The sequence below is a fragment of the Mirounga angustirostris genome, unplaced genomic scaffold, assembly GCF_029215605.1.
Source record: "Mirounga angustirostris isolate CCGP_5_RB_7025 unplaced genomic scaffold, mMirAng1.0.hap1 SCAF_1, whole genome shotgun sequence".
Classification (NCBI taxonomy): Eukaryota; Metazoa; Chordata; class Mammalia; order Carnivora; family Phocidae; genus Mirounga; species Mirounga angustirostris.
Genome location: NW_026991709.1, coordinates 67,870,397 through 69,015,154, shown reverse-complemented (window position 1 = coordinate 69,015,154; position 1,144,758 = coordinate 67,870,397). Strand labels below are relative to the sequence as shown.

Below are 1,144,758 nucleotides of genomic sequence, written 5' to 3'. Positions count from 1 at the left end.
TGGGCAGGGAGCAGGAGAAGCAGACTCCCCGCTGAGCAGGGAGCCTGATGCCAGACTCAATCCCAGGACCCTGGGATCATGACCTGAGCTGAAGGCAGACGCTTAACTGACTGAGTCACCGCAGGCGCCCCTGGACTTGACATTTTTAATGAGTGCTTCAGCAATTCCACGCAGGCCATCCTTGGGCCCCATGTTGAGGAGTGCTGGCCTGCTGAATGGAACAGGCTTAAAGCCAGTGGGAGGGGAAGGTCATGATGAGGGGCTAGTTGGATCTCGTTCTCTCCTAGAAAATGAGGTAAAGTTTATGATGACTGCTCATGCACCATTTGAGTTAAACACCAGACTTACAGACATTATTAGAAGCAACTTAAACCAACTCAATAGGCATGTGGGAAATAGTAACAACATAAAATGACTGTATTCATGAAGGCTAAGGTTGGTGATCTCTGAGGTCCCTTTTCAAGAAGAAACTGCTCTAAGTTTCTGAAATGTACCCTCAGAGTTCTGGAGGCCAGACATCCAAAATCAGTATCACTGAAATCAAGGTGTTAGCAGGCCTCTGCTCCCTCCAGGGGCTTTGATTACTGGGGAGAATTCTATCCTTGCCTTCTCCAGCTTCTGGTGGCTGTGGGCATTCTTTGCCCTGTGGCCACATCACTCACATCTTCGTGGCCAACACCGTCAAATCTCTTTGCTCCATGGTCACACCCCCTCTCCTCTGTGTGTGTGATGTCAGCCTCTGCCTCACTCCTAAGGATACGTGTGAGTGCATTTAGGTTCCACACACACAATCCAGGATACCTCATCTCAAGAGCCTGAAGGATTGGCATGTGGCTATCTTTTTTTTTTTTTTTAAAGATTTTATTTATTTATTTATTTGAGACAGAGAGAATGAGAGAGAGAGAGAGCACATGAGAGGGGGGAGGGTCAGAGGGAGAAGCAGGCACCCCGCCAAGCAGGGAGCCTGATGCGGGACTCGATCCAGGGACTCCAGGATCATGACCTGAGCCGAAGGCAGTCGCTTAACCAACTGAGCCACCCAGGCGCCCCTGGCATGTGGCTATCTTTTGGGGTACCACTTTTCAGCCTACCACAGAAGCCTTTAATGATTCTATGTTTTGTTCTTTTGAATTCTGCATAACAAGCTAAAGAAAAGTAACCCCTCTGAAAATGATGGCATTGACTTTGAAAACCTTACGCAGCAAAAGATTCAAGTATCCAGGATAAGAACTTCCCTGACATTATTAATGTTACAGAAAAGAGTAAGAGGAGAATGGGGTAAAGATTTCCAGCATTCCACTCACTGTTGGGGATACCTCAGTGAATGGCTCACAGCCTAGTGTGGGAGGCAGATACTAAACACACTGAATAATCTAAGTCCAAAAAATTCTTGTGTTTCACCCAATCATAACGTAGAAATAGGAACAGTAACCAGTACAGCAGTCATCAGATCTTAGCCTGGGATCCCCAGAAAGCAGAAGTTTATGTGCTACTGCTTTCCTGAGGGTGCACCCAGGGAAGCAGGAGCGAGAGAAAATGGGAGTGAGGCAGGGAGAGAGACTCGGCATCGACTTAGCAACCGCTTAGCATCAGGGGCAGCTGAACGCTTCATCTCCAAGGCCCCTTTCTGAGAGTCCATAGAGACACCTGCATCTCAAGACCTTCTTGCAGAGGGAGGAAAGGATGAGAATTTTCCACTGGTTTTTGTTTCCCACAGTCAAAGGTTAGCCAGGAGACATAAAGCATCTCCCAACCTCACTCCTGCCCACACTTGTGATTTGCACTATGTGAGTACCAACAAGCTCTGCAGCAAGCAGCAAACTGTGTGCGTGAAACTGGCTGGAGCCCAGCAGAACTGGTCCCTGCGGGGGTGGCTGAGATGAAACAGGTGGCCTTGGCCCCAGAGACAGGGGCGACAGAGAGGATCTGAGATGGCACGTAGGAGATGTTGTATACAACTTGCATAAGGACAAAGGTCAGTAGCAAGTACAGCTGTCAGAAAAATGAGACAAAGATGTCACTGGATCATTCAGACAGAGTTTCAAAACTGTCAGTACAGTCAGGATATATGGCAGTGAGACTCGGAGCATTTTCTAAAATAGACAGAGGGGAAGATTCTGGCATAAAGATTTTACCAAGGAGTCCACAGTTGTAGATGAGAATGTGTGAATGAGTGAGGGTCATATCAGACCTTCTAGAACCATGAATGTCTCCCTTCAGGCCACACAGTCTATTGATTAATCTATCCAATGATCTATCATTCCCCCAACCATCTATCCACCTACCCCCTTACCTATCGATCTAGTCATTTATCCACCCATCCACCCACCCATTGATCTACCCATCTACCTGCCCATCCATGCCTGGAGCAACTGTATACATGCCCAAGACCACCTCACCTGCGTCAGGTACACCTCACCAATCTCAGAGTTTTACAGTGTAAAAATATGATCACAGGCCATTCCAACAGAAATGAACTCAGCCACCACCCTCAGACTTTCAGGGTGAGTACAGACCAATTCTAGAGCACTCTTGAGTTCAGGGCTGGGAACCAGAATAGGGGTCATTTCTCAGATGTCTCTGGGAGTCATGCTAACAAGTCCTCTGACCTACACAGTAGAGTATATCCTGCACAATTTTAAATCAGTGTGGAAGTTTGAGGTTCAAGATCCCATCTTCCTTCCTCTCCTCCAGGTTTCTGACGGAGGGAGTATATTTAAGGATGGGAAACGATGTGCCAGTTTGTGTATTAATACCTGGACAAGGGTGTAGGAGCTGTAGTGGGGAAGGCAGCTGAGGTCAGAGGTTGAAGTAAGGCCCATAGTGTCTGACTTCTGAATCTAAGAGTTCACTTCTCCCGAAGACCCTTGGATGAGGAGCTGGAATCAAGAGAGACAATGACGAGCTGGCCTTGTCACCCAGTTACAGACAAGTTGCCTTTCAAATCTGGGCCCTGTTCACCAATGAAATGTGGCCCCAGATTTGACCAATCAGACTGGCCTCCCGCTCCCATGGGGAGGAGCAGATATAGGATGCCAGTGAGGTGGGGACCGAAGTGTTCCCTCACCTCTGCAGTGGTGCGGCGGGGGGAACTTGGGCGGTGGCTCTCTCCTCTCCATGGGCAGAGGGGAAAATGAGGAGAATGGAAGGGACCCCAGCAGCAGTAAGAGCACTGACAGAGGCAGACACAGGGGCTGTGAATGGGCACAGAAGCCCTAAGCCACTCTGATAGCAGTCGTGGAGGGCTCCCTGGAAGGGGAGATATCTGACCTGCATCCAAGCACTTGCCAGAAGGGAAGAGAAGCAAGGCGTTCCCAACAGAGGGGACAGCATGATGAAAGGCGTTTGGGGTAATTCAAGGTTTCAGAGGCATCGGAGTGAGGCGGTTTGAGGCAAGAGAATTACGAGGCAAGGGCCAGGTCCTGAAGGGGCTTGTAGCCCACTCTGTATGCTGTGAGAACGGAAGGCTGAGAAATGTTAATAAAAATCCATCTTCAACATTTTATGGGGCTTAATCAGAAGACCCTTGTAAGAATTAAGCGCGCATGATCCGGGAACCACGCAGCTTCAGCTCTACGCCTCCCCTGACACATCTTGCTGTTCCTGCCCTTCCACACTGGAGAGGGGGTGCGTGGGGGGCTTCCAGCCCTGAGGGCAGAGCCGGTGGGGGGAGGGGCCGCGGAAGCAGCCCTGAAGTCCGCAGGGGCAGGGACCAGCCACTTGAGGTGCAGGGAGCCCCCACTGCGTGCGGTGCCAAGCCGCAGCCACACGGGTAGCGGGTGAGCGTGGGCGGCCAGGGCGGGAGGAAGGCGGGGTTAAGAACAGAAGGAACAGCGTGCTCCTCGTAGCGCGGCGGTAACAACGACCACGCATTTGGTGGCTGAGAACAACACAGATGTGTTCTCTTACGTAAAGTCGGGAGGCTGGCGGTCTGCAATGGCTCTCCTGGGCTGAACTCAAGGCATCGGCAGGGCTGTGTTCCTTCGGGGGATCAAGAGGAGAGTATTTATCCTTGCTTCTTCCCGCTGCTAGAGGCTGCCTGCAGGCCTGGGTGGTGGGCTGGTCCATCTTCAGCCATCACCTGTACTCTGGCCTCTGCTTCTGTCACTGCGCCTTCTCCAACTCCGCTGTCTGCTTCTTCCACCTCTAAAGACCTGTGGGATGACATTGGGCCCCCTGGATAATCCTGCACGTTCTCCCCATCTCTCTCCATCCGCAAAGCTCCTTTGGCCATATAAGAAACCAGTCATAGGTTCGGGGCCATCCGTGGGGGCCGGGGAGCTGGGGCGATGGGGGAGGTGCGCAGGGGACCAGCCGAGGCACGGCGACAGAGCGCGCGGATACCGCCCCACGACAGGCTGCTGAGTTCAACTCACACGTGCTGAGGAGACGTGGAGGGAGGAAGACGTCCAGGGGACTTCTTGGGGAAGCGGGTTTTGAACCCGGTTGGGCAGAGGATATGGAAAGCTTGTGAACCAACAGAAAGAGGTTCGAAGACAAATGAGACAGAAGGAGCAAAGCAAGAGGACGCAGGTCTCGCCTTCAGCCCGACGACTCTTCTTCCTTCCTTTGCCTTTTAAGCGGACTCATTTGGAGGGAGTTTGGTGTAGTTGCAAATTCATGGGGATTCAGAGAAGCGCGCCTCGGTTTGAATCCTGGCTCTACCACCTGCTAGCTCTGTGACCTCAGGCAGGCTTCTTAACCTCTCCGATCTTTGACTTCCTTCTCTGTGGAATGGGAATTCTAATTCCTGCCTGCCTCCAAGTGGCATTGTGGGTACAACTAAGATGAGATGCGCACTGTTTTGGAGGAAGTGAGGGTGGAGGAGGTGTCCTAGAAATGTTCTACCACCCCTGCTGGTGCCCCGTCACTCGCCGTGGGGGACACAGAAAGGAAGCAAAAACCTACCAGTCATTGCAGTGATTCTTGGCACCGGCGAGCCCCACATTTCGGAGCAGAGTGGAGTCCTACTGCTTCGGCGGGCCACACTGGATCTTGTCAGCCACAGACAGAGTGGGACACTGTCACCGGCCAGCCAGGAAACCTGCTCATGTGCAAGAGCGAGGAGAACCAGCAGAGTCGCCTCCCGCCATTTCAATTCTGCCTCTTCCCCAACAGCCCCTCAGTTTATCAGATTCTTTGGCCACATTCCTACACCACTTCTCCTCTCAGGCTTCTCCCTTCCCTTCCCAGAGCGTTGGGAATTTTTCTTAAACATCAAAACCCATCAAAAACTCACTCTCCAGTTCTTTTGAACCAGGGCTTATGCTAGAGCAAATAACCCACTTTCTTGCTAGGTCTTATCCCCTCAGTGTCCACATAGAGCCCAAGAAGAGAGGCTCAGATATGGTGGTTACATGGGTGCGTGTATGTGGGGGTTCTGTACTGTTTGCCCTTCTCCGCAGATAGGGGAATGCAGAAGTCTGTACTCACCACACATTGCTCAGCATCCCTGCATCTGCGAGATGTGCCTGGGCTCCTTGGAGGGAGCTCATAAGCAGAAATAGAGACCAGTTGGTCAGTTTGAGGCAGTGAGTGGAGGCGTAAGCCCCAGGCTCTTGTCAAGGTACTCTTCTTGGGGAGAAGGTCCCATTCAAGTAAAAGGCAAAGCAGATGGCAAGAAAGGCCCACCAGCATCAGGGGGTCCCCTGTTGGCTGTGCTCCTGGGCAGGGAGCCCACCTTGCAGCATCAAGGCTGGTGCCCTTTCTCTGTTCCCTCGTCTGATGGACTGGGAGTGAGTGGAGGATGGATAGCAGTCGACTCCTCCCTACCATTCACTGAGGTGAGGGTGGCCACAGCCTCCTTCTAAAAGAGGCCGAAGCAGTTCTATACATGGGAGTCTGTAATGGAGAGCCTGGGCTTTTTTCCCGATTTTGTTGTTTGTTTAAAAAGGCAAGTGTGTGTGTGTGTGTGTGTGTCTGTCTGTCTGTCTGTCTGTTGGTCCGCCTGTGTCTGTGTGTACGTGCACTTTCCTGACTATCTGTTAGAGAAGGCACTATGTAAAAGAAGCTGGACTCACCAAATGTGAAGCCTGGCTTAAAATAGGGACCATGTGGCCCACATCAGATTCACTTTGGGAAGCCTTGAGGGTGAGTAGCATTTCAAAGCATTAGCAGCCCCCTCCCAGCAGCCAGCAAGAGGGCTTGATGAACACTGATCTTTGTGATGTGACATGCAGCATATGCGATAAGAGGCTGAAGATGGAGAGAACAGCCCTGCTTTCAAATATGAACCCCAACTTGACAGTCACAAGGGCAGATGCTCCAAATGGCAGTGTCAGTTTCTTTTTTTTTTATTCTTATGTTAATCACCACACATTACACCATTAGTTTTTGATGTAGTGCTCCATGATTCATTGTTTGTGCATAACACCCAGTGCTCCATACAGAACGTGCCCTCCTCAATACCCATCACCAGGCTACCCCATCCTCCCACCCCGGCAGTGTCAGTTTCTAACTGAGCTGCTTGTCAGGTGGGTTATTCTGTGTAACTGTGTGTGTACTAGTCAGGCTAGATTTGCTGCTGCAACAAGCAGCCCCCAGATCTCATTGACTTGGCACTGTAGACATTTATTTCTGGCTCATGTTCCAGAGTCTGATGCAAATCAGAAGGGGGTGGGAGTCCTCCTCCTCACTGTCATTCAGGGACTGAGGCTCCTTCTGTTTAGTAGCTGAACATTATCTAGGCAGGCAGAGTCTTCCCCTTGAATTCTCAACATCCAGCTGGCAGGTGGAAAAAAGGGACATGTGGACGGGGCCCTAGAAGTTTTAGGGCCCAGGGCTAAACGGGCTCATATCACTTCCTCCTGTGTTCCATTGGCCAGAACTAGACATATAGACTGTCTAAATGAAAGACTGGCTGGGAAATACAGAGCAGCTGTGGGTTCAGGAAGAAGAGGAACCAGGTTTGGTGGGCCTCTGGTCACTCTCTACCACTCTCCGCCACCGTGCTCAGGATGAGAACAGCTGTGATGAGCAACTTAGTGACGGCAAATTTGAGTGCATCTCCTAATCTGTTCTGTGTCGGTTCGCCACACTTAATCCAATGATTCTGCCATTCCTTAATTGTGTGTAGAATTCCATTTTCCATATTCTCTTCAGAGCCTTTGAATACGCTAATGAAAGGCAAATTTGTATCCCTTGAAAGTTCATTTGATTTCTGGAAGCATCCAAAATAACTAGGAACCCAATCTGGGGATAAGGGGGACAATTCAGCTACGTTTTCTTCTTTGGGTCAAAAATGAAGTGTGACCACAAAGTCAGCTGACTCTTGAGGCCATTTCCAAAGTTGGGATCCCAACATAACACATTTTGAGGACTGACAAGGACTAACAAGACCTCTCAAAGTTCTGACTTGATAGCATTTATTTAGATACATTGTGTGAGTGTGCATGTGTGTGTGTGGGGGGGGGTGAGTGATGGCGGTTATGGTTCATACGCTGTCTTTTATTCACAATCTGTGTTGGTCTTTTTTGCCTTCCCAGATGGAAAGACCTTCCGTACGTAGTATACGCATATCTTCAGTTATAAAGCATCCCAATTCGTGGTTTTAAATATTTTTTTATGTGCTCTGTCAACCCATCCAACCTATCATGGATTCGTTCAGTCACTCACTCAGTATTTATTGAATGTCTATGTGTGCAAAGCCCTTAAAAAAAATCAGAAACTGTGAAACCAGATGACAGCCATTCCTTCTGCGGCTCAGTCCGTAGGTGCTGGAAGCAGAGTGTTCAAGGATGAGGAAGCAGGAATTGGGTGCAGACTTCCTGGATGGCCAGGAAGAGAGGAACTGGGCTTGGAACAGACTGCACTTGGATGTTTCAACCAAAGCGCTCTGGGAAGAGTAATTACCTGCAAGATTTTTTAAAAGACCAAAGAGAATAGATCAGCTCTTCTCTGGACTGATGTTTTACTTTTGGGGGTAAACCCAGTGCCCTGGAAAATCTTCGTGTCTGTTTTAGAATTAGTCATGTTACCCCAAGACACCAGACCTGAGCTTATCTTTTCCTCATGAGCAGTAGGAAGAAGCATAAGAGATGGGGGTGGACCATGCTCTATGGTAGCAGTTCCAGGAATGGGTTCGGGGATCCCACTGTTCCATCATACAGCTGCATTCAGGGGTGAAGGGGTAAAGCCTTATTTCTGAAAGTGTAGTTCTCAGCGCACTAATATAAGAAATCACCTGGGATTTTTTTCTGCTAAATGGAGATTCCTGGGCCCTTCCCAGACGTCCTAAATCAGACCTCCTAAATCAGCCAAGGAACATGCATTTTTAAGCAACCTCTCCCCCAGGTGATTCTTGAAAGTTTGAGCAGCCTAGGTGGAAAGGCTGTGGGCTAACGTGAATCTGAGACTAGCTGTCTTTATGAGCTCCAGGCTCGTGGCGTGCAGTTGCACTCTGAGTCCAGAGCTTCAGGTGATGTCTGCTGGTGAGGCGTGCTGGTCCGTGCTGGGCTCCAATAAACTCACTGTGGGAGCCACTTCCCCATGGGCCACACTGACTGACCAGAGACAAAGCACCTCAGAACCTCGTTCCACTAAGAACACTAAGAATAGTGGAGTCGGGCTACATCACCTTTGTGTGCGTGTGTTTGCGGCTGTGGGTCTATTTATCTCTAGACCTGGATACACACGTATTGTTGTCTCTACCATTGACAGGTACAGCCCTCCCCTGACCTTCCGCCCCCACCCCCAAATCCTCCCTTCCTTCCAGTCCCACCTCTCAGGAGGCTAGGGCTCTGCGGTCTTGGCACTCATCTGCAGCTGGGGTCCTGCAAGTCATGGTCAACCCTTAAAAATTAAATAAGAAAATCTTCACTGAGCCGGGCATTATGCTAGACACCCATATGCATTGTCTCATTTGATCCTCAGAACGGCTCAGTGAGGTAGGTACTATTTCCCCCATCTTACAAAGGAGGAAACTAAGGCTCAGCAAAGTGAATTTACTCAAGTTCCCATAGCTAGTCAGCGGCAGGTCTGGATTTGACCTCCGATCGTTCCTCGGTCACTGTCCACAGTCCCCGTGGAGGACAGTCCAGACCTGATCTGCTCTCTGCAAGTCACCCGCAGCTCATCCTTTACTTCTAGAGCAGGCACTGGCAAGCCACAGCCCCGTGGGTCAAATCAAGGTCAAATCAATCAGAGCTTGTCGTTATTTTAATTGAGGTGAAATTCACATAAAATAAAATGGACCATTTTAAGCACCACCTGTTTTTCAAAATACAGTTTTGCTGGAACGCAGCCATGCCCACTGGGTCACGTACTGTCTATGGCCACCTTCTCACCACAGTAGCGCGGGTGAGCAGTTGTGGCAGATGCCATACGGCCCACAAAGCCTCAAATACTGGCCCTCTGGCCCTTTATGGGAAAAGTTTCCTGGTCCCTGCTTTTGAGAGTTTTGGCCTGGATCCACGCCCTTGGGAATGAGTTTTCTCAGACATCTGCGATGCCCTTCCTTCCTAAAGGTAAACTCTCCTGCTCTGTTGGAAGCCATGCTTTTGTGTCTCGTGGACCTAGCTCCTCAGCTACCCCCTTTCCTCCTTATTCCTCCTGTTTCCACCACCCACAGGTCAGTCCTGGCAAACACATGCCTGTGCCTGATCTGCTCAGTGCCATCCCTTTTTCCTTCTTTTGTGCCAAATAACTAGTATATAAGGTTTACCCCTGGATATCTCACCTTCTCTCCTTATACTTTCCCTCCTCACCTTCCACCATCCAGCTTCCAGCTTCTGCCCTTCTGTTAGCCTTTTGAATACATCTCCATGTGGAGGTCTTGGAGTCCCATGAAATTCATATAGTCTACCTGGCATCCCATCCTTGCTAAGACCGTGTCATCCTGCTGTCTCAAATTAGTTTGTCTTTCTCTCTCTCTCCCTCTCCTTACATCTGTTCTGTTAACAAATTCTGCTGCCTTTTTTGGAAATGTCTCTTGGGTTTCTCTCTTCCTCATCCCCACCAATTCCTTGGTCCAGCCCTTCGTCACTTCACATCTGGATCACTACAGAGGCTCCTGACTGGTGTCCCTACCTCCCCCTTCTCTAGCTCGTCTTTCAAATTCCAGGAGCTCAAGTAGAGTCAGGTGCTTGGGGTTTGCCTTTGCCATTCTTTCCAGAGTCCTCTCCCACACTCCCTGTGTCATACTGAACACGGCGTCTCCATGGCACTCGGCATCTGTGTCACACTTTCTTCCTCAATGTTCTTAGAGGACTTGCTTCATGCTTTTGTAAAATAACTTGTTATACTTATTTGTGGATCTGCATTTTCTCCTAATCCGCTGGCTAGGCAAGGGCAGGGACTATGTATCTTCCTCATCTCTGTGTACCCAGAGTCTAGCATGGGTACAGAGCAAGTGCTCAATAAATGCTTCTTGAGCCACCATTTTGATCACATCCCTCTACTGCTGAAAGTTCACACTCAGTCTCTGTTTCCGCCACATGAAGTTTACGGCAGTGGTTTTTTTTTTTTTATTCTTATGTTAATCCCCATACATTACATCATTAGTTTTAGATGAAGTGTTCCATGATTCATTGTTTGTGCATAACACCCAGTGCTCCATGCAGAATGTGCCCTCCTCAATACCCACCACCAGGCTAACCCATCTTCCCACCCCCCTCCCCTCTAGAACCCTCAGTTTGTTTTTCAGAGTCCATCGTCTCCCATGGTTCGTCTACCCCTCCGATTTCCCCTGCTTCATTCTTCCCCTCCTGCTACCTTCTTCTTCTTTTTTTTTTTCTTAACATATATTGCATTATTTGTTTCAGAGGTACAGATCTGAGATTCAACAGTCTTGCACAATTCACAGCGCTTACCAGAGCACATACCCTCCCCAGTGTCTTATCACCCAGTCACCCCATCCCTCCCACCCCACCCCCAACTCCAGCAACCCTCAGTTTGTTTCCTGCGATTAAGAATTCCTCATATCAGTGAGATCACGGCAGTGGTTTTCTACCCCGGATGTGCATTAGAATCACTTGGGAGCTTTTGAAGACTACCGATGCCCGGCCCTACAGAGAAATCCTGATTAGGTACATAGGTTCTAGGCACTGACATTTTGTAAAAACTTCCCTGGCAATTCTCCTATCTGGCCAGGATTGAGAACCACCGGTCTGAGGCCTAGTTTTCAAGATTCCCATCCATTTCTCCATCCACACAGGAGTTCCCGCTCAGAACCTTCTCACACCTTTGGCCTCTTCCCAAATCGCCCTCTCTCTCATGCAGACCACCCGTCTGTCCTCACCCAGGGCAGGGACCCTGTGGGCGTGCATCCCAGAGCACCGAGCAGAGCCAGGAGTGTGGGGGAGCCCCCTCAGGGAGCGAGCCTCAGAGCACAGGCTCTGTCTGGGTTGGGTGGGGAGGAAGAACTGGGTGGGACTTACAGCAGGTGCCTCGGCCACCTCCCACCGCTGTGTGGACCGCACCAGCTTCCCCACGCCAACAATGACCCCATGGCATGGTGGCCGAGAGCACAGGGCTTTAGATAGGCTCTGCTCGTCAGCAGACTTGTAGCCCTATTTCCTGTCCCACATTCTTTTCCAATTCTCTTCTTACAAAGTGGGGACAAGACAGGGGAGCGGACGGGGCACCGGGCTGGTGTGTGCAGATGAGTTCCGTGAGGCCTTCTGCGTGTCTTCCATGGGCCTGTGGCTCAGGCCCCTGCGGCTCAGTCAGAGAGGTTTTTATTTCTCCTCAAGACGAGGAGCCCTCAGCTGCCAGGGCTACTTAGAACGAGCAAACGATGTCACAGGCCACGTGTTTCCACTTGCTCCGGTGAAGCAAAGACCTTTGGAAACAGGACATCTTGAGACATTTATTATCTTCTACCTACTACTTACTATCTTTGAGACATTTACTTATCTCTTATTGTCCACAGTGGGTCAGAGATTAGAGAGATCTTTTATCTCGTGAAAGTCACGGGTTCAAATGTTCCTTTTTTCCCAAATTTTAGAAACAGATAAATCAAGAGACTCATAAGGTAACTGTTATTTGGTTTAACCCATCCCAAAAGAAGTCAGGATGGCAGTGACCCACGGGGGCAGAGAGTGGAAGGGAATGCGGGTGTCTTTCCCTCTGAGTGCTGAGTACACAGACGTCCAATGAGTGAAGTTCCTGGAGCTCTGCAGGACACGTTTATGGCATGCCGCAGGTGCACTTTTTTCTATGTACGTCACATTTTAATAAAAAGTTTCAAATAGTTGCTCATGCTCTTGGGAGGAATTCAGACAACACCGGGAAGCACACATATTCTTCAACCAATTTTAAAAATAAAACCCAGGGAATGTAAAAGTTGATTCCACAAATATTTTTTTAAATGCCTTTAGTTCTATGTAACAGTTTGTTAAAGAGAAGAAACAGAAAAGAGAAGGAGAGAAACATTGGGCATGAGTTGATTGGAAGAAAGCCATACAAAGAGAAAAAAAAAACCGAAAGCCTGATGGAGAAGTAGAGAAATGGATGGGCTGGGAGGCACTCAGGGATGTCAAGTGAGACGTGAAGAAAAGTAGAGAAGGAAAGAAGCAGAAACAGCCCCATGGAGGAGACATCTGTGAACAGAAAGCAACAGAGAAAGACCCCCCAAAATGGGGGGAGGGTACCAGGGGTTAGAGAGGAAGGTGAAAACCCCCAGCCTCACAGAGCGAGGCAAAGAGGAGCAGAAAGAGGGAAGGGGGGAGTCCAGCCAAGAGGGGGAGGTAAAGGTGTGGATGTTGAACCTGGTCGCCAGCCAGACCATGGACTGTGGCAGCTTGTTAAAAAGCAAGGAGCTTGGCAATCACATGAAGAAGGACATTGCCTCCCCAGTGCCTCTGGCTCAGGGCCCAGCACATGGGACGTGCTCATCCAATAGGTGTCAACTTCTTGACTGAATGAAACGATGCCTGAAAACCCAGGCCCCTCTGCCCCCAGTGGGAAGTTCACCTCTGAGTTTTCTGCTCTTCCCCTAGGGCCTCGGCCACTTTGCCCAGGGTCCTGGCATCCTAGGAATTTCCCCGCCTGCTCCGGGGAGGATTTTTCATGCTGGAAGGTTTTGCAAAATAAGACCGCTTTTATCAGAATTCTGTTGCGTCGGAGAATGTTCCTGGCTCATTGACGTTTATAGTGTGTAACCGATTTTATCGGAGGAATGTTGTTTGGAATGGAATGGTCCTTTCAGATGGGCAGACAAGAAACGGAAGGTCATTCGAGGACCCACCCCAAGCTGTCTCAGTGGTTACTCAGGGTTGCCGTACATGATGCTTGGGAGCCTGGCCAAGCTGTGAGCAAGCCTTCCTCCCTAGAGGAGGTCCCAGCGGTCTGCTGCGGGATTGTGGTGTTTACGGCTCACCTTGGCCCTCAAAGCAAATCCACCAGCGGGTAGAGGCGCAGCAAGGGCTCCCGAGGCCTGGGGTCCAGCGAGCAGCCTGGCTCACCTGGACAAAATGAAACCATTCCTGACATTTCAGAAAGGGGACAGTAAGGCTTCTCCTGAGAGGTCACAAATAGGGAGATGGGTTTATCCTTTTGGTTCTTTTGTCAAAATCCCAAGGCACTCTGTTTCCAGGACTCTGAACAAAATGGTGCTGGTGTAGTAAGTGTCCAGGGGGCGGGGGGGGGGGGGGGCTTGAATTCTCTCTCCTCTGTTGTAACCCCTAGTGTTGCCAGGGTCAGCAGTTTCTCTCTGAAAGGGTTCTTTTTTTTTTTTTTTTTTAAAGATTTTATTTATTTATTTGACAGAGAGAGACACAGCGAGAGAGGGAACACAAGCAGGGGGAGTGGGAGAGGGAGAAGCAGGCTTCCCACCGAGCAAGGAGCCCGATGTGGGACTCAATCCCAGGACCCTGGGATCATGACCTGAGCTGAAGGCAGTCGCTTAACCGACTGAGCCACCCAGGCGCCCTCTGAAAGGGTTCTTGTACTGAGTGGGATGCAGAGACTGAGACAGGAAGGGGAGGTCATGTGAGGTCAGAAGTCTTTGTTCCTGGTGGGAGGGAATCTACCCTGAAGTGGGAGAGGACTGAGGTGCCCCGGCTCAGGCCAGGGATGCTGGACACAGGTCAGCAAAGAGAAGCAAGTTGGGAACAGCTCGTGCTGCTGGACACTCTCCAGTAATTTCTGTGAGCCCTTACAGGGCTGGGCATTCTAGCACATTTCTCGCACCCTCTATGATTTCTAAACTTCTTCATTGTAGTGGATGGAACTGTGTCCCCAAAAAGATATGTTCAAGTCGTAACCCCTGGTACCTGTGAATGTGACTTTACTTGAAAAGGTCTTTGCAGACATAATCAAGTTAAAAGGAGATTATCCCGAATTAGGCTGGGCCCTAAATCCAAAGACTGTTGCCCTGGTAAGAAGGCCATGTGAAGACACAGACACACGTGGAAGGGAGAAGGCCATGTGACTAGAGTGATGTGTGCACATGCCAAGGAACACCAAGGTGGCCAGCAACCAGCAGAAATTAGGACAACACAGGGAAGAATTCTCTCCTAGAGCCTTCGGGGGGCGCTCGGCCCTGCTGACACCTTGGTTTTGAACTTCCAGCCTCCAGATCTGAGAGAGGATAAATTCAGTTGTTTTACACCACCATGTTTGTGGTACTTTGTTACAGCAGCCCTGGGAAATAAATTATATTCATGTTCCTCCAGATTTCCCACCCCTCAGCTCCCCTGCCCCCACTCCAGTCCCTCCACCCTCAGCAGATAGCCTTGTATTTGCTATTTTACAAAGAAAATGGAAGTCCTCAGCCAGAAACCCAGAGCCCTTTGCTGGGCCACCTTCTCGTCTTTCCCTCCTTCCAAGGCCAGGCCCTTGGCCTGCACTCCCACGTCTCAGAAGCCTTATCCTGCCAACCACATTTTCTCTTTCCTAAAGCTTTGATTTTTCTTTCTCCCGTGTACACCCTTTCCATGTTCAAATTCTTCCCCTAAAAGCAAAAAAACCCTCCCCTACTCCTTCATTCCCCTGTGGTTGCTGTCCTAATCCTAACTCATTCTTCCCCTTCAAAGCCAGGCTCTCTTGAGACTTCATTTCTGCATTTGCCACTCCTCCCTACTTGCTCTTTTGCTGCATCTGCTCCAATTGCTACGTGGACACCTTCCTTATCATGGTCAAAGGGGACTTCCATGTTGCTAAAGCCAATGGGTATTTTCGGTCATCTCCTTACTTGACCTTTTGTCAGGGTCACCCACTATGAACCACCATCTCCTTCCCTTCACTCCAGTGATGTGACTTCTTCTGGGCTTCCTCCCTCATCTGTGGCTCCCGCCCAGCCCCTCCTGGCTCAGTCTCCTCACCCCAGCCATCTCATGTTGCGGCCCCACGGCTCAGTTTTAGGCTCTCTTCACTTACCAGAGTGCTCTCTTTTCTCAGTGATCTCATTCCCTTGTATGCAGATCTGGACCTCTCCTCTCAGCTCCACATCTGCGCATCTAAATGCACACTTGACATTGCCACTTGAATGTCTCAAAGTCACCCAGACCCAAGTCTAAAACAAAGTTCATGATCTTAACCTCAAAGATTGGGTTCTCCTCCACCATTCCCTCTCCTTGTGAATGGTACTACCATCCCTCCAAACATAAAGGACCGAAACTCAGGAAATCTTTGACCTCTTCTCCCTCATCCTCTACATCCATCAACATACCTTGTGGATTGTGCCTCCTGCAATCTCGAGTCCATATTCTTCTGTGAACTGATCTCTATCATCATTGTCCAAGAATTATCATTTCTCACTAGGACTTCAAGAGTTCAGGCATCAGCTCTATGTCTTTCTAAGTCACTCCCATTATCATAGCCAGAATAATGATTTCCAGTTGCAAGTCATGTCACTCCTCACCCCTTTCTCTTTTCCACTTCCACCTCCCCAACATGGAACCTTAAAATGACTTCCCTAAATTCTTTTTTTTTTTTTTAAGATTTTATTTATTTATTTGACAGAGAGAGACACAGCAAGAGAGGGAACACAAGCAGGGGGAGTGGGAGAAGGAGAAGCAGGCTTCCCACTGAGCAGGGAGCCCAATGTGGGGCTCGATCCCAGGATCCTGGGATCATGACCTGAGCCGAAGGCAGATGCTTAATAACTGAGCCACCCAGGCGCCCCATGACTTCCCAAAATTCTTAAGGTAAAGCAAAAACCTTTAAAATGGGCAGTGAGTGTCTGCATGACCTGGTTGCTATCAGGATCTCCAACCTCACTTCCCTCCACGCTCTTCATCATTCTGTGCTCCAGCCACATCGGTTTTGTTTTGGTCTTTTATAGGTACTCCAATTCTTCCTGCCTCAGGACCTTTGCACACACTGTCCCTGCTCTCCCTTGCTGATTTTCAGCCTACAGAGCTTTCAGATGGTGGCTCAATCTCATGTTTATAGGGAAATTGAGAACCCCTCCCAAGTGTTCTCCTTCAGGGCACTTTCCACAGTGACAAGCTTACATTTATGTTCTTTTGATAACCGTCTGTCTCCTCCAAACCTTTTAGGGCTATGAGGTCTTAGACTGACCCAACAACCAGCACGATGCTAGGCACAGAATTGTCACTTAGTAAATATTTGTTGAATGACTAAATAAAAGAAAGCAGGTACTGTGTTGGAGTCTGGGGATGCAAAAATAAATGAGGCATGGAACTTCCCAGAAAGAAGCTCACAAATTGGGGGTGGGAGGGTGCAAGCAGAGGAGAGGCTGACTAAACAGAGTCAGGGTGTAACAGGGTGATGAGCACATAGCAGAGGAGCAGGCCAGAGGAGATGGTGCTGCCTGGGCCCAGCTCACCACCCCCGGGTGAAGCTCAATCCAGGTGTCTGTTGGCTGATCTTGGCCCTCAAGGATCCTATTCCTGTGATGTTACTGCTCTGCAGCCACCACTGTATCCCAGCCATGGCCGTGCCACCCCACACTGCCACGAATCCTACAGGGCACTCTTCTCAGGAGCTGGGCACTGTTCAGGGTGCAGCGTGGTTAAAGGCTCTGGTTACAATTAGAGCATCATGTGGAGCACTTCAGTGGGAAGAGTTCTGTGCCTTCTGGACAATGACCTCATCATATCCTCAGGCCAACCCGGGGAGGTGGCAAAGGGTAATGATTTCTCTCCCCACTCTACAGGTGGGGAGACTGAGGTCAATAGAGATCACTGGACTTGGCCAGGGAGTGAGAACAGTCTGGGAACAGAGCTTGGCGGGAACCCAAGGCCCTCTCTCCAGGATCTGCCAGCCACACCAGTTGGCAGAGGAGAACTCCTCGGGCTGAGGACGAGAGCTGCAGCAGGAATCTGCAAAAGCTTGTTTACTTTGGTGCAGAAGGACATTTCATCACCTCTTGGAACCACAGAATGCTAACGCAGATGGGCCCTCAGAGATCATCTGATTCAACACCCTTGTTTTAGGAAGGAGGAAACTGAGGCCAGAGCAATGAATCTCCTTTGCCCTCCCTTTCCTTTCCCCACCCTACTGATAGTGAGTGGTAGGGCAGAGACTGCTAGCTGTCTCCCCAGACCCCTTTTCCCCTTCTTTGCCTCTATGGCTAGACTGTATTTCCTAGACTCCCTTGCAGTTTGGGGAGCCACGTGACAAATGTTCTCTCCAGTGGGATGTGAGAGGAAGGGCGGCATGCCACGTTGAGGCTGGGCTCTTTCAAACCTCCTATGCTCACAACTCCATGTTCTTTTCACTTCTGGCTGATTGGGATGTCAATTCCAAGGGCAACTTCGGGACCATACATTAGAGAAAGGCAGAGCTGCCATAGTGTGGGTCCCGGGAACACTGTGTGGAGAAGAGCCACGCGCTGACATGAATGCCTACGGCTGCTAAGAGAACCAGAAGAATAAAACGTCGATCACGTGAAGCTGCAGCTTTTGGGGGGGTGCTGATTTAGTTCCGCAATCTGGCCTAAACCTAATCTAGCTCACACGGCAGCCAGGAGAGCCCCTGCAAAAGCTCTGACTACAGGCAGTATCAGGTGGGGGAGACAGCAGGCTGACTGTGGAGTTCACTGTCAACCACTTTGGAAGGCCCCCACTCCCACTGCTGGAGAGGTTAGGAATGCCTGACTCCTGCCTCACTCGGTCTGGGAACTTGGTCCAAGCTGGCTCCCCAACTGTTTCATTTTCAGTCAGTAGATTGTCGGGGCTGGAATGGATCTGAGATGTCATCTGATTTATCCCCTGGCTCCAGTCAGGGCCTCTTCCAAGCCATCCACAGTGACCAAAAATCATGTTTCGATTTTTATATCCCTGGGCAGGAAACACCACAGATGTCCTTAAACACCTGTTTCATACCTCCTTGCTACGGTGTCAGAAGGTCCTTACTGAACCCTAAAACACCAGAGCTGGAGCACCCCTTAGCAATCATGTTGAACAATCTTTGTTTCACAGATGAGGAGACTGAGGCCGGAACCACACAGTTAAACAGTGGTCAAGTCAGGACAAGCCAGGACTCGAAGGCCCAGCTGACTACTCTTTCTAAGGTTCTATTTGCCTCCAACTCTCTCTTGCTGTTTTCTCTTCTTCTGTCCTAGAAGGTGATGAAAAAGTGCCCAGGTCCGTTTCACTGTGATCAATCCTTCCACCTTCTCCTGTGTCTCCCCCTCCTCACCCCCCAGGGGAAGCCCTTCCCAGCTGACGTGAGCTTGGCTATTTCTCTTAGAAGGCAAAGAGAAGATTAGGGAGAGAGAAATCTGTGTTGCCTACAAGGGAGGGATGTGTCCCAGGTGCACATTTGCTCCTTGGGCCTTGGTAGTGATGGCAGACTCTCTAGTGGGATCTCTGAATCCCTGTGAGAAGCCTGTAAGGGCCATTAAACCCTTGAATGTCACTGGTTGCCTGGGAGGGCAACCCGTGCTCTGGGAAAAGTACTCGGAGGAAGGGAGGGAGTGGCGGTGACCAGAACCTCTGAGCACAGCGTCTTGGCCTGTTGGGGCTTGTCTGGCTGCGTCTGGGCAGCTGGGCAGTTCTGCCTGTTAATATGAGAGCAGGATCCTGAGAGGTTGAGCTGGGGCCACGAAAGCAAACCTAGTTACTTACAGGGGGATCATTGTATGGTACTTTCTTGGAAAGACCTGGAAATTCCACATGAGAGCCCTGGCAAGTTGGGTTTGTTTTGTGGTTCTTAACAAACATAATAAAATAAACCCAAATGGTTACTCCCCACTCCCCTGTTTAAGGTGAGGTTGTTTATACACAGCATCCTTCATGTTTTCTGCCAAGTGACTCACTTGGACTGAATCACTAGAAAGTGGGCCTAGGTCCATCTGCAGCTGCCCTGGACACCACGAGCTGCTCATTGCCCTGGAGGTGGGGGTCATGGAGCTCTGGAGACAGCAGAGAGGAGTGGAGGAATGGGGTGGGGTGGAGAGTCAGGCCTGAAAGGGAAGTCCATACTCATAGTTTCCTGAGCATCTGGTGGTCAGACAGGACTCCCCGATGGAACTGACAAGATTCCCCAAGGAACTCCAGTCTTCATTTCAGTTGAGACATCGTCTAGATTATTGCAAATTCTGAACTGTGGGACCAGAATTAATAATGCCACACAGTCCTTCACAGGTAAAACTCTTAATCTTTGGGTCTAGCTTCAGAATTTTGAGCAAATTATTTTCCCATTTTGAGCCCCTCTTTCTTCAACCTAGAAATAAAAAGGCTTGCAGTCCCTAAAATACAGACATTTTATCCTTTATTTACCGGGAAGGAAAGGGATATGGACACAAATGGAAGTTTATTTGCCAGGAAATTTTGTTTTCACTAAATCTTTGAATCTCTCCCCTGAAAGTTTTCATTTAAAATTCAGTGATCTCTGTGTGTCCTTTTGTTTAATTTTTGATCTGCAGCCCTTTTTCTAAGTATGAGTTTGCCTAGCCATGCCCCAATTCACAGTTTTCTTTTCCCTGTGGCCTGTTTGGGTGTCCTGGAGGTGACATTTCTGCAGAACTCTTTGTGTGAGCCAAAGGCAGTGGTCCTATGGGGATGGGAGTCCAGGCTTGAGAAGGCTCTGGAGAACAGGGTGACTCCCGCGCTGGCCACAGGGTGAGGTGTTAGGCTTGGCAGCAGCGACCCCCGACACCAACCCTGGGGCCTGGAGGAGGTGTGGTGGTGGTGGGAGGGGAGGGGGGCAGTTCACATTAGCAAGGGGCAGTGACCACGCGAGGTGGGAAGAGGGGGACAGGTTCCACTTCTCTCCCATATGAAAGCACTTTGTACAATCTAGTTAGTGCTAACCACATCACCCGGTACCCGCTTTTCACCCACTTACTGCGCATTTAAGGAGTTGGGAAATTCTGGTCCCCGATTGGGAGGACTCGGTTTTTCTGATTTTTCTCCCAACGGCAAAGCAACCTCAATGGGGGTGGAGAGGGCGTGTGTGTGTGTGTGTGTGTGTGTGTGTGTGTGTGTGTGTGTGTGTGTGTGTGTGAGACCAAAGTTGGCCGGCTGTGTGGACCTCACCCCGCGGTCCCCGGCCGGCCCCCGCCCCCTTCCTGCCCTCTCCCCGCCCCCGGGCCCGGCCGCGCTCGGCCGGTGATGTCAACCCGAGGAGGAGCCGCCCGCCGCCCGCCGCCCGCCGCCCGCCCGGGCTAATTAGCATGTAGCGGCGCCGGGGCCGCCTCCGCCTCCGCCGCGCCCGCCCGCCCGCCCGCCCGGCCCCGGCCGCCCTCCCGCGGCTCCCCACAACTTTTGAGGCGGGGACTGCGCTGGCAGCCCCACTTCGCTCACTTCCCCGGCCCCGCGCGGCGCCCGCCGCCCGCCGCCCGCGTCCCTCGCACCCGCGGCCGCCCCGCGCCCGCCCCGCGCGCCGGGCATGTGAGCGCGGGCGGGCGCCGCCACCATGGCCTCGCCGCCGCTCCCGCGCCCGCTGCTGCTGCTCCTGCTGCCGCCGCTGCTGCTGCTCCTGCTGCCGCCGCCGCCGGCCGCCCCCGGGACGCGCGGCCGGCCGCCCTCCCCGGCCCGCCGCGCGCCGAGAGGGGCGCCCCTCGCAGGAGCGGGGCCGGCGCGGCCGCCCGAGCCCGGCCCCGGCCCCGAGCGCGAGCCGCCGCCGCCGCCGCCGCCGCCCACGCCGCCCCGGGAGCGCCGCCGGCCCGCGCCCCCCGGCCCCAGCCGCACGGCCCCCCGGCCGGCCGCCGTCACACGCCGGGGACCCTCGCGCCGGGCGCCCCGAGGCGGGAGCGCGGGTGAGTGAGAGCCGCGGCCGGGCGCCGAGGAGCCTCGGGCTGGGGGCGTGGGCGCGCTTCGGGGCCGCATCCCCTGCCCTGGGCCCCTCTGCGAGCTCGGTCCCGGCCGGGGGTCCCCCGCTGACCCAGGTCGCGGCGGGGGGGGGGGGGCGCGTGGGAGGGCGGCGAGCGGGAGAGTGGCTTTCCTGGACGTTTTTGCTGGTGGCGGGACTGGGGGTGTGACCGTCCTGTTCTCCCCCCCCTTGGAAGAAAACTTGTTTTCCGTGGTACACCCTGGACGTCTCCCCTCATACCTCCCTTAGAAAAAAAGAAAAGAACCCCCACGCGCCCCCGCAAACCTTCCGAAAGCGCTTCTCCCACCTTGGAGGTGATAACATCTTCCCGTCAATTCCCCAATTCCATTCTTTTCCTGTAGATACAGAAATGGCCTCTCCAGGTACAGAGCCTAACTTTCGAATATAAATAACTGATTTTTTAAGGGTTCTAGCGCTGAGGATATTGTAAAGGACAAAGGATGTAGTTGGAAACACAACACTCTACGGGCTCACTCTAAAAGCAGAGGAGGAACTGGGGCGACGGTATGGCAGTGGGGGGTTGCAAGGGCAAACCCCTGCAAGGCAGACGGGGACACTGGACTGTCCCTGAGCCTTTCTTCCGCCCACCCCTTTCCTTTCCCGACGGGCCGCTGCTTCATACATAGCCACTGCCTATCCTGCTCAGAAAGGGACCTGCCCCCTCTCCTCTGGACCTTTTTATGCAGTTCCTTCTTTAGATCTGGAAGAAATGCTTAGGACCCAGTGGAATTCCAAACACAATACCATTGTGACCTTGGGGGTGTCACCTCTTTTGATCTCAGTTTCTCCATCTGTGAAATGGAAGTAATGATCCCGGTTCCCCTTAGCCTCCTAGCGATGGCATGACAAAATGAAAGTAAAAATAAATGAAAAGTGCTTTGAACAGGCAGCAATGTGGTGGTGTTAGCCACTGCCTTCCTGTGGGTGACTCAAGGCATATGCTCTCCTCTCAGGGTTATTCTGGAACAGCAAGGTTGCTGGCAACACTAGGTATTGATTCGAAGTTTAGGTGAAGGTTGAGAAGGTTTCGTCTTCCTAATTGGCACTTCATTTAAGTTTCTCGTATTAGACACACTATCCGGTATAGGAATTAGCTGGCTTCGTTGAACCTAGGGATGCTTCCTCTAATTAAATAAGAAAAAAGTTTTTTTAAAAAATGGTCAGGTCCTCAGTAAAAACTCAACTCCATCTTCAGTAGTTCTCCCATCATTGGAGAATGCCTTGTCCTTGTGAATTTCTAAGCCACTGGCCCGAGACTGAGAAACTGAGGAACAGTAAGGGAAGGGAGGGGAGAAAGAAGCTTTAAAAGACCTACCAGAGACATACCCATTGTGACTCTGACTTCAGATGACTTACAACATACATTGTTTTAAGTTCCATGGGAAGGAATCAACAGAAAAGAGAATGTTCCCTGGCTTTCTCACACTAGAAAAGTAACTAAGGAACACTGTGTAGTATTCTGTGGGTTTTCTAAGTGGAGAGGGAGTGCAGGGGATTGAGGTCCTTTCAGAGGAGACACCCAAGAACTGGAGGCAGGTTTCTCTGGTTGGTGGCCAGGCATTCTTACCTGTGGGGCCCCATCTTATTAGGGATGGGTGGGAGGGATGCTGATCTGTGGGGACACTGGTTGGATAAGGCTTGCACACGAGTCTCCTTCCTTTTCACAGCTGGGCATCCCCACACATCACAGAAAGCTGGGCTTTACAGGGAGAGGGACAGTGGAGGGAACTGGCTTAGGGGACTCAGCAGGTAAGAATTGGGGCTGATCTCCTTTGCTAGTCAGGGACACCCTGCTACCCTAAGTGACCCACACTTCTTCATAGGTGTGGCAGTAACGCTGCTAATCTTGGCTTTGCAACCTTCCCAGTTTGATGTATTTGGGGTGCTGAGAGCAATGGAGGCTTCGGGTGCATGAGGCTTTGGAGGAATGCACGTAGAGATCCCAAAAGCAGGTAGCAGGAGGCAGAGTAGTCCAAAACTTCTCCTGCCTGAGCAGGTCTCTCCTGGCACCCCCACACAGCCCACCCAAGTCATGCCTGCTCTTAAGGCTGGATCTCAGGTGGGATGTTAGAAAGGTGAGATTAAGAGAGGAAATTGATTACCTGTTGAAAACTGTTAGAAGCTTCTAATATGGCTGAGGATCTGGTGGTGGTTCACACAATGTCACTTAGAGGGAAAAGACAATGAACAAGAAAGCCAGCAGTGATTTCTGTGAGTCTGAGTTTCCTAATAAACTCTCAGGCTTTTCTTTGGACCCTTTTTGATTGGTCACCATGTCTCACAGAGTAAAATCAGTTATTTCCCAAGGCAACCAATTCTCAACACTGAAAGAGCTTCCAGAGGCCCTCTGGTCCACATTGAGTCCCACGAGGATATCTGCCCTTCCAGCACCCCTGACAGATGGCCATCCAGGCTCTGTCGTAATGTTTTTGTGTTTGGGAGGTGCTCGCTCCTGCAGGTAATGAGCCCTAAGTCTTAGAAATAATGTGCTTCATTTGACTGTTGGGGAAACTGCCTGTAGCCCCTTCTGCTGTTGGCATACTGGTGGTCAGTGCCTGGCACACATGGCTTGGGCTTCTGGATACATGGGTGTCCACAACAGGGACCAGAGATGTCCTTTTCTTCCTTGGGGCCATTTCTAGCCCTTTCCTCTTGGCAGAGTTCAGGACTCTCGCTACTGAGTAAGCACACTTGTGTTCCCTCTGTGGGGTGTTTGCCTGCATTAGGCTGCAAGTCCCCCACTTGTGTACCCACCTATCACCCTGCCAGCTGTTCAGATGAAGTTCGTTGCTGGTGTTTGAGCTGGTGGAGATTGAGAAGATGCTAAGTCCTAGAGATTTTCTTTTTCTCGGTGTGTGTGTGTGTTTTGGAACAACTTCGGGCTTCTGAGCCGCAGTTCTGAGTGCTTAAGTTTATATGCCTTGATTTTTTTGTGCTCCATGGACCATGCTTTAATTGTGAGATCTGCAGATGAAAAGGGGAAGAAAAAGGCTTAAGTCTTAATGAGAATCAATGCAGAAGGAAAGAACTTTCCCACCCAAAGGGGAAATGACGTTGAGTAGCTGAGCAGCTAGCCCAAGGAATAATAATCTTAGAAAAATGCAGCTCCCTCGAGCAAAGGAAGCGCTGTGAGCCCAGCCCCTCCTGGGCTGCTACATAGCTGTCCCCTGAAGTGCTGTAACTTTTCAGGCCAACTAGCTGGAGCTGCCGGGGGAGAAGCATTACACCATGCAGCAAAGCCCCAGGCTGGGCAGGAGGCGGCCCCATAGGGAAGAGTGGGTGGCTACCTCTCCCCTGGCTGAGGCTGGGAGGGGTCGTGGTGGGGGTTCCTGAGAAGCCTACTTGCTTTGATGGAGGCTGCTCAAAATAGAAGGAAGGGTGTGGGGAAAGGGATTCTCTGTGGCGTGTGTGTGTTTAAAAGCCACATCCTTTTAACCTTGCAGGAGCCCTTTTATTGCTTCCCTCGATGGGTGTGCAAATGCCGAACTGGTGTTTTCTGCCCAAGACCTGAACTGGTGTGGGTAGAGGAAGAACAAAAGAGGTTCGGTGCCCAGCTGGGCAGTGACCACGTACTTAGTCCTGGGGGGCTGGGGAAGGAGTCTGTGCCTCCTGGTGGTCCCCTGTGACTTCAGGGGCCCTGCCGAGCTGGCTGGGAATGGTGTTCTGCCGTCTCAGAGAGTCTCACAAAGCAAGCAGAGAACAGATGACAGTCTGTACCCCGATTCAGAGGCTATAAAATTGTTTTCTTTCTAACGGCTGTGCATGCTCTCTTCGACCCATTGCCTGTTCATCTTGCACAGACGGAACAAAGATGTTTCTATCCTGGCTTTCCCCTCTTGTTGGCGTGTGGCAGATGTGTCAGGCTGTGTCAGTTTGGCTAATCTGTAAGCCAGAAAACACTGACAGAGCTCTTTCTGTGCCTGGGGAGCTCTGCCAGGGGATGGGGTGCCCCCAGAGGACAGGAGCCTTGTTGGAGCACCGGCATCCACACGGTAGCCAGTAAAATGATGGTGTGTTAGTGATCCGGAACTGAAGAAAGGCCACAAGGAGATCATACTGACCCAAGGAATGGTGTAGAGAGAGGTGACTGGAGAGGTGGAGAGGTTGCTGGGGGCCGCTAATCCAGGCCGGAGGAGGGTGTGGACTGGGATGTGGATAGCACAGAGTGGGTAGGGTATTGGCATCAGCAAAATCCCACAGACTGAAAAGCTCAAGACTGACACCTACCTCTTTTCCTTTTCTTTTTACAAAATTTATTTATTTATTTTAGGGGCACCTGGGTAGCTCAGTCGGTTAAGCGTCTGCCTTTGGTTCAGGTCTTGATCCCGGGGTCCTGGGATCGAGCCCTGCATCGGGCTCCCTGTGCAGCAGGGAGTCTGCTTCTCCCTCTCCCTCTGTCCATCCCCACCGCTTGTGCGCTCACTCTCTCTGTCAAATAAATAAATGAAATCTTTTTTTAAAAATTAGAGAGAGAGAGAGCGGGGGTGGGGAGGGGTGGGGGGAGAAGGAAGGGGCAGAGAGAGGGGGAGGGAGAAAATCTCCAGCAGACTCCCTACTGAGTGAGGAACCCAACTAGGGGCTCAGTCCCATGACCTGAGCCGAAATCAAGAGTCTGGTGCTTAACCGACTGAGCCACTCAGGTGCCCCTGAAAAGCTTGACTTTTCAATTGGAAGTGGTCAGTGGCCAGGAAGTCCGGGGAAGAGGAGACCTGTTAGGGTCCAGAGTCAGTGGAGTGGAGACTGGACTGGAAAGGAGGATTCGGGCCGATCTTGGAGGGCTTTAGAGGCCGGCTTGAGGCGTTTGTTTCTGTCAGTCTGCACTGAGGAGCCTCTGAAAGCTCTTGAGGAAGGAGTAGTACGTTTGCTTGGTCAGTGTTCCTTTGTGTTTGGTGCTGGGGCTCACGGATGAACCACATGTGGGTCTGCCCTTCCTACAGTCCAGGACTCACGTCAGAAATCGGGGAATGCGGGCACGCAGTTTATCAACATGTTGGGAGGAAAACACTGAAGGCACAGACTGGAATGGGGGCAGTGGACATTGAAAGGGAGCACTGCAGGGACCATTTACAGGAGGAAGGCGGGAGAGCCTGGTCACTGCCTGGCCGAGGGGATGACGGGGACAAGGGTAGGAACTGGCTTGCCTGTCGAGAGGCTGCCTCGGTTGGAGGTGCTTTCACCGTAAAACCTGCAGCCTGTCCCGGCGGAAGTGTCATGCAGACAGTCGTGGACGTGGACCTGAACGAGGGGGAAGCCGGGCCCAGCGTCAGCCTGGAGGGGTGACCCTCAACGGCAGCGGGAGCCACTGGAGAGGAGGAGGCAGGCTCTGACCCGGCCAGTGTAGATGGTGAGAGAGGAAGCGGCACCAGCCCAGGGCCAGCCCGGCCTGCAGGTGCAGCTGCGAGCGGGCAGTTTGGAGGCCGGCCGTGCCTGGGCAGCGGATTCGAACGTAGTGCCTGGGTTATGCGTAAAAGGCGGCTGTGGAGGTGCATGTAGGTTAACACAAACCTGCCTGGACTTGCTGGCTCATCCTGGTATTATCCAGGTTAAAGGGAAATAGGAGCCGGGGAAAGACCACGGGATTGATCCTGACAAGTTCGGGGGAGCCTGTGAGAGCGCAAGAAGTTTGCTCACCTTGGGGGCGACAGCAGATGCCAGCCGCGTGAGGCGAAGTTTAACAGAGACAGCAACTCTTGATTTCCACCCCCTAAATCTGGTGTGGACTCCCTACTCTGCCATCAGGAATTGGCAACATGATCCACTCATTACTTAAATGAGAAGCTGAGAAGCACTCAACATGCATCTCCTTCCCCCACCCTCTGCATCTCTGTTCTAGTTGGGGAAGGGGACTCCAGTTGCTTCTGCTTCTCCCTAGATCGCAGATCTGCCCTCACAATCTGCACAGCTCTGTTTTGCTCTCCCTGCCTCCACTCACGTGCTCCCTCGGATCCACCTTCACAGAGCCCAGAGCGATCTTAAATGTAATTCAGGTCACCTCACTCTCAGGCTAAAAACCCTCCAAGGGCTTTGCATTGTACTTAGGGTAAAATAAAATAAAATAAAAAATCCAGACTCCCTGCTGGAATACCAGGTCTGCAGGACCCGCCCTGCGGACTCCCTGGCCTCTTCTTGCCCGGCTCCCTTTCTGACCATGCCGGGCAGTTGCATGTCCGTGCCAGACCCCGTCCTGTCCTGCAGACTTGGCGTGCGGTGTCCACTGCCCATAGTGGAACCGGCCCTCCAGGCGGGGGAAACAGCCAGTGCAAAGGCCAGAACCAGCTTGCATGTCTTGGGTTTGGAAAGAAGGAAGAGCACTGTGGCTAGATCACCGAGGGCCCCGCGAACCGTGGCAGGAAGGTCAGATTTTCTGCTTGGCACCATGAGGGGGTTGAGCAGAGGAGTGATGTGGAGAGTACGCTGGGAAGACAAGACAGGAAGTGAAGGTGGAAGGCAGGGCCTAGTTCGGTGCCTGACACGTGGTAAGCACTCACGGTATTTGTTGAATAAACGGTTGCTCAAAGGGAAAATAGGTCCAAATACAAAAATTGGAGGTAGAAAGAAGAATGCATGCTTGCAGTAATATTTCTCTGACTGAGCAGCCCTCGTGTTCTTGGATCATCAAACATGGGACGGGCAACACCTTCCTCAGGCTTTACCTCTCAGTGCAGTGGGACAGTGGACTGGACAGTTGTGTTCTCCAGCCGAGGGAGAGCACGGAGACGCAGTCTGGGGTGCCTGGGCTGCTCCCTTGTTGGCCCAGGAGCTGTCGGAGGGCAAGGCTGCATGTCCCTGTCAGGCAGGCGGCCCTCCCTGACATTTGTTTCTTCTGGAAGCCCACCTTGCTGTCAGTCAACAGTGAGGCCATGAGGTGACATTGTTGACTTAGGCTCCAGACAAAGTGCAGGCATTGAGGTCTTTCCAAGCTGCATCGTCATCTTTGCCTTCTAAAAATCATAACATTTCTTTTTTTCCGATTTTATAAGTTTTATGTGTGTAGCATATACGATTTGGAAGTTAGAGAAAAATGAAAGCAACAAATAAAATATCACCTATATTCCAATTACTAGAAGTATATTAAAACATTAGCAATTGTTACATTTTTCATTTATAAGGAATATAAAATTATGTATTTCAAAATAGGATACACAAGGGTACCTGGCTGGCTCAGTCAGTAAAGCATGTGACTCTTGATCTCGGGGTTGTGAGTTTGGGCCCCACATTGGGCATAGAGCTTACTTAAAAAAATAGGACACACCCCCACACACACCCCACATATATATGATACATGTGTATTTCCATATGATATCCAGAAAGGATACCATTCCATTATAACTTTTAGCTATGTCTTTATTGGATATATAACTGTTTCCAGTTTTTCACTGTCATAAATAACGCTGTGATGAACATAGTTGTGCATCAGTTTTTATATTTGTCTCTGATTATTTGCTTAGTGTTAATTCCTGGATGTGGAAAATTTTAAGATTCCTGACACTGCTCTACCAAATGGTACCCAATTATTTCAACAGCATGGTATGATTGTGTAGATCTCACTACACCCTGTGTATTAGCAGGCAGATTGATTAAAATACAGTAGCTTTCTCTTGCCTTTCTTTTTCATCCGGATGTCTTCTGAGAGTGGTGTGTGTATGTGTGTGTGTGTGTGTTGGGTGTGGCCAATCACAGCATCTCTCTACTAACCACATTTCTGGAAGCTTCTGGGGCTCCACCTCATCCTGTGGTGGGAATCAAGTTGAAGAGAGGATGTTTTGGTGGGTGACAGACTTTGCAGGGCGTCTGACTAGCAGGAACGTGGCGGACACCGCTGATGGAGGTGGATTCCTCCAGAGCCGGCAGGAAGCTCTCCAGCATGTTGTGTCAGCGGGGCTACATCTGGGCAGGGAGGCAGCCTAGTCGAATGCTGTGGGCAAAGTGGCCAGGCAGAAGGGAAACACAAGTATTTTAGAAAGAACTGGAATGCAAAATTTGGGATGGGGCAAGAGAATGCCACAGGGACCTTGGGATCCTGGACACAGGGATCTTTCTAAATGAGAGTCATTTCATTGGCAATAACTGATCCTTTAAATTGCGGCATACTGGGCGAAATTAGATGTCTGTTTTGGGTCTGTAAGAACATTTTGAGAATCCTCTTCACATTCAGAGAATCCTAGACTCTCTGGGTTTAAAGGGACCTTTATAAAGCTTTCTTGGAATGCCTGGGTGGCTCAGTCGGTTAAGCCCCAGACTCTTGACTTCAGCTCAGGTCATGATCTCAGGGTCATGAGATCGAGCCCCGAGCTCTGTGCTGAGCGTGGAACATGCTTAGGATTCTCTTTCTCCCTCTCCCTCTGCCCCACCCCCAAAAGGCTTTCTTTATTCATTAAATGATAGACTTATTTCCAAAGTAAGTAGGGAAGGGAAGGGGGCTCTCACTCTTTTGGCTCATCTCCCCTGGTTGATTTCCAGCCAGGGTGAGTAAATTTTACTTTGTGCTCAAACTTTTGGTCTCTTTGTTCAGGACATGATACAAGATGAGAGGTCACCTTAGATTGGGAGATATCTGACAAATCCAGACACTTCCAACTGAGTGATGTGACTGGCTGCATTTCACAGACAGTTATTCCCAGAAAGGTTCTGGAAACCAGTGAAGCAATTTCACAGCCAGGATAGTGACAGAGCTATAGCTGGGTGTGGAAATGGCATTCCAATAATGTGGAGTGGCCAGACGTAGAGGCTCCGACCACTCCAGAGGCACCAGAAGGCTCAGGGTCAAGGTCTGGCTCTGCCTCTTAGACATGGGGTGACTTTGGGCATATTGCTTCCTGCCCTGGGCCTCCATTTCTTTACTTAAGAAATAAGGGGTTGGTCCATCCCGTGCTAAAAGCTTCATTTCTAAGGGTGTCGGGTTTATCCTGTGAATACCTCCTGACTTCCCTGATGCCGGCCTGAAGTGTGAGGAGACTCAACACCTGGCTTCTTAGCTCAGGGTCCAGGAGCTGTGGGGCCTGTGTGAGGGACATCTGTGAGCCTGCTGGACCTCTAGCTCCTTGAGAGGAGGCATGGGTTACATCTGTCTTCGGCCCTGGCCCAGGGAACATCTGCCCAGGTGGTACTGTGGCAGCTCCTGCTCCCACGTGACCGAGGGCTCCTGTCATAAGATCTCCTAAGGAGCTACAAAGCCCATCTCTAATTCCACAGAGCCTGTTAAAAATGGACACATTCCTTTTGCTCTATACTTTGGTTCTGGGGTACTTGAGCTTCACTGTACTCTCGTGGCTTTCCCGCCACGTAAAAGTGTTCGAGGAAAGCTACCAGGGCAGGTGGTGTGGTGGGCAGTCTCTGTGCTCTTCATTCCTGTGGTTGTGGGGGCCTCACGGGGAGGCTTCGATCTCGCTGGAGACCCTGAATAACAGCAGCCCCTATGTCTCTGCTGGGAAGGAACTGGGCTACTGGAAGCAAGGAGACGGATTTGACATGTGTGACAGATTTCTGCTCAATGTCTTTGATAAGTCGGGAGATGAAGACCAAGGAGGAAGACGGGTGACGAGAAGTGGGGGAGGCCAAGGTCAAGCTCGCTAGCTGACCCTGGGCCATCCTGGTCCATGTGCACTGAAGCAGTCCCTTTGGAGGACAGTGGGAATACAGGAGAGAGATGCCAGGTTGGAATCTGGTCATTGTTCTTTGTGCAGGGTCGTGACTAGTGATCGTCATGAGTTAGGCTGGTATTGAAAAACCACTCCATTTTTCCTTCCCGTAGTGGTAGGGGGAGATGGAAACAGCTTCAACATGGGGATGAATGTCACACCTGTAGCCTCTGGGCCACCTGGATGTTTTCTGGAATCATCTCTTGCCAGGGTGTGGAGAAGAACCCTGTGGCTTTGCAGTCACGGACCTGGGGCGGTCCGGGCTTGGGGGTCAGGCAGCCTCAGTTCAAACTCCAGTGGTACCATTTGCAGGCTATGGGACCTTGGTAGGTTACTCAGCCTCTCAGTGCCTTCAGTTTCTCATCTGTCAAATGGGCTAGTAATGGGTCCTACTTAGGGAACGTAAGTGTCCTCTATCTCTGTAAAACAGATTGCTTGTGGCCGGGGCAGGAGAGCTCTGTAAATTCTGGCCATGATGATGCTCCTGAAGCCAATGCCTGTGTATCCTGACCTTTGTATTGATGACAATACCCCCTTCACCTCCAGGTTCTTTGGATGGGGGACAAGTTCTGAATGCAAGGGGCTCAAGCCCACCTTCCAAGGACATTTGTTACTTTATCCCCCTGCCCACACATGGGCCCTGCCAGCCTCACTTCTTGGTATTCCTAGAACTTTCTCTCCATCCTTAGCTTCAAATGCAGGGAGGAAAGAGCAAGATTTGAAGACTTGAAGTCAGAAAAACTAAGTGCCACCCACACAGCCCTCACCCATAATCATCAGAGGAGACTAGATTAATGCACACGGAGCAGTAAGGATTCGATAAAAGCAGTATGTGAGGTGTGACTCCAAAATAATAGGCCTTTAAGATCATAGTAGGACCTCTGTGGCCAAAAGGTATTCTCCTTCAGGTCATACTCTTTTGAGGTTATTGACACACCCCTCGAAAAGCATTTGAAACAGTCTGGAGCCACCTGTCGAGCCAGTGCCTGGGTCACAAGACAACTCACTGGGATTTTCTTTGCACTTAAACATCATCCTGGACCCAGAATGGGGCTACGTATCTCAGTCTCCTGCCTCAGTCACTAGATTGGGCTTTGGCTTTTTGTCTGTCTCCAGAATAACCCAAAGCCATTACCAAGGGATGGAAATGTGTCATTTTTCAGGAAACTCGAGACTATTCCTTAGGCTCTGTTGAAGATGAGAGGATTTTAGGAAACAGCTTGAGGAATAACAGCGTTATTGGAGTAAGTATGGTCTAAATGGGGTCTCTTTGAAGAGGACCATGTTCGTTGGCAGGTGGATTGCTGTGGTCGATTAGGAATTATTTATAGTATAGCCATGCCTGGTGGTAACGCAGTGTACTACTGTGTCTAGCCACGGGCAGAGTTGGGGCAGAGAGATGCCAGTGACAGCACAAGAGCTCTGAGGGTCTCAACCCCTTCGCTTTCTAGCTACGTGGCCTGGGGCAGCTGTCTCACGTCCCTGGGTCTTAATTTCCCTGTGTCAGAAATGGGGCTAATGATACCTGTCCTGCTTCCTTGACAAGGCTTTCAAGGAGGACGAGGAGCAAATATAATTATGACTGTGAATGCACTTTAAATGCAGACACAGCGAGTAATTTGAGTCAGAATACAGTGAACTGACTAAGAGCTGGGCCAGTCATCCCATCTCTGAGCCTGTTTTCCTATCTGCAAAATGGAGACCATACCACCAGTTCCGTCCACCTCGCAGTGCTGTTGTAGGGGTGAAATGAAAATCCATCCACGTGGACAGGCGTTGTAAGCATGGGTGTGCTGTGAACGCGGGACCGCATCGGGCCTTATTATTATTCCAAGTGAGGAGGGGCTTCACCGAGCAGGCAGATGCAGGCGGATGAGTAGAAAGTAGGGGAGGAGGTAGAGAGAGGGAGAACATTCTAGGAAATCTCACTGGCCGCTTTTCAGTCCCCTATCTCTGTCCTGCCAGCGGCCTCTGGTCTGAGTGACTAGCTCTTTCATCTGCTCTCCCTCCCACCAAGTGGGATGTTCTTCACAGGCCCGCCCTTGACCTTCCACCTGCAACTCGGTTTAGCACCTCCCAGGAGCCAGTCTCTCCTAAGGGACATAGAAATATGACCACATAAATTAAAAGTTGTATAACACGATAACACAGTAGTCAAGAGGGAGCGAGTTCTTGGGGGAAGGCTTCTTGGAAGTGGTGTTCTCTGAGCTGGTTGTGAGAAATGAGTCAGATTTTGCCAGAAACCCAAGGAACAGGGAGGGCATTTAGGTAGGGAAGACATAGTGTGGCTTCACCTGTTTTCTCTGAGGGGGTGATTCCCACAACTACCTTTCTTCTCTTCAGATATCCAGGCCGATGCCTTCAGCCGCCTGCCAAACATGTACACATTTATCATGCTTCACTTTCAACACAACAGATAACAGTTATAAATGCACACATGTCACCCCTTCCTCCCCAAGAACCTGTCCTCCCTTTGCTTGTTTATGGTCCCATTGATTTCCCCGTCACACATTCAGAATCTCGACTGGCAGCCTTGTCTTACGGCTTTTCCTTACTCACGTGATCACCACCGACTCTTCGCTCCCTCCCTTGCTTTCTTCTGTTGAATCCTGTCCGTACACGTAATTCCTTTTGGACAGTGCGCCCCATAGGCTGCCAAGATGTAATATCCCCATTTGGGTCCTGAAACTGCAGTTTGGATCCCGGTGTCCTTAGGGAGATGCCCCAGAAGCCCACCTGAGGAGCCCTGCCTATGTCTCTCTGGCTTTCCCTTTCAGAACACATTGCCATTTCTCTGTAGCTCTTTATCTTCGTCTTGCGCTTTCCTTTCTTATCCTTCATTCTTTTTTTATTTCTGAGTTTTGGGTTTTTTGTTGTTGTTGTTTTTAGGTTTTTTAGATTGGCCTTTGGAGTCAGACCTGGGCTGGGGTCCCAGTGTATTATTTGCTCTGGAACCTTGGGCCATCTACTTGATCTCTCTACACCTCAGTTTCCTTATCAACAAAATGGGGTAGTAATGGCGCTTACCTGCCAGGGTTGGGGTGAGGATCGACTGGGACAGTCTATGTGAAATGCCTGGCAGTGCTAGCTTGGGCTGCCGTGGCCATCGTCATTGTCATCATCGTCGTCATCGTCATCATTGTCATCGTCATCATCGTCATCATCATCATCGTCGTCATCATCATCATCATCATCGTCATCATCATTGTAATGACCCTGTTTTGGTCATTAATCTCCCTAACTTTAATCTCTTTCCCTCTCTAAGTTTCTCCTTTCCGTTTTGTTTTATTTCTCTCTTCTTCCTTCTTCCTTCCTTCTCCCTCTATTTTCTCTCTTTCCTAACTAGCTGTGGCATACAACTGATTTAAAAGATATTGGTTATATTTGAATTGAGTGTCAAGTTTCCCAATCTTAGCTGTAAAAGCCCATTAATAAACTTTTAATTTATGTCTTCAAATAGGTTTTATTTATGCACCCCCACGGGCTCCCATGGGGCCAGGGGCGAGAGCACCCCGCTCTGGGACAGGCGGTGACAGCCCTGTCCTGCTCTCTCTCCCTGCCCAGCTCAGCAGGCCCTTTGTGCCGTGGCATCATCCCACTGTGTACATCTTCTAACACTGTAAACTTTCCAAACAAATGATGTTCTCTGATTGCCTTAGAGTCCCGGGCCCCATCACACAGGGCTGCGGAACAAATTAAGGGCAGAATTTAGCAAAAGTCAGGTGGCCACACACAGCGTGTGTGAAGGCCCAGGGCCGCATCTCATTTTGTCCTCCTGCCCGCCTCCTGCCCGCCTCCCTCTTCCTCCTCGGAACCAGGATGTTTTTCCTTGCCTTTTTATTGTTTCGCCAAGCTGGCAGCCCTCCTTTGGTGGAGCTCTGCCACCGGGCTTCCTCTCTGGGTGTGAGTGAATGTTAGGGTGACAACACGGGAGGGAGACAGGCCTGCTTCCCTGCCCACCCCCCCAGCTTCGCCTCCAGGCACCACAGGCCCCCTTCTCAAAACTGCCCCTGCCGAAGAGCCTCCTCTTCAGCCCCTCTGCTGGGTGTTTCTTTTTCAAAAGATGAGAGGGGCAGAGAAAACAGGCACCAGATAGATAGCTGTGCCCAGGAACAAGATAGCGCCCCCCCCCCCCCACCCCGCAGAGAGACAGAGAGCCTTTTTGTTTACTTATTTAATTGAATGGGAATCTTCTGACCTGACCCCAGGGCTTTTTCTCAAGGCCTTTTTTTTTTTTTTAAGCCTATAGAATTATTTTTAAAGCAAGGAACACAAGGTCACATCAGAGTCCTTCATCTTCCTCTCCTGCCTGCGTTGGCCTGCTTCCCTCCTTAGCACCCCCAGGCTACCTCAGAGGAGATTCTGTTCCTGGAAGCCTGACCCCAAACTCAGGGGCTCCAGGCCAGCCCCACTCTGGGTCACAGCTCAGTCCCACAAGCCTGCCTTGCTCCCCCAAGGAGGATGCTCAGCTAGACAAAAGCCCACTCTCACAGGGAGGGGAGGATAAAGCGCCTTGTACGTTTTATACTTTTCATTACTAGAGGCTGTTCCAGGGGGATCTGTTTTTAAAAATCAGATAGATCATTGGGTCTCAGGTCTAAACACTTCTTAATGTGTATAGTTTTTCTTAGGGTTGCTCCTTTCAGGGCAAGAGCAAGGAAGGAAATGAAACTCCCCGAGAGCCCTGCACAGTCCCCAATCGAGGGCTGCCTTTTGTTCACACAAACTCATTTGGCTCCTAAACGTCCTCCACCCAGAATCATTACATCCGCAGCAGTGTTTCAAAACATAGCCCAGGGCAGCTGAGCTGAGTAGGCGGCTGCCCTCTGGTGAGATCGAGCCGCCTTCCCTCCATGCCCCCAAGGTTCCTGCCTGCCCCCAAATCTCCCACCTGCTGGCCATCCGGCAGGAAATCCCCCTCAGTTGTTGGATTCCTGGGGTGAAGGCAGTGATATGGAGAGAGTGCAGCCGTGGAAAGGAGGATGGGGATCTGGCCCCAGCCCTGCACCTTCCAAACTCCCAGAGCACCTTCTCTGCCCAGCTGGGCCACTTCTCACAACCCAGGGCCATTGGCAGCATCACTGAGCTCTCTTGGAAGCGATAGGCCCCTTGAGGCAGATTCCACAGCATCCTGTGTGTGGTTGATGCTCAGTAAATACATTTTTTCTTATTGTGGCAAAATATGCATAACATAGAAGTTGCCATTTTTCACCGTTTTGAAGTGTACACGTTCTTGGCATTGGGTACATTCACAGTGTTGTACTTCTACCACCACCACCACTTTCTGTTTCATTATCCCAAATAGGAGCTCATTAGGTCAGGACTCCCCGTGCTTCCCTCCCCCCGAGCCTATGCAAACCTCTATTCTGCCTTCTGTCTCTGTGACTTTGCCTCTTGCAGGCACCTCATATAAGTGGACCATATAATATTCTCTTGTGACTGGCTTATCTCACCCAGCATGATGTCTTCCAGGTTCATTCATGTAGCAGGTGTCAGAATTTCCCCCCTTTTTAAGGCCGAGTAACATCCTGTTGTATGTATTAGCCCATTTTGCTTATCCATTCCTCCATCAGTGGATACTTGGGTAGCTTCCACCTTTTGGCTCTTGTGAATAATGCTGCAGTGAACATGGGTGTCCAAAACATCTGTTTGGTTCCTTGCTTTCAGTTCTTTTGTGTGGTCCCTAGCAGTGGAATTGCTGGATTGTATGGTAATCCTATGTGTAAGTTTTTAAGGAGTGGCCAAACCGTTTTCTGCAGTGGCTGAACCGTTTTCTATTCCCAGCAGCAATGCACGAAGGTTCCAATTTCTCTAAGTTCTCACCAACACTTACTTCCCTTTTTCTTTTTCTTTTTTTTTCCTTGATAATAGCCATCCCCATGAGTTTGAAAGTAAACATTTTTTTTTAATTTATAAATTAATACTGGCTGTATTATGGACTTGGAACTGTTCCTGCCCCTATTGGGCCCTGTTCCTGTTATCTGAGGTCAGACTAGTTGGTTGCTATGATCCCTAAGGGCAGGGGTCACTTTCGGAGAGGGATGGGGGCACCAAAGTCAACCCCGGCAATTTCCCAACTTTGGCCAGAATGAATGATGCAAAGCACTGCGGATTCTAGCTAGCGAAGCAGGCTGCATGCCACAAATTAGTTTGGGAAGAGTTGGCTGAGCTTCTCTCTTCTCTGTCCTCATTGGTTTAGTTTGGGTGTGGTTAATTAGCAAAGACCCCAGAAAGAAAGCGCAGGGCTCTTGTCTCCAGCCTGCCACTTAGTTCTGGGTTACTCTGGGCAGGTGACCTCAGTACTGGGTCTTAGCCTTTTCTTCCTAAAATGGGGCAGGAATTCCTATCTTGCCAGCCACTCAGAATGTCAGGATCTAACAGGATAATTTAGCCCGCCTGAAATTATCCTGTAAAAAAAAGTGCTTCCCAGATTGTAAACATGTGGTCTGCCAGGCGACTCTCAGGAAAGTCCTGGGGGCTTTGGTTGACTAATCCCTGGCCTTTCACCCTTTCTACAGGCCTGCTCGAGCCTCTCTGCTGTGTCCCGGCATTCATCGCCTTCCTGGCTGCTACTTCTAACTCATCCTAGCCTTCCCTGGTCCTCTGTCTCCTTCACAGACTCTTCTTCTCCCTCTGATCCAAGGTTCCCCTTAATTCTGTCCTTCATACCCCATCTTCTCATCCTTCCCTCTGACAGTCCCAAATTTTTAACCGCCCGTCAGACATTTCCACTTGGAAGTGATAACATCACCCCTAACTTCATATTTTGAAAGCAGGCTTTTCTTGTCCCTCAAACTCATTCTCCATTCTGCTTCCACTCTTTCTTTATTATTCTTTTCATGACCCATGAAAATCATCTCTGAGAAGCTGATGTAGAGGTCTTCTTGCTCAGTCTTCCTGCTGGTAAGTGCAGTTGTAATCAAACCAAGTCCGGCAGATTCCACAGCCCATGTGACGCACACTGTGTCACTCCTCTTAGGGAGGAGCAGGGCAGTGCCGATGGGCTTGCGGCAGGAGTTTGAAGACCAAGGGACATTGTACTGACCGGCCCCATGTCACAGAATAAGCTGGGATGTGATGGAATGAAACCTGGGTTCAGATTGTGTCTCTCTGCCATTGAGCGCATGACCTTGAACACCCACTTAACCTTTTTGCCCCTCAGTGTCCCCGGGTGCCGTGATACCCACTTGACCAGTTGTCATTCTTATTAAATGAGATAAATGCCTGTAAAACTACTTAGCATGTGTTAAGCACTGAATAGATGTTTGTGAAATCTGAATCTAAATGGAGGGAGATGAAAATAAAGGGAGGCTGCTTTCACTCTGTGACATAGGGCCCGCAGGAGCGGGGGATGGTGCCGTGCGGGAGCGGGCTGGGCCCTCTGGGAGGAAATCGCCTCTTTGGATGACACAACATACACCCGGTACACACCCACTCCACAGCGCAGAAACAATGCAAGTTGAAAACCCCCAAATCATGGGGTGGGTGGTGAGGAGTTGACTCTGTAGCAGCTGCTAATTAGGAAATCCGACTCCTGGGCTGTGCTGCATCCCTGATGTTGGTTCACAAACAGATGTTTTGGAACAGGAAGACACTACAGTAGGGGAAGTTGTCAACAACTTGGGGGAAAAAAACAGTCAAAGCAATGGAAGTCTCTTGTTAATTGAATAGCCATTCATGGTACAAGGGAAAGGGATGGCCTGACCCAGGGGGCTGAGTGCAGAGGGAAGGATGGTGCCTCCAGCTCAAAAAACACCCAGGGAATCGGGGTATCTCAACTCCAGTGTAAGTCTGGTTGCTGTGGCATGTGAGTGGGCTGGGAGCAATCGCCTCTGGCCATCTGGGGAGAGGGATGAGTGAGGTGAGAGGTGCCAGCCTCTGTTGAGCCTCAGGGTGTCCCCTCCCACTTCAGAGGCTGCCCCTGAGCATCGGGTAGGGCACAGTCTCTTCTCCTCACTCCCCATCTGGCCCAGACTCCGAAGCCTGAGCCATCCCTTCTTTCCATTTCTCCAGGGCCATTTCTCTTCTGCACTAAGCGTCAGAGCAGGTTCCTGGATCGCTTCCCCTGTGTGTGGTAGGTCCCTGCTGACTCCTGTCCACTTTACTCTGAATTTCTCTCCCACTCGGGGTTTACACCTGTGCTGAATAGGGAGCCACACCGAAAACAAAATTCAACCACAGTAGCCCTCAACAACTCAGGGCTTCTGAAAGGATTCATCCTTGGGCCTCGATAAATATTTGAGCATTTGACCCATTGTTGTCCCCAAGCTACCACGTGGAATCACATAAAGCACTTGTACGTCCACAATCAAAAGAGACCTCGGTGTGGCAGAGCTGGGGGCGGGGGGGCCCTGGCGGGCTGCGTGGTTGGTAAACCCCTTTCTGAAGAATAATTCATAGGCAATAAGAGAAGTGGAGGGACATCCAGAGCTAAACAGGGGGCAGTGGGATACTGTTCTTCTGGAACCCTGGGCCAGTGACATCGGGGGCTTGTCATGCCAGAGGTGGGCCCGGCTCTCACCCTGGGCGCCCCCAGCCTCTTCCTGCACTTGCTAGGAGAGCATCAGAGAGCAAAGCCGGAGCGAGGCCCCAGGCTGTGGAGAGTGGCCCGACAGCCACTCAGCCCACCTCTGTCCTTTCACTGGAGGGTTTTGACCTCTGCTGCCACCTCAGCTGCCCAGAGAAGGATTGGGGGACTGAGACATACCTGCCAAGGTCATCTCCAAATCTATTTGTTCAAACTTGACCGAGATCCCCCGAGCAGCTGTCATGGATGCGGCGCGCACGGCGTACCAGGTCCTCTTGGAAGCTCTCCCCTGTGTGTACTGTGTCACAGCCCAGGGTGGCAGGTGCTGTCAGTACCCCCGTTATAGATGAAGATGCCGAGGCCCAGAGGAATTCTGTGTCCTGCCTAAGGTCGCCGAGCATGTACGCGGTAGAACCAGAAGTCTAACGCCGGCAGCCTGACTTCAGCCACGTCTGCGCCTTACCCACAGCTTCTCTTTTGAAGCACCGAATTTCTAGATCCCGGCAGGGAGCTGGAGGCAGGCTCGTTTCCTTTTAGACGACAGGACCCTCCCGTAGAGAACACAGATTCACAAGGTATGGGGAAAGCGAGCAACTTTTTCGTGTTGCCTCCTGTGTTCCTTCAGGAAGAAAGGGAGAGATCCCCAGGTGAAGAGGGACCCTACAGGTAGGCGTTTCTCATCAATCCAGGTGGCCGTGGCACCTGCAACCGAGGGGAGGAGGGGAGAGGTGGCATCCCAAGCCCACAAGTCTCTAAGGTCAACAGGGCCAGCAACTGTGGTGCTGGGTGGCTAGTCCTTCAGCGGGGTAGTCCAGGCCACTCACGTGCGGATGTTTCAGAAATGGCTGGATTCTGAGCAAGTTGCAGGAGCCACCTTTATATTGAAAGTCCACAGGCTTTACCTGCCTCTGGGAGCAGGTTGAGGGACCAAGGAAAGCCCGTTATAACAGACCTGGAGTCCTTTTACCAAGATACCAACCTTTTTGTGGTGGTGGTGGTGGTTCTTTTTCCTGGGAGATGCATTTTTTAAACATATATTTTTAATAACATAAGATCATATGGTATAAGCCATTTTTAAATTTATGTTTTCACTTAACAGTACAGGGCGAGCATAGTACATATCTGTAACTGTATCAGTAATATATTTTGGTCATCCCTTTAAATTTTTGTTGTCTCGTAATTAAGTTAACCAACTTCCTATTGCAAAAATTTAGGTTGTTTCCAATTTTCATTATTATAAACAGTGCTGTGGTAAACTTCCCTGTGCCTGAAACTTTGCGCACATCCTTAATAATTTCCTTGGGATTAATTTCCAGAAATGGAATTCCTGGGTAGAAATATATGCCTATTTTTAAGGCTTTTGCAGTGGATTGCTAAGTGTCTCACCAGAGAGAATGTGCCAGTTACATTCTTACCAGGGCTGTGTGGGAGTGCCTGTCTTGTATGCCTGCGATGACGCAGCATCTTATCATTTTTTGAGTCTTTGCCGATTCGATAGGCAAAAATAAATATGCAAAAAGTTTAAAAAGTCTTTTCTAGTTTGGATTTGGATTTTCTTTCTTCCCAACAATACTGTCATGTATTTACTCTCCAATTATACATTTTCTTTTGTGAATCACATATTCTTGTTCTTTGTCTGTGAGATGTCCATCTTAGGAATTTGAAAAACTTCTTTGTGTATTAAGAATGCCAAACTTTTATCATGCACTGCAGACATTTACCCTGGCTTGTTATCCAACGTCTTTAAATGTAAATTTTTATTTTTTATCAAACTTATACATAGTTTAAAGATCAAATGTGTTTTATAAGGCTATTATAAAAACTCTGACCACTCCTTCCATTATCATTTTCTGCTTCCCAGAATCAACCACTTTCAACCCCTATAACAGCTTCTTTTAGTAATCATGTCCATACCTCTAAATAACATGCTTATGTTGCTATTTACTGAGTTGTCGTTTTGTTTTTTGGCGTTATTTATTGGTTTCTCTCAATGGAAATCTCATATTGAAAGCTCTAGAAGTTGGAAGTGATACACCCTCTTTCTATTCTTTCGGGTCAGTTTGAGGAACATGAAAAGGCGTTTCTGATGCAATTTAAAGTCACTCTTCAACACAACATGATTCTGATTATCCCCTCCTGACTTATGTGCTATTATTCTCCAGGATTTGCTCTACCTTGTTTTATTAATCCCACAAATGAGAAATCATTTTATACATTCAGTGTTGCTTTGGGTTTATGTACATATTTACCATTTCCTTTGCTCATTATACCTTCTTGCCTCTTCTGGCTTTCATCTAGGATTGTTTTTCTTCTGCTTGAAATAAATTCTCCATAATTTCCTTTAGTGGAGGTGGTTGTTAAACTGAAATTTGACTGAAAATGTTTCTGTTTTGAAAGCTAGTCTGAAGATATTTTTCAAAGATAGTTTCACTGAGTGTACAATTCTAGTTTTTCCTCTCAGCACATTGAAAATATTTATCCAGGGCGCCTGGGTGGCTCAGTTGGTTAAGCAACTGCCTTCGGCTCAGGTCATGATCCTGGAGTCCCTGGATCGAGTCCCACATCGGGCTTCCTGCTCGGCGGGGAGTCTGCTTCGTCCTCTGACCCTATCCCCTCTCAGGTGTTCTCTCTCTCTCATTCTCTCTCAAATAAATAAATAAAATCTTTAAAAAAAAAAAAAAAGAAAAGAAAGAAAATATTTATCCACTGTCTTTTGGCTTCCATTGTTGCTGTTGAAAAATCAGCTGTTAGTCTAATTATTGTCTTCTGTAGATGATTTGTCATTTTTTCCCCCCTCTGTTTTGTGTTTTTGTTTTTGTTTTTTAAGTAGGCTCCATACCTAGCATGGAGCCCAACACGGGGCTTGAACTCACAACCCTGAGATGAAGATCTGAGCTGAGATCGAGAGTTGGACACTGAACCGACTGAGCCACCCAGATGCCCCTCCCCTCTGGTTGTTTTTAAGACATACTTTTGTTTGTAGTTTTCTGCAGTTTGACTATGATGTGGGTTTATATTTTTGTTTTATTTAGTCTCCTAAGGATTTGTTGGGCTTCCTTAGTTTACTTGGTTCATTTTTATCCATTCTGGAAAATTCTTAGCCATTACCTCTTTGAATATTGCTATTTCTCTCTTCTCCACCAGGAACTCCAGTTATATATATGTTAGACTTTCTCACTCTATCTTCATTGTCTCTTCATCTCTTTTTCATATTTTCTATCTTTTTATATCATCCGGGCATTCTCTCATGATCTGTCTTGTAATTATTAGTTCTTTTTCAGTCATATCTAATCTGTTGAGTTTCCTAATTTCAGTTATTATAATTTATTCATTTCTAGAATTTCCATTTAGAGTTCTTTCATATCTTTTGGCCATTATTCATAGTCTCTCTCTCATTTTCAGTTTCTTATTCCTTTTCATGTACTTTTATATACTTACATTCTTTTACTGATAATTCCAGTATTTGAAGTCTTTGCTTATCTAGGTTGCTGGCTTTTGCCCATTGATGCCTTTTTTTCCTTATATATTTTGTGCCTTTTGATGGTGATTGATCTCTTATTCCTTAGAATTGTATCAATAAATGATAAAATTGGATTGAAGGTATGTTCATTTAGAGAGCATTCACATTTATTTCTGCCAAGCAGGAAGCACTGTATATCAGAACACTTTTCCTTCCCATTAATGAGGTATATGTGTGTATGTGTGTGCACATACGTGATGTGTATTTGAGATATAATTTACATACCATAAAATTCACCCTTTTAAAGTATAATTTAGTGGTTTTAGTATATTCACAAAATTCAGGACCAATTTTAAAATATCCTTGGCTTGAGGTTTAGACCACACAGGCATTGTGAATTCATGCTGTACACCCACGTGAGGGCTACCTTTATGGTTACAAATTCTTGAGTGAGATTTACTTTCCTTTACCTAAAACCAAGATCAAAAGACCACTTTTCTCTGCTGTCCCATTCGGCAGGGCATATTTTTTTTTCTATGTGCCTTATAGATATGGTATAGCCCTGGTCCCAGCTTTATACAAGAGTTTCCTTGGGGTGCCTGGGTGGCTCAGTTGCTTAGGCATTTACCTTTGCTTCAGGTCATGATCCCAGGGTTCTGGGATCAAGCCCCACGTTGGGCTCTCTGCTAAGTGGAAAGCCTTCTTCTCCCTCTGCTGCTCCCCCTGCTTGTGTTCTCCCTCCCTGTCAAATAAATAAATCTTTAAAGAAAAAAATAAAATAGTCTTAAAAATTCAAAGAAATTAAAAAAAAAAAGTTTCCTCTCAGACTCTCTCTTTAAGAGTTTTGTCTCCTATCTCCTATATCCTCATGGTAATCAGAACAGAAGTTCAGGGTCACAAAAGTTAAGCAGGTGCCCCAGGGCAGCTGCTGGTTCTGGAATTAGCTCACTTCTCTGAATTCCAGCTCTTGGCTCATGTTTGGTCTTAGAAGATTTGATTCTTTACTTGCCAACTCAGCAATGCATTTAGAAATATTTTTTTAAAAATACATTATTTAGCATATTTAGTTTGTAGTGGCAGCGTTGTTTGGGACAGTGCAAGACTACTGTCTGCCTTTCTCTTTTGTTTATAGTGCACATTTTTTTCTTTCTTCCATCTTTAGCCAACCCTCCAGGGAGACCGCGTGGTTCAGTTCTAACCACGTCTTGTTTTATGTGGCCCTTCTGTTCCTTCTGCGGGCTGTAGTGGAATTCCTTGAGCTGACTAAGGACGTTTCCAGTTCCTTGAAGAAGGGCATGTTGCTGCTTCCTCAGAGACACAGCCATATGAGCCTGAGAGGCTCAACAACAGCCAAATCTCACACTCATCTTAAGCCTATAATAGAGTGAAATTCATTTTCTTCCTCTGCTTGTGTTTTACCAGCTTCAGGGTATGGGTTTTGAGTCCTTTCTACCTCCCCACAATCACTTTTATTCTGACTTCTTTTAAGAGACTAATTTCTCTCATTGTGCCCGAGGAGAGAGAAAGCATCCTCAAACCTTTGCACCTCTCTGGAGGCCAGCTTGACTTGCAGCTCAAATAGGAAGAACAAAGGGAACAAGCTGTATGGGTGGGTCTCTGATCTCCATAACCCGGGAGTCTCAAGTTGAACTTACAGACTTGGCGGCTGCCCCTGGAAACACCCCTCCATATCCCATTGCCAGCTGAATGTGGGCCTGGCCTGTCTGGGGCTGGGCTCCAGAGGAGCCCAAATGCCTGGGCAACTTCCCTCCCCCTTCAGGAAGTTTCTGTTAATTATCAGTTACAGGAAACAGAATAGGAAGCATGAAAACAGCAATTCTCAAGGGATTTGGGGAGAAAAGGGTTCCCTTAGGAAAGTTTGTCAGAATCTCTTATGGAAGATTTTAAAATCATCCCCCCCAGACCCCAATAAGTGAGCCACACTTCTGGTAGGAGGGGACCAGAGTGCGGAAATGCGAGAACCACTGATCTAGAACTGCATTGTCCAGTATTGTAGCCATTAGCCACGGGTGGTTATTGTGCTCTTGAAGTACAGCTAGAATAATACTCTGGATTTTACAGGTGTAATACCAGAAAAAGAAGGCAAAGTATCTCAATAATTTTTATATCAATTACATATTGAAATGCTATTTTAAATATATCAGGGTATGTAAAATATTTATTAAAATTAATTTCACCTGTAACTTTTTAAAATAAAGTTACATATGTGGCTGGCATTTGTGTCTTACTCTATACATCTCTTAGACAGTGCTGATCTAGAAGATAACTTGTTCCTTTTGGGAAAGTGTGTGTGTATGTGTCTGTGTGATATTTTGAGCCCAAAACGTTGGTTCAGCCTATAGCCTCTACTGGTCAGATGGTTGGCCAACTTTGCCTGACTCATACAGATAGAGGTGACTTCATTCATTCCCACAGAGGTTTCTCAACAGTGCCCACAGCCCCTGATCCTAGGCAGAAAGGAAAATATCATTCCCAGGTGAGGAAAATAAAAATAGGTTTTTAAAGGAACCATGTAATCAGCAATAACTTTAAATGGTCCTTGTCCTCATTGCATTCTCTAGAAACTCGTTATACTCCGTGCCCTCCAATTAGCACATGTATTTCATATTCACTTCCATATTAGTTTAGATATCCAGGCTCTTAGAAGGTTCTTTTGATCTTCAGGAGCTGGCATCCCGGCAGTGGCGGGCTCTGGCTTCCAAGGTGTTTCTGGGTCATGTGCACACGTTGTCAGAGTAGCAAGACAGCCTTCTTGGGTTGGACTCAGGCGTCCCACCTACCTGCTCTGACTCTGAACCCCCTGCCTTGACAAATGGCACTTGACACCACCAATGATTACCTCTGTGCCCAGTTTTCCCACAACTTTTACAGGATCCTGACATTTTTAACCACTGTTCTCTTTGCCACCATCTTGGGCAATATGGCAGAAAATGATCACTTCAAGATATTTTCTGACTAACCTGCATCCATCCCTAATTTATAAATGTCAAACAACAGTCCATACAAGTAAGCACCCTTTCCTTGGCACCCCTGCATGGGACATGACCCCTCCAAACCCAGAGGATTTGCTACAATGCACTTTGTCCTTTCCTCTGGGTGCCGTGAGAGCTCAGGGACCTGGGCAGGGAGCAGGCTGCCTGGTGACTTGGGCAGGGAGCATGACCCCCTGTACCTCCTCTGCCTCCCGTGCAAAGTGGGGAGAATGAGAGCACCTACCTCAACGTTGTGCAAGATTGAACAAATGAGGGCACGCCGAGAGCTTACATCGATCAGTGTTTGGCACACACACACATATATGATGGCCCTTCTTTTTTTTTTTTTTTTTAAAACAAAATGACATCATAGTCAATTCTATTTTGAAACCTGTTGTTTTAATTCGATAATACCTGTAGAATATCTTTATTTTATGTTACAACATTATTTTAATACCTCAGAGTGTCCTTTCATATAGATATACTGCAACTCGTTTAATTGATCGCCTACTATAGATTTTCAGTTTTGTTTGTTCCTTCCTTCCTTTTTTGCTATTATAAACAATGACATCATGAATATCAGTGCAGCTAAATTGTCCACATTCTTGAGTATTTCCTTAGCATGAATATTCAAAGAAAACAGAATCACTGCCTCAAACCTGTTTATATTATAAGGTTTTGATAATATGGCCAAATCCTTCATAGGTGTTCCAGAATTATGCATGTCCCCGCCCCCACCCGCTGCTGGCAAGAGTAGGTGTCAGGGTGGAGAGCTGCTGGCTTTTACCCTCCTACCACACAGAAAACACAGTTCACAACCTTGACGCTTGGAAGTGCTTCCTTCCCTGCGCTCACACCTGACCTGCACCCCCCACACCCCTCCCTGAGCCTGCCCAGACGCCTGAGCTTCAGATGCTTGCCCCTGAGCCCCACACTGGTCTCCTTCTAGTGGTTTTCATCATTTATTCCACTTCCTGTAAAATGCAGTCCTACCTGGTATTTTTGCTTCATAATTTCTCCCACTGCATTGTCAGAATAATTCCCGTGGGAGAAAAAAAGGAAGATGAAATTATTCGACCTGAATCCACTTCTTTACTGATACATCCGCTCCTGGCTTTTCTGAAGGTTTCCTTCTCTTTCAGAAGCCAGCAAGTTCTCACTGATCCATTTTCTTGTGTTTCAGCTGCTGAAACGAACAGTTGGCCAGAAAGTAACACTGAATCCCACACAGAAAACGTCACCTTTGATCAGAACCAAATGGACTTTTCCACAGTGGTCTCCAAGGAGGGTGTGAGGACTCAGACCCCCAGAAAGAACCACACTTCTTCAGATGCTCCAGAAAACTTCACTCCACAAACTGAAGCAGCAGATGCTGGAGGAAGAAACGACTCTTCCGGGAAGACAAATTTCACCATTTCCCCCGTCGGGGCTGAGACAGCAACAGCTCTGACTTCCCAGAGCGTCACCACAGGTGAGTTTGTGCCAGTGATGGCCCGTTTCATGCATGTATGTCCCCTCCTGGAAAACGAAGTTTCTGCATCTCTCTCTTCCCCCAGCCTGAGCCCCGGTGCCCATCCAAGGGTCCTGGGCTGTGGGTCAGACCTGTGGCTTCGACTCCCTCTGTGGCATGCTGTGATTAACTGAGTTAGCCGTGTAGACCAGGTGAGGGTGCAGATTTGCCTGGAGGCCTGAGCAGCCCCATGGAATTGACACTCCGTGGCCAGACTGAATCCCAGCAACACCGGTGACCGTCCCACACACCACAGTCTCAGAGGTACCGGGTCTGGTCCAGCGGGCCGTACAGCTGCGTCTGTGTGCACGTCGGTCCAGTGGTTTCTCCGTCAGTCTACAGAGCTCAGTGGCTTGGCACTTTGTGCAAAAAGGTTTCAAGAAGGGGCTGGGGCTAGATGGGTAAGATTTGACTGAGGAAGGGAAGACAAAGAAAATTGGCACCAATTAGGTACCTACTGCATACCGACACGTCTGTTCCCTCAATTCTCACAGCAAGCCAATGAGGTCACATTATCCTCATTTTAGGAATTTGGAAACTGGAGGTAGGGAAGTTAATTAATCTGAGGTGTCTAGGTCAAACAGCTAATAAGTTTTAGAGTTGGGATTTGAGCCTCTCTGTGCATCTGAGCAAGGTGGGAAGAGTAGCTGAGGAGCGGGATGCACAGACCATGTGAGGAAAGAAGAGAAGCTTGGTCTCTTTGTGGGGTGGGAAGGCCAGCAGCATCCCATGGGGAGGGCATCGGTCACACGTGGAGGAGAGTTGTGTGGATGGGGTTAGGGGCAGACATTGAGGACTTTGAAAACCAGGCAGTTTAGATTTGGTGTGGTAGGAAGAGTCACCGAAGGTTTTTGAACAAGACGGTGACATGATCAAAGCGAATTTGGGGAAGATTCAGCTGGCAGGCAGGTAGAAGACGTCTGGGGTGGGAGATGGGGCAGAGTCAGGGGGACCACCCAGGCAGATGCCAGGTGCTAAGACCCATGACCTGGTGGCCTCAGGGGCAGAGAGGAAGGGATTGGTAAAGACTCTTCACAAAGGAAAATGGATACGACTTGGTAACAGCCTAAAAGTAGAGAATGAAGCCATCAAAGATGATCCCCTGGTCTCATGAGCTAGTTCCAGGAGGTCGGGCTGAGGGACTCAATTCTATAAAGAGTACAAGTGACAGTATTTTATGTTCCATTCATGAGTGATGGACAGAGAGCTTAGAACCGCACAGGATGCCGCCTGGGTGTGTTGGTCATGCAGATATTGGAATTTTGTTTATGTTGACTTCAGGTCAGTTCTGAGACCAGCTTTGTGGAATGTGAGTGACAAGTCATGGTGATTGGAATCGGATCTTTGGTTCCATATCGTCTGATACTTAGCTTCATTATGCCCCTTTTATAATAACTTGACCACTATAAATGCTATCTTTGTTGGGGAGATCTGAACACAGGCTTTGTCTTGGTTTGCGGTCTCTCATTCAGGAGTGAATTTTTCACAGAATGAATAATTGCTCCTCATTTCTCCTCAGAGAGGTCAGAGGTGAGCCCACTACCCATTACTCAGACATTTGGAAGTCTGCTGGTGGAATTGTAATTGTTGCCGTCTGCTTTCAGCTTTGGGAACTCCTCACTTGCCATCCAGCTCAGGGTCTGAAGGAAGAACTGCCCCTTCGCACACGGAGAGCGCAACATCCCGGGGTTCCCTGGCGAGAGGAAAGGGGCTCCCAGAAGAAGTGACCGTGCACAGCCAAGTGGCTGCCACTTGGGTTTTAGGCCAGTCCCCTCTTCCTGCTCTGGAGGTGGGAGAAGGGAAGAGAAACATCTCAAGACCGGCGTTCTCCTGGCTGCCTTTCTCCAGGACACCGTCTTACTCCCCTCCCTCAGAGCCCGCCTCGGGTGAGTGCTCCTATCCAGCCTCCCTCGCGGAAGTCATCCAGAATAGAAGTAGGAGATGCGCACAGCTTGCTAGTAACATCCCTGTCACGGGGGCTGAGGGGAAAAGACATTAAGGACAAATGTGAAGTATATGGGGGCAGAAGTACCATCTGTACAATGTATTTTCATCCTGAAGTCCATCTTTATAATGTGTTTTCTTTAACTGCGTAAAGAGGAACATAAGAGTTGGTCTGGTGGCTGCTCTAGGCCCTTTGTGTCCACCATCCTCTGCTTGTCCCCCCTCGCCCCACGTGCACAAAGTGTTGTTGGTGTGTCTCCTTGCACAAGAGGCCATGCTCTGGGGTGAGTGAAGTGGTGAGTGTTGTGTCATTTGATTAGGAGTTAGATTTGTGTTTCTTCATCATTGCAAAATCGTTTCTTGCGATGGCAAAGATAGCATAGATAGGCATTTTTCTAGGTATCATTAAAAAAAACAACAAACCCACAGTGCCAGTGTTTGCAAGGCTGCAGCGGTGGGGGACTCGCCTCTCTGCCTCTTCAGCATCTAGTCATCAGCTAAGGCCCCACACAGGCATTCCGTTCCAGCAAGCCCGTTCTCAGCCCTCCAAGCCTCCGTGCCATCCACCCCATCACCCTAGGGTATCCAGCACCTGCCTACCCAGAGGGACTGTGATCCTCTCGAGGACACAGGCTGTGTCTATCACTTCTCTCAGGTTCCCTGCCATCCCAGAACAAGGTACAGTTGGTAGGTAATGGGGATTAGCATGTGCCCCAATATCACAAGGCTCCTCCAGCCGCAGGCCAAAGAGAATGCTGGAAATTCTGCCGACCTTTTCTCTTCTCTGAGGTTTTATTCAGAGTCTGTGCATGCTGTGTGTGTTTTCATCCACATGCCTGAGGAAGCAGGACAGAGAAGGCTGGAAATAGAGGTTAGGTTGCTTCCGAAATTGTCATTTCCAAATTTTCATAGGTCAGGGGATTTAGGGATACTTTGAATGACCAGAGGTTTGGGTTTATGTCACCAAAGTATGAACCTGGATGTCCTTTTTGGAATGCCTATTTAAAGCAGCCAATTCCTCCTTTATGTACTCTGTATACAGTTTCTGCTGACTAGGTATGTATATAATTTATGATTCATGTTTTTGGAGATTCCTTTTAAGATTATTCTTAAACATTGGTTAGATTGGATAAAAGCTATGAGCCTATTTCTAGCTTCAAAGTTCTGTGGTTCAGTGATTTACAACCAACTTTACTAAATGGTAGAAAGGAAGCATTTTCTAGGAAGCTACACTTTGATTCTGGTCAAGGTCATTTAATATTTATAATTTAAACTCAACCCACTACTGTGGTTTGTATTTTGAAAATCAGCCTATGTTTCTAACTTTACTGGACTTGGCTCTGTTGTCACGTAGATTTTTCAACATTAAAAAAATTAGTTGGCCCTCAAGTTCCTTGAGCATTTGTCCTTTTAGAACCTTATACTTATACTTTTAGTTTTTGAAGAGTTCTGCCATATCTTTCCTACTCCTTGAATCTTTCACTGAGCATTTCTCTTCCTTTTTACTGACCTGGGTATTCTGTGCTAGGTCGAGGCCCACCTCCCTCATGTGAGGCCTGGCTAGCCAGGAGTTAGGCGCTTCCAAAAACTAGATGCTAGGGCTCAAGGTGCTGCTAAATGAGGGAATGTTAAATGACCCATCTGGGTCTAGCCTGCCAGCCTGCCCCCTCCCTGCAGAGACCTGAAGTCACATGGGAAACACAGTTCTGCTTTTACTTTTAAAGCTGGGCTAGTAACTGCTCACCTGCTATAACCAGAGCTCTGGTATACCTCCTACCTGCCCTTTTTTTTTTTTTTTTAAGATTTTATTTATTTATTTGAGAGAGAGAGAGCACAAGAGGGGGGAGCGGGAGAGGGAGAAGCAGACTCCCTGCTGAGCAGGGAGCCCGATGCGGGACTCGATCCCGGGACTCCAGGATCATGACCTGAGCCGAAGGCAGTCGCTTAACGGACTGAGCCACCCAGGCGCCCCCTACCCACCCTTCAAATCTAGATCCCGAGACCTTACTATCTCTGCCTGAGCCTGACAGCGAGCACTGAGAGCCGGCAGCCCTTGCCCCAGGCAGACCTGGAGGCGCCTTGCCCAGCTCGCACTCCATAGAAGGGAAGCAAAGAGGGGGGTGTGGGGGGGCGCCTATTGACACTTGGCTACTCCATCCACCAGTAAATGTGACCCAGCGCAAGTGCTGCCACTTAGACCAGTCAGATGAGCTGTTCTCCTCTCAAAGTGAGCTTTTGCATGGCCCCCCGGGAGCCTGGCCCGGGAAGGATGGGGCTCCCTAGGAAAAACATGAAAGGATTAGACCAGATGATCCTAAAGATCCTTTCTAGCTCCAGCCTCTGTTACTCTAAACACATCCAGCCTTGGTATTCTGTGCTCCTGTCCCTCCTCACTGTACTACAAAGAAACAGGCATGCAGCACAACCTCATCTGAGGCCTGGCTAGCCAGGCTTTCCCTGCTCCCCAAAATAAATTATATGCCAGGAACGTATGCCTTAAAGCAGGTATAGGGCCAGCCTGCTAAATCAGATTTTTAAAAAAGAGATCAGAAGCCATTTGAAATGATTTTTCTTGCTGCTTTATGTCTTTCTGTCCTTTCCATGTGTTCTGTTAGGACCATGTCCTATTTGATCATTGGGGGAAAAATAAAGCAACTAACAGGGAAAAAGTTCTCTTTTGAAGGCAGAAAGAGATATGTATATGTTGAATTGTGTGAGAATGGCTTCAGTTGAGCACTAAATTTAGTCCTGAGCTTCCTGGAAACCAGGGCACAAAGGGAAACTGGGTGGGGCGTGAGACCATTGTCAGATAAAGTAAGCATACGATTTCATCCATAGGCATGAGTGTGTTGTGGGCCTTGAATTCTAAGATGACTGTTTACGTAAGGAATGTTGAGAATCGTAGTAGAAAATGCCGCCAAATGCTCTTTTGAGGATATTGTGCTAATGTTCTTTAAAAGGCGATATTTTATATAGACTCTCAGTAGGAGCTCAGGGTGTAATAATGGATCTCAACTCATGAAAGTATTTCTACGGATAGCGGAGCCAATGTGGTCCAGGTAAATTGCTTTGTGGTGATTTCACTTTGTAAAGGAAGAGAGGATAAATAACTGGGGAGATTGTAGATTTAGCATATTCTTTCTCAACTATCAGCTGTTTCAAGTAGATTTTTGGCAGGTTCTGGACAGCATTCAAGCCAAGGTTGAGCATTTGCTGCATGCCTGAGGTTCCAGCATTTTGTGTTGAGATTGGAGAGTGACCCATATACTTTTACCAGATGGGTGGGCATTCTTCCTACCTCCTGTTACAAAGATTAGGGAACTTGGCTTGTTTCTGCTCCCAAATGGATGGTCTTCCCATTTTTGAATGGGGACTTCAAGGGTAGAAATGAGCAAGGGATGGCAGTTATTAAACAACCAGTATTGCTGGCCTGTTGATTAGAAACATGGTAAATTTCCCCCTAGATATTCAGCAGGGAGAATAGTGTAAGTGGTGACTGCAGATGAGTTTGACCAACCATTCTCTCCTTTTGTTAAGAGGTACGACTTGGATAGAAGTATTCACTACTTCATAGCTTTACTGTGAGGATTCAGTGAGATTATGTATATCAAGTACTTACTTAGCACAACATATAAGGTTGTATGTAAGATACTGGCACATCGTACTTGGTCGGTAAATGGCAGCTTTTAATAATGACTGTGAGATGATGAAGCAGTGTTCCACAGAGCCTTGGTCAGGGACAACATAGCTGTTGTCCTTTTGTGGTTTTCAGTGTTTGTGACTTCTGTAATTGTATTTCTGTGGCCATTGATTTGCTATACAGGTATTCGGGCTGAGTCTGCCTGAATAACTGCCACTGTACGTGAATCGATGAAGTAATGCAGTTGGCTAGGAATAAAAATGCTTTGAAAGAGCACCCAGCAACTGATGCGGTTGTTAAGTTGGCAGATTTAGATGATGATTCTAGTGACATCAGGCCTGAGAAGCTAGGTGGTTAGTGAGGACTTGGGGCACATCTATATTCTGCATTCCTTTTTTTATACTACTGGATTTTTATTTGTTTGGTTTTTAAGTAAGGGTGTGTTTAAATAGGCTAGGACTCTATTTTGGAGTCCAGTCTATTTTTTTTGTTTCAATTACTAGTTGTGTGGATTGCTTGCATCTTCATTTTGCTTTCCTAAAGCCCAGTGAGCAGAACTGCAGGGTATTCTAGGTATAGCTGGTTCCATGGTTTGTACAAGAGTAGGAGGAACCTTTGTGTTTCCTGTGCTCACTCTCTCTCTAATTATATTTGATATTTATTTGCGCTTTTGGTCACAACTGCACATAGGACTGGTCTTCAAGAGACCTTTTGTTTTTTTTTTAAAGATTTTATTTATTTATTTGACAGAGAGACAGATAGTGAGAGCAGGAACACAAGCAGGGGGGAGTGGGAGAGGGAGAAGCAGGCTTCCCACTGAGCAGGGAGCCCGATGTGGGGCTCGATCCCAGGACCCTGGGATCATGACCTGAGCCGAAGGCAGACGCTTAACGACTGAGCCACCCAGGCACCTCAAGGGACCTATTTTTTTTAAGATTTTATTTATCCATTTTAGAGAGAGAGTGCAAGCAGGGGGAGGAGCAGAGGGAGAGGGAGAAGGAAGGGGGAAAGAATCTCAAGCAAACTCTTCACTGAGCATGGAGCCTGATGCGGGGCTCAGTCTTGTGACCCTGAGATCAGGTCCCGAACCAAAACCGAGAGTCGGGCCCTCAACCGACTAAGCCACCCAGGTGCCCCTTTAAGGGACCATTTATAATGAGAACTTAATTCTTCCCTTTCTAGGTCATAAATAACAGCTTGAAACCTTTCATTATAAAGGTGTAGAGTACTTTTTATTATTTTTGGCTTAAAAAGAAAAATGTTTTTTCTTGCCCTTGGATCTTGCCGGCCATGTTTCTTCCCACTCACCACACTTTCCTGCGGTTTATTCCTGTTTGGAATGAGGACGTCAGTGTGCCCTTCCGGAGGCCAGTTCTCAGGGTGTCCTTTGGAAAGTTCTTCGTGGAAGAGAGCCATCAGCAAGCCACCTTACTTCTGTGGAACAGACTGCATATTTTTACCAAAATGGCCTATAATTCAATTTTTGAGGTTCTTGACAATTAATCCAGTGTCTGCCATCCTTTTCATCAGAAAAAGTGTTCCCTACCTGGAGTCCTTGATCTCCCAGGGGTCCACTGGGGTCGTACGTAAGCTTGAGAGCCGGTCTCCAAAGCCTAATGAGGCTGACTATAATAACGGAGCCTGTTTGCTTTTGGATGGAATTAAATAAATCAGTGGGGTAACATTGCGCTGACTAGAAGCTCTGTTACTTCTTAAATGCGGTCCGGTTAATAGTCTTTCAAAACATCAGGTTTACGTGGCCATGAGGTGGGAATAATAAAGAATATAGAACCCTTGATGGGGACAAGGCCCGGAATGATTGCTCTAGGCTAGTATTATTCTCACTGTGGTCTGCAGAGCCCTGGCCTCCCCAGGGGTGACCTGGGGGCTGGGCTCCTGGAACCGCCTTACTTTTATTCATTTATATATATGGGTTTTAATCTATAATAGCATTTGAACAAAAGGGTTACATTGCTAAAATAAAACAAAACAAGAGCGTGTACCTTATCACAATGGCCTATCCCTGTATAATCTCTAAGCTGGAATTCCAGAGTAGAAGTTTTTTCCTTCCTCTATAAAAACCAAGGCAAAGAATGTCTAGAGGCTTTCTTCCATCTTCCTTTCAGCTAGAGCCAAAGCTTTCCATTGTGCTGGGTGCAGGACCTCACCGCTTCTCTGCTTAGCTCTATGAGAATGAGCCCGGGGAGAGAGAATGTCGGATGTGTTTATCTGTATTTAGGTCCACATCATCTAGATTTATGCAACAAAATGTAATAAGCATTATTTGTATCTAGATACATCCCTGATTTTCTTAAACCCTTGAGTAGCCTTAAAGCATGTTTTCTTCCATTTTAGCTTCTGGAAGCACAGAGGTGCTAAACAACTCCACTGTTCTCCCAAGCGCCTTGGCGAGTCGGACAGAGAGTATGCATGTTGCCACCACGCTCCCCAGTGGTGTCCCAGGGTTGCTCCAGTCCTTAACCATCAGTCTGTGGCCTCTAAATGAGACAGAGAGTTTCCTCAAGGACTCCGAGATTGCCCGGACTTCAGTATCAGCCCATTCTTCACACTTTGAGGCAGGGTTGCAAAGAAACAGTGAAGTAATCAGGAATCCGGGGGATGGGGGATTCATTGAGCCGTCCACAGAAAATGGATTTGGCCTCGCATCTTCCAGGGTCTCCGTGGGATTCTGGCAAAATGATTCCCCAAGTAAGTATTTCATCTTTACTTGATCTATTATGGACATTTAAAAACTGTTGGATTGTCTTGAAAGATGGCTTCAGGACCATTTTCCATCTCAAAAAAAAAGAAAGGAAAAGATGTGTTCTTAGCTAGCACCATCTCCTTTATCTGGTATCCCACGTTTTGATTTTCATCCTTATGAGAACACTGTGAAGTTCGTCAGAAGGCATCACGCCTCCTGCTTTTTTATGGGCGAGGAAACTAAGGCTCGGAGGGTTGAAGAAGTGAGGGCGCAGTCCTGTCTCCTGTTCCCAGCAGAGTTGAGCGCTTGGCCTCGGAGCCGGTGCTGTGGGTGGCCTCTTAGCACCTGCGGGATTGTGCTGAGTGAGAGCTGGCCTGCTCTTTCAGACGGCCCGGGGTTCGTTTGCGTACAGATCATTCTCCCAAATAAAACATGCAGATAGAAATATATTCCCCCAAAGTCATCATTTCAGTATACGCCCTCCAGTTTATTTTTGGTTTGCTATACTTGAAAATTTGAATTACCTTTATTAATAATGGAATTGCTTGAGAAGAATGCTTCTGAGCAAGCACTGTATGTAGGCACAGCATATTTGTTGGACGTAACACACTCCGTCCTTTGACCACTCTGGGGGAAAGAGAATAAAACACCCAAGCATGTAAGCTACTCATTCTCTTTAAAAGCTCCCTCCTTGGGAGACGAACCATGAGAGACGATGGACTCTGAAAAACAAACTGAGGGTTCTAGAGGGGAGGATGGGTTAGCCTGGTGGTGGGTATTGAGGAGGGCACATTCTGCATGGAGCACTGAGTGTTATGCACAAACAATGAATCATGGAACACTTCATCTAAAACTAATGATGTAATGTATGGGGATTAACATAAGAATAAAAAATTTTAAAAAAAACTAATGATGTAATGTATGGTGATTAATATAACAATAAAAATTTTTTTTAAAAATTGAACTTAAAATAAATAAATAAATAAATAAATAAATAAATAAATAAATAAAAGCTCCCTCCTTCACCACCGCTGCTTTTTAGTATTGCTATCCTATTGACCCTGAAGAGATTCGAAATAATTATTCAAACTACGAAAGTACCTGTCAGGTTACACATGTAATAAATACTGTACAAAGTTCTCACGAAGGGACTCACATCTCGGTTGTTGGGGAATCTTTCACATTCGGGTCATGACCTTTGTTTCCCTGACCCCCTCCAGCCTTGGGAGGAGACGAGCTTGCCAGCAGCTTGGAGGCAGAGCATGGAAGCCCCGTGTCTCGGACCGAGGCTGTGTCCGGGTCCGTCCCGTCGGGCAGGAGTGGAGACAGCACGGCGCGCTCCTTCTTGACCAAGAGCAAGGCGTTTGCAGATGTGACAGGAAGCTCTACTTCCTATCCTGAAGTTGTGCACGCTTCAGTTTTGACCCACTTCTCAGCCTCTGCCCCCCAGTCTAGAGGAAGTGACGGAGCGCTGGGCGATAGGAGCTCCGCTGAGCCGGCCACCGAGTCCTTGTCCTCATCCTCCTCCGAGAGCCTGGATTCCTCGGCACCACGTGGTGAACGCTTGAGTGAGTCTCCCCTTCACAGGACCGCCTCCCCTCGGAGGGTGGAGGGGCCTGCGAGGCTTGGGCTTTTCTGTGGCACGGTAACGGAGCCACTGGGGGCCCCTCTGCTTTCGTCATTCCCAGGCCATTCTTCCAGTGTATAGCCCCACTTTTTTTCTGGGACCTCTCCCCGGAGCTGCTCTTGCCACCGGCCCCCCTCCCACATGCAGCTCGGAGACTTCTCTGTCCATGTCCGTCCATCCCCTGCAGCCCACCCCACGCCCCGCATACCTGCCTCAATCACACAGCTTCTGGAAGGTGGAAGTATCACCTTCTCAGGGGTGGTTGCTCACCCCAGGTCTAGACATTCCTCAAGAGCAACTCTCCCTCCCCCTTGTTTAAGCAGCTTTATGGAGATTTAATTCACATTCTATGCAATTTGCCCATTCAAAATGTACAATTCAGTGGCTTTTAGTATACTTACAGAATTGTGCAGCCAGCGCCGCTGATTCCAGAACGCTTCCACCACCCCAGAAAGAAACCCAGTGCTCATCAGCACTCGCTCCCCAATGCTCTCCTCCTCCCAGCCTCTGACAACCACTAACTTACTTTCTGTCTCTGCGGATTTGCCTATTCTAGATAGTTTGTGAACGAAATCCCACGACCTGTGGCCTTCTGTATTTTTCGCTCTGCATACCGTTTTCAGGGTTCATCCCTGTTGTAGTCTCTGTCAGTGCTTCATTCCTTTATATGGCTGATACTCCATTGTGGCATATGTCACATTGAGTTCATCCTTTTATCAGTTATTGCACATGTGGGGCTTTCCCACCTTTTGTCTATTATGAGCAGTACTACTGTGAACGTTCCAGTATGAGTTTTCGTGTGGACATGTGTTTTACATTCTCTTGGAAATGCCGGGTTATAGGGTAGCTCTGTTTGTTTGTTTTTTAAAAAAAAGTTTATTTATGGGCGCCTGGGTGGCTCAGTTGGTTAAGCGACTGCCTTCGGCTCAGGTCATGATCCTGGAGTCCCGGGATCGAGTCCCACATCGGGCTCCCTGCTCGGCGGGGAGTCTGCTTCTCCCTCTGACCCTCCCCCCCTCATGCTCTCTCTCTCATTCTCTCTCTCGCTCTCTCAAATAAATAAAATCTTTTAAAAATAAATAAATAATAATAAATATTTTATTTATTTATTTGACAGAGAAAGACACAGCGAGAGAGGGAACACAAGCAGGGGGAGTGGGAGAGGGAGAAGCAGGCTTCCCGCAGAGCAGGGAGCCCGATGCAGGGCTCGATCCCAGGACCCTAGGATCATGACCTGAGCCGAAGGCAGACGCTTAACGACTGAGCCACCCAGGCACCCCGGTAGCTCTGTTTTTAACCATTGAGGAATCATCAAACTGTTTTCCGTTCCAGTTCCTCGGGGCTCCCCCAGCACTCACTGTGGATCATCTGTTTTGATGATGGCCATCCTCATGGATGTAAAGTGGCATCCCACGTGGTTTTGATTTCCATCTTCCAGCTAATGATGTTGGGTATCTTTTCACTTTGGGAGAAGTCTATTCAGATCTTTTGACCATTTTAAAATCGGTTAGGAGTTTCTTCCTGTAGTGTCTGGACCCTAGTTCCCTATCAGATATTCCATTTGCAGACATTTTCTCCCATTCTGTGGGTTTTCTTTTCACTTTTCTGACAATATCATCTTTTGAAGCATAGAGGTTTTTTAATTTTGATGAAGACCAATTTTATAAATTTGAGAACACTTTTTCTTTGATGGTCCTTTTTAATAATGTTTTTGGGTAATTTTGTCAACAATTCTCGGCCACCTTGTCAATGTAAAGTGTGTGCTGACTAAAGCAAAAATGCAGTAATTTACCATTTAAGCTTATAATGGGCTTAAATCCTTACCTCTCCACCACTGATAATAGCAGCTCCATTTCCCCCATATGAACATCCTAACTGATGAGGAAAATTAGCATTTATTACTACTGATGTGATGTGGAAAAACATATGCTTATCATGAAAGAGTACCACATGTATGGGTGGAGAATATTTGTGCTTTTTCATGTGTGTGCATGGAAAGTGCATGATCTGTCTCCTAGACAAAAGGATTCATTTTCTACCCTCACAATGTGGGGCTCAGCGTTTTCTCCTTCTCAAACTGGGAGCTTAGATGCTGTTGCCTTTCCTGTGTGCATCGCCTCCATACGAGTACCCTTCGCTCCATTGTGCATGCTCAGTTGGTTTGTGTGGGAAATGTGTGAGCAGGTCTTAGGGTTCAGTTATGAAGAGCCAGATAAGGAATAGCCTCATTTCCGAAACCAACTCACTGTCAGTTAACCTAATGCTTTATCTCGTTTGCTCTGAATCACTCAAAGTGGACTCATTCTGCCATCCAGCCTTTCAGAGTTCTTGGTTTGTTCCTTTTTCTGGGTTTGGATGCAGCCCCTCTGTTTCAGGCCATGACTCTCCACTTTCTTAACTCTATAAGCCTGATGGGGTTGTTTGCCTAAATTCCATTTAAGAGTTTTATGATCTCCCCAGCCCAGGCCTTGTCCCCTCTGCCCAAGGGGACTTGTGCTCAGATACACTCAGCCCTCAAGCCTCTCCTAGTGGACCCATGGGTCTCTTAAGCCCTTCAGCCCGGTCAGGTCACATCTCTCCCTGCTTCCTGGCTGTCTCAGCACTGCTCCAGGTCACTATGTATCCCTGTCCCCACACTCATTCCTTTCACTTAATGAAAACCTATCATGAAGTGAGCTTACCTAACATGCAGCTTTACCTCTGTTTTCCATGGGGTATCAAGAGCTAGTCTGGGGGCACCGGGCTGGCTCAGTCAGTAGAGCATGTGACTCTTGATCTTGGGGTCATGAGTTCAAGCCCCACGTTGGATGTAGGGATTACTTAAATAAATAAACTAAAAAAAAAAAAAAAAAAGAGCTAGTCTGGTCTGGAAATAGGAATAAGAACCAGGGAAAGAACTTGTTTTCTCATAGAACCAGATTATGAGTATTTAGGCCAGGAAGAGTTGGACCTCATTTCCATAATTTCTGAGAAGGATTTATTTGATAATCTAATATAAGAAGAGTCTTTGAGCTTATAGCATAAAACATACACCCAAGAAAGGAGGGAAAGGATATTTATTCATGTGTCACCTGTCCCATTCCCACCAAGAAAATAAATGCATTAAGAAAACAAAAATTGGGGCACCTGGGTGGCTCAGTCGGTTAAGCGTCCGACTCTTGATTTTGGCTCAGGTCGTGATGTTAGGGTCATGAGATCGAGCACCGCGTGGGGCTCCAGTCTCAGCGGGAAGTCTGCTAGAGATTCTCTCTCTCCCTCTCCCTCCTCTCTGCCTTTCCCTGCCCCCAACCTGCTTGTACATGAGCACTTGTGTGTGCACTCTCCCTCTCTCTCTCTCTCAAATAAATAAATAAATAAAATCTTTTTTAAAAAATTAAAAAAGAAGAAGAAAAATAACATAGAACAGAAAATAAGCCCATCTTTAACTTCCAACCACCATGCATTTCTCATTGATGCGTTAAGGGAAAGAACTAACTCTAAAAGAATGATAAGCCCCATGTCAGTTCAGGCCTGACCAGGAGGAAAAAGCCTTACAAGCAATGGGGGTTCTCCCTCCTGGGCCTCATCAGAAAGTCTAAAGCCCCCGTGGGGTGGTTAGGCTTTTGCTGAGCATTCACCTCCCCCCCCCCCACCAGTTTCCCTGACATAAACTCTGTTATGTATCACCGAGCAGAAATACAGTATGATCCTGTTCACTGAAGTAGTAAACCATCCCATCAGTCCAGGTCACCTGAACGGATGTGCTGATCTGCAGGGCCTCCTGAGGTTTTGGTCACGATACGGGTTTGCAGGAAGCAACACATCGTGGTTTCCCGAGTGCGAGTTTCAGATCAAGACCCGGGAAAAGCCAGGGAAGCCCTTTGACTACCTTAGCGCGGGAAGTGAGGCTCATTGCTGGGACTCCTGCGTGGTGCTGTCGCTCCAGCCCCGTACTGACCGGCCATCCCCTTTCAATCCCCTTTGCAGCCACTGAAGATGGTCCGGAGCCCGGAGGCAGTTCTGATGGGGAAGAGAGGACTTCCCAGGCTCACCACCCGCACACTTCAGCTACTTTCACCGGAACTGGAGAGCGCACGCTGCGGTCTCTCACCAACGCGAGCACAACTTCTGGGGAAGTGAGGCATTCTGTGGTAGTGCCCAGAGAAACCGAGAGCGCCACCCAACGCGGGAACGTGACCGTGACTGGTGACGCCCACCTGGTCTCGGGCTCACTGGCGGCCTCACCGTCCCTGGGAGGTGAGGAGCAGGATCTCTGCCCACAGTCCTTCAGCTCACCTGTCGGTGTACTCCCAGTCCTAGAATGATTAAGTTTGCTGTCAACCCAGAAAGTACCTTATAAGCTCTGTCTGAAGAGAACTTTCTGGCTTCCCCCACTTCCCCCCACTTGCCTCAGCCATGTGTGATGTTGTCTGCCAGGATGCTTGGACTAAAGGAGACCAGCCAGTTGTGGCCAAAGCCAATCTCCTGGGAAAGAAATATCTCATTATCATTATACAGAATGGAAAATTGGGAGGGTTTTCCTTTTTCCATTTAGACATAACAATTGTTCTGTTGGGGTCTTAAGAGCTTTTCAGATACCAATTTGCTTTTATCAAAAAAGGCATGTGGAAGGAATTTGGACCTATTCCCTATTCTTCAGCCGCTGGCCCCACTTCTCTTTTATTACCATTTCTATTGCCGCCGCCCGAGGTCCTCCCAGGAGGGTAAATAGACTCCACACAGACTCTGCCCGTTCCTGCCTGCCCACACTGCTCATCCAGAGTGCTCGCCATCGAAAACCGCCTCTCCAAAGAAAGCATTAATATGTGTTGGGGAGATTTCTTGTTTGTTGAGTTGACCTAACTTTGGTTTTTTCCATTTGCAGTCACTGGAATTAGCTACAATCAAGTGCGTGGCACGGATATGGAACAGGGGACTTCCAGTGACTACACAGACCACACCTATGTCTCATCTACTTTCACCAAAGGAGAACGGGCGTTACTTTCCATTATAGACAACAGTTCTTCCCCGGACTTAAGGGAGAGTTCTACCTCTTCTACTAAGATCTCGAACTCTTCACATTCAGACTATTCTTCCTCTTCTCAGGCTCAGACTGAAAGAAGTAATGTGTCGTCCTATGAAAGGGAGTATGCCCAGCCTTCCACTGAGTCGCTGGGTCTGCGCACAGCCAACGTTCCCTCCTACGCACCCACCATTAACATGTCCAACACTTTGGTTCTTCTGGACACTGATGCTGCATCGATTGGTGACTCTTCTTCTTCTTCAGGGCCCCCTTTGCCCCTGCCCTCAGTGTCCCAGTCCCACCAGTTGTTCTCATCAATCTCACCATCAACCGGGGCCTCTACTCTTCCACTGCAGTCCACTCCCGATGCGCCCACACCAGTGTCTTCCTCACCACCACCCTTACCAGGGTCCCTGACAGCATCTGCCCCTGCCTCACCATCTGCCTCCCAAACAACCCTACCACCTTCACTTTCTACCCTGGTCCTGCCCAGGGCAAGAGACACCCCTGTGACTTCAGTTCAGACGGGGACAATGGCATTATCTGTGGCAATGCTCCCCAGCGGTCAAACAGCAGATCCTAAGAACCAGAGTCACCCACACCATGAGAAAGTCATTACAGAATCAAAGCCACCAGGCCCGGAGTCTCTGCCCACAGAGGCCCCTGAAGCTATAACAGTGAGATCTACGTCAGGGATCCCTAAGCCCTCGACCTTAACAGAGTCCTCCACTCAGCAAACCCTCCCAGCCACGAGCACCAGCGTACCCCAAACGTCTCCAGCTTTGACAACCACCGTCCTTGAGACCTCTCATCCCTTCAGCCCTGCGTCAACCACAGCAGCTCCCATGGCTGACCCCACAACAGTACAGACTACGGCTGAAAAACAGCTCTTGCCAACCAGCCCCGAAATCCCAGCACCACGGATCTCCACAGAAAGCTCTGTCACCACAGAAAGGAGCCAAGTCCATGGAGATGCTACCAGCCAGTTGATCCCCCTCACCAGTGTACCCACATCAGCAAAAGGATTGACCCTAAGACCTGGCATGACAGAATACAGCCCGGCTTCACATTTCCTCAGAACATCTCCCCCAACCACAGGCGTTTCCACGGCCGAAGTATTGACTCCTAAATCTACCACTGTCGCTGCCCAGAGCAGCACACAGTCGCCAAAAGCATTGTCATCTCCAGCCTCAGGTAAAGGGCGGTCACACCAGCACACGGTGGGCTGCACAGGCTCGGGATTTGTGGGAACGCGTGGCAAGGGCTGCTGGCTGCAGTAGGTCCGTGTCTGTGAGGTCACCTCATCAAATAATGTCATGGTGGGCCTCGTGTTCTCACCTGTGAGTTACAGAAGTCTGCCTAAAGAAAGAGGGGAAGATGCCATCGGCTGCGTGTGACATCCGTAGATAGCGCCCTTGTAGTTGCAGTGCCCCAGATTGCAAGAGCCTTTTAAGGTGCCTCAAAGTCTCCCAAGGCCAGAGCAGGGCAGTGATGTGGGATCGGACGGTGGGAACACTGCAGTCGAGAAGCTTCAGGTGGTCTTTCTGAGACACGGAGTGAGTATGCTCTGCTCCCAGGTCAGAGCCCTGAGCTTCTCAGTCGCAGGGAAGGCTTCTCTGGATCCAAGGGAAGCCCAGGCTCCTTGGTCTTCCGGAGAGTGTGGTGCAAGTTGGCAAATGCAGGTTAAAGGGACACGTTCCGTAAGAGGATGATGAACTAACAGTTTCCCGTAGTGACAGGGTGACCCAAGCTTCTTTACAGTGCCCTTGAGCTTATCTTTATATTTGTGTGGGAGTGGCTGGTACGGGGAAAATAAAGCCATTCACGTGACTCTTCGTAATTTAAGGAAAGGTAGAAGGAATTAGAGTGATCCATCTTTCGATGTCATGTTCGGAATTGTACCTTTGGCTTGTCCAGACCCAGGAAAGGAAAACTGCTTTGGTGCAGGGGGGGATAGGGAGACTGACACGTTAAGGAAGGAGGAAAGAAGAGAACGCTGTGTAGTGACTAGAGCACGGAGCTCAGTTAGTGTCCGAGTTCCAACCAGTCAGCCACGGCCAGCCGGAGGGCGGGAGGGCCATCACCACTCCTGCCCTCTTTGTGCAGCGACCCGAGCACCTCTGAGAGATGGAAGGTGGATTCTTCTCCAGGGTGGCTGGAACCCTGCTTCAGGGTTCCAGGAGGAGCTTCATTTCCAGCCAAATATATTCCAGTACCAGATGGAACATAATTCACAAATCCCCCTTAAAGCCGATTATGGTCATTACAACGATAACTGTAGGGGAGAATTAGTAGCATCATGACTGGCTGTTAATATGGTTTTTCTGACAGTATCTGTGGGACGGTGTTTGGTTATGGAGGTGCTGTGCTCTGGTAGGTGATTTTAGGGATATGTAAAGTAGCCTTGTGGAATAGGAACACCATCTTTAGGGTTAGCTCATTTGTTTTCGGGGTGATTTTTTTGGCGTTACAACTCTTGACTTCTGCCTTCTCTTTCTCCTCCTACCAGCGATTTTTCTGCTTGGAAACGATGCAGTTATGTTGTGGGTTTCAGCTCTCCTGAACATGTGGCCGAAGTCTTCAGTAGGCAGTTATTACATAGCTGGAGCATGACAATGCTGGTTCTAGATACCGAAACCCAGAGTGTGGTCTCTGCTCGTTGTCACACTATGGAAAGAGAGGGCACCGGAGTGCACCACTTCGATTGTTTGTCCAAATGATTGCACCATATGTGGAGGCCCGGTTATATTTTGAGATTTTTTTTTGGAAAGGGGGGAATCCTGGAGCAGGGAGGATGGTTAATCAGGGACCTCTTCCCCCCTGACATGTGTTTTAAATTGGCAAGGCTTCAAGTAGCATTTTCTAAGTGTCAAAGACAATCTAATCATCAGTCCTGAACCGAGCGACCTGTAAGCACGTAAGCAGCATTTAGATTTGAACCCGTTCTTGCATTCGGGGATCCAGTTGTTGAACACCTGTGTTTGCTCACGGACTAGTGCCGGGGTCTAGTCCCCACTGCATCTCTTCTGCACCTCCCGGGAACCTGCTCTATTTTAGTAGTGTGACCTTTCAGGGCAAGTCAACAGAAATAAGCAAAAATCAAATATTGGCTGGGAGAATTAAATATTTACCTAGAGCCACTTTACATTTCCTATGTGATTAACTGCTTTATTCCCGGAATGTGTTCTTAGTTAACAGCTGTGCCACTAACCCTTGTCTTCACGACGGGAAATGCGTTGTGGACCCTACTGGCCACGGGTATCGCTGCGTGTGCTCACCCTCCTGGCAAGGGGATGACTGCAGTGTGGGTAAGAGGAAAAGTCATCTCCAGTAGTCTGTACCGCAGTATCTCATTGAGATAGGCAATAACACTATTTCCCTTCAAAATGTAGGAGAGTAAGATTTTTTTAAATTAATGCCCTGCTGATTGGAGAGTTAGCATGCTTCTGTGTTGTCTGCAGAATAACGTCAGGTAATAACAATGACAAGCCTCCGTGATCTGGCTCCATTCTGTGGGCTCCCTGCCCCCTGCCACACTGGACCCTCTATAGCTCCCGAAAGACCCCTATGCTTTCCTGCCTCTGGCCTTCACTGCGCTGGTGCCTCAGGCTACCCCCCACCCCGCATCTGCTTGGTAGAGTCTTTCCTGTCTTAGTTCAGATGTTATTTGCAGCAGTCCTTAATTCTCCCTTCCGTCGAAATCTTCCACTCTCTCTGTACTTTCAAATCCTGATTCATATTTAGTGTCAGTTGTACACCTGGCTGCCTCCACCCTCAATAGACTGATAGCCCCTCGAGGACAAGGGTAGCATCCTCCTTATCTCTGGGCCCCACTGTGCCTCGTGCCCTTTGGCTCTTAGTAAGTGCTTACTGGACTAGATAGTGATTTTGCTATCTGCCGCGGATTCAGTATGGCCCGGTTTTCTGTCCTCTGCAGATGTGAATGAATGCCTCTTGAACCCCTGCCCACCCCTGGCCACATGCAACAATACTCAGGGATCCTTCACCTGCAAATGCCCGGTTGGCTACCAGATGGAAAAAGGAATATGCAATTTGGGTAAGAGAATGAATCTATCTTGGAATGATTCCTGCACCACAATATATTTTTTAAAATAACGTTTATTGTTTTCCTCCCTAAACAAAATGGGTATTTGTCCAAGGTATGAACTTAAGGAATATAGAAAGAAGTGAAATTGCTGCCTATTTTCAATCACTCAGAGATATAGCACCTTATTTGCAATCTTTTTTAGTGTGCATTATATTTTTATGTAGTTGAAACCATGTGGTATTTGTACAAACTTTATATCTTAAACATTTTTCCATGTTTTTTTTAAAGATTTTTATTTATTTCTTTGACAGAGAGAGAGACAGCGATAGAGGGAACACAAGCAGGGGGAGGAGCAGAGGGAGAGGGAGAAGCAGGCTCCCCACTGAACAGGGAGCCCAGTGTGGGGCTCGATGTGGGGCTCAATCCCAGGACCCTGGGATCATGACCTGAGCCCACCGAAGACAGACATTTAACAGCTGAGCCACCCAGGCGCCCCACATTTTTCCATGTTATTAAAAATATTATACAAACTTCCTAAGGACCACACGGACATGCCATTATTTGTGCACAACGCCATTTGCCTAACCATTCCACCCTGCAGTTAGAAAAATATATATATCAAAGGGATCTTCTAAGTACATAGCAAAAAAAAAAAAAAAATTTTTTTTTTTAGGGAGAAAAAAGAGAGAATAAAACCCTGATTATCCTACCACATTCACACATTCTTTTCATTTGTAAAAATGATCTTCACAGTCCTGTTCATAGGCAGATACATTTTTCTAAAGCTGCTGTAATTGGACCATGCAATTTGTCCTATTTCATTATCTAATTTAATAGTCTTGAAGCTGGTTGATTTTTAGATATAATCTCCAATTTGCAGGTTAAAAAGCAAACACAAATGAAAACTAAGGTCCTGGTGAGGTGCTAAGTGGCCAAGTTTATGCACCTGTTTGCTGAGAGGCTGCATTCCAGCCCACAGCTCTCATCACGTAATAATGTGTTCGTCATAAGAGCTTCCTTGCACACAGGGTCAAACCCTGCTTTAGAGTGCTGAGTTCAAGACATAACTTGTTGAAGAAATGAGAAGTGCAGAACATAGAGTTAGCTAAGCTCATAAGGAAACTGGCAGGTAAAATGACTCGTCTTTGAATCATCTTCAATTGAACAGTGTGATAGTTAACATACAAAAAGTGCTCAGGAAATATCTTTTTGAGAAAACAAATATCTGTGACCTTTGAAAAGTGTTATTTGCATGAATTCCTATTGCCCACAGGGAGGGGAATCATCAGATATTTTAGGAAGGTTGTGTCAGATGACAAAACCAAAACGGTTAGGTAATGAGTTTGATGTGCTTTTTAAGGGAGAACCACTGTGGCCTGGGGGAGTCTGGGGCCTCCTGGGCAGTGGAGCTCTCTGCCTGAGGGGTTTGGGTTAGGATGAGTTTGGTAGAGCGTTAGAAGCCGCATCACTTCTGAAACAGGGCCTTATTGGCTAGGGTTGCATATCTGACCTTATTTAGAAGGACCAAGGACAAGGGAGTAAGTACGGAGCCCAGAGGTGACTTGGTGTTGGGGGCTTGGCTGACTGAATCCATTATGTTTCTGGTCCTGGGGACCGTTTACAGAACTTCAAAGTTCACTTTGCCGACGTGGCGCCCTGGGCAGGAGCAGCTCCATCCTGGGCCTAAAAATTTATTTCAAACACTTGGTACCCTACTAAAATAATGGTAGAATTTTGGAAATTGCTTAAAATACAAGGATCAAGTCAAAGCATTATTAAAGAAAAAGAAAATCTAGGAATCTAGACATCTGTTAAAATCAATAATTCCTCTTTCTCTAATAATTTATTTGCTTTTGGGTAACCTATTCCATTTAGCTACACCCTGGAAGAAATAAGCTAGGAGTCTTTGGTTTAAGAATGGAGAAGCGCCTGGGTGGCTCAGTCGTTAAGCGTCAGCCGTCTGCCTTCCGAGCCCCCGCATCGGGCTCCCTGCTCAGCGGGAAGCCTGTTTCTCCCTCTCTCACTCCCCCTGCTTGTATTTCCTCTCTTGCTGTGTCTCTCTCTGTCAAATAAATAAATAAATCTTTGGGGGGAAAAAAAAATGGAGGAGCTGGGATGATTTTGTTTTGAAGCAGTGGGGGAAATGCCCCTGCCAGGAACCCCACTGCCTGGCTTCCAGCTCCAGAGCCACCAGCTACGGCACATGACTCCTCAGCCTCAATGTTCTCATCTGTAAAATCAGATTACCACCTGCTCTGCTTCCCACTCAAGGTTATTGTGAAGATCAAATAAAATAAAGTATCTGAGCAAGCTTTGAAAATGGTAGAGTTCTCCAGATGGGAGGTATCATTTAACATTTGGTCCCCAACCTCTTGGACCAGAATTGAAAGCAATGAAAACACTAGGTACCCTGAATACAAAGTAATAATCATGGATCTTTAAAAAAAATCACTTATATAAAAAAGAGAGAGAGACAAACCAAGAAACAGACTCTTAACTACAGAGAACAAGCTGGTGATTACCAGAGGGGAGAGGGTGAGAGGGAGGAGGGAGATGGGATGGGGATGAAGGAGCACGCTTGTCCTGATGAGCACTGAGTAATGTACAGAATTGTTCGATCACTGTAGCGTACATCTGAAACTCATATAAGTATGTTCCTTATTCTGGAATTGGAATTTAAAGCTTAATGAAACAAAAAATAAGTAAATAATTTAAAAAATCATATCTATAGCCTATGTAAATCCACAGTTGAATGTGAAGTAGAAGATTGCCATAAAGCCAGGTGAGGTAAGATAGGCACGAAGATGTCTGTGTGCTGGGCAGGGTGCAGTGGCTGGGGGACGCGATGTGATGCCATCTTCACAGCTGCCTAAAAGCAGAGACCACATTTACTGTCCTGATTTGGAAGAGGTCTGTGTACTTAACATTTACGAGATGTGTATTTCCATCCAGAGAGTCTGGGTATCAGCCTGGACCGGGGAGAAGGGAAGATGAAGGAGCGGGGTGGTGGTTCTGGAAGCCTGTGTGCTGAGGGTCCCCCAGGCATCGTGGATCAGGGGGAGAGCCGTTCTTTTGTGTTAACAATCATCTTTCCCTTTTCAAGTCATTTAGCTTCATTGTTCATAAACATCAGAGGAACATGCAAATTAGAGCATGCTGAAATGCTTTCATTTGGCCAAGAATGTTTTCAAAGAGCTCCCTGCTGCTCAGCAAGAGACCTGAGCAGCTGGCTTCACTGAACTGTAGAACGAGCAAAAAGATGTTAAATAAGGATTAAGGGCTTTAGACAGTAAGTATAAGATGTTAAATGTGTTCCCTGGCTCATTTGTGGGCCTTTTTCTTAATTCAGCAGGCAAGCATTCTGTGAAAGAGCAGCTTCGTGGTTCCTGTGTTTGGGGTCTTGTTTTTTTCCCCTGTCCAGAGGGAAAGATAAGAATTTAACATAAAGGAAGATAAGAGGCAGATATAAAGCAGGCTATACTAATTTTTGGTCGTCTGCCCATTTGTAAGTTCCATTCCCCCTCAGGCCCCATCAGCACAAATTGATGTTAAATACAAGTTTATTTTATGAGCGAAATGGGCCTTGAAAGCCAGGCTGCTTTCTTTCAGGCCTGCACTCAACAATATCTTGACTATGGGGCATTTGCATTGCCTGTCTTGTGACCGTGGGGCCTGGCAGCCTCCAGAGTGTCGGCCCAACACAGATGTTTGGCACCTTCCTCCATAGCCCCTCGGTTGTCCTGAATCAGTGAGCTGATTTCTGGAAGTCTCTTTCATCAGTGATAAAATGGGCATTTCCTCTGAGCGAGAGGGGCGGGGGCTGGTGGGGTGACGCCGACCAGAAGAGGAAACCAAAGCACGCCCTTGAAGCTGAGGGCTTCACAGTGTGGGCCTAGAGGACAAGAGTTGTTGCTTTGTCGAGAGCTTTCTCAGGCCTGACCCCACATCCCCTCCCCTCCTCCTGGGGTTATGTCATTTAAGCCAGCTGGTCTTTCTTCTTTGTCACAGCTTTACTTTAGCATTGATTATGTAGGAGGCCATTAGAGAGGGGTCAGGGTGGCTTCTCACAGCAGCCCACACACACTTGCAGAAGGCTCCTTGGAGTTTCTCACTCAAACTTTTACTCGGTCCGAGCCTCCTGCCCAGCTCAGTGGATGCCCACCTTCCTAGAGGGGAGCTAGAAGAGGGAGAGGTGTTCTCTACCCTCAAGGAGAAAGACATGCACCAAGACTGTCCTGCGAGGTGCAGTAAAGAGTGATACACCAGAGGGCGCCTGGGTGGCTCAGTTGGTTAAGCGACTGCCTTTGGCTCAGGTCATGATCCTGGAGTCTCAGGATCGAGTCCTGCATCGGGCTTCCTGCTCAGCAGGGAGTCTGCTTCTCCTTCTGACCCTTCCCCCTCTCATGTGCTCTTTCTCATTCTCTCTCTCAAATAAATAAATAAAATCTTTAAAAAAAAAAAAAAAAAAGAGTGATACACCAGAGACTCACAAACACACAGCCATACGTGGGTCGGCCTGTTGCGTGTCCAACAGGTTATGTTTTCATTTTCAGTTAGAACCTTCGTGACAGAGTTCAAATTAAAGAAAACATTTCTCAATACCACCGTGGAGAAACAGGCAGACCTACATGAAGTTGAAAATGAGATCACCAAAACAGTAAGTTTCCTGAAAGGCATCTTTCTTCAAGTCCTTCGTTTTCTAGAACAGATTTCATTCAGAATTGGGAACCTCATGGGAATCAGCTGTATTTCCTAGGATGTTCATTTCCATTATATTTGGAAGGTAAACTTCATGGTAAAATTAAAAGCTTCTTGGACATAGAAGGAAGGTGCTGAGAACAACTGGTGCCCAATAGAGGCGTTTCTTCCATGTGCCCTCACATGCAGCCCTTACCTTTTTCATGTGCAGACTCATAGTCACAGATGGTTAGATGCTGTGCACCAATAAGAACTATTGGTGATGAGGAAAGATCCAGAAAATCCTCCTATCCCATCTGCAGTTGACATGCTGTGTGACTTTCTCTCTGTGTTTCCAAACTTGGGGAGAAGGATGCTCTTTTTCCTCAGGGCAATGCCAAAGGCATAACAGTTAATCCTGATTTTCCAGGGTTGAGAATTCACTGCATAGATTATCTAGAGGCCTTGATTCCTCTTCTTTCCCTCTTTTCTTCTTTTTGTCAGGGGAAGAAAAAAAAAAAAGAAAGGAGACGAAAATGAAGCTCGATAGTAAATTTTACCTCTCATCTGCTACCTGAGACTAAGATTTGGTGTTCAGAACATCAAAAATTGCCATTAAAATAAGTTGTAGAGATTAATTGATTTCCAATTTCAATTTTACTTGCTCTTTATGAGTAAGAGTATATTAGCCAAAACCTGTAGGGTTTTATAGGACTGTAGATTTTATTTGTGTAAAATTTAGATTCTAATTCCATTTCTGTATCAGCTGAGCATCTACTCTATGACAGGCGCTTTGCCAGATGCCTCACTCCTGTAAGAGGTATTGTCAGTGCCTTTACAGCTAGAAGAGTAGGAGGCCCTGAAAGTTAATGACATTGCCTGAGTTCACACAGAGCAGGTGCAAAGTTAGGGAACAGTCCACTAGACCAGCCTCGCTTCTGACACCATTTGCAAGTTTGGGGATCCCCAAGACCACCCTCAGATTTGATAATTCACTGTAAGGACTTAGATCTCATGGAAAGCTGTTAAACTCATCGTTGTGGTTTATTACAGTGAAAAGGTCCAGGTTACAATCAGCCATGGGAGACACACATAGGGCAGAGTGAAGGAGGATTCCAAATTTGATGCTTCTAGTTGTCCTTTCCCCATGGAGTCCCGTACCGTGTTAACTCCTCTTGTCAATGATGTATACAATATTCATGGAGTATTGCTGAACAGTGAAGCTCCCCTGAGCCTTGGCGTTGAGAGCCAATATGTGAACATAGTCAACTGCTCATATGGCTGACTTCAGTCTCCAGTCCCTCTGGAGGTCAGGCTGATACCATGTAACCCAAAGCCCCCACATAAGTTACGTTGTTAGATATTTGGAGTAGCCCAGGGTCTCCAGGTAGACAAAGGCAGGACATTCCAAAAGCTTATTAATTACCTCCTGGAAGCCAAGGGCCGGACTTCTCTTTGGGCAAGGTTAAATTCTTTACCATACAGCAGGATATTATGTCTACTAACGCTATACCTGGCATTGTCACTGCAGTCCATCTGCCTCTTGGTTGTGCTGTATGTCAGTATTTCCTTCTGGGGTCATGCAGGGGCTTCATGCAGGGGCTTCGAACCCTGCACAGAGGTGCAGTCCTTCCTTGTTCATTTTCACCTAGTATGAATGTATAATTTATTAGTGATGTGACATCCCCACTCCCAAGAATAGTGAAGATTTAAGCAGTGACTAGAGAAGCCATTTAAGTAGTCTTCCCTAAGGTGACATTCTGTTCTGAAATGTGACTTTTCTCTTTTTCCCTGGGGAAAAAAAAAGTTTAAATCATTATACTACGAATACATCACTGCCCATTGGAATGTAGAGCAATGTCACACAAAGCCGAAAAGGGTTTAATAACATCCCATGTTTGAATCCATCTTGTGAAGAATCAAGTGTGCCTGACATACAGGCTTTGAAGACAGGCACATCTGCATAGGTCAAGGTGTTGTGACCTTCTGCTGCCCAGAAAGGGTCCCCAGCCCCTACTGTTGGGGGAACAGAAAAGCAGGCATGGAACTTTATGCCCTAGAGGGGTTTTCTGCTTTCTCTGAGGGCACAAGGCAAACACAGGGAGAGTCACCCTTAATTTGCTCTCAACAAAGGGGCTCTTGACCCACGTAATATGATTTCCCATGGAGAGCCTTTTTGAAGAGGACCTATCTTTGAGCTAGGTCAACCCGCTGTAGATTGTGAGGGGTCTGCGTCGGGCCTGCCAGACCTGGGGTAGCTGAAGCCTTTTCAGTGAGGCTTGTTCACTCTGCAAAGTCCAAATAAACAGTTGCCTCTCAGTTTTTTGAAACCCTGGGTCTTAGGAGAGATCTGTTCCTTTGAAGATGTTTTGCATCCAAGGGTGCTGTTCTGAACATCATTTCCTGCCAAGATTTTCCCCACTGATTTACTATCTGCCTCTCTCCCTTTGTACTCGGGAAACAACAGAACAAGAGCAGGGAGGCATTTAAGAAGGGAACAAAAAAAGGACACCACTGCTCTGTAAAGCTGCCTGCTGATAACCTGGTGGCTGGAAAATGCCTGTTTTATCCTGAAAATAGGAAATCGGTTCTAGGTCTGAGGCTTTTATCTAACTCACAATTACCAACAAACCTGTTTTTCCTTTCAGTTAAATATGTGTTTTTCGACATTACCTGGTTATACCCGATCCACAGTTTATGCTTCTAGGTAAGTAACGGAATTACACTCATGAACCAATCTATACAAAGGGGAGACTGTTATAACATAGGCAACAGCAACAAAACTGGGCCCTGTTCTGACCAAGCCACAGAGTGACCCTGGGGCCAAGGTCACTGGACCTCCATGCTCTCCCATTCCCTTCCTGGAGAATGGAGATGCATTCATTTTCCAAAAGCCCTGGGCCCACATGTCATTTTAGGACAATTAAAAACCTACACACTTCGCCAACAGGGAGCCCAGTGCAGTGGTCATGTCACTGCAAACCACCTTCTCCTTGGCCTCCAACGTGACGCTGTTTGACCTGGCTGACGGGATGCAGAAATGTGTCAACTCCTGTAGGTCCTCTGCTGAGGTCTGCCAGCTCTTGGGATCTCAGAGGCGGATCTTTAAAGGTAAAGAACGGCCCTCTGGGAGGACCCTAACCATATGGTTAGGTACAGAGGCACTCGGGGCTCAGGCTCAACACGTTCATCACAGAGCCAGTCTGTGTTTGACATGGGTGTTAAGCGAGGGGCACTTGGGTGGCTCAGTCGGTTGAACATCCAACTCTTGATCTCGGCTCAGGTCTCGATCTCAGGGGCATGAGTTCAAGCCCTGTGTTGGGCTCCATGCTGGGTGTGGAGCCTACCTTAAAAAAAAAAAGAAAAAGATGGGGCGCCTGGGTGGCTCAGTCGTTAAGCGTCTGCCTTCGGCTCAGGTCATGATCCCAGAGTCCTGGGATCGAGCCCCACATCGGGCTCCCTGCTCAGCGGGAAGCCTGCTTCTCCCTCTCCCACTCCCTCTGCTTGTGTTCCCTCTCTCGCTGTGTCTCTCTGTCAAATAAATAAAATCTTTAAAAAAAAGAAAAAGAAAAGAAATGTGTGTCAAGCGAAAGGCCTTCATGTGTCCCTACCTTTGTACCCATGTACATGCACCCCCCCACACACAGCCTTGAAGTCCCCTGGTCTTTGGCACACTGCCTCTCCTTTTCTCCCGGACTTCATTGGTGTGGGAAGGGATACAGGAGCTGATAAAATGAAATCATTCTTCTTGACCTTGAAGAGTTCCAGCTCTCTCTGGGGAGACAAAGTCACACACAGAATATACATGCTTATCAATACCCCAAATCTCCATCATATAAAAAACAAAACAAAACAAAAAACCATGGGCAGTGTTACTCATCTTGTGTGTTTGTTTGCAAATTATCAATGCACAGAAATAAGACCAGAATGATGTAGGCCAGACTCTACTCATGGTGCCATTCGTGATGATTTCTCTTTTCTTGTTCATGCTTTATCTGTTTTGTCAAAGCTTCTGCAGTACATCTATGTATGAAGCAGATAAAAAGGGGATTAGAGACAACAACTTCATAAGGCAAATTTGGGTCTTGGAGAGGAAGTGTTGCCTCTGGGATGGGAAAACTTAGCTAGAATTAAAAAGGGGCTTATTCCTGCTGCTGTCTCGTCAATAATCAAAGTGAGCTCCGGTTAGCAAATTGTGCTACACAGTCAGGACTAGCGAAGGATGCGGAATCTGTGAGCCTCCCCATCAGGTGTCCAGACGCTGATGGAAGTTGCAGGGAGCAGGTTTGGTGCTGTATCTGCTGGAAGATCCAGGACATTCCCAGTGGCTCAGGGCTTTCTGAGTGCTGATCCAGAGGGCTCTCTTCGTGGCCCTATGCACCGCAGAGCCTGGGAGCTGGGGTTAACCCTGTACCCTATCGTAGACGCTGTAGCCTTAGCTCATTGTAAGGCTGTTATTCATCTGGGGGAAAAGCTAAGCCTTCTGGAACTGAAGTGGATGCCATTTAGCATCACTGGGGAATTAACTAAGTTTATGCCCCATTATACCGTGCTCTCAACTTCGAGGCAAGAGCTCTTTGATTTTCCTTTGTTTCTCTTGCCAGTGATTCCAAGGTCCCAGTTTTTCCTCCCCAGTGAGTAAGAAGGGGACCTTCCAATTCACTAAATACTTCGAGTACCTCCTTTGCGGTCAACATTGTACCAGGTTATTTTTATGTCCCTAGTAAATGCATTTCATGTCTTGCAAATCAAGTGGCCACATACTTGGATTGGTAAGATCCTGCTCAGAAGTAGCCGTGCCCACTCTCCGACCCCATTCTTTCTACTGCTTTGATGTGGCCTATGGGGAAGCCCCTAGCTTCCTTGCTTCCTTGCCGAGGTCCCATTCTTTGTTTTGTTTTGTTTTTTAAAGATTTTTTATTTAGTTAGTTGACAGAGAGAGACACAGCAAGAGAGGGAACACAAGCAGGGGGAGTGGGAGAGGGAGAAGCAGGCTCCCCGCTGAGCAGGGAGCCTGATGCAGGATTCGATCCCAGGACCCTGGGATCATGACCCGAGCCGAAGGCAGACACTTAACCGACTGAGCCACCCAGGCGCCCCATTTGTTTTGTTTTTTAAGATTTTCTTTATTTATTTTCTCAAAGCAGTGTTAGGTTCAGAGCAAAACTGAGAGGAAGGGCCAGAGATTTCTCATCTGCTCCCCTGCCCCGACATGTGCTAGTCCCCATTCTGTACCTCCCTTTTCAGAGCCCTTGAAAACAAAGGCAGCCATGCACCTTGGCTGAAAACAGGCTCACTTTTCTGGTTTTGCTCCCGGTTCTTCAGGTTCTTGTCCATACCCAGCTCTGTCTTGCCTCCCTTTCTGAGTGAGAGAGAGGTGGCTCTGATAAGCAGGGGCTGTCATGTTCCAACACCTGGGTGTTCCCACTGGGCTACTGGACCCTCCACTTCCTCACCTTCCAAGGAACTACAGTTCTCATGCCTCCGGAGGCTTAGAGTCTTTGGCAATCCCCCAGGGAGTGTCTCAGCCTTGGGTTTGCATAAGTTCTCATTGTCTGTCTGGCGGATGTTATGCCCAGGAACGACCATGGGAATTGTAGATGTAGAACAATCACATTGCCAGGCTTAAAATGAAAATGGGATTATACATGGTTGCATTTGGTGGATTTGTGACGGAATGTTCTCTAAGGATTTTTAGGATAGCGACTCCTCTGTTGCAGAGGCAAGGCCAACTTTCCTTGCTTCTGTGCAGGGAAGGGTTGCTTTAGCAGGCAAGTAGTATTTGCCAGCAGGCTGGATTAATGGGCAGGATGGAAGGAAAATGTGACATTGGCTTCCAGAAAATATCTAATCAGGCCAGGCAACTCAGGCCGGCTGCTGGACAAGGCCAGCACCAGCCTTTTGCCCCAGAAGTGTTTCTTTATATTAAAGCTTGAGGATTGGCAAAGCCTTCAAAAAGTTTAGAGGAGGGGCAGAGGGGGTTGGTCCCTCTGCAGTGCCAGCTTTGCAGCAAGCCTGGTGAGGTTTTCCATTTTCTTAATTTTTCTCGCTTAAATACCAACTTTTCACAATAAACAAAGGAAATTCTATCACACGCACAAATAGAGTTCTGCTTTAGCACGCCAGCTTCCAATGATAAAGACAGGAAATGCAGTGTTGAAAACCAAAGCTGTGTCCTAAACTTACCTCCCTGTGACCAGGCCGTACAGCAGGTGCCAAGCCCTCGGGACTCAGAAAAGGAGGTGGAGGCGGGGGCCCCGAGTGGGTGTCAGCTCACATCACTACGGTGGGGGCCGCTGTGCTGTGATAAGAGCTGACTCCTGGTTTTTGCACGCATTGGTGTCTTCCTTAAGGTGGGAGAGGGGAAACATGCCTCCCTGCACTATATACACGCACTGCCCTTTGGTGGCCTCTCCTGGTTGTGAACTTGCTCTTAACCTCCCGGCAGCAAGAGCAAATCTCAGCGTTGCCTTCCCCTTCCCCCTCCTGTAAAGACATTAGTGTTCGCTATCCAGTTAGTTGCCTATTTTTGTTCTACTGTGTACCCCACTTACATGTGTCTTTTTGTCGGGCCTGTCTTAGATAGTAAGCGTACCCTCGTCAGGTCTCGTGTATACATACAGAGAGGGTCTACTGTATGCAGCCTCAGGGAGGGCCACATGCCCAACAATGAATGCTTTTTGATAAAAAGGAAATACTTCTTTGTCACCCGTGACAGGAGCACGGCCCACGTGCCCAGAGCTGGACAAGCCAAGTAGATTAACATGTAGAAAGTCAGGCCCTAAAGAGAAGGAGGTAGCAAGCCTGAAAGAGACACTCCTCTGCCCACACCTGCCTTCCGTGGTGACAGCCTGGTAGACTGACAGCCCGACAGCACCTTCAGAGCATGTACTGAGCGCCGTGTGTCACCATCTCTGGGCAAGGTGATGGAGCCCCCGAGATGAAGAAGGCCCCCAAAACCCGCCAGTGCGGCGGGGAGACAGCCAGGGAACATAATTAAAGAACATCATGCTGGGGCAGCAGATGATCTGCCGTGCCGACCCTGGGAATCCATCCGTGGGCGGCAGGCTACCCTGTCTCGGGAGTGCATGGCCTCCCTTCAGGCCGCAGACTCAGAGCAGACCCAGACACAGCCTCCACTGGAGACAGGTCTGAGCCTCACCGAGTCCTAAGCAGGGCATGGTGACGTTTCCCGGCTCTGTGCTGGCTCCCGCTGCGGCGCTTTAGCAGGCAGCCACGGCAGAGAGCACGGCATCCGGGGCCGGGGTTGCGGTGGATGCTGGAGTCGGGGACAGCACGCCCTTTCTTCTGTCTGGGTTCTCTGTCCCACGGCATGCTTGGGGCCCCGGGGGCCTGGGGGCTGAGCCAGGGAAGGAATGGCGGAGGGGTCTCCAAAGGGGCTTCTAAAAGGAGTCTTGTACCAGGCAGGCTTTTTGGAAACTGTTCTCAGAGCCTCTTTAAATAGAAAGTTCATGCATCTTCGGGTTTGAAGTGGAGAAGCGTTTGTTTTATGTCACCGTCTTGCTTTTCCATTCTAGCGGGCAGCCTGTGCAAGCGGAAGACTCCGGAATGTGACAAGGAGACCTCCATCTGCACCGACCTGGACGGGGTCGCCCTGTGTCAGTGCAAGTCGGGCTACTTCCAGTTCAACAAGATGGACCACTCCTGCCGAGGTACTAGCAGGTTCTCGGGGCTCCTGCGGCCTGTCCCGGCACGGGGAAGATGCTTTTCTCTGCCCCAAGCCCTCTGCTCTAGGTGTGACGGTTCCAAACTGGGAGTAATTTGTTCTTGTCCTGTTGGCCACAGCAGGACTGGGTATGTTATCTCCGTAGAACAATAGCATTATCTCTGACTAGTGCACACTGGTCTGGCCCTTCATGTTCGGAGGAAAAGAAGACAGAATGGGAAAGCCCATGCCTAACTTCACTTAGAGAAGTTAGGAAAATTATTGTTTTAATTCCCAAAGCTTGATTCTGTTGTCTGCTAATCTTTGAAAATGGAAACCCAAGCACGGAGTCAGGCCTGTCCCTTTTATTTATTTATTTATTTTATTATATTTTTTTAGAGATTTTATTTATTTGACAGAGAGAGACACAGCGAGAGAGGGAACACAAGCAGGGGGAGTGGGACACCTCAAATCTGAGGTCAGTGCTCAGTCAGCGGGAGAGGGAGAAGCAGGCTTCCTGCCGAGCAGGGAGCCCGATGTGGGGCTCGATCCCAGGACCCTGGGATCATGACCCGAGCCAAAGGCAGACACCCAACCACCTGAGCCACCCAGGCGCACCAAGCCTGTCCCTTTTAGAGGCAGCTGTGGCCTCATGGACAAAGTCCTGCTGAGGCTTAGGAGAGTCAGAGTCCGACTCCACCTCACGGATCATGTATCTTCCTGGGCCAGACACTTTGCTTTGCTTGAGCCTGTTTTTCCTCTTCTGCAAAATGGGTACAGCGGTGCTCCCTTGGACATTCTAGAAATTGAGGAAGGCCGTGTATAGGGAGGTGCTTTGTAAGCCATCAGCATCAACCCTTGCTTTTCACCAGGACAGGGCTGAATTAGTGAGTTCTAGGTTTAAAGGTTTCATGAGGGGTGTAAGGGTGTAATTCTGCTAACCGTTTAGGTGAGACTCAAATTCGTTCAGTTTGAAATAAAGGGTGCTGCGGGAGTGCACGGCCAGAATGCTGCTGTAAAGTAAAATTCATTCAAGTCCAGCACACTGTGTCTCTGCCTCATAAAAGACTGCTGGAATTTATAATCCCCAGAAAAACGAGCAATCCCAAGGCCCTCGTGTAGCTGGCAGCATATTGCACCACATGGGAGTGTCTGCATCACAGGCTTCCTGCTTGGCCAGCACCTGCTGGGGACAGATGTACTGGACCCTGAGTGGAAGTCACATACTAGGGAAAGGTGACATGCCACTTCTTGCTATCAGGACCTCCCAGTGGAGACTGGCTCCATCAGGAGAGGATAAAAATACATCTCAGGGCCGTCGTCCTGAGCTTCAGACCTCCTGACTCAGGTTTGTACACAATGGCTTTGGAAGTGCGGACCTCTGCTCTGCACGCCGGCCCTGCCCTGGGCTCTGACCCCGTGTGCGGGCCAGCAGTCCTGAGGCATGGTGACCTCACAGCGTTGATCAGCGCATGTCAGTGTGCCCCTTTGATGCACAGAAGATTCCTAGTTCCATCTTAACTGGTTTAATGCAAAGTATTCCTTGCTCTTCTTGGAGACTGGGGCGTTGAGCCCCGCTTCATGTGGGAAGGTGACGTGACCTCTGCTAATTCCATGTGCTGGGGTGCTGGAGAGCTGGCAGGAGGGAAGGCGGGGTGGGTAGAAGTGGGGCCCATGGGAGTGGTGGCCCCAGTACACTGAGTCCCTGGAGTCTCTGACAGCCTCGAGAACGGCCCTGCCACCTCTGCTCTGGCGGCCCCAGCCACTTGCCTCTGTTTCCAAGTCAGCGATTTCTTACTTGTCTCGCTTGCAGACTAGCATTAGCGATAGCAGGACCGGCCGAGACTTTTCAATGCAATGACAGCCTCCGGCAACCATATGTTGATCAAGTAAGGACCCAAGATGCAGCATGAGGATACCTTGGTTGGCTCTCGGGCTTGTTGCCAAGGCCCTGCTAAGCCTCATTTCTGTAGTATCCTCGCTGGTTAGACTTTCATCCGTGGCCATCAGGCCTCTGATGAACGGAATTGGCAGGTCCTCAGGCCACAGCCCCGTTGGCTGGGTTCTGATGGGTTGCAGTGACATCTTCTGGCCATTGATGCTGGAGCACAGGGGTACTTAAAATAAGTCCCCTTTTGGACACCTCAAATCTGAGGTCAGTGCTCAGTCTAAATGGGGGCTAGGGGTATGTGGGTATGTTTTCTAAAGCTGTACATCAGCGAGCCTGTATTGTTCTTGTACACATATACGCACTCATTAGTGTTTCACATAAAAGAGCTTCACGGTGTCTTTACCAGACTTGCAAAGCGTCATATGAAATTAAAGTAGGTGTCCTTCCCACAGGTGTCTTAGCTTCCTTCCATCATGCAGGCCTCTTTCTCTCACCAGGCTGCAAATGCCTTGAAAGCCAGACCTGTGTCGAGAATATGCTTAGCACATTGTGGCCTTTGACAAATGTCTGTCGAATTAACAAATGGATGGCAGGGCAGCAAATATGATAGGACAAGAGTGGCAGGTCTTGGGAACAAAATGAGCCTTGAAGACTCCACCACTTATTTTACCAAAAAGGCCAGAAGACTTGCATTGGCTTGTGTCGCATGTCAGGAGGGGAAGCCCAGTCTGGGCACAAAGACTGGCCGTTGCTACACTCCTCTTGTCTTCAGTGCCCCACGGGTCACTGTCCTGCCAGTGTGTGGAGAAGAGGAGCTGGAACCTAAGATACACTGGAGCCTTCTGATGAGCTTTCCCTCCAAGAACCCCGAGGACAGCACCGGGCCCATGGCGGCACGCTGTCTTTGACGAATGACGGAACGAGCCCATTTGAAGTAAAGAAGTATTGTTACACCAGGAAGTCAGGCCCCTTCTGAAGCCAAGTGAAAACAGCCCAGCCCGTCAGCTCGTGGGCAGGACAACAGATGGACGTTCCGTCTGGCAGGATGACAGCCACGGGGTGGAAAGCTCCCACCCAGCAGATGAGGGTTGGGTGGGTCGATCTGATGTAAAAACATTTCCAGGAAGAAGTGTTCAGAATAGAACAGACTGGTGTGACATCAGCCTGCCTCGGTGCCGAGATGGATGGGGATGAGTCACGGGGATGCCAACCGTCCCTAGCAAGCTGCCTGCAGACAGAGCCGTGGGGCACCCAGGGCTGGCTCCCCGGCTCCCACAAACCACTGTAGCATGAGGACAGCCTGGGCCCAGTGCTTTCCACACCCAGGGAAGCAGGAGTTCTCAGCTTGTTCCTCAGAGGAGCCTCACCTGAGTAAGGCCAGCAGCAGTCTCAAACATGTCAAAGGTGTGGGAGGGCGCCTCGTTCCTCCTTCCCTAAATGGGATATGATTTTGCCCTACTTTGTTGCAAAAAATGCAGAAAGGTAGGCTAAAAGGTCCCACGTGTTTGCTAAAGGCAGGCCACTCACTCCAGCTCTGAGCTTCTTGGATACTGAGACAAAGAAAGAAATATGGTTTTAAAAAGAGCCAGGGTCCATAAAATAAAATACAGTTGTTCAGAGCATCCCCATCTTTTTAGGACCCAAGGCCCAAGAGGAATTTCTGTGGGGCGTCCTCCCTGAGAGGTTACTGAGTGGTATTGTGGCAGTGGGGTCCATGGCGGCCTGCGCTAAGTCCCAGGGACTTGCCCAGCACTGCTGCTTAGAATGGCCCTTCACGCAAGAGACTGTGGCTCAAGAAAGGCGCTTCTGCGGAGCCACAACGGTGCGGGCCAGGTTTTCAGCTCTCAGTGATCTGCTGGAAGGGTTTGCAGACTATCAAGAGCAGTGTTTTCTGAACTGTTCCAGTCAGCTCTAGTGATTCGTCAATAACCTCTGACAACAAAAGAGATGCTAGAAAAATGTAGCATCCAACATTAAACATAGAAGGAAGAACAGCAATGAGCACATCTACATCAGTTAATATTATCATGCACTAATCCGTAGCAGAGGATGCGGGACGTGGACGAGAGAGCTCCTGTCCCAGCCCCCAGGGTGTGCGCCCCCCCCCCCCGCCCCCGCCCCGAGCCGAGCATGCTGCCGACACTCACATCCCACTGTCAGCATGTGTGCTGTCTGTCTGGGGATCGCTGCTCTACGCTGTGTACCTTTTCTTATCTGTGATCTTTTATGCAGTGTGCATTGTACATTATTCATGAATCAAATTTCTATCACTTCTTGCAGCAATGAATTTGACGATGAGGCCATTTTTTATTGTCTGCTTTCATCCAAGCATGCATTATAGCTCATGCTGTTCTGTCAGCTTATTGTAGTGTTGAAAGTGTTCCGTGATCAAATAAATTCAGGAACTGCTGACCCACAGGAATGGCTGGACCACAGCCCTCCAGTCCATCAGCAGCACCACCAGAGGGTTCCAAGTTCCGTTCTTGGGTGCTGTGCTGATTAGCACTCACCTAGATATGTCCAGAATCCCCTGCACAGACTATAGATAGGGCGAGCATTCTATGAAAACTGAGGCATCCACCAGGACCATGTCCCAGAGGATATCACAGCTCTACTTCCTCTTGGAAGGGGCTGTTGGGGCCAACAGCAGGTTAAAGGTTTGACCTACGTTAAAGAAGGTAAAGCATTTGTCTTTGTGTATATGGAAGGATGTTATACAGGGGCCACAGAGAACTTCCAAAGAGAATTGCATGTGTTGGATAATAATTACAACTATAATCATTTATTTGGTGCTAACTATGTGCCAGGCACTGTGCTAAGCCGTTTACATGTCTTATTTTACATAATTGTCTCCAAGAAATGATAAGGTAGATATTACTATTGCTATCATGATCCTTTTTTTTAAATATAGATGGGAAACTGAGAGCCACTAAAAGGTTAAGAAAATTTTGTGATATAAATAAAATCTTTAAAAAAAAAAAAACTTAAAAGGGGCGCCTGGGTGGCTCAGTTGGTTGAGCGTCTGCCTTCGGGTCAGGTCATGATCCCAGGGTCCTGGGATCGAGCTCCACATAGGGCTCCCTGCTCAGCAGAAGTCTGCTTCTCCCTCCCCCTCTCCCCCTGCTCATGCACTCTCCCTCTTTTTCAAATAAATAAATAAAATCTTTTAAAAAAATTAACAGTTGAGCTCGCAAGTTATGGATAATTCTAAAGCTGTTTGTAGGCTTCTGGCTCTAGAATATTCTTGTGGACTTGAAGATGGCTGGTGTCTAATAACTGTCAGTTTGGGACAAGGGAGGTCAAGGGACATATTCATGGATATTCCTTTTTCTCTTTCAGCATGTGAAGATGGATATAGACTCGAAAATGAAACCTGTATGAGGTAGGCTCCATGCTCATTTATTCTGATGAATTTGTTACAAACTTTACCTAGAAGTTACTTGGATAGATTGCCTCAGTTATTTCTTTTGATTGTTGAAACTAATTCTCATTCTTTTTCTCTGTTGACTTGCAGTTGCCCATTTGGGCTTGGTGGTCTCAACTGTGGAAACCGTGAGTATGCAAAGATCTCGAGATTCGTGGCGCGGGGTGGGGGGGGAGGGCTGGCATGGTTTCCATGCACAAGGCTTGCGTCTCTTCCCCGTTCCATCACATCTCAGCTGCTGTGCTGGGAGGTATGGGGAAGGCAGAGCGCCCTCAAGGGCCTCCAGGTCTGACAGAGGAAATGATTCCTGAACAGCCCTGACTGTGGAGTGTTAATACAAGAAATTAGGTGGGAGGGGGACGTGGGAGGCAGGGAGGGAAGGAGCAGGAGGGGATGGAATTGGAGGTTTTGGAAGACTTCCAGTGGCAGGTGTGGAGAAGAAGGAATCCGGGCAGAGGAAACAACTTCAAGGTCTCAGGGCAGCCCGGGCTGGTGGTGTTCCGGGGACGGTGTGTGTGGTGGGGCTGAGGACAGAAGGAGAGGAAGGCCAAGTGGAGGGTTAGTTTGGCAGAGAACATGTGGACCGAGCTGTTGGGGTGTTTGCCAGCCAGCCCAAGACTTTAGACTCTAATCAGTACCCATTGTGGAAGCAGCGGGAGTCCCAGAGCAGGGCAGCAGCTGATGGAGAAAATCAGGTCAGGCTGCAGGATGGAGGGTGGATTCAGTGCCTTGAGAAAAAGAGTTGTGACTCGTTTCAGATCACTTTCACTGACATTTTCGGATATCCAGAGCTGAGAAATTAATGAAAGAAATTCTGGGATATAGGATATAATAGGAATAACAACATTCAGTACTTTATTTTAGGAAAGCTTTGACCCTCATTCTATAGATGAGTGTGCCTTAGACGTGACCTTATTTAACACGCGTCAAAGTGCCCGGTTCCTATTCCCCAATGGTATCCCTAACAGTATATGTCTTCACTGGTAGTTTCTTTGCTCATAAAACTTTCTTGTTAGTAAGTGTCATTATTGCATTTTCTTTGAGCATAAATGAAAAGTAAATAAAATGAAATAAGAAAGTAAAAAAATTCCGTACTTAGCTGACGTAAAGCTATGTCAGTGTGCCCAGCATGGAGCCACTTTGAGGCCAGAGTCCAGAGACTTGGAATTACATATCCATCTAGGATTACTGGTCATTTGGGGTATCGGCTTTATCCTTACTGCAAACTAGCAAGTGGACAGCCTAAGGGAAAGACTGGGGAAGCACTTCTGAAAACAAATACATTCAGAGTCCTATAGAACAGAGGGAGGAGCTCACAGAATTAATGTGTTTTTTTAAGTAATAGGCTGAGGCCCCGGCGTGGTAGACAGCCCTATCTTATTTAGGAATCCCCGGGGACACCTTGGTGTCATAAAAGCACTTACGCATCATTCATCATGATGGACCTGAGTCATCACACACCAAATGGTGTTCCATGCTACCATGAACTGGTTTTTACTCACAAAGCTTCTAACACTAAATGTGGGGGTGGGGAGGTTTCCCTCACGGCAGGCGATTCTGACATTTTCCAGAGTGCCAGACACCAGACATTAAGGTCTCAGTGTCCCAGGACTGCCCCTACTTCAGACAGTCCCAAGTCTAGGCCTCTGGTACTTCTGACCAGCCCGCTATAAATCTGAGGTTCCCATGATCCCCTCCTCACGTTCAGTAATTTGCTAGAGCAACTTACAGAACTTGAAGCTACAGTAGAGTTGACTCCCATGTGCAAGAAACTTAATGTTACCAGTTGATTATAAAGGAACAACTCAGAAACAGCCAAATGGAAGAGATGCATGGGCAGGGATAGGGGCATCTGCTCAGAACTTCCATGCTTTCCCAGGTGCATCACCTTCCCCGCACCTTTGTGTCTTCACCAGCCCAGAATTTCTCTGAACTTCACTGTTTAGGATTTTTAGGGGGGTTCCATTGTACAGGATCAATTGATGAAATCAATGGTCATTGGCCATTGGAGGTTGGAGGTGGGGCTGAAAGTTCCAACCCTCTGGTTGGTTCCCCTGGCAACCAGCCCCATCCTTGGAGAGGATGCTTCATTAGCATAAACTGAGGTGTGGATGAAAGAGGCTCCTTATGAATAACAAAAGATGTAACTCTCACCCCTTTCACTCAGAAATTCCAAGGATTTTAGGAGCTCATGCTAAGAAGGAGGAGTGAATACCAAATAGATACTTCTTATTATATCACAGTATCACAGGTGTACTCGGTTTAATAAGAAGAGGAAGTTACCATACATTAGGCTTTTTAAAAATTAAAAAGTAGTCAAAATTATTTTTTAATATCAGTGCTTGGAAAGGTAGGCTTCAGGAGCTCCTCTCTACTTGCTAGATGGAACTCTGCCTGACTAATGAAACACTTAATAAAGCCAATTAGATCTTCAGAAAAAAAAAAGTAGGCTTTAGTTGTTTGTTTTTTAATTGAAGTACAGTCGACACACAATGTCTCAGGTGTATGACATGATTGGACAAGTCTGTACATTTTGCTATGCTCACCACCTGTGTAGCTCCCATCTGTCACCCTACAGCACTGTTACAATACCATTCCCTATTCCCTGTGTTGGACCTTTTATTCCTGTGACTTATTCATCCCATAACTGGAGGCTTCAGGATTTTTTTTTTTTTTTTTTTGAGAGTTGGCTTATGTAAAACAGTATGGATAACAGTGTATGTCCTTTTCTAAAAATCACTAGACAAGCTTTCTCAACTGGGTTCAGGATGTTTAAATGCTTCTGTTCAGGAAGGATTTAAAGATCCTGTGCTTTACAAGGGCTGCCTGGGATATGGAATTACCTTGTTCACTTTCTAATGTGAATCTCACACCTCACTTAAAACCAGAACTGAGATGGGCGCCTGGGTGGCTCAGTTGGTTAAGCGACTGCCTTCAGTTCAGGTCATGATCCTGGAGCCCCGGGATCGAGTCCCACATCGGGCTCCCTGCTCAGCAGGGGGTCTGCTTCTCCCTCTGCCCTCTTCCCTCTCGTGCTCTCTCTCTCTCATTCTCTCTCTCTCAAATAAATAAAATCTTAAAAAAAAAAAACCAGAACTGAGCCATAGAGCACTCTTAAACTGATCACAGAATGGAGTAGCCTGCACACAAAATTAGGCAGAAGAAAACCTAGAACTTTCAATGTAGAAAGAGGAGGCTGAATAGTCAGGCACAACGTTTAAGCTATTTGAGACCTGTTCACTAAATGCTAGAATACTACAACTAAATGGTCTAGTTCTATAGAAGAGGTGGTTTTAGAGCTAACAGGCCCCACAAGCCTGCAAACCTGATTCTGAGACATTGTAAGTATTAGAAACAGAGAGGCTTAGATAATGTCATAGAGGATGGCTCAAGAATAATTTGAGGAGGGGCGCCTGGGTGGCTCAGTTGGTTAAGCATCTGCCTTCGGCTCGGGTCATGATCTCAGGGTCCTGGGATCGAGTCCCGCATCGGTCCTGCCTCTCCCTCTCCTGTTCCCCCTGCTTGTGCTTGCTCTCACGCTCTCTCTCAAATAAATAAATAAAATCTTTGGAAAAAAAAGAATAATTTTTTTTTCTTTTTTTTAAAGATTTTATTTATTTATTCATGAGAGACAGAGCGAGAGAGGCAGAGGGAGAAGCAGGCTCCCAAGGAGCAGAGAGCCCGACGCGGGACTCGATCCCAGGACCCTGGGATCATGACCTGAGCCGAAGGCAGACGCTTAACCATCTGAGCCACCCAGGCACCCAAAAAAAGAATAATTTGAGGGAGGGACGGAGGAAGGTTCAAGGTACAGTAGAGTTGTATCGCATGTGCAAGAAATAGAATAGAACACCCCTTCTGATGGCAGAGAGAGAGTGGGGGAAACAGGTGAGGAGTGTGGAGATGTGGCCGCCTCTGGGGTTGAACCAGCCATCTGCCAAGTCCTCCTGGTGCCTCCTGGTCCTGACAGGCCTCTCATGAACTGGTATTTCAAACCTCCTTTGGTCAAACAACTCTCTAAATAGGCTTTGCCAGAAAAGGCTTCAATTTCTCAGTGAATGGAAGAGTGATCCAAGGAGGGAGAACGGATCTAGGGGAAAGCCGCACAAAGGGTTGAGGGAAAGGGGAGAGAGCTGCAGGGCATTGTTCTAAGTGGCATTTAGTGATTTTTTTTTTCAGAGTTCATTAAATACTATCGACGTCTGGAGATGATATACCCCTACATCCATTGACCCTTCTGTAAGTTCCTGTGTCCCCCCATTATGTTTGTGGGGTCTTGGCGGTAGCCAGGATTTCTCTCTGATCTGAGACTTCTTCGCCTTCCCCTTTCATCCAAGTTGTCATCAGTATGTCCAGCAGGGGGCAGGCTTCTGTCTGGATGGCTCTCTCCCAGCCACCTTGTGTTGGTGACTTAGGTTAACTCCTGGATGGTGTGTGGATGTCACTGTGTGATTCTGATCATCTGTTTTAGTGTTGCCAAGCAATGAATAGTGACTGATAATAAATAGCACCTGCCACCCTAGCCCTTGTCTGAGCTCTCTGATCAGTCCTCAGTGTTGGTTAAGGAATGGGAAACACCTGAATTTCACCCCCTCTGTGGTGATGGCACCTTGTGGAATCTGTGGCTCATCACTCATTGTTTTGTGTCCAATAATAGGGCCCTGACCACTCGCCATTGTCACTTCTGTTGTCGCCACCAAAGAGAGTGAGTGCCTTCTTGGGGCTACGGCTTAGGCTAGATTCTTTGCAAGCAAGAAATTCTTCTTCTCTGTGCAGATGACTTGGGGCACAGGCCCTACCCAAGCCCAGTGAGATGGAGAGCCCAGCTTTGTTTAGTCACAGTCTTCAGAGTCCCTCATCCCTACATTCCTGGGAGTGATGCAGCTCACTGTATTCTGGGTTTAGGCATAACCTATGGCCTGCCTTTCTACAAGTTTCTGTTAGCTTTCTAGTTGTGTGCAGATTCCCTCCTTGTTCCGTCAAGCTGGAGGGGTCAGGACAAGGCTTCTCCCAAGCCCTTTAGTCTCGGAGGTAGCACGGGCCAGCTGGACTCCTGTGGGCTCCTGGCAGGGCCGGCCACCTGCGCCCTGACAGCCATCCTCCAGCTCATGTCTGCACCTGTCCCTGCACTCCTTTTTATTTTCTTTCCATGTCACCTATGTCTGTTTATACGGCAGATCCAAGCAAGTCTGCCTTCTACCACTTGTCCTGGCCTTAGGATTCTCTTACAGACCATCAGCAGAGGTGCCCCAGGCTCCCCGTGCCCCGCCTTCTCTCTTCTCTCGGGCGCACATTCCCTCCTCTGCCTGGGTTTACACTGGCTCCCCTCGAGTCTCCTGCCGCGTCTCAGTCTGCTTCCCCTCTTTTCACTCTTTAAAATAAATTAATGTGGTTGTCTCATCATAAAAATAACACATGCCCATTAATTTTCATTTTTAAACTCAAGTTAATTAGAAATAGAAGTTGAGGGAAGAAGGAAAGTGCAGTCACCCATTAAACACCACTGTTCATACCCTGGCCTCTCCCCTGGCCCACACACCAGCAGCGCCGGCTTCATCCCCACTCCAAACCAACAGAATCAGAATCTGAGCTTTAACCAGACCCCTCGATTTGATCAATATGCAGATTTGTATGCATATTAAAGAATAAGAAGCACTGGTATTATATATCTTTCTAGAAGTATATATGTGTGTATCTCCTAACAGAACATAGTGTTTTGTAACCTTTTAAGCCTAGTAAGCTGTGCAATATTTTCATTTACGTAATTTTATAAGGTCACTTTCAAAAACTATGGAATTCTACTCTGCAGATATACCATTCCCCTCTTGCTACCTTTTTAACGTCTTTTTTTTTTTTTTTAAGATTTTATTTATTTATTTGAGACAGAGAGAGCGCACAAGGAAAGGCAGAGGGAGAAGCAGACTCCCTGCGGAGCAAGGAGCCCCATGTGGGGCTGGATCCCAGGACCCTGAGATCATGACCTGAGCCGAAGGCAGACGCTTAACTGACTGAGCCACCCAGGCATCCCTTAATGTCTTTTTTTAAATATTCTCATCCTCCAAGCCATTTTTCTGTTTTGTGGTTCTTTTCACTTTGTGATTACAGAACTCACATAATTTTCCCAGATTATCTTTGGCTGCAGACATTTTTACCCATCCCTCTTTTATGTTCACAACATGCCTTTTGGTAGGGCATTCTTTCCATTCAAAGGTCCTGTGCTCCCCTCAGCAGAGACTTCTTCCCCACCAGCCTCCTAGCATGGCCTGAAAGGATTTAGAGCCTGTTTTCCCCATGTACAGTCCTCTTCCTCGGCTTCCAATGAAACTAGGATGTTCAACTTAAAGATCTACATTGTCTTCCCGCCCATCCCACCGTCTGGTGGCAGGTGTATAAAGTATCTTTGAAGTGTGTTCAGTCTGTTGTTACACTAGGCTTCAAAAAGATTCACACCAGTGGAAATGCTGTGTGTTGGCAGGAGTCAGTCACTCATCACAGACATCCAGGATGACAGCACTAAACTGCTTAGGAGGGAAAAAAAAGATAATTGTCCAGAAGTCAGCTGGAAATCTCATTCACCTTGAAGCCAGCATCTCACGCAGTCTTCACTGGACCTCAGTGTCAGAATGGAAAGGAAGCAGGCCTTGGGAGAGGGGAGTCCTGCTCTGTGTCTGCTCTTGGGCATGGCCACATATGGCCTATAGATGTGAGAAAGACACATTTCAAAAGGCACAGAGAAGGAAAATATGCTGTGAACAGAAATTCTAAAGGAAAGCTGATGCAAAAGGAATGGAAAGATTTAAAAGGCAAAATTTTAACTGTGCATTACTGATGAGCTCAGTGAGGGGGGCTATGGGGAGAAATGAATGAATTTTAAAATAAAACTAATGAGGGGTGCCTGGCTTAGTAAGTTAAGCATCCAACTCTTGATCTCAGTTCAGGGTGGTGAGTTCGAGCCCCAAGTTGGGCTCCACACTGGGCACGGAGCCTACTTAAAAAAGTGATAATGAAATAAGGTAAAACTGGGGCTCCTGGGTGGCTCAGTCGTTAAGCGCCTGCCTTCGGCTCGGGTCATGATCCCAGGGTCCTGGGATCGAGCCCCGCATCGGGCTCCCTGCTCCTCGGGAAGCCTGCTTCTCCCTCTCCCACTCCCCCTGCTTGTGTTCCCTCTCTCGCTGTGTCTCTCTCTGTCAAATAAATAAAATCTTTTAAAAAAATTTAAAAAAAAAGAAATAAGGTAAAACTAATGTGGCCACCTAGAAAGGTCTAATGGGCTCAAGGGTTTTAAAACAAGGTGTATTGGTTGGTTCAATCTGACACCATTTCTGATGTGTGTTTTTTCCACGCCACCAAGCAATTAACTCACTTCTGACATTTCTGATCTACCTGGACATAGCGTCAGATCCCACAAGTTGAGGGCTCAGTCCCATAAGACCGTCCCCCTTCTTCATCAGATGCCAACTGCAAACCCAGGTGCCTGTTACCTGTACTTCTGACCAACCGGCTATAGACCAGTGGTTCCCACGATACCCAGCTTGGGTTGGATTAATCTGCTACAGTGGCTCACAGAACTGAAAGTAAATAGTTTGCTCAGTAGATCACTGGTTTATTATAAAAGGATGTAACTCATGATGGACAGCCAGATGGAAGAGGTGCATAGGGCAAGGCCTGGGGAAAGGGTGCGGAGCTTCTCCCAGCGAGCCACTCTCTCCAGCTCTCTGCATGTTCACCCACCCGGAAGCTCTTCCAACTCTGTCCTTTTGGGTTTTTATGGAGGCTTCATTATATAGGCACGATTGATTGACTAGGTCACTGGCCGTTGGTGAACTCAACCTTCAGCCCCTCTCCCCTCTCCAGAGGTCAGGAGGTAGGAACTGAAAATTCCAACCCTCCAATCACAGGGTTGTTCTCTAGGCAGCCTGCCCCCCTCCCCTTCCACCCCACGCCTCAAGTGTTTTCCAAAGGTCACATCGTTAATATAACAAAAGACATACCTTTCTGTTCTCTTCACTTAGGAAATTCCGAGGGTTTTAAGAGCTCTTTGCCTGGAAGGGGAACAAGACCACATATATATTTCTCATTATAAATCACAGTATCACAGTTGGCTAAGGTTCTTCTGGAGTAAATAAGCCTCGCTAGCTTAAGCAACAAAAGACCGTTTATGGGAAGGATCCTGGGGTGTGTCATGGAATTCCAGCATCAGGAGGAATAAGAATCAGGGAATTGTGGGGAACCACAGCAGCTGGAGGTTGGGGGCCTACTTTTCAGGGTACACATTAACATGACTCCACCTTCATCTCTCATCTTCGCTCTTTGCTGTGTGTGTCTATGTACAGGCTTTCCCTCCTTCCCAGAGAACGTGACTGAAAATAGACTCCCCCGAGAGCTTCAAGTGCATGTCACTGATTCCACCATTTTGAAAGAGAAGGCCCTTGTGCTCGTGCGCTCTCTCTCTCTCTCTCTCACCCTCTCTTTCTCTTTACCAAATTGAGATTCCCGGGAAGGAACTGACTGATCCAGTTTGGATCCCGTGTTTACTTCCAGACCAGTTAGCTGTAGCCAAGGTTGGTGCTACACATTCAAGCATGACCCCCTGTAACCGCCTTGGCCATAAACCGCACACGACGGGGTGAACGTTCCCAGGGAGGGGCTGGCTACGTAGACAGTCCAGTAGTAGTTTCCAGCCCAAATGAGCATAGAAGCAAGGACAGATGTCGCCTGCAGGAAAGACCAAGGCCCGCAGCGGGCTCCCAGCAGCAATGTCAGCAGTAGCAAACTATGACCAGACCAAACCACAAAAAGAATCAAGAGAAGATAAAGACCATGAAATATCAACAAATGTTAGAGAGGAAGACTAAGAATTCCAAGTTCATCATTCTGGAGAATCTCTTCAAACTAGACAGGATAGGACAGATAAGCCTAAGATGACATTCCCTGCCTTCTGTCTCACCGTAATAAATAAACATTCAGAGCTCCACAAAACTATAAACGTTATAGTTGATGTTGATTGAAATCCCATGCACTTGTTTGTTTGTTAAAGATTTTATTTATTTATTTGACACAGAGATAGAGCACAAGCAGGGAAAAAAGCAGAGGGAGAGGGATAAGCAGGTTCCCCACTGAGCAGGAGCCCCATGCACGGCTCCATCCCAGGACCCCAGGACCATGACCTGAGCTGAAGGCAGATGCTTAACCAACTGAGCCACCCAGGCGTCCCTAAATCCCATGCACTTGTGATCATTATATGGCCTCATAATAAATTCAAAGTCAGTCTTAGGTTCAAAGGATCAGTTGTGGTTCATGAAGTGACTTGATAGCAGATATGAGAAAAAAAAATCTGGGTTGTCTTGTCCATAAGCTGATTACAAGTTCCCAGTAATAAGAGCTAACTGCCAAAGAGCACCAAACATACTCTAAAAAAGCATACGTATAAGGGTGCCTGGGTGGCTCAGTCGTTAAGCGTCTGCCTTCGGCTCAGGTCATGATCCCAGGGTCCTGGGATCGAGTCCCACATCGGGCTCCCTGCTCGGCGGGGAGCCTGCTTCTCCCTCTCCCACTCCCCCTGCTTGTGTTCCTGCTCTCGCTGTCTCTCTCTCTGTCAAATAAATAAATAAAATCTTAAAAAAAAAAAGTATACGTATATATATAAAATAAATTATATGTATATGTTGTATGTATGTGTATACACACACAATTTCTAGGTTGCGAGGAGGTTGTGAGTGTGTGTGTGTGTGTGTGTGTGTGTGTGGTCATATGAATAACAGTTGGGAAGTATAGGAAAGCACAAAGAAGAAAGTAGAAGTTAGCCATGATTTCTCGAGGCAGTGCCAACCTCTGAATGTTTCGGTAGGATCCCCTCCTGGACATTTATGCTCATGTGCATGAGGTCTTTTGGCTTTCAGGACTGGTTCTTGGCCACACATAGTTTGAGAAGCACTGGCCTACTCCATCTGTGCCTTTCTTTAGACAAAACTGCGTGTTCCAGGGGTGCCTGGGGTGGCTCAGTTGGTTAAGCATCCAACTCTTGATTTCAGCTCAGGTCCTGATCTCAGGGTCCTGGGATCCAGCCCCCGATCTGGCTCCCCACCCAGGGAGGAGTCTGCTTCCTTCCTTCTCTCTCTCTCTCTCTCTGCCTGCCCGCCCCCCGCTTGCACAAACTGTCTCTCTCTCTCAAATAAAAAAAAAAATCTTAAAAAACAAAACAAAACTGCTTGTTCCAAAGAGGACTCTGCCACAACTGTGGCCACTTGCAAGGGTCACTTCTAAAATAAGCACCTGCTTGTTTTGCTAAAAGTGGGAAAATTTGAACTTGGTGTGGAGGGATAAGCAGGAGTAGACTTCCGTCTTTCGTTAGGAACAAAGGAAGTCAGTGTAGGATTTTAAAGCAGAGAAATGGCATGATCAGACTTATTTTTTTAAAGGAATGGGCAAGACAGGGCACAGAAAGGTGAGTTGGGAGGTGGTTGCAGTTGCCGGGTCAGGAATTGATGGTGTTTTAGGGTGGTGTTGGTGGGGATAAAGAAACGTCAACAGATTCAAGAGATTTTGTTAAAAGTGAAGCTTGAATACATGTGTCAGGAGGTGAAGGAGAGAATTACCTTATTCCATGGTTTGGCTTTGTTTCCTGTATGTCTTCATACCGATGGTTTTTCAAGATAATCAGGTTTCTGTGCTATTTACTTAAATAAATGATAGGTAAACGGTTGAACGGCTTCTATTTGCTTTTATTACACAGTCTGCTTACTGTCAGCTCTGACTTTACCTGAATACCCTGCGCCTTTTAATTATATTTCCACAACAACAAAAAATCAATCTAAATACTTAGCAGGCTTTATTGAAAATATCAGTTTGCCAGAAATACACAGGTATAAAACCATTGTTCATTACATATGTGGGAGCTTACTAATATGACTGCTAATATTTTATATCTACTATATCACCATCAATTCAAAAAATGTAGAAACAACACCAAAGGGTGGTAAGTAGCCAAGAAATGATTCTTGTTTTCTCCATTACTTAAAAACAAAACAAAACAAAACAAAACACACTTTACTGGAGGCGTAATGTACACATAATAAAATGTACCCATCTTCAGTGAGGGGAAAAAAAAGTAGGAAGGATAGAATCTTAGAAGATAGAACTGTTATTAAAACCAAACAGATTTAGTTTTTGAAAACTTCATGCATGTCCTTTAGTTTTCTCTTTTTACCATGCATTGGTGAACGTGATCTCGGGGCTGGTCTACAGGTAGAATTTGCATTCCACCCACCGTTCTAGGAGTGGCTGAGAAAGGAGAAGTCTTCTCCAAACAGAGCAGGCAGGGGAGGAAAAACAATTTTCCCTCTACCCTTCTAGAACTCTACCTCCCCCCATCAATAAAAGACAGATTAACAGGAGAAAAAGAAAACAATTTTAATTACATAGCACACACAGGAGCCCCACAAAGATGAGACACGAAGGCAGCCAGATGTTTGAGGCTTCTGCACCCTTCTGAGTTAAGGAAAGGGCTCGGTGTCCGCGGCTGCCAAGGGCGGGGGTGGGAAGCCACCAGGCAAGTGAGAGGAGGAACTGTTTGGTAAACAAAGGCTGCCCTGCCCAAACCTCAGGCTCTCTCTCTGGTGAAAAGGTGATCTCTGGTCAGAGCTGCCTTCCTGGTAGGGGCCCCTTTTCTAATGTAAATCTCCCTTACAAAAGGGTGACTCCCGCTGTTTTCAGAGCTTCTCCCGAGCGGTAGTTTCCTGAAAATAATCGGTTCAAAATAATAAGGGTGCCAAAGAGGACTATTTTGGGTGGTGTATCCTGCCACCCTCCAACAGAGCCAATGCCAGAGCTAGCCCGTCACCAGCTGAGGCGCACGGTCATAGCTGTGGGGTGAGGAGGGGAACTCTTCTTTTGTGTTCATTTATTTCTCCATTATTACCTCTCACCTGTCCACTTTTCTCCTTTTTGACCCTGTTTAGCTTATCAGCTGATCACTGTGGTGATCGCAGCAGCAGGAGGTGGGCTGCTTCTTATTCTAGGCATCGCGCTGATTGTTACCTGCTGCCGGTGAGTGAGTGACTGGGGGGTTCACATTCTAATTCTCTTTGCCTCTGCTAAGCAAGGGTCAGTGTTTATTTTAAAGAAGGTTTGGGCTGCTTTACAGTACTAAATCATCCTGTGTGACTGAACCATTAAAAAAAGGAGAAAAGGAAATTCTTGATAGATAGTGCCATTGAGAAAAGACAACAAACGGGACTCTTATTTCCTTTACTAAAAAAGAATATCCCCAAGCACAAGCAACAAAAAAGTGATAGATTGGATGTCATCAAAATTAAAAACTCCTGTGCTTCAAAGAACCCGATCAAGAAAGTGAAAATACAACCTAGGGAACAGGAGAAAGTATTTGAAAATCATATTTCTACTAAGGAACTTGTGTCTAGAATATATAAAGAATTCTTACAACTCAATAATAAAAAGGCAACCGCATTTAAAAATGGGCAAAGAACTTGAATAGGCATTTCACCAAAGGAGATGAACAAATGGCCAGGAGACACATGAAAGGATGCTCCACATCATTAGCCATCAGGGAAATACAAGCAAAATTGGGAAACCCACTAAGATGCCTATTTAAAAAACAAGAGGGGAGTGGGGGGATGGGGTAACTGGGTGATGGACGTTAAGGAGGGCATGTGATGTAATGAGCACTGGGTGTTACATATATGACTGATGACTCACTCACTGACCTCCAGCTCTGAAACCAGTAATATATTATATGTTGATTAATTGAATTTAAATAAAAAATAAAAATAAATAAAAATAAAAAACAAGGAAACAGTAAACATTGGTGAGGCTGTGGAAGAATTAGAATGCTCCTACTCTGCTGGCAGAAACATAAAATGGTGCAGCCCCTCTGAAAAAGTCTGTCAGTTCCTCAGGAAGTTAAACACAGCGTCGCCATATGACCCAGCACCTCCACTCTGACGTACATACCACGAGAAGTGAGTATGTGTGTTCACACAGAAACATGTACAAAAGATCACCTATTGTATGATTCCGTTTATATGAAATGTCCAAAATAGGCAAATCTAATAGGGCCAGAAGGTAGATTAGTGATTGCCTAGGGCTGGCAGGTGGGGGGTGGGAATTGGGGAGTAAGGGGTAAGGGGTTTCTGTTTGGGTGATGAAACTGTTGTAAAAATTGATTGTGATGATGGCTGCACAGTTCTGAATATACTAAAACCATCGGCTTACATACTTCAAATGAGCAAATTTAGAAGCAAACAAAGGTGAAGGGGTTAGCTGAGCTATTTTGGCAGTAAGCAAGCTATAGCAGGCACATGGGGTGAGCAGATGCTCAGCAGCATGCTTGGCTTTGGGCCGCTTGGAAGCCAGTGCATTGGGAAAAGGAAGAGTAAGGAAGAAGTTGGTCCCCTTTCTCGGTAATTATCTAGTCAGATAAGGGAAAACTATGACCTTTGATTTAGATGATTATAAACGGCAGGAATTTTTCTGACGTAACAGATGGAGGAAACCTACCGAAAGAGCAAGTTATCTTTTCGACCGTTGATACGAAGGTATCAATGGGAAGATACCTTTCACCTCCAGTAAGGCTGCAGAGAGCAGTTTGCCCCAACTGCCCATCCGGGAATACAGGCCTCGTGGTACTGCATTTACCTGTCATTTGCAGAGTTGCCACCAGATCATCAAACCATGAGTGGAAATAAAATCCTGGGTAGGAGACTAGAAGCTAGAGGGATTAAACCTCAAGGGGATGTAAGCCTCATATTTGCTAAGTGTCCGAGAACCAGGTAGTGTGACCGCCTGGAGAAGGAGCTGGTGACTATGGGCTTTGGCAAAAGGGAAGGTGGTCGTGAATTAGTTAAGTCATTGTTTGAAAAACGGATGCCCCACCCTCCAGGGAGCAACACAGTGGCAGGTCTGTTCTTGAACTTACAAGAAGGGACAACGCCTAGGCCACATGCTGGACATTTGGTTTTATGACCATGAGTCATTTTGTGCCTTCCCAGAAGGTTTATTTATAGGAAAGTGAGGTAAGAAGGAAGAAACTTCAGATTAACTTACCTAGGGCAAATATAACTAAAAATGTCTGATCCTAGGCCCATTCCATAGGTAAATCACACATATTTCCACCATTTCCAGCCAGGGAACCCTGACAAGTAGGGGCTTGTCCTGGGCTTTCCCTGACCTGTGGAAATGAGAATATGTATGGGTAAAATAAACAGGTGGGCATTTTTGCAAAGGAGACAACCTGGTTTTATAGTCAGTGGAGTAGCTTCATGTGGTTAAAGGGCCCTGGCTGGCGAGGTAGGAGGCCTGCACTCTCGTCCTAGCTTTGCTAGTAGCAAAGTGTGACCTGGGGAACAAGTCTCATCTTTTTGCAAAGCCAGAGCCATCCCATCCCCAGAGCTCCTCTCTTAGTAAATCTTGGTGGGACCTACAAGCTTCCGTGTGCATTCTGATGCTCAAGCAGGTTTAGAACCATTGGATTATAGAATCCTAAAGGCCTTTGGCTCCAGCATTCTGGGAATTTATGACTCTGATTTCCCTGGCTGCCCCCAAGATGCAGCGACCTCTGTCCCCTGCAAAACACTGCTTCACTATAGATAGCTGTGTTGGTCCTCTCTGTCCGTGGTAACCTGTCCCTTCCAGTTGGAAGATTTTTTTTTTGCATTTTTTTTTTGCATCTAATTGCATTTTTACTTGTTTCAGGCAAAATATAACAATAATGCCATTTTTCAGTGGGCATTTACAAAAGAATGTAACGGTTAGCTTTCCATCTAATTTACCTTCTAAAATAATAAAACGTGCTTTCATACATATCATTTCTTTACAACTTGTTCATTTAAGTTGTGAACTATTTTCCATTCCACAGAAAGAGTAAAAATGACATAAGCAAACTCATCTTCAAAAGTGGAGATTTCCAAATGTCCCCATATGCCGAGTACCCCAAAAACCCTCGCTCACAAGAATGGGGCCGAGAAGCTATTGAAATGCATGAGAACGGAAGTACCAAAAACCTCCTCCAGATGACGGATGTATATTACTCGGTGCGTATCGCTGTGCCCAGGGCAACTCAGGCTCTGATTCCCTCTGAGAAGTACAGGGATTGTGTTTTGTAGCAAAATTAAGATACTTCAGCTGCTTAAGGGTTAAAGAGAATGGTGGCCTGAGCCTCTTATTTACATAATTTAATATTCAATTTACTTACAATCTATTTGCATGGTAGTTGTTAGTTTTGACATCAAGATCATGAAGGCTATTTCCACCAAGCACCTTACTTTTATGGGGTTGTAGCAATAACCCTTCCTGTGACCAAATTTGCTTCTAAGTTATAAGATTGGAAACTGAAAGATAACAGAAAGAATTTAGTGATACTTAGCCTGTGGCCCTTGCATTTTCATCTCATCTCTTATATGCCATGCTTTACCTCTTGTGGTTGGGAGATTGGAAACTGGTATAAAGAGAACAACTCAGTGTCGTCGTCAGCAAGCACTTCTCAGAGGTTTAGGAGAATGTTCATTCAGTATAGGTCTTCCACAGCTGGCTCCATCCAGCCCCGGACTGCATCATTTGGAAAGATGGTAGACCACCTTGAACCCTGGCTCCTTCTGTCCCACATCGAATAACCCGTGAGCTGCCCGGTTCATTTGACATCACGTGGCAAACACAAACGGGGCTATCTGACCTGAAAAGTAAACAGACGTAGGTGACTTCTCATCCCACGTGGACTTCTTTGAGGTAGCAAAACATGAAACCTTGCCCCGTGGGGACTTAATAGCCCTGTGACAGAAGTCACAACCCTGCTAGTTGCTATGGGGATGAACCCTGAGGGTTCAGACTTTGGATGGGAGAGGTTCATGCTAAGGAAGCTGTTGTTTCCGTTGATGGACCCTTTGAAAACTTGAAACTGGAGGAAGAGCAAGAAGAAATAAGGGGAAAGATAAACGTAGACACAAACCTAGCGCTGGGCTTAAGTGTTGATGTTTCCACCCAAGTGCTTTGCTGTATTCTCCGTCCGGGAAGCCCTGTTACTCACACGGCCGCCCGGTATCTGCAGGGCCTGCTGCGTGAGCAGGTGTGCTCACACCCCCACACCGTTCGCTAGGGACCCCTCCCCCGCACTGGCGGGGTCACATAGGGACAGACAGACCCGTGGCATCGGAGGACCAACCGCACCGTGTTTCCATGGAGTTAGCCCAAGAGTTGCCTTAAGTAGAAATAATCAAGAACTGGGCGCCTGGGTGGCTCAGCTGGTTAAGCGACTGCCTTCGGCTCAGGTCATGATCCTGGAGTCCCTGGATCGAGTCCCGCATCGGGCTCCCTGCTCAGCGGGGAGTCTGCTTCTCCCTCTGACCCTCCTCCCTCTCATGCTCTCTCTCTCTCTTTCTCTCTCTCTCAAATAAATAAATAAAATCTTTAAAAAAATAAATAAATAATCAAGAACTTAAACCAGCCCCATCTTCCTTTCAGAAATGGGCTGAGCAGTCCATAGAAGCAGAGCCTATGCTTAGGATATGAAGCTGCCCCCCTGTGAGAAGGCTGTCCCTCACAGTGGCCTCAGGTGTACCTTGGGCACTCCTGGGATCCACGTTCATTATATGCTGTCTCCAGTGTTTTATTTCTGCCAGGCAAGCATTTTCTCCTGGTGGGCCTCATTGAGGGCCTCCTCAAGGTAGCCGTGTCATTCCCTGCGAGCTGCTTTTGCGCATCAGCTAGGTAGTCATGATGGGCTAGGCCGGGATCTGGTCAGAGACGGCTGCCAATCGCTGGTGGCCTCTCGCTCTGGGGTCCTAACTCCACCTTTGACACGTGGTCCTATGTCCTTGTAAAAGTCAGTTCCCCGTTCGTGGCAGGGACATTGGTGTTCTGCTAAATGCCAGAGAGGATTTAAAGCCATAGTGCTCCACAGGGAAAGACACTTTTTTTTTTTTACAGTCAAGATAATCAGGTAACAATCTTGATGGTAATTAGGATAATTAGCCCAGGTCTGTTCCTATGTTGGTGGGCTGCCCTTGATCGTTTTTTTTTTTTTTAGATCTCCTTTGAAAATATGAGCAAAGGTATCCCAGGTTCCACGGAGAGAGGGCCTGGGAGATCCCGACTTCTAGGTTAGACCCTGCTCCGCTCTGGTTAGCTGTCTCTGTCTTAGGTTTATTAAAACATAGCATTCTTTTTTCTTTTTTTTTTCAAAGAAAAAAACCATTAAATTTAAATCCACAAACAAGGGCGCCTGGGTGGCTCAGATGGTTGAGCGTCTGCCTTCGGCTCAGGTCATGATCTCAGGGTCCTGGGATCGAGTCCCGCATCGGGCTCCCTGCTCCTTGGGAGCCTGCTTCTCCCTCTGCCTTTCTCTCTCGCTCTGTCTCTCATGAATAAAAAAATAATAATAATAAATCCACAAGTAATAAATGGACTTTTCTTCTTTTCTCTCTGGCCGCCAGCCCACAAGTGTAAGGAATCCTGAACTTGAACGCAATGGACTCTACCCGGCCTACACTGGACTGCCGGGGTCACGGCACTCGTGCATTTTCCCTGGACAGTATAACCCATCTTTCATCAGTGATGAGAGCAGGCGAAGAGACTACTTCTAAGTGCGCAAGACAGAGGGGGCGCCCAGCACTCTGAGCAAGTTTTGGGCCCTCAGCTGCTCGGAGGACTGCAGCAGGGGGGAGCGTGCTCACCGGCTGCCCCCAGGACTCTTGGACGCACACTGCAGTGGCGAGCGGGAAGCGGGACAGGCGTGAGGGGCGTGACCGCAGGGGAAGGGCACGGATGGATCCGGGACGTGGGACTGGGGGCCGCTCCTTGGGCACCTTCGCCCTTACTGTGAACGTGAACGTGGGCCAGTCCCGGGAGTCTCTGAGTGCCGTCGCCGCCCCCGGGCTGACCCGCAGCCAGGGCACGTCGTCAGGCGCCTTCGCCAGGACCCAGTCTTTCCGTAGTTTGCACTTTAGTAAATTGGATAGGGAGGTCTCCTTTCGGATTTTTTCCAAGACTGTTCCAAAAAGAAGGCCTCTTTTCCTCAGACACTCCCGTAGGCCTCGACCTGTGATTGATTTACCGCAAAATACAGGCTCTTTCGTTGTTTTCCTGCCCGGTATCTCCGTGCTAAACAACAGATGATGATGATGAACATACCACTAAGGTTTGGAGATGCTGCAGGTGAGCATACAGCATTTTAGCAGGTTCTAGGTCTTATGCAGTTTCCAAGCCCACCCTCAAAATGAGGAACTGAAATGTGGGAGGCATAGCACACACTCCATTTTTTAGTCAAGGTGACATTTCTTTAAGATTATATTTTCCCTCTGCAGTTAAGGGCAAAACAAGTTGCATTTGCTTTTAATTAGAGGCCTCCCGCCGCCGGTAGTGAGGCCGGGCAGGCCGCGCCGGGCTCGGGGCCCTGGGGGGAGGAGGCCCGGAGGGTCACAGAGCCGCAGGCCGTGGGGCGCTTCTCATCCCGGAGGGCATCGCCCAGTGCTGGTCCCGGGGAGTGTGACCCCCCCCGAGGCCGAAGCTGCCGTGTCTGTGCAGTAGAAATGGGAAGCTGAATGCAGCCTGGGCCCGAGTGGGTATTCCACCGCTGAAGGAGAAGCGGTGGGATGTGGCTAGAGGACTGGGCTGACCGGGCACGTTCCGCTTCCTGAAACCCCCGCGCTTTGGGAAGCCGTGCGGGTTCCTGAGGAAGACCCGAGAGCTGGGACAGAGCCACACGTCCGTGAGTCTGCTTCCCTCCTGGGGCCGCTTCTGTGATCCTATCCCGCATCTTGTCCACAAACTCAGTGTCCACTTTCAACCAACGGCCCAGAGCTGTTTATTCACTGAAGAGATAACTTATTTTCTCTCATGCAGTAATTTGTCCCCCTTTATACTACTGCCGAGTTCCCTCCAGAAACATAATTTAAGTCCGCATTGGAGAACGAAAGACTTCCGGCCAGTTAAGGAGTTGAGAGTTTGCCTTTGGGAAGGAAATGCCACATGTCTTATTTATTATGCCTGTGACATGGGTCCTGTGGGGTAGGGGGGGCATCCCCAGGGCACGGTGTCTTTACCTGCTATTTGTGGAACTGCGATTATTCCCGCCATGTGCTTTTGACACATCCTGGTTTGGGATGAAGTAGAACACAGTGGTAAAGAATCGTTCCCACCCTGAAGCTTGGAGCTCAGGGGCACCCACATTTCTGGAAGCCGTCTAGCCTTTGGGGACAGTTCTGTCCTGGGCATGGTTGTTTCTTCAGAGTTCTCTTTTTATCTCTTCAGAGTGTATCTCACCCTTACTGTTCTGTAACCCTTGTCCTTAGAGTTTTAAGTGTCAACTCCTGTGTCCCATGGTCTCCACGAGCCACCATCACCCTGCTGCTGCAGGAACACAAGTCGGGTGTGATGCTTTTTAGTCATTACATTGGACTCATCTCCTGAGATACAAATTCAGCGGATGGCACCTTCAAATTTCAGAGCATCACCTTTCTGAAACCTTTGGGTCTTGCAGCTCTCTGGGGAAGCCTCTGGTCTCACATCTACCTGGAGAGCTCCGAGCTCCTGCCCTCCGCTCACCCTAGCCAACAGGCTTGGCTCCCTCATGAGGTGGCCTCGCTTCCTGGCTCTTGATGCAGATCCTTGCTCATCCCCAGAACCCAGAGCCACGGGGGGGGGGGGGGGGGGGCTGTTCCCAAGCATACTCAGCTAAAGGTGTCAGATGCTATCTCAGCTGACAGACCATCTCCTGTGTCAGGACCAGAAGCTATAAGCTACACAGAATGAAGCGTGCTGTCTCAGAAGCATTCTTGAGAAGACTCGCAAAGTCCAGAAAAGAGTGTCTTGTGAGTTCCGAGAATGCTTCGCTTTGAGTAGGTTTTGTGCATGTGAAGTGGATTAAGAATGTCGTTTTTCTTTTACTGTGAAAAAAGGAGGCCCCCGACAGTGTTAGGTTCAAATGTATCTCACTTCTAGGAGGCTGTGGGGTTGGGAAACGGTATCTCAAGAGCAGGAGGGTCTAAGAAGGCATGAAAACAGCGTGACGGTTACCCAGTTACACGTTAGCTGCCCACCCTGAGTGAGGAGAGGGGAGGCTGGCTGCACCCCTGTCTGGGCTTAATACCTCCCAAAGGGCCCTGTCTGGGCCGAGGGCAAACATCCAGGACAGCAGCAGCCTCTGGACTGGAGGGACAGGCCTGGGGGCACCCCTGGGAAGCAGAAGCTCTCACTTCCGGCACAGGTGCTCCGTGTCAGCCCCTGCACCTGGAATGTGTGCCTCGTGGCCACAGGAATACCACAGTCCTGCCTCGCTGGGGCCCCACAGCTAGGGGAAGGTGGAAGGGAAAAGGGACACTTAACTGCTCATGAGAGGCTTCACCTTCTGGAGGGCCTGGCGGGGCCGAACGGAAGCCATGTGTCCTGTAGCATGCGGTGGCACCACACCGTGACTCAGAGCAGAACGGGGTTCCCTGCCAGCTTCCCAGCCACTGTGGGTTTTGTTGAAGCTCCAGGGAGTCTTCTTTCTCCTGTCTTTTCCTCTTGGCCCCATGAGCCAGCCCAGGGCCCTAAAGACCATTGATGAAGTCTACCTGTCGTGACCAGAATCTCTGGTGTTCCCCCCCCATGACCAGGCTCTGTGCAGGGTCCTTGGCCTCACCACACCCTGGTGAAGTGTGCATGAGAGTGTCTGTTTCTTGCACACGTGAACTTTCAGAGAGGATGAATATCTTGCCTTAGAGAGCCAGGATTCAAATCCTTCTCCCTTTCTTGCCTTCCTGGTGAATGCTTCACCATCCAAATGGACCTGACATGTCAAAGACGGCAGGAGAGAGTGGGCTTACAAAATACTTTTTTTTTTAAGAACCTTAACATTATTAAGCATCAACTGAACTAATGATATGAAATGCAAAAAAAAATGAATCCTTTTTGAAAAGGTCCTTTTGGGTTCATCGCATATAATTGCATCTATTTTTTGGACACGTGAGGTCATCATTAAGAGAAGAGTGGCTTGTGTTTAGCGAGAAGTGTACTGGTACGTGGCTTTGGGTGTAGGAAGGGTGAGGTGATGACCCGGGTTTTTGACAAACGCAGCCAGACTTAGATGCCCATCTGAGGGCTGCTTCGCCTTGTATTAGAAGCATATTTTTGTGAACGTGATCAGAGTCGTGAACATATTCAGTTGAATGTTTTAAATGCTGACAAATCTTCCTCCTTTGATGAAAATTTATTTTCAGAAGCAGCTAAGTCATTTAGAGCCAAATTTGTTGAATGGATAGTGTAATCAAGCTGGCTGCTAGCATTTGGAATTATAAACAAAGATGTGACTATTAAGTTCTCGAAGAGGTAATTCTTAAAGTTGGTCCCAACAGAAGGCAGCATCTTTGCAGTACAAGGCTGGATGGCTGCCCAAGAAAAGGTTTTTGAGGGATGATATTTATTCAGATGTGGAAGCTCCCAGAGCAGGCACATTAGGGTCATTCCTCACATGTGGCTTTGTGGGGTCTCCATGAAGCCATCTTGCCCACTGGCCAAGTGCCCAGGTACCTGGTAGGCTGGGGAACTTTGCCTGAAGAAGCTAAAGCCGAGCATTCTAGTTGCTCCTGACTTAGTTTAGCCTAGCATGCCCCAAAGTCGGGTTCTGACCCATCGTTCTAAGATACTTACCCTGATTTCAAAACTAGGCACTTCTTTGGAGGCAGGAAGAATGCAAGGTTCAGTATTTCAGTATTTTCTGTCTTCTTTAAAACTGCCCTTAATGTCAGAGATATTTTTTTTATGTGAAGACTTTTTCGGGATTAGGAGGGACATGTCATTTCCTCCTTGACAAAACATCATTCTGAGGTTCTTGTGTGCATTTTTGGAAACAGATAGGGTTTTGTAGAGTTGTCTTTTGAGTATGTGTTCTTTTTTTCTTTTCTGAAATCCCCAGAGAAGGAGACTGGTTAAAAGACTAGAAATATTAAAGTATTAAATGCCAGTTAATTTGTTGTGCTAAAGTATCTTTTCAATAGTGTTATAATCCATCCTGTTTGGTATCAACTGCTCACAAAAAAGCCTGTGAAACCCAAGGGGACAATTTAGGTCTATAAAGAGAGATCTTAACCAGCTTTGTCCCCTCCGCATTTTTTAAGAGGACATTTCAAAGGATTTGCCTACTAGATTCTGGTTTTATCTTTTTTTTTTTGGACATGGAATGCAGATGCAGAGTTCTTTCCTAGGAAGGATGGGACTGGACAGGGATGGGATGGAACCAGTCTATGCGAAACTAACCCAGATTTCTGTATTACCTTGGCCTGTTTCTTCAAAAAAAGAAGGTCTTTCATTATGGGTTGCTGTGAGTTTTGTTAATGTTTGTGTTGCTGGACTTATGGTTAAGTGAAGCATGTAGCTGGAATATGAGCTTCTTGAGTTTTCACATTGTCCCGAATTTCTTTTTGCAAACCTTTAAACCTTAGCCCCTGGTTGATTGTGTTAAAACCATTATGAGAATGTTATTTAAAGTTGTATTATAATTGCCACCTCCACTAATTATTCAGTACTGTAGCAGCAAAATATTATTTGTAAGAATTTGGTTATTTTTATACTTATATCTACTTTAAGTCTGGCGTTCTAGTCAGTAAATGATGCAATAAAATGAATATCATTTTCATTGTGTGTTTTTCTCATAATAACAAGCAAACAGAGTGCAGCAAGTTACCTTTCATGAGTTAACAATGGAACTGTACAGGGAACTCTTGTGTGGCAAATGTAGGGATTGAGTCATTTCTGGATCCTCAGTGCCCAGCACAGTGAAGAAATATACTTTTGATGATGGATGGATGGACAGACAAACTGACCTAAATGATAAAAAGCCTAATTCAGGTCTAACAACTGCTTTTGTTTACTTTCCTTTCTATGGATTAGAGAATATAGATAACCAGTTCAGATGGTCAGCATTTCCTCCTGAATGCCGCCCCCCAACCACTTTGGAAGGGAGGGCGGGAAGCATGTCTGTGCTCCATGGCAGGGAGAATCCATGGAACTTTAAGACAGTGGGCCATGAGCCTTACACTTGCGCTGGCCAGTGAATGTGGCTGTCTGGCTAGATGGATGTTCATTAATTATTTGCTTCCTTCAGTGCCTTTCATGGCAGGGATGGGTGAGCCTCTCAGACGCTTTATGACAGAAATCTTGGTCACTTGGAGAGGCTAATCATGTCAACTTGGCGCCTGAAGGTGAACTTTAGGCACATTAGATCAGGGTTGCAGCCCATCAGACAGCTTGGAATGGAGATGACCAGCAACACTCTCCTCTCCTGACCCGGCTCCCCAACGGAAATCTCAGCAGGACCCCAGGACTGAGCCCTCTCTTTTTCCTACCCACCTCAGCTAGCCATCACAGCATTTCCAGACCCACTCACCCCTGGAATCTGTTTAGGGCCTAAAAGCGGGTCTATTGCTATCCACTGACAAGCTGGCCAGAGTGCTTGTCCTACTTGTGCATCTGACCGGATTTGATTCGCCAGTAAGTAAAGATCTAAAAAATATTTTTAGACCCTTGGGCTTAAAGGACATCATCAATGCACACTGAGTTGTTCCAGTTGCTTGGGAAGTGACAAAAGATAAGGGGCATAGACCAGAGTCCTTCTGTATTGGATACTGGATGGCCAAGACAGCTCTGAATCCCCATACCTGGGTTGTGGAATCATGCAACCATCTGACACAGCGAGCATGAACTTCAGAAAGAAAGAAGACAGATGCCAGGGACGCCTGGGTGGCTCAGTCAGTTAAGCGTCCCAACTCTTGATTTTGACTCAGGTCATGATCTCAGGGTTGCAACATCGAGTTCTGTGTTGGGCTCACACTCAGCATGGAGTCAGCTTAAGATTCTCTCTCCTTTCTCCTCTGCCCCTCCTCCCACTCGCACATGCGAGCTCTCTCTCATAAATAAATAAATAAATAAATAAATAAATAAATAAATAAATAAATAAAATCTTTGAAAAGAGAGAGAGATGCCAAGAATAAAGATATTTATTGATTTTTACTGACCTCATAAAAACTTACAGCACCACTGGAAGCCCTGGGCTCTGACCGCTGGTACAACACATTCTGTAAATTTCATGGCTGTTCTTCCCAGATCATGATGTCAGGCCAAAGTGGCTGCTCAGCTCTCTGAGCCTCGGAGTCCTGATCCCTGAGGCAGGGATAATAATTATTGCCTTGCAGAGTTGCTGTGAGGATTCAAAGGGAGAATCACGTGAGAACACTCTGTGAACTACAAAGAAACGCAACCCAAAGAGAACATACCGGTTCTCTTCAGGAGGGTACTCTGGTCACCAAAAGAAAGACAATTGCAGAATTAATATGTTATCTCAATGCTGATTCACTAGTAACTGGTCCCAAAGACCTTGGACTTGCTGTCAAAGTGTTCCTGTCATTTCCCCTCCCCTCCCCTCTTCTTGCTCCCCATATTGCAAAGGATTTAATGAGCACAAAACTGTAAATCTGTAAGGGTGGGAATTAAGACTGTCCTGTTGAACAAAATAGAATGAGTGAGTAAGTGAGAAGACGAACCTTGCAACAGAAGAAATACACTGAAGTTGAAGGTCCTAGGGACTTTGTCGCTCTAGGAGCTGCAGGCTGGTGACTCCCTGAGAGCAAGCATGTGCACGGCTGTGACGCGGAACTGAACAGGAACCCTTAGCAAAGATCTCTTGTAGCAAAGCCCAAGCAGGCACGTGTAGAGGAAACACTTTAAAGATGAGCTAGGAAGCCCTTCACCTGATGAGCTGGGGAACAACGGTACAATGGACTAGTACTCAGCAAAGAAAAGGAACAAACCACCGCAGTAGGTAGGTAGCCCCATGCTGGAGTCTCAGAACCATGTGCAAAGTGAAAAGAGCCAGAGAGAAAAGCTTCACACCGTGTAATTCCATCTATATTACATTCTGGAAGAGAAAAACTGTGGGGACAGAAACCAGAGGAGTGGTTACCTAGAGGTGGGGAGGAGGATTTCTGTGGTTCACTAAAAAAATTTCCAGCTTTCCTCCTTCCAGGCACAAGGTAGGATGCACTTCCCCACCTCTTGTGAAATATGGCCACGGGACTTGCTTTGGCCAAAGAAATGTGAATGAAAGTGAAATGTGTCCCTTCCGGATGACACTTTAAGAGCCAGTGTGTGAGGTTCACTTCTCTTGCCTCTGCAACCATGGACATACACATTGAGACTGAGCCGCTACTGTTGGCCTGGGACCCTGGCTCTCTGGGCTTGGAAATGTCCTGTTGTTTTGTGAAGGCACTGAGATTCAGGAGTCACCTGCTGTGGCATTACTTGGTCCATCCTGACTAGTGCAGCACTCTTTAATTAACACTAGTTTAACTGTAGCTTGTATGAATTGCTTGGTTCCTAGTTCAATGCCATGGAATATTTACGATTATCATTGAAATTCTTTCAATTTGTTTGGTTGGGTTGTTGTTGTTGTTGTTGTTGTTTTTAACAAGAAGTCACATTGGGAACATTCAATAGTGGCTAATGTTTTCTGAGCCTGCTGCTGAGGCTTTGTGATATGAGTGAGTTTTGAGCCAGAATGACCTAGGTTTGAAAGAGCTTATTACCTATGAGATCTTTTTTTTTTTTTAAGATTTTATTTATGTATTTGAGAGAGAGAGGGAGCACAAATGGGGGGAAGGACAGAGGGAGAAGCAGATCCCACCGCCTCCCCCCGCTCCCCACCCCCTGCCAGCTGAGCAGGGAGCCCAGCCCAGGACTCCATCCCAGGACCCCGGGATCATGACCTGAGCTGAAGGCAGACGCTTAACGACTGAGCCACCCAGGCATCCCTAGCTGTGTGATCCTGATGAATTTCTTTATTATTCTGATCATTAATTTCCTCCCCTATAAAATAGAAATAATGAGATCCTAATTCAGAGGTATGTGGAGAGATTAAATGATAGGATGTCTCTAACTGTATCTAAACAATAGGATGCATCATTTAGCTCTAGCCTGGGATGAAGCCAACATTGAACAGATGTGTGTTCCAGGCTCCCTGGTAGGCATGCTTGTTTGTATAAAACTAGAATATTGGTTCCTCTGTCTTTCCCTCCTGCTTACTTCACGGTTGCCAAGTCCCATTGTAAGGCATTATCACTATGAAATCAAGAAGACAAAAGTTATTTTGAGCAATATGCTATAATGTTATACTCCATGGGGAACTTGATCTATATTTAGCCCAGTGATGACTAGGGAAATTGAGGAACAAGATCTGTCTTTCTTGTCTCTCCACACCATCACCCCAACCATAGAATATCTTCTTCCTTACTTTGTTATTGGTTGGTTCACATTTCACATTGAGACTGATTCCTTTGTAAAGACCAAGGGACCAAGGGACTGGGATCATAACCTGGGAAAGCAAGAACAGGTGCACCTTTGCTCACAGAATCCTAGAATATGCGACCTGGAGAGCAAGGCAGTGAGGTCATCCTGGCCCGTGGTTTACAAAACCTTCCCTTGGAGAGGGGCTGGGCCAGGGAGAAGTCATGGCTGGGCTGAGGCCAAATGCATGAAATAAGTGGTCAGTTTCTCAAAAAGTTAAATTTATTCAATTTAAATGCAATATCTTTAAGAGATACTGTCTTTTCTACTTTTTTTTAGTTATAAAAATGTCCTTTATTTTATGAAACAATGGTAATAGCAGATGGTAGTTCTTTCTTCCTTCTTCCTCCCCTCCCTCCCTTCCTTCCTTCTTTCCTTCCTTCCTTTGTGTGTGTATGCGCCCACATCACTAGTTTGGGACATATCACTAGTTGTTGTTGTTGTTGTTGTTGTTGTTTAACACCTTTGAAGCTGAGAACCACTGACATGGTCCATCTGGGCCATTTTATGAAAGAGGACATTGAGGCCCTATGAGGCCAAGTTACTCTTCCCAAAGTTTCCTGTTGCCCCTGGTAGTTGTGCAAGACAGAGGCAAAGTCATGCAGTGCTTAGAAGAGCACAGGCCTCGGAGACAGATGTGGATACAACTCCTGGGCTCAGATGAGCTACTCAATAGGATAGGCCCTTGACAAAGCATCGCATCCCTCACATAGTAGTTGTCATTGGTTTTTTCCCTTTTTTAAAACTAAATTAGTGTCGGGGCGCCTGGGTGGCTCAGTTGTTAAGCCTCTGCCTTCGGCTCAGGTCATGATCCCGGGGTCCTGGGATCGAGCCCCGCATCGGGCTCCCTGCTCCACGGGAAGCCTGCTTCTCCCCCTCCTTCCTGCTCGAGCTCTCTCTCACTATCTCTGTCTCTTTCAAATAAATAAATAAAATATTAAAAAAAAAAAACCTAAGTTAGTGTCAAGTATGAAAAGGAAGTCCCCTTCAAAAGGACAGAGTCAAGGTGGTCTCAGACTTTACAGCAACATGTAAAGCTTGAGGGCAATGAAGCAATATCTAGGAGTTATTCATTTCATCATGAAAGCAATAGGCAGAGATTGTCTAAAAGAAAATATTTTAGGGAACCCAGCACCCAAGAAAAATTACTCCATAGTGAAGTCCTGCCAGCCAAGAGAAAAATCAAAATATTGAATACAGGAGTGGAGAAGCCACGAGGTTAAGTATTGAAACTGTTTAGCTTAAAACTAAGACTGAAGAAAAAGAATTAAAATTTAGGAATAGAATAGAAATGTTACAAAACCCTAACAAAGTAAAAATAATGTAAGTAACCAAAACAGGAAGTGTGGGAGAATGGGATGCTCTCTCCCTTAGTTTTCGTAGCAGGTAGATTAATCCATACTGTTTGAAGTTAAATAATAAGTTTTTAAAAATACTATATTTTATGGGTTTTCACAATACAGGCATACCTCATTTTATTGCACTTTGCTTTATTGTACATTTCAGATACTGCATTTTTGTTGAGAGAGAGAGAGCACAAGTGGGGAGCAGGGGAGAAAGGGAGGGTGCAGGGGCGCCTGGGTGGCTCAGTCCTTCAGTGTCTGCCTTCAGCTCAGGTCATGATCCTGGGGTCCTGGGTTCGAGCCCCACATCAGGCTCCCTGCTCAGGGGGAGGCCTGCTTCTCCCTCTCCCTCTTCCACTCCCTCTGCTTGTGTTCCTGCTCTTGCTATCTCTCTGTCAAATAAATAAATAAAATTTTTTTTAAAAAAGGAGAAAGAAAGAGAGGGGCAGAGGGAGAAAGAGAATCTTTAGCAGGCTCCTCGCCCCTGTGCCAAGCCTGACATGGGGCTTGATCTCACCACCACCACCCACCCCTGCCCCACCCCAGATCATGACCTGAGCTGAAAACCTTCCTGAGTTGGAAGCTCAACTGACTAAGCCACCCAGGTGCCCCACAGATACTGTGTTTTTTTACAAACTGAAGGTTTGTGACAGTCCTGCATCGAACAAGTCTATAGGCAACATTTTCCCAACAGCATTTGCTCACTTCGTGTCTCTGTCACATTTTGGTAATTTTCGCATTATAAAGATTTTATTTTTACTTATTTGAATGAGAGAGAGAACAAGTGGGGGCGAGTTGGGGAGGGACAGAGGGAGAGGGAGAAGCAGACTCTCCACCAAGCAGGGAGCCCCATATGGGGCACAATCCCAGAACTCTGGGACCGGGGGGCACCTGGGTGGCTCAGTCAATTACGCGTCTGCCTTCAGCTCAGGTCATGATCTCAGGGTCCTAGGATCGAGTCCCGTGTCAGGCTCCCTGCTTGGCAGGGAGTCTGCTTCTCCCTCTCCATCTTGCTCTCCCTCTGTGTGGTTGCTCTCTTTCTCTCTCAAAAAAATAAATAAAACCTTAAAAAAAAAAAAACTCTGGGACCACAACCCAAACCAAAGACAGATACTTAACAGACTGAGCCACCCAGGTGCCCCAATTTTCACAATATTTTAAACTTTTTCATTATTATATTAGTTATGGTGATCTGTGATCAGTGATCTTTGATGTTACTATTGTAATTGTTTTGGGGCACTGTGAACTGGGCCCATGTGACAGCCAACTTGATTGATAAATGTGCGTGTTCTGAATGCTCTGCTGACCAACCATCCCCCCATCTCTCTCCCTCTCCTTGGGCCTCCCTAATCCCTGAGACACAACGGTATTGAAATTAGGCCAACTAATAACCCTACAATGGCCTCTAAGTTTTCAAGTGAGAAGAAGAGTTACATGTCTCTCTTTAAATCAAAAGCTAGAAATGATTAAGCTTCATGAGGAAGGCATGTCAAAAGCTAAGACAAGCCAAAAGCTAGGCCTCTTGTACCAAACAGTTAGCCAAGTTGTGAATGCAAAGGAAGAGTTCTTGAAGGAAATAAAAAGCGCTACTCCAGTGAACACATGAATGATAAGACAGTGAAGCAGCCTTACCACTGATACCGAGTAAGTGTTAGTGCTCAGGATAGAAGGTCAAACCAGACACAATACTCCCTCAAACCAAAGCCTAATCCAGAGCAGGGCCCTAACTCTCTTCAATTCTAGGAAGGCTGAGAGAGGTGAGGAACCTGCAGAAGAAGAGTTGGAAGTTAGCTAGAGGTGGGTTCATGAGGTTTAAGGAAAGAAGCCATCTCCGTAACATGAAAGTGTAAGGGGAAGCAGCAGGTGCTGATGGAGAAGCTGCAGCAAGTTCTCCAGAAGACCCAGCCCACATAATCCATGACGGTGGCTACACTACACAGCCTTCTATTCAAAGAAGATGCCATCGAGGACCTTCATAGCTAGGGAAGAGAAGTCAATGCCTGGCTTCGAAGCTTCAAGGGACAGACTGAGTCTCTTGTTAGGGGCTAATGTGGCTGATGACTTGAAGTTGAAGCCAGTGCTCATTTCCCATTCTGAAAATCCCAGAATTATGCTAAATCTACTCTCCCTGTGCTCTATGAACGGAACAACAAAGCCTGGCTGACAACACATCTGTTTACTATGTGGTTTAGTGCATATTTTAAGCCTACCACTGAGACCTGCTGCTCAGAAAAAAAGATTCCTTTCAAAATATGACTGCCATTGTCAATGCACGTGGCCACCCAAGAGCTCTGATAGAGATCCCCAAGGAGATTCATGTCATTTTCTTGTCTGCTCACACAATATCCATTCTGAGCGCATAGATCAAGGAGTAATTTCAATTTTCAAGTCTTATTATTTAAAAAATACATTTTGTGGGCACATGGGTGGCTCAGTTGATTAAGCATCTGCCTTCAGCTCAGGTCATGATCTCAGGGTCCTGGGATCGAGCCCCGCATCGGGCTCTTGCTCAGCAGGGAATCTCTTTCTCCCTCTCCCTCTCCCTCTCCCGCTCCCTTTGTGCTCTCCCCCTTCTCTCTCAAATCAATAAATAAAATCTTTTAAAAAAAGAAAAAGAAGTACATTCTGTAAGGCCACAGCTGCCAGAGATATATCAGCCACCACTCTGATCAGTCAGCAACCATCAACATCAAAGCAGGACCCTCTGCTAACAGAAATATGTCTCCCCGAAAGCTCAGATGATGGTTAGCATTTGTTAGCCATGCCATATTTTTAAATTAAGGTACGTACATTTTTTAGGTATAATGTTATTGCACACTTTACAGATTATAGTGTAAACATAACTTTTGTATGCACTGGGATACCAAAACATCCATTTGAATCACTTTATTTATTTTTTAAGATTTTATTTATTTGGGAGAGAGAGAGAGCATGAGAGGGGAGAGGGTGAGAGGGAGAAGCAGACTCCCCACTGAGCAGGGAGCCCAACGCAGGGCTTGATCCCAGGACTCCAGGATCATGACCTGAGCCGAAGGCAGTTGCCCAACCAACTGAGCCACCCAAGCGCCCCTATTTGAATCACTTTATTGTGATATTCACTTTATTACAGTGGTCTGGAACTGAACCTGCAATACCTTCAAGGTATGCCTGTACTTTCTTCCTTTCTCTTGAAGGAGTGTTTTGGGAAATAATATCTCTTGTAGTAAAGAAACTATTTTTTTAAGTTTAGAAATCATTTCATTTTTTACCTCAGTTGACTTTTCTTCTGTTAATTCAAATTAAAAACTAAATGTCTTGTTCCATTTGAAAAAAAGGAATCTATATTATCTCATGCTTATACAATTATACCTATCCACCTATCTACCTCCACCCACTCTCTCTCCCTCTATCAGTCTACCTGTGTAGACAGAGATGTCTCCCATGGCATCCTCCACATGTTGACACTGGTCACTGGATTGTGGGTGGCTTTTCCCTTCTTCTTCATGCTTTTCCATGTTGCTTGAATTTATTTTAACAAGGATGAGTCCTTTTAATAAAAACAATAAAATTAATAATTAAAAAAATAAGATGATGGGGCGCCTGGGTGGTTCAGTTAAGCATCCCAACTCTTGGCTTCGGCTCAGGTCATGATCTTAGGATCATGGGATTGGGCCCCTCATTGCGCTCCGTGCTGGGTTGTGGAGGCTGCTTGAGATTCTCTGCCTCTCCCTCTGCCCCTCCCCCTGCTCACGCGCTCACTCTCTCTCAAATAAATAAAATAAATAAAATCTTTTTTAAAATAAATAAAAAATGGGGCGCCTGGGTGGCTCAGATGGTTAAGCATCTGCCTTCGGCTCAGGTCATGATCTCAGGGTCCTGGGATCGAGTCCCGCATCGGGCTCCCTGCTCCTTGGGAGCCTGTTTCTCCCTCTGCCTTTCTCTCTCGCTCTGTCTCTCATGAATAAAAAAAAAAAAAATCTTTAAAATAAATAAAAAATGAAAAATAAGATGAGGACAATAATATATAATTTTCAGAACTGTTGAAAGAATATATGTGTGTATACCATATATAGTGATGTGTGGGTGTATATGTACACACACAACACACAAACACACACGCGTGTGCACATATGGCCTAGCACACTTCCTGACATACTGTAGGTACTCAGTGGATGGTAGGTGCTATTATTATCATTATTATTATCATTATTATTATTTTCTTTTTTTTTTTTTTAAAGATTTTTTGTTTATTTATTTGACAGAGAGAGACAGAGTGAGAAAGGGAACACAAGCAGGAGGAGCGGGAGAGGGAGAAGCAGGCTCTCCGCCGAGCAGGGAGCCCGATGTGGGACTCGATCCCAGGACCCTGGGATCATGACCTGAGCCGAAGGCAGACGCTTAACGACTGAGCCACCCAGGCGCCCCTATTATTATTTTCCTAGAGAGAAGAAGAGCCTTAAATCCTGACTGTAACAATCTCCGGTATTAGTTGGGGTTCTTAGTTGCAGAGCTTTGCATCCCCTCCGTTTGGCTTTTTGAAGGCTATCGGGTGGCTCACAGAACTCCAGCAGGGACTCAGAAGATCCCCAGACAGGAACAATGGCCACATCACCCTGTAGGAGCGCTCCAACAGAGACAACTCTTCCGCCACCACTGCTCTGCACAGACTCCACAGCTCCCAACATGGACCCCAGGCAGGATGCTGACACCTCAGCTTCTGCTGCCCCTCAAAGCCAGAGAGTGGACTCCACCTGGTGCTGCTTCCTTTTGCTTCTGTCTTCTAAGTACAAGTCCTGTGCACATGCCTCCAATTTATGGCACCAAGTCACAGGCCTGCATCCCAGAGACAAGAGAGGCTGCAAAAGCAAGGTCTTGACTTCTACCTCAGAGACACAGGACTCATGATGGAGGAGACCCCCCCACATACGGAAAGGTGGTCAAAGATGCTGGACAGCCTCAAACAGGGCAATCACTGTCAGCAACACTTCCTAAGTATCCCTTACAAAGCTTGACCATCCAAAGACCAAAAGGATCCCAAGAACACTTGAATATGTTGGTAAACTGTTTCCTTATTTATCCACAGGTTCCTGCTAATTCACGGAAATATATTTACATAAAATTCTAAGATCTCAGAGAAGGGACCCCTTATTTGATGTAAACAGTGTTATCAGAGATCTCTCAATTCTTAGCTAAAAGAGGGACAGAGTTGTTACAAAAACTATAAACTGCCTATAAAGAAAAATATTTAAAAAGCAAATAAGAACTACGGATTTACAGCAGATATGATGGAAGGAGGTTAATATATGTTGATGCTCCAAACCTCATACAAATTACTTAAAAAAAAAAACTGGGGTGCCTGGCTGGTGTAGTCAGTAGAGCATGTGACTCTTGATCTCAGAGTCATGAGTTCAAGCCCCATATTATGTGTAGAGCTTACTTAGAACACAAAAAACAAACAAACAAAAAAATCTCACTAAAAACCCAATAGATACATGGGCTAAGGACATGCACAGATGACTGACAGAGGAGAAAGTGCAAGAAGACCCATGATATAGAAAATATTAATTCTCACACTGCTGAAGACGAAGGGAGACTACCTCTGTCTGGGGATCAAGCATCTTGTATGTGTTCTTATTTCATCCTCACGCCCATAAGCATATTAGATTATCATAATTGCCATGTTTAAGTAAGGAAACTTACTTAAGTTGACGCTTGGAAGGGTTGTGTCACTTGTTGACCAATACCACTTGGTGTGCTCGCTTCAGCAGCAGATATACTCAAATTGGAATGATACGGGGAAGATTAGCATGGCCCCTGCTCAAGGATGACCAATATCACTTGGCAAGCTGGAACTGAAAGACCAGAGTCCTTTCATTCACCAAACTATGTCTCTAGTGATTGGTATGATTCAAATCAAACTCTCTTCACCTCTGAAATTAACAAAACCTAATGCTAATGAGAACATGGTGGAAAGGTCCTTCTCATGAGGGACTGTGGGTGGGTGAGTAAATTAAAAAATCCTCTGAAATCTGTCAGTACCTATTAAGAGCCATAAGAATTTGATTTCCATTGACCCAGTCATTCCACTTTGACAGAATCTTGTCTTAGGGAATAATTCAACATATGGAAAGTGTTATGGGCAAAAAGGTGTTCTTCAAGGATTTAAAAGAGTGAGCAATTGGAAACAACCTAAATGTCTAGAATTATCTAACTCAATTGGTACATGTTCACTTTCCTCCTAAAAGATTATATAGCCATTATAAACATGCTATAAATATTATAAAGGGAAATATTATTCATATAGTTTTTAAAATCTTTTTTTAAAAATTATAGTTGACAGGGGCACCTGGGTGGCTCAGTCGTTAAGCGTCTGCCTTCAGCTCAGGTCATGATCCCAGGGTACTGGGATCGAGCCCCGCATCCGGCTCCCTGCTCCTCCAGGAGCCTGCTTCTCCCTCTCCCTCTCCCACTCCCCCTGCTTGTGTTCCCTCTCTTGCTGTGTCTCTCTCTGTCAAATAAATAAAATCTTTAAAAAAAAATTATAGTTGACATACAATAAATACTGTATTAGTTTCAGGTGTATAACCTAGTGATTCAACATTTATATACATTATGAAATGCTCACCATGATAAGTACAGTTACCATCTATCACCATACAAAGTTATTACAATACCATTGACTATTTCCCTATGCTGTACTTTTCATCCCCATGACTTATTTATTTTATAACTGGAAGTTTGTACCTCTTAATCCCCTTCACCTATTTTGCCCATCCCTCACCCTCTCTCCCATCTGGCAACCAACCACCAGTTCTCTGTATTTATGAGTCTACTTATTTTTTCTTGGTTTACTCATTTGTTTTTTAGATTCTACATATAAGTGAAATTGTATGGTATTTGTCTTTCTCTGTCTTAGTTCACTTAGCATAATACCCTCTAGGTCCATTCATGTGGTCACAAATGGCAAGATCTCATTATTTTTTATGACTAATATTCTTTATTTTCTTTATCCATTCATCTATTGATAGATACATCACTTCCATATCTTGACTTGTAAATAATGCTACAATAAACATAAGGGTGCATGTATCTTTTTGAATTAGTGTTTTCATTTTCTTCACGTAAATACCTAGAAGTGGATTTACTGGATCATAGGGTAGTTCTATTTGTAATTTTTTGAGGAACCGCCATACTGTTTTCCATAGTGCCCGCACCAATTCACATTCCCACCAACAGTGCACAAGGGTTCCCTTTTCTTTATGAGCCTCACCAACATTAGTTATTTCTTATCTTCTGGATACTAGTCATTCTGGCTGGTGTGAGGTGATATCTTACTGTATTTTTGATTTGCCGCTCCATGATGATGAATGATGTTGAACATTCTCCATGTGTCTCTTGGCCATCTGTATGTCTTCTGTGGCAAAATATCTCTTCAGACAGGTCCTCTGCCGAATTTTTAATCAGATTGGTTGTTTTCTTTTTCGTGGTGAGTTGCATGACTTCTTTATATATTTTGGATATTAACCCCTTATCAGATAATATCATTTGCAAATATCTTCTCTTATCCAGTAGGTTACCTTTCCATTTTGTTAATGGTTTCCTTCATTATGCAAAAGTTTTTAATCTGATGTACTCTCAATTGTTTATTTTTGCTTTTGTTGCCCTTGCATGAGGAGACAGATCCAAAAAAATATTGCTAAGGCTGATGTCCAAGAGTTTACTGCCAATGTTTTCTTTTAGAAATTCTGTGGTTTCAGGCCTCACATTTAGGTCTTTAATCCATTTTGAGTTGGTTTGTATATGGTGTAAAAAAGTGGTCCAGTTTCATTCTTTTGCATGTAGCTGTCCAGTTTTCCCAGCACCATTTATTGAGGAGACTGTCCTTTCCCTATGGTATATTCTTGCCTCCTTTGTCATAGGTTAAATGCCTATATAAGCATGGGTTGATTTCTAGACTCTGTATTCTGTTCCACTGATCTGTCTCTGTTTTTGTGCCAGTACCATACTGTTTGGATCACTATAGTTTTATAGAGTAATTTGAAATCTGGGATTGTGATACTCTGGCTTTGTTCTTCTTTCTCACGTTTGCTTTAGCTCTTCAGGGTCTTTTGTGGTTCCATACAAATTTTAGAATGATTTGTTTGTTTTATTTGTGTTGAAAAACACTACTGGTATTTTGATAGGGATTGCATTGTAGATTGCTTTGGGTAGTATGGACATTTACTAAAATTAATTCCTCCAGTTCATAAGCACGGTTTATCTTTCCATTTATTTGTGTCATCTTTAATTTCTTTCCTCAATGACTTATAGTTTCAGAGTGTAGGTCTTTCACTTCCTTGGTTAAATTTATTCCTTTATTCACATCCTTGGTTAAATTTTATTCTTTTTAATGCAGTTAGAAATGGAATTGTTTTCTTAATTCCTTTTCTATTTCATTATTAGTGTGTAGAAACACAACAGATTTCTGTATATTAATTTTGCATCCTGCAACTTTACTAAATTCATATTAGTTATCGTATTCCTACAACCTCCTAAACTATGAAAGAAGTTGAGAATCAGCTTAAAACAAGAGAGGCATTGTCACGAACATTGCTAAGGGAGTAGATCTTAAAAGTTCTCATCACGGGGCGCCTGGGTGGCTCAGTCGTTAAGCGTCTGCCTTCGGCTCAGGTCATGATCCCAGGGTCCTGGGATCTAGTCCCACATCGGGCCCCCTGCTCGGCGGGAGGCCTGCTTCTCCCTCTCCCACTCCCCCTGCTTGTGTTCCTGCTCTCTCTATCTCTCTCTCTCTGTCAAATAAATACATAAAATCTTAAAAAAAAAAAAAAAAAGTTCTCATCACAAGAAAAAAGTATTTTTGTAACTATGTGTGGGGATGGATGTGAATTACACTTATTGTAGTAGTCATTTCACAATAGAAACCTATATCGAATCATTATATTATACACCTAAAACAAGTACAATGTTATATGTCACTTACACTTTGATTGAAAAAAAAGAAGACAAGGTCTCCTCCTGAAAGTGAAGGCAATTGTGTGGAGGGACTGAAAGGAGGGGGGGAGAGAACATCTGGAGTAGTGGTTGAGGAATGGGGGGTGAAACTGACTGGGGACATGGGGTGGTATTGGACAGAGGTTGAGAACAGTGGGATTATGGTGGCAGCAATCTTCACATAAAATAATTTCCCTGTAGGAGAACTCAGCAGTGGGTAATAGAGCAAGAAGGGGGCCAGGGTTGACCTGGAATCAAGGTTTGGTTTGGCAGGTGGCACCAGGATGGGAGGGTACCGCCTGGAGGACTTTTCTATGAGTTATAGCCTGTGGGTCTGGACTTAGAAGCAGGAAAGGCTGGATGACAATGAAGGGCCGACCAAGGCTAATAGCTTTAATCCATAAAATATATAAAAAGCTCATATACTTTAATCAGAACACTATTAATAGCCCTTCCCTTAAAACAAGAGAAAAAAATCATGAACAGGAATTACAAATAACCTAACAAATATATGGAGTCTGTTCACCCTCATAGTGGTCAAATGAGAATTTAAACACTGAGGTATCATTTTTCACCTACCATGGTAGGAAAGAAAGCCTAATTTTTTTTTTTCTTTTTAGAGAGGGAGAGGAGGGGGTGGGGGGCAGAAGAAGAGAAAGAGAATCTCAAGCAGGCTCCACACCCAGCATGGAGCTCAATCTCATGGCTCTGAGATCATGACCTGAGCCGAAATTGGGAGTTAGACGCTCGACCCACTGAGCCACCCAGGGCCCCAAGCCCAACTTTTTAAAAAATGAAAGTGCTTCGGGGCTCCTGGGTGGCTCAGTCATTAGGTGTCTGCCTTCGGCTCAGGTCATGATCCCAGGGTCCTGGGATCAAGCCCCGCATTGGGCTCCCTGCTCAGCAGGAAGCCTGCTTCTCCCTCTCCTTCTACCCCTCCCCCCTGCTTGTGTTCCCTCTCTCGCTGTCTCTCTCTGTCAAATAAATAAATAAAATCTTAAAAAATAAATTAAAAAATAAAAATGAAAGTGCTTCATGCTGTTGAATGAGAGGAAAACTTCAGGGGTATAAGTTAATGTAAATCTTTAAGAAAATAACTTGGCAACAATTTCTCAAAGCCTTAAAATTTTTACCCCTTGAAGTAGTAATTTTACTCCTGGGAATTTATACTGAGGAAATAATACAAAAGAAAAACAAAAAATTGGTAGAGGGACATCCTTTGCACTCCCTTGCCAGTCAACACTACACTTGCACCCAAAGAACTAAGTCAGGTTAACTTCAGCAATAATGAAACCTTAGGGCTATTAATGTCCCATGAGGCTCTCCGTTCCCCAACTGATAGACATCACAATAAAATAAGCTTTCTCAGCCTACTTCTCCACAGAGGCAGGTCATAAAGTCCCTTAACTTGATTGCAATTACTCCTGCATTTCTATTCCTCCTCAATTTCTATTTTTAGCTCTTTGGTTACCACCACTAGACTGTGAACTCCTCAATGGCAGCGACATCAGTCTTATCTGTCTCCTATCCACCTCTACACCCTTTTGCTATCACTCACGTGGTAGGTGCTTCATAGACTTGGGTAGTATTGGCTTTCATTTCAGCTGCCCCTTACTCCATCATCTCCCATCCTCTACCCTCTTCAGTTTGTGCATTTGGCTGAAGATCAAGTTGGTCTCTGTTCAGTTAATTTGTTCTTAAGTGTCCTTGTGTATGTGCCAACCAGTTGGCGTTTCAGAGGTGCCATGTTAATAGACTCTTGTGTCACATATCTTAAAGTAAGTTTCAGGGTCAGTAAGACTCTGGATTTATCAGCATAATAACTTTGTATAACTCTTAATAATAAAGGGATGTGGCAACACATGGGTAATAAAACATGATAGGGAATCCGCTGACTCATGAAAAGTTAAAACTGGAGAGAAGCTCAGGAAATGATGGTATTGCTCACCCCGCCACCACTCTCGTTTTGCAGATAAGGAAACCGAAGATCAGAGAGGGACAGATTTCCCAAGTTTACGTAACTGGTTCATGGGATGGCTAAGAGTTCAGGGTCTAGGCATCTGGTATATTCTGATTAACAGGGCACATGTCATCAAAAATATGTGTCATGGCATGCCTGGGTGGCTCAGTCAGTTAAGCGGCTGCCTTCGGCTCAGGTCATGGTCCCAGGTCCTGGGATCGAGTCCCACATCGGGCTCCTTGCTCAGCGGGGAGCCTGCTTCTCCCTCTGCCTCTGCCTCCCTCCCTGCTTGTGCTCTGTCTCTCTCTCTCTGACAAATAAATAAAATCTTTAAAAAAAAAAAATGTGTCATAAGAACATGTGAGCTACCGAAGCGTATGAGAGAGGGCAAAGCCAGCAAGCCCAGCTATGTTGAGTGACCACGGCAGAACTCCATAGTGGAGGCAGAAGTTGCCAGTGATTCTGTGAGAGGGCCTGGTTGGAGAACAGGGGTAGGGATGTGGGGCAGATGTAGACAGGTGTCTGGATGACATAGAACAGTGTGGTATGGTGAGTAGAGCATGGCCTTTGAAAGCTGGAATGTAGTCCCAGGGTTGTCACATAACCCCTTGCTACTTAATTTCTCTAAGACCCAAGTCATTAGTCTGTAAAACTTGCCCATAGAACTGGCTTCTCAGGATTGAGTTAAAGGAGACAATGGATGTGTTGTATTATTCAACTCAGTCCCTGGAGAGAGCTCTGGAAGATGGTGGTTTGTGACATTCTCATGGAGGGCACGTCTTGTGGTCCTTCTAGGTGGTTAAAAGTGAGCACCGATCCCTACATCAATCCTCAGAATGCTTTCGGACAGGGATGAGTTCCTTCCCTGAAGAGGGAGGACCTAACCCTATTGGGCTGATGGCACTCTAGAGCAGATTCAACAAACTACATCCCGTGGGTCAAATCAGCCAGCTGCCTGTTTTTCCGGGACCTACAAGCTAAGAGTGATTTTTACATTTTTTAATCACTAAAAAAAAAAATCACATTTTATGAAATGTGAAAATTATAGGGGGGACGCCTGGGTGGCTCAGCTGGTTAAGCGACTGCCCTCGGCTCAGGTCATGATCCTGGAGTTCTGGGATCAAGTCCCGCATCGGGCTCCCTGCTGGGCGGGGAGTCTGCTTCTCCCTCTGACCCTCCTCCCTCTCATGCTCTCTGTCTCTCATTCTCTCTCTCTCAAATAAATAAATACATCTTTAAAAAAAAAAAAAAAAGACTGTGTCAGCAAGAACAGACAGTTGCTCAGAGAGTTGAGAACACTGGGAAGAGTATCAATAGTCAATTAACAAATACCTTTGAGTGGCTTTCCCTGGCTCTTGATGATTGATAAATGTTACTGGGACTACCCAGTTGTTGTTTATTCAAGGAGTCAGTAACAAGTTTGAAGTGACTGAAGAATTAGCCTCTGTGGAACTATAGGAAAGAATATTTTCAAAATGGAGGGGCGCCTGGTGGCTCAGTTGGTTACACGTGTGCCTTCGGCTCAGGTCATGATCCTGGGATCGAGCCCCACGTTGGGCTCCCTGCTCAGTGGGGACTCTGCTTGTCCCTCTGCCCCTGCCCCTCCCCCCTCTTGCACGCGTGCATGTGCGTGCTCTCTCTCTCTCTCAAATAAATAAAATATTTTAAAAAATGGAATTATACACTTTAGGTGCACTGTATGATGGCTGAATTAAATCTTGATAAAGCTTTTTTTTTTTTAAAGAATATTTTCAAAGAAATTGAGAAAACACTATTTCAGTATAAACTGAAGTACAACCTACTAAGGTATGTTACAACTGAAGGTGGTAAAATAAATATGGAGCAGAAAAAGCTATAATTGGATTCATTTACAAAGCGTGAAAACACTAGAGATAGCAAGAGATAGAGCATGAGCAGGTGAGGGAGGGAGAAGCAGGCTCCCCGCTGAGCAGGGATCCTGCCCGATGCCGGGCTCGATTCCAGGACCCCGGGTTAATGGGGACCGGAGCTGAAGGCAGACGCTTAACCAACTGAGCCACCCAGGCGCCCCTGCATTTCTCTTTTTAAAGACTTTTTTTTTTTTAATTTTAAAGAAATCTCTACAGCCAGCGTGGGGCTGGAATTCACAAGCCTGATCAAGAGCCGCATGCTCTTCCGACTGAGCCAGCCAGGCTCCCTGCTCGTATCAGATACAGAAGCTAGTATCCTGACTTACCCTACCATAAAGCAGTTTGGCTTAGCAGCTGTGAAGTTTTATTGGACGTTTTTGAGCGCAGGGCTGAGATTAAAATCTTTCTGAGTGAGAAGAACCACTCTCAACCACTATTATCAAACAAGAATGGCTTTTGAAGGTATCTTTTGCTGAAAACATAACAATGGCTCCTAATAAACTCAACTTATAATCACAAGGCAAAACAGCACTCACATGCAGATTTTATACTGTGGTAAAGTCATTTTAACAACTAAAGTTGTATAATTCACAAGTAATGTATAGCTGTTTTGACCGCGAGGTCGAAAGTTAAAATGAGAAGCCAGATCTTCCTTCCCATACAAATTTGTAGCCAACATATTTTTTGAACTTGAACTACAATTCCAGTGGTGTTTTTCAGACTTCATCACAAGAAGAAAATTTCCATATTCCAAAATCTGTTTTATTACGTAATTGAGAAGAGCATCTTCCTAAATTTCAATTGGAAGTGATTAATTTACAATATAAGGACATGCTAAAAGGCAACCACCAATAGAAGAATTTAACAGAATTCTATAACTGCCTTCCAAGCAATGAATATACTTAATTAAAATTCCATGTTCACGGGCTGATGTCAGCATTTGGCAGTACCTATCTGTGTGGACAGACATTCTCAAAATGAAATACATAAAATTTCATTATAAATCAGCATTAACAATTGAACATTTGTGATCAATTTTGATGATTGGGAACCTGATTTTGAACCTCAATTAAGCAAAATATTTATCCCCGCCAAAGAATTCCACTCTTCTATTAGTAAACCAGTATTATCAAAAATTGTGCTCGATTATTATTATATTTTAAATTTCATCAATAAAATTTATTTTGGAAATTTATTTTCTTTCCTCTGTAAATGTCTACATAATATCGTCAATTTTGCTTCTTGGCCCACAAAGCCTAAAATCTAGCTCTTTTTAGAAAGTGTTTGCTAAGCCTGATCTAAGTCACAGTCCCACCTGGGCTATTAAGGTAGTAAATCTACTTAATGGTTTTGAGTTAATAAGTTTAAAGTGTATAGAATGGTGGCATGTGCTAGGTGTTTTTTCAAAGGAATTTATTAACACTAGTAGCTATATTTCTTTTTTTTTTTTTTAAGATTTTATTTATTTATTTGACAGAGAGCGAGAGAGGGAACACAAGCAGGGGGAGGGGGAGAGGGAGAAGCAGGCTTCCCTCTGATCAGGGAGCCCGATGTGGGGCTCTATCCCAGGACGCTGAGATGATGATCTGAGCCAAAGGCAGACGCTTAACGACTGAGCCACCCAGGCGCCCCATATATAAAATATATTCAATATAATTTTAATGGATTTCAGTAGAAAGTGAAATTAAGATGTATGTGTTCATTTCACCATGAAATGAACCTGAAACATTGGTATCTTTTGTATTAGTTGTATCTTTTTTTTTTTTTAAGATTTATTTATTTGACAGAGAGAGACACAGCGAGAGAGGGAACACAAGCAGGAGGAGGGTCAGAGGGAGAAGCAGGCTTCCCGCCTAGCAGGGAGCCCAATGCGGGGCTCGATCCCAGGACCCTGGGATCATGACCTGAGCCGAAGGCAGACGCTTAACGACTGAGCCACCCAGGCGCCTCTAGTAGCTATATTTCTATAGCTCTTCTGAACTATACAGAATTGAGAATTGTGGTCCTTACAAAAGGTTATCTGTGGGTGAATAAAACGTCCTTTCAGACAGCCCTCTTTAAAAGTGCACTGGGGCAGTTTCTACCTAATCCACCCCTGCTCAATTTATTTATTTGTTTGTTTCTCAAATTTTTTTATTTTTTTTTTTTTAAGATTTTGTTTATTTATTTGAGAGAGAGAGAGAGAGAGAGCATGAGCAGGGGTGGAGGGAGAGGGAGAAACTGACTCCCCACTGAGTGCAGAGCCCAATGTGGGGCTCGATCCCAGGACCCTGAAATCATGACCTGAGTCGAAGGCAGATGCTTAACCGACTAAGCCACCCAGGCACCCCTGGGCTCACTTTTTAAAGTGTTCTTCTTCTTCTTTTTCTCCTTTTCCTCCTCTTCTTCCTCCTCCTTCTTCTTCTTTGCTTTCTTCCTTCCTTTCTTTTTTTTTGGGGGGGGTAGCAGCTTTATTGAGATATAATTTACATACCATACAATTCACCCATTGAATTCAATGCATCACCACAACCAATTTTAGAACATTTCCATCACCCCAGAAAGAAACCTGTACTTCCTCATCATCCTCCTCCAATCCTCCCACCTCCCCCACAGCCCTAGGCCGGAACTAATCCACTTTCCGTCTCCACAGATTGGCCCTCTCTGGACATTTAATATAAATGGAATCATCTGATGTGTGGTCTTTTGTGACTGGCTTGTTTTACTCAGCATAATATTTTCTTTTTTTTTTTTTTAAAGATTTTATTTATTTGAGAGAGAGAGAGCATGAGAGGGAGGAGGGTCAGAGGGAGAAGCAGACCCCCTGCTGAGCAAGGAGCCCGATATGGGACTCGATCCCGGGACTCCAGGATCATGACCTGAGCCGAAGGCAGTCGCTTAACCAACTGAGCATAATATTTTCAAGCTTTATCCACATGGTAGCATGTATCAGTACCTCTTTTTTATGACAGAACAATATTCCATTGTATGGATATACCAATTTTGTTTATTCATCAGCTGATGGACATTGAGCTCTTTCTGCCTTTTGGCTGTTATGAATAATGAGCATTCATGTGTACGTTTTTGTGTGGACATTGTCATTTCTCTTAGGAATACACCGAGAAGGAGAATTGCTGGGTCACATGGTAACTTACGTCTAACTCTGAGGAATCATCAGACTGTTTTCCAAAGTGGCTGCACCAATTTTGCATTTCTTTTTTTTTTTTTTTTTTAAGATTTTATTTATTTATTTGACAGAGAGAGACACAGCGAGAGAGGGAACACAAGCAGGGGGAGTGGGAGAGGGAGAAGCAGGCTTCCCGCTGAGCAGGGAGCCCGATGCGGGGCTCGATCCCTGGACCCTGGGACCATGACCTGAGCCGAAGGCAGACGCTTAACGACTGAGCCACCCAGGCACCCCCAATTTTGCATTTCTACCAGCGGTATACGAGGGTTTGGATTTCACATCTTCACCAACACTTGCAATTATTGTTTGTTTTTTTGTTATTATTATTGCATCCTACTGACTGTAAAGTGTATCTAGCTCGTTTTAATTCTCTGAGATGAGGTGCTGGGCAAAACCACCTTCCTCACCACTCCATGCTGGGTCCATGTGGAGACACCACCCTGGGAACCCAGCTCTGAGAGCCTACCAGGGTGTTGCCACTAAAACTTAGTTTTCCTCAGAGGAGAAAAGGCTCCCAGAGATTGTGCCCCACTGGTAGTTTTTCAGTTCACAAACCCACACATTTACTTGACCCTCTGAGAAGGCATTATTGGGAACCGTGGAAATATTTTTCAAAGGACTGCAAATACTTACAGGCAGATGATTACTAGGGAGCTTGACCCAGCAGGATGAGATGGCTTCTGGAGAGAAGTTCTGCAGAGACCACTGCCCACCTCCCTCCATTCCAGTGATTTACAGAGACGCTAGCAGCCTTCTGGGGAGAGCAACCAGGGCCACCGGGGCAGGAGGTCAGAAGGGACAGTAGTTTCTGGTTCTGCCCTGGGAGGCAGCTGCTTCCCTGAGTGGGGCAGAAATGGGGATTTTTGTCCCTGTCAACCTTAAAAATAAAATAGCCAGTTATTTTACCAGCAAAATGAGTGTATGTAAGAATGACAGAAGAATTGGAAACTATGGCAGACCGCAGGCAAGTCCAGAGACAAAGAGAAGGGAGGGTCAGCTTCCGTTAGCTTTTGGGAGGAAATCAGGGAGAGTTCTTTTGAACACAAGTTACTGGAGAAGAACAAGAGTTGGAGGTTGTGGCCGTTTCTCATTGGCTGCGTGGTTAGTGTTGTAGCTGGGGCAGGGATCTTCCTTCTTTTCCTTAAAAGCAGGTGATAAAATTCCTATGTGAAAAGCTGTCCTCCCTTTTCAAGATAAGAATGATCTTCCTTCTTCCTGCTGGTTATATAGCCTGCTAGGAATGGTACATGCGTGAGAGCACCCCTTCAGGGCTTCCCAGCTCGGTTTTAAATGAGGCCTCTTTCATTTTCACACCCTGGAAGAAAGTCGGCCAGGGGAGGGCTATTGCGTGCCCGCTGGGTGTTGGCTTCTGCCAGGTGTCGCACTTACTGGGTTTCGAGGTGAGCTCTTCCATTATACACGCTCCCACCACATCCTGAATATGTCCATCAGAGCACTTTGCACAGTTATCTCAGAAATGCTCATTTCAGTTCATCACTATAACCTCGGAGCCTGGGACAGTGTCTGGCACGTAAAGATACACTTAAAGTGGGGGCACCTGGGTGGCTCAGTCGGTTAAGCATCTGCCTTCGGCTCAGGTCATGATCCCAGGGTCCTGGGATCGAGCCCCACATCGGGCTCCCTGCTCCGCGGGAAGCCTGCTTCTCCCTGTCCCACTTCCCCTGCTTGTGTTCCCTCTCTCGCTGTGCATCTCTCTGTCAAATAAATAAATAAAATCTTAAAAAAAAAAAAAGATACTCTTAAAGTATTTGGTGAATGAAGGAAATAATGTAAACTCAATACTGCCTGGCGGAACCTAAGTCCAATACTTCCCCGTATATGTTATTTTGTAGTTTATTCACACTGAGTAAAAATAACAGTATTGTTGAAATTTTCCTTTGTGTTGATGACTACACAATATTTTTCTCAAGAATTTACCAAACTTTTTTTTTTTTTAAGATTGATTTATTTATTTGACAGAGACAGCGAGAGAGGGAACACAAGCAGGGGGAGTGGGAGAGGGAGAAGCAGGCTTCCTGCTGAGCAGGGAGCCTGATGTGGGGCTCGATCCCAGTACCCTGGGATCATGACCCCAGTCGAAGGCAGACGCTTAACGACTGAGCCACCCAGGTGCCCCCCCAAACTTGTTTAAACCAAATTCAGCTTTTGGACATTTATATAGTTTTGCCTTTTTTTTTAAGATTTTATTTACTTATTTGAGAGAGGAGAACATGAGTGGGGGCCGGGGGTAGAGGGAGAAGGAGAAGCAGACTCCCCGCTGAGCAGGGAGCCTGACAGGGGGCTCAATCCCAGGACGCTGAGATCAAGACCTGAGGCAAAGGCAGACACTTAACTGAGCCACCCAGGTGCCCCGTTTTACATTTTTTCTTTGAAAAATAATGGTGATACATCCTTGTGCAAATGTCTTTGAGCACATGTGTAACTATTTCCTTAGGACAAATTCGTAGAATGGAATTGCTGGTCAAGGGATATGTCCATTTTCTTTTCTTTCTTTTTTTATTGAAGTATAATTAACATACAGTGTTATATTAGTTTCAGGTGTACAATATAGATTCAACAATTCTATACATCACCCAGTGCTCATCAAGGTAAATGTTCTCTTTAATCCCCATCACCTCCTTCACCCATCCCCCCACCAGCCTCCCCGCTGATAACCATCAGTTTGTTTGCTGTAGTTACAAGTCTGTTTCCTGGTTTGTCTCTTTTTTTTTTTCTTTGTTTGTTCTTTGTTTTGTTTCTTTTTTTTTTTTTTTTGAAGATTTTATTTATTTATTTATTAGAGAGCGAGCGAGAGAGAAACAGCATGAGAGGGGGAAGATCAGAGGGAGAAACAGGCTCCCCGCCGAGCCGGGAGCCCAACGCGGGGCTCGATCCTAGGACTCCGGGATCATGACCTGAGCCGAAGGCAGTCGCTCAACCGACTGAGCCACCCAGGCGCCCCTCTTTGTTTTGTTTCTTAAATTCCACATATGAGTGAAGTCATATAGTATTTGTCTATGACTGACTTATTTTACTTAGCACAATACCCTCTAGGTCCATCCATGTTGTTGCAAATGGCAAGATCTCACCCTTTTTTTATGGCCAAATAATATTCCATTGCGTATATATCATATATATACCATATCTTCTTTCTCCATTCATCTATGGATGGACACTAGAGTTGCTTCCATATCTTGGCTATTGTAAATAATGCTGCAATAAACATAGGGGAGCATGTATCTTTTCAAATTAGTGTTTTCATTTCTTTAGGTAAATACCCAGTAGTGGAATTACTGAATCATACGGTAATTCTATTTTTAATTCTTGATTTCCTCTTTGATTTCTTGGTTGACCCATTCATTGTTTAGTAGCATGTTATTTACCCTCCAGGTATTTGTGGTCTTTCCACGTTTTTTCTTGTGATTGATTTCTAGCTTCCTACTGCTGTGGTCAGAAAGATGCATGATAGGATCTCAATCTTTAATTTATTGAGACTTGTTTTGTGGCCTAACACGTGAGTTTGGCTGCTGGGACTGCAGGCACACTGGTGTGTGTCGTTATCTTCCCCACTCCAGGGCAGGAGCTGCTTTGGAGGGACTTCTGCTGAGTGGAGCAAGTTGGGTGGGGCGGCTCTGCAGGAGACCCTGGGGGTGGGGCGCACGGTGCTAGCCAGGTGGTGGAGAGTGTTCCTGCTGGTTCGGCAAGTGTCCTCCTGTCCAGGCTGGAGGTTGGAGAGGGGAAAGGTGCCTTCAGCTGTTTAGGTCTTGGAGAAAGCTCCTCAAGAACCCTGCCCCTCCAGCAGCCGTTCTGAGGTTAGTAAATAAATCTCCTTCACATATACCCTGGGCACTGTTCAGACTGCTGCTTCTCTGCTATATCTCGGTGGGGTTGTTATGCTGGCTCTTAAAGGGCAGGGACTCCGTTTCCTCTCGCCCTCAGCTCTCCCAGAGCTAAGCCCACTGAGTTTTAAAGTACCCAGAGTTAAGCCCTGATTATTATAATACTTGAAAAGTTAAGCCCCACTGGTTTTAAAGTCAAATGTTATGGGAACCCGTCTTCCCAGTGTAGGTCTCCCATGCCCGGGGTGGTGTCTGATCGTCTCGCGTTGCCGTGCTTGTATCCCTCCAGCTTGTGGTTAGTCCTGCTGGGGTTTGGTTCCCGACCTGTCTCTGCCCCTCCTACCCTTCTTGATGTGGCCTCTCTACAGCTCACTGCGGAAAGTCTGTTCTGCCGGTCTTTGGGTTGTTTTCAGAGTTAGTTGCACTAATCTGGCTGTAATCTCAGCGTGTCTATGGGACGAGATGGGCTCAGGATCCTCCTACTCTGCCATCTTTTCCAGAAGTTGGGGTATGTCCTTTTTTTTTTTTTTAAAGATTTTATTTATTTATTCATGAGAGACAGAGAGAGGCAGAGGGAAAAGCAGGCTCCCAAGGAGCAGAGAGCCCAATGCGGGACTCGATCCCAGGGTCCTGGGATCATGACCTGAGCCGAAGGCAGACGCTTAACCATCTGAGCCACCCAGGCGCCCAAGGGGGTATGTCCATTTTTAAAGGTCTGTAAAACGTACTGCCAACTTTCTCTTCCCTCAAAGGCTGTGTATAAGGTCTGTTTGTTGCACACCATTGCCAACAGCAATTTTTATCATTCTTTAAATCTTTGCCCTAAAACAGGCCTATGGTCATAGGATCTAATTGGTTCCTAGTGCTGAGTAACCTCTCAGGGAATTGCTTGTGAGTACATGCTGAGGTTTTATTTCAAATCTGTCATAGAGAAAACCATTCCTTAGAAAGCCAAGTCAAAAATTCCTTCTTAGAAGGGACATTTTTTTTTAAGATTTTATTTATTTATTAGAGAAAGAGAGCAAGCACAGAAGTGGGGGAGAGGCAGAGGGAGACAGAGAAACAGACTCCCCATTGAGGGCTGAGCCCAACATGGGGTTCTATCCCAGGACCCCAGGATCATGACCTGAGCCAAAGGCAGATGCTTGACCAGCTTAACCAACTGAGCCACGCAGGCACCCCAGAAGAGACATTTCATATGTAACTTGACCAACAATCAAAAAGAATGTCTGGTTAAAGATTATTGGGATAGTTGCCAGTTGAGTTTAAGCCTTGAATGTCAAGTTAAACGTCATTGACCTCCCCCATGACTGACAGCTGGGGGGTGTAGGAGCCAAATTCCCAAGAATAGGCACTTACCTGATTAAATTCCATTAGAAAACAACAGAGTTCAGCTCCATTGAGGCTTGGTTTAGTTTTCTCTTTGCCTGGTGTAATGTGACATTTTTCATGGTATTGATATTTTGTATTTCTTTTTTAGTTAACTTTCTTGTTTGCTTCCCCACCCCCATAAGTCTGAAGGACCTTTTCTTCAACTCACCCAAGGATGTGTCCTAGCTTGGTGCCTTCTGAATGTCAGACAATTTTGTAGCACTTTCAAGATTCTTGGCAAACTACATACTGTCTTTACTCCTTCTTCTAGAATATTGTTCTTGAAATCGGCTTATTTAAGACCTAAATGAATTTGCTGATTTTTATTTTTATTTTTTTATTTTATTATTTTTTTTTAAGATTTTATTTATTTATTCATGAGAGAGAGAGAGAGAGGCAGAGGGAGAAGCACGCTTCCCGCGGAGCAGGGAGCCCGACGCAGGACTCGATCCCAGGACCCTGGGATCATGACCTGAGCTGAAGGCAGACGCTTAACTGACTGAGCCACCCAGGCATCCCTGATTTTTATTTTTAAGATTTTATTTATTTATTTGGGAGAGAGAGAGCATGGGGGGTGGTGTGCAGAGGGAGAGGGACAAGCAGACGCCCTGCTGAGCAGGGGACTGATGCAGGGTTCGATCCCAGAGTTGGACCCCGGGATCACGACCTAGCCTGAAGTCAGATGCTCAACTGACTGAGCTACTCAGGCACTCCATGTACCTAAATGAGTTTACTTTTATTTTTTTTAAGATTTTATTTATTTATTTGAGAGAGAGAGCGCGCATGAGCAGGAGGGAGGGGCAGAGGGAAAGGGAGAAGCAGACTCCCTCCTGAGCGGGGAGCCTGATGTGGGACTCCACCCCAGGACCCCAGGATCATGACCTGAGCCCGACTGAGCCACCCAGGCGCCCAAATGAATTTACTTTTAAACTGAACTTTACACTATCACCTCAGATAAAAAACTAGTTTCCTTTACCATAAATATTAAGTCACCATAAAATAAATACAATAAAAATAAAGTGTTAGTGAGTTCTGGGTGGCTCTCTCTGCCAAAGACTCAGCGCCTGGGGTTGCTCTGTCTTCCTTGTAAAGAGAAATACGCAAGCATCAGAGCACAGTTAGATACAGTGGCAGTAAATGTGATCTTCTCCTGGTGTAATCACAATGACCAAACCACATTTGAAAAGGCAAGTACTTTCCCCCTCCAAGGGAATCAGTGTTTTCTTTTTTAAAGATTTTATTTATTTATTTGACAGAGAGAGACACAGCGAGAGCAGGAACACAAGCAGGGGGAATGGGAGAGGGAGAAGCAGGCTTCTTGCCAAGCAGGGAGCCTGATGTGGGACTCGATCCCAGGACCCTGGGATCATGACCTGAGTCGAAGGCAGACGCTTAACGACTGAGCCCCCCAGGCGCCCGGGAATCAGTGTTTTCTAATGGTGACCACAGACCACTTAAAATCATCTTGTGTGCCACGGGCAGACTGGCTGTCACACCTGAGCACACACACATCAGAGTTACCTGGGGTCTTGTTAAAACACAGACGGCCAATGCAGTAAGTCCGGGCTGCGGCTAGAAATGTCCATTTCTAACAAGTTCCCAAGTCATGGTCCGGGGAACACTTTGGGGGGCCCTGCTCTCACCCAGTCGTCTCTCATCTTAGGAGTCAATGGGCTGGGGAGGCTGACAGGTACAAACCAGAAACCACCGCAACCCCCACACAGGTGCTCACATACTTCCTTCTGTTGATGGCAGGTTTTCCCTGGAAGAGCAACAAGGCGGGGCCCGGTGCTAGCACCCCTAAGAGCAGTGTTATAATCTCTAGAAGTGCTCACTCCTCTCTGACGACAGCTGGATTACAGTGTCTTTGGGCGGAGAGGGAGTTTCCGCACCTGCCTGGAACCTCGCCCTTGCACCTTTCTGCCAGCAGGTGAGAGGTCAAGCTACTTCCTGGAGAAAGGCCCTCCACCTAGCTCCTCCAAGAGCTTAATTCCAGAAGATAGATAATGGAGTGGTGATGTCAGAGAGGCAGACCGGGGCCTGATCCCCCAGGGAATGTGGATTTTATTCCAAGCATGACAGCAGAAGTCGGGGGAGCACTGAAGCAGGATAAGGCAAGGAGGGTTCTTGGTGGTCTCCGCTAAAGGAGCTGCTCTCCCCGCCTGACCACAGGCCTCCTGTTTGTTCATTTCCTCCAGGACCTTCCTCACACTGTTGGTTTGGTTGCCTGTTGCCCATCGTCCACGAGAGCTTTCTTGCTTTGTTCACTCCTCTGTGCCCAGCAGAGCAGCTGGTACCTGGCAGGTGCTTGGTAAACATTTATGGAATAAAGGAAAGAATGGGCAAATGCCATTCAGTTTGCTCAAGGTGCAGGGGCCAGGGAATGCAAAGTAAATGAGGTATAGTCCTGGGTCTTCAGATTCACAGTGTGTTTGGATAACTTATTTTCCAAAAGTTGGTTGTCATAATCGAATGGATTTATAAAAGAGAAAATAAAATTCATAAAGCAATGTGGGGGAAATACTCTTCACTCATTTCAAAGACATGCTACTAGGAAAACAAAATGAAATAACACTCTACATCTTTAAAAATGCTTGCATGGATAATATCCAGTTCGGTGAGGGTGCAGATAATTTCATAAACTTACAGAGGCTATATTCCCTTCAAACGGAAATTCAGCAACAGATATTAAGAGCTATAAAAAATGGTTTTTGGGGGCACCTGGGTGGCTCAGTCGGTTAAGTGTCTGCCTTCAGCTCAGGTCATGATCCCAGAGTCCTGGGATGGAGCCCTGCATCAGGCTCCCTGCTCAGTGGGGAGCCTGCTTCTCCCTCCGACCCTTCCCCCCCATACTTTCTCTCTCTCTCCTTCACTCTTTCTCAAATAAATAAATAAAATCTTTTTTTTTTTAAAGATTATTTATTTATTTATTTGACAGAGAGATAGAGAGCGCAGTAGGCAGAGAGGCAGGCAGAGGGAGAGGGAGAAGCAGACCTCCCGCAGAGCAGGGAGCCCAATGCAGGGCTCGATCCCAGGACCCTGGGATCATGACCTGAGCCGAAGGCAGCGGTTTAACCGACTGAGCCACCCAGGTGCCCCTAAATAAAATCTTTTAAAATGGGTTTTTTCACTGAGAAATAACATAAAAAATGACCCTCTGCCTGAGAAATTTACTTCTGGGACTTTATCCTAAGGAAATACTTTCAAATGAATGAAGAATTATATGTACAAACTATTGAAACAACAACATGGATGAATCTCAAAATAATTATGCTGAGTGAAAGAAGCCAGACCAAAAAATAAAAATTCCCAAACCCAGTACATCTGTATGATTACATTTATATAAAATTCTAGAAAATGCAAACTAATCTATAGTGACAGAAAGCAGATGTGTGGTTACCTCAGACTGGGGATGTGTGGATAGATAGGCACAAAACTTTTGGGGATTATGAGAATGTTTGATATCTTGATTATGATCATCATTTCATAGGTGTATGCCCATATCATGACTTTAAATATGTGTGGTTTACTTCACATAAATTATACCTCAATAAAGTTGTAAAAGAAAGGACTGATATACACAGCAGTATGGATGAATTTTGAAATCATTGTACTAAGGGTGAGATTCAGACATAGAATAGTACATATCCTATGACTCCATTTATATACAGTTCTAGAAAAAGCAAACTAATCTCTAGTGACAAAAAGCAGGTCCGTCGTTGCCTGGGGTTGTGGGTGGAGGGAGGAATGGGCTGCAAAGGGGCAAGAGGAAATTTTTGGGTGTGATAGAAATGTTCTGTATCGTGATTATAATGGTGGTTTCACATGTATATACATCTATCAAAACTCAGTTTTACATTTTAAATGGATTCGTTTATTGATGTAAATTAGACCTAACTCAATAAAGCAAATTTAAAAAGAAAAAAGGTGTAAAAGAGGCTTTGATTTAACTTCTGGTGCCAGGAATCCTTCCAGCTGAGAGTAACAGCATGGGCCTTCTTTGTTTGGGAAAAATATTTAAATGGGCCTCTTGGCTATATAAGAGCAAACCCAAAATCCTATTCCTGAGTGGAGACTTTTGAGACAGCAAAGAAGTAACCTTCTGTGTAATAACATAAAAAAATTTGTCTTCACTGAGGTCAGAGGTAAAACTCTGGCTAGGGCCCCTGGGTGGCTCAGTCGGTTAAGCGGCTGCCTTCGGCTCAGGTCATGGTCCCAGGGTCCTGGGATCGAGTCCCGCATCGGGCTCCCTGCTCAGCGGGAAGCCTGCTTCTCCCTCTCCCACTCCCCCTACTTGTGTTCCCTCTCTCGCTGTCTCTCTCTGTCAAATAAATAAATAAAATCTTTAAAAAAATAAAACTCTGGCTAATATTCACGAGGAGTGACTGGACTCATCCCTCTGGCTGGGGCCAGACCCTGGGGGAGCTGGTGTTCTCAGTTGTAGGGAGGGAGGCCTGGGTTAAGAAGCCTCTACTTCAGGGGCCCTGGGGTAGCTCAGTCACTAAGCGTCTGCCTTCGGCTCAGGTCATGATCCCAGGGTCCTGGGATCAAGCCCCGCATCGGGCTCCCTGCTCCGTAGCAGCCTGCTTCTGCTTCTGCTTGTGTTCCCTCTCTCGCTGTGTCTCTCTCTGTCAAATTAATAAATAAAATCTTTGAAAGAAAAAAAAGAGTGACGGGGCTGGTTCCTGAAATGTGGCGAGAAGTCAGGGGTTCTCAGGGGTTTGGGGACAAGAGGTGAGTAGAGGAGTGGGGAGCAGGCAGCCAGGCCAGCGAACAACCAGGAGTGAAGACAAATAGTCAACTGTTTTTAAGTTTTTCCTTTTTCTGCACTGCATTTCCCACTCCCTGAGCTGTCAACCACAAGCCTTTGGTAAAGTTAGGCTAAATGCTACAGTTGGAGATTGACTATGTTTGAGGGCATGAATGGGGGGGGGGGGGGGCCATGTCCAGGTGAAGTGCTATGTGGAGAGCCATGGAAGCCTGGAGACAGCATTACAAAGTTGCTCGAAGTGACCATCAGGGAGGCTGCCCAAAAGCTAGGCCACAGTGTGGGGAACCACAGTAGAGTTCCCCTGGGATTCTTGGAGCTTTAGCAGGAGGAAACGGCATCTCCACACTCAAATGGCCGGGAGTGGAGCACAGAGTTCTCATTGGGTGTTCAAAGGAATGGTAACCTCCTAACAGATGGTGGCCCAGGGACATTTGGGATATAAAGAGATTAACTACTCCCCCACCCCCACCCCACACAACCTCCCAAGGATGTTTAGGCTGTTTTGAGCTATTTTGGACTGTAATAATTTGGATAGAATATTTTGAACAGAAAAATACTCTCTAAGGCCAGGCCCACTTCTTTTATCTCAAAAGCTCAGAAGAGAACCATGGTATAGGACCAAACCCTAACAAATAATTGCCTCTGGCTGGCTGACATCGGTTAATGACTGGACTTTGTACCCAAAAGCGAGTTAAAACTAAAGACGGTTGAGGGGAAGTCATTTCCTCCTTGGATTGCCCAGTAAGAACATCTAAAATGAAAGACCTTGCTCACCTCACTCTTCTCAGCCTCATTTTTGTGACCTCAGGTAAGAAAACATTTTACAATTTTTCTTAAATGATTGCTATTTTTACATTTTATTTTATTTAAGATTTTATTTGAGAGAGAGAGTGTGTGCAGGCACAACAAGGGGGGAGGGGCAGAGGGAAGGGAGAAGCCGACTCCCTGCTGAGCAGAGAGCCCGATGCCGGACCCTGGGATCATGACCTGAGCCAAAGGCAGACACTTAACCGACTGAGCCACCCAGGTGCCCAACATTTTACAATTTTTAATTATTTTAATCATGTTTGCTGTCTTGGAGATAGAACCAGCAGGCTTAAGGTACCAGTTCCATGGCCCAGCAGGCTATTTTCTGACTCTGTTCAGAGACGTATGGCATTTCAGTCTGTGGTGAAGGAAGACAGAGCAGAAGTCAAGGGGCCTCTGGACTATGGGATGTGGGGTTCAGCAAGTCAGAGATTTGTCCTCCAGAGTTCCTCAGGCCATACAAGAACAGATCAGTAGGTTTCAAGGGCCTGGTGCCCAGTAGCCTTTCCTTTGGCCCCCAAAGGGCCTGGTTTAATCTCTGGTTCTAGCATCAAGAGTCTTTTGTCCCCTTCCACATGGGAATTAAGGCTTACCTCTGGGCAAATCCCTAAACCCCTCTGGGTATTGGTGGGCTCTTCTGTCAAATGTGGATGCTCGTATCAATTTCACGGTTACTATCTGGCACAGGGTAAGCCCTTGTTAGATGAAAGAGAAGCGGAACTAGGTCAAGATGATGCGCTGGTGAACTGTTTTCTTGCTCCTGGAAGAGCAATTGTTTATCTCTTCAACCTTTAATGATTATTTGAGCCAGGCCCTGTTGAAGGTGAAGAGCCAGATTCTGCCAGCCTGGGGCTCACAGACCCAGGGGCCATCAGCGGGTTTTTGTTTGTTTGTTTGTTTTGTTTTTTAAATATCTGAGGGTTTAGGAATTGCTTCCTCACTAAAACTTTTTTTTTTCCCTCACTAAAGCATTTAATATTTTTTTAAACTGGTTGTCAGTGTCAGAGTTCTTTGAGACAATGAAGGGTTCTAGAAGACTAATCACTGGACCACTAAGTGTTTACTACGCCATGTGTCCAAGGGTTCCTAAGAGTTGAAAAAAGGCAACTCTGATGATCACCGTAGCCCTTAGGGCAAAGATCATCTCTCTTCATTTTACTCTTTAAAAAAATAATGTGTCTAAAATTATTAATGGGTAAATAACACTAGAAAAAAAATGGGGAAGTTTAATACACACTTACCTAAGTATTTTTATTTCATCATTCTTTTAAACACACCCCTTTCCCAACCCTCCCTAAAATGCCATATAAATGGGAAATGAGGACAATTGCCTTAAACTGTAAAGACAAAAGGAGGCCACTTTCAGGTCATAACAGCGCCCCCTGCTGGCGCTTTCAGTTGTCCTCACAGAGGACTACTCACGAGTATTAAACCCAGATTCATATAGTTCTGCAACTGCAGGCAGAAGCAATGTTACTTCTTGGTAGTCATCTTCATACATATTAGCTTTTTGTAACAGATTTCAGTAACACTTTTCCGGTTTTGTCTGTTTAATTTTTAATTTTATTTATTTGTCAGAGAGAGAGAGAGAGAGTACAAGCAGGGGGAGGGGCAGGCTGAGGGAGAAGCAGACTCCCCACTGAGCAGGGAGCCGGATGCGGGGCTCCGTCCCAGGACCCTGGGATCATGACCTGAGCTGAAGGCAGATGCTTAACCGACAGAGCCACCCAGGTGACGTAGGCACTTTCATTTTTAATGTAGTCAACTGTATTTGTTTTTCAGAAAAGAATGATTGGGTACTAACTAGTTTTAAATAATAGCAATTGCCATTATGTGTTGAAAATGTTCTGTCTTCTGAAACTTGATATCTCTGTTCCCCAGCAACCCAGTCAAGCACACCTGCCCTCAATTCAATCAAGACTGACAGTAGTCTTGCCACAAACAGTAAAGCTGCTACCCCCACACCAACTCCATCTACTTCCACCCTACTAGCTTCATCTACTTCCGCTACCACCCCACCAACTCCGTCTGCCACTCCCACCCTACCCGCTTCATCCACCTCCGCTACCCCCACACCAACTCCGTCTGCCACTCCCACCCTACCCGCTTCATCCACCTCCGCTACCACCCCACCAACTCCGTCTGCCACTCCCACCCTACCCGCTTCATCCACCTCCGCTACCCCCACACCAACTCCGTCTGCCACTCCCACCCTACCAGCTTCATCCACCTCCGCTACCACCCCACCAACTCCGTCTGCCACTCCCACCCTACCAGCTTCATCCACCTCCGCTACCACCCCACCAACTCCGTCTGCCACTCCCACCCTACCAGCTTCATCCACCTCCGCTACCACCACACCAACTCCGTCTGCCACTCCCACCCTACCAGCTTCATCCACCTCCGCTACCACCACACCAACTCCGTCTGCCACTCCCACCCTACCCGCTTCATCCACCTCCGCTACCACCCCACCAACTCCGTCTGCCACTCCCACCCTACCAGCTTCATCCACCTCCGCTACCACCCCACCAACTCCGTCTGCCACTCCCACCCTACCAGCTTCATCCACCTCCGCTACCACCCCACCAACTCCGTCTGCCACTCCCACCCTACCAGCTTCATCCACCTCCGCTACCACCCCACCAACTCCGTCTGCCACTCCCACCCTACCAGCTTCATCCACCTCCGCTACCACCCCACCAACTCCGTCTGCCACTCCCACCCTACCAGCTTCATCCACCTCCGCTACCACCACACCAACTCCGTCTGCCACTCCCACCCTACCAGCTTCATCCACCTCCGCTACCCCCACACCAACTCCGTCTGCCACTCCCACCCTACCAGCTTCATCCACCTCCGCTACCACCCCACCAACTCCGTCTGCCACTCCCACCCTACCAGCTTCATCCACCTCCGCTACCCCCACACCAACTCCGTCTGCCACTCCCACCCTACCAGCTTCATCCACCTCCGTTACCACCCCACCAACTCCGTCTGCCACTCCCACCCTACCAGCTTCATCCACCTCCGCTACCACCCCACCAACTCCGTCTGCCACTCCCACCCTACCAGCTTCATCCACCTCCGCTACCACCCCACCAACTCCGTCTGCCACTCCCACCCTACCAGCTTCATCTACCTCCGCTACCCCCACACCAACTCCGTCTGCCACTCCCACCCTACCAGCTTCATCTACCTCCGCGACCACCACACCAACTCCATCTACTTCAGTTTCTGTATCAAGTACAGTTCCAGCCTCCACTGTCACGTCTACAGAAAGTAAATCAAGCACAGTTGCAAAAACATCACCTATAGGTAACACCACCGCTAGGACCACCTCACCTGTAAGTGGTAACTCAAGCTCAACTGCTCCTTCTCCAACAACACAAATGAGCAATAATGGATCGACCGTCACCTCAATCACGCAAACTAATTCCTCAGAGGCTGTTACTCCAGTGACTTCTGGCAAGGTCACTTCGTCCAAGTTCAGCACCACAAACTCCCGTCCCACAGGTAAGAGCGATTCCTTCCCTCAAAGAGTCAGGGCGTTGTGGAGGATGGTAGGTAAGTGTGTTCTGCTGGCGGAGGGAAGTGGGTATCAAAACACCCAAGGTTTCTTTGACTATGAACCCCTGGAATTAAAAAACTGAGTCACAAAGGCTAGTAGTGATGGCAGAGACCCTAAAAGATAACCCATGGTTTCATTCTGTTCTCCTTTCCTTCCCACCTGTGCCACTTCAAGCTAGATGTGGAATGTTTTTATGAATGTGGACATCATGCAGGCTACCTCTCCAGGGGATTTTTAGAAATCGTTTCAGCTTCTCTGAGGTCCAAACAAGCGCTGTCTCGCCAGCCCCACTGGTCTAGCTCACTGATCTACCTAAGGAAGGAGTCAGTTCTGCCCTGACTCCTTAACAATGTTAGTGAAAAATGGAACATTACGATGCTGGCCGATCACAGTTTGGAGTTGGAGTTAATTCATGGAATTTGAGCCTGAGGGATAAAGAGCCAAACAGCAGCAGTGCTCAAACAGTCCTAGACATGGAGGGGGGCCGTTGTCCAAAGGACATGTTTCGGGAATACTAAGAGATGGCAATTGACCTCAAGCCAAAATTATTGAAACCACTTGCCTCATTTCCCAAAGTTTGGTCTAGAATAGGGGTCAGCCAACTTTATCGGTAAAGGCAAACTAATAAATATTTTAGGTTTTGCGGGCCACAATAGGGGTTCTGTTGTGATTACTCCCCTCTGCCATTTTGACATGAAAGCAGTCATGGTCAATATACACAGGAATGAGCCTGGCGGTATACCAGTAAAACGCTATTTACAAAAACTGAAGACTAGCCAGATTTGAGTCATAGTTTCCCAACCCCTGGTCTAAAATAATCCTCAGATCTAGGCTTGAAGGGTCTACATAAACCCTGTCATTTTCAGGGAAACTGAGGCCCAGCAAGGGTAGCAACTTGCCCAAGGTCAAAGAGCAAGCTGATGTCCCCCTACACTGACTTCTTCTGGTTTCCCCCCATGTTCTTTGACAGATCTAAGAGATGGATGATTAAGCAAGTGGAGCCAGAGCCTGTACAGAACACCTGGGTCCCAGTCTGCTTTCATGTTTGAAGGGCCCACTCTGAAGGCTAGGCCACCTGGGGCCCAGCTGCACAGCCAGCTCTACTGGAGTCAGGAAAGAGAGCTTTTCTAAGCCATTCCTGCTTCCCCAGACATTCTCCCAGAGTAAGGCAGGCAGCCGCCTTGTGTTCTGGCCCGACCACTAGCTCACTGTGGGGAGGGGGCAAGTCACTTCTCTCTTGGCTTCAACTTCCCCGGCTGTAATAATGTGACTGAACTAAATAGGCACCAAAATCCCTTCCAGCTGTACTATCTTGTGCCTTTATTCCTGGCACACAGAACCAGCGGGCAGGTCTGTCCTTCACTGCGGGAGAGAAAGCCTACCAGGAGTTACTTGTGTGGTGTATCCTGAGTAGAGTTGACTCAGTGTCTTCCCTGGGATTTTCCAAACCATCCTTGCTTACTTACAGCTGCGGCTAGCCTCCCAATTATCAACATCCCTCACCAGAGGGTACATTGTGACAACTGATGAACCTTCACTGACACAGCATCATCACCCAAGGTCCACAGGCTACGCTAAGGCTCCCCATTGCTGCTGCACATTCTGTGGGTTTGGACAAATGTATAATGACATGCATCCATTATACGGTATCATAGAATACTTTCACTGCTCTACCAATTGACTGTGCTCTGCTTATTCATCCCCTACCCACCCCCCACTCCTGGCAACCAGTGATTTTTCACTATTGCCATGGTTTTGTCTTTCCAGAATGTCATGTAGTTGGATTCATATGTTAGTCTTTCCAGGTTGGCTCCTTTCACTCAGTATATACATTTAAGATTCCTCCATACCTCTTCATGGCTTGATGGCTCATTTCTTTTTAATTCTGAATAATAATCCACTGTCTGAATGTACCATGGTTTTATCCATATCACCTACTGAAGAACATCTTGGTTGCTTCTAAGTTTTGGCAATTATGAATAAAGCTGCCATAAATATTCCTGTGCAGGTTTTGAATGCACATGTTTTCAGCTCCTTTGGGTAAATACCAAGGAGTGCGCTTGCTGGATCCTATGGTAAGAGTGTGTGTGGTTTTGTAAGAAACTGCCAGACTGTCTTCTAACGTGGCTGTACCATTTGGTTTTCCCACCAGTATGAGCATTCCTGTTACTCCGTATCCTCATCAGCCCTATTTTATTTTTGAATTTTTTTTTTAAATAAAAGTACATTAGACCCACAGTTATGGAAGGAAAGAAGCTTAAACAGGGCAAAAGTATATGCAGTAAGCACTAAATCTCCCTCCTATCCTACACCCCTAGGACCCAGACTCCTGTTCCCTTCCCCAGAGGCAACTTTTATAGCCAGTTTCTCATATCTATCTCCAGAGGAATGTGTGCAAATACAAGCATACATATTTGTATGTTTGTGCATATTCTCCTCATTTAATCACAAAAGGGAGGATGCTTGACACATTGTACCTTATATATAGCTTTTAAAAAAATCAACAGTTCCTACCTATAGGTTCATAAGAACATTAACACCTCTTGATCAGTCACTCCATCTTTTCTGAAATCAAAGCCCAGAATCATTTCATTTGACAGAGATGGAGAAAATGGCCAGCCAAGACAACCATTTTCCTTTGACCTAACTCCACTCCCCAGTCCTACCACTTCTCCAGAGAGAGGAAAGATGCCTGGTCTGAGAGCACCAACCAGTGATGGAGAAACCATTGCAATATAATTCTCACCATCCATTCAAGTCATCCATTCAGAAAGCCAGGGGGTGGAGTGTGCCCTCATCACTTCCTCTGCAAACTTTCTATCTGCAGGGTCCCTTACCATCCCTTTCCTTCTTGTATCTGTATGCCTTGTATGCTAACCCCCCAAAAATACCTCCTTTCTATTGGGGGCTTCCTGCCTGTCCCTGTAAGACAGTTACTCATAATTCCCTAGAAAAATAGGACGCTCTCTTTCAAATGGTACTAGGAAGCCCTACCTGGTGTTAGAGGACCAGAGATCAAGGTTCTCAAGGATCCTTGTGATCCAAAGATGCTGAAGATGGAATTAGGAGACGGCTATCTCTCTGAGCAGACTCTTACCCACCAACCTCTGCCTTTACTGTTGATAAGCACCTGGCTCCAGAATTTCCACAACAGACTCTGTAGAGGCATATGCTCTTCAACCAAAGACTAGAACGTGCCCAGGAGGGAGGCATGAAGATTTTAAAGTATGTTTCTCAGTGTCATCTGTTGTCATTCTGTGGATTTTTAATATCTTTTTCCTCTCTCTCAGTTCCCAGCAATCCTTGCCAAGGAGCTCCCTGTGAAGGTGGTTCTTCATGTGTTATCCTGAATGATATCCATTTTTGCCTGTGTACATTAGGATATTACTATAACTCTTCCACATGCAAAAAAGGTGAGTTACAAGGGATGAACCCTGCAGAGCTGCATTTCAGACCTAAAGTAGAACAGAAAATGCAAAGTAATGTCAAAAAAGAGCCTCCAGAATGGTAGAGGTAGAGGATTTGGGGCACCTGGGTGACTCCGTTGGTTTAGTAGAGGTAGAAGATAATTTATAGGCAACAAAGGCTCCTGCTTTATCTCAGTGGAAACTAGAGGGACCACAGGGGTATTCCAAAAGCCTAACAGGTGTTCATATTTCAGCACTAATAATCTCATTTCTGGGGATCTAAGTAAATGACCCCAAATAATAGAAAGGTTTGTGCATAAAGATGTTTGCTGCAAACTTTTTTACTTTTAAATAATCAAGAGCGTGAAAACCAAAAAATGACTATCAATGAAGATAACACATTTTTCATAGAGTATTATGCAGCCTCTAAAAGTAATAGTTATTTAAAGAAAAAATAATAGTTATGGGGAGGACACCCGGCTCAGTCGGTAGAGATGCAATTCTTGATCTCAGGGTCATGAATTCAAGCCCCACATTGGGCGTGGAGCCTACTCAAATAGATAGATAGATAGATAGATAGATAGATAGATAGATAGATAGATAGAAATGAAGACTAGGTAATTACTTGGAAAAATGCTTATTATGTAACAGATAAAAAAGACTCATGGCATTATGACAATGTAAACTATGCATGGAAGAGAAGAACTAGGAGAAATACACCAAAACAAAAATGGTTGTGTTGGGTTGGATGGAATTTTGGGTCACATTTTTCATCTTTCCAGACTTCCTATAATATCATAATGTTTAGAATTTTTAAGAATAATCTATATTTTAAACAAAATGGAAATTAACCCTCTTTACATTAAATATTATAAAAAGATTCTGCTTGAATTTCAGGAAAGTTATTCCCTGGAAATATTACAGTAAAACTATCAGAAGTATCTGGTTTGGGAGATGAAAATTCTGTGGCCTATCAAAAATTACATATTCAAATTACTGATTTTGTAAGTATTTTCCAACCTTTCTTCCTATATAAGTGTTCTTCATTCTAACACTTTCTTGCAGCATGGAGGACTGGTGTTCAGGTAGTACACACTGGTTCAGCTATTCCAGTTGCTAAAATAGTGAAAGGCATCCTTACTGGTTGGTAAATTGCAGCTGTCCTAACCCCCTTGGTGCTTGGTTGCCCAGGCCCCTCCTCTGGGACCCTTGGGCCTCCCCATGATCCTGCACCTTGATGGGTAACACCCAGCATGGCAGAGGGCCTTTAGAAGCTTGCTCCAGCCATGCCATACCCACTGATACAGAAGCTATTAGAATTTTTTTTTTAAGTAGCCATGCCCAGCGTGGAGCCCAACGTGGGGCTTGAACTCATGACCCGGAGGTCAAGACCTGAGCTGAAATCAAGAGTCGGAAGTTTAACCGACTGAACCACCCAGGTGTCCCTACAATATTTTTAAATGGACACATAAATATATGATGTTTTAAAATAAAATTATTTTCATAGAATTGAAAAGATTTTTTTTTCCTTTTTATGATCAAATTTGCATACATTTCTATACCAGTCTGGCTTTTTTTTTTTTTTTTGAATATCTGTTACTTTTCTCCACTATTAAAAATGTCAAAATGAACAATAGCTTCATTTCATTTTGATTATTGTGAGTGAATGTGTCAACATGAAAAGGGATGGAAATCTCCATTCTGGAACCACAGATGTTAGATCTGAAAGAGCATATAGAGGACATAGAGCCAATGTTTCTGAAAGTTTAATTTTAAAGGGAAAAAACAGTAGACTGTAAATATGTCTTAGAACCATAAGTGTAGAAACACTTTTAAGAACTAAAGAAGACATTGAAGACTGTATCTTTCAATTCAGAATTATTTTATTACAAAAGAGTTTTGCTAGCAGAATTAGTAGAACATAAAACATCATTGTCTGAATGATTTACAGATAGCACAGAGAGCGCTGGTGCTCATGACCAAACAGCCCGTGCCTGGTGCTGCTAGGATAAAAACCGTGGCTTTAGTAACCCGGCCTTGGCCTTGGCCCCTTGTCATAACATCTAAGCATGATGGACCAGCTGGCCATGACTTACCTCTTATCCTGGACCTACATTCCAATTGGCCCACTTGGATGATATTCAGTACGTTGAGGATAGCAACATCAATGTGTTCCTATTTCCAGGGAACCCCTCCGTTGTCTCGTGGCTTTACTGAGCAGTGACCACTACATCCCCCCAAGCTTGCTGTGGGTATGGGTGTCCAAAAGACCCCTCCTGCTACACGCCTATGCCTTTCAGATACCAATTTTAAGACTTGATCTCAGTTAGGTCTTGATAATTTCAGAGGGACCAGGGAGGGGATGGAGCATTCTTCTAATTTCCGGGAAGCTTTTCTTCTGAAGAGGATATGCCAGAACTCTTTTGCGACTCCCCAGAGACAAAAAAAAAAAAAAAGACAGTTGACTTTCTTCAAGGTCCCCTTAGCAGACTTTGTAGCCGGGGTAGTTCTAGCTCAGGCCCTGCGACGTCTCGCAGGGTCCATTTTCTACCCAGCTGGATCCAAATGGACAGTCTGCAGAGGGATTTGGAGTTTCCCTGTTGCGTATGTGCCTGGCATTTTATGTGTAATATTTCAAATTCTGAAAACAGCCCAGTGGGGAAGATGGTACTACGGTGCTGTTTTGCTGATGAGGCTACCAAGGATCAGGAAGGTTAAGTAACTGACCGCAGGTCACCCAGCTGATGAGTGAGGAGGTGGGCATTTGAACTCAGACCTGCCTGACCACAAAGCTGCTTCTCAAACGCCTCCTCACCTGCTGGCTGTGTTGTGCATAGAGTCCTGGCAGGCCTGTTTGGATGGCTCCTGCCTTCTTGTCCGGACTTAACAGCCCTTCAATTTGAGACATGTATATCCCAACATCCTCAAGGGTGACCTGGAAGATTAAAAAAAAAAAAAAAAAAAAATCTCCTATGCCAGATGCCAATTTTGTAATCTCTCTTCTTTGGGAATAAGAAAATTAAATGGGCAATGGTCAGTAGGTAAATGAGAGGGACCTTGGAGGTCATCCAGTGAACTTGTCCTAAGTAAACTGCCAGGCCTCTGATGGTTTACAGAAATACCAGCTATTCCTAGCATTTAAAAGAATTAAAAGGCATGTAGATGTATTATGGATATAAGGCTACCCAGATGAATTAGAGCATCAAATTTATTTGAATTTGACTAGAATAAAAGAGAAATAACATCTTTTCTAAAATGACATTGGTTGCCATGATCTTTAAAGCATTGAATCGCCATGAGGAGAAAAATAATAAAAAGTCATGGATTATGAAAAGGTTGCACCAACTCAGTTCAATGCTCATATAATAAAATACGGAAGTTGGGGCCCACAGAGGGGAAGACATGTCCAAGGTCATGTCTTTCACATTTAATTTGTTCAGTCATCAGTCAGCCAGTGTCTGTAGGACATTTCCTGGGGATTGCCCTGTACTGAGTGCTGTGGGGTGGGGGTGGGGGGATGTTATGTCATCAGAAAGAGAAAACAAACCCCCATTCTTGGCATCAATGAACTTATATCCTCATTGGGACCCTCACCCCACCTCCACCTCACCCGTGCCAGAAGTTCCAGCTTTATCTCTGGCCCCTTCTCTGCGAGTATCTAGAGTTGTCTGCTCTCAACACAATTCTGCCTAGTAAGATGTACCCGTTCTTAGAGCCCCGTCCAGCTCCCAAAGCCATGTGTCATATATTCCATCTCGTTTGACAACATTATAGCCCTATGCGGTAGGAATTTATTGCTTTCTCCAGGTTTCTGAGGAGAAAGGCGAAGTTCAAAGCCACTATGCAAAAGCTGACATGGAGAAATTTGACTTCAGGTATTCTTCCCAGTTCAGCCTTCTCCCTTCTGAGGCACGCTGCTTCTGAACATTTGTGTATAGGCTCCTTCCTCCTCTCCCCATCCTGGCACCGATTCCAAAAATGCTTTAAGGGTGGTCTCCTTTATGAAGCCCTCCCTCGTTCTCGGCAACTGGAAGAGAGTGTCTTTGAATTTCTGTGGTAGATTGTGTTGCCCTATGGCGCTCACCTCTCCCCACTTCATGGTGTAGTCCCCTGACTCATCACAGGGCAGGACCCGCCTGTCTCCACCGTTTGTTTCTGGCATGATGCTTGGCAAGGTGGGCAAGTAAGTAAGTGTTCCCTGGGAGAATTGATGAGTGCACGAAGCATGCTTATAGAGAAGTCTAACAAACGTGCAAACCAAATATGCAAAACTTCACGGGGACTTTGAAAACACGAACTGAGTAAGTTAGTCACCTTATTTTTAAAAGTATGATCGTTAATTTGGCTGGGTGCCTTAGGTATTTTTCCTGGATAACTCTGACATAGCAGAATCGTATTATTTTATTTATTTATTTATTTATTTATTTTTTAAGATTTTATTTATTTATTTGAGAGAGAGAGAATGAGAGAGAGCACATGAGAGGGGGGAGGGTCAGAGGGAGAAGCAGACCCCCCGTTGAGCAGGGAGCCCGATGCGGGACTCGATCCAGGGACTCCAGGATCATGACCTGAGCCGAAGGCAGTCGCTTAACCAACTGAGCCACCCAGGTGCCCCAGAATCGTATTATTTTAGAACAAAAATCAAATGGGGACAAATTGCTGTGATGAGCCACGTGTATTTATACAAATGAGGTTAGAAATGTGTTTGTGTGAAAACTCAGATACAGTATCACATTTTCCCCCTCTTTGTGGTAGTTATTAAATCTGTTCTCCTCCTCCACAGTTTAAGGACGCATTTGGCAATTCTGATTACGGACAGACTGTAATTGATAAAGTAAGGTAAGTTTGCTATGGACCGATGGGATACTTCGGAGGCAGGTGTGTGTCTGCCTAACTTCTGGTCTTCTCTTGAGTTATCTAAGGCCCTCCAGTGGCAAGTCACAAGCAGAGGTGGTCAGTCTGAGTGCTAGAGAGGGCTCTGCTTTCCATGTCACACTGACCCTGGCCTGGATGGGCAGGCGGGCGCTTGGGGCAGCAAGATGCTGTCTGTGATTGGCTCCTCAGCAACTTGTACATGTGGCCCAGGGTATCGCCCTGATCAGTTTGTTTGGTTTCATTCCTTGGCTAAAACCACACCTGGTCAAGCCCTAGAATGTGCACTCCAGAGGGCAGGGAGAGAATGAATGGCTCACGGTCATCTCTTTTCTCAAGGCAGGGGAGGGAGTGAGGGAGACAGGAATATCCCAATCACATACCTGGCTACTGAAGGGCCAGCAGTGAGCTCTTTTCTGCAGGAAGAACAAGCAGTTATTGAATGTATCAATATGCAATGACTGGTGTTGGATGCTTATTTGGGGACCCAAAGAGGCAGAGGAGTCTCAAGAAATTGCTGATTCCATGGTGGCCTTCTCTGAAGCATATTAATACACATGCGCTGCAGGCCAGGGAAAGAATGTTCTAGGATGAATGGAGTTGTACAGAGAAAGCAGCCCTAATGTGGTTATGTTTTATGGTTTTACTGTTGCATCTGTCTTTATGAGCTTTGTCAAATCCTTTGTGAAATAAGACACAGTATACATATTTGATACATACAAATTCAGAGGAGACCTATAAAAGTGGGGAGTTTTGAGCTTGGCGGTGAACAAGGGGCCTCTGTGGTTGGTAGCCAGGAGGCCAGCAGGCAGCCTAATGGGAGGCATGGGGCTCACATGGCAAGGGCAAGCAGCAGGCAGAGGCCCTGAAGCTGGACGTAGGTACACAGCAGACTGCTGCTAAGTGCTCTGCATTGTTTCAGGGCATGTTTTAGGTTTGGTTTAGTGGACAGCAGGGAGTTCGTGCATCAGGGATGACTGGATAAAGACAGGATTCGTGAGCTGTGGTGGCGTCAGCCACATCTGTACTTCATTCCTGGCCTTGGCACTTTTCCTGCTGTGTGACTGGGCAGGTGTTTCAACCTCTCATGTCATCTGCATTGCTGGGATGATCTGATTGACTTCCTGGAACCTCAGGAGGAGTAAGTGGGATACCATGTGAAAGATGACCCACACAGAGTGACTGGCGCATAGTCGATTTCAACACGTAGCAGTTCCTGTCTGTGTCCCTTCCCCAACAGGGAACCTTGCAAGTGTGATGGAGAGCTGGTCCCGGGGAGGGGGGGCGTGTTCCCCGATACTGTGGCATATGTTTGCTTTTTAAGGACTTACTGAAAGGGAGCCAGGAGCGTTCTTCTACTTGTGAGCTCAGTGTTAGAGACGAACCAGCTCGGGCACCTCAGGGGGTGTGCAGGGCCCTCTCTCACCTAGAAAGCCATTTCTTCGGCTCCAGTCTGGTGCTCTCTCCTCTGCTCCCTGAGCTCTTTCTCTACAGCATCCACGTTGGAATTGGAAGGATCTTCAGAATTTCTCTTGCAAATCTCTCTTAGGAAAGAGGAGGAGACTCAGGCTCAGGGAAGCTGTGACTAGTCTTGGTCCACAAAAGGTGGTGGCCATCTTGGGTCTAGATCTCAGGCCTCTTAGCACCAAGGCTACTGCTCTGACCATTTATGCTATGCCGTTCTGTTATTAAATATGCAGTGGTTCCATTGTTCCTTTCATTGTAAGATTTTGCCCCCTAAATTAGAGTGTGCGCTAGTAGGTTCTTTGAATGAATGAATTGTGATGGCTTTTCTTTCCTAGACCCTGCTGCAAAATGATACCAGAGATTTCTGGTCATTTTTCAACTGATCTCTTTATCAAATGACTTGTATCAAATATCCTTTGCTCACTGCCCTGTACATTCTATGGCCACCTCTAAATCCTATCGTGAATGAATCATTTTCAGCTAGAATCTGAAGCCCATTTTGTTTTTTGCACTCCTTTGTGGTGACCGTTCCTAAAAAACAGAATTTGGTTCTGATTTTGGATTTTGGATTTTCTCGATAGTTCTGAAGAACTAACATGGCTGTAAACATTTCCTAAGCGGGTTGGGCTATGTTTCCAAGCTTCTGATGTTTCTTCAAAAGTCATGAGTCTTGAAGACACACAGCCATAGGTTGGAGAGGGAAGGAGTTTTTGAAAGTCCTTTTTCCCCCCCCGTCTCTTTTAGTGGTTGTATCACTTGATTCCTCTCGGACAGTGGAAGAATTAGAACTTGGCACAGCGGTTCTTGGGGCGCAGGCACTCAGTATCTGGGGCTCTGAGGTAGTGGTCTTCGCTCATGCTCCCTACACCCCACTCTCCTTATTTCAGTGTATCACGTGTACAAGCTCAGCAAGAGACCTACTCTTGATTTTCTACAGAAAGGGACAACTTAGTTTCAGATGTTACCTGTTCTACTTCTGGTTAGCTCCAGGCTTCTAGCTCCTAAAAAGGATTGTCCACAATTTTTCTCAATATTCTCCAACAGGGGGGCGCCTGGGTGGCTCAGTTGATTGAGCTTCGGCTCAGGTCATGACCCCAGGGTCCTGGGATCGAGCCCCGCATCGGGCTCCTTGCTCTGCGGGAAGCCTGCTTCTCCCACTCCCACTCCCCCTGCTTGTGTTCCCTCTCTCGCGCGCTCTCTCTCTCTGTCAATTAAATAAATAAATAAAATCTTAAAAAAAAAATATCCTCCAACAGGGCATTGTTTAGCTAGAGATGGCCTCTGAGCACACATCGAAGAGAGCTAGATCTCTGGGCCTATAAACCGCCATCTTACTGCACCTCCAGGCCCCCCGTATTTGGGCCCCAGTTGTGGATGTAGGACAGTGGGTCAGGACTAGAGGAGACAGGAGTGTGGGAGGTTCTGAAGACCAGTCTGTGGATCCTTCGGTTCAGTTCATCAAGCGATGGATTCCTTTCATTTTCAGCACCTCTCCTTCGGCGAGATCAGCAGTGCGTGCTGGGGACAATGCTGCTGTGGTGGACGTCCTAAACATCTTCGCAGAAACTACAAAAGAAAGTGAGAAGACTGTGTCTGCGTCAATTTCCAAAGCAATTCAAAGCAGCAAGGGTGACTTTACAGGATATAATTGTAAGCATTCAATACTTTTCTTCGAAGTTCCCTTGAAGACCTACCTTTTTTTTTTATTATTGCTTAAAGATTTTATTTATTTATTTGAGAGAGAGAATGAGAGAGAGAGAGAGAGAGCATGAGAGGGGGAGGGTCAGAGGGAGAAGCAGACTCCCTGCCGAGCAGGGAGCCTGATGCGGGACTCCAGGATCGTGACCTGAGCCGAAGGCAGTCGCTTAACCAACTGAGCCACCCAGGCACCCGAAGACCTACCTTTTTGTAAACATTTCCGTTCTCTGTGAGAAGGGGGCAAGAAGAGCAGGAGACTTGAATCCACAGATGGGCCCAGTTCCAGTGAACCAGGCATTCTTCCTCCCTCTCCTCCCTTGCTTGGTTCTACTCCTTTCCAGCCATCCCCGCCCTCCCCCCCCCCCCCCCATGTCATCACACTGACCAGTTTGCTCCTCTCTTTGGAAGGTGGGAAGGTAGGAAGAAAGGAGAAACAAGAAGGCTTTATACCAAGCTGTAGCTTCCAGATGATCCCAGAAAGCCTTCCTTGCCCTGTTTCCCCTTTAGGCTGACCCGCCAGCCCCCCGGCACAGCTGGAACGATTCACTCTTGCTGTGTTACAAACCACCCCCAAGCTTAGTGGCCTAAAACAACAACCATTTATTTATCGCACTGACCTAATTCCTCTCCCTATTGTCTCACTGACCGTATTTCTGAATTGTCTGTGCCTCTCAGCTCAAACTCTGTGTGATTATTATGGTTGTGAAAAGGAAAATGAGCAAGACAACTGTAGCGATGGTTTGCTGTGTAAATGCAAGCAGGGGATGGAAAGACCTAACCCCCAGGTCCCTTTGTGTGTTGGTGAGTGTTCACTTGCTTGTTAAGCGTTCTTCTCAATGCCTACCTTCTCTCCTTTTTCATTTGCAAAATACAAGCTTTACTGCTCACGGTTCCATGTGCATTCCAGAGTCTGAGGGGGGTGGATTTGGGCTTTAGACACGCGAACCTGGCGAGGCAGCCCGTGCGCATCTTCGCAGAAAGCGTGCCGTGCGCGCAGCCAGGCAGCCCCCCACTTGACCCAGAGAAAGCAGTATTAAAAAATGGTGTTCTGTGACATATCACTTTGGGGTTGAAGGGGTTGTTTTTGCAAATAACTCAGAAATGTTCTTTTGAAGTTCCTGCTGTAAAGTGTCCTGACACCTGCAATGCAGACAACAATGAGCAGTGCTTAGTGAATAAGAGCGGCGGGAACCCTGAATGTGTGTGCCTGTCGGGCTACAAGAAAGATGATCGTGGGGTCTGTCAAGAGTAAGAAGTCGTTCCTTTTTCATCTTACCACAACGGGAGCTAGCCAAAGGATAGAACGTATAGATACACGCATGGGTTTAGGGTCAGGATGTTGGAATGCTGCCATACATTGGTAGGTATAAGAGCACCATCAGACCATCGTCATCAGCACTGATGGTTCTTGAACATTCTCTGTGTGCTAGGAACCGTGCTAGGTAATACATGTCTCACAGCAACACTGTCAGGAACGAATTAGTTCCCCGTTTGCCAGGGAGCAATGTGAAGCTCAGAGAACGTAAGTAACAAGCCCCAACTTACAGGGCAGCAGTTAGGTGGCAGAGCCGTGGGGCCTTGCAGCCGAGGCCCCCTCCCCCACACCGCAATGCTCCATGCCTCTGGGCTTCAGCTGAGTTTGAATTGCTGGATCTTCCTGAAGCTCAGAGGATGGGGGGTTCAGTCAGTAGGAAATGGGACCAATTGGAATTGTGTCCCCTCTTCAGCCTTCCAGAGCTCCATGGAAGTTGCTCACCTGGAAGAATAGGAGCATAAGGAAGAAAAGAGAAAGAGGAGAAGGAGAAGGGGGGGCAGGTAGAATGAAGGCAGATGGAAAGGAAGACATGGCGGTTGGGTGGGAACTCTGACATGTTCCCCGCAGAGACTGTACCATGGTTTCCATTATTGTATTTTAGGTGTGCATTTGGCTACAGCGGAGTCAACTGTGAAGACAGTGAGTATAAAAGTTCTGCTTTGTTATTAAGCTTCTGAGAAATAGGGAACGCATTCAAAATTCTGCCCAGGACTCCAAAGTCTCTGGCTCCCTTCATAAAGAGTGAGACAGTCTGCCTGCAGTTTGCATTCTGGGTCATGCCGTCCCATGCCTGCCTTCAGATCCTGGGCAGCCGCACCCCGTTATAGAAAATAACAGGACCCAGCCCAAGAGGTGGGCTCTGGGCGTCCTAACATTCTGTTCATTTTCCATCACTAGCAAAGATAAAAGACCAGTATATTCCAAAAATGTCTGTGGTCATGGGAGAGCAGAACTAAAAACCGTTGAAATATTCAAGTCTTCGGGTCCCCGAGCCATTTACTAGCTTGTGATGTGTTGTTGCAAGTTCAGGTGCTTTCGTTCTCTCCCACCCCCCACCCCCACCAGATTGGGACAATACTAACTTTATATTTTTAATTATATTACATTTTAAATTTTACATAATGAACTAAAGACTGATGATCCGAGATGAAGGAAACATTACTGTTGGCCTCTCAGGCAGCCACAAAGTTAGTGATGAAAAATGCTCTCACTTTCTGTTGTATTTCGTTGCAAGGCTGGATTTGCTAAGTCTTTCCTTCCTTCTGGGCTTTCAGCATGCACACCTACAGAGTGAGAGGTTTGGACCAAATCCCTTTGCAGACATGGTCTACACCCCTATGAATCCAGGTTGGAGGTGGCCTCTATGGCAGTCATGGAGCAGAAATCTGAGACAGAGGGTTCTAGAACAGCACTGTCCAATAGAAATGTAATGGAGCTTCATATTTAATTTCAAATTTTAAAAATCCTAACTACATTTATTAAAGAGAAATAAGTGAACTTGATTTTAATAACATTTTATTTCACTTCATGTATCAAAAATATTTTTCAGCATGTCATCAGTAAGTGTTTCTCCATGAGAAATTTTAGGTTTGTTTTTTCTCATACTGTGTGTTTGAAATCTGCCGTGGGTGCCGTCCGCACAGGCCAGCTCGTAGCCACATTGGCCAGGCTCGGTAGCGCCAGCCAGAGCAGACTAGAGGAAGAGAATGGTCGCCACGAGCTCTCCCCTCACTGATTCCATGAAGCCTCTGTTAGTGACAAATTTAACTCCAGCCTCGCTCCCCCTGCTTATCTGCAAGGTCAGACGTGGTGGGCAGGAGAGGCAGCAGAGGTTAGGATGGGATGCTCCCCTCCGTTGATGTCTCATCGTCCGCAGAGCCCAGGAAGGCCCTGCCCACCCCCCCATCACGGCCGCCTCTGTTGTTTATGGTCTTTTATCTGGCAAGGCAGCCTCTTCCGGTTGGGTTCTGAAGACACAGTACCCCCCCAGCCTGGCACCCAAGCTGGCCCTGGTGGGGGCGGGGACCACAACCTGATTGTCTTCACAGCCAGGAACCTCTGGGAACACACGTACCTGTGCAGTAGGCAATGGGGGCTGCTTGTGGGAGGCTGTGCCTACTCTCTGCTTTTCCTTTTCAGAATTTCAGCTGATCCTCACTGTCGTGGGCAGCATTGGCGGTGCCCTCATTCTTTGCCTGGTGATTGCACTGATCTTCTTAGCAAGGTATGGAGTGGACGTATCCCTTTCCCTAGGGCTTAGCACCACCGGCATCACGCTCCAGGTTCAAAACATACCTAGCCTTGCTGGGGCAAGAGAAGGGAGATGAGGCGAGACCCCTCTAACACTGTTGGCTTTTTCTCTTACCTTAATTTGCTTTGGCTTATATAAGCCATTCGTGATTATGAAGAAAACAGAAAAATGTGTAAAGGAGCACAAGTAAAAAACCACTCACAAAACTTACCACCCTGAGGCAACTAGCATTTTGGCATATATCTTTCCAGATTTTTTTCTTTTTAAATGATGGTATAGACATAATTTTGTGTCCTTCATGTGAGTTTGTTTTGTTGTTGTTGTTGTTGTTTTTGGTTTTTGCTTGTTTTAGAGAGAGCACATGCGGGGGGGTGGGAGGGGAGACAGAGGGAAGAATCCCAAGAGCATGGAGCCCGACTTGGGGCTCGATCTCACAACCCTGAGATCATGACCTAAACTGAAACCAAGAGTCAGACACTTAACCAACTAAGCCACTCAGGTGCCCTTTGTGTTAAAAAATATATATATTGTTAAGGTTTATGATAAAGTTCCCGCCATTAACAGGGAGAGAGAACACTGTTATCTCTATTCCATTTGAAATGTGCCAAGTGGGGATGCACTTTGGTAAAAACAAGCTGCTTGTTTGTAACATTTCACTCATATCTTATATTTTGGCAGAATAGGTATTTTCGCACTATAATGTGAGAGGATAAATAGATTTTGTTTCTTCTTTCTTTTTTATTATTCCAGTTTGATATTAACTCTTCCCCAAAGCCTTTATTATAAGGATGCAAAGCTGAGAACCAGAAGTATGACCTTCCCTTTTCTAGGAAGATGGCCAGAACATTCTGTTCTGGAGCAAGGCTGTCTCCTCCTTCCTTAGGAGGATTGCCTAACTGTCTTGGGTCTCCAGCATCCTCAGCGGCTGCGTGTGGAACCTTGTGACCTCACGACAGCTATGTTTCTCAGCTCCTGCTTCCTGCTGCAGAGCTGGGTTTGCTCCTAGTTCAGCCTCAGATTCTGATTCTTGGGAACACATCAAGAATTACAATTTCTTGACCATTTCAAAGGGAATGAAGCTTCTCCTCTGCTCCTCTCCTCCTCTCCTTAGACAGGAGTGCTCCCGAAAGGCGAGAACTCTGTTGTAGGCTAGGCTGGCTACTGGGGTCACAGGGTGAGTGGGTCTTCCCTTATGACATTTCCGGTGGGAGACAGTCATCCTGGGAGTGCATTGTAGACAGCACAGATGCAGCCGGTCCAGTCTGCACTCCAGCGGTCCAGGGCACTGCAGGGGCAGGTCTGTGGGCCAGAAGGCAGGAAGGGTCACTGTCAGGATTCATCGGAGGTGGGTACCTCCCTCACCTCCAAGTGCTTCTACTGGGCCTTGAATACTTACACTTGAGGTCCTTGAGGGGCTACAGCAGACCCTGGGAAATGCCTTTTTCTCCTTGTAAGATCTTTATACCTTGAACTTGTTTTATTGGCTGAGGTACTTCTGTAGACATTGACTTTGCTTGAATGAAAAATTATATCACAGATCGTCTTTTCTCTTTGACTTCTATGATTATTTTCATATATAACTCAAAAGCACACTTAAGAATAGTAACATTATTAGCAAAATTTGCATAGACCAACAGAACTGGATGGCAGTGTTGGATCAGTGTTTATGTTCTGGTGTTGATGGTTACGGAGAGCTTATGAGGAGACTGTCCTAAAACTTAGGGAATGTACACTGAACGGAGTAGTGAAGTATTATGGGTAGTGGGGCATCAGGGCTAAGCACTTACTCTTAATGGTGCAGAAATGTTAACAGTTGGGGCATCTCGGTGAGGGACGCATGGAAGCTCTGTGTAATTTTTTGGTTTGTACCTTATATGTAAATTTGAAATTATTTCAGAATTTGAAAACATTTTTTTAAAAGAATACTAACATTTGCGTCAAGGAACTTTCTGCCATTGTCAGATCCTAATTCTTGTTACCATTTATAGCCCAAGGAACAAAAACAAGAATACTGAAGAACAGAACTTGATTGAGAATGACTTTCAAAACCTGAGACTGCAGCAGACGACAGGCTTCAGCAATCTCGGAGCAGATGGGAGCATCTTCCCTAAAATCAGGGCAAATGTCTCCAGTCAGCCACCGAATCCCTATGCACACCAGAGAAGCATGCCCCGCCCTGACTACTAGGTGAGTCAGTGGGCTTGGGAGGGAGTGGAATGCCCAGGGCAGAGCAGGGACCCGGCCATTGGATCTTCAAGTTCTGGCTGCAGGCTTCTTTGTTTTTGTTTTCCAATCAAAAGAGAAAGATTAAAGGATGCCCCTTCTATTGTTTTTTTGGTTTTTTGCTCCCTCCTATTGTTAAATGGCCACCACTTGGGTCCCTAACACTGACCATCTATGTGACTTTAGACACATCACTTAATTTCCCTGGCCTTCTATTTCCTCAGCTATAAAAAAGAAAAACAATTTAGATGCCCTTAAGGTCCCTTTACATTATAAACTTCCATGGATATGACTCCAGTCGTTGTAATGACAATTCCCAGGCTGTTTGAGGATCTAGGACCCAGGTCAGGCCTGGGGAGAACTGTTGGATGTAAGCATGGTTCTGTCCGATCCTTCTAGCCTTACCATATCAAGGCAAATCTCTCCTTTCCTCCCCCCAGGCCTCAAGGCATAACCCAATCAGTTTTCTACAGAGATAAGGCAAGTGAGGCTGGTGCTATTTTATTTCCCTTGGTAGGACTATTCATTAGATTTGTATTGGATAATCATGCCGGCATTGCTTAGTGTGGTCTTGAATGTATCTTTAAGAAGCAACTTTGATGGGGAAGGGCGCCAAGGGGACTGAGCTAGAAGGAAGGAAGGTGATGAGGGAAGAGAAAAGGGGGCCAGAGAAGAGAGAGGTTAAAAGAGCAGCAAGGAGAGAAATGACTTCCTAAGGAAGTGAGAACGGGAGGAAGGGAAAGGGGGAGAGGTGGGGGGAAGCGTAACCAGAAGAGTGGAAAAATAAAGAGGATGAAGAAGGCAAAGGATGCCGGAGGGCGGCAGAGAGGGCTGAGGATAGGGGCAGAGACTCCGCGTTCTCTGTGCCCATTTCACTTCTGCAGACTTCCCCCGGCGAGCACACCGCCCGCTGAGGATCTTAACACACTATGATGACCATTCTGGGAAAACGTGGCTTATTTCTATTTTGAAATCCCATGATTTATTTTGCACATAAAGTTTTCTTTAGTCGTGGAAGTCTAAATAATGTTTCGTGTGTGTACAAGGGGTTGACTCGCACCATGTTGTCTGACCATGTTGGGTCAGACACATGGTCTAGTCAGCAGCAGCCAAGAATGGGCGTCCTATGGGAGTGCCTGCTGGCCCCACCCAAGGTGAACCTTAACCAGCAGACTCATTACAAACCTCCTTTCCTCCTTAGGGGGAGAGCTTTACATCAAGCATAATCTCTAAAGAGAACCAACCCCTTAGAGGTAGAATAAGCATGGGATTTAGAGCCCGGGTTAGAAGCCTCGCCCTTCTGTTACTCGTATCAGCTGTGTGATCTTTGACAAGTTATTCGACTTCTCTGGGTTTGTTTTCTCATCTGTGAAATGGACGTACGGATTTTTCTCTCATAGGATAAAAATCAAATAAGCTAATACGGACAGGGAACCTAGAACAGTGACTGTTCTAATTTGAAAAGTAGTATTCAAATACTGTTAATTGAAGTAATGTTAATAATTTGTTAATCTAATTTTTCTCAGAGGTTTCGGTTGCAATACTTCTAAGAGTTTCTTCCCCCCTTCTCTCTTTTTGTGTAGAATGGTAAAAATTGGGGACCATCCATGGCCCTTGGCCCAATGTAGGAGCTTTTCTTTTGAGTGTTTAAAAGACCAATGGGGAAGTGAGCAGCCAGGAGGATCTGGCCTTTGGAATTCCTCTGCCACCCAGGACCCAGCCTCTCTGGATAAAGTTGTGACTGCTTTCAAGGAATGCTGCCTGTTTGCTAAGTACCTAGGAAATTAAATGCATATAGATGCTATTAGCATTGCTAAGATAGTTGATTTTGTCCAATCAGTACAGTGGTTAGGTTTCTGGTTTTGTTTTTTTTTCCTGGTGGGGCAACAGTAACCATTTCCAATCTAGAGGAAAGCCCCCCAGGATTGTTGACTCCTGGGAGAATGTTGCTTTGAGTTGATAGCCTACAGATATGTAACCTAATTCTGAGAGACTCTTACGCACCAGCTATGGCGGTCCCAGGGCATGGGAAGAAATACCATCTTCTAAGGTTCTCGGGCTCATTCTCTAATAAGTTAAAATAGGATGCTACTTTAGTCCCTCCAGTGTAGGCATTTCATCACCCTTGCCCTGCCAGGAGCTTGTGACCTGGCCTCACACCAAGGAGACAGAAAAAAGACCTGCCTCTCAGCTTTTGGGGGAGAAGTGACTGGGAATGCAGGATCTTTTTGATGTTAATTAGAAGGCCCAGACTAGAACTGCCCACCATGGAGTACATCCTAGAGTTTTTTGTTTTGTTTTGTTTTGTTTTGTTTAAGATTTCATTTATTTGACAGAGAGAGACAGTGAGAGCAGGAACACAAGCAGGGGGAGTGGGAGAGGGAGAAGCAGGCTTCCCGCCAAGCAGGGAGCCCGATGTGGGACTCGATCCCAGGACCCTCGGATCATGACCTGAGCTGAAGGCAGACGCTTAACGACTGAGCCACCCAGGCGCCCCACCCTAGAGTTTTTGAAATGCCAGTAGGTGGTAGAGGCGGGGAGGGAAAAAAACCCAAAAACCATAACCAGGAGTGAGAGGAACAGAGGCAGAAGGGAGCTGGGCTGGGAGGATGAGTGTGGGAGAACGCTCGCTGGACCCGCCTTCATCCTCAGATTCTTCTCAATGAGCAAACGGACATTTCCTCCAGTTCACGTCCTACCCATGACTTGGAGCCTAAGGAAGTGTGAAGACAACACCCCAGGGGCAAGAGCTGGAGGTCACTTTGAGAAACTGCAGATTCTGTTTGGCTGATGGTGAAAGAGGGAGCTCGTGGCTCCTCGGCTCCGGATGTCCGGGCTCAGGACGCAGAGTGCAGAGGTCCTTCGTGGAGGCCCCGGCCTTCGCTGTGGCCGCCCGCGCGCACGCAGACACACCCAGCACGCATTAATGTTAATAGTGTCCTTGTTTATGCCTAATGTCTGGTCTCCTTGCAAGTTATTTTTATTTGTTGTTACTGTTACTTGTTCTTGACTATTAACTGTAAGAGGTAACAAATAAAGTGTCTTTGGTAGGTGGCATCCTTCCTTGTGTTTGGGCCCTTCGGTGATGCACATAGCAGCGAGTCTCCCTTTCTCTTTCTTTTTTTTCTTTTTCTTTCTCTTTCTTTCTTTCTCTTTCTTCTTTCTTTCTTTCTTTCTTTCTTTCTTTCTTCTTTCTTTCTTTCTTTCTTTCTTTCTTTCTTTCTTTCTTTCTTTCTTTCTTTCTCTTTCTTTAACTTAAAAAAAAAGATTTATTCATTTATTTTTAAAGCGGTGGGGAGGTGCAGAGGGAGAGGGAGAGAGAATCTCAAGCAGACTCCCCGCTCAGCATGGAGCTGACACGGGGCTTGATCTCATCACCCTGAGATCATGACCTGAGCTGAAATCAAGAGTCTGACACTTAATCAAATGAGCCACCCAGGTGCCCCTAGTCTCACTTTCAATAGCAAACATGACACATGGCAAACTAGATTGATATCTGCAGTCCTCATTAGGGGCTGTTAGATCACCCAGGGTAATTGTTTAATCGTGTAGTAGATGTTTCTGGCTGCTTCCCCATGCACATCCTACTTCTCTCCCATTATGAAGCAGCCAAGCATTTTGGGTGGGACCAATCTGACCCCCAGCTCCAACGGCGGGTCTTGGTTGGCCCAAGCCAATCAGTGGAACCCCATTCCCCCTGCCAGTGATAGGTTTAGTGAGCACACGGCGTAAGTGGATACAATTAGAATAAAGCCTTAATTTTAGTAGAAGGCTTGGAGAAAGAAACGCTTTGTTCTCTTAACAAAGTGGGCTTAAGGATGTGAGGCCTCACTGCTTCAGTTTTGCTGAGCTGACACACAGAACCACGGAAAAATGGAGCGGGATCTCTGATCAGACCATGCCTGAAGCATCTGGACTTTACTGTTGGTCCACTGTGAGTACTATTTTTGGAGCTGAAAGCATCCTCACTGACACCACTCATGTTTACTCTCGTGTTCACAAGGCTAGGTGGTAAATGGGATAAAAGAAACACTCTTAGGAGCTATTAATACCTGTAAAAACATTAGCCATTAATCAGTTCACAGCAGCAGAAGTAATGTAGATGTAACTTAAAATTGGTTGGCTTTTGGGTGCCTGGGTGGCTCAGTTGGTTAAGCGTCTGCCTTCAGCTCAGGTCATGATCCCAGGGTCCTGGGATCGAGTCCCGCATCGGGCTCTCTGCTCGGCGGAGAACCTGCTTCTCCCTCTCCCTCTGCCTGCCTCTCTGCCTACTTGTGCTCTCTCTCTCTATCTCTTTCAAATAAATAAATAAAATCTTAAAAAAAAATTGGTTGGCTTTTTAAATATTTTTTTTTTATGTGAGAGAGAGAAAGCAGGAGCTGGGAGGAGAGGGAGAAGCAGGCTCCCTGCAGGGAGCCTGACACGCAGCAGGGAGCCTGACGTGGGGCTTGATCCCAGGACCCTGGGATCATGATCTGAGCTACCCACGCACCCCTACATTTGAAGATGATTCTGGATTCAGTGTTAGAAGCAGGCTGTTGGAACCTCTTTTCTAAAGAGTCCCACCTTCCTTGTGGCCCACTGCACCTCAGCATGCCAGTTTCCATCACTTCGTGAATGTCCTGGGCCATACAAACTCTGGGCTTCATGACCAGAGTATCATCCGTTTTTCACAGGCTTTCATTGCTATTGTTTAAATAAAAGGAATGCTCTAAATAGGCATATGTGTAATGTTTATGAAAAGGACTTTCACATTCAAAGTTGCTTTTGATTCTTACATAATATGACCTACAATTCATTTGTTTCTGCTCACTGGGAACTTTGCAAAGGTTTTCCAAACTGATTGTCCCACAGCCTTGGAGGGCTGTCAGAATGAACTTTCTAGGGGCACCTGGGTGGCTCAGTCGTTAGGCGTCTGCCTTTGGCTCAGGTCATGATCCCAGGGTCCTGGGATTGAGCCCCGCATCGGGCTTTCTGCTCTGCGGGAAGCCTGCTTCTCCCTCCCTCTCCCACTCCCCCTGCTTCTGTTCCCTCTCTCGCTGTGTCTGTCTCTGTCAAATAAATAAAATCTTTTAAAATAAAAAATAAAAAAGAATGAACTTTCTAAGATGCGAATCTGGTCACGATGCTCCCTTGCTTAAGGCTTTCAGGGGTTCTCCACTGAGAGGCGAAAGCTCACAGAACTGAGGCTGACTCCCCTGGCTCATCACTGGTCACCGGGCAGGTACCACCAACCACTCCAGCTTTGCCTGATGCCCCCACCCCACCTGAACCTGCTGCTCCACAACCAACCTCTTCATACCTCCATTTCTCCACTCATGCTGTTTCCTGCACTGGGAAAGCCCTTTTCTTAAAATCTTACTTTAAAAAACTGGGGGAGGGGGCCCTGGGTGACTCAGTCAGTTCAGCATCTGCCTTCAACTCAGGTCATCATCTCAGGGTGCTGGGATCGCGTCCCCCATCGGGCTCCCTGCTCAGCGGGGAACCTGCTTCTCCCTCTGCCTGCCACTCCCCCTGCTTGTGCTCTGCCTCTTCCTCTCTCTCAAATAAATAAATAAAATCTTTTTTAAAAAAGCCCTTTCCTTCAACTGTCTAATAATCACCTCCATCTGTCTTGATCAGCTAAACCATCATCCCCTCTGACCAGCTTTTTCCAGTCCTCTCCTTCCCCCCGTAGTCCTCTCAAGTAGAGGTATGCCTCCTTCACATCCCAACAGCGTCCTGAAGCCACTTCCCCCAGGAAAGGGGGGTGCATGGTGAGTCTGGGTTTCCTTCTCCCCCGCACAATGCCTGGCATGGAATATTAAATGATTGTGAAACAGCAATGTAAAGTGGGCTCTCCCAGCTCGGGCTTGAAGAGTGTGTTCATTACATGGTGATGGTTCATTGTAGTGATGGTTTCACAGGTAACTCAAAACTTGTCCAGTTGTGCACTTCATATACGTCTGTACATATGTACACATGCTTATTGTATGTCAGTTATACCTCAACAAAGCTATTTTTGTAAGTGGGGGGTGGACTCTTACACAGGGGCCTCTCCGACCTTGAGGGAGGCATCCTCTGATCATAGCCCTAGGACAGCACAGGAACATGTACGTGTTATTCTGCTGGTCTCTACATTGGACTGAAGGTCCTCTAAGGTCAGCACTGGGGGAAATGAGCTGGAGACAGGACGCTGCCCTGCTGAGAGGTTTTAAATCTTCTCAGCTGTATGTTGAAGTCACCTGAGAAGATTTAAAACTCGCAGATGCCTGGATCTCAGAGCACTCCATCGGTCTAGGGCAGCCTGAGCATCGGGATTGCTTAAGCCCCCGGGGTGACTAGAATGTGCAGCAGATTTTGAGAATCACTGTTTTAGATCAGTGAGTGGTTTGGCTCCTCACAGCCAACACCCAGATCACATCATTTCCCACTCCTTCCCCTGAGAGTCTAGAAACCAGGAGTCTGTTGTGCACAAGAAGCTTCAGTGGGTTCTGAGGCTCCTCTGGAGAAGGAGGACAGACACCAAAACAATTTGAGACTCAAATCTCTGGGCCAGTTTTGCCCCCGAACCAAAGTCCCCCCAAACCCTTCCTAGCGGCTGGGCAAATTCCATGGCCAGTAGGTGGCACTGTATCCTTTGACTTGCAGAAAACCCAACATCTGGTGGGGCAGCTCTTTCAAAAGGCTCCTTTGACATCGTTAATTTTGAATGCACTAATTCTGAATAATTTCCCCTTGACTTCTTCCTGGTCTCTTCAGTGCTTGCTCTTGTGCCAGGGGAACATGAATGTTAGCTCACTCTTGTAATATTTGCTCCATTTTTACTGGGTCATTAGAAATCATACATGCTTCCCTTTATTGGCTCTTAAATAACTGAGTATTGAAGTAACGTTAATATCACATTATGGTACATAAAATTTGATACAACTATTCAGATAATCAATGTTTTCTTTTTTTTTTGAGGCGGGGGACAGGGAGAGGGAGAAAGAGAATCTTTTTTTTTTTTTTTAAAGATTTTATTTATTTATTTGAGAGAGAGAATGAGAGAGAGAGAGCATGAGAGGGGGGAGGGTCAGAGGGAGAAGCAGACTCCCCGCTGAGCAGGGAGCCCGATGCGGGACTCGATGCGGGACTCGAACCCGGGACTCCAGGATCATGACCTGAGCCGAAGACAGTCGCTCAACCAACTGAGCCAACCAGGCGCCCGAGAAAGAGAATCTTAAGCAGGCCCCGGGCCCTTCTCTGAGCCTGACGCTGGGCTCTGTCTCAGAACACTGAGATCATGACCTGGGCCGAAATCAAAGAGTTGAACACTTAACTGACTGAGCCACTCAGGTGCCCCATCAATGTTTTACTTCATGGTGATTTTCCAAAATAAAAAAAGGAATCCATATTCATTGAAAAATTCTTTAGTTAAGATAAACAAAATGCCACCAGTGGAAGGTTTCTTTCATCAGCTTTCATGAGGTGAGGAGGTCTGGCTGGGTTTTTTATTTTCATTTTTTATTTTTTCCATTTTTTAAATTTAAATTCAATTAGTTAACATATAATGTATTATTGGTTTCAGAGGTAGAGGTCAGTGATTCATCAGTCTTATAGAACAACCCAGTGCTCATTACATCATGTGCCCTCCATCCTCCTAACCCCCCCTCCCCTCCGCAACCCTCAGTTTGTTTCCAGTGATTAAGAGATCTTGTTTTTCTCCCTCTCTGGTTTTGTCTTACTTTTTCCTCTCTTCCCCTATGATCTTCTGTTTTGTTTCTTTAATTCCACATATCCGTGAGATCATATGAGAATTGTTTTTCTCAGATTAACTTATTTCGCTTAGCATAATACCCTCTAGTTCCATCCACATCATTGCAAATGGCAAGATTTCATTTTTTGATGGCTGAGTAATAATCCATTGTGTATATATACCACATCTTCTTTATCCATTCATCTGTTGATGGACATCTGGGCTCTTTCCAGTTTGGCTATTGTGGACATTGCTGCTATAAACATTGGGGTGCAGGTGCCCCTTCGGATCACTACATTTGTTGTCTTGGGGGTAAATACCCAGTAATGCAATTGCTGGGTCATAGGGTAGCTCTATTTTTAACTTTTTGAGGAATCTCCATACTGTTTTCCATAGTGGCTGCACCAGCTTGCATTCCCACCAACAGTGTAGGAGGGTTCCCTTTTCTCTGCATCCTCACCAACATCTGTCATTTCCTGACATTAATTTTCTGGCTGGGTTTTTTAGAGAATGAGGTTGGGAGAGGCCTGGGGCACAATATGGGGATCTTCCCCTCAACCTCCAGGCTATGAAATATGGGTTCTTTTATTCAAAAAACCTTGGGACAAAATCATCAAAGTCTTAATTCCTGCAAGCCTGATTTTCTGAGCCCACAGTCATGACCTATGGTCCAACAGGAGAATTTTCAGCTGCTACCAGGTGAGACGAGGAAAACATTCTGCAAAAGTCAGTTCTGAAAGGTTTGGACTAGGTATCAAAGGATGAGTCAGAGTTTACTCGTTGGAAAAGATCAGGGATAAAGCCTTCTGTGAAGAGGAAACACCAACATGCAAAGGTGAGAATGTGTTTATGAGGCTTAAATACCGGGTCTGGTGCAAAGGGCCTTGTGTGTTTTATCACCAATAGATTCCTGGTCTTCCAGTTACACCGAGTATGTACCCTGCCTTCTTTTTCTGAAGAGCAGGCTAAACAACTGTAATTAATGAGGCATTTACTCAAGTCCTGTCTTCTGATGTAGAGTAACTTGCAAGCCCTCAGTGGTCTCTTTGGAAGGAGGGAGACCAGCTTGCTCAAGTTATGGCTTGTGCACCTTCCGCCTCGGGTCTGGCTTGGCTCTGGCGTGCACACCACTCAGAAAACAGTGATTTGGTGACCTCGACGAAGAGCCACAAACCCCACAGCTAATTACATTTTGGCCTATTGATCTGAGGGTGAAAGGCCCTGTGTTTGCTGTCAGTGAAGATTTAATTGTGGCTAGGGACAAATGCTGGAAGGGCAGCTATAAAGCACGGTTCTCCGTGTAATGAAAGGCCTACTGTAACCCTGGAAGGGCCACCTGTTGAACATGACTTCGACGACTAGTAGGTCAGAGCTTATGCCCTTAGAAGTCATTTAGGTCTGCCTCTCAAATTTAGGAAGTGCAAGGCAGACTCAATTAATAATTATTGAATGCCTACTATGTACCAGGAATTTTAATTTTATTTTTTTAAGATTTTATTTATTTATTTAAGAGAGAGAGAGAGCGAGCGCACAAGCAGGGGGGAGGAGCAGAGGCAGGGGGAGAAGTAGGCTCCCCACTGAGCAGAGAGCCAACAACTCGAGACTCAATCCCAAGACCCTGGGATCATGAACCGAGCCAAAGGCAGATGCTTTTTTTTTTTTTTTTTAAAGATTTTATTTATTTATTTGACAGAGAGAGACACAGCGAGAGAGGGAACACAAGCAGGGGGAGTGGGAGAGGGAGAAGCAGGCTTCCCGTGGAGCAGGGAGCCCGATGCGGGACTCGATCCCAGGACCCTGGGATCATGACCTGAGCTGAAGGCAGTCGCTTAACCAACTGAGCCACCCAGGCGCCCCAAAGGCAGATGCTTAACCGACCAAGCCACCCAGGTGCTTCAGTGTACTAGGAATTTTTAGATGCATTTACTAACCTGCACAAAATATTTTCTAAAATAATCACAAGACCACCTATTTGATGACATTGCACTTTAGAAAATATTAAGATATTACTGTATATTTCTTTAAAATACACAAATTAGGGGCGCCTGGGTGGCTCAGTTGGTTAAGCGACTGCCTTCGGCTCAGGTCATGACCCTGGAGTCCCAGGATCGGGTCCCACATCGGGCTCCCTGCTCAGCGGGGAGTCTGCTTCTCCCTCTGAGCCTCCCCCCCTCATGCTCTCTCTCTATCTCATTCTCTCTCTGAAATAAATAAATAAAATCTTTAAAAAAAAATTAAAATACACTCAAATTATATTAAAACCATGTAGTCACACTGAAGATCAGAAATTCCAAATGAGGGACGTCTGGGTGGCTCATCGTTAAGCGTCTGCCTTCGGCTCAGGTCATGATCCCAGGGTCCTGGGATCGAGTACCACATCGGGCTTCTTGCTCGTTGGGGAGCCTGCTTCTACCTCTGCCTGCTGCTCACCCTGCTTGTTCTCTTTTTTTTTCTCTCTCTCTCTGGCAAATAAATAAATAAAAATCTTAAAAAAAAAAAAAAATTCCAGGGGCGCCTGGGTGGCTCAGTTGGTTAAGCGACTGCCTTCGGCTCAGGTCATGATCCTGGAGTCCCGGGATCGAGTCCCGCATCGGGCTCTCTGCTCGGCAGGGAGTCTGCTTCTCCCTCTGACCTTCCTCCCTCTCATGCTCTCTGTCTCTCATTCTCTCTCTCAAATAAATAAATAAAATCTTTAAAAAAAAAAAAATTCCAAATGAGGCAGCTGTGATACCATAGAAAGAAGCATGGTCCCTGGAGTCAGGAGATCTCAGCTCTATCACCTATCACTTCTCTAAAGCCCCAGTGTCCAAGTGGGGGAGAATAAGGTATTTTTACAGTGGTTATTTGTATGAACGATACATACCTGGCTGGGCACCATCCTTTGGGCCTCTCTGAGTGTGGAGACCCTTAGAATTGTGTTTGTTTTTGTGAGGAAGCTGGAAACCCATGGAACTATTTGAAAATAGAATGGCTTGTAAGCCAGGGAGTCTCCTACACCTGTGCCAACAGGGCTCCTACCTCCTTGCACTTGAGCTTGACTGCTAGGCTCAGCTGACCCCGGAGCTCTGCGGGATGAACTGCTGATGCTGCCACGCTGGTCAGCTATGATTCTTAGCCACATTTTTTAAAAGATTTATTTTATATTTTATATATTTACACACACACACACACACACATATATATGGAGAGAGAGAGAGAAGGAGTGCATGCATGCACATGTGGGTGGCAGGAGGGGCAGAAGGGGGAGGGAGAGGGAGAGTGGAGGCCAAAGCAGGGCCCAAGCCCATGATCCTGAGATCATGTCCCGAGCTGAAATCGAGTCAGTTGTTTAACCAACTGAGTCACCCAGATGCCCCAAGATTTATTTATTTATTGGGGGGAGGGGTAGAAGGAGAGACTCTCAAGCAGACTCCCTACTGAGTACAGAGCCTATGTGGGGCTTGATCTCATGACCCTGAGATCATGACCTGAGCTGAAACCAAGAGTTGGATGCCTAACTGACTGAGCCACCCAGGCAACCCCCCTCCCAGCCACATTTTTTGAGTAAAGTCAAGTATGGCCTCTGCAAGGCTTGTGGTCTAAATGTTTAGTTGAACCTAGGAGGAACCTGCAGTAGGCACAGCAGGCATCATGTTTTATGATCTCTGAAATGTTAGAGCAGAGGGTGACCTATCTCTACTGAAGCCAGGGAAGAGGAAACTATCAAAGAAGGAGCTTACAGTCAGAATAACTTAGCGAGGGAGCTGATGGAGGCTCCTGAGACATCATTTAAAGAGCTGGGGCGACCATTTGCAGAGTCAACTGTCAAGACAGGTCCTCACAGTCTTCCCACGGGCCTTGCATCCTCTGTTAAAGGGCAGTGGTTTTTTGAAGGACAATTTTTAGTTGGTACAACAGGTTATGTAAACCAGAGCCTGCTGCCAAGTGCCAAACACATCTGACTTCACAAGTAGTAATTATAAAGCCAGGTCTGGCATGGACTAGAGTCTTCTCTTTCCACATGAGCAAACTGAGGTCCAAGGAGGGGCAGGCGGTTACATGGTTGTTCAGCTAGGTTATGGCGTTGAGACTGGAACTCAATCCTTCCGATTTGGAGCCCAGATCTCTAGTTTTCCTCTACTAGCAATTAAATACGAAGAGCTATATTCTACAAAAGGGCAGCAGCCCCTGCACACAGGCCAAAGTTGGGTCCCAGGCTGGTGGCTTGATGTTACTTTGCAGGGCTGTTGGCCCTTGGCTTTTTGCAGACCCAGTCCTGGAGCAGCTACTCAGTCTCCACCCCCAAACTAGGCCCCTCAAAAGAGGTAGGGCGTCAGAAGCTTGTCCTACCTTTTGAAAAGCTGCAGAATTCCTCGGAGCTAAGGCAAGGCAGAAGAGAGAGGCAGGAAAGAAGTCAGAAGTGGCAGGTAAAGGAATGGAGTGTAGGCGAAAGGGAGGACAAAAACAAGTGGTACTCAAGTGGCCAGGGCAAAATGCTGGCTCAGCTTCCGGGAGGATGTCCGAGTTACTGGCTTCTTCCTCTGGTCTGCAGATGTCTCTGTCCTTGCCTGTGTCCCTGGTGTTCACTGCTCTCTGTTCCGTCCTCCTACTCTATGGCTTTTCCCCAGGCCATATCTGCATGGACCACACCTGTGCTGTGTCCCTTCCCCATGCCCTACTCACTCCTTTGTTCCTGCCATTTACTCTTGAAGTCCCTAGACATAATTAATTTAAAAGGGGTGTGTGTATGCTTGTATTCATTCATTTTACTTTTAATTGAAATAACTGGAAAAGAATCTATGCCTTTAGGTGGTGTGAGGTAGCTTCTAGAAAGAAAGAAACAAATTTCAATGGCTCTGTTAGAGTGGAAAAGGGGCATTTTGGGAAGGACACCAGTGGTCTCCTCTGTGTAAAATTGCCCTATGGACAATTTTAAAGAAAAGTTTTCTAAAAAAAAAAACCACTCCTGCCAAAATTAGTTGAAAAACATAACAACTTTTACTGTAATTTTATTTATGGATATTATTTTTAAATGTTTTAGTTCATGAAAGCCAGAAAACATACATTCCCCCTGGAATATATAATCTTAAAAGAATTTTCAAAACAAGCCTTTGAAAAATTGCTCTCAGAAAGATTTAGTAATGAGTGTTTTCAGAATTGATAATTATATGAACAGAGAGGGTGAAAACACACAACTTATTTACTAAGGCTGTGCTGGCTACTTCATAAATAAGTTTAATGCTCACATATGTTTCTTAGCTTCAGAGAAATACATTTGTACATTAAGAGCAACAACAACAAACAGAAACCCCTTTCCTTATTGTTGAAAATCTCTGTCAAGACCTGTTTTGTATTCCATTTCTCAGTGTGAAATTCTACCCACCTCAGGCTTGGCATAACCCCAGTGTGCATGCTTAACCCCAAAACAAACAAAAATCTCTAAAGAACCTACTAAAGGCCAGTTAACATTGTAGGCTATTTTCACCAAAATGGGACCTGGTGTGCTCACCATGACTTATCATTTGCTCACCTCCTGTGTTTATCCAAGCTGGAGTTTGCCTTTAGGTCTGTCCTTGTCAGTCCTTTAGTGGCTGTAAACTTTGAGAGTCAGCATAGAGATTGTTTTTTCCTAACCAGGACCATGTCATACAGGAGGAGAAAAACCTATAAGGAACAGGTCACGATCCCAGGGTCCTGGGATGGAGTCCCCACATGAGGCTCCTTGCTCAGTCGGGAGTCTGCTTCTCCCTCTGCCTGCCACTCCCCCTGCTTGTGTGCACGCTCTCTCTCTGTCAAATAAATAAATAAAACCTTTTTAAAAAAAGGAACATTTTCCTATAAAAAGAAATAGAATTTGGTATTTTTAAAATAAAAAGTTAATATTAACATTAAAGAACATTTAATATATGTTTCATAGCCCTATTAATTGCTGCAAAAGAATTTTGTAGTGTCTGTCACCAGGGTCATTCATTTCTGGCACTGTGACAAATCCTAGGCATGACTATTAAGGCAGAGTAAATGAAGCATATTACCTAAACTAAGGTGAATATGGTAGGGTTGTCTTCCACTCCCACCTTGAACTTTTTTCCCTACATATTAAATTATGACTATGTATTGGTAAAAGATTTTTGACCTGGGTTGTAAATTGAATTTCAGAATATGACAACTCACTCTGGGAGTCAGTTAGCATGTAAATCTGAATTGTGAAATAGAGAAGTTTTAATTAATCTGATTTTTAAGTATTAAGTATTTAAGTATTTTAATTAATCTGATTTTTAAGTATTTAAGTATAGATTTTTATTTTTTTAATTAATTAATTAATTTATTTTTTAAAGATTTTATTTATTTATTTGAGAAAGGGAGAGAGAGAGCACATGAGAGGGGGGAGGGGCAGAGGGAGAAGCAGACTCCCCGCTGAGCAGGGAGACCAATGCGGGATTCGATCCTGAGACTCCAGGATCATGACCTGAACCGAAGGCAGTCGCTTAACCAACTGAGCCACCCAGGCGCCCTAAGTATGTATTTTTAAGTATTAAGTATTTAAGTATGCTCCTTACATAAAATTTACCATCTTAGCCATTTTAAAGTGTACAGTTCACTGGCATTAAGTGCACTCACAATATTGGCCACAATCACTACAATCCATTCATTTCCAGAACTTTTCCATTACCCCAAACCGGAAATTCTGTACCCATTAATTAATGACTCCCCATTCCCCCCCTCTCTCCAGGCCCTGGTAACCTCTATTACACTTTCTGACTCTATGAATTGGTCTATTCTAGAGACCTTAAATAAGTAGAATCGTACAATATTTGTCCTTTGTGTCTTGTTTATTTCACTCAGCACGTTTTCAGGGTTCATTTGTGTTGTAGCATGTGTCAGAATTTCATTCCTTTCTAAGGCTAAATAATGGTCCATTGTATGTAGATACTACATTTTGTTTATCCATTCATCTGTTGATGGACATCTGAGTTGTTTCTACTTTTTGGCTATTGTAAATAATGCTGCTTTGAACAAGAGTGTACAGCTAGCTATTTGAGTCCTTTTTTTTTTTTTTTTAATTATTTTGGGTATATCCCCAGAACAGGTGTTGCTGGATCATATGGTAATTTTATGTTCAACTTTTTGAGGAACTGACCTTGTTTAATTTTTATTTTTTTTAAAGATTGTTATTTTATTTTATTTTATTTTAAAGATTTTATTTATTTATTCATGAGAGACAGAGAGAGAGGCAGAGGGAGAAGCAGGCTCCCAAGGAGCAGAGAGCCCGATGCGGGACTCGATCCCAGGACCCCGGGATCATGACCTGAGCCGAAGGCAGACGCTTAACCATCTGAGCCACCCAGGCGCCCCTAAACATTGTTATTTATTTTAGAGAGGGAGAGTCCACACGCACAAGCATGACTGGGGGAGGGGCAGAGGGAGAGAGAATCCTCAAGCGGACTCCTGGCTGAGCGTGGAGCCCATCCCCCAACCCATGAGATCATAACTTGGTCAGAGATCACTAGTTGGAGGCTTTACCTACTGAGCCACTCAGGCGCACCCCCTCCCCCGTTTTAAAACTAATAAGAAACAGTGGTGCGTGGGTGGCTCAGTCTGTTAAGGGGCTGACTCTTTCTTGATTTAGGCTCAGGTCATGATCTCTGGGGTCACACCCCTCCTTAGGCTCTGGGCTCCTGGCTCCTTACTTAGCGGGAAGTCTGCTTGAGGATTCTCTCTCTCCTTCTCCCTCTGCCCCTTGCTCCCCACATCCCCTCATGCTCGTGCGTGCACACATACTCTCTCTCAAATAAATAAATAAATCTTTAAAAGAAATAAATAAAATAAAACTAATAAGAAACATAAAATTTCTCTGGGTTATCCTTGCTCAAACTTTGAGAGTCAAACCCAATCCAACCAGCAGTCTCCTTCAAGTCCAGAAACTCAGCAATGATCAGCAGTGGGATGCGCCCGGGGCAGCTACAAGGGAAGCTGTTCCAGGAACTGTGAGAAATGCTGACTGTCTCCCCTTCCTGAGGGGGTTCATCAGTGCACCCTGACTTTGCTGATTAGAGGAAGTCAAAGTATTTGAAGGGCATTTCTACCCTCCAGCTTAATAAAAAGAATGAAGAGTTCTAGAACAAGATAAAAGCCACAAGCCAGAAGCCAAAAACTTCAGAGGGATTAGAAGAGGCATTTTCAAAGTAGTTCTAAGATAATGGAGCATGGAAGAATGTTGCCATCATTTGGGATTCAGCAGCTTAGGGCAGGTCTGGGCAGGTTGGGAACCACCAGGTGGCACAGGATGGGGGCAGATTTGATTGCAGCACTTTCCAGGTGCAGTCTAGGTAAATATGGGTCTGTAACTCCCCATTCCCCTGTCTCTCCAGCCCCTGGTAACCTCTATTATATTTCCTGACTCTATGAATTTGCCTATTTTAGGTATGTCATATAGGTAGAGTCATACAATATTTGTCTTTTTGTGTCTCGTTTATTGCACTTAAGCAAATAAGGGTCCGAACTGTGAAACACTGTGTTGTGGGCGGGAAGGGGAGGCACAGATCAGACATCAAAAGGCTTAAATTAGAGGATGCTAGATAAATGCCAATTAGTATGCTTATCAATGCAACATTTACTCAGTTTTTGAGACTTAACTTTCTTTCCATCTGTGCCAGACAAATCTTCTAAAATCACCACTTGGCGCACGTGAGCTCCCAGTTCAAACTCTCTCTCTAGCTTCCCATTATTTATGATCATTGCCTCCCAACGCCACTCTCTTGAGAGGCAGAAAGACCTAAGATAGACCCAGGGTAGACTCTGTAGCACCAATTCTACTGGAAAGTATTTGGGGATGAGTGTGACTGTTACATCAGAACAAACATGGGGATGTTACAGAGTACAATGTTTGCATGCAGTTCACGGACGAAATGCTGGCCCTCAGTGAAATTTGGAGCTTTGCCCTTAGGCACAATATACTATAAGAATAAGTTTACTTCCCTAGGCATCAGGGCACCACCTTGGCAGAGTTTGGGAGTGGAAAGGGGCACAAATGAAGATGCATGGATAACAGCAGGGTTGTGGGGAGGATTAAGTGAGTTAAGGTGGTAATTTAGCGCAGTGCCTGGCTAGCAGAGTGTTTTCTGTCCGTGCTAGGCGTCCCGTTACTATTGCCTTCCACAGGAAGGCCACCTCTTCCCTCCTGCCTATGAACCATTCCAGTCTTAATCCACTCATCGTGGCCCAGCCCAAGCCTACCTGTCCCTTCGCGCGCGCTGTCAGGGGCAACTCCTCACTCTCAGCTCTTGGTGGCCATTTCAGAACCAGCTCAGACGTACAGGGTAAGCTGAAAGCCCGAACATCTGTTTATGAGTTTAGCTCCACGAAAATCGCCAGTGTGTCGAGATAAGGAAAAGGAAGGCTAGCGGCATATCGTCCAGTCTCGAATCCTCGGAAAAGGCAAAGCGTTAATGAGGGAAAAGTGGTCTTTACCCGTGCCTCCAAGCCCCACATGCCCTCCCTTCCCGATCAAGCGCCTCTCCCCGTATCACACCGGCAGGCGCTTCCGTAGCTCCTCGGGCGAGCGCGCGGCCGGCCGTGCGACCTCGAGACAACCAGACGGCCACGGCGGGATCTCACGGACCTGCTCTCCCTCCCGATGTCAACCCAAAGTAATGGGGGGGCGTGGCCCGCCCCCTCCCCGCGGCGCCCGGCTGCTAAGAAAGCACCGCGAGACCCTCCCTCGCGACTCCCCCCGCCTCACCCCCAGCAAGGGCTCCAGAAGGGACTTCCACCTGGGAGTCAGGGGCTCCGAGTCCCGGGCAGGTCCCCGCGCGGGGCGGAGCTGGCCCTGCCCGGAGCTCGCCCCGCCCCGCCCCGCCCCGCCGTAAACTGACCGAGTGGCAGCCGGGCGGGGGCTTGGAAAGGGGGAGAAGGGGAGGAGAGAGGGAGGGAGGAAAGTGGAGCCTGGCGGGCCGGAGGGAGGGAGGGAAGGGGCGGAGGCGGAGGGCAGAGTGTGGCGGCGCGTCCCGGAGCACAAGTCGGGGCCCCAGCGCGGAGTCCAGCCCCTCCCGGGCCCAGAGTCGCCCGCCCGGGCCGTCCCGAGCAGCGACTCCCCCCCCCGCCCTCCCGCCCCCCGGGCAGCCCCGGGACTCGGCTGCGAGCGCTGCGGGAGGGATGGTGGCGGCGGGGCGCGGGCCAGCGCAGCCGCCAGCGTCTCCCGCCCGGCCGCGGGCGCTGTGAGCCGGGCATGCGGCTGCGGCCCCCGGCCCTCGGCCCCCGCGCTCCGGCCCCGGCCCTGGGCCCCTGCGGAGCCCGCCGCCGCTGAGGCCGGGCGTCCCCACCATGCCGCGGGCCCCGGCGCCCCTGTACGCCTGCCTGCTCGGGCTCTGCGCGCTCGTGCCCAGCCTCCCAGGTAAGCCGGGCCGCCCGCGGCGCCCAGAAACTTTGTCGGGCGACGAGCCGCCCGCAGGCGGCGTGGAGGGCCGGGCGGGGGGCGCCGGCTGAAGGGGAGAGCTTCTTCTGGGCCCCCCAGGTGGGCGAGTCGCGCGGTACGGCCGGTGGGGGGCTCGCGAGGTGCGTGCGCCACCCCGCGCGCAGCCCGCGGCCGCCCCGGCGCGCTGTCGTCGGTCGTCGGTCGGTCCCGGGCCGAGGAGGAGCCTTCCCTTCCTGTGTAAACAGCCTTGCCGGGCTGCTGAGGGCCCGCGTGCGCCCGCGCCCAGTGCCCGGGGAGGGCCGCCGCCAGCCCTGCGAGGGGGCCGGGGCGCCGCACTCCCCGGCACAAAGCGGCCCTTGTGGCCGGCCGGGGGCGGGCGGGCTGCGGGGAGACGCCGACGGATGCCACCGGTGCCCCGGTCCTCAGGCGAAGGGCAGCAAGCGGGGCGGGGGAGAGACCCGGAGTCCTTGCTGGAGCCACGGCTTCTCGGGCGAGGGCTCGTCTCTTGGAACTGCGGGTGCTCGGGGCCCCTTAGCGTATCCTAGGGTTTCACTGCACCCAGGCCCACCGCCTTCCTTTAAAGTTGTAATCCCCTCGCTTCCTCCCCCAAGCCCCCGCAAAACCCGAGGGAGACCGGCGTCCCGAGCCACAGCCCCACCTGGACTTCCAACCTGATTCCTTCTGCATGGCTTTATCCCGAGGTTTACAAACTCTCGCCCCCGAACATTCCCCTAACTCTGGAGGGTTCTGGGGCGGAGGGCAGGGCGTGTGCGATTGCTTTGGCGCGACCCTGCCAAGGGCCGGCGGCTGTGTGAGGACCCCTCAGTTACCTGCTGTAAGTTTTCGGAGTTGGGAGACGGCTGGATGTGGCAGTTAGGAGGCCCTAGAGGGAGGATGCTCTGTTTTGCGCCTGGCGGCCAGGCGGATAAGCCACCCCCAAGCCCTCCAAAAAAAGCAGGAAGCTCCAGTCTTTCTCCTTTCCCGGAGGAAATAATTGTGTGCTGGGGTGCTTCATTGCTCCACTGGCTTGCAAGCCCAAGATACTTGATTGCTCTTGCTGCCAAGGGCTGCCAAGCGAGAGGGGACTATTCCCCTGTGGTGCCTCATTTGGGAAGCCAGATGAAGGTTTACCCCTGAGAGGAGGAGGGTTCTAGGCAAACGAAAACTTCCTTCAGGCCCGAATTCAGACTTAATACTGTAGCAAGATTTCTTTAACGGGAAAATAGTCACTGTAGAGCTTGGAGCAGATCAGTGGTTTCCAAACACCCATCTGGCAGCCAGCACCTATTGATGTTTTCCTGCATCCTCCGGGAAATGCAAAGAGAAAGATGAAGCTTGTGTCACACACAGGAGTTTGTCTTTGCCAGTGGTCCCCGGCCTCACAAGGACTGTCCTTTAATTTGAAATTACGTCTTTTTTATTTTTGGTGGGAAAACTTTTCATAATTTATAGTGATGATAGAGGCAAAATAAAAGATCTGGCAATCCTGTATAAACTTCCCCTCCTCTTTTTCTCTTTGTTTTGTTCTGTTCTTCATGTTCTGTGAAATCCCAAAGTTTGGAACTGCTAAAGGAGAGGATTTCTAAGTACCCCTACAGCTTGACATTCTCCTACTCTAATAAAAACTCAAATTTTGTTTCTAGTTGTGAAGACTTCTTTTCATATATTGTTTTCCATTTGCGTTGTGATTTCTCTTTTTCACAGTTCACGTGTATCTTCACAATGATCTCCGCTTATTCACTTGGGCCCCAAAGGGCGAAGTGACTTGCCCACTCTCCTTGTCTGCTGATCTCAAAGCTTCTCAGTCCAGGGCCCTTTGTCCCCCATGATGCAGCTTAGGTAGGGAGAAAAGCATCGGGCCATGGTGGTTTCTCTCCAGCTCCTTCAGAGCTCCCTTTTCTTGCACTGTTGCCCCGTGAGAGCTCAGCCAGCCCGCTGTGGGTCAGCAGAGCCAAGGTACGGCAAGCCCATCGCTGGCTTCCAGACCTGTCATCTCCCTCTTAGCCCTGGAGCGTCTCAAGGTTAGAAGGGGCTGACTCATATCTGTGATTTCTCCTAGTGCCCCAGTGTTGCTGAGCCAGCCTCAGACAGAGTTCCAAACAGTTTTTCTTTTCTCTTCCTTCCCTTTTCTTCTCTTTTGAAGCAGTGCAGGTATTTTTCCCAGAGCACGTTTCCTGTCTTGCTGCTAGGAACATGATTGGAAAGAAAAACCTTCATGCCCAGTGAAATAAAGAGGTGACCTGCAGGGCCATGCCTGCCTGGGTGTCCCGAGACCAGGGGCCAAGTTGCCCATCTGTTGCTTTCTCTACACTTCCATCTCTGTGCCTAAACCAGGAAACAGACTTTTAATTTAAGAGGGCTCATTTCAAACAAGTCTCTGGCAGGCTGACAACCGCCCCCCCCTCATCCCAGAGTTATCTCCTGCTCTTCTCATCCCGTGGCCAAGAGCCTCCAGACAGGACTTTTGGACCTGGTCTTCCCACAGAACCAGCGAAGGGTTTCTGTGGGGTGAGGCCTTTGCTCCCCGACAAGGAAGGGGAGGAGCGTGGTATTGATCTTGCTGCAGGACTGGAGTCATGTTTGCTATCATCGTTCATTAAAAAAAAAAAACCAACAAATGTTCTTTCAGGAAATGCCCTGCAAATGAGAATGCTCTGAATCCTAAGAGAGCCCTTTATTCTGTTTTGTGGGCTCCTGTTGGCAGCACTCTGCCCTGCACCACAGGTTCCATGGCCTGTGAGGGGGCCGCTGGAATTCGGCCTTGGCTTTGCAGCTCTCTTCAGGTAACCAGGCCTAGGTTTAGAAAGAACAGGGCAGCAGGATGCAAACAGTGGGCTTGGTTTGGAGACTGCTCTTTAGCCCAGGTATTTACATTTTAGCCCCACCATCCTTGAATGAGGGGGGCTTTTTATAAAGGGGATTGAGGCAGAAGAGGGCAGGGTCTAATTAGCTCTAATTAGTATTCTCCTCCTGCTTGTTCTTCGTGCTTATTTAGCTACTGAGGCAACGGAGAATTAAAATATCTTAAGTAGTTGGCAAAAGGCTTTTTGTCCTGGTTACTAGCTCCGCTTCTTTAGCCGGCGCCTGAAACTTCTGAAAAGTTTCGAGGATATCAGTAATGTGGAACAGTTACACGCTGCTTAAATAATAGCGTCCTCTGCATGTGGCAGTGTGCAGCTGGGTTGGAGTGGGGGGGAGTCTCTTTTCACAGGTATTTTCTCTTGGCTGGGGTGGGGGGAAGGCTTCAGAAAGCCCACTGCTATAGTTTGTTTGCTTTCTTTCCAGTTGCATGGGATTAATGGGCTTCGTAAATATAAAGGAACACTTTATGTATAGGCACCCACTGTTTGTGAGGCTTCTTCTTGCTTCTGTTGAAGGCAGGGTTTGATTCCTGGGCCACCTGGTGAAAAGTGTGCTCCCGGGCAGGCCTTGACACGTCCCCTATGCTGGATGCTTGGAGGGGGAGGTGGTGTGGCCTGCTTTCCTTACTAGATCCCCTCCCCCCCACCCTCCTCCTCCAACACCACCTAGGATTTTCTCCCCTCCCCCGCAGATGGGGACTTTTCCTGCCCTTGTCCCTTTTACCTGTTTGTAGCTCTCACTCAGAGTGATTCTGTTAAAACTCAAGTCAGATCATGCCACTCTGCTTAAAACCCTCCAGTGGCTTCCAGGAGTCCTGACAGTGTCCCGCCCGGCCTCTCCATGCACTCTGACTTCCCTGACTTTATGTTTCTTTCTGGCCACTGCTGCTGGTGCCCTTCACTCTCCATTCTTGCCGCGCAGCAGGGCCCTCCCCGGGGCCTGGGATACGCTCCCCCAGATAGCTGCAGAGTCAGTTGCCTCCATCCTGCAGCCTTTTCTTGGTGGTCTCCTGCTCAGCCAAGTTGTCCCTGGCCACTGTTAACTAAACCTCCTGCCCCATATTCCTCCTGTCACTTTTCTTTCCTTGATTTTTCTCCACAGCCCTCATCATCTCATGTGCTCTCTGATCTTGTTTATTGCCAGTACCCCCCAAGAGGATTCTCCTCCAACCAGAATATAAGCACTGTGAGGGCCGGGAGTTCCGTCGATTTTCTTTATCAGTGTGTCCTCCATGCCTAGGATAGTGCCCAAAGCATATTGGTTCAATGGATGGATGAGCTTGAGTCTTGGAGAGGTGTGTACACGCAGGGCGGGTGGGGCTTGTTCAATCCTCTGCTCCCTGCTGCCTTCTGTCACTGGTTTTGAGGTCAGGGACTGTGCACGTAGCTTACTAGTGGGAAACATTTGGGGGGAGGGAGACCCTTTTGAATGTGTCAAGGTTTTTTGAGCGGGAATAGATGATAGAGGCCATATATTGCACCCCCTGAATTGCTTGCATGAGGATACTGAGGCCTGGAAAGGGTAGTGACTTGCCAAAGGTCATGGAGCCAGGAAGTGGCAGAACCAGTGCTTGGATCTCTCCTGCCTAGGATAGCCTCTCCTCGTCCCCTAATTGCAGCCCAAATGTCCCCTCCTCTGTGAAGTCTTCTCTGCATCCTTTGGGTAGGTGGAATTGGCCTCTGCTTCCCTTGCTCCCATAAGACATTCTTTTAGAGGGACTAGGGGCTGGGGGGGAGTGTCCTCCCTCACGTGCTACATGGCAAATTGCCCAGGTCTCATTTACCTTTAGGTTCCTGATAACAACCACAATGGATCCCCCTGCCCCCATCCCACTACCTCATGGTTTCAGTGTCTTTAGAAAACCCCTCAACTTTCTAAAAATGTAAAACAGTTTTAGATTTACAGAGAAATTGAGAGGATAGTACAGAGAGTTCCTATATACCCCACACCCGGTTTTGCCTATTATTAACATCTTACCTTAGTATGGTACATTTTCTACAATTAATGAACCACATTGATACATTATTATTAACTAAAGTTCATACTTTATTTTATTTAAAAAATGTTTTTTTTAAATAGGCTTCATGCCCAACATGGGGCTTAAACTCATGACCCTGAGATCAAGAGTCCCATACTCTACTGACTGAGCCCGTCGGGTGCCCCTAATGGTCATACTTTAGTCAGATTTCTTTAGTTTTTACCCAATGTCCCTTTTCTGTTCTGGGATCCATTCAGGATGCTACCTAAATTGAGTTACCATGTGTGCTTAGGCTCATCTTGGCTCTAACTGTTTTTCAGTGTTTTCTTGTTTTTGATGACCTTGATAGTTTTGAGGACATATTTTGTCGATTGTCCCTCTATTGGGATTTGTCTGATGTTTTTCCTCATGATTAGACTGGAATTATGGGTTTTTGGAGGAGGCCATAGAGGTAATTGATTGCCATTTTAAAAATTATTTTTTGAATAGGTAATATAGTCACATGATATTTTTATGGTGTAACAGTTGTACAGTGAGAAATTTGTTTTCCATTCTTCTTGCCCATCAGTCTAGCATATTGCCCTGACCCCTTCCTGGCACAGACTATCCCTGTTAGGTTTCTTAACGTATCCAGAGTGTTTTCTATGCGTATGTTACAAATATCCCTCCCCTTATGTTTATTGAAAGACAGCACTATCCACACTGTTATATGTCTTGCCTTTTATTTCTAACTTAGTGATATATCAAGGTTAGCTTCCTATCAGTATATAGGGAGCATGCACATTCTTCTTTAAAGCTGCATATTACAAGCAATCATATAAATTGGTGTTTTATTTAATTTATTTATTTATTTGACAGAGAAATAGCAAGAGCAGGAACACAAGCAGGGGGAGTGGGAGAGGGAGAAGTAGGCTTCCCACCGAGCAGGGAGCCCAACGTGGGGCTTGATCCCAGAACCCTGGGATCATGCCCCAACCAAAGGCAGATGCTTAATGACTGAGCCACCCAGGTGTCCCTAAATTGGTGTTTTAAAAATACAAGTGCTATCTGTCAAGCTGGATGTTCTGCAGATGTGTAATATTCAGAAAAGCAGTCTAAGATGGGAACTGACCAAGATCAAGCCTTCCCAGGGCATATTTACAGTTTATGGTAACATCTTTGGATCAATGACTACTTAGTTGCTAGATTCTGAACCAGAAACATTTTGTTTACTGTGTAAGAAATGTGAGGGACATGGTTCAGGGTCTGGGAAGAGGCTTTCCAGTGGCTTGTCACTTTTTAAAAAAAAACAATAATGAAATGTTTTTATTTTCTGTTGTCTTGACAACAGTGACTAAAATGTAATTTAGGACCATGAGAAGCCCACTTCTCAGTTGAATCATGAAGGTGACACACATACAAACTGTTCCGAATATCATGATCTGTTATTGTTCATGTGTTTTCTAGGGTGAGTATACACCCTATATCCTCATGATGCTTTTCCCACTGTCCCTGCTGAATAGCGTCATGTCCCCTCTCCCCCTGCCAGTATTGGGTCATTCCAGCTTGGTACTGGTTTCTGTTATCCCGCTGAATGTCTCGGATCAGGAAATTCCACCTGCTGGATATGTGCTTTAATAGGTGTTGTGTGACCTTGGACATGTGGGGTGGACAGAAATGGGGAGAAGCTGCAGGGAGGGATGCTGGCAGGAGGCCCTTGCAGGAATCTAGACTGAGTGCAGAGGGCTGGCTCGGGCACTGTGGGGCAGGAGGGGGCAGGCAGGAAGGGTTGGATTAGGAGAAACATTTCATAATCTTGAAGGAATGATCGACCGGACATGGTGGCTGCCTGGATATGACTGATGAAAGAGAGGAGTGAGTGAATGAGTTTCGGAAGGAAAGCATATTTTTAGATTATGGTTTGCAGTAAACCCTGGCTGCAGAGATACTAAGGGCTGCAGGCAGTTGCAGTTGAGCTGGAAATAGTCACAGTGCAAACCAAGAAAAGCTGTGGCCATCGTCTGGGCCACTAGCGCCTATTTCCATGACCTAGACACAACACTTTGACATTTGTGAACTCTAGCTGTTTGACTTTTTATTCATTGCTTCCGTCCTTTCAAAATGCTGTTGGTGCCGAGTGAGTGATTCATCCAGCCAAATCCAAACTCTGAAATATTAATAGGTGGAGAGAGGAGAGATGCCAAAGGGAGGAGCCCTGGCACTGTGGCATGTGTCAGCACCCAGCCTAGGCTCTGGGTTCCGGGAGTGCCCGTCTGCTACCTGCTGCCTGGCACCTGGAGCTCCCCGGGAGCAAGGCCTGGCTCATTCATCTCTGTATTTCTAGCATCCCCTAGTCCAGAGCTTAGCGTTTAGTACGTGCTTAGTGCAGGCTTTCTTGAATTTGAATGTGTCCCAATAGCAACCTCATTTTAGAGGAATCCTTTTGAGTGCAATAAAACGACTTTACTATTGCATGTGAATATGCGATAGTAATAGAAACAATTAGTGAAGCAGAACAATAAATATTTTACGATTGTTCAGTATGTTTTCATACCAGATGTCTGTCATATCCTTTGAGCCACATCAGTTTTACGTCCAAGAACTTTTAGGCTGGCAAAGCAGAAGACCAGAGCCCAGTCTGTCTGGGTCAGAACTGAGGAGCCCTTATTGCCCTGAGCTCAAGACCCATGATCCAAATTCCTAAAGCTCACTGATGAGGCCCTGGTCATTAGAAAGTGGTCTTTGTGAATTTATGTGGGTTGAAGCAGAGACATAAATGAGATGTCTGACCTCAAATTCCTCTCTGATTGAGGGCCTGTTATAGATCTCCTTGAGAGGACCCCAGAGCTCACTGGTCATGTGTCCCTGAGCCTGGGATGGCTTAGGGATTGCCAGGCATCCCCCATATGGGCACTTGCTAGGCAGCACCCCTTCTGACCCCTTTTTGGAGACTGAGCTCCTTGTTTCAAGTCACTTACTCTTTTCGCATGTTTTCATCTCGAGGATGAGCTGACTTGACTAGCTCATTTTAAGACATTTCTAGCTCTGAGGGTCTGCAATTCCATGATTTTATGGAAATGATTTTATGCATCAAGGGAAATGATATGCCACAAGGACCCGAGTTTGTATTTGGTAAGGAGAGCAGGGGGAAAGTCACTTTCTTTTTTTTTTTTTTTTTTTTTAAGATTTTTTATTTATTTGACAGAGAGGAGACACAGCGAGAGAGGGAATACAAGCAGGGGGAGTGGGAGAGAGAGAAGCAGGCTCCCCACTAAGCAGGGAACCCAATGCGGGGCTCCATCCCAGGACCCTGGGATCATGACCTGAGCCGAAGGCAGCCGCCCAACCGACTGAGCCACCCAGGTGCCCTGAAAGTCACTTTCATTTACAATTTGATCCCCCCTCACCCCACATTTGGGTTTCTGACACATAAGGGGATTTGACCACAAAGTAGAACTGTTATTTTGAAACTCTTTCTGCACACTTTTTTTTTTTTAAGCATAAGTGAGTCATCAAGTGAGTGGATTCACTTTAAAATGAGAAAGGAGGGACACCTGGGTGGCTCAGTTGGTTAAGTGGCTGCCTTTGGCTCAGGTCATGATCCCTGGGTCCTGGGATTGAGCCCCACGTCGGGCTCCCTGCTCAGCAGGGAGCCTGCTTCTCCCTCTCCCTCTGCCTGCCTCTCTGCCTACTTGTGCTCTCTCTCTGTCAAAAAAATAAAATCTTAAAAAAATAAAATAAAATGAGAAAGGAATTTGTCAATGCAAGCAGGAGGCAGGCCAGCCCAAATTCCCAGTGGGTTGGATTCAGAGACCTTCTTGGTTAGTGTTTGGACCTGGGAAGGGCTCTTGCTGAAATGAGGTTATGCATGGTGGTTGGTCCCAGCTTGTTTCTCCAAAGAAATGTGTTCCAAGGCCAGGGCTTGCACCTAGGGGGTCCTGGCGGTGAGATTGGGGTCCCCCAGCTCTGGGGGTATGGTAGCTGATGGGGACCAGGGGTCCAGAGTTCAGGGTTGGGGTCTCTGCCTGGAGGAAAGCATCTGACTTTACCCTCTCTGAGCCTCCAAAGCCACCCCTCCTTTCTTCCCAGCATCTCTGGTCCTGCCAGTTTCTCCTTTCTATCCTGGTAGCCATTCTTACCCCAAACAGTATTTGTTCCCTCTAGTGTTCCTCGGGAATGACACTCCCTGTCACTCGGTTTCTGTTTTTTTTTTTTAAGATTTTATTTATTTATTTGACGGGGGGGGGGGGGGGAACACAAGCAGGGGGAGTGGGAGAGGGAGAAGCAGGCTACCCGCGGACCCTGGGATCATGACCTGAGCCGAAGGCAGACGCTTAACGACTGAGCCACCCAGGTGCCCCTCGGTTTCTGTTTTTTACTGCTAGTGGCAGGGAAGAAGCAGGGAGTTAAAATTAGCAAATTGGGAAAATGCTGCAGTTCCAAGATGTCTTACAATAACTGTTCTCCCCCCACCCCAGGATCTTTTAAATTTTTTTTATGTTTATTTTTTTAATTTAAATTCAGTTAGCCAGCGTATAGTACATCATTAGTTTCAGATGTAGAGGTCAAGGATTCATCAGTTCTGTGTAAACCCAGTGCTCATCACATCACGTGCCCTCCTTAATGCCTGCCCATCACCCAGTTACCCCATCCCTCCACCTCCCCTCCCTTCCACAACTCTCAGTTGTTGTTTCCTATGATTAAGAGTCTCTTATGGTTTGTTTCCCTCTCTGGTTTCTTCCCATTCAGTTTTCCCTCCCTTCCCTTATGATCCTCTGCACTGTTTCTTATACTCCACATATGAGTGAAACCATATAATAATTGTCTTTCTCTGCTTGACTTATTTCACTTAGCATAATACCCTCCAGTTCCATCCATGTCGATGCAAATGGTGGGTATTCATCCCTTCTGATGGCTGAGTAATACTCCATTGTCTATATGAACCACATCTTCTTTATCCGTTCATCTGTTGAAGGGCATCTCGGCTCCTTCCACAGTTTGGCTATTGTGGACATTGCTGCTATAAAATCGGGGTGCACATACCCATTCGGATCCCTACATTTCTATCTTTGGGGTAAATACCCAGTAGCCCAATTGCTGGGTCGTAGGGGAGCTCTGTTTTTTAACTTCTTGAGGAACCTCCATACTGTTTTCCAGAGTGGCTGCACCAGCTTGCATTCCCACCAACAGTGTAGGAGGGTTCCCCTTTCTCCGCATCCTTGCCAACATCTGTCGTTTCCTGACTTGTTAATTTTAGCCAGTCTGACTGGTGTGAGATGGTATCTCATTGGGGTTTTGATTTGTATTTCCCTGATGACAAGTGATGTGGAGCATTTTTTCATGTTTCTGTTGGCCATTTCTATATCTTCTTTGGAGAAGTGACTGTTTATGTCTTCTGCCCATTTCTTGACTGGATTATTTGTTTTTTGGGTACAATAATTGCTTTTATGGTGCTTTGTGGCGTTCACTATATTTTCTCCTCCACTCTCCCTTTTTGGCTCTGTTTTTCCTGTTCTACTTTGGGCTCTTCTTTGTAGGGCTGGTGGCCCTGGATTTCTTTTTTCCAACAATTCAATGGGCCTCTCTCCTTTTGACATTCAATGCAATGACTAGGAGAGACCAGTGGGTCTAGTAGAGCTATGAGGGCTGAATAGAGCCATTTTCATTCATGTTCTGCTCTTTGTCAAAAGGAATGTATCCTTGATGTTTCTGAGAGGAAGGGGAAAAAGGGTTAAGTTTCACCAAGGATACCTGTGCTCCTGGCAAGGTTGAGAAAGGGTGGGGACTGGGTGTGGGGTGGGGAGTTGAGGGGGCGGTGGGTTTAACTTCACCACCAAAGGGGATTGGCCTTGGTTGAAATAAATAGCTTTTACAATGATAAAGAAGTTTCCTTCTAATCTTAGTTTCTGATGTTTTATTAGGGATGGGTTTTGAATTTGATCAAGTGCCTTTTCATTATCCAGTGAGGTGATGATATGGTTTTTCTTATTTGACCTACTAGTAGGTATACTGAGTTAAGGAATTTTCTTTATCTTTTTTTTTTTTTAAAGATTTTATTTATTTATTTGAGAGAGAGAATGAGAGACAGAGAGCATGAGAGGGAGGAGGGTTAAAGGGAGAAGCAGACTCCCTGCTGAGCAGGGAGCCCGATGCGGGACTCGATCCAGGGACTCCAGGATCATGACCTGAGCCAAAGGCAGTCGCTTAACCAACTGAGCCACCCAGGCGCCCGGAATTTTCTTTATCTTAACCCAGCATTGTATTCCTTGGGCACATTCTTTAAGGATTCTGCTGGCTTCCTTTGGTGCACTTGGATTTGGTGTGATAGTACTTGATTTAGGATTTTCTTTTCTTATGCCAGAAGGAGAGCAATCTGTTCTTCATTTTTCTCTCTCTCTTTCTCTTTCTCTCTCTCCCTTCCTTTTTTTTTTTTTTTTAATTTTATTTATTTGAGAGAGAGTGCACAGAGGGAAAGTGAGAGGGAGAAGCAGACTCCCTGAGGAGCAGAGAGCCCGACGTGGGGCTTGATCCCAGAACCCTAAGATCATGACCTGAGCTGAAGGCAGACCCTTAACCAACTGAGCCACCGAGACGCCCCTCTTTCTTTTCTTTTTTTTGGTACTATTTCTTTTTGTCATTTTGGGTGGACTAAGTGTAATGAGGCCTTCAGTGAGGGAGGACCTACTGTGTTATGGGGGTGGAAATCCAAGTGGGTCCAGGAAAAGAAGTGGGAGTTGCTAACCCAAGTGTGCATGCTTGGTGGGTACTTCAAACGCTGCCAGTGCTTAGCCTCAGCCCATGTGCCTTACCCCGCAGTCAGCCCACGGCCCTGTACCCTTCAGCCTTACCCAGACTCCCTGCTAAAAAAGGAAGTGACTCATCCTGCCACCCCATTCAGAGGCCTCATCAATAAGGTTTATGGCCAGGAACTAATTGGTGCATCTCTTTCTTTCTTTGAAGGTCTCAACATATGCACTAGTGGAAGTGCCACCTCATGTGAAGAATGTCTTTTAATTCATCCAAAATGTGCCTGGTGCTTCAAAGAGGTATGTGATGGTGTGTGTGTCGGGGGCGGGGGGGGGGGGAGTGGAGGGGAGGGGGCGGGCTACACCCGGCACCCAAGTTGACTATACAGAGAAAGGGGGCAAGGATTCTGCAGGCTGCCTCTTCTTTTTCCCAGGGCAATGACAAAGCTACATTTTTATAACGTGATAACTTCAGTCGGGGCTTTAGATAGTGTTGAGTGTTTTAATCCTATTTTAGGAAAACAAGACCTTCCTTCCCTTTTGTGGGGGAGCCAGTATGACTCTTGTATAGTTTCCTGCTATTTGGTAAAAGATCTGAGCATGTGAAGTGAGTTTGTTGTATAATAGTTCAAAACACGCGTGAGTGGGTGGCATGTGGATGGAGGCCAGGCGTCTTCATGCGGCTTATCTGAGGATATGAGTATTATGAATCGGCCTTTATGGTATAATTAAAAATAATGGTTGCTGTTTCTTCAAGCCCTGTAAGAAGGGCTACAAGTTCAGGGAGATGTTAGGAATATTGTTGTCATAAAGCAGGACAAATATCAGAACTTGGTGGGCTCATCAGCAAATGATCAATTTCTAAAATTCCTGTCTTGACGGAAAGTTCTGGGTCACTTTTTGAAATTGTTGTTAGAACCGTAGGGCGCAAACCCTCCTTGCACAAATGTACTGTTAAGGTTGTTATTTTTTCTTTTTAAGTTTTATTTATTTATTTTAGAGATAGAGCATGCAAGTGGGGGGAGGAGCAGAGGGAGAAGGACAAGCGGACTCTGTGCTGAGGGCAGAGCCCAACATGGGGCTCAATCCCATGACCTGAGATCATGACATGAGCTGAAATTAAGAGCCGGACACTTAACCCACCGAGCCACCCAGGTGCCCCTGTTAAGGTTATTTTTTAGAGAAGCTAAGACTTGTCATCTTGGACTGGCTCAGTCTCTGCAGTTGAGGACCTATCAGGATAAGAGATGGCTCCTGGGAAGCTGAGCGTCTTTGTCACGATGCAGCCTCAGAGGTCTGGGGATGGGTTCAACCCAATAAGTTTATTCCAATAAATCTTCCCAAGATAGGAACTTCATTGTATTTGTGCTTAATTGTGGTGTGTTTGTTGTGAACTTTCTTTAAAACCTTTCACTGGTATCCTGTGCCCAAGTTCCATGGCCCCTTCCTGCCTCCCCACCATTGTCCCTTGCCTGCCCATAGCACTTTAGTCAGAGGGAACTACCTGAAGATCCCCAGAGAGCCCTGCCTGATGGACGCCCTCATGGTTTTCCCTATGCTGCTCCTTCTCTGGAAGGCCTTCCTGGCTTCCCCTCCTTTCCCTGACCAACGTTCTGTCGTGTTTTCAAGAATCAGCTCAGGACTCATCTACTCTATGAAGACTTCCATGGTTTTTCCCAGACACATCCATCCACCTCTTCATCCATCAGTCCACCCAGACCCTTTGATAGGAGAATGTTCTCTCTCTCTTCCAGAATGTGAAGGCAGGGGTTTTATCTGTTTTCTTCATTGCTATATCCCCAGTACCCAGAGTGTTGTCTGGCACACAGTAGTTGCTCAATAAATATTGACTGAAGGATTTCACTGATTGCTATTTATTGCATGTCTGCATGTGCAGGGCATGATCCCCTCCTCGTCTCCCCATATTCCCTACTTCTTTGATAGCACTTATAGCCTCGTATTGTGTTGAGTTGTTTTCATGCCTGTGACTGACTAAATCATCATCTTCTTGGAAACCTGAACTATGTTTTATTCATCTTGGACTCCTCAGATCCAGCCAAGAGTCTGGCAGAAATTCATAGTTGATAAAAGCGATGGGCTTAAACAACATGTAGTTAGAAAACCAAAGTTTATTTTTAATTTTAATTTTTAAAAATATTTATTTGAGAGAGAGTGAGCATGAGCAGGGGGTGAGAGGGAGAGGGACAAGCAGACTCCCCACTGAGCAGGGAGCTCGATATGGGACTTGATCCCAGGACCCTGAGATCACAACCTGAGCTGAAGTCAGATACTTAACTGACTGAGCCATCCAGCGCCCCTGGAAAACCAAAGTTTAAATCTCACTTTTGCCATGCTTTACTCCCAGTTTCTTGATGTGTCAAATGATGGTGACAATTGCCACCCTCCAGTGTTCCTGGGAGTATAAAACGAGATGAGTGCGTGAGAGGGCTTTGGGATGGGACTGCTAGTGAACAGAATGAGTGTTATCCAGCACACTGCAGCTGTCATCCATGGTATCTTCTAGTAAATGGAAGCAGTGGGATCTGGAAGCCAGGGTCAGTTGCCTACTTTAGGTTTCTTCCTCTTTTGTGCTAGTGCTTCCAAGAGTCTGATGTGCTAATATTGATAGTGAATGACATTGTCTCGAGGAGCCTTGCATTGCCCCAGCCCAGCGGGTTCCCTGGGCTTACACGGAGCCTCAGTCTTGGCTGCAGAACTTCCTGGGACGCCTGCACGGGAATGCAGCTTCCCATTTTCTCTGGGGGTGAACTCTACCCCCTGGGGCCTGAGTGTGTTTCAGGGAGCTGGGTTTGGATAGTTTGGGAATGGTTTTTGATCAACCTCTGCCCTTTAGCAAGACAGAGTAAGTGTGGCTGAGTGCCTTCCCAACCATGCATCCTAGGATGGCATCAGAGAGGTCAGGTATCTGCCAAGAGTATATGATATGTGTTTACACTGAGGGCTGGTGCCTCGTGGACGGTCAAGGAGGGCCAGGTTCCTAACCAGTGTGTTCGTGTGGATTTGGGCCCGCCCACCTGTTGTTACCGGATACCAGCACGGAGTAATCGCAGAACATATTCCATTGGGACTCCCCTGCTCTTGATCTCGCAGTGCTTTCTTATTTTACTTGAGGTGGGGTGGGGATCCTTACTCTGCATTTAACATTCCTTGTAACCTCATTCCATCTCCTCTACCCAGTCTGCCCTCCCATTCTTGTGTTCTCCCACAGGTACTGAATTTGATTCTGCCCATGTCCAGCTCCCACTCAGCACTTCTTGCTGGTTTTCTACTCCGTTCTGCTGCATGGCCTTTGTTTGTTTAAAGATTTTATTTTTGGGGCACCTGGGTGGTGCAGTCGTTTGAGCATCCAACTCTTTTTTTTTTTTTTTTTAAAGATATTTATTTATTTGAGAGAGAGAGCACGAGTGAAGCACAAGTAGGGGGAGCAGCAGAGGAAGAGGGAGAAGCAGACTCCCTGCTGAGCAAGGAGCCCGATGCGGGGCTCAGTCTCAGGACCCTGAGATCATGACCTGAGCCAAAGGCAGCCGCTTAACCGACTGAGCCACCCAGGTGACCCTAGCATCCTATTCTTGATTTCATTTTGGGTCGTGACCTCAGGGTCGTGGGATTGAGCCCTGTGTTGGGCTGCACACAGCACAGAGCCTGCTTGGTTTCTCTCTCCCTCTCCCTCCGCCTCTCACTCTGTGCTTGCTTGCTGTCTCTCTCTCTAATAAATAAATACATCTTTTTTTTTTTTAAAGAAATCTTTAAAAAAAATTTTAAAAAGATTTTAGAATTGCCAGACTCTCTGGTACTCTGAGACCAGGAGTGGGGGAGGCTGCCTGTCCTTGCCTGTCCTCGCCTGCTCCCACTGCACACCTCAGCCCCTGTCCCTAATTCATTCTTCGTGACACTCCTTTGGCCCCTGCTTCTCAGCCAGCGTGAGCATTGTGGGTGCTGTTTGTACTGCACAGGATAAAACACACAACAAATCTGGCAGTGTATTATCCATTTTGTCTGTCATTTTTTTTCAAGTGGAAATCTGCGCCTCATCTAAGATTGTAAGCCTCACAGCCCAGATAGCTGTGAGAGGAATTTGCAGGGCAGAGTGTGTGTATGCTTTCCCGGCAAGGCCTGGGGCAGCCCACCTTGTTTCCACTCACACTTTCTTGCCGACCACCCAGTCACGTCACTATTCCTACTTGCAAGGAGAACCAGGAGACCGGACGTAGCTGTGTGCCCAGGAAGACAGGGAGCATAGGGTTCGTGCTGGAAGCAGGGAGGCCAGTGTGGCTTGCAAGAGGACGGTGGTTTAGGAGAAGTGGGCAGGGCTGAAGGACCCAGACTCCCTGTGAGGATAGAAAGCAGAGTTGGTGGGAGTGGGAGAGGAGACAAAGACAGGCTAGGAGATTGCACGCAGGGCTGGGGAAGTGGGGAGGCTGTTGGGCATGACAGCGAGACACCTTGAGGTGATGTGGCCACGACCAGCACATGCTGCTGAGAAACCAGAGGGAGAAGGACCAGGGAGGCAAGGCCACTGGCCTGCGGCGTATAGATGGAAATGGGGTTGGAATGGAAGAAGACTGGGGAAATGTAGGCGGGGGTGAAGGGTCTTTGCCTTGGAAGTAGACATGGAGAAGCAGAAATGAAGGGATCAGTAGGGCTGGAGGCAGGAAGGGAGACCGTTTGGAGGCAGGGAAGCAAGACAGTGTTAGAAGTTAATTGGACACTTAGGTAGTCAGGACCAGGGTCCCTGACAAGAAAACAAAAAAGCCGGGGCAGCGAAGACGAAACCACACTAGCATCCTATTTTACAGCTTAGACAAGACCACAGTAGCATCCTGTAATGGGCTGAGTGGACTTTCGGGGGAAATTATGGTGTCCAGGGTATCGAGGAGACTTTGCCTGTATGCTCCTTTGAGTTGGAGGAAATGAAGAAAAAAATGAGCATTCACTCCAGCTCACAATAAAATATAGATTCTTTGAGAGAAAATCTCTTTGTGGTCATGAAAGGAATAATTGTGGCCTATTGTGGATGCTTCATAAATATTTGTTCAGTGAATTAAATGAGGTAACTGAAAGCTGACAGAGGGATTTCTCCATCCCCCAGGCAGAGGGTAGTGTGTTGCTCGTGCAGATTTCGGTTTGCGAGGCTTACCTTATGCCCGCCACCCCCACCCCCCCATCAACGAGGGCTCTGTGGAACTGGTGTGGCCCTGCTGTATCCCCGGGGGAAAGCCCCGCCTCAGAGGGCAGTCAGCTCCCCCACCTGTGCCCACCTCTCTGCCAGGCTCCCTGCCTGTTCACCAGTTTGTTTCTTCCATTTTCATCCCAGAAATTGGGCCTGTCTGCCTCCTTTCCTGCTGGGGTTCCTCTTCTCCCACCCCTGCTGTTTCAGAAACAAACAAGAATCCGTCCTTCCCCCCCCAAACCAACACCCACATCTTTTTAGAGTTCCAGCCTTCAGCAAAAGTAGGCAGGGTGGTGTGCGGATTCCCTCACGATAGTGTGGCCACTCAGACAAACCTGAATGAACCCCACCACACTGGCCAGGATGCGGGCGCTGGCTTTCATGGCAGGGAGACAGATTTTGGTGAACAAAATGTCCAGGGAGTTAGGTGTTACAATGTTACAGCCAACGGTGGAGCTCATCCTATCCTCCACTTCATAGGCCGCATAGGAGCAAGGAGAGGGGAGCAAGTTAGCACAACTTGCAAAGGCCAATGTTGTAACAAATAAAAAGAGATCGACATTTGGAACACTTCCCTTGTCTTTTTTATGTTACCACAGAGTGACTGAAAGCCATAAAAGATGTTTCAAGTTCCTGTTCCCAATCTGTTGCTTCTCTTGGAAGTTTGCCTGTAATGCCGTTTCCTTTTATGAGTCCTTGGAGGGTTGATGGATGCAGTTCTGGAGACCACGGACAGATGCTTCCTCCATGAGCTGAAACTCCTTCCAGCTCAGAGCATCAGGAGCATCTGCACGCAGTTGCACTCTGCCCCAGTAGAAGCCCTTCCTGAAACTAGTTTCCATTTTTCCATGTTGAGATGAAGTCCCCCCTCTCCTTCCATACCTGTTTTTCTGAATAAGAGAGAATATTTATCCTCCAGGTCTGATAGATGGCAGGAAGATCTCTGCCTTCGGGGCAGCAAGGAAATACTAAAATCAGAGGGATGGGATCTGTGGAGCCAGAGTTTCCTACTGCAACATTCAGCCGTGGCCTTTGTTGAGATGGAAGGGAGGCGATGCAAAGAGCACTGGGGTCCAGGCAGCTGAAGCCCAATGAACTTGAGTTTCTTGGATGAACTGAGGCATGAGCTTTGACATGTGGGCCTCTGATGCCTCACCCATAGAGAGCAGGGCTGGCACCAGGCGATGCATTCAAAGTCCCTTCCTCTTGCAACTTGCTGTCTTCTGGCACCTGGACGAGGGCCCAAGTGTCAGGTCTCTGGCATCTGAAGGACGATCTAGCGAAGAGCTCAGGAGTAGAGGAGGAGAAACACCTGGGCTTGGGGGGTCAGCATTCCCAGCTGGGCCTGCAGCACTCTCTGTCCTTTTCTTGGGCAGCAAGCAATTAGTTGTGGCTCTTTTCAGATTCTGAGCCAGATGGCCCCTCAGCTATGTGGGAATCCCACTGCTGAGGCAGCTGCCTTACTCTCAAAATGTGCTTCACACCTGCCACGCCCAGAGGTGCCTCAGGGGGTGTCTTTGAGGCCTCAGAGCCCTGCGACAATGACAAGATTCAATATACAGGTAAAGGTGTCTCAAAGGCTGTTGAACACATCACTGAAGTCATTGGGCCTGCCCCAAGTAACAGGACACTCAACTCTGTGAAATAGGAGAAGGTTGACAAACTGATGATAGAGATGGGTGGCACTGAGACTAAATCTGAATTTGGTACAGGTGCCTCAGTAGGGTGTCCCTTGCTGTGTGTCCTGCTGGGAAGGGCTCCCTGTGTTGTCCCGTTGCTGACTTGACTGGCACTTCTGAGGGCACCTTATGAGTTGCAGTTTGTTTGTTTGTTTAATAGTAGTCTCTATGCCCAACACGGGGCTTGAACTCACCACCCCTAGGTCAAGAGTCTCATGCTCTGCCGACTCAGCCAGCCAGCCACCCCGCAAGTTGCAGTTTTCACGTGGTCGTTGGTAGTTCTCATACTGGCAACCAGTGACAATACAAAGGCTGACGGCCCTGCCGTGCCTGTGCAGCGAACTTCCGGGAAGCCATGTGCGTTGCAGTGGAGGTGTGCCACAACCTCGAAGAATATTATTAGGGAGAAAGAAGCTGTTACCAATGAGGGGAATGAGGAGAGCCTTATTCCTAATATCCTAGAGATTAAAGAAGCCTCAGAGCCTCTAGAGTAGAGTTGGGAAAGCCAGACACACAGATCCGGTTGTAATTGGCATGGGTGTGGCTGTCTCTGAGTTCTTCAGGTCAGGGAAGGATGACCTGGACCTTAAGTCTCCTGATGATCTTAGCAGGTACATCTTCCCTGGCCAGCAGGTGGCCCTGTACAAGTTCTCCATCAAGGACTGGTAGGGTCTGTCAAAAACCCCTTTGAGCAGGATGACTGGGAAGCTTGGGTGAAGTTCACTGCTGGTGCAGGTGTCTGGGCAGTAGGGCATGATCTCGATGACCAAGCTGAAATGAATTGCCAAGGCTGTGGATTTAGGAATCCTGCAACTACCTCCTGCTTAGAGTGAAGCAGGTTGGCTCTGTGACCTAGTCTATTCCAGAATGCAAGCTGCTTCAGACCAATGGGCGGGGTGTCGGGGGTTGCCATCACTCCGGGGCGACCAAAGATGCTTTCATTGCCAACCTGGTGGCAGAGTATTGCCCTGGACTGCTCAAGACAGTGTACCTTGAGAGTCAGAACTGGGCCGAGCACAAGCAGCTCGTCAGAACTAGAGTAGCTGGCAGCAAGGCCCAGGACGCCCGGTGCCAGCAGGAAGCTCAGAAGTTTTCACTGAGGAGGCTCTGAGCGGGTGAGCCCCTGAGCCCTTCCAGCTCTGGACAGCCAGTTAGACTTCCACTGCAGACAGCTCCAGACAGCAGACCACTACTGCAGGGCTCTCAGGAGGTTACCTCTCCTTTCCCCCATCCCTGGGCTTTGTCACTGCTTTATTAGAATTTCTACATCAGAGCCAAGCTCGGCCACTTGGAACCCAGTTTGGAAAGCCTAGCTTTGAAATCTTGTATCATTTCAAGGATACTTATGTTAAGCTAGAATATTTATTTTCTCACCTGTTCCACGAGTGTCTGGAGCCACTTAGACTTAGGGCACCGTCCCTGAGGTCAACGGGCAAGATCTCCAGGGGTGGAAAAAAAAATTCAATTATAAAATAAACAACAACAACAGTCACAGAGGCCCGGAACAACACATCTGGTTTCACTTACATAAAAACACTGCAAATTCTTCTTGACTTCTTAGTGTTGAATCTTGTGAAGGCTCGGACAGGCATTGGCTAGCCCTGGGGCATCCTAGACCATGGCGGAGGGCGAGTTCTCCAAGTCTCTGGCTCCTAACACAGCAGGGAGGACACTTGACTCAGCTGAGGCTTTCTGGCAAAGTGTTACAGAGGGGCGAGGAAGAGGTCAGCATTGTAACTTCTCCAGCGATCAGGAAGATGATCTGGGCTAGCACTGGCATCCAGCCAGCTGGTGGAGGCGATCTTATTTTCTACATGCATCAGTGAGAGGGTGCGCAGAGAGCATCCTGGGTTTGCTTTGCTGTTAAAAATTCCCTTACTGGAAAACAATCAATACTTCCAAAGTACCATATTTTATAATAGAGTATGTTATTTCATCTTAAAGCGAATGGCCTAAACTCTTGGTGCCCCAGATAAAGTTGGGTCATCCTGATATCTAGCCTTCTCCTAAATCCAGCTTAAGAAAAGAAAGATTTGTCTTATCAATGTGGCTTTATTGTTCAAACAACAGTAAAGATGATAAAAGAAAAAATGTAATTTTAGTCCTTCTACACTAATGCCTCAATTATCTTTATTTTTAAAGTTTTCCTTTCGAATCCTAATGCAGATACAATTTTATTTTCTGATTTTTTTTCTTAGTATGTTTTGAACTTTCTTTTCAGTCTTCATCATTTTGAATGACTGTGTCATCTATGGGGGTGGTATACCATGTTTTTCTTATGGTTGAGGGATTTAGGTTTCTAAGATCATGCTATTCTAAATGTCACTGCAGTATGTATCTTAAAGAGTTTCCACTTTCTTTTGATTGACTTCTTGTGATAAATTCCTGGGACTGGGTCAAAGGGTACAATGTTTATCGCCATGTTGTCTTGCAGAACGGTTGTGTAATGTGCAGTGCCTGCAAGTTAACTTTTTAAATTTTTTTTAAAGATTTTATTTATTTATTTGACAGAGAGAGACAGCGAGAGAGGGAACACAAGCAGGGGGAGTGGGAGAGGGAGAAGCAGGCTTCCCGCGGAGCAGGGAGCCCAACGCAGGGCTCGATCCCAGGACCCTGGGATCATGACCTGAGCCAAAGGCAGACGCCCAATGACTGAGCCACCCAGGCGCCCCCTGCAAGTTAACTCTTGATTGCTGAATGATGACTACTTGTCTACTTATATAGTATCTTTAAAACATACTAAATTGTGCAACAGACCATTTCAGGTACTTTCCTCCAGCTAATTATGCAGACAGACCCATTTTTTTTTCTTTTACGAATTTTGATCATTAAAGTAACAACAAAACCGAGCATTTTTACTACGCATTTACAGTTTTACAAAGTGCTTTTGTATCCAGCACCTTCATTGACCCTTGTAATCCTCAGTGAGGCATTTGGGGTACGTGTTATCATTTTCACCCCTTTCGGACAATGAAAATGGAGTGCGGAGCGTTTCAGGTGCATGCACCAGATGCTGATGGGTCCACACCCCGAGGTGCTCTGGAAAGACAGCCTGACCACTCTCTGCCCTCTTCCTTTGTTGCTGCACTTAGGACTTCGGGAGCCTGCGCTCCATCACCTCCCGGTGTGACTTGAAGGCAAACCTGGCCAGAAACGGCTGCGGGGGTGAGTTTGAGAGCCCAGCCAGCAGCACCCAGGTCCTGCGGAGCCTGCCTCTCAGCAGCAAGGGCTCCAGTCCCGCCAGCTCAGATGTCATTCAGATGACACCGCAGAAGATTGCCCTGAACCTGCGGCCAGGTGAGTGCCCTGGGGAGGGAATGGGTTAGTAATGGGAAGGTGAGCTGGGGCAGGCGGAGAGCAGAGCCAGCAGACAGAAAGTCTTGGTTCCCAGACCCCAGGAAGCAGAGTATAAGGCTCCTGTGGACAGATCGGCATCTTTGCTATTTGTTTATTGAGGTAAAATATATGTAACATAAAATTGAGCATTTTAACCATTTTAAGGTATATAGTTCAATGGCATTAAATATATTCACCATGTCTAACTATCACCACCATCCATCTCCAAAACTTTTTCATTATCCCAACCTGAAACTCTGCCCATTAAACGCTTGTTCTTTTTTTTAAAGATTTATTTATTTATTTTAGAGAGAGAGCGAGAAAGAGCGCGCGTGAGAGAGTGCGCACATGTGTTCTTTAGAACACGGGGAAGGGCAGAGGGAGAGGGAGAGAAGCAGACTCCCTGCTGAGCGGGAGCCCCTTGACCCTGAGATCATGACCTGGGCCGAAGTCAAGGAAATCAAGAGGTGTAGACTTAATGGACTGAGCCAGCCAGGTGTCCCTTAACATTAGTTCTTGATTCTACCCCCACCTTCACTCTTGGCAGCCACCATTTTACTTTCTGTTTTGATGAGTTTGACTACTTGAGGTGCCCCATATAAGGGGACTCATACAATGCTTTTACTTTTATGTCAGGCTTATTTTACTCAGAACATGTTTTCAAGGTTCATCCGTGTTGTAGTGTGTGTCCGAATTTGCTTCCTTTTTAAGGCTGAATAAAACTCCATTGTTTGTGTATACTGCATTTTGTTGGTCCATTCATCCATCAGTGGACACTTGAGTTGCTGCCACTTTTTGGCTATTATGAATAATGTTATTGCATTTCATGGGAGGATACTGCTAGGTTTACTCCCTAGTTAATGCAAGTCTCAGGAAAGTGCTGCTTCCAGGAAAATGTATTTTTTCTTGTCAGCAAATTCCATTTGAGTCCATGGCATTCTGAAGGGACAAACTTATAGTGTTATTTTATAATCCTAGAGTTCCTGCAAGCCCTAGAATTGACTGTGATATGAGGAAACTAACGGATTTTATGTACCTACTATGTGCTAAATACCTGGCCTAGTCTAAGGTAGCCAAGACCATTTTATACATGAAGAGCGACCTACTCAAGGTCTGCCAGTTAGAAATGGTCTTGTGACTACAAAACTCCTGGCTTTTTTTAGTTTACCACTTTTTAAATATAATATTCTACACATTAGAATTGTGATGTCAAAAAGTGGATATGCATGTGTTTAAATTTGTCACATTTTGAGAGAAGGTAGCTTATTTCCAAATTCCTTTGATTTTTAGCCTTTTCTTCTATCTCATTGCCTAAGAAACCATTGGCAATAACTACTTCCAGATGATTGATTTAGACTTCAGGGCCACTTGGAGCTGGTGGCAAGATTGTGGATGTGATTGGCCATCCTGGGTTCTAGCGCTGGCTATGTCCCTAGCTTGGAGGTCCTGGGCAGGTTACCCCACCCCTTCACATCTCAAGGTCTTTATCACCTTCATTCCTCACAGCCACGTTCAGAGGCTTAAATGAGACTTTTTGCATACATACACTTTAAAAAGTTAAAATTACCATTATTTTCAGAGAGTAGTGGCCAAAGATGCAGATTCTGGAGTCAGCGAGGTCTAGGTTTGAATAGCGATTCTCAGTGTCTCAGAGATGGATTTAGCCCAGCGCTGCCATCGTAAGTGCTTAGACATGCTTGTTGTTGCTGTCATCATATATTTAAAAATGTTTTATTCTGCCTATTGAATTGTCTTGGAAATAAGAAACAAAAGGTGTACGTGGTCCTGCTAGATAGAGAGGCACAAGCTACTAGATCGCCAGGGATTAGTGCGGGAATTAGTTGAGGCTGCTATTTTTACAAGTCATCCACTGGAAGTGACACTTAGCCTTTTTGTTTGGTGAGCTACCACGCTGAGAGAGAGAAGGAAGGGAGCCCTGGCAAAGCTGTGTGACTGGGTAGAGAAGGGAGGAGTCAGCTGAGCCTTTATGTGGGCAGCTATTTGGCGATGTCCTCTGGGTTAAGATAACTCATCTCCGTACATGAAGACAGGCTCAGGGTCAGGGGCTGTGACCTAGAGGGGATGTGGGGGTTGTGGCAGACGATTAAGATCCTGGAACATCGTGTGGAATAAAAGTAGCTATCAGTTAAGGTGAATGAGTATCTTCTTTTGTATTTGATTACAGTATAGCAGTAACTTAAAGGAAATTCTTGAGAAATCATCCACTTTCATGCGATGTTGTTTTTCATTTTTACTGGACCCTGTCTCTATTCACATGTTCATAATTTTCATAACACTTAAAATGTATTTATACATTTTACTTATATTCACTTATAAGTGAATATAATAATTAACTTAATAATTAACAAAGACCAAAATTCACATCGCCAACCAAGTTTATAGTTTCAGGTCATCATCAGGGGAGGTTCTTAACTTATATTTTTGGAACTCCTCATTTAGAATTGCTCTCAGAGCCCCTGGTTTTCTAAGAAATATATTCCTTCATGGTGGCAAATCCTTATTCTTTAGGGTAGATTTAGTTTAGGAAGGAGCTGGAGGGACACAAAGTCAGAGATGCCACAGTTTCAATCCTACTTAAAATCAGAATGAAGGTGTGACTCTGAGGCGGAGAGACTGTTGTTTGATTTGGTTTACCAACCAGCTTTTTAAACAGCCCCCAACGAGCAGTTAAAGAAGTGATTGGAGTGAAGGCAGCCTTCTTGGGCAGAGTCCTCTTGGTATCACATGTATGCACGATACTGATTTATGCATAAAGCTCAACGTATGTTCACTTAAGGAAGAAGGAAATCAGTCTTATTTTGATATGCGTGTGGTTGTTGTTAGAAAGAGCTCCAAGTCATCATATATATATAAGAAATGTTTTCTTTTGCCTATTGAATTGTCTTGGAAATAAGAAACAAAAAAAGGGTGTAAGTGGCTCTGCTGGACAGAGAGGCACAAATTACTGGATTGCCAGGGATTAGTGTGGGGATTAGCTGAAGTTGCTAATTTTATAAGTCATGGTGTAGTCACATCTCCTGCTAAGCATTATGATACAGTTTCTGGTATTGGAAATAAAATAGAAAGCGTGATCCTGTTTTTATACAAAATCATGACATGGGTGCTGTGTGTGAGCTCTCCGGTTGTGTGGAGGTCAAGGTAATGGAGGGGTTGGCTGCCCAGTTAAAATACACCCAAACTGTGAGGTTGTTTATAGAGCTGAACACTTGGAGGAGATCTGATGAAAACAAGAATTCCTAAAGGTCTAGAATCTTGTGAATCTGTTTGTCAAATATAGAAACCCTGAAGCCAATGAAGCCTCTTAAAATGTTGAAAATTTTAATATTTTTATTTTTATTTTTTAATTTTTATTTATTTATTTTTTTTAAGATTTTATTTATTTATTTGACAGAGAGAGACACAGCGAGAGAGGGAACACAAGCGGGGGAGTGGGAGAGGGAGAAGCAGGCTCCCAAGGAGCAGGGAGTCCGATGCGGGGCTCGATCCCAGGAGCCTGGGATCATGACCTGAGCCGAAGGCAGTCGCTTAACCAACTGAGCCACCCAGGCGCCCCAAAAATGTTAATATTTTTAAAGAGACAAATCCCAGATATTTATTTGGGGGAAGAAGAGAATGTTATGTTGCAGTTAGCAACATTCAGTTTACCAAGTGCATAGTTAACCTCAAGGTAGTCATCCCCTGACTCTGCTGAAGGCTTTCAGATCTAGTGGTTGGTTTTTCCATTATTTAATTTTAGAAATCCTTTTTTGTCTCCTCCCTTGCCCTGCTTCCCCCATACCTCATAATAGATATTTGTTGAGTGAAATGTTAACACTTTGCCAACCTTATACTAGACTAGTCAAAGACAAGCCTCAGAATAATATGAGTGATGCTTCAGGAAAGCAAAGTTATTGTTCTAGGATAAGCCTGGGGGGAAAAAAAGGAAAAATTTCCTCTATGTGGAACTTTCTGTTTTGGTTTTCTTTTCTTTCTTTCTTTCTTTCTTTCTTTCTTCTTTCTTTTTTAAATTAAGATGTGAGTCACATACCATAAAAGTTACCATTTTATTTTTATTTTTTTATTTTTAAAAATAATTTTATTTTTAAATTTTTTTAAAGTTTATTTATTTAGTGATCTCTGCTCCCAGTGTGGGGCTCAAACTCATGACCCCGAATTCAAGAGTTACATGCTCTTTTGACTGAGCCAGCCAGATGCCCCAAATCACCGTTTTAAAGTTATATAATTCAGTGGTTTGTAGTATATTTGCAACATTGTACAACCATCACCATTGTCTTATTCCAGAACATTTTCCTCACCTCAAAAAGAAACCCTGTATACATTAACAGTCACTCCTTGTCTTTTCCCTCCCGGCCACAGTCAGCCCTAGGCAACCACTAATCTTTCTATTTCTATGGTTGTGCTTATTCTCAACGTTTTATATAAATCATATGATGTATGGCTTTTTATGTCTGGCTTCTTTCACTATGCAAAATGTCTTCAGGATTCGTTGATGTTGTAGCATTTATCAAGATTTCATTCCTTTTTATGGCCAAATAATATTCCTTTGTGTATGTATAGATGTGCCACATTTTTGCTGATGAATATTGCGACTGTTTTCACTTCGGGGCAGTCATGACTAATGCTATTGTGAACATTCATGCGCAAGTTTTTGTGTGGACATGTGTTTTCAATAATCTTGAGTATATAACTAGGAGTAGAATTGCTGGGTCATATGGTAATTCTATGTTTAACTTTTTGAGGAACTGCCAAACTTTAAGCAGGATTTTGTATAAACACAGGATCATGTTTTCCATTTTGTTTCCAGTCCTGGAAACCGTATGTCAGGAAAACAATCTTAAAAAATTCTTTTAACAAAGGATATAAACTTTAGAATAAACCTTATTGAAATGATAAATAAAAGGCTAGTGGTGATTTTGAGGCACTAGGGCAGTTAGAAAGGGTTTACTTAAGTCATTAATTTTCCTCTATCCTTTAGCTCATTGACTAGTAGTTTTGTTTTTTCATATTAAGTGTTTTATTTTGAAATAACTGTAGGCTCACAAGAAGTTGCAAAAGTAATAGTGCTCTTATATACCCTTCCCAGCTTTCCCTGGTAATGTTACTTAACCAAAGTGCATTACTAAAACCAGGAAATTGATACTGATACAGCACTAGTAACTAACCTAGGGGATTGGTTGCTTTTGAGATGGGTTTCCTGCCAGCCCTTGTCTGTGCTGCTTTTTTCCCCTCTCCTCCCGGGTTCTACTTCGGAGGTGCCAGTTAGTTACCTGACTACGGTATATTGCTTCTGCCACCCAGACTGACAGAGTACATACTTTATTAAAAAGTCTAAGAAAGACTTGATGGTGGATGGATAAGAGGTTGGCTAATATAGAATGTTTGTGCCTTCCCCCCAACATTTATAAATTGAAATCCTAACCCCCAGTGTGACGGTATCAGGAGGTGTAGGGTCTTTGGGAGGTGCTTAGGTCATGAGGGTGGAGCCCTCATGAATGGGATTAGTGCTATGAATTTAAAAAGACCCCAGAGGGCTCTCTCCTCCCTTCTGCCATGTGAGGTCACTGCAAGAAGTCAGCAGTCTACAACCCAGAAGAAGGTTCTTACCAGAACCCAACCATGCTTGCCCCCTGATTTTGGACTTACTTAGAGGCTTCAGGACCACGAGAGAGAAATTTCTATTGCTTATAAGCCCCCAGTCTATGGGTACTTGTTAGAGTAGCCCAAATGGACCAAGACTGGGTTATTTTCAAGGAAACTAGGAATGCCAGGCTCTAATACTTGGGGCAGACACTGGTAGAAGCCAATCCTGTCTTCACATGGTTCCTTCCTTGGTTCCATCTGTCAAGAGTCAGAATTCTGCAGTGAGGAGTGGGGTGCAATATGGCACACCAGCCTTGTCCTAGACCAGGGTGGTAATTCTTTGGTTCTAGGTCTGGATTTAATTCTGGGATAGTAATTACCTTCTGCTCCAGTAAACAGAAGAGCTAGACGATCGTCCTAAGGTGTGCACCTGGGCCCTAATTCCCTGTTCAGCTGAGGTCCTGTTTGTAATATAGCTGATTTTAATGTGTCCCTTCTTTTCTTTCAATTTTTGGCACAGAAGGGTAATTCTGAGGAATCAAAAACTACTTATATTTATTTGGGGATGGCAAGAGTCTTTATTGGTTGGAATACTACTTTGTCTGAACATTTGAACAAAAATCAGTCTTAAAAATACCAGAAGTTCATGGTGGAATTCGCTCCTTCACTCTCTCTTCACTTTTTTTTTTTAAGATGTATTTATTTGTTTATTTGAGGGTGGAGGGGCAGAGGGAGAAGGAGAGAATCCTCAAGTGGACTTTTCCACTGAGCGCAGAGCTCCACGTGGGGCTTGATGTCACAACCCTGAGATCACGACCCCAGCCAAAATCAAGAGTTGGCCGCCCAACCCACTGAGCTATCCAGGCACCCTGACTCTCTCTCTCTTCACTTTTGATGGAAGGGAGGGCAGAGAGAAAACAAACTTTAAAAGTACATTTCAAGTGGTTGGTTGATATTTGATTACAGTAGGAGAACCTACACTTATGAACTGAGCAAGCGGTAGGAATTCTGCACAAAGCACTGTTGGAGCTGGGGGCTTTGGAAGTGGGAAAAACCAGGACACGAGAGGGACTGCTTGCTGCATCCTCACAGGTGCGAGGCGGTCAGCTTTTTTGGGGTGTGTGCTTTGTCTCCTGTGTTTGATCCTGCCACTGGTCCCAAGTGGTGGGTATGTGGAATGGCCCCAGCCGCAGGGGAGGACGAGCCCATCATGGTCTGATGTGGAGAGGGAGGAGGGAGGACTGTGAGCTGGGATGGCATCACCGGAAGCAGGTGCTGACCGAGCCCTGACGGTGAAGGTGAGAAGGGCTCTGCTCTTTGCTAGACACATGGAGGTGACATATCTTGAGTGGCGGGCGCAGAACTGCATAGCTGGATATAATGCCGGAGTGTGTCTAAGTGTGCGTGGTTCTGGAAGTGTGTCCAAAGGTGGAAAGTGGGCCCCAGACCTTGTGCCTGCACGCAGCGATGGCCTCTTCTTCAGTCTGCTGACCTTGCTCATAGAGGGGCTGGTACACCGCTGCTTAACTCCCACACTTAGCACTAACACTGAGAATTGGTCCAGGAATGTCGGTCCTTCCAAAATCTGCTGACACAACATTCCGTTATTGCCAGGGCCCCCTGAGGAGTTTGTGGCATTTAAACTCAGGTGTAGCTGAGGCAGCAGTAAACCCTCATTCTGAACGCTGATGATATTACCCTCTTTCTTATGCCCTTCCCTTTTTGGAAAATGGGGAGAAATACTTCTGTTTAACATTGGCAACCCCTGAAAGGGGAGGGGTATGTATACTTACTCAGGAATCAGTTTCTCTTAGAAGTTGATGCTAAGAGCTTTCTCACTTCAGAGTAGATACCTGCTTGGCACACACAGACTTGTGTGTCACACGTTGTTTCCCTTTCTGGAAAATGTGGAGTTAAATTTAATGCCCATGGCTATAGCCATTTACACACAAGTTTCTGGCAGAATTTTCTGTCTCCCTTTTGATCCCTACAGGAAATTGCTTTAATAACTGACTTCGGGGGCACCCCAGGTGGAAGTTTTCCTCCTGTAGAGGCATTTGTGTGGTGTTAGGATACATTGTTTCCTTTGATCCCCACAGTAATTAACATCCTCCCATTTTATGGATCTAGAAATTGAGCAGCAAATTTAGAGGAGCCTGAAGTCTCCCGAGTTCTTGGTGACAAGGTCTGGATTCCAACCCAGCTTTCGTTCTCCAAGCCCAGTACCCTCTTCCCTCCCACAGGTACCTCCTCAAGTCCAAGCTGTTCCCGACTTCCTGGTCCTAAAGTGCTCATTAGTGCATTACTCATAGTCCACAAAAGTGGATTCTGGTTAAAAGAAGATGTAGTTGGGAACTTTGGGGGAAGGGCACAGGCGAGAGAAAATGCAGAAGCCTCTTCGAAGAGGTGATGGGGTCGGACAGAGCAGACATGACCGCAGGCTCTGCCCATTGGGGGTCTGTCCACACAAAGACTAAGGAGGCACTCCCCTACCCCAAGTTCTCTCTCCTGCCCCTTCCCCACCGTGATGTGTCATCCAGGGCTGGGAGGGGCTCAGTGCTGGGACCTGCTCTGTCTGCCCGATGGGAACCAGAGGCCGACTTTGCAGCCATCCAGAATTCATTCTGGAAGAAATCTTAAGCATTCCTCTGCTTGAGTCAATTCTGATGGTTTTTAAAAATAGGCTCGTATCAACAGGCAACCCAAACTACGCCAGTCTCGAGGAAGCTGGAGCAATACACGCAAAGACTAGTCCAGGGAAGCGGGTTTGGTGCTGTCACTCAGGCAACAGATAGTAATTATAATAATTATACTTCATTTATGCAGGCCTTTGCTGCTGGCAAAACACGGCTCTCCACAGGAGTGCTTCATAGCCTTAATCAGTTTTTCCATTGTATCGCCGAGGGCACTGCCGCTCAGGTTGCACCCCAGCCAAGGGACAGAGCTGGAACTTGGACTGAAATCTTTTGGCCATTTGAATCTCCATGGTCTAGAAAATGCAACATGGCCTTGTCTGGGGTGGGAGGAGGAGAGGGGACACACGGGATTCGGTCCTTATCCTGCAAGTTCTAGAAGGCTTCTGCTTGCTGCTGGTCAGCTTGAGGTGAGAGATGAGCTTCCCTGGGAGGTGACTGCCCCAGACCAGGCGTGGACCCTCTGGGTAGGAGAGGCCGGCTTCGCTGTTGCACATCTAAACACAGAGCGCGTCTGTCCAGATTTCAAATGTGCGTACAGCTCTTCTACCCAGAGAGTTCAAGGACATCTTGGTGCTTCTGAAAAACGAATAAGCTCAAGGGCAAATAGAATTACCTGGTATGATTGCTTCTTAAAGTTGGCTCTAAATGATGTGTTTTTAGAGCCTATGAAATGATTTAGGATCATTATCCTGGCATGAGTCCTCCGGTTGTGGTGCTGACTTGGGCCTTTCTGTAAGCCCTGGTAGGTGACACTGGTTTTTCTCTTCGTTTTTTCCCCTCTGAATTAATTCCTCCTTCTCCTCTGTCTCTGACTCTTACTATGGAACTAAAAATTATTTTCTCTTTCTTATAGCTGGTAGACAAATCTAGTAGTGTTTTTTTTTTTTTTTTTTCTTTTTCTCTCTCTTTTCCCCCTTCATTTTGATTGGTGCTAAAATTTGGAATCTGTCTTCCTGTATTTATACATACAATTTCCGATGATAATGATTTGTGTCTGTGATATCCCAAAATGTCAAATATGCCCAAGAACTAAATACTATTGTCTATAAGTGGCTAGGGAAATAGAAAAAGGTGACATGTGGCAGAAGCATAAATATTTTTGCCCTTTGGGGGTATGTTAAGTAACCGTGTGTTCCCACTCCCCCTTGCCTTGTACCTCTCTCTTCCTGCCTTAGTTCTTAATCACTCATGTGCGTACCTCCTTTGGTTTATTCCCTCTTTTCTATTTCATTCGCACCTTTACAGTCTCCTGGCCACATTCCCAACTTGGCCACTCCTTTCTCTGAAGTTGGTGTGTGGTTGGTGGGCGACTGTCACCTAATCTATGTCCATGGAATTGTCTGGTTCATTGTCCACCAACTGCCCTTTTTGCTGACAAAACAGAACACCACTGAGGAGACTAGTTGTTAAAGAGTTTCCTTAAAAATCCTGAGCCAAGGGGCGCCTGGGTGGCTCAGTCGGTTAGGCGTCTGCCTTCGGCTCAGGTCATGATCCCAGGGTCCTGGGATCGAGCCCCGCATTGGGTTCCCTGCTCAGTGGGAAGCCTGCTTCTCCCTCTCCCACTCCCCCTGCTTGTGTTCCCTCTCTCGCTGTGTCTCTCTCTGTCAAATAAATAAAAATCTAAAAAAAAAAAAAATCCTGAGCCAAGTATTTGGAAGAAGAACCTAGACCTTCCCCCTCAGCACCGTGTTCCCTTCAGTTACTCCACTTCCAAGAAAAATATTTCTTCTGAGAGGTATGCAGTCACTAAAGAAAAGTAAGAGGGGGACGAACTTTGAAAGCGAAATCCATCCCTTCAGCCCCCAGCAAGTTGGATGACCTCCAATGTGCATGGCCTCTCTGTTGGCACAGGTGACAAGACTACTTTCCAGCTGCAGGTTCGACAGGTGGAGGATTATCCTGTGGACCTGTACTACCTGATGGACCTCTCCCTGTCCATGAAGGATGACTTGGACAGCATCCGGAACCTGGGCACCAAGCTCGCCGAGGAGATGAGGAAGCTCACCAGCAACTTCCGGTTGGGGTTCGGGTCTTTTGTAGACAAGAATATCTCCCCTTTCTCCTACACAGCGCCGAGGTACCAGACCAATCCATGCATTGGGTGAGTGACCAGTAATCCTTCTGTTGGGTATTTAAGGGTGGGAGAAGGGAGTAGCAGGAACACTTAGCCCAAAGAAAGGACTAGGGAAGGCGTATTTGGGGGCAGTGGGAGAGCAGACTTAAGCGTTTAAACTGATCAGCCATGACCCAGTTCTGTCCCCCCCACTATGTGTGGAGACATGAACTGTTGCAAGGCTGTAGGAAGGTATAATGATCATAGCTCATTTGTTTTCCTGCCTGTCTGACACAGCACTGTTTTCTTTCATGACCTGAGCCGAAGGCAGACGCTTAACCATCTGAGCCACCCAGGTGCCCGGTGCAGCAGCATCTTAACCAAAACTTTTTGGGGGGCACCTGGGTGGTGCATTCTTTTTTTTTTATTATGTTATGTTAATCACCATACATTACATTGTTAGTTTTTGATGTAGTGTTCCATGATTCATTGTTTGCATATAACACCCAGTGCTCCATGAAGTACGTGCCCTCTTTAATACCCATTACCAGGCTAACCCATCCTCCCACCCCCTCCCCTCTAGAACCCTCAGTTTGTTTTTCAGAGTCCATAGTCTCTCATGGTTCGTCTCCCCCTCCAATTTTCCCCCTTCATCCTTCCCCTCCTGCTATCTTCTTCTAATTTTTTTTTTTTAACATATAATGTATTATTTGTTTCAGAGGTACAGGTTTGTGATTCAACAGTCTTGCACAATTCACAGCGCTCACCATAGCACATACCCTCCCCAATGTCCATCACCCAGCCACCCCATCCCTCCCACCCCCTACCACTCCAGCAACCCTCAGTTTGTTTCCTGAGATTAAGAATTCCTCATATCAGTGAGATCATATGATATATGTCTTTCTCTGATTGACTTATTTCACTCAGCATAACACCCTCCAGTTCTATCCACGTCGTTGCAAATGGCAAGATTTCATTCTTTTTGATGGCTGCATAATATTCCATTGTATATATATACCACATCTTCTTTATCCATTCATCTGTTGATGGACATCTTGGCTCTTTCTGTAGTTTGGCTATTGTGGACATTGCTGCTATAAACATCGGGGTGCACGTACCCCTTCGGATCCCTGCATTTTTATCTTTGGGGTAAATACCCAGTAGCATAGCACTGTTTTCTAGATTAAGACAATGCTCTCAGGAAGTGAATACCCAGGCATTCAGGGAAGGAACGGGCAGAACAATGGAGACTTTCCTCTTGCTTGGGGTGATTGAGGTGCTTGAGGATAAGGGAATTATTTGTTGTTTATGTAAATATAACTTACCTTGACAAAATGAAATGGAAATCGTGTGTTTTAAAGGTATGACTTTTTTCCCAACGTAAGTCAAGTACTTCAACTAGAAAATATTTGACAGATTATCAGCAGGAATTTCTAACTGCCACAACAAACAAATCCAAACGTATGTCATGATAGAAGTTTATTTCCTGGGCGCCTGGCTGGCTCAGTCGGTTAAGTGTCTGCCTTTGGCTCAGGTCAAGATCTCAGGATGAGCCCCACATCGGGCTCCCTGCTCAGTGGGGAGCCTGCTTCTCCTTCTTCTTCTGCAGCTCCCCCTGCTTGTGTGCACTCATGCACTCTCTCTCTCTGTCAAATAAATAAAATCTTAAAAAAAAAAAAAAAGTTTATTTCCTGCTCACCTAAATCCAGATGGGTCTCCTGATCAGTGGACACCTCTCTTCCAAGCAGGGACTCAGGGACCTAGGCTCTGTCCACCCTGTACTTCTTCATCTTCCCCACGTGATTTTTAAAGTCATTGTGTCTGGACGATTGCTTCTAGGTAGAGCTTATGGGCCAGGGCTGAGTGGCTTTTGCCACTTCTGCTCCTGTATTTTATCAGATAGAATGGAGTTCTAACAAGGAGGCTGGAAACTAGGTTGGCTGTGCCCAGAAGAAGAGGAAGCAGGATTGGTGAACAGGACTCTGCCATCGTGTACTTGTGTGGGGGGTGGAGGGTCACGGCTGCCAACTCCCTAAGGCAACCCTTGTAAGGTTGGTTTGTTTCTAGTCTTGCAAATGTTCCCATAAATGTCAGGAGGATGTGGTCTGACAGTGAGTGGTAACTTCCAACTCTTTTTTCTCATCCCTACATCCAACTTTAGTCAGGCTTTGGGACATAAGGTCCCAGAGTAGTTACTAGACAAGAAACAGCTAAGACTTAGGTTCTTACCAAGTGTCAGGCACCACACGACATGCCTTGTACCATATGGATTATCTCATTTAAATCTCATGACAGTCTTTTGAGGTCTCTACAGTAGATGTGAGCCGTACTCCGCAGATGAGGAAACCAACACTTTGAATAAACAGTGAAGCCGAGATTACACAACTAGTAAGGGATGAACTTGGGGCAAAAGTGAAGATAAACTGCTTTCAGAGTCTGCATTCCCAGTAATACAGTGCTTACTTTTCCCCATCCAAGTCACACAACAACACGGATGCTTTACCTGGGTCCAGTCAGAAGGCTAATTAATACCCGACCCTCAAGGTGCTTGCCTGAGGGCAGTGTTAGGTGATGCTACTCCAACAGTTCCCAAATCTCAGTGGCGCAGCACCATCCGGTTTATTTCTTGCTTGTATAAAATCTGATGAGGGTTGAGCTGTTTCCCGTAGCAGCTCTCCTTCAAGTGGTGACTTGGATCCAGGCTCTTCTACCTTATGGGGGCATTTTCGATCCTTGGGTTACTTGGCTGCCGTACGGAGGAAGAGAGCTGTTCCTAAGCCCCGAACCTGCCCAACACCCCGGCTCATCTTCAGCAGCCTCAACAGCTCCCAGCCCTGCGTGGGGCTTGGTGGTCAGGATGCGGTTGTGTTTATGCTGGTAATGTATGTTCCCTTTAATCTTTCTGGACCCTCTCTGCACTCTCCTTGAAGCTCCCTTAGGTCTTCCCTTAGGGCTTAGGAACTGACACAGTGGTGGGAAAAATCAATAAATAAGAAAAAGGTTTAAATACAAAAGCAAGTCTAAGTTTCTTAACTTCGAAGAGGCCTAGGTGTCATCATTTGCTGGATTTAGCTTCCTCCCGGCCACAGGTGGCTGCTGGCATTATTAGTCTGGTCCCGTCTCCAAGGCACCTTCAGCCAAGGCTCAGTGCCAAATGTCCTCTTGCTGGAGTTTTACTTCTGAGCAGGTGCAGCAGCATCTTTTTTTTTTTAAGATTTTATTTATTTATTCATGAGAGAGAGAGAGAGAGAGAGGCAGAGGGAGAAGCAGGCTCCCAAGGAGCAGAGAGCCCGATGCGGGACTCGATCCTGGGACCCTGGGATCATGACCTGAGTCGAAGGCAGACGCTTAACCATCTGAGCCACCCAGGTGCCCGGTGCAGCAGCATCTTAACCAAAACTTTTTGGGGGGCACCTGGGTGGCTGAGTTGGTTAAGCGTCTGCCTTCGGCTCAGGTCATGATTCCAGGCTCCTGGGATCCAGCCCCGCGTGGGGCCTTTTGCTCAGCGGGGAGCCTGTTTCTCCCTCTCGCTCTGCCTGCCGCTCCCCCTGCTTGTGCTCTCTCTCTGACAAATAAATAAATAAAATCTTCAAAAACAAACAAAAAAACCCAAATCTTTTTTTAATTCATCAAGAGTAGTGATTCTGTCTGCTTTTTCACCTCTGCCCTCTGATTGGGCCCTGTCTGCTGATGGAAGGGTGTGTCTCCATAGTCATTTTCCAAGGACCCTCCATTCACTGGGAGATATGCTAGATTGGAAGCCCAGAGAGGATGAAGGACTGGCTCTGGGAACTCAGCATTCGAGTATTCAAGGTTATTACACACCGCTTTTCCAGAGTCCCTCTCTAAGCCCTAGAAGGCAGAACCAACTGTAGACAGTGAAAGTCTTCACAGTGAGCACAGGCACACCGAAGAAGAATGGGAGTTTTGAAGGAAATATCAGGGATAAGTTAGGCAAATCTCTCTTCTCCAAGCTGGGCACCACATCAGGGAGTCGCTCTTTGGGTCGATGAGACAGGCTGAGATTGATCTCCCCACAGTCAGGCACTGGAACGTGTGCGGTGTCCCAGGTCTCAGAGATCCCCACTGCTCGTGGGGAGAACATCGCGAGGTGGCTCTTCCTGTGTCTGGTCCAGCCTGTGTGTGCTTTGTTTGCCTTTCTAAGTTTTAATGGTCTGGTAGCACTGGGCTTGAACCACATGCTTGGCCACTGCTGTCCCTACCACTCTCTCATGTCACAGCTGATCTGCCTCACTTGTTTGCCTTTCATCCCTGGCTCAGTGCACATTGTCTGTGATCCTTGCCTATTCTTTTCCTTCAGCTGGTGTGCAGGGGAAGGTCACAGGGTTCTTCTCGAGCTCCAATGGCATCTTCACTTGGGTTTTGCTCCCCTTTGGGAGTGGAAACAGCAGAAGCCCCCAGGAAGGGTAAGATAGGAGGGAGGGACTTAGCCATCTATGCAGGACACCTCAGAGAAAAGAGAGCCAGTTTTTCATGGGGGCTTCCCTGAGGTTTGTCCCTCCTCTTGCTCCAGACATTCCTGCTGAAGGATCAAAGTCCTAGACTCATCCCTTCCTATCTTAGAATGTGCTAGAAATGCCAGAACTGAAGTAAATAGTACCAGGTCTGCCATAATAAGAAAAAAGACATAGTATAATTTAATCATCACATTAAAGAACTGTTTAATTGCTATTCTGATTAACAGGAAGAGTGTCACTGGGAAAAATCATGTGGTGTTCACATACAGGATTTGAAAGACTAATGCAGCATGTTATCTCTGGTCTTGAACGCATTTTCTTTTGCTAGAGGTATCAGGCTGTTGTTGAAATACATGTCATGTCTCGGGGCACCTGGGTGGTGCAGTGGGTTGAGCGTCTGATTCTTGCTTTTGGCTCAGGTAGTGATTTTGGGGTTGTGGGATCGAGTCCTGCGTTGGGCTCAGTGCGCGTAGTCTGCTTAAGACTCTCTCCCTCCTTCCCTCTCCCCGCCACCCCGCACTTGTTTGCATGCTCTCTCTCTCTTTCTCTAAAAATAAATCTTTAAAAAAAGAAAAGAAATACATGTTATGTCACATTTATATGTGGAATCTAGAAAAGTCAAATTCATAGAAACTGAGTAGACTGGTGGCTGCTGGGGGCTGGGAGGTGGGGGGAAAGAGGGAGACATTGGTCAAAAGGTACAAACTTCCAGGTACAAGATGAAGATGTTCTGGGGATGTAATGTACAGCATGGTGATGGTCATTAACGCTACTATACTTGGAGCATATACTTGTATAGTTGGAAGTTGTTAAGAGAGTAGATCTTAAATGTTCTTACCACACACACACAAATGGAAATATATATGCGAAAATCTGCACAAGTGAGATAACACATTTCATCCTTCATCGTTTGTGTTTTTTCTTACCTTTCCTGTATTTCTTCCAAGGGGTCATATTATTTCTTCTCCGCCTTGATGGTATGATTTCGTTGTCTTCTGGCATATCTTGCGGCTGACGAGAAGTCTGCTCTCCGTCTCATGGTTTGCCTTCTCTCTGGTGGCTTTTAATATTTTCCTGTGCTTTTCATATTCTGTAATGATATGCATTTCAATGTGTCAAGATTGAATTTACTTTTATTTACATTGCTTAGAATCTGGTCTGCTTGTTTAGCCTGAGAATACATCTTTTCATTCTTGAATATTCTCTTTCTCTTTGATCCCTCTCTCCTCTTTATTTTCTAACGCTAATTTCCATAACTGGAAATTTCTTCTAGTTTACCATTTTGTTCTTTAGTTGCTTCATCCATACACTGATGTTTCATTTTTGAATTTCACTGACTATATTTTTTATTTGGTTCTTTTCCAAACTTCTGTTTTTGATTCTGTTGTTTTTTTTTTTTTCCAGAGCCTTCTGACTTTTTTTCCTTCTAATAATATCCTGTTCTGGCTTTTAGTATCTATTCTTTCCTCTTCTTTAATGTCTTAAATATCCCAGTCTTATAGTACTTCAGATCATTCTGTTACCTCTGTTTCTTGAACTGCAGATCGTCCCGTTTGTTGCATTTGTGGACATTCCTTCATGGTGGCTTGTTTCTTGTGGGGTCCAGAACTTTGTCATTTAGCTCTTCTTCTCCCACGGTGGTCTTCCGCGTGAGCATCTCAGCCCCAGGCCTGCTGGCCTGTCTGCATCCTTGCAGGGTGGGTGTATGCTTGCTGCCGCCAGGACCCTCTGGGTCTCGATGGGACTAGTTTTCCTGTTCATCTCTCAGTTGGGGCTTCCTTCAGCATAAAAAATATACTGAGTTCTGACTTGCTCGGGCCTGGAGTTAACAATTTTTATGGGTGATTCATCTTGCCCTTGGCCCGGAGTGGATCTTCCTTGCTTCTTTCCCAGGCTAATGGTTGGAGTTTTTATCTTTGATGTTGGTGACAGGGCAACTCTTTGTAGTGCTCAGCTTTTTGCAGAGAGCCCCATTCCAGGGCTTCATCCGTCCCTGTTCAACTCCCGCCCCCAGCCTTTAGGACCTCCACCTGATCGTGGCACCTCCGGGAGCTCTTCGGCCTGAACTCTCGCTCCAGGCCCACCTTGTCTCTTAAGTGCGCTCATTTGCCGAACGATTTTTGTTCTTCATTTCTGGCACCTGAGATTTCCCTGCTAAACTTCCATATTAACATTTTGAAACATTTTATGTTATCTAGCAGCTCTAAATACTTAGAGTAGGAGGGGAGCTCTTTCCACGTCAGCTCATCCCATAATATTGTCCTGAAGCCTTGGATTGTTTCTGGATTTGCCTGGATCTAGTGTCTTCAAATTGCAATCACTTTTCATATGTACATGCTCCCCACCCAGGCAACTTAAGCCTATATACTTCTGAGTTCAGAATTCATAATTTAGTAACTCCCTATACATGGCCCTAAACAGGGCTCTCTGGGCAGACGCAGGGTGGGTGTTGGAGCGTTTCCCGGCATTAGACCACCAAACACCCAGACCTTAAGTTCAGTCAGGTCTTCCAGGGGTTAAATTAAATAACTAGTTGCAGAGGACATCGTATTTTAGTGACTGTGAGACATTCAGCGGCATCTGTGTGTGACAAAGCCATTCTCCTCTCACTAAGAGGTGACTGATCTGATTATAGTAATTTCCCTGCCATGAAGACTTCTCTCTGGCAAACACATTATCTAGTTCCCGATGATTTAATAGTAATTCTCCAGGTAAAAACATATCTACTTAATGTTGCTGGCAGGAATGAAAGGGAAAAGGGGAAAAATGCCGCGCTCATGTTGGTGAGCTTTTCACAGCTTCTCTGGCTTTCTCACTGAATGACAGTTACTGTTCTGCTCCTCTCCTCCCTTTCCTCGACCCACATGATCAACGCCTGAAGTCCTAAACTGTGGACCAGAGCCACACAGAAAGGGGTAGCGGCTTGGAGGAAGGGAGTTGGTGTATATTAACTCCCTCCTGCATCTGTCCGTTTGTCCAGTTATAATAACTACTGATGGGACCTCAGCTCCTTCTTCCAGCCAGGAACAGTTTCCATGGCCTTTTCTTCATGGCAGAATGAGATGGGAATAAAATGTTTGGGTGGCCTGGGTTCTAGAAAGCACAAGGTGCAGGGGAAGATTTGGGGAAGAAAGAAGGAGTGAAACGAAGGGAAGGCAGATGGAGGGGAGCGTGTAGCGGAGGAAAGGAGCCTGTCCATACCTGCCCTGGCTGCTGCCTGGCAAGTTAGGCAGGATCCCCTAGTAGTTCCTAAGCCTGTTTCCCTTCCCATGCACATGGCTTAAATTGGATTATAAAGCCTCCCCCCATGCCTCTCCATGAGTGGGGTTTTTTTTTTTCCATCTTTTATTCTGAAAGAGGGACTTACTTAACATGGCCACAAACCTGCGTGGTCTCTTTCTGTCTGCCTTCCCAGCCTCCCCTTGGCCCAGCCTCACCCTCGCTCCCCGCCCTGCAGGGTCACTGGCCTTCCTGTGCTCGGGCTCCCCGTGTTCTCTCCTGCCACAGGGCTCTGGCATGGGTGCTGCTCTGTGGCCAGGACCCGCTCCCCTTCCCCCTAGAGAATCCACTTGTGAAACAGTGTAAGGCCTTTCTTCCTATGTCAGTGGCTGTATGTGAAGTTGAGACTCCTAGATCCATAATTGGGATATAACTTCCTCCAGGCATGGAGCCACTTGGTGTTACAGGATTTTGTGTCCCCTTAGTGCCTGCGGTTCTTGGTCATGCTACTTCGAAGAATGGTGAGGTAGACCAGACGAAGAGTGGTGGGCAGCAAAGCAGAGTTTATTGAGCAAAAGTACAAAGCTCCCAGAGAGGGAGGGGGGACCCGAGTGGGTTGCCCTCAGAGTTTCTAAGTTTGAGGGTCTTTATGAGGTCTTTTGTGGAACTTTCTTAAGCCATCAGAGTGTGCTGAGTCATGCCAGTTAGGGCTTTGGTCACGTTTCTGTCTACCCATTAGGTTAATGTCCATGTGCTGATGGTCTTTTTTTTTGCTGACATCTGGGGGCTTTGTCTTAACTGCCCCTTGCCTGTGATATTGACAAATGCTTTTGTGGTTAATTGTCTTATTTTAGGACGTTTTGCAGAAGTCATTTCTGCAAAGGCTGCAAAGCAGAATGTCAGTGCAGTCATGTCTAAGCTGTAAAACAGGATGTCGGTGCTGTTTTATTGTAGCTGTCCTAACTCCATATTTTCTTGTTGGGGCCCTGGCCCTGGCCACTTAACTGTCTAACTAACTCCTAACATTGGGATCTCTACCTCAGACTGCAGATGAGATGGTCCAGTATTGTAGGAGAAAGATGCAGCATTCACCTGCTAATGAGATGCCATACTTGCCTCCTCCCAAATTGCCAGATCTAATTTTCTATTTGAAGATGGTTAGTTTCTGAATGATTTCTGTTGCATTTAGGAGAGCTGATCGTTTATCACTGCAGTGTTTACAAATGAACGAAGTAGCAGAAAGAATGTTTTCGTTCCTATTCCATTAACATTTGCTCATGCGCCAGGATGTCGCGGGTGTCTCTGAGGGGGTTGGCACAAAGGGGTTATGTGATCTTTTGGCACATGGCGGCAGCAGAGGTGATGTGGGAGGCTGGTTTCAACGAGCACCTCTGTTCAGGCTGCTCTCACTCGACATGGCGCACCTTCCTCAGCCCAAAAGAGCCTTCCCTGCTGTGCTGCCTAGGCCACGGTGCGCATGTCACTGGTCCCCCGCATCTTTCAAGGCCCTCGGCAGGGCTCCTCCGTGACGTCTTCCTCTGACCACAGTAGCCCACTCTTATCCCTACTTTTTCGAATCATTTGTCCATTCCATTCACTGAACAACCTGGATATGCTGCCTTGCCTGTAGCGTAGGCCTTGGTGTTTGTAGAGTAAGAACCGTGTTGTTTCTCTTTGTGCGCTCCACTCTGCCTGTCCCCGGGGCACACGGTAGGTGCTGGGTAAATGCTGCTCGAGGCACTCTGTGAACACCCTCCGTGAACACACTGAGTGCTTGGTTGTTTAAGATTTACCTACGGTGCTGGAAAGTGACTCTTCTCTTCTTTCTTTCCAGTTATAAGTTATTCCCAAACTGCGTTCCATCCTTTGGGTTCCGCCATCTTCTGCCTCTTACAGACAGAGTTGACAGCTTCAACGAGGAGGTTCGCAAACAGAGGGTGTCCCGGAACCGTGATGCACCCGAGGGGGGCTTTGACGCAGTTCTCCAGGCGGCTGTCTGCAAGGTAACTCTTCTTTCTGGTTTCATCTCTACGTGTGGGTGGGCGTTGGCACTACCTATAGGAGATGGCAGATTTTGAGCCATCCAGCCTGTGGTTCCTGTCCATTCTTACATCCGAGGGTGAGCTCGGGGACGCGTGGGGAGATCTACAGCAGTCCAATCAGCTGGGGCTCAGTGATGGGTCGGGGTTGGTGCATGTCTGTGTGTCAGGGTGTGGCTGTGTGCAATGGGATACTGTCTTTGCCAGAAGACAGCTGTTCTATGTTTATACTTCAGGCTGTTTTGCTTCTTTTCAGGAGAGAAAGGTAAAGTTCAAGCCCTGTGCATAGAAACTTGTTGAGCTTTCTGGCCCGGTTTTGGTAAATCTTAAAGATTGCTGTATTAGGGAATCCAGCTGAAGAAGAGAATTGCATGTCATCTTAGGTTGCATTTCTATTTGTTTGTTTTTCTCCAGCTTTTTCTGTGATACGTGAATCCAGAGGGAGGACATAGACTTAGGTCAGACATGAACTCATGCTTTGAGAGGTTGCAATCTCAGTGGAGATATATAAATCTCAGTGAAATATATAAATGGAATGTTGGTAATGACTTTTTTTTTTTAATTGAAGAAGAGTTGACACATGATGTTACATTAGTTTCGGGTATATAATATAGTGATTCGTTAAGTGTATGTATTATACTGTGCCCATCACAAGCGCAGCTTCCCTCCACCACCGTACAACACTTTTATAATACCATTGACTATATGATGTAATGTATGGGGATTAACATAAGAATAAAAAAATTAAAATTAAAAAAAATAATAATAATACCATTGACTATATTCCCTACGCCGGACCTTTTATCCCCAGAAGTTATTCTTTCCAGAACTGGAAGCCTGTATCTCCCTCTCCCCTGCACCCATTTTGCCCACACCCCCCAATGCCCTCCCTCCCCCCCACTACCCTCCCCTCTGGCAATCATTAGTTTGTTCTCTGTATTTATGGGTCTGTTTCTGCTTTTTGTTTGTTTGTGTGTTCATTTGTTTTGTTTTTTTAGGTTCTATATAAGTGAAATCATATGGTATCTGTCTTTCTCTGTCTGACATATTTCATTTGGCATAATACCCTCTAGGTCCATCCATGTTGTCACAGATGGCAAGATCTCATTCTAATAGCTGAGTAATACTCCATTGTGTGTGTGTGTGTGTGTGTGTATCTATATCCATTCATCTGTGGATGGACACTTGAGTTGCCATTATCTTGGCTATTGTAAATAATGCTGCAGTAAACATAGGGGTACATAGATATTTTCAAGTGTTTTCATTTTCTTTGGGTAAATACCCAGGAGTGGACTTACTGGATTGTATGGTATTTATGTTTTTAATTTTTTGAAGAACCTCCCTATGATTTTCCAGTGACTGCACCAATTTCTATTCCCACCAGCAGTGCGTGAGAGTTCCTTTTTCTCCATATCCTTCCCAAGCCTTGTTAGGTAATAACTTAAACTAATTTTCTACTGTCAAAGTAACTCAGTAACAATAACCAAAGATTTTTTTAAGAATCACTCGTGAATTTGCTATCCCAGCACATACTTTTATAATTTTTCCATAGTGGTCATCATAGAGCATGTGTAAATGGTAACGCTCTCTCGAGAATTTTGGTGGCTCAGCAATAGGGCAATCGTTGGGGCTCCCATGGTTGGGGGAGGGCTGGGAAAGGGGACTGGAACTCAGTTTGGAGAGGCTGCTGTTCATGTACTAAGTGGTAAGCACTTAGTTGTCCACTTACATAGTTTCTGACCTCAGAGAGCATGTGTTCAGTGTGTGACAGACTGACTTTCTCTACTCAATCCTTGAGTGAGGGATAAGAGAGCCCCAGTTGTCCTTTCTGATATAAAAAACTGAAGTGGTAGACAGGGAGGGATAAAGGGAAGGAAACATGGGAAGAAAGCGCAGTCTCCTGCGGTCCTCTTCTTGGTCCCACTGCAGCTCTGTTGTCATTCGCTCTGTCCTTGGGACCACCCCTAAGGAAGGTCTCACAGTGGCTCCCTATCCAGGATGGCTGCAGCGTGACCCTTCCCAGCCGCTGGCCAGAGCCACATAGTCTGATTCAGAGGTTCCCTGGGCTTTGTAGGAGTCCAGGAAGGCCAGATGGAACATAGCTAGAATGTGTTCAGCTCTCAGTCGTTACAGTGTGTCACAAAATGGGCCACTTACGGATTTGCTTCGGAAAGAAAAATTACATTGTTGGCTGGCATTCAGACATCGATCGTATGAGACATTGTCTTCACAGATATTCTGCCAAATCTAGTTCTTGGCAGGGTTAAATAGTGCAGGGAAAACAAGATCCCTCTCATCTCCCTATCTTGAGAATTTTGTGGGTTTTTTTTTTTTGCGGGGAGGAAATCATCTTTAAGGCTTGGGGCAAAGAACTCAGTGATAAGATAAGCAGTGTCCAGTTCTATTAATTCTGTTCGCGTAATCAGCATGGCGTGACTGAATGCTAGAGGCACAGGGGTCTCTGAGAAGCCGTTGGGTCCACTCTTGTGCCTACAGAGCCTTCTTATACCACCCCAGGCCCATGCAACTCTTCTTGCCTTTGGAAACTTAGTATTTCAAGACTCGAGCATTTCAGAGATGCTAGCAGATTTGAACTCATTGCTTGGATCTGGTGTGTGAATTATTGTTGCCTAAGAGGCACTTTCTGAGTATGTTTCAGTTTTTTTTTTTTTTTTTTTAAAGATTTTATTTATTTATTTGAGACAGAGAATGAGAGAGACAGAGAGCACATGAGAGGGGGGAGGGTCAGATGGAGAAGCGGGACTCGATCCCGGGACTACAGGATCATGACCTGAGCCGAAGGCAGTCGCTTAACCAACTGAGCCACCCAGGCGCCCGAGTATGTTTCAGTTTTATGTCTGTTGACATTTCCTCCCACCATGGCCTTTGCAATAGCAAGTGCCTGGAAAGTTAGTAAGTGCTTGGAATGATCTAGTCTGGGAGCCAGCAGCTTCTCCCTTACTATTTCTCCTTTTTTGTGTGTGTTGTTCGTTTATGTTTGGGGACATATCCAGAAATTTCTTTCTTACTTGGAATCACCTATATAAGAAATGTCATCCTTTCTGGTTCACCACACCTTTACTTACAGAAGCCAAATATTGGAAATAGATTTTGACTTACCTTTTGATGAAAGACTATGTAACAATCATACCCTTAAAGGACATTTAAAGACTTGAATAATTCTCAAGATAAAGTAAGAGAGGAATGGAGAGCAAGTGACAAAACAGTATAGACATATGATGTTATTTTGCAAACAAAAGAAAGAAGAATATGGAAAAGATTGGAAGCAAATAGAAAGAAGAGTTAACAGTAGTTGTCTCTGGTTATAGGACTATGTGTGGTTTTTGTTTTTTTCGCTGTTTTTGAATTTTATATTTACCTACATTTTCACATTGCTTTTGTATGATTTTTTTTTTTTACTTAGAATGAAACATCTCAAACATACAAAAGTAGAGAGAACAGTGAAATGAAACCCATGTACCTGTTGTCCATCTTTGACAGTGACCAACTACTAGCCAATCTTGTTTCATTTGTGTTCCTCACCATTCTCTCTCCCGTTATTTGAAGCGAAGCCCAGATATCATTTGTTTCAATGATGTTTAGATTTTTAAAGATAATTAGATTTTGAGAGGTTTTTTTTAAGAGCTAAGCATTTCTGACTGTGTGTGCCGAGTTTTCTGCTGCCTCCTGATTGGCGCAGATTAAAGGCCCTTCCACTTAATCCTGCAAACTGAGCATGAGAGAAGCTGCAGGCCCTTGAGCTGTGCCTGGAGAGCAGGGTCATGGAGGCTGGAGCTGGCTGGGCCGCATGCCATGCCCCCACCCCACCCCCCAGCAGAGAGTGACCCTGAGCCCTTGGAGATGAGCTGATAGCAGGCTTAAGCAGCTCACAGGGAGCTCTTTGTTCTGGTTTCATTCTCGCTCTGGTTTTCCTGGGATAGACTGTTATCAACTTGTGGGATTTAGGGCTATGGAATGTTCACATGCCTGACCTTAAATCCCACCTCTGTGGCCCACTTCATATTTCTTGGAAAGCTGTTCTTTGCAAAAAGAAGGAAACTTTCTGTTTAGTATTCCATTTAGGATAAGGATCCTGATTCTACGAGTACAAGTTTTTTCCTCCAGCAGGTCACATTGCTGTGAGAGGCCATTTAAAGGCGTCCACAGCCCAGGGACGCCTCCATCATTAATGCAGACATTTTTTCCAATGCCTTCTACCTGGCTAGGTTGGATAAGGGAATAATGCTACTGCCCTTAATTTCTTATCTTTACCTAGAAATCTATGCTCGAACCTTTCTTGATCAGAATAGTAATTTCCCCATTACCACTTTTATTGCTTGCCCAGGACTTTCTAGAAGTTGACTCTAGGTTGTTTGTTCTGAAACTGTGTAGATGGAAGTGTGATGAGTGGTTCATACTGGAACTAGGGCTGCTTTCCTGTTCTCCCTGAGCTAGGCCTGCCCTTGGCCTGGGGAGACAGGGGAGGGGTGGCCCAGGGGCTCTGCCTTCCAAGTTGCCAGTCACCACTTTGTGGTTGTTCATGGTTAAAGCAGTGACCTGAGAATTTCAGCTTGACCAGGTGTATCCTGGCTGCACGGGTTCCTAGGGGCTGCTTTCTCCAGTCAGACAGAAAGTAAGATGTGTGTGACCCAGCACATTCTCCTTTTGTCTTCAGCTTCTAGCCATCCCTCTTAGCACTTATTCTCCACAGCCTTCAGGCAGACTTTGTTTGAATATTGATTCTCTAATTCTGCACTGTGTGTTAAATTTTTAAAGCATTTTATGTCCTCCCAGAAATAGGTGGATGAGTCAGTCTCAAAGCAAACAAAGTAAGTTTACATGCTGAGTAAAAAGTCTATGGCATGGGTTGGGTCCCTTTATGCCTTTGCTGGTGAGAACATTCTAATAAAAAATGGAGACCACAGCCCCAGAATTGCTGGGGGTGGGGGGCAGCTTCACTCTGGCAAGACTTTCTGCAGGAATGCAAATTCTGGGGACCTCTAGAAACAGAATCATTGCTGCCCTTGCTCAGCCCTCATCCACACTCCAGGCGTTTTGCATGTGTTCTCTCTGATGCTCACAGCAGTCCGGCAGGTTATTTGTGGTGGTGGCTGTCCCCAGCTTACAGAGGAGGAAACTGAGTAACACAAGGATTCGTGAAACTTACTGTTAGTAAGGGGTAGAGCCAGACTTTGAACCAGATCTGGTTGATTCCAAAGCCCATGCCCTAACTGTTAGCTGGTGCCTGGTGCTTTGGGAAATAGTGACAGTGCCGTGCAGAGCAGGGAGGACTCAACTTTGAGTTGTTGTCCTATTCAAGCTAGGCCTCTTCTGCTGCTAACTGGTTCCGTGGAGGCCAGCTGACCTCTCTGGGCCTCAGCGCGTTTTTTGGGAAAATGCAGGGAGGTGGGATTGGAGGGAGAATCTCCAGAAAATGCAGGCAGTTGGGATTGGAGGGAGGGTCTCTAGGATATCTTCCACTTGTGCTGATTGGTGCTACTTTTCATGAGGGACTCGTCGTGGCCCCTCCCCCTTTGCTCAGAGCCTTCAATTTTGCTTTTGTGTTGCTCCCTGTTCAGTCTTGAGCCTCCGGCCAGGGACGCACTAAAGGTAGCCATCCCTGACACTTACTCTTACCTGAAAGAACTCCCTGTCCTGTTCCATTTTCTCACGGTCTGGGTTATCCATCAGCACACATGAGCTGCTTCTGCTAGCAGATTGTACCACAGTTTGGGGGGCTTGTTCCAACCCCAGCGTGCGTGCTCTTTCTCTGGGTCAGTGTCTCATTGAAACGCCATGAAAGCTGGAACCTCTCCATGGCCCGGGGAAGTGTTAGGGGCCACATTTGCAGGTGTGTAGGCCCTCTGCGCGAGCCCGTGCAGCTTTTTTGCCTGAAGTGGTGAAGATTCTCCTTGGCTTTCTATTTTGCAGATCCTTGTAGTCTCATGTGCATTTTTGAATCACAGGACTGTTTTAGTCCCTGAGACGATGTTTCCTCGTTCTGCCTGGTGCCTGTGAACTGTGCTTTGGGTATCGGCTGCCCTGCCAACAGCTGCTTGTTGACACGGGGTGGGAATGGACTGAGTTACAACTCAGAACTGTCACCAGGGCGGGATGAGAGCTTTGGTCTCTTTCGGTCCTCCAGCAGAAGCCTGTAGTGCCTGTTTTGAGCTTGTCTGCACCCCTGAGCTTGCTTGGCTAATGACGGCAGGGAAGAATCATCCTGGGGAGAGGGTAGGAGGCCCACTCCACGACTGAGGCTGTATTTCCATACCTGGTTAGGATGTCACTTTTTCTTTTTAAGTTATGGGCTCCTCTGTGCTGTAAATGTCCATTGGCAAAGAGGAAAAGAGACAAGGATCGATTCTTGGGCTCTTTTGGCCCCACTTGCTCCCTAAACCTCCATCCCTGCCCTCTGCATTCCAGCCACAATGACCTTGACAGTGACCATGACTCTGTTACTCTGATTTACCTAGGGCCCTTTGCACACGCTGTTTCTTCCTCTGTTTGCAATACTCTTCCCCTGTATTCCTGCTTTTCTTTCTTTCTTTAACTTTTTTATTAATAAACTTTGTTTTATTTAAGAGCAGATTTAGGTTCATAGTAAAATAGAGCAGAAAAGGCAGCGTTTCCATATACTTCCTGTTTCTCCTGTCCCCCCCCCCACCTGTTCTAGCGCCCCCCCCCCCCATCAGCATCCATCACCAGAGTGGTATATTTGTTACAATCCATGAACGAGCATTGACACATCGTTATCAACCGAAGTCCATAGTTGACTTCTGGGTCCACTCTTGGTATTGTACGTTCTATGGGTTTGGACAAATGTACAATGACATGTATCTACCATTGTTATAACACACAGAACTGCTTCACTGCCCTGAAAGTCTTTGCTTCGCCTCTTCTTCATCCCTCTCTTTTTCCCCCGAAACCTGCTTTTCTTTGAATGTCTAATCTCTGCCTACTGATGTTTCGGACCTCCACTTGTCTGTGTATCCGGGAAGCCTGATGGAGTGTCCTGATGAGGTCAGAGCACCAGGCCCTTGGTCACATCTACTTTAGTCACCATTTTATTTGTATTTGGGCCACTCCCTGAATGATGTCTGCCTCCCCTGTGAGCCAGGAAGCCTCCTGAAGGCAGGGACCCCATCTCTTTTCTCACTACCGCATTTCCCTAGCACCCTGCGCGTTGCCTGGCACATAACAAGCCCTCCTTAAACATTTGGTGAGCAAACAGATGCTTTGTTCTCACAGATTCCTTTATGCTTCTAAGTTCAGCAACGTGCAGGTCCACCTGGCTCCAAGCCCCTCCGCCCTCCTGTCGGACCAGGCTGCCTGAGTCATTTACAGTGCTTCATATGCGTCATTGAAGAAAACCCGGAGTATCATTAGTTGGCAGTACTTTCCAACTCAGCAAGTGAGTTCAGTGGCAGGTGTGGTGGGAAAAACTAAAGAAAGATGGGGAAGAAGTCCCTATCCTCGGGGGTTTGATCTGAGCTTGCAGATCCACCAGAAGGTAAGAAATAACCTATTTGTAAACATTAGCAGGAACCATATGAAGTTACTGATATTTGATGATCAATGATATCTAATACTTGACTACTAATAGTTTCTGCTAAAAAAATAGGAACTTCATGTGGTTCAGCCTCACACATTCCAAATGTTTCTCTTCTTCCATTTGGATTGGACTCTCCATAGAGTCCACATCAGACAAGATCTGTTGCATGTTGTTGGGCTTGGGCTCGAAGGGAATGTCTGAATCCTGACTCACAGGCCAAGATTTCTTTTCCCCAAGGAAAGAAATATACTTTTGCCCTCCTTAGGTTTAGCCACAGAACAGATTTATTTTATTTTTATTTTATTTATTTATTTTTAAAGATTTTATTTATTTATTTGAGAGAGAGAGTGAGAGAGAGAGCGCAAGAGGGGGTAGGGTTAGAGGGAGAAGCAGACTCCCCGCCGAGCAGGGAGCCCGATGTGGGACTCGATCCCGGGACTCCGGGATCATGACCTGAGCCGAAGGCAGTCGCTTAACCAACTGAGCCACCCAGGCGCCCTATTTTTTATTTTTTAAAGATTTTATTTATTTATTTTGACAGAGAGAGCGAGACAGCAAGAGAGGGAACACAAGTGGGGGGTGGGGGAGGAAGGGAGAAGCAGGCTTCCCGCGAGCAGGGAGCCCGATGTGGGGCTCCATCCCAGGACCCTGGGATCATGACCTGAGCCAAAGGCAGACACTTAACGACTGAGCCACCCAGGCGCCCCCACAGAACAGGTTTAAAAAAAAAATGTTCATTGCAAAGTATGGGTGGAAGCAGGAAAAACAACTAATGGGAACATGATTATTGTCATAAAGTGACAGAAATAGACTTGAATGTCAGCGTGGTTGGGGAAGCCAATCACAGAACTAACCTCCGTTTTCCTGATGTGTTGTGTTTGTATTCAGACTCTGTGGTCCCCAAGCTCAGATCCGCTGTGGGGTCTGCCTGCTGGCTGGTCAGGTCAGCCCCCTTTCCATCCTTATTTCCTTCCTCGAACTTGTTCTCTCTCCTAGGGTAGGGTACCCAAAAGGGTAGTGTATAGTGTTTTATTATTACTTCTGAAAACTCGTGGAGTACTTACTGTGTGCAGGACACCGTGTTAGGTGCTACGAGGATGCCCAGATGAATGAATCACAGCACCTGTCCCTATGAGCATCACTCATAGGGCTGGAAGACAGGTGCTTGTCCGACAACCTGCGGGACCCAGCAGAGCACACAGCAGTGCGCCCAGAGCCGGCCCGTAGGACCTACTGACTGAGTCACAGCATTCTTCTCCTTCAGGGTGTCCCCTTGTTCTCTCTGCCTCTTGGTCTCCCCTGCTGATGATGTTATTGATTACCATTGGTTCCCTGCTCTGTGAGAGCCAGGCTTCATGCCAAGTACTTCAAAGGGCTTATTTTACTTCATCCTTTGAATGTGGTTTTACTCTCCCCTTTTGACGAAGAAACAAGCCTAGAAAGGTTGAGCAGTTTCACAAGGTTCTTCCAGCTGGAGATGACAGAGCCAGAGATGGGACTGTACCCACTCACCTGGCTCCAAGGCTGGAGTTCTTCACCTTGACGTTAGAGTGCCTGCTGACTCTTGTGTCCCACAAGAGCACAGGGGTGGGAGGCGTGTGCTTCCAAAGACAGCAAGTCCTCATCTAGGGAACCATTGCAATTTCCCACACGAGGAGGACTGAAACGGTCTGCTGTTTCTCTGGAACTAAGAGTTTCTTGTTTATCAGGAAGCAGTTATAACGTGGCTCTGTCAGCCCTCAGGACTTCTGAGGGAGACCTCTAGTGCCGTCCCACGGTCAGAGTGCCGATGGAGCCCCGGCCCTTTGAGTGAGCATGCTAATCTTTGTCCTTGGCTTTACTATCTGTAAAATGGGAACTCTGCTGTCTGCCTTCTCATTCATAATCCGGCGGTTCTGCTCATAGGCAGCGCTGTGGCGAGACACATTTTCAGACGGTGGGTCTTTTCCAGCAACAAGGGAGTGGGTGGCTGGAGATAGAGGCCCATGGGCTGTATTAATACCTTCATGTTGCATGAGCATTCACTTTAATTAGATTGACCTTGAGGTCCAAAAACCCACTCATTTAAAGCTAGTGTTTCCATCCTCACGGAAAATGCCCCTGGGATAGCATATTGATTCCAACCTGCCCTTGTGTGTGAACACCGCGTACTGGAGGGTGTTGTGCGTCGTCTCCAACAAGCAGGCCAGCCCACATTCGGGCAGGCTTCCATCCCTGTTTCCCTAGGCAGCCGAGTGGGACATCAGCTTTTCTCAGGTTCCCAGAAACCAGCATTTCAGGCCCTCTCAGCACTGTCCCATTGGGACATTCTTTTTTTTTTTTTTTAAGATTTTATTTATTTACTTGAGAGAGAGAGAGAGAGCATGAGCGGGGGTGGGGGGGGAGGGAGAAGCAGGCTCCCTGCCGAGCAGGACTCGACCCCAGGACCATGATCCCAGGATCATGACGCAAGCCAAAGGCAGACACTTAACCGACTGAGCCACCAGGCACCCCCTGTTGGGGCATTCTTGAGGCTCCCCTTCTTGCTGGTCATGCCCAGCCGTGGTCCCTGTGTATAAGCAAGTCACTATGGAATGGATCTGGGGACTGGCAGGCATGTAAGAGGCAAGTCCCAGCCCTGCTTTCCTCTGTGAGGTCAGGTCAGACCACATCCCCAGAATTGCATATGCCCCCGGGGGCTGTGTTTAAGATGCACGGTGAGAGAATAGAAGACGGTGAGGAGGTGGATGGTGCTGGGCTTGGAAACCACATCTTAGGAGGAGTCGGTTAAAGGTCAACCAGGAGGAGAGACACCAGGGAAAAAGCATGCCTGACCTCAGACATCACCACAGAGGTGGGAGTAGACTCCTCTGGCTGCTCCAGGGAGGCGGGGGGCAGGGGGGGTGTGTGTGCTAGGAAGCAGGTTTGAGTTCAAGGTAAGGAAGAATTTTCTAACAAAGATCTCTGCTCAGCACTGGAATAGGCTGCCAGATGGGACAGTGAATGTGTGTGGGGGTTCCCTGCACACGTGGTGGGGACACCAGAGGAAAGCTCCCTGCGCTGGGCGGGAGCGAGGACAAGACCACTTCTGGGATTCCTTCCAAATTTCAGGTGCTACATATTTTCTCTGAGTCAGTTTCTGGGCCCAGTAAGCACTAGTGCGTTTGTTCTTGGAGTAGCCCGTTCTAGCCTGTCTTCTCTCGTTCCCAGCACGAACACCCTCTAGGCTGCATTTGTATCTGGCTACCATGACCATGAACTCCACCGTGCACACTCATTCATGTGCCAAGCACAGCTTCCTTTGAGCTGGTGCCTAGAAAAGCTTTCCCCGCTCCCAACGGCTTTTCCATGGAGCCACCTTACCGTGGGGTAAAAGTCTGGATACAGTGCGAGAGATGTTGGGAGGGGACCCAGGGACAGACCGGAGGTCGGCAGGGGAGATGGAAGCCTATTCTTTTTCTTTTTTTAAAGATTTACTTACTTATTTGAGAGAGAGAGAGGAGTTCAGAGCCCGACACAGGGCTCGATCTCACAACCCTGAGATCGCAACCTGAGTCGAAACCAGAGTTGGAGGCCTAACCAACTGTGCCACCCAGGTACCCCTGGCAGCCTATTCTTGATCTCTTCAGTGACATTCCTCCTTTGTCACACTTTGCAGTCCCTGATTGTGACAGAGAAACCACATCCTCTGCTGCCTGGTCCCCATGCTGTCCTGGGCCAGATGTTAGAAGTAAACAAAGCAGCAAGTTTGTCTTCACTCTTGAGAGGAGCCAGTTTTTGTTTATTTTCTCCAAGTCAGGAAGGCCTGGTCTACCATCTCTGTTCCCGCTTCCCCATTTCGTGGACTACTGCCTCCTCTTCACCATCTCACAGAGCCCCAGGTCCCCCAGACTGACTCGCAGGCCTGGCCGCACGGGTCCTCCCAGTAACCATCCCCGCTGTGTGCCTGGCCTCTCCCCGTTCCCGCTCCCGCAGCTTGATGCAGACAACAAGCCAGTCCGTAGCCCTTAGTGCTTCCCGTATTTAGGTGTTTCAACTGAGATGTTTGTGAGGATGGAAAGCGTACTAGATAGCTGTTGGAATTGCGAGTGTTGTGATGGAAGACTTCTAACCCCGCCGGGTCGGGTTGTGGTGCCCAGCTCTGATTGTGTGTGTGTGTGTTCACCTGCTTGTCCTTCACTGAGTGCTGAGCATGTGCTGCCTCCAGTGCTCTTGCTTTTCTGGGGCATGGGCCCTGCACCCCTTTCTCTCTTCCCGTAGCTCCAGATCCTCGCTGCTGAGGACAAATTCCCTACTGAGTTTTCCACCCTGGGAAAATCCTCTCTGGCCCCAGCCCTGGTTCGACGGGTTGGTCCCCACAGAACTAGATAAAGGGTTTGCCTCCAGGGACCTGGATGGAATCAGAGATTCGGGCTTGGTGACGGTCCCCCTAGCCACTCACATCCATAGTCCACGGAGGGCTGCTTTCCACATAGTGTGGCCGCCTGCCCATGTGGGTGGCCAGCCTGGAAGAGCTGGAATACACTGAGTCATGGTCACACCTCCCCGGCAGAGTGCAGGTAGGTGGCCAGGAGGAAGGTGAGCCTCGGGCTCTGCCTGCTCACCTACAGTGTTTAGGAAGTGAAGGGAAAACTTGGGAAATCGTGTGTAGCATTGCCCAAGGGCTCTGGCTCCACACGGAAATGAGAGAATTGGGAGTTTGGGACTGGCCGGTGCTGTTGGGGAACCAGAGAAGATGAAAAAGGTAATTCCAAGGTTTCGGGAGAAGGCATGTGATAGTCCCATTGTCAGAAATGAGGAAGCCTGGAGGGGCGGTTCATCTGGGCGTAAAGATGGTGCTGCATCTTCAGATGAGCTGAATTCCAGGTGATCGCAGACACTTTTGGGTTTTGGCTCAGACCTGGGAGGAAAGCTCAGGAGAGAGGGCAAGTGCAGGGTGTGATTGCCAGTCAGCCAAGTAAATCTCCACAGTGTTGTCTTTACCTCATCCACCTGCTGGGAGAGCCACAAGAGGGGCAGGGGTAGGACGGTGTAGTGTGCCAGACGTGCAGGGGGGCTCAGAGGGGCTCCGGGTTGGCACAGAGGCCCCAAGAGCGAGGCCTACTGCCCAACTGGGATTGGTTCTTATCTCTTCTAGCCTGTCTTCTTTAGCTTTAGAAACCCTGATGGCTGGGTGGCAGATCAGCCCAGTTAGATCAGGAGCCCTGGGCATTCGTATTGGTGAATCTCCCTCGAGGACCCTAAAGTGCAGCCGGGGCAGAGAACCATGTGCACATGAGGGAGGGAGACACGATGTGAAAATTGCTGTCTGGGGGTCATGTGGAGACGTCTGATGATAAGGAATTGAGGAGAGGAAATACAGGCCATAAATCTGCCAGTCTTAGAAAAGAGGCAGAAACAAGTGAGATTGGCAGCGTAGCAGGGTCACAAGAAGAGTTATGCAAAGTGGGTCATGAGCATGTTTTTAGGCACATGGAAAGGAACCAGAAAAGAGAATGACCGATGGAATAAACTCTCCAAAGAGGGCAGGATGCAGGGGCTGCGCTTCCTTTGGGCAGGAGGAATACTTCTTCTTTGGGGACAGAGAGATCAGAGAGGCCAGGAGGCTGCCCCTGGGACTGAAAGGCACTGCGAGCCGCTAGGAGTTGGCGGGGCGGCGAGTCCCCGTATCTGTCTCTCTCGGTGATGAAAAAGCTGAGGTCATCTCCTGAGCGAGTGCGGGAATGGGGGGTTGAAGGCTGAAACAGACGTGGTGAATTTGATGCAGATCTGAGCCACTAACCAAGAGAAGTTAAGTGAATTGCGACCTTGGCCGGATGCCAGATTTCTTGCTTCTGAGTCGGGTACATTTCCGTCCCGCCCAGCTGCTGACATTTTCATCTCGTAGCTGACCGCTCTGGCATTTAATGAAACTGGCTTTTAAATATTTTGGTTTTACTCTGAGACATGGAGAAAAATGTAGCTAAATAAATAGGTTTAGGTTTTTTTTTCTCTTAAAATTTTTTTTTTTCTGAAAAGTGAATATAATCAATCTAAAAGTATAGAAAATGCAGATAAGCAGGAAGGAGAATAAACATCACCCGTGACCCTACAGTGCGAAGATAAGATTGTGTGCTTCTGAATTACATACTTAGGTCGCAGATTTGCAACTCCGTGGAACTACCGATGACAGTCATTGTCAGATTTTAACTGTTTACTACATACACGTACAGAGCTGGGTGTCCCTCCTCTGTGTCATCCTCTCAACAGCCCTTTTTATCAGTATTCTGTTATCTCCTTTTTATAGAAGAGAAGCAGCAGGGAAGGATTGAGTAACTTGCCCGAGGTCAGAAAGACAGGTTGAGGCAGGTGTGGGGCTGACCGAGGACCGGCCAGACAAGCCCCTCTCCGCTGTGCGACGCTGCCATGGAACAAGAGAATGTGTCCCAGCAGTATTCCCCTGCACGTTACTGACGTTCGTCTATTCATGTCATTTCTTGTAATTAGGAGAGACTTTATGAGCAAACCAAGTCTTCCTTAAATGAAACAGCTTTATTGAGGTATAACTGATGTATAATAAACTATACATATTGAAAGTGTACAATTTAAGAAATTTTGACGTTTACACACCACCTGGGAGACACGCGCGCGCACACACGATCAAGATAATGAACATATCCTTCTCTCCCCAGGGAGTATTTATGCTCCTTTGTCATTTCTCCCTCCTGTGTCTCCTGCTTCTCACCCCACGTAGCCCCTAATTAGCTTTCTGTCACCTCACATGAGCTTGCATTTGCTAAAATTGTATATATTCAGTATATATACTTTTTGAGCCTGGTTTATTTCACTGGGCACAATGATTTTGAGACTTATCTGTGCTGTCAAGGGTCTCCATCCTTTCCTTTTGTTACTGAGTAGAATTCCATTGCATGGATGGACCACAGCTTGTTTATCCGTCTACCTGTGGATGGATATTTGGGTTGTTTTGGATATCTGGTCGTTTTGGCCTGTTACAAATAGAGCTGCTATAAATGTTTGTGTTCAAGTGTTTGTATGGATGTTTGCCTTTATTTCTTTTATTTCTGTAGCTGGGAGTGGATTTGCTGGGTCATCTGGTGGGTGTTTAACTTTTTAAGAAACTGCCAGACTGTTTTCCAAAGTACATGTATCATTTTACATTGCTCGCGGCAGCGTGTGACTCCGCATCTCCATCAGCATTGGATGTGGTCGTTCTTTTTCGTTTCAGCTATTCGGTTAGGTGTGTGGTAGAATCTCATTGTGGTTTTAATTCAAGGCCTTTTTAAACTTTTCAGTATGCAGTACTTCATAGGCCCTGTGATGATGGCGGAGGCTCCCACATCAGGCAGTGAAGGCCAAGGGAAGAAATGGAGAAATTAGTACCAGTCTCAGAGTAATAATGATAGACCCTTTTTGTAGCCCCTCTTTTATGTGCTAAGGGCTTTTTTTTCCCCCTAAAGATTTTATTTATTTATTTGACAGAAAGAGACACAGCGAGAGAGGGAACACAAGCAGGGGGAGTGGGAGAGGGAGAAGCAGGCTTCCCGCCGAGCAGGGAGCCCGATGTGGGGCTCAATCCCAGGACTCTGGGATCATGACCTGAGCTGAAGGCAGACGCTTAACGACTGAGCCACCCAGGCTCCCCGCTAAGGGCTTTTTAATACATTACATCTACACCTAGCATCAACCTTGCAAAATAGGGTTTCCTCCATTTTACTGATGAAGAAACAAAGACTGAGAGAGGTGTCTCAGAGCAAAGCAGATTTGAACTCAGCCTCATCTGTTCAAAAGCTCATGTACTCTGGCTCCCACACCATACTCCATCTTGTAGCTCTTCTTTCTTTAAAAAAGCAGTCCGCTTTCCCACTATTGCTCTCTGCCCCAAACATGGCATACAGAACTTAAGCCTTCAAAATAATCCAGGCGGACAGTAGGAAAATTATTTCTAATGTAAATCCTCTGTGGAGTCACTGCTTATGAAATCTGAGCCCAAAAGCCTGGGTGAATGAATAAGCATGTCCTGACTCATTCTCTGCAGCCCAACCTCTGGGCCAAGTTTGTTAACATCACTTACATAACAAGAGTCCAATTCAGAGAAAACAGAATTATTATTATTATGCTGCGCCATTCTTTGTTTGTAGAGCTATTTCTGTTTCAGATGCAACCTTTCAATTTAACAAACATTTATCTTGGACCCAGCAGTCATTAGTTGAGAGACTACTAAGTATTTTTTTTTTTTTAAGATTTTTATTTATTTATTTGACAGAGAGAGAGAGACAGCAAGAGAGGGAACACAAGCAGGGGGAGTGGGAGAGGGAGAAGCAGGCTTCCTGCTGAGCAGGGAGCCTGATGCGGGGCTCGATCCCAGGACCCTGGGATCATGACCTGAGCCGAAGGCAGCCGCTCAACTGACTGAGCCACCCAGGCGTCTCGACTACTAAGTATTTTAATGAATTCTTTCATTTCTCTCTCTCTCTCTCTCTCTCTCTCTCTCTCTCTCACACACACACACACACACACACACACACACACACACACCCCACACACACCCTTATGTCATCCTCTCTCCCTAGATCATTGGCTAGTTCAGCTTTGGTTTTAATTCAAGGCCTTTTTAAACTTTTCAGTATGCAGTACTTCATAGGCCCTGTGACGATGGCAGAGGCTCCCACATCAGGCAGTGAAGGCCAAGGGAAGAAATGGAGAAATTAGTACCAGTCTCAGAGTAATAATGATAGACCCTTTTTGTAGCCCCTCTTTTATGTGCTAAGGGCTTTTTTTTCCCCCTAAAGATTTTATTTATTTATTTGACAGAAAGAGACACAGCGAGAGAGGGAACACAAGCAGGGGGAGTGGGAGAGGGAGAAGCAGGCTTCCCGCCGAGCAGGGAGCCCGATGTGGGGCTCAATCCCAGGACTCTGGGATCATGACCTGAGCCGAAGGCAGACGCTTAACGACTGAGCCACCCAGGTCCCCGCTAAGGGCTAAGAAACAGATCACCTGGGCGCCTGGGTGGCCCAGTTGGTTAAGCGACTGCCTTCGGCTCAGGTCATGATCCTGGAGTCCCGGGATCCAGTCCCGCATCGGGCTCCCTGCTCGGCAGGGAGTCTGCTTCTCCCTCTGACCCTCCTCCCTCTCATGCTCTCTGTCTCAAATAAATAAATAAAATCTTTAAAAAAAAAAAAAAAAAAGGAAACAGATCACCTGACTCTGGCTTTCCTGGTCCTTTTCTGGCTTTCCTGGTCTTACTCTTTCAGTGACCTTGGGCTACTTACTTAATGTCTCTGAACACCAGTGTCCCCATCTACATGATGGCGGTATATTCCCCACATTACCAGGGTTGTGGTAAAGATTAAATGGAATAGTAGAGGTGATCAGTAAATGTTAAGTAGTATTATTCCTGTTTTTACTAACAAGAAAAAAGCTTTTGAGGTGTTAAATAATTTGGTCAAAGCTGCATGGGTAATTAGGGGTGGCAACAAAATGAAAATGCCTATCTGGGGGCACCCAGGTTCCACATTGTTCTGTGTCCTTGTTGCCAGCCTCCTTTAGGTTCCTACAAGCCCCCCGGGAAGCTGGCGTGGAAGAGAAGACAGAAACAGTTGAACAACAGACCCGCGTTCAAAACCCAGTCTTGTGAAAGTAGTACTTGCTTCTGAAAGACAGTTGGGGGCACAATGGAAAAAAGAAAAAGATACTGCCTGTCATCTCGCCCCCAGCCACATTATGGTGTACGTTTTTGGAATTGCTCTTACTCTGTTTTTCCTCAGAAGTCATGCTCGTTTCTCACGTGGTTTGTAATCACACCGCCATTATAGTATCGTATACTTTGTTTTCCACTTAATATTACACACGTTTACACATAATTTCATACTTTTTTTTTTTTAAGATTTTTTATTTATTTATTTGAGACAGAGAGAATGAGAGACAGAGAGCATGAGAGGGAGGAGGGTCAGAGGGAGAAGCAGACTCCCTGCCGAGCAGGGAGCCCGATGCGGGACTAATTTCATACTTTTAATGAACATCATTTCTAATGGCCAGAGAGGAGCTATCTCTGTTTATTTAACCATTCCTGAATCAGGGTATTCACGTTTTTCCGTGTGTGTCACTGCTGGTGAAAATACTGTGTGCATACTTCAGAAAACTTCTTGCAGATAGAGTCCCTTGAAGTCAGATCATTGAGTCAAAAGATGTATACTTCTTGAAGGGTTTTTTGTTTTGTTTTAAGTCACATTATTGGGGGATAAGTTACGCAGAGCAAAAGTCACCCATTTAGGCTAACGTCTTCCAGCCACGCCCACAGTGAAGATAGAGATTATTTCCCTCCCCCAGAAATGGCCCCTCCCTTTACCCTCAGCCTTTGGCAACTACCAGTTTGTTTCTGTCCCTATGTTTTGTCTTCCCGAGTATCATATGAATGGAGTTAGACTGTACATTGCCTTTCGAGTCAGGCGTTTTTCACTTAACGTAATGCTTTGGAGATTGGTCCAAGTTACATGTGTATTAGTAGTTGGTTCCTTTTTGTGCAGAACAGTATTCCATTCTATAGATGTACAACATTGTGTCTCTGTTCACCACTTGATGCACATTGTTTCTACTTTTTGATGATTATGAATAGCTGCTATAAATATTTACGTAGATGGGCACCTGGCTGGCTCTTTCCAACTCTTGATCTTGGGGTTGTGAGTTCAAGCCCCATGTTGGATGTAGAGATTCCTTAAAAATAAAATCTCAAAAAATATATATCTACATAGAAATCTTCATGTGAGCATAAGTTTTCATATCCTTTGTGTGAATACCAAAGAGGGGGATTGCTGGGTTGATGGTAAGTGTATGTATAACTATAAAAATCTGCCAAGCTGTTTCCAAAGTTGCCGGAACATTTGTATTTTCACTAACAATTATGAGAGTTCCAATTACACCACATCCTTGCCAGCACTTGGTATTATCAGGGGTAGTGTGTTTGTGATTGGAATAGCCATCTAATGGCATTCTTATTGTGGTTTTAATGTGCAGTTCTAGTGATGTTGAGGACCCTTTCTTGTGCTTATTTTCATCCCTTTCTCTTCTTTGGTGAAATGTCTGTCCAAGTCTCTATCTTTTTAATTCATTTGTCTGTTTTCTTACTGACCTATGAGAGTGCTTTATGTGTTCTGCATACAAGTTCTTTATCAGTTTTTATTTCTTTGCAAATGTTTTCTCCCAGTCCATGCCTTGTCATTTCATTTTCTTAATGTTGTCTTTCAAAGAGCAGATGTTTTTAATTTTGATGAAGTCCAGTTCATCTGTGAATCATCTAAGAAATCTCTGCCTATATGAAGGTCACAAAGGTTTTCTCCTGTTCCTTCAGAAGCTTTATTAGTCTTAGGTCTGTTAATTTTTTAATCTCTTTAGTAAGAGGTATGGGTTGAGCTTCATTTTTTTCCATATGGATGTCTAATTGTTCCAGTACCTTCTATTGAATTGACCATGTATGTGTGGGTCTATTTATCTCTCATGCTCCACCATCTATGTTTATTGGTTGTCTCCATTACTGTTGCTTTATAATAAGCCTTGACCTTAGATAATGAGTCCCTCAACTTGTTGTTTTTAGAAAATTATTTGACTAATCTCCATTATTTGCCTTTCCATATGAATTTTAGATTAAACTTACTATTTTTTCAAAAAGCCCTTCTTGGCTTTTGATTGGGATTGTCAAGTCTATAGATCTATCTGGGAAGAAATGACATCTCAGTAACATTAATACTTCTGACGCATGGAAACTAACTCTCTGTACATTTTTTTAGGTCTCTGATTTTAAGTTTCTTAATACACATTGTCAGATTAAAGGTTGTTCTACTTTCCTGTCAGGGTGTTTAGCACATTGTTGTGTCCTCGTGGATAGCAGATCCACATTTTTCCTGCAAAAAGTGCTGTTGGTTTACATTCCTCCCCCCCACTTTTTTATTTTTAGAGAGGGAGGAGGGGGGCAGAGGGAGAGTGAGAATCTTAAGCAGGCTCCACGCCCAGCCCAGAGCCCAACACAGGGCTCTATCTCACAACCCTGAGATCATGACCTGAGCTCAAACCAAGAGTCAGATGTTTAACTGACTGAGCCACCCAGGCACCCCTACACTCTCTTGATTATGCTCTGTCTCCTAGGCATCCTGCCCTCCCACACTCCATGGCTTATAATATACTGCTTTATTTATTTCACAGTTTTAAACTTTTTTTTTTAAAGATTTTATTTATTTATTTGAGAGAGAGAGAGCACAAGCAGGGGAGGGGACAGAGGGAGAGGGAGAAACAGGCTCCCCACTGAGCAGGGAGCCTGACATGGGGCTCAGTCCCAGGACCCTGGGATCATGACCTGAGCTGAAAGCAGATGCTTAACCGACTGAACCACCCATACGCCCTGCACAGTTTTAAACTCTTTATCGAAGTCTAGTGTATGTGCAGAAAACAACATAAGAGTGCATCTCCGTAAATTTTCACAAGGTGGAAATACCAGGTCAATAAACAGAACATCACCAGCAACCCAGAAGCCTCCTTGTGACCTTTGTCAGTTATTAACTCCCTCTAGTTGTGCCTCTAAGGGGAACTATTGTCTTGACTTCTAACACCACAAATTAGTTTTGTCATGGCTTAGATTTCATTGCTGTCAGAGACCTTCTAGGTTTCTTATTCTAGGTCCCCAAAATGTGCTTGGCCTCCTCTTTGTGCCTTTGCTAGTGCCAAGAACACCCACCCCACTCTTTTGCCTTCTCCTTCATTTCTTCTTCCAGCTTCCTTGAAGAGTCCTCCCTATCTTTCCAGCTCAGCTTAAGTTTCACATACTCTGGGAGGGCTTTCCCTTCTTTTCCCCTCCCGTTTCCATTGACATTGTATGTACCTTCATTAGCACCCTCATCATGAGGTGATGGGAGTTGTGTTTCCATTTGCCTGTAAGCTCTTTGGGATCTGGAATAAGCTGTTTTGTGGACCCAGTGCCTTCCATAGGGCCTGGCACACAGTAGAGATCAGCAATTATATGTTGGATGAATGTTGAGTATCGAGGAGACTGATTCCCCAAAAGGTTAAGTTCCTTCTCACAGGAGGCATCCTGCTCTCAGTCCTCATTGGCTTCTCTTCAACCCCTTTTTCTCCCTCTCATTAGTCTGCATTTTTGTGATTTATTTTTTTATTTCCATGCTGCTTTTGGAGCAAGTGAGGAAATATTACAGTTCTTTAAGGCTGTTAAATTCATCAGTATGGTGATAAAAAAGACGCTGTTGCCTTCAGCCCCTCATCTGTCTGAAGAACGACAACTCTTGTAAAGTCTGTGAATCCAGTCCCCGGCTTTCACGTTGAGTATGCACGTGTGGATAACTCTCGACGTGTTTAATACTTCATGTATTCACTGTGCTACCAACATATTCGGGGACGCCCTTTCGCTATGTGTAAGAAAGTGGCCATGTCTCAGTTTCTGTTGCTCTGGATCAGGGTCCAGCTGCTAATAACGGCTGGGAGTGTTTTTGTGTAGCATCGGGGCCACAGTGGCTCAATATGAGAAACGGTCTTTCCCTCGCAATACAGACCATGTTTAGCTGTGCCTCTGACTGGAGTGGATGTATGAAGCTGGGAAGGGAGAACAGAGCAATCTGATCGACCTTAAACACTGAAGTAGCTCAGTTAATGGCTGAAGTGGTTTACACCTACCAGACTAGATGGCAGATTTTTACCAGGTCCTCCAAAGACAGATCCATTAATCACTGGAACACTCCATTCTGAGCGATTTGTGTCTCTCTCGGGGACTGAAGTGTTCCCTTACTGGTCATCTTAGATAAGGCCAGCCAGCCCGAGTACGTTGGGGGGGGTTGGGTTGAGGTGGGTTAAAGGCTTTTGTGGTGAAGGAATAATACATGCAGCTAGAAGGGGTAGCCCTCAGGTATAACTGAAAGGAGCAGGGAAGCGTATGACGGTCAGGAGGGAGGTTGCAGCCACTTGGGCCAGTATAGGCCTAGCTGTGGAGATTTGTCTCTGTGCACTTAGGCTTCCTCAGTCCAGGCTGTGTCTCTCCGGAGCTCTGTGGAATCCTTCCTGAGTGGTTTCTACGAGTGCTCCCCAGCTATGCACGTAGGGGAATGCCTCTGATTCAGACCGTGACCCGGGGAGATGGGCCAGTTCCCTGTCCAGTGTCCTGGGGTAGGCTTGGGCAGCAGTCAGAAATGCTTGGCACCCATCAAACTTCTGTCCTCAGGAGAAGATCGGCTGGCGAAAGGATGCACTGCATTTGCTAGTGTTCACTACGGACGACGTGCCCCACATCGCGCTGGATGGAAAACTGGGGGGCCTAGTACAGCCACATGATGGCCAATGCCACCTGAACGAGGCCAATGAGTACACTGTGTCCAATCAGATGGTGAGAGCCTGGGACCCCCGCCCAGCTCCCATGATCCTGCCTGTGGTCCAAGTGTTCACCTGGCCCTCTACTCGTGGACTTTCCAGTCTGTTCTGGGAATCAGGTTTCTATTCCATCTCCCCCAGCTGGGCTTCCAGAACTCCTCATTAACTTAGAACATTTCTCACAAATTTCTGTAGCTGGTTCATCTTTCTGCCATTGTGCACTTAAATGCAAGCTAGTTAAGGAAGGAGGTGACCAGGGCAGACAGGATACATCTCAGAGGGTGGAGGTGATCTTACAGGAGGGCAGGGACTGTGCTCCTGCAGAGATCAAAACTGGGACAGAAGTTATAGGGAAAAACAAGGTGAAGATAAAACTTTGTGACTTCTAGAAATGAGCTCCCGGAGGCACTGAGTTCTGTTGGTGTCAGGATTATGGCTGCAGGTGTCCTGCCCAGAATGAGAGGCCCCAAGGACCTTCCACTGTCAATAGTCTATGACCATGACCATGTCATTTAAAACAATTTATGTAAAATTTCAAACATGTATAATAATAGACCAGTGAAATGAACTCCTATATATCTGTCGCCTAGAGGCAACAATTATCAAGATCTTGTCACACTTACTGTGCAATAAAAAAAAAAAAACAAAAAAAAAACTATACCCTTTTCCTTCCCAAATCCATTCTGGTGTCTGGCTAGAGAGAAGTATTTTATCTTTTTTTTTTTTTTTTTTTTTTTTTTTTGCTGGGCAAGCCCATTTTCTCCAGTTTCAAGCCTTACATACTATCCAAGAATAATGGAGTCTGGAAAATGGACTCATAACTATGAAACTTGATAACTGTAGAGCTGATGAGGACCTCTGTACCCATCATTAGCCCTAAAAATCCTTCAGGACATTATTAGACTGCCTCTCAGCCTTCACCCTCCCCTCCTGCTTGGCCCCCCTCCCCCCACCACATCCCAGCTTTTAATCCAGAGGTCAGCAGCCTCTTCTGCCCATTCTGAGTTGTGAGCAAGACCTGTGAGGGACATCGACAGGCCCAGTTGTTGGGCTTAGGAGCAGGTAAATAGGGCAAGGAGATAGGGAGGAGAGGTCTTAGGGAAGAGAGGAAAGATAACAAACAGGTGCTGATCGTAGATGGTAGGGTATGGTGGCTGGACTCTGGGGGGCCTCTCCTCTCTGCCCCATCCCTACTGGAAGGATAGAGGAGGCACACAGTTCAGGTGTGGGAATCTCCTACTCATCATATCTCCATTCTGGCTTGGGAGGGGGTGGAGGGAATGCATCTAGTTTGGGAGGTGCCAAAGGGTCCTTTCCTGGAGATCTCTGCATATTTCTCCAGTTTGAAGCTGCAGATGGGGCTTGGTTATTAAGGGTGGCCAGGGGAAGATGTTTTTCCCAGCAAGTGATGAGTTCCTGAGTGCATGTTGGAGCTGGGGGCTGCTATCTCAGCCTATTAGAAATGTTACAGCCTTGACCTTTTTTTGCCTTGGCCCTAGGACTATCCATCCCTTGCCTTGCTTGGAGAGAAATTGGCAGAGAACAACATCAACCTCATCTTTGCAGTGACAAAAAGCCATTATATGCTCTACAAGGTATGCCTGGAGGGAATGAGGGAGGCTGGTGGCCTGATTCTGGGGCCCATGATGACCCCAAGGTGAATAGGAGATTAGAATGTGGGGAGGTGGGGTGAGGAATGTTAACAGCCTTGCTCTATGTGGGAGGAGATCCAAAGCAGGGGTGGAATATAGCCCTGTCTTGATCCAATGGGAAATAATAGTATTGAAGAAGCTATTAGCCTTCCCCTAGCAGTGCATGCCTTTATAAGCAATGTAAACATATGGTGTCTAGTCTGATCCTGAGAAAAACTTTGGAAATAGTATGAGGTCCCATTTTTCAGGTGATGAAATGGATATCCAATGTAATAGGGAAGAACAATATAAAATAAAAGCATACAGGAAGAAAATTCAGGCATCGAAGCAGGCTACATTACTCACTCCAGTATTCGGAGTTTTATGCCTTCCTCAAAGAGTAGAGCAGACCAGGGGCTTAGTCTGAGACAGGAATTCCCAAAGAAAGCAACAGATGTCTTGAATGAATAGAGCAGTCTGTGTATGAATCTATTCTGTCTAAGAGACTTTTCCCGGGTCAGCCTCTGGACCGTCATTATAAGCTCCCCTCGTGAATGTGTTCTTTCTCACAACCACAGGCAAGTCACATTTTGAACCAGAAGTCTCCTAGTTGCTCAGGGAGTGTTCATGTAAGCTAGATGTAAAACCCAGCTCCCCTCTGACTTCCTTTGCCTTGAGAAGTTATGAGAACTGAATCAGCAATACCTCCCCAGCCCTGCCCACCCCTCAGACTGCCAGCCCCTGTCCCCTCTCCAGACTGTTCTTAAATATCCACAGAAGAACCTCTGACTGTGGTTTTCTCTTGCTTCTGCCTGAGATGATCACTGATAAAATGCCACTTCCATCTACTTGAGCTCTTTCTCTTCTTCTAGTCCGAATCAATTTTAGAAGATGAAAACAAGGGAAGAGGATGGTTTTTCTTGTTTTGTGCAGTGGAAGATAGCAGGACAAAACCTGTCCGTTTACAAGGAACATTTCTAGAAGGATCGATTGCACAGACTAGACTGGGCATGCTTCCAGACACTTCAAGACAGAAGCGATCCACTGTGGCCTAAGCCGTGCTTGCTCAGAACCAAGGACACCTTGCTCAGGGAGTCGGCCCATGCGGTCCAGGACAGGCTGAGGGCAGTGGGAGTTTCTAGAGGTCTCTGGCACTTTAATACGTGACCTACTCAGGCGTTAGGACAAATGAAAGAGGAAAGGCAACAACTTCAAGGCTGCCTGCTGTGCCACGGGATTTCACCCCGAGATACCCAGCTGTCCCTGGGAAACCACCATTCACATCTCAGTTCCCTATTCAGGGAAGAGGCCATAGCTGAGACTCTTGGAAAAGCTTCCCCTTTTGCTCCTGCTGAAGATATTGAGGGTGTCCTTGAGCTGAACTTGGGAATACAGATCTATGTAGACTTGAGAAAAGATGGCAGGAATATCGAGACTATGTTGCCCGTAGAGGAGGATGGAATTTCAGAGAGTTGTCTGTTGCATGTCAGAGGGGAGAAGTCTCCTGGAAGGAGCAGGACATTCTACTTCAGGAGCAGGTCTTGCCAGGCGCTGTGCACTCAGACCTTCAGAGGTCGGTATCTCACAGCCTGCTGTAGCAGCTCCGTTCCCCAGAGCCGGTTCTTCTCGCTTCGCCTGGTGGTGTCTCCTCCAGTTTATGGTGTGAGAGAATGTGGTGCTGCAGGGTCCTTACTGGTCTAGCTCAGGAGAGCAGTCAGTATAGAAGGGCAAAAGTGGCTTACATTTCTTCTTCCTTTCTTTTTCTTTTCAAGAATTTCACAGCCCTGATACCCGGAACAACAGTGGAGATTTTACATGGAGACTCCAAAAATATCATTCAGCTGATAATCAATGCGTACAATGTAAGTCAGCAGTTTCTTCCCCACTGCCACCTCCACCCCACCCTCTCCCGCCAAGGCCCCAGGAGCTGATGTGCGTGCAGGTGGGCCGTGAATTATGCTGGTGTGTGTGGCTCTGCTTTCTTTGCCTGTCTCTCTCTCTCTTTTTTTTAAAGATCTTATTTATTTATTTGAGAGAGAGAGAGAGAGAGCAGGAGCTGGGGGAGGGGCAGAGGGAGAAGCAGACTCCCCGCCGAGCAGGGAGCCCGATGCGGGGCTGGATCCCAGGACCCTGGGATCATGACCTGAGCCAAAGGCAAACACTTAATCAACTGAGCCACCCAGGCACCCCTTTGTTGCCTGTCTCTTGAGTTTGATGCCTTCCTCCTTCACTCAGGTTTGGGGTGGAGAAGGCCATCCGACTTGATGCATCCTCTCCCCTTGCCTCTGCCCTCTTGACTCTCATCAAGAGTTGAACCCAGTGATCAGCAAATGGCTCAGTCAGACTCAGGCCAGTGGCCCCTGGACATGCTTGGGTTCTGACTTAATGATAGCCTGGGCCCATTGGAGCACCATGCTTGGGTGGGCACGGGTTCTCTGCACCTGCCCTGTTGCCAAGGTGATCCTGCCTGTGTGTTGGCAGGAAGTGAGAAGCATGCACGCTGACCTCGCCTCCCAGTGGGCAAGACAGTCAACATGCCCCAGGCCTTAGAGCTCCACATCAAGCTGCAGACTAAAATGGAATATAAGGATCCGAGAAGAAGCAAAAGGTCTTTTGCCTGCCCACTTAGGTCTGATTGTAATCAGGGCCTTTCAGAGGGAGGCTGTGAGGGCCTGGTGAGTTCTCTGCTCTGTAACTTGTCACACTGACTGGGCTCTCTGTGAGTAGTAAGTGGGGCACTCCCAGACGTGCTTTAGCTGTCCCTTCCTCAGGCCGAGCCCAGCTCCATGATTCCCAAACCTCTCTCCTTCCTATCCTCCTTTCCCTCAGTTCTGTGGACCCGTGAAGTACTTGATTCAGACCTACTTTTCTTAGGAGAATGGCAAGCCCAGTGTCTTGTGCTGGCAAGTTCGTACCCTCAGCCCTCCCCTCCCTGCTAAGCCCCACTAGGGTTGCAGCTTTCAGTGTCCACCCAGCCCCTCGTGGGGCCAGGTAATTCCCAAATTGGAATTCAGAGTGCATCTTCCTGTTAAAACAAAGTTATGCATAAAGTAAATATACTTTAAGTAGCACTGTTAGTCCTAAACTTACGTAGAAAGACATTTGTGGGCTAACCTCTGGGAACCTCATTATCCACTGTTGGCACCACACGTGTGGTAGAAAAACCATCTTACTTTCCCAACCATGACTGATACACAAATGAGTATTTGGAGCTCTGCCTCTCCAGTGTTGACTTTGTCAACCTACTGATGCAGTCCTGTTTTGAGTTATAAAATACTGCTCAGCTGACCAGGAACCAGAGGTAATGTCCTTGCCACTGGGGGACCCCAGAGCCCTCACTTGGTCTCCTGGAGGTTGAGCGTCCAGGCAGTGAGGATTTGTGGATAGTTTTCTGTCCTCTAACCGCCCCCACCTTCTAGTGCAGTTAAAGGTCCTCTTCTTCTCACAAATGCTCCAATCCCTCCTCCTCACTCCTGGAACTTCCTATTGAGAGAAACCAAAGACTTCCTTCCCCATCTCTTACCCCATTCCCCACATACTGACATCCTCTTTTCTGTTCTCTGATTTTTAAGCCTTCACTGGACCCAGCAGGCCAGGGTTTCCGGGTTCACCTTACCTTTGGTGGTTTTCACATTTCCACGTTGGGTGGAAACATAACCTACCGAGAGAGTGTCTTAGAAGAGTGTGTGTGTGAGGGAGGGGGCCCAGGCCTGCTAATGTCGCCCCCTTTCTGAGGGCCACTCCTTACTGTGAACCTCTTTGACCTCAAGCTCTGGACACTGGACTAGAGGGGTCAGAGTAAGAGAACCCCCTGGTGCTGCACTTCCCATCCCTCTGGGGGTGCAGGGGCTGAGAGACCCCTGGGTAAGGAAAGGAGAGGGGCTGCTGTTGGACCTTTTGTCACTGTGGGGGGTGTGTGCATGCATGGGTGCGTGTGTGTGTATGTGTGTGTGTGTGACCATAGTTTGCCTTTTGCCAGGCCAGGGCCTTTGGAAAAGAAATGGCTGAAGAATAAGCCCATCTTGGGCTCTAGGGTGGGGTGAGGATCTCTCCTAGGTTTCTGGGGAGGAGCCCCTTCCCCAGCATTTCTATCCTTAGGTAGCTCCTGAGTTCAGATCCTGTTGGGAGGCTGGCTGACCTACCTTGGGGGCTCCCCCGAGAGCACTTCCTGCTGAAGGCCTAGGCTCTCTGCTCCCATGGCTTTAATCAAGGAGGGCATAATGACCGGCTGGGTGGGAAAATGGTGCTTTGTGGGGCTGAGTGGTTCTACACTCTGACATTTATGTGTGGGACCGCTGAAAACCAGGGAGCACAAGGCATTATTGTTGGTTCCCTGTGTGGGAGCTCGTAAATGCCTTTCTCTGAGATATGTTGCAGTGGCCCTGAGCAGGTTTAATACATCTAAATTCATTTTCTTAATGAAAATCCGGGGACCTGGGGAACATGCTCTGTGTGGACGGCGGAGGTTAGGAGAGGAACGGAGAGCCCTGTTGGCTGCTGAGGAGTTGGGGTCTGGATGAGTAGAGAAAATGATCTTCTCCAGGCAGGAGCTGCATTTCACCTGTGATGAACTCTAAGAGTCCAGGACCATAGCTTAACTCTGAGCTCAGCTGGCTCCTATGAAAGAACGTGTTAGGAAATGAGACATACAACTTATGAATGAACATTTGAAACTCAACTCTTAACATGGCTGATTCTGGAATGCTATCCACAGTGACTATTCAAATTCAGTGGAACTATTTTAAAGGAGTATTATTGAGATCGTGAACAAAATAAACTGCACAGATATAAAGTGTAAAATCTGACAAGTTTTGACACGGGTGCACATTTTTGAAACCATCACCGCCACCAAGATACTGAACATGTGTATCCGCTCAAAGAGTTGGGATCATTGGGAATTCCCTACTCCCGCCCCCTCCCTTCAGTGGGGATTTTATTTTATTTTATTTATTTATTTATTTATTTTTTAAAGATTTTTATTTATTTATTTGAGAGAGAGAATGAGAGAGAGAGAGCATGAGAGGGGTGAGGGTCAGAGGGAGAAGCAGACTCCCCGCTGAGCAGGGAGCCTGATGCGGGACTCGATCCAGGGACTCCAGGATCATGACCTGAGCTGAAGGCAGTTGCTTAACCAACTGAGCCACCCAGGCGCCCAAAGTTATTGTCCTGTTTTTTTTTTTTTTTTTAAAGATTTTATTTATTTATTTGAGACAGAGAGAATGAGAGAGACAGAGAGCACATGAGAGGGGGGAGGGTCAGAGGGAGAAGCAGACTCCCTGCCGAGCAGGGAGCCCGATGCGGGACTCCAGGATCATGACCTGAGCCGAAGGCAGTCGCTCAACCAACCCAGGCGCCCCAGTGGGGATTTTAAAGATACTAACTACACAAATGTGAGACAGCTAGGTATCTGGAGACCAGTCTAGTTGGTGGAAGCCGCGTTGGTGCCTGTTGGTGCTCAGCATTGACTAGTTCCTGTTTCACAGGTCCCGGTCATTTCTGACAGACTCCAAGGCCGGGGCTGGGCCTCGAGGGCGTGTGTGTGTCCCTTAAGTGCACTTAGCTCTGGTTTTCCTTTCACCTGCTCCTCTCCCTGGCCTGGGTCTGAGCCCAGCTGTGACCGGACTGTTTGCTTTTCTCTGTGTTACCTTACCGTCTCGGTGTTTAGTGGTGGATTCCATGTGAGTCATGCAGCAGATGACTAAGTTTGGGTGTTGACTCTGACCTCCCCTAGAGAGCTGGCCAACCATCTGCGGGGACATTCTGAGGAGATTTTGGTTGAAGCACATGTAACAGATGAAACAGCTGTGGGATTTAGCCAGGCTGAGGAGGGAGCAAGATGGGAAGGGTATGTTTAAATCCATGTCTTACAGACTCGAGTCTGTTGTAGACAGCTTTCATAGTGTGAAATCTTCAACTCTGGGCTTTGATTTACGTATTTTTGCTTGCTGTGCCAAATTCTTCGTTGTGAGAGATCACCAAGTCCTCCCAAGAGGGTTTAGCAATGTGGAGTTTGGCTGTGCTGTCGGTGCTGGGGAGAGGTTCTCTTCCAGAGCCCAGAGGGAGGCTCTGGGTGCACACACACAACACCAGCATTACGGCACATTGAGAAAGGGGAACAGGGCTCAGAATCACGGGGGCGCTCTTTTCAAATTGGGGAAGAACAGAAGGAGCTGGAAACTGCTAGCCTGGCATGTGGAGGGTAGTAGGAGAGGCTTTGGTAGATGTGTCTCCTAGCGGAGCACGTGTTCCTCTTTTCATTGTTGCCATCCAGTCTGCGCCCACCCACTCCACAGCTGGCCTGACTTAAAGCAACTGTAGATGTGACCTAGCCTGCTTGAGGATGTTAATAGCCTTTAAACTTCTGACATCCTTGACATTGTCTCCTTGTCCTAGGATGAGGAGTAAGAAACATCTTCAGGGGCAGATCTGGTAGGAGTTAAGTGAATTTCAGGAGTCATATGTAAGTCTTCATGCATAAGAACTGCATTGCCTGTAGCTTTGATCCTCTACTATATTTTATGTTCCATTCCATGTATTCATTCATTTGTTCAGCAAATATATACCAATGGCCTAATGTATGGCAGACATCATCTGTATCTTGGGGAAAAAAAAAAACAAACAGTAAACAGAACACAGTCCTGCCCTCTGGGATCCCGTAGTCTTTTACAGGAGATAGACCCTTATGACCAGAATGCAACCTGACCATCGGTACGTTCTAAGGTCGGAACACTGCAGGGAGAAGGCCTGGTTCTGTCCTGCCTGCTTTCAGCAGCTGAATGACCCTGGATGATACCTTTTCTTTGGCCTCAGTTCCCACTTCCATAAACTGACAGGTTTGAACTGAATAATCTCCACAATTCCTATCCCCTGCCCCCAACATCTTAAAGAGTTTCTGATTCCTATGGGGAGTAGGAATAACACAAACTTCAGATCACAACACAAGGCTTTGGGGTCTTACAGCCAGAATGAAACACAGATTTGATTTCTACCCATTACAGTTACCAGTTCATTCAATAGGAGTCCCAGTCCCCAGTGCTCTTTCTCCCCCATTAATGCTTCCAGGTGGAAGCTCCAGCAGATCTTCATGGGGAGGGAGCACTAGTGTTTCCTCCCAATGTCTTGTTGCCAAGCCACAGGACCCTCATGTTTTATGTGACTGATCCTAAGTAATTTTTTACATAGCTCCAATCTACCTAGCCGTTTTTTGATATACTGATTTACCTCATTCTCATAGTTATTCACAATTAGAAAATATGTATATTTTAAATTGACTTTGTCTTAGAGTATAAATCGGTAGTAATCAAAATAGTATGGTACTGGCACAAAAATAGACACATAGATCAGTGGAACAGAAAAGAGACTCCAGAAATAAAGCCACAATTATATGGTCAATTATCTATGATAAAGTAGGCAAGAACATACAATGGAGAAAATAAAGTCTGTCTTCAATAAACGGTGCTGGGGAGACTGGACTGCTACGTGCATAAGAATGAAGTTGGAACACTTTCTAACATATGCACAAAAATAAATAAACAAACTCAAAATGGATTAAAGACCTGAATGTGAGACCTGAAACCATACAAATTCTAGAAGAGAGCACAGGCGATAAATTCCCTGACATCAGCCATAGCAACATTTTTCTAGATGTGTCTCCTAAAGCAAGGGAAAGAAAAGCAAACATAAACTATTGGGGCTATATCAAAATAAAAAGCTTCTGCACAACAAAGGAAACCATCAACAAAACAAAAAGACAACCCACTGAATGGGAGAAGATATTTGCAAATGTATGTATCCAAATACAGGGTTAATATTCAAAATATAGAAAGAATTTATATAACTCAGGGTGCCTGGCTGGTTCAGTTGGTGGAGCATGTGACTGTTAATCTTAGGGTCATGAGTTTGAGCCCCACATTAGGTGTAGAGATTACTTAAAAAGAAAATCTTAAAAAAAAAAAATTATATAACTCAATACCAAAAAACAATCTGATTAAAAAATGGGCAGAGGACTTAAATAGACATTTTTTTAAAAAGATTTTATTTATTTTGACAGAGAGAGAGAGTACAGGCAGGGGGAGTGGCAGGCAGAGGGAGAGGGAGAAGCAGGCTTCCTGATGAGCAGGGAGCTTGATCCCAGGACCCTGGGATCATGACCCAAGCCGAAGGCAGAGGCTTAACCGTCTGAGCCACCCAGGCGCCCCAATAGACATTTTTCTGAAGAAGACATACAAATAGCCAATAGACATATGAAAAGATGCCTGACGTAACTAATCTTCAGGGAAATGCAAATCAAAGCCACAATGAGATATCACCTCACACCCGTCAGAATGGCTAAAATCAAAGTGACAAGGAATGGCAAGTGTTGGTGAGGTTGTGGAGAAAGGGGAACCCCCATGCACTGTTGGTGGGAATGCAAGCTGGTGCAGTCACTGTGGAACACAGTACAGAAGTTCCTCAAAAAAATTAAAAATAGAAATACCATATGATCCAGGTATTCCACTATTGGGTATTTACCCAAAGAAAATGAAAACACTGATTCAAAAAGATACAGGCACCCCTATGTTTATTGCAGCATTATTTACAAAAGCCAAGATATGGAAATACCCTAAGTAGACAGTGGATAAGGTAGATGTGGTGTGTATACACGATGGACTATTACGCAGTCATAAAAAAGATATTGTGCCATTTGTGACAACATGGATGAACCTAGAGGGTATTGTGCTAAGTCAAATAAGTTAGACTGAGAAACACAAATACCATATGATTCTACTCATAAGTGGTATCTTAAAAAAAGAAAAAAAGAAACAAAAAGCAGAATCAGACTTATAAATGAAGAGAACAAACTGATGGTTGCCAGGGGGGAGGAGAAAGGGGGATTGGGCAAAAAGGGTGAAAGGGAGAGAGAGATACAGCTTTTATTTTTTTTTATTTTTATTTTTTTTTTAAGATTTTATTTATTTATTTGACAGAGAGAGAGATAGCGAGAGCAGGAACACAAGCAGGGGGAGTGGGAGAGCCGAGAAGCAGGCTTCCTGCCGAGCAGGGAGCCCGATGTGGGACTCGATCCCAGGACCCTGGGATCATGACCTGAGCCGAAGGCAGACGCTTAACGACTGAGCCACCCAGGCGCCCAAGAGATACAGCTTTTAGTTATGGAATGAATAAGTCACAGGAATAAAAGGCACAATATAAGGAGTAAAAAAAAATGATGACCTGTCTTTCAAAAATAATTTTAAGTTTCTTCCACTAGGTCTGAACCCCTGAGCATAGCTGCCATTAAAACATCCATCCATTCATTCAACAGAGGTTTGTTTTCAATCCTAGGGAGAAATATGATAGGGCTCTGGGAACTCACAGCTCAGTGGGGAAAGGAGCTCGGTAAAGAACTGTGTTCAGCAGGAGAGTGCTGTGTATGTTGAAAGATGCTCACACAACTCTCTGCCAGTTGAGGCTGACACGAGGAAGTGGATTTAAGAGAGAGAGTATTTTTAGAGTTGCAGAAGCACTTGGACAATTTGTTGCAAAGGGGGAGACTATTTTTTGCAGGGAGTATTTTCAACAAGCTATTAATTTGTTAGGAAAACTGCATATTTAACTTATTCAAGTTTAGCACTACAGGCTCAGCAAAAAAGGGAAAAAACAAAACAAAACAAAAACAAAGAAAAGAACCCCAGAAGAGCAAGAGGCAGTCCTGCCAGCCATCTGTTCATGTTCCCTGAAGTACACCTGAGAAAGGAGGGTGCGGGCCTCAAGGGTCATCCTTTGATCTTGGGGTCCATGTATCCGTGTGTCTCTTAGGGTGTGTACATCCTGCCATACTGAATGTACTTAGTGTATAAACATTTATTTTTTGTAAGATGTGGCCCCTAGACACAAGCCAGTTCATTGGGCCTGAGCCACCAAAGTACGTCCTCCTTAGAGATTTTTAGTGGCAAGTTTTTCAACTTCCAGGCGTGCTTCTGCGAAATTTGCACAAACTCCTCACAAACTAAATAGTATCCAGCACCCAGATCCAAAAACAATATTACTAACACCCAGAACCACCTATTGTGCCCTCTTCCATTGTTTATCCCTCCAAGGGTAACCATTAATTTTGCCTCCTTTTAAATTTCATATGAATAGAATCATACAGTATGTATGCTATTTGTGTCTGGCTTCTTTCAGGCAGTGTCATAAGATTCATCTATGTCATGGAATGTCATATTTCATTAATTGTTTCTGTATGGTATTCTATGTGAACACACCGTAATTGTTTTGTTAAAAGTCTGCTCTACCGTTGACAGGCATTTGGGTGGTTTTGGTTTCTAGCTACTGTGGACAGTGTTGCTGTAAACGTTCTCATACATGTCTCTGGTCAGTATGCATCTCTGTTGGGTATAATCCTACAGTGAATTACTAGGTCCAAGGTTGGTCCAGGCATTAGTAGATGTTGCCTAATGGTTTTGTCAAAGCTTGTACCAATTCACACAGCAGGATGAGGGCCCCATTTGCTCCACCCATCCTTTCCAACACTTGATATTTTTGGTCTTTTATTTTTTCTATTCTGATGGGTAACTTTGGCTTGATTTTTATTTCATTCACCATCTTGAGAACATAATTCCCATGTAAGATATTATTCTTTCAGAATGTGGTTCAAAACTCAGCGAATGTGGTCCTCATCTGATGGAGGGTGGGTGTGAGTGTGAGGATTGGCAGGGTGCATTCCAGGAGAAATGGTTTTGCTGAACTGGTTTTGAAGGTTGACAAGATGCTGGCCAGGGGAAGAGAAGAGAGAAGAGCCATTGACTAAGGGAACACTGTCCCGGGCCCATGTAAGGGGGCACGTGGCAAAATTTGAGGAACTGCATGTCCAAAGCTGAGTGGGATGAGAGGTGACACTGGAATGGCGAGCAGGGACAGAGCGTCACCCCCTGGAAGCAGATAGTTACCATATGGCAGGTGGACCCTTGTCAACCTCACTGACGGTGAACATCTCCGCTGCAACCCGTACTAAACGGTTCTGGCTTCGTCTTCTCTGTCTGCTCAGAGCATCCGGTCTAAAGTGGAGGTGTCCGTCTGGGATCAGCCTGAGGATCTTAATCTCTTCTTCACTGCTACCTGCCAGGATGGTGTGTCCTACCCTGGCCAGAGGAAGTGTGAAGGCCTGAAGATTGGGGACACGGTAAGTTCTCATCCCCAATTATACCTGTTAGCGTTGGTCATCATTCTTTGGCTTCTGGGTTTTAGGGGTTTATATTCTGTCCTCCAGCTCCACATCATGGGGGGACGCCTGCTCTGTACTGTGTCTTTGGGGTGCCAGATGGACTTGGTAGAAAGCTTCAGTCAGGAGACAGCACTCAGTGCATTGCCACGTGAGGCTTCCTCAAGTTGACATTGTGCCCTTGGCGTTTTAAAACATTATTTTCTTCATTTGACAGGCATGAAATTAGGTGGGAGAGTATGGTAGGAATCTAAGAAAACTGGCCTTCATTCCTAGTCTTCGACAGCTTGCTCTGTGCCTTGGATAATCTGACCCTCGCTTTTCCCTTCTGCAAAAGATGAAGAAAGCCATCCACTTCTGATTTGCTCTGATGGGGTGGGTAACTCCACAGCAGTGGAGGGCACTGAAGCTTTGTGTGGATTAAGTGGCTATAAATAACGATGGGGAAGAAACATTGTACGTAAAGGTGTGTGTACTGGTGTGCCAAGCCAGGGCCTTACATGGGTGATGGAAACAGAAGACACACGGGCACAGAGGCAGGCAGAGCGGGGATGGAGAGCTGTGCACACGTCTTCCAGAGCTTCCTGCTGCTAGACACAGGCCACGGATCCTTTCCGTGTTGCGTTGACCGTTCCACTGCTCAGAATATAGAAAGGCAGTGAGAGAAAGTTCCCTTCCACACATGAAAGAATCTGACTGAAGCCAAAAAATTTATAGGGACCTTGGAAATAGATGACTGTATCTTTGGGGCATTAGACACTAATGATGGCCAAGTGGGTATCAGCAGACTTGTACCCTGGACTCTAGGGAAACCGCTCAGAGAGACGTAGGTAGAGCTGCATGGCCGGTTGTCCCTCAGCATGGCCTTTTGGGGCTTTCCCACGTGCCATGCTCGATCCTCTCCCTCCTTCCCTGTCACGGCTGCCCTTCACCCATTTGCAACACACAGGCGTACATCCCCCCCCCCCCCGTTCTAAATCTTACAGTGGCGCCTTGCCCTGACAAAGGGACAATTCAAAATATGGTATCAATGTAGAGAAGGTGAGGGACTCTAATGACTAAGTAATAAATCTTCATCTGAGACCTGTTTCTTCCAAGTTGCTTTTGTTTAAAAAAAGGGAAGGAGGGCCTAATCAAGTTGTCAGATGATACATCATTAAAAGTGAAAAATGATTATTTGTGGCATTTAACTCAGAAGGCGCCCCTAGGGTAAGGTAACATTGCCGTAACAAAAATCCTTCTATTCCCATCTTCCTAATTATATGAATCAGGTTTTTTGGAGGGTGTGCTTTAATCTAGACAAATACAAAATAGGAATAGAATCAATCCCTGTCTTATTTAGCAATAAGTAATATTTTATGTATACATGAACTCTTTGGGTGGGGAAAGCTTCATCTCCTTAAAGAGGCACTTCTGATAAAATTTTATATTTAATACTCGTCAGATTTTGCAATATGTTTATGTTATCTGGATCTGTTGTAATGATTCATCAGTCCAGATGATTTTTTGAAAACCACAAAAGCCCAGTGGTCACAGGGTTGAAAGAGACAGTTATGAAAAAATGGAAGGAGGCAGAGATCACCAGAGAAAGGGACACACAAGTGAATTCCATAGATCTGTGGGTGGAATGTCTGGTGCAGTGTGTCAGGAAAGCGAAAAGCATAAAAAGCACCCAAAAGAGGAGCTCTTTACCTGAAGAAATAGGTGCAGTGGGACAGAGGTGAGAAAGAGGATCCAGCGTACACGAGATGCCTGGGTTTCAGGAAGGTTCTTGACAATGTCTAATGGCATCCTCATGAGTAAGATAAATAGTGGGAGTCGATGATAGCACAGTTAGGCTGATTCGTAGCTAAGTAAACTTGCTTCTTAAAAGTGTTAATAATGTCAGCTGGAGGAAGACTTGAGTGAGGTTCCAAATGTTTCTCATCTGTCCATGTTCACTACTGGCTGCAATTGAACTCACAGAAGACCTGCTTATCAAATGTGAGAAGGTCACAGAACTGGAGAACACAGTTTATCTCATAATACAGGAAAACCAAGATATAAAATAACTTTCAAAATTCAGCTGGGTTGAAATCACAGGACTGATATCCCGCATTTAGCTCAGAATATTTACAGGGTAGAGGAAATTTGGTTTGATAGTGGTTTTTAAGAAAAGGATCTGGCAGATACTGATACTCAAAAGGCTTAATGTGAATAAACAGTGTTGCTTAAAAAAAGAAAAGAAGCCAACTGAGGTTGCATTAACAGAAGTGTTTTGAAACCCCAGAGAGAATGGTCCCACTCTTCTTTGTGTGGGTCACGCTGCATCTGGAGTTCTGTGTTCAGTTCTCTCTCCTATTTTTTTTTTTTTTTCAAAGCACAGGAGACAAGCAAGTGTCATGATGAATTGTCTGGAAACCAGGAAGGTCAAAGGAACTGGTGTTTGTTGATAATAATGACATAAAGTTGGATTTCTTTTTGGATGCAAGAAACTCAGGCAATTGATGCTGCCTTAAGCAAAATTGAGAAAATCCTTTTAAGAATATTGGGGTTCCTCACAGACCTAAGAGGCAGGTGCAGTTAGCCTTAGGAAAGATAGTGAGTTAGCTCTGTGTTCCTCACCACTTCCCTATGAGCAAGGTAGTGTTATTCATGTTGACAGGTGAGAAAAGTGGAGCCAGGGCTTTCTGGCTGTGTTGCTGGTACCCTAGACCACCTTTCCCTGGCCTCTTGCTGCCTATGATTCTGTTCTCTCATGTCTGTTTCACAGGGTTCGTTTTGGAGCAAAGTATGATATCAAAGAAGGCCCCCCCCCTCCCCCAGGGAACGTAGTTTATTGAGTGCCTTTATGCGCCTTACCTCATTCAGTGTGCACACCCCGTGGCTCAGGTGGGGAACGGGATGCTGCACTCATTGCTGCTGGGCATCCTGAGATTTGGGAGTGTCACAACCTGCCCAAGATCCCCAACTAAGTGGTGGACTTGCAACTCACACCTCGGTCACTTGACTAGTCGTCCTTATCATGGAGGGAATAACCCGTGTACCATTTCATGGGGATTTATGATGGGCTGTACTGCATGCAGGAGGGACTTCCTCTGCTTCCTGCAGCACCTGTAAGGTAGATGTTACTTCCCCACTTGAGGTGAGAAAGACTGGGGCTCCCAGGGGGACCTGAGAAACTTGCTGGAAGTCCTGCTGCTGTTGAGCCACAAGCACCTGGAGTCCAATCTGAAACTACTGATGCCAGAGTCTGTTCTACCTCATGCACTTGGGAAGTAAAGCTTTCTAGGAAGCCCAGGTGGCATCATTATCACCTATGTACAGACACCCCTGTGTACAGATTTTTGTTTTTGCTAGAATAGCTCAGGAAAGTAGGGACATTGTCCTGAAGACAAAAAAAGATTTTATTATTTAAACAAAAAAAATTTTTTTTAAGATTTTATTTATTTATTTGAGAGGGAGTGAGAGAGATCACAGAAGGAAAGGGAGAAGCAGACTTGCTGCGGAGCAGGGAGCCTGACATGGGAATCGATCCCAGGACTCCGAGATCATGACCTAAGCTGAAGGCAGATGCTTAACTGACTGAGCCACCCAGGTGCACCCTCCCCCCCGAAAGATTTTAAATGGCATTTTTTCACAAAAACAAAAAATCTCTGATGTGTTGGGATGATTTAATAGAGAAGCTGAAATAGAAACAGAAGAAAGGTGCTTCGTCCACACTGATTGCCCTGGACAGCTCTTCTGTACGGGTGGGCCAGCGGCCTCCCTTCAGCTCAGAGGGAAGTCTCCCGTGGTGGCTCGTTGTTCCACTGTTGTCTTGCTGTCCCATGGCCCCTGGCTCTACTGCACAGGGGGTGGAGTTCTCGTTTTCTTGGATGGAAATAGACTGGCACAGGGCAGCAACCACTTGTCACAGTGGATAAGCTGCTGCCCGCCAGGGCCATGCCAGCCACGAGAGGCATGCTCTTGGAGGGCCCTGGAAGCACGGGGGCAGAATCAGCTGCATAATTTGCAGGACCCAGTGGAAAATCAAAATATCCCTGGGGTCCTTGTTCAAAAATACAGAATTTGAAGATGACAACAGCAGAGGATTAAACTGAGCACTGGGCCCTTCTGAATGTGGGGCCCTGGGACTACAAAGGCCCAGGCCCACGGAGCCAGCCCTGGCAGGGGAATGAGGGGGGCTCTCACTCAGCCCCCTTTTTGCTGAAGGGGAGATGCACTTATGCTTTCCCAGCTGGGGCCGGGAAGGCAAACTTCTGTCCCTTGTCCCAGACTGAGCTTTCTCTAGAGGGCTCACAGTTGGGCTTCAGCAGCCAGGCCTGCTCCTGAGTATGTGGGCTCTTCCCCCCTAACACTGGTCTCAAGGACAAATCTGGCAGAGGAAATACGCATGCGATGAGTCAGCCCCATAGAGGGTGAGGGGTACAGCTATAAAAGTTGGGCATGGTGTCCCAGCAGCCCCAAGGACAAAGGACCTGCCTCACAGAGGGGTGCTGTTTGAGCTGAGGAGCATGAGTAGAGGTTTTCCAGGCATGGAGAGGGAGGATGGGGAGGTCTCATCAGTGGGCATAGCATGTGCAGAGCAGTAGGTGAGTCTGAGCGTGTGAACAAGCTTTGCCCTTTTGCAGGTGGGAAGCAGCTGAGGAGAGTGGGTTGGGGCCTGAGGCAGGCGTGGGCCATATGGGTAGGACATAGGTGCCAAGCTAAGGTATCTGGCTGTTATTTGGCAGGTGGGTGTTCTTCTTCAGTGCCATGACTTGGGATGTCTGTGGACAATTCAGGGAATGGCAGGAGGTAGGCAGAAGGGCTCAGGGACTTACCTAGGGAAGAGGGATTAGGAAGAACAGTCAGGGTGTAACTGTCATCGGGTATCTCTGGGTCTGTCCTGTAGATGAGGACATGGCCCATGGCGGGGGTGGGGGTAGGTGGGTGCAGCCTTGGGACAGCTGGGTTCAAGTGGCAGCCAGGTGAGTCTCACACCCTTGTAACTAAAGCTTCCTGCAGGAGCAGTAGGGGGAGAGGGGGGCAGGCAGAGGCTTTATGGTCACTTTCAACCAGAGGCCATGGTTTTGTGACTCTTCTGTGTTCTCTGGGTTAAGAGATCTCTCCAGGCAGGAAGCAGGAGAGGTGGCAGGGGGTGAAGGACAAAAGAAATACTCCTTGAATAAAACCTTCTAAGTGTCAAATCCAATGAGGTTCTCTTCTCCAGTGATTTCAGTGTTTCCCTAATTTTCCTCCTCTGGTCCCAACACCAGCCAGTGCTGACTGAGTGGGCCCGGCCACTGGGCGTTGGTTTTCTCATGAACTGACTTTGACAAATCAGTATGCAAGTGGCCAGCCGTGCAGCAAGCACTAACGCCCAGTACAAAGGACTTAGTGAGTCCCATCACGGGCTTCCCACAGCGTCCCCCTCTCTTGTCCCCTGCTTTGGGGCCCTGTAGCCTGTGCCCATGCCCAGCACTTTGTTTCAATGAGCGCCTGGTGGACTTGGCATCTGTACAGCCCCGGGTTTGGTGGGTTTGGGGTGGGGGCTGGGCAGCCCTTTTGAAAGCATGGATCAGGCCAACAGCCCTGCGGGGAAACCAGGAGCATCCCAGTGAGGCTCAAATAACAAGACTAGATGGGAGGGAGGGCTGCTATGTCCATGACCTTCCTCTGGAATCTCGGAGTGGGAGATGGAAAGTTTCCAGGAACTGGGGAGCCTTGAGTATCAGTTGAAGTCCACAGTAATCAGGAAAAAGTCTCTTTCCAGGGGCCTGACAGACTCTGGATTCTTTCCTGATCCCCCAGGGAAATGGACTCTGAAAGGAAGGTAGCAGAACAGATTTACTTGTTGTTCCTGAAGTGCTTTTTATAGCATTCCTGTGCCCAGCAGGACCTGGGAGACCAGTGGCTGAGTTAGAGCTGCTCTCTGCTTATCAGATGGCTGGCCACACGCCAGGCTGCATGGGCCTGACAGCGAGGACCTGGGTTAGACCAAAGCTTTGGCTGAGGAAAGCCACCAGAACTGCCTAAAGGCCAGTCTTCCTCATTCCCCCGGCCAGCCAGCCAGTGTATGAGCCTTTCTAAATCCTGGGTCACTGGCTGCTCCCACTGATCCGGGGACTCCCCTGGCTTCTCCACTTACTCTCCAGCAAACACAGACACATTGGGAAGACTCGGGAGATTGACTTCTCTTGTTACTTTGTCCCTTGATGCAGGCAAGTTTCCCTGGGGGCAGGTTATGCTCCCAGATGGACACTCCTCAGTCTTTCAGTAACTAAATCCCTTTGGCTCTTGGCTGTTTCTTTGCCACTTATTCCGTTTCTGAGCCCCAGATGCCTTTGGGAGGCAAGGACTTTTCTTTCTTTTTTTTTTATTCTTATGTTAATCCCCTACATTACATCATTAGTTTTAGATGTAGTGTTCCATGATTCATTGTTTGTGCATAACACCCAGTGCTCCATGCAGAATGTGCCCTCCTCAATACCCACCACCAGGCTAACCCATCCCCCCACCCCCTCCCCTCTAGAACCCTCAGTTTGTTTCTCAGAGTCCATCGTCTCTCATGGTTCATCTACCCCTCCGATTTCCCCCACTTCATTCTTCCCCTCCTGTTACCTTCTTCTTCTTTTTTTTTTTCTTAACATATATTGCATTATTTGTTTCAGAGGTACGGATCTGTGATTCAACAGTCTTGCACAATTCCCAGCGCTCACCATAGCACATACCCTCCCCAGTGTCTGTCACCCAGCCACCCCATCCTTCCCACCCCTCCCCCCACTCCAGCAACCCTCAGTTTGTTTCCTGAGATTAAGAATTCCTCCTATCAGTGAGGTCATATGATACATGTCTTTCTCTCTTTGACTTATTTCGCTCAACATAATACCTTCCAGTTCCATCCACGTCGTTGCAAATGGCAAGATCTCATTCCTTTTGATGGCTGGGAGGCGAGGACTTTTCATTGAACAAGTCCTACACCATTGTAACCCCGGGAAGTGGTGGCCTTGAGCAAGTCATGGCTTCTCTCCAAAGGGAGGGATGTTCACCTCTGCATTCTTGACAACCCCACGGGTAGCTTCGGTCAGGCACCCCACCCCCTTCCCGTCTGTAGGCTTCGGTCATCTCTAGCCCAAGGCAGGTGGTTTCTAACCCATTCTGAGCCTCAGAACGGCCTGAGGAGTCTCTTGAAAAATAAAGCCATTCGGCGCGCCGCAGTGAGTCAGTGGGGGGAATGGGCGCAGGCCCGGGTCCGCGTCGGGAGCGCCCCCCGTCCGGGGAGACGCGTCTCAGGGGGGCCTTTGGTCAGGGCGGGCGGCTACCTGGCTGTGGAGCTCCACGCGCCGGGCCCGGCGTAGCCTGGCTGACCAGCCACACTCGGCTCCTGTCCCGTGGGAGGCCGGGAGGTGGCGGGACGGCGCTCCGCTTCCGGGGAGAACGCCGCCGAGCCGCGCCGGCCTCCGCTCGCCTCGCAGCCGTGCGGGCGGCTGACGCGTCTCTCCCGCCCTGCCGTCTGCAGCGGGCGACCCGGGAGCAGCGCAGGAGTTAGCGACACTTCTTCACGGGCTTTGTTGAAAAAGCCTGTCCGTGTGCGGGCGCGTTTGGTCTGTGATGACGCTTGTTTACGACCACGGGCCGTGACTGGGGAAGGTGGCTGCGGCCGTGAGGGCCGGTCCGGGGAGACACGGGGGCAGAGCGAGGCTTCAGGCGTGTCTGTGGGGAGACAGACACTCCGGAAGGGGCCCGGGGCCCCTCGTCCCCTGGCCAGCAGGAGAGGAAGCCCTTCTGCAGAGGGGCCGGCAGTTGCCAGGGTGTGTGGAGCCCCGTGCTCCGTGACGTCGGGGGCACGTGTAGCTCAGCGCCCGGCTCAGAGGAGGTGCCCAGTAAGCATTCACGGAATGAGTGACTTTGAAAATGGAGAGGGGAGCGGGTCGGATAAAAGTGAACCGCAGGGGAGCTAGAACCGCGTGCCCTTGAGCGCGTCCTCGTTCCGTCGGGGCCGTGAGGAGGAAGAGGTCACGTGCCTGTGGAATGTCGGCGCGCCTGAGTGCCGCGGACCTGCGCCTGCGCCGCCTCCGCCGAGAGCGCGCCCGCGCGTCTGGGCCCCCTCCTCCTCCGGCCTTCAGCCGCAGCTCTCGGTCCAGGGCCTGGGGGGCGGGGCGTGCGGTGGGGGCGGTTCCCCGGGCCGGGCCCCGGGGTGGCCGGGAGGCCCTGGCCGGCCACGCCGCAACGGCCCCTCTCTTCTTCCCGCCCAGGCGTCCTTCGAAGTGTCGGCGGAGGCCCGGAGCTGCCCGGGCAGGCCCGCGGAGCACACGTTCACGCTGCGGCCCGTGGGCTTCCGGGACAGCCTGGAGGTGGGGGTCACCTACAGCTGCCAGTGCAGCTGCAGCGCGGGGCTGGAGCCCGACAGCGCCAGGTGCAGCGGGAACGGGACTTACGTGTGCGGCCTGTGCGAGTGCAACCCCGGCCACCTGGGCACCAGGTGTGAGTGCCAGGAAGGGGAGAGCCAGAGCGGGTACCAGAACCTGTGCCGGGAAGCCGAGGGCAAGCCCCTGTGCAGCGGGCGCGGGGAGTGCAGCTGCAACCAGTGCTCCTGCTTCGAGAGCGAGTTCGGGAAGATCTACGGCGCTTTCTGCCAGTGTGACAACTTCTCCTGTGCCAGGAACAAAGGAGTCCTCTGCTCAGGTAGGCACCCCGCAAGCACGTTAGCGCTGAGCCAGGCCCGGGCACCACTAGGGCATCTGCCACCCAAAGGGTGACTTGTACTGACTAACCGCTGTTCTCCGGGGAGAAGGCGAGGGCAAGCCCTTGCGGGCCACCGGGCCTGGGGGTGGGGACCAGCGTGTTGAATACAACGGCAGAAGGACCTGCCGTGGGTCTGTGGACTCCCAGAGTCACAGGGGTGTGTGGGGGTCATCCAGGACTTCCTCGCACAGCATTCCATTCAGGTAGATGTTTAGTCTCTTCTTGATTGCCTCCTGTGGTCATCTTTGGGGGCGGTCATTCTGCCTCCCACAGACATGGTTTGGAAGTTTCTTTTGATTGAACAGAAAATTGTTTCTCAGTAATTGCCACCCACTGATTCATATTCTAGACACCCTCTTCCATGTGACAGCCTGTCAAACATCTGAAAATTTCTTTAAGTTTCTCTGTTCTCTTTTCTTTCTACACTAGCCACCACGTCTCCTCCTCCTCTGAGGACTCCATCAGTTTGTTAAGGGTGCTTCTCAGCACTGAGCGTGTTATTTGTCATTCTGGAGGGCGAGGGCCCAGCCCAGAGTTCAGCTGAACATTTCTGTGATCTGGACATTCTGCTTCCATTAGCACATCCTAACAAGATACCCGCTTTCTCTTTTCTTTTCTGTTAAATGATCACATTATACTGTTGAGTCGTTCTGGAACTTCACTACCAAAAGCTGAAGTGTCTTAATTTTTCAAGTTAACTCTAGTCAAGCCAAGCTTTTGTTGTGTCCTGTTTGAGCACTTAAGTTTTCTAATCTATGCGTAAGACTTTCCATGGATTCCAGTTAAATTACAGTTGGGCACTTCCAATTCTGGGAGTTGCATTCCAATGAGATACTGTAAAATCATGTCTCAGAGGGGGCATTCCGTCTGACACCAGTGCTGCCTGCAAATACAGTAAGTGGAACCATTTTAGGTAGGACTGTAGTTTCTTCTGCTGCGTATTCTGCTGTTGCTGGGATTCCTCCCTTGAGAGCGGTCTTCCAGTTGGGAAGTATTGATTTGAAAGGAAATTTGAGTATTATAAGGAAGATAAAGCAGAAACATGGGAGGCAAATCAGAGCATATAAATGACCTGTCACTGTGGGAGGAATGACCATCCCTCTTTGGAAGGAGCAAGTGCTGAGGGTGGCCCCATTGTGGGTGAGGCTTCCTGGGGCAGACCGCACAGTGAGACAAGTATGAGTGCACCCACGGGAGCAGTGGGACCAGCATGTTCACAACTGGGACTGCCCCAGAAGGTACAGGGCATGTGAATGTCATAGAGGAATGTCACGGAGTGCAGAATTAGGATTTGATATGTTGACCATGCATCAGGGGATCTGCTCTTCCTCTGGCAAAGAGATGATAGACTGGGACTCACTGGATGGTTCTTTCTGAGTTAGCAGAAAAAGTACTTAGGATCAGGCAGTCCTGGGTCTAAATCCAGTAACACCACCTGATGCTTGTGTCACTTTGGGCTTAGAGCTCTTGTGAAAAATAGAGCATGTGTATACAGTACCTAGGGCACAGCCTGGCACAGAAGGAGGACTTGCCAAGCACTGGGTCCTTTCTAAGTCAATGCCACCACCTCTGATCAGTGCAGGAGGGGCTGCCACTGTAAACCACCAGGCTGTGCCTCAGAAGTTCCAGCAGGGGGGTGGGGGGTGGACTTCCCAGTCCCTTCACCAGCACTAAAAAGCTCCAAGGAGGCTGGCAGTGTCTGTAACCGGCTTTTAGCAGTGTTTTTTTCTTCTTCCAAACATATTAGCAAATAGTGTCATGAAACTGTTCCTCCCTTCCCCTCAGGAGCCAGAAACAATCCTCTGATACATCTTCATCCAGAAGACTGCTTGTGCCATATTGTGTCCATATTGCCTGGGAGCAGGGGCTTCTAAGTCCGCTGACGTGTGCAGATTCCATCCCCATAATTCATCAGCCTACTGCCTGGGTTCTCTCTCGTACGTTTGGTTTTCCTGTCTCAAAATGGCTCGCCACCCTTCGTTTCTGCATTATTTTGAAAATTGAAGAAGACATAGACGAAGGACCTGGCATCGTGCTTGGTAGGAGATAGGGCCCAGTGCGTGGTAGATGCTTCCTCTCCCTTCCTCAGATGTTAGGTTTCTCTGAATACAGCAAAGAGCCTGGCGGTGCAGGGCAGGTGGTAGATGAGGTGTGAGTGGTCTCAGTAGGGAAAACTTGTCATTTTGGAGGCAGGAATATTCTGTAATTGAGAGAATACATAGCTTTTTTGTTCAGCCACCAGAACTCACAGTTTTGAGTTAATCTTGCATTTCAGAATTCTCCCTGGCTGCTGTTTCTCTCCCTTCACTCCATACAATCCTGCAGTATTGAGAGACTCTCACATGTCCCTGGGTAGAGAGAAGGAAGATTACTGAAGCCCTGGAGACTTCCACATACACGGTACTTCAAGTCACTAACATCTCAGGATGGCTGGGGTGGGATGTCTTTTTTTTTCCCCATTTGAAAAGCCATACACATTCATTAAAGAAAATTTGAAACATTATTCCATTGAGAGATATGTGGTCAGTCCTTGCTGTCTGCCTCCTTCTTGGTGACCAGGATTAATTTGGACCATCTGGTCCATCTGGAGGAACTCCTTCCTCCCACACTGGTTCACATATCTCCCTTCCAAAACTGTGCTCGGTCAGATAGCTGGAGGATTATTCTGTTTTAGAAGAGTAGAACGAAATGAAATAAATTGTTTAATTGTGTATAATTCCGTCAGTCATACTTTAAGAGGTTACTATCTTTCCTTCCAAACTTTTTTTTCTAAGTTAGTGTGTGTGTGTGTGTGTGTGTGTGTGTGTACGATTTTGTGTCTTGGTTTTATCAGGTAATATTATATCCTAAGCAGCCCTTAAAGTTGAATGACTTTAATACCTCATTGATTGGAACACGTCTGCACACGTCAGCGGACTTAGAAGCCCCTGCTCCCAGGCAATATGGACACAATATGGCACAAGCAGTCTTCTGGATGAAGATGTATCAGAGGATTGTTTTCTGGCTCCTGAGGGGAAGGGAGGAACAGTTTCATGACACTATTTGCTAATATGTTTGGAAGAAGAAAAAAACACTGCTAAAAGCCAATTACCCTCCCCACCCCTTCACTTGAAAGCAACAGCTAGTTGAAACGTGAAGCTATCCAAGTCTTCGTGGGGAAAACAATTTCTGGAATGACGTCATTGTTGTGTTTGCTTATTTAGTAAGGACTTTAAACTGAGCCTGGCTCCAGGGAGGACTTGTTCCTGCGTATCGATGTAGCACCTCGCTCCTCCTTCCTAGTCTCTCCACTACAGCCAGCTCAGGGGGCAGCAGTGCCTGGGTGGGTGATGGGTTCCAGCGCCCGGTTCCTTGGCACGTGTGGTCAGCTTGGGGCTCCCGCTCCGGAACCGTGCCCATGGGTTTCAAGCTCTTGGATTGCTGTTATATTTGGGGTTTTGTGGGAGAGAAGTCTGTTTCCCGACAGCCACTCTGGTGTGGAAGGTGCTGACTCAGAGCCTCAGGAGCAGCTGACCTCAGCACTCTCTCACGGTCCTTCCTGCCCCTCTCCTTGCAACCTGGCCCACAAAGGGCCATGTGCTCGTGGTCTGTCTTCAGGCGGGGGCTCTGGCAGAGCCAGAGCCAGGTTTGGTGGTGGGGACGTCCTGGAAAAGCTCCTTCCACTTCTCTCTGGTCTCTTTGTCTATCCCAGACGCTTATAGTCTCTTGTCCCATTGCCCTCCCCCCGCCCCCAGAGAGGACTGAGGGGGAATGTGAGAGAGTCCAGGTTTGTGACATGTAATGTGGCATAAAAGTTAGTAGTGGAGCAATCAGACTAAGGTCCAGAAGCTGTTGAACAGCTTTTGTTACTACTTTTGGGGCACATTGTCATGGGAATGTTTCAGGGCTATTGTGTTTCCCTCTGGTTTCTAGAGGCAACAGAACCTAGACAATGGTTCTGTCCACAGACTGTCCCTGTGTGTGCAAAGGGAGCTTTTGGGAGCCATTGTGAGGGTTTCTGTTCTTCTGAGTCTCATGAAGTGTTGACCCTTCGGAGTCCCCCTATCACTGAAACATGAGAAGTAGGACATGTTCTGTTTAGTTGTTCTTAATATAATAAAAGATTATTGCTCAAACTTTGTTCTTTGTTGGTTACCATATCTAAATAGTGCATTTCCTGGGATTTGAGTTACTCCATTGTGGTAAACTGTTGAAATCTGTCTCAGCCCTGAAGTTTTCAGCACTCTCTGTACTTCCAATGACTGCACTGGGGTACAGGGAATAACTTGCTAATGGTTGGCCTACTTCTTGGGTTTCACATATTGGGAAAACTTAAATAGGATATGGAATTTTGAACTTTTGACTTTTGAACAGCCCTTTTTAAAAGATTTTATTTATTTATTTATTTGAGAGCGAGAGAATGAGAGAGAGAGCACATGAGAGGGGGGAGGGTCAGAGGGAGGAGCAGACTCCCTGCAGAGCATGGAGCCCCATGCGGGACTCGATCCAGGACTCCAGGATCATGACCTGAGCCGAAGGCAGTCGCTTAACCAACTGAGCCACCCAGGCGCCCTGTACAGCCCTTTTGAACAGAGTCTTGTGACTGCAAGATCCTAAAAGTACATCTAAGTAAGGTCTCAAATATTTTACTTCCTCTAATAGGCTCTTTGGCCAGTTTTTACTTTATATATATATTTTTTCTTTTTAATATAGATTTTTGTATAGATACATAAATCCTTTAATATGTGGTAGGCAGGCAGAGGTGAAGGGGCATCTGGAGTTCCCTCCCAAACATAAAAAAATGGGGAGCGACAGTAATGGCATCATCGGCAGAGGCCAGAGCCAGCCTCCAAGCATACGCTCTGGGTCTGGGCTGATGGCTTCCAGAAGGCTTCACGAGGCTCTGTGACACCTCTCCAGTTACAAGCTCCTCTGACATTAAGGCCTGGTTTTAGACTTCTTGATTCTTGCCAAATGAAACACCTCCTTTGGCAGTAGTTATCCAGCTATGTTTATAAAAGTTCTTCTCACCATATTTATCCTGTTTTTCTTCAGAAATTTAATTTTCACACTCAGGGTAAGTATCCCAGTGGCTGTTCCCGGGTCTGTGGTCACAGTTGTACCTTCTGCCACTGCATCGAAATTTGCATATTTCATAAATGGGTTGTTAGAGGATCATCTTGAATGCAACTCCATAACAAAGGCCTCGCAAAGTACCTTTTGAATGAACCAAGATTTGACATATTTAATGTTCTAATAAAGGGGCCTCTTGGCAGGATTGCTACTACTGTGTGCCTCAGGTGGGAGAGCCTAGAAAATTCTTCAAGTTTTTGCATGTATATCAATCTCTGCTCAGTTTATTGATGGTTACCCAAGTGCTAATGGCAAATATAAAAATACGAAATATATGTATTTTCTAGAGAAAGGGGCTCTTTTCCCCAAAGGAATATCCACATTGCAGTTCCCCTTATCTGCTATTATATAAATCCGAATTATGCAGTTGACAGCAAAAGTTGAGAGAGTCATGTTCCATTGTAGAATGCTCAGGATATGGAGGCTCTAAGAACAGAATTTATTACAGGATTCTTCAGTAATTATGATTGTAAGGAATGCTATACCCCTAATTACTAAAAACACTTCCACAGAGACCATTTACCAGTGCATGTTCAAATCTGGATTCTAAACCTGGCACTGCCCCTTTCTACCTCTGTGACCTTGGACTCGACTTACTACCTCCCTGACATATATTCTTTTAAGTTTTGATTTAAATTCCAGTTAGTTAACATAGAGTGTAATATTCATTTCAGGTGTACAGTGTAGTAATTCAGCAGTTCCATACAACACCCAGTGCTCATGACAAGTGCCCTCCTTAATACCATCACCTATTTCACCCATCCCCCATTTCACCCATCCCCCACCCACCTCCTTTCTGGTAACCCTCAATTTCTGGCAGATCTTTTTATCTGTCAAATACGCCAGAGAGTTGTTGTGAGCATCAAATAGAACAATGTCTGGCAGTGCCTGGGTGGCTCAGTCGGTTGAGTGTTCGACTCTTGGTTTTGGCTCGGGTCATGGTCTCAGGGACATGGGATCAAGCCCTGTGTTGGGCTCCGTGCTCGGCACAGTCTTCTTGAGATTTTCTCTCTCTCCCTCCGCCCTTCCCCTTCACTCTTTCTCTCTCTCAAATAAATAAATAAATAAATAAATAAATAAATAAATAAATAAATAAAATATTTGAGAAAGAAAGAAAAAGAACAATGTCCAAAAAGCTCCTTGCACAGCTGCCACTCCATCAGGGATGTTGAGTAAGTGTCATGACCTGGTCTCCCCATCCCACCCCTTCTTGGAGAAACATTTTCTTCCACAGAGATAAGTATCAGAGACATTCATGGCATCAAAACAGGTTGGTTTCAGAAGTTCTCAACAGGCACCCCATGATCAAGAATTCCCTAAGAATTCCACCTGTATCCAGACATTGCCCAAGTTCACTTGAGAGACAAAAAGGTACCAACAGTTAGGGCCCAGCCCTGCAATGAAACAATGCATCTTTCAGACTAGCCACATGAACCAGGTACGCTAGACTGCTTATCTCTGGGGTCAGCCAGCTTCTTGCAGCTTGCGATTAGAGAAAGTTCTTTGGGAAAACCAGAGCGTAGCAAGTATCCGATGTTAGTGCGGCTACAGATACGGAAACCGTGATCTCTGATTGCAGGTCATTTTGTTTTAGGTAGGTTGCTGATTTCCTCTCATTCAGTAAGAGCTCACTGAGCATTGTTCACATGCCAAGTGTTGTGCTTGATTACAGAGCTAGAGTTGCTTGAATTAATTTCTAAATGTTTGTTACCCCTAGAATTTTCCACTTCTCAGAAACTTGCTGGGATTGAGGAATGAGGATATGAATCATTCATGTTTCTACCTTTACCATCCAGACTTTTATGAGATCTTGAAAGACAAGGGAGAGAATATTGGGAAACCATGTTGAGAACCTGCCTTGTTCCATGCTCTGAGCTTAGCTCTGGGAATGGAGTTTTCTTTTTCTTTTTTTTTTTAAAGATTTTATTTGACAGAGAGAGAGAGAACACAAGCAGGGGGAGTGGGAGAGTGAGAAGTAGGCTTCCTGCAGAGTAGGGAGCCCGATGTGGGGCTCGATCCCAGGACCCCGGGATCATGACCCGAGCCGAAGGCAGACGCTCAACGACTGAGCCACCCAGGTGCCCCTGGGAATGGAGTTTTCTTACTGCCCTTGCTCACTGCCCAGATCTTGTTTCTGCAAAGGTCTTCAGCAACAATTCACCAGTGATTCTGAAAAATGGACTATTCTAAGCATTGGATCTCACCTCATTGCCTTTCTCTCTCTACTTAGAAGGGAAATGTGCAAGAGCAGCCTTGTGATGAGGACCCTGTACGTGCCTTTGAACATCAGAACTGATCCTTAAGGGCATGACACTTGGCTTGTGAAAGAAATAATGAAACTTAAAAAGCAAAGGAAAATCCTAGGAAGACCATGAGAATGCCAAAAATAAGATCTTGGTCATGTATAGGTTTGGGTGGTATTAGTTTTTTGATGTTATAGAATAACACATCAGACAGTTTTCCATTCTGAATTAAATTGAGCACTTAAAGTACTGGTTTCATTTTTTGGTCATTGAGCCATAACTTTGAGTTTGGTCTTGATTTGGAAACTGTGACATAATTGGTTATAGGCCTCTGTTGCTCAGTGCCTCTGGTGGGGTGGGGCGGAATTGGATGGGGGAACCCTGTTTTTCTTAGGGGGAGTGTTCATGACTCTAAGAACACTGACCTGAGAACCCACCCATATGCAAATGCTCCCTGGTGTCTGGAAGTTGCTCTGAGTGAGTTTGACCTGCTGCAGTTTTGGCTTTCTCTGTCTGGGACCTTCCTAAACCCTGCCTGTTGCCCTCTGACCCAGAGAATGGGCTCACTCCAATTACCCCAGCTCACAACCACCACTCTTAAAAGTTTTGATCAAGTGACCCCACCATCCCTAAGCTAAAGGAATATACTTCCCAAGTTAATATGTTATTTTAGCATTTTGCTCTCATCATGAGCAAGCACGAAATAGTGGGATTATTTGTGTCTTGTGCCTTTCCTAATAGCACCCCTAGTCACACACAGTGGGCCAACATTGTTTTACCTGTTTAACGGTTTACACTTAGGGAAACTGAGACCCAGAACTTGGACTAAAGCTCACTGTGATTCTTTTAAGTAGGCTCTATTCCCAGCATGGAATCCATCGTGGGGCTTGAACTCACGACGCTGAGATCAAGACCTGAGCTGAGATCAAGAGTTGGACGCTTGACCAATTGTGCCACTCAGGTGCCCCATATGATTCTTGATTATAGATTCAGACCAGGAGAACCTTGCAAATAAATAGTTACCTCATTTCTACCTAATTTTACTTATTTTGATTAGCTTGAGGCCCTTCTCAAATCTCTGAATTACCAATCCAGCCTTCTCTGCTGTCACCACCCAAGCATTGAGCCCACATTTTCCAAGTCTTACCTAGTAAGTGCTCTTTATTTCAGTCAAAATTTTAGGAAACATTTAGTGTCTGTTTTCCTAAGTGAGTGTTTGTCTGGGTTACATAAGGATGTATCAGACACAGCAGACCAGGCTGAAGGTCACACATGAACCAAGAGACTGGCTGAGGTACCTGTCCTTTTATGATTACTATTTGATGGAAGGCAGAGTGTTCCTCTTTGTATTCAGTGGGTGTCTATCTGTTGTTATTGATTATGCTGAACCCACTTTCCTGAAATGAACTTTTGTTAGCCTGTTCTAATTTATAAACCACTTTTGACATGAATGATGTCACTTAGTTGTTGTTACTCTACCAGGCGATTGATGTGGCTGTTACTGATCCAACCCAAGTGGAGGAGGCTGTGGCTGAGAAGAATGGCCTGTTGGCCACACTCCCCACCAGTGGTTGGCCCAAAGCCTTGACCCAGTAAAAGCCCACCTCCCCTAACTCTCAGGGGGTATTCTTGGGCAGCTGCTTCCTGCCATCTTGTGGCTTGGCTGGGCTCCTAGCAGCCGAGCTTCAGTGTGGCCCACTCATGTGACATTCCAAACTAGCTCTCACCATTAAGAGTGCTGCACCTGGCTCTGAACAGTGGCCAACTGAGGGTGGAACATGGCAACTGTTAACCAACCACAACACGACAGATTTCCAGATTGAAAATAGTAACCCTCTCATCCTGTTGCAGTGATCAAGAGGGTAGCGAATTCATGTCTCTCCAGATGTGGTTGGCATTCCCCCAGAAGTGCCTGCCAGGTGGATTGGGCAAGTTAAGCCAAATTCAAGATGTTGATCTGAGAAACCTCTGTTTCTTTTGGCCACAGGCCCTCTGTTTTTCTTTGAGTCAGCATTCCTTAGGGTCCTATGATGACTATGGTTCATCTCACTCAGCTGTTTACAGACTTCTTTGAAACTGGAAAGATGAGTTCATTAAAGAACACAGATTTTTCCATCTTCCATCCATTGCTTTAATCTCCTGATTGATAGAGTTGGGCCAGAGACCAAGTCCTTTCCTTGCCACCCTCATAAGAAATGCAGTAGTAATTCGAGGGACTTGGCACCCAGGCGTCAGCATTGAGAAATCAGGTGCTAAGACAGGAAGGGCAAAGGTACCCTTTGGAAGGGCTGTTGCCTTTGACAATGGAGTCTTAACCTTTCCAGCCAATGCTGTCATCTCAGAAAGTAATGTTGAGGTTTGAAGAAGCTTTGCTTAAAAGCAACATCACCTTATTTGTTTAGTGGTGGTCATATTTTGCTGCTCAGATACAACATGAATGCAACATATGGTCCAGCAGATGAAGGCAAAGGGTGAGGGGCTTGTCAGGACATTGCCCCTTGGGAAACGCCATCAATTGACCTTGTTACAACGGCCCGTTCGTTGACACTAAGCCAAGGACGGAGGAGCAGCTGGCCCTGAAATCGAGGATGCATCATTGTTCACATGTCTGAAGAGCCTTTTGCTGGAGAAATCTGAACAATATGCAAGAGCAAGAGTGGGGTATAAAGCTTGTGACTTCTGCTTGACCATGACCGTGACCTGCCAAAGGAAAGAGAATTCTTAACCATTTTTTCCTCATGGTATTCTAAATCTTTGGATTTCTTTGGACATGTGTTAAGAAATCACATTTAAATTCATAAGCCTCAATAATACTTCTCTGTTCCCTTTCTAATTTACAGCTTTGGATGTCTTCCCTCAGGGCTTCAGGCTCATCCTAATGATGTTCCCAGCCTCTAGCAACATGTTCTGAGCATCTACTGTATGCCTGACAATTCTAGGCATTGGGCAAACAAAAAGAAAACGCCATCTTTGATTAGTATGGGTTTGCAAACTAACAGGTTGAGGCAAATGAATAAATAAATATATCCATGTAGTAAGTGATTTTATATTTGCACTTTCCTCTTAATGAAGTCTCCCATCAGCCTTTGAACATGCTCAGGTCTCTTCATTCTAAAAAAAAAAAAAGAGAGAGAAAGAAAAACCTTCAACCTCCCACTCCTCACTTGCCCTTCTTTCCTCCATATTCACAGCTGTATTTCTGAAAACATTTGTCCCTGCCCAGTCAGCCCTCACCTCAGTCTTCCCAGATTGCTAATGGCCTTGTGCTACTACAGCTCATAGACTTTTTCAGCCCTCATCTGGCTGGTTCTGAAGAGAACCAGCACATGGTTCTCTTCTGATTCTCCTTACCTCCCCTTTGATTGGTTTGTGTAAGCCAGAAACCCAGGAATCCTCTGCTCCCTACCTTCTCCTACCTCCCACATTCCATCTGCTACCAAGTTGTCCACTGACTGCGTATATTTCTTCGTAATTCATCTTCTTTCCATCTCCTTGACCACCCCCGTGGTCTGTCTGCAAGGTGATTGCTGCAAAACCAAAACATGCCAGTGTTCAGCACCTCTTTACGTGTTTTGCAATGGCCAGAAGCTAGGGTGACTCAAGGGGTAGCCTAGATGTTGGACCACAAAATAGAAATGCAGAAGCTGTGCTGCAGGTGATGAGGAGCCAGGGAAGGGCTCTACGCAAGAGTGTCATCACAGTTTACATTTTAGAAAAACGCTGTGGTGGCCACATGGAACCTGACTTGGGGAAGGGGCGGATGCATCGTGAGAAGGCAGCCAGGTGGAGGCTGCCTCCAGGCGAGGTTCTCTGCTTACCTCAAGCCATAGGAGTTTATTGTCGGGCCATCTGGGGGCTAAAGGATAAACTTAAACTCCTTAGTCTAACACTCAGGCCTCCTTCCTCCATCCTCCTCCTTCCTCCATCCTCAGACACCCTCCCCTCCCTCCTATCTATTTGTCCATCCATCCGTATATACATACATTCAATAGGCCTGTATCTATTTCTCCACCCTTGCTTCCCATTCTAGTATATTTCTCCTTTTCAGATATTTCCCTTCCTGGCTGCTCCCTGTATTCATCTTCACAAATGAACTCACGCAACTTTGGTTTTTTACACCCAAAATGCCTTCTCTCTTCTACTATTCCAGAACCTATAGCTGAACCTGGAGCCTATGACAATCTCTCCGGATTTCTCCCTGCTCTGACCTTAAGCAGTATTATGACGGTGGTGGAGAAACTGTAGAGCCTGCCTAGTCTACTGCCTTTACTTTACACAAGAGGCCAAGTGATTTAATGATCAGTGATTAAAATAGCCATTCTTGGGGCGCCTGGGTGGCACAGTCTGTTGAAAGTCCGACTCTTGGTTTCAGCTCAGGTCATGATCTCAGGGTCATGAGATCGGGCCCCGTGCCAGGCTCCGTCCTCAGCGCGGTCTGCTCAAGATTCTCTCTCCCTCTCCCTCTGCACCTCCTGCGTGTGCTTTCTCTCTCTTTCTAAAATATATAAATAAATCTTTAAAAAAAAATAAAAATAAAAGAGCCAGTCCTGTGGAGGGGTCTGTTGCACATTTTTAACTATACCACATCCTGGGCCCCTTGAACATTTATTCTGTGTACTGTTTTAACTTTTCTCACTTACTCATGACTGGATTATGCTACAGAAGCAGCATATGTAGTGGTTAGGAATATGGGCTCCAGAGTCAAACAAATGTGGGTTAGATCCCTGCCCTGACACCTACTTGCCGTGTAGCTTTGGATAAGTTACTTGGCCTCATGTGGCCTCTCTGTGCCTCATTTCCCATCTCTGAAAATTAGGGTGGTACCGTACTGTGGCACAGGGTTATTGCGAGGGCTAAGGAGATAATCCACGTAAAGTGCTTCAGATAATGCCTGGCCCCTTGTGAATATCCCATGAAGTTTCTCTAGGTTAGGAGATTTTAAACACGGCTTGATGTCTCAGTGAAATGAAAAATCTCTTGAAGGCAGTAAACCGCACGTTCTGTATTGCACATTACAAAGAATCTCCCCAATCCCATACCGTAGACAAGGTGCGATCCCTCTTTCATTGATGAGGAAACTGGACCGTCGCCCAGAGACCGCAGGTAGGTAGCTGAGACTGCACGGCAGCATCAATGAGAAAAGACGTCCCCAAACCGAGCGGTTCCAAGGCATTTCAAGTAGAGTGACAAGGATAGGACCGAGCTGGTTAGAGGAGACAGACGGAGAGAGCTGAGCTCCAGGCTTGGTGAGGAGGGAGGAGGCGCCGTGCTGTCTTTGTCGGGGAGCAGCCCTTCCAGGGCACGTTCTCCAGGCGGTGACCGCCCTTGGCAGGAGAGTGCCGTGTTGACGGACTCAGAAAGCCCGTGGCGCGAAGCGTACACTTGTCGAAAGCGACATCTCCCTTGCCCCTGGAGGTTTATTCAGTTGTTGCTGAGGTGCGCCAGCCAGGCTAAGATCCTTTCGGAGGGAACGGAGAACATGGCCTGTGCATTTCAAAACTCTCTATTCTTTACTTTTCCTGGAACCAAAGTCAGTGTGCGGAAGGGAAAGTTAAAGTAGTGGGAGGGGCACATTCCCTTGGGACCAGACTCCGAGACACCCTGAGTCTAGCCGGCAGCACGGGCAGAGCAGGGACATGAGAGGGCCTGTTATGTAACACCAACCTGCTTGTCAACAGGGAACCAGGAAGCGTACTTCCTAGGAGGGATTTCCCCTTCCTGTTCGAAAAAGACCTGGACAGAGAGGCCGTGCCCTTTCGAAGTCTGTATATGTGTTTGGCCACAGAGAGGTCAGCCCACGTCTGGCATTGGTTCTCCACGATTTGTGTTTGTGCCAGGATGTCTCTTACAACGAGGGCCCTCTCTGCTGTGTGTCTACAGTCTCAGAGCTGGGACTCCGGACACCCCCCCGAGGTTACAGGAGGCAGGACAGTGGGCTCTACTCCTCGTTGCCGTGGCGCCCCGGCTTGGCAGCTCTCAGGGCCCTGTGCCTCACAGACACGGGTGACTGGAAGCACATAAAGCTTGCAGTTGGTTTCCTGCTCTTTTTAAGCCAATTGTTGGAGATTTTAAGACCCGACTTTGGTGACAGAAACCACCCAAATGCGCAGAAATTTTTCAGAACCCATCCCTTTTTCTTTCCTCTCACCACTTCCTGTTTACAGGCTGCCTCTTCTGAGAGGACAGGAGACTGGGGGGCAAACAGCTCTGAGAGAGGGGCTACTGGGTCTGTGAGGAGAGGAAGCAAGGAAAGAGAGAGGAAGTGAGCGAGCAGTCTGCTTGTGTGTGTGAGGGGACACTGGTGAGAGGGAGGGAGGGAGGGAAGCAGGATCAGGAGAAAGAGAAAGGTAACTGGGCTTAGTCCTCCCTCCCCTCCCCAGCCTTCTGAGAGCCAGAATGGACTCCCAGAGGGGACTGGAGCTACTGCGGAGGGAAGCCACAGTGTGTTCCAGAGCCGGATGGAAACTATTTTGGGACAGCTGTGGAGAGAGATGGTTTGTGCCCTGAGGGTCTGACGTCTGCTGTCTGCCTGGTTGTGACCCCTTACTCCTGTGCTGGGTGAGAATGGGGAGAAGAGAATCACTTCTTGGTTCTGCCTGTCTCAGGCTGGCTCCCTCCTTTTCAGGCCCCCGGCCCTCAGGCATCTCCTCTGAGGTCACCCCATGGCCGCCTGGGTCCTCTGCAGGTGGGAGTCCAAGTCCAGCTTGGGGGTGAGGGGGAGCGGTGGCTTCCCTCCTGGGCCACTTCCGTGCTGCCTCAGACATACCTCTGGGAGCTCCCCCAGCAGGGCCTTAGGCCCCTTTATGATCGGGTCCCCCACCAAGGCTCTGGAGGCTGCAGAGCAGCTGCACCAGGTCCAGGGTGTTCTCGCTTTGGGTTGGACGTGGATAGGTAACCTCAGGGGAGCTTTTAACCCTGGGTGGTTTTGGACCCAACCTCCCAGAAAGTACTTCCCCCGCTATCCTCCGAGATCTACTCTGAGCTTCCCCTTCTCCTGTACTCCCATCATAGCATCGATGATGAGGAAGCTGGCTGGCATTTAGTGAGCACTTACTATATGCCAAACACTGACTGAGGGCTTTATACAGGTTAAGCGATTTAACGCATACAACAACCCAGTGAGGGAGGTATTTTTATGAGCCCCACTTTAAAATGAAGAAACCAAGATACGGAGGGGTTAAACATCAGCAACTGCTGGTAAATGCCAGATTCAGGAGGCCAGCTCAGGTGTTCTGATTCTGGAAGCCACGTGTTCACCACACTCCCCTGCCCCATTTTCCCAACGTTCCCTTGTGTCCCCATTCTCCACCACCCATGTTCCATGGGAAACAGGCTCCTCTTCATCCTGAGCCTCTGCAAAAATCCCTACTCCCCCCTCTTTCCTGGGACTGGTGGGCCTTGAGAACAGTTGGCAGGGACTGAGGAGCTGGCCCCTCCTGGTCGGCACTGTCCCAGCCCCTCAGGGTCCCCCCTTTAGATACTTGCTTTCCACCTCCACCTCCCTCCCCTCCTTTGAAGTTGTGCCATCCCAATTACACCAGCCTCGACTTTACCCCTTCCCTGTCACTTACTGATATCCTGACCATTCCTACATTCCCCAAAGACCCTGGGCACTGCCTCGCGCTTGCCCCTCTCCCCAAGCCCCACCATCCCTGCATCTCCCCGTGACGTTGTCCAACGCTTTGATGTCCATGTGCCTTGCTTGCTCAGATCCAGTGGCAGTTCACAGCAATTCTAGCCCATTTCCTGGGCACCCCTATGTGCCAGATACTGAGTTAGGGCTTTACCTGCAGTAGCACCATATTTCTTGGCAACATTTTCATGAGGAAGGCATTGTCCTCATTGACAGATGAGGAAATGGATCTTCAGATGGGTTTAGGGACTTGGCCAAGGTGATGTAGTGAATGGTGGAGGACAGACTTGAACTTGGCTCCATGCAGCCCCTCAGCCTCTCTCAACACAGCTGGAAGCTTGAGCATCCCACTCTGGCCACAGCCCTCCCCACTCAGCTCGCCTCCCTTTCTCCCTGCATCTTTCTCTGCTGTGACCTCTTCTCTTAAGAGCTTACCATTCCCTCGATCCCTCTGTTTCCCCCAAAACCTTCTCTCTTCTGAATCTTTGTCTTCAGTTAGAAGAGTGCACAAATAGATCCCATCTTCAGAATATCCTGTCTGCCTTCCTCCCCGTCTCTTCCTTACCCTACGCAACCAGATCACGTGTGGAGCTGCCTGCTTGCAGTCGCCTCTCTACTGGCTGGATTCTGCCCTCAGCCCTCCGGACTGTGCCGAAACCCGGCAGCCACCTAGGATTTGCCCTTCTTGATCTCTTCTTGCCCTTGCCGGGCCTTCCCCTCATGTCCCTTTGGCTTCCAGGCCACTGGTGCTCCTCTCTCCTCTCTAGCAGCTGCTCCACAGCCTGCTTCAAGGGTGCCCCTTCCTCTAAGTAGTCAGGATTCTATTTTATAAAGGGAGGGAAGGGGCCACGTCTTGGCCCACAGCCCACACAAGCACCGTTGTGCTGATGGAAAGCTGTTGAATTCTGTAGAGCTGAAATTCTGTATGAATAGACACATTTACAACTTCCTGTCCATTTAGCTATCAATCATTGTAACAAAGGTAGTACTAATAATAACTCGCACGTGGAGCGAGCCACAGCTTACAAAGTGCTTTCACATGCCCTTCAATATCCCTACCTTGTGCAGTGGAAATATTTTTATGTCTGCACAGTATTAAACGGGCATCATTAAATTCAGCTCACTCTGCCAAGGCGTTGGGGGTTAGCATTATAAATGAGCTGTGTTTTGCTGAGGAGTCCTTGCTTAGGCCCTCTGGGTGTTGTTAGCCAAGATCAAGTCCCCAGTCCCCCATTTAGTTTTACTGGTGATTGGTAGGTTATCGATCCTGGGGATGGGGCCAGATGACCCTTGTTATTTTAATAACGTGTTCCTTTCCTCCTAGGGCATTAGGAGAGTCTAAGGGCTGACCAGATGATGTGGGGAATCTCCATGCATGCAGGTTGAGGGAAAGGTGTGTTGAGGCCCAACTGCAGGATCTAAGACATTTTAGGGCTAGGATAAAGTGTAACCAGATGGACCTAGTTTTTGAAGACCTATATGGGTCACACTTTTTTTTTTTTTAAGATTTTATTTATTTATTTGAGAGAGAGAATGAGATAGAGCATGAGAGGGGGGGAGGGTCAGAGGGAGAAGCAGACTCCCCGCCGAGCAGGGAGCCCGATGCGGGACTCGATCCCAGGACTCCGGGATCATGACCTGAGCCGAAGGCAGTCGCTTAACCGACTGAGCCACCCAGGCGCCCTGGGTCACACTTTTTAAAGGAGACTTGGAAGCTTTAAACCATGATGGCCAGTGGTTGTATGTTGTGTGCTGGCTCCCCACGGTGGTGGAACCTGCCTGGAGTACTGTGTTGGTCAGACGGAGTGGTCTGCCACAGGTGGGAAGGAGGACGTGGCAGTACGTGCCACATCTTTGCTCTGGCTGCTTCAAGCTGTCTTCAAGAATCGAACTGCTTGGGGCGCCTGGGTGGCTCAGATGGTTGAGCGTCTGCCTTCGGCTCAGGTCATGATCCCAGGGTCCTGGGATCGAGTCCCGCATCGGGCTCCCTGCGAGGTGGGGAGCCTGCTTCTCCCTCTGCCTCTGCCTCTCTCTCTCTCTCTGACTCTCATGAATAAATAAATAAAAACAAAACAAAACAAAACAAAAAAAAGAATCGAACTGCTTCACAAACTGAATTGGGGCGATCAGGGGAGCCAGCGAGCTACTGACGACAAGCATTCACGAGATTTCAGCCGTGACGCCAGGCCAGGAGCCAGCAGCTGCTTCCCTAGTTTGGCTTGTTGGGACTTGGCTTTGGAGTTGTCAAACATTTGAGGCCAAGAGCCACATAGATAAGGAGTTTCTGTTGTCCCACAGGCCCTCAGTAGCTCCCCAGGTGCTTGCTCACCACACTGGACAGGGCTGGGGCTCTTTGTGCTTTGCCCACTTTATAGCAGTCTTGCACACCTTTTCTTGTCATGTCCTTGCTGCTCAGGTGTTGTGGGAGGCTTTCGGGAGGGGCTCATGTCTCTGGGGGTGAGTCCTGTCCCTCTCTTGCCCTTGACCCCCAACTCGCCCTGCTTGAGCCCTAGGTCTGACCCTAGCCCTAAAATCACTGACCTCTGGCTGGGCCTGCATGGTATCGGACGTGCCCAACGCAGCCAGGCTTATGGCTGGTCTGGTGGAGAGTACAGCGCAGCAGGCACCGTTGCCGACCTTCTCAGCAAGCAGATCCTATCACTTCCGTGTCTAGTCGCCATGGGGAGCAAGTTCCCCCTTCAGCGCACACACACGCTTCACCTGAAACCCAGCTCTTCAACAGAATAGTAGCCTACCTCTTCTCTAAAATGTTGGCCCTTTGGAAGACGATGTCCGGTTGTGTTTGGCTAATGTTGTATTGCTGCCGCACAGCATTGGAGCAGGGAGGGAAACAGCCCTTACTTCCTGAAGCAAAGCAGCCCCTCAGGCCCGGGCACCATTTTGCTGCTTGTAAATACAGCACTGACTGCCTTTCACTCTCTGTGTGTTTGCTTTATGGGAAGGTGTGATGTACAGCTGCTGGAGAGTGCCAGAGCTGTGTTAGAAACTTAGCCCAGAAGCACGCTCATCTCTGTAGCTCACTTTGAAATGCATTTTGGAAACTGTACTGATGCGTAGACAGAGGGAGGGGTGGATATGTGGTAAAGCAGCAGGTAACGTGCAGGTGACGTGTTAACGGTGGAATGTAGGTGGCAAGTATATGGACGTTCACCGTGCAATCCTCTCAACTCGGCTGCAGGTTTGGAAATTTTCGTAATAAAATTGTGTGTGGGGGGGAATTACCCCCAAGGATGACCCATTTTTAATTGAAAACAGGCCCTTGACCAGGGTGACCCCTGAGGCTGGAGAGTGAAGGGGTTGTGCAGATTGGATCCATTTCATTCGGGAAGACTTCCCGTGGGGGGTGGTTTCCTGCCTGCCAAGGCTCGGAACCCATGCTGTTCATCAACTGGGTGACAGGAGAGGTGTGCAGCCTCCCCATGCATGAGCTGTGCGCCCCGCAGCCAGCCCCCCCCCCGGCCCCCCGCCCCCACCTGGTGTAACCCCCCTGGGCCTCACCTCCACATGCCAGCGTCTGGGGGTTCAGCTGCACTCACAGCCTCCTGCTGACCTGGGCCTGGCTTTTCTCACCTTTCCCAGAGGGCTGCCGTATGCCTCGGCACTGCCTGGGAAATGGGAGTGCTCAGGATCGGCTGTGGCTCTGAGCCCCAGTGCAAGCAGAGGCTGTCTGGCGCGGGAGGGTTGGGAGACTCGGTCTCTCCAGATGGCCTCCCTCCCACCTGCAGATTCTAGGCTCTACGGAGCTGACAGAGCAGAAGGGGTGGGAAGCAAGTGGCAGGTGAAGAAGCTCTTTAGAATTAGGCCCTGACCTAAATTGTGGGTCACACTCATTGGTGGTCTCACAGAAGGTGCTGGGATCCAACTCCTGGGATAACTGGTTCAGGTGTGGGAGTAATGCAAGGCCTCCACCTGTGTGATACCCATCGCCTGCCGCTCCAGTCTCCTGCTGGTATGTAAGTGGGGGCTCAGTCAAGCAAATTAGTGCTCCTTTTAATCTTAGCCTTAGCAAAACAGCATCAGGAAGGAAAACATGCTGCAATAATAGCATAAGGGAGATTTTGTAAAGTGAAGTGTCACGTATAGCACTGCTTTCTGCCTCTGTTAGTGCAGAGGATCGAGAATCTGCGGTCAGGCCCTTGGTCCCCTTGACAGTTGGCGCGCTCCGTGCTTTTCACCGAGCCACACGTTCACTCGCTCACACTCAAATATGCTTGTCCTCTGAGCGGAGTGAGCCTCTGCCCTTGGCTCCTGCAGAACCTCAGGGGAGGCACACCCCCCCGCCCTTGCAGGCTGGGGAAAGGGTCCCTCCTGGAAAGGAGAGAAGGGTGCCCCTCAGCTGGTTGTCCTCTCGGCTCGGGCCTGCTCTGCTCTCTTTCCTCCCGAGAGGCAGTGGGTGCTGGAGGTCAGACTCCCTAGTGGGAGTCCTGGCCCCACGGCCGCTGCCTCATGGCCTTCCGCAGGACATCATCTCTGTGTCTCGGCTACATCAGCTGTGGAGCGAGGGTGCTAAAGGTCCCTGCGCGTGGCACGGTCGTCGGAACTGCTCACGTTCGTGCCATGAAGCCTGATGGATATATAGCGAGTGCTGTTCAGTTAGCCTGCGCCACCCTCAGCCCCGGCTCCTGAATCCTCCCGCTCTGGGCTACAGCTCTGGGGCCAGAGCGAGAATTTAGCAGCACTGCACACTGTGGCTGTAACAAACTATCACGGAGCGAGAGGCCTTTAACAACACAGATTTAAACAACAACAACACAGATTTAGTCTCTTGAATTCTGGAGGTCGGAGTCTGAAATAGCTTCCACAGGGCTAAGGTCATGGTGTTGGCAGGGCCATACTCCCTCCCGGGCTCTGGGGACGATCCATTTCCTTGCCTTCTCCAGCTTCTAGAGCTGCATTCCTCACATTCCTTGGCTCTCTGGCCTCTTCCTCCATCTTCAAAGGCAGCAGCTAGCATCTTGCTTCTGTTGTCCCATTACCACTGGCTGCTGTGGTCAGATCTCCCTTTGTCTTTGTCTTCTGTGGACCCTTGTGATGGCATCGGGGCCACCTGGAGAGTCCAGGAGACGCTTTCATCCCAGAGTCCTACACAGAGTCACAACTGCAGTCTCTTTTGCCGTAGGAGGTGACAGTCACAGGTTCTGGGGATTAGGATGTGGACATATTTGGTGGCCATTCTTCACATGACAACTGAGACAGGAAGAAGCTCTCTGGGGTCCTGGTCCTGTGGTGTCCCTTGGGCAAATTCTGAACCAATGTGGAGCACTGCCCCAGATCTAGCTGGGCCGCACAGGCCTGTGGGCCAGGCCCTGTCTGCCCAAACAGCGCCGGAGGGCACCATCTGTGTCCTGTCCTGTGGGCTCCTCAGTGCCTGGCCCATGGCAGGGCCTGGGGGGTGGGTTATATGTTTGTGCAGGCAGGCACTCACGTGCTACGCATGTCCCTTTAGGCCATGGCGAGTGCCACTGTGGAGAATGCAAGTGCCACGCAGGTTACATTGGGGACAACTGTAACTGCTCTACAGACCTCAGCACATGCCTGGCCAAAGACGGCCAGATCTGCAGCGACCGCGGGCACTGCGTGTGTGGACAGTGCCGGTGCACGGAGCCGGGAGCCTTTGGAGAGACGTGTGAGAGGTGCCCGACCTGCCCGGACGCTTGCAGCACCAAGAGGTAATGGAACCCTCACTCCCGCTTCTCACCCCGGACCAGGCCTGTATTCTGGCCCATCGGGCCCTGGGGCTGGCCGGCCTCCGCTGCCTGGTCTTGCTGGGGAGCGAGACTCTTGCTAACAGTAACTCAGTGTTAACTACACGACATATTAAAATAGTGTTTTTGAAACGCTGGTTCCATGGGGATTTTGTAAAAAAATAAAAACAGAACCAAAAAAACAAGATTGCTATTCTGTTCCCAAATTTAGAAGTTACCAGATTACTGAGTTAAATTAAACTGGTTTTGGTACCAAAATAGTGGCTTTTCAGAGCCTTTCGAGTGCTATTGAGTTTTTCAAAAGGGGATTTAGCATGCATCTGTTTTTTTCCAATGAGTTGGAGCTCCTCCCCAACATTAACATTTCCCAAATAACGGTTTACAGGACGCCCGCAGGGCACATGCGGCTTTGAACAACCCAGAATCAGAAGGTTGATTGGATGGGAGGGCTCCGACCTAGATAAGGCCTGCCAGACACAAACCACAGAGGCTTGTGAATTTTCTGCTCCACTTAGAGAGATCACGGAGCACTGGCTGCGTGCTGCGGCTGAACGCAGATACCGGACGGCGGGCACCGGGCCTCCGCTGCCTCAGCCACAGGGTCACGTTCCCCAGGCTGGCCTCCCGGCGGCCCTGCCCTTCGCCCTCTGCCAGAGTGCGCGTGCGCGGGAATTAAAGGGCTTCAAGGAGCTATGCCAGCAGGAAGGCAAGAGTGACCGTTTCTCGGGAATTTTGCTAGAGAAACTGCTGTGCCAGCATCATCCACGCTAAGGGGCCTGAGTGAGGGAAACGGGCACAGATAATCAGAAACAAACAATAATACAGACGTCTCTCCGGCTGGGGAATGCAACTGTGCGATTTTCTTTTGGCAGATTTCCCCTCTAAATGTCTGGCTCAGGCTGATAATGGAAGGAGTTCATGCTCTGTGAGCCCGCCGTGGCTGCTGGTCAGTCCTTGCTCAGAAATGTTCTGGGTGGCAGAACTCCTGCTTGGACGTTTGCCTCAAATAATCCAGGCGTGGGTAATTGAAAGCTGGCTGTAGATCGAGAGACAAGATAGACAGGGCCAGCTTTTATTTTGTGTAATTGGAGAAGAGCAGGGGAGAGTAAGGGAGAAGAAAAACAGATCCACTTTAGACCCGCTAAGAGTGGAGAAATAACAGAAACCCAAATAGAAACATCCCAGGGAAGGAGGGTAGGATCCTGGATCTGGAGCCCAAATAGCTGTGGCCATCTGAGCATGGAGTCACAGCATTATCCACATTTGATGGTGGCAAGGGCCCTCCCCCGGCTGCCTGAAGCAGAACTCTTTCAGGTGTGTGCTCCTTGTCCTTGGGGCACATGAGGTGAAGGGGGGGAGGGGGCAAACGAGGACAACACACATGGTATCAATAAAAGTAGATAAAGCTCGTTTTCTTCCTTTCCTCTGGAGCCACAAGGCAGTGTAGGTTTGGCATAGGTCAATTAAAAGACCCAACAACCTTTGCTTTAGTCAAAATGGCACAACCCTAGCTGTAAATATTTCAGACCTAGAAAACATAGCACTTCTTATCCATTAAGCAATACCAAAGAAACAAGGAGAGCAAGGAGATGCCATAAGGAAACCACTCTTCCTTTTTCTTTATCTCTGGGCCACAATGACCCTCTGTCTCTTTCTCTGCCCAGTTGCAATTGTTGTTTTAAACAAATTCCCTTTGATAGTGACTGATAGCAGGCTGTTTTTCTACACTGTTTTGCCAAGAACCACCAGGTTTTGAATGCCTTATGTCGTTTTTTTTTTTTTTCCTGGAGTTTCAGAACAGCCAATCTCTACTTTCTAGCACTAACCAAACATACCCTTCACCTCGGGTGAGGTCACACTCAGCCTCAGCTGATTTTAATTAACAGCCTCTCTGAGTAAAGTCTCTCAGCAACTTGTTTGTTTAAAAGGCCAGACTTATTTTAACACATGACTACAGTATATCACAAGTTTCAACCCAGTGCGTGGAGCATACAAGTTAGACTGATATGTCCACATGGATAATTAGGGAATGTTTCCTGGACATGGTCCTGTGGTTTAATGACAAGCGGGGTTGCAGCTGGAAGGCTCGGGGAACCCTCCCTGAGACGGAAGGTCGGCTGGGGGGCCACTTGCAGTGTGTTCATCCAGGAGGCCCGAGGAAGGGCCTGAGCTAAACCGCCCCTTCCTGGCCCCCAGCCCAGTCTCAGTGGCCTGCCCTCTGGGACTCCAGCCTCAGGGGAAGGGCAAACATTACCAACTTGTTTGTAACTCCACACTGTTTCCATGAAGTCCTTCCCAGGAAAGTGGGATTTTATGGCCAGTTCTGGGGTAGCTGAATTCTTAAGTCTTACCCGCTTTCTTCCTTAGCGTTCAGAAGGGGGAGTGAGGACTTGGGAGGGGCTTCCTGAGAGGCTGGGCACCTGGGTGCTGGACCCTCTGCCACCACTTCTCCCAGGCCCCATCACCTCCCCATACACAAAGGGGGTCCTCGTGAAGTACTCTCTGACTCCCTTCCCATGCTCCCTCCATAGTTTCTCTCCTGGAAATGTAGTAACCGGCCTCAGTCTCAAGGAATTAAAAAAACGGATGATGGTAATGAAGGCCGTGCATTGTGGTTGTACATCCCTCTATATTTTTGCCAGAGAGCTTTCCAGACACACAGCCTCGTTGGTTCCCACGGGCCTGTGGGGTGAGCAAGGCGGCATGTCCCCCAGGTCGCTGTGGCTCTGTGGGGTCACCGCCTGCACTCTGAACACTAGGCTCTTGGGCCCTCACTCAGGCTCCTGAGGAAGCCCCTGTTTCTGGGGTGCTCACCTCCCCTGCAGGCCACCGGGAACCATGGGTTCCCCACTAAGTCCCTGAGAATTCACCGACAGCTGGTTGTTTTGCCCCAACCCACTCCTCCCTGGGGTTCTGTGCTCCCCCCCATCCCACCGTCCCCCAGAGGGGTCGGGGCCCTTCTCCACCACAGCAAGCTTTACAGACCCTTCGTCAAAGCTTCGCTACTCTGGCCCCACCTCCTCAGGAGTCATCTTCTCCCTGATGTAAACTGAAGATAGATGGGGAATATCTGGAGCTGGGTTTGACTCTGGAAAGTATAAGTACTGATCCTTAATTGAGCATCTTTGTTAAGCATTTTCACACAACGACAATATCTGACGTAAACTGTGCACCTGAGGTGGGAGGAGCGGGGCTCAAAGTGTCTCTCTTTGGCCCCTAACCCGATTTCTCCAGAAGGCACCTGTTGAAATGTAGGTTTCCTGGGAGGAGGCTATCACCCTATATCCTCTACCAGAGTCTAGTGTAGACCAAGTCACGGGGGGTAGCCCAACTCACAGGCAGGCTCCTCTGGGAGGGAGAAGGGGCTAGTGCCTGAGGGTCTCCTGGACAGTGGTTTACCGTGCTCACTGTGAAGCCGAACCCAGAGCCCAGGCTGTGCCCTGGAGATGTGGATCTCATGGGGGTAGTCAAGCCCTAGAAGCAGTGTTTTCTGGAAAGGCCCCTGGAGAGTCTAATATGTAGGAGAGTTGAGGGCCCTGCCCTGGCAGGAATCTCCCAGTGGCATCCAGGGAATTGGGGTAACTTGAGGGCATCAGGCACTGGCCGAGGGGGTGTGAGGACCCCTCCGCAAGGCCCAAAACACCATTTCTTAATCACTCTGAAGTTCCTGCTTGGGGCAGACTCCTCTCCGGCATCGGATGCAACAGAGTACAGATGGGTTTGGCTCCTGGTGTCTGAAATTGAAAGGTCTCCAACCTGCAACTTGACATGGAGACCAGACATGCCTTTAAACTCACATACATTCCTCCGAGGACCCTCCGGCTTCCCGTATAACAGCAGTCAGAGGCCAGCAGAAACACGGACTGAGGCCGAAAATGTGAAGACAGGACGAAGTTAGAGCCTTCAGGGGCCCAGGCCTGGCGGGAGGGCGGGCCACGCGCCCGTGGGAGCTCAGCTGCTGGCGGGGAGCTACCGCACAACCTCTAACACCCGCATTTATCCCCTCTTCTCCAAAGAGACTGCGTTGAGTGCTTGTTGCTTCACTCGGGGGGCCCGGTGGAGAACCAGACCTGCCACAGCCTGTGCAAGGATGAAGTGGTCACGTGGGTGGACACCATCGGTGAGTGTGCCCCAGTGGCCCTGGCAGCCAGCCCCTTCTGTATCTTGGCAGACACCTCAAGGCTTCCTCCCCGGGGGGACGATTCACCGGCAGGGCCGCCTGGCGGGGAGCAGGGCAGTTCTAGCCTTGCGTTAGGAACCACAGCGTCAGGGTCCTGGGCACTACGGGGGGCTCCCCAAGAGGACTTGGAGTGCCTGTGCTAGGGCATAAGTTCCAGGCCCTCTGCATGTACAACCTTGTTCATAACTCTCTGTGCCATCCCTGGAGTCCGGCCCCCCTTTTTTTTTTTTTAAGGATTTATTTATTTGACAGAGAGAGACACAGCGAGAGAGGGAACACAAGCAGGGGGAATGGGAGAGGGAGAAAAGCAGGCTTCCCGCAGAGCAGGGAGCCCAAGGCGGGGCTTGATCCCAGGACCCTGGGATCATGACCTGAGCCGAAGGCAGACGCTTAACGACTGAGCCACCCAGGCGCCCCGAGTCCGGCCCCTTCTTAGCCACATCTCTCAGGCTCTCTGAATGCGGGTATATTAGGACAAGTCGTGTTAGCTGCTATAACAAACAAACCCCAGACCTCAGTGACTTAACAGAATGTAAGTCATTCACTGCAAGTCCACTAAAGACATTCCTGGTTGGCAGGACCTTCCATGAGGTCGTTCCGGAATGTAGACCGTCTCTATATGAAGGTTGCACTCTCCTCAGGGTCCTTAGAATCCTCTCCACTCATCAGCACATGGGGGAAGACAGTGAGGGATCGCGTGAGACGCTTCTGTGGGCCAGGCCTGGGAGTGGTGCCTCTGAGTTCCACCTGCGTTTCACTAGCCAGAACTCAGCTGTCTGGCCTCATTGAGCTGCAAGGGTCACTGGGAAATGTAGTCAAGCTCTGTGCCCAGGAGGCAGGGAAACCATGTTTGATGAACGACTGCTGGGTCTCTGCCACGTTTGGCCTCGGCCTGGTGCAGCTCTCACGATGCCGCAAGGCAGCAGAAGGGGCCAAGCTCTCGTGTGGCCCGGATCGCGCCTGGGCTCGCGTGCCACCCTGGCTCTTGTCCCCGCTGCAGACATCTGTCCCTGCAGCTCTCACCCGCACTTTGTTCTGTTCTCCGGTGCAGCAGCTCGCATCTGAGGCTTCTTCTCATTCGAACCACTCCAGTTTGACTCCATCCACCCATCCCTGCGCCTTTGCCTCTGGACAAATGGCTACGAGTCCCTTTCTGGGTGGGAGCCCACAAGGAGGCTCAGACGGAGGTGCACAGACCTCTGCTTTCCACTGTCCCTGGGCTGCCTCCATCCCTTTTCTAGCACAGCCGTTGCTGTCCCGGCTGAGGAGTTTCTAAGGATAAGAGATGCAGATCACATACCTTAGCCCCGTGTGCACATGGCTGGCTTTGGAACTGGTTTGGAGCACCGTAATTACACCAAATCGAAGTGGCCCTGTGTTGGAACCCTCCCACGTTCTGGCAGCAATGCAAAATGGTGCACGGCTTTGGAGAATGGTCTGGCAGCTCCCCCAGATTAAACGGAGTTACCACATAGTTCAGTAATATCACTCCTGAGTATATACACACGAGAACTGAAAACACGTTAACCAAAACTTATGCGTGAATGTTCATAGCAGCATTATTCATAATAGTAAAAAATTCGAAACAACCCAAATGTCCATGAAATGACGGAAAACTAAAATGTGGTACAAGACATGGTGTCCCGATACGTGCTACAAAAGGGACGAGTCTTCCAAGTATTATGCTATGTGTGAGAAGCCAGACAGAAAAGGACATACATCGTATGATTCCATTTACATGAAATGTCCAAAACCGGCAAAACACAGAGACAGAAAGTAGATTGGTGGTTGCCAGGGGATTGAGACTGACTGCTAACAGGAAGGGTTTCTTTTGGGGGTGATAGAAATGTTCTGGAATTAGATGGTAAGAATGGTTACACAACATTGTAAACATACTAAAACACCTGCATTGTATCTAAAACAACGGGGCAAGGGGACAAGACTATGTACCATGAAAGGGGTTCTGCCTCTGAGGCTCCCTTGCTGGTAGCCTTGCCCTCGACCTTGACCTCGGCTGCGGCGGGCTCTTGGCCCCAGCCTCCCATCTTGGCCCTGACTTGCCTCCTCTGTAGCCTTCCTTGCTCCTGCCCCCCTGGTTTTGACTGGCCACTGTGGCCACATCCTGGCTCCTGAGTACGTTGAGTCATGCACTCAGCCAGCCCTTGCTCATTGAGCACCTACTGTATGCTGGGGCTTGTGCTAGACCGGGGGCCCAGCGGGAGGCCCACGGAGTCCAGGCTCACACCATTTTCCTGCCGCTGCTTCTGCTTGCTACGTGAGGCCTGGCTCACAGTAGGTCTGCCCGCTGACCTGGGGCAGTGGCCCCCACCTAGGCAACACACAGAAGGGACAAGATGCTGCCTTCCTGGGGCCCCCAACTGACGCACCTGCCCTGGAGCAGTTTCAGCCGTCATGTGTAGCTGCTTCTCGTAAAATCGTTCATGAGAAGGTGTCTGCTCAGACTCACTGTTTATCCTTTTCCCTCTCCTGGCTTTTTTCATGCACACATACACTTACACTCACCCAGACCAGGCTTACGGGTGGGGGCTGAGAGAGACAGTCCAGGCCTTCACATTTGATGACCACAGTAATTGGCCTGGTTCCAGGTAAAGACTCCTTTGAGCAGTAGGGTTGCAAAGGCGAGAGCTGAAAGGCATCTCACGCCGTAACCTCAGCCCGCCGCAGTGACTCGGGACCAACTGGCCATTGCTGCCGAATGTCCCCTTCCCCTTCCTTACTCCCTTTCCCTCCTAGAAATCAGTCTAACCCTTTCCCAAAGAAGCCTTGGAGTGCAGGTGATGCCTGGACGGGGGCTGGTGGAACAGCAGTGTGGGGCCAGGCAGAGGCTGCTGGCTGCGGAGGAGCGGGGCTGTGGCAGGTGGTGGCCACGCCCCGCCCTGGCCTCCAGCGCTGGCCCTCAGCACCCTTGTCCGAACGTCCTCGTCACCCTTGGTCGTTGTAGTTTTACATCCTAGCACATAGCGGCTGATGCTTGGCCACCGCGGCGGGCCTCAGCCAAGTGGACTCAACCGTGAGCTCTTGCCCGGGCCCCCCAGGGCATCGGGATGGCTCTTTCCTTTCTGTGTCCCTTTGACGTCCAGGGCAATTCCACGTACCAGCCTCAGCCCCAAGCATAATGCCGGAGCCTCCTTCCGCTTCCCATCACTCCCAGCCGACACTTGGGAGGTGTGAAGAGCCGCTCTCTTGCATTCCCCAGGGATTGCTCGCACCTCAGGGGATTCATGTCGCTGGGGCTGCATCCTTGATGTGAGAAACCCAAGCTCACTCGTAAGGGCCCAGCCTCCCCCTTATGCCTCTCTGCACCCCCTTTCTTAACTGAGGTGCTCGGCTCCCCGCTGGCCATCAGCGCACTGGGTTGCTCGGAGCAGACATTTCTGCTTGGTTTTCTTCCAGTGAAAGATGACCAAGAGGCTGTGCTTTGTTTCTACAAAACCGCCAAGGACTGTGTCATGATGTTCACCTACGCGGAGCTCCCCAGCGGGAAGTCCAACCTGACGGTCCTCAGGGAGCCAGGTGGGTCGGGGCCAGCTCTGTCTGCTGCCCCGGGGAGCTCGGCTTCTGACACCTTCCCCTGCCCTGGGCTTGTGGCCCTGTGTCCTCACTGCCTTTCCAAGCCGCAGAGTGAGGAGGGTCTAAGGCCGCCCCTGCCCAGCTCCTGGAGTTTGGCAGAAAGGTGGGCGAACGCCTGAGGACCCGCTGCGGGTGGGGCTCTGGAGGTCACGGCCTGGAGGCTTGGGAGCTAGAGGGTCTCGTCTCGGAGCAGCCGGAGCTCGGGGGGACGAGAGGCCACAGCACACACTTCACCTGCGTCGCTGACGGCGGTGAGCAGCTGCAGCTTCCGCAGGGGGCGGCCGGGCGGGTCGGGGGGCGGCCGCCGCACTGCCCCGCCGGGAAGGGCCGGGGCAGCCCTGGGTTACACGGCCGCGCTCAGCTCCCGGGCCCCTGCGGAGGTCAAGCCTTCGTGCGGATATCCCTAATTCTGCCTCCTGCTTTGGACCCAGGGCCCAGTGGCCTTTGGCTTTGGAGTATTCAGGGTTTCCAGCATGACCCTTTTTCTTCTTCTCTGGAAGGGGGGCAGGGGTGAGGAGAAAAAGGGTTGCTCCCTTCAATTTACAGCATTGCAGACTGCTTTTCCAAATTGAGCCAGACCACATAATGGGCCTTCTCGGGGCCAGCGGCAGAGGAAATGCTGTGGTACCAGCCCAGGAGGCAGGCCTGCAAGAATGAGGCTTTGTTTCCAGGTGCTGTCTTTGCGGTTCTTTGAAAATAAGCACATCTGCTGCAAAGGGCCGCACTAAGGGCTTACAGATGTTGGCTGGCCCCCAGCCCAGCCCTCGTGGGCTTCATGAAACCTCCTCCCTGCCCAGTCTGCTCCTGAAACCATTCACATGAAGGCCGAGGCAGGTCCAGTCTGGAGAATGGAGACTGGGCCAGGCTGGGGCCTGGGCTCTCACATGAGGGGGGAGGCTGCTGAGCACACAGTGCACACGGCGTGTGGGAGTGAGGGGGGCGGCCGCCAGGGCTCTCGTCTGCGTGTTGCCCCAGGTCGACTTGCTGTGGTTTGGAACAGGAGCCATCCCTCTTGGACTCTTCCCCTTGATGTGCCCTGGAGAAAACCTCCGCCCCCCCAGGTCACCCAGAAGCACTGTGGGACCTAAGAGAAGAGAGGGAAGGCATTTTTAGAGAGGCACACGTGTCGCTCCAGATAGACCTGAGGTGGGGGTGGGGATGGGGCAGTGTGCAGGGCCATGCTCTCCGGGTGGTTCCGCTCACCCTGCCTCCTGGTCTCCTCCAGAGTGTGGAACTGCCCCGGACGCCACAACCATCCTCCTGGCCGTGGTGGGCAGTATCCTCCTGATTGGGATTGCGCTCCTGGCCATCTGGAAGCTGCTTGTCACCATCCATGACCGGAGAGAGTTCGCAAAGTTCCAGAGCGAGCGGTCCAGGGCCCGCTATGAGATGGTAAGCCAAGGGGATGCTAGAAGTAGAGAAAAAGTCAAGCTTAGAGGTCTGGTTGAGGTCCCACAAGCTTTAAGGCCCGCTAACATCTTTGGCATTCAAATCAAGGAAACAAAACCTGAGAGGCGGTGTGTGTGGCCAGTTCTGGATGGTGAGAACGCACGGCCCAGGAGCACGGGGGGCCCCGTGCAGAGCCCCACGGCAGGCCCAGCTCAGGACCCTCATAGGGCAGAGGCGCGTGGTGCAGCCTCGGCAGGAAGAATCTGGACAGTCCTAGAGAGACTGCAGACTCAGTAAAGGACCTCAAGTTGTTACTGTCCATTACAGCATCTATTTGTGAGAGTCTTGTCTCCCCTGGCAAACTGCACTTGCCCAAAGGACTGAGCACAGTGAGCACCCCTGAATCTCCAGTTAGTTTCTGTTAAAGTTGGAAGGGACTTCAGAGATCGTCTGGTCCAGCCCCTCGTTTCAGAGATAAAGAGTAGAAGCTCCGCGACCTGGGAAAGACGGTCTTTCCCAGGCGTGACACCGGCTGCGTGCTCAGGCGGCTGCCTTCCGGGCTGACGGACCGAGGAAGGGCCTCGAACCCTGAGTATGTGTGTTCAAGTGAACGGACACACACGTTCTCTTGCCTTTTGTGTTCTGTAGGCTTCCAACCCTCTGTACAGAAAGCCCATCTCCACACACACCGTGGATTTCACCTTCAACAAGTTCAACAAATCCTACAATGGCACAGTGGACTGACAGCTCCTTTTCCTTGGAGGACCAGAGGGGGCTGACGAGAAGTCAGAGACTGGTATGCGTTGGACAGCCGCTCAGCTGGATCACGGCCCCCTAGAGGGACGAGCACAGACAGCTTCCCGTGAGCCTGGGCCAGGAGCCCACTCCCTGCACCGGAAGGCGGCCAGTGTGTCACCTGGCTGCCCGGCCACATCCACGCCAGACAGCCACCCCTCCAAGCCCAGGAAAAGGCCCGGGACCTTGGCGCTCTCAGCTTTCCGCACCACATCCAGCTTGACATCTCCGGGCACGGCTGGGGGCCTAGGCCGCCTCTCCCTTCCAGGAGGGCTGAGCCTCTAGCCTGGCCAGAGGAGAAGGCTCTTGGGAGCATCAGAGTGTGCAAAACCAACACACGCTCTGGCTTCTGTCGTGTTGATCCTTTTTATATGAAATAAAAAGATCATGCATTTATGGTATAGTTCTGATTACTGCAAACTGTCTGCCTGATATCTATCCTTGCACAGGGGTGTGTCGGTGGTGGGATTGTTGAGATGCCTGCTGAAGGCGCATAGTTGCAAATGTCAGTTTTCCAATTCTGTCCGTGTTCATTTAGTACTTTTGTAACGAAAGGGGAAAAGTTTGGGATTGAAAGTAAAGACTAAACCAAAAGACTTTGTGTTTGCCTGACGCTCTCTGTGACACGCGTATTCCTATCCGAAGTGGTCTTAAGTGGTGCCCTAGTGGGGGTTGAAAAGGCTGTGTCCTTCCTCGGGGGACCCAGCACAAGCCAATCCACTAGTCCAGACCAGGGCTCTTCAAACAGGGCTCTGCTGGGATGCTCGAGGGCGAGCTAAGCCTGTGCCTTTGGACCCTCCCAGTTTTGGTGTAAAGAAAGAGCTTCATGCTAGAAACTGTGAAAACCACCCTACCGGCCTGCCTGCCCTGTTCCAAGGCTGGAAATGGATTGTGCACATGGAGAAAGGTCCAGATGTGACTTCCAGCCACAGTCTCTTTCCACGTGGAGAATTAGTTCCCTTCTAGTGCCTTCCCCAGTCAACTCCTACCTCCCAACCAGGCCCAGAGCACAAAACCCATTTCAGTGTGTTTTCCTGCAGGTAGGTCCCTGAAGTGCCCTTAGGTTCCCCTGTCTGAGATGGAAGGGACCGGACAAATTCTCTGATCCTGTCCCCTGTCCACGTGAGAGGAAAGGGTGAGACGGGCCGTCACCTGTCCAGGGGTCAGGACGTTAGCTAATGGCCTCCCAGTACCTGCTGGCTCTTGTAAAATCTCTTTCACTAATCAGTTTTTCTGCTCTTGGCATCACGTCAAGGCTGTTAGGCTTTCATTCCAAATTTATCTGTCCTCAGCCTTGGACCAATTTCCCTGCCTTCATTTTGGCAAACACGGAGGGAGACAAGTGCCTGTCGGTAAACAAGGCCTCTTACCTGGGGCAAATACAAACGGATTCTGAGTTTCCTTTGTTCTGTGTAATTAGGGTGAAACAGACCTCGTGACTTGGTGAAGCTGCCTTAAAACCTATATTGTAATAAAGCAAATGTAAGTAAATATATAAAAGAGATAAATAAAATAGTGGCTTTGAGACTAAATTAAGAAAAATACAGTTTGGGAAGAAACTGGGTTTCTCTTCTGTTTAATTGTGGGTTTACCTGCAGACAAATCGTTAACTTGTTCAAAGGCTTGTTTTCTATCAGGCAGCTCTGTAAGGGCGTGCAGTTCCTGAGCCACAGACTCTAAAGGACTCTCTGCTCCTGGCGTCCACCTGACTGAAGTTAGGAGATTTCATCTGTGACCCCCACCCTCCCGCCCCGCGCCAACTGCTCACAGTGCCCTGCTGCCCTCTGCTGGGGGCTCCTGGGACTAGCAGTTGGGAGACCGGCCCCCTGAGATTCTGCCCCAACGTGTGATTCTCTTACTCCTTTCACCGCCGCCCCATCACCACCAGCACTCCTCCATGGACACAAATAATGGAGCAGGGGCTCTCAAACCGTGGGCAGACTGACACTACCCTTCCTGCCGCTTTGGAAGCGCGCGATGCGAGTTCTAATGATGGCAGAGGGACTAGTAAGGGGCACCTGGCAGTCTCTGGAAAAGCCTTTCCTTGTATCTGGAAGGATGGTCAGGGATGCACTTGTTGGAAAGAGGGAGGGGTGGGGCTATTTGCCTTGTAATTCATCTATAGTGATTTAATACACCGGTTTCCAAATGGTACTTGTTTTGATTAACTGATTTTGAACAACTTTTTCAAATTGCAAAAGTAATATATGGGAAAAGTGGAAAATAAAGATATCATAAGGAGAGAATCTTTTAGAATCATAGCAAGCAGGGTAACTACTCCAGCTTTTTGTGTGTGACTTCAGTCTGTTTTTTCTATGCATATATATATATAATTTTAACCAAATTAGGATGTGACTATCGCTCTCTTTAAAAGGACCGGGGACCCTCATTCCACTTGGTTGACTAGTTCTTAGTCAAACTAAAGTAACAGCCACCTCTTTGTGGGGGAAGAGATGTGTTTTTTAACTTTGTTTAATTGGGATCATAGCTTGAGGTTGATTATCATGAAACTCGGGATGGATTTCAGGTGCCAGCAAACAGATGGGGGAAATGGGAGGGGAAGAGGGGCCTTTCTCTCTGTTCAAGGATCACCTGTTAACTGGTGAGCTCCTCCCTCTCTCCAGAGCGTCTCCCCGCGTGTAGGCTCCCGCTTGCTTCTGAGAAGGGCAGCTGGGGTGCTGTGACTTGCTTGGCGACTGGCTGCGAGGGGGCAGTGAGGAGAGGAGGAAGCTGACAGTGCTCGGCTGACACTCAGGAGGAGGTAAGGGTTGGCCCCGTGTGTCTGAGGCACTGAGGGACCCTGGGAGGGGTGTGCTGAGCCAGCGCCGGAGATGCGGGCAGGGACGGGGCGCACTTGAGGCTGGCGGAGTAGCAGGCGCTCGGCTGTGGCTTTCAGCGTGGCTGTGAAGCGGGCCCTCTGGTCCCTCTCACTGGGGCCAGTGGCTGAGGAGGGCTCCTTCGGTTTGTCTCACCTAGCTTCTGTCCTCCCCCAGCTCAGGGCTCCCAATGTTCAGGCCTCAGACCCTGGGGGGCAAGATGCGAAGTCCAGGGAGGCCAGAGGGTGAGAGGTGGTGGTGCTGGTGGAGAGAGCCCTGTTTGTAGAACCCTCCTTCTAGGGGAGCCTGGGTGGCTCAGTCGTTAAACGTCTGCCTTCGGCGCAGGTCATGATCCCAGAATCCTGGGATCAAGCCCCGCATCGGGCTCCCTGCTCAGCGGGACGCCTGCTTCTCCCTCTCCCACTGCCCCCTGCTTGTGTTCCCTCTCTCGCTGTGTCTCTGTCAAAAAAAAAAAGAACCCTCCTTCTCAGCTACCAGCACCCCTCCAGCTGAGCTCGCAGCTTTGGGAGGAACTCTTGGACAGAGTTCCAAATTTAAGTATGTATATGATATCTATACGTATACGTATAGGTATACGTACTCGTATAAGTACTCTTCGTATCTGGTTTCTTTCTCTTAAGAGTTCAATGCCAGGAAGTTCTAATGCTTCCTTTTGTCATATGATGGGATCTGCAGGGTCGGGCCTGTTTGGTATCTTGATTGTCAGGAAGCTGGGAACTAAATGCAACAAAATATAACTACCTTTAATTCTTACTGAGATCTTGATCTCTCCCCTGAACTGTCCCCTCCACCGCCCCCTGCTCAGCCCTCACCCCGTTCCCCCTCTCCACACATGCTTTTAGATCCTTCTGACCATGTCCTGCTGTATCATTCCTTCATCTTAAGGGCCTCCAGTTCTTGTTGCATAAAGGCAAGATCTAAACTGTAAGTAACCATAAGCCCCAACCTTCTAGGGTAGGAGGATACTTAACCTTTTTGTGTCGTGGACCCTTTCAGCGTTCTGGCAAATGCTACCGACTCCTTGTCAGAATAATGCATGTAAATGTGTAAATAGGTAACGTACCAAAAAGCCTGACCTACTTATCAGAGCAACTGGTTACCATTTACCATCTTAGTTTTACTCCAGAAACACCCTAGAAGGCTCACCAATTAAAGCTTTGTTGGTCTTAACCTGCTTAGAATAGCAGACCCCTGAGACTAAAAGCAGCCTCTCCTCCTCACTTGGCCCTCACAGTAGGCCCACAGGGTGTTCAGGGAAGGCAGTTCTGCGTTTTACAAAGGATGAAATTGAGGTCAGTCACCCCCAGGGTGAGAGGGTTGGCAAGGGAGACCCCAGCTCAGGGACCCCTTCTCTATTTTGATGCTCTTTCCTCCACACGGCACCTTCTGGAAAACGTGTGACTGACTTCTTATCCTAGAGCTCACATATAAGTGAAATCATGTGGTACTTGCCTTTCTCTGTCTGACTTATTTCACTTAGCACAATACCCTCTAGGTCCATCCATGTTGTCATAAATGGCAAGAGCTCATTCTTTCTTATGGCTGTGTAATATTGTATATGTGTGTGCGTGTATGCACGCACGCCATGTCTTCTTTCTCCGTTCATCTTTCAATGGGCCCTTGGGTTGCTTCCATAACTTGGCTAGTGTAAATAATGCTGCAGTAAACATAGGGGTGCATGGATCTTTTTAAATTAGTTTTTAAATTAGTGTTGTCATTTCTTCAGATAGACACCCAGAAGTGGAATGACTGGATCATATATTTCTACTTTTAGGTTTTGTTTTGTTTTTTTGTTTTTTTGAGGAAACGCCATACTATTTTTCACAGTGGCTGCACCAATTTATATTCCTACCACTGTAGGTAGGGTTCACTTTTCTTCACATAATCACCAACACTTGTTATTTCTTGTCTTTTTGATACTAGTCAGTCTGATAGGTGTGAGGTAGTATCTCACTGTGGTTTGGATTTGCATTTCCCTGATGGTTAGTGATGTTGAGCATCTTCTCATGTGTCTGTTGGCCATCTGTAGGTCTTCGGAAAAATGTCTATTCAGGGCTTCTGCCCACTTTTTAATCAGGATGGTTTGTTTTTCTTGGTTTTGAGCTGCATGAGTTTTGGATATTAACCCCTTATCAGATATATCATTTGCAAATATCTTCTCTCATTCTGTAGGTTGCCTTTTCATTTTGTTGATGGTTTCCTTTGCCGTGCAAAAGCTTTTTATTTTGGTGTAGTCTCTATAGTTCACATTTGCTTTTATTTCCCTTGCCCAAGGAGACATCCATAAATAGGTCGCTAAGGACAATGTCCAAGAGATTACTGCCTATGTTTTCTTTTATGAGTTTTATGGTTTCAGACCTCACATTTGGGTTTTTAATCCATCTTGAGTTTATTTTTGTATATGGTAGAAGAACGTGGTCCAGTTTTCCCAACACCACCTATTGAAAAGACTCTTCTCTCTATCATATATTCTTGCCTCCTTTGTTGTAGATTGATAATATAGGCATGAGTTTATTTCTGGGCTCTCTATCCTGTTGCATTGATCTGTGTGTCTGTTTTTGTGGCAGAACCATACTGTTTTGATTACTACAGCTTTGTAGTATATCTTGAAATCTGGGATTGTGATACCTCTAGCTTTGTTCTTTCTCAGGATTGCTTTGGCTATTCAGGGTCTTCTGTGATTTCACACAAATTTTAGGATTTTGATAAAATTTTGGTATTTTGATAGGGATTGCTTTGAATCCGTAGATTGCTTTGGGTGGTAGGAACTTTATAATGATATTAATTCTTCCAAACCACAAGCATGCAATATCTTTTCATTTGTTGGTATCATCTTAACTTCTTTCACCAGTGTCCTAGTTTTCAGAGTATAGGTCTTTCACTTCTTTGGTTAAATTTATTCCTAGGTATTTAATTTGGGGGGGGGCGCAATTGGGATTGTTTTCCTAATTTCTCATTGTACTACTTCATTATTAGTGTATAGAAATGCAACAGATTTCTGTATATTAATTTTGTATCCTTCGACCTTACTGAATTCATTTATAGGTTCTAATAGTTTTTCTGGTGGAGTTTTTAGGTTTTCTACACATATGGTGTCATCATCTGCAGAGTGACAGTTTTATTTCTTCCTTACCATTTTGGATGCCTTTTATTTCGTGTCTGATTGCTGCAGCTAGGTCTTCCAGTACTATGTTGAATAAAAGTGATGAAAGTGGACATCCTTGTCTTATTCCTGATCTTAGAGGAAAAGCTTTCCATTTTTCAACATTGAGTATGATGTTAGCTGTTTGTTTTCCATATATAGCCTTTGTTTTGTTGAAGTACGTTTCCACTAAACCCATTTTGTTGAGAATTTTATCATGAATGTATTTTGTCAAACGCTTTTCCTGCATCTACTGAGATGATCATGTTTTCTTATCCTTCCTCTTGCTAATGTGATATATCATGTTGATTGATTTGTGAATATTGAACCACTCCTGCATTGGGTAAATCCCACTTGATCATGGTGAATGGTATTTTAAAGTATTGTTGAATTCATTTTGCTGATATTTTGTTGAGAATTTTGTATCTTTTTTCATTGGTTTTTGGTTTTGTTGTTGTTTTTGGCTGTTTTGGCAATTTCTACCTTATGTCATGGCTGACCTCACAGAATGAATATGGAATTTTTCCTTCTCCTGTTTTTTGAAATACATTGAGAAGAATAGATATTAACTCTTCCTTAAATGTTTGGTAGAATTCACCTGTGAAGCCATCTGGTCCTGAGCTTTTGTTTGTTGGAACTTTTTTGATTACAGATTCAATTTCATTACTAGTAATAAGTCTATTTAAATTTTTTAGGAGCACCTGGGTGGCTCAGGTCATGATCTCAGGGTCCTGGGATTGAGCCCCTCTCAGGGTTCCCTGTTCAGCGGGGAGTCTGCTGCTCCTGCTGCTCCCCCTGCCTATGTTTGCTCACACACTCTCTCTCTCAAATAAATAAAATCTTTTTTAAAAAATAAATTTATTTCCTCCTGATTCAGTTTTGGAAGGCTGTATGTTTCTAGGAACTTTATCCATTTCTTCTAGGTGGTCCAATTTGTGGCATATAATTTTTTTGTTGTAGTCTCTTATAGTCCTTTGTATTTCTGTGGTGTCACAGTTATTTCTTCTCCTTCATTTCTGATATTGAGTCCTCTCTTGTTTTTCCTTGATGAGTCTGGATGAAGGTTTATTGATTTTTGCTTATCTTTTTGAAGAATCAGCCCTTGATTTCATTATTTTGTTTTGTTTGGTCTCTATTTATTTTTGCTCTAATCTTTATTGTTTCCTTCCTTTTCTACTAGCTGTGGGCTTTGTTATTATTTTTCTTGTTCTTTTATGTATAAGGTTAGGTTGTTTGAGATTTTTCTTGTTTCTTGAGATAGGCCTATCACTATAAACTCCTCTCTTAGAACTGCTTTTGCTGTGTCCCAAAGATTTTGGATTACTGTGTTTTGTCTCCATGTATTTTTTATATCCTTTTTGATTTCTTCTTTGACATACATATTGTTTAGTAGCATGTTGTTTACCCTCCATGTGTTTTTTCCAGATTTTTCTTGTAATTGATTTCTAGTTTCATACTGTTGTGGTTAGAGAAGATGCTTGGTATGACCTAAACCTTAAATTTATTGAGACTTGTCTTATGGCCTAACATGTGATCTATCCTGGAGAATGTCCCATGTGCACTTGAAAAGAATGCATACTCTTGCTTTTTTTTGGATAGAATGTTCTTTAGGTCCATCTAGTCTAATGTGTTGTTCAAAGACGTTGTTGCCTTGCTGATTTTCTGTCTGGATGATGTATCCATGATGTAAGTGGGGTGTTAAAGTCCCCTATTATTACTACACTATTATCAATTTCTACCTTATGTTTGTTCATTGTTCGCTTCAAGTATTTAGGTGCTTCCAGGTTGGATGCATAGATATTTATAATTGTTATGTCCGCTTGTTAGATTGATCCCTTTATCATTATATAATGCCCTTCTTTGTCTCTTGTTACAGTCTGTTTTAAAGTCTATTTTGTCTGATCTAAGTATTGCTACCCTGGCTCTCTGCTTATGTTTTTTCCATCTCTTCACTTTCGGTCTGTATGTGTCTTTAGGTCTGAAGTAAGTCTCTTGTAGGCAACATGTAGATGGGTCTTATTGTCTTATTATTATTTTTTAATCCAGTCATTCTTTGTCTTTTGACTGGAGCATTTAGCCTATTTACATTTAAAGTAATTATTGATAGGTATGTACTTTTTGCTGTTTTGTTAACTGTATTCTCTTCAGGTTGTTTTTGTAGCTCTTCTCTGTTCCTTTATCTCTGCTCTCTTCCCTTGAGGTTGATGGCTTATGTGAGTATTTTGCCTGTATTCCTTTCTCTTTAGTGTGTCTATTACAGGGTGTTTTGTTTAAGTAGGCTCCACACTCAGTGTGGAGCCCAATGTGGGGCTTGAACTCACGACCCCAAAATCAAGACCTGGGCTAAGACCAAGAGTTGGACACTTAACCAACTGAGCCACCCACGCACCCAATTACAGGTTTTTGATTTGTGGTTTCCATTGGGTTCACATACAGCATCTTATGCAAATAGCAGTCTGTGTTAAGTTGATGGTCACTTAAGTTCTAACACATTCGAAAAGCACCAAACTTCTACTCCCCCCTCCATGTTCTATGTATGTCACCTTTTACATTTTATTTTGTGTATCTCTTGACTAGTTTTTGTGGGTATAAATGATTTTACTACTTTGATGTTTTAACCTCCACACTGGCTTTATAAGTGGTTAATCTACCTTTACTATAAGCTTGCTTTCACCTGTGAAGTTTTTTCTTTCATGATTTTCCTCTAGTTATGGCCTTTTCTTTCCACTTAAAGAATCTCCTTTAATGTTTGTTTTAAGACTGGCTTAGTGGTGATGAATGCCTTTAGCTTTTGTTAGTCTGGGAAAATCTTTACCTCTCCTGGGTGTAGAGTATTGGTTATTGGGTTTTTTCCTTTCAATACTTTGAATATATCATCCCACTTCCTTCTGGCCTGCAAAGTTTCTGTTAAGAAATCAACTGATAGGGCGCCTGGGTGGCTCAGTTGGTTAAGCGACTGCCTTCGGCTCAGGTCATCATCCTGGAGTCCCAGGATCGAGTCCTGCATCGGGTTCCCTGCTCGGCAGGGAGTCTGCTTCTCCCTCTGACCCTCCCCCCTCTCATGTGCTCTCTCTCATTCTCTCTCTCTCAAATAAATAAATAAAATCTTAAAAAAAAAAAAATCAACTGATAGCCTTATGGGGTTTCCCTTGTATGTAACCGTTTATCTTGTTGCTTTAAAAAATCTCTATCACTATTTTTTGCCATTTTAATTATTATGTGTCTTGGGGTGGACCTCCTTGGGTTAACTTCTGTGCTTCCTTGATCTAGATGTCTGTTTCCTTTCCCAGATTAGACAAGTTTTCAGTTATTATTTCTTCAAATTTTCTGCCCTCTTGTCTCTCTTCTCCTTCCAGGATCCCTATAATGTGAATGTTATTACACTTGATGGTGTCACTGAGTTCCCTTAACCTATTCTCATTTTTTTATTACCTTTTTATTTTTGCTATTGAGCTTAGCTGCTTTCCTATTTTCCAGATCCCTGACCTGTTTTTCTGCATCATCTAATCTGCTGTTGATTCACTTTAGGGTATTTTAAATTTCAGTTATTGAATTCTTCAGCTTTTTTTATATGTTCTATTTCTTTGTTGAAGTATTGAGTTCATATACTCTTCTCAAGTCCAGTGAGTATCTTTATGACCATTACTTTATCAGGCATATTGTTTATCTCCATTTCATTTAGCTCTTTTACTATGATTTTTGTCTTGTTCTCTCATTTGGGACATATTCCCATATCTTACCATTTTGTCTAATTCTCAGGATTAATGGTTATGACTGCCCTCTCCTCTCAGGGGCTGTATGTGTCACTACCTGTGTCCAGGCTTCTGGTGTTACAGATGACAGTCTGCTACTAGTCTGATTCATTTTTTTGGTTAAATCTTTATCCTTGAAGTTCAATAATTTTTATAGGATATGCCTAAGCCTATGTCTTTGTCCCTAGCTCCTGCCTAGAATTTAGTGGGCTCTTTTAATCTGCAAACTCAAGTATTTTTTTCAAACTAGAAATTGTCAGTTATTCCTAAAATGATTTCGTCTCCTCCCAGAATGTTGTCTTTTATTCATGCATCTGTCCTCTATGGCTCTCATCTACTCCCTTACTATTTCCATTTCTTTGTGTCTGTTCTGAATTTTTATGATTTCTTCCACTTGATCTTCCAGCCCATGAATGTAGTTCTCAGTATTATATACCATCTTTAAACTTCCCATCGCACGTTCAAATTCAAAACTAAAATTATTTAAGTCCTCCCAAAACTTGGGTCTTGTTTTTGTTATTTTGGTCTCTGAAGTGTGATGTTTCCTGTGGCAACTATTTCTCACCAGAAGCCCTGTGCTCACGAAGACTCAGAAACATTTTGCTGGGCCCCATTCCAGGTACAGAAAATTATGCAGTGAACAGAAGAGTGAATCCCTGCTCTCTTGGAGCTTGCACCTGTTACGGGTGCTTTTCTTTGCTTTCCTCCCCTGGTTGCTGGATTTCCTCAGGCACTTTCTTTTGTCTACCCTTGGCTCTGTACATCTCGAGAGGTGGGGCAGACCCACCTAGAGCAGCAAACCTATGGTTGGGAGGAGGCCTAAAACTTCTAAGGGCCAGCATTACAGTAACTAGGACAGTCTCTGTCAGAAACCTCACTTCCTCCCAAGCAAGGAAAATCCAGTTGACCCTCTGGTGTATGTGCACGCATGCACGTAGACACACACACCACTTCTCCACAAGTCCTGAGCCTCCTCACTATTGTTCCATCTTCCTGCCTACCTTAATGGAGGCAATATCCGGCACCTGTCCTCTTCTTCAGAGATCCCGGCAGAGCCTGTGGTCGTGTTCCAGGTTTTACCTGAACAAACCCATCAGCCATTTTGTCCAGTAGAGATAAGGGAATGGGAGTTGAGAGGAAATAACATTAAAGGTGACTTCAGGGGGCGCCTGGGTGGCTCAGTTGTGAAGCGTCTGCCTTCGGCTCAGGTCATGATCCCAGGGTCCTGGGATCAAGCCCCGCATTGGGCTCCCTGCTCCTCGGGAAGCCTGCTTCTCTCTCTCTCCCACTCCCCCTGCTTGTGTTCCCTCTCTTGCTGTGTCTCTGTCAAATAAATAAAATCTTTAAAAAAAAAATTTAAAAAGTAAAAAGGTGACTTCAGGCTGCCATCTTCACCCTCCAGTGCCTTTTTTCAGACATTCAGACAGTCCCTGGGGGCTTTTCCTAGGGATGACTCCCATCAACATGATTAAGGTTGAATTGGGACCGGGACTCCTGTTAGCCACAGGCTAATCCCAGGACCCAGACTCCTGTTAGCCACAGGCTGCCGTGATGGAGAGCCTCCAACTGCAACTGCCACATGGCCCTGCTCAAACAAGATCTTGAACAGGCAGAGGAGGGGCCATTTCAAAATGCTCACCTAAGCTCACACCCCATTCCCCTCCCTCCAAGATGCTTCCTGAAAAGACAAAAGAAATATATAGAATTGGGGAAAATCTCTATCAGTACTGGAGAAGAGGGATCATCCAGAAACTCAGAAGAACTGGTGGGAGAAATCGTGTATTTGGGAGCAGAGGAGAAGGGCCGCTCCACTGGTTAGGGTACGTGCATGAAGGTGGGGCCTGGGAAGGTGGATGTCCCTGCCCTCCCCTCAGCAGAAACCCAGACCTGCTGATAACAATGTCAACTCTGTGGCTGGGCTTTCTCTGTCTTTCTAGTGAAGGCAGACTTCCCTGTCCATGACCGTTGGGATAATTAGGCAGGATCCTGGGCAAACCTTCAAATGGAACCTTAGAGGTCTTGGAACTTCTGTCTTTTTTTTTTTTTAAGATTTTATTTATTTGAGATAGAGAGCATGAGAGGAAGGAGGGTCAGAGGGAGAAGCAGACTCCCTGCCGAGCAGGGAACCCGATGCGGGACTCGATCCTGGGACTCCAGGATCATGACCTGAGCCGAAGGCAGTCGCTTAACCAACTGAGCCACCCAGGCGCCCCGGAACTGCTGTCTTTTTAAGGAAATGAAAAAGCAGCCTGTCTACTTGTAATCCAAGGCGGGCAAGAAGAAGGCGTGAAGGGTGCAGCAGAGGTCCACAGGTGCTGCCTCGGTGGGGAAGTGAGTGAGGGCGCCTCACGCTTGGGTGAGATGAAAACCAGACACTGGCTCCAGGCTTACAGCTACTATCCTCTTCCCCTCCTCCTCCCTCTGGATACCTGTACTATCACTTTTAAGTAGGGAAGGAGAATAGCTAATATTTAAATATTATGTGGGCATCACATAAGACACAGAATAAAGGACACATGAAATACTGTCCTGGTTTGAGCCTTTTGAGGTCTTAAAATTTTTGTGTTACAGCAATTAATCAAAATCAAAAAAGTCTGATCTAGGGATGGGGGGAAATGCTTAAATATGAAAGACCCCAACACATGCAGAACTGTGATTGCCTAATCAGTATCAGTCTGATTTAAAAAAAAAAGCTTGAACATGAATTTATTATAGTAACAATGCAGTGATTATTCATTATTCAGTATTTCCTGAAGACGGTGAGAAACCCAGAAGTCATTCCAACACAGAACCCATGAAAGAATCCAACCCATTAAGTGTTGCTTGTTATTTCAAGCCACTGCATCTCAGGAGACCATGTATTTTCAAGGTCTTCACAAAAATGTATCGAGACACTCAAATACCAAGTCTACTCAGATACCAAGTCTACTCAAATAAGCTTCCCAAGCAGCTTTTCGGTACAACTCCGTTGCTTCCAGATGATTAGATGATGATGTTATGCCCCGGCCTACAATGATGATATCAGACCCTCGTTTGCCAATAACTTCTTGTGGGCTATTGTACTGTTGGCCAAGATTATCCCCTGCAAAAACAGAAAAGTCACTGTTTAACACAATACAAAAAATAAAATAAAAATCAAGAAACCAATCAAATGAGTTTTCTGAGTAAGAATCTAACCAGCTTTAAATAAATATGTATCATATGTGTTCTCCATGCCCCTCCTGGACAGCAAGTGATTAAAAGCAGGTGAAGGGACTCCTTAGGCCAGAGATCCCATGGCAGAAAAAGATGCTAAGCAGCTCCTCTTCAGTGTTGAATTTTAGAGCATTTATCACTAACAGTATCAAAAACCAGTAAATCTCCTATGTTGCCAAGAACGATTCATTACCAAAAAACAATAAAAAGTGACCTCACAATCAAAGACGATTATATTATACATCTCAGGATCACTGTGACACTGTTGGAAAATTCCTCACAAACCTCTAACCTGACCACACCAAAATGAGTCTTCTGTCACAACCCTATCCAGTGCTCAGACTATATACAAACCCTAATCCTTAATTTTGACTTTTTACTTCCTTTACTCTATCACATTTGTTTTAACTTAAATAATTTGTGTTTTTTAATCAAAGTATAATTGACATACAATATCCTATTATTCAGGTGTATGTCATAATGATTTGATATTTTTATACATTAGGAACTGATCTCCAAGAGAATTCATTGCTGTCAGCACACAAAGTTATTACCATATTCACTATATTCCCTATGCTGTACATTACATCCCCCATGGCTTATTTATAACTAGAAGTCTGTATCTCTTAACCCCCTTCACCTGTTTCACCCATTCCCCAACTAGTAACCAACACTTTGGTTTCCTGTACCTATGAGTCTGTTTCTGCTTTGTTTGGTTTGGTTTTTTTTAGATTCCAGTATAAGTGAAATCATAAGGTATTGGTCTGTGACTTGTTTTCCTTGGCATAATACCCTCTAGTTCATCCATGTTGTCACAAATGACAAGATTTCACTTTTTTTTTTTAATGGCTGAGTAACATGCTATTGTGTAACCTATACCGCATCTCTCTCCATTCCTCTGTTAATGGACACTTGGGCTGCTTCCATATCCTGGATATAATAATGCTGCAATGAACATATGGGCGCATATCCTCTTCAAATTGATGGTTTTGTTTTCTTCTGACAAAATACCCAGAACTGGAATTGCTGATGGCATGACAGTTTTTTTTGAGAGACCAGTACTGTTTTCCACAGTGGCTGTCCCAATTTACTTTCCTACCCAACACTAGTAGACTAGGGTTCCCTCTTCTTCACATCCCTGTTCTCTGATGATTAGTGATGCTGAGTGTCTTCTCATGTACCTGTTGACCATCTGCACGTCTCCTTTGGAAATATGTCTATTCAAGTCCTCTGCTCATTTTTAAATCAAGGGTTTTTTGTTGTTTTTTTTTAAATAAAATGTGTAAGTTCTTTATATATTTTGGATATTACCCTTTTATCCTTATTTGATGTATTATTTGCAAATTCCTTCTCCCATTTGATGGGAGCCTTTTCCTTTATTTGATGGTTTCCTTTGCTGTGCAAAAACTTTTTAGTTGGATGTAATCCCAGTATTTCAGTTTTTGTTGCCCTTGCCTATGAAGACTGATCCAAAAAAAATATTGCTAAAACTAATATAAAAGAGCTTGCTGCCTATGTTTTCTTCTAGGAGTTTACAACTTCAGGTCTCACATTCAAGTTTGAAGACATTTTGAATTTATTTTTGCATACGATATAAGTGGTCCAGTTTAATTCTTCTGTGTGCAGCTGTCCAGTTTGCCCAACATCATTTATTAAAGAGACTGTCTTTTCCCCATTGTACATTTTTTTTAAAGATTTTATTTATTTATTTGAGAGAGAGAATGAGAGAGAGAGAGAGAGCATGAGAGGGGGAGGGTCAGAGGGAGAAGCAGACTCCCTGCCGAGCAGGGAGCCCGATGCGGGACTCGATCCCGGGACTCCAGGATCATGACCTGAGCCGAAGGCAGTCGCTTAACCAACTGAGCCACCTAGGCGCCCCTCCCCATTGTACATTCTTATCTCCTTTGTCAAAGATTAACTGACCATATCATAGTGTTTATCTTTGGTCTCTCCATTCCATTGATCTATGTGTCCGTTTCCATGCCAATACTGTATTACTTCAGTTACTATAGCTTTGTAAGTATAGTCTGAAGTCAGGGAGCTCGATACTTCCACCTTTGCTCCTCTTTCTCAAGACTGCTTTGACTATTTGAGGTCTTCTGTGGTTCTATACAAATTTTGGGATTCTTTGTTTTAGTTCTGTAAAAAATGTCAATGTTATTTTAATGGAGATTGTACTGAATCTGTAGACTGCTTTGGGCAGTATGGACATTTTGTAATTCTTTCAATCCATGAGCACAGAATACTTTTCTATATATTTGTATAATCTTCAATTTCTTTCATCAAGGTCTTAACAGTTTTCAGAGTACAGGGCTTTCACATCCTTGGTTACATTTATTCCTAGGTATTTTATTCCTCTGGATGCAATCGTAAATGGGTTTTCTTCTCTCCGTGATAGCTTATTATTAGTGCACAGAAACAACTAATTTCTGTATGTTAATTTTGTAACCTAAGAAGTCTACTGAATTCACTTAAGTTTTTTGGTGGACTCTTTAGGGTTTTCTGTAGACATACCTCATTTTACTGCACTTCACTTTACTTTGCAGATACTGCATTTTTTACAAAGTGAAGGTTTGTGGCAACCTTGCATTCAGTAAGTCTCTTGCCCCCATTTCTCCAACAGCCTTTGCTTACCTTGTATCTCTATCACATGTTGGTACTTTTCATGATATTTCAAACTTTTTCGTTATTGTTATATTTTTTACAGTTATCTGCAATCATAGATCTTTGATATTACTAATATAATTGTTTCGGGGCACAACAAACCGTGCCCATATAAGATGGTGAACTTGATGAATGTATGTGTTCTGACTGCTCCACCACCAGCCATCTCTCTCCCTCTTCTTGTCCCTCCCTATTCCCTGAGACACAGCAATATTGAAATTAGGCCACTTAACCGTACAAAGCTCTAAGTGTTCGAGGGAAAGGAGGAGTCACATGTCTCTCACTTTGAATCGAAAGGTAGCAATGATTAAGCTTAGTGAGAATGGCATGTTGAAAGCCAAGATGGGCTGAAAACTAGTCTTCTTGCCCCAAACAGCAAAGCTGTGAATGCAAAGAAAAAGTTCTTGAAGGAAATTAAAAGTGCTACTCTACTGAACACATGAATGATAAGCAACACCACCTTATTGCTGATATGGAGAAAGTTTCAGTGGTCTGGATAGAAGAGCAAATTAGGCACAACACTCCCTTAACCCAAAGCCTAATCCAGAGCGAGGCCCTAACTCTCTTTAACTCTATGAAGGCTGACAGAGGTGAGAAAGCTGCACAAGAAAAGCTGGAAGCCAGCAGAGGTTGGCTCATGAGGTTTAAGGAAAGAAACCCTCTCTATAACATAAAAGTGTAAGGTAGGGGCGCCTGGGTGGCACAGTTGGTTGAATGTCCCAACTCTTGGTTTCAGCTCAGGTCATGATCTCAGGGTCTTGACATCAAGCCCCGCTCCAGCTCTGAGCTCAGTGAGGAGTCTGCTAGAGTTTCTCTTTCCCTCTCCCTCAGCCCCTCCCCCAAGCTTGCTCTCTCTCTCTCTCTCCCTCTCCCTCCCCCTCCCCCCCTGTCTGGAAGATTTAGCTCAGGTAATTAATGGAAGTGGCTACACTAAACAGATTTTCCATGTAGGTTAAACAGACTTCTATTAGGGTGCCTGGGTGGCTCAGTTGGTTAAGCAACTGCCTTCGGCTCAGGTCATGATCCTGGAGTCCTGGGATCGAGTCCCGCATCGGGCTCCCTGCTCGGCAGGGAGTCTGCTTCTCCCTCACCCACACTCCCTGCTTGTGTTCCCTCTCTCACTGTGTCTCTCTCTGTCAAATAAATAAATAAAATCTTTAAAAAAAAAAAAACAAAAAAAACAGACTTCTATTAAAAGAAGATGCCATCTAGGACTTTCATAGCTAGAGAGGAGAAGTCAATACCTGGCTTCAAAGTTTCAAAGGACAGACTGACCCTCTTTTGTTGGGTGCTGATGCAGTTTGTGACTTTAAGCTGAAGCCAATACTTACTGTTCCAAAAATTCTAGGGTCCTTAAGAATTATGCTAAATCTACTCTGCCTATGCTCCATAAATGGAACAACAAACCCTGGATGACAGCGTATTTGTTTACAACATGGTTCACTGAATATTTTAAGTCCACTGTGGAGACCTACTGCTCAGAAAGATTCCTTTCCAAATATTACTGCTTCCTGAGAGTGTACTTGCTTACTAAGAGTTTTGCTGGAGATGTACAATGAGATTAATGTTGTCATGCCTGCTAATACAACATCCATTCTGCAGCCCACAGATCAAGGGGTAATTTCGAGTTTCAAGCCTTATTAAGAAATACATCTCATGGGGCACCTGGGTGGCTCAGTCAGTTAAGCATCAACTCTTGGTGTCAGCTCAGGTCATGGTCTCATGACTCCTAAGATTGGGTCCCACACCAGGCTCCAAGCTCAGAAGGGAGTCTGCTTGAAGATTCTCTCCCTCTGTTGCTCCCCCCACTCATTCTCTCTCAGGTACGCACATGCTCTCTCTAAAATAAATACATAAATCTTTTTTTTTTTTTTTAAGATTTATTTATTTGACAGAGAGAGACACAGCAAGAGAGGAAACACAAGCAGGGGGGAGTGGGAGAGGGAGAAGCAGGCTTCCCACTGAGCAGGGAGCCCGATGCGGGGCTCGATCCCAGGACCCTGGGATCATGACCTGAGCCAAAGGCAGATGCTTAACGACTGAGCCACCCAGGCGCCCCAATACATAAATCTTTAAAAAAAAAATACATCTCGTAAAGCTATAGCTGCCATAGACCGTGATTCCTCTGATGGATCTGAGCAAAGTAAAGTGAAAACCTTCTGGAAAGGATTCACCATTCCAGCTGCCATTAAGAACATATGTGATTCATGGGAAGAGGTCAAAATAACAGCATTAACAGGAAGAGTTTGGAAGTTGCTTCTAGCCCTCATGGATGACTTTGTGGGGTTCAAGACTTTAGTGGAAGAAGTAACTGCAGATGTGGGGGAAACCGCAAGAGAACTAGAATTAGAAATGAGGCCTGAAGATGTGACTGAATTGCTGCCATCTCATGAAAAAACTTGAACAGATGAGGAGTTGCTTCTTACGGATGAGCAAAGACCCAAGAAAATGGTTTCTTGAGATGGAATCCTCTCCTGCTCAAAATGCCGTTAAGACTGTTGAAAGGACAACAAAGGATTCAGAATACTACCTAAACTTAGTTGATAAAGCAGTGGCAGGATTTGAGAGGACTGACTCCACTTCTGAAAGACGTTCTACTATGGTTAAAAATGCTATCAAACAGGGGTGCCTGGGTGGCTCAGTGGGTTGAATATCTGACTCTCAATCTCAGCTCAGGTCTTGATCTCAGGGTCGTGAGCCCTGCACTGGGCTCCACACTGGACGCGGGGCCTACTTAAAAAAAAAAAAAAAAAAAAAAGCTTTCAAACAGCACTGCATGCTATAGAGAAACCCTTCATGAAAGAGTCCATCAGTACTACACACTTTGTTGTCTTATTTTAAAAAATTGCCAGAGTTGCCCCAACCTTCAGCAATCACCACCACAATCAGTCAGCAGCCATCAAAATCAAGGCAAGACCTTCCACCAGCAAAAAGATTACAACTTGCTGAAAGCTCAGATGATGGTTAGCATTTTTTAGCAATAAAGTATTTTTTAATTAAGTAAGGTAGGTACTTTGTTGTTTTAGACATAAAGCTACTGAACACTTAATGCCCCACAGTAGTAGAGTACTACACCAGTAATCCCATTACACCATCTGCATTTCCGTTATATGCACTGTGAAAGCGAGAGGTTTCCTTGACTTGCTTTACTGCAGTATTTACAACAGTGGTCTGGTACCAAGGCTGCCGCATCTCTGAGGTATTCCTGTGTATAGTATGATAGCATCTGCAACTACGGAGTTTTACTTTCTCCTTTCTAATTTGGATGCTTTTTATTTTGCTTGCCTGAATGCTGTCGGTTGGACTTCCAATGCTGTGATGAATATTTCTTTACTGAGGTACAATTGAGATATAACATTAGTTTCAGGTGTACAACCATAATGATCTGAAATTGGTATACATTGCCAACTCATCACAGTAAGTCTTGTTGACAATTAGGACCTTGAGTAATTACAAAAAAATCTTTGTGGGAGAACTTTTAAGACTTACCCTCTTAGCAACTTTCCAAAATGCAATACAGTGTTATTAATTACAGTCACCATGCTGTACATTACATCCCTCTTATTTTATAATGAAGTATGTAATTTTTGACACCCTTTACTTTGGCCCACTCCCCACCCTCAGCCTCTAGCAACCACTAATCTGTTCTCTAGATCTATGAACTTGTTTTGTTTTAGATTCCACATACAAGTGAGATTATATGGTATTCGTCATTCTCTGGTTTATTTCACTCAGCATAATGCCCTCAAAGTCCATCTATATTGTCGCAAATGGCAAGATTCCATTATTTTTAGGTCATTATATTCCATTGTGTGTGTATATATTCTATTGCAAACATCCACTGACGGACTCTGAGGTTGTTTCCATATCTTGGCTATTACAAATACTTCTGTAATGAATACGGGGGTGCATGTATCATTTTGAGTTAGTGTTTTTGTTTTTCTTGGATTAATACTCAGAAGTGAAATTACTAGGTCATACAATTTTAATTTTTTGAGGAACCTCCACACTGTTTTCCATGTTAGCTGTACCAATTTACATTCCCAGCAACAGAGCACAAGGGTTCCCTTTTCTCCACAGTCTTGCCAACACTTCTTGACTTTTGGATAATAGCCAATCTGACAGGTGTGAGGTGTTATCTCACTATGGTTTTGATTTGCATTTCCCTGATGATTAGTAATGGTGAGCATCTTCATGTGCCTGTTGGCCATCTGTATGTCTTCTTTGTAAAATGTCTTTTCAGATCTTCTGCCTATTTAATTGGATTGTTCTTTTTTTCTGGCTACAGAGGAATACGAGTTTAGCATATACTCTGGGTATTAACCCCTTATCAAATACATGATTAGCAAATATTTCCTCCCATTTAGATGGTTTCCTTTGCTGTGCAGAATCTTTTTAGTTTGATATAATTCTACTTACTTATTTTTCTTTTGTTTCTTTTAGTTTTGGTCAGATTAAAAAAAAATCACTGCCAAAACTGATGTTAAGGAGCTTGCCACCTATGTTTTCTTCTAGAAGTTTTATGATTTCAAGCCTTACTTCAAGTCTTTACACCATTTTATTGAAGAGAATGTCCTTTCCCCATTGTATATTCTTAGCTCCTTTGTCAGAAATTGACCATATATGCATGGGTTTATTTCTGGGCTCTCTACTGTATTCCACTGATCTATGTGTCTGTTTTTATATCAATATTGTTTTACCTACTATAGCTTTGTAATTATAGTTTGAAATCGGGGAGTGTGATGCCTCTAATTTTGTTCTTAAGACTGCTTTAGCTATTTGGGGTCTTTTTTGGTTTCATACAAATATTAGTATAGTTCTGTTTCAGTGAAAATTCCCACTGGAATTTTTATAGGGAATGCATCAAATCTATTGATTATTTTGAGTAGTATGGGCATTTTAACAATATTAAGTCTTTCAATCCAAGAGCATGAGTATATTCCCATTTGTGTCATCTTCAATTCTTTCATCAATGTCTTCCAGTTTTCAGTCTTTAACCTCTTTGGTTAAATTTATTCCTAAGTAATTTATTCTTTTTAATGCCATTGTAAATGTGATTGTCTAAATTTCTCTTTCAGATACTATGATATTAAGTGTACAGAAATGCAACAGATTTTTATATCCTGCAACTTGACTGAATTCGTGTGTTAGTTCTAACAGTTTTTTGGTGGAGTCTTTAGGGTTTGCTATATAATATATAATCTGCAAATAGTGACAGTTTTATGTCTTCATTTCCAATCTGGATGACTTTTGTTTCTTTTTTTTGACTAATATCTGTGGCTAGGATTTCCAGTACTATGAAATAAAAGTGGTGAGAGTGGGCATCCTGGTCTTGTTCCTGATCTCAGAGGAAAAGCTTTTATCTTTTCACTGCTGAGTATTAGGTTAACTGTGGGCTTTTCATACATGGCCTTTATTATTATTGAGGTATGTTCTCTCTATATCCACTTTAAGTCTTTATCATAAATGGATACTGAATTTTGTCAAATGCTCTTTCTGCATGTGTTGAGATGATCATATGATTTTTATCCTTCATTTTGTTAATGTGGTATATCACATTGAACCACCCCTGCATCCCTGGAATTAATTCCAGCAGATCATGGTGTTGAATCTCCTTGTTTTGTTTTGTTTAAGATTTTATTTATTTTAGAGAGAAAGAGAGCATGCACTTGCGGGGCAGAGGGAGAGAATCCTCAAGCAGACTTCCTGCTGAGCACAGAGGTTCACGCAGGGCTTGATCCAAGAACCATAAGATCACAACCTGAGCTGAAACCAAGAGTTGGACGCCCAACTGTGACTGAGCCATCCAGGTGCCCTGGTGCATGATCCTTTTAAGGTATCAATGAATTCAGTTTGCTATTTTGTTGAGGATTTTTACATCTATGTTCATCAAAAATATATATAATTTTCTATTCTTGTGGCATTCTTGTCTGGTTTTAGTATTAGATTTATTTTGGGGCCTAACATACTATCTACCCTGAAGAATGTTCCATGTGCACTTGAGAAGAAAGAGTATTCTATTGCTTTTGGATGGAATGTTCTGTATATATCTGTTAAGTCCATCTGGTCTAATGGGTTAAGGCTGATGTTCATTTACTGGTTTTCTGTTTGGATATCTATTGATGTAAGTGAGATATTACAATCCCCTACACTATTCTTGTATTGCTGTGTATTTCTCCCTTTAGGACTGTTGATATTTGCTTTATACATTTAGGTGCTCTTATGCTGGATGCCAAAAGATTTATAGATGTTACATTCTCTTGTTGGACTGACTCCTTCATCATTATGTAATGATGCCCTTGTCTGTCTTTGTTTGAAAGTCTATTTGGTCTGATAAGTCTATTTCTTCTGATTTCCATTTTCATGGAATATCTTTCCCATCTCTTCACTTTTAGTCTATGTATGAAGTATACTTTGCTTACATCTGAAGTGAGTCTCTTATAGGCAGCATATGGATAGGTCTGGTTTTTAAAATCCATTCAGCCACTCTTTTGACTGGAGAATTTAGTCCATTTAAAGTAATTATTGTTAGGTATGTACTTACTGCCATTTTGTTAAATTGTTTTCTGGCTGTTTTCTGGTTGCTCTGTTCTTCTCTTGCTCTCTTTGTGATTTGATGACTTTAAGTGGTATGCTTGGATTTCTTTATCTTGTGCACCTACTAAAGGATTTTGCTTTATTGTTTATGTAAGGCTTATATTTAACAACTTACGTCTATCTTTAAGTTGATAAAAATTATGTTTGACAACATTCTAAAGTTCTACATTTTTTCTCCCTTTCCATCTTTTACATTTTCGATATCACACTTTATACCTTTCTATCCTACATATCCTTTAGTTATTGTACTTACAATTATTATTACTTTTGTCTTTTAACTTAGGACTAATCTACTACCTTTACTATATATTTACTTTTCCAGTGAGATTTATTCTTTTATACGTTTTCTTGTTACTAATTAGCATCCTTTTGTTTCAGCTTAAAGAAGTCCCTTTAATATTTCTTGTAAGGCTGGTTTAGTGATGATGAACTCCTTTAGCCGTTGCTGTTGCAGAAAACTCTTTTATCTTTCAATTCTAAACTCCGCGAGTAGAGTTCTTTGTTGGAAGACTTTTCTTTGAGCACTCTGAATGTATCTCACCACTCCCTTCTGTCATGCAGGGTCTGCTGCAAAAATCTGAGTCTTATGGGAGTTCCCTTGTATACATACAAGGGAATTGTTTTGCTCTTGCTGCTTTTAAGAGTCTCTCCTTGTCTTTAACTTCTGCCATTTTAATTTTTTTCCTCCAAATTTTTAAATTTCAGCTAGCTAACATACAGTACAACTGACATTTTGTATCTTGCTGTGGACTCTTTGGATTCATCTTATTTGGAACTTTCTGGGCTGCCTGGGATCTGGATGTGTTTCCTTCTCCAGGTTAGGGAAGTTTTCAGTCACTACTTCCAATAATTTTTCTGTCCCTTTCTCTTTCCTCATTTTGGGACCCCTATAATGCGAATGTCAGTCCACTTAATGTTGTCCCATAAGCTATCTTCACTTTTTTTTTTTTTTACTTTTTTTCATTTTGCTGCTCTGATTGGGTGAGTTCTCCTACCTTGTCATCAAGTTCATTGATCCTTCTGTTTCCTCTAGTTTGCTAGTGAACCCTGCCTGTGTATTTTTCAGTTTAGTTATTGTATTCCTTAGCCCTGGGACTTCTATTTAGTATTTGCTTATATTTTCTTTTTGTTGAAATTCTCACTGTATTCATCCATTTTTCTTCTGAGTATGGTGAGCATCTTTATGACTATTTTTTTTTTGCATCTTTATGACTATTACTTTGAACTCTTTATCAGGTATTTCATTAGTTTTTCTGAGGTTGTGTGTGTCTTAAATTTGGAACATAAAACGCTTTGTTAATTTTGCTTGCCAACTCTGTTGGTTTCTATGCATTAGATGAAACAACCCCCTCTCCCAGTCTTGAAAAAAATGGCTGTGCATAGCAGATAAGCTTGGTCATTCAAACCTGCCCTCTCAGTCATCTCACAAACCATTGTGATTGTTCAAGAAGTCTATTATATTTTCAATGGCTCCAGCAGTTGGAAGTATGCCAAGACTTGTCAGCATCCCAAAGGGAAGGATCTTAGCACCTAGATTCAGGCTGATTGGAAGCCAGGCCCTCAGACAACAGCTTTTAACATCAAATATAGATAGTTCTGTGAGACCTCAATTATAAGCCCCACTGGCCACCAGAGCCAGGTTATTTGGAAGGGTCTCCCCGGTGGCAATAGCAAAAAATCAGGGCTCCAGATAAGCATCTACCCTCTTCTCTGGGAGATACTGGCAAGCCGTAACGAGGGAGAGTGTAAAGATGGTGTCTACCAGCTTTGTGCCCTGAAAACAGCTCTGCAGGTCCCAGGTATGTGCCAAACCTGAAGCCTGCCCTTCAGTCTGAAGCTCCAAAGCAAGCAAATCATAGAAAGACTGGTAGTGGTAGCCTGCCAAGATCTCTCTGATATGTTCCAGGTCTCATGGAACTGTTAACAAAGCTCCTCTGGCCTCCAAAGCCAAGTGAATAAGGGATGTCCCCTGGGCACCAGGTATGTGTAAAAACTCCCTTTTGGAGATACTGGTACTGTGCTATGGCAGGGGTAGAGCACAAAGATGGCGCCCACCAGTCTCTGTCCCTGAAGAATGCTGCAGTAGGCTCTTAAATGTGTGTGTGAAATTAGGTGCCTGCCCCCTACGCCAGCACTTTATTATTAATAAATGAGCCTTTTTACTTAAAAAGTCCGGGCAATATCAGCTACCTCTGAGCTGGGACTTAGGGTGGGTGAGTCCATGTGGGAGAGCCCTTAAGAGCCATTTCTCAGATCACTAGTCTTGTGGATACAAGCCCTGTTGGTTTTCAGAAGTTGAGAGTACCTGATGTGCAGCTCAATCCCTTCACTCCTTAGGGAGATGCTCCAAGTTTTGACTTCCCTTCTAAGTCAGCTTTATGGTGAGACTGTGTCCCAGCCTCTCCTACCCACTCTGATGTGGTTTTCTTCTCATTTGCCGAACATAAAGTCCTTGTTCAGCCAGACTTTAGGTTTTTTCAGAGAAAATATCCCATACGTAGCTGCAGACTCAGGAGGAGAGTTCAGGATCTTCCTTCTTAAACCAGAGCCCCACATTTCCCTTTTTAAAATTCTGTTGCTCTTGAATCCTTCTGCTAAATGGCTTATGATGCTTTAAATATTCCTAAAAGCCTAGATCCTATCTAGTCAAATTATGGGGTCTTATAATGAACATTAGCAGTTGATAAGCAGAGTGCTTACTTACACACCTCACTAAGCTTCTCAACAACCCTATGAGGTCAACACTGTTAACATCCCCATTTTATACTTGAAAATGACACCAAAATAAATGACCTGTCCAAAGATACATGGTTACTAAATGGAAGGAAGGGCCAGGGATCCAAACCTGACTCAAAACATTTAGTGCAAATTAAAATGTCAAAACCCCCAATACCCTTTAACCTGGGGGTTCAGCCACCATTCATTAACTTTTCTTCCTGATTAACTTTGGTTTTTTTTGAAGATTTTATTTATTGGGACACCTGCGTGACTCAGTCAGTTAAGCATTTGGCTCAGGTCATGATCTCGGGGTCATGGGATCGAGCCCTGGGTCAGGCTCTGTGCTCAGCACAAAGTCTGCTTGTCCCTCTGCCCATTGCTCTCTCTAAAATAAAAAATATTTTTAGAGAGCGAGCAGGGGGAGGGGCAGAGAGAGAGAATCCCAAGCAGACTCCCACTGAGCGCAACACAGGACTTGATCCCATGACCTCAAGATCACAGCCTGCGTGGAAATCAAGAGTCAGATGCTTAAGCGACTGAGCCACCCGGGCGCCCCTTTCCTGATTAACTTCCTGTAATGTTTTCTCCTTATCCAGTTAAACCACCAAATCCCAAACAGGCGGTACCTTCCCAAATGTGGTTATATTGTTTATATACAATAATTAACTTTGAAGGAGCTAATGGGAATCTGCTATTTCTAGTATTCCAGGGTATAAAAAGAAAACCAAGTTTACCAAACTCATACCTTCAATCATTATGTTCTCAGTATTACTGTCCCAGTCAGAACACCAACCCTTTCAACTGTTCTTATACAGCATATTTTTCATTCCTCCAACATTTGTAGGAGTATTTATAGGCCATTTATGAAGCACAGGAACACTGTACTGGAGGATATGCATTCTTCAGAAAGCTCTCATTCTCAACAAGTTTTTAGCCTAGAAGAATATTCCAGAAATACTCTACATGTGCAAAAATGTATACAAGGATGTTCACTGCTTATAAAACCATCCAAATGTATCAACAGGGGAAATGGTTAAACATATTACAGCCCAATTATAACTAGGAAACACTATGTAGTTGTTAAAAGGTAACTCTGGGGCGCCTAGGTGGCTCAGTTGGTTAAGCAATTGCCTTTGGCTCAGGTCATGATCCTGGAGTCCCTGGATCGATCCCACATTGGGCTCCCTGCTCAGCAGGGAGTCTGCTTCTCCCTCTGACCCTAACCCCTCTCATGTGCTCTCTCTCATTCTCTTTCAAATAAATAAATAAAATCTTTAAAAAAAAAGGTAACTCTGGATGTGGCTCCCACTCTATGTGCATTTGTGAGTATATGCAAAGCCAAAGGTCTGGAAGGATACATAACACACCAATTATGTATCTCTGGAGGGGAAAGCTAGACTGGGGAATGAATGGTGCAATGGAGAGATGGGTATGACTTACATAAGAATGACTAGTATAAAATCTACAGGTAACTTCTGAACACCTGACAAATTCCACTGAGGGGTGACAAGCTAGTTGTTTTCCTTTGAACAGTAGGGTTCTCAACAAAACTTTAAAAGTTCCAATTTCCAACTTCTTAGAAAGAGATGGAAAATGGGATAGAATAAACTACCATAAGTGTGATAAGCAACCAATCCAGGAAAAATGTTTCTAAGTCATGGTTTCTTCCACTTTACTGAGTCCCATAGGACATATAAAAATGCTTATTTTTATTTTTTTTATTCTTATGTTAATCCCCATACATTACATCTAGTTTTAGATGTAGTGTTCCCTGATTCATTGTTTGTGCATAACACCCAGTGCTCCATGCAGAACGTGCCCTCTTTAATACCCACCACCAGGCTAACCCATCCTCCCACCCCCCTCCCCTCTAGAACCCTGTTTGTTTTTCAGAGTCCATCGTCTCTCATGGTTCATCTACCCCTCCGATTTCCCCCGCTTCATTCTTCCCCTCCCGCTACCTTCTTCTTCTTTTTTCTTAACATATATTGCATTATTTGTTTCAGAGGTACAGATCTGAGATTCAACAGTCTTGCACAATTCACAGCGCTTACCAGATAAAAATGCTTATTTTTATAACCCAGTTTACTCCTTTTACTACAGACTGTATTTGTCCTGTTTCATAGCCACTCTACTTTTATCAGACTGGTGAAAGTGTTAAGTTTGAGAGACATGAAAGAACCATATATCCCCACACTCAAGAGCTACAACAGACATCAGCACATCAACAGTTCTGCAGCGTCCTCTAACAAAGAAACAAATGTTGGATTTTGTTTAGCCTAGAGCATTCTTCCTTAATCACAGAATACCTTTTCTGGCAGCATATTTGGAATATTAGTTGGGAAAGACTAAACTAAAATAATCAGTTTCTAGGCATATTTCAACAAAAAGCAGTCTTTAAAATTTTCACCCAAATAAGACTGCAAGCTATTTTGCATATCTAGGTCAGTATCAGCAGGCCAAAGGGCTCATTCATTACAGTTTTTCTCTTTAGCAACTTCGTAATAACACAAAATTTTATTGTGGGTAAAGAAGCATTTTGGAAAAACCATCACCAATAAATAGATTTACCTCCTGCTTCTAACTGAACTCCTGGAGTCAAGTGAAGAAATTCTGGATTCATGCTTACTCGGGAGCCAGAAATAAAACCAAGCACAAATTCAGGATGCTCCTCTGCCATTCTAACCTAAAAGGAATGTAAAAGGACAGATTACAAGAACGTAATTACACAGAATAACAGTTCTACAAGTAAAAAAAATCAACTCTATTAATTAAAAACTTTTGCTATTTTATAAATGCCTTCTGTTATTTGATATGAAACACATCTAAAACAGGTAATCTTAGATATGAATCTACATACTTGATCCATGAAGACCCTGAGATAACCCCTTCTCCCAATTAATCATACCTTAAAGAATCCTATACTATGTGCATCTAAAATTGAGACGCTAAATAATAATGCTTGGGAACCCACCTACTTCAAAAGAGGGTATGTGGAGAGTATCCTAGAATACATTAATAATGGTAGGAAACCAAACTGACTGCTTCCTGCCTACCTACACAGAGTACTGCTCTATATCCAGACACCCACCATATAAAATAGCTATGTTGTCAAGGGCTAAAGAAATCTCACCTTTTACTGCATTCCTTTAACATCTACCAATAACCAATCTCCACCATTTCCTCACATTTATAGAAGTTTCTCTAGATGGTCTTTCTAATCTGGCTCTTCCACGAGGCTCCTACTGTCTATTTGTGTCACCAGATATTACCACCTACCAACAAGCCATGTCTTGTCCTTGAGCCGAGCCAGACCCAGCCTCCCAGAATGCCAAATATTAGCACTGACTCATGGACTCTCTGCTAGGAGATGTGGGAAATCACATTTACGGTCAATTCAGAGGTGGGCTTAAAACCTGGCCCCAGGGCCATATGATTTCTTCACAGCTCCAGACAGTATTTGAAGTTATATAAAAATGAATTCCCATATAAAAAATAACATTTTATTAAAATTTCTATTACTTTTAAAAGTAATAGTCTTTAAAATATCCGTAAAGAAACTTTTTAACTAGATAATTATCCATCTCATTTTATTCTGGTGTGCAGGGGTGGGTGTTGGGTACTAACAATATGGTGTTATAAGAACTTTCAATAACGGAGGGTTAATGGAGAAAACCCTAAGTCAGAACTCTAGAGCTTTCCCACAGTTACAATCAATAGCAGAGACTGAAGAAGATAAAACTTAATCTGGGCTGCTGTGATAAGAATGTGCATCTCTGGGAGACTTGGGAGATTCTGAGAAACTGCACGTCTGGGAAGAGGCTCTTCAATTTCAATACATGGCAAAATGAAAACAAAACAAACCCAAAAAACCCCCAGCTATCTAAAGACTAGGTAAGGCTAGGCAGATATTTGACCAAATACCTGTATCTCAATGTTTCTATCTCTTGGGTGCCTGGGTGGCTCAGTTGGTTAAGCGACTGCCTTCGGCTCAGGTCATGATCCCAGAGTCCTGAGATCGAGTCCCACGTCGGGCTCCCTGCTCAGCAGGGAGTCTGCTTCTCCCTCTGACCCTACCCCCTCTTGGGCTCTCTCTCTCACTCTCTCTCTAATAAATAAATAAAAAAAAAATCTTTAAAAAAAAAAAATGTTTGTATCTCTTAAGTGCCCACTACAAGATATAAAAATGCTATTATCTGGAAACTCTAGCCCCCTAGCATTACTGCCACCCTAACAGCTGATTTTTTGGGGGGAGGGGTTCCATAAATCTCAAATTTAAGATGGTTTTCTTGCCCTGTAACTTGTCACGCCAGCCCCCCCGTCACCTACCGCCGCATCAGTGTAGCTGCCTGTAGCCAAGGAGCCGGCAGAACTCATCTCCGCGACGAGCAGGCACCCACGCTGCAAAGGCAGGCCGACTTCGCTCAGGCCCCGCACTACCCCCGAGCCCGGCACCACGTGAGCATTGACCAGATCTGCCCAAGAAGCTATTTTGAAGACACCACCTAGGAAGTTGAAAAGAAGACAGTCAGTTTTCAAACAAAAACCACTAACTTTTTGCCCAACCGACTATAGTCTGAAGTAATCTTACAGTAACATGCTAATGAAACAGTGAGGCACTCTGAGAACTGCAGTGATTACCAGGGGACCTATGGGTCCATCTGTGAAAAACTATCTGTTCACCTGGTGGCCAGCTGAAAGAGCACAATGAGCAAAGTCTTACAATGTCTGCACTTAGTTATCAGCAACACTGAGAAGACTGGTTTTCCTTGCAGGCTGAAGGTTCTGACACCAATAAAACATGCAAAGAGAAATGGGATTCCAGTGAAGAAGGGCATTTGAGGCTGAAGATACCAGCATTCTGAAATTCCTCTGAAGATGACCAATGTTCATTCTGCAGGAATCTCTCAGCAACTTTACCATCTCTCAAAGGTTCTACTTGCTCCTGAGGTCTCTTAATTTCAACAGGCAACTATATTCACTTTAAAAGCTGACAGCAATACACTTAATCAATTTCTGAGAAAACTATATACAAACCTGTAGAGTTTGTGTAACTCTTACCTCAGTTGATAAACTAAAGTAAGCAATGTGATGATGGCAGAACATCTTAAGCACAGGAAGAAAGTCACAGGCAAATCTATCCTAAAGAAATAGCTCAAGCATAAGCATGAAATTAAGAAAAATTGCCATCTATAAGATGTCTTTAAGAGTTAACCTTTCGGGCGCCTGGGTGGCTCAGTTGGTTAAGCGACTGCTTTCGGCTCAGGTCATGATCCTGGAGTCCCTGGATCGAGTCCTGCATCAGGCTCCCTGCTAGGCAAGGAGCCTGCTTCTCCCTCTGACCCTCCCCCCTCTCATGTGCTCTCTCTCTCTCATTCTCTGTCTCAAATAAATAAAATCTTAAAAAAAAAAAAAAAGTTAACCTTTCAATAAACGTTTTATCCTGTTATTTAAGCAAAAAAAGCTGCCCTATACAATATGACAGAAACTTCCATAGAATGGGTAGAAAATTAAGCAGCTTTTCTTTAAACCAATATATGCTCTATTTTAAGTTCCTATTTAACAACAAAAAAAGTATACCAATAGATCTTTTTTTGCCCAAAACAAATGTTACAACTTTATACTTCTATTTCATTGTTTCCTATATCTGCAACTTTCATTTTTCAAATATTCAGAATTCATTGTGTTCTGCCAAGGCCAACGCCTGTCATTTTTGTCTGCCTAGCACGTGCATCCCTTTCTTCTGGCATCAGCACACCCATTTTCTTTGGGGAAACTACCTTCGACCAGAGCTCAGTTCAAAAAATTTATAGTTAACAACCTCACATCACCAGAGGCAGGGCATATATTACTAAGCTAATAAAGCTATTCTATAACCCAGGCCTGAGTGACTAGTTTGGGGTAGGCATGAGGAGTGTGCCCACCTGAGAAAGAAGTCAAGAGAGAAGAAAGCAGAGCTGACAGATGACAAGAAGGCAAGTCCAAAAGACTTGTGCTTGAGCTCCTAGATCCAACCATGCTTGACAGATTCTTCTATGGCTGGACTTTCAGTGATGGGAGTCAAAACATTTCCTTTTGTTCTTCAGGCAGTTTAAGCTAAATTTCTATTTTTGCAGATTCCTAAATAGTGCTTACCTTCATACTGTTTTTTTACTGTGTTTCCTATATCTGCAAATTTCCGGTCTTCAAATATTAAGAACTCATGGCGTTTTGCCAGAGCTGTTAACTCCTTCATCACATCCAGAGTAAAATCATTCAAAATATCTACATGAGTCTTAAGGACGCAGATGAGGGGTCCTAAAGCATCTGCTAGCTGCAACAGCTCTCTGGACTCTGAAATATCAGCAGACAGACAAAGATTGGTCTCTTTCTTCTGCATAAGCCTGAGAAGCTTCGATGCAACTGGGTGGATCCTGGGCAGCTCTGCACGTGCACCAAAGCTGAGTTCTCCGGGAGCTTTGTTTATAGGAAGGAATAAATCGTTATGATTAGCTGCCACAAAAACATTCTCCTGAACAAATCTCTTCACTCTCTCAACCATCTCAGCATCAATTTTTTTCTGCTGCTCAAGAATCTCCAGCATTTTGGACAATGTACACACTGAGTGAAGATGGATCCCATGGGCCTGCAACTTGTCTTTGCCTCCTTGCTCTCTGTCCAGGAGCACTATGGCATCAGTGACCTTCAATCCCTCCTTCCGAAGAACCTCAACAGTTTCCAAAACACTAGACCCACTGGTAACGACATCTTCAATGATCAAACAGGTTTCTCCCGGATTAATAGCTCCTTCTACAAGACGCTTAGTACCTAGAAAACATTATGTTGATTTCAATTTAAAAGTGTATTATTTCAGCCAACTCAAGATGTATCTGGCATTATAAATTTGGCATGTATTTATGAAGAGGTGGATGATTGAATCTTATTTTCTGATAATCTACTTTAGAGCTACTTTATCTTTATTCCTGATAAATCTTCAATGAGCCATGATTACCATTTTGTTCAGTGTTCCCCTACTGAAAATTGTCAAAGTTACATATATAGAATATTTACAGCAAAACTAGCAAATTACTTTATAGGGTAAATAAGCACCACTTAATGGGTTCACGATCATAATTTCAAATAGGAGTTTCTTAAAGCAAGATAACCTAGATCAAGAAAAGTTATGAAACAATAACCCAGTACCATCAATGAAATCATTCTTTTTTCCATCAATAAACAAGTTCATTACTCAAGATCAACCAAACAACTGGCCTTTTGAAGAAATAAATTCAGGAGAAAAAATATTCAACAACCATTTAGATCTATCACTACAACTTTATGGATTATATAATGCAATGAGTAAATGTACTTCCCCACTCCAACCCCCACCATAGACTACTTGCAGATAATCTACAAAACATAAATAAGTAAGGCTATAGACTTTATAGACTCATTTTCTAGAGATTTGTTTTCTAGTTTCCACTATCAAATTTATCTTATGTTGAAACCTAAGAATTGGTGAGCAATTTGCCCACTGTTTGAGCTTTACCACAGGTACCATTCCTGCCCTTCCCCATTCTTTTCCTCCCCTTGAACTGGCAAATTGAACTGAACCAGCTTAGACTAGAACACAAGACTATGATACTTATATATATATTTACAATTACTGATCTTATTCTAAGAAATATTTTTAAAAACATAAGAGAAACAATAGTTTCCTTATGGGCAGGGTCCATACTGAAAACACTGTACCATCAAGCAGCAAAAATATTTTAAATGTAGAATTTCAAACAAAACTAGGCAAAGAAGTATAACAAACCCCCTAAATACCTCACCACTTAACTCATGGTCAATCTTGTTTCAGCTGCATCCCCACCTCTTCCCTCCCTCCATAATTTTTAGAAGCAAACTCCAGATGTCATGATTTTCATCATAAAAAATTTTTAGAATGCACCTTGTAAAAGGTAAGGACTCTATTAAAAAAATTAACAGAAATATTATCACACCAACATAAAACAAAAAACCCCATTAATTCCTTAATGTCATCAAATATGAAGTCCGTTCCAATATTTTTAGATTGATTTTTTTTTTAAGTTTATTTTTTTTTTTAGTAATCTCTACACCTAAGATGGGGCTTGAACTCATGACCCCAAGGTCAAGAGTCCCATGCTCCTCTGACTAAGCCAGCCAGGAGCCCTGAGACTGATTTGTTTTTAAAGCAAGCTCACATGTAGGGGCGCCTGGGTGGCTCAGTTGGTTAAGTGACTGCCTTTGGCTCAGGTCATGATCCTGGAGTCCCTGGATCAAGTCCCGCATCGGGCTCCCTGCTCAGCAGAGAGTCTGCTTCTCCCTCTGACCCTCCCCCCTCTCATGTGCTTGCTCTCTCTCATTCTCTCTCTCTCAAATAAATAAATAAAATCTTAAAAAAAAAAAAAAAGCTAATTATTAAAAAAAAAAAAGCAAGCTCACATGTATAAAACACACCCTTATAATTTACTGCGAAGGACCCATGAAAATATATCTTCATTTAGAGAATTTTATGTGGCATTTCTCTTTATGCAGTTTAAATTATAAACATACCAGGCAAGTATGTGCTCTTCGAACATTCTGCTGCTGAGAGAAGGACTGGTTAAAAATGTTAGGTTTCACAGATATAGTACCAAAAAAAGTGCACTTTTTTACATTGTTTAATCAATACAAAATGTTGTACCCCTAGAATCTAAAGGAAAGGAAGGTGATTTACAGTAACAGTTAACCAATTCTAAAGGACCTATGAAGAATATCCAAGGTGACTTTGACAAACATCAGTGCCTAGAAGAAAAAATTCTAACATTATCAGGTTATGTATAACTTAAAGCTTATAATACTTTTATTTTACCATAATCCTTTGTTTCTTTCCTTCTAATAAGCATTGGAATTTGGTTGGTTGAACAGATAACTGTAGCCAACGGTAAAGCTGTATAAGGTACTCCACACACACTGTCAAAATGGATTCCTGCATTTTGGGCAGTTTGGAATAAAATATCTGCAACCTGTAAGAAAATGAACACAAAAACTATATATTATTCTCTTAAATGGTGTGTATAAATCATGTTAACATAACATTAAAGACAGTAATAACCGAACAGGAGGTAGCCTCAGACTTGATCAGAAAATATGTATGCCTTTTTTTGTTAAATGATCCTCTCTATAAATCCCAGTTTACAAATATAAAAACCTAAGAATGACCCCACTTGTCTAGATGACTCAGGGTCTGCTCTGAGGGCAAACACAGGATGTGCCGGAGAAGGCTCTGATGTTGACTCCAAAGACTAAGAATGGCTCCCAGTCCTCCCAGCTTCCCTTAGTAATCCATTATGATTTGACCATCTTAAACCTTTCTTTATACCTAACTATATTTTGACTGAAAGAAGTCCTTATTAAAAAGTTTCGGGGCACCTGGGTAGCTCAGTCAGCTAAGTCTGCCTTGGGCTCAGGTCATGATCTCAGGGTCCTGGGATGGAGCCCTGGGTCGGGCTCCCTGCTCGGTGGGGAGTCTGCTTCTCCTTCCTTCCCCTGCTCATGCTCTGTCTCTCTCTCAAAGTATTTTTTAAAAAGTTTCATAAGAGAAATTAAGAGAACAATACTACTTAATCTGCATCAAAAAGAATAAAATACCTAGGAATAAATTTTACCAAAGTGAAAGGCCTACACTGAAACTTTTAAGACACTGGTAAAAGAAAGTGAAGACAGAAATAAATGCACTGGTATTCCTTGCTTACGAATTATAAATGTCCATACTACCCAAAGCAGATACAATGCAATCCCTATTAAAATTCCAATGGCATTTTCTTTTTTTTTTACAGAAACAGAACAATCCTAAAATTTGTATGGAACCCCAAAAGACCCCGAACAGCCAAAGCAACCTTAATGATAAGGCTGAAGTCATCATACTCCCTGATTTCAGACTACTACAAAGCTAGAGTAATCAGAAGAGTATGGAATTGGCATAAAAACAGATACATAGATCAAAGGAAGAGAACAGAGCCCAGAAATAAACCTATGTGGTCAATTAATTTATGGCAAAGGAGCCAAGAACATACAATGAATGGGAAAAGGACAATCTCTTCAAGAAACGATGCTGGAAAAACTGGACAGTCTCATGCAAAAGAATGAAACTGGACTGCTATCTTATACCATACACAAAAATTAACACAAAATAGATTAGACTTGAATGTAAGACCTGAAACCATGAAACTCCTAGAAGAAAACATAGGTGGTAAGCTCCTTGACATACGTCTTGGCAGTGATTTTTTGGATTTGACACCAAACCCAAAGGCAACAAAAAAAATAAATAAGTGGGACTACATCAAACTAAAAAGCTTCTGCACAGTAAAAGAAACCATCAACAAAATGAATAAACAGAGAAAATATTTGCAGATCATATATCTCATATGGGGCTAATATATAAAGAACTCATATACCTCAGTAACAAAAAACAATCAACCCAATTAAAACATGGGCAGAGGACCCAAATAGACATTTTCCCAGAGAAGACAAATTGCCAACACCTATATGAAAAGGTGCTCAGCATCACTAATCATCAGGGAAATGCAAATCAAAACCACAATGAAGTATCATTTCACCCTTGTTAGAATGGCTATCATCAAAAAGACAAGAATAGGGGCACATGGGTGGCTCAGTCAGCTAAGAGTCTGCCTTCGGCTCAGGTCACGATCCCAGGATCCTGGGATGGAGCCCCGCGGTGGGCTCCCTGCTCAGTGGGGAGTCTGCTTCTCCCTCTGCCTCTCCCCCAACTTGTGCTGTCCCTCTCACTCTCTCTCTCAAATAAATAATAAAATCTTAAAAAAAAAAAAAAAAAAAAAAGACAAGTATAACAAGTGTCAACAAGAATGTGTAGAAAAGGGAACCCTTGTGTCCTGGTGGTAAGAATGTTAATTGGTGTAGCCACTATGAAAAACAGTATGGATGTTCCTCAAAAAATTAAAAATAGAACTACCATATGATCTGGCAATTTCATTTCTGGGTATTTATCCAAAAAACCAAAAACACTAATTTGAAAAGATATGTGCACCCCTATGTTTACAACAGCATTATTTACAATAGCCAAGATATGGAAGCAAGCTCTGTATCCATCAACAGATGAATGGATAAAGAGGATGTAGTATATATACACAATGGACTATTACACAGCCATAAAAAAATGAGATCTTACCGTTTGTGACAACATGGATGGACCCTGAGGGTACCAAGTGAAATGAGAGAGAGAAAGACAAATACTATATGATTTCACTTGTATGTGGAATCTAAAAAAACCAAAAGAACAAACAAAAAAAGCAGAAATAGACCCACAAATACAGAGAATGACCTGGTGGTTGCCAGAGGGGAGGAGGCAAGGAGATGGGCAAAATGGATGAAGGGGGGTGGGAAGTACAGGTTTCCAGTTATGGAATGAGTAAGTCATGGGAATTAAAGGTACTGAAAGGGAATAGTGACAGGTGGTAGCTACACTTGTGATGAGCATAGCAGGAAGTAGAGTTGTCCAATCACTATGTTATACACTTGAAACTGAAACTAATATAACACTATGTGCCAACTATACTTCAATTTAAAAACAAACCACCAAAAAAAAAAAAGAAAAAGGAAAAAAGAAAACAGACTCAAAAATATAGAGAACTGGTGGTTACCAGAGCAGAGTGGGGTGGGGAATAGGAGAAATAGCTGAAGGGGATTGAGGGTTTAAAATAAATGTCACTGGGAAGAAAAGTACAGCATAGAGAATATAGTCAATAATATTGTAATAACTTTGTATGGTGACAGATGGTAACTACACTTACTGTGGTGAGCCTTTCAAAATGCATATGATTGTCAAATCACTACGTTGTACACGTGGAACTAATATATGTCAATTATATTTCAATTAAACATTTTTTAAAAAAGGAAAAAACCCTAAGGACTCCACCAAAAAACTATTAGAACTAATAAGTGAATTCAGTAAAGCTGAAGGATATAAAATCAGTATACAGGTATCTGCGGTGTTTTTTTGTGTTTTTTTTTTTAAGATTTTATTTATTTGAGAGAGTGAGAGTGCACGAGCAGAGGGAGAGGGAGAAGCAGATTCCCCTGCTGAACAGGGAGCCTGATGAGGGTCCTGGGATCATGACCTGAGCCACCAAAGGCAGATGCTTAACTGATTGAGCCACCCAGGTGCCCCCGTGGTGTTCCTATACACAGATAAAGTAGCAGAAAGAGAAATAAAAAAAAAAATCCCATTTACAAGAGCATCAAAAGGAATTAAATAGCTAGGAATAAATTTAACCAAGAAGGTAAAACATCTGTGTACTGGAAACTGTAAGACTGATGAAAGACGCTGAAGATGACCCAAGTAAATGAAAAGATACATTATGCTCATGGATTAGCAATATTAAATCTTGCTAAAATGTCCATATTACTCAAAGGGAACTACAGATCCAATACAATCCTTATCAAAATCCCAATAGCATTTTTTTTTAAAGATTTTATTTATTTATTTATTTGAGACAGAGAGAATGAGAGAGACAGAGAGCACATGAGAGGGGGGAGGGTCAGAGGGAGAAGCAGGCTCCCCGCCGAGCAGGGAGCCCGATGTGGGATTCGATCCCGGGACTCCAGGATCATGACCTGAGCCGAAGGCAGTCGCTTAACCAACTGAGCCACCCAGGCGCCCCCCAATAGCATTTTTCACAGCGCTAGACCACATAATCTAAAATTTGTATGGAACCACAAAAGACCCCAAATAGCCAGAGAAATCTTAAAAACAAAGCTAGAAGTAATCACAATCCCAGACTTCAAACTATTATACAGAGCTAAAGTAACCAAAACAGTATAGTACCAGCACAAAAACAGACACACAGATCAATGGAACTGAGAGCCTGGAAATAAACCCACTCGTATATGATCAATTAATCTACAACAAAGGAGGCAAGAATACACAATGGGGAAAGACAGTCTCTTCAATATATGGTGCTGGGAAGATCAGACAGCTACAGGCAAAAGAACTAAACTAGGCCGTTTTACACCATAAACTCAAAATGGATTAAAGACCTCAACCTAAGAAATGAAATCATAAAACTCCTAAAAGAAAACATTGGCAGTAAACTCTTGGACAGGGGTTTTAGCAGTGTTTCTTTGATCTCTCTCTTCTGGCGAGAGCAACAGAAGAAAAACAATACATCAAAATAAAAAGCTTTTGCATAGGGAATAAAACAATCAACAGAACAAAAATGGATGGAAGAAGATATCTGCAAATGATATATCCAATAAAGGGTTAAATTGAAAATACATAAAGAACTTGTACAACACAATACTGACAAAACAAACAATCCAATTAAAAAATGGGCAAAGGACCCAAATACACATTTTCCAAAGGAAGACATACTGATCATACAGGCAGCCCAGAGGCACATGAAAAGATGCTCAACATCACTAATCATCAGGGAAATGCAAATCAAATCACAATGAGTTATCACCTCACACCTGTCAGAATGGCTACGATCAGAGAGATAAGAAATAGATGTTGAAGGGGAGCCTGGGTGGCTCAGTCGGTTAAGCGTCTGCCTTCAGCTCAGGTCATGATCTCAGGGTCCTGGGATAGAGCCCTGTGTTGGGCTCCCTGCTTGGCGGGGAGTCTCCTTCTCCCTCTCTCTCTGCCTGCAGCTCCCCCTGCTTGTGTTCTCTCTCTCTGTCAAATAAATAAATAAAATCTGAAAAAAAGAAAAGAAAGAGATAGATGTAGAGTTTAAAAAGGGAGCCCCTGTGCAATGTTGGTAGGAATGTGAATTGGGGCAGCCACTTTGAAAAACAGTATGGAAGATCCTCAAAAAATTAAAAATAGAAATGCTATACAATCCAGTAACTCCACTTCTGGGTATTTACCTGAAATGAATGACCAATTTGAAAAGAAAATGTACCCCAACATTATTTACAAAAGACAAGATATGGAAGCAACCTATGGACAGATGCATAAAGATGTGGTACATATACACAATCGAGTATTACTCAGCCATAAAAAAAGAATGAAATCTTGCCAATTGCGACAACATGGAAGGACCTAGAGGGTATTTATTATGCTAACTGAAATGTCAGACAAAGAAAGAAAAATACCATATGATTTCACCTACATGTGGAATGTAAAAAACAAAATGAACAAACAAAACAGAAACACTCATTGACACAGAAAACAAATTACTGGTTATGAGCAGGGAGGGGTTGGGGGGATGGGTGAAATATATGAAGGGGTTTAAGTGATACAAACTTCCAGTTATAAAGAAGTCATGGAGATGTAATATACAGCATAGGGATTATAGTCAATAATATTAAAAAAAAAATCAATGGAAGCATACCAAAATGTAAAAAAAAGTTTCATAAGTACAGAGCCTATTGTGTGAAGAACTATTTTATAATATCCTTTTCCATATAAACCATCACATTTTAATGCTAGAATGCATACTCTTATCCAACACCACCTTACTTAAAAAAAAAAAAGGCAAACTTACTTAAGAATTGCTTAGTGAAGGGGTGCTTGGGTGCTTGGGTGGCTCAGTCGGTTAAGCGTCTGCCTTCGGCTCAGGTCATGATCACAGGGTCCTGGGATCAAGCCCTGCAGTGGGCTCTCTGCTCAGTGGGGAATTTGCTTCTCCCTCTCCCTCTGGCCCCCCTCCCACCCCCACCTCCACTTGTGTGCACTTGCTCTCTCTCAAATAATTTTAAAAATCTTAAAAAAAAAAAAAAAATTGCTTAGTCAACCAGATCAGATCTTCAAAATTTTTTGCACCTATACGTCTAAAGACTTGAAAATTCTGTAAATATTTTTTAAGTTGCAAAAGATGTAATTTCTAGAGTGCTAAAAAATTATATTTCCTAGAACTGTTGTCACTGTTTTGAGTGAATACGATGGGATTCAAGTGCTACAGTGATTTGATACTGACCACCTCCATTTTATTTATTTTTTTTAAGATTTTATTTATTTAACAGAGAGAGAGGGAGAGTGTGTGCGCAAGAGAGCACAAGTTGGGGGACCATCAGAGGGAGAGGGAGAAGCAGGCTCCCTGCTGAGCAAGGAGCTCAATCCAGGACCCCTTCATCACGACCTGAGCCCAAGGCAGATGCCTAACCAACTGAGCCACCCAGGTGCCCCAACCATCTCCATTTAAGAAAATATGAACATGCTGGACTATGAAAGTTGTAAAAATTTTACATTTTTGGAACTCATATTTCATCCCATTGCACAGAATTTTATTCTAATGCAATTAAGTTTATACTTAGAAAACTTTTAGTGATCACTCTATAATACTTCTCCCCAATAAAATATATATAAATTCAAATTTAAAACTGTAAATTTTCTATTTCTATTAATTACCATGACCATAAATCTCTAAGTATTAAAAACTTTTGTGTTATCATTACAACTGTTACAAGCATGAAATTAATTAAAACAATCTGCAAATATTGATAGAAGTATAAGAATGGATTATTTTGGAAAATACTTTTCTTAGTGAGATGAAGTTCCCCTCATTTGTTTATGTGTCTACTTAAACTGAGTATTCCTTACAACTAGGAAGTTAGAGTTTAGTGTAAATTCTACTGGGTTTTTTTGGGGTGCAAATACTGACAAATCCTGTTTGCATAAATAAGCAGATACAAAAGGAGTTCCGTTCAGCTAGGTCTCTCAATGTTTTCAACTTTTTTTTTTTAATACTTTATTTATTTGACAGAGAGAGACACAGCGAGAAAGGGAACACAAGCAGGGGGAGTGGGACACCTCAAATCTGAGGTCAGTGCTCAGTCAGCGGAAGAGGGAGAAGCAGGCTTCCTGCCGAGCAGGGAGCCGATGTGGGACTCGATCCCAGGACACTGGGATCATGACCGGAGCCGAAGGCAGACGCTTAACGACTGAGCCACCCAGGCGCCCCATGTTTTCCACTCTTAACTACCAAAAATCATATACACACCAAGACCTAGTATCAAAATAGTCATCTATCAACTGACTTGTCAAAAAAAAAAAAAAAAAAAGGCCTATTTTTCTCTCTGTAGTCATTCACCTTCTCACTACTGAAGAGATGCATCATAGCATGATCCTGGATGGTGAGAATAGTCCAACCCACTTCAAGTAGTGCTTCAATCCTTTTTATAATAACCTCACAAAGTAAGGTTCCCAAAGGGTGAGAATAAACCCTTAGGTGGTGGAGGAAATTCATGTCTTCTTGATAAATCTTCCTCTGAGGACGGAAATGTTCTCTATCTGCACTGTCCAATGTCCCACCAGCCACATGTGATTATTTCACTTTTATTTACTTTTTAAAAAGATTTTATTTGAGAGAGAACATGAGCGATGGGGGGGGAGGGGGGAGAGGGAGAAGCAGACTCCCAGCTGAACAGGGAGCATGACAGTGCTTGATCCCAGAACCCCAAAGGCCGAAGGCAGAGGCCTAACCAACTGAGCCACCCAGGTGCCCGGATTATTTCAATTTTAAAATTCATAATGCTCAGTATTCATATGCGGCTAGTAGCAACTCTACTGGACAGCACATTCAGACCCTTCTATTCAGTAGGGTCAGCAGCTCCAGCTGGCAGCTTGTTAGAAAGGCATAACCTCAGGCCCTGCCTTGGATCTACTGAATCAGATTACGCAGTTTAACAAAACTAGCAGGTGATTCATATTTACTCAGATTGAAACACACGTACTAGAAACCTCTAATTTGTACAAAGTTTTTTCCTTATTTTGACCAAAAAAGTGCCTCCATGAAATGTTTGTCCTCTGGCCTTCATTCTTGCTCCTGGCCACAAAGTGCACTATCAAATCCCCTTTCTAAGCAATAGCCCTCCCAAACACTTAAGCAGCTACTAAATTCTTCCCCCATCCACCTTTTCCTTTGTCCCCCACATCTTATTTTCTCAGAGTTAAACACACAGAACTCATTGGACTATTTCTGTGCTGTCAAGTGCGCTCCAAACTGGGCTTCCTGCCTCTAGCAAAGCACATGTCAAAGTCTCAAGTCAATGAGCAGGCTGCTCTCTAGGTCCTGATAAAACAAAGGAAACTTTTCATGTTTGTGCATCCCTGGCTCCCATTAAGATTAAAGTCATACAGGGCGCCTGGGTGGCTCAGATGGTTGAGCGTCTGCCTTCGGCTCAGGTCATGATCCCAGGGTCCCGGGATCGAGTCCCGCATGGGGCTCCCTGCTCTGCGGGGAGCCTGCTTCTCCCTCTGCCTCTCTCTCTCTCTGTCATGAATAAATAAATAAAATCTTTAAAAAAAAAAAAAAGATTAAAGTCATACAGCCTTCTACATACATAAGATAAAATGTGTAACTTTCTAAAATGCCTTTCATCATGGTGATTTCTAACTCTACGTAAAAATACCGTATATAACCGTGCACCAAATGTTCCTTCCCTAGAGCGCTCTCTGTGAAGATTATGTGTACCGAGCAGCTGTCCTAACTCGGGCCCGAATAAAACTCTTTTCCTTTTTTTCTTAAGAAAGGTCTGTTCATTTTACATGAACGGTCCTCAAGAGCCTAACAGTTCCTGGCGTCTGGGCTTCTTACATCGACTCCCTAGGACTACAGCTTGTTAGTACGGCTGCCTGCTTGGCTCTTTGGCTCTCACCCACAGCCCAACTCCTTCACCTTCTCAACCTCCTGGTCCCCATTCCGGCCACCCAGCCCCGTCCTCCCCTTTCCCGGGCTGGCACCTGACTTAGCAGACGCGGTCGAGACACGATGCCACGCAGATCGATATAAACAGGGGAAGAGAGCCCGCTCTTCAGTACGAAGTTCCCAAACTTGAACGCCTGCACGTCGTACAGACCCGCTACCAAGGACCCCAAAGCTGCTTCTGCGGCTGCCATCTCCACGCGCTCCCGGTCGCGTTCTAAACTCCAAAAAGCGCCAGGCCGGCGGCGCCCCGATGTCGTCACCCGAGGAAGCCCCGCCTCTTCCGCCGTCTCTTCCGGCGGCCTCGGGGCTCGCCGGGCACCACTCTGGTGCTTCAAGTAGCGGGGAGGGTCTGGTGGCGGAAGCGCTCCGGACGCAGCGTTTTATGTTTCAGCCTGCTGCCTGTAGATCGGGTCGCAGGAGGTCAAAGCTCCGAATACCTAGATTGACCTCCGAGTCATAAAGCCGAGCATCTCTAGAGAGATTGTTTAAATCCTGCCCGTTTTATAGCTGAGTGTCCCCGTAATTATCGCCTGTAGTTATTTGCCAGTATTAGTCACGACTCCTCCTCTCTCATACCCCTTCCTCCCCCGACCCGGTTTCACCAAATAGACAGGTCTCGAAGACGGATCTTTACTCAATTCTTTTTTTTTTTTTTAAGATTTTATTTATTTATTTTGACAGAGAGAGACAGAGCGAGAGAGGGAACACAAGCAGGGGGAGCGGGAGAGGGAGAAGCAGGCTTCCCGCGGAGCAGGGAGCCCGATGCGGGGCTCGATCCGAGGACCCCGGGATCATGACCCGAGCCGAAGGCAGACGCCTAACGACTGAGCCACCCAGGCGCCCCTCTTTACTCAATTCTTAACTAGCTTCATGGCATCTAGCACATGACAATGTCAGAGCAACTTGCACAGGGGACCATAAAGCGCTTAGCAGGTAATTGTTCATTGCCTCTTCTGTCGGAACTGTCTGTCCTGGAGGAGGACGTGTGTTTATTCCCGTCAGCTCAGCTGCTTGGTAGGTAGTAGTTCAGTGTACAGCAGAGGAGGAAGGGAGGGAGGAGAGTAGAGGAGGATGAATTGCTCCGTATCAAGGTTATCCAGGAGGATAATTTTGCCAGCCAATCTGAAAATCCAAGCGTATTTGGTCTTTACAAATGAATCCCTTAAAGTGGGGGAAATCCCCATTAAGTGTAGAAGGCAATACTTTAAGGGAAATAACCCTTAAAACCTTAGGGCTTGTGATGGTTACTCATTAAACCGATTGTGATTTCTGTATTTCTATATATTTTTTTAAGATTTTTTTTTTTTTTTTTTTTACTTATTCATTCGAGACACATAGAGAGAGAGCATGAGCAGGGGGAGAAGCAGAGGGAGGGGGAGAAGCAGACTCCCCGCTGAGCAGGGAGCCCGATGCCATGCGGGGCTCGATCCCAGGATCCTGACCTGAGCCGAAGGCAGACGCTTAACGACGGAGCCACCCAGGCACCCCTGTATTTCTATATTTTTAATGTATTTTCTTTGATGAGATTGTGCTGACCAGCCAGTGTGAAGAACCCATGTTTTTGAGACTTGTTTCTTATTTCAAATAAATGCAGTAAAATTTTGATGAAATAGAAGCCAAATGTTAAAACATTTTTGTTCTTATTGGCAAAGTAAACTAGTCAAAACACTTCAATCTCTAACACTCTAGCTAATCGACATTGTACTCTGAATTAGTCTCATTTACACTTGAGGGGCACCCGCAGACCTTATCATGTGTGCATAGGCTAATTCAGACGGAAGAGTCCACACCACGATGCATAAATTTGTGAGATCCAGCTCAAATGGCCTGACAATTTTCCAACAAAGCTGGCACCTGGAACACCAGAATGAAGTTAACAACACACACCTGAGACTTACTTGACTTTTTTTTCTTTTTGGATAGAGAAATGCCTTAGGCTACTTCTCCAGGCTACAAAATTGTTGCTTTCTTTCCAAAATGCGGGCCAAAAAGTGTTGTAATAATAACGAGCCATTTTCACCTTGTCAAAGGCCTTCGTATATTTAGGGAAGAGAAAAAAATTACTCTTTCCTTTGAACAATGGTTTTAATTAGAAAGAAAAGAAAAAGACAACCAGAAAGAGTATCTTTAGTGTTGTATATTTATAGGAATGCATAACTTGTGAGATGTACATTTTGAAGTTTCATCCATAACTTATAACATTTACTGTAGTAATAATAACAAGACAGCAGGTCATCACTTTACAACATTACACATGAGTGATTTTGACTTACAGATAAAATATTTACAAACTACCTTTACAAAACGACATTGTGTGCATACAAAATGAACTGCAGAAAAATTTAAAAATAATAAGACAACCAAAAACCCAGAAGATACACTTAAGGCAGACCAGCAAGACACTGAAATAATTAAGGCTGTGGAATTCTTCTGCACCTTGAAAATATAGAGCTATTTATCAATACTGTGGAGTGATTTTAAATCAATTGTTACAAGCCCGATGGAAGTATGTACTTATATGTATATGTGTAATGGTCCCTATGGGGAAACCTATCCACTTATGGATAAGGCCCTTTATCTGAATGGCCAGAGAATCCCACTCCAACTTGGTGGGGAGGGGGTCACTCAAAACCAAGAGGTGCTAATGCAGCTTGCAAACCAACTATTAATAATTCAAACATAAAGACACTCCTGACCCTAGGTAAACAGCCTCAGCTATGGCCTTATTGTGTTTCAGGCTTTGTTCATTTGGCTTTGTGGACTTCAAAGGACAGCAAACAATTCCCAAATGAGTAGACTCGAACTCCACCCAGCAGCCCTAATGGTTTTGAATGGCCCTAAATGGTTTTCCAGTAGAAAAATTGACCAACCTGGGCTGTCTTCAACTGGATAGATTTCTGCATATGAGCAATAACATATACATACATATTATACACTATATACATGTACAGATGTACATATATCCATATTCTCCAACAGTTTGCACTTTGATCACTACCGTTCTCTGACTAGGATCTCATTCTGACGGGTATGTTTAGTTTTTCACAGTCTTCACATTTGTCCTAACTACTGGTGTTACTCACCTTCCCCATAGAGCAGGCTGGAGTTAGGCAGAAACAGAAGTAAAAGCACCAGGGTCAAAAAAATCAGACACAGAAATGACAGATATGGCTTAAGTTAGTAAGAGAAGATGTATGTTTTATTAACTTCAAATTCATAACCACAGTCTCTGAGATCATGGTAACAACTGTCCCCATAATACTCCAGGATGTGGATTCATTTCTTGATAGACTCAGGCATTGATGCAACTCTTAATGCTAGCTCTCCTGGGCTAGCAAATTGGCTTGCTTAAGTTGGGACACCAGGAATTTTATTTGCACTTTCCCCCCACCACTCTCCCTTTTTTCAACTATCCTCAGCAATCTGAAGAAACAGTTGATCTTGACCGTTTGAATAAAACTAAATCTGACCACATTTTAGAATCTCCCAGCAAACAGGCTGACAAGAAAACACAATAGCCTATGAGTATTTCAGGCTTTCACGAGTATTAATTTCAAGCTTTCCATAAATGTCCCTTAAAGATGAAAATTTGTCTTAGAGTAATTGCTTTGTCTTCTCCTCTAACTTCTACACATATGGAAAAATGCAGAAATGCCTTTCATTGACAATATGGCCTATGATATTTCTGTGTTCTATTTCTATATAGATTTCTCACATGAATAATATTATCTATTAAAAATGTCTAGTGCTATGGACAAATTTCAGCTCTTTTTAACCCTTTAGAATTAACGAAACAACTGAAATCCTTACAGTTTTTAGAAAATAAATATTAACAGAGTAGCTTCCCTTTTCTTAGTGGAGTATATATAAACCTTGTCTTTTCTAAACCCACCCCAGATTTAATTATTAATTTCCAAATGATCCCTAGACTTTAAATAGTAAATAGAAAAGCCATAATGTAAATAAATCCATTGGAAGCCCACATACTATGTTAGCCTAACCCAGACTCCACAGAGATGCTACACAGGAGAAAAAGGAATAAAGCCCACATTCCTCAAAACTGAAGAAGGGAGTGGTGAGTTTGCACTTTGCCTTACTACAGAGACCCCTAATGTTTGTAATATTTCCTCCTCTATCAAATTTGTGGGACAACGTTTTAGTTAATACACAGATATAACCACCATCTAGTTTATAATACCTTTGTTCCCTCATGTTCTCACAAATCTAAATTCCCACGCTCTTTCACATAGGCAAGCAAACAAGGAATGACTAACTCTTGGGCATTAAATCATGGAGAGTACGGGAAAGCAAATATGTTACTCCTGAAACACCTAATTATCTTAAAAAGAAAAAAAAAATCCAAGGTTTTCCCTCCCAAATCCAACAGTTCAATTCATTTCTACACCTGTGCATGCAATTTGCCTCTTATAATGGATGCCGGTGAGATTCTGAAGAAGTGAGTTGAGATATCAAACAATACTTTATTCTCACTTCTGCCCTTTCAGTGAGGAAAGTGGTTGTTTGAGTTCTTCTCTGTCAATTTTTCCAGAGCATAAAACTTGAGAAGAGAGAGCAGCATTGCCCTGGAGGGCATCCTACTCTGGCTCTGCCATCAGAAATACCGGAGAAAACAGTGTATTCACATAAGATCATCAGCTCTCCTAACCTTTTTCTGTAGACAAGCTTTTAAATGATTGAAATTACAGGCTAAGACCAAATAACATTTAGACAAAGAGCACCTGGTACTTCCAATTAAAACCAATTTACAGAACTTAATCTCATGAGTTTGCAAATGGTATCCTAAAATATGAGTATTGAAAACGCGGAATGTTCAAAGTTACTGTCAGTAAAATTCTTAGCACTGGCAGGGTGTAGCACTTCAAGAAAATCAAAGTATCCTTTAGACATCCCAACTATGCTATTTTTGCAACATTCCTATGAGATTAAAGTCCCTCCTCCTACCCCCCCCCCCATTCCCATTTTAACAATGGGGACGTTTGGGACAGAAAAAAACAAAGACTTTCTGTAAGAAAGGACGAATCAGGAATAACTGAGGTTGAAACTCAAGAATTCCTGGCCTCACCCTACATTCAGATGTTTTCATTTAAAAGATCTTTTAACATAAAGAAAAAAAATGCTGCAGTATCAGTCAATCTAAATACAACGAACTTCTTTATCTCCCATCCTCCCCTCTGAAAGGCACTACTATTTATAAAGGCTTTGTGAACGACAAAGCGGTGAAGCCAGCTTTTCCTCTGCTTCCTCTACTCCCCCAAGGGTGTTTATGGCTGTGAGTGTCCTGAAGGACACCTCCAACATTACAACAAATTTTCCCAACATTCAACTATAAGTGCATATAAATCTATTTAATTTGAAACAAATGTAAAAGATGCAGTAAATCATTATACCTTTAAAAAATTAGTATGAGTTGTCCCTGATCTTTTCCTTCTTTCTGCATCCCACCCTTACAAAAGAAACCCCAAAACTCTATGCAAGAATATAAGCCAAGCAAGAAACTTACGAGTTTAACCAACATTAATTTTTCCCATTTCAACTGGAAGTTCACTCTCACTAATTCCTAGTTAAGTTTTGATTTCAAGAACTATGACGGTTATGGTGGAAGTGGAACATTTTCTCTTCTCCCCCTCTCTCTACCACAAAGTAGTAAATATCTGCCAAAACAGGTACAAGAAACTGGTTTCTAATCCTTCTTCCCTCACCACCCTTGCCCACAGAGCAACTTCATGTACATTTCCCAGCCCCACCTCCGGGGATTCCTTGTTATTTCCAGCTGGCTAAAGAGAATTCTCCAAGCAGGACTGCTATCTTATTCCTGTTGGGAGGGAGCAGGGGCTTTGCAGACAGGACACCGCTCTGTTAGTTCTCTTCAGTGACCAAGCTATATAAAATACACACCCTTTCTCCTGGAGCCTCTATTAAATTAATCCTACTCTAATGATTGTTCTTTGGCTCTAGTTAACAGAATCATACCACTTTGCATTTCTATGTCCCGCCTCTCCTGTCTCCTCACTTCCCCAACATGTGTACCTGGAGGGGAGGGGAGATTCCGCACAACCCCACACCTGGGCCGTCCCTACTCTGATGGCAACGCTGTATATAAAAGCTTTGGCTCTAACATTCTGTCAGCTGCCCTCCCACAACACGATGTCGTGAACGCTCTCCTGTGCCCTCCATGCACCACCGTCCAAGGCCCTAATCTTCTCCAGCAGAAACTCAGCCCATCTCTTCCATGGTCATAACTCAAAAGGACTCAGCAGGGAGTTCTTCAGTCATGGCACACAGTGGACGAAACAGACCTTGCCAAGCCACGCTTGATGGCTATTTGGAATCCTCAGCACCTGCCCTCCGTCCTGTGACGAGCCCTAGGGACCAGGCCTTCTTCTTTTAGGCTCGATCTCACAATGAAGACATGTTTACTAAAAGGTTTTTTTTTTAGTAAATGTTTTAAATTTTAAAATATCATATCAGATAGTATTTGTATATACATGTAGATTATTATTTTTTTTTTAAAGATTTTATTTATTTATTTGAGAGAGAGAGAATGAGAGACAGAGAGCACGAGAGGGAAGGGGATCAGAGGGAGAAGCAGACCCCCCGCTGAGCAGGGAGCCCGATGCGGGACTCGATCCCGGGACTCCAGGATCATGACCTGAGCCGAAGGCAGTCGCTTAACCAACTGAGCTACCCAGGCGCCCTATACATGTAGATTTAAATGGAGACTAGGGGGGTTAGTCAGGGGTGGGCTCTGAGGGAGGGCGCCTTGGTGACTCAGGGCCATGTGAAACTAGGAACCAAATATAGGTGGAATCAGTTTCCATGTATTTGGTTAATCCTAAAAATATGAAGTGCTATCTAGTCTTATTGCTTGTACTTCCTACTAATTGATTAATCTATAATCTTGGATGGGATGAGGTGGAGGGTGCATGAGGAAGGTGACTCTGAAAGCAATGGAAATGAAAGATGAGTATTTTTAATTTTACATTTCCACTGTGGGAATAAGTGTTTTTATATATTAAAGTTCAGGCTTAGTGTCCACCATCTTTTTTCATTTAGATCGATTTGTAATTCTATTGATTCCTCATAAACCCTCTGCTTGCACTTCTGTGCCGCACGCTTTTAATTTTCTCAATCCTATTATAGGAGAGAAGCAATGCCATTAAACCTAATTTGAGGACAAACACTTGAGTTATATTTTTAAAATAATATTTGCATAATAGCAATTTTCAAAACCCATCCTAGAAAACAAAGGGTGGATCATGTACCAACACACACACACACACAAAACAAAAAATCTTCCCCAAAAACAAAGAAAGAAAAACAACCATGAAATGTCCAGACTGAATTTTTTTTTTCCACTGGGGGGTGGGGGGAAAGGGCAGTTCATAATCACCTTGTGTGGAGAATACGCGCCAAAAAGCAGTGTTGGCCTCAAAGTGCAATTAGTCCTTTTGGTCCAGGGAAATATCAGCGGCTAAGTGGAGATAGGTACGGCAATCACAGTTAAAACTCAATGCTCTGTCAGAGTGACGTATCAGATTTTATTCCATGGCTTCAGAAAGGACTTGGGACCAGGCCTTTAAAGGCCTATATGGCTGCCTCCTTTTGGTAAGCACCCCTTAGCTTCCAGAAGGGGTTAGAAATAAAGCAAGCCGACTTTCTGAGGACTACATTCTACGTCTGTAGAAGTCAGAAAGTGTTGTTAACGTTGTTCATAGGAACCGTAGGAAAGGTTTCTATTTGCCCTTTTGTGTGAACCTGTTATATTCATTACCTAGTTCAAACCGAGTGTAGACATAAAAATAGCCCCACAACTCTTAACCATATTTGGACTTATTTCCTGGCAGGCTTTCCTGCCGGATTAACTCTGAGCTGCCAGTGAATTTGGGGGTAGTGTTTCATATACAGAACCTATGCTAATCAAATACTTGTGACTGAGAGAAAAATCTTCTCATTCACAGATTGCAAAAGGGTCACATTGCTTTCTCTTAATGCACGGGTTCTGGTAAAAGATTTCTATACAAGATTTATAAAATGCTCTAAAAAACTTGTCATCTAATTGTGCTTAGTCAAAACAATGTAATGCTTCGGTAAATAAATTACTGTCTTAACTGGAGCACTCAAAATTACTTATGATTGATTTCATATATACCTCTATATTATAAAACTCTGAAACCTGAATGGGATATACTTTACTGTATGTGTATACGTATCCTATTAAGAAACTATATCTAAGTAATCTAAACCAGAATAGTTGACATACGTGACATCTCTGTTAAATAGAACTTTTCTGCTTAAAATTTCAGCAGGGTTAGAAACCTTTTACACTCACTACCGTGAGCTTTAGCTTTGCCCATTTCACCACTCGTTTTGGAACACACGGTTAAAATTTTGTAACGGCTCGTATTCTTGGTATCCTTGCCCCCTCTCTTTAATGCTCTGGGTGACTCTTTGCATCTTTCTCTCTTCTATGACCTTCTGGAAAGCCCCTGGGTTGAGGGTAATTTCACTGCTGCCCAGACCCTGAATAGCCATGGACGCGGTTTAAGAGGTCCGTCTCTCAAGCCAGAGAACTGCGTGGAGCAAATGAACAGAATTATTTACAGACATTCAGTCTTGCTTTGGTTCACACTGCACTTCCATGTGGAACCCCACGGGCGAGGAGACGGCTACGTCCCTTGGTTTACCCGGTTGACAATGTAGCTCTTGACATTGGGGACAGGCCGCACGTCGTTCTGGTGCTTGCGGCGCTCTATGAAGCACGCCAGGCGGGAGGTGTCCAGGGGGATCTTGGAGTAGCTGCCGTTATGGGGCTGTAGCCAGGGATGCTGCAGGCATGTGGCTGCCGTGGGCCTCCTGCGGAAGTCTTCCTGTAGGATCACATTGATGAAGTCTCTGGCGGCGTTGCTCACGCCACAGAAGTATTCGTGCGGGAAGCTGAAGTCCACCCTGCACACATTGATACAGGTCTCCTCCTTACTCTCGTCCAAGAAGGGGGACACCCCACTCAGCATGACGTATGTCAGAACCCCGATGCTCCAGATGTCTGTGCCCAGGGAGACGGGGATTCCTTGGATCACTTCTGGGGCAGCGAACTCGGGGTTGCCCAGCAGGTGGTGGATGTGGAAGTGACCCGAGATCTGGACGGCATCCTCCAGGTCGATGAGCTTCACCCGAGGCACTGGGATGCGTAGGTCAATGAGCAGGTTTTCGGGCTGAGGAGACCCAGGCGTGAGGGAGAAGAGAAGGCAAGTTCAGCTGTCTGTCTTGACTACCAGTAGGACTCTGGTGGTTCAGACATGGTTCTGCTAGCCTTTGAAAAAGCCTATGGAGCATGAGAAATTGCCTATGCAAAGTGGCCCGGGGGCCTCCAAACTAGACCAGATTCTGAGGTGGGGTAGTGTTTCAGAGAAGCTGTTTGACACTGAAAATCATGTCTTCCCAACTACCCCTTGCTTCTGCACGGACTCAAAAAAAAAAAAGAATGGATTACTCATTTTGGAAAACAGGGGCTTCTCTGAGAACACCATAAAAAACTGACATTTATTGGCTTCCTTCTAAAATGTTAGACGAGGCGGGAAAAGCTTCCCTACCTTCCCTCGCCCCAGATGTCGCGGTGACTCTTGGTGTGTTCTCGTTAATTCACGAATAACACACTCGAATTGTGTGACGACCTAGTTCCTGTTTAATATTTGTTAGGATTCTAACCTAAGTCAATAAAATGAATCAGAATGGACCTCCCTCAAGGGTAATGACTGACAGGTTGGACGCGGCCATTTCCCTGCAAGGGCAGCTCTTTCTTATTACCTTTATGTCCAAATGGGCCACCCTACAGTTGTGAAGGTACTGCAGCGCCTCCATGATGTCTCGGATGTAGAAAGCAACTTTCTCCTCCATCAGCTCATCGTGATTCATAAGGTAGTCTAAGAGCCGGCCGTCATCCATCCTGAAAGCAGGGAGGAGAGGGCCAAGGAAATACATTTGTAAAGAAATGGAAAAATAAAACACATACACATCGGTCCGAGCTCTAAAATCTCTCCTGCTCCCCCTTATAAAGCAAGATGGATGCTGCCACACATGTGTATTTTAGTTAGAGCCCAAAATCAATGTTCAGAACTAAAATTAATTAACTAACTTAAAAGTTACACGTGTGATGTGCTCCACGGAAGAAACCTGTGTAAACTTAAGACACATTCTATGTTGTTAAAGTTAAAAACTGCTCATGAGGAAAAAGGTCTGACACCCCCCCTTTAAGAGGTTAGACTGCAAAAGAGAGAAAGTCTTAGGAGAGAGGGAAAGAGAGAGAGAGAACGCTCTCTCTCAATATTCTGATGAACTGGAACCCGTGGCTGCGAGCCACTGCAAATATGTTTTGCAAATTGCTTTTTTTTTTTTTTTAAAGATTTTATTTATTTATTTGAGAGAGAGAGAGAATGAGAGACAGAGAGCATGAGAGGGAGGAGGGTCAGAGGGAGAAGCAGACTCCCCGCTGAGCAGGGAGCCCGATGCAGGACTCGATCCCAGGACTCCAGGATCATGACCTGAGCCGAAGGCAGTTGCTTAACCGACTGAGCCACCCAGGCGCCCTGCAAATTGCTTTTATTTGTCAGTTTTTAGTTGGGGAAAATGGAAAGTGGGCAAAGTTTGTCCTTGGCAGTCTTGACCCTTTTTGGGATCCTTTGCCTTTTGAGCAATTTTCCAATCTTAAAAACCGTGACTGAGAACATGGTAGGGGGAGCCAGCCAGATCCAGATTTGAGTCCTGATTCTGCCACCTACAGGCTGGGGGTTTGGGACAAGTCACTTAAACCCTGTGTTGGGTTCTTCCTCTTTAAACTGGGAGTAACAGCAACAGCAATACCACCTCCTTCATTATGAGGGCTGCGCAAGAATCAAGTGAGACGATGAGGCATTTAAGCATGATTGGTAGCAGTCACAAGTGCTCAGTAAGTAGTAAGGCTTTTCAGGCGCCCTGTGCCCTCTCTAGCACCTGGAGTGCCCAGATGTCAGACTGCTATTCCAACGTGTGCTGAGCTGTCAAAGGCACATCCCTGCGAAATGCTCAGGCAGAGCAGCTTGAACCAGAGGCAGAAACCATCTTTGAGCACAGCTGAACTCCCCCCACCCCAGCCAAGTTTCCATTCTCTTCTCTAGCGTGTTCCTTCCCCCTGGTCTCTTCTCCGAAGCCTAGGACCCGGCCGGGGGGGGGTGGGGGGGGCGTGATGAGCGTGGAGTGGAGGGGGACTGGGTTTGTGAGATGCAACCCCCCACACTTCTTGCAGCATTGCTCCAAGACCTGCAAGCCTTCGCACCAAGTTCACCCTCAGAGCTTTTGGGGAATGCAGATGCCTAGGCCCCATCCTAGCCTAGGCAATCAGAACCTCAGTTGCCTGGCAGAGAAAAGCTCTACCAGTGATTTGGGGGGCCACCAAAAGGGGTACCCCTGGTCACAGCATAACCAAGATTTAGCACAGGGTTTACCTCGGGCACTGCCTACCCACTCACCTTTCCTGAATCTCGAGTCCAACAAACACCTTCCTATGTTCTCACAGCAACCCTCTCCAAAACACGTGTTTCCTTCTCAGCATTTACCATGTTCAACTGAAATCATTCACTTAGCGATCGGTCCTCCTCATCAGACTTTGGACTCCTCAAGGGCAAGAAGCACCCCTTCTCATCTTTGTTCCTTCCAGCCTGGCCCAGGTCCACACAGCGGCTGGCACACAGGGAGTGCTCAGTAAATGTTTGCCGAACTAGCTCAATCCACTGTTCATCTCATTTAATCCCTGGAACATCTCTGAGAAGTGGAAATAATTCTTCAGACTTCACAGATGAGGACCCGAGGCCCAGGAATCTAAAGACCCTGCCCCAAATCCCAGAGCTGGGATGAGAGCCCAGGCTCTTCATTCCAAGAATGGTTTCCTTCCCTTGCACTGTGGCAGTCTGGAAATCAGCACCTTCCCCTGGAATGATGCAAGCTGGCAAATCCGAAGGGGCCAAGGTTCTGGGTCCGCCATATCACCTTGATATACAAGTGATAATACTTGTCTAATCACCTGGTATTAGGTCCTAGAAGGCTGTTTGTAAGTGTATTTGTTAAATCCCAAGTGACAATCGACCTACTACTACACAGCTATATAAGAGATCACAAAAGAATTATAAATATTAATAGAGTTGGTTCTGTCTTCTCTTGTTTCTTTTCAACCAATTCAAAAATGTAGCCAAAGATGTTTGCCCTTTGGCTGTCTTTTTTTCAACATAAATAAATGTATAGGTGACTGCCTCAAAGGCCCTCATCCACAAACACCTAGACAAAAAAGCACCCAAGAGCCACAGTAAAATGACAGCTGAAAAGCTGTACATGGAGGCGCCTCTCTTGTGAACAGAGGCTCCTGTGGAGACGTACACAGCACCAGTCTTGGGCGCAGGGTCATCAGCACACGTCGGATGACATCTCTATGAGGGCTCAATACTCCTGAGAGGACTTTGTTCTCTTTAGCCTCTGTTAGATCTCTGTGAACCACAGGACACGATCTCTGTTCTTAGCTTGGGGGAGGTGGGGGGAGAACGTGCTTTACTTGATGTGTTCTGGGGCCAAGTATATGGTTGCCCGAGTTCCTAGAAAATCTGGAATGAGTGGAATATTTTGAAGGTCAAGGTTCCACTTTAAAAGGAATTTCCTGGGTGGGAGACCATGGATGCCATGGCAGTGGATTGATGCTCAAACCCCTCTTGCATGTCAGGTCTACCCCTGTCAACAAGCCTATGGTCAATAAGCTCTTCCTACACCCCTGCCCAGCCCAAGAGTCCATAAGAGAAAGAACATGAGAATCCGAGGGAGAGAAATATGGGTTCAAGTCCCAGCTTCTCCATTTCTTAGTGGTAAGGACCTTCCTTATCCTTGATTTTTCTAATCTATAAATGGGAACCACATTTTTATAAAATGGACGGGAGGACGCACGTGATGTACAACACTTCGTACACCCTAAGACATTGTATAAAATGTAACTGCCATTGCCAGGGGACAATAAGTAACCCAAACAGCTGGAGACCCCCTGAGACGCCTGTACTTACAGTTCTAGAATCAGGATGTAGGACGTGGGGGACTCATAGGTGTCGTGGAGAGTGATGTACTGGGGGTGTTGCAGGTGCTGAAGCAGGGCAGCCTCGTGGGCAGCCTGCTCTTTTTTCTTCATTTTTTTGCTAACAAATTTCACGGCAACATCCTTGCGGGTGGCTTTGTGAATGCATTTCTTCACTATGGAGAAACGGCCTCTGGAAAGAGAAAGGGAGAAAGCATTTTGCTAAGCTTCCTCCATCAACGAGGTATTATTTTATTCAAGGATGTGTAAAGTTTTATCTGAAGTGGTTAGACAGTAACACTTATTAGGAATCCCACTTTCCTATTTTTAAATTATAATGTTATCATTCGGAAAAGCCATGTTTCCTTCCTTAGCATTTCAGGGTTCTCTGAGATGCGAAAAACGAGTATCATTTTTAGTCAATAGATTTCTCTGTCACTTTGAACAGCACAGGTTCAGTTTTCTAAGCGGAGTATCTTTTTGTAAAATACAACAACAATAATAATGTTCATGAAGGAAGAATTGTAATCTATGATAATTTCAAAAACATTTTTCTAAGAGGCAATTTTTTCCTTTATTTTATATTTATTATCTTGGTATTACGGAAACTCTCTAATATACACAAAAGTAGAGAGAATAGTATAATAGATCTGTGCACCCAGCAGCCCGCTTCAGTAATTATCAGCATTTTGCCAACCTTATTCCACTATTCCTTTCCTACCTCTTGCCTTTTTTTCTGCAGTATTTTTAGCAAAATCCAGATATCATATTATTTCACTCATAAATACTTCAGTCATTTCTAATTGACAAGGACATTTAAAAATGTATAACCACCATGCCATCTTCACATCTGACAATATTAGCCACACCTAAAATAGAATGGTTCCCAGACTCAGCTGTAGCCCAGTAGGAGGTAGAAAGAAAGTGAAGTAGAAGGGGGAACTGGTCAGCAATGGGAGCAGAGAAAGGGAGTCAAAGAGGTGACAAGCAATGCCATCCCAGGCCCATCCCTGAGGCGCTCTAACCTATGAGTAGAGGACTCAACCATCCAAAGAGCAGTCCATTCCTCCAGCGGAAATGGAGACATCCAACACCATTGGCACCACAAAGATTGTCCAATTGACTCCTTGACCTGGCTCTGTGCTCACCAAGCGACTTTCAGACAATAATAGTCAGATAGTGTTTCTCCACTATAGATTTTTTTTTTAAGATTTTATTTATTTATTTTATTAGAGAGCGAGCGAGAAACAGCATGAGAGAGGAGAGGGTCAGAGGGAGAAGCAGGCTCCCCGCTGAGCCGGGAGCCCGATGCGGGACTCGATCCCAGGACCCTGGGATCATGACCTGAGCCGAAGGCAGTCGCTTAACCAACTGAGCCACCCAGGCGCCCCTCCACTATAGATTTTTGACAAAAGAAGAGAATATGTTGGGATGCCTGGGTGGCTCAGTCAGTTAAGCCTCTGCCTTTGGCTCAGGTCATGATCCTGGAGTCCTGGGATGGAGCCCTGCTCAGCGGGGAGTCTGCTTCTCCCTCTCCTTCTGCCCCTCCTCCTGCTCATGCTCTCTCTCTCTCTCTCTCTGTGTGTGCCAAATAAAATAATAATAATAAAAAATCTTTAAGAAGAGAATATGCTGATCAATAAAACAACTATTTGACAAATACTAATTGAATGTTATGTAGCAGACATTCTTTTTGCATAGTAAACAAATATTTGGTAGAACTGATAGTTCTATTCTATATCATAAATTAATAAATTACCATCTTTTTTTTTTTTTTTTTTTTTTAGTAATCTCTATGCCTAATGTGGGGCTCAAGCTCACAATCCTGGGATCAAGAGTTGCGTGCTCCACCGACTGAGCTAGCCAGACACACTTTCATTATGTTTTTCTTTCTTTAACAGATTTTATTTGTTTGAAAGAGAGAGGAGGAGAGAGCACAAGTCGGGGGAGGAACAGAGGGAGAGGGACAAACAGACTCCATGCTGACCATAGAGCCTGAGGCAGGGCTCCATCTCACTACCCTTAGATCATGACCTGAGCTGAAGACAAGAGTCTGGGGCTCAACCACCTGAGCCACCCAGGTGCCCCCATTCTGGTTTTTAACAGCACTCTCTTGTTTGATTATTAGAGGTCACCCCTTCCAGAAGACTTTGGATGCATGAAAACAATTGAATGCTAGGGAGAGCTCGCCTGAACTAAGTGGCCATGTTGAGGTGCTGCTATACCTTACTTTTTGTTTTAAAATTTTTATTTATTTATTTGAGAGACAGGCCATGAGGTGGGGGTGGGAAGGGGCAGAGGGAAAAGCAGACTCCCCGCTGAGCAGGGAGCCTGACGTGGGGCTCCATCCCAGGACCCTGGGATCATGACCTGAGCCCAAGATGGACACTTTACCCACTGAGCCACCCAGGCGCCTCTATTCCTTAATTCTTTTTTAATTGTGTGTATCCAAGTTATGCATCCCCATGATTTAAAAAGTCAACTAGCTTTAAGGTTTCTTATTAAAACTAATAGTATCCCATCCTCTCACTCCCAACCCCATTTTCCTTACCTGAGAGGAAGTTTAACGTATCAGGTAATTATATTTTAGCTTAGTACGGGGGTAAGTCTATGTTTGTGTGGCTACTTCTTGATGTTTCAGTTTTCATTATAATCTGTTGACACCCACTCCAGAAAGGGAGATGTTAGTCTCTCTCCCCTCCCTGTCACCACCACATGACCATTTTCCCCATCCCCTGTCCTCCCAGCAGAATGATATTTTAATCAATATTCAGTGTTTCCACTACTGCAACTAGGTCAGGGCTACTCACAGTTGCAGCTCCAGTAAACTATGAATATTTTCCTTTTTGTGATAGAATTCGGCCTCATTTCTAACAAAGACTGCCCCTTATGAGAACCACTCAAAGATTAGTCTGGGACTAAGTCACTGCAGGGTGACCAAGTGGTTTATAGCATAGTTCCACTCTCAAAGCCTTGCTATGCTTCTGTGGGTGTGTTCTATCTGTGCACAGCTTGAACGTAGCCCAGGATTTGTGTTATTCCAGGCACAGAATTAGGGGATCTCCTTCTTTAGCTCTCTTCTCACTGAGATTTCCCACACATTTTTTGGCTCCCATGGGTCCGTTTTTATAGATGGGAATCCTTCAGAGTTTTAGCTTCTTGCTTGGGTTAAAGCAATGAGAGAAAGAAGGGAGAGAGGGAAAGGCATTTTACTGCTCTCTTCAGCTCAAAGGGACCCCCTTTCCTGTCTTTTGGCTAGAAAGATGGGTTTCCTTTGGAGTTGCCCCCTGTGCATGCTGCCCAGCTCCCTGGTTTGGCCGGCCCTTGGGTTAAAGCCCAACAAACAAACCAGAGACCTCACTGCTGCTGTCCTTGACTTTCAAGTTTTAACTGGGCTCCCCATTCTCCAGTTCTTTACTTCTCAGAATCCTGAGGTAGTTGTTTTTTTGTATTTTGTCCAGGGATTCTGGTTCTCATCAGTGGGAGAGATAGGCCACAGTGGGCTTACTCTGTCTTGGTGGGCACTGGAAGTTGGCTCATTCTAAAACTTGGGGACTAAACAGTGTTTGGAAGCTCTGAGGGGGGGGGGGGAGAGAGCCTGTCAATTCGACCTTCACTGTAGGGTGATCTGAGTGAACAGTTTAGTGGGGAAAGCTCTAAAGTCCGTATCTTTAAGACTTTCTTCTTGGGCTGGTCAGATTTCCCAGAGAAAGACCCTCCTACTTCCTGCCTAGACCGTGAAGCTGCGGTTGTCCACTTTTGGAGGCCGGGGGGTTGAGAGAGCTGGGGTCCTGAGTATCCAGCATGGATATAGTCTCCTAAGGGGCCTGTTTGCCGGAAGGTTCTGCTGCCCCCAACTGTGCCAGTGTCTCTGAGAACAGAGGCACCTGTCTAGAGGATGGACCTGCCCCCGCTTCCTGCATGGGGAAGGACGATCGTACCGCTGCCTGTGGCCAGGGACGAGGCCCAGAGCCACACCCTCTCACACAGAGTTTCAGCCACTCCTCCCCACTTCAGCAGCCTCTTGTCACCGGTTTGCAGAGGTACTTGATGCGGCCAGTACCCCGGCCTTTGGGGAATTCTGCTGCAAAAGTTGCACAGGCTCTCACTTGACCCCATGGCTGACTTGGACCGAGTTCCTAAGGTCTCCTAGGTCATCTGTCACTCTTTCACTTGTTTTCTGCTTCGAATATATTACTAGTTGTCTCTTCTTCCTGGTTCCTCATCCTTATGTGCCTGATCAGAAAAATTCCTTTAGTGGAGGTTCAGTGAAGTCTCAGGAAGGAGTGAAAACAGATGGCTGTGTTCAACCTGCCATCCTTGCCTAGAGGCCTGGCCCTGCTACATTTTTGGATCCCGTACAGGTCACCGGTCAGCATTCCTAGGGGACAACTCTCTGGCTTCTTTACATTGCCGTGGTGCCCATTTAGTTTATTTTCAGCTAACCGTGCCATGCTCAAGTGCTCTTTCCTTCGGTAGGTGGACTTTAGGAGCAAAGAGATTTCTTTTGGCACCATGGTTTTTATACTATTTAATTACCAGAGAGCTATTTTTAACAAGATGGTCATATAGGCCTAGAATTCTAGGTTTCAGTGCAATGGAGAAAGTTGACTCATGTCTATGGCCCACAGAAACCTTCCGTGTGTCTCACATCAGTATCTACATGTTTTGTTTCCCTTCTGTTCACATACAGCGTTCTTAAAGGATCTCCTGAAAATAGGAGGACTGTACTTGGAGGAGAGGAAAAGCTTCAGATGGTTGGGGATGAGATTTTTTTTTAAAAAACATCGACTGCCTTGAACAGATCAGAAACTTGATCTCCCCTTTGGGAAATACTAAAACATCGTCTCTTCTAGGTAAAACACGCCTTCGCCTGTGGCGCTCAACAGCAAATGCTTGTCTTGGGAAAGATATTCCGGGTGCATCTAGGCGATACAACCAGTTTCATTTAGAACCAGGTGGGGATTCGATTCATTACAGGAGTTGTACCTAGCTTCACAAAACCTCAGTATAATGGGGCAAACTAGATTTCAACAGCTAGAGCTTATTTTTGACAAAAATTGCTACAGCGAGAAACCACATATGTTTGTTTTACTAAAACAAACACAGGCTTAAGAATTGGGTAGGTCAGGGTTAGAATCCTGGCTCTACATTTGCTAGTTTCAAGACATCGAAAAAGTGACTTAACTCCCCAAGCCTGGGTTCCTTTCCTGGAAATCTACTCAAACACCACCTCACGATGTGGTAAGGATTACGTTAAATATCTCTCATATAATATCTGCATAGTATCTGCCACATTATAGATACTCAATAAGCATCATCATCAACACCATGTAAATTTCCATTGGCCTTTTTTGCCCCCTCCGGCCACACAAAGAAGAGTGAAAGGAGAGCGAAAGTTGGTTTTTGATGAAAGGTATTATGATGAAAGGTTGTGAATTACATTGTGACTCCTGCCTAAGAAATGGGAATAGCAAACATTTGGGCTCTTTCCACAACCTCTGTCACAACGACCCCACTCAGGAAATGTTATGCTTCATTGAGAGACGTCAATCAGAGATAGAGATGATGGTAATGGCCCACTGTTAGTGGATGCTCTTTTATTTACACATCCAGGTGGGGGTGGAGGACTTGTAAAAGCTCCCCACCCTCTCACCTAGACCACACGCAAACCAATGCCCACATAGAGATGATCCTCCATTTTGTTTCTTTCCATCAACTATTTTTGGGGACAGGTGATAGATTTTTTTTCATTGTTTTGTTAAAAGTCATATTTTTATCTTTTTATTTTTGAGGACATGCTTTTCTAACTAAAATAGAGACAAAGAGACAGAGAGATTGTGTGTGTGTGTGGGTATGTGTGGGTGTGTAGGGGGGGGACTGGACTGGAAATATCCATAAAACAATGTGATTGGGCTTGACATATGGACATATATAGAGACCTGAACCAAAAATTAGTGATTATACCTTCTTCTCAGGAACACATGGAACTTCTAACAAAAATTGACCCTGTACTGCAAATAAAGCCAGTCCCAACAAAAGTCAGAGTCAGTATCACATAGATCAAGTTCTTCAACTACAGTGTAATTAAGTTAGACATCAGTAACAAGAAGATAATTTGTAAAAATCTCATACAGCTGGAAATTTTAAAGTATTTCTATTACAGTTAGGTCAAAGAAAAGAATCATAGTTGAACCGAATGATAACGAAAGTGCCACATATCAGAACTCAGGAGATGTAGCTAAAATTGTATTTTGAAGAAAAGGCTGAGCCTTAAATTCTTATATCAGAACAAAAGAAAGGCTGACAGTTGACAAGTGAAGCCTCCCCTCCAACTTAAAAAGTTAAAAAAAAGAGCGATAAAAATACACATAAATATTCTAGTTTTTTTCTTACTATAGAGAGAATACACTTAGGAGAAACAAACAACACTAAAAGCAAGTCGTTATTCTGATGTGATGATGTTAAGTGCCCATAAATGAAGGAATAGAAAAACGGGATCATTACCTTCCAATTTCATTCAGCTCAGTATAAGCTGAATCAAAATTTTCCTTCCAAGAAATGGTGGCACCATCAGCAGCAGCATCTTTGGAAGAGAGAGAATCCATTTATGATACTGAGGAAGTCATATAAGAATAAAGAAAAGATTAACAGAAAATCTCCTCCATTGCCCCAAACCAATTCTTGTGACCAAATATGGAGTCTAACTCAGTGGGAAAATGCCAGGATTCTCTGAAATGTTATTTTTAAAAATATCATCCAACGGCAAGCTGACATGAAAGAGTCGGACCCCCTCCCCCCGCCCCCCCGCCCCCACTGTGCCATCTACATAAACAAGAGAAAACTTGGGACAATCAGAGATGTAACCTCTGGGTATTTTAAAATAGAAATTTGGTAGAAAAAAATTAGAAGGAGAAAAACACATGGAAGGCCTAGAAAAGCCAGTGAGAATCAGAGCTGAGGGGGGGTGCAGTGGAGGTTAGGGGAAGAGTTACAAGGGCCCAGAGAAGGAAAGGAGAGGAATATGCTCAAAACATCCTAACCACTGCTCTGTCAGCCTGCTGCCTCAGACAGCGATGAGCTTAGCTGGTATACTCTTTGGCAGCATTACCTTATATGATGTGTTAATTCCCTGGCAATGATTTATACACACACGTGTGCAAGCATGCACACCAATACATATTTGTGCTGTCTCTTGGGACCAAGGCTCACGAGAAGGAAGACATGAGGCAGAATTTAGTTAGTGGCTTGGGAGGAGAGTACTGAGCTGACAGCGAGGCTCTTCTGACCCAGGCCGCCTCAGGCCACCCAGAGCACAGCTGGGCTGAGGCTCAGGTGTCTTATCTATATGGAATTCTGACAAAACGGAGACCCAGGGCCAAGGTTTCCTGGTGAGTCATGGGTCCAAGGGAGCAAGGCCACTGGGAGGGAGCTGAGCCCCTGGGGACAGGCTGGGGAGCACTTCCAGAGTCAGTGGGTGGTGGGGGGGCTGGGCTGTAGCGGAAGGCCCTAGAAGGCTTCTGAAGCCCCTCTGGAGACTCTGGGATCCCCTTAACCCAGAGACATACAGGTCTGTTGTCTTTCTAGGGCAGGGACCTCCTCCTCCACCCCAACACACACAACCCACTCCTTGTACCACGGAATACCTCATGACTTGGAGATTTCTTCAGGCTAACAAGTGTCCTCTTCCAAAATGTTCTTGGGACCAAGGGGGTGAGACAGCGAATAGGTGGTATTTGTAAAATACTCACGTGTAGCCAGTTATAGGTGTATCTTAATTATCCAACACATCCACATAAAAATGTATCCACCTTGAGGGGCGCCTGGGTGGCTCAGTTGGTTAAGGGCTTGCCTTTGGCTCAGGTCATGATCTCAGGGTCCTGGGATTGGGCTCCCTGCTCAGCTAGGAGTCTGCTTCTCCTTATCCCTCTGCCCCTCTTCCCATTCATGTGCATGCTCTCTCTCACAAGTATATAAATAAAAATCTTAAAAAAAAAAAATGTATCTACCTTAAAAAAAAGACATTCTGGGAAGGCTGGGGGTGGTGAAACTATCAAATACTCATTTTGATGCAAATCCTTCAAGCAGCTTGCTTTCCTCTCCCCAGCTTAAACTGGTAAACGGGGCTGTCTCTAATGCTGTGAGGTACACTTACGCCTTGCAGGGGGTCCCAGGGGAGAGGAGGTTTGGTGCCCCCATCTAGGAAAAGGGGCAGACAGCATCCAGGTGACTCACGACTCCTGCCCGCCCCTCTCTGTTCCCGGGGACCCACGTGGGTGCCCAGGGACCCTGGCAGGCCCGGGGTAGATATGGGTGGCAGACCTCACTTTTGCCCCAAGATGGTTGAAATCACACTTTTCATCAGGTCTCTGAAATGTTACTTGACGGAAGCCACTGGCAAATGCAGGTCACCTCCTGCGTGGTGGCCTGCCATGCCAACGGCCAGCCGGCACCAGCGAGTGTGTGAGCTGCCAGGCACCTTGCCGCCCCTGCCTGGGGTGCTGGGCACGGCCGGGACTCACCGTACTCAGGGAGTCGCACAAACTCCGAGGGCTCGCTGGGAAGGCTGATCCCCCAGGGGTTACTGGCGCTGACTCGGAACTGATAAGGACTCCCAGGACTGAGGTCCTCGACGACAAGGTAAGTGTCCAAGGTCGAAGCCACTGACTGCTGCCAGGCCTGGGAACCTAGTGCACGATTTCCGAGGACAGGGAAAGAGAAAAAGCCAGAGGGACATTGTTTCAAAGACCTTCAGCAAACAAAGAAAAGGAAGTTGACACATTTCCATTCAAGGAACCGTTGTGGTTGCTGATTGGGCTCGGCAAGGCTGTGGGCCAACTGTGGCAGGCTTGGGCTCCATTTTCTGAATGACTGAATGGATCATGAGGGGCGGGACAGCAGCTGACCCAGGGACGCCGCTCATTCCCAGACGGGCATGTGTGAGGGTGAGAAGGCGGAGCTCATGCAGAATTTACAGAGGAACGTGCGGCCACTCGTTAACAAGGCACAAAAATATACCAGAAATCACAAGATGCGAGACTATATGCGTTTGGAAGTGGAAACAAACTAGAAGTGAACAAGCACTGAGCACTCCATGTACATGAAGTGCTGTGCCAGGCGTCCAAGTGATTCTCCCATTTCACTTCCACACTGAAATCCCCAGAAACCCTGCGGGGTTGGGAACAGGAGGAACTGAAGCTCAGAAAGATGAAACGATCACTGTGTGAACATGATGAGCTAAGAACTGCACAGTGCAGAGGAAAGCACTAGCTTTGAGAGACGTGTCCCCCGGCTCAGCTCGGACACCTGTGTGCTGAGCGGGGACGCCCAAGAGCGAACAGCTTCACAAAGACGCAGAAGTAAACAGCTTTGTAACTGCACAGGGCCTGCTCGGCAGAAGAAAGAAGAGTTGAGATGCTATGAGCAACGGCAAGTACAACAAATGATTTTGGTTCTGGGCACGAACAGTGGCTGGAAATTCAGCTGTGTAATTCATTACGCGGTTCAGAGATGTGTTATTAACAACTAGAGCTAGCTGGCAGCTTCTTATGTAACTAGTTCTTGATAATAGGCGACAGGTTCAGGTGTTTCTGACTGCTGAACTATGTATGCACTCTCAGCATGTAAACGTAACAAATTTAAACAATGAACAGCTTTTTAAAATCATCATACACATGTATGTATGTAAAATTGAGAGGTCACACAAAATATATATGCAATCTCTATTTATATATGTGATCTCTAACTTTTATCTGGGGGTGGGGGTAAAGCTCTGCTCCTGCTACCCTCGTTTTCACTCTGGGAGAAAGATCACGAATTCACAAACTTGACACCTGGGTTTAATGCCAGCCATGATTCTTACTAATGCCTGCCTCGGGTTCCTTAACTTTCTTTAGGCCTTAGCCTCCTCATCTGTAAAATGGGCCTGATTGCCCCTGTCTGGGGAATAGGGCTTATTAAGGGCAGAAGCGCACACGAAGGCACTTTGAAATCTGCCAGGAGTCATCAGTTTGGGGAAAACCACTGCTTGAAGTTAGAGATCAGAAGGCGGCTGTAGTCCGGCACTGAGGTCTTTATGCTGAGTGGGAAGACACAAGAAGGAACAGCTGATGAAAGGCATGCAGGTAGTTTATGACTCTGAAGGACCTCCCCTTTTGAGGAAGGGAAGAAAGAAACCGAAAAGGAGGGGGTAGTAGGGGGAGCCGGCGCACCTTCTTCTCTGTACTCCACGGTGTAACCAGAAATTGTACAGTTTCCCGTGCTGGAGGGAGGCAGCCAGCGGAGGATCACGGAGGTGCAGCTTCTCTCCTGGGCGATGGGGCGGTTAGGGGCCGCTGGAACACCTTCGCAGACAGAAGTTATGGTCAAGCGCTATTTCTGCAGAACTTGGCATTTTGCACCAACGTTGAACGCTTCCTAGGAAACATGACCTTCCCCATGTCTCACATTTTTCCTACGGCCCTTTCCACCAAGTGGCACACCTTTCTCCAGGCTCTGGAGAGGCCTGGCAGATACACTGTGGGGTTAGAAGTTCTTCCTTGGGCTAAAGACTGCACGCTGGAGATAAAGCTTGACCCGGAAACTATGCAGATAAGTTATGGCGGGCCACGGAGTGCTCTTAGCGAAGACTCCTTCTCTCCCCTTTGCTGGACTTTGGGATTTCACAATGGACATTTTCTTCCCCAGGTCTCAGGGAATCCTTGTAATGTCTACTTAAAATATTTGATGAACATAAATTCATAGAGATAGGAAGTAGAATGGTGGCTGCCAGGGGCAGTGGGGAGGGGGATGGGGAGCTGTTGTTTAATGGATATAGGATTTAGTTTTGAAAGATGAAAAGAGTTCTGGAGATTGGTTGCACAATAGTATGAATGTACTCAACACTACAGAATGTACACTTAACATTGGTTAAGATGTTCAATTTTATGTTACGTATATTTTACCATAATAAAAATATTTTAAAATTATAAAAGGTGTTTGACGAACAAAGAGCCTGTACCTTGCACTTTAACTGTAGCAGACGTAGACGCGGTGCCGTGGTCATTTGTTGCTATGCAGGTATAAATCCCACTGTCCTGGGGCATCAGATTGCAAATCTTCAGGGTGATTTCCCCCGAATCACTAGAAACACCAAAAGGATGCTCCTCAGACTCTAGTAATGTCACAATTGACTGATGGGTAAAATCCCATAGGGTGGGCACATGGTGTGCTGAGCTGAATCCTCAGGCCCAAGGTCTCGTCCTAGCGCTGGGACTTTCCTGTACACCTTGGGTGATCACCTTGTCTTTCTATATTCCCATTTCTTTATGGGGGAAATTCTTGCCTCTCCTATGTCGCATGTTTGTTGTATATAGGGTATAGGGATAGAAAAGGAGTAAAACGAGATAAGAATTAGAACATGGTTTGAAATATATAAAGCCCTATGCAATATTACTGGTATTATTACCACTAGCAACTTTGTCCTAAAATATTCTCAGTCTCATAAAACAATAACAAATGGTATAAGAAATTGGAGGGGCAACTGGGTGGCACAGTCGGTTAAGCGTCTGACTCTTGGTTTCAGCTCAGGTAGTGATCTTGGGATCCTGCGACTGAGCCCCATGTGGGACTTCATGCTCTGCATGGAGTCTCCTTGGGATTCTCTCTCTCTCTCTCCCTCTGCTCTCCCCTCCAACCCTCGCACACGCTTGCTCGCTCTCTCTCTCTCTTAATAGGGTGAATAAATCTTAAAAAAAAAAAAAAAGAAGGGGCACCTGGGTGGCTCAGTCAGTTAAGCGTCTGCCTTCTCTTTGGCTCAGGTTGTAATCCCAGGGCCCTGAGATCGAGCCTCACTGCTCTGAGGGGAGCCTGCTTCTCCCTCTCCCTCTGCCCCTCCCCCCCACTCCTGCTCTCTCTCTCTCTCACTTGCTTTCTCTCTCTCAAGGAAATAAATATTTTTAAAAAGATTTAATAAAAAACAAAAGAAAATGGAACAACTGAGAATGAAAATGTTTAAGTATTTCAAATTCTACTAGGGGACCCTCAGAACAATTAAGTGAATTAAGTAAAGGGCAAATTCCACCACTAAATGCTAACTTCCCTAATAGTCCTAGTCTGGGGGCCAGGATGTCACAAGGGAAGCACTGCTCAGAAAGGGTGAAATGCAGCAGTCACCGTCAACCCCACTCCCTCCCCGATGTGGAGACATATACAGCCTATGGCCCTTCGGGATCCTCACCAAGCACTGGCTCTCACGCTAAGTTCCATGGGCCCACTGATCTTAGGACCTGGCTACTCCTGGCCATCTCTGCTGGGAATACCGTTTCATATGCATAAAAATTAAGTTAATGGATGGGAGTTTGATTCTAGGTGATTCTTTGATAAATGCTTAAGCACTTAGGGCTCGTTACTGCTTGTCCACTATAAACAGTAGTTAGGGGGCACCTGGGTAGCTCAGTCGTTAAGCGTCTGCCTTCGGCTCAGGTCATGATCCCAGGGTCCTGGGATCGAGCCCCGCATCAGGCTCCCTGCTCCACGGGAAGCCTGCTTCTCCCTCTCTCACTGCCCCTGCTTGTGTTCCCTCTCTCGCTGTGTCTCTCTCTGTCAAATAAATAAAATCTTAAAAAAAAAAAAATAAACAGTAGTTAGTACACAATGAATACTAACAGAATGATTGGGAGGCAGTCAACCAAGTTTTTTTTAAATACCCTTTCTTTATGGAAGCATGTGTATGGCTGGATTTTCTGTTTAACATTGCGTATTTTGGAGCGAGTCTTTTTCTTTTCTTCTAGGAAAATTGTTCTTAGGTTAATGGAAGAATTCAATAGATCACTGTTTCACAGGCTCCTGACAGGCACAAAGAAACCCCAGGATGTTGGGATGTGAGACTCACATTCCTCCCACAGGTCTGGAGCCTTTGCCCCTACTAAGGACATAGAGAGTCCCTTGGGGAGCCTTCGGGAAAAATCAGCCAGTCGGGGGGATGTACGTCAGTGACTGTCAAAGCTCTTCAAAAGCATGGTTCAGGCTTGACCTGAGATATAGAGGTTTATGGTTTTTTTTTTCTCCAAAGATTTTATTTGTTTGACAGAGAGAGAGCGAGAGAGGGAACACAAGCAGGGGGAGTGGGAGAGGGAGAAGCAGGCTTCTGGCCAAGCAGGGAGCCCGATGTGGGACTCGATCCCAGGACCCAGGGATCATGACCTGAGCCGAAGGCAGACGCTTAGCGACTGAGCCACCCAGGTGCCCCTAGAGGTTTATACTTTTATTTATTGAGTGTGGGTGCAGAATGCAGTCTTGCCAACTGTCCTTGTAGGTTCAGGTACGTCTCTGTGATGCCAAGCAGCACGAGAGCACGCTTTCCCGAGCCGCCCGCAGGGGTTGACTCCGTTTCTCTCCTCATCAAGGCCAAGTATTTGCGCTAGAATAGGCCCCAGGGCAGCTGTCCCCCGGAGAGGCTAAGTGCCCGGCACGGAGGCTGCACCAGGGTGCGGGCGGTGTCCACGTGGGGCGCTCAGCTTACCAGGAGTAGACGGTGGATGTGGCTGAGCTGTTGTCCGTGTCAAGGACGTTCTGGTCTGGCCCCTTCCAGGTGATGGTGGGCTTCGGCCGCCCACAGACTTTGCATTGCAGTGTCACCGTGTCCCCAAGCAAGCAGGTCACATCCACTAAGGGCACAAGGAATTCTGGGGCCACTGTGGTCAGATTGACATAAATCATCATTTAGAACAAACAGAATAAACAGCCATTTCCCAACACCACCCTCTCCTGCCCCCCACGTGTCATGATTCAAATAACCTTCAGCTTAATGCTGTTGAGTCATCCGTGTCCCAAGAAGAAGTATTTTAAAAATAATAAATGTTTACTTCAGAAAATCAGGAAACACAGATAAGTAAAAAGAAGAAAAGACTCCATGATGTCCTGATACAGAGGTAACTACTGCGAACATTTTGGTCTATGTCCTTTGGGCTTTCATCAATACCCTTTTCCTTACACAAATTACACCTATTGCAAGTTGTGGTCTTTCCCACCCCAGCAGTTTATCATGAACGCCCTTCCTTGTCCATCGCTCGGAACCACATCACCATTATTTACAGCCTCTTCCTCACTGCTGGGTTTGCCACAATTTATTTAGCCAATCCCCACGTTCTTGATTCTACTTTTTAACTCACCTTCTTGGATGAAATTTGGATTTAAGATCTGAAAAACACAAAGAAACAGAAAATTGCTTAAATCCTAAATTACTGAGAAACAACAGGAGACTTCTACCCTCTTGAGTAAAAAGGAAGTACAGTTTCAGGAGACGAAGCCTGGAGGCCAGGCTCTCTTGCTTGCGACTGTGTCAGCATCTCAGTAACAACTCCGAGCACCTGCTGTGCTTCCCTCTCTACTCTGGTTCTTCACGCTCCTCTGGGTGGCCCAGGGTCCCAGGCAGGTGTGTCATGACTGCGAGCTCTGCTGGCTGCAGCTGGCCTTTCTCTCCCGCGTTTCACTTCCTCGGTGGCTCTTCCTCCCTGTCAAATGCATAAAAGCCCTGCTCCCTGCCCCGCTTCAATCTGAGCTCGAGCAATGTGTTGGCACCGGGTCTTCCCGGTGTCACGGATTTTCAAAAACAGAGCACCTGACCTGGATCAAACTGCAATGGTCATTGACATTAAGCACTAACCATTAACCCAATGGTTTCCTTCCAGATGTAGCCCTCCCCCACCAAACGGGGGAACGTTCTCTTCAAGCAGCTACATGCAGAGCTTGTGTGGTTGCAGGGGAAAGGGAAGGTCATACCCGTCCATCCTGTCCCCAGCATAGAGCAACTTGAAAAGCACTGACCTAGGGGTTCTAGCCCTTCGTGCTGCCTAGGTGAAAACACGGACTTAGGCCAACAAAGTGACCTGACATTTGCATGGCGGGTTGGCAGAGACACTGTGGGGGCTCTTGACACACATCGTAAAGGCTGCCTCGTGACCCCGTGGATCTTCACAGAAGATGGACTTCTGGCCGACTAGCCATGCTGAAAAGTCACCCCTTCTTGTTTTTCTCTCATCTTTTGTTTTACCTCTCATCATGGAGTGCAGGTTATAAAGCTTGGCGGGGTGAACGAAACATGGGTTTCGGAGTCAGAAGGGCTGGGGCTCACCTCCTTTGTTTTGTGTGATAATCACTTAAGATTTATTACATCAATTTCCTTCCCTATAAAATGGGGATAACTAATACCTATTGCGAAATGTTATCACAAAGATCAAATGAGTAATATATGTCAAGTGCTTGACACAATGCTTGACAAGTAAGTATTCAATGACTACTTAAGTAAAGAAAGATGATCTAATTCTAGTCATCTTCCTTCTGCTAAGCAGCCTATTGTTACAGTGCCTTTTCTCTAAGAGTTTATGTTGCAAAATTCTTCTCTCCTTCGTAAATGAAGCCAGACAGCTCACGTGCCTCACAAATGGCCCATTGGGGCCTTCATACTTATCTCCCCATACTTAACTCCTGTCGTATGTGAACCCGGTTTCTGTCTGTTCTTCCCTTAATCAGGATCCATGTGAGCCCTTTGGAACAAAGATGCTATTTTCCCCTTTGGATTCCCCTTTGCAAACCAATTGCCCACATATAGCACCCAGCTTTTTCATAAAGTGAGCTGTGGAAAACCCTTGTAATGCCAAATCCTGGGGCTGTCAAGTCTTGAGACTGACCTCAGCAGTGCCCTCTGCTAGTCTCAAAGGCCACATACACCGCTGCCCGGCCTTCCTTTAAATCAGTGGTTCTCAATCCTTAACCCTGGCAGCTTTAAAAACACGACAAGACCAATGCCTGGACCTCAGGCCTAGAGATTCTTTTAGCTGGTGGGAAGTGGGGCCAGACATCGGGATTTTTGAAAAGCTGCCTCAGGGGAATCAACGTGCACCCTGGTTTGAGGAAAGCCGCTGAAAGCCCCCTCTTTCCAAGGGAACTGGTCTCAGGTAAACCAACTCCCTGCCCCTGAGGCTTTTCTGGGGTGGGGCGGTGAGATGTGGGGGCATTTGGTAGAAGCTGCCTTTCGCACACCCAAGAGACCCCCTCTTCATGAGGAGACATGGGGCTGTGGCAGGGGGACAGCCCGGGAACACGGTGGGCAGCACCCCATCACTTGTAGTGATGTTGAGGAGGCCACAAAGGTCCCCCCTGGCTTAGCCAAGGCAGAGACAATGACATCGGCACCAGTCATTTCACAGTCCAAGGAAAGGAGATGAAGAATATGTTCTAAACGTTATCAGGGCTTATCACAGAGTGGCGAGATCGAGGGTGGCTTTTCCCCCATTCAAAAAACATTGTCTCCTCCTCCAGGCTGGTGCAAGTTTTTATGGATTTAGAGACGTTAGGATGGAGGCTCTACCCTCAGGATTTATAAAATGTCTGAATTTCGGGTGATTTTTTTCTTTCTCTTCTTACCTGGGCTTTTCAAATATCCTGTAGTCCTTATGTTTCACTTTTATAATCTTTTTCAAAGGAAAAGAGGGCACAGTCAGAACTACTAGACTGTAGGTTCCTCAAGGACTGGAGCATGTTATTTTTCTTGTATCTCAGGCCCCTAGCCTGGCTTCTGCTGCAAAATGGGCATTTAATACATGTTGGTTGAATGAATATTTGACCTTTGTCCTCATTCCAGTTCTTCTAAGAATTGGGGATGGCTCATAAATAGAACCTGGAACTAGGTCCATACGATCTATAAAATAATTATTTCAGGGTGTATTACTAGTAATATTTGATCAGAGCCTGTTTTCAAACATAGATGGAAAGCGAACTTTTGGGAAAATGATGAAAAAAACAATAAAGTCCATTGCCTCTGAGAGAGGAGGTTCTCAGCGGCGTTCCACTTGCGAGGGAATATAAACTCCAGGAGTGGACAAAGCATATCGTATCCAGACCCCAAGCCAGACACACTCTCTTGCCTTGGACATTCTTAAGCAGCTTAGGCCTCAGTTGTAGCTGTAAATTGGGGATAATGTTGCCCACCGGAAAGCTTGTTTGATGCAAGGGCTCATTTGTTCCGATAAAGATGTACTGAGCTGCCCCTTGGTTGTGGCCTGCAGTGAGCAAGGCAGACATGCTCTTGGGCCAAAAGTCTGGTGGGGAAGACAGAATTCAGTGACCTCTGCACAGCGGCCAGTATGGTGCCTGGCTGATGTTAACAACCAGCCTGAAACAGACACAGAGCACTGTCTTCTCCCTCGCCCCACCTCCCCCATCAGGACTTTAGGGTAGAAACGATTTGGGAATCCTGCCAGCTCTGTCCAGTGGCCTGTATTTCCCATCCTGATGGGAATCCACAAGGGAGTAAGATAGTGATCACATGCCAGGAGTGACAGGGAGGAGACAAATGGCCCGTTTCTCCATTATAACATTTTAAGTGGGGTTTCATAACTCTGCACTGTGGTAGTACTTCTATAAAACAGCACCCCAAACTGCTGTGTAGGGAATTTCTTGCCTTATTCCTCTTTCCCATCACTCCCAACTGCGTGAGGAATAAGGCAAGAAGGTAGCTCCTTACTTTCCACGGTTCTTATTAAACACATAGTTTAAAAAGCAAACCTTCCTAATTTGGAGGTAGACTTAGCGGGAAGTTGGAGAGAAAGGTTGCCAACAAGGCTTACTTGCAGGTTCTCTATCTGGAAGGGGCTTGTGGAAGGCATCAGTCTTCATTCTTCTGCCTCCTGGCCTACCCAAGCGTTGCCGATAATGGTAATAACACCAGTGATTTGTGTCACATCATGTAGTTGGCATAGACCACTCAAACTCCTTCATTTGCTCATCCCAAACTCTGGGAGGGTGTGCCAGGCAGATGCTATTGTTCCTATTTCCAGATGACACAGGGAAGTCCATGTGAGGTCACATGTGCTCCTTCCACCATAGCATTCCGTGCACAGGCAAGGTCTTGGAAAAATCGTTGTGACACGTTGTCCTTGCTGTCGAAAGCCTACCTACCTTTGCTCCCTAACCTCGATCTCCGTCCCATTTCTACCTAGTCCTCCCCTTTAAACTCCTCTAGCAAGGACCAAGAGCCTGGCTGAAATTCATGCTAATGCTTTTCTAACTTTGACTCTGGATTATGTCCATGGAAGAGTCCTCCCTCATTTTACTCTTTCTACTTTGAAGCAAGTTGGAATATGGACTGGAGGAGGGTCACGACAGCCTCCTCACACTGCAGTGGAACAGCCTAGGTATTTGTCTATGGCTCCCTGTGACTACAAGGCCCATGTGGGCAAGAACCTTGCTTACTGTTATTGCCTTGGAGCCTAACACAATACCTGGCACATAAGGGCTCCACAGGTATTTGCCAAATCCATCCATCCATCAGTCAGTCAGTCAGTCAAGGGGTGGGATCCTAATTTGGTGCGAGTTGAGAAAATGTCTTGCCATGAACTTGGAGTGTTTTCCTATTTCCATCAATTGGAATGTGACTTGCTCTGGAATCTCATCAGTCAGTCCATAACTAAGAGTTAGCTGACAGTGATCTTTTCCTCCTCCCTGCTCTTCCGGAGGTTGGTATCTATGGCTCTGCTCGTGCTTCTATTATGTCATCTTCCCTGCATGCTATTACCCTACCAGACTCATGAATCCTTTGAAGATAGTAACCCTTGAACATGTTTTATGCACCATTAAGTCATGCTGCCTACCATAGCATCTTTACACATAGCAGAAGCCCACGTATTTGTTGAATCAAATTAACTCACCCAATTAGTAGACTAGAATCTAGGCCTCCTGACCACCTTGTCTAATGATCATTGTTGGTGTGTGCCGAGACCTGAGATATCAGCCCCGGGGCTGGGAGGGGTAATCATAAGCTACACACATTTCTTGAAACCTAATGTTTTCCTTCCTTAGAAACAGTTTGAGAGTCCGTGGAGAGCGGTAGATGGGAAAGAGGAGGGAACTGGAATCGAAATGGATGTGGTAATGGAGGCAAAATGACACTGTTGTATAAAATGCTCATGTTCTCTCTCTGGGAGACGCAAACCCAAGCGGTCGAGGCTGGTAGAGCAGGGCTTGGGAATCTGCTTTTATTTGAACAGCAGAGGGCGGCAGGTGGTCACGTTTCCTCCTTGAGAGAGCGAAAGGAACCACCACAACGTGGTCCACCAGCTACTTAGTTTCTTCCTTCTGGAGAGAATTCCAATTGTTTTCTTCAAAATGGGAGGGCAGTGAGGTAACGGGAAAGAGTTAGAGGTAAAATCAACCAGCACTTAATAACAAGCTGAGCTTTGAAGAAATCTTGAGTCTCTTTTTCTTGCCAGTCAATGTCCAAGATTCTGGCCCCATGTCCTGAGAGTGATGGCAAAATCCTTGTCTAGAAAACCAGGTGTCAACTGACTCCAGAAGGAAAACACCCCACCCCATTTTTTTCCCAATCCCTCATTACCGGTCACAAAACACATTTCAAAACTACAGATCTAGAATGCTGAAGGAGTCAAAATGGCCAAAAGAAACTCAAACCAAATGTTCTAAACTCATCTCAGAACTAGCCTGAACAAACCCAGAATTTGTGTAGTTGGCCTTGTTTTTTTTTTTTATTGCCTTTGTGTTCTTTTAATGGGAATCTCTGTTCAGAAGAGGAAGGGAAGGCATTTTAGATGATTTTAGGTGAGGAAATTTGGCAATAAAATGAACAGATATAAGAAAACCAATTTCTAAAATTTAGGTATGATTTCTGGTTTGGAGGTTTAACCCTTCCTGTTTTTAATCTGGCCAAACAAGACATGATTTTCTAAATGTTTAGAAAATATCCCTACCTCTGCTTATCTCTAAATGGACATAAAGCAAGCTGCAAGACACAAAGTATGTGAATGCAACACAATCCCAAACAACAATGGGATTGTCTTTGAAGTAGCTCCGTACTTTCCAGAGTATTTTCATGACTGTCTAGTTCTAAGTCTTTTTTCTTCAACTTTGCCTTTTTTCCCCTTTGACCTGGTTGTGATAGAAATATTTTTAAATTTCCTAATGTATACATTTTAAAAATTATTTTTGTGACTGGTTTCTAACTCAATTGCATGGTGGTTGGAGACCTTGATCTATAGGATACTCATTCCTTGATTTTTTTTTTTTTTAAGATTTTATTTATTTGACAGAGAGAGAGACACAGCGAGAGCAGGAACACAAGCAGGGTTGGGGGGAGAGGGAGAAGCAGGCTCCCCGCGGAGCGGGGAGCCCGATGCGGGGCTCGATCCCAGGACCCTGGGATCATGACCTGAGCCGAAGGCAGACGTTTAACGGCTGAGCCACCCAGGTGCCCCATTCCTTGATTTTTTGATGAGACTTGCGTTATTAGCACATGGTCCATTTTTGTAAAAAGATGTGTGTGTTCTTGAGAAGAATGTTTAAGCGCTGGCTGTTGGGTACAGATCTCTGAATGTTCATGTGTCAAACACATTAGCTGTTTTATGGGGATTTCTAGCCCGACTCCTCTTCCCACCCCTCCTCAGTATTTTGGTTAGAGACCATTTGGTGTGTCCTTGAAAATAAAAAGGATAAAAATATGACTTTTAACATAATAATGAAAAAAAATCCACCACTCATCCCACAAAATAGTCAAAGCAGAAGGTGGTTTATTATTGTGCATGCATGGGTCTCCTGTGCTCCCAGCAGCCTGGAGTTCTGTTCAGAAGGGACTGGGGTGAGGGGTGCTGTTACGACTTCCTTTTTATACATCACATGTCCAACGTGGAAGTCAAGATCTTGACCTTGGATAAAGGCTTTATGGATGAACGCTTTGAGGTCTCATCCCTTAATGATTCGACCCTCCTCATATTCCTACCCCCAAAGCTTTTTTACTTTTTTACTCTTGTTCACCTACCTCTAGGTCTACGGCAGCAGCCCTCCAATAGACCTGCCTGACCCACTGTTGCTTACTCAGGTGTCAGCTATCTTCCTAAAGTGCAGAATGAGGGGCACCTGGGTGGCTCAGTCGGTTAAGTATCCAAGTCTTGGTTTAGGCTCAGGTCATGATCTCAGGGTTGTGAGATAGAGCGCTGCATTGGGCTACCCGCTGGGCATGGACCCTGCTTAAGATTCTCTTTCTCCCTAATGAAACACATGGACTCTGCTTAAAAACCTACTTTTGTTCTCGTTGTCCACTGGGTCAAGTTGAGGCTTCCTAGCAAGTTTCTCGAGGCCCTCATTGTTTGGTCCCAAGTCATCTGCTAGGCTTTGTCTCCGACAGCTCTTCTCACATACCTAAACCCCAGCTACCCAGACCATATACTCTTCTCAGAATGTGCCAGGCACTTTCATACTTCAGGCCCCTTGCTCATGCTCTCTTCCCCTTTACCCTTCTGCAAGACTGTTTAGTAGTCCACCCAACCCATACACTGCCATCACGTGAAGCCAATGATCATACTTCCTAGGAGACACAGGCTGTGAGAATACACAACCTTGGGAAAGTTACTTAACCTCTCTCTCTGAGCTCTAGTTTTCTCATCTGTAAAACAGGAACAATGATAAGAGTACCTATGTATTGACACTGTTGGGAGGAAAGGACTCAGCAGAGCCAGGTACATAAAGAAGACTGATAAGTAGTAGCTGCTATTATTAGCCCAGTGCCTGATTAGGTGTGTAAATACTCACTGAATGAATAAATGCATGGCCCTGTGCCTTTTAATAGAGCACACTGTAAAGTTTGCTATGTGATATGAATTTAATCAAACCTGCCTCTCCCTACGTGACTGCATGCTTCTTAAGCATGGGACCTGATCTTATGTAATATGTTGGCCCTCCATTGTACTCACTGCAATGCTTTGTGTTATTCACTTTCGATAAATTGAATTGACTAGGATATCATGTTGAGTGAGCTTGTAGGTGAATCTTGACAGCACAGGGTTGGGGAGGGAGGTGGTGGTCTTTGCTTCTCTAATAGCTGCTCTTAGAGCAACTTCTCCTGGGTCAATGGCACCTCATAATCTCATTCATGGACAACATAAATGAGATGGGCGAGGCCTCCAGACTACGGTGAGAGTGCCACAGGACACACATGACTGGGGGGAGGGGTGCTAAGTGACTGTATTGGCCTGAGAAATCGATTCAGACATTTCTCCCATGTGATCGGATCTCCTTTCTTGGCTTCTGTGGCTGGACTCCTGAGTCACTGGGGAAGGGTGTGGGTGAGGCCAAGTCATCACCCCCACTGTCAAGGGATTTAAAAAGTTGTTGAGGAAGAAATTCTCCTCCGATAAGCAGATGTGCAACAAGGGAGGGCCTGAACCTTCTTAAAAAAGTACCTGAGCCTCACTGAGCAGACCTCCACATCACATGCCAAGTTTGGCCTCTCAAAGCACCACAATCAAGACCGGCTCTCTCTCTCCCTTTTTAAAGTAATCTCTACATCCAACGCGGGGCTTGAACTCATGAGCCTGAGATCAAGAGTTGCATGCTCTACGGACTGAGCCAGCCAGGTGCCCCAGACCTGCTCTTTTTGTTGGTTGTGTGACCGTGACCTCTCTGACCCTGTTTCCTCTGGGAGGGTAAGAAAACCCCATCTTCACAGGGTTGCTGGAAGGAATAGAAAACCTAACAGATGTGAATATGCAGTGGAAGATTTTCTTGCAATTCCCCCAGGAGAGAGATATGCCAGCTCTGGCAAGCTAAGTGCCCTTCCCTTAGTGGCAGTATATAAAGCAATCTGCATGTTGAGTCAGAACAAAGCCAGGCAACAAGAGTGAGTCTCCAGGCCAAACCCACCAGATATATTACAAAGAAAATATTTTGTAAAAATAAAAAGACAGGAATGTGATGCTTCACTTTCTTTTCTCCAAAGAGCTCTTTTCATAAAAAAAAAATTTCTTTTTATATAATGCAGTAACAGGCATCAGTGGAAATACACTGGCGATGCCAGGATGTCAGTCACCTGACTAGGGGTGTAAGAAGTTTCCTTCAGTCTGTCTGGCCAGGTTATTTTGAAGCTCTGAATCTGGGACAGGGAGCCAAAGCAGCTGAGGTGGGAGCAGCAGGCTAGCTCTTTCAAGATGCAGAAGCTGGGGCTGGGCAACTGTGGGTATGGGGAAGGAAAGAAGGGTCAGCTCTGGCCACTCAAACCCTTCCAGGGCCAGGAGTGGACGTTCCAGTCTGATCTCAGGAGTAAATGTACCCGGGCCATTCCTGGCACACCTCCTTCGAAGCAAATTTCAGGGTCAAGCCACAGAATCTCTGACTTCTTCTGTTGGAGGGTCTCAGTGTTTTCAGTTAGAAGTTCAGGAGAGCAAAGGGTCTCAAAGTCCACTGACATCACACCTTGGATCTGTGTGGAGCTCAAAGGATTCCACGCCACATGGAGCATGGAATCCCATGGAGTCCTTGAGCTGTGTGACCTCTCAGAGAAACCCAAGGCTCGGCAAGGCTAAGTGGCCCGAGGCCGCACAGTTGACAGTACCCAGACTGTAACTCAGGTGTTCTGACTCCCATTCCAGCGCTCTTTCCATGGGTACTTTCCATGTGCCTTTGTGTGATTTTTAGAAAAGTAATCTCTACCCCCAACGTGGGGCTTGAACTCACGGCCCCAACATCAAGAGTCAGATGCTCTACCGACTGAGTCAGCCAGGTGCCCTATCTTTGTGTCATTTTTATTTAAGTCATACTTTAGCCCTGGAAAGCTGGGATGGGCAGATATGATATTCCTCTTTGTTGAGCTGCAAAGCTGAACAACAAATCCACACAGAAAAATTGGCACTGGGAGGCAGGTCTTCTTGTCTTCCAGGATCTGTGTTTTAGATGAAAAACAACCTGGAGATGAGGGAGCAGCGCCCTGCCCATGAGGGGAGCAGGTTGGTGGAGGTCAGGGAGTGATGGCCAGGGAAAGACACATTCTGCCTTCAGGGCATCTTCTCATTTTCAAACTAAAAGATACAACTTTTCTGCCTGTTTCCTCCTCTAAAAGTCTTTGAAGGGGCTGGGGTGATGGAGAGGAATGCGGAGTTATTGTTCAGTGGGTACAGTTCCAATTCGGGATGAAGAGAAAGTTCTGGAAATGAATAGCAGTCACAGCTGCACAAATTGGGAAGGTATTTAATGCCACTTAAAGATGGTTAAAATAGTAAATTTTATGTTATGTAGGTTTTACCACAATAAAAAGTAAATAAATGAAGGGGATGGAGTTAACTGAAGGTTTCTAAGTTTCTGTCAACTCTGAAAGTCTAGGATTCTTACCCTGACTGGAAATTTCCTTATGATGTAGCTTTGCCTTTCCAAGTGCTTTCTCTCCCTCGTCTCTCAGAACGCTCTCCCACAAGACCCCTACCCTGTTCTTAGGCAGAAAGGAACCACCTGAGCTGTCTCTCAGCTGGCATAATGACCGAGGGTAAGGTCTGCATTTAGTCTGCGTCGTGGATGAGGCTGGCTCCTTGTTAAATGGGGCAGAGATGGAGCCTTTTTGGAATTGTGACAACTTCTTGCTTTGATGGATTGATGTTCTCTGCTAAAAGTGGCATTGGGCTTTGTTTTAAAATTACGATGCATTTATTTAATTGGGCTTGACATAAAAGCTGGACTGAGAAACCTTATCCCCGAAGATGAAGGCCCAAGTCTGGGAGGCTGGTTGAGGTCTTCCTCCTGAGCACATGATGTTGGCACACAGCAGTTCTGGGGCTGGAGGGCAGGTACAAAACCCCGAGTCTCAACAGAGTCCTCAGACAACTTTCTGAGATGGCAGGGGTGTGGGAACCTGCCTAGCTGGGTCCTACGAGAAATCCAGGATAGCTCAGGGAGGATCCAGACTTTTCAGAGGTGGGCACTGGCTCAGAGCGTGGACGGCGAGCCTGAACCCTTGAGCCCTGGCCCCGGCCTGGGTGTCCGCACAGACACAGGAGCAGGGGCTGGATGTGGGAAGCTAGCAGGTGGGCATGTGATGCTCAGCAGACCATCTCACCTGCAGTCATCAACAAGGAAAGGCACTCAGCAGTCTAAGCTGTACTGGAAAAAATGCATTAACTGGTTCCCCAAACAGCCTAGTTTGATTTTCAGCCTGATTGGATTCTTCTTCCATGTAGAAACGTTTCTCTTATATACCATATCCTCTTCTCCACCAGCCTCCAACGCGTAATCAGCGCAAGATAAAGTAAGGTGAACTATGGACAGACCTTTGCCATTTCCAGAATAGTTCTCTCTGAGGTGCGGTCACAGATCAGTAGGAGCAAGGGGGAGCCAGACCATGAGAGGATCTGTAGACGGAGCCAACCTTGCAGCGGCTTGTGTGCTGGGAGTGGGGCGTGGGGGCTGTACCTGAGGCTCTACACAAGCGTTTCTCCATAGGGGAAGACAAAGGGTGGATACATTAGAGCAGAATTGCCTCCTTCTACATAGCTGGGTGTTCTTGGAAAGCTTTGGAAATCAGATTCCTAGGATTCAGGGTGCTTCATTTTCCTCTTAATTAGCTTTCAAGGAGGTGTTTATAAACCTCCATGAAAAGGTATGGTGGGGACGTATGCCAGCCCTGATGGTAAGCAAAGATGCAAGGAAACTGCTCCTTAAAGGGACCCTTCACTCCACCAATTGAGAAAAAGTAAAGAAAAGTAGCGAATTTGGCAGTGATGGACGTGTGGAGGCAGGAGAAAGAGCCTAAATACAGCTGGGATGGGAATCAACACGCGGGCAGCAGGTCAAGGGCTGATAGTGGAGAGGGCCGGACTTAGCACCCAGAGACCTGGCATGGAACAGTGAGTGCACTGGGTGTGCGGGCCGGCGTGGCGGCTGGGGTCGAGCACAGGGGGTTCATGGCACCAGCCACGGGGGTGGCAGCACAGCTCACCAGGGCACAGGGACACGCTGTCAACAACCAGACAACGCACATCACAGTGCTCACAGTGCTCAGGTTCAGAAGATAAGAGTGAGGCTGGGGGCCAGGCTGGACCTGGTAATGGTGCCCCAAATGACCAGCGAGCAGCCAGAGGCCTTCAGGAGGCCACCTGCTTCTCAAGCTGGGTCTTCAAGGAGTCGCTCTCTTTACCATGCACCCCTGGCCATTTTCCTCCTCTGCAATGAACACTGCAGTGAAGTTCTGCTTACCTATCCTGTGGGAAAATTCTCAACTCATGTTGAACAGGCTGACTCTCTCTGTCTCATTTGTTATTTGTGTCTGAAAATTCTAAGCTAGCAGCACCAAGATGCCTGTGTCCCCTCAGCACCTGCTTATGTGCTGAGTTAACTTTAACACAGCCACTGCCCAAGACCTCACTGGCACCTAAAAGGATCCGTATGGAATATTCCAGGGCTGCATGCACACCTCCTACAGAAACCTTGGACTAATCAGAATATTTGGCTGGCTTCTAACCACATGCCCCCTCAACAGTGCCAGTTAACTGAAATGACTGCCTCAAGTATTGTGTTTGAAAACTTTCCAGACATGCATCAACACAATTCATGGCTTTCCTCCATTCAGCATGAACATCCTAATGCTTTTGCTTATGTATCCCAAATCACCTCCCTGGGACCCATCTCATTCAGTCTGTGTGAAGGGCTGTAAGCCTTGGATGAATAAGAACCTTAGAAATGTGTTCAATTCACAAAGCAGGGCTAACGCATGTGTACGTGTGTGTGTGTGTTTATGTCCTTTTGCTTATCTAACCATAGAATGGAGCATCTGATTACATCAGTTAACTTTCTCTGTTTGCGTTGCTCATTTGGCCCCACATGGCTCTGTGCCCACTTCTTGCATTAAAGAGCAGGGTGGGAAAGCCACTTTTCTCTCCCCATTTCACCTGAGCTGAAAAAGATCCCAAGTTGCTTTCTAGATCACCAATACCTGGCTTGTCCCTCCCTCTGCCTGGACTTCCTCTACTTGCAGATGGTATCTCTGATATGGGCCAGCAAAACTTGGACCTGGAAATACAGGTGTCAGCACGGGTCTACAAGCTGATAGGTGTGGCTCCATGGGAGCTAGTGCCTATCCTATGAAACACAGGGAAAGCAGAGCCAGAAATTTCCCCTGGCTTCCTCATTCTCTAAGATACATTTAGGCTACGAGTGCCATACCCACTTCCTCCCACGCTGCCGCACTGCATTGCCCCACACCTGCTGGATTTAGCTCTGTGGCAATACCCACGCCCACAGGCAACCATGGTATCCTGGCAGAACTCCTACTTTTAACCACTGTCTCTGACCTGATTCAACACAACTGGCATCTTCCACAGCTGACTTACTCCTTCTTGCGCAGAATGGTCTTTCTTGGGTTTTCTGGTCATTGACTTAATATGGTGTTGGGTTTCTTTGGGATTAGGTCAAATTAGAATAAGAATAATAAAAGTCCATCTAGTTAAGTAGAAAGCTTAGGTCTATAAAAAGGAAAAGATTTAAAAAAAAATACTATTTTGTACTTAGGGGAAATCTCTAAACTTTTATCCATTACTGGTAATGGGAACACAGATTTGGAGAAAAACATTTCCATTTACTCTGAAAGACAAAATGGCAGGGAAAGCCAGGCCTACATGTGCTCTAATTGTCTAGGGCTTATAACTTTATGAGGGTTGTCACTCCGTGGCAAGCCATGCTGAAGGTCCTATTTCTCTAACCCAAGATAGTTTCTGGCCAAGAAGGAGTTGGAATTGATTCAATGTTCTCGGTGGAGGTGTTGGTTCTACTCCCATACCCCTGGAGCCCTACAGTGGAAGAAAGGCCCCTGACAATGTTTTAGTCTCCCTGTCTCTAGAGAGACTGCTGCTAAGGTTACAGGGCTGCTTTTACTTCCGGATGGGACAGCCACCGCCCAGGAGCCCTGGGGCCAGGCAGAGGTGGGTCCTGGAGTTGTTACCATCACTCATTTGCTCTAAGCCAGCCATATACAGTGACTGGGGAGCAGGTCACCCACCAGACCACACCTAGTCCATGATTTTGCTGAAGCATCAAGGGAAGAACAGGTTCTAGTAGAAGAACCAGATGAAGAGAATAAAGGGAAAAGAAAAAGAGGGAAGAGGGAGGAAGGAGAAACAAAAGAGGGAGAAACTAAAACTAAAAGGGTTCTTGTCTTTCAGCTAGGAATCGGCCACTCTTCATAACGCCATTTTCCATGAGGAAAAAAAAGTTGTTGTTGGTTTTTTAAAAATATCTAGGTCAAGTTTTCTATAAAAATTGAGCTGAATAAATGTTCTTTTTGTCTTTAAGTTGGGAGGGGACACCCAGAGATGCTCTCACATCACCATTTATCCTTGACTGACCAGTCACTTTAGCAAGGTCACTGTTATAGAACACATTTAAAAAGACAATCATTATAGCAAATAGGACAACAATAGCTGCTTCTACCTCCATGCTAGTATTAGGGTCAAGATCATCACACTCTGACTCCTCGGAACTGTTCGTCTCCTTGAAGGGCAGCATGAGGAGGGGGAAGAAAGAGAACACAGTTAGAACACAGGCAGCTTTTGCTGGAGAGGGAGGAGAACTTCTTCAGAAGGGCATGAGCAATGGGAAAGTGGGCAGAGAAAAAAAACCAAGTGCTTCTAAGGTGGGGGTGCTGATCACCCAGGGTGGCAGCATGCTCTTTTCGGGCCGGGGGGGTGGGGGTGGGTAGCTGGGATCATGTGCTGCCACACATCTCATGGGAAACAGCAGTGGAAGAAGCAACCACATGAAGCATGAGTGCTGTAGAATTTGAATTCTTGTCTTCTGTGAGGCTGGGACTTCCCTGAGGAAAGTGAAGAAGGGAATACAATTTCTTTTCCCCAAGAAGGACGTTAGCATGGGTTTCAGTTGTTCTTATTTTGCTCAGGAAGGGGAAAAAGTGCCAAGTGGATAATCACACATTATAACGATGTTCAGCATTCTCATCGTCCAGAGTCAGATCCTTTTCAGAGGGCCCAATGTAAAGAAAACAGATCACATCGTTTCAAGATGGGGGGGTGGGCAATATGAGTCTGCCGAAGCTTAGAATCAATGGGTTCATAGTAAGAGGTGGATTATTACAAAACAGTAACTTGGGCTTGCCAATGTGCCTCCCCTTCCCTGCCCATGTGTAGGCCTGAAAATGATGTCGTCTGAATTCTGGGGAAAAGAAATGAAACTTTAGCAAGGCCATAGTGGCCCTTAAATTCCAAACCTCGGACTTCACAGGGTTGGAAGTTTGGCAAGCACCCCTAATCTTCTTTCCCTGCATGTATTTTCAAACCTAGGATACTGAATGGGCAGCTTTGAGAACTTCAGTATGAATCAAGCACCTTGCATTTTTATGAGAATAATGCTACAGAAAATTTTGTTATAAAACATGTGCACAGTATAAAGAGAAAGGTATAAAAGAAAAAAAAGATACTTACTTATTTGAATCGAAGTTGCCAGGAGAAATAAAAAATAAAAAATAAATTGATCTTGCATGCAAAATCCTGCTAGACTACTTCCCCTCTGGTCCCCACACTGGGAAAAAAAAATCCCCATCCACCCAAATTGACTTGTGAGATGCTGCAGGGTGGGAGTAGATGAGAGGTGGGACACAGCTCTGGAAGACCTTACTCACTTTAACAGAGACTTTGTTGCCCAGAATATCCTTGGGTTTACGAGGCCCTGTGGCTTCATTTTTACCCGTGTTCTCCACTTCCGCCCGCTTTCTCATTCGTAGAGTATGCCATGAACATGACTTCCTGTTGTATCAAAAAATGCACCAATCAAAATGGCAGGTCAGGGCAGAGTGAGGCAGTGGGTGGGCCCGCCACCCTTGGGTGAGTCAGTAGGTGAGGTGCTCCAGTTAAGCCCCAGCTTCAGAGGCCCCAAACCTGCACGCCAGCTCCTGTGGTGGCTGGTGGCCGATCTCGCCTCCAATAGGGAGTGAGTGAGGATGTGCTTTGACCCCTCCTGAGAGATGTGCAAGTTGGCTGCAGCACTTGAGGAAAATATGAGTACTGGGTTATTAAACTCTACCAAGGAAAGTTTTTATATCATACTGATGAAGCCTTAGAGGACTGAGGAATTCCCTTCTGAGGAATATGGTGGATGGTGGAAGAATGAGGTGCGGAGGGGGTGGGTAAAACAGGAAAGATAAGAGAAGTAGATTTTATAATGCATAAGCTACTGGTATTTTCCCAGGACCAGACATAAAGACCCAAAAGGATGATTTTGAGGTTTTCATCTCATTATTTACATTTGGGCTGTGGCTACTCCCAAACACTGTAGTACCGATAGGACTTTTTTCTAGGGCATTTGACTTAATGCACAGTTGAACACCACTCATTTATCATTATTTTAGGATGAAGGTTTCTTGTTCTGTGTCCTCCACATCACTCAGTGTTTGTGAATAAAGAGCTCTGTCGAGCACTAAGAGGTCCTAGAGTTTTCCTGTTGGGAGAAGACCCATTACATGCTCTCAGGGTGGTGGGGGCAGCAATATCCTAACTCCTTCCTTTCCACAAGGGGGTTGGAAGCTACTTCACAGACCTGTAAAGACAAGCTCAGAGCAGAGCTCTTGAGTTCCACATGTCAGGACTCAAAAACAAAGACACCAAAAGCCAAGTCACAAACAGCATTAGTGACCCTGGGCAGGCATCATCAGTTTCAGGTGTGGTCACAGAATTTGGATGAAGTTCTATCATTGTCTGGAATAGGTGAGGTTGGCCTCCCTTCCGTGTCTCCTTGTCAAATTTAGGCCTTTGCAGACAGAGCTTGATGAAAAGAGCCTTCATTAAGGGAAAGAGGAGAGGGAGAGAGAGAGAGAGAGAGAGAGAGAGACATAAGATTTAGGAGGAAGGAGAATGTTCTAATATGTCAGGAGTTTTAGGATGTCTTGAAGGTGTTTCCAAAATATTTATCACTAATACACAGGTTCAATGGTCACCCTTCTGAGTAGGAAAGAGTAATAATAGTCATGTTCTCAGATTTCAGGGGGAAGCGGGCTCCATCAGAATCTCTTGGCCAGACCTTCTCTTGTACCTCCTGAACAGGCAGGCTCCCTAGCATACCAGCAACTTCCTTCGGTTGTACCTGTGTGAGAACCAGTCGTGGAAACTAACTTTAGACAGTATCACTGTTAACTTCAGACATTCACCTCATATCTTTACCCCCAGAATCCACATCCCTGACTCAGTCTGAGAACACCTTGAGTCAGGGAAGTCCATGCTACAAAGACTCCTAGGGTGGACAGCAGAGTGAGCGTGTGTGTGAGCGTGGGGTGTGTTCCTACGTTTATTACAACCCTCTGGGGGTCATTCAGTATGCTTGCTGAGAAACTAGAAACGTTACAAATAATGTTCAGAAGGAAGACTCGGAGTCGTATCAGCGGCAGGACAGGCTCAATTTCACATTCTTCTTCCCAGAAGAAGTTGTCATCATGGTTTGGGGAGCTTCCATCTCTTGGCCACAGGCCCGGGAACTGATGTGGAGACAGGGTTTCAGTGACATTTATGCTGGAGGCATCCCAACCAACTCTGACTCCTGTAGTCATAGTAGGCCCTGGGGAGGGTGTGGTAAGTGTCCTTCACTGATAAATACTGACAACCATTTCAAGTCCATGCCTCTGCCCCACACCTGCCAACCCTTGTGCATGAAGGGCTGACAAGGAACCAGAATGACCCATTCGTATTTGGATCTCTTCTCTTTTGCCCAGCCTGACATCCCTCCCACCTTCCCTCCCACGGAAGGTATGAAAAAGTGATCAAAAGACGCAAAAGTGAGGAAGAAGTCCTGGGTGCCTGAACAATTAGGTCACAAATCATGACAAGTTAGCTCTGTTAGTTAACTGACTAATAAGAACTTCAATGCTTTGAGGGCCTTTATTTCCAAAGCTTCTTAAAAGGTATCCAAAACAAATGTCTTTTGAATAAAATGACTTGGGCCTATTGTGCCTTAGAGGCCACCACTGATTTCCAGCTGGGCCTGTGGTTACCTAGAAAGGCCAGGGTGAGATCAGTCCCCTCTATTCCCTGAGTTAGAGAAAGGGCCAAAGAAGCGCTGTTCTGTTGGTGCCCCTGTTCAGCTATCTCGTGGGGAGTTCCTTCCACCTCTGCCATGGATGGCCACACAGCATGGAAAACGGGGGGTGCAAGCCAAACATTGCCTCGTACATCAGTCATTACTTTACGACAGCACCTCAAGGGCACCCAGCTGGACAGCATCCAATCTGTACCATTCCACATCTCAGGGGTTAGAGACAGAGATATTACAGGGGCCGCTGAAGGGAAGGCTAGTATTGGAGCTTTAGTGACTAAAGCACTTTTTGTGTAGGAAAACACTGCCAATGCATTCAACCGATTCCTAAAATATAGAAAAGAAAAAAAAAAAAAAAGAAGAAGAATAGTTTGCACATTTAAAATTCCCAGAATAGTGAAATAGGGGAAAAAGGGTCAACTAGTCTTTAGCCTCATTAAAACATGCTCATGGTGAAAATTTATTTTACATATTTAAAATAGTACATTTAAAATTATTAGTTACATTACAGGTACAATGATGAACATTGTGACTCTCCATTTATATTGCACAACCTGACTTCATCCATATGGGGTTCTTTAAATAGTGCAAAATACTTTATACAGGAATGTGTTCGGAAGGGTCTTCGCAACCAAAATAAGGAAAAGAAGTATCTTACAAATTACCATGAACATATATTAAAGTGACAGGGGAGGGGAGAAATTAAAAAAAAAAAAAAGTTACAATCTGTACAGAGGAATTGCCACAGACAACCAAAAAGTTCCCCCCTCTCTCCTGGGAGAAGCAGCAGGCCTCTGACCTATATAGGTCTGGCATTCGTGCTAAGGTACTTTTTGGTGTCAATCAAAAAGAAAAAAAAAAAAAAAAATATATATATATATATATCAGTAACTTAATACAATATAAATAAAGTCCAGTCCAGTGAATCCTGTGGTGGGTCAAATGGAGCAACGGAAGGCAAGCCTTTGTCATCTAGGGTTTCAGTAGGGTTCTTTTCTTAATGGGGGAGGGGAGGAAAAAAAAAACGAACAGAAAATTATAAACGAAAAGGGAAAAAAAAACCCAAAACCAAAAACCCACAGCCACTACTGTCAACAACAACAAAAGCCTGGAACAATCCAGCCTGGCTGCCCCATGCTGCGTGTGGCTCCAGCGCTCGAACATTGGTTCCGGTGGCACTGTCGAGAATAAGCAGCAGGAATTCCCTAGCGTGTGTTTGCATTTTTTGTGTTCTTTGTTTGGTTTTGATTTTTTAATCCACACAATCCTCTCCCAGGGAAGCCAACGAGGCACTTACTTGATGCTTCCGTCACTATTTTCTGCGGCCGCCGTGGCTTTGGGTAGGGGCGCCAGGACGCTGCCTGGGACCCAGCCCTCGGCCGCCGGGGAGCGGTCGCTGGCAGGCTGGTACACCAGGCACATGTTCTGCTGGTTGACGGCGAGGACCTGGACCACCTCACCTTGGCTCACACAGATTTCGTTCTCCTTCAGTGCATAGTAATCTTTGATCACGGCCATGGATGAGGTCCCATTGCAGCCTCCCAGGTCGCCCTGCTAAGAGACAAAGGCAAGAGTGACACGGACACAAGGAGGCCGTTCACATCCCTCTGCGTGGTTAAAGGCCAACCCTCTACTAGCAGGGTAAACAGCAGGCAGAACATTACCTTGAGCAATAAAATGATATCTATAAACATGCTTTGAAAATCTACTTTTTATAATGATGTTGCATATAATATTATAATCAAGGGTGAATAGGTAGAGAACTGTCTAGACAAGGGAACATAAACACCTTCCACCTGGAAGCCTCCCTAGCATGCAACCTTCCCACCGGCATCCTCTAATGTATAGAAGAGGGTGGCACAGGTACACAGAGACATAAGCCCCTGGGCAGAGTGACGTCGGGGCAAAGGTCAGGTCAGGGTCACAACCCCCTAGCAGAAAGCAGACACTTCGAAACATTTTTTTCTTCCTTTTGCGTTGGTCTTATGCTACATTCTGATCTTTGAAGCAGGAGTAACAATGAGACATTTGCCCAATTCAACTGGCAAGACCATGACCTACCCTGACCCAACCCCACTGGGAACAAAACTTCTCTGGCTCCGCCCATATTCATTAATACAAGAGGTCCGGCCTCTGGGGCCTTTTCATATGACTACACCAGGAAAGCTGCTTCTAGACCTGTATCTCCTAGTGAGGCCTGGCTACCTCATACACCATGATCAGAGCCAGAAATTCTTCAGTAAGTTTGACAAAAGGCCAATATGACTTCAACTAACTCACAAGGGTAATTTTTAATGTAGAAAATCATTTTTAGGTAATGTGATGAAATAGGTCAGTATAGTTATTCTAATACAGAATTGAACTTAGACATTAACAGTTGATTTTTAAAAAATTTATCTTAGTTTTTATTAATAGATCATTAAAAAATTAATATCATCTAATAATTTGGATAAAACTACAAGATCAGAACACGTAAGGAAAAATGTAAGTAAAAAAAAAATCTATTCAAAGATCCATTAAGTTCTAGAGGCAACCGGGGCCTAATGAGATTAATGAACTTGCTAAGGTTCTAGAACAAGTGGGTTGCAGAATTTGGAATGGGAACCAGATTGCCTGAATTCCTAATCTAGCACTTTTCCCATTTATTCTCACACCTACCACTTGGTAGGGTCAAAACAGCTGTGTAGACTGGATATACAGTTAATTCTAAGCTGCTCTCGTGGTGCTGTTTGAATTGTGGATTATCTGTGAAAAATGTCTCATCCAAGGTTGCTACTCCCATTCACACTCACAATGAGCAATTTCCCCTTGCTGTATCAGCCAGTGGATGGCGAAGGACTATGAGCTCACTTCAGCAGCTCATCATTAGAAAGGGTGACCTCTTTAAGCTGTCAAACAGTAGAGTTGTGACTTTTAGTGATCCAAACTACAACTACTCTAATTTGGTATAGGTCACCGTTGCCACCACAATATTTCCTTATATTTGCAGAGTTTCTGCAGATGACAACAGCCCTTTGACACAGAGTGTCTGAGCAGAGGGAACTGGTCTAACTCACTCAATTTGCAGGGGAAGAAAGAGAAATAATTGAGACTCAGCTGTATTTAGTGGGTTGCTTCTGGTCAAATGAGAGGCATAAAAAGAAGCTACTTCCTCAAGTGAGCCCAGAGGCTGCGCCCTCAGGGTGTTGAGGGTGGGGATAAGGTGCTGTCACTTACCTTGCTGGCCTCAAACTTGTCCCCAGGTTGGTGGTAGTCAAACCCTGGACTGCCATTGGAGGTAGATATCTTCAGGGGTGGCAGAGGTGGGTTATAGCTGGAGCCCTTTGGGGGCTTCTCAGAGCCCGTGGGGACAGAGGAGTAGGGCCTGGGGCTGGCTTGGGGAACCCTGGATGGCTGGGACCTCATCACGGCCGTGTTCCGTTCTTTCCGTTGATACTCAATGGGCGACTGTAGGGCTGTAGGGTAAGAGTGGATGGTTACTCTGAGCTCCAGGAATCCCACAAGGATTTGGAAGCTTATTACACAGAGGCTTTGTGCCAGGCATTGAGGTGTTACATGAGGAAGACACTACCCTTGTTTTTAAGGAATTTATAATCTCCTGTGAGAACTAAGAAAGCTACCTTAATGAGGAAAATGCAAACACGAAGTGATGCCCTATGTGAGTGCACAGTGTTGTGCAAAAGCAGGGAGAGAAGGCTTTGTGTGTGTGCGCATGGGTGTATGGGCCTATGGGGATTGGGTGGTGATACGCTTCAGACTCTGCAGGATGTAGGCAAGTGTGAAGTGTGTCTGGAGAACGGGATGGAGTCAGATGACCTGCAGCAGAAGGCCAGGTGTCTCTGTGGAGGAAGAGGAGATGAGACAGGTAAGGGAGGTTATGGGTGCCATGGCTGAAAGATCTACAAAGCCAGGCTAATGAGTCTGGGTGTAATTCTGAAGATCATGAAAAGTGATTGGATTAAATGAACTTGAACATTTTAAATTCTCTCACCAGAGCCACACCTGAAGAACATTAACCTTGTGGCAGTTGGGAGGAGGTATTGGAGAGGCTGATTCAGAAACCATGAGATAGTGACCAGCAAGAGACCCAAGCAGAGTAGAGCTGGTGAGAATGTAGAATGGCTATGAGGTGACATGTGTTCTGGAGGGAGATTAGAATCTGCCACAGCCTTGATGCAAGGAGGAGACAAGGGCTGAGGGTCACTCCAATTTGGAGACTGGCAGAATGGTAGTCAGTGGAACTCAGGAGACAGAGGAAACGTGAGCTTTGTTTTACAGAGTTTCAGATAAGAAAGTTCCAAGGCCTGAGTACTAAAGAGGGATAGCCAGGCAAAAGCCATGCAGGTCAAACTGTCATAATGACTTCAAGGGCTGGCCCACTTTTGTCATTTTTATCAGGATTCTCTGTAACAAATATTTAAGTGGGTTAACAGTTGGAGCCTTTCAATTATAGGGATATTTCTATAGTGATAAGCATGTACTTTGGTAGGACTCAACATAGGGCCACCATTCTTCATCTTTGAGGTCTCAGGAGGCCCTGCAATGCCTGCACATGTCTCTGTAAGCAAAAGGCTGGCCCTGCTCTATCATCACAGCCTTATCCCTTGAGTGTGTCAAAGTATTGGGCTCCTGCCAGAGCTCAGCTTTTCTCCCTGGACAATATTCTGTAGGTATTAAATATTTAAGAATTGATAATGTAGTTCAGTAATAGCTCCATAACTCACTATAATTAAGAGAAAGGTCTCTTGGAACCATGTAAAAGTCTGGATCATGGACTACACCCAAAGAAATGCAGTTCCAAGTTTTAAGTAGATGGCAGAGAATTTTGAAGTGGGCCTCATCAACCTGACTGTATGAATCAGTATCCATCACATGGAATTGGGGTATTACCTGATTATATATGTAATAACTGTGCTGAAGTGTTTCAAAATAATATGGCTTTTTAAATGAGCTACACAGACAGCCTTTGTTCTTCCACCAGTCTCAGTCTGCATTACTCAGGTCTTAGGATCAGGGAAGCTATGCATCTCCTGGGAGGGTTTGTTTCTGCCTGATATATAGCATCTTATGCCTGATCCTGTTTCTTCCTTTGCTTTGTTTGCTAGGGAGCTCATAGATAAATGTGTGCCCTACCACCAGCGACTATACTGTAGTTTATGGTTAAAAGCCTAATTTTAAGTTATAGGGTTCTGGGTTCAAGTCCTTGTTCTATTACCTACTGTTTTTGTGACCTTGGACAAGCTTATTAACCTCTCTGACTCCTTTCCCTCACCTGAAAAATACAGGATGATAGTACTCACCTTTCCATGTTGACATGAGGATGAAATGTGATAATACATGTGAATACATGCTTAGCATTGTGCCTGTCTCAGAGAAAGGACTCAATGGTACGAGCCATTGTTGTTACTGCAATTATTGCTGGTTTCATTTTTTTCTTGTCTTTTGTACTGAATTGATAAACTTAAAAATCTCATTTCAGCTTAGAATCTATCAGAAATTCTTAACTACTGAAAAAAAAAAAAGAAATTCTTAACTACTGGAATACAATTTATACATGTATTTTATATATGTGCACCTTTTACATAAAATTATTTTATCAGCATAGGTGTTAATTCAAAGTTCTACATTCAGAAACTGTAAACTATATACAACTTCTGCTGCTATCCCTCAGGGCTGGGTTGGTGTTTAATTTTAGACTTTTCAGAGCCCTAGAGATGACAAAGTTTTTTTCATCAAACTGTTCTACAGTTGGGGGGCCTAGGGGCATGACCCCAAAATACTCTCACACTTACAGTGTGAAATTGCTTTGAAGTTTCATGTTTATCTTGCTGTATAATTTCCTTTTATATGTTTTAAAATAAATACAATGTGTTAAATCCCTTACATGCAGTCAGACTGAGATTGTAGGGAGCTGTGCCATGTTTTCCTGCTTCCCGTACTGCTGACTGGCACACCAGAGCCCGTGCCGATGTGAACAGAGTAGACTGTCCCTCCTTTTCACAAAATGAGCCAACAGAGGCCCACAGAAACATCATGACTTGCCCATGGTCCTCAACTGGTATGTTACCTTTAATCTTTCCCCACAGCATTCAGGTCAACGCTGGACACCCAACAAGGGCTGTTTGCGCCATTTGAAAGAGTCCAGATTCCAGTACTGGCAAGAGGTGACACATCTGACAGTGGACCTGTGTGCATGCATGCACGTGCGTGTACATACAAGCATATGTGCTTGGTGAGTCTGTGTGTGCGTGTATGTGTGTGTACGTACAGGCATATGTGCTTGCTGAGTGTCTGGGGTAACTTCATTTCTGGTGACATTCTGCTTTCAACTTCCAGCTCTGTTTCTGCTCAGAGAGACTTCTGAGTGCATCAACTTGAAAGATGAGCACCGGTTTAAAACTGTACACTTCCTGTCACATGCTAAGCTCAACGTGGAGACAACCCCAGCAGCGAAAAGAAATAAAGAAACTTAAACAAGGTAGCAGCGCCATTTCACTTCGGTTCCCACCACCAGTTAGGGGACTCCTGCAGGGTCCATAGAGAGCTACACTCTCTGTAATCATGAGTTGTGGGAAGTTTCAAGATATTACTGAAATTTAGAGTTTAGGGATCACCTCTCCTTTGAAAGGGCTCAAGTTGGCTAGCAAGAGGACCTCTGTAGGCTCTCTCACTGATCTGTCAAACTCCCAGTGAACACTAAGTAACACCAGAGAACCTGTGAAAACACCAACCATTAGCCACCAAATGGGAAAACATAGTACTCTGATAGCCCCTGAGACAAGGAGGATGTGCCCAACTCAGACTTCTGCCACAATCATTACGAGTTGGCACGGGTGGCCACAAGGCATAGACCCCATGGCTAGGCTCTAAGAGAACAGCTCTTCTTTTGGAAAGATGGGGCTTCTTTATCATGTTCCATCTGTTCCACTGACATACCCAGGTTCAGAAAAATTCTCAACAAAGTGTTTCTGAAAACTACAAGTTTATCATCCTTACAAAATGTCATCCGGGCTCATGAAGTCACCGTTAAGCCCAGACCCAAGGAAACTCAGAGGTGTGGGGTTCCCTGAAAATGGCCCTGTTAGAAGCCAGGCCCAGTACCTACCATTTAAGAAGTCTCGCTGTGTTTCTAAGACTTGATTGATGTCCTGTACCCAGGCCTGCTGGATGTCCGCGTTGGCGGCTTGCAGAATGACCCTCTCGGAAGTCTCTCTATTCATGAGCGCAAACTTACAGGGGTCATTGTCCACGTTCTCCTCCAGGACCAAGTAATTCATCTGGAAGAAACCAAGTTCAATCTTTTCATATTTAAGTGGTTTAAAAAAAAAAAAATCAACAACATACTAGAGTTCCTCCAACTTTTTATTTCAGGAGCTATTCCCAAAATTTTGTCCTGGGTCTAATAGCTAAATCCTTTGGTTTCTGACTGTGAGTGAATGACATGATCCTGGAGAACCTGCAGGATCTGTAGGACCTACTCTCAGCCTGTCTCTTTCTCTCAAAATATTTAACCTTCACACCCACAGCTTCTTTGGCTGAAAGACTGTCAACGTTCTGAATCCATACTCACTCCAGGTCTCTGTCTTTGGGAAGCAGCTCCCAGGACTGGCTCTTCCCTGCCCTCGGTCATCCCCACTGGGAGCCTTACCTTGATGCTTCTTTTGAACATGTAGCCCGGGGTGAGTGATCCCTTCCTTAGCAGTTCACTGAAGATGACGATTTGCTCAAAGAGGAACACGCGCCTCTCCTTGGTTCGGGACTGCATGCCTGCGTCCAGCTCAATCACATAGAACGTGTCCTGCTGCAGCAGCTTCCCCTGCGCGGTCAGGGTGCCCTGATGGAAGCAAGTGCTGGGGTGAGGGAAGTGACAAATGGGGAGGGGGCCACAGCCCTCTGGGCCTACAAGACTGGCCCCCCTGAGGACACAGACAGCAGACCTGACACTAAAAGCCTCAGGACACTAGTAAGAGACTGAATTAGGACCGATCCATTCAGATGGGGCAGACACAGACCCCTGGGGGTGGGGGGGGGGGAGGGGGAGGGAAGGAAGGCTGGGAAACCACTAGGAAAGAAGCAGCTCTAAGAAAATGCCAGAAGGGAGGAAGATAAAATCATTAGCTAGAAAGATGTTCAGGAATTATCCTGGCTCTTCTTATTTTTTATTAAAAGGAAAACAGAAAGTGGGTGACACCTGTAGCCTTTCTGTCCTCAAAGCTCTGAGAAATGTTGTCTGCTTGGCTCCCCTGCAGCATGGGCCAAGGACCTCGGGTACTCTTATGGTCATGAACCTAGAACCAACCTGTGGCCAAGGGAAGTGATGTAGGCAGGAATGCAAGTAATCTTAATGAGTTGGGCTCCTCTCATCTCCTTCTATTATTTGAGGATAGAGTCTTAGTTAGAATTAGTCTAATTCTGAAGTCTTGGTCTCCTGCTACCGATCAACAGGTACAGCTGGAGTACCATATACAGGTGTCCATGTTTTACAAGCTGGTAGATATTTTTCTGGGTCTTGAGATCCTTCTTAAAATGCTTTGAGCTAGCAGGCCACTTGCCAGCCTACATAGGGGGAGCCTATTTGGTTTGATTTTCAGAGACATCTTCACATCTTCAAAGGGAATGAGGTCCAACCCAGCAGGTCTTCACAGATGCGACTGGAGAGCCTTGCTTTCCCTGCTGTTCTGCAGCAAGAACACGCTGACACCTGATATCTGATAGCAGCTAGAGGGCCTCCTCTGAACCATACTCTCTCAGGTGATGACTTTTGCCCTTCAGTAAAAATGTGGGCCATTCTCTGCGCATGATGCCTTATTCCAAACAGTACCCAGCACAGGGGTCATTTTTCTTTTCTATTCCCGAGAAACACCTGCCCTCTGCTTGGATCATGGCTCCTTACTGTCAAGGTCACCAGCCAAACAGGCTTATCTTTACCCTGGTCCAAAGTTAATATTAAGCCAGTGACCAGCTAGCCAGGAAAGCTCTAAAAGCTCTATTAACATTACGTAAGAGCCTGACCCATGAATTATAGCCCTGCCAATACTGAAGGGAAGGCTAGAGGATTTATAAGAGAGAGAATCTAAGTGAGGAGGCAAACTTCTCCCAGGCCCAAAGCCCTGGACTTCAGAAGGGACAGAGGATGTTCATGGTCCTTCTTAATTAGCTGAAGGAATGCAAAGCAGATTCTCTGAGACTTGATGGAAAAAGGAGATGGTGGTGCTTGATTGAAAAGAGAAGATAATTCTGCAGTCTGTGTCTGGCCTTCTGTGTACACACGTGTGCATGCACAACGCAGTTCCTGTGGAGTCTAACATGAGTTAGCACGGTCAGATGCTGATTTCCTGTCAATGGTCAGTGCCTCCAAAGACCCAGAGAAAGTCAAGCCAGACTCCTCCTCAGAAACTTGTGGACATCAAGGCTTAAGAGCAAAAGGAATTACTTGGTTTGTTCAGAATAGCTTCAGACCTAGCATAGCCCCAAGGGAAAAAGTGTAAAACTTCATCCAGTATGACTAGTGAAAAGCTGTAAGAACTGCGTATAGGGGCACCTGGGTGGCTCAGTCGTTAAGCGTTTGCCTTCAGCTCAGGTCATGATCCCAGGGTCCTGGGATCGAGCCCCACATTGGGCTCCCTGCTCAGCGGGAACCCTGCTTCTCCCTCTCCCACTCCCCCTGCTTGTGTTCCCTCTCTCGCTGTCTCTCTCTCTGTCAAATAAATAAATAAAATCTTTAAAAAAAAGGAACTCAGGGTATATTTCTGCTGCAAACCCCTGCTTGCTCTAATGCCTCAGGCCTACCATAGAGAACCGGGAATCTATGAAAAATAAACAGTAAAGAAAAACCTCCACATAGTTCCTGGTCACAGGAACAAAGCAGTGGCAGACAGGGACACCAGGAAGGGCTGGGAGGGCAAGGAGGACAAGAGAATTGGGCTCAAGAACATTATGAATCCAACTCAGTAACCCAAACCTGAATGTAGCATCTCCTAAATTTACTTATAGACCACTCTGCCTTATTTCTATTCTCTTCTCTTCTATTCTATCCTAATTTAGCCAGGGGTGGGGGGTGGGTGGGTGGGTGGTGGTGGACGCTATTATTTCTTTATTATCTCAACTTCTAGGAACCCCTTTTCTCTAGAAAGAAATAATAAAATCTTAGGTTGCAGAATTACCAGGAAACAGGATGAGAAGATCCACATCTTTCTCTAAGGGGTTCAACAATTATTAAATGCCAGTCAATAATTGTGTCAGTTCCAATTTTATCATATTAATATCCAAAACAGATTATATGTAGCATATGAGGTTTGGATATAAACTAATGGCAGCCACTTATCAAGGTTATGGTAGGAAAGTCCATTTTTTCTTCAAAGGTTCACTGTTATGAGTTGAATTGCTCCACCTCCACCTCCTTCATATGTTGAAGTCCTGACCCCGGCTATCTCAGAATGTGACCATATTGGAAGACAGGATCTTTACAGAGAGAATCAAATTAAAGTGAGGTCATTAGGGTGAGCTCTACTCAAACATGACTGGTGTCCTCATAAAAAGGGGAAATTTGGACATAGAAAAATGTACAGAGGGAAGACAGTGTGAAGACACAGGAAGAATGCCATGTGAACATGACGATGGCCATTTACAGGCCAAGGAGACAGGCCTGAACAGATCTGTCCCTCACAGCCCTCAGGAGAAACCATCACTGCCTATACCTTGATCTCGGACTCCTAGCCTCTGGAAAAGTGAGATGATAAATTCTGTTGTTTAAGCCACCCAGTCTGTGGGACTTGTTATGGCAGCCCTAGCAAACTAGTTATTCACTGAAGCCAAAATTCTGGGGACATCTAGCTGTTTCTCCTAACACTTGATTCTCTTTTTCAAAGAATAGAAATATGCACACGTTTTAAAGCTTTAAATGTTCATTTAACTAAAAAGCCAGCCATTATGTAGACCTAGAACCACTCTCTCAAAAAAAAAAAAAAAAAGAAAAAGAAAAAGTGTTCCATTTTTCCCTCTGGTGCTACTTCCATCCCCTAGTCCCACTCTCCCTCACATTCCACACACTCACGTCCCAAGCAAGAAAGCAAAGCAAAGAGGTCACTGCCAGGTCCACAGTTATAAGGAATTTTGGGTCTTTCCAACCCCCTTGGAATGGTGACTCCAGTTTGGTAGACTGCTCTGTAGCTTCCTCTGACTGCCCTATTACTGGACATCCTAAATAGATACATCTTTTGGGCCCACGAGCCAGAGGGGCCTGGCATGAAGGCACAGATGGTGAGTGGAGGCAGCAGAGGAGGTGGGCACAGGGCTTCAAAGGGAAGCTGCCTCGTTGCCCCAGCTCCTGTTGTCCAGAAGAGAGAAGGCTTGGAAGCATTCCTTAAGGGCTCACCTCAAAGCCCTGCAGGCGTCCCAGATTCATCATGTCATTGCAGCGTTTTGGAACAAGGCACATTAACTCCACGGCTTTCTGCGGGAGAGAACAATAGCAGCTCAGGAGCAGGATGAGCACTCAGGCAGGAAGCTTAGGGCAATTCTGTGCTGGAAGACAGGGACCTCCTAGGGGCTCCCTGATTCTAGGAAAGGACACTGGTAGAGCAGTATGGAGCCCACTCCTAGAGCAGTATGGGATTTTCTGTTGGGGTATTGGTCCTCGGTGCAGGGCCCCATGTGAATCAGTGACCACATGTGGGGAGGCTACCCAGCCAGCCTTTTCCTCCTTCCCACTTTTATTTAGCAATTCTCTTTCCTTCTCATATTTTCTTTCTTCTCTCTGTTGCTTCTTGGCTGCCTAAGCAACAGCTTAGCCTGGCTTGTGAAACACTATAGGTTTTAACCTAAAATAACCTGCCAGAATGGTCTGTAACCTCTCCGGCTTATAATAATCCCCATGGTGACATTGTCTCAAAGGACTTCACTTAGGGAGTAATCCTCAGGGGTAGGGGAGGGAGTGAAAACAGGATATTTTATGTGTTGAACTCAGATAGTACCTGGATTCATGGATGAAACTGCACACTGAAACACTGAATCTCTGAAGGATGTTAGAGGACTCAAATACCCGCCCCCCCTTCCCACCATGTCACTGGAGCCACATGGAGAACACGAGTGGGGTGAAACTCTGGTCTGTCCCAGGACAGAATTCTCGGGTTATAGAAAAACACTCAGTGTTTATTACTATTTGCCATTCCCCATCCTGTCGAGCAGCTGCTTGCAAGGGGCTCTCACTGAGAGGACTCTGCCTGGACCCTTGGTCCTCGAGAGCCAGTTCTTCTCCCTTAGAGACACACATCTAAAACGCTGTCGCCGAGAACAGCCAGTGTTGCAAGCAGAAGACTCACCTCGATATCGGAACACTCCAAACCAGCCTTCTCACTGTATCTCAGGAAGTCCTAGCAAGTGGGGGGAGCGGGGAAGGGTGCAGGATGGTGACATCAGTTAGGAAAATAGAGCACTATTAAAAATCCAGCATCATAAAACCTCCGATGACACCCAGACAACTTTCCTCCCCAACAGACACGGCAGTGCGCTGTAGAAGCTGAGATATGAACTTCTGAGTCATATTGGAAACAACTGGAGAAAAACCCCCAAATACTCAAAGATTAAAAGCTGTGGGAAAAGCAAGGGGGCGGGGAGGGAGGGAAGAAGTGAGAAGGAGACTGTAAGCATGAAGAGAGGGGGGGTTATGTCCAGAAAGGCTGGGAGAAAGGAAAGCTCAATCTCCCTCTTCCATTTACCTCAAATCCTATAAGACAAACCAAATTAAACCATTTTTAAAAAGTAAAATATGATCAAATTTTAGGTATTACTCATCTAAGCTTTCCAGGGCCTTGCCTTGGCTCTTCTTTCTCCTCGTGGTCACTCTGATTTTATGTCACTATTTTTTATTTTGTAAAGGTCCCAAGTCGGTGACAAAGAGAGTGCATTGAAAGAAAATGAACTAACCTCCAACCTTAAAGGCAGGAATGACGTGCGTGCGATTTATTTGGGGGCAGAGCTGACACAAGTAACAGACAAGGCAAGGTAACAGCCCACAGACGCCCCCCGGGTTCACGGGAAAGCTGTGGTGGAGACAGAGCCTCACGCTGACCTGCTCCCCAACTCGGAGGCTGAGAAGACCCTTCTCGGGCCCTGACTCGGGCTCACAGCTCTCTCACCTTGAGGAGCAACTGGTATTTTGTGATTCTCTGAATGGGCTTGATAAGGAAGTCGCTGAGCGTCAGCCTTTGGTTGATCTCCTGTTTCACCTCCTGGAACACAAGGGAGCTACGTTAGAAGAAAAAGGAGCCAAAGGGCTGGGGTCCTGGGGATCAGGGGGCAAGGTGAGAAGGACAGGCCCTCACGTTTGCTAATGAAGTTTGAGAACCCTCAGAGCGGGGGAGAGGGAGAGTTGCCCACACAGCTGCTAACGGGTTATGAACAACACATCACGGCCACCTTCTGCCACCTTCTGCAGGTCGGGCACCTTCCCACCCCGCGTCCGCTCACTCCGGCCCTGGGGGCCACGCCGGAGCGGGGGACACGCCGTTCCCTCTGCTGCTCCAGGGTCACGTCGGAAGGGCTTCTCCTAGGATCGGCGAGCAGTCGCCTGAGGGCTCTTCCTGAGGCGCAGCCTCGCCTCTCTCTCCTCCCCCAGCGCGGCGCTTCCGGCCGGGGCGCAACAAACACTCGCAGGGGCTTGACGGAACCTCCGCAGCGGGAGCGCACGGCCCGGCTGAGGAGCGCGGCGCGGGCCTGCGCTGGGGACGGTCCCGGAAGGGGGCACCGAGCTCCTGAGGCGTGTCCCCGTCATGCCACGCACGGGCCGCCGGGCCGCCTCAGCTCCAGCCACGGGAACTGGGCCACGCCAGTGGCTCCCCGGAAGGGGTCCCAGCGCTGGGAGGGGGTGGGGTGGGGAGCTGTGGCTGGACGATGGCTGCCCCGGCCCGAGGTGCTGCCCCGCCCCCGTCTCGGCGAAGCCCGAGCGGCTTACTTCGAAGTAAGCGTCGTACTCGGCGACGACGTACTCGGAGCGCGGCTTGTTCTGGCAGTACCACACGTAGATGTGCAGCTTCCGCTCCTGCAGAGGCAGACGGCGGGCGCTCAGGCGGCCGCCCCCCGCCCGCGCGCCCCGCCGCAGAGCACACGGCCCCCACGCCCCGCGCTCTGGGGACACGGGCGGCTAAGTACCACGGACGCAGGAGGACACGCAGTAGGCAACAGCCCATCTCACCCAAAAAAAAGCCCTCAGGGAGGGGCGAGAAGGCAGGCAAGTGGCGAGGAGAGCGGGAGAGAGGAGGAACTTTCCAAGGCATGCGGGGAGGGCGCGGTGCGGAGGCCGCGGGGAAGCACTCACGTGTTTAATAAAGAGCTGGGCCAGTCTGTCTTGCTCCTGGATACATTTTTCCAGTTCAGCCAGGAAAAAACTAAAAGGAGGGAGGGGGATAAGGGAAGGAAGCCACCTCCTTCAGAACAGTATTATTTCTCTGGGAGGAGATAAATGACACCAGGCTCTCCCCCAACCCCACCCCTAAGGTCGGCTGCAGGGGGAGGATGGGAGGGTCCTGGATTCGCAGGATGCCCTGTCCTCAGGACAACGTGGCACTTACTCCTTATGCCAGTCGTAAATCTGGTGAATATTTCCAAACACAATTTTATCCTTCCCTCGCATGTCCTCAGGGACACCCTTTTCTTCTATTCTCTTCATGAAGCCCTGTAGAGCAGAGGCAGGGGTCAGTGGGGCATTTTCAGGAGAAAGCTTTCTTGCCAAGCCCCATGTACCGCAGCCCCCCCCCCCCCCCCCCCCCCCGTGTAAATGCCCCCTCTCTGCAGGAGTCTGAGGGCAAGCTCTTCTGTGGTTTCTCGGTGTCCAGCCAGGACTTCACCCCATGCAGAGTGACAGACACAACTCTGATGAAGTTCTAGGTCCCCTTCTTTGTCTCCAGCCCCCTTAAGAGAAGGTCTTTTTCATCCAAGAATCTAAATGCCCCTAAAGTAAATCCCTAAGAAGAGCGCTGTTTTATTTACCACCAAGTTGACTCTTAACTGTGGACTTGTCAGTCTTGTCTTATGGGTGGATTTTTCTTTGTCTGTCCTCTTGGTAGCCATAACATTCTTCTTAAAATCTAAGGAGACTCTAAGCCCCAAGGTTTCACTAGGAGTGCCCTGCTTGTGCCCATGGTGACTCATAGCTCTGAAGAATATATGTCCATATGGTTAAACGCCAAGGAAGAGCTCTTGAGAGAGTAACTGGTCACCTAAAACAAGGTGAAAGGACTCAGCTTTAACCAAGAGGCTCCCCCAGATGCTGCAACATTTGGGACCCCATCTCCCTCTGAATCTCTCATATTTCAAGGAGAAAAGAAAAAAAAAACCCTACATATTTCATTTGATCTATTGTCATTTTTAGTTTCATTTCTGCAAATACACAGAAGTATTTGCACATAACCCACAAGTTAAAAACACCTGGGCCCAGATAGGGTCCAACATGCCTCTGGTTAGGTGACCGCAGACCCACCTTGAGCTACATACTCACCTCCACCACAATCCCCAGATCCTTGACATAGTCCTTTTCTGTCTGTACCAGCTCATTCAGGACAAACCTGAGCGGGAGATTAAGAACAATGAGGGTTCCTCTTCATTGTAAAGCAAGAAATCTTCACACTTAAGTTGACAGGAAAGTTACTTTGGCACTTTTATGACAAGACATTTTGGCAAAACTGAGTTATGAAAGCTTTGAGGCCAAGGGCTCACCATGAGATTTTCTTCCTCCATTTCCAACTCCATTCTGTGATTACCAAGAGGAGAAAGGCATTTGCTTGATAACCAACCTTTGAGGTCTCAGAGACACCAATATCAAGTGAGGCCTTTTGAGATACAGAAGCTACAATTATTCCGATAGGTGTCCCTGGTAACCGGCCTGCAAAAGCCCCAGTCAGAGCCAGAAAGGTTGACTGCAGACACCCCGTAATCACAACTTTCAATGCAGCAGCCTCCCCTCTCCCTCACAGATGTGGGGTGTAACCACTACAAGAACCCTTGTTTTCTTAGTTTCTTTCTTGTTAATGATTTCCTCCTCTCGGAGCATTTGCTTTGTGCCAGCGCTTCATCTGGAATTTCTCATGCTTATATCAAGGGAGGCAGTGTAAGCCCTGTTTTCTATAGAGGAAGATACTGAGGCCGTGTTGCCCATGATGACAAAGTCCGTAGCAGAGTTGGGATCTGAACCTATTGTACCAGAGTCCAAAGACTCTGCTCTTTCACTGTTGCCCGCTGCCTGGCAAACTACTCAGACCGGCTCACTGGGGTCCCTGAGACCTCAAAACCAAGCACTTCTCTTTCTTTCTGTCCAGAGAGTAAAGAGCTGGACATAAAACACTCAGGGCTGTGCACGGGAGCAGGCTAGGTGCCATGCAGCTTACTGGAGTCTGACTCCTACTAGCTTTTTTGCCTGGAGCCACACAACTGCATTTTTGGCCCAAGTGGCAGAAGGGATAGAGTTCTGGGATGTCCAAAGCAGACCCCAGCATAAGGGCTATAACTGTTCTGAACCCAGGAAGCAATTCATCTGAAATTCTTGATCTATACGGCACGAGAAGCCAACAAATCCCCGGATCTGGGCCTCAGGGTGATGGGGAGAAAGCAAAAAGGAACACATGCTTCTTTATCAGCATGTCCAGTACTTCCAACCAGTTTCCTCTCTCCAATATACACAATCCACAATCATGTGTTATAGGCCACAGGAAGGAACTGGCAAGGCCAAATAAAAGCATTTAAATATATCTTTAGCATGGCCCATGTTACTACTTGGAGGAAAGTGGCAGAAACCCACAGGAAAGTGGGAGTGGGAATTTGGGGCTGGGAGGGCCCTTTGGAGATGAAGTCCAGCTCCCTGTCTGTAGGTGATATTTTTATCCTATGGTATCTGCTGACAGATTGAGGGCTGTCCTGGGCTTTCCAGCCTCTAGGGAAGGGGACTGATTAGACAAGGTGCTGCTAGTGGGCCTGGCATCATTTCCCTTGAAGGCCTGATGAAATACTTGGGGAGATCATGGCACATTAATAGACATTCTGAAAACGTCCATAAAAGATTTAAGTTACATGCAGCACAAGACAGTACACGATCAATTGCCAAATAAATTGAACTGATAATAAAGCATTTTAACAAATGTTCGGTTCTTATTAGTAAAGGTTATTTACAAGGTAAATGTTATTCTTTGGGCCAACTAAACTTCTTCCAGCTATGGGTCAGACCTATTTCTAACTTCTGTGTTTCACAATGATGGGGAATGGCTGGTCTTGCACAGGAAATCTCTTAGAAGCTTTGTATTGGCTGTTCCCTCAGCCAAGAACCCTTTCCCTCCATGGCTAATGGCCGTGGCTAATGGCTTATTCCTTACCTGCTTCTAGTCTTTGTGCAAATGTCAGAACCATTTAAAACTGCAACACAGGCTCAACTATACTCCAAATCTCCCTTACTATTTCTTCTTTTTCCAGCTTCTAACATATTTACTAATTTATTTTTATTTTGTTTACTGTATAATTTCTCCCTTTACAGTGTACACTTGCCATGAGAGCAAGGACTTATCTTTTGTTGTCATGGTTTGTTTTACTCACTGATATATCCCATACCTTGGTGCAGAATAGGTGTTCAACACCTATTGTTCAATCAATGAGGCGCTAAAACTTGAAGACAATCAAGCCCACTCTCAGCTTTTTTCTTGTCCTGGACAAATAACTTTGTTTTCATCTTTTCTCCAGGGAGCTCTCATTTAACCCTTTGATATCTGGACTGAGTCTCCATTCTCTGTACCTCACCTCCCCCAAGCCCCCCAACTCCCTGGCCTCTCGCCTCACACAGAGTTCACAATTAGACATGTATATATATTCTCTCTTTCATCATGGCCATAAGTTACAGCAAGAGCAATGAGACATTGGTAACAGCTGGATTTTCAGGATAGCTCAGGATGCAGAGAGCTGTGGGGTCAGGCAAAAGAGTAAGAAGGAGGAGAATAAATGGGTAAAGAGAGCAAAAGAGGCAATAAACTTTTGTCTGTTGGAGCAAAATCAGACAACAGCACATCTGGAAGCAGGACAATAGCTTACATGACTGCTCATGGGCCTGTTCAAAGTGACAAGAGCAGTGACAGGCTTGGCCAAGGACCACCTGCTACCCCAAAGGTCTCCTCCCTGATCTGAGTTTTGCTTGGCTTGACAAAGAACATCGGCTCCAACGCTGCCTCTTCTATGTAAAAACAACCCTGAGAAGCTAAAGAGAAGCAGCTTTGTACAAGTCCTAGAAAATGTCCATTTAGGGATGGTATTTTTCTACCTCTATTCCATTCTTGGGGTTCCCCTGAGTACCCATAAAGTTGAGGGGTAAGTTTGGAACTGAAGAGATACTTGCCCAGCTCCACCATGAAGTGACAGCCCTGCTCTGAGGCCAGGCCCTGGCTATGACGTTTCTACTTTTGTTTCCTGGGAAAGAAACTCATAAATGTTCACTTTGCCTGTTTCCAGGCAACAGAAGGGCCTGGCCTCACTGATTTTTGCTAATCCTCATACCTGTGACCAGGCTAAAGGAACGACGAGTCGGAGGGAGAAGGACAGACTAATTAGCAAAGGGACCAGTTCTCTGGGCTTTACAATCTCTCACACACCAGGCCACGTCCAAGACTCATCAAGCTCTGCTTCCAACATGGAGTCAAACCCAAAACAGGAAAATTAAACTTTTGGAGGAATTGTGGTTTTGCATTAATGGTATCTGGTATCTTCTTGATCATCTCAAATAACAGAAGACGGACTTGACATCAGGGTGGATAACTCAAACCTTGTGTAAAATATGGATTTTTGTGAAATGGGCTGCAATGTGAATTTTACTTACCCCAACTATTAAAAAAAATTGAAGACATTCTCTTGGAGCTAAGTCCACAAACAGATGCAAAATTAAACGATTAGAAAAGGAGTGGAGGTAGGCTCTGCCAAATGGCACAACAGATGCCTTTCCTACATATGACTTCCCTACATTTTGAGAAATGTTTCCTCAGGTGAAACTCTACCAGACTTTCTATCATGGATTCTCTAATATGGGACCATAATAATAGTCCCATAGTTCCTGAACTTTGTTGTTTTCCTTTTATCAGCATGTGTTATTTCTTTTTTAAGAGATTTATTTATTTATTTATTTATTTGAGAGAGAGAGAGAGAATGCAGAGGCAGTGGGAAAGGGAGAAGCAGTCTTCCCTGCTAAGCAGGGAGCCCGATGCGGGGCTCGATCTCAGGACCCTGGGATCATGACCTGAGCTGAAGGCAGACGCTTAACGAACTGAGCCACCCAGGCGCCCCAACATGTTTTAAATTTCTAGCAGAGGGCGCCTGGGTGGCTCAGTTGGTTAAGCGACTGCCTTCGGCTCAGGTCATGATCCTGGAGTCCCTGGATCGAGTCCCGCATCAGGCTCCCTGCTCAGCAGGGAGTCTGCTTCTCCCTCTGATCCTCCCCCATCTCATGCTCTCTCTCTCTGTCTCATTCTCTCTCTCAAATAAATAAATAAAATCTTTAAAAAAAATAAATAAATAAATAAATAAATAAATTTCTAGCAGACTTTGGTTATAACCACACTTTGTCAATAATAGCTGCTATCTCCCAAGAGAATACTTCAGCCTAAAATTCTTAAAGTCAGTGCCATTGCAGTGCCTTGTTTATCAATGTACACTGTACAGATCTAGGTCACCTTTACTTAGAATGAATGATATCAATGGAAATACAGTGTGGGGAACCCCTCTGTAATCCTCCCCAAACTTTCTCCACCTTAACCCATTGTACACATGTGCACTAGGGTAGAATCTGGAGAAATCACTTACATTCGGCCTCTCAGGGCCTTGGCTTTCTGTTCTTCTTCCAGGTTTCTAGGAGGTGTGGGTGGGGTCATCCCCTCATTCAGGCAGCCTACAGGGTCTTTCAAGCTTCCCCGGTATGAGCCTCCTTCTAGACTCTGAAAAGAGAAGAAAAACAGCCTTAGGGAAGTGTACATTGAAAAGTCATCTGGAGGCCCTTGTGTCCCCTCCAGCCTAGCAGCAGCCAACTTGGTAGACCAGTAGCCAAGGCAGTTCTCACCGAACGTCAATCAAGTGCCAGAAAGCCAGGTACTCTCCTCTCCCTGCAGCAGACTGCCCAGAGCTGCCGCCTTCTCAGGCAATCAGGATGAACTTGCCGTCATGTGCTGCCAATTTCCCGACATAATGAAAATTGTCAAAGTGACTTGTATCTGGGTAAGAGCTACAGAGGTAAAGCTAATCATTGCAATTCTACGTTAATGAAGCGGTTAGAAAAGAAAATCAGTTGTGGGACCATCAAATGCCAATTGATAAGGGAAGGGTAGCGACAGGAGAGCTAGTTGGGTAAACTCGTGTTTGTTAAATCAGCTATACTTTTTTTCCCCAAGAGGCCAATGAGATGCAGACAGGAAGAGGTCAATAGATTTAGCCTTTCCTAAAAATATCTTTGCTAAGGTTATTTACCAAGGGTTTTCTTTCATTTATGAATTCCTTTAATTTCTTTTAGTTAAGGTGCTGCAGGATTGAGAAACAAGGTAAAGGTATTAATACAGTACTCTAGAAAGAGTTAAAGGCAAAGGATTCTAACCCCAAATCTGCTATCACTGGATGATCTTAAGTGAGACAGCTGCAATTATTCCATGCATGCTTCAGTTTTTTTCAATTTTCAAATCAGATCTCTCCTTTCTACAGATTTCTAAGGAATATACCGAGACAATAGTTATATAATCCCTTGAAAAATTAAAAATATTCTACAATGATGAGCTCTCCCCCCCTTGAAGCTGTTAACAAGAAGGATATGTAAAAATGGGGCCAATCTTAGCATTTTTACAGATGTCCTCAAAGAAAGATCACACAGCGACACTTAGCATTTCATTATGGAACATGGCAGAAGCAATGTGGATAAACCGTAAGCCTGGAGATCAAGGTCAAGGTGAGCGACTCTAAAACAAATATGGGAGTCTCATCCAAACTACCCACACAAGAGGCCTATTTACAACAGTCTCTGCGGCTCAAAGGAAAGGCTTCACTATGGAAGTCTTTGAAAACATCAGCCTTAAGGTCAAAGTCACAAAGATCAAAAAGTCTCCAAAAGGGTGGGAGAAACAAAAGGCTTCAGCATAGTGTTAAACAGCCTGCACTTGGAGTATCTGTCTAAATTCTCATAGCTGCTGTACTTCAAGATAGGACAAATAAAAGGAAAAGTCCAGGGGAATGAAACAAAAAGTAAATGAGGTGTTGGGTCATTCATTATATGAGAATAGGTGGTAGATATTAAGATGTAAACCTGAGGGGCACCTGGGTGTCTCAGTAGGTTAAGCGTCCGACTCTTGGTTTTGGCTCAGGTCATGATCTCGGGGTTGTGAGATCATGCCCCACGTTGGGCTCCATGCTCAGCAGGGAGTCTGCTTGAGATTTCTCTCTCCCCCTCTCTCTCTGTCCCTTCCCCATTCTTTCTCAAAAATAAATGAATAAGGGTGCCTGGGTGGCTCAGTCGGTTAAGCCTCTGCCTTCGGCTCAGGTCATGATCGCAGGGTCTTGGGATCGAGTCCCACCACGGCTCCCTGCTCAGTGGGGAGCCTGCTTCTCCCTCTCCCTCTGCCGCTCCCTCTGCTTGTGCTCTCTCTCAAATAAATAAATCTTTAAATAAATAAAATGAATAAATCTTAAAAAAAAAAAAGACTAAAGCTGAAAAATGTAAAGCTGAGAAGAGATGTCAACCTTCTTTCCCCTACTCTACCCCAAATCAACAAAATGTACCAAGGGCCAAGCATGAATTTGTTACCAACAGCAGAAACTAGAATTAAGAAGATCGTGCTTTCAAGTTCGAGAGAGAGAATTTCTTTTAACTTGTCATGAAGTTATTTTACAGGACAAGTGATCAACCGTGGAAGTTGTTATCCTGAGAAGCAGGATAGGCTAAAAATACAGAAAGGTCAAGGAGAGTTTAGCTAAATTTATAGATTCAGGATCTGTAACCAGTTATTAAGGAAATGAGAGTGTCTGGTGCTGGGGTCTGACAAGCCAGTGGATAGGCAGGCTTTTCAAGACATGTGACCTGTTCCCTGGTGCCATCGCCAGAGACAGGCTCCCAGGCAGATGGACCCAGCTGGTGATTGATCTGATTACATGCCTTTTACTTCCCCTCCTCCTTGTCCCATTGTCCTATTACAGCCTTTGTTCTGCAGCCTGTTGGCTGGCAGGATGCTGACTGCAAAGCCCAGGCAAAAAGGCTTACATCTCTGCCTACAAGGCTCTCCTGTGGAACATCCAGCTTGGCATGTCCACTTTCAACCCTCTAGAATGAAGGATATCTGAGGAGTCCGAAGTGCCACACAGGGAAATATGTTCCATATCTTCCTGCCTATGAGCAAAGCAGCCCAAATTATCTCTGGGGAATGATTCTCCGCAAGGGGGTGAGCAGGGCAGAGGCAGTGAGAGAGGAAGAAGAGAGAAAGGGTCTGGCTAAGCTGTAGTCTGGGAAATCTGCCTCATAATGGCGTTGGCTATCAATGCTTATTAACTCAAATGCCGTTCCCTCTGAGGACCTGGCTACCAGGGCTGGAGTGGGGATCCTGGGTCCCAGCCACGGGCAACTAGGGGCGACCTGCCACTGTCTGTGCTGCTCCTGGTGGGAGGCAGGCAGCGGTGGCTGGGTTGATGGGTAGTGGGAGGACTTCTGCCTTGCCCGGGGCTCAGGCCACAATAGTCTCAGCAGGCAAAGGAGAAGGTGCACAAGGAGAGGGCCACAAAACTTCCTCCCGTTGGTCCAAGGCCAAGGAACAGAAATGCAAATAGGATTCGAAGCAGTAGACTAAGTATAGAGGAAGGCTGTCCCCACATTAAAAATGAACCCATTTCCTATCTGCTGGATTGTGGATCACACATCCATAAAATGCCCCCTCCTTGGGACTCCTATAAGTACCCTTTACACCAGTCATTACAGTACTGCGACTGATCATCTGTTTGTACTCAAGCGAATATTCATTGAGCATCTACTACATGCTAAATACTTGCCACGCACTGCAGAAATGAAGATGAATACTATTTGGCTTCCTACCCGCACCCCCCCCCCCCCCGCCACCATAATCTAAGCTATCATGGGTGCTGTTCTAGATGGAAGAGGCACCAAAGGGGATGAAAAAAGGAGTAGGCTACTCTCTGGGGGAAGAGGGGGTGGAGAGGGGAGGGAAAGGAAGAGGCAATGCTTGAACTGAGTATTGAGAAATAGAGATTTCACTGGGTCCCCTGATGGGAGAGCATTCCAGGCAGGAGCAGCACTCTGAGCAAAGGATCAAGGCTTGAACCTACCCAGGGCAGCCTGGGAAGCTGAAAGCAGCCCACACAGGTAGAATATAGGGTATGAAAGGGGCGAGGGGTGGGGGGTGGTGGCAAGTGACTATATATTGTGTGACTTGGGGTGAGTGAGCACTTGGAGGGAAGAGGGGAGGAGTGAGACAGAGAACCCTGGAGAAGTATGCAGGGACACATCATAGGGAGCTTTGTGTGCCGCATTAAGAAGTAGAGACTTCACTTTCTAAAACCATTGATGAAAGGGTTTGAAGCAGGGAATTAACATGATTGGATTTAAGTTTTAGGAAGATCAGTCTTAATGTTCCTAAGGGCTTTTCATGACTTGGGAAAATGTCTCCGATATGACAGTAAAGGAAAAAAGGACTTCACTTTTCTATACACTCGAATTAACTACATTATTTTTAAAAGGGTCTAGGAGAAAATATATCAATATTTCAGCATGGAATATGTCTAGATGATGATATTATCAGTGATATAATTTGTGTTTATACCCTTGTCTTTATTCCAGTTCTTCCTGAATGAGCATATATTGCTTTTATTAGTAAAAAAAAAAAAAAAAAAAAGAACTATTAAAAAGTTTTTTAAAAAGAAGAAAGAAAAGAAAAGAAAATCCATCTGATAGTCATGTAGAGAGATGTCAGACTGCAGTCAGGGAGGAAATGTTGCAATAGTCCAGGCAGGAGAGCATTTTGAGCACTAACCCTAGGGTGTGAGCTCCATTAAGGAAGGTTCTGTGCTTGATCTCAGAGCTGGCACATAGTAGGACTCTAAGAATTTACTGAATGTACTATGGGACTCTTGGGGGAGAGGTCAAAGGTCATCTGAAAAAACAACAGATAAGGGTGCTGGTCCAGCACCAGGCACCACACCAACCTCTTAGCTTCCCCACCCTGTTCTAAAAATTTATATAATATTCTCTGGATAAAAAGTACTAGATAAAAATCATTTCCAGGCACATTAAGGGTGGAGATGGGGAAGAAGATAACTGAGTAGTAGAAAATGTCATGTTTAGGCAAATGACATTTCAGGTTTGTGACTTTGTGTTAAAAATTTTTTGGTGGAAATCGAAACTTTTCTATTTCAACAAGCTCAGGAACCTTTTCCATAGAGGGAGGCCAGAGGCACCCAGTGCCTCAAAACATACACTTCCACCATGGGTGTGATGTGGCCATTATTTCCTCTCCTCTGGGCTCTTAACTTCGGCTAACTCTACCTTGCCACTGATGAGCAGGCCAATTCATCTAGAGGAGAGCAAAGCATACATACACACAGATGCAGCCTCGCCTAGTCGTGTTTCGTGGCCCATAGGGCTGGACTAGAGAGGTGAATGCTATCAAAGCAGGAGAACCAGAGGGAAGGATGTCTTGCTGAAGCAGGTAGACACATTCTAGGATGCCAGGCCACCAGGTCGACTGAACAAGAGCTCAATCCTGGCCAGCCCCTACCCCAAAGGCAGAGGATTATCAGTCAAGGGGCCATTGGTACCATCCCAAGCCCGGTGAACTACTGTGACATGCCATCTGAGGACAAGGGCTCAGACAGGAGGCGTTCTTTCTAGATGCTTGATCTTTCATCTCAGGCAGGCTGTGAAATCCTGTGGCTGTTGAGAGACATGCGAGATTTTTCACATGGCCAGGAAGCTCTTGTTCCTCAAACTTGAGGAATAAAACCAAATCACATAGGTTGTTAAGCTATCACCCTGCCCTGTTCACTCAACCACTAGTCTATTGGCTGACAAATACTGTGTCCCCATGGCCCAGGACGTGTTTATGGAAGAAGGATGACACTGTTCCCTTGCCCTGACATTCACAACACAGATCACAGATGAGATGGCTAAGAGCTAACATGTGTAGGACGCTTGCTTATCATTTTACAAAGCACATTCACACCTACTCAATCATCATGGTATCTCTTTTGAGATAAGATTCAGGTGGACAGAATCGTCACTGCTGATAAAGGAGATAAAAGCTCTCCTTTAGTCTACAAGTAACTAAGTATTTGTCTAAGACTACTTAGTCTACAAGTAGACTAAGTAAGGTGCCCATGGTTACACAATAAGTAGCCAAGGCAGGACTACAACCCAGGTCTCTGATTCCCTACATATCCACTACTGCTACCACCCATCCTCATGTCTAGGAAAAGCTTTATTAAAAATCACACAGGGAGGGGCACCTGGCTGGCTCGGTCGGTAAAGCATGTGACTCTTGATCTTGGGGTTGTTAGTTTGAGCCCCACGTTGGGGGCTAGAGTTTACTTAAAAAAATAAAAAGTGGGCGCCTGGGTGGCTCAGTTGGTTAAGCAACTGCCTTCGGCTCAGGTCATGATCCTGGAGTCCCGGGATCCAGTCCCGCATCGGGCTCCCTGCTCGGCGGGGAGTCTGCTTCTCCCTCTGACCCTCCCCCCTCTCATGCTCTCTCTATCTCATTCTCTCTTTCAAATAAATAAATAAAATCTTTAAAAAAAAAATTAAAAAAAAAAAAAAAAAAAAAAAAGTAAAATCACACAGGGAAAGCAGGGAGAGTCCTTATTCCTGGCTTGGAGTTAGAGACAGTATCTTAATATGAAATGTGGAAAAAATGTGTGAGATCTATTTGGGGCGAGGTGGGTGGGTATCTTCTCTTGGTAAATAAAAGCAGTGATTCAAGACCAAGGCTGGCAGATGAGAACTCAAGTGTCTACTAATGTCCAGAGGGACTTGTCAAAGGAGTTCTAGGAGAGCTTCAAGGGTTTTTGTCTGTATTGTATGTGAGCTGGAGAACACCTACCCTTGTTTCCTACCAGCAGCTCTGGGGCAGAAGCCTTGGTGCCGTCACGACCACGTGACCATAATGCACCAAGGGCAGATTTGGGACTCCGAGACACAGGGATCTCCAGGCTTTTGGGTGGAACAGAATTTGGTGCTATCTCTGGAACAACCAAAAAAGAAAGTAGAAAGAATCCAAGCCCTAGATATAAAAGTCCAAGTATGCTAGATGCTCCTGTAAAATTTCCAGACTCTGTCAATTGGAAAGGAACTTATTACCTCATCTCATACTGAACTGAGATAACTTCCACCCACAGGTCTAGGTTCCACCCTCCAGAGCAACAAAGAGTGAGACCAACCCTTCTTTCCCACGGCAGTCCTCAATGAATTCAGGACAGCTCTTACGAGACTTCTCTCTCCTAACTTCTCCCCCTATTTAACCCAGTACCTTCAACTTTCCTTCAAATGATATGGGCCACATGGTACGGTTTACCTCCTGGGGCCTTTCCTCTGAGTTCAAGAACACTTGAGAATGCTGCGTTCGGAACCTGATACATGACTCACGCTACTCATGGCAGGTACGGGCTGAAGAACTTTGAGGACAATGGGGCTGTTACTTTCCTTGATTGTACACTGTACTTTCACTAACTTAGCCTATGAACACACACTGGCTATTTTGGCAGCTGTCACACTGTTGTACTTACAGTCAAATAAAAACTCTGGAACTTTCATAGGTACTAGGTCTTACCCTCTTCTCAGCTAAAGAGCTAATGAGGAATAGGAATACAAGCCTCAGAGGTAAAAATGCAACTCGGGGTTCTCAAACATGCCTGGGGGAAACAACCACCTACTGTTGCTTCATTGCTCTCCCACAGTGGGTATGTACTGGGATGGGAGGAAAGAAAGCAGAGGGAAGGACAAAGGATCAAATTTTGGTGAGAAGATTCTGAGAAACCAAACTGCTGCTCCCTCATTCCTCTCCATGACATGGGCTTGGTTTTACTTGTTTGGCCAAAGAAATCTATAATTCTGGGTTCAGTACAGGTCCTCAAGAAGTAGTTATTGGTGGAAGAAGAAGTTAAAGTTCTTATTGTGGGAACGTACCACAGAGCAACCACTCATCTGATAGAGGTTTGTTGAGGGCCTGTTACAGGGCTGATCTGCTCCACCAACACCCTCCACTTCCTCTCTTCTGGGAAACTTGCTCTCAGGGGACTTCTCAATATCTGCCCTTACCTGTTTAACACCAGACACGCCGATCACACAACTAGAGGGCTGTGGGGACTCCCAGCAGTGCTCAGGTGAGCAGTAATAGCAGGATAAAGGTAATCCAAAATACAGAAAAATACAGCCTTTTGGAAACAAGTGTCTACTGATGTATGAGTGTAAAAGCCTCCTGTGTACTAATGGAGGAGGGGAAAACCATGTCCTAAATGACCAATCAATCATCTTGCTGGGTAGGGAAGCTGCACAGATTAAGATAATGAAAAGATTAAGACACTTTAACAAATAACCCAACAGAACTATCTAAGAGCTGCCCCCCCATTGTGTGGCTCACACAGTAATTGCCACGGGACTGCACAGGAAATCTGGCCTGGGTGAGTCAGGGAAGCCCTTCTGGGCAGATGAGATTCCAGTGGGGCCCTGAAGGACCTATGCTTTAGATAAGCAAAAATAAGGGGGGGAATGTTCGAGAGAAGTAGGGTGGTATGAACAGAAACTCAGAGGGAGGAAAGCCAAGTGCACGAGGAAAACAATTTGGTTGGTGCACAGTTCATCAGCCGGAATAAATAAGTGGTCACAGGCTGGCTACAAAGCATTAGAATACTGGATAAGTGTGGATTTTATCCATGGAATATTTTATCCAGTCATTTCCAAACTCTGATCATATTCCTCCATCAGTAAACATAATTTTGGCCATACGTTGCCAAAACATGTAACTTATTTATAACTTGTATTTCCATGCTACTGTATTACCATTATGTACGTAACAAAATATGCCCCAAATCATTTTTAAATGATGAGATGAAGAGATTCCAAAATTGTCTTCCTGCACCTCAGTAAAGTGTCTTGGGTACCTGAAGGCACCCCAACCCTAGAGACAACCATGGAGGCAGGAGGGAGGCAGTGAGCCTTCACTGAGGAGAGAGGCAATAGCAGTGCTCGTGGAAGACCCGCCAGGAGACCGAGGCCCGGGAGGCAGGCTGATTGGGCAGAGGAACTACTGCAATAGTCCAGGCATGAGGTCAGGGCTCAGGGTCAGGTGGTGAAAGGGAAAATGTAAAGAAAAAAAACAAAGGGTGATTTTTAAGGAAAAACACTGTTAGTATTTGGAGAGCGAGGAGGGTGTGGGGGTCAGTGTGGAGAGGAAAGGAGAGCAAGTGAGGAGTGGTCGGAGAGGCAAGATTTGAAAAGCCAGTGGAGTGCCCATGAGAGCACTCGACTCCCGCCAACAAGACAGGGAGGGTGGCAGGAAAACGGACAACCTTTAGACGCAGTTACTAAAAACATCAGCCGAAATATTCTCTCTAACTTAGGAAGGAAAACTTAGAAGGAGAAGAATAAAATCATGTGTTAAATTTCATCAGTATTCTCCAAGCTAGGAGATTTAAAGACAGAGTTACTGTAATCAGAATTATGATCGGGCAGTGTTCCCTGCACGGCATCCAGCATTTTCCTCTAATTCCTGGGCCAAGGGGAGGAGGGTTTAAATGGTGCTGATAAGCAGAACTGCCCAAGAGAGGTCTGGCAGAAGCATAGACAGTTATGCTAATGAGAGTTGCAGGAAAAACCAAACAAGTGACACGGATGAGGGTGAAGGGCAAGGAGAATGCTTCAAATTGCCATCCTGTACAGATACGCATCAGTGTATAAACATGGGGCAGAGGAATAGCATTATCCAAAAATGAGCTCTTTCAGCAGCATGGTGCCCAAACCCTAAAGCAGCCAGAGCATAACCCTTCTCTGCAGTGATCTGATTGGTCCCTGAGACAGTCACAAACTAGGCCAGTTTTCAGGGGCGTAAGTTCAGTTTTCCCCCATGATGGGGGTATGTCTCAGCTCCTCTAATCTCTAGTGGGAGGTATCTACACACTTTTGCCCATTCCCCGTTATAATCAGCAATCGACTTTTACGAGACTCTGCAAGCTAGAAAATTGTTGAGGGCCCCCGAATAAAATTACCTGGTGCTTTCAAAGACCCAATCCGTGTTCTGTGTCTCAGCAGCCAAGTTAGCTTCAGGGCTAACCAGACACACACCAGTCACTGTCCAAATGCCGCATCGCTGTGGGTCAGCGGACCGGGCTCACAGGGAGGCTATTTTGTCTTGGATACTTTTTTTCCTTTCATCAATGCCACAATCCCAAAAGGGCCTATTAATTGCCTATGCCCATTCCAAAAAAAAAAAGCTAAAAAGACTTTGGAGCACAAGGTTTTTTGGAAACCATCTTTAGCTAGAAACAATCCTATAGGAGGAATGAGGACAGGGGCAAAGGAGGCCATGGCAGACAGACGCCAGGCCCCGGGAGCCACATGGAGGTGAGACACACACAGAACTGCCTCCAGGACCCCCACTTACCAGCTTGCTTTTGACCAATTGTTCTATTGCACTGACAAGGTCTGCAGCAGAAGGTACTTCAGTGGAAGCCTGCCGGGCTGCTAGCAAAGAGGAGGACTGCAAGACATTGAGCAGCAAAGGAAAAGCAGATTAGCAAGGAATGAGGAATAGCAGTTAGGAAGCAAAACAGCAAGTCCACAGCTCAAGACAGGCAAGGGAAGCAAAGCTTTATGTCTAGAGGCAAGAGATCACAGAGGGAGATAGGAGGGGGTGTGGGACAGGCCTGCCTGACCCCTTGTCAGGAATTCTGGCCAGCAGCAAAGCAGGGATGGGACTAGGCTCTCCTTTGGCAGGCCTCCGGAGGAGCTGAGGGCAGGGTTTGCTGAGTTCCCGGGAGGCCAATAGGTAAGGGCTGCACCCACTGTCAGCAACAGGGGAGAGGGACAGACAGAACTCTGGCCACGACAGGGCTGCCCATTGCTGTTCCAGGGTATGAAAGGAATCCATAAACCTAGCCTCAAATGTGTCCAAAGGAGAGAAACTGTCTTCACTTTGCTTAAATACAGATTTTAAATATAGGTCTTCAGTGTGTATCAAGCAAAAATGCTAGGGCAGAGCACTTAAAGACCAGGAAGCTAGAAACCCTGCCCACTCACATGTGCGTACACGTGCGTGCACACACACACACCACACACACCTCCACAGACATAGCTGTTTGTGCTAAGGCCCCCGAACTGAAACACCTGGATGTAATAAATGGTTTTAGCAAGGAGTTGTGTATTTCATGTTGGAGTCACCAGGGACTATCCTATTCATGGTGAAAGGAGGCTCAAGCCAAGGGCCTGCCCCCCATCCACTTATACCAGCAAGAAGGACTGACTGGTTCATGTGGCTGTTTGGTCAGTGGTTTGGGGAATCCTCCTCATGGAGGGATGGTGGTTTTTATCTTCCTTCTCCTACTTGAGAAGAAATTGGGAGAGAAATGGTTCACTGCATGCACACGTATGAGCTTTCCCCCCTGGCACAGCTAAGCAGAGGGCAACTGTGCTCTCAGGGCCCAGGACACATGCTCTTTTGGTCTTTGACACTGATCACTGCAGGGATAAAAAGCTGAATGTCCTGGCCATGCTCTGGCTTCAAGTTTGTCCCTTACGTTAGGGGGAAGAGTTTCAAAAAGGAAGCTACTTTTCTAACTTAAGGTCTTTGCTTCTGAGATGGGGTAAAACAGTCAAATAATAATTAAGAGAGATATAACAACACTCTTTTTTCTCTTCTGGGGAATGCAGGAAAGGAGCTTAAGTCTGTTTGGAAATCCAAGCTATCAACTTTTTGATTTAGTAATCCCACCCCTGGGAACTTATCCCAAGGACAGAAGTCCAAAGAACAATTGCTGTATGTACAAAGTGATCTGCAGCAGTGTTATCTAGGGTAGCAAAAACTGGAAACAACCCAGGATATCCCAAAACAGACTGGTCAAGCAAATTATGATACATCAAATAAGGGAAATACTCCCCAGCTATTAAAATTGTAGTTATGAAGATAAAATTAATAAGATTTAAAAAAAAATTAAATAAAACATTGAGCATATCAAGTGCATATTACAATTATAAAAATAAAACATATACACATATGAACAAATAGTAGAAGGGAACATGGAGAATCAAGGCGGTTGTATAACATTACAATAGGTAGACTAAAAACGTCCTTATAGACTGTTGTAAAAACTTATTTTACTAAGTTCAACTCCAATTGCTAGAAGTTCTGAGGCTCCCCAAATATTTCAGAAAAACAAATGCACAGAAATCAAACAGGCAGGGCTGAGGAGGGTGAATGTGTCTAAAAAGGGACTGTTGCCATCAGTCCTCTTTCTGGCTAACAAAAAGCCACACAAATGTCTGGGGTGAGTCCGCCTTTTCAGTTAAAGATTATCCAGAAACAGCATAACATCCTCTTCCCCAAAACAAGCTGTGTTTGAGGGAATTCGAGGGGGAGGGTTCGTGACCTTTACTTTTCAGATGCCGGCTGGCACCTCCATGCGGAGGGCCGCGTGGGAGGGCCCATACTGTGACAGGAGCATCCTCCGCCCCACACATGCTGTCACTGTTCACAGAACATTTTACAAGGCTAGGCCTCTGGGAACACAGCAGCCTGGCTCCTGTGCTGACCTCAGTGTGGAGCGCGGCACTTCTGCTCCTGGGAACCCAGGATGGACATCGTGCCGTGCTTCCTGCTACTTGCCCTTCCGACAGTTAAGAGTCAGGGCCACCACCGTCACCGTCACAGAGGGGGCATCTTCATCATCATCCTGTCCCGAGAGTCTCTCCCTCTCGCGTGGCACCCTGGGAGACCCCAACTAATGTCTGGGGGTTCGTGATCCAAATACAAAGCAGAGGGAATGAACACAAGGACTGGGCTGTCACCGGACATGCTGAAGCATCTGCAAGCAGGCCTTTCTGAACTGTATCCCTGGGGGGTGGTATGAAGATGTGTTCCCCGCGTCTGCCGGCCCCACCGCCTCAGAGCGGGCCGTGCCACGGCAAGGCGGTGCACCACGGAACACAGGGAGACCCCGGAGGGACGGCTAAGCCATCACCACCACCACCACCACCAACCACTCTGAAAAGAAAATGTAAAGGACAGTTAAAACCTGCGGAGTCCAAGGGGACAGCGGCACGAAGAGAAGGCAGGAAAAACACACCGAGGTGAAAGCAGGGTTTGCTAGGAAAATGAGTGACAGAGCGTGCAGTTCAAGCAGCCCTGAGCCTCGGCTGGCAACCAGGCCACACATCCAAGCTGACCTCTAGAGCAAACAGGGTGATCGCTCAGCGATTCGAGGCCACGTAGACGTCTATGCTGCAGGCCCCGGTGAGCCTCTGCGTGCTCACGAGGCAGGGATTTTTGCAAGACCAACCACGTGGCAACCTGCACTTAGGTCTTCCCACCTTTGTCAGCAACTCCCCCTTAGCAGCGTCTCCATCCCTCCTGTGGTGATTGCAGAATTTGGGCTTAACCGGAAGCTACTGTTCCTTGGATTTTAGAGCTCAGTATAGGGAAAACGATCAGCTAAAACACAGTTCAGAAGTCAGGTACAACAAAGTGATCTCAGCCTGGAACGGCCTCAGACTCCTTTTGCGACAAATAGTTCCTTTTAGGATCTGCAGCTTCCAAAGACAGAGTCATTATCCTTCATCAACAGGACAAGACACCAGACAGATTCCCGCTCTGGGACTTCTGCACGCGCCCCTTCACTGCCCAGAATGAGGTCAGACCTCCAGGGCGGGGGGAGGGGACATCTACCAAATCTAGATGGAATCTGCATTACTATGGATTCAGGGAGATAACAAGGGAGAGATGGTATTACTACCCTCACCACACACACAGGACAAAATCACATGTGTTATACATTGTTCTTTCAAGTGAGAAAGTAAAGAAGTCCTACCATCTCATCCTGTGTAGGGTCATTGTCGAAGATCTTCATAGGAGGAGGGAGGGGGGTGTGTGACTCTTCATCTGGCTCATCTTCGCCCCAACCTTTCTTGTTCTTCTAGAACAAACGAGCAGCATTAGTCATTCAGTCCTATGTTTCATATAGTTAAAGATACCAATGGTTCAGGACTTAGAATTTTTTTAAAAAGCAACATGTAAGATACCCTCCTTCCTCAACACATCCTTATTTTTTCAGCCTCACCGTCCTCCTCTGTGGAATGGGTGCACCTTTTTATCTCAAAGGACAGTGAGGTTCAAATGGGGGAAAACACACACACACACGAGAAACACCTCGTTAATCAGTCAGGAAAGGAAAAAGCTGAGAGTGGTCAGAGAAAACCTAACTTTTTTTTTTAAATGGTTCTTTATTTATTACATGCCTTCAGTTTTACTTTCATGGATGAGCTGCTGTGTCCATGAAATTCTTTTTTTTTTTTTAAAGATTTTATTTATTTATTCATGAGAGACAGCGAGAGAGAGAGAGAGGCAGAGGCAGAGAGAAGCAGGCTCCCCGCCGAGCAGGGAGCCCGATGCAGGACTCGATCCCAGGACCCCGGGATCATGACCTGAGCCGAAAGCAGATGCTTAACCATCTGAGCCACCCAGGCGCCCGAGAAAACCTAACTTTTTAAGCTTTTGAAGGACTATTAAGCCACAGTCTGAGTATCACCAGGCTCTACTGTCATTCTCAGAGGGAGAAATGGCAGATAGCATAAAATTACAAACAGAGTCTGGTTACATAGCAGGAAGAATTGCTTAGCCACATCAGCGAATAGAGCAGGTTAGTTGGCCAGAAAAAGACAGCTTTCATTCCCCCAACTAAAACACACCCACTGTATTTTGATTACAGAATCTCAGCTTTGAAAGGGACTTCGGAGGTCACCCAGTCTGACCTCTCGGCTAATACAGGGATCTCTCCTACTGCTATGTGAGGTCATATGGCGTCCCGGCCCCTTCTAGCATGGGTGTCTATTCGCTTTCATGGCAGCTCACTCATCACTAGCTGACCTCCATTAAAGTTCCTCTTTGAGCTGCAACCTTGCCTTCTGTAAACCTTCACCTGTTAGTCATAATTCTCCCCTCTGGAGCAACCTGGAGTTGTCTACTCCCCATTTGTATGTGGCACTGGTCTAGATACTTGAAAACAGCTATAGTCTCCCAACATGGGCTTCTCCTTCCAAGGGAAATGGTCTACCTTCTTTTATTCTTATTCTCAACTAGCAGGTTTTGATGTAGTCCTTAGTAGAAGCAGGGGATTAGGTGACCAAATGGCTGCCCTCTGGCCCAGGCCCCTATCTCCAAATCTGGCAAAATGTTGTCTATCTGCTGGAAATTCTAGGTGCTAGTCAGTCTCCGAATTGATCACACATCAGACTGGTAAGGTCTTGTTAGTACAAAAACTCAGATCACTTGGGCTCAAGAACACAATCTACTGGGGACTAGAGACTGGTGTGTTTACAGAACCCAGGGAAAGAGGCCTCACAAAACTCCAGGAAGGATGTAGGTCAGAAGCCCCCTCCTGATGGAGGCTCCAGGGCCACATGTAAGTACCTCATCGGCACTGTCTCCCTGAGGGGTTGTCTCATCCCCAGGCTTGGGAGATCCCAGGTCGAAGCTCTTCCGGCCATCTCGTACTTTCTTCTGCTTCTTGATGTTTCCATCTGCTTTTCCACTGTTGAGCCGGCGCACCGGACTGGTCAGCCACTTCTTAAGGGTGTTGGTGGAACGCTTGGGCCCGGGGGAGCTGTGGATGGAGTTCAGGGAGGGCTGAGACTGCAGGTTGGCCACTGACTCAGACTTGCCTCCGTTTTCACTTGAGGAATGAGAGTATGCATCTGAGGAGAAAGAACAGACCGACACAGCCAATGTCAGAGGCAGTTAAGGGGGGATAGTGTGGCTGGGAGTAAGACAGTTCCATCCTCAGGAAGCTGGGACACAAGGCAGAATGTCAAGGCCAGCTGCAAACCCTGGTCAAGGCAACCCTCTCTAGAGGTTAACAGCTGACCCTCACTCAATTCTTAATGTGCAAGGCACTACTCTGGGAGCCGTGGATATCGGAGTGAACAGAAGACAGACTCCTACCTTTGTGGAAAAAAATCAAGATACTAAGCAAGAATTACCAACCAGTAACAATGTCACGGAGCGTCTATTAGGTAGTGTATTTTAAAGACATTTAAGACCTAGGTTTTGGGGCGCCTGGGTGGCTCAGTTGTTAAGCGTCTGCCTTCGGCTCAGGTCATGATCCCAGGGCCCTGGGATCGAGTCCCGCATCGGGCTCCTTGCTCAGCGGGGAGCCTGCTTCTCCCTCTCCCACTCCCCCTAGTTGTGTTCCCTCTCTCGCTGTGTCTCTCTGTCAAATAAATAAATAAATAAAATCTTAAAAATATATATATTAAAAAAAAAGACCTAGGTTTTATTTTCAAAGACCCCTTATCTAGCTACACAAACACATACAAACACACACAGACACAAAGAAAGAGAGAGAAGAGAGAAAGAGCAAGACAGAGCATGCAAAACAAAGCCAAATTCACAGAGAATGTGATTAACTGCCACAGGGCTGGTATGGACTCTAGGTGATAAGCTAGCAGAGTTCAGAGGAAGGTCAGATCAGTGTAGGCAGGATTGGTCTGAAAGAGTTTAATGGAAGAGATGTGTCTGAGTAAAAGAGAAGGGGAGAAGGAACTCCAAAAGGAGAGACAGCAGGAACCAAAGCAGGAATACTGAAAAATAAGTTAACACAGCCCATAAGGAGATCCTCTGCATGAAGTAAAGTTTTGATGGAGAAAGAGAAACTGGATAGAAAGATTAGTGAGGATATTTAATAATAAACGAGAAGTGTCTGACCTTTATTGTGAGACTATCCTGGGAAATGACGCAATAAAAAGGGTTTTTTTGTTGTTGTTGTTAATTAATCTGGTCACTATATACAGCATAGCCTTGGGAAGGAGGGGTCAGAACCAGAAGGCCACACTAGGGTGGTACACAGGGGTACAGAGGAACGAATGTGAGGCATTCCAAAGCAAGAAGTGTCTGGATGACAAGTCAAAGGTGAGTTACCTCTCTGTATCTGCTGCTTCTCATTACCAAGATGGTCTTGGGAGAATTCCTTGACCCCTCATGGGTCCACTTCCCCTGTGCCAGTTCACGTACTGATATTTAAACCAAACACATGACTAGGTATTGAAATAAATTACTGAAGTGGCTTTTCATACCTATTCCTCTCAAAGGCTGAATCACCTTTTCCTATAATGACTTCATCCTAGGCCTGGCCTTGAGGACAAACCTGGATTTAGAGGCCCTCTGGCCTAGACATAGCCAGTAGAGAAAAAACAAAATCCCAAAGGAAGGTGAATGAATACTTTTGTCAACAAAGAGCTGTCTCCAGCTTCTACAATTGGTAGATCTTGAGGGCCCCAAGCTCAGGCTCTTGACCCTGTGGGGTCTGACTTTGACGCTGCTCGAGTTTTGTGTGTACCTTGGAAAACAACACCTCAATGTTTGCATCTAGAAGCCCAAACACTGAGGTCCTGAAGTCCCCTGGTAAAAAGGATAATTTACAGGGTTGCTCTGCTCAGGGAATATTTGGGGATCCACTGACTTGGTTGGCGTCCCTTTAAAGGACAACGCTGTAATCTTATCTCAGGGAATTCCTTGCTGGCTCTGGTGCTGGGTATGTTTGGTGTGGGTCAAACTCCTGTTCTCAGAAGCCTGGGTGATCAACATCTCCCCACACTGGTAGTAGAACCAGGGCTTTTCTCTTATCTTTCTGCTGATAAGCTGCAAAAGCTTTTCATTCACCAGACCCCTGGGATACCACATGGCTCTATAAAACCAAGCCTTCAAAACTTAATCAGCACATACTGTGTCAGCAGAACTAGAGGCCCAACCACATTAACTGTGCCCTGGTCCAAATACTCTGTTCCATCACAAAACATAGCCTGATTTTGAGATTCACAAATGCAAATCTTGACCGTCCTTCCCTGTTGTCATATGGTTCTGCTTTGGGGCATTCTGTATAAATGAATGGCAAGAGTACAAATCACAAAGTACAAATTAAAAATCAAGCATGTTCTCACTTTTGTTGTGTCAAGTTTATTCCGTGTAAACAATTAGGGCCATTCAATCGCAGCCCACATAAAAGAGAATTCAAGTGTTGGAAGCAATCTATAATTCATCTAATTAGGGTCCCAAATTCAGACAGAACCATTTCTAAATCACTTTGTTGTTTTTTATTTGTCTGTTTTTGTTTTTATTTTCTGGTTTTGATATAATTGACATATAACATTGTATTAGTTCAAGGTGTACAACATAATGATTTGATATTTGTATATATTGTGAAATGATCACTGCAATAAGTTTAGTTAACATTGATTACCTCACATAGTTACAATCTTTATTCTTGAGATGAGAAATTTACTAAATTACTTTGAATGCATGCTTTTAGAGAATGTGGCACCATTTAGTTTAGAAAATCTGTAGTTTATTACTGCTTTAAAGAATAATTGGCATGCTACGTTCATCCCATTTTTGGAAGATGACTACAATTAGCTGTTTGAGATTTTATTATAGTACCTTTCCAGGCATAAAAGTTAAGTGACTGATTTGTAACAACTGCAACAATAAGATTGCTCTCAAACCTTTCCAAGCTGAGGTAGACGCTATTTATTATGATTCTTGTCATAGGAAATAGAAGATCAGTATTTCAGGAAACCAAGGATCATAGTTGGTGAATGGCAGGGAGGCAAGAATTAAACTCAGATCTTACTCCTTACTCTTAAAATTTTTACTTATTTTAGAGACAGAGAGCAGAGAGAGAGAGAGAGAGAATGGGTGCGGGGAAGGGCAGGGGCAAAGGGAGAGGGAGAAGCAGACTCCCTGCTGACCAGGGAGCCTGACGTAGGGATCGATCCCAGGACCCCGAGATCACTACTTGGGCCGAAGGCAGATGCTTAACTGACTGAGCCACCCAGGTGCCCCATCCACTGCGCATATATTAATCTTATTCCTACATCTGCATTTATTCTACGTATTGCTTTAGCCTCTATGATTATTGTAAAAGGAGCATCAAACTGCTAGTCTATTTAACATTTCAAATATATGTTTATATGTAATTTATGTAAGTTATAAAATTTCAGTGTTGAAAACAGTCTCAGTCTAATTTTAAGGACAAGGCAATGAAGGTTTAAATATGAGAAATCCATTGTTACAAATGAGTTAGTCACAAAGCTAGGACCAGAATCCAGGCATCTCTCCCTCTGCCCCAGGGCTCTGAACTAATGTTTCCTCTATAGTCCTGAGGCACAGAAGCTGCACATACAGCTAATATCTGGTTTTAAGTCACTGGGAAGACAAATGTGTCCCTGGGCATTGTAGGTAATCAAGCTCCCCAGATGTTCCAGTATGTTCAACTTGCTTTCTGGATCAGAAAAAAATCATATTCTGAGGCTGGTTTTACTAGGAGATACTTTTAAGATAGAGAAAAACATAGAAAAAATGTAATAAACCAGGTACCCACCACTCTAGATATGATAAATGTAAACTTTTTTTTGTCAGCTTTTAAAAAATATAAAAGATTATATATACAGTTGAAGCTTTAATTTTTTTTTTTCACCCATTCACAATCCAATCCACCATTTTCCCTTCCTAGAGTTAAATTCTCTTCTGAAGCTGGTGTGCATCTTTCCCATCCATGTTGTTAGCCACTTACTTTGTATGGAAATTTAGTGTTATTTTGTGTTTTTAAAATTTTATATAATTATCATAATATAGGTGTCATTTTGCAACGTGCTCATTAATTCAAAATTATCTGAGATTTATCCGTGTTCAGTCACGTAGATCTAGTTCATTCATTTTAATTGTTGAATAATATTCTTTCATAGGACATATCATGGCGTTTGTAGCACATTTTCCTAAGGATGGATATTTAGGTTGTTACACACACACACTCTTATTTGAAGCAGTTCTGTACAGGTCTCTGTTTATTTGTGAGAATTCCTCTAGGGCAGTGTTTCCCAAACTACCTGTGGTCAGGGAGTCAAAGACCGGTTTTTCTTATTTCTAATCTGCTTCAGATCAATACTTTTATAAAATACAAAGTCACACTCTTAGATGTGGTGGAAGTATCGAATTGCTATAAAAGCTTCTAAATGCTTATTCTCACTTTCTGTACTTATATCTCCCTGTGAACTGGAAACAAATGGCTGACAAATCTTTACAACGTGCAGATCACACACCGAGGAGAACACACATTGCTCTAAACTCTTAAAGCATCCAGAGCATGTATCTCAAGGTAGACCTGCTGGGCTTTACAGAAGACACCTTGCCACCTTCACTAGTTACTGCCAGATTGCACTCTGATTTACTCCCACCAACTGTGTACACAACTTCTTGTCTTTTGTAATCATCAACGAAATGAAAATGCAATCTACCAAATGGGAGAAAATTTGCAAATCATGTCTCAGATAAGGGGTTAATATTCAACATATATAAAGAACTCATGCAACTCAATAGCAGACAAACAACCTGATGAAATAAATGGGCAGAGGATCTGAATAGACCTTTTTCCAAAGAGGACATACAGACAGATTGGTACGGGTACATGAAAAGATGCTCAACATCACAAATCATCAGGGAAATGCAGATTAAAACCACAATGAGATATCATCTCACATCTGTTACAATGGCTATTCTCAAAAAGATAAGAGATAACAAGTGTTGGTGAGGATGTGGAGAAAAGAAACCCTTGTGCACCTGGGTTGGTGGGAATGCAAACTGGTGCAGCTACTATGGAAAACAGGATGGAAGTTCCTCAAAAAATTAAAAACAGAACCACCCTATGATTTAGCAATTTCACTTCTGGGTATTCATCTGAAAGAAATGAAAACACTTGACGGGGTGCCTGGGTGGCTCAGTCAGTTAAGCGTCTGCCTTCGGCTCAGGTCGTGATCCCAGTGTCCTGGGATCAAGTCCTGCATCGGGCTCCCTGTTCAGTGGGAAGCCTGCTTCCCCTCTCTCTCTGCCATTCCCCCTGCTTGTGTGCATGCACATGCTCTCTCTCTGTGTCAAATAAATAAATAAAATCTTAAAAAAAAAAAGATGAAAACACTTGAAAAGATATATGGATCCCTGTATTAATTGCAGCATTATTTATAATGCCCAAGACAGAGGTGACTCGATAAATATATATGGAAATGTGGTACATGTGTACATTGGAATATTATTTAGCCACAAAAAAGAAGGTAATCCTGCTATTTGTGACAACCTGGATGAACCTTGAGGGCATTATGCTAAATGAAATAAGTCAGACAGAGAAAGATAAAGACTGTATGATTTCACTTATATGTGGAATCTAAGGGAGAAAAAACAAACTCACAGATACAGAGAACAGACTGGTGGTTGCCAGAGCTGGGGGAGGAGGGTGGGCAAAATGGGTGAAGGAAGTCTAAAGATACAAACTTTCAGTTATAAAATAAATAAGTCATGGGGATGTAAAGTACCGTGTGGTGACTACTGTGAATAATGCTGTATTATATATTTGAAAGTTGCTAAGAGAGTAAATCTTAAAAGTTCTTATCACAGGAAAGAAAAACTTTTAACTATGTGTGGTGATGGATGCCAAGCAGACTTATGTGGTGATCATTTCACAATACATACAAATACTGAATCATTATGTTGTATACCCGAAACTAATATAATGTTATGTCAATTATATCCTGATTAAAAAAAAAAAAAGAAAAAAGTTCCTATCTTCCTGCATTCTCCTTGATGATTGATTATGTACATTAGCATATAATTTTCCCCTGGAAAAAGTAAACATCTCCTTCCTAACCAAAGCACATACTTTAAGGAAATAAATTGAGATTAAAGCAGAATGTCTCAAGAAGAAGAAACAAAAAGGTAAAAACCAGTGCCTCTAGATCAGTAGGAAATGCATCCTATAATTGGTATCTCAGCCACAAACTGGGAAAATAGGAAATTTGTCAGGGGAATCTCTGAGGTTAAAGGTCCAACTTCACCGGCTCTGAGTGGCACAGCTTACCTGATTGGTCATGGGAGTAAAAAGATACTAATGAAATCAAGAAAATGTAAATAAATAAACCAACAGATAACCAATACTTATCCATCAGCAGACTCACACACTATTTTTTATCCCTACTTGCTTCAATTCCCAAGCCACCTCTCTAACCCACCTGATTTCCCCTTTAATACCTGCGAAGACCGCTGCTTGGTCACACAACACATTCCAAGGCTTAGTCAATGACTAGAGAATTCTTGACCTCAACACTCATCTCTTCATGATACTTTGTTGCAGTTGATTAAAAGAGAAACCCTCCTGGCCTAATCTGCCTGCCTTGCTTAAATGACCTCAGAACAACCCACTGGTGCCTAGTCAGTGGATTGCAACAAAGAGGTGCGCTGGCTTCTGGCCCTGCTATGCCACCAACAAGCTGGGCAATGCTCCTCAGATGGATGAGACAGGATACACTCAAAGCCTGGCTCCACCTCTGGCCAGCTGTGTGACTCTGGTCCATTTACTTAACCTCTCTGTATCTCAGTTTCCTCATCAGTAACTGAAGATAATATTAGTGTCTACCCAATAGGATTGCTATTAGGATTAAGGAGTTAATATTTTTAAAGTGCTTAGAACACTTATAAACCCACAGAAACAAGATGTGAGTTAAATAAAAAATCAATAAATCCAGAAAAACCTCCCTTAATTCCGTGGCTTTGAGTTTATTCTGTATAAACTCTGTTCCTTCATTCTATCTTATGTTCTTCTAAAGCCTAGATTAAATGATTTAAGGCCATTTTTAGCTTCAAAGCTTCATGCCCTCCTAAAAGCAAAGAAACACTTAATGCTACCAGCTGCCATTCTGGGTCATTTTCCCTTCTAATTTCAGGGAACCACTCTTATGACCAGTGCCTGAAATCTTGTCCGAGAATAAGGTGGCCATATCCTTGGGTTACTTGGCCATGGTTGTCTCCTTTTCCCGCTATTTGGAAGTTTAAGCAGCACAGGCTATTCCCTGGAAATGACACATGCCTCCTTATCTATAGGGTGTCTCTCAGAATGGGAGCTTCAGATGGATTTTATGACCAGGCAACTGAACAACTGTTGAGATTAGGGTCTCAAATACCATCACGGGGTTAGAATAAACATGTCACTGTTATCAGTTTCAGCCTTGGGGCAAGGGCTCCATAATTTCAGGTATTTTCATCACAGTAGCATGTTTCCAAGCAGTACAGGAGATGAGAGTTGTCTGCTTGATGTGAAGAGGAAAAGTGGAACAAAGCCCATGAGAATATGCGTACTGCACAGTCCCAACAAGTCCATTGTCTAGGTCAAACACTGTCCTTCTTTACTTGGACAGACCTTCACTAGCTACCAAAATAGAAGATAATTGTATACAAATGGGTAGTAACTGAATATACTAGAAATCTGCCATACCTAATATAGCCCATTTATAAATTCAATTTCCTTTTTAAAAAGTTTCAACTCATATTTATTTCACTTTTATGTTACACCTAAAAAAAAAAAAAAAAAGCTTTTACCCTTTGCAGTCTGGTGTAAAATTTGCAAAACTATTCCAAAAGCAGAATGCATTTTTGCACAAGTCGTCACAGAATGCATACGTAGGAAATGCCAAATGCCTTTGGCTGCTTCCACAGTACGGCCATCCGCTATTTCTCTAATCACAAAATACTGATTCATCAACCTTCTTCACATTGACCTCAAAGTAAGCTGAAAATAAAGGATTATACCTCTTAGACAAAAAGAGAAGAGGGTTCTATTAGTTTTGAGGGGTTACCATCCCCAAAGACTAGGAGCAGTGTCCTTGAAAGGGCTAGGCTGGGGCCACAGAGAGCATATGCATGTGTAAGGTCATCCAAGCTTTCAGTGGACGGTGAGTACCCTTAACGCATAACTCACTAAGCTGGCCCACCATTTTCTATACTGGCTTGAGGGACAAAACTCAAGAACAAAAAACTCCATTTTCAGTCCATTCTTCTGGAGTTCAGTGGTGGTATTCAATCACATCCCAAAGGCTGTCTTTTACATATTGTAATTTATGTAATTGCTAAAAGATACAGAGTCTAGTTGCTCTATATTAAGCATTACCTGTTTTACCTAGATGGGTCTATAAATGTCCCCCTGGTATTTATAACACTCTATTGGGAGCTTTGACTCCAATGGCTGAAATCACACAAAGACTCCTAAAACCCACTAGGTATTTACAGAAGAGTCCTTTAACCTCCTGTTTTTTTTTTGTCTGGCTTTAGTTCCAATGATACTGGAATAATTATAAACTCATCCTTATTGCCTTCCGTGGCCTGAGCTATATAAGGCAAATGCATTTCAATACATCTGTCTGCAGAGATTAGAAAGCCAAATATTCCTGTTTTCTTCAGCTTTCTATAAATTTACTTAATATAAACATTATAGAAATATCATATATACATTTTTCTCACACTGGAAATTGAAGTATCATATACACATTTTCTCACATCTAGAGAAGGGGATGATGGGAAGGTCAAGGATACAAATTCTTTGTGTAATAAATACATAAATCCAATTGTTTGTAAGCAGGGACAGCACAAAACCTACAGTAAGCATTAATATATCTCTCATGGCATAAGATAATGACTCTGACAGGTCTTTTAGTGGAATGCTGATGAAAGCCAATCTCCTGGTTGCATGTTTAGCTGAGGTCCTAAGGCTGTGCATCACCAGTTCCTGGAATGGCTAGCTTTCCACCAAACCATTTGGTTGGCCATTCTGGTATCTAGACCACCTGGTGCCAGAGGAGGAAGAAAGCTGCTACAGTGACAGCAATAGGACAGGGGAAAGGGGGAGAAGCAGCGTGTTCCAGAAACATTGTTTCTGAACACTACAAAAGTTGTTGCCCTTGCAATTTGCCCCTACTACAACTTTAGACTAAACTTGGCAAACACCACTTGGCTCAGGATAGTCCTTCTCCCATCTCTGGGACAACACTCAAGTCTCAAATGCATAGTCCACACCCCTGCCTCCTGCTCGCTATACTGCTTTTATACTTAGTTTAGGAATGTCTTCTCCGATGAGTCCTTTGCCAACCCACTGTTCTTTATCTCACCATTTTACTCAGACCTTCATGTGGTTTTGTAATTTTTTTTTTTTTACATCTAAATCCCTATGGATTTGGAACTTTTGTGTCTGCTTTTCCCCATTAAACAAAGAGTACAAAATGAAGGATCACCCTGAGCCTCAACAGCACATTGTATTGAGCTCAGTAGACAGATGACAGTTCATTTCTACTCCCTTGTCCCCTTCTCTTCCCTAGAATGCTGATCCTACCTGGTAGGCTGTACAGAGATCTGAGCCACGGGGATTCCAAATCCAGTGGCATCCACATAGGGCAGGAATTCGTTTTATCTTCAGGGCTCATGGGGACACCAGCTCTTAATATCAGGGTCTTCTCCAACAGACTAAACAATCTCCATGGGGGGGCGGGGAAAGCCAGTACCTCAGGCTTCAATCTAGATAAACTCTTTCGAATTCTATTCTAATTCAGTCCAGATCTCACTCAACTACTGCAGGCTCCTTCAGTGCCTCCCCTTCAAGTCCCATCAGGACACCTTTGGAAACAGAGGGTAAAATGTTTCCAACTGCTTGTCTTCATAGTCTCCTTCGCCTTACTTTTCCCTGGGTAATATTCTCTCTGAGCCAGAGACAGAGGGAGGAAAGCCCTCTAAGGGCAATGAGTCAGTGCCTTCCTCCCATCCCAGATAGGCATGGCCATTGCTGTGACATGTTGCCACATTGACTCACTCGATTCACTACCCTTTTGGTGGCCTTTGGAAGCCAAGGGCTAAAAATTCTTTCTATATTTCAGGGGTGGATTCTGAAACTTGACATATCAGATCGCCAAAAGTCAGCGGAAGAATATCTGCTGCTCTTCCAAGAGTAAACATTCTAGACATTATTTCCATTTATATATCCTTTTCATTCTCCCAGACTTGTCCACAGCTCTGGAGAGGGAATGCACATTTCTTCTACAGTGTAGTGTAGAAAATTCTCCTAAAGGGCTCCTGAACTGCTCAAAACATAACCAACAAGAGAGCATGGTGAAAATGGACAAATCCAGACTGAGAAAAGGATATTGCCATGTTCATATAAAACCTAAACACAGACTTTTGAGAAGTGGTTTCTACTTATGTTAGGGCAACAAGAATCAGCAGATCAGCAGGAACTGAGGTCATCTAAGATCGGCGTTCATCTATAAAGATATCATGAGCACAAGGAGGTCATCAAATCATGACCCAGGGCATCCGCCCAGTCCCAAGCCTGGGGTAGCCATCTCCTTACCGCCTCCTTTTCAGCCCTCCTAAGCAGGTTAAATGAGCTCCATAGAACAGTTTAACCTGTTCACTTAAAATGTTACTAATGTTAAAACAGTAACATTTTGCACTTTTCAGATTGTGAGAACATAAACAAGTTCAACCCTAGTAATACTCCCAAAGCTCAAACTAACATGATACAAATTACCGAATGTAACTGAAGATTCTCTCAGAGGATGACCAAGGCTGTCTTTCAGATTTAATCTCCTGCAAGCAGATTCTTCATTCACAAAGACTTCTGTACCGATATTTTTCTTTCTATTCCTATTGTCATGCCTTAAATCAGATCTTTTAAAACTACTTGCTCTAACTATGTAACAGCCTCCAACTGATTTCTCTGCATCTGATCTCTTTCTCATATCAGTTTGACATCTCTCTGCTATCAGAACAATTACAGTGGTCTGTATAAGTCACTGGATCAATAAAATCTAATTTCTCAACCTGCTATTTAAACTACTCCATGGTCAGGCCTGCTCACCTTTCCAGCTCTATGAGCTTCTATTCTTTGATAATCTGAGTTTCCCACACTGTGGTCCCCAGACCAACAATGGAAGCATCATCTGGGAACTTGTTTAGAAATGCAAATTCCTGGGTCCCATTCTGGCGCTACTGAATCAGAAACCATGGGGGTGGCCCAGCACTCTGTGTTTTAACAAGCCCTCCAAGTAATTTCGATGTATGCTCATGTTTGAAGATGACTATTTTATATGAACCGCTACCCCGCCCCCACTTCAGTCTAATTGTTCATTTAGTCAGTTTGCTGCACAAGCCACATTGCGTTCCTCATTGCTCATATCACCCTGCAGCCTCTCTGCTTGTCTAAAGCCTACCTAGCACTTTTTTTTTTTAAAGATTTTATTTATTTAACAGAGAGAGACATAGCGAGAGTAGGAACACAAGCAGGGGGAGTGGGAGAGGGAGAAGCAGGCTCCCCGCCGAGCAGGGAGCCCGATGTGGGACTCGATCCCAGGACCCTGGGATCATGACCTGAGCCGAAGGCAGACGCTTAACGACTGAGCCACCCAGGCGCCCCCTACCTAGCACTTCTTGGATGACTAAGCCCAGCGTGTTCTCCTTTTTTCTAGGAGAGTACCTCTTGTACCACTCATTTGGCACTGACAGTGCTTGTTTACGTGCCCTGCCCTCCCTAACCCTAAGGAAAGTCCTTGAGGACAGAGATGTCCTCCACCTTTGCATCCCCAGCACCAACTCTTTGGGTAAAGAGGAGCCCATTCAATGGCCAGTGATGAACAGCTAAGGACAAAGAAAGATAAATCACTGGAGTCTGAGTATCATTAGGCCCAGAGACCTCTAAAAAAAAGCCAATGTTGGTGAGGTGCTGGTCTCTTTAACTTAGCAAGGAGACTACCAACATAGGCTGGTGCTTCCCTGTTCCATAAGATGTTCTGTGTTGTTCAGGCAATTCAGATGGGTTAAACAAAGTTAACTGTTTCTTTACTGCAAGACTTATTATGCTAATTAACCTGTCATGCAAATGATGACTCTCCCAGGGGAGACACAGACCATTTACAGAAGTCTATTAATGTGTTGTAGAAAGCAGCGTGGTCAGCATCGATCTTGGCGATTATTCTACCTCAGTCTAGAATACAAAAGGTGAATCACGCTCTTGAGGATGGGATCCCAGTCAAACTCAAAACCTCTTATGAACACCAAAGGAGGAGGTAAGTTACAGTCCAGGTATTTTCAAGTTAGGTGCTATCGCCTCAGGGTTTCCCCAGGAGTCAGGGGGGGAAGCCTGTCCTGGATTCAACTTACAATGCCCTTCAATAGTAACCGAAACTGAAGGAACCCATGCCAGGCTTAATTATAGAGGCGGAGGGAAAGAGTTAAGTGGGGTGACTCCGGAAAGGTTAAAACTGTAATTAAGCGCTACTTAACTAAAAATGTTGCAATGGAAACTCTCCTAGGGAACCTGAGGGAAGAAGAGGGGAACTGCATACCTGGAGGAAGAAACAAGTGGCTGGTGGTCAACAACTGTGTTTTCAGTGTCCTTTTTTGGGAAAACTACATTGTGTGTGTTTGCCAGGGATGGGGAGGGGTGGGGGAAAGAAAGTATTAAGGTACAGAGTATCCTGGACTTAACATAGTTTGAGACCCTGCAGGCTTAACCCGGCCCTGTTTCTCCCAAGCAGCCGTGCCCAGTGAGTCTTCCTCCGGGTCCTTGCTACTTGGCTTGGAAAAAAGCAACAAACAAGCTGAATTAGGTCTAAGCTGCCCAACCAAGAGTAACGTCTTATTCTACATTGCTCTGCCCTGTGCTTTGTGTAGCAAAGCCCTCATGCCCTGCTTCCTGGGCCTGCCTTCTCAGACCCAGAGTACAGACTCCATACTCAGGGTGCATGTGGCCAGGAAAAGCCACTCCCTGGCCTACCTGGGGATGAGATTCACAGGTATGAGCCCATGGCCTCATCTCTTTCAAACTTTTTACTTTGACATAATTTCGCGTTTAGAGGAAAGTTTCAAGATTAGTACAAAGAATTCCTATACACCCTTTACCCAGATTTCCCAAATGCTAACAGTTTACCGCTTGCTTTTTCTTCTCTTTCTCTCACTTGCTCTCCCCTTTTCTGAGCCTTCTGAGAATAAGTTACAAAGAAGATTCTTCTTGATTCCCAAATACCTCAGTGTATGTTTCCTAAAAACATGGGTGTTCTCTTACATAACCACAGTACAATGAGCAAACTCAGGAATTTAACATTGCTACTCTCTTCAAATATTGCCAATTGTTCAAATGATGTCCTTTATAGAAAAAGGTCATGTCTTTCATGACTTGGGTATCTTTATGAGCGTAAGGTAGTTATTTTGTAAAACATCCCTCAGTCTGGGTTTGCTGGATGCTGCTTTATGATTAGATTTAGTGTGTGTTTTTGGCAGGAATGCCCCCCAAATTATGTACCATGTGAGGAGACACGTACTATCGATTTGATCCAATTCTAGTGATGTTAAGTTTGATCCCTCGGTTAAGGAGGTGTCTGTCCCTTGCACAATTTTCTAATCCATCAAGTTAAATTGCATATTTGCTCAGTGCTGATGTTTTTAAAATTCTGATACAAATCAACTGTAAGTGATGTTTGAACACAATTCCTGCATACGATACCCAACTCTATGTGATATTTGAACACATCCTTACATACAATACCCAATTCCATTCATGAAATAATCTCCTGGTCATGAGTATGAGAGGAGAATAATTTTCTATTCCACTGAAAACAGATTTAACAACGTATAATGAAAATGGTGGCCACGCAAAAGGCTAGAACTAGATTGTTAAAACTGTACAAGTTGTGCTTTGACTTGCTATTTAAAGTTGACTTTGGCCTTGTGGGCATACAATTATCAGCAAACCTTAAGTTTCCACATGAAATTCATACTCCTAAATGGGGACTCTGAAAGCTAATCCGGGGTCAGGTTTGTACTCGACCTATGAGTCCCTTCTACAGATCTTGAAATTGTCACTGAAAATGGTGTTGTGGGTTTGGGGGAGCCATGAAATGCTGGTCAGCTATGTTAATTACCTACAATATTTTGCCAGTAAATACAGAGAGATCATCATGACAGTGTCGGATGCTACAGCATCTTGAATATGGGGAATGACCAGCTAAAACAGCCAGAGGTTGAAGAACGGAGGCATGATTCCAAGATCCTGGTAGATGGCAAGGCATTTCCTATCTCTCGAGTCAAGTTTGAGAGTGTTAAAGATGGGAGAAATGACAAGTAGGTGTTAAGAGAGTAGATCAGGGAGAACCTTAGAAGCTCCAATGCTGGCCTCTACTCTAGAAGACACTGAACTGGGCTACTCAACTGTTGTAGCAAATAATAAACCTTGGGCGCATGATGAGCAGGATAGAGAGGTTAAGTCTGGGTGATACTATGGGACCCTAGAAAGGTCACTTCCTAATTACACCACGTATCTCATTTGCATAATTGGGACCAGAAATTCCCTTTAGCCAGCACTCTGCCTTTGGTACAGGTAAGACAAGCTGACACCTTTTCCTCTAGACATGAGCTAGTTCCTGAGATTTACCAGCAGTATTTTAACTTCCCTTCAATCAGGAAAAACATCCAGAGTACTCAATGGACCTGTAGGGAACAGGGTACTTATTCACCTAGGGCAGGGGTCAAAGCTCTGATGTCTTCAAGATAAGGTCAACGTGAGAATGCTTTGGACATGGATAGTCAGAAGAGGCATGCATGGCAAAATGGAGAGTGTAAGTCAGCTAAAGACATTAATGTTCATATTTTTAAAAAGAATCCAAACACTCTGCTGCCAAATACTACACATTGGGACCAAAGGCCCAAGGGCTGCTACTTTGCCATGCCTGCTCAGGGGTGACAAGACCATCTCCTCTTTTCTAGAGCTGGAACCCCCAGCTTCACGATCAGCGATAATTGCGCTGGGGTATCACCCAGCACCACAGATACCCATGGAGACATCCTTTGCAGGAAAGATACACAATTAGACTATTTCCATAAGAGTGCCTCTTTCCTAGAAGACTGCCTAGACCCGGCCCCATTATGATGACTCTTTTATTACTTAACTGCTAGGTCCTGTTGGCTCAATTCACACAGCACTTATACTTGAAGATATTGTGTTATTATTCATTTATTCAGCAGATGCTTCCTGAGTGCTCTCTCTGTGCCAGGTACCACTCCCAATGCGGGGCTATAGCAGTGAAGGAGACAAAGACAAGTTGATGTTCTAGTTGGGGTGGGAGTGGGGTCAGATAATAAACTAACACATGAGTTTTTATAAAATTTCCAGTACTGCTGAACAGTATTTAGAGAATTAAACTGGCTAATGAGTTGTAGAGGGCCTGGATTCTGTCTTCAGAGTGAGCAGCTGGTGACCATCTGAGAGTAAGTTGAGATTTGAATGATAAGAAGGAACCAGCCATGTAAAGAAGGGGCTAAAGCCTTCTGCCAAGAGTACAGTCTGGGCAGATATCCTAAGGCAGAAATCAGTTGGGGATGTCCAAAGTACCTGAAGAGAGTTCTTGTGGCTGGGGCACAGGTCAGGGGTAGTGGGACAGGAAATGAAGTTGGGAAGGCAGGTGGCAGCTGGACCCAAAGCCCTGTAGGCCATGACAGCAAGTTGGAACCTCATCCTGAATGCAATGGGAAACCATTGGAGGGTTTTCAAAGAGGCTGGGGTGAGGGATGATTTTACTTTAATTGACAAATTGGTCAACATGACCTGATTGGTCCATGCTGTGCAAACAGATAAATTTGTCCTGAACTGGATTCACTTTTCCAACAAGAATCACCTTTTCTTTGGGGCACCTGGGTGGCTCAGTCGGTTAAGTGTCTGCCTTCGGCTCAGGTCATGATCTCAGGGTCCTGGGATCGAGCCCCACATTGGGCTCCCTGCCCAGTGGAGAGTCTGCTTTTCTCTCTGCTCCTCCTCCTGCTCATGCTCTCTCTCTCTACCTCTCTCTCTCAAATAAATAAATAAAATCTTAAAAAAAAAAAAAGAATCACCTCTTCTTCTTTAAGGATTTGGGGAGAAACATCTTACCAAATATGGATGAATGGGAAATATCAGGATATTCAGATTGGTCTCTGGACGAAATACTCCATACACAGCTCACACACACATAAGGCCACCTCATTCCTTCCTACTATTAGCTTGTGTTTCCAATCCCTATGTGTCACCTGAACTCTCAACTATATTCCTCCTGCTACGGTCTAACATGCCAAGCTTTAGGTGGCATTATCAATGAGATATGCTCCCACCTCTGATCTTGCTAATCTCCCTGCCTAGAAAATTCTTCCCCCAGATTCTATATGGCTCTTTTCTTCTCTGCCTTCAGGTCTTCATTGAAATGCTACCTTCCCAGTACAGTCTCTCCCGACTACTCTATTTAAAACTGCAACATCCCACTCCACCATGCTGACAGTCCCTATTCCCTTCCCCTTTCATTTTCCCTGTAATATTTACTGTCATTTAGCCTGCTGTATTAACCATATCTTTTTTTTTAAAGATTTTATTTATTTATTTGTCAGAGAGAGAGAGAGAGAGAGCACAAAAAGGGGGAGTGGCAGGGCAGAGGGAGAAGCGGCTCCTAGTGAGCAAGGAAAACCTGATGCAGGACTCGATCCCAGGACCCTGGGATCATGACCTGAGCCGAAGGCAGACGCTTAACTGCCTGAGCCACCCAGGCACCCCTCAACCATGTCTTTTTATTTTCTGTATTCTAATGCTTTGCTATCTGGAGCCTTGCTAACCTAGGAGTGACAGCCCTTCTTCCTAGGGCTACCTAATTCCTAGAGACAGCAAACAACTCAACTGGGACGGTGCCTTTCATATGCAAACCTACCAATCCAGAGCCCACACCCCCAACCATCTTCTTCATTGGGCTCTGTGTTTTGGGGCACTATCCACCCGCCCTAAGAGCCCCAGGGCCAGGAACCAGACAGCCAAGGAGAGCCCCTGCACTCCAGAACCTACTGAAATGATTCAAACTAGCCAATCCTGAGCCTGATTTGCCTGGCTAGCCTCATAAAGGCCTCGGCCCCGCGGTTCCTTTTCCTTTCCTCTCTGCCTTCCAGCAAGCTCAATGTTTTCCTCTGCAGCCCTGCATGGTGACAAAGTGAACAGCGGGCTGTCTTTTCAGCAGCAAGCATCTCCCCACCTGTCAGCCTTGTTGAACTGCACATTTTTCTGTTAACACACTACTTTTAAAAATACCTACTATAGAATTTACTTTTATTATTTGTCTCTCCTATTTTCCTCGCTGGAATATCAGCTCCCTGAGGGCAGGGGATTTTTGTCAGCTTTTGTTCACTATTGTGTTTCTAGCACCTACAAGAGTGGCTGACATGAGCACTAAAACACTCAATAAACATTTGTTGGAAAAAGATGTCACAGAAGATGCTCAGTAAATATGTTCTCAATATTAAATGAATATAAAGGAAGCCAAGGTGCCGGCTTGTGTGTGAGTGCATAACTACAGGAGGCAAGGGGTAGAGGGAGGTGACCCCGGGATTTGAGTTCCAGCTCCGCCTCCTGGCCCTTCTGAACCTGGGCTTCCTTATCCATGAACCAGGGATAAGCAACATCTACCTGTCAGATAATGATGCGTGCTTAGAGTAACAGTGAAAGGTCACTACCTGACAACAAACAGAGATGACAGTAAGGACAGTTGAATGACAACAAGCAACCTTGTGCTGAAATGCAGTCATGCCTGTGGGGCCTGGGAAATGGCCAGCCCTTTCCCGAGCCATCCGACTGCAGTGCTTTGAGTCCCCTCCTCTTGAGTCTCTCATGCTCCTTCACCAGACAGCAGCAAAGGGAGAACGCACTTACTCCTGACTCCCTTCCACAACCTGCTACTCCCCATCAGTCACAGATGCAGAAGCAGATCCCAGCAAGGGCACACACACACACACATGCTCACAGATGTGCATGACAAGTGTGAACAGGTTTGTGGCATGACACACAGGGCGTTTGTGAACTCAGGTTCAAGACCCTAGAACTATCAGACTCACATGAGAAGAGAGGATGTATCTGGTTCACAAAATTTCCCACCCATTTCTTACTCTAACGTTAGGAAGTACTTTATGATTGAAAATTAAAAATACTTAAATGAACTGGAGGACTTTAAAAAAAAGTCAAACTTTCAAGCTTTTAATGGCTCTGTGTTTCGAATGTAGTACATAGCCATTATAGGAAAAAATAGAAGAAAACAAGGGTTCAGTGATCCTACCACCATGTGATAACTACATCTATACCACTTTGGAACATGTACCCCATTTCTGTGTGAGTGTGTAAAGCAGGATATTTGTGGAATGAATGAACTAAAACTTAAGCCCAAGTGACCCCTTCTCAGCCCACAGCAGCTTTGGCTAAGTCTCAGGGCTCCAGGCAGCCTGAATGCTGCTCAGGTACCTTTCATCGTAGAGTAAAAAGAGCACTGGGTCACACCAAGAATCCCAGGGGAAGATTCTAGCCTTACTGCTAACTTGCTGCATAGTTTTAGGCAAATCACAATCTTGCTGGGTTTCAGTTTACCAACTGACCAAATGGAAGAACAAATCTAGATTATCTGCACCAGTCTTTTTCTTTCACCTTTAAAATTCAGAGAAAAAGACAGAAACCTACATCCTAAGCTGATTTTCAGATACCATTACTTGAGGGGAGGGATGACACTCAAATCCTGCCCATTGGCCCCAATTCTCAGGTAGGCCTGTAGCAGAGAAAGCAGCTCCCAGGAGTCAGAGTTAGAACCTGAGCTGGGGAGGAAGTAAAACAGAAGGTCCATTGATAACCAGAGAAGGTGAAAGGGGCGAGGAGATGCTATATGGTTTCCTCAGATTTCCAGCAGGTCATCCTCATGCCTGACCTAGCTGCCCTCCACTGACCACCCCTCCTGGGCAGACAGGGTGAGGACTCAGTCTCCAGGTACCTGTTCCTCATGGCCATTTTTCTAGAACCTTGAAGGGTGTGAATTTATAATAAACATTCAAAGGTAGCACCAGAGACTGAATTTGTAAAACTGTGGGGAAATGCTTAGGCAACATTAAGTGAAAGAAGCAGGATACAATGTTGAGTATAAAACTGAACCAAACACACACACACACACACACACACACACCCTATGTATATAGAAAACACTGAGAGATAAGTAACTAAAGCCAAGCTGTCTAGAATTATAGGTGATATATTATCTCTATGTTTTCCAAATTAAGTTGTTATAAACACATAGTACTTTAAAAAGTACACCATATGTAAATATATGTTCATGAAATTTCAAATAATACCTTAGAAAATTGTAGGGTAAAAAGTCCTCCATCTCTCTCCAGTCTCTTCCCAGCTCCCCCATACCTCAATCCCCCTCTGCTATCTAGAGGTAACCATGCTGATGTAGGACTTTCAGACCATTTTCCATGCATTCATACACACACACACACACACTCACACACGCACACACGTGCAGAGTTCTTGCACAAAGCAGTTCATGCTATATAGTTGAAAGTTTCTATACATTTTTTTCTTTTTTTTTTTTTTTTAAGATTTATTTATTCATTTGACAGAGAGAGAAACAGCGAGAGAGGGAACACAAGCAGGGGCAGTGGGAGAGGGAGAAGCAGGCCTCCCGCTGAGCAGGGAGCCCGATGTGGGGCTCAATCCCAGGACCCTGGGATCATGACCCGAGCCGAAGGCAGATGCTTAATGACTGAGCCACCCAGGCGCCCCCTCTATACATTTTTTCATTTAACAAGTGTAAGACTTTCCTGTCTGTATTTTGTTTGTTTGTTTTAGATGGCTGCATAGTGTTTCACAGTAAAACTGTACCATTCCCCTATTGGAAATAATGATGCTGTCCATCTTCTTACTAGCTATTACAAAAATTACCATCTGAACATCCTGGGACAAATGGAAACTTCTTTAAGGGTATACTCTTAGAAGGAGGTCAAAGATACAATATATTTTCAGTTGTATAGAATCTGTCACATGGCCCTCCAGAAAGACTGTATCAATTTATATTCTCACCAGTATACAACTGTTTACTTCTCTACCCCCTTATCTATAATTCTGCTAATCTGAAGGGTAAAAATAATCCTATTTTTATTTGTATTTCTCCAATTAATACTGATATTATCTTTTCAAAAGTTTATTGCTTTTTTAAGTCCTGCTTGTTTCTCTAACTTTTCCTATTGGGTTGTTGGTTTTTTTCTTATTGATTTATAAAAACTCTTTATGTATTCTGAGTATTAATCTTTTGTCTGTTACATGGGTTGCAAGTATTTTCCTCCAGTCTATTATTTGTCTTAACTGCCTATATAGTGCCTATTACATTTGCCTGAAATCTACCTGTAATTTATTTTTATGTATAATTTATTCAGGAACGTAATTTACCTTACTTTAACGTCTATTTTAAAGTAGAAACTTCAGGGGCGCCTGGGTGGTGCAGTCAGTTAAGCCTCCGACTCTTGGTTTTGGCTCAGGTTGTGATCTCAGGATTGTGAGATTAAGCCCCACGTCGGGCTCCACGCCAGTGCAGAGTCTGCTTAAGACTTTCTCTGCCCCTCCCCACTCTCTCTCTAAAATAAATACATAAATCTTTTTTTAAAAAGTAGAAACTTCAAAGAACCTGTTTTATATTGGTCTTATAAACTCCCCATATTTTATAAATCAGAATTATGGCATTTTTAAGGAGACAGGACCATGAGAAAGGATGAAGAAGAAGCCTTGACATACATATCACAGCCCAGGTATGAATGATGCACTGTGCTGGGGGAGCACTGGGCTTGCCAGACATGTAAGAAGCAGATCTCAGGCTCTGGTTCTTGGGGCAGTTCCTGTGCTCCTCTGGGCCACACGTCACCATTGCAGGCCCCCATCCAAGAGAGGATATCACTGAAGACCTAAGTTTAAGGACCTAAGATATCCCATTATTCCCCTCCTGCAAAAATTTCAATAAATGTGATTTTATTGCTCTGTATGTTTTAAGTTTCAGTATATTCAGGCTCATTAAATATTTGCTGAATGAATGCATAGTTGTGTTAAGTCAAAGTCTCAGGAGAGATTAGAAGCTATGTCAAGAATACCATTCTAGTATGTGTGTTTGGAGGGAGGGAATGTCAGTCACGTGTAATGGAGGGGGGGTGACGGAGGCAGGGCAAACTGCCGCCCTGCTCTTGGGTGTTCTGATACATCATGATGCCATGGGTGAAGCACGGGGGCTGAAGCACTGGGTGCACATGCATCTTTATGAAATGTGAGATGCCAGAAACCCTAAGGTACTGAAACTCGGTAATCGGGAGTCCAGATGGTTGTGGCTCCCGCAGTCAAGTACAGCTCAGAGCGGTGGGCCCCAAGGAGCCACCTGCACTGTCCCACCCCATTCCTCCAGGGACGGTGGCCAGGGATAGACAGCTGGCTGGGGCAGAGGTCAGTGGGGACCCAGGACAGGGAGAGGCTGCCCTTGTGACCCTGCCCCCATCAAGCCTGAGGACGACGGGGCAGGTGGAGAACAGAGAGTCCTGGGACCTGCTTGACAGTGTGGGTGGCCTGGCATGGTTGTACTAAGTGATGCTTTTGTCTATTTAGACTTTCATTGTAACTCAGTATTTTCCAGTTGCAGAAGGAAATCATGTTATTGTAGGGATTTGGAAAAATCAAAGTTTAAAGTTGCAGAATCCTTCCATAGAACATGCTTTGGTAAACATCCTTCCAGTTTCTTATAAATTAATAAATTGTTCTCTTTCACACGTATACTTTTGGAGGGTATAATTTTAAAATTCTTTTAATTGTGATAAAACATATATAACACAAAAGTTACCATTTTAACTGCTTGTACATGTACAACAATTGCAATCACCATTGTGTATATTTACATTTTATATTCTATTCTTTTTAAAAAAATTATTTAAAGATTTTATTTAGAGAGAGTGAGAGAGAGAGCACAAGTGGGGGTGGGGGAGGGGAGAGGCACAGGGAGAAGCAGACTCCCCACTGAGCAGGGAACCCAGTTCGGGGCTTGACCCCAGGACCCCAAGACCATGACCCGAGCCAAAGGAAGACGCTTAACCGACTGAGCCACCCAGGCACCCCTACATTTTATATGCTATTCTTTGTGAGAACTTACAGCATGACAGAAATGCTAAGCATCTCAATGTTATCATCAATAACATTTGCACACTCCATGCACATAAGTGCTATTATGCCCATTTTGCTGATAATGAGAATGTGGCCTAGAGAAATTAAGTCCCTATGGCAGGTTACAGAGCTGGTAAATGACAGAGCCAGTATTCAGGGAGGTCTGCTGGACTCTAGTCTTTACTCTTACAAAGTTTTGAGCACCATCTGGATGAAAGACCTCAGTGCGGGTGGGGGTGAACATGTCTTCATGTACCCATTATCTACACACAAAAACAAACTGGAAAATATCTAGTCCAAATTTCAGGTTAGGTTTGAAACATTTCTACCCCAACAGAATGGAACTTACATGGTACTCATTCTCCTTATTTAGTGGGATAATTTATTTTAAGGATCATAAAAATACTTATAGGGCTTTCATGAGCTCATCTGTAACCTTCATCTCCCAAACCTATTTTTCACAATTAGGCATCTCAACTTTCAATTCTACTTTTACAAGGTTAGGCAGAAAGAACCTTTGTGGTTCAGGAAGAGCAATGTAGCCCCACAGTGGCACCGGGAGAAGCTCTTGCCAGAGCTCAATGGATGACCTCCACGCCCCCAGGCTGGAGAACACACTGTGCAAATCATACAGCGAGCCTAAAAAATGGGAAAGCAATCCAGATGATCTATTTTTTTCATAGTTCTTACTCTGTTGGCTTTTGTGTTTACCACCCACCTCACCCCAATTGTTTCAGAAAAAGGATCTCTTAGTGATAGGACCCAAGTCCAGAGCACACAACCCAGAATCACATGTATAAGTTGATGTTCATTCCCTTGATCCGAGTGATGGTTCTGAGAAAGACATTCTCAAATAAGACCACTAGGCTCTATCTGGTAGTGGTTCTCCCTAGCTTGGTATGATGTATTATTCTAAGAGGTGGAGGAGGGTGGGACAGGGAGATGCAGAGTCAGAAACTGTGAGGTAAAGACACCTTCTTCACTCCCTCCTTTTACTCTCGTCATGGTCAAAATCAAAATCAGACAACTTTTTAAAGCAAAGGAACCTGGGACTAGCAGAGGGGAATGCTGAGTTTCTGTGAGGCAGAACCCAAAGCAAAGACATACATGTTTAATACCCATGCTTCAGGGCAGGGGGAAGGGATACTCCCTTTCAAAAATTGGCCAGATCCATCCCACAGGTCAGACACCACTTGGCCTTTAGCCTGCTCTCCTCTGGGGAAGTCAACCCCTGCATTTTGACATGGCCTGAGGGCAGAACCAGGAGTAGAAGGAAAAAAGGCAGATGGACATTGCAGGGAGAGCTAAACTATCAGTTACCCAAGTCAACAGGTGGCTTCTGGGACCACCAGGAGACGTCTGTGAATCCTAAGGAAGAATTCAGGAGGGTCAACATAAGGGAAGAGTGAAATTAATCCCAGTAAATCATGGGCTACCAAGGCTACCAGGAGAAGGCAGGTGGACCAGAGCTCCAGGAGGGGCATGACAACCACAAACAGCCTCCTCGGGAGAGTCAGTGCTATTTTAAGAGACAAACAGTGTGACTGTGGTTAAAGATAATCACAGTCAGATGCTGGCAAAAGTAGACAAACATTTCTAGGCCTCTGCTATTTAGGGTATAAACGTGTATGTGTGTATGCCAGGCAGTGCTTATGTTAAGACCTTTGGCGGCACAGGGTTTATATATGCAAATAAAAGTAATACCCGGCAAGAAAAGGCTGCTTCTGGAACCGCTAACCCATCCCATAGTTTCAGGGACAGAATATGGAACTGTACCAGATTCTATTTGGTAATTTAAAAAAATGGAACTTGATACAAGGATCAGAATCGAGTTGGGCAGCAGGGTAAGTGGGAGAAAGAGCAGAACATGGAGAGGAAACCAGGATTCAACTTATTACACACATGCTCTTGGGAGAATAGTTGAATCTCTCTGAGCCTCAATCTTCTCATCTGTGAGATGTGCAGGCTGACCCCCAGAAGCTGGAGACCAAAGGAGATACCAGAGTCACACATAGTGGATGGCTAGGTGCTCCTTATTTCCAGAACACTCTACTCGTACCCAGGACTTTATGTCCTTCCTTGTGCTATTTCTGTTGCCTAACTTCTTAGATGGAGAATACCCCCCAGGCCCCACCCCTTCAAGACCCAGTTCCTGTGTTACTTCTTCACAAGGCCCACACACAACCTCCTCACTCCTCCAGAGGGGCGGATCATGCTGTCCTCTGGGCACATACAACACGAGCAGCTGTGCTGTACCTCACTGAGGTTTCTCATTAGACTAAGGGGCCCACAGGTCAACACAGAGGACACATGCTGGCTGCCTCCCCAGTACCCACTTCTCTCTCTCCTTCAGAGGAGCATCCCAGATTGCCCAGCTTTGTGAGTAGAAATCCTGTTCCTCCTCAGTCTCCACCTCCAGCCCGAACCCCATAGGCAGGGCCAAAAATCACCTTAGTAGTATTTTATTTTAATGGTCATGGGGACCAATTTAAGGATGGAGACATGACCCCACTCAGCACAGACAGGCCTAAACGCAGTCAATTTGGGGGACTTTTGACTTCTTTCTTCCCAGCGAACCTGAAGATCTATAAGTGAATTTCACTATAGCAAAAAATAGTCTAAATCCAGTTAGTAACACATTTAACCAAAACGTCAAGTTTCTTTTTTTGTCTAAAAGTGATAAATGAGGTGACTGAATACAAGGAGTTCTGATTGGCTGCTGAAGAAAGAATAGAAATTTCTGACCCATAAACGGCAGACTAGATATCTACCCAAACACAGCTGATAACTGTAATAATTAAAGAAACACATCTAAGATGATCAGCTTTGGACATAAATACAGGATAATGGCATACATTAAACTACTAACTAAATATAAAGATCTTTAGTAGTGACCTGCTGAAGAATTGCTTAAGAACCCAAGACACTGGCCTCCAGGTGTAGGGAGAAGACCTTTTATCTCTTTCTTAATAAAAACTCACCCTGAATCAGCCCTAGGACCCAGCAGATCAGCAACTTGTTCGAAACAGGGACACTCCTAGTGATCAAAAATTGAGCAAAAGGCCAGTATTACAAGTCTAAGTTACAAGTCTGTTTTCCCAGAGAGTTTTGAAAAATATTCACTAACCCCCCACCCCATTTAATGGCTCACCGAAAATACTGCCCTGTAAGTCAGAGAAATATCTGATAATGAGAAAGAATATTATTGTCCATAAACTAACATTTATGGAGAGCATTCTATGTGCCAGGAAGCCAGGAACTATACTAAGTGTCACACACACAATCCATATATTTTTTTTTTCCAAGTGTTGTGTATAACTGTCTTCAGTTTTTCTTTATTCTCTCTAGTTCGACTCAATTATTGGTAATCTTTTTATTTTATTTATTTATTTGACAGAGAGAGAGAGAGCAAGAGAGGGGACACAAGCGGGGGGGTGGGAGAGGGAGAAGCAGGCTTCCCGCTGAGCAGGGAGCCCGATGTGGGGCTTGATCCCAGGACCCTGGGATCATGACCCAAGCCGAAGGCAGATGCTTAACAACTGAGCCACCCAGGCGCCCCCACACTTTTTTAATGTGAATCCTCACAAATACCCTAGGGACAGATACCTGTACTTTCCCAAGGATGCAGATGAACAAATTGGCATAAAAAAGTTCAGTAACTAGACTAATGCAACTTGCTTAGTAAGTGCTAATGCTGGGATGGAACCAGTCTGACCCTCCCTAATCCGTGTGCCCTTCCCTTGGAGACCAGAGCTAAAGAGCGAATTGCCTGCACAACTCTTCTAGTTTACTCACAGAAAATAAGAGATGAGCACAAGAGCACCAACTGGCCCATGATCCCTCTATAGGTAAGTCCCTATTGTGATGGGCACACTCGAAGATTGCTAGAACCCCAGCTCCAGAAGCTCTGTAATTTGGTTCTTCTCTCAGCTGCAAGCCAAGGCATTCTGGAAAGACATACATTCACGGCAGCCTCTCCAAACCTGCCTCTCCATTATTTCCAAACGGTTGTCAGAGATCAAACAGAACAATAAAAATTATCCTATGTAAGGGGTTCCTGCCTGGTTCAGTTGGTGGAGCAAGTGACTCTTGATCTCAGGGTCACGGGTTCAAGCCCAACATTGGGTGTGGAGACTACTTAAAAAAAAAGAAAAGATTGTCCTATTTGAGTCCTAAGCTGATGCCATTCTAAAAATGCCATTCAGGGGCGCCTGGGTGGCTCAGTCGGTTAAGTGACTGCCTTTGGCTCAGGTCATGATCTCAGGGCCCTGGGGTGGGGCCCTGGCATTGGGCTCCCTGCTCAGCAGGAAGCCTGCTTCTCCCTTTCCCTCTGCTACTCCCCCCCGCTTGTGCTCTCTCACCCTTGCTCTCTCTCAAATAAAATCTTTAAAAATTATATATATATATATATATATATATATATATATGTGTGTGTGTGTGTGTGTCACATATATGTGTATGAATTTTATGGTACAGGATGCTAATCATGACTATAAATACAAATTAGAGGTGTGACTAAGCTATAATGAGCTAAATTTTGCTTTGCACTTGCACATTTTTGGCATAAAAAATGTACAAAGCCATTCCACCACCAGAATTACAGACACTGCCCCTGTCCTGTGTTTGAGGTATGTACCCACTGACACAGAAAAAGATGCAAACCAGACAAGTAAACAAGAACTGAAATCTATACAACACAATGTGCAGATCATATCTCATGAAGCTGGGATCAGTAACTGTGGAAGAAGAGACAAGAGTGAGCACATAATTGTGGTAGAATGCTTGACAGGAAGCCACGGTAATTACAAATCCAGGTGAGTTACATCACAGATACTTTATAGTGGGAGGAAACCGAGAGGGTGGAGAATTTGGCTGACCTTCTCCAAGGGACCCGGCCAAGCTAGCATAAACTCTAATAGTCACCTGGGATGACTGTACATCTCCCTGTCCTGAACATCTTCTCTTCCCCCAGGGCTGACCTGGCCTTTTGGGAAGCTCTGTTTACCTTCTCTTTTAACTCCTACACACACACACACACACACACACACACACACACAGAGAGAGAGAGAGAAAGAGAACAGTCCAGCTCTGATTTTACTCTTGCAGCCCTAGCTTGTGTATGCTGGCAGAAGGTCATGGTTATATTTAGACCTGACCACCTCACTGGGAATGGGCTGGGAAACTGGCTGTTTGAAGAGATCTGTAGACACTCTGGTAGAGTCGGCTGTTGCCACTCTAAAATGGAAGCACGATTTGGTGGTTAGGATGTAAGGTAAATTGGGAAGGGGTAGAATTTCCTGACCATAGCACACACACAAAGAAAGGGACCTAAAAACTAGAAAGGCTGCAAAAAATCTTGAAAGGTTATTGAGGTCTTCCCCTTGCTTTCATACAGAGTCCAAGTAAACAGATATTTTTTAAATCCCTTTGTGAAATGGAAATTGGAAAAGATCTCAGAGTCCCCTGAGTACAGTGTCCTACATGTTGTAGAGTCTCCAACATTGCCAAGAGAGGGTCACTCCGCCTCAGTGGAGACCTGCCAGCATGTGTGAGCAGTCGTGTAATCCTGCAGGAGGCAGCCGTGGGGGATGACAATGCCTCCGAGCAGAAACTAAGCCAGGTGGGAAAGCCCAAGGTGCTAAATGGTGAACGGGAATCTGGCCCCTTCCCTGGATTCCAGGGTCAAAATATGTAGGAAGGGAGGCTCCGGTCACGAGATGACAGCTCCCCAGGTCATGAATTAGGAAGGGAGGGCCTCAGCAAAGACCCCTTACGGACACAGTACAGATTCCTCTGGTGCCTGGGGACCAAAGAATGGCACATGAGCCCTTGAAGCAAGCCAGCTTCACACAAGGTACCAAAAACATGAACTCTAGAAAACTGTCTGGCTTTGTGTTTCTTTTATTCTGCTTCCCTTGTGTTCTCCCATAACATTTAGCAACACTTTTTGGAAAAGACTCGTCAAACTTAGTCCAGAATGCAAATAATACCCATTTGGGGACCAGAAGCATGGTAGTAACAAGAATTTTGGCACCTACGTTAGCTTCTCAGACAGGGTTCCTATTGCCCCAATCTAAATTCCACTCCCACCAAGAGATATTCTCATACATGCTCAGAGCACACTTGGAACAAGGTATGTGCCATCTCTTGCCCCCTCTACACTGTAGTTCATGAGGGCAGGGCCATGCCCACTGTGTTCACTGGCTATGATTTCTGACCATTCCCCAGTCCTGGAGGAGTCAGAAATGACCAGTCCAGGAGACCTTGGCTAACGCCCCTGAAATACTGGGGCAGCCACAGACATCCTGGGTTCTCCATGGGAACCTGATTAGAAGAACCAAATTACAGAGCTTCTGGAGCTGGGGTTCTAGCCCATTGGCTATCCAGGCCTGGCTTCAGATCAACCTGACCTTCCATTTTGCTTGGAAGGTCACAGGAAGGTCCCTTGAGATGTCTCAAGAAGGTCCCCTGTATTGGCTAGTCCTGTTCAGAGACTTCAAGCCAATGGGGCAGACCCTGATTTCATTAGAGCCAGCAGGACCCAGCCCTCAGTTCTAGGTTCTGGATATCCAGCTGCGATTTCAGAGCAGTAAAGTTCCCCCAGAATCCCTCCAGACATTTAGAAACACCAGATGTAAGCAGACACTGTGGGGCAGATTTCTACAGGAGCAAATCTAGAGCAGGTGGCTAGGACACAGTTCCAGGAACCTAAGAGTGATTTCTGATTCACTGGGTTCCTCAACCCTTAGATTCCTTCCAAAGAGCTGGGTCTCCTCTCAGACTTGATCTAGTGCTTCTACCCTCTGCATCCCGCCAAACTAAAGGGCAGGACTATTCTACATTTTGCCATCTCTTCTACAAAAATACAAGCAGTATGCTCTAGGCAGAATGGTATCATTTAATAAATTTCCAGTTGACACCTGAGGTAAGTTGCTTCTCTTTCCCAAAGTGCTCTTCTTGTGGCTAAAACTGAGATCTTTTTGATCTGAGATGCTGTAAAATTCTAGTGTTCTATGATATATAATCAAGACAAGCTATGTATATGGCTGTCTCTAGACAAAGAGGGAAATGATGGATAGCACTGTGCTCAGCCAGGCACCTGGTGATGCCCCATGAGGACAAAAATTAGGATCACAGATGCTGTTCAGAATGATACAATAGAACACTCACACATCATTCAGTTAAAGGACAAATGAGTTCAGCCTGGGGCTCCACGCACCCACCTAGTCACATCTCCGCAACTCCGTCCCGCCCTGGCCAGCCACATGACCCATCTTCCCCCTCAGACTCTGGGGACCTGCTGGCCAGCAACGCTCTTTGTGGCACATAAAGGAGCAGGACTGACTGCAAGTCAGTTGGTGGAGGGGTTAGGGGGTTGGGAGACGGGAGCACGATGTCACTCTTCCTGTTCAGTACTGTTTTTAGGATCTTCCCACATTCAGGATCTTCCCTAAAAGCTGGTGTGTCTGAGCTCTGGGGGAGAACTTGCAATTTAAACCCTGTCTGTTTCCTCACAAACTATGTTGCTCAGAAATGAAAATATGTAACTGCCTCCCTTGAAAATTTCAGTTGGGAAGGCCCGGGGGTTTCTTTCCGCATCAGAGGGACTGCAGCCTCCTGGAATTATGGAGACAGCAGGGAGGAGAGCCTCGGATTGGCCCTGGGATGGGATGGAAACTTTCTACTCTGGCACATCAGTGTATCATGGACTATAAGCTCTCAGACAGCTCCATCCAAATAGAGATATAGTTCAAACCATAAATGTGAGCCACATATATAATTTTATTTTTTATATAATATAAAATAATTTTATATAACTTATATAATTTATAATTTTCTAGTTGTTATGTTGAAAAGTAAAAATAAACAGGTGCAATTAATTTTAATATCTAAATTATTGAGATTCCCATACAATGTTTTTTTGTACTAAATCTTTGAAATCTGGTATGTAATTCGTACCTATGGTATATCTCAACTTGGACTAGCCTCATGTCAAGTCCTTAATAGCCACATATGGCTAATGGCTACTGAATTGGACAGCACAGTTCTAGAAGGCAGGTCTGACCTGTTTTCCTCTGTGGTACCCTGCCCATCCACGCTGCTTTGCTCTCACTATATACTCAGTCCTTTAAAAACCCCTTCTTACCTTTTAGGGCCCAGAGAGAACCTTCTATCTCCTGAGAAGTCCTCTCAGACCACCCCAGGCCACTGTGCTCCTATCAGATTTTGCATAATTATTTCAGACAGCAGTCAGGTAGGACCTTGGAGTATCTTTCCTCTTATTGTCTTCAGCAACTATTCCTCCCTCCCATTGATTTTTTTTTTTTTTTGGTTATTATTTACTGTTTCATATTTATGGAGCAGCTCCCAAGTTGGATGGCAAGATCTTCAAGGGGGTGAAAACATTTTAAATTCTCTACTGTTGCTAGTCCAATACCTGTCACACATGGTATTCAAGTATTTGGAGGTTGATACAAGAAATGCTCAGCTCGGGGCGCCTGGGTGGCTCAGTTGGTTAAGCGACTGCCTTCGGCTCAGGTCATGATCTCAGGGTCCTGGGATCGAGCCCCACATCGGGCTCCCTGCTCGGCGGGAAGCCTGCTTCTCCCCCTCCCACTCCCCCTGCTTGTGTTCCCTCTCTCTCGCTGTCTCTCTCTCTGTCAAATAAATAAATAAAATCTTAAAAAAAAAAAAAAAAGAAATGCTCAGCTCAGTTTCCCATATGATGAAGGAGCTAATGAAATCATTTGAATGTGGCAGTTGGCACAGTTCCATGGAGACTTGCTAATGCTAACAATAATCTAACAGTTACCTAGAACTTACCATGTGCAAGTTCTAAGTGGTTTACATATGTCAACCCATCTAAGCCTTGTAGAAATCCCAAGACTAGATTCCTTGATCATCTCCATTTTCCAGATGAGGAAAATGAACCAGAGTTTACATGACTTGTACAAGATCATACAGATAAAGTAGCAGGGCTGGAATTCAAACTCATTTTGGCTCCAGAGTCCAAGCTCTTAGTCATTATGATATATGGCCTCTCAATCCAGCACAAACACAAAATATATTTGTTACAACTTGCATATCAGTATGCAGCCTATGAATCAAAGGCTCTCAGCCAGGGTGTTTCCTTATATAAAAAGAATTAAGTTAATTCAGAAAATGTAAACAGAAGCAAACAACAGGAGAGACATGAAATTCCTTGGTCTCAGAGAATGTTTCTCATAAATCCTCTTAAAACAAAGAACAGTACACTCTTCCTTTCAAAGGGTGTGAAGCAGGGGGTTTAAGTGGCAACAAGTAAGTTGTGAAATTCTGGATATTCTTTGATTCAGGAAGTCCATTTCTAGGGATTTATCCTAAGGAAGTAATGATGGGCATGCCAAGACTTAACTCTAAGACTATAAGCAATATTATAAGTATTGCTTATAATAGCCAAAATTAGAAGCAACCAAAAATAGATTGAAAATTGAAAAAAAAACATATTTATGCATGGTAAAATTGTGCACCTGGTGGTATGCTGATAAACCAGCTCTTTGAATAAAACAAAAAACCTTGATTTGTGGTATCTGGCTGATCTCAAGCTACCAATGGTTTAACAATCCACTCTCAAAACCCTGAATATTTAATAATCCCAACCTGAGCAGAGCTGGCTCCAGCATTTCACTGAAGGCATACAGAAAAACGTCATAGAAGTTGTTCAATACATAACATGAAGAAAGTTTATAACACTATTATGTCATATTTCTGAACAAAAAAATACATACATGGGGAAAAAAGGTTAAGAGGATTATTCAAAATGTCACTATGGCTATCTCTAGGTAATGAAATCTTATTTTCATTTATTTGTATTTCTAAATGCTTTCCCAACATTTATATATGATTTTTCTAGGGAAAAAAATAATCAAGGCCCTCTTTCCCAGTTACAATAATTTTTAAATACCCTATTTTCACATTAGCCATCAGGGAAATCCAAATCAAAACCACACTGAGATACCACCTTACACCAGTTAGAATGGCAAAAATGGACAGGGAAAGAAACAACAAATGTTCGAGAGGTTGTGGAGAAAGGGGAACCCTCTTACACTGTTGGTGGGAATGCAAACTGGTACAGCCACTTTGGAAAACAGTGTGGAGGTTCCTCAAAAAGTTAAAAATAGAGCTACCCTATGACCCAGCAATTGCACTGCTGGGTATTTACCCCAAAGACACAGATGTAGTGAAAAGAAGGGCCATATGCACCCCAATGTGCATAGCAGCAATGTCTGCAATAGCCAAACTGTGGAAAGAGCTGAGATGCCCTTCAACGGATGAATGGATAAAGAAGATGTGGTCCATATATACAATGGAATATTACTCAGCCATCAGAAAAGATGAATACCCAACTTTTACATCAACATGGATGGGACTGGAGGAGACTATGCTAAGTGAAATAAGTCAAGCAGAGAAAGTCAATTATCATATGGTTTCACTTATTTGTGGAACATAAGGAATAACATGGAGGACATTAAGAGAAGGAAGGGGAAAAGGGGCGGGGGGAATTGGAGGGAGAGATGAACCATAAGAGACTACGGACCTGAGAAACAAACAGGGTTTTAGAGGGGAGGGGGGAGGGGGGATTGGTTAGCCCGGTGATGGGTATTAAGGAGGGCACGTATTGCATGGAGCACTGGGTGTTATATGAAAACAATGGATCGTGGATCACAACATCAAAAACTAATGATGTATTGGGCGCCTGGGTGGCTCAGTTGGTTAAGCGACTGCCTTCGGCTCAGGTCATGATCCTGGAGTCCCGGGATCGAGTCCCGCATCGGGCTCCCTGCTCGGCAGGGAGTCTGCTTCTCCCTCTGACCCTCCCCCTTCTCATGTGCTCTCTCATTCTCTCTCTCTCAAATAAATAAATAAAATCTTTAAAAAAAAAAAACAAAAAAACAAAACAACAACAAAAAAAACTAATGATGTATTGTATGGTGACTAACATAACATAATAAAATTAAAAAAAAAATACCCTATTTTCAAAGGTATGTCTCAAATAAATAAATAAAAGAAAAATCCCTAGGTCTGCTCAGTGAAAGCAACTGCATGGTCAGTCAAAATTCGAGGAATGAAAAGATTCCTAACACCACATAAGAAGAGAAGGGTGAGTGGGAAAAAATATGCCCTCGCCACAGTGCATACTGATCTTCTGAGGAATAAATCACACCTCTCTGGTGGGGTAAATCATACATCCTGAGGAAAGGAAAGGGGGATGTAGGGAGTGGAAATACGTAAGCCCCAGGACAAAGATCAGTCTGCTGTAGAATCTGGTTCTAGAAAGATCTATTTCTTCACCCAAGGCTCGTCCTCATGCCTTTTCACTAAACTTTAAACCATTATATTAAATCAATACTAATAATTGTCAAGTTCAAGTCTTGCCTCCAGTGAAACATTTTGCAGCCATTAAAAATATACTGGAGGGGCACCTGGGTGGCTCAGTTGATTGAGCTTCTGACTCTTGGTTTTGACTTAGGTCATGATCTCAAGGTCCTGAGATGGAGTTCCGAGTCAGGTTTTGCACTGAGCATGGAGTCTGACTGCCCCTCTCCCTCCCCTTCTGCCCCCCCCTAAAATAAGTCATTAAATAAAAAATCTAAAACACACACACAGGGCGCCTGGGTGGCTCAGTTGGTTGGGCGACTGCCTTCGGCTCGGGTCATGATCCTGGAGTCCTGGGATCGAGTCCCGCATCGGGCTCCCTGCTCGGCAGGGAGTCTGCTTCTCCCTCTGACCCTCCTCCCTCTCATGCTCTCTGTCTCTCATTCTCTCTCTCTCAAATAAATAAATAAAATCTTAAAAAAAAAAAAGTCGTTAAAACACACACACACACTCTGGAAATGCCTCTACCTGGGAGGATGTTCAAAAGAATAAGTGAAATCAGGTTATAAAGCAATATGTAAAATATGAGCCCATTTATTAAGGGGGTAAACATATAGAAAAGGACATATTAAGTAGTTAAGTAGTTGTTTCGAGGTGGTTAGAATTATGCTATAAAAGTTACACTTTTACGGTCTTTTTGTTTGCCTAACTTTTGATTTTCTTCTGTAGTGAGCACAGTTACCTTTAAGAGTAATGAGGAAAACAAAAATAAAAGCAAAGGAGTCTTAAACAGGAAGAAGGATGCCACAACTTCCCTAACTGGACCCTGGGGGCTGTAAAGCTCATGGAAAATGTAGGGTATTCCTAACTCCTACCCCTGTCCGACAAGTGAAAGCGAGTCATGCAGGGGTCTCCCCACTTCTCAAAGCAAGAATCCCCAGGGAAGCAGGATGTCTTCTGTTATAGAAAGCTTTGGCTGGAGCTGGGGGAAAGGGCGCGTAGGTAGGTCAGGGAAAGTTGGAGAGAGGAAAGAAAAAGAGCAAACAAAGAAACCAACCCACCTGGAGGGCTTGTTAAAACAGACTGCTGGGTCTGAGTCAATGGGGCCAAGAATCTGCATTTCTAGCATGTTCCCCAGTGACCAACCTTCAAGAATTTCTGCTCTAAGTAGAGAGAGAAGAGAAAGAGGCACTGCACAGGTGTGAGACTGAGATCCAGAATTTGTGCGGAATTGGAGTGTTTGCAATTCTTTTTATTTTTTTTTAAGATTTATTTAGAGAGAGAGAGAACGCGAGCACGCACGTGCATGGGGAGGTGGGGGCACGGTAGGGGCACAGGGAGAGAATCTCAAGCAGACCTCCCACTGAGCATGGATGCTCCACACTAGGCTCCACATGGGGCTCAATCTTACCACCCTGAGATCATGACCTGAGCTGAAATCAAGAGTCGAATGCTTGACTGACTGAGCCACCCAGGCGCCCCTGCAATTCTTTTTAACAGTGAGGCTTGGTTCCCCTTTGAAAAGGGAGCGAAATTATCCCTTTCTCCATGGGAGCAATATGGTGGTTCTAACAGTGGGAGGGCAGAAACTGGGAAGGTCCCGAGAGCCTGTTACACCCAGGTGCTGCAAGAAAACACACACACACACAAACACACACACTCTTACAACTAATCCTGCTCCCAAGGAAAGCAGATACCTGGCAACAGAAATGTTTTATGAGGTACTGTTTCAATCTAGCAGTAGAAGGGGTTTCCCTTCCTTTCACCATGACAGTTCCCTCACTGTGGCCACCAGGAAATGGAGAAAAATGTGGAACAACCTGTTCTGTAACTCTGATCTTTGCTCTTTTGCCTGGCTGAAGCCAACCTGGCAGCCTTCTTGCTATCTCCCAGGTGTGACCAGGGCTCCCCTCCTTCCAGGAGCTTTAACACAGAAGCTGTGTTCCTGGCTGGTCAACCAGGAAAGATATCCTGCATTAGTCATTGAACACACCCGGTGGGGAGCCAAGCTGCCCATGTTCCTTATCTACAAGGAATACCAAGATACTGGCTAAACCTCAAAACCTTGGATGCTGCTGTTGGCAGCAGGTGGTGATTTTTATCTAGACAAAAACAGCCTAAAGAAGACCAGCAAAGCTTTGCATATGATGAATATGCAATAAATGCTGGCCTGAAGTGAACAGAAAAATGTGTATCATTAGATCGTTAGCCAAAATCAAAGGGCAGCCAAGAAGAACTGGTGTGTTTTTTTATATAAGGTAGGTTCTCAGGATCTGAACCTTAATACTGGTGTAGTTATGCTTCAATTCTTGTACCTTGTGTTTTCCCCCAGAGAAGAATAACTCAGGGATGCTTAGGATTCTTGCCAGTATCTTTTTTGGAATGTCCTTTCATGTAACACACACAGATTGTAATACTAGGAGTGTTACGTGTTTCTTTTTAAAATTGGTTTAATAAAGAGAAGAAGGAAATCCCTATCAAACTTCTAGATCACAAACTTTCTTCCCCCTCCCAGTGACGATGCCACAGAATTGAGGCGCAGTTGACAATGGTTCGAACCAAGACCATTAAATTGCGTAGGAATGTAGATTTACGGTATTACCACCCAGAGAACCCACAAATATTTAGGTGGGAGTTCCCTGAGGATAGGGTCTCTATCTAGTATTATTACAGTTACTATTACCATTAGTAGCTACCTTTTTTTTAAAGGACCTTATATGCCTGGTGCTATGCTAAGCCCTTTACATACATCATCTTAACTAATCTTCACAACAGCCAAGCGGGGGCAGCACCGTTACAATTCCCATCCCCCAGTACCTAGTGCGGGGCTGGCAGGCAGTCAGCACATAAACATTTGTCAAATGAATTAAAACACTGTGTTACGTAAAAGCCAGCGACCACGTTCAGAGATAAAATGATAGGAATGCATTTCATTAGTTCATTTCCACCTGAAAGGGTACATTTCAAGAAAAGGGATAAGAAAGAAAGAAAGTGGGGGGGGAGGGACCTTCTGAGTTAACTTGAGCCCGAGGGGAAAATGTGAACAGACATTTAGTAAGAACATGCGCACAAACGGCTCAGACAGAGATGTGATAGTCTTCACCTTCCAACGTCTTGGGACCGAAGAGCACTTCAAAGCAAACCAGGTAGGTCCAGTTCCAAATGGCTCCAGGCAATGCAGTCTCCCCCTACCCCCCCCAAAAGTTACAGATAATCCACAGTCAAACACCTAAATTCCAGTCTGGGGATCGCCTCTACCCTTCTCAGTTGGATCGACCTCATCTGTGCCCATAGTAGGAGAAGCCACATGCTCATGAAGACAATAATGACATTGAGACAAGAGCACAGGAAAAGGGCTCTAGTTCTGACCTGCTACTAAGTGGCTCTACCTCAGTTTCCTCCTCTATAGAAGAAGATCTGTTAAATGAGCTCTAACTTTCCATGATTTAGCCCCTTCTGTTCAAGAAGCCCTCTCTTGGGTTTCAGATTCATGCTTTTTCTAGGGCCCTCCTTCAGGAAAAGTCTGGGTTTGGTCTGAAGGAGAGGGCAGGCCATGGGGCCACTCCCTCACTGAAAGAGGAGCAGCACTTTGAAGGATGAGGAGTATCTTCAGGGCAGAAGAGACCAGCATCAAGATTCTCAGGGGGAACTATCACGAAGAAGGAGAATATCAATAACACCTCTCCAGTGTAAGGTATGACTATAACAGGGGGCTCGGAAGTGAATCCCTAATGTTCACTTTTATTTTTTAACTTAAAATCATTTTGCATAAAAATACGGAGTCTGAGTTTTACCTTTTTATCCCACGTTAGGACTTACCAACCTGTAGCACGTGGAACCATGGGGGTGATGCCTACAGCACTATCAGTGATTGGGGGACGGACAGCGGTACCAGAGGAGGGATATTCGGCTCCCGTTTCCAATTCCCACCTCATCCCACCAAACCCATACACTCCTATTTCCACAAGGGACATACAACTGGCAGTCAGTACCATTATCCAGGTAATAACTGATATCCTTCTTGCTACCCCCTAGTCAGAGAATCAGATAGGAGAAAGGAAACAGGATTTGGGTTGGGGACGGTCAGTGTGTGTGGTAATTCTCCCCATGTTAGGGTATCTCCCCAGGAGTCAGAAAAACCAAGAGATACACTGGAAAAACACACATGCTAAATGGTTGATTCCATTTTCCTTCTGATACGGGCAGGTCCCGGAAGATGAAGAAATAAAAGAGTATGTGCATTAAAGTCCCAAGGATTTTGTGCCTTGAGTGGTGAATTAAGTCACTAATCGTAACTGTCACAAGGGCTTCTCTGTGAGGTTACCAGCACCTTTCTGAAGGAACTTGATGTCATGCTTTCACACATTAAATTCAGTTTATAAAATAAGCTATATTCATTTATAGGCCAAAGAAGAGACATTCACATCAAGTCATGAGGTCCCTGCATAGTGATTCTGGGATAAGGCAGGGGGGAAAGAGAGCTTGCAGAATGAGGATGACTTGGGATGCCCTGTGAAGCCGCATGGCCCTTACCCAGGCCCCAGGATGTCAGAGTCAGGCTGGAACCCAACTGCCCTTGTGGTGACAAAGCACCTCCCCTCTCTGCTGATTCAGTCCGGTTAAGTCACCACTCCTTCCTCTCTTTACCTCTGAGAGACTCAGATGCCTGAACCGGACACTTGCAGTGCACATGGGGACACACAAGGGCACGTAGGCTTGAGATCAGGGACAGTGATGCAGTAATAAACAAATATAAATAAACCCTGTACACACTGTGGAGAAGCAGAGGAGGACAGTGATCAGGAAGGGTTTCCAAGAAGGGACTTTGGTCCACATACCCGGAGTTAATTACCAGGGGACTAGAAAATTAAAAGCTCTAACACTGGCTTCCACCTAGCAAGGTCAGAAAAATGTCTGGGCTCCATGATCTTAGAATTCCAGTCTGTAACACATAACTTAGCAACCTCCTGGTGATTTCAACTCCTTTTTGTCTCTGAAACAAGGTGCTTTTTAAAAAATTAAGATAACTGAAGAAGAATCCAGAGCTGACCCACTTCTTCAGGCTTAAAGGAAAGTCTAAGTAGCCAGAGCAATCCTGAAACTTCCCACAAAGTGTGACATCAATGATTAATCAGCCTCCAGCCGCACACACGCTATTAGCTCACGTTTGGCCCCTTTTCACTTCCAAAAAGGCAGTTATAAATGTATTTGCTGTCTTTCTTCCTTTTCGCCTCATCTCTATTTCCATCCTACCCCTGGTTTTCACTTTTCCTGCCCTTCAACACCAATTTCAGGGGAGGGAAGAAAGATCACCTTGCACCAAACCCCTTGACCATCCTCATACTCAATAGAACCAAAAACCAAGAGACAGTAAGATAGTTGCTTTCCTCACTTTTCCAAATCAAAAGACAGGCTCAACTAATTTCACCCACATTTTCCTCAAATATGATATTTAAAGACCACGCAGGTACATCACTAAAACCTTGACTCTTAACCTCGTGCTAACAATTACAACCACTTAGGATTCACCAGAGAAAGTCCAGGATGCCTCACTTAGCTTTGGGTTGGTCAAAAATAGTCAGAACATTCCATGTCCTCTTTTCCTCAGACTTCAGAAGGACTTTTCTTAGATTTTCCTCTGTCCTTTGAATTCTGAGTGACCGGAAGCCAGTTGGGAAAGGTTCCCTTGACTTGGGAACAACAGTAGTGGGTTCTGACCCACTAGTTTCAGAGTGCAGCTCCTGGAGCAGTAGGAGAGCCAAGTTCTCTCAGGAGGAGAGAGAGAGAGGCCAAATAGCCAGCTGCCTTTCAATTGTATTAGGTCTGTACAACCAGAGGAACTGGTTCAACTGAAAAGAGGCTGGCAGTCCCAGGTGGTGCTGCCCTCCACGCCAGCCAACCTCTCAGACTTCCTGAGCCCTTCTCCGTGTGGCAACTAGGCAAGTCTCCGGGGCTCTGGGCAAGGTGCTCAAACTCAGTACAAGACATTATCTTTGCAATCTGCTTCCGAATAGAATAGATGCCTCCAGTCTGGGTGGAGACTTGGATCTCTCTTTTCTGTTAGAGCAGACCTAGAGAGCCTCGGGGTAGTGCCCCCTACCTCATACACGATCGTGATTGCCCTGCCCAGCTGAGGCCGAGAGTTCTTTAAAGGGTGGCTAACTCACCGCCCCCCCCATCTTCCTCAGATTTGAGCCCCAGGTTGCCATCTTCACATCTCACATCTGGGAAAGAGTATGGAGGAAAGCTGGAGAAGGTGACTAGGCACCCACTTCTGTTACTCTCCTTCCCCTTTTAAAGTAGCTTTCATTGCTTGGGTCTTTTGCTTCCCTCAATCTTCAGCTGAGGGTCATTGGTCTCCTGCTCTGGCTCCAGCTTCTGCAACACCCCCTTTCCTCCCACAACCCCTCTGCAAGCCACAGAGCCTGCAGCCACCACTTTCCCAGTCCTGCAGGCTGGAGGCAGCTCCCCCTCACCCCCCACCTCCTGGGCCCCCGGAGCAGGAGGGGCAGCTGGGGCCATACATAAAGCCAAGGGCTGAGAGACCCCAGGAGAATTCCTCTGCAGGCACATTGGGGCTGCCACACATCTGGATTCAAGCAGGCCACTGCAGGGGCTTTAGAAAAAGCTCTCCCCGAGTCCCCGAATTCTGCCTTTTGACAGGAAATGGGCTCCCAAGAAATCGTGCTTGGAAACCCTTCGGCCCTCAAAGTAATCCCACCCACTCAGATTCCCTTTGGCCATTTCCTGCTTCCTCTCCCTTTTATGTCCCCTTCCTTCAATTCCCAGCCTTGGTTTTGAATGTTTCTGAACTAGGCTTAATTCTGGTGAGGGTCCCTGGCCCTCTACGATTCCTTCTCCATCCGAATTCTGGCTTTTAGAGCCGGTTACCACAAAGTTGCAGGCTGTTCTAATTAAATGCAGAGATCGAAAGACTAACGCTGGCATTATGAACTGTAATGACTTGAGAAAAGGTCCTTCAGGTTTAATTAATTAGTTGTTGTAGCCTTCTATCAGCTCAGGATGAAGAATTTGTCAGGGCTCTGCTCTGTGTGTGGCGTAGATGATGATGATGAAGGGTACTTGGATAAGGTTATTTATCAGTAACTCTGAGAGAAAGTTCCATCGGGACTTTGTTAGATGAGGATGAGGATGGAGACTGGGGCATTGTAAAAGGGCGTGGAGGGGAGAGGTCCAAAAGGTTAAATTTAAAAAGGGTGAATGTCAAGTGAGAGGCTATATTCTCACTTCTAACCACACAGAAACAAAACCTCTCTTCCCCCACCCTCCAAGCTGAGATGTTAAAGTGATAGGAACAGCTTTAGGAACATATGGGCACTCTGCCTAGGAAGGGCCCCATTTCTTTTTCAGGAGAGGCTCCACAATTGATAACCTTCTCTCTGTGACCGTTCTCACCATCTTGTTTTGCAGGCGGATTTTGGAGAAATTAGTTGCTTCCTGCAATCTCCTCAACAACATTAAAATTAGGAGAATAATTAAATACAGCCCTAATTGGGTACATAGAGAATTCTTGGTTAATTAATGAGCCAAGCTCCCCCCCAGAGCTGCAAACCCAGCTAGCCTATGAAAAGCCCAGGCAGAGAAAAGTCCGCTCCGGTCCCCGAAGAAAATTGTCACTTGGCGAAAATAGTTCCTAGTGTAGAGACAAGTGTCAAACACATTCCTATAGCTAAGAGTCACTCCTTAATCCCTCAGCTGAGATCCATATGTAAATGAGAGCAGGGTGGTGCGAGTCGGCCACTACAGGGACACACAGCTGCGGGGGGTGGGGTGGGGGGGCGGCTCCCCTGCACACCCCCCCCCCCCGCGCAGGCTGGCGTCCTGACATCCAAAGTCGCTGCCAAGTAAGTAACTGAGATGCCAAACTGCAGCTCTGCATCCAAGTCAGAAGCTCCCCGCGAGCGAGCCCGCTTTCTACTAGGGACACTGACGCGAACGCGGGGCCCAGCGAACCCCCTCGGCCTCCCTCCCACCCCATCCCCCACCCGCCCCCACCCCGCCCTCGTACCCCGCCGGCCGGGCGTTGCTAGAAGAAGTCGCGAACGCGCACAGCCACTCACCTCTGCACGGCAGGCAACAGCAGCACTTCGCGAAGAGCCACCCCAAAGAGGGACCTCGGGTGTAAGCCCGGTCGCCGCCCTTCATGCTGCCGCCTGGCCCCAGCGCTCCGGCATGGCCCGGGCCGCCAGCAGCGGGTGGGAGCGCGGCGGACAGGAAACTTGAGCGCCGCGGCCGCGAGCCAGTCCCCTCCCTCCTCCCCGCCGGCCCGCCGTCCAGTCCCCACCGCGCGGCCGCCGCTCTTTCTGGGAGCCGGAGCCACTTTGGGCAGGAGGGGCGGGGTGCCGGCGGGGAGGGAGGGCCTCGGGGGGCGGAGTTCCCGCCAGCGGCCGGGCTGTGGACGCAGGGGAGCGCCGGGGGCCGGGTCTGGGGTACGCACAGCCTCCGGCGCACAACAGGTGCTTGTCCTTGTGTGCAGCTTGCCTCCTCAGCGCTGGCTTAGCATACGCAACCAGAGGAGGCCAAAGAGGTGGGAGAGGCGCAGATTTAGAAGGTTCAAGACTCAGTAATGCTTTTTCTCTCTAACAGATGCACCCCCTCCTTCCCCCCAGTCCTGGAATATGGACCGCTTCCTCTGCATTGAAAACACCTTCACTTAACTCTTTTCTTTCCCTCCTTTACTACTTAATGCCAATAATGATAATAGTGCCTGAGTTTTTTATAGGCTCCTGGCCTATAATGATGGTGTGCAAAAGCACTCTGGATTTGAAATCATAAGCCCAAAATTCAAAGCTGTTTTGCTGCCTACTAACTGACCTCAGGCAAGTCACTTCACTTTTTTGATTGTCAAATTCCTCATTGAAAAAGTAAATAAATAAAAGAAGGAGAAAGGATTGTTACGTTAACAGGATTGCTAATAGAAGTTTAAAAGACATATGCATGTAAGTACCTGTTAGAGACATTTAATAGTTCCAGTTGGGTGAATGCCTACAGAGAAACTCCAAACATCTTACTTATGCTGGAGGAAGACTTCCATTTACCATCTCCCCAACCACACCCCGTGGGTCTATCATTCCTTTCCTTATATCCCTAAGCTTTTCTTTTAAAAATATTTTCATATTTCAAGGACACACTCACATCCCTCACTCGCACCATGAAGCCCACCTGCATCACATCCACTGGACCTTCCTATGAACCACTGTGTTTATCACTCACAGGTCATCTCTCCCATTTTTTGTGTGTCCCGATTTGGGGAAAAAAGGGTTTCTGGAACCATACCACACACATAAAGTAGAGAAGGCCCATTGATCAGAAAAAAGGGAAGTTTGTGAGAGGAATAAAAAAAAAAAACAGAAGTTGATCACTCAGATAACCAATTCCCACCTACAATAAAGACAACCAGGGGCCAAGCCTTTTAGGAGTTACCATGCTTTGGGGCTTCCTTTCTCAATTTGAACCATGTTTAGATCTAGGTGTTGCAGCATCTGCCACATGGTTGCAACACAGTAGATGCTCAGGAGATAACAGCAGCACAACTTAATGAATAACAATAGCTAACATGTATTGAGCATTTATTTGTGCCAAGCAGTTCCCTAATTGCTTTCTATACATTGACTCATTTAGGCACACACACACACACACACACACTCACACAACCCTTAAAAGGTAGGGTCCTCTTTTATAACTGAGGAAACTGAATGAATGAACCATGATGAGGCTTTGATGGTTTAAGTCTAAATAAAAAGCTTCCCCCCCATAGGAACAGTAGAACCCAGAATCAAAATCCCACTTCTAGTTCTGCCACTGCCATCTCCCTGATAGCCTCTCCTGGCGAGGATTATATGAGAATCTCATTGTTGAGTAGGAAATGTGCCCCTGGTGCTCCACACACAAAATAAAGAAATAAAAGTTCAAATTGCTCAGGCAGCCCACACTCCAGATTTCTGATTTGCTGATCATCCTGACTATGGTCAGTCTCATCCTGTCAGCCTGAATGAATTCAGGATCATAGTTATCCTGGGTTCCAGTTCTGACCTGTGGCAACCTATACATACATGTTGTCTAGTTCTCTCTTCCATATCACCAAAGACAAAAGCCATTTTGTTGTCCTTGCCATCCCAGAGCAGAAAATTGGCTAGGACCTCAGCCCTTCTAAAAGTGAGCTTTATTTGCTTGCGATCCCCTGCATGGGGGCTATGATACAGGAGTCTATATTTAGTCTAGCCACCTAATCCATCACTCTGGATACTTTAGGGTCATTCTGACAGAAGTTGAAAGATGTTTCAAAATTGCTTGGTAACCACTTACTTTTTCACTTAAGTCTTCCTTCTGGGCCTTTGTGTTCAGGTAACACTGATCACTTTTCTGTCATAATCCTTTGCAAGAGGCTGATGACATCATCTTGCAGAAACTAGCTTGAGTTAGATGTTTGTGGAAGACCCAGCCCTTACTTCAGAAATCAGGGTATAAGTAGACCCTCAAGTAGTCTTAGTCTCTATGAAAAGAATCCATCAGGCATGTGTCCACAGGTCCTTATAACTTGAGAATCCATCCTACTCTCAAAGGCATAAAACCATTAGGACCACCTACCTATCTTAAGTTGAGAGGGTCAACACATTTTGGCCATCCTGGAGATTCACTAAAGGGGTTGGGCACCAATAACTCAGAGTCCCACTGCCATCCTCATGTGCCTTCCAGAATGAGACCAGTGACGTCTACAATCCAACAAGGAAGTCTTGAACACAACTGGGACATTGACCGATTGCAGACTTATTCAATATTCAGCAAATACTTATTGAATGCCTACTATGTGCCAGGTTCTGTTCTAGGTACTAGGTCTACATTGGTAAACAAAAACAATCCCAGCCCTTGTGGAGCTAGCTGCTAAGACAGACTCACCTTGAATGTGAAAGAAAAGGGAATCAACATCAGATATGTGACCAGGTTTTGAGTTGAGGGATTTAAGAAAATAGATGCCTGATTCTTCTAACCTGTATCCAGGTGTTTTATGGTAATGTCCTCAGGACAATTTAAAGGGGGGGGTAGGGCAATGGTTATTGAACACTGGTGCTTATAGAATCATAAGAGAAGCTTTAAAAAAATCTAGGCATTCATGTATGAAAAACTCAGAGCTAGTATCATATTCAGTGGTTGAAAAACTGAGAGCTTTCCCCCTAAGCTCAGGAACAAGACATGGATGTCCACTCTCATCATTTTTATTCAACATAGTACTGGAAGTCCTGGCCATAGCAATCAGACAAGAAAAAGAAATAAAAGGCATCCAAATTGGTAAAGAAGAAGAAAAACTTTCACTATTTGCGGATGACACGATACTATATGTAGAAAACCCTAAAGACTCCACCAAGAAACTATTAGAACTGATAAATGAAATTTCGTAAGGTTTCAGGATACAAAATCAATATACAGAAATCTGTTGCATTTCTATACACTAATAATGAAGTAGCTGAAAGAGAATTAAGAAAACAGTCCCATTAACAATCGTTCCAAAAATAATAAAATATCAAGGAATAAACTTAGCCAACGAGGTGAAAGATCTGTACTCTGAAAACTATAAAACACTGATAAAAGAAACTGAAGATGACACAAACAAATGGAAAGATATTCCATGCTCATGGATTGGGAGAACAAATATTGTTAAAATGTCCATACTATCCAAAGCAACCCACAGATTTAATGTAATCCCTGTCAAAATACCAGCAGCATTTTCCACAGAACTAGAACTAATAATTCTAAAATTTGTATGGAACCAGAAAAGACCATGAATAGCCAAAGCAACCTTGAAAAAGAAGAACAAAGCTGGAGGTATCATAATCCCAGATTTTAAGATATACTACACAGCTGTAGTAATAAAACAATATGGTACTGGCACAAATATAGATACATAGATCAATGGAACAGAACAGAAGCCCAGAAATAAACCCATGATTATATGGTCAATTAATCTTCAACAAAATAGGCAAGAATATGCAATGGGAAAAAGTCTCTTCAACAAATGATGCTGGGAAAATTGGACAGCTACATGCAAAAGAATAAAACTGAACCACTTGTTTTATACCATATACAAAAATAAACTCAAAGACCTAAATGTAAGACTTGAAACCAAGCAAATCCTAGAAGAGAACACAGGCAGTAATTTCTTTGACATTGGCTGTAGCTATATTTTTCTATATATGTCTCCTGGGACAAAGGAAATCAAAGCAAATATATATTGGGAATACATCAAAATAAAAAGCTTCTGCACAGCAAAGGAAACAGTCAATAAAACAAAGACAACCTACTAAATGGGAGAAGATATTTGCAAATGATATAGCTGATAAGGGGTCAGTATCCAAAATACATAAAGAACTTATGTTCTTGAGGATTAAGGGGACACCAAAAAACCCCACAAATAATCCAATTAAAAAATGGGCAGAAGACATGAACAGACATTTCTCCAAAGAAGACATACAGATGGCCAGCAGACATGTGAAAAGATGCTCAACATCACTCATTATCAGGGAAATGCAAATCGAAACTACAATGAGATATCACCTCACACTTGTCAGAATGGCTAGAATAAAAAACACAAGAAAAAAACAGGTGTTGGCAAGGATGTGGGGAAAAAGGAACTCTTGTGCACTGTTGGTGGAAATACAAACTGGTGCAGCCACTGTGGAAAACCATACGGAGTTTCCTCAAAAAATTAGAACTAGAATTACGACATGAAGCAGTAATTCCACTAATGGGTAACTACCCAAAGAATACAAAAACACTAATTCAAGAAGATATATGCATCCCTAAGTTTACTGCAGCGTTCTTTCCAATGGCCAAATTATGGAAGCAGCCCAAGTGTCCATCAATAGGTGAATGGATAAAGATGTGGCATATATATATATATATATATATATATATATATATATATAGACAACGGAGTATTACCCAGCCATAAAAGGAATGATATTATGCCATTTGCAACAACCTGGACTGACCTAGATGATTAGTATAATGTTAAGTGAAATAAATCATTCAGAGAAAGACAAGTATCATATTCACTCTACCAGAGGGGAGATGGAGGGGATGGGTGAAATAGGTGATGGGGATTAGAGAGTACACTCATGATGCGCACGAAGTAACGCACAGAATTGTTGAACGGCTATACTGTACACCCGGAACTGATATAACACCATGTTAATTTTACTGGAATTAAGATAAAATAATTCTAGGCATTAGATTTGTTGCTGTTGTTGTTCTTAAGGCTCCACAGGTGATTCCAGAGTGGAACTAAGTTTAAGAATTGATGCCTAGGTCTTCCTCCCCCAGTCCCCTGGAGATTCAGATTAATTCACTCTGGGTGAATCTCGACGTCAGTAGTTTTAAAAGTTCCCCAGGTGTTTGTAACATGTAGCATAATTTGGGAACCAGTAGTGTAATGTCGTGGTTTGCAGACTTGAGTGTGTATCAGAATTACTTGGAGGGTGGGGCGCCTGGGTGGCTCAGCTGGTTAAGCGACTGCCTTCGGCTCAGGTCATGATCCTGGAGTCCCGGGATCGAGTCCCGGGATCGAGTCCTGCATCGGGCTCCCTGCTCGGCGGGGAGTCTGCTTCTCCCTCTGACCCTCCTCCCTCTCATGCTCTCTGTCTCTATCTCATTCTCTCTCTCAAATAAATAAATAAAATCTTTAAAAAAAAAAAAAAGAATTACCTGGAGGGTGAATTAAAGCACAGATTACTGGGCTCTACTCCCAGAGTTTCTGATTCAGTAGGACTGGGGTGGGGCCTGAGGATTTGCATTCCTATAGGCTACCAGTTACCTGGGAATAATGATGTTGGTACTAGGGGCCACACTTTGAGAACCGCTAATGTAGAGAATTTTCCCCATGTGTTTGCAATCTATGCCCCTTCTTTTTGTAATAGCATCTTGGTTTTTCTTTGAGGAAGCAGCCCTCCTCCATTCTCGGACCATGTTTTTGGGTATACCTGACATCCTTCCCTGTCCACCCTCCACTCCAAGGATTGGTCCATGACCTGGGCTCAACCAGTCAGTCAGTCAGTCAGTCAGTCACAGGGACTGATTCAAATTTCACACATGACCCAATTTTAGCCAAGGAGCATAAACCATGAGAGCTTAGCAAGAAGTCCTGGGATGGCAGCAATCTCTTCCCACAAGATTTCTATGTTGGTGGAATTTCTAAGTTAGCCTGAAGCAGCTGGAGACCATCTGGCCATAAGCACATAGGAAGAAGCTGCCTGCGAATAAAGTCAACATGGAGGAAAGAGATAAGAGAGCCAGAGCCAGAGACAGAGATGAGAGACAAAGAGTGACAGAAAAACAGACAAGTTGGGGGAGAGGTCCTGATGATACCATCTGAATAACTAGATACACTTTTTTTCCCCAAAGGCTTACTGCGCCCTGGACTACACACACCCAGATAAACTCCTTTTTGCATAAGGCAACTGAATGTCTAATTTCAGGGTTTCGAACACCTACCCATCCATTCCCAAAGTTCAGGCTAAGAACCCCTGACCTACAGCACATATCTTTAGAGTGTTCTTAGTTTCCAAACAGATGGCTGAGCCTCATTCTTATTTGGCAGTTTGTCTTAGTGAGGCCTCCTCCAAAGTCCATTTTGCACAAATTAGGCTTTCTATCCACTTGTGTGTCCACTTTATGTCTCATCTGCATTCCGCACCACAGTGAACCCCAAAGAATTCCCACTGGTCTCAGCCTGCAGACCTACTGGGCCTGGTACACCATAATGCGGGGCCTGGGACCAGGGACTAAAGGGACTGCCCTCTCCTCCATATCAGCCACAGGCTTCAGTAACACTGGACGGCGACCTCAGGCATCTGCCCTTTCCACCCACAGACGTATGTCCAATTTTGTCCTTTAGGCTTCTTCTCTTCAGATTTACAGGCACAGAGTTTTTCAAAATCACCTCACTTTAGTGTGAGCTCAGCCCGGAGACGGTGTCCCACCTCAGGTCAAGTAGAGCGCGCACCTTCTACAGACCATGCCTACATAGGCTCCGTCTGGGCTGCAGACATGGCCCCTGGTGAATGTGGAGACGGGCCCTGCTTCCCTCATGCCCCCTGGCCAGTCCTGTGCCTGCCTTTTCCTCCTCCAGCACGGACTCTCACTTCTAACACCCCACTCCCAGATTCTGATCCAGATTCAGATCTACAGTTTTTTTTTTAAAGCTCTACAGGAGATTTCAGCATCAAGTCAGGGCTAAGAACCACTGACCTTGGGGCTCACGGCCACCTACACCCTGGGATTACTTCCTGCATGGTTGATGCAGAGTTTAGAGATACCCGCACTGGGACGTGTTGACTTCCTCAAGCTCTGACAACTAGCCCCTTCATTCATTCTTCCGCTGCCTGTTATTCCCTCCAGGGGCTAATTGCAGGTCCCTTAATCCTCATCTTCCCGGTGTGGACTTCTGATCTCTGAACTGCCTGATTGTGGATGCCAGGGTGGTTCATAATTTTTCCCCAGTTACCCCATCCTGATTTCCGTTTATGACTGTGGCTTAAAACTCTAAGATGGTTACTGATTGTTTATTCAACAAATGGTTGGTTTTTGAACATCTACTATCTACAAGTCACTTAGCTCAACCGTATACGGGGATTTGGGAAATTTATATGAGAAATAGAAATTGGATAAGATATGTACCCTGAGCAAAGACAAAGAAGAACTGGGTGAGTTCTGGGAGAAACAGTTGGTTCATTTTTTTTTTTTTTTTTTTTTGGTGGCAGAGAAAGGGGACTGGAGGCAGACCACGACTGGGCACAGGTAGAGGTTTTGTCTTTATGTGAGAAAGAGGAATTGAGATAATCATCACCAGTAACCGGAAACTCTTCAGATTAGAGATTGGAGGTGCAAAGTGTGCATTACTTCTCTATTTAATCTGAACTCCAAATAGGTCTTACAGAACTATATAATGTCCGCATGGGTAACTATTCCCAGGCAGTGTGTGCCATTTTAATAGTAATGTCTATAGAAAAAGGCATGACTGCCAGCATTATGCACAGGAATCTCTTCTCTGTTTAGTGTGGTCTCACCACTGCACCATCCTGGCCCTGTGGGGGCCACAGACTCCAATGACGAAAGCATCCCTAAGCTCATCCTGTATGTGTAAACTTAGGGTTCCTCCGTGCTTGCCCACCTGACACCTGTCTCTGACTCACACTCAAGAACAGGAAGCCCCAGCGTATCCTCTCAATCTTCCTCTTTGCTTTCAGGAAGCAAGTCTCACTGATCACTCTTTGGTCTGAACCAGGCCCAGGTAGGGAGGGGGAGGTCTAGGTCATACGGAGGAAATTAGTGGGATTTCACTGAGGACCCAGAACAGCCAACATTCCTGTCCCCTGGGGACAGAGAGGTAGAGCTGCAGGCAGCCAGAACAGGTTCCTGGAGATGTGTGCTGAGCAGCCGCCTGAGCTCGGGAGGAGAGACAGGCTATTTATCAAAGTAAAGATGACTGATGCTGTGGAGTTGCTAAAAACAAACCCTTCCAGGTTTTATCTACTTCCAGAAATGCTTACTTCTAAGTAGGTCAAAGTGTTCCTGAAGTAGGGCAGTAGCAAGTGCCAGTCTATCGCTTTGACTGAGCTCCAATTCAGGGAGGCTTACCCTCGCTAAGCGGCCACCACAAGGGATGGCACTTGGAGTCCGACCCTCAGCGCCACCTTCCCTCCCGCTCTCCCGTGTGGGAGGGGCAGCTGCAGCAGCTGTAGACTCACGGGGCCCCAGGCGAGGCAGACGTTTCCCATACACCAAGTGCAAGGTGGATTTTGCCTTGACGTAATTCAGGTCAGTTTATTGAAGATTTCAGTAACAAGAGGAATGTGAAAGACACTGCCCATCCCAAATAAATGTGAAGTACTTAGTCCATGTGTCCCCAGAAAAGACTTCCTGGGAAACAGAAATGCAAAGATTTCCTCGGTCAAAACTCCTGACATCAGAACACTATTCCCTGTTCCCATCGTCAAGCTCCTGCTAAAGCTTAAGTCAGCTTCCACTACAGTTTTTAGGGGATGGAGAACGAAGTGAACCTGGTGCTTCAGACACAAACTCCTTAGAATCCTTGATGCATGGTCTCCCTCCCACCTTTCCTTCCTTCCTTCCTTTCCTTTCCTTTCCCTCCCTCCCTCCCTCCCTCCCTCCCTTCCTTCCTTCCTTCCTATAAATATTTACTGAGGACTTCTTATATCCCAGCTACTGTTCTAGATGCTGGGGATAGAGTAGTGAACAAAATAGACAACACCCCAGCACTTGTAGGGGGAACCGACGGGCTGGGGCAGTGGGAGGAACAAACAATAAATGTTAACAAATGTTGCTGTGTGGTGATAAATGCACTGAGGAGAGTACAACAGGGGAAGGGGTACACGGTGCGATGGCAGAGGGTGGGAATTAACCAGGTGACATCTCAGTGGAGATGCGCAGGATGTGTGGCAGCCAGCCGTCCGGGTATCTGAGGACCTGCAGGGTCCGGAGGGTCCCAGGCAGCAGGAACCAAAGGTGCGGGTGCTGGGGAACATGTGAGTGGCTTGACCCGGGAGTAGCTCCGTCAGGCAGGCTGATCAGGAGAGTGGGAGGATGTGTTAGGAAGAGTATGGCCCCGCCAAACCTGTCCACATCCTAATCCTGGGAACCTGGAGATGTTACCTTACACAGAGCAGACACTCTGCAGATGTGATCCAGTTAAGGACCCTGAGATTGGGGGTTGTCCAGTGAACACGACCACATGAGTCCTTAAAAGCAGAGCCCCTTTCCTGCTATGGTCCGAGGGAGACCAGACTGTGGAAGAAGAACCTGACATGCGACACTGTGGGCTTTGAAGATGGAGTAAGGACCACAAGCCAAGGAATGCAGGCAGGTTCTAGAAGGTGGAAAGCTGAGGAAACAGCTGCTCACCTAGAGCCTCTGGAAGAAGTGCAGCCCACCTGACACCTTGATTTTAGCCCAGGGATACCTGCGTGGGACTGTAAGAGAATAAGTGTGTGCTGTGTGCAGCCACTAAGTCCGAGGTGATTTGCCACAGCAGTAAAGGAAGACCGAGCAGACGACGTCGGGGAGCAGGCTCTGGGTCAGGATGAGTTGGGGCCGCCTTGCAGTCACAGGAACGACTTGCTGTTTAGTCGAAGTGAGACAGGAGCCAGGGGACTGGTTTACACTGAGGAGGGTCCGCAGCCCCGAACAAAGTAGGCCTGGGGCTCACGTGCCAACTATCCTTGCTCTCTTTTATTCTTTAAAAAAAAAGTGGGGGGTAGGGGCGCCTGGGTGGCTCAGTCGGTTAAGCGACTGCCTTCGGCTCAGGTCATGATCCTGGAGTCCCAGGGTCGAGTCCCACATCGGGCTCCCTGCTCGGTAGGGGGTCTGCTTCTCCCTCTGACCCTCCCCCACTCATGTACTCTCTCTCTCTCTCTCATTCTCGCTCTCTCAAAATAAATAAATAAATCTTTAAAAAAAAAAAGTGGGGGGTAGGGAGCATGGACTGGATGACCCCTACATCTCCCTCTTCCTGAAACTCCATCCTGTGAGGGCTCCCAGACTGTTGGTCAATAACTACTGAACCATCTCTGGCCCAGCCCATTGAGGCATGATATCCCCACACCCACCCCAACCCTTGATATCTCAAACCGCCCTCCATCACACAGGTCAGCCCATCTTAACAGTGTGACCTGAATGCTTCCTTCAATGAACACAGTTCATCACTGAAAGAGAACAGATCACTGAGAGGGGCAAACCAGGGAATAACTTTGAATTTTCAGTTCAAATATATCAGATAGGATCTCAACCCTCTGGGTAGAAGGTAAAAGAAAGTTAGAAGAGAGGAGTAAACCATTTGTGAGGGGGCGGGAATCATAGAGCCAGACAGACCTGCTGTTAGTAGCCTGGGGGAAGGGCCCAGGATAAGCCAGGAATAGAAACTGAGGGAAGCGTGGTGCAGACTAGAGACAATACTGGGGCCTTTGCAGAACCTGTGCACGGCAGGGGAGGGGGGGGATGTGCTGGGTGACTCAGTCAGTTAAGCGTCTGCCTTCGGCTCAGGTCATGGTCCCAGGGTCTTGGAATTGAGCCCCACGTAGGGCTCCCTGCTCAGCCGGGAGTCTGCTTTTCCCTCTGCTTCTCCCCCCACCCAGCCCCCATTGGCTTGTTCTCTCTATCTCTCTCGCTCACTCTCTTTCTCTCAAATAAATAAATACAATCTTAAAAAGAACCTATGCATGAAACTAGAAACTGAACCTTGACCCTGTGAACAACCCTGGAAAGGATTCAGGCTGGAAATACCCTAAACTCACCTCTATGGAGCTATCAGGACTGGGACAAAGGGCAGGTAGGGAGAATGTTAACTGACCTCTGGTGAGGTCCTAGGCTGGGAAGTCTAACACAAGGGAAGTAAGTACTGTTGCCCCTTTTTATAGACTTTGAGGATCTTGCCCACGGATACGAGCTGGATTCAGACCCCGGTCTTCCACGTCAGGACCTGTGGTCCCTCCACATCTGTCATTGCTCACCTCATGGCCTGCTGCCAGGATCCACGGCAAAGCCTTGTGGTAGCCAGGCCTTTTGTTTCATTCTAAACAGCCTGTGTACACGACAACATGACTAACTTTAAGTTTAAATGCATTTTCACTGGGGCACCTGGCTGGCTCAGTTGGTAGAGCACGTGACTCTTGATCTCAGAGTTGTAGGTTCAAGCCCCATGTTGGGTGTAGAGATTGCTTAAAAAAAAAAAAAACAAAAAAACCTAAAAAAACAAAAGCGTTTTTACTTAACACCACCCCCATGAGCCTTCCGGCAACTCTGAGATCTAGGCATCTTTATCAGCTTCCCTTTGCACAGGTGTAGAAACTAAGATAAAGTGACTTTGCACTCATTCCGCCCCCCCCCCCCCCCCCCCGCCTCTTCCTAGCCCATCTGGCTCCCTGAGAACTAGACCCTCACCTGTTTCCTCAATGTGTAAGGACACTTCTAGGAAAAAGATGGATGATTGTAAGACATTAGATTGAATCATCTCACATTACTGATATTCAACCATTTTTGACTAACAAAAATGCCAATTTCCTGTGGTTCAACCTAATAAATTAGACCTTAAAATGAAGATATTGATGCCAAGTGGAGACAGATGAAGCATAGGACACCTAGGTTCCTCGCTTTAGGTTACTAAGTATGCTCACCTGATATGGACAGAAAAAAAGCAGACATCTTTAGGACTGGAGGGGACCCTACAAGTAACTCAGGAAGATAGGGATGAAGGGTAACACAAATGCTCTTTTAGAATAAGCAGCAATATGAGTGACTGTAGGGAATAATCAGGAAGAAAGACGAGCCCATGGAGAGCCTCCAAGTAGAATTTGGTCGCCTCTAAGCTGTGCCCAGAGAGAAGGAGACCAGATCAGAGGTGCACGTGAGGGACTGGGGGGCACTGAACATGCAGGGGTGAAGCTGGACAGCTGCAAGTTCCTAAATCCAAGGATGGCTAAGAGGACTTCTAAAACCACACACACATAATCACTTTAAACAAGTTAGGATTGTTGAATTTAATCCAAAATGTTTTGTCCTGCCCTAAGGAATTAATAAAAGATGTACATAGAAAAGGTACAGAAAAACTGTACCTTAGGAAAGAAGTGTCTAACATTTTATATGCACATTATTTTGTTCTAGATAAAAATCAGGAGATGCAGCACGAGTATTAGGGGGGACTGGAGAAAGGAGAACAGGAGGAGGGGTGGGCAGAAAGCATCTGGATTTCAGCACGAAGAGGAATTCCTTACCATTAGAATTACACTAAAATGCAGCAGGCTTCTTCTAGAAGTAATGAGCTCCCAGTCCTTGGGAGTGCTCAAGTAATGCTTGGCTGGACTGTCAGAGACATTCAGAAGGGGCTCCCTATATTAGGGAGAGAGTGAACCAGAGGACCTTTAGTGTGCTTTCCACTTCTAAGATTCCAAGAGTCCATAAAAGCCAATGTTCTGAACTGAAATGAAATCTAATCAAGGACCACTTTTATTCAATTATAAAAAGAGAAATTTTAATTCTAACTTTTAATAATTCTGAAAAATGACTAGGAACTCCTTTTAGAATCTCTACCAATGCCTCTCCATCTATCTTTTTTTTTTTTTTTTAAAGATTTTATTTATTTATTTGAGAGAGAGAATGAGAGACAGAGAGCATGAGAGGGAGGAGGGTCAGAGGGAGAAGCAGACTCCCTGCCGAGCAGAGAGCCTGATGCGGGACTTGATCCCGGGACTCCAGGATGATGACCTGAGCCGAAGGCAGTCGCTTAACCAACTGAGCCACCCAGGCGCCCCTCCATCTATCTTAAAACACACTTTTCTTTGAGAAGTATCAGCACGCAAGTTCATTACATTTCTCACGCGAATGCACTAATTTTTGGTTTCAGTTGTTCTTATCCAGCAGTGTTGTGTTTTTTAAGGACAACTTCGTGGCCATTTTTTACTGCAAACATACTGTATTCAGCTATGTTATTCTTACACAGGATTTTATGGGCTAGCCTGGAAACCCACTCCCACGCCACTCTCACGTGTACAATTTTGTTGGAGAAAGTGAGTTCTGGTTACCAAAGGGGTTCCCCCACAGCTGCTCGGTTACGGACGCACAAGCGGAGTAGGGGTGCAGACCAGTGGCTGTAGTTTCAACATGTCACTTTGTACCTGAAAGGAAACGTCTGGGGTCTATTCATCCTCCAGTTATTTTTCCCGCTTGCCGTGGTGGATCCCTGTGGGTAGGCACATGGCGTCAGCTAAAATCTGAGCGTGGGTGCTCCTAATGCAGAATCGCACTGAAAACTAAGAGAGGGACTTTTGGCGGACTCTCCAGAGTCAGCAGGCAGGAGGAACCTTTTAGTCTCTGGATCTGACAGCAGAGGGGGTAGGAAAGGCCCATTTTGGTTCCTGGCAGCAGAAAGTACAGGAAGTTCCCATCCTGCAGCAAATCTGCTGGACAGGCTGGACCAGCTCCAGGGTTAGGCCGGCCCCTATCAGAAGTGGCCCTGGTTCGGCCTACTGTCCGGAGGGCTGATCAGAGTTTTTCTGCTCCAGCCGGGCACACCAGGACCTTTCTGGCTGGCAAGGCACTCACAGGCTAAAATCCTTCTAGGGAGGGAGCACACAAGGCCCGGGGTGGGAGGGAGAGTGAGAGAGAGCAGTGCGTCTGGCCACCTCTCTCTAAATGCTCATCCAGCTCGACTGGTTGAATAAAGGGCAGCCTCGTCAGAGGGAGGCACAGTGAACCTGAGTGCCTGTCTCAAGTGTCTTCAGAATTGGGAGGCCACAGAGCACCCTGGTGAAGAGGGAGACCTTGGGAAATGGATGGACCTGGCTGCAAATCGAGGTCCACCTCGTAAGTCACGTAAGCTCATGTCTCGGGGCAAGTTACCTAATCTTTCCAAGACTCACTTTCCTTGTCTATAAAATGAGAAAATAGTGTTGTTACTCGTATTAAGGCACTAACCCAGAAACCTGGCCCACAGGAAGACTCAATAAACGCCAGGCGTTTTTATGAGTTGGCTGCAAACTTAACATATATAGCACCCCAGACTCGCTCAGCATCTTCAGGCTGTTTGTACTCCAGAGCCCAGGTGTTTGGCACCGTTCTGTACCTTCACACCCTCCACAGCCTGGGCAAGCTGGTCCTGAGGCCAGCTGGAGGATGACAGAGAAATCATCAGGACATCCCAGGGGACAGCACTCCCTGTGAAGAGGCCAGCGCCACCCTGGGCCACTGCCCCTTTCCTCCAGGACATCGGCTCGTAGGGCTCACTTCCCTGGCCTAGGTTTTGCTAAGCAAAGAGGCCTTTCCTTATAGCTTCTCCAGGTGTGCAGCTGAAGCCAGTGAAAAAACCATGCAGGAAAGGAAAAGGAACACAGATGTCTTATGTAGCATCTAGACTGGTTTTTGGAGCCTGGGGCAGAGGCACCCAGGACCTATGCTTTTTTTTTTTTTTTTCCATTTAAACCATTTTTAAGTACAGTTCAGTGGCTTTAAGTCACAACACGCCCATTGTTGTGCAACCACCATTACCATCCATCTCCGGAACTTATTTCACCTTGCAAAACTGAAACTCTGTCCCCATGAAACACTAACTCCCATTCCCCCTCTCCTTTCAGCCGCTCATAACCATCACTCCACTTTCTGTTTCTATGAATTTGACGACTCTAGGTACCTCATGTAAGCGGGACCATACAGTGTTTGTTCTTTGGTGATTGGCTTATTTCACTTAATATAATGTCTCTAAAGCGTATCCATGTTGTAGCAGATGTCAGGTTTTCCTTCCTCTTTAAGGCTGGATAATATTCCATGCTCATGCATATAGCACACTTTATTTATCCCTGTAGCCGCTGATGGACACTAGGGCTGCTTCTACCCTTTCACTGTTGTGAATGGTGCCGCTGTGAACACGGATGTGCAATCATCTCTCTGAGTCCCTGCTTTCAATTCTTTCAGGTGTAGAGTCAGAAGTGGAATTCTGGATTGCGCCGTAATTCTATATTCAGTTTTTTAGGAACCCCACGCTGTTTTCCACAGCAGCTGCCCCATTTTACTTTCCCACAGCAGGGCACAGGGGTTCCAATTCCTCCAAGTCTTCACCAATGCCCGCTATTTTTCTGTGGTCTTCAATTTTTAAAAAATTTTTAAAGATTTATTTATGTATTGGAGAGAGAGAGAGAGAGAGAGAGAGAGCAGGGGCAGGGGCAGACAGAGGGAGAGAATCTGAAGCAGACTCTGAGCTGAAGGCTGAGCCCGACGTGGAGCTTGATCCCAGGACTGCGAGATCATGACCTGAACCAAAACCAAGAGTGGGTGGCTCCACTGATACGCCGCCCAGGCGCCCCAATTCGCTGGGGTTTTTTTTAAAAAAAAAAAAGCCATCCTAATGGATATAAAATGGTACCTCATTGTAGTATCGATTTGCAGTTTCCTAATTGTTAGTGATGCTGCCCATGTTTTCATGTGCTTATTGGCCTTTTGTATATCTTCTCTGGAGAAATGTCTATCGAGTCCTTTGCCCATTTTTAAATCAAATTGTTTGTTGTTGTGTTGTAGGGGTTCTTTATATAACTTGCAGATTAATCCCTTCCAATTCATCTTTACTATCTCCTGGTAAAGGCGACCAACCCCCTAAAGCAGAGACTCTCAACACTCATGGAACATCAGGATTACGAACGAACCAAAGAAATACTGATGCCCCAGGACCTTGGTGGTGCTGAATTAACTGGTCTGGGGTGGGGGTGTGAGGCATCAGAAGACTTTTAAAAAGTCTCCTCCGGGTGGTTCTCAGATGTATCCAGAGTTGAAACCCGTGGGAGGCACTGCCCTCCCCCACTCACTGCTCAGAAAGCGAGAGGGGATAGATTAGGAAGAGGAATGACGAGGTCCCACAGTGCCCAAGCCCAGTGAGGGGGGCAGCAAAGTCATAGGAAAAGCAGGGCCCCCACTTGGTCACACAGACTTATCATCAGTCCTGCCGCAGATATATCAGGAGGAAACAACCATCCACTGTCTCCGGAGAAGGCACGGGAACGAGAGACAAGAGAGAAGCCTCGAGCTGCCTGCAAGCCCGGTGGGCAGAGTGTGTGGTGGAGAGCTCTGGGCCGTGAGGTGGGAGCCTTGGTTCTACTCCAGCTTTGCCATCAACTTTCTCTGTGGCTTCTGAGGAGTCACCTTGTTCTCCTGTGCCCAAGAGTGCCCCTAGAAGAAAGGAAACTGGGTAGTGCTCTGCTTCTCAACCCTGGCTAGACCTTGGATTCACCTAAGGAGCATTTAGAAAACACTGACCCTCAGGTCCCACTCCAGAAATTCTGAATCCAGTTGTTTTAGGTGGCGACTGGGTGTTGTCATTTGGTAAAGCTTCCAGGTGATTCTATGTGGCCAGGGTTGAGAGCCGTGGTCTAGCAGTTCTCCCAAGTACCCTCCTCAGTGTTACCATTCCGAGGTTCTTCCGCCTCCATTTCCGGGGGCGACAGTCATGGCCTGAGCACTCACGTGGCACTTTGCACATCCTACAGATACTGCCCTCCTTCTCACAGCCCAGAGGAACACTGACCTGATGCTCTCTGCAAAGGTTAAGAGGACCAGTTCCCTTCTAAGAACTGAAAAAGAAACAGATTCCGACCTCTAGCGACATGGGATAAGGCCACAACCCCCAGAAGAATGTTTTATTCTCAGTCCAGCTGTGCATTGTGAGTTAGAGCGCCTGCTGGAGACAGATCAGCTGGGAGGAGAAAAGGCCAGGTGGCCGGCAGGCAGCCAGTCGGAATGGGGGAAGGAACAGTTTACTGAGTTTCGGCTAAGAAGTCAATACTCCCGGCAGGCCCTGAAGGGGGAGGAGGCTTTCCAAACTGGGGCGTGTGCACGAGTGCACATACTTTCAGATGAGGCCACGTTAGGGCCATGAGGGCTACTCCATGGCGCCCTGACTGCCAGGAACTGGACACCTATGTGTACTGAGCCCACACGGGGGAGAGGGCGGTGCGAGCTCACAGGCTGCCGTCCGAAGGCCCCGCTCATTGGCCTACGCTTGGAGAGAGAGGAACCAGCCTGCAAACAAACAGAGCCAAGGAAATGGGTGGTAGGCACTGGTAGGGGACGGCCTTTAAGAAGCCATGCTGGCTGGTGGAGAGAGCCAGAAAGTTCCATGTCTGCTTCCCTCCCTACTTTCTCTCTTGCCCTCTCTTTACTATCCCTCCTCCTTAGTGCCCCTTGTCTGTTACCTCTTCACCAACCCCTCTCCCTCTAGAGTTCTCGCCCTGGATCACAGACCCCCTCTGACGGCTCTCTGGCTCTCTGCTTCTGCATGGCTGGCTTACTCCTGCCAGGCCCCACAAGCGGTAGGGGCCCACCTGGTGGGCGGCAAGGAGGGGACGCAGGGTCTACCCAGCCACAGGCCGGGGAGGCCTGGCCTACGTCTGGAAGTCTCAGCTCTTCTCTGGAAGTAGAGTCCTTCCTGATGGAACCACCCACACCTGCAGACCTTCCCAGCACAGGATGCGCTGTCCTTGGTTTTGTCTCCAAGATGGGGGTCGCTAGATGGGATGTGTGGGAGTTTGTAGCTATTTTGCTGACTAACCTATGACAAATGATGTAATAACTATACCACATACTGCGTGCGTGCTGGGCACTGTTCCAAGTGCTGTGTGTATTTCACATCATCCACCCTCACAATTCTGGCCCCTTTGTGCCCCAGTTTCCCCTTGGTCAGACTTCAAACAGAGCCACATTCCCGAGTTTCACAGATCTTCTCTTCCTTGGTACGATGAGTTTCTCCAGTGGCTACTTCAAAGGACCCAGGAGCTGTACCCGCAATTCAAACTCCAATTTCCTGACACTGTCCCCGCTCAGTCTTCAGAGAAAAGGGGGGAGAAGCAGGTGATGGCTGAACTGGGGGAAAGGGACACAGGTGGTGTGTGTGTGTGTGTGTGTGTGTGTGTGTGTGTGTGTGTGTAGAGAAAAGAATCAGGTTTTAGTTTCCAGTAAAACCCCAGGGACACCCTTGGAGGAGTCGGGCAGCACGAATAATGCAACCTGCTACTGCCATCTGGTGGACAAAAGGAGGAAGTCAGGCTGTGAAGGTGGACCAGATGGAACTCGAAAATCAGGATCATTTCAGCAATTTAATTAGCCTCAGTATGTACCAGGAAGTCTGTAGCGGGTCTCTGTGGTGACCCTGGTGTCCCTGCCTCCAAACAGGTCCCTGCCCTCTTTCCATTTCATAAATACCCAGCACGGGTCTTCACAGAAGGCGCCCCTGACGTAGATCATCTGAGCAGTTAAGAAAATAAGCTCAGAACCAGGAGAACTTGGTGTCACCCTCTGAGCCTCAGTTTACTTAATGTAATGACTCAATGAAAGACTTCAAAGCCCCTGCCAGGCTTGTCTTTTTAAGTTAGTGGTTCTCATACTAGAGTGAGCATCAAAGTCCCCAGAGAGCTTGTTAAAACACTGACCATTGGCCCCTGCCCCCAGCATTTCTCACCCAGTAGGTCTGGATTGGAGTCTGAGAATTTGCATTTCTAAAGGTTCCCGAGGGATGCTGATGCTGCCAATCCAGAGACACCCCTCACCTTGGAGAATCACTGTTCTAAGTAGTTCAGTCTCCTTGGTGTGAGGGAAAAAGTGAATAAGCAAGCAAATAATTTATATAAAATAAATAACAGAGCTTACATAAAACAGAAGCCAGGGCTCAAATAATGTATCTATTAGAGCCCCATAAATAAGTGTCTCGTGGCCTGGCAGGGCCGAGGGGAGGGTCAAACCTGCCGGGGAGCCCAGAGTAGCTCTGGAGCAAGAGGGTATGGGTCAGCGCAGAAGGGAGAAGGCTAGACGCTGGCCAGAGGTACAAGAAGACTTTTCTGAATGTTGTGGGAGAGCTGGAAGAGGTCTTAGAGGCCATCTAATCCAGCTTTCATTTTAAGACGAAATGGACTCACAAAGGTTACATGACTTTTCCAAAGTCACACGGCCACTCGGTAGCTCTTTTTCTTCAAGTTCCCAACCTGCTCCCTTCACAAGCAGGTCCCAGAGGAATCCCACACGGTCCAGCAGGTTCACAAGACCGGTTAGTTCCGCGATGTTCTGGGGTTAGGGTGGGCCAGCGCCCCAGCGGCCCTTGGCACGTGCCCGCCCCCTCAGTTCCCCCTACCTTTCACCAAGGGGAAGAAGCAGTCCATCTCCACGCTGCTTCGGGAATGGGAGATGCACAGGGCGCTGCTGGGAACCAGGCCCTCCTGGGGGGGGCTCCGTTCCGTGGTGCGGACCAGACACCAGCCCGGCCGCTCGCTGGGCCGCTCCAGCAGCTCCACCGTCTGCCCCACCTGGATGGTCAGCTCGCTGCTGTGGCCTGCATTGAAGTCCTGGAGGACCACGGTCAACTCACATCCGCCAGAGAGCTTGGGGTAGGGTGTGGAGTGAAATGTGAGGGGTGGAGGGAGGAGATGGTGGGCCAGAGGGGAAGGGAGAAAGGATGCGTGTAGAGGAGAAGAGGAGGAGAGGAAGATAAAGGGGAAAGATGGGGTCCGGAGTGGAAAGAAGGCACAAGATGGAAAAGGGAGTTGGGAACAGGAAAGAAAACAAGAAAATAAAGTAATTGACACAATGCCATTCAATCATCCCACCGCTCTAGCTCAGGCCACAGCCTGGAGCCTGCCCAGGACCGAGCTTGACTTTAATTCCTTCTTGTTCGCCTGGAGTTATTCTTATTTTCCTTTGCCAAGCTTCCATTTAACTGTGCCCTCCCCCCCCCTCCCCCAGTATGTCTCTTTACTTCTTCCCAGGGCACTACCTTTACCCCGTCCCTGCCCCTGTGTCCACCCTCCGACACTTCCTGGGCACCATTTCTAACTCACATACTCTTACGTGCTTCTAGTTGAAATTTGGGAATAACGGAAGAGACGACCTCCTTCCTCCTAACCTTTGCAATCTTCCCTCTCCCCATCCCTAGCTGGACCCTCAGCTGAAAACAGAGGCTGCCAGTGACACAAAAAAGAAGGAGGCATCAAGTCCAAGGAGAAGCAGAACAGAAGGGGAACGGAGTTGGCTTACCTTAGCCCAGCCACTGGGGGCCAGGGGAAAGAATGGGAAGGGAAGGAGAGAGGTCACATCATACTTAGGAACCATCCTCAGTGCCCCATCGTGCCCTCCCCCTGGGCCTGGCCCTTCCCCACTGTACTGGTTCTGGGGCAGAACCAATAAAACTGCGGGGAGACACCCCAGGGTGAGAACTGCCTCTTCTAGCTGAAAGCCGAGACCTTCTCTTCTCACCACGAGAAACCACTAGTTATTAGTTTGTCTCACAGAGCTAAGCCCAGAGCCTGTCTCTTGAAATAGCACCTGCACTTAGGGGCAGAATGAGGGGAAGAGAAGGGAAGAAATGGGAGACCCAGAGGCCCAGCTGGGTAGCCTGTTCTCCCCAGGGTTCAGCCAGACAGTGGCTCAGTGGGACAGTCCCCCTACCGCCTCCAGGGAACCTGGCCTCAGTCTGTGCATCTCTAATGGAAGCCTCCAGGGCCTGCGTTGTCTGCACCAGCAGCCGTACTAAGGCACTAGTCCAAATATATGGTGTAGCTATTTCACCTACAGCCTGGGAGGCTTCTGCTGAATGGAAAACACAGCAAGCATCCCAGTAAGTAGAGAATCAACAGTTCCACCAGGCCCCAGAGCTCAGCATCCCGGACTGTGAGAATTTCCTATTAAAGGAACTTGAACGTCACAGTGGGCTTGAGAAGCCGCACGATGCATCAGACTGAGAGTTGCCGTATGTATCGGCACCAAGCACTGAGCAGGGAGCCTGCTCAAAACACAAGTCCGTGGAGGGGCATGGTACTGCCATTGAGATTTGATCAGGAAGAGAAGTCTGCAGGACAGAAGCTGGAAGAGGGAAAGCTACAGAAGAAGAAAACACGCTTGTTGGCTCCTTTTTCCATTTAACTTTCTTGGTCGCATTAAATGCACTGACTACCCTGTCCCCGTCTGGTGCTCTCTTCCCTAAAGCATCATTTTGAGAAGAATGGTGTGGGATGGTGATCCCTCAAGTCTGCAGAGTGCTTTTACACTGTGCAAAGTACCTTCACATTGACTCTCCACAACGACCAGGTGCTGTTACCGCCTCCGCTCATCCAGCCAAAGAACTTCAAGCTCAGAAATGTCAAGATCATTGTTGACACAATGAGTGTGCATAAAAATTGCCTAAGGAGTTTATTAGACGTGCAGGTGGCTTTGCTGGTTCCTCGCTTGCCCTAGCCCCCAGTCACAGGTTATGATTCAGGAGACCTAGGAATGCCTATTTTTAACAAGACTCCCCCAACTTATGATTCTGAGAAGGGGTTCCCTGAGATACTGCCTGAGCAACACTGGCTAGATGGTTTCCCATGTCACCCAACTGGACTTGAAGCAGGCCCTGGACCACAAATCCCCTGTTCTTTACACCACATACCAGAGTAAATTATGTACAAGTTTTAGGCATGTTTGTGGTTAGAGGTGGGAGGCAGGTGGAGAGAAGGCATCACTGGCCGGAGCTACTGGTCTTCTGGGGGTTGGCTTGGCCTGCATCAAGTTGCTTACACTTTTTGGACTGCAGTTTCTATCTTGACCAGTCTACACTAGGAACGGCTACATCACGGAAACACAAGTTTCACGGAGTTAAGTTCACTGATATTCTATTTCAGTTTTTTTTTCTCAGTTGCTGGTGGCATCCCACTAAGTTGACTCCACTTTCCACTAATGGAAATTTGTAGAATTTGCCAATTCCATTTGTAGGATGTTAGACTAGATGATCATAAAATTTCCTGCTAAGTCTGAGAATTTCTATCAATGAACTCTTACGCTTCAGTGGGGTCACTCCTCTGTGCCAACCTTAGGATTCTTTCCCAAGGTCAAGTGTGCACATGACCTGAGATGCAACTTGCAGCCCTTTCAGGGATGGAAATGGCCCTTTTGCAGACTGTTGCAGCGAAGCAGAGGGAGCCTGAGGCTCTGGTGACAAACAGCCCAGCATGACCCCAGACACAAGACCCACTGCCCCCCGTGGAGAAGTTACAGCCAGACCCACCCACAGGCAGGTGGGGGCTGTGGTGGGGGCAGGGGGAGGAGAGGATAAAGAGCCAGGCTGTGTGCCTCTATAATTCAAAGATCAAGAGAAACCTGGAAAACACCAGCAGATGGTGGTTTCTGCTTCCTGTGGGCTGCGCAGGCCAGACAGACAGAGGAGAAAGTGGAAGAAAGATGATCAATGGGCTCACAGACCCAGCCAAAACCCATTACGGCTCAAATATAGGATGAATGTCCTGGTTTGCCTCACCTCAGTGGCGTGGTCAAAGAGATTTACCACACTCGGTCCCCACTCCACAGCAACAAGGAATTTCCAAACAGTGGCGGCGAGGGGCTTAGGAGCAGTGGATGAGTCCGTGGTCGGGCAGAGCTGCCTCTGAAATCCCCCCTCAACCTCTCCCCAGAGCAACAGGGAAGTTTCAGGCTCCCCAGGGGACTCTGGGTTCACACCTGAGAAACCCTGCTTCAGAGAACCTAGGACTGGAATCAGAACTGGAAAGTTCGAAGAGCCCTTGCAAGGAGGGGCAGGGGCAGAGGGGCCAAAAGACCTTTGAGGAATCTTGGCACACTTGAAACATTTGTACTTGAAATCCTCAAAATCATTCATTCATGCCTCACACTTTAAGTTTTCTCCTGGACTGAGATGAGTCACACCACCTACTGAACATTAATTACAGAGTGTGCCCCTCATTAACCAATAAAAACCAAATTCCTTCACAAATACTAAATGATCAGTTTCTTAGAAAAGTACACGTGCAGTTTTCTTTCTGAGCAGTTATGCTGTGCGTCAGCAGGTCTGTCTCGCAGAGCCCCGGGGTCATTACTTTCTCTTCTTTCTCTTCCCATCTGGCAAGGACCAGTGACCAGTCCCCACTCGCCCTGTCCCTTCCCCTTTGCAGTGCTGCATTCCATTACAGTGGCACATTCAGGAAGTCCCCATTTCTCTCCCCGAGCTAAATCTCTGTCCCAGAAGATTAAATAGGTCTTCAGAGAATGTTGCAAAAAACACCTTTGTCTTCACCTCATGCTTCTCTTGCCCACAGCCTTTAAGAACTGTTTCAATGTCCCCCGCAAATCTTTAAAATGTTTTCTCAGTGAACCATTTGTTCCTATTTGACAGGCTGAGACCAGGGGGTGTGGAGGGAGGGTGCCCAACCTCTCCCCACTGCAGAGGTCCCAGGTGATTCAACAGGTGTCAGGAAGGGCAATCACACCCTGCTCAAAACTCTGAGGCTGCATCAGATTTGTACTGGTTATTTTCAAACTATTGGCTATGGATGCTTAACTTCCAATCTACCAATTTGATCCCACTCTAGATTATACGACCAAACTCATTCCCAGGAGGGAAACGTTGGGAGGCTTGAGTTGGTAGCACAGACTCTCAGCGTGAAGTCAGGTGTTTCTGAGTCTTCTCTTACTGTGCACTCCAGTTTCTATAATCTTTTCCCCCCTTATTCCCTTCACTGTGCACCTCCCCCCCACCCCCAGAAGTCTCTGACTTGGCCTCTTCCTGGGAGCTTCTCAGGCATTTTCTTTTTCTTTCTTTCTTTTTTTTCTTTTTAGTGTTAGATTCTTTAATGTTTATTATTACTGTTATTATTAACATATAATGTATTATTTGTTTCAGGGGTACAGGTCTGTGATTCATCAGCCTTACACAATACACGGCGCTCACCACAACACAACACACATTTGCCTAGCTCCCTAGGACCTTGCCCAGGGCCTGCTAAACCTTTCTGATGCTAATCACTGCTTAGATTTCTGCAAGCCCCCGCCCTCACTGCTGAGCCATCATCTGATTCTCTTCCCCGGACTTTCCCAGCCTCTCTCCTTCCTAGGTCCTGACCATTTCCTGTGGAACCTGTTCCCGTAATACCCACTCCCTGGGTGGACTTTGTCCTCCCCGCTCCGAGGTGCTCCCGGGTAGCCCTCTCTCCAGCACACACAGGACACTCCATAACCACCTTCATTCTCACTCACATTCACCAGAAACGACTGCTTTCATTTAGGTCCATTTTTGCTTGGTTATTATTTGGAGATTGCCTGAACTCCTCCTTCGTGTATAAACAGCATGAGCTAGATTAGCCCTAAGAACTTCCTTGTGTTATGGAAAAAGATCTGATTATTCCCTGTGGGGTTTCCAGTGGGGGGGATATTCAGAGAGGTAGAACACGACCCGCCCAGCATTCTACTGTTGTCATTTCAGGTCCCCAAGCTTCTGCCTGCCTCTTTGTCTCTACCAGACTCTCCTGAGGGCTATGGACTCTGGAGCCCCTCACTGGCTGTGTGACCAGGAGCAAGTCACTTAACCTCTTGGTCTCAGTTTCTTCATCTGTGGAATGGGGATATAAGAGTATCTGCTTCATAGGTTGCTGTGAACATTAAATGGGATAATTTTTTTTTAAGTTGGCTCTATGCCCAATGCAGGGCTTGAACTCACAACCCTGAGATTGAGAGACACATGCTACTGACTGAGCCAGCCAGGCACTCCCAATGAGATAATTTTTTTTTTAAAGATTTTATTTATTTAGAGCGAGAAAGCAAGTGTGAGCAGGGGGAGGGGCAGGGGGAGAGGGACAAGGAAAGAATCTCAAGCAGACTCCCCATTGAGCATGGAGCCCAATGAGGGGCTCCATCTCAGGACCCTGAGATCATGACCTGAGCCAAAATCAAGAGTCAGACGCTCAACCCACCGAGCTACCCAGGTGCCCCGAGATATTTTTAAAGCACTTAGGACAGTGCCATCTACAGACTAAGCTCTCTAAATGCTTGTTTATAAATAAATTCTAGAGGTATTAATTATCATTATTATTTAAATTTGAGGGAAAGGAGTAGAGAAGAAATGGTAAAAAGGAATCAGTTGTCTGGAAATAGACTATACCAGCTGTAAATAGGCATGCAAATTATTATGAGAGTAAATCAAATCTTTTTCCCTTTTTATAATCTTAATGGAGTCTTGCCCTAACCCAGGCCAATTAGAAGAATGGCCTGAAGGCTTCTAGGGAAGGTGACTCAGATGCCTTTAAGGGTCCCCCAACTCAGCACAAGCTTCTTCTGCCAAAGGACAAGGGGATGGTGGACTCTTGGATCCCTTTATGGAAATGAGGATTCATTCTACATTGCTTTCCATGCACCGTCCGTCTGAAGAGCACCCCCGCCCAAGAGCCTGAGGACTGCTCACAACACCTGCTGCCGGAGCCTGCTGATCCTGTGAGCCTCAGCTCCTGACACTGCTTCCCCATCAGGTAAGTCAGACTTCCTCCTCCTCCCCTGGCTGCCTGCCCTCTGATTCACTCTAATTCCTCCATGGTGCTCAGCCAGGGCGAGCGAGGCACAGAGTTCTCTGCATTAACGTCTGCCTATGAATGACAACGTGGGAGGCCACAGCTGGCCTTAGAAAAAGGTGAAGTTGGAGGGTATCTACTTGGTGTGGTTTTAGGGCACCGAGAGGACCTGCCAACTCCTGTTCGAAACAGCCCTTCTCTCCCCCAATGGCTCCTGCCCCTGCTGCCAATGCCTCCAATCCCACAGTCGGAGATGCAAACGTTCTCACCATGAAATGTCTCAGAACACAGTCTGTGTACGATTCCCTTCCAATTACAAAAAGATGAGAGGCAGCACATAGGTGACATGCAGTTGTACTCATGTAGCTTTAAGCATGAATACGTTCATAACAGCATTCTTTTAAATGAGAAAACTATAACATAAAAAAATAAAACCCAAAAAATAAAACACAAAAATCTAACAGGAAGGGAATGGTTAAGTAATTATGATATATACACGAATATATATACTAAGTAACTGTTTAATTATGCAGTCTTTATATATTAATAAAGCTCTATAACAGTTACAAATTGCTTACCTCATATAATGTAAAAAACAAAAAGGACAGGATATAAAGTTGCAAATATAACTAGGTGAAGAACATCACTAACAACAACCCTATTCATCAGAAATTAACAGGAAGGAAATTCATCAAAATGTTAAGACTGGCTTTACTGGGTGGAAAACTGGGCGATTTCACCCCTCCTTTCTAATTTCCAGTATTGCCTGATATTTCTGACCTAAGAGTTATTTATAAGGAAAAGTAACAATAACAACTTGTATGAAAGTCAACAATGGAATGGGGGGAAGATGCAATATTCCCAGGAGGCATAATACTTTGAGGGGAAAAAGGGGCAGTGGATAGAGGGATAGTTCCCAGTTCTGCTCCAGGACCACTGTGTGAGCCTCAGGAAAGGCCCGAGTTGCTAATGATGCCTATGTGTAGAGGCTTAGAATCCATCACTAGAAACCTCTGTCCCTGCACTCCTGTGCAATCCAGGTGAGCTCTTCAGAAAGGAAGTCTCCTTACAGGAGTTTAGTGCTCTGTTTCCATCCTGATCAGGATCTGAAACAGGTGTATCGCAATGTCTGGACATTGAGGGACACTGTTGTGGAGCTCTGGGACGGCTTCAGTCGCTGGTAGGTGGTAGCTAGCTTGGGTTGCTGCCAAGTCTGGTTAAGAGTCTAAAGCTGATGACTGGCTTCATTTTTGTTCCCTGGAGCTGGGGCTGCTCTGACTGCAACTGATGGAGCTTTTTGGTTTAGTGGGTTCCCATGGGGTTGAGATGGAAGGTGGAGCCCCAGAGAGGCACAGAGTGTGGTCTGCGGTCAGTAGAAGTCTCATGAATTGGGTAGAAATTAATAGCTGGAAGAGTGCAGGAGTGGGAATCGGGAGGCCCTGGTGTAGGGGCATTGGGAAAATCCCTTCCCCTCTCTGTACCTGAACTTCCTCATTCTTACGATGAGGAAATCGGATTTCAGGGGCCCTTCCAGTGTTAATATTCTACGGGTGAAGTAGTTCCTATGTTCACTCATTAACACACAACTCTGTTTAATTTTTTCGAGCACTTACCACTAACGGGTTGTTTATTTATTTGTTGCCATATCACACGTCAAAATGTAAGGTCCAGGAGAGCAGAAGCCTTCTCTGTCTTGCTCACAGTCACATCTCCAGAGTCTAGAGTGACAGCTGGCCCAGAGCAGGTGATCAGCAAATACTCATTGAGTGCCTGAGAATGAAGCCCTCAAGCTATTGCCTGGTGCGGAGCTGTGAGGTGGAGCTGCAGTGGCTGAGGGCTCTCGCACTGCTGCTCGCCTCCTCTTGTCCGTGTCTTCCTGACCCCACAGTTTATTTGTTCAGAACCCCTTTTTGAGAAATTATCTCACCCTCCGATCATTTGGCTATATCTTCATTAATTCCTAAGTGTGATAAAAATGACACGGGGTGGGGGGAGATATAAACCCCCAAGAATAAAGAGAATGAGAGGTAAGAATAGACAAGAGAAGTCAACATTTTTTTTGAATAACAGAAAGTCCCTGCAAAAGTGGGTTCTGACCCGGCAGAATGGAGATGAGATGCGAGTCCCTGCCATTAGCCCTGCACGACCCCTGGAAAGGCTCAGGAAGTGGAAGCACCAGGCTGCACTGAGGGTCAGGGTACAAGTGGGGCTAAAAGGGGAAGAGGGGTTGTAAAGGGAGTACACCCCTCGGTCCCTCTTCTAGACGATGTACACTTTCCTGAAAATTGAAATTCACTGAAGGTCCACATAACAGAAGAGGGAGATGGCCACCATCCTTGATCTTGCTGTCTCCCAGAATACTGGCAGCCAAATATAAACATTTTACGTAGACCTGAGGATCTTTCATTAGGGAAACCAAAAAGATGTACAGATACTCAAATTCTGACATTTCACTGCAGAGTGGAACCTTCCAGTAAATACACTCCTTCCATTACACAGAGTATCTGCTCGGCTTTTTTGGTGCCTCGTTCATAAATATGAATCTGATCCGGCCAAAGATCCCCAGACTTTGCAGAATAGCCCCTCTGACAGAGACCAAACTAAACAAAGAAGAAGGATCAGGCACTCCGAGGAAACAACAGGCAGGCAGGACAACCACACTTCAGCAACACTGTAATATCCTCAGAGACGCAAGAAAGGTTTTATATCCAGGAAAACAGACAAGCTGCTACAGAGACGGAGGACATTTCAGAATGAGGAAGAGCTCTCAGAAATCACAACTATGGTGGGAATGAAACATCTCATACATACATGGGTCGGAAGACAGAGTCAGAGACATCTTCCAGAGAGTAGGACAAGAGCAGTGAGAGAGGAAAATAAGAGCAAAAATGTAAGAAAATTAAAGAATTGATCCAACAAGTATGAGACAGACAGAATGAAAGGGAATAAATCGTCAAGAAAAGTTCCCAGGACTGAAAGGCACAAACTGCCAAGCTGACGTATTGTTCCAAGTGTCTACTGTGATGAACTTTAAAAAGACCCACTCTAAAGCATGGGGTCAGGACATATCGGCAGTGAAGAGGGCATTCTAAAAGTTTTCAGAGAGAGAGGAGGAAAAAAAAGTCAGATTAAATCCAACAAAATCAAGAATCACGATGACAGCAGTTTTCAACAACAGCCTTGGAACGTTAAAGAAAATGGAGCAATTCCCTCAAAATTCTGAGTGGGAATCATTACCAACCTAGAATTCTGTGTCCAAACAAAGTGTCAGTCAAGATGAGAGTACATGAAAGGCCTCTTTCAGACGTTCAAGTCTCAGAGATTTGCCTCAGGAAGCATTCACTGAGTGGCAACCATTAGGATTAGCATGTTGGCTTCTGGATTTTTCTCTTTTAGCCTCTTTCTTTCTTTTTTTGTTTCTCTTAATGTGATATACCTTTAGTAGATACAAATTAAAATTAATCCCTTCATTCCCTTTTTAAAAAAAGGAGTTAATAGGTAGACAGGTTTGAGGAGTGCCTGAACCACAAGATGGTTTTTCTTTTTTTTTTTTTTAAGATTTTATTTATTTATTTGACAGAGAGAGAGGCAGCGAGAGAGGGAACACAAGCAGGGGGAGTGGGAGAGGGAGAAGCAGACTTCCTGCCGAGCAGGGAGCCCGATGCGAGACTCGATCCCAGGACCCTGGGATCATGACCCGAGCCGAAGGCAGACGCCTAACGACTGAGCCACCCAGGCGCCCAGATGGATTTTTTTTATTTAGCAAAGCATTCGTCCAGGCCTTATGTGAAAATGTTCTAGTCAAAGCTATGAAATGTGTGGTGAGGTGATGGTACTGAGGGTGGGTTCACAGCCTAGCTGAGGTGCAAGGGACTTTGGGGTTCACCTAACCCAATCTAACCCAATCCCCTGATTTGACAGAAGAGGGAAATTAATCCCCCAAAGAGGAAGGACTTACCTAAGGAAGATAGTGTTTGAAAGATGGTAGACAATAAACATTTGTCAAATGAATGAATGTGTTAGTGGGTAAGTAAATGAGTTAAGCCAGGGATTATCCAATGCTCTTAACTCATAAGTAGAAAAACCGAGGACCCCAATATAGCAGAGCCAAGACCAGACTTGGGTTTTCAAATTCTGGGGTCAGAATACTTCTCGCTAGACTTTGCTAAATTAATGATCGCTGTCCCCCTTAATGTCATAAGGCTCTAGGTCCACACTTGCACCGAATGTATTGATACACGGATTACGGATTGGGGTCAGTGTGGGAAGAGGATTTTCAAATCCAAAGCTTGACAAAGCTGCAGAGAACACGAAGCTGGGAGAGGCAGCTAAGATTACAGATCATAGACACCCAGGACCTCTGTGAGCTTCTACTCTAATCTCCCACTCAAGGCAGGACCCTTTCCAGGACATCTAGCTCTCTGTGTTATGACACTCTTCTCTCCTGATGGAGAGCTGAGGTATTCAGAACATTTCCTTTGTTTTTGTAATTTCCATCCACGGTTCTTAGTTGCCCTCTACGGTAATACAGAAGAAATCTTCCTTTCTTCCATGGAGCTCTACATATGTAAAGACTAGAGGGATAATTCCTTAAGTCTTCTCTTTTCCACACGTTCCTTCAAATGGCTCTCAAGTGTGTGGTTTCCACTATTTTCATCATATTCTTCTGGATGAACTTAGTATGTCACTGTCCCTCTTGATAGGGACACCTAGACCTGAATCCAATCCTTTAGACCTAGTGTGTCCAGCACAGACTAAGCCAAGCACTCACTTCTAGGCCGAGACACTGTACTTCCATCCATGTGGTCTGAGAGTCTTTTACTTGCTGGCTTCTATTGAGCATGCAGCCTCCTAAAGACCCCAGTCTGACTCACAGGGTCTTCTCAAGCGAACTTCTTCCCTTTCTCTACTTGAGGCTTTAACTCAGAGAATTTTCTATTTATCTGTGTTAACTTCAAATTTCTAGCTAAAGCGTAGTGTTCTTGACTCTCTCATCTATCAGATTAGTGATTCCTTCCAGTTTTGTGGCATCTGCAAACCTGAAATTTATACTTCAATGTGTTCATCCAAGTGAGAGACAAACACAGAGCACAGTTTGGTAGGAACAAGGACAGAGCTCATGGATACTATGCCTAGGCTCCTAGCAGACAGGCGCCATCCACCCAGAGGAGGAACTGGATTTGCTCGGGGCATAATGAACACCAGGAGTGGAAGTTACAGGGTCTCAGATTCGGCTTAACTTAATGTTTATTTACTTATTCATCCAACAAGAATTTATTGAATGCTGGTTGGAGGGTTCGAGCTCCCCGGCGAGGGAGGGAGGAAATGAAAACTGCGAATTCTGTCTGCTCCTTATCTCTGTACTCCCTGTCCAGGCTTCCGAGAGCATGGAGGCCAGGCACAAGCGATCAGCAGACACAGCTGGGAGGATGCACAGCCGGCCAATAAGCGGAGGCCTCTGCAACCTTGATCCCTTGTATGGAGATAAGGGTTCTGACTAGGTGGGGTGGGGGTGTGTCTCCCGGCTCCTTTGTGCTTCCCTGAGGCTGCCTTTACTGATGTCCTACTTGTAGGTACCTGGGCACTTTCCTGCAACACACACCAGAGCTTGAGAAAGAGGAAAGAGCCCACGGGACTGGGGCTGAAAACACATGGTGATGTACAGCAGAGGGTGGAGAGAGGTGGCTGGGAGAAGCCTGGAGTACAAAGAGCTTCTCTGCAAGTATAGAGAGGGAAGAAGCCGTGGGCTGCCCTCAGGCATTCTCACAATTGTCCTCTGTGCAGTTGGGCAACACTGAAAAGTTGAGCTCCAGGGGCCATCTGGCCAAAGACCAGACAGGACTTCAAAGAAGTGTACCATGTCATGCAACCTCAGGTATTCAGATGTGGGTCACCATTTTCCATTCTGTGGGTCATGGGGTCTGGAGTCAGACTGCTAGGTTTGAATCTGTCTCCACTGTTTCTGTCTGTATAAGCTCAAGCAAGTTAGTTAGCCTCTCTTTGGCTAATCTTCCTTATCTATAAGATAGAGAAAACATGAATCATTGCAAGGATTCCGTGACTTCACACAGGTAAACCCTGACATGCATCACATGCTCAATAAATGTTATCTATTGTTTATCCAGTCATCCTAACTTGGCACATACCCAGGGCGTGTTTCCTGCGCCAATACTGTGTGCCTAGGGTACAGAAATCCATTCCTAAGCTAGCCTTAGGGACACATATTGGGAGAAACTGGCAGACTGGAAAAAATAAATAAAAGCAACCATATAGGACCAAGCCCAGGGTTAAAAGGTTTAGGGTACAATTTAGGCTATAATTTCCCTTTGTAGGGCCATGGATATGAACGTCCCTTCTTTCCCACACTAGGGCTTCCAGAGAAACAAGAGACCACATCAGGCTGGGAAGGATTTCTTGGAACTATTTGCCAGACCAGGTGCATAACATGTTTATACTGAGGTGATGGGGGGTGGGGCGGGGTTTGAGATATCCACTCGCATATAGAAAATTGGCAAAACCATCCCTGGAGGGAGGCCATACCACCCCCTGGTTGACCAGAGAATACCAGTCAGCCTGATTATTGTTCTGTCATCTGAGCACAGTCGGCAGGGACCAGAATTGGAAAGAGGGCACAGGTGAAGTTCAAGGGTGTGCTGCTGAGTGCCCGGGAGGGGAACCTGTCTCAGAAAAGGGGCCAGCTGGCTGCTGGCAGCTGGGGGTGAATTCAACTGCACATACAGGAGCAGCCCATTCTAAATGCTTTGACTCAGAAAGCGAACACCCATAGTCACTGTCTCCCAGGCCCAAAGAGATGCCAGTGGACATCTGGTTAATTTCCCATTTTCAAGCAGAATAAGATAATGATGCACACTTGTATGACCCTTTACAAGACTCACAGACATCAGCCTGATCCTCACAGACCCCATTTTATAATCTGATTTTACAGAAGAGGAAAGCAAGGCTCAGAGAGGTGAACTATCTTGCTCAGGAACACACAGCAGCAAATCACAAAGGCAGGACCTCAAGTCTTAATAACCCAGTTACGTCACCCATGTACTTACTTGCTTACTCACCAGCCAGCCCCTGAGCTGTGCACAGGGCAGAGAGGGCTGAAGCAGACAGTGGTGACGGCCCTGCCCTCACCAAGCTTACTGTCCCGTTGGGGAACATCATACAAACACCCCAAGCATGACAACAGGGGAAGCGTGGGGTGCTGGCCCCGGGGATGAGGCGGGGGTCCCTCAGAAAGTGATCTGCTCTTCCCATTGCCGACTCACCAGACTGCTCCACTGGGTACTGCCGTGGCTGTCTGGCCTCAGAGCTGTTTATGTTACAAGCTCTGTCACCCGCCCGGGGCTGTGAGACTTGGTGAGAACTACTCCCCTGCTAACCCACCAGCCGGTGAGAGCCCGGAGCGTCTGCCCTGTCCTATGCCAGCCTGCTCAGCCTCACCACGTCCTGGCCATCCCCAACCGTGGGGTTCCACCCTGGCAGTGGGGACTGGAGGAGACGGCGGCTGTCCAGGTGAATGATCCAGAACACGTGCCCAGCAAGGAGGAGGGGAGCAGACGCAAATGCAGGGGTTCCCAGAGTCTTCACAGTGTCTTCCTTGAAAGTTGTCAAGCTTTTGTCCCCAGTGAATTACAGACTTTCCCTTATCCCCGATCCTATCCTTGCCGTGTCAGTGTGAAGAAGGGCCTTTATCTGCGACCCGCACTTCTTCCTTGTCCAGGTTCACCCATTTACTGAGTGAGTCCTAACAGGATTTTCTGCTGTCTGCTGCCCTTGGCTCATTTTCTCTGGGACTGACGGGCACCCCCGTCTCATGTCTGGTTCACGACACTGGGTCTTTCTTACCACCACCTTCCCGTGTGGTTGCCAACTATCAGAATGTGCCCTTTGGACTCTGCTTGCTAACTGTTCCCTTGACCGTGTGCATTATCTCTGACTCGGCTCCGTCTTAAAGACCTCTTAACTTTCCACTCAGGTTCCTCTCTAGGAACCAAAGGGCAAAAGCAAAGTTCTCAGTGGTGCAAGGTGGCCACTAGAGGGAAGCAAAAGCTAGGATTTACTATAGGAACTGGCCATACTTGGGTTGCTAGAACCAAGGCTGGACCCTACCCTGGATAGGGCACACCACTGGCCCACCCACATGGGAAACAGACGACAATTGCTTACTGCCTGGCACAGGGTAAGTGCTCAATAAATGTTTTCTGGATGAAATTCCTAGTTTTAGAAATGAGAAAGCAGGTGATGTGATCCCAAAATTAGTTGGTGTCAGGGCCCCGTCTTTCCTGTTCTCAGGCTGGCGTGCCATTCCATCACATAGTACATCAGCCCTCCTCCTCCTCGTCCCCCTTCTCTGCTCCCCCTCTGTGGTTCAACCCAGGTAAACCGCCTCCCTATCCAAGTTCATTTTTGAAACACTTCTGGATAAGCAGTAGTTAGAGACTGTTTTCTCGGTCCCTTACACCTAATTTGTCACTGAGTCCTGCCAAGTTAATAAAAATCTTTCTCTTGTTTTCTGGACAGCTCCCTTGCTATTCCAGGCCCTCATCAGCCACCTCCCTGTCTCCTCATGGTCTCCTCTCCCCCCATGTTCCACCCTCATGTCCTCTATTATTTCATAATTTACACAGACTTTGCCCTGTCTGCCCCTTCAAATTCTCCCAGCCTCCTCCAGGCATTCATAGCTCTTCATAATCCTCCCCAGCCACCTGTTCAACTACTCGCCAATAGATTTGCTGTTTGGTGTTTGGATGGTGCCCTGAATATGTCCTGGTTATTTCTGCCTCTGGATAAAGATTTTATTTATTTGTCAGAGAGAGAAAGCAAGTGCACAAGCAGGGGGAGTGGGAGAAGCAGGCTCCCTGATGAGCAAGGAGCCCAATGCAGGACTCGATCCCAGGACCCTGGGATCACGACCTGAGCCAAAGGCAGATGTGTGACCAAATGAGCCACCCAGGCATCCCTGCCTCTGAACTTCTGTTGATGGGTAACATTCCAACGGAAAGATTCCCTTTTGTTCTCCAGACCCCATCTTCCCCACTGTCAAAGGTCATATACGGCTCTGGATTCCCCAGTATCTCACACGTTCTTTGGCAGTGGTGTCCACAAAGGGCTTTCCTCTTTCTGGGACTAATCTTGTCTGTCCTGTGTGTTTATAGGACAGTCAGAAAGACAGATCCCTCACTTTGGGTGGTTTGTGTATAGGTATATATTGCAAAACATTATATTTCCTGGCTATTTGGCTTGGCGACTGAATAATCATGTTTAAATTGCCCTCTTCATTTTATCAATTTTCTCCTATTCTATGGCATTGTATCAACAACGGGACATCCCAGAGTTCTGTGTTTGGTACCAGACAAAATTATTGTGTGTGGGACATCGTAGCATTTTTCTTCATAATTTATAGTTTCTTGAATTTTTTTTCTACCAAAAATATGCCAGTATTTCTTTTTTTTTTTTTTAAAGATTTTTATTTGAGAGAGAGAATGAGATAGAGAGAGCATGAGAAGGGGGAGGGTCAGAGGGAGAAGCAGGCTCCCCGCCGAGCAGGGAGCCCGATGCGGGACTCGATCCTGGGACTCCAGGATCATGACCTGAGCCGAAGGCAGTGGCTTAACCAACTGAGCCACCCAGGCACCCCAATATGCCAGTATTTCTAACTCAGAACCTGTGTCTCAGTTAGTCTTCGTGGCAATGGTGTAGGGGGCAACTGGTAAGGCTAAGAGTTCACTGCACGGCAGCATAGTGGTTTACAGGCCGGATTTTGAACTCAGCATCCCAGACCAAATCCAAGTTCCACCACTGACTAGCTATGTTACCTTGGAAATGTTAAAAATACAAGGTCTGTCTATGCTTCAGTTCCTCACCAAAAACACTGAAGTACTGTAATAACAGAGTTGTTGTTTTGATTAAAGATTGTATCACATTCGAAGCACATGCTGTCCAGTTAATGGCTATTGTTCTTATTTTCATTTTTTTTTTTTTTTGAGAGAGAGTGTGAGCGCGTGCAGGTGGGGGAGGAAGGCAGAGCAGAAGAAGAGGGAAAGAATCCTAAGCAGACTCCACGCTGAGCGCAATGTCCGACTGGTGCTTGATCTCACAACCCTGAGATTATGACCTGAGCCAAAATCAAGAGTTGGACACTTCACTGACTAGCCACCCAGGTACCCCAGCTTTCATTATTATTTGGTGTGATTGACTGAGTCACTAAGTGTACATGACATAGTGTCTTTTCTTTAGAGAGAGAAATTACTCATTTTATTTTAAAATTTTTTATAACATACATACAGAGAAGTGCATCCATCAGCTCAACAAATTTTCTCAAACTGAGCACATCTGCCTAATGGGCACCTGGATCATGGAAGAGAACATGAACCTCACGCACACTCCCTTCCAGGCACTATCCCATCACAACCCATTATCCATAGCATTTTATAAAAAAGATTTATTTATTTATTTGAGAGAGAGAGACAGAGCATGTGCTAGAGGGGGAGGGGCAGAGGGGGAAGGAGAGAGAATCTCAAGCAGACTCTGCACTCAGTGCAGAGCCTGACACGGGGCTCGATCTCACAACCCTGAGATCAGGACCTGAGCCGAAATCAAGAGTCACCCGCTTAACTGACTGAGCTACCCAGGTGCCCCACAGTTTTTTTTTACTATAGTGAAAACACTTAGCATGAGATCTGTCCTCTCAGCAAACGTTTAAGTGCACAATATGGCACTGTGGACTACAGGTGCAATGCTGTATAGCACGTCTCTAGGACTGGGGACACTCCCTTCTGTACCCCCTTGTCCCACTGTCCTGCTGTATTCAGTGGCTCTGAGCAGTGGAGTTTCAGCAGAATTAGACAATTTTGGCTTTCTCTAATAGCTGCAGGAACTGGGGCTAAATATTATGGAAGAGTATTAAACTGTAGGTCCAACTGGAATGTCTGGGCTAGAATAAGATTTAACAGCTAGCGCAGAATGCAAAGTCAAGCTCACAGACCCTCCATGGACTAGGGAGAGATGAGAATTTTATTTTCCTTTAAATATAAATCAACTATGCCAAATGTGGGGTCATGCACAGCCATTCATACCGTTTCAGCAAAAGAAAGGAAACATCTATATAGATATCTTTAAAATGTTACCATTCTTTCTTTGTGCGCCTTTGCCTGTGATTAGGAGTCTAGCACCTAGGAAGGGCCCACTTGACTAGATGGAATAAAAAGGGAGTGGACAGAGGACTTGGCAAAGAAAGCTGACGGCCCCGGGAACACACACCATCCTGGCTAGGAGCTCCTGGTGGCAGTAAGTAGGTGGACAGCAGATGTCTTTACATCGTTGGGAAAAGACAGAAATTTGGGTGGCACTTGCGCAAGTAACAGAAAACTTGGGGACTGTACCCATGGAAAGGCTCCTAGGCCCTACATTTTAGCTCGTAGGGACAAGAATGAGCTCTTAATTATAGAGATGGTTAGTAGTGCCAACCTTGGGATGTATTTGGTGTATTTCAGACAAAAAAAAGGGGAGTCTCCTGCTTGAGCTGAAAACGTTGGTATACAAGTGGGAAATCACACCCCCCCTCAGCACCACAATAGGGGAGCCTACCTTGGACATCCATTTACCCTTCTCCCCACTTTCCTGGGTCTGAAGCTCCTGGTAACACATTGACTTCTGAATGAGAGACGGTCAGCTCTCAGCCCAGGCACCAAGCTGCACTCCTCTTCCGGTGTTTACACCACCCCTTCTGGAAGGTCTGGTCAACTTCAAACCAACTTGGTTTCTGAAGGTGAGAGACCGCCTAGGTTATCTAAGGCAGACATAGAAATTCTTCTCTTTTAAGGCTGACCTCAAGTTACTCATTCATTCATTCAACAAATACGTATTGAGGACCTCTGCCTTTGGATTCACAGCCAGGATAGACTGCAATCCCCAGATAACCTGCCTCTGAGCAGAAGGCACTGGGAACTCGGTCCCGGGGCTGCTTCTCTTCCAGCAAAGGGCAGGAAGCAGCGGTCCCTCACCCACTGGGCTTCCAGAACAGCCCTGCGTCTCTATGTGAGGTGCTCACACTTCAACACAGATGCTGTTAGAAGCTGCAATGTAGATTTTTTTTTTTTTAATCTCAGCAAGTGAAGTTTGAGAAAACTAAGACACCCTATACATCAGGGAAATTGGAAATTATAGCAAGAAATTCACGATTCATTCCCGAGGCATAAAGCCGCATGTACCATGAATGCCACCGAATCTCCAAGGGCTGAATGTTGACCTCAGGCTCACTGGCGAAGGAGGGAGAACATGAAAGACCCCAACATTTAGGGAGTTGTGCTCTTCCTATGCCAGAAAGAGAAAATGAAGGCTGAGATGCTGTTTGCTACAGTAAAAGAGTCAGAGTTTTTGGCCAATGTGCAACGAATCAGTAGTTAGTATAGGAACTGTAGGGCCCCTCCTAGCGTGTGTGCTCTTAAATACGGCCAGGCCATAAGGAAACAGCACGGACATCACCTCTGGCCTTCAAACTTAAGTGCATCCCTTTGGTACACAAAAAAATCTTAACCTTTTTACAAGCATCCTCTGCCACACCTGCCTCTCAGGCCTTCCTTCTGCCCCAGCAACCTACAGCCCACGGCTGTAGCCACAGACAGCTCTGCACATCCAAGCGCCTTCGGTCAGCTGTCCCGTCTGCCTGGAACGAACAGCCTCCCTCCAGGTCCCGCCTGCCAGATTCCCCTGCTCCTTTACGGTCCAGCTCACTTTCCTTATGTACTGATTAGTTACCTGACTTAATCACTCAGCAAATAGTTGTTGAGTATACTATGTGCCAAGTACTCCGTTAACTGCTGGGGTTCAGCACTAGCCCAGAAAAACACTTCTACCCTCATGGAGCCTGCATTCTTGTAGGGGAGGCAGGCGGTAAACAAGAGAAACAGGCAAAGTAAGCAGAACCTTGGAAAGATAGTGGTAAGCGTGAAAGAGAAAAACAGAGCATGGAAAGGATAGAGGGGGTCTGGTGTGTGGGTAGTGGTGGGGTGGGGGGCGGATCTAGTGGTTCTGCAAGGATTTCCAAACCCCACTACCCCAGAAGTGCTCCTTCCCTACACATTCCCGATGTACAGCATAGATCCCTCTATTACAGCATCAGCATTAGCTTCTTCGTATTTACATAGGGGCTATTTATATACATATGGGTGGGGCTCTGCGACTAGAATTGGAGCCCCTAGAGGCTCTGTGTCTTCAAACTCCAGCCCCTAGATACACTTTAGTCAGCCTCTGTTCACACGGTGTTTCCTGAATTGGGAGAGAACTGTGTCCACAGAAGTCAGAATCTAACACGCCCTACTTCTGTTTTTCCCCCTTGGTGCTCTTTTTCCTGCAGCTTTCCCTCCTTGTTTTACTTTCCTGTTTGCATCTGGGGTTTTCTTAATACTCTCCTGAGAAAATATCCTCATAAATTAATTTCCCTCCCGCTAATGACTTCTGAATGAGAACCACCTCTCATCAAATAACTGGGGGAAGAACATGATCTCTTAGGGCAACTCATTGCAGAAAAAATAATTTATTCAAAGGAACCTTCTGTGGGGTTTCAAAAACAGGTCCACAAATCCTTTGATACTTCACCCTTCGGTTTCCTCCACTTGAGCATGGGCTGGACTTAGCGGCTCACTTCCAATGAGTGGAATATGCTGGAAGACATGATGATGTGTGCCTTCTGAAGCTGGGATATAAAAAGCATTGCAGCTTCCTCCTTGCTCTCTGTGGGATCACTTGCTGTGGGGGAGGCCAGCCACCATGTCGTGAGGACACTTAAGCAGCCAGGTCTTGGAAGCAGGTCTGCCCGCACCCCTCACCCTCCACCCCACGCCGGTCAGACCTTCAGAGACTACAGGTGTGGCTGTTACCCTGACTGCAACCTCCTGGGACACTCGGAGCCAGAGCCACCCAACTAGGCCACTCTTGGATTCCTGACCCACGGAAACTACTGGATAACAAGTGCTTGTTGTGCGAAGTCGTTAAGCTTTGAGGTACTCTGTTCTGCAGCAATAGATAATTGAGTTCTGTTCTGGTTCTATGACTGACCTTCAGCAAGTCAGTTAACCTCACTCAGCCTTAGTTCCTCAGCTGTTAGTAAAGTGGGTTTGGGTCAGAGGACTCGAAGCGGCACCGGCTCTCACACCCTGTGCTCCCCAAACAAAACAAAAACACTCTAGGAATAGTGTAGTTTGGGCCAGCTGTGTGTAAAATGTAACAGTCTCGATCTCTCTGGGGGTATTTCTGCCGATTCAGATAGCAAGGCGGTCATTACCTGAACCCACAGATGCAAGCCGGGTCCTGGGAGGTGATATTCAACTTAGAAGGGGAGACACGAGAGTCGCACGCACAGTTTTGCGCTCAGGAGGGGCCTCGAGGAGGTAATATGCTTTCTGTGGGTGTGATCTTCATAGCCCACAGTGTGTTTCTATGAGTAGTATTTCACTAAAAGCTCACGAATCTCCATTCTACAGCTGGGAGGTTGAGGCTTCAGAGAGTTTTGGTAATTTGCTCAAAGCCACACAGTTCTTAAGTTCCAGAGCTGAGAACTGAGCCACGAACTCTCAGTTGCTACGTTCTACCTTCCGTTACTGTCAGCTGCCTCTCTGAGGGCTGGCCTGAGTGCTACACTGGGCAGGCTGAGGACATGGCCTGGCAGGGCCACGGCTCCTTCTGTACGAAGCTGTGCTCCTCCAGGCGGCTGACAGAGCTACATTTCCTATCACACGAGTCCATTCCACCCCGCGCCTGCAGGTGGTTGCACCAGATGGGGGGTCTGCCCTCGGGAAGCCGCCCTAAGGGCGGCAAATGACATGGCCTGGGGCAAAAAGATGAGTGTGGCCAATTAGATTCCATCTTTCTTTCTTTCTTTTTTTTTTTTTAAAGATTTTATTTATTTATTTGAGACAGACAGAATGAGAGACAGAGAGCATGAGAGGGAGGAGGGTCAGAGGGAGAAGCAGACTCCCTGCTGAGCAGGGAGCCCGATGCGGGACTCGATGCGGGACTCGATGCGGGACTCGATCCCGGGACTCCAGGATCATGACCTGAGCCGAAGGCAGTCGCTTAACCAACTGAGCCACCCAGGCGCCCTAGATTCCATCTTTCAAGAATGTTTACTTGGAAGGAGTAAGAGAACAATACACTTACCCTAGGGCAGTAAAGGTTTCGAAGAGGGGAGAGAGATCAGACCGGCCCTAACGGGCCACAGGCAAAGCCAAGATGATGAGGGCACAGCAGCTCAGAGCAAGTGGCGGTGATACGGTGAAGAAAAGGCATACATGGTGTGGGACCTGGAGAGAGGGGCCTGAAGCGGAGCCAGAAGCGAGGTCCCTCCAACTGCCCGGATCCAGGACCGTCCTACACGCCCTGGCTCCACAGGGCCCAGATCGGCCGTGGCCGCTAGGATTTGCTTGCCATGAGAGTCTACCTCGTCCATTCTCCTCCTTGAGCTACCTGAAGACTGCTCTTACCCTGCAACTAAGTGAATTAACTAGAGATGACACAGCTGATACAAAAGATAAAAAACCACAACTGTGTGATTATAAAATTCCAAGAGTCACAAGGGTTAAAACAAAACACACACACAAAGGCCTTCGTGGATTCCGACCACTGAACAGCATAAAACAACGGCAGCACCAAAAGCTGTGTTTCATGGCACCGGGACACAGGACGGGAGCCCTACGCCCTCGCGGGGTGAGCTGCGGCTAGGAATGAACCAGCCACTTCCCAGTTTTTAAGAAACTGCTCCAAACCTTGCAGAAGAGGTATAATCAGCTCACAGAAATACAAAGACCAACTATGACGTATGTGGGGTTTGACTGGCATACGATTAGAGAACAGGCTCGTGAGCTTCTGAGTGTCACTTGTGATGGGCATAAACTAGTGAGGGCCTCAGAAAAGACTGCATTTTGTTAAATGGTGCCCTCTGAGTAGCCTTGACCTGCCAGAAAATGGCCCTTGGCAGCTCGGGGACAGACAGCGTGTGGAGTTCCTGACTAACAATGAAGGGTGCTGGATACGGCTCCCAGCTCTCTCACTTAGTAGCTGTGTGGCCTGGATAAGCAACTGCAACTTCCTCCATCTCTCCAACAAAAAGCACGGACTAGAAGATCACCAAGGCCCATTCCCGCTCTGAAAGTGTGCGTGATTCAAAGATTCTCAGCTACTCTGCCCAGCTAGCAGCGTAAGTAGTCACTCACCATACCCGGATGAGGACCATATTACCACAGTATGTCTAGAAAACCCCAAACAAACGAAAACCCAGAACACACAGTCTGGCCACAGGGCAAATTCTTTAAAATCACAATAGTTCCATAAACTGCTTAATGCCTAAACCGGGACACATGGCTTCCCTAGGCCTATTCTTCTTCTAGAAGGGCCTGAATGGTGACTAAAAATAAAAGGACTCTTTTGCATGACTCATTTCTTACCTCATTTTTTTTAAAGATTTATTTGTTTATTTATTTATTTGAGACAGAGAGAATGAGAGAGAGAGAGCACATGAGAGGGGGGAGGGTCAGAGGGAGAAGCAGACTCCCTGCCAAGCAGGGAGCCCGATGCGGGACCCGATCCAGGGACTCCAGGATCATGACCTGAGCTGAAGGCAGTCACTTAACCAACTGAGCCACCCAGGCGCCCACTTATCTCATTTTTTTTTAAAGTAGGCTCCACACCCAACGTGGGGCTTGAACTCATGACCCAGAGATCAAGAGTCGCATGCTCCACTGACCAAGCCAGCCAGGCAGCCCTCTTATCTTGTTTACATTTAAGATAATTCAAGGTCAAAAGTATAGAAATATAGACAACTTTGACGTCTTGCCCCTTTTTTGTCTCTTCCTTTTTTTCTAAAAGAATCTGGAAAACGTAAGCCTCCTCTGGCTTCTTTCTTTCAGGCTTTCTTATAAAAACACTGGTGGCCACACCCTGCTCCTTATTCAGCACCTTATTAAACCTCTAGGCAAACAATGAATCATGGAACATTACATCAAAAACTAATGATGTAATGTATGGTGATTAACATAACCATAATAAAAAAAAGAAAGAAAGAAAGAAAGAAAAAAAAAACCTCTAGGCCAATTATTTACAGTCCCCTCCAACTTTGCTTTGCCCTAAGCCCCGCAGCATCTGCCTGCGGGAGGTGTGCAGGGTGCATCTGGTCCCAGGCCTCAGTGACACATGACGAGCTGGTGTACGAGTTATTCATTTAACTATTGTCATGCTCATCATTTCTTTTTTTTTTTTTTTTAAGATTTTATTTATTTATTTGGGACAGAGAGAATGAGAGAGAGCACATGAGAGGGGGGAGGGTCAGAGGGAGAAGCAGACTCCCTGCCGAGCAGGGAGCCCGATGCGGGACTCGATCCAGGGACTCCAGGATCATGACCTGAGCCGAAGGCAGTTGCTTAACCAACTGAGCCACCCAGGCGCTCCATGCTCATCATTTCTAATGGAACAGTGTTCAGGGTTTTAAAGCTTCCAGCCTCTTGTCCCTCCGTTGGGAAAGGATTTGGAACTCTGACTGTGGGCTCTTCCCCTCAGAGGATCGATGCACTTTAGAAAGAAAATCTATCAGTCCCCCCAGAAGGCCCAGAGAGCCTAAATGCAGGAGGGTGGTTTGTCCTGCATTTTAATATCCCTGAAACATGGTGGTAAGTAGATTTTTTTCCCCCTAAAACCCTCTAAAGCCATTTTAGGATGTCCTGAAATCCCCATCTGACTGCTCCCCTCGGCACCTCTTCATCCGCAGGCTACAGACCCCTCCCTGCCACCCCCCTTCTCTGGGAATGACATGCTCAGCCCCTGGGACTGGCACAGTGTGGCACTTGCATGGTGGACTCCATTAACCCTCAGGACACCATGGGACAGCCCAGTAGAGATGGTGGTGGAGCCCTAGGCCAAGAGTCAAGAGTCTGGGCGGCCACTGGTTCTTCCCCTACGTGGCTGGTGATCTTGAGCAAGCCAGTCCGTGAAAAAAATACAAATAAAGGCCCCCTTGAGCTCTGCCTTCGTGTTCTGATTCACAGCTTGTCCTTCACTGAGTCCCGTGGCGGCCAAGGCCGAGGACTGAGCCCAAGTGTGGTTGGTGATCAGCCGCAGCCACCGAGCGCTGGGGCCTTTGGGGGCCCCACCGTGTGCTCTGCTATGGATGGCCACTTGGAAGGACATTCTGCTTAAATGTCCCCATTTATCCTTGCCATTCTGAGATTACAATACCCTTCTGAAAGAAATGAGGGAAAAGTCTGTCTCGTTCCTGCTCCAGACACAGTATCTTAGTTCCCATTTAAAAATGTCTCTTGCTATAAGTTCCTTGATGGAAAATTCTATTCTCTTCTTTTAGTGCCCCGCATCCCAGAATAGCCAGCACTGCTTTAAGAACTTATTCTAAATGTCAGCCAGCTTATCCACAATGCACACTCGTACCTTAACTCCTTGACCACAAGCTACTACCCAGTGACCACTGCTCCTTGACTACTTAACTAAGAGTAATAAATGCTACTCTTCTCTCTGTCCCTATCTCACACTGTTCAATGCCATTCCCTGGTTCCTATAGCAAGGTCACTCAAAATCATCCTACTGTCTGAAAGAAGGCAAGTGAGAGAAGGCACATCTTGCGATGTCAATCCATGCAGTTTAAGAAAAACACACTATACTGTACTTGTACTTGTCAAAACCCCAAATGTCATTTAACCTAACGCGTTTGCTATTTTGTTCTTGCTGTCAGCAAACCTGAAGACGAATTCACTTCCAACATGGTAGTGGGGACTCAGATGGCTCACAACCCCTTGCTCATTCCTTTTCTGAGTCCTCATCGTATGATCTTCTTCTAAACCTTTTACATTCTTTATAAGCGAACAAACTTCTCAACAGTAAGGAGCCCTGCTCATGACTTTTTGAGGAAAGAGAGGTCATAAAATGTGAGCATGCTCTGCTTCGTTCTCTCCCTATTCCTCCATTGCCTAGGGAACCAGGTTCAAGACACTGAGCATCTAATTTAGGGCCTCTCAGATCCAATTCCTCAATCTCTTCAACTCATCTGCTACCAGACTGACCGTCTGCTCCAAGTCACAGCGACACTTGCTGATTCCCAAACATACCCAACATGTTCCCAACTCCCTGACTCATATGTATGGTGTTTTCTGTCCAGAAGAGGTTCTACCTCTCTCTCCCAAGCCACACCCCTCTCACCTTCTGGAAATCCTTCCCCACATTCATGCCCAGCTCAGATGAACCCATCCACAAGCAGTTCCAAATAATTCCCTCCTTCCCTTTCTAGCGGAGTGTGATTTGTACACACTACAGCACATTTTTGCTTTGGATATTCATCTATGTTCCTGCATCTTCCATAGGGTTCAAAGTGCCTTAAAAGTACAGCCTGGGTTGTTTTTAAAATTGTTTATATAGAGAGGATTTTCAATTATTGTTGATTTAAATTTGCTGAAATAGATAGTGCTACACTCTGATTCCTCACATTTTTGAAACTTCTACATCCCCTATTTCCTCCATATGGACTCTCTTATGTTTATTTTTGAAATTCTTCATCTTAGAGTTTTAGTTAAATTCTCAAGTACTTCTGGGAAATAGGTGGAGTGGATATTTTAAATGCTTTTTATTGGTTTATAATTTTGGACTTTTCATTGGGTCATCATTAATTTTGAGGAAATTCCTCATATTTCTTTAAACATTAATCTGTTTAAAATATATTTTATATATCGAGAGGGAAAAAAGCAATGCTCCTTTACAATATAGGGAGAGAGGAGTTATGAGTCTCAAAGAGACTTTTGCTATACATTAATACTCTTCTGTACAAAATAAGCACAAGCTGTGGAGGAGGGAATTAGAGACATATACGATGGATTGCCACTAACTATTTTTCTGATAATACGAGATAGTATGGCAAAGAATTCTAGGTGCCTCCCAAGTCCATTCTGCCCTGATTTCTTAGTAATGAAGACTCATTTTTTTTGAGGGGCTGTACATTGCCACCTAGTAAAGGAGTATTTTCTCCAGGTCTCCTTGCAGCTAAAGTAGCCATGTTATCAGACTGGCCAGTGGGATGAAAGCCCGAGTGCCAGCTTCCAACTAGTCTCCTAGGTGTGTGGGGGTGTGGGGGATGGCTCTTCTTCCCTGTTGCCCAGCCCACCCCCTGCAACACCTGCCATCTTGGACTATGAGTTAGAGCACACCCTATGAAGAATGGAGGAATGAGCTAGAAGGAGCCCGAGTACGGATGATGCTGTGCGTCTTTTCCACCAGTCCTAGACTACTTATCCTCAGGTGTCTGCTACGTGAGAGAAAAACCCCAAACTTCTATCTTATTTAAGCCAGTGCCATTTGGAGCTTTTGTGTGTAGCTGAGCCTTCTAATCCTAACTGATACAGATGAGAGGATTTTCTGAAGGTAGAAAGGGGAGTTTTGGAAATGTTTTTAATCTCCACGATTCTCTATTCTGATCGGAAAGGAAAGGAAATTCAAAAGCAGCTTGCATCCAAGGACCATATATCTTTGACAAAAGAAGACAGGGAGTGAGGGGACGCCCCAGAACCAATTCTGAGAGCTGAGCTCTGAGGCCTGATGCCTGCAACATGGATGTTCCAAAAGCCAAATGACCAGAACAGATTGGAACAGATGGAAGGGGCAAGTTTTCAGAGGTCAGGCCGTAGCATTCTTAGAAGACTCAAGGACTGCTGGCATAAGCAGAGCCCAGAAAGTCTCATCTAACAGAGAAGATACGAAACAAGCTGTAAATCAGCATAAGAAGTAAATATGGGACAACCTAGAGTGGTCAATGATGACTGAGGTTTTATGAGAGTATCTGTATAAATATACATTCTTCTCAAATTTGTTTCATTTTATGTATTCTAATGTTCACAAACTTAATACTTACAAGAGTGTTTCCAAGTTTACTGTCTTAAAAACATCTTTACATGAAAGATCCCCCTACCTGAACCCTCCTACACTGTTGGTGGGAATGCAAGCTGGTGCAGCCACTCTGGAAAACAGTATGGAGGTTCCTCAAAAAGTTGAAAATAGAGCTACCATACGATCCAGCAATTGCACTACTGGGTATTTACCCCAAAGATACAAATGTAGGGATCCGAAGGGGTACATGCACCCCGATGTTTATAGCAGCAATGTCCACAATAGCCAAACTGTGGAAAGAGCCAAGATGTCCATCGACAGGTGAATGGATAAAGAAGATGTGGTATATATATACAATGGGATATTATGCAGCCATCAAAAGGAATGAGACCTTGCCCTTTGCAACGACGTGGATGGAACTGGAGGGTATTACGCTGAGCGAAATAAGTCAAACAGAGAAAGACACGTATCATATGACCTCACTGATAATGAGGAATTCTTAATCTCAGGAAACAAACTGAGGGTTGCTGGAGTGGGGGGGGGGTGGGAGGGATGGGGTGATAGACACTGGGGAGGGTATGTGCTATGGTGAGCACTGTAAATTGTGCAAGACTATTGATTCACAGATCTGTACCTCTGAAACAAATAATGCAATATATGTTAAGGAAAAAAAAAAGAAGATAGCAGGAGGGGAAGAATGAAGGGGGGGAAATTAGAGGGGGAGATGAACCATGAGAGACGATGGACTCTGAAAAACAAACTGAGGGTTCTAGAGGGGAGGGGGGTGGGAGGATGGGTTAGCCTGGTGGTGGGTATTGAGGAGGGCACGTTCTGCATGGAGCACTGGGTGTTATGCACAAACAATGAATCATGGAACACTACATCAAAAACTAATGATGTTAATGTATGGTGATTAACACAACAATAAAAAATTAAAGAAAAACATAAAAAAAGAAGAAAGATCCCCCTACCTGCCTAATTGACTGTACAATCATGTGCGGTTTTGTTTTCTCTTTTTAATTTACTAAGGAGACTCTTTCGGATGCTTTCCTACTTGTTAAAAGACCCACACAGTTTCCTGGTAGGAGCTACAAAAATTGTAGGACATGTGTGGGTGATGGGATAATTAGCTTCTCGAGGATTAGTCTTGATTTTTTAAACCTGTTTGGTAGTGATGAATAGCAACCAACTTTGCTTTAACCCCAACATGGCAGTCTGGTATCTCCATCAGTCTCTTCTTTGGTTGCTCTGTGTTTCCCCATGATGAACTTTAGTCCTGCTGCCTGTAATCCCCGCCTGCCCATGTGAATGTAGCCCTCTGCAGACGTCAGGCTTCAGAGACTCCCCTGCATGGTAAGTATTAACTCCCTGCACCTTTCCCAGCCTGCATTTGTCTGACCTTAGTGTCCAGTCTTCCGAGTTCCAACCACAAGAGCCTTTTTGTGCTTTATTGGTTTTAACTCTTCTGTTCCTGCTTCTGAAATCTTTGTTCAGGCCATGCTGGATGCATGAAAAATACTTTCTATTCATTTGCTCTGCCAACCAACCCTCTCCCATGCTAACCTCACAGGTTTATCTCCTCCAGGGAGTCCTCCTGAACAATTAGGAACTAGGTTTCCACACACTCACCCAGTTTTCAACCACAGTCATTTCCTTAAAATTTGTGTCATTTAATGGAGGAATATACGTTTTCTTTTATAATTAACATGGCTTTTCCAGCTAAAAGAATCTTGCCCCAAGCACAACTGTGCATCCTTTCTTGAAAGTTTCATCACATGCAGAGAGTCTGTCTATTCCTCACATCAGCTTTCTTTCTCCCTCATCATCCATTCTCTTGTATGAAGTTTTTCCTAGCTAACTAAAAACTGTTTCCAAGATGCAATTTAACCGCCTCCTCACTACATCATCAATGTACTTGGCACCCACATAAGTGAGATGTGTCCTTCTAAGTGCATGGCTTTATTAAATTAGCATTATTCCACAGTCTCATAGACCCTGTATTTCCTTTATGCCTGAGTGGACTGCAAGTCAGGAGACCTAAAACTAGTCCTGCTTCTCCTGGTTATATGAATTCAAGCCTAGTTTTTTCACTTTTATGAGCTTCAGATTCTTAATCTACAAAATGAAAATCATGAAGGAGTCTTCTAGATCTAAGGTTCTGCTATTCTCGATCTGTGAGTTAATTCCCTGTTGGGACTACTTCAACCCCCTGGCACTGTCATTCAACCTGAAACACCTCCACTCCTCACTCCAAGGGCAGGTGGCAGTTCTTATAACCTATTTTTTTTTTTATTGTGTTTAGCACATGGCCAACAGTTTTGATACAATATGGAAAGAAAGCTAAATATACTTGAACAAATCTGCAAATTTCAGAGATAGGGAATAGAGGAGTGTGTCCTGTGGACTTCCTAATTACTGCAGATCCTCAGAAGACACACGGCAAGGAACAATGAGTTCTCTCCCTGTCTCCTCCTGGGGAAATTGCTATATTAGATCAAACCCTTCCATGAGGAGAAGCTACATTTCATTTTCTTTCTTTCCTTTTTTGTCAAGACAGCTTTCTTCTTCTTCTTTCTTTTTTTTAAGATTTTATTTATTTATTTGACAGAGAGAGACACAGCGAGAGAGGGAACATAAGCAGGGGAAGTGGGAGAGGGGGCAGCAGGCTTCCTGAGGAGCAAGGAGCCCGATGCGGGGCTCAATCCCAGGACCTGGGATCATGACCTAAGCCGAAGGCAGACGCTTAATGACTGAGCCACCCAGGCGCCCCCTTCTTTTTTTTTTTTTTTTTAGATTTATTTATTTGTCAGAGAGAGAGAGAGACAGTGCGAGCACAAGCAGGGGGAGCGGCAGGCAGAGGGAGGAGCAGGCTCCCAGCCAAGCAAGGAGCCCAATGCAGGACTCGATCCCAGGACCCTGGGATCATGACCTGAGCTAGAGGCAGGCGCTTAACTGACTGAGCCACCCAGGCATCCTGCTACATTTCATTTTCCAGAAGCCTTATAATCATGGTGAATGGGGATGGGATACGGGGGCAGTGGAAGGGGTCTGTAGCTACAGCTGCTTGAATGCTCAATTGTGTGGAGCTCTAAATCCTGGTTTTCCACCCAGTGAACCTGTTTCCTGGCCTCTTCATTCTGGGTACAAGAAGACTGTTTCTCAGGCCTAGCTGTAACTGTGACAGTTGAGGCAGCCTCATGATGCTGTGAAGATCCAGGAGAACTCTTTAAAGAGTCCATATATAGTTGATTACTTGTTCGTACAGTTTAATCCTCTCTGGACTGTCCATAGTAACTGGAGGATACTGCTGCCTAGCTCCAAGGGCCATTTTAGAGATGATGTTGTTTACAGGCATAGATCAGTGAATGCCAGGGTTTCAATGGAACTTAAGAGATTATGTGTTCACTTATCATTTAATACCTTGTCATTTCCCAAAAAAGTACCTGGAGAGGTTTATAAAATATATACATATGTTAAGACATTTAAAATATAAAACTAGGGGTGCCTGGGTGGCTCAGTCGGTTAAGAGTCTGCCTTCGGCTCAGGTCATCGTCTCAGGGTCCTGGAATGGAGCCCTGCATTGGGCTCTCTGCTCGGTGGGGAGTCTGCTTCTCCCTCTCCTCCCTGCTTGTGCTCTCTGTCGCTATCTCTGTCTGTCTCTCTTTCAAATTAAAAAATATATATATTTAAAATACAAAACTAAACAGAGAGGGGAAATTCATAGCTCCCTTGTTTACACATAAGGAACAGAGACTCAGAGAGACAAAGTGATTGGCAAAGACAAAGAGCTGGGACCAGAAACCCTTCCGTTTGTTACTGGTGACTTTGATTCCAGGCTGATAGTTCCCCTCTCCACCCCAAGTTCTGCCAGCATCTTGAGTGACTTTATCCACCCCAAGTTCTGCCAGCATCTGGAATGACATCACCTCGAATGACATCATCTCAAATGACATCATCTCCCTGTGGGAAGCCCCTCCAGCCCCTTGGCCTCTTGGTTGACCTTCTCGTCTCCACTGAGCTCCTCCTTCACTCCACTTCGGCAGTCCCTTCCCATGTTCACATCTTGGATCTCACGGTCACCATTTTTGACTGTCTGACTTCCACAACACTACATTAGACATCTTCCTATCTTCAGCAGCATTCTACACATTTTGATAGGTTGTATTTTTATTTTCATTCAATTCAACTAATTTCCCTTTTGGTTTCTACTTTGACCCATGGGTTATTTAGAAGTGTATTATTCAGTTCTCAAATACTTGAAAATTTCCAGAGATCTTTTTGCTAGTTATTTCTAATTCTATTGTGGCAGAAAACATACTTTGCACAACGTGAATCCTTTTAAATGTATTGGAACTTATTTTATGGCCCACAAAATGGTCCCTTTCAGTAAATATTTTATGAGCATTTGAAAAGGATGTGTATTCTGCTATTGTTGGGTAGAGTGTTCTATAAATGTTAACGAGGTTGGGCGCCTGGGTGGCTCAGTTGGTTAAGCGACTGCCTTTGGCTCAGGTCATGATCCTGGAGTCCCTGGATCGAGTCCCGCATCGGGCTCCCTGCTCGGCAGGAAGTCTGCTTCTCCCTTGACCCTCCCCCCTCTCATGCTCTCTCTATGTCATTCTCTCTCTCTCAAAGAAATAAATAAAATTAAAAAAAAATGTTAACGAGGTCAAGATGGTAGATTGTGTTCAAGTCTTCCATATACTTACTTATTTTCTATTTATTCTAGCAATTTTGAAAGAGGGATGTGAAAGGGCACCTGGGTGGCTCAGGTAGTTAAGCGTCTGCCTTTGGCTCAGGTCAGGATCTCAGGGTCCTGGAATCGAGCCCCGTGTCGGGCTCCCTGCTCAGCAGGGAGTCTACTTCTTCCTCTCCCTCAGCCCCTCCTCCCCACTCATGCTTGCTCTCACTCTCAAATAAATAAATAAAAGAAATAAAATCTACAACTGTAATTGTTGATTTGTCTATTTCTTCTTGCAGTTCTATCAGTTTTTGCTTCATGTATTTTGAGGTTTTGTTATTACATGCGTTAGAGTTTAGAGTTTTTAGGTCTTTCTGACAATCATTGTGAAATATCCATCTTTATTCTTGGTAATATTTTTTGCTCTGAAATATACTTTGGCTGATATTAATGTAGCCATTCAAGATTTCTTTTGGAATAATGTTAGAATGTTGTATTTTTTTAAAAGTCCTATTTGTATATTCACATTTAAAGTGCATTTCTTGTTGGCAGCATATAGTTGAGTCTTCTTTTTTTTTTTTTAATCCACTATGACAAGCTTTGTCTTTTAATTGGGATGTTTAGGCAATTTAAATTTACTATGATTAGAATATGATAAGGTTTGAGTCTATTTTCTTGTTATTTGTTTTCTATTTTTCTTTTCTGTTTTGTTCCCTTTTCCTTTCTTTTGGATTACCTGAGAATGTTTTATGATTCCATTTTATGTCCTTTGTTGGCTCATGTTATGGGCTGAATTCTATCCCTCCCAAATTCGTATGTTGAAACCCCAAATCCCAATGTGACTGCATTTGGAGATAAGACCTTTATGGAGGTAATTAGGGTTAGATGAGGTCCTAACGGTGGGTCCCTAATCTAGTAGAACATGTCCTCATAAGAAGTGGAAAGAACATGAGAGCTCTCTCTGTGTAAACACAGAAGAAATGGCCATGTGAAGGCATCTACAAGTCAGGAAGAGAGACCTTATCAGAAATGAAATTTGCCAGCAACTTGATCAGGGACTTCTAGCCTCCAGAACGGTGAGAAAATAAATGTGTTGTTTAAGCCACCCGGACTGTGCTATTTTGTTATGGTAGCCCAAGCAGACTAAGATAGCTTACTGGTTATAACTCTTTGTTCTGTTATTTTAGTGATTGTGTTAGGATTTATACTATACATTTTTTTTGAGAGTTTTTTTTTTTATGTTATGTTAGTCACCATACATCATTAGTTTTTGATGTGGTGATCCATTTTTAACTTATCACAGTTACCTTCAAGTGATATTATACCACTTCATGATAGTGTAAGTATCTTATAATACTACACTTCCATTTTTCCCTTCCTGATGTTTATGCTATTATTGATGTACAGTTTACTTTACATATGTTACAAGCCACACATTTCATTTTTATTGCTTTTGTTCAAATATTCAATTATTTCCTTTAAACAAAACTTCCCAGACTCTTCATTTTAATTTTCAAATTCATTAGATACATATTAGCTGTACTCCAAATGACAGCAAATGACAGTTTTCCAAATGTTTCAACACTGCACAATGTAGGTGTCCATTTTTCTGGCCTCCGATAATACTTGACTCCATCTTTAGCCCATTTCCAAAGCCAATACCACATATTTTGTTTTTTGTTGTTGTTGTTCTTCTTTTTCTTTTAAAAAATTTTGGTATCGCAGCATCCCAGTTCTAGGTAGCAATTTCTGTATTAGCTTTGCTGGAATAATAAACATACCATGCATCATAAAAATTTAAAGGACAAGAAAGCTTAAAATGATTGCATTTTATCTGACTTTAAAATCTCTATGCCAGCTTTCTATTGGTGAATATTTGTCTGGTGTATCTTTTTCCATCACTTTATTTTCTATATCACTGTTTTAGATTTTTATGTTTTACACAGTGTATACCTGAATTTTGTTTTAAAGATCAAATTGGAAAGTATTTGTATTTTAATCAATATATTAAATCCATTTGCATTTATTGTTTTAACAACGTATTTGGGCTTCTTTCTGACTTTTTTTGTTTGTATTTTCTACTCACCATGAATTCTCTTTGCATCTTTTATTTTCTTTTCTCTCAGACTGATAAAGATCAATGTATTCTCCTTACTTTCCTCTACCACTATTGAAAGTGTATAGTCTATTTCTATTCTTTTGGTGGCAATCCTAACATTATCCTTACCAATGTGTATTTTTCTAACAAACTCTAAGTTAATTCCTACTTTTATCCTGCTTTGAAGTCAGACAAGGATCTGAGCTTGTTTAACCCTCCCTCAGATCACTCCATTTTGTTTCAAGAGGTTAGTATTCTTTTTATTCTTACTATTTGCACTCAACATTAAATTATATTTACCACAATGTTTTAATGTTTCTTTAACTTACAATATTTTTTTGCATTTAATCCCTCCCTTCTGGGTTCATTTTTCTTTTTGCAAAAAAGCAAGAACTTTATGAGCCTTCTTAAATTGTAATTTTGCTGGGCATAGAATTCTAGGTCATAGGATTTTCTATTGGAACATTGATGCTCTTACAGTGTCTTCTTAGTCTCTGTTGTAGTGGATGAGAAGCCTGCTATCAAACTGATTGTTGTTCCTTTGGGTAACCGGTTCTTTCTCTCTCTTGTTGTTAAGATTTGTTATTATTCTTGATTTTCCCTGGTTTCCCTACAGTGTTTCTATATTTCCTAATTTCTGGAAAATTCTTGGTCATTTTCTATTTGAAAAATGTTTTCTTGCTGTCCTCCTCACTTTATCCCAGAATTCTTATTGAAATTATTTTTCATCCCATCTCTTTTATCTGGCTGTGCTCTAAGAGATTTCTTCACTTCTGTTTTCCAAATTGGTAATTCTCTCTTCGTCTGTGTGAATTCTTGTCTTAAAGTCACTTGTTTCTGTTTTATATATAGTATTCTTCTTTTACCACTTTGTCTCTTTCATACTGCGCTTTATGTATAAATCTTGTTTCTTTATCCTGGCATTTGCTATTTTTAGTGCTTTTCATTTCTTTGTGTGGATCCATATTTCCCTTTTGGTATCATTTCCTTCTCTGTAAGGGTCTCCCCTTAACATTCTCTGTAGTGTGGATCTGCTGGCAAAGAATTTTTTCCTCAGCTTTTGTATGTCAGAAAAAAAATCTTCATTTTTGAGAGGTATTTTCACTGGGTATAGAATTCTAGGCTGACAGTTTTCTTTTTACTTTCAGTACTCCATTCAGGGGCTCCACTGTCTTCTTGCTTGCCTTGTTTTCAATGAGAAATATGCCTCATCCACATACTTGTGCCTCTGTATATAGTGTATTTGTTTTTCTCTGGTTGCTTTCAGGATTTTCTCTTTTATCACTGGTTTTGAGCAATTTGATTATGATAGATCTTGGTATAGTTTTCTTCATAGTTCTTGTGCCTGAGGTTTATAGGGATTCCTGGATCTATGGTTTATAGACTTTGTCAAATTTGAAAAATTTTCAGCCATTATTATGTTAAATATTTTTCTGTCCCTCTTCCCCTATGGGAAACTCCAATTACATGAATATTAGGGGGCTTAGTTGTTCCACAGTTCACTTATACTTTGCTGCTTTTTTAAAAATGATTTTGTTTATTTATTTGAGTGACAGAGAGCATAAGCCAGGGATGAGAGGGAGAAACAGGCTCCCCACTGAGCAGGGAGCCCAACGTGGAGCTCAATCCCAGGGCCCTGAGATCAGGACCTGAGCTAAAGGCAGACATTTAACCAACTGAGCCATGAGACACTTTGCTCTTTTTAAAAAATTATTTTTTTCCATGTGTCTCATTTTGGATAGTTTCTATTATTGTGCTTTCAAGTACACTTAAGTTCTCTCCTGCGGTGTCTAATCTACTGTTAATCCCATCCTGCTATTTTTCACCTCAGCCACTGTAGTTTTCACCTAGAAGTTCAAACATGGATTTTTCTTTATGTTTTCCATGTCTCTACTTAATTTGAATGTATGGAATACTTTAAATAATAACTGTTTTTAGGTCTATCTCTGCTAATTTGAACATCTGTGTCAATTGTGGCTAAGTTTCAATTAATCCCCCTTCCCCCCATTATGGGTCATATTTTCCTGTTTCTTTGCATGCCTGGTAATTTTGGATTAGATGCCAGACATTGTGGATTTTACCTTACTGGATGCTCAATATTTTTGTATTCCTACTATTTTATATCCCTACCTATTCATAAGCTTTGTCCTGACATGCTGGTAAGTTACTTTGACAGACTGATCCTTTTAAGACTTGTTAGGCTGAACCAGAGCCTAGTTTGTTGAGGGCTTACTATTTCTCAGTATGAAGGTAAGACCCTTCTCAGTACTCTACCTGATGCCCTGTGAATTTCAGATGTTCTAGTCTGGCTGGTGGGAACAGGCACTATTCCAGGCCCTTTGTGGGCACTGGGTACCTCTTTACTCTATTTCAGGTAATTCTTCCCCATCCTGGGGAAGTTTCCTCATATGCTGATCAATACTTTGATGAATACTTGAGGGGCCCTCTGAAGATCTCCAGAGTTCTCTTTCTGTGCAGCTTTCTTCTCTCCATTCTTCTGTTCCATGAAGTCTGGCTGCCTTGGTCTCACTGGACTTTCAGCTCCATCTTTTAACTCAAGAGACACCCTGCACTAAACCTGGAAACTCAAGGCAGCAAGCTAGGGTATTCATAGGGCTCACTCTGTTTGTTTCCTATCTCTCAGTGATTACTCTGTTCTTTGTTGTCTGATGTCCAGTGTCTTGAAAATTGTTGTTTCTTATATTTTACCTGGTTTTCTGGTTGTTTTGGGCAGAGAGTGTATATCTAGTCCTTGCTTCTCTATCTTGGTCAGAAGCAGAAGTCTCACATCTTCCTTCCTGAATGCAACTTATTGTCCTTCCAACGTGCTTATTTAATTACTCTTACTATGATTTTTCTTTAACCCTATTGGGACCTCTAGTTCATGGAGACCTCTACTTTCTCCCAATCCATTAATACTCTTCCTTCATCACTTTCCTTCTCATGCAGCTTGGTTTTCATGATCCATTATTTCAGGAATGCTCTTACCAATGTCCTCAATTTCCTCGCCCCTCTCTGCTCATTTAGCTCAGCTGTTTACATGGTAGAAAATCAATGTATTTTGAAATGAATTGATAAATAAATAAGAAAACAGAGCATATATGTTAATTTCTGACAACCTCTTTGCCTATATTTCAAAACTAAACATTTTTTTAAACATTATTGCTTTATAGTACTATATCTCTTTTATCAGTGCAGATGACAACTATATATAAAATTAGGTTGTCCTTTATCTATAACTGTCATTTACCCAAGTCTACATTACTTAGGATGTGTGCTTGTTGATTTTTCTAACTAAAAGTCATGGACTTCTGGTTAATAATTAAGTCAGTAATAGAAAAACAATGTTTAAGCATGAATGAAATTTAGAGGTAACTTCCTATTATTTTCCAGTTTTACAAATGACAAAACTGAAGTTTTCAGAAGATAGATGATTTGGCTAAAATGTTTTTCAAAGCTCATATAGCTGCTTAACAGCAAAATTAGGACCCAAACCAAACTTCTTGACTCCAACCTAGGGTTCTTTCCATCTCACAGCAGCACTGTATTTTCTTGCCCAGGTCTGCTTGTATCCAATACTCCATGTTTGCAGACAATTTGGATGTGGTTTATAGTAGAGCTTGTCCTGGCTTACCAGTGATACCATAAACTACTTAATGTTGGGGTGACCACAAGATTTCTAGAATAAAGTCATGCAATCTTATAACACAACTTATAATAGGAGCACTGTGGCACATATGTCATGTCCTTACACTTGGGTAGAACATCCTTTCAAACATTAGTTAGTGACTCTTCCATAGGGGATTCAATAAATTCACATCCCTCCTTTGTAACACCCTACTGTGTAGAATCCAAAGCCAGATGCCAATAGAGAACTCTACAGGCTAATATATAATATAATAAATCAAGCCCTAAGATATAGAAGGGCTCATGGCCCTCTAGACTGATCAGGACATTGTACCCTCAAAAATTTGTTCCCTAAGTCTGGAAAAAGTTTCAAGAAGAACAAGAAGACTTCTCATCTCTATACTCTGACTATGCATTAACATTAATACATATAGGGGCTGATAGTCATGGACAAAGCCTAGTGGAAGTTAGGCAGTGGCAGTAACAGACAACAAACAATTAGTTTACATGAGTAACATTATTTCAATGTACAAGCATACTTGTTTTACCATGCTTTGCTTTATTCTGCTTTGCATGTACTGTGCTTTTATAAATTGAAAGTTTGTGGAAACCCTACACTGAGCAAGTCTACTGGTACCATTTTCCAACAGCATTTGCTTACTTTGTGTTTCTATGTCACATTTTGGTAATTCTCACAGTATTTCAAACTTTTTCGTTATTATTATGTTTGTTATGGTGATCTGTGATCAGCAATCTTTGATGTTACTATGGTAATTGTTTGCCATGAACTGTATCCATGTAAAATTAAGCAAACTTAATTAGTAAATGTGGTGTGTTCTGACTGCTCCGTTGATGGGCTATCCCCCCATATCTCCCCTTCTCCTTGGGCCTCCCTATTCCCTGAGACACAGCAATATTGAAGTCGGGCCAACTAATAACCCTACAAAGGCTTCTAAGTGTTCAAGTGAAAGAAAGAGTCTGTATATCTCTTACTTTAAATCAAAAGCTAGAAATAATTAAGCTTCCTGAAGAAGGCATGTTGAAAAGCCAAGATAGGCCAAAACTAGGCCTCTTGCACCAAACAGTTAGCCAAGTTGTGAATGCAAAAGAAGAGTTCTTGAAGGAAATTAAAAGTGCTATTCTGGTGAACACAAAAATGATAAGAAAGTAAAACAGCCTTATTGCTGATTTGGAGAAAGTTTCAGTGGTCTGGATAGAAGATCAAACCAGACACAACATTTCCTTAAGCCAAAGCCTAATCTGGAGTAGGACCCTAACTCTCTTCAATTCCAGGAAGGCTGAGAGAGGTGAGGCAATTGCAGAAGAAAAGCTGAAAGCTAGCAGAGGTTGGTTCATGAGGTTTAAGGAAAGAAACTGTCTCTAACATGAAAGGGCAAGGGGAAGCAGCAGGTGCTGATAGAGAAGCTGCAGCAAGAGTCTAGCTTACGTAATTCATGATGGTGACTACATTAGACAATAGGCTTTCAGTATAGACAAAACCACCTTCTGTTGGAAGAGATGCCATAGCTAGAGAGGAGAAGTCAGTGCCTGGCTTGAAAGCTTCAAAGGACAGGCCGCCTCTCCTGTTAGGGGCTAATGCAGCTGGTAACTTGAAGTTGAAGCCAGTGCTCATTTCCCATTCTGAAAATCCCAGGGCCCTTAAGAATTATGCTAAATCTACTCTGCCTGTGCTCTATGAATGGAACAACAAAGCCTGGATGACAGCACATCTGTTTACAACATGATTTACCAAAAATTTTAATCCCCCTGTTGAGACATACACTCAGAGAAAAAGATTCCTTTCAAAATATTACTGCTCATTGACAATGCACCTGGTCACCCAAGAGCTCTGATGGAGATGGACAAGATTAATGTTGTTTTCATACCGGCTAACACAACATCCATTCTGCAGCCCATGAATCAAGAAGTAATTTCAACTTTCAAGTCTTATTATTTAAGAAATACATTTTGTAAGACTCTAACTGCCGTAGATAGTGATTCCTCTGATGGATCTGGGCAAAGTACACTGAAAACCTTCTGGAAAGGATTCACCGTTCTAGCTGCCATTAAGAACATTTGTGACTCATGGAAAGAGGTCAAAATAGCAACATTAACAGGAGTTTGGAAGAAGTTGGTTCTTGCACTTGTGAAGTGCAAGACTCCAGGGGAGGAAGTAACTGCAGATGTGGTGGAAATAACAGGAGAACTAGAATTAGAAGTACAGCCTGATGATGGGACTGAACTGCTGCAATCTCATGATAAAATTTTAAGAGATGAAGAGTTGCTTTTATGGATGAGCAAAGAAGCCGGTTTCTTGAGGTGGAAACTACTTCAAGATGTTGTGAAGATTGTTGAAATGACAGCAAAGGATTCAGAATAGTACCTAGGCTTAGCTGATAAAGCAGTGGCAGGGTTTGAGAGGATTGACTCCCATTTTGAAAGAAGCTCTACTGTGGATAAAATGCTATCAAACAATGTCGCATGCTACAGAGAAATTGTTTGTGAACGGAAGACTTAATCAGTGCACATACCTCACTGTTGTTTTAAGAATTGCCACAGCCTCCCAACCTTCAGCAACCACCACCCTGATCAACATCGAGGCGAGACCCTTCACCAGCAAAAAGATTACAGCTTGCTGAAAGTTCTGATTATGGCTACCATTTTTTAACAATAAAGTATTTTTAAACTAAGATATATACAATGTTTTTAAGAAATAATGCTTTCGCACACTTAATAGACTACAGGATAGTGTCAACGCAACTTTTATATGCACTGGGAAACAAAAAAGTTCATCTGACTCGCTTTCTTGCCATATTTGCTTTATTTTGCAGTGGTCTGGAAAACCTGCAGTATCTTCAAGGTAGGACTGCATACATTTGAAATTCTCTCTCTCTCTCACTCTCATACACACACCCATCTGCTGAGCAGACCCAAAATTTGAGACTCTGAGTTAGAGCCAAAATCTAAATATTGAGTTAAGAGCCAAAATGTAAATTATTTGCAAATATGACTTGATGTTAACTGATAATGTAGTCATTCTGATGTTCTCCAAATATTTTTAGCCCTCTGCCTTCTGGACATATAGCTCAGCTGTTTTTCCTGGCTCCTGATGGTTTTGCAGGGCCACATGACTAATTCTGGCCATTGATGCTGAGTCATTTCCACCCTGGATCATTTAGTTGTGGGTTAAGATCCTTAAGAATTCTCTTTCTGTCTGGGATGGTAATTGGCAACTTTAGAAGCTGGCCTATCAGCCAGAGCCCAATTCCTCTATGATGACAGACCCCCTTGCCACCCCATTCTGAACATACAGTGTTAGCAAGAAATGGTACTGTCTTAGCAATGGATATTGGTAGGACTCCAGGAACACTGAGAGAATGGTAGGAAAGATAAAGTTAAGGAACAGAGAGAGTTGCAATGGGGCCATTCTGAGACAAATATGGACATACACAAATTGAATGCAATTTGTGCAGACCTACTGGCTTTTATTATTGTTGTTACTACTACTACCATGATGATTATTATTAGTTCTATTATTAGCTTTTTAAAACAACCTGAAGATTACTGCCATTATATGCTATGACTCATTCTTGGTGTTGAATAAGGATATAGAGGGAGGACAGATCCTTCTAGTTTTTGGATCCCTCAGGCTAATGCAATAGGTATTCATCATACACAGTGTGAATTTTGTTGAGTATTTGTATTTTCTGACACAATTGCACTATATAATTATTCTAGTTAAGGACCACATTTTATACTCCTTGTGTGTACTTTTGAAACAGTCTTAAAAATCAATAAAATCAAGCTGAAGGCCGACTTCACTTGATGAGGGAATTGGCATCACATCCCACTGTTGACCATCTCTTGGGCTGACTCACAACAGATGCATCAATTCTCACATTTTCATTTCCTGGAGTTTTAGGAATGCTTAATAAGAGTCATGGGCATGGGGGGTGGGGCAGAGCAGAGAGGAGAACCCTATTTTTAGAACTTTATCAAGAACCCTTCAGCCCTATTTTTAGAACTTTAGTCCTCATTGGTGACCAACTCAGTGAAGAACTGAACTTCCATGTAGATGTAGGTCATTAGCTGAACAAAGAATCAGTGTAGTTCAATAGGTTCCATGTCGAATCATACTGGTAATTGGATTTGTCATTGCTACAGGGTAAGTTCTGTGAGGGCAAGTACTCTTACCTGCTTTCTCACTGTTGTATCTCTACTGCCATTTTTACTGACATTTTTCACATTGACTTCTCAGAGCAACTGTTTCATTTTTCTTGGACATGTGTTCTGTTGGGTTTAGTCTCCTCAATTGCTCCTGGCTCTTGGTGTTTTTCCTTTTTTAATCATCCCATTTGCCATTCTTAACTAAAAATGCTCTATAGAGCTCCAAAAGTCAAGTGATACATCTAAAAACTCATGGGTGGGTAATGCAATTAAAAACTGTTGAGAAAGGAGTTGGCATTTATCAGAATCATATGAATTGTCAGCGACCAACCTCATGGAAGTTTCCCACACCTGGCTGTGCACCTGGGTTTCCCTTTGTTCCTTTGATTATGACCTTGCAGTTTCTTTGCTAAATTTTCTATTGCTTTCTCTACCAATCCTGGCCTTCAAACCTAGATTTTAACTTTGTCTATACGATCATGCACCAAACCTTCTACTCTTGCATTGTCTGGATGGAACTCAAGCAGCATGCTCCTTGTTTATGCCAAGTATGACATTATGCTGTAGAACTCCTTCCTACTCCCTGGTGGTGCAATGCAAGTATTTGCCTACCAGTCTGGGTGGATTACAGATGTAGAATATTTCTCTCTGTATTTCTGCACACTAATGCTCTCCATTATGCAATTGTACTTGCAGTGCTTACTCTGTGTCTGGCACTCATATAGGCAGTAGAGATACAACAGTGAGAAAGCAGGTAAGAGTACTTGCCCTCACAGAACTTACCCTGTAGCAATGACAAATCCAATTACCAGTATGATTCGACATGGAACCTATCGAACTGCACTGATTCTTTGTTCAGCTAATGACCTACATCTACATGGAAGTTCAAACGTCTTTGCATCTTTTTTTACTTTTAATTTTAGTTCACAACTACATTTTCATCAAAATAGGCCAAAAAGCAGTTGATCCATACCAGGTATGGTTAGAAGCCCCCCGCAACACATGCAACACATGTTGCTCCGGGAAAGTAGAAAATAACCAAATGCCACATTTGATTTCTCATAGCCACATGGAGAATGTGATTTTGTTTGCCATTTTATTTGCCACCAGTTGGCTCCTGGACCAAGAGCTGAGCTACAGTGAACTTGTTCCACACAGTCCTTTTCCAGAGGGCCTAACCAATGCCATTTGAGACTAATTTTATAAATAGCTCTGGCAGACAACTCTCTGGACTTGGTCGTACAGTGTATCTCTCTAGATAAGGCTTTGCATTCGATAGGAGCTATCACATGATGAACGTGTGTGCACGTTCGCATATTCATGCTAGTACTCTGAGCTCCCCTCTTATTTGGCTTCAACTTCAAAACTTGTCTCTTGAGGGCAAACTCATAGCTGGGAGGAAAGAACCAGCTTCTCCTTCACCCCCAAGTCTGCTGCCTATGTTTAATGAGTCCTCAGTGGGGTTTGGGGAGAGGAAATGGAGAAGCTACATTTACACCACAACTGGAACTGAGCCATCTTCCTGCTGTCAGAGACTCAGATCGAGGTTGAACATATCCATTACTTGAGCCCAAGAAACAGATTCCTATCCCAAGACTCTAGCATGAATTCCTAGGCCTCTTCACTGGATCTCCTGGGGCCCCGTGCTGTTTGTGATAGAGAGAGCCAGGACTCTCTCTGTCTTTGTACTGGTGACTGGGGTTTGTCCCTAAACAGGCATGGTTAGAAACTATTCTTCCTGCTGCTGCTAAACCTTTATCAAGCTAGACTTGTGGGGCCCTGCAGTCTACTGGGAATTGGGGGAGGTAACAAAAGGGAATTCATATTTTGAATCTATTAAGGACAAAAATACGGTACCACACATCTCAGAATCTGCAATGCCCCTTTGAGTTTCCAGATACTTATGTGTACTGTTGTCCGTGAAATCTTGGTTCCTAGATGCATTTTATATTTAGACCATACATGGATTTATTTTCAAGGATCTCACTATAAGAACTTCAAAGTATGTTCGGTCATACTACAGGTGAGGTCCTTAACAGTCTGAATGGAATCCAGGTTCCCTAACCAAGCCCAATACCACATCAGAAAGGCTCCCCTGGACTGGTGGAGACTGGGGGAGTAGTCTGGGGTCCCACTTGACTTCTAGGGCACACTCTTGGACATCCTCTTGGCTCCAATGGAGGCATGAAGGCTGGGGAAGAGGCCACCTTACCTGAGAGCGGCTATCTGTTCCTAGGTAAGACCACTCCTCACCATGTCATGTTTGACTAGGAAGTAATGGAGAGAGATTTCTAAAACCTCGTGTATATTCCTACTAGAACCCTCAACACCACCCCCTGCTCCAACACTCACAGCCTCGTCACCACTATGTGACTTGGGAGCATCTGGACTAATTTCATTATACTTTATATCCCTGTTTATGTCAGTCACCAGAACTCAGATCCTCCCCTCACTTCTTCCCTCATGCCCTGCACTTCTTACATCCCTCTGAAGCTGCTGTATTTTTCTGTATGACATGTATCATCACCTGGCACTTTATATATTTTACTTATTTATTTGTCTGTATTCCCACCAGAATGTCAGCTCCATGATGGTAGGAATTCTTCTCTGTTTTGTTGTTGTCGTTGTCTAAAATAGTGCTTGGCATAGTAGGTATTCAGTAAATATTGTTGAATGAATAAATGATGTGATGGATATCTAAGTATTTATTGAGAGTCACTAATTATTGACAATATCCATTTTCTTGTTTTTTTGATGAATGACCCCCTCATTGACCCTTGGATGTATTAGCCTTTTCCATAGTCTCTGATAGTTAAGGGGACCCTCCAGAATCATCACATTACTTTAGGCATAATCCTTGACACCCCTCCTCCATGTCAAACATTTGCCAAAGCAACCAGTATGTCCAATGTAACTATTGATACTATCCCAACTCAATCCTCTACGTCCTCCACCTCTGCTCACATATTCATTCTTTTATAAGGCGTTTAATCCAGGAGAAGACAGCCAGATTTCTGAGTACTATAACCAATTTTGAGGCCATAATAACAGGAAATAGGCCTGTGGGATGGTCTAAGCAATCATCTTTATAACACCATCAGACTCATTGGGCTAATTACCTTCTCACTTTAATTTCTGCATCATTCATTCCTCAGAAGCTAGGAATGCTGGTTCATGGCCTCTCCTAGAAGGCCATGCGCCTGTCTGGCCCTATCAGCAATCTTGCACTGTGCCATGAAGCTGGAATGTCACCACTTATATTCTGTAACGCTAACCAATCAGTTGTGCCCTGCAAAGGGCCTCCCTCTTTAATGACCTATTCCATCTCTAAGCCTGCCCATGTGGCCTTGCAGAGTGGACAGAGAGTACTTACATTATTTGTGGTGGCTTGGCTTGGAGGTCTACATCTATGGCTCTCCAACAAATTTGTTGGCTGGACAGTCCCAGAAACACCAAAAAATAAAGCAACATGTAGAATCTTCAACATCAAATGAGAATGTAGGAAGAGTCTGGAAAGTACAAAGCCTCCTATTTCCATCACTAGCTTCCAGCTGGCCTTGGAGGAACCGAACTGTGTAAATCAGTTTTATTAGTGACTTGCTCTTCCCAGGGCCAAGATACCCATGCAAGGTCCTCATGAATCCATGCAACACCAGAGCAATACTTGGAGTGCCACAGTTCTGGGTCACTCTCTGAGTAAGAGTGCCACACCAATGAAATCTAAATCCTGCTTTTACATCACCTGTATTTCAGTCCCCGCTCCCACCCTGGTACTTCCTTTTACCCTGATGGGTGCCATAACAACAACTCAGTAAAACTCGGCACGGACAAATCTAAAAACTCCAGGCTATGCTTGGGTGTAAGGCTGGTTAAAAGGTCACCACTGAAGGCAACAGAATCCCTGGACATCCTTACAAATTGAATGACACTCCTTATTCCACCATCCCAGAAACTCAAAGGCAGATACATAGAGACACCCCCTTCCCCCCATCACTCCTATTTCTGAATCCTCTAAATTCTCCCTGTGGCTATCACTATCCATGACCACACCCACCCACAGTCGGCCTGGCTCCATTATCAGGCCACTAGCACCCTGGATGGTCGCTGTTAAGACTGGATATAGCACCTGGGGTGTGAAAATGCCCTCTAGGGCCAGGAGATGCTTGCAGAGCTGACAGAAGTTCATAAGACAGATCTGAGATCCAGCAGCCTATCTGCCCTGAACCCCCTCTCTCTTGGGATTCCACTATTCACAAAGACCAACCTAAAGCAGAATGGGAGCAGAGCCTGAGCAGCTACTTGAAGGTGCTGAGGGAGTGAAAGGTGCGGCACATTCAAGTGGCCCAATATATAGGGAGAAGGTGTGTTAGTGGTATTCCTGGAGTTACTTGGTCAGCAGAACTACAATCTTATCCTTCTCTTTCGCTGCACTTCTGGTTTTCTAAACTTGTCTTCCTTTTTGGATTATGAATTTAGAATTTATTTAAAGGGCTCACATCCTCACAAAATCCTCTTTACTGGCTTCCAACACCTTTCTATGCATATATATTTGTATATACATATGCACACACACATGCGCATACACACACATTGTCTGATTATGGTCTGCATCTCTGTCTCACAGATTCTCTCTGACTCAACTAATTGAATCCTCTGCCTCCCACCCTATCCCCCGCAAACCCACCTATTTTCTTACATGCTCAGTCTGTGTGTCACAGTGGGCATGAACGTGTGTCACAGTGGGCATGAACTTTTTTTTAAGGAATAGTCATTTTTATAGCATACTTTGGAGTCTAAAACTCAGAAAAAACACCTCCACACTGGATCTTGCATCGATATGGAATTCCTAATCATGCAAGCTTTATGACCCTCATATATTCAATTTGTGACAGTCCACTAGTGGAAATCGACAGCAGAGTTTAGATCTTATACTGCTGCCCGTTACCATGTTCTTGGGCTGCTTATGCATATCTCCACGTGTGCTCAGAAGAGGGAGCAGTGCTCATTCCATACCCCACTCTTCTCCTTCCCAGGTACATCTTCTTTGCCAATGATGCCTATTTTATGTTGAAGCTAAAATAACTCATCAGTTGGCTTTAACTGAGTATACAGTGAGTAGAGAATGAAATGGGAGAAGCTCACATGGTTTATAATCTGCATCTAGAATATACACGAATGTTAATTATTTTATATAATTTACAGAGTGATTCTATTATATGCCATGTTCTTTGAGGATAGGATTATTTCTAACTCAGTTTTGTAGCCTGCTCAGTGGTGCTTACAGAGTCTGGTACATAGTAAGTGCTTAATAAATGCTTATAGAATAGATGAGTGGTCCCAATGGCAGTAACTGAAGGAAGATGTCAGAATATCAATGGATTGAGAGACAGATGAGGGCAGTTTTAGAAATAAAATTTTTTAAACCTTGGGCTCCTGCATGGTCAAAAACAGTATGGAAGCTGAAGAGAGACACCTCCTTGTAACCCATGGAGCACTGTCTGTGAGATTCAGTGGGACAGCTCACTCTCTCACTGTGAGGAATCAGTGCAGGACTGGAGAAAATAACCAGAAGAACATGTACTGGAAGGGAGAATTTTTATCTTTCATGCCCCATGCCCATGATTTTTTTTTATATTTAAATACCTAAGAATGTGATTCACCAGCCATCAGATTTAACAAAACCCACTCTCATTCTGCTGTGTGCTTTAGTGATACAGAAAACTTTCAATTATCTCTGCTAATGGAATGGAAGCAATGGTACATACAATCAAAATGCCATTTCTATTTGCCTTTGGAAGTATGATGTGTGCTTTTCCCCCAGCAGGTTTGCTTTCATAATGATTAGTTCTAGCTTAGGCTAATATTAAATGAGTTAGCATTTTCTCTGTATAATATCTGGTAGTAGAAGAGAAGAGATGTGTTTATGGCAGAGGAAACTCTCGCAGGGCTTAGTATTTGCCACAGTTAATCGCCCATGTGGATAATCTACTTGCAGCAAGTGGGATTTTAAACAGAGCAAAAGGCAAAGAGTGACTCTATGTCCTGGATTTCAATGACCCAGAGGTGGAGGCCCCAGGAGAAAGCTGTAGCTAGCGTTATGAAGAGTGTTAAAGGAGAAAGAACACTGGATGAGGTATAAGGCCACTGGGGTTCCTTGATGCCCAAGGGAGGCCATATAATCTCTTTGTGTCTCAATTTTCTTATCCATAAATGTAATAATGACCTAACAAGCTAACTGTGCCAAAAGAGAACAGTGGGCTAAAGGACTTGTAAATGTATTAAATGCTAAGAAAATGCAAAGCACTGATAGGCAATGAAATATTGTTGTTGCCACTTTTTAAGGAACTGTCCCTTGCCCTAACTCCTCAATGCTTAGGGTCTTGGGCTGTGGTTTCTGAAACTTTCCCCAATGAAAAGTAGTCCCCTTTCTTGAGGGCCCTGCTCTTCAAGGATAGCTACTTCGATAACATCCATGCACCCTAGTGAACGGACGCATCCTTTTTTGGGTAATAGTTTCATTTTAACAGGGACCTTGCAGCTATAATAGATTAACCTGGTGGCTCTCAAGGTGTGGTCCCTGGGTGTGTAGCATCAGCACTTCTTGGGAGTTTGTTAGAAATGCAAATTCTTGGATCTACCCCCATGTACTGATTCACAAACTCTGGGAGTGGGGCCCAGCAATCTGTTTTAACAAGTCCTCCAGATGAGTCTGATAAACACTCAGATTTAAGGACCCCTAGTATGGCCAAAGGAGAAAAAAAGCAAGCTAGGAATCGTGCTCTGGGACATGCCAATGACAAACTTTTACTTTTCTGAGGGAGGCAGGGGAAGGGTTACAGGACTCTTCACATCACACTGCATAGCTGTGTGTGTGTGTGAGTGTGTGTGTGTACGTGTGTAAAATGATGATCTGGAACATCATTTTTTCAGGTAGGTCCCTTTCCCAACCACCCTAACAATTCATCCCCACCTTGGAGACTCCCTACCCCCTTTCCTGATTTACTTTTCTTTGTAGCACTTATCACCTTCTAATATGCTGTATTACTTGCTTTCTATTTTGTTTATTGACTGTCTCCCTGGGCTAGAATATAGCTATGCTCTATAAGGACAGTCCATTTTGTTCAGTGTTGTGCCCCCAGCTCTGAGAACTATGCCTAGCAGTACTAGAGGGCACTCAGTAAATATTTGTTGAATTAATGGGTGAATGAATAGCTGCTGAACCTGGGAGATGTGAAAATATTGGGGTCAGACCAAAACACTGAAACACCTGCAAACATCCTTATTAGGCAGTTGCTATGGCATGCGAGCCTTGCCTCTCTGTTCCTGCTTTGGGCTCTGAAAAAAAGTCTACGAACAAGGCTTGGGTATATGTCAGCCTTGGGGATTTGGTTCACGATACTGTTTATCATTACAAAATGTGCTATCTGGTTTTTCCTAGGCACGGGGAGAGTATACTGATTGATCAACATGTTTATCTGGCTGTTTGGGGCTAGGGGCAGTCTATGGGTGTGTGACAGACTAGAGGGTGACATGGCAGGGAAAACAGCAGTCTAAGAATGAAAACCAGGAGTTCTAGTCCTCTGCCCCTAACTTGCTGTGTGGTCTTGGGCAAACTGCTTAGCATTTCTGGGTCTCATTTCATTTGTTGATCTCAGTGATCTTCAAGGCCCCTTTCAGCAGTTGTTATTGTAAATCTATTCATGTGTTACTTGATTAATGTAGGTATACTCTACTGGCAAACTCCATGAGAACAGGGTGAGTCTATATTTGCCCACCTAGTTCATATGCTCAGCACTTGTAGGCACCAGGTATTTGCTAAGTGAGCCAATCCCTATGAAAGCCAGATGGTGATCTCAGCCTCATCAGCCTGTGCTCTGCACAAGTATGTCACAGGGACATGGATGTGGGCTACAAAGACCTGGACTGGGAAGAGACCTCCAATCACACAAGGAAGAGCAGGACACTGGCTCTGCCCACCCCCCCACTCCCAGGGCATACAGAAGGTGCCCAATTCATTAAGGTGAAGACCATAGCAGTGCAGAGGAGAGAGCCCAAGCTGGGCACTGGAGCATCAGCCCTGTGGTTTGCAAAAGCATGGACCTGGAGATCACAGACCTAAATTTGAATCACAGATCTGCTATCTTTCAGCTTTATGACTTTGTACAAGTTATTTACTTCCCATAGCTTTAGCCTCTTTATCTGAAAAATGAAAACAGAACTGTCTGCCTCTCAGGATGGCTGTGAAGATTAGAGGGGATGATGTATATCAGGAGCCTTCCCATCACCTGTATGAGAAAGGTGCTCAGCAAACAGAGGCCTCCTTGTCTGGTTCTGCCCTCCTGGCCTGATAGGAGGTTTCTAACAATGCTTCCTTCAATAGAGAACCAGCCTCAGTTGGTTGTCAGCTCATGGCAGTGCCCTGGCCTGTCTGGCTGAGGGGGGTAAAGATTGAGATAAAAAGTGTTTCTCAAAGTATCTACCTTTGGAGATCTGTATTTTCTTCTTTTCCTTCCAGTTTGCTTAATGAGATTTTGAGATTTCTAACTTTCTATGTCATGAGAGCAAAAGGTGCAATTTTGTAAATAAAATTTAACAACTCATTATCTTTTGAATGTACTGAGAGTTATCACTGAACAGAACATGACTGAACCTTGCTTGTCTCTCTTTTCAGCTGCCTTTGTCTCTCCTTCCACCTTGTTCCCTCCCTGGTAGAGTGAATTATACTCCTGCTCCTGCCCTGCCTCCTCCACTCGCCGCCCCCGCTTCACCCCTGCACTCTGCCACTACATATGGCCATCTTTATTCTGGAAAACAAATTCTGCTGCTAGGCAACCAGAACACAAAATTCCTGTGGTTGACATGATTCTTATTAATGACCGCAATTGCAGACGTGCCGCCATCACGGCATGCCATACGTGCGCTCCTGCGTCTGTCCCCAGCTAGACAGATCTTTCCAGAAAGTGGAATGGGGTGGATTCTTGGTAGGAAATTAAGGGCCTCAGCGCTCAACAGAAAGTATTTATAAATCACTGTATATCACAGCCTGCTTTAGAATCATTTTATTAGAACACATTCAAGAAAGTGACATACGGAAAAAAGACAGCAGCAATTCTCAGTCATGCAAATGCCCATGTTAAGGTTCTCCATTGGATTTAAATTCAAGTACAAAGACAGTCCTTTCCTGAGCCAGGTGCAATTCCAGGGAATGACACTGTGAATTGAGAGCGTGTTTCCTCCACAAAGTTCAGAACACTGAACAAGTCCCATCCTCACAAGACTGTGAGGTACATGGAAATGTAAACTTTCAGGATCTTAAGGACCCCTTTACCCAGTCCTCCCCCATAACCCAGCTGGGGGAAGTGAGCCCAACATCGGGACCTTTTAGAAATAAGGTTTAGTCTACTGAAAATAAAGCAGTGGGCCTTAAAAAATTAGAAAATGAGTGTATATATATACATATATATATATATGTAATGGAATCATCTTTGCCTCTTGACTTGGTGTGGGGTTTCCAGAAACTCTGTTAGGGGTTGGGGCTCTCTTGAGTGTCTTGGAAGCTGGAGGACTTTTTAAACTTTTAACTTTTTATTATGAAAAATTGCAAACACATACAAAAGTGGAGAGAATGGTATAATGAATGGCCACGTCCCCGACCTTCTAGTCTCAACAGTTAACCAACATGGAGCCAGTTTGTTTCCTTTATTTCTTTTCCCACTTCCCACCCACCACCAACAGGGTAATCTCGAAGCACACGAAAGCTAGGAGGGTGGTCTTTGAACCAGAGACCTCAGGGGTGAGTGAGGTTAGAGGAGCTGGAAAATTCTGACAAAACCTGGGCAGGCTGACGCAGATAGAACATTTGTTGGGGATGTGGTTGGGCCAATGTTTGGGAACAGCTAGAGTTAACCATCCTCTTCTCTACCAGAAACTATCCCTTGTTCCTCCTCCCTCTTTCTCAGGATGTGGGGGAGGTAGGCTAGATTAGAGCAATGGGTTTTCTAGATTGGGGGCCACTGACAACAGAGATATTCAATCTGGAGAAAAACTCCAGAGATAAGTATGTCCCTCTGATGAATGTGCCCACTCACACTGCAGACCCCAAGGGCAGTGAGGGCCTGGGGTGCCTGGTGTTTGGATTGGGAGCCACGGGAAGTAGCTTGGGTCATGGGGCCTCTCACAGGTCCCTACTGTCCCACCATTTTCAACTTTGGAGGGAAGCTCAGCAACCTCGAATCGCACCCAGTAGAGAAGCAGGGAGCCCGAGGGGCAAGCCCATGGCCCAGGTGGGCAGATTTTGCTTGGAACATGTTGCTCTCTGAGCAAAGGCTGTACCCCACACCAGCCCTGCCAGAGCAGTCTCAAGAGAGGTGGGTGATGGGAGTCCAGGTGGGAGGTCCCAACGGCGGCACGGCTAACCCGGTGAGCTGCAGGGACAAGTCCCAGGCTGCGCGCTAAACGTAAGTGGAGAAAGGATCTCCAGGTCCCAGGTGCCACCGAGGAGCAAGGTTGCCATCCTGTTAAGAAAAGGGCCGGGGCTCTGTGATTTGCATATGACTTTGCAAAAATCTGCATGAGATCCCGTAGCCCTTTATAGAAAACAGAGTTAAATCATCAGTGCAACCTACTGTATTTCTAGCAACCCAAGGCACAGAGTGCAACCTGGCAAATACACAATCATTTTCTGAGAAGAGGAAATGGAGTGAGCAGAGTGCTGTGTAGGACAGTCCTTGGTCTGAAGGTTCAGAAGAAGCCAACCAAGTTCAGGATCCAGATGAGGATCGCTGACTGGCCACTTTCACTGACTTTGTCAGGGTTCCAATGCATATACTTTTCTCTGCAATAGCTGCTGGTTGAGCAGTCCTGCGGTGGTTTCCCCCACACATAAAAGCAGGAGGAGAGCCAGGAAGAATATAAAGAGGGCTGCATTCAATATGAGGTCCTATGAGTGATCCTCAGTGTTTATTTCATATCCTTTTTGTTTTGTTTGTTTCAACTCTTTTAGGATCCCTGTGCCTGCCAGCAAGTCTCACTATGACATTCATTTGGGGGAAAGAAACTGAGAAAAGTTTACCCATTTATGTGGCAGATCTTTGGCAGTGAGTGACTTAAAATTCCTGATTTCAAGTGTTTCCAGGGTCTGCGACATGTGGTAATCTGCAATTTTTCCGAGGCATGTGGTTGGTTTGTGAGGCCGCAGGGCTGGCGGAGGGAGTGGATTACTGAGTGAGTGAGGGAGCCCGCCAGAGACCCGGCTTCCATATTCCAGTGTGGCCACGCCGACTCTACTTGGCCACCGGAACAATGGACTGTGTCCTTAACAATGGCCCCTCAAAGAAAGTCAACTTCTAGTGCTATTGGAGGGCTGAAGTATTCTAAAGAGCAATGGCTCAACCAAGAGAAAAATTCAAGATAAGTTAAAGAGTATGATCTCATATTTGACTGTGGCTCAGCTCATCGTATCTGCCATACAGAAATGAGAAAAAAGGTACAGGTCTGTGATTCAGCAGTCTTACAAACTCCCTTAGTAAGAACTCCAGCCAGGCAAAAACTGTTCATTAAGGGAGAGAAAACACATCAGCATCAAGTTAAAATGGTAGTTACCCTGAGCTGTGAGGAAGATTGGGGATACTTAGAATTCAGAAGGGAGAGGAGATTCTGAAGAAAGCCAGGAGCTATACACATACATCTGTGAAGTAACTCATGGAAGGTCCTGCTGACCACTGAGCTCACCTTGGCCAGGGCAAAAGAGCCTTAGGAATTTTATATCGCATTACATTAATGGGGAGGTGGGGTGGGGTGGTGGTGGAGGGGTGGTGTCCGCTGTCCTGCTTAGCTCACACCATAATTCACCATCATTACCAGTTTAGTTTATAGATGTGCTATAAGATTTGTAGAATTTACTGCAGTGGTAGAATTTAACAGTTTTATAAATGCTGCATTTGACATTTTGTTCTTTACACAGTTCTTAAAATTCTGAAAGGGGAGTTAAAAAAATATTTTATTGTCATTTATTAAAATAGCTAATGTTCTTCATCATTTTTATTATCACTATTATTAACAACTAATATTTGTTGAGTCTTTAGCATGCGCCAAGCCAAAGGCTGAGTGTCCGGCATGCATCATTTCTCGTAATTTGCACTACAACGTTATGGGGTGGGTAATACCATTACCTCCATTTTGCAGACTGGAGCCCTAAGAGGACCTGCCCAGGATCAAACAACTGGCAAGTGAAGGAAGTGAGATCTGCACTGTGGTTGGTTTGATTCTGAGGCTATCCTTAACCACTGTGCTATGTTGCCTCTTGTAAAGGAGAATCCACCTCCTAAGTGATATTTGTACATTTGTATGTTTGTGGATTTCAAAGGTCTGGGAAAGCATCTCATATATTTTGAGGATCCATCTTATCCTCAAGGACCTAAGTAGAAGTGGTTTGGGTCACTTCGTTCTACATACTCATTAGGTTGTGCAGAGAAATGTTTATTCCCTTTTAAACCTAAGTTGTGATGGTCTCTGTGCACCTGCAAATCTGTCTGATGGTTTGATATATGAGACACGTAGGCAAACTGCATGCTTTTCTCTAAAACCCTGAGAAAATATAGACACATTAATATAGGAAGCCATTATTTTATATAGTCCAGTTGGTAACATGAAAGAGTAGTGAACGCCGATGCATAGCTCTTAACTTTAAAAATGACAGCCGTTCATAATCTCATTGAGATGATTTTCTAAAAATCTGGCCTAAAGAAAGGATTAGCGGGAAAAGTTGAAGTGGAAGTGGAAGTGTGTGTGTGTGTGTGTGTGTGTGTGTGTGTGTGTGTGTGTGAGAGAGAGAGAGAGAGAGAGAGAGAGAAGGCCATCACATTTTTTTTTTTTGAGATGTGAATGATTTCTGTTATTTAGAAAATAACTCCCAGTGTGGAATTCATATATGTCCCATGTCCAGTCACCATATACCTTTGGCATTTTGATTCAGTAGGCCAGGGTAGGGCCTGAAGTTGGCTTTTAGAAATACTTCCCTCATAACTCTGTGGGTTGCCTGGTTTGGAATCCTTAGCACAGAGACCTTCTCTATCCCAATCACTCCATCGCTCGGAAACCTGAGTTTTGCAGTATTTCAACTGCATTTTCACATCTGTCAGCACATACTGTCCAAAAGTACTTCTCTTGGGCATTTTCCACGAGGGGCGAGAATCAGTGAGATCCACTTCGTAGGACGGTGGCTTTTATGAACCGGACCTCCCCTGTATTCTTTTATTTTAGTGGGGAGGGGCCTGTGCTGAGATTTCCTCCACCTCCCACTATTCAGGTACAGATCCCTTTATATAAATACTTTATATAATATAATGTAGGCTCCATTCTAATACTAGACACCCAGAATGTAAGCTTTCTGAGCAATAGAGACATGTTCTGCTGACCCTGGGTGCACAAGAGACAGTATTGGACATCCAGTGGTATAAAAATAACCACAAATGGGGAACATATTTATATGTTATAGATGTGTACCCTGTCTCGATCCATAAAGAATTTGAGGCAATTATTTTCCATTATATTTTTAAATGCATCTTCAGTTGACTATATGTTCTGGATGTTTTTGATGGAGCGGGAAACCAGTGAGGCAGGAGTGTGCCCAAATCACCACTCCCGTGGTTAAGACATAATAAACAGCTTCCTCTACGCTCCTGATTCGTGCCTTGCTCTGCTAGGCACACAAGTCAGTGAGCGACTGACCCATGGGATCCATGGAGCATGGAATGCTCTTGGTATTTTAATTCAGGTGTGTTTCATTCAAATGATGGGGGGCAGTAATGACAGGACTTAGACCATTTGGGCCATAATGTTACTTTGTGTGTTTTGGCCTGAATTATCCAATTGTTTTCTTTAGTGAGCTTGTCCAGGGGAAGGCAGTGTGCATAGTGGACATCAGAGAGCCCTGGGTTCACATCTTGGTTCTGCCGCTTTCTGGTTGTGTGACCTTGGGCAAGTTATTGAACCTCTCTGAGTGCCATTTTCCTCATCTGCAAAATGAGGATAATGGTACTTACCTTGAAGAACTGTTGTGAGGACAGAATGAAAAGAGTATATACATAAGCTGCCAGGCTCCTATAAGGAGTTCAGCAAGAGAGGTGGTTGTTACTGTCAGCTGTTCATGCTCTGGATGGCTTCCTTGCAGGCAGCCTTTGTGCTTTCCTTGGTCTGCCCAATTATAGCAGGGCTTTCTAAGACAAGGACTAGGCCTTTCCTATTAGATGGGGCGGTAGGAGGCGCGGGGTATTACCCTTGATGGGGACTTTAAGTGCTCTGTTTGTTTCCATGATACACAGGGAACTCTGCAAATACTATATTAACTGGTTTAAAAGAGCTTTTCTCCACCCCAAATGTCAGACTAGAGCCTGGACTGGAAATTTTCCCTGATATAGCCATCAGAATTAAACACGGAGATACAGAGTAGTAAAAATACTGAATCGTGCACACAGGAAAGACATAAGCACCGTGAAGTGTATCTTTAGTTTAGTTCTTTTTTAAGGACTGATCTGGTGACCTTCTTATGTGTTCTTTCCTGCTTTCTACTCTGCCTGAAGGATCTCCTTTTGGCTTTTAGATGTCTGGCTTGTTGCTCATGCTGACCCCAGGCTTCCTCATCCAGAATGCTGTCAGGAGCTTATTGAGGAAGACCAGGCAGCCTAGCAGCTTAGTGATGAGCAGGAAGGCCTGGCAGGTGGTGCGGAGTGCGCTCCCTCCCAAGTGACAGGCCAGGCACCCCCCACCTCTGGAGGACCACCCCAGTGAAAAGCAACCAGCTACAGCAGGAAAGAGTCCATCTCCCTGTTTTTCCTCCTTCTGTTTCTCCCTCTGCTCAGGGAATCCTCTGAGAGAACCACGGAACTAGGCAGTGTGGGAGAAACAACCTTGAAAATATTGGTTTCATGTAATTTTTTTGTTTTGTTTCAAATTCAGAAAGGTTAAAAATTGCCTCTTTACCAAGAATTCTTATCAGAAAACATTCCCTCTGCCCTCAGACTGTGGGAGCTGAAGAGAGAGAGGGAGGTGAGGGGCCGGGGGAGAGCTGGGTGTTGACCTAACGATGAACCTCCTATTCGAAACCTGCTGCCCATGCAGGGTAACTCATTTCCTTCACGGAGGCTCTCTGTGTCCTCCTCACCTGGGTCCCAGCATCCCCATGCTGAGTCACTCCGGAAACCTCCCCCTCTGGAATCACAGGGGCTTAAAACCAAACGTGAAATATGTCTGCTTTCTGTCTCTCCCTCTGCATCTCTCCATGGAATCTCTTCATGAACTTATTCGCAGCTTTTCCTCACCCTTTCCATACTTCCGCTAAATAGCTACATTTGGGGGAAAACCCTGATGGAACTCCTCATCTCCTTGTCACCCCCAACCGGCCACACCCTGAATTTTCCTTCTCTTTCCTTTCACTGTCCAAGGCTCCTGACCTATACAACCAAACACAGTTTTCAGTTCCTCAGCTCACAACCTTGGCCCATCCTACACATCAGTCCAAATTCACTCTCTGGTCACTTTCCCTCCTCTTGAGATACTGAGAAGTCAATCCCCCTGTTTCCTACGAGGTACCTGCTTGTCCCCTTGTCCTTGATTCATGCTGAGGGTGGACCTCAGCAACCATCTAATAATTGTGTTCCTTCCTGTCTTTTAAAAATGACATCAATTAGGGTTTTCTTTGTTAATAAAAGTGATTTTCTTGTCATAGAGAATTTGGAAAAAGCCACCATCCAGAAATAACCACTATTTACATTTTGGTGTATTTCCTTCATATATATATACATATATGCACACATATATGTATACACATATATATGTACATATGCATACATAAGCACAAATACCCAAACATATATACACATACACATTGCTTTTTTATGTTTAAAATGGAAAAATTAGTCTTTCCTATTTAGAAGGAAAAGGAAGCCTCCCAAGCAGGTGGGAAGAAAAGGAACTGTACATTGTAGGTGGGCCCTTCACCTGGCCAGCCACAGCCAGGAGCTTTTGGAGCCCATGACTTAATAATAGTTTTAATGTCATGGGCCTGATGGCCTGATGGCCAGGGGATACGTCCAAGAGATCCCTGCCTCCCAAACCACATAGATGAATATTTCTCAGAGAGTGTATGGGAGACACATTCAGAGACACACAACCCATAAATATACAAAAACGGAAGTTATACACATAAAACATTATTGAACAAGTCTTTTCTGAGCATGTCTGTGAATGTCTATCTGTATGTCAATGCACTGCAGATAACAAGCTATCATATGTGAGCCTTGTCCTCACGGATCCCGGGACTCAGCTGCTGAGATAAAAGCTAACCCACAGGAAACACCAGCGAACTGGAAGAAGATGCTATCTCACAAGGTGCTGAGGGAAGGGACTCCAGAAATCATTCTAGTAACAAAGAAAGCTTTTTTCAACAACACTCTTCCTGAGGTCAGAAACATATCTGTTAGTACAGAGAAATAATGTGGGAGACACGGTGATGTCTGTGATAGGCTGGTAGACAAAGGCAATTCTTATTTAAAAGATCATCATATTTAATGAAGATAATCACACAGATAATCTACCAGAAAACATCAGAGGAAAGGTTTGCAGACAGCAAGGGAGCCAGAAGAGGGGCAGGACCAGGGGGAAGGGGCCTGTGGACCAGGAGCCTATAGGTCCTAGGGAATGCTACTGTGATTTGGGAGCCATGCTTCTCCTCTTGAAGCTCCCAGGAAGGGACTTTACACGTCCCATGAAAATCCAGAGCCAGGATGAAGAATATGCAATCACTGTGATGATGATCCACTGCAACACGATTTCAGGAAAAGGCTCAAGAATGGAGAGCCAAGGTGGCTGAGAGGTAAAGCAGTGGATGGGGGTTAAAAAAAGATATCTCCCAGATGGTAGGTGAGGAGTCCAGTTTCAGGTCTGCTGAGGAGCGCAAGGCGAGTCATCTGAGCGCAGTAATGCCACAGACAGTTGGAGACGGGGGGGCTGGATCCCAGCGTGAGGGAGAAGGGCCAGAAACAGAGATTTCTCAACTCGTTGTTGAGAGTGCGCCGTCACGCTCCACAATGTGGCAGATGCCGAGTAAAACACACAACGTATGCCCTGAATGTTAAAGAATGATATTTGACTTGCTTGTATGTGTGCAGGCAGGGGAGGGGGCACGACTAGTGGCTGAGAGGTGTGGTAGGAGAAGTAGTGAGCATTTGCATGGAGGAGGCATGAGTCCGGCTGGCAGTGAAGGGCGGGCCAGATGTGATTCTACAAGTCAGTAAGCATCACAGGAGATGGGCATAAGCAGGAGCAAAGCATGCTGTGACTGGGGGCATTCAATTACTATTATTTACTACGTGCTAGATGCTGTAGTAGACAGGAGAGCTATGAGCATCATGAAGATCAAGATACGATCGTCAAGGAACTCACAATGTAACGTGGGAGAAAGATACGCAGGCAACCATTTATTTGATAAGTGAAATTAGGTTGAAACATATAAACTGCCAATATTCACCCATTTTTTAGACACACAAAAATGGCAGTTTCATCTGATTCAATCGGAAGTAGGTGCATTATAGTATGTAGAACAGATAAAGGTCTCTAAAGGATCAGGTGTCAGAGAGAAAACTATATAAACATTTTGGAGTTGGGCCTGTACTTTATCCCTAGTGAATGTGCTACTGACAGCTTTTTTTTTTTAAGATTTTATTTATTTATTTGAGAGAGAGAAGAGATAGAGAGAGAATGAGAGGGGGGAGGGTCAGAGGGAGAAGCAGACTCCCCGCCGAGCAGGGAGCCCGATGTGGGACTCAATCCCGGGACTCCGGGATCATGACCTGAGCCGAAGGCAGTCGCTTAACCGACTGAGCCACCCAGGCGCCCGCTACTGACAGCTTTTAACTGACAAGTGAGACATCGAAAGAAAAGCCTTAGGAGGATGAATCTGGTGTCGGGAGAGAAGATAAGACGCAGGAGCAAGATCCTAGAAAGCAGGGAAGCCATTTAAGAGGTTACTGAAAGAATTTCAGCAAAGGGTATTTGAATTACTTTGGTGTGCAGGGTAACCAAGAACTGACAGGGTGGTGTGACAGAGATTTTGAGGGACTCATTCTCAGGACTTGGCAACAGACTGGCTATGAGAGAATTCTGCTCCAAGTAGGGAAGTCAACTGGGTTACTAATTTGAGAGAAGAAGGAAATCTCTTTTTGAGGCTGAGACTGAGGAAAAGTCAGACATCCAACTGGAAACACTGAGGCAACCAGCTGTAAAAACTGTGCCCAGCACCAACCCTGCTCATTATGTGGCCACTTGGTCTTGAATTTGCTTGTTGGTTTTCTGGTTGCTCAGTAGAACTTAGCCTTCATACAGGTGGGGACTGGCCTGTTTTGTTTCACTGCTACCTCTCCATCCTGGCACAGAGCCTGGCACATGGGGGGTGAGTGAATAAACTCATATGAAAACTGCCATGAGGAGTCAAGTCACTTCAGAGCTATAATCTTGGCATCTTTGTCATGGACATCAGAACTGAAGCAACAAAAACTATGGTTGGAGGTGGGGAGGATGTAGAGAAAGAAGAATCAGGAGTAGAAGTTCACGTGCAGCCCTCACCGAAGCATGAGCTAACAACATGTATTGGATGGCAGATGGACGGGAGCTAGTTGACAACATGCAGGAAAAGAGGTGTTGGAGTGATATGCCCAAGTGGGGACAAAGGATGAGATTCAGAGGGTTGTGGATGGGTTAACATTAGACTCTTTCTGAGTGAGTCTTGAGAAAAGATGAGAGAGTAAGATGACCATGGTACATCTAGGTGAAGATAAAAGTGACTATCATGCAAAAAATAAAAAAAAAAAAACCAAACCCTCAGTGTTTCTTGGATGTTAATCAATAAGGTCTAAATTCCTTTGAATGGTGTGCAGGATCTGCCGTAATCTGACCCAAGCAAATCTTCTGGTCTTATTTTTCATAGCTCACCTCACAAACCCAGAATTTCAACCAGGCACATCTACTCTGCACAACCCAAACTCAACCTATTTTTCCCTTTCTCCCTTACTGGCTCTTACCATTTCATCCATGTAGAATGACCTTCCTCTGCCCTCCCTTCCCAATGCTGCCTGGATAAATTCTACCTACTTTGTAGAGTCTAATGCTGAAACTTCTCTGATCCTCCCAAACTAGGATTTTGATTTTCTTAATTACATTTGGTCCCAGTTTCTAGATCTCTCTCTTACCCACACTGCCAAACATGTTACCATGTGTTTATTTGTTGTGCAGTTATTCCTTTCACAAATATTTACCGAGTACCTTCTATGAGTCAGTACTTTGCTAGATTCGGTGATGCAGTGGGGACATAAAACAGACATCCTGCTGTCCTCAGTCTGGTGGGGGAGGCAATCATATAACCACACAAATGCTTATGGTCATGGTGACAGGAACGGAGAAGTAACAGTACAGAGTGTCGTGAGAGATGTGACTTGGGGAAGGGACTTCGGCAGTGGGTCAGGACAGACTAAAATCAGAAAGAAGAGAGGATCAAAGGGGTGGACTTAGGCATGGGAAGAGAGAGAAGCTTCCAGGCAGAGAAAACACAGGCCCTGGGCTGGGAAGAACCCTGGCACATTCAAGGAAGGCCAGGCAGACTGCAAGGCAGGACACAGGAAGAAAAATGGCCCCCATGAGGCCAGAGAAGTGGGCTGAGGCCCAGATCATGCTGTCGCATCAGTCATGTTGAAGATTTTGATCTTTATCCTAAAAACAAGGGACGCTAGTGAAGGACTGGAAGCCGCAAAGTGATGTGGACAGCTTGCATTTTAAAAAGATCATGCTGGCTGCAGAATGGAGAAGAGAGTGGAGGGAGGTAAGAGTGAACGTCTGGGGACCAGTTAGGAGGCTTGGTTCATAAGCCATGTGTGAGAGGACAGTGGCTTGCACTAGAGTGGATTGTACAGATGCTCAGTAAATGCCAAGGTAGTCATCGGTCTTTTTGGAGTCAATCACTAGGACAGAGAAAAGTTGAGTTTCATCTTTACAGATCATTCCACTGAGGTAAACCCCAGTCAACATAACCTCAGTTCTTGAGAACCCCTTGGGAAATGTGCATGTCAGGATCATCAAGTTTTCTGGATAACTAAAGGTAAACACCAACACTATCTCCCCAGTTTAACCATTTTTATAAATACCTTTTAATCTGACTTCTTAAGCAGAATACATTGAACATGATTTCCCCTTCTGTTAACAGTTACAAATACCAACATGAGTAATAATTATGGTGTAGTGCAGGATGCAAGGGAGTCCTCAGACAGGCCCAGTCATGATGCTCTCTTGGTACCCTCACTAAATAGAACCAAACTGTTAAGAGTTTTAATTCATCCATCAGTTTTTGCTTTCAGGGCTTTTCTGCTTCCTCTCTTGCTGACAGTAGCTCAGCCTTTGTGGCTATTAGTGGGTCTAGACAGAAGGAACTGTCTCCCCTTCTAATTTTCTTATGGGCTAAGTAACTAGATGGCCATGAAGGTAAGAATTACATATAAAATCAGGATTCAAGAGGCTTTCCTGTGAGCATAGATGTTTAGTTTTGCTATGTGAAGACTTCCTCCCTATGTCTCCAAATCCAATATATTTATCACCTTTTTCCTAACACATTGCATTGCTTTAGCTGTATAACCTGTTATATAATGTATGACAATAGACAAATACATTTCAAAAAGTCAAGTAGTTCTTATTCTTTCATTACAACAGAGGAGGAAAGTTTAGGGATTGACAGAAACCTGCATTATATATGAAGTTTCCATGTTGCTATACTATTCTGAGGAGATATAAATGGTGAATTATATTTTAAAATACTAAATGTAGGAAATGTCTCATACATGACATCATATGAACCTCTAACTTACAAATATATTGATTTCAAGATGTCAAATTTATGTTTATCAAGACAGAATAAAGAGAGTAAAAAGACGAGCCACAAAGAACAGATATTTACAAAACGTATAGCCAATAAAGGACTAATATCTAGAACATTAGTATCTAGAATATGAAGAACTCTTAAAAATGCATACAAGAAACCCCTAGCTAACTCAGTAGATACATGGGCAAAAGGCTTGAATGGGGCATCACAAAAGAAAGTCCAAAGGCCCAATAAGGACGTGACAAAATGTTCAACCTCATTCGTGATTTGGGAAATGCAAATTAAAACCATTAGCAGATACTACCACATCCCCACTAGACCTGCAAAAATTTTGAAGTCTGACATTATCAAGTATAGGCGAGGATGGAGAGCAACAGAAAATCTCAGATATACTGGTAGGAGTGGAAATTTGGTACCAGCATATCAAAAAATAGTTTACACCAACTAGTAAAGTTGAAGATATAGATACAGATATACCCTATTACTTGGCAATTCTTTTTTTGTTCATCTAGAAATTCCACTCCTTGCTTTACACCCTAGGGAAACTCAAGCACATGCACACAAGGATACATATACAAAAATATTTACAGCAGTATTGCTCCCATAGCCCCAAGCATCCCATGTAGAGAATGGATAAACTGTGGTATAGTCATACAATGGAATACTATACAACAATGAAAATTAATGACCTATACACATCAGCATGGATGAATTCCATAAAAATAAGGGTTGAGCAGGACACACACACACACACACACACAGTATAATTCTAGTCATATAAAGTTGAAGAACAGCCACATTGAAACTACATTGCTTGGAGACACATTCAAAAGGGGTAAAAATATAAAGGAAAGTAAGGTCAGTATTATTACAAATGCTAAGAGAATGATTACCTCTAGGGGAGAAGAACAGGGTTGTGATCAGAGAGGGGCACACAGGGGGCTTCTGGAAAGCCGTGACCTGCATGGTTATTTCCTGTATGTTCACTTTATAATTGTCCATTCAATTGTTTAGGAGTTTGTATGCATTTTCAGCATACATATTTCACTTTTTAAAAAAATCTAAAAAGTTTAACGTATATCAGATGTTTATAATTAGGAATGTACTCTATCCATAGAAACAAAAGTATAATTAACATTAATCAGACAAGCCCACAAGTCACATTTGGGTAATAGTATAGATTAAATACTATTTAAAGTATTTAAGTACATTTCAATAAAAATAAAAGAAAATAATATAGTGGCAATATTATCAGTTAAACAAAACATACCAGAGCAATAATGAATAAGGCTAATTTTTAGAGTATCTGATATCAGATTGGAAAAGATAAAAATATCGATGCTACCCTATGTTGCAAGACTGTGGGGAAACTGGGCACTCTTACACACAACTGGAGGGAGTATAGACTGGGACAACACTCACACAGGGTGATGTGACATTGTCTATCAAAATTTAAAAGGGGCAGTTGTACTTCTAGGAAGTTACTCTGTTAATATACTCACGATTCACAAGTATGAGAAACTATATCTGTACAAAGCTATTAATTACAGCCTTGTTTGTAATGGCAAAAGATTGGAAACATGCCATACACCCATCAAGAGAGAATGAGTTAAATAAATTATGGTAATGGAATGCCATGTAGCCATCAAAAGGAATGAAGCAGCACTACATGACCTACTGTATGATTACCCAAATTTGTTACACGGAAAAAGTGTAAAACAGTACTTACTGTATGCTGTTTACTTGTTTAAACATTTTTAAGAAGAATGAATAAATATGAGCCTTCATGTTTTTAAAGAATCTCTCAGGAAGAATACCTACATTTTGAAACCCATGCATATATTACTACTTTGAAAGTTCATTTCAAGAATCTTGAATGCATATGCTTAAGGAAAAACAGGTTTAATTAAATTATTATGAGGAAGTAAAAGAAGATTTTGGTAAAGAGTCTAATGATTTTTCTGAACAGTTCCCATCAGAGCGAAGAGCCCATTTAAAAAAAAAAAAGTCAAATTCTACATCAAAACAAAATAATTCTTTTGATACAGATGTATCAGTAGGACTTCTCCTTCACATATTGTCCATGATAGAGTAACTATTTTGGGATCAAAACTGATACAAAGGAGGGGAAACAGAAAGGAAGATGAACTTTAAGGCCAAGCTCAAATCTCACTTTTGGTCTAGTCGCCATCCAATTTGCCAGGCTGAATTTGTTGCACAAAGTGGGTATGCTTCTTTTACAAAACCTAGCAGACAGTGTGGTCAGTATGTCTCTCATCTGACACTTTCTCTTTGTAATTTCTCGGGTTCCTAGCAAAGCAGCTAGCATAAAGGAAGTGCTAAGTACAACTGTCCCCTTTCACAAATACATGAAATGCGTCCACAGCCGCATATAACACACTTGGGATGTGCGAGGACAGAGGTTGTTCTTACATATTCTGAATCTCCAAGGTATCTTGCCATCAGTGGACACTCAATAAAATTCCACTGAGTAAAAGAATGAAATCATTTGAAATAATTTTCTATTTTACCTCTAATTGCCTTCTTCTCTGCTCACAGATCTTTTTTAATTGGTCATGTGATAGTGGTTGTGCCAACTAGTTTGCTCCTTAAATAACACAACCAACCTAGTAGTTTGGACTTCACGTTCCACTGTTAGAAGTACTGTCTTGAGTTTAAATGTTAGCGAACATATCCTAGAAATCTTTCTCTTTGGGGATTTTTCAAAAACTTTTTCATGAATGCAGTAAGTGTTCTTAATACCCCATGGAAAAAGGCATAAAAATTGTGACTGCTCTTGTTCTGGGGGGTTGTGGGTGCAGTGGGGGTGGGGAGGAGAGCTGGACTCTGCATTACAGATTTCAGATTCCGCAGTTTGAAGCACCTCCTTTAAACAAACCATTCCCCCCCACTCCTCATCCCTTCACATCTTTTTAAAAAAATTAGAATAGGTTTTTTTTTTTTTAAAACAACTTCCTTCTGATATTCCTAACTCTTTTATGAGATAGATGAAATTTAAAAGCATTTGGGGCTTATGTTGAATACTTCCTGCTCTTTTGTCTTTGTCTAGAATGTCTGTCCACCTGCCATGAACATAAACCTTCTCTAATCAGGAGTGTGCTGACTGCAACCAGAGCCAAAATATAGTGTGTGTGTGTGTGTGTGTGAGAGAGAGAGAGAGAGAGAGACAGAGAGGGAGAGAAATCTGGCATTCTAATTTGAAATCGTTATGAATCAGGGAATTAAAAATTGCAGGACTATCTTCAAGTGTTCCCAAATGATCTTTTTAAAAGAAATGCTGAGTTCTTTTTAGATAAAAGCCACAATGGTATCAGTCACAGAGACAGAAGTCAGTTCCAGTGAATTCCAAATGCCTTAAAATGGAGCATATTTGGGCTCACACCAGCAGGAAAGCAAGGTGTTTTGTTTTGGTCACTGCCATGACCTGTGTGTCTAGAACAGTGCCTGCTGTATAGCTGAGCTCAATAAATGGCTGATGAATTTGTGAGATAAAAAGGTGGCATCCATCAAGATCCCAAGGAAAAGAAAAGACAATGCCTTTTACATCTCCTCTGGTGCTCACTAAATCATGTGTATGTAAGTCATATGTGTATGTAAGTCAGGGACAACAAATAGTAAATGCAACTTTTTAAACCCCATTCCTGTAGCTGAAAGAGGAGCTAGCAGGAGACAGGAGACAGACATAGTAAAAGCTAGAGGCTTTTTTCCCTTTGAGGACATCATCAAGTTCTGAAAGGAGAGAAGCCCTTGACATTGGTACAGGCTGAGAGCAGTGTTCAGGGAGCACTCACTAAGCATTCCACAGCCAACATCAGCAGAGGCCACGCAGATTAGAGGAACAGCTCTCCTGAGCTTGGAGTCAGTGTATACATCTCCCTGCAATTACCAATTTCAAATGGAGCCAAGCAGAGCGTTAAGAAAAGTACAGGAGATGAACATCCTGAACAGGGAAGACTCCTCTTGCTGTCCTTAACATCTGGGGAGGTTGAACCCTGCCCCCCTGGCTCTGATACACGGCATGGCCAGGGCCACGTCTGCGTGGCCCATGGCGGGTAAGAATGGAAAGAAGGACTGGTAGGGCTGAGGGTCTGCCTGAAGCTAGGGAAAGGACACCTCTCACTCTTCTGCATCTTCTTCTAGCAGTTTTCTCTCAACAGGAAGAGCTATCAGGGCAGAATCAGGCTGCTGCCCCTCCGAAGGCATCTCCTACTTACTGGCCCGGGGACAGGCGTGGAGCCCAAGTCCTGTCCTCACTGTGGCTCCTTATAGAGGGCCACCATGGAGGACGTTCACACTGGCTTCTCTTGACAAGGCCCTGTTTTCTAGCATAAGGATCACATCACCTCACTCCAGTGCCACAAATCCTGAGGCCCACACGCGCCCGTTCTCTATCTACTACATTACACTGGTCGTGGCAGACGGGTGGGCAGTAGCCATCAGCTGTGAGGACGTGACACTAAGCTGCCAGGCGGGTAAACCCAAAGCAAGCATTTCCAATCTAAGCTCAAGATCAAGAAACAGGGTAACAGTTACCCACTTGCTACCCAACAGACCTTTCCCAAGAATCCCAGGCTGTGGGCACAGAGAACCTATGTCTTGTTTTCATGGCTCCAGGTAGCTCCAGCTTCAAGCACAACCACTTCGAAGCCCCTTTCCTCTGCTCCATCCATTCTAGTCTCACTGCTGTGGTTCCAAATATTCATTTCCAGCAACACTTCTGCTTGAATTTTCTGAAAGAGTTAATTTTCGTACCGGCCAGGATGGCTCACCACCAGGCACCCTACTCCTGGTGTCACTTCTAGTCGCCCACGAGCTCAACTTGCTAAGAGCAGTATTTCTCATAGCCTGTTTCCCCTACCATCAGCTTTATTTATTTTCTTAAAGATTTTATTTATTTATTTGAGAGAGAGAGCAGAGCAAGAGAGAGAGCACACGAGTGGGGGGTAGGGGCAGAAAGAGAGGGAGAAGCAAGCTCCTGGCTTGAGCAGGGAGCCCGATGCGGGGCTCGATCCCAGGACCCTGGGATCATGACCTGAGCCGAAGGCAGACGCTTAACGACTGAGCCACCCAGGCGCCCCTACCATTAGCTTTAATAAGGCATTCACAGTCATTTTGTTCTGCACTAAAAGAACCTTTTAACTGACACAGGAGAAAAAAAGGTAAGTGGTATGCCACGAGGTCTGTGCAGAATACGCCAGTAAAATCCTTGCTCCGAGAGCCGCCACTTCTCTCTCTGTCCTTGGCGCGCCCCCCTCCCCGTGCCATCTCCCCACTCATGCCCCTCCTCCCGAGCAGGATGTGTCCGGCGAGAGGCATACTCACTTGGGTCTTGTTTGCCTTGGACTGTCGCCAGCTAATCCACTTTAACATCTTGGCTTGCTCTCAAATTTGCTTTTTCCTTCCACCGAGATTTTTTAAAAAACAGAGTTCATATTTATGCTGGGCTGCGGCAGGACTCACTGCTCCCAGGCAGCTTGGAGGCAGGGATCAGCCTTGTCACAACTCAGTGCTCGCTGCCAAACTCTCAGAGCCCAACCAAGAAGTTGCCTTGAGAGGCCTGAAGACTCTGTCTAGGGCAGAATCCCTCTCCCACCAAGGCCACTCTATGAGTCACAAGTTCTTGGTATCAAAGAGTCTGACAGGCATTCGTGCTTGGGAAGTTATCTTTCCCTGCTCTGCTGCGTGCCAGCCCAGAGGTGCTCGACTGGGCTCTGGAGCCACCGTGTAATCTCCTTGGGTCATCACAGATTGGCACGGGTCAGGGCAGGGGGGTGCAGAGGCTGTCTGAGAAGGGGGTAACAGTAGTGAGGTTTCGTTTTGCTTCCAAGGTTCTAAAAGTTAAACGATCAGGGTTGCTACAGAAGTACTATGTTTTTAACCCAATTTAACAGGCAGGAGATTAAGCTGGGGTTCAGGCCCAGGTCTGCCATTAACTAACGGGCTTTGTGACTCTGAGCAAGTCACTTTGTTTCTTTTAAACGTGTCCATGAAGGCAGAGGGAGAGATGACCTGTACAGTTCCTTTCTTCCCCGAGCTTCTGTTTCCAAGGCCCAAACTCACCCCTACTCAGCTCTGGCCTGTGGCCTCCCCTGCAGCTACCACACACAGATCTAATCTACCGGCAAATCACCGTTTGCAGTCTCCCCATTTCTGTGACCGATCCCTGGGCCCTGCGCCTCTAGAACTGAGATGCCTTGCGGCTGCCATGCTCCCAGCATCCTGAGAGCACTTCTGGGCCTCTCTGCAATCGGCCCGTGTGCAGCACGAGACTCGAGGGCTGCTGTCGCTTATGAAACGCATTTGCTCTTCCAGATGATCGGCAACTTTAGAAAGAGGGTCTCTCAAGGGAGGTTTTTAAGCTATGGAGTATCAATCAAAATATTAGGTAAAATAATGCCATCGTGATTTTGCCCCGTGAACCCAGGTTGAGTTTTCCATCCAAGTGGATTTCACAGCCTTTGGTCATAGGCAATAGCTGGAAGCCAGTCATTCATCTGAGGAACTTCTCATTTAGAGGAAAACCTGCAACCTCAACTCCTCGCACTTTATCAGTTTGTTCCGAAAAGCCAGCACGTTGGTACTGTGTTGAACGCCGCTCAGAAGAGGATGGAGCAGTGTTTCTGGGGCGAAGCAGGAAAATCCCCTGCTGGACCTTGCCCACCGATGCCTGTCTCCCCCCCACCCCAGGTCCCCCCCTCTGCCCACCACAGGAACTGAACTAGGAACAAAAGCTATTTTCAGACCTGGTCCTGGGCTTGGGTTATTCAGAACACTCGGGGGAAAACCACAATTTGCACTTAAAATTTGAAAGTGGAGATGGCATTTTTCCCACATTGGAGTGACCAGCGAGTCCTTGAGAAGAATCAGGATGCCTCTACCTAGGATTCACATGGCAATTCTGACCCACTGCACTGTTGAGGTGCGGTGTGACTGAGTCTCAGGACCGCTTCGCTGATAAAGTCAAGTTTAGATTTCTGATACATCCTCTCCAAGCCCTGGTAACTGGAAGTACCATTATGTACTCTTCTCATTTGTTCAGGGGTTAGAAAGTGTTTTGTTACTAGATAGGATGTAACATGAATCTCTCCCTATAAAGAACTATTTTAGGGCCCTTAGCCCCACTGAGACAAAGGGGAGAGTAGCAGAAGTGCTGAGGGATCTCCCCATCACATTTTCTGTTGCTTTTAGTAGAATGCATTTAATGGGCTGGATCTCCAGCAGGTGGTTCATTGGCTCTGGCACCACAGCTAAATCTAACGAGCTGTCACAACTGCATTCTGGATACTCAGCCTTGGGTGGACCATTTGATGGTTTTTAACAATTTGTCAAGCAAAGAATATTATTACCTTGTGTGAACTGATAGGATGTTTATTAGTCCTGACACTGCTGAGTCTCCACATTTCCAGATGTCTGGTTATCTCTTCAGTGCCAAACCCAGTGATCTGTGGGTCCTTAACACTCTAGGAAGCATGTTGTCCATTTTCTTGCATGGGAGTGCCAGGCAGTAACCCAGACGGGGACCCATCACATGTCTCCTCTGCTCCAGACACTCTTTCATGCAGAATCATTGCATCACGGCAGGGGCTGAGCCCTCACCAATGCACCAGTGGTAGGGCTGGGCCCTCACCAATGCACCTTCAAGTGCCGAACCTTCTCTGACTACAGCCCTTACACCTAGTGGCTTGCTAAGTGCTCTCAAGATGTAGGCGTCAGGATTACCAAATTCTGATAAACCAGATGAGGCTCTAGGGAAGTCTATTCTCAGAAGGCTCCTGCAGCCAGGCTGCCCAACACTTGTTATAGGTATCATCTGTAGGCATCCTTTGACTTTTCCCTTAGTTGGGCCCTCACTGTCTCTAAGATGACCCTTCCTTACCAATCAGTGAAACAAAATTTTGGCCACGACCCACTGATTTGACTGTATGGCTGAAAAACTATTAAGTTAGATCCTGAAATCTCCAGGCTTCTTCACACATTTCCCTGTCCCCATTTGGCACATTGCCATTACCAGCCCACCTTGTATCTTCGATCACATTAGCTTGTTACTGAAATTCTTCATTTAAAACAGTCAGCCCTGGGATGTTCCAGCAGCATTTTTTGCCTTTAGAATTTTTACGTAGAATAGCATCTGCAACTCAATTTCACTTCGACTTCCCTGTCTCCAGCTTGGACATGTCTAGAAATTCATAGTGATGTTTTGATGGAGAGTATCTACAAGGATGGGTTTGTAGTATTCAATTCAATAAGTGATTATTGAGCGGCCCGGCACGCCTACCCTAAACAGTAAATAGACGCACAGGGACCAGCACAGTGCAGGTGGCCGCTTCTGTACCATTAGCTGGAAATCATTCGGCAACATCCATCATGTTAAACAAGATACTTCTTTACTGCCACCTCATTACTCAGGCTCACTTCACTGGAATTCTGTAACTCTGTATTTCTTTGAAGTATGGTTACAAAGTCCCACCGCTTCATAATACACATACAGGCAAAACACTCTCTACAGTGCCCAGAAGGGCAGGAGCATATTTTTGGACAAGAAGAGAAAGGGGCTCAGAGCGCAATCAAACAAAGCAAGCACACCCATCTGCCTTCACAGCAGTAAGACTTTTGCATGGGACAGGTACAGTTAGAACTTAACTATGCAGAACCATTGAGGGTTAAACCAAAGCAATTTGGGAGAAAGTGATTAATGCTATTTCCTGAAGCACCCTTGCTGGTTTTGTCAGCATTTAGTGAAGAACTAACAATATTAGACTGATTCCTCATCATAGGAGGATTTACAATGCAAGGAAGCAACCCCAGATCCTCTGCTGTAGAGAAAAGGGGCCGGGCATTGTTCTTCTGCCCTCAATCCTGTCCTTTTAAGCAAGAATTTGGATGAAGCCATAGAAGGTATGTTTATCTGATAATGCTGGGAGATGCGGCTGACATACTGGACAAAAAAATAATTTATATTCAAAATATGCTAGAATGCTGGGATGGAACTAAACAGGAGAAAATCTAGTACGCCAACACTCAGGTCATTAAACGAGCTGTGCAACCAGGGCAGCCAGTGAAAGCAGGCATGGAGAGCTTATGAGCCAACACTGAATACCGCTACTAGACACATGTACCAGGGAGGAAACTAGGCAGAGTAGCCCTGGAACGAGAAGCTGAATGTGTATTAGTTAGATCACATCTGTAGGATCAGGTACCATTCTGGAGGCCCCACTTTATTTCGATCATTCCACACTGAAGGAAATCCAGAGGAAGGCAGCCAGGATATGGTAGGGCATGAAAATACACTAATATAAGGAACAGCTGGAGAAACTGAGGCCTTCTAGACAGAAGATGAGGAGAGAAGACAAGACAACCATCTTCAAATATCTCAAGCCCAGGAGTTGCCACTAGCCCAAGATGGTACAACTTGAGGACTAAAATGAATACCTGACAGTAATGGATTATAATCCATTAACTAGTAAAATAACCCATGAGCCAATGCTAACAATACATATCTAAGCCTTAGATCCTACGGGCTAGCAAATGGAAAGAGGAGTAGAGTTGCTCTGTTTATAGACAGGTAAGTTGAAGCTACGTCCCTTTAGGTGTAGTATGGAAAAGAATCTGCTGTCAGCTAATGAAGGAAGACGGCAGAACTCTACTTAAGAAGTAGATCCTCGGGCGCCTGGGTGGCTCAGTCGTTAAGTGTCTGCCTTCGGCTCAGGTCATGATCCCGGGGTCCCGGGATCGAGTCCCACATTGGGCTCCCTGCTCGGCAGGAAGCCTGCTTCTCCCTCTCCCACTCCCCCTGCTTGTGTTCCTGCTCTCGCTATCTCTCTCTGTCAAATAAATAAAATCTTAAAAAAAAAAAAAAAGAAGTAGATCCTCACGGTTTGTGAAATAATTGTGTACTCTTATTCAGAGCGTCTAAACTTTCGTTTTCCCTCCAACAGTCGTGGGAAATTAACCCTTACTGAATGTCTAACAGGTGGCAAGTAAATGTGCTTGTCTTACAGATAGGGAAATTAAGGCGCAGTAACTCACACAACAGGACACAGAGGGTAACCACTAGAGCTGGGATTTGAACCTGGGTGTGCCCAAACTCCTTCCACCCCACCACGGCACACAAAATACACACAAGGTGATTGGAGAGGTACCCGAGGGCCCCGAAGCTGTGGTTCTTTAATGGTTACATTTTCCTCATCTACCCAGCATAGCCCTGCCACTGTTCTCTTCTTCTGGATTAGAAGATGAAGACTGGGGTCTTTTCTAGAAACCCATTGTGAAGATGACCCTGATCCCTGCAGAGGGACTCTGCCCTATTCCCTCCCCACAGCTGCCCCTCTTTGCCCTTCTCTTGAATGTGGTTCGGTTTCCCTGAATCAGTCCATTTTTGTTATCCTGCTCTTCTTCAGAGTCTGTTCACCTGACCACGTGGAAAGCAACAGAGACCAGTCTCCTGGTTTTCTGGTACAGTTAGGGGAAAATTTAACACTGTTGATACATCTCTGAACTCAAAGATACCACTTACTGGTTTGCCTGACGAAGGGGAGTGTAGGTGAAGGAGGGCACATGGCTGTCCTGTTATTACTGTTCTGTGTCAGAAGAGTAAGGACATTCTAAATTATAGTACGTGGTCACAGATAGGGCCTCTGTTTTATTCTGAAAGTGTGACTACTTCTAGGTGATTCTTCAGGGTTCCTGTAGAGAACACAGAATCTCCCATCATCCCCAGACCCACTACCCATGTTTCCCAGGGCCTGAGAAGGGAGTTAGGGGTTCGTGTTCCCAAACAAGCCAGGTTCTCCAGCTGACTATTGCTTTCTGCTTGGTGGTAAGGAAACTTCGAGGCTTCTTGAGCATATTTAAAAATACAATGTTTGTGTTTCTGGCTGCTTTCCGACCAGCTGTTTTAGCTGCCTCCTGATACTGGAATTTCCTGAGATCAGGGACTGTGTTCCCTCTGTTCATTGATCCCACAAGCCTTTCCTGAGCATCTGTATGTGCTGCGGGCCAGGGACAGGAGTGAAGCAGACAGACAACCTTGCCCTCATCAAGGCTTAACGGCCTGGCTAGAGAGACACACATCAAACGAGAATTACACAAATAAGGATTCACATTCAACAAATAACCCACATCTCTCTACAGTATCCAGCACAGAGCTCAGCACGTGGTGGGTGCTTTTTCAAGAATATGTGACTAATGTTTTTGTGGAATGTGCAGAAAGACTGACCAGCTGAGTTCATCCTAGCATTGGGAGTACAATGCCTTGACCTTTGGAGTGAGAGAAAAAACATGACAGTGAAGCAGAATGATCTGGGTGCTAGTTCCTGCTTTTCCACGAACTACTAGAATTTTCCTGGGTGAGTTACTCAATCTTTCTAGGCCTTAGTTTCCTTATTTATAGAATAATATGTAAGTAACCAGGATTCTTCATGAATTGTGACATGCCTGCCATCGGAAGTGTTCTAATTTGGCCTCACTTACCTTGCCAGAAGACAAGCAACGGCTGGAGCCGAAGACAAGACAAGTGGCTCTGGCACAGGGGTCTGTGTCTAAGTCAGGGCTGTGGGAAGATGCAGTAGCAGCTGGAAGGGATGGATCCCCTGGACCATGAAACTAAGAGCCTCTCTCTGAACATGGGAAATGCTGCATTTTGCTTCCCACCCACTGACTGTTTAAAAAGAAACACTCATTCATAGGATATTCTAGGTTACATTTCTAAACAACAGATCAGGAAAGTACGGGAATAGTTTTCTTTGTGTTTTTACAAGTGGAAAAAAACAATTTTCCATCCACTCTGATAGTCAAAAATGGCTTAGAAACTTGAAGGCAGGATGTCAGACAGAATTACCTTGAATGTTCTTGAATACTAGTCTAGAGCGTGACTTAGCACCGTGATCTTGGAAGGTCTGGGGCACAGTCTTTTTTTTTTTTTTTTTTTTATCCCAGTAAGAAAAAAAAAATTAGGAAAAATCCTAATGAATTCAGATCATCTTCAAAAAAACCCCATAACATAGAAAACAAAAATGAAGCAAGGACACAGTCTGTTGCCTAAGGCTGAGGGACTAGACCAACACACTAGGTCTTGATAGACTAGGGCCAAATCATCTTTGGAATTCCATCCCTTCATTCATAAAATCACTAACATGCAGCAAAAGATCATCTCATACTCATTGACCCTGAGGTAAGCAAATGAGAGTTTCCCATTCCTGCCAAATTTAGACAGCTGAATTCTTCCCCTGGGCTTGAACAAATACACTGGGTCTTCGCTACTCCTTTCTTGTACTCTCCTTCAGAACTCCTACCTTCTGCTTACTTGCTCCAAAATATAAAAGACCAAGTGACCAGGCTTTCTCGAAAAGACTACTATATCCCTCCAAGCTGCTTCCCACATCACTTCTTGGTCCTCTGCCCCTCAGGAACTGAACCCCAATACTCTGACCAGAGGAAGGCATCCTTTCCACCGAGCCCCTTCAGAGAAGAGGCCCCTACCAACCAGCATCTCTGTGGCCATTTGCCAAATCACTGGTCTTGGTCTAACTTTAGATGAGCCTATTCAATCATTATAAATATGAGCCAGTCACAGCCACTAAGGTCTCAGGAAACCATCCCAGCCTCAGCCCCTGAGGTCCAGCTTCCCAGGAGGCAGAGCCACCCAAGCAGCCCAGGCGGGGTATCTCTGGAGGACAGGACACCCAGACCCTCTCACCCTTCACCCTTGCCACATCCTCATCACTTCTGCTAAACTCCCATGACAGGAGAGGTCTGGCTGGTCACCTGGTCTTCTATCCGCCCAGACAACATCTCCGCACTGTGACACACTCCTCCAGCCCTGCTCTTTCCACTTTGGCTGGCACAAAGAGACAACTGACTCCTGAGGTTGGGTTCCATAGTGGGAGAAATTCCTCTGGGGCTAATTCTCCAGGGGTGGTGAAGCCAACAAGAAGTCTTAGGGGAAGGAAGGTTGGGACACTGTCCTACCTTGTCACTGTCCACTGTATTCTGAGAGGTCCTGGAGGCGATGGAGATGGTGTCTGGCTGGCTGCTCCCATCCCCTTGGCTGTCAACATCCTCCACTCCATCCCTGCCGGCAGAAGAGAAAAAAAAAACAGGGGTGGGGGTGGGGGGAACCACTGTGGGTTTAGAGCACACAAGGATTTCCAGCTGGTCTGGCAGAGCAGAGCCTCAGTACTTTCTAGCAGGGATTTGTCTAAAATTATCCCACTAAAGAGAGCAGCCCTATGTGATTTTCAAAGATGTCACCTCTTGTACTTAAAAAGCACACAATCCCTATGCTGATAACTGAGCATGAAATGGCCCCTCCATAACTCCTCTGGCCCACGGTGCAGAGGAGGTGATGATTTATTTATTTTTTTACTGGGAATGGGTCTACAATAGGCAGTTAGAAGAGGTCCACCCTACTTAGAACCTAGGCGTCTACCCAGCTGACTGGGTGATCCCCAACAATCCCAGAGTTCAAGGTATTCGAATAGTTTTTCTGCATGCTGAGGGAGGATGGGGGTTAGTTTATAGCTAGCCTATAAAGAAAACAGAACTGAGAAGAATATATATTTTTTTTACTTGTATTTCTTCTGTTCAAGAAAATAACGTGAGATATTTCCTCCAGGTGAGATTATCTTTGGGAAGTTGCTGATGTTGGATGCTCATCGCCTGGGTATGGAGGAAGAGAGCATTTCCTTCATTTTGGTGGGTCTTGTGGATCTCATGCCTGTTTATGATGACTTCGTATCAACACAGAAGGCCAAGGCCCCATCTCAAAGACCCCAGATTGCACAGCAGCTTTCTGAGTCATCTGTGCTCCTGAGCATCTAGTGAAGTAATCTCCTGAGTGCGCTCCTGACATCTGGAGCCCTTCCTGGGTCGCTGGACCATATAGCTGTCCCACTCACATGTCCCTTCAATTCTCTAGTGTGAGAATTAGGTCTCAATCCTGCACTGAACCCATAGCCAGGGCCAAGGGGGATTAGGTGCCTGGGAACTGGTGAAGGCTGAATGGTCCGTGTCAGGAAAAACTGAAGGAGATGTGGGCCAGGACTTGGATAAATGAGCACCAAGAGTGTCCACTCTTCCCATGGAGGCTTGTGAAAGTCTCACCCCTGATGCTGCTTCTGGAGAGGTAATGGCATTGGGAACTTGCTGCCCCAGGATGACACCACGTGGGCAAAATGCCCCATGTACAAAGTCGCCTCACAGAGTCTCAACAATTACAGTCTGGTGTACGTGGACATGTGTGTGCAGGTGGGCATGCATGTGATACACAGGTATATACACAGTATCTCCTAGTCTTACAAAGGGTCTTCTCCTACCTAGAATGCTTCTAGGTCAACTGCCTTCTTACCACCACTTGCAGGGGTGGGAAATGCCAACTTATTTTAATAATATAAGCCACGCATTCGTAGGAAGGAAGATCTGCTGTAAAACGAAATTATGTGATGCATTTCAAAACCAAGAATAAAGGACTCTTAGATCATCTGCTGTTTTAGATACCTGGGCCGCTGCTCCCCACCATTTGCCTACAGTTGAGGGTTGGCTGTACTTTGTGCTTCCCACCCTTCTGGCCCATTGCAGGCCCTTCTGGCCCACTGCAGATAAAGCCAGGTCTGGGGGATGTGGGGAGCCCATCCAGGAGTGGGGGTGCTCTCCAAGCCAATTCACTCCTCTGTAAACTCTGTCCCCACCTCCTAGGAGCCAAGCTAATGAAATGACAGACAGCCTTACTGTTCTCTGCAGACTCTGCCCAGGGTTTTCACTCTCTTATTTCAGGACAATGACAGAAAAACAGTGGGAGGCATTTCCAAGAAAGGTCCATCTCATGTTCTATAGATGTCCAGACTCTACTACTCAGGGAAAAAGGGGCTCTATCACAGAGACACTTGAGCCAACCTCACCTGAATATCCATTCTTTCCTTTCCTGCATGCTGTTGGACATTGAGTTCTTAGAACATTTCCACTCTATCTCCTTTATTAGAGTAGGGGCTTCCTGCAGCAGAGTGGGTCCCTGGCACTAAACTAAGTCTGCCCCTTCCCTTTATTCTGGACATGGGTAACTGAAATCAAAATAACCCCTCCTCCAATACAGCTCTAATTTGTCCTTCCAGCACTGAGAGGTGACCTTATCCTGGCCATGCAGGTCTTGGGGTTTCTGGCCTGTGGAGGTATCTCTCCCTACCTTAGTCACACTCTTCTTCTGGCTATCACCTCCCTTTGTACTAATGCTGCTACTCTGCAGGTCCTCAGGTCCATGTATCCTGGTTGGCACCAGAAGGTCAACTAGATCTTTGGGATTTAGTCCATTCATGAATAGTGGAGGAAAGGCGAGCCTATTACCACCAGCGACCATCACCCCCAGAACTTTGTTTTTTTCCCAAGGTTAACATGATGTTTTTTATATGCTTTCATTTGAAGTGCCCTCTAAGAGAGTCATTGTAGGTGACTGTCCCATGGAGATTTGAGAAACAGTTAGGAAGCCTTCCATCGGTGTAGGGCAACTGGGATTCGGAAGGGCCCAGAGAGGTGAAGATACAAAAAATCAGTCCCCTTCTGCCCAATCACCTTGCTTATCTCAGATAACTGAAGGTGAGGACTCGGGGGTTACAGAAGAGCTGCAGTGATAACCCCACCACCCCATCCCCCTGCCATTACCATATACAAAACTCCTTTACTGTCTTGTCAGTCCACTCATGGCCTACCTCCCTCTCAAAGCCTTCCCTGGACGTTCCTCTCTAGTGCTCATCTAAAGTCCCCTCTCAGTGAATTTTTACAGCATTTACTGTCCCCACGGGTGGCACTGGTTCTTCTAGTCTAACTGTTCCACGTGTGAGATACAACTGTTAGATGGTTCTAGAGGGCAGGGGCTCATCGTGCACTTCCCCTTCTCAGAGCACCTAGCAGCGTCTGTGAAATAAGAGGTGCTCGATGGAGCCCTGCTGAATATAACTGGCAGGAATGGTGAGATGCTCAGAGAGGAGATTCCTCATCTTAGACAGGGCTTCATAGAGAGGGGTGCCAACTGCGGAGCGCACCGCTCCTGTGGGAGCAGAGGGCGACCCCACTCGTGCTCCTGGAGCACATGAGGCAGTGCTTGGGGGGGAGAGATGCTGGTTACCTCTTACTATTGTTCCTCTGTTTGGCTGGTGTTTTGGGGAGCTGAATTGGCTCCTTTAAAGCTCCTTTCAGGTGAATGATCCTTTCTTGAATCACCTCTCGAATGTTCTTGATCCACTCTTGCTTGGTTTCTATGTTGGAGGCCTGGGGTGCCACAGAGAGAAAGAGTAAACAGCCCATCTCCCTTTGCCCTGCCAAAACAGTTCTCAATCCTCCTCCTGCAGGCTTAACCCATTATTTTCAAGGACACCAAATGTTTGAGGAGCTCATTTCTCATTTTACACGCATGACTCTTCAATCCCAGGGACACACTCCTTCAACTCCTAGAATGGGGCTAAGACCTCAATACTCAATGTAGACTTGTACAGAAGTGATTTTCAAAGTATTTAATACTCTGTGTGGCACTGACCAATACTGACATCTGCCCTGGGGCACCTGAGTGGCTTAGTTGGTTGAGTGTCTGTCTGCCTTTGGCTCGGGTCATGATTCCGGGGTCCTGGGATCAAGCCCCATGTCAGGATCCCTGCTCAGCGGGAGTCTGCTTCTCTCTCTCCTTCTGCTCCTCCCCGCTGCTTATGCTCTCTCTCTCTCTTTCTTGCTCTCTCTCTCTCAAATAAATAAGTAAATAAGTAAGTAAATAAATAAATATCTTTTAAAAAATATTGCCATCTGCCTTGGGGCTGGAGCATATGTAGAGGTCCCCTGCTGGGTCAGGGATGAACACATCAATTGCTAGATGCTGGGGAGGTCTGGGGAGTACTGGGAGGGGTAGCAAGGGATATTTGAAGGCAGTGGCTATTTACCAAGTGGTACAGATCCATGTTAGCACGTTCAACTCCTGGTGTGCCTACATACATAGGTTTGTGCTGCCTCAAAGTCAGGGCTGGGTTTTTAGCCTTGTAAACACGTTCATTGAAGGCACTTGTGCCATTTCATGAAGATCCCATTTGTCTTTGTGGATTTGTTTTCAGGTAATTCTGTCTCATGGCAGGTAGAGCTAGGCTGGCAATTCAGAGGGAACAAGTGTGAAGCATTCGTCAGGGTCGGACCATCTCTTCCTTGGTGGCAGCCACCCCAATAAGCAAATGACTGGGGGGAGCCCCATCTGCAGGACCCCTTCCTGGTTAGATGCACCACAAGCCCCACAAGTGCTCTGTGGGAGCGCAAGCCCCAAACCCCAGGCTGAATGTGCTCTGGAGAGCTGGAATGACTCCTTAAGGCTGTCATCTAGTGAAAGGCCCTTTCTTAGCACTCCTTTCAATCAACATATTCACCACGTTAGTGTGATTTACTAGAGCTCTAGAATGTAAGTTTCTGGAGGACAAGGTCCATCTCTCATGCGTAGCTAGAAGCAGTACTGAGCAGAATACCTTCTGTGCAGAACGTGTTCAAGAAAAAGTATTGAATGAATGTGGAGCAAATCAAGGTAGCTTTTGCCAAAAGGTCAGTTGTCCTTGCCCTTGAAGAGGACATATGGACAGAACATATTTAAGTGGGCCCTGCTGAGACTCCCTGCCTCCCTCCCTCTAGGTACACATGAGGGGAGGGACTTAGAAGACCACTGGTCTTTGAGATTTCTTTTTTTAACATTTAATTTATTTATTTGTCAGAGAGAGCACAAGCAGAGGGAGAAGCAAGCAGAGGAAGAGGGAGAAGCGGGCTCCCCATTGAGCAGGGAGCCGGATGTGGGACTCGATCCCAGGACCCTGGGATCGTGACCTGAGCAGAAGGCAGACGCTTAACCGACTGAGCCACCCAGGCGCCCCTGGTCTTTGAGATTTCAAGTCTACTTCCATGAAAGAACTTGCTTTTTAATACCCATGGGATACTGCCCTCCCCGTGGAGTCTCCAGGCCCCAGCTTTCAGGAAGAACATGCTGCAGCCCTCTGCCCTCCTCCTGCTACCCACAACCCTGGGCGAGTGCCCAGCGGAGAGCAGTACTTACTTTCAGCACTGTTTTATTGTCTGAGGAGGGGGTGCGCCCAGACCACAAGGCGAATTTGCAGGGATCACCTTCTACGTGCTCGGTCACACCCAGCTCTGAGGTCTGTAGACAGGAAATGCCTGTGAGAGGCGGGGAAGGGGAGGGCAGTGGGGAACTTAGGGCTGGGGTGGGAAAGGGAAGGGCAACAAAGAGGAGAGGACCGAGGGAGGGGCTTCTGTCAATCAAACTTCAACAGACTGGATGCTTGTTCAGTTACCCGGATGAAAGGACCTGCAGGTGCCTGCCAGATTAGCAGGTGGCAGGGAGGGAGGGTGAAGAGGGAGGCACTAAAAGCAGACAGCAAGAAGACCGGTGAACTCTAAGATGCAGAAGTGGGAGTCGAGGGGGGGGGCAGCTTTCCAAATAGGAGGCATTTTCATTTGTCCAGGACGGTTTTGGTGTGGTGCCAGGGGGAGAGATGAGCTGAGTGTTCAAGAGCCCTTTCTGCCCAAAGGCTCTATGACAACAGGGGGACTTGTCTTACCCCACCTGCCCCACCTACCAGTAGCTTGTTCTTGTAAACATATTTCGTGTGTCCTGAAGAGTCTTTGATCTCCTTGCTAAAAACCAAGGAGATCTCAAAGAGGAACAGGTGCCGCTCCCGCCCCTTCCGGATCAGCGACTTTGGGTCCCACACTTGGAAGGCATCCTGGAGAATCAGCTCTCCCTGCACATCCAGGTTCTCGTCGAACCCTGAAAGACACCCGTTCCCACCCCATGGAGTTTCTCTGGTGCCACGTGGGTGCCACACTCCACTCCCCACTTGGAAAGGCTTCCCTGACCATGAGCCCCCCATTCCCACAACGTTGGCTCTCTGGGCTGATTCCCGAGACTCCTCAATACTTGAGGAGACAGTTCTAGGGAACAGTAAGCAGATCCCCCCTCCCACACCACGTCTCCTACGCATAACCAGGATCAGTGGCATCTCCCCAAGGCCTGGGACCTCCTGCGAGGGCAAACCCTATGTCACCTTCTTCCTACAGTTCCCCACCAACTCAGAGCACTGAGTGGGGCTGAGGACAAGCACTGCTGGATGGAGGAGTGCCCTTGACTCCACTTTATTTGTCCTTGCTTTATTTCTTAGGTTCCATTCCTAGGACTCTTCCCTTTGATGGCTCCTGTACAGTGTGGTGCACACACCTTCAACAGTTCCATTTATTCCACTTTAAATTTTAACAGCGGTTCTGAAACTTAGTATGTGTAAGAATCACACAGATTCCTACCGACCCCTGCCCCCTCAAGAGACTGGGATTCGGTGGCTGTGGGGTGGAGCCCAGGAATCTGCTCTTGGGACAAGCTCTCAGGTGTTGCTGTTGCTGGTCCGCAGACTGTACTCGGAGTAACTGGCTTCAGAATACAGGGCAGGGACAGGCTGGAGGAGAAGGTTTGCTTGCAGGGGAGAATACCCAGGGCTGGGGATGAGGATCAGGTGCAAACAGAAAAGAAAAGGGTGGAGAAATCGTGGCAAGAGGAGTAGGTTCAGACGGCCAGCGCTCAGTCTGGAGAAGGTCACCAGGGCTCCATTGCATGGAGAACTATGGCTTCCTCTGCTCAGGGTGACCCAGGAAGTGGTGAGACCAGACCAAGTCTTCTAGACGGAAGGTGGGGAACGGGGAAGGGGAGGTGATGACGGGAGATGGAGCCCGGAGGAGAAAACACAGCCCACAGGTTTGCACAGTTGCAACAGAGTACATTTCTGTCCCACAACACCTGTTTGCCAGCCCAGACTGGGATGCCGAGTCTGAGCTCCTCTAACAGTCCCGCCCCGGCATGGCTGATCTGCACATCTGTTCTGCAGTGTAAGAGCACTTTATTGGAGTCTCACTCTACCGGGTCTCTGGGCCTCAATAACATGGTTCCAGTGGACTACATGTGCTTGGGCAAAGTCCAACTTGGACCTGGTCCTACCTGGTCCTACCTGGAGGCAGGTATTGGTTGAGCTGGCCCCTGTGGAGCTCCTCTCATACCTCCTAAGGACAAATGTCCTAAGGACCTATATCCTCAACTTGCCACTTCTCCTCTCTTCCAGCCTTGCCCCTTGCCTGACTTCATACAAGTTCTAGACCACGATACAAGCTCCCTGGTCTTAGGAAAGGAGGAGGCTCCCCCGGGGAGGCTGGGAGGACAGACAGCTACCTTCCAGCATGCTGACATGCATGGCATCATTGGCTTTCTTTGGGACACTGAGCATCACCTCCAGGCCATCCTTGAGCTCCCCCTTCCCTTCTTCACAGCAAGTTAAAAGTTCCTGGGGGGAAAAAGTCCAGACACAATTAGAACCATTTGTCCCAGCTTCCCTACCCTCCCACCACCTAACCCATCAAGGTGATTACAGATCAGCTTCATTCTCTGTAATGGTTCCCTCTAAGCTATAAGGAAAGTGGGGTAGGATGTTATCTCCAAAGAATTCAACCACAATTTTTTCCCAGACTGAGCTTCCTCAGCTCAATCTAACCTAAGCTAACTCAATTCAACCCAACTCTCAAATGCCTGGCACTGTAAGTCAGCAACCTAGGGCATTCTCTGTCACTTGATTACCCTCCTGGAGAAGGAAGTACCCCTGGCAAAGCACACAAACAGAAGGTCAGTACTGTGGAATCACAAAGAGAAGACAAAAGGTGTGCAAAGAATGGATAGCACTCATATATCCCTGCACGCCTATTGCTGGCACCATGTTTATTTACATACCTCTGCTGCCTAAATCCTGCCTTCCACCATACTGGGAGCAACCTGGGGTTATAGACATTATAGGTTTACAGCATCTCAGAGTTATAAAATATTTTTAGATCGTATAAATCAGGAGTTCCTAGCCTGGGACCAGTAGATGGGATTCTGGACTAGTCCTTTTTGAATCTTAAATCTAGACTCCAAGTCCAGTACTCCATCTGCCATGCCAACCATGTCCCCCATGACCTCCACCACACTAAGACTTCCCAGAGCATGCCTTCTCTTACTTCCTCGTTGAAGACTAGGTCATTATTATCTCCACAAAAGACATACAGTATCTGCTTGATGGAAAAAAGATAATTTTCAACTCTCTTAAAAATTATAAGGACCATTTGAAATGATTTTCCCCAAGCCAGAGGAATGTTGGCTTTCATTTTTCCTATGAAGGTTATTGTAAATTTTGCTCATTTTGATACTGAGAAGGAAACAGTTAAGCAACAGATCTGCAATCCATACTCTCTCCTTCTAGGGGGTAGGGGGAGGCAGGGGATGGGTGATGGGTAAGATGCACTTCCAGGAAAGAAAGAAGTTGACCAGATCAAATCTTGTAAACATGTTAATGTCAGACCTCCTGGCAAATAAACTAATGGTACTAGCTAGCAGGAGAGTCTTCATCTATGGAATGCTTCCAGTAGGATATATCTGGCCTAAGACTTCTTGTGGTGACAAAAACCTGAATCTATGGCTTTAGGGGCATGGTTCCCTGTAAAATATCACAGATGCTATGCCACTATCTGAGTAAAAAGTTAGTATATTTCATACCAAAATGGTTCTCTTTAGGGTAAATGATCTGCTACAACATACGCCATGTAGAAGGTCTGTATGTTAGTCTGGGCCACAGCACATCCTGAGGCTCCAAGAAAGGACCTGGAGCTGTTGGTGGTCCTGGACTTCTCTGTGCTTTATCTCTGCCTTGGGATTATTTGTATCCTTGACATTAATAGTAAAGCTTTATACTTGGTAAGATATCTGATTAGTGAGTATCTGACATGAACATCCAATCCTTTGTGTCATCTCAGATACATTCCCATATGAAGAAGGGAGCTTTGAGTGTCCAAAGGAGAGGTGAACGACCTTGAGCATGTTTGGGAGGCAGAAGCGATCAGTTCTCAGCTCTGTCCTTGGCTCCAGCGAGTGTAACGGCGTCATTGTTCAGAAAGTTGCATTTATTTCTACCAACCTGAAGTTTTCTGATTCTTCCCATCCCTTTCCTAATTTTAACCCTCCCGACCTAGTTCTCATATATCCTCAAAGGAATCGCTAGGCAGAAGCATAAGAGACAAATATGAAATACGATTCAGTGTGCAACAGAAAACACCAATTGGTTCAACCCCCCAAAGCAGTGTGGCAAGTCCACCAATCAGCCAGCAAAGCCAATAAGTTCTTTGGGCCCTTGTTATAGTTGATGTTAAGGAGAAGGCTCCACATTTAATTTAGACTCCAAAAGGACAGCTGTAGCAGATTTACATGGAAAATATTGAACACCAACTGACATATAGTTTTTATTTTCATGCAACACCCAAAGTGAGGAACCCCGGAGGATACTAATAATTAAATATCAATATATTTGGAATAAAACTGTCTTTAATGAGAAAATAAATCCCACACTATTTATTTATAGTAAAAGCTCAGCAAACTATTTTTCTTTTACTCAGCAGGTACTCTGCTACCAGTGCCTTTATGAGTTCCAAATCACCTTAGTAAGTCTTTTTTCCCCAATAAGAATTTTACAACTTTGCCACAATCCAATTCCCACTACTTCATTTTCTTCCTTCTCAGTTAACTGCACAGTTGTCTCTTCCTAAGACACCCAATTACAGAATGAAGGCCTAGCGCCCACCCCTCCAGCACCTAAAGCAAAACACAGGGCATCCTTTCCATCCTCCATGTCCTTCCCCTATCCGTGTCACAAAATTATCCTGGGAACCTCAGCCCCCTGGGATTCAAAGGGAGAGGTGAAAAGCTATAGCGGAGTTGGATCTTACTTGGGTTAAGGTACTGGCAGTGTGGATGGGCGAGTTTCTATTTTGTTTTGCTTTTTAATTTACAACCCCACTAATTCCTGAAAAGGCCCTGGGACACTTAAATGTAATGACCACAAAAATGAATTTTAAAATATCTTCTGGTACAAGAAAAATCATGTAGTGGGTCAAGCATTAAATGGGCTAGGGAAGGAGGGGATAATTATACACAGAAAAATGGGCCAAGGAGAAACTAGTAACAATACAGTAGTAGTCATAACAGGACTCAATGCTAATTATCTGATAGTCAAAGGCAAAGAAGAGCTAGAGCTCTTGTGATTTACAGGTAGAGGGCACACCAACGATTTCGGAGAGAACACCCATACCCCACTCTGAGATCTTATGAGAGTTTCTGTGAGTCTTTATACAAGGAACTTCAAAAAACAAAGAGGACATCTTCAAAAGCAATTCTGCTAAAATAGCCAAGATGCTCTTCACATTGTTACTTCTCACACAAGGCCTCAGTAAAGGCCTAGGGCATGATGCCGTGTGGTAATTCTCTAAGGCATCCCTCCAGGGCTGGATGACTTGAGTGCCTGGAAGCAGAAGCCCAAAAAGTCTCTTCTTGGAGACAAGGAAAGAAGATGTTTGAAGGTGGAGCCAGAAGGATGGGGTGAACTCGTCCTTGCTCTGACCCAGAATGGGGAAGAGGTCCAGGGCACCGGTTGGCTGATGCCCCGCTCTTCTCATCGTGGAATCATACTGCTATGCAGGGAGACCCCAGGGGCTTGATGGGGGGGCACTCCAGTGTGAGTAGAAACCTAGGTTTGAAACTAGACTGGTTTTCAGGTTTGGTGAAGTTAGAATATGTGAGATTCTGCAAGCATCTCTACACATGAGTTGAATTTCAGCAGATTTTCTCTGGAAATATACTACTTAGAACATGCCTCCCACTATCCCTATGTCCTTTGCATTTGAGGAGCCACCAAGCAAAGTATTCAAACTTAGGGAAAACTTCACCCTTATATCTTGAGAATTGATATGCATAGGGATTCCATAACTGCTTATAGGATCTGTTTTCCAGGCTTTCTGTGGGGGAAATGTCATATTTTCAGATGGTCAGTGTCTCCTTTCTTAAGAAGAATCAGCGCAAGTTACTTAGTATTTCATATAGTTTGGTTATTTGAAATTTAAAGAAAATATTTTGGAGAAAATCCAAATCTTTTGCTTGGCTCCAAAAGAACCCCTACCTAACATATGGATGGGATCCTCCAGACACAAGAGTGTCATTTTGTTTTAATCTGCACTCTCAGAAACTTCATAGTCTTGACAAACAGAGATTAAGGCAATGGTAGGTGCCACCCTGGGCCTCTGTTGCCTATGTAGACTGGCCTTGCCCTGAATACCTTGACCCCTGACCCTATCTGAAGCAGGGGCCACCGGGAGGAATCTGCCCCAGGGGGGCGGGGGGAAGGGCAAGTGAGGCCCCGCGTGTCAGTCAGGGCCTAGGTGGCAACTGCTCCAAGTTGTGCAGTGGTGGGCAGGTGTGGAGACAGTCACAACTAGTTCCTGCTCTCATTCTCCTCTGTCCCCACAACAAATAAGCACCCAGAATTTCACGGATAGGTCATGCAGTCTGGGAGCCCGCAAAGCCAGTGTGGGTTCATCTCTGAAGCTTTGCTGCAGGTGGAGGCGAGGTCTCGAGGTAGAAGCTGTCCCATCCTTGGGCAAAGCTGTCCCATCACACACACCCTGGACCTGGTCGGTAGTGTGGGAGGGGGTGACACAGTGGGGAGGGGAGGTACCTTCAGGAGCAGTTGGTACTTGGTGATCCTCTGGACGGGTTTGATTAGGTAGGAAGAGATGGAGTTGGCCAGACCGTGCCGCTGCTGTATTTCCTGCAGGGGTGACAACAGGCGCCATTATGCACAGAGGGGCACGGGTGTGCATGCGTGCGTGTGTGTGTGTGTGTGTGTGTGTGTGTGTGTGTGTGGAGGAAGTAGGCAAGGTGAGAAGAAAGACGAAGAAAAAGGGTAGACAGTTATGAGGAACTGTTCTTTGCTGGAGAGAGAAACAAGAGAGACCAAGATGAATGTATAAATAGAGAAAAGAAGAGATGGCAAAAGGGGAGGGAAAGCAGATTTGTGTGACAGAAATGGAAATGAAGAAGAACAGGGGAAGGATAAAAGTGGAAAAAGGAAGTGAGGAGTTAAGTAACAGACAGAAGGGTAAAGGAGAGGTGGTGGAGCACAAGTAAGAGGGAATAAACCCAGAGCAGAAGCAATCACAGGGGGATAGCAGGACGATGAGAACGAGGGGAGGCAGAGAGCAGGGCTGGGAGGTCTACGCTGATGGCTCCTGAGTCTTTATCCCCTTACAACAGCACAAGGGGTATCTCCTTTCCACCCCCTTCTCTCCAACTTAAACCCACCCTAACATGTAATCACCTCTGCATTCCCTACAACTTATTCCTGGTGATCCACGGCACCTCCCTCGTTCTTCAGATCTCTTGAGCTGGCAACCATGGGGTCACTGTTAGTTGTTTAACTTGTGTTATCCCTGGCCACAGGTCTTTCCTCTCCACCCTGTTCACACTCAGGCTACAGCCCGTGACCTCCAGCTGCTGTTTGTGCCTCTAGCCTCTTTTTAGTCCATTCTCTATCCTACCTCCAAAATGATCTTCCAATCCCCAAGGTGTAGGTGCTGTGAAAGGGTAGTGAAGGGTCCATGTGGTTCCCTGCCTCAAGAACCTTCCACCCCAGGCCTCTGAGAACACTCACACACATAAAGTAGCAACAAAGGAGATGGAAGGTATTCCCGGCGAGAACAGAGAGGAATGGCTGGGCCAGGAGTGGTGGAGGGTTTAGGAGAGATAAAGTCTTCCACTGAGGTTTAGAAGATAGGTGGGGAAGGAGGGGAAGTGGAGAAGAGCAAAGCTGGATGAATGGCATTCTATAAATGGAAAACATATTTAAGAAGTCCACAGGAAATAATCTTTGTGGATTTAGATGATAATGGGGACCATGCAGAATGGTACAGAGGATGCACACCTAGAATCCAGAAAAAATGAAAAATACAGTTAGATAAGCAAAGTGTATTTAGGTCATGGATGGGGTTGAGCTAGATGAAAAAAATCAGGATTTTGGTGGTGAGCTTCTTAATGGTAAAGTATTGTAGATCTTAAATAGAAGAAAAACATGGTGAAAGCACTCTTTCAGAGAGCCATATAAGCCTCATAGCAAGGGTGGAGGTTGGAAAATAGAGGCAGAGAGACCTGTTAGGAGGTTATTGAAAAATCCCAAGGGTGCAAACATAGAGTTGCCATGTGATCTAGCAATTCTACTCCTAGGTATATGCCCAAGAGAAATGAAAACATATGACCTTACAAAAACTTAGATACAATGTTTATAGCAGTATTATTAATAATGATGAAAAAGTGGATACAACCCAAATGTCCACCAATTGATGAATGGAAATATACGATGTGGTACACCTACACGATGGAATATTATCGGGCCATAAAAAGGAGGGTAGTGCTGATACATGCTATAACATACATGGGGCCTGAGAGCATTATGCTGGTGAAAAAAGTCACAAAAGAACACATATTACATGATTCCATTCCTGTGACATGTCTGAAATAGGTAAATCTATAGAGATAGAAAATAGATCATTGGTTGCTTCGGGCTAAGGAACAGATGGGAGGATGAGGTGGGGGTGAGAGCTAAAGGGTGTGGGGTTGCTTTCTGAGGTGATGAAAAAGTCCTACAATTGACTGTGGAGATGGTTGCGCCTATCTGTGAATATATGAAAACCCTGAGCTTGTTCACTTTAAATACACGTATAATCAATAGCTATGGCTGTATCTATCTCTATCTCTAGGTGTGTAACACGGGCTTGCCCTGAGCTAGGGTCAGTGAGGACAAAGCACTGGAGGAATACAGGAAGCACTTTAAAGTCACCCAAGATAGGACTTGCTATGCGGCCGTGGAGGAGGGTGAAGAGGAATTAAAACAATGATCGAATTCCTGCCAACTATCCCAGAAAGTAGCAACTTTCTCAGTCATCTGCCTCTTTGCTAGAGGTGTGCAGTTACAGCAGGACTTGTCCACGGATGACGGGCAATATGGCGGGCAGCGTGACTCTCTGGGCAAAGGAACATGGTGAGTTTCCCTGGGGGCTCTGGCAAGACAGCCCCGGCAGTAACACACCTGATGGCCCTCCCTCTCCGCCAGCCATGGGAAGAGGCTGCATGTGGGGCAGCGAGGAAGGTCCTGCCTCCGGCGGCTAGGGCAGCCGACCCATGCTCACTAGTCACCAGAGCAACCAACACCATGCCTCACAGCTCTCGCATCGGAGCTAGAAAATTCTGGATCATGGGAATGTGCGCTCCTTTCTGGAGCTTCACTTTCTGTGTACTGTCCACAGTAATGGATACTAAAAGATAGCCTAATGAAGGGCTTGTCTCTTTCATAGAACGAGGGCCTAGAGCAGATATTTTCCATACGTAGAACTTAGGGAACACTTTCTGATGGAATGGGAAAAGGTACAAACATTATGCGTTCTGGAAAGCTCTGGGAACAATCAGGAGGGTTTACTGCTCTCCCTTCCCACCTCTCTATGCTGAGCTCTAGGGACTCCTACCTAGTGGACTGTTTTCTCTGGTTTCCAGCAGCTCCTCCGTCACTACATTGGAAGTGTGTGTGTGGGGGAAGGGATAGGGTGCAAAATTTGGGGGATATCTAACTAGTCAAAGTCTAGAAATTGGCTAGAAACAGGGATACGATGAATATAGGACTGTACATTATGATGTGTACAAAATGAGCCAGGCAAATCATCAGCCAACCTCAAGGGGACCATAGGTGGGAGGAGGTGTGCGAAATTGAAGGGTACGTTGTTAACCTGCCAAAAGGCAAATTGTTACAAATACCATAAGACAGAAAAAAGTATAACAATGCCTAGAGAGAGGGAAGGATTCATGCAGGAAATATTTGACCTTTAAAGGATAGAAAGAATTCTGAAGACTGGCTCTGTGTGTGTGTGTGTGTGTGTGTGTGTGTGTATACATACCCAGAGGACACACACAGAGGGGTAAGACAGAGAACACTGGGAACAAAGGTGAGGAAGTGGAAGAGTCTGAGGCATGCTCAGAGCACAAGGCGAGTATGTTCAGAAAAATGCTAAGTGGAAGACAGGATGCAGTGCATTTAAAACTTCACAAAGACCTTTTTGGCTACTGTTGATGAATAACATCTTAAGCAAAACACATTATTAACAAAGGTAACAGTGGTAATAGAACATCCAATATGATATCCAATAAATTCTGATACCAAGTTAAAGAAGTGCTTTTCTTGAATTTTCTGTCAAATCTAACCTCAAAAAAATTCCAATTTGGGACACTCAGGACCATTTCTCTATTAACGCTTCATTTTAAAAAGTCATGTAGGTTTTTTCTTGTCTGGCTCCCTCCCATTCAAGGGTCATTCCTTCATGGAGCAACAAGACTCTTGTGGAATCATTTCTGCTATGGCAGTGCCAGGCTAGAAAGATGCTCAGAGGTTTATTTTGTAGACTTGAATATGGGACTAACATTTAAATGTCTGCATTCCCCAAGGTGCCCAGTACACCATCTTCCCTACAGGAAATACTCAAATATTTACGGGAGAGATGAAAGCAGGTAGGCAGAAAGACAGACTGATAAACATGAAAAAGTTCTGAATTTCATGCTGTTGTCATTTCTGAGAGGACTAGCATAGTGACCATCACTGCTACAGTCACTCTCTCCCTGAACTTCCTTGTCCCCCCTCATTTCTTCTCCTTTTTCTTCCCTTGTATCCTGCATTGACCCGCTTGATTCTGTTCACTCGAGATGGCAAGGCCCATCAGTGCCCACTTCGCTTGGCTTCCATTACAGCACAAAGTGCTCAGCCCTGGCTGTGCTTATTCTCACCTGGAAACTTTTAAAACTCTCAAAGTCCAGGCCAAACCCAAGCCAATCATACCAGAATCACAGGGGCAGTACCCAGGAGTCAGCATTTTTCAAAGCTTCCCAGGGAATTCAAATGTATAGTCAAGGTTGAGACAACTGCGGTCGAGTAGTGCTTCTCAGACCTGAGTGGGCACCAGTCACTGGAGGCTTCTTAACACTCAGATTGCTGGGCTTTAGCCCTGGAGATTCTGATTCAATAGGACCTGGGTGCGGGGAGGGTCCAAATTTCTACCCAGTTCTCAGGTGACGTTGATGTGGCTGGTCTGGGGACCACACTTTGAGAACCCCTGTGTTCGAGGGAGCTGTGCATGAAGCAGAAATGCAGCATCTTAACCCCTGTGTTATCACTGATCTCCTCTACACATGGGATTTATGGCTAGCTCAGTTTGGTGTTGAGGCGTGGAAGGCAAATGTGCCTTGTCTAAGACCCCAGCACTTGAGATGAGGTGGGGAAAACCAAAAGACAAACACTGCTTTTGTTTGGCTCCGTGCTTTATCCATGAGAAAGAGGTTTGGGTGGCCAAAGAACAGTGAGCAATAAAGGATAAAAACTCATTTTCCCCAAAGTAGAGAAACATTTCCACCTGCTCATCCATGGCTCAAGAATGGAAAACTATGGCTTACATCAAAGAAGGTGCCTGCATGCTCCAGGATCAGCTGATTGGAATCAGGCTTGTTTTTACAGTAGGTGACGTACATCTGAAATTTGTCTGCCTAAAAAGAACAAAGGCAATCATAGGTAAGCATCCATCCGCTGCTCCCTTCTGTTGACTGGGCATGAAAGGCCCAGCAAGGGCTGTGCGGTTAAGCTCTCAGATATCCTGCGGCCCAGGATTATCTGTGGCAAATGTTCTGGGCTTATCTGGCCCATGTTCCCCTCCCAAACTTTGGGATGCTTTTCTCCTACGTGCAGGTGGAGAAAGCTTGCTGAAAGTGAGCTTATTGATACCAGTCTGCGTTAGAAAGAATTAGAAAAACCAATTTGCATAATGTGTTTTGAAGCTGGCTGGAATTTATTTAGACATTACCCCCTTTTTGGGATGACCTACGATTGTGCTTCCCCTCTTGAGAAATGACAGCATTTGCACTAAAAACAAAACCCGGAGAATGAAAATGAAGTGTGTCCTCCGAGGTAGATCTGCTCGTATTCCAAAGGTCTCTGCGGGGGTAGTTTGTAGGACACGCCAAGCGACGATGCTGTCATCTCCAACTTCCCAGAAGCAACGATGCGGGGAAAGAAAAGTAAGGTGACCCTCTGGGGAAGGGCCTGAACGATGAGTCCTAAGCAGATTTTTACTTCAAGCCAAGAACCTTGAGCTTGGTGAAAATTCATTTCTTGTCTCTCTTGGGACCCTCTGGGTTAGTGCTACGTGTCCTTACTCCTGGGAAAGGTGTGTGTATTCTGGCCACCCAGTACCTTTCCCATTTGTGAAATGCTGTCAGTGTTGGTGCCCACAGAACACTTGGGATGTCCTCTTCTGAGGAAGCTGCCCAGATATGTGTTAATTCTCGTAGGACTCATCCATGCCAGCACTTTTCCAACTGCTTTTCATACATATTAACTCACCTGATTCTCCTGAGAACCCTATGTAGTGAGCTCTATTACTATCATCCCCATTTTACAAATGTGAAAACTGTGGCACAGGCTGGTTAAGTAACCTTAAATTCCCACGGCTAGAACATGGCAGAGCCTAGGCCAGCTGACTTCAGGCTTCCTGGTCATAACCATCGCCTTTCAATACACTAAAACAACTCCTTCTACCCTCCTATGTGAAGATTATGGGATTTAAGGAAGTCACCTTGGGATAATTCTTGGCAAAATGTACATAGTTTATGCAATCATTGAAGGTTTTCTGAAACCAATTTTAGGGTTTATATACTACGTGGGAGGCATTTATCATCCCTAAGACATGCTGATAAATCATACTTACAGTTGATTGTTAGGCAGATCCATAAATTGTATGAAACAAGATGTAAAAAACAAACAAACAAAAAAACCCTTCACTGTTTTTTCTCTACATTGGCTATGCAAGGTATCATAAATTGTTTATCAGCATTAATATGAACTGTGCATGGGCTCATGTATTTAGAGGTAGAAAAATGTATTAACACAAATAAGATGGCAATCTAAGACTCCTTAAGAAATGAGAATATGCCAGGAAGAAAATGTTAAGGTTTCATGTAAAAAAACAAACAACTTAGGTCATAAGTTGTGGGACTGGCTATGATATTTACTACATGTCAGTGGACTAGTCAACCTTCTAGGTCAGCTGAATTGTTTTCCCCTATAAAATATACAGCATAACCATAGCCCTACCTAGTCCATAGGCTGTTGAGAGCATGAACTCTCTGAATCATGAACACATTTTGAAAAGTAGCCCATTGTGAGTGGAAATTATGATAATTATTAAAAAGAACTCCTAGAAGGAGTTCTACGTTTAGATGCATTTAGTATCACAGGTGGACCTCCCTGGAGATGTTTGTACTACCACAAATCTGAGCTCAAAATAACATGGCGTGGAGATGCTAATAAAGACTAAGGTTTCCATTTATATAATCAGAACCTGGTACATTCAGCCCATTTACTTGGCCCATGACAACAGCACCAGGAAAGAAAATGATTAGACATGGATTTTGTAGGTCAGAACTGGGATGGATACCCATGGAATCTGTTCTTCTCTATTAAGGAAGAAAATGTGACCAATTATTTGGCAGATTCCTAAAGGTCTAATTCCCCAATCCTTATCCTGTAAAAATAAACAGAACAAAACCAGTGCATAGAACTGGAGTAGTACCTCTATCAAGGGTGGTGGCATTATTCTACTCTCCTGATGTCTAAATTTTAGAAAGGTCTCCGAGAACTTAACGTGGAGTTTGGACACAATGTCTAAGGACTTTTCCCAAGGAGGACTCTGCTCCTTGGGGATGGACTGCTTCTCTCAGATCTACTTCTGCTGCCTCCCGAGAATCCCTGGTCCTGTGTTAGAATGTCAGTGACACCATTCCTCAGCTCAGGCACCGAATAGTGATGCCATCTGATACCATCTGCACTCCTGGAAAGCATGGCACAGTGGGAGAAGAGGGATTTCAGGTCAGTTACCCAGGTAACAAAGCAGTGTCCCACATCTTCAGGCAGCTGCTCATACTTCTCCAACTCTTTGAGGAAGATGCTGCAAGGAAAGAGAAAAGCTGGATCAGACATCTCTGCATATTGCCTCCCTCCCCACCCAGATTATACCGAGGCCAACACAACCCCATACACTCTCCATTATTTACACATGGCTTCTCCACTCTCTAAGTGATACATGGTGAGGAGTGGCTTTAAATATATTAGAACTTATTTCATTACAATTTATATTAACTGATTAATTAGTGCTACTTAAAATTGTATTGTTTCCCTTAGGGAATTTATATTTCTCAGGCTGAAAAGCAATTAAATATTATACTTGTGTTGGGGCTTTCACTGTAACTGCAACTATGAATCTATTTTTTATACAAGTAATCTGAACACATTGTAACAGTTAAAAATATATAGAATAGATATCAAAAAGAATGAAATAAATATCATTTATGAGACCAGAGATGAAGTGGAAATGTTTTGAATCCTGCAAACACTTCTTTCCAATTCTTGGCCTCCTTCTTCTCCCAGTAGTTACTCTGTGCTAAAAACTCTGAGTTACTGTTTCTGAATGCAGACATCATTAGGAAAGAAAACTCCATGGGGGAAACGTCACAATATAGTTGAAAGCTGAATTGAATTACTACAGAATCATCTGCCATTGTGGATATCCATGCCCTTGGCTCCTATCTGTGTGAAGAAGTAATGAAGGGTTGACTAAACCAACTTCAAATTAATATGTTAAGCAATTTGTCTGCGCTCAGAGAATACAAGCTCTAAAAAGCCAGCATCACTGGAATGGAATTTGCTTTTTAACAATCGTGCAGAGGTTTTAAAATAAAAAATAATTACAACGCTATGGGGAAACATACTGATGGAAATGGAAGATGTAATCTTTACAAAGTGCAATGTGACAATATCTACCAAAATTTTAAAAATGTACTTATCTCGTGTTTCTGCAACTTTAATCCTGGAAAATTTCCTATATATTTTAATTTACATATGTATAAGATGATGTAAACATGTGCATTCATGGTGGTACTGTTCATAATAGTAAATGGTGGTCTGTAAGTAAGTAACTGGTATATCCACAGAACTGGATATTACACAGCTATGAAAAAAAATGACAAGGCTTTCTGTGTTTTCATTATGAAGGATCTCCAGGGCAGGCTGTTAAGTGAAAAAATGCAAGGTGTGGAAGAATGTATATAATATGCCGCCTTTTATCTAAGTACGGAATATGTATTCTTATTTCCACCCCAAGAAACTAATAGTCAAAGGGTACAATGTCAGTTATAAAAGGTAAGTTGTGAGATCCACTATACAGCATCATAGTACCTACAGCTAACAACATTGTGTTGTACACTTAAAGTCTGCTTAGAGGCGAGATGTTACGTTAGGTGTTCTTAAATAATAATAATAATAATAATAATAATAATAATAGGAGGAAACTTTGGGAGGTGATGGATATGTCCATGGCCTTGATGATGGTGATAGCTTCATGGTTATACACTCATCCCTAAACTCATCAAGTTTTAATATATTTAATATGTACAGCTTCTTACATGCCAATCATACTTTGATATGGTGGTTTTAAAAAAAAAGGTCATTACCATAGGAAACCAAGTAAAGAAATAGGGTGGATAAAGATAGTGGTGGGTTGGACTTCTCAATCTATATTTTTAAATTTAAGTTTGATTTTTAAAATTAATTCAAAAATTAAAAGATATAAAGCAGTTCTGAATCACTGCATTACTTACTTCTATCTTTGAAAAAAATAAATTTTATTGATTTGACCTACTCTGCCGGGCTCCTATTGTCTAAGCATTCTGGCAGTATCTTATAATTACAGTTAGTTATGGGTTCTGCATAGGTGTTACTTGTGTTCCCCCCATCAATAACATAGGAAGATGTTGTTTTTAGTTTTAGTCATATTTGGAAGGCTATAATGCAAATGACTGGTGGGATCACAGTGATATAATTTTTTGTCCACCTGTAATGCAAATTTTTCTATAATAAATGAGCATTGCTGTTTTAATAAGAAAAAGTCACTTAAAAATTTGGGGGGACTCTTATAGCAGTACCCATTTAATGATAATCATCCTTTCGCTAACATGTGAATTTTAGAGCATCCTGATTTAAATCATGGAACGGAAGTAATTATAATGCAATTTGGGCTTTCGAAATACAAATATGCAGTGCTCGAAAATCAATAAGGTGTCCTATTTCCTACTACTTTTAGAAGAACTGCAGGTGACATACATGTATTTAATATGACTTCTAAAACAGAAATAAAATAGGAGAAAATATTATATAATGCTGTGATTGAGGATCAAATTTTTTTCCAGGCCCAAAAGGAAACATCCTGTTTTTGCTGCAAGAGAAGCAGTCTGGGGGCCCCTGGGTGGCCCAGTCAGTTAGGTGTCTGCCTTTGGCTTGGATCATGATCCCAGGGTCTTGGGATTGAGCCCCATATTGGGCCCCCTGCTCAGCGGGGAGTCTGCTTCTCCCTCTCCATCGGGCTCTCCCTCCCTGCTTATGCTCTCTCTTGCTCAAATAAATAGATAAAATCTTAAAAAAAAAAAAAGAGAGAGAGAGAGAAGCAATCTGGTTCTCCACCATATCACCTCATCACTGAATTCTAAAAGGCATTTATTATGTGGTCCTTCTTCATGAGAAACACTAAATAATATAATATACAACATCTTCAGAAGTAGTTTTCCAGAAGGTGTTTATGTGGTCACTCAATATAAATCTCAGCGAAGACAATGAATGCCATGATGGACTGAACAGGGCCTGGGGTGGGGACTGGAATAGCGTGGTGACGGGGGAGAAAATCTGATGGGCTATTCTAGGACAAGGATTGGTGAAAGAAAATGAGAGGCTTTAAAGAAGGAAGGACCTAGGAGAGAGCAGAGACAGAGGGGAGAAATGGGAGAATCTAAAAGCCCCTGGCAGTTGGGATAAACCATCTCAGCTTGTGGAAGACCTCTGCTTCCCCATCTCAGGATCTCACTCCAGCTCAGCTCAGCTCAGACTCCCGTGGTATTTATGCCCTTCTACTTTAGGGTGATCAAATCAACAATAAAACAGTCAGATCATGACACTCCATACAGGAGGAGACAATTCAGGGAGCATTTCCCTCTTTCCTTGACTTAGGACCCATGGTCAGTGTTTAAGGTTAACTTTAAACAAACAGTGGTAATTATCCCAATAGAACTGATAATTGATCTAGATGCTGAAGACAGTGCTGGGAATTTTCTTTAAAATCTTGACTATCTAAATAGAGCAATACCATTACTTTCTGTGATAGTAGCTATATCAAAAAACCTATGGGAGGATGCTCAGTTTGAAAATTCTCAAGAAATAAAAGCACCATAAAATGAATTAAATGGATAGAATATTACTTCTGTAATGAATGCCTTTCTGGAAATGAAGGTTTTAGCAGCAACGGCCACCAGCTCACCCTTCTACTGATCCTGTGTCTCACTTTCCTTTCCTCCCACAGCTAAGCAGAAGTTAAAGAACCAGAGTTCCCTCTTACAGCTGTGAGGGGGCTCTTCCAAAGCCACATTTTCCTCACCTTTGAATAACAACCTCGTGGGGCTGTTGTGAGGATTTAATTAATCCATGTGGGTAAAGAGCCCACCCCAGTGCCTAGCATACAGTAGACTCTAAATAAACATTAGTTCTTTAGGACCCATACTTCCTAATCTTAATAAACTCATACTCTGATAAACATACATATTGCACACTTTCCTTCATTCCTGGAGACTCATTCCTAGGGAACTCTCTGCTAGGGGAGCCCCTGTTGGAAAATCTATAGTAGATTACCTTCCCCTAGAACATATCCTGGGCAAGTTACAAAACTTTAAGTTTGGGAAATGCTGGGCTGAGCTGCTCTCTTTACTGCAGGGCTCCTAAAATCCTATAAAATGATGAGGGGCATGATAAGTCTCCGAAGTAGATACAGTGTGCAATGCTTCCCAAACTTCTTTGTAAGTTTTGGGGGGCAGTATCAGACTTTGTCTCAAGGAACACTCCTGGAAAACCCTAGCAGGTGGTCCCCACACCTGGCTGTGCACTGTCCTCTGAGGTTTGGATCTGAGTCTCTGCATTGATCAGAAAATCTCCCTGGGTAAGTCTACTGCATCCGGTCCATAGACCAGCATTTGAAGGCAAGTGCCTCAGATTCCACTGTGCTTCTAGTTGGCAGATCCTATAATGACTCTGTATGATTTAATTTTTTAATAAAAAAATCTAAAACTTAGAAAAACTATCTTGTGCTGGGCATATCAATTCCTGACTTTGAGTAAGACATCCAGCACCATCTCAATGTGATTGTTGAAGGCAAGTGGCAATGTGCAATGCTTCCCAAACTTCTTTGTAAGTTTTGGGGGGCAGTATCAGACTTTGTCTCAAGGAACACTCCTGGAAAACCCTAGCAGGTGGTCCCCACACCTGGCTGTGCACTGTCCTCTGAGGTTTGGATCTGAGTCTCTGCATTGATCAGAAAATCTCCCTGGGTAAGTCTACTGCATCCAGTCCATAGACCAGCATTTGAAGGCAAGTGCCTCAGATTCCACTGTGCTTCTAGTTGGCAGATCCTATAATGACTCTGTATGATTTAATTTTTTAATAAAAAAATCTAAAACTTAGAAAAACTATCTTGTGCTGGGCATATCAATTCCTGACTTTGAGTAAGACATCCAGCACCATCTCAATGTGATTGTTGAAGGCAAGTGGCAATGTTAAACTCTATTTTGCTTTTTAATTTAAAGCTTATGAAGATGACAGATTATGCAACTCTGATCCATATCGTTCTATCTACTTCAAATAGACACGATGAGTTTAAATTAAAGCACGAGAGGTCATAACACTCTCCACAGATGATGGGATATTCCACGTCGGCTCTTCTATAGCAACATCTTGGTCCTCACCATTTCAATAATTATATGTAATGAATCATGAGAGAAGAAGCAGAGCAAGTAGTTTAAGTGTTTATGTGAATGTCTAGGGTTATTTTTGAAGTGAATAAAACTTTTAAAGAAATGTCAAAATCTAAGCAAAGTCATTACTCTATTAAATTACCATGATGCAATTTTTGTGCGGTTACTTTCTGAGGAAAATGCCTCCCTCTGGCTTTGTACAGAATTTTGGGAAATGAAACCTCTAGCATTCACTGATAGAAAAGCTTTCTGAGGTTTGTGATTAAGTACTATGGAAACAGCACCATTCCAGATGTACCTCGAGTCATTCTGATTTTGTTATTTTCTACAAAGGTGAATTTGGTCTATGGTCTCACTGCTTCTGGAGAAGCATATCCTTCAAGGAAGGTCTCACATTGTGGTCCAGCAGATGGCCCTTTACATCAGGGGTGCGGTCTGTATTTAAAGTGAAATGTATTTGATGATCTTGTGTGTGTGTGTGTGTGCATATTCATGACTCTCATGCGTGTGCATTTGTTAGAATGACAGAGGTGGTGAGAAGGGAAATGAAGTTAGGGGCTGTGGCAAGGAGGAGGAAAAGCACAATGAGGAGGATACATGAGTAAATAAAGCTGAAGGTAGGGTGAGGAGAGAGCTCTCGGGCTCACTGCTTTGCAGGTAAGTCCAGGGCATTGTCTCCTTATCAAAGCAGGGCTGGGTTACTGTTTTCGTACAAGTGGAGCTAGACATCATTTCTAAAGAATCCACTTGTGACCAGACAGATTCAGAGTCTAGCACGTAAGAGGCTCTAGAGTGCAAGGGCTGGGACAGCTATGAAACCCAGGAGAGTCACATGCACTCCAGGGAAGGTGTGGGATTGTTCATGGAAGGGTTGCAGTCAAGTTTGATCACCTAGGCTGAGCCCTGAGAGTCATATTTCTCTGTCCCTTCATCCACACCAGGAACTTCAGCCTAGATTAGAGGTGGAGGGGAGATGTGTACAGGGCTGGACATCTACTCAGCCTATTTCCCACCCTCAGGCCCCAGCCTCAAGAAGCAGTTTACCTTGCAGTACTGCTACCTGTTGAATATGTTTTGCTAATACCTCCTAACTGTGTTTAACTTGTGTGATCTGATGAACCAAAAAGTACCTGCATAGATATGTAACAGGTTTAATGTTAAAATAAATAAAGAAATTAGCCTCACATTTAATGTTATTCATTTCCATTAATGTGCTGTTCAGCAACTAGGCATGGATGCTAAGCCGTTAGTGTGTACAGCCAAAATTAACATGACTTTGCTACATCCAAATAAATATTTAGACTTTGTCTTGTCTTGGGTATACTCCAGTACCTGTAACCAGCACCAGTGTTGGCAGCTTCCTGAAAAAACCACCACCACCAACAAAGCCACAGGTCAATTTTTATAGGGCCCTTCCGATGGGTTGGGTCAGACCTGCAGTTGTCCCTGAAGGTATGGGTTTAGGGCCCAAGAAAAACCACAGCAGGTCTTTCCCTTCCTCTTACCCTGACGTTTGAATGTTAAGAAAAGGACCGTGTGATGTAATGGGGAGTTATGAAGACCTGAAAGCTTTGGCTGTGCTACCAACAGGCGTGGGCAGGTCACAAGCCTTTGTAAGCTCCAGGGCCTATACTACGAGGGAGGAGAACAGAACTAGATTATCTTTAAAGGTTTTTTCCAGGCTTTTACATTTTGTAATTCTGTGATTTCTGTAAATGGGATAAAACTAATGCCAAGGGCACTTGGAGGGGAGAAAAGGACAGGCATATTTTAAGCAAGGGTGTGTGTTGGGAAGCGAGAGGAGAGGCAAAGGAGAAAGCAGTGTGGCCTGGCTGTGTGTCCCGCAGACCCAGCTGTAGGCTGCACATCCCTTCTCTCACCACTGGGTGGTGCCAGCTCCTCTCCTTGTAGCTGCAGCTTGACCCAACTGTTTCCAGGGCTTGTATTAATTTAGGGGGTGGAAACCAGCATTAAAAAAGGCGAAGGAGAAAGAGAAACAGAACCTAACCCAAAACATCAGAATGTATCACACATAGTGAGGATGTTATTTTGAAAAACCTAGTTTCCCTATTATATATTAGCATGTGCGTCTCAGAACATACTGTATAATCTTTTTCTTTGGCTCACGATAAAAAAAATGTTTAACAAACATCTTGCTGGTTTTCCCATCCAAAATAGGATGGTAGGGATGCCTGGGTAGCGCAGTCGGTTAAGCAACTACCTTCGGCTCAGGTGATGATCCCAGGGTCCTGGGATTGAGCCCCACATCAAGCTCCTTGCTCAGCAGGGAGCCTGCTTCTCCCTCTGCCTGATGCTCCCCCTGCTTGTGCTCTCTCTCTCTCTCTGATAAATAAATTAAAATCTTAAAAAAAAACCCCAAAACAAAATAGGATGGTAGCCCTAGAGAGGTCTGGGTCTCTATCCATCTCTGCCCCCGCCCCCTAACTTCCCTTCTGTCTCTTCCTCTCCAGCCTCCCTGACTACTTCTGCCCTCTCCCTCTTCTTCCCCTTGTTATCCACCTACATCACTGTTCTCTCGCACTTCTCCTCTAGCTAGGTATTTGATCCTTCTCTCTCCCCTCACTCTCTCCCCTCCCTTCTGCTGTGCCTCCCCCCACCACCATTTCTGACCCCAACTACCTCCACCCTCCATCTCCCCCTTCCTCCGCATCAGTCTCACAGGTGACAAGACACCGTTGAACTGGGGGGTGTGATGACCGGACCTCACCCCACCCCTGACCCAGGGTTGAGACTGACTCACAAACTCCTCCCTGTGACCTCTCCCAGCCTCCTTGCTAGGCCTGGCCACTCTCGTCCCCAGAAAGGCCTTTGTTCAAACTTCCCTCCATCATTAAGGGAGCCATCACTGGCTATAGAAATCCTACCAGTTATTTAAATCCCATCTCAAATGCCCTCCCTTCTGTGAAGCCTTTTCTATTTTTCCAACTGAGGCCATTTTCTTTGCTGCTTTTAACTGCATTTGTGCTTTCCACCCCCCGAACACAAGTACCTATAATGATAATCCCCAGGACTCAGGGGGCAGAGAGCCTGGGTTTGATTCATCACTGGATACCAGCCCCACCTCCACACTAGCCCAGGGCTGGCCCAAGAAGGAACTCTGGGAAGACGCTGGCAATGTGGGCCTGGTCCAGTGGTTCCCAGGCATTTCGCATCACTTCCCCCAGCTCTTACCTGCCCTGCTGCACACACCCTCTGCTGCTGGCTGACCCTGGCTTCCTCGTATCCTGGTAGGCTGACCCTGGCCTGGTCGGTGCGCCCGGCTTAGCCCCACATAGCTCTGGCCCTTCTCCCTCAGCTTCGAGCCCAGGAACACCAGGCTGGGAGTGCAGTGTGGGGTGGCCAAGGCCAAATCTAAGCTTCTGGCCAAGCCTGCAGGGAAGAAGTGTGTAGGAGGGATAGCTGGTTCTGGAGTTTGGTCCTTGACTTGCCTTTCCAGCCCCTGCTGAAAAATGACCTATTTCAGGCCGTTATTGTAAGGGCGTGGGACCTGGATGACATACCTGTGGAAGAAATGGGTTGAAGTGGCCTCAAACTTGGGGATCCACAGAGAAACTGGTTAGATATGAATTAAACCAACCAGCATCGGCAGTCCCGGTCGGTGGTCTATGGAGTGGGGGAAGGGGAGAGAGCACAAACCCTAAGAATCTATGCCTCATCTTTAATGGGGGAGAGGGTGTCCCACCCCTGGGTAAGTCACTGGCTCCTCTCTGGGCCTCAACGTCCTTATCTGTAAATGGAGATGGCTGTACTTGGTGGTGAGGAAGACCCTCTGAGCCCTGACAGCAGAGATTTTATAAAAATGTTATTGCTCGGACTCACATACAAGTAATATAAAAATAACTGAAAAGCAAAAAATAAAGTTCAGATTTAACAAAAGGTGATAAGCATTTTAAACACCTGTTCTTACCGAAGCTGAAAATCTAATCATCAAGGCAAACTGAAAGTGAATAAATTTTTTTTTTCAATCACAAGTTGTAGATTAGTCCAAGTGGGGAGACTATTTAAAAAAAAACCCATTACTGTTTGGGGGATCTATTTATGGAATATGCATCTTATCAGAGTGCTCCCGGAATGCTTAGCAAAATACAACAGAAATGGATTTAGATCTTGTGTATCTAAGTTTCATTATCTTTATAATTCTATAAAGAGGAGACGTAGTATGAAAATGGGAAGAGCGGAGGGTAAAAACTGAGTATCATTCCACTCAAACCTCTAACTTCAGTTAAAACCACCACTTGTAGGTAGTAAGTTCTACATGTTGAATTGCTCTTCTTTATAGAAATTTTGGTGCTTGAGAATTTCTCTGTTCAATATCTGTATAGACAGGGGTCCTTGAGAAAGATCTCTCTCTCTCTCTCTCTCACACACACACACAACTAATCCTGGTTGTCAATTTTCAAAGTGACACCATTTAAAAGATCAATGCTAACTAGCTGAGAAATGTAATATATTCACCATAACCCCCTCGGTCTAGGTAATAATTTCCTAGTGACTCAGCTAATTGTGTCATCCAGGTAGTGTCAATCTCAATCTCTCAGCCTTATAATCTTCTTCCCTCCCTCCCTTCCTCCTTCTCTCACTCTCTGGAGTGTAAGCAGATAAACCGAGCTGTGCACTAGAAATGAGAGAAGTGTGTTTGCTGTTAGGTAGCACTTAACAGTAACTTTGTAAAGATGCAAAGAATTGGTTAAAAAGAACCTTTGGATATTTTCAGGTTAAAAAGTGACTATTTCATAAGTATTCCTGAAAAGCAAACAGATGTTTAGACTCTTTTTATGGTCCTCCCATTAAGAAGCTCCCAGGAAGTTTGTATCCAAAACATATAAAGAATTTATACAACTCAACACCCCCCCCAACAATCCAATAAAAAAAATAGGTAGAGGACCTGAATAGATATTTTCTGAAGAAGACATAGAGATGGCCAACAGACAACATGATAAGGTGTTCAATATCACTGATCATCAGGGAAATACAAATCAAAACCACAATGAGATATCACCTTACACCTGTCAGAATGGCTAAGATAAAAAATGAGGAGGGGCACCTGGGTGGCTCAGTCGGTTAAGCGTTTGCCTTCAACTCAGGTCATGGTCCCAGGGTCCTGGGATCAAGCCCCACATCGAGCTCCCTGCTCAGTGGGGAGCCTGCTTCTCCCTTTCCCTCTGCCCTCATGCTCACGCTCTCTCTCTCACTCTCTATCTCAAATAAATAAATTTTTTTTTTTTAAGAAGAGGAGAAATAACAATTGGTGAGGATTTGGAGAAAAAGGAACCCTTGTGCACTATTGGTGGGAATATAAATTGGTGCAGCCAATATGGAAAATCATATGGAGGTTCCTCAAAAAATTAAAAATAGAAATACCATATGACCTAATAATTCCACCACTGAGTCTTTACCCAAAGAAAATGAAAACACTAGTTGGAAAATATATATGCACCCCTATGCTTATTGTAGCATTATTTACAATAACCAAGATCAGGAAGTGACCTAAGAGTCTATCAGTAGATGAATGGACAAGGAAGATGTGGTGTATTCACACACACAAACACACACAGAAATATTACACAGCTGTAAAAAAAAAAAAAGGATGAGACTGTTTTGTGGCAACATGGGTAGACCTAGAGGATATTATGCTAACTGAAATAAGTTAGATGGAGAAAGACAAATACCATATGATTTTACTCACATGTGGAATCTGAAAAAAAAATGAATAAACAACAAAAACCAGAATCAGAACTGTAAATGCAGAGAACAAACTGATGATTGCCAGATGGAGGGGTATGGGGACATGGGCAAAATGGGTGAAGAGAAGGGGGAGCTACAGGCTTCCCATTGTGGAATGCGTAAATCATAGGCATGAAAGGCACAGCATAAGAAATAGGGTCAATGACATTGTAATTGTGTTGCGTGGTGACAGATGGTAGCTAGGCTTGTGGTCAGCATAGCATAATATATAAACCCGTCAAATCAGAAACATGAAACTAATGTAACATGATGTGCCAACTACACACACAAAAAAACACTAAAATTCATATAAAAGCCCCAAGGAAACTCCTTCATTCAGATATTATTTTGCAATTAAGGTTATAATTATAATTGTTAAGGTTCTGGTAGTGATGGGGAAAAAATCATAATGGTTTTCCCTATCTTGAGACTTTCACAAACAGAAGACTCAATTATGACTTCAATGGCACTAGCCCCTAAGTCTGCAAACTGTAATTCTGTTTTTAGTCTGTGTGTCCATTCGTCCATCCATCCATCAAATATCCACCCAACAAATATTGACTTGAAGTGCACTGGGTGCCAGAGTTATGCAGTAAAAGACATGAGTCTTTCATGGAGTTCCCATATGCTGTATTTTCAGAGTTGCCTTCCTTGCCTTTTCCTCTCCTACTTATTAGAGATTTTAGAGGTGTTATGCTTTTTTCAATTAATCGAAATTTGTAACGGCATAAGGAGAAAGCACATACTATGAGAAAAGTCTTAGCTTCTAGATCCTGAAGATTATTAATACACAGCTTCATTTTCTTGGATGTTCCCTAAGGTTGTGAATAATTTAAAACATTAATTTTTTTTGGTGGAGAGCTTTCTATATGCATTGCAGAACTCCTTTCTTTTTAATGTAGAATATACTAATTATTCAGGTTATTACTAATATCAGTTATTATGCTATATCATAAAACAGAGGCTGTGTTGGGCCTCTATATTGGGATAAAGGATCATTGGCATCGATACTGAGTAGCCCTTGACCACTGGGATTTCGGGTGTTCTTCTGCCTTTTTTTTTTTTTTTTGCAGTTTATCTGTCTCCTTTTACTTTATGCTGGTAATATCAAACTACTTGCTCAAGTTCGTGACATTGATTTACTGCATCTAAGTTGCTATGGTCTTAGAAATGATCTTATCATCTAACAAGATTGTTAAACAATTTAACTAGAGGTAAGGTAGCTGTTAGGAAGGATAGAAAGGTCCTTCTGTGAAAAGATAAGAACTTTATCTTTGTGATATCTCTTTTGGCTGTTCAGAGGCTGGTTTTTATTTTCTTCTTGTTTCTCTATAATGTTATAAATAGGTAACATTTGCTGGGTAGCTGTGTTCTTGATAATTAAATTATTCCTCTACAGAATGTAGCCTTCCATATGGTTTAACTTGACTTTTTTTTTTTTTTTTTGTAAGGGCTTCTTAGAACTATACTTTGCAACTGGTAGCTATTTCAGCTGTTTAAAAACTACCAAACTGCTTACTGTGGCTTATTAGAGTGATATCATGAAATGAGTGTAAGAGGTAGATATTTTGTTACAATTGGTCCATTTTGACATAAATATTCTTTTCCCTTATACATTGATTTGGCAAAAGTAGGGCTCCCAGGAAGTACATGCTGTGATCTCTAGACTTCTACACTTACTCATTTTGGTAAGAACACAGGGAAAGTGAGACTTGTTGACTAAATCCCAGAGATCATAAATCAAAAAAGTAAAGCACCCTGCCTTACTGCTTACCAATCCAATGTCTTCTCAGATACCCTGGGGGAGATGGGATGATGCTGAGTGGGACTCAGAGGACAGAACTGGGGAATCAGTGGTCAAGAATGGCCTTACTGGGATCTTATTAAAGAGCCATGAGGAGAGACTATTTCTCAGTCTGGAGATTTCCAGACAAACCAAATGGAGAGTGCTAAAATCTGTGATTAAAAAAAAAAAAAAAAAAGGACTGGAAACTTTTATTAGGTACTCCAGAAAATCAGGTTTTTTTCTCCCCTAGAAATTACTGGTTTCATCATCTGACAAGGTTAAGATGTCAGGGAAGCTGTCACATTTTGTTCTTTTAAAACTGATGCCATTTGATGACACAAGAGGGTATTAATCATCAGGAGTCGGTAAGAGAAGAGTGGGTCTCCATGTCTTATTTAGACCTTTTAGAGCCCAGGATCATTTTTTTTTTTTTTTAAAGATTTTATTTATTTATTTGAGACAGAGAGAATGAGAGACAGAGAGCATGAGAGGGAGGAGGGTCAGAGGCAGAAGCAGACTCCCCGCCGAGCAGGGAGTCCGATGCGGGACTCGATCCTGGGACTCCAGGATCATGACCTGAGCCGAAGGCAGTTGCTTAACCAACTGAGCCACCCAGGTGCCCCGAGAGCCCAGGATCATTTTATACCAAACTCCAGCTTGCTCTCAGTCATTCCTAGCCAAGGGCCATACTGCGGTCTTATTTTCTACAGCTGGGCTGTCCACTCTCATAGCCACTTGCCATCTAAATTTATTAAATTGAATAAAATTAAAAATTCGGTTCTTAGCAGCACAGGTCCCATTTCAAGTGTTGAATGGCCACGCATGTCCTGTGGCTCCTGGACTGAGCAGCACAGACATGGAACATTTCCATCAGTGCAGAGAGCTTATCGGAGAGCGCTGTTCTAAGAGTTCTGCCTCCCCCATACACAGGGTCTCACCAGGAACCCTTGGGGCTGGCAGTTTTATTTATTTATTTTTTTAAATTTTTTTTTTTAAGGATTTTATTTATTTATTTGAGAGAGAGAATGAGAGAGAGCACATGAGAGGGGGGAGGGTCAGAGGGAGAAGCAGACTCCCCGCCGAGCAGGGAGCCCGATGCGGGACTCGATCCCGGGACTCCGGGATCATGACCTGAGCCGAAGGCAGTCGCTTAACCAACTGAGCCACCCAGGCGCCCGGGGCTGGCAGTTTTATCTCAGTAAATGCCTCGATGGGTCCGACTGTAGGACTTCCCCTGAACTGTATCCTACAACACTGAATCTCTACCTCTTGGCCCCTTTCTGCGACAGGGTCCCGAGAGAACTCTAGGACTTTATATCAATACTACTCCTGGGTCTTCAGATTCCCTCTCTTTGTATTTTGAAAACTGAGTTATTTCCATTAATTGGCTGTGTAACTAACCAACCAGTGTTCTTGCTGACTCTGTTAACAATGGAACATGTTTAGTATGCTGTCGAAAATATCCTTAAATTGGGAGCTGGACAAAATGAATTGTGAAGCTTTAGGGCTCTATGGTTCTACTCATCTCAACAAAACATAGAGGGCCGATTGATGTTCTCTTTTTCTATAAGCTGTCAAGAAATGTGTTCCATTAGGTATTTTGATTACCTAGCTACATATTTACATATGTTTTTGTTTTGGTTGTGGGTGGGGATGATGAAGTAGCTGGGGAATAGGGGAAGTATTTAGGTTGAAAACAAAAACAAAAACAATAGAATTTGAAACCCAAGGCCCATAGGGCAGAATGATTAGCCTTAGATGAATTCTAGTGTCAGAATTTCCTACAGTTTTACTGAAGAGACTCTTAGTTCCTCAGAGCTTGGTTATCATTCTGATTGGATATGAAGGTGTTGCCAGTTAGGTCCCTAAGGAGAACTGAGGACAGACACTGCTGAATACTCAACCTCACTCTCTACGAGTGACTTTGGACAATTGTGGAGAAAGAGGGATGAGTGAGAAAAAAGTCTGAGCAACTGACTTAGAAAATTTACCAGGTAGATTTACCAATCAGCTTTGATCCACTCGTTGGGAAGCCCTGATGATGGGTATTCATGGCCCTAAGTATGTTCTGGAGAAATCCTCCACCAACCTACTTGTTATGAAAATCGTAGATCTCCTGGATGTTGCCAAAGATGATGTGCTCTTTATTAAGGATCCCAGGGGGGATCTCCTCCACGCCGCTGGTCATTTCCCACAGGTATGTCTGTAAGACAGCAACAGCTTCATCATGGGCAAGAACTACAAAATGCAGACAACATAAACAGGTCTTCATGCTGGAAGGGTAAGCCTCAGACTGGGCTTGCATGTGGAGTATAAAAAAATGAGATGGTAAATACACAGAACGGGAAGAAAGAAAACCCAAATGTTCCATTATCTTCAACTGTTGCCAGAGAAACTCACGTCCTGAACTTCAGCAAAGCACAAACTCCACATTCCTCTTATTTATTAAATGTGTGTGTTTGAGTGTGTCGGGTGGGGGAGGGGGGTAGATTTGCACACTCAACTTAAGTTCATTGACTATGTCATGGTTTTTATTTTGAATTCAAGCCTTCTGTACGTTTTTGCTGGGTCCAGCTCCAGTCTGAGAAAAGTTTCTTTTCAAAAGCATTTTAAACTCCCATGCAATTACTACTGACTCTGGAAGAAAGATTTCCTCTGTTGGCTTTTATCTGTGAAGCTCTGGGAGAAGACAAAGAGCACTGAGCTTTTCTCAAGGACTGACGCTGGCAAGGCTGTCATTTTTCTAATACAGCTGTGCACTGATTACTGCAAGACTTACCTCTAAGCACTCATGTAAGTCCCTTACATAAGCCTTCTCCGTCTGCAGCAATTCAGCCATAATGAATCTAGGAAGAAAACAAACAGACTTTTAGTTGGTTCGAGATATAATACCTTATAGCCTGACTCTCAGCTTCCTGCTTTTCTCTTGCAGCTCCCAGAATGATGATTTCTGTTCAACAGAACTGCTGACTTTTGCCAAAATGCTTTGCAGAACCATCAGTTAAGCCAGGTTTAAAAGCCTGGCACAGATACTCAAGACACCACCGTGGAGACTGGTGGGTAGCAAACTTAGTCTGTAAAGAGCTAGACAGTAAATACTCATGGGCCATTAAGTCTCTGTCACAACCACTCCACTTTGCTGTTGTAATGTGAAAGGAGCCATGGACAATATGTAAAAAAAAAAAAAAAAAAAAGTGTGGCTGTGTTCCACTAAAACTTTATTTATGGACACAAAAGAGTTTCATCTCATTTTTACATCGCAAAATATTTTTCTTCTGCTATTTTTTCAACCATTGAAAAAAAATTGAAAAATATAAAAAATACTTTTTCCCTTACAGACTCTATGAAACAGGTGGGGGGGTCAGATTTGGCCTGTGGGCTATAGTTTGCTGACTCCTGGCCTAGACCACCTGTGCGCTTCGGCACTATTTCCACCCAGGCTCGCTTACAATCCAAACTGGTGCCCGGGAAGCAGAGCGTGCGATCACAAGCAGAGCACAAGTTAACGATGTTGTGACTACTCTTCAGTCTCTCCTAACGGAAAGGGCTGCAAGGAGAGGGCTCCCTTCCTTTTGGGCCCCTGAACAACACGATGTTCTCGGGCAGTTATTACACTGAGGATGCATGGCTTCACTGTGGCGTACCAACTGCATTTGCTTTCTTTCACAGATTTTTCTTAGAAAGGGTGCTTCTTAGCTGGCATGTGATGCAGTAATATCTAATTGACCCAACATAGAGATTTATATATTTATCTTAGGCTATGTCAGTTTTTCATGGTAGCTCATAATGAAAACCCCTACTTGCAGGTGTCTTCATCTTCACATGAAAATTTTGAGAATGATTAGCCCCAAAGCGTCCTCTGTTGGAAATTTCACAAGAAATATGAAAATGGGCAGCATCTTTTCCCAGGCCTTTGTCTTTGTAGAATTTTCCTTAAAGCAATCCATTGGTCTAGCAATGGCCTTTCCGTTAATATTAAAGTACTGATTCAAAAAAATTCCCCTTTGCAGGAGTTCATTAGCCACTCTTTTACTATTCTTACTCTATTGGAAGAGTGGAAAGGGTGTGAGCCTTGAAGTCAGACAAATAGGAGCTGAATTATTATTTTGTCAGTTATTGGAAGTAGGACTGGCTTCTCCAAACCTCAGACTCCTTACTTATGAAACAGCTGACCACACGGGTTGCTGCAAGGATTAAATAAGATCACATAAGCAAAGTTTCTTACACATTGCAGGTGCTTGGTAGACAAGAAAAGAAGGAAAATCGGAAGGGACATAATCTGACATGCTTTGAAAAGTTGTCTTTGGCTTCCTTGCCTTGGGTTTCTGGTATTCTTCTACCCTGTCCTTTTTTCTCCATCTGCTTCCTTCAGTTTAACCTGCCTTCTTCATAATTCAGCTCCATTACCCTCTACCCCATTTTGTTTTCTTTTCCACCTGTCCTTTTCCATCCTCTGGCTATTTGGTGTCCCAGAGAGAGTGTAGCAGGAAGATTTGGCTAAGTATGGTCTCTTTATTTCCCTCCCTGTTATAGGCCTAATTGTGTCGCCCCGCAACCCCCCCCCCCCCGCAAATTCATATGTTAAAGTCCCAACTCCTAGTACCTGAGAATGTAACCTTATTTAGTCAATTGCAAATGTAAACAGTTAAGATTGGGTTATACCGGAAAAGGGTAGGCCCCTATTCCAAAGTGACTGGTGTCATTAAAAGGAGAAATCTGGATATAGGTATATATTCAGGGAGAATGCCATGTGCACCTGTAGCCAGCCATCTAGAAGGTAAGGAGAAAGGCCTGGAACACATCCTTCCCTCCCAGCCCTCAGAAGGAATCAGCCCTGCCAACACTTTGATCTCAGACTTCCAATCTCCAGAGCTGTGAAACACTGTATTTCTGTTGTTTAAACCATCCAATTTGTGATACTTTGTTACAGCAGCCCAAACAAACTAATACACTCCTTAGATAAAACACAAGCTCCAGGCTTTGCAGAACAGCTTCAGTTTCTTCTGCTCCAAGGGATCCTGGGGTCCTCCTTTATTTTGATAAGATCAACTATATTGGGTTTCTTAATTTTAGAACATACTACTTTTTCCAGTACTACCCAAAAGGAATCTGTCAAAATATTCTTCATAAAGCCCTTGCAAAGATCTCTGGATATGTGTAACTTTCTAACACCAACACAAAGAAAGCAAAGCGATCACGAAATGGTTTGTTAGGTGGACATGGTTCATTGTTTCCACTATCCAATGCTCTATAATTCTTGATTAGTGTGAAATGTGGGTGGAAGCATCATGTCTGTCCATTCCAACCTCTGTGGGTGCTCATGAGGACACATGAAGCTGTCCAAAGGGGCATGTAGGAGTGAAAACCAAGCATAGTCATGAGGAGCTTGCTAATTGGGTAGAAGCTCCCCAAAACATACTCTTTCTTCCGGGCTGACTTCCGCTTCTCTTCATTGACTTCGTGGTTGGCGTCCCGTAGCTTGACCTCACGATCTGAAAGGCTTGCTGGGATGATGTCCAGCTCCAGGTCCTTATTGTCCTACACACAGAGAGATTGCAGAGGTCACCTTGGAGATGCCTTGGGAGAGGAACTTATCAGAGTCAGGGGAGGCGGGAGAAGGCAAAAAGAGAGGAAGATACAATGGAGCAGGTTGTAAAGACAGGGAATCCCACAAACAGAGCCACATGTCCTCCTCTTCATGGAATTTTTTTTTTTTTTTCAGATAAGAAAGATATAAAATGTTCAGGTCAAATGGTCAAGGCTAAAATCCATGGCAAGGAAAAACAATAAACACATTTAATAATTAGTGTCATATTTCCCCAAGGACTTTGGTCCTGATTAAATCTAAATGTACACACACATACACAAATTAGTCTAAAATTGGTTATTAACCATTAAAATAGATGTGAAACAGAAGCACATATAGACATAAGAAAACTTTCATTTGTCAAGGGAAAATAATAAAAGCCAATATTTTTATCTAAACAAGAACTTCCCTTGGAAAGAGAAAGCTAAATGATAGAACAGTTATTAAATTTGCCCATCTCTGCTTATTTTAACCACTGTTTTGTATTTATATAGGATGGAAACCTTTAGGAAAAAATCTCACGGTTTAAAGCCTTGGGGAGGTGTTATTATTTCCCCCAATTTCAGTGGTTTAAGCAGTTCACTCTCGAGTCTGTTCTGCTTCAGAGCATCAGCCTATTTAAAGATTTAAGAATTAGAAATCCTAGGATTAAATTGCCAGCCTATATTTAGCTCTTAATTCAGAGGTTACTGACCTCTATTACAAAGAAGAGATTAAAAGTCAGTCTTCCCTTGATTCTTGGCAAATAGTACCTCTTTTCAGTTGAAATGTCAAATAGCCTTTGCACAATTGCATCCCTTACTCTTGAAAGAATACTGTAATACATACTGGGGACCCTAACATTTGCTAATTAACATAATTGGGTGGAAGATGGTACTGATGAAGCCAAGGGAAAGGGTTTAGTCCTCAAAGTCAACAGTTAACTCTACACATAGAAAAACTGTTCTGTAGCCATGGGCCCCATCCCCGGCCAGTCAGTTTTGCTATCTAGCATTAATCGTGCGGGGCTGGAGGCCAATGGCTCATCAAGATCCATCCCCCCCACTAGAAAAATCACACAAGGCAAGCGTTCTAGGGGTCAAGAGCTCAGAAAGCCTGCTCTGGAGAGCCCACTTTCTTCCATGGTAATGAGAACCGCAGTGCCAAGAGAGACGAGAAGGACGGGTGTCCCAGGTGGGCAGCGCCCATGCCTACCTCTGTGTTGACGCCTAGCGCTTTTTCCAGGGAGTACCGGTACTTTCCCATCCTCAAGGAGAAGTCTCTGTAATGCTTGTCCACCGTGGTCACCCATTTTCTGATCTCCGTGGCATGAATGTGGCCTTTTTCCACAAAGCTATCGGCCAGTTGAATCAGAAGCTTCACCTTCTCCTTTGTTTGCTGTCCCAAAAGATGGTCTCATGTTACTAGATTACATTTACTCTCATGGCCTTTCACTCCCATCCCCTTTTCTTCACAGCAGCCACAGATACCTCACTGCCTGCCTGGGTTTATAGCCCAGCTCTGTCACTAGCTGGGAGGTCTTGAACAAACTACTTAAATCCTCTGTGCCTCAGTTCCTTTATCTGCAAAACAGGGATCATAATAATCCTCCATCATAGGGTTGTTGTGAGCATTTCATGAGTTGACAATGTAGAATGCTCAGAACAGTGCCCGGGACGTGGTGCTCACGTTAAGAGCTCAGGAAGCAATATATGTTAGCCAACATGATTACTGTTAAGCATCTCGTGCATTAATACGGCCCCTTAGCAGGTCACAGAATATGTTAACGTCACATCTGAGACTCATTTGAGTCTTAAAGCATCTCTACAATGTGGGTGGAAGGAGGTGGTGTGGATCTCTTTGAACCATAGATGAAAAAAGCTGAGGCTTAGAGAGGCTTAGGGCTTGTCCAAGTTCATACCACCTGTAAGTGAATGATAGAGCCTGTTGGCTTCTGGACCACAGTGCCTTGTTCTCTCCCTTCACTGCACTGGCCTGAAGGTAGGCTTTGTCAACAGCTAAGGTGGCACATGCCAGGATCTAAAGAAACTCAATTAGCAGATTAAGAGTAAAGTCTGTCCCTTTCACCACTAGGATCTTGTCTTTAGTTTCCATTAGAGAGAGAGAGATAAGAAGAGAGAGAGAAGAGTTAATGAAGCTAGTATCTATTATGTGGCTGAGTAAGGTGTAGTTTTGATGTGTATTGGATTAATTTCATTTCCAGCAAGAGTTTGTTCAACACTTACTCTGTCTACACCATTGTGCAGAGGGCTGTGGGGACAGGCTTGGGGGGTAAATAAAAGAAGAGAAAAAGATACTCATTTTCCCCAAACAGTCTATTATCTCTAGAGGGGACAAGATTGTCATGCAGAGTGGTTAAAGAACTCAGGGCATTATGAAATTGAATGTCAACATGAGAAGTATGTGGAGTTAACACTGCAGGAATTTTAAAACAGGAAAAAAAGGGGGCGCCTGGGTGGCTCAGTTGGTTAAGCAACTGCCTTCGGCTCAGGTCATGATCCTGGAGTCCCGGGATCGAGTCCTGCGTCGGGCTCCCTGCTCGGCAGGGAGTCTGCTTCTCCCTCTGATCCTCCCCCTCTCATGCTCTCTGTCTCCCATTCTCTCTCTCAGATAAATAAATAAAAAATCTTTAAAAAAAAAAAATAAAACAGGAAAAAAAGGAAGGTGGGTTGTCATGGGCACGAAAGGTCCTGTGGGGAGGAGGGACTTACGTTGGGTAAGATATGGAAACAAAGGAGATGTTCAAAGAAGTAAACACTTGCTCATCTTTTATCCTAAGATTCCATTTTGAAACTCCAAGATCAGGGAAGCTTGATTAATTTTAAGAAAAAGGAAAGAATATTTAAATGATATTCTGAGAAATAAAATTATTACCTTTTGGATTGGAGGAGAGGAGATTCAAGGTTTTTTTGTTTTGTTTTGTTTTTGTTTTTTAAGATTTTACTTATTTATTTGAAAGAAAGAGAAAGAGTGCGAGCATGAGCGGGGGGGGAGGGGCAGAGGGAGAAGCAGACTCCCCACTGAGCAAGGAGCCTGATGCGGGACTCCATCCCAGGACCCTGGGATCATGACCTGAGCTGAAGGCAGACAGACGCTTAACCGACTGAGCCACCCAGGTGTCCCGGAGATTCAGGTTTTGGATCATGCTAGAATCTAGAGAGCTGAGGGAAACTGAGGCAGAAAAATCTCTGGAGCAACAGTAGAACAGACAGAAGAGCCTTTCTTTACTCTACCCTCCTCCCTCTCTTTCTAGGCTCATCTACAGACCTCCCACAAGAGAATGACCCCTCCCCCCAACCTTCAAGAAATGCCAGGGAGGGATAGCTTCTGACCGGAAATGCAAGCAAGGCCTGGGAGATGTGGGCTCCAGCTCTCCAGCAGCTCCCACCTTCGAGCCTCTCCTATCTCAGGACAGCGGGCTGGTCCCCAGGCTGGGAGACAAGGGCCCAGAAGAGCTTTGTCGTGAAGGGAAGAAGGTGGGTCTGAGGATAGCAGAAGTAGCTCCTCAACCATGATAAGGCAAAGAAAAACAGCACTGGAAATTGGTTAAGAAAAGACCCCTGGTAGCCTAAGGACTTGTAGAGCTTACTGCATTTAGGTGGGGTTTTTTTTTTCCCTCTGAAAAAAACTGTTATAAGGTTTGCTATTTATTTAAAGCAGAGATTAATTTTTTTGCAGCCATAATCAAGAAATCTTTACATAAAACTCTTGAAAATAGGTATTTTCTGCTCTCAGTGAGGAGACTTGGGCATGAAATCAGGGTTTTACATCCAGCTGGTGGCAGCCCAGCCCTCCCGGCAGCTCCATCACCAGAAATCATATTCTGAAACATGGAAACTGTAATTCAGATGCAACAAGGAGAATGCCTTGTGATCAAGTGTATTCCAGCTATGTGTGGAACCTGGGGGAGCAAACAGACAGTAAATTGGGTGGTGTAGGCAAGCCCTCCCTATGTGGCCTCACCTACCTTTGGCATACCTTAGCTGCCATGCTCTCCATGGCCCCTAAACACCAGCCATGCCAAACCTCATGTGCTCTTCCCGCTGTGAGGGGTGGTTCCTACTCATCCTCGCTTTCTATCCAATGGCCCTCTTTCATCTCCTCTCCTCCGCACAAGCTGAGTGGGGAATGCCCTTTCCAGTGTCCCCACACTGCCACACCGTGAGTTACTTATATGTCTCCGTCAGACCATGCACTTCTAGAAGTGTTACATCTTATTCATTTGTATCTCCAAAGTCTAGAAAATAGTAGGCATACTATAAATGCTGAGTAAGTGAATTAGTGAGTAAATACTGTGTTTGGAGGTAAGTAAAGCTGGACCAGCAAGAATTGAGGGTTTATATTGGGAAGAATGAGATGAAAAAATCCGACCCATACACTGGACCCCAACCATGCCCACAGCACCTACTGAGAGTAGTCTGAAGTGATTTCTTACAAACGAGTGACCATGGGGGCACCACATGAGCTGCCACATGCTTGGCCACAGCTGATGTGATCAGAGGTAAAAACCTGTCTCACTTGGGCAGTCCGTCAAGATGCAGCCACTGACTTCTGTGGCTTCCTGGCCTAAAATCTCCATCTAAACAGGGACAAGGGCAATGTGCTGGGTCAGTTAGGGTTGTTTTTCTGGGGATTTGAACTGCATAGGGAAGTCGGTAGGTGGCTGCAGGGTAGAAGTGAAAACACAGGCAGCAGAAACGAGATGAGAAGGGCAAGCTGAATCGTAACAGTGATCACATATTCCTGATCCCCTGTCATGACATGATCAGGCAGGGGGGTTGCTGGAACTGCCCTTGGTGTAGCTTTCACGTCCAGAGGTGAGACTATATAACATTTCTTGTTCTGCCCATGAGGCCAAAGTCACTCGGATTTTCTTGGACTCCTGGGAGGTCCAGCCATGGCTTCTCTGTTTCCACATATAGCCACACAATATCTTTTCCCTTTCATAACTCAAACCAATTTGAAACTCAAATCTTGCCACCAAAACAGAGTAACTTATCTAGACTGATAAAATGGGGGTCAGATTGCAGAGGCCTCTGAATGGTAGGGTCAGAAGTATGGGACTGATCTAGTGGACAAAAGGTAGTCTTTAGGGAATATAATTCATTTGGACCTGGAAATCTAGAACAGACATCTCCACTTATCTTGGGCTTCATGGGTCCCCTATAATGTATGTTTTGCTCTTTCTGTTTTGAATTCTATGTAATCTGATAGAAAACTCAGAGGTGAAAAAGAAGGGGTCAGTAGTTCTATTTTTCATCTTTTTCCCCCCCTTTCTCTTCCTTCCTTCCTTTGATCAGTTAATATCATACCATCTTTCCCTAATCAGTGAACCCTACTCTGAATACAGTTTATAAAAAGTCCTTTCGGTGTCTTTTGCACATCTCACAAGTCTTTAAGATTTAGCCTTCTTGATGTTATTCTTGTAATCTCATTATCATCTTCCAATTTGCCTTTCATTGCTGATATTCCTTGTATTTACTGATACATTCTTTGTAGCTAGGAACTTATTGAGCTTCCTGATGTGGATAAACAGTTCTCTTGAGATATATCTTCATATTCATTCCAGAGGGGAGAGTTTGTCATTATATATGAGAAACTAAATATTTCAAAAATGTCTATCACATGTGAGCTATATTCCTCTTGAGTCTCAGAAACAGAATGCCCACCTTTTACCTGAACTGTTCCTATTCTCCTTTTCTCAGTCTAACGCACCTGTCTGACAAGCCCAGTGTCCCCTTTCCTCATGGCCTGAAGTCCTGAATTACCTAATTTAGTTCAGCTCAGGCTCCAGTCACTTTTGTTATCATTTAATTCTCTCTTGTTAAGAAGAATAATGTGTGGTGATTAACATAACATAATAAAATAAAATTAAAAAAAAAAGAATTAAGTCCAATTTGTCTCAAAGCTTCTTTCACTTTCAGAGATAAAATGACCAGTTTAGAAAAGTGTTTTTCTCAACATCATTCCTCATTGTGAGATGTAAGTTAAAACCCTGATGAGATACCACTTCACACCCTCCAGGATGGCTATATTAAAAAGACGAATGATAACAAGTGTTGGAGAGGACGTGGAGAAGTTGGAACTCTCACACACCACCAGTGGGGATGGAAAATGGCATAGCCATTTCGGAAAACAGGTCAGCAGCTCCTCAAAAAGTTAAACAAAGAGTCACCATATGGCTCAGCCCTTTCACTCCTAGGTAGATAGCTAAGAGAGCTGAAAAAAATATGTTTACACAAAGGCTTGTGTACAAATATTCATAGCAACATTGTTCATGGTTGCCAAAAACTGAAAACAACCCAAATGTCCATCAACTGATGAATGGATAAACAACATGTGGCCTATCTTTATAATGGAATATTATTCAGCCACACAAAGGAATGTCAGGGTTCATCCATGCTAACACCATGGATGAACCCTGACAACATTATGATAAGGGAAAAAAGCCAGACACAAAAGACCACATATTATCTGATTCCATGATTCTGTTTATATGAAATCTCCAGAATAGGCAAATTCACAAAGACAGAAAATAGACTAGTAGTTCCAGGCCTGAGGAGAGGAAGGAATGGGGAGTGAGGGGTTTGTTTTGGGGGTGATGAATATGCTCTAGAACTAGTTAGTGGCAATGGTTGCACAACCTTGTGAATACACCAAAACCACTGAATTGTAAAAAATCAAAAAACCAAAGAACCTAAAAAAAAAAAAAAAAGTTTTGCTATTAGAAAGAAATAGATTTCTTCCAGCTGTCAAGATGATTAAGCTTTCCTATCATCATGTGCCTTGACCCCTTATAAAATTTTTGAAACCCACAATACGAAAACATCTTGTGTATTCTTCTAACTGGATTTTCTACGGCCTACCGCAATAAGAAAAATTTTGTTATCCTCTTATCCCCACCCAAATTCTCTTTATCTTATTTTTATTCTTATACTTGTGGATTGCTATGTAGAAAGTACCTTTTTATATTCAGTGTTCCTTCTACTTGATCTGCTTCTTTGGAGCAGAGTATAGTAATTCAGTACACTCAGTATGCTCTATTGCCCTGTTTAGTTGTGAAGGCCACCATATGTATCCTCTTGTGGTTTAAGGTCAATTTGGCTTCCATTTCAAATTCATTTTACTGGTTGCAAGGATTACAATTAAAGATGGCTGGTTAAAGGAGGCTTGCCTCTGGGAAGTGGGACTGGAGTGGAATAGGAGGCTATTGCCCTTTTATCAGAAGCTCTTCAGCTGGATTTGTTACCCTGTAGATATCCTAATAACAAATGGCCCCAAGGACTGGAACATGTTAGAAGGGAAAATGAAACCCTACTGCGGAGTTAAGTTAGGAGGCATAGAGAACAGAGAGAGCCAAAGTAATAGAATCATATTAAATACAGATTTGGGGAAGGAAGTTGTTGAAATCTACTCAAACTTCTTTTTTCCCCAGGTTCACAAGTGTTTGCAGCCTCTCTTCAATGCATGATTCAGTCACGTAAGTGAATAAAGTGTGGTTCTTATCCTTTGGGATCTTGCTGGCTCACATCAGAGATAACACTTGACACAGATTACTGGAGAACAGGACAGTTCATGGCAGGTCCCTTAAGGGCCAGACAGACAACAAGGGCTAGAGTGCAGGGATGGGCCAGATCACAGCCTGGCATGTCAGCAGGATCAACAAAGGAGGAGGCAGTCCAGTAGAAAGGTGCGCTCTTTTTAAAAAGTATAAACTAGAAGGAAGAAAATGATATTGTAGGCAGAAAAATCATATAGAGGAGGTACAGAAGCAAGAAAGTATATGATGTATCTCTCAGAGGGTAGGAAAATACATCCATTCAGCTGGAGCATAACATTTACACGAAAGAGTAATGAAGATAAAGCTGGGGAGGTAAGGTCATGCCATTGTGGAGGTTGTTCACCTGAAGGCGCTGGCGAATCACTGAAGTTCTTGGACTGGGTGGTAATATGACCCACCCAGTGTCTTAAAGATGAACAGCAATGATGAGCAGGATGGATGGATGGGAAGGAAGGAAAGGCCACAAGCATGGAACCCTATTACAGTGGTTACAACACGAATGGAAAAGGGAAGAAAGACGGAAGGAAGATTTTTAAATGGACTAAATAATTCTCTACATTTCCACTTAGGTTATGAACAGATTCTGATCCTAAGAAGTTCTACTACAATCCATCCTATGTGGGTAGGAACACCAGTGGATCTGATACTATTCAGCTTGTCAACGATTCATTATTGACTCTATTTGGAGAGGGGCAGATAGACACAAAGTAGGTAATTCAAAAGCTATTTTCATTTAGATTTGAAAAGAGTTCCGTGTATCTGTCACCTTCCTAGTGCTGTCTGTTCTAGCTGGTACTGAAATGAGTCTCTTATCTAAAGTGACAGCCTTCCACATCGGATGGAAAGGCCCCAAAGCTCACAGGGATGCGGGGAAGGTTTCCCACTATCAAAAGTTCATAGTGTAGGAGTCATAAAGTGAATATCCCCTTCTGAAGGATACGTTCAGGAATGAGGCTGAGGGCCTAATTTTGTCACAGCAAACTGGAGGAAACTTGCCTTTAGTGTCGGAGGGCTCTCTGGGGGAGGATGGGCATTAATACATTCCCCCCGCCCATGCCGTGATGCCCCACAAAAGCAGCTCTCATCCGGGGAGAGCATCTGCCGTGGAGAAAGCGATGCCAAGACAGGCTCCTCCATGGCAGGGAGCCCAGTGTGAGGGATGAAGACGCTACAAAGAGCCAACGGAAACAGATCAGATTCTCATTCCAACCCAAGGGTCCTCAGATCAAATCCTGGCTGTGAAAACACATTTCCTCCTACCCTAGCACTTCCCGCCTCCGTGTGAGTGGGGGTGTGAGGGTGTGGGTGTGTGTGCCAATGCATATTTTGCTCCCCAGAGACCCCAGCCTGGCCCGTTTGCAGGTCTGAGGCCAGACGGAAGTAGTCAGCTCAGGAAGTAAGACACTCACCTGCTTTGTGAACCCATCCATAGTCATCGGCCTAGAAGGCAGACTTCCCAAACCATTCAAACATCAAGAATATGCAGATAGGTGCAGATGTTCACACATGCAGTGTGCATTTCACATGAATACATCCCTCTGCCTTACTGGGTCTGAAAGAATACAGCCGAGTCTAGACCTGGAAGCACAGTGTAGAGGAACTGACTTCCCTCACACAGATGCTCCAACCAACAGCTGCAATTCTCTGGGTGTTCAGGTTTCAAAGGAGATCACCCTACCTGTGCGTCCCCACCCGCCCTGTGGTCAGCATTCCAGTGTGGAGGGGCTGCTCTCCCTTCCATAACATGAACCTGGCCAGACTGGGGAGTGCTGGGTGGATGCGGGGTGGGCTCCCGAGTGCTTCCTACCTTGGCAGGCACCCTGAATTCCCCATATTCCTTCAGCAGTTCCTGAGTCTCCTCTGTGGTCTCTCCAGTGGAGGTATGTGTTGACAGGTAATATTCACCTGTTTCTTGGATCCAGTCCAGCGCCTGTGGGAGGAGACAGCCCACCAGTCCCCCAAAAGTCAGTTATCCTTAGGAAAACATGCACTGCCACACTGTTTGGGACAGTGTGACAGACCCGGGAAATACTGGCACATTCACTCAGCAGATAGCTGACTGAGCCCTCTCCTGTTAGACTCGGAATAGCCTACCAGTAAAGACAGCATCTCATCCACTAGCCCTCATCTTCTAGTCCAGGCCCAGCATCGTCCACGGGTTAGGGGCCATTTAAGCCCAGCATCTCCTCCCAACTCCTGGTACAACGTGCTTGGTAAAGGCTGACTGACGGGTAAGTGACAGTCCGTTCTCCTTCCTTTCGTCAGCACCGCCTCCCGTGTCTACTCTGCCTGCCTCCATGACCCTCTTCCGGACTGTCCCATGCTGTGGCCAGCTGGGCGTCCGCACAGTGCCCCGAACGGAGGCGAAGCCGGGAGAGCCGCGGAAATACCTGCTTCGCGCTGCGCTCAAACACCACATATTGCTGGCACTGGTCTAACCGCCGCTTCTTCAAGGTCCAGAAGTGCAGGACGCGGTTCTCCCTCTGTAAGAGCTCGCTCAGGATGGCTGTGGGGCAGAGGAGAGGGGCACTGGCTCGGGAAGGCCCCAAACAAGTCTGGCTGGCTGCTTGCACTGCACACCCCAGCTGCCAGACACCTGAGACTGTCCCGCCTCCCCAGGGGACCAATCCAGGTACCCGAAGTGAGGACCAGAAAGCATTTCCCAGAGGGGAGCAACATCAGAGGGACTGAGGCGGGAAACTGTTGAAGAGGTTCCATCAGTGAAGGGAGGAAGAGCATGCCCCCAGGGGAACTTAAAGGTGACCCTGATTCTCTTCACCCCAAAACCAATCCCTGATAGTAAGAGACCTTGGGAAGTGTCCGCTCTTAAAATGACAACTAACTCACTTGGCCCCTGGAGCCTATGGACAGCAAGGGGACTTGATAAGAATCCCAGCCCCTCTTGGGTTCTGGGAGAGGGTGGGAGAGGAACAAGAGCGTGAGGACCAGAGTAACTGCATGGGCAACCCGGCTCACGAGCCCCACTCTGTGCCCTGTACAGGAGGCGGTGCACACGGCACCGGAAGAGCACGACCCCTAAGTCACGAGCGAAGGGGAGCTGTGTTGGAATTGCGTCCACCTAGAATCACGTCTCTAGGTCCAAGTTTCTGTGTTGTTGCGATCTGATCATAAGAAAAGGTGAGAGCTTTCCTCGTGTTACCTCCAGTGATGTCAGGTGAGAGGACATGCACAAGGCATGTAGCCCCATGGTGGGCCACGGCAGGTGTCCATCCGTGTCCAGTCTCTCCCTCCTCCTGTCACTGCAGCAGCAGCTGGCCACGTGCCCAGATTCCCTATGTGTTTTAACAGTGTGCTCTAGGCTGGAAGCACTCACATTTAGTCTGTATTATGTCTGCCTCCGGCTTCCTGCTAACTCTGTTAGATACTAGTACATGATAACGATGGTACGAAAAATCAGTATTTATTAAGCACTCACTCTGTGGCAGGCACATATTCTCACGTCAACTCCCCTGTGATGCACGTGCCTTTATTACCTCCATTTACAGATGAAGAAAGTGAGGTTCAGAGAGGGCAGGTACCTTACCCAGGGTCATTCAGATAGGAATGTTTGACTTCAGAGCCTGAGTCCTTAGCAGCCTTGGTCCTCTGGGCTATAGGGGCTGTGAAGCACAGACTACTGTGCTTTATAGAAAGGGGCACCTGCACCCCAATGTTTATAGCATCAATGTCCACAATAGCCAAACTATGGAAAGAGCCCAGATGGATAAAGAAGATGTGGTATATATCTACAATGGAATCTTACTCAGCCATCAAAAACAATGAAATCTTGCCATTTGCAATGATGTGGATGGAACTAGAGAGTATTATGCTAAGTGAAATCAGTCAGTCAGAGAAAGACAAATACCATATGATTTCACTCATATGTGGAATTTAAGAAATAAAACAGATAAATAGGGGAAGAGAAGGAAAAAATAAGATAAAAACAGAGAGAGACAAACCGTAAGAGACTCTTGACTATAAGGGAACAAACTGAGGGTTGCTGGAGGGGAAGGGGGTAGGGGGATGGGGTAACCAGGCGATGGGCATTAAGGAGGGCACCTAATGTGATGAGCACTGGGTGTTATATGCAGCTGATGAATCACTAGATTCTACCCCTGAAACTAGTAATACACTATATGTTAACTAAATTGCATTTCAATAAAAAATTTTTTTAAGAAAGGGTACAACCAATTTGCAGTGCTTGTACTTAGAACTTTTCATGCATCCTCTTGGAAGTTTGATTCTCTCAGGACAAAATCTGTCTCTCTTCCCTTAGGCTGAGAACTTTCACAGGTCTCAATTATCCACCAATCCCTATATCCATGCCTTTATTATGTAACTTTTTAGATCCTCCCCAAAGAGACAAATTGAGTCTCCTCACCCCCGCCCTAGGGCTCAGCCACGTGACTTGCTCCGGTACAGGGGTTGTTAACAGATATTATACAAGCAGGAATTTAGTGTGCTTGTGCCCTTGACCTTGCCCTCATCACTGTAAGAGTTTTCCTGGGTAACCCCTTCTTCAACTGAGGTCCCAGAATGAATACATGTGGAGCAGACAAGACTCCACCCTGTAGTGAGGCCCTAAGGCAGCCAGGCTTGCAGAACCGCATTGCTGAACCCGGCCAAGACAGCTGATCCCCAGCCAATGCACAGTGACTTGAACAATAAATGCTGACAGTCGTATGTCACTGTGTTTTTGGTTGTTATGCCATAATAATTGCGCCTTTAACAAAAACTTAAAATAAGTGGCACTGGCCTTAGGTCCAGGCAGCGGGTAGAAAAGAAATGGGTATAGGAGAGATTGTAGGTCCCTGCTCAGATGGAAGCCTCAATTGGGCAAAGACAAGTGAGAACCAGTGTTTACTTTAATCTTTTTGTCTCCTAATCAGAGCTTTGCTCACTGCAGAATCTTACAGCGTGGTTAAGAGAATCAACCCTGATCAGGCAAAAATCCTGACGAGTTTCAGATTTCATTTCTCCCCTTCTGGAAAGCTTTCCCAAGGACAACAACCTGCCCTCACCCCCATGAAGGTGCAGCATATCCTGCTCTTTCTGGGAGTCTGACGCTTGCGGCACGCTGAGGTATGGGGGGGGCATGTGCTCGCTCAGCAGGCTGCTGGCCTCCCCCACATGGCTGCCTGAATCACTAAGTCAGAACACAAGCGTTGCAGCATGCAGGATGGGCCAGCCAGCCACAGGGTCCCTGGACCTCAAACGGGGAGCACATCTGGGAGAGGAACCCTGCCTCCCTCTTCTCTGTAGAGAATTTTATTCCTAAATTTAATTCTTCCCAGTGGCCTCTGATCTTGCCACCTCCCGAGCTCCCTGAGCAGCGCCTCCCACTATCAGCTCTGCAGCCCTGGGCCTGCCCCACCCCTCACTCCAAGTCAGTTTCAGCTCCCTCCCTGGCCTCGGTCTCCAGGCTGGGAGCCCTCTGCTGTGTTGAGATGACATTTGTTAAATTCTTCACCCACTCGGGCGCCTGGGTGGCTCAGTTGGTTAAGCGACTGCCTTCGGCTCAGGTCATGATCCCAGGGTCCTGGGATCGAGTCCCACATCGGGCTCCCGGCTCAGCGGGAAGCCTGCTTCTCCCTCTCCCACTCCCCCTGCTTGTGTTCCTGCTTTCGCTGTCTCTGTCTCTGTCAAATAAATAAATAAAATCTTAAAAAAAAAAAAATTCCTCACCCACTCAAAGGCTAATTTCTGCATGGTCCAGCATAAGTGATACCACCGATAATTTAAGCTTAATGTGGTCACATAATTAGCAATTATTAAAGGTTACTGATTTTTTCATGTAATTGTACACTTTATAGAATTCAGAGAGAGATTAAAGACTTCTAGACCAGTACTTAGCTAAATTTTATGTGTGTACAAATCATCCGGTTGGGGTTGGCAGGAGCTCTTGCCAAAATGCAGCTTCTAATTCAGTAGGTCTAAGGCAGGGCCTGAGGTCCTGTTTCTTACACACTCCCAGGTGATGCCAGGGCTGCTAGTCCGGGGGCCACATTTTCATGAGCAAGAGTTCAGACGCCCTTCATTTTAAAGTAAGAGAACTGAAGTTTTAAAAGCTCACACAGTAAGTAAAAATGTAATAGAACTTGGTTTTACGATTCTCAGTCTGTGTCTCGTTTCCAGGCTGTAAGATAGCCTAGTCTGTGCTTCTTAATACGTTAGCACGTCTGGCTACTTACATTTAAACTAATTAATATCCAGTAGAAGGAAAAATTCAGTTCTTCAGTTGCATCAGCCACATGAGTCAAGTGCTCTGCGCCCACTCGACTAGTGGCTTCTATATGCACCGTGTAGATATAAGACCATGTCTGTTCCTTCAGAAAATCCTGTTAAGTGCTGCTCTAAGATCAAGATGAACGAAAAAGTGCTAGGGAAATTTTATCTTCATTTTCCTTTTCCCAATCCCGATGCACGTTTAAACATTGCCCCTGAATCCCCACAGCCCATGCCACCCCACATCGAATGTCTTCTTATTGGAGGAGAAGCAGCAGGAGATGCGGGAGCGCATAGCGACCAGGTGTGCAGCATCCGGTCTGTGCTGCTGACGCGACTCGCGGTCGGACGCCCGCACTGACCTTTCACCTGCTGCTCAGGTCCCCGGGTGTGGCCGGCGGCACTGGGCATGCTAACGTTGTTCCTGTGGATGTACTTGAGGAACACCTCCGCGTTCCGCCGTGCCAGGGTACAGGCCTGAAAGAGACCGAGGCGTGAGGACCCCAGCAGGGCCATGGGCTCTGAGACCCTGTGGAAGGGGTGTTGGTGGAGAAATTTCTGGAGCTCTGGGTGAGCAGAGCCCCGGAGGCCACTTCTGGTTCACAGACACTCCCATTTCAGTGCGGGAGGCTCACCCTTTTGTGGCGTAAAGAATTACTCCTTGGGCCTCTCCCCCCCTTCCCATCCCAGAGAAAAATCAGAATGCAGCCATCCCTTGACTGCCTCTCTGCTGATTCAGTATGACTAAGGTCATAGGTACTAACGTCTCAGGCTGGCCTTCCTCTGTCACCAGAATGCCTCTTAGAGGACGACGGGAGTAAGCCACTCTCACATTTGTTTAATTTAGACTCCAGAAAGCAAATTTGGTAAACAAGCCTATTAACCATACATTCCCTATCTAAATGGAAGTCACCCACATTTAAAAAACTTATCTGTCCTTAAAATCCACCCCCACCTCAATAACACTAATATCCTGCTGCTGGAAAATATCGGATCCACACACAGGAATAAGAGCCCTTACACTACCCTCTTTATGCCTCCCATCAGCTGTGGGTGGCAGAGAGGACAGGTCACACTCTCCTTGTGCCCACGGAGGAGAGCCAGGCCCAGAAAGGGAGCAATCATGAAGCACACCTGGGCTGGAATCTAGGACTATGGACAGAGTATTTCTAGTTTCTCTCAAGACCACAGAATTTCTGAATTTCTTTAAAGAGCAGAATTTTTTCCGTTGTATGAGTCTGGAGACAGTATAAGTCTCCCCTTATCCACGGTTTTCATCTGCAGTGTCCGTCACCCACAATCCACTGCAGTCCCGAAGCAGGTGGTCCTCCTGATGTATTGTCAGGCCAGTAAGTAGCTTATTGCTACATCACAGTGCCTACGCCATTCCCCTCACTTCGTCTCGCCACGCAGGCATTTTATCATCTGACCCCATCACAGGAAGGATGAGGACAGTCCAGTGAGGTTATTTTGAGGGACAGACCATACTCACATAACTGTTATTACAGTATATTGTCATAGTTGTTCTCTTTATCAGTTATCTATTATCAGTTGTTCATCTCTTACTGCGACTTATTTATGAACTAAACTTTATCATAGGTGTATATGAGTAGGGAAAAGCATGGTATATATAGAGTTCAACACTATTCGCAGATTCCGGCATCCGCTGGGGGTCTTGGGACATATTCCTCATCGATAAGGGGGACTGCTATTTACCCTAGTCCAATAATTTTCAATCTACAGTTTCCAATATTATCTAGACCAAACTGTCAAACTTTAATACCTTTTTATGTTTAACAACTGATTCTATAAATTACATAGTAAAAAATTATTTTAAGTTTTGCATTAACAGTAGGGGTTTCTGGGAGCTCTGGTAAAAGGCTGTTGGGTGGGTCCATCTATTATGAGGTCCATGAACTTAACAGCTGGATGGTGGTCCAATTTTAGTGTATGTGCTGCCGAAGTGAGCACGTGGATGGTGCTCCAAAGCTAAGGTATCCAACACAGATCAACTAATACATTTAAATGGAACAGCTCAATGTTCCATCCATCGGGCATTTAATTCCCACAGCAACAGAGAGTTTCTCACCTATGCTTTTAGGCATGTACAGAAGACATTAGACCAGAACATTTTCTTCTTCCATTCTTCAAAAGAAACATGTAAGTTTATGAAGTAGTATCTTTATACGTCTTTTAAAAGTCATATGCTCTCTTTCAGTCATTGTTTTAAACGTTGTTTTATGGTACTGAAGACTTTTAAAATCTCTTAAGCCCGGTATAAAGCCTTTTTATTTAATCTTATTGGTAAGAGCTGATTACTAAGGGTTTTGATTGATTTCAGGTGCAGACACCTGATAGATAGGAGGAGGGTAGGGAGAAGCCATCTCAAAAAGAGAGGGTGAGAGGGAAAAAAAGTGAAACTCAAAGGGGTGGTCAAGTAGAGAAAATCCCTAATAAAAGAAAGTCAGTTAATTACAGAGTTATAGAAAAGCAGTGGCAACATGTCAGGGTATAAAAATTCTCTTTGTACTCTCAGAGACCTGAAAGGAAGCAGAACATGAAAGCAAGAAATTTGAGAGTAAACAGAGCCTTTAGATAAGTTTTAACACAGACGAATCTGTCAGAGAGATGATCAAAGGCTGGCAGAAAGAGGCTTACTAGGACTTTCCACACTAGCTGAAAGCCTGCTCAGAGCAGGACTGTGCTTCTTCCCTGAGAAGCCGGGGCTCTATTAAGAACAAAAGAAACAAGATGAGGTATTTTTCTCTTCATGCAACAGAATAAATGGTGTTACAGCTATTGGTTATTGATAATTGTTAGATTGGCAAATAAATAAGGTGTCTAAATTTATTTAATTTTTGCCCTAAATTTTGCATCATCCATTTATAAAATATTTATTTTAATACTGCTTTATATCTAGACATATATATATATAAATTTATTTATTTTAAGTTATCCCTACACCCAACATGGGGGCTCGAACTCAGGACCCTGAGATCAAGAGTTTGCATGCTCTACTGACTGAGCCAGCCAGGTGCCCCCAAGGCTTATATATTTCAATTGAAAATATTTTCATAAACCAAACATAACTGGGTGAAACTATGTGTTTTTCTCAATTACCAACATCAATGGGATATTAAGATATTTGAACATGGCCCCTGCAGGAATGGTATATAACTGTCTAATTATATAGAAAGTGCTGAGAGAAATAAATAACGTTGGAAGCATAACTTTTCAGCCTTTCAAATTAACTAGCCAATATCATCTCTATAAATGCCTCCCTTTAGATAAGAAATGAGGAAAAACAGGTGGATGGAAAGCCCATATGATGAAGTGTATGTGTGTGTGTGTGTGTGACCTTGGATTGACAGTGTGCTCTGACCTTAAGAAAGGCCTCCTTTTGTTCCAAATGTTTGCTGATGAGTGGGATGACATGGTCGATCTCGGCTGCTGGCCCCAGTTTATCTCGTCCGCCACACCAGTCCTCGTCTCTCCGGTATTCTTGCTCTAAACTCTCCAGGACACTACAGACCTAATGAACCACAGAGGAAAGGCTCAGTAAATTAATAGATCAGGGAAGTGTTTTCTGAGCACCTTCAGCTGACAGAACCCCGCGCAGGTGACACGTTTCATTTGAAGCTCACTCTGTAGATTTAGAACATGCAGTGCCCCTGGGACATGGAAGGGAAGTCCACAATGCAGTGGAGCTCGGGAGACAGATTAGGACTGAGAGATGGATTCTGGAATCATCTTCTGACAGTCGTTGGCTGAAGGCTGACATCACTTAGGGATAGTATATAGAGTAAGAAAGGAAGAAAGACCAGTAATTTCGGGGGTTTCAAAGTGATTTTTATATATTCTATCACTGGAACCTTATGATAATTCTGTGAATGTGGCAGAGCAGGAAAATCAAGTTTAGAGAAGATACTAGGCTTGCCCAACCATCGTCACTTGCCCTATAGGAAGTAGCCCTCAACAGAAGTGAAGGAGGAAGCGGCTTGTGTTGTGGGACTCGTGGGCCATCAGTGAATGTCTTCTTTCTCCTCCCTTGGCAAAAATATCCCAGCAAAAATTGTCTAGAACTATTGTTATAAGGCAATGACATCTTTAGGCCTTCTATTACAAAACAGACATTTTCTTCGGAGGATAATAAATTTGGGTTAACTTAAAAAATAGTTGCTCTCCAAGTGCTAAGAAGCCATGCTTTAAAAGCAAAAGCATTTTGAATGGGACTTGGATGGAAGTTAGGTTGGGTGTAACAGAAGGGGACGCAGGGCAGTCTTGTGTCAAGGCCTAGGGAAGGGTGCAGAAAATAGAAACTCATATCCTTGTACTTTCCTTCAATAGGCTCTGAATGCTTGGATATGGCAGCTGGGGGGTGGGGGTGGGAGGGGGACAGCTACAATATCCTGGGTCCCTTTGCCTGAGAAAGTCATCCCTTTTGCTGAAGAGTGTGGTGTTGGATAGGATGTTTACTGAGTGATGAACTGAGCTGAAAGATGTCCCAAGCAGCATACCCTTGCAGCCAACATGCTCCCCATGTCATGAGAAGGCCTGTCCCTGAATTCTGACTCCTCTAGCACCACTCACCTCTCCTCCTGCAAGGCATGAACATGTGTAGGAGGGCCCACATCTTGAGAGAAAATGGATTATAGACAAGCAAAAACTTTAAGAAAAGACATAATTATATACCATGATAATACTGGACTAAAATCAACTTGGGAACTAGAAGAAATGAAAAGATTATCAAGCATAAATCCTTTAATTTAGCAGGTAAAGAAACAAATCCAGAGAGGTGACCTTTGGCAAGGTCAGTTTGGGGTCAAATTTCCTGATTCTTTAATGTAGTGCTTTGTCCCCTTCTAGACCCATCAAAAACTAAAATTTGTGTATGATACTACACAAGGATTAAACCTCATTTAAAAAAAAATCTGGATACAGGTATTCCCTGCTTTTCACAAGCACCTCACTTTTATTTATTTATTTATTTATTTATTTATTTATTTATTTATTTATTTATTTATTTATTTGAGACAGAGAGAATGAGAGACAGAGAGCATGAGAGGGAGGAGGGTCAGAGGGAGAAGCAGACTCCCTGCCGAGCAGGGAGCCCGATGTGGGACTCGATCCCGGGACTCCAGGATCATGACCCGAGCTGAAGGCAGTCGCTTAACCAACTGAGCCACCCAGGCGCCCCGCACCTCACTTTTTTGAAAGACCTACATTAATACCTGTTTTTTGCTAACTGAAAGAGATACGAGGACGGTTTTCACTTTTATGAAAAAAGGTAAAAAGTGAAAAGAGTGTTTAGCGTTTGTTCTGCAGTGAGCTGTGGAGCTGTCCCAGAGGCAGCGTGCACCCCAAGCAGTGAGAGTGACCCCCAAGCTCCATCCCTGGGAACTAAACCCAGCATCTCAGCATCCAGCTGCCTCAGCTCTGAACTGTGTCTATGACCATCCGTGCTTTATCTTGACTTATTCTGTGCATCCGTTAGCAAGATGTGTCCCTAAGATTTCAGAAAGGCCTAAAAGAGGCTACTTTTTGGATCTGGGAATATTCAAAAATTTTTTCCATATAAGTCAGTGGTCATTGCTTCTTTACATCTGATCTCAGCTTACAAAAGTTTTCACAGGAACACTCTACTTTCAGATAGCAGGGGAAGCCTATATTTAGTCGTCTGGCATCATTTGTTGAAGACTTCGCTTTTGAATTGTTTTGTCAAAAATCAACTGCATATTTGTGGGTCTACTTCTGGAATCTCTATTCTTTTTCCTTGTGTCTATTCTTACACCAACACCATTCTGTCTTGATCACTGTAGCTTTAGAGTAAGTCTTAAAATCAGGTAGTGTAACTCCTCCAACTTTGTTTTTCTTTTCAAGATTGTTTGGCTATTCTTTGTATTTCCATATATATCTTACAATCAGCATATCAATTTTTACAAAAAAGTTTGCTGGGTTTTGATTGGGATTGCGTTGAATCTATAAATCACCTTAGTCTGCTGTTCCCAACTCTGGGGCCATCAAAGGCACCATCACTCTGAAACAACAGAAAGGAGAACGGAGAGAAGGTGTGGAGGCCACAGGGCCCTCTGACAGGCATGTTTTATTTACTTTCAGATAGACTTTCCCATGGCCCCTGTAAGTCACCCAGAGGAGAATGTTTCTCTGATCTATTTCTACCAGGGAGCAATTCCAAGGAAGAAAGTATTTTACATTGAGTAAAATTACTTCTGTTTTAAACCTCTATTTCATAAAAGAATTCCCTGAAAGCACCCAAATCAGTTAGAAATCCTCTTAGCCCTTGTGCATATTGCTGTACAGATGGGAAAGTAAGGGGTCTAAATCCTTGTCATCCTGCTGTACGTATCTCCTGCCTTTTCTCCCACAGCTGCACCATCCTACCAGCTAGGCTCATAGTCTACTAGGGACAGACAGCTGTGTTTCCTCCACCGGACGGAGAGCCCCATGAGTAAAAGAGCTGTGTGTTTTCTAAGCCTAGTGCCTGACTGTGGCACATCAGATTATGTCCAGCAGATTGTCACCCTACTCTCCTGACCTTCACTGGAGGCATAGACTTCCCTACCTCACTGATGTTGGCTTGGCCGTGTGACTTGTTTTGGCCAAAAGGATGTTAGAGCATGTGACATAAGCAGAGACTTGAGATTTGGGGCACAGTAGATTTTGGGCTCTTGCACTCCTGCTTTTCACCATAAATTTGCCTCAAGTAGTTACTGATCCAGGAGACTGAGAGACATGAAAGCAGATCTAGACCAGATCTCCAGCTTGGGGCCCAGTTCTACCAAACTCAGCCAAGATCAGCTGAACTCAAATACTTAAAAACAAAATGCTTATTGTTTTATGCCACTGAGTTGTGGGGTAGTTTGTTATACAGCATTATTGTGGTAGTAACTGACTGATACAGCCCTCAAATCTAGTATTCAGCATACACCTAATTTCTCCTTCAACACCTAGATCTGATGAGTTTGAGATTTTACAAGAAACAAATCACACGGTTCACTTCTTTAATGGAAAATATTATAAGGAGGCTAACTGTAGTTATTTCCACATCATTACTCTACTCTCAAAGGCTAGTATTGGGAGGACTAGCTTCTTCTTGAGGGAGATACTACAGATTTGCAGGATGAAGGGAAAAAACAACCCTGCATTGACATTAGTCCCCCATATCCCACAGCCCTTCCCTCACCTGTTCAGAAGTTTTATAAAATGCCACAGAGGCATTGACTAGTTTTAGCCGGTCTTCCATCTTCAGCATGAGCTGCTGCCAGTGGAGGGCCACCTTCTCGGCACATTCCCGGATGGCGTCGGCGTCATAGTGGCCGGCCTGGAGCAGTGCCTCAGCTTTCTGCTGTACCTGCAGGGCACTCTGGTGCGTCTTCTGCAAGGAAGTGGCATGAAAGAGGGACTGGGCACAAGGGGAGGAGAGAGAGGTCCGTGGGAACGACCCAGGCGTGGTACGGGAGGGGGTGGAGTGAGGCGTGAGTGGAAAGATGCAGAAAAGTTAAAGAGCTTTAAATGGTGGATTCAAACATTTTGTCATGATGATTAAAACATCATTGATCTTAAAGCACATTTTAAAAAAAAGAACATCATGCATTTTCATTAACCGAATGCTCAGGACCCTAACTCCGGCCCCCACTCCCCTACTCGCATCCCTGGTTCTAAAGACATCTCAGTTTCTGCGGCAGAGAAACCGCATTTCTGTATACATCTGCTCCCTGACCGGTTCAGACATTAGCGAATTTTTCTTTTCAAATCTAATCATAAAACTGTTCACTGTGGTGAGTTTTCAAGGAGGTTACTGCTGAGCCCCACTTGACAGGTTAAATAAACACAGTATGTAAGAAAAAAATCTCCACATAATACAAGGCTCAGCCAACAACACAATCATTTTAAACATTAGTTGAAAAGGATTCCAGTAGAAGGAATAAATTTGGCAGATTAATAAAGCCTAAGAGTAGCATCTCACCATCCCTTAGCTACCCCACGAAGGGAACAAAGCAGTATAGTAGATAATTCAGCTCAACATGTAATCCCTACATTATTACATTACTTATGTTTGCCTCTAGGACTATATACATATGTATATATGTATATATATATAAATATATATGGTGCCGGGACAGTTCCCAAGAGCTGACCCATTCTGCACTCCCTTCTTTTCACCCCTACATCACCTGGCCCCCTTCATCCCATCCCAGACTACAGTCTGCACAGTCCTATTTATTTCCCCCCGTCTATCACCCATCTCCTGGCTTCCCTTCCCCGTCTCTGGAATCTGTACTCAGTGTTCGTTTTTAGCATGACAGCCTCTAGCAACCTAGACTCCTTTATTCCCTTGCTTGGCCACTAAGTTAGCCCTCAATTGTGATGACCATATCAGAATTTGAGTTCCTAAATGTTGAACACGGCAAGAAAAAGTAAACTGAGGGTCAGAAATGATCCTCTACAAATCCCTGATTTCTTTCTCTGTTTTACTTATTGGCACCATTTTCTTTTCCTGTATCCTAAATACAGGGGTACCCCAAGGTGCACCCTTGGTGTGTGTTCACTTCTGCAGAACTCTTATCTATTCCCATGGCTGCTATTACTTCCTTTTTGTAGATGATGCCCAGGATTCGTCTCTCATGCTACATTGCGGACCCTCATCTTTAATTGTCTTTGGGTGTGAGGGTGAGCTGCCTGCCATACTTCCCACTCGAGGTCAGCAGCACTGATTCGGTTGCTCTAGCTGCCTGCCCCATGTTAGCCACTTACAATGATGCATTCTTAGCAAAAGAAGTGACAGGTCTTCCTGGGGAGAGGAGGAATGCTCGTCAGTGAATGCAAATGGCCTGACTGCCCTATTAGAGCCTCCAGCTTCCTCCCGGACATTTTCTCACGTCCCACATCTAAAACGAAATCCCTCCCTCTGGAAGTATCTTCCCACGGCAGTCTACCATTTGTATTGATGGTGCCCTCCTTGTTGTCACCTGGGTTTACAATCTTGACATCATTCCTGACTGCTGTTCCTCACCCCAAGTCCCAGTCCAACCCACTGCATGCCTAGACCGCCGCGGTGGTCCTATAGTTAGCCTCCTTGCTTTCCATTTCTGATCCATCAAACCCATCCCTTACATTTCCAATAGATCAATTTGGTTCTCTGTAATAGCAAGTGCTTGGATGAAGTGACTCCTAATGTTCTTCTGGCTCTAAAACTCTAATTTTATGCTATAATTATCATTCCCCTCTCTCCATGCAAAAGCCTTCAGTCATTCTCCCACTGCTATGAAATTAAGTCCCAACTTCGAAGGATGTCCTTAAAAGCTCCTCCCAATGTAGTCTTGAACTACTTCCATAACATTATCTATCATCTACTACTTCCTTACAAAAACCCTCTGAAAACACACTCTGTGCTTTCTTATTTTTGCTACCTTCATTCTTCCTACCTTTTAGTGAACAACAACAACAAAAAAATCTTTTTGGACAGCCGGAGACTCACTAAAAACTACTTTTTTGAACTCCTATATCACCCATCTAATATATTTGGCTGCTTCTCCATACTTAGACTGTGAAACTCTCAAGGCAAGCACTGTTTTAGAAATCACTTTAACAACTGTCATTTATCCAAGGGTATAGTCTGTGCTAGGCACTGTGCTTAGGCATATTTTTTCTAGTTCTTATGACATCACGACAAGGTGGATATTATTATTCCCACTTCACAAATTAAAAACCTGAGGCTCAGGCTGGTTGAGTGACTTGCCCCAAAACATACAACCAACAAGGTGATGAAACTAGGAATAAGATTCAGGTTTGACTACTCCTATGTTCACTCCCACCATATCACACCACATTATTTTATCTCTAGAGTTAGAATGGTATCTACAGTGCTTCATGCAGAGGAAGGGTTCACCAAATGAACATTAGTGATTATGATAATTAACTGGCTTCTCCTCAATATATGAAGCCAGCATATAATTGTCATCAAAACCCCATTATTATGTCTTTTTCTCTGAGAGTGAAGGAATAATTCTAATTGTCCTATAATTTAGGCTATGTAATAAATCCTCTTCCTTATTCTGAAACTCATTATCATCTGATGGTCCTTGGAACTCCATCCCCTTTAATTTCCAAATGACAAACTCCTATGCACATGACATAATCTTTGCTTTGATAAGCTTGAATCATTCTTATGCATTTATTTCTACTATTATCTAATCCTATTGAGTGTTATATCTTTAAGACATGGATTACCAAGGATGTTACTATATGATTTTAACATAGGAGTACATGGAAGAAAATTGAACCAAATCAATTGAATTTATTATCCAGTTTTAACTACTTACTCTGCCATAATGCTTATGCTTAAATTACATAAGAGGATTTCAAATAAAATTGATTTCAAACTGAGCTTGTCTCTATGATAGTCACCGTTCTTGAAAACACATCAGCCAGACCATTTTGCATACTAACAAACAATAATTTGGGTTTGTTGATAAAGCTATGCTTCTGGCTGCTGTGTGCTGTTCTCTGTTTTGAATGGTTCTGTTTTCCTAAAACTCAGAGTACTTTAGGTAAAAATTCTGACCTTCTTTGGGGAGACTAAAATCTTTAAACCAATAAGGCCACCCAAGCTAGGGTGAGCAGACATCCTAGTCTGCCCATGATAGTTCTAGTATATGCCTATTTTTCTAGCTGAGTTATTAATAGTTCCCTTTTTCCCTCTTAGAAGTATCTCAGTTTTAACAATAAATTATCTAGTCACCCTACCCATAGCTGTTTTGTTTTCCTTTATGGAACCCAGGATTCTTTCTTAGGGTCCAAGAAGACAAATTATGTTCTCTATCAGCAATCACTGGAATCCAGTAAGTAATTACAATCAAAATGGGCCAAGTCAAACTAGACTAGTTAGATCCCCTTTCAAATTGCATAAATCTTCCCTGGCATATCTTCCCCTTGATGCAGAACCTGGTCTAAACCAATGCTTTTAGAAAGAAGCACAAGGCTACCTGGAGAAGGAGCATATTTGAAATTCATTACTTTAGCTAGGCTGCAGACACTGCCTGCCCTCCATTCCCGTGATCTTCCAGAAATCCTATCTGCTCTGCCATCTCCTCTTCAGACCATAGACATATACTCCACAGGGGCCTCATGGGATCTCAATATCAATTCCAAGAATATTTGATCAAGTTGCACCCATGTAATTAAGAGACATACATGCTTAGTAAGCTTCTATTCTGTACAGGTACAACAGCACTGTTACAAATTAATATACTGTTTATGCAACTGGTGGAATGCTAATGCATTCACCCACTGTTTTCCACTAGCTCGTTGAAATGCTCTAGCATGTCATGATACCTGGTTTTATTGGCTCAACATTTGCTTAGGGGACAGGAAAGTTAATTACCTGATAGGGCAGGTTAATCTTCACATTTGAGATAAACGAGGAGGAGGTGTGGCCAACAGTGGTCTTCTCTGCCTCTCACCCTCACAGCTTCATGCCTCGCTCCTAGTCTGTCTGCCCAACCTCTGTTCATGCTGGCTCTCTATGCTGCCTCTCTATGGGGCTTTCACCGCTCTGTATCTGATTCTCCATTGTGACCCCAATCTTGATATTTCCTCGATGGTGAATAGATCTTAACACTTTGATATTTGTGTATGCCAGTAAACTGAGACAGAGGCAGCTGATGATAATAAAGACTCTCTCCTCTGCTGAGTTCCTCCTTAGAAAGTGATTGCCCACACTGTATGTGCAATATATAGTCTATTTTAAAATCTCAAATCCCAGACAGTAAACTACCATTAGTAATGCTTCCTAAGAAGACAGCAGGCATCTTATAGAAACATGTCATTTATGTTAATGCTACGTTCACACATACAAGATGGTTTCTAGAAAATTAAATGGTTGAAATCAATCAGTACTAGTTTAAAAATGGCTAGTAATCAGTTGATTACTGTATTAAAGATATACTTATAGGCACGAACAGTTAAAACTTTATCATTGTTGTGGAAAAGTCTCCTTAACAATCATTCTTTTAGTAGAAGATAACACCTTTGCATTTCTTACACATTCAAAAGTGGGTTGAGTTTTAAACGGAACCACAAGTAATGAATATCTTTGAAGGTTTCTCTCTGTTCCCATTGGTACTGATCTTACTTTATTTTTAATATAGTTCCCATGTCCCATTTCCTGCTCTTTTCCCCATACCACTCTAAAGCAATCAGCTCAAGTCTCTTTGGGAAGGAGAATGTTCTAGTAGAAAGGATAATTAAAGGTATTATTTAAAGCAAGATGGCAAAATTTAGATTATTGTAAGAGGAATTTTGTTTTAAAATAGCCTTTAGAACAAGTGTCAGTTGGTGAACTTCTGGTTTCCGTTTACTCTTGAAATGTGGCTTCTTTTGGTGGTGGTACTAAACAACTACTTTCAGCGAAGCAAACTATCTAGTGCAACTACTCCTGTGCTCATTGTTCTTGTTAGAAGGCAGAATCTGACAATGAAATCTAAATATTACATAGAAATCAAATGTTTTAAAATGGAATACTAATGTACTAATGACTTCTGTACTTGTTTATCCTCAATTCTGAGGGCTCCTCAACTGGAAGTGACTTCTAACCTTTTGGCTTCACATGTCTCACATGGTGTATAGTCCATAATGTACAAAAACTCAGTGTACCAGAGGCCTTATGGGTAAAGGGACCAATAAGTGACCAAGATGCACATTTGTCGTGTGAACACTTGTCTTCCATACTAGGTGATGAACCCCTGCATTTGCTTCCCCATCAGTTACTCGGTAATAGGGAGGCTACCTGGACCATTTAACTAGAAAGAGTAAGGGTTTCACTACCTAAAGGAATGTTCACATCTTGAGGAATCAACCTGTCTGAGGAGCAGAGCAGAAATGGAGAGGGAAGGCAGAGGAGTCAGATTTGGGTGTTACCTCGATTGCCAGTTGGAACTGCTCGTGTTCCCGCTGTAGCTGTTCTGCTTCAGACAAAGAGCTGGCATTGACGAGGCTGGCGTTGAGCATTGACTCCCCATTGCGGATCCATCCCAGGACCTGGGGAGTCAGGACAAGAACACAGATGAACGGCCTTCGCACCCTCCCCAGAGCTGTTGCTTTCTCCGACAGGTCCTTAGGTCAGACCTTGCTATCTTTTCTGACCTCACTTAGAGAGAGGACAGGAAGGCTCTGGATAATTAAATTGTTCATCTCTGCCATCTTACCTGTCACCTTGTGCCACACGGTGCTTATTGTAAGTATCAACCTCATTCTTAGATACATATATTCTTTTCTACCCTTATTACCCCTCTGTCCCAATTTCCTTACCCATTTAATTTAAACATTATAGGATCGTATTGTATGTACATCTCTGAAGTTCTCTCTAGAATGTAGAATGGTGTAAGTAAATAAATTCCATATATTGGCATTCTTTTCTTTCTTTAAAAGCCCAGTTCAGATACCAACAACTTGAAATCTTCCAAACCCAATTACTCCTGTTAGAAACAGATCCTCCTCATCTAGTACAACCACACCATACCACCTTTGTGGCACTCACCAGACTGCCTTGTTCAGTTGTTTTAACCTACATTTCAACATCCTACCATACCCCATCCCCCCAAATGTAAACTTCTGGAAGACTAGGGCAGTAGATGAGTCACGCTTTAGTCTCACACAGTGCTTAGCATGGTGCCTTACAAATGGTGAGTATGCAGTAATGTTTTTGAAAAAGGGAACGATTATCTGTAGACAATACCCAAATTGCACCTGAACAGTGGGTCCAACCTCCTATGCCTTGCAAAAATAGTTAAGAATAGACAGGTTTGAGCTCTGACAGATAAACAACCCAAAGGGAGGAGGAAGGCGAAAGAAAACAAGTAAAACAGCATAAGTAATCCATACACTGGATCATTAGAAAATGGGAGAATAAGTTATAATTGATTTAAATTATCTAGAGGCAAGGGCTAGGCTAAGTAAAATTTCTAGGTGACCTTAATTAGTACTGGGGGTAAGAAAGTTCAACTAGGGAATCTTAGAATAGAAGGAGAAACAGCTAACACTGTCTAGACAGTCCTAGGTGAAATGGGCATGTGGCAATTCTCTAGCTAAGAGCTCAAGTCAAGTGCAAATAATCACACTGGAAGAATCAGGCCTTGAAAATATACCTTGTGTCTGGTCACCAGAAAATTGCTAAATATTTTCTTTAATAGGGAGTCTAAGAGTTTGCTTGGAGAGGAAATAAAAATTCTTCTGAAATTTCAAGATTCGTAAATATCATCCATCTGTTACTTCAAGGCAAAGGAGAAGATACCACAATCTGTTTCAGATTTTTGCAGATTTTTTTTCTCCTCTCAACTTCTTCATGCTAAACAATTAGAAAAACACTAAGCCTGGTCCCTCCTATCCCATAATCCTCATAGGCGTGTCTCAAATTTCCTCCTTGGGCAGAATATGACTGATGACATATTGTACATGGATAACACTGGGGCAAAAATCCTGCTGAAGCTGGGCTATTCAGATTGAGATGTTAATTCATGGCCAGTCTGGCAGATTGTGGATGAGATGCCAAATCTGTAAAGCAATTAGTTGCAGATATAACGTCTCAGAGTGTATGTGTTAAATCTCTGATGCCAGTGGTGTGCTGGGGCTGGCTGGCTGGAGGTGCTAATGATTTCCAAAAGCTGCCTGTAAGTTTGGGTATATGCATACATGGATTGTATGCCCAAATGCTTCAGCTCTTTGGAAAACGGAGCTCACAATGTATACTTTGAACTATGCAAGTCCTTCTGCCATGATTCACTGCATTTTGCTTGGTTCAAGATTCATTTGAGGGTGTCAGAGAAACATTTACTTCGTGTGCATCACAAATCAACGTTTGAGGGGCAATTTGACTCCCTCTGGGCTTCCTAAGTCTTGCTAGCATCTGTTCCTCTCTAGTTTCAGCCAACTGGAAACACCAGTTAGAGCTCTGGTGGTGGGGATCTCCATTTACTAGCTTCCCATTCAGATATCATAGGCTTCAGTCTCTACGTCTTTCATTAAGTCATGCCATATCCTTGATATCCTTGTTCATTTTTATTTCCCAAATGCTGTATATAAAGGCATCCCAGGTCTCTAAAGCAGGAGTTTTGATTTTAGAAAGATAAAAATGCCCGTTTATATCCATGACTTAGGTTCAGGGGTGGGACTGATTCCTATAACTGAGTCTGTCCCAGAAGCTGGACTGGGCTAGTGAAGGAAAAAAAAAACAAAATCTGAGGTTAGAACACCTGACTTTTTTACTACCTGGCAAAACCACTCACCCCTCTGAGCCTCGGTTTTCTCATCTGCAAAGTTAGCATAATAGTGTCTTCCCTTCCTACAGCAGGGTGGATGCAACATGCGGTAAGATGTAAAGCCTGGTGATAGTGGAGGTGGTGATTTTTAGTTTTGGAGCAAAGCTAGGTAATGCTATGATTCTTCATTTATACCTCTCACAATGAGAAGGGAAAAAGGCTATTGATTTTTGTTCCAGTATCTGTAGAGCTTACTGCCATATTCTGATGTGATGTGGGAACCCGAGCTGTTTTGTTAGCGCCATTCTCTCTTGTCTGATCAGTGACAACCTTTGTTGGTATAATTTTCTATTTTTGTTGTCCTTTATTTCCCTGATTCATAAAACTGGTTATTTATTCTATGAGCATCCAAATGAATGCAAGGGAGTAGAAGAAATATTATAATAAAAATGATAAAATGTTGTTTTTACTAATCCTGTGTGGTCTCAGAAACATCATGTAAAAGTATTCTGCAAACCATAAAATGTAATGCATAATATGAGCATTTTATGTTGATCAATTATCTTAGGCAACAATTTACCTATAGGTGAGATGACCTTTGAGGGTCACTTTGAATCCTCACATTCCACACTTCTTTCAAAATTCAGGGACTCGCCCTACAACCATAGGAAACCAGAGAAAGTCAGGTCTATAAAAATGAGGGACCCAAGGAGTATTGCTGATTGCTGCTCAGGGGACTCAGGAGCTGGCCAAGAATTCAGCTCAGTCTGAGCTGAGAGGGTGAACTGAAAATGGGGATCTACTGCTTCCTCAGGCCAAGGAAGTGCAGGCAAACCCCAGTGAGAAGACTGGATTTGGTTAACTGGACGTGGATGTCTGTAAATGATGATGCCGTCTAAGCAAGGTAAGCTGTCCCCTGTAACCGGTAGGCTGGGAAGCTGCTTGTATAGGGCTGTGTTCTCTAGGTCACACTGACAATAAAGCTCTGAGGATGCCCTCGAGGCCTCTGACTCTTAAGACCTGCTGTTGCTGATGACTTACCACAAGGCACAGTCATTTCTGAAAGTCTGGCCACAGGACAAAGGGCAGGCCCCTCAGATGGTAGCTCGGAGCCTGTCATATTTCCGGCATTTCTTAGCTCTAAAGGTTCACAGCGTATGAGATTATATGTGATCATGCTTCCATGTGATCATGGTTTTATAGACCGTGACTATGGGTCTTCTTAATTTTCTCCATTTTGAAACAAATGCTCATCCCTTTGGTCTCCTCTCTCTTGGATCTACCCCAATTCCTTTCTACCTTTACGTACGGTGCACAGAACTGAACACAGCAGTATTCTTTTTTTTTTTTTAATTTTTTTTATTCTTATGTTAATCCCCATACATTACATCATTAGTTTTAGATGAAGTGTTCCATGATTCATTGTTTGTGCATAACACCCAGTGCTCCATGCAGTATGTGCCCTCCTCAATACCCACCACCAGGCTAACCCATCCTCCCACCCCCCTCCCCTCTAGAACCCTCAGTTTGTTTTTCAGAGTCCATCATCTCTCATGGTTCATCTACCCCTCCGATTTCCCCCGCTTCATTCTTCCCCTCCCGCTACCTTCTTCTTCTTTTTTTTTTTTTCTTAACATATATTGCATTATTTGTTTCAGAGGTACAGATCTGAGATTCAACAGTCTTGCATAATTCACAGCGCTTACCAGAGCACATACCCTCCCCAGTACCTATCACCCAGTCACCCCATCCCTCCCACCCCACCCCCCACTCCAGCAACCCTCAGTTTGTTTCCTGCAATTAAGAATTCCTCATCTCAGTGAGATCATATGATACATGTCTTTCTCTGTTTGACTTATTTCACTCAACATAATACCCTCCAGTTCTATCCACGTCGTTGCAAATGGCAAGATCTCATTCCTTTTGATGGCTGCATAATATTCCATTGTATATATATACCACATCTTCTTTATCCATTCATCTGTCGATGGACATCTTGGCTCTTTCCACAGTTTGGCTATTGTGGACATTGCTGCTATAAACATCGGGGTGCATGTACCCCTTCGGATCCCTACTTTTGTATCTTTGGGGTAAATACCCAGTAGTGCAATTAACACAGCAGTATTCTTGATAGGGTAATATTTCCTCCTTTGTTTTCACTGTTCACTTTAATAAAAAGCAAATTTTGGCCAGTATTTGGTCCATAGGGGTAATTTAAGTCAATGTCTTTAGTAGATAAGTATGATTTCTTTTCCCATACTTAGAGCCCTGAGAGCTTACAAATCCATTTTGGCTTATTTTCTGCTAAAGGCCCTGTTCTGCAGGAACACATATGGAAATTCACTTAGTTTTTTGCCAATTAAGTAGGTTTTTCAAATCTTCTTTTCTTACTTTGAGTAGTAATTTTCCTGGAAAGCAGTCGGAACATTCTGTGGGGCTGGGGAGTAATCTGAACTCTTTTTCTAGAAGAAAGGGGGCATCTAAATGGTCTAGGGCCCCAGACCATGGGCTGTAGTCAGGGGAGGGAATTCCCTTAAAGAGTCAACATTTCTCCAGAGGTGTCTGGGCCATCGATCTAAGATACAGAGCCCCATGTAACCCCAAAAGAACAGCAGTCACATTAAATAATTTCACTTGTTCTCAAGCTCTGACAATAATTTTCAGTCTGACAGCTGTGGCATCATCTCTCTTCAAAGCTTCAGTTTAATATAATGGTCATGTAACTACACTATGGTTATGATGGCCAAATCTAAACCTCTCATCTATGGGCTCTAACACCCAACTGTGTAGCAGTGCATTGTTCTCTCCCTTTCCATCCCCATTAATGGCATTTCAATTAAGGTGTCCTTTTTCTTTCCTTTTCTTCTTCTTTTTCTTTTGAGTATATTCAAAAGAGAAACTCTCAAGCTTGTGTCTAAATTTATCTCCACTGGTCAATATAGACATCTAAATTAACTCCCTTTTTCCAAGTGTCAACAGCTTCCAAATCAATATTTCCTGCTCCACCAACTTCCATCAAACACAAATGCCTTCTCTGAAACTGGATCAGATGACTCCCAAAAGAAAGAGCCCTACACTGACAAGGAAAACAAGTCCCCCTAATGAGGCATGGTGGCTTAACTAAGCAGCAATCCCTTGGCACCTCCCAAGGCCACTGTGCGTTTCCTGCAGTCTGACTTGAGCAATCCAGTATGTTTTGAACTACAGTCGCACGTGTGTCATCCTCACCATGGTGGGGAGAAGCAACTTTCTCCTGCAGAAAAGTTTTTTGTCCTCCAACTCAAGAAATACTGAATGGGAATGTATCCAGAGATCCATCTAGCCTGGATTATTCGTATACAGACAACCTATGTCCCCATTTGACAAACTACCTATCATCATGTCAACTCCCCATCCTATACAGAATGTATACTCAAAGGATAAAAAAATCATTTCCATTTTCATACCAGTTAAGAAAAACATAATTTGGGAGTTGACCCTACTATTAATGTTGGAACAAAAAATAAATACAATTAAAAACCAGGAACAAAAATACCTATTTCATTTCACAGACAAATAGGAATGATTTTCCTGTTATCTGTTTTGTTCAGATGATCTCTCCTGCCACCTTTGGCTGGTGGAAGTAACAGTGTATGAAGAGTGGAGGGTTCCCATGACCTGTTGGAGCCTGCTGACTGGTCGGGTAGGTGCCACCCTCTGTGCCAGATGCAGGCCCTGTGGGCCTGTCTTCTCAGATGTAGTGCTGTGAAGACCAGGAAAATCCCAGACTGCGTTCTGCTAGAGGGCTTCTTTCTATTTTTCCTGGAGCCCTAGGGCAGGACTGGGGCCCAGGAGAGGCAAACCGTGGGACTGTTGATAAAGGAAGCATGGGTTCAAGTTTCAGCTAACTAGTCAACAGGCCCTGGGAGCACTAATCCTATGCTACTTCAGTTTCCCCCACTTGTAAAAAATAAACATGCACCCCTTTCCCCCATGGGTCTCTTCTCTTAAAATGAGATTATAAATGAGAAAGAACCTCTCCTCTGAAAAGTAAGTACTATCATTATTACCAAGAGTCTCAGAATTTGTGTAATCCTCACTGCTCTGGGTCTGCTAGGATTTCCATCATGTCTCTCCAGCGACTCAGGTGTGATCCCAGTGTAATTACACAGAAAACAATCTGGATGGCAGCCCTGTGATCCAGCCTGCCTTGGTGCTCAGTGATTTCACCTGCGCTGAGGACAGATCTTCAGCATAGTGTGTAAGGGCTCTGGATGAGCACTGCTCGGGAGAAGCAGAGCAGAGAAGACCATTTTGCCCATGATAATAAATAACAATATAATAACTAAGACCCAGGCATTAACAAGAAATACTCTGAATATAAGAGAACAGCAATGATTAAATAAAATATGGTGTTTTTGTCCCCTGTACTAAATTAATAGAGTTAAATAAGACAGTGTAATAGCCATGGTGCATAAGAAAAAATGCTTAACAGAAAGGTCCTCTGCTTAGGTTATTTCAGGTGGGGGTCTGCCTTCGGGGAGCAGGGGTTGGGATTGCTTGAAAGAATGTGGAGCAGAAGGAACTATCATGGAATTGCCTGGAGGTGCCCCCCCCCCCCCTTGCAGGGAAGCCCTCCTAGACCAGTGGAGCACGGTGACATGCTCTTTGCTCCATGTGACCATTGTCTGGTGACCTAAGCTTCAGTGGCCTCATCTGCAAATCGGGAATAAGATCTGCTTCAGAGAATGGTTGTGAGGGTTGATGGAGAGATGAGTGTAAAAGGTACCCAGCACTCAATAAATTATTATATATTTGTATTTCTTCAATCCCACTTTGTCTAAATAAAAAAAAATCTCATTCATTATGCTGCTAATTAAAACTGAGTCTGTTCATAATACAAATATATAATATTTTAAAATGTGTCATTGGTTCCTGTGTTTTCCTAGAGGTTCCTAGAGGCCTGGCTATGTCCTTTGGTAAAATGGCTAGTATAACATCTCATACTGATAAGAAATCTTCTTTTAATTGACTTTAATAGGGCAAGACAATTTTCTTATAAGCTGCACATGCATATTGAAGAGCACGAGGGCAACTGCTACCATTTACTATCAGCTACGTGTCGGGCACTGCACGAGGTCAGGTGCCCCACATTAACCAACTGGGCTCTAAAGCCCGACCATGTTTATCGATGAGAGATTTGCATATCACATGAACTGTGTGTCACGATGGAGGATAGAAAGGAAGAGAACAGGCTCAGCGACTCCCAGGACACCTTGGGAAAGCTCTGGAATGCTCTTCTTGCATTGTTAGGAGAGAAAACTAACGCATTTGTGGTTTGCGCCTTGTACCACCGATCTAGTTGTCAGATGCGACAGATAGCAACCTCCCTTTCAGAAACCCAACTACCACTCCTTCGCTTACCCGTTTTCCAAGTTCTGGTGACGAGGGTGGCTCCATACACCTTCCCCACACCAGGAGCAGGCCCGGGGCCTGGGGGGGAGCCCAGAATGAGGGCGGGCGGTGGAGGGGCCGGGCTCACCTGTTTGACCTCGGCCTGTAGGTGCCGCAGTTGGAGGCACTGCTCCAGCCGCTTATGGGTCTGCTCTGCGTTGAGCTCCAATTCGTGTTGCTTCTCATGGAGAAACTCTAGTAGCTCTTGTACCTGGGCTGCCAGATCAATGTCTTTCTCACAGATTAACTCAATTCCTGGTTAAAGAAAAAAGTAAACAAGGAAAAATGAGGTAGTGCTACAAAGACCATACTTCTTTGAATACGCACAAGAAAGCAGGAATTCAGCAACAGCCAGGAGCAGTGCCCTCCTGGCCTTTACACATCCCTCTCTGAAGCTTCTGTTTGGGGTGTCCAAACCATGCCTCCACTCTGGATTATCTGATCCTTTTCCTGGGAATTTCAACAGATGATCAGCTCCTTATTATCAGCTGGTGTTACAGAGAGAGGAGGTTCTCTGGGAGTCCATCCCCAGAGAAGAAAGCGCTCGGCAGTCCCTCCTGGGGGGTTTGCTAATACCTACAATACTCACAAGCAAGGCTCTGGATCATATTGGGAAACAAAACAAAACCGAAAATAACCTGTCTCAGGAACTTCTGCCAAAGGCACACTCTTTTAGCCAGTCAGATGCAATTTATACTTAAATGGCAAGTTTGTTCTGATGAGAGTCTCTGGGCAGGGGTGATTTTATTAGCCAACTACTTGGGCGCCCTAAAAAAAAGCAACTCTTAGAACTACATGCTAGAGCTATCTCATATATTGTTTCTCCAACACAGGCAAACGCACCCGATAAACGCACCCAGCAATGGCACAGGGGTACCGAGCGCTTCTCCATTTACAAAAGCCATGTTAAAGTTGCACCCACACAAGAAGAGTGTGCTCACTGTCCTTCCGCTTTTTTAAAGCAAAGAATAAGCCCAGTCAGCCAGTTAACAAGAGTTCCCGATGTTTATGGATACGTCACCCAGCATTAATAAACTGCCAACTGCCTGACCTGTGATGGGACCTCGAGTCAATACCCACCAGGCAGAAGCTGTGGCTCCATTCCTTGTCCACATCCCACTCCACCTGCCTTACTTTTTCTTTTTTTAAAGATTAACTTATTTATTTTAGAGAGAGAAAGAGCAGGGGGAGGGACCGAGGGAGAGGGAGCATCTCAAGCAGACTCCGTGCTAAACATGGAGCCCAATGCAGGACTCAATCTCACAACCCTGAGATCACGACCTGAAATGAAACCAAGAGTCAGATGCTTAACCAACTGTGCCACCCAGGCGCCCATTCCTTACTTTTCCTATATACCTCTCCCAACATACAAGCGTGGACACACACACACTTTTCTCTCCAGCAAGCTGGTGATCCTATTTATACATTCATCACCAGCAGGACTAGAATAGCCTTCCTCAAACAGATCTGTGTTTCAGGAAGGGTCATTAAACCCTGGCACAGAGTGAGGGGACTGCCTTAGTTATCAAAGGCCTTCTTGTCTGCTAGTGGCTTGAATTCGATTCCTACCTTAGCTCTTGAAGGCTACATGAAGAGTGTGCTAGCTTTGGAGCTAGCCCTGAGTCAGAATCCTGGACATGGGAAAGTTATCTAAGCCGTCAGAAGCTTCGATTTCCTCATATGTGAAATACGGTGTTATATACCTACCTACCTACCTACCTCGTGAGCTGCCTGTTCAGGACCTCATTGGGAGGATTAAATGAGATAATGTATGTGGAGTCTCTGTCGTGTAACATAATACACACAGACCCATGGCTGTCCTGATTCCAGACTCTTAAGCTCTCAACTCCCTACCTTCTTGCATTCGTGCCCTCTTGGTTGCTATCTGCCTCCAACCTGATGCAAATTGTAACCTGTATTGTTTCTTGGTTCTGACTGATTCAACCTTGCTCAGACCCATAGCTTTATAAAAATCCTAAGTCTGGATGGCTTGCCTCCTTCTGATCCGTGACTCCACCTGGCTCTGCAGCTTCTCAGTTCAGTCCAGATCCTTTCCCTGGCTCTCCATCCTGTCGTCTATGACCCAATGCAGCTGTGCTCCTGATGCTGACAAATAGGGACCCAGCCATCAGTGGGGGTGGGACTAAAATTCCCAAAGCCTAATGTACTTCCATGGGGATCACACCCCAAGGAGCCTGCCAATCTCATGTATAGTCACCTAAAAATAAGTCCCCTCTGGGAGACTTCCCCAGCATTCTGACTCACATCATCAGAAACTCATCACTGCCACCACCAACATACCTTCCGGATACAGTGGGGAGGGGGGGTGTAAGGAGAGTGTACGCATGCAAAGGGAAATTCATTTCTAGAGGCAAAAATAGTGTTTTATATAAGGACAATATGGAAGAGTGGCAAAAACTTCTGGTGTTACATGGTAATAATTTCAGTATCTTTTCATGTTTATTTTTTTCTACCAGTTTCATAATTCCAAATCCCATCTCCTGAAATATCTGTGGGAGACAGAGAAGAACAGCTTGTTCTTTTGGCAGTCAGCTCCCTTCAGTTCCTATTTTCAATTACCAAGGGGATAAGGTAGAGCATCTCCTTGACTGAAATAAAAAAGAAGAAGAAATACAAAAATTTCTATCTCTGCAGCGCTCAGCACAGTGAGATGACCCTTGACTCCCATGTTTACTTTCTGGAAATGTAATTTAAGATCCGTCTGCAGGAGCAGAAGCTCTTCCCTGTTTCCATGCAGGTTTTCTCTAGCTCCTTTTCATGCCGCATGCACCTCTGGTGTTTAGTATGCTGGGCTTGGGAAAGTGTCTTTCTCTGGGAAGCCCGTGGCTCACCTCGGCCACCTGGCATGTAAATGGGCCCTCTAAGCTGGTAACTCGTCAAAGGGGCTGGTACCTGCTGAGGATACAATCCCCAACCGGCTCCCAGCCTGCCCCGAGACTCCAGCCCTTCGCTTGCATCTACCTCTCTTGGTACTGTTTTTTGGGAGATGAACACAGGAAATAAAATGGGGGAAGACAATGCCTAGTCCACTCAACCGCACATCGTGCTGTGGATGGAGTGAATGGGAGGAACATGAAATGGCACCTAGGAGGAGAGAAACTCACTCCTTCCTCCCACTGTCCCCACACACATCGACACGAGTCCCAGTCAAACCCCATCAACCGGTAAATACCCATCAATCAACAGCAAATAGTTTGCTTGTGTTCGCATTACTCTTCTCAGTCTGTTTTCCTAGGGGCTCTCAGAAATGCAGCAAGACATGTGTGTTCTTTCCATCAAGTAGGGAGACAGTTTGTCAGTCTCTTTAGGGCAAGCTGTATTGATGTGTTCCACAAGGTTCTGTACCCATCCTTCCCTTAGAACTTTCCCGTTGGGGGTGGTTCCTTAACTTGTCCCTGTTCTCGCAGGAATGCAGGCTCCCTGGTGCCAGGGCCACATGTCTTATGTGTCTCTGCATCCTCAGCTCCAGTAGAGGGCTTGACTCATAACAGCCAATAAATAAGCTCTTCCGTGAACACATGGCCTCTGCAGGGAAGGGCTCAGGTCACGTGCTGTGGTGAAAAGCACCTGCGAGCTCTGGGAAAGGACAGACTTAGGTTTGAATTCATGCTCTGCCCCCTATGAACAGTGCATCTCTGGGCTCCACATCTTTTCTGAGCTTGGGTAAAAACAATCCCAACAATGACTTCTGGGGTGTCACAGGACTTAGTGAGATTAGGTACATACAGTGCCTGGCATTTAGTAGGCTCAAAATATGCATGTTCCTACTTTTTTACAACATATTCATTATTGATTATTAATGGAACTGTTGAATGGCTTGTAAAAATGTAAATATAAAATCTTACTGTGAGGTATTTACGAACTTGCTCAGTGTACATCATTAGAAACTGTGATGGTCTGGATGGTCTTAGACCAGGGCTCTTAATCTTGGCTCACATTAGATCTGGAGAACTTTAAAAATCACTGTTGGTCATTGGCCACACCCAGAGCAGCAACAGGAGACTGTCTGTGGGTGGTACCCAGACATCAGGAAGTTTTAAAGCTCCCACGGTGATTCAACATGCAACCAAGATGGGAAACTGCTGGATAAGATGGTACCATGGCCAGCAACCCGGGGACAGAGATATTCTTTATGCTATACTCGGTCAGCAGAATGGTTGGCACTGCGTTTGTTTAGGGCCCGAGGCCACAGCTAATAATGTCACTGTACTTTTCCTTTGCTGCCAGTTTGAGGGTACCACTTTAGTTCCCTCAAGGAGAGAGGTGGCTGGGGTCTAGAGTAAGGTATAGGTATTCCTGGCTATGTTACCCAGAGGCGTTCTTTGTGCATTAACGTCAGCCTGCCTCAGTGAGAGACTAGCCCTTCCCTCCTCACTCCTCCTTCTGTGCCCCTCCCTCAATGTAACACCCCGTTCAGAAATGATAAAGTCCTTTAATCGGGTTTTTAGATCAGCATTCTCAACCCTGGCCATACAAGAGAATCACCTGGGAAGTTAAAAAAAAAAAAAAAAAATCTGGGCCCACTCCAGACCAATTAAGCAAGACTCCCTGAGGGGTGGGGCCCAGACCTTGGTACTTGTAAGCTCTGCAGGTGGTTCTAAATCTGCAGCCGGGCCGAGAACTATTGTTTTACATCTACATTCTCTTCTCCTCCGCTCAGCCCCCATCTGATCCATTTTCCCATGAACCCCAGAGTAGCTTCCATTTTAGAAAAACACAGGTCTTTTCTCTCCTTTTATGATGCAAGTGAAATTATTTGTGGCCCCTTATTTTTTCCTATATCTGTCCCACCCACATTGATGTTCACTCCATTAACTAATCAAATCCTCTTATTGAGAATGTGCTATGTGCAAGACATCAGCACTCTGCCAGATGCCGGGAATGGAAAGAGAAGGAAGAAAGAGTCCTGCCCTCACGCTGCTGGAGAAGCTACAGGAACACATGGCTGCAAGAGAATGCAATACCTGCTAGAATACAAGCATAACATGTCACAGTTACCAAACTTCTTCGAGGCCTCACCATGCTTGCGCATTATTGCACTGCATCCTCACGATGACCCTGTGCGCTGGGTATTCTTATGACTGCTGTTTTCCGGAGGAGAGTGAGGCTTGGAGAGATTGGGTAGCATGTTGGGGCACAGCCGGGTAGGGAGGGTGTGGCCGTGTGCCAACCCAGGCACTCTTCCCTCCCATCCGTGCTCTGAGCTCTATGCTCAAGAAGAAGAAGGATCCCCACCACACTTAATTTATTTTTTATTTATTTTCAAATGCTAGGGCTGGGTTCTTTCCAAGCACAGTAAATTTTAAGTATCATTGCCACAGATCCCAAAGATTTTTCACTTAAAAGCCTCGCATAAAGAAAACTTGATGCTTTGATTAGACCAAGCAAGCAACACGTCCACAAGACAAGCAGCTCTTCTTACTCCTAAGACCACATGGAATAGTCACGTGGTCAGATTTCCGTGGAGAGACCTGCAGTATAGCCACTGGGGGTGGTTAGGCTGACTCATCATGGCAAGTATGAACTGGAGGGGACTGCAGGAATCCAGGCCCACCTCCCACACTAGACAGAAGAAGAAAGGTCTAAAGAGAAAGAACAGGAACTTTCCAAAGGCAGACTGCTAGCTGATAGTGGAACTGGACATTGACTTCAGCCGGCATGCTTTCTCCAGCTTGACTCTTTCCAGCAAAACCTGGCACCTCCCAACTTGAGGCCAAAATAGAAAATGCTATAGCGAGGAGAGAACGATGAGCAAGGGGAGAAAGTGTTCCTGTCTCGCCTTCTATTCCTAAAGCTAATGCTGATTTAAGCAAAGGCTTTGCTTTGGTTAGAGCCATTGGCAACACCAGAGGGACTTAGTGGAACCTGGCTCACCATGACAACTGCACACCTGAAAATAAGTGTATAGAAATTCCCTATTTCCATTTAGTCCTACAAAATCAAAGCATAAGCCCTTCATTAAGTTAGCATGGAGGGCTAAACACCAACCAAGAGCTTAATTTTGTTAATTGTCTTTTTTCTAAGACAAGAGTTTATTTTACCTTGAGTTCAAATATAGTTTATTAGACACACATCACCAATGATGAAGACATTTACTGCCTCAGTCCGGGGTCTCTGAAGTCCTGCATTCCTCAATCACCTGGGGGCAAGACCCAACCTGGGTCCACCCCCAACCTCCACCCCAACCCCCCAGCTCCAGCACAACCCTGCTCTCCCTTCCTCCGAGCCAGAGACGAGGTAGATGCATCCTCTGCAGGACCCGGCATTCAGCAGTAGACAGGAAGTGAGCTTCCCTGAAATCCCTGGATTCATTCCCTTGGAAGCCTTTGAAGCCCCCTGGACGATGCCAGACTGAACAGCTAGCTGTGGTAGGAGCAGGGGAACAGCCAGTCCCAGCAGACAGGGCTGAAGAGGCCAATCAAGCCTCTTTTCACAAAGCTCATTTCTAGATCAGGATACTGTGGGTGTGGGCAGCCCATCTGCCCTAGGTGTTTTCACCCACTCAGCCCTCAAGGTTCAGGAGGCTGCCAAGCACAGCTAACCCGCGGTCACAGGCCATCTGCAGGGGCTGCCAACTCCTGGTCGGCTTTCTGTTACCATGGATACCTGGCTCTTGGGACAGAGAGGGACTTGCCCAGGTCACGCCAGCATCCCAGTACAAAGTACCGCGGTTTCGAGGCAGACCAGCTTCCCTCCTGCCAGATACATCAATACTGAGGGACGAAGGGTGACAGCCCTGCAAGGCCTCTCGGTCCCAGCCTCTCTCTTAGGTCCTGCGCATCCTCTCATGGTTCCCAGCCTTAGCTGGATTGCCAGCTATTGTGAGCACCATGAGGGGAAGCTCTAACATGAAACCCTGAGTCCAGGTAAGGTTCTCAACTGCAGAGAAAGGTACACTTTTCCCCCTCCTTCCCTAATAACACCTTGAAGATGTACAAGCCATTGCCAAGCGTGTATCTCAACAGGCACATGATTTCCCTGGAGATTTTGTTAACATACAGATTCAGATTTCTAAGTCTGGGATAAGGGCTGGGAGTCTATGTTTCTAATCAGCTCTTAAGTGACGCTGGTGCTGCTGGTCCAGGGCCCACACTTTGAGTAGGTCCTAGATTCATGGTGCATCAGCACCCCTGGAGGGCTTGGTGAGACACCCATTGTTGGGCCCCCCCCAAGAGATTCTGAGGTGGCAGGTTCAATGGGCCCTTAAACCTTCCTGTGCTTCTCAGCCCTGGCTGCACAGTGGATCACCTGAGAAGGTTTTTTTGCTGGTGCCCAAGTCCCATTCAGAGGTAGTTAAATCAGGACCTCCAGGCTTAGGGCCTGGCACTGCCATTTTTTAAAAGAACCCCCCACCCTTGCCCCCGAGAGACTGCAATGTGAATGGCCCTTCCTGGGGCGGTGTGGGGCACGGTCTGCACTGTGTAAACAAGCCTGGGCAGCTGCAGCTGTTCACAACACAAACGAAAATTCACGAGCGAACAGAATTTACCAGACTGTCTTTCCTCTGGTTAGGAGTGAAGTCTCTTTGAATGCTGTTATTTATTCTTTCAGGTCCTTAAAACAAACACAGTTCCCTACAGTCAAGTTTGAGGGCTAACGTCTGCCTGACAATCTCATGATTCTAAACATCCTTCTTGGTCAACAGGGACATGGACCTACTGTGTCTTCAAGAGTTAATGGCCTGAACCCCCGTCTGCCTCTTCCTGGAGGGTGAGGAACAGGAGCCAAGGAGGACCTGGGGGGAGGGGAGGCCAACGGTGGGGCTGGGTGCAGAGACTGTGTTCCAGCACTCTACTTGCATGTGCCTCTGTGAGTGACTTCTTGTCCACTGGACTAGTTGACCGTGGGAATGCCGTGGCTCCCTCTGGTTCCAACACCAAAGGCCGTTTGGGAGAGCGGTGGGTGTCACAGGAAGGGTTCATGCATTTGCTGGATAGACACTGAATAAAGCTCGAACACAAAAAGAAGTGAAATCTGGGTAACTCAGCCACGGTTTCTCGAGAAGTTATAAAATTATATGACCTTGCCATAAATTTTTATCAGCACTTCTAACACTCACACACAGACCAGTGATTAAAAAAAACAACAACTGGGCTCTCTGAGAGGCCTGAGCCAGAGACCAGGAGAGGGGGCCTGGGGGGTGAACAGCAAACATCTACACATTAGAATACAATTCACACAGCTGGCTGGCTGCTTTCGGAGCCCACCTGGTTTGTTTCTGCAGGCCCCCGTTTTTTCCCAATCTGTGCAAATTTCCATTTTTTGTTTTCCCCATTCTCTGCATAGCACCGGGAGCCAGGAGATCCTGGCCCTATCCTCCTCTTTACCAGAACCTAACTGGGCAATCTTGGACAAGTTATTTCGGCTCTCATGCATCAGTTTTCTTTAAAATGGCAAAAACCTCTGCTCCCGTATCTGTGGGAATGAAGTGGATGAGCAGAGTGCACGTGCTGGCTGGAGTCAGGCTGGCCTGCTTGCTTTCATCATCTCCCTGCCAGAAGGAGGAGGATGGGAGAGCTCACCCACCTGAGGCCTGGACCTCCATGATGTACTGGTGCAGATCCTGGCCCTGCTGGATGACCTCGAACGTCATGTTGTTCATGGCTAGCTTCCGTTCCGTGTGGCGCTGCAGCCGCTGCTCGGCCAGGGTCAGATCCTCCGTGTTGAAGTCATTCATCTGCCGGAGCAAGTCCTCATTCCAGGCGTCCAGCTCTGCCGTCACCTGTAAGGGAACGACGGTCGGTACCGGCTCGCAGGTCCACGAGAGAGTGCGAGAATGAAGCCTTACTAACTAACCCTATCCTTGGATCCATCTCCGCTTTGCAGTGGCTGGACTCCTAAACTACAGTTAAGCCCCAGTGCACGTCGGTCACAGCATTCTCCAGGTGTTTCTATGTCTACAGCAGCAACAAATGCTGTGCAAGTTACAGTTCATGAAGTTTTTGCATATCCCATCCTGTTCCACACCTCCCCACCCCCCAGTGATCTAGAGAGGCAGGAAGGGTGGAGATTGCCAGGGCTCCGAAGGCAGGAGTCTATGGAGTGGATAGTGTTGAGAGTCCTGGTGAGGAGAAGCAGAGCAAAGCTGAGCTGCTTCAATTGGGAGAGTGAGCCTCAGAGATCCGGTATCTTGGGAATCTGAATCTACCAAATGTGAAATATGTCTAGCATTCTGAATCTGGTGTTTCTGTATTCTTTCCTCTCCCCTTCCCTACCCTCCTCCACCCTCACCACCTTGACATCATTAGGCTGAGGGCCCCTGTCGGTTATGAAGCCCAAAGAATGGACTTTCGAGGGGCTACTCAGCAGACCAGCCTGACTCCTAAGGCCGTCTTCCTGGGGTCTACTCTCTTTTCTCTCTGTTTGACTCGTTCTTCCCATTACCCCCAAGAAGCAATGTGCATATCCTTGAAATAGTCTGATTTGTGTGTTTCTAATATTTGCTGGAGTTTATTTTCTTTCCTATTTTCTGTTTCATCAAAAAATGTTCTTTCATTGCCTTCTTCCTCTCTACCTTCTTTCTGGGTACAAGGCTGGCACACAGCAAGGGCACTTTTTTTTTTTAAGAAAAAGCTTTGTTTTCAAACCTGAAGCTTACCTACTGTTCATGAGCAAACCTAACTTTCCAGCCTCATCTCATGTTCTGTTTCAGAAACCAGTCAGCCGGTTACTCACCGACCCTGAGAGTTGGCTCCTGCCCTCTCTAGCCTCCTTCCTTGGTTGGATAGCCCTGAAACACCCTTGTTTTTTTTCTACCAGTCTGCTCAAATCCTCACCACCCTTCAAAGTACACTCTCTGATGTGAAGAGCTTCATGACCACCCCCAGACCCAGAAGTTTTTCTCTGGCTTATCTCAAACTATCAGATGTGGACTTGTTGGCTCATACAGAGACCGTGAAAAGAAAATCCTGCACTGGGGAATTAATTTGGCTATTTAACTCCATTTGGAAAAGAAACCTGAAAGAATTTGTTCAGGGCAAAAAGTAGGGCCTGAACTAAATGAATGAAAGATAGAACACAAGTTGCCCACAGGGCATTCAGCTTTCAATCACCCTATTTTGCTTTCTCTTTCCACTCAATTAGGTCCATCTCAGCTCCAGCCCACTCAGTTCCCCTCTTGGCTCCAGCGGCTCCTATCTCCCTCGCTCTCCTGAATTAATTGGAGTGTTAGGATACAATGACCTCTTTGAGAGATACACTGGCAAAATTTCTATTCTAACAATTGTCTACTCTAGAGCCATAGCCATAAGGGAAATCAGAGAAGGAGCGAAACAGAAAGAAAGAGGCAGTGGGAAGTGGGAAGGCTCACTTCAAAATGAAGCCCAAGACTTTCCTGCCAGATGACATTCACTGAATCCAGCATTCTCCTGGCACAGACTGACCCGAGGGACTCGGCTTAGCAGCTGCCTTGGGCTCTGTTCTCAGGGCGCCCTCTCCACTGGCTCCTCCTGCTTTCTCAGTCTTCCCCCTCCCCGCCCAATGTTTTATTCTGTACTTGCCTGAATGAAAACTCACCTGTCACTTTTCTTCCCTTTTCCTATGGTCTATTCCTATCTATTTAGTTCTTTATTATCACCTGCGAAATTGGAAATCTCACTATGCAGTCTTTTTCTCCAAATCATTTGAAGATGCTGGTAATCATGATGAAGATGATGATCATGGGTTGAAGAAGGTATTTACCTTGTACAGGCATACTTCGTTTTATTGCACTTCACTTTATTGTACTTCCCAGATGTGTTTTTTATAGAGTGAGAGTTTGTGACAACCCTGTGTTGAGCACGTCTACTGATGCCATTTTTCCCACAGCATTTGCTCATTCCATGTTTGTGTTGCATTTTGGAAATTCTCACAATATTTACAGACTTTTTCATGATTATCGTATTTGTTGTGGTGATCTGTGGTCCATGATCTCTGATGTTACTACTGTCAGTGTTTTGGAGTACCACGAACCACACCCATGTAAGATGAAGAACTTAATATGTGTGTTCTGACTGCTCTACCAACCAGCCATTGCCCCATCTCTCTCCCTCTCCTCGGGGCTCCCTATTCCCTGAGACACAACAACATTGAAATCAGGCCAGTTAATAACCCTGCAATGACCTCTAGTGTTCAAGTGGAAGGAAGAGTCTGTACGTCTCTCACTTTAAATCAAAAGCTAGAAATGATTAAGCCTCAAGAGGAAGGCATGTCAAAAGCTGAGATAGGCCAAAAGCTAGGTCTCTTGCACCAAACAGTTGGCCAAGTTGTGAATGCAAAGCACGGGTTCCTGAAGGAAATTAAAAGTGCTACTCCCATGAAAACTCAAATGATAAGAAAGCAAAACAGCCTTATTGCTGATTTGGAGAAAGTCTGAGTGGTCTGGATAGTAGATCAAACCAGCAACAATATTCCCTTAAGCCAAAGCCTAATCCAGAGCAAGGCCCTAACTCTTCAATTCTATGAAACCCAAGAGAAGTGGGGAAGCTGCAGAAGAAAAGTTGGAAGCTAGCAGAGGTTGGTTCATGAGGTTTAAGGAAATAAGCCATCTCCATAACGTAAAAGTATAAGGTGAAACAGCAGGTACTGATGTAGAAGCTGCAGCAAGTTATCCAGAAGACCTAGCTCACATAATTCATGAAGGTGGCTACACTAAACAACAGATTTTCAATATAGACAAAATAGCCTTCTATTGGAAGAAGATAGCATCCTGGATTTTCACAGCCAAAAAGAAGTCAATGCCTGGCTTCAAATTCTCAAAGGACAGGCTGACCTTCTTGTTAGGGGCTAATGCAGCTGGTGACTTGAAGTTGAAGCCAGTGCTCATTTCCCATTCTGAAAATCCCAGGGCCTTTAAGAATTATGCTAAACCTACTCTGCCTGTGCTCCATAAATGGAACAACAAAGCCTGGATGACAGCACATCTGTTTACAACATGGTTTACAAAATATTCTAAGCTTCCTGTTGAGACCTACTGCTCAGAAAAAAATATGTCTTTCAAAGTATCACTGCTCACTGACAATGTACCTACTCATCTAAGAGCTCTGATGGAGACATATGATGAGATTAATATTGTTTTCATGCCTACTAGCACAACATCCATTGTGCAGCCCATGGATCAAGAAGTACTTTCAACTTTCAAGTCTTATTATTTAACAAATACATTTTGTAGGGCTATAGCTGCCACAGATAGTGATTCCTCTGATGGATCTGGACAAAACACATTGAGAACTTTCTGGAAAGGGTTCACCATTCTAGGTGCCATTAATAACATTCATGATTCATGGGAAGAGGTCAAAATAACAGCATCAACAGGAGTTTGGATAAAAGTTGATTCCAACCCTCATGGATGACTTTGAGGGTCCAAGACTCCAGGGGAGGAAGTAGGTGCAGATGTGGGGGAAACAGCAAGAGAACTAGAATTAGAAGTAAAGCCTGAGATGTGACTGAATTGCTGCCATCTCATGATAAAATTTGAATGGATGAGGAGTTGCTTTTTTGGATGAGTAAAGAAAGTGGTTTCTTGAGATGGAAACTACTCCTGGGGAAGATGCTGTGAAGGCTGTTGAAATGACAACAAAGGATTTAGAGTATGACATAAACTGACATGATAAAGCAGCGGCAGAGTTTGAGAGGACTGACTCCAACTTTGTAGGAAGTTCTACTGTGGGTAAAATGCTATCAAACAGCATCACATACTGCAGAGAAATCATTTGCACACACACTGTGTACATTAAGGTCCAACCCTATTCCAACTAATAGTAGGAAGGAAGGATCCAAGGCATTTCATTGTGGTGAGATGCTCTGAAATACATGGGCTGTCAATTGCAAAATGAGCATCTTTCTGTTTTATGATGTCACTATTTTTATTAAGATGACAAAAAGTGAAAGCTAAATATTCTCCACTGACCTACAAGTGTTGGATGACAGGGAAAGACATATTGCAGCTAAAGAGACAGTCTTGTTGCATGGGAAGAGCTCTTTTATCTATAATGGGTTTGTATACTGATATAGGTTACCACTGTGAAACTAAAATTCAACAAATTATCATTTATTCTTCTTGTCTAGTATTTTCTTTTCTGTGAGTTCTTTTTGTTTCTAAAATCAATTTATAAAATGTTGATAGTGAATTCTAATATAGGTTATTTTAAAGGTATATCGTAACATTTCTTTCTGCTTTAGAAATATATATATAACTTCTCTAAAGAGTTAAAATATTTATTTATGTAGCTATATAAAGATCTTTGGGGATATCGCAAGAACTTTCGGGAAAAGCAGAAGGATTCGGCAATAAAGAAATCTACTCAATTGTTTCTAATTTTTGGCAAAATAATGTAAGAGCATATTGCAACATGCTATAATTGATGAGTTCCAATGTTCAGTTACCTAATTTCTATTCCAGTAGATAATCTGTATAATTGAATAATTTTTATGAACAATTTCATGTTCTTTTCTTCATTAACATCACGCTAAAACAGAGACCTTTGAAATAATCATGATGGCCTTGAAGGGGTCTTGATTGGATCCTCAGTAGTTATTTTGCCCATATCTTTGCCTCTTAATGAGTTTGAGACCTGTGGGAATCTAATCTGTTTTCAAAAGATCTCCCCTTTGTTGAAGAGCTCCTACAACATACATTGTCCATTCATTCTAGTACTTATCAATGCTTGAATGCCAGTGTTTTTCCTCCCGTGTAAGCTAAATACCTAGTCCTGGAGCTTAAATCTGCTTCCTTCTCCTGAATCCCCAGTATCCTCACCAGAAATAAGAAGCATATAGCATTTGTACCTTGAGAATATAACCTGACTTTAGGCTCACAATCATTACAGAGTGATCTGAAAGTTTCCATCAGGCATCTTTGATAATTTACCCCAAACAGGTGACTTGCCAGAATATGAAAGCTGTGTGAATAATCATTTTTGTTTTTTTGGTTTTTTTTTAAGAAGGAAGATGGTAGCAGAACACCCCCCCCACACACACAATGATGCTGAAATCAATTTGGCAAAAGTCTGGAAGAGACTATCAAATTAATATTCTGTGTAGGCTTTGATTTACTTTATGGAATTTATTTTGCATTTCCTTCTCAAAGGAACTGGGGCATATTTAGAGAATGCTACAGTGATCCCTAGGAGCAATCCACCAACAGGGATCTCAGATAGATCTCATTTTCTTTCTTGTTATAGTTTCTATGTTGGTGGGTTTGACGTATATTGCAAACGTTGAGCACAGCATGGCTTTGCAGAGCCTGGCACAGAATCTATAGAAGAAGAGGTTATAAAAGTGGACTAGATGATGGGGTCCTTAGATGATCCCCAGCCAACACAATGACTGTGCAGGCTGATGGCCCTGCGTCACCAGAGGAAAACTTCCAGTGGAGCACCACAGGGCCCTGCCTGACCTGGCCAATATTTCAAATAGCTACAATGTTGAAGCAATAATAAATTTACCTTGATAGGCTGAAGAACTGGGCCAAGAAGAAAAACAGTACAATTTGAGAGGGAAAATATATAAAAGCTTCTATTTAAGTTTTTTTTTTTTTTTTAAAGTAAGTATATCAGAAGCACCTTGTAAAAACAACCCGGGGCTTTTAAGGCAGCACAAGCCTAGACAAGGCAGGTGATAACGCCACGGAAAAGGCTCCTGTCCGTGCCAGTTCCCTGATAGTGTCCTACCCAGGTGTGTGGCTAACTCGCCTTCAGCACAGGGCAACCAGGAGTTAGGTGTCTGGAGACCACGTCATATCCAAAAAGACACGAGTAAATCGGGGATATGTGCCACAGAGAAGGGCTGATGATGAAGAGAAATAGTCATCAAATTTTTAGGGTCAAGGGGACTGTAGAAATAACTACATAATCTCAACATTTTTCAGATAAAGGAAAAGAAGCCTATGATGACCATTTTCAAATATTTTTAAGACTGCCAAATAAAAGAGGGAACAGATTTTTTCTGTTTTTCCAGAGAGCAGAACTAGAACCAAAGAGCAGAAGGGTGGAAATTCTGGTTCAACACACTGATAAAATCCTGAGCTCCCTTGTCTACCCTATCCCCCCAACCCCACTTCTAGACTTCGGAGATATCCCAGTAGAGGCTAGGTGGCATCCCCTGGGGATGCCAAATCCTGGCCACCAACTTTTACCTGTCTTCCAGGTATAATCTCATCAAGAAACTTTCCATGGGCAGCCTCACTAAACTAAATATTCCTGTCTCAGTGTTCTCATCCAACCATGAGTCTCTCTCTGTCACAGAATTATCACATTGTATGATGATTCTGTTTCTCTGTTGCTCCTTAGCTACCCGCCTAATGGCAAGGACTGTTGGTATCCCCCATATAGTTTTTGATTCATATTAGGTGCTCACTAAATGTTGACCGAGTTGGATTTCTATCAGGCAAAAGGCTGACTGAGCAATCTCTTTCAAATATGAGACAGTAAAAGCCTCTACGTACAACCAGTTGAAGAGTTGAGACCACCAGTAAATTGTAATCAGCCGTCTCTCCTCAAGGCAGAATTTTCCTCCTTGAAGGCTATTTTTTCCCCAGCCTCAGCCTAGCTACAATTTGTCCTAATGCAAACCCCATAGATCTATAGTTGGCTCTTCCATTCCATACTCAGGTTAATCACACATTAATTTGCAGGTACACTGAACAAACTCTGATTGTGATTATAGAGTTGAAGATTTAAAAGAAAGACCATAACTGTGGCCCACGTTTCATAAAGTCCCTAATGTTTTTTTTTTTAAAGATTTTATTTATTCATTTGAAACACAGAGATACAGAGAGAGAGCATGAGCAGGGAGAGAGGCAGAGGGAGAGGGAGAAGCAGGCTCCCCGCTGAGCCAGGAGCCCGATGTGGGGCTCGATCCCAGGACCCTGGGATCATGACCAGAGCTGAAGGCAGATGCTTAACCATCTGAGCCACCCAGGCACCCCTATGAAGTCCCTAATGTAAAGTATCTTTCTTGGTGTCATTTCTAGTACTCTATAATGTGAGTATGCCAACCCCAGGGGATGCCCCAGATTATCCACTGAAAACACAAAAATTCCCACTGTATAAATATGTATCTGTATGTGCATATATATCATATGCACACATTATTTGATTAAACCAATAAAAAAGATGCAGTGTTTCCCTAGACTTTCACTAATAGACTGACACTGGAACCTCACTGCAAGAACTGGCAGCCCGTGGGGTGGGAGAGGGCTCCTCCAGGAGGGTGGGATCCTGCAGTGTAGAGGGGCCGACTGTGGCTCTTTTGTCCCTTTGCTTTCAGCATAGTTCAAGTTACTGCTCTTTACATGCACCCAGTTAAACAGATTTATCTATTATCTACTTTTAACTAAGCTTCACAGAAAGACACATGGCTTATCAAGTTTCCTGCAAAGAAACTGCAGTTTGAGGACAATAATATGCATGAAAACACAAGAGAACTTTGAACTCTCTGTTGGCCACCTTGTGGGGTAAAGAAACAATGATAATCTAATCAGATCTGTCAAGAAGCCAGGCTAAAAAAATAATTAGAAATGATCAAGAAAGCGATCTGAAATATGGAACCACAACTTCTAATGAAAAAAGCTGAATTTCACCCTACAGGCACCCTGAGTTCTGAGATTATTAGCCAGTGATTGAACATGTGTACCATTTATAAACTAATATATGCAAAGATAGGGAGTTGCAAGTTCAAAAATATTTTATTAAGAGAGTGCACGATCAAAAGAATTTGGAGACTGCTGGCCCGTTCTTGCTTCTAAAAACATTTTTTTTTTTTTATTTCTTTCTGATCATTCTGGTCAGTTGTAGAAAACTTTGAAATGCATGGAAGCTTTGAGAAAATATCACCCATATTCTTACCACCACAACATAAACATTATTCACATTTGGTGAAATGTCTCTGCTATCACAACCATTTCATATAAAATGTCTTTCGTAGGGGGAAGCTGAACCCACAGGAAACACTTTACAGAACATCATGTTCCACCATGGGTCACACTGTCTGGTCTCCATGGAGGCTAAGAAGTTATGTCAGGAATGCAGCTGCAGTCCTGGCTTTTGAGCAGTTGCCTATACATTTGGGATAAGTTTCATTCTTGGTGGGGGTGTCCTATGACCTCAGCCCAGGTTATCCTATGGGCATCATACACACCATTCTCACTGAGGAAAAGGAGTCTGGCACAGCAACTCCTGTACTATCTTAATTTTTAAATTAATTAGCCCATCTTAGCCATCGGTGACATGGTTAAGGAGTCATGCTTAGATTCCCAGATGTCAGGGGCGCAGGCCTGCTCTGGTTTTCAGTAATCCCCAGGAATTTCGAGTATGTCCATCAAATGCCTTCCTCGAGGGAAAGACCCCATAGCTGAAGGTTCTGCAGTGACAGCCCCTGTCCTGGCTAATGTCAGCTCTGACATGTCCCTCACTATACAAGCCGCCCTCGGTTTCACACTCTGACCCTTCCCTAGATGTTTGCTCGTCATCCCCCACAGTGAAACACTAGCTGGTATTTGAAATAATCTCATCACCCTCAAAAATAACTTCTGACAATCTGAGTTGAAGCAGAAATTTTTCATAGGGTTGGCAGGATTTCCATATCAATCTGAGATGAAATGCAGCCGTTTCCCAAGCTTTGGGCCACACCCCAGATGGGGCACAAGACCCCTTCTAAAACCTGGATGTCACTGCCTAAACCAGAGGGTGCTGAACCAAATCACTATTTTTATCTCCCTCATTTTTTTTCTTAATTTTATTTATTTATTTGACAGAGAGAGACACAGCAAGAGAGGGAACACAAGCAGGGGGAGTGGGAGAGGGAGAAGCAGGCTTCCCGCGGAGCAGGGAGCCCGATGCGGGGCTCGATCCCAAGACCCTGGGATCATGACCTGAGCCGAAGGCAGACACTTAACGACTGAGCCACCCAGGTGCCCCATATCTCCCTCATTTTATTAGACCTTCATACTGTGTCCTCACTTTTGCTCTACTACATTATCAACTATTCAAGTTTTTGTGCCATATGGGGGTTGCCGGGGTGGCGGGGGGGGGGGGTGGTGGAGAGAATTTTTATACAATACAAAGGCTGAAGAATTCAAATCCTATAATTGAAATAACAAGCTCCTCTGGTGCAACATTTAAATAGGATCCAATCTTAAAGTATTGGATTTATAGTTTGCTTTTTTGTTTTAAAGGATAATTTTGGCATATACTCTGGATTGTTTCTCAAGAGTGGGAATGGATTTTCCAGAATCGCTTTAGGCAACACACCCTATTGATGCCCCCTACCTCCTCTGGCTAATGTCAGGGGTGCAGTTCATGGCAAAGTGAAGCTATCTGACCCATTCTGCGACTAAGCCAGCAACCCTGACCTCAAAACCATGCCATCTAATGAAATAAAACCTAAACATCCAAACCCTCAGATGATTTCCTTCCTCTTAAGCAGTTTTTTATGTGGACAGGGAATGAGAGGAGATTAAATAGAGACTACAAGAGCAGAATCACCACACCTGCTAACATAATTTCCCAACGGATACATTCACCTTTGGCAGGCACAGTGGAGCTGGGGAGGGATGGTGGGAGTGCCTGGGGCTGGCGCCACTGCAATCATATGTAACTCTGTTTATTTCAGTGAGCCTCACTCCCAAGTACCAAAGATTAACAACTCACACCCCCTCTTTCCTTTCTTTGTTACCTTCATCACCCCAGCTTTATGAAGTTCACCACATTCTCTCTGCTGCCTGCCCAAATCTCTAATTTTCCACTAGCATTTTCATTGTTCTTTCAACATATATTTTTAAGTATACATTTATTTTTCTTAAAGTTTATTTATTTTAAGCAATCTCTACACCCAACGTGGGGCTTGAACTCACGACCCTGAGATCAAGAGTCACGCACACCTCCAACGGAGTCGGCCAGGCACCCCACAACTTATGTTTTAATACTACTTCCTACCTGAAATCCTTTTGAGCATAGATTCAAAATAAATTAAGTAAAAAGTACACATAAATACACCTAAAGTTATAGAATAAGCTGGAAGGATAATCAAGATCTAGATTTAAAGACTTATCTTTTCCTTTGTTCTGGAAACTGTCCAGAATGCCCCTTTTTGAACAGGTAGTCTCAAGCAAGAAATTGCAGTGGCTTCCAGGGAGGCAAAAGTAGATGTGTGGTTATAAGAAGAAAAAGACTGTAAGACAGGGATAGGAAGGATTGTTTCAGGACTGCTTTCCTTTTAATATTTGTGATTCTCAATATAACCTCTGTTGCTCACAGAATTGAAGAAGAGTATCTTTTGCCAGGACAGTTCTCAGGTCCTGGCTGGGACTAGGATTGGGATATGGGAATTGCAACATTAAAAAAAAAAAAAAAAAGTCATTTCCGTCCAAACCAGTTTCATGAAGTTTCCACAGATATTGTTGGGAAGCTCATTCCCAGACACCCAGAAGCCCCAACTGTGAGGAGCCGGTTGGAATGCAAAACAAAATTTTAAAAAATGATGGGTGGAGAGCGCTTTCCCTCAGACCACACCAGCAGGGAGCAAAGAGAAGATAGTGCCTCTTTAATTTAACCCTTTCCCATCCCTGAAAAGGACAAAGTGCCTTGGGTGTTGGATACTCTTCACACCCCAGGAACCCTACTGGTCTGGCTTTAGTTACTGTTTCAAAGTAGAAAATAATAAAAGGTGGATATTATGTGGAACAGACATTATTAATAGGCATCACAAAGGGGATATAAATATATTAGAACATCTGATTCTGACCTTTCCAGAAGGAACTGAGGAGTCCATGAGTTGAACCAAGATGGCCTTAGCATAGACTTACTTTCTTGGTAAGCACAAAGCAAACTGAAGAAAAGGTCTTTCTCCCCATGGCTCCTGACTTCCTGACTGCTCTGTGATTTCATCTAGCTCCTGACCTCTAGTCATCAGCTGAGGAGGCCTCCAAATTTTAACACCTACCTACTCCTGAAGCTAAAGCATCCAATCACCAACTCAAATAGCCAATGCCACGGTCTTTCAGGAAGCAAAGTACCAAGGGTCCAAATAATCCCATCAAAAGCCTTCTCAGTAAAGTAATTCCCACACAGGAAGTGAAACAGAGAAGCTCTGCTTGGCAGAGCAGGTGAGAAGGACAGAGGAAAAGAACAAGGTAGAATGTGAATTGGGAATTTGCTGAGTCTAAAAATGTATCCTTGATGCACCATCCCCTCGAATTCCCATAGGGTACTGCCCAATGCTCCCTTCCCAGCCCCTGATGCAGTGCCTTTGACCAGGAAGCAGGCAGTATGCAGCGGCCCCAGAACTCTCCTTGACTCCCCTTCCTCTCCTTTCCCAGTGCCCACCTTCCCCACCTCTACCTCAATGGTATACTGCTCGAAGATGCGCAGCTGCAGGAAGATGTCCAGCTTGATCTTCCGCTCGTGGAACAGCTCCTCCATCTGCACCTGGGCATCGTCCAGCTGCTGCAGGACTGACTCGATGTGGCTGATGGAGCTGCTGTGGGGTGTCTTGTTGTTGGACACAGCCGAGTCCCTGTGGCCGAGTAGGGAGGGAAAGGGAGAGGCCTTGCCATGTTAAAAGTGATATAGGGGCAGGGGGCCTTCCTCATCTGAGCAAGGTGGATGTGAATCGACTGGGTCATTCACGACATTTATCAAACTCCTCTTGTGACCCTGGGACTGTCTTTAGCAGGTGAACCAACAATACGTGTATCATCTTTGAGGTTCACAGCACTGCAGCTCTGAGACTAGCTGCTCTCCTAGTCCTCAGAACTGGGAGATGGATCAGACAAAGGAATGTACGGAAAGGGCTCTCCAAAGCAGAATACATTAGGGAGCTGGACCGGTTCCACACATACATGCAGCCTCTGATGCACAGGTTTAATACACACACGTACACATGCATGAGAGCAGACACATTGATCACAAGGCGTAAGAGTCGGCAAATTAAAGGCATATGAAAAAAATCACCCTTCCTAGTTTTACCTCACAGGATCCTTGTTAAATAAAATGAGATCACAGCTACCAGAATTATTCATCCACTTGACAATGCTGTGCCAAAGTTATGGGCTTGTGCTGTGACCCAGGCTCCAGGCTGTTGTGAGGAAAGCATGGGCTCTAGAGGCCACAGCCCAGATTAAGTCTCCACTCTGACACACAGGGGCCTGTGGCCTTGGGAAATCACCTCCGGGAGCCCCAGCTGCCTCCTGTCAAGTGGACTTAAAGCCGCCCCCCCACCGCCCCCCGCCCAGCTCACTTTGTGGTTTGCTGTCAAGTAAGACCACGCATGTGAATGTGCTCTGTGACCAGAAACAAGCTGTGTGAATGGCCGTGAATCCTGAAAGGACACAGGAGAAGTGCCAAGCACTGACTGGGGCCCAGGCCTAGCTGTGGAGAGTAGAGGGTAGGGGCACAAGAGGCTGGGGCAACAGCAAGGTGGCAAAGAAGATGAGTTCTGATTTGGGCATTATAAGAAAAGGAGGAACCCAGCCAAGCAGTGGGAGGCCTGCACTCTTTGAGCAGTAGAGTCTACGAAAGTGGCAGGGGGGAGGTGACATGTCATAGACAGGAACCAAAAGAAAACATGTTGAGCTGCTCAGAGAAGTAAGGGGTGGTGAGACCTTCAAAGAGATCATTATAATAGGACAATTACAGGTGTTCAGACGTTTAGAGTCTATAGGGCCCTCAAGCTTACAATAAAGGGGCACATTTATTATCTTGTGGCCTCTTGGTTTCTTATACAATGTACAAAGGAGAAGGACAAGAGCAAAATCATCAGCAGGCCTTCTGACCACCAGTCCTGTCAGCCTGTGTTTGTCTCAGAAGCAGCTGTGTCTGAGCCCACACTGTTTCTGAAGGGGGCATAAGGCCCGTGGTCAGGAGCCCCTCCTTGTGTCATTCTGAGAGTTCCCTCTCCTCTGGCCTATTTGGGCACAAAACCCCACCGCCGCACAGATACCCAATCATGAACAGAATATAAGGCATGTACTTGATCCTCTGCATTATGCATTTGTTGAGCACTTTGCTGTTGGGAGGATATGCTTGTTCTTTCTGACTGCTCCTCTCGGGCTGTTTTCCATCACGCAGCTTCCAGAAGGAAGAGAATGATTTCTGACCGTTTTGCACGGCACCTAGTCAGCATCACACTCACTAGGAATCACAGAGGTGATGCCAAAACCACCTGAGGTGCTTCAGTGAGGAGTGCCAGAAGAGTCAGGGAGATTGAGAGAAGATGTGTGCTCTGCTGGGCAGGAGGCTTCGTGCCCCTCTCCACTCTCTTCCTCTTCGGCGGGTCTTGAAATCAGGGACGGGAGCCTGGGCTAGAGTCAGGCTAGTGGGGGCGTACATGGTCACCAGTGGTTCTTGGTCACACAGCTAGCTAGGGTCCTCTCTGAAATCCATGGCGTTTAAGTTGTAGAAACAGGCCTTCGCCATCACAGAGTAACCCTCAGCCCTTAGGCATCATGCAAGGTTGGCAGGTGAGAGCAAGGGTCATCCCCATAGACCCAACCCACACAGAACGAAACCCATCAAGTTTGTGAACAGTATTTGGAGAGAAAACACAAAACCATCACAAAATTCTAGAGCTGACAGAGCTCTTGGAGTGACCTCCTTAATTACACAGATGAAACAGCTGAGGGCCAGGGAGATTAAGAGACTGCCTGCTATTTGGAATTTTTTTTCAGTAGGGTTTCCTAGATAGGCAGACAAAATTCATGTATTACATATTAGTAAAGATGAACTGGGGGAAGAAGGGAAAGAGGCTGTCTTGTTAGTATGCAACAGGAGGACCCAAAACATCTCATGTGCATGCTTAGAATTGACACAATTAATTTCCAACAGAAAAACGTGCCAGGGCTATCTCAAGGTAAGTTCTCATTGTTTGTCTAATTGGACAGCTGGTACGGGGGTGGTGAAAAACCCTCTCCAATTCAAGTAATTCCCTCAGGCCCCAGGGCTGGCCTGGGACTTGCTGATGAGATTATTTCTGTCCGGAGCGGGCAGAGGTCCCAGCACTCGGTGATTTTAGGATAGAACAAGTCCCCGTGGGCAGACATCATTAGCATCATCAAGTCCTATTTATACAGCACCTGGGCACAGGGGTGGTGCTGAGGGCTTCCTCAAGGCCCCGTGGCACTTTATCTGAGGAGCCCATGCCCTTGACAGGGACAGGAAGCTAGATATTGATGCCAACAGAAAGGAGGCAATGGTGTGGATGATTCTAAATGAATGTAAGGTTTTCAACAGGATTTTCCTTCTTAGTTATGTTTGTTTAGGTTGATACAGAGGGAGTTGTATTTTCTGGGCAGCAAGGAATGGTGGAAAGGTCATATGTGGGTAATGGAGAGCGGAGTGAGATAATGACACACATTCTCTAGATCCCCATGGGGCCAAAGCCAACCATTTTTGCCAACTGGGGCACTAGCATTCAGGGTTCAGCCCAAGATCAGAAGCCAAAGAACACTATATTCCATACTGGCTATTTCTCCACATAACCAAAAGTTCCATAATTCTTCATGAAGATGTTACTTATTTTCGGTTTAATGTTGTTAATTTTTGTGTCTATGTCACTTACTGATTGCTAAACAACATCATGAATCATACGTAATTCTTTGAAACACCAGAGCTTTCCCATTTACTATTTCATCCTAAACTCAAGTTGGGTATGGCCCAGGCTTTTTCATATCTGACAGAGGGAGAGACTGAAGCTCACACAGGACCACAAAGCCGGCTGTGGCTGAACCAAGACCGGGACACGACTTATCTCACATCTAGTCGAGGGCATTTCCCACTGGAAAGCACTGCCCATGCTGACCTGGCCTCGCTGGGCTCCCCCAGGGAGGGAGGCGCTGACCTGAGCTGCTGGATAAGGTCTTCGCCTTCCTTGATGACATTGAGCGTGGCATCCAGAGTGGCGGTCTGCTGCTGCTGGAACTGCTTGATCAGTTCCTGGACCGCATCCACTGAGTCCGCACAAACATCCTCCAGCATCTCCTTCTGAAGGTCTTCCATCCATGTCCACAGCTGTGGGGGAGAGAGCAGAGACCCCACTCAGGGCAGACAGGAGAGGTCAGGGCAGGGGCCAGGGCAAGAAAGTCAGATAGGGGTCATCCAACCTACCCTCCACCAGTCAGTGACATGTTAGACTGTCCTTCTCACCAGCACACCTATGTTTATATTCATTGCTCATCTCTGCTAAGTTCACTCCATTAATGTTTCCGTTCCCTAAGGATGGGAACCACCTCTGGCTTAACTTCCCTGTGGTTCAGGGAAACTTGCAATCAAAGAGCAGGGGGGATCACTCATCTTGGAGAGGCTAGGAAGAACAGAGGACTGGTGAGGGACATATATTATTTCATCTTTCAGAAAGGAGGGCTCTGCACACTCCAGGCTGCTAGATGCTGATTCCTAGAAATGTATCATGATTTTGGAAACATGCAAAAAAGGAATGGGATGCTCAATAAGAACCAAATGAAGATTAATTTTAAAAATATGTGTTATGCTAAATTATTTTGTTCTTTTCAGGGCTGCTAGGTTGGTTAGAAGGTTGAATGCTAAAAATGTAGCTTATCTTAATTTCAATGTAAGTATGAGCCATTTCCCCCATGATAGTCAAGCACTGAAATGCAGCCAGGGTGATATTATTGGTCAGGCAACTTTAAAAGTGCTAAGTATAATGCTTTGAACAGAATAAGCACTGGAAATGATGAGGAGCTGGACTGAATTACTGAAAACCCATGAAATGATAGCTCTTCCTCATACTGAAACTAGGTCTCCAGTGGTCTGCCACAGGGCTCTACTCCTAATACTCCTACTGAGCATGCTCATAAAATGATGAAGGGAAAGATGAGTTTGATGCTTGCTTAGAAATAAGGAATCTTCACCTGGCTAGCCAGAAAGATAAGCTCAGCGCTCTACCAGGAAAAAAAAAACCAAAACAGTACAGAGAGAAAATGGATAGAATCAGATGTGGATTTTGGCTCCTTTTCTTTTAACTCATCGTGGCTTTGAGTAAATCACTCCACCCTTGGCTCTCTGACTTCATGTGTAAAATAGGTTGAGGAAAGCACTAAATAAAATAAAGGTTAATTACCTTCTGGTTCTAACATTTCTGTAAGTCTTCTATGTTAAAAACATGGATAAATATCCACCTCAAGAATATTATTTCATCTAGTTAGTTCTCAGTATGGTAAATAAATCAAGGTATGGCCTTTGTAATTAGGGATAAGAAAAGAAATAATAGTGACAAAAATAGTCTCCAGATTTCAGACAAGTTATTCTTTGTTCTTTAGGTGGGAAAGGCTCCAGATATGGCAGAAGACATTGAGTTAACAAGATTAACAAGCCTTAGAGACAGCATATAAGGGGGTGGGGTATAAACAATGACCTTTGAGAAACTCTCTGAGCCTCAGTTTTATAATTTACAAAATGGGTATAAGATCTGCTCTGCTCATCAAAGATTATGGGAATTAAATTACTTACTTATTATTAATGCTTTAAGTAAACATATAGAATTATTAATAAACCCTTGGCATTGTGATGATTGCTATAAGGAATACAAATTATTATTATTCAGTGTCCCTGTCATTTAGCAGCTTACAATCTAGTTGTAATTCAGTTTATTTCCTTTACAAAAAACCTTTTTTTATTGTAAAAACACAAAACAAGTTTTCCAGACCATAGAAGCTGGGATACATATTCCTACATGTATGAACGTATTTATTTCAAATCAGTTTGAAACCAGGAAGTTCAGGATATTGGCTGCTGTTGCTTCATGTTATTTCATTTTGCCTAGAGAGCAAAAGCATTTTCTACAGGTGCTGAAGTCCCTGGGTAAAAGATAATGGGTTCTCTGAAAAATTATTTATTATTTTATAAATTATTTTATAGAGAGGCAATAGAGCATAATGGTTAAGAGTTTTAAGCCCCAAGTTCTACCACATATCAGCTAGACAACCTTGGGCAGATAACCTACCCTCTCTGCACCTCAGTTTTCCTTATCAGTAGAGTGGGGATAATAATAGTGTTTACCCCCACAGAGTTGTAAATATTATTAATAAGTTGACACGTGTGTGTATGTCTGTGTGTACATATACACAAATAAGCAAGTTATATCTCTATCAATATAGATATCTGTATCTATATATATCATTTAGAAACTGTGCCTAGCATGTGGGAAGTGATAGATATTATATTTAAAAGATACTTTTGATGCAAGCGCCTCCAGTTCCCACTAGAAGGCAGAATTGGTAAAGTGTTTACCACTAGAATTGGTAAAAGATCAACACTGGATTTGGTCCTTCAGTATGCTAGGTTGAGCTAGGCCTCTCTTTGCTGTTTTTGCTGCTTTGTCCTGGGATGTCTAAGGAAAGCCTAGAGACTGAAAAGTCTAGATATTTCTAAAGGAAGGAAGGAAAGTAGAAAGAAAGAAGAAAGAAAGAAAGAAAAAGAAAGAAAGAAAGAAAGAAAGAAAGAAAGAAAGAAAGAAAGAAAGAAAGAAAGAAAGAAAAGAAAGAAAGAAAGAAAGGAAAAGAAAGGAAAGGGAAGGAAAGGAAAGGAAAGGAAAGGAAAGGAAAGGAAAGGAAAGGAAAGGAAAGGAAAGGAAAAGAGGATGTGAAGAGAGATAAAAATTCTTAATCTCAGGAAACAAACTGAGGGTTGCTGGAGTGGTGGGGGTGGGAGGGATGGGGTGGCTGGGTGATAGACACTGGGGAGGCTATGTGTTATGGTGAGCTTTGTGAATTGTGTAAGACTGTTGAATCACAGACCTGTGCCTATGAAACAAACAATACATTATATGTTAAAAAAAAAAAAAAGAAGATAGTAGGAAGGGAAAAATGAAGGGGGGGGAAATTGGAGGGGGAGATGAGCCATGAGAGACGATGGACTCTGAGAAACAAACTGAGGGTTCTAGAGGGGAGGGGGGTGGGGGGATGCGTTAGCCTGGTGATGGGTATTAAGGAGGGCACGTACTGCATGGAGCACTGAGTGTTATACGCAAACAATGAATCATGGAACACTACATCAAAAACTAATGATGTAATGTATGGTGATTAACATAACATAATAAAATAAAAAATTCAAAAAAAAAATGACTCAGCCAAAAAAAAAACTGTGGACACCAAGCAAGTCATGTAAGAGAAAGAAAAGAAACTTGATGTCTTAAGGGAGGACAGGCATTGAGATGGAAGACTGATCAGGGTAAGGCTGGCACTTGCTGTTACAGGAATAAGAGACAGAAAAGAGGCTTATAGGGATCTTGAGAATTTTATTTGATTTAAGATAATTTTCTTCTCAGTACCATCCTTAGGCTATTTTAATGTCTTGATAGTTTAGAGGTCTTTTTTTTTTTTTTTTTTGCTCCACACCCAGCAGCTCCCAATGGAGCCCAGTGTGGGGCTTGAACTCATGACCCTGAGATCAAGACCTGAGCTGAGATCAAGAGTCGGACACTTAACTGAATGAGCCACCCAGGCACCCCATTCCCTTATTCTTAATAAAACTTGAACACCTCTGGTGTCCGTCTAGGGAAGAAAGCATCATTTTTTTTCTGAGGAAATCCACCGTGCCTCACGGCTCTCCCTCCTTCTGATGGTCATGCAGCTAAATAGCAGGGGCAGAGAAATTGACCACAGAAATTACCAGATAAAAATGAGGTTATCAGTGTTATAAACAAAGGGACTAGGGAAAGACTAGGGATATCTGAGGATACACTCTGACCTCTGAAGTCAGTATCTTTAGAAAAATGTGTCCTCCCCCAAAACAGTCTTTGACTAGTGAATTGAAACTGATCTCTCACATTTCTGTTCACATATTCTACTATATTATAAACAAACTCTTGCCTAAGGCAGAATCAAACCTACTTACTGCTAAGGAAGATCAGCTAAGGGATAAACGATGAAGGACAATACTCAATGCAGCTCAGCCCAGTGGTTAGCAGGCTGATAAGAAAAGGAAGTGCTGGTCTACCTTCAAGAGGATAAAATGTCAAATAAAATTGCTAGTGATTAAAGAGAATTTGGCTTGGAGATAGGGAAGGGGACTACAGCACCAAAGACAAAGGGTTAGTGACATCTTTCTCTATTTTTCCTTCTGTTACAAAACAAACAGAAGGAGAAGAGCTCTTGAATGGAATTGATATTTACTGATGATAATTCTTGATTCTGCCCCTGTCTGGCTACTCCTTGAGCATGGAAAAACTACTTTACTTCAACTACTTCATAATTAAACTGGTGAGTGTATGTGTGTGTATGCACGTGTATGTGTGGGCTCTCCAGCTTGTCTCTAAAATCCCTTCCAGCTCTAACTTGCTATGGTTTCTCTTCAAAGGCTGATGTCAAGAAGAGGGTAGCAAAGAAATGGCTGTCTAAACTGAAACACTGCAGTCACAGCTTAGACACTGAGACATCCAAAGCCCAGAAACTTTAGCACCAGTTTGAGGATAATTGTGACACCAAGTTAAGACACTATTTGCAACTTAGAAAGCTTGAGTTGTGAGCCACTTGCAATCCCATGGGGCCACATGTACACAGTCACCTCTGAGGAGCAGCCCATTTAAATTGCGGGCTCATAATGCACTTTTTTGAACCAGCACCTCTGAGGCATACATAAAGTGGACAGAAAGGAACATTAGTGTCCCTAAACTATGAGTAAGGATCAATATTCCATTTCTTAGGCTGCAATTTTCTTATCTGAATGTCCTATGGGCTTCCTTCTGTGTATGTGTCCATCTGACTGACCCCTGAAGAGCATGCCTGGATTGCTTTGAAAAGAATCCACATCGGAGAGCCACTCCTATTACTAATTTACGAATTATCAGGCAGCCAGTGAGACCCAGTCAGGATGGTCTGTCCCTTCAAGCTACCACAAGCAATGACTGCCAAAACGAGATAAAATCATGGAGTGTGTGAGGTAATTGGTAGCCGCAACCACGTGGCTTTTTTTCCCTATTGTTCTCCATTTTGGTTTCTCTCCCCTAGGGTAAACCTTCTTACCCTCTGCTTATGGAGAGTCTAATACATTAGCATTGCATCTTTCCCTTCAATCCACTGCTTCCAGAATGACTCTCATGTTTCAGCCATTTCCAGATGCTCTTCTTGGTCAAACACACCTGTACCGTGACCCATTCCTTCAGGGCTCTGCTCTTTGGTTGGCAATAATTACTTGGTCCATGTGGACGGATACACTTAGATGGCTTTATGTGTTCTTCCTCTCAGAGAACACATGTGGCTGTGGCCCTGAATACTTGAATCCAAACAATGGACCTAATTTGAGAAGTTCTAGAACCTTAGCAGAGGTCAAGTTGAAGGAGGCTTTGAATGCACTACATAAAGTTGGTCCTAAGAGTGAACCAGTGAGTTCAGGAGGGGCCAGCCCATGGAGCCCATCTTGCCTGCAGAGAAAGAGGTAATGGAAAAAGGCAGGCAGGGAGGGACGAGGAAGGGAGACACTAGGAGGTCTGTAGAACTAATGAGGCTTATGGATGAGCGGTTACGGAAAGAGGTAGTCTACCGCTCTCCCCTGCTGATTGGCTGTTCCACCTGCACAGCTGTGGAGCACTGTGTTGATACAATCCACTGCCCTCAGATGTCCAGCTCCACAGGGTGAACCACGCTTCCCTCGTTTTGAAGAGATAGTTTTTCTTTGGCATCGACTACCAGCTTTTATTTCTTAAACAAACACCGTGACAGTTTGGCAATTGAAATAGAGGCTGAAGCAGTCTTGTTTCTTGAGAGCATCATCCCTTTGGAAGACTGACTTAGTTTTGGTTCTACCATGGGTGGGGAGAGGAACATGTGTACATGTGAGTGTCTGAGGTGTTTGTGGGACGTGTGTGTGTGTGTGTGCGCGCACGCGCGCGTGCCTCTTTGAGCCTCAAATAGCACGGAAGAATGATTTCACAAGTTCAGAAACAAAGAGAAACGGGCATTTAATTAAGCTGTGTAATAAAGAGTTGAGGTTGATTATCTTGGCCACATTCTTTAGTTAATTTGACTCTCATATTATTACTACAAAAATATCTAAAAATGGATATTTTGAAAACCAGGCAATTGTAGCATTTCCATGGAAACACAGCAAGGAAAGAGAATTCTGTTTGGACAATCTCTGCGGAGCAGATGACACTTGCTACAAATGCCTTCTCCCTGGACAAAGAAAATGAGGACTTGGGTAAATCCCTCTCCCTACATCCTCCCTAGCTCTCGAGACCAGCAAAATGTCAGCTGCCTTCCTGTCCCCAGGCAAAAAGAAGCTATTTGAAAGTTCAGCACAATATATACGAATAGCTGAGGCTCTGCAAACATAAGCAGGTCCCGACACAGGTTTGTCATCTCTCTTTATAGTGTAGCTCTTCTCTCCAACTGGGATGAGAAATTTTATTTTTGTAAAATAACATAATTGGGATTGTTATGGATTTTCAATCAAACATATCATTGAAGGAAAATTATAAAACAAAAGAATGCAAAAGAAAATTAAATCACCCATACATTTAACTTCTTTGTATACTTCTTTCTAGTCTTCATTCTACGTGTGTATCAAAATTGTGGTCATGCTGGATATACAGTGTTTTATGTATTATACTACAAGCCCTTTCTCATGCTATTCATGATCTTTGACAATGTGATTTTTATGACTGTATAATATTTCGCTAGCTAGATGCACTGTGATTAGTTTAATGAATCACTCAACATGGACTATTTAGATAGTTTCTAATTATTCAAATTATGAAGAACACTGCAATAAAATGGTTAGAAGGTTTTAACCTTCCAGACTCCCATGGTCACCAAGAAGTCATGAGGCAGGGCCAAAAGGATTAAACAGACTCTTCAACCTGTAGACGAAATGGGCCTGGAGGGTGTCTTTCTCCTATCTTCCTCCTGTTTCCTCTCTGATCCTAATTAGAGTAAATCTTTTGATGTAGGAAGTGGGAAAAAGTAAAATTATGAACTTCAGCCTGGGGAGTCATGGGAAGCCTAGGTTAAATCATTTATGAAGATGGATGTTCAGTTCCTGCTCAGAAATCTGTACAGGCGGCTCTATCTAATTCCTTCAAAATTATATCTTACAACAACATTCTATTACACAGTGGCATTAATGCAAAAACTCTGCAGCAAACGACTCTATGCAGATAGAGAGGAAGAAAGAAAAGGAAGGAGAAGGGGCGCCTGTGTGGCTCAGTCGGTTAAGTGACTCTTGATCTCAGCTCAGGTCTTGGTCTCAGGGTTGTGAGTTCAAGCCCCACGACGGGCTCTACACTGGCATGGAGCCTACTTAAAACAAAAAAAAGGAAGGAGGAAGAAATTAGCTATAACTAGGCAGGAAGGATCTATGACAGTATTTATCAGCATCTGAGCCCACACCCCCAACCTGGCAACACTTTGCATTTCTCAGCTAAGATCTACCCTCCCCATCAAGGCCCTGCTCTGAGGGTTGAAAATGTACAGAGGAAAAAGAAGAGAAAGGAGAAGGAAGAAGAGCAGAGGAGGGGAGGAGATGCCAGAGGAAAACAGGAAGAGAGAGTGTGGAACAGCAGAGGCAAGCACGAGCAGTCTTCAGGAAGACAGGTGAAGTCTCTGCTGGGTGAGAAGCTCCATCACGTGTAGACAGTCTCTTTTGTGACCCTGAGTTTCCCCATTTGAAAATATGTTTAAGAAAATCTAATCATAAGATTATCATGACAATTCCATGTGTCTGGCAAGGAGTAGGTACCCAATTAAAAAAAAAATACTACCTACTATACATTGAGTGCTTACAATGAACCACATCTTAGGTCAGGTAAGTCACCTGTATTACTTCAGACTTAATTACTCTTATTTATTATTGTTATTATCACCATCAAATAAAGAAGAGAGAAGAAGAAAAAGGATCTTGAACATAAGAACTATAAGGGGTCTCAGGGCCACTGAATCCACCTGCACAATTTTAGCGATGGTCCCAGGACCAGGGACACAGTGATGTACACAAGCTGACATGGTTCTATAGCAGCAGAATCTGGACTAGAATCTCAGCCTTCTGGCTCCATGCACGGTACGTGGGAGATATAGCTAAACTAACCTCATCCATCACCTCCCTGGGCAGCGAGCACCCCCGCAGCCCTCATAGGGAACATGACTCCTGTTCATTCATGCTCCATTCCATCACCCACAGGCTCATAATTAAAAGAGAATACACAAGCCTTTGGTTTCTGAAACCATTATTAAGAATTGGGTGAACCACACGCAAGCAGACAACCAGGCAGGAAAACCTGGATTAAAGCTAATCCCCTTGCTTTACAGACACTCATCAGAGAGTGGCTGTGGGTCCCACAGAGAGGAAGCAGAGCCATCTTCAGGGAGCTCGCCAGCCCTTCATCTGCCTGGGGAATCTCGGTTTAGAAAACATTATCTTTTCATGTTTTTCTCTGATAGGCACTGCAATGATTTGCATTCATTCCCACCAAGTGTCAGAAAAGCCTGTGAAGTAGTAACAACCAGGCTTCTTAATGCAATTCAAATATCAAAAATCAACTTAATTAAGTAGGGTTAATTTTTTTTTTCCTGAGAAGCAATCAAACTTTAATTAATACTCCATTAAAATGAATACCTGGGGGAACACAAGCATGCATACACCTAATGAGTTCATCTGCCAAGGGTGTTATTATAGAAGATGCTAAATATGCCTCCTTGCTGGCTACTTACTCAATTTCAGAGTGCCCCATGTTAATCAGAAATGAAAAGCAATTGCAGGTTTGCAACCCTCCTCCTCTCTATGAGCCCCTCTGCCCTGCCAACAGTGTAACCTAATCCATCCTCCCGTCTCCACTCTGTGAATGATTCGGGCCCAGATTTAAGCCCAGCTGGCTTCCTCCTGCATGAAGGGTACCTCAGTCCCCCTTCCTTCACTGGCCGCCACTCCACCATCAGGCAAGTTGAGAACCAACTCACTTTAACATCACTACCCTCTGGCAGACCCCATTAAGAAGAATTTAATCCTCTGTTTTTTTAGAAAGATAAAAACACAGAACACATTTGTAAACTCTGTATGCTTCTTGCTGGTAGCGAAGATGATCAAAGTTCTGCAGGACTGAGTTCTGCCAGGAAACAGCAACCAAGGGAAAGTGGGTCCAGGATGGGAAGGGAGTCTGTGATTTTACATTTCCTCTTGCCACGACTATTTCTACACCAGGGATCCCCAGATTTCTCCAGCTGCGGACTGAATGCTCTAGCAGACTCCCTCAGCGACCTGCCTCTGTGGCCCCCTCCTCACTAGAGATGAGAAGGGAAAAAGTCTGTTCCATTCTGGTTGAGACCTAACTACAGGTCATCAGGAGCAAATCATTAGCATCATCACTGTCAGGAGGCTAGTATCCCCAAGACCACCCAGGCCTCTGTGCATACCAGCCAAGGCTCCCTTCCCACAGCTTGCCTTACCTCTTTGGTGTGTGTGTGGAAGGAGACAGACATGTCCAGGAGAAGCTTCCGCTGTTCCACCCTGCGCACAAAGTCCTGGATGCGTACCTCCAGGTGTCGTGCTGCCTTGTAGATCTCCTCGGGGTCACATTCCCCGGTCTGAGCCAGCTGCTCTGCAGCTTCTAGGAGCTTGTCCGCATTGGTGTAGGTATTCTGCCAGCAGCAACAGTGAGGGAAAGTCAACTTGCAGGCACTGACCGAGCTTCGCGCCTTCCCCCAGCCCACCCGGGGCTGCCCAGAGCTGGAGTGCAGGGCGTAGGTGCTGAGCCCACAGCTCCCTGATCCGGCACGGAGGAGCTGAGTGCCAGGCTCGCCTGCCGCTTCTCAGCAAGCTAGCAGCCTGCCTGGCAGCTTGGCGTAAGTGGGCACTAGCTAGGTGCCTCCTCCGTCCCTGGGATTTCTCAGAGGTGGGGTGTCCCTGGAAAGAAGCGAGGAGGCATGCGAGAACCCCCGTCCCCATGCACTGAGACTCCCCACCCTTGCGATGATCCATCACTGCCTTCACATCTCAGGCTGTAACTGCCAGAGTCAGAAATACCTCATCCACAAAGATCGTCTGTGTTTCTATGTGCGAACACCCGGGAAACAATAACTGGGAGACTTGTTTGACTCCCCCCACCGCCAAGTTCCCTGTAACTACTGGTGGTTATCTTTTGGAACAGAGCTATCTCTTTGCAGGGGAAGGGGTCAGCAAGTCCAGGGAGCCGACAGAAGGAAGCAGCCACAGTCCCAGAGAGAGGAGAGGCAGGCTATTCTCTGCGCACCCAGTGAAGGCTTAATGTTTGCAGGAAGGCTGGGGAGGAGCCTGGTGATTTTATCCTGTTCCTGCCTGCACACGCACATTGGTACACACGCACACACACACACTCCTCCAATCCCTGTCTGTACACACCATGGTATTCTCTAGAGCATTTAAAAAGGCAACCAGCTTGTAATTATTATTCATCAGGATGGAAGTCACTGCCTTTGTAAAAGATATGCCATGGATTCAACTTTTCCTCAGCAGGCTTCCCCTAAAAAAGATTTGCTATTCCCTGATTTAGAACTGGTGACTCAAGTGTCTATCATATTTCTTAATATCCCTACAGTCATACAATGCCCTATAGAGTGGTAAACAAGTGGTTACTGGTGAGGATGCAAATCTGGCAGCAGGAAAGTATCAAATGCAAAGTGAGAGAGAACTGAAATGGATTTATGAGCAATGACTTTGCCCGTGGAGATGTGGCCTTTAGTGTCCATGGAGTTTTCATTTTTTGTTCTGTTTTGTTTTCTGGGTGTTTTTGTCTTTTTTTTTTGGACTCACCTGAAGATCTGGGCATTAAAGATTGAATTGTACTCCCTGCCCCCAACCCTGAAAACTCCCATGTTGTAGTCCTAACCTCCAGAACCTCAGAATGTGACCTTTTTGGGAAACCAAGTCATTGCAGATGTAATTAGTTCAGATGAAGTCCTACTGGAGTAGAATGGGCTCCTAATCTAACACGACTGGTGTCCTTACAAAAAGAATGCCATGTGAAGATGAAGCAGAGATCAGGGGATGTATCTACCAGCCAAGGAATGATAAACATTGCCAGCAAACCACTAGAGTTAAGAGAGGCATGGAACAGATTCTCCCACATATCCCTCAGAAAGAACCAATCCTGTTGACACTTCGATCTTGGACTTCTAGCCTCCAGAACTGAGAGACAATAAATTTCTGTTGTTTAAGCTACCCAATTTGTGCTGCTTTGTTACAGCAGCCCCAGGGAACTAATGCACTGGGGTGGAAACTTTCGGAGGCTGTTGACACAGACTCTCGGTTGTACTGAGGAAGACGGGCAAGCCTTCAGTAAACCCGTGTCATCGTTTTCAGAAATCCTTAGAGGCCCCAGTGGGTCCTTAAGGGATGCTGTCTGAAAAACAATGGCCTAGGGCAAATGCTGTCTCAGTGCAGGTGAATAGGGTGGTGGTGGGACTTGAAAAGGAGGAAAAATCCCTTGGCCCCACTTAGGGCATTCATGGAAACACATGATCCTTGTGTGAGGAAAGAGGCTTTGCCACTGACTCAACCAAGGGTACGTTGATTCTGAAAAGCAAATGAAGAAAGTACTCAGAATCGTGATGGAAATGACAAGAGAGATGGGAAAGGATGGGCAGGAAAGACCTCCTGGCTGTGCGCCAGGTTGAGAAAGGCTTTTATGGGGTTGTCCACAATTTCTAGTAAATATACCGAGAGCAGATGGGAGAGTTTTTTTCAGAAATCCCTCATATTTTCTACTTTAAACCCTAGGGAATTTCAGGCAACCCCAAAGAAACCCAGAGGTTTTGACCTTATGTTTTCTAGACAATAAATAAATATTTGTGGCAAAGCCAAAGCAAGCTTATTTGAAAGTTAAGTTTGGGACCAATAAGAGATTAAAAAAAAAAAAAAAAAAAGCAAAACTGAAGGCAAAACCGAAGGACCCACTGCATATGAATGGACAACTTGTCCCAGTTTGTCTGGGACTTCCCTGATTTTAACACTAGAAGTCCCATACATTCTGAGCAAGTTGGGATGGCCGATCACCCTAAGACATACCTAAAGTTGTGAGTCTCTCAGGAGTACAGATACATATACAATGTATGCTGCCTTCAAAGATTATTGTATAATCATTCTTGAAAGAAATTATATGGCAACATATAAAGCTGGGCAAGTAACACAATAATAATTAAAGTTTCTTGACATGATATCAATGCTGAGAAAATGGATAAAAACTGAGAACAAAAATAGTCAATAATTATTGAATAATTTTCACATGCCAAGGACAATCTAAAGAATTATATGTATAGTAACTTCTTAATCTTCAAAATAACCCTATGAAGTCGATACAGCCATCAGCCCCATTTTACAGATGAAGAAACTGAGGCATGAATAATTTCTGGCCAAGGTCACATGTCTCATAAGTGACAGATCCAGGATTAAAATCTTTTCTGGTTTCAGAGGCCAAGCTCCAAACGATTACACTATCCTGTCAGATAAAGAAGGGCCTTGGCATGCCATGCTGACGTGTTTCACCCCAAACGCGGTGGGAAGCAGCTGAACAGTTCTAACTAGAAGACAGACGTGATGGGTGTATAGTGTATAGAGACATTGCCCTGCCTCTATACAGAATGAAGGCAGAAGCCTAAGGATGGGCAGGATTTAGCAGAGAAAGAAGAGGGCCTCTCACTGACATGACTCGCTTTTCTTTATGCCCATGGTACTCCATGTTTATCCATTCCGTGGCCATTATCATCCCATACTATATGAACAATGTGCTTCCATGGGTATCTCCCTACTGGTCTGTGAGCTCCTTAAATGTAGGTTCCATGTTTCATTCATCTTTGGTTCTTCATGCCAGGAACCATGGCTGGTATATAATAAGCACTTATTAAATGTTTACTGAATGAACAAGGCACAGAGATGGGAATGAGCGTATGTTTGGATAAGTTGAGTCAACCTGAATAAATTAGACAGTGGTAGGAAATCATACTAGATAAGGCAGAAAAGAGTTAGAGAATAGATTTTATTGAGAGAGAGGGATAAGAAAGACAGGTAGGAGGGCAAGGGGGTCAATGCTAAATGCTGGGCTCCCTGCTTTACCTGCTGCCCAGCCCTCATACCTATCACTCCCAGAAGGAGATTCTAAAACTCACATCCAGTCACACCTCTCTTCTACTTAAAACTGTTCAGGGGCTTCCCACTGCCTTTGGGGTAAAATACCTTAGCATGGCATGCAAGGCCCTTCTTCATTTGACACTTGCTTTTTCTCAACAGCTTCAACTCACATTGAAATCCTACAGCCTATGAAATAAACGGCTTATACTTCCAGAAACTCATTGCCCTGAATCCTGCCCCTATTTTTCTGCCTGGGATGCCCTTCCTCCACTTTTTGTACATGACCAATTCTTACCCTGTAAGACCCAGCCTAGGCATCACTTTCTCCAGGAAGTCCACCATCATATCCACTTCTTACCCAAGGTTGGCTTAGATGTGCTCCTCTGAGCTACCAGAGTGATCTGTGTCAAACCTCTCCTTGGTACCTGCCATATTCTAATGCAAATGTTTGCCTTTCTCATCTGCTTAGAGGCCGATAATGTCTTCCAACTCTTTCCCTTAGTGCCTGGCCCCAAGTAAATGCTCCATAAATATTTAGTGAATGAATTAATAAATTAAGGAATACATCACTTCCCATCAATCCTAATATTCAATCCTTGGCTCTCATCAACTACTTGGTACAAGACCTTACATGCTGGAATTCATATTCAATGTTCAATCCCACTTGGTTTATCCTACCTCCTGGCACAGTCTTGAAATAGGAATGTACGTAGAGAATATCAACTACAGTATTACCAAAGCACTGCGAGGATGCCTGTCATCACCCCAAATTGGGGCACAGATCATGACAGGTTTCTGCTCATCTCTGACCAAATAAACAGCAGTTTCTGCCCCAGGGCCAGAGTTGGGCTTCACCCTGAATACAGTTCCTAGGCATTCTTTGGTTTCCAAGCCACATAGTCCCTGTTTTTTACTTGACCCCTTATCAACATTACCCAATTGATATGCCAAAAATGGGTATAAGCAGTGGGTTATTGATCCTTCAGCCACTGGCGCTTTCAAGCAGGGCCTGTGGTCGTTCTGAGTCAGACAATTGGGACACACAGATAGCTGCAATTTCTGTTCTTCTTTCCCCAGTCCCTATGTCAACCACGTAAAATGCCCTAGATAATTCAGGCCTTCAGTCTACCTTCCATTCACCCTGCTGCAGCCCTGGCCCATTATTTTTTTGCTTTCTTCTCATGGAAGAAACAGAACTAGGATAACTTGTCTCTGAAAACAGAGGCATCCCCAAAACACAGGCATGGTTGCAGACTCCCTGGGCTATAGCAGAGGGGCAGGGCAAGCGAGCTTTCTGAAGGCAAGGAGTAGAAGAGACAGTGAGTACAAACACCTATAGCAGCATCAGGCGTTGGCTTCCTCGGTAACATGGAGTTAGCACTTTTGGCTCTATGCTCTGGGGATGAGGAAGGTCGGTGCCCAGGAGGCACTTTTATTATTCAAAAGAGGCAGTGTGGACTAGAGAATGTGACTACCAGAGGACCAGAAGAAAAATTCTTTCTTTGATTATTTTTCCAGGCTCGCCTGGCTAGAACCAATGGGCAATGAGAGGAAAGGAGAAAATGTATGTAAGCTTTGAAGGAAAGAGAGACACGGAAGTACAGGCATTGGGGAAGGTAAAGACTTATCTCTGGATTTTGACATTAGTGAATGGCAGACAAATCAAGGTGATACCCCAAACTCTACATTCAAATAGTACTTTATAGTTGACAAATACATTTCTTTCACCTTCTTTCTTTACCCAATCTGGGGCAGATATGCAGAGAATGCATCTGTGTGTGAGCCAATGAGCCAAGACTGGGGAAAGAACCACCTGAAGGAATTAAAGGTAATGGCACCCACTATTCACACGGCTGGGAATGGTACCTGTTTCCACCAGTCACACTGGAAAACCTCATGAATCACAGAATATTAGGTAGAGTACTCAGAAGAGTCTTGCCTCAGCAGGGGTAAATAATTAGCCTTAGACCTAGCACTGCTCTGCTTCTGCTTAACAAATTTTATAAGAAAGACCTGAAAAGATCAAACTTCTTTCAAGTAACTTAACTGTTTCCCAGAACAAAACTTAAGAATATTTATAGGAATACAGAAATATTCAGCAACCAACAAGGTAAAATTCACAATGTCTGGTATCTAATAAAAAGCTACTAGACATACAAGGGAGCAGGAAAATATAACCTATGATGAGGAGAAAAATCAATCAAAACTGACCCAGAACTGACACAGATGTTAAAATTAGCAGATGAGGGTTTTTAAATGGCTACTGTAATTGTATTCCATATGTTCAAAAGTTAAATTGGAAACAGAAGACATAAAAAAAAAGACCTTGCACTTTAAGAGATGAAAAATATACTGGATGGTATCAATAGTAGGTTAAACATTGCAGAAGAAAAGATTACTGAACTCAAAAACACAGCAATAGAAACTATTCAAAATGAAATGCTGAGAGAAAAAGAATTTTTTAAAATGAAGTATCAGTGAGCTGTGGGACAACTTTAATAAAGCTAACACTCATGTAATTGAAACCCCAAAAAGAGAGTGCAGGAAGTAGAAAAGATACTTAAAGAAATAATGACTCCCCCAGATTCCAAACTTATTAAAAACTATAAATCCACAGATACAAGAAACTAAAACTTAACATAAGAAACCCAAGGAAAATTATACCAAGGCACATAAAAATTGAGTCAAACCAAGTGGGGAAAAAAAGGAAAAGAAATCTTAAAAGTGGCCAGAGGAAAAAAAATAAGCCACACACATTTATATATATATTTTTATATATAGCTTTATATATAATATATACATATATATGTAGAAATATATGTGTGTGTGTGTATATATATATATATATATATATACACACATATAGATAGATAGATACAGATAGATAGATGCCCCACCAGAAACAATGCAAGCAAGAAAATAGTGGAACAACATCTTTACTGAAAGAAGGAAAAATCCTGTCAACCTAGAATTCTATGCCCACCCCTATAATTTTCCAAAAACAAAGGTGAAATCATATTGAGGCATACAAATCTGAAAGAATTCTTCACTAGCAGACTTGCATGACAAGAAACGTTAAAGGAAGTCCTTCAGGAAGAAGGAAAGATTCACACACAGGAATGAAGAACTCTAGAAATGTTAATTACATGGGGAAAATATGTAAGATTTTTTTTCTTATTATTTAAATCTCTTTAAAATATAATAATATAAAAATAATAACAGTGTAGCATGGAGTTTATAGCACATGTATAAGTAAAACATATGACAAAATAACACAAAGGTCAGAAAGGGAGAAATGAAAGTGTGCTATTATAGGGTTCTTATACCATATGTAAAGTGGCATAACATCATTTGTAGGTGAACTGTTATAAAGTCACATATCATAAACAACCCTAAAGCAACCACTGAAGTAACAAAATAGTTATAGTTAATAAGCCAACAAAGGAAATAAAATGGGATCATAAAAAATATTCAGTTCTCATCATAATAAATATATTCTTTAATTCCCATCGTTTATTTCACCCTCCCCGCAACCCACCTCCCCTTTGGTAACCATCAGTTTGTTTTCTATAGTTAAGAGACTGTTCCTCGGTTTCTCTCTCTCCCTCTTTTTTTCCCTTTGCTTCTTTGTTTTGTTTCTTAAATTCCACATATGTATAAAATCATATGGTATTTATCTTTCTCTGACTGGCTTATTTTGCTTAGTATTATACTCTCTAGCTCTAGACCAAAAGCACATTAATGCTTTCCAGGGAATACTGGGATTGAAGTGATCGCTAATGGCTACAGAGTTTCTTGTGATAAAATTGTTCCAGAATTAACTGGTGATATTTGCACAACCCTGTGAATATACTTGCAACCATGGAGTTGTATACTTTAAAAAGGTGAACTGTATGTTATGTGAATATATCTCAACAAAGCTGTTTTTTAAGGAAAAAAAAATACTCAATTAACCCAAAACAGAAAGAAAAATCACAATCAGAGATTTAATGCCCCTCTCCCAATAATTAAATAGAAAAAGTAGACAGGAAATTAGTAAGGATATAGGAGATTTGAAGACTTGATCTAACTGATCTGACTGACATTTATTAATACTCCACCCAACAATAGCAAAATGCACATTCTTTTCAAGTGTTTACAGAACATTTACCAAGATAAACCATATTCTGGGCCACAAAACAAATCTCAACACATTTAAAATACTTTCTCTGATCATAATGTAATTAAATTATAAATCAATAACAGAAAGATTGCTGGAAAATCCCCAAAGAGTTGGAAACTAAAGAATAAACTTTTAAATAACCTACGGGTCGGAGAGTAAGTGTAAGTTCATCAGGTGTCTACAGGTGTGCTAGGCATCGTATTAGGCTCCTTATATACGTTACCTCTAAACTTGAGGATCAATTTTAAGACGGGCATTATTAATTTCATTTTTCAAATGAGGAAACTGAGGCTCAGAGAGATAAAGTAACATGTTTGAAGAATGTTCCAATAGCTAGAAAATGGCAGGCCCTGTTTCTGTGGCTATCACCGCCAGGTACTGTTCATTAAACCATGTATCTCTCTTAAGACTGAATGTAAAATCTCTACCTTCTCTGCTTCTCTTTTACTTTGCATTATATTTGTTCTTATGCCTTTGATTTTTAAATTATGATATTGTAATTATTCTTTTGCAACTGCTATTTTTTGTTTTGTTTTGTAACACACTTCACAGTGCATATGGTGACTTCCAGAGAGAACTGCATTCTCCTTGAAGGAAAGAGTCCTATCTTACTCATCTTTTCTATCTCAATTATTCATCAATGTACCTAGTAGGCACAGTGCTCTCCTTTCAATATGCACCGAACCCCAAAGCCGTGCAGCTCAGGATTTGTCAGCAGTAAGTGGATATTTACCTTACCTCCTAATGTAGGTCCCTGGTTTAAGAATGAGTAGTGACCTAAAAGTTCCTTTGTAAGCCTCTTTTTTTTTTTTTTTAAGATTTTTTATTTATTCATTTGAGAGAGAGGAGAGAGAGAGCACGAGCAGGGAGGAGGGTCCGAGGGAGAGGGAGAAGCAGACTCCCTGCTGACAGGGTGCCTGATGCGGGGCTCAATCCCGGGACCTCGAGATCATGACCTGAGCCGAAGGCAGATGCTTAACGGACTGAGCCAACCAGGTGGCCCCCCTTTGTAAGCCTCTTATTTAACACTGAGAGTATATTTTCCATGTAAATGGGAGTTAGAGTCCCAGGACAAAATAAAGAAATTCAGTTGAACACATAATATGTTTAAAATTTGGTACTAAAATAGTACATCATGTATAATCAACCAACATTTATAACTAGGGTGATGTAGGAAAATGCTTTTCAGTTCTCATCAACGAACACCAGGCACACATTTCTTCTCCACTTGCTGGCTCTCGCAGGGGAGGAAGGTGATGGACTCTGGCAATGGCGAGGTGGTCTTTGGTAAGGAAGCAGTAGGAAAAAAGGAGGAAACTACTTCCTGGTACAAGTGATGGGTTAGCCCACCACATTACATTTGCTAGAAGGACATCTTCCTAAGATGTTCTGAATAAAGGAACAAATGATAGTTGCCTTCATTAGGGCAATTTGTATGTCCAAACAAGGAGTGTCTAATGAGTAGTCCTAATCAGATGCTCCTTAAATTGGAGACTGTCTGTACAAATATTCAATCTATTAATTGGGACTGATACCAAAAATAACTACTACAGATGTCAAAAGTCCCCAACACAAGTGGCTTGGGCGTTGAGATTATCTCTGGAAACCTTAATGATGGCTGTATCACATATACATACACAGTCACCACCTGTCCCATTCTCATACGCAATGCTACTTGCTAGGAGCATTTTCTTCTATCTGAAATGCTGTAGCATTCAGATAAACAGTGTATTTCCAGAACACCACTTTAAAAATTTTTATTTATTTATTATTTTTTTAAATTTTATTTATTCATTTGAGACACAAAGATACAGAGAGAGAGAGAGCATGAGCAGGGAGAGAGGCAGAGGGAGAGGGAGAAACAGGCTCCCCGCTGAGCCAGGAGCCCGATGTGGGGCTTGATCCCAGGACCCTGGGATCATGACCTGAGCCGAAGGCAGACGCTTAACCATCTGAGCCACCCAGGCGCCCCAGAACTCCACTTTTTTTAAAGTAAAGCTTTTTTTTTTTTTAAAGTAAGGTTTTATTTTCCTACTGCCTAATTTTTATGTGTTTAAGAATGTACCTAGGTCTAGGAATTCTGAGAAAAGAATAGCAGTTGTTTTTCACTAGGGTGTTCTCTCTTTTACTGATTCCTTTTCTTTCCTTCAAATCCACACTAGCCCTCTTCATTTACATGCTATCCTTTAAAGGAACTTCAGTGTATTTCCTCTCAGCTGCAGGCTAGAAGCTGAATATCTTGTTACTCACTGGCAAGAGAGCAAAACAATAATGAAAACTATTAGCATATTATCTATTTAATATAACAACAACAACACAGAAACCACTTATTGTTGGACCAAAAGGCAGGGGGATCCTAGAGATTGCCAACACAGGTTATAAGGTATGATTTGACAGAATACATCAAGTCTAGCTTGTAAGAAAGGACTGGTCAGATTCCAAAAAATGTGGCCATGCCTAGGGGGCTGAGACAGAAAGCAAGAAAGGACTTTGTCCCTGACCCTCCCCACCTATGCTTCCAGGGCCTGGAGAACTGTAGAAGGTAGACACAGGGCTGTAAGATGGGCCTAGGAGAGCCAAGACTGGGGCTTAGATGGAACACAAAGAAGATGGTGCAAACAGGAAGGGGGACTAGAGGCCAGAGACTGGACCAGAGCTCCAGGCTGGGACAAAGGAGAGGGTCCTACAGAGCTGAGCAATCAGGAGATCAAAACCAGGAGAATGCCATGCAGACACAAAGCTCTGAAGACTAAGGAGGGAAGCATTTCATCCTCTTCCTGCTGAACAGGCCCCAGATGTAAGCAGCTGACATCCAAATTGCTGGTAAGCAACCCAGCACTCCCAGAAATTGATAACAGGTTTCCACCCTGGCCACCCTTCTCCCTCCCTCCTTCCCCGACTCTACTCGAATTGGCAAAATAATGAAGGGAAACATGTAAGCACAACAGAAGAATGTGGACAAACATATTTGAAAAGTGAACAAGGTAGACCTAAGTGTTCGGACATGGATACGTGGATTGCCCAGTTGCCGTGGCCCTGTAGAAGTTCATTCTCACGTGGACGTCTGCAAGCCATGGAAACAAGCAGGTGGAGAGACAGCATCCCCACAGAACAAAGATGAATAGGGCCACCTGCTGCAGGGTTTGGCAACTCAAGACATACTGAGGGGGAAATGTACCCAAAGTAATGTTCTCTTTCAAAAGATATAACTTTGCAGTGTTGCTGTTTTTCCTGTTTTCCATGTTCTATGTCTGGCTGCCAGTGGGAGGCAGTGGGCGTGAGAGGGGGAAGTCAGGGCTCCAGGGAGACAAGACAGTTGGCTTGAAAATACTGCTGAAAACCTGCGGGCTTGGGGATTTACTTTTCTCTTCTCTCCCAGTCCTAAAGGGGACAGACAGGGAATGGCTGGGCCTAACCCAGGGAAATGGAAGTCAGATAATGGGTTAACAAAGCAGAGGCTCTGGCCCACCCACACTTCTGCTTTGGCCCAGTTAGCATAGTGTCCCTTCAAGTCCTTCCTCCTTCTTGGTCAGATGCAGCCCTGTGGATCGAGGGCTGCCCATGTCTGTACAAATCTGCAATAAGCCCACAGCCTCTGACCTAAGAGCAGAGGTCACTGATCCTCTTGACTGGTGGTGTTCTTGCTCACTTTCCACCTTTGCAGACCCTGGACTCCTTCTACTGCCCTATTCTTGCCTTGGCTAATCTCCCTGGGTTCGAACCACAGATTACATGGAAAGTGTTTCTCAACAGTAGCACTATTAATATTTTGGGCCAGAAAATTCATTGTTTGGGAGGCTGTTACAGGTTGAATTCTGTTCCTCCAAAAAGATTATGTTGAAGCCTTAATCTGCAGCACCTGAGAATGTGACCATTTTTGAAAATAGTGTCATTGCAGACATACTTTGTTAAGATGAGGTCATATCGGAACTGGGTGGGCTTTAATCCAATATAACTGGTACCCTTATAAAAAGACGGTCATGTAGCCTCAGAAACACTTTGTATGAAGATGGCATCAAAAATGAAGAAGGAAGTGCTGCCCCTCCCAAAGCAGGGGCAGCAAAGGCTCTGAAGGCCAAGAAAGTGGAGCTGAAAGGTGTTCACAGTCATATACAGAAAAGAGATTCGCATGTCACCTACTTCTGATGGCCCAGGACACTGCATCTCTGAGGGCAGCCCAAGTACCCTCAAAAGAGCACCCCCAGGGGAAACAGTCTTGACCACTAAGTTCCCCCGACTACTGAGTCAGCCATGAAGAAAATAGAAGACAACAACACACTTGTGTTCATTGTGGGTATCAAGGTCAACAAGCACCAGATCAAACAGGCTATGAGGAAGCTCTATGACACTGAGGTGGCCACAGTCAACACCCTGATCAGGCCCGATGGAGACAAGAAGGCGTATGTTCGACTGGCTCCTGACTATGATGCTTTGGATGTTGCCGACAAAATCAGGATCATCTAAATGGAGTCCAGCTGGCTAATTCTAAATATAAAATTTTTCACCATAAAAAAAAAAAAAAAGATGGCCATGTGAAGATACAGAGAGAGAGAGAGCACCATGTGACATGAAGGCCAAGAATGGAACGATACAGCTACAAGCCAAGGAACACCAAAAGATTGCCAGCAAACTATCAAACTCTAGGAGGGAGGCCTGGAGCAGATTCTCCCTCCCAGCGCTCAGAAGGGATCAATCCTGCTGACACCTTGATCTCAGACCTCCAGCTTCCAGGACTGAGATAATTCATTTCTGTTGTTTTAAGCACCCCCTAGCTTATGCTACTTTGTTACAATAGCCCTAGGAAACGAATACAGGGGCTGTTCTTTGTACTGTCCAATGTTTAGCAGCATCCCCGGCCCATACCCACAGGATACCAATAGCAGTCTCTTCCCCAGATGTAATAACCAAAAGTGTCCCCAGACATTGCAAATGTCCCCCGTCTTCTAGTTGAGAACCACTGTTTTAGATCATGAGACCTTAGAGGAAGCCCTATCGAGGGAGACCATACAACTTCCTCAGCTTACAGTGCTTTTCTGATAATCTTTAGGTGGCAGAAGCCTTGAGCAATCATCTAGTACTGTGGTTCTTTTTTTTTTTTATGTTAGTCACCATACAGTACATCATTACTTTTTGATGTAGTGTTCCATGATTCATTGTTTGTGCACAACACCCAGTGCTCCATGCAGACCGTGTAGTACTGTGGTTCTTATAGGATAGGATGAGGGAGTAGATAAAGGAGCTTGGGGGAGAAAAGTAGTATCCAGGCCTTACCTCAAATTACTCCAATCAGAATGGCCGGCGGGGGTGTATGGCAGCATATTTTTTAAAAGCTATCACTGCAGTCACTATCTAAAGTTAAAACCACTCATCTAAAGGCAGGGCTCAAAGCCTGGGCTGAAATTCTGAGGTGAGAGAAATCTAGTCTTTTGCCTTAAAATAAAATGACTATAGTCTTTGAATGAATAGTGATGCTTCTGAAGACCAGAAAAATTTAGAACTAAAGACTATAATGGATTTAATGCTTTGCTTAGAAGTTTAAATAGTAATAACTGTGGTTTATAAAAGCAAAAACTGGAAATAACCAAAATATTCAACAATAGGGGATTGGTTCACTACATTGTGGTACTGTCACATGATGCAGTCATTGTAATAATGTTTTGAAGACTATTTAGTGCTCTGAGGAAGTGTTCCTGATGTAAGATTAAATGAAGAAGGTAGGCAAACCAAAGTATGGTTTTATCTATCTATCTATCTATCTATCTATCTATCTATCTATCTATCTACCTACCTACCTACCTATCAATAAAACTACTACTGATCATGACAGCTGCCAGTTTTCGATCCACTTACAAACATTATTACATGTGGTAGATTATGTCATTATCTCAAATTACAGATAAGAAAAGTGAGGTTTGGAAAGACTAAAAAACTCGAGTAAGCTCACAGAGCTGGTGAATGGCGGATGCTGGTCTGGAATTCACATTTGTTTCACACCAAGCAAAATACTCTTTGCATTCTGCTGTGCTAAATAGAAATTTGCCGATAAATATTAAGAGTTTATATAGAATTATCTCTGAGTGATATTAGGAAAGATTTTTCTTTTCCACTATTTTCTTGTTTTCCACATGTTCTATGGTGAACATGTATTAATTTTATAAGCAGAAAACATGGAAAAGTCACCTAAAGTATAAACATCATAGACACATTCTTCAGAAATTATTCCAAAAAATAAACAGAAATTTTTATATCTAAATATGTTTGCTTATTTTTGTACGTGTAAGAAGAAAGATGTGCAAGATAACTGTGATTACCTTGGGAGGGAGAGAAGTAGGAGTAGAGGGATAATTAGCATTTCTATTTATGTATCTTTGCAACATTTCACTTGTTATTACAACAAACAGGAATCTCTTTCAAAATACGAAAAATACCAAACAAACAAAATTTTAAAGGAAAAGATAAGAATCCAATATATTTTTGTCAACCAAGTACATTTAGAAATACAAATAGATTTCATTACAAATGAATTTAGCTTAGGCCTGGGTGCCTTTCCTAGCTCTGGGATCCCGAAGGCACTAATGTTTGACTGACCATAGTGAAATATATAATTAGAAAAAAAATGTAAGATCTCTCTGCAGCCCTTGTCAGAGTTGTCATCTTTGTCAGTTTGGACTTTATGACATTGCTCATCAAAACTTAAGAGAAACATGATTTTGGTATGACATACAGATGCAAAAAAAGATCCACTTCAAAATACGACCCTATGAAGTCCTTAGAAATCATTCTCTCTGGGCACAGCACCAGCATCAACTACCCAGGACCCTGAATTGTTTTCCTCTGCAGTCAGAGGTAAGAGACATGTCAAATTTGAAGACTTACAAGCGAGACAAGCTCTTGAACAATACCCCCAAGAGCTTCTGTCTGGAATGGGACTATATGCTTCGGTTGCAAGCCTTCCTTATCACTACCCTATGACTATCAAAGCCCTAACGCCCATGGCGTGGAGCTGACAGCAGCATACTGACAGGCAGGAGCTGGGTCTTTGGAGGCCTCCAAGTATGCTACTGACAAGCTGGTGTCGACTGAAATGCTTGGGGCTCTTTAACTGAAAACCATCAAAATAAAGATAGCGTGATGCAAACGTGAAAGGAATTAACAGGAGAGATCCGGTTCTAGAACCATCCTCCCTCTTCCAGTCTGACTCATCCATTCTAAGGACTGGGATTTCAGTGGGTTAGAAAGGCTAGGTTGCTTGCATCTCACCTTCCCCAGGTGTGCTGTTAGAATCATCACCACCACCACCATCACCATCATAGGAGAAATACAGCTGTTAGCCACAGGGCTGCTCCCGGGCCCACAGGGAGGGACACACATTACATGAGGGGCCGTATTCCCTGGTCAGGCTCCCCTGAATGCACTGCAGTGCTGGGAGAGACTCTCAGTGAGGGTAAGGGAAAACCTTAGCCTCTGTGGGGGTCCTGGGCATGTCTCTGCTCATGACTGGAATTGGTGAACATTGTCATGTGCCCTGAGGCATCCAAAAAAAAAGGGCGAGTTATATTCAGAATGCTCTGTATACAAGGCATGGGGAGTTTAAACTGTATTTCAGAAAATTTACTGTCAACAAATGTGAAATTTGAAGTTGCAGCAAGAAGTGATTAGGGTTGAGCCTTGGATCTCTAGGAAATTAAATTATGTAGAAGAGTTCATTCTCCAAGGACACAAAAGAAATGAGGTGTGACAGTAGTACAAAGTGGTGATCTAATGCTGAGGGCACACTGGGTAGCAGAGTAATTGGGTAAGATGGAGAAGCCGGGAGAAGTTTTCAGAAGGAAGTGCATTTTTGAGACAACTTTAGTCTAAAATGTGAAGGCGAAGGAGTGGGGATCTGCCAGGCATGGGAACAGCTTGGGCAAAGGTCCAGATTGGGAGGTCAGGATGACCCCCAGGAGGGTCTTTGACAAGGAGCTCAGAGAGGTACAGTCCTGAGGGTTTCTCCTTTGAGCCAGGGTTGGAGATGAAAAGCTTCCTGGGGGTATACAGCAGGAGTGGCTAAGGGCTCTCCAGGAAGAAAGGTCACCTGTCCTTAGAGAAGCACAGTTCAGGAGTCAGAGAGCTCAGCTCCCTGGTCTCGCGGTGGGACAAACCTCAGATCGTCGCCTCATAGTGTGGGAGGGTGGCGGGGAGGGGTGTAAGGGAGGCGGGAGGGCCAGAGGAAGGAGACCTACACGAGGAATGGGGCCACTTCTCAAACAGGGCTGGATTCAGAGATTTGCTTGAGGTCAGAAGAGACACCATCTATCCACCAAGGACTATCCATCACAATCTGTGGGCCTCTGAGACCTCAGGATCCCCACTCTCCAAGAGAAAACAACATGTTCTTCCCATTTCCTAGTCTTAGGAGTTTGAGTGAAGAGACTCACCCACTCGGGCATTCCCTCAGTTGGATGAGAGAGGCTGCGGGAGATCAAGGTCTCCCCAGATAGGGCGGTCAAGGGAAAGGGGCAGAATCTGAATAGCTGCTGATGGCACCGTGAGACAGGGAAGGGTCACGAGGGTCAGGCTCACATCCCATCGTTCACCCCATTATCTGGAGCTCTTGAGTGTTCTCGAGCTATCTTCCATGACCACAGACCGTTCCTGTAATCCTCATAGTTAGGAAAGCCTCAGCAAGAAATTCCATGCAAACTCACCCTGAGTGTTACAAAAGGGCAAGTTAACCAATGGGCTTATGTGAATGATGACATAATGTATAGCAGCAAGCTGGCTCCGAGACGGGGTCTAGTGGGAATGAATCATCTCACTGAATCCCGGAAAGGTAGACGCGAGAGCCACAGTAGAGCAGCAGGGCTTTCTGGAAGGGCCGGGCAGGCGCTGGAGGCAGCACCACTTGCTGCTGAGCAGGTCACTGGGAGCAGGCCTTCCCTGTTCTCTCTGGTTAGAAGGGCACATAAGATAAGTGGCCAGAGTGTGCTACATACAAAGCATCATGCTGTTTCCATTTTCATTTCCAAAGTCCACTTGTGACCCCAAAGTCTCACTGATCTACACTTATATAAACATCAGAATAAGGCTCATTAAATCAACAGCTTTAGCTTTAGAATGTGGAAAGTTTCCCTGGTTAATCCTGCTCCGCATGGGAACCTGGCCCTCAAACCGTGTACAAAGCCTGGGGCATGAAGAGTTCAGTTAAACTCCAAGACTGCTCAGCACATTCTCTATCTTGGGAGACACCCAGTATGGGGCAATATCATCAATCTTTTCTATATCTTTAGTTCCTCTTTTCTGAGCGAGTTCCAGACATGATCTCATCCACTGCCACTATATCCCCTGAAAAATAATGATGATAATTTACATCTGCTCTGTGCTCTAGACTTAAAGTGCTTTTACGTATATGTTTTCTCATTTAATGTCTACTTTGACTATGGTGGGATAAATACTGTTCCCATTTTATGGATGTAGAAATGAGGTTTGGTTAGTTAAGTGATCTGCACATGCAGCTGGAGTAGCTCTGGGTCTTCTAACTCAGGCGTTCCCATCCCTGAATTATTCTCACTGGATCTTTTGCCTCCCACAAGGAAGATGGGAGGAAGAATCTGTAACTCCGGGACGTCTGAGTGGCTCAGTCGTTAAGCGTCTGCCTTCGGCTCAGGTCATGATCCCAGGGTTGTGGGATCGAGTCCCGCATTGGGCCCCCTGCTCAGCAGGAAGCCTGCTTCTCCCTCTCCCACTCCCCTGCTTGTGTTCCCTCTCTAGCTGTCTCTCTCTGTGTCAAATAAATAAATAAAACCTTAAAAAAAAGAAGAATCTGTAACTCCCATTTTATCGATGAGGAGATGATGGTACTCACTATTAAGTGGCCTTCACGTAATGCATTGAGAATCTAGGAAATTACCCTGTGTCAAGGTCATCCCGTGCCAAATGATCTGGCCACTGAAGCCATGACAGGATGCAATTTCTTGGAATAAATCTCAAACCTCAAACCTTTCTAACTTTATAAACGTGTAAAACTGTCATCAGAATGATAGCTATGGTGGATAGGTCAGACCCAAGGTTTGCATCTAAATAATGCTCTCTTCTTTAGCTGTATTTTTTAGTTTTTTATTTTTGTTTTTTTCCATTTTTTTTTTAATTTTATTTTACTATGTTATGTTAGTCACCATACAATACATCATTAGTTTTTGATGTAGTGCTCCACGATTCATTGTTTTCGTATAACACCCAGTGCTCCACGCAGTACGTTCCCTCCTTAATACCCATCACTGGGCTAACCCATCCCCCCTCCTCCCTCCTCTCTAGAACCCTCAGTTTGTTTCTCAGAGTCTATAGTCTCTCATGGTTCATCTCCCCCTCTGATTTCCCCCCCTTCATTTTCCCCTTCCTTCTCCTAATGTCCTCCATGCTATTCCTTATGTTCCACAAATAAATGAAACCATATGATTATTGACTTTCTCTGCTTGACTTGTTTCACTTAGCATAATATCCTCCAGTCCCATCCATGTTGATGTAAAAGTTGGGTATTCATCCTTTCTGATGGCTGAGTAATATTCCATCGTATATATGGACCACATCTTCTTTTTTTTTTTAATTTTATTTTATTATGTTATGTTAGTCACCATATAATACATCGTTAGTTTTTGATGTGGTGATCCACGATTCATTGTTTTCGTATGGTTTTTTATTTTATAAAAGATTTTACTTATTTATTTTGGAGAGAGAGAGAAAGGAGAGAGTGCAAGCACAGGGAGGGGCAGAGGGAGAGAATCGCAAGCAGATTCCGTGCAGAGCATGGAGCCCAACGTGGGGCTCAATCTCATAACCCTGAGATCATGACCTGAGCCAAAATCAAGAATCGGACACTCAACCAACTGAGGCACCCAGGCGCCCGAGCTGTATTTTTTAAAGCAAATGAGACTGACCTTGTGAATTCCCAAGACACTAAAGAGTCCATAATTTTAGTAGAGTCCAAACCACATGAAGAAGAAAAACTGAAACATGTCTATCACATGGATTTGGAGTTCTCTTTTAAGCCTCACTCACTGCCCCCCTTCCCTCGATGTTATTTTCAAATTCTAAGCATATGATGGACTAAAGTCCACCAGAGCTATTTCAAGCCATACTTGGCATTGCTAAAGCTCAGATACATTATACAAAATAGCCCACAGTGTGAAACACCATGGAGATACGTAATTACAGCACAGGCTGCCAGTATTCAGTGCCGTCAGCTCCTAGAATGTAGCGGGACAGCTGCTCTAGTCTCTGAAACTCAAAGGCAGTGCCTGGGGCTGGCTGGCATTTGCCTGTGTATCCCAAGACAAATAAAGGCACCAGTCCCAATGAGGCTTGGATGTCCCTGCTGTTACAGGATGCCGCAAGAGCTCAGCTCCCTCTGTCCCAAACCTGGCTTCCTTTCCAGGTGGAATAACTCAGATGTAATGCTTTGTTCCTGCCAGAACTTGGCAGTGGGCTTTTCTCCTGTTAAAAATGTATTCCAAACAAAATTAGTTCATGAAGATGCCTCCGGTTGCTCACTGGCAGAGGGGAAAAAAAAAAAAAAAAGGCATATCTGCTTGGTGGGTTGTTCTCATTGGTGATATGTGTTTTATTTTCTGGTTTGTGTCAGATACAGCCTGAAGCCCTTCGGGGGCGCTTAGGTGCTGGCTCCTGGCACTCGTTATCTGTCCCAGCTGCTTCATTTACCAGCAAGTTCTCCAAAGTCCTTACCCTTTAGCCCAGACACTGCTGATTTGCTCCCAAACCCCAAATGCCACAGCAGGGGAGCATTCACACCATGGAGCTCTCAGGGGCTCGGGAAAACACTGCTCACCTGAAATACACTTGGACCAGAGCTGAGCGCTCTATCCTGGACCCTGACTGAGTCCCTATTCCAGAAAAGGACGTCCCCAGAGAAGATGGGACAGACATGAAGGGAAAAAAGTAGAGGAGGAGGAGAAGGGGAGAAAGAAGGAGAAAGAAGGAGAAAGAAAGAGGAGGAGAAGGAGCAAAGAGGCTGCAAAGGCTGCTGACTTGAAGCACTGCCCCCTACCACCGCTCCTGCCATCACCAGAGTCCCTCAGCTCCACTCCAGCCGGGGGCCAGAGACTCCCCACAGCATTGCAGTATCCGTGCACCGACTGTGGGGAACAGGAAAGGCTTGGAGGGCATTTACAAGCTGCCATTTTCTGAATCTTTCTCTTGGGAAAAGATTCTGGATCCTTGGCTTAAACCCAGCCCTCCATTTTCAATGCTTATTTTGCTTCTCTTTACATATTTATAATTGTACCTGGTTTTAATAGCCTATAATTATAAATTACCAGACTCTGGGAAAGAGTAAGAAGTCTTCATATTAGAGTCTTTACGCACACAAAAAAATAACATTATAGATTACCATGGTAATCTGCAACACCACAGCAATAGATAACACTGTATCTATCACCATGGATATATCCTTAAGTGAGAAAAGCCAGTGATCAATATACCCGTGTACATATAGAGAAAAATACCTGGGAGAATAAACACCAATGTATTAGCAGCTGTTAGACAACTGAGTGGGTGGATTATTTTTGTTCTTATTTGCTTGTCTGCTTTTCTATATTGAATATGTGTAATTTTGTAATTAAAAATAATGAATATAAATAAAAATAAAATAGGAACTTTGTTTGGAAAAAACTCCCGAAAGGATTGTTGAATAAGCTCAGTTTTTTCCCATTACTCTGAATGCATGTGTGCTAGAAGTCAGCCCGCCTGGGTTCAAATCTTGCTTCATTCACTTGAATGATCCTCTCTGGGTCTGATTCTTCATCTGGAAAATGAGGATAAATTAACACCTACTCCAAAGGGTGGTTTCAAAGATTAAATGAGAGTGGGACGTCTGGGTGGCTCAGTCGGTTAAGCGTCTGCCTTCGGCTCAGGTCATGATCCCAGGGTCCTGGAATCGAGTCCCGCATCGGGCTCCTTGCTCAGAGGGGAGCCTGCTTCTCCCTCTCCCTCTCCCTCTGCTGCTCCCCCTGCTTGTGCGCGCTCTCTCTCTCTGACAAATAAATAAATGAAATCTTTTTTTAAAAAAAGACTAAATGAGATATTCCTTATAAAGTATGTGTTAAATAAATGGCATTTCTTATAATTACTCGTCCTTGTATGCTTGACTTTATAGCACAGGTTTAAAACCTTGCAAATAGTTTTCAAAATATTTTTATCCCCCTGTATGCAAATCCATTAGCACTCCCTCTAGCTTTCAGCCCAGCCAGCACTGGCTTCTAGGGGGACAAGCACACTCCTGAAGCCCATGCTACTCAGTGTGTCACAGAAATGGAAAGAAGAGGGAAGAGAAAGGAAATCGATTTGGTTTCTCTTCACCTGGGCAGGTTGACCTGTGCTGAAATTAATTATTGGAAGACACGGTAATAAATGGTTTGCTTTCAGAATCAATACTGGGCAGACAGGAGAGCTTTCCTCTGGAACAGCCTTCCCTGTTTCCTTTCTAAAACGTGTCAATGCTTTCTGAGAGACAGTAGCTTTATTCTTCCCATCCGTATGCTATTCTCGCTGTGCATGGTAAATATGTTGTCACATCGTGAAACTCTAGTGGTTACACTCTTGATACCCTTCTAAGGAGGGCACTGAGTCCGTGAATTCTCTAGAGCGGAGAGTGCTCTCACTTGGTGCCCAGAGTCTCTTTTCTTCCTTCTCCCTTTTCTGGGGCCCTGTGGCAGGCTCAGCTCCAGCCCAGTTTCAGAAATCAAATGGAAACACACATCTCACCAATAGACCTCCACATCAGGTCCCCTTGGCAACCATCCAGCCCTGCCCTGCTGCCCAGTTTTGATCCTGTCCCTAAGAATCAGTCCTTCCTTACCTGATACCCCAGGAACCCAGCCTCTGACTTGCAGCCCAGTGGCTGGAGCCTTGCTATCCGTTAAGAGCCTTCCCACATGCAAATTGCCCATTCTTCTCCTTGGATCTCTGAACACATTTGCTCCTGGATGCCCAGTGCTGGGTACCCAGTATCTACCGCCCCCAGGCAGAATGCACCATCATTCCATTTGCTTCCAACTGGTCAAATTAGATGGCCATTTCTTCCACAGTGTTTAACCTGAGGGTCAGGCTTCTCAGTACCCATAGCTGATCTGTCCCCTTGGCACCTGTATGGCATACCGTATGGCACAGTATGGAAGTGGCCTAAAAAACAGACACATAGATGCAGGGAACAAAATAGAGAGTCCAGAAATAAATCCACACTTATATGGTCAACTAGTCTATGATAAAGGAGACAAGAATATACAAAAGGGAACAGACCTACTCTTTCCAACATAGTCAAGCAGCCCACACCAAGCTGAGTGTTCAGAGATGACAGCAAGGTATTTGATAACTTAGCCTGGAAGAGAGTGAGGCTTAGATGTATTATATCACCTCCACCCCATGGCCACCACTGCTGTCACAGAGGCCACTATTCATCAAGTCCCTCCTATGAACCAAATTCTCTATTAGGCACTTTCCATATGTTATTTCTAACTGTCACATCACTCTTCAGGGTAGGTGTCCCTATCTCCAGTTTAGAGAAGGACACCGAGGCTCGGGGAAATAAAGTGACTGGCCCAAGACCAATAAAATGAAAGAACAGGTTGATTCCAAATGCTGTGCTTTTCTTCCTATACCCTGTGTCCCAACAGATAGGAAATCACAGCTGACAGGGAACTCTCAAACGGGCTTAGGGAGCTATCAAGGGGAACAGATTTGGGAAACTAGTAAGTTTAGTTAGTGATAGCCTGATCCTAGCAAAAGGTGAAAAGGAAAGAAACAAAATAATCTCCTAACCTGGTCAAGTGTCGTCCACCAGGTTGTGCCGGAAAATGGAAGTGAAGACTCAGGCCAGATCCTGGCCAAGTTCATTGTTAAATAGGCACCAACCATTGGCACATGTGTTCCAGAAAAGCCAGAGAACAGGCAGAGAAAGGCAAAAGGCGGTCATAGGGTTTCCAAAGGTCTAGGGTCACACAGACCCTTTGGACTAAAAAGATGTCATAGAGAATCATGAAGGTGGTCCTAGAATCCAAGGGAAATCTTAGACAAAAGGAGGGAAAAAGTGTCACTCAGCAGTCTTGTGGCCATAGTACCAACATGTAGCTATCTGAGGGATTACGCAGATACACACATCGAGAGAGGACTAGGAACTGGTTCTAGGGTGGACCCTGCCAGGCCTCATCCCAGAGACATCTAAAGTTCTTGTGAATTGAGAGAGTCTACGGCAAGGTGGTTGAGAGCCTGGGCTCTGGAGCTAGACTACCAGGGCTTGAATCCCAGCTCCACCGTTTCCTAGCTCTGCCAACTTGTGCTAATCATTTAACCTCTTTGCCTCAGATTTCTTATTTGTAAATGTAGAAATCCCTAACTCATGTACAAAGCTGGAGGTACCACAACCCCAGATTTCAAGATATATTACAAAGCTGTAGCAATCAAAACAGTATGGTATTGGCATAAAAACAGACACATAGATGCATGGAACAGAAGAGAAAGTCCATAAAAAACCCCACACTTATACAGTCAATTAATCTATGATAAAAGAGGAAAGAATATACAATAGGGAAAAGACAGTCTTCAACAAATGGTGCTGGGAAAACTGGACAGCTAAATGCAAAAGAAAGAAACTGGACCACTTCCTTATACCATATACAAAAATAAACTCAAAATGGTTTAAAAACCTATATGTGAGACCTGAAACCATAAAACTCTTAGAAGAAATCATAGGCAGTAATTTCTTTGACACTGGCCATAGAAACATTTTTCTAGACATGTTTCCTCAGATAAGGGAAACAAAAGCAAAATTAAACTATTGGTACTACACCAAAATAAAAAGCTTTGCACAGCAAAAGAAACCATCAACAAAACAAAAAAGCAACCTACTGAATGGCAGAAGATATTTGCAAATTATATATCCAATGAGGAGTTAATATCCAAAATATATAAAGAACTTATACAACTCAACACCAATAAACCAAATAATCCAATTAAAAAATGAGCAGAGGACCTAAACAGACATTTTCCCAAAGATATACAAATGACCAACAGACTTATGAAAAGATACCCAATATCACTAGTCATCAAGGAAATGCAAATTAAAACCACAATGAGATATCACTTTATAACTATCAGAATGGTTAAAATAAAAAACATGAGAAATGTTGGCAAGGATATGAAGAAAAAGGAACCCTCGTGTACTGTTGGTAGGAATGCAATCATTTCTACCATAGTGCTGTAGCCACTATGGAAAAATAGTGTGGAGGCTCCTTAAAAAATTAAAAGTAGAACTACCATATGATCCAGTAATTCTACTACTGGGTATTTACCCAAAGAATACGAAAACACTAATTCAAAAAGATATTTGTACCCCTACGTTTATTGGAGCATTATTTATAATAGCCAAGATATGGAAGCAAGCAAAATCCAAGTGTCCATCGACAGAGGAGTGGATAAAGATGATGTGGTGTGTGTATGTGTGTGTGTGTGCACATGCGTGTGTGTTTATGTATAAAGGAATATTAATATATATTTAAAAATATATATTAAAGGTTCTTAGTGGAATATTAATACATAATATTATATATAATATACATATAATGGAATATTACTCAGCCATAAAAAAAGAATGAAATCTTGCCATTTGCAACAACATGGATGAACCCAGAAGTTATAATGCTTAAGTGAGAGAAGTCAGTCAGGGATAGACAAATATCATATGATTTCACTCCTATGTAGAATTTAAGAAATAAAATAAATGAACAAAGAAAAAAAGAGACAAAAAAATGAACTCTTAAATACAGAGAATAAACAGGAGGTTGCTAGAGGGGAGGTGAGTGGGAGGGATGGGTGAAATAGATAAAGGGATTAATAGAACACTTATATTGATGAGCACTGAGAAATGTATAGAATGGCCGAATTATTATATTGTACACCTGAAACTAATTTAATATTGTATGTTAATCATACTTGAATAAAAAATATTGAAAAAAGAAATACCTAACTCAGTGATGTTATGAGGATTAAGTGAGTTAATATAGGAAAAATAGAACAGTGTCCAGCACACACAAAGTACTCAGTAAGTGTCACGCTACTGTCATTATTGTTGTTGGTATTAGGGTCTCTTCAATAGGGAGAAGCAAAAAATGTCTATCAATGAACATGATACACTGAATCAAAAGAAGTATGACTAGATGAGCTATCTTGGACTTAGAATCAATATACTGAACATAAAATCGGTATACAGTATAATTCTTTTGTCTAATTTACTTTTTGGGTTTTTATTTTTGCCTTTAAAATCCTTTTGGAAAAGGCCAATATTATTCATCTCTCAAAAAAAGAGGATTTTTGGAAGAGAAAAATAACTTCACTACATATAAGCTAGCAGAAAAAGAGGGTTAACGGTACAGTATGATGGTAAGCTATCCCAGCTGGAAAAATCATGGAAACTTAGTGGGGCTGGGGAAATGCACATAGTAAGGATTACCATTTCCTCTTGTCAAGATTGGTTTCCTAGGACTTCAACTGAAATTATTTTTTAGTATTTTTTCAATTAAAAAAAAAAAACATGGAAGAGTCCAAAACCTCACTCAAAATATGACTCAAAAAATGCTTCTTCCCAAGTGTCAGATCCTGGGCAGGGCTGTCCAGGTTGATCTCAGCTCAGTGCAGTCTCACTAATTCTAACAGGGTGGCTCTCACTTAGGTCTCAGGCTATATGGTTTTGGGGCCTGCGTTCTTATGAATATTCATCTAATCTACTTCTCTTCCATTTCTCATTCTTAGAATTGGAAGGGATCTCAGAGATAATCTGACCTGATATCCATCCCACAAAGAAATCCTCTCTGTACCATTCATTTACTTTTTCAAGTGCCAATTGCCTGTTAGGCTCACTGTGCTAGGCATTGAGATAAAAAGACTAATGAGACAAAATTCATGCTCTAAGGAAGTCACAGTCCAGCTGGGGAGTGAGGCTGGCATAAAATTAATGATGACACTGCATGATAACTACCATGACAGGGATGTGGCCAAAATAAGTGGATGCCTAGAAAAGGGGCATTCAACCAAACCATGGAGACCACTCCTTCCAAGAAGAGATGATACTTGAGATGAGTGTTTCAAGATGAACAGAAGCTGGTCAGGGGTGGTCAGACTTAAATAAATGGGAATGATGAAAGAGCAGACAGCATTGCACTTGAGAGCATGGCATGTTCAGGTACAAACTGGGACAGCAGGAGTATAGGGGATGGGGGGTAGAGGGAGCACATTATCGATAAGAGAGAAAGCCAGAGAGGCAGTAGCCAGGTGATAAAAGGTTTATGATATCAATAGTTCGAACTTTATCCTAATGGAAAGCCATCTATGGGTTCCATAACTGATGGAATAGCATGATGAGATGTGCATTTCAGGAAAACCACTCTTACGGCAGCGTGGGGAAGGATTTAAGAAGACTATGACGAGTTAGGAAAAACAGGAGGATAGTGTGACAAACCAAAGAAGAGATAATGAGACTCTGATCTCAGGCAGTGGCAATGGAGATGAAAGGAAAGGGACACATAAAGAGGTAGTAGCATTAGTAGGACTTTGCAAAGGACACATGAGGGGTGAGAGCAAAGCAGAAGTCAAGAATGATTCCCAAGTGTCTGGCTCGAGCAACTGGGTGGATGGTGTCCTTCGCTGGCGTGGGGCATACAGGAGGAAGAGCACACCTGGAAGGGGTGGAAAATGATAAAATAAATTTTGGATATACTGGTTTTGAGAATCCTCTGAGAAATCGAAGTGGAGGTATCCAGAGAGTCAATGGGTTTATGAATAGGTTGCTCAGGGGTGAGATCAGAGATAAGACATGGATTTCAGAGCCATCAGACTAATGGTGGCAGTTGAGACTAGGAAAGAGTATAAAATCATGTCTGGAGTGTACAGTGAGACGAGACAGTCTGAGGAAATCCTTGGGAAAAGGGAGAAGAGTCTAAAAAGGACCAGCCAAAAAGACATAAGGAAACCAAGAGAGCATGGTGTCATGGAAGGCTGGGAGAAGAGAATTTAAAAAGGAGGAAATCGTCGAGAGGATCAAATGCTTCCTGAAACCAATTAATATCTGAAAAGTGTCCTTTGGATTTAGCAAGAAAAAAGCCCAGTTGAAGACTTAGGTAAGATTAACCTCAGTTGCCCAGAGGGAATAGAAGTCCAATGGCAGGGGTCAAAGGGCATCTAGGAGATGAGGAAGTAGAGATGGCAAATAAAAACTCTTCTCTCAAACACCTGGGCTATGAAGGAAAGGAGAAACACCGGGGAAGTAGTCTAAACTACCAGAAAAGGTTGTCTAAGTTTCTTTTTATTCATTTTTTATTTGTTCATTTTTAAGATAGGAAAGACTTGAGGATGTTTATATCCTAAGGGAATAAAGTGTCACCTCTACCAGAAAGCCTCCAGTGATAAGCACAAGACATCACAAGGTATTTCATTCTGATTTTGGACAGCTCATAAAAAAATCAACCATGGGTTAGAAGTTACACCTGAATTAAACTAAAATGGGCTTCACTAACCCTTCCACCCTTACTTCTTCTATCGGAAGCCTTCAATTATCAAGCCTATCCCCCTGCCTTCCATAAAACATTATTTACTCAAAACAGAATATATCCAGTTACTTGGATTTCACTATCCTAGCAGTCTTCTGACAATCAAGTATAGTTTGTCAATATCCTTTTGAATACGTATTTTCTCAAATTAGGCACAATACTACATATGAGATTTAAATAGCCAGTGGATAGAGAAATCCTTACTTCTCTGGTTTAGAGATTATACACTTGACCGTTGATTGACAATGAGCTTGAACTGTGCGGGTCTATTTATATGTGGGTTTTTTTGTTTTTTGGTTTTTTTGGATAAATACAGTAGAGTCCTGTAAATGTATTTTCTCTTCCTTATGGTTTTCTTAACATTTTCTTTTCTCTAGCCTACTTTATTGTAAGAACATAGCACATAGGGGCCCCTGGGTGGCTCAGTCGTTAAGTGTCTGCCTTTGGCTCACGTCATGATCCCAGGTCCTGGGATCGAGCCCCACATTGGGCTTCCTGCTCAGTGGGGAGCCTGCTTCTCCCTCTCCCACTCCCCCTGCTTGTGTTCCCTCTCTCGCTGTGTCTCTTTCTGTCAAATAAATAAAATCTTAAAAAAAAAAAAAACATAGCACATAATACATATAAAAATATGTGTTAATTGACTGTTTATATTATCAGTAAGTCTTCTGGTCAACAGCAGGCTATAGGCAGTTTTTGAGGAGTCAGAAGTTATATGTAGATTTTTGACTACACGAGGGTTGGTGCCTAACCCCCTGTGTTATTCAAGGGTCAACTGTATTTAAATTTATATCATTACTCAAAAGCCTTTACTATTTCCGCTTTAAGAGCAAAGTCTAAACCCTTTCATCTAAAGGTCAATGTTCCTGAGAGTCTAGACACAACCTATACTCCTTTGAGCTTTTCTACAATGATTCGCTCTCTCTCATGTAGAATCCTCCACTCTCAACAACATATAGATGTTTTATTTACAGTGTCACGAAATTTACAGGCGATGTCAGGAAATTTGAGGACTGTCATCACCACCATAGCTTCCCTTGAACCGGAAGTGAAATCGTATCAGAACAGCATTTCCCATATCCTCCATGTGATGGAGCAGACCATGGTCCTCTCTAGCCGTCAGTATTTTTCTTCTTCTTACCGCTCTAGTACTTCTCCATATTGTCTAATACCCTCAGGTTTGTAGTCTCATATCGAAGTCATCCTTTCTGGTATACCTTCATCCCTCCTATTAGAATGAGTCCTTTAAACAAAAAGTCCTCTTCTCTCACCATTTTCTAGTTATGAGCTCAATACCCTAAAGTCTCAGGAATGTTTTGTATTTGTATTTGTATTCTGGTATTAAAATTTAAGTACATATAATAAGTACATATATATATTGCATATACATATTACAATATAATATATATGTATATATGTGTATGTATATATATATGTGTGTGTATATATATATATATATACACACACATATATATATATTGCAGGCAATTGTATTTGTATTTTCCTACCTAAGGTGACCTAAGGGCATCTCCTTCACAAGGTGCTTCTTTCTTTCTTTTCTTTCTTTTTTAAAGGTTTTATTTATTTGACAGAGAGAGAGACACAGTGAGAGAGGGAACACAATCAGGGGGAGTGGGAGAGGGAGAAGCAGGCTCCCCGCGGAGCAGAGAGCCCGATGCGGGGCTTGATCCCAGGACCCTGGGATCATGCCCTGAGCCGAAGGCAGACGTTTAACGACTGAGCCACCCAGGCGCCCCACAAGGTGCTTCTTTCTATGCCACCTCTATGGCACCCCACATATCTGGTTTTGGCTTTATTAGGATAATTTTCTCCTTCCACTTCAAAGTTCACTTCAATCTTTCTAGATAGATCAGCAAAGCTTTCTGCCAAATCTTCCCCAATCTTTATGAGATGCACTTTCCCCTTACCAGAAGTCCATCATCCTGGCTTTGTAGGGTATACTCCAGAACACTTTTGAAAACACCATCTACATAGGCAGCCATTTGTTTTTCAATGCCTTCCCTCTTTTCCATAGTCCCTGCCGTCACATGGAACAAGAGATAAGAACGCCACCTGTGCTTCTGAGTCTTTCAGTTTGCTCTCCAGAACCTAAAGTCATTAGGAATGCAGTCTCAATTTCTTTGGAATGTGCCATTTGTTCCACATAGGAAGCAGAAGTGGGGGACAATTCATGGTCTTGATAAGAAGTTCTTGGTAGGCTTTCTATAATAGCTTGGATATTGGCTCTCTCTCAATTTCCACAAGTGTATATAAAGTGACCTTCAAAACCCATGGTTGGGAGTTATCCACAATATAACCTTTCTTCTTCCTGAGAGTGGTCCCAAGAGCCCTCCCCTCAGCTCATGCAACTTTTCCCTGGTGCTCCATGGAGGGAATGTCCTGAATCCACTCAAATGGGATGAATGTCATGCAAGATCCAAAGGGTAAGACTGTCCTTCATTTCTCTGCTATTTCACATTCTTCCACTTGCCCACTTCTTGACATTAATTTCTCTGCATTTTCCTGGCTTTCTTCCTCACTATTTTTTTCATCCTGCTGAAGAAAGTTTTATCCTCTCTAAGAAGCTGGAGTGTGAAAAAGCATCTATTGAAGCTTTCCCACCTTTTCCTTCTGCTTGCATTTGCAGTTGCTATAATTGGTCACCATCTCAGGCATGAAAAGAAGGAACTTACTCCAAAGATCACTACACCATCCCCTAGACAGGTATATTTATTGGGTCACCAAATGAACTAATGGTTTATCTTGGTTTTGCTGGAAATGCTCCTTGAAAACCCTGAAAGGAAAAAGATTAGGCTTCCTTTCAAACTATGGGACTTCTTAGAGGGTTACAATATGTTTAATGCATGTTTCTCTTTGGATCATGATTTCCTCAAAACGGAAACTGTTATATCTCTTTAATTTCTCAAGGTGCCTGACACAGACTTGATGGGCTTGGAAACTGATGAGTACTACTGTCTGACTCCGAGGGCAGGGACTTTCTACCCCTATGGATTCCCTATTCTAACTGCCCTTGGAGCTCTAGTAAGTTAGCTGATTACACTTTGAAGATCTTTGATGGGTAAGGTCACTGATAGGTCCACTAAAATGTTTCCCTTCCATTTTTGCCTATTTTTTAAAAGATTTTATTTATTTATTTGACAGAGAGAGACCCAGCAAGAGAGGGAACACAAGCAGGGGGAGTGGGAGAGGGAGAAGCAGGCTTCCCACTGAGCAGGGAGCCCGACGCACGGCTCAATACCAGGACCCTGGGATCATGACCTGAGCCGAAGGCAGATGCTCAACAACTGAGCCACCCAGGCGCCCCCATTTTTGCCTATTTTGACCCCAAGACTCATATTGAATTTTTTAAAGTGTTTTCTATTCAAGTTTGGGAAAACAGCAAGAGTCAGATAAACAACCAACCAGAGATTATTGAATGAAGTGCTTAATCGTGCCTATGTTTTTATATTTCTTTAAATCTTTCTTTAAATGGTCTGTTCTTTCAAAAATGTTACACAAATGCTATTTAATATGCTTAGCTGTTTAAATGTGATTTGGTGCTTTGAGATTTTAGATAATGTATATTTGAGTGCAAATGATTGCTAATTTTTTTTACTAAGCTAGCTTACAGAAAGTCTGGCATTCCAGATAATGAGGTCATAAAGCAGACCATTCACAGAGCAGGCACAGCTGCTCTCTAAAACACAGGCACTTGAGTACTTTCCTTCTGAGTAATAGCAAATATCTCAGGACAAAATAACAGTACCATGGCCCATACTACCTCCTGGGCAAGATGTGGACACACGTATCCCCTGACAGATATGATGTGATGGGCAGCAACTCTATCTTATACTTCTTTATACTCCTGATAACAACTACCGTGCCACAAAAATATATATAAAGATATAATAAGTGTCTTTTAAAATCTGATTTACTCTATAGCCTGAGTCATGTGATGAGTTTATAGGCAACTTGAGTAAAGTATCTACCAGGATCAGAAGGGTTCCTGCTAGTCCCCAGGTCTTCTGTTTGAGCACAGAGGATCTCAGTAACTTGGACTAGAAACATTTATAGAGACAGACCCCTGCTGCACACGTGGCCCCAGACTATCCCCACCTGCCTGTCAGGAGCCTCCCCTGCCAAGTGGGAAGTGGCTTCCTTCCCATTCAGCTCAGCTTCCAGGTAGACTATTCGAAGAGTGCCATCTGCAGGATGAACTGAGGACCATAAATACTTCATTCACTTCCTTCAAATGACCGTTGAATTTGTTTAAAATGTGCTCAAGAGCTAATAAACACAAAATGTAAGGTCATGGTTTGCTACATTAATTCTTCCCAGATATACTGGATATTTCTACTGTTGTCTTCAGTGTCTTTACACGATCTCCAGAGTAGAGGTGTATTTGTTCCATGAGTTCACACTGCCCTTGGGCCTCTCCCTGTGCGTAGCCCTTTTCTCTGCTGGAGGGCTTGCTCTTTCCTGTAGAAGGGCAGCATCCCAGGGATGCAACAGGTGCAACAGCTCTCTTCCTGCTTTGATTCAGGACAATTTTTTAACTTGAATATAGAGAATGGGTGCTCAGAATTTCCTTCTCCTATCAGCCTCAGGTCAAAGAACCATAAAATCATGACATTAAAAGAGATTCTTTCACTGAATCATGACCCTCTGTAGTTCTGGTAACAAGTGACACCCCCCCCCCAACCTCCTACTTCTCATCATTTGTGATGTCCTTTCTGACTAGATCTCTTGACCAGCAACCCCAAACAACAAGCAACAAAAGTTTCCATGCTTTGGCTCTGTAGCATTGATCTCTGACTCAAGAATTGTCCAATCCTGATTAAATCCACTCCTCCCCTCCCAGTGGCCCTCACCTAATTGAGAACAGAAGCAAGAGAGAGAGGGCACACCCTTTCCTGCCTGGATCATCTCCTTTCCCACCACCTGAGCGTGATGATCACATTGCACAGAAGAAAGCAGATCTGAGGCTGCTGCCAGTTCATCTGCCTTTGCCACAGTCAAGTTGATTTTCCAATGTGGACTACCAATTCCAGGATGCTAGGGAGCTCCGCTGCCCATACCCTTCCCCAGAGTAGGGATGAGAAAACAAAACAGGATTTATTACTAGACTATGAGATTCATCTCTCAAGACCGATTTGCAGGGCAATATGGCAACTTCATGGCCCATGCTTATGTGTGCCCTTTGTTGTCCACATCTGTCCCCTTTCCAAGGGGAATACTTCAAAAAGCATGAGCCTTTTAGAAGGCAGAACTCTCTCTCCTAAGAAAGACGCTGTCTTATCTGAAAGCAGGGACAGGGAGAAGTGGATTATAGCAAGAGATTGGGAAGAGTTGTAATGTATGCCAAACGGAATGGCCACAGCATCTCCTCTCCACCCCACCTGCCCCCCTCTTGCTCTTTGTTCTGTACTTTTCTTGAGGAAACTGGCACTTGGAAATGAATTTTACACTCAGGTCCTATACTTCAATAAGGAGGGGCAGAGTGAAGTTAGGGTAAAAACATGACTCTGAGGTCAGACAGACCGAGTTTGAATCCTAGCAGAGCTGCTGACAAGCCAGACGATTTGGGCACACTGAAGAATTTTTTGAGCTCTAGCATCATATTCTATAAAACAAGGCTAATACTATCCACCATCCAGGATTGGTGGGAGATAAAACACATAATGGAACCCCAGGCTCTCAGAACGTGTCCATTCTTTCTTTAGTATGAATTTAAGTGAATGTGTCTCTGCTACTGATTGAAAGGCACTGTCCCATGTGAAAGGCTTATCAGGCATCAGCAAGAAGGTAGGGGAGCAATTGGGAGAAGTGGGGTTAGAGTTCAGGTGGCAGCCAGGCTTGCTCGGTTGAAACAACACACAAAACAATAGCTCCCTCAAGGGCCTATAACCAAGGCTGACATTGCCTCTGAGGTTGCAGCAGGAAGGGGGAGAGGGGGGCTGGCTGACTCAGGGCTGTGGGTGGCTCTGGGGATGTTCTTTCTGAGTGAGGAAGGGCTGAGCCACAGGATAGCCAAAGGGCAAGAACACTACAGCTATGGGATGGCTCCATTCCAATAGACCGCCCCAGATCCGACAACACCCCTTCTCAGCAGACAGGGAGTCCATGTGGCCCTCTCCAATCCTTTGTCCCCTGACAGATAGCAAAAGCACCCAGGATGTTGGACACTCAGATATTTTGGGTCTGTGCTACATCCAGAGACCCATTTGGCCCATGTCTATATTACATCGGCATGATCCAGCCCATTCTGTAGAAGGTCTTTGTATGGATGAGACTTGCTTTTTTGTTCTTGTGATGGTAGTAAAATATACATAATGTAAAACTTTTTAAGTTCAGTGGCATTAAATACATTCACATTGTTGTGCAACCACCACCACCGTCCATCTCCAGAACTCTTTATCTTGTAAAGGTGAAACTCTGTACCCATTAAATAATAACTTCCTATTCCCTCCCTTGCCCCAGCCCCTGGCAACCATCATTCGACTTTCTGTCTCTATGAATATGGCTACTCTTGGTACTTCATATAAGTGGACTCCTATTTGTCCTTTCAAAACTGACTTATTTCACATAGCATAATATCTTCAAGATTCATCCATATTGTAGTACGTTGTCAGATTTCCTTCCTTCTTGAGGTCAAATAATATTCCATTGTTTGTATAGACCCCATTTTCTTTATCCTTTCATCTGGACACTTGTGTTGCTCCCATCTTTTGGCTATTGTGAATAACGCTGCTATGAACATGAGTATAGAAGAATCTTTTCACATCCCAGCTTTTAATTCTTTTGAGTATATATGTAGAAGTAGGATTACTGAATCATATGGTAATTCTATGTTTAATTTTTTGAGGAATTGCCATACAGTGACTCCATCACTTTACATTCCCACCAACTGTGCACAAAGATTCTATATGAGGCTTTCTTTATTGCATAGGTTGGGTCTAATCCATCTGTATTCCCAGCTTGAGGTCACTAGTGACTCAGTCTTTCTGGCACCTGCCAGGCCTCTCACTTTCCAGCACCTACTTGCAGCTTCCTTAGAGATGTAGTTTGCTCCCACCACTTTCTTGTCCTCTAGCAGATTCCTTTGGTTTTTGACAGGGGCTCACCTTTGACATCCACAGCTCACCCACAGTTCTCTCTGGGACTGGTAGCACTCTGCATGATGCCCAGGGTGACACCCACCCTGAGGACTGCCCACATGGTGGGATGGGAGCCAGGCCTGGTTAACAGCTGCGGCAAACACTAGCTTTGTCATCCTGCCTCCTGCCCCATACTGGTCCCCCCGCAGACGCCCCTACCCTGCTTCATTCCTTGGTCTTAGTTTCCACTGCAACTGATCATGTCTGACAATATAAATGGACAGAGTAGTATTTCATCTTGAAGATGAAGATGTTCAGGATCCATTAGAGAACTCCCCAAAAGAGAAATATAAGAGAGTTTGGATAATATTGGGGGGTTGCAGGCTCAGAACAAAAAACCCTCTTATACCCCTTACCATGAAGTCAAATGGTCAAGGCCTCTCACGGCATCTTTGTGAAATTAGATAAAAATGCCCTTTGGGATCAGGTATAGAGCTCATCTAAAAGACCGAACATTACGCCATATTCTCTGGGCACAGTCAGCCTTATGGATACATGATGTGGGTGAACAGGTACCGTCTCCTCCTCCAGGTCCTGGAAGACACACAGCTCTGCAAGCAGAGCTAATGCTGATTTTCAGCTCCCACTTGCCCCTGGTGATAACTGTAAGCAGTAGTTCTGGGCTGTCGATGTTTCTAACATCCATTCCTTCTGCTATTACCACCTTGTGGACAAGGCATTTACTGATCATGCTTGCCAGGAAGATTTTCTCTGAAGACCATAAACTAAAGGTCTATTTATCACTCACCTAGTGATCCAAGAGCAGACAAGGGTCTCCTTGCATCAGGCAGGAAGGCAACCCAGAAACCACTGGACTATCAACCCAAATACCAAAGCCATGGCCCTGGCTTCCCTCACCCAGTTCCACACACACACACAACCACACAGAGCGTCTCACCTGAGCCACCTCTTCAAAGTCATCGTGCCTCTTCTGCAGGGCCCGGGCTCGATGCAGCGACTTCCCAACCCCGGTGTGTTTGCTGAGAAAGGCCTCACCATGGTTTTCAATCCAGTCCAACACCTGGTCAGGGAAGGAGGACAGAAACAATGACTCCCTGGCAGAAGGAAAGCCATGTGACAACATGAGCGACCGCCAGCATCCTAGAGTTCCCATCCCCATCAGAAAGCAACAGTCCAGCTGGACATGTTCAGCCCACCATCGATCCAGGGATTTCACTACTGTCACTGGTCACGTAACAGTCCACCCTGAACTAAAGTCAGCTCATCTTTGATCGCCAGGGTATCCCCTCGTTACATTTCAGCTTTCCCAGCCTTAATTAGTCCATTATTTTAAACAAGTTACACAGACCATCAGGCACAGTTTAAGCCCCTCACTACCTTTACTCCACCCACATAAAGTCAGACACACTGGTGGAAAATTAGGCAGCATCAGGTCAGGGCGATTCCTTGGCCCTCACAGCCTACTCATCCCTCACTGCCCCAGAAAAATGCTCACAGCAGAGGCAACTAATCATGAGGCCCCTGCCTCCTTGCGCTCCTGGGACTCCCTTCCTGATCTTGAGAGGAAAGTCGGCACTGGTTAGTCCCCACCTGGCTGCCCCAGAGAGTGATCACCAGGACAACTGTCCTTTGTGGCTTCCTTCCTTCCACCCCTCTCCTCCGATCAACACCAACCTCCCAACCAAATAAATCAAGGTCTTTACATCCTAAGGCCTTTAGTATCTATGATTCCCTTTGGGGAAGAAGTGGAGACCCCATGTTTTTCTAGGCTTAAGACCTAGTGATTTGGCCTCGGAACATTTTCCTTGGTATTTAGAGAAGGTGGAACAGCCATAGAGGGATGAAGAGGGGATGCTAAGAAGGTGAGAAAATAGGAGGGGCACTGGACGGGGGAAGCCGTGAAGTGGAGGGAGGACTAAAGCCTTTAACATCTATTTTGCATTCACGCTGATGGCCTAACAAACACATGGGGTGCCTCCCAGGGAGAAGGGAAGCAGTTCACCTCCTGGTCTCTGAAGAGTTGGCGCTCAGCAAAGCAGGTGGCCACAATTAAATCAGAGTGTACAGCCACATACTTGTTCTAGATCCTGCCAAGACAACTGAGCTCACTCTGTTCTGGCTATTCTGGACCTAACCTGAACATCTGGTTAATGATGTACTAGCCTTCTCAGGTTCTAGAGGACTTTCTGGAAAAATGATTTAGATGAACTGGGCCTGTTTATTTATTTATTTTTAAGATTTTATTTATTCATTTGAGACAGAGATACAGAGAGAGAGAGAGCACGAGCAGGGGGAGAGGCAGAGGGAGAAGGAGAAGTAGGCCCCCTGCTGAGCCAAGAGCCTGATGTGGGGCTCAATCCCCAGACCCTGGGATCATGACACGAGCCAAAGGCAGACGCTTAACCATCTGAGCCACCCAGGCTCCCCGGGCCTGTTTAAAAAGATGTTTTAGGGGTCCCTGGGTGGCTCAGTCAGTTAAGCACCTGCCTTTGGCTCAGGTCATGATCTTGGAGTCATGGGAGTCTGCTTCTCCTCTCCCTCTGCCCCTCCCTCCGCTCTTGCATGTGCATGTTCTCTCTCTCAAATAAATAAATAAATTCTTAAAAATAAATAAATAAAAGGATGCTTTAGTCCATTCCTCTGTTACTTCTACGGACTGCCCTGTGGCAAGCAGACAGACCAAATCATTCCATTGACTACAGGCATGGGAGTTCTGGCTCCAAAGAATCTAGCCTTTGGCTTCACTTCCTTTAACATTTGAAATAAATTACACCTGCAATTGTGCAAAGTATAGAAGCCTTCCAAGTCTTCAGTGACACTATCACAAAGCTCACAACAAGATTGGTATTGGGTCAGAGAAATGTACATATGAATATAAAAATGAGATTTAACAAACATCCACTTAACAAAACTGGAATGTAAGATAATTGCCCATTAAAAAGGAGAAAATAAAGGCTTCTTAGAAAATGACTATATAAACATTGGGTGTAGAGATTTAACTATTTTATATAACAAGTTCTGGCAATATATGTTTTTAATATTCCGGAGGCATGTCTATGAAAAGAAATTGCAGTAGTAAATGAACTGGATTTTTTACCTTTTGCAAACACTGAAAAGCAGCACTGAAAGGAATTCTAAATGTTCCTTTCTTAGAAGAAATAAGAGCCTACAACTCTCTAGAATTATGTATGGGGAAATTTCAACAACAACAACAAAAATCAGGAGAGTGCATTTTTACTTGGCCTGACACAATGTGATCCCACAATTTTCTATTGTAAAGAGGATGATGAGCATCAGCATGCAAGGTCAAAGAAAAATACTTCTAGTGACAAAGTTTTCCATGTATTGTGTACCATGGATAGTACAGCTCTAATTTTTATGCATATTTAAACTTATATTAATACCATGAAGTGAAGCTTATGGATAATTTTGATAATTTTTATATACAAAAGAGCTGTCTTGTGGCTTTTCAAGACTGCTTCGGTATTTATGACAGATTTTCAGATTACAATTATTTTTTTATTTAGTTGTGAGCAGTTAAGTGTGATCTGCTTGCCTGGTAATGTTTTAACGAGTTTATTTTATTTCATTTCATTTTGTATCTCTAGCTTTAATAAAATTTGTTATGCTAAAAACAAATTGGTTTAAGAGGAAAGCTTTCCATCTACTAGTTCGCAAATGGTTAGCTTTCATACTCCCTGGGGGTAATTTCACAACTTGTGAAGTTCTCTTAAAAAGCAATTTGTGTTTGGGCGCCTGGGTGGCTCAGTTGGTTAAGCGACTGCCTTCGGCTCAGGTCATGATCCTGGAGTCCCGGGATCGAGTCCCGCATCGGGCTCCCTACTCGGCGGGGAGTCTGCTTCTCCCTCTGACCCTCCTCCCTCTCATGCTCTCTGTCTCTCATTCTCTCTCTCAAATAAATAAATAAAATCTTTTTTTTTAAAAAAAAAGCAATTTGTGTTCTACTTAAGTTCTTTTGCTTTCTTTAAAATGTCAATTCATTGTCAGTTAATGACCCTTAAGTTGACTTAATTAGTTCTACCTTAACCTCTTAAAAATCTATTATTCATATTCACTAGGCTTTTATTAAACATAATTTTGATTGCTCTGTGATGTTATATTGTCTCCATTTAGTCCAGCTTCTGTCATCAGAACCGAAGCTGTGGGGAACCCATGAGCAACCTCAGTGAAGATGCAGAGACTGCGTGGAAATCAATTTAACAAATAAGAAGGCAAATGATTTAGGATGTGAACAAAATTACTTTAATAATCATAGAGACTGAAAAAGTACCTGAGGATAGAGAAACATAATCACAACATGAGGTATTGTTTAAAATGCTGGTTTCTGACCCTTTTGTTTCAGACAGTTCACTTAGAGCCAACCTTGTTTGACACACATTTTGACCCCATGCTCTCCTGACTCTGATTCCATGTCCCCCAATTCTGGGAGAACAATCTAGCTTCTCCCCTAGATTGCACAGCAGAGAAATGTGCTTTCTGAGCAGACACCAGCAGTGCCTGATAATTACATGACACCCCGTAAATTAATGTGCAGCATCAGAAGGCTGGATATCCCACAGTTTCTGGTGCATCCCAGACTTGGGACATGACTGGTTGAAGAATAAACTGCATTTCTAGCCAAATCCCTGGAGCCCTACTGAAGCATCTGCACCCATCAAGGTGCCCCTCATTAGCTATCTTTGTTTAACTTCTCTCAGCTACAAAATTTTATTTAAAATAATCAATTATTAATTTTAGTCAAGATAGTACAGGATGATAGTTAATAATACCTATTAATGGCTTTGAATTGGTTTTCAGCTGTTTCCAACGTAGAAGGTTTTATTTTTTAGTTTTTGCCTGTGGGTTCTTCAGGGAGCAATGAAGCACATGTGGGATGTGAATATCGCTGGATTCAAACAGATACTTACTAGTCCTATTGTGCCCTAGTGCTGGGCACTAGAACAGCCCAGGATGCAGTATTAAACAAGGCAGGCAGGGCCCTGACTCTGGGAACTCAGTCTATATCGGGAACAGGCACTGGACAGGAGATCACATAATTATTTGTGATCACACATTAATTGCAATGGTGGGAGTGCCAACAGTTAGGGAAGGCCTCTCTGAGGAAGTGAGGTACAGCTGAGCGCTGAGGGAGAGTAGGACTTAACCAAGCTAGGAAGGAAAAACATCAGCATGGCCTGAGTAGGGGTAAGCAGGTAATGAGTCCAGAGAGGCAGGAAGCAGACATGCTGAGCCCTGGTGTGCCCAGTCAGATTGCAGAGCTTGTCCTAAGAGCCACCGAAGGGCTGACCTGCATTTGAAAGTTACTACTTTTGCTTGGTGGAGAATCGGAGGAAGGTAAGAGTAGAGGTGGGGTAACAGGACGTTATTGCAGAAATCCTGACAAGAAGTGATGGTGGCTCAGAGGAGCCCAATGGCAGTGGCCGTGGAGAGACAGGTGTGAGTAATACTAGGGGGAGAGAATGGCCAGGATTTGGTGGTTAGGTGTGGGGGCAACAGAGGTGCAGGTAGAGGGCTGACCCCCTGGGGCATGGCTTGAATAACCGTGTGGAAGGAGGATCTGGTCATTGGTGCAGAAGCAAATGAGTTATGAGGGACAGCACAGAGATAACAGATTTTTCTTGCTTTCTTTCCATTTTCACAGTCATGCTCTGGTTCTGATAAATGACAGGAATGCCTGTGAACTTGAGTGGCAAGGAGCACCCAATGATAGTGGTCAATCTGATTCGGGCAAGATGTGCCCTTAGTTTCAAAGGAGCAATTTTATACCCTCAGGTTTAAAAATAAGTTATAAGTGGTTAATATAGTTGGATCCTAAAATTAACAAATTAGGGACACCAATCCGTTTGAAAACACAAACTTTGGCTTAAATGGAATTAACCTGTGCATTCTTTTTTTTAAAACATCTTTCAGGGGCGCCTGGGTGGCTCAGTTGGTTAAGCGACTGCCTTCGGCTCAGGTCATGATCCTGGAGTCCCTGGATCGAGTCTCGCATCGGGCTCCCTGCTCGGCAGGGAGCCTGCTTCTGCCTCTGACCCTCCCCCCTCTCATGTGCTCTCTCTCTCTCATTCTCTCTGTCTCAAATAAATAAATAAAATCTTAAAAAAAAAAAAAACTTTCAGTATTTATTTATTTATTTATTTGTTATGTTATGTTAATCACCAACCTGTGCATTCTTGAAGGGGCATTTCACCGGGACATAGTTTTTGAGGGGCCCCTTAACCGGACATGCAAAGTCCTCTGTGGCCACCCCACCCCCTCTCAACCCCATCTCCAGTGAGTCCCTGCCTCACCCTTGAATCTCCCCTCAAAACTGTTTTTGTTTCCTGAGTTCTGCTCTCACTATTTTTAACTTCAACTGAAATGTCCATACCCTTCCTTCTCCCTGTCTCCGCCTCCCGGCCTCCTTCCTACTCATCCTTTAAGCACCACCTCAAAATCACTAGTTCTGGAAAGACTTCTCTTTTAATAACCCACCCAGGGTGGGGGTGGTGTCACTCTTCCCCGATTCTGTTCAAACCACAATTACTGCCTCCAGGCCTGTCTCTCCCACAAGACCCTGACCTCCTTGTGATTCCCAGACTCACAGCACAGCGTGGTTTGTTGCAACATGTTGAATGGCTCTCAACTCCCACTCATCCCCACCACACAGCTTTGGGGTGAATGTGTCAGCTCCATGCTCTCCTTCTTCACTCTGGCGTCTGCACCCAGAGGTCTCCCCTTGTATGTGTGTCTCCACCCTCTCCACTGCCCCACCGGGCAGGTGGTTAGCTCCCGAGCTCAAGGAGTATGGGATTTTCACCGCTGTACCCTATCCTTCCACCATCCTCCCACCCCCAGCATCCCTGTAAGCACTGCACATGCAAGAGATACCCAGCGAATGCTTATAGCCATGAGCTGTCGAGTGTAAATTTGGCTGAGGCGCCTGTCCCACCATGTTGAGAGAAGCTGGGCCACCTCATTCAGGAAGAGACCAGATCTGTGCCCTGTCTTTGGGAACAAAAACCCAGGACTTCTGGCCACTACAGCAGGCAGGCAGTTTTAAAAACAACTTGTAAAGCTCTTCCTCCTTTCTCATGCCCCAACTGTTCAACCAGAAATTAGTCCTTTCCCAGAACAGTCTTTTCCAAGAGAGAAGCTCACATCCTGAACGGGATGCAGGAGCCAATCTAACAGCCATTTTACATAATTCCCTAATCACCCCCTTTCTTCCTCATCTAATTGTGTTTATTCCAACGAGCACACAGCCAAGGCAGGGTGCTTTTCAGGGTAGGAGACAGTCCTTTCTAGCTGCTAGGGGGAAGAGAAAAAGTCCTTTTGAAGAGAACTATTGATATTTTTTCTGAACAGTGACCATGAATGCAACTGAGTTAATGGGAGAAAATGGAGGGCCTAGCGGCTTGCTGTCCCAGAGCTCTTGATTTTTTGGGCTCTTCTAATGTGACAGAACCTTAGTGCTAGAGGAAACCCACAGGGTCATTCAGACCAATACACGAGGCCCCTGCACTTAGAGATATCCACCTTCGAAGTTTTAAGTTCATATCTAAGCTCTACCTACATATAAAAGTATTTTGGGCTCCAAAAGCATCCATAAAATGTGGCACCATCATGATCAGCATAATTTATAGACACCATCCTTGGGATCAAGAGGAACCTGGGCTCTGGTCCCAGGTCTGCCCTTAACCAGCTGTGACCCAGCTGGGTGTGCACCTTCTCCTCTCTGGACCTCACTGCCTCAAATGAAAACACCAGATCAGACCATCTCCCTAAGTCTTCCTCAACTGAAATATTTCATTATTTTTTTTATATGGAGGGTATAGCAGCTCCCCTCCTCAGATGAAGAGATTATTGTCTGTGGAGGATTTGCTCTTTGTTAAGCACTACGCCAGGGCAATTGGGTCATCACCTCATCTGTTTTATCTCACCCCACTGCTTAGCTGCAAGCCTGAGAGTCTTATTAGCCCTTTCTTGTACACTGTTTCCACCACAACCATAAGCCACCATCTTTCCTCCTTCGCCCTGCAGCCCTCTAAGTGGTCTTCTTCCTTAGACTCGTGACACTCCCATCCACTCATTAGCCAGAATAGTTCTTTCTTTTATTTTTTAAAAAGATTTATTTATTTATTTATTAGAGAGAGAGCGTGAGCATGAGCAGGGGGAGGGGCAGAGGGTGGAGGAGAAGCAGACTCCCTGCTGAGTGCAGAGCCCAAAGCAGGGCTGGATCCTAGGACCCTGGGATCATGATCTGAGCCGAAGGCAGACGCTTAACTGACTGAGCCACTCAGATGCCCCAGCCAGACCTATTTCTTTAAACATAAATCAATTCACGACATTCCCTTTACTAAAAACTCTACCATTGTTTCCTACCACACTTAGAAAATCTAAATGCTCTTCATAGCTTATAAGGTCTGCTTTGACCTGGACCCTTTTCTTCAAACTTCTTACCCTTTTGTCCTCTCTATTCAGTGGCCACTTTGGCCATTCACCCATTTTCAGGAATGCCCCTAGCTCATTCTTGTGTCAAGGACTTCGTAGATTGCATTTCACATGCCTGGAACCTCTTCTTAAACACCACCCCCCCCAGCTTATTCATTCAGCTTTCTGCTCATACATCACTGGCTATCACTATAGGACATATGACACATTCATGTGTTTGTGGTGGTGTTTTCTCTCTACCTCCTGAATGTAAGCTCCACGTGGTCAGGGGCTTTGTTTGGTTCACAGCTGGGCTTTCCGAGAGCATTCGCTGCATAAATGAGGGAATGAACTCATCCCATCTGATTTGAGAACTTCCTCTGTGATTAAAGGAAATGGAGACGATTTATGAACACATGTGGAATCAGAATCCCAACTCTCTGATTCCCACAGCTGGCTCCCCCGATCAATCATCTTATTCAACACAGGTCACTAGGCTTGCCTCCTGGTTTGATCCACAGTAAAACAAGCAGGAAGTTTTTGTTGTTGTTAAAGATTTATTTATTTATTTATTCATGAGAGACAGAGAGAGAGAGAGGCAGAGGGAGAAGCAGGCTCCCAAGGAGCAGAGAGCCCGACGCGGGACTCGATCCCAGGACCCTGGGATCATGACCTGAGCCGAAGGCAGACGCTTAACCATCTGAGCCACCCAGGCGCCCAGTTTTTGTTGTTTTAAGTAAACTGAAGAACTCCTCCCTCTTAGCAACTCCCCCCAGCCTGCAGCATCCTTGCTCCTCAGAAAGCCATTATTCAGAGACCAGTGAAAAAGAGCGCACACACAATCAGCCACCTGCAACGCATTTTGTTCTGCTAAAGGCTCGGGTACACACAGTGTGCGAGAGTACGCAGGACAGTGCATCACAGCATGACCTCTTCCTCCTGGCACAGCACAGTGAATGCTAGTGGCCCTCACAAGGCCAGCACCACCCGCTCCCATCGCCTGAGCCCCGACAGCACGGAGGCGCCACTCGAAATGCCCAATTACCAGCAAGTCATTTGCTGTCCCTTCTTCGGAACAATCATGATCAAAAGAAATGTCTTGCTATGGCAGGAGAAGCCATCATTTTTCTGAGAAGCATCAGCTGAAACTCATTAGCAGTGTCTATTCTCCTTCCCCCGAGAACTGGGGTCCCTTCACCTGACAGACCAATGCTGGATAGAAGCTGGCCAGGACACCCGAAGCCCTAAAGCTTCAGCTGCCTCCACCCTGCAGCCCTCCACTCCCAGCCAGCCCACACCTGTGCCTTCCCAACAGAGCCGGGGCTGGGGTGACTGCAACTTGGCTTTGTCCTTGACCCCTCCCTGTAGGAATCTCCTCACCCTGGTGCCTGGATGCCTATTTATGCTGTCACCATATTTCTCATCACCGAGGCTTGGATCTCTTAAATCAGAGGTTCTGGAACTTCAAAGTGCTTATGAATCACCTGGGGTTCTTTTTAAAACATAGGTGAGGAGGTTCAGGACACACTCCCCCCCCCCCCCCCTGCCACGGAATATGCCACTTTGGCATGTGGATTATTTTGAGCTGAAGGCACTTGAGACCCTGTGACCTCAAGAGAAACTTTGTATCCCCCCTTAACTACACAGAAGGATCTAAATTGCAGGTCTTTCCCAGAATAAGGGTTATTAGCAAAGACAAATTTTATCTGAGTGACCCATCTGTATGGCAGGGCAAACATCTAATTACCAAACATCTGCTCTTCTTATGGCCCTGGTGAAGTGCATTCCTTTCCTCTGGAATCCCAGGCCCCTACCCCCTTCTCCATAGTTCAGAAGGATATATATACCTCATTTTGCCTGTCTTTGGAATTTCTATGTTTCTGTGGATTCCCCATATGTACGCCTATTAAATTTAATTTTCTCCTATTGATCTGTCTCATATCAATTTGATTCTTAGTTCAGCTAGGAGACAGCAATTCTAGGAAGGGATTTCCTCTCTTTGCCTCCCAGGCCCCATTAGCCTCCCAGCCCTCAATCTTCTCACCAATAAGATGGGAACCAAACTATCACCTGCCTCAGAGGGAAGATTAAATAAGAAAAGGCAAATGGGGGCGCCTGGGTGGCTCAGTCGTTAAGCGTCTGCCTTCGGCTCAGGTCATGATCCCAGGGTCCTGGGATCGAGCCCCGCATCGGGCTCCCTGCTCGACAGGAGGCCTGCTTCTCCCTCTCCCACTCCCCCAGCTTGTGTTCCTGCTCTCGCTATCTCTCTCTCTGTCAAATAAATAAATAAAATCTTTAAAAAAAAAAAAGAAAAGAAAAGGCAAATGAAGAGATTAGATGCTCAATCATGTGTACTCAGATGATGAATCCTGAGCTTTAAACCACACAACTTCTATAGGCACATTTAATTCCAGTAACAAAATCTCAGGGTTGGAATCCAACCCTCTCTCTGATGTTTGAACCCTCCCCGCCACATACCCAGTAAGGAAGCAGTTGGCATTTCAAATTTTGCAGGTGGTTCTCCCTTGTGTGTGTTCCCTGATCTCTCTGGGACTACATCCTGAGTGCTTTCCTTCTTAGATGCTTTAATCCTTTCTTAGAAGAAGAGTTCATTTCTAGACCCATCATCATTCTGGTCACCAATCATTCTGTGTGCAACCCAAAGCGCTCATCTTTTATTATGCAAAGCTGTCAATTGGATCATACAATGTCCAAACTGGTTTAGTATGATTAAGGGGCCACAGTCACTATAGCTAGTAAAAGATTGAGTATGTGCAGTTTAATAAAATTACTCTCAAATCCTTTTTACATATTCTTCGGCAGGCAGGAGCTGACATAGTAAAACCTATAATTCTCCATGTGAGGCTCCAGAAAAACTGACAGAAACAGGTGAGATTCATTTGTAGTACAGGAACTATGGACTTGAATATTAACACAGTCATTCAGAAGGGAAAGTCACTGAGCCTGATAAATTCTGCCATCACTGCCCCTCACTCGCTCACCTGACTGGACTGCTTATAAGGCATTGTTTTTAAGGGAGGACTCAAACATCACTGTCCCACCCACACCAGCGAGACCACTCCTCACCCTTTCTGCCTTACCTGCCACTTGCTCTGCCAAGAGTGGGCACCCCCTTAGACTCCCTCTTCCCTGTCCCCTGGCTGTCACTCAGCTCTCTGCTTCCCGGCCTTCCCCAGGAACACCATCTCAATCTCCTCTGCCTGAGCTCCGAGAACCACTGCCATCCCACTCCAGCCACAGGGAACATTCCCTGCTCTGACTCCACTAGCCCATTGTTATTTTGCTTCTTTGGCCCTGAAGCCGGACAGCCATGTGCCATTCATACAACCTTTGGTGCATATGTCTTCTCTCAAGCGAGGGACCTAACTTCCAGCACAGTGCCTTGCATACAGGAGGTGTACTAAAACATTTCATCAGTTCATTCTTGCAAAAAACAGAGGGAGAAGAAAAAGAGAGGGAGGCAAGCAAGATGGCCTGTGGAGAGTATTCAAAACAGTTGTTCTGGCTAGGGAAAAATGGAATGGAATCTGCACCTATCAGAAAGATCAAGAATCTAGCTACTCCTTGTTATTCTTGGCACAAAGTCAGGTTTATCTGGGCTGGGAAGCAGTCCCTTATATCCCTGGGAACACACAGGAGTTAGGGGAAAATAAGAGACAGAAGTGGACATAGGCTGATGTTGTCATGGGGTGCTCTTTTTGGCTCATGCTCAGTGCGATCCCACTCTAAACAGGAAAAACAATGGTACTGAAAATTATTCCGCTAATGATACTAAAGCAGGTGTGCCCCATCCACACCTTTCTGCTGCTTCATGAACCCCAGTTCCAGTTTGATCCTTAGAGACTTACTTCCATTGCCTTCAAGCCCAGCAGGGAGAGAAACCTGAGCACGTATGTTGGGACTCGAGGGAGAGCAACAAGGGTGATGTGCCAGGCCAATTCTGACTGCAGAGGCTTCAGTGGTATCTCTTTGTCACTGGTGTCTATCCTTGGTTTTCATCTTTATGCTTTACTCTGCTTTGGGCCCTTAACGGGCAAAATATTCCCACTTGGGCAAAGACTATGCCTGGAATTGGCAATGGGGCAAGCAGGCAGACAGGCAGGCAGGTAGAGGCTGGCTCACTCTCCTTCCCTCTACCTCCACCAGCTGGAGTCCCTGTCTCTTTGTCTTCTGTCCCTCCCTTGCCTTCCTCTTTCTCTTTCTCCTTCCATCCCAAGCATGTCAGTTTCTCTGCTCTCTGTCTTCAAATCTCTCTCCCTTTCTTCCTCTGCCCCCCTTGGCTGTCTCTGTCTCCTTCCTCTCCCTGTTTTGGGCTATGTGCATGTGTCCATCTCTTTCCCCTCTCTATGGAAGCATGCATGTGTGCTTCCTGTCTCTCTCCCTGTTCTCCTTCTCTGTCTACCTGGCTCCTCTCTTGTGTGGCTTTTCTATCGGATCCCTGGATTGGGAGCCAGAAGACTCAGTTTCTGGTCCTGGCACTATATTAAGGACTTGTGTGGTCACAGCCACATTATTTCACATCTCTGGACCTCAAGTTCCTTCATCATATCATAGGTTAGATTAGATGGTCTTTCAGGTCTTTGACGGCTCTGAGATTTTCTCACTGAATCAAACAGAACTCAGCAGCCTCCCCACCACCGCCCCCCCCCGCTCCCCCGCCCCCAAGCAATCGCTGTTGTCCAAACAGGAGAATCATGCTGGGGTCCCAACAGCACGAGCACCAGGGGGCGCTCGAGTCCCACCCAGAGGATGTGACTAAGGAACTAGACAACGCTGATGGAGGCTTTACTACCTGCTAGGCAGCCAGGGTGCTCAGCCTTGTACTTGTCTCTCATTCAGTCCACTGAGATAGGTACTATGATCATTCCTGTTTTAGAGGTCACTAAGCAGAAGCACCAGAGGTGAAATGCCTTGCCCAGTCACACGCCAAGACTTGAAGAACAGGTTACACTCAGGGTGTCTGCCTGCAGAGCCGGTGTTCCTACACAATTCTGTATTCTTCCAGCCACTGATGCTCGCTCACGAGCTCTCCACTGAGGCTGCTGAGTAAACATCTCTGGACCCCCCAAGGTGCTCAAGAATCTTGGATCCAGACTATATGGTTCAGTCAATTCTCTCCTCCCTCAAGACACCAACTCTGACTTCTCATGCTTCTGCATAAAACTGTTCCATCAATACTCTACTGCCCTGCATACTGAATGGCATATTCTGGTCGAACTGTTCTTTATATTTTCAAATGGGTATGTCTTGAGCCATTCTAATGAACCAGGCATCTTGCCAGAACGTAATGCAGTGCAGTTCCAGGCCCACTGCAGAAGACAGAGCTTTCTGAATAACTGATGAGCACCAGCATACTTTGTGAGCCCTGAGGCTGCATCCTCTACCTTGTCTGTAAACACCTGGGACCCTCAAGACTTTCACATCACTATTCCTGCAGGCAGACTCCAGCTACTCACGAGCAACTACTGCGTGGGCTGAGGGGGAGGCTTAAACGGTGTTCACCTCACAGAAACAGAAACTGGGGGTCCTCTGACAATTTCAGCTCAAGGCAGCAAATATAAAGAGAACCCCAGCCTCACGTCAGATATAGCCAAGAGTTGTGAGGTGCACAGAGAAGTAGTAGCCATGGTTTCTACTCTCCAGGAGATACGGAATAGATGAGATGAAACATGCAAAATAAAGATGATAAACCTATAAAGCTTCTGGGAGTCAGGAGACCAAAGTCCAAGTCTTTCACCCTAACTGTTGAGCGCCTTATGTCCAGAAGCCTTCTGAAGCACCAGCTCAGACACCTGCTGGGTAATGACTGCCTGGGTATACGGTACACCCTGGAGACCCACCAGCAGATGCGGCAGCCCCTGCTTCTCCACACTCACCTGTGCCCTCCCCCCCCATGCCAGTGTCACTGACATGGGAAGGGAGAGCCTGTGTGGGACAACGGGGGAATGAAGTTATGTTCCAGAAGTGAGAGTCACACAACCTGAAAAGAACAACGGAATTGCCATCCTGGGGGATTCAGTCCTCATGGAAAATCTGAACCCATCACATCCACCTCATAACATTCTACTTGCTTTTGCTCAGTGCCGACAATGTGATCGGTATGGTAGAGAGGAACTGATAGCGTCTCAATTCCAGAAATACTCTCATTTTTAAGAGCATGATATAGAATGGCCCCAGGTGTAGTTTTACTATACTTTCTTCCTAGCTTCCGTGTGGATGTCATGGTGGCCACAGAGAAGTCTGAGAACAGCAGTTCCCAGACAATCCAAGTCTGGATGCCACCTTCCTGCTGGGGAGGCTTTTGCCTGCCCCTCTCGCAGCCCCTCTACACCTCTCCAGTGCCCATCCTGGTACAACAGCGCGGAAACAGCAGGAGGGCAAAGAGCACACCAAGGACGTGGCACAACCTGCAGCCTGGTTACCTCCATGAGTCATTCCACATTCACTGAAAGAGTAACAACCCCGTGTGTGCCTCTGGAGGCTGGCACCTCCCTCTGTCTCAATCACAGATGGACTCTGTGCTCTCCTGTGCTCTGGGATGATGTATTTATCTGGACAGTTCCAGATGGTAGGAGTGGGCAACTGATTCATTTGCTTCTCCATTCCCGGCAGGCCCCACAAGGGTTTCAGAGCCGGGGCCAGCACATAAATGCCCATCTCTCCGGAGGCTGAGGTGTCACCTCTGATGACTCAATCACTTGCCCCAGCCTGGGGCGGTGGGGAGGGGGTGTCTGCAACAAAGTTAAGGCAGTCCAAGACTTGGGAACAGTCCCGAAGGCCTGTCTACTCCCAGGACTGGTAACATGGTGAACCCCCTCCCAGAGGTTGTCACAGCCAGTGATAGGATGCCCTGCTCTCCCTCCACCCTCCCTCGGTCTCAGGGCACCGAGCACTGGGGCCCCTCCCAACAGCAGCTGTGAAGGCCTGTCCAGCTGGCTCTCAGGTTCCATGTATATTTTGATACACTTTTTGATTACAACTGGCCGATTCCACAGAGGGTATACCGCAGAGGTAATCACAGAGGGTACAGAGGAGTGTGAAGTGTTATTTTATAGGTACAAACTTGAAATTATGTGCTAGCCACAGAAAAGTCTGATAGCATGAGTGCGCCCACCCTTGCCTCTCACAGTGAAATCAGCAAGGAGGTGATGTTAAGCTCCAACTTCGGTCTCCAGCTCCCAACCAGCTCCCCATCCCCCAGAATATCCACACCAGAGCAAAGCTCCCAGGGATCCCCAAGGAGACAGACAGAGAAAGTAGGAGGAAAAAGAATGGGCTATTTCATTGAAAAGGCTGTCCTTTCATGGTCAAAATATAACCATTTCTTTATCATTTATGGTAAAGGGAAAAGCTATGACTGGTATAATAATGCAAAAAGACAGACTAAGCCAGAAATAACCTCTAATCATTAATAGCCCATGTTTTAAATCTCATCTGCCAAGTAAAACCTTGCCGAAGAATCTTCCAAAGGCCCTGTACCCCAACCACCCCCCAACTTTAGCAGACCCCCTGCCTCCCCGATCGAGAAGTGAGCTCACGGTGCATGGTCCAACACCGACAATGCTCAAATAAGCCCCGCCCCCGGCCCTGGAGCCATCTAGAAAGCTCCTGCCCAAGGGAGGGTCAAGCTCTTGCCCAAAGACAACCATGCCGTGTAAGCGCGAGGAAGCGCTCAGCCTCTGACGGAGCCTCCTGCCCCACACCAGAGTGAGCAGGACCATCTGAGGCTGCTTAGGCAGAAAGTCCAGGGGTGGGCGCAGCTGGGGCCGAGTGGCCCTCTTCCCTCTGCGTGCCGGGGGTTCCTGGGCCTGATCACCTGCCTCAGGGCCTCGGGGGCGTCTGGCTGCCTGGGATGGGTGCGAGGAGGGGGCAGCGGCCCGGTACCTGCTGCACGTCCTGCTGGAAGACACAGAGCTGCAGCCGCTGGTGGAGCCGCACCTTGCGGTGCTGCCAGATGCTCTCGAGCCGCCGCTGGTGGTGCAGCACCTCGTGCACCACATCCAGCACCTGGTGCACCGCCTTGGAGTAGTTGGCCGTGGCCGTGAGGGACTCCGCGTTCCCAGGGCTCAGGGGCCGCTGCAGCACATCCAGCAGTGCTTTGCCATCCTGGCTGACCTGCAAGAGGGAGAGGTCAGCTCACGGGAACCGAGGGGCAGGCGGGGCGCGGAGCAGCAAGCAGAGTCGGCCCCGGCGGCTGGGGGGGGTCCCTCTTTAGGACCAGGAATCCCCTGACACTCAAGGCACGCACCAGCCAGAGCGACCCCGGCGTGCAGCCCTGGCCTGGGGGAGGGGAGCTGCGCGGCCAGTGTCTCTCTCCCCCTCCAACTGGGCAGGGACTCTGTCTTGTTCATCTGTCCCCAGTGCTCAGAACAGTGCCTGGTCCATCATACCTGACACATATTCTGACTGATGCACTGAGTAGGTCAAGCGGCAGAACTTCGTTTCAGAAATGAACCAAAATATGAATTGATACCATAAACCTCTCTCCCTCTTTCTTCTTCACTTCCTCTTCCTAGCTCTCAACTTCCAGACATGTGACCAGAGGCAAGTTACTTAACCTCTTTGGGCCTCAGTTTCCTTGTCTGTTAAATAGGGATAGGAATGGGACAACCTCACAGGGTTGTGGTGAGGACTGAGTGAGTTAACATGTGGAGCGCTCAGGACAGGGCCCCAGCAGGGAGGACTGGCTCCTAATTCTAGTTTCACCATCAGCATCTTTATCATCATTTCTCTCTCCTGTCTTCCTTATTTCCTCCTCATGTTCTTTCCTTTATATTTATCCTTCTTTTGCTCTCTTTCTATACAACTTCCTTGTTTTCTCCTGAGAATGGTAATATCCCCATCTTTCCAGAACATGCAGAGTAAGGGAGGGACCCTTCGACTGTAGACACAATAGCTATGCTCTTGCGTTCCCCAACATTCACCCTCAGTGCTGAGACCCGCAGGGCTGATGTTCCCTGTCATTCCTTATTGGAATCTTGGTACAATTACAGGCACCCCTCTTTCTGCAAAGTGGCATCATCTGATCGACACCTGTGGCTCACCAGTGCTGGTCGAGGACCCAGCAGAGCATGTATCTTTCCAATTTAAACCAGTGGTGACCAGGGAGTTAGGGGATTTTAAGGCCCTAAGTTAATTTGGTTAATGATTAACTCAAAGTTGGTTTGGAGTTGAAACAGTCTTTCCCTTCCAGCAAGGTGGGGAAGCCAGTGTGCTCCTACCTCCGGCCTTAGGATGATGAATGAGGGGCTGTTTGCTGGGCTCCGGCCTCCCCTTACCCCACCCTCATGTCCTGATAATAGCTTGCTGAGGGCTCGGCAACACAAAGGCCTCTGTTACCTCCTATTCATGGGGCACCAGAAACGGTATGGGGCTGGGGGGCGGTGACTAAGAGGAATACTAGGCCGAGAGTACTGTAGCTGAGACAGGAGAGGAAGCCTGACTGGAGGAAGACAGCCGATCTAGATGACTACCTCTACCCACCCCATCCCACCATGCCTGCCTCCCGTAATGCATTGCCCGGGGAGGCGAAGAGGAAGCATCTCATCGGGGACACAAAGGTAACACCCTCCAGAGATGTGAATAAGACAAATATCCTGTGGCCAAACCCGGGAGAGCTCTCCTCAGGGAACTCCAAGCAGATGCTGTCTTTGGCACCATGCTATGTCCAGGGCAGGGTGGTTAGAGATGGAAGGCCAAGTCCTAAAATCCAAGTCAACAGAGCTCCAGCCCTCTGCCTCAGTCCACATCTGCAGGAGGCAGGGATGGCCCACTGACCTCTGAAGTGGGCTTGGAGTCGTGTCTGTGTCCCCCAGGGATAGGGCCTGAGAAAACACTGGGAGAAATATCGTGTCTCTCTCTGTAATGACACAAACACCCCACAAGTGTGAAACGTGTAAGTATGATATGAATGTCATTTGTACGCTCTGTGTTTATATCTTACAAGGAGTAAATTTAGAGATTCTTGACCCATGGCCATTCTTGACCCACAGTTCTGTTCTAAGAGAAAGCCTTGGGCCATTTGGACCAAAGCTGATGAGATCAGATTTGGCTCACAAGTCCTTCTCTCTGCCTCCTATAATAACAAAACCTGTTACCATATTTTTAAGCACTTATTACTGTCAGGCACTGGGCCACATGCATTACATGGGCACTATCTTTGTAATCCTTCAAACTACAGACGAGTGTTATCACCTTCATTACAGAAGAAAGTGAGGCTTAGAGTACTTAGGTAACTTGCCTAAAGTCACACTGATAAGGAGGGGGCTGAGAGTCAAACTCAGCTTTGACTGTGGCAAAACATTTACTTTCACGTAGAAGCCCTTGGTTCTTTGACTTCAGCATGCGTCAAATTTACCCGGTGTAATATTGACTAAAATATAGGTTCCAGGCCCTACTTCTTGACATTCTGATGCAGTCTGAGGTGGATCCCAGGAACAAGTCTGAGGCAAGTGGTCCCAGAATCCACTTGGAGAAACACAGCTCCAACTCTCCTTGCCCATGGGGCAGATGTGAATTCACTTTCCCCTCCTCATCCAGCTTCCTTAATTAGCCCATCTCTTTATGTCCCTCAGCCTCTCCCTCAGAATTCACACCTGTTAGTCAACTCACTCACTTGCATAAGTCCACACATATGCCCCCTTCCTTTTCCTTGGAAAGCAATTTCAAGAAGATCCCCCTGCCCTTCTTAACTTGAACCATGCACCCGGCCTTTGATTTTTCAGTGAAAGAGTCTTTTAATTTGTCTTTCACTTCCATGGCAGCTTCTCACTCCTGCAAACACTTATCTCCACCCCACGGTGAGTTCTCCTCTGGACTTTCTAGGGAGAAAATGGGTATTATTTGATGAGCTGCTTCATTAAAGGGGTGGCAGGGCTGGCCCACCAGCCAGAAAGCACACTGAGGAGCACAGCCTTGCTTGCTCATATTCGTCTTCCAGGGGAGAGAGTCTGATCTTCACACATAGGGTGAGGGAGGTGTGTGTGTGTGTGCGTGTGTGTGCATGTGCATGCACACATAGGCACATGTGTGACAAGGTGGTGCCTGCTGATGGCCGCATTGTCTCTGCTTCCTGGCTGGAGACCTCATTGTTCATAGATCAAGGATCTTAAAGATGTCTCTAAAGGGAGAAAAATGGCCTCTCTCTTCTTCTTAGTCCAACCCAGGCTATTACACAATGTACAGGCCAGTGCTCTTGCCACTCACCCACATCCACACACACCCATGAGCCCTGCGTGTCCTGCGTGGTCCTCACCTCTGTGTAGGCCTGCGTCACCTGCTCATACAAGGACTGGTGGTGGTGGATGGCCAGCTCCAGGTCCTGCATCTCGGAGGGCAGGCCCCCCTCGCTGCACATCTTGCACCAGGCATCCACTCCCGACAGGAACTGGAAGGAGATAGCAGCTGGGTCAGTGCGGGAGCGCTGGGGTGGGCAATGGGCAGATTTTGTAGATCTGGTCAGATACCTTGGGAAGAAGCATTAGGGCCTCTGGGAGCCTTAGAGACCACTGCAGAGGGTAGAGTCTTTCTCTTTAATTCTACAAACACCAACCCCACGAAAGAAGTCAGACACAGCTCCTTTGTAGGAAGTGTGGTTTCCACAGACAGAGATGACTGTTGTGAAACCGCTAGGGTAGGAGCCGTCTACGTGTTCAATAGGCTATACCCACACACTGGCTACAAGGTGTGGGAACATGTATACCTTAGAACTCCTTGTCCTATGCACACTCACAGGCACACGGGAGAGGCTGCATGCAATGTAACGGGATGTTTCCACACAGGCATAGTGGGTTGTGAGGAGGAACAAAGAACAGCTCATACAAGGCTATCAGGTACCCCAGGGAACTTGCAGGGGCCATTCCCACAGGGGCTGGAGATGAAAGCTCCACGAGATCCCCACTGTTGGGTCAGTATCTTTAGGGGTGGGAGAGGGGAGGGGCAGCTTAGGGGGACAGACTGCACCATGCCTATGGCAGCGCTGGCTCCTGGGATGGGATACATAGATATAGATCTCGGCAGACAGCAAATTATTTAAAAATTAAAATTAACAACTGTGGAAGACTATGGGTCTCCATGCATAAAAGGTGAGCTAACTGAAATCACTGATTTATTGGATGAAAAAATACACCTCTAAAATGCAAATAATTCTTCACCCAACCGTCTGGAATGGTTCTGTCTGTGATTCCTCTCGCCTAGGTGCACAGCTCCATTTTTTTTTTTTTCTTAAAGATTTTATTCATTTATTTGAGACAGAGAATGAGAGACAGAGAGCATGAGAGGGAGGAGGGTCAGAGGGAGAAGCAGACTCCCCGCCGAGCAGGGAGCCCGATGCGGGACTCGATCCCGGGACTCCAGGATCATGACCTGAGCCGAAGGCAGCCAACTGAGCCACCCAGGCGCCCCTGCACAGCTCCATTTAAATTAATTGCCTAAATACCTTTTTATCTCATTGCCTAGAACAGCCCATATGAGGACAATAAAAGAGCTGCCTAAATAAACACATAATAGCCCTGAAAAAATAGCCTTGAATCTGTTGTTTGGCGTGTGTTTGTTTTTTTCTCCCCCAGCTAAAAAGAAGCATGGTTTATGAGTTTCCCTGAAGGACTGGTAATACCTGAGGAAATTGCCTTAAAAATAGATACAAATAAAATTACTTCTGATCCAAAGCAGTCCAAGTCAGGAAACATCAGCTAGAAGCTGACTCTACCAGTTACTCTTGGTTCTGGCATTGCACTTTCTGTAACCGCTGGAGTTCCAGTCCCAGTGTCCGTCAGCTCATAGTCCCTGGTCTGGTGGCTGTCATGCTTGGTTTTTCATTCTATATGTTTTTATCCCATTAGGCCATCCCTTAACAATTCTGGAAGCATGCTGGGTGCCATCCAGCATCAGATTGCATACACTTGCTAACATCTCGGAAGTTTCTTCACTCTCCCAATAACCATTTTACAGAGGAACCTGAAAGCAACTTGATATTCATCTGTCAACCATGGGGGAAGCACCTCTCCAAGGCCCTTGGGATTTCTCTGTAATACTCTAACAAGAGTCCTACAGCAGACCCCACAAAATGGTCAGCTCAAGGAGAGAAAGGCAGAGATACAGAAAGGGAAGTCCTGAGCCTCTCTTGCCAATCTGGATAAACTTTGAACAAAATGTGCAAGTGGTAGGGTTGAAGAGAGAATGGGAGATTCAACATGAGTATTCTCCTGGGCCTAGACATGAGTTCATTAGTCATTATCACCATGATCCCTAAAAAAAAAAAAAAAAAGAGTCTAGATTTTTTTCAATATGTGGAGCTGCCCCTGACTTATGACACAAGTATTTCAGTCTTTGGGAAGGTCTCAGGTGGAAACAGACACAGGTGAGGGGAATATAAACATACCAGGATAATATGTTGCACAAACCAGTAGTAATGTCTAGCATTTAAAAAGCACAAAAGGCATCTTATATGTTCCATCTCTAATTCTTATAATAGTGCTGTGAGGTTTATGATTATCTTGTATTAGAGATGAGGAAACAAGCAAAAAATGGTGAGGTGACTTGCCTAAGAGTTAATGATTAGAACCTACATGTGCCTGGCTGCAAAGCCTAGACTCTTCCAATTATACCATGCTGCCTTCTGTGTTAGGTGGGTCAAACGGGGGGAGAGATTTAAGGTATGACCTCATCTAGGACTCTCCACCATCTGTAAGCTACCCAAATGTCATACAAAGAAAGGAATTTGGAGGTTAAAACCACAAGCTTTAATGTTAGACACATCTCAGTTGAAATCCCAGCTGTTCATAGATTGTGTGATTTTTGCAGTGGTGTGTTAGTAAATGTTTAAGCACCAGCATGTGTGTGTGTGTGTGTGTGTGTATACTGTATATATACACAAGTGTATTGTAAACTTCACTGATATAAAGGATGTATAGCACATAATTTACAAAGAATAATAACATATACAGTGCTCCTTATTGTAAATTCTATATAGCCAACTGATTCTCACAGGATGCTTTTGTTTGCAAACAAACTTACATGAAAGCTAGCTGATATTTTCACTTATGTTAAGGTGTAATACAAAAGTGGAAAATACCTCCAGACTTATGTCAGAGCATTACTCATTCATCATCGATGTGAGTGACTTCTGTGCTAAATGGAATAATAGAATATTTAGAAGAACATTTTGAATATCAGAAGAATATTTCCTCAATTTGGTGTGCTATTATTCACAATGTAACAGCTACAGACAGGCTACATTTTTAAAGTTAATCTGCATTTCAAAATATGTTTTTCCTTGTTTTCTTAAGACTCCAATTGATAAAAAAATAAATCAAGCCCTAGTTTGTAGCATCTGATGACTCCCATGGTATAAAACTTCTACCTTGGTCTAAGTGCCATTACAGAATGTGAAGTTGGGAAGAGTTAATCAGGAGCTATCCACACAACTATATAGTGTTTTCACAGAGACAAATACACATAATTTCAGGAACATAAGTAATAATAAATTGTAGTAAAATATGAGTGATGAGTTTTGAGTCTATTACCTTTGTTTTTAATATATTTACCGTAAATCTATATAATTTAGTTTTAAGTAATGGCTATATTTAATAACCAGCTCACAAATTTCCCGAACATTTGACATTTGGCTCCCCATAGGCTGCTTAGAACCAGCTCCAACACACCACTGGTTCCTAAGTAGGTCACATAATGTCTCTGAGCTTTAGTGCTCCTCCTTGCAATGGGTGAGTAATGTCACTGACCAATGCCAATAAGTAAATAGCAACAAATAATTATTATTTCTATCCATTGTGTAATTATTACTTTATTACTATCCATAGCAAATGCTTATGTAAGATTAATTTCCCCCTGCTCTCAGCACTCAATGATCAGTATTTCGTTTCACCCCTTCTATCTACGCTCTGGGAATGCGGTCAACACACATGCACACACACACACACAAAACCATAAACTACCAAACAGAATGTAAACCGCTCTAGGTTCCTTCTTGTTTGGATGTTAAGCAAAGCTACCCAGAGTGACCAATGTGTCCTTGCATACACAGGTGCCAGGAAAGCCATAGAATACGGGTTACCACTGCAATGACTCAGCGGGGTCTTGTGTGTTTCCGGAAGAGAGGAGAGGCTCTCTACACAGACAGCGTATGTACTCCCACCCTTCTGACCAACAGCCACCACAGCAGCTCCCTTGGCTTCACCTGCTCAGCCTTCTGGTGGAACACCGCAGACATGGCCAGGATGGTGCTGCGTTCATCCAGGGCAGCCGCGAAGCTCTTCCACTCCTGGTCCAGCTGTGTGGAAATCTGCTTGATTTGCTGCGAGGCATAATGACCGGCCTCGGAGAGGCGGGAAGCCACGGACATGATGCGGTTGATGTTGACATAGGCATTCTGGGAAGCAGAGGAGAGGGAGCGCTTAGTGGGGCAAGCTAGAACAACACCCACTGAGCACTTTTGGGAGTGGGTATTTGGGGAAGGAGCCTACTCAAAACAAAATGTCTGAGAGAGGCTAGTGTAGGCCACATTAGTGTACCCATTTTTGGATACACTAGGGAAGGAGAAAGACTTCCTGCAACATAAAATTTCAACTGATAGGAGGTACAGTAACTGAGATCTTTCCTTCTGGGGACCAACATAATTTTTATGTCAACTATGTGGTTGCTTTACTTGGACGGCCTTAGTAACCCCCACACTCAACGAGGTCATGTCACAGGAGCATGGTGCTTCTGTGGAGCATCTTGGAAGCATGGCGCTTTTAAGAAGCACTCTCTGGAAGTAGAGGCTCGAACTAGGGCGAAGGCACCTCTCTTGCTCAGGAGAGAGTTAGACTCAGGGCATTACGGCTACCTACAACAGGCAGTGGTGTTCATCAAAAAGAGCAAAGAACACATGTCCCATGACGTCTACACATCTTCCTATTGCCAAGAGAAGAATTTGCTGAAGCCCTGCTCCTCTCCCTACCAAAAAAGCTGGGACGCTAGCCATCAGTCAAGATTTAAATAAAGAGAGCATTGGAAGCAACAATATTCTTCCATGCTAAAAATCTACATCTGAAACCAATGATGTACTATATGTTGGCTAATTGAATTTAAATTAAAAAAACAAACGAACAAACAGTGGAATTCTTTCTTATCCTTACTAGACTTAGGGATATTTCCCTACCTAACCCCAAAAAGGCATCTGTGGGTTATCCCAAAAAAGCATCTGTAGGGCTCTCCTGGCCCTGCTGACTTCGCTCATCATGTGCTTTGTTTACAATCATTCCCATCTTTGATTGCCAATTAAAAATTCATGACCAAGTGTGTTGTTTCCTACCAGGCCAACAGAAAACCCTCCAAGAAGGAACAAGACAAAAGAAAAACCCCACAAACCTAAGACAGTAGCGAGCATGATTATTTTTAACTGCTACCTCTTATTGATTGTCTGAGGTGTCAAAACAATCAAGTAATATTGTGGCATCCACAGGGAGCTTTTCTGAATCACACAATGTCTGCCTGAAAAAGGACTAGGGCAGCAAGTTGCTTGTGCACCTTTGTTCTTTGTTACAAATCTTCTTGAATGACAAGAAATATTCTTCAGCAATGGCATTTTCTCCTGGCTCTATTATGAGCTCAGGAATAGTTTATTAATACTGGGTAAATGAAGGTTCTTTATTTTCCTTCCCCTCCTCCTTCATGGTCCCTATTCATCTTAACTGTCCCTGACCTCAAGTCCTCCATCCCAAACCTGAGCCAGGTTGATAAGGCCTCTCTTCTTTAAAAGGCCTCTGTAGAAGTTTAAATGGTTAAATGTGGTGCTCAAACACAAATCCATCCTGATGTCTAATGACCTCTATGTGTAAGCTCTTTCTTTAGTCTGGCCTAAGACCTTTCTGACGCAGTACATTTCCTTAATAGAGCTAGAATATTACTGACTTGTTATTTGAAATAACTATCCTTCAAAGATTTAGGAATCATTACCAGCCTTGTTTTCTGAGTTAGGACACAGATTCTCCTTAAAATTAAGTTCTATTTATAGAACTGATAGAAAAACCAACTCTGTACTTGGAAAGAAAAGAGAGAGAGAGAAAAAGGCATGTACTGATTTTAACAGTTCTGTCTTCTAAAGGAATGACATTTGGATTCCCCCAAATTTCCTGCTTGTGTCATTGCCTTAGTTTGGGTTGCCTCCAAAGCAGACCTTGAGACAAGGATTTGGGTTGGATGACTTATTTGGAAGTGACTGCAGAAAGCAAGGTGAGGGAGTGAGCAAGTCAAAGAAAAAAGGAAAGAAAATGAATAAAGGATGTGTTTATTAATGGGCTAGTGCTACAAGCTCATCCCTCCTGAAGCCTTTTAAGCAACTGTGTAGAACAACTCCTGGGCTGTCTCACTGGGAGGTGAGGTATCTGGGGCATTTATGCACCAAGTCCGATTGCTCATGGTTGAGGGTTCCTTTGGAGTAATTCCATTTCCAGCCTGACCTACACAGAGGCCAAGCACACCTCCCAGGTCAGAGAGTGACCATGGCCAGAGAAATGCAGGAAGCGATCAGTTTATATGGGAGCCATCTGCATTTGACCTTTAGGGCCGGCTGAGGGGATGCAGGTGTGACACTGACAGTGTGTGATAGAGCTGTCCTTCCAAACTGGATTCAAATCCGGAAAACCTTCTTCCCCATCCCACATTTATCCAGATTTATCTAGTGTTATTGGGTTTTCCTGCCCTGGGAAAGTCTTTGTGTGCTTTGGCCAGATGGGAAGCAAGAAAAGCAGTAAGAGCTGGGCACCAGCCTCTCCCCAGCATCCCTCATGGTCATCTTATGGATACCTGGCCCTTTGTCATCACTGCCTGTTTACATTCGCTCCCCACAGAGAACACAGGGAGGCACACTTGTGCTCACTTTAGGAAGAACTTTCTAACTATTAGAGATGTCTAACTGTGGCTGCCTCTGGAGGGTGTTAACACTTTGTCACTCATTCAAATATTTATGGAGAGTTGGCCAGGCTCTGTGTTGGGGGCTCTGGGAGATCAAAGAGGAATGAGACAGGATTCCTGCCCTCAGGGGCTCACAGCTGAGACAAGAAAAGTCCTCATATAACTGCAATTTAGAGCAAAATGAAGTAAGTGTTTCTGCAGAGGCGGAGGCAACTCGCTGTGGGGATGCAGAGGAAAGGGATCAGAACCACTGGCGTCGATGTTGGGAAGGGGCTTCCTGCACAGAAGGGGGTGGTGAGGTTGGTGGTCCTCCAAGGTCCCCTTCAACCCTGAAGCCTGTTATCACAAATGAAAGCTAAAAACAAACAAACAAAAGACCACAGCTTACATTTCACATTCTGGAGACCAGCACAGTAAATGCCTTTTTGTTTCCTTATCAGTGGGCAGAGAAATGTCTTACTAAAACTAACAGATGATTATGCTTCACAAAAGAAGTAGAGGGAGTATTCCTCACAAGAGAGGGATAAATATAATGTTGACTCATGAATTTGCTCATTATTCTTCTCTACAGCCCCCTTTCAAAATAGCTAAACGCTGCAGGCAAGTCACGTGGCCCCGGTTCATCATCATCACCTTCTTCATCTTCCTTCAGCCTAGAACCTGAGACAAATGCGCAGCTAGATTCTAAACAGTAGCCAAAAACCAAATGAAAAGAGAGGAATGGTAGAGAAGGTCTCCAATGACTTGAAAAGAAAGAGCCAGGTTAGAGAGCTGGGTTAAGAGTGAATAAATAGGGGTGCTTAGTCATTATGCATAAATGACATGTCATGGTCTTTGGTCAATCCATCCCTGTGGTTCTTCTGTGTCACTGTTTATGCCTCCATTAAGGAGCATTTGGGAGTCAGGTTTGTCTTGGGGACGTGGCCAATAGGAATAGATATTTTCATTCTTTACGGCCTTTCCATTCCCTACCGGGGGTGTCCTCCACTCCCTCCAATCTGGCCCTGCTATTCTTCCTTGCCAGCCTAAAATGCCCTTTCATCTGCAGAGCTAGAGCTGTCCATCAGTCAAGGGCATCAAATTCACTTGGCCAGGAGTCAGGAGACAAGAGTTCTGGTCCAGCTCTAACACTCCCCTGAGATGTCACTTGCCTCCCCTGTGCCGCAGGTTCTTTATCCTTAAAAGGAGGGTGTTGAACTAAATAATCTCAGACATTCTATTTGAGTAAGCAGGGTCAGCTCCAGATTGAATGTAGAAAGAACACAGGAGGCCACAGTGTTCTTCTGTCCTATCTATCTATCTATCTATCTATTTATTTATTTATTTATTTATTTATTTATTTATTTTAGAGAAAGAAAGAGAGCAAGCAGGGGAGGGGAAGAGGGAGGGAGAGAGAATCCCAACCAGGCTCCATGTCTATCCGACATGGAGCTCGATCATGTCGACATGGAACCCGACATGGGGTTCGATCCCACAACCCTGAGATCACAACCTGAACCGAAATGAAGAGTTGGAGGCCCAACCGGCTGAGCCACCCAGGCACCCCTCTTCTGTCTTATCTTCAGCGCTGACTAGGGGAATACTGACTAAATCTATTCCCCTCCCCAAACCCTCTTCTATGAGGAAAGGCATAAACTGAAGAAACAAGGGTAACTCAAAGATTTCAAGTGTCCATGTGCAACAGGAATGTTTTCAACAAAAATCCAACATGATCTGATTTATGCATTTAAAAGACTATTCTGCGCTCAAGGGTCAGCAAGGAGAATTCTGCATGGGGTGAGACAGGGAGAATAGTGCTGCCTACCCTGGAGTGGACATAGCCCAGCCTCGGCTGTCCACATGTCTCTGCCCTTCATCATGGTTCTGCTCTCTAGTCTGTCATGTGTGGGCCATGGCTGCAGCTGGGTCCCCTGAGTTCTTCAGCCTCCAAGTGACCAAGGACCAGATGCTTCCCTCCCCCTCCCCTCATCGGACCCTTCCCTTGAGCTGAGCTGTCTAGACTAACCAGTTTCCCTGGCCAGAAGTTAGTAATGTGACTAGTAATTCCAGTTTCATGAGTATTTTCTTAAGTCCTTACCTCAAAACTGCTTTATTAATTTAAATCCCCCATATATATGCAGTGCAATTTACATTATCATTATTCACAGTATCGCATAGTCAAAGATGTAAACAGGATCTACTCTTCAAAATGCAATGCACCTGCAGCACAGAGTGAGGCATGACCCACCTCGTCCAATCTGCCACCCTGCCAGGGCCTCTCCCTCCACCATCACTTTGGTCACAAATAGAAAATACAATTAAATCGCAGCAAAAATCTCGCTAACTCAAAAAGCCCTCTATACTTAACACCCTCCCTCTGCTTTTGTTGCCTAAATTTTGTTTTCCTGTTTCATTCCTGCAGTCATTAATTGGACATCACAGGATGGATGGTCCTTCTCCCAAGACCTTGCCCCCTGCTGTGAATAACTGAAATTAGTGAAGCAAGCGGTCACCCTCCTGGAAGAACTAGTTGGCAGAACCCTGATAAAAGTTTTCAGTCCTACTCAAACGTCTCACTTTGAACCTGGTTCCTGGCTGCCCTCACTGGCTATAAAACCAGGCAAAGTTGCTTGCAAGATAATCATAACTTTCCATTTAAAAACCTAGATAAATTTTCTCCCTAAACCAAGTTTCTTACGCAGTACACTCTGAAAGAGATACTGGTTCTTCTAGAAATAATATTTGATAGAAGCTATCATTTTGGTAACCTTAAGCTCTGGGCCAGGGGTTGATGGCAAGAGCAGATCATTGTTGACTATATTATTTGAATCCCATTCACTTCACTCCTAAAAGCAAGGGTGAATTTTACATCTTGGCCATATGTCCCCATGCTGAATCAGAAACTCTCTCCTGTGGGTTACGTGAGATAACATAAAGCATCTAGTCTGTTGTCTGACATATAACTGATAACTCGATGAATGACATTTCCCTCATCCAGTTTCCGGAGACTGGTATTAACTCACCAAATTAAGTGCAAACCAAATCAAAGTATTAGTAAAAAGCATAACAAACAGAAAAATCTATCAACTATTCCAACAAGAGGCAGATATTTCAACAACCCAAAGTCCCATTGTATTTCACAGAGAACATGCCACAGTGTCCCCTCCTGTCCCTGAGGAGGAGTCCCTTTCCACAGAAGCCTGCCATGGATGCCCAACCCTACAGCAGGCAAAGCTGCTCTCATCACTTGCCAGGACACTGCCCTGCATGCCACACCTCCTCTGTGGCAGAGACCCTTTTCCTAGGATTCAAGGGTCCGGGGCCCTGAATTGCCCACAGGTCTTTCCCTGACCCAAAGAGATCAGAGATTCAGAATCAGCAAGTGACTCACTCTGTGAGCCATGCCCTTGCAACACACACAGTGTCCTTTCATACCTTAAGCTGGAAAAGCAGAGGTCTTCGTCTCTTGGGATAGCCTTCTTAGGGCATTTCCACAACTCTGGCATACCCAGAGTGCCCAGAAGTGGGCAAGTCTTGTCCTCACACAAGGGGACAGATCCTTTGCCTCATCACTGACCCTACTGCCAAAGGTGGCAGAAGCCTCCTCCCCAGGCCAGGCCTGCGGTCCTTCACTTAGTCATCCAGGGGCAACGTTTCTCGTGTTCAGAGGCAGAGGGGAACCACGGAAGAGCTGTCTCATCTCTGGGAAGAGTGAGTTCTGCACATAGGGTTCTCAATTCCATTTCAGTTAATGGACTGCAGCTCTTAAGTTATTATTATGAAAATGGAAGTTGTGATCCCATAAGATCACCACAGGGGGTGAGGTATAACGGGCACATAGGGGCCACATTCCTGAAAGGGGCTCAGTCCAGACAAGCCCCGGAGAACTTGACTCTCCAAATCTAAAATTCAAGGGAGGGAAGCCAGGCAAACACCCGGCCAAGGGCCAAGGTACTCAGCAAAATCACTTGGGTCAAATGCACATCGGATCTTAAACCAAAATGCTAAGTACAAAATATATAAACAGTAGGACCTCAGCTGAGAATGTACATATTACTAACATTATGTATACCGGGGATGCGCACCCGAATGTTATTAGTTATTGAATGCTTACTTTGCACAGATTTGCATGGTGGTAGGAACTTTCTCTAGTCTCTTTTTGTCATCTCAGTCCTTTTATGTATGGAGAAGCATTTAAAAAAATAATTTTGGGATATACATATTTTTAGTAATTGGGGGAAAATGTTCTAAAACTATACAGAGGAAATATATAGTGTCTTATCCCCCAGCTCTTGCTCACAGCACTGATGTTAATACATCAAAGCCTCAGCTATCTATGGGTGTTAGAACGAAGGGGAATTTATTTTTATTGAACTCATTCTTTCTATTGAGACACAAAGGTTGTTTCTAGTTTGGGGCTTCTTTCCTCTACAAATAATGCTAGGGGTTGTGAAGTATTTTTAGTTTTAATAGATTTGGTATTTTAAATATTTTTTAGTTTCACAAATTATTTTAACGTATCTTTAAAGAATCTGGTCAGGTTGTATTCCATGAAAGCTGTAATTACTAAAACTCCTCCATCTCTTTTTACTTTAATAAAGCTTTCTTTTAAAAAGTAAGGCACAACTTACTACCAATGAAATAGGTAAGTTTTAATGAGCAAATACTGCTTTAATAAGGAAAAGAATATAAACATACTTCATTTAAAGTTTTTTAGAAGCCAAATTCATATAACAGTCTCATTTTACAGTTAGGATAAAAAACAATAAAACCCAGATGTTTCTTGAATCCACCCAGGAGGTGTTTAAAACTTTGTTAGTCGATTAGGTGGTATGTTCCAAGTCACCGAAAGAGAGGCTGACTGGGAGTAGACCCCGGCCTCCTGATTCCTAGTCTGTATGACCCCTCTGTTTATAGCTATCTTTTTCTCATGCCCTGCAGCTTATATTAATTTAAGTTTTTGTTTTGTCACAGTCAGAGAGAGCCATAAGGAAAAATACTTGGAGATTTTCCCACACAGCTTTCAGAGGCTTCAGGAGTAGCGTTCAGTATCAGTAAGAAGACAGATCGTGCCAGAGCAATGGAAAAAGCTGAGCCTCACCTCCTCTTTCCAGCTTAATGATACCATATGTATTGCTTCCATCTTTGCTAGTATCAAACCCACTTTGGGTCCTGATGATGTTAAAGCATCAGTTTATGATTAATTAGTTTAACACTACCATGTAAACCTGCTGATCCCACCTCGAAACATATGGCCACTGGGATAGTAACATCTGGAATGAGAACTGTCCATGCTTGAAACTCTGCAATGGCTATGAGATGTGATGAGCTCTAAATGAAACCTCCAACTTCTGCCTCCCACAAACCACAGGGTGCCCTCGAGGGGGCCAAAGAGGGCAGTTGATGGATGACTATCTCCTCAGGTCTGGCCAGACTGTAGGTCAAACCATGTGGAAGCCATCTGTCACTGTGGGGTGGAGAGAGGAAAGAAGTTGGAGCAGCCCCGGTACTTAGCAAAGATAACATTGGTCCATGAATCCCTCTGTCCCCCTCGCCTGCCTTGCTGTAGCAACGTTTCCTCCAGCACTTGCTTCACAAGCCATTAAGCAGCCATGAAAACAGGTGCCTGGCCATATGTCCGAGGGCCAAGGAAACCCAGGAGCAGATTTCAGTCAAAGGGAAACTGGTCTCTCTCTCCTTTCTCAGCCCAGAGTGAAACTTCCTTGGAGGGGTGAGTGTCTTTGTAGGAGGCAGCGTTACAGGATTCACATGTTAGGGAAGAATGGGTATAGCTGGAATCAGATCTGGAACACCAGTGGGGAAAGTGGTTGGGATCAATGTGGCTCTTCTGGGTTAGAATATAGTAATTTCAGGCAGAGGCTATAACACTTCATGGAAATATACTCACCAGTATTTTCTACCCCAGCCCTTTCTTGTGTAGGCCTAGATATTCAGAGCTCGATCTGTGCATTGGCACAGCCTGGGAGCTGGTTAGAAATGCAGAATCTCAAGCTCCTTCCCAACTTTCTGATTAGAATCTGCATTTTAACAAGACTGTCCCCAGTGATATGCATGCACATTAAAGTTTGAGAAGCTCTGTAGATGGGAACTCTGAGAACAAGGAGAACTGTTTCTTCTAGCACTCCTGACCCTGACAATAGTACCTGAACATTTGCCAAGCACTACACTGTGCCAAATGTTGTGCTTAAAATGGGATGATCACATCTCATCCTTACAACATCCCTGGCGAAGGTACTATCATTATCCCCCCACCCCGCCCTGCCATTTACAGACACAGTGGTAAGGCTCTAAGAAACTGAAACAACTTGCCTATGATCATACAACCAGGCAGGAAACACAAAGCAACAGGTAGCACCTAGTGCCCAAGCTCTTTCCATCATGCTGTTTTACTTTGCCATAGATGTGAAAGCAGTTGGGCTGGCCAAGGATGTCCCTAAAGGGAGAGGGGAGATGATGAAGAGAAGTTTCTCCCAAAGATTCAAAGACTCCCATCTCAGAGAAGTAGGCCTCCTGGAGAGAGAATTCAATAAAAATTTCTACATCTCTGAAGTCTCCCCTTTGGGGCCCTTGACTTGTCCTTGAACGTCCCAGAATAGCCCAACTCTAGAATGGGCAGGAGTCTCTTGTCCTCTCCCTCCTTGGAGCAATAATCTTCACTTGAAAACCCAAGGCCAGTCACCCTGAGGAACAGGTCCCTGTCTCAGCAGAACCTCTGGAAAGCTCAAGATTAAGGCAACTCTTTGCTCCTTTTATCGATGTCTTGCCTTATTGCTGGAGTTTACATCTGCTGTCTTATTCAACTATTCATTCAACAATGCAAGACACTGTGCAAACAGGGAATAAGACAGACAAAATTCCTATGCACATGGAGCTTACATTTTAGTAGAAGAGTCAGACAATAAATTAATAACTATTTATTATATCTTTCTTATTTCAGTTCTGTATAAAATATAGCTGAGAAAAGCGTAGTATGTGATGGGCCTGGGAAACACTACTTATAAAAGAGAAGTCATGGCAGGCTGACCCCTGAAGTCAGGAATGAGACCTGAGCTTATCCCTGAATGAGTGAGAGAGTAAACATGTGGCTGCAGGCAGGAAGAAGCTCCAAGGTAGAGGGGATAGCAGGGGCAAAGACCACAAGGCAAAAGTGCCCTTGGCGGGTTCAAGAAACAGCAAGAAGCCCAGGGTGACTGGAGCAGATGAGTAGGTGGTAGAGGCTGAGATCTGAGAGGTAACTGGGGTCCAGACCATGCAGAGCCTTGTAAGCCATGGTAGGGGACGTCAGCTTGTATCCTGAGAAGGATAGGAAGACATTAAAGCATTTTTGAGTAAAGGAGTGACACAATATGATATGTCCTACTCTTGGCAAGAACATTCAGGGGCATTGTGTTGAGAATGGACCATAAGGGAACAAGGGTAGGAGCAGGGAGACCAGGTAGGAGCTACAAGAATAGTCCAGGCAGGACTGATGGCAGCATGGACCAGGGTGGTGGCCGTGGAGGTGGTAACAAGTGGCCAGATTCTGGATATATGTTGAGGGTAGAGCCAAAAGGACTTACTGATGGAAATCTTTTAGCTCTTGCTCATTTGTGGGCCTCTGGCTGTGTCAGGCACTCCGACCTCTGCTTTTTGTAATGTTCCCTTCCCATATGCCTACCTGGTCCTGACCTCTCAGTTCTCAAACTCGTCTGTATGTCCTTGATCAGTCTCTGTCCCTTATCTGGTACTCCTGGCTGGCTACCACTCATGCCCCAGAATGGCATATGCAACGTTACTGCTGCATATTATTATCAATATTTTATATTTGTGTCATGCTTTACAGTTTAAGCCCTTCTGTGTATATTATCTCATCTGACATGCTAGGTTTCATAGACCATTTCATGCTTTTCATTTGGCCCCGGGAGACCTCAAAGAAGAGGCATGAGTCAGCTTTGGCTGAATTTCAGACAAATTAACTCTTTGGCAGCTGCAGACCTGTCAGAGAGCAGGCAGTGGCTGCATGTGAATATGTAAGAGTGTGTGGGTAAACTGAGCCACAAGGCTCAAGGGGTATACACCAAGAGGGCCCAGCAAATAACCTGAGGGCAAGGAACATGATGACAGAAGGCCTTAGAGAGCAGTGGATTGAAGCCAGAAAAGAGGTACCAGGGCTGTGGGCAGAGAATCAGGAGTGAGGAGGAAGAGGGAAGTCTGGGGCCCAGGGGGTTTATGGTTAAGAGAGAAGGTTGAACCAGGCCAGTGCCAGCCACAGGTCAGAAATCTGAGGGGTCAGCCAGGCCCTGTGGATCAGCTCAGAGCAGGTTTTTAGAAGGGGCCCAGTTGATGGGCTACTGGTGAGAAGAGCCAGCATTGTGCATCAGGACAAGGCCGAGAAAGCCTCAGTTGCAGGCAGCCAAGGAGCTTCCCTAGGTTTTTCTGTTGAATTGAAGCCAATCCCCCAAACCTAGCTGATTCGAGACCAGTGGGCAAAGGCAAATAGGGCACCTAGAAAGGTTGGGGTGGGGAGCTAGGAGCAGGGAGTAAAGACAGATACTCCTCTCTGGATCCTTCTGACATTGAAGAGAAGTCTTCACCTCCAGTTCCACAGGCTCATTATCCAGTAGTTTTTGAGTTTGACCCCTGGCCATTGTCAGTTGCTTTATCTCTTCACCTAGAGCCAGTGATTCTCAATCTGGTTCTCAACCTTGTACCTATTTCCTGGGCTCTACTCCAGCACAGTTAAATCAGAGTCTAGGACAGTGGGGTCCAGATGGGGTTTTTTCCAAACTTCCCCAGGGGACTACAGCGGGCAGCCAGGGTGAGGACTGCTGCTTAGCCACGTGCACCAGTTGCCCTGCCGCCCCCTTCCAAAGTATCTTCCTCTTTCCTTAGGACAAGTTTAATGCTGCAGTGGTGCCAAGAGCAAGGATTCATAAATGGATGCGGAGCAGATCAGAAAATAAAATCTAATCCTCCTACTGAGTTGGAAGAGAAGCAAAATTCCACCCACATGGATGTTTGTGGAGATACAAACACTGCATCCTGCTCAACTTGATTTGTAAGAATAGGTCTGGCTGGTGATATATGCAATATTTTACAAGTATAGGTTTCCTCAGAAGCCCTGCCTTAGGAATCCCAGTGTTGACAGCAAACATAGGATCACATTCATTCTCGTCAGGGAGGAACACATTTTAGTTGCTTTACGTCCACCTTTAGGGTTAGAACCTCAGCAAAAAAGATGCTCAAGGTCAGGTGGAATGTGAAAGATCATCCAGTCCACTCGTTTCTGGAATTTAGTATGCATCACCTGAGAACCTTGTAAGCAGCCTGGCTCCCAGGCCCACTCGTAATGGAACCCATTGCTTTCACCCCCTCCCTTCCAAGGGTTGTTCAGCTTCTGCTAGAGCCATGTCCTATAGGGCTCCTGCAGAGAGCCTTACCAGTTCTGCATCTTTGCTACCCAAACTGTTCCAGGTTGGCAACAGATGCTGTGGCATGCTTAATATCCTTATTTATCCAACAAGTATGTGTCAGCACTTCATTCCTTTTTATGGGCAAATAACATTCCGTTATATGCATATACCATATTTTGCTTATCCATTCATCAGTTGATGGACAATTTGGGTTATTTCCACCTTTTGGTTATTATGAATAATGTTTCTATAAACACTTGTGTACAATGTATGGACATTCTGTGTGAACATATGTTTTCATTTCTCTTGGGTATATACATAGGAATTGAATCACTGGAACATATGGTGACTCTATGTTTAACTGTTTGAGGAACTGCCAAACTATATTCCAAAGTGGTCACACCATGTTACACTCCTTCAGTGTATGAAGGAGTGGAAGAGGGTTTGGATTTCTCAATGTCCTTGCCAACATTTGTTATTATCTGACTTTTTGATTATAATCATTCTAATGGGTGTAAAATGATATCTCACTGTGGTTTTGATTTGCATTTCCCAGATGACTATCAATGTCAAGCATCTTTTCATGTACTTATTGACCATCTGTATATCTTCTTTGAAGACATGTCTAAACTGATCCTTTGTCCATTTTTTTTTTTTTTTAAGGAAGCTCTATGCCCAGCATGAGGCTTGAACTCATGACTCCAAGATCAAGAGTTGTATGCTCTACTGACTGAGCCAGCCAGGTGCCACTCCTTTGTTCATTTTTTAATTAGGTTGTCTTTTCTTATTGAGTTGTAAGAATTCCTTATATATTCTATATACAAGTCCCTTATCAGATAAATGGTTTGCAAACACTTTCTCCATTCTGTGGGTTATCTTTTCACTTTCTGGATTATATCTTTTGAAGCACAAATTTTTTTAATTTTGATGAAGTCCAATTTATTTGTTTTTAATTTAATGTGAGGAAAGGGTCCAACTTCATTCTTTTGCATGGGGCTATCCAGTTGTCCCAGCACCATTTGTTGAAAAAACTATTCTTTCCAAATTGAATGGTCTTGGTACCTTTGTCAAAACTCAGCTGACTACAGACATACGGGTTTATTTATAGACTCCCAATTCTGTTCCATTGATCTATATGTCTATCCCATGCTGGTACCATACTGTCTTGATTACCATTGCTTTGTGGAAAGTTCTGAAGTCAGGAAATAGGAGTCCTCCCACTTTTTCAAGACTGTTTTGGCTATTCTCGGTCCCTTGTAATTCCATGTGAATTTGAGAATCAGCTTCTACAGGCCAGCTGGGATTCTGATAGAAATGTGCTGAATCCGTAGACTGATTGCCATTTTAACAATAAAGTCTTTCAATCCATGAATATGAGATGTTTTATTTAGCTCTTTAATTTCTTTCAACAATGTTTTTGTGGTTTTCAGAGTACAAGTAGTACACCTCTTTTTTTTTTTTTTTTTTAAGATTTTATTTATTTGCGAGACAGAGAATGAGAGACAGAGAGCCTGAGAGGGAGGAGGGTCAGAGGGAGAAGCAGACTCCCTGCTGAGCAGGGAGCCCGATGTGGGACTCGATCCCAGAACTCCAGGATCATGACCTGAGCCGAAGGCAGTCGCTTAACCAATTGAGCCACCCAGGCGCCCAGTAGTACACCTCTTTTGTTAAAAGTTTCCCAAGTATTTTATTCTTCTTGAAGCTATTGTAAATGGAATGTTTTTCTTAATTTCATTTTCAGATTGTTCATTTTAAGTATGTAGGAATACAATTGATTTTTGTATATTGATTCTGTATCCTGCAACCTTACTGAACTCATTTACTACTTCTAATAGTTTTTTAGTGGATGGCTTAGGATTTTCCTTATGCAAGGTCACATTATCTAAGAATAGAGATAGTTTTACTTCTTCCTTTCTAGTTTGGATGCTTTTCTTTTTCCTGAATAATTGCCCTGGCTAGAACCTCCAATATTGAATAGAAAGTGACAAGAGCAAACATCTTCGCCTTGTTCCCAATCTTAGGTGGAATGTATCCAGTCTTTAATCATTAAGTATGATATTAGCTGTTGGTTTTTCACAGATAGCAGTCCTTTAACAGGTTGAGAAAGTTCTCTTCTATTCCAATTTAGTTGCTTTTATTATGAAAAGGTGTTGGATTTTGTTAAATCCTTTTTCTAAGTCTACTGAGATTATCATGTGGTTTTTGTTTTTTACTCTACTGATGTTAAACCAACCTCACATTATTCCTCCTGGAATAATTCCCATTGGTCATGGTATACAATTCTTTCTATATGTTGCTGTATTTAGTTTGCTGGTATTTCATTGGAAATTTTTGCATCCATACTCATAAGCAATATGGGTCTGTACCTTTCTTTTCTTGAGTGATGTTTTTGTCTGGTTTTGGTTTCATGGTATTTCTTTTTTTAGAGGGACAAAGAGAGTGTGTGAGAGGCAGAGGGAGAGAGAGAATCCCAAGCAGGGCCCACACCCAGTGTGGAGCCCAACATGGGGCTCGATCTCATAAACCCGAGTTCATGACCTAAGCTGAAATCGAGAGTTGGACACTTAACTGACTGAGCCACCCAATAGTGACTCCCATTTCTTTTTTATTTCTTCTTTGACTCATTGTGTACTTAGGAGTGTGTTATTTAATTTCCACATTATTTGCAAATTTCCCAAATTTCTTTCTGTTGTTGATTTCTAATTTTATTCCATTGTGGTCTGAATTATATTATTTTTATCCTTTCTATTTATTGAGGTTTGTTTTATGACCTAGCACATGATCTATCCCGGACAATTTTCATATACCCTTGGGAAACATGTATGGTCTGCTGTTGTTGGATGGAGTATTCCATGATGTCTGTTAGGTTAATTTGGTTTATAGTCTCTATTTCCTTGCTTCAAGTTTTCTATTTTCTTGCTGATCTTCTGCTTAGTTGTTCTGTCCATTATTAAAAGTGAGAGTGTCAAAGTCTCTATTATTGTAGGGTTGTATTCTCCCTTCATTTCTGTCAGTTTCATTTCTAGTATTTTGGTGCTCTGTTGTTAGGTAAATATATGTTTAGATAATTGTTATACCTTCCTAAAGGAATGACCCATAATTTTATCATTACAAAATGTCCCTCTGTATCTCTAGTAACATTTTTTGTTCTAAAGTCTACTTAAAAGTCTGTTATTAATGCAGCCACTCTGGCTTTCTTGTGGTTGCTGTTTGCATAATACATCTTTTTCCAACCTTTTACTTCCAATGTATTATAATCTTTGAATCTGAAGTATGTCTCCTATAGACAATCTACAGTTGGATCTTGTTGTTGTTTCTTTTTCTTAAATTCAGGCTGACAATCTCTACCTTTGATTAAAGTGTTTAACCCTTTCACATTTAATGTCATTATTGATATAGTTGGATTTATGTCTGCCATTTTACTATTAATGTACATCACATTTTTTATACCTTTATTCTTCCTCTACTGCTTTCTTTTGCATTAGGTGAATATTTTATAATGTAGCATTTTAACATCTTTACTGGTTTTTTTCACTATATTTTCTGAGCTATTTTCTTAACCACTGCTCTAGAGCTTACCATACACATCTTCCCTTATCAGAATCAGCTTCAGATGTAATTAATTCCAGTGAGTAAAAATATTACTCCTATACTGCTTTATTCCCTTCCTTCCTTTCTGTGATATTATTATTATATACATTACACCTATAAATGCTACAAACTTAAAGTTAGATTGTTATATTATCTATTTTATACATGTCTTTTAAAGAAGCAGGAACAAGAAGAAAGTATAAGTATATATTTATAGCTTTTGTTATATTAACGTCCTTATTTATCATTTTTGGATCTTTTCATTTGCTCTTGTGGATTCAAGTTACCATATGAAGTAATTTCCTTATTCCAATACAGCTTTGTTTCCACTCACCGCTTGTGCTTTACTGGCACATATATTTCTGTATGTTACAGGCCCAATAGCACATTATACACATTTTATACAATTAATTTTTAAATCAACTAAGAAAAAAAGAAATATGCATTATATTGTCTTTTATAGTTACATAATTACCTTTACTGATACTGTCTTTTTGTGTGGATTCAAATTACTGTTTAGGGTCTTCTTTTATAATTTCTCATAAAGTGTCTGCTGGCAACAACTTTTCTCAGTACTTGTTTAGCTGAGGATATCTTTATTTCACCTTCATTATGAAGGCTAGCTTTGCTGGATATAGGATTCTTGGTTGACAGTGTTTTCCTTTGAGCACTTTGAATATATTATCTCACTTCTTCTGGCCTCCATTGTTTCTGATAAGAAATCAGCTATTAAACTTATTGGAATTCCCTTGTGACAAGTCAGTTTTCTTATGCTGCTTTCAAGATTTTCTCTTTGTCTTTGCTTTCAGTATTTTTTAGAGGGGGGAGGAGCAGAAGGAGAGGGAGGAGAGAGAGGGAAAGAGAGAGAATCTTAAGCTCCACGCCCAGTGTGGAGACCCACATGGGGCTTGATCTCAGGACACTGAGACCATGACCTGAGCTGAAATCAAGAGTTGGATGCTTAACCAACTGAGCCATCCAGGTGCTCCTGCTTTCAGTATTTTTACTATGATGTGTCTGTTTGTAGGTCTCTTTGCAGTTATCTGACTTAGAGCTTCCTAAGCTTCCTGGCTGTGTAATGTTTGTTAATGAATTTGGGAAGATTTCAGCCATTATTTCTTTAATATTTTTTATTCTATTCTCTCTCTCCTCTCCTTCTAGTACTCCCATTATGCATATGTTGGCATACTTACTGTTATACCATATTTTTCTGAGGTCCTGTTTTTTTTCATTCCTTTTCTCTCTATTCTTCAGATTATATAATTTATATTGATCTATTTTCAAGGTTGCTAATTCTTTCTTCTGACAGTTCAAATCTACTGGTGAGCTTTTCTAGTGAATTTTTCATTTCAGTAATTGTATTTTTCAACTCCAGAATTTCCTTTTGGTTCACTTTTATAATTTCCAACTCTTCACTGTTTAAGGAGACATTATCATCAAATCTTCCTTTACTTCTTCAATCATTGTTTCCTTTAGCTTCATTTTTTTATGTAAGATCAATTAGCCAACTTATAATACATCATTAGTTTCAGATGTAGTGTTCAATAATTTATCAGTTTCATTAAAAAAACATTTATAATGGATACTTTGAAATTTTTATTAAATCTGATATCTGGTCACTCTCACCAGCAATTTCTGTTGCTTGCTCTTTCCAGTGTATGCTTTTTATCTGTTTTTTTTTTTTTCTTTTTTTCCTGGTTATATTTTTTTGTTCCTTTGCATGTCTTATAATTTTGGGGGGAAAACTGGACATTTTGGATAATACATTATAGCACTCTGGGTCCTAATCTCCTACTTCTGGGGCTTGTTATTTTTATTTGTTTATTTGTTTTGTGACTGGCTGGACTATTTTAGTGAAGACTATTTCCACTTCAGCTCCCACAGTGGGTGACCTCAGATGTTGTTCCCCAGGTGGTACTGCCTTGGGTATTCCCATGGTCACCCTGGGATGACAGTGGTCTTGGTAGTGCTCTCTTTAATTTTCTCTGACCACTTGTAGCTATTAAATTCCACTAATTGCCAGGTGATTATTCTATTATTTTTGACAATGTCCTGGGGCATAAAACTGCTCCACAGACCTATCCAACCAAATTTAGTCTCCTTTGAAGGGAGAGTCTGTGAGGTCTGTGTTTGAGATTTGTTCTGTACCCAAAAAGTCTCTTTCCCCAGTTCTCTCTAGCACACTAGCCTGCCTACTATTTATCCTGTATCTCCAATGACTCTACCTTTCTTCTCCCAATTGCTTTTCACCAGAATCTCCTTAAGGGTATGTTTGAGACTGCTGTTGGCTTAAACTTCTCCACTCTCTGTTGCAAATGAGGTCAGTTCCCTTGGGAAAAGATTTGGACCTCTCTGTTTTAGTTCTAATGCTTCCACCCACAGGGAAAATCTCTGAGCCATGGCTCTGGGGCTGGAGTTAGGGACAATGGTGTACTTCCTGAGTGACACCCCACCCCCCAACTTTAGCAGCTGAGAATTCAGTGAATAGGATGAGTAGCCTCAGGCTTCAGTTTGCCTCTCCCAGCATGGAACCTCTGCCTTACAAGCTGCGGAAAGGGAGACTGGGGCCCTAGGACTCTCAGCAGTGTTGCACCTATGGTAGAGCCTCTATTCCATGAGTAGGAGCTAGGCAGAAGAAGGCATTCCCCCTGCTTGGCCACACTCACCCAGAGCTTAGCTTCAGCAACAGGTAGCCTGGGACAGGATAAGAAATGTCCAGTGATGACAGTCCTTCAACTGGGAGTTGGGGGCCCTGTGTTCTTGGTTGCACCAGTTTGGAAGGCAATTTCATCTTACTGAACTGGGAAGGGAAAGGGAGAGAGTGGGTCTTGGTTCAAATACCACAGACTCAATGTTCTTATTGAGTTTTAGTAGATTTTCTTGAATAAACATTTCTTCATTTGCTGAATGCACTTAGGACCATTTCCAGAGACTTTAAATAGTGTTGTAAAATAATTTTCCCCAAAAAATAATTAAATTAAATTAAATTAAATAATTTTTACCAGTTTCACGGGAGAGTGGGTCTGTGGAGCTTCTCATGTTATCATGCTGTAAGTGGACTGTCTTTCAGACCTTTGATGTTTTATTTTAGGAAGTGACTGTTTCATACTTATAGATTCCACAGAACAACAGTCCTCTAACTTCAATGTGCATATAAATCACCTGGGGGAACTTGTTAAAAATGCAAGTTCCTAGGGCCCCATCCTCCAGAGATTATGATTATCTATGACTAGGGTGGGGGCCAAAAGAAATATGCATTTTTAGCAAGCTCACTACATGATTCTTTTTTAATATTAATTTATTTGAGAGAGAGAGAGAGCTTATGCGAGTTGTGGGAGGGGCAGAGGGAGAGAGAATATCCTCAAGCAAACTCCCCACTGAGCACAAAGCCCCATGTGGGGCTCAATCCCAGGACCCTGAGATCATGACCTGAGCCAAAATTAAGAGTTGGATGCCTAGCCAACTGAGCCACCTAGGCACCCCTCACTATGTGATTCTTTGAAAAAAATTGTGCTATAAAGATAAATGAACACCAGATAAGATAGATTTCTTTTTCTTCCTTCTCCTTCTCCTCCTCCTCCTCCTCTTCTTCTTCTTCTTCATCTTTTTCTTCTTTAAACAGGTTCTATGTTTACTAAGGTGCTTTGCAGCTATGGCAGGATCAAATACTGGCTATTTAAACACCACAATAGTGTGTGTGTATGTGTGTTTACACTGAAATCTAGAAACATTGTTATTAAAAAAATTGCTCTGTGTTTGGGGTTGGGAAAGTGCTACAGAATCATGGTTTGGGAATGCCAAGCATCAAAGATGACAGATGACCCCAGAGCAAGGCTTCTCAAATTGGGGTCAGGAGACCTGCCTCAGGATCTTTATTTCTCTTGTACCAGATTTGACTTTTCCTTGGCGCTACCATTTGTAATTTTCCCTCAAAACAAAGAGAAAGGACACCATAGTCTTTGCTGCAATTGATCTGATTTACACACAAATGGCAATATGTGCCTCTGGTGAACAAATTAATAGGATTAAAGCAGCTATCAAACATGCTATAGCAGAAAGGATTCCTACCACCCAGCTGCACATGGTTATCACTAATGTGAATCCTCACAGTCATAATAATAGAAAATGAACACCATTTCATATTTTAGAACTCTAGAAAGAAGCCATTAGCAATTAATTTTTTTCCCAAAGAACCAGCTAATTAGAATTGTAAATAAGACTGCATTACGTTTGGATTTACTCCTGTGTCTTTTTCATGAAGAAATAGAACATGGATGGCTACATGATTGTTACATTGCATATTACAGCTCAACCCTACTTCCATCTGTCCACACTCCCATCAGAGAAGAGCATACTCAGAGGAAAGAGAATTTGTGAGAACAGATTCCACAACAACAGGCACAATTAAGCAAGAGAAGGGCCTCCAAGAGCTCAAGAAACCTGGCTTTCTGCGGCACTGTAAGAAGCCTAAGAATATTTTCCTACTAGGTTTAGTAGGAAGGATGATATTATTATTAGTATTAGTATTACCATTATCATTGCTGTTGTTATTTTGAAGATCAAAAAACTGGAATTTCCCAGTGGGAATTGTAAAAAAAAAAATGTTATGGCAAAAATCCAAAGATCAACCAATTTCAACCTTTTTCTTTCAGAGTTGCTCATGTACTTTTACTCTGTAGGGTATCACTCCCACACTCTTGGTGTGCTAATAATTGATGGCCTTTATTGGTACCAATTCATTGATAGAACTTAGGAAATTTCTGGCTTTTCTTCCATGATTTAATGATATGCAATTATTTCTCAGTAGTGGTCACCTCAGCTGGAGTTGGGTCTTTAACCAGCATATAAAATTAGACACATGAAAACAAAACTTAAAAACCAGATAAATTACAAGTTGATTAATTTTATTTATAAAACAATATACCTAGGAATTCTTTAATTATAAGTTCTTTGATCCATCATAGAGTTAATTCACAGACCGTTAATTACTATCAATAAAAGAACAATGAGCTTTAAGTCAGGGTTGACTGTCAATTAAAAATGTAGCTGACTCCCCATTTAAATTGAGTTCCTTTTATTATACTCTATCATAGCATACCTTACTCTTCCAACATAACACTTATTGGTTTATAATTATATATTTATTTGTGAGATTATTTATTAAACATCTGTCTCTCCACTGGACCCCCCATGGAGCAGACCATCTCTCTTTTATTCACCACCATATGCCCAACATCCAGCACAATATCTGATCCTTAATTATTTGTGGAATGAATACATGAAGAAATCATGAAGTTCTTTTTTTTTTTTTTTTTTTTTTTTATCTGAGAGAGAATGGGAGACAGAGAGCATGAGAGGGGGAGGATCAGAGGGAGAAGCAGACTCCCCGCTGAGCAGGGAGTCCGATGCAGGACTCGATCCCGGGACTCCAGGATCATGACCTGAGCCGAAGGCAGTTGCTTAACCAACTGAGCCACCCAGGCGCCCTGAAATCATGAAGTTCTTAAGATCTTAAACTGGGGCGGTTGATTGATAGGTTTTAGGATACTCTTGAATCCCCTGAAATTATCTAAAAAAAAGTGTTCATTTACATATTACTCTGAGGAGAGGACTCACAAGCTTCATTAGATTTCAAGGGGTCTGTGACCCCCCAAAAGGTATGGAATGGAATCACTGGCCTATTTCAGCAATGAATACCAAAAGAACTTACCTATAACCTGAAACAAAGTACGCTACAGGTACATTTACATGGACAGATTTGTGGGTGTATGTATAGGTGAGTATATAATTTCCAAGAACAGAAACAGAAATGCCTCAGTGAATTTACAGAACAATCCACATCCCCACTTGCCCTGAGTAGCGGATCATTCTATAGTCACTGGGCTCCAGCAGTAGCTGCTTGCATTCATCTGTTTCTTGGCAGCAACATCCATCACTCAGGCCAGAGAAAAGGAGTCTGTAATTCCCTCCTTTCACCTGTTTGGGATGCTGACATCCCTCTTTGTGGGAGTTGCTTTTAATAACAAACCTGTAAACCTACTGGTTAACAAAGACACAGAGCCCAGGCAATTTGATCAAACAACCCTGGGGTTTCCCTTGCCTCGCCCTCCAGCCAGAGAGGAGAGCCAGCCTAATCAGTACAAGGAGGCCTCTGCAAGCGACATGCCTTCACAGTCGGCCATGGGAGACTACGAGATGCGCTGAACAAGCTAACTGGCTATTGTATATTAAATCTCCTCTTCTCTCTCTCCCAGCTCCACAAGATGTTTCCCTTCAGTAAAGTTTCTCCCTTGTGTTTTGTCCTGAAAATGGAAACTTCAAAAGTAAATTTGTCAGGAGGAAGGTTTTTGTTGTGCCATTAACAATCAGCCATCCATATTAACAGAGAAGAGCAGCGGTGTGGATAACTCAAAGCCAACCGCTCTATTTAGCTTTGTAGTTCATTGTTTTGAGGGGCTTCATGGCAGACTTACCTCCCTAATTATGTTTGTCTTCGCTTCTTATTAAAATGAGTCTGTCTGCCTTAGGGCCAAGCAGTTGGGTGACATGAAGAATCTGACACAGAATTTGTCAAATGCACCAGGGGAAGTCCACAAGGTACCCAGATAATCAAACTTGACTAGATTTGAGTTCACATTCTTAATCACCTGTGATCAATTGCTTTGCTTCTCTGCGACTAAAGTGAGCCAGGGATGAGACATAATTATAGGAGACTGGGTGGAAGGAAATGAGTCTTTACATTTAGATGAAGACACAAGTCTGTTGTAGGCAAAAACTGATAACAAAATCATGTTGATCTTTTCCCTGCCTGGTCCTACAACCTTCTATTCTGCGGCCACAGTTAGCTTTCTCTGCTAATTTCGTGATGCTCATCTCTACCTTCCACCCTGCTACGGTTCCCTGGCCTAGTCATCAGGGCTATTCACAGATGCCCTACGTTCTCCTCCCCAGCACATGGTAGGACCATATATCTCCACCCAGCAAGTTCGATGTGGCCGTATGCCTGGCGTCAGCTAATGAGGTGTGAGTGAATGTGGCATGTGTCACTTCTCTAAGTGGAGGCTTCAGAGCCAGCCTGTATGGGGCAACCAGCAGCATCTGAAGCAGCAGCTGCTCGGTCAGCCTGAGTCCTGGGTGCCGGTGATGAGCAGAGCTTCTACCAGCCAGTGATGGGCATGTGATAGGCCCGAGAAATAAATCCCTGCTGCTTTAAACCACTGAGATATTAGGGTTCTCAGTTAACTCAGCGTTTCTCTATCACTGCACATATCAAGCTGCACCACGATTGGGTTATTGCCCCAACTAGATACAGAACAACTTAAGGCCAAATTTGCTTCTTCTTCAGTACATGAAGTCTAGTACATACTGTATTTAAAACAACCTGGTAGAAAATGAAATTCTCTTGCTTTTTGGCCTCTGTGATTCTCCATGTTTACATTTTTCTAACACTTGTCTCCCTCTCAGCACCACTGGTTCAAATAAGAAGGTGTCTTTGGTGTTCAGATATATGGGGAATGGTGGAGCTATTCTTTTGGACAAGGAGCACAAGTAAAAAGAGTGGGCAGAAAAACAGAGGGAGGTAAGTTGAGGCATAATTAGGCTACAGGCATCTGAATACAGTGGGTTCTAAGGGCAGACATGATTTTGAAAAAAAGTCTTGGGGCAACCATATGGAAAAACAGTATCCCAAAGTGTTAGGTTTACAAGGGCTCACAGGTTTTATTTGGACTAGACTTCTATATCACCATCATCACTATCATTACCATACCAATATTAACTGATAATCTACTATGTACCAGGCACAACTCCAACTGACTTATAATTGACTCATGGGATCCTCACAACAACCTTAGAAGGTAGCTATTATTTCCATTTTATGAGTGAAGAAACTGAAGGCCAGAGAAGTAAATTCCCTATGACCACACAGCTAGCAAATATTCCTGTGAATTCAGTGTCCACTTGAACACTCTTCAACCTGGGGACTTCACTAACCCCCAATGCATCCCATCTCCCTGAGCCATCTTGCCTCCCCCTCCAAGTGCACTCCCCTAGACGGTCCCTCCTAGACCGACACAAAGCAATTCTAGCCTTCTCTCTCCAAAGGCAGCCCTTCCAATATCTAAAGGCAGCAACTGCATGTCCCTTAAGGCTCCCCTTCTCCAGTATAAACAGCCCTGATTCACTCAACTATTTCCAATGAAACATTTCCAGTGAGCCTGAGGTCCCTCTCCATCCCAGCTCAGTGACTCACATGTGCTAGGGACCAAAAGATGTTGGTTAAATCAGCAGAGTGGAACCGGCAACTATCCCTTACCGTCCTGTGCTGAGCAAATGCTTTCTACAACCCCAGCACCTTCCTTTCACCAAGTAAAGCAGAGTCCGGAGGCAGAAATGGGCCATAATCTGCTATAGGCACAGCTGGCTGGCCACATGTCCTGCACACATCCCCATGGAGTGCTAAAGAGTCCTCCTGTTCAGAGTCCCTCCCTCTTACTCAGGTCTCAAATCTGTTTCTACCCCTCCCTCCTCCTTCTACCCCACCCCCACTCCCCCACCCCCCACTGTCCTGTCTCCAGAGGCAGTGCTGAGAACAGGCCCCCCACTCACCATGGAGTTCATGGCGAAGTGATTGTGCTGCGTCTGGAGGTCTAGGGCATGCTGGTAGCTCACGCCAATCTCCGTGTGGCTCTGGAGGAATAACTCCTTGTTGTGGCTTATCCAGTCAAACATCTAGAGGGGATGAGAAGGTACACAGTAGTCAGAAGGGCCATGGGTCCAACAGTACAAAACTTTCAGAGCTACTGGAAGGAAAAAAAGAGTGCTCCTACTGGTGCTCAGTGAGAACCAGTCATCATTCTCAGAGTGGGGGTGGCCCACAGCCTGGTGTCCCAGGAAAGCCCTCACTTTTAGCGTAAGGATATATCATCAGCCTCTGTGTTACCCTATAGAGCCTAAGGGAGAAAGAGAAAATGAGTAAGAGAATCACTGAGATGGCAGAAGCAGCTGTTTGTATTATCCCTATCTACTTCCCCTTTGTAAAAACATTTAGAAAGCCTCAAAAGGGCCCCATGTTTGCTTTAGGGACAAGTGCTGAGGACACAACCTGGAGGCTGAATCCATTCCCTACTGCACTAGAAGAAGAGAGAAATCCTTGTTGGAAGCAACAGGGCACCCTAACATGCCCTGTCCCATATCACATCACCCAGCCACACACATTATTGAATCGACTCTAGAATAAGCCACCTTTTCTTATAACTCCGTAGTCTCCCAATTCCAGGGTTTCTGCTATAATCTGTCAGGAACCAGAAGAGGAGGATTTTAAGGTTAGGCTGAGTTCTGACTGGCACAGTGGGCACTGAGCTATTTTCCTCCCCTTAGCTCTGTACCTTGTTTTTTTGTTTTTCTTTGTTTGTTTAGGCTTCTACCTATCTCCCAGGCAGCCCACACACATTAAGGGGAGCTCACCAGAACCACAATTCCAAGGGAGGGATCACTCTAAGGGTTATCCATCCTCAGGACACCAGAGCTAAGCTAATCAGTGTAGGACATTTCCCAGCCAATGGAATTGTCTCAGAAATAGGAATGCTATCTGATTCAGTACAATAAAACATGGGAGGATGCCTGCCTGGAAGCTTCTGGGAAAACAGAACCCTACTTCTTTAGATATAATTTCTCTCCCTCTGATACTATCATTGTGACCCTGAGCCTCAAATTGTTGCAGCCATTCTGCTGGCAGCTTAAGGGTGAAGCCATGAGCAGAGAAAGGGTGTAGCCAAAAGAATGGCAGGAAACAGGCAGATCCCTGACTGAGTTTTGCCTGATCTCTGCCTTGTCTCTGGACTTCCTTAGTATCTGAACCAAGAAATCCTCTTTATCATTCAAGTGCAGTTAAGTGATATAGCCAGGAAAGGTGTGAAGCCTTTGGAAAAGAGGACTGCTCTACTTGAACTGGGGACGGGCTCAGCTGCAGAGTAGAGCATGGAGGAGAGAAGCTCCAGCCTTCCTGGAGGCAGAACCCCAGACTCATTTATTTCCCTCCAAACAGCAAAGTGACTTTACTTTTTCAGTTATGGTCAACCAACACTTGCAGGACACTTGCTATGTGTCAGGCACTGTCCAAGGCAATGGAAAAGCAAAAGTGACTAAATGGTTCTTGAGCTTAAGTGGTTTAAAGACCAATGTGGAAAGCAGACAAGGGTTCAGATATAATGTTAGTACAACATGGCGTAGGACTTGGAAAAAATCACGGCTTGAAAAAAAAAATCTATCAAGATAAAGTCCCATATGTTCTACCAAGCTAGCACCCACCCTTAATGGAGTGGGGACAAGGAAGAGCAGAGAAGGCTTCCCAGAGGCGGTGTCACCTGAGTTGAGCCCAGCTGAAGTAGGAATTAGCTAGGTAGAGGAAATGAGAGGGATGTGAGCTCCAGGCAATGGGGAGACCAAAGAAGCAGAACGTGGGGCAGCCCAGTGTGTGGAGGGCTCTGAAAGCATCCCAGCTGTGCCTCTGAAGTCTGAAGTGAGGAGAAGATAGGGCTGGAGAGGTAGCCGGGACAGCTGACCACGGAGAGCCCTGGAGATAGGCTTTAGGAAACCTGGACCATATTCTGTGGGCAGCAAGCGGCGTGGAAGGTTTTAAGCCAAGCAGTGAAGTGTGATGTGAGCTTTGATCGCAGTGTGGGATGTGGACGGGAGGGGCAGAGAGAAGGGTTAGGAGGCTGTCGCAGTAATCCTGGTGAAGGGTGGGGTGGGAACCTGGAAGCCTGACTTAGAGGCATGGCAGGGGAGTCTGCAAAGCAGGCAAGCTTGAGAGCTCCTAGGAAAGGGATGAAGACTCACAGTTGTTTGGGGGAGGGAGGGTGAGGAAGAGCTAAGGAACAGCCAAGTGTCTGGCATGGCACCTTGGGTCCTCGTAGGAAAGTTGCCACCGCAGCTGCTACCTAAAGAGGAGGATAAGAAGCTGGGATGGGAGTCAGGAGATAGTGAGTTCTGTTTTAGATGTGCCAAGTTTGAGAGGCTTACAAGAGTTTCAAGCAGAGGTGCGCTGTGGGCAGTGAGACTACGTGCCCGGAGGTCAGGTGAGAGACATCAAGGCTGTGACAACTTAAACGTAAGTATAAACCCATCACTTTCTGAAGGCAAACATGCATGATTTGGAGGTGATTCTCCCTTTTGCATTACCTGCATCACACCCAGCTACCTATCTGGATAATAAAGAAAGGATGAAAGTATCACTTTTCACTTTCGAGTATCTGAGGATGTTTCTGGCTGGGGGCTCCTGTAGAGGCTGGGTCAACATCTGCTGTGTGCACTATCCTGGATCAGCCAGCTGCAGTCAGTCCCATGGGGACTTCCCGCCCCCAATTATTATTAAGGACAAAGGAAGTGTAGAGGAGTGTAGAGGAATCTTATTCTGTAATTTTTGATCTTTAAAATTCTGCCTCTCAACCCCATTTTAAAATAATTTCTCATCTCTTTTCTTTATTGACAAAAGAATCAATAAAGTTAATGAAAATCTGAAACGCCTGAAGTCCATGGAACTTGTGATGAAAAGCACTCACTCCGTATACTTTCTTGGATATCCCAGTGGCCAAGAAGTGACCTTCCCTGTATTTTCTGTTAGATGACTATCTAGATATGCAAATTAGCAGTGGAGTTACGGGCTAGCCCCAGAATGATGAGATTGCCTGGTGCCTGGTCTGGGCTACAGAGCAGGGATTGCTGGACGGGGGCCAGTTAGGGTGGAAAGTAAGAGAAGGGAGCTAAAGGACAGGCAAGAGGAGGGAGCACCGGAGGAACCGTGCACCTTTCTGAATGAGCTTCTGGCGCAACGTCAGCGCCCAGGCCATTCAGCCGGATTCTGCCTCCACCTTGGAGCATCCCAGCAGCTCTCCAGGGGCCGGGGATTCTGGCAAGATCAACTGTGCTGGAGGCAGTGCTCCAAAGAGGTGACACATATCTCAGGAAGAAAGAAAGAGACTTAGTCTGGGGATCAGATGGTCCCATGTGATATCGAATCTAGAGTCTCTCCAAGGCAGTCTCTCCAAGAGACAGTCTCAAGTCTTCTCTGGGCCTGAGTCTACTGCCTAATGGTATACGACTCGCACCCTTGCGAGCCTGGCCTTCTGCAACGGTCACGGTCATTTCTGTTGCATTCAGTGCCTCTGGCAGTGGAGAGAATGCGTGTGCATATATGCACACGTGCATGTGTGTGTGCACTCAGGGGCATGTGTGCACCGAGCAGGATGAGGTCCAGGCTGGTTCCAGGCTTGGTTCTGTCACTAATTCCCTATGAGACTATGGGCAAGTCTCAGTTCTGGGTTCCTCCTCATTTGCAAGGGATAAGTGGTTCCCAGAAAGGAGGTAAGCTCCTGCTTTAGATTTAAGCACAATTTGGAAACATATGAAATATATATTTTTTTCATTCAGAATAAATAGTTTCAATGAGTCTCCTGCACCAGAAGGTATGTATATTCATTGCCGCAACTTATATTTCTAACCTTTGAAGAAAAGAATGACAGCGAGAAAATTGGCATTATTTGATAGCCAGAGAGAGGCATTTCGTAGTCCCAGCCCTGACATTTGTCTGGTGTGTTAGAGTTCAAAATGTCTGTCAGTGCAAAAAGCATTGTGTCTCGGCTCTTGGCACTAATGCAATGAAGAATTAGAGATTGGTGCCCAAAGTGAAAGCAGAAAGCTGTTTTATTAAAGCAACAGTACACTCTCTAGGGGAGAGCAGGCAAGGTCCTGTGAGGGGGAACTGGCCCCTAGGTTGTGTTGGGATTGGATATTTAGTGGGTCTTTCTGGGCTGGGAGGAATGGTGATGTACAGTGGGGTGATCTCCAATGGAGGCTGTTTCCAATCATTTGGGGGACTTCTCTCACAGGCTGGGGGGTGGAGTTTTTGACCCTGATAAGTTTGGTACCAGAACCTTCATGGCAGCCTTTCTCCATGGGGCGGGGCTGGGGTTACCCTGGGGCAGAGGTGGAAGAGGAGAGCATGTTCTACACTCGGGGGCTCTTGATCTGTCAGTCCCAAGGTCTTGGAAGCCACAAGGTCAGGATGTTGTGCCCCCAGGCTTCTAATGTGCAACCTATTTATTATCATTGTCCTTGCCTCCAGTTCAGGTCTAAATAATTATCTACTCTATTACTCCCCCTTAAGGACTCTGAAATCTTTCAGGTCAAGGGAAAAGGTTCCTCGGGGCGGTCCTTCCACTGCTCATATGTAGCTTCTACCTAATATGTCCATTCAAACGCTTCATTGCATCCGTCAGGACTATTTTATAGATGGGAAACAGGCTCAAAGAAGTGAAACCCAGGGTCTAGAATTCATTCACTCCACCCAATGCACATTCACTGAGTGCCCATTGAGCCAGGCTCTTGGGACACTGCCCTGCTTCCTGCACACAGCTATAGGACCGCTAGCGCCTGGGCTCCCCAGGGCAGTTACCCCCTAAAAGGCAGCCATCAGGGCCTATGGGGCTCCAGATGAGGTAATGTGCTATCCTTCACATAGGGCCATTCACTCCCCAATACCCAGCCTGCTCCTCTCCCCTCACCCATGCCCACCAGGGCCTGGGGACACCTGATTCAAACAGTTCCGCTACTCTCGATAAATACTTCTCAGTGAAATGAATGCATGAGTGAGTTGGCCACAGGCTCTGGGGTTGCTAATCCCTAGACCAGCTGGCCCTTTCTAAGCTCTCTTCCAGCCAGGTCATTTTATGATTTGATCTATTTGAATTGGGCTAGAGCTCTGGAAGACACCTGAACTAGACTGACCCAAAGATCTAAAGAAAAACACAATAAAACTAAAGAAAATATCTCCACAGTAGTTTCAAACATTTTCATCCGTCTTTTTTTTTTTCTTTTTTGAGAGGCTACAAATGGTAGGTTCAACAAAATGTAATAGAACAACAAAATTCCTCCAAGAGGAAAGTTCATGTCTAAATAATGAAATTTTATCTCTTTGTTCAGAAACTAACATAGTTTTGTCTCATTAAGAAGATAGATATTACATGTAAGCTACTTGGGTTTTTTTTTTTTTCTTTTTCATGTTTTGCTTTTAACTAAACTAAGTAATTTTTTTTAATGCTGGCTAAAACTCAGTGAAAATATAAAAATCTGGTTCTTAATATATAATAAATGATAAAAAGAATCTATTTAAATGCAAATTAGGAAAATAACAGAAACCTTTTTCCCCTTTTCTTACAAAGATAGGGATGGCTAAAAGGTTATTATTGTTCTATTCTGTTTTTAATGAAGCATAAACTATTTCATAGAGCAAAGAGATTAAATAAGGATCTTGGGCTTATTTTCCTTCATTTGCCAAATTTAGCAATGGCATCTGATTTAGAGTTTAACTTTCAAACCACCTTACCACCTACTGTTAGTATTTTACACTGTCTGCAATTATAGATTATATTCGTTTTAAAGTTGCTCATACTCAGCTCTGATAAGTTGATTAAGAGGATAGAAGGCAACCAATGGATTTTCTTTGCCTAAATATGCACATTCCAATGTCACCTGTGTCTCCTTGACCCTGCTTGTACACAGGAGTGACCCAGCCATAAGAGCTTATGCTGTAAAGAGTGCTAACAACGCCTTGCTGGTGAACCTTGCTACATCTGGGACATGTGGTATGTGGTCAATTCAACAACAAGCTTTTATGTGTGTTCGAGTACAAAGAACAGAGCCTCCAAATCTTGGGTTCTAGTACAGACTCAGCTGTATAAATTTTGACAAGGTAGTTGACTGGGTTGAGCTTCCATTTCCTTATCTGCAAAATAGGGTAACAATTTACACTATTTGGACCATAACGTAATAGTGCTATTCAAATAAAATAATGGTTTTATGCTTTGTTACTCACCTGATAGATTTCAAAATCCATATAGTGAACATATTCTAATATATATATTTCCCTAATGTTTTCATTTAGTGGATTTAAAATAGCAGTAAGTTCACCTTACTGCAAAATCACTGCAGGCTAATAGAAATCACACCTGCACCTCAAATACAAACACATCCTCAGTGCCCCCTCCCCAAGATGCATCCCCACAGCGACCACAAGGTGCTGCCCAGACATGGCCCAGACACCTGTGCATCCTCCCACCTCCTCCACCTTCACATACACAGAGGGGCGCTGGGGGTGCCCTTGCCCATACAGGACCCCCTTTCAGAGTTATGCTTGAGGGCACCAGTGCCCTCCTGACCTCCCAGTGTGGCCCGACCAGTAACTCACTCTCTCCTGCCTTGCTTCCAGACCCTCCCTTCCCCATTCTCTCTCCCTTCCCCAACTCTTTCACTATTAGACTCAGTCTCTTTGGCTCTTCAAGGTTTTTCACTCAGGAGAGACTCCTATTAAAATGCATTACTCCTGCAGCTCCCCCTGGAATTAGTTTATTGTGGATACAGAAACAGCTCAGTGAGAAAGCAAGGCCCTTTGTGAGCATGACCCAGGGGTGAGATCCAAACTGAGGTGGCAGAGGAGTCCAGGTCAGGAGAGGTACAAAGGGAGAGGGAATGAGAAGTGCGAGGGAACCGAAGACTAATTTCTTCACCTTACGGTTCTGCAATCACATGAACTCTAACTGATGCTGGGGCATAAATTCTCATGAGAACAGGGCAACACACAGACCCCAGGACCCATAAGACCCTTCAACCCTGGTTTGCAATGATCTGCTCTCCTAGGATTGCAAGCTCTCCTGCTAAAGGAAAAAAGGAGCAAAAGGAGAAAAAATAAAGGACCCCAAGTGTGGACCTAGTTTCTAGGTTCCTAGAATTCCTCCCTGGAGAGAGTTTGACACCTCGCCTCATCTGTATCTGCAAGGCTTGCAGGTCATGGGCATTCCGGGTTCTGAGAAACCACCTCTATGCCGGTAAAGGGCAGGCAGTTAGGACTTGTGCCCAATAGACTGTAGGTGTCAATAAATACCTACTGAGGGAGAGGAGGTGCTCTGGGCTCTGCTGTTTTCCTGTAGGTTTCCAGCATGTCGACTGGTCTACTTTTATATGTTGTATAGAAGACAAGCAATTTTTATCTTTCACCATAAATCTAGCTGCTCTAGGGAAGTTGGCTCAGCCTGGGTACCTGGGAGACCTCATCACTGAATCAGCCAGGATGCCAAACGATTTCACTGACCAGGCTCTGTCTCTAACCTGTAGACATGCTATCAGTCCCCTAGAACATTGCTTAAACTTTTCATACCCTAAATTCCCTAATTCCCAAATCTCAGATCTAGCATTCTAACATGTTGCTCACATCTAGAAGAGTTCCAGTTTCTCTATAAAACAGACACATACCCCACTGTGAGCAAGAAGTGAACAAAAACTCCTTCCCCTTCTGCATGATAATCTGACCTTCATTTAATATCCCCATTCTGTTTCCCTGGAAACAGGGAAAGACTGTGTGTGACAACATGTTACTAAATCATGTTGCCTATGGTAAGAACACCCACCATGACTGGTAAACCCTATCTGGCCTAGAAGGAGGATGGATGAACTATGAATACCTGATGGGGACCCCGTCCCTTGGGCTTCCCTGAGTTTGATGACTCCTGTAACTGGCACGTCCATTGCAGGGGCCCTGGAAACTGTGCCAATGAAGTTGTTACAAGAGATATTGGCTCCCATGGGGCATGGAGTTTATAAGGCAGATCAGCTTCTGCAGCTGCCCACTGCGGCTCTTGTCTCCTGACACCTGAGCCCAACTGCTGCCAAGACAGTCCTGTTGGTAAGCCATGGCTCCCATATGGTATCGTCCTGAGTAGGTGAGTGTGAAATGTTGCCCACAGCGGTGGTCCTGCAGTCAGACTGTGTGGTCGAGTCTAAGGAGACTTCCTGTAGGTGTTGCCTCTGTATTTCAGAGCCAGACTATATGAACAACAGTATTGCACCTCTTCTTGTCTTGCCTTTCTCCATCTTCTGCTCTCGTTCTCAACTTCTCTCAGTGATAGAGCAATGATAGTGGTAACAACAGTAATAGCCACTAACATCTGCTGAATGCTCACTATGTGCGAAGCACTATGCTAACACATTCAATCCTCTTAAAATCGTAATTATCTCCCAGATATTAACCCCCAGTATTATCATTTTCATTTTACAGGCTGGGCACAGAGAGGTTAATTAGTTTTGCCAAAGCCACACAGTTAATGAGTGGCAGAGCTGAGATTCAAACCCAGGAGGCTGAGTTCCAGTGCTGAAGCTCTTAACCCTGTTGCTCTACCTTCCAGTGTGCTCAGAGCTTCACTCCAGCTATCTTTCCTGTCACCATTAGATTTCTAGAAGTATGTTCTGCCCCTGCTGCCTTTGTTTTCCCTCCACCCACTTCCTCCCTAACTCCTTGTAATAGGCACTACCTTTACTACTTCCTTAAGTCTGCACCCACAGGGAAAACCAACCATCTCTGCCTTTCTGAGTTCTTCATTCTGCCCCGCCTTCCCTTTGGTCTCTCATCACAATCTGACGTGAACCTTTCTGAAACTCCCTTCCTCTGGCCCCTGCACCAGGTCATTTTCAGGGGCAGGCCATGGGGCTGCAGACATGCCTCAAAGCTTCCCCCTCCTGCTTTCACACACCTCCACTCCCCACAGAATTCTCCCTGGAGTGCCAGCATGTCCACACTTGCACTCTTCCCTGACACCTCATCTCCGCACAACAAAAGCGATAGAAACACTCTTGCTTTGAAAGTTGACCAGTTGTCCAATCCTATGCTGATCTATCCAAACTTACCTCCCACTCCTCTCGCTGCCCCTTCAAGACCTCCTTTCATGTGCCTCACACCCTTACTGAGACAGTCTCACAACTTGACCCTCAGCCCTCAGCCTTTTATTCAACAGGCTCTGCCTACCTGAAAATCCATCCACACTCACAACTTCAATAACATGGGTAGTGTTCCCCATTTCACATGCCAAGCTGTACTGCAGGTACTGCACCAAGTCCTTGAGTGCGTGACCTCATGTAGTCCTTATAATAACGCTACAAAGAAAGTATTGTTCAATCTACCTTAAACATGCTGAAAAGTCAGTATGAAGAGTTGAAGCAAATTGCCAAAGATCCCACAGCTTATAAGTGATGGGGATGAATTTAGAATCCAGTGTCCATCTGAACCTAATTCCCATACAATTTGGGCCTCTGCTCCAGGGTTCCCCCTAAGCATGACTTCCCAGATAACTGACAATACTAAGTGTGTGTGGTGCTCTGCACAATGAGCTTGATAGCATCGTCTGAGTCCTCAGCCCTGGGGGTTAGTGGATGCCATCATCACCACCTTTTTGTAGTTATGGAAACAGATAAACGACTTGGCCAGCATCACATAATGAAAACTCAAATGGCATACTGAAGACTCAAATCTAGGTCTGCATGACTCCACAGTGCATGCTTTTAAACCACCATCAAATCATCTCCCAAATATACACTTAAATTTTGGACTATTCCTAGTGACTCAACTCAATCTGAATATCCATCCCCTTGATGTTCTTTCTACAGCATCTCCCACTACTGTGCCTTTTCTTTGGAAACTTTTACTTTCTTCTGACTTCCCACATCTTTACCCCATTCCCCAGATCCCATTCATTCTTTCTTCCCTCAAATAACTCTGAAATATGCCCTTTATTTTCCATTCCTGCTGCTACTCACCCCCCAGCCCCTCCTGTCTATATTACTGCAATCACTTCCATACTGGTCTCCCTGGACTCCAGTTTCTCCCTCATATCAAGCTATTTGCCCTCACTGGGTTCACTGCTTTAATTAATATACTGCTTTCACCATGTCGTTCCCCCAGTCAAAACACTCATGCGCATGCACACACACACACTTTTTGCTGCTGTCATCTACAATGCAAACAAAATCCAGTCTTCTTGTTCTGGCATTCAAGGCACTCCCTCCTTCCTCGACTGGTCCAAATCTGCCTTTCCCTATTATTTCATACCACAGTCCTACACCAAGCATGCTTTCCAGCCATATGCTATTCACTGCCATGCAAATACATCATCCTGTGCTCATTGCCACCCCCATATTTGTGCTCACATCTTTCCCCCTATGATATGCTCCACACCCAAATATCCAAATTATTCCCATCTTTTGAAATGCAATTAAAGTGTCATCTCCTCACAATGCCTTCTTGGACCAACTGAGCCCATACTGATTTCTTTTTTCTCCAAACTCACTGCTCCAGTGCCTACCGCGGGAGTTCACAAACCTAGCCTTATTTCAGAACTATCGGAAATGTTTTTGTAAGAAATACAGATTCACACACTTTACTCTTAAGATTCTGATTTAGTGGGAGCTCTCTAGGTAATTCTGATGCACCTGCATTTTTATTTAAATGGTTCATGTGAAGACCTATGGCCTATCCACAGTAGGATAGCTGGTATCAGACTTAACCCTACCATCTATAAACTATTTGAAAGCACAGATCAATAACCAACATAGACCAATCATCCGTGAAGGAAGAGAAGCACACAATGTAAGCCCCCTGTGGAGCAGAGGAATTGGAGCTGAGCAGGGAGCAGCAGTCTTGATGGGTATATAAAAAAAAAACAGAGTTTAGAGTTCAGGGCTGGGAAGGTGGTTGGAATTTCAGTGATAGGAAATTAGGGAAGAGGGAGCTAAGAGAAGGAGCCCTAAAATTCTTCATTAAAATTTCTTTCAGGTCTTTGGCAAAATCCCAAGCTGTGCACATGCAAGGCAAGACTGCAGAAAGTCTAGCAGAGAATGGTTATGGAAAGCAGAGGATACTGAGAGCTGAACAGAAATTTTAGGTTACACAGTGCTGGGGAAATGTTGGGAGCTCTAATACAAACAGTTCAAAGAGACTTTGGTGAACACTCTGGGCACTGAGTTGGGTCCCCAGAAAGACCAGGATATAGGAGTAAGAACCACATCCTAAGAGTAAGGGCTATATCCTAGGATTAATTAAAAGATGGAAGTAGATCTGTCATAGCAAAGCCTAAATCAGGGCTCAATAGGATCAAGATCTGCTAGTAATTTAACTGCATTCCAGAACAAAACTCAAAGTTTAGAAGAAAGTAACCTAATCTGGAGTCTCTACAATGCATCATCTGCAATTTCCAGTATACAAATTACCAGCCATATAAAGATGCAGAGAAAAGTGACTGGTAACCAAAAATTAAAGTCAATATAAACAGACCCAGAGATGACCAGGCTATGAATTAGCAGGTATCACTTTCTAGATAATCATGATTAACATCTTAAAGAGAATAGGAGGGAAAGGGACAAAATGAATTAAAAGATGGAACACTGAAACGGAGTCCAGTTTTCTGTTTCTTGTAGCCATCAGGATATAGTCACATGCTCATGATGCTTAGTACAATATTTTATTCACTTGGTGAGTACCCACTGTATTCCAGACGTTGGATGAGAGACTAGTGATAAAAGATCAAGCCAGCGTCCAGTGAGGAAGACAAATGTAATCAATATTCTGTCAATTTTAAGTGTGAAAAGCACTATGAAAAGTGTCTACCATGGGCTGACCACAGAGGAGCACTTGATCCCACTTGGCAGAGGTAGAGGTAGGAAAAGCATGAATGGCTTCCAGAAGGTGGCAACAGCTGAACGACACTTGAAAAACAACAGGCTTTGGTCAGGTGAAGATGTAGATGGGAAGAGCATCTTAATGAGAGGACATAACTTGAGCAAAGGCCTGGAGTCTTCAAACATGGATTAGAGAGGAGGTACACCAAGCTCTAGGGCAGGAAGTGAGAAGTGAGAGGTACTGAGAAAGGATGATAAAGGAGAAGGGAGGGGCCAGGTCATAAAGGGACAACGGTTGAAAGGCCGAGGAACTGCTCTTTGTTTAGTTTGCAGTGGAGAACCACTAAAGGGCAGTAATAAGGTCAGATTTGTTTTTAGCCCTGACTAGGTGTCTACACTGAGGTCCCCAGACAGACAGTGATTTACCTCATTGCAAAGAGGACTCTGAGCCAGCCCTGATCTCACAGAACAAAATCAACTAGCACATTACAGATTTCTCACCAACTGTGGGTTCTCTGTGCCCACCCCCTCCTTCTTTCCCCCCTATACTCCTTGTTCTTATAAACCCTTCAATGTCTGGGTCAAAGAAGATAAATATGAAGGAGGAAATAAAGAACATATGAAAAGTGCCCAGCACAGTGCAAACACATAATAGATGCTGAATGCATGCTAATCCCTTTCTACTTCCCCTGGGTTTAGACAGGATAAGCTGGCAGTCACAAAAAGTAGTGGCTTTCTGATCAGAGAAACCCAGGCTGCAAAACTTCATGCTCCAATCACACACTGCCCTTGAGAATGAGCCATAGCTCAGCTCTGCCTGGAGAATCAGGCTCCTGTTAGGCTTTAAAAGGCCACTGTCCTCACGCTTGCCTTCCTCATGCTAAGTGAGGGAATGAAAACTCTCACCAAGTCCACTATTAACATAAATGTTTTCAGACTTTAAATAAGGGGTTTTCTGTATGTTTCATTTCTAGTCTGTTTGCCTGGATGAACCAAATTCCCCGCAGCACTGGCAATATGCATAGTACCCTCCCTGTGGGGAAGAAACGGTCATCCAGGAGCCAGCAAGTCAAGCAGATGAGAAACAGAACCCACCAAGCCAGGAGTCAGCCCAGGCAGCCCTGGGATATTGACTCCGAGGGGCCAAATTCCTTCCATCTGAACCACAGATGCTGATAAAATATTCTCAGCAATGGAGTGAGAAAATGTGCTTCACTTACTTCCCAAAATGTAGAATTGAAGAGGTCAAACTCTACTTAATCCAAGCTGAGAAAATAGTGCCCAACTTTATCCCAAAGCTAAATTTAGGCATAAACTGAGATGTGGCCCTTGGCAAGTTAATTTAGATGAGCTAATGCTTGTTCCTGGCATACAGGATGCACTCAGTAAATGGTAACTATTATTGTTACTGCAAAAATGGAGCGTCTGCTGGATGTTCTCATCCAGTCCTCCCACGCATCCTAAAATCGGCTGTGCCAATCACTTGCACATCTGGGGAAAAAATTCCACACGGGCTAAGGAGGAGGTAGCCCTCCCTTCAGGGGTCCCTATCTGGCAGAAGGGGGCGGCTGCCATGCTGAAGCCATGTGTGCTAGGTGGGCTCGAGCTCCAGCTGAGGAAGAAAGCTGGCACACACCCCTTCTTTTCCCTTCCACCCTCTTCCAGCAGCTTCAGCAGTGGGGCCCGGGGAAGGCGAGGGGTGGCACGGGAGCCAGGCTCAGGCACATCCAGGAAGAGAGGCTTGGTCACGCTTCCTGCTCTCAGACCCCACCTGGCAGAGCACACCCTGCAGGTGCTCAGGAAGAACTCAGAGAATAAAGAGCCCAATCACTCCTCAAAACCCTCTATTTCTTTAACAATCTCATTCAGGGGACTGTGGAGAATTCCGGTGTTCAGATAGTGCCAGTTGTCCCTACGAGCAGGGCAGAAATGCAATAGAGACCACTCATGGTCCAATGCTTTTAGTAGCCTTGATCACCACTCCTCTCACGCTCCTGTGCCTTCAAAGAAATTTACACTTACATTTAATTTAGTCACCCATCCTCCTCCCAAAATGTTTTTGGGATTTCTTTCCACCCTCCCCCAATCCTACTGTCCTGATGTGAAGGCCTCGTGGTTCCCTTAGCTCCCTTTCCTCTCCAACATCTAATCGGGCACCTGGTCCCACTTTCTCCAGAGTTTGCCCTTTTCCTTTCCACTCCACTGCCACCTCATCTGCTCATACTTGGATTCGTCTAAAAGGACCAGAACTGGGGGCCCTGCTTCCCAATCTCTTTGCGCATTGCTAGATGAAAGTTGCTAAAACCCCAGTTTTAAGGGAGAGCCCTGGAGTGGTGTCCCCTGAAGCCACTCAGCAGTAGGTGGTGCTCTTGTGTCAGCTCAGAGCACTCAGGGCTCTGCTCCATCAGGCAGCCTAGTGAGTACGGACTGTTGCACAGTCCACTTTTTGTTTGGCACTGACTGTGTGCCTCTGGGGAACACTAAAGTATCTAAGACACCGGGCCTGACCCCCAGGAATTTGCAATATATTTGGGGAAAGAGACCTCTGAGTGTAAATCTATAATACAAGATGAGTTGGAATAGTCCAGTTTGAGGGGGGGATAGATAAGGGCTATAGGAAGATGCCCAGAGGAGAGAAAGACCACTTCCAAGAGGGAAGAGTGAGTGAAGTAGTATTTGAGTAGACCTTCTGCTTAGGTAAGGTTTCAGTTGGCAGAGTGGGAGGGAGGTTGATATAAACAAAGGCGTGAGAAGGTGGGACTGTGCAAAGCATAGAGGAGGATGTCCTGAAGATGGGGCCTGAATGCCCAAGTCCATTCTCACTCCCCATTCCAGGCCCTTCTAGTTTGCACCTCTTCCTGACACCTCATGACAAGGGTGAGCTCCCTGGGGAAACCTCCTTAGGGCAAGACAAGTACCACTCTAAGGTGGGACCAGTCAGTCTGCTGAATCTGCATGGACGAAACCAAACATCCCTTTTTTTCTCGGTACCAAGAAAGGGCATATCTTCTCTCACCACAACAGTAACCATCCCCATAGCAGGGCCTTTCTTGTCTTGAAAAGGCTCTCTGAGAAAAGCTGGAGGTGAGCTGAAGAGTAAGAGAGTGGGGTTTCTTAGTGAACATGGACTGGGGAACATGGGTGGGGAAGAGCCTTTCTGGGATTCCAATAAAGACAGGTTTCCTCCAAGGGAATTTAATGTTCCTTCGCATGAGTTTTCTGACTCTCTAAGATAAGACCACAAAGCTTTGGCTCTGCTTGGGAATCATCTCAGGGAAAGCCATGGGACACAGGGATGGGGCTTTGCCCATGAATATCCCTGACCTGGGCACACAAAACTCTGGATACCAGAAACCTGTCAACTCAGCACTTCCATACTAGAAAAGTCTCTCTATGCATACATGTGAGAAGACATCCTCTTCCAATCACATATGAGAGAGAGCCTTACTCTATTTGAATAAGAGAACATAATTCTCTGGATGGGCAAATACCTTGGAGTTTCAGACTGGCTAACTTGAACTACAAGAAGCAAGTCCACCTACACACACGAAATCTTTTTCTCACTTGTGCCAAGTGGGATCAAGAGGGATCAAGTGGGATCAAGGGATCAAGCTGCAGACCCCTCCCTATCCCTTTTCATATTTGAAAAACTGGTCCCAGGAATGCCAGGTTGAAGAGTTTAGAGCCCACATCAAGTAAAAATAGGCCAGGAGTAGTGATGGAAGTTCATCTGAAGCAGAAAAGACTGGGAAGGTCCATGAGGACTGTCTCCAAGTCATGAGAGGGCTGCCCTCCAGGAGAAGGAAGAAACTAGTTCTGGGAGACCCTCAGGCAGACCTGGGACCACATGGTAGAAGCTCCAGGAAGACAGATTCTGCCTGGTGGCAGGAGGCCTTTCGAACAAACGGTGCTGTGTAATGGTGAAATAGGCTGCTTCCCAGAGCTGTGGCTTCCTTGTCAGCTAGGGAAGCTCTGAGGAAGGGATTGGACCCTCCGACTCAAAGATTCTAGCACTTTAAGATGCTCCCGGCAGGGCCTGAACTGTTCACCAGATTCCAGCTTTCCTCGTGTCCCCTGGTCACTCAAGAAGTGGTGTGACTAGATTTCCAACCCCCTGTTGTAACTCCTGGTAATGCACATGGCATGGACATCACCCTCCTGCACTCCTCCCCAGGGAACCTGAGCTCCAGCCTCTGTGGAAAGTGGCTGTTCCCAGAACCCACCCTGTACTTTGAGGCTGCTATGCCTTTGCTCATGCCCTGTCCTCTTCCTGCACCCCAACTTCGGCTGCATATTTCCATCTATGTTGTCTACCTAGCCGTGACAGGTACCTGGATGGACTGGCTCTCTGCGGCCAGTGCCCCCTGCTCCAACGTGGTCAGGCCTGACTGGAGCTCATCTGCCAGTTGCCTGCCCCAGCACAATAAGTGGCACTTGTTTAATTGGCTTATCTTCAGCAACAGTGTCTAAGATCTTGCCATCTGGGTCACATGCTTCCATGTCCTTTTCCTTCTACTGGCAGTAGATCTGGTATCTACTATTCACTGACTAGTTCCTTCTCAAGACCCCTTCCTGGGTTCTCCAGGCACCAGGTACCTACCGCCCCTACACACTTTGCTGCCGCATGCTGCCCATTGTCTGCTCCAGCACCCTTGCTGTGGATGATGGTGTGCTCTCTGCCCTCCCTCCCCCACCCCAGCAGGCCTCCCCATGCCTCTCTTCCACTTCAGATCCCATCTATGTATGTGGCCCACCTTGAGTCTACCTCCACAAACCCACCATCTGTTGGGCACCTACTGGACTCTGGGCATGTTAGATGCTATATACGTATTTTCTTTAATCCATACCAATCCTAAGGCATTTATTAAAATCTACATTTTATTGATAAAGAAGCTGCTCACAGAGGATAAACTGGACACTTAGAGCCATTCAGCTCACCAGGGGCTAGGCGGGAATTCAAATCCTGGTCTCTGATTGCACAGTCAGCGCTTTTTCTAGAAGCAGTTGCTGGGTCTTCTGGCCTTTTCTCTTTCTCCCCTCCGGAGGAGGCCTGAATCACCTGGAGCCCTCCCTTAGCTCCACCCAAAGAAGGAAGCAGGACCACAAGAGGGAAGAGAAACAACAGGTTCAGAGAGAATGAAGCAAAAGAGTGGGGTGAGTGTAGGCTGGAGGGGGTGAAAGCACATGGAGGAGAAAGGTCACAAATGGGAAAGGAAGGAAAAGGGTTCAGGGGAGTAAAATAGAAGATGAAGGAAGGAAAGAAGGTGCATTCTGCAAAGTAAAATGCCTTGATAAAAGTCTCTACTGTAGAGATTCAATTTGTTTTTCTACTTAATAACTTGTACCTGAATGTCTTTTTGTTCTTCAAAAAATGGTACTTAAGACATTCCCTCCACTTCCCCTACTGGGGCAGAGCTGACATGTTACCTTTCTTCTTGGGCCACCCCCACTCTCTCCCCACTACACACTAGCCCCCCGCCCCAAACCCTAACTCCTGCCCAGTAAGCAACAGAGACCTAGATATCTAACCAGGCTCTAACCACTAGAGTGGGCACTATTTCTGTGTCATCCTTTTCTTACAAGGTATCAGGAATCACATCAGTGCTGAGCCTGATTTTCCCTAAGCTTCCCTACATGATTCCTCCTATCCAGGGCTTGGGTGGGAGACAGGGTCCCCAGCACGTAGCAGAGGACCTGGCACGTGGGAGACACTCAACGTCTGCTGACCAATGAGTGAATCAATGATTCTCAGTTATTTCCCTGTACCTCACACAACTTCTGTCTCCGATCAAGACCTTCTCTTTCTAGCTCACCTAAATTGGTACAGACAGAATCAGGGTGACAACCTGGATTCTGGAAACATTGTTAACATAGTGTCCATGTTCTCAGTTCTAAGGGGTCACTATGGGGCCCACAGTTCTGTAGGGTCCATTCATAAGTAGAGGCCACATATGTAGGCTATTCACATATGGCTGTCTGGTCTCGCCCTTTGCAGCCCACGTGGGAGACCTGGGAGGGATCTAAGTCCCCCACCCCCACCCCCTGCCTAGAGTTCCTCCCAGTCCTGCCTCTGATCTGCTCTCCACACCCACAGGCCTCATGCAGGACTGTGACCTCCACATACAGTGGGGCTGAAAACGCAGGAGAGGGAGAAAGGATGGGAGGAGGAGAAAAACAGCTTTGGGGGAGAACACTCACACATGCAGCCTGCAGAACACTGTGAGTTGGATTATTTTTGGAATCTAATGTTTCTAATGTTCAAGGGGAGGAAATAAGAAAAAGTAAGTAGAGATTCCCAGGACCAGCAGGCTGGAAATAATACAGGACACTGTGTCCTGTGTAGGGGTGGGATGCAGACACACTTCCTCACCCTGAGCCCAGTCAGTGGGGGGTGCAGGGGGCGGTGGTTTAGGCCCCAGGAGGAGGAGGGAGGGCAGGAACAAGAGGGCACCGAAGCCTTTTTCTAAAAAAAGCAGGAAATTACAAACAGCCCAGTAAAGACCTTGCCCTCTGGCTGCCCCAAGGTTGCAGCTCTTTGAAAGCCCCCCTCCCAACAAGAAGGGCTCAGGGGACTGAACCACAGACACGTGTCAGCATGCACCCTGGAGGTCTGTCCAGGGCTTGCCCTTTTACCACAGCAGTGGTGAGGACCCTCCAGTCCTCCCCAGCCCCTCTGGCCATCTCCTAGGTGGCTGGCTGGCCTGTGTGCCCTTTCTCCTGCAGGGCAAGGTCAGCGTGCGTGTGTGTGTGTGTGTGTGTGTGTGTGTGTGTTGGAGGAGGGGGTGGAGCCCTAGCCTCAGGGCAGAGGGCTCAACCTCCCTACGCTGCCCACCTGAACTCTCTCCCAGGCACACTGCCCAGCCTCACCAAGTCTCAACTCTCCCATCTATGAAATGATGCCCATATTCGCACCTGCCTGGCCCTGCCACACAGAGTAGATGGGAGACCAAATGATGTACCACCAACTGGATGACTCTGGGTGGGTCCCTACTCTGGGTCAAAGTTTGCTGTATAAAAGGAAGGGCTGGACCACAAAACCTCTAAGGTCAGGGGTGTGAGAGCACTTGAAAAACTAACATTCAAAAACAATATTCTGTATTATAATTGCTACAATGGCACTTCAATTTAACAAATGAGTGTGGAGTCATGCTCACTGCTGGCTTGGGGGCATGGGGGTTGGAAGTGTGGCGAAGAGAAGCAGCAGTGGGCCAGTGTCTGGCAGGAAGGAGAGGCAGAGGAATTTCTCCACAAGTGGTCCTCCTGGTTCTCATCACTCCAGGCGGGATGAAACTTTGGGTCTTGCTTTGGGCCCTGGGGTATGATCAAAACTGTTTATACCTTGAAGGGAGAGGGCAGGAAATAGCAGTGGATACTTTGCCCAGGGACAGGGCATCCTGGGGATGTCCTGAATTACTAATGCGGTTAACAGGACATACAAAGAGCAAAACACAATAAGCATGTAACCCTTAGCACAGTGCCCTGCTGCCTGCCACGATGCCTTTCACCCAGTGGGCCCCACTAATATTTTCTCATGGTAACATGAAAGTAACATTATTTTGTTTGTACAGAACTCCAAGAAAATCAAAATGCATAGATGTGTTTCTTGGATGGACTGTTGGGAGTGTTTCTGGCCTCAAGTTTGCAGGAGAATAAGACAAATACACTCTTAGCTATAATGCAAAGCAGAAGGTGACAAATGTCTCAGATATAGAAGGTGTATGGGGAGGGGGTAATCCCATCCCCCTGGGGGAATCACTTTCCTCTGGGACTGTTTTCCCAGAGACCTTTCCTAGGGCAGCTCCCCCCAACCTGGACCCAGCAGATAGGACCCCCATTTGACTTAGGTGCTCTTCTCTGTACCTCAGCCAAGGGCATCACACAACCTAGTGATCTCTGGGGGCCCCTGTGAATGTACATCCTAATTGCCGACTTCTCTCAAAACTCAATTCTTGATTTTGTTTCATTTAGGGATCACCGAAAATTATCTAGAGCAAGTCCATTTGGAAGACAGCATCAACGATGCTCTGCGTGGTCTTGGCAGGCCGCCAATGATTGAAGAGGAAGGCATGACTGACCCAGCCACAGGGGAATAGAAGGGAAGCCCAGTGCTGGCGCCTCCACACACCACCCCATTCGATTCTCATAATAAGCCGGGGCAGCAGCTCAGGCTGCTTTTTTTTAAGCAAGACTAGAACTCAACAGATGATCGTTCTATTTGCTGAGAAAAACTTATATTCCATCACTAAACAAGGTGACAACCTTGAAGACAGAAGAGCCTACTGTAGATTTTTGGGGAGAATGAATAGCAAAAAGGCAAAAATTATTACAGAACTGCTGAGCTATAAGGAGGCTTAGATATCATTTGTAGGGCAAGCCTGAAAGAAGGAGGAATGGCAGGCATGTTTGGCCAGGGTGGGTGGGCTCTTTAGCAAACTTCACCAATCTGGAGATTCTTTTTTTTTTTTTAACATTTTATTTATTCATTTGAGAGAGAGACTGAGAAAGAGCATGAGTGGGTGGGGGAGGGGCAGAAGGAGAAGCTCCCTACTGAGCAGGAAGCCTGATGTGGGGCTCCATCCCTGGACCCCAAGATCGTGACCTGAGCCGAAGGCAGATGCTTAACAGACTAAGCCCTCCAGGCGTCCCTCAATCTGGAGATTCTGATGTATCCCCTGACAAGCCTGATCTCTACCACCATCGCCACCCTAGCCTCTACCATGACCACACACATGCTCTGACACACAACTTCTTCTTTTGAAAGACATTTTCACGGAGAGAAAGTGTTGTTCATGAGGACAGTGTGGTGTAGAAGCAGAAGAAAAGTTGTAAGCCACTGAGCTAATCTAAATTCTCCATCTTCACTTTTTGGGGAACATAATTGGAGGTCAGAGATTAAAGATGTGCCTATTGGAAGTCAGAGATTAAAGATGTGCCTAGGGTCTCCCAACTGGTGGAGTGGCACCTCAGCATAAATCTGAATCCCAGTCAGCTCTCTTGCAGCCCAGACATGGCACCCTTAGGTGTGAACAGAATTTCAGCATGCAAGAATGAACATGCAGGAAGGCATTTAGAATTCGGTTCTCCAAAGGGAGCTTTCCCACAGGCAGCGTGGTGAGGCCAGTCTCCTCGAAGCAACTGCGACGGTCTCCTGTGAGCACATGCCTTGGTCGCAGAGGAGGTGGGCACCTAAATACCCTCATGACTGTGGTGCTAAAGGTCTGGTCTGGAGCATGTTCCAAGCAGAGCTTTACACAGGAAACAACCCTGTGCTGCATAAACCAATAATGAGCATGATTCCAATACTGGAAGCCCTGCGGGGTAGCCTTGTGCACTCTTTAGGGAATTCTCCCACAAGGGGGTGGGAATATACTTCTTTCTGGAATGGCTTTGGGCAAGACTAGAACATGGGCCTCCTGGGTAGACATCAGGATTTATTTAGAAACAGAGTAGGTGAAGGTTTCTGTACCAGTTAAGTCAGTCACACACTGGAGGCTTTTGAGGCACTTCTTTCCTGCAAAGACTAGAAGACTGTGGGCCTTCTGCACACCGCAAGGTGGATGGTGAGGCAGCTTCCATATTTTCTGATACACGTCATTGGCATTGGCACATTGCTGGGCATCATGAAGTCACAATGGCTGTCACCAGGATGACAAGGCTGGGTTCCTCACAGTGTGTGGGAGGTAGACTTTCTGATCTCAAGGTCTTTTCCAGCTCTGCCATTCTAAGATGTGCCCTAGGCACCCAGGAAAGGTGCGGTGGGGTTGGGGGTGGGGGCAGCTAGGGAGGATCCTCCACTGGGCAGCAAGAGGACGAGGAACAAGTCTACTTAATGCTCTTAATACCACAAACTGCCCACTACTGGGGAAGAGGCCTCCCTTCTCTCCAGTAGCGGGATGTGACTGCAGGGCAGACGCCTCCATCACACAGGGTCCTGGGCAGCTGTGGGCACAATCAGCTGTGAGACAGGTCTGCAAAGAGAGCCCTAATCTGCATCTGCTAATGAGGAGTGACCCGCCTGTGGTCTGTGAGCACAGTGGAGGACAGGCCCATTAGTCATAGACTGGAGAGCACAGGACCAAGGCACAGGGCACCCAACAAGATGCACTGTGTACTACTTGAATCACCTCTGAAATGTCCAGTCCTCCCACAGGTTGCCATTAAGGCTTCCCTATCATTCCTGAGCTGCAACATTCCCTCTTCTCTAAAACCTCCCCAGTCGTGGAGGCTGTGCCTAGGATAGGGGGTGCACACCGCAGATATAAATAATAATAACTAGGAGTTTGTGACAGCTTGCTGTTCCAGGACAGATATTCTAGCCTACTCATCTTTATCCAAGTGCCTCATTTTGGGCTCATGGCAGCTGCTCAATGGAAGTTTATGAAATAAATGGGTGGCCCACCTTATGAATTATCTGTGGAAGTGTCCCCCCTCCCGAAATGTTTGATTGCAGAGAAAATGGCTCCCTCCCCACCCCACTCCCAAGGTGAGGAAGGGTCATTTCAGAGGTCAGGGGGAAGTGGGGAGAGATGGCTTCAGTCCCCAAGGCCAGCTGGTAAATGGGGAGCAACACCTATTATTCAAGCCCTGGGAAACAAGCTGTCACCCACAGGGCCAGCAGGGGGACTGCACTCACCCGTTCACAAAAATAGTAGCTGGGCGAGCACCAATCGAGTTTCCCAGATCCAGAATTGTAGGCCTCCAACAGGCCTCCCACCAGAAAGGAGGCTAAGATGTGGCTCATGCAGTAACTATTTCCTCACACTCTTGTTTAGATGTGGATCCACGCACACAACCCTTACCCCAAACCGCCACCCTCCTCACCCTCTTTCAAAAACACCAAATAAGTCAAGGGCTGAGACACTCGGTTCTGCACAGATATTTTAAATTAATCTTGAAGCAACTTAAAAGGACTGTTTTTCTCTCCTGCCCCACACCCAGCACATTTTCTGTGGCAGCTAGGTCAAGCCTGAGCCACATTTTCATCACTGACTCAGTATCAAAATATTCCTGGGCTGTCTTCTTCCCATCCTCCCTTCACTGCCCCTGTTTCATTTTTGATATTCTCTCCCCCGCCTCTACACACACATCACAGACACACACACACCTTTTTATGGTATGAACACACCTGGGACATGGATCCTAAACTTAAGAGTCCTGCATAGAACTGAGGGATTGTGTACTTGGATAGGGAAAAAAATACGCCTTGATTTTCACTAACCTTTAACTGAAATACAGCATTCCCTTCGATTATGAATGTAGGCAGCAAACTACATTAATGTTAGCAATAGTCATGCCTCTGACAGCAATAGAAACACACACATGTTGCCCTGAAATGTCATATATGCTCATCAGTACTTCAAAATTATGGTAGTTATAGGACTTCAAATAGAGCTTGTTATTTAACGTGTTCCTAAGCAAGTATAAAAGTTACTGTTTTTTTTAAAAATGCAGTAACTGTACTTCAATAATTATTTTCTAAGCCTATATATTATTTTGTACCTTTACAAATGTTATTCTGAGAAGGGTCCATAGCACAGAAGGTTAAGAGCCCCTGCTGTCCAGTGGACATTCAAAGGTGGGATTTGAGATTGTCCCCAGAGTCCCCGGGGCGTGGGCCAGCGGGCTCAGGGCTTGACAGGCAGTGCTCAGCAATAGCATGAGGCAGCTCCTGGGAGCAGACAGCTAGCACGGCTGCTGGGTCAGAGTTTGGGGGGGCTTCGGACATAGACCCAGTACTGGCTCTGCCTGACCCACAGTGTGATCTTGGGCAAGCCACTTCATCTGTCTGAGCTTCCAGTGCCTGTCAGCATCCATTCTGAGCGTTCCTGGACTGTGAAATAGGGACAATACTATACCATAAGAATCTTGTGAGCGTGAATTGAGAAGATACAATGTGTGGCAGAAATGACTGCTTAGTTGACCAGTGCCTGACCGACTCTAGAAGGTCAGCCTTCCTTCCCTACCTGGGGATTTCTGAGGCTCAGGTGTTCTGTTTTGTTTGTTTTGTTTTGTTTTTGAGACAGGCACTATCTGTGCCCCATGAAGGCTTCCCATAACCTTGAGCTTCAGGGATGCGGTGAAATGCCTCCAACAAAACACTTCTAGGCAGACCTGAGTCCCCTGCCCTCCCCTTCTGACCATGGCTCACTGAAACAGGCACCCGGGCCAGACTGCAAAGCAGATTCCCTGCCCCAGAGCAGAAGAGACCGCAAGCAAGAAGGAGACGTCCAGACCTTTCCAATATTGGCCACAGGAGCCAAAGTACCTGCCGCTGGCTTCACAGAGCAGCTGCTTCTGACCTGGTGTCTCTCCTCATTTGGTGAGCCGTGACAGGGATTCTGTAGTCCCAAGGGCCCCTCCCAGGGTGGGGCAGGGCCAGGGTTGGACCTCGGCTGCCAGGCCCCTGGGCAAGGAGGCGTCAGGAAGGCGGGGGAGACCTCGAAACTCCTAAGGTTGTGCCAGAAACCCCTCTACATGTCCCTTCCAAAAACTGGCTTAAATTTTGTGGAAAGCAGCTATGCAGTCTTTAAAAATCACATATGTTGGTTTTCATCTGATTTTATAAGAGATTAGAAAATATAAGGAGAAATTAAAATCAACCATAAGCCTGGCCCCTTGAAATCAAAACTATTAGCACTGTGGTGAGTTTTTTCCCATTTATACCTGTGTTAGCACTCTCACATAAATTGGGATCATAATCATATACAGTTTTGTAGCCTGATTTCATTACTTACAAATACCTAGAGACATTTTCAATACAGGCTCTTAAAAGACACAAAACCATTATGTCAGACGCTGTCGGTAAAACTCACAGGTGACTGAGATGTCCTGGTATCGCTAAGACTAGTATTATGCATTTAAATATAAGTTCCCCCCAGAAAACTGATAGGAGGAAAACCCATTTCACTCTTCTTAAAGTGCATATTATGTATGAAGTAAACTCCCTTCTTTAGCTTGGAGAGAATCTAGAGAAGATACTTTTGTGTCTTTGGCAAATAGGCACGATCCATCTTTCTTTTTCACTTTCTCATATGTCCCCTGATAAGGGGAAAGCTTTGAAAAGTCACTGCTGGAAAAATGGGGTCTCGCTTGAGAAAGTACTCAGCAGCTGAGGAAAAACCTCCAGAAAGAAGTGGTATGGAAGGAAGAGCCCTGAACTTCAAAGGGAAGAAAGCGGGATTCATATGTCAAGTCTGCCATTAAAGCCCCAAGATCAAAGAGCACCCGTTTCCCTGCATGTCAGCTGAGGCACCACCACCCACCTCAAAGGATCAAAGGGCCGCACAGATTAAATAAGAGGCCGCCTGTGAAAGCACTTGGTCAATGGTAAAGGACACTGCAGGACAGTAATCACCAAGTCGTAACAGTATTATTATTGCTGTTGTTCAGCCGACTTGCCCCACTCGCTGCATGTCCTGACAGGGGCAGAGTGCCCCGGTGTACAAGTGTGGACTCTGGAGCCGCCTCGCATGGCTCAGGTTGGCTGTTATTTACCTTTCTGGTTTCTTCATCTGTAAAACGGGATAATGATAATACACCTACCTCATAAGATTGTTGAGATGTTTAAAATAAGTTAATTTACACGTGGTGCTTACGACACTACCTGGCACATAATAAACACTATGTAAGGGGAGTTTTAAAAAGCCAGTGATCAATGACCAAATATATGATTGAAGTAAATCAGCCAAAACCAGTAAGCACATTTTTTTTTTTTTGAGAGAGAGAGAGAGAACACACACAGTGGGGGGGGGCAGGGGCAGAGAGAGAGGGAGAATCTCAAGCAGGCTCCACATTCAGCATGGGGCCCCACAGGGGGCTTGATCCCACAACCCTGAGATCACCACCTGAGCCGAAATCAAGAGTCAGCCGCTCGGCTGACTGAGCCACCCAGCTGCCCCCAGTAGGTACATTTTTTAAAGCTTTCCAAGGAAGTATTATTCATCAGGAAGTTGTACTAGCAGCCTCCATAAGCTCCCCTAAAAAGCTATGGGCCCTCTCTCCCCAAGCTCCACTTGGGTTTGGCGGCTCCCCTCCTACCTTCTCGGCATCCTGCTCGAAAAGCCGCAGCTGGAAGCACTGGTCCAGCTTGAGCTTGCGCACGTGCCACATCTGGTGCAGATGCTGCCGGGTGGAGTGCAGCTTGTCCAGGAGGCTGGTGATCTTGGGCACCAGGCTCTGGAAGTCGGCGCTGCCCGGGATGCAGTTGCGCCCCGAGAACCCGTCGCTGCAGCGGATACACTGCAGCAGCCGCTGCCCCTCCCGGTCCAGCTCCTCCACGGGGGCCTTCAGCACCTTCTTCTTGAGCTGTGTGTGCTCGTCGATGAGCCGCCGGGAGCCTTCCACGTCCACAGGGAACTCCTTCCGGGCCAGCATCTCCTGCAGGTCCTCGAGGCGGGACAGCAGGTGCACAGCACTGTTGAAGAACTCCTCCAGGGAGAGCCGCAGCTCGATCCACTCCTCGTGGTTGTAGTCCAGGGAGCCATCGAACTCCTCGGTCAGCTGGGAGGGGTCCACCAGCTTCGTGAGGCCCTCCACGGACACCATGCTTGTCTGGGAGGGGCAGACACAGAGGGGGGACTCAGTGATGTGGGGCGGGCAGGGCAGTGGTAGGCAGAGGGCAGGAAGTCAAGGGGAAAGGCTGAGATAAATCCACACGTTAATGACCACAGCGTGCCTCAGAAAGGGCGAGTGGGAGAACACGCAGGAGCCGCAAACCAGCCAGGGTCAGCATTTCAACAGACTGGCTGAGAGTTCAGGACAATCTCTCGAGCCTCTTATTCCTTCCAAGACTCGCTGGTAAGGCCACAGTACCCAAGGAATCCTGAAATATCAGCCCCTGCCACCCTGCATATCATAGGATAGGTGAAGAAGCAGAAGTGAGAAATGTGTGGGTAGCAGAAGGGGAAAGGAAAGGGGGTGCGAAGGGAGAGGTCTGGCTCACCTCGAAGATGAATTTGGAGCTGCCAAAGTTGGTCTTCTGCTTCTGCCAGAAGTTGTCGGGTTTGATGATGAGGGCCACATGGATCTCGGCTGGAAAGGCTTCCTGCAGCGTCTTGAGGAGGGGCTTGATGAGGTCCCACTTGGAGCCCCGCATGTCGATGATGACGGTGAAGCCACGTTTGCACACGTCCTCACTGTGGGGAGGTCAGAGGTCAGGCATGGTCACTCTGGGTGGGTGAGACTTTGGGGAACACAGGCAAAAAGCATCCCAGATACCTGCATTCCTTTTAATCTGGACCACCCCTCCAACTTCACACCACGTCTCCAGGGCAAAATGCACTGCCTCAGAAAACCTTTCCAGATTAACCCCATCTGACCAAGGGCATTCTGGCTTCTCCCAGCACTTAGCAAGTAACTCAGCCTTCCCTACAGTCAGTTGTACTTGTTTGGATGTTTACTATTCCAGCGTTCATAATTGTGTTTTACTTTTTGGCTCCTTTTCTTGCTCCTGGCATGAATCATGCTTTCCCTATTTGAATGCAAGCTCTCTAAAGACAAGGACCCTACTGCCCTTAAATCTGAGATAGAAAGTCTTTGGTATGCATCTGTCCTTCCCTGTGCCCACATCAATGACAGACACTGGTATGCTTTACCACTGAACCCAAACTGGGCCAAAAAATCTTTGTCCATAAAGGGCTCTAGGCTGATTCTATCCATTGATTAGCAAATGGTACAAGAAGCACTGATAACATGTATTTGCCACCATTGTATTTAAAATGTGTAACTTGTAGTTTAAATGTATATCAATTTTTTTTTTTTTTTTTTTTTAAATCAGGTTGCTGAGTCGTGCTGATTGCTCTTAGATGGCCAAGGGTGGGACTGGCTGGGACGTGCATGTAGTCCAGTTTTCTCACGTACTTCCATTACACCAGCCCGGGTGTAAAAAGGCGTGTTTCAGGAAGCTAAGAGAGGGGAAACTACTCTTGAAATCAAGGCCAGATGACGATACAGTGACCATCTTGAAAACCAAAAAGTAATCAGGCTAAGTGAATCAAGATGTTGCCATACAGCTTATTAAGTAGCAACCTGTCTCTAAGCACTTGGACTTTATAACTCCTAAGAAATGGAAGGGAAAAAAAAAATGCAGGTCAAAACAGTTATAACATGTCAGTGTGGAAGAAATTCTATGTTTTGATAGTTAGGGGTATTTCCGTCCATCCTTCTTAGTTTATTTAACCTATGTATCTATTTTATAACTCAAAACAGATTTTGGTTAATTCACATTTTTATATAAATCCTGGTGTAGTACTACCTTAGGGTGTTTTGTTTAATTTCCTATTTCCCAGATAGCACTTGCTTTAACCACTGTGCATGCTGCATAACCCACAGATGTGTCCCACCACCCATCAGTCATTTAGAGCTACTGGAGGTAAGGCACAATTGGACGATTTGAGCCACAAAAGGAAACAAAGCCCCTCTTCAGGCTTCATTCTCAAATCTCAACCAATGATGAGAATGTCACAGACGGTGAAGAGACCACAGCCCCTGTGATTGTGTGAATGTCTCAAGCATACAGCAGCTTACTTAGGCTTCCCAAAACTCCCTGGGCAAGGAGACTCTTTCCATTTCTTGTTGTTGATACAAAAGACTAGACTCAACATGAGAGGAAGGCTGAGTCTTTTGTTCCTCCTCAAATCCTGCACCCCAAAGAAAAGGAGTTGCCTCTTCTCCTTCTTTGACTCTTACTGAGACGACAAATGGCCAGAGTCTTCCATAAATAATTTTCTCCGCCCCATCATCTGAAAGCAAAGTGACTCTTTCTTAATTTATGGAATTTCCTTCCCATTATAAAAGAAATACCTGCTAATTATAGAAAAGTTAAAATATTCAAAGATCTACATAAGAGATGCTAATGGTAAGAAGCTATAATACTCTGGTCTATTTCCTTCCTGTCTTTTTTGTGCATGTAATTTTCATACTGCATAGTGTTCTGCTTTTTACTGCAACACAGAATTTTTTCTCATACCTAAAATGTCTTCAAAACTATTACATTTAATGACGCATAGTCCATCTTATACCTATACCGTAACATAATCGTTCTCATTAGTTCTTTACAGAAAGGCATATCAACTTCTATGTCCACTAACCATGTGTGAGAGTCACCCCCCTTACTGTATCCTCATCAGCACTGGCCAATGAATTTTTTAAATCTCTGCCCACTTTCTAGGAAAAATATTGCATTACATTTAAATTTGCATTTCTTTGATTACTAGCTATAGCTTATTGGCCCATAAGTATTTCTCTGTGACTTACCCAATTAGTTCTTTTATCCATTTTTCTATTGGAGTTTACTGGCTTCTCTCATTGTTCTTAACTTTATTTGGCTTGACTCACAGTCACTGCATGCCCACTATGTCAGGCACTGCAAGGTAACCGTGGTCTTGCCTTTCCTTAGAGATCACCAGCTTCCTTGTTTACCTGCTCCCCGGGTTCCACTGTTGTTACTGTAATTATGCTGACAGGAGAAATCTTCATCCCTAACGACAAATAGTCAGTGTTGCCATCAAGAGCTGGAGTGTGACTATCCCAGTATCTAAACGTGGTGATCAGTAGCAGCCTACACACTATTAACTAATAATCCCTAACAACCAAAAGTAGAAACAGGCACTAATATTCTCTAGGAAATTCTCCCTAGCTCAGGAGATGGGGACAGGCGCCCAGGGGCTGAGTGCTGAGAGCTAATCTAATTGGCATCTTTCTATGAAAGCAGCCTAATCTCCCAAGGCGCTCTGTATGTTTGTTTTCAAGGAAAGAGCATGGTTGGGGGAGGGAAAAGAACTTTTTACCAATGCTTATTCTATGCCAGGGCCTGGGGTCGGGCACTTGATACCCATTATTTCATTTTATCCTTACAATAACTTATACACTTGGTCTGGTTATCTCCATGCAAGAAATAACTGAGGCACAGAATTTGCCTAAAGTCACATGACTACTAAGTGGATAAACAGAGACAAAACCAAGACTTTAAAGCCCATGCTCAGGTCACTATATCATATTATACCCTACCATTTGCCACTACATGTGTTTCATGTGTTTTTGTAATTGAGGGTGGGGGTTAAGAGCCCATGATAGCGGATTAGGTTAGGATGCTCACAGAAGTTGAGGGCAAGTAGGACAAGGCCTCCAATTGTATGTCCTCTATTCTGCAGTCTGTGCGAAATCACAAAATCACAGAAGCAAGAGGGCATGGCATGTTGAAAAGTTCCAGCAGTTCACTTTGTTTAGGCACATGGATAAGAGGCAGAGAGTGATGAGAGGGTGCTGCTTTAAGTGCTTTAGAGAGCCCTGTTCTGGGTTCTGACCCTCTTGCACACCCTCCCTTCACCACAGAACAAAGCAACTTGCCACCTAGAGTCCACCCACCTTCTAGACTAAGCTCCTACTACCTAAAACCCTAAAATTCTCCACCCAAAAGACCCTTAACCTACTTCCTGGGCCCACATGTACCTCTTTTTTTTTTAAAGATTTTATTTATTTATTTGACAGAGAGAGAGATAGCGAGAGAGGGAACACAAGCAGGGGGAGTGGGAGAGGGAGAAGCAGGCTTCCCCCCGAGCAGGGAGCCCGATGTGGGGCTCGATCCCAGAACCCTGGGATCATGACCTCAGCCGAAGGCAGACACTTAACGACTGAGCCACCCAGGCGCCCTGCCCCCATGTACCTCTTCTCTGGGTCCAATCCCCCAAGGACAAGTAACACCACCAGTACGAGCACAGAGATGTGGCTAGAACATGGATATGTGAGCTGGGGAGTCCACATGCTTGCAGGAAGACAGAGCTGGGCAGTGGGCAGAGAAGGGAGGCAACCATGGGCTAGGGGCCAGTCTCCCTGGATTGCCAAGTTCCAGCATGGAACTCAGAGCAGTCTAACAAATCTAAATGTGAAGTTGGCTTCCTAATTCGCTATGAAGATATATTTGTCAAAGTAAAGGGTAGATGTTTTATTTAGCAGTTTGTCAGCTTGCTATATTACTTTTCAATATTTACACACAGGGTATGTGGGTTTCCGTTTGTACTCTTGCCCCGGGCATCACAACGTTAGAAGCAGGCCTTCCGAGAAGAGGCAGGAATGGAAGCAGACCTCAAATCAGGATGCATCTCATACCATGGCGGGAGCGCTGGATTTATCCTAAGGGCAGAGGAACCACTGAAGGGTGTCATTCAGGGAAGGAACATGAACAGATGATTCGCAAGAATCTCCCTGCAGCTGTGCAGAGGGAAAGTAAATCAGGGTCAGCCAGAGGGAGTGGTCAGAGTGGCAGCAGAGAAGTCACCTCCTTTGGATCTTTGCTAAAATGGCTTCTACATGAGGGCCGCCTTGGGCCACCCTCTTCAAAGCTATGGCTGCCACTAGAACTCCGTACCACCCTTCCCTTACTTACTTTTCTCCTTAGCACTTATTACCATCTGGATCATAAAGTTTACTTATTCACTCCTAGTCCATCTTCCCTCACTGGAAAGTAACATCAGGGAGGGCAGGGATTTCTGTATTGATTTCACTGCTGAATCCCCAATGCCTAGTACAGTGCCTGGTGCATGTTAAGACTCAATAGACTGAGGTAGCACTTAAGGGCATGGAATCTAGAACCAACCTTCCTTGGTCTGAATCCTGGCTCCATCACTCACTTATTGAGGAACCTCGGGCAAGTTATGTGTAACCTCTGTGTCTCAGCCGCTTTACTGTAAAACATGGATAAACGTGAATACGAATAACTACATTATAGGGTTACTTAAAGGTTACGTTTGTTCATGCACATGAAGCATTTATGATGGCGCTGGACACATAATCTGTACTTTGTAAGTCTCAGCTGCTAGAAGAGATGCTGTGGGTGTCCCACCAGGGCTCCTTTATTGACCACCACACCCAGCCTCCAGCTCTAAAAGTGTTGTAGCTAGCAGCTCACACCTGAGCCCATCTCTGGAGACTTTCCTTCAACTGACGGGTGACACTTCTCCAAGAGACACCTGGGCAGTGACAACCCCACACCAGGTCAGGGGGGTGGGGGGGCAGTGCCTTTCTATTACAAGGTGCCAAAGCTCAGCCCCTCTACTTCAAGGTGGAGTAACTATGAAGTGTGACTCACACTCCAGAGGCTTCTCATTCTCCCAGTCAGTCTCTGGCTAGACTTTATCTGAGACCACATCCTTGCTGGGTCTTTCCTCTTCCCTCCTCTGTTTCTCCAACTCCCCTAGAAGTTTTTCTGAAGAGAATGCCCTTAATAAATCATTTACACCTGAATCTCCATCTCAAGAAACACAGCCTCAAATATACATCTATGAATGTCCTACATACATGAAATTCTGAAGGCAATTTGGTATGTGGTCTGGAAATTAAAAGAAACCCGGGTTGCCAATTTTGACTCAGGAATCATACAGCGCCCAGCACGAAGTAGACATTCAATAATATTTGCTGAATGAATACATTCATGAACTGTGATAGATACGCACAGAAGTGAGTGAGCACCCAGTGAAAATGAGTAAGGTGAAAAGAAACTTCTGGAGTCAAAGATAGGATTTACGGGAATTTCAGTGTTTAAGAGATGGGAGAAGAAAGTAGATGAGCCTGAGGAAAAAATGCAGAGAGGTTAGGGAAAACCAAGAGAGGAGTGAAGTCAAAGAAATCAGGGAAGAGGGGGTTTCAAGGAGGAATTGCAGGGCCAAACACTGCAAAGAGGTAGGTCATTAACTGAGATCAGAACTGCTGAGTTTAGCAACGAAGAGGCCTTGGTCCCATTGGTCAGGGCTGTCTCAGCGTATGAGCGCAGAGGCTGGGTGGAGAGGAGAAGCAGTCTTCCTACTTGATCTCTGAGATGATTACAGGAAATGTCAAAGTAAGTCAACAGAGGTTGCTTTTGGTACGCTCTCATCCCTGGCTCCATCTTCCCAACTCTGGAAACAGCCAGGGTCTGCACACGGCTCTTTGGCTGCCCAAGCCCCAAGAGGCTCCCTAGCCTGCCTCTTCCCCAAGCCTCCATGCACCCAGACCTCTTTTCCTCTCATTGTGCTCCATGGAGAGCAGTTTGAGTAAACCAATTTACCCTGAAATATAACAGGTAGCCTTCCTTTTCCCTGGAGTTATTTACCTTTTAAATGATATTTATTAGCCCAAATTAAATGTTCAGGGGCAGAGTACTACTGCATTGTATATGGGGAGGATGGAAGCAGAGAAAGATGAAGTTTGGAGCAACAGGCCTTTAAATCCACTAAGGAGGGGAAAGGAGAGTGAGTGGCCCTCCCCATCTCCCACACCCCCTTCTTTAGAGAGAGGACACATCCACTGCTTACTTCCTCCTGCCCCACTTGTTTCCCATCTGGGACTTGAGACCTGGACCCCCTCGGCCAGCTTCTCACCCTTTGTGATAGATTACAGCCCCTTCAAACTGCACAGTAAACTGTTTCATGAATTCTCTGGAGCCCTCAGGCCCAGGACATAAACGTATACTTTATGATTGATCGGATATTTCTTGCACTCAGTTCTAGACCATTTACTCTTTTGTTCCTTACATGTCACTGGAGCTGTTTTCACTCAGCAAAGTTGTGCTATCTCATAAAAGCATTTGCAGTACTTTATGCCAATGCTTCTCAAACTTTAGTGACTTTCATTATCACCTAGGACACTTGTTTAAAAATGCTGATTTCGGGAACCCCTTGCAGATATTATGAGGCAAATCAGTCTGGGATGAGACCTAGGAGGCTCCCCAGGTGCTCCAAAGACAATACCTAGACTCTCTTAGGTGTGACTTGTGGGAGTTTAATGATAACTCATTTTGTCTAAATCTGATGAGGATGGGCATTAATAAATAGTAGGTAGCAAACAGCCAAACAGGGCAATGTCTGCAAGGCACACCAGCAGCCAAGCTCTGTAGGAGCCGGTCAAACATGCTAGCAGGTTTCTCTATACATATCATCACGTTCTCTCAAATGGAGTAATTTATTGGAAGCACAGGCTTGGGAGGATTCCTGTCCTCGCAGTCCACTTCTCTGGTTCTTTTTGCAAAAACTCAGCTCCTCCTCTCTTGGCCTAGAGAGGTTTTCCCTGAAAGGCCTCGTGGCTGCCTTCCCCAACATAGCAGTCTGTGCTCAACCAGACACCTGCTGGAGATGTGCCTCCCCAGGCTTCCCTCTCTTCTTCTAAATGGCCGTTAAATCATTATGGAGTTTCTGCTTCTTATCATACACCTGACCCGGCAGGCTTATCTAAAATATCAGGGCAAGTCTTGGGTTACCTCTGGGTCCCCCAGGCCCTGCCCACATCTGATGCCCCCAGAGTTGTCTCTTGATCCACGAGGCTGTGAACGCTGTAAGGGCTGTCCCAGGTCTGACTGGTATGGGCATGGAGGGTCTCAGCGGTGGGCGGTGAGGAACCAATGAATAGACGTTTTACCACTGACCCTTTGCACTCCTGGCGGCCCCCCATGGCAAACAGAAATCACAATTTAGCAGCACACTGTTGAACCCAGTCCCCCAAAATGGTTTTATTAGGCACGACTGTTATTGTTGCTTGTACCGCATTCAAGTGTCTTTGGAGGAGGCTTAAACTCGCCATTCTTTAAACCACTTCCAGCTCATTCACACACTCACATGATCTGTCTGCTTGTTGGCCTTTGGATCTGCTTCCTCTATCTTAGCTGCTCTTATTATCCCAGCCCTTATTCACACATTTGAAGACTCAATGCCTTTAGCTTGCGGGGCAGGGATTAAGATATGGGTGCCTCGAGCTAAGGGTTGCTTTGGGGCCTGAACAGCAGGGCAGAGTACTGTTCAGGCCAGGGTTTCACCCTGGGTTACAGCCCTGGCCTCAGGAAGTACCACTTCCTCCCAATCACTGCTCGCTCAACTCCTCATCCCTGGCTGAGTGAAGCCCAGATCAGCCCTCCTCATTCCATCCAGGCCACATCAGTGAACCACCCTGGATACCACCCATTCTCATCTGGCTATGGGGTCAGATTCAAATGCCACCTTCCCCCTCGGGTCTTCCCTGATCTCTTCTGTCCGAGGGATGTCCCCCTCGCTAAACCAGACAACATGTTATCCATGCCTCTCTCAACTGCCCTATTAGTTTCAATCTTATATGAGATTTTGGCCTCTCATACCTCTATGCCTTCATGCTTGCCCACACCAACCCCATCTTTGCCTAGATAACTTCTACTCTAATTTCAAAGCTCAGCTCACATGCCTCCTTCTCTAAGAAGGCTTCCCTTCCTGATACATTTCCTCCCATCCCACTCCATCCTCACACGGATAAAGGTTCTTCTCACACATTGCCATAACCCTGCCCTTACTCTGCATGGCAGCTGTCGTATGTGGGGTGGGATCAATTTCTTTATCCCTCACAGGCATTTATGTGACTTCAAAATGAGAGCCTAGTTATGAAGGTGCTTCATAAATAATATGGTGTCATGTAAATATACTGTATTACCCATCGGTTCATTAATTTATTCATCCAACAAATATTTACCGAGCCCTTACTCTGTAGCTGGCCTGGTGCTAGGCACTAGCGATATAGATGTGGACAAGACAGAAACATGAAGGTTACATTCTATCAGAAGAGATGGACACAAGACAGCAGCTAGATAAGGAGAATAAATACAAGTTGTGAGAAATCTTAAGAAATTATCAGGTGGTCCAGACAGGCCACTATGAGGAGCTGACATTTAGGCAGAGAACAAAACTACGAGAAGGAGCTAGTTAAGGAAATGCCATGGAAAGAATAATGCAGGCAGCGGCAACAGCCTGTGCAAAGGTCCTGAGGTGGAAAAGAGCCTGTGTGCTGGCTGCTCCTCCATTACAGGGAGGAAGCAGAGGTAGCGAAGTTTAGTAAGGAAGCAGGAGACCAGCAGCCAGATCTAGGTTGGAGCTCTAAATCTGGGGAGCTCAAAAACTGAAGCTGGAGAGAAATATAAAATGGGAGCCAAACTTATGAAACAGAGCAGCTGTTTTTGATAAAAATGGGACATACACCTATTAATGATAACAGCTAATTTTACTGAGCACACGAGAATCTCTGTGTGCCAAGCATTAGGTATGCATTATCTTATTTATTCCTCACATGAACCTCACAAGTAGCTGCTATTGTTTTCCCACCCTACAGTTAAGGAAGCTGAGGCTCAAAGAAGTTGAAAAAGTTGCTTAAAGTCACCAGGAAGAGCCAAAATCAGTATCTGAATCTGCTGTTTGATTCCTGTATCTGCCATGCTACCTTGACTCAGAGACAAAGACAACTTGAGCTTGAAGCAACTTTAGTGCTTACTCCTGGGAATCCTGCACTTGTTGCCTTCCGCTCTAAAGTGAAGGATTCGCAGGACATTGCATCAAAGTTGCTTCAAGCTCAAGTTGTCTTTGTCTCTCTCTTTTTAGAGTTGAGGGCAGCACGTTCCCAGGCAAGAAAGTGATTTGCTCAGGGTCACACAGTTTGGATGGATGTTTTGGCCATCTGCACGAGACATCCAGCTGTCAGTCTCCCTGCTTCTGGTCTTGTAGTAAGCCACAAGAACTCTGGAAATGAGAGGAAGAAAAATTCTCCCCCACATCAGATAATCTGAGTTGGAGGTCCAGGGTACCCTGTGTTGAGTACTAAAGCCCCTTCCCAGGAATGAGGGCCAGCCTGAGGCTGCCTTCCACCATGCTCTAACAGCAGGGGGATGGCCTAACCTCATGTGTCCCAGCTCCCGGCATGCCACACGAGATTTACCCTGTGTCTATCAATGTCCAGGAGTTTCTCACTTGAAACAGCTCCTGGAAAAAATATAACATCAAACCATCCTGATGGCAGGTGGAGGAGCAGAGATCCACAATGAGCACCACACCAACAGACCTGGCAAAGGGGCAACAAGGGTTTGTGCTTAGCAAGTACCGCTGGGGGCTGCTCAGTTGGTGCAAGTTGTGGGGTACAGGGTGTCACCAGTATGGGGTGTCAGAATCCTAGTTTGGGGACCCAGGAGGGCCCAGTGCTTGAGCTATGATGAAGCAGAAGCAATTTTCAAATCAGACCTACTCACTAAGTTGTCCAGGGAAGGTGAGAAGTTAACACTGTGGTAGGGAGCTAGACTGGTCACTGGGCAGCGGATGACAAAAAGGAAGGACAAGGTTTAAGTGAAGGACTGCCTGTGTAATGACAGCAACTTGGGCCCTGCCACACATAGCTCTGTCCCCGCAAGTGGAGGCCGACCAGCATCGCAGGATGATTTGGAAGGATGATTGGGGAGGTCTTTCCCACACTGCTTGGACAGCCTTTAATACCTGGAGACAGTTCTGCGTGAACAGAAAGAAACCAGCAAAGGGAGGAGGAAAGAGCAGCCCCAATGAGTCATTTACTGCAGCCTTTTCCCTTGAACTCTGCTGCGCCTGTGTCTCCCTAAAAATCATTACATGGGCTGAGTTCTCCATTCTGAATTTGAGCAGAAAGAAAGGTCTCTGGAGCTCTGAGAAGGGAAAGATCCCCCTGACCCATCTGTGTCAGAGTTCTCATACCTTCCTTAGGCTGTAGAGAGTCTCTGGCTATAGGATCTAGATTTCCTTTCAATTCTTCGTCCATACTCTGATCCGGGTTAACCGTTTTCTACTCCTCACTGTTCTTTTAATAGCAGCCCTCTGCAGATTGCCCCAAAGCACACCACACCCACTTTCTTAAACAACCAGAAATCAGCAGGTGTTAAAGAAAAGTGCTAAAGACACATTAGCACCTGCTTTGAAGTTTCTAATTGGTATAATCAGAAGCAGTAAAAAGAACATTGGAGGAGACAGTGACTTACTGAGAAACGAGCCCCTCTCTAGGGAACGCTGTGCGGTGAAGGAGTATTTGCCAGCACAGACGGTTCTCAAACTCACCCTTCACAGCGGGCAGGGCTCCTGGATGGCTGGGTGGTGGACAGGTGGGAGGGAGGAGCTCCGAGAGGTGGCAGGGCCCCCGGCCTGTGTAGACCTCTCTTGGCTGGCTTACAGGTTGACTGTCCACTACCAGCTGGCTTTCTGTCAAGTTCTCAGAATCCCCCACGTCAATCCATCCAGAGGTTTTTGTTTTAGTTTCTTATTTTTTGTTTGTTTCTTGGTTTTTGGTTTTTGTCTGTTTTACTGGAAGACACTCTGTCCACTTTCCCAGGTTAGGATTATTCCACGGAATTTGTGCCTTTTCTACCCATTTAACAACACATCTTTTACACCGGCGCCTCGGACCTGTGATGCCAGGGCCGGGGGTCAAAGGTGATGCTTGTCTTAAATCAAAGCCTAAATTCTTCCCCTGGAAAGCAAGGAGACTGACTGGTCTGGGGTTGGACTCAGTTGTGTATAAAAGTTCTCCGGTGGTTCGAATGCACATCCGCAGTAAAGCCACTACTACAGCGAAGATTCTGCAGATGTGCCTGCCCGTTTCCAGGTCTAGGGGCTCCCCCTGGCCATTCCCCCAGGCTCAGTTCTCCCAGAAGCAAACCCAAGTCAAAGCCTCACAATGGAGACCAAATGAAGAAGGTTGCCATTTTCCACCTCTTTAAAGCCTGTTGCTTAATTCCACTCAAAGGAAGCTGTTTAAACAAACAATGCTGATTGCAAATGTGCCCAGAGCAAGGAAATGGCTGATTCTGTCTTCCCCTCTCTGCTGTCCCACCCCCACCCCCAGGGCTTAGTAAAGTACTGAATAGCACAGACTCAGGCTACGTGATTACTCCAAGCATCCCCAGGTGTGGCCATAAAACTACAGGTCTAGTGGCCTAAGAAACACACCAGGACCTCTGTATCTGCATATTGATGTGTCCTAGATGCCACCTTTTTTTTAAAAACACTTTCTAAAAAGTCAAATCTGCTCAGAAAGTCAAAAGAGCATGCCATAAGCTGAAAGGAGCTCCCAAAGAGAGTTCCAGAAATGGCATGGGTGACAGCAGGACCAAAGTGATAGTACACAGCCTTCCAAAGGATGGCTGCCTCAGCAGGGCCAGCCAGGGTTTGCTGCACAAACCCTGGTGTTCTTGCTAATCAGCAGGTCACCTGGCCATCTCACAGGCTCCGAAACATAACTTCCATTCACCAAAGGAAGAGTCCCTGTTTTCTAAATCAGACTGGCTTGGGGGCAGGGCACTTGGAAGGAGCTACTCTTGGCTGCTTAGAAACTCCCAGAGCAGGACAGAACAATTGCTCCTAGAAGTCTGGGGCTGGCTGGCCAGAGAGGGAAGGCGGCAGAGGGGCACGTTCAGGGAGGCTGGGATGGAAACTGACACGTCACTTTCCCAACAGCAGCCTCCTGCCCCATTTCCCACCCTGCCCCCACAGAGCTGTCCATCCCTTCCTTCTGGGGCATTCAGAACACGAGGCAGAAACAAAACAGAAACCAAAGCAGCAGAGGGAAAGAAAGAGCAAACTGGAAACTGAAACCACAACCTTTCCACACAGCCCTCCCCTGTCCCTGTCCTCCCCAGACAAACTCCAGGGCCGTGCTCCTCAGGCCTTCCCCAGGGCCGCTTCTTTCCCCCATAGACTGGTTGCAAAACAGTTATCTTTTAACTAGGGGGAAGAAAAAGTCATTATAGTCACTGCTCATACATCTATGAGGAGTAAACCAAAGATCAAGTCCACCTTCCTTCTAACCAAAGCACCTCAGTCACCCCAACAAAAGACATAAGGAACTTTTCCCAAACAGGGAGAAAGAGAAGAGAGAAGAGGGGGCCCAAGCGAGGCTGCGAAGGTGGGGCCAGGGCTGCTCCCGCCTACCAGGAGACAGAGCAGTGATTCTTCCTTGCTCACCCCAGTCCCTGTTGCTCTTACCACTCCTTCTCCTCCTCCCACTTCTCCCCACCCTCACACGGGATCCCCCACTCTCCCCTTGGGCTCTGGTTCCCTGGCAGAGCAGGTGGAATCCTCATTAATAAACCACACGTTTCCTCCAGGAAACAGTCTTGGGTCAAATTGCACCTGTGCCCACCTTTACTCCTCCCCCTCCTCCTGCTCAGGTAATGGTACTTTCTTGAAAGCCCAGCACTATTTGCCTACAGCACAGGCAGACACATGCCCAAACATACCCACCAACACAGACCCCCTCAGCTACCCCTCACACAGTCACCCCTGCATGCCCACTGGGCTTTACCAACACAGGAGCTCTCCTTCCCAGGGGGCAGGAGGCCGTCATCCTGCAGCCAGCCCTCCTTCCCTCAGGCACCGGGCCAGAGTTGCCCTGGCCAAGGGCACTGCCGAGGTCCCCCTGACGTATGTGGAAGAAAAACCCTGTGACGGCTCAGGCACAAGTGGGGAGGCTGAGAGCAGCACAGGAGGCCACAGCCAGCCAGAAAGAGGTAACCTGAGGGAGGGGGACATGTTTACAATTGGGAACTAAACAGGCAGGGCTCCAGTGGGTCTTTGTTCCCACCTGCAGCCAGCTCAGGGGCTCGGGAAGCTCATGTGTGCGTGGAATAACCCTCTGTTTATGACCATGGGGAGTTCCTGACCTCCAGTGCATGCCGCTCTGGGGGCCACCTGCTGTCCCACAGGCTCTGTCCGTGTCGGGGGGCAGCGCTGGGTTGCAGCAACTGGTCCCAGCAACAGCACTGGCCAGCTGGGCAGCCTTGGGCACGTCCTAGCACTCTCTGGACAGCCCTTCGCCCTTTCAAAGTGAAGGGGTTGGCTTGGCTGATCGCTACAGCCCCTCCTGCCTCTAGTTCCAGGATTCTAATCCTCCTGCTTCTTTAAAAATCCAGGTCAGATTTTATGTCCAGTCAGTTTTCTCTGGTTAAGCCCATTTACCTGGTATGCCTGTTGAACCACTGCCTTGAAAACCTTCAATTTTGTCTTCTCCAGTAGATCCTGGAAACTCAAACAGACTGCAAGCCTTCCCAAGGGCAAGAACTGGGTTCCCCCTCATTAGCCTATGCATTCAGGGGCAGCATGAAAAAGCTAGAGGATTATCGGATCCTTCTCTGAGTTGGTGCATAGGTATGAGCTAAACAATCCTGTGTATGCGCAGAATGAACTCTAGACCAATTTGCAGGCATCGTAGTGGAACACCCACCATCGTGAGGGCTGGGTGAAGGGCAAAAGCAGTTCTGGCCTTCCTCCACATCCAAAACAGGGAGTTTCCCTTCAGCAAATGGGTTGGAGGCCCGAGTTTCGTACAGAGGAAAACAGCCTACCCTGGGGAGATGAGTGCACATTCCCTTCCTGGGAATGGAGCTGGGGCAGAGGGGCACGTCACAGCACTAGGCTGAGACCTTGCCTTGGGCACCAGGCCAAGAGGAGTTTCTGTGTAAAACCTGGCACATGAATTACTAACGTTGCGAGCAGATGAAATTCCAGCTTAAAATGGAATGGAACAGTCTAAGACGAGATGGAGAACAACATGAGTTTGGGGGTTTTGAGTAGGTCTCAAAACCAAGGCTGGTCCTTGCCTGACCTAGAATGAGATGGGGTGGGGAGAGGGGGAGGCTCTGATAGGAACACACATGCGGCTATGTCAGTAAATCATCCAGAAAACATTTGTCCTAGCTGAGTCACCACGGCTCTGACAAAGTGCTCCTGTCTGGGTTCCGGGAGAAGCAGGGCTGGCTGTCACACTTGCTCAGTTGTCACACTCCTTGGTGAGACAGAGTCCACTTCCGGTTCCCTGGCATGCTCCGTCTTCTGGCCAAGGGCTCTGCCTTCTCTCTGCCACGGAGCCAGTGCGCCTGCCTGGTGGGTACTGCCTGTGGGTTCAGCCCCTTACACAGGAAAGAGGACATCCTAAAGGAAACCTGCATCTACCCTCACTGACTCCATGTCTGGAAGACAGAACCTGGCACTGGCCCCGAGGGTTCTGGGCATGAGACACTATCCTGTCCCCTTGGTGAGCTCCCAGTGTAATGGAATCCAGCCAACTTGTGAGGCACTGCTCTGCAAACTCACCCACCAAACAAGACCCGCCATCTCTGCCCTCGAGAGGCCAACTACCCATCAAGGAGAAGGGCTTGTTGTGGACAGGCAGAACTCAGGGAAGAGACAGGGCCCATCACCACTTTCTGATGAGTTTTCCAGATTCCAAAGTCGTTTTCAAGTTGTGTTCTGCTTAAGTGATGGATGCTGAACTTTCAAGAAAGAAATACTTAAGAAGTTTTGTTTTGTTTTGTTTTTTTTAAATCTAAAGCAATCCAAGAAGAGATGAGATGGAATGGAAGAGGCAAGAGGGGGACGTTCTTCTTTTACTAAAAGTGACAGTGGCAAGCCGGTACAGAAATTTTTTGCAACTAGTGAACATATTCACTGGGGTTATACTCTCAGCCACGAAAAGGCCTAGATAGTGGTGTTTGTCTTGTTCTCATCTTCTATGTTCAGAGACAGGAAACTGTCTAAAAGGGAAGGTTTGAAAAGACAAATGAAGACTTTTATCTTTAATGTTTAGACTGATGAAAATAGCGAAGGGGACAGTAGAAGTTGCAAGAGATAACTATGCTTGGCACACAGTGACTTCAATCTACCTAAGACTCAAAAACAGACCAATAAGAAGGATTTTTTTAATTTGAAAAAAAAAATTTGACTTCATAAAAGAAAATTAAGAATTGGTATACTTATACCACATTATTTAGGCATTCCCCCTCCAAAAAACCCGTAAAATTCCCAGTTTCTATATACCCAAGTTAAATATTTCCACAAATGTTGTTTTATTAAATATTTATTAATAGTTCTCTGAGAAAGATTATATTAAATCCATTTTAGTAGTTGGAAAAATAATTTTGTTACTTAGTGCTTACTTAAATTTTCTGTGTTTAAATAAAATTTTGAAAATGTAAAGCCTGAAAAAAAATGTAAACCCTAGAAAATCCAAGGTCTAATGAGGAGAAAGCAGAATATTACCATTGAGAGCCTCTAACAAAACCCAGCTGTGTCCTTGGGTAGCTGAGCAGAGGTACTCCACCACCTGCCATACCTAACTTACCAGCATGTATATAATAAAGGCAATCTCTCTACAAAACTAGTTTTATAACATGAAATGTCAGTATCCAACATATGCCTAAAACCGTACACAACCTCAAACACCAGTGAAGGGCATACAATAAGACCTAACCAATGACAGGTGAAGCAAGAAATATAAAACTTGTCAAAAACAATCATATTGTAGAGAAGGGAAAAACCGCCCCAAATCTGGAACCCGATAAGTGAAAAATACATCCTTCTTCCCCAGCTCTAGCCTGTCTCTCCAGCATCTATATTCAGGGAACTCCCTTATTTCCAACATTGACAAATAAATCAGAACTAAATTTAAATCATCCTGATCCTCTAGCATGAATTCCAGAAAAAACCTCAATGTCCTGGGACTTATTTCACCCCACATGTTGAAATGTACCTAATCAAGGCGGCCCCAGAAATGTCAGCTTCCCAACCAGCCTGCTGTTGGTGAGCCGTAAGCTGCAGCCCCATAAGGCAGAAAACGCAGGGCCACACCTAAGCTTTAGAGGCTCATTCAACATTGCTACCCAGAGACAAACTCCAAGGAGACCTAACTTGGAAGGCAGCTAAGGACCTCAGTGGAGAGGAGCACAGAGGAGGTTAACAACCACTCTGAGCCAAGCCAAGAACTGACGGCACAACCAGCCAACGAGCTGAAACACATCCAAAGGCAAAACTAAATACTCGCCGTGGGCAAAAAGCAATGAAGTCCTTCTAGATTTCATGTCAGATCCAAACTTTAATGTACGGTTCCCAGTAAGAGGCCTATTAGTTCAGGAGAGTAAAAAGAATCCTGACCTGAGAGACCCCCAAAGGGCAGGCCCTGTGACGAACTCCTTTACTCTTTTCGAATCCAGGATCAGGCTGAGGTGGGTAACACATGGTACCACATTATGGTCTCTTCATGATGGTAATAACAATGGTCGCACTTTGGGGCCTGGTTATTGATGAGCAAATAAACAAATTTGGAGAAATGTCAAGACTTGGAAGTCTAAGGCAAGGCATATTGGAAATATAAATTAGGAAATTTGGAAAGCAATTTGGCAATGTGAATCACCAGCCTTAAAAAAAAATGTCTATGATTGCCACATATCTATCCCAAAGAAACCATCTAAAAACGTAGACAAAGGTTTATACACAAAGGTGTTTATTGGGAGTTACATACAGTGATGAAATTTTGAAAATGACTTAGATGTTTAATGACAGCATTAATTAAAATATGGTGCATCCCAAGACATACTATTATGCATAAAAGTGTTTAATGTTAAGAAAATATCCTCATGGTATAATGCAAAGTGGAATAACACAAGAGGCAAAATTAAATAAGCAACATAATTGAATTCTATTTTTATAAGTTCTGAATAAAAGACAGGAAGGAAATATGTCAATATATTGTTCTCTCTACATGGTAGAGTTATAAGTATGTAATTCTTTAGATTTTTCTGCACTTATTTTCTATAATAAAGAAATGGTTTTCTAATTAATAAAAGAGGTCAAGACTTTATCACACTACTAGGCATACATGTTAACTCATTCCGTATTTCTTGCAAGTGTGCTCGGTGTTTCTGACCTCACCGCTGTCACTGATACTCCTGCTAGCTCTATCCCAACCTTAGCCATCTCCCTGAGCCTGACTTTGACAAAGCAGTACTAGGGGCAAGGAAGGACAAGTGGCAAAACAAGGCCTCTGCTTTCCAGCAAGGGAAGGGAAAGATCTGCTCTTTACTCGGCCCCTTCTGAGTGCCAAGTCCTGAGCTGGGCTCTGTCCATGGGTTCTTGTGTAATCCTCACCACTGTTGTGCTCAGTAATCCTTTTACGCCTAGTTTACATGTGAGGACTTTTGTCAGCAGCCATGCACATTTATTCTCCTAGAACAGAAGTTTCTGGGTTCAGGGGCGCCTGGCTGGCTCAGTCGTTAAGCGTCTGCCTTCGGCTTGGGTCATGATCCCAGGGTCCTGGGATTGAGCCCCGCATCGGGCTCCCTGCTCCGTGGGAAGCCTGCTTCTCCCTCTCCCACTGCCCCCAGCTAGTTTTCCCTCTCTCGCTGTCTCTCTCTCTGTCAAATGAATAAAATCTTAAAAAAAAAAAGAAGAAGAAGAAGTTTCTGGGTTCATTCTTCTTGGGCTGGAACTCCCTGCCTCATTTCCAGGATCAGTCCTTTCCCTCAAGCTCACTTGTCTTCTCTGCTAGTCCACTACTGTTAACTCCACTCCCACCAACTCCACGTCCCTTCCAAGGGTTACACTGAAGATGCCTGAGCAAGACAAACAACATTCCTCTCTCCATCAGGAATGCTTTGTCCAATGCTGGGTCCTTGATTTATCATCTAAAGGCATTCACTGGTTCCTGGAATAACCAGGCCTGCTTCCCATAGCTACTTCATGACCACATGGTTTCCGCCTCTCATCATCCAGGTTATTGTTCTCCAGGGAATCGCAAATGCTACATCACAAATGCAGACACAAACGTGTACACAAAGTATCATGGTTAGCTCTGCCTCCACCACACACACAGTTGCTTTTCACAGGGTTTCCATGAGCCCCTCTGGCCCTGCAGCCCCAACAGGGCTGTGCTGGCCAGACCTGCCAAGTCCAGCGCTGGCATGGTCAGGGAAGTGGACCAGCTTCAAAATGCATATCAGCAGAACACTAATGCCAGGATGGTGCTTCTGCCAGAGCGGCACACAAGATGAACTGGAAAGGTGGCTGAGTGAAAGAAAGGCCCAAGGAAACTGAACGGGACTACCATCTCTAGAGTCCAACAGAGACCAGGCTTCATGTGCATGGCCCCTGCCACTGACAATTTTTTACTCATCTCTTTAAATAGTTTCTATGGTCTTAAGTGCTTCTGTTTTTTCACTATATCTCTTGGTGTTATTTGGTTACTACAGCCTAGTTGGCTATCATCCACAGATGAGCATAAATGAGGAGCATTCACATGTCTATAACTGAAGAAAAACACCTGGGGGAGAAAGTCTGAGGCACCCTCCACAGTCACCTCCATTGTCCTGCACATCCATGCTCACCATGGCTGCCTTAACCAGCAGAAACCCAGGCGTGAGGCAACTGCCATCTGCATTCCTCCACCTGCACCCTCACACTTAGAACCCAAAGAGAAGCTTAGAGAAAGCAGGTTTGATGCACAGATCATGGCTGCCCACCATCATTACACCTGTCTGCCCCCTCATCTCCTTACCACTCTCTTCCATTGTCCTGTTCCAACCCAAACCATGGCCTATCCTGCAGCATTGACCTTCCTACTATCCCCAGATCTGTCCCCTGCACTCCATCACCATGGCTTCCTTCACTCTGGCTCCTCATCTTTTCAGTGGATAACATTTCAAGCTCTGGTACTAGAGCATCTAGCTCTAAGTTATAATGGCTGTGTGTCCACAGGCAAGTTACCTAACATCTCAGAGCTTTAGGCTTCAGTCCCCTCATACGTAAAAGAGGAATAATCATGCCCACCTCAACATGCTGTGAGAATTAAGTTTTGCATGCAAAATACTTGACAGTTCAATAATGTGGGTTAAAAATAATAATAATGGTTAGCATTTATTTATTACTTAATAGATCAGTTCCAGAGGTTGGATGCATTAAGTGTTTTTTCCCTACTCAAAATCACACTTGAGAATTCATCCACCCTGCTGAATATCACAGTAATTCAAAAAAGCTAGTCAAAGAAAACTACATACGGTATGACACCATTTTTATAAAACTCAAAAACAAGCAAAATTAAACAATACACTGTTTATGAAACTTGTGGTAAACTACACCAAAAAAGCAAGAGAAGGATAAACACAAAACTCAGAAGAGTGGTTGTTTCTGGGGGATATAAGGGGGATCAGAGTGAGGAGGGGCCATAGGCAGCTTTAAAAGCAGACGTGATATTCTGCTTCTGAAGTTGGGGGGTGGGCTCTCGGGTGTTCATTTCATTATTATGCTTCATAACTTACATATACATTATACCTATTCCTTAATATGTAGCAAATATTACTAGATATGTATGTGTGTATATACAATTATTATTATTATTATTATTATTATTATTATTATTATTCTCCTTTAGGAGGCAGACCAAGAAGTACTGATCACCTGGGTGCTACAGAGAGATTGCTAGATAATTTCTTTACAACACTCTCGTGAGATGGGCATTCTTTTCCTAAATTAAAAATCAGAATATTGGACCAGAAATGTTGAGTAACATGCCCAAGGTTTCATCCCATGCCAAATATCTTCCATTTGCCCCTCCAAATCCATTCTCCATCCTCTCCCCTCAACCTGACACCCTGGGAGACTGACCCACATGGATTGCATCAATGGGCTCCCTGTCACCGGCTCTGGCTGCCTTCAGTCAATGACAAACACTGACAGGAGGTAAGAGAATGGGAGGGCAGTGAAGTAAGAGTATAGCTTCACCTCCCCACCCCCACCGCCATCATGGCATCACCCAAGGCCACAGCTCCTGGCAGGCAGCCCTATCACACAGCCGTCTCTCTCTACATTCTGGGAATGCTCCTCACCTTGCTCCTTCAGGCCTAGAAGTAGTAACATCTCCCCTCCCTGCGGTTTCTAGCCCCGGGATAACTTGGGAATCCAAATCTTGCTGGTTTCCCTGTTTCCTGCCTGCATGATTGTAAACTGTGCCTTCATTAAACTCTTCTCAGATCACCCAGGTTGAGTGGCCATGTGCTTCCTTACTGAGAAGTGGTAGAGCTGGGATCTGAACCTCAGCATCTTCTGTCTATCCTAGGATGCCTCTCTTCCCTTTACTGTGAAGGTGTGCGAGCTCCGAGGAAAGTGATCACTAATGAGGGTAGTTACTGGTGTAATTTTACATTCCTTAGCAGCAGAGTAGAACACTGTTGCTCTTCAGGATTTGTGTTACACACAGCTTAACAACAGGGACACTCAACTGCTATTGCTCAAATTTCTATAGAACCTGGGAACTGTAATAGAAATTATAAGTCCTCTATACATAAGCAACAAAATAAATTTAAAATGAATGTGAAAAGGTGTAAGTTGTAGGCCAATGTTCTCATTGGTCCTATTTTCTGGACCTTCTATCAGTACTCCCCATATCCTCCTTTAATTGACGATCCCAGAACAAAGCACAGGATGCCAACAACACATCTCAATAGGCCCTTGCAATAAAACACACTCAGTGATGACAGTTTGGATAGCTTGGGCTCGCAAAGGCTGAGTATAGTGGGAGGAAACCCTTGCAGTTTTTACCTCCTCATTTTTTAACTGTCTTTCTGGCTCTTTCTGCGTATTTCTATTTTCTGGTGATGTTGCAGAAAGACAGAGCTGGCTAGAAGCCCAATTTATCTCTTGCTGAAATCAGTAGAACAAGAGCAAGTGTTATCAAATAATAAGCTGTGAATATTGGCACCTTGGTTTGATTGGCATTACAGACTATCCCATCTTAATTTCTTGTCATCTTTCCTCACCAGTATGATATCTGCCTTTCTTGCCAGACCACTTAGCATCTCAGTTGCACTGCTAAGAGCAGAATTAAGTGGCAGACACATCAAGGGGCTAACAACTGGTGCCCTTAGAAGCCACAGAAAGATGGTCATGACAAAGCAGGATGATAAAGACGATGAAGAGGAGACATTCAATGCAACAAAAGTAATCCAGTATTTTTTTTTTTTTTAACTAGCTACTTAGGAATTCCTTTTTCAAGCATTTGGTCAACTCTCAATAATCACAGTGGGTAGACTACCTACACTGTGAGCTCTGCCTGGGCAATTATTTACTCTCAGGCTAAATGTTCTATCCTGCCTCTCAATTTCCAGGAACATTCATCAGCTGATCATATCTGAGTATTTCCTTTCTGTTCCTTTCATGTACAAGTAGCTGCAAGCAGATAGCAGACCAGAAGGATAAAAAAAGTGAGCTGAGCATAGCACGGATGACAGTCAGAAAAGATAAGAAGAGAGCCCACCAAGATGCCTATCCGGGCCCCGGCTCATAGTAGGCACACAGCAAACATTTGTTGAATTCAGTAAATGGAGTTATTAGCAAGTTAAATTGGAAGACTTTTCAGGCCTCTTCCCACTCTGATAGTCCATGATTCCTCAGAAGAAGATGACAGGAAGTGTGGAGAAGAGCCTGGAGATGGGTGCTCAGACCCATCAGGAACACAAAAGAGAAGTTGGAAAGGGCTTACTTCAAGTCAAGATGGATCCCAAAAGAGTTACTAGGACTGTTCCAAACTGTCACAGTCCAGGATGATCCTTGGTCCCAGATGATGCCGCTAAATTCCCACCCAGAGTCCAAAGAGACTGGAAAGCAGTTCTCTTAAGATTTCAGATGTAGACACCATCTGAAGTGAAATTCCAGGCCCTAACTTATTTAGGGAGCCTGAGAAAGGAAGTGTATGTTGGTGGGGGTGATAATACTGTTTTGAGGTCCTAGATTTTATGACGTGTTTTTTCCCCACTATCACAGAAACACAGAATTCAGGATGAGAAAGCCTCTTAGAAATTATCCAATCCAGCCTCCAGTCCAATGGAAGAATTCTTCCTACAGCCTCCCTAACAGAAGGTCACCCCGTCTCCACTGAAAGGAAGCCCACTTTCTCCAAAGGCAGCAGCAAGATTGCTGGACAGCTCCCACGTGGGCAGATTCGAGTCCTAATCTCTAACCATGCCTGCTCCCTCTCCTTTGGGGCAGCTGTCCTGACGCCGGAAGTCAGGAACCACTTTTCTTCCATTTTCATTCCTGCCAGAAAACATCCTTCAATCCTTCAACTGCAGAGACACAGTTTGTAGATCCCCCAATGTGCTGCTCCCCTGACATTATTCTAAGGGCTCGATGTCGTTCTTAAAATGGACTGGCAGAATTCAGTGTTGCAGAGTTGAATGCAGTGGTCCAGAAGTGGCCTAGCTTTCACAGAGGATAGTGGGACCATTTCTTCCCATTCATTTCTAAATTTTCACAACCATGTGTTTGATCATCTATTCTAGAATGGTGCCAGAATTGGCCTCAAGATGACTGGTTCCTTAGATTCTGGGATCTTCTTTCATCACTTACTGGTCCTTACTGGCCTGTCTTCTGCTGGCCAGCTCATCTCTTCTGCTATCAGCACAGTGATACAGTGTACTGCCTTTTATGGCTACTGGTTTGCACTGGGTAGGGAAATACCCAAGTTTTACCTAACTTTATCAAAATGTCTGTTCCTGCTCACCATGAATGCTCAGTCTACCTGGCATGTAGAGGCTCTAAATATTTGTTAAATAAATAAAGAATGAATAAATGCATGAATATATGAATGCCAAATATCACCTACAGATGATTGTACCAGTTTATAGGGCACACTCCACCCCGACAGGAGCCTGTCTTTTAGCCTCCTGAAGCCAGGACCCAGAATAGATCATTTCTTCTCATCAGTATCATCGACCTAATCTAGCTATTCATTTTCATAGTTTCCCTTCTTTCCCAAAGCCATGGCTAAGCAGAAGAGTGGCAAACACCATCTGACCTGCAAAGTTCTTCGGTTTCTCTCTCCAGACTTCACTGTCTTTGGAACAATTCTGTTCCAGATTTTGTTTCCAATAGTAGTCTTGTGTGAACTTGAGGCCAACAGAATTAAGAAGTAATGGGTGGGCATGATTAGTTGGTAAAGCCTGCAACCTGCCAAGTGCTCACACTCCTGGTAAACAAAGACCCTCGAGACAGAGGCAGCAGGTCTCCAAGAATAATTCTTCCCACTTAAGGTGGCAACAGGATACTTGCCTCCCACCGGCCAGAACCTGTGAAGAATTTTTTTTTTTTTTTTTTTTTTTTTTTGCTCTCAGGGGCACAGGATGCAATGCCTGGGACCACCCTCTAAGAAGCAGAGAGCTTGCATCCAGTACATTCCTTCAATGATAATGAATTATTTCTTCTTTTCTGTGACCTTCCTCTCAGGCCCTTGTGGGTTTCATTCCCCTTCACCCCCTCCTTTTTAATTGCTGCCAATCTATTTTGTCCCATCTTTGCTTAACAAATCAGAATGAAGGAAAGTGTTCTTCTAATTCTTTTACCTTCTACTCTTTAGAAGGTAAGTGTGCATTAGCTGCAGGGATGTGATAAACATACCAGAAAGAAAAAAAAATGTACCCCTCATGTCTCCTGGGACCCCAATTTCTTCTGACTCTAAAGGAACTGAGAGTTCATCATGGGTCCCCATGAAAACTTCTCTTGTAAATTGCTTTAGAAAATGCCTGGTTTTATGCTTGTTAGTAGTATACTTGGGAAAGGTACTTTTAAAACTGCTTAGCCCCTAGATAACTAAATTGCTAAATTACCTACATCAATCATGGGTGATTTAGTCCATCTCCTTGCCTCTGAGACAGAAGGGAATATTTCTTCTGTACAAAGACCTCCAGGAAAAAAAAAAAGTATTCTCTTCTATTCTTCATCCAAAGACTTCTGCTCTCAAAGTTTAGTTCTTATTTGGATATAACCTGAATCCCTTTCATTGGAACTTAAGACCTTTTATCTCTTTTCTGACCCCCAGCAGATATCATAAAGAATAAAAAGAGAGACACTATTTGACATCTGTTTGTGCACAGCCTTCTGCGGGGGGTCTTCAAGGCTCCCCATTCTAGTCAATATCCTCCCAAGCCCCAAATGACTGTCTTAAATCCCCTGTACCACCTGCCCATCACTGTCTACCAATCCCTTTACATTTGTCTCCCTCGTAGCACTTTTAAATGTAGTGCTTGCCTCATTGGACACCTGCTTCAAGAACCTAATCAGCACTTTCTTTTTTTAAAGATTTTAATTATTTATTTGAGAGAGAGAGAGCAAGTGAGAGAGAACACAAGCAGGGAGCGGGGGAAGGCAGATGGAAAAGCAGACTCCCTGCTGAGCAGGGAGCCTGATGCGGGGCTCAATCCCAGGACCCTGAGATCATGACCTGAGCTGAAGGCAGACGCTTAACTAACTGAGCCACCCAGGCATCCGTAATCAGCACTTTCAACAATTATCCAAGGTCTCCCAGCAGAGGCGGGGCTGTATATGGAGCGCCTCTCTGTAATTACTAATTCTCCTATAAAATGCACAGAGACAAGAAGAAGATTCCAAAAGCCCAAGGCACCACTTCTTATTTGCCACGACAAACACTTGCCAGGCTCCAGCTCCACTAAGTGGCAGAGAACAGAAATCTCCCTGGCCAAGGGCAAGGATGGGAGAGTCCTGGGGCAGGAGTCAGGAGGGCAGAGTTGTAGGCCAGCCACTGCCTGCTCACTGTCCTGTGAGCAGCTCTCATCCCCACTAACCCTGATTCCTAAGCAGAACACAACACGTAGCTGCCGAGACTGCTTTTCAGGGCTCTCTCGGCTCTCACATGCTGGGATCTCTGAGTCTACAAAGGCCTCTCCTCTCCCTTCTTAGAAGATACAGGTCATGGCCTTGACATGTCTCTCTCCACCACCAACATGACCAGTACTACCTGGAAACGCTCAGAAACCAATGTTTCTCAACCTGTTAAAATTATCATCATTCCCTGCCCTAAATGAGCTTTTTAATGCTTTTTTTCTTTAATTGCCCCACCCAATGAAATTTTTAAAAAATATTTTTATTTATTTATTTTAGAGAGAGAGCATGTGAGCAGGGAGAGGGGCAGAGCGGGGAGAGAGAGAGAGAGAAAGAATCCGACGCCGACTCCCCACTGAGCATGGGCCCAATGCGGGGCTCGATTCCAGGACCCTGAGATCATCACCTGAGCTGAAACAGTCAGATGCTCAACTGACTGAGCCACACAGGCACCCCCAAGTGACGAAATTTTAATACCATGAATATACTGCACACCTTTTTAGGTGCAGTATGTATATCTGTGCTTAATACATAAAAAAAGCAAGCTTTTCACTAGGCCCCCCCCCCCAACCAATTTTCAACCCCCTTGGAGGCAATATTAACCCTGCTGAAAATGTGTGACAGCGACTGAGCTGAGGGTTGCATCTAGCTGTGTGATACAAGTGCAGTTATTCGCCCCAAACCCCAAACCCCAAAAGCCATAAACACATTCACAAGCCAGAGGTTTTGAAAATAATCCATTGCACAAGCCAGAGTGGAATCAGCCAGACTTTCCACTTCGCAACTTCCCACCCTCCTCCCCAGGCCATAGTTTCTCCTGCTCCAGCCCCTGTCCTTGTTCTCACCTCCGCCCAGGGCTCCCACTCCATTCATATGGGTCCCAGCAGTAACAATGGGAATGATGAGAACAAGGTGAACTGTGGGTGATGTTCCAGGAATAATTAGAATCCACTTCAAGGGCAGAAACAACTGGGCCCCTGGCAGGATGGAGCCTCATTCCAACTCACTTGCCTCAGTCCAGCTCCTCACTCCCTCCCCTGCAGGACATTCCCCTCCACCTTACCTTGGCACACTGGCCAAATAGGTCACGAGTTTCCGCAGGTCTTCCTGTCTTATTCTGTCATGATTGCTCCGAGCTGGAAAAGTCAGGATGGGTCCGCCTCGCTTATCACGGCCCCCTGCAGGGAGGAAAAGGAGGGCTGTTAAGAAAACCAGCCAGACGGGGCGCCTGGGTGGCTCAGTCGGTTGAGCGACTGCCTTCGGCTCAGGTCATGATCCTGGAGTCCGGGGATCTAGTGCCGCATCGGGCTCCCTGCTCGGCGGGGAGTCCGGCGGGGAGTCTGCTTCTCCCTCTGACCCTCCTCCCTCTCGTGCTCTCTGTCTCTCATTCTCTCTCGCAAATAAATAAAATCTTTAAAAAAAAAGAGAGAAAGAAAAGAAAAGAAAACCAGCCAGAAAGTGCGCTGAAAGTCCATCTGAGTGCTGGAGGAAACAGGCAGAAATATGGCGCCCAGAGAAATGCTGTCACTGGTTAGGTGAAGGGCATGGGGTTTGGATGTGGTTCACATGTGTGACCTTGGGCAAGTCTTTTGACTTCTCTAATATCTCACTGCCAAGTGCAGATGAAAATACTGATGAGCATTTTACTGGGTGGCCGCCAGGACTGAGGAGCTGGCAAATGGGGAAGCACTTTGAAAAGTAAAGCTCTCTACAAATGCGAGATGATAATGAAGGTGATGTTCTCTTTTTGAGAACACAAGCTATTGAACGGTCTATGGTCTTTGGAAATTTAACCTTCAATTGACTTCTCTTTGCAGACCTCTGTGAGGTAGAAGGGCTCAGGATTAACTGACTACCATGCAGAGAAACCCTTAAAGCATCCATCCAGGACATCACTGCTGGAAGGTGTTTAGATTCATAGAAAAGATGTTAAGTGTTCTCTGCACAGCCGAAGATCCACCCCTGCCTGTCTGCCTGCCTGAGGTGCCACCTGTCACTCCTGCTGGAGGAGCACAGGAATCTTTATCAGGAACAAGGATGCTCAAGGTCTGAATCACTGCAAATGCATATGTACACACTATGATTATAAATGTTTTCTAAATATCATATTAAAAAAAGCAGGAAGGAGTACAGTGAAATGATGAACATTGTTGCTATTAGAAGGCTGGGATTTGACATGGTTGCTTTTTCTTTCCTCTTTTTTCCTAAACTTTCCATTCACTATTTATTCTATCATTTAAAAATTTATCCTTTAATGGGCACTATTAGGAAGCAGGACCAAGTTTCTCAGGAGGGTCACAGGGGACAAAGCTAAGGTATGTCCTTACAGGCACTGGTTATTGCAAAAGAAAACCTCTATGTCATGATCACAGACCCCTGCACACATCCCAGGCAGCTGCCCAACATCCTCCAGGGTGGGGACCACAATACAAGAAGGAGGAAGCATTGGCATGGCCATCGCCAATACTGGAAAAGAAGCTTAAGGCTCAGCGCTCTGAAGAAGGAGCTCTCGCAAGGACACACAGAGCCTCCCAGGGTCCCCACCCAAGTCTGAGCTCATGAATAATGTTTCCCTCTGACTGTGGGGTCCAGAAGCCATACAGACAGAAGGGAAGCTCGACAGACAAAATCCAAACCATTCCAGGATACTCCTGAGGAGGAAATAAGAAGACTGCATAGAGAAAAGGATCAAACAAGATCAGGGCCACTGAGAGATCTGCCCTGACTAAAAAAGATGTTTCAGCAGCACCACCACCACCCCCAGCCCTACACCGGAGCAGATTTGTGTAGATATACCACACAGTTGGACCCAAGCCCCCAGCTCCAGATCTTCCATACCACAGGCCTGGCTCTTTGTATGAATAGCCACCCCCAACTTGTCTGCTTTGGAAATGATCCCCATTTCCCAACTGCCTTCCACATGAGGAAAAGGAAGCAGAAGGATTAGATGGTAGTCTCCCATACCCTCAACCTTCCTCTCTAGCCTTAACCCACCCTAAGGATTTTCACTCTTGGATGGTTTTAACTGCAGTTGCTGCCTTTATTCCTGACCGTCCACGGACACAGTAGAGCCATGAGAACATGGGGAGCCAAGGCTGGTCTGATTGGCAAAGACTCACTAAGGAGTCTGGAGGACTGTTGGCACTGTACTTCCTGAGCTAGAGCCAGTTCTGCCCTTGGAAAGAAGAGTTTCATAAATATGCTGGGGAAGGTTCCAGATGGCAGAGGAGGAAGAAGGGGAGAAAGCCTGGGGCAGTGCAGCAACCCCCCTTTCAGGAAGCAAGGATAAAGATTTGAGAGGGGGCAGTAGGATCAGCCAGGTGTTTTTCAGAAAGGAGATGACCTTGTAAGAATATAAGAATGTAGGAAGCAGAGCAGGAAGGAGTATAGAGAAAGAGAGTCATTGTGCTGGAAAGAGTGGGACGATAGGTAGAAAGAGGCCTCAGAGCGGGTGCAAGGGGAGGGGTCCTGCCCCCTTCTCTGAAGCAGCCTGACAGAACTCAAAGAGGGAGGAGGAAACAGATAAATCAAGGAGAGGGAGGAATTCAGCCTGCCTGGGGGACCTTGTTCTTTAAGTGAAATTGCAGACTAGCCCACCTAACAAGTCAGGATAGGCTTGAGGTACTGGGAGAAAGGGGAGCAGACTATCACTGGCCAGGATCCCTACAGAATGAACAGCAGGACTGTGTATGATGTGGGCTAAAAGAGATGAAGCAGGGAACTGGGGCATGGTGAGAGTTCTGTTGGAAGGTCTAGCCATGGTGTCCATGTTAGGTTCTAACTTGAGTGGAGGCAGAATAAAGCTAGTGCATGCATAAGTGGGGAGGGCCCACTGAAGGTAGGAAATGTCCTGCTGGATCATGAGTCCCCTGGGAAGAGGGGACAGCAGATGCTTTGCTCATCTGATAGCCATCCTTTCCCAATTTATAGGGGAACATCAGAAAGGGTCAAAGGTAAGAGAATGAGGCCACAGACACACATATCAAAGTTAAGGTCTTGGATATGCATGGCCAAGGTAAGGAGGTAGAAAACTTTGGTACCAAGAAGGCTGAGCAGCCATGAAGGTGTAGGAGTTGATGGATAATTGACATGGGTGCTGAAATTACGGAGGGTGATAAGCAGAGATGAAGAATGAGAACCCCCTGCTGGAGTCAGTGTGTATTACAGAGGTGGATCTGAGAGGGTTCGAGACAAAAGTAGCCGAGTTCTGAAAAGGCGATACAGATGCTGGCAGGGTCCTCAAGAGTCATTCCTTTACGCATTACGTTCCTGCTGTGGGCCCATGTGTGCAAGGCTTTGGTGGCAGGAGCTACAGGACAGAGATAAAAAGGAAGGAGGAAGGGATGGTCTGATGTTCTAGAAGGCACAGAGGCAGGGCAGGACAGGGTTGGGGAAGAGGCAAAGCCAAAAGCAGGGGCAGTGAAAGCTTCCCTGATTGAGCCAAAGGGGGAATGGTGCTCAAAATTTTCAGGGGGCTCCAGTTAGGGCAACTGGGAAAGATAGAGAGTTGGGGGGGTGGGAACAAGAAAAATACATTGATGGAATTGTACCAAAAGTTATACCAAATAGTTCTGAGAGATGTTAATGGATACACATGATTTTTTTCAAGGTAATGAGGTCACTCTGTAGTTTGGGAGACAGTTTCATGTATTTAATGGACATGTGCTTTAATGAACATGGCACATCTTCATGAGGCAGCTATAATATGCATTTCCCAAACTTAGGATTGTAGAACCCCTTTTTCTTTTTTGAGGCTCATCTGGCAGGACTGCTGTTCTATGGAATACGCTTTGAGAGACATGGGTCCAGGGTCTGAGATTGTGCCACAGCAGCTGTCTAGAGAATGCTGCTGATGAGAGATAAGGAGGCAGAGAGGGACATCAGGCGTGGCCGAAAGGAGGGCGTGAGTGCACATAAAGGTAAGAGAGGTGAAATGAGCCCTGTACAAGCATACTGCATAAGAGGCACAAATGGGTGCTGAGAGTGGGAGGTGTAGGCAGTCAAAGGGAGCCAGAGAGGGCAAGGGAGGGAGTGGGGGCGCACAGGTTGTGAATGCAGAGCAGGATGGCCAGGCTGGAACGACAGAGGCTCCCTGAGGCACAGCCACAGAGCCCGTCACACAGACACGTGCACATGCCCACACACAGAAGCTGGTGGGCTGCGCTCGCTGGATTCTTCCAAATGTGCGTTCCCATGGCAGCACGCTTTCCTTTGCCCTGGCCACAACTGGGGGGACTAACAGAGGGGGGCAGGCACAACCAACAGTTTGTTTCTCTGCTCCCCACCTTCCTTCACAGAAAGAAATGCTACTGCAACACTGCATTCTTTAATTCTGGGTTCTTTGTTTTGTTTTATTCTTGTGTTTTTTCTTTTAAAAGCTCAGGATGTAAGAGGCTTTACTGGTTTGTTTCTTGTTTCTGTTTTTTTTTAGATGCAGCCAGCCGTCTCCCTAGCATCCTAAGCATCCTTCCCAGGCACGGAAAGACAATGTTCCCTAAGCCCAAAAGTTCCTGGCACCGTGCACAGATGAATAAGACGTACCCGAGGGTGCTCAACCCACATCGGTATAAGGGAGTGAACTGCACGCCCCCAGCCCCCTTGCTCCTGCTCTGGGAAACTTCGACCTGCCTCATGCTGGCCCGTCTTCCTGGCATATTGATTCTGTATGCTCCCTTAGGACAATTCCCTATAGTTGGGAAGGTCTCTTCTAGGGCTGGCTGGGCCTGGTCTCAGGGCTCCAACTGAACAATCAAACAAGGGTTCCCATGTGCACTCATATGTCCTGAACTGATGCAGAACAGGATGGTGTTCAGAGGCTCTGCATTAAAGCCAGAAAGGCTTCCTAGAGGAGGCAAAGTGGGAACTGACTTGGGAAGAAGAAGAGAGGCTCAAGCTGGCAAAAAATGTGAGTAAAGCACAGCCAGTAGAGGAAGTTCGGGCATGAGAGACATGGGAGGATTAGCAGGATACCCAGGGGACAGGAAGGACATCAGGTTAAATGAGGCTCAGGGCCATAAAGAAGAAAAGATTGGATTGGGCTCTACTGGAGTAGAGAGTACACAATAGAGGGCTGTGGGCCACATCCTGGAGCCAGGCTATGGGCAGCAGAAGTCGGGGGCCTAGCGCTGCCCAGTGGCCCTCAGGACCTCCACACAGGGTCCTTCCACATGTTTAGCAAGCACTCCGATCCAAGTGTATGAAGGCTTTGGAGGTTGTCTTACCTATACCTCTCCCCATACCAAAATTGCTGCCACGTGATCCTGCCAAGGGGCTGTTCAGCCTGGGCTTCAGCATCTTCAGTGACAGGGGTTCACTACCTGATAAGATATGTAAGCACCTAACACTAATGGGGAAAGGCAGCTTCTCAGTCAATGTCATCTCACAGCAACAACAACAAAACCCTAGTATCACTACTACTACTACCACTAATACTAATAATAATAATGAGGAGTGCATTTAGAACCTCACATACTTCCATCCCATACTCTGCCCTCACCTCCTAACTCTACACTCTGAATCATCAGTCTCTCACCTTCCCTCTCAATAGGCAGGAGACACCTGCTGCTTGGTTTCTCCTCCCCAATGCCCTCCTCTCTCTCCCTTCTCTCCATTTGGTCTGTTGCCCATCAGCCAGGCCAGCGGCAGCTCTGGAGTGAAACCATATACTGTGGGACGGTATTCGCTCTTCCCCTGTGATCCTACCACCATCCCTTGTAGACCATCAGGATCATCCAGAAACAAATGCTCAGTCCACAAGGCACAAGCACTTGGGTGTGTTTCTTTAAATGTGATCCTTGGTGGGGCATTGCCCTCACGCTGGCCCCTGCTGGCGATTCTATAATGGAGGCCTACGACGGAGCCCAGGAACTGGCAGCCACAGCGACGCTGGTGCCCTTGTGGCTTGCCTTCAACTACATCACAGGCCACCAAACTCTTCTTAAAGGTCCAGAGAGTAACTATCTTAAAGTTATGGCCATCTGGGCTCTGAGGAAACCACTCAACTCTGCTGCAGCAGGCTGAATAGCGGTCCCCCAAAATATCAGGTCCTAATCCCTGGAACCCGTAAATGTTAGCTTATTTGGAAAAAAAAGAGTCTACACATGTGACTATTCAAGGATTCTGAGATGGGAAGATATCCTGGGTTATATGAGCAGACCCTAAATGCAGTTACAGGTATCCTCGTTAGAGGCAGGCAGAGAGGGATCTGACGCAGACAGGAGAGGGAAAGGCAATGGGACCGCAGTGGCAGAAATGGGAGTGACGTGGCCACAAACCGAGGAATGCCGGCAGCCACCGGAAGTTGCAAGAGGCAAGAGGCGAGTTCTCCCCTAAGAACCTCTGGAAATAGCACAGCCCTGCTGACACCGTGGTTTCAGACCAGTAAACTGCTTCTGGATTTCTGGCCCCCAGAACCATGAGTGTATACATTTCTGCTGCTGTACGCTACCAAATCTGTGGTAACTTTTATAGCAGCAATAGGACATGAATACTACAAACGCACATGGCTGTGTTCCAATCAAATTTTACTTAGGAAAACAGGTGGCCGGTTCACGGGCTATAGTTTGCTGGCCCCTGAATCAGACATTAAAAGATGCAGGTGCACAAGATGGGTTGGAGAGAAAAGCCACAAATACATATTTGGAATTCATTACTCAGAAAAATAAATAAATAAGATATAAACACTCAACTGAGTTCCCTTTGCCAGGAAGGAGCGATAAAGAGGAGCCAGAAAAAATTTTCATCTCCTATCCATGATCTGCTCAGAGATGAACCCAAATAAAACCTCTGGGAATGTGTGAGGTAAACAGACTCCTCCAACTGGAGCAGCTGCCATAGGGACCTCAGTGGCCCATGAGGGATCTGACTGGCCGGGGAGGGGGTGGTGAGGTCAGGTGTATGGGTGGGGGCTGTGAGGTGAGGGGCACCCACCCGTGGTTGTGAGTGTCCTTCAGAGCACCCAGCTGGGATCAGGGCTCTCTCTCCTCTGTCTGCCTGCCTCTGGAGCAAGGATGCAGCCAGCCATGCCGAGTGCCGCCCCACCCCCACTTCCCTCTCACACACCAAGGAGCGACTGCCTACATGCATGTGTGCACACACTCTCCCAGGTCCCCTACAGAGCAAAGTTCCACAGACACTCACCAGACACGAAGGCCACTTTTTCCTTTAGGATGGGAAGGACATCAGAAGCTTTCAAACCATCATTCCGAAAAGACCCTGTGGGACGACAAAAGAGAAGGAATCAGGATGAAAGAGGGCAGATGGCTGAATCCCTGGGTACATCCCTCAGCAGCCCAACCCCATCATGCGCCAGAAAGCTGTGCCTTGTTCAGGTGCTACAGCCCAGCCCAATGGAGCCGATGGAACGGGAGAAGGTCCGCAACATAAAGGACACTGCCACATGATGCCAGGCCACAGGGGTGTCCCTTCCAGGGACAGGACAATCCAAGTTGCCCCCACCACACACGCAAAGCTCCGCGCCTTGCAGGCAACAGCCACGGCCCTGCTGCTGTGGGCAACTTGACGATGGGGCTTTTTAAAAGCCACTTTTGTACCTCTTTGCCTAGCATGGTGTGTGGTACACAGTAAGCACTCAGGAAACATCAATGGAACAGGTTAATTAATATCAGAATGGACCACAATGCCCTAAATAATTGTTTTTGCCTTTCCTCTACCTGGCACAGTGACTCTTAGTTTTCATTGTACAAACTGTAAAAGTAAACCACAATATCCCCAAGTGGGAAGCAAAACTGAATGCAATAACCCTTCTTCCTCCTCCCCCTCAATGTCACCCTCACCAGTCCACAACAGACAGCAGGTGGGGAGACACCAATCTCCTGGGAAGGAAATGCACTCCCTTCTTCAGCAACTCATTCTCTGCCTAAATTTCGCTTCTCAGCTGCAAAGTCCCTTCTGGGGTCCAGCTGACTTCCTGTTAGGGGGTTGAAGGCAGAGGCCTGGGGCTGACATAGAATGGAAAATAATGGTGTGCCTGGAGAAACAATAGCCTCAAAGGACAACCCAGCCCGGTGTGAGTACAAGGCACGTGGGAAGAGAAGCCTCCGCATGCACACGCAAAACAGCAGGCCAGCCCACTGCGCCCTTCCATTTAGCCCAAGCACCCCACAAAGACTCTCGGGGAGAGCCAGCCCATGCCCTGTGAGCCATAACTGGAATCTCTGCTGTGGATCACCACTAGGGACATCATACACACAGATGCCTGGAGAGAGGAGCTTCTGTGTCAGCTCAGTGAAACAGAACCGGAGACCACAGGCAACCACTCTAGTGCCTTTTTCCACTTGGCTTACTCCCTTGTGGTCCCAATATGACAATGTGCAGAGAAATGTACTGGGATGATGGTCCCCGCTCAGGGCTGTCTCAACCTCTAAACCCTGATTGCTTCAAGAGACTCTCCTGGGAATTCCGGCAACAGCCCAGGGTTAAGATCACTGGCCTATAGGGAAGGGAAATGAGCCAGTTGCACACTCAACCAAAGAGGAGGAGAGATGTGTCTCCAGAATGCCAGTTTGCCATGGTCAGGGGTTATATCCTAACCCCAAACAAATTCCCAAAGTGCCTCTGATCATTTCACCTATTTCTTCTTCATTTTTCACTACATGAAAACAGTGAGCCTTTTTATTCATCAGTTGTTTCTCTTTACAAGCTGGCCCACAGTACCTAATGCCAGAATAACCCACTACAAGGCTCACTTTGAGAAGAACATGGGCAATAGAAGAAGAAAAACATAACACGACAAAAAACAAACAAACAAAACTCTAACTATAAGCATTGTCTGTATAAATCGTTACACTCTGACCTTATAACCCAACACAGAAAAACTACTAAATCTCACTACTCGAAACCACTTAGGATCCATATAAATTATTACAGAATTTACAAATAGATACATAGGGTTGGGTTTTTTTTTTTCAAATTCATGCAGTAAGATGTTTTGGCTTCCTTGGCATGGAAGGGTCCTACTCGGCTTCACCAACTAGACAAGGATCATCTTTAGCTGATGCATGAGTTGTTTGTATAAAATGATGCCTCTGCATTAAAAGTGCCTGTTTTCACATGTGAAATACATCTCTGTATACATCAGTTTTAAAACACTCTCCTCAATATTGCTACATACGCCTTAATTTCTATAGGAAAAAATTTTAATAAGAAAAGTTAAACTTTAGTCCTGTCTGCTTCCAGATTAGTTCAAAAGGAGCAAGGCCCAAACTGAGATTTGACAAGAATCACATAACCCTCTTTTCTCCAAAACACCTGTCCTATTTTTTCCACTGCTCTTCCTCTCCCCCCACCTCCCTTAAAGTATACAAGATGGCTCTAATTCCAAGAAGTCCCCAGACATTAAGGAAGAGCTTGGAATTTGTTATAATGGAAGCAAAAGGTTCCCTATCCTACCCGCTCATTGCTCCTACCTGTGGAGGGAGAGCAAGGAGGAGCTCTGAATTCCATCCTTCACACCCCACTCATCATGCCCCACCTCTTCCTTCTCCCCTCCAGACTCCAGGGCCTGAGAGAGAGGCAGTGGCTTGTCCCTGCAGCTTGCAACCATTGGCCATTGGCCGGAGTAAATGTCAGTATCTTGGGTTGGGCCGGTCTAAGATTCCTAGGGCTTCCTCTTCTCAGGCCAGAGTCTTCTCCCATCTGGGTTAGACCACAGCTGAACTACCTCCCAGGTTGTGAGCCTACCATAAGAAAACCTAAAGTGTCTAGATTTACAAAATCCTTAACTAGGGGATAATTGTTTCCAACAACAACAAGATTTTTCACATTATAAAAAAATTTGCTCCAGGGTCTCTTTAAATAAAGGTTGCCTTAATGGTTTGAATTAGTTTTTCATTTGCCAAAAATTGAATTACAAACAACTTTTCAACAATATATGCATTATGTAAAGCCAAGTAGAGCTAAACTAATTAGCCCAGCAGCTCAGAAGTCAGCGACCTTGAGTAGAAAACCTATTTGCACTGGCTGAGGGTTCTATGTATCAATTCCCACAGGCCCTTGTGAAGCCAGCTGTCGGGATCTATAATAAAGGAGAAGTCCATTGAACACTAACTCAAACAGGACCAATGAAATAGCAACATGTTTTCACTATCAGGTACATGTCTGGGCAGCCTCATAGAAAATGTTCAATAAATATTTGATGAAAGGATAAAGAAATGAATGAAATGGTAACCCTGTCTCAAGTGACATGCGCAAGGTCAGTGGCCTCATCTGTCACACCAAGGGCTGGTGATCTGCGTAGATGATCGCCAGGTCCCACTCAGCTCTGATAGTCTGAGACTTTTTAAACCTTTTCTTCATATTTATTGGCCTTTAAGATCCTCAGATTATCAGATCAATATGCTTTGAGAGAAAGTACTGGAAACAAACTCCCTAACAAGGTTCAGTGTGCTTTGGGAAGATAAAACAACTCTTCCCTGGCCTCCCAGTGTCTTCTTTTCCAGGAATCAGCTTAGGGATCGGGATGCCCAAGACACATCACCCCATTTTGTGGACAGCCCAAGTTACCGAAATGGAAGGCTAGTGATGGAAGAACTTCTGTGAGGCACACATACCTTGGAAGAGGCAGGCAGACCTGACCTGCAACTGCTATCTCTGAACAAGGTATATTTGATAATAGCACTATTACACTACAAACTCTAGACCAACTGTAGATCAGCTTCCCCCTTTAAAAGAAACAGGTGAAACAGTAGATCCCTTGCTAGCTCTAAAGAAAGCCTGAGAAGAAATAAAAGCCCCTGTGCCCTTTGGAGTTACTGTAGGGAAAAAAAAAAAAAGGAAGAACCAGAGGGCACCCTCAGGGACCTGACCCAATGTGAGTTTCCTGCTTTCTCTTAAGGACAAAGGCATGCTTTGCTGGCATTCAGCACTAATCCCACCCCATTTGTGTCCTGCTCCTGTCAGAATTACAAGCCTGCTGTTCGATTAATTAGCAAAGTTGAAATGCTCCGCATCTATTAGGGAAGTAAAAATTACCACCGCCACCTCCCCAGGATCTCCAGCATGGAACTTCTGTAAGCCCCACTTTTGCCACCTCCTCACTCCAAATGTGTTATGCTTACATTGCTGCTGCCCGTTCCCCTTCACCTTTTCCCAGCCAGCCTTCCCCATGTGGGAAAGTGCCCAGCTTCCTCACCCTGGCTCCCAGCCCCTGCAACGCATCCCCCCCAACCGCCCCGCCCCGTGGCAACAGCGGGGCTGGCCCTGGTATCAGAGGCCCTCTGTCTCTTGTTTCCTGGCTCCAGGATGGTGGTGAGTATCCCAGGGCAGCTGTGTGTCTTATGCTCCATGCTAGCCTCCTCCAGAAAGCAGCGCAGATTTCAACAAGCGAAGACACAAGCAGCTAAGTGTTGAGCATTTGGAGGTGCAAGCTGCCAGGGTGCCCATGGATTGCTCTTTATTTCCTTTTGGTTCTCAGCCACACCCCCTTAACGTGCACTTACTGAGAAGTTACTGTGTATTTCAATATTATCTCATTGCCTCGAGTGGGCCTGACCCTGTGTGACCACTGCTCAGGTAGGTCTCTGCCTCCTCTTTCCACTCCATCCCTGTGTGTCCAGCATGGAAGCCTTGATCAAAGTTGCCCCGAATCACTGGCGGATCTGCTGCAAAGGAGACATCTGGTTTACAGTTGAGAGTTCCAAGAGCTCATGAGGTCGAGCTATAGTTTGGGTATAAGAGGGACTGTTTCCTATTCCCAGAGTCATTCTTCCACCAATTCTTCACTGAGCACCTATTATGTGCTAGGCCTTATGTTAAGTGTGATGGTACTTAGACAAATAAGTAAGGGACCCCACTCTCCAGGGGGCTTGCAGGCAGTGATAGACAAGTATGCAGATAGGACAGTGAGCTGTTATCAGAGACAGGACATCACCTGTACAGAATGCAAGGGAACTCAAAGGGAAGGTGAGTCCTAAAGCCTTGCTACTCAAAGTAACAAGCCTCACCTACCAGCTAGAACCTTGCTAGAGATGCAAAATCTAGGCCCCACCCCAGACCTACAGAATCAGAACCTGCATTTTAACAAGAAATCCCAGTGATTCCTATGCACGGTGCATTTGTGGAAGATCTATACACCAACATATGTCTTTCTATTCCAGAGCTGCCTAGAGACAGAGATAGATAAAAGCATCCTTTAGCCTAGTCTAAATAGAACCTCTCACATCTGATGTAGTGCTGTTCATCACCCCTCCCACCTCCACCATGGGAAGACACCTCACCACCGCCCAACAATTCCAAAGAGTCAGCCACTACCCTGGAACCCATCACCCAGATTCAGCTCTGGAGTAAAAAGGCTATCGGAGAGATAGATGAGTTTCCCCTCCAGGGCACTGAGACTGGACCATATCTTGTTTTTTGGGAGTAGGAGTGGTTATGAATAACACCTGTCCAAACTGCTCAGAATTTTGGTAGCTTAAAACACTCTCTCATGTATCAGGTATTTTAATTTCACAACAAATCTTCCCCGCTACTTCAGCCCTCAGAGTCCTGCCCTCTCTAACTGTTCTCAGTATCATATATACATTTACAGACCAAGACACCATCTCCGAGATGGCCCTGGAAGACAAGGAGCCAGTTGGTTATGCCTCTTCATCGTACCTGCACTCCCACCCATGGGTACAAAGCCCCAAACACTGGGCAATACTGGATGAGAAACAGAAGAAGGAGAGGTGCCCCCACGCTAGGGAGCTCCACATCTAATGAGATACAGTGCTTATCCCAGGCAATAATCTCCCTTGGAGGGGAGACACAGTTTCTGCCCTCTGAGAGTTTTCAGCCCAATAAAATACCTAGTGCCCATTTCCCCTGAACACCAGGAAGCTACCAGACTCTGTACGAAAAACAACTTCCAATTCTAAGGTTCTGATGAAGACCCTGCCGCCCTCCCCCAGCCTGGCTGTCCTATATCCCCATATCCTGATTATTGGTGCCGTCACCTACTAACTTACCTAAAGAGAAACATGGGAGGCCTCCTAGACTCCTCCCACTCTTACACCCCAAATATCAGTTCAGTTGCTTGGTTCTGCTGATTCCATTTCTTTAATCTCTCTCAAATCCATCATTTCTTCTGTGCAGTTTCCCTGACCTTCCCATCCAGCGGAGCCATCCCTGACTGTGCCTTGTACTCTCTCTCTCCTGAAAGTCATGTCTGTGTTTTCATTCTGCCCTCCATTAACGGATTCTGATGCCCTGAGGGTAAGGACCATGTCTTACTCTTTGCCCTACCCCAGCACTTAGCACAGTGCTTATCATGCAAAAGAGAGTCCAGAAATACTGGACTGAAACTGAGCAGGCACAGATCCTAAGAAGACAGAGTAAGAGTGGTGAGTACGAAGCAATTTATTGGGACAGCTCCCCCAAGGAGGTGGTCTTTGAACCAGAATTCGAGTAAGGGTAGGGCCACAGAATGGTGTCCTGGTGGCAAGCGGCACAAGCCAAGGCAAAGAAGAAGGGGCAAGCAGGGCACATGCCAGAGATGGAGAGAGCATACTGGCTAAACAGTATGGTAAAGCAGGGTTAGGGAGTGATGGAAAGGAGGGCATGGAGGTGGCGCTGGACTCTGTGATTGTACTTTGAACCTGATACTCAATAGGGCAGGCTCCTGGGAAGGCATCAGCAGAGATGTGGCTGCAAGTGCCTTCAGAAGCACAGAGAGCTGGGACTGTGCTGCAGTGCAGGCCAGAGCTGGGTGGCATCTGGCTGGTCCAAAAGGAAGGCTGTGGTTCCAGAACAGAGCTGTAACCAGCAGGCTCCGACTGCAAACTCCATGTCACGTTCTACTGGGTAAGGCGCTGGGGGAGGATGGGACACATCACCCATGCTGAGGTGGGTGCTACAATATGAGGACAGGAGGCACTGGAACTTTGTCTCTTTTTATCTTCTCCTGAAGTTCCAAGAGAAGCAGGAAGAATGCGTGTCTGTGAGGTATCTGCTGGGAGCTGCCAGGCCAGTAGGAGGCTGGGAGTTTGAGTAAGACCCCATGAAGATGCAATATGGAACTGAATCATAGAGGAAAGAGACTTAAGGACATGGTCCCTTCTGTGTAGGGACTAGATGGGCAAAGCCCTGGGGGAAGACACTGTCGGTACAGCTGGGGTTGGGAAGCAAGTCACTGGTGGGTAGAGGCGATGATCTTCATTCCCTTCACTGTCTTTTCTCTCCTTCACCTCTTTCCTATAATAACACAAGACAAGGAGAGAGGTGGCAAGAATGAGAGAAAATGGGTAAGAGCAAGAGAGAAAGAGCTGTTGAGAAAGACACACACACACACGCATGCACGCAGATGGAGGTGAATGTCTTGTCTCCTCTTCAGATGCTCATGAGCTATTGAGGAAACTGGCTGTTGGAAAACTCCTCCAGCGACTATAAATATGTTCCTTGGAGCTCTAGTTAAAACAACTGCCACTGAGGCAGGAAGTGTGCGCTGACAAGAAGGGATAAATCTGGCAGAGAAGGAGACTGGGCAGCTTTGTGTCAGCAACAGAACACACAGCACGGTGCGGAGATCCGCCTGCCTCTCCCCGACCTGGGGATCCATCCGCCCACAGTGAGGCCGGCTGCTGGAAGCCACCATCCCTCACCACTGACACCTGCAAGTGTCAAACCAGCCCCAGCAGCATCAGCAGCATCCTCCCTCTTTCCTAGGGAAGGAGGGACAGTGTAGCAGAGCTCAGCTCCTCCCTGGCACTTCTAAGAGAAGGACATTCACAAGCCTCAGCTAACCCGATTTCAACGCAAAAAGGGAGAGGGGGGAGAAACAAAAATGTGGGCTCCTCTTTGGGCAAATGCTAAATACTAAGCTTTTCCAAGCCAACTGACTAGGTCTCATGCAACATGACGTAGCAGTCAGGGACTTGAGACGACAGGGGCCAGACTAGGCAGTCATTCCACCAGGTAGAACCAATGCCTACCTTTCTCTGAAGTCTGACACACACATGTCCATCACTACCCACAACGTCCATTTCCTGCCCTGCACTCTAGTGAGCCGTGTATCTTATCCAGGGTGTCTTCCCCGCTGCCTCCTCCCCTGCCCAGGCTGGGCTGGTTCCTCCTTCTCTGAAGGTCACTTGGCAGGTTCCTCACTCTTGTGCCATCTCAGCTCCTCCATCTGGATCCCTTTGGAGACCCTAAGCTCCAGAGGGTGGGGCTAGATGTTTCTCTCTGTCCCTCCAGTGCCCAGCACACAGCTGAGGAGCCACCCAAGACAGATTCTTATTCACCCACAGTGCTACAGTGCCCTCCACACCAACAGTGCCCACTGGCTGCTGTGTCTCTCCCCTCCCCCTATCCTTCTCCCTGCCTATTTCTACCCCCATCTTCATCTTTCTCTCTCTCACGCTTCCACATGAACTCTAACTGTGGCCAATTTCAATATTAACTTTCTAAAGTCAATATTAGCTATAAAGTCCTGGCTAATGGGCTACTTTTAAAGAGCAGAAATTTGTAACACCACTGCTAAATTAGCTGCATTAAAGATCACTAATAATTAGCACTTTAAACATGTGGGTAACACCTCTCTAAGCCCAGCTAATGAGCAAACCGTTTCTGTTTATTCTTCACAAGATTTAATAGTAGCTGAGTTGAGACCTCAGCTGCAACACACACAGGCTCACTCACTCACCCTCCCTCGCTCCCTCCTTCCCCAGAAAACTTGACAACATTCAGTGTTCTCTAAACATAAGAAAATGGCCACTTCAGAAGTGATTATATCTGCCCATCACTTTTTAAAAACTGATTCTTTGCTGACTAGGTTATTTAAAGCGCTCATACCTCACGGATGGTGGTGATGGCAGATTTATTGTCTTTTTGTTACACTGAGTATTACTCTTGCATGGGTCCTCAAAGTAACACAGAACATTAGCCAGTGATGAATTAGTCAGTGATGAATATGAATCAACTGTTGAACATTAGCAGTATATTTGCTTATATATTTAGAGAGCATTGCAGAGATACTCAGAGGTGGAGGCAGAAGGTGTATGCTGTGGTTCAGATATATAAAAGGCCCAGTCCTTGGGACCCTCACTCTCGGTCCCCCTCCCTCTTCCCCAGTGTACATATTTGAATTTTAATTAATTTTAATTTAATCAGGACATGACTTTAGGTTAAAGATGAAATTGTTGATTTGAAAATCCAGCTTTGGCCTCTGTCACTGTGGAATAGCAGGTATGCAAACATGAAATGTTGCTGTACCTCCCCACTAACCCCCCACTCTGCCCTGCTCCCCATAGCTGGAAATGCAGGTGCAGGTAGCAGTAAAGCAGCAAAACTGCCTGCAGAGCTCAGAGCAGGAGCCCCTCATAGGCAGCTCCTAAAGCAGTCCTTCTCACCCAGCCCAGAGCTACTCTCCACTCCTACCTCCACACTTTTTGACTCCTTAGCTGTGCCCTTCTTGCCCTAGTCTTATTACCCATCAGTGGAAGCAATACCACAGGGACAGAGTGGACACAGACTGGACACAGGTCCACTGCATGGAACACCTAGGGCCAAATAATAACCAGGATTACAGAATTGCAAGTGCAGCCTGACAGGTGAGAAAACCACACCCGGAGGTCATATTATTGAATAAACTTCAGTAAACTAAAGCACCTCCTCCCACTTCAAGGCCAGGTATGCTGCTGTCCTTGGTCCTGAGCTAGTTGTATAGATGCTGCTCAGAGTGACTGCTATGCAGCCTGTCCTAAGATATATGAACCGAATGGGAAAGAGGCAGAGATGAAAGAGACATTAAGATATATCAGGGAAATAAACAAATATGAAGAAGTGTTGAAGGGACATAAACATGGAGAGATTATTGGAGAGAAAAAAAAGACTTGTTTTGGTATTGTTTTTAAATAATTGCAGTAGCCAAGAAAGGTCTGAGCACATCATACACACACACACACACACACACACACACACTATGGAAACGAGGCAGCATAAACTCCTTATGGATCCCAATACTATGTTTTTCTGGTTAGTCATATCTGAGGTAGATGGATTGGTCATGGAAAAATTCCTAGAGTTTTAAGCAAATTTTAAATCTTTCCTTAGATTATTACCTTGGGTATCTAAACACTGCTTAATTCAGTTCGACAAATATTTATTGAGCACATATATGTTCAGGCAGAGTTCAGTCACTATGGGTACAATGATAAAAAATGTAGAGCTCCTGACTCTAAGGGACTTTTAGTCTAGGGGGTGAATCAGGCACATCAACATGTAATTTTAATATCATATAAGAAATGCAATGATAGAAGTATATCAAGAGACAAATATTCAGAAAATACCAAAGGGATAATAAAACTCAAGCTCTAAGACATTGTCTAAAAACTGAGAAAGCAGTATCTAGAGAAGAGGCAAAGGGTTATAGGATCCTTAGCAAGGTTCTAGACCAGACAGGATAGTGGTGAGAACCAAGGTCTCTCTGGCGGGTTTAGGGGAACAGGGAGAAGAGTAGCTAAGGCATGTGTTTTTTCTCCCATGACCCAGGCCCTCTCCAGAATAACAGAAATATGAGTTAATGTTTGCCAGAGATAAGCAACAAAGTGCTCCCTGTAAACCTAGCATAACCAGGAGCCAGCATAAGCTAGGAAAGGGTCAGTTTCAAGAGAGTCTGGCTTGTGATGCCTGCTATTTCTTTAGAAAGAAGCATAACAATATCAAGTGCTAAATAGGAAACCAGAGTAATCCAAATATCTCACAAAGCTAGAATCCTTCTCCAGAATTATAGGAAAAAAACAAGAAGCTGGTTGGGGGGGGGGGGGCGGAGATACTGCCTGCAAAGAGTTGCCTAGGTAACTCTCAACTCTGCTTACCAGAGGACATACTAAGCCACACATTCCAGCAGCACCTAGTAAACCAAAGCAACCTTCCTAACCCTGCCTCAAAAATGTGTGTGGTTGGGGAGGGCCGTAAACCTCATGAAACTGCATGCGAATTATTGCATATATGTCCATGAGTACCCATTTTTCCAAGAAAAGAATCTGTGTAATTCCAGTTTTCACCAGATTTTCAAAAGGGGCAATGGCTCCCTAAATGGCTGTGAACCATTTTTCTAAAGCAAGGTCAAAAAGAGACCTCACAATCTCTTGAATTCTAACCACTGCATCCTATCATCCAGCATCTGCCTTACTCATGGTCCACTTTTTTTTTTTTTTAAAGATTTTATTTATTTATTTGACAGAGAGAGTCACAGCGAGAGCAGGAACACGAGCAGGGGGAGCGGGAGAGGGAGAAGCAGGCTTCCTGCCAAGCAGGGAGCCCGATGCGGGGCTCAATCCCAGGACCCTGGGATCATGACCTGAGCCGAAGGCAGTCGCTTAACCAACTGAGCCACCCAGGCGCCCCTCATGGTCCACTTTCTAACACTCATGGATTAGATGGAACCCTGTGCTTGGGCTGGCAGAAAAATTAACTGAAAAGACATGATTTAGATTCCTTAGCTTGAATATAAGGAAGCTGAGGCAAATGGTTGGAGATAAAGCCTGTGTGCAGGACCCTATGCTCTAAGGATAAGTTCAGTCAGAGGTGGTACTCTCACTACGGTTACTGAGAGCCAGAAGAAGTGAAATTAAATATGAAAGGAGTTTTACAGATGCCTAGGCAGTGTCCTTACTGGAAGCCTTCCTAATAGAAGATTCCCTGGCCTCTAACCCCTGCTAGTAGAGGGATAACAACTTGACCCAAGTCTCCCTTCCTGGATCCGTGAGGGGTGCTGATAAAAGTTAGAGCCACCAGAGGGGACTACAAACTTGCTTAACAAGATCTCTTGGAGGCTAGATCATGGTGGGAGAAGAAGGGGGTTCTCAAGTGTTCGAGGTAGGGAGCCCCAGCAGAGATAACTGGCCACTATTTGCTCAACAAGCTGTTTTTTGCATGAGAGGGTAAGCTCTCCAATGGCAGGCACATCCCGAGAGGCAGCTCACAGCGCTGAGTAAAGCCCAGGCTCTGCATTCAGAAAGAACTAAGTCTGACTCCCAATACCAGGTCTTATTAGCTGTGTGCCCTTGGATAACTTACTTAACCTCCCTGGGTCTCTGTTTCCTCATCAGAGATAAGGGGGAAAAAAAAACGGGAAGAAAAAAACCTACTTCACAAACTGTGGTGATAAATAAAAGACAAAATCTTTATGAAGGGACCAGACACATAACTGATGGCTAAGTAAACATAACACTCCTTCCTTCTTCCCTGTTCATGTTGGAAGACTTAACATGTGGCTTAGTACATAGCAGAAGTGTATTTATAAGTGTTGATTATGTCAATAAACAAATGGTGAGTGCACAAGTTGAATAAAGTAAATTCAGAAAATGGCAGCTAAAAAATGCCTCCTCACCTTCCCGCTACATATCTGTAAGCCATGATGGTCACACTAATCTGTGTGCTTCCTCTGAATTTTTATTTTTTCTCACCCCTACCCAATCTGAGCTGTTTGGCAAGCACTCCAACGACTCCTGCTCCCCTAGCCAGTTTCCTCAGATACAAAGGCAACTCTCCTGTGCTCAAAAGAAGACCAGCTGCTGATTGAGTTCAGCGAGTACTTACCCCTTTCACTTATGTCCAGAGGGCTATGGTCATGGGCATCCCACTCTGATTTCTATGTGTTGGAGCCTGTAGCTGGCCAGCCTTATTCTTTCTCCCCCAGCACCTCTCCCCCACTGTCTTTATGAGGCTGGGCTCCAGACAAAAGTATATGGGTCCAGGTAGCATTTCTGAGAAGTACCTTTACCACAAATGCATGCCAACGGCAGGGCCAGTGTCTAAGATGAAGCAGGCCCAATATCTACCCACAGGTGAAATCTTCAGAGCCGCATAAGGAATCCCAGCTGCCTGCAGGGAAAAAGAGTAAGAGGCCCAAAGAGAATCCATGATTGGTTGGCCTTGAGCTGTCAGGCCATTGTGAATGGGGAGTTCACAGAGGAAGAAAAGCTAGAGGTTGCAGAGCTGGGTGTGGAGGTACAGGGAAGTGGTAAATACAAACCCAGATGAGCCAGACCTTCAAATCCACCTGCTAAGTAGAATAAATGATCCAAGATGCTAAAAGTCTCTATTCCATGTTCTCTGGAAATATTTTCTTTATCAATTCTCTAACACTTTGAATTTTTTCCAGTAATCTGAGCAGAATACCTCTAGGAGGCTGGGAAACCTGGTCCTCTTTGTTCTTTTCCAGCTCCTTTTAGAAGGGGAGCCCTTGCCATGACCAGGGAGCCATGAGTTTGTCTTGTCCAAGGATGAATATGCACATGTACACAAATTACATGCTAAAGACTGGAAGAATGTTAAGGTGGGGTGTATAGATGCTTATTATGACTTTATACTATTGAAAAAACCCACAAAAGCTAAATGTTCAATCACACAGGATTGGCAAAGTAACCAATGGAATATCCACTATATAGAGCCATTAAATATGTCACTGTACAAGAGTATTAAAGCCATGGGAAATTTCAGTCTATTGTTAAGTAGGAAAAATGGATTATAAAACAGCATATACAAACTTATCCCAGTTGTAATATACTGGTGTGTGTCTATGCATAAAAACTACATATATACATGTACAGAGTGGTTATCTCTGGAAAATGGGATTATGGCTGATATTGTTAATTTTAATGCTTCTTTAATGTTTTTTGCTGCCCAATTTTATTTATTTTTGAAATAATTCAAGAAGAGCAAATTCCCTCCTTTGTGTATTAATCTTTCATATATAGGATCTTTGTATAATATTCATGCACTTAGAAAGTTTAATAATTAGGTTGCAGTCATGATACCATCTGCAAACAGCATTTTAAAATTGAACTTATTTAAAGTTTAGGGTAACCATGTTCTACAGCTGTTCATTCTATGATGTGATTCCACAACAAATAAAAAAATGGCCTCCATTCATCACAGATAAAGCTGTCTTACGACTAAAAGAACAAAGTCCAAATAAGCCGTAAAAAGAAAATTAATTTTTCGTTAAATGTCATTTAAAGATTTGCCATGCATGCACATAGAGTTTATCTAAGGAATGCAAGACATTAAAGAAGATTCAAGTGAAATTAAATTCAAATAAAATCAAAATGTTTTTGGATTTAAAAAGCTAAATATTATAGCAGATATCTGTTGAACAAATCTCTAAGTACCTATTATGTGCCAAAGGGGTTTTCAACTAGACTTCCATTTGGAGGAATAAATGGATGAAAGTAATTAAACATTTTTTGAGAAAAAAAGATGAATAATGGGTTTGGCTTGCTGTCCTAGATATTAAAATATACTTTTTAAAACTACATTATTAAAAGGTGGGACAGACATAAGAATTAACATACAAATGAATGGAGCCTGATTCATAGACCTAATACAGATCTGGCATATTTAAGAACTTAATATATGATAAGGAAAGAAACTAAAGTGATGAGAAAAAGACAAATTATTCAAAAATGGCCCTGGAAAAGTGGACTATTTGGGGGAAAATAGTCAGGTTAATCCTCACAACTTCATACCAGACACCAAAATAAATTTTAGACAGATTAGAAGCACAAATCTTAAAAATGACATATAAAAAATACTTTAAGAGGAAACATGGGTGAGTAAATTTGACTGATCCCTGAATGAGAAAAGAGTTCTCTGGGCATAAAAGCATTCAAAGAAATCAGAAAGGAAAATATTGATGATTTTGTCTATGGAAAATTTTACACTATACATCAGAGTATAAACAAGATTTAGAATATAAATGACAAGCTGGGGAACAAATTTACAATAAATCTAACAGAGAAAGGATTAATACCATTCCCTATTTGAAAAACAGGCAAAGAATATAAATAGACATTTCAAAAAAGAAGGAGAAATGGCTAATAAACATAAGAAAAAGCAGTCAGCCTAATTAGTAATCAAGGAAATGCAAACTAAACAATGAGATGTTTTAAAATCCATTAAATCTGCAAAGATTTTGAAAAGGCAATAATCCTCAATGCTGGCAAGAGTCCAGTGTTAGCCCTCCCTGCCCATAGTTCTGCTAGTGCAACCTTTCCAGAAAGCAATTTGGCAATATGAATCATGAATAATAACCAATGACTTAGTAATTCCCCTTCTGGATGTCTATCCTGAGGAACTGAGGAAAACTGAGGACAAATATTTGAGGACAAGGAGTTTCAAGCACTTTTTATTGCGGTCCCAAACTGCAAACAACCTAAATGTCCAACAGAAAGGGATGTTAAACAATCTTGAAATAGCTATAAATAGTTTGAGTAATTTATAATTTCACAGAAGAATGCTCAAAATCTGTAAAGTAAAAATTAGGATACTAATGATACATGTACTATATATGCTAGGTTGAATCATATGAAATTTAAGACGTAACTGTTTTTTAACCTTCAGAAATAGCAATTTGGTATGATCCCAAATATGGATATAATGTATTTCTGGGTTTGGGGATTATGGGGATATTTCATTTTCCTATTTATACTTTTCTGTAGTTTTTAAACTTTCTACAATGAATATGTATTAAAAAGTTAAAGTTGTATAATTACATGAAGATCACATAAAGAACACCCCAAACTCAAATCTGTATTAAATCACCTCTCTGCTTTTTCTTGCCTAGAGTTTGCAGTCCTCTGCCTCTTTGATCTTTTTTATCTCCATGCTCTTCATCTTTGTCTCTCCTTTGATTTATTTGCATATTCTATATGTCTTAAATTTTATATTATTTTTAGTCAAGCATTTTCTGCTTCATACCATATGGCCTGAAGAGTACTCCCACTACAGATGCATTCATATTAAAATGCAAGGATGGGTAGAGGACAGTTTAGATCATGAGGCTATTTAAATTTTAATTAAGTAAAATTTAAAATTCAGTTCCTCAGTCACATTGGTCATACTTAAAGTAGTTAACAGCTTTCACATTAGAGAATGCAGATAGAGAACACTTCCATCATTGCAGAAAAATTCTATTGACAGTCCCAGGCATTTAGATGGATAGATATCCTACAAATGGTTAAGTTCCCTGGGTACAGTGTCTGTGTCAAGAGCTCTCTTGGCATGTACTAGGAATGTTCTCCACACCCTATAACCAATGACTGAATGAGTAAAAAAGAGCCCATGATACAGCCACTGAGGGGCTCAGCCACCAAGGACCCAGGGTCCATAAACATAGATCTGCCATCCAGGAGGGCCAAAGAGATGGTCATCCTTGGTTTAAGCACATAAGCCTAGGGAAAAAACAAGTGACTTCCTCTCCTCCTCTGTTTTTCAGAAAGTATGATTGTTAACTTTTGAAACTTGATCTAATTTTCCAATAGGAATCAAAGCTTTCAATTACTAACTGACCAGGCCCTCTGGATATTTTCAACACCTGAAGTCCTAACTATATATAAGACAAAGAAAAGAACTACGGTGGGTTCCATTGACTCAGTTAAGAGTGATTGACACAATTAATGCTTAGAGCTAATAAAATACTCAATGAACATTTGATTTCTTTTCTATAGGCTATAGGTTTATTTTTGTATTTGTTCAATCTTGCAGTGTAAAATAACTCATGTTGCTATTTCTATTTTGAGACATTTTTCTCATAACAATAAAGTTCTTTCTTGCTCTGGAATGCCCTAGCCCCATTTTCTATGTGGAGGTTTTGTCAATGTCCAACACACACACAAAAATGTCACTGTTCTTCAGTTTTCCCATTTGTAGAATGTAAGTAACACCAATCTCATAAGGTTATTGTGAGAATGAACTGAGATTATGTCCATACCTTTTGACTAGCAGATGGCAGGTATCCAGTAAGTGCTAGGTGATTGAGTGAATGAGTGAATTAATGAAGTGCCTGGACTATGTGATTGACTTGTCACTGGACTCAGCTGTACAATCCTGGAAGCAGAAACCATCCACAATTCAAGACATTACCATCCTCATGCTGTCAGCTTCTGAAATTATAGACACAATAAAGGAGGAAATAAGCTACCTCCAGAGAGCATGCCTTGCAAATTCAGACTACTGCAAAGTAAGAACATTATAGTTCTCATGGAAAATAATCTTCCCTCCAACCCTAAAAGTATCTGATTCTGTGTTTGTGCAAATGGCAAGAGTAGTCAACAATCTAATCATTCCAGCGTTGGGGCTCCATGCCTAAAATCCTTATATCAAAATCCATATGTAGACTTGGAAGTATTCACCATCCAACAGGGGCCCAGGTATGTAAAGAGTGACAGAGTCATAGTTCTGGTATTGTTCAAGGCTAATACTGTTCCTGACCTGGGAAAGAATACTACACTAGGAATCTAAAGACCTGAGCTCTAAAGACCTGAGCTCTCTCCTTGTACTTTTTCAAAGTCTCTTCCACGTTCTGGCTTTCACTTTCAATACCAGTAAAATGAACGAGTCAGACAAGATGATGATTGAGTCTGTGCCCTCCCTGGCTGTTCCATTCCCTAATTCTACTGCAAGAAGTTAGAGAAGGAGGCAACTCAGAAAGAAATTGAGAACCTCAGGGGTGAGAATCACGCTGGGGAGATACCATACTTAATTAATGTAAAATGCATCATTAGTTTATGTACCATTGAGAAAGAAAAAACTGTTGCAATTAAACTACTATACACCATAAACTAGAAGATGCAGCCTGATTTCAGAGATGTGGTGAGGAAAATGACATTTTAGAATCAATGGAATATAAGAACTAACTGGGCACTTGTTACATTCTAGGCATGGAGCTAAGTGTTTTATACATATTATTTCATTTAACTCTAAAACAACCCTGTGACATAGAAATGTGTGAAAGATCAGCATTTTACAAAGGAAAAAAGTGAGGTCCGAAGGGTTTACAAAATTTGCTTAAGGTCATCTAACTAGTCTATAGAAGAGGTGAGATTTGAACCTACAACGATTTCACTCCAAACTCTGTCTTCTTAACCCTTTACCCTTTGAAGAAAGGCTGGAGCATTTCACACAAAGTGAAAATGAGTTGTCTGATAGAGATAGGGCTAAAACTGTCAACATCCATTAATGGAACTTACTAGGATAAAATACTTAGGACTGGAAGGAACCTTAGAGATAATATAATATAAGCACATACTCTACAGGCAAAGAAACTAAAAAGCCCAGAGGTGTTATGTCATTTGCCCAGTGTTACACACCCAGTTGTGCAAAAGCTAGGATTCTAGAATTTGCCCAGTAATAAGATCAAGCTCACAAGTCTATAGTTTCCTGAATCTGCCCATTCCTATCTTTTCAACTTCTGGGCATTTTCCCATTTCCAGCCAATGATTTCTTAGTGATTCCCCTGTGATCACATAGGCAAGTTCCTTCAGTGTTCCGGAATACAGTTCCCTCTGGCCTGAGCTACAAAGCCATTCCCAAAGCAGTATGGGCATGTAGACAGAACAGCTGGGCTGGGTTCTAACCCTCCTAGTTCTAGGATCCCAGAATGCTTAATTTCTCAGTGCCTTGTGAATTCATATGTAACATGAGCCTAATACCACCAACCTCACACAGCGACAATGTATGTAAAGTCTTGGTGGCACACAGCAGGTAGACAATCCATGGCAGTTATTATGGCTGTGATGGTCGAAGTAGCTTGGTGCTTTGTTGACCATCAGTTCATGTGTGATAATCTGTTTTGCATTTTCTGATTTGAAGCGCGTTCCCTTAGCTGGAAACAGCAGCCACTGGACAACGTGCCTGCATATTTGTCTTCATCTCCCTTTACAATAGAACAGCTTCTCCCAGCAGAAGGGCAAAACCCTCCTCTACCATTACTATTCACAAGTTTGCCTCCTGTGGCTTTAATCCAGTTCCCTGACCTTCCTTTAAATTTTTGTATAAGGCCTTTACAAATCAAGCTTCTTGAAGAAGTCCCTTTCCTTTTATGATTCATCCTATTTGCCTCAAAGTGAAGGTCGACCGCTCTCCAAAGTGTGGGCAGCGCTCAAAATTTCACAGCCACTTGAAGCTCAAGGTCAAGTCAATTTATGTTCAATCTTCCAACCATTGCAGGTTGACTACCAGCATAGAAAAAAGCTCCTTCCTACCTTTATAGGGATCTTTATGCTTCTAGTTACATACATGCTAGAAGACAATGTGTGATAATTATGTTGCAGGCGGCCTGGAGAAAGGATGGGCCCTCAAGCTGGGAAGTGGAAAATGCCAAAGAAGCTGAGTAGCCAGGATGTGGGCTGACTTAATAGACCTACTTTCCATTTTAAAGACACCTAAATGGGGGGAAGGCATGTGCCCAGCCCCAGAGTTAACCACCCAAAAAAGCCCAGCTGCTGTAAGCAGCAGGCATGACCAATGCACGACCACCCCCCTGGTGATAGCTTACTTCACAAAACCCAGGCTTTGTAAATCACGCATCACAAGAGCCCAGATTTCAGCTCCTACCCTGCCTGGCTGTTGTTTTGTTCTTGCTGCTTTTATGGAACTTTAAGGTAGATGTTTGCTGCCATGATTAAAGGTTACTACCTAGGTATAGACTTCCTAGGTGTCTTAACATATCTTATGTTGATCAGTTCTCACAACTACCCAATGGGGTATATATTAGTTTCCACATTTTATGGGTGAAAACTAAGGATTAGAGAAATCAAGTAATTTACCCAAAGTTGCAGAGCTAGGAAAGGATGAAGACAGAATATGACCTCAGGTCCATCTGTCTCATTCCAAAGCCTGTGCACAAAACCATGTGGATCTGTCTCATCTAGTTCCTGAGTCAAGGCACATCCAGAGCTTCAATCCCTATAGGACTGGGATCTAGCCATGTTTGGTACAGCCCCAGACACAGAATTTGATATGTCTGGGAGGAGCCTCCAGCCCCTAAGTTTCTATGGAGTCACAGGGTAGCCAGACTTGCTGAGTGCCTCAGTTTCCGGCTGAGCACTACTATTAGTACCTTGCTGCTAGGATTGTTCTCTGAAACCCCACCTGACAAGTTAGGGCCTCACTCATCCCTTGCCGTGCCCCTCTCCTGGCACTCCCTGGGGGAGGGAAGTAGGTCTGAATTCCTGTACCCCTAAGTCGCTGTCTGGGGGCCTTCCAGGAATGGATGGATGGCCTCATAATAGGACCACAGACTCATCTGACCCTGCATGTCTTCTACCACTTGTGAACTCTGGGACACCTCCCCCCCAGGACTGCCCGATTCTCCCTCCCCCACCTTGGATGGTGGTGCTGGCCTGAAGGAAACTTGCTTTTGTGATGCTCCATTGGATCCTAAGTATTTCACTGCTGACTATATGCCTCTTCCAGGCCAGCCCAGCAGTCCCTGAATTCTCAGCCAGACATTCTGCCAACCCTTTCAAAAGTGCCAATGCCAATCTTGTTTTAAGGTACAAACTCAGTTTTCTTCATATAAGCATGTGACTAAAACAACCCATAAAAAGACTGTCTGAAGCATTTCAGACAACAACTACAACTGGATAAATTAAAATGAAAAGACCCATGAAACTCCCCACCCCACTGACTGTGGCAATTATAAACACGGCAGCAAATATTATTACCAACTTCAAGTGTTAACTTGAAACCAGCTAGTATAGTCAGCAAAACACGCCAGTCCTGGAAAGTTTGGAGAGCTCATGTAACACAGTAAATCCAACAACTGCAAATCTAACCTAGATGAAATCTCTGACTGTGGAAATGCAGTTGCACTTCTCAAATTGTCACACTACGTAAAACACCCTAGGGACTAAGCACAAGAAGTCTTCTGTGGTGACCCAAATTGGCCTAGATACATGGTGGCAATTGTTTCTACCAAGCCATGTAAGGATGGGCTGGAGACTGGCCAGGTGCTCACCAAGCCCATTCCTTCTTTTGAAGGACACAACTCTGACATTTCCTAGCCTCCCTTACAGTTGGGAGCAGCCATGTGACTGAGCTCCAGCCAATGGAGGATAGGCAGAAGTGTTATATACCATTCCCAGGACTGGCCCATGAAATCATCCTAATACTCTCTCCCATCCTGTAAAGGCTGGATGCAGAGGTTCCAGGAAAGGACTCCAGGGGATGGCAGAGTCACTCAATGGAAGGAGCACGGGTCCTGGGTTTTTATCCAACTGGGAACATCTGTTGTGGACTGCAACGTGACCAAGAAATAGCTTCTATTACGTTACCCCTGATAACTGTGGGTTATTACGGTAGTCAACCTATGCAGACCAATTAGCAGAGAACACTGACATGGTTGACATAATTTTGGAAAAATACCAGTGTGGTAAACTGTGGAGACTAAAGAAATCACTTTCTAGCCCCATTCCAAAGTCTTCTGTCCAATGTTACTATGTTCTGTAAAGGGTGGATATGGTCTCTTTTTAAAGAAACAAGAATATGGGCGCCTGGGTGGCTCAGTTGGTTAAGCAACTGCCTTCGGCTTGGGTCATGATCTCAGGGTCCTGGGACTGAGCCCCATGTCGCCTGCTTCTCCCTCTCCCTCTGCTGCTCCTCCTGCCTGTGCTCTCCTGCTCTGTCTGTCAAAAAAAATGAATAAAATCTTAAAAAAAAAAAAAAAAAGAGTATGTTAGTGATCTGGGTAGAAAAACTGCAGGAGAACTTTAAAGAGGAGAACAATAAGGGCACTTGGGTGGTTCAGTCGTTAAGCGTCTGCCTTCGGCTCAGGTCATGATCTCCAGATCCTGGGATCGAGCCCCACATCGGGCTCCCTGCTCAGTGGGGAGCCTGCTTCTCCCTCTGACCCTCTCCCTGCTTGTGTGCTCTCTCTCTCACTTGTTCACGCTCTCTCCCAAATAAATAAATAAAATCTTTAAAAAAAAAAAATAAAGAGGAGAACAATAAACACTGGGAAAGGGAAATTTGGGAGGACTTAGCTATAAGCGACCGGTAATCAGCCAGCTCTCCACTCTTCTCTCTAAAAGAACCCACCCATGCCTCTGACAAACACATGTGAAAGTACCAGATGAGCTTTAGAGAGCAGGATGAACACAAGTTACTACTATCGTTCTGCTTCCATATCTAAATCCTTGGCCTTGTCTCTCACCCAGCCTAGCTCCAATTGCATCACCAGCCACCAACAGATGTTTGCACTTAGATGGCAACCAAACTCCCAAATCTTCCAAGTTCTCAACTTTATGTCTCCATCATGCTGGAGAGGGGAATAATCATTTTCTTCACACTTAACATATGCCAGACCCATATATAACAACTGTAATTATATACTATTATATATGTATATTATAATTATAGTAATTACCTCACTAAATCCTCTCATATTCTTTCTTGACATACATATCATTTCTGTATCTGTCTCTATACCCATTTATCTCTATCTCTATCTCTCTCTATATATGGCAGTCTCCAGCACACCTCCAGGATCTACCTCCATATATAGGAGATATATCTATATATATATAGAGAGAGAGAGAGAGAGAGAGAGAGAGAGAGATGCAGATAGAGGAAGATAGAGAGAGACATTATTTCCACAAATGTGGAAACTGAGACTCATAGAAGTCAAATGACTTGCCCAAGGTCACACACCTGGTAACTAGGATTATCAGGATGATTTTCATCTATGGAAACACAATAACCAATGAGAAAGCTCCCTTAAACAGCTGTTTACATCTGGAGGTGTGCTGGAGCCTGCTGTTCTGGCTCCCAAGGGCCAATTGTAATTTTCAGGATTTTTGCCAACTGGTTGTTAAATAGGTTGGTAGCTTGAAAAATCTGCCACAGTTAGGAGTATTTGCACAATGGAAATCAGCAAATGGCTGCAAACGCTACAATCAGAGCTTTCATTCCCCCTTGGAAACATTTCCCAGCACATCACACTTTTCTATTTTGCTTTTAGGGAGGGAGGAGGGGGAGAGAGAGGGAGAGAGAGAGAGAGAGAGAGAGAACCTTAAGCAGGCTTCATGCCCAGCACAGAGCCCAACACCAGGCTTGATCTCACAACCCTGAGATCATGACCTGAGATGAAATCAAGAGCTGGCCGCTTAACTGACCGAGTCATCCAGGTGCCCCAAACTACACCTTTCTACTTGGAACAATATGGCAAGGCAATAGTGTTGCTTTGTTGAGATTTCAGGAATAAGAAGTAGAAAGAAATAGGCCCAGATTGTAGACTTGACGAACAAAAATTTACAAAAGTAAAGGCAAATGTTACAAAAACATAAAGAACGAGGCAGAAATAAGTGTCCCTTAACATGGCTCAAGCTTCTGACAGTTCCATAAAGAGCTCTCCTAAGAAGCTGGTAAGGAACAATTAGGAAGAATGACTCTAGTTGTAGGTGGGGAGGCAGTTAGATTCTGGGGCTATGTGGAGAACCACTGTGAAAAGAAAGATCATAGAGGTTTAGTTTTAAACTAAGGAATGAGGGAGGCATCACAAGCCTCTTGAGGTAGATTCTGAAACAGTGACTTTTTTTTAATGAACATGAAATTAGCACATTGATGCAACAGCACAGATAATCCACGGCAGAAAATAAAACTGCATGATACATTCCAAACCTAAAGGTAAATGACTAGAATATCATCTTTGATCAACCACACACGACATACCCTCTGCAATCAAAGTGCATCTTAATTAGCTACCCAGTATTTGGGGAAAGGAGCATAGAAGCTTATGGAGTGTTCAGGGGCAGTCATCCTGCATTCACTTTTTTCTTTTTGAGTAAACATGCCACATGTGGGAAATAATCTCCATCTAAAAAATAAAGAAAGTGTGTTTTTCTTTGGGGCCTAGAGCAGTTGTTCTAAACATGGCTAATCATGAGATTTGGTTGAGAAAATTTTTTTTAAAATACAGACTCTGGCATCTATATTTAAATTTAGACTCAGTGAGTGTAAGAAACTGTATGTTTGCCAGACCTGAACTGAAAAGACTCATAAAGGCATAACAGCAAAACAATAATTATGATGGTTAAAGGATCCTACAAAGAAACATAAGTGAGGTTGGCCAACAGACCGAAGAACAGCCAGGGAAGGGAAAAGCAGTTCAGGCAGAGGGTCTGAAGGGCATTCCAGGTTTTGGAGAGGTTACACTAGGACCCAACAGGACCCTGAGTGTAAGGAAGGAAGACTAATTGCCACTTGTTAACTATGTTTGGAGGGCAAGTAACAACATCTCTAAGCTTCAGAATCCTCATCTATAAAATGGGGAGACTCACAGCTACAGTGCTAGGCTGTTGGAGAATGGGAAGCCCCTGTTACAGTCCCTGGCACAGAGGAGGTCACTGTCAGGTGCTACCCCATTACTCTTTTCCCTTTTGCACCTTTTGGGAACATAACCCCATGCTAAAGCATAGAAAGCTACCAAAGCTGCTGCCTGGGCCCCTCCAACCTCCCTCCTCCCACAGCAGACAGGATTCACAGCAGTCTCCAGTGGATGGCAGAGAAGGCTAAGCACTGCACCCGAGGTCAGAAAGCAAGAGTAGCTTTCACTAGGCTCTGCCCTCAACTTGCTACATGACCTTGAACAAGCCTCTTGTTTCTCTTGGTCTTAATTTCTAGCCCTGACAAATGGGCCACAATCAAATAGACCCTGTCTCAGCCAGAAGCTCTAATGAAGAGCCCAGGAGAATGGGTTAATGTGAAGACTCAGGGATAACGAGCCAGCCTGTCACTGTCCCCAGGAGCTTTCCCTCCCTGGTCAGGAAGATTGTTGGCACCCCCACATTACTGCACTGAGCTTCAGCTAACTCAGCTTGATGACAAATGACACCAAGTTTCTGGGAAACAAAATGATCTCTCCAGCCCCAGAACTCTGCAGTGAGGAGGGAGGATGGGGAACTTCCCTGGAGTAATTCAACCAAGGTTCCTGGGGGCAGCATATAAAACATTAATGAAACTCAAGCTACCACCAGAACATGTCAGGGAGTAAAGGAAACAAGCAAGGCTAAGCAAGAGTGGAGAGTGCTGCTGGCCCAGTCTGCCGGCTGGCACAACACACTGGAAATGAGACGTGGCCAGCCAGGCAAGCCGTGGAAGACCACAGCAGCACCGAGAGCTCCAGAGCTGGGGAGACTCTGGAAGATTCTCAGGGATTAAGGGAACAGCACTCTGTTCTCTACCAGCGAGGAAAGGAGGTGTGTTTTGAAGAAAAGGTGACAGAGCAAAATTACTGAGGAAGGACTCCAGTTGCATTTGTTCCAAGAGATAATCACAAGAGAGGCAAACAAATGCCCCAAGAGGAGGAGGCAGGCTGGTGAAGAGGGGAGAGTAGACGGGTCCATAAAAATGTAGCCTGAAACACAGGTAAAGGAAAAGAAAGATCAAGAGGAGGAGGGAGCGTTCAAAGAAAATTAGTTCAAACTCTCATTAAAGGAGTAGGCTAGAGCAGTTGCCACTTCACGCAAAGAGAGAAAATTCTAGATCTTTAGGCTGACTTTTTTCTAATTTAGATTTTCTAAATCACTTCCATGTAAATGAAGTCCGCCAAGCACATGAGGTTCCACACTTCCAACCTGAGCCAGCTCTGAAGCCTTTGTTTTCCCCCCGCGAGTAAAGGTGGGTGGGAGATGGGAGCAGGTGAGAAGGGTAGGATGTGGAAAGAAGGGCTCACCTGGCCCTAGCCTGCTGATCAGATGAGGCTCACTGCCTGCAGCTCCAGATCACAGCTCCAAGGCCCGAGTCTAAGTATATAGCCCAGGTAGATGCCACTTCTTCCCAAGATGGGAGCCACATCCTTGGAGCAACTCCCTTGGTTGCATTTATGGATTTAATTCATACCAAATTAATTAACATGTCCTTAAAAGTTATACATTCTCAAAAAGTAAACATTCCCAAGTCCATCACTTGTTTAGGTTCAGTGTCTTCCATCAGATCCAGAGCTCCCAAGGGCGGCTCTACACTTCTCCCTTCCCATCAGGAGCTTTGGGGGGATGGAAATCACACACAACAATTTGTACAGACCCCAGCAGAGCCTCCATACACCAGGACTTTGTAAAGGCTTTTTGATGGGAATGGCATTTTAAATCCCTGTTTTCCCCAAGGATTCTTCTCCAGGAAGAGAAAAGTTCCGAAAACTAACAATATCTGTTAAAAAAGAAAACATACACAAGGCTCCAATCTTCCGTGGGGAGTGCCAAGACGCTGGAGTGACCAAGAGCTCAGTCAGCCAGAGTCAAGGAAAGCCATTGTTCTTCCTGCTATGAAGGATGGCCTCCACCACACAATGTCTCCACCACCCTCTGAGCCTAAGTTCAACTGGGACTTCCCAGACCTCACAATCCTGCACTGGTTACAATTGTGTTTGGCTAAGAGTAACAGAAAGCCCTACTCTAAAGGCTTAAATAAATAAGGTGCTTATTTATCTCAAGCAACAAGAAGTCTGGAGCTAACAGTCCAGGGCTGCCTCAGTGATGAGTATCTACTTGATCTACTATCTTTGCACATGGCTTTTGTCTCTTGGTCACAAGATGGCTGTAACACCACCTGGCATCATGTCCTCATTCCAGGGAGGAAGAAGGGCGAAGAGCCAACAGCTTTCTCTTAGGATGGCTTTATCTTTACTTAAGAAGAGAAGACCTTCCCATTGACTTGTGCCTACATATCATCAACAGTCAGAATTGTGTCACATCGTCTTCCCTCATGGCAAGGCTCCCAAATGTGTCCCCTCCCATTGAACATAAAGAGTTACCCCTCATGTATTCTTTACCACACTAGGCATGGGTACGCCATCCCACTTTTATAGATAAAGAGGAAGAGGCTCAGAGACGTTAAGTTACTTGCCAAATGTCCCAGGGCTTATAGGTGGTAGAAACAGGTTCTGAACCCAGTGCTTTTTTCATTACCACACAGGTCATTCTCAACACGCTGCGTGCCTGACTGTTGCTGTTACTGCTGCAGCCCCCTTTCGTGCTTATGATGACCCTTGCCCATTTCAGGATTTAGATGAATGCAGACAGAGCAGATAGGTCATGGGGAATCTGGCAAATACCATAAAAGGCTGCAAAAGATCAGGAAACTCTCACTCTCGCCAATAGAACGTGCGTCTCGGTAGGATGCTCTCCCAGAGGTCATCAAAAAGAGCTGCTAAAATGGGTGCCTGGGTGGCTTAGTTGGTTAAGCGACTGCCTTCAGCTCAGGTCATGATCCTGGAGTCCCGGGATCGAGTCCCGCATCGGGCTACCTGCTCAGCAGGGAGTCTGCTTCTCCCTCTGACCATCTCCCCTCTCATGCTCTCTCTCACTCTCTCTCTCTCAAATAAATAAATAAAATCTTAAAAAAAAAAAAGAGGTTCTAAAAAACCAAATTCAAGAATAGAAGATGTCTTCCAAGGATCATCCTCTCCATCTCCCTCACTCCACCATCCTCAAACAACCAGGATGGATTTTGAAGTTCTTTGGCACGTCTATGACTCCCTCCCTGCTGCATGTTGCTGGGCGGGCTCATCATCACTCAGGCTGGCTGCATACTCCTCCAGCAGAGCATTTTTATCACAGCACAGTAATCTCCTGGCCACTGTTCTGACTTCCACACAAGACCCTTCATTCCTTACGGAAAAAGGATGGTGTCTAATTTAATATTGTTTTCCCAGCATCTACACAGTGCCTGGCACATGGTAAGTTCTTAATAAAAAATATTCAAATAAATGAATGTAAAACACCAATCCTTCCTATTATAGTCTCTGTACATTTCATTTTGCTCTCTCTAGAGTGGGAAAAGAAAACAGCGGGTCTTTCCTGCATGTATCACCCAATCAGAACTCCACAGATCCCAGGGAGGGTATAATTTGGGCCATTCGGGACAAATCCAGAAAACTTTTATGCTATAAGAGCCCAAGAAGGCTCAGGTCTACAGCACTGGAGGTGATCCTGCTGCATTTCTGGGGTGGGTGGGGTGGGTGGGGTGTGTGAGGAGAGGAAAATGGGCTCTGAACTTCTAGCAGGCAAGTTTCGTGGTACAAGGAAAGCAGAGGAGAGGGAAATGTGAAGAAGCCAAGCCTAGGAGCTACAAGAGTGAATGCCAGGCATGCACTGGTGTCCACACTCCACCTGCGCCCCCCATGCAGGTTTCCAGTGCCGTGGTCACACAGGCAGCCTGCACTCGGTTTCAGAGTTCCCCTGTCTCTAGCCTTTCCTTAGCTTCCTTAAGTGTGCCCCACAGCCTTGCCTTAGCTGCTGGCACCTGTCCCACCCTGGCACCTCTTTCCTTGCACCGATCCATCATACTTCCCACAGTGCATTCCTAGGTCCTTCCCACTGCAGCACACAGCCACTGTTGATAGAGGAAGAGGATGCAGAAGCCAAAGGAGCCAGCAGCAGTTCCGAGTCTCTCTAAAGTCAATGACCCCTTTGAGAATCTGGGGAAAGCCACAGACTTTTGTCCTAGTCAACTACACAGAAACATACCACCACAAAGTTTCTGTACAATTACAGGAGCTGGATAGATCTCCCGAAAAGCCCACTCACAGACCTAGAATAAGAACTCCTGGTCCAGAGGAGGTCATGCACCACTCTTGTTTCAGGGCTGTTCCCTCCCTGGGAGAATCCCAGGAGCTCAGTCAGGCCCCTCTCAGCTTGTCCTCCCCACAGGGAAGCATTTGGAACCGTGAGAACACAAATTGTCTCTTTGATCCTTCCCACCTCACAAGTTCTTGATGAAAAAACAAAGCAAACAAACAAACCCACTGAGTCCTTAACTGTGTGGCAATCAGTGGGAAGCCAAAGGACTTGACATACATTTTCTGGAAATCTAATCTTTACAATGAACTTGTGAAGTAGGTATTATCTCATTTCAGAAGAGGAAATCAGGCTTAAAGTAGTTAAGGAACTGACTGTGGTCACACAGTGAGTTACGTAGTACAGAATCAGACCCAGGCCTGTCCGGGTCCATTTCCGCTCTTATTAGCACCACACTCTGGAGATGTCCCCAGGCTAGTTTACCTTCAAGAGCAGGCAAAGGAAGGATCCCCTGGATGTCCAGAACCAACTCCCCCTCCTTCCATGTTGCTCATAGTCTTTGATTCCACAGTTAGAAATCTGGCTAAAGAAGTGACACCTCGTGGTTATGTGTCCGTTTCTCTGGTTCTATACAAACAGGGTATTGTTTTGTGGACAGTGCATGGAACTGTCACCTGAATCAGTGAGTGTGAACCAGAAGCGAGGTGAAGGTAACACTCCAGTAGGAAACAGTGGAGACAGCTGAAGCTGGGGGGAGAAGCACATGCAGGGGATCATCTCTGAAGATATAATGAGGAAAATTAGCTGGCAGATGGAAGGGCCCTTCCTAAATAAACTGTGTAGCAAGAAAAAAAGAGAAGAACTGTGCACAATACTGCAGGGGCCCAGGGTCAGGACAGAGGAGAAGCCTTGCCTCTCAGGTAGCTGCTGATGGGCTGGAGCAGGGTGGGGGTTGAAAATGGCATTTAGAATGAATTGCCTTCACACAGTGGCCACGAGAGATGCCGAGGCCAGGATGGAGGGTGAGCCAGGCAGAGAACATCCAGAAAAGATGCCGCCAACAGCTATTAGAGTGCATGGCTAGGAGGGCCAGGGGTGGGGACAAAGCAGAGGAATGGTTTGGCAGAGTCTGGAATCCAGCTGGCAAGACCGAATGAAAGCAGGCTGGTAGCAAAGGAGAGGAGAGATGAAGCCTGCGCCCTGGATGTCTGTTTACAACCAGCACCCAGATTGCTTTTAAAGCCCAGATGCAAGAGCTTGATAAACCCAGAGGGCTGGGCTTCACTGAAGCACCCAGAGAAGGTGGGGGCCTCCTCCTAGCATCATGGATGTTCAGGAAACCAAACAAAAGAATGTATAACATAGAATGTACATAAGAAGCTTAACATGTTATAAGTTTGCAGGATACCATGTTTTTCAAAAATAGAATGAGATAAGGTAAATCTAGTTAATGGTATCATTATGGATACAAAGATTAAATAAGGATTTATAATTTTTTAATTAAAAAGCCCAAATGTCCAACAATAAGAGAGTAGTTAAAAAAATCGTGGCTGCACTGTGTAATTGTTTGGTGTTTAGGGTCTGAAATCAGACTGCTTAGATTAAATCCTGGCTTTGCAACACAAGGACTGTGTGACATCGTGAAAATTACTTAAATTCCTTATGCTTCCATTTCCTCGCCTGTAAGTGGGCGGAAGTACAGTACCTGCCTCCTTGTATTGTTACTTAGCACACTGCTTGATATCTTCTCAGGTAACCGTATAGCAAGAAATCATTCAACAAACGTTAGCTAGTAGGACTGCTGTCACTCGCGAGATGCATTCGTAAGACAGAATACTATTGAGCCATTAAAACTAATATGTAGAAATACAATATGAAAACATGTTTAAAAACAATGTGTTTTAGGTTTTAGAAAGCAGATTATGAACTATGTATCCTTTGTTTTTGTTGTTCATATATTTACATATTTATGTTTATATATATCTGTGACGTGTGTGTATACATATAAATATATGGATATATTTAGATGATTAAGAAAATGAGATGAGGATTCAGAAATGAATAGCCAAGAAGAACAGGAAATTACTTTTGCCCTCAGAAATGAAGAAAAGACCAACTTCAATACGACCAAAAAAATCTCTAAGGGAATGTGCTCCTGAGGAATTTCTTTGATGTGAGCTTAGAGAGAATTCCTGGCTGTCACTGCCGCCCCTTCTCCCACCCTGCCCTTCTCTCTCATCTTCAGTCCATGAACAGGGATTTGGGCCTCTCCAATCTCTGAGCCAGTCAGCAGCAGTTCCATTATTATTGGTATTATCAATAATAACAGCAGCAATGCCTCTGAGAAGGACCCCACATGCAGCTTGTCTCAGTCTGAGATGCAAAACCTCCTATGAGCCAGGAATTGAATGAGTAAATCGAGGGCGCTCACTAGAGTCACACAGATCAGGAGAGGACCACATACACTGTGCAGACATCAGCGAGGGGCAATTCTAGGGGTTCTCGGTTAAGGCCAGTGCAATCATGGAAAACACTAGAACTCTTTCCCATTCATTCCCATTATTCAGAGTGGACAGTTGGGGGAAAGAGTTCCCGGCTTTAAGGACAAAGCTAGCCATGAAAGAAGGGTCCCTGGTTCCCCCCACTTGGTTCTGTGGAACTCTGCCTCCTCCCAAAGCAAAAGAGCACTTTTGACAAGAATCGAAACAATTACAGGAGCGCACTAGAGTGCAGGTGGGTTTGATGCAAGTGTCTGAAATTAGGTTTCTGGCAGGTCGGCAGGCCTTCACAAGCTTCAGCAGCTGTCCTTTCGTGCGGAAGCATGGACAAAGCACCCCATGCTCGCTGCTAAACTTGGCTCCTCATTGTTACCCAAACAATAGAGTGAAGACGTAGATGCAGTGGAGGAAAGACAGGGGCTCTTATGCAGCTGATTCCAAGCCTAGAAATGCTCATCCAGGGGCCATGATTCACTGGCGCTCTGTATTTTAAGAACTTCCCCTTTCACGGCAGGTTGGACAAGATGGTGGCTCTCTAAGGCCCTTGGGGAGAAGGAGGAAAAGATTTCTTCCGTCCTCCCACCCTGCCCACATAGGGGAGCCTGAGGAGGAGGTACTGGAAATGTCGACATGCTCTATGACAGCCCTTAGAAAGTCAGGGCCTGCGCCCCGGGAGCCCCCTCCCCACCACTGATGAAGCACTTCTACATGCACCAGCAGCTTGATCCTTATAGCAGGGGAACTGGGCAGCCTACTGGCTTAGAGCAGGCAGTGTCCTAAGGAGCATGTCCCACAGGAGGTCTGGAGAAAGGAGAGTGGCAGTGTGGGAGGAGGAATGAGGCCCAGTGAAGCCTGCTGCGCCCTTATCTGCTGAGCTAATCTCCAAGAGAGAAGGTGATTAAGGTAGAGCTACAGTAGAAGTCTTGTCACACCTTCTGAGCATCTATGGTTTCTCTCTCAGTATTAGCCTCCTCACTAATTCTTCTCCCCAGGTCTCCATCAGTAGTAGTAACACGCCATCTTTGCAAACAAATTCTTAAAGGTATTTTGGGCCCACAGACATTTGCCTCAGTCTGCAGTATGTGCAACAACCACATACACACGTTCTCATGCTTGTCACAACCCCACCCCCCCGAACCTCTGACTCCAACCATGACTACCTTTTCTCCCTGACATTCAGGTCTATCAGCTTAGGGTCCTCAAATATATAGCCTTAGCAAACATACTTTCAACACCCAACCCTCTTCCCATGGAATTGCAGATAAGGGCCCACCCAGGAAGGGAATAGGACCAGGCTGAAATCTGAGAAGCCACACTGACCTACAGGCTCTGATATAGTACCTGGCATATAAGGGGTCCTGGGGGAAGGCTCAGTATTCCTTAGGTTCAGCTACACCAGAAGATACACCTCCAAACTCAACTCAGACACTAACTTCTGTCCTCGTAGGGCAGGCGATCTACAGATTCAGTAATATGGACACAGAGCTTTAACCACAAGTGACAACCCACATCAAGGGCTTACATGAAGATTATTCATTTCCATGATCACCTAGAAGAAAGTTTTAATCCTGGTGGGAAGAAATAAGGGTGTAAATCTTTCAAATACTGCATTTCACTTGCAGATAGTACTATCATTACCACCATGAAACTGGGGCCTAGGGAGGCTCCTAACTTTTTTTTTAAAGATTTTATTTATTTATTTGAGACAGAGAGAATGAGAGAGAAAGAGCACATGAGAGGGGGGAGGGTCACAGGGAGCCCGATGCGGGACTCGATCCTGGGACTCCAGGATCATGACCTGAGCCGAAGGCAGTCGCTTAACCAACTGAGCCACCCAGGTGCCCTCCTAACTTTTTTTAAGATTTTATTTATTTGAGAGAGAACAAGTGGTAAGGAGGGGCAGAAGGAGAGAGAGAGAGAAGCAGACCCTTGCCAAGCAGGAAGCCCAATGCAGGGCTCGATCCCAGGACCTGGAGATCATGACCCAAGCCAAAGATAGACACCCAACCGAATGAGCCACCCAGGTGCCCCAGGAGGTTCCTAACTTATCTATCATCATACAAGCTAGTAGAAATGATAAATCCAGGATTAGACCCAGGTCTGCCTGACTCCAGAGCCTCAATCTCTACCTACCTTCCCCTCCAACTCCTTTCCTGTCCTCCAGACTTACCTAAATCTCCCAGAGTTGACTCACTATTCAGATGGCATCACAGAGATAGACTTTTGGAGACCAGTCCAGTTCATACTGATCTCTCCCTCCTCTGCTCTTTTATTACACTTATAATCTCAAGTACTCCACCTAGCAACTGACTTTTTTTTAACCTTCTACTCTCTCTAATTGCTTCATATGTATCCTCTTGACTTCCTAACCAGTCCCTGCTCCAGATCATTTCTTCTCTCGCTTCTCCCACTATGCCACAGGCACTGCAAGCACTCAGTGAATGTCTGTGGAACAACTAGTTTGAGAGACACAGATGCAAACTCTAGTTAGAACTAACTCTCTTCGTAGAGTGCAGAATTTCAAAAGTCAGAATTCTCCCTAATTCTACCTTTTTGGTTCCTTTCACAAGCTAAAAGGGGTGTCTATGAAGAGTTCTACTGAAGAAACAGCAAAGTGCTTATGATAAAATGTCAAGCTAAAAGAGATAGGATGCAAAAATAGATACACTGTATGAACTCAAGTACATAAAAAAATGCATAAAAATATTGGAGAAAAATATATTAAAGAAAAAGGAAAAATAAAGACTGGAAGGAAATACACCAAGGGTTAAAGAGGGGGACTCTGAAAGAGTTATTTTTCCATTTAGTTTTCTGTCTTTCTTTTGGAAATGCCAGAAATTACTTTAAGGAAATTCCAGAGTGCATGTTAAATTGGATGCTATTTGTAGAGGAGTTAATGGGAGTGAGATTGGGAGTGGAGAGGTGTACACAGTTAGTTAAATTCGGAAAAAATACTAAAAGAATATATCATTGAGGGTCCAACCAGGTAAACAAAAATCACTCCAAGAATTAAAAACAGAGGGAATTCAACACAAGAAATTGGTTACCCAAGTGATAGAAGAGCAAGGAAGCCAAACAGGATGCAGGGGAAACCCAGAGACTACCAGGAGCCAGGGTCACCCATGGTAACTGGAACCAGGAGAGCTGAGCCTATTTCTCTCACCCAGAGAATGTGGGAATCAAGATACCCCCACTTCCCCTTTTCCCCTGGTTTTCAGTCTCTTGTCAGTGCCTTCTACTGAGCAAATTCAGCCATGACCCTGTGCTCATGGAGCCTGGGAAATGCAGACAGCAGAGGTTGTCATCTGCAAAACAGGGGAGGGCAGAAGAATTTGGGGGGTAGAGGAGGTCTGAAGGCAAACTGTCCCAGGACCAGCACAAAAGGGGTAAAAATTAGATCAAATATCTAATAGGTCCTAGGTCAGTTCAATAAAGAATAAAAGTACACATGTTGACAATTTTCTGGAGAACATAAATTTTATACACTTATCATTACATCAAAGCAAACACAACTTCTCGTTTAGCTAACATTAAATAACAATGTTTCCCAAGTTTCCTGATGAAAACAGTCCCTTTTGGTCACCTGTTGAACACACACACACACAGATTCCCAGGCCCCTCTCCTGGAGAGATAGATTTGATCTGCCCAGGCCTAGTGTGGTAGTTAAAAGTTGGTGGTAAATTATTTGCTGTCCTCCCAATCAGAGATAGAGTCTAATTCCCCTCCCTTTGAACCTGGGTTGGGCTTGCTGACTTACTTGACCAATACAATGTAGTGGAAGGGTCATTCTGGGACTTTTGAGGCCTGGTACCTTCTACCCAGGGCCCTTCAAACATCCAAATTAAGAAAAGCAACTGCCACATAGGAAATGTGACTATCCTGAGACCACTGTGCTGTGAAGAAGCCCAAGTGAACTATGTGGAGAGACCACGTAAAGACCGAAAAAGTGGCTGGCCAGGCTAACTGTTCCCCCAGGCATCAGACACGGTGTAAAGAAACCATCAGACATTCTAGCCCGCAGACACAATGGGGGTATGAAGCAGGGTTGGGGGGGAGAAATCCAGCTATAGGCAAAATTGAAGCCCCAAACATATGGCCCTAGGGCACTGGTCCCAGCTGTCTCTAACTACTGGAGCCACCCTTGAGGCCCCAAGCATTGTGGAGTGGAGATAAGCTACCCCCACTGTGCTCTGCCTGAATTCCTGGCCACAAAGTCATGAGCATAATAAATCAGCTGTTGTTTCATATCATCAGGTGTTGGGGTCGGCAAGAGATGAATGGAACACCTGGCCGGATTTGGCAGTCTTCAGAGGTGACCTGGTACCCCCCGGCATTCCTCAAGTAGGACTGTGATCCAAGTAAACTTGCCCACCGATGAATATCAGGCTTGGTGATAAAGGGAAGGGGGAGAGGTAGCGTCTTGAAGAGAAATGACGGTGCTCAGGCACATAACTCCACTGGGGAGAGGGTCAAAGGCCTTGGAAGGGTTCAGAAGAGGAGTGCCAACCAGCCCAAGATTCCTGTTTGTTTTAGCTTCTGGGCTTTCACATGAACTCTTTGTCTACATAACCTACATATAACCTATAACCTTAGAGAGAGAAGCACTTCTACCTCCTGCCTCTTGTGCGTCTTTCAAAACTCCTAGAATTCTTTGCCTACTCTGAGGGTATGAGCTGACATCACATACGATATCAACACTTTCAGACTTGAACACTTCTGGGTACTTGGGTTAGTGTTTCAAAACACTCTCCACTCCATACCAAGGCAAACCTGTGTGCTCAGCCTTCCCTAGAGCATATAGTGATATATAATATATAGTGAGAAGATCAAGATAGTATCATTGCAACACCTACTCACTGGGAGACCTTCGGTGTTCGGTGTTGGGAAACAAGACTCCCCGGCCTCTCACATTTCTGCATATCTTACGAGCAGAGGCTCTGATAGCTTTTGTTCCAGACTTCCTTTCTGAGGATGTTCATACAGTGTACAGCCTTGGAAGATAGAGAGGCAGACAGCAGATTTGTTTGCTGACCAGTATAATAAAGATGTCTCCCTCTAGGACAAAAGTTGGGCAGATTTGCTTGCAGCTCCTTTAAAGACTGATGTTACCAAAGGTCAGAGTTCCTCATCTATGATGCAAACCCACTGCATGAGCAGCATCCACTGGGGCCCCTGTGGGATGTTGGGGTAACGGGTGCCAACACAAATATGCTAAAGCTGTGCTGCCTGTTTTAATGAATGCCTGTTTGCCATGAATAATAAAGTCCTTTGTCTCTGACCCAGGAGTTTCATGTCTTCTTCCAGCATCCAAGACACTGTGGTAGGCTCACTTGTTAGCTGGCAAGTAGGTAACATCTCAGGCCCTTCACAGTTCTTGAAATGAGGTAGCAGAGTACACACGCCTCCCCTCCAAAACAACTGCTCCAGCTCTCTCGCTCTGCCTGTCCAAAGTACTTCCTTCTGCCCTACCCTTGACTACAAAGCCCACTGTCTGTGCCGGCATGAGACAAGAGAAGCTGAAGACAAATGTAATTAAGTGACTAATTCAAGTGCTAGACACCAATTTCTGTCAAAAGCAGCCACACTGAGGGGATAATGATACTAACTAAAACAGCTTTTGCTCTGAAGGGAAACCTTTTCAGAAATGTCTTTTTCCCTACAGAGCTTTTCTCCTGACCCCTCATAACTGTTTTCTTATTGTCTTAAATGTTCACATCCTCCAATCCTGTATCTATACTTCAGAATTGGAGTTACTTAAGGACATTGTAAAACATGCAGATTCCTGTTCCACCCCAGACCTACTGAATCAGTCTCTGGAGGTGGGGCCCTGGCATCTGCATTTGAAACAAGTCATTCCTAAGTATGATAAAATTTGTTCTAAACACTGCGTGCTGGTGCTGGGAAAATGGGACAGCCACATGCAGAAGAATGAAACTCGACCATTCTCTAACACCATACACAAAGATAAACTCAAAATGGATGAAAGACCTCAGTGTGAGACAGGAATCCATCAAAATCCTAGAGGAGAACATAGGCAGTAACCTCTTTGACATCGGCCACAGCAAATCCTTTCAAGATACATCTCCAAAAGCTAGTGAAACAAAAGCAAAAATGAACTTTTGGGACTTCATGAATCAAGAATCAGGTAAGAATGCATATACTGGGGACTTTTCCACAAATACAGATAAAAAGCTTCTGCACAGCAAAGGAAACAGTCAACAAAACAAAGAGGCAAGCCACAGAATGGGAGAAGATATTTGCAAATGACACTACAGATAAAGGGTTGGTATCCAAGATCTATAAAGAACTTCTCAAACTCAACACCCAAAAAACAAATAATCAAGTCAAAAAATGGGCAAAAGATATGAAAAGACACTTCTCTGAAGAAGACATACAAATGGCTAACACACACATGAAAAAATGTTCATCATCATTAGCCATCAGGGAAATTCAAATCAAAACCACACTGAGATACCACCTTACACCAGTTAGAATGGCAAAAATGGACAGGGAAAGAAACAACAAATGTTGGAGAGGTTGTGGAGAAAGGGGAACCCTCTTACACTGTTGGTGGGAATGCAAGTTGGTACAGCCACTTTGGAAAACAGTGTGGAGATTCCTCAAAAAATTAAAAATAGAGCTACCCTATGACCCAGCAATTGCACTCCTGGGTATTTACCCCAAAGACACAGATGTAGTGAAAAGAAGGGCCATATGCACCCCAATGTTCATAGCAGCAATGTCTGCAATAGCCAAACTGTGGAAAGAGCCGAGATGCCCTTCAACAGATGAATGGATAAAGAAGATGTGGTCTATATATACAATGGAATATTACTCAGCCATCAGAAAGGATGAACACCCAACTTTTACATCAACATGGATGGGACTGGAGATTATGCTAAGTGAAATAAGTCAAGCAGAGAAAGTCAATTATCATACGGTTTCACTTATTTGTGGAACATAAGGAATAGCATGGAGGACATTAGGAGAAGGAAGGGAAAAATGAAGGGAGGGAAATCGGAGGGAGAGATGAACCATGAGAGACTATGGACTCTGAGAAACAAACAGGGTTTGAGAGGGGAGGGGGGTGGGGGGATGGGTTAGCCCAGTGATGGGTATTAAGGAGGGCACGTATTGCATGGAGCACTGGGTGTTATATGAAAACAGTGGATCGTGGATCACTACATCAAAAACTAATGATGTATTGTATGGTGACTAACATAATAAAATTAATTAAAAAAATAAAAAATAAAAATAAATAAACACCGTGGGCTCAATCCTGGCTGCACAATATCTGGACTTCAGCCCATAGATTCTCATTAATTTTTCTGGAGTGGGTCTAGGCATGAGATTTTTTTTTATGCTTTCATAGGAGATTCCATTTGTAGTCAGGGTTGAGAACCTCCAATCTATCTACCCTATTAGGAACAGGAATCAGGTAAAAACGCATATACTGGGGACTTTTCCACAATATTCCTCCATTCCAATATCCTAATCACCTTTCAACAAATTCATTTAGTTCTTCCCCCTTCAAATATACATCTTAAAAACTACCCCCACTTTGTAGTTTTCTAATAATCACCTACATCAGAAATCTACCCACCCCATGATATAGATTTAATTAGCCCATTCCCTTTCTTTTATTCCATCTTGACACTCCAGTTAACCATCTATACTTCATCTATCCAACAATCCCTATGCATCTTGCTAAGATATCTACAGAAACAGAAACCTGGCTTATTACCCTGCCATTCATGGTCAGTTCTTCATGCTTCCCTCCTCTCTGCCCCATCCCTCAGCACCCAGATCTTCAAGGGGACAGAAGCTGGATTGAAGATAGCCTTTCTTACCAGAAGCTTAGGAACTTTTACTAATGAAGTAGAGTCTGAACAGCTGCAGAAGATCCTTCCCTCCTTTTCCACACATTCCCTGTGTCTGGATGAGTGGCCACGGTTCCATAGAAGCCTCTATTTAGACATTAAATTCAGCAGGTCTGATATGGAAGGCCTGCCTCCCTCTAACTCTGCTCTTGAGGGTACCACTTAATAAAGGGCTCCTGGGTACCTCTAAATGTAAGACATTTAATTCTTTATGGGATGGAGAAAGGAGAGTGATACAAAGCCTCTATTCCATATCCCAGAAGTAGGAATTTGTCTTTGAAGACATGCACCATGTTTTAATTTCTGTACCTTTCAGAAAGATACCACCAAGGTGAGCTCTGGGCAGTGCTGCCAAGTCATCAAGGTCTATTTATATAATAAACCACTAGCCATTTCTTCCAGCAATATTCCCCTCTTCTGCCATGCCTTCCCACAAAAATAACTGTCCCCACACTCTCTCCACAGTCACCTCTGTCAAAGCCATCACTGAGAAGGGATCTGCTAGCCCTCAGTCTTGAAACACCACTCAGGCATTCTGAGGGAAACATGTCAACGGAATGTTACATTAATGGCTGAAATTCGGGTGTGTTAAACTGGCTGGAGAGATTCTCTAAGGGAACAACCAGTAAGAGAGTTTTTATTCCCAAGGAAAAAAGAACAAATTTATTAGCCTTAGCCCCTGCCTAATATATAACACCCAGGAAATTATCAGAGCTCTTAGTCAGTAAGAGAGTTTTTATTCCCAAGGAAAAAAGAACAAGTTTATTAGCCTTAGCCCCTAACACCCAGGAAATTATCAGAGCTCTTAGCATTTTGTTCAGGAAATATTTTCACCCACTTCCAATAGGTTCTGGTTGGGCACTGTGTGGATTCAGTGATGTTTAAGACAAGGTCTCTCCCTTCAGTGCCTACCACAAAAGCAATCACACATTAAAAAGACTTTTAAAAGATAAATAAAATATTGGGAGTACATCAAAATAAAAAGCTTCTGCACAGAGAAGGGAACAATCAACAAAACTAAAAGACAACCTATTGAATGGGAGATATTTGCAAATGACATATCTGATAAAGGGTTAGTATCCAAAATATATAAAGAACTTATAGAACTCAGTACTCAAATAATCCAATTTAAAAATGGGCAGAAGACATGAACAGACATTTCTCCAAAGAAGACATCCTGATGGCCAACAGACACATGAAAAGAAGTTCATCATCACTTACCATCAGGGAAATGCAAATCAAAACTACAAGGAGATGTCACCTTGCACCAGTCAGAATGGCTAAAGTCAACAACACAAGAAACAACAGGTATTGGCAAGGATGTGGATAAAAAGGAACCCTCCTGCACTGTTGATGAGAATGTAAACTGGTATAGCCATTGTGGAAAATAGTACAGAGGTTCCGCAAAAAGTCAAAAATAGAGGGCTGCCTGGGTGGCTCAGTCAGTTAAGCATCCAACTCTTGATTTCAGCTCAAGTCATGATCTCAGGGTCGTGAGATCGAGTCCAATATCAGGCTCCACACTGACCATGGAAGCCTGCTTAAGATTCTCTCTCTCCCTCTCCTTCTACCCCTCCCCATCCACCCTCAAGAAAAAAAATTTTTTTAAGATTTTATTTATTTATTTGACAGAGAGAGACACAGCAAGAGAGAGAGCACAAGCAGGGGGAGTGGGAGATGGAGAAGCAGGCTTCCCACTGAGCAGGGAGCCCAATGTGGGGCTTGATCCCAGGACCCTGGGACCATGACCTGAGCCGAAGGCAGACGCTTAATGACTGAGCCACTCAGGCGCCCCAAGAAAATTTTTTTAAAAGTTAAAAATAGAACTACCTATGTTCTAGCAATCACACCGTACTACCAAGTATTTACCCAAAGAAGACAAAAACACTAATTTGGAGGGACACAAGCACCCCCATATTTATAGCAGCATTATATACAATAGCCAAGATATGGAAGCAGCCCAAGTTTCCATCAACTGAGGAATGGATAAAGAAAATATGGTATACATATACAATGGAATATTCTTCAGCCATAAAAAATGAAATCTTGCCATTTGTAGCAACATAGATGGAGCTAGAGAGTATAATGCAAAACAAAATAAGTCAGCCAGAAAGACAAATACCATGATTTCATTCATATGTGGAATTTAAGAAACAAATGAGCAAAGGGAAAAAAAGAAAGAGAGAAATCAAGAAGCAGACTCTTAATTATAGAGACCAAACTATGGTTACCAGAGGCGAGGGGGTGGGGGATGGGAGAAATAGAGGATAGGGATTAAGGGGTACACTTGTGGTGATGAGCACTGGGTGTCCTATGGAACTGTTGAATCACTATATTATACACCTGCAACTAATATAACCCTGTATATTGACTAACTGGAATTAGAAATAAAAAATAAAATTTACTGGGTCATAAAAAAAGAAAACTTTTAGAAGATATACAAATGGCCAACAAGCACAGAAAGGATGCTCAACATCACTAATCCTTAGGGAACTGCTAATCAAAACTACAATGAAGTATCCCCTCACACTCATTAGGATGATTATATTAAAAAAAAAAAAAAAAAAAAAAAAAAACCAAACCAGAAATTAACAAATGTTGGTAAGGATTTGCACTGTTGTGGGAATGTAAAATTGTAGGTCTGCTGTGGAAAATTATATGGCACTTCCTCAAAAAATTAAAAATAGAAGTGCCACATGATCCAGCAATTCCACTTCTGGGTATATACCCAAAAGAACTGAAAGCAGTGTTTTGAAGAGATAATGGTATTCCCGTGTTAATAGCAGCATTATTCACAATAGCTAAAATGTAGAAGCAACACAAGTGTCCATTGACAGATGAATGGATAAGCAAAATGTGGTACATACACACTGGAATATTATTGGCCCTAAAAGGGGAGGAAATTTTGATACATGCCACAAGACAAATAAACTTGGAGAACACTAGGCTAAGTAAAATAAACTAGTCACAAAAAGATACTGCATGGCTCCTCTTATATGAGGTACTTAGAGTAGTCAAAATCATAGACGGAAGTACAGTGGTGGTTGCCAGGGGCTGGGGGCAGGGGAATGGGGAGTTAATGTTTAATGGGTACAGAGTTTCAGTTTTTGCAAGAAAAGAGTTACAGAGATGGATGGTGAGGAAGGATGCATATTATGAATGTATTTAATACCACTGAACTGTATGCTTAAAAAAACAGTTAAGGTGCTAAATTTTATATATATTTTATCACAATAAAAATTTGGAAAAAAAGACTTTTAAAGTAATCTCTATTACTCATTTGCAAGACATGCTTCTAATCACCTTTAAAATATTAACTCATTTAATCCTTGCTTAAATCCTATGGAGTTTGCTGCAGCTATTACCCCCATTTAACAACCAGGAACACTGGGGAATAGAGAAGAAAGTAGAATCAGGATTTAAACCCAGGAGGTCTAGCTCCAGAATCCAAGTACCTAACCAGTATGGTGAATGTCTTCAAGAGACCAGTGGCACCAAATATCCGTGAATGGTGTACTCCTCGAGGGCAACGCCATGGTTATTCTAGAATATTGTTGCTGCTCAAAGATGTCCCATATCTTCTCTTTAGGAACTGCCGCACAGGGTCTTGTGAATACCCTCCACTGAACACATCTTTTTCCTCTCATGAGGCAACCAATGCCAATAAGCTGTGCTCTCAAGCCGGGTAACTCCATTATGGGTCACTGCCAAAGTGAGACCATGTGAGACTTTGTCTTGGCCTTCCTAACCTGGCTCAGAAGGCAGTTCCCTTGGTCAACTCACTGCCGAACATGCTTACAAACCAGGTCAAAATGAATACCCAGTGGCCTTGAAAATGAAAGGCAGAGAGGCGGCTGACAGCAGGGGATGGATACTACCTCCATCTCACCTAGAGTTGAGATGAAGTGTTCTGGGTTGACACATGACCGTTGGGTTGCCTTGGGTTGCCTTGGGTCTTCCTCTGATCCTTTTCTCCCCCTTTCCTGGCTGCCTTGTGGGTTTATGAGGCAGCTCTTCCCTAGTGCATGACAGAGGGTAGTTGGCACTGTGTGCCAGGTTTGCCTGGGCCGGGGCAACGTATGGTTGAGACCCTTGGTTTGTTCCTCTCCTGAGAGAACAGGAAGGAACAAACACTGGAGCAACTACCAGCCACACAAGAGCCAGAGCCAGACAGACCTTCCAAGAAGGGCAGACCCTCAGCCTAGGATCCTAGGAGGATCATAGTGCACAGGACCCAGTACAGAAGCCCCATAATTAGGAGCTTGAATTAGAGCTTTGAGAGAAATGCAGAAGTGACAGGGAAGAAATGAAGCCCACGTGAGTCTCTTCTGATGAAGAAGGGAGAGAAATTCAAGGAGCCTAGAGTAAGCAGGTGTCCCTAGGATAAGCTTTGGCCTCAGGCATGAGACAAAGTGCTGGCAGGGTTGATTTCCCCCAAGGCTTCTCTCTTTGCTTGTAGATGGCCTTCCTCCTCCTGCCTCTTCACATGGTTGCCCCTGTGCACACACTCACTCCTGGTGTCTCTCTGTGTCTTTATCTCCTCTTCTTACAAAGATCGCAGTCCTACTGGATTAGGGCCCACCCTGATGGCTTCATTCAATTTAATTTAATTTAATTTAATCAGTTCTTTATAGTCACATTCTGAGGTATTGGGGGTTAGGGCTTCAACATATGAATGGGAGGGACACAATTCAGTCCATAACATCCTGTACATATAAATATATATTCAATATTTTGAACATTTCTGCCCCTCTTCCCTATCACTTTATGTTTCTTTTTATGAGTTCTATATTCAGTACGAAAATCTCTAATGAAGAAGAACATCTGTGAAGATGCTGTTTTGGTCAAATTGGTAGAACAGCACAAGGAACCCAGGTGGAAAGCATATCTCTCAGGACTGGAGACCAATAGTGAGATGGCTAAAGAGCCACTAGATGGAACCGCATGGGATTGGGCCACCAGATCCTTCAATCTCCTGAGTCCTTGTCTTGGTTAATGCTCCCTACCTGTGGCAAGCAGAGTCTAAGACTGTGCCCGTCCATCCTCCTAGTTTCCATACCCTCATGAAATTCCCTCTCCTTGAGTATACACTGGCCTAAGTGACTTGCTCCTTAACCAACAGAATATTGGCAGAGCTGACAAGATGTCACTTTCATGATTAGGTTACATACAATTATGACTTCCATCTCCTGGAACACTCTTTCTTCTTGGCTTTGATGAAACAAGTTGTCATGTTGGGCAGACCCATATGACAAGTAACTGAGATCAGCCGACAGCTGACAGCCAACTAGAAACGAACGTCATCAGTCAAGCAACCCTTGAGGAACTGCCAACAACCATTAACTGAATTTGAAAGTGAATTGTTTTCCAGTCAAGTCTTCACATGAGACCCCAGCCCTGGATGCTACCTTGACTGCAGCCTTATGAGAGACTATGAGGACCCAGTAAGCCATTTCTGAACTCCTGATCCACAAAAACTGTAAGGGAATAAATGTGTGTTATTTTAAGCCATTAAGTTTTGGAGTAACTTGTTACTCAGCAATAGATAACTAATACATTGCCCTAAGTCCTCTCTCTAGACCCCAGTATTTGCCACCCTATTGTTTGGACTTCTGACTAATTAATATCTTCCAGTATCTACATTTGTATTTAATTCCCTTAGGATAATATTATCTTATATATGATTTTCATCAGGTTGACTTTTCCTACTACAAAAGGATGCTATGTCACTATAAAGCTACTCTTGGGATACTAACAGCTAATGTGGAAACATCCCAACTTAGGCTAGTAACCAGATTCTCATCCCCAGTCTGCCATAGGGTCACTATACTCTGTTCCTAAAACACTTGGCACTCACCCTCCCACTTGATTTGGTTTTTCTTTTCTACTTCCTCCTTTCTTCCCCATCAGAGGGAAGATGTTATGCTCCTGTATCTCTCAGAGGAATCACGCTCCACCCCAAACTATATTTTCACAGCACATACATATCCAGGTCTATCTGTCTCTCTTCTTTGTTTCCAATTCTTTTCAAACTACCCCAGGAAAAGATTTCTTTTTCCCAGTCCTCTACCTTCTCCTCCCTGCTTTGTTCCATTTTGGGGCCAAAAATAATCCTAATCATGGCTATAAGTGCAGGCTCCATGCCAGGGATTTACACCTGCATCAGCAAGAAGGCAGAGCCATGCATTTTGAAGTAAATTAAAGCTAATAAAGAACCAAAGCCAAAACTCTAAAGCCCTTGAAAGTACCCAGAAATCAACGTCAGAGCTGCTACAAAAGCTGCAACCACCCACCTCCTCATCATCTAATTTAATTTAACCTGCTTTTGATCATAAGCAGCTTTCCAGAAAAAATGAAATAGGACTTCTCTTTGCTGAGGTTTTTGCTATGCTTACTATTAAAACAATGTTGCTCTCTACTTTTTTTTTTTTTTCATTGCAAATGTATGATATGTGGTGAGTTATTTTGGTCTAGCCTGGGAATGTTTAACCATTATGCATAAATGTGGGGTTTTTTAAGAAAAGCACAAGACAAGTTCTGGCACCTGACTTACTAATGAATTTTTAGAAATAACCTACTTATAAGTTGGGGGGCATGATACACTGTAGAGGGGGACAGTGTTGTTCATTGTAGGAAGCGGGATGAGGGATGGGGCATGTGTAAACGCTGTCAAGGGGCCAAGTGGAGCTGAGAGGAAGAACAGAGAGTGAAGCTGGTGGGAGAAGAGTGGAAGGATGATGATATTCAGTGAGTAACTGATATGTGAGGGGCCCTGACCTAGAGCTTTCTCCTGTTTCTCTACTGAATCTTCACATCAGTGCTGGGAGGTAGGTCATCTTCTCCTGCCACTTTTCAGATGAGGAGACTGATTCTTAGAGAGTTTATATGACCTGCTGAAGGTTACACAGCTCATAAGTTGTGGGACCAAGATTCCAACTTGGGTCTTTTTGAAGAGCCAACAAGGACCTCCTTGCCATTTCCCTACATATCCACTCCCTTCTTTTCCTAGGTTAAGAAAAGGAGAGGGTGGATTGTTCCTCTTTTGCTGATGAAAGTTGGGGGAAGGACAAACTAAAGCACAAAACTAAACTGGCAGAGAAAGTCTGGGGAACCAGAAAGTTTGTATTTCCCCAAATCTTGGAAAACTGTGTGGTCTTCAGGGTAGGAGCTGGAGGGCAGGAAAGGCTGGGTCTGGAACCAATCAGGGGCACTAGAAAGGGAACACCAGGACACTCTTTCTAAAAGCCACTCTACAGCTTCCCTCGCTGGTGAGAAACAGAGTAGCCCTGGCAGAGAAGGGCAAAGGTAAGATCAGCAGCTGAGAAGGCACAACTATGAAACCAAATAAGGCCAAACACCCTCCCCCCGCCCCCCGCACCAGTCACCCCAGGCTCAAACTTAGCATCGTTTAGATCCACGCTGGGGTGTATGATTAGGGTTAGGGGAAAACAGAGGAAGGGGAAGCTAGGCTTAATGAGGAAGACACAGCTGTGCATCCTGGGCATTTGTTTCTTTAAAATGTTTGCTCTGAAAGAATTATCTTCCTTTCCCTGCTTGCTTAGTGTTGTTTAAACATCACTCTTTTAATAAAGAGGTATACTGTGGACCCAAGAGAGATATAAAAACTGTGCTATTCTTTTATCTCAGGCAAACACTGGGATGCCACTACTTGGATCTGCACATTGGGTGGAGCCCAGATCTTTTGGTAGAGTCCCTCACCCCCAGTGGTGCTGATGCAAATGTCCACACTACGCTTCAGGAAATCCTGGCTTGGATGAGTAGCTATGGGAAAGTGCACCTATCACATAGCAATGCCCTGAACAGACTGGGACAGCTCTCCAAGACGTGAGGCTTAGATAACTGTGGGAAAACTGCAGAGGATAAGAAGAAACTTCTGGGCTCCTGGCCACTAAAATAAATTACCTCCAACATACCTCAAACCCACTCCTTACCAGCACTTCATAATCATCTTCTGATTCCTCATGACCCCTCCCAACCTTCTGACTCATTGGGGACCCTCACCTCCCTAATTTTGCTCCCAACTAACTACCTCTCCTGATATTTTTACTAGACTACGGGTTGTAGTCAAGGTTACCAGGATATGTTTAAAACGTGTTTAAAATGCTACAGGGAGGCAACAGAGGGCTCTGCCTGAGTCCACGCTTGCCAAGCAATAGCCTTGCCCTGAGTGCATAAGAGATGACTAGCTTTGCCCTGGGGAGGTCTCCATCTGCACAGAGCAGAGGCCCAGACTCCCAAGTCCCATGGAAAGGAAAAGAAGAGAGAACAAAGAAAGCCAGCTAGCACATCTGCCCCTGCAATGTTGCCCACCTGGGCATTCTCTCCGACGCTAACAAGAGAAATCACCTCCATCTCTTCTTAGGGATGGTCAAGTGATATTCACTAAGTGCTCTGAGCCCGTGAGACCCAGTGGGCCTCTCTGCCCCAGGAGTCTGACAGAAAATCAATCTGTTGTCTCCTTTGCTTTCTGGATATTATGGATGCCCATCAGGTAGGAGTCTGAATCAGATGATCTGCAAAGTCCCTCCTAATACCAACACCTTATAATTCCTTTCAGCCAAGGCTTGAGGGTGCCTTTTTGGCATAAGGCAAGGAGAGATTGACATAAGGTCAGAAAATACAGTTACCTTCCAAATTCCCTTGAAAATAGAGGAGAACTGTAGTATGGTTAATCCAGAATTGGACTTTGTTTTGCATCTGAGAAAACTGAGGCCAGACTGGGAAAGTAACTTACACACAAGGTGACACAGTTGATGGTTGAACTGGCTTGAAACCGAGACTCCTGGCTTCTCATGCTTGTCTCTTTCCACCATTTAGTTCCACCACCCTTGGCTTGACAGCGAATGCCCTGACTTTTGACATCAGCAGCTACCTTACCCTCTTGGGGGTATTTCGTTCCAGCTAATACCCCAAAGAGTCAATATCCTAGCACACACCAGGATGGTTAGGACAGGTGACATGACCACCTGCTGAGTGGCAGGGAGAAACCAGCCCCAGGTTTTACAAGTTGCCATAAATGTATCACAATGTGGGTAATCTATGTGTAGAATCCCGGCTAATAAAAATGATCACTTCACCAAGTATTTTTAGGGGGCTCCCTAGGATGGATTCCCTGGTAGCCCCAGTTATCCCACTTGATCTTCTCCCAGGCAATCCTGATACAACCCTGGGTTGTCACGACTCTTGGAGATGGAGAGCATCTGCAGATACTGTCTGTTTTGGGAGATGGATCCGGGCAAGCTAGACAGGAGCAAGGCAGGACCAGAAATGCCAGCCAGAAGGCTTTTGAAGCACCGAGGCATAAGGCAAACAGTGGGGAAGAGGAAAAAGGAAGGGATGTAGGCAAGAGGTTATAAAAGGCTACTGGATCTGAAGACTAAGATGAGGCAGCCATGGGAGAGAGAAAATGATGAAGAAACTCAAGATGCTAAGTCTTGAGGAAGAGAGGCAATGTACCTTGGGAGAAGAGGCCGAATTTAATTTGAGACATGTTAAACAGGATATTCATAGGGTCAGAGAGCAGAGAGCTAGAGACGAGAGCCTGAATTCTAAAGATGTGAGCAGGGTGGCCACATCCACGGTAGTCCTGGACACTCAGCAATGCACACTGTGCCGGGCGCTCCATGCCTCCAGGCATGTGTGTCTTACCTTCCTAACATTCTGTAAGCATCTTGAGGGCAGAGAACTTGGTATGTCGTTATTCCATGGACATTACCATACACAGCACAGGGCACATAGAAGCACAGAACTAAGCTTCCTCTGGCTACAAACACGAGCTGGGCTGTGCCTGTCAGCGGCAGAGCCCACAAACTGTCTCACCTGCCACATTATTTTTCAAGACAACAGAAGTTAAAGTGGCCCAGGGCAATGGGGCATTGGTCCTACCAGCTGCCCTCTTCTTTTGGGAGGACAATACCAGGTGTCCACAGAGACTGACCAGGCCGAAAAAGAGGCCTTTCTGTGAATTAAATCCTGACACTGTTTTCTCAATTCTGAAGATGGTGACTAGCTCACAGGACCTGAGCCATCCTCCAAACATCTCTTCTGCCAAGGATAATAAGAGTTTAAATCAAGAAAGGAAGAGTTGCTCTGACCAACAAGGGAAAATCCAGGCCTTGTGGGTGAGTCCTTGGCCACAAACCCTTCTACCTTCAATGGAGGCCAAAAACACAGGTTCCTCCTGGGCCAATGTCCAACTCTTGTTTCCAACCATGTAGCCTTCCTATCCCTCCCCAGACTGTGATGCAAAATCCCACTATACGTCTTTCTTTACCTACCCCTGCGGTAAGAATAGCAGGGGTTGCACCTCTCTTTCAAGGCACCTGGTAAGGCCTAAACAGACAAGATGACAGCTAGATGCTGATATAGTCCTCAAACAGGTGTATCCAATTTCTACAATTATTGTCACTTAGGAACATATTTGAGGTAAGGTCTATCTCTTCCCTTTTTGTCTGAAACAGGAGCCAAGCAAGGATGACTAGAGGCAGAGAATGCCTAAGAAACATACAGGCCTCCATTCTCCAGAGGGTACCACAAAGCTCCCCATTATCAGGTGAGATAGGGTTCCCAGTGTGGTTCACTCTATCCCTTCTTTATGTGATAAGGGAGCAAAGCCAAGAACCTGAGCTCTGGAACAGACCTCAGCAACAACATCCTACATTCACACCCAGGACTCTATACCCAGTGCACACCCATTGGAAACCTCCAGCATGCCTACAGGTTACCCCCTTCCTCTCTTTTGTGGGAAAGCTCTCTTCTGGATATACTCCATTGATTGGGGGTCTGGTCAGGTAAGGCCTATTTCTGTAGGGGGAGGGGAACTGGTAGAGACCCGGTACCAAGCCATACGCATGAGGACCTTAGAGGGATCCTCTGTGTGCACCCTTCTCCAGAGAGACAGCTGTGATTCCAGACTTCTGCACACTTTGCCCAGTGGCTTGACACCCTGAGGGTTTAGGAGGGGCCCAGCTGGCTCCAAGTGATGTGGAAGTTTCTGGTAGAGGGGTCCAGGAGAGACAACCCAAACCTAAGCGGAGACTGGCAGCAACTGACAAGCAAGTAAGCCTTATCCTAAAACAGAAAAATATTGTACTCTTTAAAAGTCCCACCTGACTGCTATAGTAAGTCTGCTGGAACATTGGGAACCCCTTGGCAATAATGAATGGTGGGGCATTTTGTACTTCACAGAATCAATAATAAATAAGCTTTATATATATATTCTTCCGAAGTTTCTAGAGAACTTTTATCTCTGCCTGGCTGGGGCTTTCTAAGGCCTTGCCCTGGTCTCTCCAGTTGGCACTGAGATGTGGCCACTTAAAACAATAGGGAACCTTGGCCCCTTCTTTCCTACTGCCCCATTCCCCCAATCACTAGACCAGGAGGCCAAGGCAAAGTCAAATGAAGTAGAGGAAGCTTTGGTGCAATGGTTCATTAACTCCTACATGTCCCTCATCCCCCAAAACTTCAAATCATCCTAAGTGCCACCTCCACAAAGTAGTTCCATCCTCAAAGCCCTAGCGAAAGAGAGCGTCTACTGATTCTGTGTGCTCTTTGTCTAATACATTCCTTTCAGTCTGACACACCCATGTCTGCAATCTAAACATAGGCCACCGCTTAAGCTCTGTTCTCCCAAATTTTATTCTCCTAAATTTACTTTTTCTTCTTTATCAAATGTATTTTGGTCATTATAAAAGCAATGCATGTTCATCATAAAATTTTTGAAAAATACAGTAGACATAGGAAATAAAATGACCTAATGTCTCAATCCCAGTCCTCATAAATTAACAGTATAAATAATATTTTTATGCATTTCCTCCCAGTCGAGTTGCTATGCATTTTTCCCTTTTTTTCCCCCCATTTGGATCAGACAGCCTTATTCCCCAAGTATGTCACTTACTAGTTGTATGACCTTGGACGAGTTATTTACTTAATCTCCTGAAGCCAAATTTCCTGGCTAGAATGACGGCAGCAGTAGAAGCTGATTGTGGCAGCTCTGCTCATACAATAAACTTTCACTGAGATCAATGACCAGGTCAGTCAAGAAGGAAATAGGATTCAACTTCTAAAATTCACATGATACACAACTTTTCTGAAGCACAGCTGTCACATCCCAGGAGGCAGGTCATTCAAAGCATGGAATGGTCTTACTCCGTCACTTCCTGTGGACAGCATGAGCCCACCACTCAGGAGCAGCAATACACGGTGTTGACAGGGTTGAGAATTATCGCAAAGCTATCACTTACTGTGAACCTGCTATATTCTAGGAACTCTGCTAGTCTCTTGGCAATTTTTTCCTCCTGTTCTAAACAAACTTGCCAAACAAACTTCTGATCCCCACCCTACAGATAACTAGGGTAAAAGGCTTGCTCAAGACCTCAGATCTAGAAGGCCCAGGGTTCCGGTCTTCTGTACCCAAATCCCACACTAATGCCTTAAGCAGTGATGTGATTCTTGGCGCATCATTTCTGGCTTATCCATTCAGTACTCAAGCAGAATTTCTTGTTGCATAAGGTAGACTTTCTGGCTATTTTTCTTAAACTTCCTTCTCTGGCCGTTCCGCAAGGGACTAGTATTAGCTAAGTGGACCCATTCTGACCTTCTCTGCTCACAACACTCATGACAGAATAAAATTGAAGACTCGGGGAAATGTGAAACCTTTTGGCCAGCATGCCAAGGTAAGGAGGGGGTTGGGGGTTAGACTGGCTTGATTCAGGAGCTCTGAATGAGGAACCTGAGCTCATTCTTTCCTTGTAATAGATTCTAATTATTCCCGGAACATCATCACCCATTGTTGAATGAATGATACGTCACATCGATCATACAAAATAGACATACTCAAATTATGGATGAGGAAAATAAGTTTCAGAGAAGTTAAGTAACCTACTCAAAGCCATATAGCCAGTCACTTAGTACTAAAGCTGGACTAGCTGAACCCAGGTCTGCCCAACTCCCAAACCCATGCTCTTCCACTCCACCAAGCTGCCTTCCTTACTAAATGTATGGAAATAATGCAAGGTTTTGTGGGGAGGATGCTTAGGACATCCATCAGAACCTTCCTCAGATACCCCAGAAAGATCATTTTATTCAGGAACCCTGATGCTGCTTGCAGTTATTAAACCATCTGCCTGAGAATCCAAATTTTAATTTGTTCTTCACAGGCAGGAATTCCTCAGGAAATATGCAGTTCAAACTTAAGAGAAGGTCAGAAAAACAGAAGTCCTCCTATGATAGACTGTTTACCAACGCTGGCCCCATCAGTCCCTCCTTCATTTATGTGATGCAATTCTGTCTCTCCTTCCATCAAGTGGTAGAGTTAATCTTCCTGCCCCCTGAATCTGTGCTAGTATGAGACTTTCCTAAACCAAAAGAATATAGCAGAAGAGATGCTATGGGACTTCCAGGCCTCATCTTCAAAAGGTCTTACAGCTTCTGCTTCTATTCTCCTAGAACATATCTACCATCATGTGAGGAAACTTAGTCTGGTCTTCTGGTGGACGAGATGCCACAAGATGAACAGAGAGAGGTACCTGGCTGATAACTAGCACCAACTGCCAGACATGCTAGTGAAGCCATCTTAACTATCCAGCCCCAACCAAGCTGTCAAATGACTATAGCCACATGAGTGATCCCAGTTAAGACCAGTGGAAGAACCACCCAGCTGATCCCAACCCAAATGACTGATGCATAGAATTGTAAGAAAATAAACAGTTGTTTTAAGCCCAAAGGCCTGGGTTTTCTGTTACACAGCAAAAGAGAACTGATACATCTTCCCTTTGCCTCTGGGAACACGTCCGTCACCTGCCCCTTTCAGCAATAACCAGCCAATAACTAGTGAGAAATCTTCTTTGGTTCTAAGCAACCCCTGCGTGGGACTGCTCTCAGAAGTTTCTTCCTGATAATCATCTTCATTCTGTATATATTTATGCAGTATATCCTACAAGCCCAGCCCTGTGCTGGCAGGCATAGGGTATTCAAGGATGTATAAATTGAGGACTCTTCCCTCAGTGAACTCATTACAGATATCAATACCCCAAGCCCCCAAACAGTAGCAACACAAAACAAAACGTGAAGTGTACAGTTGAGCTGGGCACCACAGCATGTGTTCATGGTGGACAGAAGTGTGAATAAATGGGCAACATGCAAAAAAGTGGTTTGGGGACCAATCTCCCAAATCACCCTACAGAGGATTACTCCATTGCACAAATCCATCACCTCTGAGAGCAGGGGTGGCATAAAGAATGTGGGACCTGAGAAAGATTGTCAAGTATATTTCAGACAAGGCAGCTGATGTGGCTCATAGCCTGAGACCCTGCAGGCTTCAAGAAACCCCAAGACTGGAGCCAGATAGCATATACAGTTTTAACTGCATAAAGAGGAACCAAGCCCAAGAGTTTCACAAGGGCTCATAAAAATGTGAAAGGTTTAGAGACTTCTTTTACTGATGTACAATTTCTTTGTGTGTGCTCAAGAGGAAAATGTCTTCTCTCATACATCAAGCTGTTGGTCACAGTCAACAAATCCCTGTTGCCTTCTAAAAGAATTCCAAATTCCTTAAGATGATATTTAGGGGCTCTCCATGATCTGGGGCTAAAAATCTGGAATTCTAATCCTGGCACTGCCATTTATTCACCCTGGGAAGGATAGTCCACATCTCTGAGTCTGTTCTTAATACTAGGATTTTACATGCATAGGTCAGAGGGATGTTATGAGAAGTAAAAAGACATAATAAAGTGCCCAGTATTGTCCCTGATACACAGTGGATGTTGACTAACTGTAAAGTTCCTTCCCAGTGGTTCAACACCCTCCATCACACTCGGAGAAGACAGATCTCTTCAGAAAAGTTTGTGAGATGCCAGGGAGGAGGTAAAGTTTCCTTGGTATAAAGGCATCTTGAAGTTAGATATGGTGAAAAGGGACCAGAGTGATGGACTAGGTCTCTGTGTCATTTCTTTGTTTGTTCTTACTGCATATCCCAAGTACATCTTCAGAGCAGTCAGGTATCTAAGGCTTCGCCAAGGTATTTTCTGAGAAGGGAACTTAGATATGCTCATGTTTGAGTTTTACCCAAGCCAATCCTACTCCTGACCCCACACTTCATACCCAACAATGGGCATTTGCCTCTTGTACTCAGAACACTGATCCCACATTGGGACTGTTCTTACCTCCTTCTCCCATTTCTTCAGTGGAAAGAGCTCTCTAACCTTCATTTCCCTAGTGCCACTCCAGCAAGACACCACTCCCACATCCAGGCCAACTGAGAGTCCCAGAGATAATCACCCCCCACCTCTTCCCCTACCTGCTCCCCTCTTGATAGGAAAGGCAGCACACTGTTGGTAATAACTCCTCCCCTGTCTTTCTACAAATATACATTCATATTCTATAGTAAAACAAGACACCGAACAGAACTAAATTTCCATCAGAGATGGGGGGGTGGAGCAAGATGGCGGAGGAGTAGGAGACCTGGATTTCGTCTCCTCTCAGGAATTCAGCTGGATAGGGATCAAACCATTCTGAACACCTACAAACTCAACAGGAGATCGAAGAAAAGAAGAGCAACAACTCTCTCATCAGAAAAGCGACCACTTTCTGGAAGGTAGGACGTGCGGAGAAGTGAATCCGGGGCGATATTCGGGAGGATAGACGGCGGGGGAGGGGCCTCCGTCGGCCGCTTCTGGCAAGTGATAGAGCCGCGGAGCACAAAATCGGAACTTTTAAAAGTCTGCTCCGCTGAGGGACGTCACTCTGGTGGCTAAGCGGGGGGTGGAACCCTCCGGGACAGTGTGGTCTCAGGACCCTCGGGGTCACAGAAAGACGGGGGTGCCTGAGTGTGGCAGAGCTCCCAGGTAACGGAGCAGGGAAGCCGGCTGCAGAGGCGGAGCCCAGGCGCGGGCTCTCAGCTCGGGGCTGCCATAAACCGTGATCCGCGGCCCAGTCGGGCCCCTGCTCCTCCAGCAGGGACCCAACAAGCGGCAGATCCGAGGAGACTCACCTTCCTCCCCCGGGAGGAGCGGCGCGGGAGTGCACCGCAGGGATCTGCTGGGTTTGGAGGCTCTACAGGGGGTCGGGTGCCAGAGATAGAAACGCTGGGTCACAGGCCGGGTGAGCACGGAGTGCGGCTGGAGACCGGGGAGACGGGAGTGACTGACGGCTTTTCTCTGGGGACTCGCTGAGGAGCGGGGCCCCGAGTTCTTGGCTCCTCTGGGGCGGAGATTGGGAGGCCGCCATTTTCACTCTCCGCCTCCAAAGCTGTACGGAAAGCTCGCAGGGAACAAAAGCCCCGGAGAGCAAACCCGAGCAGATGACTTAGCCGGGAGGGGGCAAGGGCGGGGCAATTCCGCCTCCGGCAGAGACATTTGGAAACCACGGCAACAGGCCCCTCCCCAGAAGATCAGCGAGAACAGCCAGCCAAGACCAAGTTTACCCATCAATGAGAACGGCAGAATGCCAGCGCTAGGGGAATACTGCACATAGAATTCATGGCTTTTTACCATGATTCTTTAGTCTTTCAAAGTTAATTTTTTTTAACTGTTTTGTTTTTTTTTTTTTTTAATTTTTCTTTCTCCCTTTTTCAACCAACATCTTATCAATCCCTTTTTTTAAAAAAACATTTTTATTTTTCATTTTTAGAGTCATATTCTATCCCTTCATAGTAGTTACCCGTATTTTTGGCATATATATATAAGTTGTTCTCTCTTTAAAATTTTGAGATAGTTTCTTCTAACAGATTAAAATATACCCTAAATCTCTAGTATATGGTTTTTTCTACTCCCCTGCCTGATCACATTCTCTCCCTTTTTTTTCTTTTTTCTTTTTTAAATCCTCTTCTTTCTTTTTTCAAACAACTTATCAATTCCTTTTATAAAATTTTTTATAATTTCCATCTTTACACTCATATTCCATCCCTTCATCATATCAACCCTTATTTTTGTACATATATAAGTTTTTCTTTCTTTAAAATTTTGGGAGGCACTTTCTTCTAAAAGACCAAAATACACCCCAAATCTAGTGTGTGGCACTGATCTATATACCAGCCTGATCATATTTGATCACATTCTGGTTTTTTTTGTTGTTGTTGTTGTTTTGTTTTGTTTGTTTTTATCTTTATCTTTTTCTTTTTTCTTTTTCTTTTTTCTCTCTTTCCGTTTCTTTTTCCACTGCTTCAGGTCTTTTCTGATTTCTTTAGAGTATATTTTCTGGGGACGTGGTTACTCTGCTAGCATTTTGTTCTCTTATTAATCTATTCTCCTCTGCACAAAATGACAAGACGGAAAAAATCACCTCAACAAAAAGAACAAGAGGTAGTACCGACTGCCAGGGACCTACTCAATACGGACATTAGTACGATGTCAGATCTAGAGTTCAGAATCATCACTTTAAAGATACTAGCTGGGCTTGAAAAAAATATGGAAGTTATTAGAGAAACCCTTTCTGGAGAAGTAAAAGAGCTAAAATCTAACCAAGTAGAAATCAAAAAGGCTATTAATGAGGTGCAATCAAAAATGGGGGTGCTAACTGCTAGGATAAATGAGGCAGAAGAGAGAATCAGTAATACAGAAGACCAAATGATGGAAAATAAAGAAGCTGAGAAAAAGAGACATAAACAACTACTGGATCACGAGGGCAGAATTCGAGAGATAAGCGATACCATAAGACAAAACAACATTAGAATAATTGGGATCCCAGAAGAAGGAGAGAGAGGGGCAGAAGGTATAATGGAGCAAATTATAGCAGAGAACTTCCCTAATTTGGGGAAGGAAACAGGCATCAAAATCCAGGAAGCACAGAGAACCCCCCTCAAAATCAATAAAAATAGGTCAACACCCCGACATCTAATAGTAAAACTTACGAGTCTCATAGACAAAGAGAAAATCCTGAGAGCAGCTCGGGAGAAGAGATATGTAACCTACAATGGTAGAAACATTAGATTGGCAACAGACCTATCCACAGAGACCTGGCAGGCTAGAAAGGACTGGCAGGATATATTCAGAGCACTAAATGAGAAAAATATGCAGCCAAGAATACTCTATCCAGCTAGGCTGTCATTGAAAATTGAAGGAGAGATAAAAAGCTTCCAGGACAAACAAAAACTAAAGGAATTTGCAAACACAAAACCAGCCCTACAAGAAATCTTGAAAGGGGTCCTCTAAGCAAAGAGAGACCCTAAAAGCAACATAGACCAGAAAGGAACACAGACAATATACGGTAACAGTCACCTTACAAGCAATACAATGCACTAAATTCCTATCTTTCAATAGTTACCCTGAATGTAAATGGGCTAAATGCCCCAATCAAAAGACACAGGCTATCAGACTGAATTAAAAAACAAGACCCATCGATATGCTGTCTGCAAGAGACTCATTTTAGAACCAAAGACACCCCCAGATTGAAAGTGAGGGGGTGGAAAACCATTTACCATGCTAATGAACACCAAAAGAAAGCTGGGGTGGCAATCCTTATATCAGACAAATTAGATTTTAAACCAAAGACTGTAATAAGAGATGAGGAAGGACATTATATCCTACTTAAAGGGTCTATCCAACAAGAAGATCTAACAATTGTAAATATCTATGCCCCTAACATGGGAGCAGCCAATTATATAAGGCAATTAATAACAAAAACAAAGAAACACATTGACAACAATACAATAATAGTGGGGGACTTTAACACCCCCCTCACGGAAATGGACAGATCTTCTAAGCAAAAGATCAACAAGGAAGTAAAGACTTTAAATGACACACTGGACCAAATGGACTTCACAGACATATTCAGAACATTCCCTCCCAAAGCAACAGAATACACATTCTTCTCTAGTCCCCATAGAACATTCTCCAGAATAGATCACATCCTAGGTCATAAATCAGGTCTCAACCGGTACCAAAAGATTGGGATCATTCCCTGCCTATTTTCAGACCACAATGCTTTGAAACTAGAACTCAATCACAAGAGGAAAGTCAGAAAGAACTCAAATACATGGAGGCTAAAGAGCATCCTACTGAAGAATGAATGGGTCAACCAGGAAATTAAAGAAGAATTTAAAAAATACATGGAAACCAATGAAAATGAAAACACAACTATTCAAAATCTTTGGGATGCAGCAAAGGCAGTCCTAAGAGGAAAGTATATAGCAATACAAGCCTTTCTCAAGAAACAAGAAAGGTCTCAAGTACACAACCTAACCCTCCACCTAAAGGAGCTGGAGAAAGAACAGCAAATAAAGCCTAAACCCAGCAGGAGAAGAGAAATAATAAAGATCAGAGCAGAAATCAATGAAATAGAAACTAAAAGAACAGTAGAACAGATCAACGAAACTAGGAGCTGGTTCTTTGAAAGAATTAACAAGATTGATAAAGCCCTGGCCAGACTTATCAAAAAGAAAAGAGAAATGACCCAAATCAACAAAATCATGAATGAAAGAGGAGAGATCACAACCAACACCAAAGAAATACAAACAATTATAAGAACATATTATGAGCAACTCTATGCCAGCAAATTAGATAACCTGGAAGAAATGGATGCACTCCTAGAGATGTATCAACTACCAAAACTGAACCGGGAAGAAATAGAAAACCTGAACAGACCTATAACCACTAAGGAAATTGAAGCAGTCATCAAAAATCTCCCAAAAAACAAAAGCCCAGGGCCAGATGGCTTCCCAGGGGAATTCTACCAAACATTTCAAGAAGAATTAATACCTATTCTTCTGAAACTGTTCCAAAAAATAGAAGTGGAAGGAAAACTTCCAAACTCATTTTATGAGGCCAGCATTACCTTGATCCCAAAACCAGACAAAGACCCCATCAAAAAGGAGAATTACAGACCAATATCCCTGATGAACATGGATGCAAAAATTCTCACCAAAATATTAGCCAATAGGATCCAACAGTACATTAAAAGGATTATTCACCACGACCAAGTGGGATTTATCCCTGGGCTGCAAGGTTGGTTCAACATCCGCAAATCAATCAATGTGATACGATACATTAACAAAAGAAAGAACAAGAATCATATGATCCTCTCAATAGATGCAGAAAAAGCATTTGACAAAGTACAGCATCCTTTCTTGATCAAAACTCTTCAGAGTATAGGCATAGAGGGTACATACCTCAATATCATAAAAGCCATCTATGAAAAACCTACAGCGAATATCATTCTCAATGGGGAAAAACTGAGAGCTTTCCCCCTAAGGTCAGGAACGCGGCAGGGATGGATGTCCACTATCACTGCTGCTACTGAACATAGTATTGGAAGTCCTACCCACAGCAATCAGACAACAAAAAGAAATAAAAGGCATCCAAATTAGTAAAGAAGAAGTCAAACTCTCACTCTTTGCAGATGATATGATACTTTATGTGGAAAACCCAAAAGACTCCACCCCAAAACTGCTAGAACTCATACAGGAATTCAGTAAAGTGGCAGGATATAAAATCAATGCACAGAAATCAGTGGCATTCCTATACACCAACAACAAGACAGAAGAAAGAGAAATTAAGGAGTCAATCCCATTTACAATTGCACCCAAAACCATAAGATACCTAGGAATAAAATCTAACCAAAGAGACAAAGGATCTGTACTCAGAAAACTATACAATACTCATGAAAGAAATTGAGGAAGACACAAAGAAATGGAAAAACGTTCCATGCTCATGGATTGGAAGAACAAATATTGTGAAGATGTCAATGCTACCTAGAGCAATCTACACATTCAATGCAATCCCCATCAAAATACCATCCACTTTTTTCAAAGAAATGGAACAAATAATCCTAAAATTTGTACGGAACCAGAAAAGACCGCGAATAGCCAGAGGAATGTTGAAAAAGAAAAGCAAAGCTGGTGGCATCACAATTCCGGACTTCCAGCTCTATTACAAAGCTGTCATCATCAAGACAGTATGGTACTGGCACAAAAACAGACACAAAGATCAATGGAACAGAATAGAGAGCCCAGAAATGGACCCTCAACTCTATGGTCAACTAATCTTCGACAAAGCAGGAAAGAATGTCCAATGGAAAAAAGACAGTCTCTTCAACAAATGGTGTTGGGAAAATTGGATAGCCACATGCAAAAGAATGAAACTGGACCCTTTCCTTACACCACACACAAAAATAGACTCCAAATGGTTGAAAGACCTAAATGTGAGACAGGAGCCCATCAAAATCCTAAAGGAGAACACAGGCAGCAACCTCTTTGACCTCAGCCGAAGCAACTTCTTCCTAGAAACATCGCCAAAGGCAAGGGAAGCAAGGGCAAAAATGAACTATTGGGACTTCATCAAGATAAAAACTTTTGCAAAGCAAAGGAAACAGTCAACAAAACCAAAAGACAACCGACAGAATGGGAGAGGATATTTGCAAATGACATATCAGATAAAGGGCTAGTATCCAAAATCTGTAAAGAACTCATCAAACTCAACACCCAAAGAACAAAGAATCCAATCAAGAAATGGGCAGAAGACATGAACAGACATTTTTCCAAAGAAGACATCCAAATGGCCAACAGACACATGAAAAAGTGCTCAATATCGCTCGGCATCAGGGAAATCCAAATCAAAACCTCAATGAGATACCACCTCACACCAGTCAGAATGGCTAAAATTAACAAGTCAGGAAACGACAGATGTTGGCGGGGATGTGGAGAAAGGGGAACCCTCCTACACTGTTGGTGGGAATGCAAGCTGGTGCAGCCACTCTGGAAAACAGTATGGAGGTTCCTCAAAAAGTTGAAAATAGAGCTACCATACGATTCAGCAATTGCACTACTGGGTATTTACCCCAAAGATACAAATGTAGGGATCCGAAGGGGTACATGCACCCCGATGTTTATAGCAGCAATGTCCACAATAGCCAAACTGTGGAAAGAGCCAAGATGTCCATCGACAGATGAATGGATAAAGAAGATGTGGTATATATACACAATGGAATATTATGCAGCCATCAAAAGGAATGAGATCTTGCCATTTGCAACGACGTGGATGGAACAGGAGGGTATTATGTTGAGTGAAATAAGTCAAACAGAGAAAGACATGTATCATATGACCTCACTGATATGAGGAATTCTTAATCTCAGGAAACAAACTGAGGGTTGCTGGAGTGGGGGGTGGGGTGGGAGGGATGGGGTGCCTGGGTGATAGACACTGGGGAGGGTATGTGCTCTGGTAAGCGCTGTGAATTGTGCAAGACGGTTGAATCTCAGATCTGTACCTCTGAAACAAATAATGCAATATATGTTAAGAAAGAAAAAGAAGAAGGTAGCAGGAGGGGAAGAATGAAGCAGGGGAAATCGGAGGGGTAGACAAACCATGAGAGACGATGGACTCTGAAAAACAAACTGAGGGTTCTAGAGGGGAGGGGGGTGGGAGGATGGGTTAACCCAGTAATGGGTATTGAAGAGGGCACATTCTGCATGGAGCACTGGGTGTTATGCACAAAAAATGAATCATGGAACACTACATCTAAAACTAATGATGTAATGTATGGGGATTAACAAGAATAAAAAAAATTTCCATAAGAGATCAATCAATACCATTGACTAGAGCAGGATTTCACTGAATGTGAGGCACCAGGGAGCCATGGAGATCCTCCTCCCCTCCCCACAAAAGTACACATGCTGCCCCTCTGTCAGTCTCTGGAATTTCACTGCAGGAGTAGTTGTAGATTGTCTACAAGTATCAGCCCCTGTCTAACTATAGCCCACAGCTGGAGAGAAGCTATGGCTGCTAAAACATCAACCACTGACTCGGGATTAAAGAGATATAGGCTCCTTCATAACTCATCCTATAGGGAGGACCAGTAAGCCAAACCCACCCCTATCCCTACCTTATCAATTGTAAAGGGTAGTGATTCCCAATTCCCATAGTTGTTTAGTTGTTCCATCACTCCCATCCAAATCATAGTTCTGACCCCTCATAAAGAGAGTGGAAATAATTTGTTAAGTGACTCAATGTGTCAAGCCTTCTGCTTGGTCCTTTATACATCACTCATTCCTACAACATCTCTGTGAGTGAGGCATTATTATTTCCATTCTACATATGAGTAGACTGAGGCTAATGGAGCCCAAAGATAATAAGTCAATAAATAAAATCTGAATCAAGGCCCATGTAGCTCATAGCCTATGACTATACACCCAAGAGTCAACATGTAGAGTTGTACTCTCTTATTATGTATTCTAAATACACCGGCCTTTGTTTGGGAGTTTGTGCCTTTATCACTGGTTTCCTACAGCTCCAGCACAGTGTCATGTGCTTGGAGGTAGTGTTCACAATGGCAACAGATGAAGTTACCTTCCAAATCCTTCCCAGAGTCCTCTTCCATCAGAGGCCCATGAAACCTAACCTAAACAGAGGGCATGTGAATGTAGTCACCACATTCATCAAAAGTAATGCCTTTTATACAACAGTTAACATACTATGTTGTCATGACAGGATGTAATGAGTTAAAACCAAGATGAAAAGACATGAGAGGAAGGAGAGGGAAGACATGAGAGAGGGTAGACAAAGAGTCACCTTTTCTGTGAGCTCCCTCTTCACCTGGGAAAGAAGGTAGCACCACTAATCCTCTCCCTAGGTAGAGGGCTTCCCCTAGTTTTTGAACCTGGCTGAGCCCCTCATTCAGGCCCACCTCATGACCTCTCATAAAGGGAGGTCACCACCACCTGGGGGCTCCCTTAAAGCCAACACAAACACAACTCTCCCTAGCAGAAATCAGCTCTCCATGCTCTTTCCTGAACTCTCCCACATTGTCTAACTGAGGTTCCCAGAGCTTGGACCAGGTGGAGATTCTGTTGCCAATGGCAACCAAAACCTACTGCTTCAAATCCATCTTCACTCTGCTTGGGCTGGAGGGATGGAAGTCAAGGAGGAGCCAGGACCAAGCTGCCTTTGTGTCTAATACGTTCACTTCACAATCGTCATGCCTTATACTCATGTAAGTCTTCAGCTTTTTAAAAGGCTTTCCGGTAGCATCTCATCATCTCTTAATCTGGCAGACAGGAACTCTGCAGTTGTTTTGTCCCTCTGCACCAGCTCAGCACCTTTGCAGACCAAAGACTTTCAGCAGAGGAAGAGCAGAAATATGAACTTCCCAATACAAAGCCACAGAATCACTCAGCCTTGCAAATGGATAGGGTCTTAGCAGCTCTCTAACTAGACTTCTCTCATCCTCAGCAGGGGTTCCCTGTAAACCAGCACTGTCCAAGAGAACTTTCTATGATGATGGAAATGAACAGATTTGTTCTGTCCAATACAGACCTCACTCGCTAGTCACATGTGGCTACTGATCACTTGAAATGAAGCTAATGCAATGGAGAAGCTGAATTTTTAATTTTATTTTAATTTTAACAAATTTTAACTTTAATATCCACATGTGGGTAGTGGCTACTGTATGGGACAATGCGGCTCTGCAGCATCCCAACCAGACCTCACCGCAACGGTAATTTATGACCTCAATTTGCCACATGGTATTCTGCAGACCAAAAAGCATCATGGAATTTTACACAGAGGATAACAGCCATGTGTGCTGAAAGAACCACCAGATGAAAAGGCTAACTGGATTACCCTTTACCTATAGTTTGGATATTGATCACTTCAGTAACAAAATGCTTACATATTCTTACAGACTGAGCAGGTTAGAAACAGAGGAAACACTAAAGACTATCTAGCTCAACCCCTCATTTGATCCATGGGAAAACAGACATGCTATACCTTTCTTCTCAGACTATACTTGACTCCTGTTTTCTAGGGAGTCCTGTGTGGCTCCACACTTGCTCCTAAAGATTGTGACAACCTGCCCAGATATTCTGTATGCCAGGTTAGGTATGCCAGGGTAAGAGCCAAACTGGAGAGAAGAGATTACAATTACCACCATCACCATCAGCGACCAGGATCTCCTCCTCAATGATTTCATAAGGGACCTAGAAGTCAGGGTAAACTGCAGGTAAAGGGCTAAGGGGAGCTCTGGGCCCAGACTCTGGATGCAAAGCCCAGTGGTTCCTCTCTCATTACTGCCCATTCTCCACCTTCACTTGTCCAATCACCTATTTGGAAAGCCCCTGATTTGAATGTTCAGAAAAAAACTGTTTTCCTCTCATCTTGGCTCAGAGCAGTGGTTTCAGTTTAAATTTGGGGCTTCTAGGCAAAATTGGCTCCCCGAGCAATCTCTTTCCTTTGTTATTTGCTTTGTTATTTGCTAGAGAGGGGGAGCCCCCACTGGTGTGGGTACTAGAAATGAAGATTATGAAGTTATGGACAGAATTTAATTTTCTTATAAAAAGAAAAATATATCCTTTTCTGTTTTTTTTTTTTAAACTGGATGTTAATAACGCAGATGCATGTCAGACTAATTTTTACTAGTGTTATTTAAAGATGTTTGATCATACTGTTAAGGAGAAATGTCTATGACATGTAAACATTTATTCATCAAACACTTATTGACACCTTCTTTCTAGTCATAGGCATAGCATTATCTTATAGAAGAGACAAATAGCATATCTTATAGAAGAGACAAATAGCATTCATCCATTCAATATTTATTGAGTCCCTACTAGACAGAGAAAGTTCCTATCTTCATAGAACTTATGTTCCAGTAATAGGAGTTTTTCAGTACTCATGTGTACAAAATAAAATTATCATTTCAGATAGTATAAGTCCTAAAAGGCCATAAAAACGGTAGGATAGAGAGTGAAGAGTGGGATGGGGTGTGTTACTTGAGCTATGGTGGTCAGGAAAGGCCACTATAAGGAAGTGACATTTGAGCTAAAGTCTGAATATTGGGAAGGAGTCAAATGAAAGGATGAGAGAGGTCCCAGGTCGAAGGAACAACATTGCAAAAGCCCTGGGATGAGAGCAAGCTCAACATGTTTTAGGAACAGAACACTGGTAAGGCTGGAGTGAAGTGAACAAGTGGGAAGTGTTTCAGAGAAGAGGTCTGAGAAAGAGGAAGGTTCAGATTACATAGAGCCTTATAGGTAAGGTAAAAGGTGTGGATGTTATTCCTAGAATAATGAGAAGCCACTCGGGAGTTTTAAACATGAGAGAGAGATGATCAGATTTATGAATACAAATACATACAATTATGGATAAAATATTTACAATATAGGAAGATGACTACAAAGCAGGCCATTACAAAAGTATTATAGGAACTATGTTAACAAAGAAACCTGCAGGAAAGAATAGGCAGGCCTCATGGAGTGATGGCATTCCAGGCCATCAGAGCAGGTGCAAAGGTACGGAAATGTGAAACAACACTGTGAACATGATGGCATGCTGGAGGGGACCACAGGTGGTCAGTCAGCATAGAGGCCAATAGGTGTGAGTCACCCCTGGGAGATCTTAGACACCAGCCCCAGAAATTGAAATTATTTTGCAGGCCACTGGTTCTTAACTTGACTCTTAAAATACTGGTATCGGGCCCCACACCAGACCAATTAGATCAGAAATTCTGAGGTGGGAGGGCAGGCACCGGTATATTTAAAAGCTCTCTGGGTGATGTTAATGCATAGCCAGGGTTGAGAACCATGCTGTAGGTGATGATTGAGGGGCCCTGCAGGGTTTGAGACAAGCGGTAACAATTATTTATTTTCCATTACAAATTTGTTTTTCTAAAGATTATATTTTAGAATACGGTGGTTTTAAAGTATAATATATTCAAGCAATGATGACAAATTAATTACCTACATTTGCATTTAAAAGTGCTGAACATTGTCACAAATGGAGTCACCAAGTTTCCCTTCCTCCTGAACTCTGGCTCTTATGACAGTTTATGAGAAACATAGAAACTTCCAGACAGAGGAAACCATGCACAGTACAGAGTTGGTGGATTTTAGAGCCAGAAGGGCACTCCCAAGAGCCCCTTTACTTTATAGATATAAAAAGAGAGGCCCAGAGAGGTGCCCAGGGTTAGCAGCAAGGACAGAACTAGAACCCAAGCTGTTTCTACCTCGCCATGCTGCCGCTTGTTTATTACTCAAGAAAAGCCATCCTAATTTCTGGACTTGACATCTTTGACAATATTAAGTAGATCATGAAAGAGCACTTAATTTTAGAAAAGAAATGTAAAAGAGGAAAAGGATGGGGGGAAAAAAAAGGCCAAACTAATTAAATATAGTTTTGGGCACATACAACTTTATTTTTCAGGTTATCCGCTTAGTTTATGACTGCTAAAGTTACTGCTTCTTTTCATGCTTGTTTTTGCTATTTCCATAGGCTTCCGTAAACTGAGAATTTGTTCAAAGTAATACAGGTTTTCTACAGGTTAATGATTCTTGTTCAGGGCACATTATTTCAAGACGTAGACCCACATTTTTCTCCAGCCTCTGGAAGAGAGAAGGGTTTGGAGCAAGAGACATAGAAGACTGGGTCCTTTCCCCATGCGGCAGGATGCATTTCAGGACAGAATCCCTGGCTCTGTTAGAACCAAACACTTGAGCATCGTTTGAATCTATTTTTGAAATACCATTCCAGCCCTGAAAGGTGAACTACACTGTACATTTTAAAGGTGCGTCAAGCAAACGCAGTAGCAGCGCTAGCTACATTTATACCGCCACCTTCAAGCTCCAGACCCAAGATTCACGCAGCAGCAGTGACCAACCACGTGGTTCTTCTCCATTTCTTGATGAAGTCTTTCATTTTACTTTCCTCTGGACAAGGTGGAGGAAGTGCACTGAGATTTTAAATGCCAGCTGAGTTTATCTGAAACAGAGGTAAAGGATGTCTCAGCCAAGGGCACTGTCCAATCTGGATGCAGCGATAGCCATAGAAACTGACATTGTGCATTTAAGTGCGTGAGTTCTGCAGTGATTCCAAAAGATAGTGCTTCTTGCTACTCACAACGACCAAAGAAGAGATCGGGTTCAAGCTGGGCTGTGTGTCAGCTATGAAAGCTATGACCATCCCCAGCAGAGGTAGACATTGCAATTGAGTCAACAGAAAGAGTGGCTTAGCCAAGGCTTGGTCATGCAAAGATGGAAGCAAATCCTTAGTAAAAATCAGTCAAGTAGCCCAGGAGCAAGACTACATACAGATGAGCTCAGGAGGAGGAGCACAGAGCTTGGAAGTTGGCTCGGAGCAAGCCTGTGGGTGAACTATGTGAGGTCCACGGTAAGGGCTACCCAGCCCAAGGGTGGTCACTTCTGACTTTAAAGGGACCGAGCTCAAGACAGCCAACAGTATGCTTTCTTCAGCCAGAAATCCTCTGAAATTGTCTCCGCATCTTCTCAGGATATACCCAGAATTCTACCACTGTCCAGAATAGAGGGAAGGGTGCCTAGAACTCGGTCTCTCTTTGTGAACTGTGAAACTACACTTTATAGTCCTTTAAGATCTTTAGATATTACTTTCATGAATAACTCAGGTGTTTTGTTTTAAACTCCCAAAAGGACATCAATACTCTACATGATCTAGCTTTTTCTACAGCCTCTCAGAGGCTTTTATAGACTTATCCAATGTTTTTGATCCCTCAGTAAAGGTCCTAAGATAGTTCTATGTCCTGTTGTAATGTTTATACCTTTCTTCTTCTACTTTTATATTGTTTCTTTTTACTTCTTATGCAACTCCAATTCTAAAGCCTTTTACGTGTCTTAGAAACTATTTTTCGCTCCTATTTTCTGGAGTGCATTCAGCTTATAAACACCTATAAAAACACCAATAAAAATATATTTTAATGTCATGAACAGATTTAGGCTATAGGACGCACATTCTAATGCAGCATTAGGTGAGGACATTTTTCTCCATACTGCTTTTATATCACTTGCAAGGTGATTGTCAAAACAAATACTTTACCACTCTTCTCTGTAAGACTTCATATATTCCATGCTTGGCGGTTCCTCTCTATTTTTAATGCATCTGGAAACACAAAAGATGATTCAAGTGTCACTATCAGGGAATTCCTGGTTCTTTCCCTCTGTGTGAATGATCAAGCACCCATTGATCGGCAAGTCCTGCAGTAGCTGCTTACTCCTCCTGGATGCTTCCATTGCCCGCTCACATCCTCCCTCTGAAGAGGTTTGCCAGGAATATCTTCTGGGGCCAGCGCTGGAGTGCCCATGTAACCTTCTGGCCTACATCCACTCTCAGGCACTCATACCAATGTGCCAGGAAAACACAAGAGCTTTTTTTTTTTTTTTTTTTTTATGCATGTATTTTTCTGTCCTTCTCATCTTCAAATGTCATCTTATCTGTGCCATGTTTTAACTAGAGCTAAGGGGATTGTGGGTGGCTTGCATTTGTTCCCTGTGTGGTTCTGGTGAGGATGCTGTAGTTTCGGACAGAGCAGCAACAGGAAGTAGAGATTTGGAGTGCTAGAAGGGGGTACTCAGCCATTCTCATCTCCTTTAGACACCCTTATGTCCAGTAAAGGTATTTGGAAGTCAAGCTGCTTCTTCTTTGGAATAACCTGCAGTGAGGGAGGTCTTCAGGTGCAGGAAGGAGGTTCCATTTTGCTAAGGAGAAAAAGACAAAACTGTAGTTGGTGCTTCTCTAGTTTCCAGGCAATCTTCTCCATCCTCTATCACTCTAATAATAGCCCCTTCAGAGGGCACTAGGCAGTATTCCAGCTCTGAAGGCCCCACCTCAGGAGTAAGATTGGGTGTTTGATTTTGCCTTAGAGCATGGGTTTACAAGAATTCAAATATAATTTACATACATTATGGAAATATGCCACTGGAGCTAAAGCAGACTATAATAATCAGAGTTCAGATGAATTGAAACGCTTACCTTTCAGAGGGGAGACATCTCTTTTTTCTTTGTGAATCTCAAAGTGAAGGGCCACAAGGGGCTGATTTCCAACTTCCTTCCAACTCCTACACCTTCACACTGGCTCCTACTCCTGCCACGCAAGGCAGTGAGCTTCTTGTTTTATAATCTCCACAGGCTCCAGCGAGAGTCCACTCCACCCAGACTTTTAAGGCCTAGTTAGGAGGACTGGCACTTGTCCTCCAACCTGTGGAGCAAAATTCAACAAGAAGAAGCCCACAAGGAAGGCACGGATTTTCCCTATCCCCAGCCCCCTCTCAGGACAGCGGCCGCCTGCCTTGAAGGCAGAAGTACGTGCAGCCGTTCCATCTGAGAGCCCTGCCTGGCTCTGTGCATGCCTCAGAATCATCAGGCACCATGGACACGTCTACATTAGACAGTGTTCTGCATCACTTTCGGAGAGAACTTGGAGCAGGCGCAATACAGGTTTCCATATTTGAACATGAAAATGTAAGCATTTTATTTTGTGCTAAAATGAAACAACTTCTCAATCCAGAAGATGTCCATCTTTCAGCCACTTTCTGAATTATTCTCTGGGCCGTCAGCCTATGGGGGACTCCTCAGAAACTGAGAGGCCATCGAGCAGTATTTATGCCTGTGGTTTTGATCTTCGGAAGCAGCTCAGAGCTAGGAAGAGGAGAAAATTGGGAGGTAATCCTAGAAGGCTTTGATGTGGAAGCCCACAGGCCTGCAGAATGAAATGTTCTGGGAGGTGTGCAAATAGTTCTGGCTTCCGGGAGCAAAGTCTGGGCCAGAGGACCAGGGTCTGTGATGGCATGGGATATTTTTGGTCAAGTGCCTGAAGCCACATGGGACTCCCATGTTTCGGTGCTGCAGCTGTAAACCCACTTGCACCCTGACCTCCTGGGATAAAGAGTAAATTGGGTACCAAAGGGAAGAAGAAAGAGGAAAGAATAGTGCTGAGGTGGGGGTATGCCCTACTTGGGGCAGAGGTAGAGCCAGATCCCATGTTATTAAGTACAGTTTACGGATCATCCCAATTCCAATTGTTGCGATCTAATTTACCCACTCCCATGGGAATTTCTAGAGCCATCCAAAAGTAATAACCATAATCCATTGTGTTAATTGAGTCCTGGTAAACAGGGCTAATTCCTCATAATGACTGTAAATATGAGCATTCATCACAAAGTGCAATAATTGCCCTATAACACCCAGAGTGACAGATTTACTTGAATGTCAGCTTTGTCCAGTATTTGCATCGCTGTTTTTTGTGGGGAGGTGCTTGTGATTTTTCTATGTGTTTGGTAAAATATACACAACACAAAATTTAGCATTTTAACTACTTTTAAGTGTACATACAGTTCAGCGGCATTAAGTACATTTACGTTGTTGTACAACCATCACCATCATCCATATCCAGAACCTTCTGGTATCATCTCATACTGAAAACTGCATTATTTTTCACACAGGGTGTGAGCCACCCCAGACCTCAAAGCACAAGGAATTTGCCTGTCTTCCTGTTCAGTCCTGGGGAGACTATTATATAGCATTTTAAGGTTTACAAAGTGTTCTTCTTCAATGCACACATCAACTTATACGCCTTCTGCAAAAGGGAGAAGAGCAAGTTTCTGAGAGGGGGACGGACTTGCTCAAATAGAACAGTGACAATAGATGGAAATGGGCTAGGCGTCCCATGCACATCCCATTGCACCTCATCACCTCTAACACTGAGGAGGAAGAGAAGGGTCCACGGAAGTAGCACCTACAAACATCCTGTAAGGGCAGAGCTGTTTCTTGTCCCACCCTCTACTTTATGGGGTTCTCACTGCTTTGAGGACAGAGAGCCAGAGCTGCCTAGGGTCCCAGAAAGAGAAGGCAGTCTCATACACGGCACTCCTTAGGAAAGCCAACTTGGGTAGTTTAGCACTTTCTCTCTCTTCTCCTTCTTCCCTTGCATCAAAACAAACCCACACCCCATCCACTTTTTCACAAGGTTACCATAATACAACCCTCCCCATGCCCTCTTCCTAGCAAACACCTCCCTTATTCCTGATGATCATTTTAACCAAATTTCTCCTGCATAAAAATTGGAAGCAACCAACAGACCTGCCTGGTGTGATTTCTCCTTCCTATACCTCATAGGGATGGCTCTGCCCATGACTGGACTCCACTGTATTGATTTCCTAGGGCTACCAAAACAAAATATCACAAACTAAATGGCTTAAAACAAAAGAGAAAAGAAAAACAAAGAAAACAAAGAAAACAAACAAAACCAAAAAAAAAAAAAAAAGACAAAAAACCAGAAATGTATTCTCTCACAGTTCAGGCCAGAAGTCCAAAATCAAGGTGTCAGCAGTGCCATGCTCCCACCTAAGGCTCTAGGGAAGAATCCTTGCTTGTCTCTTCTTAATTTCTGTAGCTCCTGACAATCCCTGGCATTCCCAGACTTGTAGCTATCTCACTCATCCCTGCCTCCACCTTTGCATGGCCTTCTTCTCTCTGTGTCCTCTGCTCTTATAAGAATGTCGTCCATTGGATTTAGAACCCACCCTAATCCAGTATGACCTACCTTACCTTAACTAATGACATCTGCAAAGACCGGATTTCCAAATAAGGTCATATTCTGAGGTTTCAGGTAGACATGAACTTCAGAGGACACTTATTCAACCCTATACACCTATCTTACATCTTTAAGATGTGTTAAATCCAATTTCTTGTTTTCTTTGGAGTTTTTGTTTTTGTTTTTGCCTTTAGCACCTGCTCCGTTTCAATCCTGTTCTTGACCACTTTGTTGGAAACCTTTCTGAGGCATCTGCCTCTATTCCCTTTATCCCATTAAACATCTCCAAACATCACTTTAAAATGGGTGCATGGCTGGGTGTTCTACACAACTGATGAATTATTGAACACTACATCTGAAACTAATGATGTACTATATGTTGGCTAATTGAATTTAAATTAAAAAAATAAATAAAAATAAAAAACTAAAATGGGTGCATGGACACCAGGTCAAGAAGGAAATAATAGTAAGTTGCCTAGAGAGTGTTCATTATTTCAAGTATCCATCTCTCCACATTCACCCAAGAAGCAATGTGTGCCCATCTCACATTCAGCATTGTGTTGGGGGCTACAGGGGTTCCTCCACTCAAGGGGCTTAGTGCACACAAGAGAAGTGAGTTACTGCATAGCTAAATGAGCAGGGAAGATAAAAGAGTCAAATACTGAAGGATGGAGTAGATGTGCACAGGTGGAACAGCAAACAACATGGGACAACCTGGGAAAAGCACAAAGGTACAAATAAGCCTGGTGTTTTCTGGGGACTGTGAACAGAACACATCTGACAACACAATGGGCTTTGCTCCAGAGAGTGGGCTGAATCAGTGATAAGGTTGGAAAGGCTACTCTTTGTGGATGTGCACCTGATTCTACAGGGCCTTGAGTCCAGGCCAAGAGGACCCATTAAGGGTTTTTAAGCAATTGGGGAGTTTGACTAAGTGGTGTTCAGGGAAGCCAGATCTAGTTGGGTGTGCAAGATGGACTCGAAGGAGTAGAGAGTTGGCAAGGAAGCCCTGGCTGAGAGCCCAGTTAAGAAGATAGGCTTCGGGGCCAGAGCTTTATTCCTCCACTGTCAGTGAACCCCCGTCCATTGCAGTAACCTTCCGTCAGACTCTCAATCAATACAGCCATCCTGACATGGCTCGGGGTAGGGCACCTGGCTGGCTTCCAGCCCTCCCTTCCCATTAACATGATGAGTTGCAGAGGGCATGTCAGGCAGAGCTTTCAGTGAATTCCAGGAATGAAGATCCCCTTCAGACACAAATCTCTGAAGAGAAGCTCAGGAGTGCTTTTCAAATCAACACATGAACGCCTTTATGGACAATGGCCTGTCCAGAGAGGTCAGAATCACCATGTCGGCTCAGATCCTGTTTCTTCCCCCTGTTGTACTTCCCTAGGGCTGGTGCCAGCATCCAAGAGGTAACAAAGTGACCCCAGCTCAGGTACTATTTTGCAGCAGAGGGCACCATATAAGTGATCATTGTCTCTGATTAGACTGGGAGCTTCCCAAGAAGGGTGGACTGTCTTCCCCATAAGGCTCCCTCTATCAGGGTCCTTACTGTCACTAGACACAAAGCCCAGGGGAGGTTGTAACACACACCCACCTTCTCCATCCTCTTCATTCACCCACAAATTCCTCTGCTTGGGACCTTAAGGATCAGAGGGAGAGGTGGAGGTGACACTGAAGGGGCAGGAGCAAACCAGAATATGGTGGACAGAATAATTACTGAACTCCATAAGGTACATCTCTGAGCCTCTTTTCTTGCCTCAGGCCTCCCTAGAGAAATATGAGCAGAAGAGGGGAGCTCCAATTATCAGGAGGACGGCTGACTCCTTTGGCTTCCCTTCTTCTTAAGAAAAGCTTTGTACACCGTCATAGGAGGCTTCCTCTGGCTTACATCCACTGCCATCTTTGCCCGACTGTAGACCAGCCCAGAGCAACAGGCCTCAGGAAAGAGCTGAGGCAGGTACTTGCAGGGGAAAGGGTTAGGCAAGGAATTTCCTGAACGCAGCTAAGGCAAAGGGGAGTAAACACACCCTCTCCACTTCCACCTGCTTTTAAACTGGAAGTTCAAGCTTCACTAGAAATAGATGGTACACAGGACAGGACTCCACAAGGAAAATAACTGTCCTCCAGATTGTTTTCCTTTTTTTAGTAATCAATCTAATTTGAAAGACATAACAACTTCCACCCCCTTTATTTCTGAAGAGAGATGCAAACAGGTGATTATTTGTACTAAAATTAAACTCCCTCTGTGTGTAGCTTCTTGATGGTATTCATATACTGAATCTGACTCACACTTTTGATGTGGAAAGGTTTTATTAACAGAACTACTTATCCCAGCCCACTCCCATCGGGATTCATGGCTCTTGCCCAAATTACATTTTGGCTATTTCTATGTTACCTTAAATTCTGGCACAGATTAATGTCTCATGACAAGCACATTCACGGACTCTATGAGAAATTCCTGGCTGTCCCTGGATAACAATAATGAAGCAAAATTCAAAGTAAGAAGCAGCCTTGGCTACACAAGAAAAGACCCTCAGATGGCGAAGTCTAGAGACCCAGAATCTTATCACAGCACTGTGATCCAGCCACTTGAGTCCTCAGGGTCTCAGGCTCCTCATCTGTAGAATGAGATTGCTGGCCTCACACGGTTCTCAGTTCTCTTCCAACTCTGACTTCCTGTGATTGTAAAAGACATTTAAAAATATCTCCAGGGAAAGAAATCTCACAATATTATTTAGTCATGAGAAGATTGAACTAATGATATCTAATATCTCTGGGTTCTAAAGTCTGTTATTCTGTTATATACAATGGTTTTTTAATGTGCAAAGATAAGTAAAAAAAAAATTTTAAACAAACAAAACAGAAGACTCCGTTTTTAATGCCCATTTTAAAAGAACTGAAATTAAAGAACCTAAAATAAAATCTCCAGCCATTCTGTGTTCACACACAGAGAAAGTGGGCGGATGAGATCAAAGCTATACAACATCTGGGGTGGCAAAAACTTGTGGTAACTGGGACTGTTTACTGATTGAAACAAGACACACGACAGCTATGAGACTCTATACCGCAGTCCTAACTCCATGTTACTGCTAGACCTTTGGCCATAGAAGGAGCCCAAGATCCCAATAAATTGATGACATTATATGAAAAAAAAAATCCATTCTCTCTTGACAAAGACACAGCGAAGTGGCGGACCCTGGAGCGTCAGGACAGCATCTCAAGATACTTAAGAACTTGGGTGGGCCAACCAAGGGCTTCAGCAGGTGCCCAGTTTGGGTGTTACTATGCAAATACGGCTATCCAAGTTGAGGTCACTAGAGATTAGTTCAGGTAACAATGGAGGTACAAAGGGAGTACAATATAGGGACAGACAGGTAAGATTCATCACCAAATGAATATGGTCACTTGGCTTATGACAAAGGAGACACTACAGTGCTGTGGGGAAAGAATGGTGTTTTCAACAAGTGACTCTAAGCCAACTGGATACCAAAACAGGAAGAAAAAAATAAAAGAATCTTTCCCTCACCACACAAGAAAAGCACCTTCAAATACAGTACTGATCTGAATGTAAAAAGTTAAAACAGTAAAGTTTTTTCAGCACAAAATTTAGAGTAGACAAAGATTTCTTAAACAGGACACAACAACCACTAACAATAAAAGAAAATATTTTGGGGGCGCCTGGGTGGCTCAGTTGTTAAGCGTCTGCCCTCAGCTCAGGTCATGGTCCCAGGGTCCAGGGATTGAGCTCCGCATCGGGCTCCCTGCTCGGCGGAGAGCCTGCTTCTCCCTCTCCCGCTCCCCCTGCTTGTGTTCCCTCTCTCGCTGTGTCTCTCTCTGTCAAATAAATAAATAAAATCTTTTTTTAAAAAAGAAAATATTTTAAAGACTAGACTACATTAAAATTATTAATGTATATTCATCAAAATACACCACGAAGAGTGTGAAGAGGCAAGCCACAGACTAGAAGGAGATATTCACAATACACTTATCAAAGGGCTCATATCCAGAATATATAAAGAACTCCTACAACTCAATAAGAAAAATGCAGATAATGCAATAGCAAAGATAAGGCAAAACAACCAAAGATGCACTTTTCAAAAGACAGCACCCAAATGGTCAATAAACACATGAAAATGTTCTTGACTTCATTCACCATCCAGGAAATACAAATACAAAACAAAACAAAAGCCATCCATAATGTGGCACTACCACATACCTACCAGAAGAGCTAAAACAGAAAAGACAAATAATACCAACTGTTAGCAAAGATGTGGAGCAACTGGAAGTATCCTTCCTGCTAGTGGAGATGTAAATTTTTACAACTACTTTGGAAAACTATTTGGCAGGATTTAACTAAAGCTAATGCTCATACCCTATAGCCTGGTAATTACTCTCTTAGATACATACTCCACAATACTGACTACATGTATTCATCCATAGACCTACACAAAAGTGTTCACAGCAGCTTTATTCATAATAGCCCCAAACTGGAAACAACTCAAATACTCAAGTACCTTATACAGTAAAATGGATAAATAAATTGCAGCATATATATACAGTAGACTATTACATAGTAATGAACGTGACATGTAATTGCTACACTCAGCACGGATTAATCCCACACGTGTAATGTTGGACAAAAGAAGAGAGACGCGAAATAGTACATACTTGAAGATTCCACTTATATAAAGTTTCAAAACAGGCAAACTAATCTTAAGGTGCTGGAAGTCACCCTGGAGATTGGCCTCAAAGGGAGGGACTGATAAATGGAAGGGGACACTGGGGGGCCAGTGTCTTGATCTATATGCTAGTTACTCAAGTGTGTTCACTAGGTAAAAAATCACTGAGCTTAGGATTTGTGTACTTTTCTGGATGTACGTTATACTTCAGTAAAAAGTTTACAATATGAAAATATAAATGCAAATTAAAGACAGAAAGTCTATGTGGGGAAAAGAATCCACAAAAACTGACTTGCAAATGCAAACCTATTAAATGACAGTGAAATTGATACCTTCTTATTGTTCCGATTTTTCTATTCTAAAATGAAAATTGGCTTTTTTATTTAAGATCTATGCCCCACTTTCAAAAAGGATTGGAAGCCACAGTCTTATTTATTGAACAAATACACACTTGAGCCTTTTTAGTCTTCATTGGAAGCTTTTAGGACATCAAAATTGTTAAATTTTGCTTGATTTACTTTTACTTTTTTCCCATGTTAATATATGGGTTTTTAAAAATGTAATTTTTCTTGGCTAACACCCTCTAATAAAGATTAACAACCCTAATATTTACATAACCAGCAAGCAAATTCAGCTGAGCCAAACACAGTCTACCCAATCAGAGCCTTCAGAAGGCTTCAGCCAGTGGCTATCGTTCAGGTCTAACAGGCTCATGCTCACTGGAAATGGAAGATTGGGAGCAATTATCTCAGTAATCCAAGCCAAGAAACACAGCCATGCTATTCGGAGGGGGGGGGGGTGCGTGTGGGACAGAGACCAAGCCTGCTCAAGTGAAACAGAACCTGGCAGGCCAGAGGGAGCTCATGGTTTCCTACTTAGAACATGTGTGCTGGCTTCCACCCCTTTTGAAGGAAAGCTTTTCCAGGAGATGGGATCATTCTCTTTCACCCACCAAACTTAAATTTGTACAATGCCCATGGTTTATAAAGTTTCTGGGATACTAGTATCATATGAGTCTCTTGCTCATCCAAAAAAAAAAGAGGGGAGTTATTACTATCCCCTTTTTGCTCATGAAGAACTAAGACTCAGACAGTGAAGGGATTCCTTACAGCCCCAGCAATGGTAAGTCACACAGCAAGGACAAAGCACATTCAGGCACAGTGCTCTGTCTCCTGTACCATGAGGTCTCCTGGCTCTCCTCCAAGCCTGCTTATGACAATGAGAACACAATCTCAAGACTTGAAAATAGTTAGGCTAGGATTAATAGACATTGGGCAGCAGGCAAGCTGGAAACTAGCACCAAGCCCACAGACAGTGTTCACACCTTCAGGATCATACATTTGAAGGCCCTGGGAAAACAAAGTGGGCTGGGTGGGAGCCAGGACTAGGGGCAATTAGCAGTTGAGTGTGACAATGGTTAGAATGCTTCAGTCTGACTCTACTACAGAAAGAGGTCATCAGCAATGGTAGAAACATGTGCCATCTGGGCAGGCTTTTCTGCAGATAGGGAACTGACACCTATGGGTTTGAAACATATGGGATATAGCTCTGAAATCTATCCATGAATATGATAGGTTTGGATTCTGCTAGAGACAGTATGTTGTGAATACCAAACAGTATAAAGAGCAGTGGCTTTAGAGTCCAGTAGATTTGGCTTTGAATCCCATCTCTATTTTTCACTAGATACGTGTCCCAGAACAAGTTACTTTTGCTCTGATGAGCTTCAGTTGCCTTGACCATAAAATAGCAATGATAATACCTACATATCAGAATCATTGTGAAAATTGATGAAATAATAAATGTAAAGTTCCTGGCATGTAGTAAGCAATAAAGAAGTATTACTTCCTTTCCCTACTGCCTACCTTAAAAAAATATCAATTTGTATCTTCCTTGGCAGCTAGAATGAAATAAAAACATAAATCATCTAAAGTCCTACCTTACAGGGTAATCATATATGAGTATATAATAACCTTCTAAGATGGCCCAATTTAGGAACCTTGACCTATTTTTTTTTTCTTTTTCACCTGGAAGTAATCTGATTAACTCAGTGCCTGCTTCATTCCTGTTTCATTTTCTGGAATAGAAATTGCAATAATCTTCTCCTAAATGTCAATCTAAATGATTAACATGACAAAAACATGTCAGCTGTGGTCAGAATCCAGCTCCCATGATTTTCTCTAGGACTGATGTTGCCAAATTCTGCCTGAAAAAAAAGATGAGTGTCTGATTGCCAGGTTAAGTCCAAATGTTGCTCTGGACAAATTCCACAGGTTACCCAGAGAAGCTGAAAGGGTCTTATATATCTGGCTACCCATGACTTTCCTTTTAAAAAGCAAATACAAACTTTTCAAAATCTACAGGTGTTCTTCCATGAAAACCTTTTGCTGTCACCTCAAACTCCTGAATACCCTCTACCCATAAACTGATCCCTCCTCCCAACCGTCCTATTTCTACCCATGCCTGCATGTTCTTAGACTCTCAGAAATAAGAAACTGGAAGGACTTCTATTAAAGATATTCGGCCCACTGTCAAAAAAAAATACAGGAACCGTTTCCAATACATCCCTGATTGTCTTCCAGTGTAGAGAAGCTGACTACTTCCTTGCTGCATTATTCCCATTCTTGGTCAAGTTCTTCCATAAATCCATCTGGGATGTTTCCCCTTATGTCTTCCCCGCCCCTCCCCATTCACTAATCCCAGTTCTGTCCTCAAGAGCAATGGGGGGGGGGGGAACAGATCAATCTCATCATTCTTCCACACTGGAGACCCAGCAATATGGAAGACAGCCATTATGTTTCTATGCATGTTTTCTGCTCTGAATCAAACATTCAGTTCAAAAAACATCTGTTGAGGGTCAGTTATGTGCCTCACACTGCTTTAGGTGCTAAGACAGGAGAACTAAATAACATATGGCATCTACACACAAGATGGTCACACTAGTCACCAAGAACAATCTGGGTGTGACCTGGCTTCCAGACTACTCACCCTCTCCCTCCTCCGGATACACAATGGCTTGTTGATGCTTCTCTTCAAGCATGGTACCCATAGTGTGGGAGAAAAAAAACAGAAGGGTGTATTGTACTCCTAGGTATTTACCCAAAGGAGCTAAAACCTAAGTCTACACAAATACTTGCACATGGATGTTTATAGCTTTACCCAAAATTGCCAAAACTTGGAAGCAACCAAGATAATCTTTTAGTTGGGGAGCAGATAAACCATGGTACATCCAGATAATAGAATATTATTCAGTGCTAAAAAGAAATGAGCTGTTAAGCCACAAAAAGACATGGAGAAATCTTTAATGCATATTGCTAGGTGAAAGAAGCCAACCTGAAAACATCACATACTGTATGATTCCACTATGTGACATTCTGGAAAAGGCAAAACTATGGAGACAGAAAAAGATCACAGGTTACCAGGGGTTTAGCAGGAGAGAAGGACAAGTAGGCAGAATACAGGGGATCTTTACAGCAATGAAACTATTGTGTATAATACCATAATGGTGAATACCTATCATATTTTTGTCCAAACCTATGGAATGTACAACAACAGTGAACCCTAATGTAAATGATGGACTTCGAGTGATTATGATGTGTCAGTGTAGGTTCATCAACTGTCACAAATGCACCAAATGTCAATTTCCTGATATTGTACTAAGAGTGGGAGATGCTGGAAGAAGGGTGCACAGGAGCTCCCTGTATGTTTCTTTGCAACGTCCTATGAATCTTTATTTCAAAATTAAAAGTTTAAAAGTAAGTAGATGGATGAGCTGCCACTGGCAAAGGCTGCTGATGGGATAATTCAAAGTCTAATAAAAGGCCCAAACCAGGTCGGATTCATCTATTGAAATACTTCTGGAAATGAGCATCAAGGAGAAGAGAGAAGACTTCCAGATAAAGGTTCACACCTTGTCCTTCCTAGGATACAGGGTATCTTTCTGGAAGGATAGCCCTGAGCTCTGTGATCTGTATCTGCAGGGCCTTCTTCTCATTCTTATTCTGGATTGTCTGGATGGGCAGAGTCTGTGGTCCATGCTCCTTGTCACCTGGAGGGGCTACGTGGAGTGGCGGTGTGTGTTCATGAACCACCAGGCTCCAGAGTCCAACACACCTGTCTTCAAAATGCAGGTCTACTACACACCACCAGCCGTAGTGAGCTGTGCATGTTAGCCCTCCACAAAACAGAGATGGAGACAAGCACTATTATCTAAACATAGGGCTGTGAGAGGAGGCAATGAAATAATTCATACGAAGCACATATAAAGCTCCAGCATCCACCAAAACCTGAAAACACATTCACGGTCTGAGAGCCTCCTGCATGAGGAAGGTCTAGGTTTTTAGGACACACTCTTATTCCCTTTGTAATATCAAATAGAAGTCCCACCGTTCTCTCGCTTGCTGGTACCTCTCCAGTTTGCCATGATATCTCCAGTTTCCAGCTACTCCATCCAATACTCTTTCAACCATCTGCAGTAAAGGACCAGTTTGGTTTTTGTTTTTTCTTTCATTTTTTGATTCCAATCTGTCATAGACTGGTACTTTCATAAAATACAATAAAAAATGAATTACTAGATAAATCCAATTTTAAAAACAAAATATAAGCCCCCCCTTTCAAAAGTTTTTAGATTCAGACAAAATTACTCTGAAAAATTGCTGTAAAAGTTTATCAGTGCTTCCTTTCAGTATCTCTACTTCTCATTCCCGGCTGATAACAAACAGTGGGCAGAGCTGGGCCACGGACTGCACCTCAGGTAGTCTCTCCAGTACCTCCTTTCTCCAAGCTCCTGATAACTTTAGTCATAAAACACAACGAAGTACTTACAATCTCTGTTTTTCATATCAGTGTAAATTCCCCAGCTAGACTGCATGTTCTCTGAGTGCCAGGGTCACTCCACTATGCCTAGGTGGTCGGACAGATGATTCATAGGGGCTCAAACTCTTGCTGATAATCCAAATATTAAACAGCCATATTAGTTACTCCTACTGTTTCATGATTTAGACAACTTGAGAGCACATTTGTGAAAACCTAACCAACGAACACATTTTGTCCCTTTAGCATCCCTCCCTTCTTGCCTGCCCTCCGTCTATCTCTGTGGGGGTCTTTTTCACCACCTGCTTTAACTGAAATGCACCAGATATAGTCACTGTTTCTCTTCCACTGAGGGACAAGAGAGAATAAATCACAGAAAATCCCATTCATCAGAAAACCTGGGGTGGCTTACCAAATAAACAGTCGAGGAAGTGGAGTGCTTATATTAATTTACTTCCAGGGGACCCTATTATTCTCACCTTTGTGTCTTTTAAATGCTGGGCCCATGATAGCTGCTCAATAAACATTTGTGTGAGCTGGCCATAGAGTGCTGGCTATGTCTCAGCCACTCCAGGTCACATTTTCAATCGCATCACTCGGCAGGCAACGACAGAAAGGGAACTCAGCAGAAAGGGGCAATGAGTGGCAGTGTTATAGGAAGGAGCCTTGGGCTCACTTAGAACAGTGGCTTTCTATCCTGGCTGCACAGTGGAATCACCTGGGGAACTTAACTACCCAGGCTTGCCTCCCAGACCCAGAGATTTTTTTTTTTTAATGTAATTGTTCTGGGGTGAAACCTGAGCATCAGCATTTTTCAGATTCCATAGGTAATTCTAGTATGCAGCTAGGATAAGAAACCACTGGCTTGGAATGCCCTCACATCCATGCTGGTACTTAGCAGATGTTCCTTAAATGTTTGTTGAGTGGGTGAATGGCTCAATCAATGGATCAATCCATTGATCAATCTAATTTGATCCAACTGGATTCAAATCCAGTGATCTATCCAGTTATTAGAATGAGTCTGCAGCAAAAGTGGAGACAGTTTTGACTCCTTCTCCTTAAAGTCCTCCCCTCCAGCATGCACCTCCTCCTAAGGTCCAGTCTTAAACTCCAGCCAGAAAGCACTCCTCTTCCATCCTCTTGCGGGTGGGAGGGGGGTTTGTTTCCGGATCACTGGCACTAGGACAGCACGAACTTAGCTCATCCTCACCTTTTTCGAGCAGGAAACTCTCGAGCTTTCTCAAATACACACCCAGAAGACCCCCACAAATACCACTGGCCTCAACTCATACAGGATGGGAACGTGTTATCTCATCTATTTTGTGTTTATTTAATGGTTGTTCTTCGATTGTTTTTCTGGCGGTCCATGAGTCCAGGATGCTATCTCAGACAACAGACTTCCAGAGCACAGAAGCCCAAGAACACTTAGTACAAAGTGGCTGGTTTGTAAAAAGTCTAGTAAATGGATGTTGCTGTTGCACTGCCCTAGAAGGGGAGGATGGAAGGGAGTGGGGGCAGTGTGTGAAGTGAACAGGAAGACGAGGAAGCAATGTGATGTGCATGCTTGGAAGGGGACACGAGATGCTGGCTGCCCACTGTGGGCAGGCACAGGCGACCCACGTGATGAGGCACTGTCCACCACCCCATCTCAAGGGGCAGGGAACAGCTAGCCAAACTCCAAGTCCTCTGCTGGGAATGTGTGCTGGGGCGGCCCCAACTTCTGACCCCTGGCTGCTTCCTGAGCTGCGGCCACTGCTGATGCTATTTTTAGCTGAACAGCGGCCTCTCCCCAGCCTCCTCTTCTCCAGCTTATTTCCATGACCCCAGAGGAGCCACTGAACTTTCATCCTCCCTCTGGACCCTAAATCTCTCACCCCACCCCCCTGAGGCTTACACTGAGTCAATTTGGGATGTACGTGAGGATGTTTGGAAGGAGACGAATATAGGGTAGCTGGGAAGTCAGTTGTGAAATCCCTTATTTTTTAAACTAGGGAAAAATAAAAAGGAAATACATCAGCTCCAGGGAGAGCCCTCCCTCTAGCCCCCAAAAGCAGATACTTCCCGGGTTCCCCCTTCTCTGTAGGCCTGCAGATTGATGGCATCCCATCACTAGCACTGACAGGCATTTTCTGGGTTATTTCTGTCTTCTCACTAAAAGGGGAAAAGAAAATTTGCACTAATATAGGCACCCCTGTTTCCTGACACTCTGTTAGATTCTATTCATGGTTTTTCTCATATAAATCTTACAATCCATGAGCTAAGTTAAGCGACCCACCCACGGTCACACAAGTTGCAATTAGCAGAGCTGGGATTCAAACCTAGTACTTTGTGACTTCAAAGCTTACCTCTGAAAGAAAGCCTCACACTCCTGTCACCAGAAAGAGTCAATCTATCCCCAGCCCCTCAGACCATAAGCTTCCCCAAGGCAGGAATCATAAAGCCCCATTACACTGGTATCTCACTGGGTTCCATAAATCATGCGGATCAACTGAACCACCAGCTTCCAGAAAAGAAAGAGGAAAACATAGTCGCCATCCACATGTCAATGGAATATGAAGAAATATGTGCCTTCTTTTCCTCCACCCATTTCTTAGGTGGCTGGAGAAAAAGAGGAAGGCATCCAGCCAGGAGTGGTCAATTATAGACCATCCCAGAGTCAGTAATAACATTTCCCAGTCCAAGAAGCACCTCTCAACTGTAGGGATTCTGAGAAAATGATTCATTCACTCATCATCCAACAGATATTTACTGAACACCTACTATATGCCAAGAAGTATACTAGGTGTTGGGGATACTGAACAAAGTGTTCAGCTTCTGCCCTCACAAAGCTGGTAGCTATAGGGGGAACAATGCTGGGGTTCAGAGGCATTTGTTGGGTAGTGGCATCTCCTGACACACTACCTTAAATTTAGAGCTCAGGCAGTTTTGTGGGAGGAGGAGAAGGAGAAGTAAAGGAAACCAAACACGTTGCTATGCAACCAGGAGGATGTATTCCTAACCAGAGCAGGCGCAGAAGCAGCGTGGCTCAGGGAGGGAGTGGGTGGGGGAGGAGGCGGCCCAGGAGTACCAAATGGGAGGCAAAGTGGTGCACAGTGAGCACCACCCTGCACACACAGGCTTCTCCCCTGGAGCAGCTCACAGTTGGACACTGCACAGAATCATGCTCACCAGAGGCAGCCAGAATATTGTGGGGACAGCCCCAGGAACCACAGAGAGAGGTCTCCTGCCCAGCTGCAAAAACCCTTGTTCTTGGGCCTGAAGTTAACCTACCAATATTAAATCCAGGTCTGTACCGAATACAAAGAACAGCACAAAGAACAGCACAAAGCCCAGCGTGCCTTCCGCCTGGGGGAACACACGTCCACCAGGGGAGTGAGACGCACATGCATAAACAGAGCATCAACAAGTATTTATTAAACACCTCCTCCCTGTTCCTTCTGCAAGGCGGAGGGCTCACACTGTTGGGTCAGGGCATGCAGAGGATAGCATGGTGCTGACAAACACCTGCGGGGACTCAGGCCCGAGTGTGAGACCTGGCTTGGCTGTCCATGGGCTCTGCGCAGCCTGCAGCAAGGCTATTTGGGCCTCAGTCTCTGGATCTCTAAAATGAGCAGTTCCGATATGGCTGAGTCCCTGATACTATAAATGCAAAAGGACTGCAGAGAAAGCAGAATTGAGTATCAAATGGAATACTCAGGAAGCGCCATATGGAAGAGGGAGGAATTGAGGATGCAGTGGGGAAGGGAGTCTAATTTTTATTGAGGGCCTATTGTGCACGCTTACCTGACCATAAAGAATCGTTTCCCCGTATTCAGAGTTGAAGAAACCTCAAGGAGGCTTAAGTAACTTAGTCACCCCACAAGGAGGTTAAGCAACTTAGTCAGCCCACACAGCTAGGAATAGCAGATGCAAGATTCAAACCCAGACCCACCTGGCTCCGTGGCATGTGCACTTTGCCTGGATCGCACTGCTTCTCCAAGATGGTAAGGCTGGCATCAGAATGGGGCAGGAGAAGGACTGCAGGAAGCAATAGGGGCAAAGACACTGGCAGGCTGAAAAATGGCCAGGATTAACAAGGGGCGGTTCCTAGGGATGAGGACAGGGGCTGTGAGTATGAGGAAGATTCGATGAGTAGAAAGGAAAACCCGGCAGCCCCTGCATTTAGCAACACCCTGCATTGTGCTAAATGCTATGGAAAAGAAAACAGTATATTAAACAGTCCTTGCCCTGAATTAATTTGCAACCAGGGCGATAAAATGTGAAAATTAACAATTAGTGAAATGTTACAAAAATTGCCAAAGTAGGCATATAAAAATAAATCATAGCACAGTTTAAATGGGGCAAGATTTGGGTGGGCACTGGGGATTCTGTGCAGGAAGGGGACTGGAGGTAGGCTTTGAAGGATTCAGGGGGAGGGTGGGCGGGGAGAGGGGAGACAGGTGAGGACCTATGAGACAGGAAAATCTCATCCATAGGAGAAAAAGCAGGAAGCATGCTCTGTGGAATCCACTTCACTTAGAAGAAGGAGCTGGTGGGAAACATTAGACCAGTTGGGTTGGGTGAAACAATAGGGCCTCCACTGAGGGAGTGAAGGTTCCAATCCTTCACCAGAAGGCTATGAGAAACCACTGGCCATGCTTGGGCAGGGGAAAAAAATGGTCAACAGGGAGTTTAATGAAAGGAAGACAGCAGTGCTCAGAGAACCAGGGAAGGGACTAATAGGCATGGGATGACAAGGGTCCCAACTAGGCGGTGTCACTGAGGATGGCAAGGAAGGACTAGTCTCCTGGATATTTCAAAGATGAACAGAAAAGTCCTAGTGATTGGGGAACAGGAGAAGGGGGAATCAAAATTAACTTCAAGCCAAGAGAGTGAGAGTCCCATGTTCAGAACTAGAGAAGGCCAGCAAAAAATAAAATTTGGGGGAAGGGTGATGATGAGGTTGATCAGCTTCCTATTAGACATTCTGTCTAAGCTGTCTCTAGGATATTCAAGTGAAAAAATCATGAATCACAAACGCAGGAAAAGGAAACCTGAGGCTGGGGGAGGGCCAGAGGCGTTACCCATCACCCAGGGTGAGACCGCCCTCCACTGCTCCTTAAGCCCCCAGGGAAGGCAAGTCAGCTGCTCTGTGAGTTAGGAACTGTATGTCCTGGTAAGAGAAGTCACAAGGAGAATGGAAACAGAAACCCTGAGCCAACATTTAATTATTCCCATCAATAGAGCAAGAGAAGCTCTCAAACAGGGTCAGGCCCAGAAGAATCTAGTACACTTCCCTCCCTAAGCAGGAATTCTTTTTGTCTCTAGTAAGGGATCACCAGCCTTGCCAGGGACAGAAGATCACAGAGGGCCTTGCCCAGCATCTTGGTAGAGAAACACGGGATAAGACTTTGAAGTCAGAAAGATCTGGGCATGAATGACAGTTGTTGCACCTGAGTGTGCATGGGCAGGTTTTCCAACCTGTCAGAAAGGTAAGACAAGCGTCTTGGTGTCAGGTACCTGGCATAGTGTAGGGCATACAGACGGCATCAGTTAAATGTTAGTTCCCTTCACCCCCACCTGAGAGCAGGCCTTTGCATTCCTATCAGTTCTCAATGATACAGTTTTTCCATTGATATCTACTCAGAAGGCCTAGTTATATGCTCTGGGACAGCACAAAAAATGTCAGTTTCCCCTTCTACTAGCCAAATGTTGATCATGTTTCCCCTGAAGCTGGGTTTGGGGCACCACAAACGGAATTGCATCCTCATGATAAAGTCTGACAGACATACAGCTGGGGCGGGGGGGTAGCTATAACTGCTCTTCTGTAAATGCAGCCCAGGGCTCCCAAAATATCAACTCTGCCTGATTGTCAATGACAGTTGAAATTCTACCATTAGAGGTCTACTTCTTTAGTTTAACATGCTTCTCTTAAATATCAAACTCTCCCCTGAGGAAAGCCCATGGAGCTGTTACCAGTCAATTGTAAGTTATAAAATGTACATTAACTTATCAGCTGCCTGGGCAAGAGTTTTGATGCTTTGGAGCGGAGGAGGGGGTCATTTTGGAGCTGAGATCATGGATCCTATTTGGAGACGTTGAAGTGAGTCAGACACTAGAGGGCAAAGGGGCCTGAAAGAGCAAGGTCATAGCTTCACCAGGGATCTGAATGAGAGAGGTCCTAAAATAGACAACTTGCTGGCTGGACTTACCAGGTGACAATGTGGGACCCTGGAGTATAATATGAGAGTCAGCAAGGCAGTACCTCCCTGCACTTCCCACTACCAGAAGGGCATTGCAAAACACCATGGAAAAAGCCATCTCCACTGCCCATAGAACCAAAATAAAAGGGATCAAAGTGCACCAGGAGAGACTTAGGTAGGAGCCACAAAGCGCTTCCAGATAATACAGAAATTCTCAGCTCTGCTTTCTTCGCCACCCATCTCCTGAAACTGTTCCTTCAAAGATGACCCATGATCTCCTAATATCCAGACGCCAGGGTTCCACCTCCATCCTCAGCAGATTAAAGGCCAATGCCCACACCTTCCTTGAAACCCCTGTGGAGGGAAGCCCAGGCGCCCTGGTGTAACCATCCTCATTTTCCTTCTAACTGCAACCCAAACTCTGCCTTGCTCCTCTGTGTACTTACCCCCTTGTCCCTAACAAGGCAGAGGGACCACTGTCCAGCAGTTCTCAGCAAGGTAGGAAGGACTAGTTCTAAAGAGTCTCTTCCACACAGCCTAGCACATGGCCAGTACATAATAAGTTACAGATGTAATAGAGGCAGTTAATGCATTAAAATGCTCGCCAAAGTATGGCTCAAGAGGATTATGCCATAGGAAGACAGAGAAGGCCCAGCGCTCGGTTGGGTTTCTGAGGAAGACCCACTTACTCAACACCAACACCTGGATTTTGACACACAAGCAACCATTCAGCATATTTTCTCCAGAGACCAACTGAAAAGGAGTGCTGCAAACCTCAGGGCCCTCTGCTTCCTCATTACTCTGGTCCTCCTGTAACCAAGGAGGAATTTTCAAAGAGGACTGCATCACCACAGGAAAAGGTCCCATGGATGGAAGCCAAGAGGAGAGGGCTTCTCTGCCACCCAGGGACTCTCCTCCTCGGGGCCAGCTTCTCCAGCCCCTCCTGCTGCAGGCCCTCTAGCATCTTCCCTGACCCTGCCCTGGCCCGAGATGCACCAACTATCTTTGCAACGAACTCGTTCTGCCATCCTACGTCTGTATTGTAGGTACATGATACAGACATAGATGAACAAAACCAGAGAACACCGCCCTCCTAACCTTTGGGCCCCCTCACCCCATCATCTTCCCTTTCCTTCCAGCAGAGGTGCCATGGCAGGGATGCCATGCTCTCCCCCAACAAATGGGGAGCTCTCTAGGGAGAGAGGCCGTGATGAAGAGCCACACATCAGTCCCTGACTCTTCCTCCCTCTGTATCCACCACTTCTTTCAGCACCCAGCAGGGAACCCCTAGTGTTCACTCTGCCCATGCGGACCCCTCCCCACCCCCGTTCATGCTGGTGACTGAGTGATATAGAACCATGAGGCCCCAGAAGCATCACAGAAGGGAAAATGTGACTACATGGGGAAAGGTGGAAGGAGAGAGGGCGGACAGGGAAGAACTGCAGGAATTCTCTGTGACCTCCACAGTTTCTTATATAAGCTGTCTTAGCCACCCTTTTCCTCTTTGGTCCTGGCCCGGATCATTGAGATATACCCTTTCATCTGCTCCTCCACCTCTGCCCATTGAGCGTGAAACTCTGAGACTCGTCAGATATTCTGAGCACCAGAACCCATGCGAGAAAGTTGCCAAGGCAACGGAACACTCCCCTTTGGTATAAATACACTTGGGTGATACCCCTGAGGAGTAGAGCACAGACACCTCCCCCTCCTCTTTTAGTCAGATCTGGCAGACTTCAAAGTTAAGGGAGCCATGAATGGCTTTGACAGGGCGGGCAGAGTGAGGGGGTCCCTCCTGACCAGCTAAGTCACTGTCTAAGGGACAATCCAGCAGGGAGAGAGGACTTTGCAGTTCTGATTGAATGCTCAGCTTCCACTGGTCCCAGAGATGGGCAGGGAGGCAGAGAGAAGACTAGAAGGGTACAAGCAGCCTGAACTATGGGAGGGGACTTCTGGAAGGACAGGCCCTGTGAACCCTAAGATGCCAGCCTGCTGGGGCCACTGAGATGCCTGGGAAATTACACTCTGGCTAGGGCTGCTCTGACCTCCCTTCTTTTTTTTCTTTCTTTTTTTCCTTCCTTCTTTTCTTCCACATCTTAACGCTTATGCCTCTTCCAGGTGGCTAATGGTTGGCCCAAGGTCTGAGGATGCATGCATGCATACACTCCCCGGAGACACCCAGGAAAGGGGTTTGTTTCCACCTGGGGCCATTCAGGCATGACAGGGCAGATCACAAGTAGGGCCCATGTAGGGCACGTCTCACTCGGAAAGCAGACACAGGTGGGTTGGGATAGAAATAGTGCAGGACAGCAGGTGTAGGCTGTTCTGGTTACTTTTCCTGAACCAGAATCAGCTGAGAGCCCACATCAGGGCCAGCAGAGGAGGGCTCGCCACATGGAAGGACAACTGTTTGCTGATGTTTTTATGCCTTCCTTCATATACTCAGATGGGGGCTTGGTCATCCCTGTTCCCAGTGCCCGTAGTCCACATCCCAGGCAGAGGGACAGAGAACCAGGAGCACAGAACAGGATCCAGAAAGATGATCTACTGCTGCCCAAACCATCGTGACCCACTCTGACTTCGGTCATAAACTTGGCTAAATTCACTGTTCCCAAGGGTCACTAATAGCCATAGCCAACGCCCTTTAGAGCCAAGAGGAAAAGAAAGAAAAGGCAAATGGCCCTGCTCAGACCACCCAGCTTGGCAGTACCATTCTCCTCAGGCAGAGGTCACTGAGGGGCTGGCCATGGGCAGGGCTTGGCTCAGTGTCCTCTGCTGGGGTCAAAGGCCAGGCTGGTTGGGAGGGCCTGAGAGCTGCCAGAGGCATGTTTAGGAATCACCAGGGTATCCCTGCATTTACGGTGACAGAGGCTGAGCCACCCAGGGCTGAGGGAGCTCAAGGGCTTGTCTTCTCTGGGGGGGTCCCATTCCTGGAGGAGTGCCATATGGCTCTCACGCCATGCACACCACCTCTCCCGGCAGTAAGGAAAGCATGTCTGGGGAGGGAAGGGAGGGGTGGCCTCAGTGCAGGCAGCAGTGGAGAGTCCTCACTCGGTGAGCTCCACAGAGTTGGCAGGAAACATGCCAAAGTGGCTATCGGGCCCCTAGCCATGCCACCAGCCCTCATCGATGACCTCAGGGCCAGTGACGAGGTTCTCGGGCTGGAAGGAGATCTCGGTACCCTCGACTGCCTGGTAGTGGTATAGAGCCCAGGCATGGCGCCTTTTCCCACTCGGCTGCGGGTAGTGGGCCACAGGTCACCCCCAGCAGCTCACTACTGCAGCTTCAGGGCCCCCTCAGAGAGTCTCCTGCTCTGGGGGCCTCCTCTTGCGTCTGTGGCACACACAGCAGAGTGCTGGGCGCTGGCTCCTAACGGAGAGCTGCCCTGGGCCGTGAGGACGCTTGGGGCGGCACTCTGCGGAGGCGGGTCTCTGGCTGGGTGGGCTGCTTCTGCAGGAAGGGACCCCTCGGCGTGCCTGGCTGGGCTAGAGACAGATGTGGTGGACACGGCCCCCTCCTTCTGCTTGAAAATCTCCCGTGCATGTATTGGCTGCTGACAGACAGGCTCCCGCTCCTCTGTGTTCCTTGAAACTGCTTCAGGCTGCTCACACTTCCTCTGGGGTCCGGCCTCACCGCCCCGCCCCTCCCGATCGCACTACTCCAGGCAGGAGACCTCTTGCAGCTCCTGCCCACCCCCGCCCCCGTGCCCCTGCTCTAGCGCTGCCACTCTCCTCTGCCCACCGCTTCCCCTCCAGCCTGCGATTCTCCGCCTCCTTCTCTGCTATGGCCCAGGAGCTGTGTCTGCCAACCCTTCTGATCTCAGATATGGCATTGGTCTTCTGGCACACAGAGCCCACTGGGGCCTGGAAATGGCCCGTTTCCACGTCCTGGAAATGGCTGCTCTCCCTGTGGAAGGCACAGTTGGCACCTGAGGCCCTGGCCACCTTTTGCATGATACACTCAGGCTCCATGTGCTCCTTGGTCCTTGCACTGACAGTCACACAGGCCCCCTTCAGAAAGCTAGCCATAACACTGACATGGTTGGTACACCCTCACTTCCGCACATCATTTACACCCTCACCTGTCCAGTTGACGAGGACGAACTTGGGCAGGCCAGACTTGGGATTCTTCACCCTGCAATTCCCTTAGAATCTCTAGGAGTGGGCAAATAATCATAATGCAATGTGCAGAGTGCAAAGATTGAACAAGTGTGCAATGAGGAGAGAGAAGGCAATGAGGAGATCAGAGGAAGTGGCTTCATTATATGTGCCTCTGTTTTCTCATCTGTAAAATGGGGATCATAATGTCCATCTTACATGAGATGATGTATATAAATGCCTGGTATACAGTAGATGCTCAGTTTGCATCAGTTCTCTCCCTTCCCCAGATGAGGTCCCTTGCTGACTCTGAGCTCAGCAATTAGACAGATGTATTTAGAATGTCCACTGTATCAGTTCATCATCGAGGACCCCAGCCACAAAGGAAAAACCTGCTGGCTGTTCACAGCTTTGGGCAAGAGCTCTCTCCAGCAGCCATCTTGATGTCCCCAGTGTCTTCAGTCCCTGTTCTGAAAAAGAGCCTGAGTCCTTGGGAGCCAGACTGTCCCCAGAGGGCCGCTTATAACCCAGACCCCAGCTCTAACATCCTCAACTCTTTCAAAGAACAGCTCTTTAAAACAACTTTACAAAGGCCATTTGAATTACACAAGGAACACATTGTCCTATTCCCACTCTTCCCAAGCTCTTTTTGCCTGTGGTTTCAGGCAGGTCCACTGGCTCGGAGTGAGCTCTCTCCACATCAGGCGGTCCTTCCTAATGCAGATCCTCTCATTATTTGATCTCCCTCCCCAGCAACATCTGAATTCAGGCTAGCAGGGGACTTGGCAATAGCCCCAAATTAGCCCACCCTCCTTTCCCACAAGGAACAGGAGTGGGTGTGCAGTCACAGAGAGTGCCCTGGGTCTCCTATGATCCTGCAGACACACAAGCAACCCACAACCCTCCCAAACTGAACAGAGAAATGGGGGACTTCCTTGTAGCTGCTTCCTTGGGCTCTATGCTTATCCCAGCAGATGCTGAAAACATTTTTGGTCTCCTCTTGAGAACAACCTTCACTGTCATTTTAAAATAAACAATAAGCAAATTGTGTTATTACTTTGTAGGCAAATCTTGGTTTTTTGTTTTTTGGGGTTTTTTAAATACTAAAACCATTATCACTCAGCTTGCCTAGATTTGATTCCCTCTTTCCCTAGATTTCCCCAAATGAAGCTGGGCTGTTTCCAAAAATCAATTAACATTCAAAGAACAAGGTTTTGTCACCATTAAGGATAGTTCAGAAAAAAAGAAATCTGCAGCACCATACTGGAAAACAGTTCCCAGAATGCAGAGCCCACAGGGTTTGATCATAGGTGGCATGCCTGGCCTCAGTCCCCCTCAGGGGGCCTGCTTTGAAGGGAGGGGCCACTTCAGGTGGGAGTGGGCAGGGAAGCAGTCAGTATGCCATCATCTATGAGAGGCTTCAGAAAGCAAACTCCAGGGGCACCTAGGTGGCTCAGTCAGTTAAGCATCTGCCTTCGGCCCAGGTCATCATCCCAGGGTCCTGGGATCGAGTCCCGCATCGGGCTCCCTGCTCAGTGGGGAGCCTGCTTCTCCCTCTCCCTCTGCCGTTCCCCCTGTTTGTACGCTCTCTCTTTGTCAAATGAATAAATAAAATCTTAAAAAAAAAAAAAAAGAAAGAAAGCAAACTCCCACACCAAATAAGGGAGTGGCAGAGGGGACACAGAGGGAAGAAGGGACGAGACTTCAGAGAAAAGGGTTTAGACACCCCAAAAGCAGGAACCAGGACTATTCTTCAAAGGGCTACCAGGGGAGAAACAGTGTCTTCAGAGGCCAAGGCCTGGTCTAGTTTCCTGCCCCTGACCCACAGAATCCCCCACAGAGGAATCTAGAACATGAGACAGGAAGAAATCCCTGCAGAAAAGGTCATGAAGGAACAGGAAAAATAAAGGTGCCACGCAGCTTTTCTCCCGTTCCCCAAGCAGGAATACTAGGGCCTGATTCCCTCCCAGACACTGCCAAGTCACCCTCTCCTGGCCCCATCCCCCCTCCTCTTCCTTTCCCAAGTCCTGTCACGTGCAAAATAAGACCTCTGCCCAGGCTGGCCTGAGGAGAATGGCATATTTTCTCCTTGGCTCTGCATTTTCATTCAGCCTTAAAAAGCTCAGGCCAGGCAAGAAGCCCACAAGTGTATCGTGCTACACCTCAGTGCTCACCTCCCCAGTGCTGGCAGCTCTCTTCCCCTCTGGCTTTCTCCTCCTCACACCAGTAACGTCACTGGCCCAGGTGCCAGACCCTGGACCCCGGAAGCGCTGATGGAGCTGCCCTCACAACCCTTAGGGAAACATGGCCAAAACGTTCAGCTTTGCTCATCAGTGCATGCCAGGCTGGGACTCCAGTGGAGCAGAAGGAGGCAGGCGGGATGGGGAAACAGTTGTATCATTCAGCAGCACTTAGTCATCTGCACTAAGGGTGGAAAGAGATACTGGGTAATCAAAATGATGGATAATCAATAACCCAGAATAATGAACCTTATTGTTAGGAGACAACATGATTTTTCACAGCAGAGTTATGAAGGATTTATTTGTTCAAAAATGAATCTGCCTTTCCTGAACACAAAGACAAGGAATGCTAGAAAACGGCCACATGAAAAAAGAAAGTCCATTCAGGATTTAAAACTGACACATAATACATATACAGAAATAAATGAGAGTTAGCTGTATGAGGAAGAAACGTAGGAAGTTAAAGCTGAGAAGAACCTAAGACATCTAGTGCCCCATTTTAGAGATGAGAAAACTAAGGCCCAGAGCAGTGAGGTGGTATCTCATATCACATAGCCATTTGGTAGAAGAGCTGGAATTACACCTGGATGGTCGAAGCAGAGCACTGTTCACTTAGGCACATTGGTCCAAAGGCATGCCCTTGAGAAGAACCATCATCCTAAGCCCCTGATGCTGACCAGTGTGTCTCCTAGACCCTCAGACCTCTTGGTACTGGCTATTTCTGTAATCACCATATTTCCCTACACACAAGTCACCCTTATGTGCTCCTGACTACCCTAGGCTGAGTACCAAAATGATTCATAAATCACTGCCCAACTGTCTGAGGTCACAACACGGTCTTTGACAGCAGCTCTTCCTATGATTCAAATCAGTAGCTAGTATCAATTCCCTCAAGTTCAAGTCTAATAATTATCTTGGTATTTGGGTGACTCTTTTGATTTTTCCTAAAACTCTTTGACGTTGTGCCTAACATGATGCCCACCAGACCCTGGGGGTTAAAGGTGAAGGAGGGATTGAAATACCTATTTCATAGACTTCTCGGTTGAACTTACCCATAAGTAATCAGCTGGCAAGAGGGGTAGAGAGATTACAACAGAAGCCTCCTGACTTCCAGACCCGAGCTCTTTCCTGAGCAAGTGAGAGCAGGAGTAAGAAGCTAAAATTCACAAAAAGTGGGGGTGGCTGGGTGGCTCAGTGGGCTATGTCCCCAACTCTTGACTTCAGCTCAGGTCATGATCTCAGGGTTGTGAGATCCACCTCCACGTTGGGCTCTGCGCTGGGCGTGGAGACTGCTTAAGATTCTCTCTCTCCCTCTCCACCCCTCCCCCCACCCATTTGCAGTGTACTTGCTCTCAAATAAATAAATAAATAAATATTTAAAATAAAATAAAATTCACAAGAAGCTTCAGAGTCAAGTGCCATAATGACACTGATAACCTGCAGACAAATAGAAGATACAGGGGTCTGGGGCAAACTACTCAGTGTCATACTTCAGCAATACCTCCTTTTTCTTTCTTTTCTATTAAAGTATAACTTGAACACAGTAAAGTGTATAAATCATAAGGGAAGAGCTGGGTAAATCTTTGCATATGTATGCATTGATGTAACCACCATCCAGATGGTGATTTAGAGCATTTACAACTACCCGAAGTTTCCCTCATGCCCCCTTCCAATCAAGAATAATCTTTATCTGACCTCTACCCCACACACCAGGTTTCGCTTGTTCCTGAACTTCATATAAATGAATGAGTGTAGTATATATACTTTTATATTTGGCTTGTTTGCTCCACATTCTGTTTGTAAGATTCCTCCATTCTGTTAGTATGCCAATATATTGTATACTCTTTCTAGTTATTGTATAACACTCTGTTGCAACAATACACAACAATGTAGTTATCCATTCTACTGCTCACAGAAACATTCTGGTTGTTTCCAGTTTGAGGTTGTTATGAACAAAGCTGACAGGAATGTTCTTGTACATATTTTAATGAAGATAAACCCTCATATCTGTTGAGTATATCCAGGTGAAGAATTATAGGGTCATGGGGGTATACATAATAGGTACCATCTAAATTTTTTCCAAGTGTTTGCACCAATATACACTCCACCAGCAAAGAGAGTTCCAGGAGCTCCACGTCCTCACCAACACTTGGTATTGGTAAAGACTCTTCTTTAAAGTCTCACTGGGAAACAAGGTACCTCAGGTAGATTTTCAGACAACTGACGTTAGTCTTCAAGTAGCTTTAAAAAAAATTCTAACCATTTTACTTTTTTTTTTAATTTTTTTTTTAATTTCACTTCTTGAACAGAGTAAACCACCTAACCTTCGCCAGACCATACTGAGATGTACAGAGAGATACCTGCCCTTATATTAACTATCTAGGGATTTCATTGTCTCCTCCTTCCTGGGTGGATATCACTAATGTATCAGCAAGCCATAGCACTTCCCTTTAATCTCTGTTCTAGGAAATAGTCAAGATGGCCCAATCAGGAACTTTAATTTACACACAATCGTCAGTCAGTAAATTCTGGTCTCAATGTGCATGGGCTTCTTTGCTGCTATAAGACTGTTTCTATCTTCTGAATGGTGAAGGTTGCCCCATAAATAAATGAGTTACTACTCATTTCATTTGTTTTTATGTAGCTTGGCAAATGTTACTCAAACAATCAACACACACTTATAAAGCACATATTTTAGGTTACTGAGCTAAATGTTCTGGAAGTCACAAAACACACACACACAAAACCACCAGGCTTTCTTTAAGGGGGCAGGGCCCTAGGGTAAATCACATGGAATGTTGTCACCTGCCTTCTTCCTCTCACTTTACCCAGCCAACCTCTTTCACAGTTAAAATGAGGTTAAAACAAACACCAGTCATGGCCTTGGCCCTTGCTTTTGGGGAAAGCAAGTCTTAAGGGAATGAAAATGGAAGAGGGAAATAGTCCTGCATATAGGGCCATGGTGATAGAGTAAATGGGTGACTGAAGGTGATGACGATAATGTCTAGTTTTCTCTTGGGACTAGGTCAATCTCTACCTTATCCCTTCCTTCCCTGAGCTCTGCCCACCACCACCTTCCTTCTCTCCAGCTACTTCCTCTTGATGCCATTACCCAAATGACTGAAGAGAAACATGCTATCCAGTCCGCACTTTACCACCAAGTGCAGTGTCCAAGACAAGACACATTCCCCAACCTTACAAAATATACCAAACTTAAAGAACATATCTACGGTGATCACTAAATATAAGAAGGAGTCGCTGTGGACTGGCACATGCCGGCAAAGAGTGGATGAGTCTCAAACTGCTCCTTAAAGCAGGTAAGAGTTAAGGCAGAACAGTGGAGCACTGGTGGAGAGTGCTTTGCCCTCTAGTAGAGCAAGGGACAAGAGTAAGAATAAACATGGGACCTTTAGAGTCTGTAAACAGGACAAGCCTATCTAAGTGGCTTTCCACACCACTATGTTGCTGGGACATGATTCAGCTACCACTCCCAAGTATGGCCTGACTCTCTCATTAAAACAAAAGCTGTCTGAGCACAGTGACTGAGAATTTTAGGGACTTGCTCAGAAACACTCTCACATAAGCAGACAGATGAGACTATGCACAATTTTGCTCATTGGCATTCTATAGCCCTCAATTTCTCATTTCATAGTTTCTGGATTGGCTCTCTAGAAGTCAAGTGCAAGTGACTGAGAAAAACTCCCTGGCTTTTCTGGATTGAAAAGCTGATTCTTGGGGGCGCCTGGGTGGCTCAGTCGTTAAGCATCTGCCTTCAGCTCAGGTCATGATCCCAGTGTCCTGGGATCGAGCCCCGCATCGGGCTCCCTGCTCGGCGGAGAGCCTGCTTCTCCCTCTCCCGCTCCCCCTGCTTGTGTTCCCTCTCTCGCTGTGTCTCTTTCTGTCAAATAAATAAATAAAATCTTTAAAAAAGAAAAAAAGAAAAGAAAAGCTGATTCTTTCCCCCATGTGGCAGGGTAACCATGTTCACAGGGCAGCTAGCACTGGGGAGTCGGGGATGGGACAAGGAACAGGCACAGGAGAGTCAGACCCATGAGGTGACTGTAGACCCAGAACCCTTTGGGACCAGTTGAAGAAGGCAGAGACAGCATCTAAGTAGGGACACTGCACCTGCACCAGAGCCACTCACATGAAGACACAGTTCTTAGATCACAATGCTCCCCTCTGTCAAGTTTACTTATTCTCCAGGTACCTTTTTGGGGCCGAAATCAATATTTCTCAGGAATCTAAAGTCTTATTCCATCCTGAGGGACCACTGACTTCTTGTCACTTGGTTTAAATTTTCATTTGGTTTTCCTTATACTATCAATTCATAATGAATACCTTTCTTCTGGCTGGACCAAAAGTAAAACTACCACTATTAAATGGGTTAAACAGGATTGGGCGAGACTTCCATTCTCACCTCAGGCTTCTGTCCTCATAAATGTTTGATAACTAAATAACCTTTGTAGGAAACACATCTTTTTCAGAGACAAACATCTTTTAAGATACAAAAAGTAATTGGTTGAAAGAGGGGCAAGGAGCAGCCATCAGTTAAACAAACATAACATTAGTTGAAAGTATGTATTTCTCAACATTCCAGTCTTCTGGTTTTCTCTGTTCATTAACTGATCTTATCCTACTGATAAGTTTGACTACAGGTATAATGAACAACTTGAGAAAAGTCAGAGTGAGACACATCAGTAAGTGCTTCTTGAGGGCAGGAAGTTGGCCTTATTCATTGCTGTCTTCCTAGCACTTACCATAGACCAGGACACACACAAAAAGACTTACTAAGTATTAATGGAGGGAATACATGAAAGAAGAAAATAATTGAGTAATTTAAAACACTGTATACATCAAAGGCAAAAATTCTTTAAGTTTTTATTTAAATTCCAGTTAATATACAGTGTAATATTAGTCTCAGGTGTACAATATAGTGATTCAACACTTCCATACATCACCCAGTGCTCATTACAGCAAGTGCACTCCTTAATGCCCATCACCTATTTCACCCATCCCCCCACCCACCTCTCCTCTGGTAACCATCAGTTTGTTCTCTATAGTTAAGAGTCTGTTTCTTGATTTATCTCTCTCTCTCTCTTTCTCTCTCTTTTCCCTTTGCTTGTTTGTTTTGTATCTTAAATTCCACATATGAGTGAAATCATATGGTATTTGTCTTTCTCTGACTTATTTCACTTAGCATAATATACTCTAGATCCATCCACGTCATGGAAAATTTCAAGGTTTCATTCTTTTTGATGGCTGAGTAATATTCTATTACACACACACACACACACACACACCCCACATCTTCTTTATCCATTCATCAGTGGATGAACACTTGGACTGTTTCCATAATTTGGCTATTGTTGATAATGCTGCTGTAAACATCAGGGTGCATGTATCCCTTTGAATCTGTATTTTTTTATTCTTTGGGTAAATACTTAGTAGTGCAATTGCTGGCTCATAGGGTAGTTCTATTTTTAACTTTTTTGTGGAATCTCCATACTGTTCTCCAGAGTGGCTGCGCCAATTTGCATTCCCATAAACAGTGCATGAGGGTTCCTCTTTCTCCACATCCTCTCCCAAAGGCATAAATTCTTAAGGGACACAAAATAACAGACAGGTTGTACTTATAAAACTGTGGGATAGGAGTAATAAATGAAGCATAAGAGAAAGAAAACAAAATTAAGGACACAAGGATCAATCAAAAAGTCTAAAGCATTGCCAAATAGACTGTATGGTAATAAAAACCGCTGTCCTCAATTACCTGAATGACTTCAAGCACAAATGAAATTATATAGCTCTGTATTACTCAAGAGGGCTGACCTAAGATCAACATGCCTAAATTAGACAAAGTCAGGTTTCCATTACATAAAATCATTTACTAACAATTAGATCTGTCCAGTAATAAAATGAGTTGTCTTGTGGAGTCATGAGCACCTTGTCATGGAAGATAGGGATTATCACCAGTCAGAGGTCGTCCAGAAGCAATTTCTGCCTCAAGTGGAAGTTAGACTCGAAGGACTCTAAGACCTCACCCATAACTAATATTTTACTAGTTTAGAACTTGTGGTCACAAGGGAATAGAGTCAATCAAAGCAAACTTTCTGGAAGAGGAAAGTTTGGAGTCAGACTGGGAAGGAGGTGACATAGAATGGCAAGTTAGTCTAGTTACTACAATGAATACTGGAGTGTGGGACCTAAAAACCTCACTAAGGGAAAGAGGATTAGAAAAATCACCCAGAATAATTGTGTCAGGTACACTTTAGGGTCCATGCATATTATTCTAAGAACCATCTGTTTAGAGTAAATTGAGATCTTCCTAAATTGGCAGATAATCCTAACAAGGATCAACCTGAAAAGTAAAAATCTTACCAGATATTTAACAAGTTGATGCAACGTGGAGAGGCCATAGAGTCTGAAATTAAAGGAAGCCAACAACAAGGCAAATCTAACCCACAAATCTGTAACTAATTTGAAATTTGTGAATGATGGTCTCTGAGCTGCTGCCATTAAAGCACCCATCCTGGCAGCCTTGGATTTGGTTATTATTGAACCAGGGGTCGTTGTTTTGTGAGTCCTATATTGTAGCTGAGCCAGACAGACAACAGCACCTTCTTTCATTTTGCTTGGATAATGGCCAAATACAAGTCACTTTACTATGACTTAAAGAGTATTGTGCCTGTCTGTTCACAATCGATGGGAATAATTGAGGGGCGGAATGTGCCAGGTACTCTTGGACAATTCTGTGCAAGTGGGTCAGGGGTTTTCTTGGCCATTTGCCATGTGACAACACTCCCTTCATCTGTGAACATATGAACTTGATGAAACTGTCACTTGGAGAGCATGGTACAACAGGGCTTGGGCCATTCCATTTCCATGAGAAACTTTACCTAAGTTATAGCAAAGGAATAGCCTTTATATTCTGTTATATCATGAGAAATTCTTGCAAGTATTTAACTTTGTGTTATCTCTGTTAGGAGAATCTGGCTTTGTGCCCTCAAAGTAAAAGGGAAAGTTGGGACTAGATGTCATTGCTGTCCACCATCTTGAGTGTAAAGCAGGGCGGTAAATCACACAAAGGAAAAGAGTGGCCAGGTGATGTCCTAAGACCACAGACAGGTCCATTGCCCATCTCTCCTAAGATGAAGCAGTGGTAGGAGGCAAGAAGGGCTCTCAAACATTTGCTCATACATTTGAAACAGTCCAATGGTTGAATGAGAGAAACCTCACAACAGTGGCTGGGAAAACAGTTTGGGTCATACTGGATTATTTTCAAACATAATTTTCAATAAAAAATAAGGGCACTTACTGAAAAATCCTTCTGATGTCTGTCTTTGCAAGTGCAGAAATTTTCACTTACGATTTATTAAAAAAGAGAGAAGAGAATCGTTCACTTGAGGCCTGGCGAAAGTAAGGAAGTCTCTCTTAACTCTCAGCCAGGAATTCCCCAAACTATGATCCTCTTTTATTCAACCTTTCTATAATGAACATCAAGGTAAGCCAGGAAGGCAGAAGCGATGTCACTAAAGGGTACCCTAGAGTCAATAGGGAGCACTGGTAGATGAGATGTTGGGTTTCTTGGTGCAAGCTGGTGGGTTATATCCTTTTTCTCCACACCTACCTTACACAGACAGGGCCCAAACCAAGATGGGGCCACCAACTCGTGGAGCCACCATGGTTTCAAGTAGAAATACCTGATCAGCACAGCCTGGTCCTAATCACCCAGAAGGGCTAATGGCCTAATTGCGGGTCATCCAGATTCGTGACATCTTTTCTCTCCTCCTAAGTATTTCCCTGCTCGCAGGGGAATCAAAGACAAGGAGTGGAAGGAATCCATTCCAAGGCATTTTGCTGTTTGTGAGCAGTATGTTGAAAGCATTTCTAGGAAAAGGGGATTATGTTGTAAGTTAAAAAGAGATGTTTGTGTTTCCTCTGATTTCAATTATTCAAACCCTCAGTGCCCTTGACTCCCCCAGCCTCCCTTGCATGCCCAGGAATAAAGAAGAGAGGGCTTGAATACCGATGTCTGCCAGCATTGCCAGGAACACAACATGCAGCCCTCTACCCACCACATTCATGGCTTCTTCTCCTTCGCATGATAGCTCAAGGTTACCTGCTCCTAGAACTCTTGCTTACTCACCACACTGGCTCTGACCTTGTGCCTCCCTCTTCACAATATTAGCATCTGGGTCTATTCTCATGATTAAGAACTGACAACATGAAATAAGAGAAAAAAGCAAGAGGCCCTGAATTCAAGGCTTGGCTTCTGCTTGCTAGCTGGGCCACCTTAGGCAAAATCTCTTAACTTGTTTGAGCTTCAGTTTCCTCATCTGGAAAAGGGTGATGATAATCACTGCCCTACCTATCTCAGAAGGCTATTGTGGATTTCAAATGAGATAACACATATGAAAGCTTTTTATACATTGTGAAGAGGCTGCTTCTGTTGGTGGTCGTGCAAAGACCATATCTCTTTCTTATACTTCCAGCATCTGAAATAGGGTTGTGCCTCTTCTGCAGGCTCAGCACAGATTTGGCTTAAATGCCTCTGAACGTCTTCCTTGTCCCTACAGTGCTAAATACAGACCCTCGCCACAGCTTTACCATGTATGCTCAGAAGTCAAGTTTCCATGCACATCATTACAGAGAGGCCCATTGAGAAGGATCCTACAGGCTGGCTTTATGCATTCCCACACATGAGGATGGCAGATCCAGCCCCCAGAACCTGCTCAAGGTTACAACAGCAGCAGCAGAGTGATGGCAAGCCTCCTCCAGCAACACAGGCCACACTGAGACATCTAGTCCCACTTCCCAGAAGGTAAGTCATCCCCATGATGCCAGGAATTTTTTCTCCTTCTCCTTAGCACCACCACCTGCAAAACTTCCATTACAACCACTGCAGCCGAACTCCCTGACACCACTCACCTCACCATTTGACAAGATTAACAGCCCATAATTCTCTCATGAGGACTTGTTTTTAGAGTCATAACTAAAATCTCTGATAGCCGCACAGAAAGCCCCTGGGAGACCAAAGAGAGAAGGATGCTATGTGACATCTGAAGCCACTTGCCCATCTTCCCTGTAGCAGTGTGCTGACGGTGCCTGTCTTCTTCCCTCAGTGTCTGCGAGCAGGTCTGCCTGTGATTAGGAGCACAATGACTAGATGTCATTGCTGTCCACCATCTTGAGTGTAAAGCAGGGCAGTAAATCACACAAAGGAAAGGAGTGGCCAGGTGATGTCCTAAGACCACAGACAGACTTCCATTGCCCATCTCTGATACTAACTCGCTCTACATCTTCAACAGCTGACACCTGTAAGCATCTCCTTTGTTTTACCACAAAGCAAATTCAATAATTAATGGCCTTTTGGAGAATTTCAATCCACAGTCTCATTCAACAGGGCTTCAAAGGCATCCCCAAACTATAGAAATGCTGCAAGTAAAAATAAATCGCTATTTCTTGCACTTTCTCATACAATCAGGTTCAGGGACCCCAGAGTCAACCTTTCCCTAATGGTATGATAAAGAAGGTAAGAAATGGCTGAATGCTCATGAGTGACTTATACAGTATTTTATAAACATGAAAGAGAAATCAATATCAGCTATGGAGGTAGCAGTGATTTCCCCTGAAAAACCTGAAATGCCCTCCCCAGTCCTACCCAAATTCTATTATGTTTTAAATATCTCACTCAAGCTGGACTTCTTCCTTAAGGCTGTCTCTGATCACTCCAGCCTAGCAAAATTCATTCATTCATTCAACATTTATTTATTTATTTATTTAAGCATTATATGTACCAGGCAGTGTGCTAGCTTCTGGGGATAGAACAATCTAAAGAGTCAAAATCTCTATCTGGTGGCTCCATCCTCTGATCTACTAATAGAAGTAATGTTTATATCCTGGCATTAAATACAGTCTTTCACAAAGAGCATTTTCCTGGAGCTCCTATTATTCTTTGCTTTACAATATAATTATGAACATGTCTTTTTAAGCAGCTTGAGGGTAAAAGCATTTCTGATTTCTTCATGGTCTGCTAAGAGAAAATGCTGGGTAAATAAACACTGAATGAACACTTACCTAGTTATGTGATATATACATATATATGTTTCATTTCCCCATCTAGCTTGTAAATTTCTTCAAAAACAAGAATCTCTCTGTTAACATTTCTGTATCTTCTAGAGCATCCAACCCAGCGCTGGGACATGGCTCATTCTCAGTACATATTTAGTTGAATTCAGTAATTCTGCTAGCAGTGGGGGGTTCCCCTTCCATGCCAATCCTGTTAATCATACCCTAGATTTAGAAAATGGGAAGGCCAAGGCCAAGGAAAACAATATAGTCAGCTCTAGTTACCTACATTCCCCCAAGGTGCTGGCTAAGCTTTCTCCCAGACTAGAGCACTGTGTTTGTGAGGAAGGAATAAAGTCATCTTTCATCCAGGAGGACTGACATAAGCCACCTGTGCATTCCAAGAAGAAAACCATAACGATATTGGAGCAGCAAGCCTGACTTTGGACAGCAAGACCACCCATGGAAACATCCATCATGTGACCCACACAGGATCTACCTGCCAAAAGATCATGAACCCAGGAGTCAGGGCCACCCACCCTGTCAGGGGCACAGCTGTAGCCAGAGCCTGTCCAGAGAGGCAAGAGACCCAGGGTATCCTCATAGCCCCATGGACCCATACTTGCTATCTTTTGGCTCAGTCTCTCGAAATCCATCTCCCAGAATAGCCAGCTCTGCTCTGATCACCCATAGGGGATGTCACAGTTAAGGAAGTCAGTGGCTGGAGCTGACCTCTGCGGGGAGATGGACCGATATCCTTTACTCGCCTAGGTGAGATCAGGGAGGTGATGATGCCCTCCCAATCCCCACAGGCAGCTGTGAGTCCTACCACCTATCCCACCAATGAGCACATGATTAGCAGTGGCAGGGCACGCTCAGCCAGCAGACCAGGAGTGGCATCAGGATGTCTGTGTGTCACCTACAAGGGCACTAACCAAAATCAGAGAGTTCTCAGTTCTAGACATACTCATAGGATGTCTCAGGATTTAACATCTGAAAATTTAAGGCATTTACCCTAAAGCCCATCCTCCCCCTTCCCCAAATTAGAAAGTACCCCAGGACCTTCAAAATCAAAACTAAATGACCAAAACTCAAATTCCCTTTTCTATCCCAGACACAACGCTAGACTTTGCTTCAGTCTTTCCAGATCTGAGCAGTCTGATTCTTGCCCATGTTGGGTCAGCCTAGAAGTATTCCTGCCTCCTTACCCACCCTCATGATCCCAATGGATCCTGAGGAACCTGCTCTTGGAAGTCAGCAATGACATTTAGTCATGCAAAGCAGTGAGCTGACTTCATTTTCCTCAATAAATATTTCATTGAGATTCAGAGAAATAAGAGAAACCTTATTCATGAGATTTATGTTTGTCTTAATGATTCACAGCATAATTTGTTCCAATTAAATATTTATTTTAATATCTTCTTGGGCCTGAAAACTTCTGCCCATTCATCAGTGAGTCTTTGTATGTCAGTCCCCTCATAGATATGGAGATGTTGGGAATAGCCTCGTTCTTCCCCAAAGTGGCAGTTTTTCCTTTCCAGCTCCCTCTGCACCCGGAGCCTAAGCCATGCCTGCGCTGCCCCTGACGCATCCCCCAGGGCCCTGCCGGTCAGTCTCCATTCCCTGCTCCCTGTCACTTTGTTCTCAACCCCATCGACATCCTCAAAGCTCATCCTGCTCAGATACCTCTCTCAGACACAAAATCCCAAGAAACTCTCTGTAGGACAAGGCGGGGGTGAGGAAGAGTGAGGGCACTGTGGTACAGTCAAAAGGAGACAGGAGTCGCAGTAAGGAGCTGTGAGTTCCAACTCCAGTGTCACCACCTCTGGCCATTTCCCACTCGTACAACGTGGAAATATACTGTCTGTTGGAAGAATCAAATGAGATGATAGAGGTGCTTTATAAACTGGAAACAATTACAGCTACCTCCCAGTGGTGTTGTGACAAATGAGAAGATACAGTTCTGGTATTTAGGACTAACCTGGTATATAACACATGCTCAAATAAGACATAGTTATAGGGGCACCTGGGTGACTCAGTCGTTAAGTGTCTGCCTCCAGCTCAGGTCATGATCCCAGGATCCTGGGATCGAGCCCCACGTCAGGCTCCCTGCTCAGTGGGAGCCTACTTCTCCTTTTCCTCCCTGCTTGTACTCTCTCTCACTATCTCTGTCATTATCTGTCTCTCTCTCTCAAATAAATAAATAAAATCTTAAAAAAAAAATAAGACATAGTTATAAAAATAAAAGAAATGGAATTTGTTTACTTTTATTAGAGTTCCATAACTAAATAGGCCTCACTGCCTAACCTGTTTACATGTGGCCTAAGTGAGTGTTTCTATTAATCTTATATAGAGATGTAAAGAACTCTTAGTAATATCCAGAACCTGTGTCAGCGGCAGAGAGTTTCTGTGTGTGTGTGTGTGTGTGTGTGTTGCACCTTTAAACTGTTCATATTTATGCACATCTTCACAGTCTCCTCAGAAAACTCTCCCGCAGAGATGGCATAATCCCCACTCACTTGCTAAAACTTCCCTAGATCTGAAGAGGAACTTCCCCTGTGTCCTTCACAGGGAGAAGTCTCTGCCACTCCCACTCCCTTGGCCCCAAGAGCAGCCCCCATCAAGTGGCAGCCAGAGCCGAGCCGTCTGCCATATGTGGTCTCTCTGACCTGACCCCAGCTGAGAGCTCACCACTCAGCCTCCCAGAAATCTGGCTCCTGCCACAGATGGAAGTGTCTCTTGCAGCCCCATGGAATGTTGCTTGGGTCCAGAAAGTGCAGCAGTCACTCCTAGGGAAGGCACTCTTCTCTGCCTCCCTCCACGGCTCCCTCAGGGAGGCTTCCTGGATGACACCTGGGAGGAGGCGAGAAGGTTCCCAAGGCAGCTTGAAATCCAAAGAGATTTTACCTTTTACATTAATTAAATGTCATTTCTAAAAATTTTAAATCCCTGGCACTGTGAAGAAGATTTACTATGCCAAAGCAGAAAGGGCTTCCAAAAAGCAATTATAAAAGCTTATAAGTTAACAATGGCTTTGTACCTTGACTACTAGAGCTAATTCCATTATCTGAGAAACTAAAAACTGATGTTCAGTAACTTGGTGCATGCCCCAATCCACAGCTCCTGAAGGAACAATCCTCTACCATCACACCATGTTAAGTGTTTCTCTCCTCCAGGAAGGCGTCCCAGAACACTCCCACCACGTCTGAGTCATCCATTCACTCCAGACACCACCCACCCCACTCCACACTTGCACCCCCACACACAAAGCCTCTGTTCCTCTACTTCTTCCGGAGCCAAGGAATCTTAAATTAACACCAGGGTGCATTATTTTCACACTCATTAAAGGATTAGCTGTGGTTTATTAGCCCAAAAGAATGAATGAACTATTCTGGGTGCCAAGGCACTGCCAAGGTAAGAGAAGTTTTGGGCAGAAAGCACTTTCCTAGTACCTTTCAAATCACACCAATTCTGCCTTCTCCAGAGATGATGCTTAATGTTTTAGTTATTTAAGTAATCAAATAATTTGCTGATTCTTTCTCTACCACATGCTCAAGGAAAAAACACCACTGTTTTCCTTTTCCATAAAAGAAATTCCCAGTATAGACCCCCAGCTCAGGGCAGCAGCTCAACTTGTCCACACACTGGCCAGTACCCCCTCCTCTCTCTCCGAGCTATTGTAGGTCAGAATGAAGCCTGCAATGTCTGAAATCTGATCTTCCATCTGCCACTTGATCTTCCATCTGTCACTTCCTCAATTCAGCAGGGGGCTGGGGGCTGGAAGATAGAGAGAAGTCTCCAGGGGTCCAGTTGGCAATGAGCAGATGTTAACTTGGACGTCAAATGGGATAGAGGTAACTCTGCTTCAAAGCAAGAAGAGGCCAATGGTCATAGCCAAATATACTTTCACGGCCAGAGGAGATCCCAAGATGTCACTGAATGGTCCAACATCTGATCCTTCCTCTAGGCATCTAGGGTATGGGTATTCTCATCCCAGTGTCCAGATGGAGGACAGGAAAGAACACGAGGTTTAGAATAAGAAAACCTAGGTTAGAATCCCTTATACATGCTCATTGACTTGGGAAAGTCACATAACTTCTTTGAGTCTCAGTTTTCTCATCTGTAATATAGGGACAGTACTATTGTGACATTTGAGATAAGCACCTAGGACAGTTCCTGGCACATAAGAAGTACATAATCAAAGTACAAAAACTAAACTGCAACACAACCATTATCAACAGGCCACTTTCTCTGAATTATTTTTCCAGTAGAAAGACTAGATTTTTGTTGTCTGTCTATACTATTTTTGCTGGCCCTTGCATGACTAATCAAAAGCTACAGAGAGACTACCAGCTGGAATGGAAGATGCAGTCTCTAACCATGGCCAGAGAGAAGTTATCTGTCCAACAGAGGGATGAGAGCTGAGCCACAGCCTTCCCCTCATGAATACAGTGTCCAGGCCAACTAAGCTAACAGCACCACAGGGATATTTTTAAAACATCACAGTCACTGAAAGTTAAATCTGCATCATACCCTTCATCTGGATACACAGAGTTTTAAACCACCAAATTTGTTTCTCTGTAGACCATCTCCTGGCAAATAGATCTTATCTTTAAAAATGCATCCCCATCTTTGTTGACAATCCTGTCTTCCATACCGAGAAATATTCCTGGAACCAGCATCTGTTTCTGGAAACCAATTTAAATTTATGAAGCTGCTTGTATTTATGATAAAATGGAAGTAAATCTGGCTAAAGCAAAGACCTACATTCCAGAAATAACTGACCATTCATTTATTAGTTGCTGCCCCTAGCTAACACCCAAACAACAAGCTGCCCCTTGCTCAACCTCCCTGCAGGAACCCTGGGTCATTCAGAAGCACGGGGAAGGAGCTGAAAAAGTAGGGGAAGCAAACACCATTAAATCAAGGGACACACCCTCTACAGCCAAGGTCAACATCCAGGAGGGGCAGCAGGCCTTGGACAGTGGCGGAAGGACTCCACCCACACAGCACTTTGAACAGAAGCTCTCTTCCAACTGGAGGCATAGAGCTGCTAATCTGAAGCACACCCAAAACAGAGATGTGGGTAAAAATAAAATTACGACTGCTCCCGTGAGAAAGCCAGGAAGAGAACATATTGAAACAATCATGGCCTGAAGCCCTGCCCAACACCAATGCTACTAAGTGACCTCAGCCGGGGACAGGAAAGGATTGATCAAGTTAATTTCCTTGCTCAAAAATCTCCCAATAGCTGCCCATAAACTACTAAATAAAATCCTAAAACTCTAGTGTGGAACATAAAGCCCACTCAGCCAACCTTTCCAGCTTTCTCTCTTATTGTCCCAAATACCCTGCACACATGCTCAAAATGAGCATACACATACAACCTCCACATAAAGACCATTTCCCAAACTCACCAAACTCTCCTACTCTGTACCTTTCCTCTGTAGCTCTCCTCCATCTCCACAAGTGCAGCTTCTACCCATCCTTCAAGGTCTTTCAAGTTAAGATCTACAACTGGAATTCTCTTCTCTGCTCCACGGCACTTCCGAACTAAATAATCCTTTCCCTTTGCTGTAATTTCCATGAAGACAAAGACTGCCTGTCTTGTTCACTATCATAATAGTACCTTTGCAGAATAGGTATTCAATAAATATTTGCCAATTTAAGGAGTACCTCAGTACCAAGATGTTTCTTCTACAACTTGAGTTTTCTAGTCCTCACCAGACAAGAAGTCCCCCTTAGTAGAGGCAACCCTGTTGTTGGCCTGATTTCCTTTCTCATGTAGTATCCCAGCCCCTGGAAAGTCTGATCCCATGATGTTCAGGAGCCCTGCTCACACCTCCCTGTGCTCACCGGGCACTCCGCTGGCCACACCTGCCACGTCCTTCTCCTGCTCTGGCCGCCCACTGCTGCTGGCAGCTGCGCAAGGTGCCCTCTCTGAGGGTACCAGCGTCTGACCCAGAGTGCTGCTCCAGAGCCCTCAGACCCTCAGCACTCCGAGTGCCAGGCCGCCTGAGTTCCCCAGAGTCCCCACTGCCCCGGGGTCAAGCCCTAATGGAAGCGAAGCCCTTCTTCCCCACTCTGTGTTCGCAAGGTGGCATCCTCTGTACCCATATGTCACGCAGAGTCCTCAGGAGAACAGCTCCTTCAACTTCTGCACAGCGCTCCTCTCCTGAGGGCTCAGATGCCATGCCATGGGCTCAGGGGTGGCTGGAGATGAACATCTGGGAAAGAGAGCATGCCCATTCAAAGCCGTCATATCAACAGGACCAACAGACTGCTTGACTCTGATGAAATGGCCAGGACAGGTCCAGCGGCCACAGTGGCCACAGTGTAGACAAAGCTATGTTCCTTTGCCTCTGACATAATCTCTTGCCCAATCTGCTGCCCAGACTACTACTACCTACCATCTTTCCTATTTAAAAAGTAAAGCCCTTCCTCTGCCTTCCTCTTCTTTCAGTGCTTCTGTCCAGGGCCTACCCTACCCTTCTGGCACCACTGAGGACCGGCTGCCTCAGCCCCTCCCCCCTGGCAGCAAGACCAGGCATTCACCTTGGCTCTTGGATCCTTCTCTCCTGAACCGGTCGATAAGAATGGATTTCAGCAGATACTGCCCAGGGCCTGAAGATTTATCAATGCTGAGGCCCTCTAATGACTGCCAATTAGTGTGTCCATTATTCTGGGCTAGGTCAGTCGAGCCCTTAATCTACTTAATGGAGAAGGAACTCCAGAGAGGTGGGAAGCACCTTGAGCTGGTGGACGGAGCCAGCAGGAGGCAGCAGGGTGACTGACTGCCCCCTCAGCGGTAGCCCAGCTCAGCTGCCTGGCAGGTAGCCTCAAGGTGACGAGGCAGGGCCTTAAAAGGAGCTACTGATGGATGACTCTGCTCCTGCAGGAAACACATCCCACTCACAAGGTACAGAGGGCAGCCTGAGGCTGAAGTTTCCCCCATAAGCCTTGGGCTAAACTTCAAGGCAAGTGAATGTTGGTCTTTGGTTCCCTCCCTCACCTCCAACTCTCAGGTGCCTCCTCTCAAAGTACCAGTACTCAGCACTCCTGACCCTTTCTGTCTCCCCCCACTCCTTTGAGACCTGCCCCCCTAGGCCTCCAGTTCTTAGATCCCCTCCTGATCCCCCATCCCCTTCTCATCCAAAAGTTAGATTTTAGGCAATAAGGGTTAAGAATTAATAGCTAACATTTACTGGGCTTTTTACATGTGTGACATCACTTCATCCATACAATAACACTATGAGATAAATACTGATATTGTCAGCATGTTATAAATGGGGAAACTGAGGCCTAGAGAGGTACCCAACATTACACAGCAGTGAGTGGTGGAATTGTGAGCTAAACCAAGCCATTTTGATCTCAAAGCTTCATCACACTGAACCATTCTTCACACTGTGCCTAAAAAGTAAGTCAATTGGCAAAATAAGCCTACCACTGTGCTCAATGTTTCCCAACTTTATTAAGTTTTAGGTTTTTCTTTGGTTTTTAAAGGAGTCTGGTCATGCAAATCAATAGCTTTAACTGATAGAGTTTAAGGATAGTGTGGAGGTGATAAAAGGGGACAGAAGCTACATGTGAGTGTACTTTCAACTCATTTTCACCCCACATGAAACCACCTCCCAAAATCCAGCTGTACTCATCTGCCCATGACCAAAAATATCACTCCATGCACACTTTCAACCTGCTTGGCACACTTTCTTTGGGTATCTTCTTTGAGGGACTTCCAAGAGCTAGCAACCTGTGGCAAATGATGGACTGATGAGGGGAACTCCTAAGATGAGGTCAAGCCATAGACTTGGGATATGGAAAAGAGAAGAAGGGGAGATAGATCCTGAACCTGTAGAAGGTATTGGTTCAGGAACTGGACCTCTTCTTCTCAGGTGAAAACTATGGAGGGGGATAAATATCCCTCCCTCTGGGGCCTTTTTTACCAAAGAGAGGATGTGGGGGCCACCTGGTTTTCCAAGACAGAGAGTAAGCCAGCCCTCAGGAAAGGCTCTCTTTGGTCCCCTCATACCTCACCTCTGTGCCTCCAACCCTGCTCCTAGGTAACAAGGACAGGTATATTAGAGCAAGGACAGCCTTCCAGCCCTGCTGGGGAAGTGATCCTGTGTTCCCAAGGTCTGTGAGAATCCTTAAACCTTAATATGATCCTTCTTCTGCCAGGAATACTTGCAAGAACCCAGCTCACCCAGGGGAGCAATATGACTCCATCAGATATATTAGTTTTTATGCAATATACACTTATAGAAGTAATTTATAGTATGATTAAATATTATGAATAAATTTCCAGTAAGGCCCTTTGTTCTACAATAGAATTTTGTTTTTTAATATTTTTGATTAAATAAGTTTTTAACATTTTGATCACAGGCCATCTCAATTTTTTTTTTAAGTTACAAAATGTGTTTTCAAGGGACATGCCCTAAGTACTTCAGAATCCTTTCCGTTAGGGTTTGGCTCTATGTTTTTCTGCCTCACTCAGAGCATGTAGGTCCCCTAACTAGGGCAAGAAATATGTCTACATGTCTTAATCCTTAACTCTAGCAGAGTGTGACTGATACAGCTGATTGCCTGCCCAGGAGCAATTTACCCCTTTCTTCCTTGCTTATAGAACCTAGATTTTGTTTAGGAATCAGCAACCATGTTCCTTAGGAGAAGTAGAAACCCTCCCAGCCCCACAGGGTAAATGTTATTATGTTATACCAATCATGAAAATTATATCCCCTTTCTAGTGACTTGTTTAGGAATTGGTGGTATAATTATGTCCTTTGACACATGAGAAAAAGTCTCCCAAGGGACATCTGGGATAGGTTTTCTTGCTCTTAAAAGGACCTATGTGATGGGTGCCTGGGTGGTTCAGGGGGGGCATATGCCTTCGGCTCAGGTCGTGATCTCAGGGTCCTGGGATCGAGCCCCATGTTGGGCTCTCTGTTCAAAAGGGAGTCTGCTTCTCCCTCTCACTCTCCCTCTGTGCTCTCCCTCTCTCTCAAGTGAATAAATAAAATCTTAAAAAAAAAAAAAAAGACCTACGTGAATACATGCATTAAAACCAGGCTTTTTCAGTTGTCATTTCTCCATGTGACATGTGGCACTATGGCAGCCATCTTGGGACTATAAGGAATGAAAGAATGCAAAGAATTGGGGTCCTGGGATCTCCATTCTTGTAATGGCAGGCTGAGAAATTAGGACCAACCCTCCCACTAAAAACAATCGTGGGTTTTTTTTCCCTCAATCTTCCTAAAAGCATTAAAGAGCTAAGAAAATAACAAAGAATTACTAGGCCAAAACCTAGGAGAAGAGGAGAATCCAAGGAGGTAGGTCCAAAACACAAAGCAGCATTTGCCCTCAGAACATCAGCCAATCTGCAAGAAATTGTGGTAAAACTAGCTATGCTTTTGACAGCCAGGATGGGAAAGGGGAGAAAAATCAAAATTCTGGGCTTTCTCAAGGAAGGGACTCTGATAAAAAATATTCCACTCTAAGCTGGGCTTCCTCCCAGAGAGAGGGCTTCATCCTTAAGGTAAAGGCAATGAAGAAATAAACTAGCTCTCATGGAAACTTAAAACACAGCTACATATAATCTGAGGATCCCCAAGCATTCAAGCATCGGACTAAGGTAGAATTGGACTGGTTGTATCTCTAGGTGTCTGGCAAAACAAAAATGATCATTGTAGGAGAAAGTTACCATTCTAGGCTTCAAATTATTATCATAAAATATTTTTCAAAAATAATGACCAGGGAACAATCAAAGAATGCACAAAGAAAAAAGACACCATGAGCAAGAACCATCAGAAACAGCAGACCATAGAAAAAGACCCACAAAGACTCCAGATACTGGAATTATCCAACTAGAGACTATAAAGCAAATATACTTACAACGTTCAGAGAAACAAAAGACAAACTTTAAATTTTAAAGAAAACTTGAAAAAAAAAGTGATTTGAAAAAGAATTAAATAGGGATTCTAGCACTGAAAAATACAATACTTGAAATTAAGAAGTCAATGAACAAATTTAATTGCAGATTAGACTTAGCTGGTTAGAGAATTAATAAATTGGAAGATAAATCAGGAGACTAGGATGCACCAAGGTGAGCTAAATATGAAAAATATAGAAGTAACAATAAGAAATATAGAAGATACGGTGAGAAATTTCAACTTCAATCAATTTCAAAATTGATTCAAATTCAAGAAATTTCCATCAATTGGTATCCCAAAAGGAGAAAAGAAAAAGAACAGAGATAATGACTGAGAATTTTCCCAAAAGTGATGAAATGCAACAATCTATAGTTGTAAGAAATCTAATGAACCCAAGATGGCTAAATAAGAATCTGGTGATGATACTGAGCCTCTGATTTAACAGCCCACCTTCTGAACTTCTTGTTAAGAGAAGCAGGAAAAGAAGTAGGAAGAGAGAAGCAGGTGAAGTATTCACTGTTTAAGCTATTTTGAATTTCAGTTCAGCTACCTGAAGCCAAAAGCATCTTAAATGATATTCATAGTGATAATAAAGTATCCACCTTTTATCCACCATATATTGAATGCCAACTATGTGGCATGCATTGCATATAGATTTCTGTTCTGTGTAATTCCTCACAAAGTCTTACAAGGTAGTATATATCAGTCAATACAAGCATGGTAGACTATGGACACAAACCACCTCAAAATCTCAGTAGTTTAACAGAAAGATGATTATTTCTTGTTTACACTACATGTTCAACATGTTTCAACAGAGGGCTATGCTCCCAGTCATTCAGGGTCCCAGGCTGATAGAGACTTTATTCCAAAATAGCTTCTATAGTCAGTGAAACAGTGGGCAGATGAAGTAAATAGTATTATGGCTTTTAAAACTTCCATTTGGAAGTGAAACACATGGCCAAAAGTGTGGGGAAGTACAATCTTACTGTGTGCTCATAAAGTGGAGAACTGGAAATACTAGTGAATAGTTATGACTACCACAGACATATATTACCTTAATTCTTCAGATGAGGAAGGTAAGGCTGAAAGAGGTATTTATACTTGTTAGACATGAATTGACAATGCACTCATTAATAGCATCTTCCTGAAGGTAATATTATGGACATGACTATTTGCCCTTTAGTGATGGGGTTAGTGAGAAGAAAAATGAAGCAGTGATATGATCTCTAAGGAGCCAGAGTGCCTAGCTGGGTCTCATCACGGTCTATCATAGAATCACTAACCTCAGGGGCAGATTATGGGATCAAGGCAGCTAGGGGTGGGAGTGGGGAATATTCTAGTCCTTCACTTGTTCCTTATGCTAACTAGATCCTTCGCAATGTGAATAAAATTGGACTGCAATTGGCCAGAGAAAGAGTTTATATACATGCACTAACGGTTCCCACTATCTTATATATTCCAGGTGTTCAAGATGTGGTTAAGAAAGGGGGAAAATAAGCCCATGTAATCGAGTTGGCCAGGCCATGTTTCCTAACTTTGCTCTCTGCAGATTCAGAAAGTTGGTGAAGGCAAAGGAGATGTAAGTTGAGAGAGCTCTTAACCCATCATGTCTAAACACAAGAGGAGGGACCACCTTGTTCTCTTAGGTCCTCAAGACCTTCCTATGAGGTGGATTTGCCAGCCTGTAATGTGTAGAACATTCCCCACCTCCTCCCATTCCTACTGATGACACATGCACCTTCCCCCTCCCAGTAACCCCACATCTACTGGCAGGCTCCCTGGGCTGCCTTCCTGCTACACATGTGCTGCCTCTGCCAGCCTTGTCTAGCCTCCTGCAGACACAGCAGCATCTGTCTGAGAGTCTCTCCCCGTGGCAGGGAAGAAGTCAATACCAGGGTCCTTATTTATTTATGTGTTGGTTTATTCCTTCCCAGGGATGAGGCAGTGGTTAAGGGGAAGAGGAGGGAGGAGGAACAGGGAGGGAAGGCCCAGAAAAGAAGCTGTGGTGGGCTAGAGATTGGCAAAAGAAATGTCTCTATAATTTGAACTGCTTTCCAACCACACTGTCTCTAACTGAGCCCCCGGGGGTAAAAGGTCTGTGTTTTACCGGGGATGAGAGTTTATAACCTTAATTATGCCTCAAAGCATTTGGCTGTGTTCATCCTGAAACTTCCAGCAGAAAAAAAAAAAATGTGGTTTCCATTACAGTGTCACTGAGGGACTTGTACTGGGGTTGGGATCATTAAAATGAAAACACTGATGAGTAAGCCATGGCATTTTGTCTCCAAGCCTTACGTCCTTCCTCCACCCCAGTCCTGTATTTTATTTTGAGACAGGCTTAAAATAGTCTATAAAATATGGAGCTCATTATCCCATCTAACAGATTTCATTTGGCATGAATGTAGATTAAAAGCCCCGTGCCAATTCTTCCTCCTAGCCTGGGTTTATAAGGAAGACACTCCTCTGCCTTTGCTCTGGACTGGTTTCTTTAGAACTCAATTCTGCAATAGACCAGGGGAGCCAGGAGGTGCCACTTCCAACTCCACTCAGCCTATTTTTCATGATAATAACAAGGGAGGATGGAGAAAGAAATACAGCCTGTTTGGGGGGCTTCTTAGAAATTTTGCCTGGAGTCTTAAGAAGCTGGATCCAACCTAGACATCCCTCAAATCCACGAATTCTCCAGCCTGCCCATTCTTTCACATACAACGACTCTGTCAGGGACACTGAGCTTGTGAAAGGGGGTGGGGCTGGGTTGAAACCACAGGGAAATAGAATGGAAAGAGGCCTTGACTAGGAGTTTCTGTTTCCTGGTGTCATGGGCAGGCTCAACCATAACTAAGTGCATGGCCCCAGGAACTGAAATCCTCTCTTAGGGCTCAGTTTCCTCATCTCTTAAATGAGAGGTCTCCTCCAAGTCTGTCTCTTCTTTTGCTGAGGGTACAGTTATGGAGGTAAAGAGAATGAGAAACAAAAACCTCTTCTTACTTACCACTGATCTTGTTTGGCCCAATACCATCTCTTGAACCAGTAAATTCACTTTTTATCTGATAAAGCTCCAGCCTTCTCTGATTACACCTTTCCTCTGAATCACCAGAGTGTTTGCACTGCATTTTCTCTCACCCGGAATGCCCTTTTCCCTTGCTCTACCCAAATCCTTAAAAATCCAAATACTCACAAGGACAGTGTGCTTAATAGAAAATACGTGCTGATGGTTTATGTCTTTATGTCTTTAATGCATTCCATGCACAGGTGTCATCTCCTCTCCAAGAGTGTCCCACAGGGCCCAGCATAAGGTTTTGTGTAAGAGGAGGGAGGAGGGACTGATCTCTCGATTTCACTGGCAGGTTTATGGTTCTCCACTCATTTACCATCCCCTCTGAGCCATTCAATGGCAGAGTATACAAGTGATCGACTTCCCTGCCACCTCACCCCTGTACTTTCTAGTTATAGGCTCTCTCTGAGTCCCCTCAGTTATCTCATCTATACAATGAAAATAACACCACCTACATCACAGGGTTGTTGGAGACTTGAATGAAGCAGGTGAGGACCTATCCAAGGTCTTGAACTAGCCCACTTCTCCAGTCCCAGCCTACTCTTCTGCTAAGAATATCAAGGCCACCTGAAGTGCATTTCCTTTTTTTTTTTTTTTTTTTTTTTTTGGTCTCCTTCTTTCTACTTAAAAATAGCTTTCTAAGCACCTCCCTCCACCTTCCTTCCAACAGAGGAAGCATTCCCCTCCTCCGGTCTACCACTTCCATCTGTACTCTTCCTTCAACCCATCCCTACCTCCCCCAGGTCACTGCTGCACTTTACAGCACTTATCACAAACTCTTATTATAAATTCAACTGTTGCTGGACTTGTGTATTATCTGCCTCACCGACTAGAATGTAAACTTCATGAAGACTTCATGCCTCATTCATGCTGTATCCCCAGCAAATAGCACAGGACCCGGAACACTGTTGGCACTCAATGAATATTTATTGAATGGATTAATAAATCCATTTCTTTACATCACTTTCAAACTTCTCCCTGTCATTGGCCCCATCCCATCCTCAAATACATTTAGGCCTCCCTTCCTTAACAAAACCATCATTTGACCCTAATGTCCCACCAACCGCTATTCTATTTTTACTTTGCATTTTCTGACATATTTCTCAAACAAACAATATGTGCTGGCTGCTGCCTCATCTTTACCATCTCCTCCCACTGCAATCTGATTTTCTCCTCACCAAGGCTGCTGAAACAAAGCTGTGAGTAGTCACCAAAGCCTCCTGTCACCAAAGCCTTCAATGTTGCCCCACCTGGATCCCTAACTGTCCCTTCTCCTCTACTCTCATGAATTTATTGTATCCTGGCTCTCCTCCTACCCTCAGGAACACTCTCATGGCTTTGATCCTGTCTCCCCATGTCTACACTTTCCAAGATCAGTCTACACTACTCACACTCCGCCCCCCCCATACTGTCTTCCCTGAGCTACTATCAATTCACTGTCACTTTTAGTCCGATAACTCAAAACCATGCATCTGCCACCCTAACTGCTCTCTAGAAACATAGCCATATTTCAGTTGCATGAAGGAACTAGCATTAGGTTATACCACGTTACCCTTCTTCATATTTTTAGTACCTGGTGCTGGTGCTATATTCCCAGCACCTATATTCCCTCCTGCCTGGTATGTGGAAATCAGTCAATACATTTTTAAATTAAATACTGCTACCCTGCCATCATTTGCCTTTAACTTGACATGCAAGCAAGAATCTTCACAAGGTAGCCCCAACCTCTCTCTCTACTCTTAACTCCTACCACACGAACACCCCAGAAAGTCTATACTCTGACTTCCAGCCTCATAATTAAGGACAACTGAAGCTTAACTCAGTTCTTTCCTTCTCATCCTACCTGCCATTGTAGTATCTGTTGTGTTATTTGTTATTGTCTGTTTCCCCCACTAGACTATGAAGTTTCATGAACACAAGAATACCATCTTCTTCAGCAATGTATTCCCAGAGCCTTAACAGGGCATAGCGTATAGTAAGCCCGCAGAAGATGCTTGTTGAATGAGCAAACATTTCTTCTTTCATTCAGACTAATTATGTCTCCCTCTTACGAATGTATAGCACTCTTTTAGCAATTCAACATGAAATAATACCTTGCAGCACCATGTAGCTATATTATAGGTATTCCAGGTATATTATTTGACAGGTATTGCAAGTATTGTCCACATAGAACCATGGAACCTTACGGCTAGAAGGAATCCACCTTATAAGTAATCCATCAGTTCACAGAGGGGCCAACAGAGACTCACAGAGGCTACTGATAGATCTCGGTCTTTCAGGAGTTTGAATTGCAAGCTCTCTAAGGGCGGGAAGCCTACTTCCTACCCCCAAATATTCCCCGCTACGCCTAGGCCCTTAGTAGATACGATCAGTGCTGCCAGCAGTGATACCAACAACATTTACTGCTTTGACCGATTCTTTAATAACAAGCTGCCTCCATCTGCAAGGTGAAGGGGAATTCATCACTTACACTGAGAGACCAGTTGGCTCGCTGACCATCCAGGGACACAGCTGCCCCATTAGCCCTTGGCTCTCAGCAATCGTTGAATATGCCACAAGAGTAGAACGGGCCCTGGGAAGCCACACCACACCCAGAAAAGTGCTGCTTTACTGTTCTCACATCACGGTAACCTCCACCCCACTGGATGGAAACACCACACCTGGACGTCACAGAACAGCTATCGGTGTCCATCCCCCAGGACGTGGCCTAGATATATCTTGTCTAGTGATCTCGCACCACAGACAAGACATCCCAGCAGTATGCTCGATCTGTGCTGACGGGAGGCGGACAGAAACCCCAGTTTAACACGTGTGCTGGAGAAAGAGAAAAGGGGGTATCTCCCTGCCTGTACCATAACAGATATAGAAAGAACTCAATCCAGATGGGAGTCAGTTGTCCTGGATCTTGACTCTTCCCTTAACAGCTCTGAGACTTTAGCCAAGTACTAACCTCTATAAGTTTGTTCCCCATCTTTGAAACGGGGACTGAAGTAATCTACCTCAAAGAGACATCATGAGGACCAACAGGGATAAGATATTATTGTCAAATCATTACAGTTCTCTTTTTTCCTCCTTAACAATGACATGATAATCAGGACCTTTCCTTTGTTCTCTGGAGAGTTCAGATACTCTGTTAGCCAAAGTGATTTATTGGAAACCACCTTGCACTAGGTGTCTGGGTGAGAATATAACGGGGTGGTGGGACAAGGACCTAAACTCAGAGAAGCTCCACTCTCAGTGGAGGGAAAGGACCGCCCCCCCCCCCCCCAGAAGCAACTAAACTCCTAAAGGCAGCAGAAATCTGGGAGGAAAAGATGTACCTGCCAAGCACTTCTTCCAGCCAGGCAATGCCTCACATACTAACTCCTTCGGTGCTCGCAACCACCACAGGAGACGTGTCTTGTTACTACCCACAGAAGCACACTGTGAGTCATGGAATAGTGCCCACCTGCCTCCAAACAGAACCAGGCATGACAAATTTGGGGAGCTCCTTCTGGAGGACATAGGGGTTGCAAGGTTTAGAAGGGGAAGGGTGTGGATTAACTATAAGAAGAGACTTGGGGCATTTCTTGTGGATTCTGGAGCAACAGGGATTTGTCTGGGATGGGGTTTCAAAAGGTGCTGTGTTCAAACTCTTTACTGGACAAGAGACTTGGTCCCTTTGAAAAAGTAGCCTTGTGCCAAAAGTCAATCAAATAACTATTAGAGATATCTATTTGCAACTTAAAAAGCTAAGTTAAGGGGTGCCTGTGTGGCTCAGTCGGTTAAGTGTCTGCCTTCGGCTCAGGTCATGATCCTGGGGTCCTGGGATTGAGTCCTGCATCAGGCTCCTTGCTCAGTGGGGAGTCTGCTTCTCCCTCTCATTCTCCCTCTGTGCTCTCTCTCTCTCAAATAAATAACTACAATCTTAAAAAAAAAAAAAGCCAAGTTAAAGTAACTTCTTTACATATTATATGAATATTCCGCTCAAACGGGAAGGTGATTACAACCTAAACTCCTCTAATTAGAAAATCCCCAGTGCAGGAGAGCCATCCAACACTTTTCATACACATGCTGTGTGCTTTTCTTTTTCCCACAGATCATAGGAGGGAAGGGATAACTCATAAAGGTTGGCACAAAGCAGCCACACGTCAAGCCGGGCACACATAGGCAATAGTTAACAAGAGCAGGACAAGCCAAAGCAAAGTGGGTGTCCCAGAGTCCATGACAGTTGGGACTGGCCACAAGCAAATGGACTAAGTAGAGTCACCAAGTCTGACACAGTCAGGGACCAGAGCTGGGCAGATTACTGAGCAGCAAGCAGACCACAGACAGGGCATCTATCAGTGATGGGAGACCAAGGGCCAGGAAGAGAGCTATAGGCATGGGAAGGATGAGATCAAAGGTCAGGATGCCTGAGAGCCACAGCCATGAGGGCCAAGTGCCTCTTGACCCTGCACTGCACCCGGCAGAGTCAATCCCTGGATTAGGACATTTAGAAGCTGTGAAGGTTGAGGCAAGAGAGAATAGCTGCACAGGGAGAGGGGGACTTTGGTAAGAAACAGAAGTAGATTCCTGGCTGAACACTGAAGGCTTCAGAAAAGTTACTCTCCTCACTGCATCTATCCGGAAGGAGAAGGGGAATTTCCTTCTTAAATTCTAGCTGAATACAGGCAATGCCCAGCTGTTGGGAGGTATACTAATAAGCAATGAAAGGTGCTTGACATCTGCAGTGACAAACCGTCATCCCAATCTCCCAAGCCCTAGGCAGTCAGAACAGAGCGCCAAAGCCCCAAACAAACTGGGGCCAGACAACATCCTTGTACACAAATGAAGTTTGTTCCTAGAAATATGAAGGAAAGTCAGGGTTTAGCTAGGTAGTGATAGAAAATGGTTGCAGTGAAGTCTCTAAAGAAAGTTGCATGAATTATACCCAAAAGATTGTGTTCTTTTAAATTTTACCCCTTAGTGCGTTCCTATATTTACTCTTACGTTTATTATTCTCATATAGTGACTGATTTTCTCATTTATTTTGTTATTTTGCTAAAGAGTCATTTTTGCCTTTACTCTCTGGCATCCATATTACAGGACGGCAATGAGCAGTCCTCAAGCCCGGCTCCATCAGAATCAGCTGCAGAGGCCTTAAAAATGCCAATATCCAGCCCCCTTTCCAGCGATTCTAACTTAATTGGCTTGGGGAGGGGGGGTGGGAAGGGAGGAACTGGACACTTCACTTTCTAAGAGCGCCCGGGTGATTCTAATGTACATGCAGCAGTAAGAACCAGTCGGTTTCTGGCCCAGAATCCAAAGCACTGTGTGGTAGCTACAGGAATATGGACAAAGCACCGAGAAGAAATTAGCCATCTAAAGCCTATATTGTAAAGTCTACATATCACTTCTTAAGTTTTCCACACATCAGTCATTTATGTACTTCTTTTTTTTTTTTTTAAAGATTTTATTTATTTATTTGAGACAGAGAATGAGATAGAGCATGAGAGGGTCAGAGGGAGAAGCAGACTCCCTGCCGAGCAGGGAGCCCGATGTGGGACTCGATCCCGGGACTCCAGGATCATGACCTGAGCCGAAGGCAGTCACTTAACCAACTGAGCCACCCAGGCACCCTCATTTATGTACTTCTGACACCATTTCGCCATATCCATATATCCCCTACAGTTATTTCCTCGAGAGTATTTTAAATCAACTCCATTTTACTTACATTTATTTTCAAAAGAAACTAGTGGACTGAGGGTAGAGGCAAGCTGACATAAAAAGGCAAGGGCAAAAGAAGACAAGATGGGGGCTCCTGAGAGGGAAAAGCACTCAAGGCAGGTGGCAGGGAGAGGGAGAAGACCCAGGATACGGGGCAAAGTCAGCACAGGCGTGGGGAGAGGAGAGCGGGAAGACTGGTGATGGGTTGGAGGCTAGCAGAAGAATGCCAGAGAATGGGGTCACAGGCAGCAAGTGGTATGAGGCCGTGCCCTTAAAGGAGCCCTAGGGAGGGAGAGGGGCTGAGGAAGCAGGGAGGCTGGGTGGGACAGACACCTGGCGCCAGAGATGAAGGCAGGGCAGAGCATGAGACCCAAGCAGGGCTGGCGTAAGTGAGGGGCTCTCCGAAAGAGAAGTGGGGCTAAGGAGGGCCTGTGTCACATGGGGTGGGGGCGGGGGGGACAGCACAATGGAAGCAGACACTGGGCAGAACAGACCGTCTGCTGGACAGTGCCAGGCAGCAAGAGACCCTCCGGCGACATATGTAAGTCACCTAAAATCATCTCATGGACAACCAGCAGACGTTCTGTACAGTGGTAAACACTGCCCAAGGCCCTGTGAAGAAGGAGCCACCAGTCTTTTCACTCTTCCTCCTTCACTCCAAAATGACTGCCTTGAAAACAAAGAAATGTAAGCCCCCTCCTCACGTGTTGGGTCCCCAAGGATATGCCAAAACTCAACAACCACAAAAATCGATGTTACTTCTCATCTATATTCCCCTTGTTTCTTATCCGTATGAGCTCCTTTCTTTCCATGGACAGTCCCCACCACAGAAACCATGTCTTCAGTCACTGTCTGGAAGCACAGAGCACAAACAGCCAAAGTGACAAACATCCAGTAAGAAACACCATAAAAACAGCAGAGCCTATTAACAAAATAACTCATCAAAATAATCATGTCTGAGCAAGCTGATAGTTCCTTATCTTACATATCTTTACACATTGCAAACTCCAGCCCTAGAAAACAATCCCTTAACTGAACAATGATGGGGGAGACAAAAGGTCTGTCTGCAATCACCAAGCACGCACCGTCATTTCTCAGTAAAGCTTATTTCCGCTCCCTGATGTGTTCTGTTTCCTCCCTTTTCCTAGATGTGTCAAATCACAGATTCATTTATCCCTCAGTCACAGCCAAGAGAATGACTCAGGCGGCACACAGCTTGTCGATTATTTCAATTTCCTGGGCTAAACTCATCATTTCCCACTTCTCGTTTCTTATCCTCTCCTCACTTTCTTGAGGCCTGTTACGTTTGAGATGACATGAGACATGACAACAGTGAGGGTGAAATGACATGAAATCCTAAAACAGATGAAGGGAGCTAAAGAGAGACCTAAGAGAACTTTGTTCCCTGCCCAGAAGGACGGGTTCATCATGCATCTGTCCATCCATTCAGCAAATATTTCTTGAACATCTCCCATGAGTTAGGTCATCTAGCATGCCACTGTCTATACAGTGCTAGCTAACATTAGCTTCTAGAAGGGTGTTCGACAGCCAAAAATTCTGCTTGAATACAGATGTGGGTATGCACCCGTATGTATGTGCAATACTAGGATGCCCACTAACCAGAACTGGGCAACCCCTGAAAGCCTAGAGATAAGATATCCTACACAGTCAGAAGGTGTCAGTCTAAAGCCCCATAATAAAGAAACTCCCAGAGATGCTGTTTATGAAAGACCATAAAGTTTCAACTGCAGCCATACCTGATGACAAAACTTTTGTGGAAAAAGACACGATTCTGGCAACCAACTTTTGCTATCCAGGGACACAGGTTAATCCATCAATTTATTAACCTGACATTTCTAAGAATGCTTGACACTTTTACATGCATTAACACAATAAATTTCTATAATACAGGTATTGGTATTAATATTCCCATTTTTCAAATTAACAAACTGAGGTTCCATTTGAGAGTAAACCATTTATTCAAGGGCACTTAGAAAGTAATGGAGCCATAACTCGAATCTAAGTTTGCAATTCATGGATTCAAGCATTTTCTAAAAAGTAAAAATAAACTATTATTATCACAGCTGATACACTAACATCTAATTTCTTCTTATAATTAGCATATGTTAGTTTGAATTTTGTTTTAATTCATGTAAGTATAAATTGTCTCTAAGCCTCTAATAATTCTTATTTAGACTCTTCTCGGCTTCTGGTTATTACATGCCACCTGTTCTTGTCTTTCTCAGGATGTCTGCAGGAGAGTGAGAGTTAACCATCCTGGTAATAGGAACTAACATTGAAGGGTCACATTCTTCATGCCAAGCACTGGGATAAAGTACTTCACTTGTAGTTTCTCACTCAGCCCCTACAGGAACCCTCTGAGTCAGCGCTACCACCAGCATCCTTTTTTACAGTGAAGGAAAGGAGACACAGAGAGTTTAAGTAACTTCCCTGGGTTCACACAGATAAGGGGGATTCACCCGTGTGAGCTCCTTCCCCATCGTCCAGTCTGTGATCTCCACCTGTAAGAAGTTCTGGCTCTCTTCACACTCTCATCTCCATCTCCAGTCTGGGTCCCCACTGGCCTGTTTTTCAGTGCCAGCGAGAGACTGCTTTTCGAATGTGCTGGTTTGGTTTCCTCCATCTTTGATTTCTCCCCAATAAGAGCCCTGGTTCACCTGCTCTGTGCAGCTTTCTGCTTCTACCTGGTACTGACCTCTCGGCATACCTAAGAATGTTCCCACTGGAGAGGAATCCACCTTGGGGTATATAGCAGGGTGTCCCCAGGACCATCTTTTCCATCAGGGGTTTGATCTCATTCTTGCCAAAACCTCTTAAAGGAGCCAAAGCTTTTAAAAATAGCACTCCACATTTTTAAAAATCAATTACTCAACCAAGTTAACAGTGGCTTTTCCTTAAAACAGACTATCTGGATTTGCATCACATTATCAGGAGATTTAAATCACATGAATATGTGAGGGCGAAATGTATTAAGGTCAGATTAACCTGAGGAATAAAACTGACTTTCCCTTTTCTTTCTACAAACTGCAAATTCTGAACCAGCTATATCTACAGATAATCCACAAAGGGAGCTGTCCTCAGAACAGGTGCTATATAGCTCCATGATGCTGAGAGGTGTGTAAAGAGGAAATGAACACTTACAAAGCACGTATTATGTACCAGACATTATGTGCTTTACAGGTATAAATTAAATAATAATTCCACAACAACCCTAGCAAATAGGTCTTACCAAGCCCATTTTACAGATGGGGAAACAAGCTCAGAAAAGTCACATAAATCAGCCTAAGGTCACAGAGCTGGTGAGTGGCAGAGCTGAGATTTGGGTCCTACATCTGCTTGCCCCCAGCTTCTTGCTGCAGGGACCATTCTCCTCGCTACACTGCTTCTCGGAGTGTTCTATCAAAAGCCCTGCAACACAGGGCTTAACTCATCTTTGACTACAGTACAGAGATCTTGATTAAAAGAAAAAAAAAAAAAACAGCAAGAAATGAGATCCTGATATACAGATGCTCCCCAAATGGCCCTGTGCTCCCAGTTCCCAGCTGGGTCACAAATGCCGCAAGAAAAACAGCCTTTCTTTACTTTCCACAGGCTGGCTACTCGCCTGTTTCATTCCCTGTTCTTTCTCTTCTTGCTCCCCACTGCCTGCACTCTATGTCTTTCCATGTGCGTGTTTCTGCCTGTCTCTTGCTCTCTTTCACACGCACGCGCGCATGCACACACACACACACTCACTCAGGAATACCTCGATCCAACAGCCGGAGCAAGCGGAGATACCAGAGATACCACTGGTCCCAGAAGCGGTCCGTCATCCCACCCTGAAGTCATCCTTCACAGCCAGTCCCTCAGCAGAGCCTCATCCCACCACCTCCGAGTCGAGGAGGCCGGAGTTACTTGACGCTGGGCTCACGCGCAGCCTGCTCTGAGCAAATGCCTGCCTGCGAAGACAGCCACCCGTCCTCCCACACAGAGGCTGACTGTGCTGGAGCCGTTTCACAGCAACAAAGGAACAAGTGCAGAACACCGCCGCCTTGTGCAGACCTAGCCTGCAGGGGCCCAAGGAGAGGTCAGAGATGCAGGGGGAGGGGAGCCGGGGAGGGCGGTCACAAAGAGGCAAGGTTAGAGGTGGACTTGGGAATGAAAATCCACACTCTGGGCCATGTCTTGAATTTCGTTCCAGAATCTCCCACCATCCTGACTTCCCCTGCCTCCCATACCAGAGGCCAGGGGCTCCCCTAATGGGACTCAAGTAGGAAGTCAGGAACTCAGCCATCCAAGACTCTAAGACCAGCCCAGAAAACCCAGAGCCTCACTGCCTCACTCCACAGGGACCACAGACACTCCTGGCCAAGAATGCTAGGCCCACGGGAGCAGAAAAAGGCCACAAAGCCTTTCTCCCTACGTCCACTCGTGGATCCTTTGTTAGAGGGGAGATAGCAAAGGCTCTGGAGTCACACAGTCATGGGTTCAAATCCTGCTACCACTTAACAGTTGCCTGGCCTCAACCAAGTTTCTTCAACTCCCGAAGCCCCAGCTTCCTCCTTGTAAACCAGAGGGAAGAGCATCTGCCCTACAGAGGTATTGTGAAGTTCTCAGGAAAGGAAGAATGCACCATTTCTGGTAGAGCACTCAGTGGAGAGCGGTGCTCAAGTGTTTGTCCCCCTTCCCTGCCAACCCCCCTCCTTCTCGTTGGCTTCTCTGTTTCCACATGTCCATACATCCCATGGTTTCCCACCTCCCTGCCCTTACTCCCGCTCTTCCTGCCAATAGCACGGCTTCCTCTGATTTTCCCAATGTCCAGTTCGATGCCACAAATTGGGCTGCCATCCCTGGTCTTCCCCTTTATGTTCCATTTCAGTTTCTCCTTGTATAAGACTCTGCTCCCGTATTCGATCATAAAATCCATGAAGATAGGAAGTGCTTTGTAACCGGCGTTGTATTCCCCAATGTACTTCGTATAGTGTCTTAAACTTTGCAAGTGCTCGAGTATTTACTAACTGAACGAATGAACAGGCAAGTGAGTCTGGGAATGCCACACAATTTCATTCTTTTGTTTTGTTTTTTATTTAAATTCAATTAGCCAACATATAGAACATCATTAGCTTCAGATGTAGAGTTCAATAATTCATCAGTTGCGTATAACACCCAGTGCTCATCACATCACGTGCCCTCCTTACACACGATTTCATTCTAATGGCAAGGAGAGGAATGCATTGTGGCGCCTCAGTCCCTGGGCACTTCCTAAGGCCTGTAGGAAGATGACAGGGCCCTTCCATGCTTGCCCTGCTAGGAGCCCATTCTACAGTGGACTGGCCACCCACATGGTGAGGCTGCACCCTTGGTGACTGGGAGTCCTGCTCACAAAAGTAAAACCCAAGGGGATGCTAGGTCTGGGACAACTTTGTTCTCTGAGCCTAAAAACTACCCAGCAGCGGGCGCCTGGGTGGCTCAGTCGTTAAGCGTCTGCCTTCGGCTCAAGTCATGATCCCGGGGTCCTGGGATCAAGCCCCGCATCGGGCTCCCTGCTCAGCGGGAAGCCTGCTTCTTCCTCTCCCACTCCCCCTGCTTGTGTTCCTGCTCTCGCTCTCTCTCTCTCTGTCAAATAAATAAATAAAATCTTAAAAAAAAAAAAAAAAAACTACCCAGCAGCATGGGCACCCGCGTTACAGCTTTTGTTTCAGCCCAGCCCACACCAGCAATGCCTTCTCACTGTCCTAATAGAAATGTTAGCTTCCCTGGCCTCCTGGTCTCCACTGGGCAGCTGGTGGAGCAGTCCTCCCGCAGCATTTGCCCTTCCTGGGAGCTTCGGCCTCTCAGATGAGACAGGCCACAGATTTGGACAGAACTCAGACTGAGGAGGAGGCTGGGGTGGGGCCGGGGGTGGGTTAAGAGCTAGGAGGGAGGGAGAGGAGAAAGTGAGCACAGACACAATCTCCCCCCCACCCCCTGCCCCTGAATCTGCACCAGCACCACCACTGCCTCATGGTTCCTTCTGAAAGGGGAGCAGTGGGACTAAGCAGACACACGGCCTGAAAGCCACCTCTCAGAATCTGTTCGTATTATTTTGTCATTACCTTAAATGGACAAACTCCAGCCTGTAGTTAACACAAGAATGCAAGCCCCTCCTCTCTCCAGACAGAAGTACACTGACCCAGGAGCCTCCCCCTTCCTTCCTGAACAACAAAATCCATCATTCAGGTGTAACCAGTACTTTGTAGCTCACAAAGTCCGTTCACATCCATCATCTCCTCTGGGTCACTTGCCCCAGTCTACAGCAGAGAAAACCCGCATTCCAAGAGTTTAAACAACTTGCTTACAGTCAAGTGCCTAGTAGGTAACTGAGCTGAGAAAGAGAATACGTACTATCTGTGTCCTCCCAAAGAGAGTTTCGGGGGCTCTGGAAACCGTGACATGTTTCCCAGAGCACTGGAAACCCTCAGAGTAGGGCAGGACCTGGGGAACAGGGCTGCTTCCCAACAGGAGGCTCCTCCAGGACACTCTGCCATGCCATGGGCAAGCAGGCCTCACTAATGGCCTTTCACCCGTTTCTTTAGCTCCTGGCTGTGGCTGCCAAGGGAGAGCATCTCTACATAAGAATGCCAAAGGAGGCCTTCTATAACACAAACTTGGGAGAAACCTTAAATGGGGGGCCGAGGAAGGCACACATGGCTCTCCCACCATGCAGGAGACCCAGACAGAGATGGGCTGAGGGAAGACAGTTCCAGTGACTGTGTGGACACTGGGTAGACCAGAGTACTCTATTCCATGTCCCACTCTTGGGCTTGGAGAAAGCAGCTGGCCCTGTTCCCCTCCCTCTGGTAACCAAGGGCAATTCCACACGGCTTTGTTTTCGAAAAGAAAAAGGAAATAAATGTGTTAAAGAACAGTATGGGTGTAAGAACCTTCCCCACAAACTGTGAACCTAGGAACATAAGCATTACCTGTTGGGTCAGGCCCAGGATAAACCCATTCAGCTGGGAATTTCACTAAAACCAGCTCCAATCGACCAAGCTGGGCTCCTTAGAGCTCCCCGGCCCACAACTGCTCATTTCTCCAACCCCCACAGAGCCTCCTAAGCCTTAGTGTAAATGCAGCCCCTCCAGTAGTTGAATAAAATGTTCCAAGAAACTCTGAGAGTTGCCATTTAGCTGCAGTGCAATTAGAAAGGATGAAGGATTGGCTAGGACAGAGCTTTATTAAGTTTTTTTGTTGTTATTTTGTCTTAAACAATGCTTTCTCCGTGGCTGCTTCTTTCATCATGGTCAAAGCAAGCATGACCATTCCCATCGGTGTGGTCCCTCCAAGCCTACCAAGCTGGCTACAGGGACATATTCTCCAGGGACAAATAGCATCTCCAGGCCAGCAACAGCCTGTCCATTCCAGAGGGTCGATGCCCATCTGGAGGATCACTGGTTACTTGATGTCACATCATAGATATGTTGCCTTCTCTTCAGTGTTCCTTCTTCTTAACTTGGCACTGTTCTTTCTCCCTCTCTCCACCCACCCCAACATGAAAACACTGTGTTCCCAATCAGATAAAGCAGGCACAGTGTATGGAGCAGAAGGCAAACAGCACAGAGGGAGGAGAGAACCAACCGTGTCCCAGATCGTTCCCACTCATCTCCTGGGACGATGACCACCATTCCCACAGCAGCACTGGCCAGCTAGCTCCTCAGACACATGGGGCGATCAGACAAGGAGAGGCCACACAGGAGGCAGGATGGTTGCATACCAGAGTGAAGACCATCGGCCAACGTGGCGTTCTTCCCCCGCCCCGCCCCAGGAATTGAGCTCCATCAGGCTGCCATTTTGCCCTGCAAGCTGTGCTTCAGTTGCAACATGAATCAAACACTCCAGCAGAAACCATCCTCAGCCACCTCCCACACCACTTCTGTCCCCTTGGCGATGAGCACCCTAGTGGTGAAGCCCGAGGCAGCACGTTCTCCGGGACGCCATCCATGAGATGGGAAGGACCCCTCCCAATCTCTCCTAGGAAAGCCTCATGTCCCCAGGTGAACAGGCTCCTTAGGTCCACACCTGAGGACAGCACCTATGACGAGTATCACCTATCACACTGAAATTCAAGTCCACCTCTCCCAAGAGGCCTTTTCCAGCTAACCTCATTCATTCTCTACCTCAGAGGTTCTCTAAGTTTAATGGGCAGCAGAATCACCTTAAAGGGTTTGTTATCCATGCAGATAACTAGGCCTCACTCCCAGAGGCCTGCATATTTAATGAGATCCCCAGGCAATTCTGTCCCCAGCTCTCCTTTCTTACACGTGGCACTGACTTCATTTAACTCTTCTGGCTGAATTCTAGTGTGTACCCACCTCCCCACACGCCCCAAGAGTCCAGTAGGGAGGGAGGTTCTAAGTCTTGAAGTCAACTCGAGTCCCCTGGAAGGTAAGGGGAGGTCCCACCTCCCAAGGCCCACTAGCGAGCCCTAAGTGGAGGTCTTGAGAAGGTGCCAGCCAGGAGACGGAGAAATCAGCCTCAGCTAACAGGCTCCAGAAAGCATTCATTCTGCCGTGGCTCTACTGCACATCTGTACGATAACTTTAAATGTCACCTCAACTATCAGGCCAGGCAGCAGGAGGGGAAGGCTGAAGCCAATTAGCCTGCCTTGCCCTGGCTTTTGTGCCACTTTCATCCTTGCTCACCTCCGACCTCCGCTGAGATCTTTAACTCTCCCTTGGCCGGGAGTCCAGCTCATGAAGACTGCACACAACCTTTCATGGCGCCGGGGCCCTAAAGCAAACTGTTTAATGGAGGAAACGCAATCCCTCCCTTACCTCTGCTCTGAGTATTTACAGTTCCCCCCAGCCCTGCCAGTCAACAGAACCCCATGTTGCCCTGAATACCCAACCACAGCACGCCACCCCAAAACTCCCACCCATGCCCCAAGAGCCAGACACATCCTTTCTCTGCCTCTTCCCTCCTGGGTCTGTGAAGAGTATCATGATAATCTCATCCCCTCTATAGTTTTCGTGATGAGATCCTTACATTTAGGCCCTTGGGGAGTATTTACATTTTGGCAAAAGATATTGCTTCTAAGGAAGGAATAAAAAAAAAAAAAAAACCAAGCTCATAAATACAGAGAACAGACTGGTGTTTACCAGAGGGCAGGGGGGAGGGCAAGTGGGTAAAAGTGGTAAAAAGCTACAAATTTCCAGTTATAAAATAAGTAAGTCAGGGCGCCTGGGTGGCTCAGTTGGTTAAGCATTTGCCTACAGCTCAGGTCATGATCTCAGGGTCCTGGGATCGAGCCCCACATTGGGCTCCCTGCAGTGGGGAGTCTGCTTCTCCCTCTCCCTCTGCCTGCCACTCCCCCTGCTTGTGCTCTGTCAAATAAATAAATAAGTAAGTAAGTCATGGAGATGTAATGTACAGCACTGACTATAGTTAATAATACCATATTGCATATTTGTAAATTGCCAAGAGTGGATCTTTTTTTTTTTAATTAACTTTTTTTTTTTTGATGTAGTGTTCCATGATTCACTGTTTGTGTATAACACCCAGTGCTCCATGCAGAACATGCCCTCTTTAATACCTATCACCAGGCTAACCCATCCCCCCACCCCCGTCCCCTCTAGAACCCTCAGTCTGTTTCTCAGAGTCCATCGTCTCTCATGGTTCATCTCCCCCTCCGATTCCCCCCCTTCATTTTTCCCTTCCTACTATCTTTTTTTTTTTTTAAACATATAATATATTATTTGTTTCAGAGGTACAGGTCTGTGATTCACCAGTCTTACTGTTAAGCTAAATCAGTCAATCAGAGAAAGACTTGTATCATATGATCTCACTGATATTAGGAATTCTTAATCTCAGGAAACAAACTGAGTGTTGCTGGAGTGGTGGGGGGTGGGAGGGATGGGGTGGCTGGGTGATAGACATTGGGGAGGGTATGTGCTATGGTGAGCGCTGTGAATTGTGTAAGAGTGGATCTTAAAAGTTCTCATAACAAGAAAAAAAAACTATGTATGGTGGTGGACATTAACTAGACTTATTGTGGTGTTCATTTTGCAATATATACAAATATCAAATCACTATGTTGTATACTTAAAACTAATATGTCAATTATACCTCAATAAAAAAAAAGGATGGGCGCCTGAGTGGCTCAGTTGATTAAGCGACTGCCTTCGGCTCAGGTCATGATCCTGGAGTCCTGGGATCGAGTCCCGCATCGGGCTCTCTGCTCGGCAGGGAGCCTGCTTCTCCCTCTGACCCTCCTCCCTCTCATGCTCTCTGTCTCTCATTCTCTCTGTCTCAAATAAATAAATAAAATCTTTAAAAAAAAAAAAAAAAGGAAATGGGGGCACCTGGGTGGCTCAGTCGGTTAACTGGCTGCCTTCAGCTCAGGTCATGATCCTGGGGTCCTGGGATCAAGCCCCGCATCAGGACCCCTGCTCAGCGGGGAGCCTGCTTCTCCCTCTCCCTCTGTCTCCTGGCTTGTGCTCTCACTCTCTCTCTGTGTCAGATAAATAAATAAAATCTTAAAACAAAAAAAAGGAAATGGAAAAAAATAATACAGTGTATTTCTACCATCACCAGTGATGCTAAAGTAACATCTTATTTTGTTAGTAAATTAACATTTTATTTTGAGGATTTTTGTATATGTACATGTTCTGATGTTAGAGAGCTTAATTTGTGCAAATTATGATTTGGAATGACAAGTAAATTTATTCAATTGTTTAAAAAAAAGGCATGGTGCAGAAGTCTGGGCCTTAGATAAGCAGTGTGGTGGTTGTGGGTACTGGGGCCAAGGAGGAGGATCCATGACTCTCTTCCTTAAGTGTCATAGGCACTTGCCTTTTAGGCTACCCTGATGAAGGCAACAGGAGCTGGCTCCTCCACTGTTCTCCCTAACTCATTCCCCTGACCTCCCATTTCCTACTCAGAACATGATTAGCTGATAGGTACCTTCTCTAAAGCACCTAAATTATAAAGTAGTTCTTCTTGGGGGAAAAAAAAAAAAAAAGCTACTATATAGTTGGAAAGAACACCTCAGAAGCTGACCCAAGAGACCTAGGTAATCAACCCCGAGGGTTCTTTATCATCTCCTGTGTTTCTCTCACAGCCAGTAAGGGCGCTGCCTCCATCTTAGCTCCACTAAGAACAGTTTCTTCACCCATTGAAAGAGGTGGTATGACTCAAAAGACCGAATGGCACCTCAGCATTGGGGTCCGTTCACCCTGGAGAGGTTTCTCTGAACTGTTCCCCTCATCTCTTAATTGTCACAGTTCACTAACACGGAATCAGGAAAACCTACGTTGTCAGTCACTACAACTGGAACCTCACACGTCACGCAGCCCTCAGGGGGCCTTCCTGTGGAGAACTCGCTCCTTCAACCTCACACCTCACCCAGCCCTCAGGGGGCCTTCCTGTGGAGAACTCGCTCCTTCTCCTCTCTTCATCCCATGCCTTCTCCATCTCCTCCAAGAACTTTTCCAAGTAGCCCCCCTTCCCACAGTCCCCCCAATAAAATCAGGCAACAGACTATAATGACTGAGGTTGATAATAATGAATGTGAAGTTAAACAGGATCAAAAAGAGCCCATTGTCCCATTAAAGAAATACTAAATTTTGGTTAGCATATATCTAGAACTAAACACTTTTTTCTATTTTCTAATGGTTTTTTTTTTCCCTTTTGTAGAAGATGTATAATCTGTGAGTGCAAAGGGCAACCCACTATCACATCAGAATATTTGACTCACCTGAATGCCCTCAGTCCCGCTCCCCCGCCCCAGGGATGGATAACCAGCGTACCTGCACACTAGCCAATTTGAATTCTCTCTTCCTTGGCTTCCATTTTTCAAAAAGGAAAGAATCAGTTGCCATGCTCACTTTACTTTTCAGCAAATGAATTCTGCTTATGGTTCTTAAAAATAACTAAATCCCATAATCTATAAATAATCTTTCTAATCTGTTTATACTACTAATTTGAAGCCTTCTAGGTGTTTGGAAAGGGCCTGAGCTTTGGAATCAGACCAACTGGGTTCAAATCCCAAATTTCAAATCCCTTTTCCTAGCTGAGTAATTCGAGACAAATCACTTAACTTCTGTACATCTAACTTTCTTCATCTTTTGGATAAAGATAAGATTGATTTTATAAAATCTGAATGACCTTCAGGAGGAAAAAAACAAATTAACATATACAAGATATGAAGCACTATACCTAATATATACTAGGTGCTTAATAAAGTTAGTGCATTCTCCTACAATAGAAAACAAGCTCATATCACGTTGAAATTCTCAATGCATACAGCCTAAGTAGACAGATAAACCAGTTAAAAAAAAAAAAAAGTGTCAGTTTTGCCACTGAGGACAACTCTAAGCCAAATGGCCCTTCCCTAAGTCCTGAGTCAGGGACAAGTCACCACGCCAAATCCCCCAGCTTACCTACCCATCCTTCAGGCAGGGGCAGATTCCTAGATCTTACTTGTCCAGCTGCCCCAATCTATCTGGCTTCTTCCCTCTGCTCTAAGGTTGGAAATTTCTAAGAAAGATTCAGTTGTGGGAAGTCCTTTGACTCTGCCCATACGAACCCATGTGGATGACCCTTAGCACGGAGGTGGGAAACTCTCTGGAGCTCCCTGCTGGAGTTTCTGTGTCCTCCAATGATAGGGCTTCCCTAAAAACCCATCAGGCTGGCCTTGTAGCACTTACACAGGAAAGCCTACTTAAAGATAGCCATGGAAGAAGAACAAACTACACAACTTCAAGAAGAAAAGTTTTTATAGTCTTAGGGTGGGAAGTTTCTCCAAGCATTAAGACAGACACAAAGCACAATATATTGACTTGTATAGGCATTTTTTTAATCTCTGTAAGTATATACCAACCACTTAAGGAGAATAAGGGCTGGATGACAGCAGTGAAAGGAATACTTTTCACTGTATATCTTTTTACACCATTTGAATTTTGACCTTTGGACTGTATTACCTAACTTTTTAAAAGACCTCTTAAGATGATGGAGTCAAGAATAAATAAAACTGTTCTTGGAGTCTAGCTGCCACATGGTGAGAAGGCCAAGCCCCATGGAAAGGCCACACAAAGGAGAACCAAAGACCAGGATGAGAACGCCAGTGAGTCCCAGCCCACACCAACTGTCTGCCATGTGAGTAAGGCCACTTGGGAGCTTCCAGCCATCCCAGCACCCAGGCTGACACTACATAAAACAGAACTGCCTGGTCAACCCTCACCATCATGAGGAACAACAAATTGCTGTTCTAAGCCACTAGATTGGGGGTGGCCTGTCACAGTATAACAGATAATTGAAACATGGAGTCATTGGTGAATGGAGAACAGTTAAAGCCACAGGACTGGAGGAGATCACCAAAGAAGTATTAAAAAGGATTGTGCCTTATTTCATCTAGAAGACAAAAGCATGACTAGTCTCAGGACTATATCGTTTTATCTACCTATCTACCTATCTTGAAATTGGAATTCTGAAGACAGGATTGTCACAGGGGTTATCTAATTAACATGCTTGCTTGCATTTTAAAAAGAAGTCAGATTCTCTCTGACAGGAAGTAAATATGTCTGATTTGGTTGCTTGCTTTGACAAGAAGAGCTGCCTTTTCCGATTATTAAATTTGCAGCTCCAAAAGCTTGAAAAAAATATATTTAAAAGCTATATAAAGTATGCAATATGCTAGAAAATATATGATTTGCAAGCATTTAAACATGTGGTTAAAAAATGTTTACTGTTATCTTAAATGTGTGTGGGGTGGTATATAGTTTTCAATATTCTTCTAGGGCAGACATAAGCAAAAAAGTCTAAAAATCCCACTGAATTATGTGTGGTATACCCCCACAAGGGAATACCATGCAGCTGTTTAAAAAAAAAAGAATGATGAGGGCGCCTGGGTGGCTCAGTTGGTTAAGCGACTGCCTTCGGCTCAGGTCATGATCCTGGAGTCCCGGGATCGAGTCCCACATCGAGCTCCCTGCTGGGCAGGGAGTCTGCTTCTCCCTCTGACCCTCCCCCCTCTCATGCTCTCTCTCTGTCTCATTCTTTCTCTCTCAAATAAATAAATAAAATCTTAAAAAAAAAAAAAAAAAGAATGATGAGGCTTTCTGGAAATTGATATGAAAAGATCTTCCAGACATATTCTGGGGTTCAAAATGCAAAGCATTTGAACAATATAATTAGTATTCACTTCCTTTTGATAAGGGATAAAATAAGTATGGATTCAGATTCGCAAAAAGAAACATTGGAAGGTTTAGCAAGAAACTAACGCTGATCAGTTACCCATGGTGGGAGGGGGCTGGGTAGACAAGTATAATGGTCATATAAAAATCTTTTCAAATTGTATTAATTTTCAAATAGTGTAAATTGTGGGATTTTTTTAAGTCTTCACAGGACAAAAAAGGAATAGGTAAAATTGCAAACACAGGAATGATGTTAACAGATAATCTAGGAGACAAATATTCAGTACACTACAACAATACATCATACAAAGGATTAGTATCTCTAACATATAAAGAGCTCCTTAAAAAATTAAGAAAAAGTTAAACAACTCAGTATAAAAATGGGTCAAGAATATAAACAGGTAATTCACAGAGGAGGAAAAACAAATGACTGATAAAAAGTAAAAAGATGCTAACCTTTACTAATGATTGGGGAAATGCAAGTTAAAGCAATAACAGCATGCCACATTTGATCTATCCCACTGGACCTATATATATAAAACATGGTAAAAGGACAAATTGATACAATGTTTCAGAACTCAGTTTGACAGTACCTATCAACATTTCTAGAGTACATAGCCTCCAACCCAGCAATCCTATTTCCAAGACTCTCACCTACTGCACTTACACAATGCAATGTGTTCTGCAGTAGCCAAAAAAGGGAGGTAAGGCACCTGGGTGGCTCAGTCAGTAAAGCGCCTGACTCTGGCTCAGGTCATGATCTTGGGGTCCTGAAACTGACCCCCTTGTCAGGCTCCTTGCTTGGCGGGGAGTGTGCTTGTGCCTCTCCCTCTGCCCCTCCTCCTGTTCCTGCTCTCTCTCTCAAATAAATAAAAATCTTTTAAAAAAATGTTAAAAAGGTAATCTAAATGTCCAACAATAGGGACTAGTAAGATAAATTGTAATACAGTTACAATATAATCTAGGCTATACTTTGAAACCATTAAAAAGGACAAGCAGGGGCGCCTGGGTGGCTCAGATGGTTAAGCGTCTGCCTTCGGCTCAGGTCATGATCCCAGGGTCCTGGGATCGAGTCCTGCATCGGGCTCCCTGCTCCTTGGGAGCCTGCTTCTCTCTCTCTCTCTCTCACTCTCTCTGTCTCTCATGAATAAATAAATAAAATCTTAAAAAAAAAAAAAAGGACAAGCAGTTTTATTTGTAGTGACATGAAAGAATGTCCATGATATATCAATGGGCAGGAGAATACAATTTATAAAATAATTTTAAATAATTTGTATTATCCTATTCTTGTGTGAACATAGATTATGGGTATATAAATACACATAGACATACTATGAGTATGTATTTCAACACGCATAGGAGTTCTGGTAGGATATAACCAAACTGTTAACAGTGGTTATCCCGGGGAATGGGAGAAGGTGGTTAGAGAATTGTATCTTATAAAATTTTATGTTGCTATAATTTTTTACCGTAAGCATTTATTTGCACCTTTGGTAATTTTCAAGGCATTGAATTATTCAGGCTGACTGAAGTAGCAGCTCAGACGTTTTCTGGAAAATGGGTGTTCCTCAGGGCCAGGACAGCAAGCTCCTTCTTCACTTCCCATTCAGAGGAGCCAGAACGTGAGAAGGTCTCCAGAGAACCCACAGGCCATCATAACCAGCTCCCAGGACTCATGTACCTGTCCAGTGGCTGGCAGATGCAGTGTGTCCCCCACTTCACTCCACACCCGGGGCTCACCCCCAGAGTCCGGATGGCCGCTCCATGACTTTACCCAGCATTCAGTAAGACCCCAACTCTCCTCAGCCTATTCCCTTCATGGCCACTTAGACACCTTGTGGGACTTTGGTCAGAGACGGCACCTATGTTTTGTTCAAGTTCCTGCTGGAACCAAGGGGCAGGGATTGTCCAGAGCTTCCTGGTAAATAAAGTTACTATTTTTCCCTTTGTATTAATAAATATCTTTGAGACAAAGAAGAAAAGAAAAATTCTGGGACCATGCACAGGACGGATATGGAAAGAGTGGTGCCGTCAATTAGCGATGACTGCCAGGATGAGGCAGGAAGAGTCAGGAGCACGCGAGCTCTCCCGCCTGCCACCCCTGCCCTTGTACACTGGGCTGTGACTCACTAGCTCGGACACTGGCAGAACTGTCCCCTCTGTGCAGATGTTAGACTTGGGTTGTGGGGAGCTGATGGTGGTGGGGTGGCTGGGGGTGAGGGAGGGGGACAGCAGAGAGTGACGGTGTCATTAAGTGCCGTGCCCATCAGAAGACCAGGTGAAGGTGTGGTGAGTCTGAGGAGGGAGAAGGAGACTCCCACCACAGGTGGAGATGGGGCCTCAAACAGCTGCAGATGGAAGGCTCTGAACATCTGGGTACAATGCAGGCCTGAAGTAAGCCCAGAGGCTGGGTTCCATCTGTCAGGTCTTACGGAGTTCCTTATCCCGAGGACTCAGCAAACCTAAGGACTCAAACCTAAGAACTGGCCTCTCACAAAATTGAAACGTCCAAGTGCCCTATTAATTGGGAATTCACTCATCTTTCCTATCCCTGCAAACAAAAACGGGGGGCAGGGGGAGCGGGAAACTCAAACCAAAAAAATCTCAGAACTTCACGTGTTGTAACTAAAAACACTCAATAAATGAAGCCAGTCCTTGGGCTCCCTTAGGGAGTAATCGTCTAAGAATGCTTCTTTTCTTTCAGCTGGTAAGAGACAGACAGACAGGCAGACGTGCTAAGACTGTGTGGAGCTCATCTTGAAAGCATTAATTTTTCCAAACACCAATGTGCAGTCCGTGTGCTTTTCCTGCATGAGTGGCAGCAGGCAATGAGGAGGCTGCTGAGGACACCCCTCCATGCAGGGTCTACCTGTGGGGGTTCAGAGGAAGTGGTCATGGTGAAGCCTTGGGGGAAGGACGTGAGTTCGAGAAGCAGGGGCCCAGGCACCATGACCTGCCCCAGGGAGGGGCTGCACGAGGCCTGTGGTGCTGATGACTTGAGGTAGATTAACCCGACCCCAAGGGAAGAGAAGAAGCAGAACCAATACCTCCACCCCCTTTCAGGACCATTTTCTAGAGGCTGAGCTGGTAATTAACCAAAATAGCCTTCTTCCTCGCCCATCCCTCACAACCTATAACCCTGCCAATCACACGCTGGCCTAGCCTTAGGACAGGTTGTCTACTTTCCAGGTAGAGGTCTTTAAGCCACTTCCCCTTCTTCTCCTGCCCATTTATGGATGAAAGTGGAGAATGCAATTTGCTCATCCATGCTTAAACTGTTCTTTGTTGCCCCAAGTCCATCCTCTCTAGGAAGTTGAGGACGTTCTCCTCTGCAGTCTGTGCACAAAGGACAGGACACAATAAAACCATCCACCGAGGCATAGGAAAGCCTCATCATCTGCCTGATGAGAGCAGACTCAACAATTAGGACATACCAGAAGCCCTGTCAGTCTTAACCAGACATTCTCCAAGCAGATTACTACCACCAGGACCTTTGCGTACATGACAGCATGCCAGGATTCCCACTGGAAATCAATGCCCACCCCCAGACTTAAATGGTTTATCACCACCAAGACATCATACACCAACTCTACCACTTACTAGCTGTATAAAACTGATCAAGTTACTTAATCTAAATGAGGATGAAAATAAGAGTTTTTAGGGGCACCTGGGTGGCTCAGTCAGTTAAGTGTCCAACTCTTGATTTTGGCTCAGGTCATGATGTCAGCATTGTGAGATTGAGCCCTGCCTTGGGCTCTGCAAAGGGTGTGGAGCCTGCTTAAGATTTTCTCTCTCCCTCCCCCTCTGCCCCTCCCCACCACTCTTCCCCTCTCTCAAAAAGAAGAAGAAGAAGAAGAAGAAGAAGAAGAAGAAGAAGAAGAAGAAGAAGAAGAAGAGGAGGAGGAGGAGGAGGAGGAGGAGGAGGAGGAGGAGGAGGAGGAGGAGGAAGAGGAGGAGGAGGAGGAAGAAGAAGAAAGTTTTTTAAATTTTTTATTCTTATGTTAATCCCCATACATTACATCATTAGTTTTAGATGTCATGTTCCATGATTCATTGTTTGTGCATAACACCCAGTGGTCCATGCAGAACGTGCCCTCCTCAAAACCCACCACCAGGCTAACCCATCCTCCCACCCCCCTCCCCTCTAGAACCCTCAGTTTGTTTCTCAGAGTCCATCGTCTCTCATGGTTCGTCTCCCCCTCCGATTTCCCCCCCTTCATTCTTCCCCTTCTGCTATCTGAAGAAAAAAGTTTTTAAGTAAGTTAAGAAATGTAAAGGGCTTAGAAAAGTACCTGGCACATAATAAGTACTATATATGCATTATTATTATGATCCTTCACTCTCCACGCTAACCTATCTCTTCCCTTTGGACCACTGCATATGCTCTTTCATGCTTTGGAACATTGTTTCCCACCCTATCTTCATGTGGTTCTCTGTGCTAATTCTCCAAGTCTCTAGGAAGTCTTCCTTTATATGGGCTGCATGTCCCTGCATATGCACCCATCACACCCTGTACATCCCTGGTATCATATTCTATTCCAGTCAACTCCATGTCTATTTCCTCGACCAGGTCCTTCATTCCTAGTGCCTGGCACAGAGAAGACACTCAGTAAACTATGTGTTCAATGAAAGGATGAATGAATGAGGCATAGGTGAAGAGCAACTGTCATGCATTCAAGTATTTACTACATGCCTACTCTGTGTCATAGCCTGGACCATGCTTGCAAATACATGAAGGACAGAACTCCCAGGCTGCTCTCTAGAAACTCGTGGTCAGAGGTGCAGTTTCTGCCTTTTACCAGTAACTCAAGAAAAAAAAAAAAATGAGGTGGGTGTAGCCCAGCCCAAGAAGGAAAGGGTGGCTCTTGGAGGGGAACACAGGTTTGCCTAGAGTAGGTGTGTTTAACTTGAACCAAGCAACAAAAGCCCTGAACCTAAGAGTCTGTTTATCATCCCTGCATGTGAAGAATAAATGTAGCTTTGCATGATCTAAGAAAAACAAAAGGCGGACCCTTCTTTGTAAGGATGGTTTATTTATCCAAGTATCAATCTGCCTCTTTCAAGAGAAACACTGGTCAGTCATTACACCCATGCTGCCTGCAGACTATCTTCACTAGTCTGTAAACTCCTACAGAGATCATAGTTTATTTTATCATAGTGTATTTTTATATCCCATCCCACTCCTGTCTGCCCTGGGCACCAAGCACCAAGCATGGTGCCTTGCCCAGGGTAAAGGAACATTGCAGGATACAAGGGGAACAAGTCACTCATTTTGTATCATTTCTATCATTCTGCATTTCTCAGTATTTTTTTTTTTTTAGTTTAGTTTTGTTTTGTTTATCAGCTTAAGGGAAAAGAAAAAACATCAGGAGTTAAAGGAGTATTTGTTGTACCTTCTACTTTTCTCTAGTGAAGCAGAATGGGCACCACCACCGCCCTACCCACAAAATAAAGGCTGCTCTGGGATGCTGGAGATCTACTTGGCTATGACTTTGCCAGAAGCCTTTGATAGCTCAAGCTCACTAAAGGAAAAAAGGAAATGGAATTTCTACTTATAGTAAGAAAAAGCTGAAGCAACTTTTCCCTTTGAAATTATATCATAGATACCTGAGGCTATGTTTCCATCCTCGTTGCCCTAAAAATGAGACAACATGTGATCTTTCTGTCAGTGAAAAGTCCAAGGCTGCCTACCTCCGGAAGGACACTGGTGCTCCCAAACCCCAGCCCCAGGAGCAGGGGACTGCAGAGCACTGGCCACCCACTGCAGCCACAGTAGTGTGACTGCACCCCTCTTCTGGATGGCTTCTGTAGACCCGCGCTACCTCCGTCATCCATCATCCATGCCAGGACTCTGGTCCCACCATCACTACCATTTTGAGGGTTATCTGTGGCATGTCATATCATGAATTTCAAAGCCAGGTGAAAGTGAACTGGAAATGGTCTGCCCCATCATTTCCATCCTCCTTATGGATAATGCAGAGTAAGCTGGTAAGGCCTGTGACTCAGATAATGTCCTTTTACCATGAGTACCAGAGAGAGAAAACATGCACAGTTGGCTTTGTGCCAATCCTATGCACATACACATTCACACTGGCCTGTGGGTGCACCCAAGTGAATACACTTCCATATACTGTGTCGGGGCAGACAAATTAGCCTGAATAACATTGGGAATACAACCCTAGGCACTGAGCTTGTCACGAAGGCAGCTGTGTCTCTGCCATCAGATACAGTCTCCCTAGGAGACCAACTGGTTTGGAAACATATAGGTAAGAAGGGCAATCTGAGATTGAGTGCACCTCTGCATGGAAATGCATAAAAACACTGCTCATTAAAGTGTTACTGAGACCTATATAAGTGACACTTGCCTTGGACCCCTCTGTGCCATCCTCTCTTTCCTCCATGACAAGCCCCCAAGAATGAGTGGTCAGGAGAATGTCGCAGAGAGTATGTCTGGATATCTGCTAAGCCTTTGACAAATGTCCTCCACAATATTCTTGTAGATAAAACAATGAAAAATGAACAGGATAAGAGTATTGTTAGGGGGATTGCTGCAGATACACTACAAGGCCCAAAAAGTGTTTATTAGAATACAGTGAGCTTTAGGCAGGATGCTGGTCTCTGGTGATGGCCAAAAAGCTCTTCCTTTGACTACTGTATTTAACTTTAAAAAAAAAATTTATTTCCCAAGATGAAAAGACAAAAGATACAGTATGGGCAGATGATACAAAACTGGTATGGCAGGCTTAATACTATAACAGATGACCAAAATCAAAGTGTAAATTTATTTCAGCAGATTTGAATACTAGGTCAATATTAACAAAGGCAAATTTTACCTCTGAGAACAACGTTTCAAACGTTTCAAAACAGAAATGTACATACCCCTCATCTAACAATTCCAGTCCTTTGTATCTACCCTAGAGAAACACACGTATATGTGCGTGCTTGCTCATGAAGTTCACTGCTGCACTGTTTATAATGCAAAAAAAAAATACATAAAAGTAAAAAACAGAAACAATAGAAGAATTGCTAAGTCAATTATGGAATATTCACATGAGAAATACTATGCAGAAGATGTTCAAGACATGCCATTGCAAGAAAAAGTTGCAGAATGATATAAAAAGAATAATATGCTAACCCCAGATATAAACACACACACACAATTTATAAATTTACACATATATTTGCATATATATGCAAATGCATAGAAAGGTCTAGAAGGGTCCCTAAAAACTGATACCAGGATCTACCTGCGGGGAGAAACTAAGTTGTTATGGAGTCAAAAAGGTTACCTGCAACAACTGAAATTCAGAATGTATTGCATTAAACTGTGTAATTTAGCTTTCTTTTTAAAGTAAAGTCTTGCTTTTAGCTTTTTTAAAAAAAGTTCAAAAATATGAGGAAGAGCACAAATTCTTGGGCTTTCTATTATAATCTAAAAGGGGTCAGCAGTGCATTTAAACTTTGGTGTGCAGACAGCCTGCAAGTACCAGGGATCACTAAGCTGGCCATGTCTGCAGCACTGGGTTGGATTCAGTCCTGACAACAAAATTAGGCAGTGACACTGGCAAAGTCAAATGCAACCAGAGGGAAAAAAAATGCCTATGCAGTCTAAAAAGGCATGACTTAAGAATAATGATTGAAGAAACCATAACTGTTTAACCTCAAGACAAGATGATGGGGAGACAGACAGTTTCCTTCAAATACATGGGGAGTTATTATGCAGGTGATGCAGTAAACACTTATTTGGGTATTTTCCACGGGTAAATACTAGGACAAATAAATGCAAGTGATTCTTCCTATTAAAAAATAAATCTTAAAAAGAAACATTCTACCTGATAAGAATGAATGACAACAGAATAGTCTATCAGGCATGATCATGAGCTCCCTGTCACTGGAAGGATTCAAGCAAGAGATTCTATAGAAAAAGATATTGGATTACATTAGAAGCAAAACTATGTAAACTTTAAGATCTCTAGCAACTCCAATATTCTATGATTCCATATTTTGGCTGCAGAATCAATTTTCAATCAATATGTACCCCCATCAACTCCGAATCCTACAGGTGGTGTACTCCGCCACCAGGTGGCAGTAGATGCCTTGGACTCTGGGTCCTACACATTAGATGTGGTGAAAAAAAATGTTCAGTTTTCCAGTATTTTTTAAATTAAAAAAAATAATAATAAAAGAACAGATGCAAGCATTCAGCCCATAAGTAGCCCCTCGCAAAGCAACATGTAAGTATAATTCATAATTTTTCTGATGATTCCATCACAACGATTCTTAATCACTTGCTTTCCTCTTACGCACTTCTTTTGTACGGGGTCTACAAAGAGACCCTTATCTTCCGGGCCTCCTCTCTCTGGTGTCAAGTTTCCTGACTTGTACACAGTTCCAGATCCCTGTGTCTCCTCTTAATGCAAAAATCCCCTCTGCTTCCTCTGCAGCTGCAGACCATGTCTGCTACTACAGTCTATCTTCCCGACCTAGGAGAAGGACCGACAGGAGGATCAGAGAAACACCCCAGCCATTTCCTGCTTCTAGCTTTTCTGCCCCTGTATCCACACAGCTGAAGCCACAAAACAAGCAAGCAACAAACAAAAACATTCTAGGCCGAGTAGCTGAATCTCCAATCCAAAGTATATGATTATCTTTTCCCAATTAGAAGAGAATAATCTCCCACCCAGCTCTTAAAGAAAAGAGAAACTCTCCTTCTGCAGCCACAGCTGTAGACTTGGGGTGTTGCTTAAAATCTGAATACAATTAACAACCCTTGTCCTAGGCCCTAGCAACTCAAAACTCTGTTAACACTGCCTTGGTTACAGAACCGTTCAGAAACCCTGGTTTTCAGAGAGTATTTTGGTAAGAGCTTGTGGCTGAATGCAAACGATACAAGATTTTTTTAAACTTAGATTTAAAGCAGGTTCATCACAATAAACCATATGCTTGAGTCAAGGTCCTACTCATCTTTCTAGTCTCAGGTGAAACCCCTCTTCTTCCAGGAAGCCTTCAGAAGCCTAAGACTATGTTGTTGCTCCTGATATATGCCCTAATAGCACCTGGCATCTGCCCTGTCACAGCCCTGTACCTGCCCCCATCATAGCCCTCCCTGCTCCTAACCTACCACAGCCCTGAACCTACCCCATCACAGCCTTCCACCGGCCCAACCCTTACCACATGCACTTCAGGGGCCTCTGTACCAGCCCATTTCCTCGTTACACAGAGGATCCATGAAGACCTAGACTATCTGTTTCTTTTACAACTGAATCCCCCACAGTAGGACTCAATAAATATTCATGAGACTATTATAAACATACACATTATCAATTAACTAATTAATGTGAAGCCCAAGTCCAGGCAGCTGTTGCACTGAGGATAATATTCATCCATTCTACAAACATTTCCTGAGTGTCCCTTGTGCCGGTATGGTACAGGATGAGTCAAACCCAGGCCCAGCCCTTAGAGAACATGCAGTGGAGAAAGGAAGCCAAGACAAATACATAAATACCTACTGTGCAAAGTGGGCACAGCAACACCAGAAAGGATGGATATTAAGGGACTGGGGAAACAGTGGCCAAGGCACGGGGATCACCAAGAAGTTCAAAGTAGCTGGAACTAAAGCTAAGGGAGAGGTAATACTGGAGCCAGAGGCTGAAGGTCCTTCAATAATACCTTTATAAATACTATGTGCCTGGCTAAGGGCTTTAGATTCATGATTTCATTTATTTCTTTTAAACGATGCTACATAAGGCACTCCTATCACAGAGAAGGAAATAAGCTCCGAGAAGTCAAGAAAATTGCCCAAGGTGGAAGAGCCGGTAAGCAGCAGAGCTGGAATATGTAAGCCAGCCCAAGCCAGCCGGATGACTATGGTGGCTTTGGAACCTGAGTTGCCAAGTTAAGGAGTTGTGACTTTATCCAGTGGACAATGGGGAGCCACTCTGAGCAGGAACATGCTAAGGTCAAAGCTTGTGCTTGGGAAGCTTTATCAGAAAATAATGGAGAGGGCGCCTGGGTGGCTCAGCTGGTTAAGCGACTGCCTTCGGCTCAGGTCATGATCCCGGAGTCCCGGGATCGAGTCCCGCGTCGGGCTCCCTGCTCGGCAGGGAGTCTGCTTCTCCCTCTGACCCTCCTCCCTCTCATGCTCTCTCTCTGTCTCATTCTCTCTGTCTCAAATAAATAAATAAAATCTTTAAAAAAGAAAATAATGGAGAGAGTGGACTGGGCAGTTAGGTTTGAAGCCGGCCGCCAACGGGCCAATGTTGTATCACGAAATTCCTGACCTGGGAGAACAGCAGCAAGACTGGAGAGGAGATTCAGAGCCGAGGAATTCCAGGGGAAGAGCAGACACAGTCAAGGGTGGTCCCAAGGTACACACCTGAGTAACCAAGAGGATAGGGATCCGGAAGTGTCACGCGCATGCTGCTCCAGGGCCTCTGCATGTGTGCATGTGTGTGCGTGTGTGTGCATGTGTGTGCACAGTCCGTGGAAGGACTACAGGCTTAGGGGTGGGAATACGGCAGCTTTAAGTCCTCAGAAATTCCAGAAGGAAGTGGCCTAAAACCTCCCCACTCCCCACCCTCCCTAGGCATTGCTGCTACTTGCAAAAACTCCTGGAATTCCCTTAGCCACCTTACCTCCCCCCCTCCCCCCACCCCCTGGTGCCTCTGAGCCCCCAGCAGCAGACAAAGCACAGGAGTACCAACAGGGCCTGGAACCTGAACAGCCATCCACCCAGGCATACCCTCCTCTAGCCCGCCTGCCCTAGAACAGAGAATGCCTGGGCTCAAGGCAGCACCAAGGAAAAGAAGAGTGCCAGATAGGAGCTACGGGCCCCCGGGCCCCAGGCAGGAATTCTGATTCCCCATAACCTTGAGCCAGAAGCTTAACTTCTCTGGATCTCAGTTTCCTCAACTGTAAGACAAGCCGTTTGGACCAGAATCAGAAGTTGCAAACTGAAGGCCAGCAGGCCAAACTCATTCTGCAAATGGACTTTGACCAATACAATGTCTTTTAATGGAATTTCAATGTTTAAAAATCAAGCTATTTCACAAAGAAAATGCATATTTGAATCCTCTCTGAAATAAGATCTGGCAACAAGGAGCTGACATTGCCGCATGGCACCCATCAGCTGGAGCTGAGTAGCTGTTGCCACCCTCAGATGAGGCACCACTCTCCAGTTTGCCACAGTCCCCACCACCCCCTACTGCTCCCTGCTAGCCTCCACTCATCATTTATGCTTGGCCCACTTCGATCCTTCATATTAATGGTCTGGCTCCTCTAGGAGCTCAGGAACTGGGGGCAGTAAACAGGAGCACGGAGAAGTTGGCAGTCAACTCCTCACAATGGCAGGTGCAGGCTTCTCAGAGGAGCGGGGCCTTGCTAAAGCTGATGAAGGTTCATTAACACGTGTGTCAGGCCTGCCCACCATCCCCCCCAGCCCCACCCCACCAGGGAGGAACAAGGCGGATGACATCAGCCTTGGACACAGTCAGAGAAACCCCATCATGAAGCAATTTGCTTCCCCAGCCACTCTAATTTAACAATTAGCTTAACAACCCTGGGCAGGCACTTGCTGCTGGAGCAGAGAAGTGATCCGGATCAGCAGCAGTTTCAGCCTAGAAGCTTCAGGAAGCCCGCTCCCCCACTGCCCTCGCTTCAGCTGGGTCTGCATCTGCCACTCACACACACACAGATATTCTAAATATCTCCAAAGAGCTTCCACCTTCTCTTTGAGCATCCCAGTTGGACTCCTTGGAAACTCCCCCTGTGTCCAAACATCAGTTTCTCCTGCTACAACTTCATCCTGTTCTCTCAGTCTGTCCTGCAGAAATTCTGGTTCCATCACAGGAAACAAACCAGGCCAGTGTGCTCAAGTCAATCACTTCTCTGGCCCCTTGGGAGTTGGGGCATGGAAAGGAAGCCTGCACAGAGGCCGCACTGCCGGGAGGAGGGTAAATTCACAAAGCTGGCAGGTTTGGGACATTCTGGGCACAGATCCGGACTCCAAGAACAAGTCTAGGGAGCTAGCTTGCCCTGACCTGGACAGCGTGCTCAGCTTCCCATCTGCCTCGTCAGAGGGCCTCTCAGTAGAATGCACAATACTTCCCTCACCCAGCTTGCCCTGCTCCTACCTCCAAGTCCTTTCTCAAGCTGCACCCTAAACCCCAAATGCCAAATTTTAGAGAGAGACACACATGCTGGTATGGGAAGACTGAAAAGAAGAGTCCATAAAGCCACAAGTCCACAGAAACTTGGAGGTTATTTTTTATTTGTTTTAAAGAATTTATTTATTTATTATTTATTTATTTATTTATTTATTTATTTATTTATTTATTTATTTATTTGCCAGAGAGAGAGAACAAGCAGACAGAGCGGCAGAGGGAGAGGGAGAAGCAGGCTCCCCACTGAGCAAGAAGCCCAATGTGGGGCTCAATCTCAGGACCCCCGGATCATGAGCTGAGTCAAAGACAGATGCTTAACTGACTGAGCCACCCAGGTGCCCCAACTTCTAGGTTATTTTGAAATATAGTATTAGACAAATCAAAACCACATGAGATAGCACCTTACACCAATTAAAATGGCTAAAATTAACAAGATAGGAAATAACAAATGTTAGCGAGGATGTAGAGAAAAGGGAACCCTCTCACACTGTTGGTGGCAATGCAAGCTGGAACAGCCAGTATGGAGTTTCCTCAAGAAGTTAAAAATAGAGCTACCCTATGACCCAGCAATTGCACTACTGGGTATTTACCCCAAAGACACAGATGTAGTGAAAAGAAGGGGCAACTGCACCCCAATGTTCATAGCAGCAATGTCCACAATAGCCAAACTGTGGAAGGAGCTGAGATGTCCTTCAACAGATGAATGGATAAAGAAGATCTGGTCCATATATACAATGGAATATTACTCAGCTACCAGAAAAGATGAATACCTACCTTTTACATTAACATGGATGGAACTGGAGGGTATTATGCTAAGTGAAATAAGTCAATCAAAGACAGACAATTATCATATGGTTTCACTCATATGTGGAATATAAGAAATAGTGCAGAGGATCATAGGGGAAGGAAGGGAAAACTGGGAAGAAATCAGAAAGGGAGACAAACCATGAGAGACTCTTGACTCTGGGAAACAAACTGAGGGTTGCTGAAGGGGAGCCGGGTGGGGGGAAGGGGTAATGGGCATTAAGGAGGGCATGTGATGTGATGAGCACTGGGTGTTATATGCAACTGATAAATCACTGAACACTATATCAGAAACTAATGATTTATGTTTATGTTGGTTAATGTTTTATGTTTATGTTGGTTATGAATATGTTGGTTAATTGAATTTAAATTTAAAAAATTAAAATTAAAAAAAATAAACTATACAGCAGGGAAAATAAATAAATAAAATAAAACACAGTATTAGAATTCCAGGATAGATGCGGGGAGGCCAGAGCCAAAAATAGCAGACCCTCAAAGAAAGCATCCCTGCATGACTAGGTAGAAATTTCAAAGAGGCTGGGGAGAAAGAAATGGCACATAAACATGGAACAATATCCCAGGAACTTAAGCCAAAAATAAAACTGAAGGATGCCAGTGCCAAGGTCAATCACAGAGGCTATTTTTTTTTTAAGATTTTATTTATTTATTTGAGAGAGAGAGAATGAGAGACAGAGAGCATGAGAGGGAGGAGGGTCAGAGGGAGAAGCAGACTCCCCGCCGAGCAGGGAGCCCGATGCGGGACTCGATCCCGGGACTCCAGGATCATGACCTGAGCCGAAGGCAGTCGCTTAACCAACTGAGCCACCCAGGCGCCCCACGGAGGCTATTTTGTTCCACCAAAGGGAGACAGTGAAGTGGAGAATTAGGGGAACCAGCTGATAACACTCCTGATATAGGATGTATCCTCAAAAATGGAAGTCCTTCCCAGCTTGCCCTCCTCAGTGGACAGGAGTGAGGTCAGGGTTGACACTGCAGTAAATGTTCAGGAATCTGACGGACAAATGAGGTGTAAATAAATCACCAGAACCATATGGTAACCACCTGGGAGTCCTAAAGGAATTCAAGGGTGAAAGTGTGGAGCTGCTAGCCAAAATGTGTAACCTCTTATTACAAAGCCACTTGTGCCCTAGAACTGCCAGATTACTCATGTAGCCTCCATTCACAAGAAAGGATCCAGGAAGCATTCTCATTTTCACACCAGGGAAGTCAGCAGAATATATATGAAGAACAGGACGACTGAGCATGTAAACACGACCTGTCAGAGGAAAAGACGGGATGGCTCTTAAAAGAGCAGAGCATGTCTATAAGAATTTTTGAAAGAGTAGATATGAATGTGAATTAAAGAGAATCTATGGGTATATTTGATAAGTTCTCTATAAATTTTGGATACTAACCCTTTATCCCATATGTCACTTGCAAGTATCTTCTCCCATTCTGTAGGCTGCCTTTTAGTTTTGTTGATTGTTTCCCTTGCTGTGCAGAAGCTTTTTATATTGATGAAGTCCCAATAGTTCATTTTCGCTTTTGTTTCCCTTGCCTCTGGAGACTTGTCTAGGGAGATGTTGCTGCAACAGAGGTCAAAGAGGTTGCTGCCTATGTTCTCCTCTAGGATTTTGATGGATTCCTGTCTCATATTTAGGTTTTTCATCCATTTTGAATTTATTTTTGTGTTTGTTATAAGAAAGTCCAATTTCATTTTCTGCATGTCGCTATCCAGGTTTCCCAACACCATTTGTTGAAGAGATCTTTTTTCCATCGGATATTCCTTCCTGTTTTATCAAAGATTAGTTGAGCATACAGTTGTGGGTCCATTTCTGGGTTCTCTATTCTGTTCCATTGATCTATGTGTCTGTTTTTGTACCAGTACCATACTGTCTTGATGATTATAGCTTTGTAATACAGCTTAAAGTCCGGAATTGTGATGCCTCCCACTTTGCTTTGCTTTTTCAACTTTACTTTGGCTATTTGAGGTCTTTTCTGATTCCATACAAATTGTAGAATTCTTTGTTCTAGTTCCGTGAAAAATGCTGGTGTCTTTTTGATAGGGGTTGCCTTGAATATGTAGGCTGCTTTAACAGAACTTATTAAACTCAGCACCCAAAAAATAAATAATCCAGTCAAGAAATGGGCAGAGGACATGAATAGACACTTTTCCAAAAAAGACATCCAGATGGCTAACAGACACATGAAAAGATACTCAACATCACTCATTATCAGAGAAATACAAATCAAAACCACAATGAGATACCACCTCACACCTGTCAAAATAGCTAAAATTAACAAGTCAGAAAACAACAGTTATTGACAAAGATGCAGAGAAAGGGGAGCCCTTTTGCACTATCAGTGGGAATGCAAACTGGTGCAGCCACTCTGGAGAACAGTATGGAGGTTCCTCAAAAAGTTAAAAATAGAACTACCCTACAACCCAGCTCTTGCACTATTAGGTATTTATCCAAAGGATACAAAAATGCTGATTCCAAGGGGCATATGCACCCCAATGTTTATAGCAGCATTATCAACAACAGCCAAATTACGGGAAGAGCCCAAATGTCCATCAACTGATGAATAAAGAAGGTGTGGTACATATACACAATGGAATATTACTCAGCAATCAAAAAGAATGAAATCTTGCCATTTGCAATGACATGAATGGAACTAGAGGGTATTATGCTAAATGAAATAAGTCAGCAGAAAAAGACAAATACCATATTATTTCACTCATATGTGGAATTTAAGAAACAAAACAGATGAACATAGAGGAAGGGAAGGAAAAATAAAATAAGATAAAAACAGAGAGGGAGGCAAACCTTAAGAGACTCTTAACTATAGAGAACAAACTGAAGGTTGCTGGAGGGGAGGTGGGTGGGGGGATGGGCTAAATGGGTGATGGGTATTGAGGTCACTTGCTGGGATGAGCACTAGACATGTAAGTGATGAATCACTAAATTCTACTGAAACCAATACTATACTATATGTTAACTAACTTGAATTTAAATTTTAAAAAAAGAGAAAAAGAGAGACTCTATGGGTATAATTTACATAAATTTCCAAGAAACTATTAGCAAGGTATTATAGTAAAAAGAATTTTTAATTGAAGTATAGTTGACACACAATTTTATATTAGTTTCAGGTGTACAACATAGTTATCCCACAAGTCTATACTTATGCTGTGCTCACAAGTGTAGCTACCATCACCATACAATGTCACAACACCATTGACTATACTCCCTATGCTGTACCTTTTCAAAAGGAAAAACTTCTTGGGGCGCCTGGGTGGCTCAGTCGTTAAGCGTCTGCCTTCGGCTCAGGTCATGATCCCAGGGTCCTGGGATCGAGCCCCGCATCGGGCTCCCTGCTCGTCGGGAGGCCTGCTTCTCCCTCTCCCACTCCCCCTGCTTCTGTTCCCTCTCTCGCTGTGTCTCTCTCTCTCAAATAAATAAATAAAATCTTTAAAAAAAAAAAAAGGAAAAACTTCTTTTGATTGAATAATGATACAATAAGAAAAACACTTTTTCAGGGAAGTGACTTGGAGACCAGAAACATAAGAATAAACTGACACTTCTTCAAATTAAGAAATTTAAAAAATGAGGTTTTTATGGTATCAACACTAGAACTAGTCTTATATAACATTCTTATAAATAATCCGTTAGAGGGCGTTGGTGGTGAGCTACTCTACAGGTCTACACTCTTCTACGAAAGAAAAAGAACTGCTGATCCAGAGGAATGATAGCAAGGTCTTTTCAGGTTCTCAGAGCTGATGTCATGACATTTCCTTAGTCTCCTTTCTCCTTTCTCCAGATGAGATGAATTCTGGGCTCCATTCCCCAGACCTTATGATTGTGAGCTCCAGAACCTACATATGCCTGGAAAATAGGAACAAATTCAGATTTCATTCAAAGAAGATGCTTCTGGGTAGAGTAAGAGAGCGATTGTCTGCTGAATTTGGTTAAACCCTGACCAGTCAGGCCAACCATGGATCAGCATTCCTTCCCTCATCTGCCATACACTGAAAGAAAGAAATTCAGGAGTGCCCAGGTGGTTCAGTTGTTGAGCACTCTTGATTTTGGCTCAGGTCACGATCTCAGGTTTGTGGGTCAAGCCCTGCATCAGGCTCCACACTCAGTGCGGAGTCTGCTCCAGATTCTCTCTCTCCTTCTCCCTCTGCCCCTCCCCTGCTCTCTCATGCTCTCGCTCTCTCTCTCTCTCTAAAATAAATAAGATCCTTTAAAAAAGAAGAAAAAAGAAAGAACTTCAGGTTTATAAACCCAAGGCAGACATCCATAGACAAGCCAATCAGATGCTCTAAACCAAGAATTCTAAAACAAGAGAGTATGGTTAGATTTACCTATTTCTTTGAATTGATTTTTGTTCTTGCATTTCCATCTTGGGCATGTAGCAGGGAGATGACCATAGAAATGCCAACCTAAGAAAGCTCAGCATCCCTTTCTGGGTCTACTGTTCCCCGTGACCCATCCCACCTGCCTATTAATGCCTTTCCTACTGCCTCTACCATAAATAACTGCCACATGGTAAGAGGCCGTGTGACACTTTCTCAGCATCCATCTCCACTTATCCAAGTCCACTCATCCTGTCAGAACTAAGGCCCAAACAACTTCTCTGCACAGGCATCCCCTAACATCACGGACCTGGAAACTTCCTCTATCATTTTGTGCTTGAGGTCAGTGCCTTGTTGGAGAAGGCGGAAACAAAAGAGTTCTATGTGTCACCTGCAAAAGTTTGTTCTAATATAACATAGGGGCTATACACATATGTTCAAATCTTGGTCCTACTAATTACTGGTTGAGTGAACTCAGCACTCAATGTCCTGATTTGTCAAATGGGTATAATAATGTTTACCGACTTCAAGGGGCAATTCTGGGGATCAACTGAGGTCATGATTATAAAGAACTTAACACAGTAGCTGGTACAAAGTAAGTACTCAATAAATATTAGTTAGGACTAACAATGTCTTCCCAAGGAGATCTATTTATTCCTTTCTTGATTTTCTCAGTTTTCTCCTCAATCTAAATGTAACTTTCAAAAGGCTCCTTTTCAAAAGGCAACTAATCCTAGCTGCCTCTGTTCTACAACCCCTCAGTTCCCAGTTGTCTCTTTATTATCTTATTGTTCAATATCCACATAGACCTGTTTGTATGTTGCTTTGTAAACTGGGAAGTCCCTTCCATGGGCCAATGTCATTGCTGTCTGTTCTTGGGTAAACTTTGCATGGAAACAGGCAGCAAGCCCATTTTCTACCAGTAGTGGGCCACTAACTGCTTCTAAGAGAGTCCAAATATGACATTGTACTTGATGAAGTTTTTGAGGTAAAGGGGGTGCACTCTGAAACTAGACTTTTTGTCAGCACTTTGAGAGCAGATCCCTTGTTGGTGAACACTCATCAACCAAGCTCACAAAGCTGATATATAAGCCAGAAGCTCCATTTATTGGATGCCCCAAAACAACAAAATACAACTGTCACAGGACCTGGAGTGCTCAAGTCAGCATGGTCAGTGTAAGCTGATGGACTAGGAAAAGCAAACCATCATCCAAAAGTTGCTTAATGAGCATGTAAGCAAGGCTACAGGAGTCTGCAGAATAATTCATGGCCCAGTGGCAGCAGACCACAATGGGCTGATGTATCTACCCCAAGATTAGAAACAGACCTGCCAGAGAACCAAAGTTCCCCTGTCTGTGGTCAGAGCCTGAATGGGTACTACCAGCTTCTGCCTCTTTAACATGCCTTTCAGAAGCACTTCAGCTGACCAGCACCTTCTACAAACAGTCTTTCCCCAGACTGCACTCAGTGCAATTAATTAGGTTTGGGGTTACTAAAATACAGTCACGTTTCTCACAGTTACATTTCAGCCCAGCAACCCTTTGATTATTCCCAGGTCACAATGATGGCGTCTTTTCTCTTCCTTCACTCATTTGCACATCTCCCGGACCAAAGCTGTAGATGGTACACCACATCCACCTAAGCAGGATGCACGGATGGACCTAATTTAAGCCTCAGAAGCAGCTTTGTTTCTGTTATTTCCATATTCCTAGGAGATTTCACTGTTACCTCCATGAAACCTCTATGGACAAAACTCCCCCACGCCAGGATCCTCATCTTCTATTTTATTTCATGGTTCTTCAGTGAGAAGAAGAGAAATTCATTAGCAGCAGACACCTCATCAATGCCATTGATTGACTTGGTTAGTGAAGATGCAGACATTCGCTTTCATTAACAGGAAAAGACTACTTTCAAGCATGGTGGGGGGGCGGGGACTCAAGGAACAGATCAGAAAAGAATGAGAGCGGGAAGAAGGGTGCACTGAGTGGCCATCTCTGCTTCCTTTACAAAGACTTGAAGGATTGAAGAAGGAAATGTGCCATGTCCCTGGGTTGTATTTAGAAAATTGATATCCACTCCTTGAAAAGAAACAGCTCCTCCTCCAATACATTTGTCCTGGTCAGTATCTTCTTTTCCTTCCCTGGTGTCTTAAGAGCCCATAGAAGAACATTCAGCTTTAGTTCTTAGAAATTTGGAGCCTGCAGTAGAAATATGTCTTATTCCACAGATCACAGACTCCTTAGGCTAGAGAAGATCTTCAAGAGGTCTTTCGGGAATCCCTCTGGCTCAAGGACTAATGCGCCTGGAGGAAATTCTAACAGAGGAGACGCCCTGCCAGTTGGGGGATTCTCACCGTCCTATGTGGTTGTGGCATGAATGTCTTCTGCTCCCTTCATGTGGGTTTAATTGAGCTGCAAGGCAATATTGATGAAAAGAGCTCATGCTTAGAGCCAGACAGCCTTAGGTAAGATTCTGGTTTTGACAATTTCTGGCAAATCACTTAACCTCTCTGAACCCATTCTCTTAGCTACAAATGGGAATAACCACTACCTTTCAGCATTTGGAGAGGACTCGTAATGACATCTGGAAAGGGCTTAATCAATGGCTGCTCTTATTACCAGGGACTTTCAGCTAACTTGACACTTATAAAGGACACTACCATTAGAGAAGTCACCACCAGCTAACACCTGACCTAACGGGGCTCAGAACACCAAGCATCCCAGCACACCTAAACAGACAGGAATACCATGCCACCATGCTGTTCAACCAGACACAAGGCTGCTTCCCTCCCCTTCCTAGTCATCCTTCACATGGAAATGCTAATTCCCAAGTCCAGAGTCTTAAATGCAAATAGAAACCCTTCAAGGACAGACATTAGTACTTGGGGGAGGGGGTAGTTGGGAGGGAGGGGGGGAAAGACAATGTAGAAACTAACACTATTTAAATAAGGCAATTTCAATCATACAATTATATTGTAGAAGGGACTCTAGCAATCATTCAGTGCAACCCTCTCATTTTACAGGTGGGAAACTGAGACCTAGAAAGGAGAAGGGACAGATCCAAGTCAATGATAGACTGATCCTAAAACCAAGAACTCCTGACTGGGCAGAGAACTTTCTTCATAATCCTGCACTGCAAAGAACAGCTGAAGCTGACACATGAGGCAAGACAGTAGAGAAAGGGACTGGCAAGCTTTATTTAGCTTCTACTGTATAAACAACAGCAGCATAAGAGCACTAAGACTTACAAAAACATTCCCAGCTGTCCTCCAGGAGTTTAACATCTGTCTAGCTGGGAAGATAACACCTGGCATAGGAAATAACAATAATGAAAGAAGGTTTGTGATGACAAGTCCTGGGGTGCATTCAAGGAGGTCAGAGATGGGAACTGAGGGGCATCACAGAAGACTTTTTTCCCACCTGGAGTGGGACAATGCTGCCACCTCACAAAATAGAGACTAGAACGTGAATAGACCACGGCATGGCTAGGATGGAAGGGATATTCAAGCAAAGTTTCCAGCAGGAGCAAAGTCTTAGAGTCTAGCCTCAGTGTGGTATGTTTTCAAGCCAGTGAAGAGAGACCTCTGGCAGGTTCTCTAAGGAAACTACATACTTGGCTGTTTCCTGGCCCGCTTACCATAGAGCATGGAGCTTGGTGTTCCGAAAAGAGACTTTGAAGATTCCAACTTTCTCAGCAATTAGAGTGGCACTGATGCACACACACACAGCACGGCTGTCAGATTTCTCTCCTCCTACATGCTCCCTGACCCCCGGGGAATTCTCATCTGGGCTCCACCAGGCTCTGACCACTCCATCGCTGAATCAGCCTTCATCCCTGCTCTCCACAAAGACCTGTCCAGCTGTTCTTGGTGCTACTGTTTCCATCTTTGCTGCACACATGCACTTTTATAGCAGTCTGCCCATAAGGTTTGGAGAGAACATCCCCAGAAAATAGGGATCAAATCCAGCTAACTTCGCTAACCTCACCTGCTACCTTCCTTTCACTTTTCCTACCTTCCTTTGCCCCCGTCCCAGCTTCACCACCTCATTTTATCTTGTTGTAGTGCCTATTTTATAGAAGCTGCTGTAACTCCTTTTTCAAGCAAGGTGGTCTCTAAATGCAGGCCTGCTAGTCTAGCCCATTTGCACAGCAGCCGGGCAAGAGAGGTTCTCCAGTGTCTCCTCCAGGGATAGTACACACACGCACACACACACATACACACACATACACATCACTTCAGGCCTAAGTCAAATGTCACCTTTCCTACAGACTATTCCCTAACTTCCCCAGGTAAAGCTCCCCTTTACCCGCCATGAGCTTCAAATGCATGTGGTATCTACCCCCTTATAGCATTTACCCTATTCTGCACTGCAATCCGCTAATAATTTTGTTACAGCAAAGTAGCTCTATCATGTCATTCCCTCACTCAAAAACACTCAGTGGCTCTCCCACTGCACCGTGAAGGAATCTCTCACTTTACCATCAGTTTACCTCTAGTTTAATTTCCTATTTTCATCCTACACACCTGCTCATCCAAACTGCCTGCTTTTCCTCAAGCATGCCCTGTTCTCTGCTACAAGTAAAAGGGGAGCAGCAGATTGTTGTGCTTCTCTCCAGCACTGTCCCTGAGCTGTGCACTAGCTAGAGGGACACACACGTAGACACAGCTCTGGGAGACCCCCTGTCTCTCAGACATTTTAATTGTTCCCTCAGTATTTCTTCCTTCTCCATGAATTTATTTCCCCCTAGGGCAGTGCAACAGAAAGAACATGGACCATGGAAGTAGACGTGTAGACAATTTCTTGGTTCAAATCCTAGCTCTGCCATTTAATAGATGGGTGATTTTAGGCAAGTTCCTGGCCTCTCTGTTTCTTTACTTTTTTAAACTAGAGACAACTAATGTTATTTTAAAGATTAAATGAGATACTGGTGAAAATGCCCAGCCTTATCCCAAATACTGTAGGTGCTCAATAAATACTAGGTATGATGACTGATGACTAGTGACCTTGTTATTATTCACGCTTCCAGGTCCTAAAAGACAAAAGCAGAAAGTCAGATTCCCACATCACGGCCTTGGTCTCTAGTCTCAACACAGGCACTGCTCAGGGCCTGGAGGGCCTTTCCAAATCACTATCACATTGCTTGCTCATACATCAAGTGGAAAATGCCACACTAGTCTTTCCTCAGACCATCAGTCCGTAGGGGCTGCTCTTCACTCCTCCCAATCCTCCAAGCTCCGTGATTTTTTTTTCCTTTTGTAAAAATGATACGTTCCAAATGCTTCTGTCAATAAGCATTATTCAACTGTTGGGGGAAAGGATCTAAATCAATAAATACCTAAACTCCACCATCTTCTCTATCATTTCCACATGTGGAAGGGGGCAGGAGGTCTTGATGTCCAAATGAAAAATGAACTATTCTTTTGTGATGCAGGCAGGCAGGGAAAGGGGGTTCTGTTCTAACTACCTCATATTTGTGTCTCTGGGCTAAACAAAAGTATTGAGTGTGTTGAGTGGAAAACGTGGGGGGATGGTTAGTACTAGATGAACTCTAAAGGCTAAATCTCACTCCATAGCACACTCAGCAAAAGAACCTCCCAGGGACTCAGAATGTAAGTGTAGTTTGGGGCTATCATCAGTGTCACTGGGCCAACTAACCTTTTTGGTTTTAGTCCCAATTTCACAAGGTAATCTGGACTCTTCAGTGTCACAACCCAGCAGGATGGCCCTGAGGGGCCACGTATGGAAAAGCAATGTGTTACATTGAGTGGAGGCTGACAAGGGCCTTGAGTTCCATGGATGAAGATGAAGGAAGACCATGCCCCTTCCTCAACTTCCAGTTGATCCTAGAACTGAGATCTGGTTGAATGAAGTTATCCAGACTTTGTCATCCTGCCCTCTTCGTGAAGGGACTCTCAGAATAGCTGCCCCGAGTTAAAGGAGGCACCACCTGTGGAGGGGAAGTCATGTCTTCCTCCGTGTAACACTAGTTGGGCCCTACAGGGATCAGACCTGGCGTCTGGCCTCCTGGTCGCCACTGCCAAGCAACTGAGCCAAGAACACAGATACATACATACAAGACATCAAGGGGCAGGTAGGCAGTCAGCAGACTATGTGAAGAGCCTCTTGACTGTGTGTTCACCTCTCATAGTTGGAGAGAATCTAATGATCCAATTCCGAGACCTATGAAGATGGACAGATCAGGGTAATTTTAGTGAAGAAAAGTCATTTGAGGGCCCTTTAGCTCTTTTTATCTTTGAAGTTAAAACAACGACCTCAGATTTTTTCTTTAATCTCCAAAGCCTCGAAACAAAGGTACAAAATGTAAACATTCAGCCTAAATACTCAGAGAGTGTAATGTGTATTCGCTCTGTTATTTAAGAATGTTCAACTCATCTCTATAGAAAACAAGAAAAACAAACAAAACGAAGATAGATAAAACTAAGCACAGGCAATAAGTAGGCTAGTAGCTCACAAAGCATGTTAGACACAGAAAAAAAGAAGCAGAGCATGCATGTGTTGAAGAGAAGCTAGAAAGGGAGGGAAGGACCAAGTAGACACCTAACATTCATACCAGACATCAACCACTCATTGGTGACACTCATTCAGTCCTCATGGGTCCTCTGCCCAAGCCATGACACAGCTATTCATCAGGACTGCTCTGGCCAGGCTTACCTCCCCAGTGTGTCTCTAAAAAAGCAAGTATGTACTGGCCACAGGCGCCTTTTGCCTTCTGTGCCCTCTTGTTCATCTCTCAATTCTGGTTTCCATAACCACATCATTAGCAGGAAGGCTGATATGGCAGAGAGACAAACAGGACCTATGACCCAGTAGAATACAGAAGTCAGGGATGTGGTTCTTCCACCCACTTGTAACCTATCCTAAGTGCATAAACCTATTCCATGACTTTGGCTGTGAGCTTTCTGTTCCATGACCTGTGGAGAGGATGCCTACTCTGTGTAAAACCCACTTAGAGGCCACTATTGAATCAAAGCAATTTCCTATCATAACAGAAGTGGTTAGAATGACCTTGAAGAATCAAGGTCAGGCAACATAGAAAGGGAGAAAAGGTGTCAATTTCATGTGTGAAGTCAGAGTAGAATTAGAGCCTCAAGGAAAGATCATTTCACTGAGAGCCAGGGTATGAGTGTCCTCTTTCCAGCTCTGCCACTAAGAAGCTGTGGACAAATCACTTTACCTCTCAGGAACTCAGTTTTCTTAACTGTAGAAATGAGACAGGCCAAATTATCTCTAACATCCCTTCTGGATCTCCCATTTGGGCATATAAACTCTGGTTCCAGCTTGCACTCCATGGATAACACTGTATCCTTAGAAATGGTGTTTGCATAAAGTTGCTGGTGCTTATGTAGATACAGAGACCTCCTGGCTCCCATATTAGCAATGGGGAAGTAACTAAGAGTGAGGTTAGGAAAAAAAATGTTTTTCCTAAAAGTTTCATATTTTCCTAGTAGACTAGATGTCTCCTGTTTGCCCCTCCACACCCACCCTCCATCACTTTCCACCAAGTGCTAGGTACATCCTCCACCCTTCTCCAGCCTGCTCTGTACCCTGGGGGCTGACCTGTCTGGACTGCATCAAGGCTTCCTTGCCCTCTGGTACTCTCCTGAGTTCAACCATTGGAAGCCCTTAGCGAGAGATCAGGAGAGAAGTAAGGAGAATGAGGCTGGGATAATCCTTACATCTCCACAAGCTCCCTTATGGGGTCCTGAGGCTCTGATTGTGTCCCTACACCTAAAGTCACAGCTCCTTTGAGGTAGTCCTCTCACACAGACTCCCTGTCCCCGGGTTCTAGTAACCATTCCTTCCCTCATTCCCTTAGGTCTAGGGGAACTAACCCCTGCCCCTATTACTAGTCCCTGCCCACACCTATGCAAAGAGCCCCTTTATAATCTTCCCCAGATTGCCCAACATGGCTGGAGCACCTGTTTCCTGCTAGGGTCCTGACTGGCACACCTAATGAGCCCATTTCCTCTCTCATCCCATCTTTGAATAATTGATTTACTCTGAAAATCTATGCACTATGCAACTCACATTCCAGACTTTCTCTGGTGCAGCTGAATTCCCAGACAGAAGCTGAATTGTCCCTTTTCTCTGTAGCCCTCTTCATGCCCACCTGAAAAATTTCCTGTTCCGCTGGAAAAGAAAAAGCATCACAATGACTTAAAAACCTCAGTTCTGTGCATGGATGAGCAGCACGGCATTCATGTCATTGCCTACTATGCTCTCCCACCCACCTGGTGACTCAACAGCTCTCCTTGGAGGTGGCCTTGTCACCCCTCCCAGCAACGTCTTCCTTCTCACAAGCCTTACCCTGACAACACCCAGCACACCTTCCAGTGGAAAGGGTGTCAGCAGGGATCCTGGACCCCATCAAGCCCAGATTCACCTCTGCCCCACTAGACTCAACACAAACTTAAAGGGAACCCACGTTGGATGCTTTTGTCTGGCCTCTAGAGAAAAAATTTTGTTTTAATTTCAGCTTTACTGAGGTATAATTGACATATAAAACTGTAAGATATTTAAAGTGTACTTCAATGTGATTTGATACACATATATGTTGTGAAATGATTCACCCCATCTAGTTAGTTAACACACCTATCATCTCACATAGTTATCTTTTTTTTGGTGAGAACATTTAAGTTCTACTCCCTTAGCAAATTTCAATTATATGATACAGTGTTGTCAACTGTTGTCACCATGCTGTACCTTAGCTCCTCAGACCTTATTCATCTTCCAGCTGAAATTCTGCACCCTTTTACCAACCTCTCCCTATTTCCCCAGCCCCTGGCAACCACTTTTCCACTCTCTGTTTCTATGAGTTTGACTTTTTTTTTTTTTTTTAGATTCCACAGATAAGTGATACCAGGCAGTATTTGTTCTTTCTCTGTCTGGCTTATTTCACTTAGTGTAATGCCCTCTGGGTCCATCCATGTCGCAAATGGCAGGATTCCCTGCAGCCTCTGGATAAATGACCTTCTCTCCCAGTCTCAGTCTAAGCTTCACTTCTCAACTTCTTGAGATGGCTTCCTTTCAATAATAGTAGTAATAATAATAAAAAGTATTAGTTATTTACCAGGCACTGATCTAAGCATTTGATGTACTATATAATTCAATCTGCACACAACCCTTTATCATCCCACCCCATCTTAAAGAAGAGCAAATGGCACAAAGAGGTCAAACCACAGGCCAGGATTCAGGCCATGAAGTCTGGCTCCAGAGGCTTTATTCTTTTTTTTTTTTTTTTTAGTGTCTTATTATGAAATGTTTTAATCATATAGAAAAGTAGAAAGAATAGTATAACTAGTTCCCATATACTCATAACCTAAATTTAACAATTATTAACTCATTGTCATATTTGCCTCATCATTTTTATAGTATTTTGAAGTAAATTACAGACAGCATGACATTTTACCAATAAATAGTACAATATGCATCTCTTAAACATGAGGGCATTTTCTTACCCACAATACCATTGTCACACCTACCAAACAATAATAATAATCCCTTCATATCATCTAATGACCAATCTAAAGTCTACTATATTTCCCCAAATGTCCCCACAACACATGGGACTCTTTATGAGTTTGCATGGACCGGTTGACCTTGTCTGAATTGTTCCAATTTTAGTTCACATGTTGCACCTACCCTCATCACCACTGTGCTATCTGCTCCTTGCTGTGCTTTCTTCTTCTTCAATAGTCTTTTAAAATGAAAAACCTTCTCTTTTACTCCAGTTCTCCTTCCATATAGTTCTTGCATAAATCTAGTGCAAAGCAGTCTTTCCCGAGTGGAAAAGACCAACCTCCCCAATGTAGCTCCTGCCCACCTGCAGACAAAACCACAGAAGAGACACATGGAAACAACATGCACCAGACCCGGCACTGCTTATGTCCATGGGGAGCGACTCAAGAAAGGCAGGAAAGGTGGGGAGGCTCCTGAAGAGAAGGATGGGGGTCTCTCTGCGGTAAGTAGTCTCACCTAGAGGGGGTAAATTGTCAAAATTTGTTTCATGTCTTTGCCGTGGGCACCCCTGTTCTGAAAACAACGTGTGTGTCGGGTAGAAAGGAGACACTGGATCATTCACAGGTACAGAGATGCGCCTTTGAGATTCTAGACCCAAGCCCAAAGCAGTCCTAATGTACATGCCAAGTTCTTTTCCTTAGTGCCCAGCTAAGCAGCTCATACACTGATCAGACGTCATCTTTGGGCACCGTCTCAAAAACCTTTAGACCTGCTCCCCATGCGCAGATGGACTCTGTGCATACTGACAAGGAAAAGGGGTCATCATTACTGCTGCTTCAGACCTCTCTGAGGAAGGAGGAAGATGAAGGGAGAAATGGAGGGAGAAGAGTACAGAGGTGAGAGCATCATCTGAGTCCCCCTTGCCCTACAATCAGCAGCTAGAAGTCCCTAACAAAGCTCCAAATACCTAAACGTATGTCCTGCCTCTAGAGGACTGCCAGAGGAATCACATCATTTAATTCACTGATTTAAAAAAGAAAAAGTTTCTTACCATCTCTCAACCCTTTATACCCCTCCTTGTTCTTTAAGGCTTAATCAAAATCACGTCCTGAGTTCGGTGCCCTCATCTCTGCTTGCTTAGCATCCAGTGATGACCCCGCTGCAGGATGTGTCAGGATGAGCTGTAATTATCTGTTTCCTTGGTTGTCTCCCTGCTAGACTCTGAGCTCCTCAAGCCAAAACTGTGTCTTATTTATCTCTGTACCCTCAATCCTTAACACGGGGCCTGTCAGTCGTTTGGTTGGTAAAATGAACTGGATTCCAGCACTTCTCCCAAAACCAGCTTCTGTGTCTCGCTAACGACACCAGAGTGTTTCTTTCTTTTTCTTTCTCTCTATTTAAAAAAAAGAAAAAGTCCCAAATTGCTCCTCAGTAGCTTACTTAATAATCAAAGTAACTGGAAAACAGCACACATCTATAAAACTTGTATCTGTATATACAAAGAATGTAAGTCTGCCTCTTATCAGAGTTTTGGATGTCAATCCCTTTTTATCAAGACTCCTCAAGAGTTGGCCCAGACTTTTTGGATCCTCACTACACCAAAGTCAGTGCTTTACGTTTGGCACACCCTCAAGAAACCCTTGTAGAATTGACCTGATGGTGTCCATGATCCGAGCCCCAGGGAAGTTGACTACCTGCCAAATAAAGCTACAGTGTGTTTGAATTATGTTAAGTAGCCGACAAAGTTCAAGGGAGGAAGAAAATTACTAATCCCTCCTGGAAGTGGGTGAAGAGTAGGGTTCTCTTGCTTCCAAAATGTCCAAACATCTTGTTCTAAATACTGACATCTGTTTGCCTCCAGCTTGCCGCTCCCAATGTTTGCCAACTGGCCAAGAATATTTGTCTTTCCCAGCCATCTTCCCTCATCACACCCACATCACTTCCTTCCCAAGCTGGCAACTTCTCAGGCATTACCGGGTAAGCGCTAAGTGGGCACCAAGGGCAAATACCCAACCCCACTGAGGAGGCCAGGCCAATGCCTCTGCACCCTGGACGAGCCTACTATCAGAGTGTCCCAGTGGCTCCCCTACTCTGCAAAAGTGACAGCTGTGTCATCATCCCAGTCTCAGGCCCTGTTGCCTTTCCCTCCTCAGCTTCACTTCTCACTGCCCTCTTAAATCACCACCGTGACATTATTAAATGCTCAGTTCCAAATGCATGAGATAGAATGGCCTCCACTGTTTGACTGTTGACCACTCCACACTCTTCTCTTCTGGTGTCCTCACCTTGAGCTGTCCTGGCTCTCCTTTGGCCTCTCCAATGCTGGTTGGATGTTCATGGGACTCCTCTCTACCCCCAATCTCTAACTCTGAGCCATCCTCAAAGTTGAACCATGGAGCCATCTGCAACCTCTCTCCTCACACTGCCCATGCACCCCCCGTCCAGGGAAGGCTCTGCTACCTTGTGCAGAAACATCCTCTTACATCTACACCAACTACACTCTTCTTCCTTTATGTCCCTCGATGCCCTGACTGGTTCCCAAGCCTAGCTCACACACTGCCAAACCCAGAGTTCAACCCTCTTCTTTCCTGCATTCTTAAGTCCCACAGCCTCCAGTGTTTTCTAGACAACTGTATTTGAGTCACCTGCTATCACCACATACTCAACATCAACTCTCTCCAAATTAGCTCCCTTTCCCAATGTCCTCTTTTCTTCCACGGTGCCCCATTTTTCTAAGGCACCAAGGAAGTGTGGGATGTTAAAAAGCAAGAGAAAATAATCATAGAAGACAACCAGTAGAGATTTTTGTACTTGGAAAGTAACAGGAAAGTGTTAACACTCACACTGGAACACAAAGTTTAAAGATGTGGATTTCTAGGTCCCACCCCCAGAGATTCCAATTCAGGAAGTCTTGGCTAGGGCCCAGAAATCTGCATTTTAACAATGTCCCCCAAGTGATTCTGATACAAATAGTCATATTCTGGAAAGATTGGGTTTTAGCAGTTGTGTACAAGATAAAACAGACAAGGCTAAAAATGCATAAATGCCCAAAGGTGGCTTTAAATAGAAGCAATAAACTGTTACAAAATTCTGTTGCATAGGGATTTCTAGTAAAACCACAGAATGAGGATAAGACCACAGAAATTATCTGGTCTCACTTCCTCATTTCACAAAGAAAAACTGAGTCTCAGAGGAGGCTAGCTACCTACCCAAAGCCACATGAGTCTGTGGCATAGCGTTTCACATAAATGACAAAGAATGTCTTTTTCTCCATAGAAGTAAAAAAAATAGACACACACACACACACACAGAGGTTTAAACGGTACTTCTCAAATTTTAATATGCAAATGAATCACATGAAGCTCTTTTTAGTATGCAGAATCTGATTCAGCAAGCCTGGGAGGGCCTGAGATCCTGCATTTCTAACAAGCTCCCAGGTGATGCTGAGGCTGCTGATTTACGAACCACCTTCGAGTAGCAAGATCTTAGAAAGTACAGTAACCGCTCTTGTGCTGTTCTAAATCAACAGTCTATTTCTTTACAATGAGCACTTGTGCCGCAGAAAGCAGCATAGCCTGGTTTCCCGGGCCGCGCAGTATGAAGTGAGTGGACTGGCTGCATCGCTGCCTCCAGATGCAGGCCACTACACGCCTACTGATGGTCTGCAGGGCTGGAGCCCAGAACAAAACGGGGCTAACACATCTCAAGCCTAGGCCCTGGCTGGGAGTGTGATGGGATGATGGAAACCGGGGATTTAAAAAGATGCAGACACATACTTTCCTTAAAACCACATTTAGTAAATTAAAAGATTATTTCATTTTGAAAAACTTTCAAATTAAAAATAATGTCTTTGGAAATACGGCACTTAAGTATTTTGTTGGGGATTAGGAAATAGAGATGAATGTAGCACCATTATTGTGAACGACACTTGGATTACCCCCAAAAGAGAAGGGTGTGCTGGCTCCGAGGTGGGCTCTGCTACCATGCTATCTGACTTCAAAACTTGGCTCTGTCACTTATCTACTGTGGGATTTGGAGCGAGTCATTTAACCTCAGTGTTCTCACCTGTAAAATGGGTTTAGTACAAGAATTAAATGAGTTGCTGTAGGTAAAGCACTTATGTGATGCCTGACACATGGTGACATTCAATACAAACTGGCTATATTTCCAGAGATGTGAACGCAGCTAATGAACCACAGTTTAGTGAATTCCTCAACCACTGGGAGCTCAACTTGCTCAGTCACAAGGCAGCATAAGCCTCTCCAAGAATTACAGGCTTCTGTTGGAAGAAGAGACGCACAGAAAGGTTACTGACTCAGTTTTTTCTATTTATCTTGGGGCAACTATAGGCAGTGTGGCCTATGACAGGGACATGTCAGCCCAGGGACATGCTAGCCACCTGGACTGCTCAGTTGGCCATGTCTGGGTACTTGCTACCCTCCTTAGCAACCCTCATTATTGGCTTCATGGGTGTGTAGTCATATAGGGCCCTGCACTCAGAAAGCCCCATGCTTGGGATTTAATACTCTGTGGTGAACTCTCAAAATTCTTAAAAATTTAATCTTTGAATCTGTGTTTGTAAGTGAAATCTGATGGGAAATGGAGCCTGTGCTAGAGGATTGGGGCCTAGGCTTATACACAGGCTACCTTCCAGGGACAGGTTCTCAGCCACCCACTTCCCTACACGCCGAGGGGCCCTGGGCCTTGCCTGGCCTCTCCATCCCCAGGCCGTAGCAGGGGCCTGAGCACAAACACCGGGGAGAGAGCATCACACACCCACACCCACAATGACAAAACAGGGCATGGTGGCAGCCATCGCCCCTCCAGGCTAGCCATACCACAGCATGCTCAGTGGGCAAAACTCACCTGCAATCCAGGTGGCTAGCATGTCCCTGGGCTGGCAATATCCTTGGGGGTAGCCCATCCACTCTAGGTTGAAGCATGGGCCCACGGGAAAAGGAAAAGGCTTGGATCAACCTCTCTGGCCCTGGCCAGGGGATCAGTCCCAAAGCTGGCAGGACCCAGCGGCCCAAATGACAAGCGGGAGGGGCCAGGCACCTGTGAGAGTCTGCACGTGGCTAAAGGAGCACAACATTAAAAAACACCATGACAGGTCAAGAGAGAGACCATGGGAGAAAGGAAAGGCTTTATATTTTAACACCTTTAATGGCATGTTTTCCTGTTTTTGAACAAGAGGCTTCACATTTTCATTTTGTACCATTGCTGGTCTTGACTATGAGCCTCCAGCCCCACCCCAGCTGCCCTCCCCTCCTCTCCTTTGCGGGGACAAGATATAGCCCTTTTTCATAAAAGGGCTCTCTGACACAGACTCTCATAAGTGCAAATCGGCCTCAAGAACAGTCAGTAAAGCGGACGGAGAGTGGGGAGAAAGCGTTCCTGGAGAATCACGGCCACCTGCAAGCGAAGGGATACTCAAGAGATGTCTGGCGACCTAGAGAATGGCAACTAGGCTGAGGTGATAAAAAGTAACTAACATCACCTCCAGAAAAGACTCCCCGGCACTTGGGCCACTATCCCCGTGGTTCCCAAACTATGCGCCAAGGCACCCAGGCACCACAGCAAATTCATACTGGCTCCCATGGGATGTTTAAATTTTTGAGGGAAATATATCCGTGTCTGACATCTGTCAGACACCACATGGCTAGCTACCAGCAAAAGATTGTTCTCAGTTTGACAGTAAATTATACTTCATTCCTTTAAATGACATCAGATCTCTGCAAAACTGGATTTGGGGCAGTTGCTATGATAAAAAGCAAACACACAACAATCGATACAGAGCAGGAAATGACGGGAGTAATATCTAATCTGATTCTAAGACCTGAGAAGCTATGCAGTGCCCAACCAGCACATATGTCTCAGTAGTAAGTAACTGTGGTTATTAAAGAATGAAATAAAAATACTTTTCTCTGAACTTATATGTATTACTTTTTCAAATGGCTACTACATTGTTAAGTGCTTATTAAGGTTTTTGGACCTAACTACTTCATGAACAGATCTGTTACGTGTCTTGTTTGGCCTAAGGGTGCCATGGGAAAATCAGTGAGACATAAAGGTACCTACCATGTGCTGAGAAAGTTTGGGAACCTCTGCCCTACACAATCTCTGCTTTTTATATAATGAAAGTCCCTGCAAGGGGAGGATATGAGGAGCATATACCCAATGGAACCAGAGCTGGAGTCAACCAGGTATTAACCAACAATTGACACACACACTCTCTCTTTCTCAAAAAAAAAAAAAGAGGGCAGGGGATGTGCCTGGGTAGCTCAGTTAGTTAAGCGTCCAACTCTTGATTTCGGTTCAGGTCATGATCTCAGGGTGGTGAGATCGAGCCCCATGTCAGGCTCCACGCTGGGCACGGAGCCTGCTTAAGTTAAGATTCTTTCTCTCTCTCCCTCTATGCCTGGTTCCCACGCTCTCTCTTAAAAACAAAACAAAAACACAACTGACACAAAGTGACGTTTCTCACATTACATTTTAAAAAGCTACTTCCAAAATTCAAACTTTGACCTAGATGCTTAAAAAAACAAAATAAAAACCATTGTAACTCTACACCTGGAGGATGATGGTCCAATAGAAAAGGCTGAAGGAGATGTTAAATCCGTAAGTAAAGGATGCAAAAACAAATATTAAAGGGAAGCTCATTGTGAAATAAGTCAATCAGAGAAAGACATGTATCATATGACCTCGCTGATACGAGGAATTCTTAATCTCAGGAAACAAACTGAGGGTTGCTGTAGTGGTGAGGGGTGGGAGGGATGGGTGGCTGGGTGATAGACATTGGGGAGGGTATGTGCTATGGTGAGCGCTGTGAATTGTGCAAGACTATTGAATCACAGATCTATACCTCTGAAACAAAGCACAATATATGTTAAAAAAAAAAAAAGAAGAAGAAGAGGAAGATAGCAGGGGAGGAAGAATGAAGGGGGGGAAATCGGAGGGGGAGACGAACCATGAGAGACGATGGACTCTGAAAAACAAACTGAGGGTTCTAGAGGGGAGGGGGGTGGGAGGATGGGTTAGCCTGGTGATGGGTATTAAAGAGGGCACGTTCTGCATAGAGCACTGGGTGTTATATGCAAACAATGAATCATGGAACATTACATCAAAAACTAATGATATAATGTATGGTGATTAACATAATAAAATTTTTTTTTAAAAAAATAAAGGGAAGCTCATTGATTTCATTGGGCTAGATCAATTCTAGTAGGAAATCCCAGAAAAATCCAATTGCAAGTCAAGACTACAAAGCCTGAGGCGGTGTAACGTCCAAACTTGCAAGCTCAAGGGGGAAGAAAACAATAACCCAGAGGAGAGTTTGGGTCAAAAAACAATAAGGCCCCACCATGTTTACAGAGTAAAAGCACAAAGATAAATGGGCCTCTTCAAGGTACACTCTGTTTTATCTGTGGCCAGAAAGAGCACCTGGCCCACCCATCACAATCAGTTAACTGCACCCAAGGACTCAACACAAAGACGTGGCATCAGCCAAAGAAACAGAGAAAGACAGGTAGTAGCTCTGTTATCATGAACTGAAGGGGAAAGTTACATATATGAAGACTCTCTAGGGCTAAAGGATAATGTTCTGTGGGGAAATGGGATGCCCCGTGTCTCACTTTCTTAACATAGTCAGATAGTTTGAACCTTCAAATTGTAACTTCAGGCTTTGGGAATAGCCTGGACACAGGCAGCCTCACTAAATGGAGAAAACAGAAGGCCCAGAAGCAGAAATGGCAGAGCCTCATGGAATGACTTGATCCAGAGGGAGGTATGGGGACAGCAGCTGACGACAGCCAGGTGTGCTCACTGGGCTCCTCCGGCTTGGGAGTTGGCATCTGTACATGTAGGGGACAGGGACACAGGGAGGAGATTCCTCAATCAATAAGTCTTTTGCAGCTGGAACTCGCAACCATCTCTCCTTCTCCTGCTGCCCCTTCAGCTTCTGCGGACCCCTTGGGTGCTGAGTGCATCTTTTACTGCTTTCCTTGACTGACCTTCTACCATTTCACCTTCTTGGCTTTTATCTATCTTCCTCTTCTCTGGCCCCTTGCTGTCCCGAATCTGAGTTTGGGGTGCACGCTGACCTGGCTACCCTCTCTGGTCTGACTGTTGATCATTCTACAAACTTGGAGAATTTCTTGACCTTCTGCTTCCTCAGTTCCAGTTTCTCACCCTCTGCCCAACTTCCAGAATAATACTTGTATCTCAAGATAGAGTGGCAGAAGATGGGGTGGCGGGGGGGCTCTAAAAAAAAAGAACAGGATATGGTCCTGGAGGCTTAATGTCCAGAGGAAGGAGCCCTCTGACAACTGCCCTCCCCACCAGCTCTTGATCAAGACAAATGTGGTAAAGTATAAATCAATGGAAGTAAAACTCCCTCTAATAGGGAGGAAAAAGATCTGGCAGGGCCAGGCAAGACAAATATCTCTGGGGAAAAAGATTTGCCAAATATCCAATTTAAAGAAGTTGGAGGCTCTGAGAAAATTCAAACAAAATTTTTCTCCTTTTAAAAATCTTCTTTACAGACCAGGAGAGGAAACAAACCATGTTTAAGAGTAGTTGTTATAAATAGATTATAGCTACCCCCAAATTGTTGACTGCACTTTCTTAGGAAGCCCATAAATACTTGGCAGGTCCTATAAAAGTATGAACTAAGGATACTATAACTGGCTCAGAATTTATTCTGTACAGCTCACCCAGAGATTGGCAAGGCTAGGAGTTCAGTTATTGGTGGATTTCTAATGACTAGGAACAGATCAGCTGGTGGCAATTTATTCTGAACGTTGTATGTCATGTGCAAAGACAGGGACCCACCCCCACTTCCACCCCCCATCCCCGTCAGTCTTTATAGGACCAGCATTTTCTTGGAGTTGAGATAAGCAAAGGAGGAGCTTCTCCTAAGTAGATTCTCAAAAAGACCTCAAAATGACTTAGAGAAGAAAGGAACCTCAGTAATCATCCATTTCAGCACCTTCACTTTACAGAGAGCACACAGAAGGCCAGCACAGAGCTGAGAAAAGCACACCAGGCCCTCAACTCCAGACTGGAGACATGCGCCTTTGTACCACACCACACTGCAGCCACAGTCTATGCCACAAGCCAGCCAGCAGACTTGAGAAGGTCTCTACTGACATCCAAAGCAGAGCAGCCTTCCACTGTTCATGTTTTGGGGTGAGTCTCCCCCGAAACAAAATAATCATAGATGAATTTCCTTTCAAGGGCTGAGCAGTATCTGGAAAGCACAGCCCCAACTACAACATACACATGACATGCAGGGGAGGGACAGCAAAAAGTTAACACAACCTTAAAGGACAGGATGAAAAACATAGGGTTAAAAGCCCTGACACTTGAAGAGATAAATTACCTCCTTTGTTCTTAACCTCCACAAAGGCTTTCCAGGAATTTGCAAGGTTATCACCATCTAAGCTGATGTATGGGGAGATAAAATGGAATTCCACAGCCCAGAAATGGAAAAGTCCCAGAGTACAAAGCCTCAGGAGTACACATATCAAGAGTCCTGGAAGGAAGGAATAAAGCGTGTACCTGGATACAGAACTATTTAAATGCATAAGAACTTAAAAGTTTTGGCATGGAAAAAAAAATAGCACCCATCAGAGTGCTTGACAGAGTCCTAAAGGAATTGCCCTTCTGCTCTACATTAAAGAGACTTAGGGTTGGAGTTCATGGTGCCACTTCTGGCAGCAGGTCCTGCCAAATCTAGAGTTCTATGGTCCTAGAGCCTCTGGGAAACCTAAGAGAGCACATGATCGCATACTTGGCTATGGGTCTGTCAGAAAGGACCCCATCTGAGCAGCTGCCTTGTCTTTCTCATGGGGAAAACTAAAAGCTAAGGGGAAAGTCACAGATATGCTTATTTAATGTCTAGCATAACGCTAGATAAAATAATTAGGATGGTGTGAAAAACATCTCAGAGTATCACCTCTGTGAATAACAAATCAAATAAATAAATCAAAACAAACTAGACAGAACATATTGAAAGGCTGTAAGAGTTTAGGAACTGGGTAGAGAGAAGAAATTAGATGACCTCCTTTTGGATTCAAGAGACATGTCGGATAGCATGAGAGGCGGTGAGGATGAACCACTCTGACCACAGCTTAGCAGACTTCTGTGAAACCGGTACCCTTCCAGCAGTCCAACTGTCCTGGCTCAAAAACCAGACATTACAATCAGATTCTATGAGAATTATAGAGAATTAAATTGTATAACCAAGTCTGATGTGTACCCTCCACTAGAAGTGATACATTACAGAATCTGTTGGGGAATGCTAAAAATCATTTGTTATTGATTTATGTAATAAAAGTTCTTGGCAAATGGAATCCAAACCCCACATACATGCACCAAAAGAAGTAATTGCCATACCAGATAATGTGGATATTTTCGCATTTTACCCTTTGGGATGAGGAATTCACCAGACTTCCTAAAGTTCCAAAGGTTATGAAGGCTAGTGGTTAATGGAATGAGCTAAGATATTTGCCATAACCGCACTCATTAAAGAGCTATATTCAACTAGACTAGAAACAATAAACTCATGAGAAAACTTTGGTTGGACCTACTGATAACCATAACCTACAAAGCTGAACTTAAGAGTTAATGAATGCTAATCATGACTTCCAGAATTTCAGGTTATAGGAAAAGAATACATAACCATTCTCAGGGAGCCTTTATTACACATCTCACAAAGTTTCAACTGCTGAGATACTAATTAGTTCATCAGTAGATAGTATAGCCTAGACCACCCTGGTGTACACAGGTCAGTTAACCAATGGTTCCAACTATGGGAAAGGCCGCTGATCTGGTGTCTGGATTCAGGCACAATGTGGTAAGACTGGCTGGCTAAACACCATGCAACTCAGGGCTACCTGCTAGGAAAAGGCCTGGAAAGTCCATTCTGAGGGTCCACCAAAACTACAGGAAAGCACCAGCACTGGGGCCGAAAAGAAAACCACCCCAGGGCTCCTCTCTGAGGTTTGCCCAGCAGTCAGGTGAAGGATAGTCAGCATTTTCTCCATTTGCTTCCAGAGGCTTCTGCAAGCTTTATAGAAATTAGTCACAGGAAAATGGGACATTTTCTCCATTTGCTTCCAGAGACTTCTGCAAGCTTTATAGAAATTAGTAACAGGAAAATGGGACATAGAGGAGGACGCTGTACCACAGCTAATACTGCAAAGATGCAAGCTTCTCATCTGCAGCCATCTCTACCCAGCTTCAAGTTTTCCTGTTGCCTAGGAACAGTCACAAAGCATGCTGGGGAGAGTGGCTTAAGCATCCAGGTGCAGCCTCTGTGGCCATCTAGGCCAATTTTGACCCAAGCCTGACTTTACATGGCTAGAGGCCTAGGGGTTTCCCCACTTTGCACATGGCAGACACTCCCTGGGAAGGGAAAAAATTAATTTGACACAAGCAATCAATCCCACTGGAATGTTTGTGCACACTGAGCCAAGCAGAAATGGATCCTAAAGGGAGCACTTCTGGGAGGTGATGGGAATTTTAATGCTGAAAAATGATACTGTGTTGAGAACCCAGTATGATGGAAGTAGCACACACATTTGCATCCAAACCATAAGCAACAACACACATGTGCTCACAAGCACATATATGCACATACATGGGCATGCAGACTAACCATCCTCATGGGAGAAGATGTCTGGGTATATGGTTGTCCAGCCTTCAGTCATTTTGTTTATGTTTTATATTCAAAATGTTTAAAGAAGTAGAAGAATGAAGCAGTGCTAAACCCCCTCGCAGTAGAAAGCTCTAGTAGCTTGTGAAATGTTCCTCGGATGCCAGTGTCATTCCCATGGTGCCAGGCTTGGTGAAAGCACTATCACCCTTTACCCACAACCCAAGCCAAAACCCTGTTGATTGTCTGAGACTCTACCTCCCCTTCGACCTTATAACCCACCACCATTACATCCCCTGTGTCATCAACTATCTTTCAGTAGTTTCCTAACTAGAATTTTTATCTCCAATTTTGCCCCTTTTTCCAATACGGTCCTGGCCTAAGTTATAATTTTTATTCCATCACTTCAATCCTTTATGCTTCCCCACTGCTTACAGGATAGAGTCCAAATCCTGGAATATGAAAATCCAAGATCTCACATGCATCTCCTAACGTCTAACTCTCCATGACCTTGCACAACTCTCTGCCTTTGCCCGCCCTTCTCCCTGTGCCAGGAATGCCCCTCCTCACCCTGTCACTCTGGATAATGAGCTCATCTTCCAATTGCCAATTTAAGTACAACTTCCTCTATGATCACCACCACATCTGCCTAAATAGGCTTCCCCACTCCCCAATTTGTGCCCCTGCATTCCACTAGTGTAGTCATATCATGTACCTGGAATGCTTTAGTGTACTACTTAAAAATGGAATGTTTCCCTCTATCAAAATGTGAGTTCTCTGATGGTCTAAAGAATGTGCAGGAAAGGAGAAGGGGTTCTGGGTGGAAGGAAACGTAGAAGAAAGCCAAAATAGCTGCTTAATTGCCTAGTGCCTCCTTTTGAGATGATGTGGCTGGGCTGGGTTTTTGGATTGCTTTCACCATCTTCTCTACCTGACTCAAAAGAAGACAAGTTCAAGGACGTGACCTGGCAGGAAGAACAGTAAGTTAGTCCTCCTTGTGCCTTGGCAGAGCAGCTCTGATGGAACCTTGAGGAAAGGTATTATCTAGGGTGTTAATGTACATCTCTACTTACAGGCTTGGGATCCAAAGGAACAGGCTGAGAAAGTGTAGGTTTTTCAACACAAGCCCAGAAGTCCCAGAAACGTGGTCTGTCTTCCAAAATATTCTTTTTTTTTTTAAAGATTTTATTTATTTATTTATTTATTTGAGAGAGAGAGAGAGAGAGAAACAGCATGAGAGGGGATAGGGTCAGAGGGAGAAGCAGGCTCCCCGCCGAGCCGGGAGCCCGATGCGGGACTTGATCCAGGGACTCCAGGATCATGACCTGAGCCGAAGGCAGTCGCTTAACCAACTGAGCCACCCAGGCGCCCTCTTCCAAAATATTCTAAGGGCCAAAATAGTTTGAGGCCACTACTGACCACCAGGATGACTCTCCCAAGGAAATTAGAGCTCATCCTTACCGAGCAAGGATGCTGGGTCACTTACGAGCTCTGACACCAGGTGGACTGACTATACAGTCTCTAGCTGCAGAGACAAAAAGCCTCAGAAGGATGGAAACAGAAGCAGGGCATAAATGTCCTGAGACTACTTACCACTTAGTTTCTATCCCTGCTGGCTTTTCTGTTGTCCAGTTGGCTCAGAATGCACTCAAGCCCAATTAGCTCAACACTCTTATCAGTCTCAGAAAGGGAAAGGGATTTACCAAGCTTATCAATAATAATACTGTTCTCCTGGCAGCCAGCCTACTACTCTTTCTACTTGGACCCAATCATCTGGCGTCATCATTTACCTGCTTTTTTATTTTTGCTCTGTACTTTCCTGGCCCAACTGACTTGTCAGTCTCCCAGTTTCGGCCACCTTCACAGAGACCAGAGTTCCCATTTTCCCTGGTCAAAATAGAAACTGCTCATAGCTGCTAGGGCTATTTGAGCCCCGGAGCCTTGGAACAGAAGCACTATATAAAATATGGAAGTTTTCCTGTGCTAAAAGAGATGAAAGAATTTTAGTTAAAAACAACAAACAACTCCATCATGGAAGAAGCAGAGCAACAAGACCTGAATTGGACTTTATTTTCTTTTTATTTATTATCGATTTAAATTGATCTTGTTTACCATGGCCTTTCTATAGAGTATGTTCATAGAAACTTAGGCTGATGTTAAAGGAGTTAGCTTTATTTGGGAAAAGCAAAACTGACTAGATCTGGCCATTTTAGGGGACTGAAGAGACTCAGAAAGCAGAACCAAGCAAGGTAAGGGGACCCCAGGCCCATTAAGGCCTCTAAATGAAACATCAGTTGTGTTTACCAGACTGACACACCAACCTCTGGGAAAGCAGGATCCGGCAGTGTGGCTCTGTATATGATCCACTGCCACCCTCTCGCCCTCCTAAGACTGGGAGCTCCTTGAAGACAGAGGCTGTACCATACTCCCCTCTGTACCACAGTGCAAGGGACGTCAGAAGTGCTCCCTACATGCTTGCAGGAAGAATCAACATCGTCACACCCTTGAATGTTTATGCGCACACAAACACACTCATGTGTATAGATGGAATCCTCATGAAGCCCCATTTCTAAACTTTTCTCCCCAGAGTTATTGGGTAATACTTCTTAAAATGTATTTTTTTCTTTCACATGTCCTAACATATATTTAACCTCCCTTTACTCTTGCCAGAAGCATCTATTTACCTCATGGAAGTTTAGGTTAGTTATAGTAGCAGACAAAGAGAAAGCATCAATGTTCAGCTCTTGACATCCAGGATAGGATTTTTTTAGTATACTGCTTGAATTCTCAGACTCCCATTAACATATCAAGATCCAGACTGGGTGGACTTAACCATTGAGGTCACTTTAAATAAGAGGTAAAGAGTACTCAGGATGAGACATAAGAGAGATTCTTGCCATGAGGGAAGGATCAAGCATCAGGGGAACATGGGAAAATTTCAGTCTAGGAAATCAGACTCCAGGGTCTTGGCCTCCTCCTATAAGCCCACCTCAACACCCAATCAGATTGTAGGGAGGCAGCTTTAGAAGATAATACCCCAGTAAGTGTGAAGGCACCGGGGCATCCTAAGACCACTTCTGAGGAAGATGTGGGCCTCTAGGAGAATGCCTACCAATGAGTCACACACCATGATCCACATGGTGTGGAGGTGAGGGGACGAAGGCACAACACTGGCCAAGGTGGGTACCTACCTAGGTGAGCCAGGTTCAGAGCTTCTGACTTCTCACAGTTGGCACTGAGTGAGCTGGGGAACCACATATTACTTTGTTCTCTGATGATGGTACTCCGAGGTGCTCAGAGAGTCAGTGACCAGACAAAGGCCTGGGGTCAGAACTTTGATTCCACCGGCAGATAGTCAGAATATGAATGTTAGTGCTGAGTATCAACACAATACCCCAAAAAGCAAGACAGGTCTAGCCACACTCCTTTGCAAGTACCAGTACAAGGATCAGACCAGACCAGACCAGTCATGATTCAGAGGCTCCGAGCACCCTTCTCTCCCTGTCCCCACCACTACCACCACAAGTTCATGTGTACACCTCTACACCAGACCCCATTCCAAAGAGAAGTGGGAGAGTGGGAGGAAATCTGGGTGACTGAGCAATTTACCTGAAAGAACAATCATCAAAAAAAACCTAATCCAGGAAGAGAAAGAAAAAAAAAAAAACTTGATATAAACTAGTCAAGTTGGGGTAGGGTCTCAGGAGAAAGAGGAGCTGTACATTAGAAAATTTAACATCTACATTTCCTTCACACATTTGGGTAATAAGGAGTAAGTGTGCAACTGAGCCACACTGTCACCCATCAGAAAGAAAACCTCAGCCATTCTGGGCAGTTAGGTGAGCCACTCTTCCATTCTTATACACGTGTCTCTTCCAAAAGCAAATGGAACATATCATGAAACGTTTCACTCCATCCCTGGTGCTGCCAATTTCCTACCAGACATGAAAAAATGTACAGTCCTCAAATGCAGTGCGGGCTGTCACTCCCATCCAAGTCCCCTAGCTCAGCTTTCAACCACACTCAAAACCAAGGGAGAGCCCAGAGAAAGGCAGCTGACAAAATTGTCAGCAATTTTGTCTGCCCAAAGCATTCTCCTTCTACTATCCCACTTGACCTCATACTATTCTTATGAGGAATGGCAGAACAAGTATGCTTACCTCTTTCTTCAGATGAGGAAAGAGAGGCCCCATCTGTAAAAACGGACACGTTGGCTGGCTTGGCCCAGTCACAGAGCTAATTAATGGTGGGTAGAATTGGAAACCAAGGTCTCTCAAATCACGTCCTTAGATTCTTCTAGGCAAACACAGACTATGGCTTTTGCACACACAACCTAAAGCACTTCCATACCTGTGGTATTGGAATTAACTTTCACTCCAGCCCACAGAATACATGTGGCTTTTTTTTTTTTTTTTTTTTGGCTACTGGTGCCTGCAAATCTGGTTCCTAAGTCACTTAAAGGCACACAGCAAAAGAGGCTAATACCCTGGACCATTTATTTAAATGTCACTAACCAAAGTGTCCTTAAACATTACATAGAAAGTTATCCTTCAGAGAACAGGGACTGGCTGTCCTCCCTCTCTTCTGAGGATAAAAGCAGAAAAACACGTTGAACCTATAGTTATCCTGCAGTCACTTTTGAAAAGGATCAAATAATGGGTGACCCTTCTTGCTACTCTTTGGACAAAATAATGTCCCAGATCAAACACTGGCCCACAGAAAAGCTGGGTTATAAATGTCCATCATTAGGAGAATGGTTAAATAAAACATGGCACATCCATACAACAGAATGTAGCACAACTCTCAAAACAAACGAGGTAGAGTTATATGTACTGACATGGAAAAATGTCCATGATTATAAAGTGATAAAAGCAAGGTGGAGAATAACAGGCATAGCACGGTTCTCTTTTTGTTAAATACAATAAGAAAGCTAGCTATGCATTTGTATAAACGTGCATTTTTATATGCAACAGGCATATATGTCTGTTGAATTTATCTTAACATCAGGGAGGAAGAGGGAGAAAGAGCATTCACTTTTGACCACAGATACTGTACTTTTGTTTTGCATCACTATTTGTTACAACAATAAGTGTCAATGCCTTTACCCCTCCAAACAACCAGCAGATCCTCTGTCTTCCTACGTTATCCTCGTATAAAGGGTAATTGGCTTATGAATGTCTGGTGTATCATACATTTACATTAATTGGGAAAAATGGCTGCATTTAGGAAATAGTCTACCACCCCCCCCAATTTGTTTTTCACCTTAATTTAATGATCAAAAAACAAACCACAGATCAAGGGAGAAAGTCACATAGGAAACAAGACCACAAGGAAATATCTCAAATTAACAAACAGAGGTTGTCTCTGGGTGATGGGTTTACAGTGACCTTTCTAACCTTTACACATCATCATATTTTCCAAATACTCTACAGTGAGCCAGCATTACTTTTACAATAGAAAAATAACTTCAGGATAAAAAATAAATGTTCTGTGAAACTATACCAAAAATCAAATCTCCCTAAATGAAACCTTGTTTACCACTTTTTAAGTTAATTATCTTTTAGTTTATAGACAATAAACACATATTAAATGAATCAATGAATGAGTGAAACTCCCTTTCTGATTGATCTCCAATTAGCCATTTTTTTCCTATATCAGTCCCCATAACTCAACAAGACCATAAATTCTTCAAAAAGAGGGACTATTTGCTGCCCATCTTTAGGAGTACCCTTAAAATCTAGCACGATACTTGGCACATGGCAGACACTCACTCAATATTGATTAATCCATTTGCGCGTTTGAACTTTCTACCTGGGTTTTTCTGAAAGAAGAGTGCATCTTTAGTTTTCCAGTGCCTCTGAAATACACGAATATCACAAGCAATAAAAGGGGCCCCCTCTAATTAATCCAGAAGCAACAAGAGTTATAGGCTATATTTCACAGTCAATATTGATTTCATAAGTCTTTTTGTTTAAAGTAGAATTGCCTGTCCACAAAAAAATGATTCATTTCCTTAGTATAGTGTTTCATTATAAAACTCCCAAATGACCTACACACCAATAACTAGCTCTTTAGAAAAATCAAGCCAACAAATACTAAGCAAGCAAATATTATCCACAAGGCACTGATCTGGGTATTGAGAAGAATACAAACAAGTCCAAAGCAAAAGGTATGCACAGCCTATATGGGGAAACCAGATATGACCATTTTCTAGGGCGAGGCCTCCAAAAAGCCTAGAGTCGTCAATGTTTAGTAAGGTCTGGGGAAGAGGCTAGTTTCCAAACAAGTCTGGTGCACACCACATCTTGTCCAAGTCACCACCCAAGAACTCAAAAGTCCACTGTTGTTGAATCCACTCCAGAGCCTTCAGGGCTGAGCAAGATGCAGAAGCCTGCACACCCAGCCCACTCCAAACTCAAATGGACAGATCATTCTTTCATGCAATTCTCACTCATTCTCCAGCGAATGGATCCAGTTCACCTCCTCTTTTCTCAGGCTCTCAGCAACCCTCAGTCGGTCAGATAACCTTGGCCCCCATTTGCGAAGAAGATGGAGGTCAGTTTAATAAGAGCTCTACCATCTGACCTATAAACAACCTGGTCTTTCCTCATAGCCACAGAGGAAGAACTATCCCTCCATTCTAGAGATAACCTCTTAACCAGGAATCTTATGCTTTTCCGACGTTTGAGGAAGCTAGTACCCACCCTGGTATCTCACCCACCCACAAACTACCTTTTAATCTCTACCATTGTCTCCTCCCATGACTTTTTCAACATTCAAAGATTTTTCTCTGACAATAAAAAAAAAAAAAATCACTGGACCTGATCACCTTTTAAAAGTCCTTATTCAAGTACAATTTGTATGCATAAAATTGCACACATAAGTTTACAGGTCTCTGAAATTTTACAAACAGATCACACTGTGATCAAGAAACCGAACACTACCCGTACTCGCAAAATGTCCCTTCAATTAACAGTTCCTTTTTCTCCTTACTTTTACTACCAGACTTTTGGAGAAGTGGTCTGTCTTCATTTTCACCACCTCCTCATCTGTTGCATCCTCAGCACCCCCGTCTTCAGTGAGTCCCACACCCATCCAGGTGAGGCTGTTGGTCCTTCCTCTCTACTTTCAACGTATAACAGGCAATCCTCTTTAGGGCGCTTACTATGCTACACCGAGATCGTTTGTTTATGTGTCAGTCAATCCCACTAGACTGTTAGCCTCCTGTGGGAAAGATTATTTCTCACTTGTTTGTGTACTCCCAGCGCCTGGCACTTAGTAGGTGCCCAGCAAGTGTTTGACACTTAAATGAATGAGTGTAAGAATGAATGAAGAGATCCGTTCACTGAAATCTGATACTCTGCTAAAATTGATCAGTTCTTTGTCCAGTTCTCATCAAAAGTCATAATGATATTAGGCTGTCAAAACTCATTGGTTGGGATCAAAAAGAATGGCTAGAAAATTATACTGTTCCAATATTTGGTTAAGCATTCTCTTTATATCCGAGTATCTGAGCACGTTATGTGTCAATGCACTGGGGTACAGAGAAGAGACTTAACATCTTGCACCCACCCACCAAATTAAAGCTGTGACATTACTCCCAATGGCACTCTGTCTTTCCATGGCCATACACCCAACATGGAGTCCTGCCAATCTTTTTCCCCAACTGCTTCTGGAGCCACTCCTCCCTCTCCTCACAACCTCCTTTCCAGGACAGTAAGAAGTCAGAGACACAAATCCCCCAGGAGACCCCAGACTCCTCCTCCCAGCCCCCTTTGTCACATCCAATTAGCCATCTGCCAGTCTCCCGGGCCTCCTCCTAGGCCCACTGTCCAGCTGCCAACTCAATAGTCTTTCCCCACCCCCCAGAGATGCCCATTGTCCTTCACTGCGGGGTAAGAGTGTAAAAGGTGGGGATTTTAGCTACATTCCCAGTCCCTGCCTGCCATGCCCTGGAATAACTGTAAATGCAAGCTTAAAAATTCCATCCTTATCTATCTCTACACTGTTAGGGAAGGGAGGGAGGGAGGGAAGGGGGAAAAGGGGGAAGGAGAGAAGAGAGGAAGGGAGGTGAGGAGAGAAGGAAGCTATTGAAGCATCATAATTTCATCATTTGGAAAATAAAAACATTCATCTAACTAGTAATATGATTGTAATATATGTGTAATACAGTCATACATACACAATTATATTCTATTATTATAATGTAATCCCATTTCTATTACTATTTATAATATGCACATAAATATCACAATATATACTGTATCTATACATATCAAGCAATTCTGAGAGGTAAGGATTTTTTTTACCCATTTTACAGATGAAGACACTGAAGCCTGGAGAGGCTGTAACTTACAAAAGGCCACACCACTGGTAAATTCCTGATCTAAGACTAAGACTCAGGGACTGAGCCACACCTAAGGAAATCCCACCTCCTCCTAGTCTAGGGACTCTAAACCCAGTCCCACATAGCCCACCTTATGCTAATGCCAGTCCCTTGTTTCCTACTCTTCCCCCCTCTGGATGGCCACATAAGACCCCTCACTTGATGACAGTTCTTGGGTTTGCCCTAAAATGAGTCAGAGAAAATGCTTTGGGGCCATGCTCACTGGCATCTTCCCTCTTATGTGAAGGGTCCCTCCTCATGGAGAAGAATGTACAAGAGGCTCTCCCATAAGCCCTACTCTGCTTCCTCTTCCTTCTAGGACTTCTAGAGACATTAAGGAAACTCTGGAAATTCAAGATTACGTCCCATCCTCAACAGACATACTGCCTAAAGCTGCCTGACACCTTCTTGCTTGGATCTACCTACCCTCCCCTGCAGAGACTTGCCTCTCTGCCTCAGACCCTGTAGGAGATAATTCTGCAGACCCCACCATAGGCTGAAGCCAATCCCACCTCCGCCTGCAAAAGAAAGCCACCAGCACTTCTAAAAGGATTGCTAATTTGGGATCTCCCAGCCGGCTCTCCAGCTTCTCTGCCCAAGGGCCTCCTAGGGCCATGCCAACCCAGCTCGTCCATTTCACAGTTGCCCTCAGCTTCGGCAACCCTCCCCAAGCACACCACCAGCAGCCCCTGGACCTCCAACCAGCGGGTGCTCTCTCTACGGGGGCTGTTGATCAGGCACATTGTGCCCTCAGCCAAGGGCCTTTCCAGCCAGCTACTTCACTAAGGTCTTCCTATACCACCTCCTCCTCTGGCTCAAGGCTCACCCCTCTGCTGACCTTGAGATCCACACCTCCAGGCCCATCCAGGAGCTTCCTCCAACTATTGCTTCTCTCTTTCCTAAATATTCATTCTCTTCCTCATCCCTGCCTTCTCCCTCCTCCCCACCCCTAGGTATTCACATATCTTCCCTACCTAAAAAAAGCCTCCCCTCAACTGTTACCCATCTCCAACTACCTCACTATTTTTAACCTTCCCTTCACAGCCAAACCTTTCCAAAGAGTCATCTATATGCACTCCCACAACTTCCTCCCATCCACTCACTCCCCATTCCCCTTGCAATTTGAATTCCACCTCTCCTACATGATTGAAACTGTTATTTCAAAGGTTACCAATGATCCCCCAATTTCCAGAACCAAGGCTGTATGCTCAGTCCCCATCTCCCTCAACCTCTCTGCAGCATTCTTCTCCAGGCACTGTTCTCCCCTGGTTCTCCTCCAGCCCTACGCTTGCGCCTACAGCCCTGTCCTTGGCCCTCTGTCCTTAAGTCTGTATATGCTTTTCATTTATTATCCCATCTATTCTGATAATTCCAGCCACAACTTCTTACAGATATCTCCCAAATCTATATTTCCAGCTCTGGCCTCCCTCCAAAGCTCCAGATTCCTTCCTTACCCGCCTACAGAACCAACACCTCCCTTAGCTTATTCACTGACACCTGAAATGCGACATGTCCCAAAGTAAACTCCCAAACCCTCCCTCTCCTCCTGCGTCCCTATAGCTGCTCCTCCTCTTCCTAACTCCTGATTTACATTTAGGGTACCTCCATCCTCCCAGTCACCCAGGCTCTAAGCTTTGGAGTAATCCTTGATTACTGCCTCTTTTTTGACGCCTCTACATCCAAGTTGCCAAGTCCCATAGACTCTATGTCCAAGAGGTCCCTCACATCCACCCCCCTCCTCTCCGTTCCCACTGTGGCATCTCAAGTTCAGACCCCCCCATCACAGTGGTCTCCTAATCCAGTGCTGGCCAGCAGTTCCTCTCCCATTCCAATGGACCCTCCATAGGGCTGCCAGATTTATCTTCCTGATCATGCCCCCATCCTACCCAGAAATTTTTAGTGGCTCCCAAAAGGAAACTGCAAATAAAGACCAAACTCCTTGGCCTGCCAAAGCCTTTTAAGATCTGGGAGCCCAGTATATGTTTGTAAATGTGATTAATCAACCTGGTCCGAACCCCCTTCTAAGTTTTATGTCCCACTGAACCTCCACCTGCATCCTCTGAGACCATTTACTGGCCCAAATACGCCATGGGTCTTCATACCTCCTTCTAACATCATTCCAGCCTGGGAACACACTTGCTGTCCTCCCCATCTAAATCCTACCCTTCCTCAAGCCTCAGCTCGAGAAGTAACCACTTCCTTGAGAGCGCAGTTCATCTGCCACTTTTCATTCTGCCACCTGTTTATCCCTTGTATCCATGCTTTCTAGCTAGTGTCCAGTTCCCTTCTAATAAGTAGGCCTTGGGCAGAAGGGGAGGAGACAAAGCTAGTTCTCCAACAATTTCTTCTCTACTTCCTTGAATTAATTCCTCTGTCCTCCCAGCTGATTCTTTCTGTTCCTTCACTCCTCCGTAGACACGATTTCAAGCAGCTCTATTGATCCAACAGCCCTGTGGCCGTCAATCATTTCCTAGTTATTTTGCTGCCAGTCATTCACACACAAAGGAGTGGCAGGAGGAGTCTGAACTGCATGCAGACAGAGAAGGAACAGGAAAGGACTGATTCACTGCACCCACCTGAGGCTTGGCGGAAGCAAGAACTCCATTCTCGCTGGGCTCCTCCAGAAGGCACAGGGCAGTGTGCCAGGGCCTCGAGGGCGGGGGGTTGGCATTTTTATACTTTCGCGGAGGGGGAGAGAACAGGCGTGTCCTGACCTGTTGTAACAAGGGTGCCCCATCCAGTCTCTTTGGGAAACCAAATTGAGAAGGACTGCTTTCTTCCTGGACTGGCAAGGTCCCACAGAGGTCAGATTAAATAAAATCATGCTTGTCAGAAGGGGCATGTGCAGTACTAGAATGCTCGATTTAGAAGGAACTATCTACATATACTTGGATAACGTACAACTTATAAAGACCTTTCACATATAGTATCTTTTTTTTTTTTTAAGATTTTATTTATTTATTTGAGAGAGAGAGAGCTCATGAGAGGGGGGAGGGTCAGAAGGAGAAGCAGACTCCCTGTTGAGCAGGAAGCCCGATGTGGGACTCGATCCCGGGACTCCAGGATCATGACCTGAGCCGAAGGCAGTCGCTCAACGAACTGAGCCACCCAGGCGCCCCTCACATATAGTATCTTATTTGAGTCTCTCAGCAGCCCTCTGCAGGAAAGCGGAGAGGGGACTATTATCCTTATCTTACACAGATGTTAAAGTCACTTGCCCAAGTCATTCAGAGAAGTAGAGTAGTGCAAAGGGGAGTGTTCACCTCCTGCTCTCTTGCCTGACCTTCTCAGCCTCCTTCACAGGCTTGTCTTCCTTTCCCACCCCTTCTATCCAGGTGCTCCCTGAAGGGGCATATTTATATCCTTCCCTTCCTGCTCTATATTCTTTCTTGTAATGATTTTATACACTCCCATAGCACAGTACACAGCCACAGCAGGCACCCCATAAATATCTGTCAAACAAATGATTGAATGAAGGAATAAAAGACAGCGGAAGCCCAAACCCTAGCCTCCTGATTCCTGAACTCCATCATGCACCTCTCTGGCACCCTCTCCCACCCCCTAGCAAAAGCCCCACACAACACCTCTTCTGGAGATCCCCCAGCCTCTGCATAAGCATGTTCACTTAAAAAAGCAGGAACAACAAGGGCAACTAGCTAGAATGTCTTGCGCTACCACTGTGTGTCAGAAATGGCCAGATGCTTTTTATACATTTTTCGTATTTAATCCTCCCAACCTGTGAAATAAGCATTCTTAGTCCGATTTTGCAGAAGACTGAAAATGAGAGAGATTAAACAATTTACCCAAGATTCTACCCCTGGTTAGTGCCAGGCCTATCTGATCCAAAGCCCATGATCTTCTGGCTATACCAGGGTGTCTCAACCTCAGCACTATTGACATTTGGGGGCTGGAAAATTCTTTATTGTCCTGTGCATTATAAGATGCTGAGCAGCACGCTAGACCTCTACCCACTAGATGCCAAGTGGTGACAATCAAAAAACTGTCTCCAGATATTGCCAAATGTTCCCTAGGGGACAACATTGCCCCCAGTTGAGAACCACCATACCATACCATACTGCCTACCTCCAGAAGCAGAAAGTAAAGTAAAAGTGTTAATTCTCCAACATCTGAGAAGGACCCCTTGGTCATCGGTTCTAGTGTTTTACTGATATTTACAGTCAGGGAGATTTTTATCACCTTCTCACCTTTATCACTTTCTATAGCTTCAGTTTATTCTAACACCTCTTCTATTCCCCAAAGGATTATCAAACACAATTGGACAGAAGGTGCCAATAATCAAGTTATTGATGACTGGTGGCACAGGATGAAGCTTGGATGCCATTGATATGTTCTAAAATATATTACTGTAGAAATAGCCTGTATATAGCTTTGCGCAGTAGCAGTACCGTAGCCAATGAGGTTTATCCAAGGTGCGATTACTGCTAATAGAAATAGCCTGTACAAATACAATATTAGAAATATTAACAACATTCCATCTCTAGGACAACAAAGTCCTCTCAATACTCCCCAGGAAGTTCCTGGAAAATGATGTGACCTAAAGCTCAACTCATGATGGATGCAAGTGAAGGAGAATCAAAAAGGAACAATAAACATTGAATTAAGCATCATTCTGGGGCATCAAGAATGTGTCAAAAAGAGACGTTTTCCTTTGCTGCAAAAGAAACCACTCCCCTTCAGTGCCTGGCATTGCACAGACGGAGTGGTGATATTTACTCTAAGAATTGCACACAATGGGTATTATTCCAAAATAACATCGTCTTGATGACCTGGGCATAATGATGTCCAGTTCCTCTGTCCAAGTGGGATGAGGTTATTGTCTGAGAGAGAAATTTGAAGAATCATATAGTGAATACAAACAACTGCTTATATTTTACCATGTTTGTTTTACCTATATTAGGAGGAGGTGATTTGTTTTTGTTTTTGATGAATCACAAGCTTTTTTAAAAGATCTTTTTCCTCACCTGCAAATAACAAGTAACTTCAGTGGGGGAGATAAGCCTTATGTGTATGAAAGGCCTAAAAACAATACAATACCACCAATGAAGTGAGAAAATGAGTATAAACAAGTGAGTGTTTTAGGAATTCAGAGAATACAGTTGGTCCTGTGATCTGTGAAGGCTCCCAGAAGAAGGAGGGGTGGCTCAAGTCTTTGAAGAATGAGTTGGATTTGGAGAGTGGGGGTGCAGGGGTAGATGATGCCGTTGGGAAGTGAGAAGAGTAGCCTGGCTGGAGGTGAGCTATGAAGTATGGACTTGACCCTGAAGACACTGGGGAGTCACTGTAGGTTCATAAACCAGGCAGCAATGTGATAAAAGTAGTGCCATCTGCCTGCAGGTGCTAACCTGGAGTGGGGGTGAGAGAGCAAATTCCATGGGACAAGAAAGGAGGCCATGGGCAACATAACAGGTCCTGGACTAGGGCCGAGGCTGAAGATGAACAACAAGGGCTGATGATGAAAGATCATTCAATAGGGTTTATTAGAGGAGAGAAACTCCTCACAGACAATACCAAGGTTTTAATTATCATGACTGGGAGAGGGGAGATGCCACTTACAGAATTAAGGAACACAAGAGAAGGAGCTAGTGTGGGGAGTTGGAAAGACACACTGAGTTGAGTCTGAGGCTGGCTGAAGTCCAAGTGGCAGCAAAGACTCCAGTTGAAACTGTCTGGATTCACAGGACCGAAGCCCAACAGAAAGGTAGAGGTAGAAGATATTTCCACATCAATCTCTTTTCACTTACCCTCTTAACTCTTTTTTCCTTTTAGTCTCAAAAAAAAAAAAGAGTTTTCTCCTCTGCTCACCAAAACTAAGCTCTTGTATTTGTTAGGGAACCTACTTTTGTCTCACCTCTCCAGATATCTAATGCAACAATTAATCTAGCATCTTCAGTGTTCCCTGTCTATAAGCTTTCTCCCTTCCACCTACAAACCTCTTCGGACTCCCTGGCAAAAAAAGGAAAACTCCTTTTCTTGATACTAACATTTCTTCTGACTGGCGCCCAACCTCTTTTTCCTTTCACTGATAAACTGTGCAAGTAATGGGTTCCTACCCACCACCCCACATCCCTAATTTGACTGTCTCTTCTAATACTGTGCTCCCAAGAGCTCGCAGTGGCCCTGTGTTCATCACACCCAGTGACACTTACCCAGCGCTCTTCTTGCTCAACCTGTCTGCAGCCTGTCTTCACTTCAGATCCCACGTGGACTCCCTGGGGTCTCCAGGATCAAGTCTCCTTTGTTGCCATGTTACAAAGAAGGGGTTTTCCCCCAAATTCTAACTTTAGTCCTTCCCCTCTTCCCTCCACTCCCTCCGTCTGACAGCCAAAGCTTCAGCTGCATCCAGCCTTGACCCAGAAGACTTCCAAGTCCACATCACCAGCCAGAATCTCCTGCCTATGCTCTTGTCTTGAGTCCCATTTTTTCCACAAAAAAGCTCCACCTGGCCCCATCGGTCATCTCTAGTTCACGACCTCCAAAGCCAACATCATCATCTGCTCCGCAAACCGGTTCCTATCCTCAGTCAGACCATGTCAGTTGGCACACTGCTAGTCCTCTACACTCTCAACCCAGCTACTTCCATTTCCTCAGAGGCTTACTTTTCTTCTCCCCCCACCCCCACCCCCGATAGCTAGTTTGTCAACAAATCTCCACATTTCTACCTCTGAAAATGTCTCTCAGAGCTGTCCCTGACTCCCCATCCTTTTCGCCACCAACCCAGACCAAGCTCCCTCCCACTCAGCTCTGAATCACTGTCCTATCTCTCTGGATTCTTTCTCTCTTTTCTCCACTTCATCTTTCATATTACCCCCAGATTAACCTTTCCAAATGCCACTTTGTTCAAGAAGTACCTTGCTCAAGAACCTAAAATGACTCCCTACTGACTGAATCAAACCCAAATCCTCTCTTGGGCTTCCCAGACTCTCCCTATCTGGTCCTGCCCCACTTACCTATCCCTATGTCCTATTACTCCCTAACCTACCCCCTCTATTTGGTGCCCGGGAACCTCAATGTCAATGTCCCAAATTCCTCTCCTCTGTGCCTTTTACCCATGCTGTTCCTCCCACTCTCTAGCCCCCTTCAAGGACTACCTTTGATTCTACTTCGTCTATAGTTCTGTCAACTTTTTATCTTATAGAACCATAATGTTTACTAATTAATCTCCAAGTGAGCAATAATTGTCAAACTCCTTTTTAAAAGTCCTTCTAGATCAAAGACCACTTTGAATATTTCTTTTGTATTCCACAGCACCCTGGACAGCAGAAGGCTCCTAGTAGGAGTTGAAAGGTCCTTGATGGTTTTCTATTCCAACTGGTTTCTATTCCCAGTTCCCATAGTTGGCCTCCTCTACATCATAAAAATGATCAATAAAACTATTGTGATGGAATCCACCAATATATAAGAATAGTGGGCTAGGGTGCATGTTTGTGCATGTGTGTGTGTGTACAGGGACTTGAGATCTAGGGAATCCAGCTTACTCAGTTGGTCAAGAGAATTGAAACACCAAAATAATCAGAAGAGGACAAGTAAGGGATCAAAATGACAGAATTATTCGAAACATGCCTTAGTAGAAGCATAGTATGCCAGGGCTTTGGCAAAGCAATTGCCAGTCTGGTCCTTATGCATGTAAAATTTTCCTCCAGGAAGTAAGGTGTAACTTTAGTGCTAGGGACTTTGTAAATGTGTTTGAAGTTTTCTCGGTTGTTCAACTGAATAAATGTATAATCTGTCTGGCCTAGCAGTACAGTGCTATGTTCCATAAAGATGGAGAATCAGAAGGGAGAAGGTTACAAAATATGGCCTTATTCCCGGCTTAAGAATCCTCAGCAAGAGCCCAGGCTAGAAACTAGAGGAGGAAAGATCAGGAAGCAGAGCACAGAGGACCCCTTTGGGGATGGGAGGGAGGCAGTCCTAGACCCAGCCATTGGCAGTATACACCCCGACTTGCAACTTGTTACAGGTCATCAGTTATTTCCAGCCTTATTCATTGAGAATTTAACCTTTCTCTGATTCTAAGTACACATCAGACCCCCCTGCGCACACACACACACACACAAAGACTGCCCAAGGAGGAAGGAGAATATCCACAACAGGAGTCCCACAGGAGACAGACCCCAGTCTGCTATTTATTCTGTGATCTGAGCCAGGGCTAGACAATGTAAGTCACACATTGTGTTTTGAAAGGCCCTGGGAAAAGTAACACATTGGACCATTATAGGCCATTAACACCATTAACACTGTGTGAAATTATCAAGCCTCCAGAAACTGAACTCAGCTCCAAGGACCTGGGACAGAGAATGGACAGGAACTAGTATTTAGATGGGAAGGAGGAGTGGTTGCCAAAAGATGAAAGTGGGGTCCAGAAAGGGAAGGTGGGAAGGTTCACACTCCAAGAGTTTTCTTCCCCTAGAGCTAAGAAAAGACAGACTTTGGCCAGAGATGGGAGGCAAGGGGGGTGGAGGATGTCAGGAGAGACCTCCTGATGAGAGTTTCCGGCTATCACTTATGCCAGGGAACCTCTCCCCTAGATGCCAGGTTATAAACTTAGGTCAGGAGCCTCTTTAGAATCCATGCTTTGGGTCCTGGGCAGTGTGTGAGTGCAAGAGACAGAGACTGATGGGGGTGGGGGGAGAGGGGATAAGAATGCATATATAGAATGCAGGTCTGGGGAAGAGGAAGGAAGGAGAGAAGCAAGGCTGAGCCCTGGGAAGCAGGAGAGGATAACAGGGGCTTCCTCTGCTTTTTTCCAGGCCCTGGCATCAGCTCCTGTCCTCCAGTTCTTTCCTCTTCAGACCAACCAGAAAATGAACATATGGGCCAACCAAGTCTTGACTTCTAAAGCCACAAGTCTCCCCAACAAAGTACCCCACCCTCTTCCCTAGAGATGACCTCTAGGGCAAGGCAATGAGATTAGGAAACAGATGGATGTGCAAAGAGCCTTCAGAGCTAACCTGATCCTTGACCCCACCAGTTCACGTCCTCTAATCCAACTTATGGAAAGAGAGGGCAGATGTGCAGCGTCCCCATAACTTATCACACTCCTTGGGACAAAGATTCCAGACAAAATGGTTCCTGACGTGGGAGATGGGGAACTGGTGGAAGCCACAGGTAAACGGGAGATTGGGGAATCCCTGGCCGGCAGAGAAACAGGGCCACAGGTGGTGGGAGATGAGGGGGTCTGTTCTGGGGAAGGGGCTGTGAAGCCAGGGAAGAAGAAGAGCTATAGACCTGGGAGAATGGGAGGGGGCAGGGGCCGCAAACAGCTGTAAAGACAGATCTGGGGGCTCTATACACCACAGGCAAGCAAAGATTCAGTGGGTGTGATGAGGAGAACGCTAACTCACACTTCCAGGAATGAGTGATTCTTAGGAAAAGCTCATCCGTTCCCAGAACTGGAGAAGAGGAGGACACGGAGGAGGTCCGAGGCGCCCACTGCCCTCCCAGCCCCGTCTGCCTCTCGAGTCGGAGACGCCGGCTCCCCACACGCACCAGGCATGACCGTCCTTGGTCCGCCCGGCTCCGGACTGTCAGTCAGCAGCGTGCGCGACTCCCGGTCCCCACTGCCCCACTCTACGCGTCAGGGCCCCGGGCCCCTGGCCCGAAGGGGTGCCAGCCCAGGGCGGCCGGAGGCTGGCTGACAGGCGCTGGGGGAGGGGGGAGCCGAGGGAGGGGCCGGGGACGCCGGTAGCAGAGCCGCGCGCTGCAAAGTGATCCAACATCGCCCCATCCCCGCGCTCCGGGAAAAGGCGGCCGAGGGGACCGCCTCCCGCCTCCCCAACACCGACTCCCGCAAGTGGGGTGAACGCCGAGAGGTGCCTGACTCCCAGCCCCCACCCCTCCCCAAAACGCAAGCAGCATTGCCATAACAACAAGAACCTCCGCAACTCCAGCCCGACGACGAGGACTGACCCCCGACACGCACACCCCAGCAACAGCCCTCCTTCCCCAAACTTGTCCGACACGCCGCGTCCCAGGCAGCAGCCCTCCCGCGGGCCCCCCGCGCCCTGCCCAGCTTACCTGTCCGGAAAAAGGCGTCCACGTCCGAGTCGGCGGCTCCTCCTTCCTCCGCTGCCCCCTCCGGGGGGTTCATGACTGAGGGAGGCGTCCGCGGGCAGCCGGGGCCGGCCGAGCCCGGGGCCGAGGGCTGCTGGGCGCCCGCTGGGCGGAGGGCGCGGGGCGCAGCGGCCGCAGACCGAGCGGACTCGCGGCTTCGAGGGCGGGCGGCTCGGGCGGCTCGGGCGGCTCGGGCGGCTGGGGCGGCGGGGCTGGGACAGAGGACGCCCAGCCTCCCTCAGGCGGAGGCGCGCGGCGGGCTGGGGGCGCCTGCCGCCGGCTCCCCCATGGTACCCCTTCCCCGCGGGCGCTGGCCGCCTGCTGTCTGGCCGGGGCCGGGCCGGGGCCGGGGTCCGGGCTGCCTGGGCGCCCGCTCTCCCCCAGCAGCGGCAGCTGGCTCTCCTCCTCGCCCGTCTGCCTGTCTCTATTGTTCAGCCCTGCTCCGCTCTCCTCTTTATTTTTCCTCCTCCCTCCCACCCTCCCTGTCTCTCTACCTCCTCCCTCCCTCGCTCTCGCTCGCTCGCTGACTCCCTCCCTCGCACGCTCTCTGGCTCCCCCTCTGGCTCCCGCCGCCACCGCCGCCGCCGCCGCCTCCCCGGCTCCTCCCCCGGCTCCCGCTCCCCAGTCCCGGCCAACAATGACCCGGGCAGCGCGGAGCCGAACCGAAGCTCCCGCCCGGGCCGGCCGCTCGCCGCGGGCCACCCGTGGCGCGGACGCCTCCCTCTCCGGCGGCCGCGCGCCGGCCTCTCCCGGAGCCGAGCCTGAGCCGCGAGCTATTGTTCGTGGCTGCGCTAGGCCAGCTTCCTGAGCCCCGCAGGAAAAGCCCCGGCGAAGGAGGCGGCCGAGGAGGGGGCGGGGCCGCCGGGCGAGTGCGGGGCCGCCGGGCTCGCCCAGGGGCTCCGCCGCCGCGGCCCCGCGCCCTCGGCTCTCCGCTGGCGCCTCGGTGCTGCGGCCCCCGCGGCCGTCCTCCGCCCCACCCGGCACCCAGGTGTGTGAGGGGAACCCCACGCTGCCCGCCCGGCGCCTCTTCAGACCGGTCCCGGAGCTGCACTGACCTGTCCCTAGAGGCTGGACTTTTCCCCCTCCTTCCTGACAAAGCTCTCGCCTGTCTCCCTCCCCTCCTGAGCCTCTCGCATTTTCCTCACCATCTCGCCTTAGTTCTTCTCTTTTTTAGCCTTTCGTTTCCTTTTCCCCCTTTTCAGCGCCCCTTTAAACATCTCTGCCTGTCTCTGTGACTCTTTGTCCCGCTCATTCCTCTTGCGATGTCTCCCTGCCCATCTCTCCCTCCCCCTGTCACCCTCTTCTGTGTCTCATTTGTCTCTGTCCTGCCTCAGTACTTGGCCCGTATCTCTGAGCTCCTCTTGGACAGCTGTCAAAACTCCCTAATCCCCAGGGGCCTTCTCTGTTTTGTTCCTCTCCCTCGTGTGAATGGAGAGATCCAGTTGGCCGGGAGAAAGGAGGTGTTACAGCAAGCTGAATTTCAATTAAAGTGCGGAGAGGGGCTAGGGAGGAATGGGGATGACAGCAGAAAAGAAAGCAGATGCTGTATGGGGTAATTAATGCAGTGATTGTATTGTGCCAATTGGTTTTTAAGCAATAATTAAACAATAATTAGCCAGTATTCTGTTTATAGTTCTAGTGACTGCAGAGCCTACAAAACAGAGGCTCTTTAGACCTAAGTACTTAATGTGGTGTGTTGGGAGGTGTTGCTCCTGCCTCATCCAGGCAGATGGAGAGGCTGTGGCCTGACCTAATGTGTTAAAACACACCTAATAGGAAAACCAGGTCCTAGTCTAAAGTTGATGGCCTGCTACCCACCAGCCAGAATCTCCTGGATCTATTTATCTCTAACAACCTACTTGGTTCCACCTCTCTCTGGATGATCAAAGCACCTGGGACCTTTCCAGATCTACTAATAGGGTACTTCTAACAGCAAATAGAATGAATTACATAAGTCTTTAGTGAACCCTTTCTAGCTCCCTGTACTCATCACTTTCTTTACTGAATGCCACACATTTTTTTTTTTAAAACCCACTGAAAATATAAGTACAGTTGCCTGTCTCCAGTCCTAGGTACATCTATCAGGTTCCATTTCTTAAAAATTATTAATAGTGACTCTGAGATCACTGCCCTGAGATCTAATTCATCTGGCCCTGGTATCTTGAATTGCCTTAAAGCATCCTGACACCCCCTTGTCTACCACCTTCTCTGACAGTGAAAGTACTTCTCATTTGTCTTTTCTAAATTTTGCCTCCCCTTAACCACATGCCTAAACCCTGGCCTATACTCCCACATAAATACATGATGACAGAACTGTTATCAACAGCCACCGTTTGTGATATTGAGAACCGGAAGCCTGGCAAGAATATTAGCTGATCCCAAATTCAGAAGAAACATTACATGTTTAGAAGAAAGGTCATATCAAAGTCTCAATAAATGTGGACTAGAATGGGGGGAAACCTTATGTGATACCAATTTTTGAGAGGAAATTTGGCTATTTTTATTAAAATTTTAAATGTTTGTAGCTATATTATTATCAAAGAAGATTTCAGAGCAAAGAATATTACCAGAGATCAAGAGGGACATTTCAATTCATCAGATGGATGTAACAATTCAAAGAGTTTTTGCATTTAATAAGGGAGTTTCAAAATATATGAAGCAAAATGGATAGGACTATAAGGAGCAGTAGACAAATTCATAACTACAGTCAGACATTTTAATATCTGTCTCAATAATTGATAGAATAAGGAGACAGATCATCAGTGATTGGTGCAATCAACCAATTTAACCTAATTGACATTACAGAATACTCCACTCAATAACAGCATATACACATTTTTTTCAAGTGCACAGGTAATATGTAACAAGATAAGCCATATGCTAAGCCCTAAAACAAGTCTCAAATTTAAAAGAATTAAAACCATGCAAATTATACCTCAATTTTGGGGTTTTTTAAATCACACAACGTGTGTTTTCTGAGCACAAGAGAATTAAATTAGAAATCAATGACAAATATATGGGAAATACTCCCCAAATATTTGGAAACTAACATACTTCTAAATAACCCATGTTCAACTTAAGAACTTCAAAGGAATATTAGAAAGAATTTTAAAGTGAATAAAAATGAACACATCATATAAGAACCTGTGAGAAACAGCTAAAGGAGTATTTAGAGGGAAATTTAGAGTACTAAAATATCTACTTTGAAAAGAAAGATCTCAAACCAGTGATCTCCTGTTCTACCTTAAGAGCAAATGAAACCCAAACCGTAAGAACAGAATTTTAAGAGCAGAAAGCAATGAAATAGATAACTGAAAAACAAAAGAGAAAAATCAATGAAACCAAAAAGTAGGTTCTTTGAAAAGATCAATAAAATTGATAAACCTCTAGTCCGACTGAAATAAGGAAACAAGAGAGAAGAATCAAATTTCTATTAGCAGGAATGAGAGAGGTGACATCACTACAGATAATGGAGATGTAAAAAGAATAAAAGGGACTATTATGAACAATTTATGCCAATAAATTCAACAACTTACATAAAATAGACACATTCCTTGAAAGACACAAACTACTAAAGCTTACTCAAGAAGAAACAGATAAATAGCCATATATCTATTAAAGAAATTAAATTTATAGCTTAAAAGTTTCCCATAAAGAAAATTCAAGACCCATGTGGCTTCACCGGTGAATTCTATGAAACATTTAATGAAGAAATAATACCAATCCCACACTCACTTTTCCAGAAAAGTGAAGAAGAGGAAATATTTCCCAACTATTTCTACAAGGCCAACATTACTCTTATGCCAAAGCTAAACAAAGTTCAATTAAGAGAAGAAAAGAAAAAAAGAAAACTGTAGACCACTATCCTTCATGAACATAGATGCAAAATTCTTAAAGAAACTTTAGCAAATTAAATCCAATAATATATAAAAATGATAATACAGGGGCACCTGGGAGGCTCAGTTGGTTAAGCCTCTGACTCTGATTTTTGTTCAGTTCATGATCTCAGGGTTGTGAGATCAAGCCCCACATCAGGTTTCACACTGGGCATGGAGCCTGCTTAATATTCTCTCTCTCCCTCTCCCTCTGTCCCTTTCTCCCCAACTCAAAAAATAAATAAATAATAAAAAAGATAATACATCGTAACCAAGTAGGTTTTTCTCAAGGATGCAAGGTGGGTTAGACATTTGAAAATTTACCAATGTAATGTACCATATGTAGGTTGAATTGCATCCCCCCAAAAGATAAATTGAAATCCTAATCCCCAGGACCTGTGAATATGACCTACTTTGGAAATAAGGTCTTTACAGATGTAATCAATTATGGATGAGGTCATTACAGTAGATCCTAATCCAATATGACTCGGGTCCTTATAAGAGAAAAACTTGTGAAGACAGAGACATACAGGGAAAACACCATGTGACAACAGAGGCAGAGGTTAGAATGATACAGGTGTATGCCGAGGAACACCAAGAACTGATGGTCACCACCAGAAGCTAGGAAGAAACAAGGAAGGATTCTACACAATTTCAGAGGGAGGATGGCCCCTGCTGACGCCTTGATTTTGGACCTCTAGCCTCCAGAACTGTGACAAAATAAATTCTGTTCTTTTAAGCCACCCAGTTTGTGGTATTTGTTACAGCAGCTCTAGAAAATTAATATACCATATTAAAAAAGAAAAACCATATGATCATCTTAATAGATGCAAGAAAAGCATTTGACAAAATACAATATTCATATCTGATCAAAGCTCTTAGCAAACTAGGAAAAGAAGGAACTTCCTCAACTTAATAAAGGGCATCTACCAAAAAAAACAAAACAAAACAAAACCCCTATAGCTAATACTGTACTTAATGGTGAAAGATTGCTTTTCCCCTAAGATAAGAACAAAGCAAGGATGTCCACACTGACTCTTATTCAACATTGTACTGGATGTTCTAACAAGTACAATAAGGCAAGAAAAGAAATTAAAGGCACCCAAATTAGAGAGTAAGAGGTAGAACTGTCTTTATTCATAGACAACATGATTGTCTATTTAGAAAATTCCATGAAATCTATCAAAATGCCTCTAGAACTAATAATGTATTTAGCAAGATTTCAGGATATAAGACCAATTACAAAAATAAATTGTATTTCTCTACACTAGCATTGAAAGTTTAGAAATTGAAATTTTAAAAATCACTATTTACATTAGCTTGGAAAAATATTAAATATGAAGTCTAAGTCTGATTGAAGATTTGCAAGACCCACACATTGTAAACAACAATACACTGCTGAAAGAAATTAAAGAAGCTGTCAATAAATGGAGACGTATACTGTGTCATGAGTCAGAAGACTCAAAATGCTTAAGACATCAATTTTCTCCATATTGATCTGTAGATTTATTGCAATCCCAATTAAGATCCCAGAAGGGTTTTGCGAGGGGTGTGGTTTTTTTGGTTTGGTTTGGTTTGGTTTTTGTTTTTGTTTTTGATATATATTGACAAGCTGATTCAAAGCAAAGAAACTAGAAAAGCTAGAACAACTGACAAGAAAGTTGGAGGACTTACACTACTCAACTTCTATACTCACTATAAAATTGCAGTAACCAAGACAATGTGATTTGACATAAAGATAGAAAAATAGATGAATGGAATAGAATGGAGCCCAGAAACAAACCCACACACTTATGTTCAACTGATTTTCAACAAAGATCAAAGGGAATTTGGTGTAATAAGGATAGTCTTTACAACGGTACCTAGACAACTGAAAACCTGTATTAGTTTCTGTGACTGCTATAACAAATTACCACAAACATAGTGACTTAAAATAATACAAATTTTATTATCTTACAATTGTGGAAGTCAAAGGTCTGAAACAGATCTCACTGGGCTAAAATCGAGGTAATTAACAGGGATTCCCATTCTCCTAGAAGTTCTATGGGAGAATCCGTTTCCTTGCTTTTCCCATCTTCTAGAACCTTTTCTTGGCTTGTGTTTCCCTCCTATTATCTTCAAAACCAGCAATACAGGCCAAGTCCATTCTGCACTGCCATCTCTCTGGTTCTCTTTCGGTCCCCCCTCCTACTTTTAAGGACCCCTGAGATTACATTGGGCAACCCAGATAAATCTAGAATAATGTCCCTATTTTAAGGTCATCTGATTAGCAACCTTAATTCTATCTGAAACCTTAATTCCCATTTGCCATGTAACATAGCATATTTACAGGTTCTGGGGACCAGAACATAGACATCTTTGGGGAAGGGTATTATTCTGCCAACATAATATCCGTATGCAAAAGGTAAATGAACTTAGATCAGTATCCCATACAATATACAAAAAATTAACACACGATGAACCATAAACCTAAATGTAAAACCCAAAACTATAAAATTTCTGGAAGACATTGAAGAAAATCTTGGCGACCTTTGGGTAGGCAAAGATTTCTTAGATATGACACCTAAGACATAATCTCTAAAAGAAAAAAAATTATGAACTTCACTTCATCAAAATTAAGAAGTTCTGCTCCTTAAAAGATATTATTAAGATAATGAAAAGACAAGCCACTGAGAGAAAATATTTGAAAATCACCTATCTAAAAAAGAAAAAGAAAGAAAATCACCTGATGAAGGACTATATCCAAAATATATAAAGAAATATCAAACTCCCAAAATAAGAAAACAACCCAATTTTTAAAAATTGGACAAAAGATTTGAATAGAAACCCACCTTAGCAGATCTATGGATGGCAAATAAACACTTGAGAAAATACTCAACATCATTTGTCATTAGGGAAATGCAAATTAAAACCACAATGAAATGTCACAATCTATTAAAATGTCTAAAATTAAAAAGAGTTGCTCATCTCAAATGTGGGTGAAAATGTAAAACAACTGGAACTCTCCTGCACTTCTGGTGGGAATATAAAATGGTGCAACCAGTTCAGAAAAGAGTTTGACAGTTTATTAGTTAAACATGCACCTGCCATATGGCTCAGTCATTCTTGATATTTACCCAAGAGAAATAAAAGCATATATCCATGCAAAGACTTGTACACAAATGCTCACAACAGCTTTATTTATAATAGCCAAAAACTGGAAGCAATCCAAAAATCCATCAACAGGTGAGAGGATAAACAAATTACTGTATATACACATGAGGGACTACTACTCAGTAGTAAAAAGGAATGAATTATTTCTATACCTACGATACACGGATGAAACTCAAACTAATTATGCTGACTGAAAAAAATCAGACCAAAAAAAGTACATACTAAATTATTCCATTTATATAAAGTTCTAGGAAAGGCGAAGTGATCTTTGCTTGCAGAACACAAATCACTGATTATCTGGAGATGACCAGAGGGGCAGACTGGGAGAGGAGGAGCAGGAGGGTAGGATGACAAAGGGGAATGATGAAACTTTTGGAGGTGATGGATATGTTCTTAATTGTGGAAATGGTTGCATAGGTGTATGCTTATGTCAAAACTGATCAAATTGTGCACTTTAAATACATCAAATTTCAGGGCGCCTGGGTGGTTCAGCCAGTTAAGCATCTGCCTTTGGCTCAGGTCATGATCCCAGGGTCCTGGAATCGAGTCCCGTGTCAGGCTCCCAGCTCAGTGGGGAGCCTGCTTCTCCCTCTCCCTCTGTCGTTCCCCCTGCTTGTGCTCTCTCTCTCTGTCAAATAAATACATACATACATACATACATACATACATACATACATACATACAATTTATCAAATGTCAAACACTTGACAATAAAGCTATTTTTTAAAATATTAATTTTGGGGGGCGCCTGGGTGGCTCAGATGGTTAAGCATCTGCCTTCGGCTCAGGTCATGATCCCAGGGTCCTGGGATTGAATCCCGCATCGGGCTCCCTGCCCCTGGGGGAGCCTGCTTCTCCCTCTGCCTCCCTCTCTCTTTCTCTCTCTCTGTCTGTCTCTCATGAATAAATAAATAAAATCTTTAAATATATATATATTAATTTTTGTTAAAAAGAATGTGGTAAAACTCTGTGTGCTTACAAGGAAATAGCAGTTATCTTGTGGGGACTATATGGGATTTTCATGGCCTCAAAATATAGACATTAGATTTAAATATTTAAAATTTCAAAACATGATTCTTTACAGTGAGGAGAAAGAGACTTGTCACCTGGGGGGGTCTTTCTTACATGGAGCACAAGAACGTCAGGGTGGAGGGAGGAGGAGACATAGTCAGGTGCAAGCATTTAGAAAAAAAAAACTCTATCTTGACAGACCCTCCCTTCTCTCCACTCCTCTTTGAAGATTTAAGGGGGAAGGGAACAGAATGGGACAAGATGGAAGAAATGTTTAGGAAGGGAGATGTGCCCAGAAGACTGGATGGAGGAGTGTGGCCTCCATAGCAACAGTCTAGGAGCAGGTGGTAAGCACGTCAAGGAGGGCTTGGCTATGGCACTGAAGCAGGAGAGTGTGGAAGTCAACAAGAAGGACGGGGCAATAGCATGTGTTGAAGGCTTATATGTGGACTAGAGAAGCTATGGGCAGGAAAGAGGGAGTGGTGGGAAACAGGAGTTCAGGACACCTCTGGGCACGAGGCCACTGGAAGAATGGTGACACAACTAAGAGAAGAAAACTGGGGAAAAACAGGAAAGTCATTAAATAAGATATTACTTAGTCTAACCCCTCAGTTCACTGATGAGAAAACTCTTAACTGGAGAGTAAAGTGACTTGCCCGAAGTCACATGTCAGACCCCAGAACTCATGACTGCTAGGCTGTTTTCCTGTTCTCCAGGCTGCTTCCCTGGAACACATGTCCTCCTACCTGAGGAGTCTGAGGGGTGATGGCCATCCAGGTGGTCATGTCCCACCAGCATTTAGAACAGTCAGTGGAGAGCCTGAGATGGCTTGGGAGCTGGAAATATTGATTAAGGAGCCAGGAGTTGGCTGAAGCAGCAACAGCAAATGAGATAAAAGGTTTTCTATCCATTTCCATTAACTTTGCCTCTTTAGATATATTATCCACTTGTATGTCCTGCTTTCTACTCAAATCAAATTTGCCTTGGAACCAGCACCTCTTCCCGACTTTCCTGACTTCATTATCCCAGTGTCACAGACTCTAACCCTGGGAGACTTGCTTGGCTCCCCTGCCTCGTCTACGTCCTGCATCCACGCTGTCATTAAGCCAAAGTTTTCCTTTGAAATGGCATCCCAGCCCAGCCCTTGGCTTTGTAATCCTGAATTTCTACAACACCTTGCCAACTGGCTTCCCCAGGCAAGGTGTGGAAGTAAAACCAATACCTGAAAGAAACAGAGACAAAGTCACAGGACCACACTGGCCATGGGGACAGGAGACAAGACTGTGTTGGGAGGCAGATGGGTCCAAAATGTCAGATGCCACAGAGAAGGGAGGGGCAGCGAGGACTGGGGCATGGAGACAGGATTTGGTCAGTGCAGGCTGCAAGCAGCCTGGAAAGAGAAAGTGCAGGGTGGAACCTGGCTGCAGACAGGACGGGAGGCCATGGAAGCAGCAGAGCTGAATCATCTGTCCGTGAAGTTTGGGCAGTGAAGAAAGAAAGACAGACAGTATAGTTCAACAGGATGATCAAGTTTCCAAATGTTCATTTCATTTCGGTTTTCAGAATGAAGCTAGCTATGCAGACTTGAAAGTCAGCTGAGAGAAAAAGAGGGAAATAGAAAATTCTGAAGCTGGAAAACGATCAGAGTCCTTCCGAAACTGGAAGGGCGGGTGGCTTTCCCTGTTGCAGTGATCAGCCAGCATCCTGAGGGTTGGCCTGCATGAAGGAAGCTGGTGGAAGATATTTGGGCCTCAAATCTTGATTCCCAGCCCTCAGCCCATACGGCACAGGAAATTTCTAACACAAAGCTGCTTCCTTTGTCACACTATTTTCTGTTTGGAGTAAGCATAGGAAGTAATCTGTCCTTTTCTTTTAACAATTCCAAGGGAACGCCAAAACATCCCCTGGTCTTGGCCTTGCTTGATATATAGTTGTGACAGAACCAAAGTTCTTCCTGACCTCTACTCTTAATCTTTCCTGCTGCAACTGAAGCAAATTCCCTCTCATCCTGTCTTCGAGGGGAAGCCTGTGGTGGCCAAAAAACCCTGCCTGGATGAGGAAATCTGCAGCAGGTAAAGTAATATGGATTTCTTCCAGATCCTAAGGAAGTTGTCCTCATAGATTGCACACCCACGTTCCCTGCCAGCCTTGCCTAGACTGAAAAGGTGGGGGCCCTCAAAAAGATTAAAGAACATGCAAACGCACCTGGATTTCCACTGATATTGTAAGAGAAAGACCTCTTTAGTCATCTCAAAGATCCGGGTCTGAGGAATCCAGAAGGAATTCTGCCCCTAATAAACTGAAGCATATCTCAAGCTACCCAAGAGAAGTTATATGCACTTAAGTAGTCACCAGACACATAATCCAGTCAGCCCCAGGAGCCTCTCTGTGTCACTAAGTAGACTCAGTGAAGAGTAAAATTTCCTCTCTGATGCCATCTCCAGAGGCTAGGAGGATCTGCTAAGCATCCCTTGGGGATATGTCTTATAGCAAGTATTTTTACAAGAAAGAAATCAAGATGTGGAAAAGAAAGAGAAACAGGTTAGGGTGAAAAAGGAATAAAAACAAAAGTGGAAGAGAGATGTTGATAAGAAGAAAACAAGATAGGAGAGCGAGAGCGGTGGAGAGAGATGTAGAGCAAAGGAGAGAATCTCTTCCAGCTGTTCAGTTAGAGCAGGATCTCATAAATAAAGTTTTATTCAAACACAGCCATGCCCATTCATTTAATTAGTGTCTGTGGCTGCTTTTGTGCTATAACAGCAGAGTTGAGGAGTTGTGACAGAGACCATATGGCCTGCAAAGTTGGAAACATTTACTATCTGGTCCTTTACAAAAAAAGTTTTGCTGACTCCTGACTTAGAGTAATAAATAATGTCATGATTTCCTCTAATACTGGTAAACTCTTCATGGTTGTTCAACTGTTCTTAATGCTTAAAGTTACCTTCAAAAACTATTATGCTGGAAAAAAAAAGGCTGGAGCCAAGTGATGGGAAAATTATTCAGAGCTGTAGCTTAGAGAATGACCAAAGCAAATTGCACCAAGATACAAAAGAAATCACAAAGCCGAAGAACAAATCTGACTCTCAAAAGGCTGTTATGGATGGCAAATATGTATGTGTAAAATACAATTTTAGCATTGCTAAATACTAATCATAAATCTATATACAGAAATATGTGTGTGTATTTCTAAGTTTCACATTCTGATAGACATTTTTTTCTGACTAGTATTTAGCAGTACACAATTTCCAACTGTTTTGTGGTGGAAAGGTTGATTAGTATGGTGCCCAAGAGAATGGAAGAAGTTGATCAATAGAATATGTGAATAATAATATAAAATTAAAATATGGATAACAGGTGAATTTAGGGAAAGAAAATAGTTTAAGCATTTCCATTATCATCTTCTTATATGACATGAGGGTACAAGTTTGAAAGTGGTGTTTTTTTTATATCTCTATCCAACGTGCTTGATAACATGAGACTGAGGAGGACAAAGGCGGGGCGTAAAGGATGAATGCCACCTCACAGAATGTGAAACAGGGTCATCTAGGCTGTTCTGGACCTTCTGCAGAGAAATTAAAGAGCCAGATAAAAGCCCTATGTCTCCTGCATTTGGCTCATATTTTCCCAATCTTATCTTCTTCAGATTACTCCTTTCCATACCCTCCAAAGCCATCCCAGTCTATCTTGTCCAGCCTACACACACACTCACGCTTCATCTCACACACAAGATTATACTTTTCATTCTCATTTATCCAGCAATCCCTGCCCTGTCCCCATCCCTCACTTTCTGCTCAAAGGCATAGACACTGCTGGTTACCTACCCCAAATCCACGCCTCCTCACTAAGAGAACGGCCATATTATTCAGAAGGGCAATGTGCCCAGCTAAAATGTTCACCTGCCCCAGCTCATCTGTAGAAGGGGTTGCCATGTAACCCATTTCTTGTCATGAGACACGACTCAGAGAGAGTCAGCTTGGGAGTTGGGGAAAGTGTTTGCCCTCTTATATGACCCTCCCTTCCTCTCCCACATGCCTTTCTCCTTTTTCTATTGTCCTTTCCTCCCTCCCTCCCTCCCTTCCTTCCTTCCTACCTTCACCTGCCTGGTCCACAAACAGGAGGCAGGAGGTAAAGCAGCCATCTTGAGGCCAGGAGGCAACAAAGCCATAAGCTAAGGATGAAAGGAGAAAAGGAACCTGGGACACTGATGTCACCTTGGAGTTATTGTGTAGTCTTGGACTTCTTGTTCTGTGAGAATAATATGCCTCCATTTAATTAAAGTCCTGTAGTCAGGTTTATGTGATGAGTAGTCTAATGTAACTATTTGTCATACCCATGCTCTTCCTTCTACCTGGAAAGTTGCTTTCTCCTCACCCCATAGGCAGTTTTTGATGTCCTATGTGTTCTTCAAAGCCCACCTTAAATCCCACCTCCTTTTGGAAGGCATACTATGACATCTCTCTCATAGTCACATAGGGCACAACTGAAATCATTAAAATAGCATGCATGTATCAAGCCTGCTTCGTGTCATAAATACTTATGTATGCTTATTCACAAACACCCCTGCTAGGTTGAGAGCTGCTAAAGGCAAGGATCTTCTTTCACTCATTTTGAATGCCCTGCAGCACCCAGCACATTGCCCAGAGCAGTCACTCAGTAAAGGATTGTTTACTTTGATTGAAGAAATGCTCCTTCCTTCCCAAGTGTATATCAGGGGTCAATTTAAAACACCTGGCTTCTATGTAGATAGGGTGAGAAAGTTACCAAATGGGAAAAGACTTTAGAAATCCTCTCATATTCTCACCATGCTTTGACAGTTTTGAAACTGTGCAGCTTATTGCTGACTGACAGCCCAGACGTATAAACTAAGTTCAAAAGAAGGGACAGAAATGAGACAATATTTAAAGCAAGACTGGACCTATATATAACACCAAAATAGCACGCTGGTTTCACCAAACTCAACTTCAAATCTGTATCTCCTGAAGGTAGATTCCTATCCACAGAAGTTAATCTAATGTATTGCATTGTGATTCCAATTACACTTCTACCACTACCATTTATTTAATTTATTTAATTTATGTTGTTTGACAAGAACTTCTTGAGCATCTACTATGTGCAAAGCTTAGAGTGACCAATCATCCCAGTTTGCCGATGACAGAGGGGCTTCCTGAGATGCAGGACTTTTTAGTGCTAAAACCAGAGAGTCCCAGGCAAACCAAAATGGTTGGTTTCCCAAAAAGCTCTGTGTTTGATGTTGAATATAAAGCAGTAAAAAAGACAGATAAGGTCCCTGCCCATAGGGATCTCTACAGTCTAGTGGGCTTTTCTTTGGGGGTTGAAGGGGTCCCAGTAATTACAAATAGATTTGCACCCTTTAACTATACTTCCAAGCCGTTCATGTTAGATTCTATTACATAGTAATCAAGTCCATCCAACACTTCCAGGTGCTAACACACAAATCTCTCAGCACAGCTGGCTGTCCATGTGGAAGGAAGATGAAGGACTTTGGAATAGGAGAGTAAACAGAAGTTCAGTTCATGAATGTGGTCATTGTTCTGCCGGCTGTGAATTCCAACCAACTTTAATCACAGCCTGAGCCAGTTGTCTGTTGTTCTTGGATCAGCAGGCATACTCTATCTTCAGGTTCTCAACCCTCTTTGTGACACTAATTTTGACCTGTTGGGTGGAACAGTGCCTTCTTTGGAAAGGGCCAGGAGATCTGAACCTTTCTGGGGGAATGTGGAAGTAATCTGACTATGGCTTCTGCTGATGTGGCCATCACAGCTAGCTGGGGCATGACTTTTTTTCCATCATCGTTCCATATGCATTCCTCCTACAACTGGATGCTGGATTAAAAAGAAAAAGCTCTTCCACTCTTGGGTCAAGGGCCTATGGATGACTTAGTTTACCTTGTAGAATGTCAACCCTTCTTCTAGACTAGGAGTATGAGTTTAACAATCCAATGGTCCTATCCCCCATAGTCACCACCCACTCAACAAGGCTGAAAGTCCTGGTTCCTCATTCCAAAAATCAGTGGAATAGTTCTGACTCTATGGCGGACTTTTTCCCTTCAATCCCCAGATTTCTGCTTGGCTTTAATAACAACCACCAATTGGTTTTCTACAATTGGCTAGACACCATGCTAGGTACTTTTATATCCATTATCTTATTTAAACTGCACAATAACTCAAAGTAGACATTGTTATTCCCACTTCCAGATGAGGCCCAGAAAGGTTAGGCAACTTTCCCTGGGTCACATATTATAAATGGACAGAGTAGAATTTGAATCCTACTCTGTCAGGCTCTTCTGAGAGTTGGTTTGATGACCTGAAAAGGAACAGATCTTGTATGCTTGAAGATAAGTGTGAGAAGGGCTTCAGGAAGAAAAGCAATTTTGTGTCTGTTGATTTCTAAATCTTGCTTGGGGAGGGGGCGAGTAGGACAGGGAACGCTGCAAATCAGGGAGGAAGGCTGGACAAAAGCCCTGGTCTACTGCTTTGCATTAGATCAAATGTAAACTTAGTTTATAACTATATATGAGTTTGTGCTTTGAAGCAATAAGGAATTAATTTAAAGACTGCCTAAGAAGGTTTTTTTAAGGACATTTTTTCCCAACAAACAAAACTAAAATGCTTAATTTCATTTCCATGGAACTTTTTATGGCAAAGATGCTCTAAGTAGCCTAGAATTACCCTTTGGAAAGATACAGATCAGAGAAGGAAGGGAATCCTCCCAGTCAGCTTTATCATTGAGGCACAACCCTGAGGGGCTCAGAGCCTGACCTCATCACTGCCCATACTATCCATCGATGCAGTGGTGGGATGGGGCAGGGATCCCAGAAAGAGCATTTACAAATGAGGAAAGTGATGCCTAGAGTCATGTATCCCTAGTGTCTTGCAAACCACCTGATTCACAGTAGGTGTTCTATAATTTTATTGAATAAATGAACAAATAAATAAACTAAGTAATTTTTCAGAAGGTCACACAGCAGGGACAAAACTCCAATGTCCTAAATCTTAACTCCATCCTTGATCTATTTACATCATCCTCTAGGTGAGCCTGGCCAACTTTAAAGTGGATATTTGGATGTCGAAATGAATAGGGCACTGTGCCTGACTTAAGCAATATCAAAAATTTAATTAGAGATGAGGAAAAGATGGAAGTGGTGAAGACCTCCTGTTATCCAGGTGCCAGGACCATTCGGTGTGGTTGGTTTGATTTCTAATGAGCATCTGCTTCCCCTCACCAGTCCCTTTCCACTTTCATACAATGCACAGTTCACATTACAAAGTCAACAGTTCATTATCATCTGTGTGGTCATTCACCCTGTTGTTGTCTCTCCCTGGTAATTGTTTAATCTGGCTTCCCCACCACATTTCTTGGCTGCCTGCTCCCTCCTGCCCCGTCAGTCAGGTTGTACTCAGGGAATGTAAAGGCATAGAAAGCATTTCAAAGTCAATTATAACTGATTGGGTGTTTATCTACTGCTCTGGATTATCTCCATGCCCTATATAGATACACAGTATAGGCTGGTTGAACAACCATCCACAGATTAGGGAACCTTCTAAGATTGGTACTCAGCTCTCCATTGTCAGTGATAATAGAGGGGTGAGGAGTGTGGATGCACAGAAGATACATTTTTAAAAATCAAGGTATAATTTACACCTGTTCTAACTGTACATTTTAACAAGTTGTAAGGTATTCTATATCTGTGCAACTATCACCATAATTGAGACAAAGCACATTTCCAGCATCCCAAAACATTCTCTTGTGCCCCATCTCAGCTAATCTTGCCCTACCTTGGCCCCAGCAACCAACAATCTGCTTTCTGTCACTATAGATTAGATTTGTCTCTTCTAGGGTTTTCATATAAATGGAATCATAGAGTATGCACCCACCAAAGTTATTTTTACTTGACTTTGGAATAGCTTCTCCGATTTCCTTCCCAGTGATGTCTGGTTCAGGCTGATATTAAAATGAGTTCATGTTCCCTACACCCACAGTGATTTGACAAGGTGGGCAGAGCTAGGACTTGGAAGAAATCTGAGAGGTAAGAAGCGGAGGCTGATGAGAATATAATTGGCAATGAGAAGAATGTTGGCTCTTCACAGCATTGGTAGAATATGACAAAGAGTGTGTGCCCACTTTGTGCCCTGAACCTATTTTCAATGTCACTCAATATGGCTTCTCCTACACCTAACTGCCTAGGAATTTTGTGCTCTTTGCCTTGAATGGGCACTTTATTTGGGAACTCCAGACTCCAGCCAGACCTTCTCAGCCACGGAGTCATTGCACCCTCTGGTGTAAACCCGGGGATCTCTCACCCCTGTGGCCTGAGGCATTCCCACCTCCGTGCGCGCCATCTATCGCCCACTGCAGCACCCACCGCCCCAGGCCTTAGGTTCCCCTGGCCCCCTGAAGCAAGAATCCAAGACCAGGGAAGTGTCAGACTCCCTCCAGCTGCTGTTAGGTTCCTGGGTCGGAGGCTGAGCTTGTGAATACGGGAACATAGAGGAATACCAAGACATTAACTGCTTCAGAGAAGACAGAACAGAAGAAAGGAAACCCCAGAGAAGACAGAGCAAGCTAGACATGGAAGATGAAGAGGTGAAGGGTGGGGGCACAACCTGGAAAAACAAAGCAGGAAGCAAAAGAGGGATGGGTTTTTTTTTTCCATCTAAGAGAAATCCTAAAAATTCACTCCTCTGCCCAAAATAGATTCAGACCCAGACTATGAAAATCCTTGAAAAGTGGATTTTAACATGGAAATGCTGATAAATCTTTTAAACAACCTATACACCACCCCCCACCCCCACCCCACACCCACGCCCCGCCCCAGGTATTGCTGGACCGGCTTAATCCCTTTAAACCTCCAGTAACTTCAACTATGGTGTTTAAAGCCTCATAAATCTGCACTAGCTTAAAATAGGGAAATATAAATCATGTTCAGGAGCTTAGGGGTAGGGACAGAAGATGGGCACTCTAATGCCATTTAAAACCACAACACAGGTTTTTCCTCAAATTATTCCAAGAAAAGCTGAAATGGAAAACGCTCAGGTTTCTGAGTTGTGGTTCCATACGTTCTCAATTTGTTCTTTTTCCTTCTTTTCAGGGGGTGGGGTGGAGTGTGAGGGAGTGTTGACGAGCTGTGTAGCTGGAGAAAAAAAAAAAGTTGTAAAGATCTATCTCACTTAGTCCTATTTTTACACAAAATAAAACCCAAAACAAACAACAACAATTTTTACTGCCAGAAGTCATTAGCAAACAGCACTATTTCTAGTAAGGCAGCAACAAAAATGATGTCTGGGTTTTGTTAAACGATTAATTCATGCCAGAAAGTAAAAATTGTGGCTACGATTCTACTAGTAATTGCTAGTTTTTCTTTTTCATTCCTACTATATGCCAGGCACCTCCTGGGTGAAGAGAGCTGGGTATACTCTCTAATTTCATCCTCACGGCAGCCCCATGAGAAATATTATTCTCTCCACTTTAGATGAGGAGACTGAGGTTCAGATTGTTTAAGTACGTTGCCCAAAGCCACACTGCTGGTAAATGATGTAGCAAAAATTCAAACCCAGGTTTTGCTTTGGAAGCCCTGATCTTATCTACAGTGCCGCCTCCCTTCTGTGGTGTAAAGGATGCAGCCCACACACCACCTGGGTGAATCCCAAATATCAGACTCTGAGAATGGATGTGTTTTCATCTCTTTCTGGACCTGGTCCAGTGACCTTTTCAAACCCCAAAGTCTTAGAAAAGTCTGCTCTGTTAACTGAATCTTTACTCAAAGTTCAGACCATGTAGAGAAAATGAGTTCCCCCACTTGTGTTGCTTTCTTCAAATCCCAATTTTCCTGCACTGATGTTACTACCCAGTGATCCTGGGAAAAGCTCTGAACTCTAGTCTCCTCACCTATTAAATAAGGACCTAGAAGACCTACCCTCTGGGTTGTTGGGAGGATTAATGTATGGGAACACGGTCCGGAGACTGCAAAGGCCAGGCAATTGCTGGGTCTTATGATGATCATGGTACTTTAAATACAAGAAGGAGTAACAGCCCCACTGAAGTCTAGCTTCACAGGGAAGATAGAAGAGAGAAGACGTTTGAACCACTGGGATGAAAGCCAGAACTCATTTCGAAACACTCATCATTGAAAGACATGCATTTGAAAGAGGGAAAATATATGTCTCTCTACCATCATTTCCCAAAATGTTTTCAGTGGGGTATTAATAGATGTTTTCTCAAAAGGTCTATGGTCAAAGAGATTTGGAAAACACCATCTCTCAGAGATCACAATGCACCTTGTTGTATTAAAGGTCCTGAGAAGTCCTACCATAAAATAGTCTCTGCTTTACCCAGCAATTCCTAAACGCGACCATAGGAACTCGAGTTTTGGGTTTCCAACTCAAGCATCTCCCAGAACATCATGGAATATAGTTTAGGAGATGCCACTCTCCATAAAGATGGCTCACCCTGCCCCCATCAGTACGGCATCTCAGTCAACTCTTTCCTTCTTTCATTTAAATTTCACATCATATCACAATGAGGAGATCCCCCAATACCTGTGAACATGCTTGCACAATACCAGGCCTGCCCAGAGGACAGTATACACAGCATGCCCCCAGATCTCTGGGTGCAGGCCCCATTGCCTTAGATGAGAAGACAGAGGAATAAGAGGAAGGGTGGTTCTCTTTAGCAGCTCTCCGGCAATGTGTGCGTAGTGATGCTAACTTATCCTGGAGAATTGTCTTAGTTTGGGGTCCTCTAGAAGCTGACCTTGAAACCAGGATTTGAGAGCAAGTAGTTTATTTGGGATTTAATCCAAGGAAATACCAGCAAGAGAGTGAGGAAATGAGTCAGGGAGGGGAAGACAGCCAATAAAAAGTGAATTATGAAGCCAACCACACAGTGATCAACTATTGCTTAATCTTGCTGGGGAACAGTATAAAACACACACCGCAGAATTATCCCACCCAAAGGATGAGGTTGCTGGGATATTTATACATCATCTCCCATCACTTATTGGTTGAAGGATGCTCTGGGGGATGGAGGACATTTACTCTTCCAGAATGTCTGAACCGCTGTGGACCTCAGGCCTAGTGACCTTCCAGGTTTCCCGATGAAGTCCTCAAGCCCCAGGGTGCAGATACTGGCAGTGGGAAGATGTCTGGAGCACACTGAATGGTAAGGCCTGAGGGATATGGGTCTGCTTCTGTGTCTCTTACACTCGCTCCATATTTCCAGAAAATCAAGTCGGAAGTTCAGGGTACCTTTGCCCCCCGAGCAACTGTCCCAGGTAATTTTGAGGTACAATGCCATGCTAAATGTGAACTTGAGTCCATAGTCCCAGACCAAGAAGATGACTGAGCCAAGGACACAGGTGACCACTGCGTCTTCTTTCCCTTGATGCAGTGTCTCTCGGACTTTTTCTGGCTCCACATCGCTAGTATTTCTCATTACAAGCAGTGATTCTCAAAAGCCGAAGGTAGGAGGAAGCCACATTCCCCCAGAGGTGGTACATGAGAATCTGTCTTGTTACTGGCAATAGCCCTCTACTCCTACATTTTTTCAAGTTCCCAAGGGAAGTCTCTTATGCACTCGAGAGCTTTTCTTTTGTTTTTCATCTCTGTCCCCACTTATTTTTTCTGTGACCACACTGATGTCTGTGCCAAGGCTGGTGGCCGTAGGAGCTCCTAGAGCTACAAACCTCAAGGAATCAGTGGTTCTATACTCCCCAGAGTCCTCCCTGGTTAAAGTCTTACCAAGTCTCTGTGAAGTGGGGACACTTTACTTGTGTAGAACACTTTCCCCCACTGCTACCAAAGTAGCACGTCTGTTTATGTTCCTCTGCTCACAACATCAGTTGTGCGATCATATTCTTCAGATCCTGTTGAGTTGCTAGAACTTGGCTCATCATAAATACCCAGGAGAGATACCATGTCCCCTCCTGATTCCCTTTTTCCCCCCAGGAACTTGAACAAAACACCTTCCCTCTTCCTTTAGGCAAATCAGCCCCTGGCACACCTGCCCACTTTTCTTTGGAGAGATACGAATCTCCTTTAGGTTCCAGATCAGACAGCTAGTCATCTTCTATATCTTCTACTAGGGGAGAACCACTCAGTGAGATTTAAATTTTTTTTTTCTCTATGTTGGTGCACCTGTGAGCCCAAATGGCTGATGATGTATTCATGGGACTCCAGCTAGGTCTTAAAGTTTGTTCCCATTATGGGTAAAAAGAGACACTGACTCTTCTAAGAAAAACCCATGGATCCAAGAATCTCAGAGATCAAAGGAGGAAGTTAAGATTATGTGCAAGTGGTATAAAATCTAAAGCTATACAATTTCTAGAACAAAACAGGAAAAAAGGTCTTTGCAACGTTGGGGTAGACAAAGATTTCTTAGTATACAGAAAACATGAACAATTTTTTTTTAAACAAAGAGTTGATAAATTGGACATAAACCAAAATTTTTATTTTTAAAAAAGATTTTATTTATTTGACACACAGAGAGAGACAGCAAGAGAGGGAACACAAGCAGGGGGAGTGGGAGAGGGAGAAGCAGGCTTCCTGTGGAGCAGGGAGCCCGAAGTGGGGCAGATGTTTAATGACTGAGCCACCCAGGCACCCCATAAACCAAAATTTTTAAACATTGCTCTTTGAAAGACGCTGTTTAAAAAATGAAAAGTTATGCCACAGAATGAGAGAAATTATTTGCAATGCACAAATCTGGCAAGGGACTTATATCCAGAATAAATAAAGAACTCTTATAACTCAATGATATAAACACAAACAAAACAATTTTAATATGGGCAAAAAATCTGAAGCAATAGTTCACCAAGGAAGATACGTGAATGGCCAATAAGCAATAAGAAAAGCTCAACATCATTAGTTGGTATTGCGTATTAGTCATTATAATAATTAAAACCAAGATGAAATACAATTACACACCCATTCACATGGCAAAATATTAAAAAAATCTGACAATACCAACTGTGGGCAAGAATGTGGATGAGCTGGAACTCTCTTAACAATGCTGTTAAAAATGTAAAATTGTAGGGACGCCTGGGTGGTTCAGTCAGTTAAACGTCTATCTTCGGCTCAGGTCATGATCCCAGGCTCCTGGGATGGAGTCCCACATAAGGCTCCTTGCTCAGTGGGGAGCCTGCTTCTCCCTCTCCCGCTCCCCCTGCTTGTGCTCTCTTGCTCTCTCTCTCTCACAAATGAATAAATAAAAATCTTTTTTAAAAAAAGTGTAAAATTGTACAACCACTTTGAAAAAGAGTGTATCAGTTTTTTAAAATGTTAAACCTGTCATTTGATCTGGTCATTGAACTCCTATTTATCCAAAAGAACTAAAGCAAACATAAAAGTTTGTACGTGAATTTTCACAGCAGCTTTAATCATAATAGACCCAAACAGAAAATAAGTTAAATGTTTCTCAACAATTAAATAACGGAAATGTCATGTAGTCATACAGTGAAATACTATTCAGCAATAAAAAGGAATAAATTATTGATATGTCAAGATGAATGAATCTCAAAATAATTATATTGAGTGAAAAAAAAAATCCAGACACAGAAGAATACATACTGTAAAATCCTATTTATAAATGGGGCATCTGGGTGGCCCAGTTGGATAAGTGTCAGACTCCTGATTTAGGCTCAGGTCATGATCTCAGGGTCATGAACTCAAGCCCTGCAAAAGGATCTGTACTCGGCGTGGAGTCTGCTTGAGATTCCCTCTCTCCTTCTCCCCCTGCCTCTCCCCCTGCCCACGTGCTTGCTCTCGCTCTCGCTCTCTCTCCTTCTCTCTCAAATAAATAAATTAAATCTTTTGAAAAATCCTATTTATACAGAATTCTGGAAAATGCCAACTTTCCTATAGTAACCAAAAGCAGATCCGTGGATCCGTGGGGCTAGGGACAGAGAGAAAGGTGGACTGCAAACATGGACAAGGAAATGGGGATTTGGGGGATGATGGAAATGTTCTATGTGTTGACTGTGCTGGTGATTTCCCAGGGGTATGCATCTGCCAAAACTCATCAACTGTATACATTTTGTCAAACTGTATAAATTTACGACGTGGCAAAGAAAGTTAAAGAAGAGAAGGAGTTAGGAGCCGGGAGCTCTCATGTCCTCAGGGAAGTTCAGAGAAGACCTCTTTGTTGGGTGGGAGGTTGGGTAGGAGGCTGCAGAGTGGACTGAGTGTCAGCTAGCTGCAGTCAGAAGAAGGGAGCTCTCCTCTGCCCTTAAGGATCACTCACTGGTGGTCAGTTGGAGCCCCTGTGAGCCCTGCACACATCCTCCCTGCCTGAAAGGCTTTCCCTTTCCCCACTGCAACTGTCACTTCTTATAATACTCTCTTCTTCAAAAAATTATTTTCTAATTTATCCCTGCCCATTGTGCATCCACAGCATGATCTCCACTAAGTCATCCATCCCTCCTTTCACATCTGCTTGTTGCCCCAGCTATATTTGCTCTGGGGGTTAGATATTGCCAACTGTCGGCAAGGAGGTGGGGGAAACAAGCCCCTCATTCACTCTGGCATAGCCATTCTGAAGGGCAATCGAAGACCTTAAAATCCAGCAAGCTGACCCCTGGGGATACCCCTGGGGACGTTCTTCATGGGAACACAAAGAGATGTATTTAAGGAAGTTCACTGCCACACCGTCGGGGGGTAACCTAGGTGTCCATCTCTAAGGAACGTACAAGTAAAACGTGGTATATGAATACACCAGGATAACGAACTAGATTTCCACACAGCAAACTGGATTGATCTCAAGAACAGAGTTGAGAGGAAAAAGTAAAAACAGATTGAGATTTATAACATGATTCCATTTATATATTACACACCCACATAAAACAGCCTTGTGTATTTTTGTAAGGGTGCTCATATAGCTAAATAAACATCTGTCAAATGGATTGGAAAGACTGTATTAAATAAATTTGAATGGATGCCTATAGGAGGAGGGCAGTGGGATTGGGAATGGTGGACGAAGGGAAAAAACAAGAAAATAAACATATTTTCCTTAAAAAAAAAAAAAAACAAAAAACGAGAGTCCTTCCATGGATAGATGATGATATTCTGTGAACTGAGAATGGGATTAATGCAAGCATGTGCACCTGAATTCCAGAAGATATAAAAAAGAAAAAAGATAGATATAACAGATGATCAGTACCCACATACACACGTACACACACACAGAGATACACACACGCACACACATACACATACACACACATACATGCACACACAAACACACATGCTGTTTCTGTGTTTGTTTCCATATTCAAAATGAACAAACTAACTATACTACTGGTGTAGTATATTACTTTCCTATTGATGTTGCAACAAAGTGCCACAAATTTAGTGGCTTAAAACAGTATAACTTCAGTGTCAGATAGTTCTGTGTTGGTAGGAAGTCCAACACAGATGTCACTGGGCACAGAAGCAAAGTGTAGGAAGGGCTTTCTGGAGGCTCTAGGGGAGAATCTGCTTCCTTCCCTTTTCCTGCTTCTAGAGATGCCCCACATTCCTTGACTCAGGGCTCCCTTTCTCTGGCTTCAAAGCCAGCAAAGGCAAGTCTGGTTCTTCTCACATTCCTTCCCTGATTCTGACCTCCTCTTCTGCCTCCCTCTTCCACTTTTCAGAACCACTCTAATTACATCGGGCTTACCTGGATAATCCAGGATAATCTTCCTATCTGAAAATCAGCTGATTAATTTCCCTTTGCCACATAAGGTAATAGATTCATAGGTTCCAGGGATTAGGACATTGACATTTTGAGATCCATTATTCTGCCTACCACACCTTTACATAGGGCAAAGAGCAAAACCACAAAACCACATATTCTTTCTTATTGTGACTTGGTTATTCAGCCAAATAACAAAGAATCTCTTGAGTCGTACTATGTGCCAGATCTCTGTGGTGAGAGCTGAGGTTACAGTATGGGTCAGAGATTGGGAGTTTGGTAATTTTTCCTTCTCTTTCCAACAAAGTTCTCACCCTGGCTTATTTTAGCTAAGGAATAAATGAGAAGCAATCTGATTAAGCTGTCCTCATTACATTAAATGACTGGCCTATAGTAACCCTCTAGAAGAGACATTTATATTCTCTGTAAAGGAGCACCCTAATCCAGGGCTTCTTAAACTTTCATGGGCCTACAAATCACGTGGGAATCTTGTCACATGCAATTTCGATCCAGTAGGCCTGGCATGGGGCCTGAGCCTCTGCTTTTCAGACAAGCTCCCAGGTGATACTGCAGGTGGAGGAACAGTCCTTACCTCGAATAAAGCTCTACTCTTAAGTGATATTCAGTCTGACCCTGCCACCAATGCATCCTGATGAAGGCTTGCCTCCTAAGAGGTAATGGTAATCAATAAGTCAACCACAGCACCACACTTTGTCACTATGACCGAACACCTGTAGCAGAGGGGACACTCTGCCTTCTGGTAATAGTTTCCCACAAGGATGGTTTCTGACCAAGACTCACATTCATCCCAATGGGGGAGGGGGGGCACATGTTACAATCCTTAATATAATAATGAGTCGCCAGGACTCCTGGGCCAACATCCAAGGCTTACACTCCCCACCCCCAGGCAGTGACTGAGTGACCCAGTACCCAGATTCATACCTATTGAAAATTTGTAAGGTTTGAATTCGTTGAGGATTCTCCTACCAGACAAGCTAAAAAAAGGCTGATAAGATTCCACCTTATCTCTCTAATGGGGATTCAGTTTTATATACTAGCTCCTTTTGGGGAGTGAAGGGGTGACATGGGCAGGAGGGCAGAGTAGAAGCAACAGAATTTCTACAGGTAACTTAGAGAATCTTACAGGGCTGGTGAAACCTTAGTAAAATGCATGGACCAATGGGAGGACACATCATGGCCTGAAGTGAATTGATCATGTAATTGTAAAGTAAAAGGAGGTAAGTTTCTATATATACCATATGACTGTCCTTGATTAATGAGTTTAGGCAAAATTCCTTCATAGTACACCTCTGATCATTAATGTATTTGAGTGTACTCTGACTTACGACTTCCCCAGTCCTTGTTTCAGTCTCAGAAAGAGATCATTTGGGGAAATGAAGCAGAACCATACCTATGGTTTCCTACCTTCTATTTGCAAGATAACTAGGTATATCTCATCCTTCTGGCAGAGTGATTTTATACTGTTTCCCTCAATGCCTCTTTGAGGACCCTCCATTTCATGTTATCTATAGGCCTCCTTCCTACCTTATCTTGGTTGGATAGTTCCTAAAAACTCTCCGGTATGGGCTAACACTGCTGGAGCTCCCTGATGCAAACAGCACAGATCCAAACTTGGCACCTGTGTGATAGAAAGCTGGTAAAAGGCATGACTCTGCAATACTGAAAGGGAGCATACTCTGGCTAGAACAGGACTTAAGGCAATCCCATTTATCTAGCATCTAAGCTGGACGTTCTCTAGGAGAGCTGTTCCCTATTGTAGAACAGATTAAATTAGGGGTTACTATTCTCTCTCACCCTAAGCATTCATCCAAGTATTAAGGTGTCAAATTTTACACCTAGCAGCAGCTTTTTAGACCCAGTCTACATATATCACTGTATGGAAAAAGAAAAGGAAGTCTAGATAAGGGAAGAAAATCATTCAATCTCAAATGGACAGTTCATAACAGAGTCTATATTCAAACCCAGCCCACAGAGGTCAGGTAAATAGTTTGAGGTCATATGTCTAGTTGATAGCAATGCTGGGACTAGAATTATCTCCAATTTCAAGACTTTTTTCCACTACAGCCTCCCTCAACCATAGCTACCCTTAGTAGATTTCCCCACCCTGATTATGGATTCACTCATGCCTTTGCAGATATCTAGCTTCAGTGCTGGGGAAGAGGGTGAATGGAGCTACCTGGGAATGCTACTGACCAGGCCTGGTCTCCTTTGCTACAGTCCTATTTGCCTTGCCACCTAATTCCAGTTTCATGGCTTAAGCCTTTTAGTATTTCTCCTACCGAATCCCTCTCCCATGCATGATTACTATCTTGCTATTTCAGGTTTCTGTCTGGCTGGGTAAAATCTTCACTCTTTGTCCTGACACTGAGTTTTTCCTCTTTGATGTCATCTCATCTGCCTGGGGGCTGGCTTACCTTCCTACCCGTCCATTGGCATCTCACTCAGTTCCTCCCACAGCTCCGTTTTTCACCACCGTCATACTTCCCACTTCCTCTCTCCTTCCCCTTTTCTTGGAACCATGGCTCCTGAATTTCTTGCCCCCACCCAAACTGGATGGCTTTTCTCCCTCCGCTTAAGGTGGGGGGACGAGCCGTGAAAGCCCCAAATGCCATCTTTCTTCTTATTTCCTATTTCCAGCACATATCCTATTTATAACTCTGCCTCCCTCTTAGCAGATTGACACAGCACTCTGCTTGGTTCCCAGAATAAATGCAATTCAAGAATAAGAGACAAGTCCAGGCTCCCAGGATTCTTCTGCAGTCAGGCACTGGTTAGGAGTTTTTCTGCCAGCATTTGAGAAATGTCTCTGAGGGCAGCTATGCTTCTCTGAGTCCATCTTCCGCTGTCCTGGAAATTCCTTCCATATAGGATTTTCTTCCTGGCAGATTTCCCTTCCTGATTATGTCTAGACCAAGCTTCTATTAAAGGTGGGTGTTATTCCCCTAACATACATTGATTATGCCATAAAAGACCCTTAAGAAATATTCGTTAGGTGAATGAATGTTGGCATACTAAGAACAGGTCATAACTGAGTTTGTGGGAAGCCAATAGAGAATTATAGCTGATCCACAAAGTCAACAATACATATAAAAATTCACATTTTTAAAACAAAAACCAATTTCTTATTACACCCAATGCCTCTGGTGTCCCCATCACCAAATCGTTATAAAACCTGAAGGAAGGAGCAACATTTACATTTACATTCCACTATTAGGAATTGTGCTTTGCTTAGATTATTTCACTTATTCTACAACCTCTGAAATAGGATTTTCATCCCCATGCGTAGGTAACAAAACTGAGACTCAGGTAGGTGAGCACGCTTGCCCTAGAAAGAGTAAGTGGATTCTACCCAAGTCTATCTGCCTTCAAAGCTCACTTTAAGAACCTAAAGGGGATGCTCTGAACACAGCACGTGAGGCAGCACAGGCTGATGATCTCTGGTTCAGTCTGTGTCTCCCTGCTTAGTTCTTTCCTGCTTGACACATAGTAGGTGCTCAAACCAAAAATTTTAATTAAATTATCGGATACACCATTTCAACTTAGTTTCTTAACATGGTATTCTAATATTCTGGGCTTGATGGAGACACTTCAGAGGAAATCCACCATCAAGCTTTAGAAGGTTGTCAGATGGGGATACACGGGCCCATGCTGCCTGTCTTCATCAAGGAAAACAGATATGGGATGAAAGCTCAGCAGGTAGGGTTTAGGTTAGAACTAAGGGAAACCTTATAAGACATCGGACCAGGCCACTGAGGAAGACAAAATATTTTGTCTGCAGATGCCATCTCTCCGGGATGAGTCGGATTCCTACCTGCTGGCAAGGCTTTGCTTCTGAGGGTCTGCAGAGGCACCAGGAGCTGCATCTCCTGCATTTGCTGCTGCAGAAACTGTCCTCATTCAGTGGCATCCTCTTCATAGTAATGTGGAGTTGTTACTTCCTTTGATTGCTCTCTGATGCGTAGCTTTAATTGTATCCTTGCTTTTATGTAGAGAATAGAATCATGTTCCCCAGAGGATAGCTAGGAAAACCGATTGCCAGCCTTGGAATACAAATAGGAGCCTGCCGAAAATGCTGCTTCATGGGTGGGCACAGGGAAAGGGAGATGAGGGAGGACAGCTACCTCCAAAGGTCGCGGGTTTATGCATGGAGGCTTTGCCGCCCCTAGTGAGCTCTTCTAGGGGGAGAAACAGCACCCAGGTTATTCGTAGGCAGCTGCCTGGAAATTGCATAGGAAATTTCCCATGCACAGGAAATTGCCTGTGAGGGAGGGTTTGTGTGGTGCTGAAAAGCTACCATCCCCCCAGAAAGCTGTCCCTCACCCATATATGAGCTTCTGTAGGCTAGTACCACTGTGGACATAATTATCTACTGACTGCCTCAATTTTTTATGCATGGTTCTCTATCACTGAGGTCATATTGTATGTAAGTTTTGTAATCTACCTCCTTTAGTTAACACTGTGATTTATAAGCCTTGGGGGGGTGGAGGGTGCAGTAAAATCTAGGCATTTTACAGTGGAGGGTGACATCAGGCAGAATTGGCAGCAGTGACCAGCACTGCTGGGTTGGCTCCTGGGAACTTGAGTAGTCCTGTCCCACTGGGGTTTGGTTCACCCATTTATACAACTTCTTGGGGCAGTGGGCAGTGGTTGGTTCTAGGAGGTAGGATTAAAAGAGTTTTTTTTTTTTTAAACTTCTCTCAATTTCTTTTATTTTCCGAATTTCATAATAAACCAGTATGACTTTTATAGTCAGAAAAAATTATTTTAAGTGTTTCCTCTTTCTGCTGCCAAGAAAGCAGTAAGGCATTAGAATCTGAATCAGCTGCAGTGAAGAAGACACCCAGGCTCATCTTATCATGCCTTAGGCTCCCCATCTGTGAAATGGAACAGCCACTCTGGACCCTCCCACAGTAGAGACTATAACACCATCTGTAACCTATATAGAAGGTGACATCACCCTTAGACAAGCCGAAGAGAGAAGCAGCCCGTTTCTGGGAGGTGGCCGAGCTTCATGATCCACTGCCCCGCACTGCTCCAAAGACTCCACGCCTGTCAAAAGAAGATCATTCATTCACCTTATTTGTGGTCAAAAGCTCCCAATTTAGGCACTGTTGAGAACAGATTGGAATCCAGGTATCTTTAGATCTTGAAAAAAGGGAGTCAAGCTACCTTCCTTTCCCATTGTCCATTTACAGGGCTAACATTCATTAGGTGTAAGAGACATGGTACCTAGGGACCACAATACTTTTAGAGGTCCACAAAAGTGTTTTAATAGATAAGGTATTTGTCATTCCATCAACACAGTTGTAAAACATAAGCTTTCATATTTTTTGCCCATGAAGGCAAGACTGCCTGAGGCCCATGAAAATCATAATGTAGCCCTGTGCAGCCCATATCAGCCTTATATTTCCCAAGCCTTTCCATGAAATCAAGGTGGATTGTGGACCAGAATGCCTACCACTCCTCTCTATTCATCTTCTTCATCTTTTTGGTACAAAAAAAAAAAAAAAAAGAAGAAGAAGAACTTGGATGTGGATTTTTGGCATGAAAATAACTAACCATTAGGTCAGACTGAGACCCCACAGCAGAATTAGGCAGATGAAGACATATTTAGCAGACAGCAGAAGAAATAGCTTTTTTAATTGCCCACACAAACAACCATTACAACACAGGAAGGATAAGAAGCAATAACTCTAAGAAATGACCTGGCATTTCCCCCTCTTCTTGAGAATGATTACCCCTCATTCCTTAGGATAAGGTGTCTGTGAAATGCGAATATCCTCTTTAATAACTCTGGTCCTTCTTTTCAAATTAGAGCTATAAATAAATAAGTACAATTTGCAAACCATTTGATTACATCCCTGTACTTTCCCAAGATTCCCTGAGAAGGCACTTACACCAATTTGTGCATCATTAAATATTTAAATAAAAACTCGAGGTGAATTATGGGACAAAATGGCATTTATGAAGCACAGGTTTGGGCACAACGCAGCACCAAGTCTTAGACTCCGGCAGCAAGTAGAACATTGGGTCCCTGCAGACCAGCAATAGAACAGCTGAGTTCTGAAGGGAGAGAATCTTGGTTTCAAGGGAGGAAGCCAGTACAGAAACCCCCAGTTTTACTCCGAGTCCCTTATTCAGCAGCCACAAATACACAGAATGCCACCAGGAACCAGGAAGTGAGCACACAATGCAGCCGGGCAGCCAATCTCACGTCTCAAAGCCCAGGCCTCCGTTGGTTTAAAAACGTTGTGCAAAAGTTGATTCAAATCACCCCAAATACCTATGGTATGAAAGAAAGGAATTTAAATTAAGAACACTTTGTCTATGAAATCAGGTGATCTTTCAATACATTTTATCATGATTTTCCTTGGCAAATGTTCATCAAGCACGGCTCTATGCCAAGAGGGTGTGCATGATAAGTTAAAATAGCCTCCACCCACAGGAATTTGCGATGTGTTTGGGAAACGCGGGAAATTCTAGATGTAAATGGATCACAGCAGTATTGGGCGTACACCCTGGGTGGCATGGGAGCAGTCCCTACTGTAAGTTCTGTGTGGGCACCGGGGGAAAGGCAAATCCTCAAGTGACTGCCAAAGGACTGAGGATCGAGCAGGAAGCAGATGGCACACTCAAAGGATTTAACTAGAGAGACTTTAACTAAGGAAATACTGACTCAGGTGTGGGCAGACATAAGCCAGCTCATCACAGTGGTGAACGCAGGGACTAGCAACAGTGGGAAGTCATTGCCACCATTGGCCTGAAGGGTCCCTGGTGCAATGGAAGAGGGGATGCTCTACACGAACTGAGGCCATTGAGGGACAGGAAGCTCAGGCTGAGGCTGGGACGTAAAGACCCAACCTGTGGTCACCTGTTGATACCTCCCACAGGCCAAATCTACCCAGGAACTAGAGGGCAAGGGAGCTAGGAGACACAGTCCTGGGGCACAGATTAGAGCAGAGAGCGGACCCAGAGGGACAAATGGACTAACCCAGCCTACAGGCTGGGCACCATGCTTCAAGCTTTAAGAGAAAGCGTCAGTTCTTGGCATAGAAATGAAGGGGAGGGCATCTGAGGCAGAGGAAGACAGGCATATATATAGGTAATGGGAAATACTTTTTTTCTGCCAGGAAGTAATGTATACAAAGTGCATTTTCTTAAGAAGAGTTAGGCTATAACAGTCAGGAAACTTGGAGGAAGAGACACAAAGCAGGGTTTCTCAATCTCAGCACTATTGACATTTTGGGCTGGATGAGTCTTTGTTTGGGGACCGCTGTGAGCACTGTAGGATGTTTAGCAGCATCTCTGGCCTCTACCCACTAGATGCTGGCACCCACTCGCAGGTGTGGTAACCGAAGCTATCTTCAGACATTGACAAATTCTTCTGGGAGGCACAAAATTGCCCCCAGTTGAGACACTGGGAGAGGAAAGGAAAGAGACCCCAGAAGGGAGACAGCTGTTGAAGCACAATGCGGACAGGAGACGCTAAGGGCTTAGACTCAGTGTGGCTCAGTGACACTGACAAGGAAAGGACCAATGCCGCAGACGCTGTGTAGGGGGAGCAGGCAGGCTGCATGAGGAGGGGCAGAGGGGGTGGTGGCGGGTGACTTCCGTTTGTAGGCTGGCTAACGAGGAGGATGATGCCTCTACAGCAGAGCGAGGAATGTGTGAGGCTGGCCTTGGGGAAGGATGATGTCTTCTGGGAACTTGTTTGAAGGAAGCCCGGGGCGTTTAGACAAGGGACTGAGTTGAGGAGGGAGGCTGGGACTAGAGGTGCGAATTTGAGTCATCTACAGAGAGACAGCCTTCTCTCCTCCTGTGGATAGAAGTTCTCCGGGTGGAAGGTAGAGAAGCCAACCACCGAAGTTTTCTTTCTTTTTTTTTGGCGGGGCACAGGGTGATGTGCATATTTAGAATAATGTGAGATGGAAATAGCAGGCGCCAGAGGCAGGAAAATTAGGCAGTTTTCTGTGGCAGAAGGCAGTGCAGCCCAGTGCCGGTCCCTCTCACCAGCGCATCCACCCCAGGGCTATGTCTACCACAAGAGATCACCCAGCACTAATGTGGGAACAGTCCTGAGGAGAATCAAAACTGCCACAGAAGGCACAAGTCTCAAGACAAAACAGGAGCCTTGTCTAGCCCCCCGCCCCACACACATAGTTAACAGTCCTCTATCTTCTTAAATCACTCAAATCCTGAAAGAAGTAGACTTTGATTAGGTGGACAGTTTCACTTACGTGGAATAAACAGTTTGTTCTTCATTAAGTGAGCAGTTATAGGAAGTGTTGTTCCCCTAGAGTCCTGAAGGAAAGGTTACACACAGAGGTAGCAGGAAGACCTGAGGATCCAGATCAACAAAGGGTAGCCATGCTTATCTGTCTCTGTCGTTCTCTCTGAAGATGGTGTACCTTCTTGTTTTTTCCCTCTCCCAAAGATGCATTTTGTGGTAGGCAGAATTCTAAGATGGCCCCTAAGATTCCAGCCCCCTGGTGTACATGCCTTGTATAATCCAATCCCTTTGAGTGTGGGTGGGACCTGTGGATGTGATGGGATTATCATTCCCATGATTAAGATTATGTGGCAAAAGTAAATTTTCAGATGTAATTAAGGTCCCTAATTAGTTGACTTTGGTTTCTCAAAAAGGATATTGTCCTGGGCGAGCCTGACCTGATCCGCTGAGCCTTTAAAACAGATGGAAAGAAAGCAAACCGCCATGTTGTGAACTGCCATGAAAGACCGCATTGCTGGGACCAGAGGGAGGCTTGTAGGAGCTGAAAGTGATTCCTGGCCAACAGCAAAAAAGAAAACAGGACTTCAGTCCTATAACAACACGAAACAGAATTCTGCCTACAGGGCGCCTGGGTGGCTCAGATGGTTAAGCGTCTGCCTTCGGCTCAGGTCATGATCCCGGCGTCCTGGGATCGAGTCCCACATCGGGCTCCCTGTTCCTTGGGAGCCTGCTTCTCCCTCTGCCTCTCTCTCTCTGTCTCTCATGAATAAATAAATAAAATCTTAAAAAAAAAAAAAAAAAAGAATTCTGCCTACAATCAGTGAGCATGAAAAAGGACCCCCCGAGCCTCATACAAGCTCATAGCCCCAGCCAACGCTTGTATTTTAGCCTGGTGAGAATTTTAGCAGAGGGTCCTGCCCTGGGGACACTGAGACCATAAATTTGTGTTGTTTTTAGCTACTACATTTGTCGTAATTTGTTATGTAGCAAAAGAAAATGAATGCATGTATGACGAGAGACTATGTCCACAGGGTGGATTGGCTCCATGAGGAGACTGACAACCACACCACACAGCTGAGCCCCACAAGTATGCGCGGCCTGGGCAGGCCGACTGTGGTGTGACCCTTGCTGTTCCCCAGACCAAGCTTCCCCATGATCCTAGCAGGCCGTAACTCATTTCCTCCTGTGAAATGGCCAACTTAAGATCTGAAAAAGTGGGCGCCTGGGTGGCTCAGTTGGTTAAGCGACTGCCTTCAGCTCAGGTCATGATCCCAGGGTCCTGGGATCGAGTCCCGCATCGGGCTCCCTTCTCTGCGGGGAGCCTGCTTCTCCCTCTCCCACTCCCCCTGCTTGTGTTCCCTCTCTCACTGTGTCTCTCTCTGTCAAATAAATAAATAAAATCTTCAAAAAAAAAAAAAAAGATCTGAAAAAGTGAACCACAATATAAGCCACACAGGATAGGTAGAACTTACCTTCTGAGCTGAGATAGCTGTGGCCCCAAGGCTGGTAAGGATTCCTACCCATGGCACCAGGTGTGTCCCTTTCTTGGCCAAATATAACTTTAGCCCCTCAGAGACTGAGCTAGCAAAGCTGAATGGACACTGATGTATCACTTCTCAGGAGGGCCTCCTAGAAGCAGGAAGGAGAAGGAAGAAAGGTGGAAAGAGAAGAAGAAAAGAATTTTATTCAGCAAACAAATATTTATAGTGCTCATCACATGTGTAGCCTTATTCTAGGCCCCAGCAGCATACAGTGAATAAAACAAAAACCCATGCACTCCAGTGAGAGAATATAGACCAATTAATAAAACAAAATTTTAAAAATATAGTACGGAGTGATAATAAAGCAGAGGAGGAGTTGGAAGGGGAAGGGTTTGGAAAGGAATATCAGGAGTATAGTCTGGAGGGGTTCCTGGGTGGCTCAGTTGGTTAAACATCTGCCTTTGGCTCGGGTCATGATCTCTGGGTCTCGGGATCGAGCCCCACATCCAGCTCCCTGCTCAGTGGGGAGTCTGCTTCACCTCACCCTCTGTGCTCGCTCTCTCCCTCAAATAAATAAATAAAATCTTTTTTTAAAAAGGGTATAGTTTGGCATAGACTAGAATAAAAGCAACTTATGGGTACATTAGAAGTCTTTATTTCTACTTAATTGGTTCTCTCTTTTGCCCTGAATTTAAGCCGTTAACCCAGTACAGACCAGCTCAGTTGGCTCACACCCAGATTGAAATTAATACTGGATAGAAGGGAAACAATTATCCCATTAAAAGCAATTACAACAATCCCCTCTCCTCTAGCCACTGCCTTTCTCAGACAGCTGCTGTTTTGACTACATGATTATTGCATTTAATATTCAAGTTTCATAGTAATTTCAGGAAGTAATTTCCATTAATAAAATGAAAATATATACAAAAAAAAAAGGGTATAGTTTGGGACATGTTAAGTTTGAGAAGCCTATTGGACACTCAGTGTGCTATCTAGTGTGGAGCGTGGGGAAGAACTGGGGCTGGAGATATCAATTTAGTATCTAGGGCGCCTGGGTGGCTCAGATGGTTAAGCGTCTGCCTTCGGCTCAGGTCATGATCTCAGGGTCCTGGGATCGAGTCCCGCATCGGGGTCCCTGCTAGGCGGGGAGCCTGCTTCTCCCTCTGCCTTTCTCTCTCGCTCTGTCTCTCATGAATAAAAAAAAAAAAAAAAATTTAGTATCTAAAACATAAGACCAGATGAGATAAAAAAGGAGTACATGTGGATAAAGAAGAAGTCCAAGGGTAAATCCTGGGGCCCTCTGACATTAAGGTATCACAGAGAGAAGAAAGAACCAGAGTCAGAGTTCAGGCTTCTGTAACAAAATACCACAGATTAGGGGGCTTAAACAACAGACATTAATTTCTCACAGTTCTAGAGGCTGGAAGTTCAAGATCAAAGTGCTGGCAGAGTGGTTCCTGGAAGGGCCCTTATCAAGGTTCGCGGAGAGCCACCTTCTTGCTGTATCCTCACATGTCAGAGAAAGCAAGCTCATCTCCCTCTCTTCTTAAAAGGACACTAAACCCATCATAGGGACCCACTCTCATGACCTCATCTAAGCTTAATTACCTCCCAAAAGTCCTACTGCCAGATCCCAACACATTAGGATTTAGGGCTTCAACATATGCAATTGGGAGAGGGGGCACAAACATTGAGTCCTCAGCAACTAGCAAAAGAGATGAGAAGGAAGAGGCAGTGAGGAAGGAGGAAAACCAAGAGAGTGTGATGTCCTGCAAAGAGTTTCAAGGATCAGAGACTGATCATCAGGGTCAAATGTTGTTGACAGGTTGAGTTGAGGCTAAGAGATAACCTTCAATTTAACATCATGTCATTTTGGGATCTTGACAAGAATAGTCTCAGTGGAGTGATGAATCAGGTAGATTCAAGAGAGACTGGAAAGAGAAATTAGAAGCAGCAAGTACAGACAACTCTTTTTTTTTTTTTTTAAGATTTTATTTATTTATTTGACAGAGAGAGAGAGACAGTGAGAGAGGGAACACAAGCAGGGGGAGTGAGAGAGGGAGAAGCAGGCTTCCCGCAGAGCAGGGAGCCCGATGCGGGGCTTGATCCCGGCATTCCAGGATCACGACCTGAGCTGAAGGCAGATGCTTAACTGACTGAGCCACCCAGGTGCCCCTACAGACAACTCTTTTAATGAGCTCTGCAGTAAAGGGGAGTAGAGCAGCGGGGCAAAGCTGCAGGGGAATATGGATGGGAGAAATTAGAGCGTATCTGGACTTTGATGGGAATGAAGGGAAAATGTACAGTCAATTTTCAATTGCACAAGAAAATATAAATAGTGTGACCCATTTGATGAGTTTACTTAAATTTTACGTAATAGCTGAAACATATAAGAAAGAACATATAAATTCAGAAGCACAATGAATACCCAAAAAACCACCAACCACACCAAGAGCTGGACCACCACCAATCATTTCTATTTATGTGCTCCTCTCTCTCCCACCCTCTGCCTCTCAGAAGAAAGCAACTTCCCTGAATTCTGTGGTTATCATTTCCTGTAAAGTCATATTCTCTTCATTATATTCTGTTGTATTTATTACTGATAGATCAAGGAAGACCTTACCTCTGTCCTTCAGCCTACCTTCTGCAGACGGACATCAGACCACTTTGGTCAGTATCCCAAAATTCCTCTCTTACATTTAACCTGCCACACTAAAAGTCCATTTTTCATCTTCCATCTCCAGCTGGCCACTGCTTTACCAGAAACACCCCTTCTTTGACATCAAGATCATTATTATTCATTCCTCTCTGTATAACGTCCTCCACATGAAAGCAGGAATAGACAAGCACACCTTCTTTCCTCCTAAGCACACGGAACAGACCCCATTGGGGTCTTTTTCTCCTGGAAGACACACCTGCAACACTCAAACCTGGAAGATGCACCTGTAGCACTCAAACTCCAGCCTCCCCCTCTAGTCCTAAGGCAGGTGCCAATGTCTGGTGGCCCCTCCACAGGGGGCTCAGGAAGGCAGGTGACGGCCAGTGGTTAGGTTCCTTTTATCCCCAAATCACCTATGGGCAAGTGGCCACCCCCAGATCATCCAGGACTGTCCAGGAATACAACAAGGACCTGCAAAACTTTGACAAATGCCAACAGACTGAGCCCTTTACAAATGGATGACAGCAGGTTCTGAAAAGCCTTCTGCATACATAAACCAAACACCCAGCCCCCGTGCTTACTCACTGATGCTTGAAATTGCTTTAAGGAGAGAACGGCTTTCATCTCACAACTAGAGAAATCTTTGAAGCCCTGGCCGAACTAACTCAGTGATTTAGACTAGCAACACGCTAGTGTGTAAAAGGCCCTTGATGATGCAAGGGCCACTTTTAAAAATGAGTGTTAAGTAAAAAAAAAAAAAAAAAGAGTGTTAAGTGACAAGAGGTGTAGCAGAGAAAGATGGGGCTTTTCTTGTCTGCTTGGTGAATATCTTCCTTCTTTCCCTGTTGCCTCAGGCATCTCGAGCTCTGTGCATAGCCACACTCTGTCCCCCTGTCTTAGCATTATAGAGATTAAGGGTGAGGAATCTGGAACCACGCAACATAGGTTCAAATCCTAACTCTATCACTTGCTGTGATCTTGGGCAAGTTACTTGACCGCTCTGTGCCGTCTTCTCACCTGTAAAAACGGAGATGATAACAGTACTTGCCTCATGGGGAGATTGTAAAGATTAATATGTGTCATGCACTTAGGGATCATTCTGGCGCACACACACAAAAGCACTGCAAGTGCTTGCTACTATTGCTCGCAAAGGCTCCTCCTCACCTGCCCACTTTCCACAAGCCAAAAGATCATTTTAAGCTCCTCCACTTCTGCTCTCTAATATACAAAGCCCACTGTAAATTGCCACTTTGCCAAAGCCCATTGAAATCCCCCAGGTTTCCTAACGCCCCCAGCGCTAACCTTAAACAGCCAGGCCATCCGGTCCTCCCACCACCAGCAAAGCCCCCGCAGCTCTCCACTCGCCCAACCCCGCGGATCCGAACTTCCGCAACCCAGACTCGGCGGAAGGCCTCGAGGGCTGGGGTGGGACGGGGCGCGACGGGGCGGGGCGCGACGGGGCGGGGCGGGGCGCGACGGGGCGGGGCGCGGCGGGGCGGCGGCTCTGTGACGTCACGCCCGGGCCCCGCCGCCGCGGTTGCCAGGCGACGGCCAAGCGCTAACAAAGCCTGGTTGGTCCCGCCCCACCTCCCCAGTCCCTCGAGGCCGAAGCCGGTACCGTCTTTCCCCGCCCAGGTGCTGCGGCTTTCTCCTCCGCCAAGGGTGCGTGGGACTGGATCTGTCCCCACGCCTCCCGCCTGAGGCCAGACGCGAGGTGTCGCCTCGGATCCGACAGCCCGTTTGGGAGCGAGCCTCAGGTAGCAACCCTAGAGGGGAAGTGGATGGAGGGAGGTGCCCTGAGCGCCTCTAGGGCTGCGCGGGGCTGAGGGGAAGAGTCCTGCCCACGGGCCCATCTGGACTCTGAATCCTTCCTTGTTCACAGAGCAAGAGGAGAGGGCTGTGATCTTTAAGAGAATGTGATCATGGGTGATTATTGCTCTCTGCCCAAACTGTATGTATGGTTTGTTCCCAGAGCTACTATTTTATGATTTCTTACACAGAGGACAGTGATTTGAAACCGTAACAGAATCTGGGATCAGAGCCCTCTCCAGACTAGCCAAATCACTTTTTTCCCCCCATATCTATGGGGGGATTGTCATGAAGATTAATGGGTGTGAGTAACACTTTAAAACTGCTATCAATCTTTCATTTTCTTAATATCTATTGATCACTGACTGTGTTCCAGGCTAGGCCTTACGGATTCCATAGTGAGCAGAAACTGACTGTCCCTACCCTCATGTTTAGTCTATTGGGGGTGGCAGATGTTAATCGAAGAACTACACAAATACTGTGAAATTAGAGCAGAGCTACATGCTGCCAAGGAGAGGTACGTAAGTGGTGCTCTGGCAAAGTGTAATGGAACTGACAGGTCAGGGAAAGCTGAGCTGAGATCTAAGAACATGTGAAAAAGTGGGGGGTTCATTCCAAGCAAGAGTAACCATGGGTCTAAAACCCACCATCTCCTATTCCAAGCCCAAACAAGTATATTCAATTCCCTGGTCCTTGGTTCCCAGAGCTGTTCATAGAAACTGCCTCTGAGATTCTGGTGTTGGAGCCTTTAATTCATGTAACTGCAGCCTTTCGTTATTATAACTGAAGCTCTGTCTAGCCTACAGCAATAAAACCAAAAAAGCAATTCCAGAAACGAATCTATATCACGTACTTGATAAGACCTATATTCTTCAGCATCCAACACATATGCGTTGACCTGCCATTCCACATTGGGAGGCATGTAGGCTTCACAAAAAAAAAAAAGGAAATCTATTGAATTTTAAAGAGTTGTGGGGGCCTGGAACAAATAAATGGGGAAGGCCTACCCTACTGAGAGCTTTAAGAGTAGAAAAGCACTTTATAAAACATTAGAATCATGGACTATTAAGATAAAATGGACCTCTCTTCACTTCTTTTATCTGATGTGAACAAATGATCTATATTGCTCAAAGGCAGAAAAGTTGGGCTCTGGTGCCTCTTCAACCTAACGAGTCTATGATTCTAAGTCTGTGGCTCAAAAGTACATGGAACTCCTGAGAGTAAAAGGGAACATGGGAGGAGAATCTGACCTGCCCCTCCTTCGGTGTTTTCCATTTACCACAGTGCCACCATCGACCCAGTCATCCAAGCTTGAACAGTGGGGAGTCACCCTACACTCCTTCTCCCACAGTGGTGACCAAGTCCTATAGCTCCTGCCTCTCTTATCCCTCCTCATTGCAACTCCTAAAAGGCAATGATGCTCTCAAGAGTTGTTGCCAAAAGTGCCACCATATTCTTTTTTTTTTTTTTTTTTTTTATTTATTTATTTGAGAGAGAGAGAATGAGAGAGAGCACATGAGAGGGGGGAGGGTCAGAGGGAGAAGCAGACTCCCTGCCGAGCAGGGAGCCCGATGCGGGACTCGATCCTGGGACTCCAGGATCATGACCTGAGCCGAAGGCAGTCGCTTAACCAACTGAGCCACCCAGGCGCCCGCCGCCATATTCTTTTAACCAGGCTCCCTGCCTGAAGCTTCACTCCACTCCCCTCAGCCCATCTATACAGCTGTTGATGGGTCAGTGTGTGTTTCAGGGTCCAAGAGAGAGAAATCAGATACAAGCTTAACAAAGTAAGTTCAACATAAAGAATTTTTAACTACAATAGGATTGGAGTAATGGAAGATTAGCTAGTAAGATGTAAAGAGAGATCTAAAGTATACAGGAATCGGGCGCCTGGGTGGCTCAGTCGTTGAGCGTCTGCCTTCGGCTCAGGTCATGATCCCAGGGTCCTGGGATCGAGTTCCACATCCGGCTCCCTCCTCGGGGGGAAGCCTGCTTCTCCCTCTCCCACTCCCACTGCTTGTGTTCCTGCTCTCGCTATCTCTGTCTCTGTCAAATAAATAAATAAAATCTTAAAAAAAAAATCTACAAAATAGAGTATACAGGAATCACTCATATAAGGAGCAACCACTACCCTGGAGACAGATCCCCCAAGAAGGAGCTGACTTCCCAAGAGCTTGTCAAAGAGGGCGTGGCCAGAGTTCGTGAGGTGTCAGGCAGGCAAAAATCCACAGTCTAGAATGCCAAGGAAGCCATTTATGAAAAGAATATGACCATGGGTGATTATTGCTCTCTGCCCAAACTTAGTGGCAGCACTCTGCTCCACAGCTTCCCCAGAGAGGGGCCGGGGAAGCTGGTGGCCCCTGGGTACCGCTGGCTGCCATGTACAACAGCAGTGAGACATGCAAGAGCTCACACGCTGCAGGAACCAGAGGCTGGAGGAGCTGTGCGCTACAGGACTGCCGCACTGCAGAAACCACATATGCTCCTGATGCCCAAAAAGTGGAGCATGTGGATCCCACAAGAGAAACCCTTTCCTCCTCCAGTATCCCTACCGACAGAGTTTGACGTGCCAACTGACAAAGGAGAAATATTTAAAGGACCTAATTCCATTTTTGCTGCGGAGGCAACGCAGGGTATATTTGGAGCTGAGAGGCGGTAAATTGATAACTGGCATATCAAGCTAACACCAAGTCTGATTTGTGACTCTTGTGCTTAAATCCTCAGTGACTCCCTATTGCCTTCAAGATAAAGTTCTCGGGCGCCTGGGTGGCTCAGTTGGTTAAGCGACTGCCTTATGCTCAGGTCATGATCCTGGAGTCCCGGGATCGAGTTCTGCATCGGGCTCCCTGCTCGGCGGGGAGTCTGCTTCTCCCTCTGACCCTCCCCCCTCTCATGCTCTCTCTATCTCATTCTCTCTCTCAAATAAATAAATAAATAAATAAATAAATAAATAAATAAATAAATAAATAAATAAATAAATAAATAAAAGATAAAGTTCTCAAGCCTTAGCACAGCATCCCAGGCCTTCAATATTCTGGACTTGGGCTATAGTCCCAGGCCGAGGCACAACTACTCCAGCTCCGCCCACCCTAACCCTCCATAATTACTCACAGTTCCCTGAATTCGCCACATTCTCTGATGCCTCCACACTTTCATCTAAGGAGTCGTGGCCACAAAAAAATTCCCTCCTTGTTCTCATCAGTAAACAGATGCTTAATGAGTGCCTGCTCTATACCTGGCACTATTCTGGGGCCTGAGAATACAGCAATGACACAAACCAGGCTTCCCCAAGTCTCTATTCAAATATCATCACTCTTCGGGAAGTATTTTCTGATGACTTTCTCCTACCTGCCAGTGTTAGATGTCTTATCTGGGAGATTCTGTTTTCCTCTATCTATGCAGACTTTTTAACACTTATCCTATTTTATTTTATTTTTTTAAAGGTTTTTATTTATTTATTTGAGAGAGAGAGAGAGAGAGCACAAGATGGGGGAGGGTCAGAAGGAGAAGCAGACTCCCCGCTGAGCGGGGAGCCCGATGTGGTACTCGATCCTGGGACTCCAGGATCATGACCTGAACCAAAGGCAGTCACTTAACCAACTGAGCCACCCAGGTGCCCAACACTTATCCTATTTTAATCGCTTGTTTTTCTATCAGTCTCTTCTTCTAGCCTAGGAGCTCTCTGAGGGCAGGGTGTATGACTCATTTATTTCCGTATCCCACTATTCAGCACTAGTCCTGATACATAAGGTTTTATTGGAGTAATTACTTGCTCAGGATCACATAATTAGTCAAAGATAGGCCTAGGGCCAGAATCCTGGTCTCCTATCTAATAGCCAAGAGTGCTTCTTCACTAGTATGGCTGTTATAGCTCATCTAGCTATGAAGGACAGTTTGTTGGAAGAGACAAGTGTAATGTTGAACATCATCAGAAATGGTAAAGGAAACAGGAAAAAAACATAGCCCTCTCCTTTTTTTTTTAAGATTTTATTTATTTATTTGAGATAGAGTGAGAGAGAGAGCACAAATAGAGGGAGCAGCAGAGGGAGAGGGAGAAGCAAGCCCTCCACTGAGCAGGGAGCCTGACTCAGGGCTCGATCCCAGGACCCCAGGATCATGACCTGAGCCAAAGGCAGACACTTAACAGACTGAGCCACGCAGCTGCCCTGATAGCTCTCTCTTATATTGAAAACTATGGTGCGTTCCCTCCAAGCCCTCACATATTGGAGTTTCTGAATCATAGGAATGCTATAATGAAATCAGAAGTAGGGAGGCCAAGTAAAAGGAGGAAAATGATGTGGGAGTATTCTGACATTTCACTCTGAAGAAATGAAGGCTAATCAACTAATGAAAGATTGTGTTAAGGTGGCCCCAGGTTTGTACACCAGATCCCCAAATTGGGGGACGTATTGCACAACTTTAGAGAGCACAGTTTATATGGCAGTCTGTAAATGTGTCACTGGGCTTGTGGACCATGATATGAACATGGGGGATTTAAAATATGAGCATGGCTAAGTTAAGATAAATCAAAAGGGATACCTGTTCACTTGTGAAATGATAAGTATGTGGAACTCATAACTTCCAAGAAGTGGTATTAGCATGATATATAAACAATTTTGATAAATTTGCTGATAACAAAGCCAAAAACTCCTGCTCAAAAAAAAGGATAAGGTCAGGTAGGACAGCTCTTAGCAATATTGCTGTTGGCATCCGCTGCTAGGTTGGCTTGACCGTGGATTAAGCCCCGGATAGAAAATGATCCAGATTTCTGTGAAATAAAGTTGGAGAGGCAAAGCTGATATGAATAAGATGAATTGTGGAGAACTTGGAAGTCAGGCAGTACATCATTTTGATGAGAAAAGAAATGAAGATCCACTAAAAATTTTTGAGAGTGATGTGATAATGTGAGTGGCTAAGACATGTTACCTGGGAAAACTAAGCTTCAATTTCCTGGCATTGGGAAAATGATTATAATATTAGAACCTTCCCACCCATAGGGTGTTGTGAAGATTAAATGAGATAATGAATGAGCAATAACTGCTTGTAGGCATTTCTTATGCTGGCCATCCTTCCATTCTCTGCAACTGTATGGAATATAGTTAGACAATTACCATATTTCCAGGACAAAAAATTAGGACATACTCTGACAAATAATTTTTGTTCCACTTCAACGTGCTAAAAATGTACTTTTCATGATGCAAATGGGAATATCCAGGATAGTTCAGTGATTTAGGAGGACAGCAGGATGTAATATTTGAGACAAGGGTTGTCCTAGAGAAAATCCATAATGTGTCAGTGCATTATTTAGAGAGAAGGAGGCAGTACGATATAGTGTGAAGAGAGCAATAGTGTAGACCCAGATTCTTGCATCTGCTCCAACATAAACTGTTACCCTGTGCCAATCACTTCATCTCTCTGTACATCAGTTCTCTTGTTGGTAAACTGAAGATCTTGAACTACATTGTAAGTCAAATTAAGCTCCTTCCTTTTTTTAATTTCTATTTTAAAAAATATTTTTAATTTATTTATTTGAGAGAGGTATCAAGAGAGAGCAGGAACAGGGGAAGAGGGAGAAGCAGGCTCCCTGCAGAGCAGGGAGCCCAAGGCAGGGCTGGATCCCAGGACTCTGGGATCATGACCTGAGCCAAAGGCAGATGCTTAATCGTCTGAGCCACCCAGACTCCCCAAACTCCTTTTTTTTTTTTTTAAAGATTTTATTTATTTGAGAGAGAGAGAATGAGTGAGAGAAAGCACACATGAGAGAGGGGAGGGTCAGAGGGAGAAGCAGACTCCCCGCCGAGCAGGGAGCCCTTTGCGGGACTCAATCCCGGGACTCCAGGATCATGACCTGAGCCGAAGGCAGTCGCTTAACCAACTGAGCCACCCAGGCGCCCCCCCCTTTTTTTTAAAGGTGTTCCTTTTTGTTTTCCTAACTGACAGTTTTCTTAAAAAAGCTCATCAGGGACTGAAGTGGGGAATGAAAGAGAAAGATGGATCAAAAATGGCCATGATACATCAGATAAGGCAATTGAGAGAGTAAAAGTCTGTCTAGGGCGCTTTTATGGGAGAGGAGAACTCTATAGTAGGTAGCTGGTGGATACAACTGCAGCGTCGTTGAGAGTCTACCATGGGAATTTGGGAGGCATCAGAGTAGAGCTCTGGTTGAAGCCAAGAAAATGGGCCTTATCTCCAGCTAGAATATAGTAGGGTACAGTAGCTCAGGAGTCCAACTGCAACAACTTTTAAAACTCTAGGGAAAAATAAAAAATATATATATACTCTCCCCACTCACAGGCTCCCCACCCAGGACCCTAGGATCATGACCTGAGCCAAAGGCAGACATTTCACGACTGAGCCACCCAGGCACCCCTAGAAAATACATTTTTAAAAACATTATATAGAGAGTGGAGAGCTTTAGAAGCAATGAGGACTAGATGGATTAAAATTCCAGGGGGGCGTGGAGCCCCTCCAAGGTGAGCTGACGATCACAAGCCATTTTTTCCCCCTGGGGCCATTTGGCAACTCTGGCTGTGGACTGAGGATTGTGCTTGACCCTTACAGAGCAACTATACTGGGGGCAAGAGAAGCTGGCAAGGCTTTTGGTAGTCAAAGAGCAGTGGCATGACAGATTAGAAATTTTCGGTACCCCAAACACACTTTAGTTTTTACACTTTAGTTTTAGTTTTGACATATAAATTTAATACTGGGCATGCAAATGGAGCATGAAAATGTGTTTAGATAGATGAAGGTAGGCAAAGGATTGCAGTGTGGATTCATTCTGACATTCTTGGACTCACTCAGGTAGGAAATGGCTTCGTGTTCTAAAAGTGAGGACAATAGTTGGGAGGGATGCAGCCTTGGGCGGAAAGTCATTCAGTGGAAATTAAATAAGAAATAGAATCGTTGGAGAAGCAGGAGTGAAGGAGTTTGAGAGTAAGGGAGAGGCGTGGTTGGATTGTGCTGCCCTGGATGATATTGTAAAGATTATTATACTGTTACTGTTTTACAAAATAAAAATAGATTAGTAATAGATTACAATTTTTCTATTCTTTCAAATTCACTCAGCAGATCTCAATCTTAGAATCACATGACAATCTTAAAATTTGCTCATGCTTTGGTGTTTTATAGGTGTCAGAAATCTTAAAGACAACCCCCCGCTTAACAACCCAGCAAGCAATTTCAATTCTCATGACAGAATCCCAGCTCCTATTAATAAATTAGTACAAAGTTACGCTGCCTTCGAATGTTTCCTCAGTAAGGGAGTTTCTGCTAGTGATTAGTCAGATGTTCCTACTTCTTTCCCTGGGCTCCTGTTTTCTTTAGAAAGTACCAGGTGTCTTTGGCCTGTGGGATATTCTGTGAATTCTATTTGCCTGCAAAAAACAAGACATTTATTCACTTTGCTAATTTGTCTCAAACTTTCTTGCTGGCTTCTAATACTCTAAGTGAGCAATATAAACTAGAAGCTAATTTTTCCTTTAACAACCAGTATTTTTACAGTTTACTTTCTAATGAACATTCTTTTTAAATTATATAAATCTCAGCATATACTAGAAATTGATCTCAATAATCACCAGAATTTCTTCTGTAACACAGAATCTTAAAACACTGCAACTTAAACACTGAAAGAAAACTTAAAAGCTTTTCAACAGAAGTACATGAGCTTCCTCAACCTTTTTCATGTCATAGCACACAAAGAAATGTATGTAATGCACACACTGGGGTAAACTGCAGGGTATTGGGAGGTTTTTATGGCGCTTATACAAAAATTCAATATATTTTTATTACATAATTATAATAAAAAGTAAAATACAGAGTAACAGTAAAGATATAACTGTTTAATTTGAATGAAACTCCCAAATAAACATTTTAAAGCTTTTTAAAGAGAAGTCAAGCTTGCTTTCCTATCAGGAGCTTGCTTTATATCAAGTTTTGTGTTGAAACGAATACATGAGGTTCCCGACAAAAATCTTTCAATGATGTTCTCTTCAAATTCTTACAGCTACCATCAGTGGAAAAGTTTGCCTCACAGATGGGTCTTGGCAAATAGTAGAAGGGTATTTACTGATTTTTCTCCAATTGACAGAAACTCCTTTCTCACTATTAACCAGAATCTGGATCATTTAGTTCCTTCCTTCTTTCACTGAAATTCTCGTGATTACGTGAAAAGATTTCTAATGCGCTTGAACTTTTTCATATCATGTATTTCCAAATAATGTGACACTTAACAGATGTTTTGCTGCTAGTCTTCTTTAGGACTGAAGCTAGAATATCAGTTAAACTCCCCACTGAACTGCATGTGACCTTACATTTCCTTTCAACCCATGAGCATTGTTGGTATACTTATTTTCACACACTCCTTGAGATTTTGATTAAATTCATTCTGGTGCTCAAAAATGTCAAGTAAGCCAATTTGCTGAAGACAATACTCTCCTCAACAACTCTGCAATAAAGATCATTGACTTTTTTTTTTTAATTTTTCTTTTAGCTCCTAATCTCTAGAGAAAAAGCTTTTCCTTTCCTAAGTACGTTGGTAGGAAACAGCAGTTTCTTCACATAAAGCTGAAAACAGAGGGAACCAGAACGGCTTGGATTTTATTAGTAACATCCTTTAAGGTGGAATTCACATTTACAGGGGAACTACAGACAAGAGCTCATTGTGGACAAAACAGTGTCTTCCTTGTATCCCAGGCATTGAGAACATGGAGAGCAGATAAGATGGAAAGCCTTCCCACCTTCCTGTCATCACAGATTTCCCACCAGTGCAGGAACTGCTGTGCTTGCATAATCTAGAACATCTGATTTGTTTTAAAGTACTTAGTTACTACTCCACATACATCATCCTGAATAGTTTGTTTGGGTACTTTTTGGCAAAACAATCCACATTCTTCCAAGCATTCTTCTCCAGGGATTCTAACTAGTGCTATTAACTGAACACAGTGATTTAACATCCGCAGATTCACCACTCCGCAAGGAAATGCTTGGATTAATTAGTCTTGTACAGAATGTCATCAATGCATCTTCTAAGAGTATTATTCCAGAGTAGCATTTATATATTTCCTTGGCTTCATATGGTCCCAAATGTGTGGTCATTTCCCAGGCAGGTTGGTAAAATGAGTTATCCTATAATTGTGGGAGATATTTTGGCTTTAGTTCCTAATTATGGGACCTTTTAATTAGCTTCTTGAATCTGATTTGATGTAAACTACTGTTGTAAATACCGTTGTAAACAGTTTCCTAAAACAGTGGTTTTCAAAGTGTTATTTAAGGGACTTCAGAGGAGCCTTGAGACTTTAGTGAGTAGGAGTCCATTGAAGTTAAAACTATTTTTGTAATAATATTAAGACATGGTATGCCTTCTTCACTTTTTTCCTTAAGAGTATACAGTGGAGTTTTCCGGAAGCTACATGATGTGTGATATTATAACAGATTGAATGCAAAACAGTTATGAGAATCTGACCATCTTCTATTAAGCCAGACATTAAGAGATTTGCAAAAAATGTAAAACAATGCCACGCTTCTCATTAAGGGTTTTTTTTGTTTCTGGAAACTATAGTTACTTTTCATTGAAATGTTACTTATGTTGATATGTAAAGGATTTATTATTTTAAAATTAATATTTAAATTTTTGCTTTAATTTCTAAAATGATAAATATTGATAGATATAACCCATATTAACAAAAGCTCTTTGGGATCCTCAGTAACTTTTAAGGGGTCCTGAGACCAGAAACTTTAATAATTATCCTCTTAGGAAACTATCTGTGTAATATAGACATTTTCTGTTAAGGCCCTGGCATATTTTTTCTGGCACCATTTTCTCATTTGATAACTTTTCCATGAAAATAAGATACTGAGGCAGACAAAGAAAAAAATTATCAGAGCAAACAACTCTAAGTTTGAAATTATCCTAAAAATAATAGATATTAATAAAAATGATTACTACTTAATTTTAAGTTATACTTTATGGTAGGAAAGTAAATAATATATTGAAAATGTTAAGGAGACTATGGGCCTTTTTGACCATAACAAATCAATTTGCAAAGAAAATAAGGTGGTCCATTTTCTTATGAATATTTTAAAATAAATCACATAAAATTTTGAAAAATTAAGCATTTGATAAGTAAGGTGGGAATTCTGAAAATATTATTTTATAATCAAAGTGCTAGATTTCTTTTTTTTTTTAAAGATTTTATTTATTTATTCATGAGAGAGAGAGAGAGAGAGGCAGAGGGAGAAGCAGGCTCCCCGGCAGAGCGGGGAGCCCGATGCGGGACTCGATCCCAAGACCCTGGGATCATGACCTGAGCTGAAGACAGACGCTTAACCGACTGAGCCACCCAGGTGTCCCGCTAGATTTCTTTTTTAAAAAAGATTTTATTTATTTATTTGAGAGGCAGAGGGAGAGCACGCGCACGCAAACCAGAGCCTGAGCACAAGGAGGGGGAAGGGCAGGGGAGAGGGAGAAGCAGGCTCCCCACCAAGTAGGGAGCCCCACATGTGGCAACATGGGGCTCAATCCCAGGACCCCGAGATCAGAACCTGAGCTGAAGGCAGACGCTTAACCAACTGAGCCACCCAGGCGCCCCAAAGTGCTAGATTTCTAAGCATATAAACAACTACTTATAATCAAGTGGAGTTAAAATATTTTGAAAAATATTTTTCATGGGATATTAAAGAGCTTCAAACCCCTTTACTAAATCAATTAAATTATTTTCCATTATTATTTGTTTTTAGAAACATTTTTTATTTCTATAAACAAGTAATATCATTACAAAATTTCATTAAGAATCAGATTTTGAATATTTTACATCAAAAGCCAAGAATAACTAACTATATAAATCAAGTCACAATTTCAAACAAAGAGCAAATGGTGATGATAATGATGAAGCACGTATGCCTCTTTGTTGGGAGAAAATACAAAAAATAAGCAAATTAAATGAAGAACTACGTATTTGAAACATATGCACAAACGATTATCACTGGTAATAAACACATTATAATTAAGCGAAATTAAGCAGACTCACGGAGATGGTTCTAACATGATGGATAAAGGGGAAAACCCTATATACAAGCATCTCCTCTGGCAGGTGTTATGCATAAAACCTTAAGCACAAAAACAATAATTACTGAAATCTGGAAGTTTACTGACTGAGCCCAACTGTTTCCGAATATAATTTCAGGTGTTCTAAATCAGCGAATGGTTGTAAAAGGGTTGTAAATTTTGTATCACTATAAAAAGTTTACAGCCATCAGTCTCTCCTGGAGACACCTGTAACCCATTCTGCCATGGCCACTTGTGGAAAGCTCAGCTGTAGAGATCTGTAAAAGGCAGAATGGGAGAGGGGGGGTGCCTTGGTGGCTCAGATGGTTGAGCGTCTGCCTTCAGCTCGGGTCATGATCCCAGGGTCCTGGGATCGAGCCCCGCATCAGGCTCCCTGCTCCTCGGGAAGCCTCCTTCTCCCCCTCCCTCTGCCACTCCCCTTGTGTTCCCTCTCTCGCTGTGTCTGTCTCTGTCAAATAAATAAATAAAATCTTTTAAAAAAAAGGCAGAATGGGATGAAATGGTAAAATGTGTATTACAAATAATACCTGGTGATTCTCGAGTTTTCTAGGAAGGCCTATGGCATAACTCAAGATGAACCTTAGGGGTGTGTAGAGTTTGAATAGATGGAAAAAAAGAGAGCACTTCGAGTAAACCAGCCAGAATTAGCAACATCCTGAGGGAAATAGAAAAGCAAGATAGAGTTCTGTTAACAATGGATGAGCAAGTGCCAACCTTCAGATATATAATCTGGAAGGATTGGAAGGATGCCAGAGTAGACTACGTGTTGGAAATTTGTGTTGGTAAGTACTAACAGAAAATTTCTAATTTAAAATTGTGTGTAAATTGTAGAGAACCTTGAAAGTCAGGATGGATATGATTGCCATTTTTGAGCAGGGCTCTCTGACCTATTAGCAGCATAGAAGATAGATCTGGACACACTCAGAATAGACCAGGGAATGACCTGAGACAGGGATACCGGTTAGGAGGCTGCACAGTAGGTGATGAGGGGCTGAACCAGAATAAAAGGAGTAGAAATAGAGAGGAAGGGATGAATTGGAGACACATTTCAAAGGAAATATCCATGGGATTTCGTGAGATTCAAGAGATTGAAGAGAATGGATGGCCCCAGGCTTTGAGGCCAAACGACTGAGAAAATAGTGCCATGATGTTCAACTAAGTCCCAAGAAGGGGACTTAGTTGGGAGATGGAGAATAAATTTTGGTGGAGATGTGTCTTGGAGGCAGTAGGGCACGGGTGAGAGGTCAGGGGATGGAAGAACAAGTATAATCAACACCGGATTGGATGAAGCTAGGAGAGGATGTGAGCTCTCCAAAAAGAGTGACAAAAAGACGTAAGCTCAGAATGCTGAAGACTGAGCTTTGGGAAGATTGCAAACTCATGTTTAACACGAGGAAAGAGGAAAAAAGTTACAGTGACAGGAGGAGTGCGAAGGAAAATAGAAAAAGAAGAATGGTATCTGCCATCAAAGGAAGAGAAAGCCTCAAGAAGGAAAGGACACTCATGTTTAACGGGGCACCTCCCGCATCAGACTGTGTGTGTGTTCAAATCCTGCCTCTGTCACTTATGGGCTATGTGTCATTTCAAAAGTTTTATTCTCTCTCTCAGTTTCATCATCTCTAAAATGGTGATAATAAAGACTACCTCATAGGGATATTTTGAGAATTAAGTGAGAAAATGTATCCAGAATACTTAACATAGTATCTGGCACAGGCCAGAAGTTAATAGATGTAACTGATGACTTTTAACGGAAAAATGGGGTGGTGAGAGAGCAGAAAGAATTGTAAGAGGTTAAAGAAGGACTGATCATGGAGAAAAAGAGATTGGCCAAAAATGGAGAGAGATCACAGAATGTTCTTAGAAGAGGCACAGGGTAAAGGCTTTGCTTAAATCTGCTCTGTACTGACCAAGGGTTATCATTGTTATTGTTATCCCGGAAGCCTAGTTAATTAGGGTTGGGCCATCTTTTCATTTATGTAAGGCCATTTAACCTTTAGAATAGAAATAAAACAATTGCACAACTAAAAGATCCTGTCAAAATTTATACAAATAGTCTAAGGTGCAGCTTCTTTGAAAGAACAGTCTGGCACTGCCTCAAAAAGTCAAAAATAGAATTACCATCTGATCCAGCAATCCCACTTCTGGGTATATGCCCAAAAGAATTGAAAGCAGGGACTTGAAAAGATATTCGTATACCCAGTTCATAGCAGCATTATTCACAATAGCCAAAAGACAAAAAAACAAAAAAACAAAAAACCCAAATGCTCAACAACAGATGAATGTGGTATATATATATACAATGGAATATTATTTAGCTTTAAAAGGGGAAGAAAATCAGACGCACTCTACAATGTGGGTGAATCTTGAGGACATTATATTAAGTGAAATAAACCAGATACAAAAGAGCAAATACTATGTAATTCTACTTATATGAAGTACCTAGAGTAGTCAAATTCATAAATACAGAAAGCAGAATGGTGGTTGCCAGGAGCTCAGGGGAGGGGGAAATGGAGAATTATTATTAAATTGGTACACAGTTTCAGTTTGAGAAGATGAAAAAGTCATAGAGATGGTTGGTGGTGATGGGTGCCCAACAATGAGAATGCATTTAATGCTTCTGAACCATACCACTTAAAGGTGGTTACAATGGTAAATTTTGTCATGTGTATTTAACCACAATTATATATATATATATATATATATATATATATATATATATATATATATATATATATATATATTTCCTGACAGTATGAGCAAAAATATGAGCCCTTTGCTAGATAAAATGGATTGAAAAGTTCCCAGAAACAATCAGTTTGTAATGGTAATGGTAACTTTTAAATTGTGAAATATTTCATACCTAGAAAATAAAATGCATAGGGGAACCTGGGTGGCTCAGTCAGTTACGTGTCTGACTCTTGATTTCGGCTCAGGTCACGATCTCAGGGTCATGGGATTGAGCCCTGCATCAAGCTCTGTGCTTAGGGGAGTCTACTTGAGATTCTCTCTCTTCCTCTCCCTCTGCCCCTCCCCCCACTTGCTCTCTAAATAAATAAATAACATGTATATGTAATCCTACACAGTATATTTCCTTTCCATCCAGCATTGCTAGATTTACCCATAGCGATGTCTGCAGCATACTCACTGAGAACTGCGTTGTGTTCTCAATGAATTGAAGCTTTCATCATTATGACCCTCCTTATTCCTAATAATGCATTTTGCCTTGAAATCTCCTGTCTGGTATCAACATGTCTACATCAACTTTCTTTTGGTTTTATTTGCCTATTTATCCATATATCCTTTCACTTTCAGTCTTTCTGTGTCCTTAGGTCTTTTCAGATGTGCCCATAGTTGGATTTTTTAAAAATCTGGTCTGACAATTTCTACATTTTAATGGCCACGCTAAGACCATTTATTTTTATTGTGATTACTAATATACATGGATTCCTTTCTATCATGTTGTTCATCCGCTTTTCCAATGCTCTCCCCACTCCTTTCTTGTCTTCTTGTGGGTTGATCAAGTTGTTTTGTTGTTGTTGTTTTTAATTCCTTTTCTCCTTTCTACTGGTTTGCTGGTTTTATTATTTTTATAGTAATTACTTTTGAAATTTTACTACGCATACTTGAATTTTTACAAAGTCTAAAATCAACCAACATCTTTGTACTCTTCTTCCTTCAAATAAAAGAACATTCAGTAAATGAGAATGGAGTACTACCAGCCTGAGGCCACTTTACCACCAATCTCAGGCCACTTTAGTTTCTTGTCTTGGGATTTCCCAACAAGGTCAGTGGTATAAATCTAAAACTTAGACCTAGTTCCCGGCAAGACTCGTGGGAGACCATCTAGCCCCCAAGAAGAAGCAACAATGTAGACACATTTCCCCCTGCCCCAGGCAGATATTTTTACTGTTTATATTGAGGATGTGTGAACCTTGGAGGGTCTCAGATTTGGGGGTGGGAGTAAGAGAGTCCTGCAGTTTAGTTGTTCACCTTTTGTGGGCCTTTGACCTGGTCTGTTTGCAACTTGCCTGATCATTTGTCTGAAAGCGTCAAGTTCCTGGCATCTACATTTGCCCCTTACTTTCTTCATTTGCTTACCAGTCTGGTTTCTGCTTTACTCGATTTATTTGGCATTTTTAAGGATTTCCCTCACTTCCTTCCAAGTTCGGCAAGGCATTCTAATCTAAAAGATGTGTTTGCCGGGATCTGTCTAACATGTAGGTGTTTTGAAGATGGGGGGCTTTTTGGATTATCTAGTCTCTTTTTTTCTACTAACAGCAGACAAAATCTTTTAATCTGCTGTTTGTATACCATCTATGGATTTTTATGTTTTCTTTCAATTTGTCCTGGAACTTTTTGAATGAAATATACAAGTTTTCTCTTTTACAATTAAAAAAGATAAAAACATGCAGATGTAAGGAGAGATATTCACCAAACGGCTGTTTAATGATCATTTTTATTTGGAAATAACCTAATATCAAATAATAGAGGATTCACAGAGTAAATTTTGCTACAACTTACTCTGCCATAAGAAGTGTGTGTGTGTGTGTGTGTGTGTGTAACATGGAAGATACTCATGACCCCGTTTCTATTTATACAAGCACATATATATTTACACTGAAAAAATTCTGGAAGGAGACATCCAATATTTGGGGGGTGACATCATTAACGAATATTTTTGCTTACTTCTTGCTGATCTCTACTTTTTAAATGAAGAACTATTGTGTGTGTGTTTTTTTAAAGATTTTATTTATTTATTTGAGAGAGAGAGAATGAGAGACAGAGAGCACGAGAGGGAAGAGGGCAGAGGGCAGAGGGAGAAGCAGACCCCCCCCCCGCTGAGCAGGGAGCCCCATGTGGGACTCGATCCGGGGACTCCAGGATCATGACCTGAGCTGAAGGCAGTCGCTTAACCAACTGAGCCACCCAGGCGCCCTATTGTGTGGTTTTCATATAAAGGGCGTAATTATTTACAAGAACAAAAAGCAACGATTAGTAACCCATTCTCTAACTTTGGAATTGTGTTAACAATAGAATGCGTACACCTTGCGAGGTAGTGAACTGCCCGGTATGGAGAGTGTCAAACAGAGGCTGGGTGGCCTCCGGTCGAGGATTCCTGTCGTTTTATGATTCAAAGATTCCCAATTTATTTATTTATTTATCTTTCCCCTGCCATTAGGTCGACCAATCAATGCCTCAGACAGATAAGCAAATATGCATCCCCCCGGAGCTGCCGGAATTGCTGAAGCAATTCACCAAAGCCGCCATTCGGACCCAGCCGCAGGATCTCATCCAGTGGGCGGCGGAGTAAGTACCCTTCACCTCAGCCCCAGGTTCCCGTTGGAGGTGGAGGCGGGGCGTGGAGGAGGGGAGGTCCCCGCGAAAACCGAGGAGGTTGTCATGGCTGCAGCCTGGGAGTCGGGACTGATTAGCATCAGCTTTGTTGTATTCAGCTCTCGAATTGCTTTGGTGCTTTAAAATCCATACGTAAATACATCACACTGGGTGAGGGTGGGTGGAGGGGGTGAGGGTGGGTCGCCCTTCCCGAAGCGACCCAGACTGAGCGATAGGACGCCAGAGCAATCGGCCGAGTGTCCTGGGGCGCTCAGCAGGAGTTAGAGTCCCACAACCCGGCGGCACACGCACCTGGTGCGGTCCCTGCACGCCCTCCCCGGTCCCCGCGGAAAGAAGCGCTGGGAGCCCCTCGGCTGCCCCGCCTGCCTTCCCTGGTCCGAACCGGGGCCTGGTCTCCGGTCTCACCACTAGAGGGCAGCAGCGCGCCTCGGGGAGGGGGCGCCGAGGCCGCAGGTTGGCCGGTGCGCGCTCAGTCCCAGCTGGCTCTCCTCTGCGGTTGGGACACCTTCCTCCTTTTTGGGACACCTTCCGCCACTGCCGATGAAGCTCATTCTTGCCCCAACCAGAGACGTACTGTAGCTTGTCTTTGGGCACATTGTTATTTAGTGTTTTTTGAACTCATTTGCTCCCTCAACATGTAGACGTCCACGCAGTGCACATTGCACTCTGGAGAGAGAGGAGGCAACCCTGAGTGCTGAGGGCAGGAGGAGCGCGGGCCGGGCTGCAAACACTGTGGCTCAAACTCAGGTGCCCCCTTTCAGGAGCGACCTCCAGAGGCTGTTCAGTGAACGAGCTTACCCAGCGAGGGCTCGCTGCTGGCCCGGCATGAAACAGCTTTGCACGGAAAGCCTCTCAGCTATGAAATTGTTTCTTAGGCACACATGCCCGCTTGAAACTGGGGATCTGGGGCTTGAGGCAGGAGCTGGGAACTAACCATACCTCCCGGATCATTTTCAGGCTAGTTTTACTGCTTAATGATGACCTCCTTAGTAGCTTTCAGCGGGAGAAGGGGAGTCAGAGATGCAGTTGAGCCTAGCTGGTGGGCTGGAGGAAGGGAGAATGTCTTCAGCAGGAGGTGTATTGAGGATGAAGCTTTTACAGATGGAAGGAAAATAAGCCAGTAGTGCTCGTAAAAAGGGACATAATGGGGTTGCTTTGCTAGTAATGAACACTGTTTAGTTTTCCAGTCTAAATTTTATATATTCTCTCCAAGACTGCACATTGGCATCGTAAGACTAATTTCTTTTGGCATACTCAGACAGACTTTGTTTTACACTTACACAATAGTTTAACCCCCCATTTTATTATGCTGCTGTTTTATAACAAGGAAAATGACATTTCTTGCAATTGTCCCTGACATTTATGGGAGAAAACATTCCACTGTTGTAGCCTGCTTGCTCCCATTTTGTATCATGTGCTATAAATTTTTTAGATATCCGCGAAGAATCAGTTTGTAGTTTAACTACAATGTAAAAGGAGAGCATGACCCGAGAGCACTCCCCATCTATTCAGACATGAAAAGCATTTATCAGATGGTTTTATGAGACTCACAAGCCATCAGCACTTTAGAAACTCCACAAAGTATTTCCAAGACAAAATATGTGCTTAATTCATCACAAGCAAGAATTTCCCTGCATATGTGCTGTCCGTGAAGAGATCACCTCCCAGACATCAGCAGGACATAAACTTGTCCTGCGGTATGTCTGACCACACGAATTTGTAACATCCGTGAATAACCGTGGAATTGTTCATTGCAAATGAAGCTAAATAATGCACAGAGGACTAAATCCATGACTTCGACCTCATTTCCACATTCTCTCACCAACTTGGCTGAAAAATCCAAAGACATTGCTGCTGAGTATCACTCTGTACTGGGGCAGTCACTTCTGTCAAATGATGTGCTGTGTTTCTGTCTCTCCTATTTATGCCACTCAAGTCTCTATAGCCCGCTCCTGTTGTCACCCTGCACCCACACCTACCCCAACCCTGATCTGTCTGTGGAAATTGCTCACGCGCATGATAAAAGGTATCCAGACTGTATTTCTTCTGCCCTCCCTGCTGCTGGCCTCCAAGGGGTACCTGGAAAGCGTTGTTTTGTCCTTGTAGCTTTAGCTCTGCATTGCTCTGTGGCCCAGAGACAGGCAGTGGTTTATCCCCATTATTGTATGGCTTGACCCTAATATGGGCTTCTACAAAATTCCCTCTGTTATTCTTTTTATACTACCTGGATCTGGAGAAAAATAATGAAAAAAAATGCATTCATGAAAACTAAAGCAGAGAGGGGCAGAGCATGTGATCCAGGGACTGTTAATAACAAGGCTTTTGATGGAGACAGACCCTTCCAGATAGCATTGATGACCCATGTGTCAACTCCTATGTCCATTCCCTGCTACAGGCAGCCCTTTTTATCTTTTTTAAAAAAGATTTATTTATTTGAGAGGGGGTGGGGGGAAGGGCAGAGGGAGAGGATATCCAAGCAGACTCCTGCCGACCGAGGAGCCCAACACCGGGCTCAATTCCAAGAGCCATGAGATCAGGACTTGAGCCGAATCCAAGAGTCGGATGCTTAACCAGCGGAGCCCCAGGTGCCCCAGCCCTTTTTATCTAATACCAATCCTGAAACAAGACTCGGTATTTTTTCCACGTTATACTCAGAGTCCACTCCACGAAGCGTCAGTGAGCAGGCAGATTTTATTAAAATTTTTGAGGAAAGATTGAGAAGAGTTTTACTTCATACACCCCACATAAGATCGTCTCAACCCTTCCATGGCTTGTCTTCTCACCTGAGCCTCCCTCAGTGCCCTGCCAACCTTCTCTCTCTCCCCCCTTGAAGCCCAAGCCTCATGACCTCCAGCTGGAAACCTTTCCTAGCTCACCCCAAGAGCAACCCCTTCCTCCCCTTTCTTGTACATGTCACTTTAGTGCTCTTCCAAATTTTTTCCAAGATTGCATATTACATATTACCAAGATTACATATTACCCACTTTCTAGATTACCCACTACCAAGATTAGATATTACATATTACTCACTACCTAATAATCAACTTTAAGCATGTCAATAGCCATGTTACTGAAAATAAAGATTTTATGATTGAAAAATAGTTCCTCTAGGTCCCAGGATTCTTCTTCCATAAAGGAAAGTGGGGGGTTTAAAATAACAATGATATTTTTCTAACTCCTATTATATATATATATATATAATGCATATAATATATAATCTATGTATATGTATATTTACATATATGTATGTACATATTATATATTATATAGTAATATGTGTTTTATATAATATGATAGGAGAAACACAAATTACTGCTATATTATGTATTACATATGTATTATGTACATATATATTATATGTCATATATATTATCTTCTATATAATGTATAATACATACATATTCTATACCTCCTATTATATATATGTATATATGTATGTATATGTGTGTCTGTACACACACGTGTGTATATAAAACACTTAGGGGAGGAGTGACTGGGAAAAAAATCCCAGGGCATTCCATACCAAAATTTTTATTGATTATTCCTCATCCTTAGAGACAAACAAATCTTTTTACTCCCTAAGTGTTCTTTATACCTTGAATGGCAGGTAACACATTCAGACTTTTCCTGTACGTAAATGAACTAAACAAAATGTCTGGCATAGAGAAGCCCCTAACAAATGTTCTTTCCTCCATCCCCTTCCCTCAAGAAAAAGGGGCAGGGGTCCTCAAAGCAGCCAGAGGCCACTGGAGTGTAGGATGTTCTCCCCACCCCCTAACTTTTTTTCTTGTAGTTACTTTGGGGCTATGTCCCGTGGAGAGATTCCTCCAGTGAGAGAGCGGTCTGAGCGAGTGGCTTTGTCTAACTGGGCAGAGCTTACACCTGAGCTGTTGAAGATCCTGCATTCTCGGGTAAGGGCTCTATCACAGCATCAAGGGGGAGGTTGGGGCAATGCCGAGGCCAGGTGGCTACAGACAAAAGCCCACCACATCCCCCGGCCAGCTAGCCGGCCACTCGGTATCATAAAATCCACTAAACCATGCACTGAAAGCAAATCTTCTCTTGGAGCAATAGGAATGATACTGAAATAGGCTATAAGCAGAGTTATTAGTGGGGTCATCCCAGATTTCCCTGAAGCTGGCAGAATGTCCAGGGGATCAATTCAATACTAATCCCTTCTCCCCAGAAAAGCACAGATCTACAGTCCTTTGACTGTGTCTCCCTTGTTGATCAAGACCATAATATGATGCCAATCACAGTTTGCCAATTTAGTTCCCCAGTTAAACCAGGTGCAAACATAGCCTAGCTTTTAGGGAAACTCCTGGCTGTCTTCCCTGCCACATCACTCTGGGAGCTTTCCAGTGAATGGATGAGGAAGGTCTGACTTGAGAAAGCTGTAGTTTGGCCAGTTCCCAGGAAGTATGGTTTAGCACCACCATACTCTGCTTTAAAAACCAGGACAGAGGTCTTTGGGGTGTTTGAGGACTGACAGCCAACTACCTTGCTCCCAGAGGCTTGGCATTTCACTAGAATCAGAGGGCCAGGGATGGTGCATGCTTCATGGGTGCATAGCCTTACCACATTGTTGGCCAACAACTACCCATTTGTTCCCTTTCTCCTCTTAACCACCAAGCACCTTATGCAACAGACATGGCAGAGATCTGACATACCTGAGACCAAGCAATATTAGGTATCCAGACCACAGATCCTCTATTATTCTTGGAAAAGCATGAGGAGTGTATGTGAAGTTTAGTGCAAAGAACTCCATAGAACCTAAAAGCAAGAGACTTAACATCTAGTTCTAATTTCACCACTAATTAGGGGTCTCAGACAAGTCCTCTGCCCCTTGGTTACATTTTCAGGTTGCCCTATCTGTCTTATAGGGCAACCTAGGGATAAAACAGCGACAATAAAAGCATCAGAAAAAAAAATTAAAATGTAATATAAAGATATTATTTCCCTATAATTTTGACATCTAGAGTTAAAATGATTGAATTATACCTCAGCGTGCTTAACACTACCCTGAATATTTCTCTACCCTTGCAGAGAGAACCGCCAGAGTCCTCCCCTGATCCCCCTCTGCCATCAGACCCCTTGTGGTGTGCTGGGTGAACGCAGGCCTTGCTGGGCAGTGTCTCTCGGGGCATTCTCTCATTCTGTCCCTCCCTGTCTGTCGTCTGTCCCCTGGCCTGCAGGTTGCTGGCAGACTGATTATCCATGCAGATGAGCTGGCCCAGATGTGGAAGGTGCTGAGTCTCCCAACAGATCTGTTTAACAGTGTGATGAATGTGGGCCACTTCACGGAGGAGATTGAGTGGCTGAAGTTTTTAGCTCTTGCTTGCAGTTCTCTTGGAGTTGTAAGTGAACTTTACTGCTTTTTGTTCCTTACAGGAAAAGCTCTGTCTGGGCCTGGAAGAGTATACCTCTGTACACACAGTCCATCTCCTGGGCTGAGGACGAGCATGCCTGTCTTGTCTACTTCCCTTCCTCTCTGAATTAGGTCATTCCTCTGCTCCTCAGCCAGAAGCAGGGGGGAGGAGGAGAGAGGGGGAAACTGTCATCAGACCCTGGGGAGAATTTACTAGAATGTGGCTTCTGGATTATTTATGAATTTCAATCATTGCCCTCAGATTTATTTCCGTCACCACTCCACTCATATTCCTAAAGATACCCAAGAGCCAGCTGCAGGAGATTTGCTTGTACTTGGGTTCCAGACACCTAGAAGGTAGACCAATGGAGCCTTTAAAAGAGGTGCAGCCTTACAGAAAACTACTATTTGATAAGCATAATTGGATACAAAAATCAGAGATGAGAGAGCAGGAAAGGAGAAATGAGGCTATTTCCAGACTTACAGTTACGACATCATCATGGCTGTAGGATGCTCATACAAATTCATGCCTTTTCTAAATTTGACTTGATTTACAATTGGAAAAGGAATGTTTCTGTTTTAAAAAAAAAGATACTGCACCCAGTTCATATAAAAGCTTACATATGGACTCACTCTTACTGAGCACCGTTATAATAGATTAAATGAAAATGAATCAGAAACATGGTTTTTTAAAAATCCCGGAATATGCGCAAGTTTGAAAGTTAATGAGAAAATTATTGCCTCTGCCAAAAGCAAATGGTACACGAAGATAGTTTGAATCAGTCAACAAATCTAAACACCATCTTTTTCTTTCTTCTTGAATACGTGTGGATGCATATCTGACATTTTTGTTTCTGACAAAAGTTATGAGAAATATTACCTAGTTCAACTTTTCCTATGGGCTTCCCCTGCAACTTTCATTATAATCATTTCTTTAGAGACAAGGAGAGGAGAGGCCATTCATGGTTTTTTGTCTTCATTGTCCTGTATAGTAATATGATGTAATGAATAAATTGCTCTCCTCCAAAGAGGAGAGGAAAATGCAGCCTGGGCAGATGTTTTGTCTACCAGCACTACCACACTTCTGTGGAAATAGCCCCAAAGATTGAGGGAAGTCCAGGAGGAAAAATTAAAAATGGACACATTTTCTTAAATTCTCATAGGGTCACAAATTTACTCACACTACACGCAGAGATGGCTGGGGTGGGGAGGTGGGAACGTACTTTATCCGTAGTTAATTCTGATCTTCCTGATTGATCTACCCTACCCACAGAGGGTTGAGTAGGAAAATAAGTAGATTCAATTCAATCTAGGAATTTTAGTCTGATGCAGTACCGGAAACAGCTTTGAGGTAAATGCCCAGTCTCTCAGAGTTTTCCACACGACTCCACTCTTCAAGATGGCAGCGGAGTGTGTAAGAGGGAAATAGTGACTCCAGAACCACAGAGCCATCAAGCAAAGGGTTTCCCACATCTCTTGGTCCTTGGAAATGCATGGGAATAAATATTGTCTGTGTGGTCCCAGCTGCTTGCAGCCTAAGTCCTGGGTCTCTTCTCTCTCACAGCACGGTGTCCATGCCCAACCCCCCACCCCCCCGGCTGCCAGCTCATCGCCATTCTGGCAGGTTCTGAGGGCCTCCCTGAACCCTTTCAGGTTGCCCTCATCTGCTCCCTTGCTCCAGTCGTCTCCTGCACAAACCCTCACCACCTTGTGAGATGTGTGAGTCCTCTCCTTGTCCATATACCTCACAGTAACAAAAAGTGACTACGGAATACTAAATTCCACTCCTCCCTCTGCTGAGCTCACAGGGCAGCTGCTAGGTTTACTTTGGTATGTCTGCCTCCCCCACTGGGGAGGGGAAACCATGAGGTGAATTGCATCTTTCTACCTCCCTTCCAAAACGAGGAGGTTGGATTAGATGTTTCATAAAGTTCTTTCATCTCTAACATTCTGTGATTCTATTCTGCCTTCTCTACTTCCACTGAGACACCCTCAGGTCTGCTTTGGATAACAGTGAGGTCCTGAGGTATCTGACTGTGCCCCTCATCATCCCAACATCATAGAACACCCAGAGGTGAAGTCAGCCTGAAGGGCTAATCTGTAAATAAAGGATGCCCTGTGAATCCAGGAACCAGGCCCATTATACCCATCTGTTTCATGTTGGACTATTGCTGGGAACTTCATGTGGAGGTATGAGGGTGTCAACATCTGGTGGAGGCTTTGCAGTCTAGTTAAACCATATATCCTTAGAGCGCCTGGGTGGCTCAGTTGGTTAAGCATCTGTCTTCGGCTCGGGTCGTGGTCCCAGGGTCCTGGGATTGAGCCCCACATTGGGCTCCCTGCTCAGTGGGGAGCCTGCTTCTCCCTCTCCCTCTGCTGCTCCCCTTGCTCGTGCTCTCTCTCTCTCAAATAAATGAATAAAATCTTTTTAAAAACCCCATATATCCTTAGAGGCAAGCCCAGGAATTTCTCCTTCCTTTGCCAATTCACCAGCCAGCCATGATCTCCGTGCCATTTAGAAAAACCAGTTCCCTCCTTTCGTCAAATGGCAGGGACTTTCTTGAGCTCTCCCAGTCTACACCCAGGATTCAAAAGACTGTGGCATGCAGACCTGGATTCCTCTTCCCTCTCAGCACTCCTTCCTCTAGACTAGCTTATATTCCCTCCTGCTCCACTGGGACTGATTATAGAAAAGGAAGATTGTGTTCACTGGAAGGAAGGACATGTTTTTTAGCAAATAAGTCACTTTCTGAGCCTTTCACCTCTGGGTTTGTGAGTCTCAGAAGATGCTTACAGGCTCTCTTTATCAAGTGGATCCCCATCTGACCAAAAAATCTTGTGCAACAAAATGCACATCCTTGTTTACTTTAGATTTATTTAAGTTTTCCAAAAAACTCTAGTCCAGAGAATTCTTTATCCAGTCATCCATGTATAAAATATTTTAAAATATATTTTTTTAAAGATTTATTTATTTGAGAGAGAGAGAATGAAAGACAGAGAGCATGAGAGGGAGGAGGGTCAGAGGGAGAAGCAGACTCCCCGCCGAGCAGGGAGCCCGATGCAGGACTCGATCCGGGGACTCCAGGATCATGACCTGAGCCGAAGGCAGTCGCTTAACCAACTGAGCCACCCAGGCGCCCAATATTTTAAAGTATTTTAAAATTTTATGAGGACGATAGAACTTAAAGGTTTGTGTTTGAATGATTAACAAAAGATACTGTTTAGAGTAGAAAGCACCTGTATTACCTTGTAGGGCTGCCGGAACAAAGTACCCCAGACTGGATGGCTTAAACAACAGAAATTTATTTTCTCACAGTCCTGGAGGCTGGAAGTCTGAGATTAAGGTGTCTGAGGCCATTGCCCTTGGCTTGTAAATGGCCATTGTCTCCTTGTTTCTGTCTTTTTTTTTTTTTTAAGAATTATTTATTTATTTGAGAAAGAGTGTGAGTGAGTGTGGGGAGGGGTAGAGGGAGAGAGAGAGAAACTTTAGGAGACTCTTTGCTGAGCTCTGAGCTCAACAGGGGGCTTGAGCACAAGACCCTGAGATCATGACCTGAGCAGAAACCAGGAGTCAGACGCTTAACCGACTGAGCCACCCAGGCGCCCCTCCCCGTTTCTTCACATGGCTGTCCCTCTGGGGATGTATGTATCTGGTGTCTCTACATCCTAATCTCCTCTTCTTACAAGGACAGCAGTCCTATTGGTTTAGGGCCCACTCTAATGACTTAAACTTCATTACCTCTTCAATGGCCCTATCTTCAAATATAATCACATTCTGAGGTACTGGGGGCTAGGGCTTCGGCATATGAATTTTGGGTGAACACAGTTCAGCCCTGAACAGCACCCCAATCTGGATGAGCCTGCAGGAAGAGAACAGCAGAGCAAAGGCAGTAGGGGATTTTGTTAATTTCTTAATTAGTGGAGATGACAGAGTTCATTGCACACATGTGTGCAGATCTCCCCCAACCCCCTGTCACGCTGACCTCACGTCACGCTCGTGCCCCTCCATCACCCTCCTCCCTGGAAGCGCCCGGCACACGGGCACAGTGCTACATAGCAGTTTACATGTGAGGACTCCCAAGGGCAGGTGAGGGTCAATGAAAGGGGCCCGCTGCAAGCCCCAAATCTCTTTGACATTCTGTGGTTCACCATTTTAAAATTCACGTACACTGAGGATTCCATCTCATAAAGTAGCAATGTTTATCAATGTAAAGAAACAAAATTTGAATACTAAATCAAGTGAAGTTAATAATGCAAACAATGTTTAAATCATTTGTCACCGGGTAAAACCGTCTCTCTAGGAAGATGGCCAAGTTGATTCAGCATCCTCCTATACCTGCTGATACATCCCCACTTACAGCCCTGGGTAACACACACCAGTTAAAGGAGCATCCTGTAGACACTCACTCTGTTCAGGGGGAGGAAGGGAACAGAAGAGCTCACAGCAACTGCAGAGGAAGAACAATGCTGGCCGGCCTTCTGGGGAGATACAGCAGCTGCCTTTTCCCTCACCCAGGCACACCCAGCTCACCCCTCAGGACTCATTTTTCACTGATCCCTGGAAGGTGTTTAAGGATAATCTGCACATCATCTGTTTTGGTCAGCTACCCTGGTAGACATGCTGACCTATGTTTGCTAATTCAGAACTAAACAATCCTGTCTTCAAATCACTTCTTTCCTTTACCCTCGTCATTTCACTTGTGAAATGTATATAAAGAATAGGTTTACATGAAAGGCACAAGTGAGTAACACCTAATTCTGAACATGATCTTTTAATGTTGAAGTTTCATTGTAAGGAGGACTTGCTCCTGTACCATAAACCTCTGGCATCCATCATCTCCTAGTTCTTCCCCAGCAACAACCAGGTGAATGTTATGTTATATAAAATACTAGGTGTTCGGATTAGATGGAGCTACATGTTTCAGAAGAACTGGTTTTAATGTTCAGCATCACTTTTCCTGTAGCTGGGATTCCTGTCTTCCCAGGGCCTGACCCTTCTCCTCCCTCCTTCCCCCTACTGTGGCATTGCTCCAAGCACCGCCGGAGTGTATGAGCTAGACTAATGACCTCAACTCTTCAGAGGTAAGATTGGAGAGCAATAAGAAGAAGAAATAATTTTAATTTTTTAGAATGTAAAATCAAATTCTCCTTTAGCGAGGTCATTCTGATGAAAGTAATAAATATCTTAAAGTATTCAGCAATTCATAAACTTAATTCCTTGAGAGTATCCCTCCAACAAAGAGAGGAAAGGAAAAAAAGAAAGACACCCAGTACATCAATATTTTTTCGATGGAATTAAATGATGTTTGGGTGTAAAAAATTCAAGCTTTCCAGAATATTACATCATTCCCACTTCATTTTATGAGAGCAATATTTTTGTTTTCTTTCTTGTATCTAAACTGATCTTAGTGGGGGTGCCTGGGTGGCTCAGTCTGTTAAGCCTCTGCCTTCTGCTCAGGTCATGATCTCGGGGTCCTGGGATCGAGCCCCACCTGTGCTCCCTGCTCAGAAGGGAGTCTGCTTCTCCCTCTCCCTCTGCCCCCCTAGCCCCTGCTCCTGTGTGTGGGCACACACGCTCTCTCTCTTTCTCTCAGATAAATAAATAAAATCTTTAAACAGATCTTAGGAATTTAGTTTGGAATAGTGACCTTCTCATTTTATCTTATGACTTTATAGACCATTGCCAAAACTCTCAAGATAGTGTGCGAAGTGTTATCATCTGACCATGACAGTGGACCTCCCCGGATCCCATTTAGCACCTTCCAGTTTCTCTACACATATATTGCCGAGGTGGACGGGGAAATCTCTGCCTCTCATGTCAGCCGAATGCTGAACTACATTGAACAGGAAGTGTAAGTAAAATGTTACCCATCAGAGGGGAAAAAATATGGGGAAAACAAACCTAGCAGGCCATGATACAGTGAGGTTACTACATTATACTGCTCTGGGGACAGAAAAGTGTTGTGAAGAACAAGAACTAAGGACCCAAAAGAGAAGGGGAAAGGGCAGGGAAGAACGGTGTAGGACAGTGATGAGTTGGAAACCCTACTTCTCAGGCTGCCGCCTGAAAATACCCAGTCACAAACTCAGGGGCCAGACCCAGGCATCTGCGTCTTAGCAGGCTCTTCAGGTGACTGACTCACACTCAGGTTCACCTAGTAGGGGAGGAGTGGAGGAGGAGAAGCAGGCTGCCAAGAGGTCAGAGAAAAAGAAGGCGATGAGGGCAGGAGCCACACAATTCATCTGGAGTGAGACAGTTAATATACTGTCTTTTTAAAGATTGTATGTTCAATGAACTAACCCCAGATATATGTTTTTCCCAAACAGAATTGGTCCTGATGGTTTAATCAAAGTCAGTGACTTTACCCAAAACCCCAGGGTTCGGCTGGAGTAAAAACACAGTTTTGGCCATTTTAAAGGAAGATAACAGAGATGATTGTGCTTCAGAATGACTGAACCCCACGTACCATCTAATGTCAGTTTTCTTTTACAACTGGTCCACACTAATAAACAATTAGGCAAACATATGAACTCAGAAATGTGTGGAATTAAGGTGTAAAATTGTTGGAACAAAACGAGTACATTAACAGAAGATGCATATCCTTCCCACATGGACACTGAGTGAAACCAGTGCTTCTAACCAGGCATGGATAGAAAATGTGTCTCAAGTCAAAGCCAGGCTGTCAGATTTTCACAGGTAGCATGTTAACCAGACACAGTTTTGATGTTTTGTGATTATGAAGCACAGAGAAGTATCTTCTACATAGTCAATCCATATTTTTACCAGTTTAGTTCTCCATTTGTTGGTATGATGCTAGTCACTCACTCACGCACTCACTCAGTAATATTTGTTGAGTTTAGCTATATACGAGGAATGGGATGCCAGATAAAACACAGGACACCCAGTTAAGTTTGAATTTTGGATAAGCAAATAGCTTTTCAGTATTGTTTTTGTTTTCATGCTAAACCTGGCAACCCCAGCTAGGAGCTATGCTGGCTTCTGGGCATATACAAATAAATCATATCGGAATTCTGCCCTCTGAGATAGCTCACTGTCTAACATGAAGACAAGACATAACTCAAATCACTTTTTTTTTTTTTTTGAGAGAGAGCACACACAGGGGGGCGGGGGCAGAGGGAGAGGGAGAGAGAGAATCTTAAGCAGGCTCCATGCCTAGCATAGAGCCTGACCCAGGGCTCAACTTCTCAACCCTGAGATCATGACCTGAGCTTGCCCCTAACTGACTTAGCCACCAAGGCGCCCCTGAACTCAAATCATTTTAATGCGAATCTCTCTGAGAGGTACCCATAACATGTTACAGAGATCAGTATTAAAGTGGCAATATCAGCAGATTTTTCTGACACCATATACAGATGTAATGAGACCCTCTTGGGAATTGCCCTGCATGAGCTTAAGACCTCTGACAAGGTCACTGAAAGATTTTTCTTTCATCCAGGAAGCAGATGAGATGAACAGGCTGTGGGGTTATTGTTCTTAAGGCCAAGCGTGCCAAGGTTGCTGGATTCCTTCTCTCTATTATGCTCTTTTTTCTTGAAAGCTGTTTTTGTTTAAGAATCATGTTAGGGTGCCTTTTCCTTTATACATATCTTCCTTCGGAATTGGGGAGAAATTAATCTGTTAGCGTCTAACTCAGTAAAAGAATATTGTGAAGGGACGCCACCATAGGTCCTTTAATTTGGCCTAGAGTGAAGTACTAAACAGAGCTGAAACACATTCTACCCGCCCCAGTCATCCGGTTACACCTGCAGGGGTTGGGCAACAACCAATTCCCCCCTGCTGTCTGCCATCTTAGCCAATGCAGCCTATCATTTATATCCACTCGGGCACCTTTGGCTGTTGGAAAAGGCTGCAGCCCTGCAGGCAAATCCTGGCACTGGAATTAACTGGGGCTAGAGAATGAGAGAAATCCTTCAACCTGCCCCAGTCTCTTGGTTTCTCTCTCACTGTGATCAAAGAATTCCAATATGCTCTTCCCTGGGAGTGGGGAGTGAAGGGCCATGGCACAGAGGGAACAGCCCCCCTTTGAAAGGTCCTAAAACAACAAGTTAAGGTCATAAACGTAATAGAAGCAGATGGGGCCTTTGTATGTTTGAGAAAACAGACTGAAACTAGAAACCAGACCTCAGTAGCCCTGAGCATAATCCCTCAAGAGTGAGGCTAATGAAACCACAGTCATCAAAGTGAATAGTGGACCCAGATACGAAGTCACTGATGGCGCTGTAGCCACCAGATGAAACTCAGCATAACCGGGAGTGCCACCTGTTCGTCTTCTAACCCACCACGTGATGTTCACCATTTTCCTCTCCTGCCCTGGCTCACGGTGGCAAGGCTTCCTCTAAGCCACTGAGACTGATTAGCCCCAGATGCTCATGGACAGCCCCTATAGCACATCTGCCAAATTAGCCTACCTCAGAGGTCATCCCGAAGGTGAAGATCAGCTTTGGCCTCAACCTGCACCGTGCTGTATTCACAGTATTATAAAGACGGTATAAATGATCATCACCAACATGTATTAAGCACTTACTATGTGCAGTCCCTATGCACACGGTTTTACATACATTGTCTAAATTTTCTTTACAACCTGATCTTGTAAACTCAATATTATTCTACCCATTTTATAGATGAAGAAACAGCCTTAGAGAAATTAAGTTGTTCACTGCTGCTGGTGAGAAGGCATTTGAATCCAGGTCTGTCTGACTCCAAGCTTGGGCTGCCTTGTTTGCTCAATGCCTTTTTTAGTAGTTTCTTCCCAGAAACAGCCTCTAAGATAAGGATTTAAGTGCAAGTAGTTTATTTAGGAGGCAATCCCAGGAAGAGTGGAAAGGGAGTAGGAAAAAGTAATATAGTGATGGAAAGAAAGCCAATAGACCATGTGTTATCAAGCCACTAATCCCTAAAGCGCAGTCATGCTGGAGGACTCCAGGAGACAGGGTAGAACACATCTAAGAATTGTCCCAACCTGAGGGATGAGGAAGCTCTTCATCAGTGGCTATGGGTCCTTCCTCACCAATTTCCTGTCATTGACTAAGGATTGTTTCCAGAGGCATTGACTTACTGGCGTTTCCAGCTTGCCTGGCTTAAGGCCTGAGATTTCTCCTTTTGCTGCAGAAAAAATGCTCTCAGGTAGAAAGTCACGGGTGTTTACAAGAAGCAGCCTTTGAAGGCATTTGCATGGGGTACCACCAACATCTGCTACAATGCCTTACAGAGAGTTTAATAAAACAAAAGTTTAGCATTTTCATCACAGTTGTTTCTTTCCTTGGGTCAGGCACAAGTCAGTAGGGGCTGCAGGGCAATAAGTGACCGACACCATGTGAGTTCAAATCACACTTGACCCTCAAACCTGGCACATTGTCCCAAACCAACAGTTTCTTCCTTATGATGAGATCATTGCAAAGGGGCTTTCTTGGTCCTTGCTGCTAATAGACCCTTGTCAGATCCATCCCATTGGCCTTCCTCTCATGACCAGAAATATTTGAATCCTAGGATGATCTCAGTTAACCTGAGACCCCTGTAAGATATGGTTTATATTTCTCCTTTAAAAAGAAAAACATTCAGGAAGCAATAAAATCAAGATTTTATAAAGAAAAAGAAATGGGTTCTTTCTTTCCTAAATTAGGCTATTTTGATTAAAGTGAAGACTGCATATACATTTAAAGCTTCAGTGGGAAATGCAAAGATTATGGCTCAATTCCATGTTCTCTGTGCTTCATGCCCTCTCTCTCCGTGATACCGTTCAATCAGGTAGTTTCTCTAACTATCCTTAGTTAACCAACATCCAAGATCGACAGGGCCCTGCAACAGAAGGAGCTGGACAATCACATGTGAAAAGTTGGTTTTGAATTAGGTATATGAATAGGATTCTTAACCTGAAATCCTTGGAGAGGTTCCTGAATGTTTCTGATAATTATATATACACATATATATATATATATATATATATATATATATATATATATATATTTACATATACATATATGTGTGTGTATATATATGTATATATATGTGTGTGTGTGTATATATATATATATATATATATATATATATATATATATATGAAATGTGCACATTAGCATTTTTCTGGGGAAAAAATAGAAAGCTTTTAGCAAATTCCCAAATTATATATGATCAAAAAAGGTTAGGAACCCTTGGGTTATTAATAATTCCAGAAGGCACTGAATGGCTTGAGGAAAAGCAACAGGGCAGCCTTGGATCTTCCTAAGCAGAACTGAGCTCATTCTTCCAACATTTATTTTATAATTCAGTCTACAGCTTCTTTATTTTTGAATCTTTTATCCTGGCTATAAATCTTAACTGTGTTTTTAGATTTTCATATACTTTGCAACTTTGGTGGTTCTATAAACTGGAGCTTGGTTAACATGAACAGAGACTTTCACACTTCAGAAGTGAGCCAATGGGAAAAGCCATTGGCCCAATGCTCTAAATTATAAAACATTGCCTAGACCAGGCAGAGTCACTAACCATGACACTAGAGAGACCTAAAGTTCCATATTAGGCTCAGAGGGGTGAGTCCTGAATAATCCTAATAACAGACCATCAAAATATATAAAGCAAAACTGACAGAACTGAAGGGAGAAATAAACAGCCATATAATAATAGTTGGAGACATGAATACCCCACTTTCAATAATGGATACAACAACTAAAAGATAAATATAGGACTTAAGTAACACAATAAACCAAGTAAATCTAACACATACAGAATCAAAAATAAAACTGGAAAGGTCACAAATTTGTAGAAATTAAACAACATACTCTTAACCAATTGATCAAAAAAGAAATCACAAGAGAAATTAGAAAACACAAACAGAACATACCAAAACTTAAGGGATACAGTGAAAGTAGTGCTCAGGGAAAAATTTATAGCTACAAATGCTTACATTAAAAAAACAAGAAAGATCTGGGGCGCTTGGATGGCTCAGTCAGTTAAGCATGCGACTCTTGATTTTGGCTCAGGTCATGATCTCAGTGTCGTGAGATCGAGCCCCGCAATGGGCTCTGTGCTCAGCGCAGAGTCTGCTTGAGATTCTCTCTCTCCTCCCTCTACCCCTCCCCCTGCTCAAGTGTGCCTTCTTTCTCTCTCTTTCTTTAAAATAAATAAAATTAAAAAAAAAAGATCACAAATTAACCACCTAACTTTATAATTTAAGGAACTAAGAAGGAAGAAAAAACTGAAGCTGAAGCTAGCAGAAGGAAAGAATAATAATTAAAGCAGAGATAAATGAAATAAAGAATAGAAAAACAGTAGGGAAATCAATGATTCTTCAAAAGATCAACAAAATTGATAAACCTTTAGCTAGATGGACTAAGAAAAAAAGAAAAGACTGAAATTACTAAAATCAGAAATGAAAGGGGAGACATTACTACTGATTCTACAGAAATAAAATATTTATAAGATAGTATTATGAACATATTGGATAACCTACATGAAATGGGACAAATTCCCAGAAATCAAGACCAAGATTAAATCATGAAGAAATTGAAAATCTTAATAGACCTATATCTAATAAAGAGATTGAGTCAGCAATCAAAAATCTCCTTACAAAGATAAGTACTGGACCTGAGGGCTTCACTAGTGAGTACTACCAAACATTTAAAGAAGAACTAATATTAATTCTTCTTAAACTTTTCCAAAAAATTGAAGAGGAGAGGACCCTTCATAATACATTTTATAAGACCAGCATTATTCTGATATCAAAGAAAGACACTACAAGAAAAGAAAACTATAGATCAATATCCCTTGTGAATATTGATGCAAAAATCCTCAACAAAATACAAGCAAAATGATTTCAGTAGCACATTAAAAGGATTATACACCATGACCAAGTGGGATTTATTCCTTGGATGCAAGGATGGCTCAACACATGAAAAATGGTCAATATAATATACCACATTAACAGAATGAAGGGAAAAAACCCACATGATTATCTCAACTGATGCTGAAAAAGCTTCTGACAAAATTCAACATCCTTTAATGATAAATACACTCAACCAAACAGAAATAGAAGGAAACTACTTCGAGGCATTTGAGTGGCTCAGTTGGTTAGCGTCCAACTCTTGGTTTCAGCTCAGGTCATGATCTCGCAGTTGTGGCATCAAGTCCTGTGTTGGGCTCTGCGATTGGCGTGGAGTCTGCTTCAGATTCTCTCTCCCTCTCCTTCCCACTCACACACACACTCTCAAATAAATAAAATCTTAAAAAAAAAGAAGGAAACTACTTTAACATAATGAAAGCCATTATAAAAACCCATAGAGAACATCATACTCAATGATGAAAGACTGAAAGCTTTTCCTTTAAGATCAGGAACATGCAAGAATGCCCATGTTTGCCACTTCAACATGGTACTGGAAGTTCAAGCCAGAGCAATAAAACAAGAAAAAGAAATAAAACACATTCAAATTGGAAAGGAAGATGTAAAATGATCTTTGTTCACAGAGGTATGCCCTTATATGTAGAAAACCCTAAAGATTGCACCAAAAAAACTGTTAGAACTAATAAATGAATTCAACAAAGTAGCAGGATACAAAGTCAACAAACAAAAATTAGTTGCATTTCTATACAACTAATAAGGAACAATCTGAAAATGAAATTAAGAAAACAATTACATTTACAATAGGCTTCAAAAAGAATAAAACACTCAGGATTAACTTAATCAAGGAGGTGAAAGATGTACAGTGAAAACTTCAAAACAATGATAAAAGAAATTAGACACATAAATAAATGCAAACACACTCCATGTTCATGGATTGAAATACTTAATATTGTTAAGATGTCAATATTATCCAAAGAGATTTATAGCTTAATCCCTATCATAATCCCAGTGACAGTTTTTGCAGAAATAGAAAAACTCTTCCTAAAATTCATATGGAATCTCAAGGGACCCTGAATAACCAATACAATCTTGAAAGAGAACAAAAAAGCTGATGGTTCACACTTCCTGATTTCAAACTTATTACAAAGCTACTGTAATAAAAATAATTTGGTACTGGGATAATGGCAAATATACAGACCAATGGAATTGATAGTCCAGAAATAAACCCTCATATATATTGTCAAATGATTTTTGACAAGGGACCATTCAATGGAGAAAGGACAGTTTTCCGAACAAATAATGCTGGGAAAATTGGATAGCTACATGCGAAAGAATGAAGTTGGATATTTACCTGACACCATACACAAAAATTAACTAAAAAATAGATCAAAGATCTAAATATAAGACTTAAAACTATAGAAATCTTGGAAGAAAGCCTAAGGCAAAAGTTTCATGACATTGGCTTTGTCATTGATTTCTTAGATATGACACTAAAGACACAGGCAATAAGAGAAAATGGACAAACTGAAAACTTCATGAAAATAAGGTTTTGTACATCAAAATACAGTATCAAGAGAGTAAAAAGGCAACCCACAGAATAGGAGAAAATATTTACAAATCACATATCTGATAAGATATTCATATCCAGAATATGTGGAGAACTCCAAAACTCATCAACGTAAATACAAACAACCCAGTTAAAAAATGGGCAAAGGACTGTTGATGGGAATGCAAACTGGTGCAGCCACTCTGGAGAATAATATGGAGGTTCCTCAAAAAGTTAAAAATAGAACTACCCTACAACCCAGCAATTGTACTACTAGGTATTTACCCAAAGGATACAAACATAGTGATCTGAAGGGGCACCTGCACCCCGATGTGGGTTTTTTTTGTTTCTTTTTTTAAAGATTATTTATGTATTTGAGAGAGAGAGATAGAACAAGCATGGGGAGGGGCAGAGGGAGACAGAGAAGCAGACTCCCCACTGAGCAGGGAGCCTGATGTGGGGCTTGATCCCAGAACCCTGGGATCATGACCTGAGCGGAAGGCAGACGCTTAACTGACTGAGCCATCCAGGTGCCCCTGCACCCTGATGTTTATAGCAGTATTATCAGCAATAGCCAAACTATGGAAAGAGCCCAATGTCCACCGACTGATAAATGGATAAAGAAGATGTGGTATATATACACAATGGAATATGACTCAGCCATAAAAAGAATGAAATCTTGCCATTTATAATGATGTGGATGGAGCTCGAGTGTATTTATGCTAAGTGAAATAAGTCAGTCAGAGAAAGACAAACACCATATGACCTCATTCATATGTGGAATTTAAGAAATAAAACAGATGAACATATGGGAAGGGGGGAAAAAGGAGAGAAGGAAACAAACTGTAAGAGCCTTTTAACAACAGACAACAAACTGACATTGATGGAGAGCAGTGTGTGGGGGATGGGCTAGATGGGTGATGGGTATTAAACAGGGCACTTGTGATGAGCACTGGGTGTTGTATATAAATGATGAATCACTGAATTCTCTAGAAACCAATATTGCACTGTATGTTAACTAAAATTTAAATTTAAAAATGGGCAAAGGTTTTGAATAGACATTTCTCCAAAGAAGATACATAAATGACCCATAAGCACATGAAAAGATATTCAACATTACTAATCATTAGGGAAATGAAAATAAAAATTACAATGAGATACCACCTCACACCCACTAGGATGGCTACTATAAAAAACAAACAACAACAACAACACAAATGGAAAATAAGTGTTGGGGAGAATGTGGAGAACATGGAATGGTATCACTGTTGGTGGGAATATAAAATGGTACAGCCATGTGGAAAAGAGTATGGTAGTTCCTCAAAAAATTAAAAATAGAATTACCATATGATGGTATATACCCCCCAAAATTGAAAGCAGCGTCTGGCAGAAATATTGGTATACCCATGTTCACAGCAACAATATTTACGATAGCTAAAATGTGGAAGCAACTTAAATGTCCATCAACAGGTAAATAAATAAAATGTGGTATATACGTACAATGAAATATTATTTTGCCTTAAAAAGGAAGGGAATTTTGACATATGCTGTAAGATGGATGAACTTTTGAAGACAAGTGAAATAAGCCAGTCACAAAGGATAAATATTCTATAATCTTGTTTTGTTTTGTTTTTAAAGATTTTTATTTATTTATTTGACAGAGAGAGAGAGCACAAGCAGGGGGAGTGGCAGGCAGAGGGAGAGGGAGAAGCGGGCTCCTCACAGAGCAGGGAGCCAAACCTAGGGCTTGGGGCTCCATCCTAGGACTCCACCCCAGGACCCCAGGATCATGGCCTGAGCCGAAGGTAGACGCTTAACCTACTGAGCCACCCAGGCGCCCTTGTATGATCTTGTTTATACAAGGTACTTAACCCAAATCATAGAGACAGAAAGTAGAATGGTGGTTGCCGGGGGCTTCCCAGGCGTAGGGGGGTGGAATGGGGAATTGTTTAATGGGGATGCAGTTTGACTTTCATAAGATGAAAACAGTTCTGGAGATGATGGTGGTGACGTTGCACAGCATTATGAATGTATTTAGTACCACTGAATTGTGCACTTAAAAATGGCTAGGATGTGTATTTTATGTTTTGTGTATTTTACCACAATAAAAAAAAAGTTGAGAAAATAAAGACAAAAAACACTGGAAGCTATTACCTTAAAAGCTAAAAAAGACGGGAAAAAAGGGAAAACCAAAAAGCAGACAAACAAAAAGGAGGGGGAGGAGCATAAAATTCCAAACAGTAGGAAAATGGCACACCAGGCAGCCATTTTGTAATTGTAAATTACTGAGAATCGATGTTGATATTAAAACTCTCATGTTAAAATAATATGCATCATATCATATTATTGTTTTAATATATTTATACATATATATATATATATACAGTTGGGAGAAATCTAGAAGGGAATGCACCAAACTGCTAAGAGTGGTACTCCCTGGGATTATGGATGATTTTTCATTTCTTATCTCTATTTTCTAAAATAAGCATGTATTAAGAAAAATCAGTGTTAAGTTTCTAAAAACCAAGTCAACTTAAGGAAAAAACTTTGTAATCTCAAGTAACTATGTTAAACACTTATAGGAGAGGGATGAAGAAAGGGAGAGGTTTTCAAGTCTAATTCAATACAAAGCTAAATTTATTAAATACCTGGTTTCCCCAAATCAGTATGATTTTAGGTTTTGGATTTTTATTTTAATTTTAACTAAGACTTTCAAAACGTAGCTCTTCTTCCTATTAAAAAAATGTAATCAGTTGGGTTAATTTCTCCCCAATTCGATTTAAAACATTAACCCAAAACTCAATGTCTTAAACACTAAAGACTAATTCCCATTAAAAACCGTGAAGCATGCTAATATAGGAACACTGAATCATTCTTCATTAACAGTAACTACCTCGATTGAAGAGTAAACAAGTATGCATGGAAGTAAAACAAAAATCCCAACTAACGAGCATCATTCTGAGATCAAGGGCGACAGCGAATAATTTTGAAATTGCCATCAGAATTACGCAAAGATAACCAGACCGAGGATTGATGTTTATTGACTATCAAAAACAAAGTCATTCAAAATAGCACACAAAACACAGAGCGCACCACTTCCTTCTGAAACCTAACCGCCCTCTTCCTCAGTCCCTTCCTCTGACCCTGGAGAATGCCTGTCGCCACTTCCCCCGCTCGTGCAGGGCGCAGGTCCTGCACCAGAAGCCCTCGCAACAGGGCAGGGAACTCATTTCTTTCAGGCGTTCAGGGGCGGGACTCCTCGGCCCCGTGCGCACTCCGAGCCCCTCCCGGCCGGCCCCACCCCCCTACCCCGGGCCGCGTCCCGCCCCGCCCCGCTCGCATTCTGTGGGCTTCTCCCACGCTCCCTGCCTGTGTGTGACGAGCCGGCGGCTGGGAGGGGTCAACTGCGCACGCCCAGAGCGCTGCGCTGAGAGTACCGGAGCGACCTGGGCTGTACTCCCGACACGATGAGGCGCGGCGTTCGGCGGGCTCCTTCCCGGAAGCGGAAGCTTGGGGGGCGGGCCAAGGGGGGCCGGGAGTCAGCGGCGGTTAATTCTTTTTATCGGGCGGCTTTACTTCCCTCCGTGTGGGCTTCCCTGAGGCTGCGAGAGATGGTCAGGTCCGGATCTCGATCGGGCCAGGTGAGGGCTGCGGACCCGAGGCGTCCACCATGGGGGTAGAGAGGGATTGAGGGGGTTCTAGTGCCGGGAGAAGTGCAAAACTCTGAAAAAAGTAAAAACAAAGGCAATGCGGCGGCATTAAAAATGCTGAGAAAGGGGAGTTGGGGGGACACCCAATCTTAACATCCCAACAGCCGCTCCGTCCCTAGACGTATATTCTGTTTTAACCGTAGTAGTCCGCCAGAGTGCTGGCTTCGGTGTGGGGCGCGGGTTCGAGTCCAGCCTCCGCCCTGGGTGGAGGAACCTCTCCAAGGCTCAGTACATTGTTGCATCAAATCCAGGTTCTCGGCTTTTCCACCTAGTGCCGCTATTAGCTGGTCCTCCGTCACAATTGCTGGTTATTTTACCACTAGTAAAAACAAACGTCTCTGGGCGCCTGGGTGGCTCAGTTGGTTAAGCGACTGCCTTCGGCTCAGGTCATGATCCTGGAGTCCCGGGATCGAGTCCCGCATCGGGCTCCCTGCTCGGCGGGGAGTCTGCTTCTCCCTCTGACCTTCCTCCTTCTCATGCTCTCTGTCTCTCATTCTCTCTGTCTCAAATAAATAAATAAAATCTTAAAAAAACAAAACAAAACAAAAAAACCACAAACGTCTCCCAATTAGTGCCCCCGCCTTCAGCCTTACCTTTCTCAAATGCATGCCCCTCGTTGTAACTAAATGGTTCACTTTTCTGCTTAAAAATTGACACGAACACTTTGGTTTCAAGGTAAAAATCTCAGTTCTTTGGCCTGTCAATACAGCGGTTTTTGATCCCACCAGTGCATTCCTTACCAGACCCCGCCTCCGTTCCTGAAGTATCCAGCACTGTTCACCTGTTCTGCATGTCCTGGATGCCCCATGCCCCCTCATGCTTCCATGCCTTTGCACTTTCTTTTCTGTCCGGCTTAGAATGCTCTTCTATTCCTGGTATCTCCACTCTCCATCTCCTCAGCTCGAGGGCGACGTATAGAAGGCTTGCCTAGCACTCGTACATCCCCATTGTTTGGGTGCTCCTTGCCGCCCGTTTTGTGCTCTGTGCTAACCAGAATCAAACTCCTTTTCAGGCGAGAGACGTTGCCAATATGTTTACCTCCCTTATTACACAATTTATATTCTCAAGGCTTTGGACAGCACCTGGCATATAGTAGATTTTCAGGTAATGAATCAACTATTTCTCAGAGACTCGCTACCTAGAGTGATCTTACTCCTCTTTAAATATATCCACCTCTCTTTCTGTTTTTTTAATCTCCCTTCATTTATCAATTCACCTGTAATGCTGTCTTCCCCATTAATGTGAATCTTACGCTTTTTTTCAAGACCTGGCTCAAGACTTTTTTTTTTTTTTAAAGATTTTTATTTATTTATTTGACAGAGAGAGACACAACGAGAGAGGGAACACAAGCTGGGGAAGTGGGAGAGGGAGAAGCAGGCTTCCCACGGAGCAGGGAGCCTGACGTGGGGCTCGATCCCAGGACCCCGGGATCATGACCTGAGCGGAAGGCAGACGCTTAACGACTGAGCCACCCCGGGTGCCCCTCAAAAGACTTTCTTCATGAGTACTTCCTGACCATCCTCACCCTTTTAGATCTTTCTCTTACATTGAGTAACCTCAAGAGTATGTGCAGTCAGAAAGCGGGGGAAAACATGGTTTTTGTAATCATGGTCACCTACAGATTCAGATTCCCAGTCTGCCACTACTGTGGTAGTGATATTAAGCAAAGTACTTTTTACTTCTCTAAGCCTCCTTTCCCTTAGCTATAAAATAGGTGTAAGTAGGTATCATTCTGCCTCAAAGAATTGGGGAGATTAAATGAGAGAACCTGGTAAAACATCTCTTTCACTCTTGGCATAAATATGCAACAAAATTTGGTTCTTGTAAAAACAGTTTACAACCATCTTAACGATAAGAATAGCTAACATTTAGGTAGCACTTGTGTGAAAGATGCTACTCTTAAGTATTTTTACATAGTACACATAATTCATTTAATATTCATAATAGCCTTATGAGGTAGATACTATTATCATTTCCATTTTATAGATGAGGAAAGTGAGGAACGAAGAGTTCAAATAATTTTCCTGTAGTTACAAAACTCATTAGCAGTGCAGCAGGATTCAGACCTACAAAGCTGGTGCCAGAGTCCATTCTTTTAAACATTACACTATATTTAATCAGATGTATGACGTTGAACAAGCCTCCTTTCTGAAATTTAGGTTCTACTTCACGGAAATAATAAATCATGGGATGTGGATTAAATGGAAATGAAAGACTTTGGGATACTCTATTCTACAAGTGTAATTTTATCTTGTACTTGTTGGTAGGAGATACAACTTGTAAGAAAAGCTTATATTTTTCTCAAATAGCAAAGAAAAATAGTGCAATGATAATACCCAGTGGAAGTAAATGTGAGATAAAACAAAATGATTGTCTCATGCATTGTGATTTGTGTATTTTTGTAATTTGTGTCAAGGGCTATTAAATGAATAATGGCCTTTCACCAAATAAATAAGCTTTTAATCCTGACTATGAAAAGGCTTTTTTCTGTATATTGGGAGGTTTATTTCAGGCGGTTTTTCAATTGTGAAAAATATGAAGCAAACCTAGGACATGTTATATTACTTCCACTCAAAGAAATACTGTACAACCATTAAAAGAAAATTTGAAGGTATGCTAATATGGAAACAGATTTAAAAATAAAACCATAAGATTTACTCTTTTGTAACTAGCTAGTCATTATGACTAAGTAAATAATTGATATGAAAAAAGATTAGAACACCCAGTAGCAATATCTAGTGCCTAGATCTTGGTTTCTAAATACCATCGTCCACTAAAAGGAGCCATGACTTCATGAAGGAATGGTCAACTCCACAGCTGAAGCAGGAAAATTATAAGATGAGCCTGGATACATCAAAATAAAAAGCATCTGCAGAGTAAAGGAAACAACAGAGTGAAAAGGCAACTTACGGAATGGAAAAAAAGATTTGTAAAATGTCTGTCTACTAAAGGGTTAATATTCAAAATATATCAGGAACTCCTACAACTCAATAGCCAAAAACCAAATAACCTGATTAAAAAATGAGCAAAGGACTTGAATAGACATTTCTCCAAAGAAGATGTATAAGTAAGCACATGAAAAGATGTTCAACATTACTAGTCATTAGGGAAATGCAAATCAAAGCCACAATGAGATAACACCTCACACCTTTTAGGATGGCAATTCTCATTGGCAAGGATATGGAGAAATTGGAACACTTGTAAACTGTTGGTAAAAATGTAAAATGGTGCAGCTGCTATAACAAATAGCATAACGTTTCCTCAAAAAGTTAAAAATAGACCTCTTATACGATCTAGAAATTCTACTTCGGGGTTTTTATACAAAAGAATACAATTTTAAGGAGATATTTGCACTTCTGTGTTCATTGCAGCATTATTCATGGTAGCCAAGATGTGGAAGGAACCTAAATGTCTACTGATGGATGAATTGACACAATGGAATATTATTCAGCCTTAAAAAAAGAAAAATCCTGCCATATGCAACAGGGATGAATCTTAAGGATATTATACTAAGTGAAATAAGCCAGTCAAAAGGGCAGATACTGCATTATTCCATTAATAGAAGGGATCTAAGATAGTCATAATCCATAGAAGCAGAGAGCAGAATGGCAGATGCCAGAGGCTGGAGGTGGGGGGATTTGGGGAGTTGCTGTTCAATGGATATAAAGTTTCAGTTATGCAAGATAAATAAGTTCTAGAGATCTGCTGTACAACATCATGCATGTAGTTAACTATATGGTGTTGTGCACTTAAAAATTTGTGAAGAAAATAGAACTCATGTTAAGTGTTCTTACTACTATGAAAAAACAAAACCAAAGGATGAGCCCAGAGCACCTTGTTGCAGAAAGTAAGGAATTACTCAAAAAATAGTGGGGACATATTAAAATGATACAAGAGCCAGTTTGAAAAGGCTACCACTGACAGAATCTGGGACAATGGAGCATCAAAATATTTTAAGTAATGATGATAATGGATCATAACCCATTGAATAAAATAAGAATGAGTCCATACTTACAAACAAGGAAAAGTGCTTACCTAGAGTTGAATGCCAACTAATAAATGTAGAAGGAATGATGTAAGTTAGACAAGTCACCATTTCACAAACAAGTGGATTAAGGCAAGAATCATCAATGGGTGCTAAAACTACTGGGTGAAAGTCTAATGAATAGGAAGTCTGCATAATCTCAAAGTATCTGCCCATTAAATGCTTAATACAAAGGTAAAAATAGTAACCTTACAGTGAAAAACCTGGCAGACACCATCTTAAATAATCAAAGTTTACATCACCTATAATGGGAAAATTGATACCATGTGCTTACTCATATTAAGACAGACAAAACTTCCCTTTTGTGGTATTTCTACCAAAAATGTACAACCTCAATCTAATCATGAGGGAAAATCAGACAAGTCTAAATGTCCGGAGGGACATTCTACAACATAACTGGCTTGTATTTTTAAGATGTGAAGCTTATAAAAGCCAGTGAGTGATAACCCGAGGAACTATTCCAGATGAAAGGAGACTAGTGAGGTGTGACAATTCAATGCAACATATGATCCTGCATTGCACATGTACTAGCATTATTTTTTATAAAGAACAGTATTGGAATAATCAGCAAAATGTGAGTAAGGTATGTAATTTATAATACAGTATCAGTGTTAATTTCCTGGTTTTGATAATTATACTGTGGTTATATAAGTGACCGTGTTCTTGGGAAATATTTAGGAATAAATATTTAATATCATACCTGCAACTTACCCTGAAATGGTTCAGAAAAACAATAATACTATTTGTATATATTTTTTGTATTGTATATATTGTGTTAATATATATATTTTGAGAGAACATGGAAGATATAGTGAAATATCAACAGTTGGGGAATCTGGGTAAAGGTATACAGAAATTCTTTGTACTGTTATTTCAGAATAAAAATTACAAAAAAAAGTTCTGATGGAAATGTGCCATTATTATAGTTACTGTTGCTTTTATCCTGGGTAATTTTCATTACCTTGTTTTCTGTAATATAACCTCATGTATATTTTTTAGAGAAATATCATGTTATCGTACAATTATGCCATGTGTTTACCTCTGTATACTTTTTTAAAAATTTTGAAATAAAATAATTGTGGTAGTGGTTTTTAGACTTGGTCTAGAACATTGCAGCACCATGGTTTGGAATTTTATTATGATTCTGGCCAGAACACCAACATATGTATGTACCAACGGGAAAGACCCTAAGGATGTCATGCAGGGACCAGCAGAGCAACATTACATAGGGTCTTATTTCCTACGGCGTTGGTTCTCATTGCTGGCCTTATGACTCCATCATATCCCGGGTTATCTCAAGGAGAAGTGTAACTCTATTAACCCAGTTTTTAAAATGTACTCTCAGGGGCGCCTGGGTGGCTCAGTCGTTAAGCGTCTGCCTTCGGCTCGGGTCATGATCCCCGGGTCCTGGGATCGAGCCCCACATCAGGCTCCCTGCTCAGCGGGAAGCCTGCTTCTCCCTCTCTCACTCCCCCTGCTTGTGTTCCCTCTCTCACTGTGTCTCTGTCAAATAAATAAACAAAATCTTTAAAAAAAAAATAATTAAAAAAATAATAATAAAATGTGCTCTCAGTTGCATATAACTCCAGATAGTTTAATAGTTACTGCTGAAAGCTATCTTGGGATGAAATATGTAACATGTCAAGAGAAACCATAAATGTAACTGCCAACAGTGGTGACTACTTCTGAAGGGTGAAATGAGGGAGTGAATAGGGAATTTAATTTGTCCTTTAAAAATTCTATTTTAGGGACACCTGGGTGGCTCAGTCAGTTAAGCGTTTGCCTTCAGCTCAGGTCATGATCCCAGGGTCCTGGGATTGAGCCCGGCATCGGACTTCTTGCTCAGCGGGGAACCTGCTCTCCCTCTGCCTGTCACTCCCCCTACTTGTACTCGCTCTCTCCCTCTGGCAAATAAATAAAATCCTTTTTAAATTATATTTTAAATAGAGATTATAGTTATCTGTTATTAAGATATAAGAAGGTATACCATGGAAAGTCTCCCTTCTTGCTCTGTCCCCCAGATTCTCATTTTCTCTCCCCAGAGGCAAACACAATGAACTTTTACTTGCCTAACTTTCAAGATAGTGGATGCACGTTAAAGCAAGTGCATTTTTTTCTTGTACACAAAAGGTAGCCCACTTATTTTACTTTTAATAATAATAATTCAAATTGTTATTAATATTTAAAAATAATAAAAATAAAATTGTTTTAAAAATATTGTTATATGAGTTTGAGAAGAAAGTAAGAGAATGAAATTTGGATAATGAGTTTTCATGGGCTGGTCTTGTCAGGCATTCTAAATAATGTGAATAAATAGAATCAGAGTTATGAACTCTATGCTGTATGTTGAATTAACTTTATGTTTTGAAGACTTGGGGAATGTAGGGCATGCTCAGATTGAATATAGTCCAAACTTAACTCTAGTAGATACTTCTAGTTAAAATAATACCTCAGTTTCATTTTCAGCTTACACAGATAGAAGAAACAAATATATGTGCTGTTTGCTTGACATTTTATGTAGAACAAACTATTAATAAGAGTTCAATTGTAATTATGGATTTATAGGATATATCACATTTATAAAAAATTACTAAGATGCTATATACATCAAATGGAATATTATTCAGCCTTAAAAAGGAAGGAAATTTTGACACTTGCTACAAGACATTAGGTGAAGTGAAATAAGCTAGTCACAAAAGGAAAAATACTGTATGATTCCACTTATATGAGCTTCCTAGAGTAGTGAAATTCATAGAGACAGAAATTAGAAGGGTGGTTGCCCAGGGCTGGGGGCAAGAGTGGGTGGGAAGTTAATGTTTAATGGGTACGGAATTTCAGTTTGGCAAGATGAGAAGATTCTGGAGATGGATGGTAGTGTTGGTTACACAGTGTGAATTTATTTAATGTCACAGAACTGTACACTAAAAAATGGCTACAATGGTAAATTTTATGTCATGTTTTTACCACAAAAAGAAAGGAAACAACATTTCAGGTTTTGTCAAGACAGCCTACTGAGAATATAATAGAACAATATTTGTATATTTACTATAATATAATGCATTATATCATAGGTGTTATCTTCAGGAAAACACACTGGACCTGCTAAATTAACAAATGGAAAGAAAGGGTAAGTATTTAAAGAAGTTTACAACTTCAGAAAATCTCAAGAAACATTTCAGGTCTTTTGGGTGCACTAAATTTTGCCTACCCCAGAAAACTAGGTGGGTCTCTACCTTCACAGACTCAGGGGAGGAACCTTCCATATCTACTCATGTTGATCATTTTAGTGTTTAACAGCCCTTATAATCTTTATAAAATCCTATTTAAGTCCATTTTATGGACAAGCTTTCTTATCCAACCTTTGCTGGGAAGAAAATGACTACTTATTAATATATTTTGGAAAAAAAATTTTGTAGTATTTGTGAAAATATTAACGAACTTGTTTTCTAGGACCCATTTAAGAAAGATACCACGTTTTAATGCAGATTCTGGCTATGCTATCCATTCTGATTCAGAAAGTCAGGTAAGATTAAACTGAATAGATACAATATACACTATTATAATTAATTTTCAGGTTAAAAACTAAGAATTGGGAATAAAAATTCAGAGGTAAAGTATTGAAGGCTTTTCGCTTTAAAATATTTCTGCCAATAATAAATTGCTTCTGAAAAAAGAAATTTTAAAACTACATAATTTATTTATTTTTTCCTCTGCACTAAAATTTTGTCTATGCATTTCTAAATGGCTTTCTCCTTACAGACTGAAACTGTACAAGGGCTTGATGGTTGTGCTTCTTTGCTGCAGGACATTTTGAGAAATGAAGATTCAGGTTTTTTAATTTTTTAAATACCTCTTGGCTAATCACCTTTTCTCAAATAATTCTCTTAATGCAAATGAATTTTTGTTTTAATTATTAATAGGTTCAGAAATAGCATATTCAGAAAATAGATATAATCCCAGATCCTTAGAAGGCAAAAGATTTGGAGCTAAAAAGAAAGGACATGAAAAACATGTTCCTTCAGGAGTCCGGAAGGAAATTTGTAAGTATTTTTTTCTCTTTTTTGTTTAAATATGATCTTTGGGGGTGTGACTCTTGATCTTGGGATTGTGAGTTCGAGCCCATGTTGAGTGTAGAGATTACTTTAAAAATAAATAAAATCTGGGGCGCCTGAGTGGCTCAGTCGTTAAGCGTCTGCCTTCGGCTCAGGTCATGATCTCCAGGTCCTGGGATCAAGCCCCGCATCAGGCTCCCTGCTCAGAGGGGAGTCTGCTTCTCCCTCTCCCTCTGCCTCTCCCCACTGCTCCTACTCTCTCTCTGTCTCTCTGTATCTCTCTGTCTCAAAAAAAAAAAAAAAAAAAATTCTATTTAAAAAAAAATAAATAAAATCTTAAAATATATATATAATCTTTAATTCTGAGGGTTTTGATAAATTATTGGGAGTATGCAGTTGGTCTTTCATTTTAATATGTGGGTTATTCAGGTGTGTATGTGTGTGCTTATGCTTCTCTTTCTCTATTCTGCTTCTAACTACTGGGTAGTTACTTTGTTTACCATCACTTTCCCAAGAAGAAAAGTAGAAAAAGTGACAGACTGGGTTTTGTAGAAGAAAGTTCAAACTCAGAATGACACTTATGAGGTATATATAGTGTTATCTTTGTTCTCCTTGCCACTCAATTCCATAAATAACCACAAATTGGTTGTGCTTCATGTGCATACTTATAGATACTAATTGTTTTAAAGTCATTTTATGTGTATATGTTGTAAGTAGGTTTATTACTCAACTTTAAATGCCAGGTTTAGGATTTTGTCTGAGGGCCCAGCGTGTAGATTAAGTACACTTTTATTCTTGCTCTCAAAGCTCTGATTTTTTTTTTAATGGTCCAAGTATCAGAATTGTTACAGGGTTTCCTGTCTCTCTTACTCTATTTTCCCCTGAGAGCATGAACTGGACAAGGAGCAAGGTGAAAGAGTTTTATTAGATTTTAGAAATAACACCCGTAAAGAGGGGTCTTGTAATTGTAGGAGTTTACAGATACCATTTATTAGAGATTTTAAAGATGTGGTAAAAATAATTTTTGACTGGAGAATGTACACATTCATTAACTACTTTTAAAAGACAATTTGAGGTGATTTTCTTTAGGGGGTAATAGTGGTAAAGCCCTTCTATAAAGTAGATGATAAATTGAGCTATTTCTGAGAGTCTTTTCTTCCCTAATATTTTATGGTAAAAGTTTTTGAAGAATCATATTTCAAGAATTTGTTTTCCCTTCTTCCATATTAGTATCTTCAGATAAGAAGAAGCATATACCTAATGAAGCTTCTGCTGGAAGTGAGAGAGACTCATCAGATATACCACAGAATTGGTCATTGCAAGATCATTATAGAATGTATTCGCCCATAATATACCAAGCCCTCTGTGAGCATGTGCAGACTCAGATGTCACTGATGAATAATTTGGCTTCAAAGAACAACCCTAATGGAATTCCTACTGTACCTTGCCAGACCATGTCTGATTCTGGTTAGTATGAATGATATTTTAAAAAGCATGAATATAAACTCTAATTATGTTACCTACTTATTGTAAAAGCAGTATGAGATGTGATAACTTTTTCTCCTCTTACCTTTTAGAATCTCAGGCAACTGTACATTCTAGTTACGGCTTATCTACCTCCACCCCAGTCCAGTTACTTCAGCATCCATCCTGCCCTCCAGTGGTTCATTCTGTGGGTACAGTTTATACATTATACAAGTAGTTATTTGCTTTGAGAAATTGTCACCTTAAGAGAAAAAATTGAGTTTACTGATTGATAATGCATTATTTTTTCAAATTATTTTTTACTAGAAAAGTTTTACCCATTTATTAAGGATGATGATAAGGGGGGGGAGGAGGAAAGAGATTATCAGAAAAAAGAAATCACCCATACCTACTACTTAAGCACATTTGCTGTTAACATATTGATAGAGCACTTGTCAATCATTTAATTCTCTGGTTTTTATTTAAGTTTGCTTTCTTTTAAAAATATAGTCATAAGGGCACCGGGGTGGCTCAGTTGGTTAAGCACCTGCCTTCAGCTCAGGTTATGATCCCACGGTCCTGGGATCTTGCCCCATGTCGGGCTTCCTGCTCAGTAGGGAACCTGCTTCTCCCTCTCCCTCTGCATCTCCCCCTGTTTGTGCGCTCTCTCTCTGTCAAATAAATAAAATCTTTAAATATATATATATAGTCATAATTAAATTATACAGTTTTATATACTACCTTTTTTACTTAGCATTTTATTGTAAACATGTTTCTCAATTAACGTATACCTTTTGTAAATTTTTAATATGTTAATACTCTATTTACTGGATATACTATAGTCCACATAACTACTCCCCTATGATAGGACATTTAAGTAACAGTTTTTTACTACCATAACGTTTCTGTAAACATATTTGTGCAAAAGCTTTTCGTATGTTTGAGCTTATTTTCTTGCAATGCAATTTCCCAAAGTGGAAGTTTGTTTTAGTCCCAAGGTGGACTGATTTTTGATGCCTTTAAACCATGTGTGATATTTGCAAACAGTTCATTTTAGTCATGGCTTTATACTGTTCCCATATTGCAGAGTGAACTAATTAATAAGCTTTAAAAAAACTAGAATATCGTGCTCAAGGGAAATCCAGCTTACTCACTGGTAAGCTATAACTCCATCCTGCAAAAGTCATTTTCTAATATTTCTGGTTTGAGTTTATTATAGTTAATGCCTACAAGTCAATGCTCATATTTTTGAAGGCTTAACTTGTTTTCTTCTGTCTGTAGGAGGTTCAAACTGATGGTGACAACCAGTTTGCATCACGAAGTAAAACAGTTTCTGTGAACTGTGCTGATGTTCTACAGAATTCCTTCAGTACTGGTCTTGGCGTTCCATGTAGCCTGCCTAAAACGGACAAACCAGCTGTTCCACCATTTCAGCAGCTGGGTCTTATTAATGGAATTCTGCCACAGCAAGGAGTTCCTAAGGAACCAGACCTATTAAAGTGTATTCAAACATATGTGAATCTCTTGCATTCTCATCCGGACAGTCAGATTTGCCGAAGCCCCACTCTGTTGCCACCAGCTTTCCTGTCCAGTAATGAAGACAAATGTGCCAAAGAACAAATTGGAGAAGTCACAAGTGAAGGAAAGGATTTAAACATACACATGCAAGATTCCAGAATAAAGGATGTGCAGAAGGCAAAAAATGTGAACCAGAGTGCTGAAAAAGCCAGAACTATAAAGTATTTGTTGGGAGAGCTCAAGGCCCTGCTAGCAGAGCAAGGTATATGAGCACTTTTTTTTTTTTTTTAAGATTTTATTTATTTATTTGAGAGAGAGAATGAGAGACAGCACAAGAGGGAAGAGGGTCAGAGGGAGAAGCAGACCCCCCGCTGAGCAGGGAGCCTGATGCGGGACTCGATCCTGGGACTCCAGGATCATGACCTGAGCCGAAGGCAGTCGCTTAACCAACTGAGCCACCCAGGCGCCCTATATGAGCACTTTTAAAATAATTTTCTTTTTTTTTTTAAAGTTTTTTTAAAATTTATTTATTCATGAGAGACAGAGAGAGAGAGAGAGAGAGGCAGAGGCAGAGGGAGAAGCAGGCTCCCCGCCCAGCAGGGAGCCTGATGCGGGACTCGATCCCAGGACCCTGGGATCATGACCTGAGCCGAAGGCAGATGCTTAACCATCTGAGCCACCCAGGCGCCCTAAAATAATTTTCTGTAGTGGGGTGTTAATGCTAAACAGAAGTGCCATATTATTTAGTCATCATTTATATTTAGAATAGTCGACATGGAGTTTGTGGTATTTTCCACAGAAATATGTCTTGAGCTAATAAGGAAGTGAGTTCTGCCTATTTTATTGTTACTTTTTAGATTTTGATCTCTTGTTTCCTGTGGATTTGAAATGTACAAGAGAGTGTCAAACAGTCTTTTACTTGCAAGTGTGTATTCATTCTACTTGATCAAAAAAGACCTTGAAAAGATTCAACTGAAAAGAATTTATAGCCATAAACTTTTAGGGGTTACAAGAGCCCTAAAGATGATTAACTCCCTAGAATAGACTGGTAACTTTTCCTATTTTAAAAAGATGCAGATATTTTCTTCCCATCATTCTTTAATAACCAGCTGTTATAAGGTTTAACAAATCTGACTTTGAGAAGTAATCCAAACCTTTTAATGCCATTTTCAGTTTACTTTTGGGGTTTTTTTATAAATTAAATCAAGAAAAATGTCTTAGGTCGAGTTATGAGATATTTGAGCCAAGTCATATTCATTTGTTTTCATTATGTGTATATACTAAATAATAGCTTTCACTTGGAGTGAGTTACAGATTTGTCATCTTAGAAACCATAGAAACCACAGTAATTGATTATGGCAGCACTGACTGAATACCTAATATTAGCAGATTGATAAAAAGAGATTCCAAATCTTAAAATGTGTTATAAGAACATGGCACTATTAATCTGAAGGCTTAATGTATTAAAATCTCCATGTTTTCAGACCTTCAATTTATTACTATTCTCTTAACCAAATACTTAGTCATAGTAAGAATAATAATAAGAGTAACAGTATTGTCATTTATTGAGTATTTACCATGTGCCTGGCACTGTGCTGAGTGTTTTATATGCATTATCTCATTTAATCCTCACAGCAATCCCATGAGGTATTGGTATCTCTATTTAACTATCAAGAAATCTAGGCTTCAGGAGGTTAAGTAATTTGACTAAAGTTCCATTGCTAGAAAATGGTGGAGCCCAGGTCTCTGCCTCGAATGCTTATGAGCAAAACCACTCTACAAAGGATTGGTAGGGAACTTCTCAGTAGTTGGTCACAGATGTTTACTGTGTACATGTACTTTATTTACATCAGGGTGTTAAAATACCCATGGGATTGAGTAAAGTTTTGTAATTTAGAGTATACTTTCTACCTCTTTTGGGTATAAGAGAGTAAATATTATAATTATTAAATGTTTTCAGTCCACAGAAAATTTGAATGGAAATGAAGGGGCAATTATAAAAGGACAAAAGATCTAAAATCCACCTTCTCCCTGTGTCTGTTTGCCATCTCTCAAACCATCCACTTCCTGAAATTAATATAGCAAAAATGGTACTGCTTTTGATGTGGACACCAAATGAGGTGTGGCTGGTTTTAAATCTACTTTATAAAATTAAATAATAAAACCTTATCAGAGTAGATCCTCCCTCAATATTTTGCCAAATTGAATAACCTAAAGTGAATTATTTGCTTATGCCAGGATCAAAGGTTGTGTTGTAAATGTTATTACTGTAATCAATTTTAGGAAACCCTTCAGCAGTGATAGGAGTCCAATAGTCCTTTGAGATTGTGAGCTAGGAGACATGTCAGCTATCTTCCTACTGGACTCTTTAACTGAAAAAAAAGACTAATAATCCTATGATAGAAGATTAATCTTTAGTTCACTGAATTTAATTTCTTTAGAATTCTTTTGAATAAGCAAATACAGGGAGCAGGAAAGAGGAAAATAGGATTTATATACATCACAATTATAAGTAATCGAGCTGTTGGTTTTTAGCAAATATGTACATATCTGAAGAATTTTCTTTTTAGTAATACACATGAATAATCATCCAAAAATAATTTATGGTATTGTTATTACTTATTTCTTCTCTCTTTTATAGAGGATTCAGAAATTCAGAGGTTGATTACAGAATTGGAGGCATGTATATCTCTACTTCCAGCACTAAGTGGAAACACAAATATTCAAGTTGAAATAGCACTGGCCATGCAACCACTAAGAAGTGAAAATGCTCAGTTACGCAGGTACGAATCATTCTTTGAATATTTTTGTCATATGCAAAGATGTCCTATGGCCAGAACAAAGGTGCCAAATGAGCTATCTAGGACTCTGTAAGAAAAATAGATTTACTGTTTATTGCGTTTCTACTTTTACTTCTCCATTTCTAAACATTGCCAGCATTCTTACTTCTGCTTGCTAGGACATATTTTCTTCCACCTCCTTTGCCTCCACTGTCACTTGGTTGATAGGGTATAGAGAGAAAAATGAAGTTCCTCAGGACATTTGTCAGACTAGTCTGGGCTGTGCTGCAGTAACAAATTCTAGAATCTCAGTGGCATAGCATGGCCAAAGTTTCTTTCTCCTTCATGCCAAGACCCTCTTTCATTCTATCACTCAGGGTTTAGGTTCCCTCCATCTTATGAGGCCACTGTCTCATAAAACATGTTTTTCAGGGAAAAGAGAACATGGACGGATCTGGCGCACCAACTCTACACACCCCAGCCCAGAAGTGACAGTCTTGCTTCTACTTCTGTTTTGTAGGCTAAAATGAGGCATATGGCCCTGCCTAAAGTAAAGATTTGGGACATAAAATTTTCCCATACTGCCCATACACTCTGGGAGGAAAGGAGAACCTGATAGGGGTGAACACCAGTAGCCCCATCATGCTCAGACATAGAAAAAACTCGTTTAAATTCCTAGATATTTTTTCTTTTGGCTATTTTAACTTATGTAGGAAATCACGCATTATTAGCAATATCCTAACTTTGAATGTTTCCGTGATGGCCACCAAGGCTGCTACTGCAGGGTCCGTACTTTGCAGAGAATTAGAATACATTGTCGGTTCTTTTGCGGCCCTGTAGTGTGCATGAGCCCTGAGCGGGGATTATGGTTGCATGAGCTGTAGACGTTGTCACAAACATTTTCAAGAAATTAGAAAGTAGTAAAATAGGATTCCTAGTTGGAGAGGAGCTCAAATTTATGGATCGGGAGACTGCAAAGGCATGACACCTAGTGAGATTTACTTGCTTAGGATTATTTCTCTGAAGGTCATTAGTCTCTAAGATACTATGATATAGGTTGGGATTGCTGGGCTTAAATTCTAATAATACTGTCTTCAGTTCTGACCTATAATAGCATTAGTTTTTCAAAATAAAAAACATGTATAAATATATAATAGTAATGGTAATAGCTAATACTACTACTAACATTTATTGAATGTTTCTCATGTCCTATGCCTTTATATATGTCACCTCTTTAAATTCTCAGAATGGCTCCATGAGGTAGATATTATGTTATGCTCATTTACAGATGAGGAAACCAAGGCACAGAGAGGTTATGTAACTTGTCCAAAGTCACATGTATAAAAAGATTCAAACTGGGTAGTTTGATTTTAGAGAACAAATTATCTTAATTTCTACATTCTGCATTGCTTCTGCTAGGAAATAGAGTCTAACTTATTTTTACTTCAGGACTTCAATATTTAAGTGTATTTTGTGGAATAGCAGACTGTACTGTAAGCTCTTTGAAAGAAGCGTGTTTTTAAAGGTATGACTGTCAACTAATTGGTGTCTTTAAATAAACATACCAGAACTTAGTCTCACAATATTATCTCTTTAAACATGTGCCCATGGGAAATATCAGTGGTTCTTGTTTATTTCCCTTCTTTAGAACATTTTAGAATTGTTTTGGGAGCTACTTTATAAGCCACTCAGGAAAATGAGACTTACTTTATTGGTCCACTGCTTGTTTTTAATTTTTTTAAAAGGTATTAGTTTGATGTTTAGCCTTATTCTTCAGACTTGGCACCAGATCTTTCTGGCTCTATGTCCTTAGAGGACAAAGGTTATATAGCATGCTATTCCCACTGTTTACTTGACCTTCTAAAAATGAAATATCTGAAAAACAAAGAATTTGTCTTTTTAGTAGAATGAGGTTTCCAGCAGAGGGGTAGGAATTTTTGTGCCTCTTTGGTAACTTAATTTAGAAAGAATCATCCATAATTTCCATTACAAATGTAAGTTGGAATACATAGGTTCATTCAATAGTGTTTTTCAGCGTGGTTTTTTTTTTTTTTTTTTAATATTTTATTTATTTTTTGACAGAGAGAGAGACAGAGAGAGAGGGAACACAAGCAGGGGCAGTGGGAGAGGTAGAAGCAGGCTTCCCACCAAGCAGGGAGCTGATGCAGGGCTCGATTCCAGGACCCTGGGATCGTGACCTGAGCCGAAATGACTGAGCCACCCAGGTGCCCGTTTTTCAGCGTTTTCAATCAAAAAAATTTTTTTTCCTGTTTGGACATTCAGAAACTACGTGTTTCTCTTTAGCCAGAAAAGTGATCTTTCAGGACTTTCTTGGAGTTTATTGCCATCTTGTGGCTTAAAAAAAATAGCCAGGTGCAATGTTTTTGTGGCATTTGGGCGTTTTTGGCATTTGGGGCTGCACAGGTTTTATTTGGGCCTTCTGATAACGTTCTTTTTTTTTTTTTTTTAAGATTTTATTTATTTATTTGAGAGAGAGAATGAGACAGAGAGAGAGAGCATGAGAAGGGGGAGGGTCAGAGGGAGAAGCAGACTCCCTGCCGAGCAGGGAGCCCGATGCGGGACTCAATCCAGGGACTCCAGGATCATGACCTGAGCCGAAGGCAGTCGCTTAACCGACTGAGCCACCCAGGCGCCTCTGGGAATTCTGATAACATTCTTAACATTTAGCCTTCCTGGTCCCTACTCATGAAATGTCTCTAGTGTCCCATTCATTGTGACCACCAAAAGCCCCTGCACATTCCCAAATTTCCTGCATGAGCGTTGAGAGGGGACTACTTCCAGTTAAGAACCATTGAGCTAGAGAGTTCCTTAGTATGTACAGGGCAAGTTAGAATTCATGACCACTTCCTGACTATAGACTCAAATATGAGGCCATTATGTCCTCACACAGAACAAAAAAATGAAATAGGAATGAGAGGGAGGAGCCAGGAGTGGCATTCAGTCTTTTGGCTTGATCATTTGACAGATGGTAACATAATTCTCCCAGATGGAAGCTACTAAAGGAAGAATATATTGTTTATTTGTTTATTGCATGTTATTTTTGAGATAGAATATATAGGAGAGCCAGTGAGTTAAGATTTAGACATGCCAAATTTGTCATTTAGACCATCTGGAGATCTATATGGTGTAAGTGGAGCACAGAACAAGATCCAGGATAGAAATGCAGACTGGGGAGTTATTCACTGAACACATTTTTATTGAGCTATTACTATAGATTTGGCACTGTTGTAGGCACTGGAGACAATGGTGATTAAAAACAAGTGATTTGCTATCAGCGTGTAAGTGGTAGATTCACCAGGAAGGTATAGAGTGTGAACCCAGCCAAGGGTGAAGTGCTGGGGAATAACAGCTTTTTAAGGAAAGAACACGGGGGCAGGAAGCTGTGAGAGAAACCCAAGAAGGAGCACGTAGGGAAGTGGGAGGAAAACCAGGAGAGAGAGATGTCACAAAAGCCATGGGAAGAAAGAATATATAGGAGAGATCTTTGCATAGCATTCAGAATAAACAAACTGACAAAAGAGATAAAAGGGGGTCAAGAATAAACATCACCAGATGACTTGCTCAAAGAAAACCCAAGAAAACTTGAAAAAGTATTCCACAGTTTCAAGGAGATTAAAGATAATAGAATCCTTAGAGGCAGGAAAAGAGAGAATGCTGTTTAAAGGAGAAAAGACAGCAAAGGAGAAGAAAAGTGAATTAGATGAGCTCAGGAAAGTAAAAGCAAAACATCTTACAAAAATGAAAGCAAACATGAAGTCAGGTTTTTTATATTCCATTAGGATACTTACTATATTCCATTAGAACCTAAGCAATATGAATGCTGATTTTGTTGTTTGGGGGGTTTTGCTTTTTCCCCCCAAATCTTTCTGTTTCATTTGCTACTAAATTCATAGTTCAGTGTCTCCTACCAACTTTAGCTTATTCCTCTTCCCAAACCCTTTTTTAAAAAAATTTATTTATTTTGTGATAAAATAAATATGACATAATATTTATCTTTTTAACCATTTTGTAAGTATACATTTGAGGGGCATTAAATACTTTTACAATGCTGTGTTCCCATAACCACTGTCTATTCCCCAAAACTTTTTCATCCCCAGCATAAACTCTGTACCCATTAAACAGTAATTCCCTCTCTTCCTTCCCCTTAGCTTCTGATAACGTCTGTCCTCTTTTCTGTCTATGTGAATTTGAGAAGGCTGAATTTTTGTCTCTTTTGTTTGTTGCTGTTATTTCCAGTGCTGAGAATTGCGCCTAACACTCACTCTGATAAATGTTTGTTAAATGACTGAAGGCATGGTGGATAAGGTTGAAGAAATAAAACAAAACAAAATAGAGAATAATTAAAAATTATTGTAAAGAAGATACATATGGAAGACAAACAAAGAATGCAAAATTTGGCATAATGACTGTTCCTGATAAAGAGAGCAGAACAAGTGGATTAAAGACAACGTTAAAAGATAATGTAAATAAAGGGAAATTTACTAAAAATCTATGTCAACAGATCAGTAGGGCATTCAGGATCCCAGGAACATTAAAATGATCCACACCAAGACATAAGCTAATAAAGTCACCACATCAAGCTAATGAAGTCAGCACATCTTAAGGACAAAATAAAATTAACTTTTCTAGACATTCAAAATAAAAGCAAATAATGTGTAAAGAGAAAAATATCAGGCTGACCTCAGCCTTTTCACAGGAATATTCATTACCCAAAGATCATAGAACATTATTTACAAAGGTCTAAGGGAAAGAAGGTATGTCCCAAGAATCTCATATGTGGCCCAGCAATCCTTTTAGTGTAAAGGCATACTCGCAAGTGTGCAAGAACTTAGAAAATACAGCACCCTTGGATTCCTTTAAAAACAACAAAAAATAATTGTTGAATGGCAAATTCTAACTAACCAAGAGTTGAATTCAAATAAAGGGGTGGATTAGAGATAAACATCGAATCTATACATAGAACTAAGACAACTGTGGAAATTAAGGTACAGAATAGAATTTGTTATCTTGACAATAAAAATTCCAAAATCAGTGTTTTTATATCCTATTTCCTTTATTTAAGGTTATCTAGGAATACTATTTTATGAAGTAGAGAAATATTTGCCTAAAGTTCAATAGTTCTGATTTCAGTTGTTACTTTTCCTTCAGATAAAATCATCTAATCCTAAATTCAATATTTATATTGAATGTAAATAAATATATAAATATAAAATTTTATATTTATAAAAATTATAATATAAAATAGTATTTGTAATATTTGTAATAGTATTTGTAATATTATCTGTTTGGGTAATTTTTTCTCTCTGTATAGGCTTAAAAAATGTCTGAATGATATCCAGCAAGTAGTGATTATTATTTCTATTTAGTATTGTGCTAGAGGTTCTACCAGTGCACTAAAGCAAGGAAAGGGAATAAAAGCCTTTTAAAGTACAGACTGTCTTACTCACAAATGACATGATAGTCTTTGTAGAAAATCCTACAGAATCTACAAAAAAGCAACTAGAATTAATAAATGAGCTTATTAGCAGGGTTGCAGGATATGAGATCAATTTACAAAAGGCAATTGTATTTCTATACATTGTCAATGAACAATTTGAAGTAAAATTTAAAAACAATACTATTAATAGCATCAAAAAATATGATCTATTTAGGGATAAACTTGATTAAAAATGTGTAAGACCTATATACTGAAAACTATAAAACATTGCTGAGAGAAATTAAAGAAGACCTGTATAAGTGAGAGATAAACTGGATGCATAGATTATAAGACTTATTGTTGTTAAGATATTAGTTCTCCCCAAATTGATCTATAGATGCTATGTAACTCTGGGGAAAACCCAGCATCTTTTTTTTAGAAAGATTATTCTAAAATTTGTATGGAAATTCAAAGAATCTAAAATAACCAAACCAAAACAACTTTGGGAAAGGAGAACAAAATTGGTACTATCCTATTTCAAGACATAAAGTTATAGTAATCAAGACAGTGTGGCATTGGTGTAAAGATAGATATATAATTGAAACAGAATAGAGTCCAGAAATAAACTCACATATAAAGGTAACTCATTTTTTAGGGGCACCTGGGTGGCTCAATCGGTTAAGCATCTGCCTTCAGCTTGGGTCATAATCTCAGGGGTCCTGGGTCTGGCTCCCTGCTGAGCAGGGAGCCTGCTTCTCTCTCTCCCTTGCCCTCAAATAAAATCTTTAAAAAATAATAATAATAAATAAAGGTAACCCAATTTTTGACTAAGATGCTAAGGAAATTCAATTGGGAAAGAATAGTCTTTTCAATAAATAGTGCTGGAACAATTGGAGAGCCATATACAAAAAAAGGGAAAAAGGAAAGAAGGAAGGGAGGGAGAGAGGGACAGGACCACTTCAACCTTTACCTCACACCATATATAAAAATTAACTTGAAATGAATCACAAATCTTAATATATAGGTTAAATAAGTTAATATATAACTTAAATATTTATTAAACTTAATAAGTTAAATAGAACTTATAGAAAACATAAGAAAAAAATCTTAGGGATCCTGGGTTGGGAAAGATTCCTTAAATATAACAAAAAATCTAAGTAGAAAAAATTTGTAAGTTGGACTTCATCAAAATTTAAAATTTGCTCCTCAAAAGACACTATTACTAAAAGAGGCGAACAACAGAGAAAATATTTGCAATAAATATATTTGATGGACTTGTACATATAGAATGTATAAGGAACTGTTACAACTCAAAAAACAGGCAAAATATTTTAATAGACAACACATCAAAGAAGATAGATGGCTATTAAATAAGCATATGAAAATCTCATCATTGTTAATCATTAGGAAAATATAGACTAAAACCATGATGATATAACACTACATACCATAGTCAATTTGAATGACTAAAATTCAAAAGACTATACCAGATGTTAGTGAGGATGTGGAGGAACTGGTACTTGCATAATTTACTGGTGGGAATATAAAATGGTACAACCGCTTTGGTAGTTTCTTAGAAATTAAACATAAACCATATGACCCAGTCAATTCACTCCTAGGTATGTACTCAGAGAAGTAAAAGCATATGACCACGCAAAAACTTACTTGTGAATGTTCATAGGGAACAGCCCCAATGTCTGTTAACAGGTGAATGGATAAACAAATGGTGGTATATCCGTACAATGGAATACCACTCAACAGTGGGAAGGAAGAACTATTGATGCGTGCAACAGCATGGATGAATCTCAAAATCATTATGCTGAATGAAGGCAGGCAGGCTAAAGAATATATTGTATGATTCCATTTACAAGATAATTGTATATGTACAAATATATAGTATAAAATTCCAGAAAATGCAAACTAATCTATAAATCAGTGGTTGTTTGGGAAGGGGATGCTATGAAAATGGAGCATGTGGAAATTTGGAGACATGATGAATATCTTAATTGTGGTGATGGTTTCATCACATCATATATTAAAACTTACCAAATTATATACTTTGATTATATATATGTGCAATTTATTATATATGTTTCATTTCAGTAGAGCCATATTTTTAAAAAGTGAGTAAACTGAAAAAAAATATTTGCCTAAATGTCATCAGTTCTTTTCCTTTGTTTAAATCAAGTACGTGAAAATATAATACATAATATTTGTTAAAAGCGTGTGTAACTATCCATTTTTAAAAGATTATCTTTTGTTATTTTTTTATCATGTATCATTTTTAATAGAACAATCATGTTTTAAAAGCCTGGCCCTGAAAGCTGGGAATGAGAAGGAAGGAGAGTAGCTAATGGTACAGTTGGATTGGAGGGAATATTTTCCTAAATATGGGAGTGCTTTTAGTATGCTTCTTGGCTTATGCACATGAACATCTAAAGGAGGAGAAGCTGCAGGTGGAGAAGATAAAAGGGGTGGAATTGGAGCAGAGTCCTTTAGGGTAGAGGAGAAGTTGGGATCCAGGAAGCTGATGAGGCTCCCTTTCTCTAAGACTAGAAGAAAGAAGTGAGGATTAGTGTATATATATATATGGATAAATTTGTACACCCTGGGGCAGAAGGGTAACAGTTTGTCCCCAAGCCATGTTATTTTTAGTGAAAATAGGAAAGTATCCTACTGAGAAGAGGAGAGGGTAGGAATGAGAGGCTTACAGTGAGGGATGAAAGTTTAGGCTGGCCATACAGGGGAAGAGAAGAGAAGAATCTGACTAGGGACATGCGTACAAGAAAATTGTCAAGCAAAGCTTCTGTCATACACTTGGTGTGTAAGAGGACCTCAGTTTTCCTAGAAAATACCAAAATAAGCATTCTAGGTAGAGTTATAGATTACCAGTCTATGCTGCCTTTCCTAGATCTTCACTCTTTGTTATAAAGGGGAAACTTTTCGGAAAAGCAGAATTGTTTTGAAACAAACATGGGATTGTATTATACTGTAGTTCTTCTGTAGCTTGCTTTTTTTCACTTCACAGTGACTCTTGAAGATATTTCCTTGTCAGTACATGTAGATGTCTCTTTTTTAAAAAGTACTTATGTATTTCTTATTATGGATATACCATAATTTATGTACCCTTTTAAGTTGTTTCTAACTTCTTACTACTAAATATTGCTATTGTGAACATCTTTGAATATATCTAAAGGTTGTAGATGCTTTTGCACATGTACAACTATAGTTGACTCTTGAGCAATGCAAGAGTTAGGGGCCCTTACACCCTACGAAGTTAAAAATCTGTGTATAACTTTTGACTCCCCCACAACTCAACTACTGATAACCTACTGTTGACTGGAATCCTTATCAATAACATTGAATGTTTTGATTAACATATATTTTGTAGGTTATATGTATTATGTACCGTATTCTTGCAATAAAGTAAGCTAGAGAAAAGACAACATTAAGAAAATCATAAGGAAGAGAAAAATACATTTATAGTATTGTACTATATTTATAAAATATCTCTGTATAAGTGGACCCGCACAGTTCAAACCCGTGTTGTTCGAGGCTCAATTATATTTCTGAGGCTAGATAACTTAGAATTATTTTGTCAGAGATAATGAACATTTTACATTTTGTTGGGTACTGTCAAATTGCCATTCAAATGGTTATATCAGTAGTCTCCCACCAATTGAAATAATTCATTTGCCTCACCAAAGATTATTTCCTTTTATTTTTGTCAATCTTGTGGCCATAAAATATCTCCTGTTTTAACTTTGTATTTCTTCGTATCAGTAACGCTGAGCATTTTTTGTATGCTTATTGGCCATTTTTTTTTTAAGATTTTATTTATTTGAGAGAGAGAGTGAGAGAGAGCAGCGAGCAGGGGGAGGGGCAGAGGGAGAGAGAGAAGCAGTCTCTCTACAGAGCGGGGAGCGGGGAGCGGGGAGCCAGACATGGGGCTTGATCCCAGGACTCTGGGATCATGACCTAAGCCAAAGGCAGAAGCTCAACTGACTGAGCCACCCAGGCGCCCCTAGGTCATTTCTATTTCTTATGTGAATTGCCCATTTTTTTTGCCTTTCTTACTGATTTGCAGGAACTCTTTAAGTATTATGATTTTTTTGTCTCATATATGTGGCATGTATTTGCTTCCAGACTGCTAATTCTAGAACAAGTTTTAAATTTTGATATCATTAAATCTTTCATTCTTTTCCTTGCTGGTTGGTGGATTTTGAGTCTTGCTTAGGAATGCCTTCCCCACTTCAAGATTACGTAGATTTCCACCTAAAACTTTTATGGTTGGTCTTGTTTGTCCATTTTATGTTTACCTCCTTAATCCATCTGGAATTAATACATGTAAATGATATGGGGTGAGGCACTATCATTTTAGATTCAGTAACAAAAATAAATAATACAGAATATTTTCAGGTAATTAATTCTGGGAAAGATAATAGAGACAACTTTTTTTCAGCGTTAACTTCTTAGAAGTAAACATTTTTGTGGTTCCTTTTGTATGTTCCAGTTTGTGAAGTGCCACAAATTGTGAAGTTCATTGTAGGGCGAAGTTGCTGCTCATTAGCATTCACTTTTTTAAAATAGGGCCATTAACTTTTCCATCTAATAAAGAAATTATTAGAAGCATAGGTTTGCATTTCCCATTTTTTCAATATGTGACAAACCAAGCAGATGCATGTCTGATAGCAGTCAGTCCCTGTAAGTATTCTAGTTCATAGTTATGACAGATCTTTTAAAAAAGTAGGTTGTTTGTACAGTAATGAAAATACAGAGAAGGAAGACAGAAGAAGAAAATAGCCAGAAGAGATAGGAAGTGAAAGAAATTGAAAAAAAAAGACAAGGAAATCATTGAGAGAACAAAAAAGGAAAGGGAAAATAAGAGAGGTCATCTTTTTTCTTGTGAAGGGAGAGTTTATGCTGTTCCAGGCAATCTTTTAAAAATTATCTCAGGCCCTATGAATAATAACAGCAATGTGGCTTTGTTGTTTTATTTATTTGGTTTTTATCTTTTGTTTTGGGGATGAGATGGACTTCTGCAATCCTAGTTGGTACCATCTTTTATCCTGTCTTTTTCTTTTTAATTTTTTAATCTTTTTCTTCATGATACATGTACTCTTTAATGCCCATCCCCCCTTTTCCCCATCCCCCTACTCACCTGAGCGAAATAGGTCAAATACCATATGATCTCATTCATATGTGGAATTTAAGAAACAAAACAGATGAGCAAAGGGAAAAAAGAAAGACAAGCCAAGAAAAAGACTATTAATTATAGAGAACAAACTGATGGTTACCAGAGAGAAGGTGTTGTCTTTTTTAATAGGCTGTTAGGTGTACACTGTTAAATGAGTTTGGGGTTCTTGGAATCATGTTTCTTTATTATTTCCTTTAGGCAACTGAGAATTTTGAACCGGCAACTTAGAGAACAAGAAAAATCTCAAAAGGCATCTGGTGCTCTGGAATGCAACCTTGAATGTAAGTAAAAGAACTTTAAGAACTGATAGTAAATTCTTTGTTCTGGAAATACTGATAAAGAATTGAACTTTCTTAATTACTTTGTCTTAAGAAGACTTTTAATTTATATTGGAAAAAATAGGAATAATACTTCTTATTAAAAATTAAAGTAGCACAGAAACAAAAATAAAAGATCTGTGCTATTAGCAATGTCCACAATAGCCAAAATATGGAAAGAGCCCAGATGTCCATTGACTGATGAATGGATAAAGAAGATGTGAGATAGATAGATAGATAGATAGATAATGGAATATTACTCAGTCATCAAAAAGAATAAATCTTGCCATTTGCAATGACATGGATGGACCTAGAGGGTATTGTGCTAAGTGAAATAAGTCAGAGAAAGACAAATACCATATGATTTCACTCATATGTGGAATTTAAGAAACAAAACAGATGAACATAGGGGAACGGAAGGAAAAATTAAGATAAAAATAGAGAGGGAGGGTGCCTGGGTAGCTCAGTTGGTTAAGTATCTGCCTTCGGCTGAGGTCATGATCCCAGGGTCCTGGGATCGAGTGCCCAATCAGGCTCCTTGCTCAGCAGGGAGCCTGCTTCTCCCTCTCCCTCTGCCTGCCGCTCCCCTTCTTGTGCTCTCTCTCTCTGTCAAATAAATAAAATCTTTAAAACAAAACAAAAAAACAGAGAGGGAGGCAAACCATAAGAGATTCTTAACTCTAGGAAACAAACTGAGGGTTGCTGGAGTGGAGGTTGGGGCGGGGATGGGGTAACTGGGTGATGGGCATTAGGAGGGCACTTGATGTAATGAGCATGGGGTGTTATATGCAACGGAAGAATCACTAAATTCTACCCCTGAAACTAATACTTCACTATATGTTAACGAACTGAATTTAAATAAAAAACTAAAAAAAAAGATCTATGCTATTATATCCCAACAATATACCCCTATTTTTTTTTAAAAGGCTGTATTTCCTTTCACATGTCTACTGTATATAGAATTGATCTGTTTCACATATACTGAGTTCCTACCATGTGCCCAGCACTAAAAGAACTATATGTGTTTTTTTTCAATGAGATTACACTGTATATGCTCTTCTGAAGCTTGCATTTATTCACTTTTTTTTAATTCTTATGTTAATCCCCATACATTACATCATTAGTTTTAGATGTAGTGTTCCATGATTCATTGTGCATAACACCCAGTGCTCCATGCAGAATGTGGCATTTATTCACTTAATATGTAGTAGACAATCTTTTTTTTTCCTTTCTTTTTCAAGTTTTTATTTAAATTCTAGTTAATTAACATACAGTGTAATAGTAGTTTCAGGTATAGAATTTAGTGATTCATCAATTACATACCACACCCAGTGCTCATCACAAGTGCCCTCCTTTATTCTTATCACCCATTTAACCCATCTCCCTGTCCACCTCCCCTCCAGCAATGCTCAGTTTGTTCTCTATAGTTAAGAGTCTGTTTTATTTATTTATTTGTTTGTTGGTTGGTTTTAAAATTTTATTTATTTGAGAGAAAGAAAGTGAGTGAGAGAGAGCACAAGCCAGGGGGAGAGGCAGAGGGAGAAGCAAACTCCCTGCTGAGCAGGGAGCCCGATGTGGGGACCATGGACCCCAGGGACCATGACCTGAGCCAAAGGCAGACGCTTAACTGGCTGAGCCACCGAGGCGCCCCAAGAGTCTGTTTTATGGTTTGCTTCTCTTTTCCTCCCCATGTTCATCTGTTTTGTTTCTTAAATTCCACATATGGGTGAAATCATATGGTATTTGTCTTTCTCTGACTGACTTATTTTGCTTTGCATAATCCTCTCTTGCTCCATCCATGTTGTTGCAAATGGCAAGATTTCATTCTTTTTGATGTATATATATACACAACACATTTTCTTTATCCATTCATCAGTCGATGGACATTTGACTCTTTCCATAATTTGGCTATTGATAATGCTGCTATAAACATTGGGCATGTATCCCTTCGAGTCTGTATTTTTGTATCCTTTGGGTAAATACCCAGTAGTGCAATTGCTGGGTCATAGGGTAGTTCTATTTTTAACTTTTTTTTTTTTTTTTTTAGATTTTATTTATTTATTTGAAAGAGAGAGATAGCAAGAGCAGGAGCACAAGCAGGAGGAGTGGGAGAGGGAGAAGCAGGCTTCCTGCTGAGCGGGGAGCCCGATGTGGGGCTTGATCCCAGGACTCTGGGATCATGACCTGAGCCGAAGGCGGACGCTTAATGACTGAGCCACCCAGGTGCCCCTATTTTTAACTTTTTGAGGAACCTCCATACTGTTCTCCAGAATGGCTGCACCAGTTTGCATTCCCACCAACAGTGTGAGAGGGTTCCCCTTTCTTCATATCCTCACTAGCACCTGTTGTTTCCTGTGTTGTTAATTTTAGCCATTCTGACTGGTATGAGGATGTATCTTGTAGTTTTGATTTGGATTTCCCTGATGTTGACTGATGAGCATCTTTTCATGTGTTGTTAGCATCTGTATATCTTCATTGGAAAAATGTCTATTCATGTCTTCTCCCCATTTTTAAACTGGATTATTTGTTTTTGGAGTGTTCAGTTTGGTAAGTTTTTTATGTATTTTGGATACTAACCCTTTATCAGATATGTCATTTGCAAATATCGTCTCCAAATATTCTGAAGGTTGCCTTTTAGTTTTGTTGATTTCCTTTGCTGTGCAGAAGCTTTTTATCTTGATGAGGTCCCAATAGTTTATTTTGCTTTTGTTTCCCTTGCCTTAGAAGGCCTATCTAGTAAAAAGTTTTTACAGCCAATGTCAAAGAGGTTGCTGCCTGTGTTCTCCTCTAGGATTTTGATGGTTTTCTGTCTCACATTTAGGTCTTTCATGCACTTTGAGCTTATTTTTGTGTATGGTGTAAGATGGCGGTCTAGTTTCATTCTTCTGCATGTGGCTGTCCAGGTTTCCCAACACGTTTGTTGAAGAGACTGTCTTTGCTCCATTGCATATTCTTTCCTGCTTTGTTGAAGACTAGTTGACCATATAGTTGTAGGTTCATTTCTGCGTTCTGTTCTGTTCCATTGATCTATGTGTCTGTTTTTGTGCCAGTACCATACTGTCTTGATTACTGCAGCTTTGTAGTATAACTTGAAGTCTGGAATTGTGATGCCTCCAGTGTTGCTTTTCTTTTTCAAGATTGCTTTGGCTATTCAGGGTCTTTTGTGGTTCCATACAAAATTCGGGATTTTTTCAAGCTCTGAAAAATGCTGGTGGTATTTTGATAGGGATTGCATTAAATATGTAGATTGCTTTGGGAAGTATAGACTTTTTTTTTTTTTGAAGATTTTATTTATTTATTTGAGAGACAGAGACAGAGCATGAGCAGGGCGAGGGGCAAAGGGAGAGGGAGAGAGATAAGCAGACTCCCCACAGAGTATGGAGCCTGACACAGGACTTGATCCCAGGACCCTGAGATCATGACCTGAGTCGAAACCAAGAGTTGGATGCTCAACCATCTGAGCCACCTAGGCGCCCCTCCATCCCCTCACTTTTGATCTGCAGGTGTCTTTAGGTCTAAAATGAGTCTCTTATTTTTTTTATCCATTCTGATGCCCTATGTCTTTTGATTAGAGCATTTAGTCCATTTACATTCAGAGTAATTATTGATAGATATGTGCTTAGTGCCATTTTATTACTTGTTTTGTCATTGTTTCGAGAGATTTTCTCTGTTCCTTGCTAGTCTTTGTCACTTTTGGTCTTTCCTTCCCACTCAAAGAGTCCCCATTAATATTTCTTGCAGGGCTGGTTTAGTGTTCATGAACTCCTTTAGTTTTTGTTTGTTTGGGAAACTCTTTATCTCTCCTCCTATTCTGAATGATAGCCTTGCTGGATAGAGTATTGTTGGCTGCAGATTTTTCCCATTCAGCACATTAAATATATCATGCCACTCCCTTTTGGCCTGCTAAGTTTCTGTGGAGAGATCTGTAGCTAGCCTTATGGGTCTGCCCTTGTAAGTTAGGGACTTATTTTGTCTTGCTGCTTTTAGAATTTTTTTCTTCATCACTATATTTTGCAGATTTAACTATAATATGTCTTGGTGTTGGCCTGCTTTTGTTGATTTTGATGGGAGTTCCCTCTGCCTCCTGGATGTCTGTTTCCTTCCCTAGATTAGGGAAGTTTTCAGCTTTTATTTCCTCAAATAAACCATCTGCTCCCTTTTCTCTCTCTTCTGGGACTGCTGTGATACAGATGTTATTACATTTAACGGAGTCACTGAGTTCCCTAAGTCTACTCTTGTGATCCATCATTCTTCTTTCTCTGTTTTGTTCAGCTTCGTTATTTTCCATAACTCTATCTTCTGTATCACTTATTTGTTCCTCTGCTTCTTCCATCCTTGTGGTCATTACATCCAGATGGTTTCAAATCTCAGATATGACATTTTTCATTTCTGCCTGATTGTTTTTTCGCTCTTTTATCTCTGTGGTAAGGGCCTCTCTGAAGTCTTACATGCTTTTCTCAAGTCCGGCAAGTATCCTTATGATTGTTGTTTTAAATTTTCATTCAGGCATATTACTTATATGTGTTCCTTTTTTTCTTTTTATTTGTTTTGATTAGATCTCTGACCATGACCTTTTCTTGCTCTTTTGGGATGAATTCCTCCATCTTGGCATTTTGTCTAGGTCTCTGTCTTCTACTGTGTGTTAGGAAAGCCTGTGATATTTCCTGCTCCTGAGAATAATGACTTCATGAAGAAGAGGTCATACAGTGTCCAGTCCAGGGCCTGGTGCTTCAGGGAGCATCTCTGCTGTGTGCTGCGTGCACTCAGCTGCTGTGTTTGGCTGCTCTGTCCCTCAGGTCAGTCGTCTGCAGAGGTTCTCCTTACCTGCCGTGGGCAGTGTTTGAACCTTGGCCAGAGTGTGGCGAGTTTTAATTAGGTACCTCTGGCCTGCTTGTTAAATGAGACTTGATGCTATTTCCACTAGAGCTGAAGCCTTGCAGAACTCTATGGTCGGTAGACGTGGTGCGTGCAGGGGTTTGTGCTGGTCTTCTGGGAAGGGGCCTGCTGTGCTGGGTCCTTAAACAGACTTGTCCAAGAAAAGCAGTACCAGTAGACTGCAGGGCGGGACTTGGTGTGAGCAGGTAGGCAGCCAGTGTTGGTGCTGTGCAGCTTACCAAATTGGTTTATGCTGAGGGTGGGGGGTGGGGGAGGGAAGTGGTGCCAGCCAGCCCCTTTGTTCCCAGAGAGGGGAGTCAATGCTTGCTGCTCTCAGGGAGGCCCTCTCAGAAGAGTGAATAATTTCCCCTTGCGTGTCCTGTGCATTTTTCAGATTGCTGTTTTTACACTGTCCATCTCTGGGTTGCTTGCCTGCCTGGAGTGCACTTTGGGCTCCATCCCAGCCAAGCCTGCTGACTTTTAAAACTCCAAACTCTGTGGACCTGGTGTGGTAGAGACTTGCGCTGGTCTTCCAGGGGAGGGTCTTGCTGCACTGGGACAGAAGGGCCGTTATGCCAGAGGACGGGGGCGTGGGGTTTGGAGCAAGCCAGTTAAACAGCCAGTGTCCTGGTTAGCTGCCCTCAGCAGGTGTCACTGCACCTTTGGTGAGGGCTGGGAGAGGGAAATGGCACCTGCTAGCTCTTTTGTCTGTGGAGACGCAATATCACCTCTCACGGGTGTGCTCCTGGAAGTAGGAACAGTCTTTCCCTGGGCCCCTTAGGTGATCCTCACATCGTGCTGTCTGCCCTGGGGTTGCTTGCCTGCCTTCTCTCCAGGAGCAGGGCAGTGCCCTCAGAGCTCTATCCCAGCCAAGCCCAGGGACCTTTAAAACTCCAGTCTTTGAGCCCTGCTGGTTGCAAACACTCAGGAAAATCAGCCCCTCTCGTTTTCCCAGGCAGTGGCTTTGGGGAAGTGTTCTCCTTTTAGGTATCCCTGTGTGCCCCAGTCTCCCTTCGCTTTCTCTGTGACCAGGGCTCCCTCCCCTCTACAGTACCTGCAACCCTCTTCTCCCCCAAACCACAGCCCTGCACTTCCTCTCTTCCTCCATGTGGCCTCTTCTCTCCCTCTAGGTGTGCAGTTTGTTCTATCAGTCCTCAGATCAATTTCTTGGCTGTTCGGAATGATTTGATAGTTATCTAACTGTATCAAGGGACGAGGCAAGCCTAGGGTCCTCCTACTACGCCACCCTCTTAGCTCCCTCCCCCCAATAAAATCTAGGGGGTATTTTTCTTTCTGTTTAAGAACTGTACAGATATTCTGCTTATGTGGTTCCATCCTAATGTATTTGAAGTTCTCTGATGATCGTTATCTAGGTATCTTCCCAGTGCAAACAGGGCTGCAGTAAAAGTCTTATACGTATGTCTTTGTGCACATGTGTGAGCATTTTGTAGATTATAGCTATAGAATTATTGAGTTAAAGGAGATATACAGTTGTAATTTTGACAGATATTGCCAAATTGTGCTTATGGATCATGGCATTTAAAATAATAGAAAAAAAGGAAAAAAACCTATACCAGAGGAAAAGATGAGAACTGTTTGTTTCTTTGTTTGTTTTTGTATTCTTGGGATCTTTTCCTAAGCCTTACAAAACTCCGATGCCACAAAGGAAAAGATGATAAAATTTGTCCTCAGAATTTTTTTTCACTTTCTGCGCAGCAAAATTATAAACACATTTAAAACACATCAACAAAATGGGGAAAATGTTTTCATAATACATGATATGACAAAGGCTTAATTTTTTAAATATATAAATAGCTCTTACAAAGCAATAAGAAAAATATGACCACCCAACAGAACACACACTTCATAAAAATGCTCATCTTCACCAGAGTACTTCTGGAAAAAGTCACTCTGATTCCCCTATGAATAAACAGTGGGGGTGGGGATGGGTGGGAAAGGAGGCCAAGATGGGAAATGGGGAGATTGGTGGTTGCCATTCTAAATAGCTAATCTCTTTTTAGTCTCTGCTCATTTACCTTAATGTTCCCTTGAGAGCATTTATCATTATCTGTAATTACTTGTTTGTTATCAGCTCTTTGAGAGCAGGGACCATGTCTGCTAATCATCACTGTACGTCCAGATTCTAACACCATGCCTCACACATAGTAAGTCTTCACTCAAGGCTGCATTTGTTAAGTGGATGGTGCCATAGACTTTTACAGCCATTAAAGAGAATGATAGATCTCTGTGCTGATACATACCGATCTTATGGGGGGAAAAAAGGGATGGTTAGAAACTATGCGTACAGTATGAGTCATCTCTTTTTAAATATATATGTTATATGCACAGGTATTTTTCCAGAAAGATACCAAAGTTAATAGTGATTGCCTTTAGGAGGAGAGCAGAGGTAGGGTGGGGAGGAAGATTCTTCATTGAGAATCATTTGGTATCATTGGTATTTCATCGTGTTTGAATTTTTTTTACTTTGTGCCTGTATTATTATTTCATTAATGAAGGTAAAAAAAAATTTTTCAATGCCCCAGATATCAATTGGAGAAGAAAGGTATGACTTCTGCATCAAATTTTAAAAATATATTTAGTATTTATATAGAACTACTCAAGCATATAATTGTTGAGCAAAATCAATAAATTCCTGTTTTCTTTTTTAAAAACAGATCTTTTCCAGGTTTGTGCTTTTTAAATTCGGGCAACAATTATTTGATCTGTTCTGTCTTGCAGTGTTTTCCCTTCAGTCATTGAACAAGTCCCTGCAAAACCAATTACAAGAGTCACTGAAGAGCCAGGAATTACTGCAGAGTAAAAATGAAGAACTTTTAAAAGTGATTGAAAATCAGAAAGATGAAAACAAAAAATTTGCTGGTATATTTAAAGAGAAAGATCAAACTTTACTTGAAAATAAACAACAATTTGACATTGAGACAACAAGAATAAAAATTGGTATGTATTTGAATTGTAGTTATGATTACATTTTTTCAAAGATTGAGGTAACTGAAACTTTTTTGTGGTTTCAGAATTGGAGGAAGCCTTGGTCAATGTGAAAAGCTCCCGGTTTAAGTTAGAAGCTGCTGAAAAGGAAAATCAAATATTGGGAATAACATTACGTCAGCGTGACGCTGAGGTGACTCGACTGAGAGAATTAACCAGGTAATGTTGACTTCATTTGACTAACTTGCCTCTTGTCAGATTATTTATAGACTTCAAAAATCATTGTAGGTCTGCTCTCTTTCCTCCTTTTCTCTTATTTTGTCAATAATTTCTAATGTTTTCTTCTGCTCCAGCTGGGTTTAGGAATGCCAAACCTGGCTCAGTGCTTTTTTAAACCATGTGATTCCAGGAAAAGGGCTCTTGTAAGGAGCTTCAGCTTTTTATAAGTAAGCTGAAGAGTAACTTAGCAAATGGTGGAGAGCCCTCTGGCTCTGAAGCCAGAGAGACATGAGTGGAATCCCAGCTCTGCCATTGTACTAGCTGTGTGACTTTAAGGAAGTTATTTACCTCTCTAAACCTCAGCTGTAAAGTGGGGCATGATTAGGGTTGATGGGAACACTAAGAAATCATTCACATGAAGCACTGAGCACAGAAGCCTTCATGCCAGATGATCTCAGGAAAGTCATTTAGCTTCTTTGAGCCTCAATCATTTCATCACAAAAGTGAAGGAATTGGCAGCAACCCCTAAAAGCCCTTGCTTCCCTAACATGTCTTTTCTCAAATAAATACAATCACCCCACTCAATTTTTATATGATACGTACTTTCAAAGTTCAGTTTTCTCTTTTTTTTTTTTTTTTTTAAGATTTTATTTATTTGACAGAGAGAGAGAGCACAAGTAGGCAGAGTGGCAGGCAGATGGAGTGGGAGAAACAGGCTCTCCGCTGAGCAGGGAGTTGGATGTGGGGCTTGATCCCAAGACCCCAGGATCATGACCCGAGCCGAAGGCAGCCGCTTAACGGACTGCGCCACAGTTTTCTCTTGAGACATTTGTTAAGAATTGGATTTCCAACTACTTATTTAAATCCTAGAGAAGTCAGTAATTTTGATGAATATCAGCAGATCTGACCATGCATTTGAATGATCCTAGAAGTTCACAGTTCCAAATATAAAACAATTTTGAATATAAAATAATCTCCTTTATATTTCAAATGAGAAGATCTGTTTTGAATTATGAACTTCTAGGGAAATAGATGAAATAGTGATATATATATATATATATATATGTATATACAGGATAATTTATTTAGTTTTGTAAACATATTTGAAATGATTATAGCTATGTTAATATAGAAATATTGCTTTTTTCACATTCACATTTCATTCAAACTTTTATTGAACAGTGGGGACAAGCAAAAGACACTTGTATATCTATGTAGTGTTATAATTAATTAGGCTCTAGTCAGAGTTTCTAAAATGTTGGCTTATACCACTCTTGTTCAAAGTAAAGTGAGAGAATGTCCCTCCTTATGAAAGCCTTTATAAAATTGCCAAAGAAAAACATCTCCTCTTTTTGGAGGAGTAATTTTGGGATGAAAACTCTGTTATTATCAAGTATTTATGATAAAAGAAGCCAGTCACAAAAGATCACATTCTATGATTCCACTTAATATGAAATGCTCAGAATAGGCAAACCCATGGAAACAAAAAATAGATTAGTGGTTGCCAAGGGCTGGGAAAAGAGGGGAAGAAGCGGGGAGTGAGTTCTAGTGGGTACAGAGTTTCCTTTTGGGGTGATGAAAATGTTCTGAAATTGGATGGAGGTAACAATTATATAACTCTATGAATATACTAAAAACAACTCAGTTATACACTTTAAAAGGGTGAATTTTATAGTATATAAATTACATCTCAATAAACTTTTTTTTAAAAAGTACATATGGTGTATAGTCCATTTGGAAAAGAAAACTAGGACAGCAAGTCAGCATGGTCAGATTCCATGAGCAGTTGCGTAGGTGTCCCTGAGCATCTCCTCAGTATAGGCCCTGAGGAGAATATAGCAGAAGTAAAAGGAGAGTCATGTTCACTGGTGACTTGGAGAGAAATTAAAGATGAGTGTCATTTGAGAAAGTGTGTAAGGGGCATGGTGCTCTGCCTCTAGGAGAAAATGCAGCAGAGGATCTAGTTGCCTGAGAATTTGCTTTTCATTTCACAGGCTTTACTTCATACTACTAAATCTAGCTCCTTTATGAGCATGAAATCAGAAGCTGATGTTATCTTTTATTTATAATGTACTTTGATTTTTTTTCTCAAACTCTTCTCCATCCCATATCTATTATTTTGTTTGTCCCCATCTATGATGGAAAGATTTTAATATCTGCATTTTCATAGATTGGGAGACTAGGACCATGTAAGTTAAATATTAAGAGAAAGTTAATAACAGAGCTGGGACTGGAACTCACGTCTCTTAATCCCTAGGCAAGTTTTCTCTCACTCTTGCACATGACATATCCTTAGCTAAAATAGTTTATTCCTGGTAACAACTCCATGCCTAATTTAGTCTAAGTGAACCTTAGTATTTTTTTTTTTTAATCTGAGAGACGGAGGGATGAATGGATGGATTCATTTGCCTATTCATGTATTCAACAAACATTTATTGTATATCATGTCCCAAATATACACGTGTGAAATACAAAAATATATAATCATATTAGTTGCTGAATATCCATGTCATTGAGTTAAAAGCTTATTCTGGCACCTTGATGATGGATATAGGAAGACACATCCTTTTTTAAGAATGAACTTGACTAAATACTCTTTTAACATGTGTGGTGCATTTGTGAAGAAAATTAATAAAAATGTAAGGGGGATTTTCATAGTAAGTAATAGTATTATTATTATAGAAATTAGCATAAATGGAAGCACACGGAAATGAAGGGACTTGCCTGACTTTCAGAGCTCGTTGTGCCCAGGCTGGTACCTGAGCCAAGATTTTAAATTTCCTCTTGAGCCTTCCTTTCTGGTTTGGAAAGCACAGCTGCTCTCTGACAGAAGAAGACATGTTTTTGGAGAGATTCTTCTACTTGTGTAGGAGATATCTTTGTACCTGCTCATTCTTTCAAAATAACACAGTCTGGCTTTTCTCGTGTTTTTTTTTAATGGCTTTTTATTTTTTTTTTCCTTTTTAAAAAATTTTTTATTTAAATTCATTAATTAACATATAATGTATTATTAGTTTCCGAGGTAGAGGTCAGTGATTCATCAGTTTTATATAACACCCAGCGCTCATTATATCACATGCCTTCCTTAATGTCCATCACCCAGTTACCCCATCCCTCCACCCCCCTCCCCTCCAGCAACCCTCAGTTTGTTTCCTATGATTAAGGGTCTCTTTTGGTTTGTCTCCCTCTCTGATTTTGTCTTGTTTCACTTTTTCTTCTACTCCCTATGATCCTCTGTTTTGTTTCTTAAATTCCACATATGAGTGAGATCATATGATAATTGTCTTTCTCTGATTGACCTGTTCCGCTTAGCATAATACCCTCTAGTTCTATCCACATTGTTGTGAATGGCAAGATTTCATTTTTTTGATGGCTGAGTAGTATTCCATTGTGTGTGTGTGTGTGTATGTGTGTATATATACATACACCACATCTTCTTTATCCATCTAGTGTTTTTTTTTAAAGGAATGAAAAGGATTCACTTGCAACTAGAGCCTTTTCTTAACATTCACCCTAACACAGAAGCATAGGAAATGAAAAAGGTCATTACTTCTTGTATATTATCTGCTTTTAGAAAAGACTGTGTCTAAAATATTAGGTGAAAATGTTTTGCTCTCCTTTTCTAAAGACTCTGAAGATTTTCCTATCATGTGTTTTCCATTGTTGTCAAGGACCTTTGCTTTTTATGCTGGGGATAAATCCTGCATCATGACTACTAACTCACTCATTAGATTAACTGGCCTCTTTAAATGATTATAGAAACACAGTGGGCAAGCTTAGCATTGTCTTACAGGGCTCAGTACTACCCCTGCGTTTTCTGAAGATTCAGTAACAACTTCAAAATCTAAGAATTCCCACAATGGCAATTTTTTTTTGTCAAAACAAAATAAAAAGTTCGTATTTGAGCTAAATTCACCCACATTGGTGATTGATAGTATGTTTGGTGATACCCTGTGCAATTTAGTTAATTAGGAACATCTCCAGTACGATAGCTGGGCTACTGTGACCACTTTAATTTTGCTTTTGACAGAGAATAAAGCAGCAATATCTGACAGTACAGCTAAAGCTTCATGTTCAACTAGCCCATCCTTCTTCCCTATAGTCATACACCTCGGTAAGATAGATGTATGGTTTTTGTATGTGTTGTAAATAATCTCTTAAAGATTTCACAGAATTTCTGAGTGCCTTTCTCAGATTGTTGGAGAGGGATAATGGGACTAGAAGGTACATGTATGAGTTCTAAACAAATACCCTAAACCAGTTCTAAACAAATACCCTAAACCACCTTTCCGTTCTCCAGCCTTCAATAATTTTGAAATACATCCTATCACTTTTCAAAATTTTACTACAACACATGTTATAAAACCATTAAAATGTGAGGGAAAATTAATATATTTTCAGTGAACAAGTGGTAAATAGTCTTATAGCTTCTAAGAACACTCTTAAGAGTGCTGATACTTATTTAAATTAGTATATTTTTATAAGTAGCTGAGAAAGAACCTTGAATGTCTATTATAAAGATGTGTCAGTTTTCTAAGCATTAAAAATCAGTGTGTTTAGGTGTATCCCACATATAGAAACAGAAATATATCTACTTTGTAGCTATTCAGGTGTTTGTATTGCTTCCTTTAAAATTTTGACATACTGTCATTTCTTTACTTACAGAGATTTTTCTTTTAGTTTCAGGGACAATGGTCAGTCACATTTCTTGTTTAAATCAGAAGCTTAGTGATTACCATTAATTTCCAGAGATTAAACTTATTAATGTCATGTCCCTTCTTTCTTCATCACTGATTTTGTTCACAGCAAAGATAACATTTTTATTTAAGTCTGGAAAGAAACCTCAACATAAGTATTCCTTTTCTAAAAACAAAATGAAAATTTTAGTATGTAGTCTCATCGAATTAATTAGTGGGTGATTATTCATTACAGCATTTTTAAAAGATATGTTCATATAACATTTTTTGTCTTTTAGTAATAGTTCATTAGCTTCTTGAGAGAGGTATGAGAAAAAGTGGTAGGAGCCATTGCCATTTGAAGAGCAATCAGAACTCAGAATGTGTTTAAAATGACAGGGTAGGGGCGCCTGGGTGGCTCAGTTGTTTAAGCGACTGCCTTCAGCTCAGGTCACGATCCTGGAGTCCCGGGATCGAGTCCCACATCGGGCTCCCTGCTCGGCGGGGAGTCTGCTTCTCCCTCTGACTCTCCCCCTCTCATGCTCTCTCTCTATCACTATCTCTCTCAATAAATAAATAAAAATCTTAAAAAAAAAAAAAATGACAGGGTAAGTGCGCCTGGGTGGCTCAGTTGGTTAAGCAACTGCCTTCGGCTCAGGTCATGATCCTGGAGTCCTGGGATCGAGTCCCGCATCGGGCTCCCTGCTTAGTGGGGAGTCTGCTTCTCCCTCTGACCCTCCCCCCTCTCATGTGCTCGCTCGCTCTCCATTCTCTCCCTTGCAATAAGTAAAATCGTAAAAAATAAAAAGATGACAGGGTAAGCCAGGTTGGAAAAAATTTGTTTTTCCTTTTGTAGGGAAAAAAAACACTCATTCTATATATCCAGAGATATAATCACTGCTGTTTAGTATTGAGATTTCCTTTTAGTATTTTGTTTGGATGTGTGTGACTATTTTTACAAAAATAGTATTGTATCCATGTTACTTATGGACTGCTCTTTTAAGTTTAACCTTACATAATGAACATTTCTCCATCAATAAATATTCCTTACAACACAACTATAAATGGCTATGGTGCGATTATAGCATAATTCAATCATTCTACTGTATTTGAAGATAAAGATACTCAATCCATCTATTTTCTATTATAAATTTTATCTTTGTAAGTATATCTTTGGGTACAGCCTCTTGATGAATATATGTAGGATAAATTCCTAGAGTGCAAATTATTGGGTCCAAAAATGTGGGATGTACAAATATTTAAGACTTCTGACGTATTGCCAGTTTGTGCTCTGGAAGGGTTATACCAGTGCACACTCCCACTAGTAGTACCTGCCTCTTCAAGCTTCTCTAACAGTGGGTATCAGTCTTATTTTACCATGCTAATTTGATAGGCAAAAAAAAAAAAAAAATCACATTTAAAAAATTTGAACTTCTCCATTTAGAAGTTGAACTTTTAAAAAGTAGGCTAGTTGTAATCTTTTAAAATTACCTGTTGATGTCCTCTGCATCTTTTTAAAAATTGATGTATTTCTTTTCTTATTTATATGTAATTACCTATATATGATTCAATTCAAAAAGACCAAAAGCTTGGTATAAAATGGCTTTAATGGGACTACTAATAAAAGCTGCCATCAAATGAACACCCATATAACCTGAAGCAGTGCTAAGCACTTCACCCTCATATTTTATTATTTTATCTTATTTCATGTTCACTGTAATTCCACAGTAGATGTCTTCATTTTGCAATGAAGGAACTTGAGATTCAGAAAGGTTGAATGACTTGCCCAAGATCACAGCTAGTGATAGGATTTGATTCCATTTCTGTCTGACTTTCAACCCCAAGTGGTTTTTCTTATAACACACTTCTGGCACCTAGCTGTTGCTTATACCTAATTATCCCAGATAATTATCTCCAACTATCCTTTTTTCCCAGTATTGTTCCAGTGCCCTTTGCATATATATTTTGAATGGAGAGAAATAACTTCATTCATCCACACCATTTTGCAAAGTTGCTCAAGAATAAAGCATTTCATACCTTAAGTGAAAAAAATTCCTAAGCCTGTATTTTTAAATATCATTATATTAGATTTGATATAGACCAAGATCTTTTAATCATTTGTTATTGTAATTTACTCGTTCCAGACGCATTCTGTGATTTTGTGCTTTTAGTTGCTTTTTTCCATGTTATGAACCAGGTGCTTGCCTCAGATCCTTTCTTTTGAAGATGAGGTATAAATAAATAAATGAAAGAAACAGGTAAAAAAGAATAATTAGTGTACTAAATTCTTCTTAACAGAACTTTACAGAGCAGTATGGCAAGGCTTCTCTCAGATCTTAGTATGGACAGTGTTCGCTGCAAGTCTGGGAATAATCTTACCAAATCACTTCTGAACATTTATGAAAAACAACCTCAACATGACCCAATCCCTGCTCATACTTCCATAATGAGCTATCTAAATAAGTTAGAAACAGATCACACTTTTGCACATTCTGAGACACTTTCTGCAGTTAACAATGAGGAGAGCATGGAGCCAGATAGACCTTATGAAAATGTCCTGCCCTCCAGAGGCCCTCAACATAGTCACACAAGAAGCTCAGAGGAAGAAGCATCAGGCCCTGGGATGATTTCTACGCTTTCAAAACAGGTTTCTGTTGAGGAGAGCGAAATTACAACTCTAATAGACAATGAGTGTAATTTGGGTAACACAATTTACATTCCATTTGCTAGAAGCACTTCTAAAAAGACGTCACCACTATCTAAGAGATTATCCCCCCAGCCACAGATCACGGCGGCTTTGCCACAGCTGGTCGGCAGCAGCGGCCTTGTCTCTGAAAAGGCAAATAAGTCGTGTGAACCTGGAGTTTGTTCCTCTTCCAAAAAGGAAGCCGAAGATGCACCTGAGAAACTTCCCAGGCCAGCTGATAGGGAAGACAGGCAGCTCCTCAAGAAGATAAAGGAGGCCATCAGTGGGATCCCTGCTGCGGCTGAGGAGCTGCCGGAGGCGGCTGCGGGCCCGGGCCCCGCCACCCGTCAGGGCAGCGGCGTTCGGGGGAGGAGTAGCGCGGTCTCCGACGGTAGCTTTTTAAATTCTGACGTGACGTCGGACTGGAGCATCTCTTCTTTGTCAACGTTCACTTCTCGTGACGAGCAAGACTTCCGGAACGGCCTTGCAGCGCTGGACGCGAATATTGCCAGGCTGCAGAAGTCCTTAAGGATGGGTCTTCTGGAGAAATGAACTCGGAAGAATAAGGGACTGAGTGCTGCTTCTAGGAATAGACCTTGGCCGCACTGAATGCATATTTTGAATTTCTTTAGAGAAATGGTGTTTTATACCAATTATGTATGATAAGTGTATGAATAATAAATGTATTATTGTCCTTATTCTATTTGAACATAAAGGAGTTTGTAAATCTTGCACTGGCTATAGTTCTGCCTTTCCGCACTAATTCCTTTTCGGCCCTTTAGCTGAGGACGTTCCCTATTTTATAAGTAATAGGAGCAAAGTTAGTCTCTGCTTCTCTGTACTAGCACTTCTTAACTACTCAGTGTCACCTCTGTCCCTGTAAGCCCATTCGAGCTATTAGAAGCCTGAGTGTTGTGCTGCCACCAACACCTCCTGGTCACCGGCCGGTGTCTTTATGCACAGTGCTTGGGCAGGCCTTAGCATTAAAATGTTCTGCCAGCACCAGGACCTCCTCCTACTGGTTTTTAAGTATTGGTGCTACAACTTCTGAAGGACCCAGATATAATCTCTTTGACATGTCCAGATTTTAGAGGTAGGGATTTCTTAAGTCCAAAAATACTAAATGAATTTTTAGTAGGTTTTTTTCATAGAACTGTCCGTTAATATTTTTAATGTTTCTTCCAGTATTCCTAAATTAATTCATTGGTGTATTTGGAGATAACAGGCCACAACTCTTCAACAACATAAGTTACAAAGTACAGTTCAGAAATACAAAATACAGCAAGGATGAAAACTGTGTCATCTGTCTACTCCCAAATATTCAGTTGTTATTCATATGCAGAAATTCTTAAGATTATTATATGATAATACAAGAAGAGCATTGTATTTTGCCCTTAAAATAGGATAAGCATTCTTTCATGCAAAGAAAATTATTAAATGCTTATGGGTTGATTCACTTAATTAAGGGTTAACAATGTGATTGAAAAACAAATGAGACTGGAAAATCCTTGAGAAACCTTACCAGGAGCTTACTATTTATTTAATATAAGACAAACATGGCATAGAAACATGAAATTATTTGATTAAATTTCAAGATGGAATATGATTCTAGCAAAAAAGATGGGATAGACAGCTTCATAGAAGTTTAAACTAAAAGGAAGCAGCAAATGGTACAGGAAGACCTAGAAGAGAAGAAACTTCATATTGATGTTTAAGAATGTGTAGGATTTGAATAATCCTGTGAATATCCTCATAATGTTTGCCCCATAAGGAAAGTATCATCAAAACATGGGGGTTGAATAGTATATTAAGAGGATGATAGGTACACCAACCTGACTAACATAGAGGGATCAAGATTACTACCATTGACTCTTGAACAACACAAGGCTTAGGGACACCAACACCCCCTATGCAGTCAAAAATCGGCATATAACTTTTGAGTCCTCAAAAACTTAACTACTAATAGCCTACTGTTAGCCAGAAGCCTTACCAATAACATAAACAGTTGATTAACATGTTTTGTATGTTATATGTATTAATATACTGTATTCTTAGAATAGGCTGGGAAAAAAATGCAAAGAAAATCACAAGGAAGAGAAAAATACATTCACAGTGCTGTATTTATTGGGGAAAAAAATCCATGTATAAAGTGACCTATACAGTTCAAACCTGTGTTCAGGGGTCAACTGTATATGATAAAGGTAACAGCAAATGATGATAGCACAATTAGAAGAGTTAGAGTCAGATCAGAATGTCTTGAGCTCCAGGCTGAGGAATAACCATTAACCATAAAGTCTTGGGTGTTTGGGTATATTTGGTGGTGGTGGGTTTTTTGTTCGTTTGTTTTTAACTGAGGACCACCAGATACAACTGGCTGCTCTCAGAATTGCATAGAATGATCGTACATAAAAAGTAGAGGTGGGGGGAGGCTGGAAGCCACCTAGAAAGCTGTGGCAGTAGTCCAGACAAATTGACAAGCCTTTGGCAATAAAGGTGAAAAAGGAGAGACGAATTGAAAAACTTTCAGTAGGCTTGGTGACAATAGAAAATGAAAGAGAAAAATCAAAGATGACTCCAAAGTTTCCAATTTGGTCAGTTTGAGTCACACTGAGCAATGTCTCAAATGAAGAAGTTCTTGGTCAAGTTCCAAGTTAAGTCTTGATAACAGTACTGATAATGGAGAGTGGGATAAAAAGGAGAGAAAGCATGCCCATTCTCAGTAGTCCTCTTTAGATCTTCACACAAGAAGTCAGTGTAACTGCCTCTTCAGTCTCAGAAGGGTCAGTCTGCCTCCAAATCCCAGCCCCCGCACAAAGCCTTTTCAGATGTCCCAGAGTGTGAAAAGCTGATTAGCGGAGTATCCCCCAGCCTCTGACAGGCGGAACTCAGTGTCTCCTTGATAGATACTGGGTGTAGAATGGGAGAGAATTGTCCTAAAGCATTTTGTCACTGTTCTGTCCTGTCTTGGATTTGTGGAGGTAATGTGCAGACGTCACAATGGATTTGGTATTTGTAAATACCACTGAAGATGAAAGAATCTGGTTCTATGACCAAGTGTGGAGATCCTAAGGGCTAAAGAAGCCCAAGAAGTACTTTGTACACATTCTTCCTTTATTCCCCCTTGGAGCTGAGTAAATCTTGTGAAAATCTTTTCTTTTCACTAATGGCATTTATGTCAAGTGCCTTAAAATTTATTAAGGCTGCCTCAACCACATGCAAAGGACAGAACTGCAATGCCCAGTTAGATAAAAGGACATGCGGCCTAGTCACAACTTACCAAGTATTTACTCCTCACATTGTGGGGCAATCTGTTCAGCTAAAGATTCTTTCGTTCAATGAATAAATGAGATGAAAGCTCTAATATTTACCAGGTACTATTCTGGGCTCTGAAAATACAACAATAAATACCATCTTCTCCGCCCTCGAGCTTACATTAAAGGGGGAAACAAAGGAACATGAGCGGTAAGTACTGTGAAGAAAAAACGGGAAGGGGACAAAGATGACAGAATTGGCTTAAGTTTCCATTATTAGATTAAGAAGCCCCTTCTCAAAAATTATGTTTAGGAATCAAGAATTTAAGCATGCTACCAGATAAAGCTGGATTTGATTTGTGAGCTAACTCTCCCTTAATCATGTTTTAGATCTGTTAACTCTTGGTTTCCTTCTGCTCAGAATTGCTTAAATTCACCTTATATTTTGATGTTTTAGAATACCACTTGTAGAAAACTGGACACTTTTTTTTAAAGCAGTTGGCCTGAATAGGACCTCCCTGAGAATTACCGGAGATGGTAAGATGTTAGGGACTTCTGAAGGGCTTAAGTTGAGTTTTTGAAGGGACTTTAATAAAAGTTATCTATCTCACATTTATACCCAAAGAAGGAATCCATTCTACAGTGATACCTACTACTGGTAGGATCCCAAGTGCACCATATGTATTCCTTTTGCCTGGACCACCCTTTTGCTCCTCCTGACCAATTCTTACTCATTTTTCAGACCCATGATACTACTACTGTACCGTGTATATGCCTCTGTTGATGCATGTATCTGTTTGCATGGCAACCTCTCCTACCCCGTATCCTTCAGGGACCAGCATTTGTTCATCCTTGACACCTCTCATGGCACTTGGTGCCTGTCATATAGTAGGCAGTTAGTAACAATTGTTGAACTTTGCTAAGTCCCTGGCAAATGGTCATCTCGGCTTCACTTGATTTTCTCTTGGTGTTGGTAAGTTCATGCAACAGTTTGTAGCTTTATTACACACATCTAAGCTGGCATTAGCTTCCCTGTATTTTTTCTTCTTTATTCCCATTGTTAACTTCTGAAGCAAAATCTGCTTGTTTAGCAAATATCCACACACTACTTGTGCTATGGAGAAGTCATAGATTTTTTAATATTTAGCGGGGGAGATAGGGTGAAGCATTTATTAAACTCTGTCACCACTGCAGGGAAAATTTATCCTACCAGCCTACCTTACCAATTTGTGGGAGGGATCATTGTAGGCAAAGCACTTTGAAAACGAGGGCACTGTATAATCGGTGACTTACAACACTGAAAGAGCCCTCACCATCCTGCTTTCCCTCGCTTGATGTCCTCCAGTTTGTCAGTGTCTTAAAATTTAAGTCCAGCAATGAGTAGAGGAACTCCAGATGTGATGTTATCAAGAAGAAAGCAGTTAGATCACCACTTACTATGATCTTGTTAAAGTTTTAGCCATTGAATTCTATTACAGATCATATTAGGGCTATAGGTCCTTTCTAGATAGTATTCTCATTGTCATTCTTGGTGTTGAGTGGCATCATGTTAGGACAGCTCAGGGGGGCCCAGGTCCTTCCTGTCCAGCCAGAAGTGAGCCGTTCTTCAAAGCTCAGGTTCTGACCAACAAGTGGTCTCAGCTGCCCCAGAGGGAGAGTTCACACTTACCACAAACTCACCAGGAAAGCCAGGTCAGTTAGAGGCCATGAAGAATGGTAAAAAGAGGCAGACTGGAAACCAGGAGACCTAGGTTCAGGTTTTGCTACTGTTTTTCTGTATGAACCTTGTTTTACAGTTACAAAAGGTGAGGATTTGACTAAAAGTTCTTTGGTCACCCCATGATTTGACATCCTATTTAATATTGTATTCTAGCATTTTGACTAGACATCTTTCAATTAGTCAACTGTGAAGGTTCTACTCAGGGTATTTAGAGCTTTATATGAAGTAGACAGGTCGTTTTCCCTATCAAGGGAATGGCCTTGCCAACTCTAGAGAAGATTTATAGAAGGGAGGTCATTATTTGCCACCTATGATTCAAAAAAAAAGCTCTGATATTACTGGTGTCTCTATTAATTCTATCTCAGGACTAATTTTTGGTTTTTGGGGGGGGCGGTTGTTTTTTTCAGGACTAATTTTTGAACATCAACTTAGAAGTTTGAAATACTCCTGGTATAAAAAAGATTGTGGATAATTTTTGCTTTATTTTTTACAGGACTTTTATAGGTAAAAGGGATCTTATGATTCTCTAGTCCAGTCTCATTTCTAGAAATATGGAAATTGAAACCAAAAAAATATTAAAGACATTTGCTCAAAGCCACACAACTAACTCTTTGAACAAGATACTCTGATTTTTCAGTCTACTTTCTTCACTATTTTGTCTCCCTGATAGCTGCTAACTCATGACCACTTGAGCCCCTGAGGCCCCTAATCTGCCACCAGGATCTAGCTGTATGCCTTTGTTTCTCTACTAGCATGGTCTAATAAGGAATTTCCACCTGGAATTTATTAAGAGGATTAAATAAGATAAGTAAAAACTGCCTTGTGAATTATAACACTAAATAGATGATAATGATCACTATATATAATTGATCCATGCACATGTATATATACTGTACTAGATACTTAAGGTTTTACTTTTGCTTTATGAAAGGCACACAGTGTTTTTAAAATCTCTGTATAGCATGTGGCATAATATTAGTAAAACAATCCTCCTACCTGTCACTTGGCCAATTCCATCAGAAGTCATTATTTAAACTTATGTTTATGGACGCCTGGGTGGCTCAGTCAGTTAAGCGTCTGCCTTCAGCTCAGGACATGATCCCAAGGTCCTGCTCAGCAGGGACCTTGCTTCTCCCTCTCCCTCTGCTCTCCCTTACCCCCCTCAAGCTCGCTTGCTCTCTCATGCATGCTTTCTCTCACTCAAATAAAATCTTTAGGAAAAAAAAAAAAAAGCTGTGTTTAAAGTAGATGGAGAAAGTTACGTGAGTTTTTCTCCTATCGACACTGGCATTCACAGTGAGTTCTGACATTTTCAGGAACCCAGCACTACCATCTGCTCAGCCTAGAGGGTGAAAGTGTTCGTTTCTCCATGGGCACTTCAAGAAGACATGTGGAGGTATCACAAACTATCCAGGAGGGAAATCTGTAACAAGAAATGTCTACTGCTCAGTAGGAAGCACACCAGCCAAGGTACATATTTTTACCCCACCATCATTTCCAGATTATTCTGCACTTGGCTGTGAGCTCTAGGCCCAGAATGGGATAGGATACCAGAATCAAATATTTTCAAAGTCCGCAGCTCCAAAACAAGCAGAATAGACCCTCTTGGAGGGTAGTAGTTTGTTTGTGGTTTGGCGAGAAGAAAGGAGTAAAGGAAAAATAAGTTTTCAAATCCAGAGCCTCAATGGATGGCGAGAAAATTAATCTTTTTTTTTTTTTTTTTTTTTTTTTAGGTCAATACCATCAGACTTGCTGTCTTAGGATAGGGAGATTGGTAGAAGATGAGACACAAACTAGAGCAAGTCAATAAAGAAATATTTGAATAAGTGGGTCTTCACTATTTAGAGCAGTGACCTATATGTACCCCTCCATCCTCCCCCCATCACAAAGCTAATGATCATTTTTTTCACCAGAGAACTGAGCCCTCTGTCATCACCTCTTCCCTCCCCCATCCCAATTGGATTAAAAATCCATCTGATCAGATTTCTGTAATAATGGATGACTAACACATAAAGCAAATCCTTCAACCCCCAAGTTAGCAAGAAAGAGTATGAGAATTTAAATTGTAGTTTTATATATTTGGCCAAAGTTTGAGAGAAGTCATGATAGATCATTGATGAATATAAGACACTTAGGCAGTGATATTTAAGTCTGTGGATAGGTTTATTTTAATATCAGTGCATTAGAAGAGCAAGAGCTCTGGATCATGAGACAGATGATCAAGTGACTGTCTTCATATTCTATGTGACCTTCATTCATTTATAATTTACCATATCTCTACTCTGTGCTACACACTGAGCATTTAAAGGTAAATAAGACAAAGTGTGCCTCTGAGGGACCTAAGGCCCCAGAAACTGCCAAATGAGGAGATATGATCTCAAATTCTCTCCAGCTCAAAATGCTCTTTTCCAAGGAGAGGGCTTCCAATACCAAAGGAACTAGGCATGTAGCTCATAGACACTCAAACCATGTTGGCGTCATACAGAATGTTAGCTTTGCATTGCTGTTGTTTCTTTCTCCCTTTAATACTCATATCTTAGGTGTCCTCCCTATTTATTTTACTCCTGGATGATGTCACTTTCAAAGAGTATCTTTGTGTGGTGCCTTTTCGAGGCCTTGAATATTTTATTTTATTTTTTTATTATTATTATTTTTTAATATTTTATTTATTTATTTGAGACAGAATGAGAGAGACAGAGAGCACATGAGAGGGGGGAGGGTCAGAGGGAGAAGCAGACTCCCTGCCGAGCAGGGAGCCCGATGCTGGACTCGATCCAGGGACTCCAGGATCATGACCTGAGCCGAAGGCAGCCGCCCAACCAACTGAGCCACCCAGGCGCCCAAGGCCTTGAATATTTTAATTTCACCCTTTTAAACAATATTTCACCATTTCAACAATAGTTTCCATTGGATTTCAATGTGAAAATAGTAGTGTAAAGTTGCCCTTTTCCCTTCTTTTGCAGAAATCAAAGTGAACAAGAGGAGTATGAACTCCATTTGTGGGGAAAGTAGGAGGCAGCTCTAAAACAAGCCACAGATTAGAAGGACTGCCCAAAGTGGTAGTGGTCAAGCAGGGTGCAGGTGAGAGGGAATACAGGGTAGATGCTATGACTGCAGATGCAGAAGGAGCTAGCAAAGCACACTTCTCAATGATGAACAGCGCACCCAATGAGAGAAGTTTTAAATCCTTAGTTTATGACATGGGAAGACGATCCATAGGCTTTACATTGGGGGAAAACACACAGATGCCTATTACCATGTGGAGAAGAAACACTAAACAAATCACTGCGCAGAACTCCGAGTACTGAGGACCATTCCAACCCTTCTTACGCACAAGCATTCTGCAAATAGCCAATCCAGGGAAACTTCCTTACGTGCTTCAAAACCTAAGTCATCAAGAAGGACCAGCAGAGGATCTCTACTAAAATATTTTGAGGGGGAAAATAGGAAAATGAAACTAAATTAGTTTACTTTAATTAGTAAATTAAAAACACTTATCAGAAAAATGTTGCCAGAGAGTAAATAAAAGTTGTGACTCAATGAGAGTTTTTTTAAAAGATTTTCTTTGTTTATTTGAGAGAGAAAGAGAGTGAGTGGGAGAGAAAGAGAATGCACACAAGCCAGGGGAGGGGCAGAAAAGCAGACTCCCACCTGAGCAGGAGACCTGATACGGGGCTCGATCATGACCTGAGCCAAAGGCAGACACTTAACTGACTGAGCCACCCGGGCTCCCTTGGCTGTGAATTTTTAAAACTGAATTATAAACAGCTGTTTACTCAAATCAAGGGCATTGAGCAGAGGGGCGCCTGGGTGGCTCAGATGGTTGAGTGTCTGCCTTCGGCTCAGGTCATGATCCCGGGGTCCTGGGATCGAGTCCCGCGTCGGGCTCCCTGCTCCTTGGGAGCCTGCTTCTCCCTCTGCCTCTCTCTTCTCTGTCTCTCGTGAATAAATAAATAAAAAATCTTAAAAAAAAAAAAAAAAAGAGCATTGAGCAGAGAAGCAAGAGCTCAGGGACAACATGAGACAACAGGATATGAAGCAGGAGCTAGTAGAGCTTAGGAAAGAAATGAAAGGCAAAAATTAAGCCATCTCAGAAATGAAGGGAAAGGGGTGCCTGGGTAGCTCAGTCATTGAGCGTCAGCCTTCAGCTCGGGTCATGGTCCCAGGGCCCTGGGGGAAAAAAAGAAAGAAATGAAGGGAAAAATCAACAAATTTAAAACATAGTTTTGGTATAAAATCCTAGGTTCAAATTTATTTTCCTTCAGCACGTTGCATATTACACTGCACTGTTGTCTTCTGGCTCCCAGTGTGGCTATCAAGAAGCCTGACATAGACCAAATCCTAACTGCATTGAAGCTGATAACATTTTTTCTCTCTGGAGGCCTTTAGAATTTTCTCTGAGTTTGATCTTCAGTTTCACTGTAATGAATATGACAGTGTTGTATTTATGTCTGTATGTTTTTTAATGTCTCCAGTTAGTGCTCTATGTGCTCTTTTTTTTTTTTTTTTTAAGATTTTATTTATTTATTTGACAGAGAGAGACACAGCAAGAAAGGGAACACAAGTAGGGGGAGTAGGAGAGGGAGAAGCAGGCTTCCCACTGAGCAGGGAGCCCGATGCGGGGCTCAATCCCAGGACCCTGGGATCATGACCTGAGCTGAAGGCAGATGCTTAACGACTGAGCAGGTGCCCCTCTATGAGCTCTTTAAATCAATAATCTTACACATTTTTTTTAATCCTGGAAAATTCTCAGTTAATATTTCTTCCAGTATTTCCTTGTAATTTGTTTTCCTCTCTCTTTCTGTGATGTCTACTAAGTTTTTACTTCAAACCTTCACATCTCTTAACTTTTCTCTTATTTTTGCTATCTCTTTGTCTATTCTTAACTTTTATGAGCAAAGGTTCCTGATCTGGTCTTTCATCTCGCTAATTTGATTTTCACCTATATCTTTTTTGCTGATAAATTCATTTACTGAATTTCAGTTGTTATATTAGAGGAACAGTTTGTTCTTTATAATTGCTTTGCTCCTGTTTCATATTTCTAATACTCTCCCTTGTCTTGTTCAATATATTATGTATATTTTAAATCTTTGATCTATTGATTCTGTTCCCTTTAGCATGGACCATTAAGTATGTGTACCTTGTTTGTATCATTCTTTCCCCCTATAATTTCATATTACCCTGGGAAACCTAGCTACCTAGACCTAGCTACCTAGTAATGCATACCTGGGAGAAGAGACTGAAATCCATATTCTAACCTAAGACCTCTCTTGATGAGTTTATACAACGTGTATGATGTCGTGGTGTGGTGGTCATAGGGACAGGAAATATTCCTTAGACCGATGACTTCTGTTATTTCAGTCTAAATTTGATCACTCCCTATTTAGCTACCCACATGAATTAGCTTGTCCTGTATCTCCTCCCTCAGCTCTGCCCTTTTTCACGAGTTTCCTCCCTTAGGATTGGGATAGGAGTAAGAACGGCTCAGGAGTCAAAACATTGACCTGCGCCTGTTGTTAGCCACTCTCCACCAGCCAGGTTCCAGCTCTGCTGTAATATTATTCTTATATCCAGTAGCACTTGCTGGCATTACTTCTGCCCAATACAGAGGTGTTGAGGTGAGTAGTGACTCACCCAGAACAGTGTGGAGGATGGAAGAAAATACAATAAAATTGTTCTTCCACAACCTGTCCTCTGCCTGGCCTTCTTTCATTCTAAGCTACCATTTCCCAAATACATACAGGAACAAAACCACTTCCTGTCTTCCTGAATTCTCTTGTTCATTAACCCACCATCACTTCTGTAGCATTTCTAAGGTGAATTCTGGAAGGAGGCCAGCAACCTATGTTTGTTTGCCCTCTTGTCCTTCGCACTGATGTGTAATGTCACCTGTCTCTCACCAAGTTCTGCAATATTTGTGCGTCTTTTGCTATTCTCTCAAGTCTGTTTCACTTATGCATTATCTGCCTCTGTGCAATACGACACTTCTAATTATTGCAGATTTACAACATCTTGATATCTGATAGGGTGATCCTTTCTCCTTTTTCATCTTCTAAATTGTCTTGGCTATTCTGGGCCATTTACTCTTCTGTGTCAATTCAGAGATCAGTTTGTCAAGTTCTGTGAAAAATCCTCTTGAGATTTTATGGGAATTGCTTTGAATTTATAGGTTAATTTGAAGAATTGCCATCTTTATTATATTGAGACCTTCAATCCATTAATATTGTATAATGCTCCATTTACTTGTCCCATAAAGAGCTTGTTAAAATTTTGTAGGATTTATTCGCAGGTATCTTATAGCTTTTGCTACTATGGTAAATCACTTTTTTTTTCAACAGTGAAAATACCTTTATTTTTTCTGATCATACAAAAAATCAAATGAAGGGTGCCTGGATGGCTCAGTCAGTTAAGCAGCTGACTTCAGCTCAGGTCATGATCTCACAGTCCTGGGATTGAGCCCTATGTCAGTGCTCCCCAATCAGCGGGGGGTTGGCTTCTCCCTCTCCCTCTGCCCCTCCCCGCACTCATGCTCTCTCTCTCTCTCAAATAAATAAATAAAATCTTTAAAAAAATGCTTATTGTAAAATTTCGATCTTTATATAAATTTAAAAAGAAAGTAAATCCCACCGAAAATCCCATCATCTTGAGACTGACATCTTATCCTTTCAAGCATTCTTTATGCATGCCATATACATACACAAGTAAATTTATATATATAGGATCATATCATGCTTGCTATTTTTTTTCATCAACATCCTCCCTCTCCACCTCCTCTTCCCGTATCAATGACTTTCCTATTCCCTAACTATATATACACCTGTAACTTTAATTTTATTAAAATCCTGTTTTGTGTGTTTTAATAGTTCCCCCCCACACACTTTTCTTCATTATAGATCCTGAGTTTATCTTGTTAAATCTTTTAAGTATTTAGAATTGTTGTCACTGTCAAAATTTGAGTGGATTTTATTAGCAGCATTAATGATTACAGAGACATAGGAAAATACTTCCCGGGCTCCTGGGTGGCTCAGTCATTAAGCGTCTGCCTTCGGCTCAGATCATGATCCCAGAGTCATGGGATCGGGGCCCTCATTGGCTCCCTCCTCAGTGGGAAGCCTGCTCTCCCTCTCCCACTCCCACTGCTTGTGTTCCTGCTCTTGCTATCTGTCTCTATCAAATAAATAAATAAAATCTTAAAAAAAAAAAAAAGAAAGAAAATACTTTCCAGGCAGAATGTCCAGTCACTGGAACTCCAAACTGAATTGAAATCTGCTTCTGAGATTACCAGGAAACAAAAGTGGATATGCCCTTAAGACTGTTTAGGTATGGTCTTGCTGGTGGTAGGGAGAGGGACCAGATGAGCCTTGGAAGACCAACAAAGAAGAGGAATCTGGAACGTTGCTGTTTTACTTAACCTACTGTCAGGTTTCTATTTATGTGAGGGCTCTTGACTTAATTAACCAGTTTTTCCAGTGGGTACATGGACCTGTTGGAGACCATTATAAAACATGCTGGGGTAATCCAGAACAAAAATTTCCCAAAAAAGGATTTCTTCTGTTGTTTTTTTCCCCCTCTTAGAAATACCATTTTGTTGTTATGATAGAGTTTGGTTGATTTGTTTTTGCAATGAAAACCTTTAAAAATTTTTCCACAGGTAAGTAATATAGTAAATGTACCCATTCACTCACTTTGTATATTCAAAAATAATGGAAAAAATTCCAGCCCCCCAGAGGCCAGAGTATTGAATTTGGCATGGCAGGACTGAATAACTAATTGATACTCCACAGAGCAATAGTTACCATCTGTGGAACAATTATTATGTATCAAGCACTCTGCTAGTATTGCTTTGCAGTGTATCTTCTCATTCAACCCTCGAAACAACCCTATAGAGCAGACAGGATTTATTTTACCTTTTTTAACAGTTAGGAAATTAAGGCCCAGAAGAATTTAAGTTACTTGTCCAAGGTCACACAACTAGTTAATGACAAGCTTCAAACCAATGCAAACCAAGGGGCTAACTCAGATCTTACTACTATACCATATTCCCTCCACACAAAGAATTTGAGGTAGAAATGTACAACTTACCCTCTCACCTCCATTTCCCTTAAAGAAATTTTAATAGATGATATCATCTGGTAGATTCTCATAATGCAGAAAATTGAGTTTACAGAATTTATAAATCAAGGGACTTACATATAAAATGCCCCCAAATTAGCTTTAAACAATAGATGGATTTCTCAGCCATGATTTTCATGTGCTCATTTTGTCCTTAAATGTGGTCTTTGCTGTGCTGGGTTTTTATAGCACTTTCCTCTGTGGTTTCTAAGATAAACCTTTACATTGTGTTTGGTGGGGAAGGGGAGAAAATAGAGAACCTGTAGGTTTAGCTGTAGAATATGAGGGAGAATGATAGATAGAATGTGAAATAATAGAATGTGATCACTCAAGTCCATATTTGTCTTTATTTAAACTGTTGTTACTCTTTCTGACTATATAAAACAGAGGATTTAAGTGTTCTACAAGGTCATACATGAAAGCTTAGCACATAAAATCAAGAAAAGCAGAGCTGCTCTGGACAAGGAGTGGGTGGGTGCTTGGGGGCCTGGCCCGAGTCCCCATTCCATCCACTCCAATCACCTTTTGGAATTCTGGGGGTTCCGCAGCTTGAAATCATTGATTTGGATTAAATTTGTTTCTAACATACTAACCATAACATCTTGGACTAAATTTTAGAGTTGTTATTATTATAAGAAGTGATCTAATGAAACAGCCCTTTCCTGAAAGATACCCAAGAAATTCTCTGTAGAGGATACTCAGGGGATTGCAGTGCGTGGCTGTGAGCAAGATGATGGCTACTCTTTGCTTTCTACCTACTATACTGTTCTTTCCTTTATTTTCCTAGCAATTAGAATTGTGACTTTTATGGTTAAAAAATTAGTTTAAACATTTTTCTGAAATTAGGAGTTATATTTTAATTATTGGCTTTGTAGTCAAGTATTCCCCCCCCCCGCAAAGACTTTTTACATTACATAATGATAATGCATGAAATAATGGGATTTAAAGTACAGTTGACCATTGAGGCACCTGGGTGGCTCAAGTCAGTTGAGCCTCCAACTCATGATTTCAGGGTCATGATCTCAGGGTCCTGAGATTGAGCGCTGCATGGAGCATGTGCTCAGTGCAGAGTCTGCTTGGGATCCTTTCCCTCCTCCTCCCCACATGACCCTCCCCCATCTTGCATGCATGCCTGCTCTCTCTCTAAAATAAAGAAACAAACAAATAAATAAATAAAAACTTTTAAAAAACAAATAAAAATAAAGTGTAGTTGACCCTTGAACAATGCGGGGGTGGGGGCCTGTTAGGGGCACCCAGCCCCCTACACAGTTGAAAATCCACATAGAACTTTTGATTCCCCCAAAACTTAACTGCTAATAGCCTACTGTTGACTGGGAGCCTTACCAATAACATAAACAGTTGATCAACACATATTTTGTATGTTAAATATATTATATACTGTATTGTTACAATAAAGTAAGCTAGGGGAAAGAAAATGTTATTAAGGAAGAAGAGAAAATGCATTTACAATATTGTACTGTAAAAAAATCCACATATAAGTGGACCCACATAGTTGAAACCCTTGTTGTTCAAGGGTCAACTGTATAGAAAATCAATTTATAGATATTTACTACAGGAACAAGTCTACAAACACTTTCTGGAGTTCAGTATTCTGTATTTTCATTTGTTAATTCCTCTGGTGAAGGCACTGGTCTGTAAACAAATAATTAGTCTTAAGGACTGAAAAGCAAATAGAAGCACAGCTGGTTGATTTCTAAATTGTTCTTTCTGTTATGGATTTTACCTAAGCTTTACATAGTTCTCAACTCTGGTCTCACATCAGAATTATGGGGAATGAAAAAAAAAATTCCCCAGGCTGCACCCTAGATCAACTGAATCAATTTCTGAAGAGGATATCCAGACATAAATATTTTTAATATTTTAATATTTATGTTTTTAAACATAAAAAGCTTTTAAAAAGCTCCACAGGTGAATCCAGCATGCAGCCAGACTTGAAAACTTGAAAACCAGCAAGTCTTTAGCCTGAATCCATTAATGCTGTGGATTTAATAAATTCAGAAATTTAATAAATTCAGAAACTAAGGTGAGTTATTTATTATTCTATACTTGTGAGAGATTAATAACTTGTGACATTTTACCTTCTCTTCTTTCTCTTTTGTTCTCCTTTGGTTTTCCTAACGAGGGCCCAGCAGAGAAGGGGTCCAGGCCAGGGAAGGGATCCAGAGATAGGAAGGAAGTGCAGAGGATGTGCACAGACAGATGGAGGCCAGGGCTTGCAGATTAAACTTCCTGGGAAGGCAGTATAGATAAACAGACACCCCTGCTCCACCAAGGAAAAGAATATATTCTACAACTAGTTTCTTGCTTTGGGACAATGGAACTAACTTGCATTATTTCAGGACATTTAAGGGAACTAAAAACATGTTTCTCTCTGGAGCAGATTTATTTCATCTTGACAAACCAGGTATATATGCTAGGTTTGTATGTTTGGGCCACAGCATTTTTCAGACTAAGTGATATATTTCCTAGAACTTTGAGTAAACCCTTTTTATCTTGTCACTAACCAGAGTTTAGGACTGGTGCAGTTTAGTTCTCATTAACTCTTGAAAATGACCAGCCAGGTTTCCCTTTCAGGACAGGACTCTTTCTAAGAAGAACTTTTTAGAAGTGGAATAAAATTGACATAACAGGGCAGGATACAAAATCAACAAACAAAAATCATCTGTATTTCTATACATTAGCAATGAATAATCTGAAAAGGAAATTAAGAAAACACTTCCAGTTTTGATAGCACCAAAAAGAATAAAATACTTAGGAATAAATTTAACCAAGAAGGTGAGACTGGTACACTGTAAACTACAAAACATTGCTGAAAGAAATTAAAGAAGACCTAAATAAATAGGAAGACATCCCATGTTCATGGGTTGCAAGACAGTATTGTTAAGATAACATTACTACCAAAGCAATCTATGTAATCCCTATCAAAATCCTAATGTTGGTTTTTGTAGAAAAGAAAAAAAAAAAATCCCAAAATTTACATGAAATCTCAATGAACCCCTAAATAGTCAAAACAATCTCAAAAAAAAAAAAAAAAAACATGAACAAATTTGGAAGTCTCACACATCATGATTTTAAAACTTAATACAAAGCTACAGTAATCAAAACAGCATGATACTGGCATAAGAACAGACATATAAACCAATGGAATAGAATAGATAGTAGAAATAAACCCTTGCATATTTGGTCAATTGATTTTTGACAAGGGTGCCAAGACCATTTGATGAGAAAAACAGTCTTTTCAACAATTGGTGCTGGGAAAATTAGATATCCCTATGTGAAAGAATGAAGTTGGACTCTTACCTTACACAATATAAAAAATTAACTCAGCATGGATTAAAGATCTAAATATTAAGAGATAAAACTATACATTTTTTAGAAGAATATATAGGAGAAAATCTTTATGACCTTGGATTTTGCAGTAGTTTAACAATGACATAAATAGCACAGGCAACAAAAGAAAAACAGAGTGGACCTCATCAAAATTTAAAACTTGTGATCAAAGGATACAATCAGAATGAAAAGGCAACCCATAGAATGGGAGAAAATATTTGCAAATCATACATTTGATGGAGGATTAATATCCAGAATATATAAAGAACCCCCACAATTCAAAGACAACCCCCCCAACAATCCGAATGAAAAATGGGCAAAAGAATTCAAAGACATTTCTCCAAAGAAGATATGCAAATGATCAATAAGCACATGAAAAGATGCTCAATATCAGTAGTCATCAGGGAAATGCAAATCAAAACCATAATGGAATATACTTTATACCCACTAAGATGGTCATTATAAAATCAAAAAAACCCAGAAAGTTAATAATCCTGATGAGAAACTTTTGGTTTCTGGTCTGTCATGTAAGCAGTTTGGAAATCATAACAAATAAAGAGCTGAACAAACAAAAATCAACAATTCTTCTTAGGTCTGTGAGAGAAGTGATTTCACAGGGCAAACTGCTGTTTCCAGTATTGGAGATAGACGAATGGATACAGAGAATCACAATTTACCAGAGCAGAAACCCAGAAGCAAAAGCACTAACCAGTGACAGCATAAAACAAACCAAACTGTAACTGACAAATTGATGGAAGCTCAGTATGGACGAGTCTGAGAGTTAAAACCTTCAGAGGAACCCAGACACAGAGAAGAGAGGGGCCCACACTTTTGAGCTCCAGTAGCTCAACTTCATCCTCACAGTGAAGATCAAAGGACAAGGGGAACAAGTAGAAAACAGTAGCAAATATAGTAGGTATTAATTCAACTATATCAACAATTATTTTGAATATCAGTGGTCTAAATGTGCCAAATTAAAACACAGAGATTTTCACAGTAGATAAAAAAACAAGACCCAACTCTATGTTGCCTACAACAAGCATACTTTAAGTATAAAGATATACAGAAATTCAAAATAAATGGTTGGAGAAAAGTATACTATGCTAACACTAATTTAAAGAGCAGCAGTAGTTATGTTAATTTCAGAAAGAACAGACTTCAGAGCAAAGAACGTCATCAGGGATAAAGGAGCATTACATAATGATGAAGGAGTCAATTCTCTAAGAAGACATAATAATCCTTAACATGTATGCTCCTAACAACAGAGCAACAAAATACATGAGGCAAAAACTGATAGAACTGTAGGGAGAAATAGATGAATCCACTACTACAGTAGGAGCCTTCATCACTCCTCTATCAGAAATGGACAAATCAACAGGCAGAAATTCAGCAAGGACACAGTTGAATTCAACAACACCATCAATCAACTGGACATAAATTTGACATCTATAGACTACTTTAACAACAGCAGAATATACATCCTTCTCAAGCTCATATGAAACATTCACCAAAAGACCATATCCTGGACCATAATACACACCTTAAGAAATTTAAAAGAATAGAAATCACACATCTGATCTCACACCACAGTGGAGTTAAACTAGAAACCAATAACAGAAAGATAACTGGAAAATCCTAAAATACTTGGAGATTAAACAACATATTCTATATAATACATGGGTCAAAGAAGAAATCTTAAAAATATTCGTGAAGATGTGGAGAAGTTGAAACCCTTGTGCATTGCTGATGAGAATGTAAATGGTGCAAACATTATGGAAGCAGTTTGGTGTTTCCTCCAAAAGTTTATGGTACGGTAATAATAGACTTTACCAAATGACCCAGCAATTCCATTGCTAGATATAAACCCAATAGAGTTGAAAAAGGGACTCAAACAGATACTTGTATGCCAATATACATAATGGCATTGTTCACAATAGCCAAAAGGTAGAATCAACCCAAGTGTCCACCAATAGATGAATGAATAGGTAAAATGTGGTATGTGGTATATACATACAATGGAGTATTATTCAGCCATTAAAAGCAATGAAGTTTTAGTGCATGGTATAACATGGATGGCCCTTGAAAATATTATGTTAAATGAAACACACACACACAAAGACAAATATTCTATGATTCCAACTATATGAAGTACCTAGAATATGCAAATTGATGGAACCAGAAAGTAGAATGGAGGTTATCAGGGACAGAGGGGGATGGGGTATGGGGGGGGCTGCCTCTTAACATATATAGAGTTTCTATCTGGGATGATGAAAAAGATCTGGAAATAGTGGCAATGGTTATACAACACTATGAATGTACTAAATACTACTAAATTGTACACTGAAAAATGGTTAAAATGGTACATTTTATGTTATGTATGTTTTGCCACAATAGAAAAGTGGAAAAAATTGATATAATAGAGAAAATTAAAGTGGAAGGAAAAGGAAGAGCCAGATAAATGTGAGAGAAACAAAGCCAGGAAATCAGAAATTCAGCCACCATTGTTTTTTGTTATTGTTTTGTTTTGTTTTGTTTTGAGAGAGTGCGCCAGTGTGGCCATGAGGTGGGGCAGAGGGAGAAGGAGAGAGAGACTCTTAAGCAGGCTCCACGCCCAGTGTGGAGTCTGATGTAGGGCTGGATCCCACAACTCTGAGATCATGACCCGAGCTGAAATCAAGAGTCAGCTGCTTAACCGACTGAGCCACCCAGGTGCCCACCAAATTTTTTTTTTTTAACACTACACAGAAACAACAAAATGGGGAGCTCTGTGAAGTTAGAAAAGGTATCTGGACCAAACCCCCTTCTAAAAGTTCAGGAAAAAAATTCATGTCAAAATGAGCAACAGAAAATTATCAGGGTCACCTCTAATGAAAAGTCACTTTAAAAAGGGAGTAAGAAACAGAATAATATCCCTACAGTGAAAACTTGCCAGAAAGATATGCTCAAAAACAGATCGAAGCTGTAATGTTCTAAAAGAGCTAAAAGACATTGAGAAAGTGATATAAGAATAACATACACCAGAATTAGAGAAACTAAAAAATTGGATCAGGGGCACCTGGGTGGCTCAGTCGTTAAGTGTCTGCCTTCGGCTCAGGTCATGATCCCAAGGTCCTGGGATCGAGCCCTGCGTCGGGCTCCCAGCTCCACAGGAAGCCTGCTTCTCCCTCTCCTACTCCCCCTGCTTGTGTTCCCTCTCTCACTGTGTCTCTCTCTGTCAAATAAATAAAATCTTTAAAAATAAATAAATGAAAATAAAAATAAAAAATTGGATCAGAACTCAAAGAAGAATTGAATTAAAAAAATTTTTTGAGAAATAAAGATTAAACTATAAGGAACAAAAGAGCAACTAAACACAAAGCCTTAACAGAAAGAGAAAGTAAAAAGGAGGGAGATTTTCAAAATAAGAAAGAAATGAAGAAAGAAATTAAAAGGACTTGAGGGAAAGTGCAAATATAGAAGACAGGCCAAAAAGGCCCAACATACAGATAATAGAAGCCCCCAGGGAAGCAATCCAAAGCAAGGGAACCAAGAGAACAAAACAAATATTGAAAACTATAATTAAAGGGGTGCCTGGGTGGCTCAGTCATTGGGCGTCTGCCTTCAGCTCGGGTCATGGTCCTGGTGTCCTGGGATCGAGCCCCACATTGGGCTCCCTGCTCAGCGGGAGGCCTACTTCTCCCTCTCCCACTCCCCCTGCTTGTGTTCCCTCTCTCGCTGTGTCTCTCTCTGTCAAATAAATAAATAAAATCTTTAAAAAAAACCACCATAATTAAAGAAAACTTCCCTGAAATTAAATGTATATATTTGAGGCTACATTTTGAAAGAACACACTGACTACCTGAGAAATATCAAACAAGAATGACCAACAGACATAGTCTAGTAAAATTACTGGGCTTAAAAAAAAGATAAAGTTCTTTGGGTATCTATGGAAAACGAATCTAACTTACAAGGGAAAGAAAAGTACACTATATCAGACTTTTTGACAGCAATGCTTTATGCCATAAATAAGTTGCAAAATATAAGATTTTCAAGGAAAGAAAATGCAAGCCAAGCATTTCTATCCAGCAAAACTGACCTGCAATTATAAATGGCATAGACAAACTGTATCAACATGCAAAAACTCAGAGAATACTATTTCCATAAGCCTTTTCTTTCCTAAGGAATCTACTAGAGGACAGGCTTTCACACAATCAAAATGACTAGATTAGAGAGAAATAAGGAACTAATGGTGAGCATTAAATGTATATTTACCCATAAAACTAAGACCAAATGAGGGTTAAATAAAAAATACTATAGAATGCAATGGCTATAGAAGCTAGTAATTTAGAAAGAGTACAATTATAATAAAATGGATACTCTATGCAAAAATTAACTGTTTTTAAGAACCATGATCAGTGGTGGTAGTATTGTTACTTTGAGATTATTGTATGTTTAATGTGAAATAAATTTCAAATTAGTAAATATTCTAATTCCATTATCCTTGAGAACCAGAATTCTCCATGTGAAAGAAAGGAAAGAAAGGGCAATGTAATATAGAAGAGGTTAAGTACAAGCCCTATAGTTCGTCCTGAAATTCGAAATATTAATATGAACTCATGAAGTATTCTATCCTAGTTCTATCTTTTGAAGAGGCCTAGAAACAGTTACCAATCTAGTAGTAATGAACACCCCTAGTTCCCATATTGTCATCTTAAAATGTCAAGAAAAGAAAATAGAGCTTCTTAGAGAAGTAGATAATTCCATGTTTGTTTGGGTTTTTTTTAAAGATTTTATTTATTTATTTGACAGAAAGAGACACAGCAAGAGAGGGAACACAAGCAGGGGGAGGGAGAGAGGGAGAAGCAGGCTTCCCACGGAGCAGGGAGCCCGATGCGGGGCTCGAGCCCAGGACACTGGGATCATGACCTGAGCCGAAGGCAGACGCTTAATGACTGAGCCACCCAGGCGCCCAAGATAATTCCATGTTTGGTGCAACAAATACATCTGATGAGCCTGGAACATCCTGTCATCAGGTAGCAAGGAAGCTATCTACTGGCCAAAGATGGGACAGTTTGAGTTTTAATAAGGATTAAAATTGCAATAGATTGAAATCTATCAAATATCTTTAAATCCATGAATTTTTAATAATATTAAGAAAGAAACTTAAAGGTTACCTTCTGAGGATGACAAAATATCTTGAAAGATTATCTTGAAAATAGGTAAATTAAAAGAAAGAAGCAAATATGTATCCAGACTTTCCTATATGAACTTATCTCCTGGTAACCAAATACTAGAAAAGAGGACACATCTCCTTATAAATGTATTCAGCTAATAAAAACCAAATGACAATTAAAATATCATTTTGTAACCCTCATAGATTTCATGGGTGTTAAAATTGAGCATTAACGGCTGCTAACCTTAGAAAAGAGCAAAACCAAGTATCATGTGCCTCTTGATCAAAGAACACCCCACTACCTATAGTCTTGCAAAAGGGATCAAACCTGTCTGATGAAGCCTCTGGATCAGCTCCCAATTTCCAGGAAATGCAAAGGACAGGAATATGCTGAACTGCCCCATAAAAGTACAATTTCCAGAGTGGGAAACTCCACAGGTCAAAAGGCCTAAATTCTTCAACTGATAATTGTAACAAAGACTTAAAAGGCACATCAAGCTAAAAGCAAAAGCAAAAACAAAAACAAGCAGCAAGATGCACTTGGGAGATAATAGTGTAAAGAAACTAGCAAAAGTGATTCTATAAAAGCCAGGTTAGTGGTTGCTTTTGGGAGGAAGGAGATTGGGGGTCCTTATTGGGCTGGGGCAATGGAGAGACTTCCAGGATGGCTGGCAGAGTTCTCTCTGTTGACTTGGGTGGTGACTGCAAAGATACTTACCTCACAATCCAAGTGGACAGATCAGGAAATTCTACAATATAATTCATTTCAGGTGCAAAGTAAGTATTAGGTGAGCCAAAATAATAATAATAATAATAATAATTTAAAAAAGACTGTAGGTATCCTACAAACTAATAGGAGATTAAAACACAACAAAGGGAAGATGTCAGAGGAACCCTGGAGCTAAAGTTTCAGAGAAGATGCCCAGAAAAAAAAAAAAAAATCCCATGGAACCTCCTCATTTTAAAACTGAAGCCCAGAGACAGTGAGTGTCTCTTGCAAGCTCCACAGAGATAGTACCAGAAGCAGGTCTAACACCCAGGTCTGCCCATCTGGGACTTTTCCCACCACAACACAGACTTTGCTTCCTTTACACTTTAATTATTTTCTTTCCCTTTTTCTGTTTTTTAAAGAAGTGGTTAGTTGAACTTTTTATGTTTCTCCAGAACATTCCCAAGAGGATGTTTCAAAGAATGCATTCAAAGTTGGATCTTCTGGGGAGAAAGAAGACGCAGAACCGCTTTCTCAGAGCTGGGGCTAGTTAGCCTTACAGCAGAGCTGGGTGGGAAACCCCAGTCTGAACCTTCCAGAGACTATCTCTAATCTTAGGGCATTTTCTCTTGGCCTTCTATAGCTTCTTCCCCCTTCTCCCTCCTTCTTGCCTCTTGATCTGATTGACTCTGGGTTTAGGAGACACTGATCATACTTGCGTGATTAAGAGTTTACAGTAACTGGGGGCACCTGGGTGGCTCAGATGGTTAGGCTTCACCTCTTGATTTCAGCTCAAGTCATGATCTCAGGGTCTTGGGATCAAGCCCCAAGTTGGGCTTCTTGCTGAGTGTGGAGCCTGCTTGAGATTCTCTCTCTCTCCCTCTCCCCCTTCTTGCACATGTGTTCTCACTCTCTCAAATAAATAAATGAATAAAATCTTAAAAAAAGAAGTTAACAGTAACTGTATGTTAGGTATTTTCCTAAGAGCTTTACCTGCTGTATCTCATTGAAGCCTCACATTCCTATGAGGCACTTAGATTAACCCCATTTTAGAAGAAAACCAAGTAATAGAGATCATAAACCCCCACTGGCCCAAAGTTTTGCAACCAGAAAGGGTAGGGTTCACAACTCCAGAATCTACACTTTTAAGAACTGGTTTATCCTATCCAATACAATTTTGTATTTCTTTTCTTTTCTTTTTAAGATTTTATCTATTTATTTGACAGAGAGAGAGAGCACACAAACAGGGGGAGCAGCAGAGGGAAAGGGAGAAGAAGGCTCCCCACTGAGCAGGTAGCCCAATATGGGGCTCGATCCCAGAACCCTAGGATCATGACCTCAGCGGAAGGCAGACACTTAACCAACTGAGCCACCCAGGCGCCCCTACAATTTTGTATTTCTTCAACTACTGAACAAAATTGCACGTAACTTGTTCAATTTTAAAAGTGAGCGAATTTTTTTCACCATACTTTATCCAAAAAACAAAACTGTATCCTTTTGAGGGATCTACTCGATTCGTTGTTTTTGATCGCCACATCAGACAGGAAATTAATTTTGAAGTCTACGCTGCGTTTTTCCAGTGAGTGGTCCTCTTTTGTCCTGTATCGGGTGGTCTTCCAGGCGAAAATACAAAACAAATCGAGAAAACGCGTTGACCGCAGCCTAAGGAGCTGGGGCGGCGCGGCGTGGGGAGCTCGGTTGCCTCGGAATTCGGGACTCCGGGCTCGGAGGGGCCGCGACGGTGGGCGTGGCGGGAAGGACCTTAGGTCCATTCCCGGAGCGCTATGCAAACGACATGCAAATCAGCGCGTGTGAGCCGCAGCCCGCAGTCCGAGTCCGACCCTGAGCGCCGCGCTCTCAGTGCTGGCACACGCGCGCGTTCGCTCCTGGCTGTTCCACTTGCTCTGTCGCCGGCCGCTCACTCCTGTCCCATCCGGCCCGCCCCGGACGCGCCTCGCCGGCTCCCCGCGCCGCCCGCTCTGCAGCCGGCTGCGGAGCGAGCTCGCGGCCCGCGCTGCGCTCCTGCGGCAGGGACGCCCCCGCCGAGCGCGGTGCCTTGGCTACCCGGCCGCCTTCGCCGCGCGGGTGAGTGAGCCCGCCGCGCGCTTTTGTCCCGGCGCGGCCCCTGGAAGTCACTCTCCGAGGGTGGGGGTCGGGGATTGGGACCCTTCCTCGAAAGCCTGCCACCGGCTCCCCAGTTGGAGAGGGGCTCCGACTTGCGGCAAGGAGGGTTTTTTTCGGGGGGGTGGGTGTGGAGCGTAAGGGAAGGACCCTAACGACTCCAGACAGCCAGGAGTTTTCTTTTGGGGGGAGGTGAGGTGCTGGGAAACGGTGATGCGGTTGTCTCGACAGGCGTTATTCGAAAGGGGGTGCGTTTGATTTGAGGGGTGCTTATCGCGGAAGCCCTCAAGGAAGAAAGGTGGGCTCATCTTCCAGTTCCTTAGCCCTTTGCAGGAGGATTCAGGGTGCCACGTGAAGGTCCTCCCAGCCCAAACGTGAGCCTGGGAAGGTAAGGCAGTGGAGGCGGCCGTGGGGTCCCAGGCAAAACTGGGGCGTCGGGCGTTGCAGTCTTGATCTCACTCCCAGCTCCTTAGTCAAGCCCCTCCCATCGCTCTGCTTCCTTAGCTTCTACTGGGGTTCGGTGGTTGAGGGACCCTTGTTCACAGATCATTGCAGTTAGAGAGTTGGATAACGAATTCCCAGGACTCGTTAGCTGTCAGTGGTTGAGGTAGAACCCTTCCTTGGAACTTGTGGCTACTAACACCCTTCGAGACCCAAAGGACTGAATTTTTAGGGCTGGTACTGCAGATGGGAAGGTGCACTCTTGGGTAGAGGTTTTCTAGGACTTCTTTGGTTAGGGACAGCACCCTGTATATCATTACCTGAAGGAGAAAGACCCAGGCCTTTGGGGCCCAGAGAGGGTAAAAGTAGCCATTGCAATTCAGGAAGCTGGGTTGGGGTGGGGGGTACACTTGGGCAGTGGGCATGGTGCCAGACCCCAGGCCACTGTTTTTCACCATCCCTCCTCACTCCAGGTGCAAAGAGCAGAGTATGTGCAATGTCCCCATCTCACTGCCCCCCCTCCCCAGCCTTTAGGTGCCTGCCCTAGAGCTAAATCCCCTTTCCAAGGGGGGCTATGGGCTCTTCCCTGACTTAGTGGAATCCTTTATGTCAAAGTGAATAAGTTGTCAATAAATTATCTCCAAAGGGGGGCTTGAGAGGACCATTAGAGGAACCCCTGACACTTCAAAGCTCAGGTATCCGCAATGGAAGTCTCTGGAGGAACTGTAGGTGCTTCTGGTAACCTTATTGGGTTCCTAAAGGGCATTTTGAGTTCTAGTAAAATAAAATTTTTGTTTTATCATTTCCTTTCCCTCTCTTTTCTTTTCCCTTAAATTCTTGAGCTCCTTCCCTTCTCTATCAGCCTGTCTTTGTCCCCTCCCCACACTGCAGGGACTATGGAGGGTGAAGCTGTGGCACCACAGGGCCCTAGGCCAGCATGGAATGTTCCCTCCTGGTGTCCAGAGTGAGGTTCCCCCTCTGTCTCCCACCCTCAGTGGGCCAAGGGTCTTGAGGCAGAGTAGGTAGGGGCCTGGGGAGTTGGCTCTGGGTGGGGAGTGACTGGACACTGGGTGCTGGGTACTCTGGGGGACTTGCACAAGAGCCTTTTCACTAGGGTGTACATGTCTTTTCCCTCATTTACTGATGAAACAAAACGATGCTGGTCCTCACACACCACTAGGCATGAGCCTGGAGAACCACCCCACAGTGGTGAAGGGTTTGTGCTGGTCGTTTGTTTTGTGTGTGTGTGGTGGTGGTGGAGGGGGGAGTTGTTTGTTTGTTTTGTGCAATAACGGCTAACTGAGGAGGGGGCTGGCTGGGGCCTTGTGGCAGTTTTTCTTTGTGTGAGGTTTGCTGACCCCCTCAGCAAGAGACTATTTTTCCAGCGGCCAGATCTCAGGGGATATGTGCAGAGCAGACTAGACCCTTGGGAAGTTCCTGGTCTAACTGGTAAGGTCAGGGTCAGGTGGGTCCATCTGCTGCCTGGAGCTTAGTAGACACACAGGTACATTCACTGCAAGGCAGGGGCCCCCAGCTGGCAGTTGCAGGGGAGTCTGCTGGGAAGGCTTGTCAGAAAATAAAGCTGGTGGCAGATGGTGCTGAGGGGACAGGGGCTCTTGCAGTGCCAAGATGGGGGAGGAGTCTTGATCCTTCCCCGGGGGTCTTTACCAGCCTCAGAGGAATAGATCGTGAACACTCTGGGGTCATCACGTACTCAATGTCTACAAGAATGACCCCTGCTGTTTCCCCCCAAAATATGAGTCTGGAGTAAAACTAGTTGGTTTTTTGGCTCTTTGACTTTTAAAAGGCTCAGAATGCAGGTAGGGGTCCAGATAACCCATGAACATGTGGAGTTTTATTTAGTATTTTTCTGGGAACAACACTTACTGGTATTCTAGAAATATACACCAAGCCCACTTGGAAGCCTAACTGCCCTTACCCCAATTCAAACCAACACATGCAGGTTGGAAAATTGTTCATTCTTAAATGTTTCCCACCTATCCTTTCTGTAAATGTAGTAAAATTTAGAGAACAAGCCTTAGAAAGTACCCCCCCCCCCCCGGAAAACATTGTCTTTGCCTATCTTGACTATTGTGTCATTTTCCTCTGACCGGCAGAAGGTGCCCCCAGAGAACCTTAGAGAGGACCAATGGCATGGGAAATGTACAAGGGGACACTTGGGTGGCATGTGGGCTCGGAATCAAGGAACCATCCCACACTAATCCAGAATGAGGCCATCACACATGTCACTGGGATGGTTCCCTTGCCATGTGACTTCTGCCTCTATCCCTTCACTCCCCATCCTCTTGCCCCACAGGCACAGAAGGTGAATGTGCTGGGCTGGGGTCTGCTGAGCCAGCCACTCTCCTCTCCCACCTGTGCCATTCTGCAGATGAATGCCTATCTCTTTACTGAGCTTTGGCTTCCTGTTTTTCCATGCATTTTAAGCCAAAATGTTGAGCAAATGCAATTCTTAGAATTTCAAGGTGAGCAGACCTCAGTGTTTGTCACTACACGCCAGCAGGTGCATCCTTCCTGCTGTGTATGTACCTGGTATGCCAGGGCTGTGGCCCCTGTGAAGTGGGCAGTAACAGCCAGCCCAGTGGGGCTGGGGCAGCAGGAGGGCCACAGCATTGCTCCCTCTTTGCAGCTCATGGGGATAAGGCTGCATTTCCAGATGCTCACACTACCGTATCTTCATTGTCCTCCTGCTCACTGTCCCTTGGTGTCTGAGGGTGAATGCTCAGGGGGCACCCCACTAGGGAGCTGTGGAGATTTTTGTATAGATCCAGCTTCTTGGTTTTTCCCACCATTGTCCCCATTCCCCCAGTGTTGGTACTTCTGTCCCCTTTCTCCCCTCTCTTCTTCTTCTCTTGGGTCCTTAGTGCCGAGCCCTCTGGAGACAAAAGGAATAAGGAGAGACTTCCCTTTCTTTTAGATCTGCCTCTTTACCCCCACCTCCACTCTGGGCCCCCAGACCTGATGCTAATTTGTTAATCTAGGATCTTATGAGTTATTTCTCATAATCTTTTGGGAACGAAACATCTACAGTTATGGGTTTTCATAGTTGGGGATGCTTTTTATAATTTTTGCTGTTTGTTTTCAGAGACTGAGATTTCTAGTACAGAGTAGCTCCCCTTCAGATTCCTGGCAGGAGGAAGCAGCATGAGGGTATTATGTGATCTTTGGTGTTAAACTTAGGTTCAGAGCCATCCTGTTCACTCACTAGCCCTGGTTAATGGGCATGGTATTTAGCCTTTGTGAGTGACTTCAGTTTCCTCATCTGATGACAAGGGTGGTTATGAAAATTAAATGAATATATAAACATAAGAGGCACAAAAGAAGGAATAACTATTACCATACATATTGAGTAGTGTTCTTTTTGTCTATGGAATGACCTGTACCTCAGCCAACAAACATTAATTACAGACCTGCCCTCCCTCTGGCTCTGTGGAGGTTTATGAAACAAAGGTGGTATGCCCGAGAGACTTTGGGTCTATGTGGGGGGAAAGCTAACATTTATGAAGAAATTAGAAAACAGAGACAAGTTCTGTGTATAGACTCAGCTAGGGGAATTTAAGGGTGGCCGAACATTCAGGGCCAGGATGGTCAGGAAAAGCCTCAAAGATGAGGGGGCAGGAGGGTGGGCATGAGCAGGACCCTGAAGGGAGGCTGGGTACTGACCAGCAGAGAGGAAGGTGGGACTATTAGGCTCTAGTGCCCAAAAGCTCCAGCTCCCCTTCTGTTGGAACCTGGAGCAATACCTTTGACCCTGCAGTGAGCTCTCAACCATGCAGGCCTGCTTGTTCTGAGATTTATTTGGGGGATGGTTTTCATTCCAGGCTTGTTTTTCCCTCTGCTGCCCAGAATATTCTTGGAAAAAATTTTGTTTTAATTTTATACTGGGTCAAAAATAATGAGAAGCAAATCTACAGCCAGCATGAAAGCCCAGACCCATGGAAGACTTTTGGGTTCCCAGGGCACTGTGTTCTTTTCTCGTGCTTCATTTAACGGTAGCTTATTTCCTGGTTCTGGAATGGCAGGCATTAGGGCTGCAGGAGACCAGTCCAGCCAACACCTGCATCCTACCGAGGTGGAAACCTTGGTCTCAGAGGCCAAGCCACTGGGTGGCAGAACCGGAAGCAGCCAGAGTTTTTATCACCCCACTCTGTTGGAGGAGGGTGATGGCGTGAGAGGGCCTGACCTAGGCCAGAGGTCAGAGGCAATTTGGTTCCATCTCTCCACCTGGTTCTCCAGAGTCTGGGAGGCTACGTCCTTTAGTCTAGGACTTGCTAATGGGGTGAATTGAAATGCTCAACAAAAGATTCTAAGGGATTTCCCATCTGCCGCTCTATAAGAAGGCACTTTCTACTCATCTACCTACCTTCTGCAGTTACGTCTTCTTAGTGGTTAGGTATAACCATTCTAATTTCTCTCCTGAACGTTATGCATTTTTCCAGCTGAGTGCTAAGCCTAGTCCTAGACCGTGCCCACAGTGGACCTATTCCTACCCTTCCTCATTATCCATGTTAAGTTCCCATTTGATACTTTCATATTAGTGTCAGCAGAGTGACCGTTTGCTTAGCCACTTGGTTGCTGAACTTGTGGAAATGAATATGTAAATGAGGAGGCAACAGGTTGTTTCAGAGTGCCTGGAGGAACACAGCGCTTGCCCTGTGACTTGCCCCTTATTGCTCCCAGAAGCTTGTCTTCACAGCAGGGCCTCCCGGGGGGCATGATGCAATTCATGCAATTGCTACTGACTTTACCCCATGGCCTTTCGACCAGTACTGTTTTAGGGAGCTCTTAGTTGTGATTGGACAACCACCTAGGGCTCCTGCTGGTCGTAGATGACCACAGCCGCTCAGCCCCTCCTCCTGTGGGCCCTCTGGTTATCCCAGCTTAGAGAATCCCTTGGTTTTACTTTGGTTTTGCTATTGCTCCTAACCAGACCTTTGCTAGCGCAGGCTTGGAGTATTTGGCACAATACTCTGTGGCACAAATACATTTTACACTCGATAGCTTTGTTAATGTCTCTCTTTTTTTTTAAAGATTTTATTTATTTATTTGAGAGTGCATGAGTACGGGCAGGGGAAGGGGTAGGGGGAGAAGCAGAGGGAGAAGCAGACTCCCTGCTGAGCAGGGAGGCTGATGCAGGGCTCCATCCCAAGACCCCAGGATCATGACCAGAGGCTTAACTGACTGAGCCATCCAGGCACCCCAGCATTGTTAATCTTAAAGCCCATCCTGACTGCCTCACTCCACCTTCAGAAACCTTCAGTGACCCCCTGCTTCTCACAGGACAACCTTAACCTGAAGCTCAAGGGCCTCCATAATCTGACCTCCAAACCAGAGACATTGGTTCACTTATTGTCCTTGAACCTAATGAACACATTTCCTCTCTGTATCCTTTCCTGGAATATTCTTCACTTGCCTCTTTGACTAACAAGTCCTTCTATCCTTAAATATTTGTCCAGGGAATTCATTAAGCTTCCAATACTTGTCAGGTGCTGCCCCAACACGGAGGCTGCCTCTGACCTCTTCAGCTTCAAAGTCTTGTCCTTGTTCAGACTTCTGTAGCAGTTAGTCCCTGCACAATTCTTATGGTGGTGACAAATCATTTATTTATTCTTTTGGAATGTTTTTATCTTTTTTTTTTAAAGATTTTATTTATTTATTTGACAGAGACACAGCAAGAGAGGGAACACAAGCAGGGGGAGTGGGAGAAGCAGGCGCAGGGAGCCTGATGTGGGGCTCGCAGGGAGCCTGATGTGGGGCTCGATCCCAGGACCCTGGGATCATGACCTGAGCTGAAGGCAGACACTTAACGACTGAGCCACACAGGCGCCCCAGGAATGTTTTTATCTTTTGTTTAATTTTTTTTTATGGTAAAATTTTAGATCTACAACTACATTGAAAAAACTTCAAAGGAAGGACGTGCCTAATGCCTCTATTTTCTCATGGTGTTGGTTCCAGAACTAGCTGATAACAAAGTCCCCTTGGGAGCCTTGTTTGCAAAATAATGCATGCCCTCCCTGTAGCCAGCCCAGATTACCTGGGTGAGGTCAGGGAATCTGTTTTTCCAGAGCTCCCCAGGTGTTTCTTGTGTCAGCCAGATTTGGGGATCAATTTTGGTGGATTTTTCATTATGTAATTATTTCTGTGATTTGTATATTAGGATTTGTATATTAGGAAGGATTGTTAAAATTAACAGAAACCAACTCAGGCTAGCTAATGAGGAAAAGAAAGGTAATTGTTGCGTGGTCAAAGGAGATGACACTGCATATTTTCTTGATTCCAAGTTACCTTAGGCTGTGAGATTCCTATCACTGTATAGTTTCTCAGGAATAAAGCACTTCCTTTAATATACACAATTTTAGAAAATTTTCTGAATTATAGTATGCCTTTATTCATTAAATTGTATGCCACTTTCCTCATCATTACCACAGTCAAAATACTGAGATCCTTCTACGTTGTGTTTGTCTCATATAGTTACACATGATTTCAAGATGAAATGCTGTTTTTCATAATCTGTGTTCATGAGTTTTGAATGTTCACTCCTCCTTGAATTCCTGGGATAAGTTCTTGGTTAAATGCTTGGTCATGACATACATGTGTAGTTTAAAAAAAAAAAATACCCTGTTGGCTTTGATTTTCTAATATTTTATTGGGTTTATTGCATTTATGGTCATAAGTGAGAACCCTAACTATTGTCTTTGCTGTCCTTGGCCAGTTTTGTATGTGACCATGATTTTGACATCTTTAGCCTCTTTAGGGTTAACAGAATAATTCTGAGGAAAGTTAAATTATACCAGAGCTTTAGCTACATTTCCTTTAGGTCAAACTTATAGTTTAGGTTTTTCTAGAAGTAAATCATGTTGCTAAAAGTCAAATATCTTCTGAAAGTTAACCAGGAGCTTTGAAAAAATTATTGTACAGTACCCAACTGATCATAGGTTGCACATGAGTCAATAATACCAAATTTTCCTAGCTTTGAAAAGTCTATACTTTATTCTGGTAAATTTGGCAGTTCTTGCTGCTGTTTGATTCCCTTGCTTGACAAGTGGCAGTTGTTGTTTTAGATACACAATAACTTTTCAGTGCTGCCTCATGATGGAATCTTTCTAGAGACATTTTTTTTCTTTCTCATTTAAAAAAAATTGAGGTATAATTTACATGCAATAAAATCCACCCATTTTAGGGTACAGTTCTGAGTTTTGACAGCATATATAGCCATGTAAGCACCACCACAATCAAGATGCAGGATTCCATTTCCCAGAAGATTGTCTTCTGTGCTTTTGTAGTCAGCCCTTCCCCTCCTGGAAGACCCTAGGAGCCGCTGACCTGTTTTCTGTCCCTATGGTTTTGCCTTTTTTGGGATGTCATATAAACGGAGTCCTATGATATGCAGCCTTTTTAGTTTGCCCTCTTTTACTTAGCACGAGGTGTTTGAGATTCATCCATGTGGTTGGGTGTTCATTAGGTTGCCCCTTTTTGTTGCTGAGTTTTATTTCATTGTGTGGATCTACCACAAGGTATTTATACACAACTGAAGGACATTTGGGTTGTTTCCAGTTTGGGGTGATAATGAATAATTCACTGTAAATATTAGTATACAGGTTTTTATGTGAACATAGATTTTCTTTTCCCTTGGGTGAATACCTAGGAGTAAGATTACTGGTAGTATGGTAAGTGTATTACAATAACATGTCAAACTGATTACGTTTATTCCAAGTGGCTGTACCATTATGCATTCCCATTAGTGACATACAAGGGTATAGTTTCCACATCCTTGTCAGCACTTAGTATTTGTAAGATTTAAAAATTTTTAGGTATTCTGGTACGTATAGCTTTATCATTGGGGTTTTAATTTGCATTTCCTTAATGACTAATGATGTCGAGCATCTCTGTTATTTGGCTTGTTTGCTATCTCTGTATCTTCTTTGGTGAAGTTTCTGTTTAAATCTTTTGCCTGGGTTTTATTGGATTGTTTCCTTATGGTTGAGATTTGAGATATATATAATTCTTTTATATTCTGAACATGAGTCCTTTATCAGGTACCTGTTTGGCAAATATTTTCTGACTGTCTATGGCTCGTCTTTTCATTCTCTCAACAATGTCTATTATTGCAGAGCAGAAGATTTTAATTTTAATGAAGTCTAATTGATCAATTTTTAAAATGTATTCTTTTGGTGTTGTATCTGAGAACTATTTGCCTAATACAAGGTCATTAAGATTTTCTCCAGTACTCTGGGGCGCCTGGGTGGCTCAGTCATTAAGCGTCTGCCTTCGGCTCAGGTCATGGTCCCGGGGTCCTGGGATTGAGCCCCGCATCGGGCTCCCTGCTCAGCTGAAAGCCTGCTTCTCCTTCTCCCACTCCCCCTGCTTGTGTTCCCTCTCTCTCAGTGTCTCTCTCTGTCAAATAAATAAATAAAATCTTTAAAAAAAAAAAAGATTTTCTCCAGTACTTTATTGGATTTTAAGTTTTTATTTTAATTCCAGTTAGTTAACATGCAGTGTTATATTAGTTTCAGGTGTGGAATATAGTGATTCAACAATTCTATGCATCACCGGGTGCTCATCATGACAAGTGCAGTCCTTCATCCTCATCACCTATTTCACCCATCCCCCCCACCCACCTCCCCTCTGGTAACCATCGGTTTGTTCTCTATACTTAAGAGCCTATTTCTTGGTTTCTCTCTCTCTCTCTCTTTCCCTTTGCTTGTTTTGTTTCTTAAATTCCACATATGAGTGAAATCATATGGTATTTGTCTTTCTCTGACTTACTTCCCTTAGCATTATACTCTCTAGCCCCATCTGTTGTTGCAAATGGCAAGATTTCATTCCTTTTTTTGGCCGAATAATACTCCATTATATTTATATACCACATCTTCTTTATCCATTCATCAGTCTATTGACACTTAGGCTGCTTCCATATCTTGGCTATTGTAAACAATGCTGCTATAAACGTAGGGATGCATGTATCCCTTTGACTTAGTGTTTTTGTATTTTTGGGGTAGATACCTAGTAGTGCAGTTGCTGGATCGTAAGGTAGTTCTATTTTTAGCTTTTTGAGGAACCTCCATACTGTTTTCCACAGTGACTGCACCAGTTTGTGTTCCCACCAACTGTGCACAAGGGTTCCTTTTTCTCCACAACCTCACCAACACCTGTTGTTTCTTGTGTTGATTTTAGCCATTCTGACAGGTGTGAGGTGATATCTCACTGTAGTTTTGATTTGCATTTCCCTGATGCAGAGTGATGTTGAGCATCTTTTCATGTGTCTGTTGGCCATCTGGATGTCTTCTTTGGAGAAATGTCTGATCATGTCTTCTGCCCATTTTTAATCAAATTATTTGTTTTCTGGGTGTTGAGTTTCATAAATTCTTTATATATTTTGCATACTAACCCTTTATTGGATATGTCATTTGGAAATATCTTCTCCCATTCAGTAGGTTGCCTTTTAGTTTTGTTGATTGTTTCCTTCGCTGTGTGGAAGCTTTTTATTTTAATATAGTTCCAACAGTTTATTTTTGCTTTGTTTCCCTTGCCTCAGGAGACATGTCTAGGAAGAAGTTGCTATGGCTGATGTCAAAGAGGTTACTGCCTGTGTTCTGTTCTAGGATTTTATGGTTTCAGGTCTACCATTTAGGTCTTTAATCCATTTTGAATTTATTTTTGTGTATGGTGAAAGAAAATGGCTGTTTCGCTCTTTTGCTTGTTGCTGTCCAGTTTCCCTAATACCATTTGTTGAAGAGACTGTCTTTTTCCCTTTGGCTATTTTTTCCTGCTTTGTTGAAGATTAATTGACCATATAATTGTGGGTTTATTTCTGGGTTTTCTGTTCTCTTCCATTGATGTATGTGTCTATTTTGGAGCCAGTAACATACTGTTTTGATTACTACAGCTTTGTAATGTAACCTGAAGTCCAGAACTGTGATGCCTCCAGCTTTGTTTTTCTTTTTCAAGATTGCTTTTGCTATTCAGAGTCTTTTGTGGTTCCATACAAATTTTAGGATTGTTTTTTCCTAGTTCAGTGCTGTTGTTTAACAGCATTTTTCACCGAACTAGAAAAAACAATACTAAAATTTGTATTTTGTATAGGGATTGCATTAAATGTGTAGATTGCTTTGGGTAATACAGATATTTTAACAATATTTGTTTTTCCAATCCATGAGCATGGAATGTGTT

The 1,144,758-nt window shown here is 44.7% G+C and overlaps 7 protein-coding genes, 2 long non-coding RNA genes, 1 other non-coding gene and 3 pseudogenes across 42 annotated transcripts; 8 read left to right on the top strand and 5 right to left on the bottom strand.

Moving 5' to 3' along the window:
* Positions 1–6,240: 6,240 nt before the first annotated feature.
* LOC135361791 (uncharacterized) lies at positions 6,241–29,021 on the bottom strand. Its single transcript, XR_010405795.1, has 3 exons — positions 28,882–29,021; positions 23,941–24,150; positions 6,241–7,851 (listed from the first exon to the last, which is right to left on the bottom strand). It is a non-coding gene; the product is annotated as an uncharacterized LOC135361791 (long non-coding RNA).
* HEG1 (heart development protein with EGF like domains 1) lies at positions 20,755–106,556 on the top strand. 3 transcript variants are annotated; one of them, XM_045903020.3, is made up of 18 exons: positions 20,755–21,112; positions 46,988–47,275; positions 48,919–49,200; positions 55,254–55,607; positions 56,823–57,170; positions 61,196–61,465; positions 62,094–63,425; positions 65,423–65,539; positions 66,169–66,288; positions 70,833–70,936; positions 73,605–73,663; positions 73,907–74,067; positions 78,495–78,629; positions 83,853–83,895; positions 84,028–84,065; positions 95,895–95,982; positions 98,810–98,984; positions 101,379–106,556. In XM_045903020.3, exons 1-18 carry the CDS (start codon positions 20,770–20,772, stop codon positions 101,526–101,528), a joined length of 4,407 nt encoding a protein of 1,468 aa, XP_045758976.1. In that variant the 5' UTR covers positions 20,755–20,769; the 3' UTR covers positions 101,529–106,556. The 3 variants fall into 3 exon arrangements, with proteins under 3 accessions (XP_045758976.1, XP_045758977.1, XP_064428888.1); XM_064572818.1 differs by lacking the exon at positions 20,755–21,112 and adding an exon at positions 21,521–21,548; XM_045903021.3 differs by lacking the exon at positions 65,423–65,539.
* Positions 106,557–117,337: 10,781 nt separating this feature from the next.
* On the top strand, positions 117,338–117,439 carry LOC123835004 (U6 spliceosomal RNA). The gene has a single exon (XR_006788571.1). It is a non-coding gene; the product is annotated as a U6 spliceosomal RNA (small nuclear RNA).
* A 32,682-nt stretch (positions 117,440–150,121) lies between these two features.
* Positions 150,122–162,258, top strand: MUC13 (mucin 13, cell surface associated; the record flags this gene model as incomplete). Its single annotated transcript, XM_045903019.3, has 8 exons — positions 150,122–150,192; positions 153,179–153,342; positions 154,066–154,191; positions 154,506–154,638; positions 155,307–155,344; positions 156,845–156,929; positions 158,945–159,143; positions 160,763–162,258. Coding segments are annotated over 7 exons (816 nt in total), but the record flags the coding sequence as incomplete, so codon positions are not given.
* Positions 162,259–176,833: 14,575 nt separating this feature from the next.
* ITGB5 (integrin subunit beta 5) lies at positions 176,834–328,005 on the top strand. 2 transcript variants are annotated; one of them, XM_045903018.3, is made up of 15 exons: positions 176,835–177,265; positions 189,066–189,151; positions 198,814–199,018; positions 209,206–209,455; positions 218,939–219,107; positions 240,893–241,054; positions 242,538–242,633; positions 244,442–244,531; positions 253,693–253,827; positions 262,086–262,515; positions 283,031–283,253; positions 287,306–287,409; positions 290,884–291,003; positions 292,286–292,452; positions 293,098–293,841. In XM_045903018.3, the coding sequence occupies exons 1-15, from the start codon at positions 177,196–177,198 to the stop codon at positions 293,191–293,193; spliced, it is 2,403 nt and encodes an 800-aa protein (XP_045758974.1). In that variant the 5' UTR covers positions 176,835–177,195; the 3' UTR covers positions 293,194–293,841. The 2 variants fall into 2 exon arrangements, with proteins under 2 accessions (XP_054360209.1, XP_045758974.1); XM_054504234.2 differs by lacking the exons at positions 290,884–291,003; positions 292,286–292,452; positions 293,098–293,841 and adding an exon at positions 327,974–328,005 and having other exon boundaries at positions 176,834–177,265.
* LOC123834359 (alpha-enolase-like) lies at positions 195,514–197,754 on the top strand (annotated as a pseudogene).
* Positions 305,655–336,085, bottom strand: UMPS (uridine monophosphate synthetase). 4 transcript variants are annotated; one of them, XR_010405729.1, is made up of 7 exons: positions 335,860–336,085; positions 327,007–327,160; positions 324,285–324,956; positions 322,479–322,654; positions 320,721–320,835; positions 318,895–319,084; positions 305,920–306,057 (listed from the first exon to the last, which is right to left on the bottom strand). XR_010405729.1 is itself a non-coding variant. In XM_045903015.3 (6 exons), the coding sequence occupies exons 1-6, from the start codon at positions 336,013–336,015 to the stop codon at positions 305,888–305,890; spliced, it is 1,092 nt and encodes a 363-aa protein (XP_045758971.1). In that variant the 5' UTR covers positions 336,016–336,083; the 3' UTR covers positions 305,655–305,887. The 4 variants fall into 4 exon arrangements, 3 of the variants coding, with proteins under 3 accessions (XP_045758971.1, XP_045758972.1, XP_045758969.1); XM_045903015.3 differs by lacking the exon at positions 318,895–319,084 and having other exon boundaries at positions 305,655–306,057; positions 324,285–324,605; positions 335,860–336,083; XM_045903016.3 differs by lacking the exon at positions 318,895–319,084 and having other exon boundaries at positions 305,655–306,057; positions 324,285–324,482; positions 335,860–336,082.
* A 1,861-nt stretch (positions 336,086–337,946) lies between these two features.
* On the bottom strand, positions 337,947–993,160 carry KALRN (kalirin RhoGEF kinase). Of its 23 annotated transcripts, XM_064571791.1 has the most exons (60): positions 867,524–867,591; positions 867,349–867,411; positions 800,026–800,100; positions 792,950–793,064; positions 766,626–766,818; positions 765,722–766,234; positions 739,796–739,918; positions 715,489–715,680; positions 711,550–711,681; positions 708,180–708,410; positions 692,779–692,901; positions 657,321–657,512; positions 647,729–647,937; positions 644,272–644,446; positions 632,483–632,678; positions 624,024–624,190; positions 616,167–616,286; positions 610,432–610,650; positions 606,610–606,759; positions 603,590–603,704; positions 599,393–599,508; positions 598,810–598,932; positions 590,636–590,818; positions 589,274–589,392; positions 586,634–586,700; positions 585,948–586,057; positions 571,357–571,426; positions 568,881–568,970; positions 564,073–564,165; positions 559,716–559,827; positions 558,082–558,272; positions 557,541–557,642; positions 555,597–555,739; positions 552,452–552,554; positions 476,908–477,154; positions 415,418–415,701; positions 413,820–413,924; positions 400,575–400,705; positions 396,250–396,316; positions 395,324–395,427; positions 395,071–395,140; positions 394,708–394,794; positions 393,893–393,985; positions 393,077–393,127; positions 392,131–392,208; positions 388,405–388,590; positions 387,862–388,033; positions 383,973–384,211; positions 382,054–382,310; positions 378,358–378,481; positions 377,154–377,213; positions 363,074–363,101; positions 362,425–362,596; positions 359,923–360,044; positions 359,135–359,266; positions 357,446–357,610; positions 355,431–355,509; positions 348,916–349,116; positions 345,650–345,788; positions 337,947–345,057 (listed from the first exon to the last, which is right to left on the bottom strand). In XM_064571791.1, the coding sequence occupies exons 5-60, from the start codon at positions 766,776–766,778 to the stop codon at positions 344,512–344,514; spliced, it is 8,571 nt and encodes a 2,856-aa protein (XP_064427861.1). In that variant the 5' UTR covers positions 766,779–766,818; positions 792,950–793,064; positions 800,026–800,100; positions 867,349–867,411; positions 867,524–867,591; the 3' UTR covers positions 337,947–344,511. The 23 variants fall into 23 exon arrangements, with proteins under 23 accessions (XP_064427861.1, XP_064427834.1, XP_064427846.1 ...); XM_064571764.1 differs by lacking the exons at positions 867,349–867,411; positions 867,524–867,591 and adding an exon at positions 992,644–993,157; XM_064571776.1 differs by lacking the exons at positions 867,349–867,411; positions 867,524–867,591 and adding an exon at positions 992,644–993,157 and having other exon boundaries at positions 382,054–382,307.
* On the bottom strand, positions 879,874–925,421 carry LOC123834358 (drebrin-like protein; annotated as a pseudogene).
* Positions 986,994–987,100, top strand: LOC123834937 (U4 spliceosomal RNA; annotated as a pseudogene).
* A 28,321-nt stretch (positions 993,161–1,021,481) lies between the features above and the next one.
* LOC123863458 (uncharacterized) lies at positions 1,021,482–1,030,230 on the bottom strand. The gene is made up of 4 exons (XR_006795563.3): positions 1,030,096–1,030,230; positions 1,026,126–1,026,282; positions 1,025,091–1,025,207; positions 1,021,482–1,022,706 (listed from the first exon to the last, which is right to left on the bottom strand). It is a non-coding gene; the product is annotated as an uncharacterized LOC123863458 (long non-coding RNA).
* A 145-nt stretch (positions 1,030,231–1,030,375) lies between these two features.
* On the top strand, positions 1,030,376–1,058,916 carry ROPN1 (rhophilin associated tail protein 1). The gene is made up of 6 exons (XM_045863652.3): positions 1,030,376–1,030,550; positions 1,046,844–1,046,971; positions 1,050,813–1,050,930; positions 1,052,215–1,052,376; positions 1,058,064–1,058,239; positions 1,058,715–1,058,916. Exons 2-6 carry the CDS (start codon positions 1,046,856–1,046,858, stop codon positions 1,058,779–1,058,781), a joined length of 639 nt encoding a protein of 212 aa, XP_045719608.1. The 5' UTR covers positions 1,030,376–1,030,550; positions 1,046,844–1,046,855; the 3' UTR covers positions 1,058,782–1,058,916.
* Positions 1,058,917–1,069,298: 10,382 nt separating this feature from the next.
* Positions 1,069,299–1,110,411, top strand: CCDC14 (coiled-coil domain containing 14). 5 transcript variants are annotated; one of them, XM_064571540.1, is made up of 14 exons: positions 1,069,364–1,069,429; positions 1,070,511–1,070,602; positions 1,076,615–1,076,670; positions 1,076,994–1,077,066; positions 1,077,303–1,077,372; positions 1,077,464–1,077,583; positions 1,078,826–1,079,062; positions 1,079,173–1,079,267; positions 1,080,341–1,080,839; positions 1,083,219–1,083,360; positions 1,094,190–1,094,272; positions 1,101,923–1,102,141; positions 1,102,216–1,102,348; positions 1,109,323–1,110,411. In XM_064571540.1, the coding sequence occupies exons 7-14, from the start codon at positions 1,078,930–1,078,932 to the stop codon at positions 1,110,260–1,110,262; spliced, it is 2,244 nt and encodes a 747-aa protein (XP_064427610.1). In that variant the 5' UTR covers positions 1,069,364–1,069,429; positions 1,070,511–1,070,602; positions 1,076,615–1,076,670; positions 1,076,994–1,077,066; positions 1,077,303–1,077,372; positions 1,077,464–1,077,583; positions 1,078,826–1,078,929; the 3' UTR covers positions 1,110,263–1,110,411. The 5 variants fall into 5 exon arrangements, with proteins under 5 accessions (XP_064427754.1, XP_045758967.1, XP_064427706.1 ...); XM_064571684.1 differs by lacking the exon at positions 1,070,511–1,070,602 and having other exon boundaries at positions 1,069,299–1,069,429; positions 1,109,909–1,110,125; XM_045903011.2 differs by lacking the exon at positions 1,070,511–1,070,602 and having other exon boundaries at positions 1,069,300–1,069,429.
* Positions 1,110,412–1,144,758: the final 34,347 nt, after the last annotated feature.

Excerpts from the sequence above, each read along its gene's own strand:
- HEG1 (XM_045903020.3), top strand. The coding sequence starts at position 20,770 with ATGGCCTCGCCGCCGCTCCCGCGCCCGCTGCTGCTGCTCCTGCTGCCG. Across the intron at positions 21,113-46,987 it reads GCCCCGAGGCGGGAGCGCGG|CTGCTGAAACGAACAGTTGG; the intron begins GTGAGTGAGAGC and ends CTTGTGTTTCAG. Across the intron at positions 83,896-84,027 it reads GAAAATGAAACCTGTATGAG|TTGCCCATTTGGGCTTGGTG; the intron begins GTAGGCTCCATG and ends GTTGACTTGCAG.
- ITGB5 (XM_045903018.3), top strand. The coding sequence starts at position 177,196 with ATGCCGCGGGCCCCGGCGCCCCTGTACGCCTGCCTGCTCGGGCTCTGC. Across the intron at positions 177,266-189,065 it reads GCTCGTGCCCAGCCTCCCAG|GTCTCAACATATGCACTAGT; the intron begins GTAAGCCGGGCC and ends CTTTCTTTGAAG. Across the intron at positions 209,456-218,938 it reads CAGACCAATCCATGCATTGG|TTATAAGTTATTCCCAAACT; the intron begins GTGAGTGACCAG and ends CTTTCTTTCCAG.
- UMPS (XM_045903013.3), bottom strand. The coding sequence starts at position 336,015 with ATGGCAGCCGCAGAAGCAGCTTTGGGGTCCTTGGTAGCGGGTCTGTAC. Across the intron at positions 322,655-324,284 it reads AGTAAAAAAACAGTATGAAG|GTGGTGTCTTCAAAATAGCT; the intron begins GTAAGCACTATT and ends TCAACTTCCTAG. Across the intron at positions 320,836-322,478 it reads GCAGCTACACTGATGCGGCG|GTTAGAATGGCAGAGGAGCA; the intron begins GTAGGTGACGGG and ends CATTCCTTTTAG.
- KALRN (XM_064571764.1), bottom strand. The coding sequence starts at position 992,716 with ATGAACCCCCCGGAGGGGGCAGCGGAGGAAGGAGGAGCCGCCGACTCG. Across the intron at positions 610,651-616,166 it reads AGTTCCAACTGGCAATCGAG|TCCCTCTTTCATGCCACTTC; the intron begins GTAACACCCAAA and ends CCTTGTGCCCAG. Across the intron at positions 378,482-382,053 it reads AATAGTGACGGAAGCATCAA|GAAGTCATGTTCATGGCATA; the intron begins GTAAGTGCCTCG and ends TTGATACAACAG.
- ROPN1 (XM_045863652.3), top strand. The coding sequence starts at position 1,046,856 with ATGCCTCAGACAGATAAGCAAATATGCATCCCCCCGGAGCTGCCGGAA. Across the intron at positions 1,052,377-1,058,063 it reads CTTGCAGTTCTCTTGGAGTT|ACCATTGCCAAAACTCTCAA; the intron begins GTAAGTGAACTT and ends ATGACTTTATAG. Across the intron at positions 1,058,240-1,058,714 it reads AACTACATTGAACAGGAAGT|AATTGGTCCTGATGGTTTAA; the intron begins GTAAGTAAAATG and ends TTTCCCAAACAG.
- CCDC14 (XM_045903011.2), top strand. The coding sequence starts at position 1,069,400 with ATGGTCAGGTCCGGATCTCGATCGGGCCAG. Across the intron at positions 1,079,063-1,079,172 it reads CCAGACCATGTCTGATTCTG|AATCTCAGGCAACTGTACAT; the intron begins GTTAGTATGAAT and ends CTTACCTTTTAG. Across the intron at positions 1,102,142-1,102,215 it reads GACAACAAGAATAAAAATTG|AATTGGAGGAAGCCTTGGTC; the intron begins GTATGTATTTGA and ends TTGTGGTTTCAG.